Genomic DNA, 1,153,433 nt, shown 5'->3' with positions numbered 1-1,153,433 from the left:
GCTATAGAGTCAGCTGATAATGGAATTAACCTCTAAACCATGAGACAAACTTTCCTCCTCTTTAACTTGTTCTTGTCAGGTGTCTTGGTCACAGCTATGAAAAAAACTGACTAAAATATGAAGCTACAACATTAATATTAGTCCTTTACATAAGGGGTAGAGAAATGGTGATCTATGAGCCAAATCAGGGTCACAGCCTGTTTTTTCTAATACCTGTTTCAAATGGTTTTACATTTTTATAGGGCTTAAAAAAGAGACTGATGGAAACCAAATAGCTCTCCAAACCCTAAAATCTATACTCTGCCTGTTTAAGAAAAATTTTTCTCTTCCTCTTTATATATAATATTATATATTTATTATTATATATTTATTTTTCTCCCTCTTTATATATAATGTTTGTATTTATTTATTTTTATACTGAGGATTGAACCCAGGGGTGTTTAGCCACTGAGCAACATCCCCCAGGCTTTTTTTTATCTTTTACTTAGAGACGGGGTCTCTCCAAGTTGCTGAAATTGGGCTTGAATTTGTGATCCTCCTTGAATTTGGTTTCCTAGCTTCCTGTTTGAGTTCTTGAACATAATCACATTCTTATACAGTACAAATTAAGGGTTCTTTAAAATGGTATGTGCTGTGGGCTTTAGAATGGAATATGTTGCTTATGTATGGATGGAATCTTTTTTTTATTATTGGTTGTTCAAAACATTACAAAGCTCATGACATATCATCTTTCATACATTTGATTCAAGTGTGTTATGAACTCCCATCTGCCCTTTATTTTTCACTTTTCTATATTTGATAACTTTGTGATTTATTTCATTTGTTTGAACCAACAGATATTAATAAACCATGTTTACAGGAAATAAAATAAAACCCCTGCCCTCAGTTGTTTACAGTTTTGTGGGAAAGACAGAAAATGAAATAGGCTTGATAATATACTGTCATAGTGAACACATACTACTGTGTAACATGTAGTAGGTTATGGCAGCAGACAAAATCAAATAGCGCATGTTATAGAAGATATTTAGGAGACTTCTTCTCTGCATGCTGGAGGATTTCTTAGAATTTTCTGGATTAGAAGTACAAAAGATGCAGCTCATGAAAAGTTCCAGGAGAAACAGAAATAAATGGTCCATTCTAGAGTAAGACATCATACCTGATTAGAAAATTGTCTCTTTGCATGCAAATCTCTAGCTTCATATAGGTGTGAAGGGGGATCCCTGTGATTACCACTCTATTTTGTTTTCAAAGAAAGATAACTTTCTATTTCTCATAGCCAATCATGGCAGAAATAAAGAAAAAGAAAAGAAGGAGATGTTAGCAAAATATGCATTTTCATGACAGCAAATCTTTACACGTCTTGAGAAGCCCCTTTAAGTAAGAGGTAATTGTTCCATTTGAAAGTAAAGTTCACTGGCAGTGTCATTTTAAACTTATAAGCAATGTCAGTTTTCTTCTCTTAGGGCGTAAACGGTCACCGGTGCAAGTCTTATCAGCAGTAACAGGGCACCACATGCAAGGGACCTTGGAGACCAAAGAGGAAAATTGTAACTTATTTTTTCCCAGTAGATAGTTTTATTTTCTTGAAAAAGCTCAATGTCTGGTTTCAGTGTGCTTAGTCTAAATGTACTATAGACTTTAGCCGCCCTAAGCCACCTATCACTACTTAAATTTAAATGAATTTTCAGTTAGATTAAACTGGAAATACAGTTTCTTTATCATACTGGCCATATTTCAAATGCTTACTAGCCACATGTAGCTGATGGCTACTGTGTTGAACAGTACAGTTCCTGGAAATTTCTAGTGTCACAGAGATTTCAGTTGGAAAGTGCCGACTTTTCACATCCATTAAGTTCTCTGAATAGCTGTCATTTGCCATATATGCACTCAGACAATGGCTCTTTATAATTGCACTTCAAGGGATAAATATTTGCACTGAATTTCTTATCTTCCCAATAATAAATTCTTCCATGGTTCTCTTTCTCAAATGAGATCCACAACCAGGCAAAGTGGTTACAACCCTGTTTGCTTCTCATTGTTTAGATTTGAAATGCTTTCATGATGTTAACATCAATACTGATGAGTACACATAACTCAACAAATCATGTCAATTTGAGCACAATCACAAAACTCTCGCCAAATGTTTTCTTTGATATTAGGAGGCTGATTCATAGTGGGATAGGGAGAAGGAGCATGGGAGGAATAGACAAACTCTAGATAGGGCAGAGGGGTTAGAGGGAAAGGGAGGGGGCATGGGGTAATTAATGATGGTGGAATGTGATGATCATTATTATCCAGAGTACAGGTATGATGACACAAATTGGTATGAATATACTATGTATACAACCAGAGATATGAAAAATTGTGCTCTATATATGTAATAAGAATTGTAATGCATTCTGCTGTCATATATAAATAAAAATATTTAAAATTAGCAAATAACAGAACAACCTTTATTATAATTATACTTACTAATAATATTTTTTGAAAAAGTAAATTTTTCTTATATTTTATGTGGTAACGTTTAAAGTGTCAGTAAATTTTGGCTTATTAAGGCAATGCACAACTAATTTATAAATTATCAATTTCCATTTTCCTTCTTAGTTTCCTCTGTCATGATGCTCACAGTTTTGGCCTCTTTCATTACTTACAGTAATTCTCTTATACCAGCCTACTTTGGAGATGTGACAGACTCGAGGGGAAATAGTCAAGGGCCAAATAATCAAAAACAGAAGTGATCATGTACTGCTATTTGATGCTTTATCTGTCAGATTTTACTGGTATCCAATATGTTTAAAATTTTAACCACTGATCTGCTATGTGATTGTGTGTGTGTGTGTGTGTGTGTGAACTATATGGTTTTTGCTATTTAACAATCTAAGACTTGGTCAATATGACTTTAAAGATATTATTCATATTCAACACAGTCAAATTTATAAACATGTGTGTTCCTAGTTAACATCCAGGATTTAGTTTTAAATGTCTGCAATAACAAATGCATAATGTTCTACAGTTGTACTTTGGGGCTCAGTGAATCCTCACTTAACAAGTTGTTATAAATATGTCCCTGAAGAGAGAGCCCAGCTTTTATATATATATGTCAGTTCTGTGTTTCATTTTGTAATTTAAGAAAAGTAGGCTATCACAAACCTTGTGAGGGTGAAATAATGAAAGCTATCATTTTTTTCTTGTTACAGGGAAAGCAGAATACTTTGATTTCCTAGGAAATCATATCTAAGATAAAATTTCACTGAGTCAGGTTGAGGGATAGGTCATCTCTTATTATTGCTGATGTTATATGAAATCTATTTTATTAACACATTAAGTGTACATATTTATGAGATACACTGTGATTGTTCCATATGGCGTGCCTTGATCCTATTCATTCCTCTTTATTATTAAGGGTGTAGGGGCAGTATTAATTTAATCCTTTCAAGGATAAATTAATTCTAACTAATTTCCATGGGTGTTCATCAGTTTTACTTGTTGTAGACAAAGTGTCCTTCATTGAGAATTAATAGATTCTTAGAGTGAACTTTGAAATAGTTGAGCTACTTGACATGGCATGCAAAACTTGTGCTTATATAGAGTGTGCAGGTTCATATCTTTTATCATGTGAATCAAGCTAGTTACTTTTTAGATTTGTCCTTTCTGCTACATTCCTGCTACCAGAGTCCTCATTCAGGGCCTCTGCATCTCTTGCTCTGGTGTGGTGGATCATGACTTGTCCTACTAAATAGCCTCACTTACATAACCATTAAAGAGCTCCAAACTACCAGGTGGAGAGGAATATAAGCATTTAACTGATTATCATGTCAGTTCTCTCCACAAGGATGCTCAGTAAATAGATGGCAAGGGAGTGAATGTATGAACAAAGGAATTATTTTTCAGTCTGTTCATTAATTTAAAAGAACTCATTTTAACTCAGACTTGTTTTCATATGCAAACCCATTCAAGACCAGATAATTCAATAGACATTTCTGAAAATTTGCCTTTCTATATTAACTTGTTTGGCAAACAATATTTATGGTGAAAACATGAATCTAATGAAGTCATTATCAGGCTCGTCCCATTTGCAGTCATACTTGAAGAGAATGAAAAATATCCTCTTTTCATAGAGGAGATGGTGGAGGAATAAAATCAGTGGGTAGGTAGGAAGCTGCACAGTATCCTGCCACCCAGGCTTGACAGCTCTGTTGCCCATGGGTAAAGCAGCTGGATGCTTTTGACACACTTTTCACATCTTTAGAGTGAAGTGATAAGGGCTGGTTAGCTAACTCAAAACCACTCTCACCATTGTGGTACATTTCCTACCAAACTTCCTCCAAAACTTGTTTCTGTTGTTTGAATAAATGGGAAAGAAAAGGGAGAAAGTGTAAGAGGAGAGAAAGGAGAGAGAATGAGAATTTAAGCTACAAAAAAATAGAAAAATAGTGGACCTATAGTATTTGTAATTTTGTATTCTACTGTTTTGACTTTTATTTATTTATTTATTTATTTTGGTACCAAGGATTGAACCCAGTGGTGCTTAATCATTGAACCATATCCCCAGCCCTTTTATTTATTTATTTATTTTAAATTTTGAGACAGGGTATCACTAAGTTGCTTAGGGCCTAATCAAATTGCTGAGACTTGTCTCGAACTTGCAATCCTCCTGCCTCAGCTTCCTAAGCCCCTGGGATTAAGGCATGTTCCACCACACCTGGCTGTTTTGACTTTTAAGCCTAATATTTAGTGACTGCCAAGTACTCCTTCACAAAGAGACTATATTGAACAGGTTCCCCATTTTATTGAGAAGTTTGTTTTCATACAGCTGCAGGTCATGTGGCCTTGAGCAGTTGCTCCATTTGGAATCATTTTCTGATTACTAATGCTCAGAAGTGGAAGGTTCCTGATAGACATCCCCAAGTTTCTGTATCTGTTTGCATTAACAGCAGACAGACTTTAGACCAAGATGCTAATAAATGTTGCATTTCAGAGTGATCATCTGTAAAGAGATTGGAAACTGTGTTATCATACTTGCGCACACATTGGACCTTCCTCTTGACTCACAAATTTTTTTTGAGCACTTGACCATCTGTCCATTAAACCATGGATTCTCCTCTGAAGGGGATCCTGTCAGCTCTGGTGGTATTTCTGACATCAGAGAGGGAAGCAAGTATTTGAAAGAATGTAACTAGAGGCTACATTGGAAATGACTCATTGGAAATGCTCATTGGAAATGACTTGTCTTCCTTGAGAACTTGAACTGCAACAATCATATATAGTAGACTATTTTGGGTTTATGTACAAATTGATATGTGATTATCTTTCCCATGCATTCAAAGCCTTATTTATTTTGACTATATTATTCAGATACTGCTATCTGCAGGGTGCAGAGAAGATACTGAGTAACATGTCAACCTCGACACCACTGTAGATAGAACTCATTTGCTCTCCATTTCCACAGAGTGTGAATTACTTCCTTCCAGGGGATTTCCACTTTAGGTAAATCATTAAGTCTTTCAGGATACCAACAAACTAGTTAGCAAATTCCTCTTCAGTGAACTAAAATTTTAAACTCAGAATGGAAAGGAATAGGTCTGTATTTAATCTTCTTTATTTATATATGACCATCTCAATAAGAAATGGTTAAGGCCATGGATTCTGGAGAGGGATTTCTAGATGCAAAGCTTTTTTTCCCCACAAGATGTATAAGTCCTCTGTGTCTTTTTCAGTTTCCACATAGGTGATATATCTGATGTATTTGAGTATTGAATGAATTCAGACATTGTTTTTAGCCAACTTTCTGTCACTATAACAAAATGCCTGAGATAACTTACATGGAGAAAATTTTTGTTTTGGTCCACAGTTTTAGATGTTCCACTCCAGGATTTTGTGAACCCTCTGCTGGGGATACCAAATGGTGGCAGGGAGTGCATGGCAGAGCAAACTTCTCACCTTATGGCTAGGAATCAAAGGGAAAGAGAAAGAGACCATGTTCCCACAATCCCTTTCAAGGACACATCTTCAAGGGCATACCTTCAGTGACCTCCCACTAAGTCTCACCTTGTAAAGGTCCCACCATCCCCCCGAAAGCCCTTTCCTGGGAAACAAGCCTCCAAAACATGAGACTTTGTGGGCCAATTTAATGTCCAATCTATAGCACTCATATTAAATGCTTAGACAGTTACTATGTTTCACCTATTATTTTTGCCATGTATTACTTTGATACTCATTAGAAAGATTGCACATCTTCCTTCCATGCAGCTGAAACTGGACTGTCCCTATAATACCTGGGACCCTTTGAAATAGTGACTAACCTGGGAAAGCAGTTAATGGACTAGAATTATGGCCATTGGCCATTTTCTTAAAAAAATATCAAAAATTGGTGCTATGAATAATCACATTTACACAGCTGTGTATGTGTGTGTGTGTGTGTGTGTGTTTATGATTTCATTTGAACTCCTAGAAACATAAATATTTAGGGCCTTAAATTCGTGATGTAGTTAATTGTTTAAGCAAGAAAATAGCTACATTGATTGATTCTTATTTGCTTATTGGAATTTGGCTTTGTAGACAAATACTAAGCTACAATTGGGGAAAACTGTGTTCAGTAATTTCTTAGCCTCTTAGCAGGAGGACCTTGGGTGGCACAATGCCTTTTTCTTAGGGTCTTATCCATATTGTGGATTTGGTAGTTTCTGTGATGTCTATGAGAGCTAACATTCTGTGATTGAATCTGCAAGGGTATTTTTCTCATGCTTCAAAGAAAGAATTCTGCTTTTTGTTTCTCAGGAAACAAAATCATTATGATATAATACATTTTAGGAAAATTATTCTTGAAATTACCCATTGATATGTATTGTATAAGGGATAGATTATCTAGACACCACCAGACAACAACCCTGGGATAGATCAATTTCCTAATATAACAAGCTAATAAGATAAATTTTTATGAAAAGTAAGTCACATAGAAAATTGGCAATGGAGCTCATATCAGAATAGGTTTACTCTGACAATGGTTTTCCCAAAGAGTTTGCCCATTTAGCAATGCTATTGTTTATGGAAAGTAAGTCTAACTTTGGGAAATTCACCTTTTTTTTTTTTTTTTGTACTGGGGATTGAACCCAGGGGCACTTAACCACTGGGCCACATCCCCAGCCCTTTTTATATTTTATAAAGAGACAGGATCTCCCTAAGTTGTTTAAGGCCTCACTAAGTTTCTGAGGCTGGCTTTGAACTTGTGATCCTCCTGCCTCAACCTCTTGAGCCATTGGGAATACAGATATGTGAGTCCATACCCAGTGGAAATTCATCTCTTGATACGGCCATGAACTCTATTCATGTTCAGTATATTTTCTACCATACAAAAAGATATTACACTTAGCCTATCATGTTTATTTCTGTGAGCTTATAATATTTATTGCACTGTTGTAGTCAGTCTGGTCTGCTATAACAGAATACTATACATGGGTAGCTTAAGCAACAGAAGTTGTTTTCTCTTGGTTTGGGAGGTGGGAAGTCCCAGGTCAAAGGGTCAGCATGACCAGGTGCAGAGTAAAGGCCCGCTTCTTGTTTAGAGACATCTGTCTTCACATTCTATCCTCACGTGGCCAAGAAATAGCATGCTCTTTTGTGTCTTCTCTTCTAAGAGCAGTAATGTCATTATGACAGCTCTACCCTCATGAACTAATTAACTCCCCAAAGCCATATCTCCAAATATTATTACATTGGAGATTAGAGTTGGGGGTGGTTGGGACACAAATATTTAGGTCATAGCAGGTACTTTTCGGTTCTTGAAATAAACAGCATTAGCAGGTCATGTCTTTGTTCAGTAGGAAAATGCTCAGCTGTTGCCCAAATTGAGCAGTATCTCTGCTTCCAGGTGTTTAGTGTCATGTTATGCCTATGTCTACCTGGGGAACCAAGACAGGCTGGTCTAGTCTCAGTGTCACACTTGTCCCTGCATCTCCTGGTTTACTGTTGAGCAAACACAATCACACATCAAATAACAATGTTTCCATCAACAATAGACTGCATATATAGGTTGTATCTGAACTAAAAAAAAAAATTTCCATTGCCTAGTGACATCATAGTCATCATTTTATCATAGTACAGTGTGTTTCTTGTGTTTGTGGGGATGCTGGAATAAACAAATCTGCTACACTTTTAATCATATAAAAACATACAACATACAATCATAAACAGTACAAAATATCTGGTGAATAACTGCATTACTGGTTTATATATTTACTATACTATAATTTCTATTGTTATTTTAGATTATACCCCTACTTTAAAAATTGTACTGTAAAGGAATATGTCATGTTATACGAAGGGCCACATTTATAGGTCTCTTGTGTACAAACAGGACATGTTGAGTGATTGACCTATACCATCTAGGTCTATTTACATATACTCTATGATTTTCACACAATGACAGAATCACCTAACGATACCTTTCTCAGACTGTGTCCTTGTTAAATAGCACACAACTGCTCTAAAAGCTGCTCTCCATCTGTGCCTCTCCTTCAAAGTAAAACAGTATTTTGATGGTCCATTGACACATTGATCATAGAGGAGCTACATCTGACGTAGCAATTAGGGTTTAAAGTCAGCACTTAGGGTGAAAACTGAAAATGTCCTTGGAAATCCATTAAGTTGGACATAAGGTGAAGTGTAAATAGATTTGTATGCAGAACTCTAGGCAGTAAAATATGTATGCGCAAAATACAATATCTTTAAATTAGAATCACTCTCTGCACACACTGCAGAATGCTTACACCCACAGATATTCCCCAAAACCAATGCCCAGTATGGGTGTAGCTGATTCATTTTCTTCTAGTTAGGACCCTACTAGTTAGATTCACTAAAGGGCAGTCAGAGTCACTTGTTGTTTCTCTCCTTCCCTGTTTGTTTCTTAAAATATCTACACTTAGAATTCTGTAAATATAATGCAGAAATGATATGACTCTTATAAAACTTAGGTTAGCTCTTAGATGGATAGAATAATATTTCATAGGTGGTCACTTTAAGGCATTAGCTCAAAAATATTTTCTAACAAATCAGATTATTTATTGAGTACTCATGTTATAGACTATTTGTGTCCCTCATCCTTCCCCCACAAAAAAGAAAGGTTTGTTGAAACTCTGAGCTCCAATGTGATAATATTTAAAGGTGAGAATTTCAGTAAATAATTAGGTTTATCAACAGATAGCACTAGAAAATAGTAAAGAAAAAATAGACTGGTAAATAAATAATCTAGAAATACCCTATTTTCTATAAAAAATTAAATCTACACCTGTAAATACTTAAAAAATTAAATCTGTAGTTTTCAAATACCTTGCATGTAGGTTAAATACTTAATTATTTAAAGTGAATATTAAAATTACTGAAATAAAATATAGGATAGTTTTTATAAATTAAGAGTAAATTTTCTTAAATGATAAATAAAGTTATAAATCCTAAATTTAAAAGTTGATATTTTGGTCTACATTGAAATAAAATATGTCCTTTTCAAAAAAAAAATCACTATAAACAGCACTAGTTAAGTCACACATCGGGTATAGATATTTATAGCATATATAAACAACCTAGAATAAGTGTTTCAATTTTATAAAGAATTTTTATGTTAGCTCACAAAATAGACAATCACTAATAGGAACATGGACAAAAGATTCAGACAGGTAATTTTCACAAGAGGTCAGAATGAATGGGCCAATAAATAAATTGACATGATGTTTCATTTCACTAGAGTTTGGTGAAATCATGTGAAAATAATAATCAGATGAGTTTCACACTGACAGATTGGTAAAACATTTTAAATCATTAAAATAATAAGTGTTGATAAAGATACCTAGAAAGGGAACTTAATTGTTGTCTGGTTAGGTTTCTAAAACCAATTTGCAGAGCAATTGCTATTATCTAGTAAATAATAATGTACATATTTTCAACCCAACTTCAACTGGTAATGATTCAGTAAAAAGCCTCCAGTATGTAAGCAAGATAATGCAAACAACTAAATTATGGGGTTATCTGTATGAAGAAAAAATAAGTACAACAGATACATTTATGAGAAGATCTTTCTTTTACTTAATTATTTCATTTACTTATTAATTATTTGTTTTGCAGAGTCTGCACACTTAGTTACTTATACCAGTACTTCATGTCTACTAAAAAAGCAACAATACTGGGTCAATTATAAGAAAAAGAAAAAAATCTCTTTGTACCAATCCTGTATCTTACAATAAAAACCAGTGGGCAGGCTACAGAGGTGGCAGTGTCAGGGAAACTTCCTACTTGGTGGCTGAGTGCCAGGAGGAGCTGAAAGGAAAGAGAGGAAAGGGAACTTTTAGAGAGCAGAGGCTTGACTGGTTGTCTGGCATTCTCTTCCAATAGAACCTAATATTACAGCTAAAGTGCATCAGTTAGAACTTGATGCATCAATGTAATCAAATCTCAAATTTAATAAAAGAGAAGACAAAAAGCAGAGCAGAAAGAATAGCATATGTTAGGAGCTTATTTGGTAATGGGTAAATTGCAAATATTTTATATGCACAGTTTAAAGGTAAAATTTTGCTATATGTTGTTTAAAGAATATATTTTGGTAAAAGAACAAAAGTACATAAGAGTGGTAAGCACAAAATTCAGGGGCATGGACAATGGGAGAGGGATGGTGGGTGTAGGGGTGAAATGAGATTGAGCAGCAGATCAAAGAAAGCTACAGCTCTATCTGTGAAGATATAGTCCTTAAAAACAAACAAACAACAACAGTTTTGAAGCAAATATGTCAAAATGAAGCTTCATAGTGGATATGTGAATACACATATTGCTTTTTTCCTGAGATAGCTTTTGGCATAGCGAGAATATTTCTAGTATTTAGAAATTTAAAAGTTGTATAGCAGGCACTAGGGGTGAAGCTTAGGGGTAGAGCACTTGCCTGGCATGCACAAAGCCCTGTACTAGGTTCCCAGCACCCTCCTTCCCTCCAAATATTGCCATTACAGTTATTAGTGCAATATATTAACTTATAGCGCTGTGCCATGGCAGCAACAGAAGAGTAAATTACTCTATCCTAATAGCTCCAGTTACAACAATGGGTTGTTTTAAAATTATGACTGAAATTCACTTCCAAGAAACTCTGCACTAGCCACAAAGCTAAATTCATGACTTTTATATTGATCAGCTTTACTTTGAAAATAATTCAAAGATTAATGCTAGAGGAAACACTATGGAAAGGCTAAGTAAACTGAGAAGACTCAGATCATTTATGGATTCATTGCATATTTACATTTTATGTTTGCAGTTAGAAAAAAAGAAGTTACGCTACACAATAGAAGAAGCATTAAGAAATATGTTTAAAATGTCCTGTTCAACAAAAAGTGCTTTAAATAAACTTAGTCAAGTTATGTATTTATTTTTAAATCAATAAAGCTGAAGACCTTACTTTATTTTCTTGATTTAGTAAGACAATTCTAGAAGCTTGATATGAACTTTCTGATATAAATGGAAATATAGACAATTAATGGATGAAAAGTTTAATAAGGAACTTCAAAATTTTTGTTATTTAATTTTCACAGTTACAGTTTGGTGCCACTTTATCACTTAGAATAATTCACAACTTTATTATGAAGTATTTATTTGTTGCAAGAAGTATGTTGAGTGTCTACACTGTTCCAGGAGTAGTTCTGAGAGCTGAGTAAGGAGGTATGAACAATGGATCAAAAAAAAATGAAAAATGCTTGCCATAATCTGGTGTCCATATAGGAAAATGATCAACTAAAGGGTATTTGTGAATCTTTCTGACTTTAGGAAGAAAAGAGGAGTCTACAGAATGGCTGTCTTTGATACCTTATCATGTCACAAATTATAGAAAGGAAAGAAACTGGCTTTTCATTTCTTATGGATGAAAAAGCTTATCGTTAAGTTTTGAGGGTATGCTAGCTGCAAATATTTTAGATGGAGCAGGAGAAAAAATATGGAATCTGCCTTTTAGTTATTCCAAAATAGCCTCTTTTCTATTTCTCTTTGCTGAGTCTGCTGAGCTTATTATTTGATTGACAGGTTTTCTATTTTTCCCTCCATAAAATTAATGTCTGTCTTCAGAAAAGCATTAAAATAAAATTTAAACCTTTTTTTTTCAGTGCTAGGAATTGAATCCAGGACCTTACATATTCTAGGCAGATGCTTTATCACTGAGGTACACCCTAGCCTCATAAATTGACTCTTTCTTTATTCTTCTTTTATTGAGGTCTTTTGTGTGTGTGTGTCAGGCATAGTCCCAGGATCTGTGTGTCTACAAATACATAGCTCCTATCTCAGAAAGCCTGAGGTCTATTGGGGCCTTCTGCCAGTGCCACCTGCCACACAGTGGGATAGGTGCTCTGACAGAGGGATGCACATTTCTGAGTAGCAGTTGCTCCCTCCTTTGGGTACAGTAAGCTCTATAGTGGAAGTTATGTTTATATTGGTTCTTTAAAAACAAGTAAGAGGTTGCCAGATAATGAAGTGTGAGGCTGGCAGTTCAAGCAGCTATTAACAATCTAAAGATTCATAATAATTGCCTATTGCGTTCATTGCTTCTGTGTGCTATCAACTTCTGCATGCCTTTCAACCTTACAGTCATTCACTTGGCCATTGATTTACACCATTGACCTTCAAATATTTATTGCACTCTCTCTGTTGGCTATTTGCTAGCAATGTTAAGAAAGGTGATCAAAATGGATGCTAGACTTATCTGCATTTTAGATGTCAGCACCAATGGCTAGAATTGCCATTCACATAAATATTTCAGTCCAAAGGAATTGTAAAATCTTTGTATCATTATATTTAAAAGAGTAGCATGGTTTTTACCAAAAATATTTAGTCATATTTTAGAGTGAACAAGAACATTTCAGAGATTTTAGGACATACTGGATCTTAGTACAGAGTTTGATCAGAAGAATGGATAACTAGAATTCTTTGGGGGCTTTATATATCTCCTTGTTTTCAAAATGTCCAAATAATCCCATTAAGTACAATTTGGGGAGAATCCAACAGAATTTTTAGAGATATTATCTTCCTTGCTCCTGGTAGCATGTGTGTGAGGCATATAAAGTTCATGGTTTTCCCAAAACCACAGAAAGAATGTGTAATAGAATGCTAAGAAGATTGTAGCTTTCATTTTAACATGCCCTGGTGTATCTTGAGAAAGCGCTATAATTCATGCATGGTATTCAAACTTTTTTTTCTCTAATACATATTCTTATTATTTTATAATAACTTTTTACTATTTGTCTTTCCTGTAACCAACAGGCAAAGGTTTTCTTTGTTTTCCAGTATAGGAATAAAACTGTGGGGTCATGTATCTACTAATACGTAACTATTTATACTTCCAAAATATGGTAGATTTTGGCAACTATGAGTGTAGTTTTCTTATAACATAACTTTGATAAATTATATTTAGTCAAAAATACAGCATTGCATTTTACTTATTAGTGAAAACATATTCATTTTGGTGTTTAAATTAAGAAAAACTCCTACAAGAAAAGAAAGAACTAGTCATAAATTCAGATGTAATGGTAAGTTTTGGCATGCTATCCCCTTATAAAAACAACCATAGCTTAACACAGGAGAGCAAAATGCTATTGTTGTTGACTTCAAAATGCCACAATAATTGGCAGACAGTGATAGTCACATATTTCAGTATTTCCCACAAACCATACCAACTATTGCCAGTATTATCCAAGGATCTTCCATTTAAGTCATTGTTCATTTTTTACCTAAGAAAGCATCACACAGACTGTTTCCTTATAATGGAAGAACAGCTGATTTATATTATGGGGGGCGGGAACAAATAGTATCCTACCCACAAATCCCAGAGTTCTGAACAACTACTACAGGTTGCTGGTGTTTTCAAGTTTGGGGGAGACTGTCAGGAGTCCTGAAATTGATTTTCAATGCCCCAAGTGAGGCAGTGAATCCTTAGAAGCAACATAATCCAGATCAGAATGAATTATTAAAGGAGTACTGGGGCTATTTTTAAATTGATATATAATTTGCATACAGTTATATATAATTTGCAGGTCTTATCTGCATGGCAGATACCAAAACATATGCAATTCACACCCCTACTGAGGCCCAGAACATCCCATCATGCCAAAAAGTTTCCTTATGTCCCTTTTTAGTCAGTTCAAAGCACCCTGGAGATAAACAGTTGCAGATTGTTTTCCTATTACCATAGTTTTGTCTTACTTTATGTTTTAATGCCATGGGGTTATAAGTAAGCAATTTTTATTCCTTGGGTTTTCAGTGTGGTGCTCTTGAGATCTCTCCATGTTGCTGCATGTATTCAGAGATTGCTGCTTGTATCACCAAGTAGTATTCCATTGTATAACTATACCACAGTTTTTTCTATTCTCCTGTTGATAATCTGGGCTGTTTTCATGTGGGACTGATGTTTTATTTAAAAAAAATTGTCTGCAAAATCTACCATCCTTCCATTCCCTGTTATCCTAGGCCACATGATGAGAGTTCTTCTGGATGTCTAATTTTCCCACACTTACTTCATCATAATGCTAAGATTCTTCTATTCCTCACTTCTCTCCACATCTTTTCTAGGATGTACTTTTATCTGACCCCTTGTGAACCAAATCCCAAATTCAAAGACTTTTCTCCCTTTGTTTTGTGAAGATCAAATCCTGGCTCTCCCTGGAGAACCCTTCATTCTTTGTGGTTTTCTGAATCAATTGTATTCTGATTGTTACCTCACTTGCAACATGCTTAACTGTGGATGCTATGAACTGCATCCTCCTAACTCTTCCCTGGCCCCTTCAGACTCATATTGTCTCGATGACTTATTGTAAACCCCTCTCTGCCACTGGCAACTATTATCTCTTGTGCTCATTTATATTTATATTCTGAAATCTTAAATCTGGCTTCATCTCTGTTTGAAGCCCTACCATGTTCTTATATAATTTCATTGTATTTTGCTGATATGGAATGCCTTTAACCTCCCTTGTGTCTAATACCCACTATCAGCTGAGAGGTTGGTACAACTACTCATTAACTAGAACCACCTTTGGCACCATGAATTCAGACAGCCCACCATCTGGCTGCAGAGTTCTATTCTTCTAACCCTCACCTTTATTAACTCCCCACAGCAACATACAACACACAGTTTCATGAAGATATTATTCCTTGGCCAATGTAATATTTTTCTGTCACTCCCTTAGTTTATTTTGTGTTGCTACGACAAACTAATTGAAACAGGATACTTCCTAAGGAAAATAGGTTAATTTCAGCTTAGGATTCTTGTAAATCCAAATATCATGGCATCAGTGTCTAGAGAGGATGCCCTGGCTAGTATGACAAAGAAACAAAAAGGCAACTGGCCACGTACAGAAGGGGCTAAATTATGTGGGGTGATCTTACTTTATAACTAACCCAATCCCATGAGAACTTCACTCATCCTTTCCAAGAGTGGTGCCCCATGACATAATCACCTTACATTAGGCCCCGCCTCTTAAAGATCCCATCACCTTTGATACCATGATATTGCAGGGCAACATGAGTTTTGGCAGGGACAAACCACATGCAAACCATAACACTCCCCTACTGTTATTAACTCCAAACCCTGCAATCCTGCATATTTTCCATGACTTATTATTACCTTTACCTAACTCTTTTGCTTCATTGGGCCTTTATTATATATAACTAGATAAACCTTGACCTAAGAATTTTCTGGTTTCCAATTTTCCCTGGGGCCTTTCCCTGGAATCCTGAAAGCTACTGGACAATTTTACATAACTGTGAAGAAGTTGTCCATGTTTTATTCCTTCAGTGCACCCATCTCCTCAACTACTGCAAACTCTGGGTGCCTCCTTGGACTTTTACTCCATTCTCTAGGGTAGACAATTAAAGCTCTTTCAGCTCTTCTGTTTTATTGTTTGTAAAAGGGGAATTTTTTTAAAAGCACCTGCATCATCTAATAAGTTCCTCTCTTTTTATGTTACAAAGATTCTTTGTACTATGTTCCTCTTAGTTATCATTTATTCGATTACTGACATCACCTTTACACATCCAGACTGCATCCCCATACATACCCAACAATCAATGGGAAATCTCCACATAGCAGTCCCATATCAACTTTAGATTTGCCATGTGTAAGGTGCCATGTACAAAACTGAATTCATCTACTGTCTCTTGCCACAAACATGCTTTTAGTCCTGTGTGCATTATTGGTACTAGTACACACCATTCAAAACAACTCAATCAACTTGGTACCTTTGAGTGATAAGGAAGGTGCCAAATATTATAGATGTAAGGGACTTCATTTTGGAGGAATTAATAGTTTAGTCATTTTTCCAAGCAAATCCCATCCTGGAGTTCTCTTCTCCCTCCTACCCAGATTCCCCCAAACTGTATATCTTTCAAAATCATTATGTCCTCTTGATTCTTTATAATCTCTGGAACCTATCCCTTCCTGTGTTTGTATCTTTATTGATGTCCTTGTTAAAATCTCCATCCTTCTTTCCAGGACTCCCACAGAGAGAGTAGTATTATAAGAAACTGAAGACACAATGCCTTGGGTGCAGAAATAAGTGAGAGGTAGATTTTGATTAGATGATCTTAGACTTTACTTAACTGTGTGCTGAGTCCCTGCTAGGTATAAATCAAATCTATTAAAGTAGCAGAGCAGAAATGTAATTTTTTGATCAACTAAGTAGAGAATATTATGGGAAAATTTCTCAAATAATACCTGTTTAATCCATACATTTCCCTTTGATCAGTTAATTATTTGCCAATCTCCTAAATAGATTGTTATTTGAATACTCATTTTGATTCACCTTGATTGCATCTCAAGCTTATTGTCCCCTGAGATTCTTATTTCCCTGGTTTCAGGCTATCTTGGCATAGATGTTTGTGAAGTGTGCCTTTTCCAGCTGCTGTTGCTCTATCTCCATCTCCCATAGGCACCAAATTCTACACTTGAAGATCTGTTCACTCTACTTAGTTTAAATTAAGGAGATTGCTTTATTTGGCTTTTCAGGCCCACTGCATCACAAAATGTTATCTCCTTTCCTGCTAACAGACAGCTCAAGACTCCTAGGAGCCTTCACTTTTGTGCCCTGACAAGGGAATCTATCTGGCATCCTGGATTGGAGGATAAAGAGGAAGTAGCAAGCCCAGTTTTGTCTGTGGCTCTAGGGTACATTCTCAAATCCAGTTGGGTTAAGTATTGAATGTTTTTTTTTTTTAAGGGATGGGACACTTCTTTTATGTTGCTCACTATTTCACTGGGGTTTGAATTCTGGGGACACGTAAGCTTCACTCCATTTCTCCTCCATATTCTGAACAATTTGGGCCCCATGGCAAGGGAAGCTGAAGGTCAGAGCTGCAGTTAGAATTAGGGAGTGAGAGGGAAAGAGGAAGAAAAAGTAACTAATCATGGTGAACGTCCCCTCAAAGATTTTACCTCCTTCCCAGATGGGACACATGGCTGCCACATCCTTGGTGACTGATATCTATTTAATCTGCATTTACCTGAACAGCAGCTTCATGCTGAGGATTATTGAGGCATCAGAGTTACCACAAACACAGGAACCCATTCCCTGGTTTAACGGTGCTTTTCTATTTATCTAAAAAGGACAGATTATATATGAAATAATATTCTGGCTATATAAATTATTAACTATGATAAAATACACAGGGTTGATTATTTTCTTAATTATTTATCATGAGAGGTCTCAATAAACATTTTATGAGCATCATTTCCTACCATGGAGTCAGAGCAGTCAGAAGAGCACTTTTATGTATTATCTCAATTTTACTTGATTATGTTATTTTTATTTTAGTATTTTTATAAAACGTAGAGCAATTATTTTTAACCAAATATAATGAGTTCACTCTGCATGGATAAATATTTTAAAGGCTTAAAAAAACAATTCAAAAAGATTATGAAATCTTTTCTGAATTAATGCAAAGTACATAGTGTTCATTTCAGATCTAATAAGGATTAGGAGTTAAAAACTAATTTAAGTCCAGGAACTACTTAATCTTTTGACTTTTTGACTCTTAAGAGTTTTAATTTTTTGAATGCTTTTTTAATTTTTTACTTGTCTGGGTTTTGGAGAAATTCATAGTATTTTGATGAAGTTTATACAAGATTGTGGAGGTGAAGAACTAAGCTGGGGTATAATTTCTGTTTAGTAAGTGTCATCCCTTCCTCTTCTGTCCTGTGGCCCATTAAAATGGGCCCTTACATTCATTCACTCGATGATGTTTAAACAGCTGTAGCTTCTCAGATCAGAAAAAAAATAGAAGTTTCACCTGGATTCTGCAAAACTGGATTTTACAAACTGTAAATCATATTTAAAACAATTTTGCCAAGTCTTTGCAGAATGCAGAGAATGCAATACCATAACCAAACTATTTGAAATTCTAACTAAAAGAAGACATTTCTAACATGCAAATTGCTGACATTTGCCAATATATTAGCAAAATGCCAGTGTTGCCAGAGGGAATTTGTCTGTAAATGTTCCACATAATGTTCAAATAATGAATTCCTTGTATTGAACAACTTGAAAACATAATTTCTAGTTATGGAATCCCAAGGTTTTGCCTACCTATTTAATAAACACTTCTTGATCCTTTATGTGGAAAGAGGTAAGTCTCTTTTAGTTGGAATTATTTGTGATACTCATCCAATTCATAATTCAAAATTCATTGAGAATGTATCTTACAATTTCAGACATAAACTTTATCTTTTTAATTTTTTTTTATATATGATAGTGGAATGCATTACAATTCATATTGTGTTGTATATGTGAAAACCTTATTTTATGGTATATCACAGATTAAGTAATAAAGATAAATATGGTTTTAGATCATCCACCAAACTCTAAAAGTGACAGTTATTGACTCTTTATCTTCTGGACATTGTTCTAGGGTCTGTTGCATAGTTTAATCCTCCAATAATCTTCATTTTGACTTTGGAGAAATTTTCACTTAAGCAATTGATTGTCCTAAGATCAAATGCATATAAAATAGTAGAAATAAAATAGAAATCCTAAGTTCCACAGTTTTTTTTTTCCTGGCAAATTCTCCAGAAAGTACTTACAGCAAGTACTTACATCAGAGGTCCCTAAGGTAAGTCAACTCCAAAGGTCAAAATGTAAAAACATTCAATTCAGCAAAACTATGTAGAGCTTGCAATAGTCTCTTCTCTGAGACAAGCCAGATTAGAGACCTTTGTCCTAGGTCTCAGCCCACTTCAATTAGCAGAGCTGTCATGAGCCTAAGGAACTCTCTTTCATCCTGCCAGGTTGCAATCAGAGGATCTAACTTCCCCAAAGTATAAACAACGAGATGCTGTTTTTTTAAAAAGATTGCCTAGTCATCCTGAGGAGCATTCAGACAGCCCCAGGTTTGAGCTATAGTAACCTAGAAGATAAAATCCCCTACTAAAGTCCCCTTACATATTACTTTGCATCTCATGCATCTAAGGAAGGAACATTTGGCACATGTGCAATAAGCATTATGGGGAAGGCACAGGAATTGGTCTATCACCCCTTGTTTAGCATAAATCACTGGTAGCAAAAAGCCAGGTCAAATGCAAACAAAGAGCTCAGAAGTGAGTATTAGCCCAGAAGCCCTCTGAATCAGAGGGCAGATGTCTTCATGGCCCCTGCAGCAAGGGTTCTATGTATCTTCAAAAAACTACCTAACTGCTGTGCTTTGTCTTGATGCATTCTTCTCACTGCCCACACATAGCTGCCAGCAGGTCCCAGTACATTCTCTCTATTCTGCAGATGATCATTTACTGATTGGTTCTAATAAGTCCTTTCAACACATCTTACATTCCTGAGAGAAGAGGCATGCCCCCGAGGCAAGGAAGCAGTCCAGTGATTTCTACCTCTCTCCTGTCTTGCCCACATCAACTAGTATCTCACTTGTGAACTGATATGGTCCAACTGCAAGTCATATAGTTTTAGTAACAATATAGAAGACTCTGCCTCTGCTTGTAGCAAATCATACTTTTGTTCACTTGAAAGGGTGGTGAAGGATAATTCAGCAACTGCTGTATCATCTCTTCAATGTCTTCATTTGTTTAAATGAGACTAAATTTACCTTGAAATTTTCAAAATCATTGTGGGACATCCCACTTTTATTGGTTTGATTCCATTTTTGAGTCCATCTCTTTCTCTTCATTCACCATCTATTCACCCATCTATCCATAAATAATGCTATCTATATACTATATACGTAGGTTTATTTGCATATTTGCATAAGAAAGATCTAAAATATGCTATTCTAAGGGGTGAGAATTTGTTTATGTTTCTGCATTTTACTTTTACTGGCTTTTCTTGACTGAATTTTACAAGACTATGATTTAATTTTAATAATTTTACCAAAAAAACTATTAATTTTTAATAGTTAAAAAGGTTCACATTACATGGATAAAAATGTTAAATATTAAAAAACATTGAAAATGACTATTAATTTTTTTCTGAATTAATGAAATGCATATAAATCTACACTTCAGATATACTACAAAAATCTCATGAAATCTGAATGGATTATAAACTAGGCAAAGGCCAAAAGAATGCATAAAGAAATATCATTTAAGAAAATGTACATTATAACCCCATCTCAAGTAATAATACAATTTTAAAATTTCTCTGTTGAGATATTATATGTTATAATGATAAATGTGTTCCAGTAGTGGAACAAAATGAGATTTGGCTAAATTAGAAATTAGACTAGAGCTCTATTACTACCAAGGCTTTTACTTAAGGGAGAAATCCTAAAAAATTTCAAACACATTTTTCTTCAACTCAGAGTAATGCCAATTGTCTAGATGTCATATGCCTCTTGTCCAAAGGAATAGCTACTTATTTGTTCTTAATAATTTCTACCAAGAGCATTTAGTTTTGACTGGGCAAAGTGTTGGCTATTTTTTGAAAACTAGGCCATGAAATCTGTTCAGCAACTATTATGAAATCTTTCTAAGAACAAAAACTGTGATTCCCCAGAGAAGAAAAAATTCTGCTTTAAGATGTAAAGTAGAAATCCTCTGTTTCCAGCCTGCCCATCTGCCAAACAGATTTCACACCCAGGATCACAATCCCAACTTCCTTCTGTGTTTCTCAGCTGCTGGCTTGCTATATGGGTTTCAAATTTGGTAGCTCCACAAATGTATCAGTCACACACATGCATGCACACACACACATACACACACACACACACACTATTGTGTTTCTTTGGAGTACCCTAAGTAATGCAGACTGTATATGATATTTTTTATGTACTAATTTATTTTACCTTCCTCAAGGTATCATTTTATTATTTGGTCAAATGTAATTAATATGATTTTTATGTATGGATGGTATAGTTGTACTAAATTTAAAACCTATTTCTGTAAAAAGCATATATGTTCACTTTTAGTGAATGGTTACAAATGGGACCTGGTATAGGAAATATTTTCCCCTGCCTGGAATTCAAAATGCAAATTTGTACATTTTGCTATATCTTAAAGCAAGCTTCTCAACAATTTTTCACATCTATTTTTTTTGCTAATTGAATTGTTATTTATGTAGTTAAGTTGTAAATGTTTAAGGGCTGACCAATAGAAATGTCTTTCATACCACCCCTATATACGAATAACATAATGTACTATACTTTGAGCTATAAAGTTCCAGAATTAAGCTATTTTAAGAGCAGCATGGTGGTACCCTCCTATAATCTCCAGAGGATGAGGTAGGAGGATCATAAGTTCAAGGCCACCCTTATCAATTTAGCTAGATCATGCCTCAGAATTTTAAAGAAGGGCTGGGGTGGTAGAGTGCCCCTGGGTTCAACCCCCAGTACTGAAAAAAGAAAGTGCACTTCAGTTTTAATCCAGTTCAGCACTTCCCAAACTTTGCTGTGTGAACTCCACAATTTTTGACATAACCATTGCCCCCTGTATTCTCATGTACTTAGTATTTTGAAATCATATCAGATTTTATGCAAATAAATTTATTTAAGAGGGAAGGATATTGCTGTAATAAATGAAAAATCCAGAATTCTTTGCTGAAAGTAGAAGGCAAGTATGAGAAATGAATACAAAGAGAACAAAACAATGTGATTACTGTGTGGGGCATTACTATTGTCCATTAAATACTTTAAGCCCAAGCCTGCTTTCTCCTGATTATGGAGATTTCCAAGTGTTAAAAATTCTACTCGACCTAAGTTGGGTCTTGATCCACCTATAGGACTTGGGAGGAGTGAAGGAGAGCTCTGCTATTTAGTGAAGGCTATTTGTAGTACGTGGAAAATCAGTCTCACAGCTTATAGTCTTGACTCCCTTTTGGCCCTGTAAGAACAGGCCTTGCACCTAGAACCAGAGATGTACGGTTCTGGTAGGCTGTGCTGCCTGTCTCACTTGTGAGAATCTCTCAGACTCAATGTGCATTCCTCTGATCTGTTTACAGCTTGCATCAGGTGACATGTAGCCATGTCTACCACTCCAGTGTCTTCTGTAGAGACATATTAAGAGGAAAGTGGCCAGTTTCCCCTCATCAGTAGCAAGGAGCGATTCACTGGCCATCCAGACCTATGCTCACCGCTGAAGAAGATCTCACTGTGTCCCTTTATTATGGGAGCGCAACATTGTCCCATCCAGTGCTGGACTGCATCATGGGCTTTCTGGTGAATACAATACCAGGATGCAGTGGGCAGAAGTGCTCAGACTTCTGATGTTGGGCAATGGAGGCCACTGGCTTACCAGGTAATAACCTAAAATCATTTCAAACTATAGTAGAGAAATTGAATACCATTCTGTGTTTGGTCACCCTAGCATACTTCATGTGTGGCTACCTCTCCTTAGTATCTTCAGAGACAAAGACTTCATGGTAAATTATATTTCCTTAAATATATTGCTTTAATTATGAGAATGTTCCTCTATTCAGCTCACATTTATTTTTGCATCTTTGGGTATAAGATCAGCCACCTCTATGAAAACCAAAAACGTCTACTCTTTCATTCATAAGAACTTTTATTTTTCACTCTTATACTTTCTCTTGTGTCATGGTCTCTCTCTTGGTAATCTCCTGTGTACATGCACTACTGCCCTGGCAATTGGTAGCCAAGAAAAAGGGCAACATCTTTATGGCAAAAAGAAATTATTCTAGGAGGTAAAAGTTAGGAAAGTTTATTTTTTGTTTTAGGTAGTGTAATCTTAAGATTTTTTATTTATTATTTATTTAGAGATCCAGGGTGTTCTACCACTGAGCTCCATTCTCAGCCCTTTTTATATTTTATTTTGGAACAGAGTCTTGCTAAGCTGCCCAGTCTGCCTTGAACTTAAGTTTCTCCTGTCTTCGCCTCCTGAGTTGCTAGAATTATAGACCTCCAACACTGTACCCAGGAAGATTATTCTTTTAAATAAAAGCATGATAATATTGTAAAAAGTAAAAATGTATTTAATGATTGGTATAGAATTAACACAGGCCAGTAGGTGATATGATGACATTTATACCTTAAGTAGATGTGGTACATTTTCTGTGATTCATGAATTTGGCAAAATGTAGTTCTCAACCTTTGCCATATTATGTGGTCAAGAGAAGATATTTAAGAAACTTGCTGAATGAACACAGATACCCAGAAATCCTCATCAGGTAAGTTTTATTTTATTTAGTTAATAATTTTGTCATTTTCCTGTGTGAGATAGTCTTAAAGTTATTCTGTTAAAATACAAGCATCCCAAGTTAATCTGAACTTGATATTTAAGCACACACACACACACACACACACACATACACACTTACTTACTTATTTCAAGGACAGGTTTTTTTTATGATTGAAATAACTAAAAATTCAGGGAATAATCATCAATTAAAAGTTCTTATATGCTTATTGAAAGGGGGGAAGGAGAAAAGGACCAAGAGGGAGGAAATCATCTTTCATTGGTTAGACTGACATCTACAAGTAAATGGAGAAAAGTGGTCACAATTCAAGGAAATTCTTTTTCAAAGCATGAAATAAGAGGCTTGATATTAGTGGGAGCTAGAAAGTTTATTCTGGTGAACTTGCTTGACTGTTAGGAGATCATTTATGAGCAATATCTCAAAGGAGCAATTTTTTAAAAAATCCTTATAAAGATATATGATTTAAAAAATAAGTTAGTCTTGTAATTTGAGCCACAACTTAACATTTTTTTTGGTCTTGTTTTCTAATTATTTGGGCCAAATGAAAGCTTGGTTAGTTGATCTACTTACTGCCTATTAAGATAGAAATACTGATTTGAGGCACAGCATTTTGTCAGAGGATAAAACATGCTGATTACTTACTCTACCTTCCCTTTGGGTCCTAAGCAATTGTGATATCAATATAAGAAACTTTGAAAAACCTAATTGGTGCATATCTGTATTCCCAGTGACACAGGAGGCTGAAGCAGGAGGATCTCATGTTTGAGGCGAGCCTTAGCAACTTAGCAAGGCTCTAAGCAAATTAGTGAGACCCGGTCTCAAAATAAAAAGGGCTTTGGATGTGGCTCAGTGGATAAGTGCCCTTGGATTCAATCCCCAGTACCCAAGGGGGAGCGGGGAAGCCTAGCTGGTACCTGTGGCTCAACCAAGGCTTCCTGTATGTCTCTTCAAAGGGAAGGTCCAGAGGCTCAGAAAAAAGGTCTCTGTACTAATCTATTCTTCACATGCAGAAAAACCAGACTTTATTTGAACACACTCTCTATCATGGCCGTCTGTTTTCCATGTGGCAGAGGGCCCCTCCAGTTTCCTCCAATTGTGTAGGGGAGATCTGTTCTCTTGGTTTCATTTAGGTACACTCCTTGCTGCTTGCCTAAATCCCAACATGTCCAGTATAGTACTGCCTTACAAGTGAAATGCAAGCCCTGGTTTTTATCCTTTTATTGGTATTTGTGTAGCAGAAGAGAGTAAAGGACATGTTCTTATTGGCAGGACTGATTTCCACTCTGGATACAGATTTTTTGACACTTGATCAATGTCAAAGAACTTTTCAAAAAGGTTTGCCATTCTGAAAACATTAATAGCACTGCAAAATGAGGAGGTCAGTAGAGGATCAGATGTTTTTGAGGTCTGGCCACAAGGAGTTTAAGATGGTGTTCCAACACTGGAAACTAAGGACAAAATTCAAAGTGCAATAGTTGATGAGCAGTCATTGTGGCAAGATGATTCTTGAAGTAAGTTTGACAAATGAACTGTTTGCAGTACAATGTCCTGATAGAACTATTTACCCAAATAACCAAACTTTTCAGATATATTAATCTGTAGAACTGAACCAATTTTGAAAAAATTGACTGAAGCAAAGAGGAAACATATTTTTTGGCTTATAATTTATCTTTATGGGCAAGATTTTCCTGAAACAAATAGATAAGTCACATTGACAGAGTTGGCCTCAGTTCTCAGCACTGTCAGGTAAGCTATGTGGATACAGGTGTCCCTGAATCTCACACCTACTTAATTTCTCTCTGTCACTGCTCCCCAAGCCAATCAAGCATTCTTCTCTTTGGTGGATATACTTACTCAACAGAGATTGCTTTACTTATATTGTGTCTTTTTAGAAAATAGGGATAATGATTAATTTTTCTTTTTCTCTACCTTTTAGACAAACTAACCTAATTTCTAAAAGTTTGTTTAAATTTTTCTGTTGCATAAGTTTGGTTACTTATTTTGCTTCTCTGTGATTCCCTTGTCTTATGATTATCTCAGTATTTCTCATCTGGATGCCATTAATACAAGAAATACTTCCTTCAACATAGAGTTTATGACAGGTGTTGTATCAACTTTCAATTCCTTTGAATCACCCCAAGGAAGTTAAAATAAAATATTGGGAGCTTTTAAAAACACTAGTCCTCAGGTTAGCCCATGGAGTTTCTGATGTCAATGACAGAGGGCATATCCTGAACATTGGGTTTCCTCAGTCTCCCCACATTATTTTAATTCTCAGCCAAAATCATGGAGAAGCCAGTGTTGAATGAGTCCCATATGATTTCAGGGAGCTCAGAAGAAGAAATATTTTATGCCGATATAACAATAATTGTTGGACCATGATTATGTTAGTTGCTACAAATGAGAATTTCAGGGTGCTATGAGAGCTTGCAACATCTCTACCAAGCCTCTTTGTGTGGCAAGTCTCAGGGATGCCTAGGGAAAGAGATGTTTAGGGTGAGCTTGAAGAAAGAAAAGAAATTAATCAGATAATCAAGGAAAAGAAGAAGCAAGGTAAAGAACATGCCCTAGGATTAGGAAGAACCTGATGTGTTAAAGGATCAGAGAGACTAGTGTGGGTGGAGTTTAGTGACTAAGGAACTGGTTATAGTATAGTAATCATAGTTAAGTAATCTTCATTGTTAAACTGAATCATTCAGGGGCTCTCAGGGCAGTGAATGATTTCATGCTTCATTCTAAGGGTACTTGGGAGCCACGGAGAGTGGGTACTTGACCCAGATATACTTTAGAAAGTTCATATTAGCAGCCGGCCATGGCAAGATCAGTTCATACAGAATGGGTCCCTACCCGAGGTGAATGGGGTGGCCAGCCCTGAGGTATGAGGGTGCGAGCAGATGTTGGGCACCAGATGTTGCTGTGGGTCACTCGGCTACCTCAGTCGAGGTGGATGTGAGGGACACAGAGTCAACATACAGACACCAGGAGCTGGTGAAAGCTGGCAGGTGGCAACCTCAGCCGACCTCCAGCAAGCTCATTTAATGCAGAAATGATTACAATTGATATAGGTGCATCCTCCAATCATACATAAGCAAAGCAGGTTATACAACATCTAGAAGCCAATCACCTTATGATTAATGTAACCGCATTATGAGGAAGCTCTAAATATTGCTATGTGGTTGAAGGCAGATTGGAAGGATTATTGTCCCTATGAAAACAGGGCCTTATGAGTTGTGGGAATCATGCCCTGAGGCCCTTGCCTCTTGGTTCCTTGGCAACACTGACCTCAACCACTGAGGATGTGGTTTCTCAGATAGCTCTCTAGAGCAGAGCGCCCCATCCTGCAGGTATTCCTGTTAGGCCTGTAGGAGCGTAGGTTTTTCAAGCACTCTGAGCTGCTGTAGCTGCTAGCTGCAAACAGAGAGTTACTCCTACAAGTTTGAGGAGGCAAGATGGACCAGGAGGGTCTGAAAGGAGTGAGAATGAGAGGCTCCATCATGCCAGGTGGGAAATGATAGGTTTGAACAGGAGCAGAAGTGATGATAAAGACAAAGATTTGAAGTAGTTTGAGGATATAATCAATAGAACTCTTTAATGCTTTGGGTGTGATTGGTAATAATTGGACCCAAAGGATGCACACTATTTACTTTAGAAGCCCTTTCCTTCTGTAATTACATCATTTTTGTTTGCTCCAAAAATTCTGAGCCAGCAGAATTAGTCGCACATATTAAAGCCTGAAGTAGGTTCATTTAAAGTTTTTGACTGCCCCAAATATGTCAGAAACTCAGTTATTAAGTCAGTAAAAGTGTTTTAGAAAAGAAAGAGCATCTTGAAAAATGTAAACTTCTTATCAATACTATAATAAAATGCAAAAACTATAAGCCAAGGCCTACAATTATCTTTTTTCTACATTCAAAGTAAGATGGTCAGTATATTCTTTTTTAAAAATTTTGGTTTTGACACCTAATAATTATACATGTTTAATATATATATATATATATATATATATATATATATATATATATATATATATTTCTTAATATGAATAATCAAGTCAGGATAATTAACATGTTCATCATTTTAACCATTTTTTTGTTATGAGAATATTTCAAAATTATCTTCTAGCTATTTTGAAATGTGCGTTTTTAAACAATAATCATTTTACTATGCAAAAAAATAAAGAAAAAGAGAGAGAGACAGACAGACAGACAGACAGACATAAAGGAAGGAAAGACTACTCCAGAACATATTTCTCCTATCTGCAATTAGTTGGCCATTTCCTTGCAATTCCTCTGGTAGCCACCATTCATTCGTGGATCCTATGGTATATACTAAGTAAGCTGACCAGTATGAACCTGCCTAGGGGATCAAGCACAAGAGATTTTACATGAATAAGATTAGTTTGCCACAAATTAACCTCCTTAGCCAAAAACTTTTGTTTTTGAGAAGAAATCATAATGAAAAGGTCATCCTTCCATTTGTGGTAAATATAAAATGTGGACATTTTACCCCTGCTATATTAAATGTTCATAAGTCTATAGTGAGCAGGATAATATTTACTCAAACACAAATTAATATTTAGCACAGAAACAATTTAGACTCACTCTGGACTCCTGTAGAAATTCATTATTTCTGTTTAAATGTATTTACTTAGCACTGGAACATCATATGCATTTTAAGGCAAATTTTAATACAGTATTTAGAAATCTGGCAGAAGTTGTCAAAGTTACCCTGTTGGCTAGTACTGACTGCTTTTATAAAATTTTACTAATTCCTATTCAAATGCTTCATTAACATTATTATGGCCCATGATTTCTGATAATTGTAGTTTGATTTGCAATTGCTAACTGAAAATTGGACTTTAAATGCAGGCAATAAGTATAATAATGGATACTTGTCATTATACAGGCAGAGAACCCTCATGTCAACTGTGGGCTCTGGGTGATATTGATATGTCAACAGAAGTACTCTTTTGGTTCAGGGCATAGGTGAGGTGAGGCTATGTTCACATGGGACCTAGAAGATATGGGAACTCTCTGGGCCATCTGTTCCATTTTGCTATGAATATAGAACTTCTCTAAGGTGCAAAAAACATATATTGGAGAAAAGATAGCCTCTTCAACAAATGGTGCTGGGAAAACTGGAAATCCATAGGCAACAAAATGAATTAATCCCCTATCTCTCACCATGCACAAAATTCAACTCAAAAGTGGGTCAAGGACCTAGGAATTAAACCAGAGACACTGTGTATAATAGAAGAAAATGTCGGCCCAAGTTTCCATCATGTCAGATTAGGCCCTGACTTCCTTAACAAGACTCCTAAAGCACAAGAAATAAAATCAAGAATCAATAAATTGAATGGTTTCAACTAAAAAGCTTCTTCTCAGCAAAAGAAATAATTGGTGACGTGAATAGAGAGCCTACAAAATGGGAGCAAATTTTTACCACACCCACATCAGTTAGAGCACCAATCTCCAGGATATACAAAGAACTCAAAAAAAACTTAACATTAATAAAACAAATAACCAAAAAAAAAAAACTAAAAAAATAAATAAATAAAGGTAACATTGCTTGGGGCGGGGGACAAATAACCCAATCAATAAATGGGCTAAGGAACTGAACAGACTTGTTTAGAGCAAGATATATGATCGATCAACAAATATATGAAAAAATGTTCAATATCTCTAGAAATTAGAGAAATGCAAATCGAAACTACTCAAAGATTTCATCTCACCCTAGTCAAAATGGAAGTTATTAAGAATATGAGCAACAACAAGTGTTGGCAAGGATGTGGGGGAAAACACACCCTCTTACATTGCTAGTGGGATGAAAATTGGTGTGACCAATATGGAAAGCAGTATGGGGATTCCTTAGAAAACTTGGAATGGAACCACCATTTGACCCAGCCATCCCATTCCTGGGTCTATACTGAAGGACTTAAAAACAGCATACTACAGGGACATAGCCATATCAATGTTTTTAGAAGTACAATTCACAACAGCTAAATTGTGAAACCAACCTAGATGTCCTTCAATAGATGGATGGATAAAGAAACTGTGGTATATATACCCAATGGAAATATTACTCAGCATTAAAAGAGAATAAAATCATGGCATTTGCAGGTAAATGGATGGAGTTCTAGAATATCATGCTAAGCAAAGTAAACCAATTCCACAAAACCAAAGGCCAGATATTTTCTCTGATAAGCTGATCCATAATGGGGTGGTGGTGGTGGGGCATGGGAGGAATGGAGGAACTTTGGATAGGGCAACTTTGGATAGGGCAAAGGGGAGGAAGGGAAAGAGAGGAGGCATGGGGGTAGGAAAGATGGTGGAATGAGATGAACATCATTACCTAAGTACATGTATGAAGACACAAATGATGTGATTCTACTTTGTGTACAACCAGATAATTGAAAAATTGTGCTTCATTTGTGTACAGTGGACTGAAATGTATTCTGTCCTGTATAACAAATTCAAAAAAATTAAGTAATTAAAAAAACCTTATATCCATACAAAAATCTGCAAAGGGATATTTATAGCAGCTTTATTCATAATTGCAAAGTTGAAGGCAACCAAGATGTCTTTAATAGGTAATAATAAATAATATGTGGTACATCTAAAAATCAATTATGCAAGAAATATTACAATTCTTTGTTAATGAAAACTTTGTTAATGAGAAACACCAGAAAGCTCATTCAAGAGTTGGGAAAGAACTCAGAATCTTACCCTAGTTTTATCCTCATTGAAGCCCTTGTAGACGTATGCAGCAGTGATACGTCTAGCCTATGTCAAATTGTTCATTTTTCTCTCTTTTTATCTCTTTTGGCCACTTCCTGGGGATGTTGTGCAATAGAAATAATATGCACAATCAGGCTCTGGCAATGTGTGTATATATGTGTGTGCATGTGTGAATGTAGGGTTGGGAGGGAGAGAGGAGAGAGGAAAGAGAGACACTTTGTAAAGATAAAGAGGAAATGGGGACAAGAATCAGACAATTTTCACTTCAAGTCTCAGTTCTGCTCCTTTCAGCCCTGCTTCCTCAAGCAAAATTAGTTAACATCATGTAAACTCTTTTTCCCTTTCTATAAAGCTGTGATAGTATCACTACCTCTCAGAGGTTAGGTGAGGATTAAGTGATAAAATACTTACATTTGACTGAGCACAGTGAGACCACAGAATCAGTGTCATTTACCACGTAACCTTTGACACATCCCCTAACTGCTGGGGGCCTCTAGTTCTTCTGAAAAGAAGGGAGTTGCACAAAATTATTGGTTTGTTCTCTTGCAGCTGTAAAATGTCATGGTTCTTTTCAATGCTAATTGCACCTCTAGGGAAATAATCCATTGACCTGTTTTCTCATTAGTACCATTTGGTGAACAACAGGACTAAATATTCTAGTGCCCTGGAGAAATGAAAATATTGGTATTTTACAGGTAGGTTTTCATTCTTCTTCCCTAAATCTAGTATATGTTCTAATATTTGGAATATAGAGATGGAAATTTGTGATACATTTCCTATGTGGTCCTAGAGGAAGAACTTATTCCACTCTTACCCACATAATGGTGAAATGGAGCTAACCAAATACTAGAAAGAGACATGGCCCAGGCCTAGGACTGCCATATAAAAATCATAACAGCTAATAAAGTTTGAATTCCAGGTAGAGAACACAAAATAATATTTTTAGTATATTTTCCAAATATTGCATGGGACTTACACTAAAAAAATTCTTTGCCTCTCAGATATTCATATATAACTGGGACTCTTCTATATTTAATTTGTTCTGCCAACCCCATAATAGTGAAATTCACATGACTGCTATTTGAAACTTCCCCCAGAAGTAAAAAAATTCATCAGTACCCTCAAACCTTCCCCCCTCCTCTATGTTACCATTGTCACTTGGTAAAGGCTATATCATTGCTAAGGCTCTTTCCTTTAAATCAAAGAATATTTACTTCTTTTATATTTTCTAAGGATGAAGGGAATACATATCTATTTATTCATTGCCATAAATTTAACCAAGCTCTGGATCTCTAAGATGTGCTGGTTGACCTAGTTGGCAGGTACAGCCTATGGCCATGGCCAAGAATCTCACCTACCCAACCTAAATAAGAATCATACTTGGAATGTACATGGAGATTAGTTTCAACTCATTATTATTCCAAGGTTAACACCAAGGAGGTTAATGAGGTCAAAATTGCATTTGTTGGGTCAGAGAATGAAGTGGTGTTTGGATGAAAAGAAAATTGTTAAAACTGACAGAGGGAGCTAATGATAATGAGGTGCTTAATGGTGTGATAGAGGAGAGAGCTCCAATACTCTCTTAATGGAAGCCCAAATCATTTCTGTTGAACTTTTCCCTAACTCTTTGGCTCTTGCATTTTTATGAGTCATCACAACAAAATTGCAAGCACCATGGACGAGCCTGGACTTTGAGAATTACCTTTAGACACTCTTTAATCAGTTCCAAGGTTTAGTTTGCATAAGTTCTCTTTCCTCTTCAAAATAAAATAGGTGGTACTGATTCAGAGAATACACAGAGAAACGATATTGGGGGAAGATAATAGTGGAAATGACAAATTCTAATTTGGGGGAAATTATCACATTCAGTAGTGACAAATATTATGTTCATAAATTATTGTGTTAATGGGAGGAAATAATCCAAAGAATATAATGTAATGTTCTATAGGATTTAAGGAATTTGTCTTATTGTCTTTCTTTCTCACAAAATTGTACAATTTATATCACTCATTCTCATTTACTACTGCTCACCTCATAAATTCATTCTTTTGACTGTGTTTGAGAAGCCAGCAATTTGGGTAGTTAAGGATTGCACAAGTACAGGTAGACTGATCTTCTTGCTCTGCCTCACTGCTATGATAACGTGATTTGGTGGCTCACCTTAAATAATGCTGGTATCCATAGGATTTTTTGTTGGTTTTTTTTTTTTGGTACTTGAGATTGAACTCAGGAGCACTCAACCACTGAGCCACATTCCCAGCCCTATTTTGTATTTTTATTTGGAGACAAGATCTCACTGAGTTGCTTATTGCCTTGCCTTTGCTGAGGTTGGCTTGAACTCACAATCCTCCTCCCTCAGCCTCCTGAGCTGCTGGGATTACAAGCATGTGACACCAAACCTGGCCCATATCATTTTAACATTGCCTTTTTTCCATCATTTTTTCCCACTGAATACCTGTGTTTGCATTCATTTTCCACTGTACAATTCCCTTGAAATAGTCATGTGCTAACTTTGCCTCAAAGCCTAACTCATGATCTTTCCCGATCATGTAGGGTTGTTGGTTGCTCAAACAATAAATATGGCAAGGAGTGAAGAAGCTGGTTTCCAAAACCCAATTACTCTCAGTCAAATTTCTAATGTGGTAATTAGGAAGGATAGAGAAGAACTGTTAACTTACTGTTTGGTAGACATTATTAGTTGAATAAGAATATTATTTTAATATGGAGAAAAATTTGTGATACTATATTACTCTGTTTAATTTCTAGATTTAAAAATTGATAGAAATTAATATATTTAATTATGTCAATCACATATGCATTGAGTGCCTGTGATATGCTGGGCCTTCTTCTCATTCATGGAAATCCATCAGAGAATCAAACAGATAAAGCTCTCCTACTTCTCTAGAGTTTGTAATCTGTTAGGGAATGGTACAGTAAATATAGTTTACATAAACAGATATCTCCATCAGTGATTTAGACTGGTGTGGCTTACAATGTTTGATTTTATGATAGTGTAAAAGTTATACACATGCAGTAGAAATGATAGTTCACATTTTGAAGTTTGAAGTTTTGCTGACCTGCTAATAGCAACAAGCATGATACATATGATATATATGATGCTATGCTGGGCTGGGCAGGGAAGCAACCTGCAACTCCTAGTTAGCCAAGAGATTATGAAGGGAAACAAGTGGCACTGTGAGTTGCTAAGCTGTGATGCTCAGTAAGCTACATGCATTTTCAATTTATGGTATTTTGAATTTATAACAGTTTTATCTCAACCCATCATAGGTGGAGGAACATCAGTATATTAATATCATATAGCCTTGGGGCCAGGGGCCAAGAGTAAAGGCAGGGATAGCAGTTAGAAATCAGTTAAGTAAATATTCCATATTACTTAGCAAGAAGACAGAAAAGTTGAAATTGAAATTCAAATCTCTTGACTTCAAAAGTGCAGCTTTTGTACCAGGTTGGACCATAAATTAATTTGCTCTCTTTTGTCAAAGATTTTTTCCAACAGTTTGCAATGGATGAAGTAAGGATATTAATATTTCTCCACTGGCTTGAACCTTGTTCCCTTTCCCTTCCCCCTTATCTTTGTTTATTTATTTGCTTGTTTTTACTTTTTTTTAGTTGTAGATGGACACAACACCTTTATTTAGTATTTTTTATGTGATGCTAGGGATAGAAACCAGTGCCTCACGCATGCTGGATAAGCTCTCTACCACTGAGCCACAACCCCAGTTCTTCCCCCTTATCTTTTTGTTTTCATCTCCTCTCTCTGGTTCAGCTGGAAAATTACGTAATATATACCTCTGCAGTACCTTCTAGAGAGATATAAAATTATTCTATAAGTAAGATCTTGACTTCAATTATTATAGTCTTTTCCATTTCAATCTGTGTTTTAGATGCCCATCAAAAATTTCCCCACCTTGTCCTGTTTAATGTACATTTTTACATTCAAATATTAACTTTATGTCAATGCAATTGATTTTTGTGGAGCTGAACTTTTAAGATTTTTCCCAGTGGGAAGGAAACCATCCAACTGGGATCTGGGTGTCCTCCTCGATTGTTATCCTGGTTATGAAATAAAGAGAGATGTAAGACAGTAAAGAAGGAAAAGGGGGACAGTGAACCTTAGCTGAACAGCCTTAATTATGGCTTTCATTGTAATGGAGCTTTTGCTGAATTCCCATGCAGCTCACATGTGGGAATTGCCTAGTATGTTCTGGTCAGTAGGAAAATTATTAGAACTCATTGGGATTTAGGATGGTATATGGTTTTAAATGTTTTGGAAAGATATGGGTCCATGGAGTACAAATCTAGAACCCATCCTGGAAGATCAGTCCTGAAGAAATAATGAGCATCCTGTATAGTTTGTCCATGAACTCTGAAATTAAGTAAAAAATGTGTGTGTGCACTCAGTATTTGTAGAATAAGTCCAACAGATTTCATTGATTTTTTGACCTTAAATAAATAAAAAAACACAGAACCAGTCTGTTCCCTTATAACTCATTACTCTATGAAAAATATCTCTGATTTGTGTAGTGCTTCACAATTTATAAAACATTGCTATGTATTTTATGTCAGCCTTCAAAGAACTCTCTTTAGGAATCACATTTCAAGTCATTTGGAATTGGGAGAATTTTAAATAATATTTTAAAATCACATAACAACTTGGGTATCTGAAGAAGGTTCTGTTGAGACCACATGTTTACATTAGTTCTTATATTAGGTATCCTAAAAGAGAAAAAGTCAGACTCAGACCAGCTTAACCAGTTTAGAGAATTGGCTCTGCGAATTGAAAAAGTACAGAGAAAAGTTATATTTAGCTGTAGCTTGATCCAGAAGTCAGTTATGTTATTAGGGCTCCAGCTCAGCTACTCATTTGGCTTTGTCCTCAATTTGTTTTCTTGTGGAATCAAGTTGCAATAGCGCTTCTACACATCTTGTCCCAGTGGGGTGAGGAAGAAGAGAACATCTGGAGTGAGGAGGAAGAGAGCATCTGGGTTACATCATTTCCTGGCCAACCTTGAGAGTCACCTATTATGCCACCATATTAGTGTATCTGCCAACTATGGAGCCTGGCCATGGTGACTGTGGACTCTGTGCTAATGGCTTGTTCACAGACAAGGGTTGTAATTAGAACCCCCTTCCATTTAGCCACTTTGGCACCAAAATGAAGAACCTCTGGTCTTAGGAGAGAGAAAAAAAAAATTGAACAACAACAACAACAAAATAAGTGCTGCCAAAGTGGGAAGGAGGTCACTAAAACAATCATAAAGAGCAGACATAAACTATAGAATTATGTAGAATTAAAGCCACTTGAAAAGAGGAGACAGAAGCCTAGAGCATTGGTGTAGTAGCTGGTATGCATTCAACTAGTAAACAGAGGAACTGGGGCTCAAACCCAGAACCTCTAACCCCACATCTTTTACTTGTATTTTTACCTCCACAGAGAATGAAGTGCTTAGGGTTCACAATCTGCAAGGCTGCCTGTGGGAATAAACCATTGAGCAAGGCCTGGCTTAGGCCAGTGACCCCTGCTAATTTGAGTTTCAGTTTCAGATGCAGAAAGAGCTCAGAGAATGGTGTTGTTTTTGTATGCAGTGCACATTAATGTTGTTTGCTTCTCAGAGATGTTTCAGCTGAGCCTGTTAAAGGTCTCTGAAAAGATGCACCATCTCCTGCTCCATAGTGGGGGAACCAAGGCAAAAGTTGGTAAATTAGCCAAGCCATTACTAGAACAACCCAGATGGCCATGGTCTCAAATGAGCAGCTTATAGCTATTTCTCTACTGTAAATACATGACACACACATGGGAACCTGAGAGTTCAAAGCCTAAGGATCCAGGGAAACTGTGATTACCTTTTCCATGGGCTAGAGAGTGAAAATGAAAAAGTTTGGTAGCAAAGTACATTTTTGCTAAAATGGTATTATTGAAAAGTATCCACCATCCCAGCCAGCAGATTGAGTCCTGTGTATACTCTTTCTCTCAGTTTAGGTATAAGGTTCACCTTGAACTTGACCTCCAGAGAGAACCCTCCCAATTTTCAAAGCCTGTGTTCTTTGTTTCGATGGCTGCTCCTACCCTGTTCAAGATTGTGCAACAGATAGTGAGTCACAGCCCAGGGGCCAGTTAAGTTGCATGTGGTCAGTGTTTCTCATACCTACTATGCAAAAGGAATTTTCTGGGATCCTTCTTAAAATGCATACTGGATTGGTAATGTTTAGAGTCTCAAAATGTGAATTTCCAACAAACTCTTCCTAGATACCAATGCTTCCCATCCCCAGCCCATAATTCGTTCATTAGGAGTGGAAAGGGTTTAAGGTTCAGTGTGTATTCCCAGCAAAACCCAGAAGAGAACAGATGATGAGAAATAGGAACAGAAGAAGTGCAATGTCTTGATTAAAAATGATGACATTGACAAAACAAGTAAGAATTGGGCCCTGCAGATTAAATAGCAAGACTATTCTTTGATAAAAGTGTAAATTCAAACCAAACATCTATCAGGTGTGGTTAAATGAATCATGGGTCTTCAAAGCAGCTTTTGTTACAGCTTATGAAGAGAACTGCAACTGGTTACTCTTTGATGGGCAGGAGTCCTTTTGAGAAATATGAGGAAGGTTTTAAAGACTCCCTGCATATGACAGATGAAAACATTGGGTGTCAGAGGGTTTATGTCTTAAGTGGCCTTGGGTTTTATTGACAGCTAAAGCTGTATTGGACTTTCCTCTGAGATCCCTAATTTCTGGCCCAGGACTGTTTCTATTGATGAAGCTGCTCCTCAAAGTCAGTCCCTTCCCCTCTGACCAACATCTGTTTCCCTATTTTGTACTTTTTATATCAGCAGAGTCATATCTCTGCAAAGAAATGCAGATCATTTCCCTTTAAATAATAACCACTGCAATTCTGAAACCTCTTTTGAAGGCTTATTTCATTTATTTTTTTGCAATATAATTTCACTAATGAGCTTGAAAGTATCTATGAAAAAAATGTATGGAAATACCAATCTAAGATCTCATTTCTCCAACCATTTTTATTTTCCTTTTCTGGTTCTCCAGGTCACAGTGATGAGCAAAGCTATAACTCTTGCTTCATGTGTTCCCTTGTGTATGGATTTCAATAGTAATAATTAGAGCTGAAAATAAATGCATGTCCTAGAATGAATGTTCTATCCTTTATTCACTAGACTGAAGAGTGACTCAAGATTCTCAGTTTCTTCATTGCCATTTTTATTCTGCACATCCTCTTTGTTCTTGGCAATGCTTTATCGACCCTTGTCAGGTTGAAAAGAAGCAGATCAGACAGGCAGCCAATCAAAAGCTAGGAAGTATGTGCTGCACCAATGCTCCCTGGCCCTAGAGCAGCAGTGGACTATGAGCCTGGGCGGGTTTTTTTTTTCCTCCTCTCTGGATAGATTGCACAAATACATTAGGTTATATACTGACACATAAAAAACTCACCCTCCCCTGCCTAACTTTGGAAAGCACCAAGATAAAAATCACTTCATTAGCCAATTTTAGATATTCTGGTTACTTATTCCTGGTCAACTAAATTCCAGGGGAATGAATTTTTGATTATCAAATAACTGTTTGGGGGTTGGGGGTATAGTATAACATGCACAAGTCTCAGGTTCAGTTTCCAGCACCTATACAAACAGCAAAACATCACCTTTATAAGTGGTAGAAAGTTGGCTGGTAATTCTCAAGTACAGCTGTAACCCCAAATGCCTGTATATTATTTATAGCCATATATATATATATATATATATATATATATATATTATCATTATAGCCTTAACAATAGCAATATTAGTAATGGTAAGGACAGAAGCTAAATTTTATGAGATTCTATAGTATCCTGTTATAGGGTGATAAATATTTTCTCTGTATTCTTACTTAATCTATAAAGCAGTTATTATCATTCTTCTTATTCTTAGTCTGCCTTCATAGTTTAAAAATTATATAGTCTCACAGAGATCATATAACTTCTGAAGTCATTCATGTTTTAGTTAAGGCACCAAGATTGAAATTCACCTCCAGGATATAACCTTACGCCTCCTGTAATTGCACTTCTTAGAGTTGGTATTGCTTATTCTGTTACATGTTCTTCCCCATATCAGGAAGACCCTATGCCAGAGGTCCTGACTACTCTGTTCCTTGAAGTAGCACCCACACTTAGAATAGTCTAACACACAATAGGGCTTAATATCCTACTAGTGTCAGGGAGATGAAGAGGAGAAAAGAGGAAGGAAGGAATGGAAGGATAAATGAAATAAGAAAACATTATAAAGCCTTAAATGGGATGTTAAATTGTTCTGTTTGATCCAAACATCTCCAGAAGCTACTGAAGGAAGAGGAGAAAGAGAACATGATAATGACAGTGTTTGGGAGAAATCGTGATCTAGAAATCCAGTGGGCAAAAATTTTGGAAATATTAGATTTAATGCAAATAACATTCTGTGAAATAATTTTTAAAAATCTATCACCTTGGGGCTGGGGATGTGGCTCAAGTGGTAGCGCGCTTGCCTGGCATGTGTGGGGCGCTGGGTTCGATCCTCAGCACCACATTAAAAAAAATAAAATAAAGATGTGTCCACCGAAAACTAAAAAATAAATGTTAAAAAATTCTCTCATTCATTCTTTCTGTCTCTCTCTCTCTTTAAAAAAAATTAAAATCTATCACCTTAATTTCAGAATGTTTTATGTGGATATTATAATATATATACACATACATATGCATATGTAAAATTAAGATCTTTTATTGATTTATTTTTAAACCAGTAACTGCAATCTTCCCTTAAAAATATAAGACAAAATAAATTTATTTTATGACATAATGATACAGTTTATCATTTTACCATAATTTTCTATAATTACTAGTACAGTTAACAGTTTCTTTCTCTCTTATTTTCTTTTTTGGCTTTAATATTTCATCTATATTTTCTTTTCATTTTACTTTTCCTTTCTTCCTTCTTTCCCTCCCTCTTTCCTTCATTCCTTTTTTAAATGCCTCTAGTTTCAATATAAGAGATGCTGAAGAAAATACTGCTACATAGGGTATTTAACATTGCATATTATATTTCATTACTAAAAACAATTCTTTCTCCTCAAGTCTGCAATTTCAAAAATATATTTAAGGGGAAAAAATCAGATTTACCAGTTCTCAAAGTCAATGTGAGTGGGCCAAATGATTCAAAATGATTCAGGAGCTTGGAAAGGAGTAAGGCAGTAAAGAAGGAACACTTACAGGTGAAATGCTTCTTTTCCTCATACTATTAAAATTTAATCTTCTATTTTTTTTTTATTCACCACAGAGAACAATATTTGCTTAGCATCATCCGTCTGGGAATGGAATTTCCAGCTGTGTGTTCATGAGAAATTCTCATCACAGCAAACATTCCATATGCCCTGCAGGTTCAGATGGAATGGGACTTGATCTATATCAATTTTTTATAATGTGTTCCATATTGAATTTTTTATCCCTTCCTTCCAAAAATAACCACACTAGATGTACTCTACCTTATCTGGTGCCCTTCCAAGCCTCCCTTTTGACACAATTATGGAGGAAATTACTCATGGTGCTTTCTTTAAAAATTTTTTAAAGAAAATGTCTTGATTACCATAACCAGGCTAAAATGATCACTAATAAGCCTATAGCTAAATTAAAACATTTAATTTAAAATTTCCCCCTTAACCGTATGCTTAAGACTATAATTTTGAGGTTTTACTTTATGAGTCAAATAAAATGCCAGCGTAAGGTCATTGTATGTATTTAAAAGTTAAAAAAAAAAAAAGAGGCTGAGACAAGGAGGATCACAAGTTCAAAGCCAGCCTCATCAATGTTAGGACTAAGCAACTCAGTGAGACCCTGTCTCTAAATAAAATACAAAAATAGGGCTGGGGATGTGGCTCAGTGGCTGAGTGCCCCTGAGTTCAATCCCTGGTACCAAAAAAAAAAAAAAAAAAAAAAAAGAAAAGAAAAAAGGTAAAAAAAAGAACTAGATTTAGCTGGTGAGTTCGAGCTGAGAAGTCACCTAGTCTTGATAACTTATTACAAATAAGAATTAGTAGTTTGTATTTCTATTCTATTCAATTTATCATTATTTGACAGATATTAACTATTCTGGGTGGTGGGAATCTAAATAGGAAAAAACACATTTAACATTCTGTTTCAATTTTCTTCAAGTACTGTTAGTCTAATTTTTTTTTCCTTTGACATGGAGCACATATAAATGTAATAATGTACATTGTTCAAGAAGAATTTTTGAGTACATGTTAATTATAATTCTTATTACACATATAGAGCGTAATTTTTCACATGTTTGTATATAAAGTATGTTTCATGCCAATTCATGTCTTTATACATGTACTTTGTTTTTTTTGCATTAGAATTCTTATTAAACATATATACCACAATTTTTCATATCTCTGTTTGTATATAAAGTAGGTTGACACCCAATTCGTGTCTTCATACATGTACTTTGGATAATAATGTCCATCACATTCCACCATTCTTGCTAATCCCCTGCCTCCTCTCTTTCCCTCCCTCTCCCTCCCTCCCCTCTTCCCTATCTAAAATGCATCTATTCTTCCCATGCTCCCCCTCCCTACCCCACTATGAGTCAGCCTCCTTATATCAGAGAAAACATTCAGCATTTGTTTTGGGGGATTGTCTAACTTTACTTAGCATAATCTTCTCCAGTGCCGTCCATTTACCTGCAAATGCCATGGTTTTATTCTCTTTTATTGCTGAGTAAAATTCCATTGTGTATATATGCTTTCAGCGTCAGGGTATCTGGTATGTGTAGGGAGCTGGGTGATGGCCTTGTTCATTGGATAGGTAGCAGCTAGTGACCTGCATGGGAGCAGAGCACAGTCTAGAGTTCTGCAGAGGTTCTGATAGGTGTTTCTGCTAAGCCACTTGTGAGCCATGCATGAGCTAGAACTGCTGGCTTTGGGTCCAGAGTCTGGAGACTTACTTGAGCCCAGAGGCTCTGATTTCTGCGTGGGTCGTCCCAGCACTGGTGATTTCTGCGAAAATCCACTGTATAGGGATCTTCTCACACTCTCTAAGATGTTGTATTCCATCTAGGTGAGACCTTGTAGAGAAGCTGCCTGTCTGCTTTCTTGGTTTCATGTCACAGAGCAGCCACAAACAGGACTTCCTCTATTCCACCACCTTCCCACCCTTCCTACCTATTCATTTCTATATTCTGACAACAAACGGTTTCCAGATACATGGCAGAATTTTCTCTGAACCTATTCTGGTTCTGAGGACTTCTCTGATTGCAAATCAGCAAATTCTTTGTTAAATTCAACTCTACTAAATTTATCTAAAATTTTCTTTTAACAAAGCTTTCAGAGGATTTTTGAAGCATTATTCTCAGTAAATGTGGTTTCAAAAACTAATGCCAGAAAGTATTTGTCAAGTAGGAAAAAAAATTAAGGTTATGGGAAAGAGGATGGAAAGGAAGATTTGATGAAAGCGTACAAGTAAATATAATGCAAGGAAAACTAACTTAGAAGTTTTACCAGTTTCTTACTGCTGCAGTAACAAATCATCACAAACAGAATAGCTTAAAATAAGAGAAATTTGTTCCCTTATAGTTCTGGAATTCAGAAGGTATAAAATCAGATTGTCAGCAGGGCTCTGTTCCTTCTGGAGGCCCTGTGGGGCGGGGGGACCATTTCCTTGCCTTGTCAGCTTCTAGAGTCCACCTCCTGCATGCTTTAGCTCTTGGCCTTTTCCTCACCTCACCCTAGTCTCTACCTTTATGGTCACATCTCTGACTCCAACCCTCCTTTTTTGAGGACTCTTATGATTATGTCAGACACACCCTGGTAATCCAGAAAAATATCCCCACCTAATGATACTCCTCATAATTACATGTGTAAATCCCCTTTTATCACATAAGTTAACAATCACAGGTTCTGGGAACGTGGACACAAATATCTTTGGGAACTAATTATTCAACCTAGCACAGATGGATGCATTCTATGAAATGTTCAGGTTCTGAGTTGCATATTTTATTTTACTTTTTGTGTGGTTCAAGTTTGTAGAGGTTGTGGATGCCACTTCTGATGACTTAGACTCATTAAACACTGTAAAGGCCATCTTCAAATTACCCTTTGCTTGCTCTTCTGCAGATGACTTTGCAATATGGAAGACTTTTTTTCTTTTGTTTCATCCTGAGCAGGAAGGCCACAGTATTCATCAGTTAAAATCAAAAGATGCATGGAACATATTTATACTTGCACGTCTCTCTCTCTCTCTCTCTCTCTCTCTCTCTCTCTCTCTCTCTCTCTCTGCACATGCATATATTTTTTCCTTAAAAATCTTTTCTAAGTAGAGGGGAATGAGCATGCAGCCACCTATGTCCAGAATAAAATCTTGCTCTTCTGATCAAAGTAAAAAATAATATTTTTTATGTAGCCCTTTTCCAGTAGTGTTTTCATATTGGACATAAATATCTTTGGGAACTAATTATTCAACCTAGCACAAATGGATGCATTCTGATGGATGCATGAAATATTCAGGATTTTTTGAAGCATTATGAAATGCTTCAAAATGAAATATGTTAGGTTGCTTGGATATGGTCATCTTTTAAAATCAATCAAAACTGCCAGCAAAATAGGAATTAGTTGCAGTATATTTTATATCATATTAAACTTATACAAGTCCATGTACTTTTTATCTTCTCTGAATTTATTGCCTCACTTGTCTGGGAAAATAAAATGCATACAGAGTTACATAGTCATGAAGTTAAACTGCTTTTTGTAAAGCATTTTAAAGTTTTTCATTGTGGATTTAATTATATGAGTGCCTCTTTGTCTTGACATCCTCAAAATACGATGGAATTGAGTGGGAAAAGATGAGGCTGTATGAGTTACCTTACCCTACCCAATTTACATGTCACATTTACTGACACTGAATTCAATACTCAGAAGAATTAGACTCAAGAAAGTGTTTCTGAAGAAAAATTTTTTGGAGTTTAGGTTAGGAGAAGATAGTGTGGACCCATTCATTCTTACTGTTTCCCTAAATTAAATGAAATTAGTACAACTAAATATAATCTATAAACTCAGAATATAGCACAAAAAGTAGTCCGTTGATGCTATTATTAAAAAAAAGTCTCAAAACTGGAATCTTATGAGCAAAATATATTTATTTTTTAACTGTTCTGGTGGAGATGAAATCCAGGATGAAAGCCCTGGCAGATTTAATGCCTGGTGGAGCCCACATTCAAGTTTGTGAATGGTTGTTTCCCCTCTGAGAACTTACGTGGTGAAGGGTAGAGAACTTTCCAGGGCCTCTTTAATAAGGGCTCTAATTTTATTCATGAGACATCTTCCACCCCAAACACACTACTTTATAATATTATCTCTTTGGGAATTAGATTTCCTCAAACAAAGTTTAAGAAGACACATTCAGACCATATAGCAAGCAACTCAGAAAGTAAGACGGTGAACTGGTTAGGGACCTCAGGATTGAAGAAACAGCACAGCTCAAGAGTGTCTTGTGGACTTTGTCCAACAGTTACCCAGGCTAGCAACAAAAGAGAGCCTGGATTGGTCCATGATTCTCCTAGATAGAACCAGAGCCCACAGGAAACAGAACTGGCAGGCCTCATGATGGAATCAATTTGGAGGCTGCAAATAATAGTCAACCAGGGAAAGATTCTCTTTCCTACTGTGATTGAGACTTCCTCATCTATAGGAAGATACCAAAGCCAATGGTGACACTGTGGAACCAACCTAGATGCCCTTCAATAGATGAATGGATAAAAAAAAAAATGTGGCATTTATACACGATGGAGTATTACGCAGCACTAAAAAATGACAAAATCATGGAATTTGCAGGGAAATGGATGGCATTAGAGCAGATTATGCTAAGTGAAGTTAGCCAATCCTTAAAAAACAAATGTCAAGTGTCTTCTTTGATATAAGGAGAGCAACTAAGAACAGAGCAGGGGGGAAGAGCATGAGGAAAAGATTAACATTAAACAGAGATGAGTGGTGGGAGGGAAAGGGAGAGAGAAGGGAAAATGTATGGAAATGGAAGGAGACCCTCAATGTTACACAAAATTACATATAAGAGGTTGTGAGGGGAAAGGGGGGGGGAACAAAAAAACAAGGGAGAGAATTGAACAACAGCAGATGAGGTAGAGAGGGAAGATGGGAGGGGAGGGGAGGGGGGATAGTAGGGGATAGGAAAGGTAGCAGAATACAACAGTCACTAATATGGCATTATGTAAAAATGTGAATGTGTAACCGATGAGATTCTGCAATTTGTATTTGGGGTAAAAATGGGAGTTCATAACCCACTTGAATCAAATGTATGAAAGATGATATGTCATGAGCTTTGTAATGTTTTGAACAACCAATTAAAAAAAATCCTCAACAATAAACTATAGATTTTTCTGGAAACAAATGGGAAAAAGGAAAGAAGAGAAAATGTTACCCCAAATATAGATCCTGCAAAAGAATCAAATGGACATTACAGTGAAACTACAATATCAGAAATAAAAAAAAATACTATGTAGGTTCAAAATTAAAGTACAGATGACAAGAAAATAGAATAAAGGAACATGGGGACGAATCAATATAATTCACCTAACTTAAAAAACAGAAAGTAGACTAAAAGTAGAAGGAAGAGGATAAGGAGAACAGATACTAAGAGACCGGTAGAAACACGATCAAAATTTCAATATCCATATCGTCACAGTCCCAGGAGGGGAGAAAAAGAATGGCTGAAACATAACTGAAAACTTCCCACTTCCCAACTTTGGAAAAAGATACGAAACTTCAAGAAAGAAATACCTAAGATGTCAAATGCATGGAGATTCATATCATCTGAAACATAAAAGCAAAAGAAAGACCCTGAATGCAACTAGATAGAAATAAACCATTATCTGTAGGGGAATATTAACTCTAATGTCAATGGATTTTCCATCAGAAATCAAGGAAGCCAGGAAGAAGTAGTACACTTTTTGTTTGTTTGTTTGTCTTACAATATGTGTGCGTCTTTTTAAAAATTTTGTTTGTTTGTTTTAATTAGTTATCCATGACAGTATAATGCATTTATGCACTTTGATATATCATACATAGATGGAATATAATTTCTCATTTCTCTGAGTGCACATGTTGCAGAATCATATTGGTTATGTAGTCACATATATACATACAGTAATAATGTCTATTTAATTCTACTATCTTTCCTATCCCCATATCCCCTCCCCTCCCCTCCCCTCCCATCACTTCCCTCTACCTAATCTAAGGTAACACATTCTTCCCTGGTGCCCCCGTCTTATTGTGAATTAGCATCTGCATATTAGAGAAAACATTCAGCCTTTGGTTTTGTGGGATTGGCTTATTTCGCTTAGCATGATATTTCCCAACTCCAATCATTTACTGGCAAATGCCATAATTTTACTCTTCCTTAAAGCTGAGTGATATTCCATTGAATATATATATACCACATTTTTTTTATTCATTCATCTATTGAGGGACATGTAGGTTGGTTCCATAGTCTAGCTAGTGTCACTATAGTATGCTGATTTTAAGTCCTTTGTGTATAAATCAAGGAGTGGAATGGCTGGGTCAAATGGTGGTTCTATTTCCAATTTTCTGTAGAATCTCCATACTGCTTTCCATTGTGGTGCACCAATTTGCAGTCCCACCACAAATGTATGAGTGTCCATTTTCACCACATCCTCACCAACATTTATTGTTGCCTGTGTTCTTGATGATTACCATTTTGACAGGAGTGAGATGAAATCTTAGAGTAGTTTTGTATTTCTCTAATTGTTAGAGATGTTGAATACTTTTTTTTTATATCTTTGTTGATCAGTTGTATTTCTTCTTCTGTAAAGTGTCTGTTCAGTTATTTAGCCCATTTATTGATTGGGTTATTTGGGGTTTTTTGGTGTTAAGTTTTTTGAGTTCTTTATATATCCTAGATATTAATGCTTTATCAGAAGTGTATGTGGTAAAGATTTTCTCTCAATCTGTAAGCTCTCTCCTCACATTGTCAATTGTTTCCTTTGCTGAAGAGAAGCTTTTTAATTTGAATCCATCCAACTTATCGATTCTTGATTTTACTTCTTGCGCTTCAGGAGTCTTGTTAAGGAAGTCAGAACCTAGGCTGACGTGGTGAAGATTTGGGCCTACTTTTTCTTCTATTAGGTGCAGGGTCTCTGTTCTAATGCCTAAGTCTTTGATCACTTTGAGTTGCTTTTTTTGCAAGGTGAGAGAGAGAGGTTTAATTTCATTTTGCTACATATGAATTTCCAGTTTTGCTAGCACCATTTGTCGAATAGGCTATCTTTTCTCCAGTGAATGTTTTTGGCACCCTTGTCTAATATGAGATAACTGTATTTATGTGGGTTTGTCTCTGTGTCCTCTATTCTGTACCATTGGTCAACAAGTCTATTTTGGTGCCAATACCCCATTGTTGTTACTATAGCTCTGTTGTAAAGTTTAAGGTCTGGCACTTTTCTTGCTAAGGATTGCTTTAGCTATTCTGGGTCTCTTATTTTTCCAAACAAATTTTATGATTGCTTTTTCTATTTCTATGAAGAATTTGTAACTGGGAGTTTAATAGGAGTTGCATTAAGTCTGTAAAACACTTTTGGTAGTATGGCCATTTTGACAATATTAATTCTGCCTATCCAGGAGCATGGGAGACATTTCCATCTTCTGATGTTTTCTTCAGTTTCTTTCTTTAGTATTCTGTAGTTTTCATGGTAGAGGTCTTTCACCTCTTTTGTTAGATTGAGGTTATTATGAAAATCAGAGCTGAAATTAATGAAATAATAAAAAAAGAAACAATTGAAAATATTGTCAAAACAAAAAGCTGGTTCTTTGAAGAAGTAAATAAAATAGATAAACCCCTGGCCATGGTAACAAAAAGAAAATGAGAGAAAACTCAAATTACTAAAATACAAGATGAAGAAGGAAACATCACAATGAACACATCTGAAATACAGAAGATAATTAGAAATTATTTTGAAAATTTATACGCTAATAAAATAGAAAGTATCGAAGACATTGACAAATTTCTAGAGACATATGACCTACCCAAACTGAATGAGGAGGTCATACGTGCTTTAAACAGATCAGTTTCAAGTAATGAAATAGAAAACGCCATCAAAAGCCCTACCAACCAAGAAAATCTCAGGACCAGATGGATTCTCAGCTTAGTTCTATAAGACTTTCAAAGAAAAATTAATACCAGTACTCCTCAAAGTATTCTAAGAAATAGCAAAAGGAGGGAACCCTTCCAAACTCATTCTATGAAGTTAATATCACCCTGATAACAAAACCATCAAAGAAAGAAAACTTCAGACCAATATCTCTGATAAACATAGATGCAAAAATTCTCAGTAAAATTCTGGCAAATAGCATACAAAAACACATAAAAAAGATAGTGTGCCAGGATCAAGTGGGATTCATCCCAGGGATGCACGTTGGTTCAACATACAGAAATCAAACGTAATTCATCATATTAGTAGACTTAAAAACAAGAATCATGATCATCTCAATAAATGCAGAAAAAGCATTTGACAAAATACAGCACGCCTTCATGTTCAAAACACTAGAAAAACTAGGAATAGTAAAAACATACCTCAACATTGTAAGAGCTATGTACGCTAAACCCAAGGCCAGCATCATTCTAAATGGAGAAAAATGGAAAGCACTACTGCTAAAAACTGGAACAAGCTAAGGATATCCTCTTTCACCATTTCTATTTAATATCATCCTTGAAACTATAGACAGAGCAATTAGACAAAAGACAGAAATTAAAGGGATACAAATAGGTAAAGAAGAACTCAAACTATCACTATTTGCTGATGACATGATTCTATATCTAGAAGATCCAAAAAATTCTACCAGAAAATTTCTAGAACTAATTAATGAATTCAGTAAAGTAGCAGGATATAAAATCAACACCCATAAATTAAACGCATTCCTATACATCAGTAATGAATCCACTGAAAAAGAAATTAGGAAAACTACTCCCTTCACAATAGCCTCAGAAAAAAAAAAAATACCTGGGAATCAATCTAACAAAAGAGGTAAAATATTTTTGAAATACAAAATAAAAAGCATTTTCAATCATGAGTTATTTTACTTTTAAATAACAATATCTAGTATAATATGGTGTTACCATTTTTGTTTAATTATCAAATATAATTTATAAAATTTGTAAGTAAAATGGTATTCTGTGTTGCCTCACATGCACAAGATCCTGGGTTCAATCCCTAGCACCAATAAATAAATAAATATCTACAACTAAAAAATAAAAAAAGCAGATTCCTAGAAAATTAATAAATTTAATAAATCTACTGCAAATTGACTAAAATAAAGAGAGAAGAAATGAATTTCCAATATCAGAATGAAAAGAGGATATCACTGCAGATCTCATAGCAACTGAAAAAAATTAAAAAGGAATATTACCAATAACTTTAGCTCATAAACTTACAAGAAATGGACTGATGACTATAAAACTACAAAGTGTTCAAATTCAAACTCAACCAAGATGAAACAGATAATCTAAATAGTCCTTTTACTATTTTAAAATTGAATGTGTTGCTAGATAGCTACTGAAAAAGATGTATTCCAAGTCCAGAAGATTAACCTAGAGAATTCAACCAAGAGTTTAAAGGAGAGAAAAAAATATCTATCTTACATAATCATCCAGAACATAGAAGAGAAATAAAAATATTTAATTCATTGATTGAAGCCATTTGAAAAGGATTGGTGGATTGCTTCAAAATTAATAATCAGGTTGTGATATTGCTGAATTTTAGTTGTTATCATTGGAAACCCAGGAGTGGTAAGCAGGAAAATGGGTTCCCAAGATGTTCTTGTTCTAATCCCTGGAAACAGTGAATATAGTCCCTTTCATGGCAGGAGAAGCTTTGCATGTTTGCTTAAGTTGAGGATCTTTACAGGGGGAGAATTTCCTGCCTTATACAGGTGGGTACAATATGATTGCACAGGTATTTTTAAGGGAAAGAGAGGGCAGGGGATGGAAGCAGCTAGTAGAGCAATGCAATTATTGTCAGTATTTCCCAAGCCAAGGCACGGAGGCAGCTTCTAGCAGCTAGAAAAAGCAAGAAAGCAGATGCTTTTAAAGCCTCCTCAATGGCATGTGCATTATGCCCCCCTCACTGTTGTTTCAGTGGATTGCAACTCATTTTGGACATCTATCTTTGAAATTTATAGGTAATAGATTTCTGTTGTTTTAAGTCACTAAGTATGTGGTCAGTATTATACCTACAACGGGTAACAAATGTAATGGGATATATATATATATACACACACACACACATACACATATATATGTAAATATATGTGTATATTTTTCTGTATTCCTTTCAACTTCATGTAAATATATATATATATATACACACACACACACATACACATATATATGTAAATATATGTGTATATTTTTCTGTATTCCTTTCAACTTCATGTAAATCTACAATTATATTAGTAAATTTTTCAATTAAAATGTTATGAATCTGGTCTATGATAGGAGCAATGCTAATTAAAGTTGATTTGAAGAATGAAACAGAAAGCAGTGAAAGAGGAGAAAAAAAGTTTCTTTTTGTTCAATGAAATTGATGATAATTATATAATTGAGAGAATTATTTATCTCTGGCACTTTTATAGCTCCTTTCCTGTAACAATTCCTACCTTTCTCCTTCTAGTACAGTAATGAAATATGAGACTTAGGGTTATAATGTCTTGACTCATACTCTGACATTAGCTGGGAGGGCTGTGAATCATTAGGCAAATTCCTAATTCTTCTGTTGTAAATTACAGATAAGAGTGTCTCCTTCAAGGGCATTAATAAACAGTTACTTTTAGGACTGTTTTTAAAGTAAGCTGGACCTAGGTTTTCATATTTTCCTACTATCTCCACCAAAGCACTTCAACCATTCATTTTCTCCCTTCTCCAACATTTATCTATCCCTGTAGCAGAGAGTCTTTGAAATGATTCCAAGTTATTCTTGCCTCCATATTCTATACTAGAGCATTGATCCAGTTAATGACTTGCTTTTAATGAAAATGATATGGCAAAAATGATGGAATGTCACTTTCAACATTGAACTACAAAACAAAAGAAAAACAAAACAACAGCGGTTAATTTCTTAGGAGTCCTCTGATTCTTCTCTTGTGCTTGCTCTGATAAATCAAGTTGCCATCACATGAGCTGCCTTGTAGAGAAGGCAAAGCATATAGAACTAAGGATCATTTCTAGCTATCTGAAGGTCTGACTTCACAAGTCTTCAAGAACCTGAATCCTGCCAAGATTCTTGTAATGGAAATTTGATGAAGATACTTTCTCACTGGAACCTTGACATGAGAACATAGCCCTGGTGAACTCCTTGACTGTAGCCCTGTTAGAAAGCCTGGACTAGTAGCCCTTAATAGACCACATTCAGATTTCAGAGCTAGAGATAATACATGCTGTTGTTTTAGGTCATTACATTTTGGGATCATTTGTTATGCAGCAATAGATAACTAATACAATCCCATTTTGTATTATCCAGTAGGCTTTAAAAAAACAAATCATGGCAAAACAAATCAATTATTTATTTTATATAGTAGGTAGACAAAAAGGCATCCGAATCAATTTCCTTTTGTTCTTTCTAGAAGTTGGAGTCTAGAGATCATTTATAGCAAGTGGCATGAATACTTGAATAAATGCTTCATAAATCTGCCAGAAATGTCTATAAGATTAATATATCTTTAGTGAAGTTTCACTAAGAGTAACAAAATAAAATGAATTATTTTAAACAAAGTTGATGGGAAGAGATTTGGGGATTAAAGAGGAAAAGTGCTATAATATTAGCAGATTTACCTGGGTAAACCTCTCAAGTAGGCTTCCTTCATATTCATTCCTGGTTTTTGGTTTTGAAGTTCTGAAAAAAATATTCTTCCAGACAATAAATTATTTGACTTTGTGTCACTCCTAAAACTATAAAAACCAAAGTCCTTCTGGTTGAATGATGTGTGTGTGTATGTGTGTGTGTGTGAGTGAGTGTGTGTGTGTGTGGGGGGGGTGGGTTTCTGGGTTGTAAGCATGGAAAGTTCCTGAAGCAAAATCAATAGCTACCATGTTTCTAAAATGTGTGCTAAAGTTACATACAGTCAGGCCTCTGCTTCTATGGGTTCTGTAACCACAGATTCAACCAACTTCAAATTGAAATATTTTAAAAATTCTGTCATTATTCTTTAAAAAATAGAGTATAATAACTATTCATATAGAATTTACATTGTATTAGGAATTATAAGTAATAGATGGTTTAAAGTATATGGGAGGATGTACATAGATTATATACAAATGCTACACCATTTTATATAAGAGATATGAAAATCCATGGGTTTCTGGTATCTGTTGGGGCTCCTGGGATCCATCCCCTATGAATATGAAGGGAGATATATTTTCTTAGTGAGATAAAAAATATGCATTATTATACCTCTGTACCTATTTGCCTATAAAAACCTATTGGCATTTGTTATAGTTATGTCTCCCTTTACAGTCTTGGGATAAAAAATAAGTTTGCATATTTTAGATGTACTTCTGAGTATACCAGGGCTATTCTTTCCTCCTCCGAAAACCAGAGTTCAGTCTGAGAGCTGCAGGGATTCATTTCATTCAGGGGAATTCACATTGGTTACTACTTCCCTCCTGAAGAATAATTTAAAAAGAAAAAAGGTTATTCTTTAAAACATTCTTCTTTGTTCTGTGATGTTGTTGCTGTAATGACATTAAGATTTGAAAGGGTTTCTGGAAAATAAAGGTATCTACAAGTGCAGCAAAAGCCCTGACCATAAAAACAGAGGTGGAAGGGCTGCGGTTGTGGCTCAGTGGTAGAGCACTTGTCTAGCATGTGTGAGGCACTGGGTTTGATTCTCAGTACCAAATATACATAAATAATAATAATAATAAAAATCCATCAACAACCCCCCCCAAAATTGAAAAAACAGAGATGGAGATTTTGAAGCAGGCTTCAGTACAAATCACAAATGTGAGTTTCCATCAAAATGTGGATCTATGCTAAGGGCAATATTCATACAAATAAAGGAAGCCATTTGTCCATCTTCTCCCCACCTATTCTTTGTGTTTCTCTGTAGCTCAAGCAAATGGCCTGGCCTCTCTCATTTCTTACATGTGTTTGTAATGCATGAGTGGGCTTATATCATAGGATGCCATCATACATATTTGTAAACTGAAAGAAAAGTGGCTAAAAGGAGACAACTGATCCTTGGCATTTTTTAAGACTGCACAAACAGTATGAAATAGAAGATTGGGCAGGTTGCTATATGAGTTTAGTAATAGATCTCCATCAGAGATCTCATGGAGCTGAGGCTTGGAACTGGCATCTATGTTTGGCTAAAGTGAATCAGAGGTGGCGTACAATCCAAACACTGGATCTGGAGAACAGAAGCTAGAACCTGTTTTTTCCTCCTTTTTGATGGTTGGGTTTATGGTATTCTGAAGTATTTGTATAATTGTGTACATTCACTGTCTACTTGCAGGAACTGTAGGAAAAGAAAAAGAAAAGTGACAGTAGCATCCAAAATGACATTTGAAATTACCAACCAATTTTATTTATACCTTGTCATAGATAAGAATATTTCTTCAAACTCTCAAATCTGATAGCAGCTTACAAGTGCAGAGAAAAATTTCTAATTTATTTTCAGTGCAGTCAATACACAGGAGAATATGAGGTTTTGTTTAAACAGCATTTTCATGAAAGGTGTTGTATCACACAAATAAAACTAGTGTATTAATGGTATTATAAAATTCACTTCAACTTAAATCCAGTTAAATTTGTGTAGGCCTTGTGTTAATAAAATTAAACTAATGAAAATGAAACAAGATAAAATAGAAGTTGATTGAAAATTATTTTCAAAACAATTAATGTCAGTTTCCTCTAAATTAGTGTTATCATTTTCATCATATTCATCTAAATGGTGTCATTATGCATAAATTATTTGAAGAATCCTGAAAAGTCTTAGCAATGTATATTAGGAGGCAGTAGAAGTATTCCACCACTGGCTGGTGATTCATTTCCAACTTCATAGACTCTATAAAATATTTTATAAATTGACTTCTATCACATCTCAATACTGTATTACCATATTAATACCATAGCACCATATTAATTCATAATGTGTGAGAGAATTTCTCTCAGTAATACAAATGCACATCTTCATCTTAGGACCATCCATCTCTCTCATTTCAACCAGTCAGGGTACATATTAGATCCCTTTCAGATAACAATGAGTTTTGAAAAACTCACCATTCCTATCATCATGGCAGGAAGAAGAAGAAAAGAATCTTACCCAATATCTTTCTCAATTGTTTCTACAACCATTCCTATTTCTTAAACTTAAACAAAAAAAGGTGGCACTGTATTCTTGGACTAGAGAGTTACAGCAAAGCTTGTTATTCCCAAGTTGCTTTCTGTGTTTTCAAAGGTATGGATCTTCTTTTTCTGTACATTTTTCTCATACTCTCCTTCAGACATAAAATTCCCATCATCAGCATTTTCAAATGCTACATTTTATGTGCCTGTTATTAAAAGCAAAGCCACTTACAACCATCTCCCCAGGTTGGCATAGCTGCCTTTTGAGTTTCTGTGTAATTTTTGTGTGTGCTTTCTATTGGTTAAATTTTGTGAAAATAATGCTGCAGAGCAAACCTCTCTAATAATCAGTTAATTAAATCAAAAGTTTATCATTGCTTATGTGTATACAGGTTGGCTGGGCTGCAGCTGGTCTAGACAATTGCTATGGTTTGGATATTCAGTGTCCCCCAAAAGCTCATGTGTGAGACAACGTGGGAAGGCTTAGAGGTGAAATAATTGGGTTATGAGAACATGAACTTAATCAGTGCATTAATGGGTGGCATGGATTAATTGAGTGGCAATTGTATGTAGGTAGAGTGTGGCTAGAGGAGGTGGGTCATTGGGGGAATGCCTTTGGGGTATATATATTTTACCTGACAGTGGAGTCTCTTCTCTCTCTCAGCTTCCATGTTTCCAGCCACACATTTCTGCCATGATGCTCTACTTCACCTCGAGCCCCAAGGAATGAAACCAGTTCTATAATCTGAGACCTCTGAAACTATTAGCCCCCAAATAAACTTTTCCTTCTTCAAAATTGTTCTTCTCAGGTCTTTTAGTCACAGCAGCTAAAAAGCTGACTAAAACAAAAAACTGGTTTTGCTTCAGGTCTACAGCTTGGCTTATGAAGTCCTTCTTCCCCTCCTAAGATTAGTGGATTAATTAATTACAAGTACTTCTCATAATGATGACTAAGGCACAAACAAGCAAACAGAATCATAGAAGACCTCCTAGGTCTGTTCTTAGAATTTGCACACTGTCATTTTTGACCATATACCTCTGCCCAAAGCAAATCACAAGCTACATGCAAAGTCATGAACCCAAAGTTGCAAGATGGGATGATGCTATGGATTCAGAACAGGTGAAGTTTAGGGGCCAGTAGTACAATCTATCATTTGCCTTTCTTAAGCAATACAAGTATTTAGCTTGTATTATTGTTATCTAGAGGCCAATTTTCCTCTGCTGTGTTAATATGCAATTGTGTTAAGAATTGTATTTGTACATTGCCTTCCCAAGTGGGAGGCACTCATCACTGGAGAGACATGCATACACTCTGACTTTAATTCCTGTACACGTTGCTAATTACACATAAACTAGTGTAAGTAGTGTCCATTCTCTCTGTAAAGATAGTCACAGAAGATATACATAGTGTCGTTTTTCTGTCCCACTTCACTCCTGGGAATCACTGTATGGGATCCAGCAGAATTAAAATGAAGGCAATCCCATGTATATGTTTATCCTCTGAATTAATGAATTCACAGTACTGGGCTTCTGAATTTTTTTTATTAAAACTTAGTTATGGCTACTGTCTTTCTGTTATATATACTTTAAATTAGTCCCTGGATGTTCATGGGTTTTGGTGACAGAGAGCAATAGAACAGCAGTCACCATAAACTCCTTACATGAACCAGGTCATGACCATTCTGACTTGATTTTCATTGAGGCTCACTAACCAACTTAAAAAGGTGAAAATGAACGTTCCACTCAGCAGCACCTGCCTTTTAGCTCTCTTTCTCCCTTGAGAGGTTGGTGTGGTTCTGCATCCAAAGTAAATTATAATTTCTTGCAAGGATGAGTACAGCAATACGTAGGTAAAATCTCTATACTCACAGAGGTTACAATTAGTCTTTTAGGTATTCATCCAATAAAAGAGGAAAAAGAATATTTTTGGATACTGATATCAGGATTTTTCTTATTTTTCTCCAGAAGAACCACAAATTGTATTTTACTTGCCTGATATTTTATGTTTTGCGCACTTACAATAGTTCATATGTTTTGGTGACAATACTTACGTATTGGGAAGTTTTAAAATAAACAAGAAAGTTGAAGAACATCAAGTTCTTAGGATAAAACAAACAGTTCCTTCTGCATTACATGATTTGAGATAATTGTATCATTTTTAAATTACTAGGCAATGTTAAAAATTAACTTCTGTCAGTAAGGGTTTGATAGTTTAATGGCCAAATAATATAGATTTTATGTGGCTAAATCATCAATAATGGAGACTATACCTAATTTTGAATTTTAATTGTTTTTTTAACTTTAGGGTCATAGTGATCCTTCAATTCAGACATAGATGTCAAAGTACTTGAGAAACTTCATGGATTGTATAGTTGTTTAAACTTTTTCCTATTTCTCCCCCCTACTCTCAGAAAACATATTACTCTTTCCTAACTTGCCATAAGATCAGACCTAGTATCATTAAGATAGGCAGTTTGTTGAATACAAATGTAGAACTTGCAAGTGTAGTTCTTCAAATTGAGGAACCTCTGAATACAACTTTCTTGATTCTCTCCCCTCTGCTTATTCTGTTGGTGATTTCATTCATCTCACATATCTGCTTCCCAATTCTATTTTGATATCTTCTAAGCCTTTTCTAAAGTTTTGGCTTCTTACTTTAATTCCATTTCAATTTTTTACTGTTTTGTAAGACTTTTTTTTTCCAATGGTGGGGATTGAATTCAGGGCATTGCACATGCTAGGCAAACACTCTACCACTGAGCTACACCCACAACCATATAAGGCATTATTTTTTTCTACCTGTTTTATTGGTTCATTATAGTTGTATATAATGGTGGAATTTGTTGTTATATATTAATACACGCACACAGTAAAGTATGATGACTTTTAACTCTTTAGCATAAATACCAATGAGTGGCATAACTTGGTCATACAGTAGTTCCATGCCTAGTCTCATAAGGCACTTTTGCTTGGAGTTTCATAGATTTCCTCAAACTCATAAGATTATGCAAAAATTTAGTCTTCCCAACTCCTCCTTGTCTTCTCTTCTCCTAGAGAACAACATTCTGAGTACATTGATTGAAAAATTTGCAGTCATCTTGATTCCTTCTCCTTTCTTCACTCTCTCCAGATAATGAGCCATCAAATCCTGCTGTTTTTACCTCTGACCTGTTTTCTTAATCCGTCTTTTCACTTTCTTTGAAGAAAATGGCCATTGCAGATTTACAAAATCTGTGGAGTAGAAGTAAAATGGAGACTAAGATGCATATAACTCTCTTACCTTTGAAATTTATCCAGATTTTAGTATCAAATTTTATTTAAGGTCCATGTGATATTCTAAAATTTTTATGTGATGTCCCAGGATTTTAGTTACATTTTGTTTTTTAGGCTTGGAATCTGTCATATATCTGAATCATAGAATATATATCTTATATCAGTTCCACATTATTCTTTAACATTTGCTTTTCAAATTCTGCCTTCTCTTCATTCTTTCTAAGATATGTGGGTGTGTATGTATAAAATAGCGTAGTTCCAATGTATATATCATACAGCTGCAAGTAATCTATATACTATATATCATAGTTATATATATTACATATAATTATATATTATATTGTAATATGTATATTATACAACATAATATGTATATTACATAATATAACACTTGATACATATTTTCTTCTCTATATCTGAGGACCCATTTAACATTATTTTCATAATTACATTTTGTTTTACTTAAAGCGAATATAGTAAAATCTAAATGGAAATACGGTTTTAGGAGCCTAGATAGCAATAGCCATAAAGGTACTAGTGTGACCATTTACATATATTAATAGATTTTATCTTTATAACAGTTCTTTGCATCACTAATATGATCATCTCTATTTTACAAATAAAAGAAATGGAGCAGAGACAGAAGAAATAGTATCTGTCACAATTTTCTAGGGAGTAATAGAGTAAGAAATACAAAACTGGTTTTAGAGTTACTTATTCTTAATCATGGCACTCAGTGGCCATACATTACACTATTCTATGTGTTTTTCTTTTAGGATTCTCAGATTTATCATTGTGAATTAGAAGAAATAGTTTAGCAACTAGAATTCAGTGATATTCAATTCAAACATAAATACAATGCAAACAGCTAACTATCAGCTTTGAAGAGAGAGATAGGTTCAATAAAAAACTTAAGTGTGGGGCTGGGGATGTGGCTCAAGCGGTAGCGTGCTTGCCTGGCATGCGTGTGGCCCGGGTTCGATCCTCAGCACCACATACAAACAAAGATGTTGTGTCCAATGATAACTAAATATTAAAAAAATTTAAAAAATAAAATAAAATAAAACTTAAGTGTGACTCTAAAATGAAAAAAGAAAATACCTCCACTTACTGTATATGTTTGTCTTTGATGATGTTTTGTAAAGTTTTTGTGCTGTGGTGTCATTAGCACCCAAAACCAGAAAAACAAATGCAGACTAGCCCCCAGTTACTTGGTGCAGTTCAATTAAATGTGTTACACATTTTAGTAGATAAATGATATTTAAATTTAAAATGCAAACATCATAGAACAACACAACCTAAGTGTGTTTTTAAATTTATTAAAAGCCACAGGTGTCACTGAATTTGTAAAGAGATGCTTGAGTGATCCTACATCCTACTCTGAAAATGGAAAACCATTTTGCCCCATAGAGAAGGCAGAATGGAAGTCCCTGTTGACCTTTTTAGAATTTTTAAAAGATAGGGCACTTCACCTTCTCCCATTCACAGTAAGAGAGGTGGTAAGCTGACAGAAACAATTTCTTTTTATTTACTGGCCATTACAGTTGTAAAATATGGCAGACATGAGCCTTACATAAATCAGTTTCCTTCCCACAAATGTGCCTGAAGAAAGGCTTTCTGCCAAGGTTTCCTTACTTCGGCCCTATCCTCTGGAGTTCTTTTGTTCTGTCTTCAGCAGCTCTTTTGAATTTATTTTGTTTTAATTCTGAATAATCCTTTATCAGAAGACATAAATAGAGGCTCAGAGCTTTAGAGCCAAAAGCCGAAAGGCAGTTGTATCATTTGTATCAGGATTCTTTCTGCTGCAAGTTATAGAAAACACTGCTGGAATTCACTTAAGCTAGAGAGAAATTAATGGTTTCTGTTAATGAATAGTCTAAATACACGTCAAGCTTCAGGTAAGGCTTGATCTAGTGATTCAAAAATGTCACCAAGGGTATCATCACTTTCAATTACTTCACAGCTCTGTTTCTAATATGTGCTTCCTTCTTGAGTTCTTTATGGTTCACACAACCGGGAGAAGGTATGCCTGGATTTATTTTACTCCATCAGAGTCCACTCCTTTTTTGAGATTACAGATAACACTACTCAGATTACATGGCTTCCCTGTAGATGGAAACTCATAGTTCTGAAAGAAGAGGAAAACTGGGACTTGGGAAAGAAGCCAAAAGATATCCATATCATCTACTCCTTTTTGTACAGATGAGAAACAAATATAAGAAAAACAGCTGTGGATGGAAGAACATTATTCCACAACTAAATTTATGTGCCTAGAAAGACATTTTAATTTCATTAATCTGGTAAGAGACCAAGGTGTGTTTATAAAAGTGGGAAAATGAAGAGTTTGCCCCTCTTGTCAGCTTTCCAGCGGTCAATTTGAGTTTCAGCCATTGTGTTTGGACACACTCCTCAGATCCAGCTCCTAGAGAATGCACACTTTGACTCTTCATGTCTTGGGCCTTTAGTTTCCTAGTAATTGGAGATTTCTGCTCAGCATTTTGGAGACAGTGAGGAATGTGTACAGTAATGAGAGAAACCATTGTACTGATCAATTAGCACAAGCAGACAGGAAGTCAAAGTCACATAACTCCTTTTTTAGGTGTCAAGGTAGTACAGATTGACTTTATTTATTTATTTTAATATGGCCTCAGTGGAATGGCACTCCCTTTGAGACAGTTAGCTCACCCTATAGGAGATGTTCAAGTAGCATTTGAAGTGGTCAGCCCTGTCATCTGCAATTGACCTATTTAACAGTATGTATTCAGGGCCTACTATGTGTCAGATCATCTTTTATTCGATGAAGATAGGTTTTAATAAAATGGACAGAAATTCTTTCCCTCAACTATACTAATGACACTGGCACCAAAAAAAAGTGAACATATATAAAACATAGAATTTATCCAACAGTGTGCATGCTCTGAAGGCAAAGTAGGAGAGTCATAAGATGGAATTTAGCTCTAGCTAAGAGACTAAGTGTGATGCATTTTCAGATTAACATCTGTTTCAGTGTGTGGTTCTATAATTTGTTTTCCTTATAGTGATGAAATTAGACAGCAAATGTAGGACTATCTCTAGAACCTCATTGTTCTTAAAGACTTCTTTATGACTTCCTCTCTCTTTCCATGTCTTTGTTTGATGTCACCATCTCTATGAGGCCCATGTTGACTGATGGATTTGCAGTGGGGACATATGCCCTCAAACTCCATCTCCCCCCCTCCTCTATTTTTTTCATTTGTTCTTTTTAGTTACACATGACAGTAGAATGTATTTTGACATATCATATATACGTAGAGTATAATTTCCCATTTTTGAGGTTATATATGATTTGGAGTTATATTGGTTATATATTCATATATGAATATAGGAAAATTATGTCTGATTCATTCTACTGTCTTTCCTATTTCCATCGCTCACTCTTCCCACAACTCCATCCTGTCCAATCTGATGAACCTCCCTTTGTCTGTCATCCCTCCACCCCCCACCTATTGTGAGCCAGCACCTGCATATCAGAGAGAAGTTTCAGCCTTTGGTTTTTTGGGGATTAGCTTATTCACTTAGCATGATAATCTCTAGTTCCATCCACTTACTGGCAAATGCCATAATTTCATTCTTCTTTAGGCCTGAGTTATATTCCATTGTGTATATGTACCACATTTTCTTTATCCATTCATCTGTTGAGGGGCACCAAGTTTGGTTCAATAACTTAACTATTGTGAATTGAGATGCTATAAACATTGATATGGCATTTTGTAGACAGTGAGGAATGTGTACAATAATGAGAGAAACCATTTATTGTTACTTGTATTCTTAGTAATTGCCATTCTGACTGGAGTGAGATAAAATCTCAATATAGTTTTAATTTGCATTTCTCTGATTGCTAGTGATGTTTAACATTTTTTCATATATTTGTTGACCAGTCGTATTTCTTCTTCCATGAAGTGTCTGTTCAGTTCCTTTTCCCATTTATTGATTGGGTTATTTGTTTTTGTTTTTGGTGTTAAGCTTTTTGAGTTCTTACTGCATCCTGGAGATGCTCCATCTGAGGTGGCAAAGATTTTGTCCCATTCTGTAAGCTCTCTCTTCACATTCATGATTGTTTCTGTTGTTATGATGAAACTTTTTAATTTGATACCATCCCATTTATTGATTCTTGGTTTTACTTCTTACACTTTAGGAGTCTTATTGAGGAAGTAGGTTCCTAAACTGACAATAGTGGAGGTTTGGGCCTGCTTTTTCTTCCAGTTGGTACAGGGTCTCTGGCTTAATGCCTAGGTCCTTGATCCACTTAAATTTGAATTTTGTGCAGAGTGAAAGATAGGGGTATGATTTCATTTTGTTGCATATGGATTTCCAGTTTCCCTAGCAGCATTTGTTGAAGAGGCTGTCTTTTCCCCAAGGTATGTTTATGGTGCCTCTGTCTAATATGAGATAACTATACCTTTGTGGATTTATCTCTGTATCTTCTATTCTGTACCAATGATCTTCATGTCTTTTTCATGCCAAGACCATGCTGTTTGTGTAGTATAATTTGTATAGCTCTGTAGTATAATTTGTATAGTTCTGTAGTATAATTTAAGATCTGTTATTATGATGCCTATGCTTCACTTTCTCACTGAAAATTGCTTTGGCTATTCTGAGCCTCTTATTTTTTCAAATGAATTTTATGAATACTTTTCTGTTTCTATGAAGAATGTCATCAGACCCTTAATAGGAATTGCATTAAATCTGTACAGTGCTTTGGCAATATGGCCATTTTGACAACATTAATTCTGCCTATCCAAGAACATGGGAGATCTTTCCATCTTTTAGGGTTTTCTCCAATTTCTTTCTTTAGAGTTCTCTAGTTTTTATTTTCATTTCACCTTGCTTTTTATATTGATCTCCCAATTTTTTGAGGCTATTGTGAATGGAATAGTTTTACTAATTTCTCTTTCATTTGATTCATCACAGATGTTTAGGAATACAATTGATTGTGGGTGTTAATTTAATATTCTGCTCTTTGCCGAATTCATTTATGCTGTTCCCTTTTATTCTATAGTATTTATTACCTCCTTACACAGCACATGGTACATATTGCTTATGATTAAAGGGTATTTTCTGTCTCTTTGTATTGAATTTAAATTTCACAAGACACTCTGTTTGTCGTCTTTTATTCCACATTCCCAAAAACTAGACTGCTTTCTGACTCACAATAAATATTTAATGAATATTTATGGAAAGAGAGAGAATGGAAGTGTCAAAGAAGCACTACAGTATAATAGTCAAGACCATACATTTGAAGATGGTCTTGATTCCAAAATACTCACAAGCAATACAACCTGAGCCTCAGTTTACTGATTCAATAAAATGTAAGTTGTTTTAATCCTTTGGCTTTTTTTTGTTTTGTTTTGTTTCTTTGTTTGCTATAGTGACCAAAAAACCTGAAAAGAACTATTATAGTGAAGGAAAAGTTTAATTGGGGCTCACAGTTTTTGGAATTTTCAGTCCCAACTCTATTGCTCTGGACCCAAGGTCAGGTAGGACATTCATGGCAGAAGACTGGGGCAGAGGAAAATATCTCAGGACATGGCATTAGGAAACATTTAGAGAAAGACTTCTTTCACCAGGGACAAAATATATGCCCCAAAGGCATGCCCCCAAAGACCCACCTTCTCCAGCCATACCCTGCCTTACCACCCAGTTAATCTCTATCAGGATTAATGCACTGATTGGTATAAAACTCATGACCCAACAATCATTTACCCTCTGAACTTTCTCACATTGTCTTACACGTGAGCTTTTCGGCAATACCTCACATCTAAACCATAACAGTATTCATTCAGCAAAAGAGGAAAAATATTTTTAGATCTTGAGGTCAGATTTTTTCTTATTTTCTTTTCCAAAAGCAACCAACATTGTCTTTCACTTGCCTAATATTTTATCTTTTCACACTTAAAACAGTTCAGTATTTTGGGTTTTCATACTCATGTATTGGGAAGCTTTAAAATAAACAAGGAAGTAGATGTAACATTAAGTTTTAAGAAAAAAAGTTACTTCTGCACTTTAGATGATTTGAGGTAATTGTATTTTTAAATTAATAGGAGGATATTAAAGATTAAGTTTTGTCAGTAAAGTGTTTGATATGTATTTTCAGAAGCTTATGAAAAAAAATATCTTAAAAGTAGGTACTTTTTAAGATAAAGTTTGAGGAAACATTACTCTGAAATACTAATTAATGGTTGTTTAAAGATGGTCCCAGTGATATATACTTTACCCTGTTATGAATTTTTTAGATAGAATGCTTATTAGAAACAAGGAATCAGTCTTTCAGAAGATTAATAGAAGTAACAGGAGGAGGTTTTTAAGGTTGGTGTGCAGTGGGCAGAAACAAGATGTAGTGGGTTTTCTAAACCCCTCAAATAATATTTGAAAAAAGATCCCCTTCCTCTGTCTCGATGGGAGTTAACTATTGATACCTGTTCGATTTTGAGGGTTTCTTTCCCCTCCTCTAAGTTAAAAGGAAAATTTCTTTAATCCCTGTGAAATTATGAAAGAGGCTGAAAAAAGCAAACCTACCTGGTGTTCCAAGAGGAAATCTTTCATCCTGAGGCAGTTTGACTCCAGGATTGCAGAATACTTACAGTCCTCCTGGAAAGCTAGAGAAAGCACAAGAACTGAAAACTGTTGTCTTTTGGTTTCCTTGCTTGGCACAGTTCAGCCTTGGGGCAAAACACATCTCAAGTCAATTCAGAACTTTTGGCTTTAGCCTTGGTGTCTTCTGAAATTCAGAGTCAAAAGAGTCTCAACAGGACATTTAAACTCAGTTACAAACTTTATGAAGGAAGAAAATGTCAGCCAAAAATTCTTGTATTCTTTTTTCTTTTTCTTTCTTTCTTTTTTTGGTACCAGGAATTGAACCCAAGGGCACTTAAACACTGAGCCACATCCTCAGCCCTTTTTTTTTGTTTTTTGAGACAGGGTCTCACTAAGTAGCTTAGGACCTTGCTAAATTGTTGACGGTGGCCTTGAACTCCTGCAATCCTCCTGCCTCAGTCTGTGGAGTCTCTGGTATTACAGGCATGCACCACTGTGCCTTGCTTTTTGTTTCTTTTTGAAAGAATTCTCTTCCTTTCCTTTTCCTTTTCTTTTGTTCCTTCCTGCCTGCCTGCCTTCCTAACTTCCGGCCTTCCTGTCTACTTATAATTAATTTTAAGATGTGTTATCACCCAGTGAGAGGAAATGGAAGGGAGCATTCAGCCTCCTGAGAAGCAGGAAAGAGGTAATTTATTGACAGACTAAGAATATTGCAATTTTGTTCACAGAGAAGAATTGGGGAAAAAATTACAAGAAACAGGCATTAAATTCCTAAGGAGAAAAAAAGAGGCAGAACTTCAAAAAAATGTTTAAAAGTGATCCAGGTGATGAGGAATTTGGGGAGTGGTGTGGCCTGTAGTGAGCTTACAGAAGGAAAAGAGTTTTCCAAATTGATAGAAGAATCTATGAGACGGAGATCTGGCTAACATTTAGAAGAAAACAAAATGCCATAGAGACAAAGGAAAAAATCTAATCATCGTCATTGCGTGCAAAGGATTTAACAATGATAAAGAAACTCGATGCCAACTTGGAAAGTGGCACATACACCAGGAGATTATTGAGCTGTGGAGTGCCAAGAATAACCCTGCTCTGTATGTTCAAAGTTGTTGTGACAGGCCTACCATCTGTTTTTCCAGCGGTGGGGATTCATTTGGACATTCTAGTTGATACCAATACCACACAGATTCTTGTCTGTCCTTATAGCCCAAGTCAAGTTACGCACGAATTCAGAACAGACTCGGGGCATTTGCACTAACCCAGCTCACCCATATATGATAAAGAGCTTGGCAAATAATCATACCTGATGGGGCTTGGACCATAAAGGCATTATTGTCTTGGAGAGACAGGTAATTGTCCAAGAAGACAAATAGAACTAGAGATTTCGGTATCTTATATACTGCATGTGTATTTAGAACAATGGTTTTTCAGCTGATAAAAAAAAAAAAAAACTCAGTGAAAAATCTTTGCTCCAGAGAGGGTATTAGCAATGTACAGAAAGATTCTAGATGTCCCATCTTGGAAGATGGTTGGAGGGTATTATTGGCTCATTCTAGGTAAAGGCCAAGTGATGCTTCTAACAACCCTATAGTGCACAAGATGAGCCTTCAACAAAGAACTATCAATAGTGTCAAGATTGAGCACTCTGGTTTAGACAAATATTTTCATTTGTCTGAATTTTTTTCACCATCTGCTTATAGGAGGATAATTTCTTCTATAAATGATGTTCAGAATTAATGAATTGGTGCACATACAAGTGCCTGACAAATTTTGAACATGACTGCTCAAACTGTACTTTTCAGATAACAAAGTGATTCTAAGGCGTACAAAGTAGGTTTGGAAAAAGGCTTACACAGTAGGTTTGTGACAGGCCAACCATCTGTTTTTCCAGCACTAGGGATTCATGTGGACATTCCAAATGAATTGTTATTTTTTTGTGGTGCTGGGGATTGAACCCAGAGCCTAGCACATGCTGGGAAAGTGTTCTGGCACTGAGCTATGTCCCTAGCCATCATTATTGTTATTGTTTTTGTTGTTATTATTTTGTTTTGTTTTGAGAGAGGGTCTTGCTAAATTTCCCAGGTTGGTCTTGAACTGGCCATCTTTCTACCTCAACTTCTGCCTCATCCTTCTGAGCAGTTAGGATTATAGGCATGAGCCTGGCTTTGAACAGGCTTTTCTTTTCTTTTTCTTTTCCTTTTCCTTTTTGTTTCTTGACATGAAAAACAGACATTGATTTGGGATAGAATTTTGAGTGTAAAATAGGTTTCATTTATGGCACTGAATTGCATCATAAGCGGGAAGTAAGGGTCTGTTTATTTATTTATTTATTTATTTATTTAAGTATTGAGGATTGTCCCAGAGTTATTTTACTACTGAGGCTACATCCCTAATTTAGTTTTAAATTTTATTTTGAGATAGGGTCTTGCTAAGTTGATTAGTGCCTGGTAAAGTTACTGAGGCTGACCTTGAACTTGAGGTCTTCCTGCCTCAACCTCCAGAGTTACTGAGATCACAGGTATGTGCCACCATGTGTACCCCTATTTTATATATATTAATTATTTTCTACACTGTGTCACAGACTAGAGCTTTTCTTTAAAGAGTCTTACCATCCTCATAATGTTCCTCAAAAAATGCAGGTGTGTAATTTAATCTAAATCAGTTTATACCATTTTAGGAAATCACCTTATCTTTAATAGGCTTATATGTGTTGTATGTGTTGGAAATAATATAAAATATTTTCTAAAAGTTATTGGACGACCATTTTTCAATGTATCTCTTAACATATTACATTAAAATACCTTTTTTTGAACATAATTTGGGACATGCCAAGGTGAAGGAAGGAGAGAAGAAAAGAAAAAAAAAATGTATGTATTTGTATCACTCTCCAAGCAGCTGGAATAATCTAGAGCAAATGAAATGCTGTAATAGTCATTGTTGAGTCAGAAACAAAAGTCATCAAAGCAGGGGGAGTCACCACCTGGAATAGGAAATAGCAACAAGAAAGAGTGTCAGAAGTTTGAATGGGCAGAACTGAGGGAATTGTGGCACTTCACTTTGCCCTCACCTTGACTGTGCTGAGCTAATTAAAGGAAACATGGCCCTGAGAATTGGATTTGGAGACCCAGGGAAAATTGCTCATCACAGCTCTGATACTATTTTTTTGATGACTCATGTACACATTCAGCCAAGCTGCTCTTTCTAGTCATTCTGGAATCTTTTTTAAATCCTTGAGTCAGAGAAATCTGGGAGAGTTGGAGTAGAAGAGTTCTTTTGCTCTGCTTTGTGGTTCTTAAATTTGGCTGCTCATATGCTATGAACTAAATATTTATGCCCTCCTAAAATTTATATGTTGGAGCCTAATCCCCATTGTGATTCTTGTGAAGGTCATTAGGTCATGATGGTGAAACCCCTGTGAATGGGATTAGTGCTCAGGTCAGAGGTGATGTGGGAGATCTTGCTTCCTCTCTGCACAGCACCATGTGAGGATAGGATAAGAAGACAAACCAGGCAGGGGCCCTCACCAGACATTAGATTATCTGACACCTTGGTCTGACACTTCACAGACTCTAGAACAGTGGAAAACAAATGTTGTTCAAGCCTCCAGTCTGTATATTTGTTACATCAGCCTGAATTGACTAAGACAACATGAAATCACTTGGGGAACTTTAGATACTACTAAAGCTCTTCCTTTTGCCCTTACCACCACCATTCAAGACTCTTAACTTAATGACTCTGGGGGCAGACTGGGTGTCATGGTGTTATATATTCCCAAATGATCCTATGGGGAAGCTAAATAGTTCATGCTTACCCTAGAAATTATCAAAGTCAAAAAGAAGAAGGAAAAAGATGTCTTTTTTTTTTTTTGCTTCTCTTGTGCTTTTTCTCTCCATTTTCTTTCCTTTTTGTGTGTTTGTTTTCTTTGTGAGTCATGTTAAGAAGCTATTGGGACATGGAATAGAAAGTGGCTAACATTCATTCACTAATTACCTGCTCCTTTTCAACACTATAATTGGTATTCACCTTCATTAATCTATTTAATTCATCCAACAACTCTGAAGCAGGTATTTGATAATCAATGGGAGGATGCACTACAGGAATAAACAGCTTGAACTGTCCTACCTGTATACTCGACTTCAACACTCATACAGTTGGATGCTAGGCAGGAAGCCACGTTTCTCACTGTTGGAATAGGAGGTTATGAATAATCAAAGGGAAGAAGCTAGAATGATTCATGTGGTAATGGATTACAGTTGGCCACATCAGAAGAGATTGATGTTGTTTTAATGCAGATAGGTATACATTCACTGGTCAATGATAGTACACAACACATACACACACACATACACACACACGCACATTTTTGCAGTTCTGTCCATTGAGAAGACCTGAAGCAACAACACTCCAGAAAAGAGCATACTCAATGGTAACAGTGATTTTAATGGTTTCTAATACCATTCTCCAAAAAAAGGGAACCAGGGCTGCTTGGAGAAATAGCTGCTTTTAAGGAAGGCAGTAAGTGCACAAGAAGAGTTTAAATCTCAAAAATCGACACTATCAATTTATATAGGAGCCAGCTAGAAGGATTCTCAATATCCAAAGGAACACTTTGAAAAGTGAAATAAATATCATCCTATTGAATTATAACCCAGAGTATGCTATAATATCCATGAGACCATATTGGTATAAACAGATTATTCACTAAACAAATATGTAGGAAGAATAAACAAATCTCATAAGTAGAGGAATTCTAGATAATTTATACAGATATTCTCCCTTCAAGGAAGTGGAACATGAGTTACTTCCCTTAAATGTGATTACATCTGATAATTTCCTTCCGAAAAGAGAAGTATGGAAAGGAGAAGAAAATGTAATTTTACAGTGGTCAAGGCCAATACCAACAATAGTGCCATGTTGGCAGCATGTAGAATTAAAATGATATGATGAGATCAGTACCTAACCTCTATTATGGGTGGGTGTGCTCAGTTTATGAGCTCAAAAATATTCAATTGCTAGCATGAACTTTCTTTTTATGCATGTCCCTCTCCCTTCCCCTTTGGGTATCAGATCGTGTATCTCGAGATTCATTTTAAAGTGTATGTTCAAATTTCTCTTTATCTTCTGCTGTGAGTGGCTGTTTCAATTGAATGTTGAGCCCCATTGAAATCAGACATACCTGCACATGAATCCTATAGACCTGACTATGCTGATTCCCAAAGTGTACCTTGAAGGTTTCATGACAGTGCTTGTGCATGGGTAGAGTTGGCTGAGAGTGAGTTATATTCTTCTTTATAAGGGGAAGTCTTTTTACAACTCATCTTTTTGTGAAGATAGACCAGCATAAGCTGGTTTTCTCTTTGGGGTATCAAAAATATCAGTATATATTACAGACTTTGTACATATGTATATTTTAGAAAAATAACCTATTAACACAAGAAAGTTTGAAGCATATCAACTCTACTGAGTTGAGTCAGCTCTTATACTCAAGAGTCCTGGTGGTAACAAATATCTCAACACACAATAAGCTTTGGCCCATCGGGTGATTATTTCTAAAAGCTCTAGTTCCTAGGAAACCCTGAACTGCACAAACAAATACATGATTTATCATGACTAGTTTCTGAATATGGCTAATGAGAGGAAATGTTTATGCATTTACTTTTAAAAGCCTTTATAAGCTGGAACAGATAGGCTATAGCCCTGAGGTGAATTAACCATGTGATATTCTGAAAATGTTAGCCTTTGACTCAGAGTTTTATAAGCTAACACCACAACATCTTCTTAGACTGTATTCAGAACCCTTGAGAGAACTGTAATTGTGTTTTTGGAAATTTTTTGGAAAGAATTTTAAATGCCTGGAAAGAAAAATACTAGGTACTGTAAGTACGTTTTGTTGAAAATCTTATTAAATGTCACTCAACATGAGTGGAATATTAACTTAGAAGTAAAAATTAGGGAGAAAGTATAGTGAAACAGCAATGTTTAATTGATTAGGAAAAGAATGCACACAGTTTTCTTGATAATCAAAGCTCACACCATTTTGCATGAGGTTTATTTTTTTTCATCCAAATACTTTTTTAAAGAATGTATGTGTACTTTCTTGCACTGAAATTAGTAACTACAACAACACCATTAAAATGGACAACAACACTTCATTTGTTGAGGGCAGCCTTCCTTGTACAATATCTGGATTAAAGTTCTAACTATTACTCGCTAAGTCTGTGACCTTCAGCAAGATATTTAACCATTCTCAGCTTCTGAGTCCTTGTATTAAAAAAGGAAATAATGATAGTAGATGTTTCATGAGTTTTCTGTGAGAATTTGAATTTAAAAACCTATACAAATCATTTAGTTCCCAGTATCTAGCATAAAAGAAGCACTTAAGAAATATTAGATGTTATTATTGTTGCTGTTTTTAGGGTGATGATTTAATATAAAGCCCTACAGGATCTGTACCTGTTGTCACTTATCAACCATTGCTTTTCTTGGATTTTCCAACATCCCCTGTCTCCCATTGCCTCCCCAAATCCTTCTGTTCTGTACTTCTAATCTGACATGCATTGGAAAACTAGGGAAGACTGAGGAGTTAATAAATTCTAAGTAGAAAAGAAGCTTTGGGCTTTAAAATAAGAGTTCAGACCAAGTTTTTTGGCTGTGAGTTTATTCTTATTTCAAATTTTGGGAATTTGTTATTTATGGGAGTTACTGGAAATATGATTTGTTTTAAAGGTGATGACATTAAACATACACAGTGTAACTCTACATTCTTTACTGTTACACACAGCTTGTATATACATTTTTTTAGAAATATAAAACCAAGTTCCTCATTTCATTTCAATATGCAATAATTATTATAGTTCTAAGACAACTATAATATATGGAATCATATCTTTATATTTTTGAGTAATATGACAAATAGTTCATTTTTCTTATCAAATCAATATGTCATCAACTTTTTAAAGGATTGGACAAAAGAGAAAATGGCTTCTTACTAATTTTTCATTCTAATATATGACTTATTTTCAGTTTTGTGCATTCCCTCCTAATTCTTATGCATAAACACAAACCCTTATATAATTGTGATCAAAGAACACAAATTTATAATTGTTTATAGCATCATGTTTTTCTTGCAATGAGTCTGAAATACTTTGGATATCATGGATCTGAAAATAGTAGATTCTTCTCAACTATGAACTCAATACTTAGTCAACAAAAAAGCAAAAGATATTCTCTTTCCAATAGATTTATTAGTAGTTTCAAAGAAAAAAATTAAGACATATATTGACAGATGGAGATGATAAATGTTTCAAATTAAAGCCTTTCTAGAACCTTCTCCAAAATCCACTCTCCTCCCTGTTTATGCATGTTTTAATCAGATACTGACACATATTATCTAAGCCTGGAAAACTATTTTCCTTAAGCTTATCAGCATCATATACTATTTATTCCAAAAGTGAAATAAATTAAGATTCTAGAAAGTTATCATATTCACCTAGCATGTGCATGTACACACACACACACACACACACACACACACATTTGAATGCTAGAAATTTAAATTACATCAAGAATATTTTTTTAATACTAAGGGATTTTCTTATGGCCTGCCAGAGTTTGTTGTTGTTGTTTTCAATATTCTTATTTTATTTATGTCTTTATTTATCATAACAGTTTATTTTCACTGAGTCAGGAAAAAATCTTGACTTGAGTAATTGTGATCAATAATGTTCTTTCTGAAATACTGGATGTTCTAGACTGACAAAATCATGAGGTAGGAGTTTTCACATACATAGACAATGGAAAGAGACTGGTGTATGTTACACTGTTAGAGTTGAAGGGATGTAATACAGCCATGGAAGAGGATTAATTTCACTTCAAATCCTGAAGTTTGCTTAAGTCATTCTTCATTACTAAATGGAAAAGGAATAAAATCACTTGATATGGAAACCTACTCATGACAACTACTATTAACAATAAGGTACATCATATATAATCAGCCCTATCTAAAAACCAACCAAAATTTCAAAAACTCTGCAGGTTTTTACAAATCATATCCTCAGTACAAATCATATCATCTATGCTTGAAATCTCATTTGTCTTTGATTTAAATAGATCATGGTGCTCATAGCCATGTTCGAGTGACTAATTGAAATCATCCATATGATCTGTAATTTGACAAATTGCGAATGTCTTTACCATTCAAGTTCAAGAATTCAGGCGCACTACCTGTCTACCCTGACCATCAGTGACCATGAATAGTTTGGGACTGAGAAATGCTTGCTCTTGTGTTAGGGAATCTGGGAAGCAGGCAGTTTTCCCACAACCTTGCCCCTAGGTTTTTTTTTCCCCTCCACTCCCTCTTGACCTTTGTCTTTTTGACTCTGACCTGGCTACATGATCCTGACCATCCTGATTCTTGACTGGGACTCTGTTTAGTAGCTTCACTATTCTGACCTTGGTTCCAAGTCACTCAGTCATCTCTGTTCAGAGATTGATGCTACAACCTTCCCCCACTAGACAATTTCTTCTTTCAATTGACCATGAATCTGTTTTCTTCATTGTATAATAAATGACTTAAATCCACCTGTATCCCAGAAGCTTATATCAATGATTCTCTCGTCCAACTGAAAATGACTCTCTGGTTCACTATGATGAATCCATTAAACAGGCATATTGCAGGTCACAAGTTTCTGAAAAAGTGAGTCCATGATGAAAATATAATTAGACCTGAATTGTTCAGGCTCCCGAACCATCCATAAATACAAAATAGCTGCTGTTCACAGCTCCCTGTCCTTTACCTTCTCATATTGAATGGATAGCTACTATATAGTCTGCAAAGGAAATGCCTAATATTTGATAGCATTTATTCTTTTGAGCTTTGACCAAACAGACGCCATAAAACTTCATTTTTGGCTTGGGCTTTCAAAGACTAATTTGACTCTTTGGTCTAGGTGTCATCTCATGTCAACCTTGACTTGAGGGTTACTGAAATTCTCAAACTACAACTCTTCTTCCTTTCATATTTTATTGTGGAATTAGTGGCTGGCAGTAATGATATCAGCCCAGCTGGCACATGATTTACTTCCCTCCTCAGGACTTACTAATATGAATTCTACTGCATTTTCTTTTGTTGCCACAATTTAATCATTGCTTGTATTTTTTTACTAAGTTCTCTGCTTCCTACATGCCATCTTTTTTCCTGACAAGACAAATTTATAATCATTTATTGCATATGGTATTACTAGTAACAGGATAGAGAATCATCCAGTGATAAAAAGGAAAACAAAAGACATGACTAAAACCCAGAGAATGAATGAAACCACTATTAGGGAGTATAATTGGACTCAGTTTATTCAGTCTTTATTATCAGATGGGTATGAGGAACACAGGGTAGAATTTAGTGGGAAATAATCAGATGAAAAACTAACACCACAAGGGTATAAGTGGTAAGATGGAAACTGTGGAGTCTGGGTTTGGAGCGTAAACTTGAATTTAAATTGAGCCATGATGATTTTTGCAAGAAGAGCTGGTCTCTTGGAGCAGAGTGTTGAAATAAGATTTTAGTCACTAAATAAAATAAGAAATGTCATGTGGAAGACTGACTGTGAAGACAGCTGCGGTTGTTCCTATTTTTCTCAATCCATGCTTTCTTCAGTGTGACTCCAATTCTGCCATGAAGAAGTGATATCCTTTCTCCACCTCTTAGACATGGACTGGCCTTGTAAATTGCTTTGGTGAATAGAATATGGTTGATGTGACAATGGACCTCTTCCCAGTCTGAATATCAGAAGACCTTGCATGCCTCCTTTTCCACTCTTGAAACTCAGCCTGCTATCAGGTGAACAAACCCAGCCTAACTTTCTGGGGGTGAGACACCAGGTAGAACAAGGGTAGTTGCATTTAATGAAGCCCTTCAGTCCACTCCTTACTAATCTAGAAGTTGATCCACATACGCATGAGTAAATATAACCTACACTAGAAGGACAACATAACCCAAATTGCCAATCTACAGAATCATATCCTTACTAAATGACACTGGCCTCAGCCACTAGTGTGTAGAAAGTTGATTATGCCTCAGTAGCTAACTGTACAACCCCATGTACTGAAATAGTAGGTTGAAACATAGATTCTGTGCTAAATGACAAGATCCTAATCTCTGGATGAAGAATCCTTTCAGTATCTTCTATGACACCAAACTAATATGTACCAATCAAGATATTACTCCAGGAGTTCATTTGTTTTTCTAGAGTATCAGACTAATCCCAGCATTTAGAATGAGCTAAATCATCATAGACTTTAGAGTATGGAAGAAATCAGTAAGATTTTTAATGGAAGAAATATTTGAAGAAACCAAGTCAATTATACTACCTTCACTATGTAATAATGAGGGAAGATGATCCACAAGACGCTAAATGATAGAACCCTTTCCTTCAAAAATACTAATTAAGGATTGAGTATTGTAGTAAAAGTAAAGGTTAAAAGTGTTGGTGAGATTGTGGACAAATCAGAAATCCTTCACAGAATGGTGCAGCTGCTATGAAGAATTGTATGGATCTAGAAGTTGATCCACATATGCATGAGTAAATATAACCTACACCAGAAGGACAACATAACCCAAATTGCCAATCTGCAGAATCATATCCCTACTAAATGACACTGGCCTCAGCCAGTGTCATTTAGTAAGGATATTTATATTCCTCAAAATATCAACAATAGTACTGCTATAAAATCACTTCTGGATACATATTTAAAAAATCATTGCCTAGAATAGATATCTTTATTCCTCATATTCACTGCAGTATTACACAATAGACAAAATATGGAAACAACTAGAATATACATTAATGGATGAATGAATAATGAATATGTATTTCTTTTTTTTAAGAGAGAGTGAGAGAGAGAGAGAAAGTGAGAGAGAATTTTTTAATATTTATTTTTTAGTTTTCAGTGGGCACAACATCTTTGTATGTGGTGCTGAGGATCGAACCCGGGCCGCATGCATGCCAGGCGAGCGCGCTACCACTTGAGCCATATCCCCAGCCCCATGAATATGTATTTCATACTTGCAATTGAATATAATCCAGCCTTTTAAAAAATGATGTAGTAATGAGGGAACCTGCCATATACAACATGGATGAGCCAGGAGGACTCTATGCTCAGGGAAGTAAGCCAGGCACAGAAATAAATACTACATGATTTTACTTATATGAGGAATATAAAATAGTAGATACATAGAATAGAATGGGGTGTTGCCAGGGACTGAAGGGAGGAGAAATAAAAAGATGCTGTTCAATAGGTAACAGGGTTTTAATCATGCAGACGGGTAAACTGTAGTGATCTGCTATATCTTGTGCTAGTAGTTAACAAAGCTACATTTTGTACTTAAACATTTGTCAAGAGAGTGGATTGCATGTAAGCTGTTACCACAGTTGAAAAATTGTAAAACATGATCAATATGAACACATGATTTTCAGTTATTTTTTTCCCCACAGTGGCAAAGATAAATGAGATTTAACAATTGGATCTACCTCACCATAAAATTTCAGAAGAGAAAGAATTATGAAAGAGATTATGTAGCACAAATCTGTCTTTTATAAATATTAAGAAGGGTTCTAGTAAGGTCCTATGTATAAAATGCAGATCTTGTTCTAACATTCCTTTGTTTCTTCTCATTTGTTGCTTTACTTGTGTAATCTAGTGAGTTCTTTCAAAATTTAAATTAGTAGGAAATATTTAATCCAGGCTGAAATAATATGGGCTTAATTTTGTCTTCCCATTCTTCCTAAGGCACTATAATCATTGCTATTCTAGTAGCATATTTCATTGCTAAGACCCCTCCCCCGCCATGATATTTTCATGAAACTCATGATCTGTTTTCTACTAATTGGTAAGAAAGACACAACTTATATTAGTCTTGGGAAGAAAGAACTAGGAATAAAAATCATCAGAAGTTCTATTTTCAACCTAAAGAAATGTTGATGGTTAACTTAATGGAAAAAATGTATAATGTTCCTGCAGATCATGAAAAATTTAGACCCTAGCACTGGGTCCCAGGCCCCAAAAGAATGAAGCAGTATAAGACTTGCTCTATGCTCTCTGGTTCCTTGTCAGTTGATTTAGTTATGGAAGAAAGACTTGAGCCCAAGGGAAAACAGGAATGGGATATAAACAGATTTATACATGAGACAGTTTAAAGTGTTTTGTACAAAAAAAAAAGCAGAAAGATTTCAGAAAACATGAAATTGATAACATTTAGAGTGATTTCAGAAAAAAAAAAGTGGGATTTGAGCTCTAAGGATGAATAGGAATTAGAAAGTCAGAACCAGAATCCTTTCCAGGATAAGGGGGAAAAATGCATGCAAAAGTTTGGTCTGTTACTATTAAATATTCAGAGAGACAGTAGGGAGACATACTTGATTTGAAATTGGATGCATTTGAAATTAGCAATAACAGGCAAAATTGTGGGACTATTTCTATGCCAGCATTAAAACATTTTTGCATAAACAAACTTAACCTGACCAAATAGGCTCTATAAATTAAAATAATGCAGTTATTATAACTAAATAATGTCCCATCACCTCTAAAAGATCACTACATTTCCTGTTATTTCATCCACTAACTGTGAAAGATGGTGGTAGTTTTTGACTACCCTTATTGAACCTAATTAGCCTACTATACTATTCTGGTTTGGGTCTTGATGGTCCCCCAATGACCTATGTATTAAAGCCTCCATCTTTTGCCAGAGTGGCACTTTTTGGAGGTGGTGAAAACCTTAAGAGGTGAGGTCTAGTGGGAGGTCTTTATATCATTGGTGGTACTCGGGGGCACACGTTCCTCACTGTGGTGTGTTGTCTTACCACAGGTCCAAAAGCAATAGGGCCAACAGATTATAGACTTAAACCTTGAAACAATGTATAAATTGATCATCTTAGGTATTTTGTTATAGTAATAGAAAGCTGACTAACATACTAACCACTAACCCAGTCAGAAAGCTGTGACTCCAAAGGTAATTATCATATAACATCTTTAGTCTAGCCATAGTGACTCCCACATAGACCACGTTACTTTCCATGAAAAAGAGAAACCCCTTGTTACTAAAAGGCCCTTAGTAAAAATCCTTTTAAGTTGGCTAAATCCACATCCTTGACAGCCCAGGAAAGCAGAAATCTTATTGTAAACTTTCTAAATATTTCATTGGCATTTTCATATATTTCACTGAACAGGTCAATTTTTTTCTTTAAACTTTGGTAGCTAGTGTTGCTTGTAGTAAAAAGGATATAGGAATGACATTTATTATTGTCTCTGGGTTGTCTGGGTACTTAATACATTTCAACACAGATAGTAAGAACTCATCTGATCCTTGTCTAATTAAATATGTTCAGTGAATATGGAATGTTGAAATAGAAGAAAAATAAAATTCTACGCTTTTCCTAATGAGCTTGGAATATAATATTATATACTGGAGAATCAGTATATGCTTATCTGAGGTTAGTACTTATCATTAGGTTAGTACTAAAAAAATTACCTTATCATTAATTTAGTACTGAAAAAATTACCTGACTTATTGCAAATATTTATTCTCTAAAAATGTTTGTCTTACCAGGTGTAGTGCAGCACACCTGTAATCCCAGTGGCTGGGGAGGCTGAAGCAGAAGGATCACAAGTTTGAGGGCAGCCTCAGCAACTTAGCAAGGCCCTAAGCAACTTAGTGAGACCCTGTCTCTAAATTAAGAAAAGGGGCAGGGGTCACTGCTGAGGATGTGGCTCAGTATTTAAGGTTCAATCTCTGGCACACACACAAAAAATATTTGTCTTAATTCTTGGAGATTTTCTGCATTAATTCATAAAATCCTAAGAGAAATTTACTATAGAAATGCAGCATTCATTGTAGTAAAGCAGAGAAGTCCAGCATTTTGTTTATTGTTGGCTGTCTCCTAACAGTCTTCACCGGATGCTATGTACTTCTTACTGCCCTCTTAAGGCTCATGATTCAAATATTCTGATGATTTAATGGCTCCAAAGTTCTGAGACTGTTGTTCAGGGGCAATGGGGACATTTAGTCACATTATGTCTTAACATTATGTCCCACAAACCATAGGCCCCAGTCTACAGCAAGCAATAGCAGAAATCCAGATTCAGTATGCAAGTGGCTGTTAATATCAACTTCTGAACTGAATTGAGTATTCAAATGATACAAATAAGGCTTTCCTCAAAAGCCCTGTGTGACCACTGCACCGAAGATGTAATTATCACAACTGCTTACTTCCTGTTGGACTTTCTGAAGGCCATATTACAACTATGATCACCCCTGATATCTGCATGGAATTGGTTCCAGGACCCAAAGTGGATACCAAAATTTGAGGAAGCTCAAATCCCTTATGAAGTAATTTTGCATATAATCTATGTTAATCTTCCTTCTACACATTCAGTAGGGATGCAATTTTCCCCCATTTTTCTGTGTTTGGTGGAACCTGCAAGTTTAGCACCTGAAACATGGAAGGCTGATTGATCTTATAGTGTGGTGGGTGGTAAGATAAAGATGGTGTCTCAACAGACTGTCCAAAATATACAAGTTTTTTGATGTTGGGTGAGATGTTTTGTTTTGTTTTTTGTGGGCGAGGGTACCAGGGATTGAACTCAGGGGCACTCAACCACTGAGCCACGTCCTCAGTCCTTTTTGTGTAAATATAGAGACAAGGTCGCACTGAGTGGCTTAGCAACTCTCTGTTGCTGAAGCTGGCTTTGAACTCTTGATCCTCGTGCCTCAGCCTCCTGAGCCTCTGGGATTAGGTGTGCATCAGCTGAGGACAAGTGAGTTGTTTAAACTGTCAGTTTCTTCAACTCTGTAATGGTATCATTAATAATACAAATAAATAAATAATATGAATAAGGAGGATATTGTAAAGACTCAATAAAGTGTTTGGTATACATTCAGCACTCAATACATGCCAGTCAGTGCTGTTTTTATAATATAATCCTAACTAGAATTAATGTCAAAGAGACACAAGTTTAAATCCTGCTGCTACTTTTGAATTTTATTACCAACATTTTTGCACTGATCAGGAAAGGAAAAGGTATTCAGCATCTGTTCAGGTTGGTCACTGCCTGGGTTGTACAGAGTATATGATAGTTTAAATATCATGCCAGGCTATTAATAGCAAAAATTTTTTTGTTGCTCTTGTTATCTATGGTTAGAAACTGAGGCATTCAAGATATTTTAAAGAAAGAAAAAATACATCATGAAGTTCACTTAGATGGAAATGTTCAAACAAAGGTGGCAATTACAGAAACCAGATATTTCCTATACTCTTTATGCTGAGCTCACAGGGATCCTTTCCAGGGAGTTTCTATACCTTCACTATACACTACATACTTAGCACACCGACTTCAAAATTTTTTATTCTTCTCTTTTCCTTCTTTTTTGGCCAGGATAATTTTCTGTTCTCTTTTCTTCCTTTATATTCTTTCATTACTGTTAATTGTGTTGATTTCTCTGTGTCTTCATTCATGTTCCAGAGATGATGCTCAAATCAGCCAGTCTCATTTTTTTTAAGATGCTGCTGGTCTATAGAGAGCTTGTCTTTTGTTAATTGTTCACTTTAGCTCTGTAGCTAACACCAAGAAATGGCTGCATTACAAGGTATAAAACATACCCCACCACAAGTCACAAGGAGGAGGGGCAGACCATTTTCCCTTAAGATGTGTGTGGCTAGGTCAAGAATAATGACCTCTCTAGGTAAGTGATCAAGTTCAAGTGTGCCTTGACCCACTTTTGTTTCTTCAGCATTTCAGTAGCTTACTTATTGAACAAATTCTGATGGAGAGTTTTATGGCTGATTATTGCTGGGGCTTGTATATTGGAATGCAGAAAATGAATTGGGTGCTGTATAAATGGTACAGTTCAAGGAAACATCAATTTTGGCTGCTTCATTTAAATCAGTTATATTTAATTAAAATAAAGCATTGATCTAAGAGTGTGTAGAAGATCACAGACCAAACACACAAAGAAATATTTGGATATACAATTAGATGCCACCATTCTGACTGCATGCACGTAATTCCTGATAATCAAAGAACAGATCCACCCAACCAGAATGATTTAGCTATAGTTTTTTTAGCCTATCAAGAAGATGATTTTTCTTTGGCCATAGAAAAGAAATGCTGCTACAGTCATTCTAAAAAAACATTTAAAAATTAATAGTTTAAAATACATAATAATGGACACTAACAAGAAATATTTAAATCACAGAAGGTTTGACAATCAATTATTCCATTGTAGTTCCTTGGGCAAGGCATACCAATTTGTTCATAGTTCGTCTGTTTATCTCTCTAAGCTTTAAATAAACCAGAATCACCAAAAGTAATGCTGGGGAGCCATTCAAATACTGAACTTCCCTGTTTGATTTCCCAGATTTCATCAATGCACCAAGTCAGCCTCATACTGTAAAGTTAATAAATGCATAACTCCACATTTTTCAAATTGGCAAAATTATCAACATGTAGATTTTTTGAATGTTTTAAAAACGATAAAGGTTAATGCCTCCAAAAAGAATAGGAAAAAAAAAAAAGGTTTCCATTAACTATGTCAGATTGCCTAGGTCTTGGACACCATTGGTATTGCTATGATGACTTTTATGATTTAAGAAGTCATATAAGATATGATTTAATTTTCTATTATTCTAATCATAGAACTCCATTATGTCAACATTTAAAATTAGCTTCTCTAGTGTCCAGAACTAATCTGAGTTGTATCAGACTCCACAAACTTTGATAACCATTTACTTCTTTAGATCACAGATGATTGTAAGTCACATTCATTTATTAGTAATGCCTGGGTTCCATGCAGTTATCAACAAAAGCAAGATTTTAAAAATACTTGTTAGTTTTGAGAAAAAAATTAAAATTAAAACCAAAGTAACTTCAAACTGTAATTTTTTATGTCTTAAAAATAATGCTTTATATACATCATAAATCACTTGCCTTGGGCTGGGGATGTGGCTCAATCAGTAGCGCGCTCGCCTGGCATGCATGCGGCCCAGGTCCGATCCTCAGCACCACATACAAACAAAGATGTTGTGTCCGCCGAAAACTAAAAAAAATCTCTCTCTCTCTCTCTCTCTCTCTCTCTCTCTCTCTCTCTCTCTCTCCTCTCTTTAAAAAAATTAAAATTAAAAAAAATCACTTAACTTATTCATATGGGCTTAGAATTTTATTTTATTTGAATTTTTGGAAATGTTATTTAAACATCTTGTTCCCTAAACAAAAAATAATACATAAATTATTCTTAGTTTATACATCTACTGAATAAAATATGAGATATTTAAGTGATTTTAAAATACTTTGAGAAAAGAAGATGCAGGGCTTGTGCCTTGAGGATTGCCCGAGATCAGTGTATGATGATAGTACCAGGGAGCAGCCTGTGCAGAGTTTAGTGGAGTTAGCAAGGATTGGAAGTATATCCAACATGGTTTTCTCAAATGATCTGTTTGAGATCAGAATTGAAGTGAAGGACTATAAATGGTTTTTAAAAAGAAAAAAAAAGCGAAGATTCTAAGTGTCTGTGTAGCAAATTTAGCATAACTTTTTGATGGCTTGTATAGTGTGCCAAAATACTGATAAAGATTAAGATATTTCCAAGATTCCAGCTTTGGAGGAGCTCAAGTAATACCCTTTAAGCATTTAATCCTATGTGTGTATGTGTGTGTTTATGTGTGTGTGTTACAAGACATGACAAATGATAAAAAATACCACTCTAGACAAATGCATACTTTGTTCTATCTAGAATCTAGTGATTGGAGATCAAAGGAGAAGACAGAACCTTGAGCTTGACTTTGAAGTCATTAGGGTATGTGAAGTATAACATGCACTGTGAAGGAGAGAGTCACAGTACATCAGAGCAGTCACACTTTTATGTGATCCCTTCCCTACAGTACAGGCAGAACCCATGCATTGCTTCAACCCACAGAATAGGGCAACCATCATGAGATGCCACTCTGTTGAGATGTATGTAGTGTAGGTACTGAAGCAGCAGGTGGAGATTTAAATTCAGTTGATAGACAGCCTCTGCATGCTTCTGAATGTAGGTTCTATTGGGATGTCTTCCTCAAGACCCCAGTTTCATGACAATGGGAGACTTACTTTTGATGATAACTTTGTCCTTAATCAGCTTCTTCAACTATGCCAGAAATGGGGCAGCACCTTCTTCATTGGCTAATGCAGCCTCCCTAGTGATTTTTATTTTTCAGTCCAAACCTTTTCCTAAATCTGTGTAACCATGCTCTACCTACAGTAAAGGGCTTGGCATCAACTGATTTCATAGTATCCCTTGCTGAAGTCTTCCTATGTTTCTACAGTTGTTGTGAGTGTGTACTGTATTCCAGAGCCAGATCAGGAAATTAATGGGAAACTGAAGTTGCCAGAGCTTAAGGAATTTGCCCAAAATTGCAGAGAAGTATAGAAGAATATAGGAATTGGGGGGGGGGGAGGGGGGTATTGCTGGAGATTGCACCCAGGGGTACTCAACCACTGAGCCACATCCACAGCCCTTTTTTATATTTTATTTAGAGAAAGGGTTTTGCTAAGTTGCTTAGGGCCTCATTAAGTTGCTGAGGCTGGCCTCGAACTTGCAATTCTCCTGTCTCAACCTCCTGAGTAACTGGGATTACAAGCATATGTTCCCATGCGCAGCTAGAATATGGGAATTCAAAAGGGAAAAATGGAGCCATGTTTATGTGAGATCTCAACCAGAAGGGTCTCTGGGTAATTAATCTATATCTTTTGATAAATCTTGTTTTATTTTCTTTGTACCCTAGTTTAAACTCTTTGTAAAACAAGCCTGAAAGCACTATTCTTCTAATGTCCAGGGATGCATTTGAATAATTTAGGAGTAAATAATTGGGATGGTCAATATGAAATACGTAGAGTTTTCTAAAACAAACAAATATGTAGAGTTTTCTACTGAGTCTCTCAGTGTAGAAAAGAATAATAAAAGTTGAAAAAAGAAAGAGATTGTTCCTAAAGAAAAATAGAACCAGAAGCCTAATCACCAGTTTGTTCTAGTGTTAAGTCCATAAAATACTAAGAACTTTGAACTTTGGTCTTACTAAATCTGCAGTTGTTAAGTCATGCTTTCCTGTGAATTCTTAGAAACCTCTGTAGCTTTGTTCAAATATAAATTTTGAATCCCCCTCCCTACCACACACACTAGTGCTAGAACTGGAAAGAAGGAAAGACCCATTTGTTCAGTTCACTGTTTTACAAATGAAGCATTAGCAATCCAATATAATTAGATCCTGTTTGAAGAGGTTGCTCTTTGTGCCTTATGCTCATATCCTCCAGCCTATTTTTCTCCTGGGTGCTTCCCTCTCCAGATTTGAGTTGCCTGTGGCTGCTGGTTTGCACCTACATTTCTCTTGGGAATTCTGTCCTCTGGGTCCTGGAATCCATCTGCTGCAGAGTTCCTGGGAGTTTATTTCCTTCTAGTCCCAATCTCTTCCTTTGGCAGAAGTTCTTAGTCAATGAATAACTGAGGGCAAACACCTTGCTTGAAGTTGGACATCTCTGAGGTTAATATATGCTCTTGAGCTGCCCTGCAGGAACAGTTAGACTCTAGAGAGACATTTGCAGAAATCATACCCTCCTTGGGTTCCCCCCTTTCCTGCCCTGCCTCCCTATCTCTTTACTAGTCCTCCTTGGGAGCACTCTTATAATAAATGGCTTGCATCCAAATCCTAATCTCAAATTTTACTTCTAAGGCACCAACCTAAGACAAACAGCTTCTTTCCTACCAATGAAATATAAACTTGGCCATTAATTCAAAACTGCCAAAGTAATAGGTACAAAGATATTTTAAAATATATAGTTGCCTTGTATTTTTTCATTTTAATTATATTTTTCTGGATAATAAACATAGCCTGTATTGATGGATTTATTTATTTGTTTCTTTCTTTCTTTATTGGTACTGGGAACCCAGGGGCACTTTACCACTGAACCACATCCCCAGCCCTTTTTATTTTTTATTATGAGACAGGATCTCACTAAGTTGCTTAGGGCCTTGCCCTTGCTAAATTCCTGAGGCTGGCTTTGAACTTGAGATCCTCCTGTCTCAGCTTCCTGAATCACTGGGATTATAGCATGTGCCACCACACCCTGATTTAGAGGATGCACAAATGAAATGAACTACCTAAAGCCACTAATTGTATTTTGGTGAAAAATTTCCCTAAAATTACCCCTTCTCTTACTCCTAACCAAGACCAATTCTTTGTATATAAACTAATTTTTACTAATTAAAATTGATTGTAATTAACAAACAGAATTATATCCTGCTGTTGAATAAAGATGGTTTACTTTTAAAATATCTTAAATAGTAACCACTTTTATATTTTAAATTATTTTTAATGTAAACAAAGGAAATAAGAAATTAGGATTAAAGTAGAAATTTCTCCTTTCCATTTTTGTTCTTCCAATAAAACCACTGCTAAAAACTTGGTGTAGATCATTCAAGGTTTTATATGCACATAGACACATGCACATACAAACACTCATAAATATGTACATATATAATGTAGTTTTATACTCTAATTTTTAATGAAACTTGTTTATACTACACATATCTTTCTCTAGCTAACATCTTTTAATCTAGGAACATGCTACTAAACTCCACACAAGAGTATGGAGGTATATCTCAATTTTCACAAGTAATAGGTGAATGTTATTTTTTTCCTGTTAAACAATTCCTCACCTCATGTCCTTTTGCATCTCTGTATGCATGGAAAGTGGTATTTCTTTTATATGCTAAAATCCTAGAAATTACTAAGAAATGTTTAAATCAATACATAATCCATTGCATTTAGAAGAATTTAGCTTCAGATAAACACAAATTCCTAGTTTCTCACAAATACCTCCTCCCAAATATCTCAGCTTGTCTCTCAAAATATTGTCTTAGTATAACCAGGTATGTAGCTTTTATGCATTCTTGATTAAGCCCTTGATAGTTACTATCAAATTGCCCTATATTAGGGATACAGAATAGATTAGAGATCCTTGTCTCATTCCCCAAATACCTCAGTCAGCAGAGCTGATGTGAGCTAAGGACCCTCCTTTCAACCTGACCATTGCTGTTATCAGAGAAACTCACTTCCCCAAAGAATAAACAAGATCCTGTTTTTCAAAAGATTGCCCAACCATCTGGAAGAGCAAGGAGCATGCACAGAGACCCACCCCCCAAGTTTGACCTATAGTAACCTGAGAAAGGAAATCTCCTGTTTAAGACCTCATAAATATTACTTGCATCTCATGCATCTGACTTAAAACCTTGGAATGAGCCTTTGGTGTATGCAATAAACATTATGGGCGAGGCAGGAGAATCTGTCAATCACGTCTCACTTATCATAAACCACTCCTAGCTAAAATCTTGCCAAAGTCAAAGGAAGAATTCAAGAACACTTATAGACCCAGACCCCACTCTGCTGAGACAGAAGGCTTTGTACTGTCTCAGCTGCACCCTTTCAGCCTATCATCCTCCAGTAAATTCTCTCAGCTGCTTCTCTTTGTAGTGGTGAATTCTTCTCACTGCCTGTGCACTGGCCATCACACAGGAAATTCAACCTCCCCATTGAACTCAGCTTCAATGTAACTATGTTCATGTGAACAAGGATGCATCCTCCAAGGCAGCTCCCTCCAGATGAATAAATGGGTGGCCAGATGAGAATCCCTCCAGGATTCCCTAAACTATGAAAGGTACTTCCCCAACTGGGTCACCTGTTTAAATTCTTTTCATGTGTTTCTCTTTTTTGACCCTCTCTCCTTTGTACTACCTTAACAGGGAGTTAAAATTACCTTGTATCTTTTTTTTTCCCCTTACACCTCCTTCTACTTCAATTCAACCATGTTTAATGGGGGACAGAAATACCTTGTGGCACATTTTCCAGAATGGATTCTCTGGAGAAAACCATTGAATGCCAAGTCAATTGTGCAGCCATGAAACTTTGATCTCTTCTACACATTGGCACCCTTTTAAAATGGGTCCAGCTGTGAAGTTAAAAGGAGAGAATAATTTAGCAAATTTCCTATTAGATCAACAGTTTGGTGTTTGTGGCTTTGTCCTATTGAATTACAAATGTCTGTTTAGGGTATCTTCTTCACGGTGGTTTTGTTTGTTTGTTTGTTTTTGCAGTAAATTCTGCCAGACAGGAGTAGGATGAAAACCATGTAAAATGTGTTAAGAAAAAACAGAGGAGAATTTTTTTTTTTTTTGTACTAAGGATTAAACCCAGGAGGTTCTCTACCACTGAGACAGGTTCCCAGATCATCTTCTTCTTCTTTTTTTTTTTTTTTTTTTTGAGACAGGGTCTCAGTAAGTGATTTAGAGCCTTGCTAATTTTCTGAGGCTGGCCTTGAACTTGCAATCCTCCTGCCTCAGCATGCCAAGTCCCTGGGATTATAGGCATGCACTACCATGCCTGGCTGCTTCTCCCTTTTTGCATTCCATTTCAGAAACAATTTTTAGCCACCAAGAAAGACAGTAATTGTCCACTTAAGATCAATTCACATTTCTACTGTGAGTGGAGGTTAAGGAGTAGCAAGGAAAAAGGAAGTAATTTTCTTGGAAATTATGGAACAACAGACATTGTGCTTACAAATTCCCATATTTTAACTTAGTTAATCTTCACAAGAAAGCTGAAGCACTTCACAGATGAGGAGACTGAGGCTCGGAAGAGTCTGGAAGTTGTTCCAGGTCATGAACTAGCAAGCAGCAAAGACAGAGTCAAAATGCTGCCATGATGAAGTACAGAGCTATTTCTTCTTCTGAAGGAACTTTATACCATCAAGAAAATGGATTTTGAAAAAAATGGAAAGATTCTTGCTTGTAAAAAGGTGATGTGCATAGTAAGAGATGTGTGCAGGATAAATGTCATGATGCTCCGTGTTTCAATATCAGCATGCTTCTGACAATTTTCATTCCTGTGAGCTTTGCACAGTCAACTAAGGTTCTGTCTAACAGTAAGTCACACTGTGTTTTACAGGAATAAATTTCTGTTGGTTTCTCTCTCTCTCTCTCTCTCTCTCTCTCTCATACTGGGGATTGAACTCAGGGGTACTTAATCACTGAGCCACCTCCCCAATCCTTTTATTTTTTATTTTGAGGCAGGATCTCACCAAGTTGCTTAGGGCCTCACTAAGTTTCTGAGGCTGGCCTCAAACTTGTGATCTTCCCACCTCAGCTTCTGGAGCTGCTGGATGACAGGTGTGTGCCACTAAGCCTGCCTTTCTGCTGGTTTCTTAACTGTATTTTACTTTGCCCAGATACCATGCCCCCTCCTATCTTCCCATTATAGATTTGCAATGACCATATTGAAATTTCATAATATCTGTGTTCTCACTTTTTTTTTTTTAAACTTAACATTGGACAAGATCTTGGTTATTTCTAGAAAAAAAAAATGTGACTTTTTTTTTAGGAATATCTAGATAGACTTAGGGATGATGTATTACATGTTCAGCCTCATTTAATATTCAACTTTAACTTTCCTTGAGATTTAATTCTCTCATCATTGCCAAATACTTTGGGTGACTAGGACTAGGCAATTTTTATGTTCATTTCCCACTTTATATCAATTCTCCTGACCTTATGTATCATGCTTCATGTTTTTATTATACCTTATCAGTCCTGATCTTATCTTACAATGCTTCATTTTCTCCTATAACTAAGATTTACTGTGCCCAGTGGTTCTCAAGTTTTAAAACCTATTTCATTTTAATGTTGTGCCATATTTTCTTTTTGAAATAAGAACCATAATATATTTTTAGCTTTGACTTGCCTCAAATTCAAGTTTGTCATTAATTTCCTTTTAAATCTGGGCCTGGCTTATCTGACACCAGGTAAATGGTTGCTTGAACAGTGAATTAGAATATTTTATTTGTGTCCTAAAAGCAAAATATCTGTTGTCAAAGGGAAAGATAAATTTCAGGTGCCAGTTCCATAATAGTTTGATTTCGGCTGGGGTCACTTTTCTCAAATTTACTAGAAATTTGATTTTTTAAAAATTCTTACCAGTGTTTTTGTTTATTTGGGGGCTTTTTTTTTTTTTTTTTTTTTTTTTTTGTAGGACAAGCTTTCTCCCTGGCCTCTCATCTCCTCAGAACAGTGGCTGCTAACATGAATGAGCCACCGAAATGGGACTATTTACTGATTTAATAGATGTATTTGTAGATATATTTTTTAGTCTCTTGTGGATATGATTGCCAGGGAAGATACTGCTTTTTAACTACCATAGAGAGTCATATGAGTCACCTACTTTATAAACAGCAATGGATTTTAAAAATAGATCTGGGGAAAATGTGCATGATAAGCCTTTTCCTCTTTGACTTCAAATCCCTCTTTCTAGGAATTTAACCAAAGGGAATGATTACAGACACACTTAAAGGTGTATTAAAAAGGACATGTATTGTGTTTTTATTTATATAGCAGACAAATTGGAAACAATCAAAATATCCAGAGCAGGAATCTGATAAAATATAGATTTTCAATACTAAGCTCTTTAGTCCTGAAAAATTAGGATTTTGATAATAAGAAATTATGTGTGAATCACTAGACTAAGCTCTTTAGTCCTGAAAAATTAAGATTTTGATGATAAGAAATTATGTGTAAATCACTACTTTAGTCTCATTCATTAAACAACTATGTGCCTGGTTTATGGATTTAGGATTCTTTTTGTTTTTTAGATTTTTTAGTTTTAGTTGGACACAATACCTTTATTTTTATTTATTTATTTTTACATGGTGCTGAGGATCGAACCCAGGGCCTTGCATGTGTTAGGCAGGCATTCTACCACTGAGCCACAACCCCAGCCCCGGATTTAGGATTCTTATAGAAATCTTTAAAGGTTTATATTTAACTGCATGTGCTGCATTAAGTGAATTTGAAGTATTTAAGCAAGATGTTCAGAATTATTTAAAAAATTTTTTGATTGACACGTAATATGTGTAAAGTCTATATGCTGTTAACTGTTAAAATCATTTTTTGGATTCAGACTACCATCTGTCTCCTATTCTTTTTACATCATTTGTTGGATGTCACTGTCCTTCATTGGCAAGCTTACTTGGTTCCCTCTTTCAAATCACAAACTGTGGTTCCTTCTTTTTTGGTGGGAGTAAGGGACTATTATTACCCAGCCCCTGCTCCATCTTTTGGTGCCGTAAGTCTACACTGTAGACCTATGTAGCATTTCATTAAGGACTTCTGCAGCTGGCTCTCAGGTTTTTCTTCCTTCTTTTCCAGCACAGATTTTATCACCATTTAGAATAATTTTTTTTATAGATATAAGCCATTCTCTTCTCTTTCTCTCTGCAGTTTGGCTAGCATTTTACATCTAAATTGCTTCCTACTTTGTTTCTACATCTGACCAGTGAATGTGGCTGCACAGCTTGATGGAAAGATGCCATTTATAGTGATCCCTACAAACTGGGTCAACTGGGTCCTTAGCTGTCTTGTCATCTCTTTCTGGTGGGTTCCTGCTTCCTGAGAAAATGTATAGCTTTTTCTTCACCTTCTCTGACTCACAGCAGTAAAGAAAATAGTCATCCCGATCTCTACATCTCTTCCTCCCATTCTTCCTTTACCAAATATGCCATAGTGTCCAAAGTAAAATTACCAGAATGACAAATGTCCCATTATACTGATAATTTATAGACAGAAATTTCCACCTCAACTTGATGATTTGTGCAATCTATTTCCTTGTTTTTGAAATTACTTAATTTTATTTGTTTTTTTATGTGGTTCTGAGGATATAACCCAAGCCTCGTACGTCCTAGGTGAGTGCTCTACCGCTGAGCCACAACCCCAGCCCAAAATTGCTTAATTTTAAATTTTAATAGTATTTCATTTTGTAGAAGCTATGGAGTACAAATAAGATTATTTTACACTTTGTTTTTGTTGGGTGCATTATAATCATACAGAAGAGTGAGATTCATTGTGACAGGCACTTGATAAATTTAAATTTTACCCAGATTAAATGATCTTATAAACCAAGAGATGTTTCTGGATGCATATATGGTGTTTAGGCTTAGTGTTATGATGTTTAGTCTTTTTATTTTTTCCTAAATTCTGTGAATATGTTTTTAATATTTTAATAAATATTAGTATATAATTTACTACTTCAGGTATTTTTGGCATGAACTTTTTCTCCTCCTCCTCTTTCTTTCTTTCTTTTTTTTTTGGCAGCCAGTGTTAGAGCATGGATAGCTCAGGTAGTTTAAGCTGTAGCTTATGTATGTGTATTCCTGTAGTCATTTCACACAAATTGACTGTGTTTACTAAATAATGGCCACATATGGCCTTTATTCATACTTTACACATCTACAATATTCCCTTTTTATCCATAGTTTTGCACTATGAGGTTTCAGTTATTCCCAGTCAACCTTGGTCCAAAAAATTAAAAGGAACATTCCAGAAATAAACAATTAATAAGTTTGGTAACTGTCATTTTGAGTAACATGATGACATCTCATACAATCCTACTCTGTCCAGACCAGGCATAAATTATTCCTTTCACTGTCATATACACTGTCCACCTTTTAATCACTGAGTAGCCATGAATCATCCCTTTCACCATAATATGCACACTATATACGCTATCCACCCAATAGTCACTGAGTACTCGTGAACCATCCCTTTAACCAGCATATCCACATTGTACAGTCTACCCATCTGTAAGCCCTCTAGATGATTAGATCAACTATTGTTGTGTCACAGTTTTTGTGTTTAAGTGACTCTTACATAGTAGTAGCCTAATGCTATGTCACAAATCCTACGCCATTCACCTCACTTCATCTCATTATGAGGCACTGTGTCATCTCACATCATCAAAGAAATGTGAGTATAGTACATTAAGAAATTTTGAGAGTCACATAGTGCTATTTCAGTATATTGTTGATTATTATTCTATTTTATTATTCTTTTAATTGCTTACTGTGCCTAATTTCTAAATTATACTTGATCATAGGAATATAAGTATTGGAAAAACATGGTATATATAAGGCTCAGTATGACTGTGGCTTCAGGCATCCACTGGAAGTCTTTGAACATATGCCCCATGAATAAGGGGAGACTGCTATATTTTTAAAAAGCTTTGTGAATTAGTAGTGTTGAAGTAATATCCAGAAGCTGAGTGTATAATGTGTGTGTGGTGAACACTTATTCTGATAGTTTATTGCCCTGTTGTTTTTGATATTTCATTCTAATGTTCATCTTCTCATGGATGGTTGTCCACCAGTTTTTTTAAAAAATATTTTTAGTTGTAGATGGACACACTATCTTTATTTTATTTATTTATTTTTATGTGGTGCTAAGGATTGAACCCAGTGCGTCATATGTGCTAGGCAAGCACTCTACCACTGAGTTACAACCCCAGCCCTGTCCACCAATTTTTAATCTTAATTTTAAGATGGTCCCATTTATGAGAATATAGCAAATATATAAATGCATTTTTATACTAGCTAAGGTTATGAGTTTTTAGTACATTTATTGCATTATTTGTAGTTTCTTTTGAACGTCTGTGATCCCCAGCTTAAATTTTGACAAGAAACATGGCTGTAGAGCTCGTTTAACTTGGTTGCAATTTAAGTGTGTAATATTGGAAATTCATGCATGAGTTCCACTTACAACTATTTTCTCCTCTTATGTATTATCATGAAAGCTTTTTATAGCTGAGCCTTATTCCATTTGGTTGTAATTATTATTTACCTATTTTTTGCCATGCTATCATTCAAAGAGTGAAAGCACTTTTGAAGTTGCTCCTTGGTTCTTCAGCCACTATTTCCTTACATTTTTAAAGTTACTTTTATTTGATGGTCACTAATTTGACTTGTGAATTTTCCTGTGTTCTCAAAATCCCCCAGAGCTCACTTCCTTTGCTTGACTGTTAGTATGCAGATTTTGGTTTAAGTATTCAATATGTTCACTCTCATATTACAGATCATATTACAAAGTGAAAGCCTAGTCTTTCTGTAATTATGTGAGAAATCCAAAGTAAAAAGTTTAAAATCAGAAGGATTTTTAAAATCAGAAGGATTTTAAAAGCATACTGAGATCACACATAAAAATCAAGATTTGTGCTCTTAATGTAGACAAACGGGGCAAAACGTATTGAAGGTGATAAAGAAGCTGTGGGTTGAATTATGCCCCTACAAGGACATATCTTCCAGTCCTAACCCCTAGTACTTGTGAATGTGACCTTATTTGGAAATAGTCTTACAAGATAGAATCAAGTTAAAATGAATTTGCACTAGATTGAAGAGTACTCCACCAAATATTAGCATTTCTATAAGAGAAATTTGGACACAAAACAGATACATGAAGAAGAGAGACTGAAGTTATGATGCTGTCACATGGAAATACCAAGAATGGCTGACATCTGCCAACAGACAAGAAGAGGAAGGGTAGCATGGTCTCCAGAGTCTTCAGAGAGAGAAGCTTTTGTCCACAGTTTGGTATTGAATTCCCAGTTTCCATAACTGAGAGATAATAAATTCCTGTGGGGCTTAATAGCCATGTGTGATCCTTTCTTATGGAAGTCCTAAGATATTAATACAGAAGATAAAAAAATCCTAATTTATATTTTATTTGATATTACATAAAATTAATACAAATTAATATTTTTAAAATACATTTTTATTTAATTCCTATTCATTGAGTATTCATTAATTCCATATTAATTAGATCAGTATTCATGTTTGCTCATAAACCAAAGAATACAGTAAACTAATTGAAAATTAGACACAAGACACTGACCACGGAAGACATTCATTTGTCTATCTCAGGCCATGGAAGATGGAATGTACAAAACTGAAACGCACAGAAGACTACCAGGCAAACATATGGAATGGTTCTGATCATGAAGCAGATCAACAAATATATTTGGAAAGAGAATATGTATAACTTTCCTGTGCTGGTGCAGTATTTATTTAAAAATGAATCTCATCATGTATAAACATTGTAGACAATAATATCTAATCTAGATATAGTAAAAGAAAAAATTGAAATCATACCTTACCACCAGGAAAAATGACCATGCTTTGTCAATTTTAAGTCAGTAAAGAAATAAAGAAATTTCAAGATATATAAAAATGAAAATATATATTATGTAATGAAACTTATGAGATAAAATTTAAAGACTGCTCGGGGAAAAAATATAACCTTATTTACACTGTAAAAAGTTAAGAATGTATTCAATCAATGATTTGAACACTCATTTCAAGACAGAAAATTACAGGTGGGTTTATAAGAGTGGATTTTTCAAAAGCATATCTTTGGCCTCATGTAAAATTTTCTATTGAAGTTAGGGAGAAAGCAAGAATACCTGTTATCATAAATGTGGTATAAAAATTGAAAAAAGAGGATAATATTATCATTATATATATAAAGGTGACATACCTGAAAAATGCAAGAAAATCTGCTGTGAATTTATTACACCAAATAAAAGAATACATTGAGATAACTGGGGATAAAAATATTATACAAAATTCAACAACAATGCTATATATGAACAACTATGTTTATACATATCAGAAGAGATTCTAATATAAATAGAAAGAGTAAATACCTCTGATTAAACTAAAAAAAATCTTGAGGACACATTTATTGAGTAAACCATAAGAAGTTATCAAGACCCCTGAAAAGGCATTCAAATAGAGAAAAAGTCTCACTGATTTTGGGAAGTTTTCAATTTTCCCTAAATTAGCCTGTGAATATATTTCAATTCCAATAAAAATGTCAACAGGAGTTATTTCTCTATGGAATTGGAGAATCAGATTTTGAAGCTCATATGGTAAACTAGTCATTTGATAATAACCAGAAGAATTTTCTAAAAGAAGTATGAGAAGAGATGAGAACTAGGCCTTTAAATAGTACTCCAGGTAATATCTAACTAAGGTACTGCACTAAGTAGCAAATTATACCACAGCTGGTATCTGAAGTACTGCAACTAAATGACAAATCTTACTACAAGTGGTATTCAACTGAGATGCTTCCACTAAGTGGCAAATCATATTTCAAGTAGAATCTAAGTAAGTTACTACCACTAAGAGGCAAAACATCCCAAATACCTAGCTGAGGCACTTCCACTAAGTGGCAAATTTTACCTCAGGTAGTATTTAACTAAGGTGCTACCACAAAATGCCAAATCATACCATAAATTGTGTCTAACTGATGTCTGCCACTAAATGCCAAATGCAGCATTGGAGCAGAACAGAGTCTGCTGATGCATAAGGGATTTTATATATATAAAATGGGAACTTACATCAAGGCAGAGAGTACAAATTATTGGATAAATGCCATGGAGAAAACAGGATAAAATATTTGAAGGATACAAATGAATGTACAAACATATTTGTTGAAAACATGGCAGCATTTTATTATTTTGAAATGAGACAGATCTTTGTTAGTATCACTATAATAATAAAAACCATAGCAAAAGAAATCATAAACTCAATCACATACACAATTTATGTGGAAAAAATACTATAGGCAATGTCCAAAAGACAGCAGAACCAACTAGATACATCTAAGAAATACTATGATTATGACTACCATTCATTTTTACTACATTGATATCTGTTTATCAGAAAACAAACTGGTGGGGGGAAATAGGCATAGGATAAATGAAGTTTACAGAAAAAAGTCAAAATATATCTTTTAAATAGTTGCAAGATGTTGAGCTCTACTTATGAAATATATATGAATATATACGTAGGAGAGATAAATTTTTCATTTATCAATAAGAGCATTATAAAAAATTTTTCTTTCATTTTTATGACAGTTTGAATTGCAAATAGCAAAACTTCCTCAGAGGTCAGCTTGATTATTTTACTAATGTGTTTCAGGTTTTAAAGTTGGCTGCATTTTGTGTTTGCAGTTTTACTTCTAGGTGTTTTCTTTCTTCATACCTTCTAAGTTTAATAGGCTTACACACAGGCTTATGTATGAGAATAGATGTTGAGACATTGGTTGCAAAACTTAGAAATACCTCAAATGTTCAGCAATAGAACTGAATTTAGTATTATGATCTAGCTTAGTTATGTCATCCTTTGTGAGCTTCTATAGATTTAGACTGTATCTAGAAGAATTCAGACAAAAATGGTATTAGGTCTTGCTTATAGAGAAAGAACTAGGAAAATAAATATGGGGGTCTGACTTCCTATGCATGTGCACGAATATCTGGGTGGTGCACATATTACCCACTTTAAAAATAGACAAAATGTCCCCCCCATTGCCATGTATGTAAAAAAATAGACAAAATGTCAATGGAGGTGAAAGGTTTGAAGTAGGCAGTTCCTGAATGCAGTTTAAACTAATTTAAACTTAGTAAGAAATTTTAGTTCGAAAACTTTGATTTCCATGATTTCGCATATTAGAATGGCTTCATTTCATTCTTTTTCTTTCTTTCACTTTTTTAAAAATTAAAACCACAGGTTTTTTTTTGCCCATGTTTATTTTGCTCATCCAGCTGTCTTGTCCTCAAATTGGACCCAGGCTGACAGAACAGGCATGCATAAAGCAGAGATGTTCTTTTCATAAATCAGTATTCATATATACATGACTGTTTCTGGGCTCTCTGCTCATTCCTTTGGTCTATTTATCTGTCCTTGCACCAAGTACACATTATAATTGCTATTGAATTATAGTATCTTGATAACAGAACAAGTTTTTCCATCAGATGCTTGTTTAAGAATGTCTAGACTTAACTTCTTTTTGCTTGTTTGCTTTTGTTTTATTTTTTTTTAATTTTAATTTATTATATATGACAAACTATATATAACTTGTTATATATACTTTGTGTAAACCAGAAATATGAAAAATTGTGCTCTATACGTGCAATATGAATTGTAATGCATTCTGCTATCGTGTATAACAAATTGAAATTAAAAAAATAAATTAAAAAATAAATAAAAAACAAACAAGCAAAACAAGTCATTTAATTCTTTAGAAGCGAATATATGTATGCAATTGTTTGTCTACACACAAACTTCCATAATATTTTGTCAGAAAGTAAGCAATTGTCCCACCATGAACTTGGTGGCCTGGTGATGCTTATAGTCAGATGAGGTCAAAATGAACATTTTCTTTTCTTTTTTTTTTTTAAGAAGCTCCTCTTTTTTATTCTTTTTCTTTCTTTTTTTTTTTTTAGTTTTATTGATTTTTTTTAAATACACGACAGTGGAATGCATTACAATTCTTATTACACATATAGAGTACAGTTTTTCATATCTTTGTATATAGAGTATGTTCATGACAATTCATGCCTTTATACATGTGCATATTTTTTGCATTACAATTCTTATTACATATATATACCACAATTTTTCATATCTCTGTTTATATATAAAGTATGTCAATACCCAATTCGATTCTTCTTACATGTACTTTGGATAGTGATGTCCATCACATTCACTGCCCTTGCTAATCCCCTGCCCCCTCCCTTTCCCTCCCACTCCTCTTTCCTATCTAGAATTCATCTAACCCTCCCATGCTTCCCCTCCCTATTCCACTATGAGTCAGCCTCCTTATATCAGAGATAACATTCAGCATTTGGTTTTTGGGGATTGGCTAACTTCACTTAGCATTATCTTCTCCAACTCCATCTATTTACCTGAAAACGCCATGATTTTATTCTCTTTTAATGCTGAGTAAAATTTCATTGTGTATATATGCCACATTTTTAAAATCTGTTCATCCACTGAAGGACATCTTGGTTGGCTCTATAGTTTAGCTATTGTGAATTGTGCTGCTATAAACATGAATGTGGCTGTGTCCCTGTAGTATGCTGTTTTTAAGTCCTTTGGGTATAGTTTCAGGAGAGGGATAGCTGGGTCAAATGGTGGTTCTATTCCCAGATTCCCAAGGAATCTCCATACTGCTTTCCATATTGGTTGTACCAATTTGCAGTCCTACCAGCAATGTATGAGTGTACATTTTTCCCCACATCCTTGCCAACACTTATTGTTGTTTGTCGTCATAATAGCTGCCATTCTGACTGGAATGAGATGATATCTTAGAATAGTTTTGATTTGCATTTCTGTGATTGCTAGAGATGATGAGCATTTTTTCATATATTTGTTGACTGATTGTATATCCTCTTCTGAGAAGTGTCTGTTCAGGTCTTTGGCCTGTTTGTTGATTGGGTTATTTGTTTTTTTTGGTGCTTAGCTTTTTGAGTTCTTCATGTATCCTAGAGATTAGTGCTGTGTCTAATGTGTGAGGTATAAAAATTTGCTCCCAGGATGTGGGCTCTCTGTTCATCTCACAGATTGTTTCTTTTGCTGAGAAGAAATCTATGCTAAGCCTCAGGCCAACATCACTCTAAATGGAGAAAAATTGAAGGCATTCCCTCTAAAAACTGGAACAAGACAGGGATGCTCTCTTTCACCACTTCTATTCAACATAGTTCTTAAAACACTGGCCAGAGCATTTAAACAGATGAAAGAAATCAAAGGGATGTGTACAGGAAAAGAAGAACTTAAATTAGCACTATTTGCTAATAATATGATTCTATACCTAGAAGACCCCCCAAAAAAACTCTACCAGAAAAGTTCTAGAACTAGTAAATGAATTTAACAAAATAGCAGGATATAAAATCAACACCCATTTCTGTGTATCAGTGACAAAGCCTCTGAGAAGGAAATGAGGAAAACTACCCCATTCACAATAACCTCAGAAAAAAAAATAAGATACTTGGGAATCAACTTAATGAAATAGGTGAAAGATCTATACAATGAAAATTACAAAACCCTGAAGACAGAAATCAAATAAGACCTTAGAAAATGGAAAGATCTACCTTGCTCTTGGATGGGCAGAATTAATATTATCAAAATGACCATACTACCAAAAGCACTATACAGATTTAATGCAATTCTGATCAAAATCCCAATGACATTCCTCATAGAAATAGAAAGCAATTATGAAATTCATCTGGAAAACTAAGAGACCCAGAATAGCTAAAGCAATCCTTAGCCGGAAGAGTGAAGCAGGTCACATCGCTATACCAGACCTTAAACTATACTACAGAGCAATAGTAACAAAAGCAGCATGGTATTGGCACCAAAACAGGATGGTAGGTCAATGGTACAGAATAGAGGACACAGAGACTAACCCACAAAATTACAATTATCTTATATTAGACAAAGGTGCCAAAAACTTGCATTGGAGAAAAGATAGCCTCTTCAATAAATGGTGCTGGGAAAACTGGAAATCCATATGTAATAAAATGAAATTAAACCCCTGTCTTTCACCATGCACAAAACATAACTCAAAATGGATCAAGGACCTAGGAATTAGACCACAGAATCTGCATCTAATAGAAGAAAAAGTAGGCCCTTATCTTTATTATGTGGGATTAGACCCCAACTTCCTAATTAAAACTAAAAATGAATGGGATGGAATCAAACTAAAAAGATGAACCTTTTCAAATCACTGTTATCAAATCATCACTTCCTGCAAGCTTATATATTTAAATTTGAAATGGAACTGTTGAACTCTTTCCATTTGCATGGATCAGTTCATACATCCTTCAGATATTTAATTTATACCCATAATATGTCTCATCTAGAGGCTCTGGTCTATCTTAAGTTAATTTGATGTGCTATTTCTTTATTTTAGAACTCCCTAAATGTTTACTAAAAAAACTGTTAAGTTTTCCTTAAAATTTTATCATGGACCTTTTTATTCATTCAACAAATATTGACTTAAGTTCTGGTGTTTATGATGCTACAATATTCGTACAGAAGAGTGTAGAAGGAGGAATTACCTGTAAAAGTTATTTTCTGTAGTGCCTTGCTTTTATACAATGCAAAATATATATTTACATTCAAATTCAACTTAGATTTATTGAATGATCAGGATCAGTAGGTAAAATAAATGGGTTATAACTACTGAGTCTAACAGAGTACAGGGATATATGAAGAATTAATTATATATAGAGAAAAATGAAGAATTAATTGCACAGAGAGATATACAGAGAATTAAAATACAGAAAAACCTTTGAAGAATTAACATAGAACAGTTCAGCTTACAAAGGCTTACATGATTAAACAGGAAATAACATATAACCCATGGAACTGTTGAATTCTTTTCATTTGCATGGGTCAGTGGGAGCAGCATGCTGGAGATAGTGACTCTAGGTCTGAAGAGATAGGTTGAACTTTAACCACAGCAAGTATGGAAAATGTGACACAGTGGGGTGCACTAGTTTTGAACCTAAGAATCTAAAACTTACTAGCTGTATGACAACACGCAAGTTATTTAACCTCCCTGATAATAATAATAGTCCATACTTGTAAGGATTAATTGAGAACTAAGTGAAATAGTTAGAACAGTACATTTGTCTGGCAAGTACAGTAACATATATGCTATTATTATTTTTGTTAATTGGGGAAGATAAAAAGGGGAGGAACAGAACCTTACAGACAAGAGAGGGACATGACAGAGGACATAGAGGCAGGAGAGACTGCCCAGGGAAGGACATGGTTCAGGATGGCAAGAGATGAAGCTGGAAAGGTAGGTAGGGCCTAGGTCGTGGTGTCCTCAAATGCCATCTTTAGGATCTTGCTAGCCATTCTGATGCAGAGATATTCTCGTCTAGGAAACAGAAGGTCACACTCAACTTTCAGAACTATCACTTTGGGAATCTGTGGCAGATAAGACTGGAATCGCAAAATTGTAGACTGATTTAGGCAAGAAACGATGAAGGTCTGAGCTAGAGAAGTGATACAAGAGAACAGAGAGGAAGCAAGAAATTCAGTCTAATAGGCAGTATTTCCAAGTCAAAGTGGGCAATTTATTGTATATTGTAGAGAGAAAATGGGAAGCCATGGGTCACATGGGCTCCAGCTTCAAATAGGACTTTTATGATTATCAGCAAAGAAGAGAATGAACAGTCCCAATAACATTATTCATGACTCCACTCCCAATTTTTGGAGCTCCAGGCCCCTTCTTTAAACAGCTTTCTATTTGCTAAAATATCATCCTGGTTGAGCATTATAGAGAATAAGAAAGCATAAGAGCCTCTCTTGACAAATAATGCCTCTTCCCTATTGATGTAAATGCTGCCTTAAATCACCCTCCAATTTGTCCTCTATTCCCGAGGAACTGGTTGGGAGCTGAAGCAGGCTATAATAATTTAATCTCTTCATAAATTCATAAAATGGAAGTGACATGATGGAGTTTCACCCCACTATATTCTGAATGTTCACATCTCATTTCTGGATGCCATTGAATCTTTAGCCATTGAAAGAACATCAGAGTCTTTAAAAATCTAGTCATTTTCTTCTTATTTGATTTGCTGTGGCATTCTGAAGAGATTTGGGACATTTTCCGTCCCTGCTTTTACACATTTGTATTCCATATGGACACTTTCAAGGTCTTAGTTGCTGAATCTGCATTGTTGAGATGAAATCATGAGCCTTTTGATTTAATGTAAGAGCTTCATTATTCTCAGCTGTGTCGTTTGGTGCCTGTCTCTCTGCTGCCTGCAAATGCCATCAGGATTCATCAAAATAAACAAAACTCTCTTAAAATTTACTTTCTGTCTGAGAACAATAGGAAAAGTAGCTGGAAGGGTACAAAGAGATACAAAGAGGATGCATAATATAAGCTGAGGGAATAAAATGAAAATAAGGAAGTGCACACTTTTCTTCCTAAAACTTTCTCTCATGCCAACATTTTGAAATTTTCTAATCATTACAAACAGATACCCATTTCCTTCCAATAGAAGTGGAGTTCATATGTTAGTATAGCTTTCTCTTTTACTTTGTTTGTGTTTCACAAAGTTGAAATGAGTGCATATTTTTACAACATTTTTTATCAACTCACTACAGATAGATCAAATTTAGTATGTTAAAGAAGGTGGTATGGTGTATTCAACCATACCAGAGAAATCTGTCTTTGAAATAGAAAAATGTTAGCATTCCTACATTCCCATAATATGATCTTATCTATTAAAGTGCCTCAATGTAATACTATTTAAAAAGAGAAAAGTAAAGAAAGAGGTGGTTTGGGAGGTATATTTGGGAGGTACATTTTCCATTACTGTAATGAAATTCATGATGCTAGGTACTTTATAAAGTGAAAAGATTTATTTAGCTCACTGTTCTGGATGACAGGAAGCTAGGAGGGGATTCTGTATATATATATAACAACCCTCCAGAGGGTACTAATTTAGGGTACCTAAATCCTTTCCAAGATATTGCTTTCAATGACCTTATCTCAGTCTAGGCTCTACCTCTTAAAAGTCCCACTACCTCTTAACCTGGCCACTTTGGGGGTCAGAATTCCAATTTATGATCCTTCAAGGGATAAACCACAGCCAAACCAGAGCAGGAGGTTACCTAAGACATTTCACAAAGCCTCTGGTGATGAATTATGATTTGGGGTTTAATATGAAAGGGGAATTAAGTTGTATGGAAATACATGTAAGGGAATTCTTTCTGTATTCATTATCTTATGGTGCTTCCTATTATTTAAAGGCAATGGTGTTTGGCAGGTATTTACATGATCATAATGCCATGTGTCTGCACCATCTTCATCTTTGTTCAGTGATGTGGTCTTTGTAATTTGAAGTTGGCCATGGTGGGAAGATTGACATTTCAGAAATTAGGATGTGGTAAGTTTATCTGCACTGCTTTGGAGTTGTACACCCTTAGCCTCATATCACTGTTCACAGGGATGGTCTCAGTGTGGTCAGACTCTGTTGGTCTCCAGGAAGTCTGTTATCCACACTAACCTGTTTTAACCATCAGACCTGGGGTTCCAACCCTTCCCTGTGAGATGGACCCATCATTTTTCTTTCCTTACCTTTGATTTTAGAGTTATTTTTAATTTATGCCAGGTATACTGGTTTTGCTTTTACATTATTGATATGATGTTTCTTTCTTTGAATATGATTATTTAAATCAACTCAATAAAAAGTATCAACTCATTTAAAATAATGATACAAATAATAATAAATATTTAAAAATCAAGAAAAATGGTTTTGAGAAATCTGAAGATGGGGGTCTACTGTTCTGGGCAATTATGATATTTATTATTCTACAGTGAATAGGTCTTAATTCTAAGCCACAATTTCTACCTTGGTAAACCAGCCAGGGGAATAAGTCCAGGGTATCAAAAAATATTCTTTTTTTTTCTCTGTGTATGATCATTCATTCTTCATCTTTTTCTTTAACCCAATACAAGTTCCTATGAAAACTAAAATGGGATTTCTCTGTGGCTGAGGTTGCCCCTCTCTTAAATGGTTCTGTGATGATTGTATAGTTGTCTACCTGAAATGAGAAACTCTCTGTTTTCTTTTCTGTGTTCTTTGATCTCCGGGATCATGTTGTGATGGGGTGGGGGGGGTGGGGGCGGAGAAGTGGGGAGAGCTGTGGGCATCGGGGAAGGAAGAAGAAATATGAGGAACTTTATAATTTCAGAGCTGGGTTTCTCTTTTTTTCATTTTTTTATTAGTTCATTTTAGTTATACATAATATTAGAATTTGTTTTGACATAATTATACAAGCATGGAATATAATTTGCTCTAATTCAGTCCCTAGTACTTCCCCTTTCCCTCTCCTCCTCCCTCCCTCTGTTCCTCTTCCTCTAGTGATCTTTCTTCTATTTATTTATAGTTTTTTTAAAAATTAATGCCTTGTAGATTCACCTTCAGAGTTTTTTGATAGGTTTGATTTTCTTGCATCGTTTTATGGGAAGGCAAGCTGATAGTATCAGGCTGGAGATGAGATTGTGGTGAGTATATTAGCCATCTGATGTTGAAGTCAATTGCCTTCTTCTGACCATTTTATTGATATCTAAGATATAGAAACAAGAGCATATCTTTCAGCTGGGCGTGGTGGCACATACCTCTAATCCCAGTGGCTTGGGAGGCTGAGACAGGAGGATCCTGAGTTCAAAGCCAGCCTTAGCAATGGTGAGGCACTAAGCAACTCAGTGAGACCCTGACTCTAAATAAAATACAAAATAGGGGTTGGGATATGGCTCAGTGGTTGAGTTCCCCTGAGTTTAATTCCCAATACCACCACCACCACCACCCCGCCCCTGCAAAAAAGAACACATCTTTCCCACAACTCATACCAACAGATGGTTTATCATACTGTTGCTCTTCTAACCAAGCATCTATCATCAAAAAAAATGTGGTGTTTAATTTATTTCTGGCTGATGTTGTTTTCAAAGACATTGTACCTGCATGAAAATGTGAAAGTGAAGATGCAGGAAGACAGAGACAGAGTTTTGAAATTTTCCAGTGTTCAGTATTTATAAGTCAGGAATTAGTTAATCATTCTTTCAAAGACTTTTTTTCCTTCCTCACTCTGGCTTCTAGACAGACCCAGAATGGAGACATAAAATAATTTTAGAATCTTTGAAATAGAGGATAAGATTAAACCATTGTTTGAATGATTTTTAGAAAGCAATAAGTTTTGCTCAAACATTTCATTTTGGTTTCCATTCGCTCTTCATATAAAAATAAATCTAGATTGACAGGAGCTGAGTCACCACTCAGGTAAGAGATGTTGCACTATCTTTCAAATACTGTTGCTATTTCAGTGACAAGTACACATGTAGAAAATGTGTGTAGCTGTTTGTTCTTCTTTAGAAGCTGACTGTGGTGCTTGTGAATGCAAGTTTATGTGTGCCCTGCATGTATGTATTACAGCAACACAATATCTATTTACTTTTCTATATCCTACTTCCTACATCCTCTCTCTTAAAGAGGAAATACTAAGATTTCAAAGTAAACATTTTATCATAAAAACTTTTTTCCATAAAAGCTTTTTAAAATATGATTATAGAGAAATCCTTTATATTATAATTGTCAGTTCTATAATACTTCTTCTCAAGTATTACCCCAAATTCATAAACTTGGAGGAGTTTATTTAGGAAAATAAGAATGGAGGGAGAGAAAGAAGAAGGGAAGGAAAAAATAATGAAATCTGTGTGTTTATGGTATCACTCAGTGTTACATCTGATTTCACACTTTTTGTAACATATAATAATATATTGATGAAAAAATATTAAGAATTCATCAGGTTTATTTTTTATTTTTTATTGTTGGTTGTTCAAAACATCACATAGTTCTTGATATATCATATTTCACACTTTGATTCAAGTGGGTTATGAGCTCCCATTTTTACCCCATATACAGATTGCAGAATCACATCAGTTACACATCCATTGATTTACATATTGCCATACTAGTGTCTGTTGTGTTCTGCTGCCTTTCCTATCCTCTACTATCCCCCCTCCCCTCCCCTCCCCTCTTCTCTCTCTGCCCCCTCTACTGACATTCATTTGTCCCCCTTGTATTATTTTTCCCTTTCCCCTCACTTCCTCTTGTATGTACTTTTGTATAACTCTGAGGGTCTCCTTCCATTTCCATGCAATTTCCCTTCTCTCTCCCTAAAATCAACACGCATAAATCAAAGGTATTCCTGTGTATCAGCTACAAATCCTCTGAAATGGAAATGAGGACAACCACTCCATTCACAATATCTTCAAAAAAAATAAAATACTTGGGAATCAACCTAACAAAAGAGGTGAAAGACTTATACAATGAAAACTACAGAACCCTAAAGAGAGAAATAGAAGAAGATCTTAGAAGATGGAAAAATATACCCTGTTCATGGATAGGCAGAACTAACATCATCAAAATGGCGATATTACCAAAAGTTCTCTATAGGTTTAATGCAATGCCAATCAAAATCCCAACGGCATTTCTTGTAGAAATAGAGAAAGCAATCATGAAATTCATATGGAAAAATAAAAGACCCAGAATAGCAAAAACAATGCTAAACAGGAAGTGTGAATCAGGCGGTATAGCGATACCTGACTTCAAACTATGCTACAGAGCAATAGTAACAAAAACAGCATGGTACTGGTACCAAAACAGGCGGGTGGACCAATGGTACAGAATAGAGGACACAGAAACCAATCCACAAAACTACAACTATCTTATATTTGATAAAGGGGCTAAAAGCATGCAATGGAGGAAGGATAGCATCTTCAATAAATGGTGCTGGGAAAACTGGAAATCCATATGCAACAAAATGAAACTGAATCCCTTTCTCTCGCCATGCACAAAAGTGAATTCAAAATGGATCAAGGAGCTTGATATCAAATCAGAGACACGCCGTCTGATAGAAGAAAAAGTTGGCTACGATCTACATACTGTGGGGTCGGGCTCCAAATTCCTCAATAGGACACCCATAGCACAAAAGTTAATAACTAGAATCAACAAATGGGACTTACTCAAACTAAAAAGTTTTTTCTCAGCAAAAGAAACAATAAGAGAGGTAAATACGGAGCCTACATCCTGGGAACAAATCTTTAGTCCTCACACTTCAGATAGAGCCCTAATATCCAGAGTATACAAAGAACTCAAAAAATTAGACAATAAGAGAACAAACAACCCAATCAACAAATGGGCCAAGGACCTGAACAGACACTTCTCAGAGGAGGACATACAATCAATCAACAAATACATGAAAAAATGCTCACCATCTCTAGCAGTCAGAGAAATGCAAATCAAAACCACCCTAAGATACCATCTCACTCCAGTAAGATTGGCAGCCATTATGAAGTCAAACAACAACAAGTGCTGGCGAGGATGTGGGGAAAAGGGTACACTTGTACATTGCTGGTGGGACTGCAAATTGGTGCAGCCAATTTGGAAAGCATTATGGAGATTTCTTGGAAAGCTGGGAATGGAGCCACCATTTGACCCAGCTATTCCCCTTCTCAGTCTATTCCCTAAAGACCTAAAAAGAGCATGCTACAGGGACACTGCTACATGGATGTTCATAGCAGCACAATTCACAATAGCAAGACTGTGGAACCAACCTAGATGCCCTTCAGTAGACGAATGGATAAAAAAAACTGTATCATTTATACACAATGGAGTATTACTCTGCATTAAAAAATGACAAAATCATAGAATTTACAGGGAAATGGATGGCATTAGAGCAGATTATGCTAAGTGAAGCTAGCCAATCCCTAAAAAACAAATGCCAAATGTCTTCTTTGATATAAGGAGAGTAACTAAGAACAGAGTAGGGTCGAAGAGCATGAGAAGAAGATTAACATTAAACAGGGATGAGAGGTGGGAGGGAAAGGGAGAGAGAAGGGAAATTGCATCAGTTTTTCTTTTAACAAAATGAGACACTGGGACCCCGAGTAGGAAGTGACACAGGCTCACAAACACATAGTTCCCTGACTGACAGGGTTACTTGACCACTGAGCCACAATCCCACCCCTTTTGATTTTTAATTTTGACACAGTGTCTTGCTAAGTTGTTGAGGCTGGTTTTAAACTTCCAATGTTCTTTGTAGACATTGGACTAGAATCCAGTTTTCTCATATACTTCTCCTATAAGTCTTTTGATACTCTTATACGTAAAACAAAAATGTAACATGGCCATAACAAACTTCCTGTCATGTATATAACAATCATCAGTAAAACATATCTAGTGTGAATATTGATTTACTAAGGGGGTGGGTATTTATTCTATTTCACCTTGCAATTTTTGCACAAATGAACACAAAATCAGAACATTCACTGAAAGCTTCTGGTAAAGACTCAGACATAATGTTAGATGTTCAAATGAGTCCATAGACTAGGCTTGCTGGTTAACCTGCTAATTCATGGATATCACAATGAGGATGGACTTGAAGAGGCATATGCAAACTATGTGGGGATTGGGTCCATAGTCCTCATTAGGGAATCCTTGAAAAGTACTGAAGATTAGGAGGTCTGGACGATTAGATTGTCCAGATCAATCCCCTGGTCTGATGCCCAAACCAGGCATCACTTCCTCAGTCTAATCTTTCCCAAGCTCAAGGGCAACTCTCTTGTAATACCTATTGGAACCAAATAAACAATTTCAGGCAAGCTTGACCCTTCCTTGTGTTTCCTTAGCATCCTATGCCAAAATCTGTTGTGTTACATTGAACTAGATTGTCAGTTCCTCAAGGATGCCTGATATCAACTACAATTCCAGACACAAGATAAATTTCCAGCAGTGGTGGTAAAATGACTACACTTTAACAACTCTTCCTAACACAAAACTTCCCTACTGTCACTTTGTCATTAGCGAAGAGTGACATGTATACATTCTAGCTGGAATGTACCACATCTACTTTTAAATTCAACAATATACCTTCAGCTGCCTAAGATCCAAATCTTTGCTTGGAAAATGAAGGTAAACTTATACCTGGTTGTATGGGTTTGAAGAAAAAATCCTAAACGAACAAGAGACCTACATTTTGGCCCCACAAGAATCAATTTTATCATCCAGGATCAGCAGCTTATTCTCTCAGAGCCTCAGTGGTGCTTTCCCATGTAAAATAGGAAACTTCATCATTTCCCTCATGGCATTGGTGTGAAATACAACACAATATTTTACTAATAGCAGTTGGCATGCACAGAGCTCTTAGCTATGTGCCAGTCACTGTCTAGTTTATTTATAGGGATTATTTTATTTGGCTGGCACTGCAACCATATTCACAAATTAAATTCAGCCATGAATCAAACCCAAGATGAATCTGATTTTGAATCCAGATCTGATGCTCCTAAACTGCTGTTCAATAGTTTTCCCTCAAGGGAGATAACATATGCAAATACCTTGAAATATGCCAAAATGATAGTGCATAAATAGGGACATGGACTGAATCTTTAATTAAGTTAAAAAAGAGCTGACTTAGATAAAGAAATTTAAGAAATACATTCTACCCACATTCAGAGTTACATGCATAGTCCTGGATTTGGGAGGTGGATAGGCTAAATGAGTTGGAATCACATCCCAATCTCTTGCCTTGCTTTAATGCAGGTGATTTCTCAATCTGGATTTCCAATCCCAAGTCCTCTCTTTTTCCCACTCTCTCCAAATCACCAACTTCTTTAATCTGGTCAAAAATATTCTGGTCTTTAAAAGTTCCTCCCAAATACCTCCTCCCCTTGATTTCTTCTTTTCTTGAATTGTTTCCTGTGGATTAGTCATTTCTTCTTTCAGAACTCCTTTTTCTTCTATTTTTGTATTTCTTAGCTTCGGCATTCTTGACATTTGGTGCAAGATAAATTGAGCAAGCCATAACCCCAGCCTCTTTTGTGTTTAGAGGCTGTATTGTGCATTGCAAGATGTTCAGCATCTTCTCTAGTCTGTTCTTGGATGTAGTAGCCCTTGCTCCCCATTGTCACAACAATCAAAAATATCTTGAGACATTGCCAGAACTCACCTCAGGAGCAAAACCATTGCCATTAAAATCTACCCATGTAACTACTATAACTACAAAACATCATTTCCAAGATGAGTTCATACTGAGCAAATTATTCCAGTGTTCACTTTGGAAAATATATTTACTGTAACTCAGTGATTCTCAAACTTTTATGACCATTAGAGATACCTAGGGAACTTATTAAAAGACAGATTTCTGGCCCTTTCACTACTCTTTTCCATGTTTCTGATTTGAAGACTCTGGGTTGGGACCCCAAACTTCACCTTTCTAACATACTTCTTAAAATTTCAAGTGATAGTGATGCTCTTGGTCTGGGGATCACACTCAGAGATTTGTTGTCAATAGCACTGTTGAGCAGTTTTGCCTCAGCTTTGTTGTTAGATGCTTGGTATGTTCACAATTTGTTGTTTCTCATACTCTTAGATGCATGCTTCACACAGTGTCCTCTCATTGACGTGAACAAATAAATCAGACCATGTGCAAGCACTTTGCAAGGGTTAAAGAGATTTACAGTTACAGAACTGGGAATGTAGTTCAGCAACAGAGCACATGCCTAGCAAGCACCAGTTCCTGGGTTCAATCCCAGCACTGCAAAAAGAGAATTAGGTATGAAATGCCACTGGTAAAGAAATGGGATTTGTAAAAATTGGGGGGCTATGTAGAAGCAATCCTGTTTCCAGAAGCAATTTGATAACAGCACTAAATGAAATGCCTCTAGTACATTTCAAATTCATTGTGACTCAAACAAAGGGCTGCTGTAAATTATTTTGTTGTCATTGCATATCAAGGAAGTTGATGAATAAAGGGACATACTAATGAGAGTCTAAGTGACAATACAAAATGAAATTGACAGTCTCTAAGCGACTTCTTTAGCAGGTTGTGGAGAAGGCATCTCTTCTTATCACTGCTGATTCTCAGGATCACTAAGCATTTTAAAACTCACATTAACTTTACAAATTCTGCTTTTCCAGGCCACATCTAACTGATATCTTTTTAAATATTTATTTTTAGTTGTAGGTGAACACAATATCTTTATTTCATTTTTATGTGGTACTAAGGATCAAACCCAGTGTCTCACGTGTGCTAGGTGAGCACTCTACCACTGAGCCATAAACCCAGGCCTTAACTGATATCTTAAAGAAAAGTGTTGAAAGAACTTTAGGTACAAATTAAGAGGAATTATTTGTTATTGTTGTTAACAGGGCTTGAACCCAGGGGTGCTGAACTACTGAGCCACATCCCCAGCCCTTTTTACATTTTTTTTTTGAGACAGGGTCTCACTAAGTTGCTGAGGGTCTTGCTCAATTGCTAAGGTTGGCTTTGTACTCTCAATCCTCCTGCCTTAGCCTTCTGAGCCACTGGGATTATAGTCAAGCCCCGCTGTGCCTGGCTTCTTCCTCTGTTTCTAAGAACGGGTTCTGTGCTATTCAGAAATTTGCTCACATGTCTTCTCCAAAGGACATTTCTGAGCCACTGTCTTTTCAGTCACACCCAGCGCTCTTAAATAGATCACTCTATCCATTTAATTCATGGAGCCAAACACACTTTGCTATTCACTTGTGAATATTTTTTGATGTACTGTTGGTCTTATTGTACTGGAATATCTATACTTTAAGGGTAGGGGCCTTATTTATCCTCAAATTGATAGCATCTTAGCACAGTGCTTCAATATAACAGGTGGTTAGTGCACCTTTGCCGCAGACTGGCTGCAACAAAATAACCAGGGGGCGGGGAGAGGGTGACAAAGAACTTGTGTACATTGATACAGCAGGAGTAGGAGCCGTTTATTGTAGGACAAGAGGGGTATATATACATTACACACAGCTTATCTTAATTAACATAAACTAGATACAGCAGTCAACCAATAAGGAATCTCCAGACTTAATGGCTTGCTGGCGTTACTTCACACACCTTGGTTGGTTAAATGAATTTATCTTTCTTTAATTGAGTCCGTGTCATAGACCAAGCACTAGTAAAAATATTTAAACATAGTTTTACTTCAGAAAAATTAATCTTTGAAACTGTGAGCAGAAGGTAGGACCCATCTGTATTTTCCTTTTGCTGTACATTGATCTTTCCTTGGTCCTAAGTATAATCAATTAATTTAATAAGAGGCAGTACAGTATAATGGATAATGGAATGAACTATAGAGTCAGTCTGTTTGATTCATTTTCTGACTATGTCACTTACAACTTGTGTGACTATGGATTAGTGACTTAACTTCTCTTATCCATAGTTTCCTTATCTGAAAATGTAGAGATTATCTATTCTGAAGATTTAATAACACACATAAATAGTGCTTAAAACAGTACCCATGTATGTTAGCACAGGATAAATATAAGTAACAATTTTTACATAAAGCCATAAATGAGAGTTCTATTCAAAATCAAATTCCATATAAATCAGATTGCTGAAATTCAAATCCTACAAAAACATCAATTATCACCAGTGAGAAATAAAAAGGATGCAGACTGAAAATGTCTTATATATAGGAACTTCAAGCTACTATCATGTGCCTTTATTTTACCCCCAAGCCCATTTAGATTACACATTGAGGAAATAGTTCAATTTTGAGGTTATCAGATTGAAAATAGGGAAGTGATAGCTTTGATATAACATCACCTAAGAAAGTGGGAAGCCACCTTTGGTTATCTATGGTGGAAAAGATGAACTATGATTCCCTTCCTGCCAAACATGCCTTCATGTAAATAGTCTCAGAATATTTTGGCACAACTCCAACAGCAAACAGGAGATTAAATAAGAATGGAGCATATCCCTGAGGTTATAGGCATATTTTATGTAATGCCTTAGCAGCAATCCCTTTTGGCTCAAAGGATTACATGAGAATCACACAGTGTCACAATTGCACACAGATGAAATCAAGATAGAAATTCTACATCTGAGCTTGAAGACATTGGAGAGTTTAAAAAAAATGTACAGCATCAAGACTGCTCAACACAAATCCTGAAGAACTCTGTGTACTAAAGAAATAGTTCTATATAAACAACCACCCTTAAAAAGAAAGCAAGCAAAAATCTTTTATATTACTTTGTTTCTTTAATGCATCTTTCCTGTCATGGGAGAATGTTTGGCATTTCTAACTAAAAATGAAGCAGCCAGGAAAAAATATAATACTGGTAATAATAATTTAGGTTATAAAATGCAATAGCATTGCATTTGAAATGTGTATTTTCCCGTTAACCAGAAAATAAGCTTTCTAACCTTAGTATTGAACATAAACTCTCTGTCTTTAAGTGATCCTCAAAATCTTTTCCAGATTGTTACAGAAGTCATCATGCTATAACTTCAACCATTTCATCCTGTTTATTTTCTCTTTATATGGCAACCACTAGCTATTCCTACTGCCTCATTACCAGATCTTCCCCAGTTATTGCCACAAAGCAAATGCATCTGACTGCTCGTGGCAGTCCCGAGACTTCTTCCTTTATTATGTAGCTCCAACTCATTCTTACTCCTGTGGAATCCAGACTGTTCATCTGCATCTTATAAGTGATCTGTTAATCTGCAGATGATATTTTTGTCTGAGAGCCAACTAGACTTTAACATCTCCCCATTCAGGCTCCCAACTCTTATCTTCTCTGGCCCACTAATGATCCTACCTGTCACTCTGCTATAATTTCATCTAAAAGGGTTAATTAGGAGACTCTTATAATTAGGAGACTTCTGTATTTCCTCACATAGTTTTCAAACACAAATTCTTAAATTATAAATTCTTGGTTTAGAAAGATTCCAAACACCTAGTATTCACTGAAAACAAAAAAGACCACAAACTACTAAAACATCATGAGGAAATATGATCTAATTTTTGTTAAAAGGTAGAATATAATGCACAGGAAAAACACTAACAGAATATATCCATCCATTCTCTGATTATCTCTTAGGCATTAGATTTTAGGGAATCTTCAGTTCTTCAGCTGTTTTGTTGTTGTTGTTGTTATTGTTTTGTTTTTGTTTTTGTTTTTTTGTGCCAGGGATTGAACCTGGAGGTGTTTACCCACTGAGCCACATACTTAGCCATTTTTATTTTTTATTTTGAGACAGGGTCTCTCTCTAAGTTGCTTAGGGCCTCCCTTAGTTGCTGAAGCTGGCCTTGAACTTGCAATCCTCTTGCTTCAGGCTCCCAAGCCACTGGGATTACAGGCATGTACCATAGCTCCAGGATTTATAAACCTTCAATTTTTTATATATTTTATTTTTCCGCCCTTTATTTTCCAGTGTGCACTTGGTTTCAGAAAAATCAAAACAAAAACAGAGACTTATCTTCCTATTGGCGCCCACCCCCTAAAAAAGAAATAAATTCTATTTCATTGAAAGAAAAGAGTTCACTTTGAAATATGTTATATGGATTTTTTTAAAAATATATTTTTAGTTGTAGATGGACACAATACCTTTATTTTATTTTATTTATTTTTAGGTTGTGCTAAGGCTTGAACCCAGTGCCTCACACATGCTAGGCAAATGCTCTGCCACTGAGCTACAACCTCAGTCCAGTGTTATATGGATTTGATGGTTGTAAATATTTAGTACAGATTATGCATAAGACAAAAGAGTAAGAGAATAGAAAGAAATGAGAGATAGGATTCAAAATTTAAGGTGCTTGGCATTAATCTAGACAATGAGTCACAATGACATAAAACCCTATTTACTTATGCAAAACATATGAGAGGACTTGATACTCAGTAAGAGAAACTCTTTTTGGCAGAGTTATCCTTCAATTCATCAAATTCCTGAGTAATTTCAGGCTTTCTTCCAAGGAACAGACAAACTCCTGCAAATGAAATTACTCCTCATACTAACAATAATCTGTATTATGGAAGAGCACAGTGCAGGCACAGAAAGGGAGGCTGAGCAGTGCTGTTTTGGTTAGGACATTAATAAGAGGTTTTTTTGAGACACACCCACATACCTACAACCATCTGGTTCCTGAAAAAAGAGCCAAAAATATGTGTTATAGAAAAGACAGCCTTTTAAAGCAAATGGTACTAGGAAAACTGGATATCCATATGTAGAAGAATGAAACTAGATCCTTCTCACCACATACTCAAAATGGATCAAAGACTTAGGCATTAGATCAGAAACTTTGCAATCATTAGAAAAAAACATAGGGTCAACACTCCACCCAATTAGTGCAGGCACCAACCTCTTTAACAAAAGCTCAAGAAATAAAATCATGAATCAGTAAGTGGGATGCCATCCAATTAGGAAGCTTTTGCATAGAAAAGGAAATGATAAAAAGGATGAAGAAAGAGCCTATAGAATGGAAGAAAAATTTTTTCCAGTTGCTCCTCTGTCAGGGGATTAAAATCCAGAATATATAAAGAACTGGAAAAACTCAATGCCAAAACACAAATAACCCAATCAAAATTGGGTAAAAGAATTAAAAAGAAACTTCTCAAAAGAAGAAACACAAATAGACAACAAATGCAGAAAGAAATGTTCAACATCTCTAGCAATTAGGGAAATTCAAATCAAAACTACACTGAAATTTCATCTCTAGTCACAAAGGCAGTTATAATTTTTATTTGTTATATATAAATAATAATAAGTACTGGTCAGGATGTGAAGAGAAAGGCTCACTTCATACATTGTTGGTGGGATTGCTCTAAATTAATATGACCACTCTGAAAAGCAGTATGGAGATTCCTCAAAAAACCAGGAATGGAATCCGATATAACTCAGTTATCCCACTCCTTGTTGTTTATCCAAAATAACTAAAATAAGCATACTATACTGATACAGGCACTTCAGTGTTTATAGCAGCACAATTCACAATAGCTACATTATGGAATCAGCCCAGGTGCTCACTAATAGAGGAACTGATTAAGAAAATGTGGCATATATATATATATATATATATACACAATAGAGTTCTACTCAGCCATAAAGAAGAATGATATTATCGCATTTGCCAGTAAATGGATGGATGGAGAACATCATGCCAAATAAAATCAGCCAGACTCAGAAAGTCAAGGTTCAAATGTTTTCTCTCATATGTGGAAGCCAGAGGAAAATAAAGAAAAAAAAAAATGAGGGAGGATTGGATATCAAAGGCATAGGGAAGATCAGTGGAGTAGAAAGAGGTGAAGAGGGAGGGAGGAAGGATGGGAAAGGGGAGGAAATGCAGAATGAATTTAACAAAATCATATTATATTATATGCATATATAAATATGACCACAGGGAAATTCAACTTTATGTCAAGGATGGATACATGGATGAGCAAGGGGAGGACCAGTAGAGTGAAGGGAGTGGTGGAGAGAGGGAGAGAGTAAGGGAAAGAGGAACGGGACTGTAATGGAGTGGGTCAGGTTCCATGCATGCATGATTTTCCCAGGATGGACCTAGCTACTATGTACAATTCTCTAATGGAAAAAAAAAGGATTATCTGAGTATGTTTTGGGACCTCTGCTAACCACGGAAGTGCAGAAATAATAATGAAATGAGAAAGAAGCCATTTTGTTCTCTCTGAAAACAGCAGAGGAAAAATCCAGTGCAGAGGCCCTATGGCAGAACATGTGAGAAGCATTTGAAGTTACCCCAGAAAATAGTGTGGCTGGAAGACAGATGAAAATCATGAGGTAATATGGGAAACAAGGACAGAGAGCAATGGGAGACACATTGTATTTTTCATTCTAGATCAAATTAAGAATGTTGAATTTTAAAATAACCACTAAGAAAAGCTGTAGAAAGATTGAGATGGAATGAAATAATGAAATGATATTATTTATATTACAAAATAATTATTATTTACATTATAAAAGAGTCCAGTCCTGTTAGAATAATGTTGGAAAACAAGAAGTAAGAATGTTTGTTAAGAAATGGTAGTTTAGGCAAGCTATCATAGATGACCCAAATCTATCTCACTGCCTATTTTTATGCTATTTGAAATCTAAGAATGTTTGTTTTACACTTTAAATGGTTGTATAAATACTAACATAATATCCTTGATGTTGTCTCTTGACTGGCAAAGTCAAGAACTTACTCTCCATCCTTTTGAGGAAAAGTTTGCCAGCCATGGCTTAGCTACTTATGTTAGGCCTCAGGCCTAGACAATGTAATCATGTGTTCTTTCTCCATGAAAATTTTAATTCTGCAGGGAAGAGGAGGAAAAAATGATGATTGGCAAATGGAATGAAGGATAGAACATGGAAAAGAGAGAATTAGTTGGATTCAGGACATATTTTAAAGGCCACATGAGGAGACTTGCTTTCAGATTGGATGTGGGCTGTGAAATATAGGAGTCAAAGATGTCCCAGAAGTTTTGGTCTAAACACTTGGGTGGACGATGGTGTCCATTACTAACCTGTTGCTGACTAGTCATTAGGACGTTAGGCCAGGGTTGAAGAAGGATCAGGGTATATTGTGTTTTAGATGTGTTCATTGGGTACTCTTACCAGATGTCCAAATAGAGACATCCCCTGAATGTCAAGAGGTGATGTAGACAATACGTACTGTGGAATTTCACTGAGGGTATGGGCAACAGTGCATGCAAATAAGACTGGTAATCATGACAGAATTACTACTGGTACTTCTAATATCCCAATGCATTTTAAACACCATGCAATGAACCTGTCAGTCACAAGCATGAATCTGGCTGACCTGTACTAGAAGGTGCATAATTAATGAAGGGTTCCAACCCCTGCTTTGCCACTCTTTGCTTCCTTTGCACCTAAACTACACCTCCCATGGAGACTCCCTCTGGAGGTGTGAATATAGCAGGGATTCTAAGGCAGCTGGGACTCTGGGTGATTGTAGCTCCAGGATTCCCCATCAGCTTAGCCTAGCTAAATGAGACAATCATCACTCCCATTCTCCTTCCTTCAAAGTCAGATTTTCTTCCTGTTCTGCTCCCAGGCTTTTTTAGGTCCACTTTACCTTTCACAGGGCTTTTATCCTAATTAAATCCTTGCACTTTTAATCCCATCTTGATATCCTCTTCAGATACACAAACTAAATGCAGTGGTCTAAATACATAATCTTGTATAATTCCATTAAAGGTCATTAAAAGAACTCTGTAATCTAGGTTCTTCATTATGCCCATATGACAAACCAGGGAACCAAACGTTGGAGAGATTAAGTGATTTCTTTTTAGCCTTTAGTTTTTACTTAAACAAGGATTATTGATGCCTGATGTTATCAGAAATAGGTGATAAGACTAAGTATTACATGTATGGCTTTCTAACTCTGCATACATGTGTTCAGCAATACTTTACAGTGGTGGTTCTCAGTCCAAGGCAACTTCTTCAGGAGGTTATTGTTGTCTTGGGTGACAGATTCTATTGGCATCCAGAGGGAAGAGGCCACAGATGCTACTAGATATCCAGCAGTGCACAGAACAGCCCAAGAACAAAGGATCAGCCAGCATCAAATATCAGTAGTCTGATTTCACAGGCCTGGACAACGAGGCAGAGCCGCCACTTGTAAATAAATAATTAATAGAAGTCAGTCAGTCATTAAAGGAAAAAATAAATACATAAGCTTATCTCAGTGTCTAAATAAGGAAATAGTTAAGAGAATTTTAATATGGATATATTTCCTCTTGTGTGAAAAATCTAGAAATATACAAAGCAAAGGGCAATGGGAGCCAAAAAAAATAATTAGTTTGGGCTCATTTTACATCCATTGGCTTTCACAGAGCAAATACCATTTCGATATTGACTGTAAAAATAATGTGTGTGGGAGGGGGCGGGGTTGGGCTCAGCAATAGAGTGCTTGCCTAGCATGTGTAGACACTGGGTTTGATTCTCTGCACCACATATAAATAAATAAAATAAAGTTACATCAACAACTAATTCAAAAAAATGTGTGTGTGAATATATATCTATGCAAAATATCTCTAAGGCATGAGATGTTAAGGAAATATTTATATATTACATGGTGTGCATTATAGCAGGTTTTCTCTTGGGAACAGGGTTTTTCAGGGTAGTCCTTGAAACAGTAAAAATACTGATAGGATCAACAAAAAATATTTAATACACACATACATATATACACATAATGTGTGTGTGTCTATGTGAGATATGTTCAGCATTTTATTTTTGAATTATTTTTAAAGTTGAAAAATACCTAGATTTGTCTAAAATAATTGTTGAATTAGAATAGAATATGGAGCCAGACTCTGGAGCTCTGTGCCCTATCACTCTATTCTAGAGTAATTATGAGGGATGTAAAGGAGTGACTTGGTTAGTTAGAAGTCTCTACACATTTTAAGAGAGTTTGTGCTGACAATGCCTCAACTATGGATTACTTTGGTTCCTCCATATACCACCATTTTCTTCCATATTTTTGGCACACAATGCTAAGCACTCTTGAACACAGGTGCACTGTTTTATTAAAACAAATGATAGCAATAAGAAAAAGTAGAAACAAAAAAACCCCCAGTACTTTACTTTATTTTGACACATAAGGACCATATCATCTGTATCATCTGAATAATAATATGCTGTGGTTTGAGACATAGTGCTAAAATGTAAGGAAAGTAACATTATGCTGATGGAATTTACTTTCTTGTGAACCAGAGATGTTGTACCACATGCAGAATACAAATTGGCAATTATTCTCATTTCCATTTGCAGATATCAAGTCAGTTAACAACAGCTTCACATTTAATCTTTTGCTTTTATAGAGCTATGCATGTTATTGACTGAATCGATGCTTTAAGAGTTTCATGAAAACATCATTTTCTGCAAAAATAGTCTCCCTGGAGGGTTCCACAATTGTACTTTCCAGAACAATAAACAGTGGTGTTGTCACTTCTTGTTAGAGTGTTTGTATAGTATTTCCACGGTACAGGGAACTTGGTAGTCATTAACATAGAAGTTTTCTAGGACATTTCTAGAGAACACAGGGACCATGTGATAAAAATCAATATCAATCGGCAAGGGAAATATTTTGTTCATTTCTTTCTGGGTACATTTCCCTTGTTATATTAGATGCTTAATTCCTTTGCCTGGATCTTATTAGATATTGTAGAATTAAATCTCTGTACACCTTCCTTGGAAAAATATACTGTTCAGGCCCATGAAGTTTAGAACCTTGTTATAATATTGTTTTAGACCTATTTTTCTATTTTGGAGAAGAAAGGAAAAGAAATGAAGACCAGCAGGTTTAACAAAGGGCCAAAAATGCTCAGTTCTACTATCCACTTTTTTGGGGGTGAGGACATTGAACCCAGGGGTACTCAACCACTGAACCACATCCCCAGACCTTTTTTATATTTTTAGAGACACCGCACCAGCACCCAGCTACTATCCACTTTTATTTATTGAGATAGAGACTGGATATAGGCATGATGGCTAAGATTTGTTGAATGCTCTGTGCTATGCATTTCTCTTTAATGAGTCTCTAAGAAGTTGGTAGTGTGTTTCCCATTTTACAGACAAGTGAACAGGTTAAGTATCTTGATTAGCTTGTAAATGGCATAGCTAGGTTTCAATCTGAAGTAGTTTAACTCCAGATTGGAAGATCTTGTTGAGAAAAATTGCAAATGACTCTGTTCTTTGTCCTTTACACCTCTCACTGAAACTTGTACAGAGACTTTAATAAACAGCTGGGCAAAATTACACATACAATATAAATTATATGATATTAAAGATTCAGTAAATGGGACTAGAGTCCATGGGTTAGAAATTTTGGTTGGGGCGCAATTGGGTCTGCCCTTTTGGAGCTGTAAGATTGAATTCAGGACTAGATTAGGTCATCTCTAAAGTCCTTCCTTACTACCTCAAAACTATTCAAGTGTGGGACTGGGGTTGTGGCTCAGTCGTAGGGCGCTTGCCTAGCGTGTGTGAGGCACTGAGTTCGATCCTCAGCACCACATGAATAAACAAAAAAAGATATTAAAAAAAAGTATTCCAGAGGACAGTGTCATGTTCAGTCATTTTTCATGTGTTATAAGTACACAGATCTGAAGTCATTCTTTAATACAAGAGTGTAGAAATATGAAGTATAAAGAGTTCCACTTAGCCAGACACAGTGGTGCCTGCCTTAATCCCAGTTACTCCCAGCAACTTGGGAGGCTGAGGCAGGAGGATCACATGTTCAAAGCCAGCCTCAACAACTTAGTGAGACCCTAAGCAACTTATTAATACCGTGTCTCAAAACAAAAATGGGCTAGAGATGTGGCTAAGTGATTGAGCACCCTTACCCCTGGGTTCAATCCCCAGTACAAAGAAAAAAGAGTTGCTTTTATAGATGAGATCCTGTTCTGTGCTGTGCATTTAGAAGCAGAAGAATAAAACTAGGTGTCTACTCTGTTCTGTTTCTTACATGTTGACCTGATGCCAGATGGATAAATGAAATGTGACTTCATAGATGTAAGGTAATTAAGTATTATTCTAGTATAAACTATTCTGTTATCCTTCATGAGGTGCATAAGGAGATGAATGTTACAGAATCTGAGTGAGGTTATCTATAGCAAAAATTTATACTTCTCATGTGAGAAAAACTTTCATGTGCTGGGTACCTCAACCTGAGTTATAGGACCAGTCATAGTTTTATAAATTGAACCATGCAAAATTGAAAAGTGATTTAAATAGATCAAAATGCCCTCAGTATACATATAATATTTAAATATAGAAAAATCACTCAGGTAAAAAATTTAATCTTATTTGAAAACTGGTGGGACAAATCTATTGGAAATTGACTTTCCCCTAATGTGGTAGAGCTACTTTAGCTGCTAAAAAGAAATGCCCAGCAAAACTATGGAAAAATCAAAATGAGTCAGTGGTTGCCAAGAATTGGGGGGTGGTGAGGACATGGAACACAGACAATTTTTAAGGCAGTAAAAATATTCTGTATGGTATTATATTGATAGATATATGCTATTATACTTTTGTAAAAATCTGATTTTGCTGTGTACCTAAAATTACTCTTAAATATAGTCTTAAAAATATGCATCTTGCTTTCTTTTGATTAGTTTTATCTGAAATTGTCCTGACCCTCTTACATAAAATGATAGTCATGTGTCTCCTTTAACCATTTCCCTTTCCGGGCATGATTGGGTCTGATCTGTCTTTCCTTTACATCCTTCCTTCCTTTTTCCTCCATTCCTCCTTCTTTTCCTTCCTTTCTTCTTTGGCAGTGGGTTTGAACCCCCAGACTTGCACAAGCTAAACAAACACTTTACCACTGAGCTACATCCCCAGCCCTTCCTTATTATTTTATCTTGAGACAGTGTCTCCCTAAATTGCCCAGGCTGGCCTCAAACTTGCAGTCCTTTTGCTTGAGTCTCCTAAGTAGCTGGGATTATAGGCATGTGCCAACATGCCCACTGCTTACAATTTCTTTTTCTTTTGAGGTTTCTGTAAGGCCTTATTTAACCAGATGGTTATCTTAAAATCCAAAATCATACAGGTGCAAACTGAACTATAATGTGGATTACTTTTTTAGGCATAATGCTGAATAAGCATGCTTAAAAATCACATAAAAGTGTTTGGTAAGAAAATTTTTACACAGTTCAATTCATCAGGAACTATTCTTTTCAGGATATGTATTTATCCAAGTATGTATGCTCCTATGAAAACTACATTGGCCTTTAAATATAACTACTTAAAAAGAAAGAGATTTAACTTGCTATTTTTCAATACTATTAACATCAAAAAAATCATGTAGAATGCTCATAAAAATTGCTTTCCATGTTTCTTATGACTAAAAACAGTTTGGGGGAAATTGGATTAATCCTCATTCCCTGAAACATTTTCCAGTACTCTGAGATGAAAAGAAAAAAAGCATATTTATGCACCCTTCCTGAAAGAGCAATAGAAGGAAGTTCTGAGTCCAGAATTATTCATTTCTGCTTCAAATCCTTCTTGAAACCTTTCCCATGGCTCAATGTGCAAGAAATAGCTGGAGAATTTTTATCTCCACCCCCTCAAGCAACACAAATCATCTGTTCCCCCTTTTTACAATTAGGAAAGAGGGAAACTGGCCATGATGATATGTGCAGAGTAGGAGTGTGAGATCTGCTATTTCCACGGCTGGTTTTGAAGTTGATATCACGATTCTTCCTACATAGCAATATGGGAAACCACATGAGCGGCAGGAATCCCAGTTGGCAGAAATGCTAGTTGTACCTGTTAAATAGACAGCTATTCAAGGAAGGGATCCTCGGGACAACTTAAAGAAGTCAGTCAATATTCTCTTTGGAAAATAGAATCTCCTAAAATGTAGGGGGATATATTTCAAAGTCTTTAAGAAGTATAATGTGCTACAACAATCAATTATTATTATTCCATTTATTATTGATTTATCTTGGCTATATGCAAGTATTTTGACAAACATGAAAATGTTGGTCAGAAAGCAAGGGCTTTGGTGACCAGGAATGAACATGAATATATAAAGTGTTAAATTAAATCAAGTTTTCCAGAAGTTGTCAAGAGGGAATTTGGTTTAAAAAATGATGCCTGGAAGATGAGGATCTGAGATTCTAAGGGGATCTGAGATAATTGTGACCATGGCTTTGTCAGAGTGTGATTTTAGCATTGTAGTATTAAAATGGAAATTCCCATAATAGCTGCTAATGTGTACTCAGAAGTATTGGTGTTAGTGTGACCATAGCAGGATCCTTGAACAACTCCAAGGAGTGTTGGCATTTATTCAGGCATTTATTCCACATAATGCCATGGAACACGAGCATAATGCCATGGAACACTAAGCAAAAGCGGCAATTTGAAAAGATCATCCTGAGAGACTATTTATAAAGCCTCAGGGAATGCATTGAGATGGGTGTCATTTGGTTCTTTTACTTGTATCAGTTCTGTGTAGATGTGTTTTCTCCCTTGTCCTACACTAGGATATAAAAATGATCTGCCAAGATACCAGGTTCCCTCTACCCTTATGGATGCTGGTTGTATCTTCTAAGAAGTTGGCAGGTTATCCTGTCCCAGCTGGTTTATCTGTTTTAACAATAGGCTCCAACTAAATCCAATTTCCAAGTTATCATTTATATGATGCAAGTCCTGTCATGTTCTTTTGAAGACTTTTCTCTAGAACTGAGCATGGTCTGAACTTGGGAGCTACCCATATTCCAGAGGTTGTGGTTTTCAAACTTCATCTTAATTGAACATTCCTTTGTTTAAAGACACACTTACACCGTTGTGTAGTATACACAATAAAGAATTGTTGAGGGGTTGGGGTTGTGGCTCAGTGGTAGAGCATTCGCCTGTCACATGAGAAACACTGGGTTCCATCATCAGCACCACATAAAAATAAATAAATAAAATAAAGTTATTGTGTTCATCTACAACCAAAAAAAAAAAAAAAAAAGGAATTGTTGATGCAGAGTTTGGGAACCTTGCCTGCTAATAACTGTCCACATGCAACTGTTATCTGTCCTTGCTCCACCACCATAGCCGCTGGGGGAAAACTCTCTAGGGCTCTGCTCTGCCATACCCTGCCATACCCAGGGTGGAAACACTGCTTAGATTGAAAGTCCACTTGATTGTTCCTAACTGAGTTTCTGCAAACTTATTATCAGTGTAATTTGGAAATGTTCCCTTCTCTAAGAATAATCTATGATTTTAACTCATATTCTAAAAATAGCACTGCATTATTGATCTGTACCTGTAGAAATGTATTGTTTTGGACTGTCAGAAAATCCAACTCAATTTGACCTCAAGGTGTTCTGTTGGCTGTAATTGAAAGGCTTTGGGGTGGCTCTGAGTTAAATATAGGTGACATTATGGGGACTGGGAAATGCAAGATTCCATCTCTCTCTCTCTCTTCCTGTGATTCATCTTAATTTATCTGATTTTGGCTTTATTTATGGACAGGCTTTCTTCATGTCTTCATGTGCTTGATCCCTAGGAGTCTCTAATATAATTTTCTTTCAAATTTAAAGAGAATGTTTGAACTTATAGTTTATTTGACAACTAATTTTTAATTCAGAAATTTTATTTTATGATGTTTTTATTAATTTTTTAAGTATTATATTATTATTATACTTAAGAATGGTGTTCATTTTGACATAATCATATGTGCATGTAGTATAATTTGCTCCATCCTATACCCAGTATTTCTACTAATTCTCCTTTCCTCCTTCCCCCTGCTCCCCTTCTTCAATTCTACTCATCTTCCTTCTATGTATTTACTGTTTTTTAAATTGCTGCACTATAGATATAGATATAAGTATAATTCATCATGATGTAGGTGTACATACACATAGCATAATTTTATCAATTTCATTATGCAGTTTATCCCCTTTTGTATCACTTTATCCTTCCTCTCAATTCCTTTCCTCTACTCCAATATTCTCCCTTCTATTTTCATGGGATTCCTTTCCCCTTTTAAAAAAAATCCATGTATCTCTCTAGCTTACACATATTAGAGAAAACATTTGAATTTTGCCATTATGAGTCTGGCTTATTTCACTTAGCATGATGTTGTCAAAAGTTCTTTCATTTTACCAGCAAATAACATAATTTCATTCTTCTTTTTGTTTAAATAAAACTTCATTATGTATATAAACTACATTTTCCATTCCTCTGTTGATGTGTACCTGGAATGGTTCCATAGCTTGGCAATTGTGAATTGCTCTGTTATAAATATTGATGTGACTGTATCACTATAGTATGGTGATTTTTATCTTTGGGATAAATACTAAGGAATGGAATAGTTGGGTCATTTGGTAGTTCTATTTATAGTCTTTTGAGGAATCCCCATGCTGCTTTCCAAACTGGTTGTACCAATTTGCAGTCCCACCAACAATGTATAAGCGTGACTTGTTCTCCACACCCTTACTAGCATTGATTAATATTTGTATTTTTAATGACTGCCATTCTAGTTGGATTAGAAGAAATCTCAATGTAGTTTTAGTTTGCATTTCCATGATTGTTAGAGATTTTGAACATTTTTCATATATTTGTTGGCCATTTGTGTTTCTTCTTTTCAGGAATATCTGTTTAGTTCATTTGTCTGTTCATTGATTGTGTTTGTTGTCCTTGTTTTGGTGTTAAGCTTCATGAGTACTTTATATATTCTGGATATTAATCTTTTATCAGAAAAGTAGCTGGCAAAAGTTCTCCCATCCTGTAGGCTGCCTCTTCACCCATCCAATTTTTTTCCTTTTGCTCAGCAGAATCTTTTAAATTTGAAGATGTCCCACTTTTTTTTTATTAAAGAGAGAGAGAGAGAGAGAGAGAGAGAGAGAGAATTTTAATATTTACTTTTTAGTTATTGGCGGACACAACATCGTTGTTTGTATGTGGTGCTGAGGATCGAACCCGGGCCGCACGCATGCCAGGCGAGCGCGCTACTGCTTGAGCCACATCCCCAGCCCTTGAAGATGTCCCACTTTTTGATTCCTGGTTTTTAGGGGTATTATTGGGGAAATTGGTGCCTTTGCCAACATATTGAAATATTGACCCTGTTTTCTTCTAGTAGCTACAAAATTTCTAATTTAATTACTAGGTCTTTAATCCACTTTGAGTTGTCTTATGTGCAAGGTAAGACTTTATTTTTAAGTGTACTTTTAAGTTTACATAAAAATTGAACAAAATACAGAGAGTTCCCATATAGTCTCTTCCCTTCCAGACAGTTGCCCCTATTAACATTTTGCATTAATGCACTATATTTTTTATAATTGGTGAACTAGTAATGATGAATATTTATTAACTTAATTCCATAATTTAACTCAGGGACCATTCTCTATGTTGTAGAGTCATATGAGTCATATGAGATGTGCATAATGTCATATATGGGTCATTATATTGCAGTAGGTTCCCTATCCTAAAAATTCTGTATGCCACCTATTCATCCTTCCCTCCTTCCTGCCAAACCCCTGCCAGTCAGTTATATGTTTATAGTCTCCTCAGCTTTGTTTTTTTCCAAAATGTTACACAGTTGAAATCAAACTGTGTATAGCCTCTTCCAATAGCAATAGGCAATGAAAGTTCCTCTTCATTGCTTGATAGCTCATTTATTCCTGTCATTGAGTAATATCCTGCTGCATGGATATACCACTGTTTGCTTATCCACTCATCTGTTGAAGAACATCTTGAATTGCTTCCAATTTTGGGCAGCTATTAAATGTCAGCATAAACATTTTTGTCCAGGTTCATGTGCACATATATTTTCAGATTCTGTGGATAAATTTCAAAGATCCTATGGCTAGACAATGGTTAGCTTTCTGAGAACAGCAAGAATGTCTTCAAAAGTGGCCATGCCGTTTGCATTCCCACCAAAATCAACAAGCTCCTATTGCTCCACATCCTGAACAGCATTTGTTGTTGGCAGTATATAGGATTTTAGGTATTCTCATAAGTGTGGAGGACCATCTCCTTGTTGTTGTTGCTTTTTAATATTTTTTAGTTGTAGATGGACAAATATCTTTATTTTGTTTATTTATTTTGTATATGGTGCTGAGAATTGAACCCAATACCTCATGCATATGAGACAAGTGCTCAACCACTGAGCTACAACCCCAGCCCCTTCTTGTTGTTTTAATATGCAATATCCTAATGAAGTTAATCCAGTCTTAACTTGTGTCCAACCTTGACTCAATCTCTGTATTGGTTGACCATCTGCATCTCAGACTTTTGTCTCCAGCAAGGACCACAAGAATTGTCAGTAACTTGCAAATACCCAATTGCAGATGAAAACAGATTTGCAGTTATATTATAAAGAGACCTGGAGGCCATAATGACCAACACATCAATTAGTTACAAAATATGTAAACAAACCTCCTGATGAAATATAGTAATAAATATTAAAAGGAATTCTTATATTTAAATTATTCTCAGGTGAAAACATGCAGTATTTTTTGAGGATTAAAGAAAGAAATAGTACACATATGTAGTGGAGGCTGGAGTAAGTACCAATGGGAATACGGGTATGAGCTGAAACAATGTGAAGACACGTGGAATAAAATACATAAATTTTCAATATTAATTTTTTATTGTCCACTTTGATTCATGAGTACATATAGCTCCTTTCTGTGTGAAAAATACCACCCAGTGGAAATGAAATAAATAATTCACTAGAGGTCTTTTACAATTTAAATTAAGCTATTATTCAATGTAATTACTAGTCTGAATGTTGTAAAGTTTCTCTAAAATAAGAACTATGGATGTTGTTTATTCTGCAAGACGGTTCATTGCACAATTATGAATAATCAGCAAACGACTCTGGGTTGATGATCAGAGTATATGTTTTAGTTGAGAATATTTTTTGGCAATGAATATACAGTGCCCCTTAATTCAATCAAAGAGATTTTTACATGTATTGATTCAATAAATATTCTTTGAAAATGAATACTTTGACTATGTAAAGGGGTTCCTCTTAAAATGCAATTGATGTGTATGAATCTTCCCGTAGGGAGGAATAAGTATGGGTTAAAAGCTTATACTATTGAGACAAGTTAGTGATGTAACTTGGGGCATGAAGAGGGGAGTTAATGCAGATATTTCACAGTTGTGTAATGATATTTGTGCAAAGATTGATTTAACCTGGGATTGATCATTAGCAAAAGGTTAAGCCATATGTAACTGACATTTATGTATGTGTTTTACCAATTTTATCCATTAAGGAAGAGTTTAAATTAAGCACTTTGTAAGTTTCTTGAAGCAGTAGTCTAGAGAAGACATTAGTCAGTAATAAATACAGTGGTGGAAAGATTCTATGTAAAATCTTTGTAAAATCATGAAAGAATAGTGTCAAAAGAATTTAAACTGATGATAGATTGTATTTATCCAATTCAAAGGCATGTGTTTATTTTATCCAGAGTTCTGATAACATTGGCGGTTGGTGTTTTCTGGAAATGTACTGGAAAAAAGAAAAGGGAAATAAGAATGGATTTTTACATAGTATGTGAAAACCTAATATGTATACAAATTTCATCAGTGTGTGTCTTGTTTTTTAATTTGTTAAAATGACAGGATTTGGGAAGGAAGGTAACTAATTTAGCTACCCATCCACTAAAACCTGTTGCCTGTCTATCTGAAAAGGAGACAACTTAGTTTTGCCTGTATTAAGGGCAGGTACAAGACAAAGGGCCACAACTAATCACTTTGAATAATTCTGAAAGAAAATTTTTAAAATTTTCAACATAACAGGACTCTGGACTTGGAAAAAAAATTAAAAAGAAGCCCTTGTCTAAAAAGAAATCTGCATGAGATACAGAGAACACAAGAAGATAGAATATAACCAGGATTTGAGGAATGAAGCTGTTGTAATTCATTCATTCAGGTGACTTAGGATATCACTTAACTGTGATTGTAGCTATCAGTTACCACCCAGATTTTAATAACATTATGGATTAGATGACATTGTGATTTTATTATGGCTTTTGCCGAAGCCTTTGTCATTGACATCATCAACATTTCATTTCTGTGGTGCCTTAAAATAACAAAGTGGCACACTATCCAAGAGCATCAAATTAAACATGGTGCCATATTTTGGTCCAAAAATGTTTTGGATTCGTAATTTACAGGGAGAGATAAAAGTAGAATCTGGATTCTATTTTTGTATATATGGTCTTAAATACAGGACTTACCAGATTAAACTACCACATACTAAACTACCAAGTTAATTTGGATCACAGTGTTTTATAATAGTTGGAATACTTGATTGAGCGTAGAAATGCATGACTTGGTTGTTGATTTTCCCAAATTGTCTTGATCATTCTGGCTTTCATTTCTTCTGCTACAAAATAAAGAACAAAGTAGAGGTTGAAGTCAACACAAATACTTAGCTTTATGGAACTGCTGTCTTTCAAAACATAATTAAACTGTCTTAGTGGAATGTGCTCTCACATCCTGATATCTTTTATAGTATTCCAGTTTATAAAACAGAAGCTACCAATCCTCTGATAAACTCTCTTCACTTTATTTTGGTTTATATAACTCCTGGCTTTTGATTATCTGCCCAGTATGAGATCAAAATTTCTTCTGGGATACTGTAACAGATTCCAGCTATGGAAAAAGACAAACAAATATGAAAATATTTAACAGAGATTATTTGAATTTGTTTAAAGTCTCCAAGAATTGTGTTTCTAGAAAAGGGTAACTTGTCACTGGTATTTGCACAAATTCATTTATTCAGTTTGGTCCCAAAGAAGGGAGGTTGTTATTTTAAGTGCAGATATAGGACTCAATATTTCATTTATTCAGAAGGGGGCACACTTGTGCTTTTAATAGCAGAGGTATTCAGATTTGCTAGTATATGAAATTTATACATAAACTTTTAGCAGATGACAGAACTGTTTCTCATTATCAAGCTTTCTTAAAACACCAATATATACCAATTTATTATTTCTTAAATATGGAGAAAACCAAACTTTAACATGCAGATTTCTTTTTAGAGAAGGGCTTCTTTTCATTTTTTTTTTCCAAATTCAGAGTTCTGTTATGCTGAAAACTTTTAAAATTTACTTTCAGAGTTATTCAAAGTGATTAATTGTGCTGTTCATACGGACTTCCATGACATGGAAATAACATGTTTTTGGCAACCTCTGATAAATTTTCAACTCATCTCCAATTCGGACAACCTGACAATGTTACAAATGTTTTCCCCACTGATGTTCATTTAAAATATTCCATTATTCATATACCAAGATACTGACCTACTTTGAAGAAGAAGACTTAGGCCATGAGATATCAATATTTCTATCAGTGGTTTTAGGTCCTAAGTCATAATCATCTTTCTAAGAAGGACAAGACTGGTTCAACAGGAGGTTTTCAAAAGAGTAGAAGTTTATCCTAAAGCTTTTAAAAATTTATAGCTCCACCCAGAACACTGACTCAGTATTAGTAGGCTGAGCCTCATTCAAGTATTTCGTCAAGAATGATAATATTCAAGATACAAAGAATACAAGAAGATCGCATATAACTAAAATTTGCAATGAGCATTTGTTTAAAATTTTGAGAAAGTTTCAATCTGTATGACTCTCTCTCTCTCTCTATATATATATATATATGGACATACATATGTCATTTATGTGTGTGTGTATATATGCATATATACACATATATATGTGCATACACATATGTGACAAAGGGGGATATATTTGATATATAAAGTAATTTTACTAATAATGAAAATATTTAAAATAATACAGGAGAAAACTGTGCAAAGACTAGAATGACTAAGTATTCAGTGCTTATCAAAGAAGACAATTAATCTTTCTCCTAGTCTAAATGCATGTTAAACAATGAGATTGATTGGCCCTATGCAGGCAACCTGGATTAGCATGAGCCTACATGTGCAGGCTTGTTCACCTGCCTCCTTTCTTCAACATATTCCAAGTCTTCTGCATTTACATTATTTTCTCCCTAAGATGGACAATGTTGGTGCAGATGTAAGTTTGTACAAAAATATAATATGATCACCAATTTTAGTATCTATCCCATTTGGCTAGATATACTCAACATCTTTCTGGCAGGAATAATCCCATTGATAACTGCAAGAATGCCATGATGCTTAAAAGCAATGAAAAGTTGGTAACCAAATCAGAGAATTAGCTTAGGAGTGGTGGTAAAAGGCTTCAAACAAATGATTCATAACAATACTGTAAAGAGAATCTACATATATTGATTTAAAAAAAGTCCAAATGTGTTGGCAAATAAAAAAAGTAAGCACATTTTTGAGTAATTCCTGTTACACAGAGAAGAAAAATGCAATTAGGTACTTACAAAATAAATTGAGAATTGTACTCTCCTGAATTGTACTCTCCAAATTACCCCCAAAGAGTGATTTTCTAGTCATTGTGGGATTACATGTATTCTTTGTAATCTATCTTACAACATCTAATATTTTAAAATAATGCCTTTAACTTATATTGAGAAAACATAACAAAATTGTTGTTGAAACACTATTTTGAAATCAAATTGCTTCAAGTTTCATGGAGAGCGAACCAGAACAGAACAGTTAAGCTGGTGATAGGAGATGTTACAGAAATAGCAGTAAGAGAGTGGAGGGTAAAGCAAGTAAGAATTTAAAATCATAGGTATTAGGCGTTTTTCTTCTAACATATCTCAGTTTCCTTTAAAATTCTTAAAAACGAGCATGATGGACTATATGATATCTAGGTTCCTGTTTTAGTCAGGAACTGTGAACAAAAGTCCTGACAAGAGCAATGTAGATAAGGAAAAGTTTATTTTGGTTTACAGCTTTAGAGGTTCAGTTTATAGATAGCCAACTCCACTACTCTGCACCCAAGATGGGGAGGAGGCACATCATGGCAGAAAGGCATAGTGAAGGAAAGCAGCTCAGGACATGACAACCATAAAGCAGAGAGAGAGAGAGAGAGTTCTGCTTTTCAGACAAAATATAAGTCCCAAAGGCACACCCCTAGGGACCTATTTCCTCCAGTAATACCCTACCTGCCTACAGTTATTGCCCAGTTAATTGATATGTTAATGGATTAATCCACTGATTAGGTTGTAAATTTCATTATTTAATCATTTTGACTCTAACCATTCTTGCATAATCTCATACATGAGCTTTTGGAGGATACCACATATCCAAACCATAACAGTTCCCCTTTCACCTCTGACTTTCAATGATTCTGTGGATAAGAATTAGTTTAGCTTTTGCAGCTGCACTGTCTATAATGTGGAATTATTTCTGAGAGCAGAAGCTGAAGATTTTTTGCAGGAGAACATTGATATTTCCCACAACCATAAAATAGAAGGCCTGCATCTCAATCATTTACATTTATTTATTAAGTCATGAGAGGTTCCATGTCTTTTCTCATTTCCTACATGAAGGCACTGGCAACAGCCTCAGCTGAGGTTAATAAGAATTAGAAAAATGACCAGAGGTGACATGACAGAACTCTTCCAAGGTAATTTCTGAGGAGTTTGCCCATTAACTAGCAGGGAATTGAAAGTCTTAGGGTTGCATCATGGGTTCAATATCTGAACTCAATCAGCCAGATTTTGATTATCTACCTGCTTTACCTTTTTCAGGAAGGCTACCAGCTACTTGAGGATATGATGTTGTTGTGTGTGTTATGCCATGTCTTACCTTCAGCCTCCAGGTCTTAGTACTAGGTGGACAAAGGAGATAATGGCTCAGCAAAGGAATAAATAAGTGAATGATTGAATGAGTAATGAGCAAACGAGTCACTGGATGAAGATGCAGATGGCTAAGGACATGCATGGATTTGTTGTGCAATAAATACATCTAATCATTACATGTGGCATTACACACTTGTATAGGACCAAGACAAGTCACTTTCTCCTCCTGAGCTTCAGCTTCATCTGCAATATAAAGAGGTTGGACTCCATATATTCTATGTCCTCCATTAGTCCTACCATGACCAAATTCTGTGCACTTATATATCAGGCACTTTTTTCTGATTTATTTTCTCTCATCCCTTTCAATCAGTCCATCTGCTATTTCTTATCTATAAATTATATCTAAAGCTTTCCAGTTACCATCACCATCCAATTCTGTGCCATGGTCATCTTAGACCTAAACCTCAGCAACTCACCTAATTGATTTCTCTGCATGGTCATTCTTCACATATATAGCACACAGTGTGTCACAATTGAGAAAATGTCTTAAATACTATTACTCCCGTGTTCATTACCTTCCAGTTACTGCCCTTGACAATTTGAATGAACTGTAGTTCTCTCACGATGACCTATGAGGTCCTCTTTCATCTGGTTCCTGTCTACCTTCATCTTCCTATATCCTTCTTTTTGCTGCTTATCATGGCTCTTTCTCACCTCTGGTATAGTACAATAACTCTCACCTTAGGGTTTTGTCACTGTTCTTTCTGCTGTCGAGAAGACACCTGTCTTATACTTATATATACCTTCTCATACTAGAGTGTAACAATGATTGGCACTTACTCACAAAGTCTTTTCCTAGTCATTCTAGATATAGTACCTCCAGAACATCCCCGTTCCCTTTATGTCCCACATTTATATATATGTTCCTTTCATATACCTTGTTTTATATTCTTCATAGTCCCATTTCTAGTCCTGAATTATATTGTTTGCTATTTGATTTCCTAGAGTTATTGTCTTTCTCCACCCTCTCTCATGTATGAGCTATTGTTGAGAGTAATAGTAGACACATAATAGGTGACAGACCTGTAGTAGGTGTTCCAGGAAGATTAGTAGCACATTAATAAGTAATTTAATGCCCAGACATAATGGGCCATAACTGAGAGTTTTTGACTTGGGTAGTAATTTGTATTCCTTTATGTAGATTTGTGTAATGCCATAATGAAATGCTGCTGGATGTGATAATATCTGCCTCAGAAGTTGTTGTAAGGATTAACGAAGATAATGTATATTAAAAGTATTAAAGGTTAGAAGGAAAAATGGTGTTTATCATCCTGATCCTGATTCCACAGATGAGGAAATTGACACTCCAGTGTTTTCCCTGTAGCTACTCAAGGTTACAGAGATGAACTCTTGTATTTGCTTCACAGAGCATCAAGAAAAGTGCTTTTACATAGTTTTTCTATATTTTGAGTTGAACGTCCCTCACTAAGAGGTCATAAGGATCACATGGACATCTCCTGATAATTAGGGATGGGAAAAAAGTCCACTGTTTGATCAAAAATGTTATGAAGAACAGTTAAAACAGCCAAAAGGAATATAGGAATGAAAAATACAAGACAGAATTTGGCCCACTGGCCCAGATCGTAAGGGAATAAACTACTTGTGATATTTAATGTGTGGCTATAGAAAAGTTAATAGGTTTGTGAACAAATGTCCCAAACCCTCAGCTCAGGGTATGATTTCCCAGTTCAAAAAACTTTTCTACCCTGAAGGCAACAATTTTTACTCAGCTTTTGTCTAAAGAAACTGCCACTATTTCATATTTTTTCCTTTTCTCCTTTTTTCTTAGTGAAATATGTTCAGTATTACTTGGTGGAATTCAGCCTTGTTATTTGATTTTAAGACATTTTCTTGTCATCCGCAGCCACTGGGAATAACCAGAGCAGCAAATGACACTGAAGGATATATTGGAATTTTGAGTTATATGCATATTTTTATATAATTCAAATGACCAGTTATTTAAAACAACTCAGCATCAGAGTAGTGTGATTTCATTGGTAGTACAGTTAAGAAATATTCCATCTTGAAATTTAATATGTGCTTATTAACACACGTTAACAATGAATCACACACTGCTATAACTGGGGCAAAATTTAAAAATCATATGGAATAATTTTGAACAAACTTAATGAGCAGAATGATCATAGAGGGTTAAAGTTGGCAAGGTCTTCACAGCTTTTTACCAACTGGGTTAAAAATGATGGGTTTTCTCATGCTGGTCCACCAAATTTGCATAATGTAATATTTGCTTCATTATGTTTGGACTAAAACTTTCTGATACAACTGAAAGTATGCAAACTTATTTTTCAAGCAGTAATAAATGTTGGAAAATGAAATGAGAAAGGAACATTTTGCATTTTAGTTTTATTAGAGCTGGATGTAATTTTATTTTATTTTTATATATTTATCTTTTGCAATAATGGGGATCCACATAGTACCTCATGCATCCTGGGCAAGCACTCTATCTCTGAGCTGTATCTCCAGCCATGAATACAATTTTAGAGCTGAAAGCACCCCTTCCTTAGAAACTAGACAGGTCTAGAGAAATATTGTGACTTGCCCAAGGTTATGCAGATACAGAATCCATGATCTCAATCCTATCTCCCTTAGTTTAGACTTCTTCCCATACTGTTATTTGTTTCTTTAAAAATGGACACAATACCTTTATTTTATGCTAAGATTTGAACCCACTGCCTCACACATGCTACTCGAGTACTGTACCACTGAGCCACTGTCCCACCATTCTATTATTTTTATTTTATTTCCTGGTTCATAAGTTCATCCATTGTGATCCACAAGACAACTATAGTAGTGCTAATCATACTCAAGTTAGGGAGTTATTCTATACCTTCATAATGTACCTGCAACATGAGCCTCTATAAAGAACTTTTAAAAAATAATCTGGCTTTATCCTCACCACAACAAAGAATATAACCATAGGTGTTAGCCACATTTGGAGGAGAAGGACATTACTATTCATTGTGTTACTCAAGTTTCCATAACTAGGAAATGGAGGACTGGGATGCGAATCTCACATCCATGTCTCAAGGAATTGAAAACTGGGCTGGGATTGTGGTAGAGTGGTAGAGTGCTTGCCTAGCATGTGTGAAAGTCTGGGTTCAATCTCAGAACCACATATAAATAAATAAAATAAAGGTATTCTGTCCATCTTTAAAAAATATATTAAAAAAACTTGAAAGCTTAGTCTCTTGTTGACTCATGATGGTTAATAATTCCTCTGTCTTGGAATCACAATTTGGGTCCCTTATTTTGTGTGTTTTCCCAAAATTCAGCTTTTTACTTGAGTAATAGCCTCTAAAAGTGAGCCCTGATAGCTTCCTTTCCATTTGTTTTTGCAATATATTGGAGTAGTGTCTTCCATGAAGGAGTAGGATCCCTTTGTGGACTATTGCATCTGGAGTAGTCTTGTGACTTGCTTTGCTAATATAATGCAATAGCCTCAAGGCTGCCAAGCTACTCATCCAGGCCTCATGGCCAATAAATAAGAGGGTTTAGTGGAGGAAGAGCAAAGACATGGTCCAGTCATGTCCTAGCTGTCAGCCAGTCAGCCACAGAGTGAGAGCCACATTGCTGATATGTCACTCACTATAGATATTTAAGAATAAATACTCAAAAGTACAAATCACCAACAGAGATCAGCCCAAATTGCTGACCCAGAGAATCAAGCTAACAATTGGATGTGCACTTTGGGTAGTTATTTTAGTCAACTTTTTCTAACTATGACCAAAAGATCTGAAAAGAACAATTATAGGAGGAAAAGTTTATTTTGACTCATATTATCAGACATTGTTATTTGTTAATGTCAAACCTAATTGATCTAGGACATCTCCTCCCCATAAATTTATGGGAAGATGATCCAATACATATGGCTGTATAGTTCCTTCACATCCTTCAGGATCCTTCCAGTCTAATACCATTGCACTTCTATGGGGATTAGTCGCCACTCCTAGGCCTCGAAGCGTTTGAGTGGCTTGTTGTAATGGCCAATGTTTTGGCCGTTCTTGATGAGAGATGATGCTAAGGTCTGCACCTGTATCCAGTAGCCCATTAAATTCATGTCCTTGAATATTTAGTTTTAGCATGGGGCGAGAATCTAAATTTAAAGAAAGCATAGCCCAATCTACACCTGTGGAGCCTAATCCCTTGGAACCTCTTTCTACAGCACGACTGGAAAATTTATCATGTAGGCTTGGTATTATTAGTAACTGTGCTATTCTATCTCCTGGTGAAATTACTGATGTACCCTTTGGAGAACTGGCTATAATTTTTATTTCATCTTCATAATCAGGATCAATTACCCCAGGACTTATCATAAGTCCTTTTAGAGTAGAAGAGCTGTGTCCCAATAATAAGCCTACTGTTCCTTTGGGAAGAGGTCCTTTTACCCCTGTGGGAATGATTTGGACTCCCATCTCTGGAGTTAGTACTGATCTGGTGGAGGCGCAGATGTCCAACCCTGTGCTCCCTCTGATTTGTCTGATGAGGGATCTGATGGACAATGTGTCCTGGGCACTACCCTGATGGGGTTTCTGGGTTCCTCCAGTGCTCCGTATATTTGTGGTTTTGGGCTCCGGAGCATTGGGCCCCCCTGTCCATTTTTTGGCAACGGAGCCTGATGCCTTTCTCCACGATATTGTGGATAAACACCTGGTCCTTGTTCGTTTTTTGATAATGGAGTACCCTCTATGGTGGTTTGAGAACGGCATTCATTAGCCCAATGTCTCCCTCTACGGCATCGTGGGCAAATACCCGGTATTCTACTCCTTTGATACCTAGTTTTGTTAAACCCTCCTCCTATGGGGCAATTCCTTTTAAAATGTCCTGTTTGTTCACAATTGTACCATGTTCTTGGCCTGGCATCTAAAGCCTGTTTTACTGCAGCTGCCACAATTTGCCCTTGTTCATTAATGTCTCTGGCATCTAAAGCCTGTTTTACTGCAGCTGCCATGACTTGCTCTTGTTCATTAATGTCTCTACATAATTTAATATATGTGTTTAAATCTTCATGTTTCCATGGTCTAATGATACCTCTGCACCAACAATTCGCTTGGTCATAAGCCAGTTGTTTTATTAATGGCATTGCTTGTTATGTATTCCCAAAAACTCTGGTAGCTGTTTGAATAAGCCTATCTACAAATTCAGCATAAGATTCATTAGCTCCTTGTATTACCTTAGATAATTGACCTTGTAAACCTCCATGTCCTTGTAAAGTCTTCCATGCCCTAACCGCCTCTACAGCAATTTGTGCGTATACACCAGGATCATATGCAATTTGTTGCTGCTTATCCTCATAAGGTCCGTTTCCTAACAACATATCTAGATTTCTCTGAGGATAACCAGCTGCTGCATTTCGCCTAGCCGTCTCCTTGCAAAATTCCTCATTGGCAACCTTCCATAACAGGTATTGACCTCCACTTAGCACAGCTTTACACATATTAGCCCAATCTGCTGGCGTCATGTTCAAGTTGTTAATGGATTCGACCAAGCTTACAGTGAAGGGTGCTTGAGGACCATAGGTTGTTACAGCCTCTTTTAGCTGCTTCACTATTTTGAAATTTAAAACATGGTAAATTCGCTGCCCTCCTACCTCAAATACAGGGCATGTTAATACTTGAGATCCTGTCTCAGGATCCGAACTATCAACTGCGGGGGTTGGGGGCCTCCCAGCATATGGAGGTGGCCTTGTTAGTTGGACATTTACGTCCTCTGGTGATAGAAAGGTGTTAGTAGCAGTCTCCTGTAGAGGTGGCTCTGTTGGTTGGACACTTATGCCCTCTGGTGATAGAAAGTTGTTAGTAGCAGTCTCCTTTTATAACTTTCCCCCTGATGGCTTTTTCTGCTCTAAGCTTTCTTCCTCTATCTTTGTCTGAACTGAAGGCTTTGGACTAAGCAAACCAGATACGAACGTCCACAATGGCAATGTGCCAACTGGCAGAGTCCCTGGGCTGTTCTTTTCTATTTTTTTTAAATCTTCACCATGATGGTTCCATTGTGATATATTTAACAACTCCTCCTTAAAAAGCCATGGGCTACATTTTTGTATTGTATCAACGTATGCCCTGACTGTTCTTGATTTTACTGGGATGCCTCCTTCCTCTCACAATTTACTTAACACTCTTTCAGTTTGTTTTTTACTAATTTCTGATCCCGTATTTCTACTATAATACAACCCAACAAGATGACGCCAAACAAAACTGAGACAGAATGAAATAAAAAGGGAATAACAAAAAGTCATTATAGCCTTTCTATCCTCCTGACATGTGCATCCGTACTTTCTCCCTATCTGTTCCTCAGACGTAAATAGTTTTTCCTCAGATGTGAGCGGTTTTTCTTCCATCTCACTCATCTCCAGGGACAGGCAACTTAAAACAAAAATGAAGCAAAACAAAAGAGGAATCTTAAAATGGCTACCCATCCTCTCACCCTGCCCTCAGGGGCAAGCAGTTTACCTTATCACTTACCCTCAGTCGCTCCCCGTGCAAGACACCAAATGCCGCAGTCTGGCTGGGCACAATCAGGAGCCACTTGTCAAAAGAAACGAACTTTATTTTTAGAACCACACACGCCAAACAAAACCGCTCCTCAGGAAAAACCCTCAGAGCCCAACTGCCACCACCGGCTTCCCACAAGCCTCTCTCACCACCACAAGCCTCTCCACCTCCCACAATCCTCCTGCTCTTAAGGCCGATTGGCTGGGTCGCGTGGGCGGAGCCAAAAAAGTCCCCCAATGAGCAGCTCCGTGGTCTGAAAGGTCAGGGAAACAGCCCAATGAGCATCACCGCAGAGGAGCCAATCAGCTAGATGTTGCTGGGGCCGCTGTGAGCCAATCATCAGTTGGCAGTCTGAAAGTTTGCTGGGGCCCCTTCGGCTGTGGCTCTCAACACTTTCTAATACTTTCCCCTAAAACCCTGATGTGTGTCTACTTATTCAATCTTCAATAAATATCATGTTAAAATAATCCTTAACAAATAAAATGTTAAAATATCTTGAATATTATGTTAAAATAATATGAAGCCTATCATCCAAAAATCTAGCACATAATTTTTCAGTTTTAAATAATTCTAATTTTATGGAAGCTTAAAATATTATAGTGCAACTTTTTTTTTTAGATTGTGTATTACCCAATGGAAAAAAAAATCCCTCTGTTGAATAATTCAATTGAAATTGTTTGACACACTCCAACTCCAAGTTCTGGTCACTTGATTCCAACCTCCATTAAACCTATAGTTTGGAAGAAAATTTTAGGAAACTGAGACTTACAATGCCATGTCATGGCTCTATGATTGGATCAACACAGAGCATTATAAATGGATTTTCTTATTTGAAATGGGGGAGGGGGGTTAGGGAGAGTTGCCATGGATTCCACAAGGAAGATGATGGCTGACAGATTTGTGATATCAAAGGAAAAGATGACTTAGCATTTCTTAAAGAAGACAAGTCCATTTGGAAAGACAAAGAAGACAAGAATTTTGGAAAGACAAAGCGGAAAACTAGGTATAGTAAGTAAGATTGATATACGAAGCTGAAATTGCATCATGGAAATCCCTTTTCATCATGTAAAATGATTTGACCTTCCTTCTAAGAGGACTGGGATTCTGTAAGGAAGCAACCTAGTCAGGTTGGCATTTAGAAAAATCATTTTGACATGAAGAGATGCTCATGCATAGATAAGAGGGGGAAATATAAGCTGAGGGACTCATTTGGAACCTATTCTAATGATTCTAGGTGAGAGATGCTGTTGACTTCAACTAGGGTATCATTAAGTAGGGATGAAGAGAAACAGCTGGAATCACCAGATATTTTATAAAGGTAATTTGAATAGGCTAGGCTTCCAAGTTGTTATGATGTGGAAGAGTATGCAGATGAAGGGTACAAGAAGCTAATTAGATTTCTAGAATCAGCAACAGTGGTGGGTAGTTCCACAATCAAAGGAAGGAAACACAGGAGAAGTTTGCAAGTGAAGGCAGTGAGATCATTTTAGGGAGTCTATATAAGACTCCAAATGAGATGATTAGAAGAAACTTGTATTTCTGGATTTTGAAGCTCCATAACAAGGTCTGAGCTGAGTATGATTTTTGTAGTTGTCAATGGATACAGTGTAATTAAACATAAGGAATAAGTGACATTCCCCAGGGAAGATATGCAAAAGACTGATTCTGAAACTTTGGGCTCAGATCATTGACCAGGAAACCAGGTAATATTTAGAATCCTGGGTACCAAATCCAGAATGTCTCATGGAATAGGTGAAGAACTTAGCTCACAAGTCTTCATTTTTGGCAGATAGAACCCTTTCTTATGGTCTGGATGGAGATGATACTCTAATCCCATTTTGGAGCAAAAGAAGAGGAGCTTGCATAGTAGCCTAAGCAGTATCCATACTTAAGTGAGAGACAGAGGAAGAGGAACACAGAAAGAAGATTATGAAGAAGTAATGAGACACAGAAGAAAACCCAACAGATTATTCAGTTTCTATGGAAAGAAAGTTGGTGCAAGAGAAGGGGCAGTCTACAGAGTCCTAGTGTTGAGAGGTAAAGATGAAGGTTGAAAGACAGTCACTGCTTAGAGCAGAAAAAGAGGTTAGAAAAAGTTAGCAAGCACAGTTCAGTAGAAAGACGTGGGCTGGAGCCAGATTGCAGTTGGTTGAGGTTTGACTGTGTGATGAGGGTGAAGAGACAGGATGCAGAGACAAAATCTTTTAATGGAAGTTAGGACGAGAAAGAAAGGAGGTTGCTGCAGTGGAATGTGGAGTGGAGGGTGAATTCTGTAGGATGTTCTCAATCTCTAATTTTATTTTAAAGCTGTGTTTTTAACAGATTCACTGAAGCCTAACATATTATAAATTCATTTAAAGTGTGCATACAATTCAGTGGATTTTTCATAAAATTATAAAGAGGTACAATCATCACCACAATCCAGTATGAAAATATTTCCATTGCCGCAGGGATACTCCTTACACCCAATTACAGTTAATCCCTAGTCTCATTCATGCTCAGCTCTAGACGAACACAAATGCAATTCTTCCCCTAAAGACTTATCTATTCTAGACATGTTGTATAAATCATACAATATGTGGTCTTTTGAGTCTGACATTTTGGGTTGTTCTTTAGTATATAATTTAGTATATAATTGGTAAAGTTAACCCTCATATTGTGTGTCAGCACCCCATTTCCTTTTCATTGTTGAAGTACATTCTCTTTTGTGGATATACCACATTTTATGTATTTATTCATTAGCCATTGGACATTCTAATATTTTTAAGTAGTTTTCATCAGTGATGCTGATATGAACATTCACATGAAAATCTTTATGTTAACATATGTTTTCATTTCTCTAGGATAGTTCTCTAGGGGTGGGACTGCTGGGTTATTGTGTAAGTTCATGTTGAATTTTCTAAGGGAGTGCCAAAATCCTTTCCAAAATGACTGGCATTTTTACATTCACACTCCCCCATCTCTACCCTAATGAGGTTGTATGTATTTATTTACCTTTAAAACTGCATTCATTTATACTGAAGGTAATGGAACTGTGCTCCTTTGAATAGTGAGGATCAAAGTAGGGTGCTCCTCTTGCTTTTGTGTATTGTGGTAAGGTCAAGAATGGCTGAAATTTGAGCATCAGCTTGTCATTCAGAGATGGCATATACTACTATATGGTCAGCCTAGATCCAGGGAGCCAAACTTTGTAGTGAGCTTTTCTATTCTGTTCTTCAAACACCCTGCCACTCCATTTCTATCTCTCCCTTCTTGCAGAGACCTAACAGAAGACAGATGGTTTAAGTATGCCCACACAAATTTACAAGTTGTTTAGGGAGGTCCAGAGGGGCGAGAAGATAGAAGTCCCTAGATTGCACCATCATGTCCATAGAGGCATGGATATTTATTATCACATGCTTAATTAAGCATTGTGATTTGGGGAACTCAGGGAAAGTTATTAAACTCCCTGTAAGCTCAATTTCCCCAACCTCACAATAAGGAGTATGGTAATGCAGATCTTAAAGGGACAGTGCAGTGATTAAATGAGATTCTATATATAAGTCACCTAACAGTTCAACACACAGATGGCATTCAATAAATAGTATTAACATTTTATGATGTAAAATACAACCAAGAGTGTCATCAAATAAAACAGTGCAGTTTTATTTGTGGAATTTGTGTATCTTCTCTGTTTCCCTTGCTCATATCCCATGCTTATGTTCTGCATTTTAAATTGAAGCCTCTTGAAGTTTAGAACTACATGTTTTATTTGATACTGATAAAAAATCACAATGATAGCAATACTTCCTTCATTATCTTAGAGCAACAATATATTAGGGAATTTGCTAATATCTTCTATATGTAAGATTTAATGTTGAGCCAGGCATGGTGGTGCACACCTGTAATCCCACTGGATCAGGAGGCTGAGGCAGGAGGATCAGGAGTTCAAAGCCAGCCTCAGGAATTTAGTGAGACCATGTCTTAAAATAAAAAATGAAACGGGCTGGAGATGTGACTTAGTGGTTAAGCCCCCCTGGATTCAAGACCCAGTACAAATAAAAACAATTAATGCTGAAAATGATTTTGGCATGGGTAAATATTCAACATCTTGTGTTGGAAAATGATTTTTAGCTTCATCTGCCTCACACACACAACCCCAGACTGTGGCCACTGTGGTGCTTCTGCCAGTGGTAACAGCACCAATCATAGCTGGTTAATTTGGAGAAGGAGAGAATCTACAAAAGTGTGTGAGGTGTGCCTTGCAGCCAGACTCTCACAAGGTGTTTTGTTTGTTTTGGTACCCAGGATTGAACTCATGAATACTTAACCACTGAACCACATCCCCGGCCCTTTTTCATATTTTATTTAGAGACAAGATCTCACTGAGTTGCTTAGGACCTCCCTTAGTGGCTGAGGTAGGCTTTGAACTCGATCCTCTTGCCTCAGCCTTCCCAGCCACTGGGATTACAGGTGTACCCTTCCACACCTGGCTTCTTGTAAGGTTTTGTCGCTCTGAAGAGACAAGATTAAAAAATGGCCTAAATCTATTACTACATTGAGCTAGTCCACAATTCACAATAGTGGCATTTTCCTTCCCAGCCCAGCCAACACATGCTTACTTCCTGTTTTCACTTTAATGCCTAAATGTTGCCCTGACACAAAGCCTACTTTAAAACGTTATCCCTGTAGATTAAATACACAGGCTTTATTCTCCATAGTCCCTGCCCCCTTATATAGATGTTTGGAATTCATTGTTTAATACCAATCATTAAGTTGTATATTTTAATGAAGGTATTTTATATCTTTAAAAGGAAACTATCCCCAGAACACCTCTAACATGGAAATCAGCTGTTCAGGGGGAAGAATTGTCTCATCAACCACACCGGACAGCTCTTCATAGAGTTCACATATACAGTTCTGGCAGATAATAAAAACACCTTTTTTTGGCCAAATGTGATTGGCACCATCCAGATTCCCATTTTACCTCCTACTGGGGCTATAGGTTTTCTTCAGTATCCAATTATTTTGTCAGGGAGATGTGTAAATCGAAGTAGCAACAATCATGTTCACATGTATGTTAAGCAACAGAATAGTTAGCACAGATGCAGAGTGTTACAAGTTGTATTTTCAGCTTGGGTCCATATGTGGAAAATATTTCTACAATTTCCTTCAGTGTCATCAGTTTTTATCGCCTTCCTAGTCCATCTAATTTTGCAGCTGTAAATATATTCTAGTGTTTGCAAAGAAAATCTAAGTGGTCTTTCCTGCCAGAGGCTGGAACTAGGTTGATATGTCAGCAAAACTAGTCTTCAGTTTACATGCATCTAAATGCTTGATGATAGACTGCTAAATCCACACATAATTTAACCTTTAATTCTTAAATGAACAGAGGCCAATGTGCATCCTTGTCTGTCTCAAGGTGTGTGTGTGTGTGTGTGGGTGTGTGTGTGTGTGTGAGCATCTACATATCAGGAGATTCCACATAAAAATGTTCAATTTTGGACTTTAGCTTGGAGTGCTTCACATGTGTGAGACCTTGAGTTCACCACACACAAACAATCTTTATTAGGGCTTTTCATGATAAATCAAAGATTTTGAAATGCTCTTTTTTTTTTTGGTATTAGGGATTGAAACTAGGGGTGCTTTACTAATGAGCTACATTCCCAATCCTTTTTATTTTTTTATTTTGAGACAGGGTTTCACTAAGTTTCTTAGGGCCTCACTAAATTGCTGAGGCTGGACTCAAACTTGTAATCCTTCTGCCTCAGCCTCCTGAGTTGCTGGGATTACAGGTGTGTGCTACTGCACCTGGCTGAGAGCTTCTCTTATATTAGGACAATAGAACGGAAAAGCATATTTACACTGTATTTCCTGTTTTCCCAATTACTCCTAGGCAGTCTTGGTTTTTGCTTGAAGTCACTGGATATTTAATATAGTGAAATATTTTAATCCACCTTTTTTCTTTGGCTATAGAAAATTGAACCTAAATTTATCAGGGGCTTTTTAATTAAGCTAACCCAAATGGGTAATTCATTTTGGAAATATTTGGAGGAAAGTTTGAAAGTGTAAAGGCAGTATGACAAGTATTTATTTAGTTTTCTGTACTACCATAGAAATGATAATAGCTAATACATATTACATATTCTCTTTTGAGCCCTGTGGTTTATGCAGCATATTATCTCATGTAATTCTTATAACAAGCCATAAACTGGGTGCTAAATGCTGATATTGGTTTAATAATAACATTAAAAAATCAAACTCTGAAACTTAGAGAGGTAATATGCATTACCCAGGGTCACAAAGCTTGTAAGGGCAGAACTGCAAAAATGCCTTTTCTAAAAACCCATATTCTTATGTGCATGTAACATTGAATCCCACTATTATGTATAATTATAATGTGTGAATAAAAATATGGAAAAATCAATAAAACCTCCATTCTTTACCATTGACTGTCTTCCTCTGATTTACCCAGGATTATATTCTAAACTATTTTAAAAGCATCCTTAAATGTTTAAATACGGATACTCAGAAACATAACTCAATGTAAAATGTGTATTTATATAAATAAATGTTTGTCCTCATACTTGGTAGAATGCTTCAGATACTCTCTGTCCTCTATTCCCCTTTTTAGGAAATAAAAAGTCCTCTATTTATGAATGGCCCATCCAAGGGGTCAGAATTGGGTAGCATTCTCCTCTAGCATATTTTTTTCTTTTTTTGCTATTGTAGATGAATTATGTATGCGCCCCGAAGTAATTTGCAAAGACGTTGTTGTTAAGCTGAATTTTAAACTAATTAATCTGACCTAATTCCTGTCAAAAATAATTAGGATAAAATATGTCCTCCCTAAGCAACTCTTTCAAGCCAAGATGCTAACACACAGTATCTCCTGGGGATGCACTATGCTAAAATGGAGAGGATCATTTTCTTAATAGTTTTAGAGGAAATGCTGGAATGTTACCTGGTGAATTGCCTCCTGAGCATTATAACCTCTTCTGAATAAGGACAAGAAGCTGAATTAATAGTGGAGGTCTGATGTTAAGTGTTAAGTCAGACCCTTTAACATAACATGGTTTGCAATTAAAAACTAGTCCCTTCTCTTCCAAAAGACTTTTGGAAGCCCATTCCAAAATTTTTGCTACTATAAAATTGATCAAAGGACCCTCTCTCTGATTTTCATCCCACAGCCTAGCTGCCTAAAGTAGTCTTTTAAAAATATCCTTAGTGATAGAAAGAGACTGGTGAACTGGCTCATGTGATAATTGAGTCCTAGACTATGTTTCTAGAAGATAATTAAGGAAAAGCAAATAAGCAGGGTTTACTTGCAGAAGCAGTTTGTCAACAAGTTGTGATGATCTGGAGTTGCAAGACTATAAGGGTTTGAATGGGGATGGTATGAACTGTGATTGCCCAGAGCTTGTACCACTGCCCAGTTTTTCTACAGCAGCCTCTGCTCTCTGCCCTCTGACCTTGCCCTCTGATAGACAAAGGAGCTCCTGCGATAGGAGAACACTTCAGAGCATATATATCACATTCCTAAGCAGTTCAGAGTTAATAATTTCCTTATTAAACCTATGAACCCTTTATGTTTTTGAGTACTCCCTTCCCCACCCGCTTGTAAGTTAGTTTCTAGGCAACCAATAAGCACTGAATTACATTAAGCTCTTTATTTCAAGTCTGTAGCTCAGGATTTTGCTGCATATTTGTTGGCTCATTTGTAAAGAATGCAGCATAAAATTCATTAATTCTGTTTAATCTTCAGGACTTCAGCAATTTGGTTCTAAACCACATTACCTGTTCCTATTTGTCATGTTTAAATCGCCTGGTGCTGTGACACTGTTTTATATGTGGGTTATGCCAAAGGTGCTGAGAGCTCTAATTTGGAATCACAGAAGCAGAATTCTACAGTTTCCAGTTCTTGGTGATCAGCAGCACTTTGGGATAGTCTATCAGGATGTTGGAATTTTTAAGATCCCCTTTCTTGAATGGCCACCATGTCTGCAGCTGACTTTAAATAAGATAGTGCAGAGACAAGATATTTCAGGAATAGTCTGAAAATGCAGCCCCCATTTAATGTTTACTTTCACAAATTAAGATTTTTATATGAAAGAGAGGGTCTTGGAAATATTCCTTTGTTGATACGTATCAAAGGAATCAAAGTTGTGATTTCAAATTTCACCCAGCACTGTGTAAGAATGACCATTCATCTTCTAGCAGAGCTGCTCTTTATCTTGAATGTTGAATGTTTTAAGACATTGTCTCAAAAATTCTGAGCAAGTGTTTTTTTTCTCTCTCTCTAACCCACCGTGTGTATGTATGTGTGTGTGTGTATGTATGTGTGTGTGTGTGTTTTATAAAGGGCTTTGGTAAATCTTCCTTAGTTTACCATGTATTTAATTCCTCACAGCTGAGCAAAAAACCAAAAATTTTTGTTCATTCTCTAATTTCTTAAAACACAAAGCAGCAACCTACAGTGATCACACTAAAGGAAATGCTTTGCAAAGGAGAGAAGTAAAGTCTCTTCAAAACTCCAATTTCAATCTAATCTCTTTGCTTTCACCTGCTTACCATCTTGCTGGTGGGAGTGTGGAGAGGCTATATGAATAAATAAGTTGAATAGTCTCCCAGTGGAGGGAGGCCCCTGTCCACCACAGTTTCATGGGAGACAAATCCAGCAGGTCCTGGTGCTACAAGGAGCTCCCCACGTCAAATAAGGATTGGATTGCTCAACCCCCCATCTGAAATGCCAAAGTATTGGATTTGCTTCAGTAACATGTGGGCAGAAGTGAGGTGTGCCATTCCCAGGCCTGACCTACACAATCTTCCTGTGTGATTTGTCCTGTGTCACCTTTTTTGTCTCTCTGCCAACTGGATATGAATGATCTCTTTACCTGGGGAAAAATGTGATGAATGGCAGAATCTTTGTTGTTATCAACCACATGGAACAAAACTTCTCCAGACCTCTGCTGACAAAACATGTCAATGAAAAATTGAATGTAGTTCCAACAATCAATAGCACTCTAACTTAGGAAGGTCATGCATGCGTTGTTTTGATAGCGTGGCTGCAGTTAGTAGGATTATAACCGCTTTCAACTGCCTACTATGTGCACATACTATGTATTCCAAGGGTTCATTGGTACCCAAGGTAAGAATAGACTTGTTAGATTTGTAGGAAACCAGACTTAATTCAAAGTGTTGCAATCAATGCATATGCTATATACAGAGAAAGAAGGGCAAAACAGAAATTCAGTTGCTATGGAGTATGTCATACATAGAAGGATCTGAACTGCTCTAGGGTGGGCAAATTGTTTTTATTTATTAACTAGTATTATTTCCAAATTTTAGTTTGGATGAAAAGACATCTGAATTTCATGTTAAACACACAGAAGGAACTGAGCCCAAAGTAAATGAGTTTACTTGGGGGTTAAACTAATTCTTAAAACATTGTATCTTTCACCCTTTGAGCTATAAGGGCACTTAGAAAACAATAATTCTCCCCTTTATAGATGAGGAGAAATGTCTTTTCAAAGCTAATAATAACATCCTTTTCAATATGTGAAATATATGGTATGGGTCAAGAATTATGTTACTGCAAATTTTTAGCCATTTTTAATTGTGAAATTTAATATTTATCTATATATCCATGATAAAAGATATATAGATTAGTGGTTTATAACACACATATGCACACATACACACACACACATGAGCACAGAGAAGGGGAGAGAGAGAGAGAGAGAGAGAGAGAGAGAGAGAGAGAGAGAGAGATAAATAGATAGATATGGAGGAAGGGACAATGCAATTGTAATGCTACCCAGGTCAAGAAACTGGTAATTACTTGTTTCCCAAAATAGCTAACCAGCAGAGCTGGATGCCAGCTCCCTTTCTTCCCACTTTCCTGCTGCTCTTCTTATGGCCATGGTTATCTCACTTTTCCTTATAGTTTTACTACATTAGTATGCATCCAAACTTGCTGGATTTTGGTCCTTTTTTTTAAAGTTGAAATACATTGACTCATAGCACTATAAATTCTTTTATATCTCTCTTTCTTCACTCAACTCTTCATTTATAGTGTTCATTCATGTTCTTTTGTGTAGCATGCCTAGGGCCCATTAGTGTGTGTGTGTGTGCATGTGTGTGTGTATGTGTGTTGTGTGTTTGATATTAAGCCCAGAGCCTCATGCATGCTGGGCAAATGCTCTACCACTGAGCTACATTCTCAGCCCTGGTGACTTGGGCCTTTCTCATATTATATCAACATGTCACAATTTATTTGACTGTATGACTATCATTCATTTTGTTCATTTTAGTAATGTTACCAAGCAAGAGTTTACCACAGAGCTGAGGCAGTCACAGTGGTCCTCAGGTACTGGTTCTTGTGATCATACTGGAAAGATTTCATACATGTTGCACAGAATAGAAAGCATGAGTGTATAAGAATGGATAGGAAAGAGGAAATGGGGACACCCTCAAGAGAGAGAGAGTAGGTCCACTCAGAGAAGAGAGAGTCAGAAACCCTCCTGCTCTGCAGTTTTATTGGGGGTCCTGGGAAGTTTTTAGAGTGCAGTCCAGTTTCATCTCTTGACTTTTGACTAACAGAAGGATATCATCAGACTTTCAAGTCCCCACTACACATGTTTTTACCCCATTAAGGGGAGATTTTCTTAAGATTCAAGGTAACTTTGGGTTAAAGTGAGTGACATTTGGTCATGGAATACCATGTTTCTAAATAATGTTACATCTGTTTCTTGGCCTGTATGTACATGTATTTCTACCTCCTAATTCATACATTTCAGTATAGTTATATAATGACAACTATGCTTCTTTAGAATTATTTAAAACTATTTTCTCCTGGAAAATCATTTGGAGAGATGGACTGGGATAACATAATAGCACCAGGTATACTACACTGATTACAGTCTCATTGATGTTTAGTTTGATTATTTAATGGGTTAATCTGATTCCATCCTGTATTGTTTAAAGAAATGTATACAAAAAGTGCACCATTGGAATCCTCTTTGAAGCACTATTTTTCTTATTTCATTTGTTTAACTATTGGTACCATAGGTGAAACACAGGACATGATTTTTGCTCTCATGTTGGCTTTAACTTTTATTTTTTTGCATTCTTGCTGGCTTTTTATCAAGCCAAGCCAAGTTTTCCTGACATCATGGCATATGCTGTTTCTTTTGTTTGACATGTTCTTCTGAAGCCTTGCATATATGGCTCACTTCTTATAATAGTTTTAGCTAAACTTAGAAATCTCCTCTGACCACAGTACCTGCCAAACCATTTTCTATTACATTACCTGTTAGAGAAAGTACCACTATCAGTAGTTATCCTGTTTAAAAATCCTTCTGGGCCCCCACTTCCTGATTTTCCTGAAATGTAATAATGTAATAACCAGGAATCCTCTCTCTCTCTCTCTCTCTCCCCCCCCCTTTCTTTCTTTGAAAGCTATTTCCAATATCTAGAACATACCTGGTTTAGAAAATGTACTTAATCAATGGCTAACAAAAATAGAAGAAACAAAGGGAGGAAGGAGAAGAGAAGGATAAATGAGGTAGAGAGGAAGAAAGGAAACAAGGCCACAGAATATACAGACTGTGCACATGATAGGAAATTTTTATAATGGTGCATGACAGCTGTAAATGAAAAAAGATTTGTACACTCAGAGCTTATAAGAAGATTTCAAGCAATCCATGCACCAATAGAGATTAGAAATGAGCAGGAAGACTAATGTTTCTTCCTGTTCAGTGATGCAGACTGAAAGCAACCAAAGAAACCAAAGATCCCAGAGAGCGTGTGACCATCATTCTAATTTTCTATACATCTCTGTACCAATCTGTATTTACATGAATTCTAACTGTCTGACTAATATGCATCTCAAAGAAACAGTCTGAGTCAAAAGCGACCCCAGGGTTACTAGCCATGGAAACAGAGGAGAGAGAGAGTATGATCATTAGATCCTGTTGTCAAAGAACAAAGGAGGGACAAAAAAACAAAAACAAAAGGAATCAGAGAAGAAGAAGAAATCCAACAGGCAACAGTTCAGTATTCTTTCATATTCATTTGGTGGAAATTGGATGATATCCAAAGTTTAATGTGAACAAGGTGATTGTAAAACCCTGGGAGAACAAGTTGTCTTAGAAGGGGCTTCCAAATTGCTTGTTTATCACTATTGTATGACAGACAGAAAATGTTGATATTCATAAGGGTTCATAAAGATGGGGCTAAGAGTGATCCCAGGGAGTCACACAGCAGAAAGTGTCATAAGTATAAATTCCAGGAGTAGACTAAAGTGTTAGTAATAACATAAGTGTATATTTTTTGCATAATGAGAAGAGAGGCCAGGACTCCTGTAAGAAGATTCAATAGGAATACAATATAATTCTTGTGATTATGAGCAGTGAATATGTTTAAATCTCTATAAAGTCTCAAATTGATTTGATAACAATAGCAATTTCTATGTGTCAATAACTGTTTCTATTTATTAAGGCTCTTTCTTTCCTCCAAAAGAAGGAAACTTTAATTTTATCATGTTGGGTAGTAAGGGAAATGACTCATTGCATGGACAACTTGGTGGGAATATAAAGTAAGAAAAGGAGGGTATAAACTGAATCCTGCAGACACCAAATCCTTTCTCTAAAGTCATTGCTGGGGAAAGAGTAAAATAGAACAACCCAGGAAGTCCAGGAAAATTATAATGGAGAGTAGTCAGTAGATTGCAAAGGGGAGAAAACATGAGCATTCCTGAACACACACACAAAAGTGACTTTGATGTGATGACATCTAAATGGAGCAGAGAAACTGGGGCAGAGAGCTGCCTTCCATTTGTGAGAGCTCAGAGGGGAGAATTGCACTGAGTAAATTTGCTTGGCAATGAACTTAATACCTCCCTCCTCTTTCACCCATTAAAAAAAAGTGCAGAATTAGGGTAGCAGAGGTAGATCATCTTCCTTCTGTACTTGACTCAGCATTCCTCTGTATATATGTATCACATTCCAAGGACTAGGGTATAACAAGTAGAGTTCATTTTGCTCTCTTGCAAAAGGACTTTCAGCTTCCTGTTTCCCTTACCTTGTGATTCACATGAAGAGGAGGTCACACATATGTTATCTCTGAGGACCAAAAGGACCCAAAAGATTGATTTTGGCATCCCAACCCTGCTCTGCATCTACACTGACCACAAGGTGCCATGCTCTCTGGACCTGGTGCATCATCATTATTGCTATTGAAACTTAGAAGCTAAAAAAAGAAATACCTCCCAGCATGGAATGGTATTAAGGTTCAACAAGTATGTTGAGATTATTTTCTGAGGTTCTAGTCCTTGTTTCCTGGGCTTTCTGTATGGGTTTATGGGGCTTTTTGAATACAAATTTTTTACCTTGGGTTAGAACTGCACCACACATATAGCTCATGGGGAAGAAGCAAGCTCACAGACATCCTAGACTCACCTTTCCTGTGTTCCAGAAGGTGGTGGTGAAGTTCATGAATATGGCACTTCTTCCTAATTCACAGAAAGGTGTTATTTCATTTGGAAGTGGAACTTTCTGAGTATTTTTTTCATCCACTAATTCAGACATAATGAACTTAGGAGACCATTGCATATATTGCAATATATAATATATGTACAAATATGTAACACTTTTTTTTATCTTCTAGGCTGCAGATGCATTGAGGTTTGAGCTGCATTGATTATCTATTTTTTAAATTTTATTCTAATTTGTTATATATGACAGCAAAATACAATTCAATTCATATTACACAAATAGAGCACCATTTTTCATGTCTCTGATTGTACACAAAGTATAGTAACATTATTTGTGTTTTCAAACATGTACTTAGGGTAATGATGTCTGTCTCATTCCACCATCTTTCCTATCCCCATGCCTCTCCCTTCCCTCTCTCCCCTTTGCCCTATCTAAAGTTTGTCTATTCCTCCCACACTGCCCCCTCCATCCCCATTATGAATCAGCATCCTTATATCAGAGAAAACACTTGACCTTTGGTTTTTTGTGATTGGCTTACTTTGCTTAGCATGATATTCTCCAAATCCATCCATGTACCTGCAAGTGCCATGGTTTTATTCTCTTTTATTGCTGAGTAATATTCCATTGTGTGTATATATACCACATTTTCTTGATCCATTCATCTACTGAAGGGTATCTGGGTTGGTTCCACAATTTAGCTATTGTGAATTGTGCTGCTATAAACATCGATGTGACTGCATTACTGTAGTATGCTGTTTTTAAGTCCTTTGGATATAAACCAAGGAGTGGAGTAACTGGGTCAAATGGTGGTTCCATTCCCAGTTTTCCAAGGAATCTCTATACTGCTTTCCAGTTTGGCTACACCAATTTGCAGTTCCACAAGCAGGGTATGAGTGTGCCTTTTCTTCCACATCCTTGCCAACACTTATTGTTGTTTGTATCCTTAATAGCTGCCATTTTGAGTGGAGAGAGATGAAATCTTTGAGTAGTTTTGATTTCCATTTCTCTAATTGCTAGAGATGATGAACATTTTTTCATACATCTGTTGATTGATTGTATATCATCTTCTGAGACGTGTCTGTTCATGTCCTTGGCCCATTTATTGAATGGATTATTTGTTTTTTTGGTGTTAAGATTTTTAAGTTTTTTATATATCCTTGAGATGAATGCTCTATCTGACTTGCATGTGGTAAAAATTTGCTCCCATTCTGTAGGCTCTCTATTCACTTCACTGATTGTTTCTTTTGCTGAGAAGAAGCTTTTTTATTGATTATTGATTTAAATTCTTGTTCTGTAGGAGTCTTATTAAGGAAGTTGAGGCCTAATCAGACATGATGGAGATTTGGGCCTACATTTTTTCCTAATATTCACAGTGTTTCTGGTTTAATTCCTAGGTCCTTGATCCACTTTGAGTTGAGTTTTGTGCATGGTGAGAGACAGGGGTTTAATTTCATTTTATTGCATATAGATTTTCAGTTTTCCTAGCACCATTTGTTGAAGAGGCTATCTTTACTCCAATGTCTGTTTTTGGCACCATTGTCTAAGATAACTGTAATTATGGGGTTTGTCTCTGTGTCCTGTATTCTGTACCATTGGTTTACAAGTCTATTTTTGATAAGAAATCCCTCTAAATCATAGTGACTAAAAACACAATAATCTGAATCTAAAACTGGGGCTCTTCTCTATCCCATACTTCAGGCTGGTTCATCTTGACAGAGGGCTGGGGATACACTTTCAAGATGGCTCACTGGCATGGATGCTGAGTTGGTAGTGTTGGCTGTTGGTAGTTTACTGAGTCAAAACTGGGGGTCTCATTTCCTGCTTTTTGGGCTTCTTACAGCATGATGGCCTCAGGGCACTCAGACTATCTAAATAATAGCTTTTGGCTCCTGAAAGTATGTCCCAGAAGAACGAGGCAGGAACTGTGACCTTTCTGATCTAACTTTACAGCATCAGCTCTGTCATTATAAATCCATTTGTATTCAATAGAAAAGAACGTGGACATCATCTCCCTATAGATTAAGTGTCAAAATTTTGTTATGTGAAGAATATGTTGGTTGTGACCATTTTTGAAAAAATAGTTTGCCCAAAATGCAATTTCTCCTTGGCCCACCTGTCCAGCATAATGTCTGCTACAATATCGTTACTTAATAAATACTTGCTCATTGAGTGAATAAATTCACTGGATGAAAACAGACAAATAATTTTAAAAAAAAAAGAAAAGAGACAAGTAAATCGTCATTGTTACCCTTCTTTGTGCCCTTCCTGACTGACAATGATTTTTGGTATGGAGCTTGTCTCTTGGGTTGAACTTATACTCTTTCAGATGGGCATTTGCTTTTGTCTGCCTACAGATGATACTGGAGTCTTAATCTCCTTTGGGGACTAAAGAAATGATCACACAGAAGGCTTGGTCCTGCCTCTGAGAGTAGCAATTTGAAGAAATGAGCTAGGATTTGATTGTAATGATTTATCAAGTCATCAAAGAATATTATAAGAGAGGGAAAGAGTTCTGGAAGAGGAAAATAATTGATGATGAACCAGTATAGTGGGATAAAGGAAATAATAGAACGACAGCTTCTGGGGGGGGGGAACAGCAGCCAAAAGAAACATCAGCAGAACCATGTTTAATTAATGAACAGTAGCAGAAGAGGTGCTCTAAAAAGATTAGAGACAGCAATTGAGGCTGTGCCTCCTGGGAGATATTGGATGACTGAAGTACTTCTGTGTGTGATGTGATTAAAATAATCAACAAGAATGTTGAACATCAAATCATAAATTTAAAAGATTTAGTGTCCCTATCTAATGCTGTAGCAAGCATCAAACTGTAATTTCTGATTCAGCTCACACTATGGGAAAGACCACCAACGTGATGGCTAATTTCAGAAGTCATTGTCATGATTCTTTGCCCATTGCAACCTAATATATTATTGCCCATCAAAATTTTAGCTGTGTGCCCTTAATATCATAAAAAATGTACAGAGAAAAGTTATGACTTGAACTTCATGACTTAGGATCAATTACAGATTGTAAATTTCTATATCATCAATAATTATTTTTATTTTTTAAAAAAATGAAGAAAACAGTTGGTCTAATATAGTTAGTATATAGAAATTCATCAAAGTTCAGAATAGAACCAAAATACGCTGCCGATCATGTCACTCTTGACTATTTGATAGCAGGTATGTCCTATGTTCTTCTAGAATGGAAGATATTTACACAGTTATGATTGAAGTTAGAAGAAAATACATTTTCCTTCTCTGTTACTTTCTTACCATCATTTTCTAAGTTTTTGGTTAAAGAAAATAAAGTCACATATACAGGGATTTAGCTCTCAGGCTTCTGAGTGTCAAAAATGACTGAGAGGGTAGTATCATTCCTGGGTCTTCTGACTGAATCCATGTGCTTGCTGTCCTGGTGGGAATGACCAATAACTATGCATCTCCTCTTAGCTTACTGGCTATAATAAATAAATAATTAGCTAAGTGGGTTTGTGGGAAAATATACTTTTAGAATATGATGAAATTTACCCTTAATTGATTATTAATGGTATAGGATTGGGAAATAGTAGTGTTATCATTGCCTTTAAAAAATACTTAGAATATTCTTGATTTAGCTTCAGATTCTCTATGAAGGATTTCAAATGTAATATCTGAATTCAGAATCTCAGTAGTCAATGACCTTGTGCATTATGAAATAATTTTCAAATGAATTTTGCTTTATCATTAGAAAGTTAATTTGTTCTGTTATTTATAACTAAATAACAAAATTGGAATTAAAAAGTAAATATGTGCTTTAATTGGCATCATTCAGACCCTCATATTAAGATATCTGAAGCAGGCTGGGCACAAGACTTTCAATATTGATGCTAGCGATCGCAGATATAGCAAGCCCTTACAATAGACCAATAATATGACATAATAATATACTCTTCAAAATGAGTACTGTCTTGGGGCTGGGGTTGTGGCTCAGTGGTAGAGCACTCGCTTAGCACATGTGAGGCCTTGGGTTCAATCCTCAGCACCACATAAAAATAAATAAATAAAGATATTATGTCTTTATATTTATTATAAAAAATAAATATTTAAAAAAATGAGTCCTGTCTTGATGGGAATGACCAATAATTGTGCTGTTGGTATGTGAAGGTGACCATATAAGAGCAAAAAAAAAAAATCCAGATAGAGCTGTGGCCATAATTAAGAGATTGATCCAGGAAACTCATGTAGAGTTTCCTTATTCTCACTAGGTCCTCATTACATACTACCATCTTTTCACAGTCCTAATCAGCACCTATAATTAGATTGTTATGTTGTGTATCCATGTTTAGATGTGGAGCTCCTTGATGGTAAGGCCATGAGTAAGTTGCTTTCCACTCTGAATCCCTGGGACCAGGTACAGGGCTTTGCCACCCACTTAGGGATTAAAAACTGCCATTTAGGGAAAGGGGTTTTACATTCAACTTTAACAAGTCCAGTGCCAGAATTATTCCCAAGCTTGGAATCCAGATCCTCAGCTTGTGCTAGATGCACATCAAATCATCAAGTCACCAGCATCACCTTCTCTCTGGCTACAGTCATTGGAGTTTAATTCAGGATTTCTTTTGCTCTTTACATTTTCTTTGTGCATATCTCTATCTTCTTCATTTTCCTCCTCAAGGAATTCTTGGTGCATGCTATAAAGCCCTCAATAGGGTCTTAGTCATCTGATAGAAACCTATGACTAAAATATGGCAAAAAAAAGGTAAAATCTAGAAAACTATCTCATCCTTTATTGGTGGCCTGTCCCTCCAAGGTAAAGAATGAACATTTATCTAGACCAGGTTGACAGTCAGGAAGAAGAAAAATGGCTTTCTGTTTATTTTATGCTTCTCTCTTTAGAGGCTTCTAACTAAGCAAGACTACCTGCGCCATAACTTGCCTTATGAGTTGTTTTTTTTTCATCCTCCTGTTTATGTTCCACAGCATCTGGAGGGGCAGTTTGCTCAGGGAAATAGCTTGTACACATTCACTCTATTTATTCATTTGAAACCAAGGGATAGAGGAAGTGGAGAAAAAAAGGAATAACAGATTTGGAATGTTCCACTGTCTCACTTCTTGGATTTAGTGCTGGCAGTAGCACTTATGAGCTATGTAGTCTTGGTCATGTTGTCTAAACTCTCAATATCTTTAGTTTCTTCAATTGATGCAATAATGCTCTTGTGTTTGCTGAAGCAATATGGCTTTTGCAAAGCTCTTGGGAAAGTATTCATTAGTACATAAGCAAATAGACATACCCTCCCACAAATAATAAATGAATACTTGTTAATAAATGCAAAATGAAATTATACCTGTCAAAATAATCCCTTAAACCCTCACAAACTGCCAAAACCCAGAATCATAGTACACTAACCTTATCCTTAACTTTAGCACAAAAATTGATCATGTCTTGCTGGACACAGTGGTGCATGCCTGTAATCCCAGTGTTTTGGGAGGCTGAGACAGGAGGATCACAAGTTCAAAGCCAGCCTCAGGGATTTAGCCAGGTCCTAAGCAATTTAGTAAGATCCTGTCTTAAAATAAAAATGAGTGAGGAATGTGGCTCAGAGGTTAAGTGCTCCTGGTTTCAATCCCTGGTACCAAAACAAAAATAGATCTTGTATGATCTGAATGAAGCCCCAGAAAGATTGCCAATAATGCTATGAGAAAGCACCAAATCAGATCCACTTATTTCCCATAACATGGTCTTCCTTATCCTGAGCAGCATTTTCCAGAAAGACACTAGCATATTTGGTACCTCTCAGGTCTTTTTAAAAGGGTGCTTTAAAAATATCTTTTTTGCAATATCCATAATACAAGGGAAGGTGAGACTCTCACAAGCTTAAGAGGAGAGACAGACCAGAATTTTTTTTCTAAATAAAGAACTTATTTTCATGGTGCCTGGTCTCTCTGACCTAAATTGCAGTAATTCAGTATGTGTGAAATTACCTTTTCTAGGACGAGAAGATCATAGCAAAAAAGGAGAAAAAAAATGACAGCAGAGAAGAGAAAAGAATATACAGTATAGGTAAGAGTTCAGGCTGCCTAAGAAAGAACCTAAGACTATAAGAAACTAAATAGTTGTGACAGTGAACTCAAAAGGAGAAACTACTAATAGGGAGAATTCACAATTATCCGCAGTGGGCAGCCATGTTTGGGAAGTTCAGAGGGTCTTTTAAGAACTAAAATAAAATGGTTTTGAGGACAAAGAAGTGGCATGTAATTGAGTTCTCCATTTCTGGGACTTTATTAAAGTTTTTTATCACTCTCAAGTTCATGGTGGTGGCCCAGCAGATTTATTTCTGTAATTAAAGGGATTGTTATTTACCAGCAGAAATAAAGCTGGCATTAAAAGATACATGATCAGTAATGTAGTTTAGAGTTTATGAATTATTAGTAAAGACTGATGAATGGGATCGTTATTTCTTTTTGCACAGGTTCACCAGGTGTGTCTTGGGCCTGAACATTGGCATTGGAAGATCATTGTACTGTCATGTGTAACCAATTAAAACAAAAAAAAGAAAGAAAGAAAAAGCTGGTTCTTTGTGACCATCCATGGTTCTTTTCATTCCCACCTTCCTTGGCTTCACGATCTGTCATTAAAATATCACAGAATACAGCCTTTTTATAGTGCTGGGGTCAGCCCTTGATCAATGTGAGCTCAGTCATAATATTATCATGGGCAGGTGTTGTAGGATTTTGTTGTTGGATTTTGTAAACTGGGATTTGATGTGTGGGAGCATCCAGCTTGGAGTTGGAGTTCCACATGTTCTGGGTGGGTGGTGTATTCGCAGTCAGGTTCTCCATGAGTCAGCCTGATATACACTTGGCATTTGTAGATGGTGCGGAAACTTTTGGAAGATAATCAAGGCAACTCTGAGGCTGAGGGACCTTGGGATTATTAGACACAGAAGGATCTCTACTTGGAATGAAAAATACTATAAAGACACTCCGGCAGCCTTCTTGGCAGGAGAAGGAGATCAAAACAGGATTGCTGGGTTGAGCATCCACTGTAAATCTCTGCTAAGCTTTTCCAACCATGATACACACCTTTTGAGTTTGTATGTTAAATAATGCTGCTCATAAAATTTACTATAGACAGCCAAATTCAATTTGAGAATGAAAGATAAAAGAACATACACTTTTCAGTTTAAGATGCTTGATAAATCTCTAACAAACTATAGACATTTGATCTCACAGTATTTAATATTTCATTTATTCCTTAATTCTTGTATTCTTCTTTTGTAATAGCCATAGAGTAGTAGGAGTCAAACTTTTTCTTCTACACATAGATAAAAGTGAAGACCAGAATAGATATATTGGTAATACAATTTGCTAATATAGCCTCCAAATCAGTCAGGATGGGTATGGTTCTGCTGTATTAAAATAAGGTCTTTAACTATCTGTGGCTGAAAACAAGGTCTTTCTCATGCTATATGTCCATCTTGGGTCAGCAGGAATACTTGCTTCCCATTACCAGAGACACAGGTTGATGGATGCTATGCTCTTTTGAATATCATTATCACCTTGGCACACATAAGGAAAAGTGAATTGTGCTCCAGCTTATAAAGATTCTTCCTTGCATGTTATATACAGGTCTAAGCAAATCATTTGCAGGTCTGTGGTCCAAGGTAAGGATGAGTCTTAAAATATTACAAGAGCAATCCTACTATAGGTCCAGAATAACTAAACTTGGGAATACTTGATAAACAGTCATAATGACTATCTCAGCCTCAGATATATCTTTCATTGATTAACAATGTTCCTCAAAAAAATATGCATTTTACTGTTGTACATGTTCCCAACCCCTAACTTTTTTTAAACCCTTACTGTTTAAAATTACCCCAACACATATTACTGAATTGAATGAAGACTATTGTTTCTGAAAATAGACTTTTGGTGCTAGAGAGATTTTAGAGAATATTTGGCCCACCCTTTCACTTGATGGATAAAAGACATAAAGAAAATGTGACCCAGAGGATCAAGATGGCGGCGAGGGGAGTGAATTGCCCCGGTGTGCCGCGTCACTGAGTGGGAGAATGACGAGTCAGGATGGCTAAAGGCTATCTTGTTAGGAATTTCCAGCAATAGTGGGGTGCTCCGGAACCTGGAGGAAGGATTTCCATCGCACAAGGATCGGCTATGGGGACTCAAACAGGAGAGATTTGTCGCACGGAGGGTAACACTGCTTATTCAGCAAATCGCCCGGTGGCTAGAGTCTGCAGCGCCCGCTGGGAAACGAGGAGATAGCGACGCAGGGATACAGCGCTGCAGTTTCTGCCAGCCGTGCAAGCACCATACTCAGTGCTGAATTCTGGGTTGGAGACAGGGGAAGGAAGCGGTCCAATTCGGTTCTCCACACCGGTCAGACCACAGAGGAGGCCAGCGGCCACCATCTTGGAGAGCTGACGTCACCATCCCTGTTTTCGACTGACCGCAGCTCATTCAGCCATAGAACAGGAAATTTCAGGCTGCCATTCGCCTGCGGCTTGCAGACAAATTATTCAGGCTTAGTGCTAAATAACCCGCGGAAACTGCTTCTTGGAGCCTGCTCTTATCAGAGCATACACCGAGCACTGAGCGGCCGAGTTCCGGCTCCCGGAACTGCTCTGGCCCAGGGCTAAGGAGCCTGCAGAAACTGCTTCTCGGTCCGGGTCCTGCTGAGTACTGTGGAGGTAAATACCAACCGAGCCTTCGTGGGCAGTGGCAACAGGACTGAGACAGGGCCTGTGAGGGCCGGTCAGGACTCACCCGTTGCTTTGGTCACCCGGCAAAGGGAACGAAATGCTGCCATTCGCATAGGATACCAACATGGCAGAGATCTGATGTCATCAGAAAGCGGCGGAGGAGAGAACTTCATCAATACCAGCGGCAACAGAAACAGTTGGTCTCCTGGTAGGGAGGGTGAGTCACAGACACCCGAGTCTCTCTCGCTTTGTCTTCGAGCCAGAGGGGAGGAGCCGGGCCGCCGCCCACGCCCGGAGCAGGCCCAGCGGCTCGCCGGCGTGGTGGTCGCGTGACCCCAATTGGAGAGGGGGCGGAGCGGAGCCGCCACCCGCGCCTGCAAGGTAAGCAGACCTGGGACAGACTGGCAGGTCAGGCCCAGCGGCCTGCCAGTGTGGTACACACGTCACCCCAACTGGAGTAGGGGCAGAGCAGAGCCTTCGCCCGCGCCCGGATCAGGCCACGCCGGTGTGGTGGTCACGTGACCCCAATTGGAGTGGGGGCGGAGCGGAACGACCACCCGTGTCCGCAGGGTGGGCAGACCTGCGACCAACCTGCAGATCAGGCCCAGCGGTCCACGGGCGTGGTAGGAGGGGCAGGGCAAGGCGCCGTCCACGCCTGCAAGGTAGGCAGACCTGCGACAGACCGGCAGATCAGGCCCAGCGGCCTGCTGGCGTGGTACACATGTCACCCCAATTGGAGTAGGGGCAGAGCAGAGCCGCCGCCCGTGCCCGCAAGGTAGGCAGACCTGCGACCGACCGGTGGAATAGGCCCAGCGGCCGGCCGGGGTGGTAGGCACGTCACTCCAATTGGAGTAGGAGCGGAGCAGAGCCTTCGCCCACGCCCGGAACAGGCCCAGTGGTCCGCGGGTGTGGTAGACAAGTCACACCAATTGGAGGGGGGGCAGAGCAGAGCCACCGCCCGCATCTGCATGGTAGGCAGACCTGCAACCGACAGGCGGATCAGGCCCGGTGGCCTGCCGGAGTGGTACACTCGTCACCCCAACTGGAGTAGGGGCAGAGCAGAGCTGCCGCCCGCGCCTGCAAGGTAGGCAGACCGCCGCCCGACCCTGCAAGGGAGACTTTTCAACTATACAAGAGCAATATAAATATATAGGGGAAAAAACATTTCAAAAACACAACAGTTTCATCAAGCAGAAAGAAACGCAAGCAGTATGAAAAGACAAGGAAAGAAAGGGCCACAAGCAATGCAGGTCAACTCAACTTTAGAAGAGGTAACAGCTGCAGCAGATGGAATGTCAGATAAAGAATTCAGGATATACATGCTTCAGATGATCTGGAGTATCAAGGAAGACATTAGGCAGCAAAATCAGACAATGAAAGATCACTTCGACAATGAATTACACAAACAAATCCAGGAAGCAAAGGATCAACTATACAGGGAGATAGAGGTTATAAAAAACAAACAAACAGAAATCCTAGAAATGCAGGAAGCAATAAACCAACTTAAAAACTCAATGGAGAATACTACCAGCAGAGTAGAACACTTAGAAGATAGAACATCAGACAATGAAGACAAAGTATTTCAACTTGAAAAGAACATAGACAGCTCAGCAAGACTGTTAAGAAACCATGAGCAGAACATCCAAGAAATATGGGATAACATTAAGAGACCAAACTTAAGAGTCATTGGGATACAGGAAGGTATAGAACTCCAAACCAAAGGAATGAGCAATGTATTCAATGAAATAATACGAGAAAACTTCCCAGACTTGAAGAATGAGACAGAATCCCAAATCCTAGAAGCCTACAGGATGCCGAATGTGCAAAATCATAAGAGATCCACACCTAGACACATTATAATGAAGATGCCCAACATACAGAATAAGGAGAGAATTTTAAAAGCTACAAGAGAAAGGAAGCAGATTACATTTAGGGGTAAGCCAATCAGGATAACAGCTGATCTTTCAACACAGACTCTGAAAGCTAGAAGATCCTGGAATAACATATTTCAAACACTGAAAGAAAATGGGTTCCAACCAAGAATTGTGTATCCAGCGAAATTAAGCTTCAGGATGGAAGATGAAATTAAAACCTTCCACGATAAACAAAAGTTAAAAGAATTTGCAGCTAGAAAACCATCTCTTCAAAACATCCTCAGCAAAACATTACAGGAAGAGGAAATGGAAAATAACAATGAAAACCAACAGTGGGAGGTAGGACAGTAAAGGGGGGGGGGGATAATGAAAGAGGAAAACAATCCATGTTTAGTAACAGAAATAAAAAAATATGGCTGGAAGAACAACCCATATCTCAATAATAACCCTAAATGTTAATGGCTTAAACTCACCAATTAAGAGACACAGGCTAGTAGAATGGATCACAAACAAGACCCAACAATATGCTGCCTACAGGAGACACATTTGATAGGAAAAGACATATATAGGCTGAAGGTGAAAGGTTGGGAAAAATCATAGCAATCATATGGACTTCGGAAACAAGCAGGAGTGTCCATACTCATATCAAATAAAATAGATTTCAAGCCAACGTTAATCAAAAGGGATAAAGAGGGACACTACATACTGCTTAAGGGAACCATACACCAACAAGACATAACAATCATAAATATATATGCCCCAAACAATGGTGCAGCTATGTTCATCAAACAAACTCTTCTCAAGTTCAAGAGTCTAATAGACCACCATACAATAATCATGGGAGACTTCAACACACCTCTCTCGCCACTGGACAGATCTTCCAAACAAAAGTTGAATAAGGAAACTATAGAACTCAATAACACAATTAATAACCTAGACTTAATTGACATATATAGAATATACCACCCAACATCAAGCAGTTACACTTTTTTCTCAGCAGCACATGGATCCTTCTCAAAAATAGATCATATATTATGTCACAGGGCAACTCTTAGACAATATAAAGGAGTAGAGATAATACCATGCATCTTATCTGATCATTATGGAATGAGGAAAACTGAAAAAACTGAAAATCAACGATAAAAGAAGGAAGGAAAAAGCATACATCATTTGGAGAATGAACAATAGGTTACTGAATGATCAATGGGTTATAGAAGACATCAAGGAGGAAATTAAAAAATTCTTAGAGATAAATGAAAACACAGACACAACATATCGGAATCTATGGGACACATTGAAAGCAGTTCTAAGAGGAAAATTCATTGTTTGGAGTTCATTCCTTAAGAAAAGAAAAAACCAACAAATAAATGATCTCATACTTCATCTCAAAATCCTAGAAAAAGAAGAGCAAAACAACAGCAAAAGAAGTAGAAGGCAAGAAATAATTAAAATCAGAGCTGAAATTAATGAAATTGAAACAAAAGAAACAATTGAAAAAATTGACAAAACTAAAAGTTGGTTCTTTGAAAAAATAAACAAAATCGACAGACCCTTAGCCATGCTAGCGAAGAGAAGAAGAGAGAGAACTCAAATTACTAGCATACGGGATGAAAAAGGCAATATCACAACAGATACTTCAGAAATACAGAAGATAATCAAAAATTATTTTGAATCCTTATACTCCAATAAATTAGAAGATAGTGAAGGCATCGATAAATTTCTTAAGTCATATGATCTGCCCAGATTGAGTCAGGAGGATATAGACAACTTAAACAGACCAATATCAATTGAGGAAATAGAAGAAACCATCAAAAGACTACCAACTAAGAAAAGCCCAGAACCGGATGGGTATACAGCAGAATTTTACAAAACCTTTAAAGAAGAACTAATACCAATACTTTTCAAGATACTTCAGGAAATAGAAAAAGAGGGAGAACTTCCAAATTCATTCTACGAGGCCAACATCACCCTGATACCTAAACCAGACAAAGACACTTCAAAGAAAGAAAACTACAGACCAATATCTCTAATGAACCTAGATGCAAAAATCCTCAATAAAATTCTGGCGAATCTAATACAAAAACATATCAAAAAAACTGTGCACCATGATCAAGTAGGATTCGTCCCTGGGATGCAAGGCTGGTTCAATATACGGAAATCAATAAATGTTATTCAACACATCAATAGACTTAAAAATAAGAACCATATGATCATCTCAATAGATGCGGAAAAAGCATTCGACAAAGTACAGCATCCCTTTATGTTCAAAACTCTAGAAAAACTAGGGATAACAGGAACATACCTCAATATTGTAAAAGCAATCTATGCTAAGCCTCAGGCTAGCATCATTCTGAATGGAGAAAAATTGAAGGCATTCCCTCTAAAATCTGGAACAAGACAGGGATGCCCTCTCTCTCCACTTCTGTTCAACATAGTTCTCGAAACACTGGCCAGAGCAATTAGACAGACGAAAGAAATTAAAGGCATAAAAATAGGAAAAGAAGAACTTAAATTATCACTATTTGCAGTTGACATGATTCTATACCTAGCAGACCCAAAAGGGTCTACAAAGAAACTATTAGAGCTAATAAATGAATTCAGCAAAGTGGCAGGATATAAAATCAACACGCATAAATCAAAGGCATTCCTGTATATCAGCGACAAATCCTCTGAAATGGAAATGAGGACAACCACTCCATTCACAATATCCTCAAAAAAAATAAAATACTTGGGAATCAACCTAACAAAAGAGGTGAAAGACTTATACAATGAAAACTTCAGAACCCTAAAGAGAGAAATAGAAGAAGATCTTAGAAGATGGAAAAATATACCCTGTTCATGGATAGGCAGAACTAACATCATCAAAATGTCGATATTACCAAAAGTTCTCTATAGGTTTAATGCAATGCCAATCAAAATCCCATCGGCATTTCTTGTAGAAATAGAGAAAGCAATCATGAAATTCATATGGAAAAATAAAAGACCCAGAATAGCAAAAACAATGCTAAGCAGGAAGAGTGAATCATGCGGTATAGTGATACCAGACTTCAAACTATACTACAGAGCAATAGTAACAAAAACATCATGGTACTGGTACCAAAACAGGCGGGTGGACCAATGGTACAGAATAGAGGACACAGAAACCAATCCACAAAACTACAACTACCTTATATTTGATAAAGGGGCTAAAAGCATGCAATGGAGGAAGGATAGCATCTGCAACAAATGGTGCTGGGAAAACTGGAAATCCATATGCAACAAAATGAAACTGAATCCCTTTCTCTCGCCATGCACAAAAGTTAATTCAAACTTGATCAAGGAGCTTGATATCAAATCAGAGACATGCCGTCTGACAGAAGAAAAAGTTGGCTACGATCTACATTCGGTGGGGTCGGGCTCCAAATTCCTCAATAGGACACCCATAGCACAAAAGTTAATAACTAGAATCAACAAATGGGACTTACTCAAACTAAAAAGTTTTTTTCTCAGCACAAGAAACAATAAGAGAGGTAAATAGGGAGCCTACATCCTGGGAACAAATCTTTACTCCTCACACTTCAGATAGAGCCCTAATATCCAGAGTATACAAAGAACTCAAAAAATTAGACAATAAGATAACAAACAACCCAATCAACAAATGGGCCAAGGACCTGAACAGACACTTCTCAGAGGAGGACATACAGTCAATCAACAAGTACATGAAAAAATGCTCACCATCTCTAGCAGTCAGAGAAATGCAAATCAAAACCACCCTAAGATACCATCTCACTCCAGTAAGATTGGCAGCCATTATGAAGTCAAACGACAACAAATGCTGGCGAGGATGTGGGGAAAAGGGTACTCTTGTACATTGCTGGTGGGACTGCAAATTGGTGCAGCCAATTTGGAAAGCATTATGGAGATTTCTTGGAAAGCTGGGAATGGAGCCACCATTTGACCCAGCTATTCCCCTTCTCGGTCTATTCCCTAAAGACCTAAAAGGAGCATGCTACAGGGACACTGCTACATCGATGTTCATAGCAGCCCAATTCACAATAGCAAGACTGTGGAACCAACCTAGATGCCCTTCAATAGACGAATGGATAAAAAAAATGTGGCATTTATACACAATGGAGTATTACTCTGCATTAAAAATGACAAAATCATAGAATTTGCAGGGAAATGGATGGCATTAGAGCAGATTATGCTAAGTGAAGCTAGCCAATCCCTAAAAAACAAATGCCAAATGTGTTCTTTGATATAAGGAGAGTAACTAAGAACAGAGTAGGGACGAAGAGCAGGAGAAGAAGATTAACATTAAACAGGGATGAGAGGTGGGAGGGAAAGGGAGGAGAAGGGAAATTGCATGGAAATGGAAGGAGACCCTCAGGGTTATACAAAAGTACATACAAGAGGAAGTGAGGGGAAAGGGAAAAATAATACAAGGGGGAGAAATGAATGACAGTAGAGGGGGTAGAGAGAGAATAGGGGAGGGGAGGAGAGGGGAGGGGGGATAGTAGAGGATAGGAAAGGCAGCAGAACACAACAGACACTAGTATGGCAATATGTAAATCAATGAATGTGTAACTGATGTGATTCTGCAATCTGTATATGGGGTAAAAATGGGAGTTCATAACCCACTTGAATCAAAGTGTGAAATATGATATATCAAGAAACATGTAATGTTTTGAACAACCAACAATAAAAATAAATAAATAAATAAAATAAAATAAAATTAGGTCCATATAAAAAAAAAGAAAGAAAATGTGACCCTAGATAGGTTGCATTATTTACCTAATTGCACAAATAGAGTTAAAGTCAAAGAAGAGATCTCAATGAAAATCTTTTCTGTTAAATTGCATGGCTACTATAGCAATAGTGGCAGTTTTTAAAGAATAGTTTCTACATGGAGGCAAATTATTTTCAACTTTCATTTCTGCTGCCATGTTAAATATGTTTATATTCTAACACAAACCCTGTTTGGTGTAAGCTCATGGGAGTAGGACATTCAAATTTTATTAACGATTGATTATATTCCCAGTAGCAGGAATAATGTCTGGAATCCTGAGTTGAAATGATATTTGTTAGATTTCTCTATTTATTTGTTAGATTTTTGAAAATCTAGCTAGCCTGCTAGCTGATGAGTTCAAGACAATTCTATTTTATTCATTCATGTAGACTCAGAGCTTTAACAAAATGCCTGGCCAATAGCAGTTGTTTAAATTTTTTAACTTATTTGTTTATTTTAATTAGGTACATATGACATCAGAATGCATTTTGATTCATTGTTCACAGTTGCAGCACAACTTTCATTTCTCTGTACGTGATGTAGTATCATACCATATGTGCAGTCATACATGTACCTAGGGTAATAATGTCCATCATATTCCACCATCTCTGCTAGCCCCATATCCCTCCCCTCCCTCACCTTTGCCCAATCAAAATTCTTTCATTTTTCCCATGCCCTCCCTCATTATGGATCAGTATCCACTTATCAGAGAGAACATTCAGGTTTTGGGTTTTGGGGATTGGCTTACTTTGCTTAGCATGATATTCTCCAGCTCCATCAATTTACCTGCAAATGCCATAAATTTATTCCCTTTTAATGCTGAGTAATATACCACAGTTTCTTTATCCATTCATCTATTGAAGGGCATTCAGTTTGCTTCCATAGTTTAGCTATTGTGAATTGAACTGCTATAAACATTGATGTGGCTGTGTTACTATAGTATGCTGATAAATATTTTGATGAATGAATAAGAGTAGTGGGATACCATTAATTTGAGATAATTATAGTGCTGTGGTCTGATTTGCTAGAAGACTAAACTACATCTTATTTCTCAAAAAAATCTGACTTGATTTAAGCTCATATAAATGGTAACAAAGCTAACAAAGTCAGCCAAAAGATTCTTTTTCTTAAAATCGATAGGTTGCAAGCAAAATTTACCTGTCCAATTTTAGATGGAGTCAAATTCTCTTTGATTATCAAATTTTTCTTATGCTTTATTAGTGCATTATATTTATACATAACAATTGGGTTCATTTTGACATAATCACGTATGCATGGAATTTAAATCAATATTTTTATCTTGAAGAAAACACCATCAGTTCCATTTTAGATGTGTTTAAATGATTCAGAATTCTTAACTAAGTTTACTTTTGTCTAGCAAATATTCAATGGACTTGACTTTATTGTAATTATTTTATTTATATTTCAGCAGCTCTATGTATGCTTAAATGTAGTATTCTTAAATATTTATTACAATTCTTTCTTTTAGCATAAGTCTGATTTTCAAAATGTACCAACTGTTCATTCCTTTTTCAGAACAGTATTCAGACTCCAAGTCAGAGAGCTCAAGTGTTGGGTTGACCCATACAAAGAAGACTAAAATACAGTATAATTGCAAAGCCCAATGCATATTCTCCGTTTGGATAAGTCTCCTCTAACCACCACCCCCCCCACCTCATTTTCCTTATTGTTTCTTTGATATTCAGTAAATTTGGTCTGGAACTTCTGCTTGTTTTCTGTGAGTAGCATTGCTCCTCAAGGGATGCTTTGGTTTAGTATTATGGTATGTTGAAATTTGTGTGTATGTTGTGGGACTAGGGGAGGAAGATTATTTAATACTTTTTATTTCCCAGTTGAAATGAGTTAAAAAGCAGAAGAACTGATATAAAAGGTAGAATGAGCTTGGCTTCCATGGGACTGCCTGGAGCAAATAGCACTGTTAGCATCTACAACCAAGATGACAAACTCCTCTTTTGCCCTGTCAGAAAAACTAACTCCACATTCTATTGAAGAGAAATTGGTATTTCACTGACTAATTCATGGAGAGCTAGTACCTAAGACAGTCTCCCTTAGACAGCACATGACCAAACTTCATTCAACCATCTACATTTTTATTCTGTTTCTGCTACTGTAACTCACCTCCATGCCAGCATTTTTTTTTCCTTTTTTCTTTCTTTACAGCCTTTTCAGTCAAACTAATTTTAACTTTCTTTAACCTCCCATTTCTCACCTTCTCCAACACACATATACACAAAGCCTGTTCTTCTCTCAACAGAAGCATTTCTTGTGGTTACTTCAGTAAGGGTTCTCATCCTCACTGCATCCAGAAGTATAAAATATATGTCCTTTTACAAAGCAAAAGAGACTGTTCCAGAAACAGACTTTTTTCACTGTCACTCCCATAGGAATAGGTGTCTTGTTTGTTATGTGCTGAACTTTGTCCCACACTTGCATGAACATATTCATGGATTTAGACAACAAATATTTATTGAGTGACTGCAATGTGTTGGACATTTCCCAAAAGATGAGCTTAATATTTAATAATGACTTTCAAATTCATCGTTTGTTTGACCAGAAACTATTTATGTTATTCTCAGTAAATATTACTGCATGGCCATGGCCACAAAGGTTATCACTGTTAGTACTGGGAGGAGGAGCTACTTAAGTTGGTAAGAGAAGATACCAAACCTCTGGATTTATGTGGTTGATAGAAAGAAACAACCATGATAAAAATGAACGCTAAAGGGCCATTTTCCCATTAGATACTTATTTCTAACTAGAAAGTGAAATCGTAAGGATTCAAGGGTGTCCTAACTATAAAGGAACTAAAACATCAGGCTCAGAAGGAGTAACAAGAGGTCCAAGTTGGAATAGATTTTGAATTTATAATATCCAGTCTCCATTTCACAAATAAGAAAACTAAAGAACACATAGAGAGAAAATATTGTCCTCCCCAAAACTTGGTAGGTCTCTCCAGCTTTGGAACATTCCATTGTGGTGGCTTGTTGTTGTAAGGAGTTGGCTTTGAGGGTGAGGGCTTGGTGAATCAGGCATGGCAATTGAACACACAGAGAATTTATCCAAAGTTGCACAGTTGCAACTCAAAATAGTAAAATATTGGTGGGAATATATAAAAAATGGAATTAATGGATCAAAATAAATAATGAGTGAGAGTAATTCTGACTCTCACTCATTATTTAACATGCAGAAAGATGTTTTCTTTTCCTTTTAAATTGCCCAACCACTCTCTGAGGTGCCATGTGGGGAGTGTGGGCTCTAGTAGAATCTAGAAACTTTTCAGGTTAACCAGACTCTCTAACATCTCTTTTAAATTAGCATTAAATTATTTCTTAATCAGATTTTCAAAACTGATTAGTTCAGTTTCATCTGAACTTCTTAAATAATTGAGGAAAGGGGTGAATTTTCCTAGCCCACATGATCTAAATGATCTACACAGACTAGACCCATTTAATAAAAACCAGTCCTAGACTCCCCTTTGTCTTATACGGATGTGGCCCCAGATAATCAACATGAACACTTGAATGCCCCTCAGGTGCAGAAGAACGGATTTATGTATGGAGTTATTATTAGATCAGTCGGGGTAACTGAAGGATGAATTAAAGACTAATCCTACACTGGATCATTTCAGGAAGAATTCCAGTTGGGAATGGTACCTTCTCAGAGGGGCTCAAGCTTTACAATGTTAAATATCTTTGGCACATGTTTTTCCTGTCCCCAAGAGGCTCTTTAGTGTGAGTGGCATTTCCTACTGGGGAACCTGTCCTATGTCTTGGTACGTATTGGTTTACCTCCTTCAAGGGGATATCTACATCCAGATCCCTTCTCTTGGAGTTTGAGTTTTATATCTAAAGGTTTTAACTCCTTTGTTGGAAGGGTCAAGATGTCAGTATTGATTTTATAAAATAAACCCATAGTCACATACATATTTCCATATATAATTGTATACGTATACTAATATATCTGATATATATATATATATATATATATATATGAATGAATAATTTGGGTGGTGATCATGGTTTGTTAAAGTATGCAGTGGAAACCATGGGAGTTTTCTTCAAAATTTTTAAATAGCCTTAGTTTGCCTTTTTCTACCACCTTGTCATTAGTTGGATGGATGGGTTTTAGTCTCATTTTTCTTACCCAGTTTCTACCTCGGTAAGAAATGGAAGTTATTCAGAAGCAGTAGAGGAGATCTGAGTCACACTAAGTGCTATACCCAAATGCAGCTGAGTCTCTGAGGCTGAAATGGCTGTGGTAGAGACTTAATCCTTTGCAAGCCTTAAGTTCTGAAAAGAGGGAATGATAAGACAGAAATATCAAAAGGAAGTCAGAAAGAATGTGGGAGATGGCCAAACTACAAAGCTATCATACTCAAAAATCTACTAATAAAATTTTCAATCCTCTTTCCCTGTACAGGTATCCATTTTCTTTTTCATTAAAGTTTTCCCTGATATTTCTCCATGCTCAAAAAGCATTTTTAATATAATGGTACTTCAGCTGTCCTAGTAATATATCATATCATACTATATTATATCAGTTACATGATCCAGAAAACTCAAACATGTTGTCCTGTTTAGACTCATTCTTTTAAGCTGCCAAGTATTGAACACTTATATCCTATGTATGAAAGCATTATTATTTTATCCTCATAACTACCTTTTGCTGTAGGTGTTTGCATCTCTATTTTACAGATGAGAAAACTGTTGGAACTGTTGTCTCAACATCAGTACTGAAACTCAAGTTCTTCTTGCACCAGCATCTCTCTGATTCATCATAATCTATATTATTATCCAATAGCTGGTAAATAATCAAGCATTAGTATTTCATTTATATATATATACAAATACATGCATGTATAGATTGTACACATACATACTTACAATTAATTGTAAATAATTAGCTTCTAATATATTTATGTGTGAAGGTAGTTTATTTGTATAAATTCCTCATATTAATTTGTTTTATCTTTGCACATGCACTTGAGCTCCAGTCAGGAAACAGGATATATCTTTTCATTTTTTTGGACATCCAGCATCCAAACCTCCTTCCTAGACTTAGGGAAACTTCCTGCCTTCTGAGACAGAGACTGCCCACCACCATCACAGTTAAAATATCTAATTGTAAAATTTCCCAGCTTACACATCAACCAGTGGGGTGGGCATACTGACTGTAAGTATTATTTCTAGTTTTATAGTCCCTGGCCCAATTGCCAGCATAGAAGTTCTAGAAGGCTACTAATGTCATTTACTAAAACATGCTCCACTTATATTAACCAGAAAAAGTGTCTGTATCATGGGTTTTGGAACCCCAGGTCAGTAGTACCCTGGAAAAAGCATGGACATTGGTGAAAGAATGTTATTTGCTTCCTTGTATCTCTGCTTTATCAAGTACGGAAATGGGGATAATGATTATTCCCACATAAGGTTGTGGAGAGAATTGAGTGTGTGGTACCTAAAACTTGAAGAGATGGTTCTGACAATCGAAATAGAATTGCATCATCTTTTTTTTTGGGGGGGGGGTTGGGTACCAGGGATTGAACCAAGGAGCACTTAACCACCGAGCCACATCCCCAGCCCTTTTTTATGTTTCATTAAAGACAGGGTCTCACTGAGTTGCTTAAGGTCTTGCTAAGTTGCTGAGGCTGGGTTTGAACTCATAATCCTTCTGCCTTAGCATCCAGAGTTGCTTAGATTACAGGTGTGTGCCATGGTGCCCAGCAGAATTGCATAGTCTCTTAACACCCATAGCATTCTTGAGAAGAAACTGAAAATCTAAGATAACACTACATAGATTTTCAGAGAAAATAACAATTAAAAACCAATCTCATTTCACAAACAATGGGTTATATCTATACCTTCCATTTGATATTCTTTTCTATTTTCCACCTCCAAGGTTTCTCTACTCCTGGAATATTATTTGTTTATCAAGAGCATCCTGAGGTAGAAATCAGCATTAAGAAGTTTACTGAACATGAGCTCTGTTACCAGAAAATTAACACATGCTATTTCAAACAGTCTATAAATCTAGTGTAAGCTTGATTAAAACCTCCCTTTTATTAAGTGAGGAAAACAGAGGCTCAAGGAAAACAGAGGCTCAACAGAGGGTCAGCAATTGTCTTGCCTAAGTTTGTGAATCTAGCAAGCAAAGTATTTGCAGTCCTATCCTTTAAGTCCAGAATACCCTCAGGCTCAGCATAGTTCCTTTCTTTACCTTAATGAAATAGACATTTCCTTCCTACCTTCTTTTGCTGAGAAATGTGAAGAGAACAGCCTTGTCCAATTCCTGAGAAGTTAGAAATCATTTAGGATTGTTATGGTATCATTATTATTATGAATATCATTTCATTCATCTTTGATATATGGTATAGATTTATCAGTTTGCTGTTCTAGTTTAGAAGTAGGGTAATTCGATATATGCTAAAGAGGGAAATGGTATTCCCTGTTCATCTCAATTTAAAGTAATTTTAAAAAAGTGTCTGAACTGGTGCCTGATATGTCTAGAATGGAAATCACTACCTCCTTTCAACAAATAAATACGAAATATGAATATATTATAATTATATATTATATAATTATAAATGTATATTATATATGTACTTGTGTATATATACATATTACATGTATTATCTATTTATCTAGACAAATACACAGATATCATACAAAAGTAACCACCCCCACCCCCACCCCCTGGCCGTGAAATAAACTATAGAGCATCCTTCTAGGACCCACAGTAAGTTTTCTTTCTGGGTTCATAATGATAACTTTGGCACAAGCCATTTGTCTCTCAGAATGCAGTCTATAGCTCATTATCATCTGAAGACCCCAGCCATACCTACTGAATTGGATTCGCAGAGGATGATAAAGATTGTTTTCCTTTGTTCTTGTTCTGCCAGTTGTCTTGGATAAATCATATAGTTTTTATGGGTCTTATGATTTGATGAAAAAAAAAAAACAATTCTAGTCCTAAGAGAGGAGACCTGCAGTCTGAATTTGAATCTGCCATTTGCTAGTGGTGTACCTTTGACAAAGGTACATGGACAAATGTAGCTCTGTTTGCATCAAAGTTAAAATAGACATTTCATCACCTGTTCAGCTTCACACACAGGTATTATGAAGATAAACTTAGTTTATAGAAGTGAGTGAAACTTGTAAACTCTAAGATCAATAGAAATTAGAACATTTTTCTCTTCTGTAAAATGGAAGGTAAGAATTTCACAGGTGTGCTGTGAGGGCAAATAAGATCAATTAGAAAGTGTTTTGAATTTTTCAAAGTTAGGTGTTTCTAAAAAGAGAACACAACTTATGACCCTTTTAGGTTGTATTATTTTACATGGAGGAAAATAGTAATTTATTAAGTGGTTCTGACTTCTTAAATGAAGAATATTACAAATATTCCTATGCTTTCCTTATAATTGTATTGATAATTGATCAATAACTAAATAGAAAATATGAACTGAATATTTTAATGTAATCATGTGTTAGTGTCACTAAACTTTTTGTGCAGAATAAAAGGAGGGAGAACCTAATATTATTATAATCCACAATAGCCTGTGCCAATTAAATGATGGATCTCTGCACACATCATTCCACTCCTTTCTTGCCTGAACCAGACACAGAACTGCAGAATTGGGGTTCATTTATCAGCCCAGCAACTAATTCTAATGTTCTCTAGAACTACAAATGATTTTTCATGCTACTGTACTAGTGGTAAAACCTGAATTTTAGATAAACATTCTCTAAGTGTATCATTTATGTCCAAAATTCTTCTCTTTCAAAGTAGTCGTACAGCAGAATCCCAGAGATATTTTGGGAAGCTCACAGAATACAAAGCTCCATATCTGCTGCCTTGACATTATCTGCTGGGTCTTGAATCCCAAACCCATTGCTGTTTTAAATGGTGAAGGATCTCAGAGAATAAGCAAAACCAGGGCAAAAAGATCTCAGGTCATAATTCAGAATTCATTCTAGATGCCAGTGTGGTTGGGGAACTAAATAGCAAAGTGGACTTGAAACTTTTAGCACTACCATTTTTTATTCAAAAAATACATATTTTGTTTTATTCTTGTATTCCCTTCTCCAATCTTCCCTATCCTATACTTTATTTCTATTTTTATTTCTAATTCCATTTCTATTTATTTATCCAGTTGTACTGAAGTGTAATTAACAAAAAGAATTGTGTATGTTCTAGGTGTATAGCATGATGATTTGATACATATATGCATTGTGAAATGGTTGCTATAATCAAATTGATGAGCACATCTGTCACTGCATTTAGTTATTGTGTATGTGTTTGTGTGTGTGTGTAGGTAGCAAGGAGACTTAGTAGCTTAGTCAATAAAGAGCACAATATCTTAAACTATAATCATCATTTCTTTCTCACATTCCATTCCTTCTTTTTAATGTGCTATACTCTGTTCAGTAGGAGAAAAATTCTTCATTTCTTCTTTTGCTTCTTCTTTATACTAAGGATTAAACCTAGGGGTGTTTTACCACTGAGCCACACACCCAGCCCCTTTCATTTTTTATTTTGAGATAAAATCTTCCTAAGATCCTCAGGGCCTTACTAGGTTGCTAAAACTGGCCTTGAATCTGCAATCATCCTGCCTTAGCCTCTCTAGTTGCTGGGATTACAGGCATGTTCCACCATGCCAGGCTCTTCATGCAATCTTGATGTAAGCATATTTTCCCTTTGGAACCACAGTGATTTTAATTCACTCTAAAGTATATATGACTGCTAGGAAATCCTTTTCAAAGGGAAGAACTCTCAAGGTATTTAGGAGGTGAAGGGGCATTTAAAACTAATTAAGGTGACTTCAAACACACACACACACACACACACACACACACACATACACACCAAATTCTTCCAGACCCCCCTTTCTTGTAAAAAGAGAATTTCTTTTGAAATTTATCTGTGGGTAATTGTGAGGTCTCCAACTCAAAATGTACTTGAATTTATATCTTTTGATCTACTGTTGTCATTGCCTTTGGCTCACACTATATAGAAGTTTCTATTATATTGTCCAGATTCATTCATCTTATAAAAATTTTCTTATGTCTTCTCATTTATGGTGAATAGTGAATATGCTAGCTCCTAATAAGAAACTACCCACAGAGAATTGGCTGCTCCTCTTGACCAAATGAAAGGGAACACACTAATTTTTTAGCTCATCCTAAGATACTCGATAGCACCACAAATCAAAGATAAGAATTTTGCTTCATTTAGCCACCAAATGTCACTCTATTCTCAGTGTCATATAGCCATGACACCTGGATCTTTGCCCATCCGAACTCCAGCCAAGAGATAATTGCTCATCCTCAAGCCTAGGCATGCAGTTCATATTGGCTTCCTGCTGGGAACCCTAAGCAGAGAACAAGTTAATCTTTGGGTTCTGATGTAGCTTTTTTTCCACCTTTTAAGTTTTTCAGTTGACACCAATAATTCCTTACTCCTTGCCATTTTTGGAGTCAGAATTTATCAGATAATTTATTAGAATTATCTATACAGACTCCTGTAGACTGTGGGGCAGACAGACCAATGCCCAATGCTGTGGTTAAGTACGCTGCACATTCTATTTTAATTTCTGTCACCAGCAATTTCAAAAGTGTGCTATTCTTTATATCTACAATGAAATTAGCTTGACTGGACTCACCATAAGGAATTTTTTTTAAAAACTTTACCTTATTTTGGAAAATAGCATTAGCCACGCACTTGAAAGAGAAGGGGGGAGAGACAGTATCTCTGGAAACTAAATATATTTATGAACGAAAGTTACAGCTATTTGACTTACTGTTTAGCATGCTGTAATCTGACCTTACAAAATGGAAAATAAGCAGTCTAGTGAGAGGTTACTAAGCTCAAGTGGTTATTAAGTGTAAATGCAGTTAGAGGATACAAAGGACTTTCAAAGCACATTATATTTTATAATTGTTGATAATGGTAACAAAATGAAGATGATATAATTCTTGGATGGTTGAACTTTTTTGTTAATTTTTTTGCTAATAAGAGCTTGTAGCACTTAGAGTTATTGTGTTGTTATTGTTGTTTTTCTCATGAACAGGTTAAAATATCTAATTTGTTTCAATAAATGTCAAATTTTACAAAAGAAGCTATAAACTCATCATGGTCAACCTCCAACAAAATATCATTTTTCTTCTGAAATGAAATTCACTTAAAAATTTCTGATTTCTAACATGATAATTTACCACTGTTCTTGGATATAATTTAACTGTGCTTTATAAAAGTGAGATTTGGAGAATTACTAAAATTACTAATAGAATATAAAATAGAGCATTGTGGAATGGTGGCACATGCCTGTAATCCCAGCAGCTCTGGAGGAGGTTGATGCGGGAGGATAGTAAATTCAAGGCCAGCTTCAGCAACTTATTAAGGCCCTAATCAACTTAGAAAGACCCTGTCCCAAAATAAAATATAAAAGAAAGATGGCTGGGGATATGGATCAGTGGTTAAGCACTCCTGGGTTCAATATAAAACAGATAATAGTTTTCCTCATTTGCCCACAAGTGGAAAGAAGATTAGACTATGACTTGAAGTTTATACCAAGTAAGGAAGGTAAATATGGAAGCTACTGTTATAATTACAGGGTAGAACACAGTTGTTAAAACCCATTGCCAGTTGCTATTATGGACCACAATTAGGAGAACAGTAGAGCCGATCTGGGGGATAGGCCAGGTGTGTGTCCTAAAGTGACTCTGTTGAACTGTATGCTCTGTGTGCTCAAATGCTGTCTTCTCAGAATATTATTTATCCTGCTGGAGAAAAGAATAACATCAGCTAGGGGAAGAAAAAAAAAGGATACACTCCACAGTGTCCATTCAGTGGGTCTCATTACATGATTGTGAGGTTGATGGTAGGGATGGCATCAGAGCGATACATAGGGAGTGGAGATGTGTCTGTGACAGGGAGTGGAACTCTATTACCACATTAGATCAGGGAAAAAAATACAGTTAGGGAAGAAACACCAAACTTCACCTTGAGAATGTCGCAGGTACTATTGTCAAGAAAGATATAAGAGTGAAAAAATCCTTTAAGCAAACTTTAAGGATTCTGTTAGAGAGAAATGCAAATAAAAACCACCCTAAGATACCATCTCACTCCAGTAAGATTGGCAGCCATTATGAAGTCAAACAACAACAAGTGCTGGCGAGGATGTGGGGAAAAGGGTACACTTGTACACTGCTGGTGGGACTGCAAATTGGTGCAGCCAATTTGGAAAGCAGTATGGAGATTTCTTGGAAAGCTGGGAATGGAGCCACCATTTGACCCAGCTATTCCCCTTCTTGGTCTATTCCCTAAAGACCTAAAAAGAGCATGCTACAGGGACACTGCTACATCGATGTTCATAGCAGCCCAATTCACAATAGCAAGACTGTGGAACCAACCTAGATGCCCTTCAATAGACGAATGGATAAAAAAAATGTGGCATTTATACACAATGGAGTATTACTCTGCATTAAAAATGACAAAATCATAGAATTTGCAGGGAAATGGATGGCATTAGAACAGATTATGCTAAGTGAAGTTAGCCAATCCCTAAAAAACAAATGCCAAATGTTTTCTTTGATATAAGGAGAGTAACTAAGAACAGAGTTGGGAGGAAGAGCATGAGAAGATTAACATTAAACAGGGGTGAGAGGTGGGAGGGAAAAGGAAAGAGAAGGGAAATTGCATGGAAATGGAAGGAGACCCTCATGGTTATACAAAATTACATACAAGAGGAAGTGAGGGGGAAGGGGGAAAAAAACAAGGGGGAGAAATGAATTACAGTAGATGGGGTAGAGAGAGAAGATGGGAGGGGAGGGGATGGGGGATAGTAGAGGATAGGAAAGGCAGCAGAATACAACAGACACTAGTATAGCAATATGTAAAACAGTGGATGTGTAACCGATGTGATGCTGCAATCTGTATATGGGGTAAAAATGGGAGTTCATAACCCACTTGAATCAAAGTGTGAAATATGATTTGTCAAGAACTATGTAATGTTTTGAACAACCAACAATAAAAATTTAAAAAAAAAGGATTCTGTTACTTTACTCCCTTTGGATTTTTCTAGTATTAATTTGTAATTTTCATGTATACCACATAATATATAACTGAATCAGAGTATTTACAGAAAATACTCAAGTACTATTAAAATGAAAGTTATGAGAAGCTGAGTGTCCTAAAAAAAAGTACCTATAGATCTTTATAGTTTCTAAATATGATTAAAATCCACAGCTGCATTTCTCCAATGGTATCATATGTGTTTTTTAAATAATATTTTAAGAAAAAAATAAAGGAAAGATTGTGAGCATGAATATATGAACATGAAATATTCTGCTAATCACCAAAATATACAAATAGGATTTGCTATGATATCATGTTATTATAGTCAAACCATAATGGCAGAATGTGTAATAAAGAAAAATAAATAAATTTGGCGGTAAAAGCAAATTGATAACAATACCACGATGATAGAGCTCTTGATTGCTAAATCATTCATTCGTGCTCTCAGGAAGGTGAAGTCTGATTAGGAGCATGCTATACATTTAATAAAAAATAGAACTTTTCAATTAAATGCATCCCTGTAACATGGCATTATTTTTATTAACTGTATTAGCCTGATTCATTGGCCATGAGCTTTAAAAAAAATGAGACCAAAATTAATCTCATATATCAAGTAATTCAACAGATGTAGTTTTATTTGTTTTTAGGCTATTGATGTTTACATATATTAGAATAATTAATTTGGAGACATGAATTCTTATGACTGTATGAAAACACTTTAAAGGGGTATAATACTAAAAAGTTTCTATTTTTCAAAACTGCCAGTGAATCTATTTAATAAGTGAAACAAAGACAAGGAGCATCCATTTTTATTTATTGCAATTTCCATAGAACCAATGGAACAAATATGACTTTATCTGTGAAAACATAGACATGGTTCCCCCCCACTATACATTCATTTCCTATTCTTAGGTGTATGTGTGTGTGTGTGTGTGTGTGTGTGTGTGTTTGAATGCCTGTATATGTGTAAAAAATGATGTATGCACTGTCACTCAAATGTGGAAAGAATAAAATGATTCCTTATTTCTCCATAAGTGACCTTCAGAAAAACTTACATTCCCTAAATGAAAGTAATTCCTTTGGCAGTGAATGTTCAGTCAGGTCAGAGTTCACACCTACTGTCCAGAGACACTCATCTAAGTGTACCTGGTCTCTATGCTCCTCTCTAACTTCAGATAAATTCCAGACAACCTGTAACTCCTCTCAAATGAACTGTGAGCCATAGTTTTATATCTTGTTCTACTTGCTTCTTACTCTTGAAGGCTCATGGGCCTATCATTCAGGAAATGTTCAGGAATTTTTCAATTTACCAGTAATTTGGCTTCACTAGTAGGTCAGATCTTCTGAGTCTGAGAAATGCCCACCTTTCAAGTCTTGGGGAATACCATTCATACCAAGGTTATCCATCCAAGAATACCTATTCTTTCACTGTGGTGACTCCAGCCTCTTGATAAGCTTACCTTTCCCTTTGGGGACATACCAGAACTTCTGGATCCCTCTCCCATTCTGGATGGACTTGACTGTCTCATGACTCATAGCAGTCTGTTCTCTCTCCTTTCTCAACTGCAAATGACTCAGTAAATCATTTTCAGAGGGAACAATTTATATGGCGTTTATCAGGTGAAGCCTCATCACAAACATGATTTTACAACCATTAACATACACAATGTTTTATAGGTGCCTTGTTTTGCAAGAAGAACTTTTTAAAGCTTTATCCATAAGTGGTGGTTGAAACCACTAACTAAAAAATGCCTAATTCATTATTTTTTGCTCCCACATTAGCTTTTAACTCATTAAACAAAAGATCCTTTGGAATACTGAGATCCTAATATCACTTTGAAAAGTATAAAGGTTGCCCCCCGCCCCAAGAAAAAATAAGTCAAGTTTGAGACTTGAAGCTAAATAGGGACTGCAAATTTTGTGTTGAATTTGCCCGAATTTTACCTGAGATAATAAATCTCATGGCTAACTCATAATGATACAATGGGTACTATGAAAGAAATTCTTCTAGGAAGAAGTGATAACTACAGAAGTGTTTTTGAAATGGACTTCTGGTATCACATATTGTAATTGGTTTGGACTGAAGTCTATTTAAAATATTGATCTAATTGGTCAATTAATGAGAAAAAAAATCATTTAAGGAGAGAAATGATTTTAAAATGTTTTATATGCCTGTCATTCATTTTTAAATAATTTAAAGTAGGGCTGCATTTCTTTTCTTTATTGTTTGGTTTTAGTTTTTAGCATGCTTGAAGAGCTATCTTGCATTTTTTTGTATCAACTATACCCATAATGTTTTGTCTTTTATTTCCATGTTGTTCATTTTTTTAAGTGAATTGAGAGCTCATACATATTTTTGAAACAGTTCAAGATAAGACTGTTCATAGATGTTTACATTTCCCTCTCCAATCTTTTTAATTTTGCAAATAATTCAAGAGGATTCTTTTTGCAACTTGCCTTTATTACTATTTTGAAACCAATAAATATAGTTTTCATAGGAACAGCTCTCTTCCAGCTCATATTCCATGAGATTGTATGAATAATGAAAAAGTAATAAAAAGTATATCTAAAAAAACAGATTTAGGGAGAAGCACAAACAATTCCTGGTAAGCATACAACTTATATAGTAGCAGCAGAAGTGTACAATACTAGACCATAATTAAGTAGCCTTGAACAGTCCTTAAGTGATGCATATAACTTACAAGTTTTACAAGGGAAATTGTGATTCTCGGTTAATCTGATAGGTTAGTTAAGTGGAGGTCAGTAAAAAGAGATTCTACTGTATTTACACAGTATTTTTATTTGCTAATATCATTAATGCATATATTGCATATTTCCCTCTCTTTTTTCTTTAAACTTATTTGAATTCAACAGCCTTCTACAGACCCTTCTCATGGGCACATGCTCTGCTGAATATTAACAATATCAAGTTGAAGAAAGACTTGTTTCTGCATGCAGTAAGGATTTATGAAGGGGATACCAAACACTCATCCATATTCTTGATATATTCCATTTCATCACTCCCCAAAATAATAGTAATGACAGTATATTACTTCAACTGGCCCCATCTCATTTATTTTTATGCAAGCTTTTCTTCCAATGTTTTATGTAGTATATTGCTACATAATTTCAAGTGCATTTGAAAAATATAAAAAATTAGCTATATAATAGTGTATGTCTTTATCACTGATGAACTATCTACGTTAGCTATTTCCTTTTTACATCTTCACTCTAATGGGAAGAAGGTTAAATTTAAATCTCAGGCTACTGAAACCTCTGATTCATATATGTGGCTTGAACACAGTGGTGATTTAAGTGTCAGCCAATGCTTTTGCCATTAGTTTTTTACTCAGAAGTTGCTATGGGCCATATTCCCTATTTGTGACCTCTCTATTAGCTCTGATAATGAATAGAAAGTATTTGGTCTTCCAGCATTTCTGGCCAGTAGGAGGCCAGTATTGTTTTTCTCTCAGAATTTCCTTCATCTTTTCAAAATTTATGGAAAACAGAAAACGAAATAATCATTAAATGGTTAAAATTAATCTAATATTTATTAAGAAATACTGTTTTCTAAATCTTTGCAGCTAACACCAATCTTATTGTAAGTTTCAAAATGAGGAAGAGATTTTAGCATTATGTATTTCTTTAGTGGCTTCATTAATAGTGAATTTTTGATGTTTTCAGATCAGTCTCAAAGTTCTTTTTAGTTTCCTTTAAGATTCAGTGAAGGTCTAGGGATTTAGCTTAAAGGTAGATCACTTGCTTGGTATGTGTAAGGCCCTGAGTTAAATTCTCAGTACTGCCAAACAGCAACAACAAAAAGATTTGATGGAGAAAATAATGACATAGATGTTGTGTAATTTCAAATATATATATATATATATATATATATATAAATTTACATATATAAATATATATACATATATACAAGTAACATATATTATATACAAATGATATATATTTTTTAAGCTCATGTGCACAGAATATAAAACTTTAAATTAAAATGTAAATCACCTCCTTTAGAATTCTCTCTGTTTATCCCTAGCATGTATTATTCATCTTAAACATTTTACCCCAATGTCTGGCACATATTTAGCACTCAAAAAAGATTTTTAAATGAAGACATTTGAACTGAAATAACATGAATTGATTTACTCCATTATCCCTTTTTTTGGTTTTAAAAGTTTTTTTTAAAAAAACATGTTTTTTCCATTTTTAAACACAGAATAGAAATTTTAAAATGAAAATATGATATTAATAGGGACCATAGCAAAATTATGTAGTCCACCTTCTTCAGTTTTTATATAAAGCTAACAAATGAAGAAATTGATTTTACCAATGGCAAGCTAACTCACTTCAAACTCTTAGATGTACTACTAATCTATGTAGTTTATTGGGTTCAAATATTTTATTTAACCAATATATATTAATCATGCATGTTAATAAAAACACTATAATAAAGACTGAGACTTAAAATTTAAAAATAATTTGCTTACAAAGAGTTCATGAACTCTGGAGTAGTGTATGAGCAGCACTAGAATTTGATTCTCAAGCTTAAGACCAGAGACTGAGCCGGAGACTAGACTGGCTTAGAGATATTGATTTGAGGGTCATTAGCATCCATTCATTACAACTGGAGACATGTAATAAATGTGATTGGCCAAGAAAAGGAATAAGACAAAAGAAATAGTAATTCACTGTGGCTTATTTATACAAGCACATAACATAATACATTTCCTCCCCTTTCCCAACCCTTCTCCCTCGTCCCCAATCTCCTTTTACTCCACTGATCTTTCCTCTATCTTTTTGATATCAGCCCCACCACACACATTTTTCCCCCTTACTTTGCTCTAGTTTCTACATATGAGAGAAAACACTTGATCAAATGAGTGGAAGGTAGACCAGTAGTCTAGAAAGGGGGTAGTCTAGAAAGAGGGTAGTCTAGAAAGGGGAAGGGAGGGAGGGGGAGAGAGAGAGAGAGAGAGAGAGAGAGAGAGAGAGAGAGAGAGAGAGAGAGAAGGGATACTGAGGTCTGAATAGAGTAAATTAAATTCAGTGAGTGTATGAGTATGTCAAAATGAACCCTACTGGGCTGGGGATGTAGCTCAAGCGGTAGCGCGCTCGCCTGGCATGCGTGCGGCCCGGGTTTGATCCTCAGCACCACATACAAACAAAGATGTTGTGTCTGCCAGTAACTAAAAAATAAATATTTAAAAAAATTCTCTCTTAAAAAAAAAAAGATTGAAAGGAATTCTTTTGAGATTTTCTAGGGGCCCTCAGGAAAATCTCAAAGTTAGTTTGAATTTACAAAGCCTATTTGATTTGGGCAGTTTGTAAAACAATATTCAAAGGATTGAACACTTGATTAAATAGAACCACAGCTTTTTATTAAACAATAATCATAATTTAACCTGAGACAATTAAGTATTTCAAAGGCAAATAGAAAAAATAAGTCACAGAAACAAACAAAAACTTAGCTCTTGCAATATAGAAAAGATTACTTTTTTCTTTATCATCAACAATCTGATAAAGAGAACATGAAAGGCCAGGAAGCACTCCGATACAGCATAGAATCTTTGCTTCTTAGGCAAATTACTTAATGGTAAATAAAAAAATCTTTGAAAATAGTACAACCAAACTTGGTCCTTTTAACAGAGAAAGAAAATTAGGTTCTAGTTTTATGCAGGTACACTATTGATTTTAAAGCTCATTTTAAAAATCTTACAATAAATCCATTTATATCTTAGTCAGCTTAACTACCTGAGATAAGATCTCTTTTTTGGCAAATCTTGTACAACTTTATATGCAAGATTTGTCCTTATTATCACTCTAGAATAACTAATCATCCTACTTTAGGATAAAATTACTCTTGGTTCCCTCTCCCTCTTAACATAAGTCATATTCTCAGGTCTTGTTTATTTTTCCTTATCAAAAATACAGGCTATGATCCTCACATACTTTGTATGCAAAGTTATTTCCTTTATTCTTTTTAGTAGTTGTATTTCACATATTGATAACAATTTTTTTTTTTGGGGGGGGGTGGCACCAGGGATTATAGAACTAGGGCACTGGACCACTGAGCTACATCCCCAGCCCTATTTTGTATTTTATTTAGAGACAAGGTCTCACTGAGTTGCTTAGCACCTCAATTTTGCTGAGGCTGGCTTTGAACTGGTTATTCTTCTGAGCCACTGGGATTACTGGCTTGCACCACCAAGCCAGCTGATAACAATGTTTAACCCTTAGTAACCTTTCTTTCATAGAGAAAATAAGGAAGGAGATAATTGTGAATTGTTGGCCATGTACCAGCTTTCCATAGCAGATGAGCAAATTTTTATGAATATATTATCTCACATTTCTTACAGGCATATGCCTCCTCATTGTATAATTTTTTCTGTTTATTAACAGAGCTAAATATATTTAGCTTCTCTATGCCGTATAAAAATAAGATGGCAAAGATATATAAACTCATGCTTGGCAATTAATGTTTCAGTAGAACTTTAAAAATGACTCCAACATTTAATGAATACCTATTCCTTAAGTTAGCATAACTTATTGTTATTTATTTATTTTGGTATTGGAGATTGTACCCAGGGGAACTTTATTAGTGAGCCACATCCCCCGTCCTTTTTTATTTTTTATTTTGAGATAAGATCTCAGTAAGTTGCGTAGAGTCTCACTACATTCCTGAGGCTGGCCTTAAACTTGTGATCTTCCTGCCTCAGTCTCCAAATGGCTGGGATTATCATGCCCCACAATAAGTAAACTTATGAAGGCTGTGAAACTGTGTGTGTGTGTGTGTGTGTGTGTGTGTGTGTGTTTGTGTGAGAAAGACCCCATGGAACTATCAAGAAGCAATTTGTTTCCCCAAGTCTTGTTCTCCTCTTTTATAGGAGACAAGAATTACCTGCTCTGAAGTTTCCATTTCAAAGAAACAGTAAGCTTTATATCTAGGAGTAAGAGACAGAGAATGTAAGTTTTCTCTAAAAGGAATTCAGGAAAATATTTGCTTATTATTAAACATCTGGGGCAATTATTATTTAACTTTTCCTTTTCTTTAAGTATAGTGAAGTCTAGTTAAATTTATGGCTGGAATCTGTATAATTTTTATGGCTGCATCTGTATAGCACCTTGCAAGTGAACGCCTAGAGCCTAAGGAGTTTGATTATAGTCTTAAAGAAGTGAATTTTATAAGGGACATCAAAACAGCCTTCTGGGTGCTCCTGGGGCCATTGTCAAATAGTTCATGAGTGCCTGGTATGGTGGTACATGCCTGTAATCCCAGAGGCTCAGGAGGCTGAGGTAGGAGGCCAACCTCAGCAACTTAGTGAGACCCTGTCTCAAAATTAAAAAAAAAAAAAAAAAATCAGAAAAGAACTGAGGATTTGGTTCAGTGTTTAAGCACTTCTAGGTTCAATCCCTGGCACCAAAACAAACAACTAATAATAATAATGATAATAATTCTTGAGTATTCCAAACCAAATTCACAAGAGTCACAATCTAAAGATAATTCTTAAAATTTTTCTTTTTCTTCTAAATTTTCCAATCTAAATTTGGAAAGAAAAATGATAGATTTTTACCATTAGATCAGACCCTGTAAATAAAAGTCTAGGAGGCTGATTTTGGTAAGAAGTTTCACCTCTTTCTGACTTTGTCAAAGGCCTCAGATTTCAGCTGCAGCTCCTGGACTGAGCAAGATATTCTAACCTCAGGAATCCCATTCTTGTCACCAGAAACTGTAGGGAGGAAAAAAAACTTTCTTCCTTCTATCCCTCTAGATCCTAGACTGGGCCCTTGATAGAGTAAGAAGAAAAAAAAAGCATGTAAATTTACTTAACATCAGTTTTGTGTGATATGGGCACCTTCAGAAGGAAATGAAGCCTCAAGGAAATGTTAACCTTAAGTTAAAATAAGCCTTGAGAAAGAGTGGAAAGTTATGGGAAGATGTAGTAGGACTAAGGGTTTTGAGTTCAAAGTACTAGAACTGAGGAATCTTATCAAGGCCTGTTTCTTTAGGTACCTCTTGGCCTTCCTCCATTTTCAGACAAGGGTGCTCCTTTCCTCTGGGTGTAGGAAGGACATCTCTCACACTGTGACACAGGGTCCTGTGAGCTCTAGAGAGTTCTTGTCTTGAGTATCCAAAGAATGAAGTACCCAAATAACAGAGAGTGAGAATTCAATAGCAGATTTGTTAGAAACAAGTAAGGAAAGCTCCCACAACATGGAAGAGGTCCCAAAGATTGTGCCATTGATGGCTATCTGTCTACTGGTTTTTATATTATTTCAATGATGAACTAACATTTTATTGGAGAGTGTCTCTTGATAGTTCTACTTTTCAACTCAATTGAGAGTGTGCAATTTTAATTTCTTATTCCCATAATGAGAAGGTTTAATGCATTTGTTAACCTGAGTTTGTCCTGTACTTGTTCCTTAAAACAAAAGAATTGCACGAATTTGAAATAGCTCTTTGGGGTTGAGTAATGCTGGGGTAGTCAAGGAAACCTGGAGCAAGGAGAGAATGTATGGGCATCCAAGCATGAGTGAGGCCTTCTAGTCAGGCAGCCCACAACAAAACAAAACAACAAACAGCCCACAACAAAACCAAACAAAACAACAAGCTCTAGCCTAGGTTTTAATCTGGGGTGGGGTAGTCCTGCCTCGGTATGAGGCTCTCATGACCACTTTAGGGGAGGCTCACTTTCAGGGGAAGGAAGGAGAGAGGAGGGTCTTTTCCTGCACCAGCAATTCCTCAACACCTTCAACTTAAAAAAAAAAAAAGTCAATATGTCAAGGCTTCATATTCTGAATATATCATGTTATAAATCCATCAGTTTGAAAGTTTGGGTATAAATAAAGCATTTCCAAAGTCAAGTATACACTTAAATTCTGCCAGAATTAGATCATAGAATCTTTATTCATTTTTACTTTCCTCACAAAGACACGAAAGCAAGATGCTGCAAAAGGAAAATCCAATAGCTCTTAAACCAAGTATAGATGGTAAGGCTGAGAGAGAAGAGGAAACATGGAGGGAGAAATAAATTTAGGACTTTGTTTTTATATTCTTGCTCAGTTTCTGGCATTCCAAATTCTTATTTGAAGGTTCTTGCACAATATTATTAGGAGGCTCCAAGGAAAATTCTGTTTTGTAGTTTTTGCATAGTTTCAATATTTTAGAATTCAGAAGGGCTTTTTTGTTGTTGTTTTGTTCCATTTTTTGTTTTAATTTGCCATACATCTTTCTTCTTGCTTCATGTGAATTATTTGAGGTCTGATATTCTGTCACTTGCCCTTGTCTCAAGAACATGGTTATCTCCATGGCTTGGCATATTAGAGCCATTTCTTTAAGAAAGGTCTTAAAGGGGCTGGGGCTGGGGCTCAGGGGTAGAGCACTGGCCTAGCACTTACAAGGTGCTGTGTTCAAGCCCCAGCACCACATTAAAAATAAATAAATAAATAAATAAATAAATAAATAAACTTGTTTTTTTTTTTTTAAAGAAAGAAAGAAAGTTCTTAAAGAAGTCATCTTCATGGGATGTGGCTCAAGCAGTAGCGCTCTCGCCTGGCATGCGTGCAGCCTGGGTTCGATCCTCAGCACCACATACAAACAAAGATGTTGTGTCTGCCGAAAAAACTAAAAAATAAATATTAAAATTCTCTCTCTCTCTCTCTCTCTTAAAATATATATATATATATATATATATATATATATATATATATATATATTAAAAAAAAAGAAGTCATCTTCACACATAATTTGACTAGAGCAAAATGTAAGCCTCTATAGGGGACAGCCAGATGCGAGGGGTGGAAACATGAGTTTAAGGAAATAATACTATAATATGGGCCCCACATGTCTTCTCTTTTAAAAAGTAATTTACCTGCAGCCCTGCTTAGCTTCAGCAGACAGGATATGTTACATTCCTCAGCAAACTACCTGTTATCTGCTGGGGAAATGCAGGCCCTGAAATGTTGATAAGAACACAAGTTACCCTGAAGGGGGCGATTTTTGTGACCCTTACACAGACCAGATCCCAGAACTCAACATAGGGTCACTCTAAATATTAACTAGGCTCCAAAGAGAACCAGTCAGCATGGGCCAAAATGATGTAGAGTTGTCAGGTGCAGTGGGAAATGCAAAGTCTGATATTATCCTGCTATCAGTCAAAAATTAAGAGGTGGACCTGGTCGGGACACTCTGGAAACTTCCTTTGGACCCCCAATAAAACGGAAGGATAGGAGAAATGTGCAGTTCCTCTCTTTTCTGAGGTAATCCACTTTCTCCCTTGAATGTGTCCTTTTCCCCCTTTCCTATCCCTTTCTAATACACTTATGCTTATAACTGATTGATATATCTGGCATGCTTACAAGAGTTATGATTTGAAGGGGGCCTTTGTGCTGCCTTAGTTTCCCAGAATGCCCCATTCCTGTAACACCCTCACCTAAAATGTCAGTTGCCCTAGATTGGCATAGTGCTTGAGAGAGTAGATCTTAGAATGGCTGCTAAAGAGACCTCTGTATGTTTATATTAGAAACATTTCCATATGTAGAAAAAATATGTATTTTTTATTAGGTTAGACTAAAGAACAAAATATTGTAAAATTTGGACAAAGAGTAAATATTGCTTTATTCATCTAACATGAAAGCTGGAGGAGAAAAGAGAGGTCATTGAATTCAGTAATTATAAAAATGAATTTAGAAGAATCTCTTTCTTTGGTGCCATTTTGGAAAAAGGCACAAGATGAATCAATAGAATCCCTGGTTCTTCAATTTTCTTTCCTATAGAGCTTCTGCATGTTTCTTTTTATATTCTGGTCTTCTTTATTACATGAAAAATAATAACAGTGATTTAATCTAAATATTTCATATTCCACAGATAGAAAATAAGTTTCGATGGGAATGAATGATCTTTCCAAATCATAACTCCAGGAAAGACCTAAATAGAAGTCAAATCAGGGTTTCTTGAGTTTGTGTGAACTGTGCTTTTTACTTTCCATTTTCTTTGTGTTGAACCCAATTAGAATGTGACAACCAGACGTGAGGGATTGGAAATAAATGAAAGAAAATGGTTATAAAAGGACCAAAGTCATTATTAGTTATCCTTCTCTTTTGAAGTTTGCCTTTAGATATTTCTCCACCCTTTTGAGTACATTGTGGATATTGGAGTGATAATGTAATTCTTTTTCTAGAATCTTTGAGATTATTAATCTAAGTCAGTGTTTCTCAAACTCAGCATTACAGAAATTCTGGGCTGAATTATTTTGGGATGTTATTGTTTTGAACACTGTAGGATGTTTAGTAGAATCCCAGGCCTCAGAATACTAGATAGGAGGAGAGATTCCCCCAGTCACGACAATCAAAAACATCTCCAGATAATGCCCAGTATCCACTGGAGGGCACCACTGATGTAGGCAATGTGGAATTGGATCAGAATTGAGAGATATGGGAAGATGTCATATTGTTGTTAGTTTTTGTGGACAGACACTTTTTACTAGACTTTAGATAAAATAATGAGATATTTGAGGCATTCTAAGGAAAATAATTGGGACTGTAAGACATGAGGCAGGTGTGAGAGTCAAGGCTCTAGAAATATTGGGCAGAACAGAATTAAATCTTTGTTCTTAACTTTTGGACAAAGCAGTCAATCTCTTGAGCTGAGCATGGTGAAGATGATGGTAGAAAAACTTTGATACCCAAATATGTTTTATGGTGTGGGAAGGGAAATGCCATGAAGAAGTGACTGTTTTGCAGAATGAACTGCACCATTTTATGTAACTTCTGTCTTGAACCTGTTCCTTTACTACGCAAAACCAGAGGAATGTGTAAATCAACTCCCCGTAGTTACCATAAAAGGAAGAAAGGTATTATTGATTTATCCATTATTGGATTTTTTTAAACTTTATATTGAGTGAACCCCTATTATTTCCAAAATAGAATTGTTTCTCCATTACCTTTGGTGAATCTATCAACTTACAGTGGCTGATCACTTTCTGGAAGAAATGTGATGAAATTTTTCCCAATCAGATTACTTTTATGATTTATAAAAGATGTGTTTTGTAGACATTGGCATAGAGATTTATATTATGGTTGGATTTTGTCCTTTAAAGTTTCTGCAAGCCAAACGATACTGTGCTTGGCTATCTTACTTGCTAGTGCCAAGAGTCTGGTCATAACAGGAGAGAATGGAGCCAAGAAGTAGAGAAATGAAAACTCAAGTGGGCCCTGAGAGATAGTTTCATGACTTCTTTAAGCACCTGGATCCAGCCCTATCTGAAGCTAGATTTCTTCCCTTGGACATCCAGCAACATGAATCAATAAAATAATCTCTTTGTTTCATCTAGTTTGTGTTAGGTTTTTATCATTTACAGTTGAATGATATCAGTTTAAAGAGAATACTCTGAGCAAAAGTGGGTAAGGAATTGAAAATACAAATAGATTATAGAATGGAAGAGAGAAAGAGGCATAAAAACCCAATAGTTATAAAAAGGAGTATAAAGCCCCTTGAACCTTAATGGAGAAATAATGAGTGTGTAAGTTTTCTTGCAAGCCTGTTACCCAAGGACAAGCGAGGCACCAGAGAAAAATGACCTCATAGAAGATTGAAATAGAGACGATAATGGAGGAAGAAAATGTCCAGGATCTAAACCAAAGACTTTGTCCTTTGTTCACCTACTGTTTCTGCTTTCTAATGATGAAAGACTAATCATTCAACATGTTCTATTTTTTCAGTAAATATTTATAAATCATCACTCAAGAGTGAGAAATTCTAGCTTGATAAAGATGAAGTTTCTGGACTTGAATAGACTCTGTCCAATCCAGGGAAGAAAGAAACAGTTCAAGATTTTATGCTCAGCATGATAGATACTGAAATGTAGGCAAATGCAGGAAAGAATGGGTAATTCACTCTATTACTCATGGTTTCTTCAGTTGCAAGTGATAAGGCAAAAAAAATGTTTTAAGTTAACTCTAGTTAAAAATAAACAAAAAGCTCTGTGTAGGGGCTGCATTCAGGCACAGTTAGATATAGGGGTTTAAAATTTAACACTAGAGTCTGTTTCCCTCTCATCTTTCTATTTTGTCTGGTTCTGCTTCGCCTTCCTTCTCAGGGTGTCTCTGTCTCTCCGAGCTATGGCAAAGAAAAATATTGGCAACTTTGTTATTGCCATAAGAGGTCTTGAATTGAGTGACAAGTGTTATTTTTCTTCCCCAAATGACTCTGATGAACTCCACTTAGTCTTGTCCTGATCTTTACATCTGAGAAGCTGTGTTTCAGTTTGGTCCACATGCCACATCTGTAGCTGGGTGCCAGGACTATGGTATTGATAGATGCACTGAGATCAGAAGAAGTGAGAGGGAGAAAGTTACCAAAAACAAAAGAGCATGGTGTGTAGTCAATATCATTTGTTGTTATTTATTATTAATATTTTATCTTCATTATCATTACTGGGTGACACATGAAAGGTGTTAGGTGATGACAGCTACGTGTTGCAGTAAATGTGATTAAGTGCCACTACTGGGCAGATGAAATTCGAAGAGACTCATTAGTATAAGGGAAACCATGCAAGTATTAGAGCAAACTTTGCTAAGATCTATATATGGCATACATTTTATATCTACCATTTTAGTGTTCATTATAGTCTAGGCACTGTACTAAATAAAAACTTTAATTTGGTTACGTCATTTAATCCTCCCAAACTTTGTAAGGTTCATGTGATTATCTTTCTCAAACTGCAAATGTTAGATCATGAAGTTAACTCATTTATCCAACTGGGTAATGGCAGAGATTGGACTAAAGCACCAGAAGTGTGAAACCAATACTTGAATATTTAATATGTGGTTTCCTTAGAGTGTCCATACATCATAGTTTAGGCCTCTTGTCCTAATATAGTCATTAATAGCATCGACTTTTACTCTAAAAAAATGTCTAAGTTTGGACAGCAATTCATAATGATCAACTTAATATGGCCTTCCCCATACATGTGTGAGTGTATATATGTATTATGTGTATATAAAATGAACTTCCATATATTTTAGTGTCTTTTTAAAATGAAAAATCTTTTGGTTTATTGTTTCTTAATTAATCCATGATAAATATACATAAAGGTGAAATTCACTGTGGTGTATTCATATATGTACGTAAGATAATCTAGTCAGATTCATTCCACCTTTCCTTTCTTTTCCTGTGCTTCCTCCCTCCCCATCAATTCATTTCCTCTACTCCACTGCTTGGTCCATGTGTCTGTTTTTATGCCACTACCATGCTGGTTTGGTTATGCTTGTTCCATCCTGCATCTTGAAGTCAGGTATTGTGATGCTTCCTGCTTTGCTTTTTTTGCTCTCAATTGCTTTGGCTATTTTGGGTCATTCATTCCCATATGAATTTTAAGATTACTTTTCTAGTTCTCTGAGGAATGTTATTAGTATTTTGATGGGGATTGCAATTAAAGTTATAGATTTCTTTTGATTGTGTGGACATGTTAATATTATTAATTCTTCCAATTCATGAACATGGGAAATATTTTTCATCTTTTGCTGTTGTCTTCAATTTCTTCCATCAGTGTTTTGTAATTTTCATTGTAGAAAATTTCACCTCCTTAGATAAGCTTATTCCTAGGTCTTCTTTCTTTCTCTCCCTTCCTCCCTCCCTATTTCTACCTTTCTCTCTCATTTTCTTTCTTTCTCCCTTTCTTCTCCTCCCTCCTGCGTGCACCCCGCCCTCTACCTCCCTCCCCCTCCCTCTGCTTTTGTGAATGGGATGACTTTCATGATTTTTTTCTCAGCAAATGCAATAATAAAATAAAAACTATGTTCCTTGTATAGAAAAGCTACCGATTTCTGCATGTTAACTTTGTATCCTGCTACTTTACTGAATTTATTAGTTTTAATAGTCTTTTTTGGTGGAATCTTTAGGCTTTTCTGTGTATAGAATTATACCATCTATAAACAGGGCTAAATTGACTTCTTCCTTTCCTGTTTATTTGCCTTTTCTCTTTTTCTTTCTTTCTTTCTTTTTCTTTTTCTTCTTTTTTTTCCCTAGTTGTTCCAGCTAAACTTCCTAGTACTATAATGAATAAGAGGAGAGTGGACTTGTTTTGTTCCTGATCTTAGAGAAAATGCTTTCAGTTTTACTCCCATGCAATTATGTACATGTCTTTCATTCAAAGTGATTTCAGTAAACTTCTTTATTTTAAGGAAAAGAGATTAAGATTTATAGAAAAGCCAAGCAGAGTGAAACATACCATTTAATCCCAAGATTTGGGAGGCTGAGGTAGGAGGATTACAGGTTTGAGCCAGTCTCAGCAATTTAAAGAAACCCGGTCTCAAAATTAAAATTAAATAGGTTAGGGATTTAGCTCAGTGGTAAAGCAACACTTGTGTTTAATCCCCATTACCAAATATATAGATGGATGGATGGATGGATGGATGGATGGATAGATAGATAGATAGATAGATAGATAGATAGATAGATAGATAGAACAGAGTTCCAATATATCCTGCATCCAGTTTTTCCTATTATTAACTTCAGATATGTATTTGTCAAACTTAATGAACCAATATCCATACCTTATCATTAAAGTACAGACTTTGTTCATAATTTTCATTTTTTCCTAATTCCTTTTCTCTGATTCATGGTCCCATCCAGAATACCATGTTCTATGCAGTTTTCATGTCTCCTTGGGCTCAACTGGGGCTGTGATAGTTCCTCACAGAATGTCCTTCAACTTGCATTATCTGACAGTGTTTCATAATTAAAATGAGGCTATGAGTTTTTGAGAGGAAGACCACAGAAATAAAATGCCAGTTGATTTTTTTTCTGCACTGGAAGAATTGAATCCAGGCTTCCTTCATATGTATTTATTTTCATTTTGATACAGGGTCTCTCCAAATTGCCAAGCCTAGCTTCAGACTTGTGAGCCTCCAGCCTACCAAGTAGTAAAGTGGCAGGATCCTCACATCACATCCAAGGTATGAACCATTTGTGTAACTTTTCACTGTTGACGCTAACCTTGGGTCACTTGATGTGAGGTAATGTTTGGCATGTTTCTCCACTGTAAAGTTACTCTGCTAAAAAGATTATTTATTTGAGGTATAGTTTATACAAAGAAAAATGTACACATTTCAAATGTGCAAAGCCATTACTTTTGACTGATAAATTCATCCACATAGCCACTTCCCCAAGTCAAAATGTGGAACTTTTCTATCAGATAAATTCATCCACATAGCCACTTCCCCAAGTCAAAATGTGGAACTTTTCTATCAGATTTGATAAAAACTTTAACTTAACTCAGTCTTTTTACTTCCTGAAGATCTAGAGAAGCTTTTAAGTTATCATGGGGTCAGAAAGTGCCCCCAGCTATCTCAGGTATAGCACACAATTTAAGTTGCTCTAGAAATAAGTAGCTGGTTTATTCTATAAGGTGCCACAGACTGGTTGAGCTATGTGCCTTTTCTGACTGGACAGACTAAGAAATGAACTTTTCCATGTCTTGAAATCTTGTCCCATACATGAGAATGAACATAAGTTTAATAATCTACTCTCATAAAAAGAGATTTACAAAGACAAAAATAAGATATTAAAAAAAAAAAAAACAGAGGAAAGAGGGACCTCCTTCATAACTGCTTAATGTGTGAGAATGGATACAGGAAGCAGCCTGACATGACTAAGGTCTCTAGCATAGAAGACTATTTTGGGTCTAATCAGGGGATATTGTCTTCTGAAGAGCAAGAATGAAAGGCAAGAGAATCAAAAGATATTCAATATTCAAAGCTTTCTAAGGTCCACTTTTTTATGAGGTCTATAAAATTAGGTGTAATTTGGGTGTGATCCCATCTTCCTAAGTGAGACTTGATCAGCAGCACTTTGTAAAGCAGCTTTTATAAATGCTTTCTGGAAAGCATCAGTTTCAACGTTTATTACTGTTATATTTATGGGAAAATAATGCTATTAACAAGAAGCAACACAAATATAAGTGTAAAAGTTGACAAGGAGATGTTATCCAAATTTATATTTTTATCAATAGTTGTAAGAATAATGACATGTAATTAGAACTGAAAGAAATGTTAAAACTTGGAAAAATATCACTTCAGCTTATAGATGAGATAAATACATAAGAAAAAGTTCAATTATTTACTAGGATCATATTGTTTTTTAACCCTTTATATCATCTTTATTGAGATATAATTTTGATAAAAATGCACACATGATAAATATACAGGTTGATAATGTTATAAATATATAAACCAAGCATAAATCTTATAGCATTACCTCATTCAAAATATGCAACATTTCCATCACCCTAGGAAAGTATTTTGTACCTCTATTTACACGGTCCATCCACTACCCCCACACCCAGGCTGAAAAGCTATTCTTGTACATTGAAGCTTTTCTGGTTTCTCAAATGAAAGATATCATTTGGCACATAATCTTTTTTTTTCCTGTCTACTTTTACTTGAAATAACAAATTTTAGATTTCTCTGTGCTATATCTGTAGTGGTTTTTTGGTCATAAACGGAAATGGTTCTATTGTATGACTGTACCATGATGTATTTACACTCTTGATAGATATTTAGTTGCTTTTACTCTATGAGTGTTTGCAGCAACACTATTATAAGCAGTTACATAGACATCTCCATAGATATATTTTATTTCCTTGAGTGGAAGTAAAAATGTTAGATTGCCTGGCAGATGTATAATTAACTTTATAAGAAACTGATCCAGAGTTGTCTGAAGTGGTTGTACCATTTTACCTTTTGACCAGCAGTGTACTGGCTTTTCCCCATCCTTGCTGGTACTTGGAATGGTAGTTTATTGGTGATTCTAATAGGTAGTGGCATTTCATTGTGGTTTTGATTATCTCTGGTAACTAAATATTTAGTAGCATCTTTTTATATACTCATTGCCTTCTATATATATTATTGAGTAGATATATAAATTCTTTATTCTCAATGTCTATGCATGTAAGCATGATAACCTGATTTATGTAACAAGTTTTTTTAATCAAATTACATGTTTTATATATTTAATTACATGTTTCTCCATTCCTGTTTGTCTCTCTTTTCTTTTTTTATAGAGTCTGTAAAAGATATTCCTTAATTGTGTGAATAAATTCATCTAAATCTGGATTTTTCCTTAAGGGAAGAATTTTAAAGATATATGATTTCATAGATTTTATTTTAAACAGCTTATTGAGATACATTTTACTCATGAAATCCATCTATTTCAAGGGTATAATTTAATAATTTTTATTAACTTTGCCAAGTTGTGCAACTGTCACCTTAAATCAGTTTTAGAACATTTCAACACCTCTAATAAGATCTCTCATGCCTCTTTACAGTTAATTCTCATTTCTACCACCTGGCCCAAGCAACAGTGGGAAGGTTTATAATCATAAAGTCAACTTAAGAGACATAAACCTCTTCAGATTTTCAATTTCCTTTTGAGTCAGTTTTGGTAAATTGAGTCTTTCAGTGAACCTGTTTCCTTTCATTATTATTTATTTTATGGACATAAAATTGCTCATACCATTTGTTTCCTTATTCTTTTCATAAGTAGAGGGTCCAGAGTTATGTTCTCTCATACTGGTTGCTTCTCTCTCCTCTTTTTATTTCATGTCCAGTTAAAGAGTCAATTTTACTTAACTTTTCAAACAACTTCTTTTGGTACTAGTGATTTTTCTCTATTTTTGCTCTTTTTCTATTTCATTGAGTTCTGCTGTTTATTATTTTTTTTTCTTTCTACTTAAAGCTAACTTATTTTTTTAATGGGGAGTTTGTATCATTCAATTTTAGTTTGTATCATTCAAATTTACACAGGTTGCTTATATTATCATTTAAAATGATTTTCTTTTTTCTCCTATTTTTCTTTGCTTGAATTATGTGTTATTTGGGCTTATGTTATTTAATTTTCAAATATTTGAGGATGTTGAAGACATCATTTTGTTATTGACATTTAATTTAATGCCATTGTTATCAGAATTAATTCTATGATTTAATATGTATTAAGACCTGGTTTAGAGAGCAACATGGGATCTGTTTTGATTAATGTTCCATGTATCTTCAATATCATTGATCATTTCTTTTGCAGTGTGCACCTGCTGCTACAGGCACTGAATTTCAGATATTGAATTTACTCTATTAGATTTTTCATTTCTAGATGATCCAGTTGGTTGTTTTCAAAAAGTATTTTCTAGTTCTTTCCTAATTATATGTATTTCTTTCTCAAATTCCTCAACATTTTTACAGTGTCTGTTCGTATTAGTTTTCTATTGCCATGTCACAAATTACCATTTATTGTGAGAAGTCTGGGCAGGTTCTGCTAGATTCTCTCCTTAGCCATCACAAGATGGAAATCAAGGTGTCAGGCCTAGATCCTATCTGGAGGCTCTGAGAAGAGTCCACTGCTATCTTCTCTGAGGTTGTTAATAGAAATTGGCTCCTTGCAGAGATGGAGCTGTTGTCCCTGCCTTCCCTCTGGCCGTCTTCCAACTAGTTCCTAGGACTACTCTCAGGTCCTTCCATGTGGTCTTCTTCCTCTTAGTAAAAGAGACTCTTCTTTGTGTCATATCCTCATCTTACCTCACATCTCTGTTTTTCTCTTTTGCAACCAGCAAAGTCATTTTGTTTGAAGGATTCCTGTGGTGTCAGATGGGCTTCCTAGATAATCTCTTTACCTTTATGTCAACTAATTGATTACCTTAATTACATCGACATGAGCACTTTTCCATGTAATGTAAGAGACCATGTGGGTAATTCCAGTATTTGGTCTACTTTGTTGTTTGTGTTTAGGTGCTAATTCTAAAATCTTTCATTCCAGATTCTCTTTTTGTTGAGTATTTTTTTTCTCCAGCATTCTCCATGTTTTACTTGCACTGAATTCTATACAGTGTAAATGTAACATAGTTATGTGTCTGCATTTTATTGTCACCCTTTAAAAACTGTCCAATTTTGTTTTAGTAGGCATAAAGGTACTTGCAGATCAAAATGATCTTTTCCAGGCTTATTCTAAGATTATTTCTAAGACTGTTTAGGGTGAGTGGTTAGCCCTTCCACTCAACTGCAACTTTTCGGGCTCTGTTTTAAGTGCTCCATGTCCTCACCTTCTATTTGGAGTATCAGAATCCAAAAACTGATCTTCAAGTAACTTAATCTTAGCTTTTATAATGAGTAATATTTGTCCCTAAAACTCCTTTCCCCTCCTATCAATCCTGGCCCTAGAATAATGATTGGCACATTTCTGCATGAACTAGTCTTAGACAGAAATTTGCAGTCCATATTCTCAAAAAAAAAAAAAAAAAAACAGAAACAAAATGGAATCCCCAAGTCATCTATGAAGGACCAGATTCTGTGCACCCTGGCTAACTGTATAAAGATGAATGAGATACTGTAGATACTGAATGTGTCATGATTTGTTGTTGTTGTTTTTGTTGTTGTTTGTACTGGAGATTGAACCCACAGCAACCACTGAGCCACATCCCCAGCCCATTTTTAGATTTTATTTAGAGAAAAGTACTCACTGATTTGCTTAGGGTTTTTCCAAGTTGCTGAGCCTGGCTTTGAACTCACAATCCTCCTGCCTCATCCTCTGAAGCTGTGGGGATTACAGGTGTACACCATCATGCCCAGCATGTGTGATGATTTTGCAAATTCAGCATCACATTCTGGTTTCTCTAGTAACAGAACTTGCTTTCTTAAACATTCCCCCCAGTACTAGGATAGAACTCAAGGGTGCTTTACCATTGAGCTACACCCCTTATTTTGAGACAGGGTCTGGCTAAGTTGCCCAAGCTGGCCTCAAACTTGCAATCCTCCTGCTTTAGCCTCCTGAGTTGCTGGAATTACAGGAAAGTGCCACCATACACAGATAGAGTTCACTTGCTATGTAATCCAGGTGTTTATATTTCCTGGCTATAGAAAGAAGGTTGTGCTTGTGACCTCCCTAAGCAGCCTATGGCAGTGGCCACAGATAATGAATCAAGAATGAGCACTTGACTCCAGAAAGTCCTATTAAAGTTTTCATGAAAGGTTTATCAAGTTCCTTACAGTTAGAACACCTTAGGTTTACAAACTATTTTGAAAACAAAATTATTTCAACCAGGTGTGATGGTATGCACCTGTAATCCCAGCAATTTCGGAGGCTAGAAAGGAAGATCGAAAGTTGAAGGCCAGCCTCAGCAATTAAGAGAGGCCCAAAGCAACTTACTGAGACCCTGTCTCAACATTTTTAAAAAGCAAATTCACTTCAATACACACTAATTATCGTTTGAGTTCCAAAAACTGTGCATGATGACTAAAAGGGTAGTAATTTATCTGCCAGTATTCCTGCTCTGCCCAATTTAGGTTTCAGTTACTGTCAGATAAAGGTGGTGTGGAATGACAAAACCAGTTCTGATTCATTCAACACATGAGTGTATCTTAGGCACAAAACACCATTCACAGCATTGTCCCAGGTAAAATAATAAATAATCCCCAGCCCTTACCCTCAAGGATCTTATAACTTGGCAGGGGAAATAAGACTTGCACACAAATGGCTTCACTACAAGGACGATAATGATGGCTGCCAGATGTTTGGGGAGAACTGAACAGAGCAAGGAAGGAACACAGAGTAAGGCAGCATTCCACAGTCAGCTAGGAGATGTGCATTCAGCAAATACAGAATGAGAAATGAAAATGGAGGAGAACAGCACCACCAGGGACATGTGCAGGTGAAAAATCAGGTGGCACTATTTATTACTTATCTCTCTTTTTGTTGTTGTTGTTTGTTTGTTTGTTAGCTTTGTTTTGTTTTGTTTGGGGCATGGAGTTTCTAATAAATAGCCTGAAATTAAAATTAAAAAATGGATGTAGTCTTGGTCAAAGACTGCCTGAGATGCTGGCGCTTAAAAACTAGCACTTGAGTTCCCATGTGTGCCTGTTTGTGGCTTCCTTTGCTGCTTCTTTCCCTTCCAAATTAGTTTGTGCTATCTTAATAGGATAGCATCTCTGGGGATTCCACCTTTTTTTTTTTTCCTGGTATTGAAACAGAAGAACTAGAAGGGAATCTTTGGGGCTTCAAACAACAGAAAGAAAATACTATATAACTGAAAGAGTCGAGAGGCATTCTTTCAAACAGGCCTGGGTCCAGGAGCACAAATGTTTTAATGAAGCTCCAATCTCTTTCTTCCTCTCACTCTCTCACTTGATTTGTCTGTCTGTGTTGTCTGTCTGTCTCTGTCTCTTTATATTTATTTCTCTTCTTTTGAATTTAGATATCTCCCTGTTCATGTGGAAACTGCTGGCACAAAATATGACAGGGTTATACGCTCACAGCTGGGGGACTGGGAGGGAGAAGTAGGTGTCATCATTGCACACTATTGTGCATGGTGTGCATTTACGTAGGAAGTCATCAAATGAAAGGGTGATTGATAGTTACACTGTGTACGAGGGCAGGTTTATATATGAATTACAGCATGGTTTTATGGAAGATCACAGTAAAACATCTTGTTCTTACAGAATCAGAATTGCATAACAATTTCCCAAAAGAGAATCATAAAGCATATTGAGGAAGGGGGACCATTTTTATCTGATTTGTGCAGAAATATGTCTGTGTGATAGTTGGTAACCCTGAGTCTCCACTCTAGGTGCTCCATCTGGGGCTTAACTCTGAATGGCTCTGGTTTGGCTCTGTGCTCATCTTTGAACTCAGCACTTGGGCCAGAAGGATCTGATGCTCTGATTAGCCAGGCCTAGACTGTAGGAAATGGAGTGGGTTCTCAAACCCAAGCTTTGAAATGTGCAGAGGTCTGTCCAAAAATAAATTGATGGACTGTTCCACAGAAGGAGGAAAGTGGGTATTCGGCAAAAGAAAACAAAACAAAAAGTCCTATACACCAGAAAATGTTGCTAATGATCTTTAGCTATCTTTGTGCTGGTTTTCTACACATAAAGGAACAGAGAACATTGGCCTAAAAAGAGCACCGTGGCCAAAGGGACATGGCCTATTTTAACAGAGGATTTGAGAGTTAAAACATAACTTGGAGAGCATCCAGTTCATCATTTTCCAGATGGGGAAACTAAAACTCAAGCAGGGGAATAGAAATGCCAAAGGCACATAGGTAGTTGGTGGCAGAGATAATAAACTACCCATCTTTTGTCCCTCCCAACTCCTCTTAAATACAGTAATACTTTCCCATCATCAACAACAAACATCTGTGTCTGGTTTTCTTTCTGCCCTCAATTCTGTGTAATATGGTTTTGGTGTGCTCCAACAGAAAGTCTCAGCAAGCTTTGAGTTAATCTCCTTGAGTCTACTCTAGTTCCCAAGGACAAAAATATTAAATGTCCTTACATCGGAATGAGAACCACTTGTTGCTTTAATGGGCCAAGTCTTGCAGGAGGGAACACCTATAATAAAGAGCTTCATAATTGCAGTTGCAACCTGCTTTGGCATCCAGACTTTACCCCAGGATCCCCAGTAGAGAAAGAGAAAGGCATTCCTAATCTACAGGGAGACTTATGTGTGTCCCTTTCTCCTACCAGCACCTCTTCCCTGCTGTTTCCTAACCGCAAAAGCTTGTCACCATCTCAGAAACGTCTCTGGAAATAGGTCGGAGGAAGCCTTACACCTGTCAAAGCTAGAGAAGAAAGTGTGCTCTGCGGAGTTCTCAGTTCCATCTCTAGCGACAAAAAGAAGAAAAGCAATGAGTTCCAGGTTTTTGACACAGAGCTGCTGGAGACTGCGGTCAGTTTAGCCAGCTATAGCCCTAGTAACCCCTAAATACCAAGGATGCAATGCTATCTCTAACGTTTGCTCTTGGCTTCTACTTCCCTACAGGCTAGTCCAGTGTCTAGCCCTATGGATACCTCTAGGTAAATGTTTTTTAAATCATGAATCAGACACTGGTGTGTTATAGGTTTTTCTTAGTAAAAACTAGCACAAGGATGAATCAGGAGTAAAGACTAGGGTATCCCAGTGTCACTCCTTCACTGGCTTCTCCTCCTCCTCCTGGTTCCCTCACGTTCTCCCAGAGGGAAGAGCCAAGTCTCCGAACCTAGGGTCTGGGAGCAGTCAGCACCAGTCATCCCAGGCTCATCCCAAGCCTGCTGCCACCTATACCCATAATGTTGGTGTGGGTGTAGGAGGACAAGAGGCTTCCACGGTGAGTTGGGGGCAAGAGCTCAGCCTTCGCCTGCGACCCGAAATCCCTAGATTCCTTGTGGACCATGAAACTCCCATTGCGAGGCAACCTCCCCCCTTCCCTAGCCGCCCACCCACTCCCCCCTTACCTCAGCACGCAGCCCCTCCCTGCGTGATGATGCAAACCAGTGGGGAGGGCGGGCGCTGGGAAGGGTGGGGAGAAAAGGAGAGCAGGCGAGGAAGGGAGGGAGAGAGTGGGAGGAGGAGAGGGAGCCGAACGACCATTTAAAGCGATAGCAATCCCTGCCCTCTCCCCAGTGCTGGGCTGTTCCAGAGCACAAGCTGCAAGCCCCGGCGCGAGCGCGGCGCACTGGCTGGCGAACCCAAGAGCGCTAGGCGCCCCAGGCTGGCGGGCGCCCTGGGACCCCTCACCCTGTCTGGCTGCCCATCCTCGGGCGCCCCCACCTTCCGTGCCTGCAGAAGTCCCTGGGCTTCCCCAAAGGAGCTCACCTCTAGGGGCCCGGACCTCCGGGAGCCCACCACCATCCCCTCCGGTGCCGCCGCCGCCACCGCAGCAGTCTGAGCAGCATGGTCCAGCTGGGGAAGCTGCTCCACGTCCTGACTTTGATGAAGTTCCCCTGCTGCGTGCTGGAGGTGCTCCTGTGCGCGCTGGCGGCGGCGGCGCGCGGCCAGGAGATGTACGCCCCGCACTCGATCCGGATTGAGGGGGACGTCACCCTTGGGGGGCTGTTCCCGGTGCACGCCAAGGGTCCCAGCGGAGTGCCCTGCGGCGACATCAAGAGGGAGAACGGGATCCACAGGCTGGAAGCTATGCTTTATGCCCTGGACCAGATCAACAGCGATCCCAACCTGCTGCCCAACGTGACGCTGGGCGCGCGGATCCTGGACACTTGTTCCAGGGACACTTATGCGCTCGAACAGTCGCTCACTTTCGTCCAGGCGCTCATCCAGAAGGACACCTCCGACGTGCGCTGCACCAATGGCGAGCCCCCCGTTTTCGTCAAGCCAGAGAAAGTAGTTGGAGTGATTGGGGCTTCGGGGAGTTCGGTCTCCATCATGGTAGCCAACATTCTGAGGCTTTTCCAGGTAGGGGGCGGGGGGCGCTCCCTCGGGTTGGAACATGCTTTGGTTCTAGGCGCTTTTAGCTTTAATAGCTGGTTTGGACTCCAGGGTTGCGGGGTCAGGTCGGCCTTCCCGCATTTCCACTCTGGAAATCCCGCCGAATCCCTCTCTCTCCATCCTAGGAGGTACCTTCTCTGCTTGCTTTATTTCCCTTCCATCACTCCCCTGTCCACGCTCCACTCCACCCGACTTGACATTCTGGATTTATGGCCCCATTTACAAGAAGCAATCTGCGAAAAACAAGGCGATGATTTAAATGGGTTTGCATTAGAGTGAAATATGGTCCGAAAACCGGCTTGTAAAAGTGCTGGGCTCCTAGAAAAGCAGGTTAGGCGCATGGATATGAAAGATGAGAAGATGCCTAGAAACTGGGCATTTCCTAACTCCCTAGCGTCCCACCTGGAGCCACCTAGGAAACCTCAACTTCTTTGGAAATTTTTGAGACGACCTTAAGGAGGCATTTCTTAAACTGAGGGGTCAGCTAGATGTGGATGTTAATAGCTTTTCTTTCTCGGGTTGGATTTCCGACCTGTAGCCAGTCTTCAACAGAGCCAGGGGCAGGATACGTGGGGGAACCTCCCCAGTCCTGGAGATGCCACCTGCAGACGTGACCCCCCAGTTGATTTCCTCCGGGCAATTTTTTTTTTTTTTTTTTTTTTTTTTTTGCACCATCTAAATTGCATTTGCAGTTCCACCACTGGCAGGAGCTGGACGATCAGCTTTCTACTCTTGCCACTTAAGACCTCAGCCCAGAGATGAGCTCATGCTAACTGCGAAACAAAATAGCTTTCACTGCCTGCTCCCTCCGCCCCCTCGCCTTCTACCTCCCTAATTCAGCCCCCAACCCCAATCCTGGACTCTGATCTCAAAGGAAGATTCTCAGAGCGAGGCAAGAATGCGCCTGGGGCGGTGGGGTGCGCTTAGCAGGGACCCGAGGTTCTACTCCGGGTTCCGGAGAGCCGCGGCAAAAATGGGAGGAAGGCGGATCCAGGACTGATGAGCGGTGGGTTCTACCGCAGTGCTCTCTCGCCTCCTGTTCCTGCAGCCTCTGCCCCGGGGCTCCAGTGCTGCATTGGGTATAAATGGATAGCTTTGAGCTTCAGAAAATGAGTTTCAGAGTCTCGGCGACAGAGGGTTCTCTTCTCCGTGTTTCTTCCTGTATGTGCATCTATCTCTGTCTCCTTGCTCTGTTTTCCCTCCCTTTATTATTTATTCTCCCCCTCAACCTCTGTTTTTCTCAAGAATTCTTTCTCAGTTGTAAGTTCTCCATTCATCTCTGTCTTGATATGGCCCTTTCTTAATGAAAGGCTCTCTGTGCTTAATGGTACCCAAGCCTGGTTAATCCCTTCCCCAGATATGCTTGATGTTCCTGGCACCATTATGCTGTCCAAATCTGAGAAATTGTCTCTTTCTCAAGAGTTTTCTCTAAGGGTGTGGGTTTCAGGAGGGGACTCCTTGTCAAACTCAGGATGTCACTGCTCACCTCCTTGGGTGCAAAGTTTGTTTTCAAGAAGGGGGGGCATTCATCCAAGGGGGCAGCCTGGCATGGCCCCTCTGGTCCTTAGAACAACCCTGATGCCTCCTGAGTGTACCAGTATAGACAATCTCTAGATGTTTGTAAACCTTAAGTGCTTTGGGGGTAGATTAACTCTGGGTTGCTTGCTTTGGGGGGAAGAACCTGGGGTTTTATAATCAAAACCCAGAAGTACTTCCCTTATCTCTGGGCTCAGTGCTGGACAACTTGAGAGGGCAATGCTTGGGGTGATAACAGCATTTTCCTCTCATTCCTGGGGCTTGAAGGCACATTTTGTGTTTATCATTTTCAAATCATTTTGCTGCCTGTTTCACTCTTCACTCAGAGCATTGGGCCCACTGCAGATGGGCCTGTGGGTCTGAAAAAAGGGAGACACGTTGAAGTCAAGAAAGCCTTTGCAGGTTAAGCTCAGAACTGTTTGCTGGAAAAGATTACAGCAGGAAACAATTCCTCATCTTAGTTTTAGAACCTGAGGCAATTTATGGAAACAAACAGCTGATCTTACAATCAGTTTCCCCATTCCCTGAGCCAGAGAGGAGAGGAACTGAATGCCAGTGTGTACAGTGTGGGTTGGGACTAAAACATTCAAAGAAAACACTGTCATTCCTCTAATTTGCAAATTGCAGCTATTCATGTTGGATTGAACAGCTGAGGGGAAAAGAGCCCCCCATTTTCACCTGCATTTTATTGAGAAGAGGTTGCACTAACTTGTAGCTTGTGTTGCAAGCTAGATAGCCATTGGTTAGCCATTTCCCAAGTTGACGTGTGAGTGTATTTGTGTGTGTGTGAGTGTGTGTGTGTGTTTCTTTCCCAGTGGTTTTTTTTTTTTTTTTTTTTTTTTGTTTTTTGCATGTGATTTCAGAAGCTCCTAGCATGCAAGTCCAGCCCCCAGCTTTCCAGCTTCTGTCAGCCTGCAAAATGAGTAAGGAAAATAATGGTGCACAGACCCCATTGTTCATAAACACAATCAGAGAACGAAGAAAAAGAGAACAAGTGAATCTTCTCTGGGATTCTAGGGTTCAGCTCAATTAAAATTGTCCTATAGAAAATAAATTCCTCCAAATGATTGAATTCTTTACAATGTTTTGAGTATTCATTTTCCCTCTGATCCCTCTGGGTTGCTGGGGTGTGAGGTGAAGCCAAACTAATCAATTGAGGTATAAATTTATGGTGAGCTAAGTCTCTAGCTTGGGGGAGGAAATTCTCTGGGACTAAAGTGTGGGGGTGTTGGGGGGCAGGAGAGAGTAATGAGATAGCAATAGATGTAACAGCTGCTGCTGCTGCTGCTGCTGCTGCTGCCACTGGCAAAGCCTTGGGATGAAGTTCTTTGCTGAAAGTGAGGACCTGGGTTTGAATGACTACTCAGATGTAAATAGTGTCTTTGACTTGTAATTCTCATTTGCCTATTCCTGTTCTGGTCCAAAGATAACCCAAAGATAGGAGCTGAGCAACTGCCCCCTCTCTCTCTCTGCTCTACAGCCACACTGAATAGGTTAGTAAATGACATGGCTGAGAACAGGAATCATATCCAGTGGGTCTTCCAAATCCAGGAATTTGAGGCTAATGAAATTAGTGTGTGGCCAGGGCTCTGCCAAGTAGAATTAAATCAGTACCGCTGCCTTGCAATGCATTTTCAGCCTGGAAGCATCAGGGAGGAATTTCTGGAGATTTGTATTTGAGCCTGTGCAAAATAATACTCTCTTAATGCTAAGAAAGATTAAACATAAATTAATATTGACTATGAGTAACATATTTTGAGAAAATAATCACATAGTGGGGATGGCTTAAAGTTGAGAGGTTATATAATTTGGTAACTAAAGAATAAATCTCCTCTGACCACTGTTTTATGGGTTGTAAATAAGATATATTATACTGGGAAGTAATGGGAACATTTTTATTCAAGGCTCCTCTGTTATTGACTTGAGAGCAAACACTATGAGAGTATAAATAACTTTTGCTACATCAGATTTTGAATGAACAGTATTTTACATGTAGTGACATGGATCAGAGTATAGACTTGGAATTGAATAGCATCTCTTCCACTTATCCTCTCCCCCAAACTAACTAGATGGAAATAATGGTCAACTGTATCCTTAAGGGAGCATATGCAAATGTAAGACTGTACCAAAATTGACATACATTTGTAAATGTGTTAATATTTTTTCATCTGCTCATTGAAAAAAATACAATGTCAAACTTCTAGGATAGTATTTTATACATAAGTGCTTACACTTTCCCTTCCTTTCTACCCAGTTCCCACTCTTCTCTCTCTCCCCCTGTTCTCTCTCTTATGTAATAGAACAGAACTCAGCTCCTAGGGTAATGTGGTATTACTATAGTGGGGAATTTTTTTTAAAGGCAGCTCTATCCTACATATTTTTTAAATTGCATAAATATAGGTGTCACTGCCATTTGGAATAATCTGTATAACAATCTCTGAGTCTACATTTACTGGGTTTTAGGAAATTTACCTAACAGATGGTGAGTGGGTACTTTTTAAAGGGGCATTTTTTAAAAGAGCAGAGAGGGAAGGAATGAAGACATGCACCTGCTATATTTGAAGAGACTTCCTTGTGTATTTTATGTATATGCAACCCATATAATTAGGATGTCTTTGGGCATTTTTCCCCTGGGGAATAATTGAAGCAATGAGCAAGTTTACTTCAGTTTCACAAATGTTTGGAGTTTTGACAAACGACAACTGCTCTATTTTTTGTACCTACCTGCAGATTATGTCTTATTAGATCTAAAACACCACAGGTAGGTTACAGAGTATTCTGTAGTCTTTCTTAATCCTGTCATCAACTGGTTAAGTTACCCTCAATAAGTCACTTAATTATTCTTCACTCATTATTCTTCACTCATCTACTTCATTTGACTTTTCTCTTTAAAAAATGTAGTTTCTAATTACATATATAGAGCATAATTTTTCATATCTCTGGTTGTATACAGAGTATATTCACACCAATTAATGTCTTCATACATGTACTTTGGATAATATTGCCCATCACATTCCACCATCATTTCTAACCCCTATGCCCCCTCCCTTTCCCTCCCACCCCTCTGCCCTATCTAGAATTTGTCTATTCCTCCCATGCTCCCCCTCCCTACCCCACTATGAATCAGCCTCCTTATATTGCTGTCATATGTAAATTTTAAAAATTAATTAAAAATGTAGTTTCTAGGAGTGTCTCCTCTTTTTCTTTAGATTGGAGAAAATCTGCTCTTATCAAAACCTTCAGACACATCCTTCCAGTTCCCTGTTAGAACTTTCAGTGAGTTTGGGAGAATTTAAAAGGGTATTTTCACATAGCTGACTTGGTCGTTATTCACTAATTTCCCATATTGAGACTTTTTGGAAATTATTTTATCAGTCTGCTCCTTCATCATATAGATAAAGAATGGTAGTAGAGAAAGTGACCTTGTGGGAGCTAACTATGTGGTCAAGACAGGGTAGGAGAACTCTGGAGTTTACAGTTTCATCTATCCAGTGTTCCATCCCATCTCATCTTACAACAGTACTAGGTTTCTCTTTGGGGAAACTGCTAGATAGTGACAGTCTGCCTGTGTTCTTGGCCCCAGAGATGAATCACTTGTCCCAGGCTGAATAAATCTGTTGATTGATTCAGTTGTAGGTATCTGACTATCTAGACCAATCAGAATCCTCCCCAAGACATATCTGTCAAAGAAAAGTGGGAAAATTATTTCTTCTCTCTGGAATTTCCAAAATGGGGTTGATGGGATGCTGGGGCAGCTAGTGACCATCCAACTCAGGAAAACACTTTCTGTAGCATAGACTCACACTGAAGTAAATGGGGCTTAATAGTAGAGAGAAAGCTGGAGCCCGGCTGACCTGGAACTTATAAGTCCAATTAGCACTGAATCTAGATTCACCTCTAAATTTTTAGTACATGTCTTTAAATTAAAAAAAAAAAAAATCTCCTCACATTTGAGCTTGATTTTTGCCACATGCAGTTGAAAACAATTGATTTTCTACATTAATGTAACTTTCACTGACAGGCATTCATTAAGTGAAGAATAACATACATTTTTTTGTGCTTTAAACATAATCCTTCTCGCCCTGGTTTGGGATCTTCAGGAGTCTACATCCTTTCTTACTCTTCCTAACATATAATAATTGCTTTAAAGCATTCATTAGTACATTTTTCCTATCTTGATGCAGTTCAGAGAGAGGGCAGATACTTTTGATGTAAACTGTAGCCTATGGGCCTCTTGTCTAGAAGCTTTGGAACTGTACTCAGTTCCTTTCATTAAAGTAAATCTTCTGTTGATATCCCCAGGGCACAGAAACATTTTCATGGCATAATGGAATACAAAGTATATTAAACTTCTGGGTCCCTATACAGTAAGCAGCAAGCTTGACTCTACTTTGGTCCCCTTTTCTTTAAATAGGCAACTAAAATCAGTTGCAAACACATTTTCCCAACAACTAAATTGCATATATGGTTACTATTTAAGAGGATATTTATGCAATATATATATATATATATATATATATATATAGCCAGAGTAATTAACTAATGGACCTTTTAAAAATTGATACAGTAAATATAAATGTTATATGCATAAAAAGAAAACCCTTTTGTAGGAAATATGTATCTGAAAAGAGTGTCATAATTCTTAATGTATGACATGTTCATGTTTGACAACTAACCTTCAATTATGTTTACTACTAAATGTTTCTTGAATCAAGTTCTTAGATTATAAGATCAAAAGTGAAATATATAAAATTACAGCAATATAGGCTACATATCACATTTTATGCAAACAGGAGTTCTAAGTTCTTTTCAATAATAGTAGTAGTGACCACAATGACAATTTGAGTCCTCAGTACAAACTGAGCCACTGTGCCATGTACTAAAAATAACTTCTTCCCATTTAGTTCTCACAGTAGTCTTAGAAATGTACATATTATCATCTTCATTGTCCAGCTCGGGGGGGAAAAGGAAAGTAATTTTTATAGCCCAAAGTCACCTAGCTGGTGAGGAGCAAAGTCTGGGTTCCAACTTCGTATTTTCTGATAACACTCAGGCTGTTAATGACTATGCATACTGCTCAGTCATTGCACAAATGCAGAAATGATTAGCATAATTATAGATTTGCCTGCCCTGAAAACATAGTGGTTAGAAGACATCAAAGTTGCCAGTTATTTCTATATCTGTTTACAGAAATACTGTATTTCACTTCTAAGACAGATAAATTCTGTAGGCCCATAGAAACTGAAAAACACAATCTCATACCTCCAAATATAAGGTTCCCCTTCTCTGTTAGTCACCAGGTAGCCCATTATGCAGGCTCAAATCTACAGTAGAATTTTCATTCAAATAAATGAGAAGAAAATCTTCCTTATTGTCCCGATTCAGTGCTCATCATCATGATTGTTGATGGCTCTTCCTAAACTTTATTTCATTCACTCCACCCTTTCTACAAACCTCAGTGGAGAAATCCATCATGCAGATACATATGCAAAAGTGAGAGGAACGGATTAATACAATTGCTCAAAGTGAAGTTGACAGAGCACAGGAAGTACCTCCTAATAAATGCAGCACTAATGTTTGTGTGGGCTGTGGAGGGAAGGATAGGAGAATTTTCATTTTAATGGATTATTTTGCCTCTTGCTATAAAAGTGCTGCAGCTTAATAGTTTTATAATTGGCCATTTACAAAAGTCTCCATCTCTGGGTGTTGTGTGTTCTCCATTCTGAGCTGCTGACTTTTCCTCTGCGTCTTGGTGGAAGGTAGCAACTCAGCCACTTATAAGGGCTCAGTCCTTCTGCATCATTGTTTAGATGGAAATATTTCTGTTAAAGTAGTATTTAAACATTTTTATCATGTTTGAAACTTGAGTATGTTCTGAAGGTATCTGGTCAGGCAAACATCACTGAGGCCATTGCTCATGAGAAAACATAGTATCAAGAGAACTATCAGAATTTCCCTATAAGGATTAACAGTCAAATCCTGGAATTAGACAGACCTGGACTGAAATCATTACTCTCCACTTAATACATGTCTGACCTTGATCAAACAGGTATCACACATTTCACCAATTCCTTCATCTTTGAAATGGGGACAATAAAAATTTGCCTGTCTGACAGAGTAATTGTAGGAATTGCATGAAATATGCATGGAAATATTTTAGCACTGAAGTTGGCATAAGTGTTCTATAAATCTAAAAGCTATTCTTTTATTATTATGGTACTATCATTAAATGTCACTACTGCTTAAATAATCACTATTGCTAAATTTGCGTAAAATTTGCTGTAAAATGACCCTATTACCTATACTGCATTTCACTCTTTTCTGTTTTCTTTTTTCTTTGAATGGAATGTCTGGGGGGCTGGGGTAAGAGAAATACTTTACTGATACTGTTCAGTGGAATGAGAATTTTCATGCCCTGATTAAAACAGATCACAAATTCTGTGAAGTTAAGGTAGCAGAGAAGCTAAGAGCAGTGGAAGTCAGCCAGACCCAAGTTTGGATTTCTATGCAACACTTTTATAGCCGCAGAATTTCTGGAAAATTTCTTAAACACTTTTTCTCTCTTAACTCCTATTTTCTTCATCTACAACCTAGAAATATTTATTAAACCCCTTCTATGTGTACTTCCATGGACACATCAATAAAAAGCACACACTTTCTTTCTCTGTCTCTCTCTTCTTTCCTCTCTTTCAGCTTACACTGGCATGTGTGAAAACAGATGGGTGTTATAAATAAATCCTATGTTATATTGGAAGTTGTGGGATAAGGGAAGGAAGAGAACCTGGAATGTGCTGAAGACTGCTGGGTCAGCCCTGCTGCAAGTGTTTACATGTAGCTCCAGTTTCAAATAGTGTGGTCAGGGTGGCCTTGATAAGGGGACATGAGCAACGACTTGAGGTCAGAGTTGGTGGAGTGGATTTAGGAGAACATTGCTGCCTGGGAACAGGAACAACCAATGTTGAAACTCTAAGGCACAAGTGGGCCTGGCATGTTGGAGAGATATCCAGGAAGCCACTGTAGTTGTGCAGAGTCAATGGAGAGGAAGAGGCAAAAGGAGGACTGAGGTCTCAGGTGTGATGGAGACAGAGTGTTAGGCCTTGGAGGTCATCACAAGCACTTTCTTTTTACTGTATGTAGACAACCACAGGTAGGATCCAGAGGTTTGACATGATCTCTTTTGTTTTAAAAGGCACTATAGTCAGTATTGAGGATAAGGAAGGAGGAATGGAATCAGGGAGAACAGATAGCAGCTACTTCTAAATGTTCCTGAGATAGATGGTAGTTTGGTGGCTTCAGCTGGGATGTTGGCAGCAGACATTCCAAGAAGTGGCTTATTTGAAGTAGTATTCCCTAGTAGATGGAATGTGGGATATGAAACCAAGAAAGCCAACAAGGGTAAATCTAAACCCAAGATTTATAATTTGATTATCTGGAGCAGTGTCAATACTATCATTTGAAATGCAAAAGACTCTAGGTGGGGCAAGTTTAGGAGTTTAAAGATCAATTTTAAAGATAGAAGGTTCAAGATAGTTTCCTCACATTCAGGTAGAGATGTCAGCTAGACAGGTATGCAACTTTGGAAGGAAGGTCTGAACAAGAGATAAATTTATATAAAATGGAGATTTTAAGGATGATTACAGGGCTGGGATATAGCTCAATGGTAGAGCCCTTGCCTAGCATGTGACGGGTCCTGAGTTTGATCCCCAGCACCACTTCCACACACAAAAATAATAATCACATGAAAAGGTTACTTCCAGCATTGAACATAGTTAGCACTGTGGATTCTGAAAAATCCATATTAGCTAAAAATAATTATCACAAATGAATAAGAAATTATGTAGTTTGTTTTCTTGGTACAACTGAGCACAATGGTTTCTCATTATTCTAGTAATGTTTAATACACAATTATTTTAGTCAAATGCCATTAGGACAAACACTTAGAAGAAGCATTTAAATTTCCTTTTTTCCCCCCATGAAATTGTAATTGTAAACATATTCTGTAAGGTTTAAGTTAGTTGTGATTGGGTACTTCTTTAATGAGAAGCAATTTAGAGCTTTTTAGTTGGGACTCTACTATTTATTATTATTATTATTATTATTATTATTATTATTATTATTATTATTATTATTTGCCTCATTAAACTTGGTTGAAAATTAGTCATCTCTGATACATTTGCTAAGTTTAGGCAGTTACCCAGGTATTCAAGAAGAAAAACTATGCCTGACTTAAGATACCTCTTTGGATACTTTGAACAGTTCATGAAACTCATAAATTTTATTAATATCTTATTTTTTTTAAGTACTTATTTTTTGGTGCTTGGGATTGAACCCAGGGCATAGTGCCTGATAAACCTGTACTCTCCTACTGAACCATGATTCCAGTCCTTCATTTACCTTTTAAATGAAAACTGGATAGGGAAATTTTATCTCCCTGGTTTAGATTCCCTTTAGATATTTATATACCCTTAATAGCCTCTTTGGCTTCACCGAAATTCTGTTCCTTATTTATTTGGCTACCAGATATTGGTCTAAATATGTACTTATACTCAGAATTCATGACCATGTTGTCTCTACACATCTATAATTTTATTTTACCACTATCATTATGTAAGCTATATTTTAATTGTAATTATAACACATTTTATATCAACACACATCCATTTCTAGTGTTCAGGGGGAGAGCAGCATGTAGTAAATTTTATGAAAATATAGCATCTGAAGAACAGAACAGAGGGTAATTGTGTAATTCTGTATTCACTATAATTAAGTTCAGTGGAATTGGCATAATAGAATTAAGATTTAAAAACAAAAAACACACACATTGAGGCACCATGGCTCCCTCTCAGCCACCCTTTTTATGCCTCATCACACCAACTTAGCATCTTTTTATATAGAAATAATAAAACAGGCCAGTATATGAATGACAGGCATAAGAGTGTACTAGGAAAATGAAATACTTCTTTTGATTTTGGAAAGACCACAGTTACTAGCTTCTCTGCCTACTGGGACCACCATTTCTGGAATAGTTAAGCACAATGTCAAATACACTGTCTCATCATCCCCCTTAGTAGGGACGTATTTATATTCTAAGCTTTGCTTCTTGCTTTTTGATAATTAATTGAGAAGATTATCACAAGACTGCATCACGTAAGACTGATTACATTGTTATGAAATGATAGGCAGCAGCTCTCCCTCACCTTCCACTCTTCAATACCACCACACCCCCCATACACTTGTCCTGGACTTGAATTCAAGTTTGGACAGCAAGAATGACTTCTGGGAAAAGTTCATTGCACTTTTTAATCTCGGGGAGCCAGTATAGCTATGGTTAACCAACAATAAAAAATTAAAAATAAATAAATAAATAAATAAAGCATTTAGGTACTAAACATGGCTCAAATCCCTGCTTTTACTTGCTAACTGCTTGGGTAGTTAAACAAATTCCATGGGCCTCACTATTCCTACCTGCAAAATAATGATAATAATGGTTCTGTCCTCCTAGGACTTTTTCAGGCTTAAACAAGATTATCAATATCAAGTGCTTAATACAACACCTACAGCCCAGGGGAGTTGATTGTTGATTTATCAGTAGTGTTATTGCTATTTTTTTCATATATGTGATCAGTCTTATGCCTTATTCCGTTACTCCCTAACCCACATACCTGTCCTTTCCCTGTGCAAGGGCAGGATTGTCAGAGAGTATTTGCTTCCCAATATCTGACACCTAGTCTTCACTGGTCCACAGCATCTGTTGCTGCTCATTAAAGCAATCTCTTGTTTAAGAAGGAAAATTGGGTGTTAGGGCATGTTAGAGTCAAGGAAAAAGACTTTTCTCTTCTCATCACCTAGGGAACCACTGAGGAAAATATTCAGGCAGAAGGAGCATCAAGCAAAGGGAAAAAAACTTAATTATAATAGTTCTGTAATTGAGGCCAAAGTCAGACAGACAAAAATTGAACTCATTCCTATCATGTACTGACAGTGGGTCTTAGATGCCTATTATAATCTCTGCAATCCTGAGTCTACATCTAAAAGAAAGGAATAGTAATATTAGGGCCTACTGCATGCTGCTATTGTGAATAATATAAGAATAAATCCTTTGAAAGCACTGGGTATGTAGGTTGGCATATAGTATGTGCTCAATCAATGTTGGTTGCCATGACTTTTTTCCATGACTAACATTATTGCTCAGTAGGTCCTTCCCTTTCTTGAATTGCACAAGATCACTTGGCTAATCAATTTTACATTTATTAATCTTCACTTACAAGTAATGCCTCAGGAACCTGGAAGTCCTTCAGTTGTGCCCCGGTCAGGGTCAGCTCTAGGTGCGGGCACATCAGTACTACCACTAACACATCATGTTTATCACCATCTTCACCACACTGACTACACTAAGCACATACTCTGTGTCAGGTAGGAGGCTTGACCCTGTATAGGCTTTATGCCCTTTGTTTTCACATGGGTAGGAGAAATCCTTTTCACCTGTAAAGACAGTAAGTCATTGGAAGGCTATACATGACCCACAGTAAAAGAGATGGAGTCAGGATATTCAAACTCTGTCTCTCTGAGCTCAGTAGTCTTAAAAATGTATTTTTCCTACATCCTAGTGAGAAGATCACCTTTCAGCCACTCCTATAAGAGTAGAGAAGGTTCTTGATGCCCATTTCTCTTTAGCTCCTATGCCATCCTCGTGTCAGAGCTGACAGGAGGAGAAAAGGGGGTCTCTTCAAAAACCAAAGGGAACTTCCTCCCTTTAGCCTTTCCTCCAACAGCTAGCTAACATTTTATTTCCTTCTTAAGAATCCCTACATGTTCATTTGGGGACTTACCTTGACCTTTCAGTATTTTTACATCCTACACGTGACTCATTCACTCTATCTAAAGTTAATTTATTTGAGGTCAAGTGTGAGGTCTTACTCATTCGGGAGTACAATTATCTCCTGTAGCATCTAACTCTATGCTTTTTATCTTGTAGGGGTTCTGCAAATATTTATTTGATTTTTGTTGAATTGTGTCCAATAGTACATTAAAAGTTACATAGAAAATTCTTTCTTAGAAGGTGACATTCAAAATATATTTATAGCCTTTTTATAGGAGTTTTAACTCATGGTTCTGCAGACACTTTTTTCTCTGTTTACATTGGGTATAGGTTGAATATCCTTAAGTCTAAAACCTGAAATCTAAAATGCTCCAAAGTCTGAAATTTTTAAAGTATCAATATGGCACCACAAGTGGAAAATCCCACAATGGTCTCATGAGTCATTTTCTAAACATAGGCACATTATGATGTTATATAGATTTACCTTAACACTTGTGAATAGTTGTACATAAAGCATAAATAAATTTTGTGTTTAGACTTGGATTCCATACTAAATATATTTTCATTATGCAAATATTTTAAAATTTGAAAACCAATCTAAAATCCAAGTTCTGGACCCAAGTATTTCAGATAGGGATCCTTAACCTGTAATCCCTACTACCTTATTTAATATATACTGATAAACCCTAAGTTTCCTCTAGGAAGTTTATGAATTTTCAACTGCTTTTAAGTTAGCTTGTTGCTTGTGTTGTTGATTTATCCACTGAGAATGCCATCAATTGATCATGGCAGAGTTGGTATAGTGTAGGGAGGTACATCTTAAATCCATAAATTGGTCTTCTGAAGAAGTAACATGAAGAACTAGAGTCTTTTTATATTTCTGGAGAACATCAACTTTTCATATATAATTTTTCTCACTTAGGAATATAAAACTATCTTAAGAAGGCTTATCATAATATGTTCATCTTCCTTTCACCAATCTAAATGGGAAGAGACTAGGCTGAATGAAGAATGTCACTGTGGCATAGATCAGGGACCACTGGATAGGAGTCAGTGCCCTGGGTATGTTTTCTTGTGTATTTGTTTCCTCCCTATTAAGATCAGATAATGCCTTAAGTGCTTTCTGGATGCAAGGAAATTTTCTGACCTCTATAACTGGATTGCCTCATTTCATCCCAGATAGTCATACTGTAAAAAGACATGATAGAATGATCCCCACAGTGCATACATAGAACAGAGCCTCAAAAACAGTTAAATGCTTATGTTGACCAATGGTGGAGGTGGATCTTGAGCTAGGTCTACTTGACTGACAAATCAGAGGGTTTTAGCTCTGAAATAAAGTTGTGTATGACTCTCTGAGGGTGGATTCATTTCTATACTTTTCTTACTCTTTTTGTACTTAACTCAGTGTGATTGTAAGTTCATAAGGGATAGGAGGAGTTCCAGCCTATTCAATAGTATTTTCCTTAGATATAGGTAAGGGTTATTTTATAACACCAATTCATTCATTCATTCAAAATGTATTGAATACCTACATGTTCAAGGTCATGCATTGTAGTAGTAAGCTCCCTTTCTTTAAATTCTTCCTCAGCAGACACAAAAGTCTTGGACTGGTTCACCTGATATACAGAGGGTTTGGTGCTGGGAGCCTAGGGAGGGGGTGTCTCATTCTGACAAAACCAAGACTGTTAATGTACCACATCCTGATGCTGTAGTACAACAGCACACTTACCTTACTGTTTTTGCCTGGGATTAATGATAAAATAGATTCAAATTTGAACATGGAACATGCATGTATTTATGGGTTGATGGCCCTACATGCATATGGACATCATGTGACATCAGCTGACAGCTACCTGCCATCCACCATGACTACTTTTTACAACCTGGGCAAGTTATTTTCTTATTTCTCCAAAGGAAAAGCACTTGAAAATGGCACAGGGTCCAGTGTCCTAGTGAAGACATCATGGCTAAAATGATGGATTTTCAAATATGAATCTGTGACCTGTATGAAGTAGACTGACATTTTAAGAGTAGAAAATGAAATTCCTTTACAATTCATGGAGGAAAAAAATAGCTACTTCATAATTTCCTGAGTTTAAAAATTTCATATATGTATATCTATATGTGCAAGGTCATGCATTGTAGTAAATAAATATATATATGTGTATATATATATATATATATATATATATATATATATATATACAACTTGAAATTAGTTTTTATATATGTATGTATATGTGTGTTTTTGTCTTCTGCTAGCAAGAAATAAGTGAAGTCATAAGCATCTATACACACAGGAAAATAGCTGATTCAATTTAATTTATTAACTTGCTTTTTTGTAGATTTGTATCTATGATTTTCTATCTGAATAAAATATTTCTTTCACTTTCCACCACAAAATTACATTAACAGTAATATAAACCTGTTCCAAATATCTTAGTGCAGTTTTAATTGTTGAGAGCTTTCAGAAGGATGGGATCACAAACATACCTCCAAAAATCATTCAAAAGTTTAATTATTGAAATTTTCCTTATACTTATTTACATTTGTGAATTTTAGAGAGTAAATATTTAATCATATTTACTTGTTTCTGTCCTTATGATTGAAGATGGCAAACAATGAAAGAAAAAAATTAAAATTAAATATGTATTATTCAAAATTTTCAAAACTGAATAAATGTCAAAGACATTTAAGTAATTAAACTTTCAAAGGGCACTTTATTGTGGGAGTAGTATTTATTCCTCTGGAGGAATTCATCCTGAAGCTCTACTGAGACCTTTTGGGACACCTGGTTTAATGAGCAACTACTATTAGTGTGGGACAAAGAGTACTAGGGGTTCCAGAGATGGACATAAACTAATAACATTATAACCAAAAAGAATAGCAAATCCTGTCAAATAAGAAAACAGATAAATAAACCACACATTAGAAATAACAGAGATATTCAAGTGTTAATGTGCCAAAAAATCACATGGTAAGCACCCTTCCACAGTTGGACAGGTGCAAGGTCTAGGAGACTGTATTTTTGTTGAACATCCTCTGGAGGTTCTCAGACAGATGTTGATGTCTCAGTTTGCAGTTGCCCTCAAATTTTATTATGTATCACATCTACATGGAAGTCTTGTTCAATAAAATCTTTCTGGGCTGTACCCTTAAGGTTTCCAGATCCCCAAGTTTGTACCTCTGAGCAGTTCCCAGGTGTGACCGGTGTTTCTGATCCAGTGATCATACGTTGAGAACCACTTGTTTATGGAGAACATCTTCAGTGTGGGATTCAGTGTGCCATGAGCATTGTTTACAGAGAGGTTTAGGAAGGCAAAGGGGCGGGTTGTACCCTAAATTGGCCATAGATAATAATACCAGATAAAATTTGTTGATCCAAGCAAGATTACAGGAAATTTACCTGCATTAACATTTAATTCTGTAAATAAGGTATGGAGATATTCCTCCTTTTTCCTACTTATAGGGTGCCAGAGAAGTTCATTAATTTGCTTGAGTCATACAACTGGTAAGTAGCACATTAGAAAGTTGAATCTAGGGAGTCTGCTCACACTCTTTTTAAAAAGTACTATTTTTAATTAATGAATCATGATTGTATTACATTTGTAGAGCACAGTGTGATATATATTATATTATTATTCATACACACACACACACATATATATATGTGTATATATATATATATATATATATATATATATATATTTCCACATGCTGGGAGGTCTGTAGATCAGGAGTTTGAGAGCAAGGAATAAGGGAAGAATGGAATAATAAGCCTTACAACATCTGCACAGGCTTCCTGTGCAATCACCCTGACAGATACTGCCACCTCTATTTTATTTTATATATTTTGCTTTGAAGAATGGAAGGGAAACATTCCTAACCTGTAAATAGCCTCTTATAAAAGGTACAATCATGTAATTATACAACCCCCTAGAGAGCCTTGTTCTTCTAAAAAACTCTTTGAAAAATATTCAAGGTTAAGGACATTTTGCTCATTATTTAGCAACTTGCAGTTTATTATCCTGGAATGTCATTCTCTCCCTTTGCAGATGTTTTGTCAGGCTTTGGAAAGTTCTGGAAAAAGTGGACAGAGATTTTTTTATTGTTGTTGTTCACAAATAAACATTGAATCTTTGGTAAGTAAAATCCACTTAGGGACCAAGAGGCACTTCATGTCATTGCTGTACTCTTCTCCTCCCTACATTTTCATAATTATTTCTTTCCAAAATGCCTTTGAACAAATCAACTCAATAGGTCCCATCCATTTCTCTGGTCAGATTTCATTGTTAGTAAGAATTCTTCGGTATTCCATCTCTTGCTCCTTTGTCAGAAGCACTTCAGTGGGTCATATTGCTACCTTCTTTTCTCCATTATTTGGACTCACCTCTCAAACTCACCTCTCAAAAAGGAGCAGTCTGCTTTGGTTTCCCTGGAAGCATGAAGAACATCCCTCTGTGAGAAAGGGAAGACTAAGGACTATTGATGAGCTTAAAATGTAAGCAATACATGGAGTGTGTCTGAGAATTGAAAAATATAGGCAGTGGAAGATACTAGAAATCATTTTATCTGAGCACATCATTTACAAATGAGAAACTTAGGCCTAAAAGAAAAAAAAATGCAGTAGGTAAGAAAGAGTAAGAACTGTGCCTGAAACATCCATGGTATGACACATTGCAAATTTATTTCTCATGCACTCAATAATTTAGTACAGACTTTGGTGGTTCAGTGGTCAGTTCTCTGTAAAATGGTTCAGGAGCCTTCTGTCTTCATTGTGTGCCTCTAGGTTTCTCTCAGAGGGAAAGGAAAGAGAAAAATTCAAACTCAATTGTAAACTCTTCATCTGTCCAGTGAATATTCTTTATACCATTTCTGGACACATTCTTTGGACTGATGAACAGTGATATGGCCACACTCGGATGTAAGTGGCATAGATGGTTAATACTGTTCCTGCTCTGTTGCTAGGACAGCGTCTCCAAACTCCAAGGCAGTCAATAGTTGGTCATTTCAGCCATAATGCACTATTAGCCTAAGTCAATGAGAGAGGTGGGGAGGGAGAGAGGGGAAGTGGGGTAGGAAGAATGCATATAATATAAATAGACATTTTGATAATTCAATTTTATAGAAAAGTATAGATCCAATTTCCTCTTGTTTTTCTCCTAACTCAAGATAAATACTATTTTCCTTCACTTGCCACCTCACACTTGCCTTAGTACCTCTATGAGGAAAACTTTGAAAGAAATCACTCCAGTCACCAATGCTTTGAAGGGTGTAGATAGCACAACCAAACCCTAACATTTTTTGTATATAGAGGTTTCACCAATTTTAAATGATTAGTGGAAAATAATCCACTGCATTTTAATTAATGCAGAAAGGGGGCTGATTTTTCTTTTACACAAATACCCTGAGCTGTGGTGCAAAATAATTGGAAAACCTAAGAAATATAAGTCTGGATGACAATTACAATGTTTTCACTTATAAAAGTAAATAAACTAAAAAGATGCACTTGTACATTTTTTGATTGGACTGCAAATTAGTGCAACCACTCTGGAAAGCAGTATGGGATTCCTCAAATGACTAGAAATGGAACCACCATACGACCCAGACATCCTACTCCTTAGTATATGTTCAAAAAAATATAAATTGATGCAGCCACATTAGTGTTTACAGCAGTACAATTCACAATAGCCAAGCTATGGAATCTGCCCAGGTGCCCTTCAATAGATGAATGGATAAAGAAAATGTGCTATATATACACAATGGAGTTTTACTCAACCCTAAAGAAAAATAAAATTATGGCATTTGCTATTAAGTAGATGGAACTGGAGAACACCATGATGAGAAAAAAGAGGCAAACTCAGAAAGTCAAAGGTTGAATATTTTCTCTGATATATGAAGCTAGTCCAAAATAAGGAGGGGGAAGGAAGGGGAAGAAAAGAGAGGGAATTTCATGAAAATATAAAAATAGATCAGTGGGATAGAGGAAGAGAATTGAGAAAGAGTGAGGAGGGATAGGATAGGAAAGACATTGGAATGAATCTGACCCAACTTTCCTAAGTACATAAATAAATAGATCGCAGGGAGTCTCACCATCATGTACATCCACAAGACACTAAAAAAAAAAACCCATAAGTAAATAGCAGAAAAATCAGTAGAATAGAGGGAAGGAAACAGGATGAGAAGGAAAGGAGGAAAGGGGAAGTACTGAGGACTGAATTAGAGGAAATTATATTCTATTACTTTTATACTTGTGTCAGAATGAATCCTAATGGTATGTATAACTAAAAAGAGCCAATAAAAATTTTAGAAACCAAACTTATTGTGGAAACTTTAGAAATGAAGAATATATAAAGAAAAAATGAAAATAATTCAAAATATCACTTCCAGTAAATGATCTCTGTAATTTTTGAGACTTTGTTGTTGGTGGGGGTGGTAAACACAAACACAATGCACACATAATATCTTTAATTACGGGACCAAACTATAAAACTGTTTTTGTAACTTATATATTTTACCTGTTAGTATTATATTGCAACTGTGATTCCATATCATTTAATAAAACTCAATATCATAATTTGTAATGATTGAATGGCACTCCGTTATTTGTTTAACTAGTCACCTGCTGCTCAAAATTTGGGTTGTCTTCTCCTCCTGAAAACAATGAGAGAAACATTCTTATTTATATGTTTTTGAGCATTTACTCATTTACTTCCTTAGAATGACATTTTAGAAGTAGATCATCTGCTTTTCAGTTTGGGCACATATTGACGTATGTTCCTGGAAGGTTACACTACCTCACCTTTCTATCAGCAATTTAGCATCATCTGTGGCTCCTAACACTCTTATTCTTACCATTATTATCTATTTATTTCATCCATATTCCTTTGATAAATCTAATGAGACACCCGAATGATTTTACTTATTTTTCTTTAGATAAGAAGAGTGAGGTTGAACTTATTTTCATATACTTCTGGCTGTTTGCTTTTCTACTTTTTGTGACTTTCTGATCTTTACTCATTTTCCGTATTCATTTGTAATAACTTTTTATATATTGGAGTATTCACTATATTGTCACATTTTTGCCAATGCAGTTTGCCTGCTTGATTTTAATTTATCAATTATAATTTTATGCTTATAGAAGTTCTTTATGTTGTCCAGTCTATTCAAAAGCCCTTTATTGAACCCAGGCCTGAGGAAAATCATCAGTCATATATTACATTATATGACTGTCTCATCTATTATAGCTAATTTTTCATTTTTGGCATTATGGGAATTTAATTTTTTTTCATATTATATTTACAAAAGATCTATGTGCTCTGAAAGGGATTATAAACTCCATGATCCAATAAAACAAGATTTTATGGTGTAGCTATGGTATATATTTTTAAAAGGAGGAGGTTAGAATATAGCTTAGCACTGGAATATGGGCTTAGCACACATAAGAACTGTGTTTGAGTCCCATTACAACACAAATACACACAAAAAATCATAAATCACTGTGTTGGTAATTTCATGATTTATAAAGATGACATTTATACTTGTTAAAAATACAGTTTATTTTTGTATGAAACAATATTAGCAAGCATTACATAGGATAGGCATATCATTAACAAGAGAGCATGGTGCATATCATATCCTCTGTCCTCCATCAAAACATTCAGAATTTTTAACTCTGGGGCACTTGCTCAAGGGCTCTTGATACAATCATGTGTTGTCAGGTTGGGTGAGCAAATTGAAGAGTCCAGGCAATTATCCTTTGTCCCCTCTGGAAAGGAGCACATAGTACTCTGCAGAGCAGAGGTGGTAAGTCTGTGGATTGGAGACATAGAGCTCCTCTGTGACCCTTCAAGTCAATGTGTGGTAAATGCCAATATAAATTATATCGATTACAGTATCAGTGAGGTGACAGTCCTTTTGATGACCCAGCATGTTTTCTTTTTTAGTATACCTATTGGCCAATGGGCAAAGCCATCTGACAGATCTATTTGCTACAATGAATGAATCTGACACTCAACATTTTGAAAAACTGAAATTGTATCCATTTATCAAGGCCAGCTGACTGCTTGTGTGGTTCATGCCTCCAGGTAAAGCTGGATGATACTGCAGGCAGTAAGGTGTTACCACATTTGACCTCTGGAGTCAATAGGGAAGGAGCAACCTGATAGGTAGCTAGCTCCTTGCCAAAAATATTAAGTAGCACATTAAAGAACCTATGTATCATTTCTGCAGTCTTGTGTATATTACAACATCAAGGCTGGTAACAGTATGTTAGGATAATTTTGACTTTTTAATTTTGTTAGTTATAATCTAGTTATAACAACTATCACCATTAAAATATGCCCTTATTCTCTTTTGTAGTCAAGCTGTGTGGTCTTGGGTAAGTCACTGAACTGCCTCAGACAATTTTCTTTACATGAAATAATGTGTGCTTTTAAAGACTGAAGGAAGATGGATGGTAGTGTCTGTGTGTGGAGTCCTCTGATGCTCAACATGTATACCTGACTTCTATAAGGAATGGAATAAATCATTATTGATACAACAAGTCCAAGTAGATTAGAATATAAATAAAAGTTTAACATACACCCAGAAAAACTGACAGGCATCCATGCCTAGAGCAAATGAAGGAAAGGTGTTATTCTCACATTCTAAGGGAGATGGTGTGAAGGCCACCCAACTAAAGGAGCTTCTGGATTGGAAGTTGAGAGACCTCATTCCCTACTCTGTCTACTCCCCAAGTACTGACAGGGGCATAGAAGTTCTGTAGCAAGAATCTCCACCTCAAACCTTTGTAGTTTGAAATAAGTTATGCCAAAAACTTACAAGAACTCACAGAATGATGTAGCTGGAAGGGACCCCAGAGATCTTGTGTTTCATGGAATATTAATAGGCTTGATCTGCTTGTAGGTATTTTAGAAAAAGAACCCATGGTCAAATATAATTTAGAGATGCTGGGCTAAAGTTAAGGAGGAAATTGTGCAACTAATAGCAAGTAATAGTTAAATACTACTTACTTAATTTTCCCAACTTGCTAAGCATTTTATTATCATACCTGATTGACAGGCATTATATTGTATTTTTTACAGGTTGGTTAGAGATTTTGCAATTTTGTTTCAGATTGGAGGAGCACATATTACAGTTCTGGCTTTTATGAAGTTTACATGTATATATTTAAGATGTATAGCATGATTATACAGTATAGAATTATGAACACAATCAAATTAATTAGCATATCCATCAACACACACATTTATCATTGTGTTTGTATGTGTTTTGAGGATACTCAGGATCTTTTCTCCTAATGCATTTCAAGCAAGCAATATAATATTATTAACTATAATCTCCATGGTATGCATTTGATGTGAGGGCTACTATTATCACTATGGGTAAGACTAATTTTATAGCCAGATCATCCTAAGCTGGAATCTCCTCTCCATTACCTCTAACTGAGCAATTTTTTTGTCTGTTGTCTATGCTTCCTATTCCTCAATTTAAAAAAAAAAATCAATATGCCAATAGGTTATTGTGTGTATGTGGATTATTTTGAATCAGCAAATGTTCATCTAAGATAATAAATATACTTAACATGGTAAATTAATATTTATATTTTTCTGTTGATTCTTGCAATTATTTTAGTATTCAGTAACAAGAATAATAAGAACTTTACAAAATGCTTAGAATGTACCAATACTACATATATATCATCTCATTTAATCAGTACCACATTACTTTGTAGGTATTATTTTCACATGATTTTCCTTTGAAGGAAATCAAGTAGCTTGCTCAAGATATGAACTTAGGTCTGGACCTCTGGAAGCATTTGTTTTTAACTTTAAGATGTACGTAATTCTACTTCTGAATTTACTTGTTTTTATTGTTTTGAGCTTCCAAGCATCTGATTTGAAATTTCTTTCTTTATTTGGGAAATTGCTCACTTTACCAGTCTTCCACAAAACAAGTTGAAAATATCAGAAACATTGTTTACTGTCCGAATCAGAGCTGGCCAATGACATCCTGTCCTAGGCTTTGAAGCAGAAATGATGATATGAGGATGAAAGTTGCAGAGAAGAATCCCTTCATGGGGTAACAGTGTAGCTGCAGTATGTGGATCAGCATCCCATGTCCTCTTTCCACTGGATCAGCATACTGGGACATTTAACTTTGCTCTGGCATGATTTTTTAAAATATATTTACTTTATTATTTTTTATGTGGTGCTGAGGATCGAACCCAGTGCCTCACATGTGAGGGGCAAGCACTCTACCACTGCCTATAACCCCAGCTCCACTTGAATCTATCCCAATAGTATAGCCTTGTCTTCTGGTTCTTTAGTCTATGTCTAGTTACTGAGACATACAACCTTTTTTTTTTTTTTTTTTTTTAATCCTTCTGTCCAAACCAGCCATAATCTGGTTTGTGTTGCTTGCAAATAAGAACTTTCCTGCTCTACTAGGGGCCATACAATCCAGGAAGGTATAACATATTCCTGTTAGGGGGCAAGAGCAGGAGCACTTTGGGAGCATCTGTTAAGTAAGGAAAAACTGAAGTCAGTTATGTTTGTGTTAGAATTGTACCCACAGCTTCCTTTGCTTGGCAGACCATTTGCTAAGGAGGCTGTCCCTTCCCCCAGTGATAGCAGGCAAGGTAAACCCAGGGCTGACAACCCAGAGGTCCTCTGCACAGTGCCTCAGGCATCCCCAGGCATAAAGGACTTCACTCAATGCCTTTATCACTTGAAACAAAGTTGTTCCTCTCCTTGGGGAGCAGCTTTTACTGCCTGTGACAGGAATACACTGAACTAAGACTGAAGTACACAGGACTGAAAGATGCCAAAATTAGCTACAGAAAAAGCATAAAGGCTTACATTTTTCTGTCACTCCACAGTGTTAGGACCTGACATACAATGTGAATCCTTGAAGGAAAAGGGTGTGTCTGTCCCAGGGAATGTTGGGCTTCCAGGTGCTGGTGTTGTCTTTATCTGTGATGATCTTGATGGTAGATATTCCTAGCTGAAGGGCAAAACCTCAAAAACCTTTTATCTCATATACCACCCTCTGAGGTAGGCACTCTTATTATCCCCTTGCCCTCAAGGTTCAAAATTTTAGGAATTTTCCCGGGCTCACAGTTGAGTGACAGGACAGCAGATATGCCTGAATACCATTGCGTGACATGGAACCACTGACATGTAGGCAGAGCAATGAACATGAACCTACTTCACACAAATTTTAGCTCAGTCTCTGGAGTGTCTAAAAAGCAGTGAGTGTGGTTGAACTAAGATGTCTTTATACATAATAAATAAATTAAGGGAAATTGTTCTAAAATATGTAGGCTTGATGGGGCACGGTGACTTATTCCTGTAATCCCAGGAACTCTGGAGGCTGAGGCAGGAGGATTGCAAGTTTGAGGCCAGCCTCAGCAACTTAAGGAGACGCTATCTCAAAATCTAAAGTAAAAAAGGCTGGACTTGTAGCTCAGTGATAGAATGCCCCTGGGTTCAATCCCAATTACCAAATAAAATAAAATAAATATATAGACTTATTGCATAACTCTGGTATTTATGATTGGTACTAATGGTAACTATTGTGTACTCACAACATAAATCTTTATGTGATCTCTGATTCATTTCTTATATACCATGTGACCTGAGGCAGTAATCTTTGTTCTTCACCACAGTTACAAACTTAACATCCCAAACATGTTCCCATGTTGGAAATATGTACCCTCAGATGAACAGGAGCCAAGAGTGAATGCCCTCAGATGAACAGGGGCCAAGAGTAAAAGAAATAAGACCCTTGGTATATGAAATACAGTCATCTTCCATAGTCTCTTATCTTTTGTATTAATCCCATTTAGCATTGAACATTCAGCAATTTGGATTATTTTAAATAAAAGAATTTCTTTTACAAGGCAGTTTTATGATTGGTTATTATTTATATTCTTATTATTCTAACAATATTTGTAGAATAATAAAATGTACAAGTTATACTGTACATTTTCATTAAAGTTATGAAAACATTGAAAGACATAAGGTGGAAGGGGAAATCTACACATAAGCTCTCTGTGGGTGGGGTGAGGTGCTCCCCTTGCGCCTCTTGCTAAGCATTTCCTATCTAGTTGTGAATTCATTCTCAGGGCATATGAGTGATTTCCATTAAGGTAAGTGACAATCTTGAGGTCAAACCTAGAAGAGGAAAGATGGAAAATTTTTAGGTTATGGTAAATCAAACTGCATTTTTTTGGCAATGAAAAATGTTCTTGTAAAGTTCAACCACTATAAATTCCACAATGAAAAGTCTTTCTATATACAGATGTAACTCCTCCCCCCCTGCATTTGAGGAAATATTAGTAAAGTGTCACTGCATATACTTATTTCATTTCTCTTTGCCTTCCCTTACCCACGCCTTGCCACATAGAGATTAAAGTCGTGGTGGCATCGTATATTAAGCAGCCTAGGAATTGACATGAAATTTGATCTGAATCTCCCAGGTAAATTTCAGATGTGATGAAATTCACATAAGAAAAAAATCCTGCAATATTCTTATTTTATCAAATATACTGTAATAATCAAAGCAAATCTTATTTCTAGCTAATAAAATATAATTCCTTAGGTGATGTTCTATTATAGCAAAAAGCAAATCTAGATAATTGGCTCTTTCTATCCTAAAAATACTAGGGAGTGGAGACAAATGGAATGATTGTATTTTTCTGAATGAAATTTTTAGTTTTTAATAGTGAGTTTTTCAAAGCAAATGTATTTTATTTGCCGTCACAATAAAACTAAATATGCTATTGTGTAGACTTGTAAAAAATACTATATATTACTTTAAAATGATTTTATATTAATGTACTTATTCATATTTCCATCACAGTATATAATTATATACCCTAAACAAATAAATATATATTATGTACTATATTCTTTTATGACTTAAAAAGAAGGCTATATATTCAAGCTCATTCAAATATTCATTAGGTATCTACTGAGAGCCAGGTGCCGCACAAGGCCTAAGTAGAGATTTTGCATTACAGATGGAAAAAGTTCTTGCCTTCGGGAGCTGGTTTGTATATGTGTGTCTCAAATACTAAATGAAGCTAAGTCCAGCTATTTCCTTGCTACAGAGCCTCTTGAATAGTCATAGTAAATTATGAGTCTCCATGAAGGAAATGTGATAAGCAGCAGGTCCTCAATTTGTTTTACCAATTAATTCTACTCTTCATGCCTTGTCTCCTGGGATTCATGATCCAAAGGACATGTATTAAGAGATACTAGTTTTCTATAACAATTAATTAATTTTTGTGAAGTAACTCTATACTGAATATCATCTGTCATTATCATACTGAATATCATTATTCTGGATATTCTGGAAGATATAATGATGTACATGAGCACTGTGACTAACAGGGAATCAGGAAGAAAAGCTGTGTAGCTATAATTTAATGTGACAAAGAAATAAACATACAGACCTGTACATGTATATAAAATACAATTCATATAAAGTGCATGTATGTACACACCCATATATACATGCATGTATGCCTATATAAGTGAGGTTTTTTAGTTGTAGATGGACACAATACCTTTATTTTATTTTTATGTGGTACTGAGGATTGAACCCAGTGCCTCATGTGTGCTAGGCCAGTGCTCTACCACTGAGCCACAACCCCAGTCCCAAGTGAGGTTGTTTTTTAACTTAAGTGCTCAGAGAAGGCTTTGCAGAGAAGGCAGGATGGTAGACAGGGTAGGCTTTCAACAGATTTGCTTGATTCTAAATTTGGGATAATGCTTTAGTCAGCTTTTCATTGCTGTGACCAAAAGAACTGACAAAAACAACATAGAGGAGGAAACATTTTTTGGCATGCCACAATATCTGAAGTTCAGTCCATGGTCAGTCGACTCCATAGTTTTGGGCCTGAGATGAGGGATAATTTCATGGCAGAAGGGTGTGGTGGTGGAAAGTAGCTCAGGTCAAGGCACGAGGAAGAAGAGAGATCTTCACTTACCAGGGACAAAATATAAACCCCAAAGTCATTCCCCAGTGACTTACCTCCTCCAGCAACACCCCACCTGCTTACAGTTACCCCCCAGTTAATCCATCAATTAATTAATGCACTGGTTAAATTAAAACCTCATAATCTAATAATTTCACCTCTGAACCTTCTTGCATTATCTTGTAATAAGCTTTTAGAGAATATCTTGTATCTAAACTATAACAGATATAATCAGACATTTAAGATAAAGTCAGACATTTCAATTGGTCAATCACTCTAACCTTGAGGGAATGGGTTCGATCCTCAGCACCACATACAAACAAAGATGTTGTGTCCGCTGAAAACTAAAAAAAAAAAAAAAAAAAATAATAAGTATTAAAAATAAAATTCTTTCTCTCTCTCTCTCTCTCTCTTTAAAAAAAATGCTATTGCAGTCATGCCCAGATTGTTATATTCCAGTGCCTTCAGAGCATTGAAACCTCTGCTTTCTCTTCAATCTTTCATCTGTAAAAGGTATCTCACATAAAATATAAGTATAAATAGAGTAAGTATAAATATAAATTGATTCCAATTTTCTCTTCTTTATGTATACCTTTTGTCCTGCCACAACTTGCCTTCTCATAGTCTTTATCCAAAAGGGTTCTTAGCAATAGGAGTGGAAGAGTAAAGCCTTTCATCTGACTTCCCATCCTCTGTCCAGAAGATTCCAGAAGTTTCCAACAGATCATCCAGGCCACTGGTACCTTCAAGGAGAGATATTAAGACTCTAGTGAAAAGTAAATAGAGCCCCAAAGAGGAACTCCAAAGATAGCCTACAATTCGTGTACTCCTTGTATATTTAGAAGAACCTATAATGACTTATATCCAAGTAATGTGGGGCTTCTTCCCCAAAATGCCACTGTGTGCAGGATCTTAGAGGTGAAATTGGGAATAAGGTTAAAAATTTATTTAAAATTGTAGTTCCTTGAATAGACACATGCAAAGGGTTTTTAATACTCTTAGCAACCATATTCATCACAGTGGCCATTGATAACTGCTCTTTTCTGTCATGTCATACTAGATTGCTACATTCATTTTTTAAATTTAATCTTACAACTTTGGTGCTATTATTATTTCCATTTTATGAATTCAGAAAGACATATTTAGAGATACCAAATGTCTTGGCTGAGGTCACATGGTTAGTAAGAAATAATCCTGAAGCTTTTTAGTTGGGTCCCAAAGACCACAACTTAAGTCTTAGAAATGTCCCCCAGAGCATTTGAATGAATTATTGAATGAAATAATAAATAAGTCCTCATGGCAAGACTGAGGAGGACATTATATGAGGTTCATATAGCAGGGGGAATACCAAAATAATGGTTGGATAGTTAGAATAGAATTTATCTACATATGAGTTTTCCAAGGAATAATGTTTAGCTAACAGCTTCATGATTACAACCACCAAATGGAAATGGATGTGTGTTGGTGTTTGGAATTAGATCACACATTAGCAATGTATATTTTTATTCCATTATGATACTAGAAGCAGATGACACGGAGGTGCCATCTAATAGTCCCCCTGTGTAGTTTATCATGTCAACCCAGTCAATAATTTAAAATTTTTTAAATTATAGGCCATACATTATGGCCTATAATGTATGCAGCCATAAAGCATATTTTAAATCAATGCAAATAATATTTTGCTATGCTAAAGCTGGAGTTAAATCATAACATGCAGCCTAAGATTAATGTGCCATTTTTTCTTCATCACTTTGTTAAATTACTTAGTTTAGAAATCATTCAGAAGACTGTGAGTTAGAGTTGTGCTGGGCAGTTGGAATGAGATTCTGCTTTTGATCAAAATTATTTTACCCCTTCCCCCCTACATTTAGGTTATTGGGAAAGAAAGTTTCTTCTAGAAAAAGCCATATGTTTACAGCTGGATCTTAAACTAAGAAGAAAAGAATTGTGCATCTTCCAAATGAAGCCTATCTTGTCATAGAAAATAGATTGCTCCTACTACTTCATAAAATGAGCACTGATTCTGAGATGAGGTCTGATGCTTTTTGGAACCCTGGTTCACTTTCATGAATATATTTTGCTTGGGGTTAAGTTTGAACTCAGTATATTATCCATAATGCAGTCTATCTAGCCACTTGGTATCATCTAAAATGCAAACTCTTTGAAGGCAGGCCCTGGACCTGCATCTTCAATGTGGCCTTGGTGCTGACCCCAGCATCTAAGCATTTAGGAAATATTCAGTAACTATCTGTAGCAAATGATGTGTGCAAATCAGTGAGCAAAGATTACATGTTGTATGGAGAAAGGTAAAATATCCATCCACTCTTGTTTTCTATGTATATCAAATACCAGAAACTTGCTAAGTTGTTCTCCAGTTCCTTTTGTACACATGCTAAAAAGGCATGTTCTTCCCCTTAAATTTCTATGTCATATTGTTTGCCTGGAGGATAACTCCTCTTCCTTGAACACTTAATTTCATTAGTTAGTCTTTGAGATTGAATTTATTATCTTCCCACCAACATAATTATTTTACCATCTACTATGTTCCATTCATTACCTATCTATCTGCTCTATTACAAGTTTTATAATATCAGTTATTTGTTTACTTAAGCATTAACATAATCAGAATAAAGTCTTGAGTGTTTCTCCCTTGTGACATCTATCATCAGAAAATTACTCCAACATCTAATTGGTGCTTCTAGAATGTTGGCTGAATTGGATCATATCTGATTGCCAATTTATATACAGTAATATCCCTTTGTTCTTCTGATTTCCAAATAGACAGATGGAAAGGCTTAACATTTTGTAGTTTACCCTATTGAATATCTTCAGTCAAAGTGTCTGAGAAGCAATATAACATGAAGAAGTGGTTTTCCGGTTGTGGGTACCCAGGTCAGCATATCAGCATCACTGGGTAATTTGATAGAAATCCAAATGCTTAGGCCTTGCTTCACACTTATAAAATTGTACCCTCTGGATCTGGGCCCCAATATTTGTGTTTCAACAAGCCCTTGGGTGCTTTTGATCACAATCTAGTTTAGGAACCCCAGATCTAGACCTAACGAATAAAGGTTAGATTTTGGACAGACCTGACTCCTAAACTCCACTCAGCCACTAGAGTGAACTTGGGCAAGTTACTTCTGGAAACTTCTTACCATCTTTCAGCTTTACTTGGCTAATAATGATAATAATTGCATTAGATTAATATCCATCATACCCCAGAGAGTGAAACAATGCCAGTTCAACAAATGCTGGCTGTTACCATCATCATCATTCAGAGCTTATTGAGAAGCTCACCAGGCAGGATTTGAGCAGGAAATCAGTGGCACCCTGTAAAAGGTACTTGGAGCAGTGGGCAGAGAAATGAGATGATGTCACATGATGGCAGCAGTAAACCTCTGGCTACTTTTATCAGTCAAGGTCTAGGAGAGGGAGGTGAAGAACAATATTAGAGAAAGGGGGAGCATTGCTTCAGAAGCTCTGACCTCAAGGCAAGAAATGCAGCCAACCTGCAGCAGCATGGCTGGGAGGGAGCCACAGGTGGAGACATTCTGGCTCACTCTTCTGCCTTTCCAACAGTCTCCCAAGGGTCAACTCTAAGAGAAGCCAGAGGCCAAGGGTGCAATTTTAAGTAGGACATCTAAGACACCAAAGGCACAGGGAGAAATGATCTGGACAGGAAAAGCAAATACTTTTGCCACAGATGGTGAACAAGCTGTGAAATATTTTTCCATTGTAATGTCATTACCATTGTAGACACATACAGAAACAAGTGTTTAGTTCTGACTTGAAAAATCCCAATAGCTTTCAAGGAGAACTGGAATTTGAGTTGAGCTTTAAAGAAGCTTTGGAGGCTCTGGAGTTTAATGGAGAGTGTGGGAGTAGAAATGGACTAGAGGAGTTGAAAGTAAAGACCAAGTTGGTATTTGCATGACACCAGAGATTTCCACCTTTACTCGCTTCACTAAAGCTGGGAAGTAAAAGTGAACTTGATTTGGGAAGCTTGAATAACAGTGTAAATAAAAGTGTAGAAAATGCAGTAACGTGGTGAAGCCAGGTAAGCAATTAGTTGGTATTATTATTACAAAGCACGGGAAAGTGGTTATGGAAGAGTTCAGCCTGAATTCTTGACTGTGTGATTTCAAATGAGTTACTGGAACCCTTGAGAGGCCATTATCTCCATCTGTAACATGGAGACAAAATGCAGTTTCCTTGAGGGTTGCTGGGAAGACCAATGAGTAATGGAGATACAATTAAGTTCAGCAATGAGGTCTTAATGTGAAAATGACAAAAATACTATTGAACACTTTCTAAAAAATGTTTTTATTAGTGTATTATAATTATACATAATAGTGAGGTTCACTATGATATATTCATACATGCATGATTTAATTTGCTCCATTTTAGTCCCTAGTGCTTCCTCTTTCCCTCTTCCCCTTCCTCTCCATGTTTCCCTTCTTCCACTCTATTGATCTACCTTCTACTTATTTATTGTTGTTTTAATTGATGCTTTATACATATATATAAAGGCAGAATTCACTGTGGTATATTTATACATGTACATACCATAATTTTGTCAAATTCTTTCTGCATCTCCTCTTTTTCCTATCTCTCTTCCTTCCCCTTTAATCTCTTCTACTCCATTAATCTTCCCTCTATTTTTGTGAGATCCAACCTCCACCCACTTTCTCTCCTTACTTTGCTGTAGCTTCCCCAGATGAGAGAAAACATTCAACCCTCTACTTTCTGAATCTGGCTTATTTGACTTGGCATGATTACTGAACACTTTTTATGTGCCTGATATGGTGTTAGTCATTTTATATGTCTTTTCTTGCTTTGCTTTATCTGTAGACACAGCAACACAATTGATGATGTAGTTGAGAGGAGAGTATCAAAGTAAAACATACTAGAAAATTAATTCCTAGTCAACTCATCGGCTGGACAACACACAGGACATGTGATATATTTGACAGTGGAGCATTGAACACCTGTGGATGAAATATTAACTTAAAAAAATAGGCAGAGTAGTTCAGGATTTGGGGAGGATATGTGGTCCTATTAATATTAGTGTCATGTCTTTTGAAAATTCTAAAGTCATTAGAAGAAAATATGTGTGTGTGTGTGTGTGTGTGTGTGTATAAAAGGTTTCTGTGACAGTTATAGGAGGAGCCAAGTTGATAAGACTACAGAAGGACAAATTGTAGGCATTCTAGTATTGACCTGTGATAGATATTTACTGTGATTAGATTGCATAAAGAAATAACAATAGTGTCTTCATAAATTGTAATTTATTTTAGGGAACCTGGCTAGTGATGTAAATAAGAACAATGTATAGACTTTGAGATTCTCACTGACAAAATTGTGACTAAAAATCTAAACACCAAGCTCTTTGTTTTTCTGTGTGTGTGGGGGGGAGGGGGGGCGGGATGGTACCGGGGATTGAACTCAGATGCAATCAACCACTGAGCCACATCCCTAGCCCTATTTTCTATTTTATTTAGAGACAGGGTCTCACTGAGTATCTTAGCACCTCACTTTTGTTGGGGCTGGCTTTGAACTCATGATCCTCCTGTCTCAGCCTCATGAGCCGCTGGGATTACAGGTGTTTGCCACTGCACCTTGCCTCTTTATATTTTTAATCAGCTCTCTTTGGAGCTGAGCAAATAGAGTTTCTATAAATTTCAGGTTTTATTGGGAGTCATGATGTTCATTAGTGGTGAATGAAGGGCATAAATCCATTCCTAAAATCCTAAGGTTAGTTTACTTTCCAAAGTCCAGTTTGTGTTTGTCAAAAATATCATGAACTTACTTCAGGAAAAAATGTAAAACAAAATAATTTGTGCAATAAAGGATACTAACATAGAGAGAATTTAAGAATTTTTAAAAAGATGTAAAAATAAAGCAATTATGGTGAAGAGTATATATAAATTCAGCTAGAAAGGGGATATGGTTAGAGATGGCAATTTAAAAACAATTCAAAAGAAGAAGATCAAAATGAAGAAAAAAGTAGGAGTTCAAATGACATGAAGTTTGAAGACCTTCAAGAGAGTTTATAGATTTAAGAGCAATAGTTGAAGAATAAAATATGTGGGGAAGAAAGAGAATAAAATATGCTTGGACAGCAGAAATGTTGATCAGATTGTTGCAGAAAAGCTACCCCAGTCTAAACTGATGTTTATAAATATTTGAATACAGGGAAGAGCATAACAGTAATTGTTTTAAAAACACATGAATTTACTCAATGTAGATTTAATTGGTGCACATAGATGTCACTCAAAACTCAAATTTAGGGAAAAAATTCATAATCCCAATACTATTATAAAGAATGGGGAAAATTACATTTTTCCTTAGTAGGCAGGATAAAAAATAGGGCATAGTAATTTAGAAAGAGTGCATCCTTGAAAAAATTATGCTAACATTTCTTAGCTACTACAGTTTTGAAATATGATGATACAAAGAAAGAAATAAACTATTGATTTTTAAAAGGTGATGTGTTGGCCAAAAGAGAAGAGAATTTTGTGGAGTCCTGAAGTCTTCTTTTACAGATGTATCTGATTGCCATTTCAAAAAATAAACGCATTTCCCATAACAATGCAGCGAGGTTAATGGAATAATGCAGGTGAAAGCTTTTTAGCTCAAAGAAGTTCCATCAGTATGAGGTATTATATTGTTTAACACACCACGACCCAGAGCTGGAAGTGCCAGAACAGTGGCTATTTTTACACAATCCAGGGAAACATTCACAGCATTCCTGGCACCAGAACTCAGCAAGGATGGTTGTGTTTTTGCCTTAGTGATGCCTGCTTTTCTCACATAAAATAATCCCTCATCTCATAAACTGGAAAGTAGTTTTTTTCTTTTTTCACTAAAACTAAAGTTTATTCTTCATATTTAGCATTCTTAACTATTAGAGTTCTGAAATTAATGCTATAAAGCATGTTATATTTGCATTTTTAATTTAGGTGTTAGCTAAAGATGAATTAGGTAATTACATCTGAGCTAATGACAGATGCCCCAAACAATTAAGCACATTTTCTTTTCTTTTCTTTTCTTTTTTTTATTTTGGTAGTGGGGATTTAACCCTGAGCTATATTTAACACTGAGTTATATTCCAAGCCCTTTTTATTTTGAGACACAGTGTCACTAACTTGCTGAGGCTGGCCTTGAATTTGTAATCCTCCTGCCTCAGCCTCCCAAATTGCTATGATTACAGATGTGTGCCACCACAACTAACCCAAACATGTTTCTTTTAAAATTACATATATTTTAAAAGAATCCATCTCAGAATTAAAATTATGAATAGGTATAATTCAGTTTTTTGAAGAGAAGTTTTCTTCCTACCAGTTTAGCAATAAGCAAATTTAATTAGGACAATTTGAAAACAGTTTTGTTTGTTTGTTTGTTTTTATTTGTGTGATATTTGAAATATTTTGTGTGATCTTTGATAATACACCAAAATTAATGGTGTTTTTAACTGTATGGACTCATATTTTTGTTCTTAATTTTTTTCCTCTAGCTTTAATCTTTACTGTTTCCATCTGCCTATACATTTAGAAAAGATTAATTTTTTCTTAATATTACAATCCCAGCACATGAAGGCCTTACACCGTTCCTAAAATCTTTAAATTTCTATTGACTGAACTTAGCCTTAGACTAATTATAAGTTTTTGGACAATTCTAATTTTCTACACATTTGATAAGACATTTTCATAATATTGAGAATGAATAAAGAACTCAAAAACTTTATCAACAAAACAAACAAACAGAAAAAGAAAACAGTCAATAAGTGGGCAACAGAAGTAAACAGACATGTCTCAAAAGGAGAATACAATGACTAACAAATAAATGAAAAAAGGTTCAACATCCCTAGCAATCAGGGAAATGCAAATCAAACTACATTGAGATTTCATCTCATTTTAGTCAGAATGGCAGTAATCAAGAATATAGACAATAATACATGCTATAGAGGATGTGGAGAAAAGGAACAATTTTACAGTGTTTGGTGGCATTTTAAATTAGCACAACTATGGAAATCAATGTGGAGATTCTTGATAAGACTAGGAATGGAATTCCCATATGACCCAGCTATACCACTCCTCATTATTTATCCTAAAATATCAGTCAGCATACTACAGTGATACACATACCTACCCATGTTTATAGAAGCATAATTCACAACAGCTAAACTATGGAACCAGCCTGGGTGTTCATAAATGGGTGAGTGAATGGATAAAGAAAATGTGGTTTATGCACACAATGGAGTTTTACTCAGCCATATGGAATGAAATTATGCCATTTTCTGGTGAATGAATGGAATTGGAGAGCATCATGCTGAGTCAAATAAGCCTGACTCAGAAAGTTGAAGGTCAAATATCTTCTCTCTTATGGAAGGTAGAAATAAGAGAGGGGAATGAGAATCCCATTAAAATAAAAGGGAGATCAGTGAATAGAGGAAGGAGCTTAAGAGGGCAGGCGGCTGGATGGGAAAATCAGAGAACTGTTGAATGATATTGACCCAATACTACTACTTGCATGTATGAATATACCACAGTGAAAAACTATAAAACAACAATTGAAAAATAATAAATAAATAGATGGAAGACCAATGCAGTAAAGGTAGGGGAAATGGGCAATCAAGATCAGGAGAGAAAGAAGAAGTACTGGGAACTGAAATGGAGCAAATTATATACCATGTATGTATGATAATGTCAAAATGAACCCCACTGTATAGAGGTATAATACACTATTTTTTTTTTAAAAGAATTCTTTATGTTTGTCCATGGAGGCAAGATTTATGGGGATTTCTTTGGAGTTAAACTAGAAAGAAAAACTAATTTTTATATGAAAAGGTAAAGGGTTTTTTTTTGGTATTGATTTAAAAAATGCATTACAATTCTTATTACACATATATATCACAATTTTTCATATCTCTGTATATAAAGTATGTTGACACCTAATTCGTGTCTTCATAAACGTGCTTTGGATAATGATGTCTATCACATTCCACCATCTTTGCTAATCCCCTGCCCCCACCTTTCCCTCCCACACCTCTACCCTTTCTAGAATTCATCTATTCCTCCCATACTCCCCCTCCCTACCCCACTATGAATCAGACTCCTTATATCAAAGAAAACATTTGGCATTTGTTTTCGGGGGGTTGGCTAACTTTACTTAGCATTATCTTCTCCAACGCCATCTATTTACCTGCAAATGCCATGATTTTATTCTCTGTTATTGCTGAGTAAAATTTCATTGTTTATATATGCCACATTTTTAATCCATTCATCCACTGAAGTGCATCTAGGTTGGTTTCACAGTTTAGCTACTGTGAATTGTGCTGCTATAAACATTGATGTGGCTGTGACCCTGTAGTATGCTATTTTTAAGTCCTTTGGGTATAGTCTGAGGAGAGGGATAGCTGGGTAAAATGGTGGTTCCATTCCCAGATTCCCAAGGAATCTCCATACTGCTTTCCATATTGGCTGCACCAATTTGCAGTCCCATGTACTATACCATGGACCATTATTTTTTATCTTTTTCCTAAATTTTTATTGGTGCATTACAGTTATACATAATGATGGGATTTGTTGTTACATATTTCTCCAACATATGAGTGTGCCTTTTCCCCCTCATCCTTACCAACACTTATTATTGTTTGTCTTCATAATTACTGCCATTCTGACTGGAGTGAGATGATATCTTAGAGTAGTTGTTTTGATTTGCATTTCTGTGATTGCTAGAGATGATGAGCATTTTTTCATATATTTGTGGATTGATTGTATATCCTCTTCTGAGAAGTGTCTGTTCAGGTCTTTGGCCCATTTGTTGATTGGGTTATTTGTTTGTTTGGTGCTTAGCTTTTTGAATTCTTTATATACCCTAGAGATTAGTGCTCTATCTGGTATGTGAGGGGTAAAAATTTGCTCCCAGGATGTAGGCTCTCTGTTCATCTCACATATTATTTCTTTTGCTGAGATGAAACTTTTTAGTTTGATTCCATCTTATTTATTGATTCTTGGTTTTAATTTTTGCATTATAGGAGTCTTATTAAGGAAGTTGGGGCCTAATCCCACATGATGGAGATTATGACCTACTTTTTCTCTGGTTTAATTCCTAGGTCCTTGATCCATTTTGAATTAAGTTTTGTGCATGGTGAGAGATATGGGTTTAATTTCATTTTGTTGCATATGGATTTCCAATTTTCCTAGCACCATTTGTTGAAGATGCTATCTTTTCTCCAGTGCATGTTTTTGGCACCTTTGTCTAGTATAAGATAACTGTAATTTTGTATGTTAGTCTCTGTGTCCTCTATTCTGTACCATTGGTCTACCAGTCTGTTTGGTACCTATACCATGCTGGTTTTGTTACTATTGCTCTGCAGTATAGTTTAAGGTCTGGTTAGCAATGCCACCTGCTTCACTCTTCCTGGTAAGGATAAGGCAAAGGTTTTGTTGCAAAGTGAATTAACATCATGCACATGTTTGAAATAGTTTATGTACTTGAACAAGTTTACCCTTTCTTCACCTCCAGATTTAGTGTATACCACAAACCACAAGCTTCCAATACAATGAGTTGCCTATATTACTGTAAGTTCAGGGGAAATTGCTTTTTTTTTTTTTTGGTATAAGACATTAGCTTTTTCATAAACTTCTTTGGTGGCAACTATCCAAGAAAGCAAGCTGAGAAATTGTGCATGAGTACAGAAGTGAAAAAAATTTTAGGCCGATCTGAATGTCTTGGCTAAACCTGAGGTCATTGAGAGAGAAAGCTTAGACCCCAAAGCTCCAGTTCATAGGCTTTTAGTGTTATCATTGCATATATATCTGCTTTATAGATAAAATTTAGAATTGTAAAAAATCCAACCTAAATTTGTTCAATGATGAGAACTAGAATTTCAGTACATGAAGTACTCAGACAATCTTGTTCCATAAACTCCTGGCTTGCTGTAGTGATATCTGTTCTATCACTTCTAAAATGCTGCTAAGAGTTACACTTTCAGTTCCACTAATAAGAAGATAAAAATATATCAAATCTCAAAAGAAACCATGATTGTCTTGATAGACTTGCAAGTTGCCTAACAGTTTGCAGTGCCAGTGAAGTGGCCCCTATCTGATTACAACTGATCTTCAATTCAACTCATTCTAGACCTGTTAGAAGTTAGTAATGTACATGGTATGTACTTGAGTCAGTTAAGCGTACACACACACACACACACACACACACACACACTACTGTTCTGGAATCTAGAAAGTACAGAGTTTTGTACTTTTGGATTAAAATGGATCATTATTTTTTATCTCTTTCCTAAATTTTTATTGGTGCATTATAGTTACACATAATGATGGGATTTGTTGTTACATATTCCTCCATGCACACAATATAATAGTGTAATTTGGCCAATATCAAACCCAGCACTTTCCCCCTCCTTCTCATTCATCCTTCCTCTCCCTGGTCCCTCTCCTCATCTGATCTCCCTTTGATTTTCATGTGACACATGAAACCTGCCCTCCTCACCTTTCTTTTTCTTTTTTTTTTTCTAGCTTCCACATATAAGAGGAAACATAGAATCATTAATCTGAGTTTGGCTTATTTCACTTAATGTAATGATCTTAAATTCCATCCATTTTCCTGCAAATGTCATAATTTTATTCTTGTTAAGACTGAATAAAACTCCATCATATATATAGACCACATTTTCTTTATTCACTCATATATTGATGAATACCTATACTGGTTCCATAGTTTGGCTATTGTGAATTGTGCTGCTATAAATGTGAATGTGTATATATCACTATAGTATGATGAATTTAATTTTTCAGGATAAATAATCAGGAGTGGGATAGCTGGGTCATATAGTGGTTCCATGCATATACCTCCCTTGATTTCCATAGTGGTTGTACTAATTTATAATTCCATCAACAGTGTAAAAGTTTTTATTTTTCTCTATATCCTCTCCAAAATTTATTATTGCTTGTATTCTTGATGATGCCATTCTGATGAAATCTCAGTGTAGTTTTGACTTGCATTTCCCTAATTGCTAATGATATAAAATGGACCATTATTTATGCGGCATAATAACTGATGACTCTAAAACAATTAAATACCAAATTCTTGAAATCATGTCCCAAGGAAATGATGTGACATCTTACCTTGAAGGTAGTCTACTATGACTTTGCAAATTGACTTTTATCCTTTTGCAGGTATTAATACTTGGGTGTTTGTGGTTGATCTCTCATTGTAAATTTTGTATCTAAAAACTGATTCTATTTGCTTCCTTTGCATGATTTGCAAGAATCAAGGTAACAGACATACCCAGCATTTGCCAAAGATTCCTTGATGGCTTTTATAATAAATACCAATAAGTAGTGGATTAATTATGCTAACTCCTTATAATTTTTTAAAATTAAACTATACTAAATGCTTGAAAAAATATAGTCAATGTAAGAAGGAAAAATCCCACCACCTCTGCCTCCCACTCTGACAGATGAAGTTTTGTGGGGTGTGGCTCAATTGTACAGTGTTTGCTTAGCATGTGCAAGGCCTTGGTTTGATCCACAGCACTTCCAAACATAAATAAATAAATGCTTATAAAGTGAAAATTGTTCTGCAAAGCTCATGGGGACATTAGATCTTTGAAGGTTTAGGTTGAATAACATAAATAGTAGTTTGATCTCCAATCTAAAAATAATCAATGAGGAGCAGCACCATGGCAATGTGGTCTCCCCATCAAAGAACCCATAGCTAGAACTAAAGAACTTGTTGGGTTCAACTTCACATTTTTTGCGTAAGGATACTGGAAATGATGAATTGTTGAATGATCTTTAATTACTTCTGAATAATTCCAGAATGCTGTTTTCCCCTCATTTGACTATGATAAAGAGTGGCATTAAAGACAAAAATGAGAAGGAATAAGTCCATTTTGGTTTTAAGGAATCATGGAGGGAAAAAAAGATTATTCCTTTTGTCATTTCCTGGTGGATAAAGCTTTTTCTCAGACCAGGTCTCTAATTAAAGCAGGGAAATACAGGGCATGAAGCAGAAACCACAGAATCTTGTTCCAAGCTACTCTTTTTAGAGCAACCACATTCTTCAATTTGTTTATGCAGAATTTTAGATTTATTAAATTACTTTGTGTTTTAGTCAGCTTTCTGTTGCTGTGACCAAAAGACTTGAAAAGAACCATTTTAGAGAAAGATAAGTTTATTTGGGGTTCACAGTTTCAGAGTTTTTGGTCCATAAGCAGTCAACTCCATTGCTCAGTACAAAGGTGGGGCAGAAAGGCATGGAGGAGGAAAGCTCAGGACATGGCAATGAGAGACAGAAAGACAGACAGATAGACAGAGACAGACAGACTGCAGCTATAGACCAGGGACAAAATATTAACCCCAAAGACATGCCCCCAATGATCCACCTCCTCCAACCACACTCACCTGCCTACAGTCCCCACCCAGTCAATCCATTCAACTGGATTAGTGCACTGATTAGATCAAGGTTCTCATAACCCAATCATTTCACCTGTAAACTTTCTTGCATTGTCTCTCAGATGAGCTTTTTGGGGGGACAATGCATATCTAGACTATAACACTGTCTTTGGTTTTGTAGATTTGTTCTTAATAATATTATTTCTCTCTTCTCTAATGTCTCCTTGCTAGTGAACTGTATATCTTCCATATACAATAGTATGCACTCAGAAAACTCCAAAATACAACTAATATATTTTTAAAGAAGATAATAACTAAGATAATATTACAGTGGCAGAATCTCAGAAAAGTAGAAAGAACTACTTGATCTTTTCACTCAAAGTATGTTCATAAAGCATATTCCACCTTGACAGCCCTCTCCTAATGCAGGATGCTGGTTGAGCTCCTGTTTTATTTCCAAGAGAACAGTCAGCTTACATGATTCTTTTACAATGTTATCTTCACCTTTGGAAATTAATGATAATAGAAAAATATAATGTACATAGATGATGTCTTTTTAAAATTTTTTTCCCCATGGGCTTAATGTACTTTAGCTGGCAGCCTTTACCTGTTTAATCCTCCAATAATTCTGAGATGGAGAAAAGGGTAAGAAACTCTTTCCCGCATTTCACAGATGAGAAAACTGAGGTTCAGAGAGGCTAGCTGACTCAGCCATGGCCATCCTTTGAAGTGATGCCAGCACCAGGAATAGCAACCTTCTGCTCACCCTCCCTCATGTGATTCTTGTTCACTGGTTGACTCTGACTGCTAAAATGCACTGTTCCTGTTTTTACACAGAATCCCTGAAATTTCCTTTGATTAGGATGCTCAGGCTATGACAGACACAAAGAATGCTCTATAAAAGGATGCATCTTTTTGGTTAACTTTATTCCACAAAATTTGACAACCCCACTCTATGAAAAACATGAGACATCTGTTATGATCATGTTCCCGTTCAACGTAGCTAGAACTAGGGTTTTCAGAAATTAAAGATATATCTTGTGGCCTGACTGCTCCAATGAATGCCTGGGAGTTGGAGGTGCATTACTGTGCAGGTAATTCAAGAATATCTTTTGCCAGCCCCCCACCTCCACTCCTTCTTACAGACTCAAAATTCAGGATCCACACCCTGTATTATAATTGAAGGCTATTCATCATTTGTCTTGCACATATTTGCAAGAAAGAAGGTGCTCAAGTCATTAAATCCTCCTGTGATTCAATTCTTATAACCTTAGGTAGCAGCAAAACAGGTGGCTTTCCAGGTATAGTAAATCATTCCCATTGTGGACTCACAAAAACATGGCCTCTGACTTTCTAAACTGTCTGTTCATGAAAAGGAAATGGAACTAATTGGTTGGAGAAAACTTGAAGGCCTCAAGCTCCTGTAGTCATTTAGTGAAGCACTTATATGTAGATTCTAAACCTGCCCTTTTTTATTGGTGGTTACTCCAAAATCAATGATAATAAGAAAATGGTCTAGAACTTCAGAGATAATTTTATCTTTACTTTCTATCCCTCAAGTACACAATAAAGCAAACCACTTCTTTGGTCCTTCTGTTATCTTGTGTCAATTACTATTTAGGGGTAAGTTGAGTCTTACCCTTGGAGGTCTTGCCGAGCACATCTGAGATCATGTTTTTCTCTCCCTTTCTAGAAAGTACATTCCTTGGTCCTGATTAAGTAGTCATACATGTTCATTAGAGTGGTAAATGGATTGTTAGCATTTTGCACCACTTGAATAACTAGTACTTTTTTTTTTTACTTTGTATAACAAGGAAATAATTTAGGTCTGGAATATAAATTTCTGGCACATATGCCACCACTGTTTCTTTCCACATTCATTTCATTAATTACTAATGTATCATGACATTCTTTCCCTCTGGGTCCAGACATGACCTTAGGATTCTTCTGCTCATTATAAACCATCCATTACTCTTTGATTTGAGTTGGGATGCTAGAGAAGTCCTATTTTTTCCTCCATGACATAGATATTGGGGATAGTAGTGGTTTTATGTAATAATTTATATTTATACAATAGAGAAAGAAGATTTTGAGAAGTGAACTGATACAGACTTTAGGAAGAAAATGAATATCTAATTGATTTTAGAAATTTGGTTAGTCATTGACCTTCCTTCTTCAAAGTCATATTATTTTTACTTCAAACTCATAAGTAAACCCAGGATACATAATCCAACACAGGCTATGAATCCTGCAGAACAGAGCCTTTCAGCAATGATCTCTTTATGATCCAGTCTTCCAGGATTTTGTCTATGTAGCTAATGGACAATGTTTCTTTCCTTATTGGGAAGCTGAACTGAAGAAAGAGAAAAAGAAGTGTGAAGGATAATATGGGCTGGGCTAGTCATCAAGAAATGGTATTTGAAAATTTCTAGTACATAGAGTAAATGAACAATAAAAATGGAGAGAGTTGGTGTTAAGGAGATGCATCACCAATCTATGATTATCACTAGTGTGTTAATTAACAATAAATCAATCAGAGTGGTCACTTTTAAATTTTATAACAAGTACTCCTTAAGTCCAAGTGGTATGACTTCATTATTTTTTATCAGATTCCAGTGTGAATAAGGAAATTGTTTCATAGTAGATTGTCTCCAAGTAGTGAATCAGGAACCCATGTCCTTTCCTTCTTATGATGCAGTTGTTTTACAGAAACACATGGCTTCTTAAATTTTAGTAGATGGAAACATGGACAGTAATACATGAGTTCTCCTGGCTGGACCTGGAAATGATAGTACCCATGTCCTTTTGGCCATAATGTAAAATATGACTACCATCTAACTGCAGGGTAGCCTGCAAAATGGATTGTTCTGTGTCTAGGAAGAGTGAAATATAATGCAACTCACTGTCTGGGCACAATTGAAGTTGGTTAAAATGTGGCAGAGGAGGGCATTGTCCCATCTAAATGAGTTCCATATTGAAATAGATTAAAGCATCCACTGGAAACCACCAATCTAGTTTGTGTGTTAGATAGGAAGAAGTATAGTCATATCTTTTATTTAATAATTCAACAAATACTTGTATCAACCAAGTACTGTGCTGGCAATGGCAGCTTACCATTATTTTCTTCTGGGGCCCTGTTTCATCTCTAGTACTTTATATCAGGGTATGAATAATTGACTTGATGTGCACAAAGCATCTCATCATCCTTGACCAAAAATAAAATGAAAGGAGTCAGATGCATTGCTGTACATATCAGAAAGTACCTCTTGGGCTGAGGTTGCTGCTCAGCAGTAGAGCACTTGCCTAGTTCATGTGAGGCACTGAGTTTGATCCTCAGCACCACATAAATATAAATAAAATAATGGTATTGTGTCCACTTACAACTAAAAAAATATTTAAAAAGAAAAAAGTACCTCTTAAAATCTGGCATTTATTTTCTACATTTGAATAATTCCTTCTTCTTCCATATTTCTTGGCCTGTTTAAGTCTGTGGTCGAATTCTCCAGCATTCTTCTGGGCAAAGAATACAACCACATTTTCTTTGGCTTCTTTCTTAAAAGGATAACTTCTTCATTGCTTTTTTTTTTGTAATATCCATTTGAATTACATATTCAAAAAATCACACAGGATGAAAAGATAAACAGTAAATTCTTTTTGGGATTTTTCTTTCTTCACCTAACCAGTTGTTAGAGCCTAGACACCTTTTGTAATAGTTGTTGATTCTCACATGTCCATCTGAATATTTTGCGAATATATGCAAATGTACATGTATATATTTCAAAGGTTATCATATCATGAAATTATAGAGGAAGGAAACTAGAATAGGTTATCTAAGTAGATGTTTGCACTCTAATACAAATGGTAATCAACAGAGAAAATAATGTAATAACCAATCTTTGGTATTTATTTTTCAAATCAGGTTTAAGAAGAGATTTTTTTATAGCTAATGGAAACTTCTTTTTTACTTTAACTCTCACTTATATCTAGTAATTTACTTTGTAAACTTTCTGTTTAGATTTTAAAATTGCCTTTAGTTTTATTTACAACTAAATTTTTAAAAGTTAAGAAAAATTCCACTTAAAATGAGTTTGTTTTAAACTTAGGAAATGGGTATGAAGCTAGGAACATGTAAGATTTATCTGAAATTATTGGCATCATGTCAGCCAATGAGAGTCCATCAGACATAAGCCAAACAATCTGATAATTAAAGCAACTTTAAGCTCCGGGCAGTGGTGCATGCCTGTATCCTAATAACTTGGGAAGCTGAGGCAGGAGGATTTCAAATTCAAGGCCAGACTCAATTTAGTGAGACCCTAAGCAACTTAAAAGACCCTGTCTCAAAATAAAAAAATAAGCTTGGTGTGGTGGTGCACACCTATAATCCCAGCAGCTAAGGAGGCTGAGGCAGGAGGATTGTCAGTTAAAAGCCAGCCTCAGCAAAAGTGAGGCACTAAGCAATTCAGTGAGACCCTGTCTCTAAATAAAATACAAAATAGGGCTGGGGATGTGTCTCAGTAGTCAAGTGCCCCTGAGTTCAACCCCCATACCCCAAAATTTAAAAAAATTAAAATTAAAAAAATAAAAATAAAAAGGGCTGGGGATTTGGCTCAGTGGTAAAGCACCCATGGGTTTAATCTCCAATTCCAAAAGAAAAAAAAAATAAATCAACTTTGCAGATTGATGGCACTAGATTATTAAATATATTGTCAGTTTAAAACCAGATTCCCTTCTCCCAAGTATGTTCCACAGAATAATCATTTCATGGTCATTCTAATTAGACATTTGTCTAATTGTTTACTGCCTGCCCTTGAACATTATTAAATATTTTGAACATATCACCTGAGTTTCTGTAGGACATAATTCATGTTAAGTGAAAGGGGGAAAATGAAGAATTTTTGCATTTAAAATATATTCAGGCAGTACTGGATTAGATAAAAGTTTCTTGATTTCTGGGTTTCTGGGATATAGAAAGAGCTATAATGGGCCCTGTGAACTTTCACATTAAGTAGCTTTAGTTAGACTGTCTATCCTTTGTTGGTAGAACATTTTAAAGTACTCTTGTCTCTAGCAACACTGGGAAATTCTGAGTCTCAGTTGTGCAGCTGAAATTTTGACAGTTGGAAGGGGACCCACAGACAAGCTCATCCCGTTTCCAATACATAAATCTACACAATATCTGTGTTGTAGGCTCATTTGACTGCAAATTAGTGCTATGATAACACATGTTCAATACCTTATGAATCAGCTGATTTTACAGTTGAAACATTCTCCCAAGAAGGTTTAACCTGAGTGCTTTTTATGGTTAGGAAGTTTTAACTTCTAAAGTTTGCCTATTGGACCTAAATAGGCTATCCAGATATGGATGAAGGAAAGTGCTACACAAGTCAAATAATCCTTTTTATTCTAAAACAGTTTATATCCAGAAGAAAAAATCTTCCTAAAATTAGCAATCATAACTAAAGATTAAATAGTTTTTTAAAAAAAGAATTTTAATTTAAATTTTGTTGAAATTCACTGCTATTATGTAAATAAAACCTGCGAATTTTATCTTATATCTAGTAAAAATAGGGTAAATTGTAATTTTGCATAATTTCTAGAATGAAAATAGAATTACATATTAACTTCAGTGATTATCCAAACAAAATTGGATTATAGAACAGAACACTGTCCTTCACCTAATATTCAACATTAACAGTTCAAATCAAACAGAATCATTCTGACCAAATTAGATTCAAGGAGTTTAACAGTTTTCCTAAGGTCTTCTTTTAGTCATTTAATTCCCCCCCCCAAATTCCTTTCATAGCCTCTATGTGTCTCTTCATACATTTTGTAATTATTTACTATATATCTTTGCTATATTCTTATTTGGCAATGGCTTTGCATGTTTTACCTAGCAGATTCCTGAAGATTCTATCTGCACAATTTAAGGTTTTATTTTGCAATTGATTTGTATTTTATTTCTATTGTATGTTACATTGTTTAAGTCATGTAGTCATCAGTGAGTAATTGGATTAATGTGAGACAGATAAGTTATCATCTTGGAAGGACTTGATTTTTTGAGGCTATGGATAACAAATATATATATATATATATATATATATATATATATATATATATATCCATGAACTTCATGTGCTCTATTCTCATTTTTTCATATCACTTAGTTCCAGAATTCAGAAAGTTATTAGCGTGAGTTTATATGGGTTGTCCTCAGTCATGTATAATCTTCCACCTCATCCTGCTTCTGGTTAGCTTCATGCAGTAGAAAGACAGATGACCAGACTAAATGATCAAGTTCATAACTTTGACTAGTAGTTTTTTTTCTCCACCATGGCAGCCTTTCTTCATCTGAGAAATAGCCTACCAGGCAAATTCCCAGTTGCTAAGCTTGGTATTCAAGATCATCCATCCCTCCCTCCCTTCCTTCCTTCCTTCCTTCCTTCCTTTCTTCCTTTCTTTCTTTCTTTCTTTATCTTTCATTTATTCTCCTTCCTTCCTTCCATTAGAGCATTATATTTATATGTAGTATTTGGGTTCATTTTGGCAAAATCATGCATACAAGAAATTTGAATTCACCCCCATCCCCCTCCTCTTTTCTCCTCTCTCCCTCTATTCTCCCTCTTCTACTCTTCTGAATTTTATCTCTTCTACATAAACATAAAGGTGGAATTCCCTTTGGTACCTTTATATATATATATATATATATATATATATATATATATATATACACACTATGATTTTTTAAAAAAAAATCATTTCATTTATATTCCCCTTTCTCTTCCTTCCCTCCCTCTCTCTTCTTCTCCACTAATCTTCCCTATGCCTTTATGATATCCACCCCCACCCCTTTTCCCTTTATTTTACTCTAATTTCCACATATGAGAGAAAAAAATTCAACTCTTACTTTTCTGAGTTGGTTTATTTCACTTAGCATGATTTTCTCCAGTTCCATCTATTTGCCAGCCAATGCCATTATTTAATTTTTCTTTATGGCTGAATAGAACTTCTTTATGTATATATACCACATTTTCTTAATCCAGTCATACACTGATGGGCATCTGGGTTGATTCCATAATTTGGCTATTGTAAATTGTGCTGCTATAAACACTGATGTGCCCATATCACTATAATATGTTGATTTTAGTTCTTCAGCATAAATATCAAGGAGTGTGGTAGCTGGGTTTATATAGTGGTTTTATTCCTAATTTTTTGAGGAATCTCCATACTGTTTTCAAGTGTAATTGTAGTAATTTGCAGTCCCACCAACAATTATGAATGTACCCATTTCTCTATATCCTCACCAGCATTTATTATTATTTGTGTTCTTGATAATTGTCATTCTAACTGGAATACTGCACACTCTCATCTTCAGACATGCCTAATCTTATTCTCTACTTTTTTCCTTTGTATACTGAACATTCATTCACCTGGACTTCCCTCTGTTATCTGAAGAATAAGTGGCTTTCCCTCTCTTGTAGTCCAGTGTATCTCCTTTTCCTTTCCCTAGAAAGTTCCTTCAAATTATTCATAGATCGAAATTCTACTTGGTTTTTAAAGACTTCAAAAATATTTTGCAGGATGAACAAAATTCTCCCCTCCACTCCTAACAAACTGGTCATTCTTCACCAGTAATGATTATGTCGCTCTCATAGTAATATATTTTAGCTCACGTATTTGACTTAATGCTACCTAAAATGATATTAAAATATTCTTTAGTACATTACTTTACACATTTTGTTATTTCTAGGATGATATCTGTTTCTTGAAGCCATTAAGCATTAATTGTTAGTTTTTTCAATCTTCTAGTATATTGCCTTATTGATTATGAAGTAGGTGTTCAATAAATTTACCTTTATATTTTATTTCTATATTTTTATCAGAGCATTATAATTATAGTGTGATTTGTTGTTATGTTGTCACACATGCCCAGTATCATTTGGTCAGTTTTGTTCCAGTAACATTGGAGAATGAGGGAAATTTCATCCAGTCCTCGTCTCTATTAAAGACCAATGGGGATGCTATTTTTTGTGTGCAATATGCTTTGATTATAGCAGCTGGTCAGGTGCGTATGTCGGGAATCCAAGAAGACAAGAAATGTTCTACCTGTTTTCAGGCTGAAGCCAATGTGATTGTATGCAGTTCTTCATTCCACATCATAAAGATATTCTTAAACATATGCATTGGACAGTTGCACCTTGATGATTTTGTGAATGAATCACATACAGCACATTAGTATTTAAAAATATTCTTCAGAGTGCAACTCCTTTGAAAGTTTTAGTTTTTATAACTCTGAATGTAATTATTTTATAACTAAAGAGGCCAAATAGAATAGTTGGGTTTTTGTTGTTACTGCTATGTTTTGTTTGTTTTATGCTGTGTTGTGCCTTGAAGAGAATAGGCAGCTTTCTAATCTTCCATTGCAACATATATGCATAATTTTATAAGCATAATATATACAAATTGATTTTATAGTCACCTGGATGGCAACTATGAAGAAATGTGAATCATTAAAATATTTCTAATTTCCAAATCTTAAAATGGGAAGCAATTTCCCAGTATACGCATCAAGTTTTCAACTTTAATAATAGTCATTTGATTTGATGCATGCCAGTGACCCTGAGTGCTACATTTTTAAGTTTATGATAATATTTTCTCTGTGAAATTTGGTAACTTTCTTTCTGTGTATCAATTGATATTTCAGTACTCATTGAGATGGTATAAATGCTTGGCTGAGCTTCTCCTGTAGGCATTCAAATTCAATGGAATGGATGTTGGAAAACTGGAAACCAGAATTAAATAACGGATAATGGGTGTGATAATCCTATTTCATCCTTCACCCAAATATATTAAAAATGTTTTATCCAAGGATCTATTCTGAATATAGTTCAGTCATTAGAAGAATTACTCTTGATGCACCCTTCATTTCAACTTATATCAGAGTCAGAGCTTGATTCTTGTTTGTTTGTTTGTTTGTTTAAATTTTTGTCTGTGCCTATCAGTGGAACCCAGTTTGAGAGGATTTGGGGGAGTAGAACCTGAGTAAATTTTTAACATGGCACTGTTGCTTATGTTACACACAACCAAAATCATTGATTCAGTCATGCATTCATTTGTTCAAATAAAGTCCTGTAGTCCTTTATTGAGCACTTTTTCTGAAGTCTTATTATGTGCCAGATATTGAAGATACAATGAGGAACAAGTGCTCTGCCACCAAGTTGCATCTCCAGTCCTGGAATTACAGATCTTATATTTTGGCAAGTAGAGTAGATCTAGAGATACCCATAGGAAAAAGGGGTTCAGATATTCTCCAGTCACACCAGTATATGTGAAAAGCAGAATAAATATGAAATGCTAGACAGATAAGTCAAGGGAGATTCAGTATTGTTGGAATCCACGAAAGACTTTCCTACATGCTGTTTGAACTGAAGTGAGAAAATGTATTACCTAAGCAAATGGCGTACGTGATGGGGGAAATCAGAGAAATGAGCAATATAAGCAGATTGTCTTAATTTTTTCTTGCTGCTAGTCAAAATACCTTTGCCTGGATAATTTGTAAATAATAAAAATTTACTTTTTATGGTTTTAGAGGCTTAAAAAGTCCAAGATCAAGATGCCAAAAGAATAAGTATCTGCAATGTAGATGGTGCCTACCATGTGTCCTGTCTACGTCTTAATACTATTGTACTGGGTATTACTCTCCAAGATATCAGTGTTGGAGAGTATGAGAAAGTTCACACCATAACAAAAGTAGGATTTATTGTATTTATTTTTTTTCACTCATAACTTACTACATATCTATTTCTTATTACATATCATTTTCTCTGTCCTGAAGTGTAAGAAAGAAAAGAAAAGAAGAAGAAAAAGAATGTTTCCCCAAAACTGAAGTGAGGCTGGGTAGGGACAGGGATTATTACAAGATAACATGGTTCCACATAATCACTCTAAGTCACCTTCATGTTGTTCCCCAATTCAGATTTAGATGTCTTCCTTTTATTGGGTGCAGGGAGGGATAGCAGCACCTTCTCAATACTAGATTTAGAAAAACTCTCAGCCATACCAGTCACTAGTGTAGGACCTCCAGCAAGTCACTCAAGCTTACTGTCCTTCTGTGTTCTCCTCTGCCAAGTGATATTATTAATAATACCTACTTTATAGGATTTGGTAAGACTCTATTTAGCCTTGTGCCCAGCATTTAGTCTCTATATAAATTTTAGATATTGGTGTCATATAGCATTTTTGCACATAGTTTGCTAAATTAGCAGTAGATAAGGAAAGTGAATGTGGTTTTAAAATGGTGAGTGCTGAAAAAGATTTATTTGAAGTAAATTGTTATTGATAAATAAAACTTTTCATACAAGGTCAAAATTCAGAAAGGGAGAAAGAATTCTTGAAAGAGGCAAACATAATGATGTGAATTGATTAAAAATATGCATTATGCAATGACACCTAGGAAAACTGGAAATCAATGAAGTTTTGTTAATTGCTATTTTTTTTGGAAAGGAAGATGAATGTTTGTAATAAACTTCAATGAAAGATTTTTAAAAATGGTTCCCTTGGAACACAGAGGCACAAACAAATGCTCATAATTTTGTGATTTGGACTGAAGTATTTCTCAAATGTCCTTGAAAAGTTCCCAAAGACAGTCTTTCCTCAGGAAAGTATTTCTCCTGTGAGTAAATAATGTTGTTGCCTAGAAATGAAATGCAGTAATATATTACATTGCAACTCAACTGATAGCAAGACTGGCAGCAGAGGTTTAGAAAAAATAAAATGTCACATTGCAATCTAGGACTGAAGTTTCTGTATCTAAATTTCCATAACTTCTTAAGGGATGCTGTCCATATTAAATCAAAATAATTTGAAAGAGGTTTTGACTAACTCTTTACTTATCCTTCGAGAGATTTACTTGAAATTATTATTGCACCAAGAATATCCTACCTTAAATTTTGTATGGTTTAGCTGTACAATCAATAAGCTAATTTTTCTTTTACCATAAAGAAGTCCCTCTTTAGAAGTCCTCTGGCGATGACATTTAAAATATTTGCTTGCTTTTGAAGAGAGCTTTTATTGTTTTCCAAAGAGCTTTGTATATACATCTCTATGAGGCAGGTAGAGCAAGACCTGCCAATGGTATTTTACAGAAGAAATGGAAGGTGTACAGGAAAGGTACTTGGTCAAGGTCATTCTCTGAATTAGACAAGGATTTCATCAGAGAAATGACTCAGAGTTAAATGTGAAGGCCAAGAGAGTACTCACGCCTGCAGTTCATCTTTTCATAGGAAGTTTTACCATCACCTTGTTGGATGCATAGGAAATTAAGTGTTTTAGATATCTAGTACCTCCTTTTTGTTATTTAGGGACTAGTGAAGAATTTAATCTGGGCATATTCTGCCCTGATATAGATAACTCTAACTATCCTTGTGGTTTTCACATGTACTTTAAAATTCGAATTCTGATTCCTATCACTTTCTACTTTTATGTACCTTCAGATAAAGTTATTTAACCTCTAAAAGCCTGTTCTCTTTCCATTGTCAGTTTTAATAGTCTTTTATGTTTATTCATTTACTCATTTAAAAATTTTTTATGTATTTATTACCTACTGAGCATTTGACTGAGAATGACCAAATTTCCTAGGAAGCCAGAAGGACTTTTTGACTGGATAGTAGAAGTCAAGAAAGGTTAGAGGTAAGATATGAACTGACCATAGAAGAAGATGAAAGTCTCAGGTAAGAGAGAGAAGAGGAAAGACTCTCACACAGTTTCAAAAGGCCTGGAGATAATTGAGATCCATATATGCTGTGGTTTGAGATGTACTACACTCCTAGTCTTTGTTTCCAAATCTGGAGGATGTGAGTAATGAACCCTGTTCATTTGGTAAGGATTAAAAGAGGGATGCACATAAGGAAGCTTTAGCAAATTATTATACATGACTGTGTTTGTAACTAAAGTTGACCTCCATGACCCGTCTCCATACCAAGTTATCATGCACTCTGTGATTTTCTAGCTGAGTCTAGATATGGACTTCCAATTGTATTCACCATTTCCGTTAGTGGGAAATTTTTGCCTCTCTGTTCTAATTAAATTTACTTATGGTTCTTTAGGTATGTCTGCCTAAATAGGGGAACTCTTAAAATATTTTTAAACATTTCAAATTCAAAACAAAGGAAGACATTATTTGTTTTTTTATCAATCTATTTTTGGATGTGCTCAGCAGCTACTTTTCCCTCAGTAGCCTACAAAAAAAGAGTGTAAAGAAGGCTCCATAAAAAATTTGCTTTTATTTTTCTCATACTACACGAAGTACCAAAAATCTCCACTAGAGAAAAGATAGCCTGTTCAACAAATGGTGCTGGCAAAACTGGAATTCCATACGTAGCAAAATGAAATTAAACCTCTATCTCTCATACTGCACAAAAATCAACTCAAAGTGGATCAAAGACTTAGACACTAGAACAGAGACCCTGTGCCTAATAGAAGAAAAAAAACAGGCCCAAATCTTCACCATGTCAGCCTAGGATCTGACTTCCTTAACAAGACACCTAAAGCATAAGAAATAAAATCAAGAATCAATAAAGGGGATGGATTCAAACTAAAAAGCTTCTTCTCACCAAAAGAAATAATGTGAGGAGAGAACCTACAGATTGGGAGAAAATCTTTACCACACGCACCTCCGATAAAGCATTAATCTCTAGGATATGTAAAGAACTCAAAAAACTTTAACACGAAAAAAAGAAATAACCCAATCCATAAATGGACTAAGGAACTGAACAGACACTTCACAGAAGAAATACATTTGATCAACAAATATATGAAAAAATGTTCTCTAGCAATTAGAGAAATGCAAATCAAAACTATACTAAGATTTTGTCTCACTCCAGTCAGAATGGCAATCATCAAGAATACAGGCAACAACAAATGTTGGCGAGGATGTGGGGAAAAAGGCACACTATACATTGCTGGTGGGACTGCAAATTGGTACAATCATTGTGGAAAGCAGAATGGAGATTTCTCAGAAAATTTGGAATGGAACCACCATTTGACCCAACTCTCTCACTACAGTGATGCAGCCACACCAATGTATATAGCAGCTCAACACAATAGATAAACTATTGAAACAACCTAGGTGTCCTTCAATAGATGAATGGATAAAGAAAATGTGGGAAGATGGCGGCAAGGGGAGTGCATTGCCCCCGTGTGCCACGTCACGGTGTGGGAGAATGACGAGTCAGGACGGCTAAAGGCTATCTTGTTAGGAATTTCCAGCAATAGTGGGGTGCTCCGGAACCTGGAGGAAGGATTTCCATCGCATGAGGATCGGCTACGGGGACTCAAACGCAAGAGATTTGTCGCACGGAGGGTAACACTGCTTATTCAGCAAGTCGCCCCGCGGCTAGAGTCTGCAGCGCGCGCTGGGAAACGAGGAGATAGCGACGCAGGGATACAGCGCTGCAGTTTCTGCCAGCCGTGCAAGCACCATACTCAGTGCTGAATTCTGGGTTGGAGACGGGGGAAGGAAGCGGTCCAATTCGGTTCTCCACACCGGTCAGACCACAGAGGAGGCCAGCGGCCACCATCTTGGAGAGCTGACGTCACCATCCCTGTTTTCGACTGACCGCAGCTCATTCAGCCATAGAACAGGTAATTTCAGGCTGCCATTCGCCTGCGGCTTGCAGACAAATTATTCAGGCTTAGTGCTAAATAACCCGCGGAAACTGCTTCTTGGAGCCTGCTCTTATCAGAGCATACACCGAGCACTGAGCGGCCGAGTTCCGGCTCCCGGAACTGCTCTGGCCCAGGGCTAAGGAGCCTGCGGAAACTGCTTCTCGGTCCGGGTCCTGCTGAGTACTGTGGAGGTAAATACCAACCGAGCCTTCGTGGGCAGTGGCAACAGGACTGAGACGGGGCCTGTGAGGGCTGGTCAGGACTCACCCGTTGCTTTGGTCACCCGGCAAAGGGAACGAAATGCTGCCATTCGCATAGGATACCAACATGGCACAGATCTGATGTCATCAGAAAGCGGCGGAGGAGAGAACTTCATCAATACCAGCGGCGACAGAAACAGTTGGTCTCCTGGTAGGGAGGGTGAGTCACAGACACCGGAGTCTCTCTCGCTTTGTCTTCGAGCCAGAGGGGAGGAGCCGGGCCGCCGCCCACGCCCGGAGCAGGCCCAGCGGCTCGCCGGCTTGGTGGTCGCGTGACCCCAATTGGAGAGGGGGCGGAGCGGAGCCGCCACCCGTGCCCGCAAGATGGGCAGACCTGCGACCCAGTGGTACGCGGGCGTGGTAGGAGGGCCAGGGCAGAGCCGCCGCCCACGCCTGCAAGATAAGCAGACCTGCGACAGACTGGCGGGTCAGGCCCAGCCGCCTGCCAGTGTGGTACACACGTCACCCCAACTAGAGTAGGGGCAGAGCAGAGCCTTCGCCCGCGCCCGGATCAGGCCCTGCCGGTGTGGTGGTCACGTGACCCCAATTGGAGTGGGGGCGGAGCGGAACCACCACCCGTGCCCGCAGGGTGGGCAGACCTGCTACCAACCTGCAGATCAGGCCCAGCGGTCCGCAGGTGTGGTAGGAGGGGCAGGGCAGAGCCGCCGCCCACGCCTGCAAGGTAGGCAGACCTGCAACAGACCGGCGGATCAGGCGCAACGACCTGCCGGCGTGGTACACACGTCACCCAAATTGGAGTAGGGGCAGAGCAGAGCCGCCGCTGCGCCAGGAACAGGCCCAGTGACCTGCCGGCGTGGTAGTCACGACACCCCAATTGGAGTAGGGGCAGAGCAGAGCCGCCACCCGTGCCCGTAAGGTGGGCAGACCTGCGACCGACCGGTGGAACAGGCCCAGCGGCCGGCCGGGGTGGTAGGCACGTCACCCCAATTGGAGTAGGACCAGAGCAGAGCCTCCGCCCGCGCCCGGAACAGGCCCAGCGGTCCGCAGGTATGGTAGACAAGCCACACCAATTGGAGGGGGAGCAGAGCAGAGCCGCCGCCGCCGCACCCGGAACAGGCCCAGTGACCTGCCGGCGTGGTAGTCACGACACCCCAATTGGAGTAAGGGCAGAGCAGAGCCGCTGCCCGTGCCTGCAAGGTAGGCAGACATGTGACTGACCGGCAGAACAGGCTCAGGGGTCCGCGGGCGTGGTAGATACCTCACACCAATTAGAGGAGGGGCAGAGCAGAGCTGCCGCCCGCGCCTACAAGGTTGGCAGACCGCCGCCCAACCCTGCAAGGGAGACTTTTCAACTATACAAGAGCAATATAAATATATAGGGGAAAAAACATTTCAAAAAACACAACAGTTTCACCAAGCAGAAAGAAACGCAAGCAGTAGGAAAAGACAAGGAAAGAAAGGACCACAAGCAATGCAGGTCAACTCAACTTTAGAAGAGGTAACAGCTGCAGCAGATGGAATGTCAGATAAGGAATTCAGGATATACATGCTTCAGATGATCTGGAGTATCAAGGAAGACATTAGGCAGCAAAATCAGACAATGAAAGATCACTTCGACAATGAATTACACAAACAAATCCAGGAAGCAAAGGATCAACTATACAGGGAGATAGAGGTTATAAAAAACAAACAAACAGAAATCCTAGAAATGCAGGAAGCAATAAACCAACTTAAAAACTCAATGGAGAATACTACCAGCAGAGTAGAACACTTAGAAGATAGAACATCAGACAATGAAGACAAAGTATTTCAACTGGAAAAGAACATAGACAGCTCAGCAAGACTGTTAAGAAACCATGAGCAGAACATCCAAGAAATATGGGATAACATTAAGAGACCAAACTTAAGAGTCATTGGGATACAGGAAGGTATAGAACTCCAAACCAAAGGAATGAGCAATCTATTCAATGAAATAATACGAGAAAACTTCCCAGACTTGAAGAATGAGACAGAATCCCAAATCCTAGAAGCCTACAGGACGCCGAATGTGCAAAATCATAAGAGATCCACACCTAGACACATTATAATGAAGATGCCCAACATACAGAATAAGGAGAGAATTTTAAAAGCTACAAGAGAAAGGAAGCAGATTACATTTAGGGGTAAGCCAATCAGGATAACAGCTGATCTTTCAACACAGACTCTGAAAGCTAGAAGATCCTGGAATAACATATTTCAAACACTGAAAGAAAATGGGTTCCAACCAAGAATTGTGTATCCAGCGAAATTAAGCTTCAGGATGGAAGATGAAATTAAAACCTTCCACGATAAACAAAAGTTAAAAGAATTTGCAGCTAGAAAACCATCTCTTCAAAACATCCTCGGCAAAACATTACAGGAAGAGGAAATGGAAAATAACAATGAAAACCAACAGTGGGAGGTAGGACAGTAAAGGGGGGGGAAAATAATGAAAGAGGAAAACAAACCATGTTTAGTAACAGAAATAAACAAATATGGCTGGAAGAACAACCCATATCTCAATAATAACCCTAAATGTTAATGGCTTAAACTCACCAATTAAGAGACACAGGCTAGTAGAATGGATCACAAACAAGACCCAACAATATGCTGCCTACAGGAGACGCATTTGATAGGAAAAGACATATATAGGCTGAAGGTGAAAGGTTGGGAAAAATCATAGCAATCATATGGACTTCGGAAACAAGCAGGAGTGTCCATACTCATATCAAATAAAATAGATTTCAAGCCAATGTTAATCAAAAGGGATAAAGAGGGACACTACATACTGCTTAAGGGAACCATACACCAACAAGACATAACAATCATAAATATATATGCCCCAAACAATGGTACAGCTATGTTCATCAAACAAACTCTTCTCAAGTTCAAGAGTCTAATAGACCACCATACAATAATCATGGGAGACTTCAACACACCTCTCTCGCCACTGGACAGATCTTCCAAACAAAAGTTGAATAAGGAAACTATAGAACTCAATAACACAATTAATAACCTAGACTTAATTGACATATATAGAATATACCACCCAACATCAAGCAGTTACACTTTTTTCTCAGCAGCACATGGATCCTTCTCAAAAATAGATCATATATTATGTCACAGGGCAACTCTTAGACAATATAAAGGAGTAGAGATAATACCATGCATCTTATCTGATCATTATGGAATGAAACTGAAAATCAACGATAAAAGAAGGAAGGAAAAAGCATACATCATTTGGAGAATGAACAATAGGTTACTGAATGATCAATGGGTTATAGAAGACATCAAGGAGGAAATTAAAAAATTCTTAGAGATAAATGAAAACACAGACACAACATATCGGAATCTATGGGACACATTGAAAGCAGTTCTAAGAGGAAAATTCATTGTTTGGAGTTCATTCCTTAAGAAAAGAAAAAACCAACAAATAAATGATCTCATACTTCATCTCAAAATCCTAGAAAAAGAAGAGCAAAACAACAGCAAAAGAAGTAGAAGGCAAGAAATAATTAAAATCAGAGCTGAAATTAATGAAATCGAAACAAAGGAAACAATTGAAAAAATTGACAAAACTAAAAGTTGGTTCTTTGAAAAAATAAACAAAATCGACAGACCCTTAGCCATGCTAGCGAAGAGAAGAAGAGAGAGAACTCAAATTACTAGCATACGGGATGAAAAAGGCAATATCACAACAGACACTTCAGAAATACAGAAGATAATCAAAAATTATTTTGAATCCTTATACGCCAATAAATTAGAAGATAGTGAAGGCATCGATAAATTTCTTAAGTCATATGATCTGCCCAGATTGAGTCAGGAGGATATAGACAACCTAAACAGACCAATATCAATTGAGGAAATAGAAGAAACCATCAAAAGACTACCAACTAAGAAAAGCCCAGGACTGGATGGGTATACAGCAGAGTTTTACAAAACCTTTAAAGAAGAACTAATACCAATACTTTTCAAGATACTTCAGGAAATAGAAAAAGAGGGAGAACTTCCAAATTCATTCTACGAGGCCAACATCACCCTGATACCTAAACCAGACAAAGACACTTCAAAGAAAGAAAACTACAGACCAATATCTCTAATGAACCTAGATGCAAAAATCCTCAATAAAATTCTGGCGAATCTGATACAAAAACATATCAAAAAAACTGTGCACCATGATCAAGTAGGATTCGTCCCTGGGATGCAAGGCTGGTTCAATATACGGAAATCAATAAATGTTATTCACCACATCAATAGACTTAAAAATAAGAACCATATGATCATCTCAATAGATGCGGAAAAAGCATTCGACAAAGTACAGCATCCCTTTATGTTCAAAACTCTAGAAAAACTAGGGATAACAGGAACATACCTCAATATTGTAAAAGCAATCTATGCTAAGCCTCAGGCTAGCATCATTCTGAATGGAGAAAAATTGAAGGCATTCCCTCTAAAATCTGGAACAAGACAGGGATGCCCTCTCTCTCCACTTCTGTTCAACATAGTTCTCGAAACACTGGCCAGAGCAATTAGACAGACGAAAGAAATTAAAGGCATAAAAATAGGAAAAGAAGAACTTAAATTATCACTATTTGCAGTTGACATGATTCTATACCTAGCAGACCCAAAAGGGTCTACAAAGAAACTATTAGAGCTAATAAATGAATTCAGAAAAGTGGCAGGATATAAAATCAACATGCATAAATCAAAGGCATTCCTGTATATCAGCGACAAATCCTCTGAAATGGAAATGAGGACAACCATTCCATTCACAATATCCTCAAAAAAAATAAAATACTTGGGAATCAACCTAACAAAAGAGGTGAAAGACTTATACAATGAAAACTTCAGAACCCTAAAGAGAGAAATAGAAGAAGATCTTAGAAGATGGAAAAATATACCCTGTTCATGGATAGGCAGAACTAACATCATCAAAATGGCGATATTACCAAAAGTTCTCTATAGGTTTAATGCAATGCCAATCAAAATCCCATCGGCATTTCTTGTAGAAATAGAGAAAGCAATCATGAAATTCATATGGAAAAATAAAAGACCCAGAATAGCAAAAACAATGCTAAGCAGGAAGTGTGAATCAGGCGGTATAGGGATACCAGACTTCAAACTATACTACAGAGCAATAGTAACAAAAACAGCATGGTACTGGTACCAAAACAGGCGGGTGGACCAATGGTACAGAATAGAGGACACAGAAACCAATCCACAAAACTACAACTATCTTATATTTGATAAAGGGGCTAAAAGCATGCAATGGAGGAAGGATAGCATCTGCAACAAATGGTGCTGGGAAAACTGGAAATCCATATGCAACAAAATGAAACTGAATCCCTTTGTCTCGCCATGCACAAAAGTGAATTCAAAATGGATCAAGGAGCTTGATATGAAATCAGAGACATGTCGTCTGATAGAAGAAAAAGTTGTCTACGATCCACATACGGTGGGGTGAGGCTCTAAATTCCTCAATAGGACACCCATGGCACAAAAGTTAATAACTAGAATCAACAAATGGGACTTACTCAAACTAAAAAGTTTTTTTCTCAGCAAAAGAAACAATAAGAGAGGTAAATAGGGAGCCTACATCCTGGGAACAAATCTTTACTCCTCACACTTCAGATAGAGCCCTAATATCCAGAGTATACAAAGAACTCAAAAAATTAGACAGTAAGATACCAAACAACCCAATCAACAAATGGGCCAAGGACCTGAACAGACACTTCTCAGAGGAGGACATACAGTCAATCAACAAGTACATGAAAAAATGTTCACCATCTCTAGCAGTCAGAGAAATGCAAATCAAAACCACCCTAAGATACCATCTCACTCCAGTTAGATTGGCAGCCATTATGAAGTCAAACAACAACAAGTGCTGGCGAGGATGTGGGGAAAAGGGTACACTTGTACATTGCTGGTGGGACTGCAAATTGGTGCAGCCAATTTGGAAAGCAGTATGGAGATTTCTTGGAAAGCTGGGAATGGAGCCACCATTTGACCCAGCTATTCCCCTTCTCGGTCTATTCCCTAAAGACCTAAAAAGAGCATGCTACAGGGACACTGCTACATCGATGTTCATAGCATCACAATTCACAATAGCAAGACTGTGGAACCAACCTAGATGCCCTTCAGTAGACGAATGGATAAAAAAACTGTATCATTTATACACAATGGAGTATTACTCTGCATTAAAAAATGACAAAATCATAGAATTTGCAGGGAAATGGATGGCATTAGAGCAGATTATGCTAAGTGAAGCTAGCCAATCCCTAAAAAACAAATGCCAAATGTGTTCTTTGATATAAGGAGAGTAACTAAGAACAGAGTAGGGACGAAGAGCAGAAGAAGATTAACATGAAACAGGGATGAGAGGTGGGAGGGAAAGGGAGAGAGAAGGGAAATTGCATGGAAATGGAAGGAGACCCTCAGGGTTATACAAAAGTACATACAAGAGGAAGTGAGGGGAAAGGGAAAAATAATACAAGGGGGAGAAATGAATGACAGTAGAGGGGGTAGAGAGAGAAGAGGGGAGGGGAGGGGGGATAGTAGAGGATAGGAAAGGCAGCAGAACACAACAGACACTTGTATGGCAATATGTAAATCAATGGATGTGTAACTGATGTGATTCTGCAATCTGTATATGGGGTAAAAATGGGAGTTCATAACCCACTTGAATCAAAGTGTGAAATATGATATATCAAGAAATATGTAATGTTTTGAACAACCAACAATAAAAAATTTTAAAAAAGAAAATGTGGTATATGTGGTCAATGGAATATTACTCAGCTTTAAAGAAGAATGAAATTTTGGCATTTGCCTGTAAATTGATGGAGTTGGAGAATATCATGCTAAGCAAAATAAGCCAATCCCCCCAAAACAAAGACTGAATGTATTCTATAATATGCGGACGCTAATTCACAATAAAGAGAGGTTACTAAAGAAGAATAGAGTTACCTTAGATTAGTGAAGGGAGGGGAGGGAAGGGGATATGGGGTTAGGAAGGGTAGTACAAGGAAACAGACAATATTATTTTATGTGTGTGTGTATATATATATATATATATATATATATATATATATATATATATGATGGCATGACTAATGTGATTCTACAACATGTATAATCAGAAAAATGAGAAACTGTACCCCATCAATATATGATTTATCAAAGTGCATAAATACATTCTACTGTCATGTGTAACTAATTAAAACAAATTTAAAAATTAAAAAAAATTATTTAGGATACAAGATAATGGGAGTCTCTCCCTGTTTGATTTGAGTTTATGCCAATCATTGATTTTAGGGGGAGGTGATATGGATAAATATAATTTTTAGAATATTCCAAATTATTTAATTCCTGATGTTGTATTAGGCCATGATAGAAAATTAGGATTTGAGTAAAACATCATTTATTTTTATTTTTCCTTTCTTTTTCCTTAATTTGTTTATATAGAACTTGTACCTTTTCCTTTTTTATAGTTTCTCAACAGGTTAAATTGCTAAATGCAAGAGCAAAGCTTACTTTATGCTCAGTTAACTAAATGAGATGGTGATTACTCAGCAAATGCTTACTATGCTCTTTTTATAGAGTAGAGTATAACATAATTTTTAAGAATCAGACACGAAGATGTTCTATTCCTTGATACTACCAGTCAGGGAATATATATAATGTTTCACCACTAAAAGCAGTAAGCATGATTTAAATGTAACACACGGATTTCTTTTTTTAATATTTATTTTTTAGTTGTGGTTGGGCACTATACCTTTATTTCACTTATTTATTTTTATGTGGTGCTGAGGCTCGAACGCAGGGTCATGCGCATGTGAGACAAGTGCTCTACCTGCTGAGCCACAATCCCAGCCCCATTTCTTATTTTTAAATGCATTTCTATCCCTCATTACTTCACAAAAGAGTTTTGTGACTACTAAGCTGAAACAAATAAAGAATAAAGTATTTATCAAGGCCTAAAACAAAAAAAAATGGAGACTGATGACTTTTCTTGCAATTTTTTAGAATAATATCTCTGTAGATCTAACCAAACTTGCTTGTTATAACTCTCATGCATCATCTGGTTCAATGTCCGACTTACTTTAATTCATCCAATACTCACATTACCATTGTTTGGGGTTGGCCCTACTTCTCCCTTCAGATTTTCAGACATGGTTGAGTTGTGTCTCCTATGTTGTTGTCATAGGAGAAATTTGTGTGCCTGAGAAGTGATTTCCATATGAATTTCTCATAATTTCAGGTATCATTTTATTTTGCCTGAGCCGACCCAAACATATCTCAGAATCATATATTCCCTAAAATAGCATCGACATATTCTAGCCAAGAGGAAGAATATGATCTAAAGGTACTTCTTAAATTATGGACACTTTATGAAATCCTTAAAGAGATAATTTTAATATAGCAGCATATAACTCTGGAACCTGGATGATACTCTCATGTGAACCTGTATAAAAGCTAATTCATACAGGTTAATCCCAAAGGCATTCATCACACTGGCCTAGAGGCATCTGTTCTTGCAATAAATATATGAGTACAAGTCCCATCCATATTTTGCTGATCTCTGTGATTTTATTCTAACCCCCAGCAGGAACAAAAGCTGCAGAGAGGCAACTAGTTTGACTCAGTAGCATAACCAATGTGAAAAGTTTGGGGCTGGGGCTGGGGCTCAGCGGTAGAGTACTTGCCTCGCACGTGCAAGACCCTGGGTTCGATCCTCAGCACCACATAAAAATAAATAAGTGAAATAAAGGCATTGTGTCCAACTACAACTGGAAAAATAAATATTAGCAAAAAGTTTGCAGGCAGAATCAGAAAGAACAGCTGCAGGAAGAGAGTTGGGGATAGATGACAGCTAATGATTCAGAAAGCAATTTGCATGAGATCCTTCTGCTGAACAGGAGGCAGCAGTGCCTGGGTAATGGCTTACCATCCACTGCCAGGCTGGTTTCAACATCATGAGTCCTTCAGTCAGTACCTCTGTCTCAAGGGAATGCCCAGTCAACAGCTTCTACCTACCTGAAATAGCACAGTCTGTTATTTAGAATTTCAAATAGCTTTTCATCTATTAGAACACATGGATCTATTTTTATCATAAGGCTCAGGATACCTGGTATTATATAAACTGATTCAGCAACGAAAGTATAGGTGGAATTCCAAAGCCAACCAGTTGATATTCTTTGAGAACTTATTATATACTCCATGCTGCACTGTGTGATCTGCATACTGTATTTTATATAATACCAGATCTCTGAAGTGTGTGATAAAAGTTCCATGGGCTCTGTATACAAGAAGCAACAGCCAGAATACCAAATATTATCAAAATATGATTCATTAATACTGAGTAGCCCTTGTCCTGCCATTTTGGAATTCTGCATGAGGTCCTACACCTCCCCCCCACCTCTCTCTCTGTCTCTCTCTCTCTCTCTCTCTCTCTCTCTCTCTCTCTCTCTCTCTCTCTCTGTCTCTGTCTCTCTCTCTCTCTCTCTCTCTCTCTCTCTCTCTCTCTCTCCCCCCTGCCTTCTCCATCCCTCAAATCACATATGACTAGACCATAGGACAAGCCTAGACTCTCATGACTCAGGCAAAACCTTGTGACTAATGTAAACCTTTGTGGAGCAAAAATTCCACTCCCTTTCCATATCTGGTCATTAGCCACTAACAGTAGCAAATTCTTTTCTAGTAGCAGAATGGAGCACAATGAGCTTGGATCTCCAATTCCCTCCCAAACATGTGAAGGCAGAATCATGAGTCTAACATGTCGTGTTCCCTGCTTTACAGATATGCAAAGGGAGGAGAAGCTGAGTTGAACACAGCCATGTCACCTACTCTGACTTTTCTTTTCTGTATTTACCACATGTCCTTCATCACCTGGCAATTTTCTTTTATCCTGAAGTCTGAGAAACTGAATGTTGATCAGGATAGGAATAAACAATCATAAATAAGCTTGAAAAGCATTTATATTTCCATTACCTAAGAAGGTTGCTTGAGTCTTTTCAATGAATACCTTTTTAGTGGTCATGAAGACAACTCTTTGTTTTTCTTGCTATGAGCATTTACTCTTACTGGATGAATGATCATGGTAAATATAAGCATATCCTCTAGCAAATCACAAATTTTAGGAACTCTATGCATGTAGGGCTTTATGAAGAGACCAGGGAAGACTCACCTACTGGGAAATATACTAAAATCAGTGTTGAAATTTAACTGAATATATCATAATTCATTTAGAAAGAAGTTCAGATTATGATTGTCAGTTGTTTCATGTTATGTTCAAAGACTATGGAAGCACTGCTGGAGTCTAGTATTTTGACTATCATGGGAATGTTCCAATGGAATGTTCTGATTTCACAAACCAGTGCATTGGTGGTGCTTAAATAGATAAAGAATGTTGAATGATTAAGTGAAGAGGAAGCAGGAGGTCTGCATGCTAGCCTTGCTTTGGCTACTGACAGGAATTATGTTGATTTTTAGTTTATAATTCCATCACTTATTAATTCAGTTTTCTCACCTATAAAATGAGTGACCCTGGTTATCTAATAAAACTTGATAATAATTAGTTGTAGGATTCTAGAAACATTTGGATTTAATTTGGGCATGGACTCGAGTACCAAAAAAAATGTTATTTCTACAATGGCCTTGAGATTGAATTAACATTGCAAATAAATGTTTTTTGAAAAAAAGAATCATCAATTTGGAATTCATCTCCACCAATTGTTTTTACTATTTGTTTAACCTTTACCAGATCTATAATAGTTTTATTTTGTTCCCCCTGCACCTGGACTGGTAGACAGAAAGGTTGGAGAAAACACATCAACACTTATTTTAGATACTGTGTTATCAGAACCAACTCTGTGATCTTTACTCTGTCTATTAAATATTTATTTCATCTGATGTGCTGTTCACTGGATTCATAAAATTTCCTTTTGTCATGATGTTTCTTCCCATTTATGGGACTGTAAATACAGCTGACTAGACATCACTCCTGGCCAACACACATTGAGTCTTGTGTAAAGGATTCCAACGTTCTTTCTGTTCATACGCTACTCCAGTTTTATTCATGTGCTCTTCTTTTGTTCACCCATGACAAAGTATCAGTGATGTAAATAAAAGAATGACACCTGAGACTTCTATAAGTAAGGTGAGTAAGGTGACTTGAGCTTTCTCTTTTTTAAAAAAATTTCTAGCTTCATGGCAAAGTGTACTTCACTTATTTTCTCGGAATCTCAGTTATTCAGTCTATAAAATGGGAATAATTATGTCTACCACACAAGGTGCTTAGGATGGTAAACAAAAGAAATTCTACCCATCTGCTGCCACGTTGGAAAGCTATGAAAGAATTGAACACATTTGAAGGTTCACCACACTCTGTTTGAAAATAGTGACTACAGGGAACACTGTAGGGGCCTTCTGAAGGTACTTCAAAGAGATAAACATATATCTCTAAGAGCATCAAAACTAGGATAAAATGAGAATTCTGACTTCCCCTCAAGACAGAGAATCAATGATGCCTGAGATTATTATCTTTGGCTATGCAATAGAATCTCTTGGGGAATTTTTTAAAGTCTTAAAGCCCAGGCTGAAACTTACACCAAATAAACATGATTTTCTTGGGAGTTGGACCAAGACATTTGTGTAGTTTAAGGCCTTCAGATGATTCCAATATGCAATGAAGATTGAGAACTACTATATGTGATAAGGACTATGGCTAAAGAGTCACAAAAGCAGATGCCATGACAAGCTGGCTCTGCTTTGGACATGGAACTCCATGAGGATGAGTAGCAATCTAGATATGACTTTTTCATTGGTGACTTGTCATATGTATGAAAAACAAGTCTAAGGGGCTACAAGACACTAATTAAACACACTCATAGTATGACAGACTCATTTTATCTGACTGTATTTATTAATTCATTGTATAATTTCCTGAGCTATAGGAGTCCTATTGAGGGAGTTCTTGCTGTGCTATATGTTGGAGTGTTGACCTTTTGATTTTTTTTCTAGCAGTTTTACTGGTATAAATCCTAGTTCTTCAACCCACTTTGGGTTGACTTTTATGCAGGATGAGAGAATGGGATCTAATTATCTTCTACACAGGGATATCCAGTTTTTCAAGCACTGTTTGTGAAAGAGTCTGCCTTTTCTCTAGTGCATGTTTTTGGCACTTTTGTCATATGACTGCATCTATGGGCTTTCTCTGTGTCTTCTATTCTGTTCCATGGGTCAATGTGTCTGTTTTCATGCCAGTACCATGCTGATTTTGTTATTAAATCTCTGTAATGTAGTTTGAAATTGGGAATGGTCATACCTCCAGCATTACTGTTTTTGCTCAGAATTTCTTCAGCTATTCTGGGTCTGCTGTTCTTCCATATTAATTTTAGAACTGTTTTTTGTTTTTTCAAGTTCTTGAAGAATGTTCTTGGTATTTCAATGGGAAGTGCAGTAGATCTGTAGTTTGCATTTAGTAATATGGCTATTTTAATGATATTAATTTTGCCTTTCCATAAACAAGGGAGGTATTTCCATCTTCTAGTGTCTTCTATTTCTCTTCAAGGCCCTATAATTTTCCTTGTACATATACTTTTGAGAAAATAAGTACTATAGTTTCTATTTTTAAAATTTTCCTATTTTATTTGCATGTCTATATGCATAAATATATTTACATATACTTATAGTTTCCTATTTTATATGCATAACCATATACATAAATACATTTACTTATATTTTATACATACATTATTCAATAGCATTAGGATGTGCTATTTATATAATTTTATTATCACATTTTTCACCTAATATTACACATGACCATTTCCCATGTGATCTAACATTCTTCATCAGCTAACCTCCAAGATACTTTCTATTCCAAAATATGGGATCACTTTTTAAATACTATCCTATTGTTGGGCACCTAAGTTGTCTCAAAATGTTTCCATTTACAAATTCTCCAATCAATGGCACTGTACACATATTTCTTTGTTCTTTTCTAATTACACACTTAGAACAAATTTCTAAATATGCAATCATCACTAGGTCACATTCAGTTTATACCCTCATATGTGTAATTTTTTTTAAAAATTTAAGTTTATATGTTCACCTCTACAATTATTTCAATTATATTCCTTTATTTCCTTTTCTCCTTTGTCTCAATAAATACAATCAATTAGAGAAGAGTTAATTTTTTATATATCTATGTGTATATACATATATATATTAATTCATCTCTCATTGATCTTATTTTTCCACAGCCCTGTCTTCCCTAAGTACTTTGCACAGTTTTGCAATTACCTCCACAGTTTGCCAAAATGTCCCTTAGAAAACCTTCAAAGATAGCTCAATATTGGTCCCATAATTAAAAATGCAGTTATAATGACTTGTTAATGTATAGATCCAATTAAGCACCACAGTTTTCCCATGAGAACTTACTATATTTGGGGCTACATCCACAGGAATATCCCAAGGTTACTTGCACAATGAAATTGTATTGATATTCCATATGTGCATCATGGTGTATGAGGAAGCAAAATTTGTGAAAGGACTTAAATGTGAAAATAATTATGCAAATGATAAATATTATTTATTATTAAGTGTAATTAGTAGCTGTCAAGCAAATCTTTTTCTGACAGTCAAAGTGCCACATAACTTTCAAAATGAATGCTTATAATTAATAATATTTAGATATGGAAAAAATTAGTTTTTCTCAACTTTTTCATCATAGCCCAGATATTTCCAGGCAAACAACTTGATAGAATCAATAGAAGCCTAGTTAAGCAGGTGATAATCTTCTCTTGCCCTTCAATTTATCATTCAATAGCTTTCCCATGGACTGCAATCATTGAAAGTTTGTAATTGCAGATTTCTGCTATGTTTACTGTTAGAAAATTTCCTTTCGAATGGCGCTTGCAGTGCTAATAAGTAGTAGTTTTGTGAACACTTGTTTATAGCTCACAATGATTAGATTCACCTCTATTGGAACTGGCTCATAGTATGCCCATTCTGGGATTTTAGGGTGATTTTTCACATCTGCCCTTCTGGTTAGATGCCTTGGGAAGGTGCTCACTTAAAAAGCTTGCAGCACTTGGTCTCTTCTGGCAAATGAGAGAGCTGCACTCACCACCCACAGGCTGCTCAGAAATCTGAGAAAAATTTGAAAAGGGCAGGGATCTCTGTAGGACTATCAATCTGTTCCATTCAGTGTGATATTATTATAGCACATGTAGAGTTGTTAATAAAAATCACAATCAAAGCAGTAGTTCAGGGTCTAGGGCTGGGGCTTAGTGATAGCCATTTGCCTGGCATGTGTGAGGTACTGAGTTTGATTCTCAGCACCACATATAAATAAATAAAATAAAGGTATATCAACAACTAAAAATATATTTTTTTTTAAAAAAAGCAGTAGTTCAGGAAGGCATGAGAAAGGCATAATTTCAGTTTCGAAAGATGGTGTATCTTCTTGGGAAAAGGGCCTATATTCATCGTTAATAATGAATGGCATCCATTCCCCTTCATTGTCCCCATTATCAGTCTCGTTAGGACTCCATGCGATGCTGGCCACCTCCCCCATCCTACCAACTGCACGTCTTAGGACCTGCTTTGGAAGATCTACTAGATGAAGCTCTGAAAGTACAGGGCCCATTTTCTGCAAAGATGAATCAGTCTTTTATGAGCTGCACAATATAACACAAGAATCAGGAAACTAATGAAAGAGAATATGAGCTAAAATTGAATAGTTATACAACAGTAGGCTATTTAGGAAGATGAAGCAGCAGATTACCTGCTGTATATCACCCAGTAGGTGTGCTTTCTCTCCTTTTTACTTTTTTCTTTTTCCCAAGGAAAAGAAAATGGATTCCATTCTATTCTTGTTTGGGACTAAAATGTCATCCATGATTGTAAGATAGAAGAGGGGAAGAGAATATATGTGGAGTTTTGGCTATCAAAGAATTTGTTGGACCCTACATCTGGCAGTATTTATAAGGAGACACTTGTTAACCTAAGCATATGTTAGAAAATTGAAAGTTGATTAGAATCATAAATGGCCTGAGGCTGTGTGGGGAAAGTTGAAGGTGCCAATCACACACATTGCTCAGATGCCATCAGAGGGGCTTGGGGAGCTATTAAGGTATATGAGTCCTGTCCCAGAGCTTCTCAGTATCAGATGAGAATGACTCTTTTTCTTACACAGATCACCCCTTCTTATACCATCTACAAGGGAAGCCCCTACAAATGTGGTGTCTGCAATGTTCATCTGATTTCCCCCAACCCATATATTGCTAAGGGATACAATTAAATTAGTGTGCCGGCAGAGGAATGATAGGAGCTCTGGGGTGAGGTCACCTGTGTTAGAATCCCAACCATATCATGGACCTCATTATGCAAATTGGAAAAGTTGTTTATATTCTCTAAATTGCAGTTCCTTTGTCTATAAGGTAGCAATGGGTACAATCTTTGCTGGATTATTGTGAGCATTAGAAATAATACATGTAAAAAGGTCAGTACTAACAAAAAAGACATTCAAAGGGGTAGCTATGCACAAACATGAGGAAAAACTATCTATTTAGTAGACCATCCTAAAGTGAAACAATATATTGAAAACTTATCAGAAAAGCTTAGAGTCAGCAAAGATTTATCTGAGTGTGTGACTGTCTTGTGGATAGGTCTTAAAGCATCAACTTACATCCAGAGAGATTTTCAGTATGTAGTGTAGGTAACACATTTCCAACACATGTCATTATAAGAACTAAAGCTTTGAATTCTTTGATTTCTCACTGTTTGATTTTTCAATCTTAATAATTCATTAGAGTTCATTTGAGTTTAGCCCTTACTAAATTATAAATGCTAGCATTTTATATCTAAAATACATGGTTTGCCCAATGCAGGTGAGGGAAAAAAAAAGATTTTGAATTGGTTGACCATAGCTTCTAGTCTGGGCTTCTAGTCTCATTCCATAGACTAACAGGTAGAATTAGCAGAGCCAGTAAGTTAATCATTTTGAGGCTGCTTAGATTAGATCAAGATGCTGATCTCCAGTAGCTATATGCACTTAGAGATGGTCATCTTCTTGAAGGGTAAGGATATGTCTTACACAAGTAAAATCCACAAAGTTGTTAAAGGCATGCAATGCTTTGGTCATTTTTCTCTCATTCAGTAATCTGAAATGCAAACTCCCTCTAGTTACTGGGATAGCCCATCCTTTTTCACCATTATTACTTTTATTTCTAACATCTTTATAATCACTCTGACCAACTTAGTGCCTGTAATGAGCTTGGCTTCATATCCATTTACATTGTGCACTGCTGTGTGTGTGTGTGTGTGTGTGTGGTGTGTGCGCGCACATGTTTTCTAAATTTGTGTTAGCTCTTGTCTCTCTCAAACAGCTATCAATCTTTCATTCATTAGGTAAATATGGCATTAACTACTTAGGAAGGGCAAGATGGCATCATCCCAAGTGCCCTATTTTGAATAATTTGTAGTGGCTGCCAAAAGCACTCTTACTGACAGAAGAGTTAAGAAAAATCTCAAGACTGTCTGTCTTCAGTGGGGAAGAATGTCATGATTCATAAGCAATATCTTCCTTGAGTGAAAGAGGAAAGAATAGAATTAAGAATGGCATAGAGGACTGAAAGGACAACATTGAGACTTCCTTAATGTCCTTGGTCTGTATGACCTACTTGGAGACTGGGATTATGTCCCTAGTTTTTATCATGCACCTGTACAGTTTATTTTCAGACAATTACCAGCATTGTCTTTGCTTCATTTCTCCATTAAGTTGCTACTGAATCTTCCTGACTGGGCATCTCCAGGCACTCTCTTTCCTTTGCCAGGATGCTTGGCTGAGCATTCATCCTCCAAAGGGGCCTCTACAGGGAAGTCCCATTTACCCTCAGAAATTGCTTATGGTTATTGTACATTGCAATTCCCTCCTCTTTTATGCTATCAAAGTTGTATGAATTTGTAACCATTCCTTGGTAGGTTTCCTTCCTTCCATTCTTTCACTAGGGATTGAACCCAGGGGTGCTTAATCACTGAGCCAAATCCCAACCCTTTTTATTTTTTAATTTGAGACAATGCCTTCTTAAGTTGCTTAAGGGCCTTGCTAAGTTGCTGAGGTTGGTCTTGAACTTGTGATCCTCCTGCCTCAGCCTCCTGAGCTGGTAGGATTATAGGCAGGTGTCAGATGTGGTAAGTTTACTTTTATACTTATTATTCTCAAGGAGCTGCAGAACCATCTCTCTCTCTTTTCAGTCAACTATATTGTACCCAGTACCTATACCCAGGAGAAAATAGACATTTGATAAATACCTGTGGTAACAATGAATGCACTAAACCTTGGAGATCCTAATGACGTAACAAGAGCTGCTGGCTTTGCAGAACTCATGTTCCAATGAAGGAGAAAATTCATTAAATACAACCAGTAGGATTCCACATCACATACAGCCAGAAGAATGAGAAATTATACTCCATCTATGTATGATGTAGTGAAGTGCATTCTGCTGTCATGTATAACTAATTAGAATGAATAAAAAATTTAAAAAATAAAGCCAAGAAAAAAGATAAAAGTTTATGAGACAGTGGGTGGGGTAAAAGCAGTACAGGTGTAAAGGAATATTGCTGACTGAATCAAGAGACAGGTGTTGGGACAACACACCAGGTATGCTGGTGAGATTAAGTGAGAAGTAAAAGTAGACCTCAATAAAATTGCAACTTAAAAAAATCAAACACTGCAACTTCTGTTCTCTATTTGAATGCTATATTTCACCATTAAAGTATTTTTATTATTTCAAATCAAATCAAACTACCAGGTAAATTAATATGTATATACAGTATTATTTTAAAAGCATTTTTTAAAGAATTTTAATGGACATTTTTGCCCCTGGAGAGCACACAATTAGGCTTTCACTTTGAGAATTTTTTTTTTTAAACTGGGGATTGAACCCAGGGCACTTAACCACTGAGATACATCCCCAGCCCTTTGTATATTTTATTTAGACACAGGGTCTTACTAGGTTGCTTACAGTCTTGCTAAGTTCCTGACGCTGATTTTGAACTTGAGATCCTCTTGCCTCATACTATCAAGCTGATGTGATTACAGGTATATGCCACTATGCCCAGTAATGCTATACTTTTTGTTTGTTTGTTTGTTTGTTTTGTTTTTGTTCATCAATGTTCTGTCTTTTTTGAATTTGTTCTAATTAGTTATACATGACAGTAGAATGCATTTTGACAAATCAAACATAAATGGAATATAACGTCTTGTTTTTCTGGTTGTACATGATGTAGATTCATTCTACTACCCTTCCTACTCCAATTCCCTCTCCCCTACATTTACTCCTCTCTATATAAACCAAAGTATGTCTATTCTTCCCTAGCCCCTCAACTCTTATTGTGAATTAGCATCCATGTATCCATTTTGCCTTTGTTTCTTTGGGATTGGCTTATTTCACTTAGCATGATATTCTACAGCTCCATCCATTTACTGTCAAATGCCATAATTTCATTCTTCTTTAAGGCTGAATAATATTCCATTGTGTATATATACCACATTTTCTCCCCCCCCCCCATATAGCTTTTTACTTGATATGTCCTCTATTTTTCAAATCCAGGAGCATGTATTGGGTCTCTGGGTCCATTTGCCAAAGTTTAGTGGGGATTATAGAAACATAGATCTAATATTTTAAGCAGAAAATGGACCAAGCATCTCCTACAATTTTGGGACATGAAATTATAGTGGAATCATTTAGAGGAGTAAAGTTATAAATGTCTTTTATGTTTAAATATATAACAGAGATAAAGAATTATCATACGACATTGATACATGCACATCCTCATTTATAGCAGTTTAGTTCACAATAGCCAAACTATGGAACCATACTAAGTGTCCGTCAGCAGATGACTGGATAAAGAAAATGTGATATATATATATATATATATATATATATATATATATATATATATATATATATATATATAATGTTTTATTCAGACATATTAGAAAAATGAAATTATTTCCATTTGCAAGAAAATGGACGGAACATTATGTTAAGCAAAATAGGCCAAACTCAGAAGGTCAAGGGTCATGTGTTTTTTCTCATATCTGAATGCTAGGGAGGAAAAAGGAAAAGAAAGCTGTGGGTAGATCAGTAGAATAGAGGAAAGGGACCAGAGGAAGGGAGGAGGAAAGGAAAAGGGAAGATACTGGGGAATGATATTGACCAAATTATATTGTTATGTTGTATACATGTATAAATATGTAAGAACAATTCCCACCATTATGTGCAACTATAATGTACCAATTAAAATTTGTAAAAATAATTTAGGGATGAAAAAAAATATCTTTACTAGTACAGTCAGGGATATTTAAAATAAAAGATTAATTTAAATATACCACAAGCTTTCTTTCAGCTTTAGACATAAGTTATTAGGTATTATATTCATTAGAGAATAAGATTACACGAACTCTCCAGTTGAAATCTTTATAGAAATGGACTGGAGTTTTCTGGCTTATTCATTTTTTTTAAATAAAGGAGAGATGTAAAAAAGAAGGGATGAATAAAGAAAGGATAGGGCAAGACATTTCCTTAAATCATCCTGAGTGCACTCATATGTAATCTTGCTAGTCAGTATAGATAGAAGCAGCAACTATGTTTAAGTCCACTGGATATTGCTTACTTTAAGATGGAAGGCATCTGATGGATTTTAATGCCATCTTCAGCCCTGTATTAATTGGTACCTAGGAGGCCATTGATACAAAATGCATTTTATGGCCTGCATAAAATCTCAGATAGAAGCCAAAGTGATGGCAAGCCATGGCTTGCAAGATTAGACCAGAAGATTTTTTAAGTTTAGCCAATCTAAATGATAGGAAACATTGACTTACAAACTCTTTTTTTCAACTAAGTGGATATATTGAGAAAGAGCCAATAGCAATTAGAAGGAAAAGTGTTCATATTATCCTTGTGTTTATGCTTCATGTTGCAATTAAATGAAAAGTAAGATTTATTGAATGAGTATTAAATTTATTATATAGTTGATATCTATTTCCTCATTACTTTTTCATTGCCCACTATAATTAATAATTCTGATTATGAAACTTTACAGTCTAAAGTTGTGTGATTTTTCTCTGCTGGTTGGACCCAAAATAAGTATTAAATCCTCTAATCTAATATTTGTGTGGATGTTACTGTTTTTAGTTTTAAAAGAATTATGGACCCTTTTCCACAAATATCTTATGAGTTTCTACATTATTATTTTAATGGTTGCATAATAGTTTATAAAAGTTGTACATCATATTTTTTCATTCAACTTTTTTATCAGCCATACATGCTGTTTTATTTTTCATTATTAAAAATATATATACTGCCTTTAAATTGCAAAAAGGACTTTGGTGAACAGCCTTGAACATAAACCCTTGCTCACGTATGTAATGATTGCCCTCAATTAATGTTTAGTCATTTGGACCTTATAAATGCTTTATGTAATCCCAGGGGAATTATTGAGTGGTTAATAAAATGTCAGAAAATATATATATAAGAAGAAAGGGAGTCATGACGTTTGTTGTTTCCTGCAAAACTTTCATAGCAAGAATTTTTAAAGTGTCTCATGCAACACAAGAACTAAAACGAGATTTGAGACCAAGCCATTAAATATCAATTATCATAAACCACTTCTAGCTTCTGCTTTGATTAAATGTTTTCCTTATGTTTTACATTTAGGAAATACACCTCATCAAAATAATTGTAAATGCAAAAGAATTAAATTATTCAGAATAACTTGGTAGGTCTTGCAAGGGAGTGCTCTGAAAAAGAAATCACATTGTTAACCTGAACATTTTAAACAAATGGAGCTTGGCTGATTTCCTGGGTTTACAATAAAGACCCCTGTAGGTCCAGCTGGAATCCTTCATCCACTGGCCCAGTTGTTTTCTTGACACAACTGCTTCCCAGACATAGAAAATGCTGGATGTAGAGCTGAACATATCTGAACTACTGGGCATCTTTCCATTTAATTTGAACCAACCAGGATATGATACTTTCATTGAAAGCCAATGAAAATGAACATGGGGACAATCCCTTCTAAAACCAACATGCTTTAGAGACTACCTCTAAAAGCAGTCATCTTCATGAAATATTTATATTTCCAATTTGCTTTTAGATGTTTTCTGAATGAGCTGGTGCATTTCTGAATACAGGAAATTTGGAAGTTTGCAAGAGGTACCATTGTTAGTCTCAGAATATGGTGTTGTAACATTTGTATGTAATATCACAGTGTAATCATAAAAGTACCCAGGGATGTAGCATCTTTGTTGTTGTGGTCATGATCATTAGCACCATTAACCACACACTGTCACTTATTGAGCACCTACTGTATAAACAACCATGCCTCTTATTTGTGAACTGATTTAGTTAATCTCCACAAATCCCTCTATTAAATAAGTACCCCCCAAAGAAGTAAATACCAGTACCATCCCCATTTTATATAAAAAGGCACTGGGGAGAAATATATCCAGAATTTTGTTATGATCACACTTTTGTATCAGTATTTTGCTAGTGCAAAAAAAAAAAATCAAACTGTCTTCAAAGGCAGCAGCCTGAGAACTATACTGACTTGCACATACACAGAAGCAAAAGGAAATCTCATGATGGACTTTAGAAGACTCTTCACCTTCATTCAACCCCTTTGTAGGGGATTTAAAAATAATAAAACAGAATAAGAGAGATGGGCATTGACACCATTGGTAACATCACTTTAATCATTAGGCAGGGAAGAAATTGGGAGAGTGGGCAAAGGGGCTTCCAGTGGGCAGAGCTCTGTGTGGCCCATTCTCAAGCCAAATAATTGGAATTTTCTTCTTTAAAGGTAGGCCACTCTCAGGAAATTCTGAATCATGAGGTTTTGCTCAGTGTTTAAAAATTTGTACCAAAGAAATGAACGGGACTGAAGTTAATAGAACATCATAAGTTGTGCCTTATAAATAACTACCTCCTACTCCAAAAACTTAGGATATCTGTTGATATATTGTGGGTTATAGATTCTCTATCTGCACTTGCTATTTATTCATTAGTAGACAACATGGTGTAAAATCATTGAAACTTGGTGTATAAATAATCCCTCTCCATTCCTTGTTTGAATATGTAACTAGAATAACTACTGCTGAGATTCATGATATTTTAACTTTTTTTGCACAAGTTATACAGACCCCAAATCACAAAATGTTTAGGGGGACTCAGAGATAAATATTTCATGCCAACCCTTTTGTAGAGATGAGGTAACTCAAGCACAGTTAAGTGAATTGATCCACACATACCTGACCAGAAAGCTATAAAGAAATTGTAGTCAGACATATCCACTTGGGCTATCTACAGATTTTTGATTCTTTCATCTCATTACCAAGCAATAAATTTGATTCTTCATATGAAGAATACTGTGGCTTGACTCCATAGGATAATACCAAAAAATAAATAAATAAAAATAAATGTGGGTTAAAGAAAAAATAATAACAAAACTTAAGTTGATCTGGGATTTAAAAAAGACAAACAGTTATTCTCTTTGTTATTTGGGGCTCAGAGCAATAGCTTGTTGCTGCATTTAAATGATAAGTCTATCTACCTCATTTTAATAAATCTTTGGATTCTGCATGTGTCATGAAAAATGTAAGTAAGTTTTAGAACAGTAAGATGTATGAAATTAATTTCTACTCTGTGTCAAAAAATTCCATGGAAGGCAATTAATGTATAAAACCCCAGGGATTATTGCCCTAGTGTCTACTTTGCCAAATAAAACCACAGATCTCAAATCCCACTGTTATCTTGCTATTTATTTTTTGTTTGTGGGTCTAGGGAAGATGTAATCTTATACTGAATATGTACCTCATCAACAGGCTGAGGATATCTTCTGATTTCTGTCCCTTTCTGATCTGGAACAAAGTGTCTAGTTGTGAATATTGATATGTTACCCATATTCCAGGCCACTACTGCTTGCTGTTTTTACTACACAGCATATTTAGGAAATGATATTATTTATATAACCACACTGGGGTAAACTGGAAGATATGTAAATGGAGCTTGATGAAAATGGTGTCATATTTTTATATTAAACAACTGAAGTAAAAATAAAGTATGAGGTGTTGGGAAGATCTTAAATATATAGTTTCTATAAAATTCTCAAAAAATATTTTAAAATTTTCAAATGAGAAATTTGTTCCTGTTCTATAAATGTAACTTTTTCTATCAGATCTTATGCTTTAACTGGTACTCCCATTTATGTTACTGTAGTGCACAGTCATATGCAATGAGAAATTTTGACATATTTTTACACATATTCAGAAATTACAAAGTTGAAAGAATCTATGGTTTCTTATTTCTTTTTTGGTATACTCAAGAAATTAAAATATCTTCTGATTATGTGCATAAAATTAAAAGCAATACAAGTTTGTTGTTTTTATAAGCATGTCACAAAAATGACCAGCCATTCTGTGTTCACAGTGAGCATGGGCATACTCTTCAGCTGGCGATGACAATGACAGCAGTTGATATCCAGGCAATTGAACATTGAGCCCATTGTGGTTGACTCTTGGGTGTGAGTGTGGCTTTCTGTGCTCACCATTTTTGGTCATCTCAACTCTCCATCATTTTCTGCCTGTCCTGGGTCACCTTCCTGAGAGACCCTGGAGATGCTGCTTTGTGACTAGATATGATGATCTCCAGGATTCTGAGTAAGCCAGGTTCTGCTGGGAGCCCCAAAGTTTGGGGGATCATTATCTTATGTCCCACTTTTCATGTATCAGTTTCACAAATGCATATCTATGAAGACTGGTTAGGATCACTTAAGTGAAGTCAGGATGAGGATATGCTTAACTTCTTAAGAAACTGCCCAACTTTTCCAAAGTGGTTTTACATTAATTAAAATTACCATTTTACATTCCCAACACATCAAATGAGCTCCTCTTTCTTTATATCCCCACCAAACTAGATCGTCAGCCTTTTAGAGTTTATCCATTCTGTATACATGGAGTGATATCTTATTGTGGTTTGGATTTGAATTTCCCTAATGAAGAATTATTTTAATTATCTCTTTAGATTTTTCTTCCATATATCTTTTTAAAAAGTTCAAGTCCTTGTCCAAATTTTTGGTTTCCTTATTTTTGAATTTTGAGAATACTGCATATATTTTAGAGGCAAATTCTTCATCACTTATATGCTTTATATTATTTTTTTCAGACTGTGTCTTTTCATTCACTTAAGGTCTTTCTAAAAGAAGTTTTTAGTTTTGATAAACTCTAATTCATATACTTTATGAATCATGGTTATGGTGTGCTATTTGCCTAACCTGAAGCTTTTCTCTTGTTTTCAACTATATGTTTTATAAATTTGCAATTAGATCTATAATAAATGTTTTGCTCATTTTTTTGTATATGGTATATGTTATACAGTTCATTATTTTGCATTTGGAAATTTCATTTTTCCAATACCATTGTTGAAACAACTTTTCTCTCTCCATTTAATCATCTTTGTTAAAAATCTGTTGCTAGTGTATGTGTGAGTTAATTTATAGATGCTATTTTTCTTCATTTGCACTTCAGTTTCCCATTATGCCAATACCACATTCTGTCAGTTACTGTATCTTTATAATGGATATTGAAGTCAAGTAATATAAATCATCTAACTTTGTTCCTTAAGGTTATTTTACCTATTCTGGGTATTTCACATGTCCATCTGAATTTTAGAATCAATTTTGTGTAAGTCACCTGCTGGCCTTGGTCTGGAATTGTTTTCAGCTTATTGATCCATTTGAGCAAAATTGTCTTTCTTCTTCATAATATTGACCTACTGACTCATGAGAAAGATAATCTCTTTTTATTTAGGTCTTTTCAGATTTCCTCAACAATGTTTTATGGCCTTCAGCATACAGGGCTTTTGTATCTTTTGTCACTTTAACCCCTAAATATTTCACAATGTTGATGCTATAGGGAATGGTATTTAAAAGCAATTTCAATTTTAATACTTTCTTTCTAATATGTGGAAATACATATGATTTTGTGTATTGATCTTATATATTTCAGTCTTCATCAGCTCACTTTTTAGTTTTATCAGCTTTTTTGTAAGGTTCCATTTCGTTTTCTGTATATATGATCATGCCATCTATATGTTAAGACAGATTAGTCTCTTGTTTTTCAGTTGGATGCTCTTTATTTCTTGTTTTTGTCATTCATTGGAGAGAATTTCTATTACAAAGTTGAATACAAATAGCAAGATAAGACATTCTTATATTTTTCCTGATATTAGGGAAAAAGATCTTTAATCTTTCATCATTATGCATGATGATTTATTAAGTTTTTATACATGTTCATTTTCAGATTGAGGGAGTTCTTTTCTAGTACTAATGTTCTAAGAATTTTTATCTGAACAAAAATATTTAGATAAAAATATCAGATAAAAATATCCAGATGTTGGTTTTCTTAACTGATTTTTTTCCTGCATCTGTGGAGATGTAATCATGGTTTCCCTTTTTAGTTTATTAATATATCAGATATTATCAATTTCTTTTTTAATGTTGAATGAGCCTTTCATTCTTAGGATAAACCCACTTAGTCATCTTATAGGATCCTTTTTATATATCATTGAATTTGATTCCTCAAATTTTATCTAGAATTTTTGGCGTCTGTGTTTATGAGAGATTATTGGTCTGCAGTTTTATTGTCTCATGATGGTTTCTTTTTCCTTTAAAATTGTTAGAATAATGTTGATCTTACAGATTGAGCTGGGAAATTTTCCTTCCTCTTGAATTCTCTGAATCATATGTAGAATTGTATTAATCATATCTTAAACATTGAATAGAATATACCAGTGAAGACATCTGGCCTAAATTTTTTTACTTGTGATATTTTCCATTGCAGATTTGATTTTTTTGGTAGATAGAAGTATATTCCAGTTTTCTGTTTCTTATTTGAGCTTTGGTAATTTGTATTTTTCATCTATTAATTTAGTGGCACAAAGTATTTTTAATATTTTATATTATGTTTTAACTGTTTGTACAATTGTAGCTATGTCACATCTCATTTCTGATATTGGCAATGTGTGTCTTCTCTCCTTTCTCCCTGATCAATCTGTCTAAAAATATGTCAACTTTTGAAAGAATCAGCTTTTTGTCTGATTGATTTTTCTGTATCGGCCTTTCTCTCTTTATTGTTGTTTTTGGGGGCTGAGCTTTCTTTCTTTACTTTGGGAATGATTTTTGCTTCATTTTGAAGTCTTTTATTGTGAAAATTAAAGTTGCTTATTTAAGATTTTTCTTCTTTTTCTCATGTATGCTTCCTATGGTTTAGGTGTTAGGTTTTTCCCTAAAGCTTATGTGTAAGACAGTGTAAGAATTTTCAGTGTGAGATGACTAGATTATGAAGTAACCATAGTCAGGATGTAGCTGGGGGAGGTAGGTCACTGGAGGTGTGTCTCTGGGTTTTATATTTTGTCTGTGGTGAACAGAGATCTCTCTGCTTCCTCTTTGCCATGTCCTGTGCTATTTTTCCTCCACCACATTCTGCCATGATGTTCTTTCTTCCTTGGGCCCAGAGCAATGGAATCAGCCAGTCATGGACTGAACCTGTGAAACCATGAAGCAAAATAAACTTTTCCTCCTCTGAGTCATTCTTGTTAGGTCTTTTGGTCACAGAGATGAAAAACTGACTAAAACAATACACTTAGTACTGTATATTTCCCCCCTTAAATACTACTTTGGTGACATTCCATAAACACTGATGTTTTGTTTTTATTAACATTTAAGTTATGATAGTTTTTTATTTCCTTCATAATTTCTTCTCGGCCTCATGGGCTATTTAGAAGTGCCTTACTTATTTTTAAGGTATTTGGTATTTTTCTCAGAGATTTTTCTGTTATGGTTTTCTAATTACAGAACTTTCAACCTTTTAAATATATGGAGACTTGTTTTATGGTTTAGAATATCGTCTATTTTGGGTATCCAGGTACCAATCCAAAAAATAAATATGTATGTTTCTCTTTTGCTGGATGGAGGACTGTACAAATGTCTACTAGGTCAAGTTAATGGTATTGTAAAAGTCTAGCATATCCTCTTATTCTATCCATTATTATACTTCATGAATTTTGTAGTTCTGTTATTTCTTTACATAGACATTTAGAACTATTATGTCCTCTTGATAAATTGACCCCTTTATCATTATGAAATCATTTTTATCCCTGGCAATATTTTGTTCCAGAATCCACTTTGTCTAGTTTTAGTGTAACCACTCAACTCTCTTTTGCCAGTGATTATTGATATTGTCAGGCTTATTATCTTGCTATTTGTTTTCTACTTGTTCAGTCCATTTTATGTCTGAGATTTCAAATATTCTTGAGCTCTGTTCTGGCAGGCTGTGATGTTTCTTAGAAACAGTTCCATTCTTTCTAATCTTGCTTTTAATAGTTGTTAGGAAGGAACAGAGTCATAATCTAAGGCTAATTACCACCTACAACTGAGGCCAGAGTCCTCTTCCTAATATCTCAGAGATCAAGAGATTTTCTCATTCTGGGTAGAAGCAATAGGCACTTTCTCAAGTCCTGTGGGCACCTAACTTTGTTGCCTCTAAACCTTTTGAACTGCTCTTTTTCTGCTTTCTGATGTTTCTCCCCATGCATACACCTATCAGTACTCTGTTAAGTGCTTGAGGGAGCCCTTCTGTGGATCCCTGTAGCTCCATGTGCAGCTCATTGTTTTCTTATATTCTATCCTCTTATTCTATCCATTATTATACTTTCTGTGAAGTCTAGCTGTCTTAGTTTCTCCAGGCCATCAGCTATGTTTCCTCCACTCAAGGAGTCTGATGGGCTCTTCCTTATTTCTCCTCTCTGCCCTTCGACTGAATCCTCCATGTGTGTGCTAAATTGGGACAATCATGGAGGTCACCTTTGTTTCCCATCTCTCAGGAAAACTGACCTTCATTGCTTCATTTCTTAAAATTTGCTTCTTATGCTTTTTTTCTTTTTTTCTGTCTCTTTTACCTTTTATTTTATTTTTTTAATGCTTCAAGAAATAGGGTAAATCTGTCCCTTATTATTTCATCTTACTTGGGGTAGGAAGTGTGTGAGCATGCACAATTGAATTAATGGCACCATATGATTTTATCTCTCATATTACTTTGTTACCAACATCCTCATGGTTAAAATGAAGTTTCATGTTTCCCTGTGGATTTCCCTAATGTAGTCATGATGCAAAATTCCAATGACAATGGATAATTGACTGCACAGTACAACATCTGTTCTTAATGAAATCAAGAAGATTTTCAATTCTACATCATATTTAGCAAGGGTAATACGAGCTACTGGAGTGACAATTCTCTATATCTTAGTGACTTAATGTGAAAAAAAAAGGTTTAGTTCTTGTCCACATAATAATCATGTTGTTGCTAATTTGCTATGGCCTTTTCTCTATGAAATGACTCAGACTCCCAGACTTCTTCCCTCTCCTAGTTCTGTCATTCTCTAGGGCCTGGATAATTGGTTTTTGGTTGATTTTTTAATATAGATGGAAGACAGAAAAGGGTATAGAAGTGAAACCATTCTTAATTCAACCCTGAAGGGACATTCATTACCTCAGTTCCCATCCCATTGTCTAGATCTGGATGCAGAGGGTCTGGCAAAAATGAAAGAAAGAAAGAAAGAAAGAAAGAAAGAAAGCAAGCTCAGGTCAACATCTGTCAACAACCTTGCACAGATGAAAGAAAACACACACTTTTCTGAATTACTCACCATCTTCTGAGAAGCAAAGTACTGTTTGATATTTCAATCTTTTCTAAAATGATGCTTTACTTTTATTTTTCCATCCCTCCAACTCTGATCATGGGCAGCAGTCTGAAGGTTTCTTGGTGTTTCATTCACTCATGCTGTCAATGGATCCCGCTTCTCTTGTACAACAAGCAGAGCACACTGAGTTTCTTGTTATTGCCTGTTTCCTGCACTTGGATCAAAACTATGCCTTACATCCCACTAGGTGATTACTGAATCATCCTAAAACTGTGGCATCCTTACAAAAAGAAGAGATCATTATCTTCTAAGGCATCTGTAGAACAGAACTGCTCAGCTCCCTTTGAACCAAGTAGAATAGTACCTGTGGGAGTTCTTTGAGATTTATAAACTGCTCCTTTGAATCCAAGAGTTCATCAACTGAATAGGGTGGTTGTGAGACATAAGTGAGAATTTATGTAAGATGCCAAACATCATCCCAGGTTCATATGGATAGTAATCCATAATTGAAGGTCTAATCGTTGATATATTGAAGAAATTTAAACTTGGTTTGTTTTCTGCAGCTAACTTCTATTAAGCCTGTACTGTGTGCTAGATTCCTGGTTTCTAGAGAGAATGGGTTTTCCTCCTCACTTATTCTGTACATACCACCTAAATAAGGTATGAACACTTATAACTGACTGGATTTCACCACCCTAGAAACAGAAGAACATGCTAATAAAGAGCTTTGTTTTTAAACTCAGAATTCAAATTCTTGTCCCATTGCCCATTAACTGTGTGAACCTGACTACCTGTGTTTTCTGAAATTTAGCCAGAGATAGTGCTTTCTAAGGACATGTTTTAGTCATTTTTTCATTGTTATGACCAATAGACCTAACAAGAATAATGTAGAGTAGGAAAAGTTTATTTGGCACTCATGGTTTCAGAAAGTTCAGTTGGTAGATGGCCAATTCCATTGGTCTGGGCCTGAGATGAGGCAGAACATTATGGTGGAAGGGTATGGGAGAGGAAGGCAGCTCATGACATGGCAACCAGGAAACAGAAAGAGAACTCCCTCTCCAAAGACAAAATATAAAAACCTAAGGTTGGCTCCCAGTGATGTATTTCCCCTAACCACACCCTACCTACCTACAGTTACTACTCAGTTAATCTCTATCAGTGGATTAATCAGATAATTAAGTTACAACTCTCATAACCTAATCATTTCACCTCTGAACATTCTTGCATTGTGTCACATATGCACTTTTGGGGGACTCCTCACATCTACATCATAACAGGATGTTATGATGTAGATGTGATAATATATGTAGAAAACTTAACAGATATTGATATAAGATAGCGAGGTATTATAATCAATAGCATGGCCACAAAGAAGAGGCTGCATAATGTAGTAGACAGAATTTTACAGCTGGAGTATAGTGACTCAAATTTATGTGCATGTTTTTACTTGATTACTTTTACTCAGTCTCTTAATCCATAAAAGGGGGTTAACAGGAACCTCCTTCCAGCATTAATACAGTGATCCTATTACAAGATATGTTAAAGTCGATAGAACCTTACCTAGAACTAAATGCATGTGAAAATTCCTTCTTGTATTTATAGTTATGTGTGGCTCTAGGCAACACATAAACTATGCCTTCTACTTTTTAAAATTTTTTAATAAAACAAAGCTTTAATCCACTATAAAAAATAATATTGTATATAACACCATTATGTAAGAATAGGATGACACTCTTTCCCTGAAGGATTTGACCACTGAAATCACAGAAGAAGAACATTGCTAATTTCTGTGAGTTTGTTTCTGCAACACATGGAATAGCTTTAATCACAAACAATAGAAACATTAAAAATGTATAATCTTCTAAGCCCTACCTGGGGTTAAATTTAAGATCATTATTAAAGACAAATTCAATTTGGAAAGTTAGTACCTACCAGAGATTCTCCTGGTAGAAAAGTCTGAAAAGACATAAAAATAAATTCAAAAGTGGATAAAAACCAACCTATGCCATAGAAGACCTGTTCTCAGGCAATTCAAAAAGAAAAGAATATGATCCTTTAAGTCAGGGTATCAAATAGTTTTTGCTTTACAGGCCTGCTTTACAGGCACTGTGTTGTATTAGGAAAGGTTCTGAGGACAAATCTGAGATTAACATGAAAAAGAGTTTTTCATCTATAAATAATGTCTACAGTGAGTATTAATGAGAAGAAGTAGAAATGCCTCCTGTTGACCTCCCTTTACTCTGAAATTATTTCTCATTCAGATTAGAGGATATTGTCACTGCAAAGAAATCTTCCTGTTCTCAGATATCTCCCTATAAAACTTTGGACAAACTCAGGTACCATAGATTTTAAATTTTCTAATATTTTTAATCCTTTAACATTTTTGTACAAGGGGGAATTCTGAGAGATTCATGTTGCATTGCTCATATTCTGATGTTGTGCTATGTGGATGCCTTTCCTCTGTCTTACTTTCTCAATCCGGAGCATCTTTCAAGGGATGCTTCTGTGCAGATGTACCTGCTCAGTCCTGCTCACATGAACGTCTTTCCTCTCTGAACACCTGAAAAGTTGAAAAACACCTGAAATTAATGTTCATCTTTCTCGATTATGTGTTCGACTTGCAGAAGTTTTTGGTTTTTTTTTTTTTTTGTAGTATTTTAGTAAATTACTGTGTCTTCTTTAAGTAGCACAGAGGCCAGAGAGTTAGTGCAATTTGAACCTATCTTTTCACCTGTTGATGGGCATTTGGATTGCTTGTCAAGTTGTCTACTTTAAATTAAGTTGCTACAAACCTTTGTCTACAAGTCTTCAGGTGGGCATTATACTTTCATTTCCCATGGCTAAATATCTAGGAGTGGACTCGTGAGCCCATAATTTCATTACCTGAGACATTTGGTCATTGAATAAGTGACTGTGATCTGGGCCTTACATAACAGATGCCTGACACAAATAGAAGTGAAGCTGAGTTAAAATAAATTCAAGAAAGCTTTCTCAATAACCAATATGGATTTCACCAATTTCGTGCTGTAAATCCATGACCTTGTTCATGAAAGAGTCCCTCAGGCTCTCATTCAAAGTCTATTTTATACTCACTTTATACAGTTCTAGTTTAGTAAATCCAGACCCCAAGTGTCTTATACCAGAGCACATCAGAGGCAGCACATCCAGTGACTAAAGAAAACTAATGCAGATATGTGAGAACATATCCTACAACAAAAAGGGACAATGTTGAAATACACAAGATCGTAATTCAAAACCTCTGTCATGTAGGGCCGCTAAGTCCAGAGGCCTAGGACTCTCGTGGCATCATTTGATCATAGTTGGGGAAATTTTTTATGGCATTATTAAAATGCTGATCTGGAGAGGTTACTGATAATTACAGCTCTCTCTGACTGTGTACTGTGTACCAGAATTGATGCCAATCTTTCTCTCTATGTTATCTCATTTAATTTATATGATGAGCCTATGAAGTAGGTATCGATATGTTTTAAAGAAGAAAAAAGTAAACCTTAGGAAAGTTAAATATCTGGTCTTTGGTTTTTTAAAAATATTTATTTATTTATTTTTAGTTGTACACAATATTTTTATTTTGTTTATTTATTTTTATGTGGTGCTGAGGATTGAACCCAGGACCTCGTGCATGCTATGTAAGCATTCTACCGCTGAGCCACAACACCAGCCCCTTGATCTTGGTTTTAAAGTTCTAGCCATCATGATCCTAGCCTGTCAAGTCACCAAGACAAGTTTATTATACTATTTTAACTTGTGTAAGAAAACAATACATTGTGAAAGAATTCTATCAAAAACACATTTTTTTCTTCAAAATTTAGACTCTCTAGGGAGAAAATTAAATTATCTAAAATAAGAGTTAAGGTAGAAACGTTTATTCCCCAATCATGCCAAATAAATGAAGTGTTTCTCTAAATGCTTTCCGATGATTAAATTACCCTTTGTGATTATCTGAAAGACAATGAAGAGACTCAATCAAACCATGCATCCTAGAAAGTAGCAGCATAATGCTAATACCAGACAATGTATTGCCCCATATGGGCTCATTAAGGGGCCTGATTCTCATCTTTAATTGCAAAGAACATATATCCCTCAAATGAGTTCATAGTCTTTTTAAATAGGAAGTACTCAATGTATAAATAAGAACTATCACCAGATCCATTCAGAATCCATTTATCTTTATAGCTACATTTGTTATAGATCATCAGCCCATGATCACCCAGACCCCATCTGCACTCATCTTCCTTATGCTGAGTTTAAAATGCTGTGTCTCTATTGGGAGATTCATTTTCTTGTCAAGCTTATGAGTGGTAGACTGCTATAAACTATACATACATTGCTTGCAGTAATTAATTCCAGTATTATATTGGACAAATATTGATTCCCCAGGCCTCTCTTTTAAGGATTACTCCTAGCCCCCATCTGTACCTCAGGTATGACTCAGGTGAGGCACCCCCAGTCCTATCCTATGCATTTCCTAACCTCTTTATTGCCATTCTGAATTTTAAAAATGTCCAAAGAATTCTCCAAGGTCCTATAAGAATTTCCTCTTCTCTGCCATGACATCATTTTGGAAGCCCACAGGAATTATGTAAAATATTCCTCACCAATCCAAAGCAGCATCTCTCCACACCTCCTCTGCTTTCACTACTGATTCATCTTCCATCAGAAGACCACTAGAATGGATCCCATTATGTCTTTTTTTCCTCTTTTTGCTCTGTAACCACCAAAAGTTCAAGCAACTCAAGGTCTTTACTCCAAATTCATCCTCACAACTTCATGAATCTTTTAATCTGATATACTCTCTCATCTCTTTTCAGTACTTCACCCCTCAGAAATTTTTGAATTTATCTTTTAGAACTTATAGTCTGTCTTTACCAAAATTATCAGTCTTCGATATTTTCTCTTTCCTTTTTTTTCATAGTGAATTAAAAATTGGCTTCCCTGATGACCCCTGATAGGAAAATACTTCTTCCTCCTCTATGTTACCCATTGCCCTAAAGACTGCCATTCTCTTTCTCCATCACTACTCTAAGACATCTCTTCAAATTCCACTCAGCCTGCTCTAAACACATGCCAACACATTTTACTATTCTGGATATTCTGGATGCCATAGTTGTCTATTAAGTCTCCTGCATTTTTCCTTGTTTTTGGAATACTTTCACTTCCAGCCTTCTGTCCTTCTCTGACAATTCTTGTCATTATATTTAGTGATTTTAAAATCTCTTTCTCATAGTTTTCTCTAAATTCAAGAAATGACTTCCTTTTCCACCTGATTCTGGACAGTTCCTTTAATCATTCCTGAAACGTGTCTCAATAAGAGTGTAATTTCCCATATGGCAATCTATAGAATCTCCTGTTCTCACAGTTTCCTGTATCTTTCTATATCACACCAATTATTCCATTCTTATAGCCCCTCCACAATTTATTTCTTCCTTGCCCAATACATTGCTGTGATCCTTGTCGTAACCACTGCCTTTTTCATCTCCTTTTCCATTTGGTAGGCCTGGCAAAGCATAATCAATTTTTTTAACCATTAGACTCCTGAACAAGGCCTGTGATCCCAGCAACTTTGGAGGTTGAGACAGGAGGATCGACAGACTGAGCACAGCCTTAGTAATTTAGGGAGACCTTATCTCAAAATAGGTTTCTGATCCAAAGGAGTAGAAAAATGCACAGGTATGCTGAGTGCCTCCACACTGATGGGGAATCCAGCCCATACCTTATGTTAATCAGCATTCTCCTCTCTATTTAATTTTTTATTTTTGAAACCAGGAATTGAACCCAAGGGTACTTTACCACTGAGCTACATCCCCAATCCTTTTTTTTTTTTTTTTTTTTTTTTTGAGACAGGGTCTTGCTAAATTGCTCAGGTTTGCCTCAGACTTGCAATCCTTGTGCCTCAGCCCTCCGATTACAGGCAAATGCCGCTGTGCTTGGCTTCCTCTTATTTAAACATCAAGTCTCTCCTTTCCCTTTTTACTCTCAGTGATTCTACCACTCATTTCACTGGAAAATAGTGTAGACACAATTAAAAAAAATAATGCCTTCCTACCACCACATCTGCCAACCCAGCTGCATCTTCTCATTCTTGCCTTGATTCGACCCATTCACACCTGTACTGTGGCCTCCTTCCAACCTCACCTGAGTGATGTGGTAATATGATTATTTCTCATCTCTACTGGATTACCCACACTGGAGGATAAGATACTATACCAGCCCATCTAAAGAACAAGCTAACTGCAAGTTTCCTATAGCCAAAATCCTTAATCAGTTTTTCCCTTTATATAAGCAAAAGTCCTTGAAAATTTTGCCTAAATTCCCATAACTTCCAGTCTTTTCCTAATGCACTCCAATTGAGCTTTAATCTCCACAATGTTTATCTGACCAAATTAATGTTAATTTTCATTCATCATCTTATACATCCTCTTAATACCACCAGAACTACATTTCCCTTGGTGCACCTTTTGCTGCATTATGATTATTTGTCTACTCCTACCTGAACTTTTGGGACATAAAGGCTGTATCATAATTGACTCTGTATTTGCACAACCTTGCACAATCCTGGTGGATAGTAGAATAGTAGAAGCTGAACAAATTTTTGTGAATAAAAGCATGACAAAATAAAAGCAGTTCACCCACTGGTTAGGGATATCTATGAAAATTACATTTGTAGACACTCCAGGGAATAGAGAACAAGGAAAATTAAGAACTAAGCAGGAAACAGTATGTTAGATGGAAAATAAAAGGGAAAATAGCTAGAATTATGAAGATGAAATCTGAAGAGCATGAATATACTGAGATAGTCTTCAACAGTTTGTGAAGGTAAAAATAGTATTAAAATGACTGACAGTGGTGACATGTCTTTGTCCCATTCCCATTGCTAAGTCAATACAGGTGATAAGGGGTTAAATATGATCAGGTTCTGTTAGCATAATTAAGTTGATAAAGGTCACACAACTAGTGGTGGCAAAAGTGGGATTCAAATCCAGAACTGACCAGGATGATTGCTCATAACCACTGTGGGCCATTGCACGTGAATTACACCCCCAAGTAATTCTGGAGGAGGGGATAACTGCAGGAGTCTTCAAGAAGACCAACAATCTAACAGGAAAAGAAAGTGAACAGAATTTCTTCCTTAAAAAAAAGGAGAATGAATACTGTAATCATTTTACTTTTCAAGTTTAAGCTGTTTATTTGTCTCCAACTATTATAAATCATGATGTGATTGTGAGGAAGTGTATTTCAAGGTTACATGTAAGGGAGAACTGCCTTTATCTCTGTAAAACTGCCAGAGGACCCCTGGATAGTTCATTTCTCAGCAGTGCATAATTGCAGCTCTTATAAATAAGATTAAAAAGAGCCATAGTATTCTTTGGGAGCCCTCAATTTCTTCAATATGTTATTCAGGTGGCCGATATTCTGCAATGTACATGTAGCTGCTGCTTTATCAAATAGACACACACACACACACACACACACACACACCTCTGCAATTTTGCAAAGTAAATTATTTGCCAAAATAGAACTGTGTAGAAAACTCAGAAGTCGAAGGTTCTTAAGACTTGTAATTGTCTGATATTCCTGCTTTCTAGGGTTCAGCAATTATGAAGACCTACAGTGTAATTTAAAAAAAAACATCTGTTTTCAAGTACTGAAAGAATCCAGATGTTGCTGAATCTATATCATGCATAAGGGTGTATGGGCATACAATACCATGAAAAGTATATCTTTGCTAATGATTTAAACTGGAGAAAGGCCACTACTAAATTTCATCCATTCCAAAATGATTATATGCATACACACTTGTGTGGTTGAAGATACCCACCAAAGTTCATAATGGAATTTAATCCCTGTTGTGAGCAGTGTAGAAACTTAATCTGATCATGGTATTTATTTGGAAGTGGGACTCTGGGGAAGGAATTAAGGTTAAAGAAGGCTATGAGGTAGAGGTGTAATCCAATGGACCCAAGCCTTTGAGAGGAGAGAACTGAGCTAGGATGCTAAGTTCCTCTCTGTGATGCCTTGCACTGTCTTGGGTCTCTGTAGAGCCCCAGCCAGCAAGAGGGACTTCATTAAATGCAACTTCTCAGTCTCATCCTCCAAAATCATGAGTTCAATTTGTTTTTATTCTTTATAAATTGCCCAGTCTGTATTATTTGGTTACAGCCATAAAAAACAGACTAAAATTCACATCTACACACACACACACACACACTTTAGCACTTTTAAAATTATGGTGTAGCTCACAACCACTGTGAGTCATAGTTTGGTAGCATTTTTCCCTTTCTTCTGTAAAATAATAGTGTCACTCACATGGATAATATCCTAGACTCAATGAAATAAACACTTAATAGTAAGGGTACTCTCAGAATGAATAGGCAAATAAGGCTTCTTTTTTCATCTTCATTGTGCCCATTGGGTTTTGCCAAGGTTAAGTCCTATTGTAGTTTTTTCTACTTTATAAAAGCTTGTTTCTGACACTTCCATACTTTTGAGCAACTGCGTTTCTTTCACCACTTAATTTCTGTACAAAACCATCTCCATTCCCTGCCTCCATATTTTCATCTCTGATTTGCCAGGCCTCTATTTTTTTGCAGTGTTTAATTGAAACTGCTCCCTTAGAGATCAGTAATAGGATTTTCATAACCAAATGTAAAGGCCTCTTGATAGCAAAGGACCACAGACTGAGTGAACAGGTGGATCATGAGCAACAGAATTTCTCTTACCGTTCTAGAGACTTGGAAGTCCAAGGTCAGGGTATCCACATGGTTGGGTTCTGGTGAGGACTCACTTCTGACTTGCACATTGCCTAAATGTTATAACCTCACTTGGTGGAGAGTCAGAGAGTTCTCTGGGTCACTCTTAAAAGGACACTAATGTTACTCATGAGGATTGTAAATTGGGTCCATTATATCTCTCCTCTTCAAACTCTTTTGCTTCCCATGACTTGTCCTACTTCTCAAACACACCTGGCCCCTTCTTTGCTGACCCTACTTTTTCCATATGGCTCCATAAACTAAACATGTCTTCAGATTCAGTCTTAGCTCTCTGTTCTTCCCCTAGAAATGAATGATTCTACTATTTTGAACTATAGTCATTTTAATGTTCATTTCTATGCCATCCCTCTGCTGAATCTTTTATTTGTTTTCCCCAAGAACCAGACCCATTATTGCTCTTTTATACCAGTTTCCCCTCTACATTTCTCGGAATCTGACAGCAATTCCAGCATCAATCCCCTTATGTTCAGTATCTCACTGCCAGTGTTGATTAACTCTTTCCTGTTTCTTGAATTTGTATTTCATTATTCATTGTGTCCCATGGATGCTTTCTTCCAAATGTCTGTTTTCTACTTCCACTGCCACCATCTTGTCTGAGTCCACACCACTGACCAATTGCTCATTGTGGGAAATCAGAAAAGTAGCACTGGACTACCTAGCTCTTGACCTGTACCAGGTAGCCAGTACACTATTTGAGGTCAGAGTCCAAGCTCTATGTTTGGTTTATAGAAGTTGCTTAATAGTCATTTATCGATTAGAATTTAATAGTGCTATGATGGCTGTGTTAGTCAGCTGTCACTGTGACAAAATACCTGAGAAAAACAACTTGAAGGGGGTTGGGGTTGTGATTCAGTAGTAGAGTGCTTGCCTAGCAGGTGTGAGGCACTGGGACTGGGTACAATGCTCAGCATCACATATAAATAAATGAATAAAATAAAGATCCATCAACATCTAAAAAATTTTAAAAAGCAATTTGAAGGAAGAAACATTTATTTAGTTCATGCTTTCAGAGATTTCAGTCCATAGTCAGCTGGCTCTATCACTTTGGGCCCGAGGCAGGGCAGAACATCATGGTGGAATCAGTGTGGTGCTTCATGGTAGCCATGGAGATGAGAAGATATGAGAGAGAGAGAGAGAGAGAGAGAGAGAGAGAGAGAGAAGAAGAAGAAGAAGAAGAAGAAGAAGAAGAAGGAGGAGGAGGAGGAGGAGGAGGAGGAGGAGGAGGAGGAGGAGGAGGAGAAGGAGAAGGAGGACAAGAAGGAGCCGCTGCTGCCAGGGATAAGATATACTCTTCCATGGTACCAGGGTAACCTACTTCTTCCAACCAAGTCCACCTCCTACAGTTTCTACCACCTCCCAATGCCATTAAATTATGAATCCATCAATGGATTGATACACTGATTAGGTTACCATCCTCAAAATCCAATCATCTTCCTTAAGGTCTCACCTCTGATCACTGCAGCATTGGGGACCAAGCTTTCAACATGTGAATCTTGGTGGGGGAATTCCATATCCAAACTATACAAAACCCACAATAGTAAGATAACTGGAAGTCCATAAAAATGATATTGGTGGTTTTGTCAGATACCAAGAAGTTCAGGGAGAGCTGATAAGAAAAGACAAGGCTGAGTTTGGTTTTGAGTGTAAGTGAAAGTAGGAAAGCCATGTGCAAATGGCTAAAATGACATAAGTCCCAAGTCTGTAAGAAGTTCACCCCCGTCTGCTTTCTTAACCTATGAAAGCCACATTTTAAATTTTAAAGATGTCAAACATGCTTGTTTTAAAAATCACAATATCTTTCTGTTTTAAGACTTTTCAGGTTGCCAGAAACCTTTAAAGAAGTTTTGAGACAAATGTATGAAACCTCTATAATATTCTGCATTTGTAGTCAGAGATCAGGGCTTTGCTTTCAGTCACTAGCTAGATTTTAATGCTAAATCTTTTTAAATTCATCTTTACAGTGGGCTTAATGAACACTACCATGCCTGTTTTGTAAGATTGTTATAAACATCACTTCAGTTAATGTATGTAAAAATCTTGATCTGATTTCTAATCTCACTTTTTCCTTAATTCAGAGTCCTGTCCTTTGAGAATTGTGAGGCAGAGAAAGCTTAGTGTTCATTCTGACTCCTGCTCTGCAAAACCCACATGAAAGCAAATGATGTTCATGTATTATCCTTTAATTAGCATCCCTCCCAGTGGCTGTAACTGTTCTCTTCTAGTTTCCAAAAAATTTTCAAATTTCCCTTGACCCTAGGTCTCATGAATACCCCAACTTAATTATGAACTAACTATTATCTAGATGGCATTTAATAAAGTAAGCTGATAAATTAATTCATGTAAATGTCAGCAGGTAACTGTCAACTTGATTCCCAAGAGAGATATATGCCCATAAATATTTACTTTTTATTTAGATTCACTACATTAAATGTATGAATGATAAATTATATCTGCCTAAAATGTCAAAAATAGGGACATTTTTAAATGTTGCACAGTGCTTCATTGTATGGAGTAAATTCCATTGTATTAAATTCACATGTATAAAAAGTGAAAACATTTTTATTGTTGCATAATAGTCCATTAGTTAAATAATTTAAAGTTTCCAATTTTTAAAATTCAAGAGTTCAAAGAAAAAAGTTTGGCTAAATTAATTCCTCATAGCATACTACTATTCCATTATGATAACAGCTCTACACTAACTTGGAAAGATTTGTAAATAGTATTTAATTCATAAAATATCTAATTATGTGTGTGTCTGTGAATGTGTTTATTCAAAAGGTATGCACAATCATTAATACTCATTTAAAGTGATCAAATTATTATTATTATTATTATTTCCTCTGGATTTTCATGAATATTTTTTATAAGATTTGTTTCTATTTTACTTTTATTGAAATAATAATTTTACTTATTTACAGAGTATAGTGTATATATAATTCATTTGCATAATACTTGTATACAATGTAAAATGATCAAATCAAGGTAATTAGCATTTCAAGCTCCTTAAACACTTGCCATTTCTTTGTGCCAGAACCTCTTACAGTTTCTTATAAAATTGATAAGGTATTTTTACCTTACCATGCCATAGATCAGCAGAACTTATCCATCCATCTAACTGTTTTCTGGTACCGATTATTCAATGTCCATCTTCCCTCCTAACCTCCAGAGACCACTCTATTAAAGTCATAATGTTTAAATTAAATAACACATCATGTATCATGAGAAAGGATGCTTCTCTGAAGGGGGAGATTCCTTGTGTTATGACACGAGGGCACAGGAAGTAATTGTGGAAAGAGACTACCTATTTTAACATACCTAGCTGGGGTTTTAGTGTGTGCTATGTGTTAGGTCCTGGCTAGGAACTGGAGAAAAGATGATGGTAAACACACACTGTTCCTACTCTTGCATACACATTGTTTGACGGAAGAGGCTGATGTAATCACAAACTGTACATGCTTTAAGGAAAAGAGCTTCTGTTTATAGCTCTAAAATTTGGGAGTGGGAGGCATATACTCAAAAAAGGCTTCATTGGCAAATGGTCATTTTTGCTGAAATCAGAGGGATGATGGAATTTGACTGTTAAAGAGATAGAAGAACATTCCCAGCAATGTCCAGAGACTCTAGGTGGATTTGGGGGCAGGTTCCTTTTGCTACTTGAGAGGAACATAATTGAAAGCCAATTTGAGCTGGACATGATGGCACATCAGCTTCTCAGGAGGCTGAGGCAGGAGGATTGAGATTTCAAAGTCAGCCTCAGAAATATAGTGAGGCCCTAAACAACTTGGTGAGACCCTGTCTTAAAAGGAAAAAGAGAGAGAGAGAGACAGTAAAAAGGGCTATAGATGTGTCTTAGTGGTTAAATGTCCTGGGTTCAACCTCTGTTATAAACAAACAAATAAATAAGCCAATGTAATGGAAGCACAGATAGGACAGAAGAAATTTGCTTCAGAGAAGTCCAGGTCTTTGTCAAGGTGGCTTTGACATGCAGATATCCCCTTCTCTGCTCTTATTTTAGTCAACAGCACATTGGCTTTCACTTTCAGTCTGCACCTGACAGCTCAGGTAAGAGATGGAAATGTTTTCCTTTTAAAATAAAAGTCTTAGGTTATTCTTAATTGTCCCCAGCTCAATTTCTGCCTGTAAATGACCACTTACCAGTGCTTTCTAGAGAGTAAAGGAGCACTGTTCTGCTCACATCAGTCTGAAGGTGCCGTTCTATGAAAGGGTCCGCCAATTATTGATGTGCAGACAAGGAGGAGAAGGAAGGTATCCCTAGCACATACTCAGATGAGTCACACTCAAGTTGAGAAGTACAGCCACACTTATAAGAAGTAGTCTTTTGATTATCCCTGTTGGCCCATCCTATCATTTGCACCAAGGAGTTCAGAATGATTTTCAAACCTGGGGTGCAGAATTTTTTGCCGGGAATGTCTGCAAATATCATCAGTGTTTGTATTAAAAGGTCCTTTGGGTTCTTTTCCTGGCTTTTGTGTTGTTAGTGAGAATTCAGTGACTCCCCTAGAACTACCTAGATCCAGGGAATTTTTTTTTGTGGTCATAGAATTTATTTTACATTTGGATGGCATCATTTTAATCTCCTCTATTAGACAACGTAATTAGAGTAGATAGGAGATGAAAGAGTTGTGAAGATGTAATTCTCCTTCACATTTGGTTGTTCTCCTTTGTAGATCACAATAGAATAACCTTAAATAGGAGGAGAAAGAAATGAGGATATGAGGTTGGATCAGTAACACCGAGACCTTCTAACCTAGGGATTTTTTAGTGGCTCTTGCCATGAAAGTAACTGTATTTCTGCCATTTGCATTTCTTGCAATAAATATTCTTAGAGCATAGACTCAGATTTTACCTCTTGGTAAACTTTCCAAGACTGTTGATCAGCTCTGATTCAGACATGAATTTTATACCCATTTCTTTGTCTTCTCTTTCTGCCCCTGCAAAGACACTCTATAGATTCGATACAAGTGATAAAGTCAGCACATTTGTTGAAACTTTTAAAACTTTTCCTTCATAGAAAATGGGTCAAGAAGGGCAACTTAATGTCAGATATGGAAAATGGTGGCAGCAACTGATCAGTAATATTAGAGGGTTTCTGTAATTGTCGATAAATCAAATGGATGGGGTTGTATGTGGTATTGAACTTTCTGTCCTAGCTTTTATAATTTATGTGACCATTGGCCAAGAGGCTTGACCTTTTCCATTTTCATTATCTTGTCTATAAAGAGGAATAACAATGTATTTTACAAAATTCTTATGAGCATCACAGTTGGTTAAATGTTAGGTATAGGGTATGATGTAGCCTGGCATATTCTTTTGGCTCCCAACAAATGGTAGGAATCACTGTAGGCATTGCTCTGTGTTCTAAACTCTAAAGAGACCTTAGTAAACCTTCTTTGATTTTCCTAATCAAGTGATTTTATTGTTTCATGTAAAGGCCTTCTGTCTTCATTCAATGTACATTGTAAGTGAGCATGTTTTTCAGTCTTCATGGAGGAAAATATAATGATCAAAAGGGATAGAGTATTTTATATATTGATATAGAATAAGGCTCTCTCTTCTGTGTGAAATGTGGAATGTCAGAGCATTATCTCAATGCAGAGTTTGGTGACAGGCAGGCCTGGATTGGAATCCCCATCCTGCTACTTTAAATCTGGCTGCATATCAGAACTCCAGAGGGTGTCCCAACCCAGGGCCAACTAAATTACCATTTGAGGTGGGAAAAGGAGAAGGCAAGAGAGGAAAACAACAGAATCTAGTTATGAGGAATATTTGTTAAAAAAGCAAAAAGGAAATAAACTTGTGGCAACCAAGTTGAGAATTTACTAAGAGAGATAGTGCCATTTGTTTATCTTCTCTGGAACTTAGTGTGTCATTTTCCTAGGACTCCTATAATAAAGAACTACAAACTGGGATGCACAAAACAAGAAAAATGTATTGTCTTATATTCTGGAAGCTACATGTTAGAAATCAAGTGGCCATTAGTGGCAGTCTCTCTTTGACAGGTATAGGGAGAAATATCTGTCCCATGCCTGTCTCCTAGCTTCTGGTAGCCTCATGCATGTTCTTGTCTTTTAGATGGCTACCTCTTCTTTCTTTTTTATTCACATCATCTTTTCTCTGTGCATGTTTATCTCTGTGTCCATATTTCCTTTTTTAAATAAAAACACCAGTCACACTGGATTAAGGCTTACACTTATGAACTATTTTATTTTCATTACCTTGAAAACACCTTATTTCTAAGTAAGGTCACATTCTGAGATATTGGAGGTATTATGATTTATGTCTCCCAAAATCTTATGTTCGGAGGTGAAATATTAGACTATGAGAGCCGTAACTTAGTCAGTGGATTTCATCCACTGATATGCATTAAGTGGGCAGTAATTATAGGAAGATGGGGTTTGGCAGGAGGAGGTAAGTCATGGGTAGTATGCCTTTGGGGTTTCTGTTTTGTACCTTATGCTTCCTCGTTGCTATATTCTGAGTTGCTTTCCTCTGAAGCATCCTTCTGCCATAATGTTCTGCCTCACCTTGGGCCCAAAATTGTGGAGATGGATGAATGTGGACTGAACCTCTGAAGCCAACATAAACTTTTCCTCCTCTTAAATTGTTCTTGTCAGCTCTTTCGGTCACAACAACTAAAAGCTGATTAAAGCAGGAAGCAATGACTTGAAATATCTTTTCAGAATGATATAGTTCAAACTATAAGGTGTAGTACATGAATCTGGCTAGTGGGGTAATATTAAACCCACTTCATTGTTGAGGGAATGAAGTGGGAAATTTAACTAAGAATATTTGTTGCAATAGTTAGCCAGAAATAATAAATTTTAATATTAGCTATGTATCAGGATCACTTGTTTGGATAATTTGTCCTCATTATTATAATTTACTTTGTCCTCCTGTAATTTTTCCTGTCCTTCTAAGAGAAATAGCCAAGACTTTTGTGCTCCATTGGCTCAGGGGAGGTTTTATTATAGGTCAGGAAGTGGAAGCTGACTCAAAACAGTTGCCCTCCCTATTGAAGTTTTATGAATTGTATCTTAAAGCAGAAAGCCTAATCTTTCCTATATATTCTACACATTCACTGGGAAACACTTGCTGTTATGTCGGATATGGGCCTCAGATTGTCAAATTTCTTTAAGTACACCAGAAATTCAATTTGTATGTGAAATCTATTCAAAATCAAATGTTTATAACTAATTCTTCCCTGTTTATCTCCAATATTGATGTCATGTTGGTAGTATGAAATTGGCTGTGGTGGGAATATTTACACCACTGAAATTGGCCCACTCTGCAAATCTAGACTTCTTTGTTTATGTGCTTTTTTCCCTAATGATAAAATAATTAAAATTCCATCAGCACATCTCTATTTGTGTTTGCCTGTTTGTTTTTAATTTCTGAAATTTTTAGTTTTAAAAGTTGACCCCATCTGGGAAAAATAGGCATTATGACTTAATAATGTCATAAATGTTCAGTATTTATGCCTGACTACTGTGGTTCATTACATACACACACACACACACACACACACACATTGTCCTTTGCAGTTCAGAGATATATTTTTAGATACATTGCTTATTTTCACCTTCAAATAGCTGTGGTAGATAGTTGCAATTATTCCTACTAACTATTCAAAGAGAGTAATTAAACTTTCTGAGGACATATAGTGAAGAGTTATTGAATTAATGGACTTGGATTACAGACTTGAACCCAAGTCTTCTAAGTCTCAATCCAGGGTTTCTTCCCTCCATGACCCATTTCATCTTTAGGGCATGTTAAAGATCTCTGGGAATATCACAGACTGTAAAATCTATGTCTCCTAAGCTAGCAGATTAGGTGCTTCATGAATACTTAAAAAATGAGGGGGTCAATATAACAAATCTTCCAGTTCTTGATATCTAAACAACTGTCTGTACTTTCACCCCAAGGTTTTACCCTGTCTTTTCTAGTCAAGGAAATTGACAGTTCTACTCATATGCCATACTGAGCTCCTTAGTGATTGGTGTTTTAGTAAGCTTTCCTTCACTGTGACCAAAAAACCCAACAAGAACAAAATAGAAGAGGAAAATTTTACTTTGGCTCATGATTTTGGAGGTCTCACTCCATATATGGCTGACTCCATTGCTCTGGGCATGAGGTAAGGCAGAACATCATGGTGGAAGGATGTTGGGGAGGAAACCAGCTCAAAACATGACAACTGGGAAGCAGAGAAAGCTCTGCTTACCAGGGAAAAACATAAAACTCAAAGCTTCATCTCCAGTGACCCATGTCCTCCAACAACACCCTACCCGCCTATAGTTACTGCCCAGTTAATCCATATCAGTGGAGGTTAAAGCTCTCATAATTTAATCCTTTCACCTCTGAACAGTCATGCATTGTCTCACACATGAACTTTTGGTGGATCCCTCATAGGTACACCATAACAGTTGGTTAGGGACACAGGTGGATCCCCAATCCCAGATGGAGTTGTTACTTATATTTTCCTGGGTCACAAGGGAGTTACCAGAAAAAGCAGAGCACTGGGTATAACTGGAATTGTCACCTCTTTTTCCTCCTGCCACCTTCATAACCTATAAAACAAAAAACCAAGTGTTCTTTGCTAGGATTGGAATCAATTTTCTTCTGCCTGAGGTGTGATGAAAGATGATAAACTCTTGCCTCTCACACACTCCTTGCCTGCCCCTTGCACTAAGTGGACTAGGCCAGAGTGTACCTTTTTTTTGGTAAAATTATATTTCTCAATATATTTTTCTAAAGAGAAATAAACTCAGGTCTACCTGGTTCCTAGTCAATGAGGATTCATGGGATCTTCAACTCAGAAATTCAGCCACTGTTCAAAAGCCTGTTCTAAGACTTTCCTTTCTGATCCCCAGGTTAGAACTAGTGTCTAAGGGACTGCAGCATAATTAGGGGCTATTAACCTATCACACCAGAGCACACTAGGCCTCCTAGCTGAATCACTGTGTTCAAACTTACTATTTTATCTTCAAAGCTAATTGCTGTGTTTAAGACAAACATAAAAAATAACAATAAAGCACTTTGCTAATTGATCCTAATAGGATGTACATTTAATAACCAGTTAGTTTAAAAGCCATCCATATCAACACAAAAGTCAATAATTGGATAGATTTTTCCTATCATTACTTTTTTTATTATTACTTTGGAAAAAATTACACCCTTTCAGAAAAGTTGCAAACATACTCAGATGCTGCTTCTTGGAGTGGTTAAGTTCTGGAAATCATGTCAATAGGCAATGTTATTGTGTGAACATTATAATAGAGTATATTTTTACAAATTAAGATGGCAGTCATCATGGGTGATGCAGTCTTACTTGAGTACCATCCTACATGTGGTACATTGTTGATCAACACATCATTAGGAGTGTTATGACTGTGTAGTGCAAAGAACTCTTCTTCCTGAGCCATTTGAGAATGAGTTGCCTACCAGATGCCCATCACCCCCACACCTTGAATATTCTAGGGTACTGTTCTTACAAACAAGGACAATACTCCTGCAAACCTCAATATAACCATAAAATCAGGAGATGGGCATTGCTAAATGACTACTAAATACATGTTGGACCCAATTCAGTCTTTCCCATAAAACTCTCTTTTGCAGTAAAAGAATCCAGTTTAGGATCAGGCACTGCTTCCTGGTTGACTTGGAGACATTTTATCCAGAGGAATACTAGATGTTGTTCATGTGCACATGTGTGTAGATTTAGCCCCAATTCTTTGTTTTCTTTTTCCCTTTCTACATATTTTATCATATTATTGTTCAATTTACTTTTTGAGGTAGAGATAATGTGCATTAAAAAAAGGCCTTACAGCAATGAAGAGAAAAAAAAAAAACTCACATTGAATAAAATGAAAACCACGCAATAATTTACAAATATCTACAGAGTTCATCACAGGTATTTTACTGAAACCAATAGTAAGATCTAAAATGGGCATGTGGTACATGAATTTAGTCCCAGCTATTCAGCAGCCTGAGGCAGGAGGATTGCAAGTTCGAGCCAGCCTCAGCAATTTAGCAAGGCCCTAAGCAACTTGGAGAGATGCTGTCTCAAAAAAAAAAAAGTAAAAAGTGATGGGGATGTTGGTCAGTGGTAGAGTGCCCCTGGGTTCAATACCCAGAACCATAAAAATAAAAACAAAACAAAATTAAGACTTAGAAGTAAATATGATTTGAAAGGCAATTTTTATTCCATTTCTTTTAGCATTGAAATAATTAATAAGATGATTACAAGCAATATTGAGTATTGTGGTACGCTCTTTATCATGTGTCATCTCATTTAATTCTCATACAATCTAACAGGTAGGTCTTATTATGTCATTTTACAGTTGAGATGTCTGAGTGCCTGGCTGCAGTCAATCCAAGCTAAAAATATAAAAGGGAATGTGCATTATCAGCACAGATTCCTGAGAGATATGTGAGTTGTATGAAGTGGCATTTCTCACTTGATTGATATCAGAACATGCAGTACCATTACCTTTAGATGTGTGTCTGGCATTCCAGGGCAGGAAGGCATTCAATTTATGCAAAGGGCTCCTGTGACTGCTCCCTAAATTAGATTTCGAACACAGAAGTCCTTCCTTGAATCTTTGCAGTACTGGGGTTTGCCATATTTAGAGAGTTCTGATCCACGTCTCTAGGTTTCAAACATAAAGCAGAAGGTGAAGATGAAAAAGTAAATAATTCTCCCCCTACAGGGTCGACCAGATATACACTATAAAATATGTGTAGGGAGGCCACTCAGGTTCCCTTGCTTTTCATCCATCCATTGTCACTCTTGATGTGCCTTGGTTGTCATCAGTAACTGATTTGAGTTTTCTGGGAGAGGAAAGCTGAGATGAAGATAGTGATGCAAAAAGTTTACTGAATATAGTTTACTGAAAATAGCCTGTCAAATGAAAAAAGGATGCAGGAATAGGCCATAGGAGATACAAAACCGTGGCAAGATCTTAGAAAGTCTGCAAGGCTAACGGAGAAGTCTGAGACAAAGACTGCCCTTTAGAATCTTCTTGTATCAGGCAGAAATTGCCTACCCTATTCCATTACTGGCCCCCAGAATAGATTGACCTCAACACAGGAGCTGACAGAGATCCTGTGAGAATGAAGAGCTGAGGCTGTAAACAAACCTCACATCATACAGCAGGGCAAAAAGTAATTTCTTAGGGGGAATATCAGTGGCACATTGGTGTGTCCACCAGAGGGTGATAAATTTGTGGAACATTTCAGGAGAAAACTGGAACTGGAATTGGAGTCAAATAAAATGAATGTCAGTTTTGGTTTCTTGGTTTACCATTTACAGCTTTTAGGGCAATTTGAGCTTTACTTTCCTTCTCTGTAACATGGGGACATAGTATATATCAATCATGAAGACTGGTGGAAAGATAAAAAATGGGATTATGTATGTGCAGATGCTATGTGGGATATACAAATGCTATGAAAACTTTGGTAGTTGTTTTATTATCATCTTCATTATTATTATGCTGAAACAGTACTTATTCATTCAAGCATTCATTGAACAGCTCTTAATTGAACACCTGCTTTGTATCATGCTCCTTTTTACTACTGAGATTACAGTAGTAAAATAATCAGTCCCTATTCACAGGAAGTTTGCATACCAATGAGAAATAAATAAATAATATAAATATACATATTTATATAAATATAACAATTATATTTAAACATGTGTATATATGCCAGCAAATAATAAATATATAATATATCAGATTTCATACAGTGATTAGTGCCTGGGAGAGAAAATATAGGCAGACAAAACAGTACAAATAAGGGTTTTCTGTTATATATAGTCATCAAGACAGATTTTACTGCTACAGTGATAATTGTACCAAATAGGAAGACAGCAAGAACTGTCATGGGACATATTGAAAAGGAACCATTAGACAGAGAGAATAGCAGGTCTAAATATCCTGAATGGGAAGATGCCTAGAATTTTAAGGAGCAGCAAGAGTTGACTATGATTGGAGTGAGTAAGCAAAGGAAACATGAAAGGTAATAGTCAAGGATAACAGTGAGGATACCAATTAGATGGAGTCTTAGCAACCATGGTAAAGGCTTGGGTTTGACTGATAAGAGGGGAAGGCATTGCAGGAATCTGAGCAGGGATGGACAAGATCCCAAAGGCTGGTGTGTTATTATGAATAGATTATATGGGAGTGTCTGAGCAGAGAGATATAGCCCCTGTAGTCATCCAGGAGGGAGATGATGGTAGCTCAGATTTTGAATCTCAACTGAAGTGACTGGATTCTGGACATGAGTTTAATGCAAATCTAACATTATTTATCAAGGAAGAGGGTATGAAATGTGAATTAAAGAATAAGAATCATTCCATGAAGTTTTGAACTTGAAAAACAAGAAGGGCAGCTGTTTGCTAAGATAGGAAGGGAATGATAGTTATAGCTTATTTGGGAGGATATTGAGGGTAGCATCTGGGAAAAGATCAGGATTTCAGCTTGGGACGAAAAAAACAAATTATCCTGTCCTACTTGTGATTCTAGTAGATCATTGAATAGACAGTTGAGTAAAAGGGCTCTGCTGGTTCAACAGAAGATCCCATTTAGGGAGCTATGAGCCTAAAAAGGAATTGAACACCTAGAGAATGAGAGTGTTGAGTTTATTAAGCAAATGAGTCTTGATTGAAAATAGATATATGGGGACTGAGCCCAGGAGCTAAGCATTTAGCATTGTATAGAATGAGAGGGTAACACCAAAGGATACTGAGACATATCCTCTGGTGAGAACAAGAGGAAGTAGTGTCTTAAAGTTCACGTGAGACATGAGTGCATACATATGTTTAAATGCTCCAGATCATGATCCATTAGCCACATTGCTTTGCGGCCTGTGGCAAAGCAGCCCATCATGGTAGGGAGTACATGGCATAGGAAGCTGCTTACCTCATGGTAGCCAAGAAGCATAGAAAGAGAGAGAGAGACACAAGGTTTCACAATCAACTTACAGTGCACATTCCCAGTGACCTAAATATCTCCCACTAGGCCCCACCTGTTAAAGATTTCACCACCTCCCAATAGTGCCAACCTGAAAACCAAGCCTTTAATACAGTCTTTGGAGAACATTCCAAATCCAAACTATAACACATAGCCATGCTCTGATTTTAGTTCCTTTTCAAAATAAGCATATGCAAGAGATTTTTAACAAGAAGATCTACCATTCTAATTCTCCCATTTTTTGGCTGTGTAGATTTTGGAAAATCATTTCACCACTCTCTGTCTCCATGTGCTTGTCTATAATCATAGGACTAGACTAAGACTTTTACATTCATTTGACCCTGATTCTCTTTAAAATAATTTACACTGTGACCCAATAAACATACATACTTATCTACATAGACATATATATTTGCAATAGTAAAATTTCAGAAATAATGCTTACTATTTTTTTTAAGTGGGGATTGAACCCAGGGACACTTAACTACTGAGCCGCATCTGAGCTACATTCCCAGCCCTTTTTATTTTTATTTTGAGACAAGTTCTTGCTAAGTTGCTCAAGGTCTTGCTAAGTTGCTGAGGCTGGCCTAGAACTTGCCATCTTTCTGCCTCAGCCTCCCAGGTTGCTGGAATTACAGGTGTGTGCCGCTGTGCCTTGCATAATGCTTAACTTTAATGTGTATGTCATTGCTAATATTTTCTATTCATTGCCAATTTTATTTCATTTTTCATTTTAGTTTCATTTTGCCTTGCTGTTGGGGTGTATGTGTGTGTGTGTGTATTTTAAGTGTGGCTAGTTAGTTGTGAAGTAAGTATACAACCCTGATGGATCATGATCCAGAGTTTAAAAAGACATTCTCCTAACTGCCTCTGAATCTGTAGTTATGCAGCTCTGAGAGCTCTGCCAGAGAAGGTAAAGGGCCTAGGAATCTCATCCATAGCAGGAACATTATGAGCATGTGCTCAGAAACTGATTGTAGGTTAATTTTGTTTTATTTTGTTTTACCATTTTTTAAAATAGTTGTTAGTTGTTGATGAACCTTTATTTTATTTATTTGTATGTGGTGCTGAGAATTGAACCCAGTGCCTCATGCATGCTAGGCAAGCGCTCTACCACTGAACCACAACCCCAGCCCCTACTTTTTTTTTTTTTTTAACGGGTGAGTTACCAAGAATTTAAAATGGAGTAACACTAACCATTTGAATTTCGGCTGGCTATAGAGAAATCAGAATTGTTATACCTAGCCTGGTATCATCTTGAGTTCTCCAGGCTATATTCTTTCTTTAATTTTGATCTACTTTTCCTTTGGGGCACCAGCTCTGCCCCTGGTATAGTTTAAACACAATATCAACTGAGTTGTCTTCTTAAATACAACCTCTGCTATAGTAAGCATAATAACCAACAAATCTTCTTAAATAAGTATCAGTAAGTAAATGTATATGCAGCACTGAAAAAACCTAACAGTTTTACTAGAAGTGATAGAGAAAAGAGGAATTTTAAGTTAATTCATTCACGGAAATTAAAATCCACTTAAAATATTTTAATAGGTTTCTTACAAATGATCAAAAAACAGGGATGCAGATAAAAGCCAGATGTCAGAATCAAACTTGATTGTCAATGGGAGGTCACAGGCCTCACTTTTCTGGAGACTTTCTCAGTGTACCTATTATTCAAGGACTGCAAAAAAAAAAATGAGGTCCTTCTTTTATTATTTTTCCAGCATTCTAGTCCTCATGTCCCATGGGTTCCTTTTCCTCTTACAAGTGCACTGAAACAAAATCAGCTCACCCCATTGCTATATACCTAAATAAGATGAGTTATTAACAGTATTTTAATGGATACTGATGAAAGCAGGAGACAAGTCTAATCTCAGGGTGACAGTCTTTAACTCCTACTTTATTCGCATTGTCATTTACAAAGGTGGATAATCTAAACCCTAGAATTGCAGCCACGAGAGGCTGGGCAGAGCCAGGGGCTTTGATATGAACTGGAATTTATTATGGTCACTGACTGGGCAACAGTTGCTCAGAATGACTCCTGGCTATTTATTCATTGATCTATCCAAGAAACACCATACATTTCCTCCTCCAGTTGTTGTCCTGCCAGGAAGAAGGGGAGAAACCAACTCTTGGCTAAATATGAAGCTACAAGAAAGACTAAGGGTTAGGTGCTGCCATTTGCTGATGTAATTAACATCATAAACCAGCAAAGGAGTCAATAAATTAACTCCACCAGAAACAAGAGTGGTTTCAGTTGGCAATTCACCTTTATTCTTTTAACTTATGCTGAGACCCTATCCTTTTATCTATAATGGCAGCTACTAGCTGCTGTCCGTATATTTTTATAAGTATTGTTTTATATGAGATAAATGATTGAAATTGGTGTTTAAATATACTCTATTCCCTAATGAATTACTAGATTACCCTAATCTATTCTCATATTAAGTGGGATCAAAAAAACCTGGAATATCTTATACTATTATAGTATATCATATACTATTATATTATATTAATAGGTTCAGAAATATCAACTAGCCATTAAATGAAGGGACCCTATCAAACTCACACATAAAAGCACAAATAAGCAGGACTTGGTGAGGCATATCTATAATCCCAGCAACTCGGAAGGCTGAGGCAGGAGGATTATGAGTTCAAAGCCAGCCTCAGCAACTTAGGGAGGTCCTAAGCAACTTGGTTAGACCTTTCTTTAAAAAAAAAAAAATGAGGGGCTGAGGTTGTAGCTCAGTGGTAGAGTGCTTGCCTAGCACATGTGAGTCACTGGATTTAATCCTCAGCACCGCATAAAAATAAATGAATAAAATAAAGGCATAGTGTCCATCTGTAAGTAAAAATATTTTTTTTAAAAAATGAAAAGGGCTGGAGATGTGGCTCAGTTTTTAAGCACTCCCGAGTTTAATCCCTGATATAAAAATAAATAAATGAAAATAAATACAAACAAGCAAGCCAACAAATCAACCACAAATATGATTAAAAAACAAATTTTATTCTTTCTACTGTGGAGGCGTCCCCAACCTCCGCATACTTGGTAGATTTTACTAGGATGGGTTAATGTGTAGACTTACAGAGGAGATATTAATAGCAGTGAACTATGTGGGCATTGCCAAATACTGGGCCTAAATACTCTGTGAATCAAAGGGATATTGTAAATGCTCCAAAAGTGTGTTTTAAAGTAGTCCTACTGTTAGTATTTTGGTCAATGGTAGAGTGACTCTGAGAAGACAAAACATATTTCTCTAAAAATGAACTGGAAAATAAGATTCTGTTCTCACCCCTATATTAATAAACATATTAGATTTTGTTTTAAAGGCCCCAGGTGAGCAAGAGTAGTGGCTTTATTGGCAGCCCCCAAAAAGAAATGTTCATGTTTGACCTCTAAAGCCTGTGAATTATGCACCTACTTGGAAAATAAAGGTCTTTGAAGAAACATAGAAGGATCTTGGAATGAGATCATCATACATTATCTGAGTAGATTCTAACTCCAATGACTAGTGTCCTTTTGAGGAAAAGGAAGAGAGGGATTTGATACAGACAGCAGTAGAGACAAAGCAAGAAGGTCATGTAAAGACCAAGGCAGAGATGGAGTTATACAGAAACAGTCTAAGGGACCCTGGAGCCACCAGAGGAGTGGAAGGATCTCCCTTGGAGATTGTGGAGGGAGTGAAGCTCTGCCCCCACACCTTGATTTTGGATTTCTAGCCTTTAGAAACGTGAGATAATAAATTTCTTTTCTAAAACACTGAGTTTGTGTGTGTGTGTGTGTGTTTTGTTGTTGTTGTTGTTGCTTTTTAATGGTTGTAACACTAGTAAATTAGTTCAGCAAGGTATGATGAATGAATACTTTAGCACTTCCCTCACATTTCATCCAAAAATTGTTTTGGGCACTGACTGGCACAGATCTTCATTCTTTTCCAGAATGATTTTCTATCAATGGAAAAGTTATTTAGTCAAATGAATGCTGGGTTAGGCAAAATTACACTGAAAAATTAGGATTTTTTTTCTTTCTAACTACTTTCTATTATGGTGCTGCATAGGGGAAAGGATGACTTATTTACAGTATTTCCATTATAAAATCACATAGTGTCATTACAGGAAACTAAAAGATCTCTTAGAACACTTTTCCTTATTAAAAAAAAATAATAGGAAAGACTTTGTTAATAAGTGGAAACAATAACCCAGGGTTCATCTGTTACACATTTCCCTAGTATTATTTTTCCAAGTTGGGAAGGCAGACTTCCAAGTACTTCCAAAATAATCATTCATCTTTGATAATGACTTAAAACAAAGTAGGCCTTAGAGAGAAGATGTAGGGACATTCACACAATTCTTTTTATTCTACCTGAGTTTATAGGAAGAATTTTCTGTGATAATATATTCATGTTTCAGAGCAGTCACTTGGTCAAATGATGAGTAAGGAGATAAAAGAGAAACTCAGATAATTTCAACATACTTATTGTATTCATGTAAACTACCTTTAATTGATTAGCAATAACAAAATATATCCATGTAAAATCAATCAAAATGACCCACCACTTAAGATTTTCTAACACCAAGCTGGGCATAATGATGCACGTCTGTAATCCTAGCAGCTCAGGAGGCTGAGACAGGAGGATTGCAAGTTCAAGGCTAGCCTTTGCAACTTAGCAAGACTCTATCTGAAAATTAAAAAAATAAAATAAAAAATTGCTGGGGATGTGACTCAGTGGTTAAGCGCTCCTGGATTAAATCCCTAATCCAAAAAAAAAAAAAAAAAATTTTTTTTTCTAACATCAACTAAGTCCCCCTCATTATATAATAAGGAAATGAATCTAAACATCAGCAGGAGAGTAATTTCTGCCGTAGATTGTTTCAGTAGTGATATTGTTAAATCACACCATTTTTAGGGAAGAAGAACTGGCCAGACCATCTTGTCAACCATGACCTTTATCTCAATAGCTAATAGAGATCATTGGTATCTCTGATGTCCAATGTGATTCTTACAAACTAGGGATAACTATGGGTCAGCTTTCTGTCCCTATGACAAAGTACCTGCTATGAATCAATGTAAATGACAAAAATTTATTTTGTCTCATGGTTTCAAAATTTTCAACCCTTGATTTCTTTTCCCCATTTATTTGGGCCTGGGGTCATGTAGAACATTATGGCTAAGAGGTCATGGAAGAATAAAGCTTCTCACCTTATGTCAGCCAGGAAGCAAAAGGAGAGGAGGAAGAGGCTAGTGTCCCTTTCAAGGACATGTTCCCAAAGACCTAACTACCTTCTACTGGGCACCAGCTCCTAAAGTTTCTACCACTTCCCAGTAGTATAACCGGCAGGTGACCAAGCCTATAATACATGGACTCCAGGGGACACTCCAGATCCAAACTATGACAACAACATGCCCATAAGCATGTGCTTTTTAGTTGTTCTAACCCAATAACCACATTTCTAAGACTAACAGCAATCACAATGATGCATATAGAGGTATCTGTAAGGATGTTATTTTAGGTGATGTTTATTAATAGCAAAAACAAACAAACAAACAAACAACTAGATGTCCCAATACAGAAATTAGCTGAAGCCATGGGTGGAGGCACACACCTATAGTCCAAGTGGCTCAGGGGACTGAAGTAGAAGGATCACAAGTTCAAAGGCAGCCTCAGCAACTTAGCAAGGCGCTAAGCAATTCAATTAGACCCTGTCTCTAAATAAAATACAAAAAAATGGGTGGGGATGTGGCTCAGTGGTTGAGTGCCCCTGGATTCAATCCCTAGTACCAAAAAAAACCAAAAACAAAAACAAAGAAATTAGCTGAAAGATTACCCATAGAGATCAAGAATATACAGCAGCAATTGATAATATTACAAAGATCTATACGTATTGAAATATTGAAAGGGCAGACTACAAATCATTATTTACTGCATTATCTCATTTTCAGGAAATATTTACATGCAGAGAAAATAGACTAGAAAGTTACATAGTAGGTTTTTACATATGATTACCACTCCGGCCAGCTTTGTATGATTGTCACTCTTTTGTGTAGTATATTTGTATGGTTCTGTGAGAAGTACCATTTTCCACTCCATAAAAGCGTAAGGATAAGACTTGTGATTGTGAATTCTTATTTAAACAATGCTGAATCTCAACTAGGATTTGTTTGTTTGTCATCCAGATTCTAGTATTTCCATGTTGACACTCTTTAGAGTTAAATGTTAAAGAGGCATGTATTTTGCTAACCTTGGCTTCATAATTTATTTTCCTTTTTTTCTTGATCCCATCTCTCTCCCTCCCTCCCTTCTTCTCTTTCTCTTTCCCTCTCTTTTTTTAAGTGTAATAGAAGACTCCAGAGAGGGGGAAGAAATTTAACTCTTAACCTAAATAATCAGAGCACGGTATTAATGGTTAATTCAATTATATTCAATATTTTGGAGGTCACAGACCCTTACAGAATTTGATGAAAATATTGATATTCTCTCCAGAAAATGCACATAGGAACAACTTGGTATATTTTGGGGAAAAGGTGATGTTTGTGAACTGTCTGGAGCCCATCACACAGCAATTTCAGGTTAGGACCTCCTGGATGAAATCATCTTTTATATTCCCTGTAGCTGAATTCTTCTAGGCCAAGGAAAGGGTCAGTGTTGTATTCCTGTCACTCGCACTAAAAAGTTCTTTGTCTTCCAACAAATTCTTATAAATGAAAAAAAAATTGAAGGGCAGTCTTCTTATCTATTGCATCCAGAAAGCCTGGATCTGTACCCCTATATCTATGGGGCCCAACTATCATGTTTATAAGAAGTTTGGTTCTCCACATTTGAGAATGTCTATTGCTTGACAAAAGATTAATGTTTTGAATTCATTGTGTATGTATATATATATATATGACCAAAAACTTTGAATACCATATGTGGCAAGCAAACATATACCCAGGATACAACCAATGAAATGTTCAAATTTCTCTTAGCCACTTCTGAGTGAGTTTCAATTCAGCCTTGTTCACTAGGACCTGAGTGAGCTTCTCTGCTGGAGAAGCAAAAAAAGAACTTTCTTATTACTCCAAAGAGAAAATGAGAGAAGATAGAGGAAAAATGGGACACTGGAGAGAAAGGCAAAAGATCTAGATTAGAAGAGATGTCCCCTTCCCAGAAGCCAAGCATGTAAACTGGTGAAATTATTTGAGTCCAAAAATGCTAACTTGGGAGGTTTTTTTGCCCCAAGGCAGAACCTTGAAAAAAATTAAACTTTGTTTTTAGCCTGCCTTGAAGGCAAATTTAGTTGGAGGGGATGGAAGCAGAGGTAAAAACAGTGATTCCATCAATAATTTATACAAATCTATGGATGCCATTGAATGGAGTTCAGATAAAGTTTACCAAACTCTGAAGGATGTTGGGACCTATATTTTTTGGTATTGCATATTTCTAATATTTAAATTATAAATGTTTGGTTCATTTATAATTCAGATGTGTTCTTTTAAAGAAAAAAAAATCTTAGTTTTAAGCATTCTAATTCATTTATCTTCATGGTCTAAATTTAGTCATATTATATAATTCACCACAACTTCTGGGCTTTCTTTGCTGTGAATGTTTTTCTGTAGAAGTTGAAGGTGAAAAAGAAACTTTGAATAGTGGAATCTCCCCATTCCTGCTCAAAATTATTGAAATGAGGCTCCAGAAGCATTTTGGTTCTTTCATAAATAATTGTGTCCAGAGGCTGCTGTTGGCCTAGACTGTCCACCTTATGCAAAGTTTCCATGGCAGGATAACCACTTAGAATCTTACCTTCCTCTTTTTGAAGGAATTTTCTTTCCCTCAAAGGTGATTCACTGGCTACCTGATCAATATCAAGTTGATTGATTCTGATTCTCAGTTTTGGACAGGACTGCTTGTTTTCTGGTTAAATGGTATTTTAATCTATCAGAATGGAGGTTACAAGGAAGTTGGTGGGGGAGAATATAGAATATAAAGGCCAATTATGAAACACCTAGATTTTTTTCTCTAATTTTACTTATTAAATTGCCTTTGGTGTACAATTCTATTTCTGTTATCACATGGATATATCCTTATCAACACCACCATAGTCAAGATACAGAGAGGAGTTCCATCACCTCCCCCGCCCCCCAAAAAAAAAAACCTCTCATGTTACCACTTTATGGTGAGATTCTTCCCCACAGATAACTTCTGGCAACAGCTGATCTGTTCTCCATCATTGTAGCCTTGGCCTTTTGAGATCATCATGCAAATGAAACCAGACCTTTTCAAACTGACTTTCTTTACTCAGCATGATGCCTTTGAGAGTTATCCAAGTTATCCAAAAGTTACTTTGTAGCTTGTTTTTTTTTTTTTTTTAATCACATCCAACAAAGACATTTGGATATTTCCCCAATTTGGGATGTTACACATAAAAGTAACAGTAACACTAGTGTATAGGATTTTGTATAAACATGAATTTCCATTTCTCTAGAGAACACACCAAGGAATGGACTTACCTTGGTTTTTAAAGAAAAACAATATGGAACAGGTAATGGTAGTCTCAAATTATTTAAAATTATCAAATCTTTGCCCCTTTCCTTTAGAAATTCTACTTTTATTGGTATAGGTCTTTCTACTTAATATAGGAAAAAATGAAGGATTGCAAAACAAGATGGGCTGGGAAACAGAACCATAAGCCACTAAGAAGCCATATATATCTCTGACTGTCAAAGAATATTTGGCACAAAAATTTGCCAAGTTAATTTCTGCAGGGAATACTAAGTAAAAACAGAGCAATGGTAATACATAGTTAATTTTCATATAAAGGAAAAAATTAGGTGTGATATTTCCAGCTTAGGGATAGAGCTAGAACTCTGATAAATACACTGAGGAAAACTTTCAGAGTTTATATGTAGAAACCTTGAGGGATTGAGTATAGGGAAGGGTTACTCTCCATAATAGTTTTAGGAACATAATTTTTTTAAGGGTTGAGAAGAGACACCTTGTTGACACTGTGAATTAGATGTTTACTGTGGATCTAGTTATTGTTCATCGTGATTCTTATACATAAAATGACCTGAAGGTTTATTAAAACAATATAAACTTTCCTATTTTGTCAGAGTACCACAAACTTGTAAATTGCCTTGGGATATTTCCATTTTCTGACTTGACATTGAAAAATGCAGTTCATCCTCAAACTAAACATTATAAAAGAACCCTACTTTTACCAAATTCCTATTTATAGACTTAAGTGCATTAAGCGTTTTCTACAATCTTGCCCTCAGATGACCCTTCCTTTGAATTTTTTTCTTTTAGTTTTTAGTCTCATGAGTGGTAATAAACTTGATAGATCTCATTAAAGAGTCCATCTTAATTTAATCCATAAAACAATCAACAAAATTCCCTGCCTGCTTTTCTGTTTTAGTCAACTTTGCTTTACTGTGAACAAAAGACCTGAGAAGAACAACTTAGAGGAGGAAAAGTTTATTTTGGCTCATGGTTTCCAAGATTCAGTCCATGGTCAGCTGACTCTATGCTCTGGGCCCAAGGTGAGGCAGAATATAATGGCAGAAGGACATAATAGAGGAAAGCAGCTTAGGACATGGCAACAAGGAAGCAGAGAGAGCTCTGTTCACAAGGGACAAAAATATAAACCCCAGAGGCTTGCAACCAGTGACCAACGTCCTTCAGCCATACCCTAGCTGCCTACAGTTAACACCCAGTTAATCACATTAGTGGATTAATCCACTAATGAGGCTGTACCTCAGTTTACCTAATCATTTCACCTCTCAACATTGTCTTACATGAGCTTTTGGGGATACAACATATCCACAACTTAACATTTGCTTTCCTCTTTCACCATAAAACAAGAAGCTTATACCATGTATTAAAAAAATGACAAGTGATTACATCCTTGGAATGGCATGATGGACAAATAAAAACTCATTACTCAAAATGTGTCTTTCACTTCCCTACTACATTTGATATTTGAGGACTTTTAGGCATGCTTGGAATAAAGATATTACCCCCTCCCATTTGTCCATATTAAATTATATGTAAGTTTATTGGTACATCTTATTTGATGAAATAGATAAGAAGGTGAAGTATAAGTCAAGAGCTCATTGAATACAATGCATTATTTTTATCCTTATTGTTTTTAGTATGTAGGTAGCATGTAGATCATGAGGAAAAGCAAAACATAAAAGAATTATAGATAAGGAATACAATTTAGTCAGTGCAATTAAAGCATCTTTAATTTATAATCCTGCTGTCTAATATGTACACTCCTACTTTTTTGAAAGCTGATGAATTACCATGATAATCCTTAGCAGCATTTACAGAGATTTTACTCCATTAGTGTTTACAGACATTGTGAGTAATGATTGATTGATAAGTGCTTAAAAGTAATCATGGAAACAGGTGCTATACTTTTGTTATGGAAATAATTTTTTCCCATGAATCCTTTTTATCCTACCCCATGAATATTGTAAAAGAGTTTGTCTTATCATGAATTACACTTAGGAATGTCTTTTGGTGGAGCAAATGTTCTGGATATTGTAGTCACTCAGCATGTTTACTTTAGCCTTTATGGGTTAAAGACTTCTTGGGGCATTCAAGGAGAAGACAGGTGAACAGAGGAACTTTGACATAAAGTTTGAGAGCTACTCACAGGCCATTATGTTCAAAATGTAGTGGGAAGCTAGTAGAGATTTTTGACAGGAAAATAGTGTGATCACATTACCATATATAAAGGTGACAGTGGCTGTTATATAATGGAATATTAATGCCCAAGATTGCTAGAGTAATAAGACCAAGAAGTGGGCTGTGGACATGTCCCAGCAAAGGCTTGATAGCAGTATGGGCCAAGAGAATAGCAGTGAGGTGGAAATCATCTCTTTCATATGTTATTCTCATTCCAAAAGAGCCTGAATCCTTAAAGGAGACATCAAAGCACTCTTGTTACAGGAGCTATCTCTCAGAATTGGTCTCAGCTAGGCAAACTACATCACCTCCAGCTTCAACTCTTTTAGGCTTAACAGCCAGACTTTTTGTGTGACCATCAAAAGTTCTATCAAGTACTACATGTCTATGTTCTTCGAGAATGCCTTTCAATCCCTGAATGAGTTATCTTGTTTAAAGCCCTCTATTTATTTCCCTACTCACTGAGTCTCAGTGCCAGGGCTTAATATTGTTCTTATCATTTCTTATGCTGAATACTTAGCAAATCTGTGCTTCTCAACTGTAGCTCAGGTATAAGCTGTGAAAAATGCTTAGTGGTGATTTTTGTTGTTTTCCTTCATACCAATTGTCATAATATTTCATATTACCTTTATTCCCATTTCGCTTGATGACAGTGGAGATTGAGGTCTTAAAATTTAATTTTAATTTGTAAATCATTCAGAGAACACATATTTTGCTAAACTTTTCATTTGGAGCATAAGTTCCAAGTCATTTATATTTTTATGTTTTTGAATCACAAACTATAATCAAAGCTGGATATTTCTCTCTCTATACACACAAAAGATAGAATTATTTATAGGCCATTAAATAAATCTTCCTAAGGCAATGTTTCCTTAAGGGTCAATTTGATTCTTGAGATATTAGAAGATAGTATTGCAAAAAAAGTTCCTGATTTCCCATTATTTTTTAAATAAAATGTTAAAAACAATTAGTTTTCTTTAGGATAGGATTTCTTAAATCCTACAAGATGAAAATATGCCATGAGGTTCTTCGGGTAAGAGAGATTGCTGAAATCTACCACATTTCTAAAAATAAATTGAGAAGAGAACCCTTTTGCATAAAGCATTTACAAGTAATAGTCTATCAATAAATTTCACTTGAAGATATTTCTGTATTCAAATATCAGTCTGGAAAGTCATTGTTTGGCTCAAAATAAAGAAGGAACTGTTTCTTACATATACTTAATATTCTTAATTACCTTGGCTAATGCTATAGGACAAGCAAGTTAGGGCAACATAGAATATTAGATTAATGAAATTTGGAATTTTTAGGGATCTGACTTTCTGATGAGAAAATTCAAAGTAAAGTCAGGTGAATTGCCTAAGGCCACACAGCTGGGGTGGAAGGTAGTATTGTAGTATTGTAATTCTTTAACTATGATGATCATGTCTACCATTTATGAGTAGAGAATCTATTTTTATCCCACTTCTCTGCTTCTCTCACAACCTCCCCTTCATTTTCCAAATTTTTACTCCAGACCATGTGACTTCAAGCCACCAGGATAACAAATATAGAAGACACGTGAATCTGTAAATACAAAGAGTATTCTGAAAGAAACTGATCAAGCCTAGCAAGCCAAGACTAAATGTAGATAAAGGGGCAATATGTAAATCAATGGATGTGTAACTGATGTGATTATGCAATCTGTATACGGGGTAAAAATGGGAGTTCATAACCCACTTGAATCAAAGTGTGAAATATGATATATCAAGAACTATGTAATGTTTTGAACAACCAACAATAAAAATTTTTAAAAAAGAAAGTAAAAAAAAAAGGTGGGGGGGGGTAAAAAGTCAAACTTGGGTGCAAAAAAACAAGAGTTGGTGTTGTTTGGTCAGTGTTATTGGTAAAAGGAAGTGGTATCTTCATTTATCACTAACTCAGTATCCATCATCAGTGCCACATTGCTATGAGAAAAGCTAAGGTCATCTTGGAATCCATAAAGGGAAATATAGTATCCAGAGAAAGAGAAAGAAGTCTATTTCTACCATGTGCTGATGAGCCTGCTAGAATGTTGGCTGAACATTCAGAAATGTGGACAGCAATGGCATCCCCTTTCTGCATGGCTACTCTTCCCTTTGTTGTTCTGATTTGTGACTTCTAGTTACACAGAATGCTAGCTGATTCATCCTTTTCAGTCTCAATGACCTCTTCTCCATTCTTGGAGGGCAATATCTAATGAAGATACTTACTCTTTATGCTACCTGGGGTATCCTCTTAACTCACTGGATCTTTGGGGTAGAAAGCCTTCCCCCTTTTATCTTGAATTAAAATGAAATCCCAACAAATGTGGTGAGAATTCTATCTAATAGTTGTTTCCCCAAATCTCTGAAAGATGTTGGTTCTCTAGTCATGAATTTTCATCTATTGTTACCTTCATATTTGAAAATGCTGTAAGAAAAACTTAAAAATATTAACAGTAAACCAAAAAGCAATTCTATAATACTACTTATGGACACTTTCAGGATGATTATGTTTTTTGTAGGTTTGTTTGTTTTTAACTTCCCAAGATTAATTCATACTGAATTGGAAGACTATAATTAGGAATTACATATAAATAAAAAATACAACTTTCTTGTTCAGTTTTATTTTTCCTTAGTAAAACTCCAGTCATCCAGGCATTCAAGGTTGTAACTATTATCACTATTATTCACGTTTTAAAAGTTGCCAGTTAGAGCTGTGAACCGTGGCACATGCCTGAAATCTCAGTGACTTGGGAGTCTAAGGCAGGAGGAATGTAAGTTTGAGAGCCTCAGCAACTTAGTGAGACCCTGTCTCAAAAAATAAAAATGGCTAGGGATATGGCTTTGTGGTAAAGTACTCCTGGGTTCAATCACCAGTACAAAAAAAAAAGTTGCTAGTTAGGAATATAGAAATATCAAGAAACATTTGATTTCTATAATATTACTATTTAAAGGGAAACTGAGGAGAGCTTCAGCAATAAAAAAAGAGAACATTATAGTAACAGAAAGAAGGGTGGAAGTGAGAGAACAGGGGTGCAGCCACTGGTTAAGGGGTACAGTAGTTTCAAAGATAGGTATTAGTTCAGGAAAATTGCTCTTAGTGTTCCTCCTTTGCCCTACCTATTGTGCTTCGTGCTCTTTGACATAATTTACTGCTATTTAATACACTCAATTGCACATGCATTTATTGAGTCTCTGTGTGAGGCTATGTACTTTGATTTTCTGGAGTCTTCAAAAATAAATATTTAACATGAAATCACTTACAGTTGAGTGGAAGAGATAATATGCACTTACAAATAACTGAAATGCAAAGTAGAGTTGGACATAAGTCACAAATATAGGAGCAAATTGCCTTTGGGGACTGCTAAGTGGGTCATGTCACCCCTTCCTATCAACAAGGTTGTCAGCGGGGAACAGAATCCAATTCAGATGGTTCTAAAAACTTTAATGAAGGAACTATTTACAGAGGTGTAGATAGGTTCAGAGGAACTCACAAGGGATATTGAAGTTGCAGAGACTAGCAACCACGGGAAGCTGTTACAACTTTGGCCCTTAAGGGACCAGGGGAGGAAATCATGTTACTGAAGCCCAATAAGTGGTGGAGGTGGGGAGAAGTATGCCCTGCAGGAGCCGTAACCACAGTTACAGGAAAGTAACCACTGCCAGGGGGAAAAAAAATAGGGAGGCAGGGGGCTGGAACATGGAATGAAAAATAAATGCTTCTCACTCTCTTCCCAATTTTTTATTTCTTGATGTAATGTTCCACAGGCCAAGACAGTGAAGTCAGCTGATGTGGGAGGCTGAATATTGTAGTCAGTAAGATAATGTAGCCGCTTAGGACACTGATCAGGATAGCAAGGACAGAGAGAGGTCTGACGATGAGGGAGGTTCTTGTTGGAGGTCTTAAGAGCATATCACACAATGATACAAGCTTTGGAACCCAACCGCATGGCTAATATCAGGAGAGAATGTTCCCAGGTATGTGAACAGGTGGAAAGAAGGCAATGGAGTAGAAAATGAAATACATGAACTCAGAGTGGCTACAAGATATGGTATGTGTCAGAGAAGTGGTCTTATAATGAAGTGGGAAAAAGCATTTAGTGCCAACCCAGGTGACTTATCCTGTGGGTGGTAGTCTAATGGTCTTGACTTAGAGAGCATGGTGGAGCAATCCATCTTGTGTCAGAAAGGATATCTTGGAGGTCCCAGAGACTCTGAAGAGAAACCAGGCAGGAGAATAGTGTAGTCACTGCAATAAGTGAAGATGCTGGTCTGGAAGAAGTGGGGAGACCATAGGAAATCATGGTTCTACAGCCAGAAGGAATTAGCAATGGATTAAATATAGAACAAGACATAAGAATAAGGGCTTTGAATCTGGGTGATATATGTTGTTCCATAGCACAAGGAAAGAGGTCAGTCAGAAATGGAACTGAACAAGGAAGAGATGAATTTATTCTAGTTGTGCTGGGCCGGTGAAGGGTTGGCGTGGATCATAGCCTGAAGTTGTACATTTTGAGGAAGACTTAACTACATAGAGATGGTAGTAACTTCATTAAAGTAAATAGAGTTTCCAAGAATATGAAATAATAATGGATTTATTAGGGACAATTTGCCAAATCACATCTTAGTAATGTGATTATATAAAGGTGTCAATACAAGATGTAGAAAAGGGATATTTTGGGGTAGGAGAAGAAAAGAAGAAAATACCAGGCCATTAGATGCTAAGGAAAGTGGTATTTTCAAGGTAAAACATTTCTAAAAAAGAACCAGGACTGAGAAAGTCTGTTGGAGTGGGCAATTATGTAAATTACTCTTTCAAAGACTTTGATGGGGAAGGAGCTGTGTGAGGACAGACCACGTGCAGGGAGGTGGCAGGGAAGTAATGGGGCTTTGTTTCTGTGAGAGGAGACCCAACTGTGTTAGCAAGGAATAGAAAAGCAGTCCTCTTATTCTGTTTTCTGCCTATTTTATGTAACTGAAACTATTAGTTGTCCTCAAAAAAATTAATAACAATACTCTAAGAGTCCACAGGAGGGAGACACTACTTTCTAAAAGTGACCTGATGAATAATTAAATTACCATAAATTCTTAATGCTTAAATTAGTATCTGGAGCTTTTACATATTTATTTTTCCTGATGTAAAATATTGAAGAAACATTTTTAAAACTTTTGTAGAACATTTGTCTTGGACATGCTGATTCTTCCTTTAACCTAGTATAGCTTTTTTTTTTTTTTTTAAAGAAAACTACTTGTTGAGCATGATTTTTTAGACCTTGAGTAATGATAAAAATATAAATTCTTTTCCACTGTTTTCTTAGTAATTATATCCCATATACATGTGGTAAGTGTTTAATGTGTGTGTTTGTGTGTGTTTCTGAAGTTCTTCATGGTGAAGTTGAGTGTTCAAATAACTGGATTAAGTTGGTATTTCCATGCTGAAAATGAGATTTTAATTAAGGATGTGATGTTACTATTTCTGGTTCAATATAGGCTACCCTTCCCCAGTATCTTGGAATGAGTGAATCACATGGCTTGCTTTGCATAAATGAGAGAAAGTAAGAGAGACGCATTCAAAGACAGAGCACACCAAGCTTTCTTCTGCTTCATGGTGAAAGAGTAAACACTCATTCATAGAATATCCCGTAGTGACTGCAAGCAACATAGTGTTTCTCAGCCAAATTGTGTGCATCTTGAGATATAAATAATAAATAAACTTTATTCACATAATATATCACCCAAGCTTTGCCTCTAGGAGACATTATAGTATTTTAGGCTTCATAGGTAACATTATCTACATTACAACTCTTCAAATATGCCATTGTAGGTATTTTAGTGCTATCATAGATAAAAAGTAAATAAACAGGTATTATTATTTGCAATAAAACTTTCTTTGTAAAATTAGATAACAGACAGATTCAGTCTATGGAATTTATTGAAATCTGCTTTAAGGCCCTGAGTTGTTGAGTTTCTTGTAGCAGCATAACATATACTATACCTTCTGATATAACTATTATTTACACTTTATAAAGAAGATTTGCTTTAGAAAAATGAAGAGGTGCAATGGCAATTTTGTATTTCTCTGTGAGAGTATTTGTTAAAATAGGACCATGTAAAGGTGATTTGTGTTCAGATCTTTAACTGAGTCACAGCAGGAATCAATGAAATAGGGCCATAAAAATCTACTTGGGAGTATTACTTAAGAAAAAGTGGGTCACCTAGAAATTTTCCTCAGTATTGAACACATACACACACACAAAAAAAAAAAAGGAAAGAAATTCTCTCTGAAAATCTATAGCAATGGCCAGGAAAGTGGTAATTGGAAGACAAGTTATATCTAAGCAGAGACTCATGGAAATACATCTTCTGACATTTTCTATGCCATTTAAACCATAACACAAATAGTAAATGAGTTCAAATTGTAATTACAGAGGTTTAGAAAGAGGTCAGAGGTGGGATTTAGGGATGCTAGTGATTTTCCATTTCTCAAGTTTTGAGATTGGTTGCATAGGTGTGTTGGCTTTATGGAAATGTATCTGGCTGTATACCTGGGCTTAGGTGTCCTTTTCTGCATGTATGTTATACTTAAATTAGTCATTTAAAGAATTAGAGTGAAATGAATAATTTCTGAAACATTATGTAATCAATGCACAATCTGGGTTAAAGAGTGATTTGGAAAGTGTGATTGTTAGGTCAATAAATTTCATCTTGCTATGGTATAGTCAAGGACTCTCTAGGCAATGCTATATTGGGACTTTGCTCCCACGTTGCCTATTTTCTAAAACAACGCTTCTTTGGGGGCTAATCCTCACAGTGTGTTGATATCTCTTTCATGAGAAAATGCCCCAATTTCTCTTCTGATGAGCCAAACTTCTTATGTCCATCAATTTTCTGTCCTGAAAGCAAAGGTATCTTCCTTGCCCACAGCCTTTATTTCTTATCTGCCTTCTGTCATCCATGTTGCTGATTTCTTGCTTCATTGCGAATGGAAACCTAAACCCAGGATTCCTTAAGGGAGCTGAGAGGATCCTATTCACCAGAAGCAAAATCCCTGACAAACAAATCTTTGCAGCTCTATCAAAAAAAAAAAAAGGAAGAAGAAGGAGAAGGAGAAGGAGAAGACGAAAAAAAGGAGGAGGAGGAGGAAGAGGAGGAGGAGGAGAGAAATATCCATCCAATTCTCTGACATACAAAAGGACTGAATCCAGATGAAACACTGCAAAACTGGGAATTATCAGAGAATTTTCAGGTTCCCAGAATGTAGTAATAAGTTGTGATAAAAAAGATATATTTATAATTTCAGAATCTTGGCTTCGTTTTATTTTTTCACTGTGTGAGAGAGTTTAGATTTAATATAGACATACTTATAGATATACTTAATTCATTATTCCAGAGCACTTTTGCCTTGCTATTTATTTATTAATTATTAAAGCTGATTTTATTAACCATACTGACAATTATGTTTTCTTGGTCAAAGTCCTTTACTGAAATTGACTTCCTAAGTGGATAGTTAATTTTATCTCCTTTCAATAAAAATTTTGGCTTAATATTTTAATAGCTTAAAAGAAGATGATTATTATATTTAAAATAAGAGGCATATTATTTTCTAATTAAACTTCAGAGTATAATATATATTCTCATTAACAAATTATTGGATTCATTATGGACTATATAAACAAAGTACATGAACTTACATAATATTTAAAAAAAATTTTCTCTTATGAAATTACGTTTTTTTAAAAAATCAGCAAATGCAACCACAATAGTAATAATATTGGGCTTGACATTTTAATAAGCACATTCTGAGGTTTCAAAGTTTTTTTTTTTTTTTTTTGAAAGAATGAAACCAAAGCAAGACTATCTGGGGGAATGCCATCATGATGTTCTTTCCAAATGGCTTGTGTAGCTCCACCCCTATGGCCTTGCTGGTCGCAGCCTTCAAGGCTTCTCTCTTGCCTTGTTTCTGCTTGATTTCTGCATTCTTCTTCAACAGACATTCTATGTTACTGATATCTCTTAATCTTTTTTTTTTTTTTTTTTTTTTAATTTTTTTTATTGGTTGTTCAAAACATTATAAAGCTCTTGACATATCATATTTCATACATTAGATTCCAGTTGGTTATGAACTCCCAATTTTACCCCAAATACAGATTGCAGAATCACATCGGTTACACATCCACATTTTTACATAATGCCCTATTAGTAACTGTTGTATTCTGCTACCTTTCCTATCCTCTACCATCCCCCCTCCCTCCCCTCCCATCTTCTCTCTCTACCCCATCCACTGTAATTCATATCTCTCCTTGTTTATTTTCCCATTCCCCTCACAACCTCTTATATGTAATTTTGTATAACAATGAGGGTCTCCCTCCATTACCATGCAATTTCCCTTTTCTCTCCCTTTCCATCCCACCTCATGTATCTGTTTAATGTTAATCTTTTCTTCCTGCTCTTCCTCCCTGCTCTGTTCTTAGTTGCTCTCATTATATCAAAGAAGACATTTGGTATTTGTTTTTTAGGGATTGGCTAGCTTCACTAAGCATAATCTGCTCTAGTGCCATCCATTTCCCTGCAAATTCTATGATTTTGTCATTTTTTAGTGCTGCGTAATACTCCATGGTGTATAAAGTTTTAATAGAAAAATTTAGATTATAAGTAGGGTCCGTTAGAATTGAGTTTAAGTTTGATCTCTACTACTTGTTTGCTTTGTGATGTGAACAATTTCTTTCTTTCTTTTTCTTTTTTTCCTTATACTGGGGATTGAACCCAGGGGTACTCAACCACTGGGTCACATCTGCAGCCCTGTTTTCTTTTTCACTTTGAGACAGGGTCTAAGTTGCTTAGGACCTTGCTAAGTTATTGAGGCTGGTTTTGGATTTATCATACTCCTACCTCAGCCTTCTGAGTTGCTGGGATTACAGGCATGTGCCACTATGCCCAGCAAGCAGTTTAATTTCTGTGAGCCTGAATTGCCTTATCTGTATAACAACATATAAATTCCTGCTTCACATAGATTACTATCTGGATTAAATCAGACAATAGATGATCAGTAAATGATAATTTCTCTTCTCTTTGAAAAGCATCAAATTTAAGTTATACGAAGTCTATTAAAAGACGGCTGTATCTGTCAACTGCTTTAAGATCTAAATCCTTGGATCTTAATGACTTACAACCACAAGCCAAATTCATCAGTTGTTGTGGACTGACCTGTGTAGTTCAGTGTTTCTTTTCTTTCTGGAACTTAGGCCCAAGGTGTGACTACTACTTTAGATAGACATTGCAAAGGAAAAGGACAAACAAGTCTAAATCAAACTTCCCCTTAAAAGTGGCATATATAACATCTGCTCACATTCCATTGGCCAGAGCGAGTCACATGATGGAGACTTATAATAGGGCCCCACCTGTACTCTGCAGGGATCCTCTACAAGGCATGCATTCATGTATGGAAAAGGAGAACAAATAAATGGGGAAAAATATAATATGCTTCAGTGATATTGCCCATCAGGGTGTTACTTATCGGAGTAATGGTCTTTTGCCTGAGAATCTTAAGAAATGGTGATAATTTATACCCAGTCATCCAATATAAACCAAAATAAAGAAAAAAAGTAATATGAGAATTTAAAGTTGTGCAAAGCTTTTTTAAAGGCTGCATTTGTATGCATGTGCACGAAATGCACAGTGTAGTTAAAGAGACAGCTTTACATGTGTGTAATTTACAGATGAGCTGTTTAATTATGAACTTATTTCTGGACCTGTTTAGAGCACATGAAAAATACACCTATTTGTAAACTGGTAAATAGGCCCTTCCCACATATAAGGAACAGCTTGTTTCAGAGTTCAAAATATAATATGATTAACTTTTAATTTGAGTTGGAAAAAAAGAGTAAGTTACCCATAAATTGAGTTAAAAGAGTGGTTTCACTTTTAAAAACTGAATTAAGGGTTTTGAAATTAATTTAGTTTTGAACAGAATGTGCTTAGTGTAATTTTGTTTATTAGACTGTCTTTGGACTAGCTCTTTTGAACAAAACAGAAAGCAGTTCTATAATTTGAATGACTCCTTATCTATCTATTGTTTTACTTTTTTCAAATTAGGAAGTAGGAAAAAGGTAAATAATTCTCTTTGAAGAATGAATCATTAATAATTTTGAAAGGATGCTGATACCTTAAAGGTATAATTCTTAGGAACCCAGGTTCTGAATCAAGCAGCCGTTTCATTTCTAATCTTGCCCCATAAAACTGTTCAGATTTATGTTTGAGGAATTTAGCACAGCTTTTACTACATTCAGATTCCTCCTCTGAAAAACTAGAATAATCATAAAGTTGCTCAGATTATTAAATGAGAACCATATGCCCAGCAGATACTGTTACTTATTAAAGCACAGATTTTTTTATTATGCCCCATTTTACAGAATGTGATATTGAATAAAAAATGCTTTACTGATAATCACTAATAAACACATGTAAGATATTTAAAAATATTTTGCATACATAAATGAAATGATATTGTTGAACATATGCTTTATCCTGAGCTTGTGGATAGACATTTGGGATAGAGAGATATGCAAAAATGGGGATGGTACCTAGCCTAATGGTAGATGTACTAAGATTATAATGTGCAATGAGCAAATGCAATAGACAACTGCAATACAACCATTTAACATTTTTGGATGGTTCTCAAAGGATCCTACCATAGGAAACTCTGAGATGTTACTGGTCTACACATAAGACTTTTGCTTACTCTAAGACTGATGTGTGGAAATGAGTCACTGAGCTAGTGAGTGAGCCTACATCTGTTAAGCATATGCTTCAATTTTGTTTGATTTTGCAAATACTAGATATTGTTCATTCTTTTTACTACCAGGCAGGCAGGTCCATAGGCCTGCGTAGTGGTTCTTCTCAGGGCTACCTTCTAGGGAAGCCTGAAGACTGCACACATTTTAGCATGGAGACTCTAGACAAGTAGACACAAGTGCACTGGATCCATATTTCTTATAAACCTATACCTCATAGGCTACAGTAACAATAGTATGTTGCACAGCAATTTTTCAAAGATAGACCCCACAGACCATGGCAGTTCCATGGTCTTATAATGGAGCTAAAAAAATTCCTGTTGCTGAGTGACATGGTCCTAGTTAACTCAGCACAATGTATCACTCATGTAATTGTGAGGATACTGGTATACATAGCACTGTTTTGTCAGTTGTATAACAATATAGCACATCAATTATATGCAAAACATAGCACCTGGTAATGGTTTTAATTGACCATTACTGGTTTATATATTTACTATATTTTACTTTTTTATCAGTTGCTCATGACAATACAATGATCTTGACATATCATACATTTGATTCAAATGGGGTATAGGAAGGGCAGCAGAATACAATAGACACTAGTATTGCTGTATGTATATACGTGGCTGTATAACCAATGTGATCCTGCAATCTGTACACGTGGAAAAATTGAGAATTCATACTCCATTTATACTTTAATTTTTACTGTTATTTCAGAGTGTATTCCTTGTACTTAATGTGGGGAAAAAAAGTTGAGTGTATATTTAGATATGATGTTACCTTGACAACAGTTTCAAACATTTCAAGTTTATCTTGTATCTTGACTGCATCAAGAGGCTATGTAGAGTGATTAACCTACATCATCTAGTTTGTGTAAGTGTACTCTGTGATATTGAAGCAAGGACAAAAATTATCTAATGATACATTTATCAGAACATATCCCATTTTTAAGTGGAGCATGATTGATTTTACTTTGAGTCTGATGAAATTTGTCTGTTAAATTTTGTCTATCAAATGGTTTTATTATCAATTTCATAAAATCATAATCCTGACATCTTTATAGTTCTAAAAGAATTTCCGTCTTCAGTAAAATTTATTGTATTTTATGAATGAATATATGTTCAATATATTGAATACATGTGACTGATATTACTCTGGACTATGAGTTATAGGTTTGCAAGAGATATGGGTGCAGAACACTTGTGGGTAGAAGTGAGGCACACTATTGCCTACTTGTCCAAAAGCCCCAGTGGTCAAATGTGTTCAGAGTCTTCAGGCTGCCATGGAAGGTAGCCCTTAGAGGAACTCAGGAGAAGCCAAGCAAAGTGGCCAGTGGTGAGGAAGGTTCTGACTGGCCTGTGCCCTGTACCTGCTCATGCATTGAAGGGGATAAAGCCAATTCCATATAATGTGACTAAGATATAGGAGAAGCATGATTCCTCAAAGGACAATGGGATGTTATAATCAGAAAGATACTAACCCCCCATTTTCTCTCATCCCCAAATCCATTCTTTCTGCTCATCCGAATTTCAGAGGAGCAAAGATTTGGATATATGTTTGGAAAGAATTACCCAGGAAATGAGGAAGTACTTGTCTCATATACATCATATACCCTTTATCATTTCTAAATAGATAGGTTAATGGCTAGAAAACTAATTGGATCATAAATGCCTAGTGAATCTCAATCAACATCCCATGCTTCAAAGTTGTATTAGATAGACTACCAGAAAAAGTGGAAGGAACAATTGCTTAAGAAATGCAGAGTATAACTGAGTGGGAATGCCCACAGGGTCAATTACAGTCCATATCTGGGTGTATTAATATGCTTTCTTCCATTTGGCCATATGGATTGTTCATCTGATTGTGTTTCCTTTTTACCCAGACTGTAAAGAAGTGCAGAAGAAAAATTATTATTTTTCCATAAAAATATTAGTTCTTGTGGCTGTTATATCCTTTCTCCCAGTCCTTGTTTTTTTCTTATTCCAACTATAACTCTAGAATAATATCATAAGTCACACAAAATGATATTGGGAACAATCTAGGATCCAGATAAGTATGTGGGGTGCCTTTGGGAAACCTCAGAGCATGGTGACCAAGGTTGACCATGGTGACCATTGGTTAATCATCATGGGCATCTGTACCAAATTGCAGAGCAAGGATCATGTGATTGAGGCCTTACACAAGTTCAAATTCAAGGCCAAGTTCAAGTTCCCTGGCTGCCAGATATATATATATCTCAGAAGTAGTGGAGCTTTATCAGGTATAATGCTCATAAATTTGAAAACATGATGACTGAGAAGAGGCTCATTTCTGATAGCTGTGGGGTCAAATAGACCCCCAATTGAGGTCCCCTAGACAGGTGGGGGATCCTGCATTCATGAAGGCTTCCACTATGTTGCCCCCTCCTTAATCACACTCACCAATAAATCCTGTATCATATTCAAAAAACAAACCAATAAAATATTAATATTGGGAGGAAAAGTTAGCAATTTTTCATTGAATTAATTTTCATTTTAGAAAAATAATTCCTATAAATATAGTATCATTGTATAAAGTTATGTATGTGTTGCACATATGTAAATGGAAAGATAGAATATATATATAGATATAGATATAGATATATACATGATATGTATGTATATATACCCATGCATATGTGGTAAAGAGATATTAATTTCAGTTTATAATCTTGAAGTATTTCTATTGAACTAAGTCAAAACAAACTTTTGCTATGAGTACCTATTCTATGTTAGAATCTGAAGAAACTATAAGGATAAAAATGTGACCTTTCTTTAAAGTAATTGACAAATAATGATGATAATTAAGACACAATTAAGTGACTTCAAATAATACAGAATATATCAAGGAGTATAGTTAGAAGAGAGTCTATTTGTTAGGGGAAAACAACAAAATTTGATAGATAACTTAGGAGAGATAATTTAACGATTATTTCTAAATAGACTGCATATACTAGCCGGAGTATTTCTACTTGGGTTTCCAGCTTAACCTAGATTTCTCAAATAACTAGTGACAGTGTGGGTAATGAGGACCTGAGGCAGGTGACCTGCTTCTGACTTAACAGTGGCTTTTGGCAAGTCCCTTCAGCTCTTTGAGCACGTTTTCCCATCTGTGGGAGGAGATAATGGCCCTATCCACCTTGCAGGGCTATTGTAAATATTATAAACTGAAATTAATATTCCTTTACCAAGTATGCATGGTTGTACATACATACATATTATGTAAAGATTAACACAGAACAGTGTAATCATCAATAGAAATCTAGTTATTGATAGTTTTGGGGCTTAGAGATCTTCTCTGTAAACTTAACTTTTCTCTAGCAGATATTATATACTCAAAGTAGAGATTGCATTGGTTACCTTGTTAACTCACAGAGATTCAGGAAAGTCTCTGAGTAGATATATCTCAGTATTTGAAATAGTTTAACATCTCTGAGCACAGATTATCTCATGCTCCCTTTTCAAATTCCCAGCCAATGCACCTGTGCTGGAAATATTCTCATGGTGTACAATGGGAAGTTCTGAATTACCAACCCTTTTCTGAGTTTGCTCTCTCCTGGAAAATCTAGCTTGTATTTTCCTCTTAATATAAAATTGGATACTCTTAATGAAAGAATTTTCAATAATCTGACCTCCACAAAATGTTCAAGTTTATCTACAGGTTGTTTCATAAGTAAGAAAACACTAAGTATGCAACATACAGTAGTTGGAGTAACTTCAAATGAAATCCAAACTATGAAACTGCATGAAGGACTAATAGTTTTCAGTATTAGAAAACAGGCCGTTGAGGGCTGGGGTTGTGGCTCAGTGGTAGAGCACTTGCTTGGCACATGTAAGGCACTGGGTTCGATCCTCAGCAGCACATAAAAAATAAGCGAATAAAATAAGGACGTTCTGTTTATCTACTGCTACAATAAAATAAAATATATATATGAAAAGAAAATAGGCCATTGATTGGTCCTTGGCTCAATTGTTTTGTAGAATTAGGAGCATGGGAATGTTCAAAATGCTCCTTTCTATCTTAGTTTGAAATTAAGGCAAATCATAATCTTTTCTAAGCCTAAAATCCTAACATTTAACTAGGAGGTAAAAGAGCGTCCATGGTACAGATTTGTAGCAGTGTACATTTGAATAATGTCTGCAAATCCCAATGGGAATGCACGTTTTTAAAAATATAAGTGTAATCCTCTGCAACTATCTTTGGAGTTTTATTGTTGTTGTTTGTGTTTTTATTTACTGTGGAATGAACCACATCCCCAGCTCTTTTTATTTATATATTTTTTTTATTTTGAGACAGGATCTCACTGAGTTGCTTAGGACATCTCTAAGTTGCTGAGGCTGGCCTTGAACTTATGATCCTCTTGCCCCAGCCATTGGGATTGCAGGTATGCACCACCATGCCTGGCTTTTGGGGGCCTTTTAACTGGATTGTTTACAATGTGTGTATTTTCTCGCTCTGCCAAGGTACCTCTCTGACCCAAAATGAGTAAATGGAACCAAGTGGCTCTGAGCATCTCTGCAACAGCTTGGTGTAAAGTTGTATTTCCAATTGTCTATTTCCATTGTCAGGAGTGGCCTACTCAGACTGTTCCTGAAGATTCAATTTTCTTCCTTTGTTTACGGAGTTGAAATCATTTGGTATTCTAAGCAAACACTCCTAACTTATGGAACCTCTGATGACAGCTCACATCATCACCAGAAACCTTTAGGTACTTACTCTGCTGATTTGCCAAATGTATTCACATTTAATTAAGAGAACTCTCCTTAATCTGGAGAAAGTTGCTGAATGGGAAACTCAATTGTTTGGAAATTTGCATGTCCTCCAGAAGTTAAATGGAAACAAAATTAAATACTATCTTGTTAAAGGAAAATGGTTTGCAAAGAATGAAAAACATGACTGAAAGATGATTTTATTTCTACCCTTAAACATAAGTTTATCATTCTGGATGAGATAGTCAGTTGTTTTTACTTAATTTTAGAGTTAGAAGTGACTGTAGAATTTGATAGGCTTACCCCTGAGTCTCTTGTGAACTTTTTCCTCCATTACTCCCCTCTGCCTTAACTTTCTTCTTTCTTCCTTGGAATAAGCTTAGAGCCTATTAATAGGACTTCAGTTCTCTCTGTGCTGTAATTAAAAGCACAGATTTAAACAAAACACTTTACTGCTCTCAAACTGGGTTTTCTTATCTGAAAAATGCAGGTGATAATAACAACAATCTCATAAAATTTATGTGAGGATTAGATGAAATAATGAGTGTGAAAAGACCTTCTCCAAACCTGTAAGTCTTTATAATTAGGAGCTAGTGACTTCTTTGTAGAAATAATTTCAAAATTATTCATTCTTGTCTTCGTGGAGGACTTTGTTTACCTCACAACAAATAGACTCAGCTTTATTCATTTAAAGCCAGTTTCCCACCATTCTGTCCTCAGATACAAAACTGGTGCCTAAACTTTTTTCATTCTTTCTTTGGTTTTTTTTAAAGGGGGGTGGGTTATTTTTCATGTGACAGTGATGGTAATATCTCTATTCCTATATTTTTGCCGTTTTGATAACACATACTGAGTATTTCCTGGGCACTAAACGTTGAACGATTTAATATAACTAACTTGCCCATAAACTATGATATAAGAACTATAGATTCACCACTTTATGAATAAGGTGGAGTTTGTATAAAGAACTTGTCCAAGGTCACACAGTGGGCAGGTGGCAGAACTCTGGTCCATACCCAGCTCTGTCAGATCCTGTACACACTGGGTCCCTTTAGCTGTTAGAAATGATGATTGTCACCTTGTAGACACTGTAAGGTTATCCCAAGAAAAAAATCCTTAACTGATAGATGTCTAGGAGGTCCTTGGGAATGGGTTTTGGGAATCTGAGAAATCCCCAGAATTAAGCACAGTAGGTTGTGGTAGGTGAGTGTTTTTGTTTATTTGTTTGTTTTGTTTTTTTACAGATTCCAAAATTAGAAACCCAGACCTATACTGAAAAAAATACTATTCATTAGTACCTGTTACAGGAAAAATAAGTGGACTTTATTTAGCACCACTATGACAGCTGTAGGGATGACTGCAGTGGGGTTTTCAGTAGGGAAGAGACTGGACTCAACTCCAGTTCTAATAAGGGAACATGGGAATTTATACACAAGGAGCAGGGCATAGGTCAGTGGATAGAAAACATCAAGAAAAAGAGTGTTACAAGGCTGGAGCTTTCTGGGAAACTGAGGCAGTGTGAAGGCTCCCCTTCAAACCCTGGTTCTTGTAATCAAGACAGGGAGATTTAGGATATGTCAATCAAAGTAAGGCAGGAGTTTATTAGAAGGGATGTGAAAGGGGAAAAAGGATACTCTCAAGGGAGAGGGTGAATCCTTTCTGAGAGGGGAGGGATAGCATGCCTCTCCTGCCCTCCAGTTTTATTGGGAGTCCCAAGGAAGTTTCCAGAGAGTCCCACCCAGGTCCACCTCTTGAATTTTGACACACAACAGGATGACCTCATATTTTCAAGTTCCCAATGTTATGGCAACATTAGGTCACTTTGGCCCTTATTGACCAGTTCTAATTAGAACCTGTTCTAACAGATTTTATGATTGGGGAGGATTATCTTTATCTCCCGAATTCCAGGATCTGGTCTGTGTAAGGGTCACAAAAGTGCCTTCGCTCAGGGTAACTTGTGTTACTCTTATCAGTTTTATTTCAGGCCTGCATTTCTTCTACAGATAACAGGTAGTTTGCTAAGGAATATTACCTATCCTGTGGACTTAAGCCAGGCAGGACTGCAAGTAAATTTCTTTTTAAAAGTAAAAGCATGAGGAGGTCAGCACAGTGGGCCCATTTTATAGAATTATTCCCTTAACCTTGTATTCTCACCACTAATGTCCCTTAGTCCCTTGTGAAGATGTTCACACTAACCCGGCCTAACAGGATTCTTGTTGAAGGTAGGTCCAAGGTCATCAGACCCATGATGGAGGATGAGGAACCCATAGATATTGTGTTCATATTTCTGAAAGCCCTTTCCATCCAATAATGAAGATAAGGTTTTGAGAAACAGGAAAAAGAAGTATTATTACTTTGCCAGCAAAAGAGAAACATAGGGGACTCCTGTATGAGAGTCTATGCTTCTGCCCCTCAAGGGGAGCATAGGGTTTTTAAAGAGATGATTCAAAGGCTGTATTCCAAATATGCCTTGCTAAGAGTTGTAATTTACTTGTTAACTTGGGAGATTTCTTAGATCTTCTGAAGCCATCTCTGAAATCTGAATTATTTCATTCCTGTGGTGGGTGTTTACTCAAGGACAGATGACTTGGCCTAGGACGGGTAAGAAAGATAATCCTCTTCTACCCCCAGAGTAGGGAGGGAAGATTAGGAAGGGGAGATCTAAGAAGGGGAGAGATTAGGAAGAAGGAGCGAAAGAGGAAGAGAAAGAATTTTGTGATTTTAAAAATAAGTCTCAGCAGCAGAGCTGCAAGGGGTATATTCAAAGCATGAAATGGACCACTATTCCATTCAGATTCAAAGGATGGGGGATTCTTGAAGAGCTGACTTATTAGAAGGAATCTTACTTAGCCTGAGCAATGCAGAGGCAAATAGGGAAGTCCAAATGTGAGGACCTACCTGAGAAGAGAGTTCAAAGGGGACTGATTAGAGATTGTTTAAGGAAAGAATGTTTGTCAGCTATAGCCTGAGGTGGGGAACCGGGCAGCACCATCTTTCTTAGCTCTGTTCCCTTTAGAGAAAACCTCCTGATAAAACCATGGAACTGTCAGGAAATAAAAATACACAGGCACACATGCTCAAAAAAGGTTTTTCACTATATCACTGACCCATCAGGATAATGATTGCAGAAGCAGAGTCATGGAAAGGAAAAAGGTCTTCCCTTAAATCCATTGAGTTGGTACCTAGCTTAAGAAAAACTGTGGGGTAGATACAGCGTGAGACTAGGGTCAGAGTACTTAGTTTTGTGTCTTGCTTTCCTCCTGCCTTACTATACAGTTTATGAAGACTTCAATATGCCAGACTCTTGCTTCTTTTACCTGACAAAAATGTTGGAGAGGGGCTTAAAATAGTATCTAACTTGTAGAATTGTTACATGAATTAAATGGGGTGATCCACACACCTAGAGAATGGTACCTGGCACATATATTAATGTTACCAGTCATCGTCATCATCATCATCATCATATCATCATCATCATCATCATCAACAATAAGATGGACATAAGTGAAACTCCATATATAAAAGAACTTTCTGTAAATAAAAGAACCTTTATAACCATTAGTTAATTGGTAAATATCTACTCTGATGTTCTTAGTGACAAATTTTCTTTTTTAAAACATTTACTAAGTTGCTATGTTCATGTTCCACTAAATACAGTAACTTTTAAATGAGCACTTTATGTCTCTGGTGGAATTTGAGTACTAGGAGGTACTTTTTTTGGTCATTTTAGTCTTTGCATTATCTTTTAACCCAGTTTAATGCAGAGAACAGAGCCAAGGTAATTATCTTATTTTTCATTTACATAGCTATCACTCAAGGCCAGTAGTTTTTAGCAGTGCAAAATCTGTTTAATCTAAAATGGAATCCATTTAATAACACCAAGTACTTATTCCTGTAATTGACTAACAATTGAAAGCAAACCTAGTAACAGAAAAAGGCTTGAGTTATCTATACTGAGACCACGTGTGTGATAATGGGCGTCTCTTTTCTTCAGTCTTAAAGGATTAAAAAGAGATTTTAAAATGTTAAGTGAATTTGTAATAGAAACAGTGGGAAAGGTATTATTTTACATTTGAGCTTCCACAAAAGCCTTAGGAAATGGCAAATCAGCCATTTAAGTGTACTGGGCTCCTTTTTTTTTTTTTTTTAATTCTGCCCTTTGTTTTGAAAATGAGGGTTCCTTGGAACATAGCTTTCCTCTAAAATAAAGCTTTTGAACTTTCCTCAGAAGGAGGTTAAGCTGCCAAATCAGATTCCCCCTGCATTTTCTTGGACTGCATTTTCTTTCACTACCACTAGGATCCTGATGCTCACTCTTGGTTTCCTCCTTGGTGCTTCAGAGAGGCCTTGCTTCCCTGGAGATCACCTGCTTTGAGTGCTCTGCAAGAGGATGTGCAGGAAGGAAGCCTGTCAAGTAAGGACAAGAGGAAGCCTAGAGGACCAGGGTCCACTTAAGAAAGCACATTTTAGCTGGTGGTGCAGGCCTGTAATCCCAGGATAAAGCAATTTTGAGGCCAGCCTTAGCAATTTAGTGGGGCCCTAAGTAATTAGACCCTATCTCAAAAATAAATAAAAAATAAACAGGACTGATGTGGCTCAGTGGTAAGCCCCCTCGATTCAATCCCTCGTACCAAACAACAGCATGTTTTATCTCAGCTGTCAGTCCAATCCCCTTGTGCCTAAAATAGGCCAGGCATGGTGGCACAGGCCTGAATCCCAGTGTCTGAGATGGGGGAGAGGGGCTGAAGCATGAGGATCAGGAGTTAAAAGCCAGCGTTGGCAAAATCGAGGTGCTGAGCAACTCAGTGAGACCCTGTCTCTAAATAAAATACAAAATAGGGCTAGGGATGTGGCGCTGTTGTCGAGTACCCCTGAGTTCAATCACTGGTACCTGTCCCCTCCCCCCAAAAAAACCTGGAAAACGTCCCTTTCAGTTATGTGTAATCTCCTAATTTAAAATAATAATAATAATAATAATAATAATAATAATAGTAATAATAATAATAATAATAGTTTCTTAGAATTCCAAATAGATGAAAAAGCAGAAAACAATTATTAATGAACCTCCAGGTACCCATGATAGGGTTTAGGACACACACTACCCCCAAATCTGTCACTTTGGCATATTGAGTACTTTCAGTAGAAGGCATTTGAGAAACTGGTAGCTGGAAATTTTTCTCTGCCTTCCCCCTCTTCTTCCCTCCTAAACAAAGTCCAAAAACTCTCCCTCTGAGAGATGGCCTCCTATACCCCAAGAAAATGTAACAGGAGTTCACTTGATGCTTTGACTATATTCCTCATGGGCTTTGAAACTTGCATGTTGTTTTTTTTTTTTTTTTCCCCAATCTTCTTTATTCTAAACTTCGCCTCCCTGATCTTCTTCCTCCTGATCTCTCCCTAATCTCATTTTCTCCGAATCCCCTCTACAAAAGCCCCCTGTTCCTGTGGATGGGCAGAATCACAGTCTTTGGGACAGGAGTCCCCTGTGTTTCTCCTTTGCTAGCAAAGCAATAAACCTTCTTTTTCCTTTTTCTCAAAACTGTGTCCTCATTATTAGATTGGCATCAGGACAAGGACCGAGCTTTCAGCAACAGAAAGAAACATCTTTACCTGTGATAACGCAGGGACACAGAGAAGAACCTGAACCTTGAACCTTGCTAAGTCTCCCCATCATTACCGTTCCAACACATCCTTTGTGATATTCACACCCTTTTCATATTTCTCCACTACTATCTGCTCTTCATGAAACCTGTTTAAAAAAAAAAACTAAACTAAAACCAAAAATTTTCCATTTCTTGAGTCTTCATTTCCAAAAATGTGTCCTGTCACACTTATACTAAATAAGTGTGTGTGATTTTATCTTGTTAATCTGTATTTTATGTAGGGGCCTTCACCATGAATCTAGAATAGGTTTAAAAAAAAACAAAAACTACATTTTCCTCCCTTCACTCATAATTCTTCAAAACTTGTTAACTCATAGTCTTTCTTGTCTTTCTTATAATCTTTCTTGTCTCTCTTCTTCCTCTGCCTTTGTTATTTTGAAGCAAACTCTATATAGTATACTATTTCAACTGTAATAATTTGAGTAGAGTTCCCTGTCAAGGACTTTTAAAAGACAATCAAAATATCACAATCCCTAAAAATAAAAATAAAAAAATTACAGTTAATATTCACCATTTCCTAATACTTTTATAATTTTCTTTGTTTTAAATATTGATCAATTTTTCCCTTTTATCATTTTTTCCAAGTTCACTTAAATTAAGATCCGAATAAAATCAAGCCTTTCAACTGTTTATATGTCCTTTAAGACATTTATTTTTTAATCTACTAATCTACCCTTTCTTTTATCATCTATTTCATTTAATTTATTAAAGAAACAACATCACTTTTTCTTTGTATTTTGCACAATTTGTATTTGTTTCTAGTGATTTGTCTGACATATTTGTCCCTCCATTGAATTTTCAGTGTATTGACAATAGCATATAAAGGCTTAATCTATTCTGATGGGTTTGGGTTTTTTGTTCATTTGTTTTTGCAACAATATGCACACAACATTTGTGTTTTTTTGTTGTTGTTGTTGTTTTTTTACTTTTATCTGAATATATATGGTGTATGGGTATCTTTTAGTGATGTTATATCTATTAATGATTATTGCTTAAATCTATTAATTTACTAGGGGACAAAACAAAAATCTCTGGACAGCATCATCATAAGGTCATGACTCTGTTCTGGACTTTCTTCCTTGCATTGAATTCAGGAAGAAAGTAGGCAGTGTTTGGCTGATGGGATTAAGAAAGCACCTCAGGGAAGGAAATAACTCCCTAAGCAGTAAGCTACAGGGCAATAGGAGTGGAACTGCAAGGATCTGCAGCATAAGAAATGCCCTACAGACTATATAATGCAGAAGTTAATCGTATGGCTTAAAAAGTGAGTTTTGTGAACATAAACTTTGTGGGAATGTGTTATTTCTTTATTGCATGACTCCTTACGATTTTTTATTTTTATTTTATTTTTTTCTCTCTTTTTTTATTGGTTGTTCAAAACATTACAAAGCTCTTGACATATCATATTTCATACTTTAGATTCAAGTGGGTTATGAACTCCCATTTTTACCCCGTATACAGATTGCAGAATCACATCGGTTACACATCCACATTTTTACATAATGCCATATTAGTGACTGCTGTATTCTGGTACCTTTCCTATCCTCTACTATCCCCCCTCCCTTCCCCTTCCATCTTCTCTCTCTATCCCATCTGCTATAATATAATTCTCTCCCTTGTGTTTTTTTTTTTTTAATTTTTTTCGCTTTCCCCTCACAACCTCTTATATGTAATTTTGTATAACAATGAGGGTCTCCTTCCATTTCCATGCAATTTCCTTTCTCTCTCTCCCTTTCCCTCCCACCTCATGTCTCTGTTTAATGTTAATCTTTTCCTCTTGCTCTTCCGCCCTGCTCTGTTCTTAGTTGCTCTCATTATATCAAAGAAGACATTTGGCATTTGTTTTTTAGGGATTGGCTAGCTTCACTTAGCATAATCTGCTCTAATGCCATCCATTTCCCTGCAAATTCCATGATTTTGTCATTTTTCAGTGCTGCGTAATACTCCATTGTGTATAAATGCCACATTTTTTTTACCCATTCATCTATTGAAGGGCATCTGGGTTGGTTCCACAGTCTAGCTATTGTGAATTGTGCTACCATGAACATCGATGTGGCAGTATCCCTGTAGTACACTCTTTTAAGTTCTTCAGGGAATAGTCCGAGAAGGGCAATAGCTGGGTCAAATGGTGGTTCCATTCCCAGCTTTCCCAGGAATCTCCATACTGCTTTCCAAATTGGCCGCACCAATTTGCAGTCCCACCAGCAATGTACAAGAGTACCCCTTTCCCCACATCCTCGCCAGCACTTGTTGTTGTTTGACTTCATAATGGCTGCCAATCTTACTGGAGTGAGATGGTATCTTAGGGTGGTTTTGATTTGCATTTCTCTGACTGCTAGAGATGGTGAGCATTTTTTCATGTACTTGTTGATTGACTGTATGTCCTCCTCTGAGAAGTGTCTGTTCAGGTCCTTGGCCCATTTGTTGATTGGATTATTTGTTATCTTATTGTTTAATTTTTTGAGTTCTTTGTATACTCTTGATATTAGGGCTCTATCCGAAGTGTGAGGAGTAAAAATTTGTTCCCAGGATGTAGGCTCCCTATTTACCTCTCTTATTGTTTCTCTTGCTGAGAAAAAACTTTTTAGTTTGAGTAAGCCCCATTTGTTGATTCTAGTTATTAACTCTTGTGCTATGGGTGTCCTATTAAGGAATTTGGAGCCAGACCCCACAATATGCAGATCGGAGCCAACTTTTTCTTCTATCAGGCGCAGAGTCTCTGATTTGATATCAAGCTCTTTGATCCATTTTGAATTCACTTTTGTGCATGGCGAGAGAAAGGGATTCAGTTTCATTTTGTTGCATATGGATTTCCAGTTTTCCCAGCACCATTTGTTGAAGATGCTATCCTTCCTCCATTGCATGCTTTTAGCCCCTTTATCAAATATAAGAAAGTTGTAGTTTTGTGGATTGGTCTCTGTGTCCTCTATTCTGTACCATTGGTCCACTCGCCTGTTTTGGTAGCAGTACCATGCTCTTTTTGTTACTATTGCTCTGTAATATAGTTTGAAATGTGGTATCGCTATACCGCCTGTTTCACACTTCCTAGTTAGAATTGCTTTTGCTATTCTGGGTCTTTTGTTTTTCCATATGAATTTCATGATTGCTTTCTCTATTTCTACAAGAAATGCCGTTGGGATTTTGATTGGTATTGCATTAAACCTATAGAGAACTTTGGGTAATATCGCCATTTTGATGATGTTAGTACTTCCTATCCATGAACAGGGTATATTTTTCCATCTTCTAAGGTCTTCTTCTATTTGTCTCTTTAGAGTTCTGTAGTTTTCATTATATAAATCTTTCACCTCTTTTGTTAGGTTGGTTCCCAAGTATTTTTTTTTTGAGGATATTGTGAATGGGGTGGTTGTCCTCATTTCCATTTCAGAAGATTTGTCACTGATATACAGGAATGCCTTTGATTTATGCATGTTGATTTTATTTCCTGCCACTTTGCTGAATTCATTTATTAGCTCTAGTAGTTTCTTTGTAGACCCTTTTGGGTCTGTTAGATATAGTATCATATCATCCACAAATAGTGATAATTTAAGTTCTTCTTTTCCTATTTTTATGCCTTTAATTTCTTTTGTCTGTCTAATTGCTCTGGCTAGTATTTCGAGAACTAAATTGAATAGAAGTGGTGAGAGAGGGCATCCCTGTCTTGTTCCAGTTTTTAGAGGGAATGCCTTCAGTTTTTTTCCATTCAGAATGGTGCTAGCCTGAGGCTTAGCATATATTGCTTTTACAATGTTGAGGTAAGTTCCTGTTATCTCTAGTTTTTCTAGTGTTTTGAACATAAAGGGATGCTGTACTTTGTCGAATGCTTTTTGTGCATCTATCGAGATGATCATGTGGTTCTTATCTTTAAGTCTATTGATGTGGTGAATAACATTTATTGAGTTCCGTATATTGAACTAGCCTTGCATCCCAGGGATGAATCCTACTTGATCGTGGTGCACAATTTTTTTGATATGCTTTTGTATTCGATTCGCCAGGATTTTATTGAGGATTTTTGCATCTAAGTTTATTAGAGATATTGGTCTGGAGTTTTCTTTCTTTGAAGTGTCTTTGTCTGGTTTCGGGATCAGGGTGATGTTGGCCTCCTAGAATGAATTTGGAAGAGCTCCTTCTTTTTCTATTTCTTGAAATAACTTGAAAAGTATTGGTATTAATTCTTCTTTGCAGGTTTTGTAAAACTCCGCTGTATATCCATCTGGTCCAGGGCTTTTCTTGGTTGGTAATCTTTTGATGGCTTCTTCTATTTCCTCCTTTGTTATTAGTCTGTTTAAATTGTGTGTGTCTTCCTGACTCAATCTGGGCAAATCATATGATTTAAGAAATTTATCGATATCTTCACTATCTTCTATTTTATTGGAATATAGGGTTTCAAAATAATTCCTAATTATCTTCTGTATTTCTGTAGTGTCCATTGTGATATTGCCTTTTTCATCCCGTATGTTAGTAATTTGAGTTCTCTCTCCTCTTCGTTAGCTTGGTTAAGGGTCTGTCGATCTTATTTATTTTTTCGAAGAACCAACTTTTAGCTTTATCAATTTTTTCAATGGTTTTTTTTTTGTTTCGATTTCATTGATTTCCGCTCTGATTTTAATTATTTCTTGCCTTCTACTACCTTTGCTGTTGTTTTGCTCTTCCTTTTCTAGGGTTTTGAGATGAAGTGTGAGTTCATTTATTTGTTGGTTTTTTCTTTTTTTGAGGAATGAACTCCAGGCAAAGAATTTCCCTCCTAAAACTGCTTTCATTGTGTCCCATAGATTCCGATATGTTGTGTCTGTATTTTCATTTATCTCTAAGAATTTTTTTATTTCCTCCTTTATGTCTTCTGTAACCCATTGGTCATTTAGTAACATATTGTTCATTTTCCAGGTGATGCAGGATTTTTCCTTCCTTCTTTTATCATTGATTTCCAGTTTCATTTCATTACAATCAGATAAGATGCATGGTATTATCTCCACACCTTTATATTTACTAAGAGTTGCCCTATGGCATAATGTATGGTCTATCTTTGAGAAGGATCCATGTGCTGCTGAGAAGAACGTGTATCCACTTGATAATGGTTGATATATTCTATATATGTCAGTTAAGTCTAGGTTATTGATTGTGTTATTGAGTTCTATAGTTTCTTTATTCAGCTTTTGTCTGAAGGATCTGTCCAATGGAGAGAGAGGTGTGTTGAAGTCACCCATAATTATTGTGTTGTGGTCTATTTGACTCTTGAACTTGAGGAGAGTTTGTTTTATGAACGTTGCAGCACCATTGTTTGGTGCATACATATTGATAATTGTTATGTCTTGTGGTGGATGGTTCCTTTTAACAGTATATAGTGTCCTTCTTTATCCCTTTTGATTAACTTAGGTTTGAAGTTGATTTTATTCGATATGAGTATGGCCACTCCTGCTTGCTTCCGATGACCATGTGAGTGGTATGATTTTTCCCAACCTTTCACCTTCAGCCTGTGTATGTCTTTTCCTATCATATGAGTCTCCTGAAGGCAGCATATTGTTGGATTTGTTTTTTTTTAATCCAGGTTACTAGCCTATGTCTCTTGATTGGTGAATTTAAGCCATTAAATTTTAAGGTTATTATTGATATATGGTTTTTACTTCCAGTCATGCTTATTTATTTATTTATTTATTTAAATATGGCTAGTTTTTCCTTTTTGGTTATTTTTTTTCTTCCCTTTACTGAGTTACCTCCCACTGTTAGGTTTGGGTGCTGTTTTTCATTCCTCTTCTTGTAGTGTTTTGCTCAAAATGCCTTGCAGTGCTGGTTTTGTGGCTGCGAATTCTTTTAACTTTTGTTTATCGTGAAATATTTTAATTTCATTGTCAAATCTGAAGCTTTATTTTGCTGGATACAGTATTCTTGGTTGGAATCCATTATTTTTCAGCGTTTGAAATACATTGTTCCAGGATCTTCTCGCTTTCAACGTCTATGATGAAAAATCAGCCGTTAACCTAATTGGTTTACCCCTGAATGTAATCTGCCTCCTTTCTCTCGTAGCTTTTAATATTCTCTCCTTGTTCTGTATGTTGGATATCTTCATAATTATGTGTCTTGGAGTTGGTCTATTATGGTTTTGTATGTTTGGGGTCCTGTAGGCTTCCAGGATTTGGCAATCCGTTCCATCTTTCATATCTGGGAAGTTTTCTAAGATTATTTCATTCAATAGTTTGTTCATTCCTTTGGTTTGAACTTCTACACCTTCTTCTATCCCAATGACTCTCAAGTTTGGTTTTTTTATGACATCCCATATCTCTTGAATGGATTGCTCGTGATTTCTTAGGATCCTTTCTGTGTTGACAATATTCTTTTCAAGTTGATAAACTTTGTCTTCATTATCTGATGTTCTGACTTCTATTTGGTCTAGTCTATTTGTAATATTCTTGTTTGAGTTTTTAATTTGGTTTATGGTTTCCTGCATTTCTAGGATTACTGTTTGATTATTTTTTAAATCTCTGTCTCCTGGTAGAGCTCATTCTTTGCCATTTGAATTTGCTTATGTAATTCATTTTTAAAGTATACTTTCATTGTTTGGACTTGCTCTCTAAAGTCTTCTCTAAGATTCTGTTCCATCTGAATTAGGTATGCCTTGAGTTCTTTCTCTCTCCATTTTTCTGATGCCTCTAGGTTCTCCTGTGAATTTAAGTTGTCCTGCATTGTTTGTAATCCTTTTTTCCCTTGTTTTTTCATGGTGCTCACGTTACTTTCCAACTCTGTTTGACTGCTGTGTTTCTGTTTTCTCCTTTAAATTTGTTTTGGTTTTTATAGTTCCAATATCTCTCCTTTGTGTTGGGAGACAATGTTTAGAGATGTTGGATTTAATTGTGATTTAAGGTAAGTTCATTAGTTTCATTAAAGGCCTACAGATTTTGATGGCATATAGAGAATTGAGGTTTGAATTTAGGATTTTATGTTGAGGTTGGGCGATTTGATGGGATGGAGTTTAGTATATGTTAGCTTCTTTGGGGGGTTGCTCAAATGCAGGCGGATATTAACAAGAGAATAGACAGGAGTACTTGGGGGTAGTTAATGGCTTAGGCGGACTATAGACCGATTCGTAGTATTCATCTATTTGCATTTAGTAAGTTGTACATAATCTGGGTGGTCATGCTTAAGAGGAAAGATGGGGAAAAGGTAAGGAAGCAAACCAAGAAAGAGAGAGGGAGAGAGGAAAGAAAGAAAAGAATAGAAAAGAAAAAGAAATGTTAAAAAAATAATAAAATTCAGTAAAATAAAAATTACAATTAAAAAAATAATTAAAAAAATTAAAATTAAAAAATTAAAAAAATTAAAAAATTTAAAAAAGAAAGGAAAAAAGGGCACTGTTAGGCTTCCATTTTCTTCACTTCCAGTAGCTGATGCTGTTCCTTCTGGGCCAAGATTTTGCCCTCCGGCTGTAGGAGACAATCCGTGTGAGGCCGCTTTCTCCTCCCTGCCCTCCCCCCCCCCCACCCCCCGTGTCTCTCAAAACCTTAGGTTTATTCCTGGTCTCTAGTCACCTCGCTTCTCCTGCCAGCCAGGCCTTTCCCAGTGTGATACCTCTCAGCAGTTCAAGCTACACTCTGGGCCTGCAGTTTCCTGGATGTGTAGTGTGGCTATTGGGAACCGGCCCCTATTGTTTTGATTCCCTCCGCTAGCCCCTCCTCCGAGAGCTGGCGAGACAGGTTTCGTTTTTGCCGCTGGTGGGAGGGGGGTGTTGGAGATCAGGTGCCTTTACCTTTCCCCATGCCTCTATTCAAGCTCACTCTGTTAATCACGCTCCCAGAAAGCCGGGGAGAGAATTTATGCGATTTCCCCACTGTATGGGAGATAGTCTAAATGACACACACCTGTTCTATCGTCAGCTGCAATCTGTTGAAAACTGGCGATGGTGACGTCAGCTCTCCAAGATGGTGGCCGCTGGCTTCCTCGGTGGGCTTGTCCGGTGTGGAGGACAGAACTGGACTGCTTCCTCCCCCGTCTAAAACCCAGAACTCAGCCCGGAGCACAGTGAGGGCACAGCCGGCAGGACCCCACAGCATCTGCAGCACCGTTCCTTTGCGTTGCGTTGCTGACACGCTGTTTCCTGGCGCACTGCAGTCTCTAGCCTGAATCTCCAGGCGCATGGTTCACTCGCAGTTGAGCCCCAATAACCGATCCTCGGGCGATGGAAATCCTTCCTCTTGGTTTCGGTGCACCCCAATTTTGCTGGAAATTCCAAACAAGATAGCTTTTGGCTGTTCTAACTCGTTATTCACCTGCGCAGTGATGCGGTACACGGGGGTGATGCACTCTATTCACCGCTATCTTTGTCCTCCTTACGATTTTTTAAACACTTTTTTTTTTAAAGACCAATTTTAGGTTCACACCAAAATTGAGAGGAAAGTGTAGAGAGGTCCCATATGTTCCTTGGTCCCATGGACATGCACAACAGTCCCTATTATCAATAGCTTGCACCAGAATGGTATATTTATTATAAAGGATGGACCAACATTGATATATCATTATTGCTTGAGGATTCGCTCTTGGTGTTGTGCATTCTATGGGAATAGACAAAGGTATGATGACACATAGCCACCATTGTAGATAACATCATATAGCTTCATTGTCTTAACAATCCTGTGTGCTCTACCTGTTCATCTCTCCTTCTCCCTAAGCCTTGACAACCAGTGGCCTTTTATTGTTTCCATGGTTTGACATTCTTCACAATGTCATGTAATTGGAATCATATAGCAGACAGCTTTTTCAGATTGACTTCTTTCACTTAGTAACAAGCAATTTTGTCCCAACTTTTTAAATATATGATTCTATAGTGAACTGTAACTTACAAGAGTGAGCTATAACACAGCAACGAAAATGTTTATTTGGCCAAGGAATACGGTCAGTGAAGTGTATCTTGTGGAGATTGTCTGTTGTGCATCAGAATTTCGAAAGACATGCAGGATATCATCACTACTCACTATGTGCCCATGACTAACAGCTCAGCATCATAATGCAGATCCCAGACCAATACCAGACTCATTGAATGGGAAGCTGCATTTTAACAGGATCTGCAGTGATTCATATGCATGTGAAAGTTTCAGAAGCACTGCATTGCAAGATGATTTATTCAATTAAATTGTTTCTTTATGATGCTCTGGTGATCACTATAAAATAGAAACAGATATATCTCTAAATATAAAATAGATATATTTTAAAATAAAATATAAAATGTAGTGAACTGCATAAATTTAAATATATGTAAATAAATATGTAAAATAATATATATGTAAATGTATGTAAACTACATAAATCTGAAGAGTGACTCCTAACCAGGATGTTCAATCATGTGTGTCATAGGAAAGTATACTGTTCAGAGCAGTGTTTCTCAGATTGTTTATCAGATGCTGAACTTCATTGTTCAAATGCAGATAGGTTCCTGGAGCTCAATCCATATTTACTGACATCATCATTTCTTAGAGTCCAGGAGTCTGGATTTCACATAAGATAACTATGCAATTACTATACCTAACAAAATTTAAGAACTGCAGCTTAAAATAATATAATTGTGAGATCTATCGCATAAAGACTTCTTAGTATAGATGTAATACTATAAATATGACCTCAATGAACTTGTATGTAAATTTCTAACTTTTTAATTTAATTTAATTTTTTGGTGGTACTGTGGATTGAACTCAAAATCATTTGAGCTACATCCCCACCCAATCCCCCATTTTTGAAACAGGGTCTTGGTAAATTACCCAGGCTGGCCTTGAACTTGTGATATTTAGCCTCAGCTTCCTGATTCACTTGGGTTACAGGCCTGTAGTGGTGCTCCCACCTAACTTCCAACTTTTTCCAAATTTATTCCTGCTTCATTAATGCATGTGTTTATTTGTATAATCTCTTCCGAGTGCTGATATGTGTAAGCGTCTGCTTAAGTACCTAGCAATTCATGATAAAATAAGTTACTCTCACTTGTCTAAGACCTTTCGTTTTGGTTGACAGAATGTAGATTATAATTGATACAGTTGATGTAGCTTGATGATGTCAATTTACATAATATAAAATAGTTTCTGAGAGCCAAGAGGAAAGTATCCCTAGGGAGACCAGATCTCTTAAATGAGATAGGAAGCAATTAGATCACATCATCTTAATAAACTCTGCCAGATTGTTTTTCAGGACACTTTAAAAAAATGATCTGTCAATAGTTTTGTCATTATTTTTTAAGCAATTAAAATGTTTTCTCTTGGGGCTGGGGATGTGGCTCAAGCGGTAGCGCGCTCACCTGACATGCGTGTGGCCTGGGTTCGATCCTCAGCACCACATACAAACAAAGATGTTGTGTCTGCTGAGAACTAAAAAATAAATATTAAAAAGTTTCTCTCTCTCTCTCTCTCTCTCACTCACTCTCTCTTTAAAAATAAAAATAAAATGTTTTCTCTCTCTTCTTGAATAAATAAATGGCCTGTAGTTTATTTAATCCTCTCTTTCCCTTGAATATTTCTTGTGGATTCCAAGTAACATAGATACATGCCTACATTGTCCAAATGGCTCATTAATATTTTTCTATCAAATGCATTTTATTATATTATACACTTTCATCTTAATACAACAGAAATCATTGATTTAAATGAATCTCCCCCACTCCTGGATGGAGATATATACTACTTGGTTGTTATGGTTATAGATATACAGTGACCTCAAAAGCTCATGTGTAAGACAATGCAAGAATGTTTAGAGGTGAAATGATTGGGTTATGAGCACCTTAACCTAATTCGTGAATTAATCCCCTGGTAGGGATTAACTGGGTGGTGACTCTAGGTAGCTAGGGTGTGGATGGAGATGGTGGATCAGAGGGGGTGTACTTTTGGAGTATATATTTTGTCTCTGGTGAGCAAAGCTCTCTCTCTCTCTCTCTCTCTCTCTCTCTCTCTCTCTCTCTCTGCTTTTTGGTGTTATGTCTTGAGCTGTTTTCCTCTACCACACCCTACCATCATGATATTTAGCTTTACCTTGAGTCCCTAGGAATGGAGCTGGCTGTCTATAGACTGAGACCTCTGAAACCCCAAATAAACTATTTTTCCTCTAATTGTTCTTATTGGTCTTTTGGTCACAGCAATGAAAAAGCTGACTGAAACATTGCTCATGATTAGTCACTTAGTAAGAAGAAGATTGAGTGAATGAAAGTTTAGTCTTCTGGACTTTGAATGGGGAAAGTTCTTTTCTCACCTAGAAGTGTCACTTCTGGGCAGTTGCTAAAGAATGGAAAAGTAGAACATCTGCTTATTTGGTACAGGTCTCACTTGCCAGGGAGAAAACCTTTCTAATAAATGAAATAATTGAATTTATCCAGGATCCCTTGGCTTAAAGGATTTTTAAAACAAAGCATGTTTTAGTCAGATGGTTTCCTTGTTTCCTTCTTCATGTGGTTGGTTAATATTTGTTGAATGTCTACAACTTACCACTTATTTCTATAGCACTTAGCATGGCTTGGTACTTGGTGTTACAGTATAGCCTGATGAATTAGTATATTAAGGGCTTTTTTCCTCACATACACATAAAAAAAATCATACACCGTACTCATTTCATAGAAACCAAATACATTAATATCAAAGAAAACTGCAAAACTGACATGTAAAATAGGTATGGAAATATCATTGATCACTGGTCCCAACTTTGAGAACTTCTGGAACTTCTGTCTTCCTACTTCTGCTGTAGCAGAATTGATTGACTCACTGGATAGAGGCAGGACTCTGTGAATAAGCCCACACAATTTTTAGGTGCCCAAGAAAATATTTTACTTTCTTCTAAAATCACAGGGGGAAAAACCCTGAACTTTAAAGTTGAAGAATGTGTTTGAATATGTAATATGAACACATTCACCTTTATATCTATGAAGGTGTGAATATACTGCAAATACATTTTGGAAAATGTACATTTTGCTTTTGGTTTGTTTGGTTGTTTTTTGCAGGGCTGGAGATCAAACCCAGTATCTCAGGCATGCTAGGGAAGCACTCTACCATTGAGCCACATCCCCAGCCCAATGCTTAATTTTTTTTTTTTAACAGAGGAAGTGGCCCATGAAAGAAAAAGTGCCTTGTACCCATGTAGGTCCCAGTGCAGCTATGGTAGCAGAAACAGGGGCCCAAGTTAGTGTCTTGGGGCCTCCTCTTCTTTTATTAATTAATAGGCTTCCTTCTGAAGCATTGCATATTAGTTTCCTAAGGATGCTCTCACCAAGCACTACAAACGGGGGCCATAAAATAATAGAAGTTTATTCTCTTACAGCTCTAGGGGTTAGAAGTCCAAAATGAAGGAATTAAAAGTATTGCCTCCTAGCAAGAGAGAATCAGATTCTGGCCAGAGATCCTTGGTGTTCCTTTAGCTATGTCACTTACTCTCTGACTCTGTCATGACATAGCCTTTTTCCTGTGTGTCTTTATCCAAACTTCCCTCTTCTTATAAGGACCAGACATATCAGATTAGGGCACCATCCAATCAAGACCTTATCTCAACTTGATTGCCTCCATAAATATCCTAATTCTCCAACAAATTCCCAGTAACAGTTCTTTGAGATTAGATTTTGACTTATTATTATTATTTTGGAGGCGACACAATACAACCACAGCAGAGTGTTAGCATGGGGCCATCAGAAGGGGACTGAAGTATACTGTGGCCTGGATAGCATCATTCCTGGGGACAAATACCAAGTGGTGCTAATAGAGGTTTCCCAAGGAGTTGATGGTTCTGGGTCCCAAACTCTTTGCAGACAGGCTGTGGGACCTTCCTGCAATAAACACACAAATAGGGGTAGCAAGTTCACTGTATTATGGTACAACTTTTCAAGTGACTCTGGAATTTATCCCTTCCTGTCTTTTCACTTCTGGAAAATTATTACCTGCTCCTCATTTCATTCAGGGGTGGTCTCTCCTCAAATCCTTCTTTTGTCTTATTTAACACAGACTTGTTTAACTCAAAGCCTGGATCTTTAGTAATGGGAAAACTAGCATCCTCTTATCTAGGTCAGAGAAGTCTTAATGCTTAAACCTTCCCCAGGAGGGAGGGGTGATAAATTCTATCCTGCTGAGCAGCAAAGGAAGTCATACCAAACCAAACCAAATCAACCAACCAAATCTAACACAATCTCTGTTTCCAGAGTAGAGCAGACTGATCATTTATACCCTAACCTCAGCCTCATGATACAGAGGGGAGAAAACTTAATTTTTTCCAAAATTAAAGATGATGAATATAAAAGGAAATGATGTTTGAACTGGAAATTTCAAGGGCACATAAGTGATTGCTGGGCACAAGGAGTTTTCTATGGGGGCAGGGCATTCCAGGCAAAGAACAGAGATGCAGAGAGATGTTCACAAAATCATAGTCTGGTGTGGCTATGAATATAGTGTGTGGAACTATAAGATAAGGTTGAGCATAGAAAAATCTGTCTGTTAGAGATAAGTTTCCTCAACTTTAGAAGAGGGGTTATTTAAAAACCATTCCCTAGAACTACCTCTGCCCCAGGAAACTCACTGCATTAAAATGACACTGATTGCAGATGTTTCTGGGGAGACTATTAATTTTATATGGCTGCTGTAACAAATTACCACAACCTTAGGAGATTAAAACACAAGTTTATTGCCCAATGTTTTTGGATGTCAGAAGTTGAGGTGGATGTCATTGAGCTCAGTTTTTCTAACTTTTAGAAGCTTCCCTCATCCCTTGGCTCATGGCCCTGCCCACTTTCATACCCAGTCATGGTGGCTCAGTCTTTCTCACATTCCGTTACCTAACACTCTCTCCTGCTTCCCTTTTTCACTTAAAGAGAACTTCTGATTATTTTAAGCCTGCCTGGATCATCCAGGATATCTCAAGGTGACCTCATTAGCAATCTTAATTCCGCCTATAAACTTAATTCACCCTTGCCAAGTAATGGACATATTCAAAGGTTCCAGGAATTAGGGTGCAGACATCACTGGAGAAAAGTGTTGTTCTTCTTATCACAAGAAGAGGGTAAAATAGAGACTTAAGGTCCACATGTCTCTGCCATGTGGAAAGTTAAGGAATAGTTCATTCTAGGATTGAATAGATGGCATAGGTGGATAACTATAGATGTTGTCTGTTTATATAGAGGGGACAGATGTTTAGGTATATCTTCAGTGCATGACATTCCAACCTCCCCACGTCCCTTGCCACTTATCTCTGTAAAGGTTGGGACACCAACTCCCAGAGTCATGCAACATGAACACAAATAGATGTTTTCACAACAGAATTGTTGGTCACTTCTCTGCCCTGTCTTTTCCACTCTGTGTCTTCTCTGGTATTTTCTCTTGATGAACTTCCTATATTTTGCTCTACATGCATTTTATTTGAACATTAGTCTCCTGCTTTCTTTTAGAACCCTCATTATCAAAGCATCTTGTTAGAGGGGTTTAGCTAGTGACCATAATTCCATGACTCAGAGAATGACATTTGTACCATCATTTACATTTAAAAGGCAAATTCCACTGTACCCAGAGACCTACCATTTAGTTAACAACTAGTAGGAGTCTGCAGTATCAGAAGTAATGCACTGATATATTTATATCCTTTTTTATCTCATGACACCTTCCTTGAAACAAAGCCTTACATGGTTAAGAGAATGTAGCTAGGTGACTATTTGTGACTGTTTATCATCTCCATACACCCCCTGACAATGACTAAATTGTAGCTTCTCAAAGCTGATCACATATTTCATATCCTAATCAAAAGGGGGAGGAAGAAGAAAGCACAGATTTTGGCAGTGTCCTGTCAGTCATATCAGAGAGCATGATGGAATCTGACATAACCCAGTGATTTGGAGACCATGACTCATGTAGCCTCACTTTCTGAGAAACACTGTTGGCAGCAGCTAAATTTGCTAACTATCAGTGCCAGCTACAAGTTGCTTGGTGTATTGTGGCCAGGAGTGATATTGAAAATTTGGTCCTTGTCCCCAGTGCTAAGCCAGTAGTGAGGGCAAAGTTTAGGGAAAAAGTATAGTTTTGGTAGAGAAGGAGAAAGACAATGGATTCACATCATATAAGCTGCTATTCTAATTGTTAGGGGGAACAGAGAGCTTTAAAAAGGGGGCTACAAAGACTCTTTTCCAACCATCATTATCAGTAGATCTAATTAAAGTGTAATTTGTATCTGAAAGAGATGTTTTTCCAGTTTCCAGGTCCAGAGCATCTTTACTCTTGTGGACAGTGAGTATAAGGGAAGATAACTCAGCTTAGGACAAGAAGAATATTAATCTTGCTTCCCTTGCAATTAGGGAAAGGAAAAGGGAGGAGGAAAAAAGATTAAAAAAAAAGGCAGGGCTGGGGATGTGGCTCAAGCTGTAGCGAGCTCACCTGGCATGCGTGCGGCCCGGGTTCGATCCTCAGCACCACATACAAACAAAGATGTTGAGTCTGCCGAAAACTAAAAAATAAATATTAAGATCTCTTTCTCTCTCTCTAAAAAAAAAAAGGCAGCTTTAAAATGAACCACCAGTGGTCAGGCATCAAAGTTTATATTCAAAGTAGAAAGTGGACCCCTGTTTCAGTAGGACCAGTCATAATGACTCTGCTCAGATGGTTCTATGCTGTTTACAGGAAATCCCATCATATGAATAGCTTTAGTCGTTACGTGCAAAGGTGGATGACAGAATCCTGAATAAAATGCTTCTTTCAAGTTCCTGTCACCTACTCCTGCTTATAAATGCTTATGGGACAAAAGAGCTTATGGTGTTCACTATTCAAGGGCTTTTCTAACCCTGAGAGATTTTGAAAAGCTGATTAAATTGGCCTTTAATAAAGTACTTTGGAGGTTTTATCATCCTGGCACCTGTATGAAAGAGAAGCATCCTCCTGGCACTCAGGAAAAGGGAAGAAATGCATCTACATGAAGATGCATGCCCAGACTTTTGCCCACATAAGGATCATCACTGAAGATACTAACTCAATTTTTCTCCAATAAGCTGTCATTTGCCCTTCCCTCAGCTAGCATGAACACCTAGTGTATTGGCCATAAAATAAAGAATAATCATTGAGCCAATCTCCCTGACTCTTATCACACCAGAAAATATAGGCTCAATTGTAGTAATTGTAGATTGAATTCCAAAGCTACCCAAATTAATTCATTTGGTCCCAGTCGGCCTCTTCAGTTTGATTTACTTCTGTATCACCAAACTTATTCATCTTTCCCCAACATTTCTTGAGCTCTCAAAATGCATTGCCTTAGCTCATGTCATCCTTTCTCACTAAAATCCCCTCTCCAGTTAAGTTCATTCTCTACATATTAGTACCACCTCTTCCTTGAAGCTATTCCTGTTTTAGTCAACTTTGCATCACTGTGACCAATATACCATAGGAGAACAAATTAGAGGAGGAAAAATTTATTTTGGTTCCTGATTTCAGATGTTTCTTCCATGATCAAAGACCTCCTAGCTCTAGGCCTGAGATGAGGTAGAACATCAGGCGGAAGGATGTGGCAGAGGAAAGCAGCTCAGAACATGGCAACCAGGAAGCAGAGAGAGAGCTCTGCTCACCAGGGACAAAGTATGAACCCCAAAGGAACACCCCTAATGACCTACCTCCTCCAGCCACACCCTTCCTGCCTACAGTTACCAAACAGTTAATCCATATCACCGAATTAGTCCATTGATTATGAATTAGCTCTCTTGATGTATTCATTTCACCCCTGAACATTCTTGCATTGTCTCACACATGAACTTTTGGGGTACCACCTTATCAAACCATAACAGTTTCTGACTCTCATTTTCTTGTGAGAAGATTTTCATATGTAGAGGTCACAATACATGACACTATCTTTTTCTTCCTGCCTTTTCTCTCTTATGTTGGCCTGCACAATTAGTATATCTCCTAGATGTTTTTCAGTATCATATACAGTATTTTAAAATTAAGCTATTTTAGAAATCTGGATGTCTGGATCTTTGAAAGATTACTACAGCTAGCAGCATTGTGCCTATATTTAAATTAATAATAAGTGACTAGAATTTGGGGACACCAATGCTTTTCATTATATCCAAACACCTTTAACTCTTTCATGTTATTTCATTATTGTTTCTCAGGAGACGTTATGATAGCTTCAAATTAGCCTTTACCCATTTTTGTGTTTTTCTTATGCTTATTATTATTTTTATGTAATTTAAAAAATTTATATATGACAGCAGAATGCATTACAATTCTTTTTTTTTAAAGAGAGAGAGAGAGAGAGAGAGAATTTTTTTTAATAATTATTTTTCAATTTTCGGTGGACACAATATCTTTTATTTTTATTTTATGTGGTACTGAGAATCGAACCCATTGCCCCGCTCATGCCAGGTGAGTGCATTACCACTTGAGCCACATCCCCAGCCCTACAATTCTTATTACATATATTTACATATATAAAATATATTACATATATTTTTCATATCTCTGTTTGTATACATAGTATATTCACACCAATTCGTGTCTTCATATGTGTACTTTGGGTAGTAATGATCATCACATTCCACCATCATTAATTACCCCATGCCCCCTCCCTGTCCCTCCAACCCCTCTACCCTGACTAGAGTTCGTCTATTCCTCCCATGCTCCCTCTCCCTATCCCACTATGAATCAGCCTCCTTATATCAGAGAAAACATTCAGCATTTGGTTTTTTGGGATTGGCTAATTTCACTTAGCTCTTATTCTTATTATTTTTGCCTCTCTACTACTCCCTCTTATATAGAAGGTAGGCCAATATTTCCAAAGGAAAATACTCACAGGCTGTTGGTACCCTGCTAGGAAACAAATGCAGATTAAGTTTGAATTGGTGCTTTCTGTTTCCAGATATTTACTGAGCATATAGGAGGTTCTAAATGATGATCAACTGCTGGATAATCACACTCCTGTGGTTATCTCCTAAAATATCTCTCCTTTTGCATATTGAATTAATTTCTGCTTTTTCTCTTGTTTAATCTTTGTCAGTTTATTCCAGTGACCCTTCAAAGGGCAGGGGGAGATCTTCCCTTTTTCCCTACAAGAGTAATAATAGTTATTAACATGCATTGAAAACTTACTAGGTACCCTCCTAAATGCTTTTGTTCTATTATCTCCTTTAATCTTCTCACAACCTTGTGGAGTTGAAGGGATATAGAGTTGTCCTCCTGTCCTCCTCATAGATAACCAAATAACTCATAGGATCAATTTTAGAACACAGATGAACAGTTTGGACTGAAAGCCACATTTCCCTGCAGCTACTTGATCAGGGATGCATTTGGGAATGAAGTATAGATTCTATATTCCTCTTCAGCAGAAGGCCTGCTTGCAGTTTAGACAGCAAAATCATCATTTACAGCATGGGAACATATTTTCTGCAAGCTGGCTTACCAAATTAGCTCCCAGAGCTGCTGACATCTCTGTGAGATGTCTTTTACATATTTAAGGAGATCAGGCACTTCGAATACTCAACTACAAATCCTTCCCTTAGAGATAGAAGTATTGATTACCATTTCCTTTAATGTGTGGTCAATTTCAGAGGACAGGTAGGTGAATGGAGGGGGCACAGAGGTTGTTGTGGCTAAAGTGATGGTATGTATCATTTTATTCTTCCAACAAATTTTGGCTTTTTATGGTTTTTAAAAATTTTTTAGTTATACATGGACACAATATTTTAATTTTGTTTATTCATTTTTATGTGGTACTGAGGATCGAACTCACATGTGCAAGGCAAGCACTCTGCCACTGAGCCACAACCCCAGCACCCCCAACAAATTCTGTTAGTTCTATTATTGTTATTTTATATATGAGGCAACTCAGTCAGAGAGAGAGGAAGTATCTTGCTCAAGGTCAGGGAGTTAGAGAAGAACAGGGCTAGGACTTATATTCAGGCATACCAGTCTCTAAATCAAGCATTCTCATATCCCAGGCTTTAGAGGTTATTGCATTATGATCTATGAACTGGATCATAAATATCTTTGAAAAGGGAGATTAAAAAGAGGCTGATAACTGAATTGTGGTCAGTGGTTTGGAACAGTGTTGAAGAGAAGAGGAAGAAATAAGAAACATACTCCAATACAAGGAAATGAAAATGTAATTTCCACAGCTTGTTTTCTATGTGGGAGTTAATTTACTTGCTTTGTGTGGTGAGGACATGCCCATGTCACCTAACTCTGACATGAATGATTTTGAAAATGGGAAAATATCTTGAGGTCATCATGTTAAGAATTGTATCTTCATAACCAGGATGTAGATGATTCTAGAATCTCTAACTCTCACATCTAATTCATTAAAAATATCATCTGGAAGAGGAGAGCAGGTAGAATACAATCCAATTATAATTCAATGAAGAGCTAATTGAATGATAAAATAGACATTTTACTTGGGAGACTTTTTATAAAATCTTATATACTTTAATTTCACTGAATGAATAGAGAGGCTTCCCAATCTAATTCAGAAATTATATAAAACTTCATTTTCATTGTTAGTGCCCCACAATTTTGCAGTGTTAAATCACCATTCTTTTAAAGACTTGAGAAAATATTTATTACTTTTTATTATACTAAATAGCAGTTACAAACTCAGTCATAAACTTTGAATAAGATTCAGGAAAATAAGGAACTATTCTATGTTTCAAATTGTTCCATCTACAAAATGGGTCTGGGAACCACAATGTTGATGAAATTTATGAAATGAAGAGGGCATGGCAAAATAAGTGATAGATAAATGGGTGGTCTATCTATCTTCCTAACTTGACACCTATGAAATAATCTGCCATTGTGCCCTCTTTATCTGAAATAAGGTTGACATGACAGCAGATATAATCAGTCAATTACTCTCTTAGGGCATAGAAATGTTTGTTTAATATTGGAAATAATCCAAGTTCTTAGAGATAACTTTAGCCTTGGGTAAATTTTTAGAACTATTTAGACAGTCATATAAATTTCTCAAGGTTTTGCTTGTAGTTTACTAGTTGACTCAACAGCTAATAGGGTTTCTTACCTTTATTTAGAATTAGAGGCTTGCTTACCAGGTTAGAAGAAACATAGTTTATACATTACAAAGTTAAGAAAAGAATCAAGAGTCTAGAGTGTAGGGGCTCATGACCTAGCTTGGTCACTGGTGGACAAATTATTTAATCTACTTGAGTCCTCTCATCTTAAAAACAGGAAAAAGGATACTACATCCTGGCATGGTTTTAGGGATTCAGTTCCTGTAAGCAAAGGAGTTAGAATAGTGCCTGGCACTTGGTCATTCTTGGTAAGTCTTTTAGTCAGCAATTTTACCACTATGATCAAAAGACCTGACAACAGTAATTTTATAGGAGCAAAGATTTATTTGGAAGTTCACATTTTCAAAAGTTTCAGTCCATACATGGCCAACTCCATTGTTGGTTCACAGGAGAGGCAGAACATCATGGTGGAAGGGTGTGGCAGAGGAAGGCATCTCAAGATGTCATAATTAGGAAGCAGAGACAGCCAACTCGGCTCACCAGGGACAAAATATAAATCGCAAAGGACCTCACCCAGTGACCCACTTCCTCCAGACACACACCACCTATATACAGTATTGCCTAGTAAATTTATATAAGTGTATTAATGCACTGATTAGGTTAAGACTGTCATAACCCAATCATTTCACCTCTGAAAATTCTTGCATCATCTCACACATGAGCTTTTGGGGGATATGCTATATTCATACCATAACAATAAGCATGTTACCTATTAGTTTTCTCTCTTTAATTGGAACTGAGGTACTTTCCTACAGACACAAAATATTTGTCCACACCTCCTGAGGAACTGAAAAGAACATTAAACATACTATGTCTGATTGAAGAAAGGAAACGACAAGCCTGCCATGGATTTGATAGTTTGCTAAATGCCTGTAGGAACAGAGAAAATATATTTGGTACAAATATTTTAATTTCCTCAAGAAATAGAACCTGTTACTGCAGCAACAGCCACATATCTGACTAAAATGTGTTCATAAAATAAAAAGGAGAGTAGTCATAGAAACCACAAAGGGGAAATTATACTCGGAGCAGATTTCCAAGTCTCTAGTTATTAAATAATAAACAGAGACCTCATAAACATGGAAATATATTCTAAGCATAAAGTACTCAACCCCCACTATACTAATTTAAATAAAGTCTAATTGCTTTTCATATTAAAGAGGTAGCCACTTTTTCTTCTGATGAATTATAACAAATAACATCATTTCAGTCAATAAAAAAAGGCACTGAAATTAATGAAAGTTTTCTCTTCATATGTAGACCCATCTCTGTTGACTAACGATGAGTTGATTCCTAGCAGATGCACTAAAGCTGCAATCTCAGCTAGAGAGCAGGCTGCTGCACAGTGCCTGCATAATATAGTTGAGGATATTCTTTTTTAAAATCTCTGAGTCTCTTGGATCACATTTAAGATGGATGTCTGCTTCCACTCAATTGCCAGCCAAGAACAGAGGCTCCAAGGTATTCATTAACACATACCCTTACAGTTGAGGCTCCTTAAGAATCTGGATCTTTTCTCTGCACTCTAAATCCATACTCTCCTGCAAACTGCATCAGATTTGCCCAATTCTTCTCTCCCTTTCCCTTGGCACTCAAACAGATTTTATCAATAAATGAGAGACGGGAAAAAACAAAACTCATTGACTTAGTTTCTGGTAAAGAAGCTCTTTAGCTTCAGAATCAGAGCTCAAAGATAGGAAGGCAGGAACTTTATGGACTGAGAAACTAGGAAAATACTTGGTTCTATGATTTCATCTGGGAATGGTGGTAAATGTCTATAATCCCAGTGGCTTATAGGATTATAGATCCTCCAGCCGAAGCAAGAGGATCTCAAGTTCAATGTCAGCCTCAGCAATTTAGCGAGACTCTTAGCAACTTAGGGAGATCCTGTCTTTAAAAAAGGGCAGGGCGCTGGGGATGTAGGGCAGTGGCTAAGCACCCCTGAGTTCAAATCCTGGTGCTAGAAAAAACAAATGAAGAAACAAAAAAACTATCATATGATCCCTTCCCCAAAGGTTATCTTCCTATATAATTCTATTACTATCACTACTTATCATGATCATGTGCTGGCTAGTATTTGTTAAGTGCCTACAACCTACTATGCAATAAGCTTGTTATAAGCATTTGTTCTCTTTCTCTCAACAGTTAAAAAAAAAAAAGAAAAGAAAAGAATAAGAAAAAAAGATTGATAATAATTATTATTTTGTCATAGTAGAGAATGTTGAGACTTAGAAAATTTTAATTTGCTCAAGGAACTTTTAGACAATGCATAAGGTAATGAATAAGGACCCTGTCTGAATGAATTTGAGTTGCTTTAATAAAATAGCAGATATAGATATTTTATAAAGAAAAGGGATTTTGTTTTGGCTCACAGTTTTTGAGGCTGAAAGCCTCAAATCAGGTGATTATATCTGTTTGGCCTTGGCAAGGGCTTCTAGCTATGTCACAACATGGCAGATGGCAGGGAGAAATCCCTATTGGTTCACCCAGAAGAGAATTTTTGTAAGACCCCCACACTCAAGTTACTGATCCAGTCCTTCAAAAACAAATACACTCCTGAGAAACAGGCATTAACCCTCTGAAGTGGTTCCCATGACCTAATTCCTTTCTACTAGGCCCTATCTCCTAGAGTTTCCACCACCCGAGCACCCCCATACTGGGCACCAAACCTTAAGCACATGAACCTTTGGTGGGATAAACCACATCCAAATCTTAGCAAACCTCCAACTCCGAATACTTTTTAAAAAATCTGCTTTGTTGACCCCAACAGGCATGTTCTTAACCTTTATATCAATTGGTTTTTCAAAGTGCCAGAGGACAGTGATATCCTTATCTCCAAGGAATTGGAAATTTGAAGCACACATGGGCTGGGGGTATAGTTCAGAGATAGGTAGAGCACCTGCCTACTATGCCTGAGGCCCTGGGTTCCATTCCTAGCAGGGGAAAGAGAAAAAAAAATTTATCCCAGACATATTGAATTTTAAAATCCAGGGTGGACCCCAACCATCTGTGGTTCAGTAAGTTTTTTCAAGTCATTTTGCTCCATGGTAGAGTTTGATGACTACTGTTTTATGCTACAGTGTCTCTCGTGTGTGTGTGTGTGTGTGTGTGTGTGTGTTTAATCTTAAAATACTGAAAAATAAGCTTATAAACCCAGCTAATATTGCTGAGATTATTATAAGCCCATGATTGTAAAGTTTGCCTGGTACCTGTAACAAAAGAACAGGTTGTCAAGAAAAACTTGGAGAAAACCCAAGGCTTCTGAAATACTGTCACATATAGTGAAAAACCTCCACTTCTAACCATATAGGAAGGCAGGTGACATGGAGAAAATTAGCTTACTTTTAAATGAAAATGTGACTATTTTCTTATGTTTTGTGACAGGTATTATATGGATTAAGAAATTCTATTTATGTCTTCATTTCTCTAACGAAGTACACTGAGATAAAAAGTAACCTTCCTTTTCCTGAGTGTTTGTGACAGCTCAATCCCTTTCAAGGGATTAGAGCAATGCCTATGCTAATAAACTGACAGTGGCATCATTCTGCTTGTGAAGAAGACTGTGCAGGAAATACGTGTCACATATATAATATTGGATATGTCATGACAAGAGAAAGTGAAAGACACAAAATTCCCACCTAAGACGTTGTCAATCATTACAAAATTAAAATTCAGTTCTGATAAAATGTTGATCCTGTGATAATCTGGTATAGTAACTGTGTTAGTTAGCTTTGCATCCCTGTGACAAAATATCTGAGCAAAATCGATTGACAAGCAGAAAGGTTTATGTTGGCTCCTGATTTCAGAGGTTTCAGCGCATGTTTGCTTGACCACATTGCTTTGGGCCAGTGGCAACATCATGGCAAGGAGAATGTGGTGGACCAATATTACTTTCCTCGTGGCAGCCAGGAAACAGAAGGGTACATGTATAGTGACCTCGCTTCCTTTTTCTAGGCTCCACCTCCTAAAGGTAGCTGCAGCTTCCAGTAGCTCCATAAGCTAGCAACCAAGCCTTTCGCACTTGGATTTTGGGGATGCAGAACAGTAATTGAGAAAAAGAATGTCTAAGAATTCCTCAATAAACTAGGCTCTGTTCTACTGACTGGACTTGGTCTGTGGTTGCTGATCTGTCTTTCTTTCTAATCTTCTTGGCTCTTGTGAAGGTATAAACTGGTTATTTCCTGTTTCATTCAAAGTTTTAGAATGTTTATGAATAGAAGCACTTACCTCGTTCTCTTGGAAGTTTTAAAACAATGGCAGTTTCAAATGATGGTTTCATCACATTCAGAACTGTTTCTCTTCTATCAAGTACATAGCAATTGCTTCATAACATTTAGTGATAAATGGTCGATGTTTCCTTCATTAGCTAGGTTATTTCTTAGCCGCTGTCCTTGTGTTGTGCTTACTGGAGCAGTACACCTTTGCAGGGCCACATTCCAAGATTGCCAGTTTATAAAATTCATTGACTTGAAGTTCAAGTTTAATGAATCATCAAATTTTTGCACTGGAAGGAAATTTAGAAATATTCTAATCCCAACCTCTCTACAACATAGTTGAAAACTAAAGACTCTGTAAAAACTTCTTGTCACAGAACACTCAGTCTTCCAAGGTGAGGTATATTTTCTGGGTTCTGTCTCCCTAAAAGTTTAAACCAATCACCTTGTACTATTGTCTAGGTTCCCAAATATGAATCAGGTATTTTGCTACATTAAAAAAAAAAAAAAGAGGAGGGGGGGAAAGAGAGAAAGAAAAGGGGGAAAAAAGAAGAAGACAAAAAGAAAGAAAAGGGGGGAAAGAAATGAGGAGGAGGAGAAGAAAGAGAGAAAGAAAAGGGGAAAAATAAGAAGAAGAAAGAGAAAGAAAAGGGGGGAACTTCTCTTGGAATGAGGAGGAGGAGGGGAGGAGGGGGAAGGGAGAGGAAGGGGGAGAGGAGGGGGAAGAAAGAAAGAAAAGGGGAAAAAGTAAAGAAGAAGAAAGAAAGGAGAGGGAGGGGGGAACAAACAAACAAAAAACCTCTCTTGGGACCAGACAAGAAGAATGGGTCTCATGGGCAGTGTGTTAGAAATGCAGGTGCTCAGACCCCAATCCAAATCTCTGACTGGGAGTCATCCTATTTAAAAAGCCAACCCCCTCTGGTGATTGCATATCAAACATTTTCAAACTGCTTTATGTAGCTCACATAAAATTAGGTAAACATTTAAAGCAAAAAAAATTTATAAATGTTTATGTTATTTAATGAGTGTGTAAGTATCAGTACAATCAAGATAAGGAGCACATCATCATGGCTAGAAAATTCTTAGTATCTCTTTGTAATTTGCTTCTTCTGATCCTTTTTACTCCCCCCTCCCCCCAGGCACCAATCTGTTGTCCATCACTGCATTAATTTTCACTTTCTGTAAAATAAATGGATTTATACAACATATATGTTTTTTTAAAAAATTTTAATTCTTAACTTTTGAGAGTTCTCCTTGTTGCTGCATGTATTAATAGTTAATCCCTTGTTATTGTTTAAATAGTGTTCCTTATGAATATACCATGGTTTATGCATTCACCTCTTAATGGACACTTATATTGTTTCTATATTTCTACTATAACAAATGAAGTTGCTATGAATATTTATGTACAAGTCCTCATAAGGACATGTGCTTTCCTTTCTTATGAGTAAATATCTGAAGTGGGATATCCAGGTCATATGGTGGTTTTAGTTTCCTTAGAAACTGCCAGATCTTCGTCCCACACTTCACTGGTTCTGTTTTCTTACATTCCTCCTCCCCTAAACCCAGTTCTTTCCCCCCCCCCTCACTGTGTTTCATTCTTATTTTTGTTTTGGATAGTTTCCCTAGTTATATCTTCATGTTCAAATATCTCCAGTATTCTCTTCTACACTGTGTGATATTCTTCTAATTCTATTCAAAATATTTTTTCATCTTGAACATTTTAATTTTCACCTCTATAAATTTGCATCTTTTTCCTTAATTTCACATGTCTCTGTTATACCTGTACAATTTTTCTTCTAGCTTCTTGATCATATGAAATGCAGTAATAATAACTGTTTTGATGTTCTTATCTACTCTCATTTATATGATTCCTGGATTGACTCCTACTGATTGATTTTCCTACTCTGTATTGGTCAAATTCTCCTTCTGTTTGCATGACTGTTAAGTTTTCATTGAGTGTCAAACATTATGAATTTTATCAAGTTGAAAGCTAAATATTTTAATTTATAGTTTTATAAATATTTTTATGTCTTGTTCTAGAACATATTAGGTTACTTGAAGACAGTTTTATCTTTTTTAGCCTTTCTTTTAAACTTAAGTGATATCAGATTATCATTAAGCAAAGAGTTAATTTTTGTTTCACTATGGAGGAATAATCTCTTTGCAGTCCTCTATCCGATGCTCTATGAATTATGAGGTTTTCCCCTTGGGCTAGCAGGGACAGACACTAGTTCCAGCTTTATGAGAACTGGTATTGTTCTCTCAATATTTTCAAAAGGCTCTTTCTAGGCCTCAAGCAGTCAGTCACCTATCAGAGCTGAGCAATACTTGGCTGTACATTGAAGTAGGGGGAGTCTTTGGATAAATTCAGTAGTCTCTCCCAAGGCGTCTCTTTCCTCTGTGATCTTCTGTCTCCCTGAACTCTTAGCTATAATCTCCTCAGTTAAGTGCATCTTCTGGATTTCCCTGTTGTGTCACAGCCTGGAAATTCTTTCCATCTAGTAAATTGGGCAATCATAAACTCATTTCATTTATTCTTGATTGTCAGAGTTCAGAGGCCTTCATTGCCTAAGGTCTAAATCTTGAAGGAAGTTCTCTAAGATATTTTCTTCCCCAACTTTTAATTGCTTCCAGTGAAAGTGGAACTTGCATAACGTATCTTCTTCTACTCCATCTTGGTCAGAAGCAGATCTCAGGTATATTAAATTTTGAGAAGCATCATTCTTCCATGTGACATCTCTAATGACTTCTCTGAATCTTTTCATTTTAAGGCTGAACATCCTCAGATGATACCTGGCATGAGTCCTCTGCCTATGCACATTCCTTTTTCTCTCTTTTTTCCTTTTCCTTTCTTTGAGAAGGGGTCTTATTATGTTGCTCAGGTTGGTCTGATACTCATAAGCTGAAGTGATCCTCCTGCCCCATCCTCTCCAGTGAACAACTGGGACTCCAGGGACACACCATACCCAACTTATCCATTTTCTTAAATGCACAATTTCCTATCTGCATCACCTCTTTTAGTAGGGCTACATTTTACATGTTGATTAATTGCCATCTCATTTGCTTTAGACAGTCACTCAAAATAGTCAATACACTTTTGAAAAATACACCATCATCTTATTTTCAAAGTACTTCCAGCTCCATATTATCTGAAAATATGTTGCCCATTCATATCATCATCCAAGTCACTAATAAAAATATTGACCAGAATAATTCAGGTGATATCGCTCTGAGTTCTTTCAGACTCACATTGATCTATTAATCAATAATTTTTATGTACCAAATTAGCCAAATCTAAAACTAACCTACTGAAGACCATTCAATTTGTGTTTGTTTACAGAGATATCTTAAATCTTTACCAAAATCCGTACTGACATTAAGATGGGCTCTATGTTTTTAATGTATAAATACACAGAGTTAATGAAAATGTTGATGGTGATTGTCTCTTGGTGGTGTTTGGATTCACTTTTTTTTTTTTTTTAAACCAGGGATTGAACTCGGAGCGGTTAACCACTGAGCCACATCCCAGCCCTTTTTGTATTTTATTTTGAGACAGAGTCTCACTGAGTTGCTTAGGGGCTTGCTAAATTGCTGAGACTAGCTTTGAAATCACAATCCTCCAGCCTCAGCCTCCCAAGCTGCTGGGACTACAGGTGTAAGCCACCGTGCCCATGCCCAGCTTTGTTTTTGTTTTTGTTTTGAGAAAAACTTAAAAGACAGTTTATTGCTTTCCTAGCAAAGGAGAAACACAGGAGATTCCTGTCCCAAAGACTGTGGCTGTGATTCTGCCATCAGCAGGAACAGGGAGCTTTTAAAGAGGTGACTCCAATGCTACCTTCCATGTGTTCTCTTGGGAGATAGTCATTTCTGAGATCTTCTGGTACCATTCCTAAAGTCTTGATTACTGGGTTCCTATGATGGGTGTGTATTCAGGGACAGATAACTCTGCCAAGGATGGGGAAGAAAGGTAATCCTGTTTCCCCTGGGATTAAGGGAAGGGGCGAGATTAGGGAGGAGAAGGGAGGGAGGAAGGGAAAGAAACATGTCCATTTTAAAAATAAAATGGACAGAGCAGAAAGGGCTATATTTAAAGCATAAAGTGGACCACTGTTACATTTTTCTACTGTTAATTTCTATATTCCATTTCTATGGAGAAATTTCCCTACTGTCAATTTCTATACTTCACTTCTGTAGATAAATGGGCAACAACGTCTCCAAACTTCTTCCTGCTGAAAGAGGGTGAAGTTGGAGGAAGTAACCTAAAGTGGACAGTTGAGGGCATTCAATATCAGAGCAGTCTTGTTATGGTTTAGATGTGGTATCCCCAAAAAAGCTCACATGTGAGACAATGCAAGAAAGTTTGGAGGAAAATTATAGTATTAGCTCAATCAATTGATTAATCCATGATGGGATTAACTGAAGTAGTAGGGTGTGGCTGGAGGAGATGGGAATTGGGGTGTGTTTTGGGGGTATATATTTGTATCTGGCAAGTGTAGTTTTTCTTTGCCTCCTGATCACTATGATGTGAGCTGCTTTCCTCCACCACCCATTCCCACCATAATGTTCAGCCTCACCTGAAGCGCTAACAAATGGAGACAGTCTTCTGAAACTATGAGCCCTCAAATAAACTTTTGCTCTAAAATTGTTCTGGTCATATCCTTTAGTCACAGCAGCAAGAAAGCTGACTAAGACAAGTATGGAGATCCACAGTGGCTGATGGCAGGTAACTGGACAAGGTATACATAGGGCAAGGATCATGCTAAGATAACAATAAAGACAGCAAAGCATTACTTTTTTGTAATCAGCACAAAATTGGTATTTCAGCCAGTCTTTGAAAACCATGAGGACAATTACTCATAATCTTATCAGGGAAAAACAGATCAAGTTCATCAATGTAGGAGGTTAGAAAGATTTGTAGGTCTATGAAATCAACTCAAATTAACTCAGGACAAATATTCAACTCTTGTGATCATTATTATTAGGCAATCTCACACAAGACCCCTTTATTTATAGCCTCCAGCTTTACTTACTTTTGGTAGAGCTGACAGAAATGTACATCTTAAGTTACATTTAAAAAAACATTGTTTTTCCTTTTAAACATCAATGTAGGACTGTGTTTTTAGGCTATATTCTCCTGCCAGGTGTTTCAGACCAAGTTGATCAAAACTGACCTTGTTCCTATCTACTCTTCAGAGTTAGCTGGACTCCTCAAAAATCACTTTTGGGGAGATTTGTAAAACCTCCTTGCTCCTTTAGCTTTCCTCTACTAATAGTGTCTCTTACCAGGATGGATTGGGGTCTGGCTGACCATATGAGGCTTCTCTTGGAAGCCTCAGGGGCATTTCCATCTCCATCCACCCTTCTCTTTGCAGAATGTGCTCTGGTTGGCTTCCTGTTCTCTAGGGTCCTCTCAATTTCCCTGATCAGCATATTGGATTACTCACCAGAGTTGCAAGGCCCAGAGAAGGGTCCCATCATTTTCTAAGTCCTGGCTGACCTTAGAGGACAAGGACCAAAATGTTTGCTGCTTTTTCCTTGGCCCTTTTATTTCCTTGACTTTGGTCTCCATTTTTTTTTTAACACCCAGCAAGCCAGTTTCACCAGTCTTAAAGAGGGAGTAAAAGGTTATAACTTCAATATCTGTTATTTTACAGATACCCCTTTCACTTAATTGGGGTTAGTATTAGTACTGTAAGTCACATTATGTACTATCTATCTGTCCTATAGGTGATGGCTTTTTATCTCAAATTAAACAAGGTTGGCTTTTTTCTTAGAAGTAGTACCTCTGGAAAACACTAACAGGTAACAGTTATAAAGTTTATAAGGAAAATACAAAATGAAATTAACAGAGCAAAAACATATTCAGTTTGAACCAAGAAAAATGACCTTTATAATCTTGAACCTTTATATAGTTATATATTTTATCCCCTGTTTGAGATCACAGTAATCTTTACATCAAAAATCAATCTTTTGAACACAACTTTAAATGAGCTGAAGTTAAACCTATTTTGGAGCCATTTTAACATGGAGTAAGGTGGGAGGCAGGGCCTTATCTCAGGTAAAGTGATGTTCTTCAGAAATAACACAATATAATGTTACATCTGAAACATAAATCAAAGAAAGGCTAAGAACTTTTGACTTTATTTTTGTGGAAAAAGTGTCAAAAAGCTTCAATGTTTCACAGTATCACCTTTAAACAATTTTGATATCTTCCAAAAATGCATTTAAATTTTAATTCCAGTGTGAAAAGTAACACAAAATTATATATATAACTTATCGATAACAAGTTACTTTATTCAGCTAAAAAACATCAAATGACATGAATAAATATCAACCAAATTTGTTATTTCTGAACTTATCCAATATTTTTGCTATAGATAATTTTAGTTTTGATAACACCAACTTGGCAAAGGGCTCTTCTAAGCTTTACATTTAACTAAGTTTAACTTTTAAAGTATAATTTAGAATCCAGAGTGTATGGTAATAATAATCACAAGTCTGCGTTGGTTAACAAAAAAATCAAAGGATAGGCTTAAATCTCTTATACATTTAGGAAACATTGTTAATTTTATAAACTTAGAAAAGGCTTAGACAGATATGGTTCTCAGATTCATATATCTACCTGGTCACATATATTTTGGTGTCAACAATATTGTTATAACCTAGATAACAATTGTTTATTTAACCAGCTACAAAGTTATCATAAGACTTTAAAACAGATACAAAGCCTAATTCCTTTAAGACATAGTTTGCCCAAGTAATAAAACCTAACAAATACAAGAAAATTATCTCAATAGATAACGGCAGATCAATATTTCAGACCTTGCTTCATATTAGTCCATTAAAGTTCAAATAACTTTGACTGTCCTAATTATAGCCAATTTAATTACAAACACAAACTTTTTGAGATTTACCTTCCACAAACCTTCTGTGATTAAGACATTCACAACTTTACATCCTTAGTTTTTTCCTCTTTCATCTTGGACTTTAGCCCAAGAATATTATTTTACCAGATAAAATACTTTCTCATCCACTATCATTTCTTTTACCTTCCAATATTCCATACTAAAATGTATTTCCATACCTACAACTTTCTTTTATCTTTTCTTGTTCTGGACCCTTTCTTAAATTTATATTCTGAAAAAGTTCTTATGAATGTTTTCTGTGAATTTAATTTACACAAAAAATTTCATCCCAGGAGAGGGTTAGACAATCCAGCATATACAAAACCTGTACTTTAATCTTTTTTCACCCAGATTGCATTCAGGAGGTTGGAGCACAGGACATTTTGAGCCTGACCTGTCTCTGTTATTATTATCACAATGCCATCAACTTTATGTGAGTTCTCCATTGTCAGTTACACCCAGAGCCTCTTTTTGGGCCTTTTTCTGATACTAGGTATATTGATATGCAATGGAGGAGGCCCTTTCTATCCTTTTCTTTAGGTTTCCTTGAGATCCCTGTGCAGAGGCTGCCTACAAAACACAGGTTGGCCTTAGTTTCTGTCATTTTCTTTTTTGGGTACCATTATTTATTCTGCTAATCTCCCCAGGCATTTAGTTTGTTGGGATACTATTATAGCAAGAATTGCTTTGCCCCAGTGATTATATCCCCTGGCCAAATGGAGGTCTCCTGTCAGATATTCAAAAGGAAGACTATTCTTGTCCCCAGGTCATAAACTGACAGAGCTGGAACCTACTGCCACATCCTTTGTGGGCAGCAGCCTCCACCCTCCATGGGCAAAAGGGGCTGGAAAGCAGGGCAGAGGCCAAATTCTCTTTGTCCATTTTCCTATAGTCCAGTAGCTTTTCTGGGATTCCCCCTACCCCCCACCCCAAGTTTAGGGTTAGTGTTTTTGACCACTGTGAGATGATCTGCAAATGCCTGGGGCCAGGCTGAGAAACAGTGCTGGGAGTGCCAGCACAGGACTTAAAAGATTTAAACCTTTTTAACCCTTTCTTCTAGTGTCCTCCTATCCTTGCACACCAGAGGCAATGCCTTTTGGCACCTTCAGTTTAGTTCCTAACAGTTTAGACCTCTATCATACAACTGCATAATGACTGTACATACAGAATCTCTTTCATATACTTTACCTTTGACAGACCAACTTCAATGTCAAGATCTTATAACAATCCAGAAAAACCATTTAAAGGCCAGATTGTGTTATAGTAAATCATGTTTCTCTTAGACAGAATTATCCCTATAGGTGGCTCAAGCAGCCAAGATCTCTCTGCTGAACAGATACTGGTAAGATTAATGCTGCATGGTCCATGTCTTTGAAGGCCAGTAACAGATGAAAATAAAAACAAAACAACAACAACAACAAAAAGCAGAGAAGAAAGGATCACCAAAACCAGGGCTGACAGACAGGAATCTTTAAAACAGACAAGCCTGCACATAGAAATTTCTTCCACTTACTTTACCTTTGACAGACAACTCCAACTGCAAGATTTAATAATAATCTAGAAAGCTATTACAGTAAAACATTATCTTAGACAGACTTAGAGGTGGCTCTTTCTTCAACTCACTTTACCTCTGACAAAACACACTCCAATTGTAAGATTGTACAAAAAAGAAACAGAGACAACAAGAGAGGAACCCCCAAACCATGCCCAACAGATGGGAATGTTTAAATTGCCCAGCAAGTATCTTTCCCAAGAGACTGCCTATAGAATTAATGTAAAGCTAGCCATGTCTTAAAAGGGGCAGTAGGAGATACAAACAAAACAGACAACCAGAGGGAATTCCCAAGTTCAAGGCCAACAAACAGCTGAGAACCTAGAACAGATCAGAAAAGATCAATTATCCCTAGGTTCTCAAGTCCTGCTTAACTGTGACTCCTACAGCAGTAGTACCATAGATGTCCCCAGAAAGAAGGACCAGATGTTCCCACAAAGAGGAACCAAGTGTGGAATCAAGGGTCTTGGCGTGTACACTGGGGGACTTACCAAATGGCCAAAGTTGCTGTGACTTTCCTGAGTTCATTTTCCTTGTTCTCAAAGTGGACATGATGGAGCGACCTGTACTATTCAGGGAGAGAAGGAGGGAAGTTTCCCATAGCAAAAGGAGTTTCAGTAACTACTGGGACGATCCCTCAGTCCCTCCCTTTACTCACAGGAACAGCTCCTCTGTTTCAACAAAGGTAAACTCACTTATCTCCTAACTCTCCTGCAGTTGGTTCTCAACAAGTTCTCCAGCACAGTGAATCCTCAGCATGGAAGTAGAGTTCTTTGGAAAGCCAGGCCTGCCCAAGAAAGCTGTAGCAGGGGCTGCTCTCAGGTCCCATTTGGGTGGCCAAATTTGTTGCTGAAAGTTCAGTCCTTTTCCCTGATGCCAATCCAATAATGAGGACACAGTTTTCAGAAAAAAGAAAAAGAAGGTTCACTGCTTTGCTAGTAAAGGGGACACCTATCCCAAAGGCTGTGATTATCCTGGCTTACTTTTTAAAAAATAATTTATGTTGGGATTTATTTTTATGAGAAAATATATTATATTAATATGAGAAAACAAGTTTTAAAAGTTGTTTCTTTATTTTCAGCATCCTTCAACGTATCAGTGGGGTGACTCAGAATAATAGAAAATAAATTCTGCAGTGACTTTTTACTAGTTAATCCTTACTTGTTCCAAATGATCGTATTTTCAGTTTAAAAGGACTACAATCTGTCTTTTTAATCATCCATTCCAGAATCTATGCCACAGATGTTTTTCGCCTTTGGAAATGTGGGACAGTGTTAATCTCTAATATCCCTGTTCAGTAGAATTTCTTACATTGCCCTGAAACTGACCAATTGCAGCTGGAAGTTTTCAAATTTCTCAGAGCATCTTCATCTGGTGGAAATCACTCACATTCTTATAGATCTGATTTCTTCCCATTTCTTCATAGAATTTTAACTGATGTTTATTTTACCCACCATAATTTGTAGGCCATTAAAAAAACTATTTCTTGATAGAAATTTTCAAGATGAAATCAATTACAGAATTCTATTTCCATTCTGTAAATACTTACTGTTGTATGATTGGCTCCAAGGTCTATTTGTCTTACTCTTTCTTGCTTTCATCGTAGAAGTTTATCAAAACACAGCTTGAAGTTTCCTGAATGTGTATTTGCGACCACAAGTGGTGTGTGTTGGTGTGGGAAGAGGTGGTGTACTTTTAATATATAGCCTGATATTCATGACCACAACGTGTTATGAGGTTGAATTTCACAAGTTGGTTACCAGGGTTGTTAATATTTTTGTTAATAATTTTGTACCAGGGAGATGTTGCAAAACATCTCCCTGGTACAAAACCAAAGTATGCATGTTGCAACCAGATGTTTTACAGCCAGCTAGCCATGTTAGGTTCCTTCCATCTTTTGGCATAGGTGTCTTATAAGATCTCTTGCTGAATCCTCTGTATTTGCCTGGGCAACAAGCAAAGGGAGTCGAATTTCATAGTTCCATCTTGAATGGTAGCCTCTGAGACTCCTTTTGTTAAGGGCACAAAGACAAAAGAGAGACCCATGGACATGTAGGGAGATTCATTCACTGCAAGGGGGTCTTTTTGATTGCTCTTGCTGTTCTATGTAAACTCCAGCATGCTAGTGAATTTATTCATTAAGCAGTAAGGTTCTAGGATAGATTAGAATCAATGAAAGTTGGAGTCAAGCAGGTTTAACCAAATGATAGATGCATGTTAGAAACTCTTCTAAACTTCTTCATAGAAAGAAATGTACCAAGAGACTTGTCATATTTGTTTCTTGGGATAGAGAGAATCCTTGTAGCTCAGCTAAACTAACCCAAGTGATGGGAGAATCCTGCAAAGCGTTGGGTAAATCCCTTTTTACCTTTTCCTTTCTGCTGCCTCTTAGGAGAGAACATTACTACAGGAGATCTTTCTTTTGAGGTACCCATTAGAATTTGAGAGCCTAGCCATTTGCACAGACTGTAAATATTTCTTTCATTTAAGTTTTTCAGCTTTATTAAGGTATAATTAGCAAATGAGAATTGTGCAAATTTAAGGTGCACAACTTACATTCTGACTTATGTATATACTGTGAAATGATCACCACAAACTAATTAGCATATGCATTACCTCATATTATCATTCTCTTTTTCCTTGCTTTCTTTTTTTTAATATTTATTTTTAGTTGTAGTTGGACACAATACCTTTATTTTATTTGTTCTTATGTGATGCTGAGGATCAAACCCAGGGCAAGGCAAGCATTCTACTCCTGAGCCACAACCCCAGCCCCTTTCCTTGCTTTCTTTATATATGAGTGGTAAGAACACTTAGGATTTACCCTCTTAGAAAATTTATTTCCTTAACTCTTATTGATGCTCAGGATTGAGCTAAAGCCTTTTATATGCTAAGCATACACTAAAATACACCACCAGCCCCTTTGTTACCAAATTTCAAATACACAATATGGCATTGTTAACTGGAGTCTCAATGCTATACATTAGAGCTCCAAAATGGATTTGATCAACATGTGCCCACTCTAAGCCCAGTGTCTGACAAACACCACTCTATTCTGCTTCTATGAGTTTGACAATTTTACATTTCACACATAAGTATGATCTTGCAGTGTTTGTCTTTCTCTGTTTGGCTTTCTTTACTTAACATAATGTCCTCAAATGTATCCATGTAGTTACAAATGGCAGGATCTCCTTTTTAAAGGGTGAATAATATTCTGATATATTATATTCATATAATATTCCGATATAAAATATTCCTATTTTTTGGATGCTCCATTATTGGTGAATATTTAGGTTGTCTTCACAACTGTCTTATGAATAATGCTGCATTGTCCATGGTATTGTGTGTATCTTCTGGAAATCCAGCTTTTGTTTCCTATGGATATATAAGAAGAAGTGGAATTGCTGGATCAATATGGTAGTTCTATTTTTAATTTTTTTAGGAACTTCACTGTTTTCCACAGTGGTTGTACCGATTTACATCCTCAATAGTGTGCAAGAATTTACTCTTCTATATTTCTTTACCGGCTCTTATCTTGTATTGATAATAGCCATCTTAAAGATGTAAGGTAGTAAATACCTCATTATTGTATTACTTGCATTTTCTCATTTCTTGATTTTAGGTATCTTTTCTCATACCTGCTGGCATTTACATTTTTTTAAAAAATGTCTGTTCAGGACATTTGCCCATTTGTTTGAATCAGGATATTTTTTAATTTTATTTTTTAAATTTTTCACTTTTTTGCTGTTGTTTTCAATGAGTTCCTTATGTATTTCTTAGCAGGATTCCGGAATATAATTAAAAGAGTATGTGTGAGTGGTAGGTAGAGTTAGGAGTTTGGTGAGATGGAGCTAGTTGCCTTCCAACAGGGAGTCATTTTTGTTTCATTTCTTTGTTCTGTGCATGTGGGGGAGGCACTGGGGATCAAACACAGGGGCACTCTAGCACTAAACTACATGTCCATATTCCCTAGTCTTTTTTCAGTTTATTTTATTATTTTTTTTTAATTTTGAGACAGATTCTTGGTAAGTTGCAGATGATCTTACAAAGTTGCTGAGGCTGACTTCCAACTTGCAATCCTCCTGCCTCAGCCTCCTGAATCCATGGCATTGCAGGCAAGTGCCATCACACCAGACTTTGGTTGCTTTTTCTGGTCTGCGGTTTTGTACCCCCCAGGCTCTTCTTATGAAACCCTCCCTCTTAGACAGTTGGTCAGAGTAACTAGCTGTCCTCTCTGAGAGGTTTATTTTGGAAGTTAGATTAGACAAGACAACAGGACTTGAAGTAGACAGTTAATTTACGGGTGGGAAAACAAATAACTTTCAAGGTTCTGGATGCAAAACCTGTCCTGATTGATAAAACTGCAGTTTTAAGAAAAGAGAATCTGACATGAAAGCCTTCTTCTTTACCATTCTCAGAAACTTCCAGAATTCTGGGGAGTTGAAGCTATAGGCTCAAAGGAATTAGTCTTGTTCAGAAAAAAAAGGTAGGACAATAGATGAATAAAGAATGAATGAAGGAAAAGGAAGCAAATTTAGATGACAGGGAGTTTTTAATTAAACATATTTGGGCTACATCAGTAAGAATAGAGATACTTTGGGATTTTTTTATTCCAAACCTATAGTGATATACATACTAAAGTATACACTAGGGCATGGCAAAGTGTAGTCTGTGCATCAATTCTGGCTTGGATCTGGTTTTGTTTTTAATAAAATTTGTTGGAAAACAATTTATTTTTTGTCTGAGCTATGACTTTTTTTGCTCTGCAATATCAGAATTGAGTAGTTGTGACATACAGACCTGGATGGCCTATAAAGCTGAAAATATGTATTTATTCCATTCATACAAAAGCTTTGTCAAAACTTCCTATACATAGATCTGAGACCTAGAACATTTCTGTTTGCCGAATCCACTGTGAAAGGATAGACTGGGAGATAGATGTGTGTCTGGCTTTAAAACCAAGCCCCGTGGTTCAGAGGAGTAATCCAGTCCTGATCCCATTTTCCCACCAAAGGAAACCAAGAGGGAAAGTGCCCAGGGTCACACAAATAATTAATGACCAAATCAGAATACACCTCCAGGCCTCTATAGTTCTAGGCATTACTAAATAAATTGATAAAGAACACTTCATTATGAATGTATATGTGATCCTTTTGTCTAGTATTTTCATGAATCCTTAACATTTTGGGTATCTGCTTTATAGTGGAACAGAATGTCTAGATCTTTTGGATTTTACCCCAAAATAGTTGAATTCCTAGTAATAGCAAAACACCCCAATACAAAATATGGAGTCATTGTTGAAGATCCTGGCAGGAACCTTTTGCATTATCATAAAGTTGAGTGAGCTTTCAAGGAGGATCTTTATTGATACCAAGGGTTTTGCTCTTAATTTTGAAAATGACTGTGAGACCTCAACTTCGGAATTCTACCAATGTCATTGAGGCCCTTCATTGCACCTCTGCTTAGCAACACTCTCTTACAATAAGTATTGGCAGTGTGAAGATTTTGATGTAAGTAATTTCCTCTGACATGAACATAATTAATGATCCTTATTCTGAGTTTAACACAGTGGTGAAATAGAACACAGCTGAATCTGTGCATCAAATTCTTAGAATACTGAAAGTCCTCCAGAGAAGTTTGATTTCCTATATTTTTAATTATCTCTGCCTTACATTGTCAAGCATAAGAGATAAGCAAAGTAACAGATTGCATTCAAAGTTTTTTCCCTCTTGATCAAGCATCACTGAGTCATTGTCTTTCTGTACATTGGAGCCCATAACTCTGAGTCCACTTAGCATCTGACATTGGAATATTGAACATTGAGAGTTTTCATTTTTGTTTGTTGTGATTTTGTCTAGAAGGAAGCATACACATAAAATTAATGCTTTGTTATTAAAATATATGTCCAGAGTGTTGATTTTAAATAATAATAATTAATTAAAATGTATGCACAATTTATGTTTGTATGTTTTGTTGACTAAGGAAGGTATAGGTTATGGGATTTAAAGGGAGGGAGAAGTAGCAAGGAGGTGTACTAACTTCACTAGAAGTAAATGAGTTTTAGAGGCTTAGAAAGACAAGCTTCCCTTCCTCCATGTCTTGAAAATTGGTTTGTTTTCAGTTGATGCAAATTGAATATATTTATCAAGTATACTTAGAAACATACATGTGCCTTGTGGAATGGCTTAATTGAGATAATTAACACATGCATTGCCTGCCCTACCTCATATACTTATTGTTCCTGGTGAAAGCACTTAAATTTTACTCTCTTGGCAATTTTCAAAGTTATAATGTATTGTTATTGGCTTTAGCCACCATGTTGTATAATAGACTTATTGCCTTTTTTTTTTTTTTTTTTTTTTGGTATCTGGGGTTGAACCCAGGGTGCTTTACCACTGAGCTACATACCCTGCCTTTTTTATTTTTATTTTTTATTTTGAAACAGGGTCTCCCTAATTTGCTGAGGCTGACCTTCAACTTGTGATCCTCCTGCCTCAGTATCCCAAGTTGCTGGGATTACAGGTGTATACCACAATGCTTAGCTAATAGACTCACTGAATTTCCTCAATTAATTGAACTTTTTAAATCATTTGACCAACATTTTACCAGTCTTGGAAAGATCTTGCATATTTCTACTCCCCCATATTTTACACAATTTCTTTCCCTTAGGATTTTGCTCTTTGGTTAATGGAATGTGTATTTCTAGAAATTAAATAAGGAGATGATCATAGTGTTATCACCCAGATTCAATAAATACTGAAATCTTGAGGTCAAATATCTCAGTCATGTCCATTTTTCCTGGTCACACTTGCTCATTAAATAAGTGACTTTTGAGAGTTCACTGATTCTGGCCTCTTAAAATAAACACTGAGAAAACCATATGCTATCATTGTTCTCATGTTGCATGTGTTATACGTACTGAGGGAGGCAGCTATTAAAATAATATTACATAAATGTGGAATTACACCCTAGAAAAGTGTTAGGGAGAAAAGAATCATAGTTATAGAGTTCTATGAAAAATTATGCAAAGCAAACCTGACATCGAATAGGGTTTCAGCATCAATTCCTGCTTTCAGAATGCCTGTGAGCAGAGAGCTTATAGATGAACCAGAAAGTACTAACAAAGGATGGGTGGAGTTGAGGGTTGGGGAGTGTTTCCAGCAAAGTGAATTAACTTTCTTGCAAAAGTCCTAGGTTTTTCTCCATTTGGGTACAATGAATTCAAATGCATTTTGCTGTCATGTATAACTAATTAGAATTTTTTTTTTTTTTTAAAAGTGTCCTATCATGAAGGCCAGCTCAAGATCCAAGGCTAGGTCAAAGAATTGGAAGATCAATAGTTCAATGTAAGAGGAAGCTGGGAATAAAAGTAGAGACCACACCATAGTAAGTGTGGTCGGGAGCAAGAGACAGCCATTGAAGAGCATGAGTTTGGAAAGGGTCATGGATTTGAAAATACCTCTCCCGTAGCTAGGGAGATAGTGAGTTGGAGCAGGATTGAGAATGGAAGGCTCCAGGGAATGGGAGGCCTCTGGTAAGTGATGCATGCAGTGGAATCGCTCTTCACCTGCTACTCCTTCACAACTGTGGGATTTCCCATGGACCTCACTTATGTTAATTTGGTCAATTAAAAGACACCTCAATGCAATGAAGGAAGAAGAAAATAACTAATATGTGCTTCTGTTCTGACCTAAAAGCTTAGAAAACATCAAACTGTTCAAGATCAAGTTCATAAATACGTAAGTTCATAAATATGTAAATCCCACTTGACAGATGAAGAAATTGGGCTTTGCAAAACTTCCATGAGTCTCATACAGCTTCCTAAAGTACAATTTAACTCCATGAATTTCACTTCTAAACCCATGTTTTATCCCTCAGAGTTAGCTTAGAATCCTCTTTTAATGTAAACATTTTAATAGGGATCAATGACTAAGTATTATTAAATAAAATCTAAGGAACTGCTAGAAAAACAAATTCAGGAGTTTCTTTCCAAGAGGTAATTGCTAAGACTCTCAGAGGCAAGTTAAACAATAACCCATATAAATGCAAAGGAAAAACCACAAGAGTCCACTCCTATTGACTCCTCTGGTAATTTTTACAGGAATGATTTTGTATTGAATGTTGCTATATAATATGGTCGACAGACAGGATTTAGAAATTCTGAGAATAAGCCATAATGGCTCGATAAACCTTCTAAATGCCTTTTCCTTTCCCCATAGAGTTTGATTTGATTCATCAGCAATTAGTTGCCAGTTGAGTGACAACTTCTATTGTCTTTAAATAAAGCTATAAAGCTCTATTTGCTTTATATCTGGTTAAATCTGTTCATGTTGTATAAACACTATAGGGTAAAAGGATTTGAATTTTATTTGTCCCATTATTTTTAATTTTCATTTAAATGTTTATTGTACTATAATTATATATAATATATATATATACATATTCACCCATACTTTTTATTTTTTTAGAGATTGGGACCACTGCTTTAATTAAAGGTAAAAAATCAGAGATGATTTGTAATTGAGGAACAGGATTTATAATACATGATGTGCAAAATCAAAGGATTCATCTTGTAAAGTTTCTTGCGAAAAGTACTTTAATTTTTAAAAAATAGTCAAACTTCTTTTTTTCATTAGATCCTCACCCCAACCTTTTGAGATTGGTTAGTTATTGAAAAATCATGGTTGGTCTGAACCAGAGGGTAGTTTGCATCCAATGAAGAGAAGAATAAAAATTCCTGCTCTACTGGACAGAAGAGCAAAGTTCCTAACAAACTGTCAGAATAAATCATCTGGAAGCTGAATCCAAAAGGAAATCTATGGTACCTTCCCTTCTGCCTTTATACGCTTCAGGTAGCATTTCTCCAGGCCTAAGGGTCCACCTAAGGAAAGTAAGTTAGCAATTGGATCTTGAACAACCCTTTCTAAAAATAGAAATTATTGGTGAAGGAGTCCTTAGGAAATGTTGATCCACTTGCACTTGACTACAGAGTATTCAAAAGAGTTAGGTAACCAGAAATCGTCCTCCTTTTCCCCACTGTTTCTAACCCTAAGTAAAAGATTGGTTTTCACTTTCTAAATGAAGCCAGCAGTTTCAAATGCCTTTTAAAGTGTGTAGGCATTTCTTGTATTCTGCAGTAGTTCCCATTGATTTCACCCAGAGCAATATTTTTCAAAGGATTCCAAATAGATAATGAAAACAGGGACAGAGGCCAAGCTGCTAGATCAACCTGTAAACTCTTCATCAGTGGACAACTTTATTTAATAACTTAGAAACAACATAAATCTAATTAACTCTTTTATCCAGAGAAGATACTTATGTGAATTAATTTTTAATCCTTCATGCCAGGAGACAAGATGATACTCTCCATCCTTCACAGAACTACAGAGACTTAATCTAATAAAATAATAAATCATATTAGGGGAAACTCATGTCATTAATTCTCTTTTTTCTTATACTTTGCTCCAGGGATTTAATTTTGGAGTTTCCAAATTACAGAGCAGGAACAGTTGATATTTTGACTAAAACTGAATTTATGAATGAATGTTTATTTGCCTGTGAGCTTCATGGTCTTTGTTTTTAAGCTGGATATTTTGTTACTGACAGATGCCATTGCTGGTCAGAATCATTTACTCATCCTATTCTGTTCTTTGCTTCATAATAATATTAAAAACCTCCTGTGCAGCAAATTATTCATTGGATTCTTTGATAATTATCCAAATTGAAACATTTAAGAACAATTAACCAATTTTTTGAGGAATTAAATTTACAAACACCATTCATTAATTTAAGCATACAAATCTGTTTAGAAAATCTAAATCATCACCAAGAATCAATATATAGAACTTTTCCATCATCCTCCAAATTTATTTGTGTTGTACTCCTTTGAATGTGTGTGCGCGCACACACATACACACACACACACTCACACACAGGTCTTTGCAATGCTGAGCAGCTTTCTGTTGGTATGGTTTTGTCTTTTATTCTTTAATAAAAAGAATTAAGACTATGTAATCTTCATGTCTAGAGGTTTTTGTTGTTGTTGTTGTTGTTTTTCCCATTCAGTGTGTTGCTTTGCTGTGAAACCTTACTGCAGTATTAGTAGATTGTTTCTTCCTAGGGTGGCATAGTAGTGGTTTATTTGGATACACCAAAGTTTGTTCCCTGTTTGATGGACTTTTGAGTTCTTTCCAATTTGGGGGTATTAAGAATAAAGCTGGGACTGGGGATGTGGCTCAAGTGGTAGGTAGCGAGCATGCCTAGCATGAGTGGGGCCCAGGTTCAATCCTCAGCACCACATACAAACAAAGATGTTGTGTCCGCCGAAAACTAAAAAGTAAATGTTGAAATTTTTTCTCTCTCTCTCTCTCTTAAAAAAAAAAATTAAAAAAAGAATAAAGCTGTTACAAACACTTGTGAATAAGTCTTCCAGTGGCATATGTCTTAAATTCTCTTGAGTAAATACTTAGTAGTGTATTGTGGAGTTTTAGTTCAGTATATGTTTAACTTCATAAGAAACTTCTAACCTGTTTTCCAAAAGAGCTATTTTGCATTTCATCCAGCATCATAAGAGTCCCAATTGGTCCAGATGCTCATTGACATTTGGCATTTTGTCTGTGTTAATTTTAATCTTTCTACTCGGTGTGTGTTCATATTTCATCATATTTCATTGTGGTTTTAATTTACATTTTTTCTAAACTATAATGATGCTGAAAATATTCTCATGCATTTACATACCATGTATGAATCTTCTCTGGTAAAATGTCAATTCAAATCTCTTATCCATTTGTTTAATTTGGCTGTTTTACTGTGAAGATCAAGGTTAATTGATTTTTGTACGTAGATATCTTAATTTTTCAACGATTTGTTGTAAATGTAGTCCTTTCTCAATTAGTTGCCTTGATACCTTCTGGAAAAATGAACTGACCATGTATAACAGGATTATTCTGTTGTATTTCTCTAGATGTCTCTCTTTACCTGAATGCTATGTTGTCTTGACTGCTATAGCTTAAAATGTTTTGCAGTCAGATGGCATATGTACCTCATTTTTGTTTTTCATATATATATATATATATATATATATATATATATATATGCCTTTATTTTATTCATTTATTTATGCAGTACTAAGAATTGAACCTGGTGCCTCACACAAGTTAGGTAAACGCTCTAACACTGAGCCACAACCCAGCCCTTGTTTTTCTTTTTTAAAACTGATATGTCTACTATATGTTCTTTGCTTTTCCACATAAATAACAGAATTAGTTTGTCAATTTCTATAAAAATCTTCAAACTCTGATTGGGATTGTGATAAATCTATAAATCATTTATATGAATTCATACTTAATAATATTGAGTATGGTATATTGAATTTCTTTAATTTTACCAGTTTTAAAATTTTTATTCTACAGGTTCTCAAATATATTCTTCAACATATACTAACTTTATATTTTCTTCTATAGTAACTGATATTTTCATTTTATTTTGACTTTTAATTGCTAATATATAAAACAATTTAATTTAATGATTTTTTTTTATATATTGATCTTATATCTTGTGATGTAAGTAAGATTACCTAATCTATTTCTTGAAGATTTTTTAGGTTTTCCTAATTAGAAGGTCTGCAAATCAATATATGTTTATCTTATACTTTGATATTTATGCCCTTTTTTCCTTGCCTTATTGTAATCAATATATATCCAGTACTACAGGGTTAAATAGAAATTATGCCTTGGCCTCAGTCTTAGGAAGAAAGGATTCAGTTCTTTATCATTAACTATGATTTTTGGTTAAAACTCCTAAGATTAATGAAATTCATTTCTTAATTTCTGTAAAGTTTTATTTTTAAACCTCATTTATTTATTGTCAAAAACTTTGCATGTATTGAAGTGGTCAATTGTTTGATTGTTATTATCCCCACCCTCTCTGCATCTCTCTTTCACCTTTCAGTTTGGTAAGTTATATTGATTGATGTCCATATGTTACTTTCTTGGATAAATTACCTTGATATGCTATTTTAGTTATTACTAAAAATAATATTTACAAAATATTATTAAATACCCTGTGTCTATATTTATAAGGAATATTAGCCTGTAGTTATCTTTCCTAGTATTATTTTCTGATTTTAGTATCAGTGTAGTACTGACTTCACAGTACAAGATTGGATGTGTTGATTCCTAATCTCCTTTTGGAAGTGTTACTGTAGAATAGGTATTATATTCCAAATTGTTGGTAGGATTTTAAGTTTTCCTTGAGGGAAATTTTGAATTAGGGATTTAGCTTATTTAGAGTTGTAGGTGGATTCAAATTGTCATTTAAATTATTCACAATGTAAATTGGGTAATGGGTACCTGAAAAGATATCCCACATCATGAATCATCAGGGAAATGCAAGTTAAAACAGTAATGAGATATCATATTACACCTGTTAGTATGGCTTTTATCAAAAAGATAAGAGATAACAGGTGTTGGTAAGGTTGAGGAGATAAGAAAACTTTTGTGCACTGTTAGCGGGTATGTAACTTGTTATAGCCATTAAGGAGAACAGTGTGGAGAGTGCTCAATAAGTTACAAGTAGGACCAGGTGACCCATTAACCCCAATAACATGTATATTCACAAAGGCTAAGAAATCAGTATGTCCAAGAGTTTTCTGTCCTTTAGTGCCTATTGCAACATTCATCAATAGATGAATACATAAAGAATTTGTCATGTCATGTATATATAACATTGTAATACAATTTAGCTTTAGAAAAAGAAGATAATTCTAGTGTTTGCATAACATAGATAAACCTGGAGGATGTCCTGTTAAGATAATTATTCAGAATCAGAAATACAATTATCTTATGATTTCACTTATATGTGGCAAATAAAACAGTCAAACTTCATAGAAAGAGAAAGTAAAGCTGTGGTCACCAGAGCCTGGAAGGGAAGCGATTGAAGAGAAGATGGTGAAAGGATATAAAATTTCATTCACCCAGAAGGAATGATTTATAGGACCTGTTGAAAAACAGAGTGACCACAGTTAATAGCAAAATACTATATATTTGAAAATTGATGAAAGTAGTTTTTTTAATATTTATTTTTTAGGTATAATTGGACCCAATACCTTTATTTATTTATTTTTATGTGGTGCTGAGGATCGAACCCAAGGCCTCGCAAGTGCTAGGAGAGTGCTCTACCGCTGAGCTACAACCCCAGCCCCTGAAAGTAGATTTTTAAATGTTCTCATTGCAAAAATATAAGATATATATAGCAATGCATTATAAAATAGCTTAATTTAGTCATTTGACAAAGTATATATTTATCATCATGCTGTGTACCATAAATATATGCATTTTTTACTTGTAAACTTAAAGTAATCAAGTTTAAAATTTGATGTATTTTTTCTTTAATTCTTGATGCTCTTTAAATGTCTGTAGACTCTAGTAGTTCTCTATTTTGTTGCTGATATTGGTAGTTTCCTTTTTTCTTTTCTCTATTTAGTATGGCTACTAGTTTATCTAATTTCTTCTCAAATAAACAAAACTTTAGTTAATTTTTTCTATTTAATTTTTTTTATAAAAGGGTTTGAACCCAGGGGTGCTTAACCACTGAGCTATATCTGAACCCCTTTTTTATATTTTATTTTGAGGCAGGGTCTCAATGAGTTACTTAAAACCTTGTGAAGTTGCTGAGGCTGGCTTTGAACTCACCATCCTCCTGTTTCAGCCTCCTCGTGTACCACCTGGCCTGGCTCTATATTTAATTTAATTAATTTCTGCTCTTATGTTATTATTTTATTACCACTATTTTTTTAGAAAGAGAAATTAGTTTGTTCTTTTTAAAGTATAAACTTAGTTGATTAGAGACATTTCAGTTTTGAATGTTATAAATTTCCTATAAGCCTTGATTTATTTTCATGGGGCCCAGAAGTACCTAAATGTTCTCTTTCCCCCTTTATTCCATTTACAGAAATTTGTGATTGTCCTTGTGACATCTTCTTTAGACTTTACATCTTTTTAAAAAGTGTGCTGTTTAATTTAAAAATTGGAGGGTGGACTTTCCAGTTATCTCTTTGTGTTTGGTTTCTAAATCGATTCTGATATATTCAGGTAGCATACTTTACATGAATTCAACCCTTTTAAATATCTTGAGATTGTTATTTTTGCATGAAGCATTTAGTTATCTTTGTGAAAAGATTTAAACAATGAAAAATAATTGTTTTATATTTCTTTTCATATGCAGCATTTCTGTTACTTCTTATCCTTTGAAGTAATCCCCAAATTCCACCTGTTGTAATTTTCCTTCTATCTTAAGGACTTCCCATAATGTTCCCAGATATTTTTTGAATTTCAGGACTGCTGAAAAGAAACTCTCAAAGTAAGCAAATTGGAAGAGTATTATTTTTTTCACAATACCTTTATTCTATTTATTTATTTTTATGTAGTGATGAGGATTGAACCCAGGGCCTCACACATGCTAGGCAAGTGTTCCACCAATGAGCCCCAGCTCCAGCCCTGAAAAATGTTATTTTGGCATTAGTCTACAAGGATATCTTTACTGGAAATGAAACCATTCCTTGTATCCATTTTTCATGCTTTAAAGATTTATCCAAGTAATCATTTGGTTTACAGAATTATGAAGACAAGTCTGCTGTTATTTGTTTTAAATGTATATAGATACATTTTCTCTTTTTACTTTAAAGTTTTTCTCTTTATGAAAAATTTTCAAAAATTTTGTTGACATATGCTGTTTTTATTCTTTTTTGTTTAGTCTGCTTCAAATCATCAAGTTTCTTGGGTCTGTGGTTCATAGTTTAGTATCAACTTCCTGAATATTTGATCATTTAAGAAATTTCTGCACTTATTAGATTCCTATTACCAACATGTTAGGCTTTTGATATTCACAACAGGTCACTAATACTGTTTTTAAACCTTTTCTGTTTTATTTTGGGTACCTTCTATTTACTACCTGTTTTCTTCCATTAATTTTGTTTTAACTTCATCCCATCTGCATTTCATATTATTGATTATATTTTACTTAAAGAATTTACACTTAGTTTTTAAAAAATTTTTCTATTTTATCTCATGTGCATGCTTTCCCCTACCTTTTTTGATAGATGAAGAATATTTATGATAGTTCTAACATCTTGGGTACTAGATCTGCCATTTCTGGTTCTGTTTCTGCCCACCTTTTCCTTGTAATTTTGAGTTACATTACTTTGTCATCATGTTTCTTAAAGGATTTTTTTTGTTTATTGGGTCAATTATAATTGCATGCTGGATATTTTACATCATTGGCACGTGGGTTTGTGGTATTCCTTTTGTTGATGTAATATTTTCTTCTGTTTTTAAGTCATTTGGAAGCAGTTTGATTTCTTTTTTGAGTTTTGCTTTTAATCTTTGTTATGTCAGGTCCTGTGTAGCCTTTATTCCTAGACTAATCAGGAATACCTAATACTAATCAGGAATAGTCTAATACCTTTCTCTGGTTGCTTCTTCATGACCTGTGCATGTGGGAATAAAGAGTGTCCTCAATCCTATTGTAGGCTTTGAATTTTGTCTCATCTGCCCCTTCCCACAGTCTTGCTGTTTTCCCCACACACATGCCCAGATCATTATTTGGTCAAAGCCTCAAATAGATTCCTTTGTAGTTTTCAGGATGGTGTGTCTGTCTGTCTGTCTGTCTGTCTCTCTCTCTCTTTCTTTCTCCCCCTCCCTCCCTCCCTCCCTCTCCCTTCCTCCCTCCCTCTTCCTTCCTCCCTCCTTCACTACTTCCCTCTCTACTTCCCTCTCTTCAGCTCTCTCCTCATCACATAAATTTCTCTTCTTTCCCTGTAGTTCTGGGCATCTTGGGAACCCTCAACCTCAACTTCTGACTCTTCAGTTCAGTTATGGTACCAGGCTCTACTCAGGATCCTCCTCCTATGATATGTCCTGTAATGTCTTTCCAAGCAATGGATTGGGCAAGCTATATAGCTCATGTAATTTGATTCCCTGAAACATATGTATTATAATTTTCCTGTTATTTAAGGCAGGTATATAAATCTGATCTCTTTTATTCTCATCATGCCTTCATAGCAACTATTTCATTACTGATGGGTACAAAAACATAATTTTCCTCAATCCTTTTAAATTTGAACTCGAGACAGATGGTTGTAACAAAAGACAGAATAACAAGAGAAAAACAGACAGTTTTATTAACCTATGCAGTACACATCATGGGAGAACAGCAATTTGAGGAGATAGCTTAGGGTCCTGACATGGGCCTACCATGAAACTGAAGCAGTGCCAAATCCTATCTTCATTCCAATTTTTGCAATCAGTACAGAAAGATTTCAGATATGTTGCTCAGAATAGGTACAAGTTTATTAGAATGGATAGGAAAGGGACACTCTCAAGGGAGAGAGTGGGTTCTCTCAGAGGGAAGAGGGACAGCATGACCCTCCTTCCTTCTAGTTTTATTGTTAAGTCCGAGGGAGTTTCCAAAGTCCTGCCCCAAAGTCCTCTTGACTTTTTTTTAATCTTTATTTTGTTTATTTATTTTTATGTGGTGCTAAGGATCAAACCCAGTGCCTCACATATGCCAGGCAAGCTCTCTGCCACAGAGCTACAACCGCAGCCCCCTCTTGACTTTTGACTGACAACCTAGGAGCTGCTTAGAACCCCTCCTGAAGGATGGGGTGGTACTCAACAGAGTTGTTGGAGTTTTTTAGGAACTTGAGTTCCCTTGTTTTTGCCTAGATTTCCTGCCCCTTAATCAGGGGATTACCCTTTGAATAGCCCCTATCAAGTTTTCTTTATGAGGTCTTAATGATTTTGCTGTCAGGTGATGGGGGGTGACATAATTTTGGTAATAAGGGAGGGTCCTGGAGACTTGGTTACAAGAGATAATGGTCCCTGAACAGTAGGGACTTAATTATGGCAGGGGAAATTTTGATACAGCAGGCCCCCATTTTCCAAGTGCTTGTCTGTTAGATAAGGCTCCCTTTGACTTTCAGTCACCCTTATTATATTTTTCTTGCTCACCCACTCATGGCTGAGTAGCTGCCTAACAGTATATCCTACAATCTCTCTCCAGGCAATGGGTTTGACAAGAAGTAGGGCTTATCCAATTTGATTTCCTGATGTGTGTGTGTGTGTGTGTGTGCATAAAATATATATTTCAGTTTTCCTTTTATTTAAGGTGGGTAAATAAATCTGATCTCTTTTATTCTCACCATGACTCCTTAGTAGATGTTTAGTTACTAAGGGCTAAAACCACAATTTTCCTCAAACTCTTTTAAATTTGTAGCTGAGAAAGATGGCTATAACAAAAGAAAGTAGCAAGAGAAAAACAGATTTATCAATCCATGCAGTGCAAATCATACAGGAGAATAGCTTAGGGTACTAGCTTAAATATTATTTTAACAAAGAACAATATATTTTAGAGAAGCGACAGGACAAAAGAAAAGCAGTCCCAGGCTTCAGAGGTGGGAAAACTGTAGAAAGGTAAATTAATGGGGAAAAAGTCTGCTCATAGTCCTGTATAATAGCATAAAAAAAAAGTCTTCTCACAGATTCTTCCAGCCCTGTCACCTCTGAGCTGATAAGCAAGTGTTGTGAAGAGAATTCTCTAGGTGAGAAAAGAGGAAGAAGGGTAAAAATTTTAGACCTATAGTCTGTTTTGGGGCAAATGGAGAGAAAGCAAAGGCTCCCCTGCATTTAAGTGGTCTTCAACTGAATAATCCTTCATATTTTGAAAGGATATTTTTATTTCTATGAAAATCAACCTTTTTAAAATTAAAAAAGAATATATTTTTTAATTTTTTTGCTTACACCAAGTAAAAATGTATTGTCTTTGAGGGACATCCGAACTCACTCACTAGGGCTCTATTTAATGTATCCAGAATTACTGCTCTTGGGTCTGTTCTCCTCTCCTCCCTTCTCTCCTACCTTTTCTTCTTCTCCCTTCCTCCCCTCAAGGTGAAGAAGATTCTTTCTTGTCATTAGCTGTTTTTTAAGACTGCTTTTGATGGTAGTAACTACTTTTTGAGTTTTCAGATATTCTGGGTGAGGAGAAGCTGTAAGGTCAGGCTTTTTCCAATTTTTTGACTTTTAACTGACAGTATAGGAATTTCATGGACCACCTCCAAGACAGGATGGTGTGGTACTCAGAGCTGGAGAGAGGTTCATTTTATTGAATGTAAACTAACAATTCCCCACTTGTGTGTTCAGATCAAGAACTGGACTGCTGTAAACAGACTGCCTACACAGGAATGTGTGGCCCTCCCACTGCTGATCAGGGCAATCACTAGGCTTTTTAAAATATAGCCCCATTGAATAGTCATTCCAGTGAGATGCAGTACAGTGGCTGATAGATTTTGCAGCTGTTCCAAAGGATGACAACTTCTTTTCTTTTAGTTCTTTTTACCATTGCACTCAAGATATTTGAATATTCTCTAAAAAAAAGTTTTGGATGGTGTGCCACATTATTGTATTTACTATTTACAACATCCAATTTTGGTTAAATTCTCATTTATGTTTTCTTTTCTTTTTTAGGGGGCGGGGTACTGGGAATTGAACTCAGGGGCACTCAGCCACTGAGCCACATCCACAGCCCTATTTTGTATTTTATTTAGAGACAGGGTCTCACTGAACTACTTAGCAGCCTCACTTTTGCTGAGGTTGGCTTTGAACTTGTGACCCTCCTGCTCCAGCCTCCCAAGCTGTTGGGATTATAGGCATGCACCACTGTGCTTGGCTTTTATTTATGTTTTCTAATAGTGGAATAAACAGAGAGAAAAATCTCAAGTATTTTCCTCCTAAAAATAGTATATTATCTCATTATTAACTTGAACTTGAATACTTATCTTGTATTAATATTATAATTTAGTGCTTGATTTTGCTGTAGGCCTCATAGATGTCCTTATTAGTTTTAAGGGTTTTAAACTGTCGTTTTCTTTTTCTAAATTAATTTTCTAAATCATTCTGCAGTATAATTAAACATGCTAGTTTGGACTTTGTAGGGGACATCTATATGTGTGTTGGGAATTAATCAAAATATTAAAAGAAATTCAATTAGGTTCATTTCAAGACTATTTGGTATAAAAAGCTAGGCTAACAAAGTTAAGTGTTATCTATGATGGATCCCTAGGAAACTTCTTGGGAATTGTATATCAGATCAAAATGCTTGACAATTAACATATGGGTTGTTTCAATGCAAATAAATGTTTCTTAGGAGCTTAAATTCATTTAATTATAATGATAGTAGTACCTCTGAAATGTTTTCCCCTGTATATATACATTTCTTTTGTTTTATAGGGGATCTTTCATCTCAAGTAAACTATTCTCAATTAGCAGAGTATAAAATAACACAGGGGTTGTCTCTGGGTAGTTGGAATGTGAGTGGCCAGAATTTTGTTCTCTATGTGTTGTTTTACTATTTTTTTAAACATTCATTTTTTAGTTGTAGGTGGACATGATACCTTTATTTTATTTTTTATATTTAATTTTTCTTAAATATTTGTTTTAGTTATAGGTGAACACAGTATCCTTTATTTAGTTAGTTTTTTTTTCCACTTTTCCCTCTGGGACCTAATTAAATTCTCTGGAGATATTTGATGGCCTTTTAACAGTGGCCCACCCATGCTTTGAATACAACCCTTGCTGCTCTGCCACTGAGGCTTATTTTTAAATGTTTTCTTTTTCTCTTCTTTCTCTCCCCGTCCCTAATCTTGAGGTAGTTAGGAACAGTATTACCCCTCTTCTCCATCTTAGGAGGAATTATCTGTCTTCTAGCACACACCCACCCCAGGAATGAAGTAATTCAGATTTAGGGAATATGGCCAGAAGATCTAAGAAATGACTGTCTCCCAACTTAACGAGTGAATTCCCGCTCTGTCAGGCCCACCTTTTAAATCACCTTTAAAAGCCCTCTGTTCCCCAAGATGGGAGAATCATAATTACAGCCTATAGGACAAGTGTCCCCTGTGTCTCTCCCTTGCTAGCAATGCAATAAAATTTTCTTTTCCTCCAAACTATGTTTTTGGCCAGGCATGGTATCGCATGCCTGTAATCCTAGTGGCTCTGGAGGCTCAGACAGGAGAATCGCAAGTTCAAAGCCAGCCTCAGCAAAGACCAGGTGCTAAGCAACTCAATGAGACCCTGTCTCTAAAATAAAATATAAAATAGGGCTGGGGATGTGGCTTAGTGGTCAAGTGCCCCTGGGTTCAAAAAGCAAGTGCCTCAGTACCAAAAAACAAAAAATCAAAAAACAAACAAACAAACAAACAAAAAAAAAAAACCTGTGTTTTTGAATTGTGATGGAGACAAAGACCCAGCTTTTGGTAATAGCCTGAAGTGAATTAGAGTGAATTTCTCAGACCTTAATTCTCATGTATGTAAGTTCATGCCGCATTTATCCTTTGAAATTCCAATGCCTTTTCATCAAAGTGCAGAAGTGAAAATCTTAGGCCTTTTGAAATGATTGATCTTATTAAATTTTCTTTCTTTTAGCTGCAGATAGTTTTAGAAAACTAACTGTATAAAGTTCTATAAACTAACTAACTAGAAAAACTGAACCAAATCATTTTCTATCTGTAGAATTATATTCTATACATTTCACAATTTCCAGTTTTGAAACAAATATACAAAAGCTTTCTCCATCTTAATTGGCTATTATAGACTATCACATTTATTAATATTAAATGTTTGGAAAGAGTAATTTCAATTTTGTTTTGTGAAGTGGAGCAAATTAAGTTTTAAAATAGTTTCTTTTCCATTTGTTATTATTTGCATACTTGTGCTACCCACCCACCCCCACCTCCAAAATTCATGTGCTGAGTTCCTAACCATATATCTAAAATACTTGAGATGATGGTTTTAGGAGGTCAGAACTTGAGGGTGTGATTAGGTCATGATGGGGCTCTCAAGAATTGTTTTAATGGTCTTATAAAACAGACCCCAGAAAGCTAGCAATCCCCTTTTGCCATGTGAGGACTAAGCAAAAAGATGCCTTCTATGAACCAGGAAATTAATCTTAACCAAACTCCTCATCTGCTACTGGCTTGGCCTTGGCCTTCCCAATCTCCAGAAATGAAAGATACATTTCTGTTGTTTATATGCCACCTAAGTCTATGGCATTTTCTTATAGCATCCTAGATAGACTGACACTATCTTTAGAAGGGGTAGAGTGCACATATTCTAGAAGGCCCAGACCCAGTTTCCTCCCTATATTCTGTAATAATTTGGACTTGGGGGAGGGCAGAAGAAGTAGGATAAAAGTTTCCCAGGAGGTCCCTTCTACTTGGAAATTGTGGGTTCATGCTTTGAGTAACTCCTTCAATATATATAGCTTATTTAAATAAGAAACCCCAAGACCATGTTTCATTGGCAGTGGTATAGTGTAAAAGTACTGGACATGTCTTTTCAGCAGAATATTAGTTTGTGGTTCCACTGCCACCACCTCCTTATTTTGGGATGGGACTAAATGACTAGTGTTCACCAACTGAGTAGAAGCAGAAAGGATCTATTATTGTAGGGACAAGATGATGAGAAAGAGACATGCTTTTTCTATCCTTCTCTGTTCTCTTTCTTTGCTCTGTTGAGTCTGCACAGTAGAAGGAATCGCTTTGGGGAAGGGAGCTGCCCATGAATCAGGAACACACAAAATCAGCTGCTTCAAGAATGATAAATATGTGTTGGTTATGTTAAGCTACTCCAGTTTGGGTATTTATTTGATATGCTAACTCAAGTTACTTTTTGGGTTAATCATGCTTAATAAAAATATTATGCTTATTCCTTTTACTTCCTAGATACATTTTCTTGTGCCTATAAATGAAGGAAATAGCCTTATTTATATTGAGAAAACCAAGAATAAAAGGTACTATGGGAAAAGATAAAAGCAGTGCCTTTGAAGCATATGTTGATATTTATATGGCACATCATTTTTTATCTCTGGAGCAATTTTCCCACCTCATGTGAGATGAATCATCCACCTTTCATAGTGCTTATTGTCACATTGGGTAACTGATTTATAAAACCCACTGCCTTGAATCCATAAGCTTTTCCCCAAACTATTTCTGTGAATGTAATTTAATGCCCTCTTAGTTTTATTTGGAATTCACTATCATGTTAGTACAGGTATTTTGTGATATACTTTCATAAATATATTGAGATTTACAAGTGGGCAAACTCCTGAAGAATACATTCCTCATGTTAGGATTTAGGGTATGTAATAAATCTCAGTAAGTCAGTGTATGAAAATTCAACATAATATTGGATGTATTTTTTTATAATGTTGAATTGTTCTTAGGTAGTTGCACAGTAAGTTTATATTGGCTATAAACTTAGCTATAATAATACTGTTAACAGTAATAGAGATGTTACTATAGGACAGATAACGTCAAAAGTTCAAATTTCATTCCATCTCCAAAGAAAACATGAGATAGGATATAAACATTACTCTCATTTACAGATGAGTAAAAGAGGGACAGATAAGTAATACACCTAAATATCCACAAACAGCCAGCTGATGTTCACATCTGGAGTTGAATATTATTAGCCATTACCCTACTATGCTTTTGAATTAAGAAATTGTGGTAGCAAAGAAGAAAGTATTTATATCTTGTTCTTCCTTAATTAAAATAACCAAGCCTACAAAAAAAAATAAATAGACACAACAACAGGGAAAATGATGAAACAGAAACATAATGATAAATGCACAGGGTTGCTGATTTATGACAATGCAACATATAATTTGTGGTTCCACTACCACCACCTCCATATTTTGGGATGGGACTAATTACACCATTGATAATGGTGTAAAAGTGATATGCATTCTGTAGAAACCATATTCAAGTTTTGAATTTAATGTGCATTTCTGTGTATGTGTGTGCACATGCTCACTGGGGTTTGTACCCAGGGCGGTATGTATGCTAAGCATGTGCTCTACCTCTGAACTTCACCCCAATCCAGAATTTTGAATTTTGATCTTTCTTAGGGTAGCAATATGCTATAAGATAATCTCTCATGATGTTGGGCAGTGTCACTGAGCTGCAGCTCCAAGTCAGTCACTTGATCATAAGGATAAATAAGTGATACTGTACAGTGCCATGAAACTATGATGTTTGGTAGATTGAGAATGTTAAATGTATTTTCAACTTATGATATTTTAAACCTAGGATGGGATTATTGGAATGTAAACCCATCAAAAGCCAAGGAACACACAATGTCCCTATAGTGATATTTAATCTGGGTAACAGAATAGATGAATAAGAACTCACAGAATGAAAATAGGAGCTACCCCATTGGGTACTTTGCAAATGCAACATCATTTAATTCCCTCCAAAAAGCAACTAATAAAATAGTTTTTATTATTGACCTTTAAAGCAAAATAGATAAAGCACAAGGATGTTAAAGAACTTTCTTCTCAGAGTAAATATAAGAGCTGGAATTCAAACCAGGCCTTTTTAGTGCAAAATAGTAGAATTTTCTCACTCATTATCTATGTGGTATGCTCATCTAGGAGAGAGAATAGTATGGAAACAACTACAGAAAATAATATGGTAAGACTCAATCATCTTGGATTGTTCAGAATACAGAGATCTTAGAGAAGATGAAAGAGGCCTAGCAATCAGGAAGTGGATTGTTCATGGAAGATATAAAACATTATACTAAGGAATTTTTTTCTGTTCAAAGGACAGGATGGAGATGCTGTACCATCTTAGAGGATGGGACTAACAATTAAACTTGGGGGCATCCTCCTGTGAATGAAGGAGAAAACAAGAAGAAGAGTTTCATTCTAATAAGAGAGAATCAGAATAAATTAATTAAGAAATATAGAACCTACTATATGTTTAATATTAAGCCAAGAGTTAATAATAAATGCAAAGAAATGTGAGCTGTGGTCTCTGCAATTTAGTACCTTGGATTAAGCTAGTTCACTCGGGAAGTTTAGAATTTTGGGGGTCAAGGCATCATTGGATACTGATAATGAGCAACGGAAAACTCCATGTTAAAAGTTGACTTTTAGCATATCTTTCTCACTTTCTCTTGCCACATCTAAACTCTACTAAATTGCTAATATATACAAAAGTAGAGACAACCCATAGCAACATTAAATGGTTGTCATCTACAAATTAAAACTGGGTAATTTGGGTAAAAAAAACAATACATAAGAGATTGAATTTCACAAAGTATTTGTCTTAGCTGTGCTTCTTCATAGTGAAATAACCCTGTAAGAGTAATAGCTTATTCTTGGCTATATTCCTAGAGATTTACACTAAAATTTCCCCTTGAAAGCAATAATGATGGTTCAAGGGACCATCTGATTACCACTGGGGAGCCATGCTATACACCAGAAAGTCATTCTAAGTAAAAACACATTTAAGGGGCAGGGGTTGTGGCTCAGTGGTAAAGCACTAGCCTAGCACATTTGGGGCGCTGGGTTCGATCCTCAGCACCACGTAAAAATGAAATAAAGATGTTGTGTCCAACTATAACTAAAACATAATATTTGGAAAAAAAACACTTAACAGCATTTATTTCCCAACTCTCCTTCACTAAGTAGCACAAACATAAATTCAGCTGAAGTGACTGCCTTTTGGTTCAAACACGCCCACTGCTGCCTGTATTAAAGATACTCCCTGATGTATGGTTATGGATCTTAAAACCTAGGCTTCTCCAGCCAAGAGCAATTGATTTGGAGGAGAACACATTAGTAATCCAAGGACAACCAAGATGCAATTAAGGCTTGGCATACGAGGTTTCATTGAATCAGAGGTTATTTTAATTTTATCACATGCATTCCTATTCATTTATTTTTATTTTTTTCTAGAACTTGAACTCAGAAATCATTGTTCCATGGAAGTTATTACTGGGTGGGTGGCTATGTGGGAGCATGAGCCTGGAGAGAGAGCAGACAAAGCTGGTGGTTAGAGGACTGGCTGAATATGCAGAAAGAGCAGACACAAGAAACTAGCTATACCTCAGATGCAGTAGGTTTTTCAGTAGCTGGCAGATCCTAATTTCTTTGCAAAATGTTCATGCTGTTGATCATGAATTCAATAAAAATCTCTGTAGCTTAAAATAATCCCTTTCATTGCATGAAATACTTTGAGTAGGTTTATGATCCTTGAAGCCAAAAGTATCTTGGCTAAAGCACATATCAGCTGAGGGTAGGGGGAATGTGTTAGCAAGTAGGTGAATCTCGCCATTGGGACAGATTCCAGATTACTGTTGCACTTGGGTGCTGTTTTACCTGCAAAGTAACACAAGAGTAAATATAAACATAACCTTTTTATCTAGGCCTTCAATTTTTGAAATTAGAATCCATGCAATGTCCAACAGAAACTGTCCATATTAGTTAAGTAACTCAAGTTGCTTTAATAGGTAAATCTCGAGATCTCTGTAGCTTAACACAATAGAAATTTTGTCCAAGCCATATAGAATAAAAATAAGGAGGCATGCAAAGTAGTACCCTATAAACTACACAGTCACTCAGGGACCTAAGCTGTCAGAGGATCTGACATTTTTAATATATGACTCTGAATGTTGGTCAGCAGGCAAGAGAAAGAGAGAAGTTGGAAACTAGAGAGAAGACTCTGTGGGTTAAGTTTGAAAAGGTCATGCATCATTTGTGTCTACATTCTGGTGACCATATTTCAGTTGTAAGGCCATGCATGCTTGTAAGAAAGTCTGGGGAATAAAGTATAGCTGTGTGCCTAGCATTAATGGAAAGTTTAAAGAATAACCAACCAGTTTGTACTGTGATGCCACTCAACTTCTACAATCATATTACCTTAAAATGCCCTCATTGTTAAACCACAATATGATACTGAACACATAAATATATTATGCATATATTATCTTTTACTTTATAAAAAAGGCAATCACTCATTCCCCATTCCAGCAAACTATTCAAAACAACTATTCAGAGCAACTGCCATCCTAAGATGTAGTTATTACAAGAAATGGGAGATCATTTTAGATCATTCGTAGCGTATAAAGATATCGCATCAATGATACTGAGACAAGGAGTCTTCGTGATAAACCATCTGAGACGAGGAGATTGCATGGAAATGAAAAAGAGATTGAAATGTGTTTTTAGAATACTTAGAAATAATTACTGATAGAATAAATGCCACATGTATCCCTGTCTAAATCCCCAGTGGAACAAGTGAGCAAAGGAAAAACGATAGCTGTGTAGGACTGAGGTCTATTCTGGTGCAGCACATGCTTCTACAGTGTGAATTAACTCATCTGTTACTTGCAAATGGGGTAATGATGTCAGCGTAATGTGGAAGTCTCACTGATGTATACACTTTCTCCCCCAGCTTGTTAAGATTCTGTGCCATCATGTAATATAGTTAAACACAAAGTAAACTTCATGGCTGATTACAACAAATAGTTATTTCTCTGTCCGCAATGCCCATGCACATTGTGATCTCCTACAAGCATCAGTGAGATCATAAACTCTTATCTTGACCATATTATGTGCAGCATTTCTTACTGTGGCTTATTTATACTGGAAATGTGTCTCTTTTTTTGTTGGACCAAGACAATATTGTATTAGGTTTATTTTCACTAATGGTTGAGATCCAGAGTTATAATTGTATGTTTTGGATAGTCTGCCCTCAATCCTAGTTTTCTCATAAACCTTATTATTTTTATTGATGTTGCAGAATTTGAAGTTCTCAGCATTGCATATATTTCATTACAAGAGCTGAGCCTTTCTTTGCAGTTCCAAGTGCCAAAAACCCAATCCAAACTACTGAGAAGAAAATGAAAATATATTAAATCATCTAGGTGGAATGCCTAGGGATTTCTCTGGCATCAGACATAGTGTAGACATGACTGAAAAGCAGTTTTGGGGGTAACTATCCTTTTTCCCCATCTTTTTTTTTAAGAGAGAGTGAGAGACAATGAGAGAGAGGGGGAGAGAGAGAGAGAATTTTTAATATTTATTTTTTTTAGTATTTGGCGGACACAACATCTTTGTATGTGGTGCTGAGGATCGAACCCGGGCCGCACGCATGCCAGACGAGCGCGCTACCGCTTGAGCCACATCCCCAGCCCCAAATTTTTTAGTTTTTTTTTTTTTTTTATGTGGTGCTGAGGATCGAACCCAGTGCCTCACATGTGCAAGGCAAGCGCTCTGCCACTGAGCTACGGCCCCAGCCCCTTCCCCATCTTTTAGCTGCACTTTCCTCAATGGACTTTTGATTAATTGTGTGGTTTCTCTACCAGGCACATAATATGGGCATTATCAGACTAAGGCTTGTTTTTATGATGTTATGATATATACCAGTCTGAAATACCTTGTAGGAAAGAAATGGTGCAGTTAAAAGAGAGATTAAGGAGCCTATAATACTGAAATTATTTGCAAGTTTAGGCAAGTTTTGAGGAGGGAAGGAAAGGTACTACAGGCAGAGGGGAAACCATTGTATCTCAGGGCTGAAGGAATAAGGGAAATACTGGTTCCCCAGATCAGTGAGTGAGTACTGGAGTGGAAATAAAGGGCCATTAAACTAAGCTGTGGCCTGTAGGAGAAAACACAGCCACTCTCAACCTGCAGCCCAGCAGAGAAAGAACTAACTGAATGTAAGAAATGGCAGTTGCCATACTTCATGGAGTACAAGGGTCCAGAGCAAGGTAAGAATTAGGTGTACAGAGGAAATAGAGAGTATCCTACAAGTTCATCCATTTTTTTTTTTTTGAGGGTCACATAGTAATACTGGCATTTTCCATTATTTATTTATTTGTTTGTTTTATTTATATATGACAGCAGAATGCATTATAATTCTTATTACACATATACAGCACAATTTTTCATATCTCTGGTTGTATCCATAGTATATTGACACCAATTCGTGTCTTCATATCTGTACTTTGGATAATAATGATCATCACATTCCACCATCATTAATTATCCTCTGCCTCCTCCCTTTCCCTCCAACCCCTCTGCCCTGTCTAGAGTTCATCTATTCCTCCCATGCTCCCTCTCCCTATCCTACTATGAATCAGCCTCCTTATATCAGAGAAAACATTCAGCATTTGGCTTTTTGGGATTGGCTAACTTTACTTAGCATTATCTTCTTTAACTCCATCCATTTACCTGCAAATGCCATGATTTTATTCTCTTTGCTGAGTAATATTCCATTGTGTATATATGGCACGTTTTTTTAATCCATTCATCTATTGAAGGACATCTAGGTTGGCTCCACAGTTTAGCTGTTGTGAATTGTGCTGCTATAAACTTTGATGTGGCTGTGTCCCTGTAGTATTCTAATTTTTAAGTTCTTTGGGTATAGACCAAGGAGAGGAATAGCTGGGTCAAATGGTGGTTCCATTCCCAACTTTCCAAGAAATCTCCATACTGTTTTCCATATTGACTGCACCAATTTGCAGTCCCATCAACAGTGTATGAGTGTACCTTTTTCCCCACATCCTCACCAACACTTATTGTTGTTTGTCTTTGTAATAGCTGCCATTCTGACTGGAGTGAGATGAAATCTTAGAGTGGTTTTGATTTACATTTCTCTAATTGCTAGTGATGATGAACATTTTTTTCATGTATTTGTTGATTGATTGTACATCATCTTCTGAGAAGTATCTCTTCAGGTCCTTGGCCCATTTGTTGATTGGGTTATTTGTTTTTTCAGTGCTTAGTTTTTTGAGTTCTTTATATATTCTTGATATTAGTGCTCTATCTGATGTGTGAGGGATAAAGATTTGCTCCCAAGATGTAGGCTATCTATTCACCTCACAGATTTTTCTTTTGCTGAGAAGACACTCTGAGTAAATAGATTACTTTGTCTTTCAGTAGCCTCCTGAGTTTTAGAGAAAAGTCTTCTTGGGCCCTACTTGGGTCTTAGATGCACATATCATTATGCCAGGGAAATTTGGTGATTGGGTTGTATAACCCTGTCTGTGTAGATGTCTGATAGTGTGATTAACAACCTGACCAAGAGCTCACGAATTAGGGAAGATTTTTCAAACAATAACTTTTATAGATCCATGAAACTGACAAGATCTGAGAGCAGAATGATGTATCTGGGGTATGATTTTAAGACACTAATTTTCCCCTGTTGGTGACTTATTCCAGTAGATTTCAAGTGTTTTATACTCAAACCAAAGAAATGATTCACTTTCCAGAGAGGAGGAGGAATGATGAATACTGAGGATTAAATACTATGTATTTAATGTAGTGTTTTCTTCAGGAAGATAACCTATCCCTTTCCAATATGAATACATAAAAAATTGGGTGGTTTTTATTTTTTTGCATAAAGATCTATTCCTTTAGTTTGATGGACATTGACGTATGACAAAAATATTCTTTTTGAACAAAAAAAGTCACTCTGGGAATATAATGGATGCCAAGTTGATTCATCTTCTATACTTTTCCATAGCATGGAGGAAAAGAGTAATACATCCTCACTCCCTTAAAAATATTTATATTCTCAAAGTCTAACACAAAATTGGAAAAGAATAGCTGGTTAATGCATGCTTCATAAAATGGTCAATTAGCAGAGTAAGAGTTTCCATATTGCATTTTGTATAGAATTCCCCAGTTATGCTGAGGAAAATAGAGAATAACCTGCCTTAGAGGGTGTAGTATCATGATCTATATGCTGAATAGTTTTCTCCTGATGGAATAATCTACATTAATTCCAAATGAAAGCTAAGAATGAAAATTATTTGATATTAATCAATTTATTATTATTTTAATAGTCTTTGCTACAGAAAAATGTAGCAATAGTTTATTAATACTTTTCTAATGTGAGTACAAACAAATTATTTTTCACATAGGATCTGTTCCTTTGGTTTGATAGCTGTATGACAAATATAGTTTTTTTAAAAAGTCACTCTTGGAGGATGACGAATGTCAAGCTGATTCCTCTCTCTACCCATTCTTTTTTCCACAGAAATTTTTACCTCCTGTTAGTTGCTCCTGAGTTTTTTTTTTCCCCTCAGTCTTGTGAGAACACAGTAAAATGATTTAGGGTAGAAGAACTAAGAATTATAGATAGAGTGAGTATAAATTTTGCATATCAAATGGAAACCAGAAGCTTATTGATTTAAAGAAAATACATGTATTTCTGAGTCTTTCTGTAATACCTGACACAAGGACAGTCAACTGGTTCAGCTTGACTGAAAAGAGTTCTTTTAACTTTAATTTGCTTTTTAAACTGTTATCTCAGTCTTTTCAAGAGTGCTGAGGGGTTTCTATTTTAAATTCTCTGGTGAGACAGCGTGTTCATTCTCCATGAAAGAAAAGAGTCACCACAGTGCTCCTTTGAGAAGTCCAAGCCTCTTTCTGAGGTGAGCAAAGCTTGTCTGCTGGAGTCCAGTTTGTCAGGGGATGGTGACTTTCTTCTGCTTGGTTTTTACCTAAACTGATCTGTCTGGCAAGGGTTTTTATTTTTGAGTTGTTTTCCACTTTGAAGTAGAGTATTTTAGTCATAGAAAAGGCTTGGATAGAGTTAATAGGAATGAGATAAATGGCAAGTTTCTCTCTCTGGTAGAATAACTTTTGACCCCTCTCAAAAGAATTAAGCCTAGGGATGAAACTTGTTTCATCTGAGCAGAACTTTCCAGGAGGAATAATACTGTAATCCTTTGCTATGGTTTGGATATGGCTAGTCCCCAGGGGTCCCCAATATATGAGTATTGAAAGGTGCTCTGACCTTTTTAGAGGTGGGGCCCAGAGGGAAGTGATCTGGTAATGAAGGGGGTTAATGCTGGTCTCCTAGAATGGGTTAGGTCTTGCATTAGTGGATCTGTTCCATGAGAGTGAGTTGCTATCCAAGAGCAAGCCTGGACCCTCCTAATCTCTTGCTTTCTCTCTTCTACCTGTGTCACTTGATGCTCTGTCACATGCCCTTGTCATCTGCCACGTTGTGACATAGCCAGGAGGCCCTCATCAAAGAAGCAGATAGGGCTGCTTGATATTGGACTTTCAGCCTCCAAAATGGTGAGCTAAATAAACCTCTTTTCTTTATAAAAGCACCCAGTCTCAAGTATTTTGTTGAAGCAACAAAATGGCCTTAAAAACCACTCTAGAAGTGAAGAAAGACATTTCCTGCTTTCCAAACATTCTCTTCCAGTGTTCTTACTGTTTTATCTTTAGCCATTTGTATACTCCAGGGACTTAGTCTTTGCATTAGAATGAGTTATGTCTACAGAATACATTAACAACCACTATGTCCTGTGTTTAAGATAGAAAGAAGTGTTATGAAAGGAACCATAAAATAAGGAAGAATCTTTTAGTGATGCTAAGTTCTTTGGAGAAAGTATGTAAAATATTTATTTATGCATACTGTGTTCTATATTTATCAGTGTTTAGTAAGATGCCTCTATGATAAACTCTTTGGTAAAGGTAAATTAAAATACTATGGAAATAAACACCATTTAGTCCTATTAAACCTACAGTAGCGTTGCCAGTAGTATATAATAATATTTAAAACTTACTCAGTTTTTCTTAATTTCAGAAAACTATCTACCAAAAAAAAAAAAAGATGTTGAATAAAATGTTAAATTCAGTTCTACTGTTACCATGACAACTGCAAAGAAGGGAAGAAGTCTGTGTTCACTTTTCATGGCTGGATTCACATTATGTCTTAGTCTTGCTCCCTGGTGGTCCTGGATCACCCAAGGTGAGAGTAGTATGTCTGGTTCAATCAGGAGAGATTGTTGTTTGGAAACACCCTGCAGCATCTCCTGCAGGTGGGTGTGGGGTAAATTTCTATCCCTCCTCACAATCACCATTAGCTTTTCAAACTTTCACAGTGAGCAGGAAAGGACATTTGTCACAGGTGGGGTCCTATGAGTCTCAGAGGCCTTAAATAGTTTTATTAAATTACTATCTGTTTAAATAGTTTGAAGTTATTTTTAGTATGTTCATTTATCTGCTGGACAGGTCATATCTAAAATTCTCACTTCAAGTAACTAAAATTGTGAAATATCCCCAATCCTTTATGCCTGTGAAAGAATATTGCTGGGAAGTATTTTGATGCTTGCTTCAGATTTTCCAATGTGCTTATTTGCTTACGGGACTATTTCATCGAATCATTCAATCTTGGCTAAAGTCTGACTAAATTTACATTATGCTATTGAAAACCCCTCAATGTGTGTGCTGTCCTTAATGCTTCTGTGGATGACATGTAGGAAGAATTTATGGATTCAAAAGTGGAAATTGATAGATGCTGTATCAGGTAACCTTTAAGATAGTTTACCTAGTATGAAGGAGATATATTTTCATAGAATACCAAGGACTGCTGACATTTTTTTCATTTTGTGTTTCATTCTTTTCCCAGAACAAATAAATAGTAATATTTTTATCTTAAAAACAATTATATAAAATGCATGACTGATATGATACTTTCAGATGGATATGCTGATAAAATAGTTAAATATCAAAAGTACAAACAATTCAAATATCTTACATCTCAAAATAATTCCTCCTTGTGTAACATCTGCTGCCCTGTGTAATGGATGTTGATGAGCTTGTGTCGATACAGCTTGGAAATAATGGTTCATACACTCCATGAAATCCCTGGAGCTGGGAGGAATTTATAGCATCTGATTGATTTCCTTCATTCAAGGCAGCATTGGACCTTGGTATTGCCGGCAGAGAGACTGTCATCTTTTTTATGTGAAGGACAGAACAGTCATAATCTGCCTGTTGATCATCAAGTCAGATTTCAAGAATTCTTCAAATCTAAAATGACTATTGGAGTTAAGGATTCTAACAAGTCCGTATTAATCTAACATGGAAACCCTGGTGCTATGGAAGAGTGTTTTCAAATCTACATGCTGGTGGATTATACATTGCCTAAGCTATAATTCTCAGGTTTGTCTTACTGAGAAATTATTCAGCAAATATTTGTTGCACTCTGTGTATAGTATATTTGGTATTTCTGATTCAGATTAAGAAGATAATTTTCATGGTATCTTTGTCCTCACAGATGAAGGACTGAAGGAATAATGTGTTATAATGATACCTATGTCGCATGAGGATGAGGTGAAGAAAATGACATGAAGATTAAGTCTTCCAAAAACTATTCCTTTAATTATTGGATTTTTAAAAATATCACAAAGGTTTAAATAAGAAAACAAATTGTGGAGTTTAAAAGAGAAAGATCATGGGCTGAGTATGTGGCTCAAGCGGTAGCGCGCTCGCCTGGTATGCGTGCGGCCCAGGTTCGATCCTCAGCACCACATACAAACAAAGATGTTGTGTCTGCTGAAAACTAAAAAATAAATATTAAAAAAATTCTCTCTCTCTCTCTCTCTCTCTCTCTCTCTCTCCCTCCCTCCCTCCTTCCCTCCCTCCCTCCCTTAAAAAAAAAATAAAAGAGAAAGATCACTGGATAGTGTTGACATTCAGCATGGTACTGAAAGGCAATTAGCAACACACACACACACACACACACACACTTTATGTAGGTGTATACACACACACACACACACACATATATATATATACATATATAGACACACATATAGAAAGAGATAATACAGAGAATGGAAGTAATCCTTGTTTTTGTTGTTATATTTATTAATAAGAGTAACAACAAATACCTGAGTATTTCCAATGCATTAAATGCTTAGTACTAAGAATTTTATATGCATTGTCTCATTCAGTTCCCAAAATAATAACAATTGAGTTGGTTTGTAACTATTTCAATTTTGAGTGAAAAAAAAAAATCAAGGCTTAGACATTGAAGCTCTTACCTCAAGTCGCACTAGTGGTGAATGGTAGAGCTCAGATTTTGATCCAGTAAATCACATAAGCATCAGCATAGAGTTCACTTCTTTCAGTATGAATGATAAGGAATGTGGAGGTTCAGGCTACCAATAAAACTAAGAGTGAAAATAGCCTTGTGGACTGTGGTATGTAAACTGTGCCCTCCAAACCTGTCTCATACTCAAAGTGTGGTCCATGGATTTCTGTCATTCTAAGAATTCTTTGTGTTCCAGTTCTGATGCACCCTGCATGTAGGTTTGAGTCCATGCCCCAAAACTTGGATAGCAGTTTGGTAGTCTATTGAATCTAAGAATAATCAACAAGGATCATTGTGTATGATTTTCTTTTACTGTTTCTAGGATTATATTTTTGTCATTTTGATCATTTTATTCTATAATGATCATGGATTTATTTAGAAAATTTAAAATCAAACAAAAATCTAGTGTTTTCCACCAGATAATTTAAGAAGACTGAAGTAAAATGAAAGCCATCCTGGTTCAATTGGTTTGTATTTGTGTTAGTCAGCTTTTCATGGCTGTGATCAGAACACCTTACAAGAACAACTTAGAGAAGAAAGATTTAATGGTTAATGGTTTCAACTGATGGTTGACTAGCTCTGGAGAAAAATGTCATGGTGGAGGGACAATGCAGAGAAAAAGTCCTCAGTTCATGACAGCCAGTGAACAGAGAGAGAAGGGGAAAGGGTACTCTGGGGGTGAGTTAAAACCCTTCAAGGCATACCCCCTGGTGACCTGCTTCTTCTACCTTGGTCTCACCTCCTACTAATTCATTCAGCCTTCTCTGGCTTAACCTACTGATGAGGTCAGAACCCCTATGATTTAATCATTTTCCAAAAGTTCTTCTGAGCACTTAAGACTTTGGAGAACATTCAAGATCCAAACATAACATTATTATTTTTTCAGTGGTTTAATTAATTAGAAAAGTTGCCAAGATTAAAAACGGGAATGTTTTAGTCAGATTTTAGTCACTGTGATCAAAAGACCTGACAAGAAAAATGTAGAGAAGGAAAAGTTTATTTGGGTTCACAGTTTTAGACATTTAGTCTGTGGTTGGCTGACTCCACAGTTCTGGGGATGGGGAACATCATGGTGGAACATCATGGTGGAAGGGCATGGTGGAGGGAGGCAGCTTAGAACATGTCAGGTAGGAAGAAGAGAGAGAGTTCTGTTCAACAAGGGACAAAAGAGAAGCTCCAAGGCACAGCTCCAGTGACTTACCTCCTCCAGCCACATCCTACTTGCCTACAGTTACCACCCAGTTAATCCAGTCAAGTGAATTAATACACTGATTTGGTTGCACAATTACAGTTAATCATGTCACCTCTGAACATTCTTGCCTTTTCCCACACGTGAGCTTTTGTGGGCAACACACATCCAACCCCTGTCATAGAATATGTTAGCTAGGATCTTGTACTATGCTTATAGAGCATGATAGATTTTCAATCAAAGATCACTGAACACGTTACCGTAAGAATAAAAAACAAGAGTGATATAACAGCTGTGTCACTGCATCTTAATCCAGTGAACATTTTAGTCCAAGGAACACTATTGAAGTCAGACACCCTTTTCTATCAGGGTCTCTTTTCAGTTTGTTTTTGTTATTCACTTTTAAGAATAAACAAAGAAAATTATATGAAAAAGCCCAATGTCAGAGGATCTATGCAAAAAAAAATTGTGAAGAAGTTCTTGGAGTCTGTATGAACTGAGATCCATTTCTGCAGTAATTGTAAGTGAAAATGAACATTTCAGAGTGATGTTTTCAGTACATACGTGGAGGAAGGGCTCTGGGGCTCAATACCCAGGATTTCCCTGCTGAAGGCAGCCAGGGGAGGATTTTGAGCAACTCAGAGGCAGCATTAGCTGCTGCCTTGGGGGACTTCAATTTGATATACTGTTTTGCTAGCCTGTTCTTTGAGGTATTCCCTCTTTCTTATAACTTTCATACCTTCAAGGCTCCTTCAACTCTACACAGACAGTTCCTCTTGGTCTTTTTTCAGTATACAAAACTTCTTTCTTCTAAGACCTGAATTTTCATCTATTTTTCACAGAATATTCAAGAAGGCATCTTTCATAGAATATTCTATCCCAAATGCCAAACTATTTCAACAATCTGCAGTACTACATTCCTAGAAGTTAGAATTTTTCCTTCCTTGTGTTCCAAATGACATTATTTTCTTACCATATTCCTCTGTCCCAAATTCTAAAACTTTAGTGGATATTATCTCATCTGTGTTTTAAAGGAAAAAAGAAAGAAGAAAAATATTTTACTAAATGAGTATTTTGTAAAGATTCACTGTGCACCTACTATATATAAGGCACTCCGAGCATGAGAAAAACAAAATTTGGGTTATTTACCTATTTGGTATTTATTGGGAAGGTCACTGTCATACACGTCATTAAGAATAATCCTAAAGCATATACAACGTACTGCTTTAATCAGAATAGTAAAAAATATAAATCGAAGTTCCATTTTCTTGTACTCCAATGGATCACATTGAATACTCTGCAGGAAAGTGCACCCCACTCTAAAGACTGCAGTTCAAAGAGAAGAGCATGAGGATATTAGGCTAATATAAGTAGAAATTATGGGTCATAAAAGTTGTAAAATGATGAGGAGAGATAGAAGAAAGCTATCACTTTTTTTTTTTGTAACAGGGATTGAACCCAGGGGTGCTGAGCCACATCCCTAGCCCTTTTTATATTGTATTTGGAGAAGGGTCTCACTGAGTTGCTTAGGGCCTCACTAAGTTTCTGAGGATGGCTTTGAACTCAAAATCCTCTTGCCTCAGCCTCCTGAGCTGTTGGGATTACAGGCCTGTGCCACTGCACCCAGCTGAGCTATTACTTTAAACTAATGAAATCTAAGTGTTTGTTTCACAGCACTGAACGTATGGCTCTGGAAATTAAAACAAATTAATAACGATATTGTACAGTAATATTATGAGCAGAGGTTGGCAATCTTCTCCTGAAAAGGCCCAGGTAGTTAATATTTGAGGCTTTGCAGACCATATTGAATGAATGCCACAGAGGCAATAGATAAAGGAATAGGCTGGCTTGTATTTCAGTTACCTGTGGGCAACAGCTTGCTGGACCCTGATGAAGACTCCTGGCTTTGGAATTAAACCAGATGGCACATTCTGGTATGAACAGTAACTGTATCTTATGTCCTATAAACATAAGACTTTATAAACTCTCCGGGCCTGTTTCTTTAGTAAGAGCCCAAGATAGACCAGGTGCACTTTGTAGTCTATACATGTCATCACCCGGGAACTTGTTAGAAATGCAGGATCATAGGCACTACCTACCCAAGGCCTCACTGATTCCAGAATCAGCTCCTTGGAATATCTGCACATTTGAGGTGGAAAAGCAACAGGTAGCTACTGATGGTGGCGAAAGAACCTAATAGACAGAATTTTGAATTGCATGGTTAGTGGAAATGATGCCCTAAAGCACTCTCCATAATGGAGCTAAAGTAATCACTCTTTCACTTTCCATCCACCCATGCCTGTGTTTCTAATACAGAAATCCTATTCCTCCGAAAACTCAGAATCTAGTGAAAGCTACAAAGATATTGTAAACAATTGTCTTGGAATGGCGAATAAAATTTGGTCATGAGTGATCGGGGATAAAGCATATGAGAGTTGCTGCAGATTGTGTAGTGAACCATTTCCATCCTGTGATTAATGCCTCATTAAGTGGGTTTATCAAATCAAGTAGAAAGAGAAATATTGGCTTACCTCCTGCTGGTATTTCTTTCATCTTCTTTGAACTCTGAGATTATTTTTCATTGTTTGGCTGTGGTAAGCAGAGTTAATAGATGTTATTAGAATGGGGATAGCCACTATCTTTGAAGTGAAAAAAGCATAGAGATATAATATCATGTTGGAGAAAATTTTGTTTTAATGACTTAAGCCCCCCATAGAATGTTCTTAGCTAGTTAGAAATTTACACGTGAAATCTGCATTTTTCATATTAGTTGTATGATGTATAAATAGAAATAACATACTGAATTATTTTATTTTTTTTTCTGTTAACTTAAGCTTCTGGTTTATGTGAAAACAATGACCCAATCTCTGGGTTTGGAGACTTAACCACAATTTTAGTACCTCTTTTTTTCTAAAAAGTCCACATTCCATAAAGAATTTCACAGTGTAAGGTCACCGCTAACAAGAATATCAGAGGAACATCATCTCAGAGTCTGAACCCTTCTGTGACTGTTTTGTCAGCTGTTAAATGAGAATAAAGCCTGTTCTTCTACGTACATTGTGAGACAGATGATAAAGGTCACTGTACTCTTGGAAAGAAGGATACTGTATAAATCTCACTATCTTATTTCAACCTTTTAAACAGGTAGCAGGGACTGTCAGGAGCAAAAATGGAGACTTGGAGAAATGACTGGCAGATTTGAAACAGTTTGCAATTAATTCTTTGAAAAACAATAATGCAAGTTGATTCCAGAGTGTTCTCCAGCCATGCTGGGTGATCACACACTATAGCTAGAGGACATTTTGTCAACGAATGACCAGAGGTACCAAGGAGAAGGGGAGGAGTGGGCAGGAGAAGGACTTAATGGGCATAGATTTGGATTAGGATGATTCAGCCTGTGATTGCAGTACATTTAAGAGAACTGATAAAACAGGAATTTGGATGGGGATGTGGCTCAAGCGGTAGCGCGCTTACCTGGCATGCCAGCGGCCCGGGTTCGATCCTCAGCACCACATACAAACAAAGATGTTGTGTCCACCAAAAACTAAAAAATAAATATTAAAAATGTCTCCCTCTCTCACTCTTTCTTTAAAAAAAAAAAAAAAAAAAACAGGAATTTGGAGATATATATTGAACAGAGTTTCTGAAAATTTCCAGAAATTTAATTTCCAGCAAAGTTATTTCAGTTATGTTGCTTGATGTTTTTGATAATTCCACACAGGCTTTTATGTTGTGGGAATCCCAGGTGGTCATGCTCATGAAAGAACTCAGTGTAGGGAGCTTGCACTCAAAACTATTAATTCATTCATTCTTCTAGCCAGAAAGTCTGATACCAGAATCCATTTGATGTATAATACTTACATGAAACAAAGAGTTAATTGGTCTCCTTAATACACTGATGCTAATTCCTTACACACATTGTTGTAAGCAAGTACCCTGAGGGTCTTTTTAACACCTGTTTTACAGTGGCTGTCTTCCCTTTCCATTCGCTCAACAAACCCCTCCAAAAATGTGGTCCTTAACCCCATTATTTTATGCAGTACTAATCTTGGTGAGTTACTCAGCAGTGCTGGCACTGTTAAGTATTTTTCTCTTCATGAAACACTTTCTTTGGACTCTTAAAATACCAGAGTTTCCCATGGCCACATCTGGTTCTGTCTCCTTACTAGGTATGGCTGGCTTTGGAAGTACATTTGTAGTCAGGTTATTATGAACCAGCTTTCTTATGACCAGCCCAAAATGTGGACCTCCCAGTCTTGTTTTTATTCGTAGCTTCAGACTGATAGGGAATGTGTCTTACTTAGCATCTTTTATTAGATGTTTGATAGACAACCAATATGTAACAATCTCAAACTAAATTCTTGAACTTAGCTTAATATGCTTTTTAAAAATTTTATACTATACTGTGCTGGGACTATTACATTCCCTCTCAGCCTCATTTCATTTTGAAATTTTATATAAATATATAAGATGTGTGTATAATATTGCTGCAATTAACACAAATATATGCATTAGTGTGTATATACATCTATACATATAGCAATTGAAGGTATATATGTGTATATATTTAAACAGGAACATATACATGTATGCATATATATGTGTGTGTGTGTGTGTATGTTTATATGTGCACAAATATGTGTGTGTGAGTGTTGTATATAACAATTATATTGTGTTTCTCCCCTACTGGATTATTGTTGTTGTTATTATTATTATTCATTTATTTATTTTTTGGTACCAATGATTGTACCCAGGGACTCTTAATCACTGAGCCACATCCCATGCCTTTTTTAATTCTATACTTTATTCAGGGTCTCATTAAGTTGCTTAGGGCCTCTCTAAGTTGCTAAGATTGGCCTTGAACTTATGATCCTCCTGCCTCAACCTCCTGAGCTAGTGGGATTACAGGTGTGTGCCACTGTGCCAGTTTCGCTACTGGATTATAAATGGAGTATTTTTTATTATAATTCTAGTGTGTCATATACTTACATAATACCTAATGTACACTTAAAGTATTCAGCAGAGGAATTAATCTAGTTTAGTTCATTTATTGCTTGATACACTGAAAAGAACCTAGGCTTAAGCCACATAGTCACAGAGACTTGACTTGAGCCCCTAAGCATCTGCCTATACCTGTGTTATTTAAGGTAATTGTGTAATTTCTCTGAGTCCTCCTCTCATCATCTTGGTATCACTTATGAAATTACCTCCAGCATAGAGGTAATTGGTAGGATAGAAATATTGCCACACAGTTGAGGTCTAGTGCTGGCAGCTGTCTAGCACAGTTCCTGATACAAAAGCACAGCAGATACTCTAAGTTAATTCATTACCCCTTTTCTAGGTCTATATTTGTTTATTTTCCCATCAATTGGTCTAATAGTGTGTAATCAGGAAAAGTGTGTGAGATACTGTCCTAGGTGCTGGGGATCCAGGGAGTAACAAAGAGCTCCAAGTCTCTGCTTTTTTGGAGGCAGACACGAAATAAGCAAATACATCTACTAAAGCTGAAATTGCTCTCTGTGAGAGCTAAGAGGAAGATAAAGTCTTTTCTAATAAGATATCACTCAAACATGCAGTGGGAACACACCATACCAAAATGTGGAGGGTGAGTATTGAGGTAAAGTTGAGCAGCATCCAGATGGGAATGTATTTGAATGTCCATGAAGCATTTTACAGTGAATTTTGGGAGAAAAAATAATGACTTTTTTAATAGGCAATAGGAGAAGTTGTGGGGTCTTCTTGGTCACTGTGGAGACTTTAGGTCTTCTCTGGATAAGAGGGGAGTCATGGGAGCAGAGCAGATCTGAGAAGAGAAATGATATTGTTTGACTTAGGCTTACAATAAACTTTTTTGGGGTGGCACATGCCTGTATTCCCAGTGACTCAGGAGGCTGAGGCAGGAGGATCCCAAGTTCAAAGCCAGCCTCAGCAACTTAGTGAGCCCATAAGCAACTTAGTAGGACCCTGAATAAAGTATAGAATTAAAAAAGGCATGGGATGTGGCTCAGTGGTTAAGAGTCCCTGGGTACAATCATTGGTACCAAAAAATAAATAAATGAATAATAATAATAATAACAACAATAATCCAGTAGGGGAGAAACACAATATAATTGTTATATACAACACTCACACACACATATTTGTGCACATATAAACATACACACACACACACACACATATATATACAAACATGTATATGTTCCTGTTTAAATATATACACATATATACATACAATTGCTATATGTATAGATGTATATACACACTAATGCATATATTTGTGTTAATTGCAGCAATATTATACACACATCTTATATATTTATATAAAATTTCAAAATGAAATGAGGCTGAGAGGGCTGGGGATGTGGCTCAGGGGTCAAGCATCTCTGGGTTCAATCCCCGGTACCTAAATAAATAAATAAACAAACAAAACCTGTGGGCTGCAATGTGGAGGGCAAACTTCAGTAAGCATAGACTGAAAATGGGAAGCATAAAGAAGTCTACAAAATAGTCTGGTAAAGAGGTAATTGTGAGTTAATACAAGATGGTAGATTCTCAAGGATGTGTCTTCAGGCACCAACGTTAGCATCACCTGGGCTTTACCCCAGACCATCTGCATCAGAGATGGTAGTGACAAATAGGGAGCAGGAGCATGAGTTATAACAAGCCTTCCAGAGAATTCAGTGCTCACCAAAGTTCAGCAACCACTTGGCTCAACCTTAATGGCTTTGACATTAATAAGAAGTGGTCATATTATTGATATATGTTAAGGTTGGAGCTAATTGGATTGATTGATGGTTAATGTGTAAGATATAAATGAGAAAAATAGAGAGGGGAGGTTTCTGAATGAACTAGTTGAATCCAGTTGCAGGCAGAGAGAAGATTCTGGGGGAGTCGCTGGAATGAGTTTAGTTCTAGGCATATTCATTTCAGTGAGTCTGTTAGGCCTACAGGTGGAGTTGCTGACTAGTTAGTTGGATACTCAAATCTGGAGTCTCTCTTTAATAAATCTGCTTAAGTCCTTGTACATATGCTGATAACATTACTATTCTCGATTTCCATGTTGAATAAATGGAATTAGAAGAGGACCTGTAGAGATTAAAGAACTATCTAGGGCAGCATTTTTAAAATTAGCTCAAGAAGAGAAGTATATTCTGAAATTTTTCCCAAGACTAATTCCTTCAACTTGTCATATGCTGTGGATCACCTAATAGAATCTCCTAAATGACTAAGTGTATTTTAATGAGCCCAGAAATTAAAATCATTCCCTTATTACTTTGAAAGACAAAGATGTTGTGAGCATTTCATGTCCTCAGGTAGCACTCTATATCTGATTTAATAGCTTGCTGAGGGGCCTGCTTGCTGTAGAAGACCATGGAGTGACATTTTTATGGAGACAATACCAAGGATCCTAATAAGCTGTGAAATCTGTTTCACATCAAACCTTGCCAGAATTGGCTCTGTCTAATTCACACCAATCAATTTAATTTTGAGCAGCCCAGGCTCAGAGTTATATTGGCTGCTGATACATAACTTTTTCTTTTATGAAATTCAGATACATGAATTATAGATCATGTTACCAATTTTCTTCTTTGGTGGAAATGCAGCATATCTTTTCTATTTCAAGAATTTAAATGTTCCAACTATATAGAAAATGACTGGATTGTAAGAGATTATTAGTTTTATTTAGACTTATAATGAAATTATGACTATAAGTAGAACACTGTTCTCTTCTTAAACATAAGCCGCAGTAGTTGCTTGGCTTTGTCCTGCATTATGGTTTTGGTATGTTTTCATGATCACTAGTGGTAAACTATGAAAGAGTTGGAAACTAGAATAACTTCAGTACTGATTACTCTGTGTGTTTTGGGAATGGAACAATGATGTGTTTGACTTATGTTTTTGCTCAGGGCCTGAGATAGAGTTGATTTTGGCATTGTAGTTGACAGTGAAGTTCTATATACTTGGAGGGCTTCTGTGTCTTCTGTAAGCCTCCTATGGAGGAGATGTGAAGACAAACAAAATATCTGTCTTCTCATGGAGATGTGGAATCCACCCAGTATCTGGAATGTGGCTCAGTTTTTTAAAGTCTTTGAAGCCTATTCAAACTGAACAGAGAGGTTAGCATATTTTCTTAAATTTATATTGGTTCTTTTTAGTGATATATTACAATAGAATCCATTTTGATAGAATTATACAAACATGGAATATATCTTGTTCTAATTCAGACCCCAGTACCTCTCCTTCCATTTCCTTCCCTCTATTGATTTTTTCTGCATTTACCCAGTTAATTTATTAACTAATTTTTATGGATGTACACAATGTTGAGATTCACTTTGGTGAATTTACATATGTACATAGGAAAGCTATGTCAGATTCATTCCTCTTTCTTTTTCCCATCCTCCCTCCCTTCCCTGAATTCCCCTTTATCTATTCCAATGAACTTCTAATACAAACCCCCACACTTACTGTGCATTAGCTTCCACATATCAGAGAAAACAAAGGTAAAAATTTATCTATCAGATATAAAACAATTGTAATGTATGTAATTAATAAAACAAAAATGATAAAACAATCGCAATATGTGTAATTAATAAAATAAAATGTAATAACAGTCATGACAAACTTTGACCTTTAATGAGTTGCCTTTGAGTTGATAAGGAGAGTGAAGTTCTTTTCCTAGTAAAAATTGTCTAAAGTTGTTTCTTTGAAGGAAGATTCAGTGATGCTAATGTTCCCGTGAGCATGCCTGGCCTTGGTCATTCTCAGGTGGTCTGCGGCCATGCTTCATGGTGCCCTGTGACATTGCCATTTTTTCTCAGCCCGGTGCTGAGTGGCTGCAACTTGACATTTTTTGCTCAAGCATTCAGCTTGCTGTGGTTCATGTGTGTTAGCAGAGATCCCTTCATGCTGCTGATATGGCTTTTAAACAACACTGTCTGTCATTTAATATTCAATGAATCAGAAGTGATATTTGTGAAAGGCTTCGTGTGATGGATGTGCTTTGTAGCCATCTTCCATGGCCTCTTCTGCTTCTATGGACCTGAATAAGGCTGGTTTTAAGTTCAGGATAAAGGCTATGGTGGGAATCTTTTTGTTTCAGAAGTGGGACATCAACATATTAACTTGTGAGCCAATCAAGGTGGTGCAAGTCTATAATCCCAGAAACTCTGGAGGCTAAGGCAGAAGGATGACACATTCAAGGCTAGCCAAAACAACTTAGTGAGGCCCTGAGAAGTTTACTGAGACCCTATCTCAAGATAAAAAAATAAAGGGGCTGTGGTTGTAGTTTAGTGGTAGAGAACATGCCTAGCATGTGTGAGGCACTGGGTTCAATCCTTAGCACCACATAAAAATAAATAAAATAAAGGTATTGTGTCTATCTACAACTAAAAATATATTTTTAAAAGATAAACAATAAAAAGGACTGGAAATTTGGCTCAGTGGTTATGTGCTCCCTGGGTTCAATCCCCAAAGCAAATATTAAAAAAAAAAAAAAAAGATGTTAACTTTCATGAGTGTTTTTAACTATGGTAGCTGGGAGTGGAAAGAAGTGGTCTCTGACATAGAGACCACATGGTGGAAAGTTCCTGCTGTCTTGTATAAATCCTAACACCAAATGTCAGTTGAGGTTTTATAATAACAAAAATAAGAATAGTAATTCATTAAGTAAAAAGGTAGTACCTTATATTAGATTCCTCACAAATCTTCCATAATATAAAGCTTTCTCTTAATGGATTTATTTAAAGGAATAAAACACTGTTTGCAGAATACACTGTACCCTGAAATTATCTGAGTCACTTCTCATTTTGAATGCTTATGGAAGTTATGTAATAAGAATAAAGAAAAGTTAGGAAGAAAAATTAGTGTAGATTTGACGTCTACTCATAAAGACTTCACAGTTATAGTCATTTTGTGTCCTAAGAATGTCATCACATTTACTTACAAAGTAGTATACAGTTATCTTGCAGCAACCATGATCATACATTTATGGTGTAAATATTAAAGCTAGTATATTCTAATATTATGGAATTCTATATCTCGGCTTATGATAAAATTTTCAGAAATAACATGAAACTCAGATTGAATAAATGTATCTTGACAACATGGGACAAAGTGGATTTACGTCAGCAATATATATGACAACAGTGTCCATTGGAAATAAGAAGGTCGATAAAAGACACAAGTAGATACTTAAAATAATTTCATGAGTATTGGATACTGAAGAAATATATATCCAAATAAATATATCTGTATTATCACATATACAATGGAAGTATAATATATACGTACATGCATTTCTATTATATATATTTTAAATATACAACCTTACCTGAATAACTGTCATAAATAAAAATCTGTTTCATATATATTTACTGCATGTGTGTCTGTGTGTGTATGTGTGTGTGTGTGTGTATCTGTTTGTGTAGTCTATGTAGTTGAAGTTGAGGGGATGGCTGAACTTTTTTTTTTTTCATTTTTGTACCAAGGACTTAACCCTGAGCCACATCCCCAGCCCTTTTAATATTTTATTTAGAGACAGGGTCTTGCTAAGTTTCTTAGGGCCTCACTAAGTTGCTGAGGATGGCTTTAAATTCATGATCCTCCTGTTTCAGCATTCCAAGCTGCTGAGATTACAGGTGTGTCCCACCATGCCTGGTTTGAACTTTTTAATGTTTATTAAAGTGATCTCATGAGGAAAAGACAACATCATTTTGAAATGTGGGTGCTGTGCCTTTTGGCACAGATGGTATTTTCACTACTCTCTACGTTTTTTTTTCTATCCATGTGTGTAGTGTTCATAATAGTGTTTTCTCTTTAAAAATACATGTGCCCCTCAGGAGGACAAATATAGAATAGTTTATCCCTACAAGGAATGCTTTCTTTCTAGCATCTGCTTCAGCAACAAATACGTTAGTTTTTTTCACGGCACACTAATAAGGAGGTGCCTGGTATTTTTGGAGATATAAGAGGAATTGAAACTAAGAAGTAGTAGCATGGATGCTATTTTATAGTTTGAATAAGTCACTATTGCTTTATAAATTTTCTTCAAGTGTTAAGTTATTAGGGGAAAAAATGGATGCACACATCATAGAATCTTAGGATTATATGAAACTCTACCATCTAGGTCAACCCGTTCCAAATATCTTAAGTATTCCTTTTTTAAAAAATATACTTTCTTAGTTGTAGTTGATCACAATACCTTTATTTTATTTATTTATTTTTATGTGGTGCTGAGGATCAAACCCAGAACCACCCACATGCAAGGCGAGTGCTCATACCGCTGAGCCACAACCCAGCCCCCATCTTCTGTATTCTTGATACATGGTTGGCAAGAACTTTTCATTATTGTTTCCCATGATAGGGGAATCTACTTCCTAAGCATCTCATTATATTAGACAGTCCTTTGTATTGCACCAATGCAGTCTTCTTTTGAACTTCCTGTAACTTCTAGTTATGCTTATTGAAGCCATATTGTGTCGATAGATTCAATGTCTAACATTTTGACATTGTCTAACATGACCATCCCAAGTGGTACTTTATCACAATATATAAACTGTGAGTGAGTGAGTGTGTATGTATGTATGAACCTGTATATGTGTACTAGTCAGTATAACAAAATGCCTCAGATAATTCTTAAAGAGAAAGGTTTATTTGGCTCATAGTTTTAAAAGTTCTAGTACCTACTTGAGTGGCACATTTGTTTGGGGTCTGTGATGAGGCAGCATATCATGGTGGGGACACATTTAATGACTGAATGACCTTCCACTAGGCCCCACCTCTTAAAGGTTTTACCACCTCTTAAAAGAATCACCTTGGAAATCAAGTCTCCAAAACATGAACCCATGGAATATATTCAAGATCCACACTACAGCATTGTGTGTATAAATGTACATGTTGACATTTTTTAAAGCCCTATAAGAACATGTTCGTTTTCATTTTAAACACACTGTTTATTTATTTTTTAAATTACAGGGCAGTCAGGCTTGGAGGGATTTGAGAGGTCAGGAGTTCTACTAGATTGAAGGAGGGTGCAAGAACATTAGTTTTTTAGGAATGCAAAGAACTATACAGGGGCTGGGGATGTGGCTCAAGCGGTAGCGCGCTTGCCAGGCATGCGTGCGGCCCGGGTTTGATCCTCAGCACCACATACAAACAAAGATGTTGTGTCCACCGAAAACTAAAAAAAATAAATAAATTTTTTTTTGTCTCTAATTTTTAAAGCTTTTATTGTGTAACATTTTGAACACACACAAGAATAAACAAAATAGAATACCCATGATCCTTCTTTAATAACAATTAACTCCTGACCAATCTTTCAACACCTACACCTCAACCATCCCTTCATGTATTATTATTATTATTTTTTATTATTGGTTGTCCAAAACATTACAAAGCTCTTGACATATCATATTTCATACATTTGATTCAAGTGGGTTATGAACTCCTATTTTTACCCCATATACAGAGTGCAGTATCACATCGGTTTAAAATAAATAAATAAATAAATATTAAAAAAAAATTTCTCTCTCTCTCTCTCTCTCAAAAAATAGAAAAAAAAAACTATACAGAGGAAGAACAATATTTGCAAAGAAGTACTTCAAATGCTTTGTGATATTTGCCTCAGATCCTGGTGACATCTGTGCTGCTATCTATTGATATGAGGTTCTATCGAGTGGCAGCTGGGTGTCATTGTCCCACAGGATGCTTGGTTTATTGTTCCCTGACAAGAAGCTCCCAAAGAATGTAGCCAGATGGAAAGACGCAAGACTTTAGCATATGTCCTGGAACTGAAGGAAATAAAGGCATAGTTTTACTTTGTGTCCTTACTTGTTGCATTTACTTAAGAAAAGGAAAAATTAAAATTAAAAAAATTAAAATATTGAGAAGAAAATTTAAAAATGTAAAATGTAAAAATATTAAATAACACATAAGTTTAAAAGAAAATTTTACAAAAGAATAGAAGGAGAAAAATTCCAGTCTCAAGATTTAGTAGTCAATATGTAGGTTCATTTGGAGGCCATCCTCTGGCTACTGGCTGTGGTCAAATGGAGGAGTGAGAGCTACTGCTATTCCTTTAGCTGATCAGGATCTGAGTTTGTGTAACCACCATTCTGGTGCTTCCTTACATCAATAAATGACACCCAAGGGACACATTTCCTGGATGAGGGTATGTGTGCTAAACAAAAGAAGATATTATAGGAGGCCGAAGAGAAAATTTTAAAAAGAAAATGAAAAAGTCACTTTTTGTTGTTGTTGTTGTTGTTTAGGGGTAACGCTAAAAAGTAAACCCTAAGTAGCTGGTTGATGATCATGACTTTTCTTATGATTAGTAGATTCATTTAATGATTAAGAGATGTGGTTTATTAAGAGTATTATTCTTGGTTTGCTAGATTAAAGAATCTTCTTACGTGAGGAAATTGTTCTCTTAATTAAATTACTAAGTTTTTGGACTTGATTATAATGATTATATCAGGTGTGTGTTAAACTCTCTGCTAAGCTACTATACATCTTCTATGCTGGAATATACTTCATTTTATCACGTAAATGAAAAGTTAGGTATAACTCTCATGACCTTTTCTCCATTGATAACTAGGAAAGAATGTTTATTTACAGCAAAGAGAAGAAAACTTTCATGATCATAAGAGAGACAGTTGAAGGAAAAGAAAGGCAGACTTTAATTATCTTTATTCCCTGTTGGTCCATAGAATAAAAATTTTAAAGACCATCTTAAGTGAATATTCTGTGTATAAAACCCTGAACACAAAGATGAAAGACAGAAAGTAAGAGAAATGTCCTAAAAAGTGAATGCTCTTTAGTACAGATGTCCCTGGATGACTCTGTAAGAACTCTGTAACATTAGAATTTAAATTACAAATGATACATTGCCTGCCTATTTAAAGGTAATGAGCTAGGCATGGTGCCACATGCCTGTAATCCCAGAAACTCAGGAGTCTGAAGCAGGAGGAAGGAAAGTTTAAGGCCAGCCTGAGTAACTTAGAGAGATCCTAAGCAATACTGGAGACCCTGCCTCAAAATAAAAAATGAAAAACAGGGGCTGGGGGTGTGGCTCAAGTGGTAGTTCTTTGCATTCCTAAAAAACTAATGTTCTTGCACCCTCCTTCAATCTAGTAGAACTCCTGACCTCTCAAATCCCTCCAAGCCTGACTGCCCTGTAATTTAAAAAAAATAAATAAACAGTGTGTTTAAAATGAAAACGAACATGTTCTTATAGGGCTTTAAAAAATGTCAACATGTACATTTATACACACAATGCGTGCGGCCTGGGTTCGATCCTCAGCACCACATACAAACAAAGATGTTGTGTCCGCCGAAAACTAAAAAATAAGTATTAAAATTCTCTCTCTCTCTCTTTAAAAAAAAATAGATAAAAAAAGAAAATGTCAACCCTTCCATTTTTTTTACTTTCTTTCTTTCCTTTTTTTTTTAGTTGTACGTGGAAACAATATCTTTATTTATTTATTTATTTATTTATTTATTTATTTATTTATTTAATTTATTTAATTTGGTGCTGAGGATCCAACCGAGGGCCTCACACTTGAAGGCAAGTGCTCTACCCCTGAGCTACAACCCCAGTCCCACCCTTCCATTCTTCATGGTTGCCCAACTCAGGGAAGTATGTGGAATGGATTACCAAGATGGACAGTTGAGTCAAGTATGCTTTGAAGGAAAAGCTAAGAAAATTTTTAAAGTAAGACATCTGTAGGAAGGAATCTAAAATGTATGAGGGAGTCAAGAATTTGAAATTTAAGTGGAATTTGAAAATGGCTCTAAGAGTGCATTGATGGTAAATGGCTGCTTACGTAGAATAAGCCCCTGGCGCTTATGGTGGTACAGTGGTTATATATGCTATAACCAGCATTGGTAGAGCCAGTGATCTTGTAAACAAACACATGGTCTCAGAAAACATTTGGTTATAATTTTCCTATTTAAATGATAAATGAGGATTGTTGAATGAATGCTTTCATTCATTCTGGTTTGTAAACAGAATCCAGTCAAGGCTTTTCTAGAGGATATCCACTCAGTGCTTTGGCAAATGTGAAAGGCACAAGCTCCTGCCTTAAAAGCAAAGACTTCCTTTGTTATCAGCTTGTTATTGTTCTAGGTCAGAAAAGAAAGGCTAGCTTCTCCCTACCAGAAGCAAGCATCAGTTACAAAAATTGTTTGTGACCTTTCTAGTTCTTTAGGTTTATTCTCTCTGTTTTCTGATGGTTTGGATAAATTTTATCTTTTGGGAAATTCCAATTTTATTTGGCAGAATTATTTTATTTCAAACAATATGCAGCCAGTGCCTTTCAGAATTCAGTTGTACCAAGGATAGCATAAAATCTACAGGGAAGGAAACAGGATAAATAAATATTATAAATAACATATCAAGTCATAAAATAAATGAGAATGGTATCAACTTTTCAAATTATGTGATTTTCTTACACTGGCAACAGGTTTCATAGAATGGACTGCTTTGTATATTTAGTTTCTTTTAAGGCTGTTTGTGTTTCTTCCATAATTCTCCAAACATAGTATTAAAGAGATTTTCTTTCTCATCTAATTGTATTCATTCAACCAAAGAGCTGACTAGGAGCTGTGAGAGAATCAGGACAATTGTGTATCTTCTTTCTGCTTCTCTCTGCTCTCTGCAGATATTTTAGAGAACTTATTCCCAGGAAAATCAAAACTGAAGGCAGAAAACAACTGATTGTTGATAGTTGATATAATCAGAGATCTGTTACTGATTGTCTCAAAGATTTATTCAAGAGTTTAAAGACTGGGCTGGGATTGTGGCTCAGTGGCAGAGCACTTGCCTCGTATGTGTGAGGCACCGGGTTTGATTGTCAGCATCACATAAAAATAAATAAATAAAATAAAGGTATTGTGTCCAGCTACAACTTAAAAAAAAAGTGATAAATTTGAAAAAAAGAGTTTAAAGGCTAAGGTTATCTTTGAAGACCTTGCATTTGTGTTGTCAGGGAAAGAAGAAGATACCAATGATGAAATAAGAATGGGTAGTTAGGAAATAACTATAATTTAGAGACTTTGTAAGAAAGATCTGATGAGAGTAAGGATGGAGGCAAAGCCAAACACTTAAATTAGTCATGAATTAAAAATAGATTATTGAGTCAGGCACCAAGGTGCACACTGATAATCCCAGCAGCTCAGGAGACTGACGCAGGAGGATCGTAAGTTCAAAGCCAGCCTCATTTGTTTGATTGGTTTTTTTATTTCATTTATTTGGTTTTGTATTTTATTTTGTTGGTGGTAAAAAGTGGGGAGCTACTGAGAAAGATGAGTCTTAAGACCTGTTAGGAAGTTAAAAGAGTGGGATGACAGCTTGAATGGGGGGCCTTGAGAAGAGGACTTGAAAGTGGGTATTTTAATATAGAAGACTTTCTAGAACAGTGTTCATGCAAAATGGAAATGCTGCCACCCGAAGAGGCCTCCACCCTTTTTCTCAAACTGGAGACCATGACCAGCTGACCCTCAGGTCTGATACCTGCCTAATTCATTGGTATCACTGAAGTTCCCAAAGTGGCAGTGGACAGATGTTCTCCTTGTGGTGGAACAGAGGGGTGACACTATTCTCAAGCCAAGGATACAGGACTTGATCTCATAAGCCTCTATGCATAAAATCCTTACCTCTATCCTTTAATATCTTCAAGGAACTCAGACTGTAAACCAATAATCAAAAATAAAGTAAAAAAAAAAGAAAGCAAAAATTCCAGGATTTAGAAAGCGATCCTGTCTCATGAGCTGCTAACGCAAAGCCAGCAATGGATCTTTGAAGTGCTTCAGAGATGAATTTAGCTTCTTAACAAAAATTATCTTAAGCTACTAGGGCATCCTTTTCCAGAACTTTTCTAAACAATTGCTTAAGAAAATTACTCAAAGAGTAAGGAAGAGAATACCGAAGACATGCTGAGATGAACATTAAACGTCTGATTTTGAATTATTAACATATTGAATGTTTCTGTAATATTTTATTTGTCCCAAAATACTAATGTTGCATATTCCCTGTATTGGAACATATTTTGGAATTTGCATTATATACAGATTAATTCATGGCAAAATTTCAATTTAGGGGTAGAAGAGTTTTACGGGTTAATAATTGCCAAAGAATTTATTTGTGAGCCAACTATAATGTACAAAAGCAGAAGCAAAAATACATCCCCACAAAACAATAACAACAACTTATGATAGAGTAACCAATAGATTTTTTTAAATGTTGCTAACTTCGTGTGGGACTTAAACATTCTTTAGGTTTCTCTGGTGACATAAAGCAATACCACAGCAGGTAGCAGAACCACAAGACATCATTTCAACCATTTGATATAAGATGTTTATTATTTTTATCAAGCACATCACATAAAATACCTTGTAAATGGCTGAAGAGAACATTCCAAAGTGCCTCCTGGTATGTTTATGCTGGTCCATTTTGAACATTTCCCTTTGCTACAGGCATCAAGAAATGACCTTTTTGGCAGCATCTGCTCCCTTTTGGATTTGCACACCCTTCCAAAGTCCCATTATCTCATTAAATCATTTATGTGCAGGAGGGGAGATGCTGTAGTGCATAGCAAAATCTCACAATTTGTTTTTGATACATTCCACCTTTTCAACAAATACATTTGGAGTAAAAAAACCTATATAAATAACTTAATTAAAGCCAGGCACTTAATGTCGGGAATAAATGTTTTTGACAGTATAGTGCAGACTGAGTTTAAAAGCGCAGAATAATTTTAGGAGCTGTGAATGCCATATTAGCTACTTTGTGTTATTTCCTGTGAAGGTATTGTCTTGGCATAATATCAGGGAGCTCTTTTCTATCTGCTGTTGCAGTTGTCAAATTAGTAATCATGTGGCATAGCTTTTCTGCTTACCTGTAAGCTCAGTTTTCTCATGTATACAATAGAAGGATTGTTGAATTTTTATTTTTAAAGTTTTATTAAGAAATAAAATTAAGAAATTCATGATATGTCATATCAGAATCTATTTTAAGCCCTTGAATTTACTTTGCCTAGGACTAATTAGCTAACTTTAGGGTAAAACATCCAAATAGACATAATTACTTAATATTTGATCTTAAACTTGGCACATGGTTGTTCTACCTATAATGTTCAGATCAGAAGTTTTTCTTACCAGACTCTTGGTTCAATCTAGGATCTGTAACTAATCCTAGATCTGTAAACTTGCTAGTTTAGTGGGATTGGACCATTGATAATCATTCTACATTTTAGTTTGCTTTTTTTATAAAATGACATATTAGAAGTCTAATAAATAAGATAATACACAGTGAATGCTGCCTGACACTTAGCTTTAAGAGTTAGAGATTATTATTTATTCTTTGAAGATGTTTTAGGTTGCATTCTTCTTTGGATGTGGGTGTTCACTAGGATCATAAGTCACTTGGGATCCTGAAGGACCCTCAGAAAACTGTTGGGCTCAAGTTAGAATCCTTAACATCTGTAAGACAGAATAGGGGAGTTATGTTTATAAGAGCCCAAGTGACAATGGACTTAGCCATCTATGGTCCATTCTTTGGTCCATCGATGGAATGAGACCTCTGAAACTGAGAGCCAAACAATAAACTTTTCCTCCTCTAAGATTTTCTTGTTGGGTCTTTTCCCCACAACAGCTCAAACCTTAAATAAAACATATAGCATCTGTAGGCAGTACAACTATGATCACAGGCTACAGAATTTATATTTTAGCTTTGCTATCTCTTAGCTGTACAGCTAATTTAGCCCAAAATAATTAAACTTGTGTCACCTCCATTTCCTAATTCACAAAATGGGAATGGTAAAATGTTATCAATAATTATAATTTTGGAGATGAAATAAGTTAATGCATGCAAGTCACTTAGCATATAGCCACATATAAAGTAAATGCTAAAAAGTTATTAGATCTTAATTCAACCAAGGACACTTTATTAATACATTACACTATTTAGTACAGAGGGTGATATTTATGCATGTTTTATGAAAAAGATTTTAAAAAGTGGCAGTTCCACTTTTTAATCAAAGGAGTCTGTAAACCAGTCCCTATTGATTTAATTTCTTGTCCACTCATGACTCTATGTTCTTAGGTTTCTATTGAATCTCTTGGTCTCTGGTGTTGATTAACAGTAATGCCCAAACAAGTAAGTGTACGAAACAAACTTGCTGAAAACACAGTTTTTGCTTTCAACATACTGTAGGAAATTAACTAGTCTTTCCTAAACCTCTCAGAAGAAGGTAAATAGCTTTAATTATCTAACAGATGGAGAAATGGAAGCAATGAGTCCCTAGATTCCACTCTTTTGCTCAGATTTCTAAGTGGCTTCATCTCTAAACTTCCTGCTTTCTTTTCAAAGCATTCCTCTCTGGAATGACTTAGTGAGGGACTCGTCAGCAAACTGATGCCTTTTCTTTAAGGAATGATTGGGTTAATGTCTGTCATTTTGCCCTTCCTTTCATTGTTCTAAATATTTATTTTTCATAATAAGGGTTATTGATACTGAAATGACACATTTTGGCAGGACTGTAACTTTGAAGATGAAAACAATATTCTTTATCCATTGATTGCTTTAAAAATAGGCTGATATTTTCTATTTTATCAGAGATAGGCATTTTCATATTTCACATTATTTGGAGGGTATAGTATTCTATGTTAATGCAAAATAGATTTAAAAAAATAGGAAAGGTCATGAAAAGATAGGGTCAGAATTCTGGTCTCAAAGGACATCTCTTTCATGTCTACTTTGCCATGTTTCTTCTTGGCTACTAGGTGAAATACCTCCATTGGCCCTTACTTTGATCCTCTAAGATGTTCCATTTCTCAAAGAAAATTAACATCTTTGTTGAAAAGCCAAAGGACTAATGATCTGAAGCTTTTAGAGCATACATGCTTTACACACAAATCTATATCCATACACAAAATAGACATTTGATACCTATATCATTTATGTATGTAGTGCATGTTTACATAAACTTATGCATACACACTTTATTGCTTGAAACTAATTTTCTTGAAGTTACTATATTATATTTATATTTAAATGAATCACTGTCTTTTATATGTCTATTTCAAGTATCTTCTCTAAAAATTTCTATGTTGCCTACAAAACTATGGTGGTCTCCATTACTTCATGCAGGTGACTCTTTAAAGCTCCATTCTGTACCAGCTCCAGTGGTCTGACACCAATTGGGAATATAGCAATATAGTTCTGATGCTAACCATCTGGAGTTAGCATAGACCCACACCTTAAAGACTCAGTCATCCACACAACTGCCTTTACTTCACACACTAGGCATACTTTGATGGTCCCCAAGCCACTCATCCTTCTAATGGAATGAGTTTGGAGGGCCCCATAACTCTAATAGGCTCAATAATTTCCTTGAATAATTCACATAACTCATAAAAGTACTATATTTATGATTATAGTTTTAGTGTAAAGGATTTACTTATAGCACAGTATAGGAGGGAGCAAGCAGCGTCCTTGTGTTCTCCTCATGTAGTCAGGATGAATCGCCCTCTGAGCACATCATTGTGTTAACCAACCAGGAACTGCACTGAGCCCTGGAGTCCAGAGTTTCACTACATAGGCATGGTGGATAAAAGCACTGGCCACATGATTTCACTCAAACTTCAACCCCATTGGCTCCCGGGAGCTCAGGGTGGCTCAATGATCCAATGCTTTAATCACAATAGTTGGTCCTTCAGTTGACCAAACTATAGCTGGAAGCTAGTTAGGGCCAACTACAAGTTACCTCATTAGGGTAACAGAGCCATTTCTATCAGCCTGGAAATTCCAAGGGTTTTTGAAGCACTAAGCTAGGTACCAGGGATTTGTACAGATATTTACACTACACATATTCTTTATCAAAATCAGTTATATAGTTGAGAAGTGATGCTGAATAGGGGACTATCAGTGTCAATTCCCTTCTTCTGTGAGTAATAGCTCATCAGGAATAAACACAAAAGGCCTAAATGTGGAGATAATGGGGTTATAATCTGGATCCTGTGCTCAATTTTTTACTACAAGCTCCCCATACATTCAGGGCAAAGAATGATTGATCATTTACCAATAATAGGTAAAAAAGATAGAGGTGGATTTGACTTACCTAGAAAGGGAGCCCAACCCCCACCACCACTTAGTTTGATAGCCAAGGTGAGCATTATGCCTACATATTGGCATGTCTAAGAGGATAGAAGACAATCAAGATACAGCTAATGCTCTTTTTGCAGTAATTATGTACCCAGGGAAGACATATCCATCAATGGCTGCTACTATGCTGTACCAATCAGATTAATTTCTTCTATATGCTAGCCTGAAAGAAGAAGTCTATGGTGAACCAGAAACAATCCCTAAAAACATTCCCTTCTCCTATGGGGTAGAGTATGTAGAAACTTTAAGACACCATCAAACCTATCTACTAATGAGTAGAGTGATATGAAATACAAAATACTTAGGATTGCCAAAATAAGTATTGTAATAAAGAATCTCTATTCACTTTACTAAGTATTATGCATGGATTGTCTACTGCCTAAGTTCTTCAAGTATCCTTGCTGGTTTGGTCTCCATATACTTAACAGTACTGAAAACTCTGTGATATCACTAGAACTTCCCAATGGCCACATTTCACGGCCTGGTCTAGCATGTCAAAATTCTGGATTCCTATGCTCATTTAACACTCCATTATTACTGGAGATATTTTTATCTTTTACTTATTGCTCAGCATTGTTTGACTTGGCTATTCTTGTACAAGCAATAGGGGCACCACTGGACCTCCTGTAGGAGATGGGTAGCTGGTGGAAAGTCCAATATACAATAGCTGTGTAATCTCAGCTATTACATCCTGATGACAAACATCAAAATGGCAAAGAGACAAAAGTAAAATAAATACTGAAGTGTATGGATTTTGTATTTGCAAAGCAGCTGTTAGTTTCCAGAATGTGAACAGATTACCCAGAATGATTTTCAAGTTTTTAACAGTGTTCCCTTATTCACTCAGTAACAGCTGTTTCTTTTTTCTAGTGATTCAACTTTGTGTGTCATGAATGTTGAAGGTTGAAATGATAAGCCAAGAAATGTTAATTCATGGCCTGCTGAATAACTTGATATAAGAATTAACAATTTCAAATCTAGTGAATTGTTATTTGTTGGGTTACTGCATGTTGAAGTGCTTATATTAAAACCTATGTCCAGCAATCCAGAAATATGAATTAGGCTAGCTTGAAAATCTAATTAATTATCCTACAATGATATAACACATTACCATGGATCGAGTAGTAGTTTCTAGAGTCAATTTTGAGTTATCAAGCAAATGAAGAAGGTGTAATTAGGAAATGTCCACCAACCCTAAAATTTTGGATGGGATATGAGATGTTTTTCTCTTCTGTGAATTAATCTCACAAAGTGCTTATCCCAGATATCTATGTAATCTATCAAAAGCAATAACTACATTATCTAAAGAAGGTGAAAATATATGTCGTTAACTTTTTAATTTTTATTTTTAGTAATACTATAATTATAACAATAGTAGAGAAAGCTGTTAGGAAATATTTTTAGGTGCCATTTAAAAAAGGAAATCTAAAATGGGTAGCTCCATATGACAGGCTCCATTTGTACAGAGCTATCACAGTCTGTCTGGCTCCTTAGGGTGGTGATTATGTATATCATGAATTTTCTGCATAAGGAAGAGATGAGACTTGGAGTGCATGCATGTTATTAGATAAACAATGCTCTGCTTCCCTCATTGAGAAATAATATAAATAACACATTATATATATATATATATATATATATATATATATATATATATATATCATACATACATATAAAGTATATTATATATGCATGTGATAATATATAGTATGTATATAAGATATAATATATGACATCACATGATAATATATATATATATATATATATATATATATATATATATAATATCTGTATATGCAGAAGCATACCTAAGTGACTGTCATATATGTTCTCTAATGCTATGGGTTAATTCTAGCACTTGCCATGAAGTTTTATGGGTTAATTCTAGCACTTGCCATAATTTATCCTTGTAATTATCTACAAATGCTGTTAGCCAAAGCTTCTTAAAGCCAGGACCTGTACCTCATTTGTGCTTAATCTTATATCAGCACTAATCTGAAACTCAAGTAACTTTTATGATGGAATGAATAACTAAATGAATATACAGCAAATTGAGGAAAAACATTAGGCCTGGAGCAACTAATGGCTTTAATTGCATATACAGTTTTTCTTTATTTGACCCACCAAAGGTCATAGACATAAATTTGCCTCTTAAAATCTTCAGTGTAGATAAAAAAATGAAGTAACAAAATGGGACAGAACTAAAAAGCCCAAACTTTTATAACATGCTGATTTCATGAACTTTTTGTTGTTGTTGTTGTTGTTGTTGTTGTTTACTTCTCATTGCTTTTAGATGACTGTTGAAATACATACTTTATAAAACAATGTGGTATCTGCATACTTGGTATTGGGACTATCTCTCTGGGATCTGTTTCTGAAACTATGTAATTGGCATTCCTGCAGTTTTAAAGAGCTTGATGCAACTTCCCAAGAGGCTCACTTCTTTTTCTATCCCAGAAAGCATATTGTAAAAAGGGAAGATATGGCTATTAGAAAAATAAAAATAAGGTTGTTTTTCATAGACAAAAATACCAACCTAGAATATCAGCTTTCTTCCATAATTTAATGTTAATGAATGTAGTGTGGAATAGAGGAAAAGTCATAGAATATGAAATTAATTAAATGAGCCTTAAAATTCCAAATCCAGCATTATTTAGAAATGTGATCTTTTTAATTAAAGAAAATTTAAATGCAGTAAAATTCTCAGATCATAAAAGAACAGTTATGGGAGTTTGGTAAATGTATACCCTCAGGTGGCCCTTTACTTATGTAGAATGTTCCCATCAACACAAAGCTTCCTTATGTCCTCTCTGACCAACTCTTTCACATGTAAAAGCAAATCATGTTCGGATTTTCATCATAACACGTTGGTTTGATTGTTTTTGATGTCCTGAGGAAAGGAAGCATGTGTTCTTTTGTAACTGGCTTATTTTGCTTAAAATATGTTCTTGAGATTCATCTCTCTGTATGATTAGTAATTTATCCCTTCCTGTAGCTGAATTGTATTTTATCTTCTGAATATACCAGGATTTGTTTGTGTTTTCCAGCTGATGGACATTTATGTGGTTTTCCGTTTTTATTTATTATGAATAAAGTCATTATGAACTTGTTTGTACAAGTCTTTGAAAACATCTATTTCCTGTTTTCTTGGAAATTACTCAGTAGTAAGAATTGCTGGGCCATAGGGTAGCTTTATGTTTAACTGTATTAAAACCATCGAAACTGTTATCCAAGGTAGTTCCTCCAAGTTCATTCCTACAAACAAACTGTGAGAGTCATAGTTGCTTCATGGTGTCTCCAGCTTTGGATTTTGCCACTCTTTTTAGTTTCAGCCTTTCTAATGGGTATATATTTATATCACACTTTTTATTTAACTTGGAAGTATGAACACTTGTTGGATATTAGTATATTCTTACTAGTTTTCTTATGCTCACTCTTTTTAATTTTCTTATTGTGTCTTTATACTTAAAGTGTATATCATATAGATAGCATTTAATCATATCTTCATTTTGTCCTCAGTTCATTTGAGTGCTTAGAAGATTTCTGTGTAATACAACCATATTTAGGTCTGTCATTTCCCTCTTAGTATATTCTGTCTGATTTCTTAAAATCCTACTTTCCTCCTCTTATGTTTTTTATTCATCCATAAAATATTTATTAGATAGAGACAATGTCTGTTGACCAATTTGTTTTCATGCCTTTTGGTATTTTTTTTTTTTGGTAGTTTTAAAGATTATTTTAGAGATATCAATCTGCACCTTAATCTATCACAGTTCATTCAAAGATTACAATGTACTATTTCAAATAAAATGTAAGAGAATTGCAAAGGTGTAAATTCATTTAACTTACCCCTATGTTATGTGATTTTTGTCAACTGATTTTGTTATATCATGGTATATCATACATTTCATACTATAATGCTAATTTTTTTCATTCAGTTGTTTCCTTTTATAGTAATGTTGCCAGTGGTGCTGTGAATAATTCCTTGAGGTAGATTTTCTTTAATGCAAGTATATATTTAATCACACCAATCATCAAACTGAAATAATTAATGCAAAAAGTGTTTGTGTGCTGGAACACCCCAACTAGCATTTAATGCACACCAATGAAACACTACAAGCAAATCACACATTCTTAGGGCAACCATAAGCCCCAAAATACCTCTGATGCCAGACAACTTCTCTTAGCCAGGGAGCAGACATTGTCATTGTCTGGTGGTTCTCTCTATCTTATGGTTGGACGTCAGGGAATGGTGGAGTGGATCTGGGGATAGACAGCCAAATGGCCAGTCTCACTGATGTCCTCGTAGCAGCCTCATTGATGTGGCAGAACGAGCAGTTTAAATACAGTTCCAAGTTGATGGTGTGTGTTGGTGATTTGTTACACCCAGTGAAAGTCAATGTCCATTGGTTATGTCCAGTGAGATGATGTAATTGCAACAGGGCATGTTCTTTGCACATGTCCATGGAGCTGTGCTCCCTAATTATTGTAACCATTCATTGCTAAGCATGCCTATAGCTGCTATTCCTTATGGCCAGCAACTTAGTGAGTCCCAGCATGTCCCAGCATGTCTATGGTAGATACTCCTTACAAGTAACTAAGAAAAGATAGTTTGTTTACCCAGTTATTTGTCATTTAAAATTGTTTACTCCCTGTGTTGTCTAGAGCCTGAAAGAATTTCTATTAGCATTTCTTGCTTACAGTTCTGCTGCCAAGCAAAGGTGTTAGCTTTTATTTGTTAGATAATGTATTATTTATTTACTGTGGTTTTGTTTTGTTTTGATTTTGCCTTCATATGGATCCCCTTCTCCTCCAAATTTAGAATTCTAGTTAAAAGTTATATTCTTGGTACATCACAATGCTAATCCATCATACCCCTGACTGCCATTGTTTCTGAAGAAGAGTCAGAGTATCTGTAATTTTATGCTCATTAGTGCTGGTTTTATCTGACTGCTTTCAAGATTTTCTGATCATTTGGTTTTCTGAAGTTTGACTGTGATGTGCCTATATATGGCTTCCTTTTTATTCATCCTATTAGAATTTATTGATCTTCTTGGATATGTAAATTGAGATGTTTTCCTTGAATTGGGAAATATTTATCTAGTTTCTCTTTCCATATATTTTTTCTATGTCATTATATTTCTTCTGAGACTCCAATTAGATACATATATGATTCTTTTACATTGTTCTTTAGGTGACTAAAGCTCTGTTTATTTTATTTTTCAGTCTCATGGTATCCCTGTTACATTGGACAGAGTCTATTTATGTTCTCTATGTTATGATGACACTTTTTTAGGCATTTGTCTGATAATGTTTTATCAGACACTGTCTGTAGTATTTTATTAGGTCAGTTCAGCAAATTTTTATTTCATATAAAAATTTCTATTTCACAACTCTAGAATTTGTGTTTGATTTATGTGATTTTTTTTTTGTACCAGGGATTGAACCCAGATGTGCTTAACCACTGAGCCATGTCCCCAACCGTTTTTGTTTTTTATTAAGAAACAGGTATCACTAAGTTGCTTATGCCTTGCTAAGTTTCTGAGGCAGGCTTTGAACTTGCAATCTGCTTACCTCAACCTCTCAGCCGCTGGGATCACAGTGTGTGCCAACACACTCAGCTTATAATTCTTTTCAGTTTCCTTTGCTCTTCTAGGGTTCTCTGTTAATTGTTATTTGATCATCTTTTCTTTTTAAGTCTCTAATATACTTAGAATTAATGAGAAGAATGCTTAAAGCATGTATTGTAAGTAGGTAATTGAGAACAACTAGGTAATTGAGAACATATTTCTATTGATTTTCTTTTCCTTGACTATGAAAATACTTTCATGTTTTTTTAAAAAAATTACATTCAAAATTAAGAATAGTATCTGATAGGGACTCTGGATTCTACTTTCTTTTAAAAATTTATTTTCCTTTTCATATGATGTTAAAAATCCTGGGCAATTGGCTTGAATTTTTGGAGACTTTCACAAAATTTCAGTTTCATTTGTTGTCTGAGAGTAAGCCTTAGCCTTTGCCCCTGCAGCATGACTGTGAAGTGTTTGCTAAACCTTTGTAATTTGATAGGATTCAAATCCTGAATTCTACCTCCCTATAATGGGCAGAAACTGAAATCTTGGCTCAGGCTTTATGAATTTGCAGGCATTAATTCTTCTGGAAGCATTGGACTTTTTCCACACAAATTTTATCTCAGGAGTCAGCAAAGCTTTGAACTTGTGAAGAGATGTTTTGTGGCCAGTGATTTTAGGTCACCCTGACATTGCATCTCTGTAGTTTGATTGCTACACGATTTTTAGTTCCAACATTGATTCTTATCATCATCTCACATCTCCTTATCTTTTTTCTATCTGCATTTCCATAATCAAATAAACTGACAGTTAGTTGCATGGCTTCTTTAAAATTTTCTTTCTAGTGATCTTTAGTCTTTGACCTTTTCATTTGTTTCTTTTCTGACATCAGACTATCATTACAGTTGGGTCTGGGGATCAAGAATCCACTAAATTAAGATGGTTGGTGTTTTCACAGTATGCCCAGTCACTGCAATATTACTTTTTTTTTTTTTGCTACAGGTTTGAATTTTAGCATTTTTTTTACTTTTAAAGTTCTTCTGTCTCCATTCTGTGAACTGAATTGTGCCCCACCCCACTCCAATATTCATATGCTGAAGCCCTGACTCCTAATGTGAAGGTATTTGAGAGGTGTAGATGAGGGCATGAGGTTGGAGTAAACTTAATTGGATTAGTGCCCTTGTAAGAAGACATTCCAGAGAGATTGCTCTTTTTTTCTTTCTCTCCCTACATACTTCCCTATAATGACACACTAAGAAAGTGACTCTGTGTTTTCATTTTATATATGAGATGTCCCCAAAAAACTCATGTGTGAGACAATGCAAGAATGTTCAGAGGTGAAAAAATTGGGTTATGAGAGCATTAGCATCTTCAGTGGATTCATCTACTGATATGGATTAACTGGGTGGTAACAGTAGGCAGGTTGAGTGTGGTTGGAGTTAATAGGTTACTGGAGGTGTGCCTTTGGGGTTTATATTTTGTCTCTGGTTCCTTCTGCTCTCTCTATGCTTCCTGGCTGCCATGAACTGAGCAGCTTTCCTATGGCATGCCCTTCCACCATCATGTTTGGCCTCATCTCAGGAGTAGAGCTATAGAGTTGGTTGACTATGGACTGAGACCTCTGAAACCAATAGCCAATATAAACTTTTTCTCTTCTAAGTTGTTCTTGTCAGGTCTTTCTCACAGCTTCCAGAATGTGAGAAAATACATTTCTCATGCATAAGCCATTGATTCAGTGATATTTTATTATGGCAGACCAAACTGATGTCCCAGGTTCACTCCACCTTCACAATCTGATTCCTAATAGCTAAGTATTTATGGACAATCTCTTTATCATTTTTTTTTCTGTTTATAAAATGTTATTCTTATCAGTCACTTTCCATTATCAGCACTGAAGAAACAACTCTCAAATCTTTGTAATTTCAAATCACAGAATTGTATGATTTATTTCTCATCCACCCAATGTAGGCAAGTGGGATAGAGAAGTTTTTAGAAAGGAAGATGAAAGAAATTTTTGCCATATTTCAGTTCTAACAAGGTTTCCTGCCAAATACTAAGGAAATGATGTTCTTTCTGATGATTACTTATGTCAGCATTCCATCCTAGATGATGTGAGATACAATGAGAGGGGAATATACATACACAAGACAAATATTTAAACCCAGATAGTAGACTGCAAAGCCTGCTATTATTTCAGTCATCACACTGACTCACTTAACACTTGCTCACATGTGGTTGATTATTATTCACTAATTTTCTATTTTTTTTGTGCCGAGTAATAGTAAATGCTAGAATTTTCTCCTAAACATTTTTGCATGTTTTATATTATGCCTGTGCCCATCCAGCACACTATATGGCTACCAACCCTGTTCAACAATGTCTTTATAATCAATCATCAGCCCTGTGAAAGACATTTATTCACATAGCCTTTCAACAATACTATGGGTTAGGAATTGACATTATTCCTGTTACACAGGGAGCATCTCAGGTTCACAAAATGCAGAAACTTTTACAAAGTTAAGGGGAAATTGTCATATTTAAAATTCAAAGTTATGCCTATTGGGTCCAAAGTCCAGAATGTTTACCAAGGTTAATATAATATAATATAATATTAACTTAAGTGACATATATACTATTATAAATGCAGTGCATATTGCCATTTAATTTAAGATTCAATGGTTTGATCCCTAAGTATTACCTTATTCTCCCTGACTAGTGCATATAAGAGATTGTCCATAAATACTTAGCTATTCCATTTTACTCAGGCCCAGATTTTTGAAATATCTAGATTTCAGAACCTAATATATTACTTAACTCAGCCCTGATATTCTTTATCATAATGTATGTGATTTTTTTTTAAAGTGTATGAACAGGATCCTAGATTATTATGGCCAATAAATGAGTGGTTGACCTAGAACAATTTGGCAAATTTGTACCTGGGCTTTCATTATTCAAAGTGAATGAAAAACCCCAGACACCTTACATTTTTAGCCATCTCCCCAGGGATCTGGCTGCAGTGTTGCTGGATCTGGTGGGAACTGTGCTCACTCTGGAGTCTAACTTCTAGGTCTTAGCTCTCTCCTGCATCTCAGAGCACAATTGATTGCAGCAGAAGAATGAAATTATGGTATTTGTTAGCAAGTTTTCCAAGTCCCTCATACTGGAGTTTTTATTTAGGGAGCATAGATCTTCCTCTGGTTTTCCTGCCTTGATTAAGAGACTAAGTTGATGAGACCTACAGGAGTGAAAACCACTTGTTTCTCTCTTAAGTCTATGATTTATATTATGTAAACTATTCTCTTCCTTAGTTCTAAAGATTACTTAGCAAGATCTTGGAATTTTAATAATTCTTATTCCTTGATTTTTTTGAACAATTACATCTATTGTACCTTCACTTTCAGTTTGTTTCAAATTCCTTCAAGTGTTTTGTGAGATGAGTAAATTTATAATGTTAGGGGAAAAAATTAGAATCAGTGTTGAGTATGTAGCTCAATTATAGAGCTGCTTCTCAGCATGTGTGAGGGCCTGGGTTCCATTTCCAGCACCACATAGGCAAAATAATTAGAATCAAGTGGTGTGTAGGAGATAAATTTGAATGATTTCATTTATATATGAATTTGAGATTACTCAACTGAAATTTTGGCTTGTTACTAAATAAATGCACAAAATATGAAATTGAACCTAGAGATGCTTAACCACTGAACCACATCCCCAGCCCTTTTTGAGACAGGGTCTTGGTAAGTTGCTTAGAGCCTCACTAAATTGCTGAGGCTGATCTCAAACTTTCAGTCCCGCTGCCTCAGTCTACCGAGTTATTGGGGATTACAGGTGTGCACTACCATGCCTGGGAAATACTTTTCCTCTTAATATTTTACTTCCTTTATCTTAAATTAAAATCACTTTTAACTGATACACAAAAACAAAAGTATTTTACATATTTCTGGGCTATCATGTGATATTTTGATCCTTGCATTTATTATGGAATGTTTAAATAAGGTTAAACATTCCTATATCTTTAAATATTAATTATCTTTTTTAATAGTGAAATATTTTGTTTTGTTTTGTTTTTGAAATTCACAGTACATCATTGTTAGTCTGTAGTCCCCCTACTATGCAAGAGTAGCATTTCTTACTCCCACCTGACTCCAACTTAGTGGCCACTGATTAATCCTACACCTTGCCTCCATTCTCCGTCCTCCTCCTCCTTACTAATATCAATTCACAATGGATTAAAGATTTTTTCTTTCCACAATTTTTATTGGTGCATTGTAGTTGTACAATGATGGAATTTGTTGTTACATATTTGCTGTTACATATTGTGCACACAGTGTAACAATATAATTTGGCCAGTATCACTTCTCAACCTGAATTAAACACTTCTTCTTAACAAAAGAAACAATCAAGAGGGTGAAAAGAGAATGGGAGAAAAATCTTTGCCACCTGCACCTCAGATAGGGCATAAATTTCCAGGACATACAAAGAACTCAAAAAGCTTAACCAAAACCCAAATAACCCAATCAATAAATGGGCAAAAGAACTGAACAGGCCCTTTTCAAAAGAAGAAATATGAATGAGCAACAAATATATGAAAAAATGTTCAATATCACTAGCAATTAGAGAAATGCAAATTAAAACTACACAGAGATTTCATCTCACTCCAGTCAAAATGGCAACTATCAAGAATACACATAACAATAAAATTGGCAAGGATGTGGGGGAAATGGTACACTCGTATATTGCTACTGAGACTGCAAATTGGTGCAACCACTCTGGAAAGTAACATGGAGATTATTCAGGAAAATTGGAATGGAACCACCATTTGACCCAGTTATTCCACTCCTCGGCATATACCCAAAGGACTTAAAATCAGCATACTGAATTAACTTGGCCACATAAATGTTCATAGTATGCCAATTAATAGTAGCTAAGCTATGGAACCAACCTAAGTGCCCTTGAATAGGTGAATGGATAAGAAAATGTGGTACATACACACAAAGGAATATTACTTTGCCATAAAGAAGAATGAAATTATGACATTTGCAGGTAAATGGATGGAATGGAAGCTATTATGCTAAGTGAAATAAGCCAATCCCAAAAAACCAAAGGCTGAATGTTCTCTCTTATGCAGATGCTGACTCAAAATAGGCAGGGGTGGGTGGAAGTAGAAGTAGAGGTCCATCAGATTGGACAGGGGAGAATGGGGGGGAGAGAGAAGGATGGGAATGGGAAAGACATTAGAATGAATCAGACATAACTTTCCTATATTCATATATGAATACACCACCAGTGTAACTCCACATCGTGTACAACCACAAGAAATGGGAAGTTATACTCCATGTATATATGATATGTTAAAATACATTCTACTGTCATGTATAACTAGAAAGAACAAATAAAAAAATACTTTAAAAAAGAATATAAGTAACAATAAACATTGGCAAGGATGTGAGGAAAAAGTTTCACTCATACACTGCTGATGGAACTGCAAATTGGTGCAACCAGTATGGAAAGCAGTATGAAGATTCCTCAGGAAAATTGGAATGGAACAACCATTTAACCCAGTTATCCCACTCCTCAGCATATAGCCAAAGGACATAAAATCAGCATACTATAGTGACGCATCCACATCAAGGTTTATAGCAGCATAATTCACAATAGCTAAGTTATGGAACCAATGTAGGTGCCCTTCAACAGATTAATTAATAAAGAAATTGTGCTATATATACACAATGGAATATTATTTAGCCATTCAGAAGAATTTATGACATTTTCCAGTAAGTGGAGGGATCTGGAGAATATCATGCCAACCCCAAAACACAAAAGGTCAAATGTTTTTGATGACATGTGGAACCTAAACCACAATAAAGGGGAGAGAGGAAGAAGAGAAGTTCAGTAGATTAGACAAAGGGGAACAAAAGGAAGGGTGGATAGGAATAGGAAAGTCAACAGAATAAATTTAACATAATTTTCTTACGTATACATATGAAAATACCTAAATGAATCTCACCATCTTGCCCTCCCACAAGAATGGGTTTCTGATTAGAATAAGATACATTCCATGTTTGTATAATTTTATCAAAATGGATTCTGCCGTCATGTATAATTAAGAAAAACCAATAAAATAAAAAGAGAAAGAAAAAAAAAAGAAATGTAAAAAAAAAAGATTTAAATGTAAGACCAGTAACTATGAAATAAAACAAAAGCACAGGAAACAAAAGTGAATAGAATATAAACAGACAAGTGAGATTACAAGAAACAAGAGTGAAGTGATAGGCCTGGGGTTGAGGCTCAGTGGTAGAGTGCTTACCTCGCATGTGTGAGGCACTGGATTTGATTCTCAGCACCACATAAAAATAAATGAATAAAATAATGGTCCATCAACATCTGAAAAAAAGTGAAGCGACAACTTTGGAAAAGGAGAAAACATTTTTATATAGTACATATGACATGGGTTAATATCCAGAATATATATATAGCACTCCAAAAATCCTATAGAAAAAAAGAAATTAAATAATCTGAAAAATGGCCAATAGACCTAAATAGACATTTCTTCAAGAGGACATACAGATGGTCAACAGGTGTATGAAAAAATATTCAGCATAAATAGTCATCAGGGAAATAAATATTTTCTACTCACTAACCATGATGGAATAACATAAATTTGTTTTCAAATGACTTCATTTGGAATTTATGTTGATATCTACATAGTGCTTTTTTTCTTAATACAAATTATATGCAGTACAGTCTCACCTCCAAAATCATTAACTTCTTAAAAACTCTATTTGGAAAATATACATAGGCTTTATGTTGCCCATTCAGCTAATTCTCACTCAGTGCAATCCATTTGCTTCTTTGTTTCTTCATTTGCTTAGCTAATGTTCACAAAGTGATGAATTTTTAAATAGAATATCAATTTGTAGCTAAAATAAAAATAGTAGATGTTGTCTTCAAAATGGGAATTTCTAAAAAAATTAAATTGGGAGAGAAGTTGGAGGTCAGTAACAACTTTAACAAAGCAATTAAGAATATTTTCTTCTTCCTGATCACTTATGGAACCATTCATTCCCGTATTGACCCCACTCATGTTCCAATTCTTTTTTCATCAAATGCCTGAATTTTCCAACTTCTTGGATATTGCTATGTTAGACAGTTACCAAAAAAAAAATTGTGAATAATAATTTTCAAGAAAACAAAGCTCTAATGAATGGGATGGCCATCCACTTTCGAGAGGGGGGGCAGCAATCAACACAGGAATAATGGCCACAGCTGAGCTGGAATGAGTGCAGGATAATGCAGCTGAAGCAAGGCCACAATCAGATTCATTTGGCACTTGGTCCATTTTAGTTATGGCATTTGGACCACATTTTCATTTCTGCTAGTGACCTAGTTCCACCTGCTACTTCCAGACACTTGACAAACTATCTATGGGATAAACTTAGAGTGATGATCTTGTTTAAAGCAAATGTGTATTTCTATTTATAATGGCTATGAGAAGACAGATTGTGTGTGTTTGACAGGTTAGAAAGTCCTTCTCGGTATTGCATGACCAGGACACCATCAGCAAATGATGAGAAAATAATGCAATTTGCTGGGCAAATGTATTGAGTGCCAGGTGGGACACTGAGGACGTAATGATGATGGACACAAACCTCTGTTAAACAAATGAGTTAGAAAGGAGCTACCCTTTTAAGCCCACATAATACCCTTGGGTCTCTGGCACAGAGAGTGAGACAGAAGATGGCCCAGGTTGGGGCAGGCACAAAAGGGGAGGCTCAGATCACAGAGCATTTGTGTTATTTCATTCAACAATCTCCTCTTGATTATTCATTAGAATAGAGATACTCTCAGGCCACGAACAAGTGATAGACTGTATGGTTCCTATTCACTTCTGGAGGATACAATCTGTTTCACTTGCCAGTGAGATGAGTGTGTGATGCCTAGTAGGAGCTTGACAAATGTTTGTAGAGTGGATATATAATAGATTCTACAGCATGACTACCCAAGTTTTCTGAAGTCACTTTGTCCCATAAATCCATTTTTTAAAAAAAATATTTTTAGTTGTAGACAGACACAATACCTTTATTTTATTTATTTGTTTTTATGGTGCTGAGGGTCAAACCCAGTGCCTCACACATGCAAGGCAAATGATCTACCAACTGATCTACAACCCCAGCCCCATAAATCCATTCTTTAAAGGGGAACTTCTTATTTTTTAATTTTTATACCTTTATTTTTCATTTTTTTAGTTATACATGACAGTAGAATTATTTTGGTAAATTATACATACATAGAGTATAACTTATTCTATGTAGGGTCCCCCTCTTGTGGGTATACATGATATGGAGTTACCCTGATTGTGTATACAAATACAAGGCTAGGAAAGTTATGACAGATTAATTCTACTGTCTTTCCTATTCCCCTTCTTACTCCTTTCCCTTCATTTCCTTTTGTCTAATCCAGATATTTAGTTGTGAAAGCAGGTGGAAGAGAGAACAGTTTGCATGTAGATAGGAAAGGGATGCATGAGATCCTCTATGGAGTAGTAATTTTTTCATCATTATTCAACATAGCAGGCAGTAGAGTTGCTTGAGGGAGTGGGGTTGTTTTTAGTGGAAACTGTGTTTGTGCTATAACTGGAGCTGATTGAACTTTGTAAGTCAGTGCAACTTGACAGAGGATTGGAAAAACTATTGAGTCCTATACTTTCTATATTTCAGAGTCAAAATGAACTGTCAGCATCCATGTAAGGGACCTGGGTTGGGGCTGTGACTCTAAGAAGGGATATGTGTGGGTGGCCTTAGGCAGTACAAAGGAGCAAGGTGTCTGAGACATATGTGGAAAGGTTCCATGGAGAAATGGAGCATTATTGATTAGCTATTGGATATAGATCTACTCCCAGGGTTCTGAAGAATCTGGGATCTTATATTCCCTTAGAAGCAGGTTTATCTTAGTCCATTTTCTATTGCTATAACTGAGCAATTTGTAAGGAAGGCTAATTTATAGAGAAAAGAAATTTCTATAGCTGATGGTTTAGGAAGTCCAAGATCAGGGTGCCAGCATCTATTCTGCATCTGCTGAGGGCCTGATTCTGGGTCATGTCATGAAGAACAAGAACAAGCAAGCCAAAGAGAGCTCACTTTTATAACAAAGCCAATTCAAAAATAACCCATTAATCCACTAATCCATTAATCCATGAATAGAATAAGCCATTCATGAGGGCAAAGCCTTCTCGACCCAGTTATGACATAAAAGTCCCACCTGGTCTGACCTCTTAGTATCTCACAATAGGGATTAAATTTCAACATGAGTTTTGGTGGGGACATTCAAATGCTAGAAAGTGTTTGCTCCCATTATGATTTTACCATACCTTGAACTCTCGCATTCCTATTTTATGATTTTCTCTTATGTTTCTTGCTCTCTTGAGATCTGTATTTCTCTGTCATTTGTTTTCTTCTCTGTGATTCATGTCAAGGACAGGCAAAGAGGAAAGATTGGCACAGGCAATCCACACCCATAATGCGCCATCTCGCTTAATTTCTTAATCTAGATCAGATTAGAGTTCTGATAGCTACTTTGAGCAAATAAGTAACCTCTTGGTTCAATCCATGATGGCCAAAATGGCCAACCACTTAACACCCCCACAAAAGGCCATTTATGTAGAAGGAATAGCTATCGTAATGGGTGAGGGTCCTCAGGAGAAAGATGCAGTAAGATTAGGCACTTGATATCCATGCAGGTAAAGCTCCCCAAGTGTCTCTATCATGATAGGATTTGGAGTAGTAGCAGGATTCATAGGAGATTTGTCACAGAGATATCATGTTTCCCCCCCATAATATGATAAGTTTTGGATGTTGTTTTGATTTAGATAATTCTCTGAAGGACGGAGTGATAAAGTAGACAGAACACTCAGGAAAGTATCTACAGCCAAGCACTAAGCACAAAAGATGCTGAGATGATGTAAGGAGGCTACACTCTTCTTTTCCTTCTCTTGGTTATCTTTTCCTTTTGCAAAGGTATAGTTTTGTGAAATTTTTGTTGATCATAATGTGTGATTTGAATAAGTACTCAGCAGAAACTTTGAGTTCAAAGAAGCAAATATTGTGAAATTTGATATAAAGTTAATGATTATTCTTTGTTTTTGCTTCATAAAGCTTTTGTTAATTTAATATGGATACAAGGTCATTTATTGCTTTTACCAAACTCAGTGCAAACTCTTAACAAATGCTCTGCAGCTGGGTATGGCAGCACATACCTGTAATCCTAGCAATTCCGGAGGCTGAGGCAGGAGGATTACAAGTTTGAGGCTAGTCTTATCAATTTAGCAAGACCCTAAGCCACTTAGTGATAACCTGTTCCAAATCAAAAAATAAAAAGGGCTGTAGCTCAGTGGTAAAGAGCCTCTGGGCTCAATCCCTGCTATTTAAAAAAAAAAAATGTCCGGCATCTATCTCTCCACACTACAGAACCATTTCACCTGTTGCTATATCTAGCTTATTTATTAGCTGTGTTGGGCTGGGACATGCAATACCTGTAGAAATAATCATTGCTAATAGATTTATTGCCCAGGAATGGGCCAACAGTGGCCCAAATATCTTTTGATCTAACAAAGGGTTGTCAACCATTCTTTCACTATTCACATGCAGCCTGGAGGAGGGTGGATTCTTTTCCATTCTTCTGCTATGTTCAACTGCTTATACTAAATGTAAGAGGTACTTCAAATGAATCAATTTACTTGCCACTGAAAAGCAACTTCCATCTGTTTGTTTATTTGTTGTTGTTTTTGTTGTTTAAATTGTATGCAGGTAATGCCAATTTAGAGAAAAGCAATACCATGGCAAGCAATTATTACATTTTTCCCATTTCGCCCACTGTCATGAAAAGCATGTTCTGTGAGTCCATTATAAACACAATCTTCTCATCCAGGATTGATTTTTCTTTTTTGATGTTTTTATCTTGCAATTTTAAATTAAATCTGCTTAGCTTCCCTTAAATTAGATGAATAAAAATCAAAGCCAAACCTTTCTCTCTACAAATGTACTTGAGCACTTTTCTAACTGTAAATAGCAATATTTTAAAATGATATGGGACATGAGGTTTTTGTAGCTCAAAGACTAAGTCTTACTACTTATTTTTAAACATTGAAGCTGTAAAACTTCAATCCATTGACTGTGAAAAATAATTTAGTAGCCAAGTAATTTAACATACCACCTAAATCTCTAACAGATGTTGATTACTGTGAAAACTTTAAAGCCTATAGTGCTAGATGTTCAACCCACTTAGTGAATATTGATAATATATCATTCCTTATAGGAAGCAATAACATAAAATATAATGCTGATTTTTAGAAATGAATATGAAACTCACAAATACATAAAATATATTTAATTATATTATCTTACTTAGCCTCAGATAAACACTTGTGAATAAGTTCTTGCTAGAGGGGCCCTCCCATTTCAGCAAGACTTTTCACATTAATTTCCATTCATAAAATATTAATAGAGTACCTACTAAGTGCCAGATGCTCACGGTTCAGAGTGCCAGAATAAATAGCACATAGAGAGAAGAATTTGAGGAGTAGACTAGAGGGAGAAATTAATGTGTAAATGAACAACAAGAAGATCTTGGGAGATCTAAGAGGCAGTGTATACATGAGTATATACATGTGAGGAACACAGGTGAGTGAAGTCAACACAGTATGTGTGGTGGAGAGATTTCAGGAAAGATTCTTCCTGAAGATGATGCTGAGATTCAAGTTGAAGTACAACTGTTGAGTGAAAAGAAGGATGAGTGGGAGCCCAGAGAGCAGGAAGGAAGGTTGGGATGAGACTGGGGAAAGAACTATTTTTCAAGCCAATAGAGTTTGGACAGAGGTAGGGAATGGAACATGCCACAGGTGTCAGTGTAAATGATGGAATAGGGAATGATGGGAGTAGGCTGCAATGGCTGATTACAGCATGTACCTGTTCAGGTGCTGAGTGTGCCCGGAGGATGGGTCACAAAAATATGGCTTTGAGCAGGAAAATCACATGACCTGGCATGCATTTGAACTGGTTACTTTAAGACACATGGTGATAAAGTGTATTGAAAGTAGGCAATAGTAGAGACCAGAGATGCTCTAAATGATAATATATTGCAGAGGACCCAGCAAATCGCTCTGGTAGGGGACCATGTTAAAAGGTGTTTAGAAAGTAACATCAGCAGCGAGACTTGGCATTCAATTCAAGATAGAAAGGGAGAGGGAGAATGGAAGCATGTCAGGAACCTATTTACAACATGAGTGGCTAGGGAATGGCTTTGCTTCTAATTGACAAATTTGGAGGAACAGAGGTTCAGATTCACTAAAAATGTGACTATATAATTAATCATAGGGTAGTCAGATAAGCTCATTATTACATTATTGCAATTTGTTCTCACCCTATTTTTTTAGAATAATCAAATGCCTTTTGTTTTCTTTTTAATTTTTAATTTAATTATGCCATGTACGCAGGAAAATACAGGTACCATATCTATGTGGTTATCATCACTTGGGAAAAAAGTATTGATCTTTAAACTTATGATTTGTACACAGCTCCAATTTTTTTCTCCCCAAGTGAGCATACCTGTATAACCAGCACCTGGATCAAGAAGTAGAATATATTGTCAGCTCCCCTGCCCCCTAGAAAGCCCATTTCAGTGCCTTTAAAGTTAAGCCTGAGATTGACTTTCTGTAAAAATTATATTCCTCAAGCTGCCCACTATTTTTGGCAAGGGGCAAAAATTGATGAAATTGAAATTTAAGTTGGCAGCAGTGCAAAAGGCAGGAGATTTATCGAAGCTGTTAATACAGCATATGGCAAAGATCATATCTCAAAGAAAGCAAAGGTTATGCAGTTAGCCCATGAATTGATAACAGAAGGGACTTGATTCACAATTTTTATGGAAGAGGGTATGTTTCTTCTTAATAGTTGGGCAATTGAGATTCTATATTTTATCGTTTTAAAAATGTATTTTTCACATTTTTATGTCTTTGACATTGAGACAAATCTCACCATGGACACTGAATTGCAGCCACTATCAGCCAGTGGGTGGCAGCTCTTGCTAGTGTGTCTTTGCCCTGACTTGACTTGCACTTGGCCATGACTTATCGCTTTGATTATATGTTTGGCTAGTGCTGCAGGTGTGGGTCCCCATGCAGTGCCACAAGGCAGGGGAAATTGCCCCATCCCTCAAGAAGAGAAAGGTATGTCAAAGCCATGAGTGCCTCCTGTGACTGACCCAGCAGGACTTGGTAACTCATTAAACATGGGAATATACCGCTAGCTTCCTGATGACTCTGAAGGGGAAGGCTCCTTCCATCCTTCTCCCCTTCTAACTTACAACTGTATAGAGAAATACAAAAAGCTGACAGTATTCAGGTAAGGAGAGCATTCATTTCAAAACTTGCAAAATGAGCACAGATGAAAATACTGCAGAAATTAATGAATGGTTCTGAGGGATAAAGTGATTGAGAAGATTCAGAGGTTGAATGTGCTGAAGTTTTAGGAATATTTTAAGGACTTTTTTGTTTAATACTGTAAAGGACACATAAAGAATTCTGTTATTGAATTGTGTCTTTCATTAATGTAAAATAATTCTATAAAGAAAGTTAAAGTAACAAAATGATCAGAGCAGATCATGCCATAGTTTAGTGGTAATGGCTTTATTTCATTTGTTTTTCTAAAAATAAACTTTATTTTTTAAGAGCATTTTTAGGTTCACAGCAAAGTTGAGAAAAATGTAGAGATTTCCCAAATACCTCTTGCCTTGGCAGCCTCTGTATTATTGACATCTCCACCAGAGTGACACAGCTATCATAGTGGATGAATATACATGGCATATCATTATCACATAAAGTCTACAGTTTACATTAGGTTTACTCTTGGTATTGTGGAAGCAATGAGTTTGGACTCATTCATATTTGCAGAGTTTTTTATTCTTGTGTCATTTTTGCTGTTCTTTGTGGTATATTAAATAGTGCTACATCTTATAGTGCTTAGTGTCAGGTGTAATGAAAAATAGTATTTCCCACACTTCCAGAAAATCCCATCACCCAATTTCTGTACATGCTTCCAACAGAACATTGATCTATGACCATGGTAAAGAGAAAATAACAGTGGCTATTTGAGTATTTATTACACATGTATGATATTCTGATAAATTATTTATGTGTATTATTTCAATGCTAATATCTCTATAAATTATATTATGTTCTTCATTTTATAAATGTAGTGACCTTCCAAAGATTACAAAGATCTTCAATAACAAAGTTGAATTTGGAACCCATATCTATCTAATTCCAAATTCCTGAATATAATTAGTATACATATTGCCTCTTGGATAAGAGAGATCAGATTTTTATTGTTGTTATTGTTTACTTATTTTTATATCAGCTGTGTCACAGCAAATATAACTGTCCAACCTGATAAAAAGAAAATATTCAAATTTTTGGGGAAAAACTCTGGAGTTTGTGAATTTTATTACATTACTGTTGTATAGACTGGATCACTATAGCATGCTGCCTAGAAGTGGAACTCACATCCAGCAGCTTCACATTTTAATGGTTTAGAGAGCACCAAGGTTCTCATAGAAATGCAACCTGATCTGAAGTTGCTATACATGTGTACACAGCTCACTCCAAAGCCCACTTTGTTAAAGAAAATAATAATAAGAAAAAAGACAGCATCATACTAAGAGCTGTGGTCTTTAGGTCTTAAGCTTTGGTTTGCATGATCCCATCTGGTGGCCCCCTAATAAACTGAGGAGCTTTGTTCTAAAAGTCATAGGAATAAATTTTTTCAAAATATAAAATTTACCAAGGACCTAATATGCACTTAGAAATGCAGTTACCTCTGTAAGGAGAAGGTTATTTCTTCTCTCTTTTCTGATGGGACTACAAAAAAGAAAAAAATCATTCAAACTTACTAATATAGCTCTTGCTTGGGAATGAACAGAGCCCATAGGTACAACTTTTTCTCTCCACATTCCTGTTTCTGCTGGAATCACCACACAGCTTGTCTTTCTTGGCCTTGTTTAAACTCCATTTTAGAAATCTTGAACTGTGGCACTAGTGAACATCAGTTTTGAGTTCAAGATGGTAGGTTTGGGGAGAAGGAACTAGGCATAGACCAAGTTTTATCATTTTCTAATGCTGATCCCAGGGAAATTTCTTTTTGTGGCTGATATTAAGTCCAAATACAGATTGTCACTGACAGTCTCCCCATGGTTTAGCCTGTCTTAGTGGCCTTTGTTCATGTACAAGTGGTTATTTTTGAAGAGGCAAATCAGGTGGTAAAACCCACCATTTTGCAATCACTTGCTGTATGTCAAGGATGGAATGAATAGAGGTAATCCGATTCATCAGCATCTTTGCTATTTGGATTGTTCCACAGCTGTGCATTCCAAGTCACAAACAGGTTTTTTCTGAGATTACCGAGCTAGCTTATTGCCCTGGGGGTAACTTGAGTCTAACTTTTCCAAACTGCAGACACATGATCTGAACCACAGTGGTGTATTTTAAAGTATGGGCTTTAGGATAGACAACTCTCAGTTCAGAGTCTGTTCAGCTTCTTAGGAGGCTTCTGTTTGCAATTTCATTAGCTGCTCTGTGCTATGATTTCCATATCTTCATCGATAGTTTTATAACTAGCAATAATAGACTTACTAAAGTTGTATGAGGAAAGTATAAAACAACATATGCCAAGCAACTGAATCAGCATCTGAAAAGTTCTAGGTGCTCAGGACAAGCTCATTCATTACCAAAATTCCTCTATTTCTGTGTAGTTCTAAGCAGAACTTGTCCATAGAGCCAAGACAAATTTGCTCCTCATGCCAACCATGAACCTATAGATGAGTGCTAAGGAACATTTACAAGAGCCTTTCTCTCATGTTAAGGTCTATAAAGATCCAAAGCACAATAAGCCCATTTCTGTCTGCCAATCTGAGGGAGGGGCTAATTTGCTATAAATGTTAGTGTTTCCCAGAGCCTGTTCCTGAAAGCCTTTCAGGACAGGTGGCTGTAGCAAAGTCACCCAGATCGCCTGCCTAATTAAACAATTTCCACCCTCATCACTCATGGAGAGAGCCCAGAAAAATATGCAAAACATCTGTCCTGTTCCAGAATCATTCCTGGCTATTCTGAAATCAAAGTTTTGGTAAGGTAGAACATGAATCAGTGTGTATGTATTGAAGGAGCGAAATAAATTTTTCAGCCTCCTAGAACAGGCTGACCCTTGCAAATTAACAGTCTGACATTATTTCATTTGGGTACAAAAGTAATTTTGCTTAAATATTGTCTTTTAAATGTCTCACCACTCTATTTGGATTCTTCCAGAAGACTGTTGTGTAGGGTTCTTAGCAATAAAACTGTAGATTTTGTAGGTAAATTAAGTTATGAGGTTTGTTCTTTTGGACTGTCAGAATATTTCCAGGGTATGTGCTGGTTGTGTTAGATGGAGGTACTCCACTGCTGTTCCAATAAAGCATGTTGATGGTGGCAAAAATAACTCCTCCCTTTTAGAATTGGAAGCTGTCCCCTTGTGATCATAGGAACAATTGTCTAATTGTCCACCTCTTTGTAGGGGTAGCCAGTTTTACAGCAAATTGAAAATTATAAACCGTTACATCAATTGAGGCACAGCTGCTATACATATGGATTGTGAGCTGGGCATCATTGGCTTGTACTTGATTGTTGAGCACTTTTGGCAATCTATCACCATACTCTTAAGCAGATGCAAAAACTGAGGCCGAGATTGAGAGATGCAGCAGAAAAGTAGAAAAGTATAATGTTTGCATGCAGGTCTGGCTCCAGAGCACAAGCTTCTTTCCACTGTTTCTCACTGTCTATTTCTACGTATGCCTTTATTTTTTAAAGGTGTTGTCATTGTACTGTAAAGTAGTGATGAGGTTAATTTACTATTATGACACAGCAATAACTTCAGGAGCTAATACAAAAGCAATGAGTTAGAATGGTGCCAAGAAAAACATAATTCCCCCACAGTATTATGTTTTGCAGGTTTTGATCACTGTGAGCAAAATATAACCCTTCTCTTTTCAGCAGATGTTCTATTTTATTTGTTCCTTTTTTTAAAAAATCAAGGGTTAGCCAGGCACAATGGAGTGTGCCTATAATCTCAGCAGCTATGGAGGATGATGCAGGAAGATCACAAGTTCAAAGCTAGCCTCAGAAACTGAGTGAGGTCCTAACCAACTAAGGAAGACCCTGTCTCAAAATTTAAAAATAAATGGGCTGCAGATGTGGCTCAGTAGATAAGTACCCCTGGGTTTAATCCCTGGTACCTAAATACAAAAATAAAATAATAAAAATAAAGGTTTATTTTGCTATAAAATAAATTTATCAACAAATATTATACTCATTTTTTTAGCTTTTGAAAAAAAAAGAATCAGGTACTAAATAAATTTCCTCTGAGTGATCAAAATTTCATTTGCTTGGGATTGTGGAAATGGATAGGGTTTGCATAAAATTAGAACTTAAACAAAATTCGCAGAATAAAACTTCGAGTCAGGCAATTTCTTTTTTAGCTGTCAAGGTGAAACTGGATGAAGAAACTAAGATAAGATTAGGCAGATTGACCACTGATTTCGTTTCCTGCCAGGGGTACTGGTCAGGCCTGGAAACAGAGAATACATCCTAGTATTCACAGTGTGGAGGAGGTAGAGGAATACCCCTGTGATATAGCAGACGAAATAACCATGGTGCTCATTTCAGTGCTATAATGGGCCTGGCCAGTCAAGTGTGTTGGGCTCCACCATCATATGAGTTGGATTTTAAAGGCACAAGTTCAAGTCCAAAAGCTCATTTCCTTCCATACCCTTTATTTATTTATTCATTTATTTATTTTGGAAAGGCCTCCTACATGAGAGCATAGGACTTGACATTTTACATCTAATTTTCACATTACCCTGTGTTACATATCATCATTCTAATTTTACTGATGAAGAAAAAATGAGTTGAAGAGCTTAAGTGGCCCAAGCTTTCTTTTCTATTAGCATCTAAAAAGAGGAAATAACAATACAGGGGTTGCTTTAGTAGGCCCTGGGGCTCCATAAAATCCTGAGCTAAGCCTTTCATCTTCTGCTCTTTTCTTAGGATCTGTGTAATAATTTGCTCATATCTCAAAGGCCGTGGACCACTTAAGAAAACACCCTTTCCTTATAGAACTTGCTGTTCAGTTGGAGAGTGACATTAGATTGTGCCACTGAGTTGGCTAAACTATATATGCCAACTCTGAGGAGTTAGTAATAATTCCTGTCCTTCTTTTATTCTTAAAATTAAACTCCCAGTTTCTTGCCATCTAAAAACATAAGTGACAATTTTAATTCACCTTCAATCAAGTCCTGGTTGCCCAAGACCTTGTAAAACTATTTATGAGTACATGAGATACAACTTGTTAGTTATCATGGATTACAAAAGTATGGGAGAAGATTCTGTTAAAGGGAAACATATTTTCCTTAAACATGATTGTACATACAAAACCCACAGGTAAATCTGTCACAAAATTAAACCTATTTTTAGATAAAGAATAAAATATAATCTAGAATATCTTTAGCCCTCTCCTTCTAAAAATGTTACAGGAAACAATCGTTTGGTTTTTTTCATAGCATGAAGTGACATTATATGTGATTAATTTGGACATTGGAATAGTTCAATCCTTCCAGTTTTTTAAAAGATATATATATCTTTAAAGAGATATATTAAGAAAATATGAAATGGTGATCAGTTCTCCTGAGAGACAGAGAGAGAGAGAGAGAGAGAGAGAGAGAGAGAGAGAGAGAGAGAGAGAGAGACTAATTCTTCCTTTCTTATTTGTGAGCTAAAAATCACCCTTGTCCATGTGGTTTCTATGATAGCTTGCCTGATGACAGTGGGCTAATGTCTTTGGAAACTAGTTATAATAGTTTTTACCTTTTTAAAATCTTAAAACACTATTGTGGTTTGAATAAGAGGTGCTCACACACACACACACACACACACACACACACACACACACACACAAAAGCTCCTGTATTAATTCAGAGATGACATAATTGGATTGTGAGAGCTATAACCTAATCAGCTATTCTAGTTTGACTAGAGTGACTGGGTGGTAATTCTAGGCAAGGTCGGGTATAGATAGAAGAGGTAGGTCACTGGAGGTGTGCTTTGAAAGGGTTCCTTTCCCTAAGATCCCTTCCCCTTTTTCTCTCTGCATTCTGGCTACCGTGAATGGAGTGGTGTTTCTTTGCCATGCCCTTCCTCCTTGGTGCTCTGCTTCATCTTGGGCTCAGAGCAGTAGAGCCAGTCCACTATGAACTACACCTTAGAAAACTTGAGCAAAAATGCTTTTCCTCCTCTAAGTTGTTCTTTTTAGGTGTTTTGGTCATAACAACGCAAACTGAAAGAAGCACCAAGAATAAAAATACTAAATGAGTTTGTTATAATTTTTTAAATACATCCTGCCTCCCTAAATCTTTCCACATTTACATTCCATCCTGCCTAGAAGGTTACATTTTTATCTTGGAGTGTGAATTTTATTTTTGATCATATTTAGGTTTGCTTTAAAACAATAATTAGTCTTTTCCCCTCTTATTTCATTAACTAGGAACATTCTAATTATTGGCTTTACAACAGAGGAACAACTTTTCTATTTTTTTTTATAATCCAACTTTTCTAGAATTCTTATTTTTAAAAAATCAACTAAATTTCCCAGATATTCTCTGTCCTTTTTACCTTTTACTTTCTTATGAAAAAGTATGTGGATGTGACCATTCTGGTAGTCCAGAACCATGTTTGCTTTTGCATAACATCTGCTGTATGTTCTTACAAATTACCCAGTTTTATTTTCCCATATGATACAATCACATTTTTATAAGATTAATTTTGGTCCATATTTTTTTATCTCCCTAGAACCTTTAAAAACAGGTCGATTTCAATCGTGTTTTACTGAAATTGTGTACTTCCTGGTTATCTTAAGCTGTTCTTTTCTGGTGATTGTGGTCCACAGGGCCTCTTCGAGATTTCACATACAGTATTAGACTGGTGGTTCATTTACCCCGGAAACCACACAAAATACTTGAAGGAATTTTGGCCAAAGGAAAAACAATTACATTTTTCAGATATACACTTGACAGATTTTACCAAAATTAGATCTTTGAGCTCTAAGGTGAATGTTTTAAATGTATGACTTGAAGTGTGCTCTGACATCTTTAATCTGGGACAGGGTAATACCCTGTAGTCACTCATGTTAATCCAAATCCTGTATATTAAAGGATTAGCCTAATTGTTTCTGTGAGCTTCTCCTCCATTCTAGTTAGAATCAGGAATTAGATGTTTGTCCATAAGCACAGCATCATCATTTTAGGGACAAATTCACAACTGATTCACAGCAAAATCAGATCAATATCTTTGAAGATGACTTGAGCTCACATTTCAAAATGATGAGTGCTTTCTGATTTACATAGCTCATTTCCTCCCATTGTAAAATATGTTTGCACAACATTTGTCTTGCTTTGATTTAATATGGCTTTTCCTTGTAAGGTTTTCTAGAGATGATAATCTTTCATTAAGGTAGCAGATGATGGCTCCTTGCCTCACCCCACCCCTGCCACAGTCCTACAAATAAATCTCAGGAGATTGAGAGATATAAACAAGCACAAAAAGTCTCTGATAACATTAAAAAGTCTGTAGACATTTGAGATATTTGGCTTCAGGAAGAAAATTAGAACAAAGAGGTAACCATTATTGATACAAAAAGTTAATTTACACAGAGACTGAAATATTCATGTACTAGAAAGCCTAAAATAAAAGCAAGATGAATTAAGTACTGAAAAATGAAATTTTGTGTAGGAGGCTAAAGTTCTACATATCTAAAATCACAGCTTCCTAAATCCACAATTGTACCATATGTAGTTGTGAAACTCTGCATTAATTAGCATAATATTTTAAGGTATTTAGAAGCTGGAAATACTTGGGGTACCCACTCTCTATCATAGTTATAGTCAATAGTAATATTTTCTGGAAATTTGAACAGAATATTTCTGTTCTTACAAAGGCAATTAATACCCTTAGGTAGTAAATAGCTCCTATCAGGAACTAAATATTTTTGTTGTTGTTGTCATTGTTTTGTTTTTGTTTTTGGTGAACCTGATAAGATCTATGTAATAATTGCTTGAACAAATCATACAAGATTATACCAGGATTCTACTGAATATTTTTGTATATAATCCTAAAAACATATTCCATATTGAATATGCAATTGTTTTAAACAGGTATGAATCAAAGGATACATTTCATCTCTAGAAGAATCAAAATCTCAGATCCATGAATTGCTTAGATCAAAAGTGTTTGATTTGGAATATTAAAAGCATAACTCATAACACTCTATATATCTGGTGCTAGTTTTACATATGAGTCATAATAAAGTTATGTTTATGATTTTCTAGAGAATACTGTTTATTTGTTAGAATAGTTAGAATTATAAAACTAAATTGAAGGGAATGCTAAATTGTCACCAAGCTCGGTCTTAGTTTAGGTACCCTCCACCTTGCCCCTGTTAGCATACTACATTTACCTAAATCACAACATTCAACACTATTATTGTGGCTGTTTTCCCCTTCTTTTCTCCCTAAATTCAGAGACTAAGTCCTTTACTCATGATAGGGTTTCCCAAGGCCTGGTAGGCTTCCGGATACATACAGATCTCAGTAAATATTTATTGAGTTGCTTTTTTTTTTTTTTTTTGTGGTACTGGGGATTAAACCCAGGGCTTTGTGCATATGAGGCAAGCATTCTACCAAGTAATCTATATTCCAAGCCCTATTGAGTTGAATTCTTTATGAAAGAGTATTACTGTGAAGTTTTCCTGTTCCTGGTGGTAATGCTTATTTGGACGTGGCTCAAAAACTCCATGTATCTTCCAATGGCAGATTACATGTAAAGGAATTTACCTTAAGAGCCAGCTGTGCTTAGAGACAACAGGACCATTTGCCCCTTGCTGTGGTACTAGATTCACTGTGCTTTTTTTATTCATCCATCCATCCAATCATTTTAAGGCATTGTGTTTGATACTTTGACTACCACATGGCATTGTTAGTGAATGTATAAAAATGCTTTCTTGGAGTCCTTATGAGTTACCTGTGCTTTACTCTGAACCCATGCCCAATTATGGTGTATTTAAGTACCAAATTCAAGTTTTAATTCAGTAACATGGAGATCCTTATAATCAAGACTCCAACATGGTTTCTGCTTCCTTCTATTCTGGATTCCTTCCCATCTCCCACTCAGTCTCACTGAAAGGATAACTCATCCTCAAGGAGTGACTGAACATCCTTTAAGAATCTGGAGACACAATGTCTCCTGGAGTTACTGTAGTGTAAAGATAAATGAGGAAACATAGGTAAGAATTTCTGGGGTAAGCCTAAAAATAAGAACAGCACACAGTGACCAAATTTTGCCAATAACATATTTCTTTCTCATGACAAAAGGGGCAAGAGCCATAAGGAACAAGTTATATAAAATTCAATGACTAAGTAATGGTTTAGAAATGTGCAGAATATTTTTTATAATAAATACATAGATGATTGAAGCACAGGTTTAAAGATAAACTCCTAGTTCTGAAAGATAAAATGATTATAACATACACTAATTGCTCATCAGAACAGTCTCCACACATGGACTGTTCTTGGTAGTTCTATTCATGGTAGTTCTATTCCCTAATTGGAAGCAATCCAAACCTGCCTATTAACAGGTGAATAGATAAACAGATCCATAAGAGAGATAGTACTCCACACTATTAAAAAAACAATGCCAATGACTCTCCAAATACTATACCAAGTGGAAGAGGACATGAAGAATATATATTATCAGATTCTATTATATGAAACTATGGGAAAAGTGATGCTAAGATAGAATAATGCCAGATAACTGCCTGCTAGGCTAAGGTGTGGTTAGGAGGAGAAAAGAATGACTGAATGGATGAAAGAAATGTCCTATACATGGACTATGGTGGTAGTTACACAATGCATACATTTGTAAAAAGACACTAAGCCATTGTTGTGGTTTGGATGTGAGGTGTCCCCATAAGCTCCTGTTAATGCAGGAATATTCAGAGGTGAAATAATTAGATTATGAGAGCTGTAACATAATCAGTTCACCTGGTTTGAATGGATTAATGGGGTGGCAACTGTAGGCAGGTGGGGCATTGCTGAAGGAGGTAGGTCACTGGGTGCTGTTCCCTAAAGGGTGCATCTTCCCTGCCACCCCAACCCCTCTTTCTCTGCTTCCTGACCCCACCATGAGCTGACCAGCTTTTCTCCACTGGACCTTTCTGCCATGATGTTCTGCCTTATCTTGGGCCCAGAGCAATGGAGTTGGCCACCTCTGAAACCGTAAGCCCCAAATAAATATTTCCTATTCTAAGTTATCCTTGTAAGGTGCTTTGGTCATAGTGACAAAAAAAAGGTCACTAAAAGAACCACATATCTTTTTTCAAGGGCAAATTACAGTGTTATAAATTATACCTTTGTGAAATTATTTCAAAACTTTTTTAAAGTCAATATTTTCTGTTTTAATATGATTAGTTCTTCAAATCATATAAATGAATTTTGTAAAACTACATATTTTACCAGAATGATTTTATTTTTTAGAAAGTGGTGGTGAAATGCTCTAGAAAAAAATGTGACTGACTTATGTACACAGTAATTACCTCACTTTCCTTCTACTTTAAGAATCCTTGTTAGCAAAAGATATTCAGGTGCTAACATTTTAAATTGTAGAGAATAGCAAGAGAACATTTTCTGCATGTAGCACAAATTATTTAGCAAACATCTGTCAGGGTAGATACTTGTCATTAGATAAAAATTACTTTTCAAAAATAATAGTTAGCTTTTAAATCTAAAATAAATCAAATAGGCAAAGTAACTAATAAGATCTTAACCAGCACTTTATCATGGGGAAGGACATGTGTTTAACCTTGAATATCAGTGCAAGAACAGCCTAGTAGGTATGAAAATAATCTTTCCTGGGAATTTGTGAAAAGATACCCTTTTCTCTTGTTGAGACACATATGGAAATTATGCACCGTTGCTCACAGTGCATTAGGTAAATTAGAATCACTATAATCAGAGGCATCTTGTCTTTTGAACATGTTAGTAGTAAATGCATGATGAACACAAATACACAAATGGTTAGCATCTTCCACTCCTTTCATCTCTTCCCTCCTCCTCTATTAAAATCCACATGTGTATCATCACCATGTGGGTGCAGAGATTATATGAATGTGCCCTGCTGTTCATTTTTGAAAGTGCTCATCCTTGGATGAGGATGGCCGGTGACTTGGGGAGATCCATGTGCAAAGATAGCAGTGTGTCAATGGGCAGTCTCATCCCACAGGCTGTTGTGCACTCTGCTAAAGGGAGTGTGATGTATTCTGGAACACACTGTATCAGAGAACATCTTCCTGATGCTCTCCAGAGACCCACACAGGGACCCAAAGATCCTTAAAAGACTCTGACGATGGTATAGCTCAGTGGTGGAGCCACAAGGTCACCAAAAAAAAAAAAAAAAAAAGTCTTCAACATTGTTCTCCTTTTTCCTACTTATGTTTCCTTTCTTTCCCTCCAGTCTTTCTGCACAGATAACTCATCCTCTGCTCTCTTTATAACTGGACTCCATAATGGCTCTCATCAGCATTGGAGGTCAACACTTCCTGGATTTGACTATGCTTCTGAAAGAACATGTTGAGACCTCCCTTTGTCCCCTTGATGAAACCTTTCTTCACCTTTTAATTCCTGTCCTTTGGTCTAGGCATCAATTCTTGCAGAAGAGCCTTTCATCCTTCTTCCCACTTCTGAGTCTTGGGTCTCCATGTTTATTCTGTCTTGGGCCTAATCCTTTTTCCTGGTATCCTGTCTTTTTCTTGACCTATTCCCTGTTTGAATCCAGCAATATCATATCTTTCTCTTCTGTTTGTTTACACTCCTTATCCTGCATATACCCTGGTGATAAACATAATCAAATTCAATGGAGCTGTCATGGATACAATTATTTTTCTGATGTTTTAAGGGCATAGTTAAAGCAAAACATTTTATTAAATCAGGGGTTATAAATGCTGATCAATAACAGTGCTTCCTGGCTCTGACAGCATCTTGCTTGAGGAAGCATCCTGATTTCAGGGAAATTAAACTGTGGCGCATAGACTGCTTAGATTTAAAGATATGTGGTAGAGCCAGGCCTTTTATCACTTAAGAGGAGAGCTACATAATCCAGAATGTCAGACAAAAAAAAAGACTTAGAGGATGGGAGTGGTTAAACACAATATTAGGAACCTGATTGACCCAGAACTTTCATTACATTTACCTAATCATTGAGAAAATAGTTATTACTTTGCCAGGATAGACACTAGCAAAGTTTTTAGCTCTTTTTTTCCCTAATTTCTCTGATTATAACTGTACTTTTCCTTAACACCAGGGAGGCAGTTCAGTCATTTATTAATAGTGCTACTTCTCTTTGAGTTCTTTCCTCTTAAAATGAGGAACTTTGATGAAGAGAAAAAAAAAATATGATTAAGAAAAAAATCTAAGAAAGAGATAATTATCTTTTCAGACAACCATGATTTATACCCTTGTTATAGTCATGCAGACTGATCTAATGCTACCTTTTGTGTTGAAAAGTATTCTGGTCTAAGATAACTACTTTTTTATGGATAACATTTTATTTTTGTTTACTTTTTACTTTTGGTACTGGGGATTGAACACAGGGGTGCTTAACCATTAAGCCACATCTCCAGCCCTATTTATTTTTTATTTTGAGACAGGGTCTTGGGAAGTTGCTTCTGGCCTCACTAAGTTGCTAAGTGATCCTCCTACTTCAGCCTTCTGACCCACTGGGATTGCAGGTGTATGCCACCATGACTGGCACATTTTCTTTACATTAGTCTCACAAATTGCTCCCCTCACATGTGTCTCATAGAGTGTTCATAGCATAAAGATTGCCTGTTGTGGGAAAAATTAATCTGGGATTTTTAAAAAATCCCCTTTGGATAACAGAGTTTATAGCTTGCATCCAAATGACTAATGATAAGATGGTTAAAATATATTCTTAATCCGTTCTGAGCTGAAGTTTCACACTGAGTCTGAGCTGTATAAATATTCCCATCTCAACCAGCATATGTGCTTATTTTCTGCTTTTTGCACATTTACACTCATTTATCTCAGAATGTCCTGTTGGGCTGCATTTGATATGCTGACATGCTGCTTCTAGTTGGCACTATTTTGCACAATGTCTATTGCAACATCACTTCACACCACTATTAGAGACTTATTGGCCATGGACATATGTACAGTGAGAGGTTCTCTTTCTGCTCACATTTTCTGTTGTTGTGGTAGTTGCTGTCTTCTGTGTGCTTTCTTTCCTTAGTGAAATGAACCAGATAACTACAGCGTCTCCTGTGTATCTATTTTGAGAGTGAGAGGCTTGCCTAGGTTGTGTTGCTAAAAATGGGATTTATCCACGAAAATTGATAAATGAATTGACAACTTCTCCTCAGGTGGTTTCCTAATTATAATTTGTTCTGTGCAGTGTCAGGAAATAGAAGAACAGAGAAAGCGAATCTCTTATACTACTGCAAAGCAAACAGGATCAGGATATCCTGGGAGCCAAGAAAGATCACATTGGGAAGAGCTCAAAGACGCTGGTCAATTTCGAAGATGCAGTGTTACTCAGTTGGTTCAAACTGCCTCTAGCCTTAAGTGAACTTGACTAATGATGTGGTTTCCATTCCCAAAATAGGCTGGTACTCTGGTATTTTATTAAGATTTGAAATTGCCTTTCTGAAAGTGTCATCTATTACTATAACTCTGCACTAAAATTCCCATTTGTAGATAGTCAGTGGAGGTCAAATATGTGACTCTCAGATGTAGAGCAAACAATGAATTGGAATTCACCCCTCATGGCTTAATTGCTGTGCACTGGGACGCAGAGTTGGCTGGGGGACGCTAATCATGTATGTAGTCCTGAAGATTTGTTTACTTTAACAGAAGTATAGCCCTGTGGTTGGAAAAACAGTGAAACATATACATACAGACCTTTTGCTCGTCGATGTATTGTTTAATGTGTATCTTTCACTGTTTCCAGGATTTTGATGGTGAAGCAGGGGGACTGAGTTAATTACTATGAGCTTCATAGGGAACTTAAAAAGAAATTAAAACTTAACAAAAAATTAAACAAAAAAGTTAAACTTCCTAAGATAAAAGATGGTGTTGTCATAGAAATTGTTCAGCTATCCCTTCCCCTGTCTCCCTCTTCAGTCCCTCTCTCTTTACATCGGTCTTCTTCTTTCTCTCCTATCAATCTCTCCATTTTCCACTGTAGTATATTTCTGAATATCTGTCTCTAATTGCTTGGACTTTCTTTCATATTTTTTCCCTTATGGCATATAGAAAAGTTTGTTAAGAAATGCATTTGGGCACCATCTATCTGAGACAGCATGATCAAGATGTGCATGGGTCTATTTTAATAGGTTCAGTAACCTAAATTACCAAAATGTTCCACTTCAGAGAACTTATACCAAAGAGCCTTGGCCAGAGCCAAGATATCTTGACTAGTTGCTGACAGCTATACCAAACTGGTATAATGCCTATATTAAAAGAGCTCATCCCTTCCCTAAAAATGGATGTCACTTATGAAATTATCCTTCTGATGGGAAGATGAAGGGAAATATTTGGAAAGATATTTTTGCAGTAGTGGATAGGAGTCACATTTACTACACATTTGCAAAGTTGCATATCTCTCTCTTTCCACTAAGTACCTGAAGAAAAGTGATCACAACTCTTTGTGCCCCTACATCTTTCACAATATGGCTCTCTGATAAAAGCTCAGGGAACCTAGTGAACATAGAAAGGATGAGACGATTTCTTGCAGATAGATTTACCTGTCGCGACCCCTTGCCCGCAAGGAAGACGCAACTCAGGAATCTTCTTTCAGCAGTTTATTCAGGCCCTTGATATTTCTTCTTCTCCTTCTCGGATGCCCCTCCCAGCCTTAATAAAGCATCTCAAGCCCCAATGCGAAGCTGCCACGTGGAGCTTTCTCATAGGGTGGTGAAAAACCATGCGCCAACTCTCCCAAATAAGGAGTTGTTTGTCACAGACCACAGCGGAGCCAGCGCCATCTTGTAATGGCGACCATAGTCTGCAGAAACGGCAGAAGCGGCTCACCACATTTACCATCACCACAAAGAAAATAGTTGGCAGCATCTAACCTCAATAATAGGTATATTTGCATGAGAATGGATGGTACAGTGCCAATCTTATCATAGAAGCTAGAGTTCATATCTCAGCACCCATTTTCCTTATCAGTAACATATGTTAAGTTCAAGATGGCTGTTTGGCTGTTTTCTACTCCAGCATTAGTATTCTTGAGAAAAGCTTCTTGTTAGAATATTTTTTTGGATGAATAAAGGTTTTTTAGTCTGATTTTTATTTAATACTAAATGAGAAGGTATATTCCTTAAACTATATTTAATATGTGCAATTTTTATAATTAAAAATATATACAGTGTTACAACAGTAAATTTTATTTATAACACATGTACATGCAATAAGTACAAATATTTTATCTGAAACCTAAAAGAAGCTAGGTTGGAATCTTTTGACATTTTTCTTCCTTCCAGTACTATATGCCTCACTGGAATAAAAGATCTTCAAACCTGGAAAGTTTTACATGAATTCTCTATCAAGTATACAATAGTCCAGGCTCCTTGATTTGTATATTGATTTTTCTGTGTCCATAGATTGACATCCAAATGAAAAGTGAATCCTTTTTTCAAGTATAATTGTGCCAACCTGGACAAAATGGATTCTTTCAAGTTGGAAGCACATGCAGTATAATTTTAGAGAGAAAAAAGTAAAAGATGGCTAAGGAATGACTAGAAGAATTCAAGTTTATCTATGGGGACATTGTTTAAACAAACAAAGTGCTTGTAGTCATGAAACAAAATGACAGTTATTGGTGAGAAATTAGAAGACATACTTTAGTTGGCATGGCTGTTCTTCAAATATCTTTAAATTTGAAGATACTTAAAGTGAGGCTGAGTTTGTAGCTCAGTGGCAGAACATTTGCCCAGCATGTGTGGGGCCTGGGTTCAATCCTCAGCACCACACAAAGATAAATAAACAAAATAAATGTATTTTGCCCAAGTACAACTAAAAAATACAGATACATATATTTTAAAAGATACTTAAAGTCTTGGTCTCCCAAATCCACTTAAAGTTTGAATGTGAAATTTTTTTCTTTTCAGAGTCAATCTATTCCATGCAAGAAATGAATGAAACATGTCTTCACTGTTTTGATTTCCATTTTAGCTGGGAAATTATTTTTTTTCTATTTTTTATATGCATGAATATAAACATGATTCATGACTGCCTATTGGAAAGCAGACACTTCACACCCATAGCTCATTGCCCTACATGCGTGATCTGACCATGATCACTTAGAGAATCTCCTGGGTTCTTCATCTGGAGTGATAATTTATAGATAGCTATAGGTATTTCCCTGTTTTTATTAGTGAACAAATCAAAAATCATGACTTCTTAATTGTGCAAAGTGAAATATATTAAGGAAGCTGAGTTTTTTTCAACGCACTGAGGAACATTATGGCAGAAAAGAATATAGGAACCTCAATAAATTATGGCAAAATTGCCTTTTAGCTCAAGTCAGGAGTTAATGTTGTTTTCTGAAGGAATCATAAACTTGCACATATTAAAACACTTAAGAATTTTCTGTAGGAGAAATTGAAGGAGATTAATGAATGTTTATGGATGTTCATAGCAGAAGAACTGTGAGTGGTAAAGGCCATGCCATTAGAAGCATACCAAATTTGTGCCTGGAATGTTTTTATGGAAATAGGAGGTCATTACCAGATGATCCTAATGGAATCCACGTAGTTTATTGCTTGTGTCAATATGCAATTAATACCCTACTAGGAAATGATTTCCTGATGGCTTTGACTTGTTTGAGGTAAAGACAATTAAAGATTGAGTTAACCACACCCAAGTTATCAGCCCTATCTACTCCCAAGTTCCCTGGCCTCTAGCTGCACATGGCCAAATTTTATCCACCTTTAGGATTGTACCATATGATGCCCACCCCCAAAGATGCTGCTTCATTAATATAGTCTTTAGGTTTTGGGTTTTTTTTTTTTTTTGGTGGGGGGGGAGTTGACAATGTATGTGAAAGGTTAGATTTTTCAAAAATCTTCCCTTGCAACCAAGTGTGACCTGAGACTCTTTTGGACAATGATAGATAGGTAAAAGTGTTCTGTAGGAAGAGGAAGGTATCCTAGAAGGACACCCTACTGGAAAATATATTATTTTGTCTTTTTCATTATCTCACTTCTTACTGCCTATAATATGCCCCAGATTGTTGATGCTTCAACAGAAATCTGGGACTATGTATGGCACTGAGGATAGAATCTATAGGTAAGGATGTCAGAGCTGAAACACCCGGAGCATGGGTTTCTGACCACTGAATCGGCTATGAACTATTTAACTATCAAATTATTCTATAGAAAAGAGGAATAAACATATTGTTAAGTTTCTATTATTTTGTACTTTTTGTTTTTTGTTTTTGCAACCAAATTGGTGCAAAATTTATAATACTCAAAATGAGCCCTTTTAAAAATTTTTGAAATTTAATATTCTAAGGGGACTTAATACTTTGACATGATAACAAATTTTTGGAAAAAAGTTTAGCATCAAAAAACATGGTGGGGGCTGGGGTTGCAGCTCAGTAACAGAGCACTTGCCTCGTATGTGTGAGGCACTGGGTTCAATCCTCAGCACCACATAAAAAAGAAATAAGTAAAATAAAGATGTTGTGTCCATCTACAACTAAAAATATTTGAAAAACTTTAAAAATTGTGGTGGGTAGTTTTTTATCAGCAACTCTATAATATTGTGACTTTGGGTGAATTGCTTTTTCTCTCTGAGCATCACACCCTGGAAAAGTAGAGATTGGACTTCATTGGCAATTAACATCCCCTCCTTGATGATTTGACATACCTTGTTCTGACAAAAATGTCCCTTATAACCAGAGATCTAAAGCACAAGATCAAGAAGAGGACAAAATCCCCATGTCCAGCCAAGTCTTACTTTTAATAAATCTATGCATTATGGAGAAGAATAGCAGCGCTTTCTCAAAATCTTCCCTGAAGCATACTTGTTAAAAAACAGCCCACAGTCCTACTATGGCAGGCTCTGTCTCCTTAGGTCTCTACAGGAAGCAGTCAACCTGAAATGCAATTACATGCAAAAAAGATGCAATCATTATAATTGGAAGATGATATAGTGGCAGGTGGTATGATAGCTGAAGTTGAAATCGTTGGATTTAGAGAAGGAATATTGAAAATGTTAAAATCCAAAATGAATCAATAATTCCAATAATGTGCAATGAAGATATCCTACCAGGCTACTCCAGATTGAAAAAAAATATCTTGAGAATTTTACAGTTGAAATTGAGACACACACACACACACACACATACACACACATAAGCGCGCAACACACACACACATAAGCGTGTAACACACACATAAGCGTGCAACACACACACACACACAGAGTTTTATCAGGATCTCTTAACCCTGGATGAATTTCACTGATACTGCTGATCTATGGCTTAGACTTTCCCTCTCCAAAAAATTTTATTATTTTTTTTCTTTTTTATGCTTATATACCCATCCAGGATACATATGAGTGAGGAACAAGAACAGAAAGAGGAAATTACTGAGTGCTCAGCTTTGCTTCTTCTACAATCTGTAGGCAGGAAAGATCTTTATTACTGAAGTGAGCAAATTCCTTATTCCCTCTCACAGCAGGGAATGGCCTACTTCAGACACCAAATGGAACAATGAAAACCTTCTGTTGCACAGAGCTTGTTGAAGAATCAATGGCACTTTCTCTACTTGAATCTTTGTTGAGAGATGCCAGTATCTGAATGAAGGAGCCTCTTAGTTATTATACTGGATGTATTTGGGTTTTAGTAGCTCTTGAGATTTCTATTTGTGTATTTTCTATCTATTCTTCTACATGTGCAATAATGTGCATTAGAAAAATTTTATGTAATTTATTAGTTTGGAAGAGTAATTATTATAATAGGAGAAGAAACAAAATTAATTTAGAGAAGTATTAATTCTCTTTATTTCATCTTCTGGCCACATGCTTTTCTCTGGATGTAAATCAAGTAGAATTATAGATTCTACCCTCAAGCCAGACAAGCTTCTCTGGTTTCTTCAAAGGAACCCCACTTCCTCTTTACTCTTCAATGGGAAACACTTTTCTTTGCTCTCTGGCTGGAGGAAATCTGCCTCCTCTCTCACTGTTAGCTTAAATAGCATCTCTTGGTTATATATTTTCCAAGCTTCTGGCATTCAATAGTTGTTCTCTTCTCAGTAACGTTTTATTATTTTATTTAGTGCCTCATGAAGAACAGCAATCATGAGATGCTAAGAAATTATTGGGGGTGGGGGAGAAGGAGTTATGTTTCATATGTCCTTTGCAAAACTCCATATTCTATTCTCTCGTGAGAAACTGCACATGCATGCACTTAAAGAGCTCTCTATGCATGCTTTAAATAATTCCTGGGTGCCTACAAGAACATTTAGAGTCAGTCATTTACTTTATCTGTAATCCATAAAATTCACAGATTAAAAAACAAATTAGGGCTGGGGTTGTGGCTCAGCAGTAGAGCACTCACTTAGCACGTGCGAGGCCTTGGGTTTTATCTTCAGCACCACATAAAAATAAATAAAATAAAGGTATTTGAAAACATTTAAAAATGGGTCATCCATTACTAGTGTGGTATGGTGTTATCTGAATTAAGTGATAAGGAATTATTTAGCAAATAAAAATCTTATGAATCATCTTTTTTATATTAGCAATTAGACATTAAAGTTTGAAGCAGACAAAAACTAAAAATAAAAGAGCCTAGTTTACCTTCTTTTTGTAAGGAAACAAAGAGTAAATAAAGAATTTTTTCAAGTCAGCCTATTTCTTGGAATCAAAGGATCCATGCAGATTTAACCTCACTTTGTTGAACATCTACATCTGTAGCCTTATACAATCAGAACAAATGTGCCTGAGGCTCTGCCTGATCCTGACAGTGGCCTCTGAATCATTAAGAAAAGTTTGCATCAGGTTCAGTAGCATGTCTGTGAAATACACTTCATTGTCTACTGACTGGAATTCATATAGATCATACCAGGCAGTTGACTAGAATATACAATTAACTCTATTACTCTATGTTCAACCATACTAAATAATCAAGACTTTTTCTTTTTTATCACTGAAATTTTTTTTTGCAGTGAACTTTTATAAGTTCAAATCATTGTTACTGATGGATTGATATATATAAATATGTTTACTTGATTTAAAATGTGTATATTTATTTATACTAGAATGTACTAACAAAGGTGAAGATGGTTCTGAAAAAACTATTTGGGGAACTGCAATTGTGGCTCAGTGGCAGAGTGCTTGCCTTGTATGTATGAGGCACTGGGATGATCCTCAGCACTACATAAAAATAAATAAATAAAAGACAAGGATTGTGTCCATCTACAATGATTTAAAAAAACAACAACAACAACAACCTATTTGAGCTGAGCTGGGCTGGGGTAGGCAAGGTACGTGCCTGTGATCCCAGAGGCTTGGGAGGCTGAGATAGGAGGATCACAAGTTCAAGGGCAGCCTCAGCAACTTAGTGAGGCCCTAAGAAACTTAGTGAGATTCCAAGCAACCCTGTCTCAAAATAAAAAATAAAAAGGTTCTGGGGTTGTGGCTCAGCAGTAGAGCGTTTGCCTCTCATGTGTGAAGCACTGGGTTCAATTCTCAGCACCACATATAAATAAATGAATAAAATGAAGGTACATCAACAACTAAAAAAATATTTAAATAAATAAATAAGGGATAAGAATGCAGCTTAATGGTAAATTGCCATTGCGTTCAATTCCCAGTATGTAAAAAAAAAGGAAGAAAATTATATGAGTTTAATTTCATTCCCTCCAGAAAATTTTATCTCTTCACTTTAAGAAGTCCCTCTGTTCTCATTGTGCACACTTCTGAGAAACCAGAAGATTGAAGGTGCCTGGGAACACAAGGAACTTTGATCACTGGCAAATATTGGAAACTAGGAGACATAATGTGGAAAGTACAGAAGGTCTACAACACATGAAATCCAGCTCCTTCTCTCATTTTCCTTTTGTGATCATGGCTTATGATTGTGACTGTCCTTCACATCTATCTCTATCCCAGTGGTCCTCAGCTGTAACAAGTTTGCTCCCCCTTCTGCAGGAAAAGGGATAATATGTTTATTTACTTATTTATGTATTTATAATGTTTTTTTTTTCCTGGTACTGGGGATAGAACCCAAGGGTGCTTTACCACTGAGCCATATCTGCAGCCCCCTCCCTCTTCCCACTTTTTTTTTTTTAACTTGAGATAGGGTCTTGCTGAGTTGCATAGGGCCTTGCTAAATTGCTGAGGCTGGCTTTGACCTTGCTTTCTTCCCTCCTCAGCCTCCTGAGTCACTGGGATGACAAGCATGTGCCACCATGCCCAGCTGGTGTTTAGTTTTGAATCTAATGGAAGCAGGGCAGGGGTGCTGCTACACATCTTACATTTCACAAAATGGTTTTTCTTCCTCACCCTGCCATAAAGCATCATCTGGCTGAAAATGTCAATAGTACCGAGGCTGAGGAGCCCTGCAATACAGAATTGATGTTCATGTTGCTAGAAAATTACCTCAAAAATCAGCCTTCGGTGCTTGATTAACCAAACTTCTATACAGGAGATTCTGGGCCTGGGGCCTGAAAAAGATGTAGAGTATATCTAACAAAGAAGAAAAATGTTGGAAGAAACCATTTGTAGAATTTTGTTTCTTCCTGTAGAGCTGACTATAAGGATGAATAGCAACTTGTGGACCAAGAGACAGTTCTTAGACAATTAAGATCAGAAAGGAACCTAAAGTCATACATACAATTTTCTCCCTTTTTCTTCTCTCCACTCCTCCTCTAGGAAATTGTGTACCTGTGATGTCTGTGGCACTGTGGTGGGAGCAAAGGCCTCCATTGTACTGAATTTTTTTGTCAAATATTATAAACATATGGGAGACCACATCTCTACAGTCTACCTCAGAGAGCTTGTTTATGCACTATTCACATACATGGACCCCCACAAATTTATAACCAGGAAGCCTATCTAAGCAATCAGACAAAACATGTGGTGTGTTAGTGTGGCATGTAAAGTACAGGTCTATATCCTGTGGTGTCTCTTAGACTGAAATAATTAACCCTGTTTTATGGATAGGGAAGTTGTGGAGAGTTGGTCTAGCTTGGTCAAGCCATATGTGTTCTTGCTATTTAACTTCTATTAATTACTTTTCCCCTTATTTTCTGTGTTCCTTAAGGAATGGTATCAGATGGTTTTAAAGTGATATTTTATCTCTATTTCTGCTCCTGGTATTTGCCAACTCTGACTTGTATAAGATAACAGTGTTTCTCCACCTTTCCCTGTAAAACCATTCTCCTCCCTTCTCCCCCCTTCCTTCTCTTCCTCCTCTTCTTCTTCTTTTTCTCTTCTTCCCCTTCTTCTCCTCTTCCTCTTCTCATCTTCCTCCCCTTCTTCCTCCTCTTCTTACTCATCCTCTCCTTCTTCTTCATCAGTACCATCATTTGTTCTCAGACATTTCAGTAAAAACAAGGTTTTTTCTTCTCTGCATTCTTTCCTTACTTTAGTGTTGTATTTCACTTGTGCACACAGGTCTGGATCAGGCTATATGAATCCTCCTGAGCCAATCTCTTGGCTAACTGAATTTTGTGTTCTGATTAGTCAAGGTTTATCCCAGGTGCCAACATGTACATCCTGAAGAATTTTATCTCTGTCTAAACTATAGACATCAGGGATGAGGAGAGGGGTTTCCCAAGGTTAACAAGGAAGCCCTAGCCCTAAGAATGGCCAGTTGTGCTGGATGAGCAAAAAGTGTTAGTATGACACTAATATTTTTGCCTATTACAAATATAGGCTGTTGAAAAAAATCCATGAGAATATAAATGTAGTATTCTTTACATCTCAATGCCTAGTACATAAAGACGTAATAAACAATAATAATACAAACAGTAACAGCTAGAATTCTTGTAAACATGTACTGTCACAAATATGACTTACAGCCAGGTGTGGTGATGCATGCTTGTAACCTCAGTGACTTAGGATCACAAGTTTGAGGATGGCCTTGGCAATTCAATGAGACCCAAAGTAACTTAGTGAGATCCTGTCTCAAAATTAAAAAAAAAAAAATTGGCTATGGATGTGACTCATTGGTTAAGTGCCCCTGAGTTCAATCTCCAGCACCAAAAAAAAAAAAAAGACTTAAAATTCACACACAAAAATGACTTCTTGGATCACAAGAAAATGGTTACATATCATCCATAGAATATTGAAGGTGATTGGCATGAAATTAAAGAAATAAAGATGTAGGAAAAGAGCTGCAATTATTAATGATAATCCCTGTCATGAATAATGTAAAGTTGTATAAAACTACAGATTTCAAATAATTCAAAAGTTTTAGTGTTTCTTTAGTACTTAGGAATAAATAATACTACCCAAAATTGGAATTACTGCCCTTTTGTCCTAGTATGAGCAGAGATGGTATCAATGGAGGATGTAATTATAAATTGAGGAGAGTAATGCTTCAAAGAATGAGCCTGAAAAGATAATCCACCCCATTTTCTCTTTGGGGGGGATTCATACCAATAAAGCTTAATAAGAACTAAAAGTGAAATTACTGCTAACTGTGAACTTAATAGTGCCCCACTGGGAGTTCATTAATATCGCTACAGGTACACTGAAGCATTATCTTAATTGTGCATTATACTTCCAAAAATTGTCTTTTACAAATTTTGTGGAAGCTGCCCTTCGCTGCAAGGTTTAGTACATTTTGTATTACCTTTCCTAGCTGTGCAAATTCCCCAGGAACAAAGGGACCTCATTCCCCTTTCCAAAAATAAGATGTTCTCCAGATGCCTGACCTTGTCATGAATGCCACCTTTATATCATAAGCAAAAAGGCTGTAATATAAAGATGAAGAAGGACCAAATCCAGACACTTCCAGTTTTTTAAAAAAATAAATAGAACTCTCCCCTCACTTACATAAATACTCTCAAATGTATTTTGATGAGAACCAAGTTTGTGCTGGATTGGTTTTGGCAATTTGGATTTTTAAAACATTTGTATTAACGTAATTGAGAACACATCTGGACATGGTTCTTTGGTTATTTTTAACAGATGTTGACAATAAGATGATGCCTAAGGGAGTGTGTTTCCAAGCCTAGGAGATCTCTTTCCAAGTAGCAGTCGACTATATAGTAATTATGGGATATAATTTAATTTAGAAGGGCTCAATCTGTCAACACTTGGAATGGGATAATGTATTACACACTCATATTGCTTGATTTTTGTGCATTGTATGTAGTAGAAATAACACAGAATTATTTTCTCTAGATATGTTGAATATATTCCATGTTTTGTTTGTTGTTATTGTAAACATGTACGTACTTTCCCATTTTGATTTGAGGGTAGCAATGTTAAGGTAAGATTAACTGGGAACCTGAGACCCCACACACTCTCTTTTCTTCCTGTGGCTGACAATTTGGTTCCTGAGGCAAAAGAAGTCCAGGAGATGGCAGGGCAGGACCAAGTTGTTTGAAATGACTGATCCCACAAGGCAGCTGACTGACACCTGAGGCACTGTAAGATAGATGCTAGAGTGGTCAGGAAAGAGACCTACCTATAACAATAGGGGTTGGCTCCTAGATGCCACACATGGTCCCTTTATTTTTGCAGTTCCATGCAGCTTTCCCTGTCCTATATTCCAGTGAGGAAGGAAATCCCAGGAAAAATTTTCCAAGAAAAGAAAGAGTGAGAACAAGTAATTCTGCCAGGGCCTAGGGCTTGCCGACCCTCCCTAGTATTACCTAGTATTACCTACTACTGCAGTTCTCTCTAGCCACACTAGCTGTGTGGATGAGGGCACAACAGAGGACTCTGTTGTCTTCAGATTATGCCATTTATTTGTTAAGTCTGACCAAAATTTCACCTCAATTGCATTTTTTGTAGTTTATTCACAGAATGTTTTTTAGATTCTTAGATGATATTATGAACTTCTACCAACAATTAGTTGTTAAAACCAGTGAAAATTTGAGTATTTCATCACATTTTCTCTTTACAATATTGAACACATCAGAGTACCAGAGGAAAAATGTTGGCCCCATGGTGATGTTAGAAGGATCACAGTGTCCAGAAGTGGTGACACACAGCTTTCTCCAGTTGTAAATTAACCTGAAGGATCAATATAAAAATGGCAAGTTTGGTTTAATTAGTGCTTCAAGTTATTTAGTGTAATAGAAGTAAAAATAGTCTATATACTGATTTGAGAAGAAGAAAAATATTCCCTAGAGAAAAAAAATTGATTTCTGCAGAAGAGGAAACTTAGGTGTGAGAAAATTAATTGCAGACGAGAGTGTAAATTCATTCATTGGTACTCTGAATCTGTATAATATTGTAATGTATAGTGAAGTCTCTCCAGGGAAATAAATATGGTTTCTTCTCTAAATAAGATTCTAGAATTATATATATGCTCTAGAGCAAATCGGTGACATAACTGAATTTGTAAAGATACTTTCACAAATAATGTATTAGCAATTATTTTTTAAAAATCTTACACCAAAGGTTCAGGCTTTAAAAACAACAACAACAACAAAAATGGGGTGATATCAAAGGAAACAATTGACAAAGTAGAGACAGCCCATGGAATGGGAGTACATATTTGCAGTTCCTGTATCTAGGATGTTAATAAACACATATAAAGAACTCACAGAACTCAATAGCACCAAGTCAAATAACCCAATTAAATTGTAAGCAGAGGACCTTGTTATTGTTTAGATATGTGGTATCTTCCAAAAGCTCAAGTGTGAGACAATGCAAGGATATTCAGAGTTAAAATGAATATGAGAGGTATAAACTAATCAGTATGGTAATCCACTGATATGAATTACTGAGTAGTAACTGTAGGTAGGTAAGATGTTGCTGGAGGAGTCCAATCATTGGTAGCATGGCTTGGAGATTTATATTCTGTCCCTGGTGAGAGCTCTCTCTGCTTCCTGGTTGCTGGGTCCTGAACAGCTTTCTTCTGATATACCCTTGAGCCATAAAGTTCTTCCTTACCTAGGACCTAGTGCTATGGAGTCAGCCAACTGTGGATGGAACCTCTGAAATCATCAACCAAAATAAACTTCCTCCACTAAGTTGTTCTTGTCAGGTCTTTTGGTCACAGCAATTCAAAACTAACTAATACAGACATGAATAACTATTTCGCCAAAGAAGACAAAGAAATGGCCAACCAGTATATAAAACTGTGTTCACCATCCCTCATCAGCAGAGAATACAAATCAAAACCACAATAAAATATCACCTATACCTGTTGAGTATTATCAAACAAACAAACAAAAATAAAGACAAAAGATATCAAGTGCTGAGGGCCCTAAATTGGTGGGGAAAAAAAATCTGAGGTACCTGTCTTTCTCAAAAGAGAGAATGAAAATTTGTAAGATTAAAAGTGTATAGTATGCCAAAAAGAATATAAAATGGTAAAGTATTTCAATCACAGAGAGAAAAATTCTTCATTGGTATCAAACAATGGAGGGAGAATAACACAATAAAAGGAAAAGATATTGTAAACTGTGCTGCTTTCTAACTAACACGATGGTATCTTGTTTTTGTGGGTATTGTGGGGGGAGGGCATAGTGGGGGAGTTATGCTGGTGATTGAACCTCCGGCCTCACCAATGCTAGGCAGCACTCAGCTATTGAACTATACCCCCAGACCCTATCATTTATCTTAGAGAGGAATTATAGCTGCCAGGCAGATTGGCTAATGCTTATAATCCCACTGACTCAGGAGGTTGAGTCAGGAGGATCACAAGTTTGACAACAGCCTCAGCAACTTAGTGACGCCCTAAGCAACTTAGTGAGATCCTGTCTCAAAATTTAAAAAATGAAATGGGTTAGGGTATAACTCAGTGGTAGATCACCTCTGAGCTCAATCCCCAGTAGAAATTACGATGATGGTACTAATGAGGAATTATAGCAAGTGCTTAGGAATAAAAACAATAATAATGAATTATAGCAAGTGCTTAGGAATAAAAACTTTAGGAGAATTTCAGATTTGCCACTCACACATAACCTTAGCACTGTTTTTTTTAATCTTTTTTTCAGTTGTAAATGGACATAATGCCTTTATTTTATTTATTTATTTTTATGTGGTACTGAGAATCCATCCCAGAGCCTCACACATGGGAAGCAAGCGCTGAGCCATAACCCTAGCCCCTTAGCACTGGTTTTTGATCTTTTTCTTCCATACATTCTAAAGTCAGAAAAATTGAAATTAGTTTGATGGTTTTTGTGAGGATCAGAATAAGATTATTCATTACAATACTTAGTATCATCCCTCATGAGAAAAAGCCAAGTGATGCTTTATATTATTTTAATTTTTATTCACGGGATAGCTTTACCTAGATTTTATGGAGAAGTGCCATTTTATATCCCAAGTAGAATAAGTATGCTCTACATTGATAGCAAGTGTAAAGGAAGGGTTTTTAGGAAGTGTGGTGGAAGACGATAACAGAGATTGGGCAAGTGTTCCCAGAGCATTAAAGAGAGGCAGAGCCAAGCTTAGTGGCACAGGCCTTAAATCCCAGCAGTTCAGGAGGCTGAGGCGGGAGGATCACAAGACCAAAAGCCAGCCTCAACTTAGCAAGGCCCTACCTCAAAATATAAACAGGACTAGGGAGGTTGCTCAGTGATTAGGCACTGCTGGGTTCAAACCCTGGTACAAAAAAAAAATAGAGAAAGTTAGAGACACATTGATATGTAAAAAGAGACTTTGAGCCAGACGATCTAGAAGTTTTTGGTTTTTGTTTTTCAATTCTGAAAGCCTCAATCTAAAAAAATTAGAGTTTTTAGCTAAGTTTCTTCATTGACAAAATAAAATTTTAAATGATAAACTTAATTCTTCTCTGGACTATATAACTTTTCAAGGTAAGAGGATAAATTCTAATTGTTTTAAAATGCTCACTGTTGAGAAACAGGAAATGGGAAAGCAATCTCCCCACCATCTCATTCTCAAAATTCTACATTATATAATTAGTAAATAAAACTAAATGAATTACTATAACTTACATGAAAATCCCAAGAAAATAAAGTGTAAGTTATTAAAAGTAATAACAGTTTTAATAAGGATACAAGTCAAAAAGCATGCAAAAACTAATAGATTCTTACATGCCAGGAATAGATAGATAACAAACATGTAATATTATCTCATTGCAAAATGCAATGAAAATTATAATTACTTAAAGATGAATTTAACAAATAATGTGTAATATTCACATTTAAAGAATTACAAAATTTTACTAACAAAAGAATAAACAAGTGAATGAATGAAAACAGTTATTTTCCCTTGAGGGAAAACAAAATACTGTAAATGTATCAATTCTGCCTAAATTAATTTATGGCTATAATGTAATTCTCATCAACAATCTTAATAGACTTCTTTTGAACTTGAAAAAACTTATTCTAAAGTTTATTTGGAAAATTAAGCATATGTGATTTGTCATTTTTTTAAAGAAAAGTTGAAAAGAAGGGGAAGGGATAATATTGCAAATAATATATGCTTGAAAATACTCTATGCTTATGAGAACTAAAATAGTAAAATGCTGACCCAATATTTAGAATAGAGAAAAGAGGAATAATAAAAGATACACCCCCTCCCAAAGACCCACCACTGTTTGAGAATTATCAGTAAAGAATGAATAATTACCTAATAGTTGGTATTGGGACAAGTAGCTACCCATTCAAGTGCAAAAAGATACATATTGCTATTCTACCTTATGTGACAACCCAAAGTAATTTCCATGAAGAGAAAGATTTCAGTGAGGGTCAGAGATACTTTTGTCACTTGGAGGAACAGAGTCTTGAACATGTCCAAGGAAGGATGCGTACATGTGTACAAGGGACTTGATCAGGTTTGAGGATTTTGTTTTGACTTCTAATGATAGTGAAGCTTAAAAAGGGTGTTAAATAGTCAACCAGAATATTATGCAACCAGAAACAGAGGTGGGAGAAAAAGAGAGGAGGGAAGAAGAGACCAAGATTCAAATTCTCATAATGAATAACATATGTATGCATAGCCAAATACACAAACAAGAACAATAAAAAAAGATATAACAAATGTTAAAAGGCATGCAGGAATTAACATTAACCGATTTTCTTGGTTTTTATTCTCTGTATTTTTTTTTTGTAAATAATATTTATTGTTAGTTTCCTAAGTAAAAGCATGTAGAGTAAGCTATGTATACTTCCAAAGCTATTGGAGACTCAATCATTAACAAAACCATTCTTGTGTGATGATAGGCCAATTTTTATGAAATGAGAAAAAAGAAAAAAAAACATGACATTTTATCTCTATGATAAATATAAAAAATGTTCAAGTTTTCTAATGGAAAAGGAGCCTCATGAAGGGACGTAATGTCTATTATCTATAGCTGGAAAATCATTACACTGAATTGTTTCTATTAAAAGATCAGTTCTTGACTTTGATAGGAGATTGGAATGAAGGGAGGGTTTTAATAGTAGAAAGAGAAAGTATCTCTAAGTATCAAGGAGAGAGCAGAAGTTAATCATTATAGTTGACTAATAATCACTTGGCCAGTTGTATATACCAGTTGTAACCCACACCTCCAAATAATGATGGTGGAGACTTAAACATTAGCTTGGAAACAAGTGTCTAAATAAGAAGCATCATGGCTAAATATTTTCCTAGGTTACATAAACCCTTCCAATCCTTCATCTCTCTTACTGGAAGAGATATCTTTGTAAATTTATATTGTTATCTCAGAAATGAAATTCATTTATTCTTTCATTCCTTACTCTAGCATCATTATATGTGTGATATAGAAACAAGTATCATCAAATGGAGAACCTGTGCATGATCTAAAGGGAAACATAGGTCTTAAGCCAGTAGATATTGGTTATTTACACTGGAAGGGACAACCATAGAGAGCAATCATTTTCTAAGTCTAAGTGGTGATGAGGAAGGAAATCTGCTTAACTGGGATTTTCATTATGAAAATTTGGGGCACAGTTTAGAAAATTCATTTGCATTGAGGCCTTTCCAATTATGATATTTTGCAGCAGCTACATTAATACAAATTCAAATAGAATGCTGAGTATATCTTTATTAGCACTGTTTCCAAGGTGGAAGGGTTTTTGGCAGGAATGGCATCTGTGCAAAAGCACGAAGCTTTTGCGTTCCCATAAATTGAAATTGATGGAAAAGGATTTTTACTTCTTGTGAGGAGAAGCCTCTTTTCCTCCCTGCCCCCGCTTTTCTCCCAAAGTCTTTATTCATTAGATTTCCTTGACTCAGACTTAAACCTCTGAACTATAACCAACACTTAAGTAACTCATTCTATAAAAATATTTGCATGCATTTCTACCAAGGAATTTAAATAAAATGTCTAAACAGAGTCTAAGAATGACTAACAAAATAACTTTTAATGACTATTTAGTCTGTGCTGTGGGCAGAAATCAGCCTGGACTTCCATAATATACTGGTTTTCCTCATGTTCTGGTTATTATTAAAACATCTTAGTAACAGTTTAGCAAAATTAAGAGTTTAGACATTTGCAGTGTTTGAGTAGGGATCTCTACAACTTTATGACCTAAGACAGGCTCATATTCTTCTTCTTTTTTTCATATTCTTCTCTTAATTCTCTACTTTTGTCAAAACAAGTTGATAATAGAGTAGCATTATATAGTATATTGTAAAAATAGAATAATATGATATAACATAGTGTAGTAATTGAATAGTATGATATAGTATAGTGTTGATATAGCACAGTGATGGAATAGTATGAAATAGTTTAGCATTGATATAGAATAGCATAGCAATGGGATAGTATGTTGTAATACACTTTAGTAATAGAATAGCATGTGATACAGTAATGTAGAAATAGAATAATATGATATAGTGTAATATAGTAATAAAGTAGTCTGCTATAGTTTAGTAGAATAATAGAATAGCATGGTATAGTATAGTCTTGATTTAGTATACTGTACTGATAGAATAGTTGCTCAGGTAAAGATCCATCCAATGATATTGAGGCCTCCTCATTCTGCATTGGCTTTGAGTCAGGGGCAGTGAGCCATCCCCCAACTGGCTGTAGAGTAGAACTGCAACACAGTTCTGATACAAGGAAAATAGTGGTGGGTGCTATGATGTCAAGGCAGCATGACTTGACTTTGAAGCTGAACAGTGAAGAAATGATGTTTAAAGAAGTGATAACCAGCCTTAAACATTGTCATATGGATACATTCAGCCAAAAGACAAAAAGAGAAAAAGGCAAAAAGGTTAATATTGAAGAGCATGCAGGGCTCAAAGGGGCATTTTGACTTTAGCTTTGGCATGTTGGGGCCAAACTAGATTGACTGTTGAACACAATCTGAACAGAGATTATAACTGTATTTTAGATATCTGAGAAATCATTATGATAAATCAGGGTTAAGTCCTGAAAGAGTTTTCAAGCAGAATATTGTTAGAGTTGATTGTTCTTACATACAAATTATACTAATCATACTTAAGTACTTGCTGGAGCTAAGAGAAAAAATGGTGTGTGTGTGTGTGTGTGTGTGTGTGTGTGTGTGTGTTTAGTGTATTGTAGAAGTAACTAGCATAGGGTTCCTGGCATTAGTTTCCAAACAAGATTCCTCATCCAGGCCTATTTTTGGGATTGTCTTAGGTTGTTTGAGAGTGTAGGCAAGTCTTTTTAAATGCAGTTTCTTTATTTATATAATTTGATTTGGCTAAAATCAAGGTATCAAGACTACTCACGTAATCATATCACTTATGCTCCTAAAAAAAGAGATACTACCTGGGCTAAGGGAAGGCATTTGATTGTTATCCAGTGACCTTCTGTTACAGGGCATGGGCCCACACAAAGCTGAGGTAGTCACAGAGACCCCCCCCCCCTTTAAACCTTGTTTGCAATCAGGCCAAAAGGATTTCAGACTTGTTTTTTGGAGTAACAGGCATGAGTTTATTAGAAAGAATAGGAAAGGGGAAAAGAGGGAGAAGAGTGGGACCTCCCAGAGAGAAGAGGGACGGTGTGTCTCTCCTCCCCTCCAGTTTAATTGGGGATCCCAGAGAAGTTTCCAGAGAGTCTCCTCCAGGTCCACCTCTTATCTTTTGAATGACAGCACAATGGTATCAGACTATCAAGTCCCCACTGCCATGACCACTCTAGATCATTTTGGTCCAAAATGACTGGTTCTAACTGGGGCCTGTTCTTACAGATTTTATGGTTACTGGTGATTATCCTTATCATCCTAAGTTCCAGGATCTGGTGTATATAAGGGTCACAAAAGTCTCCCACTTCAGGGTAACTTCTGTTTTTCTTTTTGGCATTTTGGGCTTACGTTTCTCCTGCAGGTAACAGGTAGTTTGCTGAGAAATGTGGACGTAAGCCAGGAAGGGCTGCAGGGCTAAGGCTTCTTCTGAGCAAGAAATGCCTTTGCATGGGGCTGAGCTGCTTTGTGCCATTCTTGTGAAGACTGAATTAGACAATTCATGTAGCTTACAGGGATATTTCCTTGCAGGTCTCCAGGACTTAATCAGTGAAAAAATGGCTAATTATATTCCTAAATATTCAAAAGCTGTATCAACTAAACCAAGCTCTGAATACAGTCCAGTTAGGGTGTTATGCTTTTATTTCTATTGTTGTTAAGAAGGAAAGCATGAAGGGGAATATACAATATTGAGTAGAATGGGCATAAATGCTTTTCTCCTAACCAACCACAACCCTGACCTTGAAATTTTCATGCTATCATCAACCTTTCCTTCTAAGAGGGAAAATGAAAGGGCAAGACTTCAACAACACTTCTGTACTGCAAAGAAGTAGTCATAGTTAGGTGGTCTAAGATGACATGAGGGTAATATGGCCAAACACATACCCCCTTTACTGTTCCTGCTCTGTACTTTGCGTAACCTGTCATAAATATTAATGAGTTGCTCCTATCCTGACCATATGCTCTCTTGTGGTGCTTTCTTTTTTTCAGATCCCTCAGATTAGTTATGCATCCACAGCACCGGAGCTCAGTGACGACCGGCGGTATGACTTCTTCTCCCGTGTGGTCCCACCTGATTCCTTTCAAGCCCAGGCCATGGTAGACATCGTAAAGGCCCTTGGCTGGAACTATGTGTCTACTCTCGCATCTGAAGGAAGTTATGGAGAAAAAGGTGTTGAATCCTTCACACAGATTTCAAAAGAGGCAGGTAGGAAGCAATTGCGGTCACCAAGTTACCCTTTTCAAATGGCTTGTAGGGTTCCTTTTAGACGTCATTGAGTGAACACTACAGAGAGTCACCCCGTCTCACACTCACATTCCCGAAATCCTGCAAACCACAACTGTAACATCTTTGTTTATAACATGCTGCTATTTTCAGAGAGATTTTCAAAGGTGTGAAACTAAGGTCCCCTAAGTACCAGTAGAAATGAACAGAAGAAAATAGGTACTATAATTGATATCTTACTTCTGTCAGATGATAGATTCCAGTCTATATAGAAACCTGAGAATATGCTGGATGTGTCTCTGCATGGATACATTTCCAAAATGGGCAGAATGGTTTAGAATTAGGTGAACCCTATCACAGTTCCATTTTGATTTGAAGACTAACAGTAATGCTGCTGAATGACTAAGACAAAACAAAATAAATTATCCAGGTTGTACAATGTATTTAACCTTTTGGACTTTAGATTATTCTAATAAAGACAGTTTTATTTAGTGAAACTTAGGATTCTTTAATGTTTGTCTATTCAACTCAAATTGGAAGTAATAAGTTCAAATATTGGCTACTGGCATGTTCTAGAAAATGAGACAAAATTCTCACTTTAGGAATTTTGACAATAAATATTCAGGTTTCCACATGCTGAAATATTGGATATAGTAAATGTGTGTATATGTGTGTGTGTGTGTGTTGTATATGTGGGTGTGTGTGCATGGTTGGAAATTTCTATATAGTTCTTATGCTCAAATAAGCTTAAATTCAGTTTTGTTTGTAAAAAAATTATTCACTTGAAATGATTGTTGACTACTGTGGTTAATGGACTATAAATGTGAACAAATTAACAGGGCAATAGAAACAGAGTCCAAGGTGGGTGTGGTGGTACACACCTATAATCCCAGTGACTCAGGAGGCTGAAGCAGGGGGATTGCAAGTTTGAGGTTAGCTTGGACTTACTAAGACCATATCCAAATTTCAAATAATAATAATAATTGTGATTATTATTATTATTATCATTATTCAAAGGGCTAGTAATAGAGCTTATTGGAAGAGCACCCCTGAGGTCAATCCCCAATATTGCAAAATTAATTAATTAATCATGAAGAAAGAAAGAGTTGTATTTGATGAGGAAAGACATCACAAGTTTTGAAGACAGAGCTTTGAGTATTTGACTCCCAGTTAACATGTATATTAAGATATGTCTTTTTTTAAAATACGGCTGATGTATCTGCATGTGGCTGCTGGAAGAAGGGGGCTAAGGTTTGGTTGTAAATCTTATTTTTAATTCAGTGCATCATTATTAGCTCTTATTTCAAAATTCATCAGAGATTTGTATCATCCTGAACATCATTTCTAGGTTTGACCACACATATTCACCCACCATCCTTTGTCCTGTTGGCTTGGTATAGCATCTTCCTCCACAGCTCTTATCTTGTGTTAATAAAATTTCTTCTTGTTTTTGCCGTTACTTTGTCCCTCAGGCTCTAACAGGAGACCCTGTCTGTCTCATTCATTACTATGGCCTTAACTGCTATGTTCCTGATGGAGAAATATTGAGTGTAATTTAGCTAAAAACTTTCTGATTAGTATAGAAATCTTAACCCTGGCCTTGTGCCATGCTATGATTTATAGGATTCATTAACAACTGACTTCATGAGTCCCCAAAGATATACCTATTCATTTAGGATGACTGTTTTTATTTCTTTATTTCTTTGAATCCTGCTTTGATCACAATATGACTAGAGGCTGACATAGAGAAATACCTAAAACATCAGAATAGAAGCAAATAGATAAGATCAAGAGAGAATATGGGTAAATATAGTAAGATAGAGCTCATAGATGAATTTCAGATACTCAAATTTAATACTGAACTTTGTACTCGATAAAGCAAAGAAAGAATTGTAACTATTCTGTTACAAACTTTATAGGTTTATAAGGTCAAAATCATGCTGATTATTCAGTAAAGGATGGTTTTTTCTTATTTTAGGACCAAGTCATATCTTTGTTCTGAGTCTTTATAAAAGAGTGTATTCTAAAGACAGATCATTGATGGGGTTCATACAGTTATGTTTTCCTAGTGTCACTCTGTGGAAATTTAAGATATAATATCAGGGATTTCTAATTAATGACTGCAAAAATGAGCAGCTCTTGTAATGTGGTCTGAACTCCCTCAGAATGTGTTTTTTATCCAATCATTCATTGAAATAAAAATAAAAATTTTATCTTAGGACATCATTTTGAATGAAATCCTTCAATCTGAGAATATTTTCTCTTGGGGATGAGGATCAGTTAAAAGCCATGTGCTGCTGTAGAAGTTTGAGAGAACACTGAAGGTTCAGCTTCAGGGGATGTCCTGAACATTAGTTCCTCATAGTATGATGGTACTTGGAGATGTTCATAATAAAATTAATTGGAATTATATCATATGAGCAATTAATCTGAATGAATTAACTTATATACTTATATAATAAGAAATGACAGGGTGGGAAAGAAGGAGGGAAGGGGAAATTGTAATTTGTATCATACTCCATGTGAGTATGGCCTCAAAAAAGTGGGAGGTTCATTTGGTTTCATTTCTGTGGACCTCTTTCAATGTGAGGATCTTGTGACTCCAAAGGTTATTCTAGTATTTAAAGATATGTATTTATATCCCATGACTTCTAAAAAAATATATAATTATTTCCTCTGATATCTAGTGAAAGAAAGAGGAATATATTATATTTCTGAAAGAGAAAAGGAAAACTTGCTCTATTGGAATTTCCTATAAGTATTCTTACAGGTAAGGGATATGTTAATATTGATAACTAAACTCAGGCATCCTCTTACCTATTAACTACATCTCTGGTCTTTCTAGGATCTAGCTAAATTGCTAGAAGTCTTTCTAAGTTGCTGAGGCTGGCCTTGAACTTGCGATCCTATTGTCTCAGCCTCCTGAGTCATTGGGATTACAGGTTTGTGCTACTACACCCAACTGGTTGATGGAATATTTGAGATAATATTAAATGTACACTTCTTTCCTTATCTGCTGACTCTTGAAGTTGACCCTCAAGGACACAAATTCACTGTGTGTGTGTGTGTGTGTGTGTGTGTAAGTAAAGTGCAGAAATGAGCAAGCTCACTGGTTCTGGTGCCAGAAAGACCTGTATTTGAATATTAAACTCCAATATTTTTTATTATAAACACTTTGATACAGGGTTTAATTTTGCAAGCCTTGGCTTCTTCATAGAGAAAATGAGATTCATGGTGCCTGCTTCCTCAGGCTGGTAAATTACAGAAGACATAGGGAAAGCATTTAAATATCCAACAATATCTGACCATTAGTGGATCACACTGGATAAGGACAGTTACTCTTTGAATTTGAATAGTTGGAAAATAACCTGAGTGATAGATGATATCTGCCTTTAGTTGTAATTACAAGGTTCTTTATTTCATAAGCTAATTACTATTCTTATTAATTTGCTTTCACCAAATAAGAAGTATAAGAAGAGGAGGTGAGCTATTCATGATCTCCCATGAGTGTGTGGAGTGTGTGTGTGTGTGTGTGTGTGCGCGCACACACACGTATAAGAGAGACAGTAAGCAAGCACAGGCTCAATCCTGTTGTTTCTGTATGCTGGGAGCAGGCTGAAGGAGTTCAATTCCATTCTCTCTAAACAGAGTGACTTGGAGGATTGTAATTCTCATTTATATATGTCTTTTCACTTTTAGAATGCTCTAGCTTCAAAATTTCCTTCTGACTTAAGTCTTCAGGTAGCAGGTACTTAGAACCCAGAGTGGAGCTATCTCTGCCCTGCACCTGGTAGCAGAGCATGATGAGCTCTGTCATGTCATTCTGGGTTAAAGCAAATCAAGATAATCACATCAGAGAAAAGAATCTGTGCTTTAACAGGAGTCATATAATTTGTTTGGAACACAGATGCCCATTCACAATTTTTCTAAGCCATCCAAGAGAGCCTCAATAATTGTTCTCTTGTGGATGGTCCTGGAAGATTTAAATAAACACAGAAACTGCTTCATGTTGAACTTTCAAAGAGGACTGTAACACGATTTTCTCAGATGATGAGATTTTGTAATAAAACAGTTGTATTTGCATAAATTGCCCTGTAATGGATACACATGCAATGTCAACAAAAGCAATTTATTGCTTAATATTGCAGGGAATGAGAGAAAATTCACTCCCTGTATGCTCTCAAATTCAGGTCCACATAATAATGTAACTGGACTCCTGTGGACATAGAGACTCCTTTTTCTAAATGAAGGTCAAAGTAAATGTTGATGATAACATGAGGAAGTAATAAGGTCTAGATCCTTTGAACCAAATTCAATTCAAGGATTTTAAGATTACCAAATACATATATGACTCTCACAGTCTATGAGACAATTTCCAGGAGTATTCCGGGGCTGCTGCTAGAAAGTGTGTCACAAATAGTAATGATTTGCCACTGACTTGCCAATTTTTCAAAACCTAAAAGAACACTCAAACTCTCCTTTTGATATTCCATTGCAATCACTTCATATAATTATTTCAGTTGGTCTTATAAAGTAATTATTGGTTTTCAGATAAACTCTGAAGCATCTTTTGAATTAATAATTTATCTTGACCTAGAATATTTTTTCCTTGGAGTTGAAGCCTCCATGTATTATTTATTATTTAATAGTATTAACTATTATTTATTCTTCAGTTTTTCTGATCTTAGGATCTAGTTGGATTTGCTTCATGTGAGGTTTTTTGTTTTTTGGTATTGGGAATTAAAGCCAGGGGTGCTTAACCATTGAGCTACATCCTCGGCTCTTTTTATTTTTTGTTTTGACACACGTTCTTGCCAAGTTGCTTAGGGCATCATAATTTGCTGAGGCTAGCTTTGAACTTGTAATCTTCCTGCCTCAGTCTCCTAAACCACTGGGATTACAGGTGTGCACCACCATGTATAGTTCTTATGGGATTTTATAACATTGTATGTCTCTTTTCTTCATATATAAAATGTTCTGTGTCATTGTATGCATTGTTAATTGTCAGTCTTATTAGGGCAAGGAGAAGTCTTGTATCCTTCTTATCTAGCATCATTCCTGGTATATAGAAAACAAACATTATTTCTTAAGAGAAAGAGAAAAGAAAGGAAGAATCATATTTTTTCTCCTTTGCCTTTAAAAATAGGTAAAGGAAGCACTTTTAATATGTAATTTTGTATCTGTTCACTTTGATTTATTACAGGTACCCTCGATCTAGCACCTCTTGAGTATGTTCCCGTCTATACCATCATTCCCTCTTGCCATTCCCTTATAAAATTCATAGTGATATGGTGCAAAGCTTTAATTCCCAATACCACCATCTATGTTGACTTTGACTTTGAGGATTTTTCTTTTCTTTTCCTTTTTGTTCTTTTCTATGGTGAATATAGAAAAGTTAACAGATTTTATTATCTAGATGGATTACATCCCTTATGTGGTATTGAGTGGTCCCAGCTTAGATATAGACATTAGACATTCAAGGACTTATTTTAAACATTCATCACAAAAACTCTTACAATATAATTTATCTTTAAGAATGTTTGGAACTGAGCTGTCAGTTCCTCAGGAAGAGACTACATTTGATTTGGGTTTGGGTCCTCAACGGTCGGCATATTTTTAGATTTTAACCCATGCTCAGTTTGCTAGCACCTCTTGAGTATGTTCCCTTCTGCCCATCATTATTACAATTGCCTTAGTTTTGGGACTCATTTTATTCATCTGAATTTATAGGTGCAACGGTCTTTCCTTTCAGAATAACTGTTCCAACATAGCATCCAATCAGCTATGTAGATCATCTTTCTGAAACACAGTCATTTTAGTATATTCAGTATCATTCCCTGGCTTCCCATTCCACAGAGGATTAAGTAAAGCTGTTTAGCGTGGATCATAAGGAACTTTATGACCTGGTATCTGCTTTAATCTCCAGTCTCATTCCTACACTTAAACTTCTGTAATCCCCACCTTGAGCCCCATTCTTATACTCTAAAATCAATCACATTCACCCTTCTTGTAGGTACCAGAATATCCTGAACCTTTGCAAATGCTCTGCTTTCTGCCTTGACTTCCAGCTAACTCCAATTTATTTTTTCAAAACATAATGCCTAGAGAGAACTATCTCTTACCCAGTCTTCCTTCATGGTCACATTTTGGATTGTGATGTATACATTTGTCTCTGAAACAACACAACATGTTTAAATCCACGAATATATTCTTAAGGAATAACCATGTTGCAGAAGTTCTGATCAATGAATAAGCCTGTGTATCATGGTAGAGCCACAAAGGCCAGAGAGTCCTGTCCTTATCATATCTTTACTAGCCATGATAACTGCCACGAATGAATCAAGCTCTAGGAAAACAAAGAAGGGAGGGCAATGGAAAACCCAATTTGTCCCAACAGGAGCAGTAATATCAATTTTCTTAGCATCAGTTGGCTATAGTAGTACAGTCTCTAATTTCCCATTTTTAGGAGAAACCAAAACAGTACCAAGCCAGCTTTGTTTCTATTTGTTTTTGGCTTGGATTCCAACAGCCTACTTCATATCGACTGATATTCTGATTTTGGATTCCTGGCCTCTGTAGTGATTCTGTGCATTATCTAACATAAGTAAATTACTTTTCTGCTCAGTTTGGACAGACTTGAAGTTTTGGTTTGCCTGCAACCTTCATTAAAACAATTAGGGATGTCTTCTAGGAGTTCCATGATAACCTATGTATAACTCTGAAAGAGAATTCATTGAATTTCATCATGATGATCTGCCTTGCTATCTGCTCCAATCAGAAAGGCAGATAGTGAATTGTATTTGACCTTCAACACTCATACCCAGTACAGTGAACAATACAGGCTGGGTTCAATAAACACAAATGAAATTTCAAAATAATATGTTCATGATATGAGTGGTGATGAGCCTGAAGCTATAATTGGTTCAGTGAAACTGTTGAAAGGTTTTACATTTCTTATTTTCTAAAGTAATTGTTAATCTGCTATAATAAACTGACTTCATAGGAGGAAAACACTAGAACAGGGCATCTAGTGTTATAACTTTGCTCATGTAATTTAAATCTAAATACCTTCTTTTAGGCAAGTTATTCTTTTGGAATTGTTACATTAAGTAATAATTACAGTATTGACAGTCACAAGACAAAAAGAAAAACAACCCTTGACATTCAAAGAGTTGAAATACAGAAGTAGAGCAATGAACACAGCCTGAGGCATGCTGCAAGGGAGAACTCTGGAAGAAGGTAGACTCTTAACAAGCCCCAAAGGTAGTGGAGTTGGCCAAAAAAAAAGCTGCCCTAAAGAGGGTTATGGATGACATTCTAGGAAGAGAGAAGCATGTTAAAAACCCCAAATCATGTATTTGCATTCTTAAAAGTTATAAGAGAAATACCATTGCTTTGAAAAATGTTATGGCTCTTGAATTACAATGATGTAAAATTTTTTTCCAAGCAACGTGGTAACTATTCCTGAAAATGATTTGGATTTTAAACCAGGAGCTTGAGGTTCTGGCCTTGATTTCTTAGGTAACTAATTGGGAACCAGCATATTTATTCTCTGGATTGCAAAATTCTCACATGTATATTGAGAACACTGTCTGTCTTGTTCCAGGCATTTCATTCTATTTGCAGAGAATGGGTTCCTCCAAGGTAATAAGACTGAGGTTGGTGGCAGGGATCTGGAAATAAATGTTGGCAGACTGTTTCTGCTGCATAAGGAAGTAAACAGTCGAAGAGCATATTTTACCTATTCCTTCTTTTCTCTTTTACATATCTTTCCTGCATCTTGTAAATATGGCAAACTTGATAAGATCTTAAGGTGAAATGAGTCTCTGTTTGCCTTCTTGACTTTGACTATCATCTGATGCATGTGCTAAGGAGAGGATTCCTATGAGACTCAGGCATGGTGGTGAAAAATGCAATTTAAAGGAATATAGATTCAAGTATAAGAAATCCTATTGAACAATACAAATTCTTCCTCAGCTGAGTAGAGAGGGAAAAGCACTTTTGCCCTGTGGTGGCTTACTTTGTGAAATAACTAGGCTTTTCTAATAATAGCTTCATAACCAATAAACTATAGAAGCAAAAACTTTCTTTCCTCTGTTTAATGAGGCTGCATCCAGTTTTCAAGGTGAAACTTTCTTTTCCAAGTTTTCACATAAACACACAAAAAAAAAGGTTCATGGGAAGAGTCCCAATTCTGAATTCCATAGTTCTTGTTTTTTGTCTTTTTTGTTTGTTTGTTTTTGTTTTTGTTTTTTGCGGTGGGTAGGGGGTGATACTGCCAGTTATCTGTGATGATTTCTGCTTCCTCACAGGTTGAAGTATAAATCAGAGAAGCACATCGAGACAAGCATATAAAAAGGGGTAATACAGACTTCTCCCATGAGGGAGAAGGGAGCTGTACCTAATATCCTTGTATTCCAATAAGTGAGAGCATTTTACCTCCTTTATACATCTTAGATTTCCTTTGTTCTCCTGCTCTCTTCCACCCTTATTTCTCTCCTGTAGTCCTACTTACATGTTTGGCCCAGGAGATGCTCCAGTGGGATGGCCAAAAGGTGAGAAGCATTCTGACTGGAGTGAGATGAAATCTTAGAGTAGTTTTGATTTGCATTTCTCTAATTGCTAGAGATATTGAACCTCTTTTCATATATTTGTTGATCAATAGTATATCTTCTTCTGACAGGTGTCTGTTCATCTCCTTCATCCATTTATTGATTGGGTTGTTTGTTTGTTTGCTTTTGGTGTTAAGTTTTTTGAGTTCTTTATATCCTGGACATTATTGCTCTATCTGATTTCATCTCACTCCAGTCAGAATGGCAGTTGTCAAGAATACACACAATAACAAATGTTGGCAAGGATGTGGGGGAAAAGGTACACTCATACATTGCTGGTGGGACTGTACATTGGTGCAACCAATATGGAAAGCAGTATAGAGATTCCTTAGAAAACTTGGAAACCATTTGACCCAGCTATCCTACTCCTTGGTCTATACCCCAAAGACTTAAAAACCTTATACTACAGTGGCACAGCCACATCAATGTTCATAGTTAGCACAGTTCACAATAGCCAAATTGTGGAATCAACCTAGAGGAGGTGGGGGGCATGGGAGGAACAGAGGAACTTTGAATAGGGTAAATTAATTAATTAATTAATTGTTTTTTAAAAAGTAAGAAGCCAATGGCTGGAGGGGTGAAGATGGAGTGATCTGGGCAGGAAGCTGGCCCAGAGTGCATTAATTAACAACTTTTACAATTCCCTGTAGAGAGAGACAATTCCTGAGTCAGGTTACCTTACCAACCTGTTGGAGCAAGGGCAGATTATCTAGATAAAGGTGGAGGAAGAACTCTAAAGGTATGAATATTTTAATTCCTCAGGGGCAATCTCCAGACATAAATCAGCCTCTATTTCTTTCATCTGACCAGATTATCTATCTATACTGACTGCCTGTCTTTAATTTTGACTTCAGGGTACCAGGGATTGAACTCAGAGGCACTTGGCCATTGAGCCACTCCCCAACCCTATTTGTTTTTTTGTTTACTTATTTATTGATTATTTGTTCTAATTTATTATACATGACAGTAGAATGCATTTCAATTCATAGTACACAAATGGAGCAAAATTTTTCATTTCTCTGGTTGTACACAAAGTAGAGTCATACCCTTCATGTCTTCATACATGTACTTAGGCTAATGATGTCCATCTCATTCCACCATCTTCCCTACCCACATGCCCCCTCCCCTCTTCTCCCTCCCCTTTGCCCAAAGTTCCTCCATTTCTCCCATGTTCCCCAACCCCATTATGGATCAGCATCCACTTATCAGAGAAAACATTTGGCCTTTGGTTTGGGGGGATTGGCTTACTTTGATTAGCATGATATTCTCCAATTCCATCCATTTACCTGCAAATGCCTTAATTTTATTTTCTTTTAATGCTGAGTAATATTCCATTGTGTATATATACACCACAGCTTTTTTATCCATTCATCTATTGAAAGGCATCTAGATTGGCTCCACAATTTGGCTATTGTGAATTGTGCTACTATGAGCATTGATGTGGCTGTGTCACTGTAGTATGCTATTCTCAAGTTCTTTGGGTGAACATCAAGGAGTGGGATAGCTGGGTCAAATGGTGGTTCCATTCCAAGTTTTCTAAGGAATCTGCATACTTCTTTCCAGATTGGCTGCACCAATTTGCAGTCCTACCAGCAATGTGTGAGTGTGCCTTTTTCCCACATTCTCAACAACAATTATTGTTGCTTGTATTCTTAATAGCTGCCATTCTGACTGGAGTGAAATGAAATCTTGGAGTAGTTTTCATTTGCATTACTCTAATTGCTAAAGATGTTAAACATTTATTCATATATTTGTTGATGGATTGATTGATACCTTCTTCTGAGAAGTGTCTGTTCAGTTTGGTTCCTTTCCCATTCATTGATTGGGTTATTTGTGATTTTGGTCTTAAATTTTTTTGAGTTCTTTATATACCCTAGAGATGAGTGCTCTACTGACGTGTGTATGACAAAAATTTGCTCCCAAAATGTAGGTTCTGTCTTCACCTCATTCTTTGTTTCTTTTGCTGAGAAACTTTTCAGTTTGAATCCATCCCATTTATTGATTCTTGATTTTGTTTCTTGCTGTTTAGGAGTCTTGTTAAGGAAGTAGGGGCCTAATCCAACATGATGAAGGTTTAGGCCTACTTTTTCTTCTATTAGGCACAGGATCTCTGGTCTAATTCCTATGTCCTTGATCCACTTTGAGTTGAGTTTTATGCATGGTGAGAGATAGGGGCTTAGTTGCATTTTGCTGGCTATGGATTTCCAGTTTTCGCAGTACCATTTGTTGAAGAAGCTATCTTTTCTCCAATGTGTGTTTTTTGTGCCTTTGTCTACTGTGAGATAACTGTATTTATGTGGGTTTTTCTCTGTGTCCTCTATTCTGTACCATTGATTTACATGTCTATTTTGGTGCTAATACTATGTCATTTTGTTACTATGGCTCTGTAGTATGGTTTAAGGTATGGTATTGTGATGCCTCCTGCTTCACTCTTCCTGCTAAGGATTGCTTTGGCTATTCTGGGTCTCTTATTTTTCTAAATGAATTTCATGGTTGCTTTTTCTATTTCTATGAGGAATGTCATTGGGATTTTGATTAGAATTGCATTAAATATGTATAGTGCATTTGGTAGTATGGTCATTTTGACAATATTGATTCTGCCTATCCAAGAACAGGGGAGACCTTTTCATCTCCTAAGATCTTTAATTTCTTTCTTTATCGTTCTGTAGTTTCATTTTAGAGGTCTTTCACCTCTTTTATTGATTCCCAAGTATTTTTTTTTGAGGCTATTGTGAATGGAGTAGTTTTCCTAATTTCTCTTCCAGAGGATTCATCACTGATATACAGAAATGCATATGATTTGTGGGTGTTGATTTAATATCCTGCTTTTTTGCTGAATTTATTTGTATAGAATCATGTCAGCAAATAGTGATAGTTTGAGTTCTTCTAATTTATTTTGTCTGTCTAATTACTCTGGCTAGAGTTTCAAGGATTATGTTAAATAGACATACCATCCCTTTTTTGTATTTTATTTAGAAACAGGGTCTCACTGAGTTGCTTAGCACCTCACTTTTGGTAAGGCTGGCTTTGAACTTGTGATCCCTGCCTCAGCCTCCAGAGCCACTGGGATTTTGTGCTACCGTCCCCAGCTGAATTCCATAGTTTTTGATAGTAGCAAAAAGACAAATTTTAATAGGAAAAAAATGTATCACCTGTAATCCCAGCAGCTGGGGAGACTGAGGCAGGAGGATCACAAGTTCAAAGTCAGCCTGAGCAATTTAGCAAGGCCCTAAGCAGCTTAGAGAAGTCCTTAGCAATTTAGCAAGACCTTGTCTCTAAATAAAACATAAAAAGGGGTGAGGATGTAGCTCAGTGATTAAGTACCCCTGGGTTCAATACCAAGTAGTTAAGTGAAGTCCAGAGCAACCAATGTGCACAAGTTGTGCTCATGTTTCAGTGTCTCATCTAAGAACGGGAATTAGTTGCAATGGCATTTGCCAGTATTTGGTTTGTGGGAAAGTAGGAGCCCTTGATTTTTCATCCCCGCAAGGCTACACACAATAAGGAAGAGAAGATATTTTGTAATGTAACTTCGGTGCTCCATTGAAGTTGGGTAGTCATGCTGCAATAAACACCACTTTTTTTTTTTTGGTTGTGTTTGCTAGAAGCTTCCCATTTTTCCACCCTACTGGAACAAGTAAAATAGAGATTTGAATTGTGGCTGCACAGAAGAATGCAAAATTTCTTAAAACAGGCAAGAAAGTAGGCACTGGAATTTGTCAAATGGATATTTTCAAAGAAGAGACAGATATTCCATTAATATATTAAATTAATAATTGGTTTCTTGCAAAATGTCAATTTATGAATGCCAACACTTCCTAAATTATTTTGTATTTTGAACAACTTGATACCTGTAAATGTAGCTTCTTAAGAGATTTACACAAAGGAATCTGTTTTCCTTGAATTTGCCAAATGAATTCCTGCTGTTAAATCTTTCAAGAGATTATAGAAAATTCTACAAAGCCCCACATCAATTGCATTAGTACTTTTAGGCAAATAGTCAGGCAGCAGAGGATCTAGATTGCTGGGAGTAATAGTAGCCATCCTAATCACAGATCACATCCAATGACCTTGAGAGACCTTGATCTTAAGTAGCTCCAGCTTTTTTCTATTTCCAAGTATGCATATTTCTTGTTACTTTTTTTGGCTGGATGACTTGAACAGCAAGTAGTAACAGCCAATAATCCTTGGACTCTGTTGTTACTCTGCAGCAATATTTCAGAGGTGACACGAGTTGTCAAGCAAGCTTCTGCTAAGTAGGTGTTACTTAGCACTATGCTCTCCAGGCAATAGTACTATGATACACCTTTTTTTTTTTAGATGGATACAATACCTTTATTTTATTTATTTTTATGAGGTGCTGAGGATCAAACCCAGTACTTCACATGTGCTAGGCAAGTACTCTACCACTGAGCCATAACCTCAGCCCTAGGATACACCTTTGAGAAACAGTAGAGCTTACAGTATAAGCATTAACATACAAAGGAAAATATTAAAGTAGAGTCAACATCATTGTAATAACATTTGTTTTAGTCAGCTTTTTCGCTTGTACAACTTAAAGATCTGATCAGAATTATTGTAGAAAAAGAAAGGTTTGTTTAGGGGCTCATGGTTTCAGAGGCCTCAATTCATGGAACAGACTCTATTCTTCAGGGCTCATGGCAGAAGAGTGTGGCAGAGGGAAGCAGCTCACATGTTGATCAGAAAACAGAGAGACTCCACTGGCCAAATACAAATATACACCCCAAAGCCATGCCCCAATTCCCACCTTCTGCAGCCACACCCTACAACTTCAGTTACCACTCAGTTAATCCCTATCAGGGAATTAATTCACTGATTGATTTAAGACTCTCAGAACCCAATAATTTCTCCTTTGAACCTTCTTGTCTAACACGTGAGCTTTTGGGTGATACCAAACCATAACAAAATTATTGTTTAACAGTAGAAGTATATATATATATATATATATATATATATATATATATATATATATAAAATTAGAAACACCCCCATAAAATAATTATTATTAAAAAGATTTATGTACACAATTCCCGAAGGTGTCAGTGCTCATTGTTGATTTAACTATATTTTAAAAACTGGGGCTAGGATTTAGCTCAGTAAGAGAACACAAGCAAGAGACCTTGGGTTTAATCCTGAGCATCACAAAAACAACATCAACCAGCACACCAGATGTATTTCTTATCAAGAGGATGATAATTTCTCTTAGAAAAGGTGAAGTGGTCAGAGTTATGACTACAGGAATTCTGATGAGTAGTCACTAAATGAGTATATTGTTTTCAAAGTCTTAATGGGTACAGAAATTATTGATGCTTCTGATTTTAATTTTTAGCAAAAATGTAGTAACATTTAGTTTCATTTCAGGGTCATGAATATTATTTTCCATAGTATCTGGTAATGGATTTAGCATTCATTCTACTCTTCACACTTTTGAATGGTTGGAGTGTTATTTTACACTGTTCTAATAGATGCTTTGTTCAACATGTATCAGTAAGTAAATGAGATAGGAAACAGAAACAAAACAGCTTACAATGGACTGTTAGCTTGCATACAGCTTTAGGGTTTGAATCAATTTTTCTTTTCTTTCCTTTTTTGTTTTTTTTTTTTTTTTTTTTTGGTACTACAGATTGAACCCAGGGGTTAGTTGGTTTGTTTTTTGAGACAGGGTCTTGCTAAGTTGTTTAGGGGCTCACTAGGGATTAGTGTGCACCACCACACCTGGCCAGCATCAATTTTCCGATTTCTAATGGAGGGGGCTCTTCATGGTGAGACATAAAACATCATTAGAGTAGAGTCAGGATCGTAGGTGGCTGGGGACTAATGGATAAGCTGTACTAATGGGCTTATCATTACAACTTTTCTTTAGATTATAATATTTTCTAATGTGCTCATTTAATGTTATTGAACAAAATTAAGTTTCTATTTTCTCATATGTTGTAGGTAAGAGTTGGATGCAGCTTATTTTCTCTGAATAGATTCACTGTGCCTTAGATCACCACATTAAAGTAATGGCTTGGGTGGCAATCAGATCAATCGCAAAAGATGCTTCTCTTGAGCTGTCTGATTTCCAGTTTGACTAGCTCTTGACTAATAATTATTATTTGCTACTTGGCTGGTGTCCACTCCCTTTACATGGAGAAGTAATCCTGGTATCTATTATGTGAAAACATAAAATCTTGTTTACGGCTGAGTGTGTACAAAGAAAAGCTTCAACCTTGAAGTCATCCTCCTGAGTGTTAAATGCATGAGTCAGTTCACAGCAGAATAATGAGTGCATGCACCTTTACATCATGACCTTGTGCTCTAGAAGGGCAGGGCTGGCATCATGCATCTTGACAACAGGATTTCCAGTTGTTTTCAAATTTGTTTTCATTCATGCATTTTGTATTGTCTTTATTGGCAGTTTATGTCAGTTGTTTTAAGAATTACTGAAAGCAAACAAAAAATTGCAAGCAACATAAACTAACTTCGGGTGCTTAAGCAAAATAAAAAAAATAGAATTCTTTGAAAAGTTATAAAGTAACTCAAGGAATTAGAAGAAAGAATTAAAGAATCAAGTTTGGAAATGAAAACAGAACAGACTACTAGGCACAAAAGATGATGAACTGTATCTTCAATGATGGGATAGATATAAGTGGTGGGAACAGAAGTTAAGGGAATAATTCTATAAATTGGGCCCACTGTGCTGACCCCTGCATGTTTTCTTTTTTAAAAAAGCAATTTACTGCAGCCCTGCCTGGCTTAAACTGACAGGATCCATTATATTCCTTACCAAACAACCTGTTATCTGCAGGAGAAATGCAAACCTAAAATGTCAATGAGAAGAACCCAAGTCACCCTAAAAGGGGGACTTTTGTGATTTTAACACATACCAGATCCCAGAACTCAGGGAGATAAAGATATTTCTCCCTAACCACAAAATCTATAAGAACAGCTTTCAAATAGAACTGATCAGTATGGGCCATAACAATTGTTATGGCAGTGGGACTTAAAAGCAAGATGACTTGATGTCATCCTGCTGTTAGTCAAAAGTCAAGAGGTAGACCTGGATCCAATACTCTGGAAACTTCCTTGGGACCCCCAATAAAACTGGCACGCAGGAGAGAAACATTGTCCTGATCCTAAGAGGAACCACGTTCTCCCTTGAAAATGTCCCCCTTTTCCTTTTCCCATCTCTTCTATTAAATTTATGCCTGTTACTCTGAGCAACGTGTCTGAAATCTTTCTGGCATGATTGTACGAACCAGGGTTTGAAAAAGGGGGGCTCCCTGCCGTCTCACCTTTGTGGAGGGCCTATGCCCTGTAACATTCAGGGCACCACCAACAGGATGAGTCAGCTCCAACTTCATTTAGCCCTTTAGTTCTATACCCCAAACTCAGATTTTGGTAGGAAAGCATCCCAGTGTGCACTATTGATAATGTGGTCATCCTTGGCCATAGGACAGTGGGACAGTGGAGGGTCAATTCCGTAAAACAATTTTTGGGAACTGTTGTAGACACTCCAAGGTAAATTTTGGATCTTGATACCTAAAGGGTAACTGGGAGGAAGAAAATAATAAATGTGCAGGACAAAATAGTCCTGTCCCCATAATGCAAATTTGGAGGAAAAGGAAGAATTAATAGTGGTGTAAAATTTTCTAGGTGAAGCAGTACTGTTGATTTTTTTCAAATAAAAGCTGTTTTATTTTATTTTTTTTCCCTTTATCCAGAAGCTCGAAAGAAACCTTTGCAACTTAAAGGCTTATAGATTTCCCAAACTACTTGCTTTCTAAAGAGATAGGAAATATAATTTTCCCAGCTGTATATCTGTGATGGGGTTTATTAAGTGCCAGATTTCAATCAAGTAATACAATTAGTTCTACCCTACCCCAAGACATGAAATGTAAGGAATGTTCAGGGGGCAATCTGTCATCTCTACTGGAAATTTCTGTGGTATCTAAATACTCCTTCTAATGATAGTGGGTCAAGAAGAGCATTTTTATATAAGAATGAGTTGGTTACCTTTGTGCTGAACAATTTGGAGAAAAAAATGCTATTTCTTTTTCTTTTTTTTTTTTAAACAATCCTAGAATTCCTCCAAGCAAATCTCGGTGGCTATGGGTTTTTGATAATGGGAATAAACAAACTTTCTTTGAAATGTAGAAGTAGCAGAAGACAGAGCTTGCTCCTGCATCTTTCCCTGCAGGCGCATGGGTTTAATCAGGTAGGTGAATGTTCTGTGTGGAAGCCCAGGAGAAAGGAACCTCCTGGAGAAAGAAAATAACAGGGGTGCTTTGCATGCTGGGGTGGAGATGAGAATCTGCTGGTGGTGGTGTTTGCTGTGCAGTGTAGTAAACATTTTCAAAAACCATGTGGGAGACAGTTTCAGAAAGAAAAGTTTCTAGCAAAACTATCTTTATAAAGCCTGCCATTCATTGTTCAGTTGGGAAAATGCTAACTCTAGGAAAGTGGAGTTTTCAACACACATACTCACTTTTCCAAGATGTGAAGGATAGCTGCAAGAATGAAAAGTTTAGAACCAAAATGCAACTGTTTAGGTGTGGGTTAATAGTCTGTTATTTAAAAAAAAAAAAGTTCACTAACTAGGTGAACACAGGGGAAGGACTGAGGACCCATCATTCTGCTTTAAATCTCTTTTTCACTTTCTCAGCTTCATTTTAACCTATTAATTACTTTCCTTTGTCCTTTTTTTCCTCCCTTGGACAAGGCAATCTCCAAACACCAAACACTTAAATTCCTCTGGGGTTTTACCCACACACTCTCCTTTGCAGGAACATCCCTTCCCAAGCTCAGATGCCTGGAAAACTTTGTCTGAAGTTTTTCCAGTATATTCTCTTCTCCCAGATAAAGAGGAATGAATCCCTGCCACTGATATGCATATCCATGGCAACACATTTAATCTTGTCACTGTTATGACATGAAAGATTGTGAACTCCCTCAGGATAGCTACAGATATTAAAAATGGCAAAGGTGAACTAAAAATTATTGGGCATCTTTCATGGTCCAGATGCTGGTGTGAGTTTATAATACAGTCCCATGGAAATATTAATTACTAATAAATCAGCATCTGTTTATGTAGGAAAATTTAAACATCTAAAACTTCACAAATCTTCTTATTCAAATTTTGCTGTAAATCTCACCTCTCCATTCTAGTTTAATAGAGGAAGATGGTGATTATCATGAGGAGGTGAGCAAATGGTCAATATCTACTATTCATTCATCTGCCCATTTCATCCTCTCTGCAAACAACCATAGAATACCTGAATATATGGGTATTTCTTGATATTTATGAGCATAACTGGAGGCCAAATTGCCCTAATTTTAAAATCCTACCTTTACCCATGTTAGAAATATGTGTATCTCCTATCCTCATCAAACTTTCACATTCCTGTTTATAAAACATAAAAAGTACTAGCTCCTTCATTAAAAGGCTTTTTTTAAATAAGTGAGATATGGAATGCATATATATATACTTAGCATGATTTCCTATCATAGAACAAATCCTCTATAAATATTAACTATTTAATGATTATTATAATGCTGATTAATGGTAATTCTAGGACTAATAATTATGTCAAAATGAACCTCAATATTATGTAAGACTATAATGAACTAATCACAAATAGTAAAAATTCTTTTTTTCTTATTATTTATATTATTTTTATTCAATTATTATTGAGTGCCTACTGGTGTCAAGCCCTACTCTGGATGCCTGGAGTGAAGATAGACCCAGACCTTTTGTGTACATTCTAGTGAGACGAAAGAGTAGAAAAATAGCTGTATAATTTGGGGATGTATTAGTGAACCATAATTTCTTTTTATTTGTGAAGCTTGCATTATAGTGAGGAATGCAGATGACTTGGAAAGGTAAATGAGGGTGGGATGGCAATAAGAACTTGATGGTATTTTCAAGATAGGATCAATAAAACTTGCTAATTATTTGAATACACAGTTTAAGGGAGATTCAACTATGCTTTGTTTTTTGTTTTTGTTGTGAAGAACTAATTGGATGGCAATGACTATTACTAAAGGATTCAAGAGGGGCTGGGATTATGGCTCAGTGGTAAAGCACTCACCTCGCACGTGAGAGATCTTGGGTTCGATCCTCAGCACCATATAAAAATAAATAAGTGAAATAAAGATATTGTGTCCAACTGCAACTAAAAAATAAATACTAAAAAAAAAAGGATTCAAGAGTAGGTATGGGAAATGGTGTAGGAGTTGCAATCTCTAAAAATTTGAACTTTTGAATCTTGATTGTCTATATATAAGTGCAGTACCTGAATTGTCAGATACATATACATATTTAGAGCCAACAAGGGAAATCTACAATGGAAATATAACTTGAGATTTGTAAGTATATAAATGGTACAAAATTCTATGAGATGAGATGCAATCATTTCAGTAGGGAAGATGCCTAGGGACTTAGCCAACAAAATAATTCAAAGTCTAGAACTGATGATGGATCCAGCAATCTGAATGAAGATGTACCTGAAGAAGTAGGGGGAAGAATTATGACACCATGAATTATGGTGTCTCAGAGATCAAGTAAAAAAGTTTAAAGAAGCTAAAGGAGCAGGGATGATAAATAAACTGAAGTTTCAAAAAGAGTAGGCCTGAGAACTGATTATTGCATTTTACAATATGGTAGTCATTGAAAACTTGGAAGAAGAAGCTTGGGTGGAATGATGAGGCCAAATCCTGAATAGAGTAGGCTCAAGAAAGAATTGGGGGTGGGAAATTGGACAAAGTGATTGGATGACATCATAAGAGAAGCTGGACCATGTGGCTGGTATCACGGTGTACTCTGTGCAAGGACAGACTCACAGAGGTGATAGGAGAGGTACTAGACAAGTTCCTCAAAATTGCAGCCAGGGTGTTTGTTTCAATTAATTTTAAGTAACAGCTTCTTCTTCATCCCAATTAAGTGGAAAAGTGAAAAAAAACTTGCCCATAATGTGTAAGCAAAAGCTCCACTTTTCTCTTGAAGAAAACATGTGCACAACTCAAAAAAATTTTTTTTGTTTTTTGTATTTAGTATTTATTGAGTACTCACTCACAAGTACTTAGTGAGTGCCTACTCTGCTCATCTCTGTTGGAGGTTTTGAGTGATCACTGGTGAAGTTTCTGTCTTCATGGAATTTATACTAGAGAACAATAAGCTGGTAGAGCTGATTAAAGGGTGGCAGTAGAAGAGTTGTCCGTTGGATGTTATTTTAGACAAGGTGGTTGTAACCCTCATTAAGGAGGGGCTATTTGAACAGGGAGATGAATGAAGGGAGGAACTTGGCCATATGAAGATATGTAAGAAATTATTCTAGGCAAAAGGGATAGCAATGTTCAAAGAGCTTGATGTAGAAATGTCTGACTAACATCAAAGAAAGAATCTCATTATATGGAATGATTTAGTTGAGGCCATGATGATACCATCCTTTAAAAAGAAAAAAGCTCCCTTGATGCTTTCATAACATGTTTAACAAAATGCTAGTACTAGTCTAACTGTGCTTCTGGTGTTCATCCTGGAATCTTCCCTATTTGGTGGCTTCTCTGTAGGCCCCATAAGAAGCACACAATGACCATCTCGCAAAGCATCCCATCCCATCGTTTTAGCATTTGTCAAACACTAGAATCTCAGCCAGATGTGGTGGTGCACACCTGTAATTCCAGTGACTGGGGAGGCTGAGGCAGGAGGATTGCAAGTTTGAGTCCAACCTTAGCAACTTATCAAGGCCCTAAGTAACTTGTCTCAAAATAATAAATAAAAGGGGCTGGGGATGTGGTGCAGTGGTTATGGACTCTGGATTTAATCCCTGATATGAAAACAAAACAAAAATTAGGATTTCACCCTAGCATTACAATTAACCTCTATGTAACTCTAGACAGCAAAAGATGCCAAGACTTCTCAGAGCTGCATTTCTACAAAGTTATCACCCCTACCCCAAGCCATCTGTCCTATGCAACATCCCTAGCTTATCTCCAGCATCCCCATTAACCAATCCCACTTTCACCTCTCCCTTTCAAGTCCAATTAGTTGCTAGACCATCTCCTCTTCTCTTCTTTCCATTGGTGTTACCATAACAATCAAATATATTTTTTATTACAAGCAACAGAAACGAATTTAAGTATAGAGAAATATAGTGAAATCAGCAGGAGTGAAATAGTTGGTACTCAGGTGGCTCCTGAAAGTTTTAGTAAGACTCATCTACTTCTTGTTTTTTAATGTAAACTTCTTTTTTTATATACCTTTATTCCATTCATTTATTTTTATGTGGTGCTGAGGATGGAACACAGGACCCCATGCATGCTAGGCGAACACTCTACCGTTGAGCCACAATCCCAGCCCCAAGATTCATCTACTTCTTACTGACTCTGCAATTGAAATGAAAAAAATTCAAGCATTTTTTTCATCCTTGTCTTACTTGAAACAAAGGCCAAGCCTAGAGAAGAGGTTACTGAATCCTGTGCCCATCCCCTGGTGATGATGAGTAAACTGGAAAAAGAAAAGAAAGAACGGAAAAGGAGATTCCAAGAGCTCCTATGGCTTTGTAGTGGCAAGATAGGCATCTGCATTTGTTGCCCAGTGTACTATACATTTCCCCATACAGTTAAAAGGATGCTGTGAGAGATGGGGAGTGAATTCAAAAAGGTACAAGTAACTAATTCAGGAAGGCACACGTAACTGCTAGCCAATTTAGACTTTCATTATCTTTCACTCGAGATATTGTGACAGCATTTTCCAGGTGTTTCTGTCTCCATTCTTCCCAACTTCTTCACCACCCAATTCTGCATCCCCATGAAGCAGACTTACTGCCTATGGCACATCCTAGCAACTATTTCTTGCTTAGATACCTTCAATGATTCTTGAGTTAAGTGTGCTGTTTCAGTTAGCTTTTCATTGCTGTGATCAAAATACCTGACAAGAACAATGCAGAGGAGGAAAGTTTATTTGGAGTTTGTGGTTTCAGAGGTCTTAGTCCACAAACAACAGACTCCATTTCTCTGGGCCTGAGGTATTCAGGGTGGAAAATCCCAGCAAAGGAATGCTGCTTAGCTCATGGTGGGGTAAGAAAGCAAAGAGAGAAGGAAAGAGGAAGGGGCCACAAGGAAGATGCACCCTTCCAGGCACAGCCCCAGTGACCCACCTCATCCAGCCACACCCCACCTACCTAGTTAACTCTCAGTCATACCATTCAAACATGATGGAATGATTAAGGTTCAGCTCCCATAATTCAATCATTTCATCTCCAAACATTCTTGCTTTAATATAGAGATTTGGGGGAACACCTTCTATCCAAACCGTAACATATATTGCACAGAGCAATCACAGATTTTTTTTTTCATAGAATGTCAACATCTGATTCATGGTAATATATATGATAAAGGCAAGAAGAAAAAAAATTTGAAATTTTCAGGAATTTAGAAGTAAATATTTTATACTGTTTGGAACTATAAGTATGTATATTTTCTGTATATTTTTAGTTGGATCAAGTTTATTTTTAATTTTTTGTTGTTTAAAGTTCTATGCAGTCATTTACAATGATGGACTCAGGTATGCTAAAGGAAAAGAAAACCTCCATTGTTGTCATGTATTTAAAAAATAAATTAAAGAAAATGTAACATTAGAGCCTAACTCAGTGGTTCACACCTATAATTCCTTCTACTCAGGACACTGAGGCAGGAGGATTGCAAGTTCAAGGACAGCCTCAGCAAATTGGAGACCCTGTCTCAAAATAAAAAAATAAAATGGGAATGTAGTTCAGTGGTAGAGTGCTTACCTACCATGTGTAAGGCCCAGAGTTTGATCCCCAGTACTCTCCCAATCACAGAAGCAGCAATGGAGTTATGGTATATTCAATCAAGTGTACTTGACAAATTTATTCTCTACACATGTTGTAGAAATACTAGGATATCAATACTTGGCTATGATGACATTAGGAGAAAAATTTTGATTACTGTAAGTCTCTTCAGGAAATTTTTTCTTAAAAATGTTTGCCATTTAACCAACATGTATTAATGATAAACTATTTTTAAAGTTCTATTTAAATATTTAAAATTTCAATTGCACCAGCTGGCTTTCCGAATTTATATCCTAACACCAAACCTTGCATTCTTTATTAGTATTGCCAATTTATTCTTTATTTTTACTGATTTTTCTTAGTAATTATAAATTAAATTTTGCTTATAGTTTTAAATTCTCAAGTATTTGGAAATATATTCATACTTCAATGTCAAAGAGGGAAAAATAATGTAAATATCTTCTTTATCTTTTTAATATTTGCAATATGTTATCTTGAAAGTTCATTGACTTGGGCAAAGGTTATCATCACCAATTTCAAATAGAAAACTGGGACAAAGAGATTTATATAATCTTACAGTTAATAGTCTTTCCATCCTGAGAGCAAAATACTTGAGCTGGTTTTTAAATGTGAACTTCCTTTCAGACAAGGAGCTATCCTTGAGTTTAACTAAAGAAACTTAAAAAAAAATTGTAATAGTGGCATATTTGAATTATTTGTCCTAATCCTATACCTATACCTATAATGCTGTCATTTTTTTTCTAGGACAAAAGAATTATGTGCCAAATTTAGCCAATAGCTTAAACAAGCATTTTGGATAATAGATGTTGATGTGTTTCATATACATCTTAGAACTGCATACCCACAAATTAGCTAATGAGGGAAATTCAATAATTAGCAGGATGCTCTCTTTAGTATGCCAAATTAGTGTGAACTTTCCCTTGCCCCCTTTAGCCACTGCCTCCACCCAAATTGAGAGGTTGTTTTGGTGTCATCTAAACCGAGTTCCATTCCAAGACAGCCTGAAGAGTCAGTGACAGGCCTGGGACTCTGGCCCAGAATGTGGACTCTCTACTGCCATTCTAACCACTAGACCATGTACACCAAATCCCTGCATTTTCTAAGCCAATTCCAGGGCAGCTGCTTATTAACAAACAGATGTCACTTGATGGCATGACATCCATCAGAGGAAATGATTCTGTTGAATCAGTCCCAGGGCAGTGCAGAAATCACCACTGTAAGTATTGTCTCAGGATTCCTGCTTACAGCTTTATTAATAATAAAAGTTCATGTTGCCTTGGCATTTATCAGGCTTTAGGAAATGAATAAAATTTGACTATTTGTGTTTAAATGGAATGCGTTGTATATCATGACAACCTCTGTATTTTATTGTATTTCAGTTATTATGAAATAAGGTAAGCTTTGCCCAGCTGAATAGGATGGAGGCTCATTATACTTTGAATGAAATGATAAAAGAGAATGGTATTTTAATTATACAGACAGCATGGCTCTTTTGTAGTTTAATATGCACCGTTGTACTGGCAATAGAAGGTTAAGAAAGTGAGTTTATTTTCAACCCATCAGACATTTTACTCACCAGCTCTCTGAGCAAAGCTACCATAGCATCCACTCTTGTTTTTATTATTGATTAGAAACAATATCCCCCGATAAGTATACTTTGCATTGGCCACACAGAACAAGCATAGTTTTGAAACTTGTTAGATGCTTTGCATCCTGTGACACCCTGTTCTAATGAGCATACTGTGACAGGGGCTCACTCTTTCTAGTCCTACTTTAGAGGTAAGATCAACATGGCTTCACACATCCCTGGGTGTGCCTTTGCACACATTGTTCCATTTTGTGGTTAGTTAAGGGTTCATTGGTTGCAAATTACAGCAATTGATTCTTGCTAGCCAAAGGGAAATGTTGAATTTACTTGACACTCTCCTGTGTCACAGTGTTCAGGGCAGACTAGAATAAGCACATCTCTGAAAAGGCGAGCTCAGAGCACATCAAGACCTTTACTGGTGGGTTCTCATAAATCTTTCTAGTCATCTCAGTGATTACAAGTGTCCATTTTCTCATCAAACAAAATAAAAATCTGAATTTCTGAAGTGGCATATATAAATTATCCTAATCCTGTGCTTGTAACACTGTCATATGCTTTTAGGACAGAAGAATTATATATCAAATTTAACCAATAGCCTAAACCAGAATTTGGGATAAAAAAAAAAAAAGAAAGCATTTGTATGAATTTGCACCATACAATTTTGTCAGAATGTAAATGTTTAAAAACTGTTCATAAAGCCATAGACCCAAACTTAATATTCAGCACTCCCCTCCCCAGGACACAACATGTGTTCCTTTATCTTTGATTAATACTGCAACTGGTTTAATGTCTTTGCCTGGAGTTGAACAAACCAAAGCTCTTCTTCTGGAATGAGTCCTGTATTTACAGTAGTGGAGTTTTGTTTTGTTTCCAGAATCCTATCTTCTTCCTGGGGATGAGAGTATAGCAATATCAGTGATTTTTTTCCCTGGCTTTATCCTCTACCATGATACATCCATATTATAAAAGTACCTTTTTGTCCCTTTGGTAATAAAGGTTACTCATCTACTCAGCATGATGGCTCCCACTATTGGTCCCCTGACTCCCTAGTGCTGTGAGAAGCAGGGTGGGTAGGTGGCACTCAGCCTCATTCAAAAGTGTTATTGTGGGGTGGCATACTAGGAGCATCCCTTACATGAATAAATACTTACACCTCAAGACCATCCAGAGAACACATCAAATCAGATGGATGTAGAATAGTAGAAGGTGCTGTAAAAATTATATCATTGAGAACTGGGGTTGTGGCCCAGTGGTAGAGCACTTGCCTAGCATGTGTGAGGCACTGGGTTCGATTCTCAGCACCACATATAAATAAATAAAGTCCATTGACAATTTAAAAAATATTATCAAAAAATTATATCATTGAATGGAATGTATGGGGAATTTTATCTGGGTTTTGAAAATGCTAAGGTGGCAGCACATAGTGACAAGGTAGGCAGAATCCCAGTTAAAACTGTAAGTTTTTTATTTTCATCTTACATTCCTTGGGGTGTGGACCTGTTGATCATCTCCTTATGACACCAACTTGTTAGACAAGGCTCTTGGGGCAATGGTTAGTCCGTTTTAACCAAGAGACTAGCAGAAGAGAGGCACCACTTTGCCAGTAATTCAGTACTTGTACCAGTCTCAATTCAATGCTGAGGCTCTAAATATAAATAAGACATGCCTCAGAGTTTATCTTCTCTCTTTTGTCCTAGTTAATGCTGCGCTACCTACTCAGTTGTCACCTCCCTGATTTCCCTCACTGGTACAACTAAGTACTGCAGACTGGGTTGCTTGGACCATAAAAAAGTTAGTCGTTCCTCTGAAGAACTCAGGATCCGGAAGGGAAACAAACAATTTTAACATCTGTTAAAATATTAACAACAGAGGAAAATGATTCTCAAACTTCAATCTGCATCAGAATCACCTTGTTAATCTTATTAAAATACAGATCCCTGAGCCCATTACCTAGAGTTTATGATTCAGTGTGTCTAGGGAAGAGGCTGAGATTTGTATTTCCAATTCATTCTCTGGTGGTGCTAATGCTGAAGGCTTGGGGACCACACTTTGAGAACCACTGATACAGGGACCTATGAAGCTAGGGACCCGCTACATCCACTTGCAGGGTGATCAGGGAAGTCAGTCAATTTTGAGAATCCTTAGTTATGAAAAGCAGGGTTTAGCTATCAAAATGGGTGTTTAAAGTGGATATTGGGTGATTCATGGGGAAATCATGGAGGCAAATTTTGTAGGAATAACACACCAAGAAAATGGCTTGATGACTGAATGGCCACCAAGAGCTAAGCAAAGAATACTTGTCAGTTTCAGGGCTGCCAGGAACTTTGCTTTTGATTTTCTTTTGATTGTGTCAACATCAGTGCCAATTCTTAAAATGACTGTGTTGCCTGAGTGCCAGATTGTCTTTCCCATTTTTGGATTCTGAGTGGAGATTTTTCCTCAAATTGCTGAATTTTGAAGCAGATTATCACAGGGTAGAATCTGATGGGTGGATCCTTGTCCCCTACATTATATGTGAAGAAAGCTGGGGAAGTGATACTAACAGAGCTTGGCTTTTCCTCATCCATAGTGTGATTATTCAAAAGGGACTGAGTACAAAGAAACTATATCCACTGCAGGAAGATTTTACATGTATTTGGATGCAGGTATTACAGGTATTCTTTTGTTCAGAAGAAAAGGATAAGAATGGGCTGTTTGGGAGAATATATGAGAAAAAGACAGCTACAAACAAAATCCTTGATGAGAATTACAAGACCTCTTACACCCTGGGTTTAGCATCTCTTTCCAGCCTGAGCTTGCCTTTCATTTCCTTCATTCATTACATGAATAGGTGCTTAATATACACAGACAGATACACTGTATGCATACCATTCCCCATGCCTCAGAGTTTATCTTCTTCTCCCTTTTGTCCTAGTTAATGCTGTGCTACCCACTCAGTTGTCACCTCCCTGATTTCCCTCATTGGTACAACCAAGTACTGCAGACTGGGTTCCTTAGACCATAGAAATTGATTGGCTCACAGTCTTGTAGCACAGAAGTCTAAGACTGAGGTGTCTGTGGGGTTGGATTCTTCTGAGGATCTTGAGTTGATAATCTATTCCAGGTGTCTCTTTGGCTTGTAGATGATCATCTGTCATTTCACATTGTGTTCCCTCTGTGTATCTGTGTCTGTGCCCAAATGGCCCCCCCTTTGATCATAATCCCCTTAATACTGATTGGACCCACCTTAATCTCACTTTAACTTGATTACCTCTGTACAGACCCTGTTTACTAACAAGATCACATTCTGATATACTAGGGGGTGAGAATTCCAGCTTGATCTTTTTTGGGGGGTCAAAAATCAACCCACAGCAATAGATTTTATTGCATCATACATTTCAACTTTTAGAACAGATCACAGCTACACGTTCAGTGTAATTTATGCAGGAATGTGGTTGTCTGTCTACCCCATAAGAAGACACTCCCTAAGATGGCAAGGTTAGCAACTTATGTATGGGTGCCACTGAGTACATTTTTAATAAGCAAAAGGCATGAACTCTGCATGCAGGCTAAGCTGTTTGGGCATAGTCATTGAACTATGAGACACAGGGCATGACTTGATGAGAATTCTGATTTAGAAAATGGGAACATCACCTCCTGCCTGAACATTAGCACCAAAGAAATGCTGAGTGCATCCCACGATTGGGGGTGAGGTTATGTGCAACCAGGCAAACTTCAGTTTAAAGCATCCTCCCTACAGCTTCCCTTAGGAGAATAATACATTAGCACTGAAATGAAAACAGCATGAAGTTTCCTGATGCACTTACTCCCTAGATGCAGGAGTAGATTTAGAAAACATTCTCATTGGAAAGATATGTGTCTTTCTTTCAGCACTTGTGTTAAGGGAAAGGACTTCTAGGCTGAGGTTTGAATTTGTCAGTGTGTTCCATTTCCGTATAAATTCTTTCAGCACAAGTTTTTCAAAATAACACCATGTCACTAAGGCTTGAGTTGTTGGTCACCCAAAAGATTTGCAAAGGAATATATCTTATGCTTTCTAGGATTTTAAATGGCAGGTGTGTGTGTGTGTGTGTGTGTGTGTGTGTGTTTAAGTAACAAATCTGAGATCAAATACAGGGTAGATGGAATGAGGGGGTTTTAGTAATATCATTGGTAGACAGTTAAAATTCTTACATAAATAGATGGATCTACATTCTCTTAGCTTCCCAGGGTTAGCTACAGTCCTTCTAAAGGAAAGGGAATAAATGAAGTTATTTTCCAGCCATACGTCTATGACAATTTAGATATTAGCAATTTCAATAATCTTAGCTTGTTTTCAAGAGCCCGGCTAGTCTTATTTCTTCTCACTAGAAGCTTTCCGACAATGCTCACATCTTTTTTTTTTTCCTTAGCTTCAAATCCCCAGGACATCTCTGGAAGTGAATGACAGTCTTTCACCAAAATTGTGTAATATAACATTACATATTTGCCCCCAAATGGCATCACTGGGCATTGTATCAGTGACTATAAACTTAATTTCTGATGTTATATTTTGGGAAAGAACAAGCCCTTTTATTTGGTGAGTGGAAAATAACCTGACTTCTACTAATACTGATACTTGCTTTGAAGGATTGCATCCAGTGGTACCATGAGACTAAATTTTTAGAAAATGATAAATAATGTATATTAAAGTGTAGATTCTTAATAAGCATATATTGAATCTCTAGTTTATGTAAATACAATGCTCTGGTAGATGTAAATACAGCCCTTAAGAAAATAATTGTTACTCACTGGGCACTATAGCAAAGGTCTATAATCTCAGGGGCTTGGGAATCTGAGGCAGGAGGATCATGAGTTCAAGCCATCCTCAGGAATTTTTTTTTTTTAAGAGAGAGAGAGAGGAGAGAGAGATAATTTTTTTTAAATATTTATTTTCAGTTTTCGGCGGACACAACATCTTTATTTTATTTTATGTGGTGCTGAGGATCGAACCCAGTGCCCCGTGCATGCCAGGCGAGCTTGTTACCGCTTGAGCCACATCCCCAGCCCCAGGAATTTTTTTTTTAATATTTTTTAGTTGTAGGTGGACACAATACCTTTACTTTATTTATTTATTTTTATGTGGTCCTGAGAATCGAACCTAATGCCTCACACATGTGAAGCAAGTGCTCTACCACTGAACTACAACCCCAGCCTACAGCCTCTGCAATTTAGTGAGGCCCTAAGCAACTCAGCGAAACCCTATCTCTAAATAAGATATAAAAAAGGCTGTGGATGTGGCTCAGTAATTAAGCACCCTTAGGTTCAATCCCCAATACCAAAAAAAAAAAAGAGGGAGAAAGAGAAAGAAAATAATTGTTTACTAAGGAAAGGATAAAAATATACATAGATTTTCTATAATAATAATAACAAATACCCAATGTATTAAATATATACACATGCATGCTTAACTTATTAAATATATATTTACATGCATAATTTATTAAATACATATACATATATATGTGTATGTGTATGTGTTTTATCCTCAGAACAGTCTTATGAAGGAGAAACCTATTTTCCTATTAATTTCTCCATCTTATGGCTAAGGACACTGAGGTTCAGGACCTTGTCCCTAGTCACTGAACCATGATGTGACAGAGCCTGTACTTGAATGCTGGCTCTTAGTTTCACTTCACAGCTCATGTCTTAATCACTGTATCCCTCCAAGGCTTTACTAAGCTTCTTAGGAATGAAGTCAAGTACATTCCAATTAATCACCAAGCTCTCCTGCCCTTATTCCTTGCAAGTTTCTTGGATTGAACCAACTTTTTCCATTTCTGCTTCTATTTCCAAGTCCAGATCAGTAATGTCTCACCTGGACCACAGTAAAAGCTTGCCAGCTGCTCCCCTCAGCCCCTGTCTTACTCCCACTGATTTTCCTGTGATGACCATAATGACTATATAAAATGCATTTCATACATTACACTTTCTCAGCCTGTCCACCAGATTACCATTTCTCATGGAATGAAAGTCAAAATCTCTTCCCATATTTACAAGGTTCTAAATGACCTGGCCCTTCTTGGTTGATCACCACTTCTTATGTCCTCTCCAAGATGTGTATCTTGGTATCAACCTTAATGTCTTCTATTGCTTGAATATTCCATAATTCTGTAGATGAGTGGTTCCAACACACTCAGTTCCTACTGCCTAAAAATCTTCTCTCCACCTTTTGTCAGGCCCCTCCCCCATTCTTTGGCCAAGTTAATTTCTACCCAACTCTCAGACATTGACTCAAATGTCACTATCTCATGAAAACTAGATATCCTCCTCCACAACTAAGCACTCTCCTCTTAAATAGATTTTCTTAGCAGCCTTTAGTTTTCTGTGTTATTTAATTTAATTTTCACTAATCCATTATTTATTTTGCTTTTGATTGCTTCTTCTAAAATGCAAGCTCATGAGAATAGATTTTTTTCTCATTTCCTGCATAAAATCATGCATGGTTGAATTGCTATTTTTCTGTTGAATGATCTGAGTAAGATAAATGTTTTTATTGAGGCAGGCAGGAAAGCAACATTGAGAAGGTGGCCTTTCCTCTTTATTTTGAAGCATGGCTCTAAATAAGACTAGGTTACAGAGTGGGAATGAGATCTTTCTAGGTAGCAGAAAAATCCCATGTCAATCTTAGTGCTAGACAAACACAGTGTTTATTGCTGATGGTGAGTGTAGGTTTGTTTGAATACAGAGTCGGAGTAGTAGAAACAGGAGTAGCAGAAAATAATTTTGGAAAATTAGGATCAAGTAAATTTGGGGAGCTAGAAGTCATACTTTTATTCTGTAAGAAAAAAGAAACCATTTAAAAATGTAAGTGTGGGAATGACATTAGTGATTTAGCAAGCATTATTATCATTAGTAGTAGTAGTAGTAGTACCAGAAATTGAGCCCGGGGTGTTTAACCACTGAACCACATCCCCAGCCCATTTTTTTATGTTTTATTTAGAGATAGATTCATGCTGAGTTGCTTAGGGTCTCACTAAGTTGCTAAACCTGGCTTTGAACTGTGATCCTCCTGCCTTAGCCTCCTGTGCCACTGGGATTACAGGTTTGTGCCACTGTGCCAGGCCTAGCAAGCATTATTTGACAGGGATGTAGTTAAAATTGAGTATTTTAGGTTTCTATTCCAGTTCTGATTTTCTCTTGTTGATTGACCTTGGAAATTTCATTTATGCCCTTTATTATTTAATGCATTTGGTAACAAACAAATTGTAATGTTTCAGTGGCTTAAAAGTTTTTTTCTGTCTATTGTCTAACATGGGAGTCCTTGGTCTTTATTTCTTGTGCCTCATGGTTCTGCAATCCCCATAAAGTATGAAGAGTTTGCTGTGTTTGGTAAACAGGGGAAGAGGTAGAAGAGATGTCCTTCCTGTTCTCAAAAGCTCTGGCTCTACCTTCCACATGTGAAAACTCATCACATGGCCTTACTTAGATGCAAAGGGTACTGGAAAACTAATAGGCTATTTAGCTGTCTTCCAGGTCAACTTTGCACTATGGAAAGAGGGGTTTGAAAGTTTGGTAGGCAGTCAAATGATTTTGCATCATACTCTAAGCCACAATTTAGTTTTCAGTAGAATGAAAAAGAAAATGACAGCCAGCATACAGATTTATAATGAAGAATACAGTAATGATCCAAATGGAGTGTCTAGACATAAATGATCATTTTTTGGAAGAAGTAGAGATCAAGACCCAGTTGCCACAGAAGGTAGCAAAAAAGGAGAAAAATGAAGAACCAAGAAAAGTGTGTGTTATACTTGGTTCCAAATTGATGTTTTCATTTTTGCTTTTGGAACATGTATTTAAATTCTTGAGGACTTGAATGGAAATGATAACTTTCCTATATTGAGCTAGAGACAACTTTGCAACTCAGCCAGCAGCTGCTACCAGCAGTTATATGGAAGCACCCTAGTCCTACATCCAACCACTTAGCACAGTAGCTCTCAAAACTTGACCTGATTTCATAATCTCTAACAATTTTACACTCCAAGTTGTTAATTCATTTTGTAAGATTGTCTGACCCTGTTGTGGTGTCTTCATGGAACAAAGAAATAATGTTGGACTCAGCCCATAATGGAGAAATAGTGATTACATCACTTCTTAATTTGCAGCTTCATGCACGGTGTCTAAAACAACTATGAAATTTAATGATGAAAGGAACTTGAATCAACTAGAAATTACTCTTTATCAATAAGTATTGTCAAAAGTAAACAAAAGGTCTACCAAAGAAGTCAATTCAAAGCCTCCAAAAGGTGAAATGATTTCTTTGTGATTGGCTAATGTGTGTTTGTGTGTGTGTGTGCGCGCACCCGTGTACATTTCCAAAACCTTGTACCTGCATCATTAGATCCAGCAGTTCCATGTGATTTCTGATTTTGACATTGGCATGGCTAAGAAAATACTGTGACATAGAAATTTTAGAGATGCATTTCTGTTTGTAGATTAGGCCAAAAATATTAATAAATAAATCCCAACATGTGACACTTTATATTACGATTTGTCAAGCTAATCCTTTCATGTTTGCTCTCAGAGGAGAAAATATATGCAGTCAATCTGCTCAATTTGTCTGCAAAGAAGGAATAATCTACTGTTCTTCTAAAGAGTTGGTGTGTATTAATTATTGAATGAGGATTAGAAAAATAAGGGGTTGAAAATGACCTTCTCAGGCACTCAAACTGGAAACCTTGCCACCATGTTCCCACCTGTGTCTTGTTCTTGTCTCTTAGAACTATTCTGTTGGCCAAGGCTTTGAGTTAATTACATCTTGGTTATGTTCCACCCTCCCATCCTCAGTCTTGATCTTCAGTCTTAACTCAATTATTATAATAACTAATTAACCACACCAGTCTTCTAACTTACACCTGTGAGTTGATGTTACCCCAAGTTCTATGACTCAGAATTACGTAATGATCAACAAAAGCTAAACTTCTGGTGAAAGAGATTGAATAACCCTAAGATTTTAAGCATCAGAATCCTCCTCTGTTCCCTAAGTTTTCTACCAGTGCCCTTCAATACAGCCCAAGGTCTAGCCACAGCAATTTTACCACTCTTCTCACATGGATCTCAATTTTTTCTGAATCTTTCTTTTTGTTTACTTTGTTCCCTTCTTCCTTTACTCCCATATCTCTACAGATTCTTCAAGTATTAGGGATCAGAATTGGGAAATAATATGAATATTTAAGTTCAACTGCCAAAATTCTGATCTAACTTGTTTTTATTTTTTGTTTTGGTATTATTGTTTTAGCAGAATATTGAGCAAGTTATTTAAGCTTCTGAAGATTCAACCTTTTCTTTGCTAAACTAGGCTCCCAAATGCATGCACTTGGGGCTTTTTGAGGTTGAAATAGTGTTGTGGTTGTAACTTTTGGAGTTTTTCTAGAATGATAGGTGGCATTTTCTACTTGTTATGCATAGGTATTATTTCTACTTCCTGAGTGTGAGTGCCTTGAGGGTATAGTAGTTATGTCTAAGTCATCCTAGTATCCCTTTTGCTTCTACGTTTTATGACAGGAAGAGTAGTACTTGATTCATTTAGGTTCCTGAGTTTTTATACTTATAAGCTAAAATAAAGTAAGGAAGAAAGAAAGGGATGGAGAGAAGGAGAAAGTGAGTGAGGGAGGAAATATATATTTTTTTAATTTTGAGAATCAGGCTTCATAATGTATTCTTAGTGTTAAAGTTATTGACCACTTGTAATTTTGCTCTGAGGACACAAGAGTGATTTTTCTTATCAGTACCTATAATTAATCATTACTAAAGACCTAAAGTTTGATTTAAATCCCATCACAAGTGAAAATACTTTTAGCATAAAATTTTTCATTCCAATAGTAGTATTCTCTGCTTTCCAGAAAAAAAAACACCTATTATATTTTGTTAAAAATCCCAAGGTCTATGTGAAATTAATCATTTCACTTATTTGCTTAAATTTTTTTGGCTTTTGTTTAGATTTTCATTTTGATTGACTTCCTTATTAGAAAATGGCTCTTTAGTGCATTCAATACTTTAAGCATATCTGTCAGCTTATATGAAATCAAGTCTTCTTTTTTACTTTTTTTTTTACTTGTAGATGGGCACAATGACTTTATTTATTTATTTTTATGTGGTGCTGAGGATAAAACCCAGTATCTCACATGTGAGAGGCAAGTGCTCTACCACTGAGCCACAACCCCAGCCCTGAAAGCAAGTCTTCTTAAAGAACAATTTCTCTGTGTTTTATTGAGGCCAAAGTTATATCATGGCATCTATGAATGTTTGTGTGCTAATTGGAGTTACTCTGATGGAAATACCTTAGATTGGGCAAGGAAAAAGAGGGAAGTTGACTTAAGAACCTTCTTTTGGTCTTCAAAACCTTGTTTATGCCATTCTCGTCTGACTTATTATTTGACTTACATTGTATGATCAGAATTCACCTTCTTTTTTGCAATTTTCATTTTGAAGAATCCAGCGATCTTACATTATCTTAAATATCTGATGTACTTTTAACCCTATCAAAGCTCTGTAGTTTTCATAGCTCCCTACTGGGCCTGTATGCATCTCAGCCTTGTTCTGCTTCCTCTCTCAGGTTGGTGTATGTTTATATACTCATGGTGAGAATTAGATTCAGGAATCAGATCATGAATGCAGAAATTGCATCTCATCAAAATTTCCCTTGAGAAGCTTGTAGGAAAGGTGGAGTTGCAGATGGACATGTCTGAATCAAATTGCCTCAACCAGTACGGTTTCCCTCAGTGTTGAAACCAATCTGTTTAATCAGTTGAGGACCAGACAAGTGTGCTATGGTTTATTTTAAGGATTGTTTTAGGGAAAATGTAGTGACTTGATATTCTAGACTAAATCCTGGTTCAGAGCAGTCTTTACTCCTGACAGAGGTTCTTGGTATCTTCAGTGTATGGACAGAATGTCGAGTTCATGCTTCACCAACTCCTGAAACTTCAAACCCAACCCCCTTGAAACTCTCACAATGGGGCATGGGCCAAGGAAAACATCAGAAATACTTAATTCTTTCCCCTTTTAATCCTTCCAAGAGCAAAGCTTTAACTTGTGTGACTCTGCTGCACATTCCTAAAGTAAAGATTAGAATCAGGCTTTCTATCTATCTAGGCATCCTTTGGTTAATTTTCTTCAATAGTTTTTCTTTTAGATGACAAAAATTAATTACTAGTTCACTCTTGTAACCAGAATTCTAGAGCTGAACTTGTCATACTTAAACTGAATGAGTATTGTCTTTTAAAACCCAGGGAGAAGATTTCAGAATGGTAGATTCCTAGGGAGGGAAAGAGACCCTTTAAATATTAGAAAGATAGGATCTTCATGGAGGGGAGAGAAATATAATTGGAAGTCTTCTAAAATAACCCTGAGAAAGAAGCTGGGAGACACTGCATGGTAAATGAAGCGGGACAACATGTCCTGTTATTCTAGTGGCCACCAGACATGGCAAGAAGAGAAAATTAAGAGTGCAAGAGCTTCATGATAATTTTAAGGGAAAGAACCAGAAGTAGCATTTCAGATCAACTCTGTCTGATCATATGCTAGCTTTATATATTTTTTTCCAAAAAGTATTAAATAGAGCAAAGAAATATTCCAAACTGTTCCTCCATTTCTAAAACAGGGGATATGTCCCCATCATGTTTTGAAATAGTAGTTTCAACATCATTTAAATCATATTAAATTATGCAAAACTTAACAAAAGACATAGGCTTTTAGCTGGATACAAATAAGTGTATGTAAATCTAGTTAGCAGTGGCCTTGATGCAATGCCAATATGTTAATTTCTTTTCCATATTCATGGATAAAGAGTAGTACAAGCCAAAATTAGTGTGGTCTTATTCCTCTTAAAACTGTTTTCTATGTTGATTCGTTTTTTCCACTTAATACACTATCCTTATTCATAGATACCTTCTGCATTGAAGTTCAGTGAATTATGTGGGTAATTAAAAAAACTCTCAAAATTTACTGATGATGCAAAATATAATCATTTAAATAAAAGAGCATCCTAATGTCTTTTAACTTTGAGATAGCTTCAAGCTTTCCTCTGTTTAATGTGCCAGTATCCAAGCATTTTGTAATAAAAACTGCCCCCTAATTAGCCAGTTTGAAGAGTTTGCAAATTTCATTTCCTCTGGTATCTTTTGGACATTTTAAAAAACATTATTGCTTCAATAGAAATCTTTTGGATAGGATTGCTATTGTTTTGTTTTGTTTTTTACTGTTTGTTCCGTGGTCAAATAGGAAGAAGCAGCTTGGGGTGTTTTTTTTTTTTTTTTAAAGATGAAGTTACAACACCATAAACCTAGCAATTTGTGTTTTGCACTTAGTTCTTGTTAAATGTCAGGTTCAGAAATGGTACCAAGTCCTTCAGAGTGTATGCTTTATATGCTTGATTTCTTCCCCCAAGTCCTTAAATAAGAAAGAATCCATTAATTGTAACAACTATTTCTTCTGAAGAAAAACATTCACCTAACCCCACCAAGAGTAATAAACAAGGTTAAGGGTAAACAAATTCTTCTTGGGGAGTCCTCATTGATAATTTTTCCCATTCCTGAAGAGGAGATAGACTATTTTACAAAAATCATATGTAGTTTTGTGGAGATTTTGTTGTGACCCTACTATGAACTATGTCTTAGATGTAGGGCATGAGGAAGATGCTAAAGAGATGAATAACATAGCAGCTTAGAGCTTTTAGGAGTTTCCATGCAGAGTGCAAAATAGAGTTTATCAAAGCATGGTAAGATAGGCAGAAGAGTCAAATGGAGGTGACTTACAGACTGGGCATCAGAGCAAATTGTGAACCTGCCCTGTTTAGGTAAATATCCCTCAAGGTCCCCATGTTTGAAGGCTGGGTCCCTAGCCCATTTTGAGAGGTGGCATAAACTTTAGGAGGTGGCATCTCGTGGAAGGAAGTTCTGTTATTTGGTACATGCTCTTGAAAAGATTGTGGGACCCTTGCCCTTTCTCTTCCTTTATCTTTATTTCTTGGCTTCCATGAAGTGAATGGATTGTTCCACCTTGGTCTTCCCCATCACAATGGCTGCCTCCCAGTGGACTGAATCCCCCCAAACTGTGAGCCAGGACAAAACTTTCCTGTTTTTAAGTTGATTAATCTCACGTGTTTGTTAAACCAACAGAAAGCTAACAAACAAAACATTTTTAAAGTATATATTCTTGCCCTTGCCTTGATCCAAGAGATTCAGGCTCTTTAATTCTAGGCTATGGCTAAGCATATTTATTTTTTAAAGTTTCCATATGTTTTAATCAGCTTTTTTGATGATATAACCAAAAGACCTAACACGAACAATTTTAAAAGAGGAAAAGTTTATTTTGCGGCTCATGGTTTCAGACGCCTCAGTCCATAGACAGCTGACTCCATTGCTTTGGACTCAGATAAAGCCGAACATCATGGCAGAAGGGAGTGGAGAAGGAAAGCAACTTAGGACATCACATCGGGTATATGCCTTTGACATATACCCCAAAGGCATGCCCAAATGACCCACCTCCTCCAGCCGCACTCTACATGTCTACACTCACCACCCAGTTACTCCACGTTCAAGCGGATTAATGCTCTGATTAGGTTAGAGCTCTCATGATCCAATCATTGTACTTCTAAACTTCCTTGTATTGCCTCCCACTTGACCTTTAGGATACACCTCACATCTAAAACATAATACCATGTGTATCTAAAGCACTTTAATAGATGCCATGTCCATTAACTTCAAATTAACTCCGTATTAAGAAAGAACCCCTAATTTGAGTTGTAAGTGTTGTTCATCTCAAATGTTAAGATACTTAGAATGAAGCTTTATATTCTATGGGGATAAGAAGAGTTCTTGTCATGGGTCTGACATAAAGTGGAAGCTCAGTAAATGCTAACATCTATTTGTGACATTGCTTTCCTTATGGCTGCCGTTGGTGCTGTGAAGAAAGCACATTTTCATAAATCCTACACTAGATGTGCAGGCACGAGTGCACACAGCAAAACCCAAAGAAACAAAACAATTCAGGGCGAAGACACTGAGGAAGTCTTCTGAAGAAGAGAGATGCAAGTAGGACATAAGCAAATGCATGGGAATTGGACAGATACAAAAAATGATACTATGAAGATACAGCATCACTCATCTAGATGTGGCCCTGATGGAAGGTGCCTCTTCAAAAAAGTGACAACAGTGGAGTATCATGATACACCCTTATAATCCCACCAGCTCAGGAGGCTGAGGCAGGAGATTGCAAGTTTGAGGCCAGCCTTGGCAACTTAAGTGAGGCCCTAAGCAACTTAGTGAGACCCTGTCTCAAAATAAAAAATTTAAAGAAGACCTGGGGATGTAGCTCTCTATATAAGCACCCCTATATTCAATCCCCAGTACCTCCCAAAAAGTGATATCAAATGTGTATTTTGGAAGATTTGCTTGTGGTAGTGGGAATGATTAGTCTTGTGATAGTGGGGAGATGATTAAAGGGGAGAGGCAGAAGATAGAAATGGGGGGGAGAGAGAGAGAATGAGAGAAACTAAAGACAAAACCATTTTATTACATGCATAGGGTATCATATAGCATTCCTCTGAGGAAAACTGCAGCCCACATGGGAAATAGGAAGTTTCTTTCTCTGAAAAATTTGTGAATACAGTCTCCATTTATCCTTTCCTAGACAGTTGCTCTCTGCTGTGACTGTTTTTTTTAATATTGCTCCTTGTGTTGGATGAATTAATCTAATTTATATATTGATTTTGAAACTGGAACTAGTTTTATTATTTTTCTAAATAAAGCCCAAAACATTACAATTGTTTTATATACATCTATACACATATTATTATGTATCAGTCATATATACATATATGTGTAAAGCAGAAATTATATACAAGAAAATAAAATATGCTAATTATTCTTCTTTTCAGTGCTAAATACTATAAACATTGCAGTATATAGATCTTTTCAGAAATAATTTTTTCTGTTCTCTCTTCACAGATCTGCGTCCTTTTCCCCCAAATGCATCCTGCCATTTTTCCATATAAACAACTTAGAACTACATAATCATTTTTAATGACCGTATGATATTCCATCACACAAATTTTAATATACTTAATCAATCTGCTTCTGATGAATATTTATATATTCAGATAGTTTCTGCTTTCACAAGCTATGCTGTGGTGTGTAACTCCTACATTATTCATTCAGCTCTATGCTTCCTTGACATCTCTGTGGTTGATCCATTTCCATTGCATGCTTGCATTGCTATTATTGTGACTCTCTGCTCACCTAGTGACAATAATAGTAATGATAATAAGAAGAGAAGGAGATATTAGTATGAGTGGCTAACTTTCACTGAGTACTTATTGTGTATCAACCATACACTGATTTGTGTGTGTGTGTGCACGCGTGCACGCGCCAGGGATTGAACTCAGGGGTATTTAACCACTAAGCCATATCCCCAGTCCTTTTTTTATGTTTTATTTAGAGATAGGCCTTGCTAAGTGATTTAGGGCCTTCTAAATTTCTGAGGCTGGCTTTGAACTCGCGATCCTCCTGCCTCAGCCTCCCAAGCTATTTGGATTACCGGGATATGCCACCATGCCCATCAATACTGAATATTTTTGTATGTTAATTTCATTCCCTTAAAAGTCACATGAGTTAAGAGACACTGCTAGCATTCATTGTACAGGTAAGGGATTAGAGGTTAGGAAGTGAGAATGGCTTGCCAAATATAATATATTTAGTAAGTTCAGAAGCCAAAATTTAAACCCTGATCTGTATGAATATAAGCACCATACCTTAATTATCATCTAATAGAAGGACAAAGTAGCTTATACTTTCATACCATGATATTCACATCTGATGAGATAGGCCTTGACACCTTCACAGGGAGTTTGAAAAAACTAATTGTTTATCCTGATTCCATTGCCAGTGGGTGTTGATGTCTTTCTGTGGCCTTGGTTGTAGCATTTATTGTTACCTCTAGACATCATGTGAACCTGTTAGCAAATTTAAAACCTCACAGTGCTGGGCACAGTGGTGCATGCCTGTAATCCCAGGCTTGGGAGGCTGAGACGAGGATTTCAAGTTCAAAGCCAGCCTCAGCAACGGTAGGGCACTAAGTAACTCAGTGAGACCCTGTCTCTAAGTAAAGCACAAAATAGGGCTGGGGATGTGGCTCAGTGGTTGAGTGCCCCTGAATTTAATCTCTGGTACTACCCCCCCCCCCAAAAAAAAAACCCAAAACCCAAAAACCTCACTGAATAACTCAGTCAAATCTTTGCTCAAACCAAAATGATTATTTTGGCCAGCTTTCCTCAATTTTCAAATATACCCTACTATATAACTCTATTTAGACATTGTAATTAGATTTCTATGACTGTTTTGCAGTTAATCAGTGATGGTGAACTCACTGAATAATATTCAAAATGATTGAAGTAGTAACTGTCAAGATGTGATTCCCCAGAGAAACAGCATCACCTGAGGTTCTGTGAGACATGCAAATATTTGGTGCTTTTATATCACACCCAAAAACTAAGAAACTCTGCAAGTGGGCCCAGCAACTTGTTTTAACAAACTCCTAAGGAGTTTCAGGTACATGCCGACCCATGAAAACCAGTGCCTTGTAGTCTACATAGCCACCTGGGAATATTTGCCCTTCAAAGTCTACAAACTGTGCCTCGGCTTAAATAGCTAGGACAAGATCCAAATACCTTACCTGTAAAACTTAAGCAAATTGTGCTATGAGGTCACTTTTCTCCTTGCTTTAACGCATCTGGAAATGGAGAAGTTATGACCTTCTGTTTAAACAAAAATACAAAGTGAGATCTTTAATGTTTCCTAGCAAAATTTCAGCTTCGCAATGGGCGAATCTAGCTGCTCTAGTGCAGATGTGTATCCCGTGGTAAAAGATAAAGATTGCTGTTCAGTCCTTCCACAGTGAGCTGACTCTTCAATGACAGCTCAGCTCCTGCCAAAACCCTTCCTCTATCTATTGACATTTAAGAAAAGTAGTGTAATGCACTACATAAATACCCACATTTCAAGTCGTGTTTTGGTTTTTCTTCTGTTGTAACCTTGTGCCAATTTAAATCAATAAAAAGTTGAATGCTTGGCATATATGTCTAGTGCCTCTTTTCTTTCGTACATTCAGCCATGGAAGCACCGGCTGTAGGTTGAAGTTCCACTATTTTTCAAAAGTTGATTAAAAAGTTGTTATTCATGAACATTTCATTTTTCCTTGTATAATCATTGAGGCAAGACATTTGGTTTAAATTTCAGTGCCAGGAAAAAAAATCTCATTTGTACTAATCATCCCAGCATCCATCCTGGTTGTTTATTAAAACCAGTAAGGCCAGGACACAGTTATTTGTAACAATAATCATCTACTCACAAAAATTGAATTTGCTGGTTAGTTGATTCCCTTTATTTTATTAAACAATTGTATCTATGTATCTGTTAATCTCTATTGGATATTTTCATATTGGTTACTGGGTGGTTGAAAGATACATTGAATGTGTCATTGTAATAACTACTATATGCCCATGTTTATGGTATAATTATCATCTTTCTTGTACTGTATTAGTTTTCTATTTTTATTTTAATGAGTGTGGTATTAATTAATTAGTCTTCTATTGTTAGCAACTTCAAACTTCTCTTGGAACTAGTAAAATTATAAATAATGTTTTCTTTTTTTTCCAGTTTGCCTGAGCATCTAGATGTTGACTTTCATATATGTAGGTAGCAATTAACAAATGATTTAATTTAAATTCTATATCTGAATCAACTGAATATGTTTTGAAATAGTCCATCCCACTGCCAGAGGGGAGAACACACAAGTGTATGTGCACGCGCGTGCACGCGCACACACACACACACACACACAATTTTATTCAGCTAATAACAAGATGTGCCTTCAAAAACAAAAACAAAAATTTCTGCAAAATATAATAGTCTCTGGCTGGGGTTTCAGTGGTAGAGCGCTTGCCTGGCATGTGTGAAGCCCTGGGTTCTAATCTCAGTACCGCATATAAATAAATAAAATCAATGTCCATCAACAACAACAACAACAAAAAAGATACAATGGTCTCCCTTAATATCCAAAGGGAAGAGTCTCAGAGACTCCAAATGAATGCCTGAAATCATGCCTGAAACCCACATGTACTATCTTTTCTCCTAATCATTCATAAGTATGATTAAATTTAATATAAATTAGGCATAATAAGGAAATATTAATAATAATCTATAAGAAAATAAAACAGTGGCCAGGTGTGATGGTACATGCATATAATCCCAGCTATTTGGGAGGCTGAAGCAAGAAATTCATAAGTTCAAGGCTAAGCCTGGGCAATTTAGGCAGATCCTTCCTCAAAATAAAATGCTACAAGGGGCTCAGGCTGTAGCCCAGCGATAGAGTGTTTGCCTAGCATGCAAAGGCCCTGGGTTCAATCCATAGTACTACAAAAAACAAAACAGAAATAAAAAAAAAACAATTATACCAATGTACTGCAGGAAAATTTTTACTCTTTGTGCTTTGGGGCCATTATTGAGGAAAATGAGGAGCTACTTGACCACAAACTCTGTAATACCACCACCACCAATCTGAGAAACAAGATAGTTACCAAGCGTCTAATAGAGAGACACGGAAGTGCTAGACAAAGGGATGGTTCATGTCTCCCATGGGACCATGGAAATGCTGGACAAAGGGATGGTTCCTGTCTCCCATGGGACCATGGAAATGCTGGACAAAGGGATGGTTCATGTCTTACACAGGATGGTGTAAGATTTCATCATGCAATGCAGAACAGTGTGCAGTTTAAAACTTATGAATTGTTTATAAATTTTCCTGGGCAGCCATGACTGCAGGTAACTGAAACTGAGGAAAGTGAAATTATGGATCAGGAGGACTACTGAATACTCTGCATGCTTTACATTGCACACTCTGATTCCTTCTGACAGCACTTAAGTTTACGTTATCATCATCTGTTTGCTTTCTAGTTCCTCATAAGTCTGTGAAGGTCGAGGGACATGGCATGGGCATGGGTACTGAATACTACCACTGAGAGGTGATATCCAAGAATACCAGTAAGTGCTGATGAATGGAATTAAAGAGTCCTCTTTCAGAAGCTCATATGAAAGGTGAGCCTGGAAGAATCAGAGATTCCTGGTGAAGTTTTATTGAGGGGGAAAAATGCAGGATGGGCCTTGGCTCACAGGGCTTATACTTCCTGTTGTATTTGGGCACGAGGATTGAGAAAAGTCATGCAGAGAAGAGATGCAGGAGACAGAGAAGTATGAAGTGGGGAAGGGGCAGATGGATTTATTTTACAGTGGTAGCAAGAAGAGAAGTGAGCATTACCAACCTACAGAAGAGCCTAAACTCTAAGTAGAGAGCTAAAAAAGCTAAATAAATTAGAAAATATGGATTCAAATATCTCTGTTACTGGATATAGTGGGTACTATAGTTTATAATAAAAATTTTAGTCTAATTACAATATTCTTGGTAATGGGTTGGCAAACTATGGTCTGCAGGCCAAATGTAACTCATAATCTGTGTTTGAATGACACTCAACAAATTTTTTCTTCATTTTTAAAGTTTTATTTAAAACATAAAATAGAATATGCAACAGGGCTGTGGTTGTAGCTCAGTGATAGAACGCTTGCCTTGCACATGTGAGGCCCTGGGTTCAATCCTCAGTACTCCATTAAAAAAATGAATAAATAAAAATGGAGATATTGTGTCCATCTACAACTAAACAAAATATTTTTTTAAAAAGTAGAATATGCAACAGAGGTCTTTGAGGGGCCCTCAGAGCCTAAAATATTTACTGTCCGGCCCTTTGCAGAAAGTGTTTCCTGATCCCTGTAGGTGTAAGAAATGGGGAATAATGAGTACAGACAGAAATAAGTGAGGTGCTTGTGTGCAGAAGGGTGGAGAAGAGAATGGTGACAAACAGGTGCCTCCATTTCAACAGCGTAGCACAGGAGATGGTTTCTCATGGATGCAAAAATCCACCTGTTTTTCTTGGAGACAGCCCTTTGCCATGTGATGGATTGGGGACCTGGGTTCCCTTCCTCATGTTGTTGTCCTGACATTCCACAATATGTCTTCATTGTTGACTTCCAGCTGACTCACCTGCTTTTGAACAACTTTGGTTTTTAAGTGACATATGTTCCTTCTGTTCATTTTCTATCAGCATCAGCTGGTTGTTCAGTCTTAACTAGAAACCAGAGTGCCTTGTACCTGTTCTTCCTGGCCCAGTGGTCCTTTCTCAGTAACAGCTATATGTAATGGTCACTACCTCTGTGCTATCCATTTCTGACACAGAGAAGTAGTGGTGACAGTTGACCCAGCTAGGAAGTGATTGCTTCCCTTAGCAGTGAAATCAGAAGCCATATAGTGATACTCAGAGATATATATGTGTTATGGTTTAGATGTGAGATGTCCCCCAAAAGCTCATATATGAGACAATGCAAGAAAGTTTAGAGGTGAAATGATTGTGTTATGAGAGCCTTAACTGGATTAATCCGCTAATATAGATTAACTGGGCATTAAATGTAGGTAAAGCTAGGGTGTGACTGGAGAAGGTGGATCACTTGGGTTGTGACTTTGGGATTTATATTTTGTTCTTGGTGAGCAGAGTTGGCTCTCTCTGCTTCCTGATTGCCTGTCCTGAATTGCTTTCCTCTGCCACTACCTTCTACCATGATGTCTTGCTTCACCTTGGCCCCAAGCTATGGAGTCAGCCATCTATGGACTGACCTTCTGAAATTATGAGCCCTAGATAAACTTCCTCTCCTCCATGTTGTTCTTTCTTATCAGGTCTTTTAGTCACAGCAATCAAAAAAAAAAAAGGCTGATATATATATATCAGCTAAACCTGATTAAAACAATATATATATATATATATTGTTTTAGTCAGTTTTTTTCATATATTAAATACGATATATATAATGCTATATACATATGTATATATATAAAATCTCCAGTATATACACTTTTATACATATAAATATATTCTTTTTGATGTATTTTATTAGTGCATTATAATTATACATAATAGTGGAATTTGTTATTACATATTTGTACTTGCACACAATCTAACAACATAATTTGGTCAATTTCATTCTACATAAAGATTCATAAATATATTCTATGAAAAACTTTCATTATATACAAGTTGTTCTTTTCTGTAAGGTTTTACACATTGAGTCCTCTTATCTGTACAGGTTATATCCTGTGTGCTACTCCCAGACGCCATGGTCATGGTGGTCACTATACTGTAGTCAAATAATGTGTCCACTGATGCTGTTGGCAAATGCCCTCTCTCTGTGCTTTCTCAATGTCTAGTATTCCCAGTTTTAGAGCATGCTGAGCCAAGTAAGACAGGCGATTGGCATTCATTTCACATTAGTCAGCCTACTTATTCCTTCACAAACTTAAGGCTATTCATTAGCTATTCTCAGCACACCATGTTTCTCCTGGTAATGTACCCAAGTGGATGTTGTCTTAGTCAAAAATAAAGATTAAGAAGCAGATTTCAAAACAGATGTGGTTGATTTTAGATAAATTGGCTTCCTGGGTCCTTTTCCTATTTTTAAAATCAAGGGAGAATCGAAAGTCTCCTGTTTGATCCGGTTTGGAAGTGAGATCAGACAGTTCCGGATGCCTTCCCTTGCACTTCCTGAACAACTTTGCTTTATTCTCTGAAGTTCATAGAAAACGCAACACCTACTAACAAGGTGTACAGGTTTTGACAGTTATGATTTCTGGTTTGGGACAAAGCTTGGGAACCATCATTTTAAGACTTGTTTTGTGGCTGTCCTTCTTGCAAGAAGTTTACTGGTTTCTTGGTTTTGTTTTCCTCCATGGGGGGTGGTCTCCAGGCACAAAGTAACAAGTGTAATGGCTTCCTCAGTTAACACCTACCACTGAGTTGTTAGATTTGGACAACAGTTGCCACTACTGGCTTTCCATGGCCAGAGGTGAGAAAGGCATCATGCAAAGCAGTACCAAATGAGAAATGGATTTCCTGCTGTTCCAGAACCATAATTTTACAACACAAAACAGACTTGAATGTACCTGATCTCATCTGCTACAGCATTAACATCTTCCATTACTACCCTCTTGCCCTTTGGCTCCACCATATGTGCATATATGTAACTCTTTTACTGCTTCACCAGGCATTTATTAGCTGTATACTGTATACTAATCTTTGGATACAGTGGTGAACAAAAATATCCATGAAAGCTGGTGTGTTTTTTTGTTTGTTTGTTTGTTTGTTTTTTGGGTTTTTTTTTTTTTGTCTTATTTTGCTTGATTTCAGATTGGTCATTGCATTGGAATTTACTATAGGATTGGCAATGAAAGAATTTTAGCAATCATGGAATAATTTCACTAAATGCAGAAGGGAATTTCTCTGGGGCATGAAACTGCTCTAATTGTGGTGATATATTCTAAAATATAGTGACCAGTCAACACTTCCCCTGAGAGCCCCTTCCCTTACCCTGTTCTTTAGTGTGGAAATTTCCATCTCTCCTAGTTCATGTTGAAGCTCTCTCTGCATCCTATTCAACTTAAGGATAATTCTTTTATTCCTAGGCAGTTAAAACTATATTCTGAACAGTGGCTGTTCAGTAACTATTCATTAATTAAAAAACTGTGCAATGACTATTCATTAATCAAGAAATTTCCTTTTCTACAATCCCACTCATGGTTATTTATGCTAAAGAAATGAAGACACATTAAAAAGAAGAATCTGTACACAGATGTTCATTCTAGCCATTCTGATGATAGTTAAAACCAGAAACAACTTATATGCCCTACAATGAGAAAATGGAAAAACAAACTTGGAATACAACTTGAAATAAAAGGAACAAAATATTGATAAAAGAAATTATTGATAAAAGCAGCAACTTCAGTACCTGAGGAAGAGGTGCACCTTATCTGCAAAGCTTACTTATCTCTGCTTCTGTGCTCTTGATCTGAGTGGCTATTGACTTCTGCTTTCTCTTTCCTGCATTTCCAATATCTCCCTCTAGACTGCCATCTTCCACTCAGTCTCATACCATCAATTCTCTGACTCACACTGTTCTGTTGCTCCTGCTTTCTGTTTGTTTTCTTAGCCAGAGGCCTAAATAAAGTACATGACATCAGCTGACACTTATTGCTTAGTACTACCCTTCACTTTTCAACCTAAGGTCATGAGGCTTTATCTCTACCCCTATGCTGAGATGCTACTGGGCACCTGCCACTAACCTCTTGAGTCCAGTTCTCTGAAATTACTCTGTCTTCTGACTTAATTTTGCTGAGCCATTCTTTCTTATTTAAAGGTATATATTTTTTGTTCTCCTAATTTTCTGATCACTCTTTGTGAATTTCCATCTTTAGCTTATACTCCTTTTCCTTCAATGTCTGTGTTCTCTTTGGGTTTATCCTTGGTGCTGGCTTTTTTATGTAGGAAATCTTTCCCATGCCTGTGACTTCAACCACCATCTATAGGCTCATGATTTTATAATTATACCTCTGGTTTTGGGTCCTACTGACTCAGGGAGAGGCTGAGGCAGGAGGATTGTAACTTAGTGAGGCCCTAAACAACTTAGTGGGACCCTATCTCAAAATAAAAAATAGAAAGAGCTGGAGAGGTGACTCAGTGGTTAAGAACCCCTGAGTTCAATCCCCAGTACCCCCCAAAATAATAATAATAATAATTACACCTCTGGTTAGGGTCATATGCCTTGAATGAAATCATGGGCATGCAATGAATGTTTACTTAAAGAACAAATTAGCAGGCACATAGATGGATAGATAACTGAATGAATTGCTTTGAACTAGTGAAACACCTTAGAACAAGGGAAAATGTCATAGGCATCTTATTGTGTGAATTTGTTTATGATAGAGATGATTGTTAAATTTCTGTTCACTCTCATGAGTCCTTTCTCTTCTACCCAGCATTTAGAAGTAATCAGAATACTGACTTTTTCTTAGCTTAGAAGTTCCATGATAAAACATGGAAGCTTATGGACCATTTTGGGCAGACCTAAGGTTTGGTTCATTTCTTGCTCCCTCTGTTCCTTGCAAGGACCTGAATTCTATTGTGAAAATCCAAAAGCAAAGATCAAAATTAATGTGATAATAAATAGTAATCATCAATACATCTTAAGTGTTCATAATATTTAAGGTGTTTTGTACTATAAGTTCCCTCTCTATCTCTGTCTGTCTGTCTCTCTCTGTTCTTGCTAGAAATTTTCCAATATGTGCTGTGTAGTTAAGGTTCTCCAGAGAAATAGAACCCATAGAATGTGTACATATAAGGATAGATATACAGATGTATCTATTTATCTCTATCTCAAGAGAGGTCTTGGCTCAAGTGTTATGAAGATTGAAAAGTCTAAAACCTTTAGGGTGGGCCTCCAACTACAGATCTAGGAAAGGGCTGATATTCCAATTTGAGACCAAAGACTCTCCTCTGGAAGAACTCCCTCTAGGCTCCAGAGGTATCCATCTTTTGTATTACTGAGTCTTCAGTGCATTAGATAAGGTTCACCCACATTAAGAAAGGCAATTTATTCTAATTATTCACCTATTTAAATGTTAACATCAGTTCAAAACACCCTCAAATAAACAGCAGAGTAATGTCTGACCATATATCTGAGCACCATGACCTTGCCAAGGGGACACATAAAATTGACTATCACATTGGCACATTTGGCCATGGCAATCTCTCAGCTTCGTCTTGAACCACTCAGCCACTTTAAACACATGGATCTTCTTACAGTTCCTCAGGACCACAAATGTCCTGTCTACGCTTTGGGGCCATCACAGATGCTGCTCACTGTACCTGGAATAATTTCTCACCTACTCACAGCCTGGAAAATTCCTCCTCATCCTTCAGTCTCAGCTTCCATGACATTTCCTTAGTGGAGATGTTCCTAATCTCCAGTCTCAGTCAGGTCTCCTTATTAGCATCTTGGTGTCAAACCCCATTCTTGTTGAGTTTTTTTCCCGCACATTATTTTCACAATTATATGTAATTACCAATGTGTTTTCTGTGTCTGTTACTTTAATCTGTTTCTCTTTTAATTTCAGCACCCTTTGAGTTTAGAGACCTGACACATGTGTCTATTTGTGTCATTCACATGTGAATGAGTGGAGGTTAAGATGATCCAAAAGACATTTCCATATTAAACTTAGAAACCAAATGCTTTCTTTTTAATCAGGGATAAATTTGAAACATTTTAATAGATCCTTTCCTTTGACAGGTAAACATTTCTTTAATTAAGAGGTTTGAGAGCTATGACTGGGCACTTGCTTAAAAATGTATATTCTTGGTCATCATGTCCCAAATGATTCAGTAGGTTAGAAAATAGGACTGGAGGATTTTGCTTTTAACAAGTGTTCCACTAATTCTGATGCTTCTGGTTAGTAAACCAAATCTGGAAACCACTTATATTAGACCAAATTTTAATGGAAGCTAAAACTCCAGTGTTAGGGAGCTCATTGGCTCCTGATGCTGTTTGGGCCACTTTGATACCTGTCGTTTAGATCTAGTTGTAGACTCAAGGGTTGGGGGGGACACAAATAACATTGTTTCCAGTTATGGAAAGGCATCTTTCATGTCCACTATTCCTTTAGGTTTGAAATAAAAATTTTACATTTTTTTCAATGATATTCACTTCTTTCTGAAACTTTAGTATTTTCTGATGTGTTTATTTCTTTAATACATGGTCCCTCCAAAGCTGTGATAACCAGAATCTGATAATACTCTTTATTCTAACAGATTCCTACCGCAGAAGGATGAGTAATTCTTCCAGACAATATGGTCATACTATGCAGCCTTCTGTTAAGATGTCTTTCTCAATTTCCTCAATCTTTTTCTTAATCCATTTGTGTTTCTGAGATCTCAATTTGGTTAAGTATTTTGAGAATTCCTGATTCTAATTGAGGTAACATCTCAAGGAAAAAAGTATTTGCTACCTCAAAAATTTTTTCCACTTTAGTCAAGAACAGCTTCAACTTTCTGGTGTTAGGTGGTCTAGTTAATGCTGTGTATGGTTTGACTGCAGACTCATGATTAGAATTCCAGCCAACTCATGTGAGCAAGAAAAACAAAAGCAAAACCAGACCCCTGGGGAGAGTGCTAGTTTCTTCACCCCAGTGAAGCTAAATGAAAATATAGTAGACTAAAGTAAGACTAATTGAAACTCAGGTGGGTTTTCTGTTTCATGAGTAACATAAGATTTGAAAAGACAGATTGATTTCATGTTGTGGAAGCTGCACATTTAGATTTTGTTTTGGAAGTAGCAGAGAACCAGGAATTGGTGATGAGTTTTAATCAGAAGAGCTAATATCAGCTTTTAAAGGAAACAATGGAGTTGCAGAAGAAAGAATAAAGTAGAAGGAAAAGATGGAAGATAGGTATATTAGTTAAGGGGAAGTGTAAAAGGCCAGGCTCTATATAAAACCGTAAAGATATATCTCCCAGTTGTGACACTGAGCAAAAGAAATCAACACAAGGGGCTAATATTCCATGATTCCATTTATGTGAAATTGGAAGGTAGAAAAAAGTAATTTATGGTGATGAAAAGCAGTGGTGTTATTTTGGGAGGGAAGTAATGAATAGGAGGTATCTGGGTGCTAATCACCTAGTATATCCTGATTCAGGATGTAAAATCTGATCTCTTTGTGCAGTTGAGTTATGTATATTTTATAGTAATGTGTTGTCATTCAAAAAATGTATTCCCTAAAATGGGGTGGTTAAAATTGGAGTGATAGAAATTAGAAAGCCAGAGAAGTGATTTCCATAGTGCATATTTCAAAACAGAAGTCTAGTAGGATATATAAACATAGTATGACTATTTTTATTACTATTATGACTATTTCTCTTATTATTTATCTTATGAGTATCTAATTATTCTCTATTGAGATTTAATGTGGCTGTTTCCAAAATGGCTGCCATCAGTATCTCCTCTTCTGTAAGTGGCTTGACTCTGTTTGCCCCTTCCTTACATCTGGGCTATTCTTGGACTTGCTGTGATGCATAGAATGTGGTGACCAGGATGGTTCCAGGTATAATCGTTAAGAAGCCTGGATGCTTCTGCATTCTTTTAGGAATGTATCAACCATGCTATGAAGAAGCTTAGACTGGACTGAGGAATACTGGCACACACTTTGGCTAGAGAGATCTTAATGACCACATGTGTGAGTGAGAGAGGTCATCCTGGGCCTCCAGCTCGACTGACACCATGGACTGACACCACCTATAGCAGAAGAACCATTGGGGCCAAACTTCCCCTGAATCCCTAATCCATGGGAAACCCCCCCCAGTGGTGTTTCTAGCTGCTAAGCTTTGGAGTGGTGGCTTACACAACAATCTATAACCGGTTTTCTTCTAGAACAGTGGCTCTCTACAGGAGATGAAGAGATTGTGCCCCACCAGAGGATTTTTGTCAAGTCTGGAGACAGTTTCAATTGTGAAAACTGTAGAGGTTTCTCTTGGTGTCTAGCAGGGAGAGACAAGGAGGTGGGTAAGTATCCTCAACAGCATAGAGTACCCTGCCAAAGAGAGTTTCCACCCCCAAATGTTAATAGAGAAGTGTTTCATAACTTCAGGAGCCATCTTTCCTAAATCTTCATGAGAATCTTCATCTCCTGGGATTCATGATGTGCATTTGATACCTTGAAATCATACCAGACTTTTCATGGAAGTTATATTTTTACTTTCATGAAAGGTTTAAAATACTGCCCTAGTCAAGGGTTTCTGACTGTAATGCATGTAGAAATGATCCAGACAGCTTGTTAAAATGTAGAATCTGATTCACTGGGACTAGGGCTTTGCTCCTTGGGCAATATTTTGCATAGTAAATCTCTAAAACAGGAGTACTTGATGTTAACCATGTGTCAGAAACTCCTGGAAGGAATACACATTGGCCTCCCCCTGAAAGTTTGATTCTGCATGTCTGAAGCATGGCCTGAGAATGTGTATGTCCAACAAGTCTCTGGGTAAGGCTGATGCTTCTTTCCATGGACCATACTTTGAGAACTACTGCCCTAGATTATCATTTCCTAAATGTACATAAAAACTATCTCAGGTAGCTGAAAACCTTGCAGGTTCTCAATACTCTGTCAGCCCCCACCATATTTCTTCCTTCAGTCTGGGTGGGAAATCTAGTAATTTTCATTTTAATAAATTGTTTCTCCTAGGGTGATTCATATAGCTGTAGTCCATAATGGCACTTTATCAAATACTGTGCTAGGGGAGCATGTTAGAATACTCCACTTGGAAAGAAAAGCAAGTGTATATTGGGAAAACACATTTAATGTTATAATTCATTTAAGTGACTTCTAATTTTCATCTTGAAGTTATTTTGAAAGACCAACATGCAAAAAGTGAGGAAGATTTTTATGCTTATTAAGAGTAGTCATGGGCTATGTGCTATTAACAGAAGTTTTATTTTAAAAAGTGGTGGTTTCTTTTTTTTCCCTGAGTCAGTCTTTTAGTTCTTTCTGGGTTTGTGTAAGTTTGTGTAATTACATTCTCTATTGGAGCTCCAAGTTGATGCTTCTACCAAGTTAGAGAAAAGACGTTAATAGTGATGGCCAGAGCTCAACCTTCTTAAATTTTTGCTATGTACCCGGCATCTTGTAAATAGCTTGTGTCAGTGCTATCTCATGAATTACACCTGGAAGTCCCTTCAGAAGCAGGTATTAGTTACTAGCCCCAATGCATGCACTGAGAAATGAAGCTTAGTAAGTTTAAGATAATTGCCTAAGATTATATAACTAATTAATATCAGAGCCACAATTTTCAACCTGTCTGATCTAATGTCTAACTATTTCTCAGGGATGGAATATGGGCTTCTGTATTTAAATATGCCTTTTAAAAAATTCTTAGTTAAAGTAATATTTCAAACAGAATGGCCTCACTCTATAATGAATAAAGGAAATATTTTGAAATGAGATTTAATATGTTGCCTTGACGGGATGTGGCTATGACCACCAGTTTTTTCTATTTGTCTATGACTAATTACATTACCAGCTATTTTTTTAACTTTATGAAAATTTGACATATTCTTCTTATCTTTTTTTCACCATCTGGGGCTTTTGTGCCATGCATTATATAGTAATGTGTTTGGTTAGCTTAGAATGTCTACAGTCACCTTGTTTCCAATCAAGGTAATTTGATTGGAATAAATCATTTTCTGATTTATAAGGAAGATTAAGTTTTTTCTGTCATCTGTTACTGCTCTCATTAATATTGAATTTAGGTAAAGTTTCAGCCAATCTTTTTTATTGCCATTCATTAATTTTCAACTCCCAAGTCCAAGCAAAACATATTTTAAACAATATGCAGGCTCAGTGTCTTTTGCTGCTTTGAAACCTATTTCCCCTTATTCTTGACATTATTCAAAGTACAATCACCATGAAGCCTTCTGAGTCATGGCCTCTGGGGAAGGGGTTTAGAAAACTGTTTTTTTTTGTTGTTGTTGTTTTGTTTTGTTTTTTTTTTAGCTTGGTGGAAATCTGCGTTGTATATTAACCTCTACATTCACAATCTGGACTTTGAGCTGTGATTATTTAGAAACCCATTGGCATTTTCAAAACTGATTTGTATTGGCATCTCTCAAAATATATGTGTGTGTATGTGGGTATTTGAGTCTTGAGTTTAAAAAATATGAACTTTCTGAATATGTTGCACAGAATATTATACACATTTTTTTTTGTACTGGGAATTGAACCCATAGGCACTTAACCACTGAGCCACATTCCCAGCCCTTTCTATTTTTTATTTTGAGACACAGTCTCACCAAGATGCTTAGGGACTCTTTAAGTTGCTGAGGCTGGTCTTGAAATCGCAATCTTCCTGCCTTAGCCTCCCAAGTCACTGGGATTACAGATGTGCACCACTGCACCTGGCACATGATATACATTTTTAAACTCAGATACAAAGGGAATAAATGCTCCTGTGTGTTCATAATCTTATCACCTTATATTTAGATATTGGATATTAGATTGATTTTCAGTCAATCATGAATGATCTGTGCAGAAACATGTGCTTGGGAAGGGACCGGGCTTTCTAGAGGAAGCTGAGATGTAATGTTTATAATTGGAGACTCTTTAAAAGTGCTTTGGATTATAATTAGTAGGAAAGAAAAATCAAATGCACTTAAATAATATAGGAAGTGCATTATTTTAGTTTAAAGACATAAGAGGTATCAGATGTTTTTAGGTTACCTCTCTACCGTGGGGCAGATTGATCCTCAGCCAGGTGGACAGTGGTCATGCCAAGTATAAGGCCTTCTTCAGGTCAGAGGAAGAGAGGTGAGCTTTTCCAAGGGTTTTCTCTTAGGAAGGTTATGTTTTTGGTTTTTTGTTTTTTGTTTTCTTTTGTTTTTGTACCAAAAATAAAGTTCTAATAATTTTTATTAGCTAATAATAGGTTTCCTTTCAGTCTCTTTAGTCAAAAAAAAATCTCCTGAAACTGACTTCTAACTCCTGCATTCCTGAGGCCCACTCTTGGCAATAGGGTAAAGAAGGACTTGGCTTAATCAGGTCCAGAGGTTAGGTCAGCTATCCTTGAAACACACAGGCTATCTTGTGGGAAAGAATGGACACACACACAGAAGAACATAAGAGAATTGCGTGCTGGGCTGATGAATAACCACCCCAGAGGAAGAGGACCTGGTGAAGTGTAAGATGAATTCTCCACAGTACCAACTATCACACTAGGGTTTTCCCACCAGGACCAATAGACACACTACTTTTTAAAAATTATTATTTGTTCATTATACAGAACTGTGCATTTCATTGTGATGTGTTCATACATGCCCTTATTATACTCTGATTGCTTTCACTCCCTGTTCTCCCCTTTCCCTCCCCTTCTCCTTCCTCCTGATTGTCTTCTTCTACCATACTGATATCCCTTTTCTTTTCATGAGATCATTTTTTTCTTCTCTAGCTTCTGCATGTGAGGGAAAACATACCGTTGACTTGCTGAATTTGATTTATTTTGCTTAACATGATAATCTTCAGTCCCACCCATTTTACTATAAATGACATAATCTCATTCTTTGTTATGACTGAATAAAACTCCATTGGTATATATATATATATATATATATATATATATATATATATATATATATATATATATATATCACATTTTCTTTATGCATTCATCCATTGATGGATACCTGGACTAGTTTCATGTAACTTGTCTATTGTGCATTGTGCTGCTCTAAACATGGGAAGCTTGAGATCATTACTTTTTAACAGAAATGGAAAAATACTGGACCCAGTACTGCATTAATTACAGAGCAAGTTTGTTTAAATCTATGCATTTGTGATTGCTCAAATTAAAAATAGCTTTGTAAGATGAAAAAGATGTGAAACTTATGTACTAGGTCAATGTGCTTAGGTTTTCTGAGTTGTTTTCCATTTGTAAATAAGTAATTCAGTGAAAACTCAAAATGCGTAGCTCCAGATAAGTAAATAATTAATAACCATCTTCTTTACGGGTGATTTATTAAATATTATCTCTAAAAATATGTACAGAAGAAGGGTAGAAGTGAGGAAGAATAACTGTCCTAGATATCCAAAGAGAAGCATGAGAATGAGAAAACCAGGGTTTTAGACTCCTGACAATATTGATTTCCTTTCTGTTCTTTCATGGTGTAAGATTGTTACTTCCAAACATCACACATCTTCAGAAGTTAACATCAGTCTTCACATGAACTAAGTGAACTGGCCATGATTTTCAGGAACTTTTGAGGAAAAAAAATATTACATAATTTCAAAGGACAACAACGTGGGGGCCCTTGAGTTATGAACAGTGCCCTGGATTTAGTGTCATATTTTCTTGTGTACCTTTTAACTTTTCATGGATAACATTGGGGAAGATCTTTAGATGCAACCATAAAACCATTTACTTCAACTCCATAGCTCAGTAACACAAGTCACATATACCTATGGTAGCACTTGGAAACAGGAAGTCTGGCTTCAAAGACTGATATTGGGTTTAGAGGCCACATAACTCATTCAGAGCCATACCCCAAGTGTCATAATGAGGATGTGCATTTTTATTTAATAACCTCACGTAAGAGTATTGCTTTCTAATACTTACTCATTGACTTCAATATTTCTCTGAGATATCACATCTTTCAGAATATGCTTGGCAACATGTGAAAAGATCCGAAAGTCATTCAGTATAGTGTCTGGATAATTATGTGAGTGTGGTGGTTCTTGTGAGACAGAAGAAAAGGCAAAAGTAAGATATGAGCACAGAAGAATAGCAGAAATGTTCTATGTGGATTTGGGTTGAGTGGATACTGGGGATTGAAGCCACATCCTCAACCCTATTTAATTGTATTTCATTTAGAGATAGAGTCTCACTGAGTTGTTTAGCACCTTCCCTTTTGCTGAGGCTGGCTTTGAACTCACAATCCTCCTGCCTCATCCTCCCAAACTGCTGGGATTACAGGCATGAGCCAATGCGCCTGGCCTATTTTATGTGTTTTTAAGGCACTCCTAAAATTTCTTCCTGGTACCACTGTGCATTAGACATGATTTTCTTTGTTTATGACATTGTGTCAGGACCCTGGTTTTAACTCATGCTACCCCAAAGTTTACTAAGAACGAGAGGAGCCTCTGGCATCGTGATTATTGCCAGGACCCTGAAAGGAGGGATGGAATCTAAACTTTGTTCTCTATTCCTTCCTCCTTTTGATCCTCTCTCCCCTTTTTCATGGCCTCCTCCTGGCTGACTCCTGGACTATTAGATCTTTCATTAGAAGACGGAGAGGGAAATCAAAAGAGAATGAGATTTAAATATGCTACTTTTGTAACCTGTTAGCAGCTCCATTTAAATGTTTGGTGGGAGACAAAGTTTTTACTGTTGGCAAAAATGAAGCCGAGTGCTGCTCGTCTATGTGGAATTATTTATCCATTACCATTTTATTAGTAATTGATAATTAAGCAAACCAGTTTGTTGCCAAACTGAATTATGTCAGATGTCTTTTCTTTGCCAGTGGTTGAAAATTTTGACAGAAAAGAAATAAAGTATTGTATATTTAATAAAGCTAGGTCCATGACCTCACATAGCCAACCTCCTTTATTCTCTAGGACATATGACAAAGCTAACAATGGCTACACTGAAGTCATCATAGACCAGGGAAAAAAAAAATAACCCTGTTGTTTCTAAGGTGCAAGACACGAGGTTCTATCTTTATATGTGCTAAACCTCTGCAAGATGAGAGATGGCATCTGAGAAAATTCAGCAGTCTTGGTAGCTTTCGGGGCCCACCTCATGATCATGGTGTGACTATAATTGGTTTGGAGAACAAGGTGATTTAAAGGAAATGGGAAGTCATTTCTCCCTCCTCTTTTCATCTGACATGTGCTAATGGATACTTGCTTCTAAACAGCTGGCTTTGTGTTGGGGGATGCTTAAGCAGAAGATTTACTAGGAAGGGTTTTAGTTGAAAACAGGGACAAGATATATATGTGCAATGAGGCAGGAGTTTTGGCTAGATAATTTGCCAATGGACTCTTTGGATGGAAATAACTAACAATGATAAAGAAAGCTGGCATGACAAAGTAAGCATAGCCAGAAAGAAAAAATAAGCAAATGTCCTACTCTGCCTGTTGAGCTGTTGTGACCCTACTTTCTAACAGCTGTCCATATTAGAGATGGGAACAGTATTTCTCAATCTTGACTGAATTCCAGAAACAGCTGGGCAGGTTGAAAATAGGCTCTTGCCTGAATTACCCAATCCTAGGGATTCTGAGTTACCTGGGCTAGCGCACAGCTTATACAGCCCAAGTTTTCGGAGTGGCCTTACGTGATTTACTTGCAGTCACCCTTTCCAATAATACTCTGGAATCGAAAGATTCCAATCAAATTCCTCATAAATCAAAACTTCTGTACAAGGATTATCTTGCCTTGACTTGGGCTTTGGACACTATCAATAGGATATGAAGCTCTGTAATGGGAAACAATAGACTTATAGTAGATATTTAAAACTTTTAAGATGCCAATAGTATATATTTTGGAATGTGTTGCTGTCTTTCCAAATCATACTGGCCTTGCTGCATTTGCTCAAAAACATAATGAAAATGACCCATTTTATCTTTTTAATGCTTCAGTAGTTAATAGCCTGTGAAAACAGAACATATTTCTCAAATATGTTTCTTTCTTTCTTTATTTTTATTTGGGGAAGAGGGTTATTAAGGATTGAACCCAGTGGTGCTTAACCACTAAGCAACATCCACAGCCCTTTTTATTTTTTATTATTTAAAAAAAATGTGTGTGTGTGTGTGTATGGACAGACAGCATGCCTTTATTTTATTTGTATGTGGTGCTGAGGATCGAATCCAGAGGCTCACACATGCTAGGCAAGCAAGCGCTCTGCCACTGAGGTATAGCCCCAATCCATTTTTTTTTTATTTTGAGGTAGGGTCTCACTTAGTTGCTTAAGTCATCTCTAAGTTGCTGAGACTGGCCTCAAAACTGAGATCCTCCTGCCTCAGCCTCTGGAGCCACTATGATTAAAGGCATATGCCACCACACCCAGCTCAAATATGTTTCTTTTTGAAAGAAAAGTCTGAAGAACAAAGGAAAAGTGTTATTAAGTAGGTCATTTAGAGATACTGGCCCTTCTATTGTTAGTACAACTGCCTTAAAATGAAATGTGGCAAGGTGAATTAAGAGGGCACTTAGCACTCTTCCCTGTAGCATCTGCAGCTATTATTTCTCCTCAGGATCAGAGAAGATAAATATCTAGCCCCCAGTTTGATGCCTTCCAAAAGATCATTCACCCATCCATCCATTCATTCATTCATTCATTCATGTATTCAAACCATCTTCTTAGAGGAAGTCATTCTGATACAGAGCAAAGTTGATTTGGCTGGGCTCCGCCTCTTCCGTGTTGATAGCCACGAAGAGGATGTGCCCAGAATGTGAGTTCAGTACAGTGAGCCAGAAGCTTGCATAGTGTGCTGTGTAATTCCCAGGTTATTTTGCTGGTCTTCTGCTCACTACTGTGGGACTTGAGCCAAGTTCTTTAGCTTCTTTCAGCCCCAGTTTTCTCATCTGTGTGATATAGATGTACTTAGCACCTATCCTGAGTACCTTCTAGATATCAGGCACTGTATTGGGTAGTGGAGCATGAAAGGTAATGAGGCTGAAGAGAGCTTGCTCACAGGGCATCTCTTCAGCCTGCACTGGTTGCAGTAAGTACTAGCTGTTACCATTTTTATTATCATGGGCTATACTGGGTTCTTGAGGGATTCAGAGCGTTGCAAATGATTAATGATACATCTGATTGTATTTCATGAAACAAATTAGTTTATTTAATGAAACTGTGACATTACTCCATACTGCTCTGCAATGTGCCTTAGGATTTGGGGACATGGGTATAGGAGTAAAGGTGACAAATGCTTAACGTTAACCTGGACAGAATTTTTCAGGAGAATGCAACAGATGAGAAATCAAGTGATTTGAGAGTGTGGCAAGAGCACGTTTGAATGTACCTTCTCTGTGCCCAGGAATTTACTGCTGTAAAAAACTGAGAAGTCAGGTCACATTAGAATAAATAAATGAATAAGGCAAAGGACAAGAGAGAGAGGAGGAGGCGCATGGGTAAGAAAAAACAGAGGGATTAAAAAATTCACACTGGGCTCAGAATGCAAGAACTCATTGCCAGAGGGTCAGGCATTTGATTCAAAGTTTTAAAAGGATGGCACCATGCAGATGACATCAGAAGCCAGCTACAGATTCTACTGTAGCAGATGCAGCCAATGTGGAATGTACAAGGAAAACATATGCAACTAAAGAGCCTTCAGTTGTCAACTTAGTTCAGAGGCACATGAAAGTCATGCGGAAGGTGAGGGCTTATGATTAAAGAGGCAGCTTGGATGGTGGCATGCACCTCTGGTCCCAGCTGAGGCAGGAGGATTGCTTGAGCCCAGAATTTGGGACCAGAGTGGGCAACATTGTGAGACCCTGCTCAAAACTAAATAAATAAATTAATAGATTGAAGAGGGAGAGTTGGAACCAGATCAAGGTGTTCAATGAATGTGGAACTGACCTGGAGATCGGCCAAGAGCCATACATAAATCTGGGGCAAGACATAGGTAGGTAAAAGTAGAAGATGTGGCTGGTTAGCATGAGCATCAGAGGGTGATATTTAATTTTGTTTTTATATGACAATAAAGGGTCAGTGGTTTGACAGGACCAGTTAAGATTTTACCTCTCAGCTGACAGGAGTATTGAAGAGAAGAAATAGAAAGATGGAGATAGTGGGCTGGGGTTATGGCTCAGGGGTGAGAGCACTCGCCTTGCATGTGTGAAGCCCTGGGTTCAATCCTAAGCACCACACACAAATAAATAAAGGCATCATGTCCGTCTACAACTAAAACTATATTTTAAAAAAATATATGGTGATAGTAACATTCTTATGCTGGTAGCATCTCCTCACTGCCATCCCTGCAGAGACCATTCTGTAGAATCATTTAGATACATGTAGAAATGTTTCCTTTCAATCTGTCCAGGAGCCTCATCATCAGCTGTTCACAGTCCATCATATAAAATATTTCTTGCATTCAGCTATTGCTGTATCTTTCAAGGTAATCGGTAATAGCTGGGGTGTGGAGTCAAGGAATCCCAGCTAAGGAACTTTCCATGGATCCTTTGCTGCACAGAGCTGGGAAAGGTATTATAAGCTTAAACAAATGGAGGGTTTACCAAGTTCCCATCTATTAGCGGCAGTGGCTACATTAGAAATGTAGCCTAAGAAGCTTTCCTACGCTCTTATATAAAACCTTAGTGTTCCATTCAGCATACCAATAAGGCTGGAGGTATCTTTGGAAGATTTGTTATTCTTAAAGCAGAGCCTTAATATTATTTTCAAAAAAAAGTGATAAACTATAGGGCTTGCAAGCATTAGACCAGGTGCTAGAGGAATGTGTTTTTAAGAATCAAGTTAAGAACAGAAATGCTGGAAGCACCACAGATGGGATTTCAATGGAAGTTTCCTTTTCATTTAAGATCCTGCTGTCACCAAAAATAAAGGCAATGTTCAAGACAGGTTGAATAAAAGGGAGTTTCTGAATATCTCAGCTCCAAAGGTAAAATTGAGGACAGTGCTCACCATGAAAGCCTTCCATGGCCTGTCCTTGCAGGCACTGGGCCTCTATGAGAGAAGATAAAAAAGAAACCACAATAAACACAGTGATACACATGTGAATATTGGCTTTCTGAGGAATTATGATGTTCTGTTTTGAGCTACAAGGCACAGGTCTAATATTACTTTCCATCAGTTTAAACTGATGGTATATTTGGTGGCACAATGAATAATTCATAGTAGGAGGGCTACTCAATATTAGAAATGGAAATCACTTAGTAAATGAAGGTGCATCTACGCTGGTGGTATATTGCTCCATGGAAACAAATATTATTTACCAGTTCAGTTCCCAACAGAAAAGTCAACTTCATAAATAAATAAATAAATAAATAACACACCAACTAGGTATTTATTGTTGTGTTTATCCCTGAGGTGTTCAGTCTTTTTGACAGTATGATATTTAGTATGAATAAAAACAGTAGATTTTTCCTTCTTCACCTTTGACCAAAATGCTTTACTTTTGATTAAAATACGTGTATGATTTAACCAACTATTCTAAATGCCAAATGTAAAAACAGATGAATTCTGTGTAAACTCTCAGAGAATTTTGCAAACTACCAAATGGTATGCATCTGGAATGCTAGAGCTGCTTGTCAAATTTGTAGACACTCCTATTGGACTTTCAGATCAGATCCTTTATAGGAAAGGCACCAAAATTTGTACTTTTAAGAAGCACACTCTAGGATTCTGATGCTGGTGGGAAGAAAACCAGTGAGGAAAAAAAAATGGATTTGGAGATGAGTCTTCCAGGGTTCCTGAGTGGGAATGTTATAGCCTAGAAACACTAATTGGTAAAGCTTTGCTCTGGTCTTTACCAGCAAGATTTAAGCAAGACGATTACCTGTGGAATATCAGCAGATAAGATCTATTTTGGAGGATTGGATTTTATATGAACCTATTAAAAATGAACAAAAATTTCTCAGCATTTAAAAGTAGCTTTCTGTATTCCAGAAATAAAAATCAACAAGAAATAACTATAAAAGGCAAGTACGAGCAGAAATTCATTTTGCACTTCAGGCTGCATATTGGCTTTAATAGCACAAATTATTAATGAGGAATTTAAGAGATCCAGGTGTTTTTCCTGACCACTCTGCTGCATTTGACACCACTAATGGTGACCACCTTAATTAAAACCTTCTGCTCTTGACTTCCCTGACTTGGTGTTCTTTAGACTCTCTAGATCGGAAATTTGGGGCGGGCACATCTTTCCCTATTAACTAATTCTCTCCCCACAGGCTGAGAATTTTAAAAAAAATGATCAAGACATATGCCTAATACCTGTAATCCCAACAACTCAGGAGGTTGAGGCAAGAGGATTGCAAGTTCAAAGCCAGCCTCCGCAACTTAGTGAGAACCTAAGAAACTTAACAAGACCCTGTCTCAAATCAAAAAATAAAAGATGGGCTGGGAAGTGGCTTAGTGGTAAAGTGACCCTGGGTTCAATCTCTAGTACAAAAAAAATTAGACTTCTTGGTCTTCTCTAATCATACCATATTTAATTATTCAAATTCAAATATTTGTCTTTGGTGAATTGATCCTTTGTGACATAATAACTCAGTCTTTGTGCTTTGTTTGGTATCTACTCATCTCTCTGTATATTTCCTTAGCTTGTAACCTCTCCCTCCAGAAGACCCCTAAGTGGCAAAGTGGAAAGAGCAACACCTATGGAGGCAGATTTTGAATTTCAATCCTAGTTCGGTCCTAGACATTGAACATTGTGGTGGTGACTCATTCCTCTTAGTTTTTGTCATCTCTAAAACTGGAGAAGATAAAACTTTCCAAGTAATCATTCATTTTAGGTATAACTAAGAACCATGTCTAGCACAAGAGCATGGCCCAGTGAATCATGGTGGGGGTGAGAGGATTATTCATAGCCTTCTAGTAGCTGCAAGATCTGCTGCATGTTGCTTTGGTCTTAGAAAACCTGGTTCAAAACCCACACCTACTTGGAGGACTTTTCAGATTTTTACCATCCCAGTTCTGTTGCACTTTTGTTTCCTTCACCATGGTCCCATTGAGCTCCAGATAAAACACTTTGTAAGGGTCCGGCGAACGTCGGAGGAAGAGACCACCAAGAGACCGGCTCATGCAACAGCAAAAGGGGATTTATTGAGGATCCAATCCAGCGCACTGGGGCTCCAGGCTCACTCAAGAAGAGAGAGCGGCCAAGAGCCCCGAGCAGAGGTTAAGCAGTGCTTAAGTACACTTTTGGGGGAGGGCGGGGGCTTTGCATACATCAGAACAAATCATCATGAGGCACGGGAAAATCGAACAAGAACTCTCAAACTTGATTAGCACATTCATTGGCGGGAACAGGTCGGGCGGGGGTGATAGGTCAGCTCTAAAGCGGGGTACACATTCAAACTGATTGGTTTAGGCCCTGAGATGCCTACATGCCAAGCTGCACAGGGTCCTAGGTTATTAAACAACTAGATGGTCAGGGGGAATATTTACTGGGCAGTCCCGGGAATTGTTTTAACAGCTACAGGAATTTCAGGTTTTGGGGGTGTAACATAGGAACTTAACAATACCTGGTCCTTTACATTTTAACTCAGGCTTTGCAGCTTAGAAACTTTACAATACCCGGTTTTTTTACACTTTAACTTCAATTTCTTTTACTCTTACAACTTAAAGATACATCTGTCGATCCCTGCTCAAGGCAATGGAGTCTCCTCTAGATGGTAGTTCAACCATCCAGGAACAAAATATTCTTAGTTGTCTCCAAGAAGGCAAAGTAATTTGAATTGTTGTAATCATCTTAATGGGAAAATTGAATTTGAATAGTATTATCCAAACATTGCCCATCAAGATTAGTAATAATTTGGCTTTTCTATCTTTCTGACAGCTAAGAAACTAACCATTCATGGATGTCTTAATAGTATGACTGGGTCATGGAATTGTACAGTTTTAGAGGCAATAAGGCCCCTGGAGATCATGCACTTTAGTCTCAATGTTAGAATAAAAATGAAACTCAAGAATGTTAATTAAGTTGGTCAAAGTCATGCAAATACCTGTACAGGCCTTAATATGGGGTATCTAAAGTTAGATTCTCTAGGAAGTGGCTATGAGGAAGAGTTAAATGTGCAGGAAGTCTTTTGGCAGGGAACTTGGAGAACTCCTTTAGGGAGAGTAGAAGTCACAGGAGGGCAGAAGAGGTGGTTGTCCTTCCATGTATCTGCAAGGGCTTCAAATGATCCCACAGAGAATTCTGTCCTACTTTGAGGCATATGGGTAAGACACTGGAGGTGGGCTGCCTGTGGGGAGGAAGCATGATCTTACACAGGGAAATTCTAGGAAAGCCACCACTTTCCAGTGGTCCTTATAGCTGATAGAACGAGGGTATTGTGCCAGAGTCCACTTGATAGTTTACCACTGGGATAAGAATTGTTTCATAAAAAAGTATATCCCAGTGTGGAGGAGTCAAGAGCCTTCTCTTTGATTCTGTGCTAAGTTTTTCATTAGTGCATGTTGTCTTAGTTATTATTTTAAGTAAAAGGATTAATTAAGAAAGATGTAGCTGCCTGAGAAACCAAATTATTTCAGTGTTAGTTTTGGATGCCCAAGGGCTTATCAGAACCCCAACCAGCAAGCAACATCTGAAGAAGACATGGTGAAGATTCTTGGGGAAAGGCCTCATGATTAAAGTATCCTTTACTATGGATTTGGAAGGTCACCTACAAGGTGATACTATGAATGCAGAGGTCACAAATACCTGCCTACAAAGCAATGCAATGAAGACAGAGGTCACAAAATGCCTACAAAGCAAATACAGTGAATGTAGAGGTCATAAATATCCATCTATAGAAAAGTGAGAAAGCAGTCATTCAGTAATGGACTGAAAACTGGATTCAAAACCCTTGATGCTCACTGCTAAATTCCATACATGTTTATTGAGCCCCCTGTTTATGTCTCAGCAATGTTCTTGGAGTTGGAGGTTTAGCAGCAATCAAAATAAGGTCCCTGTGTGTTTTAGTCAGCTTTTGAGATGCTGAGAACAAAAGAGTTTCATAGGTCTCAGTCTACAGATGACCAACTCCATTCCTCAGGGCCCAAGGTGAGGCAGAACATCTTGGCAGAAGGGAATAGTAGAGGAAAGTGGCTCAGGATGTGACCACCAGGAAGCAGGGGGTGGGAGAGAGAGAGAGAGAGAGAGAGAGAGAGAGAGAGAGAGAGAGAGAAGGAGAGCACATTTCCCTTACCACCATCAAAATATAAACCCTAAGGGCACACCCCCAGTGATCACCTCCTTCAGCCACACCCTACCAGCCTACAGTTATCACCCCATTAATCCATCAGAGCATTAATGCACTTGAATAGGTTACAGCTCTCACAACCTAACCATTTCACCTCTGACTATTCTCATGTTATCTCACACATGGGCTTTTGGGGATACCACATATCTAAACTATAACACTGCCCTTAAGGCCTGATCTCTTAGAGGTTATTCTCTTGGATTTCTCACATCTTTCTTCCTATATTGTAGGCTCTGGATTATTGAGCTATGTTTTGTTTTTCTTTATACCTCTAACTTAAATGACTGACTTAAATGACTGGCATTTAAATGTTTGGTGCAAGAAAAAAGTTGCAAATTCTTCTACACATGGAGACAAGTACTTGAGCTTCCACCATCACATCTCTAAATAATTAATTGTTGAACAAATATTTCTTTTCCAGCCAGATTTCAGAGACCTCATAAATCTTCCTGAGGTAGACTATAAAGGAAAGGAAATGCTGCCCAGTTTGAAAAATATGTTCAGAAGAAAAGAATATGATTTGCTAGTCACTGGAAAAACATCATCCTGGCTGTGATTTATTTATTTTTATTTTTTTTTTTTGTTCTCATTTTCTTGGCACAGATATTCTGACACCTACAGATTTTTCCTAAGAAGGTTGTAGACTCTGTTCCTTTGGGTTCCTTATACCCACCAGGATTTTTCTGAGATAAGTATTCCAAAAGACCTAAGAGCTTCCTTTGCAAATGAATGTCCCAAATTATACCTCTTACAAAGTGAGAAAATATATTTTCTTTCTATGTTTCATGAAACTATATATTCATTATATAATTTTAAAAGTTGACTTCTGAAGCGGTGGGTGAATGGTTTAACAAGGTAGAAACAATTAGTTGTATACAAACATATACATACATATCTATATTTCCAAAAAATATTCCCTAAAACTCTGATTTAGAAAATCTGGGATGGGGCTGGGGATGTGGCTCAAGTAGTAACTTTACCTAGCATGTGTGAGGCACTGGGTTCAATTCTCAGCACCACATAAAAATAAAATATAGATATTGTGTCCACCTAAAACTAAAAAATATTTTAAAAAAAGAAAATCTGGGTCAAGATTTAGTAATGTATCATTTTTTGATCATTCAAAATGACTTAATACATTGGAAAGAACAGAGACTTTAGAGTCAAAAATTTAGTCTCCATCCTGATTGTAGCCTTTTCTTCATGACTCTGGGCAAATCCTGTAGTTTATCTGTGCCTCTGTTTGTATTGAAGTGATTTTTAGAATGAATTTCTTTTTCTACCCTGAGTAGGTGGCTAATGTTTATTTTTAAAGTGAGCAAGCATAAGAATGTCTTAAAAGTGATAAAGGTTAGGCAGATTTCCTTGTGAATGAAAATTTTAAGAATTCAACATTACATCCCTCTATGAGTCACTGCTTCTAACACAGCCTTTTGGAAAATTGGACTAAATTCAACTTTCCCATCAACTGAATATTTGGTGTCTTCTCAGGAATTCCCACTCATCTGTTGCTCTTTGGAAAAATCTTCCTGAAAAAGATATCCCATGTCAGGAGACAGGAATAAGAATTTTCAGTTATTCATCATTTAAGTGATGAGAAAGTTTTATCTCTATATAAAGGTTTTTTAATTTTTAGATCTTTTAAAAATAATGAAGTGGATATATTTCCCAGATCTGACTCTATTTTATTACCTAATGGTTTTTAAAATGCCTTTGAAATTTATCTCCTGCTATTCCTGTCACTTCACTAGAAACTCCACGTCTGATCAAACAAGTGGATTTATGCCTGTGGTTTCAGAATTTAGTAGCTAGGTGTTATAATTTGGATATGAAGTATGCTCACAAAACTCCTGTTAATTTAGAAATGTTCAGAGACAAAGTGATTAGATTATGAGAGCTGTAACTTAATTAGTCCATCCTAATTTAAATTGACTAAATGGGTGCTGACTGTAGGCAGATGGGTCATGGCTAGAAGAGGTTGGTCACTAGGGACATGCCCTGGGAGGATGAATCTTCTCCTATGGCTCTTTCCCCTTTTCCCTTCCTTTCTGACTGCTAGGAGTGAGCAGTTTTCCTCCACCATGATGCTCTGCCTCACCTTGGACCTAGTGTACTGGAACTAGCTCTAAAACTGTGAGCTCCAAATGAGCTTTCCTTCCTCTAAATTGTTCTTGTAAGGTATTTTGGTCACAGTGATGCAAAAACTGACTAAATCACTGGGGAAAACAAAGGAGGTGAATTTTTCACAGAAAACATGTCTTTAAATGTGATCATCATGTTCTATAAACAGTAAGCATACTCTCTTGTTAATTGATAGAAGGAAGGGAGTAGGAGCCTATGAGTGCATGTGTTATGTATTGGTGTATATGTGTTTGTGACTGACATTTGAACATATTTTACATTTTTTATTTCCTCAAAATAAGCAAAGAAATAGAGACCAAAACTGATAATGGAGTATGTAATGGTGCTTTGCCATCAAGTAGAGAGATGGTGGTGTCTCTGAGAATTTGAGATTACATTAGAGATTTATTCAAACTCTGAAAATAACATATCTTTTGTGACCATATCCTTACATGAAGGGCACTGTTACGCCACTAACTTACTCTCTGTAAATGCCCCAAATAAGTTGTTCTCTATTATTACATGAATTTGTTAACAAATGTTCCTGTTACTCAAATCGACAAGTGTGTTGTGCACATCCAAAGCCTGTTCAGGGTTTTGGTTTTCATTTTGTTTTAAGGATTTTTTTTCCTCCCTTTTGTGTTCATTAGGAACATAATTGACACAAACTATTGTTTGTTCATGGTGTTATATATGCCTGTGTTACTCTCTGCATCAAGACTGAAGGTGCTGGTTTAAGTGCAAACATTCATATTTGACTGAGGAGATTCAGGCACTCTAATAGAAAGCTTTGTAGAAAGTTCTCTGTACTTTGTGTAATCACAGTATTTCTTTATAGCATTCTGAGAAAATGGTTTTCTTTCTTTGAGTGGAGCCAACATTCCTTAAAGGTCATTTGTCTGCTTAACTGTTGCTGAAATTGAGAAAAGTGAAAGTCAACAAAAGAACAAATGCCTTTATTTTGAAAAAGGGAGCTAATTTGAAAGAGGAATGACCAAGAGTAAGGTTACAGAGAGAAGAAGGGATGAGACAGAAGAGAATTACAAATGGACCACCGGGGATTCTCTTCAGGCAATTGCAGTGTTGCTTCAAGTGGTGGATTGACTGAAGTGTGCCTCACTCAATGAGTGGAGGTCAAAGTTGCTCTCCTATCCGTATGCCTTTCTGGCCATCCTCTTCAGCTTTATTGCTTGCAATTGGTTTTTCATTTGGATTCTCATCACAGACGTTAAAATGGAAATGTTTATCCAAACCTAAAATCTCCAAGAAAGGAATAAAAAACACCAATGCAGTTATACTTTCTGGTTCACTAAATCTACATTTCAATAATAATAAGGAAAATTGACTTACAGTCCTTTATTTACATTTTATTATCTTTCTTCTCTACACACATATGCTAACAGCAAATATAATATGTATGCATTATGGAAAATTTTATATTCGTATAAAAAAGCATTTACATGGATAATAATAAAATATTTAAGAATTATTATAATATGTATACATATATGTTTTTTAAGACATTTTAAAATCCCTAAACTAAGGGACAACCATTGTTTATATCTGCATAGTGTTATAGATATAGACATAGATATGTTGTAGATATATGAATGCATGTACATATATATGTGTATGTATATACACACACACACACACAAACTCACACACGTACATATTCCTTATTAAAAACAACACAGTGATGCACACCTGTAATCCCAGTGACTGGAGACAGTGATGCAGGAGGATCAAATTTCAAAGCCAGTCTCAGCAACGTAGTGAGACCTTGTCTCTAAATATAATATTAAAAAGGGTTGGGGATGTGGCTCAGTGGTTTTGTGCACCCCTAGACTCAATCCCTGCTACCACAAAAGATAAATAAGTTGATAGATAAATAAGTAAACTTTACCCATATTCTACAACAATAACTTAACTATACTAATATTTCAGTTTCTACACATTTGTTGGTATAAAATTATTATATCACTTTTAATGCATTTTCCTGATTAATCAGGAAGGTTGAAAATCTTTTCATATTTTGATTGACTCTGAATTTGTTCTTCTGTTGTCTATTTCTATAATCTAACTATATTTTTCTTGTCTTTCCATATTTATGTTTTAATGTCATAGATATTGATTTTTGAAGGGCTGTAGAAATTTATTTTTTTTCAAAAGTATGCTTTGCCTATTGATAGTATGTTTATTATTTTGGCCACTAAGAGAAATTAATGGTGTTTATGCTATTGATTATATGATGTTTTGCCATTAGTGGTATGAGTTGTTTTGATCATGAATCGATATGTATAGGACACATAGATTTCTTGTTTTCCATTTAGTCTTTAAATCCTTCTGAAGTTAATTACTGTATATAGAATGAGGAAAAACTATGATTTTCTAGTTATTAAATTTTCTACCTTAGTAGAAAGGTCTTCCTAAATCCACATTAGTAATATAATATCCTATTGAGGATTTTCTTGTTTATTCGAATTCTGTTATTCATCTTTTATTCCTTCATCCATTTATGCATTCACTTATTGAATACTATAACTTGGAGATTTTATCCAATCAGAATATATGAAGCTGACATAATGGCTTCCTATGGAAAAAAATTGTTCAGTGAGTCATCTATTGATGATTAAATTCCCCTGTTATCTTCACGTCTCTACAGTGAATGCATTTGTATGTGTCATTTTCTACATGTAAGAATCTATCTGTGTGGGTAAAATTGTTGGGTGTGTCTTTGAAATTATAAGACATTTCCTCCAGTTTTTGAATGTTAAATTATGGATCAGCTATGGTAGGAGGCTCTGGGATCTATGTGGTGATGGATTGGAGTTGGCAACATTTATATAAGCTCCCCTTTAGTTAATTGTAACTAATGATGGTTACTTACAGAAGTATTTATGGGTATACTAATGATGGTTACTTACAGAAGTATTTATGGGTATTTTTATGTGTACTGGTTAGTGTACACATATTTACTTGCTCTGTTAGTGTTTATTGAAAGGGTCCAGAAGTGACTGCACCCTAGTGCACACCTGGCACTGAAGTCTTGGCTTCTACTAACACTATCCAATAAATGGAACCAGAGCTCCTTTGAGAAAAGGTGGATTTTGTGATTGGGGCAGGATATACACAAGGTGAACCTAAAGTGTCTTACAATAAAAACAGAAACAAAAATAGCCACAGAGAAAACACTATATCAGAAGGACACCAGAACCAACTCAAAGACTTATGTGCAGAACTGGAATAATTTTAGAAAGAAAATATATAAAGTTGTATTGGAACCCTCTCTCTGCTTCCTGATTGCCATTTCCTGAGCTGCTTTTCTCTACCACACCCTTCTAGTATGATGTTCTGACTCACCTTAGGCCCAGAGCAATGGAGTTGACTGTCTATGGACTAAGACCTCTGAAACCATGAGCCCCAATAAATTTTCCTCCTCTGAAATTGTTTTTCTCAGGTATTTTGGTCACAGTAGTAAAAAAAAAAGCTGACTAAAACAGTATCCATGAGTCTGTACTGATATAAATAAATGACAATAAATAGAAAATAAACTTGAGAGACAAATCTCCCATACAGAATTCTAAAAACTTTACATATACATAGTTATTCTCATTCTTTTTCTTTTTCTTTTGGTGGGGAGTGGTGTTACTGGGGATTGAACCCCAGCCTTTTTTTTATATTTTATTAGAGATAGAGTCTCACTGAGTTTCTTAAAGCCTTGAGAAGTTGCTGAGACTGGCTTTGAACTTGCAATTCTCCTTCTGGGCTGTTGGGATTACATGCACCACTACACCCAGCTTATATACATATTCTTTGTATGTTTGTTAGTGCATCACAAACCCATACTTCAAGTGTGGGCCATGTATAGTGACTTCCTTTTCAAAAAGTACAGTATAGAAAGCAGGGATGGGGGTGTAATTTTACTATGATAATACATGAGAAACATTATCTCCAACATGTAGCTGAGGTTCAAGTAACATTGAGAAGTCATGTTGATAGTAAATTACCTTAATACGGTATGCAGGGAATGGCATTTACCCCTGTGCTTTTCCTCTGCGAAACACATATCCAGATTAGTCATGAGAAATGCAACAAAAAAATTCCAGTGGGTGACCATTATACAAAATACCTGGTCGTCAACTACCAAAGTCATCAGAAAGTTTGAGATATTCTCACAGGAATAGGAACCTCAGGAGAAATGACCACTAGCTATAGTGGATCCTGGAACAGCAAAAGAAGGACATTAGTTTTCTTTTAAATGAAATATCACTAGCACTTGGATTTAGTTAATAATGTATAAATATTGTTTCACTAATCAAGATAAATACACAATACTAGTGCTAGAAAATAATAATAGGAAACATGATATGAGGTTTCTATAGTTGTCATTGAAATCTTTATATAACCCAAAGCTGCTGTAAAACTTATTTTTGTAAACATATTTCCAAATAACCCCCCATGGAGATTATATGAATCTTTACTTCCGTCAGTTATTTAACACTATTTCCTTTAAAAAAAATTAATCAAATGTTTTTTTATTCTGCTACTCTGATATAGTAAAGATAAAATCTCAGTGTAATTTTGAGATTTATTTTTCTTCTGATGAGCAAAGTTGAACATCTGTTCAGATATTTTTAAGACATTTGTGTGTTTTCCTGTCAACTCTCTGCCCATATCCTTTGCTTATTTTTCCACTGGGTTGATTTTCTTTGATTTGTAGGAACCATGTGGCAAATAGTTTCCTACTCAATGTCTTTGATTTTGCTGTTTCTTAACATGTAGAAATATTTGCTCTTTATTTAGTCAACTTAGTCAATCTCCATAGGTGCTGCATTTTATATCATGAGGAATTCTAAATATGAATTTAGTTAAATAAACCTTTGTATTTTTATCTAATATTTTTATAGTTTCTTTTTCACACTTTATTTTACTTATTGTCTCTGCTGATATAATTATTACATTTATTAATTTTTACATTTCCCTAATTTTTGTTTTTGGATGTTTCTTTTATTTTATGTTATGTTTTATTGATTTTTTTTTTAAATCAGGGATTAAACCCAGGGATGCTTAACCACTAGGCAACACTCCCAGCAATTTTTATTTTTTATTCTAGCAACTTAGTAAATTGCTAAAGCAGACTTTGAACCCGTGAACCTTTTGCCTCAGCCTCCAAAGTGGCTGGAATTACAGGTATGCATCACTATGCCGGGCTTGTGTTATTTGCTTTATATCATTTGATATGTGGTTGTTTTCATTTTTTATTACAGTTATTAATATGTATTAATTATACAAATTATTGGATTTTGCTGTGGCATTTCCATACATGCATATCAAGCTTAAATCAAGTCCTCTATTTATTCTGTCCCTGCTTCCTCCTTGTACTGACCCTGCTCCAAGTCCCTGTAATAGATTCTATTCTATTTTCAAGTTATCTTTCTTATTTTTAATCTGTGAGAGAAACCATGCAATGCTCATTTTTCTGTGTCTGGCTTATTTTGCTAACCATGATGTCTTCTAGTCCCATCCATTTTCTAGCAAATGACAGGATTTTATTCTTCTTTATGGCTAAATATTGTTCCTGTGTGTGTGTGTGTGTGTGTGTGTTTCTTTATCTATTTGTGTTAGAGAGTTATTCATTACTCTTACAAAATACCTGAGAAAAAAACAACTTAAAAGTTTGGCTCACAGTTTCAGAACTTTCAGTTCACGGTTGACTGGCACCATTACTTTTGGATCTGTGGTGAGGCAGTATATCATGGTGGAAGGGCATGGTGGACCAAAGGTACTTACTTCATTGCAGCTAAAAAGCAGAAAGATTAAAGGAGAATAAGGGCAAGATATACCTCAATTGAATACCCATGGGACCTACTCCCTTCACCTAGGTTCTACCTCCTACAGTTTCTGCCATCTCCCAATAGTTTATTTAGCTTTGAACACCCTCAATGGATTGACATCATTGATGATATCAGAGACTTCATGACCTAGTCTCTTCCAAAGACCTACTCCTCTGAACATTGCTGCATTAGGAACCAAGCCTTTTACACAGAAATCATTGGAGTACACTTCATATCCAAACTATAATACAATTCATCTATTGCTAAACAACTAGACTGATTCTATATCTTGGCTGCTGTGAATAGTGCCACAATAAACATGGGTATTTCTTTAGTATACTAACTTCATATTCTTCAGATATATACCCAGTAGTAGGACAGCTGTGTCATATGGTAATTTGGAGGGTTTTTTGAGGAACCTCTATACTGTTTTCTGTACTAATTACAACCCCACCAACAGTGTGTAAGGATTCCTTTTTCTTCACAATCTCACCAGTACTTATTATTTTGTGTTTTTGTTTTTTGATAGTAATTTTTAAAAAATATTTAGTTTTTAGTTGTAGTCAGACACAATACCTTTATTTTGTCTATTTGTTGTTATGTGGTGTTGAGGATCGAACCCAGGGCCTCGAATGTGCTAGGCATGTGCTCTATTGCTAAGCCACAACCCCAGACCAATAATTTTTATAATAATTCTTTTTCTGCTTTTCTTAAATTACTTGGAAGTAATACATCCTATTTTTAAATTTCTTAATTACTTTCAAGTCCTGAAAAACATCTTTTTTTTTTAATTTATGTGCTTAGTTTTTTTTTTCTTTTTATATCTTTATTTATTTATTTTTAAGTGGTGCTGAGGATCAAACCCAGTGCCTCACATGTTCGAGGCAAGCACTCTACCACTGAGCCACAATCCTAGCCTCCTGAGAAAACATCTTTCTTTAGGGTATATGTATGAATCATCATGGGTAGCATCCTGATGGCATGTCTGACTGGCTTCTTTGCCAGGTCTGATAGGCAGAATTCTCAAGATATGCCCCCAAGATTCATTGACTCAAACATCAGTCTAGGTAGTGCTATGAAGAGAATTTGAACATCATCAATGATAGGAAAATCATTCCTGACTGGTGAATAGTGGCACGTGCCTGTACTTTCAACAAATGAGAACACTGAGGTGGGAGGATCACTTGAGCCCAGGAATTTGAGGCCATTATGGGCAACAAGGTGAGACCCCCCACACATACCTCAAAAAAAAGTTACTAATTGATCAGGGAGCCCTTTTAAGTAGAAGACAGAAAAGTTAAAAACATAAGCAGAGGTGAGATGAGACAGATCAGAGATATTTGAAAGATAAGAACTCAACATACCATATTTGAAGATGGAGGAAGGTGTCCATGAGCCAAGGGATTTGTAGTTCCAGAAGCTGAGATTATCCCCTCACTGGAGCAAAGGAACATAATCTCAGTCCTACAGTCATGAACTCTGCCAACAGCCTGAACAAATATGAAAGCAGATGCTTCTCCATAGCTTCCACAAAGGAACAAGGTGCTGCCATCACCTTGCTTTGGACCTGGTGAGGTTCTTCAGCTGAGAAACCTGCTGAACCCACCAGCGTTCTGACCTGCAGACCTATGGGAGCATAAGTTGTTTTAAGCTGCTCATTTTTTATTACGATTTTTGAATCAGTAATGGGAAAGTGAATTCAATAAGCAATGAAATTAGCTCTGTCTCAGTTTCTCTTCACACCATCCAAGATTTGTTGGTAGGATCTTGAGATTTACATTACATGACAAGTGTTAATTTGGGATAATTTTATCTTCAGATTATTTCTTTAATGCCAGTCTTTTCAGTAATTCTATCCAGTTTGTTTTCTTAACACTTGAATTTGTAAGAATATTTATCTCTTGCCATCAATATAAATGACAGCATATCTGTATAATGAGTTTTGATATCATACATCCTTGTTCTCATAATTTGATTCACATTATTAAACTAATGCTGGTAAGGAACAACATATTCTTTTCCCTTTTGACAATCCTGTTTTTCTGTTTAGATTTTTGTTCTTGAAGTTTATGCATTGACTAAATTAAATATGGGTGTTTTTTCCCCTATTACTCTGCCAGTTAATTGGTACAAACTGTGCATCAACACTCAGAAAACATTTTTACATTAAACTTCAAATTTTGTTTGGTTTCCTTCCATTCTAGTTTTCAAGAATTACTAATTATCTCAATTTTGTTTTGTCTTATTAACCATTCTACAATTAATAAATCTTAATTTTTGGATATTTATCTCTCCTGCTTGCCTCTAATACTAGAAAAGTTCGTAAGCTTCCATTCCTTCCCTCCCATAATGCCACAGTATTTTTTTCACTTTTCTTCACTGTTCCTGGTTAATCTTTCATTTCATATTCTGATTTACATCTGAGTTTATTGAAATCACCTGGCATAATCTAATACTTTTTTCCCTAAATAAATATTTTTCAAAGGCAAGCTCCTCTTCTTGAATTATATGCTCTCCTTTCTCCTTTTTTACAGAAAAGTTATATGTTTTACCTTAGGTATTTTGTGTTTATTTATCTGTATATAGAAAATTCAAAATAAAAACAAAAAGGGCTCAAGTCTGATCTTATCTGCAGAGGTCCATCTGCCTGTATCATTGTTACAAGGATACTCCTGGAAGTGGCTTGTTAAGACTTTCTTCCTTCCTATTCCTCCTCCACCTCCTCCTCCTTTTGGAACTGAGGATTGAGCCCGATGATGCTCTAACACTGAGCTACACTTGAGCTCATAGTATTTATTTCTGGCACACAGGGTCTCACTCAGTTTCTTAGGGCCTCACTAAGTTGCTGAGGCTGGCCTCAAGCTTATGATCCTCCTGCTTCAGCCTCCAGAACTGCCAGGATTACAGGTGTGCACCACCACAACTAGCCAGCTTGTCAAGTCTTATAACTTGGAGAGCAGCATGATACAAATATATGTAGCCAATTGAGGAATTTTCCATGTGACAGACTGTGAGGAGGTAGCTGCAGGTTGTTATGTCAAGGCACTTGACCTCACCATAGTTTCTTCTTTACATGGGTAAAGCTAATTACCTTTCAACTAATCAACCAATTTTCCTTTCAATTTATTCTCTGTTTCTGGCACACTGGATGGCCATTTATGGACTCTTTCCTGTTGCTTTTAACTGTAGACTGAGGAATTATTTCAAATAAGCATTGGCTGTCTTTTTGATATTTTTCTCAGACTTTATCATTCCAGAGAAACTATATCCAAAAGTTGTTCCAGAAGAAGGAGACACACTTTCACAGTACTGGTCCCTGTAGATCTCACTGATAACCCTGATATAATTTTTTATTTTCTAATTAATACTTATAAGGGGGATATAATGGAAGGTATCAACTGAGCAACTTTTATTTCTTCAATTTTGTTCTCCAAACAACTACTTGCAAAATGTGTCAAACTTTGCGGTTAGTCATGACACATTTTTATTTCAAATAATTATAGAGGATCTTCTCTCCCTTTTTATTCCCTCAATCATGTTCTAAAGTTTTTACAGATGGTGGATGTGTTTGATGGGCCATGTGTAATGGCAGAAGAAATAAGATCATAGGAAGAGTTGGGACTTATCCCTAAGTCACCATCTGTTCCCCAAATATGAAACATTTCCTCAATCCCATTTTCAGTAGTATTGCTCATTCTATGTATATCTTTCTGTTGTGCTCTATGTATTTCATATTATATACCAAAATTGTTAATGTTTTTCTTTAGTTTAGATCATTGTAATTTTATGACTACTTAAGGTAATAATTCATTTCGTTTGTTCCCTAAAATCTGCTAAATTATCTGCTCTCTGACACACATTTTGACAGTTTACTGTGTTTGCTGTTGTATGAAATATTAGATTGAATATCTAAATCTCAATATTTCTCTTGACTGTTTTACCCATTCCTGTACCTAGAAGAAGAAGGATGAATGTATCAGAGTCTATGGACTTTATCTTCATAATTCTTTACTCATACATTTTTAGATTGCTGTTCTAAAGATTCATACTGGTTTATAACATTCTCAACAGTGTGTGACTGTATTGTTCTCACTATTGTTTTCATCATTCAAATTTAGCAGTGCTGAGTATAATTTCTTTCGTATCTTAAATAAATGAACTAATTAATCTCTGAGTTACCAAGGTGATTATTTTTATAAGGTGTTGTGATTTGGTTTGTACAAGAAGCAGATATAGAACAGTTTTAAAGAATGCATACAGGGCTGGGGATGTGGCTTAAGCCGTAGCGCGCTCGCCTGGCATGCGTGCGGCCCGGGTTCGATCCTCAGCACCACATACAAACAAAGAATGCATACATTTACAAAATTGCATAAACTATTCCAGAGCAGCTTCTGAATCTCTAAATCTCAAATCCTCATCTGCAATTGTATCTGAAACTACATCCTCATCAAATAATCCTCTTGTAGTAACTTTTTACCTGGCTTTCTTCAAGAACAACAGAATCAATTGTGAGCCATTTAGAAGGTTTCTATCTTACCCTCTGCTTTTAATTATCTTTTTTGTAATAAATGCCACCAGTCACTTCTATTAGCAAAATTGTAGTTGTTTTTGTTTGTTTGTTTGTTTTGTTTTGTTTTGTTTTGGGGCGGGTGAGTGGCAGGATGTACTAGGGATTGAACTCAGGGGCACTTGCCAACTGAGCTGCAACCCAGCCCTTTTTTGTATTTTATTTAGAGACTGGGTCTCACTGAGTTGCTTGGCACCTTGCTTTGCTGGTTTTGTTGGTTTTGAACTTGTGATCCTCCTATCTCAGCCTCCCCAGTCACAGGGATTACAGGAGCAAAGTAGTATTCTTAATTCGGGTTTTAAAAAAACACTTTCATTTATTTCACTGATAAATATTTACTGTATACCTACCATGTGATATGACCTGAGACCCATGAACTTCACAGTAGAAAGTATAAGAGTTTTCTGTTGCTGTGGAACAAATCGCCACACATTTAGCAACTAAGAACAAGTGTTTGTTATCTCATAGTTATCATGTGTTTTAGTCAACTTTTTTTTGCTGCTGTGAACAAGAGACCTTACAGGAACAATTTTAGAGAAGGCAAAATTTTATCTGGGGCTCACAGTTTCCGAGGTCTCAGCCCATAGATAGCCTATTCCATTGCTGAGTCTGAGGTAAGGCAGAAGGACATGATGGGGTAAAGAATCTGAGGACATGACAATCAGAAAGCAAAGTTATTAAGTTTGGCTAATCAGGGACAAAATATAAAAGGCCACCTCCAGTGACCCACCTCCTCCAGTACACCCCACCTGCCATCAGTTACCACTCAGTTAATCCCTATTAGTGGATTAATGCACTGATTAGGTTAAGGCTCTCATAACCCAATTGTTTCTCCTAACTTTCTTGCACTGTTTCATGCATGAGCTTTGGAGAGACACTTTATACTTATAAGTTTATGGTTCAAAAGTCGAGGCAAAGCTGTACATCTGTGATCCTCACGCCAGCCCTGGCAGGGGTCTCATCTTGGTCTTATCTGGAGAAGTCTACTTGCATTCCCATTCAGGTTGTGACGGGATTAATTTCCTTGTGGTTGTATGACTGTGACTTCTTACTGGTTGTTGGCTGGGGGTATCTTAGGACGGTAGCGGTCACACCAGTTCTCTGCCCTCTTTCCTTCTCCATGATTGTTGCTTCTTGAAGACCAGTAAAAGACTCCTCCCGTTCCATTCTGCTCAGAGGGAACCCTATATAATATGATCTTACATGTGACATCCATAAACTTTGCTATCTTATAACTCACAAGATCTACTCGCAGGTGAGGGGGGAAGTATGGTAGGACTCATTGGGTCACCTTAGAGTGTGTCCGCCCCAGGAGGTATCACAAAAATCTGAATTTCCTATTCAGTCTTATAAAAAACAAGCTTCCTTCTCTATTCTTTGTTACATTCAATGACTTTCTGCATTTATCTACTTCATTATTGTGGAAGCTCTCGTGCTGTGTTGTATTCTGTAGTCTGTTCTTGGAGAATTTGCATGATAATAAAACTATTTTAAAGGTCTGTATTATTTCATCACAAACACTTGTTTCAGAATCAAAACCTACAAAGCCTAAGGGTGGTATTTCCATAATTTGGTCCCATAAATAAATTCACTTACCATGAAGCATATTCAAAGGGCATTCTCAAGGGTATTTGAGTTAGCTAAGACTTTCTAGAGGGTAAGAACTTACCTAAAGATTAGAAGAAAATAGATTTAAACTGGTATATCTAGTTATAACTTTTACTTAAATTAGTATTTAAATGAATGTGGTAGACATGTATGAAGACACAAATGGTGTGAATATATTTTGTATACAACCAGAGATATGAAAAATAGTGCTCTATATGTGTAATATGAATTGTAATGCATTCCGCTGTCATATATAACAAATTAGAATAATTTTTAAAAATTAAAAATAAATAAATAAACTGGTACATCTAGTTATAACTTTTATTTAAATTAGTATTATATGAATCAAGGTATCTCCACTGCAGTATTTACCAGTTTAAATGTAGAAGTCTTCCTTTAATGTCATATTAATTATTTTATTACACTAGATATAATTTCTTCTTGGTTACCTTTAGCTAAATGTAATTTCATCATTTATATGAATCCATGGGAAATTGCAAAGGGTTCATGGTTCAGGAATTAAGAAAATGAAGGGCAATACATTTATTCTAGAATAGCTGGGGTACAACATTGTTATAAGAGTTTTAGAGGGTGTGTGGCTGTCCTCTCTGGAATACCATCAAAACCTTCTCAGAATGTGCCCAAAATCCTGTATTGTTGAAATGAAGAATCACCTTCCAGGGGAAGAGTGAATAATTAGCCTAGCTTGGGTTATGCCTCCATCCTTCATCAAGAGGTGGGAAGAAACATAAAAGTGTCTTCTGCCTTAGTCTTATTAAAAATGCATTCAGTAAGAAAAAGATAGTTTTCAAATCAAAATCAGCACAACTGTTAAAAAAAGAAATGAAAATAGATGTTGGAAGGCAAGAATAACAGAGGGATCCATAGCCATGTTCTCTATTGTCACGGTAGAGTCTCTTTCACAAGAGATTTGTGAGATTCAGAATCAGGTGTGTGGTTTGGGACATTACATAATTCTACCTGTTGCCTTTATTCATGTGGATAACACTGGTGCCTACCTTTTAGGTGTCTAGAATGGCAAAAGATAATGCTGAGATGTACATATCATTCGCCAACCAATTAACAGGGTGACATATCAGTGGTTTTTGAAGATAATTTGAGAAATACTGACATGGTATGATTGCATAGTTTTACACAAATTGAAATTAAGTCAGGCTTTTCTTTCAACACTTTATACATCATGCAGTGGACAGAATCATGAAGTAAAGTCAGTTTGGTCCATGTCAGTGGCTTTCCTGGCATCCATTGTGATGGGCTATATGACCACTCAGAAAAGGCCAGCCAACTTCATCTTCTTGGCTGATGCTAAAGTTGAGAGGTGAGGCAGGGGTAATTAATGGATTAGCCCTGCATGTTAACTTTCATGACAACAGAACAGAGACAGGGAGAATATTTACTCAGTGTTGCTCTGCATTAAGTGACTTGAGGCATCTTTCCAGTATAACACAAGGCAATTGAATCACTTCCCACAATTCACTTAATCCTCAAAATGACCCTGTGAAGTAGGCTCTTTCATTTCTTTCTTGTAGCTGAAGAAACTGAGCCACAGAGAGCTAAGTAACTGGTGTGATTCCTTATCTAGAAGTGGCAGAGCTGGAATTCAAGCCCAAGCACTGTATAAGTATTGCCTTTAACAACCTCTCATCATATGTAGATACTACTCATTTATCCATTTCTGTATTCATTAGACTCAATGAGAGTTTTGAAAATGTGTAGAAAGTTTGACTATTTTGCAAGAGTAATTAAAGAGTAGATGGATCTTAGTGGGAAATACTCTTAGGAGAAGAAAAGCAATAGTAGGAGAGAAAGCAAATTAGCTACTTTCTTCCTCCAACACTGCTCACCCTACACACATTTCCTTTCAGTAGACAGATGTCTAATGTTTTCTTATGTTTAAAGATTATGGATCAGCAATCTCTCATCTTCTACTTGAACTCTTTTTTTTTAAAGAGAGAGAGAGAGAATTTTTTAATATTTTTTTTTTAGTTCTCGGCGGACACAACATCTTTGTTTGTATGTGGTGTTGAGGATCGAACCAGGGCTGCACGCATGCCAGGCGAGCGCACTACTGCTTGAGCCACATCCCCAGCCCTACTTGAACTCTTTTGTAGGAAAGAAATTGTCTACTCAAACTGATTAAATTAATTATCAAGTAAATAAATAGATGTTCACAATCATTCTAAAACAGAAACAAACAAAATTTTGACCCCGATATTTGGAAGAAGTCGAAAACTAAAACAGAATAGACACCATGGAAATGCTAACTGTTTTGTAGAAATATATGTATCTCGAGAACAAGTAAAGTCATATATTCCTATGTGACCTTCTCTTATTGCCTATCAAGGGTCAAGAGATAGCCATTAGATAGAAAATTGAATTCTAGTCACCTGATTAAGAACGTATCAGCAACAGTTCCTTAGTGTCTAGCTCTGATTGAGGGTTCAGTTTTTTTTAGGAGGAGAGAGTCATTTCACGTAGCTTTGATGCTTCTCTTACAAATGTCCACCATACCTCTGAAATCAGCAAAAGCTGCATGGAATGTAAGGACAAACTCAGACGCATATAACAAGTTGGTTATGGGCCAGTGGTATGAAGAAGCTTTTGAAGAGATTTTGTTTGTATAAGAATGGATCATTTTTCTGTATCACATTCATGAATTGACAATGATCTGGAAAGACTTAAAATCTGATGTGTTAAGACATTTTTGCAAACAGCATTAAGAATGCCTCAGGGAAGAAATAATGGAGCGAGCCAGGGCTGTGAATGTAGGAGTAATTCTGGGAAGCAACTATTAAATAAGCCCTTTTGGCATATTTAAGACTCTGGAGGAGGGGGAAGAATAGTGAAATAGGCCATTCCCACCATAAATGAACCACAAGAAACAGCATTCACATGCATCCATCCATTTGCTTATTCACAGGAGCACTGAAAAGCCACCCATACAATATGTTTAAACATGGACCTTAAATTGTGTGTGTGTTTTATGAGGGAGGGATATCCCTATAATTTGCAACACTGTCACAATGAAAAATGTTTAAGTGTCACCCCCTCCTTTGGAAGCCCTGGTCACTAATTTAGACATTTGACATGTGAAATGGTGATACCTGGTCTCCAGACTGTTTTGTTGTTACCCATATAATCCATCCAAAGAACATGTGTCCTGCATAGATTATTGGAGTAAACTCAATACCCAATCAAAGAATATCGTTGAGAGTGACATGTAAGCGTTTGTCTTGGTTTGTTTTCTGTTGCTATAACAGAATTTCCAAGATTTTAAAAGGAAAGAAGTTTGTGCAGCTTTTGGTTGCATCAGGCTGGGAAGTCTAAGATTGGGCTTCTCCATAGAGTGAGGTTCATATTCTGATTCATAGCATGGTGAAAGTCGGAAGGACTGAGCAAGCTGTGCAGAAGAGAAAAAAACTTGAGGTCTGCTTTGCTTTATAAAGACCCACTCTTGCAGTAACTAACCCAGCCCCTTGAGACGGAGAACCTCATCACTACCCAGAGAATTAACCCAGTCTCACAAGAAAGGACTTAATCCTTCATAAGTAATAATCACTTCTTAAAGGCCTTGCCTCCCAGCCCCTCACAATAACAAATTTCAACATGTGTTTTAGTAGGAGCAAGTCATATTCAAACTAAAGCAGCATTTAAACGTTTCTTTAGAATTTCATCAAACCTACCATCGTCAATATAGGAACAGATGGCAAACTCACATATTTTATCTGAAATCATTTTTTAAAAAATCTAAAATGATGTGCATATGCACACATACATACACAGAGTATATGTGTGTGTGTGTGTGTGTATGTACACACATTCATTCCAAAAACTTTTCTATACCAAGGCTAATCAATTGAGTCTGGACTATGATGTAGCTTAGTGGTTCAGTCTTTGCCCAGCATGCTCAACTAGGTTTATTCCCAACACTGAAAAAAGAAAAAAAATAAATAATAATAAAGCTAACCAATAAAAGCATCTCTGGAACATCCATGCCCTATGACTTTACAGTTGCATAGAAGCCAATCGCTTCAACAATAATAACAACTACCATCAGGTAAGACAACATATATTAACTTAATATGATGTAAGAACTTCACATGCTCTGATTTATTTAATACTTAAAACATTACTGCAGGATAGATAAGATTGCCCACTGATTTACAGATAAGGAAACTAAGGCAGATAGTGCTTAATTGCACAAGGTCCCCAAATTGGAAAGAGTTGGAGCTGGATTTAACCCAGGTAGTCCAGCTCTAAGTCTGCCTTCCGCTTGGTGATTATTTCCGTTCAACATTTGTGAAGACCCAGTGTACATGGGACTCTGTTGTAGATGCCCATGATATAGCCCAACAGTCCATGGAAAGCTACTGAGGGAGAAAGATGTGAATACAAAATTGCATTAGCGCACTGATCAGAATAACCTAGAAATAAGTAATTAATTCCTGGCTAAGTAGGAAAGGAAAAATTCTATAGGGTGCCTTTTGATGCGTGAGTAGGAGTTTTGACAAATGATCAGAAGGAATATAATAGGCATGCATACCCCAGGGCATGAAACTGCTGCTGCTGGTCTTTGGTATATGGGTAGACTCCCTTCCAACATTTTTTTCTCACTCAGATCTTACACAAACACTGAATTTTCAGTGCTGGCTCTGGACTGAATCAACGTTTTCAAATCTGGGCTGAGATTTTAATCATGGGAATTGGAATATGATTAAAAAAAAAGGATAAGATTTTGAGCATTTGTCTTTCCTTTTGTGCATCAAAGGTTTCCTTCTGCACCAAGTGAGAAAAACACAGATGGATAGGGGTAAAAATGGTTTAAGGATCTGAAGATAAGAAATTTTAAAACAGGGCAAATGTTTCCTAAGGTCAGTTTGTATGAAAGGGCAGTAAGTCAATCAACATCTTTTTTTTTTCTTTTTTAACTTCTCATCATTCCTAAAAGATAGAGGAGTAGGTCTTGCAGTATGTGATAAAAGACTAATATTTGGGGCATTCCATTTACAAAACACTGGCATTTTGCAAGACTTAATTTGAGTCATTAATTTAGTAACTTGACTCCATTAGCAATATTTTGCAGATGATAGTTAGACAATGAGTTAGTAACAGAGCTTAGATTCTATCCCAGGCTCAGTTGAGATTAACCCGTTATAGGGTTGCTTAAGATGAACTTTTAGGCCACCTGACATGGCCTATTCACCATCTCTTCCAGCTAGATGACTTCCTTCTGTGAATCTTCATATGATACTGAATGAGCACACTAAAAAGAATACTTAGATGATAGAGAGCCCATATGAATACAGATACTTCTCTATTTGCACAACTATATGAAGAGATGTATTAAAATCGTTTTTTGTGTTGAATAAATTTAAAGCCATTACCAAATTTAGGTTTGGATGATTATATCAAAAGAGTTTTTTTTTTTTAACTTTGAAATCAGATTATGTGTTCTCAAAATAGAAAAAAGAATATCTATGTCCTAGTTTAGAATTCTGGGAAACTTTGTAACTGAAGTTACAGAATTACATTTTAAAAGAGAAAGCCCAATTTATTTAATCTGCTTATTGCAGCTTTCCAAGATAAGATTTGTCAGAAGGCTAAAAAGTCTTGATCAGTTGCAAGTTTCTCTGAATGGGCATTTTGATTAATTATGATCCTTTCACTGATTAAATATCAGTGACTAATCCTCAAATATAGTGGGAAGAAACCATGAATATAATTGTTGAACTATTGAATTGTTGAATATAATTGTAGAACTACTCTACTTAGTTTGCAGAGTCTGACTTCTGAATAGGTAAGAATCTTTCTTTATTAAATGTGTCAACATTGCAATGAGTAACCCAGTTTTTGGAGTCTATGGAATCTCCAAACTGAGAGGAAAATTTAATCTCTCCCCTTCTGGCTTTCTAATCTGCAGCATTCCTACTGAAGGACTGCTTAGTCATTTTGAATACTTCCTTCAATGAGTAATTTACTATATGCCAAAGCCCTCATAGCACTTTTCTGTTAATTTTTTTGTTACTGGAATAGAACCTCTAAACTACATTGCCAGTCCTTCATATTTTTTGAGACAGAGCCTCACTAAATTGCCCAGGCTGGCCTCTAACTTGTGATCCTCCTGTCTTAGCCTCCCAAGTAGCTGAGAGTACAGGCATGTGCCACCATGCATGACTAGCATTTTCAAATAGTTCGAAACACCAAAAATGTTATTCTTGCAAATTCTACCCATTGTCCTAATTTTATTGCCCAATACTTTAATATTTCAAGCGCAGATTTGCATGTATTAAACCTTTGAAATAGCCAAAGAAAAGAAATCCTTGATAAATTGTAATAGTATTTAAGAAAACCAAATTATGTTTCATATTCCCCTAGAAATAGGGTTTTAATGAATTACTAAAAAAAGAAAAATGTAACTTTCAAAAATCAAAACCAGACTTGTGCTTTTAACCTGTATTTGAGGGTCATTAGAAAATGTTTATGTGCCTAGTTAGCATTGATGATTAACTTTGATTATGCAAAGGAGAGTCATTAATCCACAGATGTGGATTCCAGCTGCACAATTAGCATTCCATTTATTTCCACTACTTACTCGGTAAGCTCCTTATCTCTTCTATTTTCTAACCAGTAATAATGGTACCTGCCTCATAGAATTGTGTGGTTGTGATTATATTTATGAAGTACTTAGTAAATGATACAGTCTATAAACAATTCTCAATACACTCTCCGTTCAATAAATATTTACTGATAACATGTGTTAGGTATCATATCTAACAGTGATTATAGATATCACAACATGGGAATAGATTGTCTGAAAAAGCAAAATATTACATTTTCCCCCCTCACATGTTTTCCTGGAAAAAAAAAAGAAAATAGTCTTCTCGTGCTTTGGGGAGAGTAGTCATTAGTTTACAAACACTCTTTATTTGCAAAACACTATCACTTGGGAATAATTTGTTAATGTAACAGTTAAGATAATGAGAAGATTCCTGACACATTTTTCCATACACTCTTCATTAGAGATATTTTGCCTTACTGCTTAATATTCTTGAAGATGCCAGATCAAAGAGTCCTTTATTAAACTCATTAAAGTTTTTCCTTTGACCAATTTTTAGGACAAGCCTCTGTAGTATGACTTTCATCTATCTTTTTGTTGCCTATAATTACACTTAACTCTTCTTAATATTTATGAATGTCACCTCTCTATAGATTCATTTTGATACCTAATTATTATCTAAGCACGTCTCTTATTAGAATAAAAAGTAAAGTTTCTATTTTTTTTTTTTTTTTGGTACCAGGGATTGAACCCAGGGGCACTTAACAACTGAGCTACACTTCCATTCCTTTTTATATTTTATTTTTTGAGACAGGGTCTTGCTAAGTTGCTTAGGAAATCATTAAGTTGCCTCAAAACTGTGATTCTCCTGTCTCAGCTTCCCAAGTCACTGGTATTACAGACAGGTACCCTGAAACCTGGCAGTTTCTATTCTTGAAGTTAAAAAAATCAACATGCGGGGCTGGGGATATGGCTCAAGCGTTTACACGCTCGCCTGGCATGCGCGGGGCACTGGGTTCGATCCTCAGCACCACATAAAATTAAAAAAAAATAAATATGTTGTGTCCGCCGAAAACTGAAAAAATAAATATTAAAAAAATTCTCTCTCTCTCTCTCTCTCTCTCTCTCTCTCTCTCTTCTCTCTGTCTCTCAAAAAAAATCAACATGCTCTGACATGTTCTGCTGGTGTAAATAGTATTTTTCTGTTCTTGTTACTTGAGTAAGTAACTCATTGTATTTGAAACAGTGTTTTTTATACATGATTGGATATAGAGTCTTTTGCTTTTAAGCATCTCTGAAGACATTGATATATCATAATGATTTGATCAGTACCAATATAGATTCTTTTATGATACTGATAAGTGCCCCTAGGTTCCCCATTATGCCCAAATGTTACCTCTGTTTTGTCTCCAATCCTCAGAGATGAAGCAGTGATGGAACATAGTTACAGAAAGACCTCTAGCCAGTTTGACCTAAGCCACCAAGCAGATTCTTCCCAGAGAGTGACAGCTCACCTTCATCATTTCGGTCTTACTTTTGGATTTAACACAACACAGAAAACATGCAAATGCATTCAACTCACAAAGGAAACACAGTCCAACTTTCAGCTGCCTTCTCAGATATTTACCATTTCTCAACTTGATGCAAAGAATATAGCTTGCATATAATTTGTTCCTTACTCAGAATTAATTCTTTCTGGAGTTCATTTAATAATTCATCTGTGAAGAAAATATTTGCTTAAATGATAGTACATCAATTAGATCAATAGAGAGAGGCACTAACTAAGACAGGTACTGCCACAGCAATGCCTTAGACTGGGTAATTTGTGAACAACAGAAATTTATTTTTCACAGTTCTGGAGGCTGGGAAGACCAAGATGAAGGGGCTGTCAGATTTGTCGTCTGGTGAGGGCAGCTCCCTGCTTCCAACATAATGTCATCTTGCTGCATCCTCATGTCATGGAAGGGGAGAAGGGCAACAGAGGAGTAACAGACTCCCTCAACCCTGTTCAGAAGGGCACTAATCACCACCTAAATGTCCCACCTCTCATAATACTATCATATTACTTTTGCATTAGAGATGGGAGTTTGGGCATAAATTTTGTATGGGACACATAGATTTAAACCACAGCAGGCACTACTGTTTATAGGTAATAAAGAGTATCCTAGATATTTATATACTTTGTCTAATAATCTTTATCTCAAATCTGAAAAAAATGTAATTTCTGTCCCTTTTTTTGTTTGTTTTAAGAAAGAAGTGGTTGACTGTGGTTCTAACTTATTATGTCATCCCATATACATGCCGTATGCAGTGGGACTTGACTGCTCCTTCTGTCAAATGATGGAATTTTTCCACCAATATTTGAGTGTGGACTGGCCTTGTGACTTACCAGGCCAATAGGATGTGGTACAAGTAGACACAGTGGCTGTACCCAGTACAGCTCTCAAGAGAACTTGCCTCTTATTTTCTTTGTCATTGAACCCTGTGCAGTAGCAATAACAAGTTCAGACTAGTCCTGTAGGCAAGAAGAGACCCAGGACCCATCTAGTACCATCGGAAAGCAAAGAGCCAACCAAACACAAGACATGTCATTGGTATCTTTCCTAGGACGCCCACCCTTCACCTCTGAACCAACTGGTCACAGACTTGTGATTAAGCCCTAATTCATCTAAGCCTGTCCCAGGTTTACAGAACTACCCACAGATTTCTGAGCAACAATAAACGCATGCTGCTCACCAGTTAGTTTGGGGGATTTTGTTATGCATGAGAAGCTCTCAGATACAGGAAGCTCTCTTCCTTTTACTTACTCCTCCTTGCTCAGCTACCTAGTATACTGATAAGAAAAGGAAAGAAAATATCAAGTGCTTCCTTATGTATGGTCCTTTATGTACCTATTTTGTCTTTAAAGAATTTCAGAGGGACAGCTTTTATCTCCAGTCACAGATGAGAAAATTGAAATTCCAAAGAAGTGTCTTCTCCCAAGTCACTCTAACATTAAGTGGAAGTGACAGAATCTGAGCTGAAGCTGGAAGCCTGTGTTCCTTCCCTTTGCCCCCATTCTCATGCCCCCTTTCTTTTTGATATTGATTTTAAGCAGTTGCCTTTAAAAAAAAAATCCCTCAATTTTAAGCAGTCCTTACTATTAGTTGTTCTGTGGAATTCTGTAGAGTAACTAGTAAGTGATCTTTCTTTTTTAAATCCATTCCATTTGGACCCATTCTAAGTGATAGGAAGAATAACAAACCCTATGTGTCCACTTCATCAAGGGTGTGTTCCATGCACTGTAGGATTGATCAAAATAATAGTTTTAGGGCCCGGGGATGTGGCTCAAGCGGTAGTGCGCTCGCCTGGCATGCGTGCGGCCTGGGTTCGATCCTCAGCATCACATACAAAGATGTTATGTCCGCCAATAACTAAAATAAATAAATAAATAAATAAACATTAAAAATTCTCTCTCTCTCTTTAAAAAAAAAATAATAGTTTTAGCATAAATTTTGATGGACACACCTCTCAGTATTCTTCATGGTGTGACTCGCTTTGTCACTGCAGCTCTCTTGCCATCCCCCCTGATATCCACACCAACTCCTCATCCCCTTGTTCAACCCTGCCTGAACTTTCTTCCAGTCCCTCAGTTGTTCCACTGTTGACTGATCACATCCACTATTTCCTCTCTATGGAATTTTCTTCTCCCAGATCCAGGAGTGGCTGATGAGTCAGGTCAAAGTTTAACCCACCTTCTCAGAGTGGCCTTCCAAAGCCACTCCCTACCCTGTAAACTGTTTTATTTTCTTCATTTCACTTATTGCCATCTAATGTCACTAGACATTTTCTAAATCCTTATTTGGTTATTTTTTTATTTTTCTTTCAACACACAAACTCCATTAGTACAAAGACCTTTTCTTCTTAGTTCACTGCTTTATCCTAAGGCTTCATGTATAGGAAAAAAAAAAAAAGTAAGTATTTGTTAAAGGAATTGTCTAAAGATTTAAATGATTCATTGGCAAGTTGGGACTTTGCCCATCATTACTCACATTCACCTCCCGGACACTCCATAACATACGTCCACAATTCCAATTCAGAATCACCATGTGAGGTCATGAAAACATCCTGGGCTTTGGGAACAGTACTTGGTCCTGTAGCCCACTAGGAGGCTCTGAGAATTTTCTCTCCTTGATGCCATAGTTGTTGGTTCAGCTATAGAATATGATGAATCCTCCCTGTTTAGTTAGATTATGAGTGTGAAATGGAGATGATGATGGTACCCAGCTGCAATAGATAGTTTTGTGTCAACTTGTCTGGCCACAGGGTACTTGAATTAAGCATTGCTTCTAGGTGTGTTTGTGAGGGTGTTTTCAGGTGAGATTAGCATTTGAATCCATGGACTCCCCAATAGGGATGGGCAGCTTCTAGTCCATGCACAGCTCAAATAAACAAAATGTAGAGGAAGATAGGAACTCAGCCTTTGCTTCTTGCCCACTACTTGAGTCGAGTAATCTCATCTCATCTTTGACTGTTGGATTCAGATGCACTCACTATTGACTTTTCTGGGACTCAAGCATTCAGGCTGAAGCATAAATACAATATTGAATTTCCTAAGTCTTTAGCAAATAACAGACCATGTTAGCCATCAAAATCACATGATCAAAAGCCTCATAATAAATCTCTTTTGATACATACATGTATATATATATATATATATATATACATATATACACACATGCATACATATACATACACATACATGACATATATGTATATGTATATGCATGTTTACATATAACCCCAAATTACCTAGAGTCATTTTGCTGATTTTTTTTTTTTTTTTTTGGTATCAGGAATTGAACCCAGAGGCTTACCACTGAGCCACATCCCGAGCCCTTTTTATTTTTTTTGAAACATGTTCTCATTAAGTTGCTTGGGGTCTTTCTAAGTTGCTGAAGCTTGCTTTGAACTTGCAGTCCTCCTGCCTCAGCCTTCTGAGTCAGAATCAACTCTAAGAGTTCTCATTGTGCAGACCTGGAATAATTTGAGGAAGAAAGTATGTAAAGTTTTACTGGAATTTTTTGGTTTTGTTTTGTTTTTACTGGGTATTGAACCCAGGGGTGCTTAACCACTGAGCCACATCCCCGTTCCTTTTTATTTCTTATTTTTAAGACAGAGTCTTACTAAGTTACCTAGGGCCTTGCTGAGTTGGTGTCTCAAGCTTGCAATGCTCCAGCCTCAGCCTCCTAAGCCATTGGGATTACAGACATGCAACACCCATCCCGGAAGTTTGCTAAACTTTACCTGAAGCACCATGCAACTTCTGTTACACCTTCAGCTTTGCTGTCTTAACTGAAAGAGTGGGTGTGACTGTTATAATAAAACTTTATTTATATGAAATAAGCAAATGGCCTGTGAACCATCATTTACCAAATTCCTTCTTTGGAGAGACTTTGTTACCTTTGCCTTATCTCAGTTTACCTCTGTTCTAACTCCTTTATGCTTTGCCCTTATTTTTAAATGACATTAGGCTCAAGTCACAGCTGGGCCTTCCTCAGCTTTAGCCTTCTGTTTCAACTCTGGTGGTCTCTTTCTCTCTACTTTCCACTTGGAGTTCCCACAGAGACCCTCTGAACTGCCACTAAATCACCAGCACCATCTCTAGGATCATGCTTCTAGAGGCCAGGCTCTAAAATAAGGAGACACATTTTTGCTTTGGGAAAATTTCCTGAGAACTCTCAAAAAATACTGACTGTTCAACTGTTCAACTTGTTTCTGCAAGCAGAGGTCTGGAAGTAAGAGACACAGGGTGTAAGGCTTTGTGCTCCTTTTTCAGGGTCTCCTGAGGCTTTTGTTCACACATTAGTTCTGCCTTTCTCCTGAAATCAGAACATCGCACACTGTACCATGTGGTCTGGCTGTAACTTTTGATCATATTTTCAATTTCTTTTGGCTGCAAGCTTTCCCCTGGATTTTAACAAGCATTGCAGGAGCAAAAGCACTCTATCATTTTATCATTTAATTCTCCATATCCTACTAGAGATAATGTTCAACAACAGCAGATAGCCATTCTCCCCAGTGGGTTCCCATCAACCATACATAAGGAGTAGCAGCAATCATTTAGCATACATGCTTTTTGTTTTATTTTGTTTTTGTTTTCTCACAGTCTGATTTCATCCTGATTTGGAAATTTGTTAGAGAAAGCAGAGGCATACCTAGATGGAAAGGAATTGAAATATGTAATCTGGTGGTGAGGACTCTTAAATAAAGAATTAAAAGATGAAATTAGGTACGGGGCCTTACAAGGAGGTGTGCTAGCAAGGGCACCTGAGCTTACGCGTCATTGTTTTTGCAGTGCCTCCTAGCCACGAAGGACACGTTATGAATCTATGGGTGGGCTGGGGATATGGCTCAAGCAGTAGTGCGCTCGCCTGGCATGCACGGGGCGCTGGGTTCGATCCTCAGCACCACATAAAAATAATATAAAGATGTTGTGTCCACCAAAAACTAAAAACTAAATATTAAAAAATTCTCTCTCTCTCTCTCTTAAAAAAAAAAAAAAAAGATTCTATGGGTGTAGGGCAGAAGTCACACACTCCAGTGCTGGGAGAGGCTGAGCAAGTAATATGAGGAAATGAAATGAGCTATGTACATGCACTTTTGTGAGGTATGAGAAGGGGGACTTGAACCCTGCCAAGAAAACCTGTCTAAAGAGGACAGCTGCTATAACTCCCCAGCTAACTGTGGTCATATGGGAAGGAGAGCCCTGCGTTGACACAGCTTGAAGTTTCTTAAACTATTTAGACATATGAAGTTTTTTTTCTTTTTCTTTTTCTTTTAATTTGAAAGCTCCTACTTTTTTAAAAAAAAAAATGCACTAAATAAACATTTCTATTGGGAGTAAATTCAGTGACTTATACCTTGGGGCCTCTAAGATAGATTTGTTTCTAAAATAGGAATGAGTGAATCTTTCTTTAAATTTTATTTATTTATTTATTCTAATTAGGTATATATGACAGCAAAATGATGTATTGTACACAACTGCAGCACAACTTTTCATTTCTCTGGTTGTACACTATGTAGAGTCACACCATATTCACAGTCATGCATGTACCTAGGATAATGATGACTATGTCATTCCACCATCTTTCCTGCCCCCATACTCCCTCACCTTTGCCCAATCAAAGTTCCTCCATTTTTCTCATGCCTCCCATTATGGACCAGTGTCTACCTAACAGAGAGAACACTGAATCTTTGTTTTTGGGGGATTGCCTTACTTCACTTATCATGATATTCTCCAACTCTGTCCATTTACCACAAAATGCTATAATTTCATTCTCTCTTAATACTCAGTAATATTCCATTGTGTATATATACCAGTTTCCTGATCTATTCTTCTATTGAAGGGTATCTAGTTTGCTTCCATAGTTTAACTATTATGAATGGAGCTGCTATAAACATTGATGTGGCTGTGTCGATATAGTATGCAGATTTTAAATCCTTCTGGTATAGACTGAGGAGTAGGTTAGCTGGGTCAAAAGGTGGTTCCATTCCAAGTTACCTAAAGAATCTCCATACTGCTTTCCAGATGGGCTGCACCAATTTGTAGTCCCACCAGAAATTTCTGAGTGTGCCTTTTCTCCCACATTCTCAAAAACACTTATTGTTGTTTGTATTCTTGATAATTGCCATTCTGACTGGCATGAGATGAAATCTTAAGAGTTGTTTTGATTTGCATTTCTCTAATTAGTAGGTTGAATATTTTTTCATATATTTGTTGATTGATTGTATATCTTCTTCTGAGAAGTATCTGTTCAGCTCCTTAGCCCATTTATTGATTGGGCTATTTGTTTTTTTTGGTGTTAAGTTTTTGAGTTCTTTATATATCCTGGAGATGAGTGCTCTATATGATGTGCATGGGGCAAAAATTTGCTCCCAAAATGTAGATTCTTTCTTCATCTCATTGATTGTTTCTTTTGCTAAGAAGAAGCTTTTCAGTTTGAATCCATCCCATTTACTGATTCTTGATTTTATTTCTTGCTCTTTAGGAGTCTTGTTAAGGAAGGTGGTGGCCTAATCTGATGTCATGAAGATTTGGGCCTACTTTTTCTTCTATTAGGCACAGGATCTCTGGTCTATTTCCTATGTCCTTGATCCACTTTGAGTTGAGTTTTGTGCATGGTGAGAGATAAGGTTTAGTTTCATTTTGCTGCATATGGATTTCCAGTTCTAGCACTATTTGTTGAAGAAGCTATCTTTTCTCCAATGTGTGTTTTTGGTGCCTTTGTCAAGTATGAGAGATAACTGTATTTATATGGGTTTGTCTCTGTGTCCTCTATTCTGTAAACATTGGTCTATATGTCTATTTTTGTGTCAATACCATGCCATTTTTGTTACTATGGCTTTGTAGTATAGTTTAAGGTCTGGTATTGTGATACCTCCTACTTCACTCTTCTTGGTAAGGATTACTTTGGCTATTTGGGTCTCTCATTTTTCCAAATGAATTTAATGATTGCTTTTGCTATTTCTATAAGGAATGACATTGGGATTTTAATTAGAATCACATTGAATTTGTATAGCACATTTTGACAATATTAATTTTGCCTATCCAAGAGCATGGAAGAAATTTCTATCTTCTAAGGTCTTCTTCAATTTCTTTCTTTAGTGTTCTGTATTTTCATGGTAGAGGTCTTTCACCTCTTTTGTTAAATTGATTCCCAAGTTTGTTTGTTTTGTTTTGTTTTGAGGCTATTGGGAATGGGGCAGTTTTATAACTATTAAGATATAGTTACACATTGGTATGTGTTGACAGTCTAGCTTGTCAGAAGAGCCATGTGTTGCACTCAGCCCTCCAACCTGAACTACATTTCAGTAATCTGAGTCCTGAACTTTGATATAGGATTGAAAAGTCTGTTTCTATTTCTTCTCAGGTAGATTCCAGTTGCTCTCCTTCATTTATTCACTCTTCCACATGAAGGTAGCATTTTTCTTAGCACAATGCCTGGCACATGAGTATTCAATCAATATATGTCTTTTCAATTAATTATGTAAGTGAGGTTTAAAGGCACAGTGGTGCATACCTGTAATTCCAACTACTGAGTGGCTAAGGTAGAAGGGTTGCAAATTCAAGGCCAGTCTGGGCAAATTAGTCAGACCCTGATTCAAAATAAAATAAAAAGGGCTGAGAGCTCAGTGATAGAGAGCCCCTGGATTCAATCCCCAGTACCACCACCATAAAAAAAAAGAAGTCTATATGGATTGCCAACATTTGAATAGTAATAGTAGCTACTACTATCATCATGCTAACAATTAATGCTTATATATGTACCATGCACTGCCTTAAGTAAACAGTTCATCATTAACATTACTTTTTATCCATAAAGGAAATTCCATTTGAAGTTTAAATTTGGAATTTTTTTTTAATTAAGGAAATAAGACTATTTTATAAACATGAAGTCAAATTAGGTAAAGTGCAATTTCAAAAAAAGAGTTTACTTTATATTTAGTAAATTTGGTCAAGATGTACTGTTTAGCCATTAAATGCAGTAAACTCTGCTAAATGTTAGGCAATACACTTGGGTGACCAGTGAGGCAAGAGGTGGAGAATTGAGACTCACTGTAAATATCCCAGAATGCCTGTCTTCTATCTGCATGAAAACTGGAGGACTTTGAAGGCTGGTGGTACTTCAGGTTTGCTACCAAGGCACATGGTTCCAGGGCATGGTTCCAGATTTACATTTATGCACAGGTGCTTGAATTGGTAGAATATTTCAGAGATCTGCCAGTTTTTGAAGGTCCCAGTCTGTTATCACGCCCCAGGAGCAAATTTCTCAGCAAAGCTGGCATATCGGGACCATAACTACACCTGTTTTTTCCATATCCCCTGCTGAAGTTTTTGCTTTTTTTGCCTGTGAATCTTTTTAATAGTTTTGAGAAAATGGGTTGGAAATGATACCTTCCTCTCTGAGGAAAGAGAATAATCACTGGTACCCCCCAAGTGAAGTGATAAATAGATCCCTCATTTTTTGCCAATTTTTTAAATCTTATTTCCTACACGACGTATCTTAGCATCAAGACAAGAGTAAACAAAGATGTAAACAAATGAAGATTCTCTAACTGGCTAGAGCAAAATGACTAAAGAACTATCACGAATTGTTTACTTCCCAAGGAGCAAATGGATTCGTAATGAAATCTTTTACAGATTTGCATCTTTGTATCCATAGAGGAAATTTTTTTAATGCAAAATCTTTTACTAATTTGCATCTTAAATTAGATGGTCATGATTAAGTGTCATGAAGCCAAAGAAACTATTTGGTTTATCAGAAAATGATCATATTTAGAATGATCTTTCTCATCTTTAAAATGACAGAGTTGGGAAATGTTGTATAAAATCTCTTCCAATATAGCAGAATTATCTTGCTTTGTGAAATTTGGCTTGACCACATTCAAACTGTGTCCTGTCCCATGCAATAGACAGAATGTGTTACCTTTTTAGTTTCAGCTTTAAACAATTATATTGCATATGTGAATCATATTATTGGAAGTTGGCAGTTATGGGTCAAGAGCTGGAGACTTTAAAGGACAGGTTTTTTAGGTTCAATATTTATATCCTATTTAAGTATATTTGAAATTTGGAATATAGGACTTTCTTTTTTACAAAGCTATCACAAGCTGGGCATGATGGTGCATGCCTGTAATAACAGCTGCAAGTTCAAGGCCAGCCTCAGCAACTTAGCAAGGTCCCGAGCAACTTAGCAACAACTTGTCTCAAAAATAAATTATAAAGGACTAGGGATGTGGCTCAGTGGTTAAGCACCTCTGGGTTCCATCCCCAATACCAGAAAATAAATAAATAAAATATAAAATAAAATTTTAAAAGCTACCATAAAGCATCTAGGTTTCAGAGGCAGAGACCCCCATCCATTTTATGGTTATTCTATGCAGTCCCCCTGCTATGTTCAAGGTCATGCATTAAGTGTTTCTTCATTCATTAATCATGCTTTTTCCATTTTTTCTTTCAATGTTGATATATCCCTTTTCCCCTCATGATTATACAATGTGATTTTTGAACTCAGTTACTAGAATTCTACAGTCAAAATTGACAATGTAGAATCCTAAAATGGCACAGATTAAAACTCCCCTAAAGCTGTCTTGTTATAGCTAGCTATCTCATTTTTCAAATAATGTTTAAAGTCAAAACAAAGATTAGAAATATCCAGAGGTTTGCTTAAGGCAATGATTTCCAAACATTTTCATATTGTGGTGCAGAAAAAGTTGTTGATATTTGAGGGCCACACCGGGCTAACACTGAGGGTGGGTATTGGCTCCAACTGACCAACCTAAGGGCTATAGTGGCAGTTGACCTTTTCTGGCTTTCCTGAAGGCCAAAAGATAAAGATCTTAAGCATATTTCAACTAATTAATGGAACATTCCATGATACCCCAATTTGCAAAGCTCTGGCCTAAACTAAACTGTTTTATCAGAGCTACAGTAGCCCAGCCTATATTTGCTGAGGATAAAATGGTATTTATTGTCTCTTAAATTATAAAGTTGTACTTGATTCAGTGGGTGGAACTTCCTGTGGAACTTCATACATTAGCTCTACTGGCTCTTGCCCCCCCCCCATGTATATTGATAATAATTTTAGGGTGATAAATACTTCTGTAATGAAAAGGCTTTTTCAAAGAATTCTTGTAGAAATTCTTCTGACACCTCCTTTATTCTGAGTAGAGCATAAACCCAGCCCTAAACCAAGTGCTATACTCAGGAGTAGGTGTTTCTACTATTGCCTTAGGCCAAAGTCATGAGCTTGACTTTTGGGTTAGTGTGAGTCTAAGCAAAATGTTAAAAAGACAGCTCCCAGCACTACACTACAATTACCAAAAAAAAGGGAAAATGGGCAGCTGTTGGTAAAAATGACAGATGGTTTCTGCTAGGTTTTCTGATTCCTATATTACCATGATTTTTATTTTATATTATATTTTATTAGTTAAGGTATATTATTTTTGTACATGTATATTTGTTTCAACACCTATTTTTTGAAGTGTAATGGTTAAATATACTAGAGCAATCAGTCTTCTTTTCTATAATAATTACAATTGCTGACATTCAGTGGGGTCTCCATGTGTGTCCCAAATAGTCTTATATGCTTTATATATCTGAACACAATGCATCCAATAAGGGAAAATGATTTTCACAAGCACAGTAATAGTAACTTTGGAAATGTCCTAGCCCACATTGTGTGTGGCCATTTTTAAACATCAACAGTTTTAACTTCTATTAAGGGTTAAAATATTTATTTTATTTATGAGTCTATTTTTTATAAAAAATTGCAAGCAAATTTCCCTATGTATTTGTTGATGCCATACATCATGTCTTAGCTCATTTTCTGTTGCTGTCACAGGAGATTACAGAGTAAGAAATTTGTAAAAAACAAGAAATTTAATTATCTCGTTTATAAAGGCTGAAAGACCAACATCAAGATGCCAGCATTTGGTGAGGGCCTTGTTGCTTTATCTTAACATGGCAGAGGAACCCACGGAGAGAGACAGGCAAGATCAAGAGAAAGCCTAGGAAGCTCAACTCAGCCTTAGAACAACCCAGTTTGGAGATAACTAACCCACTTCTACCATAATGGCATTAATCCATTCAGTCTGAAGCCTCCATAACCTAATCACCTCTCAAGGTCTCACCTCCCAACACCAGCAGAGAGGCAATTAAATTTCAAAAACACATTTAAAAGGACCATTCAAACAACAGCAGCATCCTGTTATCAATATTGTATATAGCTGGGCAGGGTGGCACATACATATAATCCCAGTGGCTCAGGAGACTGAGACAGGAGCATCATGAGTTCAAAGCCAGCCTCCGCAACTTATCGAGGCTCTAAGCAACTTACTGAAACCCTGTCTCTAAATAAAATGCCAAAGAGGGCTAGGGATGTAGCTCAGTGGTTAAGTGCCCCTGGGTTCAATGCCCAGTACAAATATATATATTTTAAACATATATATATATATATATATATATATATATATATATATATTTTCCTTGTATGAAAAAATGGCTTTTGTATAAAATGATCTGTATTAAAATTCTAGTTTCTGGTAATGTTGGAAAAATTTCTATCATACTGATTTACCTACCAAAAACCATTATAAATCCTGGAAAGATTTTTTTTTTTAATTTAAAGATACTGAAGATTGACCAAAAGCAAGAAAAATTTGGAGAGAACTTAATCTATGGAAGAAGGACCACAGTCCGAATGAGAGCCATATTTAACTGGCTTTCTTCTTGTCGGTACTCCCAAGTCTTTTTGGTACATGACCATTACCTGAAAAATTACAAAACATTGCTAGGAGAAATTAAAGAAAATTCAAATAGCTGGAGAAATATAACCTTTTCATAGTTTGAAAGGCATAATATTACTGTGTCTTTGAGTGCATCTTTAACAAAATCCTTTCTCCTCCTGCATGAGAAACTGAACTGGATGTCAAACCAGAATATGGCATCTGGCTATGGTTGAACTTCATTAGATGTCAAAAATTATTAGATTTTCCCAGCTGCTTTTTAGTTCTGTTCTCCAGGAAATGTTGTGGCAGGTTAAGATGTATCAGCTATGTAGTAAATGTGACTCAGGGTTTGTATAGTGCATCTCTGGGAAGTCCTATATATTCCTGTAGGCATTCTTAAATTTGGGCCTCCCTTACTTAGGAAGGTAATCTCTACACAGGGCCATATCTGTTGCAGGAGCTCAGGAAATAATATTTGTGAATTTTTTACAGAAGACATTGGCCTTTGTACATAGGGGATTCTCAGAAATGTGAACCTCACATCCAGAGTGGGGATTTTGCCTTTTAGCTCAGCGGTCATCACAAGTAGATCAATGATAATTCCTTTGTGATTCGAGTAGCATTGGATATTAATACTGCTTTGAGCAGGAATACATGACTTTGCTCTTCTGCCAAGTCCTTGCCTGATCTAAATCCTTCAACATAGACTGGTACCAGTTGTGTTTGAATGAGATATTATTAGACCTAAGAAGGCTCCCCGTTAGATATTGCTGTACTTATTCTTCCCAAATTGTTCTATAAGTTTAATACAATCCCTAAACTCCCAAATGAGTATTCTAGAATAGTGTAAGGATCATAAATCTTATTATAAAGTTTATATGGAAATACACTAGAACAGCCAGTAGCCAAAATAGTCTTGAAAAAGAATAAAATTCTTGTGGGATTTATAACTCCAGATTTCAAGACTTATTATAAACCTACAGTAATCAAGAAAGTATCATTCTCTCATAAAGATAGAAAAACAGATCAATGCAACAGAAAAGTGTCCAGAAATGGACCCACACTGTACCACACATATGAATTGATTTTCTACAAAGTCTTCAAGGTAACTCAATAGAGTTAGGCTATTTTTTCATCTGAACATTTTAAAAACCGAAATTGTACCCTTACAACCCCAACATACATAAAATTATTCAGAATCAGAAATATAAGCATACTTGATTCCCTACTATTCTTTTAGGGAAAATGTTTAAGAATATATATTCATAACCTAAAGATATGTAAAGATATCTTAGGACACAAACAGCGCTACTGTGATACGCTACGTAACTCACAGTTCAGTTATCGACAGACTGCATGTACCAAAGGCTAGTAAGTTATACCTTCTAGGTTGTTCTAAATAAACTCTGTGATGTTCATGTAATCATGAAATAGCCCAACAGAGTATTTCTCAGAATATATCCCAGTTTTTAAGCAACACATGGCCACACTAATAAATATAACAGTGTGGCTGGATCTTAAAAACATGTCAAATACAGGAAGCCAGACGCAAAGAGAACACAGTGAACAATTTTATTTCTGTGACTTTTTTTTTTTTGTACCAGGGATTGAACCTAGAGGTGCTTAACCACTGAGCCACATTCCCAATGCTTTTTATTTTTTATTTTGAAATAGGATCTCACTAGGTTGCTTAAGGCCTCACTAAGTTGCTGAGGCTGGCCTCAAACTTCCAATCTTCCTGCCTTAGCCTGCCAAGCCACTAGGATTACACAGAAGCCACTATACCTGGCTTCTGTGACATTCTTTTTCTTTTATATTTTTTTGGGGGGAGGGGCATGTGGGAGGGTACCGGGAATTGAACTCAAGGGTACTTGACCATTGAGTCACATTCCCAGCCCTCTTTTATATTTTATTTAGAGACAGGATCTCACTGAGTTGTGTAACACCTCACTTTTGCTGAGGTTGGCTTTGAACTCAAAATCTCCCTAGCTGCTGGAATTACAGATGTGCACCACCATGCCCAACCTTCTGTGACATTCTTAAACAGCCAACATTAACACACGTGGAGGCAAATCTCAACCATGCTTGAAGAGGTTGGTTAACTAAAAGGGAAATTTTGGAAGGAAATGGAAATACTCCTATTCTTATTCCCATGGTTATATATGTGTCAAAGTTTATCAAGACTTTTATTTTCTTCTTTAATTTTTTAAAAATTTATTTGCAGTGTTAGGGATAGAACCTCGGGTTTTGAACATGCTAGACAAGCACTTTACCACTGAACTACATTTGCCCTTGAGCCTTGTTCTTGAAATCTGTTTATTTTATGATATGTAAATTACTCCTTAATTAAAAAAAAAACAGATTTAGTATCAAATCTTGACTCTTTCACTCTCTGTAAGGGCCATTATCCAGTGATTAAATTCTTTATGCTTCATATATGCCATCTATAAATCACCTATAGAAAAGACTTGTTTTGAAGATTAAATAAGACCAAAAGTACTTGGTACCTGAGGCAGAGTAAATAATCAATATAGGTAGCTATTGCTATCATTTTTATTTATTATCATCTTTACCATCATTCATACATGTGTTCAGGTAGATAACATAGTAGTTTACTAAACACTAAACATATTTTAAAAATCTGGGAGAAAACAGATTTAAATACATTGTCAGAGTTGTAGATACAGGTATTTATATCAATGTATATAAATACATTTTTTTTAAATCACACAATTCCAAAAAAAATATTTATATATTATTACCCCAGACAAATACAGGATCCTACAAACCTCTCACTTCTTTCTATTTTTTATTTGTGCATAATAATTGTACATAATGGTAGGAGTTGTTACATGTTTATATGTGTACACTATAAAATGATATAATTTGGCCAATATCATTCCCTAGTATTTCCCCTTTTCTTCTGCTTATCCTTCCTCCTGGTCCATTTTCTCTATTCTACTGGATCTCCCTTTGATTTTCATAAGATTCCCCCTGATCCCCATTTTCTCTTCCTTTTTCCTCTCTAGCTTCACATATGAGAGCAAAGTTAATGACCCTTAACTTTCATTTGGCTTATTTTGCTTAATATAATGTTCTCAAGTTCTATCCACTTCCCTGCAAATGACATAATTCTGTTCTTTTTTATGGCTGAGTAAAACTTCATTTTGTATATATACACATTTTTAATACATTTATTCTTTGATGGACACCTAGAATTTCTCACTTATTAATATGCTGTCATCTTGGGCTTCTGCCAGATCTCTCTCTGGAAGTAGATGTTAAAGAAAAAAAAAAAGGATATTATTTTAAAAATTCTTTAATCTCCAAAGTGGAAAATGCTGACATAGACATCTCAGTTCATCCTTCTTTTTTTCACATCTGCTGCTACCCTCCTCTCCTCTTTTGTTGGAGTTTTTAGGTAACCATAGTACTTGGCTCAGTAGGCCACTCTGAGGAACAGTTTGTTGTAGTGCCCAAGCTTGATGAACCAAGATGCTGGTAATGGCAGACAGCATCTTTTCCTTAACCTGCATTAGAAGTACAATATCAAGTCTTAGTTTTTATTGTTGTATGTATACATACTTTGCTCACTGAGCTCATGGTCAGCTCAACCAGTGACCTCATTTAATTGTATGTTAAGCATATATGTATATTCACAAGTGCATCACTTGGAATAACATTTCTATAGCTTTCTTGAAATTTCATCAAAGTGGTTTTGTGATGTCTACCAAAAGATTAGTTATACCTCTTCTGGAATTATTTCCCACAGGGAGTTTTTATACCAAGTATTTACCCAGCTTTAAAAAAATAAAACCAAAAGGACTCTAGATCATGTTTATAAATGTGAGTGTACCATCTGTAGAGCTATTTGCATTTTTTTGTTGGGCTTTTTTTTAGCTTTTTAAATTTTTTTATCGTTTCTTGTATTGAAGGTAAATGAGACAGGAGAAGCAAAACCTTGTCAACATTATTTTTGCAGAAAAATTCCATGTGTTATCAGCCACGTACCTAGAGATAATTAGGGAACATGGGTAGGAAGCATTTTTAGTGCTTATCTTTAAAATTGCATTGTCACATTAAAAAAATAAATATGTATTAATAACATAGAAATGTACTCTTATAAGGGAAATGAAAATGGATTAGATGTAAAAAAAAAAGAGAGAGAATATTATTTTTAAAATTCTTTAATCTCTAATGTGGAAAATGCTGACATAGACAAATTACCACATTAGGATTGGATTGCTTCCTGAATTTACCACATGAAAAATCTGTGGAAATTAACAAGGAATTAGCCATATGCATGTGATACAATATAGATATAGTTGCATGTGATAGACCAAAAATAGCACAATAATCAAGAGAGAGTTTAATATCTGTCTCACTAATGTCTGAGAGGTAATGTTTGAAAGTTCTCAGAGTTCCTGCTAATTCTGCCTTCTCTGCCATCTCATGAGCATTTCCCTGGCTTTCAAGAATCAAGATGATGCACTACCATGTCTGCCTTCAACCAAAGGGAGAAAAATGGGAAGGAAAGAGAATACTTTTCCTTTTAAGAACATAGCCAGTTTATAGACATCCTTGTGCTCAGATCTCTTGGTCAGAAGGAAGTCCCCAAATGAGGCAGGGAAATGTAATTCTCATTCTTTTTGATTAAATGCTTAGCTAAATCTTGGGCAAAATGAGGGAAGTGTGGATGCTTTTGGAAAAACATTTGAAACTAGATACCTCTGAAAAATTAAACCTGTAAAGAGGAGAGAAAAAAGAAAACTAAATAAAACAAACATATATGTATGAAAATAAACAAACCAGAAAAACCTCAGAAGATTCTTTGTCCTATATACAATTTCATTCAAAGAATTATGTCATTCTTTGTAATTTATATTGCCCATGATTGGGATCCTGAAGTTACAATTTTGCTTTTCTATTTTGAAAGGATGCACTTAGAAGTAGTTAAAAGAAAGTAAAATATTAATTTAGTTAACTCTAGACATAGTTTGCTTTACTTTATTTAACTCTAGACATAGTTTGCTTTAATAATTAAGTATTTGTGTAGAAACTAAACATTTACCTACATATATTTTTTAAGTTGAAACTGGTATGAATTTTTAAAGTCCTTGCATGGTAGGCACTTGGGAACTTGAGAGTGATTCTAGTTATGTATGAACTCATTATAGAATGAACTTGATTAGAAGTCAGAAGAGCCAATTAGGGAAACTTAAGAAAAAGAAGATGACTCCAATGGAAACACAGGGTGAAAGGTGGAAGATTCTAAGGGGAGAGGTTGACTTGGGTTAGACTGTGAAGTACCATCTAAACCTTGATAAGGATTTTGAATATTATTCTGTGGGCAATTTATGTTATTAGGTCTTTACTAATGATAGACTGAAAGGGATGTGACCAGGGTTCATGCAATTCAACAAGGGACTATTGAAAGTGTGAGAAACCAGGAAGAATTTTTAATAATTTTAATGCAGAATAAAAGGAGTAGTTCATTTATTGAGAAAAGTATAACTGGCTAGGAGTCAAGATAAGTTACTTTCTCTGATGCTCTTTTTTTATATATAAAGATAGTATGGGAATCTCATGAAAATACATGGAAAGATACTAAATGCCATTCAAATTCCATACATACCAGTCATTTGAATCAGTGCTATGCTATCATTATAATAAAGTAAGTAGTAGTTACATTAGAGGTCTGTGTTGGCCTGTTATTGTATTTGCATTTTTGTGATATTTGTTGTTTAGCATACTATTATGGGCCACTGAATATCTGGTTCATGTTCAGAAACATTGGCCAGAAACATGGGCTACCATTTGGTTCTGTTCCCAGGTATCCAATCCACACAGTGAATCCAATTTGTGTGCCTAACCCTGTGATGGATTCTACAAATATAGTAACTCCACCAAAATATCCCCTGTCAACTGGGATTTAAGGCTTTTCTGTCTGTTATATCCATTAAGAATTATAGAGGTAATCTGCTATAGAGAGCAAATTATCAAACATGGTTGTCACCAATCTGATTTTGTGGCTGGGTATGAGCCTAAAATGGATGAATCAATTTCATTAGCCAGAGAGCTCTGCTGTGGGAATTCTCACTCACTATGAGACCACACTCCCTTGAGACTCTGATGAACAATATAGATCAAATTTCTTTTAAGATGTTTCAATAAAGGATAAAGTTCAATATGGCTCAATGGGCCAGTGTATTTTTTTGTTCCAATAGACCTTTGTTTTATTTATTTATGTGTGGTGCTAAGGATCCAACCCAGTGTCTCACACATGCTAAGCAAGTGCTCTAACCACTGAGCCACAACCCCAGCCCAGGCTCACTATATTTAAATGAAGTTGAATTCATTGTCAAAATTGAGAACAATGGGAAATTTCTTATAAAAAAAATAATCTAGATTTCTGGCTTTTCTGTAGAAGAGTAAGAGTTACTTCTATTGGAGCAGTCCTGGGAATAAAAGCAACTGGCTGATTTTGAGGAGTAGATAGATGGCCCTTTGGATAACCCTGCATTTCTCATTTCACATATTTCTCATTACTTTCTCTTTTAAAATACCAATCTCCGTCATTTGCATTAACTTTGCTTAAGTTACTTTGGCCTTAATAAATAGTATAGGATCTCTAGCTTGTATCTCCCTCCATAGGAAATAAATAACAATAATGATGATATTCAAATGCCTGTAGCATGTAGCAGTTGCCAGGTATCATTCTAAACATTTCACATTTTTAAAATGAATTATTGTGGCATCTTTATGAGGTAGTTACCTTTCCTGTTTCCACTTTACAGCCAGAGAAACTGAGGCAAAGAGAAGTTAATTTGCCCAAGCTCATAGCGCTAGTCTGTATTAGAGGAAAGATTCCAGTGCAGACATTTAGACCTGCAGAGTTGGGGCTTTAACACATTTCTGAATAACCTCTCACACATCTATCTGCAGCCTTTCTTCACCATCTCAGGGCACATTGATGAGACACACCCTTTTCCAGAACCCTGCAAAGACTTCTTGGTCCCCGTGTACAAAGTCTCTCAGAAATTGCTTTGAGCCAGGCATGATGGCCCAGGACTCTCAGCGGCTTGGGAGGCTGAGGCAAGTTCATGGCCAGCCTTGGCATCTTAGTGACATATAATAAAATAAAAAGGGCTGGGAATGTGGCTCAGTGGTTGAACACCTCTGGGTTCCATCCCCAATTGCTTGGAATGCTCACTTGTTCATTCTGAAATAGAAATTCATGGAAACTGAGAATGAGTTTTTTCGTATTCCCTTTGTGTGATGACTGATAAAATCAGAATATGGAAACAAATTGTCCAGTACTCCTGTAGTCCAACCAATGATGGCGCCTACATGTTGCCTGAAAGTGACAGCATCAGTGAGTGAACTGCGGGGGGGCACAAAGGCCGAGGGTAGGCTCACTGCCTTCTCTCTTCACCCCCAAGGTTATTGGGACTGGAAGATCAAGGGTGGGAAGAACATTCCTTCCTAATGCACCAAGACCACCCTGTCGGGCTCTCTTGGCACTTGTTTCACAGCCTGTCAGCAAACCTATATCAGGAACAGGGCCACCTTCACGGACATGTGACCTGCGCAGTCCTGCAGGACCCCGTGATTGAAGAAGGCCTTCTGCCTGGCTTAACGCTCTGCTACTGCTGCCTTAAAAGTCTTAATTTTATTTTAATATCCTATTTTGTTTATTTATTTTCATGTGGTGCTGAGGATTGAACCCAGTGCCTCACATGTGCAAGGCAAGCACTCTATCACTGTGCCACAACCCCAGCCCTTAATAATTTTTTTAAAGGCCTCCATTTGCATTTTGCACTGGGCCTCACACCTTTTATACCTAATCAGACCAGGAGGCAGCATCTTTTAACATATTGCTCCAAAAGCCCATCAGGTTTACGTGTTCTGCTTACTGAACACCCAGCACAGCACCTCCCATGCTCTATGCACTTAGTAAATATTAGCTAAAGATGTTCAGGATATAGGCTCTAGATGAGTAAATAGTCTCTGTGAAAGACCATGTTTTATTCTGTTTTCAGTCACTATATCAAAATACTTGAGATTATAATTTATGAAGAATAGAAGTTTATGTGGTTCACAGTTTTAGAGACTGGGAAGAGCATCTGGTGAGGAACTTCTTGCTCCATCACAACATCGGGAGGAATCACCTGGCAAGGCAGAGCAAGCATGATAGCTTGAGTCTCTTCTTCTTTTTATAAAGCCACTATTGCCATCATGGGAGCCCCACCATTATGACCTCATCTAATTTTAATAAGATGTGAATTCCAAATACCAATACCATATTAATTGGTGAGTAAATTCCCAGTGAAGGACACATTTAAACCACAACACGCCAAATAGTAAATATTTTTGTTTTTTTCAATCATATTATTCAGTTCTGCCACTGTGTCTCAAAAGCAGCTGTGAGAACAGAGTAAAAAGTGAATGTAAGGGCTGAGGTTGTAGCTCAGTGGTAGAGCATGTACCTAGCATGCGTTAAGTCCTGGGTTTGATCCTCAACACTGCACAAAAATAAATAAATAAAATACTGTGTTATGTCCATCCACAACTTAAAAAAAAAAAAAAGTGTAGTTGTGTTTCAGAAAAACTTCCATCTATATAGATAAGTAGTGGGCTGAATTTGGCTGACAGATTGTAGTTTGCTGATCTCTCATGTAAAAGTGGGTTCCATCCTCAGCACCACATAAATAAATAAATAAATAAATAAATAAATAAATAAATAAAATAAAGTTATTGAGTATGACTACAACTAAAATATATATATATATATATAAAAGAAGATGCTTTTGTCAAATCCTTTCCCAGATAAGTCTTGAGTCTTTTTAAATACTTCAAGTTTGCGGGGCATGGTGGTGTATAACTGTAATTCCAGCAAGTCGGGAGGTGGAGGCAGGAGGGTCACAAGTTCAAGATTAGCCTCCATAATTTGGCGAGGCTTTAGGTAACATAGCAAAACCTTGTCTCAGAAAAAAATATAAAAAGGGCTGGCGATGTGGCTCAGTGGTTCAGCACCCCTGGATTCAATTCCTAATACCAATAAATAAATATCCCATGTAAATGTACTTTTCCCATCTTCCCTTGCAAATACGTCACAGTAAGAAACTTTTAGCCTTAATCGAGAATGCATATTCAGTGGAATTATTTAACAAAAAGGCAAAATATCAAGCATATGCACTTTTTAAAGTCTATTATCTTTGAACTTCAGTTTTTTATCTGTAAAATCTGAACTTAAGTTTTTGAGCTCTGAAATCAAGAAGTTACTTGTAATGAAAAAAGTATGGGGGGCTGCACTAGAATAACTCCCAAGGCCATTTTTAAATTGGAGAAGCTGCATGGTGCAAATGTTGAGCCCGTGGGCTGTGACTACATTAGGCTTTCCGTCTCATCGCTAGTTGTTCTTAGGTTGGTGGTGCTCCATCAAGGCACATAGAGGCCACTGCCTTTCCAGCTCGTAGCCTAAAAGGTCAAGCCATGTCCTCTTCCATTGTTAGATCCTTCATACATCAAATAAGGAGTCAACACATTGCCTTTATGACCCAATCATAATTTTGAGTTAAAAACTGACATATTGCAAAAAAGAGTGCTCAAATTTTTTCCCATTTTAAATATACACTACGGCAACAACATTAATTTGCTTCAAATTTTTCAGATAAAACAAAAACAAAAACATGGCCTGAAAAAAATCATTCTGCTCATTCAAAATATTTAAACCACAAATCTGTTTATAGAAGGCATGAGAAGTTAGTTGGGTGCAATTTCTAGCAGAACATCATGCTTTCTCCCTTGAAGACAATATTGAGAAGCATGTAATTTCCTCATGATTAACATGGGTGCTATCTGGATCCTACAAAGCACCCCAAGCAGCAATGAATGGTTTCCTCACTGTATTAGCCTAACAGCCCCCTCAGGGTTCTGTTACCACACTTGGGTATCTCCCATCATGTGTTTCTGCACAGAGCTGCACAAACCATCTTGCAAATCTGCACATCAAACCACGCCATTCCCCTGTTTAAATTGCTTTATCGGCACTCAGATAAAATGCACACCTCTGTTCAGGTGGCTATTTTGATGCACATGTTCCTATCAGACCCCTGAAATAATCTCTTACCTGCTTCTCCTTCAGGATGAGGGCCTTTTCTCCATGCACCCTGCCTCAGCACACCACACTCCCTTCTCCCCCAGCTGCTGCCAGGCTGTTTCCTCTGTTTCAAACCACCAGAGCTTCACATGCTGTTGCCGTCTTATTTATTCTTCAGCACTGAGCTCAACTATCATATAAGACTTATTTCCCTAGGAAATAATGTATTTGATTCCTTCATTTATATTCCCTGACTAGAAAAAGATTACTACAAAATAGGGGATTATCTAGTTCAGCCCAGCCCCTAGAATGTGGACTGATAAATGTTAGGTGTTCAATAATATTTATTAAATGAGTAAATGAATGAATAGGATGATTTCTTTTTGCCATTTGTTGAAAGAAACATATTAAACAAACAGCCTAACATGCCAGCTCACAATTTTATCATGTAAGTATCAGAGACCAAACTGGATGTCTACCAGAGTATACATATGGTTTTCTGTCATTTTGCTGTGTTGAGAAACTTCTAGGACATCATGGTGCAGAATCCACTGAAGGAACATGATAACACCTTTATCTGTGAAACTGCAGATTCCCCAGCCATATACACACACTAAGTGAAATCAAGTTCCTAATGAAAGTTGTTCAAGACACTACTTAATGTGTCCTGAGGAATGTTCTAGGACCTGGAGATGCAAAGAAGTTTATGTATGCTGCTCATTCTGGAGGAATTCATCATCTAGTAAAAGAATTGAGATTGTTCCACAAATAAACTGCAGTCTTATAAAATTTCTTGTTCAAAATTTCTGAGAGAATATAAAATAGAGGGACTGAGTTTCTCAGGGATGTTTGAGAAGTCTTGAGTGGGTAGCTAGGTTTCAAAAAGCAAGTAGCATTTGATGTGTAGAAAAGAAGAGAAGCCTCCTATAGTTTAGACCTGAGGTGCTCCCCAAAAAATAAGCTCAGGTTTTAGATAATGGAAGAAAGTTCAGAAGTGGATGATTGGGTTACGAGAAGCTTAACCAAATTAGTACATTCATCCCCTTGAGTAGATTAACTGGGTGGTAACTCTACACAAGTAGGGTGTGGCTGGAGGAACTGGGTCACTACGGGCATGCTTTTGGGTCTTATATTTTGTCCCTGGAGTATGAAACTCTCTCTGCTTCCTGGTTGCCTTGTCCTGAGCTGCTTTCCTCCACTGTGCCCCTCTGCCATGATGTTCTGCCTCACTTGGAGCCCAAAGCAATGGAGTCGACCTCAACCGACCTTGGACTGAAACTCTGAAACTGTGAGCCAAAATACACTTCTCCTCTATGCTGTCTTTGGCAGGTGTTTTGGTAACAATGACAAAAAAAAAAAAAAAAAAAAGCTTACTAAAACAAAGCACTTTCAGACAATAATTTTCTTCAGCAAAGGCTCAGATGTATGAAATTAAATTCTCTATGGTATTCTCTGTCCCATTTCCCATCTCTAACTATAATGTTCAGACTACAGAATAAGGCAGGGCAATCCTTAGTGAATCCACAGATTCTCACTTTTCTGGAGAGCCCTAAGCGAGGGGGATTTTCCAGTAAGGTGAATTTAGGTGAGGGACTAATAAGAATAATCCTCTCTATGGGAGCCCTCTCAGCAAACAGGAATGTGTGCATTCCTAGAAGGCAGTATCCCTTTGGTTGCTTCATTGTCTGCATATTGAGAATTACATCCCCCAACAATATCCATAAAGGAATTCTATGGGGATGTCATGACCACTCCAGATCAAAAGAACTTTTTTGATAAAAAGCAACCTGAAATTTTAAGAAACCAAGTTAATCTCTCCAAAAAGCCTTTCGAACCTTTTTATTCCATACAAATAACTTGGGAAGCTCAATACCTCCCAAGGATGACATTCTTCACAGAGAGAATCTGCTTTTGCTCTAACTTCTGCTCTTTTTCCCTTTCTCCCACAAGTACTTTGAAAGGTCTGAGCCCTGAGTATAAATTGTTCACATCTATCATATGAAGCAATTTATTCATGTCCAACTGACCTTGAATAGAAACCTACTATACCAAGCAAATTTATTCCTAATTTATAACTGACAGAAGTAATGATTGCTCTTGCTGAACCATTCCTGGGAGTGTGGACCAGGCCTTCAGATCTCACTTGTCCACCTCGAGCTTCCTGTACAAGTTCTACCACAATCATACAAACTTTTTATTTAAATTTCACTCATTGGCCTTATAAGATATTCTCACACTGAATGATTGTGTTAATCAGCTTTGTGTTGCTGTGACCGGTATATCCAACAAGAACAACTTAGAGGAGGAAATGTTTATTTAGGCTTGTGGTTCATGGTTGGCTGGCTCCATTTCTCTGAGCCCAAGGAGAGGGAAAACATCATGGTAGAACGCTGTGGCAGAGGAAGGCTGCTCAGTTTATGACAGCCAAGAAGGAGAGAGAGCTCCACTCACCAAAGACAAAATATGAACCCCAAAGGCATGCTCCCTGTAATGTACCTCCTCTGGTCACACCCTACCTGCCTATAGTCATCACCAATATTGTAATCCTTTCAAATTATTAATCCCACAAGTAGGTTAATCCACTGATGAGGTTACTGCTCTCGTAGTCTAATCATCGCCTCTGATCATTCCTGCAATTTCTCAAGTGATCTTTTGGGGCATACCTCATATGCAAACCATGAAACTATGGTAAACATTTGTAAAATTTCTATTCTTTGTTTTTCCTTCTTTTCCCAACTGGGTGACTGGCCTTAAGAAATTGCAAAGGGTATCTTCCATTCTCTTTCATGCATCTTCTTCACATTCAGCAGTTCTAAGTGATTGAACCCATGGAGCACTATGTTAAGCCCTTGATTTAATCCTTACACCTGAGACTTGAAAGAGAGATAGTATTTGTATTATGTTTTTGATGAAACTAGATTAGCCACTTCTGTTGGCAGTTGGGGTTTGTGCAGGCTGCAGGCCTTTGCAGAGAAGAAAGCCCATTTCAGTGTTAGCAGCTAGATAAAGCAGGTGAGGCCTGCTGGTGACAGCCCCAGGGCTGAAGCCTGCAAAAGTGCATTTCTTACTGCTAGTGTGGAGCAGTGGAGCAACCTGTAGCATGTTGCAGCTCTTGGTGTTGCAGCAAAGCCTAGTAACTCATTGCCATTTCCTTCTGGGTTCTTGTCTAGCAAATTTGAAGAATAAAGTCCATGGAGACCAAAAGCTCAGTCATTGTCCCCAATGCCAATCCAATAACAAGAATGTAATTTTGAAAATAAAAAAGAATAAAAGAAAAAATTTTCATTGCTTTGTGAAGAAAGGAGAAACCAGGGGACATTCCTGTTCCCAAAGGCTGTGATTCTGCTCATCCGGGGCAACAGGGGATTTTGAAAGAGATAATGGAAGGCTATCTTCTACATGTTGTATTGTTGTAGGGACAAACGAGGCAAGGCACCGAAGATAGCAGGAAACAGTTTTATTTGGCTGCAGCCAGGTTCAGAGGGTACAGCCTTTGCTGTAATCAATTAATCCCCTGAACCCCGAGTTCAGGGAGTTTCAGAGTTTTATACCCAGCATGTAAGGGGAGGGGCTCAGAAGTTCACAGTCTGCAGAAGTTCACATAAAAGCAGCTTTTTCTTTCACTGTTTTGGGCAAGTTAACTCTTCAAGGACAATACCTGAGAAGGGGAGAGCTTCTTCTACCCTTTCTTTCCTCCCCCTGCCAGCTGTTACCATGGAGCCCATTTGTAACTTATCTTAAAAAATGTAGACATCTCTGTGAAGCTCAGCTCAAGGCCAGAGGCCTTGTTTGCACATTTCTTCAAAGTACTATACTGGATACGTTTGTGAAAAACTAGTAAGGGGTGTCCAGCAACTGGAGTGTTGGTATCTTCTCCGCCAGTGGCCAAGTAAACCAGGGTGACATGAAAACAGGAAGTTTATCTACAATGGACTCTTTTACTGACAGTCTTAAAATCAGCCTTGGTGTAGAAGGCTTTTCTATGGAGAAAGGGGGTGCCACTTCAGTATTCCCTGTCCAAGGTTGGAATTCACTTGTTAATTTGGGAGATAGTTATTTCTGAGATCTTTGGGTGCCATCCCTAAATCTGAATTACTTTGTTCCTGTGGTGGGTGTGTGCTCAAGGACTGATAAGTGCCTAGGATGGGGAAGAAAGGTAATCCCATTTTCCCTGAGATTAGGGAGATAGAGAGATGAGGAAGGAACAAGGAGAGAGAAAGAAAAAGAAACACATCTGTTTTAAAAATAAGTTGCAGTGGCAGAGCAGCAAGGGCTAAATTCAAAGCATAAAGTGTACCTTTGTTACAAGAAGAGAAGAGATTGAACTCCTGAGATGGGTAAGGAAACCTGTTAGCAGCATACCATCTTGATGTACTACCCTAAGGATTTATATGGTTTGGGGGTATGACCATTGCCCAAAATCTATGTTAAACAGGCTTTGATGGAGTTTTGAGGCTGTTGGCCTTTGAGTTTTCTTTCTTTCTTTCTTTCTTTTTTTTTTTTAATTGTTTTTCTTTAGTTGTAGAAGAACACATTTATTTTATTTATTTATTTTTATGTGCTACTGAGGATGGAACCCAGTGCCTTACACATATTAGGCAAGTAGCTCTACCAATGAGTCACAACCTCAGCCCAAATTTATTTATTTTTGTGGTCCTGGGGATTGAACCCTGGGCCTTGTGCATGCCAGGCAAGTACTCTACCAACTAAACTATGGCCTTTGAGGTTTCTTTTCTTTTTTTCTTTTGGCACCAGGGATTGAACTCAGGAGCCCTGGACCACCAAGCCACATCCCCAGCCCTGTTTTTGTATTTTATTTAGAGACAGGGGCTCACTGAGTTGCTTAGCACCTGGCTAAATTGCTGAGGCTGGCTTTGAACTAAAATCCTCCTGCCTCAGCTTCCCAAACCTGCTGGGATTATAGGTATGCAGGCTAACCTTTGAGTTAATCCTTCCTGGAACTCCCATCTGGGTTCACCCCCACCTTCCCTGCCCCTCTGGGAGAAAGGAGTTGGCTGGATGTCAAAAGGGTTACCTTCTGAGAGTGGTCTTTACATTTGAAAAAGCCTCAATGGGACCCATTACCCTGACTGCCTGACATTTTACTGTCTATTCTATTTTTATTCAGCAAGACAACAAAAGTTGGTTGAGGGAAGATGGGGGTCAGAAGCATGCTGTCAGAGCTGCAGGAGCAGAAAAGAAAGCATGAGCCCATGTGGCAACCTGAAGTGAGGGTGAAAATCCCATGGGTTTTTTTTTGGGGGGGCGGGGGGGGGTGCGGTAATCAGAGATTGAATTCAGGGGCACTCAACCACAGAGCCACATCCCCAGCCCTTTTTTGTATTTTATTTAAAGACAAGGTCTAACTGAGTTGCTTAATGCCTTGCGAAATTGCTGAGGCTGGCTTTGAACTAGTGATCCTCCTGTCTTAGCCTCTGGAGTTGCTGGGATCACCATGATCTGCCCCCCCCCCCCCCACTGCCATGTTTAGAAGTTTAATAAACTAATTAGAGACAGGAATTATAAAATACTTAATAATGTACTAAAAGCTTTATTAGATTAAGTCTAATCCTCACAACTGTTATTGAGAAAGGCACTATTGCAATCTCCATTTTACAGAAAAGAAAGTTGGAGGACAGAGAGGTTAAGTAACTTGCATGAAGTCACACAGTGAGTGTTGGAGCTAAATTTCAACCCATATAAATTTAATCCCAGACTCAGGGATTATAACTACATACTTGGCTACTTTTCCATGCTGTAAGGTTAATATTCAAAAGGTACTTAAAAATTAAATGTCTATTTTAAAAAATATGTTTAGAGAGATAAAAATCAGTGTTTTAAACTCATCTAGTGTTTTCTTATTCTTAATGCAAAATGAGTTTACTTCACTGTCTAGCAAGAGTATAGAAAGACATCTATTTTGAGGATTTTTTTTTCCAAAAGGGATATATACATGCTGATTTATAGACCTTTATCTGGTTGTCCTTATGAGCAACCACATTAATTTGTACAAAGTGGAAAGAAAACTGCTGCTAATCAGCCAGTAGATTCCAATATTTAAAAACAAATATCTAATTCCAGTTTGAATTCTGTGGGGTTTTATTTTTGTTTCTTTGCTAGAGTATTTCACCAGCAAGCCAAACAGTGGTTGCTGGATATATTTTACAGTTTTTAAAAGAACGTTATTTAGTTTGAGAAATAGAGTCTCCAACACCTTCAGAGCATAGGGGGAGCCCTAGGCCTCACAGGATGTTTAGAAACAAATTGGTCTCAGCAGGTGGAGGTGCTCCACAGCACTGCCTGGCACCCCTCCACGTGGGAAAGCTTCTCAGTCATTCTGGTTTCTAAAAGCTGGCCCCCTACCCTACACATAGAGGTCCCTTCACTTGGTTTGTTGATAAAGAGCTAGGCTAGAAAAGGCTCCTGTCTTTCTGTGTAAAGCAAGGAAAAAGCAACCTTTGCAATCTGGTTTCCTGCATCCTGTGTCTGTGGTTCAGGCTGAAAGTATCCTGAGCATTAGAGTCTCAGAGACTTAACATTCAGACTCTACCAGTTATTAGTTAGCCTCTTGAACTTAGGGTCAGCATCTCTCTAGGCCAAGAAGCGCCATGAAGACCAAGTGAATACGTGAAAAACACTTCGTATTACATTGGTGTCCAAATGTACTAAGCTGACTCCTTTCAGCTTCGTTTCACCATCTGTAAAGTGCTGGTGATTGGCTGGGTAAATGTGTTTATGGCTGCTATAGAGTTGATACTCCATTAATGCAGCATTATTAGGTAACTTAATAAGATTACTTGTATTCATTGGACATATGCATCTCAGTTCTCATTGAGGACTGTGTTTAGAGATTGGTGGCAATGTTCAAATTTCCATTTCAGGTCACTTGTATTCCTCTTAGCAGACACATTTTACCCCCAGGGGTTAGGGTCACATTTGGATTCATCTGATGTTGGCAAAGTGTCAAAAATGATATAGCCCAGAAACCTCCCTACTTGATTGTAACATCCTGACTATCTTTGAACATTTTTTGAATGGAAACTTAGTCCAGACTTTTGATCTGCCTTGACTTTAAGTGTAAAAATCTGAAGAAAGTACCTCTCTGCAGTTTGTTTACTAGAAAAACAAACATGTTTATGTATACCAGGCTGTTTTGTAAGAGCTTTAGTAATTGAACTTATAGCAATTCTATCATTTGCATATTATTATTATCCACATCTTAGTCATGAGCATCAATGGGAAAGAAAGGTTAAATATCTTTGTTTTTCTGCCCTAGAGGAAAGCAAATGGATTCCATGAACTTGAGAGAAGGCTGTGAGATTAGGATTTCCCCCACTTACAGGTATTTGGTCCCCAGAGAAAGGAGTGATGCTTCAGTTACATCTACACAATGCAAATAATTGCGAGACAGAACATTGTGAATTGCATATCTTACCCAGTTGGCGTTGTGCAAAATGCTCTCTGGGTGACTGTAGAGTGGGCAGAGCTTAAGGAGGGCGAAGGGACCTACCTGTTCACTGTTTTGCTGTTCTGCTACAGCTGCACTTTGCTTCCTTTGTACAGAGCATGCAGATCTACCTTTCTTTCTTCCATCCTAAGCAGCCTCAACTCTTCTTGTTTTCATTTTCTGAAAATGGCCCTGCTGAGAAGGTGCAAGCCTTTTGATGGCATTATCCTCTTAATCCTCCAACAGGCCCTGGGAGGCCAAGCAGGGTTGCAGGGAAGGGTATCCAGCCATGGTATGCTTCTTTGGGGAGAGTCAGCAGGACAATGGTCAGTGCTGGGCCCAGGGTGACTTAATCCCTACTCCAGGGGAGCTTGGAAGCCTGTAAGTGCCTCTCCATGATAATGAAGTAGCAAAGTGGTTTTTAAAAAAGGGGGGAGAAAAATGCTGATATTCCTTACCATAATGAAATGACCAAATAAAGATATAATACTATGGTAGAAAAAAATGAGTCCATTGTTAAAGGAGAAAAATATCCAAAATAGAGATTCGAGCCAGGGCTATTAAAACCCACTTCTTCTGGCTATAAATTGAAGGATGCAGCAAGGCAAAGTGTTACTTTTCGAAAGAAAGCATTTCATTTGAATACACCATGCTTGACAATCACCTAAATGATTGCATGAAATTACAAGAGCTGGACCTAAAAAATAAAATCATGTCATGGAACGGGGAGTTTCTCAGCGTAGGTAGAGGTTGCTGGAAATTGCTTTTTGCAAGGCAGCCCAAGTGACATCAGAAAGGATTGTTTGTGTGTGACCAGGGTTTTACCCAGAAATTACATGCAACAAACAAATCTCCTTAAATTAGCAATGCCTGAACACTGTTATTTCTCACCCTTGAAGACCTTTTATAGGGAAAACAAAGTGCCCACTCTTTTTTAACTGAACAAAACATTTTCTATTTTATTTTTCAACTCAGCAAAAGCATTGAGCTCAAGATTTTGTGTATCAATTTAATATAATCCAGAAAAACATTTATTTTCATTTCAATCCGTGCAGAAACTGGGTATTGTATCATGTTTTAAGTTGGTGAACCTACTTGAACTTGAACTCAAAGAAATCATATTTGCTTCTGAAATTGGGATAATTCATATTTTTCAACAGCCTCCAGGCTTTCTCCCAAGCCGTCTCAAACAAGTTTTATTCTGCATTTAAATGTAACTTTATTTAATGTCCACTGCCCTAGCCCTTTACTTTAGGGTTGAGAGGAGACCCTTCAAAGTTTTAATGGGCCATTTATTTTAGTTTGTAACAGCAGTTGGCAAGTTTTTTTATACAGAGTGGAAATGTTTGCTGGAGTTGTTCTCTGGTGTTTTTGTAAGTTGTTTAAAAGAACCTCAAGTTAACTACTGTTGTGCATTTGTAATTTGTGATTAAAGGACTTTAAATTTTTTTTTCCTTTTTGCATTAAAAAAAAGCCAAAACACAAAGAAAAATGGAAATGGCTTTTTTGTGGTAAATTGAAACACAGATTGATACTGATTACAGGAATGCAAAGGCTCCACCTGGAAAGTTTGCTATGGCTACAATATGATTTGTCCTCTCTGTGTTATGCTCGAATTCGGGACCCACAAAGACCACCAGAGACCCAAGATCCATGTAAGCAGCAAAGAGGTATTTATTGCGAGCTAGCTCGGTCCTCCGCTCACACACACACACAGCAACTGGTGACACTGAGAGGCCCCTAGCCCAGGGTTTGCAGCATTTTTATACATTTTTTGGAAAGGGCAGGGACTTCACACACATCACAGCATCCCTTAGCAAATCATCACACACCGCAGGAAAATCAAATAACAACTCTAAAACATGATTAGCACATTCACTGGCTGGAACAAGTTGGGTAGGGGTGATTGGTCAGTACAAAAGGGGTATTCATTTGAACTGATTGGTTTAAGCCAAGAGGGGTGTACGTGCTGAACTACATGGTTTCCCAACATGTTATCAACCACCATAAACCACTGGGAGGGTCATCTGGTATCCCAGGTATTTCCCTGTCTCATGCTGATTGGTGGCTGCTAGGAGGTTGCTATGGATCCCCACCTAGCCTGACTGAGTCAGGGACACCTGGTGCAGCAGATCTCTCCTGTTATTTGTAGATAAACAACTTAGCAGGATGGGAATGTGCTTAGGAGTGCTCTGTGGGTTTTCCCAAGGACAAAGGCCATGTCCCTTCCTTGGACAGGCTTTGCTCTGAGATAGATACTGGTTTTTCATCTGAAAAACCAGGCTTGAGTTTAAGATCCATTGTGAGACATTAGGCAGGTGAAAACTCAATTGGATTTTGGTGTTCAGAGCTGGAGTCCTGCAGGTGATTAGGATTAGATAAGAGCACTAGGGTGGAACCACCATGATTGAATCCCTTATAAGAATAGGGAGCAAGACTAAGAACTTGCTCACTCCGGAGACATTCGCTTGGGGTGTGCGAGGCCCTGAGTTCTGTCCTGGCACCAAAAATTTTTAAAAATTGAAGGGGAAAAAAAAAACAACCCCAAAAGGACACATGTACAGTGTGCTTGCTCTCTAACCCTCCCTGCCATTTGGGGCCTCTGTCAGGAAGAAGGCGATCAGCAAAGGCCAACCCTTGACCTGGGACTGGAAAAACCGTAAGCCAAGATGACCTCTTAACAATTTACCAAGTCTTTGTTGTGTTTTTGTTTTTTGGGTTTTTTTTTTTTTTTTTGGACCAGGGATTGAACTTGGGGGCACTCAAACACTTAGCCACATTCCCAGCCCCATTTTGTATTTTCTTTAGAGAGAGGGTCTCACTCAGTTGCTTAACAGCTTGCTTTTTGCTGAGGCTAGTTTTGAACTCATGATCCTCCCGTCTCAGCCTCCTGAGCGGCTGGGAGCGGTGCCGCTCCTGACTACTGTATTCTTCATAACAGAAAATAAAGGAGTCAAAGACAGAAGTATTATATGTTTTGGCAACTTAATCACCTGTAGTTGGCAGAAGCTAAAGGAATATGGACTAAAGATATCTAATAACAACAACAACAAAAACGCTAAGGAGAGTTTTCTATTGTAACTAATGAAACCAACTACTACTTCTGCTACTCCAGAAGTTTCTTGGAGCTACTTGTTGTTTTCTGGAATGGGTTAGTGAGAAAGTTGCATCCATTAGTATTCTGAAAAGGAGTTGTGAGTTAGGAACTTAGAATTTTACTTTTGTGATCTCTTAGTTTGGTAGAACCAGGAAAAGAATGGAGAATGGTGTAGAGGGCCCTGGATGCTTTTCACTGGGCACAGAGAGAGTATGAAGTTGTCTCAAAAAAAAAAAAAAATGTCTAGGGATGTAGCTCAGTGGTAAAGCTTTCCCAGGTTCAATCCCCTATCCCCCCAAAATACAAGTGTAACATTAAAATCTTCAATTATTAATGAAGAAACTGGAGAGATGTTATAATAGGTTCAGAGGAGTATCCAAGGAATATTGAAATGAACTTTTCATAGAAAATTGGCTTGGGCAATGGGAAGGTAGTCCACTGACCCTCCACCGGACAATTTATTTGCATGTTGTTAGACAAGAATTATTTTTTCTTGATGTCATTTATCTATAAATTCAGGAGTTGTAAAATAGCTCAAAAGTAATGAATCAGCCCCCATAGAATTAGATAACCCACAGGGCTGTGCCCTCAGTGGGGGGAGTTTACCATGGAAGTACATATCCATTGCTTTGAAGTCTATTATGCATTCTGCTCATGAAAATCAACATAAAATTTAACAGAAAAATTTCCCAATGTCAACAGATTTAAACAACAAAGCCAAAATGGAAACCCTTATGTTCTTTCCTAACTTGATCTTCAGAAATTTTGCCAGATCATGAATTGCTGTTTCTTGCTTTTCAAATCAGGGGTGCTTGAGCAATCCCTGATGCACATTAAAATCACCTGGGTAGCTTTATAGATCAAAAACAGGATGCATGGATCCCATCCCTAAAGTTCTTGTTTAATTATTCTAAGTTTTCCCCTTGTATTACTATTCTTCTTAAGAGATCACAGGTGATTTTAATATGCGGCTGTGGGTTAGCCTCCTGTTTTTTAAAAGTAATCCCAGGTGATTCCAGCGCCATGGCTGAGAATGTTTGCTCTAAGGAGCTATGAATTAATTCCAACCAGCTGATTTAGCAAAAGTTGAAACAACAAAGGTCTTTGGGGGCCATCCTGGAGATGTAAATGCATGATCCTGCTCCTTCTAGTTGTTCAAATTAAAGCTAATTTTCCTGCAGGCTAAGGAAGACAGGTCTATGAGCAGATTCTGTCTCTAGGTTGACATTTGGCTACTCTTAATTTTGAAAACTGAAGGATTATTTTCTTGTTATGTCTATTTCACTCTGGCTCTCAAGTCTTCTGCAGCTCTACCCGTCCCTTCTGGGGGTTTCTGCTCTTGATGTTTTCTGAACTAGGAACGCCTTTTCACCTGTCTTATTATAACACCATGTTTTAGTCAGCATTTCTGTCGCTATGACCAAAAGACCTGACAAGAACAATTAGAGGAGAGAAAGTTTATTTGGGAGCTCAGAGATCTCAGTCCATAGATAGATGACTCCATTCATCAGGGTCTGAAATTGTTGCAGGAGAAGGGTCCGAGGAGAGGGGAAACTCAATTCAGGACCAGTGGGGTTCTTGGCATACATGTGGAAAAGAATTTCAGCATGAGCCAAGCAAAAACAGAGTTTTATTTAGGAAGATAGATACGCATTCAAAAGAGAATATGGGCTGCCTCAAGGGTGAGAAGGAGCCCTGATTTCAGCTGGGGTCCAATATTTACAGAAGGGCTATATCAGGGGCCAGACAGGAGGTGGGTCCAGGGTGGAGCTGCACAATTTCATGCCTGTTTTCCCTGCTCTTGTGTATCTCCCTCATTTTACAAGGGCAAGGGTCAAGGGTATGCTTTCTATGTCTCAATGGCTGTGGGTATTTCCTGTAAGATTCAGTATTTCTCTCTTTATCCTAAATCCCTATGTCAAAATGAGACATATTATCATGGCAGGACTGTGTGGTGGAGGAAAGCTGCTGGGGATAATAGTACCAGGAAGCAGAATCTAAATTCAGCTCAACAAGAGCAAAACACAAACCCAAAGCATACCCCCCAGGGACCCACATGTAGCTACACCCTACCTGCCTACAGTTACACCTAAATTAATCTCTGTCAAGGGATTTATGCACTGATTAGATTAAACCTCTTGAAACCCAATCATTTTACCTTTAAACTTTCTTTATTGTCTCACACATTGAACTTTGGAGGGACACTTCATGTTTAAACTCTAACACCCTGTTTTCTCACCCAGTGTATTAACATATTAACTCCAACACAGCCTTTAGATTACTATTTCTCAAACTTTAGCCTACATCAGAATCACGTGGAAAGCTAGTGAATTCACTTATTGCGGTGCATCCCCCACATCCCCCACTCCAAAGTTTCTGACTCCATGGATGTGGGGTGAAGCCAGAGAACTTATAGAACACATTTGATTTTTTTCCCCCCAACACTGAGGATTGAACCCCAAGGTTCAGCATGTGCTAAGCAAGCACAAGATCACTAAATTTGATTTTGAAACAAAGACTTGCTAAGTAGCCCAGGCTGGTCTCAAACTCTTGAACCTCTTGCCTCAGCCTCCAAAGTCACTGGGATTACAAATGTGCATCACTACTCCAGATGATAATTTACATTTCTATCAAGTTATCACCTGGTGCTGCTCATCTGGGGAACCAAGTTTGGAGAACAATTCCTTTGAATGTTAGCTTACTGCTATTTCCACATGAAAGGTGTCTGAGGTCTCCTTAAGGTTTTATAGCAACTCTGATCTGTGCAATTTTCTCTGTTGCCATTTGTGTGTTTATAGTTTTGGTACCTGTTTGCTAGAGTCTTGCTAGACTGTAACCTCATTGAGGACAAGGACTGATTTTTACACACCACAGTGTCATTAGCATGTAGTATTGATGGGCAAATAAGTATTGAATGGCAAATCAACAACTGAGACCCTGTCTCTAAATAAAATACAAACATACAATGTATGTTTTTCCCCCATTTTCTGAGTTTTTTTCTTTTTGTGTTTTCCTGAAGTTTCAGTTGCCTCCCAGGCATCCAGCTATCTTCTCAGGGATGCCTCAGCTTGGATTAAAATGGATGTTCTCTCCCAGTTACCAATTATTTATCCTCAATATGTGGGTTTAGGACCAGAAGCTTCAGCATAATGCAGAGCTGGTTAGCAATGCAGACTCTCCTGTCCTCCAGCAAACTCACTGAATCAGAATCTACAGTTTCATTAAGTCCCTGGCTCATTTTCTGTGTACACTGAGGTTCAAGAAACATTCATCTCAATTTAGCAAGGTGCTAGGCAACTTAGCACAATCCTGTCTCAAGAACGTTGGAGATGTAGCTCAGTAATTAAGCACCCTGGGTTTGAGCCCTGGTAACTAAATAAATAAATATTTTGTGCATGATTAAATACAACATAAACACAGTCAAAAAAAACAAATGACTGCCAGGCGCAGTGGCGCACACTTGTAATCCCTGCAGCTAGGGAGACTGAGACAGGAGGATCAAAGCCAGCCTCGCAACTTAGTAAGGAGCTAAGCAACTGAGACCCTGTCTTCTAAATAAAATACAAAATAAGGCTGGGGATGTGGTTCAGTGGTCGAGTGCCCCTGAGTTAAATCCCTGGTTCTAAAACAAACAAAACAACAACAAATGACCAAGTCATATATAAAGAGCTCTGAAATGTCAACAAAAAATGCAAAAACAAAAACCCCAACCTCATTCTTTTATTAGCCCCAGTGTATCCTCAGTCTGCCCTGTTTTCTCGTGGCTTTCTCAGCTGAGTGACTAAGGAATTTTTCTTGATTATACAAAATGGTAGGTTTCATTGTGGCATATTTATATATGCATAACAAAAAATTTGATCAGTTTCCCTCCCTAGTTACCTTCTCCACCCTTTCTACTTCTTTCCCTCTGACCCTCTTTCTTTTCCCTAGTGCTCCCCTTTCTTTCATTGTGTGCCTTTGTTTTCCCCCTCTATTCTGCATATGATCACTGTGGAATTGTACCAACACAGGTGTTGTGCTCTTGACAGCTGATAACTGCTGAGAGCCACCTTCAGAGATGAGTGCTTTTGTTTTAACAGGGTCTTTCTAAGCCCCATTGAAATGAATTAAGAAAGCAGTCATCTTAAATATTATGACAGATGAATGGAAAAGAAAGACCTATCTAGAAGCTGTAAATCATATCCACATTTTATTGAAGCAATCCATTTCTGTGCAGTTAAGGTGCAATCATTTATTCTTACATTCCATTTTCCTCTTGTTTCCCAGTTCATCTCTTCAGGCCCTTTTATTTCCCATTGCTCCCTTCCTCCCATGCCCCTTTCTCTGTTTCTTTTACATTTGACATTTTTTGGAGCATTAGCTCACACCTTCTCTCAACTACAGAGATGATGCAGACCAAAGAATGTGCACAATCATTTTGTATATGAGTAACTAAGGCTAGAGTACACCAGACTTCCCACACCCAATACAGTGCTCTATATAAAGAGTTTGATCTCACCTTCGTATGAGAGCTGAGCATGTGTCACAAGTTAGGGCTGTCCAATATTTTAGGTGTCTGCAGATTACACACTACTGTACCAGTTGAAAAATATTTATCACTTAGCTATTACCTTTTATAATAGGATTTATTTTTGGAATAGTTTTAAGTTCATAGTAACATTGAGCAGAAGGTTCAGAGATTTCCCATGTATTCCCTGCCACTGCACATGCTTACCCTTCCCCATAGTTGATACTGCCCCCTCCAGAGTGGGACGTTTATTACAATTGATGAGCTTTTGTTAATGCATTCACTTAATGTCCATAGTTTACATCAGTATTCTTAAAATTGTACATTTTATGGGTTTGAACAAATGTTTGATATACCACATGGAATAGCTTCACTATCATGAAAATCCATTGTGCTCTGCCTATTCATCCTTCCTTCTTCCCAGTCCCTAGCAACCACTAGTCTTTTGTTGTCTCCAGAGTTTTCCCTGTCCCTGAGTATCATCTAGTTGGAATAACATTATGTAGCCTCTTCAGCTTGGCTTCTGTGACTTGGTAACATGCATTGTAGAGTCCTCCATGTTTCTTCTTGGCTCCATAGTTCATTTTTAGTGTTCAGTAATACTTCGTCCTCTGGAGTTACAACATTTGTTGAAGGACATGTTGGTTGCTTCCAAGATTGCGCAATTATAAATAGAACTGCCATAGAAACTGTGCACAGGTTTTTGTGTAGAAATAAGTTTTCAGTGAGTTTGGGTAAATACCAAGGACTGCAAATTACTGAATTTTAGGGTAGTAGAAGGTTTTGTTTTGTGAGAAACTGCAGCACTGCCTTTCAAAGGGGCTTTGTTATTTTTCATTCCCACCAGCAGTGAAGCATTTCGTGTTAGCAGCATTATGGAGTTTGGCCATTTGCAGAAGCAACTCATTATTCAAATTTGCACTTCTCCAGTGTATGATGTGAAGCATCTCTTATGTTTATTTGCCATCTGTATATATTTTCTTTAATAAGGTATCTATTTGGGGGACATACTTAAGATGGATTGTGTTATTTGAGGGTTTTTTTTTTTTTTTGTACTCTGTATATTTAGGGGCACTAAATAACTGAGCCACATCCCCAGCCCTTTTTATTTTTCTTTTTTTAATATTATTTTTTTAGTTGAAATTAGACACAATACCTTTATTCCATTCATTTATTTTTATGTGGTGGTGAGGATTGAACACAGGGCCCCACGCATGCTTGGTGAGTGCTCTACCGATAAGCCACAATCCCAGCCCCACCCCTTTTTATTTTTCATTTGAAACAGAGCGACCATAAGTTGCTTAGGCCCTCAACTAAGTTGCTGAGGCTGGTATAGAATTACCATCCTATCCTCCTGCCCCTGCCTCCTGAGTCACTGGGATTTCAGGTATGCATTACTATGTCCAGAGTTAATCTTGAATTTTAAGAGATCTTTGCATGATTTGGAAAATACGATGGTCCTTTACCAGTCAAATCTTTTGCAAATATTTCCTTCCACTCTCTGGTTTGCCTTTTTATTCTCTTGACTGTCTTTTGCTGAGGTAAAGCTAATAAAATCCAGCTAATCTTTCTTTCATGGATCATACGTTTGGTGCTGTATCTAAAAAGTTAATGTCAAATGCAAGTTTATCTAGATCTCAACTCATGTTTTCTTTGAGTTTTATAATTCTGTATTTCCCATGGTCTTTGATCCACTTTTAATTCATGTGAAGGGGATAAGTTAGATGTGTAGGTTCAGTTTGCATGTGAATGTCCATTTATTCCCATTTCATTAGTAAACTTAGAAATTAAGAAAAGAAGAAGAATGAAGCTGAATCTGTAACAACATTAGGAGAAAAGGCCTGAGCACTAACACTGTGTTTAGAAGGCAGGGGATTCTCAGGTTTTCACTGAATGGATTACATTCAAACTGAGTAATCTGAAAGTAAAGAAGAATGATAGGACACAGTCATCATTTAGCTTTCTGGTAGACTTGAGATTATAAATTTCAATGTTATTGTAATCTTATTGCTTTGGTCTCAGGAGAAAGACAATGTCGGGTCCAATATAGATAATTTCTGTAGTTCCTTTTCAACCATGAGAATTTATGATTCTAATATCCACTTTGGGGTGAATAAGCAAAGCATAGGATACTGCTTTAGTTTTTCAATATAAATGAGAGAATGATATTCCAGATACACTCACAACTGAGTTGATAAAAAGGTTGTATTTAGGTTCACCAAGTATTGAAATAATTTGTCAAGTAAAAATATAAAATTCTATTCTCTGAGAACTTTAAAATCTAAGAAAATGCCCATTAATTTTTAATAATAAAGGTGTGACATACCTGCTCTATTTCAAGATGGTGGAAGAAGGATGATTTGGACCTGACTACACATGCACACTTCTTCTTACTTAGGCCCTGGTCCACACTACAGGAAATCTGGATAATAATATCTGATGCAAAAGATACACCACCTTTTCCTTTCTGCACATAAATTGCAAAAAAAATGGACATTTGATGAGCCCACCTTGAGCAGGTCTGAAAGACTGAGCCACTTAACAGTCATGTTGACTTTGATATTTGGCACCACAGCGACCAGTTGATGTGAGCTTGTTGCAGTTATGAGGGGTCAGAAACCATAAATAAGTGAAAGAGTTCTCTGTGAAAAGGAGAAGACAGCAGATATGCTATAGTAGGCAGAAGTAAGAGACTTTCTTGGTTTCTCAGCTTTCCTTCTGGAAATTCCAACTGAATCCCATTTCTATGCTGTGCTGAAATGCCAGTTAGAGCAAACTATCTGGTAGAGTGAGCTCTAGAACCAGGGTTCTGAATTCAAATCCTGATTCCTCTACTTACTAACTGTGAGAGCGTACAATGTATATGATCACTCTGTGCTTCAGCTTGTAAATAAGCAAAACTGAAATAACAATTATACCAGCTTATTAGGCTGTAATGAGAAATAAATACCATTAAGCATATAAAACACCTGATACAAGGCCCACTGCCTGGCACATAGTATGAATTCAAGGCTGTGCATTTCATTATTGTACGTGCTTTGCAAATTCTATAGCATTGTACATATGTGATCATGTTTAGACAAAGATTTCTCGATGCACAAGATGATGTATTTGAGATAATCCTCAGAGTGTCTACAATTGATTACTGGCTGTAATTTCTCTCTCCTTATATAAAGACCAGATAAGTAGAAATGGTTGAGAAATACACTCTCCCTTGGGACTGAGCAGCCATATGAAAAAGCTTTTATCACCATTGCCAGACTTACAGGTCAGGAGCCTGTGTATATTTCTAGGGATTTTTCACTTGGCACCTTTCATGGTCATTAAATTTACTTTGAAAAGAAAAAATAAGGATCTGTTCTTTTTGTTCTGGCACAGGTGGTAGGGAATGGTTTTCTTTGGCACTCTCAAATTCACTTAAGCTCTTTTCCCTTCTCTAGGCAGGTAAGATAATTGATGAGGCTTTCTCATTCCATAAACTCGGGTATTTTAAAGCAAGTATGAAACATTGGAAATGAAACTGGTTTTAAAATATCATTTGAAAAAGAGAACAAGGCAAAAATCTTTAGATTCTTTTTTTTTTTTTTTTTTAAGTTTAGCATTGCATTCTATGTAAATCTAATTCTTGTTGTACCAAAACATGTATTTTCTGGGACTTTGTGATCAAATCGAATATTTTATAAAACCTCCTTTTGTGTTACATGTCACTTGGCTTATTAGTGAGGCAGATTGTACCTAAATTTTTAGAGATGGAAGACCTCAATCAACTGTGGCTTCTCCTTCCATACCCTTTTCCTTATATATATTTTTTTGCCCTAAATTCTGATTGATGGGACAGTATTTAATAATCTCTTTCCATGGTCATTTATCTGCAGCTAGCTATTTTTCTTCTTGTTTTATTGAAATGTTCCTAAGAATTAAGCCATTTTTTTTCCCTAGGTAGTTTTTGAACTTTGCTTTGCTAAAAGTAAGCAGCTGTAGATACAGCAGACCATTATCTGAGAGCTTGTTACAAATGCAGAAATTCAAGCACTATCTAGACCAATTGTATCAGAATTTTCCCTTTTAAAATGTACCTAGAGCCATGCATAGTGTGCATACCTGTAATCCCAGAGGCTTTGGAGGCTGAAGCAGGAGGATTGCAAGTTCAAAGCCAGCTTCAGCAATTTAGCAAGGGCCTAAGTAACTCAGTGGGACCTGGTCTCTAAATAAAATATAAAAAAAGGGCTGGGGTTGTGGCTCAGTAGTAAAGAGCCCCAGGGTTTAATCCCTGGTGTGTGTGTTTATATGTACCTACATAGCCCATGTGCTTATTACACATGTAAGTGCAGTTAAAACATCAGAAATTTTAAGTTTTAAAATGTATCTCTTCAAGCTAAGATGGTGAACCTGATCAGTATTTGCAAAGTTAAATTTGTCAAAAAGTGTTACCAAAAATGCTGTATTCACTTTGTTTGTAGCTATCTATAGCAGATTACCTTAAACTTCATGATTTTAAAAGAATACAAATGACTTATTTTGAATTGCTTGATGTCATAATCCAAAATACACATCAGTGGGCTAAAATCACAGAGTCTGGGGGATTGCATTTCTTTTCTAAATTCTAGACTCTGCCACCATGCCTTGGCTTATGGCCTTGTTCATCTTTGAAGCCAGAAGTGTACCTTCTTCAAATCTGTCTTGCTTGGACTAACCTGGTTCCCTTTATCACATATAATGGTCTACCTGCTACTATGGACTCACTAGATCATCCAGAATGATCTACCCTTAGCAAGGTCATTTGATTAGCAGCCATAATTACATTCATAATCTTACCTTGTCTGTTAGGTAACAAATTGACATGTCTGGGGAGTAAGACTTGGGCACCATTGGGATGTCATTATTCTGCCTATTACAAATAGGATGTGTGGTAGTACAATTAGGCAATGTTGATTAAATGTAATTAAGAATGTTCCTTTTCTACAGGGCTTCTCAAAATCTTTACTATATTAAAGTCCCATTATGAGATAACTGATAGTAAGAGACACTGGGATTTTCATCAAATGTTCTCAAACCAGTACAGTATCCTGTCATTATCATTTCCTAGAAGAGGGGAACTAATTTGGAAAACAGACATTAGAGGAATTTACATTCTTCCTTTGCATTCTCTGAGGTTTAGTCAACCCACAATGGAGCCCTGGGCTTCTGTATTTAGGACTAAAGTTTTATCAGAGATCTTAATCTCATAACATTCTAACTGCAGACAGATTATTTTACTCCCATATTCCAATTCTACTTGTTTTACTGGGAAATTTTCATTCACCTTGAACCTATCACTTGTGTTATGACTGAGATATGAGGTGTCCCCAGAATCTCATGTGTGCAACAGTGCAAGGATTTTCAGAGGTAAAGCTCTTAGATTATGATAGGTGAAATCTAATTGATAGATTAATCCACTGATGGATTAAAAAAGTGGGTGGTAACTGTGGACAGACAGGGTGTAAACAGAGGAAGTAGGTCACTGGCAGTATGACTTCAGGGTTTCTATTTTGTCCCTGGTGAGAGGAGCTGTCTCCAAGCTTTCCTGGTTGCCAAGTCTTGAGCAGTTTTCCTCCACCACACCCCTCTGCTATGATGTTCCACATCTCCTAGGTCCCGGAGCTATGGAGCTGGCTGATCATGGGATTATGGATTAAACCTCTGAAACACTCAAAATAATTTTTTCCTCCTGTATACTGTTCTTGGCAGTTCTTTTGGCTCAAACTATGAAAAAGCTGACTAAAGCAACTTGCTGGTTTTAGGGCCTTGAATTTAATCTCTCTAAACATTAGTTTCCCAGTTCAAAATTGTAGGGAATTTTTTGAACATTGATCTAGAGTCATAGTTCGAATGTTGGTAATGGCTGCTTCATAGCCATGTAGTCCAGAAGTTACTTAAACTCTTTGAACTTTGGTTTGTACACATAAAGCAAAGGTACTTTAAACATCAGAAGATTTTTGTGAATATAGATGCATATAGAGAAATTGATGAAAGCCTGGAACACTAATTTTCACTGTTTTGATGAGATTTTTTTGTTTTTAGGAATAAAAATAACTAAATATCAAAACCCAATGCAACAAATGATACACAAAGATAAACCCACTTTCTTATGGAAGTGTAGATTTAATGGATATGTAAGAGTATTTTATAAATAGACTGAAAATTAAAAGAATTATAAATTAAGATTTGCTGTTAAATACAAACCAAGGAAAAGAATTTGGATGAGGGCATTTGGTCAGATAAAGAAAAATTGATCTTTAAAGATTTTGGCAGAATTGTACAAGAAAAATACCTTTATCAAAACTATCATTTCAGTTGAACAGCTACACAAACATAGCCTGAGCCCAATCACTGAGAGATTCTCTAAAGCTCTATGCATGGATTTTTACTGGTAGTTGAAAAGTTCACAAAGAAGAATTATTGACAAACATAAAACACTTCAGCAGTTTTTCAAAAGAATACGAGTGGGGTTCCTGACTTGGTATTTTATTTTGAAATTCTAATAAATCCAATTTCATATGAAAGTTGATTCAAACAATATATTAATCAAACCAATTCACAAGATTAGATCTTTTAATTGAAAGTGCTGTCTGTACTTTTGTAAAGTGACAGTTCAAATATAACTGGAACTGCAGTGTCAATATCTTTCCTGAGAGAGGAAAACATAATCGGGAATCTTAATTTGTCTCTATTGCAGCCTAATAACGCAATTAAGTTGTGATAGAAAAATGAGCTTTGAAGGAAATTGAGAGAAACATAATAATTTCCACAGGTTTAATTAGCTAAGTAGAAATCACAATACTCATAATCACGGATATAACTAGTTATCAAATGCTGATTACCGAGAGAGCAGAGTGCTAAACTTTAGGATCAAGGCTTGTGGGATATGAGGCCAGGTGTGAGCATTCGCACACTCCTGCTTCTGTGTGCCAGTGCCGGGGGAGATGCTCCATATCAAAATGGACCAATTACTTCCAAAATCAGAAAAATAGCCTAATTAATAAAGTGGAATATTTCATCACTCAGAATGGGGAGGTCTAATTAAATGTTAGACAAATTTACAAGTTGTGACCCCATCTTCTGTCGTCGTCTTACATTCTAAATTTAATCCACTCTCATTAGAACCCTTGCCAGGAATTTTCCTCTCTGAGGTTTCCTCCAAGTCATGGCTGTAGTTACATTCTATTTATCGTGAGGAAATAAAGTATTTGTTATATAATTAAACCTAGTTTGGGAATCGGGCTTAATTTTCTTACTGGTTGGTCTTGGGTAAATAAATCACTCTTTACCTTCCTATACCCATTTATAAAACAGAATTATTGTTGAGCTCAGATACATTTTATGAACTCAATGAAAAATTTTTTAATTGGTGCACAATAATTATATATAATAGTGGGACTCACTGTCATATATACATATATATGCATATATATATATATAATTTTTTTTGGTACCAGGAATTGAACCCAGTGGCACTTAATTGCTGATTTACATCCCCAGTCCTATTCATTATATATATATATATATATATATATATATATATATTTTTTTTTTTTTTTTTTTTTTTTTTTTTTCATTTTGAGACAGGGTCTCATGAAGTTGTTCAAGGCCTACAAAATTGCTGAGGTAGGACTCAAACTTGCAATCTTCCTGCTTCAGCCTATGGAGTCACTGGGATTTTAGGCATATGACACCAGGGCCAGCTAAGTACACTGTCTTTCTTAAAGGGGAGAATATTTTACCTGTATATAAAGAATCTGGCCTGTTGTAATAACAATAAATCATAGATTCTGACTGAAGGCTTTCACTTCCATAAATTTGTCAATTATTTTGTTTTTTAAAAAAGTCAATATTCTTTACCTATATATGTTCAATTGACAGCCTAACTATTTTAGCCATTCTGTTTATTCAAAAGTGGTAAAAGAATGATTTTTATTTTATTTCAAAAAATTGTTTCCCAGAAATTCAAATGGAACCTCTTTTTTTTGTTTTGCTTTATTTATTTATTTATTTTTATATGGTGCTGAGGATTGAACCCAGTATCTCACACATGCTAGGCAAGCGCTCTGTCACTGAGCCACAACCCCAGCCCTCAAATAGGACCTCTTTAAAAAAATTTTTTAGTTGTAGATGGATGCAATACTTTCATTTTTATGTGGTGCTAAGGATCGAACCCAGGCCTCATGCATGCCAGGAAGCACTCTACCACTGAGCCACAACCCCAGCCTCAAATAGGAACTCTTGAGGATGAATAAAAGTTTGGCTAAAATTCATCAAATTCCTTTTCCACAGTAAATTCCAGAAATTTGCAGCCCACTGTATTTTTATTTCTTTGGGGGATTGATTTTTCTCATATATGTCCATATCTGGCCAGTTTCCCCTAAAACATGTTTGTAGAAAAAAATGCATCATAAATTAGTTTTATTTTGTAATTTTTTCCAATGTTTTGTCTACAAAATTTGAGAAAATGACAACTAACACCAAATATGGACATTAATTTATTGCTTTAAAATGGCCACACTGAAGTATATCATGTTATAATTCTTAAAATCACTGTGCTATCATTAAAATATAATATTTGAATGTGAGAATATATAAAATTTTTAAATATTTTTTTTAGTTGGACACAATACCTTTATTTCACTTATTTATTTTTATGTGGTGCTGAGGACCAAACCAGGGCCTCGTGCCTGCAAGGCGAGCACTCTATCGCTGAGCCACAACTCCAGCCAGAGAATATATGATTTTATGGCAGGAACTGTCTGTGAGCTTGAATGGTTCTTGTTATGAACTTAGTCCTTTTTTTAGCAGTGCATTATAGGTGTACATATTGACGGGATTTGTGTTACACCTTCATACATACACACAATATAACAATGTAATTTGGCCAGTATCCCTTCCCAGCATTTACCCCTCCATCCTTGCCTTCCATACCTTGGACCTTTTCCTCTACTGATCTCCCTTTGAATTTTTTTTTTAATTTTTTTTAGGAGATCCACCCCCACCCTTTGTTTTCCTTTTTCCTCTTTAGCTTCTGCATGAGAGAAAATAATGGACCCTTAACCTTCGACTTATTTTGCTTAATTCCATGGACTCTAGTTCCATCCATTTGCTGAAAATGCCATAATTTCATTTTCTTTTATGGCTGAATAAAATCTGATTGTGTGTATATACCACATTTTCTTTATCTATTCATCTGTTGATGGACACCAAGGCTGGTTCCATAGTTTGCCTATTGTGAATTATGCTGCTATAAACATGAGTATCAATTATCACTGTAGTAAGATGACTAATTCTTGGTATAGCTGGTCATATGATAGTTCCATTTCTTGTCTTTTGAGGAACCTCCACACTGATTTCTTTAGCAGCTATACTAATTTATTTTTATCAACAATATAAAAGTGATGAATTTAGTCTTGAACTTGTATAATGGAATCTACATGAGTCGGAGGTCAACTGCATGATTGAGAGTCCTCAGAGTTCACTTGCGTGTTGTTTGTATTTATTCAGGATAAGCAATACAAATAGTGAAGATTTAAAGCTTATGCATGTAATTCTAAAACTCTACAACTGCAACAATTGTTTGGAACTTAGACAATCTTGGTCTTGCAGGGAAAATTCACCCAGCTGCCTATTTTGTAAATTTGATTTTTGGAAATGACCATTTATTTAGGTGCTGTCAATGGCAGTTAACTTGGAATTTTGACAGAGGAGAGTAGTTGTGACAGGTTCTGTGTGGCCTACACATCTGAAATATTCAATATCTGGCCCTTTCCAGAAAACATTTCCTGACTCCTGCCTTAAATATGTATATTAAAAAAAAATTTTTGAAGAACAGTATTTTTTCCCTGGTTGATTAGAATTACTATCATTTGGCTGTTGACTTCTAATTTTTTTTTTTAATTCCCTGTAAACAGCCCCACTTATTGCCTAATCCTTCCTATCATCTCCATTTCTGTGTCCTGACAAAATCTGTGGTGTTATTGTGTGATTGATTAAATGAAGATGATATTTATGAACCAAATAGGGCCTAATTGTAACCATAATTTATTGGGGGAGGTGGTAGAGGAACTCTTAAGAGGGGGATAAAATGTGTATGGAACCGGGTGCAGATACTAACAACTATATTGCACAAGAACTCCTATACCATAGAGGTCCAAGTCAGACTATGATTGCTAAGTCCAGCTGAAATGGAATATGCTTTTACTTTTCAAATGGTACTTTGCCAATTCCATTGCATTGTGATGTCATTCTTCTAATGAGAAGACAACTCTCTTCTTGGCTAGAAAGACAGGGTTCTTGATTCTTTATGGAAAGGTTACCACCCTTCCACTTAGCATATTTATTTATGGAATTTTCATCTTCCCATTTATGTCCTGGAGTCATTCATGAAGTCCCAGGTGATTTTGAGCATGGTTTTGGTTTTTGGAATTTAAGCCCAAGGGTAGCATCGATGGAATCCATGTGACATGAAAAATATAGCAAATGTGTGTAGATGAGTATGATTGTGTGCATGCCTTTGATTCTTAAACTCACAATGTTGTCAGAATACCAATACAGATTTGATCCCAGGCTCTACTTAAAGTATTTGAATGAGAAGTAACCCGCACTTTCCCTTCTGGAGAAGGAGACTTTCCAGGGCTGGCTCAGAACTTAGAATAGTTAAAGTATTTCCTTAGTCTTAATCTACATTCACTCTCTACTATTGTTACAAGGTTACATACATTTTCCTTAAAATTTTGCATTAAACATTTAACATTAGTTGATTAGATGGTAATTTGTATGAACACATTTCAAGATGTAATTCAACATTTGTAAGATCAATTGATAAACCTGAGGTTCTTGTAATTTCTGACTCACTATACTCTGGAGAGAAATTGTGTGATGTCTATAAATATTCATTTCCTCAGTCTTTCCTTATGGGTGTTGATGTGATACTATCCTGGAACTCTGCCTATCAGAGGCAATTGATTTGCAGTCCCAGCTGCTTCAAAAGCTTTGGCTTCATCTTTATGCATGGAACATAGCCATCTCTTTAACTTTTCACTTACTAAGTTTCAATAACCCTTGGAATATGAAATAACAAAAGTGAAAAATAATACCTTATTGTCTCCTTCTTTAAAAACAAATTTTTGTTACCCCAAATAAAAAGCCTTACACACTAGCCACACTTTATTTAATCCCTCATGTCTCTTGAGGATGTGTGTGTGCCTGTTTCTTCCATTTTTTCTTTCAAGACTATTGCAAATGGTTTATCCAGTTTATCTTGAGGTGAATAGAGGTGTGATTTTCCTCCTTTGTATAAACTATGAAAATGAAAAATCTTTCTATTTTAGAAATACAATAAAAATGACTGTCTCAAAGACAAGTATATTTGCAAATACCATGAGGAGGAAAAAAAAAAAAAAAAGCCCTCTTGGTTTACTAATGACAGCACCTTTCTAGAGTGGACTTTAGCTTTATCAGGTGCGATTTGGCTAAGTCACTTGGGAGGTGTTTGAAACTGAGTCTGTGTCCTGATTCCTAAGCAGAGAGCTTGGTTCCCCTCTAGAGCAGCACTCCTAATCCTGTGTTACTGAATAAGGATGATTTTTTCCAGATTAATCCTGTAAGTAAATCCACATACATTTTGCAGAGGTGGCTGCAGGCAGTCCTTCAGACTGCAAGTGTGACCTAAGCAACTTAGTATTAAATTCACAGGTTTGATGGCTACTTTCATGGTTTGAACTTCCTGTGGGGATCTTCTAAAGAAAAAAGAGTTTTCCAAGCACTGACCAGTAAATTGGAAGATGGAGGAATGTGCTTCAAATTCAACAAATCAATGGATCTTCTGGAACTTGGGACACATTTGTGCAAAATTGTCTGTGAGGCTGACTAGCATCTACATCTACCTATTGTGCTTGAAAAAGTATCAGCTCATACAAAGCCTTTACTGTTACACCTTTCACTGAAGAAGGGCAAAAATTCTCTGAGCTTTATGAAAAATGGTGAGACTGTCACATTTCTAAAGCCACGAAAAGCAGGATTTATTTCTACTTTTTTGGTGTGGGATATAACATACTGATAAATAGCAAGATTTCTTTTACAATGACGAATGCTCCAATTCTTTTTAAATGGCTCTCATAGACATGCGTAGTCTTCTAAGTCTTAAGGAACAGTTTTGCTGTGGTACTGATATATCTTAGAGACATTAATATCATGGAAAGAAAGAAGAGAGCTGCATAAAAAGATGCTGAAATATATCAAAATTCTTACATCTCATTTTAATTTATCTTTTAGCATGCAGCAGTCGCTAATTTGATGACAGCTAATCGTTGTTATAACTGATTTTGATAATACAGCAAACTGTTATCCAAAGTGGTGGTGTACTTTCATGAAAGTAATGCTTTCTTTACCGCACAGAACAAGACTAAAGATCTTAGTAGAAATTGTCCCCAATCCTTTTGGCAGAATTTTTATCCTTTTAAAGACTCATTTTCTCCTTTAAAGATATAAATTGGATGGGCCAGGTATGGTGGCACATGCCTGTAATCCCAGTAACTTTGGTGGCTGAGGCAAGAGGATTGCAAGTTCGAGGCCAGCCTCAGCAAATTAGTGAGACCCTGTCTCAAAAGGGCTGGAAATATGGCTCAGTAATAGAGCAGCTCTGGGTTAAATCTCCAGTTCCAGAAGGAAAAAAATATATATAAAAAGGAAAAAAAGGATATACAAAGGGAGATATACTTCTGGAGGGGTTGAGTTTAAAAAAATCTGGCACTGAATGTAAAGACACATTATGAATGAGTTGACAAAAATGTTTACCAATCAGAAGAGTTTGATATCCTATAAGACCATAGAGAAGTTTAAATGCATTCCATTTATTGTGTTTTATTGAGCCATTGGAAGAAATGTAATGGAGAAAAGAATGAGGGGTAGAGTGGGTAGTGAGGGAAATCTCAACCAAATTCTTAATATATGTAAGGAAATAGCTCTGGAGTAAGGGTCAAGAGTTCTTGTTCCTTGTCTTAGCACTGCCATTAATCATATAGTGCCAGACAAATCAACTTGATTTCCAAGGTCCATTTACCTTATCTGTAAAATGGACCAGCATCTCACTTCTGCCAAACTCTGTGGTACTTGGTTGTGTTTAACTAAGAATGGAGATGGGGGCTGGGGCTGGGGCTCAGCTGCAGAGCACTCGCCTAGCATGTGCGAGGCCCTGGGTTCAATCCTCATAAAAATAAGTAAATCAAATAAGGGTATTGTATCCAACTACAACTAAAAAAATAAATATTAAAAAAATGGAGATGGGGCTGGGGATGGAACTCAGTGGTAGAGCACGTGCTTACATACACAACCTGGGTTCAATCCCCAGCACCACAAAATTAATTAAAAAAATTTTAAAAATCTTCAGCAGTAGTAAAAGCACTTACTACACAGAGAGAGACATTACATTAGTGAAAGAATTAATACAAAATTGACCATTTTTTTTTTAATTGTCCAGGGTAGATAGTGGGGCACCCTTGGGGAGGAGATACCTGGAGATACATGACAATTGGTTTAACTGCTGTGGGTGGGTACAGCCACAGGGAAAACCAGTGACTGTAAAAAATCAGCCAATTTCTTACTTCTTGTTGAGGGAAAGGAGCAGCTTGCCTTCCAAAGGCTTCCTGCAACTGAGCACATTCTTGATTAACCCACTCACAACCTGCCAAGATACCAGCTGTTGAAAAGAGCTTGATGTTCTCCACTGGGATTTTGGTTGTAAGCTAAGCTTGGAGCATTTACTGTCTGGGAAAGGGAATTTAAAAAGGGAAGTTGTTTTATTGATATGTTTTCCTGTGCAAGCAATTGGGATGGTAGTCTTTTGTGCTCATTTCTCTATTACAGGCAACTAAAAGAGACTGAAACATGGCAGTTGCTTAGTAAATATGTATTTTTTAAATGAATGGATGAGTATATGAATATGAAAACAGCAAAGAAAGTAACTCATAGTGTAACATCACAAAATGAGAGTATCTAACCAAGAATCCCCAAAAGGGTTTTTTTGTTTTGTTTTGTTTTTTGGTAAGGGGATTGAACCCAGGGGCACTTAACCACTGAGCCACATCCCCATCACCAACCCCCTTTTTGTGTTTTATTTAGAGATAGGGTACTCATGATCAAAGTACTCATGATAGGGTACTTTCTACTCATGATCCTCCTGCCTCAGCCTCCTGAGCCTCTAGGCTTACAAGTGTACATGACTATGCCTGGCTCCAAAAGCTTAATTTCAACCTTGGCTTGGAGGCTGTTTGGGCTGCATCCTCTTTCTGGACCAGTTTCATCATCTGATTAATAGGAGGCTTGTGCTGAGCCTTCTTTTCATTCTTAGAGTCAAAAGTAGAATGTACATGATTTTGTCCAAGATCACTTTAAGCCTCCATGTGTTTAAAGTATAATGCAAATACTTGTCAGGACAAATGATGAGTTTGAATTTCCTGAACACATTGAACTGAGGCTTGCCATCTGACATTTCTTGGCTGGAATATATGGTGGACTAACTCCTTAATAGTATATATAGATAGTGCCTGAGTTGTGCTCTGAATGAGATCTGCGGTCCTCCAAAGTAAATAGTTATTTTTTTTTTTTAATGGTGCTGGGAATTGAACCCAAGGACACTCTACTACTGAACTGCATACTCAGCCCTTGTTATTTTCATTTTGAGACAGGGTATTGCTAAATTGCTCAGTCTGGCCTTGAATTTGTAATTTTCCTTTCTCAGCCTGAGTTGTTGGGTGTGCACTACCTCGCCCAGTTCGAGTACATGATTTCTCTTGGTATCCTGGGCAATTCAAAATCAATCCCACCTGTCTAACCACTGAGCTGCATAATACTTTGTTGCAGCCAATCTCATCTCACTATGTTCCTTAAAATTCTTCCTACATTCTGGCTACTGATCATTCTCCAGTTTGTTTTTTTCTCTCACATTGATCTTGGCCACAAATCTGTACAGGTGCCAGTTGCTACCTTTCATCAGCCTCTCCTTTACAAATGATGCTGCTTTGGGTCTGTCTTTGCTTTGTCATTTTGACTTTTTAATACATTCAAGCATTTTCTCACCTTTTATACTAAGCTGGGAGTTCTTTGATGGCAAAATCATTTAGGACTACACTTAATTGAAAATAACAGAAAATGGATTGTGGATAGCTGACACAAAAAAGTGTTTGTAGGCTGGGGTTGTGGCTCAGTGATAAAGCACTTGTCTAGTATGTGGGAGGCACTGGGTTCGATCCTCAGCACCACATAACAATGAATAAATAAAATAAAGATATTAAAAAATGTTGTATCTGTTTAAAAAAAAAAGGTGTCCGCTTTTTCTCCTGTATCAGGAAATAGGTGGTTGCTGACACCATATCTTTCGATCAATGATACATGAAGTTAGGGACTCTGATTCCAATCATTTTTCTGGTTTACCAGTTTTAAGCAGTTTTCATCTTTTTGCTTATGGCCTAGTGGTGTCAAGAGGACAATAATAGCTCCAGACATCATAATATACACAAGACTGCAGGAAAAAGCCATACCAGTGTCTCTCTCTTCCCTCTAACCTCTCTCCATGGGAGCAGAAGTTTTCCCAGAATGGTTTCTTGAAATTTTCTACCTGTTCCTTGGGTCATGTGGTCATTCCTACTTGAAAAGAGAATGAAAGAGGCAAAGAGCTGTCCTCTTTGTCTGTGATCAGTGATAAGCTGTTATTTGGGACTGTGTACCTAGGCACCCTAAGCAAATTCATGAATCTATTAGCAATCACCCAAAGGGAGACAATAGTCAGTCTTACCTGAAATGACCTTGACTTTTCACATTTGACCTTACTGTTTCTTCCAAGTATCCTTTCCTTTCCCAGATAGGAAACATCTCATCTGAAATTGAATTTCTTCCATAAAGACCTTGATTCCTCTATTAAGAAAGTATGCCCATTTATTCTCCCCTCTTGGTTTGTAAAGTATATAAGGAGAAGAACACTGTTTCATCATTTACCTTGAACTACTAGAAAATGAAATTTACTGCACTACTCTGCAGTTAAGTTTGTGGTTTGGGGTAAGTAACTTGAGAATTCCTGTTTCCTCTTACCTCCCTGGGTGGGATGGCCCTCAAATGTATTGGTACATATAAAGCACTCAAAATGGTATGTGATGTATAGTCTGAACTGGGTAAGAGCCAATCCATCCCCTATGGTTGGTGTCACTGTTCAACTGTCTGTTATTCTAATAGTTATCTCTATTTCTTAGTTCTTCTGCTTATGTAGTTCCTTTTAGAGCAAATTCTACAGAGGAACAGGAGATTGAGCTTATGGGCAGAGTGCTTTCCTAGCATGGGTTCAATTCCCAGCAACATACAGTCCTGAAGAAGCTTGCACATCCTGGTCTCAATATTTGGAGCACTGAATTGGCATATACAAATACCTAGTCATCAGTAGAAGAGTTTTGTATGGAGGCTCTTCCAGGATTGTGATGCAAACTGTAAATTGTTTGCTCTTGCATCTGCTTTTAGATGATGAATGCATAAGTGCTTGAGAGAGAAGTATTTGATTGGAAACAATCTGTGTGCTGATTCTTAAGGTTCCACTGGCTCAGACAGATTGCTTCCTACCCTGGGCAGACAGAAAACTGAGCAGTTTTTACCTCCATATCAAGAAGCAGATTGATTTTGGGGGGACTCAGATTCTTGCCATTATCTCAGCAGCTTGTATCTTCTCCAGCCACTTAAAGTGGATTTTCTCAGCCAAAGCTGAGACACCATGAATAGAGTTGTCATGTATATGACATGGTGCTCATTTGAAACATTTATACTGAGACTGTCCAGTTCCATGTGTTTGCACCACACAGAAGTGTGAATTAATTGGGCAATAGCAAGACCAACAGTACCAATGTACCAAAAGTACATTTCACAGGCAAATTAAATGTCCTCAAAAGGTATTTACACACTGTGGTGATCAAATAGCATCAGAATTGTCACAGAGGGTAAACTGAATTCACTATGAGAGACTAAACTGGAATAGAGAATGAATGAATTTGCATTCAATGGGACAATAGCTTGGTATGCAAATATGTGCTTAGTTATTATTGAAAATATTATTTTTGAGAACTGATATATGAATATCATTGAGAACTGATTCATGAGCACAAGGTGTGCATGTGTATATGGTGTGTATCATTCCTTTCCTTGTTGGACACACAGGACACACCATTTTCTCACAGTGACACGTTTCTGGCATCGCATCATTGGTCTGAACTGAATGCCCCAGTTGAAGTCATCTACATACAATATAAGTGAATTTTTAAACTTGCCACATTCTCTTATGTCTCTGATGCAAATGTGGTGATTATCTTTATAGCAGGTACAACCCAAGCCTTCCAAGAGCAGATCAAAACAGCATGTTTATGTCTATTCCTGTTTTTCAATCTTCTTTGTCTTTTGTGTTTTAGCTTTACAAACATGTTCATTCCCATTACTGAGTTAATAGCCCATTTCCCCCTTCTGTAGAATTGTTTGATTTTGCTCACCTGTGGGCAGTTCTCTGTAAGAAAGGGTGAGTGTCTGGATTCTGCAATCATGGAACACCATGCGTCGGTTCTCACGGTGAGCTCTCCATCCCAGAGTACAGACCGCCCCTCCACTAATCACATCTCCAAATGGAGTTTGCTCTCATTTGCTTAATCACTCAGCTGTAATTGAATCCTGATGGGAAGTTGGGTTTCCATCCAGAATGATTTCCCTTCTGCCGAGAAGGTGGTGAAATAGCCATTTCTCCTCAGCAGCCCTAGGACAGTTTGCAGATGGTGTCATTCCTCCCTATTACATAATGCCATCCATACTTGGAGGAATAATAGCATGGAGGCAGTAGTGGCCATTTCCCAGAGAAACCTTCCCTGTTGCCTTCTCTCTGCATCTCTGTGTACTTTATAACAAAGCATAATGATCCATCCCCTTCCTTCCATTTCACCATCCTAAGAGCTCTCTAAAAATGTTTGGCTAGAATATGCACACAAATTCTACCAGGACTGGTTCCAACTTACATGGAGGCATCTAAGCCAGTATTTCTCAAAACTAACTCCCACTCCTGGTCACCTTAGCAGTTGCACCTAGTCCAGCGGTTCTCAAAGTGAAGTTGCCCAGACCAGCAGCATCAGCTCCACATCAGGGATTAAGTTGCAGCATAGATTATTTGGGGAGAGACACATACTCAAACCATAGCATAGTATGCAAACTTCTGTTTCTAAAACTCAAGTTTATTCTGGTTTCTGACTCTGAGCACCACATGACTCATTCCAGCTTTATCCCTTTGCTTATGTTTAAACTTTTTCTGACCGTGAGAAACCTGGCTTCCATTATCTGCAATTGACTTTTTCATCTCAGGTATGGAAAAATGCATTTAGTAATAATTCCCATTTTTGAATGAACCAACAGTTAGAGTGTTTATTGAGTAGTGTTATGATTTACGTATGAGGTGTCCCCCAAAATCTCCTGTGTGAGATGATGCAGGAAACTTTAGAGGTGAAGTGATTGGGTAATGACAATCTTAATCTAATTAGTAGATTAGATTTCTCTAATTTTCTCTGATAGGAAATCACTGGATGATGACTGAAGGAAAGTAGATTATGGCTGGAGGAGGTAGGTGACAGGGAGGGTGGGGGCCGTGACTTTAAAATATATTTTTTTCCTTGGTGGGCACAGCTATGTGTACTTCCTGGTGGCCATGTTCTGAGCTGCTTTCCTCTGCCACACCCTCCTGACATGATGTTGTGCCTCACCTTGGGCACAGAATAATGGACTGGCTATGGACTGAGACCTCTGTAACTGAATGTCAAACTTTTCCTTTTTTAAAATTGTTCTTGACAGGTTGTTTGGCAGTAATGACAAAGCTGATTAAAAAAAATAGAATTCTCTTATGGAGTGATATTCTCTTCATTTTTAAAAGTTGAATGATTACTTCTAGTTTTAGTGATTAATAAAGTTGCTATAAACATGTGCATTCACATTTGTGTAAATAGAGGTATTCAATTCACTTGACCAAAAGCCCAGGATAGAAATTGTATATAATAACTTTCTAATGAGTGATTTTTACATTCTCCTACTAGCAATAAATGAACATTCCTGTTTCTCTCTATCTTCTCCAGCATTTAGTCTTGTTAGTTTGTTGTTTTTTACTATTCTATTCAAATATGTACATAATGGTATATCACTGTTTTTTTTAATTGATTCTTTTTAGCTATATATGATAGTAGAATCATTGTGATACAAAAATACAAGCATATATTTTATCTTATTCTAATTAGGACCATATTCTTGTGAATATACATTATTATGGGATTCAGTTACATATTTTCATATATGTACATAAGAAAATTATGTCAGATTCATTCTGCTATCTTTCCTATTTCTATTCATTTTTAGTCTCCATTTCTTCTTCATGAAATAGTTTATCAAGTATGTTTTGTAGTGCTGGATTTCTAGTTGTGTATTCTTTTAACTTTTGTTTATTGTGGAAGGTATTTTGCTCCATCTTTCAATGTAAAGCTTAATTTTACTGGATAGAATATTCTTGGTTGACATCCATTCTCTTTCAGAGTTTGGTATATTTTATTCCTAGACCACCTGCCTAGCTTTTAGGGTCTGGGCAGGAAAAATCAGCTAAGGTCTGGATTGAGTTACCATTAAATATGACCATTTGTTTTTCTTTACCAGCCTTTAAAACTCTATCCTTATTCTAGGCTTATTCATAACGTATATTGGACTGGGTCTGTGGTAATTTTGTATATTTGGAGTCCTGTATGCTTCCTGTATTTGATTTTCCACTTTAGGTACGGGAAATTTTCTGATATTACTTCATTGAAAAGATTGTACATTCTTTAGTTTGTATTTTAGAGACTTCATCTAGCCTCGTGTATCTTAAATTTGGCCTTTCATATTATCTCATTTATTGAAAATTCTATACATGGGTTCTTTTTTTATTAAAAAAAAACAACTTTTTTATAGCTTTATTATTTTTTAATGTGGTGCTGAGGATTTAACCCAGTGCCTCACACGTGCTAGGTAAGTGCTCTACCATTGAGCCACAACCCGAGCACTGTTCATGGGTTCTTAACATCATTTCTCCATGGTCAGCTTTATTTCCAAGATTATATGTTTTGTCTTTGTTGCCTGAAGCTACATCTTCCAAGTGGTCTATCCAATTGGTGATTCTTTTCATTGAATTTTTAATTTTTTAATTGATTACTTAATTTAGAGGATTTTTGATTCTTATTCAGAATCTCTATCTCCTTATTTAAGTAATCTTTCACTTCTTGTACTTTCTCCCTGATTTTATTCCTTAAGTCATATTTTACCTTGTAGATCAGTTTGACAATGAACTTTCTAAATTTTATGACATTTCCTCCATTGTGGTGTAAAGGGAGTTCTGTTGTTGAGGTATTATGTGTTATATGGGATGGTTTGTTTCTTTGCTTTTTCATATTATCTGTGTGTCTACCCATGTATCTGGATGGTTTTGAAGCAGCAGAGTTTTTACCCTGTGAGCTTATCATGTCCCTATATATTACTAGTATCTCCCAGATTTGGGGGGGGTTAACCTAATAATAGCAACAACCTATGCAAACAATATATAGCAATAGACTAGGAACTTCATTCCTATTATGATGTCTACAATGTTAATTGACACAATAAGCAGAAATGGTGCAATCAGCAATTTTCATTGGTAAAAGCAATAGATAATCAAAAATTATGTCTGGCATAAAATAAAGTAATTGGTGTTGTCTATGTATCCCACCACATTAATTATTGCTATAACAATGGTGGTGGGACCTAAGTTATATAAACCAAATACTGTTAAGAGTTTTAAGGATAGGGGCTGGGGTTATGGCTTAGTGGTAGAGCGTTTGCCTACACATGTGAGGCCCTGGGTTCGATCCTCAGCACCACATTAAAACACTCTCTCTCTCTCTTTTTTTTTTTTTAAAGGATAAAGTTGATTAAGAGGAAAGAAGTGAGATAGGAAGATAGAAAGGTGTTTGCAATTTGAAGAGATCAATAGGGCAAATGCAGCAGTAAATGTAGATGTGTTGGTTATGAGGAAGGAGAAAAAAAATAAAATAATAAGGAAGAGTTAAAGAGAGAATAAATTTGGCTGTTAGCCAAAAGGGAAACAAGGGAAATAGAGTAGTGAAAAAGACTATATAGAAAGCAGATCAAGGGAAAATAACTACCTTCAAAAAACTGGGGGGGAGTTGAGGGGGGACTGAGTACTGAGCACTGTCACACCCACCCTTCAAATTCCTGACCCACTGTAACTGGCCTTGTGAGCATGCCAAGTGACAGACTCAAAGGGCAAAATGTTCTCAGTGTCTGTGTTGGATTTTCCTCAGGTTTGCTAGACTCAGTTAAGTCTTCGCAGGCTCAGGTTGGATTACGCGGTGTCAGCAGGGAACTCCCAGGTCCGAGTTCCCAGATCCCCTTGCGCCACTGCACACAGTATCCAAGATGGCGCCCGGCTCGGCTACCCGCAGACAATTGGTAAACTTGGGGCTTCTTTTGTGGGCCTGTTTAATGAGTTGGACAGCCTCTGGATTGGCTAGGACAGGTTACCCCTTCAGTCTCAGGATTTTCTGTGCTAAGTCTGTGATATTTCTCAGCTTTGTCAGTCTCCTGTGGTAATTCCACTACTCCCCCAAGCAGTTTCTCAAATTTCGTCTCTTTTCCTTGTTTAATGGACCCACACTTTGTATTTTTCTAAGGCTCTCTGTCCAATATTGAATGTTAGTGAAATTCCTTTTCTCCCACCTGGGGAGAAACAGTATCCACGTGGTTTGTGTCCGCGGTAGCCAAGCTGTGAGAAACGCTGCTTCTTTTTAATCCGCCATTTTTTTTTCCTCCCTCTACCTCTGGTTTTACCAACATTTCTCCTGAGTGATATGGAACTGTTATGGGGAGCCGCTTCAGAAAACACTTCAAGTCCGAATTCAAATCAAAGAGCGCTTCATTTACCTGGCCAGGCACTGTAACCTACCCACAGAGACTGAGGCGCTGTGGGAGAACAGCAATTTCTTAGCCTGTGGCTTGGGAATTTAAGGACGAAAACCGTAACTCGGGGACTTTCCTTAGCGTCATGCAAACAAGTCAGTCATAGAAGCTAAGACGGCAATTTACCAGCAACTCAAGACAGTCCCATCTTGGAGTTGAGCAGGTTTTAGATAACCACGTCCTGAGTTTGAGCAGGTGGTTAGCAGGGGTGAGAATCTACTTCAAAGTCTTGGGTCACCAAGACCACTATATCCTAGGTTGAGTACATATTTGTGGGGTACAAAGTACAGAAAACAATATACTATAAGAAAACAGCTTTCATTTCAGTTTCTCAGAAACAACTCTTGTAACACTTCTTTATAGAGGGCAGCCAAATGGAATCTTAGGCCTTTCTATGACAGTTCTTGCTTTATAATTCTTATCTCACTTATCAAAATATATCTATAATATATATTTTTTCACTAATCTATAACCTATAACTTACTCTCATTGATTGTAATAGTTAACACCACAATAGAACAACTTATTATATGCTCATTTATCATGTTTGTATCATTTTTTAAAAAAAGTATGAATTGAGATATTTGCCTGTTTTCTTCTTTGTTTTTGTTGGTTTATTTGTATATTCTGGATGCAAATCCAGTATCAGATATGTGATTTTTATCCTGGTCTGTCTCATGTTTTATTAACACCATATATATGGTACATATTAATGCCATATATTAATATAATATGTATATATTTTAGTTGTAGATGGATATAAAACCTTTATTTATTTTTATGTGATGCTGAAGATCAAATCCAGTGCCTCACACATGCTAGGCAAGCGCTCTACCACTGAGCTACAACTGCAGCCCTTCATACTGTCTTTTTGCAGAAAAATGTTTTAAATTTTCACAAAACCCAATGTGTCTTTTTTCTTTAGAGATTGTATTTTTGATGTCAGATCCCAAAATTGGTTAAATAGATTCCCTTTTTGTTCTAAGTTTTCTAGCTTTGTGTTTTACAATAATTTAGAGTTAATTTTTGTATAGATTATTAGGTATTTGTCAAGATTCATTATTTTTGCATGTGAATACCATTTCAGCATCATATGATGAACAGTCTTTTTTTCTTTTAATTTCCTTTGTAACTTTCCTCACAGTCAGCTGATGGTAGCTGTTCTGGTGTATTTCTGAGTCTGTTTTCTCCTGTTCACCTAAGTGTCTATAATTTCATCAATACTGTACTGTCTTTTGAATATTGTAGTTTTTTTTTTTTTTTTAGAGAATTTTAATATTTATTTTTTAGTTTTCGGCAGACACAACATCTTTGTATGTGGTGCTGAGGATCGAACCCGGGCCGCACACATGCCAGGCGAGCGCGCTACCGCTTGAGCCACATCCCCAGCCCCTGAATATTGTAGGTTTATATGAAGTCTTGGACTTGGTTCTTCGAGACTCCAGTTTTGTTCTTTTTAGTTATTTTGTAGTACTAAGTATGGAATCCAGGGTGTTGAGCTATATCTCTAGTTAGTTTATTTTTTATTTTGAGACAGGATCTCACTAAGTTGCTGAGGTTGCCCTCAAACTTGTGATCTTGTCTCAGCTCCTGAGTTGCAGGGATTATAGGCACGCACAGCCATGTGGCTTCCAATTTTGTTTTTTCAGAATTTTTTCTGCTAGTCTAGTTCTTTTGCGTTTTCATATAAATGTAGAGTTAACTGTTAAAATTAACACAGATTAGAAAATTCATTGAGATTTTGTGTTGTACTTACGATGTTCGGGAGATTTTCAGTTTGCAAATTCTCCACACTTTCATATATAAGGACTCCATGGTTTTGGTGGTAGTGTTTGTGAATGGCATTGTTTTAAATTTATAATGTAAACTGATCATTGCTAATGTATGGTACCTGATTGACTTTTGTATGTTGAGTTCATATCCTGCCACCTTTCTTGATTCTAGTATTTGATGGAGATGTTTGGTTGGGGGTGGGGGGAAGTCAGTGATTTCTATATAATTATGTCATCTGCAAATGGAAACAACTTTATTTTTTCCTCTGTAAACTGTGTACTTTTTCTTTGTTTTCCTCATCCAATACAATGTTGGAGAGGATAACCTTACCTAACTAACCATAGTTAGGTAAGTTAGTTCTCTTACTATTAATTATGATTCTCCCTATGGGTTTTTTGTAGATGCATGTTACACTAAAAAATTTTACTTTTAACCTTAGTTTATGGTTTTTACTTTGAACAGTAAATTTTGTTTGGTACTTTTTCTGCATGTATTGAGAAGATTATGTGGGTTTTCTTAATCTGACAACATGTGAGTTATAATCATTGATTTTTTTCAAATCATGAATCAGCCTTATCTTCCTTGGATGAAACATACTCAGTCATAATATGTTACAATTTCTTTGCATGTTGCTGGATTTGTTGATATTTTCAAGGACTTTAGCACATAAGCACATGAATAAAATTGATCTGAATTTTTCTTTTTTAAAAAAAATTAATTGGTTTTATTTCATCAAATTGCATATTTTTTGAGTTTGGGCATTTTTGTTTTAGAACATTAGGAATGTACAAAGAATTTTATAAATTAAGAAACTTTGCTGAAATATAGGATCTGAAGATAAATTTAAAAATGTTTCCTGAAAGTAATCAATTTACTTCTGGCCAATTCAAAATACCAATATGTCTCTCATATTCACCAAAGTATGTTGGTCACTTTTACTTTTTGCCTCTTACCAGTTTTTGGCATGATAAAACAGATCAACTACTTTAATATTTCTGATATTTCTTTTTATATATATATATTTATTTTTTAGTTGACACAACACCTTTATTTCACTTGTTTATTTTTGTATGTGGTGCTGAGGATGTAACCCAGGGTCTGGCACATGTGAGGCGAGTGCTGTACTGCTGAGCCACAACCCCAGCCCCTGAAATTTCTTTTTAAATACTTTTGTCTCCAAAAATTGAGTTGCTAAGTTTAGAACTTTCACAGTTCATACCAATTTACATAACAAGGTATCCACTACGTGAACAAAGTGATAGTCTTTTGTATCTCTAAAAATAAAGGAAACTTATTAGATGAAGGTCTTTATCCCTCTGTAAGTTAAACTTACATAAACTTACAGAAAAACTCTTTTCTGTATACCAATTGTGCAAATTATGAAATGAGTCTACTATTTGAATAGTTATATCCCTTCTTATGTGTAATAAAGGAAATGGAGTTCAGGCCTTTTACATATTAGAGTAAATCTTACCGAGCCTATCAGTTTATATTAATTTACTTTCCGTATTTAATGGTCATATGTACCTTCGAAATTCTTATTTAGAATTTAGCAAACATCGAACAACTAAAATTAATTTGGAGCCACACACATTTTGATGGGAAAACATTCATCAAAGTACTCGGGGACCTCTTTATAATTTAAGGTATCTCTTGCTGCAGTGGTGGGAGACAGGACCTGGTGATGGGTCTTAGCCATATCTTCAGTGACAGGTTTGAGGTTGATATTGGTAGTAAAGTTCTCTGGGAACTTCTCCAGTTCCTGCTAGTGTAACTGCTCCATTTTTCTCTTGGGGTATACTGTGTCTAGGGACCCAGTTTTCTTCTTGTCACTTCTGGTGGCCTAGTTCCTTGTGCCCCAAAATCTTATTTTCTCAAGATGGTCACATTTTTATCTGCTGGTGCTCGTCTCTGGGTCCTCCATGATGTAGAATAGCAGGTGTGAATCCAAGTTTGGTGGCAGCTATAATATTGGCTCAAGCAAGCCACCTAGCAGGCCACAGATCTTTAGTCTGTCCTGGCCACTGCACTCTATTACTGTATTTCACTTTATTATGTAAACATTGTCTATTTTAGTTATTTCATAATTCTGAACTCATGGAATGATATATGCTCTTCTATTTCTTGAGATTATTTCTTCCTTCATTGTTTGGTAGGCTTTATGAATGGAACCATCTGAGTCTGAATCTTCTTTTTGGAAGTTTTTTTTTTTTTTAAATTTAAACTGTGAATTTGGTATTTTTAATTTATACCAGGATTCTACATATATATTTTTTCTTCGTCTAGTTATGAAAATTTGTGTGTTTCAGAGTTCTTAATTTTACATAGCTGAATTCATTGGCATAAAGTTATTTGTAATACCCTCTTATTAACTTTTAATATCCATGGGTAAGTTCGACAGTATTATGTTTCATTCCTCATTCAGTCATTTGCCATCCCTCCCGTTTTGATCAGCCTGTCAAAAGATTTGTAAATTTTTACTGATCCTAACAAAATGGTAACTGTTGATTTCATTGTTTTTATTTTTTTCTGTTTTCAAATTCATTGACTTTTGCTTTCATTTTTATTATTTCTTTCTGCCTTCTGTGGGTATTTATTCACCCTTTCTCTTGAAGTAGAAGTTTAGGTTGCTGATTTCAGGTTTTCTAAGATAATTGAATAATGGTGATTTCCTTCTGAACACTGCTTTACCTGTAATCTATGAATTTGATATGTTGAGGTTTCATTTTCAGTTCACTGTTTTTAAATTTTCTTGGGCACTTTATTTTGGACTTGGGGGTCATTTAAAAGTATGCTGTTTAATTTCCAAGTACTTAAATTTTCCTGTTATCTTTTTTATTAATTTCTTCTGTGACCCTGTTATGATCTGAGAACATACTTTGTATGATTTCTATGCTTTCTAATTTTAAGCCCCCCCCCCCCCCCACCAATAATGGCCTTGAACTGGAGTTCACGTTCATATAATGGTCTGTCACAGTAAATGTTCCATTTATACTTGAAAAGAGTCTGGGCTGTTCTGTGGTTATGTGGATTGCTCTAGAGATGTCAGTGAAGTCAAGTTGATTGATAGTATTATTAGCAATATTTTGAAGCAGGACAACAGATAATTTCAGGCACTCTGCAGGTTGAGGGCCACTTAGAACTAACACTAATTGACAGTAAAGTGTAATAAATGCTCAATTTGGAGTTCAGGTTCATATTTCCTGTATTTATGGATACCTAGTAACATACAACCATTTGTCTATGCAAAGTGTAAACTTGCTAACTACAGCTGTCTATAGAGTAAGACATTTTTCTTGTCCCTACCTCTAAGTCTTCTGCCCCTTGAATGACTTTATAGTCTTTCCCACAAATATACTCTACACCTTTCACCTACACTTACCTTTCTTAAAGTGTGTTTTAAAAAATATTACAATCTGAAACAATCACTAAGCAGGAGGTGGAACAGGAAGAAGTTTACCAATTGCTTAGTAACCTATTGAATATTTTCCCACCTTGAAATCCATAATATCAATTTTTATCATAATTACTCTGTGAAGTATGGAGTAAAAAAAATCCTTTGGTCCACCTTTTCCAGAAGATAAAATATGTAATAGTATGTACCTTATATAAGAGTTTTAAGAGGATAAAATGAGATAGCATAAGATACATATGTAAAAATGGTGTGTGTACACTATGATATATAGTAGTTGATGTTCTTGCTTTCCTTTTAGATTTATTTCACTGGAACTGAGTTTTGAAAATTTAGATTGGGGATTCTCAGTAAATTTTTTCCTTTCACACCAAACTGGAAAATTCAGAAAAACATGAGCTTTAGGTGTTCCATTTTTCTTTATTATTTTAGTGTAACATATCACCTTCTCCCACCTGCCCACCTTATCTGCCACTGTTGCCTATCTACTCAGAATTAACATCCCTGGTATTCCTAGGTATAATTAGACATTTACAAGTGCATTGCATAGAGAGGGAGGTTTACAGCCCGATGACAAGTACATGAACTATGAGCAATAGACAGCATCATGTCTTTTGCCTTCCAAAGCCATGTACGTCACCAGGAAAGCGCTGTGCAATTAGGATTCTCTCCTCCCCATTTACCTTCCCTGGTTCCTTTCGTATCTCTTTGGGAACTTTATTGACACTCTGCTTTCTTCTCTTGAACAGGTGGGCTCTGCATTGCCCAGTCCGTGAGAATACCCCAAGAGCGCAAAGACAGGACCATTGACTTTGATAGGATTATCAAACAGCTCCTGGACACCCCCAACTCCAGGGCCGTCGTGATTTTTGCCAACGATGAGGATATAAAGTAAGGATTATTGGTGAAATATGTTCATATGCATGTTGCAGCTATAGGAGACAGAAAGACCAGGATGCTGACTGATAGGATCAAAGCCGTAATGATACAATGGCAGTATCTGTTTGTGCTTTCTATTCCCTCACAGGGAGCTGTACTCTCCCATGGATATAGCACCTTGTTCGTGTTCTGTCTTTTCTATTAGAAAATAAACGTATTCAGTTATTAAAAAGAAGAAAAAACACTAAACTTTTTAAAGCATATCCAGATATAGTAGGTTTTTATCTAAAGAATGTCCTGTTAATGTTAGTAAAGTCTTATAAGTCTAGTTTATTGGCAATGCCTTAATCTCTTATGTTCAGAACAAAACTTATCCTATCTGTGGATTCCTGAATCCCCTTTTTCCTTCTCATGTCTTTATTCCCTCTCCCTCAGTCTACACAAAGCTACTTATAATCTTCCCTTTTCCCCTAATTCCTTGGATTTGTAGGCAAACCATGTAAAGCCGGTCTTTCTAGAACATGATGTCCCCTGCTTCCTTTTCTAATCACTCCCAATCTGGTCCAGGATCTATTTTTTATCTTTATAGAATAAATGGTAATTATACCTGATTCAAAAGTAAAACAACTCTGTAAGTATCCACGCTAGAAGGTAAAATATAATTTATCTTGTCTCTCAGTTCTTGTTAGATCATTCTAGCCTCTTGTTAGATCATTCTTAGAGATACTGTGTTTGTGCTTATGTTCTTGTTTTTAAATATAATACATGAACTACCTGTACCTATTCTGCACCTTGAATGTCTTTGCTCAGGCTTTTTTCACTGAGGATCTCAGTACCTGATAGATGTAGTCTTTTGAATAGCCATGCAGAATTTTATTTTACATATATAATTAACTTATCTAAATGTCCCCTTGTTGATGACATTTAAGTTTGATTATAGACTTTAACATATAAATCTATTAACATGTAAACATTTGTGTATTATATACCTTGTTCAGGAATAATATGATACAAAAATATTATATATTTATATTACAAGGAATTATAAGATAGCCAGGTGCAGTGGTGCCTGCTTATGATCCCAGCAGCTTGGGAGGCTAAGGCGGGAGGATCACAAGTTCAAGGCCAGCTTCAGCAACTTAGGCCCAGGCCCTTAGCTATTCAACAAGACCCTATTTCTAAATAAAAATATTAAAAAGGTCTGGGGATTAGGCTCAGTAGTTAAGCACTCCTGGGATCAATCCCTGGTACCTAAATAAATAAATAAGTATGATAAGATAAAGTCCTTGAAATGAAAGTACTAGGATAAAGATGTGTTCCTTAAAATACTGTCTCCTAGAGACATGCCAGTTTTTGATTCACTGATGTGAAAGTACTCGTTTAAATCATTGTCTATCTGGTAGTTCAAAATTATATATCATTGAATGTGACGGCAAATATCTTTTATTGGGTAAAGTTGTAGTGCTCAAGGCCTGGGGTTTTAACTCATTGGTAGAGAGCTTATCATGCACCTGTGAGGCCCTTTGTTTAATCCACAGGAAAACAAAAATAAATTAAAAAAAAAAAAAAAAGACAGGGCCAGGCCATGATCACAATTTGTTTGGATCTATGCACTGCCAGTAACCAGACTTTGTACCTTCATCTGCCCCTACTCTGCTGTCTGTGTAGTCTATGTACTACCCATAAATCCATCCTGGTACAAACCTCTGATTGCAGGTGGACAACAGGGCTGAGACATGGAAAAGTATTAAACTTGAATCTGAGAATATTTAACTACTTAAATGGGCACTGTCCCACTTCGGGCAAGTTCCTCCCAGTAAGTCCCAATTTCTCAGGTCCTCAGTTTTCCCATCAATACAATGAAAATACTTTTAAGGGGTTGTTTGCATTTTCTTCCTCCCAGGTCTTCATACCTTCTCTTCCACCTACCTAGAATGCATTTCCTTCCCTTTTTCATCCCTAGTTCCAGCTCTAGTGTTGTTTTGTCATGGAAATCATGGAACAGAGTAGCTTTGGAAAATTCATTATCATACTTCAGTTTATGCCAATAGTGCAGTGTTATATCATTGTGTGGCTAAATTAATGTCGGTATTCTCCAGTAATCTGTAATCCTTATTAGCATAGAGATAATGCTTCCCTTGACTGATTTTTGTATTTTTAATACCTGTGGTGGTACACAGGCCATAGTTGATTCTCAATGAGTGGCATTGGATACATGAAAGAAATACATAGTCTTATGCCAGAACTTCATGATTGGAAGTACAAACTTTTCTTTCTGAACTACACAATTATTTAAAATGTCCCACTTTAACATTTTAGACCTCACACCCAATTCTCCACCCCAAATGCATCTCCGTCATAGCGTTTATTCATTTTGTCTTTTCTCTTTCTGATGAACCAATATCTGTTCTTCAAAGTCTCTTTCATACATGCTAGGGAAATGTTTCTGATTATGCTTAAATATATTCTCTCTCTCCTTAGAAAATGCTGGTTGTGTTGTTCTTAGGATATTTTCTTCTTCAATCAGTGTTTTAGTTATTTTTGAAATTCTGTGTTTGTAATTACTATACTTGTCTTTGTGCTACACTTTGTTTTCCCATGCTACTAATAATAACCTCCTTGATTATCTCAAATCCTTCCCATACCTATTTCACACATTTTTAAAACTTGTATCATATTGGTAAGGCATGGCCTTATGTTTATTTTAAATGCACTCGGCACATACAAAATGTACTACTGATAGATCTGTTGATGAGTTCTAATACGTTTGATCTGTAGGTAGCATATGAGTTTATTTTGGATGTAGAATGAATGTAGTTTACTTAATAATTATGTTCATTCTTTCAGTGTTCTGGTCTGTGCACTGAGTATTACTGGATATTGTGATTTATTGTAATGACTGCAATCATAGTTTTTGAGCATGGTGATAAAAATGGAGTACATATATATTTCGTCCAAAATGTGATCTTAGAAGCACGGGTGTCTGAAGAGTACAGATCACCTACAATGTTTGTTATTTCTTGTTTCGGAAGCTTTACACTGTAGATGGGAGATTTTGAGATTTCTTGGAACATTAACTTCAAATACTTGGTCTGAGAATAGCAGTGAGAAGACATTAGTATCTAGATTCTGAAGCTAAGTGTTAAATCATTCAGAGTATTGATCATTTGGATTTTAGGCAACAGTGAATCTTTTTCTGAAATACCGTTCTGATTATAAAAGTAACGTTCGCATTGTAAATCAATTGGAAAATAAAGCTTTTTTTTTTTTTTTTTTTTTTTCCTGTACCAGGGATTGAAGCCAGAGGCTCTTACTCTCTGAGCCACATCTCTAACCCATTTTAGTTTTTGAGACAGTATCTCACTAAATTGCACCACCATGGGCCTATTTTAACTTTTATTTTTAAGTTGTAGATGGACATAATCTTTTTTTATGTGGTGCCAAGGATCGAACCCAGTGCCTCACATGTGCAAGGCAAGCGCTCTACCATTGAGCTATAGCCCCAGCCTGCTATTTTTAACTCTTTAATCTTTAAGCACCCCCCCCCGCCCCCCGTTTTTTTTTTTGCTCTTATCTGCATAATGAATTCCCTTCTGGTAGGATTGAAGTCACTTACTTCTCTCCTAACTTCCCAGTATATTCTATCAGATTTATTTCATAAAAATAAGTGTTTATTATGATTATGTAATTATCACACACAATAGCATCGTTTTTAAATTATCTTGTATTTTAGAAAAATCTTTTTGCTTTTTCCTCATGCTAACATGACAATTTTTTTTTAAAGAGAATTTTTTAAATTTTTTTTTTTTTAGTTTTCGGTGGACACAACATCTTTTATTTTTATGTGGTGCTGAGGATCGAACCCAGCACTCCGTGCATGCCTGGCGAGCTCGCTACCACTTGAGCCACATCCCCAGCCCCATGACAATGTTTTTTATTTGTGAAGCTTCTTTAATATTTTTTGGTTGACCTCATAGGTCTACTGCTTTTTGCTATATGTTCATATATAAAAAAAATCTAAGTTCCATTATTTTTTCCTGTGCACATCCTTCCTGAAATCTCCATCATTCTCTTAATTTGGACCAGTTACTGTCAAGAGTTTCAAACTCTCTCACTCTTTCTCTTGCTTGTTCTTTCACTCATGTGTACACGCTCTTTCTCAATGATTTTTCCTGGCTCTGTAGTGATTTTTATTCTTGGTTTATTTTCTCATATCCCTAGAGCACATTCTCTAATAAATTTTTCAAAAGAGTAAATTAAAACATCTTTGTATATTTAATGACTAAACTTGTTTTTATACTGAATACAATTGGGGTGTTAAAAGTGTTCTCATGTATTTTTTTCTTAAATACACCATATCTAGCCCATAAATGATTTACAACAAATATCTGTAGGTGCTTAAAGAGAAGTTCATGCTTGTAGAGGTTGTGAAATTCTGGTTTAGCATGGAAAAACCTATAAGACCCACTTGGCATGCATGCAAACTCTCTTTGCATTGGGGTTTTTATTTACTTTTTAAATATTATTTTGGGTTAAACAACAAATTTTGCCCCAAAATTTGGAGTTAATGCATCATTGCTGTCTCATCCTTCATTTTTTTTTTCGTTTTTGCACTTGAGCAATTGATCTTTTTATTTCTCTGCACGTGTCCTTTCTCTCTGAATGATTTCAGAATACTCATTATTTTCAGTCATCTTGAATTTTTGTAATATTCTTTATTTTCTCCCATTTTTACACTATTTTATCTTTCCTATTTTGGAAATCCAGGCCTTTCAATTTCTTGGATTTTTCTTCTGTAAAAAAAACATTAAAATTAAAAAATTATTTAAATTAAAATTAATAAAAAAGTTAAAATTATCTGGGAGGCTGAGGCAAGAAGATCTTGAGTTCAAAGCCAGCCTCAGCAAAAGTAAGGCACTCTATGTAACTCAGTGAGACCCTGCCTCTAAATAAAATACAAAATAGGGCTGGGAATGTGGTTCAGTGGTTGAGTGTCCCCGAATTTAATCCCCAGAGGACAAAAAAAAAAAAAAAAAATCATCACATATTTGTTCTGCAAATGTTACTTGGATATAGGGTTTCCTATATCTATTTTTTAACACTTTTTTCTTATTTATTTTTGGTTGTTTTACTTTTTGCAGTGTTTCCTAAACTTTTTCTTTTATCTCTTCAAATATAATTTTGATTTCATATTTTTTGGAAGAGCTGTTTCATAGTGTTACTGTTTCATCTTGCTGTTTACACAAGTGAAAATTTTCAATTAAATGTATTTGTTATTTTGGTCTTTTCATATATTATCTCTTCCCCATACCACACCAATGTCTTTTTTCTTGTTTATTATTCTATTTTATGTAGGAGATTTTCTATAGTTAAGGGAACTTCAGGCCATTCACATTTCATTTAGGCATTGTGGTCCTCCATTGTGTACCTGGGCTACACTTACCAGCTAAGGGTCCCCATTGGGCTGGTCAGGTATCAAACTGGTCATTCTGTTGAGGGATTTCCTGTAAGTCAGTATCTCAGGTCTTTCCTCTGAGATGGTTCAGAACTTAACAAACTTTTTTCCTGGTTTTTTGTGCTCTGTAAGCAGAAGTTGAATATTTCGTGACGTCTTACCATTTCAATATTTAATATATTGATTTGTAGACATTTCTTCCCATCCTTACCTCAATGGGTTTTGTTGTTGTATAATTATTTTTTAATTTTCATAGTGCATTATAGTTATATGTAATGCTTGAGTTCATTTTGACAAAATCGTACATGCAAGGAATTTGATTTACTTCTTTTTAGTCCTGGGACTCCACACCTTTTCCCTCCCCTTCTCCTTCCCCCTGTTCTCTTTACTCTACCTTATTGGTTTTCCTTTCCCTCATATATTTTTTGCTTGGTGCTTTATAGGTATATCTAAAGGTGGAATTCACTGTGGTATGCTTATAAATGTACATGGCATGATTTTGTTAAATTTATTCTTCTATATTTCCTTCCCTTTCCTATTCTTCCTCCCTTTCAGTCTCCTTCTTTTACTACACTGATCTTCCCTACATCTTTATGAATTTCTGTTCCCCCACTCTGCTTACCCTTATTTTGCTTTAGCTTCCACATAATGAGAGAGAACATTTGATTCTTGATTTTTCTGTGTCTGGCTTATCTCACTTAACATGATATTCTCCAGTTCCATACATTTACTGGGAAATGCAATAATTTCATCCTTCCTTATGAGTGAACTACATCATGTATATATGCAATATTTTCTTTATCCTTTCATCTATGATGGCCTTCTGGGTTGATTCCATGATTTGGCTATTGTGAATTCTGCTGCTATAAACGTTGATATGGCTGTATCACTACACGATGCAGATTTCAGTTCTTTTGTGTAAATACAAAGGAGTGGGGGTTATACTTCATTTCCATTTTTCAAAGGAATTTCCACACTACTTTCCAGAAAGGTTGCACTAATTTGCAGTCATGTTTTATATAACTCTTATCTTTTATTGAGTGTTCATAATATCAGAATCCATTGTTTACATTTCTTTTTAAGAAAATAACCATTCCTTTTCCTGACTTGAAGAAATGAGCTGGCTTTTTGTCATTTCCTGTACATGCTTTAAGTCAGTCCTTTTGTTTTTAGTTCTATACCTCTGGTAACCTCAAATCCGGTGAGGCCAACAAGTTTTTTTTTTTTTTTTCTTTTTTTCCCTGTTGCATTACCCACCAAAGGAGCTTTAGTTGTACTTTTTTTGTGTGTGTGTTCTGAAAACAAAATTACTTCTCATCCCTCTTCTTCCAAAAATACTACTATAATGATTTTCCATTAATAACTACTTTTCTTTTTTCTTTCATTTACTCTTACTGTCTTTGCTATTTATAAAGTAGTTTAATCCATAAATAGATTATAATTTTTTGTTTAATGTCAAATTGTTTATTTTAATAAATAACTTTGATTTATGTGAACATATTGCTTTCTTGAAATGACACCACCAATTGTAAATGGAAGTCTTTTCTTCAGCACCAAGTGCAAACTAAAAAAAAAGTCCCAAATAGGACATGAATTTGCTATCTTGGTTCTAGTTTATATTCCCTTTCTTTATGACATATGTATATCCAGCTTATTGGGCATTTATAATTCTTTATAATTTGATTTTTTTTTTAAATGTCCTTTGACTATTTTATTCGAGATGCTTTGAAATTTTTATTATTGGTTTGCAAAATCTCTTAGTAGGCATATAAATCCTTTGGCATGCTTTTTGTTGTCATCAATTATTTACTTTTTGAGAAAAATAGCTTGCTTTCCTTCTACTTGATTTTGAATATGCTTATGTCCAGCTTCTGCTATTTATCATTAATGTTCCTTATTATTATTATTATTATTATTATTTTAATGTTCCTTTTTATATTCCTTTCCACAGGCAAATTCTTGCAGCAGCCAAAAGAGCTGACCAAGTGGGACATTTTCTTTGGGTGGGATCAGACAGCTGGGGATCCAAAATAAACCCTCTACACCAGCATGAAGATATTGCAGAAGGAGCCATCACCATCCAGCCCAAGCGAGCCACTGTAGAAGGTAGGTGTTTTGTCAGCAATAGGATATGCTGAGAGAGTGGTTGGTGCTGTGTTCCACTGCTAAAGCATGTGTCTCTTTGAGGGTTTGGTGTTTGCACATAATTTATGCAGGCTGGTTTCCAACATGTTGCCATGAAATGCAAATGAATCTACACACCTGGTCTGTTCTTTGAGTTGACATTCCTCTTTTGTAGTGATCAAATTGTTTTCATAATATTGCAATTAGCATATATTTTTTTTTATGAGAGGAGAGCTTTCTGAGAGGAGAGCATTAACATTAATAAGAAGTGAAATAATAATGCATCCAAGTGTGTATTAAGTTTGCTGCATTTTCAGAGAAGACCATTTTCCCTTTGTAATTTATCCATTACTTCCTTAGTGGAAAAACTACAGGAATCATTTTCCCCTTTTCCTTTCCAGGTCTCTTGCAGACCCAGGAAGCTCTGATGAGTAGGATGAGTAGCACACTACTCTTAGTAGGCATCAATGTCACCTTGCTTTCCTAGATCTCTTATTTTCTCACTCTTTGTCTTTTTCTTGCTTTCCTAAATTTGTTCTCCTTCCTTTTACTCTATCTTCTTTGCTACTACAAAGATTTTTTGAGAGATACGAGTGTTAGGTAGTGGTAATGAGTAATGAAATGTGAACCGTAACATAGCAGGGACAAGGGTTTCTTTGAATTGCCTTTAATGAATAATCAAGTAAGTTGTAGAACAACAGGTGTATATACCCCCCTAAGAATAAACGGAGAAACAAAGGTAGCTAATTAAGAAATATGTCAATTAAAAAAAGATCAATAAGGCTAACTTCTGACAGTCTACTGAAGGCATTGTAAAGTTAGGATTTATGGTCATAGGTTTCTCAGTGTATTTCAGAAGCGAAATTCCTTTAGTAGCACAGGCTTACTAAAATGAAGTCTGTCCCATCATTAACCTCAGCACCCACGAGAACACAGGATTAAAAACTTGTAGATGAAGCCTCCATGAATAGATTGGTTGTCATGACAGTTCCAGTTAGGACCTAGTAGGGTCAAAAACTTCCCTCCAGTATGAAGGAGGAGATTGGTAAAGACTGCAGAAGGTGGAATCCAGTTCTCCTGGGAAATATCAAAGTAACAAATTAGAAAATAGAGTAGCTTTCTTTGTCATTTTCTGCTCAGAGACAACACAGTCTCTCTTTAGAGAGCTCTTTGCTTGAGCCTTAGTTTATTTTCACTTATAATAAAATTATCTTGCTTGACTTTTTGCACTACACTGTAAATTTTCTTTCATTGGGACACAGAACTGAGGTGCTTCAGCTCAACAGTTTCTTGTGACACCAGCAGGAAAGCTATTTACTAGTATCCTTCTGACCTAACATAACATGCTGATTATAATTTGTTTTGTTTAATTTTAAAAGGAAAGTTACTTCTAAAAGAAGATACTATGTCAAGAGAAAGGAACTCCTCTGCAAATGTCCTGCTTTGTATTTCTTTTCTGATGTTTCAGGTCCCCCAAAGACTTCTTAAAATATGCTTTGCACAATGATTGAACTCCTTCCTCTTGCTCAAAGGAGATCCAATACTTGCATTGTTTTCTATTCTTTCTCCACTCTAATTAAGTATTTTCCCTAGAATATTTCATGCTCTGTTTAGGATTTTTTTTTTTTAAATCACTATTCCCTTTGTATGTTATCAGAAGGAGATAAAGACCCCATGAGTCACCCATGTTTTCATTGAAAGGTTTTGAATCAATTCCATTCCCTAATACATGTCTAGATCTGATTGCCTATCTTACAATGCAGACCAATGCATTTGTAGATAGATTGCAAGTATAAAAGATGAGGTTTTTTAACCATCTCTTTTCCTTTTTACTCAAATACATTTTCATTATGTCCCTTGCTCTTGCTAGGAGGAAAAAAAACAAATGATGGAGACACCCTCAAAGCAGGTATAATTGAGGGAAAGTGTCAGAAAAGTCAAGGAGTCTTTGTCAGTGCAGGATGATGATAAGGGTGGAGAATACTCTGAGAATGTAGTACATGAAGTAAAGACTGGGAGCTCCTCTTGCAGACAATAAGAAGAGGGCTTAAGTATGTGGGGACAGAGGATTGAAGGGGAAGACATAATAGGGGAGCTGCCAATCATTCATTCTGCACCATAGTCCTACATTGCAACCATCGTGAAATAATTAGTTTTTAAAAATGTTGCTGATTATAAGACATTAGAAAGACCCCTCTCTACTGGATGACTAGTCATGATTATACTATCTGGCTGACTGATATCTCTATATTCTTTCGGTCTTTGCTTAGATATTAGTTTTGAATGGAAATCATGTGTTAGTCAGATTTTTGTCATTATAACAAAAATAACTGAGATAATCACCTTATAAAGAGAAAAATGATATTTTGGTTCACAGTTTTAAAGGTTTCAATCCATGATTGATTGGCCCCATTGCTTTGGGCCTTGGACGAGGCAGCACATCATAGCAGGAGCACAAGGAGAATAAAATACACTTTTTTTTATGACCAGGAAGCCAAAAAGAGAGGAGGGGCCAGGGTCTCATAATCTTCTTCAAGAGCACACTCACAATGGCGTAGACTTCCCATTAGGCCTCCCTCTTAAAGTTTTCCACACTGGGGAACAAGCCTTTAATATAGAGCCTTTGGGAGATACACATTGACAGCCATACTGTCAATGTGCATTGTAATGAAGATCCAAACTATAACACTCTCTGAGGTCATCACACTCAATTCCAGTCTCAGCTGGTAGATCATTCTTCTGCATTTCCAGCATCCCACATGTCGCCCATGATTGTATTACCTTATTACTTATCTCTCTCTGAAAATATGTCTGTGTACCATTGTATCACTAGCATTCAGTTCTTTGCCTGGATATTGCAATACTCAAACCAAATTTTTAGGTGTTTGTATATCTGGATGGATCAGGAATCACACATCACATAAAGGCCTGACACAAATTAGGGTTTATAAGTAGGCCAGAGTTGGATAGCTAAGGCTCCTGAAAATCACAATGAGTTTGTACTTGATTCTGAAAGTCTGTAGAATATAACCTGAGTTGTATATGTGAGATGTGATGTGAGGGTCTTACAAGGCTCACTCAGATGTCTCTATGGAGAGGTGAATGGTAAGGATCTGGCATGAATCAAGGCAAACCAGCAAGTTACAGGGTCTCAGCTGAGATCCTCTTCGTAAGCTCTAGATACCACGTAATGATGCCCATATTCCATGGTTACTGCCCCAGGTGCATGTTATTTTAGGAAATTACTAGTTATGTGAAAGGTTTCAGAAATACTTAAAAGAAAATACTATTTTAATGCATGTATGAGGATATGCAAGTTTACAAAATCAGGCACAAAATAGCATCATGAACTTATAAGAGAAAAGAAGGGAAAAAAGAGCCCTAGACAATGAAATGGAGGAGAAATGTTTTCATTATTAAAAGTAATATTAAGATGCATGGAACAGTAACCATTTCATGCAAAAATTTCCTACTCAGAGAAAAATGAATATTGTCATGTGGATGCATAGAAAAGGCTATATAGCTTCTATCCAGCCATCCTGTCAATGTGCATTGTAATGAAGAGAACCAAGCTTCTTTCAATTTCATAGCAGATAGAACATTAAGATTGAAGCAATGCCTTTATGGTATCACTCCTAATAAAGTGGAGAAAGAAATAACATTTCAGTTAAGCTGAGGCTTCTGACCAAAGCTGTGGAACATCTAGAATTAAACTATAAATGGAGCATATTCTATAAGGGCAAGTAAGATTTTCTACCCTTCCTTGTCCTCACCACCCCTATATTTTTTCAGTTTTGTGGATATTCTGTATTGGGTTATGCTGAATTGGCATATCCTGCAGCATTCATAATATATCCTCTATCTTTGACTAAGTTAAACACTTCATTGAGAAAAGGTAAAAAGCTAATTAATAATTCACATTATTACCCTTTAGATTCATATTTTGATCATGTTCATCCAACATCTGGATTTTTGGCTGGCATTTTTTGTATGTGCATAAACATAACAAATTGTTTTTGGCTGAATTGCAAGCAAGTACCCTGTTGCTGTGAAAGTAGCTTTATATCTCCTTTTATCTTCTGTGTTTATTTTCCATTTATAGAAAATGAAGAATCAGTGTTTTGTTGTGTTTTTTTTTTTTTTTTTTTAGCCAAAGGTATTGTTTCTGCCCTTTGCAGTTCAATGATAACTGAAGCCAAGCTCTGGGATGGTCAGCTGTAGTCCCACTGGATGCCCAGTATTCATGGCGGATTTAGGGAATATCTCCAGAACTTGGCAGCCCTCCTCTAGCTCCTGAGCCAAAGCACTTGTGTAATTTTTAGTTTCTGCCTTTCTTGATGAGCCAAGGAATTCCTGGCATTTTCCTCACTCCTGTGTTGCCCGTTAGCTAGAACACACAGTAATCCTCTTCAGACCTCATGTCTTCGGAGCAAAACATCCCCACGTCGCCTTAAACTCTTCACTGTCCGAAATGCTTTGCTTCTCTGAGAGGAGGCAGTCCTGGGTGTCCTTTGCTTAGAGCCAGTAGAGGTCATGAACCAGCAATTTTTCATCAGTGCTGTGATCATTAACATTAGGGAAGCTAGTGTAATGAAGGGTGGATTCTCAAAGCTAACTCTAATGGCTCTCACAATTGGTGGTGGTTTTCCAGTGGGCCTGTAGAACAGTTTGCTTTCTGAATTAAATCTGCTATATGTGAAGTAATAGACAAAAACAACAAAAACCAAAACTCTACCCAGCATTAAAAAAAAAAAATCGGCTTTATAGAAGATGATTTCATGATTTTACTCACAATCCCAAGATCAAATGCTTTATTTTTCATAAAACAAGAAAGCTCAAAGCTGTGAAGATCTGAACTAAAATATTTCTGGCTCAATTTAGATATGCTGTACTGTATCCTTCCATAATTACCTAGAATATACCTCATGTGTCAGTTTTGTTAGGTGACTGGGAGAAAACACCAAGAAAAAAATAAATACTGCCTTGATCCACAATGCTGTTTTTAAGCAAGGCATGTTTTGGGGGGACCTAGAAGCTTGTTTAATAAGGGTGCAGTGAGATACTGTATGCTCACTGTCATGACAATTTAAGTCTTTTTATAATTGTTCAAGTTATAAGCTCCAGCAGAGTCTCAGGCCTACGTGCATATGTCTACTGAGACATAGCAGATTACAAACTATATCAGTTCTACATCAGGTCTGGCATCTGATATGAAGAAGACAGATGATAATAAAGAATATAAGAAAATCCCTTAATAGGATAATTACCATAAATCACCTTTCCTTAAGGACTAGCATACCAATAACGAAGATACAAAGAAAGAAGAAAGGTCAGGAAGCTGAGATACATTGGCAGTCACCATAAAGATTTGAAGGATATGAATGTAGGTTAGTAGCTCAAGCATCTCCAGACTGTTGTGAATTTTAGTGTGTACTCAAATTAGAACCTTTTTCTGCCTAAAAGCCAACCATTATCTCTCATCTCCCTATTTATTATTGACCTGGAAAATATTTTTTTCTCGAAAGTAAATCATCATTATTAATTTTTTCATTCATTCATTTATTTTTGTGGTGCTGTAGATCAAACCCAGAGCCTCATGAATGCTAGACAAGTACTTGATCACTGAGCTACATCCCCAGCTCTCATGGATGACTTTTTAAGACTACCAGAAAGAGTTGTTCCACACTGCCCCTCCCAAAGCAAATTCATGGCATCCACAGTCAAAAACATGCCATGGACCTACTTTATAGCAACCACTATATTCATTTATATGCTCATGCAGTGTTCACAACTAGGATCTGAACCACTTTGAGGGAAGTGCCATCAGTCCTTTGGTTCCTTGCCACGCTGTCTTTATTCATGAATTCCTGCTTTTTCACAGGAGGACCTATAAAGAATATGCAGAGAGATGCTTATATGTATAAATTTGAAAATGTTCATCCAAAAAGGTGTTTCTCATTTGGAGGGGCTTTCTATGCAGGAGTGAAGTGATGGCTCGATTGTGGTTTGTTGATGTTATAAGCATTCATGAAAGCCTCTTCCCTAATTCCCCAAAGTAGAAAGTACAGAGGAGGCCATCTGTCTTAGACATCCCTGTGGAAACTTTTCAGACTGTGCTGCCTCTCATAACAGAGTGGCCTGAGAAAGCAAGGGTTAGAAGAACACCTCAGTGGAGGTGATGCCATCTTATTTTTAATCTTGTGGTATTTAGAGAATTTTGGCCTTGAGCAAGTGTTAAGGAATGCAGAGAAACTTACAACCTAGATAGAGATTTGGGAATAATTATTTCCTTTTATACATACACACACATATGTATATTTATACCTGTACATATATACTATCTCTCCCAAACTTTGAGACATGCTGTCTCCTATTAAATAATACAATAGATGTTCTCTGCACCAATTTCTTTTATTTTTGGCTAGTGGTCATTTTTGAACTAGGAAACGTGTAAACCCAAAAGAAGCTATTTTCTTTTTATGATGTACCATCTGATGCCCCAAAGCACTGAACACTCACTCATAACTTATAGACTGATCTGTAGTATTTCCTACCAGCAGGAATTTGGGCTACCAAGAGTTCACTGTATTTATTATTTTCAAATTGGTTTATTCCAATAATATGTGTTACTACAATTATTTAAAATTAAATGAGTGGAAGAAGAGAGAATGCTGTTTCAGAGAAAATGAATTTGAGTGCTTTAAAAACATTGGGTGAGTTTGTCACTGTTAATCATGGACAAGACAATAGTAAAATATTGGAGAGAGGTCTTGAATACTAGAAAATATGTTGCAAGTAGGTTGCCATGCAGCTACTTTCAAGGTTTCACTTCACTTTAAAAAGCCCAAGACTCTATTTGATCACAGTTGATTTCCCTGCCCTGCCCCTGCCCCCCCTCCATAACAGGCCAGTGAATACTTATTCACAGGAAGGAACTTGACCCCACATCAAGATTAACAAGTCATCCTCCTCCTCTTCCCCACCCTGTGTGTATGTGTGTGTATGACTTGAGTAAAAACACTTATTTATGACTTTTCAATATTTCATTTCTAAGAGAATTTTTGGATTAACCAATTGTATATTCTAATCATATTTGATTTTTGGGTGTCCAATATACTAATTTATTTTCTCTCGGGATTTCCCTTTCTGGGTTTTAATTTTCTCACTTGTAAAACAAAGAGTTCCAACTAGATTACTTCTAAGTTGCCTTGTAGGAGGATCATTCCAAGTCAGGATTTTGTGGTGATCAACTATTATTTCTGCTTACTCAACATCCATTCCCTTTCTAATCAGTCTCCACTTGTCATCTGCAGGACCCAAAGCACCACTATCAGTCTACATTGTTCAGGTGGCAGTAGTTCATTCCCTTGACTCCAAGAGCAAGCATAGAGTACAGGTCACTCGTAGTCACAAGGAAGATTTCAAAGCTAGCCCAGCTCTGAAGGCAGACTGTGGTTATGTTATTTAATCCCTCAATGTAAACTGAGCTGCTGGAACCTACTTTTGTTAAGAGAAGGAAAGCTACCTGCAAACATTTTCCACCTGAGTGCTGGAAAAGAAGATGGCAGATTCAGATTCCATAAGGCCATTCTGTGCCTGGATTTCTCTTTTTTTTATCAACTTAGAGACTCTTGATCTGGACTTTTTTATAAACTTAGAGACTTACACTAATCAAATCACATGCTTTAGAGTGAGACTTGCAACCCAAATGACTTGACAAATGTGGTTGAACATTACCATGGCCTCCTTGCATGCATTTTTCATACCATTTACAATTTCTGAGTTATATCCTTTCCAAGTGTAATTTACCCCACAGAGATGCCCCTCTGTTCCCCTTTCTCCTTCTTTACCCATTTCTCATGAAAGCTATGCATTCTTCAGGACCCATCATGAGTTTTATCTACATATATTTTCCTTCCTATGTTTCCTCCCCCTTTCTCTAATTTCATTCTCTCAAGCACTCTGTTTTGCTTATGAAGCACCTGTCACAAATAAGCAGCTATTCTACATGCATATCAGGAATGGTAAACTAGGACTAAATGACAGATAGTTCACCTGCATTACTCAAGGTTATCTCTATTTGGTTACCCTCTAGAAAGTGAATTGAGGACTGAGCAGACTTTAGAGGAAGAACTACTTGAAGAATAACAGAATGAGGCTATCCCAGGAAGATACTCTTAGTCAGCAAAAGGAGGGAACTGCCGTCCCTCTTCCAAGGCCAGCACTTACAGGATTCAGTTATGAATTGTGTAGGATACTGAGAGAGTAGATTTAAAAATGGTTCTTGAGGTCCTGGGATATAGCTCAGTGCTAGAGAGCCTATTATGCCTGAGGTCCTGGGTTCCTGGGAGGGAGGAGGGGGGAACCTCAATTTCAATAGGCTAAGCTACACTACTGTAATAAACACACTTTGAGCACTTATGTCAAGAGAAAATGAGGGAATAAAGAGGAGAGAAAATCACAAGAATAATAGAGTTCTGGGGAGAGGAATAAAATACATTAAATAAAAAATGATTTGACAGTTGGGCATGGTGGAACATGCCTATAATCCCAGCAACTCAGAAGGCTGAGGCAGGAGGATCACAAATTCAAGGCCAGCTTCAACAACTTAGCAATACTGTCTCAAAATAATAATAATAACAACAACAACAACAACAATGCTGGTTGGGTATGCAGCTCGTTGGTAGAGTACCCTGGGTTCAATCTCCAATGTGTGCAAAAAGATTTGTTGATGCTCATCTTGGTTTTATCCAGCTATCCAATAAAGAATGGATAGAAAATAAGACATTATTAAAGTTAAAGAATAAGAAAGAAAGGGAACCAGGGCCAGGTAAAATGCTTAAATCCTAAACTTTTTTTTAAATGTACAACTGAGCAAGGAGGGAGGACATCCCAGACATCTGAATGCTGTAAAGTACCCTTTCCTTGGAATCACCTATAGCCAAATAAAAATTTCCCTGAAACCTGTCCAAAACCTGCTTTTCTTTCTCATACATAACATTAGTTATATACCTCCCTCATCACCCAGAGCAGGGAAACAACTTGTCTTCAGCATATAAGATTATGCTGACTTGGTTTCCCTTTGTTTTGCAAGCAGTGTGCTATTCCCAAGAGCCTCTGGGATGAAAAGAATACTTAGTGCAGTAAAAGGTGTGATTAGTTTGGATCAAATGTGAGCAGTAAGATAGGAAGTGCTTGGAACTATTAAATCCAAGGCTGAGTATGAACATAAACCAGTAGTGAGAATTTAAAGAGCCGTTAAGTTAGCCAAATGGATGGCTGGAGGAAAAGTCATTTATACAAATTGGGAGGGTGAAAGGGCTTCTTTAATGTTCTTTCACAAAAATTAGATGCTTTTTAATATGTCCTCATTTGGAAAAAGGAAAAATTCAAAAGTAAGAGATGAGTATATTTCAGGCCCAATATGTTCATGATATTAGGTGTGTGCTGTAGGTTAATTAGAATTTTAAAGTTAAAATGACCTTCTTTATATGTTAAAACATTTTTCCCCGGCACAGTGTTTCCAAAGACCAAGTGTAGTGTGCCATTTGTAATTTGTCTTAGAAAAGTACTTCCTAACCTCATAGAACTTCATCCTTTTTTAATATTGCTAGGAGAAGACTGCGTTTTTTCTTTGAGCTCATATTTCAGTCAAATACACCAGTTTGTCATGTGAAAATTGAGGATGTTTTGGCAAGAACAGATAAGAGTAGTCCCAACTCATGAGAGGTAGATAGAGAGTGTTAGCTGACACAAATAGGCCACACCAGAGTTCAGCTCTAAAGGACAGTAGTAGCCTCAGGAGGCAAAGGTTGAAGGGGTCAGTTTAAGGGACACAGAATTTACAGAAGTACAATATGTCAACAAGCTAGAAGTGTGAAGGAGTTTGGATGAATGGTAGAGAGGTCAGAATGAAAAAAAAAAATTAAATTATGAAAAACCATGCACATGCTTTTAGGAAGACCTCTACAGCAAAATGGAAGCAGCTGAGTCTCTGGAGTATTTAATTTTGAGCTGTGATCCCAACTGAGAGCTGAAACTAGTATTTCTTAGATATCTGAAAAATTGTAGGATTTATTCTGGAGAATCAAAATGCTTCTCATATAGCCAAAGGCTCCAGGAAAGACTACCTATTTGGATGTATTTAGTGAGGTGGTTCTTGCCTGAAGCTGCTCATACATTTTGAACAAAGCCAAGAAGTTCCTTGACTTTTGTGGCCAAAACAGAAACCCACAAAGCCAACGACAAACCATCCAAACTGATGTAATATATCGTTCCCATTTTTTCATTGTTCTTTATGTATTTTCTGATTTAAGAACCATGTGTTTGTATTGTCATTTGTATCCTGTCATTATTAGATTTTTTACTTGAAGAATAGTTGCATAAACTAGAATATGCAAAACTTTAATATGCTACTGAATGAGTTTTCATATGAATTTTACCATCATACAAATCAAATTATTTCCATCATACCAGGTGTGGTTCCCTGGCTGTACTTCCATCACAAATTCTCCCATCCCTTTAGAGGTTAATGGGTTTTTTTTTTTTTTTTCCTGCCTCATTTAGATAGAATGATTTATCTCCCAGTAGATAAGTTTTGTCTTTTTTTTTTTTTTTTTTTTTTTTTGCGGAGCTGGGGATTGAACCCCAGGGCTTTGTGCATGCAAGGCAAGTACTCTATCAACTGAGCTATACTCAGCCCAAGTTTTGCCTGTTCTTAAAACTCATGGAATTAGGCGACCCACCGGCAGAAGAGGAGCAGCGGCCTGCTGAGAGGCAGAGCCGCCCCCTCCCCCTGCGCCGGCAAGGTAGAGGGAACTGTGACCTCACACAGAGCAGGCCCAGCGGCCTGCTAAGGGGCAGAGCCGCCCCCCACCCCCCGCGCCTGCCAGGTTGGCGGAACTGTGACCACCGACAGAAAAGGCCCAGTGGCCCGCGGAGGGACAGAGCTTCCAATCACTCCTGCAAGGTAGGCGGGCCGGTGACCCACCGGCAGAAGGGGAGCAGCGGCCTGCTGAGAGGCAGAGCCGCCCCCTTCCCCCGCGCCTGCAAGGTAGACGGAACTGTGACCACCATCAGGACAGGCCAGACCTGCAACCGACAGACAGAACAGGCCCAGTGGCCTGAGGAAGGGTAAAGCCGCCCCCGCCCTGCGCCTGCAAGGTAGGCGGACCTGCGACCCACTGGCAGAACAGCCCCAGAGGCCTGCAGAGGGGCAGTGCCGCTGCCTGCACCTGCAAAGTAGGCAGAAATGCCACCACCGACAGAAAAAGCCTAGCGGCCCGCAGAGGGACAGAGCCGCCGCCCGCGCCTGCAAGGTAGGCGGACCTGCTACCGACCAGCAGAGCAGGCCCAGCTGCCTGCCGGCGTGGTAGGCACATTGCCCCAATTGGAGGAGGGGCAGAGCCGCCGCCCGCGCCTGCGAGGGAGACTGCAACTATACAAGACCAATATAAATATATAGGGGGAAAATTCAATAGCACAACAGTTTCACCAAGTAGAAAGGAACGCGAACAGTATGAAGAGACAAGGAAAGAAAGGACCACAAGCAATGCAGGTCAACTCAATGTTAGAAGAGGTAATAGCTGCAGCAGATGGAATGTCAGATAAAGAATTCAGGATATACATGCTTCAGATGATCTGGAGTCTCAAGGAAGACATCAGACAGCAAAATCAGACAATGAAAGATCACTTCAATAATGAATTACATTAACAAATCCAAGAAGCAAAAGATCAACTATACAGGGAGATAGAGGTTATAAAAAACAAACAAACAGAAATCCTAGAAATGCAGGAAGCAATAAACCAACTTAAAAACTCAATTGAGAATACTACCAACAGAGTAGAACACTTAGAAGACAGAACATCAGACAATGAAGATAAAGTATTTCAACTTGAAAAGAACATAGATAGCTCAGCAAGACTGTTAAGAAACCATGAGCAGAACATCCAAGAAATATGGGATAACATCAAGAGACCAAATTTAAGAGTCATTGGGATACAGCAGAAACTAATGCATGTTAATTTTAGAAAAAAAATTATGTGAGGCTGGGGATGTAGCTCATTAGGAAAGTGCTTGCCTAGCATGCATGAAGTTCTGGGTTCAATTCTGGGTAATGAAAAAGGTGGGAGAGTTGTTTCCATTGGTAGAGTGCCTGCCTCAGATACACAGGACCCTAGCTTCATTCCCCAGCATCGCACCAAAAAAAAAAAAAAAAAAAAAAAAATTGGTTGGAGGGGACTCCAAAAAGATTGAAAATGGAGTGGATCATACCACTAGAAACATACCTGCTTTCTTCCAGCCACTGATATGTACCTGGCCTCTTTTGTTCAAAGAAGGAGAAAGAATTTGGGTAGATGTTACTTAGGTAGTGTCCCAGAGATTCAGAATCAAATCAAGATTGACAGCCATAGAATTGGAGGATCTCTATGGAAGATTTCTGCTGGTTCCAGGGGCATCGGAAGTCTCTTTGTTGTTTAATGATCAGGCACATCTCAGATCAGGATTTAATAAGTAGATTATTCTGCAGGGTGGGCCTAGTCTGTAATGCCATGTCACAACAATTTATTCTTCATACTGAGCAGAGAAATGAAAGTTTAAAGCTAGAGTTTGAAAGTTATAGCATATCATCATATCTGAAATACTCTTAAAATAGCAATGTTTTTCAAGCCATTTGGAACAGCATGATAAATATGCAAGGGGATGTGGATGACTGAAAGTTGAAACTGTATATTATCAGCACCCCAGTAGGAGGTGAGGAACAGAGCAATGATGATTATTTTGAACATATCTTAAACATATCATAGCAAGTTTCTATCATTAAAGATACTTTCTAGTTTCAAAAATTTATTGTCAGATATTAAGTGTGTTAAAAGTTACCAGATATTAAGAAATTATCTTATATCATCTGATATATATGATAACATAACATATGATATGTATCATATAACATGTATGTTATATGTAATGTATTCTAAGGTATATACACACATATGTCTATATACGTACAAATATGTTAAAAACAAGGTAAAATGTCCATGTTTGAAAGTAATTATGCTTTAAACATCCCAGAAGAATTTAAGATATAAAATTTAAGACATACTCATCTCTTGGACTGTGTCCTATGCCAGCTTATGTATCCAGTTTACTTGATAGGCATTGGTGACATCCACTGCCATGGATCTATCACAACTGCCTATTAGTTGAACATCTCATTAAAAAAAATAATAAAATTCTGCAGTTTTTCTTTGGAGACTTTCTGGTGTGTAATATGGCTGATTCTCCCAAGTTGATGCATGGGACAGAGAAGATGCCTTAGTTTAGGTATCATTACTATTGCCTTGATACATGAACAATATTGGGTCCATTTGAGGTTGTTTCCTATACTTAAAGTAGGAACAGTGATAAAATAATAACTCACAAAGTTTTTGTGGTATTTAAATATCATTCTGTGCAAACCATAAGAGCCACGACTGCTGTTGCCTCAATTCCATTACTCATCCTGCAGCCAGCTTTGAGAAGTTCTTGACATCACAAGGGGTATCTATGTGGCAGTAGATAATCTAAATATCAATATTAAGACAAGGGGTGGGCACAGTGGCACATACCTGTAATCCCAGTGGTTCAGGAGGCTGAGGCAGGAGGATCGTGAATTGAAAGTCAGTCTCAGCAATTTAGCAAAGCCTTAAGCGATTCAGAGAGACCCTCTCTCTAAATAAAATACAAAAAAAAATTTTTATTTTAAGTGTGGCTCAGAGGTTAAGTGCCCCTGGGTTCAATTCCTGGTTACCACCCTCTGGCTCCCAGTTAATCATTTTTTTTTTTTTTTTAAGATAGAGAAAAGCTATTACTTGGCACTTAGACCAGGCTGACTAAAGGAGAAAGCTATTGCAGCATAATGCATAGTATCATGGTGGACCTTAGGAAACCCAGTCACCTCCAAATTCCTCCTTACCCATGCATCAAGCTTTCTCCATAGTCCTCCAAATGTAAGCACCAATAATTCTTGGAATAAAAATTTACAAGGCATAGTTTTCTCTACATAAAATTAACATGTATGTAATGTACGTCTATCTCCCTTTGCTACAAAACACTTATTCCCTCTTTTTCAATAACATCTTTTTATTTAGAGAAATATTTCCCAAAAGTAACCAATGGCATTGGTAATGCCTGGCTTGCACCAATAGCTTCTCTAGAGTAATTCACACAAGAGTAAAGTCATAACTAATTTGTTTTGAATTGTCCTGGCCATTAGTACAGTGTTCATGTTTATTTGTCCTTACAATTTCTTCTTCTGTGAAGTGAATATACATAGTTTTTTCTGTTGGTGGATTATCTACTCATGATTAAAGAGTGTTCTCTAAATGCAAGAAGTTGTCCTGTACATGCTTGTAGATAAAGTTTGTTAAATGTGCCAACTAAACCTTTAACCTAACAAAGCACTGTTTAATTTTGAGTTTTGTTAAAATGCTGTACCATGATTATGTGTGATTTCTCTTTCTCCCTGTAATCCTATCATGTTTTATGGGAGAGAAAAGAGTCAATTTTTCTTGTTAGAAGATAATGAGGTTCAGAATTGATCTTTTTCTAGTGCATTTTCCCTTTCATAATGTCTTATTAAACTTCTTTAGCTCATTATGGATTTTTGCCTAAAATTTTGTTTTCATAGGTAAAGTCTGTTTTTGTTAGCATTTTTTTTTTTTCAAGATTTTGGATTGCTATAAATTTATAGTGGGTGCCCCATGTGTATGATTGATGTGAAGTTTTAAAGATCGATTTGAGAATCTCTCTCCTTTCCATAGTGACTTTAATCGTATTCATTTTATCATGATTATTGATGCATAAGGAAGAAGAAATGAAAAGGCAAATAGAAATCATAAAATATAGAAAATACAAAAAATGAAATTTGTCTGAATGATTACATGATAATTAATTTCCTTCCTCACTTTTTTCCCCCATAACCAACTCGCTCATCTAGTTTTCTCTTATTCTGAAAGTATTGTTTTTAGCATTCATTACAATAAAAGTGTAGCACTGGCAGTCCTTGTCTAAAATTGTCCTTATTTTGTCCTTACTTTTAATTAGCAGTGTAGTTAACCATAGAAATCTGAATTAAAAGCTAACAATTTTTGCCTTTTCACACCTTGAAAGATATTCTTCCAGCTTTCTGGCTCATATATTACCAATAATTGCTTTGCTTCCAATCAAATTCTTTTTCATGTCTATTTTCAAGGCACTCCCTGTCCCCGTTTTATTTCTTGTCTGTGATTTCTCTAAAGACACAGGTAGTTTATAATCGTACCTGTTTTCATTTAAATTGAAATTGATACATGAATTCAATATAAGTCTCAGCCTATTTCTCTTTGAGTCTTATAACATTTCTCTCTGTTCTTCTGGGAGTACTTCACAGATTTTCTGTCCCTATGCATAGGGAGACAACGTTTATTTTCTTCTCCATTCATTTCTTTGTGCTAAATCTTATGACATTTTGGGCCTTTGGCTCAGAGAAGAGAGCACTGGTCTTTTAAAGTCTATCAAGCTTTCTCAAACTGTCTTCCAATTCACTGATTATCTCTTCATTTATATCTAATCTGATTTTTAACCCTATTTTTTGTTTCTCATTCAGATTAGTTTTGTTTTTTATATTTGTCATAGCAGGTAAACAATTTCCTTTTATTCTTTCTTAGACTCTATAATTTTCTGATTTTTAAATTGTCTCTATATTTTCTTTTTATCTTTCTAATGACTTAAGCCTAGTATTTTATAGCCTTTTTTACCTGGCTTCATTATCTGAACATTGCAGACTAATTTACCTGTTTTCTCTCTCTATTGACTCTAATTTATGCTATTGAAACACTTTTTTTTTTCAAATTTTCTCAGTAAGGACAGGACTTTCTTTGTAGGGTCTAAGTGGCCTGCTCTGTGGAAGTGTGATTATAGATAATAGAGGAAATTAATATTTGATTTTGCAGGAGACTGTGAGTTTCACCAGTTTGGGAACAGATTTTATATTAAATTATCATTGTGTCTCATATTATACTAGTAATTTAAACTAGTACTCAGTATATGGTGCTACCTTGTTACACTTTAATCTTGTTACTTTTCTGATTAAGGAATCAAATTGTTTCATTTTACTGAAATAGAGAGAACTCCTTTTCTTGAGTTCTGACTTTGCAAGGCTACCTGTGCCTCCAGTGGACCCAAAGTCCAACTGTCCATCCTCAAGAGCACTTTAACTGCCAACCCCTACTTGTTATTATAGCCTGTGACTGGATACTCTTATATTCTCCGTCACTCTCCTATTTTCTGGATTACTAAGACCTCTAGTTAATTTTCTTCTTCATTTTTGACATCCAGGCACTTTGCTTTGCAGACATTCCTTGGCGATCTTATTGCAAGTTAGTTCAAGACCATCATAATAAACAGAGCAATAAAGGGAGTTACCTGAGTTTTTTGGCTTTCTAATGCCTGTGAAACGTAGGCTTATACTGTACTGTAGCCTATTATGTATGCATTGAATAGCATTATGACTGAAAAACAGTGGACATACTTTAATTAAAAAATGTTTTATTGCTAAAAAATGCTAACGATTATCTGAGCCTTCAATGAGTCATAATCTTTCTGCTAGTGGAGGTTCCTGTTTAACGTGTTGATGACTGCTGATTAATCAAGGTGCTAGTTGCTGAAGGCGAGGCAGCCGTAGCAATTTCTTAAACTAATTTAACAGTAAAATTTGACACACCAATTGATTTTTCCCTTTCCCAAAATATTTCATTGAAGCATGCAATGCTGTTTGATAATGTAACTTGTTTCAAAATTGGTGTCTTACTATCCTTACATCCTTTGTTGCCATTTCAACAACGTTTTATAGCATCTTCAACCAGCAGTAGATGCCATCTCTTCCAGCCTTTTTTTTTTTTTTTTAACAGTGTTGAGTCTTGAACTCAGGGCCTTGTGCATAATAGGCAAACACTCTATTAGTAGATACCATCTCAAGAAAACCATTTTCTTTGCTCATGCATAAGAAGAAATACCTCATCCAAATAGAGTTTTATAAAATGGTAGCAATTCAGTCATAGCTTCAGGCTAAGCTACTAATTCTAGTTCTCTTAATATTTCTACCACATGAGCAATTTGTTCTTAAACTCCTCAAAGTTACCCATGAAAATTGGAATCAACTTCTTCCAGACCTCCTGGTAATGTTGGTGATTAAACCCAGGGGTACTTTACCACTGAGCTACATCCTCAAACCTTTTTGTTTTATTTTTTATTTTGAGACAGAGTCTTGCTAATTTGCTGAGGCTGGCCTTCAACTTGTTGTCTTTCTGCCTCAGCTTCCCAAGTCACTATAATTGCATGTTGTGCACCACCGTGCCTGGCAACATTGGTATTTTCACTTCCTCCCATGAAACGTGAGTGTCCTCATTGGTTTCTATCTACAATGATAAATCTTTTCCTAAAGATTTTCAATTCACTGGGCCCAGATCCACCAGAGAATTACCTATCTCTGGCCATTATAGAATTGCAGATTGTATTTCTTAAAAAAGACTTGGAAGTCGAAATGACTGCTTTGACAATGGGCTGAACAATGGTGGTTGTATTAGCAGGTATGAAAACAGTATTCATCTTATGGATAGCTCTGTCAGAACTCGTGGGTGACCAATACAAGGTCAGTGAAAAGCAATATTTTCAAATAAATTTTTTTCTGAGGAATAGGTCTCAACAGTGGGCTTAAATATTTAGTAGGCCAAGTTATAAATAGATGTGCTCCTATCCAGGCTTTGTTGTTTTATTTACAGAGTGGAGCCTGTGTAGATTCAGTGAAATTCTTAGGGATCCTAGGATTTTCAGAACAGTAAGAGAACATTGGCTTCAGCTTGAACTCTCCAGTTGTGTTAGCCCCTACCAAGAAAGTCAGCCTGTCTCTGAAGCTTTAAACCAGGCATTGGCTTTTCCTCTCCATCTATGGAAGTCCTACCTGGTGCCTTCTTAAAATAAGTGAATGTTTTTACTACACTAAAATTTTGTTGTTTGATAGCAAGGCCTTAAGCAAGTTAATGAAAAACTGTCTCAAAAAGGGTTGGGTATATGGCTTAAGCAACTCTGGGTTCAACCACTTGTACGGGGGTTGGGGGGGAACATATTATTGGGTATAGCTAATTTGATTAAAAATCTTAGCTACGATTTCTGGATAATTCGCTGAAACATCTACATCAGCACATGCCTCCTCTTGAACGTTGTGATTATACACGACTTATTTCCTTAAACCTCATGTGTCGACCTCTGTCAGCTTCCAACTTTTCTTCTGCAGCTTCTTTGCCTTTCTCAGCCTTCATAAAATCAAAGAGATTGAGTCTATAAATGATGCTTTGGCTTGAGAGAATCCTGTGGCTGGTTCAAACTTCTGACCACTGAAAGGTCTTCTATATCTGAAACAAAGCCATTTCACTTTCTTATGTTGAAGCTTGTCTGTGTCATGCTAGAGGCCTAGATTTCAGTCTCTTTGCCTTTGACACTGTCATGGTTTAGATATGAGATGTCTCCATATCTAATTTCTTGTATGAGAAAATGCAAGAAGGTTTGGAAGTGAAATGATTGGTTTATGATAACCTTAGCCTAATCAGTTTATTAATCCCCTGATAAGGAATAACAGAGTGGTAACTGTAGGCAGCTAGGGTGTATCTGGAGGAGGTGGGTCCTTGGGGCCTTTGGGGTTTATATTTTGCCCTTGCTGAGCAGAAGTCTCTCCCTCCGCTTCCTGGTGCTGTGCTCCTAGCTGCTTTCCTCTGCCAAACTCTTCCTCCATGATGTTCTGCCTCAGTTGGGCACCCCAAAATGGAGCTAGCTGTCTGTGGACTAAGACTCTGAAACCATGAGCCCCAAATTAAAAATTTCCTCCTCTAATGTTTCTTTTCAGGTCTTTTGGTCACAGCTATGAAAATGCTGACTAAAACAGATATGTTTTCCTCACTGAACATAATCATTCCTAGCTTTTGAGAAGAGAAGCACAACTCTTCTTCTCAATAGAACATTTAGAACCTGTTCTAGGACTATTAGTTAGCTTAATTTCAATATTGTGTCTCAGGGAATAAGGAGGCCAAAGGAGAGGGAGAGGACAGGAAAGGCTGGTCCATGGAAGAGTTAGAACACACATAACATTTATCCATTAAATTTGCTGTCTTGTGGCAAATTATTGTAATAATGAAAAAATTTGAAATGCTAAAGTATTACCAAAAAGTGATGCAGAGACCATGAGAGAACACATTGCTGTTGGCAAACAGCGCCAATAGACTGGATGCAGACTTTTAATTTGTTAAGATACAATAGTTGTGAAGCACCCTAAAGCAAAGCACAATAAATGAGACATGCCTGAACTCTCTATGTATTGGAAGACTGTTATGTTTCATGTCATGCACATTTTATGTGTCCTTTAAAGAAAAAAAAGTTCATTCAAATATTTGCATACCCCAGTTCACCTTATTGCTGGAATAAAAGAACATTTATTTTCAATGTCCTTATAGTTTGAGTGAAGGGCACTTTTAATTAAGATCTAAGTAATGAATTTTGGAAATGAAATTTTCTTATTAATTTCTGGTGCTAATTCTGCTTGGAAATTATTAAATTAAAAAAAAATTTCTATAACCACAGACCATTTGACAATCCCATATCTTTCTCTGGTTTTGAAGACTCTTTCATTGTCTCAGCCACAGAGTTTGCAACTTCATTGCTCTTCCTATAAAAAAGGCAGAGAATACTAAGAAGGCCACATGAGAGATGACTGCATAGGTTCTGACTCACAGTTACTAGAATTTGTATAACATGACACATCCCACTCCTTCCTTATCATTGAGTTTTTTTCTTAAGTAATAGCAAAAGCCATGGGTCATTGAGATTTCTATTTAATCAAAATAAATTTTAATGAGAGGGCTGGGGATGTGGCTCAAGCAGTAGCACGCTCACCTGGCATGCGTGCGGCCCGGGTTCGATCCTCAGCACCACATACAAACAAAGATGTTGTGCTCGCCAAAAAACTAAAAAATAAAATATTTTAAAAAAAATTTTAATGAGAGCTGTTAGATAGATTATAATAGTTGGTTATTTTATACTTTTTAATGAGTTATTTTAATGGATCTTAAAATAATCTCAATAGTGTATTTTCTTATTCTTGCTATAAATCACTGTAAGGATGCTTGTAGGGCTATAATGAATTTATGTTTCCACTGACTTAACAGTTCATCTCTGAAGTTGAACCATTTAGGTTTTTTTTTTTAAACATCATATGGATTTCTTTGTTTTCCCTCCATATGATTTCTGCATAATGATACTAAAACATTGTTGGGAGAAGTATATGGTTCTCTTTCCCCTTCATAATAATCTTGTTTTTTCAACCTGTTTATTCTGCATGTACAATATCATTGCTGTATTTCTAAAGATGTTCATTGTTTATAATTTCTGTTGAAAGTAGATTTTAGTATCACTAGGTCCTTTTGGAGGATATTTTGTTTGTGAGAATGATAATGCTGTCAAGCCTGAATAAATCAGACATGAATCAATGTCTTTTCTATTCCAACTCTTGCTAAAATTAATAGGAATTCCTGAAATGACTCTTGTAAGGATATTTTTAGGTTTTGAGTAGAATATGAATATTATTTATGCTTTTTCATCTGTATTTCTTGTACTTTCTTTACACCAAGTTGAATTGCTGTCAGACAACAGGGATAGAAGGAAGCGAGAGCCCTACCCAATAATCATATTTGGACTTCCTCCAAAATCTTCTTAATATCTTATCAAGGAACTGAATTACATGTTAACAGTGCAATTTGTAATGGTAGTTCTAAGAGAGATTGGGGGGAGGGGAAGAGAAATTGTAATACTCATGTTTGAAAAACTCCTGAGAAGATCCAGATAGTAAAATCCCCTGGTGATTTTTCTGTGAGTCATCTAGATTGTGCCCTTATGGGCAGCTGATCCAAGTTTTCATTTGAAACTGCACATTCTGCATTCTTCCCTTTGCAATGATTATTCTCCAAACCTAGCTATTAAGGGAAAAAGAATGTGAAACCTCAGTAAATGGAATTTTAAGGAGGCTTAAGAGATTCCAAGAAATAATATCCATTTAGAGAAAACAGAACAAGTGTAACAGAAGCACCTACAGTTTGAGAGCATGAGCAACATGGCTAAGAAAATATTTCACCTGTCTGGACTTCTCATCTTTTCTAGAGATGGGCTTGCAGACACTGAGAGGGCATTTCTGGGAATTTTGTTCCCCAGGATAGAGGTGAGATTGTCAAACTAGAACCAATAATCACGCCACTAATTAAGAAAAGAAGTGATTTGCAAAACTCTAGAGATACACGATTATCTTTCTCTACATATCACAAAATGAACCAGAATTTTTCTGTAAACACCACTTAAATATCAAGCTTTGTTTTAGTAAATATTTTTTCTCCTGATAGTTAAATTCTTAGAGATTATGATTTGACAACAGGTAAAGTGGGATCCATGTAATAGTTTTACTTTATATAACTCATAAGTTCTATTCAAAATGTTAACTCATGCCTTTAGATCGCTTTAGCATTTAGTGTTGAAAATGGGGATTATTTGTTTCCTCCTTTTATGGTATTCCTCAGGTTGCTTCAAGATTTAGTTGGGAGAAAATGGGATTGAACAACAGACAAGCCAGATTAACATCGGACTGTTTAAAACTGACCCTCAGTCTCCTCATTTGTAAATGTGTCATTTACAATGAGCTTCATATTTTGGGTGTAGCACAGATCAGAGGGACAGTGCATGGGTCCCTTAATTTCTAGCCTCACATTGTCAGAGACTATATCTATTCTTGATTTCTGTTTTATCTCTATCACTGAACATAGTAATTAGCACTTAAGAAAGGCCTTTTAAAAAGGTGATGAATCAACAAATTAATGACAGTAGTTAGTGTTTTCCTTGAACACTGTGAATCTATCCATCTGATCCAATTACTTTAAAAAAAATTGAGCCATGTTCCAGTTATCTTTCATTCTCACTCATCTATTCTGTTTTTTTGTTCTCCCTTCATATTGTAGAATACAATCTGATAAATTTTTCTGAAGAACATTTATACTCATGTTCCACATTGATGTAAAGTTAGTCTACATTTCTTACATAGCTTTATGGCCCAATTTGGCCCAGTTTCTGCTTAATTCCTTTTTCATCACAAACATTGCCATTGTTCTATTATCCATTATGCTGACTGCTTCCAGAAACCAGTTAGGTCTGGCAAGAGATACTGTATTAGTCAAGGTACATGCTAAGGTGCTATAACATGTACCAGAAATAAGCATGACTGAACAGAGGTGAATGGACTGTGGCTGGGAGATATGTTATCAGAGACTATACACCATGTGTCTTCTGGGAAGTTCTTAAGCTCAGAAAGTAGGAACAAATGTCCAGGCAGTGGGAGGTGAGCACATCAATTTCTCCCTACAAAAGGGAACCTCACTTCTTATATTCCTGTGGTCAAAACTTTGCCAAGTATGGGGCTGGGGTTGGGGCTCAGGAGTAGCGCACTTACCTGGTATGTGTGAGGCACTGGGTTTGATTCTTAGACTTTTATTTTATTTACTTATATGTGGTGCTATCAACAATTTAAAAAATATTTTAAAAAACTTTGCCAAGTAGCCTTAATAAATTACATGGAAAACATAATTTTAACCTGTATTAGCTAAAATGTTGGGGTTATATTGTTCAAGGGGGGATTAGAATACAATTAATCATTATTACCCTGTGAATTTTCATAATTCTCTCCTACAGCACTGTTTTCCCTGGAAAGATGTCAATTCATTTAGTTCTTCTCAGTAGAGGATTTGAAGACAGAAAATGTGTTTTGTTTATCATCGTGTCACTAGTGATGTTCATAGTTTTGCATTTGTTAAATGCAAAAAAAAAAAAAATCAAAATTGTTAAATGCATGAGCAACCCCAGAACTTGTGTGAATTACTTGGAGTTATGTGGTAAAATCACACATGATTTTTGGAAAATGTAGCTGTTCTCTGGTTTACAGTTTCTTTTCTCCCATTTTCTTTATCTTTACTATGAACTAACCAAGGATCCTATAGGTGAAAGAAATAGTTAAGATGTGAGCAATCTCTTAAAATAAATTTCTTTGAAAAAGCAGTAGCTGGGCAAGTTAAATTGTGGTTTCTCTGCCCAGCACAGACTGTGGTGTGAGTGCATAATGTAGGGCAATGAACTCTATCATAAGCCCCTAGCTTTTAGCTTACAAAATAAGTTTCTGATTAACTAAAAGTGTTTTTTATATCTAGGGATGAGACTTAAATAGCTGATATTGAGATTGGTTTGTTTTTCCTCAAACTAGTTCATTGAGTCCTTTAATAAGTTTCCTAGGGTCTGTGGAATGTTGATGTAATATCTGCCTAAACCTATGCCTCATATTCACATACCCCAGAGTCGTGCATGCTGTGAGTTCAGGACTACAGCAAAGATGTCTGCAGAAATATCCAGAAGCTGAGGGGTCAATAAGGAAAATCTTGAAATAGGATCAGAAATGAAACTTCTCCTTCTTAGATTTCTTATTTCATCTTTCCTCCTTTAAGACATCATGCACATCAGCAGTAGGGCTGGCATTTCTGCAGTCTAGTATTAGAGAATTTAAAAACCAGAGTTCTCATTTCCTCTTCAATTGCTCAGTTTGAAGCGTACCTGAAAAACAGAAGAGAATGTTCTGAAATTTAATTTAAAAAAAATTTGTAGTTGTAGATGGACAGAATGCCTTTATTTTATTTGTTTATTTTTATGTGATGCTAAGGATTCAACCCATTGCCACACACATGCTAGGCAAGCACTCAGCTACTGAGCTACAGACCCTGCCCTGTGAAATTCAATTTTTTAAAAGTTTCTGAAATTATAACCAGGCTGTGTGGCGCATGCCTGTAATCTAGCAATTTAGGAGGCTGAGACAGGTGGCACGTGATTTAATCATGTTCAGAAAACAATCGGAAATCCATGGGACATGGAGATCAAAACGCTTTAAGAGAAACAAGAGTTTGGCCCCAGAATTGTGAAAAGCATTCTGCATACATAAATCTTCTCCCAATTAGTCTTGGAGCTAGAAGCAAAAGAACACTTGGTAGCCTGAAATTGCACACCATTCACTTTGGACACAGTTTAGGCTGTGGCATTTCAACATGGAATCATCCTTCTAATATGTAACAGAAGGACTCGGAATTAAGGTCCCCAGATATATAGATGTTTCAGAAATCTGCATTTTGGTCCAAAACAGATAACAGATTGATATTTGTCATCTTGACCAAGGACATGGGGGATAATATATATAATGTGTATATATATATATATATATATATATATATATATATATATATATATATATATATATATATATATATAATTATTATACCTTGCAACAACAATATTGACCCATGTTAAATTTTATATGTAGTGTATATGAGAGGGATATGTCAAGGAGGGGAGGAGGTGGTCAGAAAATTAAACAGCAGAAAGCTTTTTAATAAAAATATTTCATAAGAAATTTGTCCTTTGCAATGAAGACTAGTTATATTTTACTTTGTTTCCTTGGGGGGGGGGAAGCTTTATATGATTTATCTTTAAGCCAATATAATGCAGATTACCATTTTGAAAGCATAATTAGAATAGTATATTTAAAACTTTTCTGAAATTGGGAATTATGATCCAGCCATTGACAAAATCCAAAGGCACTCAGGTTGTCTTATTCTTTCTCAAGGACACTCTGCAGAAAGTTCCATAGTTCAAAGGAAAGCTGCTGCTATCTGCTTAATTCTGTAATTATTTGTGGTACCTAATCTTGGGTACCACTGATACTTGATTTTCTAAATCCCATTTATCCACTTTTTCTTTCGGGAACGTAAGTTGCTTTTATGATTGGGACCCAGTAGTTGGGTCATTAATTTTTCACAAACATCTAATTTTATTAGTTCAAGTTTAGTTGTAATATTATCCCAAATGATTTTCATCTTGATCAGGTTTAATTTATTTCTGAACATGTGAGCATACAAAGAAATCAGATTATATAGCTGCTTAGACTAAGCTTCAATTGCTTTTAAAGGGGCTTGTTAGGTAGAATTTCTTTATCAGTCTTTAGTTAATCTCCAGTTTCCATTAAACTATTGATAAGCATGGTGCAAAGAAGCCAGTCTTTTACCAGAAAAGTTCAGAGCTTCTTAAGCTTTTTTCCACTCCTCACATCAGACTTTTCCCTAGTTTTAAGGTGGACATTAAGGTAAAATTTAATTAGTTAGCACTCTAAGTTTGTCTTCTATTCACAAATGGATCTGTATTAGTTACTGAGGGATGGAGGAAAAGAAAATAAAATGACAGCTGATACCTTTTTATTTCTGGGCTTGTGACATTAAAAACTCTGCTCCATCAGTAATTTTGGAATGTGACAGAGACATTTTTGGAATTTAAGATACTGAAGTGGCCACAGCATTTGTAGGCTTCTTTGAGTTGATGGCTGGTGTGCGTCTATGCTGCGTGATGGGGTAGTGACTAGCCACATGTGGTTATAGAACCTTTGAGATGTGGCTTGTGGGTGGAGGATCTGCATTTTATATTTTTATTTTATTTTGCATAATAAATTGAAATAGGCAAATACTATTTGTTACCATATTGAAAAGTGTAGCTCTGAGGGGCAGTCATCTTCACGTTGGGTCCTTTGGGAGAGGGCAGCAGAGCCTGGTAGAAATCCATCTTCTGCTATTATCTCTAGGCCCTTCCTTGGTTATGTTACATGTTATATAAGTCTCTTGACCTCTGAATTGAGTTAAAAATACATACACACAAATATATCTATGAATACACATGGATACAAATATAGTCAGAAATAAGGACTTGAGGTAAACTGAGCTTCCATGTTTGAGATAGTGAGCTGATGACTTCAGGTTTCAAATGTTGGAACCTCATTTGCAAGATGGAAATGATACCTCTTGCCCTACTTATTGGAGGGTACTTCTAAGCTCAGACCAATCTCCTGAATAATTCCTGAGTCTGTTTTCTTTTCTCCTCCTACAATGGCTGTAGCCTCTCCTGTGTGAAACACACAGCAACTTTCCTATGGGACTTACCACCTTCACTCTTCTCCTTAAATGTGGACTTTGTACCATGACTTGACTTTTGACATTTGATCTTTTTTTTTTTAATGATTTTTTATTAGTTGTTCAAAACATTACATCATCAAAATGGCAATATTACCAAAAGTTCTCTATAGGTTTAATGCAATGCCAATCAAAATCCCAATGGCATTTCTTGTAGAAATAGATAAAGCAATCATGAAATTCATATGGAAAAATAAAAGACCCAGAATAGCAAAAGCAACTCTAAGCAGGAAGTGTGAATCAGGCGGTATAGTGATACCAGATTTCAAACTATACTACAGAGCAATAGTGACAAAAATAGCATGGTACTGGTACCAAAACAGGCGGGTGGACCAGTGGTACAGAATAGAGGACACAGACTAATCCACAAAGTTACAACTATCTTATATTTGATAAAGGGGCTAAAAGCATGACATTTGATCTTTATGTTCTCCATTACCTAAAGAATCAAGTCCATGCACCTCAGAAGAAGAACCAAGAACAAACCATGAACCAGCTTCATTTACACAACCATTCTCTATTTAGGTTTCCTTCTCCAAATTCAACCTCATTTCTCTGTAAGGCTGCTGTCACACAGCCATTCTCTGTGTTCTTCAGCTCCATGGCTTCACTATCTTTGTGCCTACCATCTCCTGTTTTTTTCCCCCTCCATCCCTCTTTGTTGCCAGATTGGCTCGTACTGTGTATGTCCCTCTCTTCTCAATTCCACTTCCCACCCCTAATTCTACATTAACTCCTCATCACTCCATCACTCAAACAAGACAATCTCAAGGAAGCATCCCTAGTCATGCCTTCCCCCTGGCCTCACCCTCACCACCCTATGCCTCCAGCTTCTCCTAAATTCAGATCTTTCAATTAATGCATGCTGGTGTTCTTTGTCCTTCTTTCTTTATTTTTCCCACTAGACCAAGAGAAGCTTAAATCTCATGCACCATTGTTACCCCAGTATCTGTTAGTTATAGCTCAGAGGGTCTTCCTGATTAGGTGAAGTTGTCCCAGGGATCCTACAAAATCATATAGGTGAAAGCATTTTAAAATGGCAAAGTGCCCTGAAGGTATTAAGTGATATCATTTTAATGATAAATTTTCCTTCTGACTTTGTGTCTGCATCACGCTGATCATGAGCTCTAAGAAGCAAAATGCTCAAGCCCATTGGTTCTAGCTGTCTGGATGTTTCTCACCATATGGGCCAAGTAGCTCCTTTTTAAGCAAACAGGATGTTTCCCCTTCCCTGGACTCTGATTTACTAGTTTATGCTCTGTGGCTGCAAGTGCTGTGCTGGCTCTCTACTCAAAATTGTTATTCTCAGACCAGGTTGTTATTTTCAAAAATTCTGTGCATGAGCTGGACACAATGGTGCACTACTGTAATCATAGTGAATCATGAGACTGAGGCAAGAGAATTACAAATTTGAGCCCAAGCCTGAGTAAACACCTGAGCAACTTTTGACTCTGTCTCAAAATAAAAACAATGAATAGGTCCAGGGATATATTTCAGTGGTAGAGCACCCTTGGTTTAATCTCCAGTACCACAATCAACTGATAAAAATTTTTAAATATGCCAAGTGTATATTTCCTCCTCCTATGCAAAATGTCTTTGAGTCCCTTAAGGGAAACACAGTGAGGACTTCAAAAGAGTTAGAGTTCCTTCATTCCCTGAGAGAAGATAATTGCTTACTTGAAAATAGAATTATCCTGATAATATTTCTAATAGAACCTCTGCCATCTTTCAGCTGAACTTAGACAATTTTGGGGAATACTCTAGACCAACTGTTGACAGTATATGACTCTAAGGACACATTCAGCTCCCTTCCCTTTGGACCTATAAGCAAAGTTTTATTGAAACACAGTCCTTTTACTTTGTTTATGTATTGTCTCTGGATGTTTTCACCCTATGAAAGCTGAGTTGACTCATTGTGCCAGACACCATGTGGCTTGCAAGGTCTAAAATACTGTGTGTGGCTCTTATGGTTTAGATATGTGGTTTCTCCAAAAACTCATGTGTGAGAAAAAGCATTGGGAGGTAAAATGATTAGACTATGAAAATTGTAAACTAATCCATTCATGTGGATTACCTGGGGGATAACTATAGGCTGTCGAGGAGTAGCTGGAGGAAAGAGGTTACTGGGGGTATGTCTTTAGGGCTTATATTTTGTCCCTGGTGAGCAAAGCTCTCCTTCCTGAATGCTGTGTCCTGAGCCGCTTTCCTCTGCCATGACCTTTCACTATGATGTTCTGCTTCACCTCAGGCCAGAGCTATTTCATTGTTCAACTGTAGACTGAGACCTCTAAAATCATGCCCCAAATTGGCTGTTCTTCCTCCACAATGTTCTTGGCAGGTCATTTGGTTATGACAAAATTCTGACTAAAAGAGTGGCTCTTTACAGTAAGAAAAAGTTAACCTCTGTTGTAAAGTAGATTTTCTAACTTCAGAACTATTGCATTTGTTGCAGGAGAATTCTTGAGGTGGTGACATCAAGTATAATATGCAATATTTAGTAGCATCACCCAGCCTCTACCCACTAGGTGCCAATAGTGACACCCTGTCCTTTTATGACAGTCAAAATTGTCCTCAGACATTGCCAAATGCCTTCTGGGGGGGGGGCATTGTCAGTTGAGAACGATGATTGAGACAAAATAGACTCAAATACATTTTAGAAGAAAGAAAGAGCAAATGAGTTCTAGAAAAATGTGAAGCCATCAAAGATATCAACTTCTTTCTTTGCTAAACTTACTGTACAAATGCCACTTACCTTAGGGCAGTACTATTTTATCTGCATGGTTGGAGAAATATTGAGATTTTTCTAATCTGCTTCCTGTTATTTTCCTTCAACTAGAAGTTCAAATCAAGTAGGGTGTGGAGTGAAGGCAGAGTCATAGGAAGGTTGAGCAACATACCCAGTGGCACCTGGCAGGGCTGAGTTTACATCTGAGCCTTGTCACCTAGCACTATAAATTTGAGCACATTATTTTGTTTCTTTGAACCTGTGTTTCCTCTTTGTTCAAATGTTGTTAGGACTAAGTAAGGTCACATTCGTATAAAGAACTTGAGACCCGGGTACCTAGTGAGTGCTTATGGTATGAATGGTGGTGGTGGAGGGATAGGGGAAGTGGAGGAGAGGAGGACAGTGGAGGGGAGGAAGAAAATGAACTTGGTATTCAGAAAGCAACCTGTCGGATGGCAGAAGGATATATGAAGCCCATAATGTGTTTGTGTTGAAAAAACATGAAAGTGGCCTCGGATGTTGGACTCCCTGTCACACTTACATGACTGACGACAGGGCTTATGTCCCCTGCAGGATGGGAACTAGGTCTTTCACTGAAAGACATGGTCCATTTCTTCAGGCTGCAAGTGGAAGAGTCCAAATATATTGTTATGTTACTTACATAATATATATATATATATATATATATATATATATATACACATACACACACACATATATATATACACACACATATATATATATATATATATATATATATTGTTATGTTACTTACATAACAAGAAATTATATAAGATGAATTAAAAATACTGAATACCAGTGTGCTAATAGAACATTAACAGTCTCAAAAGTCAGCCAGACATAGAGGCATGTGCCTGCAATCCCAGTGACTCAGGAGACTGAGGCAGGAGGATCACAACCTCAAGGCCAGCCTCAGCAACTTAGTAAGACTGTCACCAAAGCGGAGAGACCCTGTCTTACGATAAATATGAAAATGACTGGGGATATAGCTCAGTGGAAAAGAAGCCCTGGGTTCAATCCCCAGTTCCAAAAATAGTCTTCAAGTCATGGAATGTTGCTGCTAAGTTAAAGAAATAGTGCAGATATTTCTTTACCAAACAAAAACAATCTCTACTGTATTTGTTGTGGAGGCTCCAGTGGTAGTCTCAGTTATATGGAACAACTGTTGAGTTTACTTCCCAAAATCTAGTCGGTTGCCTCTGTCTTCTTTGGAAAGCCCCCCTTTCCCCACCCCATTTTAATCCATGTCCTTTTAGTGGAGATGAATGTACTTTTAATTCTGAGTAAAAGTCTAAGGGCTTTAAGACAGCTTTCCTGCCCATGTTCATGGTGGTTGGGGGTAGAACTGCAGCCCAGCTCAGTGAGAGCCAACAGGCTCTTAAGTTTCTGATAAAAGGACTCTCTTCGGTCCTAAAACTTGAGGAATCATGGAAGTTGGAGTGATCGCTGTCATCTTACTGCATGTGAAGTCTGAGTGTGAAATTCCCTAGTAAAATGCAGAGATGAAAAAATGGAGAGTGAGCCTTTATGATATTTTGTCACAAACCCATCAAGCTTGGAAGTAATTAAACACGTGGGCATGTACCCTTCAATGAAGCAAAAGCTTTTCTATTTGCTTGAACCAGAAATGAAAGAAGACCCAAGTATTATAGCAATGTTGGGAATCAAGGGGTCCCTCTGCCACCCAGGTGTATCAACTACTAAGATGAGCCCTTTACGCCCTCTATTTCCTTTATAGAAAATGCCAAGGTAGAATTCACACTTTGAAACATGTTTGTGACAAGAAGGGTGTTTCATGTTTCAGAAACTTCTTAAAACTATTGTATATTTAATGGATAAAATTGCATTAATTACATTAACTAAACTAAAGTTAATGTAATTAATGCAATTTCACCCATTAAATATACAATAGTTTTAAGAAGTTTCTGAATATCTAAATTTTTAAATTTTTACTGTGAATAAATGTGTACACAGTCAAAAGTAGACAGGCTAATATAAACTGCAATGTATACATCACCTGTCTTCAACAGTTATCGGGATTTTGCCCCATGTGATTTATTGGGCTCTTTTAAAAAAAATATTTATTTTTTAGTTATAGGTGGACACAATATCTTTATGTGGTGCTGAGGCTCGAACCCAAGGCCTCACTTGTGCTAGGCGAGCACTCTACCCCTGAGCCACAACCCTAGTCCTATTGAGCTTTTTATTTCTTTTAACTTAAGGACTTAAAAAAATCCAGCCACCAAACTCCCCCCCCCCCAATGTCTCATGCTTTTCTAGGAATTAGGAATGTTCTTTAACATGGCTGCAATGCAATTATCCCATCTACCAGAGACGGTCACCATTCCAACATCAAATTCCCCTAATTGTCTAAATGATACCTTTGTAACATTAGTTTTAAATAAGTTACATGTATTGAATTATTATTACATGTCAGACATCATGTGGTTATTCACATGCAGTATTATAGCAAAATCTAAAGATCAGAGATGCCTGATGACTTCCCTAAGAGGTATCAAAGTAGCTATCCGAAACCCTGGACTATCACCATCTATTTTCTTAAAACTCTATTAGTAAACAGTCTAATTGGTTAAAAAATCTTGTAACACTGGGATTACTCCATTTCTCTTGCATATTTGTACAAGATTTTTGATGTGAAAATGACCAAATGTTTTGCAAATACATTAAGAATGCAAGCATGTTAATTTTCAGGAGGAGGAAAAAAAATCATGCGTGGTAGAAATTTTATATTTAAAGCAAACCAGTTTGGAAAACATATTTTACATATGTTCCTTCTGTATCTGGGAACGTGAGATTGCCCTAAATCCTTGCTTGGCACCTCCTGGTTGCCTGCTTTCTCTGTATTTTTAGTTGCACAGGGAGCTCTATTCCCTAGAGCCTGGAGCAGATTTTCTTCCTGCCTGCTTCCTAAGTCCAACCTTGAATTTTGCTGCCCTTCTTTCCATTATCTCTCTGTGTCTACATTCTCCAAACCTGCTTCCTGCCTTTGTCTTATTTCTACCAGCAGACGACACCATACAAAGATAGCTTGTACCTATTATTTTATTCTAAGCTAGCTCTTCCTGCAAAACCAATAGAAGCCACTGGAGAAGCATAGAAGGCTGACATGGCTTGAAACAGGGAAGGTCCATATTCACTGAACAAATAAATACTTGTTAACATTGCAGGAGAAATAAATAATTTTTCACAGAATTTTTTAAATAAATTCCATACAAGTGCAAGAAACGAGATTGGAATGACCTAGTTTGGACACAGTCTGAAGCAGTTTTAACATTCTACTTTGGAATATCTGTGTTATAAAGGCTCAGAAGATCCTTTGGAACAGTGGGAAAAGAAAGACTTTTTACCCTGGACCTTGTCTTCACTTCATACTCTGTTGAGAAGGTAATTCATAATAAATAGATATTAACCAGAGTTGAAACACTGTTTCCTGATGGAGGTTGAATGAGTGCATCAGCAAATGGATTGTCTGATTCAGCACATTTCCACTCTTGCCACCTTCTCCTGCTGGCTTCAGTGCAGCATAGGTTCACAGGATAAACAACTGCTTTTTCAATTAGTTAAATAACTGACTTGCAGGCACTGCTTCCAAAGGAGCAAGGAGGAGGTGGTAAGGGGCCTGGCCCTGTCTAGCCTACCCACCTGGTAAAATGAACTCTTTAAAGGTGTACTCAGTTTTGAACATACTAACTTAAATACCAAAGCTGAACTCAACTAAAGGAATGTGTTCTCTGTAATGTTCCAGCTGACAGAGGTTCAGCACAGGAGGGAAGGTAAAGAATTTCCAACTTCCCCATGGAACTGCTCAGTCAGAGGCACATCCGCTCCTTCTGTGTACACTATTCTTTCCAAGTACATACCCCCTGGTATTTTTCCATTTTAGTATCCAAGTCTTTGAAAAAAAAAATCTTGTTCAGCAAGGCTATATGTTTAGAAATCATAAGACAAGGTGAGCAAAAATGGGGGATTACAGCAGGAGAGGCATTTTGTGATGGAGAAAGTCAAATTTAAAGGCAGAAGTAATTAATCATTGCTCTCTGTTAGCTTGGGCCAGTGCAAGGCTCAAAGCCGATTTTATTTTCCCCCTACATACATTTCTGTGTTCCATCTATCTACTTCCCCGACTTCATTCTTTCATGTAGTAGATTTCTTTCTGATGAACCACTTTACTACTTTTAAAATAATGCATTTTTCCATTTTTGTTTATTTTATCACTTTGTTGACGGTGTGTAGGGCTCTGAGGTCAGGCAGAGCAAGACAGGAATTTGAGCTTTCCTATTCAAAAGCTATGCAGTTTTGCACAGGTCCATTCATAATTCATACTTTCACACATTAATTTATTCTGCTAATGTTTACTGAGTGATAACCAAGTCCTACATCATGTGCAAATAATGGGCTTACATTGGTGAACGAAACTCATTAAAGTCTGCTTATGGAGTTTATGACTCATTGAGAAAGGTAAGTATTCATCAAACAGCTATGCCAAGGTGTATATAAATATAATCTAAGTTCTTTAGAAGAAAAAGGAGAAAATGATGAATCATTTGCTTCTCCGAGATGATAGATCCAAAGAGCCTGACTCCATTGAAGTACAGGATTACTTGACCTCTGAGCCTTCATTTCTTCATCCACAAAGTAAAAATAGTGCTGGTGACTACAGTCATTTAAATATGAAGTGTCCCCAAATGTTCATGTGTGAAACAATGCAAAAATCTTCAAAAGTGAAATGGTTAGATTTTGAGTGTTGTGACCTAATCAGTGAATTAATCCACTTGAATCAACTAACTGGATGGTAACTGTAGGGGAGGTAGGGTGTGGCTGGGGGACATAGGTCCTCCAAAGGGGGCATGCCTTTGGCTTTATATTTTGTCCCTGGTGAGCAGAGTTCTCTTTCTACTTTCTTATTGCCATGTCCTGAGCTGCTTTCCTCTACCATTGCCTTCCACCAGGATGTTCTGCCCCATCTTGGATCTAGAGCTATGGATTTGGCCCCCCATGGACTAGAACTCTGAAACCATGAAGCAAGATAAATTATTCCTTCTATAAGACTTTTTTGTTGGGTCTTTTTGGTCATAGTGATGAAAAGCTGACTGAAACACCAAAGCATTGACCCTAAAAGAAATACCCTTTCTCTTCATGGGTTTCCATAGAACATGGTTAAGATGTTTCACTTAGCTTTACTAAATAGTCAGAAACTTACAACTGGTGGTATAGGTCCTGGTGCTCCAAATGTTGATGGCCACATTTCATCTTTTATCTGCCTCTTTAGTTCATTTATAGAACTGGTAGCTAAGAGGACTCAGTGAAAGTTGAGGATGAACATGAAGATGGTTTATGGAGGGGAAGAAACTGGCATCTTTGGGATTTAAATTTTAAAAAAGAGAATGAACTTTTAGACCATTCCCATGTTATTAGAAAATAAAAACTTGTATACTTAGCCATACAAAAAAAGGACATACCTTTGCTACTTATATACTTCCTCATTAAATTACACAGTCATATTTATGTATCAAATAAAATGCTAATAAAAGACTAATAAACTTCAGATAATTTTGAGATATACTCTCAAGAAAAGGAGTTCATTGTGAAATGTCATAGATTCCCCTAAAGTCTCCTTAAACTAATCTTTTGCTTTCCCCACTATATTGTGAGGCAAGGATACAAAAACAGAAATATCTACATACAAGTCATTCAAATATTAATTTAATGAAATATGCATAAATACATTTATACCTTACTGAGATAGATGAAATCTGCCTCAAGCTTTATTTTAATTAACCTTAATGTTTACCTATTTAAGTGGGACTATATTTCCCCACTGTCTTTAGCTTTGTGAAGTTTACTTTTTGTATCTTTAAGTTTATTAATAATTCTGACTAAGAATAAGTCACCTAGACCTTAGTGTAAGTGTAAAGCTGAAATTATTATAACATTAAAGGCCAAATAAATTTTATATTTCTTTGTGAAGTAGCATAAATAAATATCTGGATCATTAAAAGAAATTCATATACTTTCTTGAATATTTGATTTTGCTTTAGTTGCTTATATTTCTTCCAATAGAAGTATAATGTAGCTGGGCATAGTGGCTCACACCTATAATCTCAGCATCTCAGGAGGCTGAGGCAGGAGGATCTCAAATTCAAAGACAGCTTCAGCAACTTATCGAGGCTGTAAGCAGCTTAGAAAAACCATGTCTCAAAATTTAAAAAAATAAATAAAAAGGGCTAGGGATATGGCTCAGTGGTTACGTGCTCCTGGGTTCAATGCTTGGTGCCAGAAAGAAAAAAGAAATATAATGCAAACATTTATGAAATTTTATATTATATACTGGCCACATTTTAAAAAGGTAAACATTGGTTAATTTTCAGAATGTTATACACAACCCAATACATACAAAATACTATCAGAACACATAGGCAATATAAAAAATTATTTATGACATTGTTTTTCATACAAAGTTGTCAAAATCCTAAATGTCTTTTTATATTCAGGGCACATCTAAGTTGTTTATGCCACATTTCAATTGCTCAGTAGCCAGTGTGTGACTGGTGATTACCAAGTTCCAAAGAATGGCTTAACTTTTCCTGCCCCCAAAGAGATTCAGAACATTCAGGAGGGTTCTGTCATCTTTTCCTGTTCAAAATCTTTCATTAAACAACGTGTTTTCTCTTTTTCCTCTAGTAAATGTCAGAAAATTCAGAAATGTGCTTTGGAAATCAAAGTCCCCACAATTTAAATAGTTGGAATTTATTTTAAAAGATGTAATAGTGAGGGGAAAACTGATATGTTGCTTTCTGAGATAGTTTGAATTTGAAACTTTCCCCAAGACATGTGTTGTAGGCTTTGTCCCTAGTATAGCAGTGTTTAGTGATGGGTCTTTTGGAGAATGATTGGTCATGAGGGCTCTGATCTCATTAATGGATTAATTCATTGATGGATTCATAATTGAATGGCCTACCATAGGAGGCAGGGCCTAGTTGAAGGAGATAGGTTATTGAGGGCATGTCCTGGAAGGCATATCTTGTGCCTGACCTGGCCTTTTCCTTACTTACTCTTTGTTTCCTGCCTGCCATGAGGTGATAACTTCTTTCACTTTACTGCTGCCATGATATTCTGTCTCACCTCAGGTCCAAAGTAAGGGAGCCAACTGACCTTGGACTGAAACCTTGATCAAAATCAAATCTGTTCTCATTTATTTTCTCTGGTATTTTGTTACAGTGATGACAAACTGACTAAATACCTTCCTTCGTAAACTGCCTTTAAATGGAAACCATTTAATCTGGAAAGCTTCCAAACAATATTCAGCATTTACATTTTCCCTTAGGGCAAAAGAAAGAAATCGAACCTCTCTTTAAAATATGCAAACAATACCTTGGAAAACCTTTCTCATCAAAATAAGGAATTAATGCATTTTCAGGAAACTAAATTATGTGATATTTGACTATATAGAATGAGACTTATTGCTTTTCAAGTAATTTGCGTTTTTTAAAGGAATGCATTAGTTATACAAATTTTTTTTTTGTTTTTGTTTTTAAGTTCTTATTTGTAGAGAATATGTATTCAATTATTAGGACAGTAAGATCATAATGAAATAACCATTAAGAGAAGACAGGTGAAAGCTCTAGACCTTTTGTTGGACAATCTGGCCCAATCCCTGAAGGAGTGATTTTTGTCACCTTGTTTTTGTAGAGACACATTAATTCTTTTCAGTATTCTGATAATTTCTTTCATGTTTTTCTTTATATTAGTCTACTTCAAGTGTAATATTTTTTAACTTAATGTAACTGGAATCCTACCATGTATGTATTGTGTTTGGTGTCTTTCAGTCAATGATTTGTTTCATTATGAAGGGTCATTCCTAAGAAGGATTTCCATTACAGTTCATTCATTTTTATTGCTGGTAGTTTGCAAGAGATGAAGATACTAATTTTCATTCTTTCTAATGGATAATTAGGTGCTGCTAGTATTTGGATTCTGCCAACAAAGATACTCTGAGCGTTTTTGTTTGGCTCTTGGAATGCGTTTGTGTGCATGTGGAAGAGTGTTCATGCAAAGTACTACTTGTTTTCACTATTTGTTATGAGATTACGAGGGGATTTTCCAAGGAATGATCTTAAGATTATTTTACACATTTCATCTTTCTTTGCCTTCTTCTATTTAAAATAGGGAAAACACTTTTCTGTCAGGCATCTTAAAACAACACTCCAATTCTTAGTATCTTTGCTGATTTCTGACTACTTTCATTTAGTCTAATAAGTATGTGCAGAGTATACATGGTCTGAACTTGAATTTGAACTCATTAAAAATTTTCTTTCTCAAAATCCACATAATCACACATGGTGCTTAATATAACCTGTATGTATAAGCTGAAATGACTTATAAGACTGCAAGCAAACAAGAATGGTAAATCTGAAATAGTGAAAAAGGCATCCCTTTAACTCCCTTGTTCTTATTTTTACTTTCCTTTTAAAACATTTTTGACACTGAAAGGGGGAAAAAAAGCTGTAAATCCTCATAATTAGCCTATTCTCAAATTCATTCAATTCTCAACTTTTGCATTTTGAATGAACATATACTAGAGATATTCTGATTTAACTGTGTTTTATATTTTTATTTGTATTATTTTAAAATGCCCCGCAGGAAGCTTTGTGATATTGCACAAACGTGTCTCCATGTATTATTATTATGTTTTTGTATCATTGAGACACAAAAGTAGTAGTTGTTAAGGAACATGTTTTAGATAGATGGTTAGGTCTATGCAGGAAATGAGGTCAGTTCAGTGTCTATTTCATGAGAAATGCACAAGTCCCTTTGGACAGGTTTTCTGATGCCAATGGCAGCACTCTTCTTATTTCTTAGGAATCACTGTGTTTTGGCTTGTCTACTTCATTTTAAAACACTTCCCTTCTAGCTTACTATAACTGTCTGTTTTTCCTTTGTGTACATCAAATAGTTTTGTGTCATAAAGTAGAAGGACTTCACAGCATTTTTGTGAAGCTGGGAACCTGTGTGAGGGCTCAGGTTGCAAGCCCATGAAGGCCCTCCCTAATGTTTCTGTCTCTTGGGATTCCACAGTCCCATATATCCCACATATATCCCTTTGTTTCTCTGTAGTATACTTAAATGTGGACCCTTCTTGGGGCTCATCTTGTGTATCACTCTCATTTTTATACTCTTCCACCTGAAGGTTTTTTTTTTTCTTCCCCTCAGCTCCAAGAATCACCAGCATTATTTGCTTGGCTTCCAAATCCACAGTTTCACACTTCAGAGCATTTTCCTTCATGGTTCAACATCACCTCAAGATCAGTGATTTAGAATCATACCATCTTCCTATTAAAAGGGGAGGATCCCCTGAGTCTTTCTTGAGTCCACCCTTAACTTTTTCCCTCAAACGCTAGATCTAATCATATCTCATTCTTTCCTCCATCAAGGTCCCTGTTTAAAGTCTATTGTTGCAAAATTTTTTTTTTTAATTTTTTATTGTTGGCTGTTCAAAACATTACATAGTTCTTGATATATCATATTTCACAATTTGATTCAAGTGGGTTATGAGCTCCCATTTTTACCCCATATACAGATTGCAGAATCACATCAGTTACACATCCATTGATTTACATATTGCCATACTAGTGTCTGTTGTATTCTGCTGCCTTTCCTATCCTCTACTATCCCCCGTCCCCTCCCCTCCCCTCCCCTCTTCTCTCTCTGCTCCCTCTACTGACATTCGTTTGTCCCCCTTATATTATTTTTCCCCTTCCCCTCACTTCCTCTTGTATGTACTTTTGTATAACTCTGAGGGTCTCCTTCCATTTCCATGCATTTTCCCTTCTCTCTCCCTTTCCCTCCCACCTCTCATCCCTGTTTAATGTTAATCTTCTTCTCATGCTCTTCGACCCTACTCTGTTCTTAGTTACTCTCCTTATATCAAAGAAGACATTTGGCATTTGTTTTTTAGGGATTGGCTAGCTTCACTTAGCATAATCTGCTCTAATGCCATCCATTTCCCTGTAAATTCTATGATTTTGTCATTTTTTAATGCAGAGTAATACTCCATTGTGTATAAATGCCACATTTTTTTTATCCATTCATCCATTGAAGGGCATCTAGGTTGGTTCCACAGTCTAGCTATTGTGAATTGTGCTGCTATGAACATCGATGTAGCAGTGTCCCTGTAGCATGCTCTTTTTAGGTCTTTAGGGAATAGACCGAGAAGGGGAATAGCTGGGTCAAATGGTGGCTCCATTCCCAGCTTTCCAAGAAATCTCCATACTGCTTTCCAAATTGGCTGCACCAATCTGCAGTCCCACCAGCAATGTACAAGTGTACCCTTTTCCCCACATCCTCGCCAGCACTTGTTGTTGTTTGACTTCATAATGGCTGCCAACCTAACTGGAGTGAGATGGTATCTTAGGGTGGTTTTGATTTGCATTTCTCTGACTGCTAGAGATGGTGAGCATTTTTTCATGTACTTGTTGATTGATTGTATGTCCTCCTCTGAGAAGTGTCTGTTCAGGTCCTTGGCCCATTTGTTGATTGGGTTGTTTGTTCTCTTATTGTCTAATTTTTTGAGTTCTTTGTATACTCTGGATATTAGGGCTCTATCTGAAGTGTGAGGAGTAAAGATTTGTTCCCAGGATGTAGGCTCTCTATTTACCTCTCTTATTGTATCTTTTGCTGAGAAAAAACTTTTTAGTTTGAGTAAGTCCCATTTGTTGATTCTAGTTATTAACTTTTGTGCTATGGGTGTCCTATTGAGGAATTTGGAGCCCGACCCCACCGACTGTAGATCGCTGCCAACTTTTTCTTCTATCAGACGGCGTGTCTCTGATTTGATATCAAGCTCCTTGATCCATTTTGAATTAACTTTTGTGCATGGCGAGAGAAAGAGATTCAGTTTCATTTTGTTGCATATGGATTTCCAGTTTTCCCAGCACCATTTGTTGAAGATGCTATCCTTCCTCCATTGCATGCTTTTAGCCCCTTTATCAAATATAAGGTAGTTGTAGTTTTGTGGATTGGTTTCTGTGTCCTCTATTCTGTACCATTGGTCCACCCGCCTGTTTTGGTACCAGTACCATGCTGTTTTTGTTACTATTGCTCTGTAGTATAGTTTGAAGTCTGGTATTGCTATACCACCTGATTCACACTTCCTGCTTAGCATTGTTTTTGCTATTCTGGGTCTTTTGTTTTTCCATATGAATTTCATGATTGCTTTCTCTATTTCTACAAGAAATGCCGTTGGGATTTTGATTGGCATTGCATTAAACCTATAGAGAACTTTTGGTAATATCGCCATTTTGATGATGTTAGTTCTGCCTATCCATGAACAGGGTATATTTTTCCATCTTCTAAGATCTTCTTCTATTTCTCTCTTTAGGGTTCTGTAGTTTTCATTGTATAAGTCTTTCACCTCTTTTGTTAGGTTGATTCCCAAGTATTTTATTTTTTTTGAAGATATTGTGAATGGAGTGGTTGTCATTTCCATTTCAGAGGATTTGTCGCTGATATACAGGAATGCCTTTGATTTATGCGTGTTGATTTTATATCCTGCCACTTTGCTGAATTCATTTATTAGCTCTAATAGTTTCTTTGTAGACCCTTTTGGGTCTGCTAGGTATAGAATCATGTCATCTGGAAATAGTGCTAATTTAAGTTCTTCTTTTCCTATTTTGATGCCTTTAATTTCTTTCGTCTAATTGCTGTGGCCAGTGTTTCGAGAACTATGTTGAACAGAAGTGGTGAGAGAGGGCATCCCTGTCTTGTTCCAGATTTTAGAGGGAATGCCTTCAATTTTTCTCCATTCAGAATGATGCTAGCCTGAGGCTTAGCATAGATTGCTTTTACAATATTGAGGTATGTTCCTGTTATCCCTAGTTTTTCTAGAGTTTTGAACATAAAGGGATGCTGTACTTTGTCGATGCTTTTTCCGCATCTATCGAGATGATCATATGGTTCTTATTTTTAAGTCTATTGATGTGGTGAATAACATTTATTGATTTCCGTATATTGAACCAGCCTTGCATCCCAGGGATGAATCCTACTTGATCATGGTGCACAATTTTTTTGATATGTTTTTGTATCCGATTCGCCAGAATTTTATTGAGGATTTTTGCATCTAGGTTCATTAGAGATATTGGTCTGTAGTTTTCTTTCTTTGAAGTGTCTTTGTCTGGTTTAGGTATCAGGGTGATGTTGGCATCGTAGAATGAATTTGGAAGTTCTCCCTCTTTTTCTATTTCCTGAAGTAGCTTGAAAAGTATTGGTATTAGTTCCTCTTTAAAGGTTTTGTAAAATTCTGCTGTATACCCATCCGGTCCTGGGCTTTTCTTAGTTGGTAGTCTTTTGATGGTTTCTTCTATTTCCTCGATTGATATTGGTCTGTTTAGGTTGTCTATATCCTCCTGACTCAATCTGGGCAGATCATATGACTTAAGAAATTTATCGGTGCCTTCACTATCTTCTAATTTATTGGAGTATAAGGATTCAAAATAATTTTTGATTATCTTCTGTATTTCTGAAGTGTCTGTTGTGATATTGCCTTTTTCATCCCGTATGCTAGCAATTTGAGTTCTCTCTCTTCTTCTCTTCGCTAGCATCGCTAAGGGTCTGTCGATTTTGTTTATTTTTTCAAAGAACCAACTTTTAGTTTTGTCAATTTTTTCAGTTGTTTCTTTTGTTTCTATTTCATTACTTTCAGCTCTGATTTTAATTATTTCTGCCTTCTACTTCTTTTGCTGTTGTTTTGCTCTTCTTTTTCTAGGATTTTGAGATGAAGTATGAGATCATTTATTTGTTGGTTTTTTCTTTTTTTAAGGAATGAACTCCAAGCAATGAATTTTCCTCTTAGAACTGCTTTCCATGTGTCCCCTAGATTCCGATATGTTGTGTCTGTGTTTTCATTAATCTCTAAGAATTTTTTAATTTCCTCCTTGATGTCTTCTATAACCCATTGATCATTCAGTAACCTATTGTTCATTCTCCAAGTGATGTATGCTTTTTCCTTCCTTCCTTTTATCGTTGATTTTCAGTTTCATTCCATTATGGTCAGATAGGATGCATGGTATTATCTCTACTCCTTTATATTGTCTAAGAGTTGCCCTGTGACATAATATATGATCTATTTTTGAGAAGGATCCATATGCTGCTGAGAAAAAAGTGTATCTGCTTGATTTTGGGTGGTATATTCTATATATGTCAATTAAGTCTAGGTTATTAATTGTGTTATTGAGTTCTATGGTTTCCTTATTCAACTTTTGTTTGGAAGATCTGTCCAGTGGTGAGAGAGGTGTGTTGAAGTCTCCCATGATTATTGTATGGTGGTCTATTAGACTCTTGAACTTGAGAAGAGTTTGTTTGATCAACATAGCTGCACCATTGTTTGGGGCATATATATTTATGATTGTTATGTCTTGTTGGTGTATGGTTCCCTTAAGCAGTATGTAGTGTCCCTCTTTATCCCTTTTGATTAACTTTGGCTTGAAATCTATTTTCTTTGATATGAGTATGGACACTCCTGCTTGTTCCCGAAGTCCATATGAGTGATATGATTTTTCCCAACCTTTCACCTTCAGCCTATGTATGTCTTTTCCTATCAAATGTGTCTCCTGTAGGCAGCATATTGTTGGGTCTTGTTTTGTGATCCATTCTACTAACCTGTGTCTCTTAATTGGTGAGTTTAAGCCATTAACATTTAGGGTTATTATTGAGATATGGGTTGTTGTTCCAGCCATATTTGTTTATTTATGTTACTAAACATGGTTTGTTTTCCTCTTTGATTAATCCCCCCCCCGCTTTACTGTCCTACCTCCCACTGTTGGTTTTCATTGTTATTTTCCATTTCCTCTTCCTGTAATATTTTGCCAAGGATGTTTCGAAGAGATGGTTTTCTAGCTGCATATTCTTTTAACTTTTGTTTGTCATGGAAGGTTTTAATTTCATCTTCCATCCTGAAGCTTAATTTCGCTGGATACACAATTCTTGGTTGGAACCCATTTTCTTTCAGTGTTTGAAATATGTTATTCCAGGATCTTCTAGCTTTCAGAGTCTGTGTTGAAAGATCAGCTGTTATCCTGATTGGCTTGCCCCTAAATGTAATCTGCTTCCTTTCTCTTGTAGCTTTTAAAATTCTCTCCTTATTCTGTATGTTGGGCATCTTCATTATAATGTGTCTAGGTGTGGATCTCTTATAATTTTGCACATTCGGCGTCCTGTAGGCTTCTAGAATTTGGGATTCTGTCTCATTCTTCAAGTCTGGGAAGTTTTCTTGTATTATTTCATTGAATAAATTGCTCATTCCTTTGGTATGTAGTTCTATACCTTCCTGTATCCCAATGACTCTAAAGTTTGGTCTCTTAATGTTATCCCATATTTCTTGGATGTTCTGCTCATGGTTTCTTAACAGTCTTGCTGAGCTGTCTATGTTCTTTTCAAGTTGAAATACTTTGTCTTCATTGTCTGATGTTCTATCTTCTAAGTGTTCTAATCTGCTGGTAGTATTCTCAATTGAGTTTTTAAGTTGGTTTATTGCTTCCTGCATTTCTAGGATTTCTGTTTGTTTGTTTTTTATAACCTCTATCTCCCTGTATAGTTGATCCTTTGCTTCCTGGATTTGTTTGCGTAATTCGTTGTCGAAGTGATCTTTCATTGTCTGATTTTGCTGTTTAATGTCTTCCTTGATACTCCAGATCATCTGAAGCATGTATATCCTGAATTCTTTATCTGACATTCCATCTGCTGCAGCTGTTACCTCTTCTAAAGTTGAGTTGACCTGCCTTGCTTGTAGTCGTTTCTTTCCTTGTCTTTTCATAATGCTTGTGTTTCTTTCTTCTTGGTGAAACTGTTGTGTTTTTGAAATTTTTCCCCCCCTATATATTTATATTGCTCTTGTATAGTTGAAAAGTCTCCCTTGCAGGTGCAGGCGGGGGCTGTTCTCTGCCCCTCCTCCAATTGGTGTGAGGTGTCTACCACGCCCGCGGACCCCTGGGCCCGATCCGCCGTTCTGTCGCAGGTCTGCCTACCTTGCAGGTAGGGGCGAAGGCTCTTCCCTGCCCCTCCTACCACTCCCGGGGACCGCTAGGCCTGATCTGCAGGTTGGTCGCCAGTCTGCCCACCTTGCGGGCACGGGTGTCAGTTCCGCTCCGCCCCCACTCCAATTGAGGTCACTTGACCACCACACAGGCTGGCCGCTGGGCCTGATCTGGGCGTGGGCGAAGGCTCTGCTCTGCCCCTACTCTGGTTGGGGTGAAGTGTGTACTACGCTGGCAGGCCGCTCGGCCTGATCCGCCGGTCTGTCGCAGGTCTGCTTACCTTGCCGGCATGGGCGGCAGCTCTGCCCTGCCCCTCCTACCATGCCTGCAGACCGCTGGGCCTGATCTGCAGGTTGGTCGCAGGTCTGCCTACCTTGTGGGCGCGGGCGGCGGCCCCGCTCCTCCCCTCTGGCTTGAGGACAAAGCGAGAGAGACTCGGGTATCTGTGACTCACCCTCCCTACCAGGGGACCAACTGTTTCCGTCGCCGCTGGCACCGATGAAGTTCTCTCCTCGGCCGCTCTCCGATGACATCAGATCTCTGCCATGCTGGCATCCCCTGTTCTATGGCTGAATCCCATTTTCTTCTCTTCCAATAGGCGGAGCTGTGCCCTCTGAGCCGAGCTTCTGCCCTCTATGTGCTGACAGAAATCCCTGTACGGTGGCTCCTGGGAGTCTCTCAATCCTGTTAGTCCAGAGCCCTTTCACTTATCCGGCCCCTCCCCCTGTTCCTCCTCCCAGCCAGCCAGCCAGGTCCTGTTCACCATAGGCGGTTCCCCAAGGATCTGATTACACTTGCAGCCCCACCGCGTGTCCTATATCCCGAACGATGAACACCCTCTCTGTCATTCATCTAAGCCCCAGTGCTGTGGTGGGGTGATCTGGGAACCAACAGTTTAATTTTTCCGGACCCCTTTGGTGGGCACGCCCCCAGAAACTGGCGGCTAAGATCTTGGGTGTCGCCGCTGGTGTTAAGGGGAGGTGAGGATCTGGAATCCCCTCTGCTTCCCTACAGACATGCCCCCGGAGAGATTCCCGAGGTTTCCTGGTTGCTTGTATCTGGAGGGGGTGGGAGTCACACACCTGCTAACGTGGATTCCGCTGGGAAGGAATTCTGTTGGCGGAACTCTGTTGATGTCACCTCTCTGCTATGGCGGGCCCCAGGCTCCTTGCCGGAGTGTCCAAAGGGAGGGGTGGGACTGGTCTGTCTCTGGTTGGTTTCAGCTCCTGGTTCGCTATTTCATGAAGGCTTGGCGAGAGACCTCTTCCTAGAGTCCCTGCACCGCTCCTGCTGCGCTGCGCCTTGGAGGCTATCCACCCTGACGCGGGGGCCGCGTGCAGGCAGCCGACAGTCGCCGAGTTGCGCGGGCAGCGGCTGGCGGGTCTGGACCTCTGCGCTGCGTGGCGGAGATTCACTCGTCTAGCGCAAACTGTCACCTCCCAAAATCCTACCGATTCCCGGCCGGTCTCTCTTTAGTGGAATTTTGCTAGGAGTTTCTCAGCAGGTCGAATCTAAGCATATCCATGCGTCTCTCTGACCCCGTTGTTGAGGAGGTACTGAAAGCGCTGCCTCCCCTCTCGCCGCCATGTTGGATCCCCCTATGTATGCATTTAATGAAATACTTTCAAAATTTTAGGTGTTCCTCCTGCCCCTCAATCTTTGGCTGATTAGGAAGAAAATGAAGTATTATTTTGGTTAAATTCCTTTTGGGTTGTTATAGATGTTTGATTATATAAGTTTAGATTTTTGAGTTCTCAGAAAACTTCTGGCTGCTGAGACTATTTTAGATCAGAGGAGAAAATGAAGATGGTAACCAGGCAACATGTTTCTTGTACAGTTATCAAAAATAAATCGTGAAACTTCTACATTGCGGAATAATTCTCTGGCAAGTTTGCCTGGTTTTCACTATAATGTGGCCTGGAAAAAGAGATGGGTTCTGCTTTATCAATAATTTCTCTGGGTAAAACTCATTATTTTGTAAGATTATGGTTATTGCAGAGTTATAAATCACCATGAATGCAATTATGATAATTTAATATGACTCCTCAAAAACCTTCCATAAATATTTTTGAACAAAAATTACACATTACAAATGTTTACAGAGTCTGCTGTGAAAACGTGAGTTTGACCCCAGAGTCATTAAGATGATATCAAGCTTGAATAAACACGTGGATGGATATCCTTTGTATACTAAATAGCATTACCAGTTAAAACTTTGAACTCTTTCATATAATGAATAACAGTTTTCAAAGAATGACACCAGGATGTAGTCAAACATGGTCAATATACTTCATTCAATATTTGTTTCCTCAGACATTTGAACATGTGCTATTGTTTGAGCAATTGTGAGATACATATCATAGATTCAATGGAGAGGATGATAGACCTGTGGTAGACCTTGTATAGCTCTTCCAGGTAGACCTTGTATATCTGTGGTAGACCTTGTGTAGCTCTTCCAGGGCTGTGTGTAAAACGAACATGTGAGTGATCAAATTACATAATATTCCATGGTGCATTTTGTAAATCCTTATTGCACATCTGAATCACATAGAAACTTAAAGATGCTGGTGCCTAGGCCTACCAGCTGCAGCTCTGATTTAGTTGGTCTGGTTTGAAGTTCCCGCATAGGTTCTCCCCCACCCCCGCCATATATTATTTTTGCATATAGCCTACCAGCGATGTGAACTACTGTTCTAAACACAGGTATTCTGCAAATATCTGACTTAGATTAGGGAATGAGTTTCTGGAAAGGGTCTCTCTTATGAGTCAGGATTGGTGGGTTATTACAGTATAGTCTTTAAAAATGCATTTGTAGGAATCAGGTCTTGGAGAATACCCTTTTTATTATGTAAAGGTCATCCTTCATGGAAGGCAGATCACATCTGGGAAGTTCCCTGGTAGATTCTTGGTGATTATTTTTGATTGCTCATCATTTTCTTCAGCTAGTTAATTAGGCTAATAGCCTGTCTTGGATTTGTACTGTCAGGTTTTTTTCATGGATGTTGAACAGGTAATAGAAGCTAATATGGGGTCTTAGAGTTCAGGGGAAAGAGAAAAGAAACTCTGGTAAATGATGCATTCTTTAAAGACTGGTTTTAATAATGAGGAGTTAAAAACAAACTGCTCTGGAATCTGTTCATCTTAAGTAAAGCTTTCAGCCTTACCTGGCAACAGGGATGCCAGCTCTATGGAATTTCACAGAGGGAATACCAAGGGTGAATTCTGTTAGACCCTTTTCCAGTCCTTGTTTCTCTCCCATCAGGAATTCTCTTGGAGATCATGAAATCTCCTGAACTTTTTTGAGTCCTATAGGGAGAAAAAAACATCTTTATATTGTTATTAAGGTTAAGACAAAGATGCTAACTCATGTATCAACAACAGTGCAACACATCTTACTGTTGTGGGTTTTCTGTGAGGACATTTCCACCACTTAGCACATTTCTTTCACAAAGGTACTGAACAGATTATATTAAATGAGAATACCTTATGTTTTAACAGAGTATGTTCCAAGAGAGAGATTACTAGACTGAGAGCTCTATGAGAATAGAGGGCAGGATATTTGTGTACAACTTATGAAGATCAATGCAAACTGTAGACCACAGTTCTGGGTCTAATTGTTGCCCATTAAGTATGATATGGTGGTATTGTTAATTTGTTTAAATATTCATATCTGGTATATAGTAAATTTGGAATATAGTGAATGTCTAAGAACAACTTCTTGGAAGTATACATTCTTCTCAAGTATGGTATACCAGGTTGAACTGAAAATCATATCAACATGAGCTTACTAAAGCCCTAAACTGTAAAGGAGCTTGAGACCAGGATAGTTGAGACTGATTTTGGGGGCTGGGGTTGTGGCTCAGTGGTAGAACACTTGGCCTACCATGTGTGAGGCACTGCGTTCAATCCCCAGCACCACATAAAAATAAACAGATAAAGGTATTGTGTCCATCTACAACTCTAAAAACAAAAACAAAACTGCTTTTCATGATTGATTACTGATGTCCAATATGGAGTTGATGTAGGGAGTGGTTAGATGAGTATATTTACTGTATCTATTACAGGTAAAGTCATAGGCGATTCATAGGTTATTTTTGTGAAAATTGGGTGTGCACAGAAACAGGTATTCATTTATGTTGGAGGGTAACTATTGTACAAAGTTTTACTACTCAAAAGAGCCTGGATGCTGTTTGTTAAGGGCAGATACTTATGTAGTTACGTGTGTGTGTATCTTTCACCTAACTATACATATAACTATATATATAGCTATATGTAAATACATAACTATGTAGTTTATATGTGTAGCTTTATGTGTATTTATAATACATAAATTGTATAACTATATATCTTTATGGAATTTTTTATATGCATAGGTTTATTGTGTGTGCTTTGCCACATACACATATACATGCATGCACACATGTATTTTTTGAAGAATTAGTATATATGAATGAGCTAATAGTAAGAAAAATGAAATCTTGTCATTAGTGCCAGCATAGATGGAACTAGAGGTCATTATACTAAGTAAAATAAGCCAGAAACAAAAAGAAAAGCACCACATGATCTCAACCACATGTAGAATTAAAAAAAAAAAAATTGACCTCATAGCAGTTGAGAGAAGCATGGTGCCTACCAGAAGCCAGGGAGGGCTGGGGGTGGCAGAGATGGGAAGAGGCTGATCAATAGGCACTAAATTACAGTTAGGAGCAAGAAGTTCTGTTGTGTTGCTGCACAGTAGGGGGGACTGTAGAAAACAGTACTTTACATAAATTTCATAAAACTAGAAGAACATATTTTGAATGTTTTCACCACAAAGAAATGATAAATGTTTAGAAGGTAGATATGTTTAATCTGTTATAAACATAACAAAGATACACATGTATTGATATATCATATGGAACCCCATGAATATGTGCAATCTTTATGTGTCAGTTAAAAGTAAATAAATGTCATTTACTGTCATCAAAAACACAGAATTGATATATAGATATTTGATTTTAGGAATATCGTATGTGAATTTATACATATATAATATATATGTTATAAAATATTGTAACTTTGTAATATAACATTACTATGGATTCTTGATTCCTGGGGTATCATTTTAAAAATTATGATTTTCTCTCAAACTTTGGTGACTCCTTACTATTTGAACATATTTAATCATGTATCTTGGACTTTTTTGCAGTAGTTCTTAGTTTTTATTATAATAAACAGTGCTCAAAAATTAAGCTTTAAAATACACTATGATAGAACTTATCTAATATACATAAAATAGATAGAATCGTATAATGAACCCCATAAACCAAGATCCCAGTTTCAGACATCATCTATAATTTGCTAATTGGGTTTTAAGTATCTCTGCTGAACTTGTATTGTGAAAGCAAATTTCAGATCAAATCTTAAACATTATGTCTTTCACTTAAAGTATTTCAAATCAATAGGACCTGTTATTTACATAATTACCATAATATTATCACATCCTGTAAAACTAAATTTTCTCAATATCCTCTGGTGCTCTATACATATGTTTAAATGCATGTACTTCTTTCATGAGGATAAATACCTCAAAATAAAATTGCTACTATGACATGTTTGCACAGTCTTTGTGACTTCTGATGCTTATTAGCAAATGTCAGTATGTATTGCAGCAAAGATGGCAGAAATCTGGTATGACATCTCTTATATTCATTATTGCTGAGAGAAAAAGAAAAAATAGGGAAATATGAGATGCCTTGGAAATAAGCTAGTGTACAAGGAGGAAATGTAGGGAGGCAGAAGGGTACTACAGTTACTACCCACAATATCAGTAAAAACCCAGGCCTGAAAGAAATGTTGTAAGCCATGTGACTAAGGCCCTATTTCCATGCTCTCTGCAGAAGAGCAAAAGTATCCCACCATACAGTGATCCATTATCCGGTCCACAGCCTGTGGTCTCCAGGTAGAAGTCTCTTTCCAAAATCATCCACTCCAGGGACACTTATTTTATTTTCCATCTCTATGGACCTTGGACAACTTGAACAGCCCCCAAACGACACATATTATAGCTATGAAGTTTACATGAGTGTACATGTTATAGGGAAATGGTGAGGGACTTTCACACGTGGTGTTCTTCTTAATGTCAGGAACTGATATTGAAACTACTAGTGTCCACCAGAGGAAAGAAAACTGGCATTTAGTAAACAATATCAAAGTGTTAGTTGGTTTAGCTTAAAATTTTAAATTTTCAAAACCATTTTTAGGATATGTACTACTATCTTCATTTTCTAGATGAGCAAACCTACATGTCTTTTCAAGTCCTTTCTGGAATAGGTTAAGCAAGGAATGAATAAAATAGAATAAGCAGACAAAACAAAACCAAAACAAAATCATCAGAAAACTGATGTTTTAACTTAGTGTCAAAACATGTTATGTTGACTTAGCGTAACATAAGTGAAATAAAAAAGGATCCAAATTCTGATCCATGTAACTCCAAACCCAGTCTCACGATAACTGAGTATTTCATAGTTTTTGTTATTAAAGTCCACATTTTTCTGAAATGTTTCTTCTTCTTTCCTCTTTTGCACTTCATATGTGTGTCTGTTAATTTTCTTTTTAAGTTATGTAGCATTTACACTCCTGTTTCTTTTCTTTTTTTTAATTTTTTTAAGTTATACATGGACACAATATCTTTATTTTGTTTATTTATTTTATGTGGTGCTGAGATCGAACCTAGGGTCTTACACGTGAGAGGCGAGCGCTCTACCGCTAATCCACTATCCCAGCCCCATACTCCTGCTTCTTGTCCAGCATTGTTATAAACTTTGTGTGTTTTGAAAGTTCAGTGATTCCAACAACCAATAGAGTAGATGTTATCATCATCCCTATTTTGTTGAGAAATTTAGTCTGGTTAGGTCTGTTGCTCCCATTCCACTAGGAATGGGACCCTACAATCCTAGCTTTAGTGTCTGCTTTTAAGCATTAAACTATCAACTTAGTATGTATTGTTTTTAACCATATTTATTCCCATATAAGTGTATTCAGATTACATAAATGCCCTCCGTTCCCTAGGCACTGCAGAAGAATGACAAATGGAAGGCATTCTGCATTATATAATATACAACAGCCCTTTGGAAGCATTTTGTGGGATAATAGTGTAGACTTTATTCCCTCTACCTCATCCATAAACACTTCCCGTGGGATTGTTTGTTCTTTGTGGAATAATTTCCATGCGATAATTCTTATTTGTTTTCTCAAAAATGATGGCTGATTTCCACCATTCATCAGTAGACACAGCCAGAGTGTCTTGGGGTATGTCTGAGAGCCTGAATTGGTCCCACTAGATCAGTAATTATCTTCTTGCCAAACTGATTTAAATGTCTTTAACTTCCTTTTACTTCAGTAAATGTTTATAGGAACTCAAATGGGGAAAGTGGAGATGAATGGGAAGTAGTCCTTGACCAGTGAAACCCCAGGTTGCTAGAGGCAAACAAGGAACCAGCTGCTCTCAGCTCTGTGGAAGTGCACATAGGACCATGAATGACAATAAAAGTCCAAGGTAAAACTTCAAGAAGCACAGGCCTCAAGGGTGCACCCCCACTTTCTACAGCAATGTGAAATTGCATCATGAGACAGAAAACCTCAGTTAACTTGCTTCAGATTGAATCCACCCAAGGTATCCTTATATATTTTGTGAGTTCATATAATGTTAAATTTCTAGTGTCCAACTGGATCATTTCCCTATTATTCAACCAGTTGCTGTTTGATAGATGATGATTATAAGGGCCTCATTTCCCTAGTAATTTGAAATACTACTTGTTTTGGTCTGCTTTTTTATTGTTGTGACCAAAAGACCCAACAAGAACAATTTTAGAAGAAGAAATCTTTTTTGGGGGCACACAGTTTCAGGGTCTCAGTTCATAGATGGCTGACTCCACTGATCTGGGTGCAGTGTGAGGCAAAACATCATGGCAGAAGAGTGTGGTGGAAGAAGGTGTCTCAGGACATGGCCACCAGAAAACACAGAGACTAAACTGAACTCAACAAAGCAGGTGCACAGTGACCCACCTCCTCCAGCCACACCCCACCTACATATAGTTACTACCCAATTAATTGCTGTCAGTGGATTAATGCACAGATAATGTTAATGTAGTCATAACACAGTCATTTCACCTCTGAATTGTTTTGCATTGTCTCACAAATGAGCTTTTAGGGGATATCTCGCATCTAAGCCATAACACAACTTTTATTCTACTGTCAACTCCCCCTGCCCATTTTTCTGGGCTTTCTGTTATATTCTAAGATCTGTTGATCCTTTATTTGTGCCCATGCCAGTAACTATTTCATTAGTACTGGAATACAGAATTAACTTATAATTTATTGTTAAAACATTGTTCTGTCCCCTCACCAGAAGCTGCAAACACTCATCCATTCTTGGTCTTCTTTTTCAGTTATCTTGATTCTTGTATTCTTTTTTCCATGTGAACTTTAAAGCCATGGGTCTTATGTAGGGGAAAGAACTTAATATTTTTACTCAGATCAGATGCAATGTACAAATCAATTTGGAGGATGTTGACTGAAGGATACTGCAAACCCATCTTGAAAGACTGAACTTGGTCCCATTAAATGGAAAGATACCATTTGTGCTTGGAGAGGTTTGTTTGCTAGCTGTTTAACTGGTTTTCTCTTCCATTACATTTTTTAAGTAGTGTTATTTGAGTAGATATGTATAGATGATTTCTCTCTGTTAATTGACTTCCGTAAATTTAGAAGCTTATTTAAGGGCGTATTCTGAAGGATCTCATATAGTATTTCTCATGTCAGTGGAGTTTAAATATGGCTCAAGTAGTAGCAAAGGTGTATTAATTTAAAAGAGATGCACTTTTCAGCTAGCTATGGTGGTCTACGCCTTCAATCCCAGCAACTTGGGAGGTTGAGAAAGGAAGATTGAAATTTCAAGGCCAGTCTCACCAAATTTATGAGGCCTAAACAACTTAGGGAGACCCTGTCTCAAAATTTAAAACACGGGGGCCTGCAGATATAGTTCAGTGGCTAAGCACCCCTGAGTTAAATCCCCAGTGCAAAAATAAAAAAGAGAAAGATGCACTGCTTATGGTGAAAGGTTCTATGTCAGCCCTCAAAATGAATATATGGTACAAATGGGGAAAGAAGCCCAGGTTGGTAACCATAAGGGGTAGTGGTAGATAGCAGAGTGAGCTGGAGAAGTAAGGACCACTCTCAGGCAGTGGGGTTTTGACCACCTGCCACTTGCTGCCACAGGGAATGGGTCTGTGTTACCAGTTCTTCTAAGTTTGCAAGTGAAACCAGGAATGTAGAGTTTGAAACAAAATCTCTTGGGTTTTATGTTGATTTCAAAATTATTCTGGTGCAACATAGTAAAGGACAAGACAAGTCTACAGGCTAAATGCATTCCACAAGCCTCCAGTTTGTGACATCTGATGAAATAAATGTTATCATTTAAACCAAAGAGAAGTTAGCAACTTTACAACAATGTTTTACTTGCTATAGTTTTGTTAGTTTCCTTGGGCTGCCATAGAAAATGATCCCAATTGTGATGCTTAAAATAAGTTTTTTTTTTTGTTTTTTCTTCTATGGTCCCAGAGGTCAGAAATCCCCAGTCAAGGTTTTGGCAAGACATGGCCTTCTGAGGACTTGAGGACTTGAGGAGAGAATCCTCTTTTCCCTCTTGCTGCTTCTGGTCATTTGAGGGAGACAGTGGCTTATGGTTGCTTCCATTTGGTCTCTGCTGCCTTTTTTTTTTTTTTTTTAATACCAGGGTTTGAACTAGAGGCACTTAACCACTGAGCCACATCCCCAGTACTTTTTAGTATTTTTCTGAAATTTTTGTAGTTGCAGATGAATATCATGTCATTATTTTATTTATTTTTATGTGGTGCTAAGGATTAAACCCAGTGCATGACATATTCTAGGCAAGTGCTCTGCCACTGAGCTACAGCCCCTCATTTTAGTTTTTGAGACAGGGTCTCACCAAGTTGCTTAGGGTCTTGCAGAGGCTGGCCTTGAACTTGCAATCCCCCTGCCTCAGCTTCCTGAGTCCCTGGGGTTACAGGCATATGCCACCACACCTGGCTCTGCCTCCACTTTCACACGACCTTCTTCCCTTCTCCCTGTCTCTCTCCTCTGTGTGTCTGTTGTAAGGACCCTTAGATTGGACTTAAGGCCCACATGAAATACTCAGGATATGTTCATCTCTAGATCCTTCTTTTTTCAAAAGAAGTTCCATTCAGAAGTTTGGGATATTAGGACATGGAAATACATTTTTTGAAGGACATGATTCAACCCATTCTAGTGAGTTATAGAAATAGAGCATAAAGCAAATGCACACCATTTGAAAATAAGTATGTTGTCACCAGAGTGAAAACTTAGTAACAAGACCAATGCCCCTACATCCTTACTTCCCTCTACTATTGTCTGCCTTCTCTATTCTACCTTCAGAAATGATGTATTTTCTGGAATGTCCTATTTCAGCCATAACACTTCCATTGCTTTTCTCTAAAGTTGGACCATGTATGTCTGCCTCCTCAAATCATGTGGCTTAGTTCTGCCTAATTTTGGACTTTGTATGACATGAGCAATTCTGAGTAGACTTTTCTGTTCCTTGTTTGCTCATCTGTTCTTGTGAGGCTCCTGCATGATTCTGTGAACTGCGTTTTTTTTTTTTTTTTTTTGCTGTGTAGGATGCTAGAGTATATGCATCCCATAGTTCATGAGCATTTGGGATATTTCACATTTTAATTGTGAATAACATCTCCAAACATTCTTGAACATATACCCTAGGGCTCATGAGTAAAGCTTTCTCTAGTAAATGAACCCAGAGTAGAATGGCTGGATCTTTAGAATACACACATTAGCAGTATTAATAGGTAACACTGATCTATTCTTCCCCCCCCCCCCCCCGTAGCGTCTGTCACCCTTGGCTAAATGGGGAAGGTGTGGGCCATGGCTCCTGTGCCATGGACTCTTACTATAACACTGATCTATTCTGCAAAGTGGTTTATAGAATAACCCTCTCAGCAGTAGGGGAAGTGAGTACTGCTAGTTCTCACCCTGATCAATGTTTCTCTCTCCCCTCCTCTATTCTCATTCTCATGTTCTATTTGTATTTCCTGTTATTTAATCCACTGGTATTGTATAACTGATAATCTCTCTTAATACTTAGCACATCTTCCCCGAGTTGGAAGCAGAACAGTAAATGCCAAGAGTCTAGGCCAGAGGTGTTGGGAGCTCCTTGGCACTTGGGCTGACAGAGCAGTTCTCATCTGCAATGCATGACTGACCTGAGATGGCTGTGATCAGGTTGCTTTCTGATACCACATAAAGCCCCATTAGTAGCTGTCAGCCTCCTCCTGCCCCAGCAGAGCAGGCAGCTCTGTCCTCTGACCCTGCTCTTGACATTCTGATAGCTTTCCTTTTATATCACACTCTGGTAGGAGATTTTTTTTTCCCCTTACAGCTGGAAAGGTCACTTCTCAAACATACCACCTGGGATGAATTATGTCTCTATTGATTTACACTCTGTTGTCTCAGCCACAAATTTCAGGGACTGTTTGAGGGCAGTACCCCATTTAAAAGGGGAAAGAAGCAGGTACTTACAGTCATAATGCCAGCTAAAGCCTTATTCGTTTTCTGTATGTTGTTCCAAGTTTTGTCCTAAGATTTTAGCAGTGTTTCTCACTATGTACCCAGTGGGACACTGGTTTCAGAACAGCATGAAGATTAATTTCTGAAATGAAACTCATCAGTCCAGGAAAAGGAAAAAAAATTGATACTCAGAATTCCATCTGCTTCATATAAAAGATTGATCTTTCTCCTTTGTTGTAACTCTGATTCTGTTTCCTTTGAACTAAAATCCTGGTCTCCATGCCTAAGGATATATACTTTAAAACTCTGATAATTTAACTAATAGTAATGAGAGATGCATTCAGATAATTTTTCTTCTGAGATCTAGTAGAGATGGATGAAAGCCTCAATTCAATAGGAAACAAGGAACACAATTACATTATTAGAGTTATTCTAATTTCTGTGTCTAGCCTTGACTCTGCTCCACATTGGGGTCTGCACATCTTGTACTGAATACCCTGTTCATGAAAAAAGATAGGCAGGATCTTTAGGTTGTGGAGTGAGGGCTAAAAGTGAGGGTTTAGTGTCTTCAGGCAAAAGGAAGACATTAAACCAGCCCTTATCTCTTACTAAAGAAGAGCTACCCAGAGATGCCAAGTATACTCTAAGGCACCATAAATGTATGGCTATAATAAGATCTTTTTTAAAATAGGAAAGATAGGAAGGACAGCAGAATAAAATAGACACTACTATTGCTGTATGTATATACAGGACTGTATGACCAATGTGATTCAGCAACCTGTACACTCAGAAAAAGGAGTAATTATACCTCATTTGATTCAAATGTATGATATGTCAAGATCATTGTACTGTCATGTGTAACTAATTTTAAAAATAATTTTTTAAAAAAAGCTTGAAGATCTGGGGCTGGGGCTATATAGCTCAGTGGTAGAGCACTTGCCTAACATATGTGAGGCACTGGATTCTTTCCTCATTACCTCATAAAAATAAAATAAATAGAAGAGATTGTATCCATATACAACTTAAAAAAATGAAGATCTCTTGGACAGTACATGCTTCTTTTTTTTTTTAATTTTTATACCCAGGATTTAACCCAGGGTACTTAACCACTGACCCACATCCCAGGCCTTTGTATTTTTTAATTTTGAGACAGGGTCTCAGTTGCTGAGGCTGTCTTTTAACTTTAGATCTTCCTGCCTCAGCCCTCCCTGAGTAGGAAGCAAAATCACTGGGATTACAGGCACGCCCCACCACACCTGGCTGACGGTAACAGTCTTCAAGAATGAAAATGAATAGAAGCCACTTGTGAAAATTGATTCAGTATTTTTTCAATATCTCTGGTAAAGAGACATCAATAGATTGTTAGGCCCTGAAAGAAATCTGACTCTGCTAAGCAGAGGTATGTCAGGAAGAACTAACTAAATGGTGTAATATCCATCTGATATATCTGCCTCTTTGAATGATCTGACAGGAATCCTGTTTTCCAAAACTGGCCTTAGCCCTACCACTGTCAGACCGTGAAGCCGGTTGTACCATTGAGTGATCTGCCTATTCCAATACCTGACCTCATAATTGTTTCATTCTTCTACCTACTAAACCACTGAGAAAAATGTATGTGAATACTTCTTATTTTTGTAATGTATCAATTGATGCAATTTTTTCATGGTCTCAAAGGAAAACTTTGAATAAGTTGAGTATGTGAAAACAACTCCTTCTTCCCTGGTTCTTGACCTTCAACTCTAAGTTTTCAGAGAAAGAAGGTGGTACCACTTTCATATTTACAGAGAAGATACAGAAGACTATGACATAGTGAGATCAGTGGAGCTGGAATTGAAGTCTGTCCTTTGTGACTCTGAATCCAGTATTTTTTCTTGACTCATTCTCACAAGAACTTATACTACCATCAGGATGTTTAAAGTTCCATTATCTTAAAAAGGCAGAAGTCCTGGGAATCTTGTCACTTAGGTCTAATTTGGACACTCTTTATGAATAGCATTGAGGTTTATGTTGAGCTTATTTCATCCATGGACTCTTAAAAAAAATCTTCTTTTCTCATTTTGACTACAGAGTCTGTTATATGATGGGATTGTCCTAAAAGAATGAATTCTTAAAATGATACTCCTAGGTCAGTCACTGAATTAGCAATGTAGATGGTGGTGTAAAGGTTGATCTTGGATGTGTTATTTTTTTCTAAGCCATCTTCTCATCTGCAAATGGGAATAATAATAGTAACTACCCAGAGGCTCTTAACCATTGAGTCACATCTCCAGCCCTTTTTATTTTTTATTTTGAGAAAGGGGCATGATAAGTTGCTAAGGCTGACCTTGCACTTGTGATCTGCCTCCTTCACCTTCCTGAGCTGTTGAGATTACAGGTGTGTGCCAGTGCACCTAGCTGGCAGTTATTATCTTGATGATACTGCTGAGAATGTTTTGTCCTGTTTTAGCTCATCAGAAATGCAAACATGTTCTCATCATTATGTCATTTCTAGGCTCTCTGATGCAAATTTCACTGTGCCAGTGTTATTTCTAGGCCACACATCAGCCTGGCAGATTCATTCATGACCTTGGAATATATGTTTTTGTCGTCTTTCATCGATGATGATTTTTGCTTTTGATTGACATAAAAAGCATCTTGTCTACTAAACCGAAGAAAAACCATCACTGGCGTTTTTATTTCTAGATGTGTCCGGAGAGCCCCATAAACACTGACCTTTTCCTTCAACTCTGTTTAGGATTTGATGCCTACTTCACATCTCGCACCCTTGAAAACAACAGAAGAAATGTGTGGTTTGCCGAGTACTGGGAGGAGAACTTCAACTGCAAGTTGACTATTAGTGGGTCAAAAAAGGAAGACACAGATCGCAAATGCACAGGTAATTTCATTGTCATTGTCCTTTTCCTGTGACTTGACGTGGCCAGCATTGAAATGTCTGCATAGTTGACAGAAGGAAGCTTGGCTGGAGACAAATTGAAAAAGTAAATTGAATTTTACTAGGATTGTTCAGAAAATAGAACAGGAGCATAAGTCTTGCAGGGCAAGAGAAGTACAGACAAGACTATATTCTTTTATGCCTGACCATCAAGCAGTAATTGACATTTTCATTGATTCTCTGAATTCAGAAGAGGTCACATTGTTTTGAACACTGTCATTGATGAGTATTAGTTCATCTTTTAGCCAGGGGTGTGAAGTCATTTTCACATATTCAAAAATCTCTAACAAATTTTATTCCAGTACTACATTTAACTGTTACCAAGAATGGTATATTTGATTAAGGAAACAAAGTGCTATGGGTTTCTAATAATGAAATTTTCAAATGATTTGCATGATATCTAACTTAAAAAGTCAATTGCTAGTTAAAATACACTTAAAAATATTTACTCCTCCTTATATGTAAACTTATGTGAATGGTCCAAATATGAATATGTATGCCTAAATAGAATAAGATATATTTCATGCTTGCATAAATAGATCAAAACATACACTTATGTCACGTATATCTAAAAAGAACAAATAAAATTTTTAAAAGAATGTGTGTTCAGGTAGTCAAAAAGAAAAATCACATTTATGCATGTATTCATTCATTCATAAGTGTTATTAAACAACCTCCTTTTCTGCTAAGAACTGTGCTAGGCATTTGTTGTTTCAGGACGAGTGAACCAGGTGAGGTTCTGCTTTCATGTTGCTTATAGTCCAGTGGGGGGAAATTTAACATTATTCCAGTGATCTAAGAAATAAAAAATTATGGACTGCAATACATATTCTTAGGGTTATATATTGCAGTCCATAATTATGTATATTATGAGGACATGTAATTGAGGAATTTGACTTATAAGGTGGAAGCTTTCTCAATGGAGGGAATGATACTTTTGTTAAGATCTGAAGATGAATGGTGTATTAAGAATTGTAATGCAGAAATAAATAAATATTTTTTAAAAATCTGAAGATGGCTTAGGGAAGGAGAAAAATGGGTTGGAGGGTTTCTTATAGAAGAAAACAGGGCAAAGAGGTGTACCAAGAGGTGTAATTCTGAGGATCTGAAAGACAGAAAAATGTCTGAGATTGTGTGAACTGCTGCTGCAGGTGCCAAGAGATGGTTGGTTGGGATATACCTAAATTTATTCTGGGTTTTGGACAACCATGGAAGGATGTTACACAAGGTTATGACATTACATATCATGTTAGTAGCAGCATTCCTCAACTCTGTTCCAGTAGCCTTCAACATTTTTAATGGTGACCTTGAAAAATCATGAAAGATCTCCATTAGAACCAGGGAAGGGACATTCAGGTTGGATAAAATTCTAGCATTGAGTTTTATCTTTGCAGTATTGCTCTTTGAATTCTGGTTACCTGGGTGCTATAGTTGAAGCCACTAGACAAGCATCTATGAATCAGGTGGAATGCAGGTAACAACATGGTACTACGAATACAATGAAGAGTTGAGGACTTAATTCTCAGTTGTTTTCTGTGAAAGCAAAGAAGATAGGAACAGAGATGTGAATAAAAACAGTGATATGAAATGAACAGGATATATATGGAAGGCAGAACAGTGAACTCTAATGTCACATTAATCACATTCTCCAGCCTATGTTATGTAACAATAAAGTGTTTTCAGAAATATGGCTCAATAAGGATGGGGGAAATGGAATAAAACTAATTCAATGGTGACTGGACCTAGGTGACACAAAGCTTTCAAGTGGAAACCAAAAAAATTAGTTGGACATCTGGATAATTTGTCTCTAAGACAGGGAACATTCAAGTGTACCAAAAGTATGCAGATGATTGATGGAAGTTTTCTGAGTTTTTCTAACATTGGATGTTCTATGGGCTATCTGGAGGCGGAACCGATTGTCTGATGGGCATCAGGATTATTCCTGTCTCTGGAACAATCTTCTTACATGTTCCAGCTTGTCTTTTTACATGATCCAATGCTTTCTGTCACCATATTTTAGTGTTGGCTAAAATTGATAACTTGGGTTTATAGAAACGGGGTTATTCCCCAAACTGCCACCTTGTAAAAATGGAAACAGAGCTGTCTTCCTGTTATACTCCTTTTGTATGAATAATCCATGATTAAGTTTACTAAATTACCTGGAACCCCAGATTATATCTTGGTCTTTCTTCCCCTTTTCCGTTCTTCCCTTTTTCTCTGTGATAAGATGCACCATTTTGAGGGATGGCAAGTCCTGTTGCTATCATTCTTACTTACTCTTGCAGGGATGAGAATATGTGGATGAATTTGTCTTTGATCCTTCACTTTTTTTTCCAAGTCCTACTAAATTTATGTATTGCTTTGGTAGTATTTTCAAAATACTGCTTAAAAAATCTTGACACGTAAGTGTCAAGAATTGTAAGAAAATTGTGGCTAGTCAGAGGGAAAAGAGTCACAATGAAGAGAAGGGACAGTTCCATTGCAGAGATGAATTCTTGAATGTATGGTGAGAACCTGAGTCTTAAGCTCGACGAAGGCATGGGAGAAAGAAGCACAGGTGGATTTATGGATGTGAAAGATGTGTAAGGCAAGTTACCTTAGTAGCCAGCTTTTGTAACATTAAAAGAATATGTGCTGGCTGGGGATGTGGCTCAAGCAGTGGCACGCTAGCCTGGTGTGCATGTGGCCCAGGTTTGATCCTCAGCACCACATACAAAACAAAGATGTTGTGTCTGCTGAAAACTACAAAATAAATAATAAAAAATTCTCTCTCTCTAAAAAAAGAAAAAAAAAATGTGTGCATTAGGAAGAAGCTACAAGACAAGGTGGCTTCTGGATGAGTGGTCTAGTTTTACAATCCAGTAATACAGTATATGTTTAGTTTAGTGTAGAGATAGCGATGTTTAGATATGAGGAATATGGAAAAGAGTCCCCTTTGTAACTTTCAGTTACTAAGTTCTGTTAAAGAATAACAGTATAATACTCCATGTTTGTGAGCACAAATTAAAGTGTAAACATTTTAACATGCTCATTAGCTATAATGAGTTATTTCTTATATATCAATTCCAAATAGACCATCATTGAATCAGTCATCTTTCAAGTCAAGCTTCAAAAATAAGGAGTGAGATCCATAATATTTGAAGAGACCAAATTCTTGGAGTCATGGTTTAATGATGAGTTCTAAAATTCCATGACAGTAAAAGATCTTGAAAGGAAGAATAATTGTTGGAAAAAAAAAATGAAGAAATTTGGGATAAGCTGTGCATACCTCATAATTTAACTTGGGGCTAGAAGCATTTTTACTGATTATAGCCATGTACTCTTCACTCCTATAAATTATCCCTGTTCACTTAACATTTCCTTCAAGTAAGGGATGCTACCATGTTCTTTAATATTTTAAGAACTTCTCACTTTTCCTTGATACCTGGTTCAAGCTAGCTATCTTCCTCCTAGTTTCCTTAGCAGTAGCCTAATTTTTACCATTAAAGATAAAACATTGGTATGACCAGTCCTGCTCATGGGCCAGCAGCTCTCAAGCTTGAAGGCTTCCATCCCTTGAGGCATGCAAGTGGACAGTGGCCCAACCTTTCCCTGAAAACACAAACTTTATTTGGCAGGTGTTAAGGCCATCCATGCTACTTTATGGTAGAGGTACATTCTCTCATTGGGTGTCAGCTCTTCACACTATGAAGCAAGCCCTTCTAGAGGGTTCCCCACAGACTCTGTCATTTAGAGGCAGAAAGATCAGGTGTGACCTGTTTTCAGGTTGTGTCCACGTCCCTGCACTTACAGCCAGTGGACTAAGTGTGTTTACCATGAGACCTCCCAGTACACTACCAACACAAAGACCAGTTTAGGGTTGACCTCATTGGGAATAATGTTTCTGCAGAGAGACTAAGGCCAAGGAAAGAAGGAAAAGTACTCAAATGATGTCACTGGAAAACAGATGGAAGCCAAGTTGTAGAGAGGAAAATTCCCATACTAAACTGGTTAAGAAGGTTTTGGAATAAAAAAACAACAACAACTTGGAATCAAAGGAGTTAGGAACCTAAGACTATAGCTGTAAAAGTTTGAATAGCATTATTTTACCTCTCAAAATGACTTTTTTCCTCCTTTTTTTTTGGCTGAATATTGAATCCAGGGGTTCTTCACAACTGAGCCACTTCTCCAGCGCTTTTTATTTTTTATTTTCAGATATAGTCTCACTAAGTTGCTTAGAGCCTTGCTAGATTGGTGAGGTGTGCCTCTAACTTGTGATTCTCCTGCCTTAGCCTCCCGTGTTACTATGATTACAGGAGTGTGCCATCACACCCAGCTTCTTTCCTCATTTTTAAAATGAGGACAAAAACTTTAATTCTTAAATTGTTAGGCTTACATTAGATAATTCAAATATAGAACCTGAAATGACAGTGTCACCTAGTAAGAGCTCCATGTTGGTAATACTAATCTGTGGTTCTGGGCCTATTACTGTTGTCTGTAGGAATTTGTGAAGATTCCATCAGTCTAGAGGAAAATCAAGGTATACTTCAAACTGCTGTGGAAAAATAAAGGCAGAAGTTTGATTCAGCACATAATTGTAGATAGGAGCTCTTCACTGGGGTACATGTTACTGGGTGAGTGACTGATGGAGGTGCCAAAAGGTTTACACACAGGCATCACACAGTAGAATGTTCTGAGTGGAATAAGGTCAAGACCCAACAGATTTCAGCATCATGGTGCAGAGTCTGTGTCCAGGTACCACAGGGCTTGGATTTGCACTCCTTATTTACCAAATTCTTCCCATTTTACTGTGATGAGCTATATCCTCGCATGGCTGGTAGCATCCTCAAGGTCTCGGCTCCCAAATGCATTTTTCAAATCAAGAAGGAGATTCTGGGAATCTGCATGTGCCTGTTGCAGCCATAAAGATTATCACTCTGTCAAATCTATGGCTCACACAGAGCATTTGTCTAACTAACATCTTCTTTCTGCCAAATGCCACTTTGCGGATTCTGATTCATCAGTGTTACCTCTTTGCTGAAAATAAGGAACCAGCTTTTAGAAATCCATCATCCTGTGAAGGGGCAATTTGACTTTCAGAGTTGTGTTTTCCTTTTGTGATGACAGAGGATAAATGAATTGGCAACATTTTTTTTTAAACAACTCACATATTTCATTGCTTTTATTTCGAAGTCACAGGACAAGCCGATTTCTGTTTTGATTTGTGTGCTTCTCAACCAGTGTTCATTGTGGAAAGAGATTGGGGTAAAGAGCAAACTGGTAAATTCCATATTTTGTAAGGTCAGAACCATTAGCTGTGTTATCTTTCACATCTCATTTCTGAAACCTAGTAGTTTAAGTAAAGGTCTCTTTGTTACTGGTGCTGAAAATCCAATTCCTAAATACTGTAAGTGGACACACTGTGTATTTCTTAAGTCTTTCCTTCTCACTAGAACCCAGACCCATTGGAGCCTCCATAATTTGTTAACAAATTCTAGGACAAAAGAGTTACACTTAAGAAAGTCAAGTGCTTTGGGAATACACATGCAGAAACAATTTATGTCTCTACAATTAGCTTTTGTCATTCTTTTATTCTATTCTGAATTGACCTTTCATTATGACATAGATGCTGTATTGTGGCACCTAATTTGTGTAGCACGATTGAAGAATCCACATAAAAATTTGATAAATACTGTCTAACCCTTGATGCTTGGAGACATTTTGAAGTCCGTTGAATGGCAAGCCATGCAAGCTGCATTTTTACATCTCTTTGCTATCTCAAACCAAGGCTCAACACACATCAATTATGATTTATTCTCCATGAACATGTATCATAGGACTGAGTGTTCATATGCTGCTTTGTTAAATTTTTGGTTCTCTGACTCATCACTAAATGTCAGTCTTGATGAACATTTCTCTTCCCACCATTGTTCTAAGTCTTCCCCTACCTACCTCCTACATAGTTAGTTTCTGTTTTTGTGGTAACTGGAAACCTGTTAAATCATTAAGACTTTTTATTTGTTAACAAATTCATTTAAAGACAAACATTAAATATTAGTATCCTAGAATTGCCCCAGAAAGGTTAAAATATATAACTGTGGATTTAGTAAGACATTTTACAGCAATGATGGAGTTAACTTGCTAATAGAATTTAGATAGATGTCATTTAGCATAGGATTCCCCAATGTAAAATGATCTGAATGTCACATCAGAAATCTTTGTTCATCCTGGAAAATCTCTTGAAATCTTTTTTGAAACATGAAGTATTAAATGAAAATCATATGACCCAAAAGGATGATCGTTTCTAAACTTTGAGTTCCCAGATACTATAGTCAAAAATAGAGTTTAGTGTCACATTTAATCGAATGGAATGCCATGTAAATGCTATAGCTTTATTTTTAATTCACTTAGATGTGAAATTTATTTTCTTAATATTAATAAAGTTCTTTTTAACAGGAATTTAGGAACTAAAAGATAAACTCTTTTCAATGGCAGCATATTACCAACTGTGTCAATTGTCAAAATTATTCCACTGGATGAATTTGAGAGAAGATAAGCAAATGATTAGACAATGCTTGATTCTGACAGCATAATTAGCAGGGTCTTTCCTGTGGTTGTACATGGTAATAGGCAGAAATCTTATGAATAAAACCACCAGTTTAAAAAATAGAACTTGTGATCATTTGCTGCAACTTCACTTGGTTTTGCAAGTCTCCATTCCCGAGTTTTATAGAAAGTTAACCAACCTTATTATATTCCCTTTTCCTACCTGGTCTATGGGTCTGACCTTCAGTTACAATGAAGTTACAACTTTTTTCAGCCCAAGTTGTTGCAGTTCCTTGTAGGGTAGCTCCGCGCTCTGGCCATTGGTTTCTATGCATGGCTACTCGTATCCACAGATCCAACACCAGAAATGTACCTTGTCTGTCACTACCCTTCCTGGTGGATCTCTGAAGATTACCACCTCATGCATTTATGGTGCTAACCTCAGTGTCCTGGGTTCGATTATCATTTTGAGGACCTCTTGGACCCTCCTGTCCTCATGGTTCAGAGGGTTGCAGAGCCTCAGACCTTTGCCTCAGCACTTAACCTTCATAGTCCCCTCAGCCACTCCTTTCTCATCTTCCAATCCTGAATGTCTTTAAGGAGACTGGGAAGGGAGACTAACTCAGATGCCGTCTTCCACATCTATTGCATATGGCATGTACTTTATATCCTGAATCCTGTAGAGATCCATTTTTTGAAGCTTAGAGCCTCATATTGACCATATAACACTGACTTTTAAAACTCAAAAAAGTTGATCCTCCTTTCTGCTCTTCCCTTCATTTTTTCAATTCCCCCTTTTTTCTGTCTACCCCACTCCTTCACCTGTGTATTCTCCTATTGTCTTCTGTTCAGTGATAACCATCCTCCCTCAAAGCAATGAAGAAGAGTTTGGAATTTAGACAAAAAACTTGGGAAGAGAAATGCCAAGCACATTCATTAATGTAACATCAACATGTTAGAATATCATCTTCGAACACCAAAGTACAAAAATTAGAGCATGCCAGACCCTTGTCTTCAAAGAAATAATGCAGTCATAGCACTGAACTCATAAACTTTTTCCCTGAATCTTGACCAGATGCCCCAGGTGGGGGCTAGTTATCTTCACATTTATGAGTTCGCTATTTGTAGATGGACCCTGCAGTGGATGATTTCTTCCTCTGCCACCATCCCTAAGAAGCATGGAAAGGGGTCTTTACCCGCCACCCCCCCCCCCGCCTTTTTTTTTTTTTTTTTGAGAGAATTTTTAATATTTATTTTTTAGTTTTCGGTGGACACAACATCTTTATTTTTATGTGCTGCTGAGGATCGAACCCAGCGCCCCGCGCATGCCAGGTGAGCACGCTACCGCTTGAGCCACATCCCCGGCCCAACTTTCCCCCTTTTAATGCATGTCCGATTCCCTCAAATTCCACTTTTCCTGTAGCACCTCAAGGCACCCACAAGAACTGTGCTCAGAACTCTGTGCAGAATCAAACCAGGCAGAGGGATACCAAGTTGAAAGGAATACCCAGGTAAAACTGTTTGCATCAATGCTACAAGCCGCAGTTATTTGAGCTGTTTGTCATTAATTTCTCATTAACACCAGCATGCAGTGGCATTAAAGATGGGAGTTACAGCCTTTCCATATTTGGAAAAGATGTCAGGCAAGGCCACTCATGAAAAGAAATTCCTAAACTAGGCAAATTATTGTGTATGCATCTTTTAAGCAATGATTCTGATAAATAAAATGTCTCAATGTAAGTATTATAAAGTGGATGCTTAGAGTCATTTTAGGAGGGATAAGAAAGGATGGTTGAATGACTCATCAAGTGTCTTCAAGAAAATCAGAATGGAGTGTAACTTCCCGTGGAGTTTCTGGAATAGAAGTTTCCAATCCTCTCTCCATCCCCAAAGAGAAATATGGATACTAAAAGCATTTTTGGATTTTATAGTCTGTGCAAAGTCATAATCACATTTCTAAAAAATAAAAAAAGCTCAGAAGATAAATGTCAACTACATATAAAAAGCCAGATTAAAAACTTCACAAGTTCCTTCTAACTTTGTCTCTTTATTTTCAATATGGGAGATCCCAAATGGGTGGCCACATGGGGAGGCTTTTAATTTTCTCATCCTCAAATAATATTTATTATTTACCTTCCTAAGCACAGAAAGTTCTGTGCTGGTTTTAAATACAGTCTTTATTTATATAGAGACATGGAGTTCCAGCTGTAGGCTGAAGCCTCATGGTTTTGCTCGTAAGACAGGTGAGGATTTGAGGCATCAAATTGCCTGAGTTTAATGCTAGCTCTTTTTATTACTGTGACACTTAAGGTGTCTAGTCAGCTTTTTTGCTGCTGTGACCAAAAGACTTGACAAGAACAGTTTGAGAGGAGGAAAAGTCTGTTTGGCACTCGGAGATTCATAGGTCTCAGTCCCTAGATGACTGACTCCATTGCCCTCTCAGCCTCAGGTGAGGCAGCACATCATGGTGGAAGGGTGTGGAGGTAGAAAATCACTCAGGATATGGCCATAGGAAGCAGAGAGCTCCCCTCACTAAGAACAGAATATCGACCCCAAAGGCACCCCCCCCAATACCTACCCGCTTCAGCCACACCCTGCCTGCCTACAGTTACCACCCAGTTAATCCTTCAGTGGACTAACACACTGATTAGGTTAAGGGGGACAGTAAAGACCCCTTTCCATGCTTCTTAGGGTTGGTGGCAGAGGAAGAAATCATCCACTGCAGGGTCCATCTCATAACCCATTCATTTAACCTCTAAAATTTTTTGCATTGTCTTATACACAAGGTTTTGGGGGACACCTATATCTAAACCATAGCAAGTTACTTAAACATTCTCATACCACTCCCGTTTTCTCATCTGTGTAATGTAATAATTGTAATTTTCCCTGCTGTGTGGGATCTTTAATAATAATTAAATAGAACAACACTGGTGCAGATGCTTAGTGCTTACTGGCCTCATGTGCCATCTTGGTGGATGATGTTGACGGTGGTGACTGATACAAACTTGTCCATTTTTTTAAAAGAGCTTTCCATGATACATATTGCCAGTTCTTCTTTGATTTTCATGACAGTCCTTACTCTTCCTTTACTTGAAACATCCTTTATCTTATGAATTGTGCTATACACATCAGTACTATTCTGTATGTTTGTCATTCCAGTGGATCCCCTAGAAACCTTGTGAGCTAAAGAAGGCAGGTATCGTCCCTCTTATACAGATTAAAACAAAACTCAACCTTTAAAAATTCATGATTTTTTCTGAGAACATGGCCACTAATGAGAAGTATGCGTATATATCAGCAGCTAATGTTATGCATTCATTTTCTCATGCATTCTGTCATTCATTTAATTATTCAGCAAATGGATACTGAGCGGTGGCACAGGACAAGTGAATGGGCTGGGCAGGAGATGACAGGCATGGCCTTTGCTTTCAGGAGTTTATATTACCATATAGGAGGCAGGAAGAAAACTCTTATGTAGTTTGTGAAATAATTACAAGTTGTACTTAGTGCTATGGAAGTAAAAATTAAGAGTTTGAACTGGAAGGCTCCTATTGTTCCAAGAGTACATTGTCAGCAGAGACGATCACAGCCTCGAGGCTGTCTGTAGGAGATTATTCCCAATATGCAGATGGTGAAGTCCAGGCTCAGATGCATTAACGGAAAGGTAAATGTAGCTCATTACTCTTAGTGCTTTTTCTCTTCTGATGCCTATCTGCCTTCCAAGACCCTTAGGGAATATGAATAGATGCTTTCAAATTTGGGGATAATTTTATTGTTTTGTTGATAACCAGTCCCTTTGCTTTATGATACCCAGGCCAACAGGGCTCTATTGGGACAAGCTTGATAATGATCATCAATTGATCCCTTTCAGTCATCACTAATGAACAGTTTAGTGGAGAAAGGAGTTATTCCCTTTCTTATTTCCTGAACTCAAAGTAGGGTAATATATTCCAGTTTAAGTTTAGATTTTATTATATTGATGAAAAATCTCATAAGTGTTTTGCAGGAAGGAAGAAGACAGAGGATTCAAACTCCTTGTCGCAAAGCAACTTGATAATACGATAGGGAATCACAGCCATGTGTACAGAATTCTATGTGGATATGTCTCCCTCACTTTGGTCCTACTGCCCCCTATGGACCAGGCAGACAGTCTTGCAAATTTATTGAAGCAAAGTGTAGAGATTGAAGTATTGAGAAGCCAGAGCTGTACAGAATAATACTTTCAAGGGGAGTGCTACCAGTATTGGAGTAGCAGATATAAATCCAGCTTCCAAAGCGGTCCAGGTCTCTGGAAGAAATGCACAATTGACTGTGGAAGAAAAGTGTTGAATTATAAGATGTAGTTTCTTTTTTATTTGAGGAATAACCCAACCATCTTATTACAAGTTTTGGACAAATTTGTAACAAATGGCTGTACTTTGGAATCCAATTTTTTTAAAATACAAAAGACAAAAAGAAAAATATTTCAATAGCCACACTGAAGCAGCTCCCCTCTGTGCATACAAGTGTACAAAAAGGAAATCACTGGAATGGCTAGTTATTAGACTTCCAATGACTGCCAGCCTGACTATTAATGTGACTATATAAATCACACATCCAGCAACAAGTGTATATCAGTAGATTTTCTCTTTTCTTGGACTAGCTTTAAGATAGCAGAAATAATTTTGAATTTTAAACACTCACAGCTTAGTGATATTTGTATCTTGCAAAATTAATCCCTTTTACTCTCAATATTGAGGACATTTCAATGGCCAACCCATTATTTATTGGAATAAGGCTGAGACCCTCAGCATGGTCTCTGGGATCCTATAGACTCTCATGCTCCTGTGCTCTGACCCTCTTTCAGTTCTGTGGGGGGATCTGCATTCTCCCTACCATAGGACCTTTGCACATGCTGTTCCCTCTGCCTGCAATTCCTTTTCCTCACTGCAATTTTTGACTAGTTTATACTCACCTGCTTGTCATTTCTCATTGTGCCACTTCTTTATAGAAGCCTCCTCTAAAGTCCCACAGTGATCTCTGGTTTACTGTCTACTCTCCTGCCTTTGCTCATCTTTCCTTCTGAAAGGCACTTGTCCAACTCGTGATGACGTACTTTCCATGTGAGTATGTGGAATTTTCTTTCTCCTGTTCTAAGCTTCAGGCTTAGTGAAACCTAGCCCTTACTCCTCTGTTTCTGCCTAGTTTCCTTCACATCTTCAGCCCCAGCTCAGATGGAGTACGAGTTTAATAAGTAATCATTAAGGAATTAATTTTACTTTCCATGCTTAAAAGCATCTGCTTTGCATGAAACAGTTCAATGCAATTGATCGGGTTAGAAGAGGAAGGGCAGGTGATACACACCTGCGTGTTCTTGAAGGTGCCCAGCTTGCTGTACTTCAGGCACCATAGTGGCATCACTCATTTGAAGGATCAGCCCAGGAAAATGGGTTTAATCAGGGGCTTTGTAGGATTTATTGGTCTGTATGTGTTAAATATTTTCTAAGGCTCTTATGTTGTTTTGTAGAAGACACAAAACGAAAATACCAAGATCTGAATTTGTTTGTATTGACTAGTGTTCCATTTAAAAGAAAAAATGCAATAATTCCCAAATTGAATAAGTTATAATATCCTTTAACTGTTGTTCTCTTAAAAAAAAACAAAACAAAACAAAAACTGCAGGAACAGACAACTGAAACAAATGCATCAGTGTGGACCATAGCCTTCCCTTGATTAGTTGTCATTTTCATTACTAAAGAATAGTTGTATTTTATGTGCAACTAGGAAAAACTCAGATACAGGGTTAAAACCATAATACTAAAAAGTAACAAAATAGACAATGTAATTAGATACTTTGTTAAATGACAATGTCTTCCAAAAACATAGGCAAGTGAACACAAATCTAAATGAACAAAAATTGTTTTCATAAACTTTACACTGAAGATTTTAATTTGGGGCATCTTTTTAAAAATAATCCTAATAAGCAATATTTATTGAATACTTGCAATATGCCAGTCATTAGCCCAAGCAGTTTTCACAGATCATAATCATTCCCCAAATGGTTATTACAGTTTTATGTTCACTTTTGAGTTGATAAAAGTTTAAATTGGGTTTCAATTTTTTTTCTGCTCACAGAAGCTCTGAGATAGTGTTATTTCTGCTATTTAATAAATAACAGAGAGCAACAGCAGCTTGCCCAAGTTCACACAGCATCCTCCAGGCTGAGGGAACTTAGTTAAACCCCATGGGTCCCTCCATTAGAAAAATGACCAAGGCAGAATTCCCACCCTGAGTCTGGCCCACCCAGATCCCTGTGCTTCTACTTATTTCCTCTGTTCTGCATGGTGCTCCTGGATTGAGACAACTCAGAGTAAAAATGGGCACTGCTATGTCCAGGACATTTAGTACTATCCACCTAACACCTGGGAAAAGAAGTGGAGTGACACATGTGACCACAGGACCTCAGATTTCTGCTGTTTTTTTGTTGTTGTTTGTTTTTAACATCTGCCTAAATCTAGAGTTTGACAAGAGTCCTATTTTACAGATTTATTGGCTATTGTGTTTCCCTGCCTATGCAAGGTGTCGCCCATTTGGTCATTGAGTTTCTTTTTACCCAAGCATAGGGAAGGGTGTGACCCAAAGAAAAGTGACTATCGTTGAAAGAGAGATTGTACTGCTCTGATGGAGATGGTTGTCTGAAGCTCCAGGGTATGCCCCACTATCTCTCTCCTCTTGGGACAAGCTCTTAGGTTATTTGTTATGTCTCTTCTGATTTTAACCCTCTGTGTGTACTCTTTTATTGAAATACTGGCTCATATCTCCTGGGCACTCTCCTACCCATGAGCACTCCTGGAGACTAAGACTTTCTCAGGATATCACTGGGGTTTATGATCCTGACTTGTAGTACATACGCAGGAAATAATTACACTGTACTTTAAAATCCTATATATGAAACTTACAGGGCTGGCATGGACTGAATCAAAAATTATAATAATTCTCTGAGCCCAACATAATTATAATACAAATCTCATGTGTGAGGCAGTACAAGAAAGTATAGGGGTGAAATGATTGGGCTATGAGAGCCTAAATATAATTAATATATTAATCTACTCTAATGGATTACCTGGTGGTAACTATAGGCAGGTAGGGTGTGGCTGGAGGAGGTAGGTCACTGTGGGCATGCCTTTGCATATATATTTTGTCCCTGATGAGCAGAGCTCACTCTGCTTCATGACAGTGGTGTCCTTAGCTGCTTCCCTCCACCACACCTTTCCCGTGATACTCTGCTTCACTTGTGGCCCAGACCTCTGAAACCATGAGTCAAATAAATTTTTCCTCTGCTTGTTCTTCTCAGGCCTTTTGGTCACAGGGACAAAAGCTGGCTGACATGGGTTGATCATCTTGAATGCTTTATGACAACCCAGTGATTTGATAGACTATCATCTGCTGACTCTTTACTCTGTTGGCTTCCACAGTTTTCAGGTTTATACAAAGCATATTAAGGAAATATTGGAAGGCCTTTTGTTTTTTCCTTATATGGCTTGCTTCCTTAGGATATTTTTCTAGAACTTGTAAAACAGAGAAAAATGAAGACTGTAAAGCCCAATCACCTTAAAGTTTCTTTCATTTCCTGCTCATACTAGCACTGAAACCAGACAGCAGTGATTGTACACCTCTCTGCCTGTTTCCTAATTTATGAATGTGATGGTGAGCATACTCGCCTGATAGTTTTGTTTTGCGTTTAAGGAGAAGCACTGCATTAATACATATAAAGTGCTCAGTACAATGGCTGGCACATAGGAAGCCCTCTGACAAGTGTGGTAAATGCACATTGTCTCCCCCCCCCCCAACTGATCCAAAGAATATAAACTTTTTTTTAGACAATGGAAATATATTGCCAAGTAAAATTCTGAAAGCACCATCCTAATTTATTCAGCCGCTGGCAAAGCCACTAAAATGTTACCTCTGTTTCAAATGTGTTTCTTGGAAAACTTGCAAGATTGAATATTTTTTCCCATATGTTGGAGGACTGATTTACCTGTTTTATGAGAGGCATTTTAGAGTCTTGAAATTGTTTTAGTATCCCTTATGTCATCTGATCACCCTACCACTCATTGGAGTCAGCAGAGCTGCTAATATTTACAGTCTACTGAAGAAAAACATAAAAGTAGAGTTCTGAAAGAGTTTAAGTGGCTCACTCTAAGCCACTACCATCTGGCAGAGCTGAGAGTTGAACCCAAGTGTTTGACTTTTCTTTGGTAAAAACTGATTCATAGAAGTATCATCTTTCTGGCATTCAAAGGTTAATATCGTGTGTGTGTGTGTGTGTGTGTGTGTGTGTGTGTTAAGAAACAAAACAAAACATGAGGGGCTTGGATTATAGCTCAGTTGGTAGAGTGCTTGCCTCGCATGTACAAGGTCCTGGGTTCAATCCCAGCACAATAAATAAATAAATTAAATAAATAAATAAATAACAAGAGTAATACTTTTCCCCATATAAATTTAAACCCTAGGGAGAATATCATTTCAAAATCTTATAAGCTGTGTCTGCTAGCTCACTTGGATACACAAAATAAACCTTACATTCTAAATATGTCATTTAAAAGATTTATTAAATGACAAATAATTAGGTACATTTGGGGACATGGAGGAAGTTATTTCTTGTGTAGTTACAATTTAGTGGTTGTTGCCAATATAAAAATATTTATTATTATTTTTTTGTGTTTTGGTCCTTTTTTATTTAATATAATGATTTTTAAATAATGTATCTTGACATCATTCCGGCATTAAGGTATTCCCTCTTGGACCAGCTGGTCCTCCTTAGTAGAAGATTTGCATGACCTGAGATATTCTATTCAAAGGTTTTGGGTAGAGGAGGCTACTACTTTGAACACCATTGTCTAATAAGTATGTGAAAAAAATTCCAATCACCATGATTCACTAGAAAAAAATGCTAATTAATCTACAATGAGATTCTATTACACATGGGTAAAATGAAAAAAAAATGGATAGCATCAAACATGGAAGCAGATATGGAGAAGCCACCAATCTTTTAAACACTGTTAAAATATGAGGATTGGGGACATTGTTGCCTTCTTTAAAAGCTAAATATCCTGGAGACTATGATGCACAAGTCTACTCCTAAGCATCAGTCTAGGATAAATGAAGACACATGTCCCCAGACCCTTGTGTAGCGGTTCACAACTGCTTAATTTGTACTCAGTCCTCCTAAGGCCAGTTCTCTCTGGGTCACTCATTTCTGCTTAGCTTGCAAGTAGAGGCACTGGTAATATTTTCAAAATATTTTTACATAGAAAGTGATCTTGGAGGACAAATGTGGTAGGTTCTTATGGAACACAGGGAAGATTTGTAACTGGTCATCAAAATGAGAATAATACACCCCTCTGGAGTGAAGGTCATTTAGATTCAATGACATAAAAGATTCCGTTTCCTAAAGCTCAGAATTTGACAGCTGTCACATAAGCACATTGTGTGTTCAGAGTCCAGCTGAACAACTCTGCTTCACCTCCACCGGTCTTGAGGGGACCCAGTGCAAACAAAATTGTGCTGCTTCCTCTGCCTGGCTTTAAGCCCAGGGTCTAGTACCTCAACCTACTCAATGAAACTGTGGAAGGCAAACCTGTTATATGTGGGGCTTTTATTTTTTATTTAGACACAGGGTCTTACTGAATTGCTTAGTGCCTTGTTAAATTGCTGAGGCTGGCTTTGAACTTGTGATCCTCCTGTCAGCCTCCTGAGTCGCTAGGATTATAGATGTGCACCACCATGCCCAGCCCCTCAACAGTTGACTATGCCAAACTAGAAATAGCCCAGACGTCATATGGGAAAATAAGCAAATTCTACTATATCCATTAAGTGTAATAATATTGATAAAAATGAATTATTGATGCATGCAAAAAGTGGATAAATACAAATAGTATTATATAGATCAAGAAAAGCTAGACTAAGCATTGTATGATTCTATTTGTTTGAGATACTTGAATAAACATAACTATAGTCCTGGATTTCAGACCAACAGTTGTTTCTTAGTAAGAAGAGTTAATGATGAATAACAGGACACTGGCCCCCAACATAATTCTGAAATAATAAAGAGTTCTGTGCACTGACATTAATAAGTTAAATTTGAACAGTTCACTCTTGACTTAGCATTTCAATGTACGCAAAATATATCTTCATTAAAAATATTTACACACTGGATTGGGAGTCAACTCTAAGCCATTTGTTATCTGTGTAATATTAGGTAAGTTATTAAACCAAGCCCCAGTTTTTCTACCTGTAAAATGTCAGTAATAATAATAGCACATAGGTTGATTAAATGAGATAACTCATGCTAAGTGCTTGAGGTAACTTTTGGAATACAGAAAAATATTGCATGAATGTTGACAGTGTAGTCCATCATATTTGCTATGAATAACAGATAACTCGAACTTGGTGCTTAGGTGAGAAGGGACAGATGTATTTGGACCAGGATAGGAATAAGCTCATTATTATAGAGAAAGCAGTATGCATTCAAATGAAAACTTAATATTTAGAGCTCTGACACAATGCTATTATTCTCTAGTACTAACAAACCTCAGAGGCCACAAAACTAGGGTTAGGGGAGCAGCTTTGATTTGAGTAGTGTGGCTTTCCCTCTGAGCAAGCTCCCTGTGAGTTGTAAACCTGAGACATGCATTAAGCCAGAAATGCTTTAAGGGCATTACAAGAGTACCAGGTGGGTTCTCCCTTCTGGCTTCCAGTAGAAAGCATTTTGTAAGAAAGAGTACACCCTGTAGGCCATTAAATAGTTTCACTTTTCTCATAAATGCCTTTATACAGTTGATTTGTTTACATCACTATCCAAACACGGTCCATCTACCACATTCGTGAGTTATGTTCTAAAGTAAATTTCTTGTAACCTCAAAGTGTTCTCCATCTCTGTTGTAGAATTTCACACTTTTCGATTTTGCACCTTGGTTTACATTCTCTGTATTTTCTATTTAGTAAAAATTGAGTCAATAGATCCAGAAGCATGATTAGGTTCATGTGTTCCCCTCTCTCTTTTCTCTCTCCCTCCCTCTTTTTCTACCCCCCAACCTCCTCCTTCTCCTTTCTTTCTTGGAATATTTAACAGGTGATGTTATGACTATTGCATAATGTTACAAATTACCTAAAATCTGTGTAACTTTGTGTGTTAAGATCAGAAGAGAAAGTGGTTATATTTGGGAGGCAGAACATTCGGGGGGCAAAAAAAATTAAGGCAACTCAACTAATTTAAAGTTATATTTTAGTAAAACATTTTACATGCACATACACAAGCATGCATACAATGTTGTTTTCCAAGTTTAACAAATCTTGCTAATATCTAGAAGGAGCAGGAGAAGGAAGAAGAGTAGAGGAGAGAAGGACGGGGGAGGGAAAGGTAAATTGTGGTTCCAGTGTCTTCAGCCTACTGACATCATCTATTCTCTTCTCTTCTCCTTCCTTCCTTAATATTGGGGATTGACCTTAGGGGTATTCCACCACTGAGCTACATTCCCAACCCGTTTTTATTTTGAGAGAGGGCCTCCCTAAATTGCTGATGTTAGCCTCAAACTTGTGATCCTCCTGCCTCAGCCTCCCAAGTCTCTGGGATTATATTATGTTACTCATCTTTCATGATTGTTCCTCCTGTTTTTAGCAATCATTGTAAAAATTGCACAGCCTATTATTTTATCTTGCATCTCACTGCATTAAATAAATTGATTCCTGAGTGTTTTGATAATTCAGCCTTAATACAGTTTCTGGAGTGACATATGCAGAATTTGGGTAGGCTGTGGGTCGAGAGGCTAGAAATCCAGGGATGAATTTCTTTACTCAGTTCTGGAATGAACTCTTCCCCAGTGACTCTATAGGGTTTGAGTGCTCTTTTTTTTTTTATAACCCATAAACAAAAATTTGACCTAAGAATGTAGAGGAGAGAAGATGTATGTGAGAAATTAAAACAATGTATGCATTCTTCTTTCAGAAACCATAGCTTTTTGTTTAGTAGCAAGGTACATTACATTTTATGTTTTAGTTTTCATAGCGAACATTGTGATTAGCTTAGCTGAATTGGTTGGCATTATCCTTGTTTTAGTTAGCTTTTGCATTACTATGACCGAAATACCTTTCAAGAACAACATGGAGGAGGAAAATTTTATTTGATGCTCATGGCTTCTGACTTCTTAGCCTGTAGATGGCCGATTCCGTAGCTATGGGCCCAAGGTAAGGCAGAACATCCTAGCAGAAGGGCATGATGGAAGAGTGATATTTCTGCATTCATGGTATCTGGGAGGCAGAGAGGGCCAAGGGTAAAGGGGATATGGGGGTGGGGGATGTACCCTTCCAGACCACCCCTAGTAACCCACCTCCTCCATCTATACCCCACCTACAGTTACCACCCAGTTTTCTGTTCAAATGAGGATGGACTGATGAGGTTATAGTTCTCATAACCTTAGCATTTCACCTCTGAATATTACTACATTAACTGAAGCTTTGGGAGACACCTGAGAGCCAAAGCAGAACAATTCTTAACAGACTGCTCTTGGCAATAGAGAAGTTCCTTGGTTAAGGCTCTCTGGGGATCTTCTACATGTTTGGGGCATTGACCATGGGAGGTGAAACATCTCTCCCTTTTAATGTGCACATGGGACCTAAACCACACTCACCACCCTATTAACCTAGCATTATTTATTGCTTGCATTTTTACATACACTTACCTGGAAATTGAAAATGGAACTGTCCAAGTAAATGTAGTTTTAAGTGAAAATTGAAGAGCCCTCCAGGAAGCATCCTGGAGAAAAAATGGGTAGAAATGGGATGTTTTGGCTAGAAACGGTTTCTCCTTTGCTGGAATTCTTTTAAAATCTTTTAACAATGCACATCTATAATCCCAGTGACTCAGGAGGCTGAGGAAAGAGAATCCCAAGTTCAAAGCTAGCCTCAGCAATTTAGTGAGGCCCTAAGCAATATAGCAAGACCCTTGTCTCTAAATAAAGAATAAAAAGGGCTGGGGATGTAGGTCAGTGGTTAAGTACCCCTGGGTTCAGTCCCTGGTACCCCCCAAAACAAACAAACAAACCCTTACCTTTAACAAAGTCTTCATTATTTCAGTCACAGAACATTGGGATATTAATGGTTCAGTTTCAAATAACTCTTGTGCATATAAGTTGGGAGGTCCTGTGGCCTTTTCACTTTGTAGTTTGGTTGGTTGGTTATTCCCCCCCCCCAAACCAATGAGCTTTATTGCCTGAAGATTCATAGGTCTTCATGAGTAGACACACAGTTTGATCTTACATTAAGCATTATTTTTCTGAGCCACTGAGTAAATAAAGCATCATTAGACATGGAGTCAGCATGTACATGGATGGCCATGCAGTTCTCTGTAGAAGGTCTTTGTCACTCAGTGAACGGACTCCTCAGGTAACAACTTATTCGGGGTGCATGCTAACTTATTTGTCTATCTTAAATAACATGTGCTTGGGATTTCATTGGATAATACACATTAATCAAAATAATGTCATGGTTAAAGACCAGATGCTAATTTCTTTAATTATTTCTTAACTCTCATGTTGCTAAAATTCTTTTATGTGGTTTGGTTTTTCCGCCAGGCTCTCGGCAATTGTACTGACTAAAAAACTCAGTGAAAATTCAGGGAAGGATATAATAGTGGCTGCCATAACCTTCTGTTTCCTCCTGTAGGGAACTCTAGTGAAACTTTAGTGAGGATAAGAAAATGTGAATAAAAATCATGGCTTGCATTAACTTGAAAGATTATTTGTGATTCAAAACTAAAGCTGTGGGCTGGAGTTGTGGCTCAGGTAGAGCGCTTGCCTAACACATGTGAGGTGCACTGGGTTTGATCATCAGCACCTCATAAAAATGAATAAATAAAATAAAGGTATTTTGTCCAACTACAACTAAAAAAAACATTTAAAAAAGCTGAAAATGAAAAGAATTAAAAGGGTAACCTCAAGCACATCACTTTTCCATGTTTAGCTGGGGAGGAAACTATTTGGTTCACTGTCTATAGTTTGCAATGGGGAGTAACAGATGGAAATCAATGGAAAAAATGATAGTATCTCCTCCCAGAGGGTATTAAGAGATAAAAGTGAAACCATAAATGTGCTTTTCATAAGACGTGGCCACAAAAAGTCTACAAATAAACACACAGTGCCCATGGTGCTAGGACCGACTGGGACCCCATCATCCTTTTCCCAGCTTGCTTATCCCATTCAGTTCTCACTCATAGTTACCTAGGAATAGAGGCACAGTTCTGTTCCTGACTCGATGAAGCTCTTTCAGTTTTCCTTCTGTTGATAATATATTTTGCAAGGTCATGGATATTTTTACTTTGGGATTCTGTAAATGTGGTCACTATAGAAGATGCCACTGAAATAAAAAATTGTAAATACCAAATCTTATTTTGCCGTTAACATTCATCGTGAGAGGATAAAATGCGAAGTCCACAATTATTTCTCTAACTTATAGAAGGGATAGCAGTAGTATCTTGCTGAGGTGTAACTGTATCCATATTGTATTTTCAAAATGTTGCAACTTTTCCTAACACTTTCTGGTTCTAACCACCCCGCTGTTGCTGTATCCTCCATATTCAGAATCTAGCAGTTTTGTGGCAACCAAAATGTACCCTCTTTTTAAAAATCCTACAACATTTTTTTCTTCTTTATTAGCATATTTATCCTTTTTCATAGATCCAAACATCAGTTAATTATATATCTCATTACTCAGGACTTTCACCTCAGAAATATTTGAGTATTGATATTCAATAAAATAAATTTGCTTAATGTGAGGTTTAGGAGTGCTACCAGGTGCCTTCTCAGTATAAAAGGCAGATCAGTCTTTTAAAAGGGCCCTCAGCACCAAATGTGCGTTATTTCAGAAAGGGCTTTGCAGTGCAAATAACTTGAATTAATATTTGAAATCAGAATAAAATTTGCCATTTTTTTTCCCTCCTTTAGAAGTACCAGGGAAGCAGTGGGCCAATTGTTTCAATGCTCCGGACCTTCCTGGTATCTGTATCTAAGTGTGTCTTAGCAGACATTTTTATTGGTTTCCAGGCCTGCCTAGTGCTCTCGCCCCCCCCCCCAACATCATTATTTATATTAATAATTTCATGTCAGTGAAATTATTTGTTCAATTTCCACTTCTCTTCCCTAACAATTTGCAGATGCTTCTTCACTGAGGCACATATTCCAAGAAGGAGTGTGTTTGTTTGAATGTGCAAGTTAAGCAGGTACTTCAAAGAAATGCCCTCACTAGCAGTACAAACATTAGAAATTTTGATAGCAAAAGTCTTTATGGATTATTCTTGTGTAGGGCAACTGACAATTTATTCAACAGAGGGTTAAAAGAGTGTGCATTTTGAAGATAAATACTGGACTCGAAGTAAAAGTAACAACAGAAGCAGAAAATCAGGAGACTTGGAAAGCTAAGCCTCTTTGCATGCTGGAGGACAGAAGATAATGCCTCAAAGTTCTCATTTCCTCTAAACCCCTAGACTCTTTCCTGGGAAATATGACGAAAGGGATGAAGTACCTCTATAAAGAAAGTACAAGTGTGAAGGAACAAAACAGTGTCTCATGTAATCGGAAAGGTTGAAAGAAGGAGCTGTTAACTGAGAATTAATTGGAAATGCTTTTTTAAAAATTTTTTTGTTGTTGATGGACTTTATTGTCTTTATGTGGTGCTAAGGGTTGAATCCAGTGCCTCACACATGCCAGGCAAGCGCGCTACCAATGAGCCACAACCCCAGCCCTGGAAATGCTTTTTTAAAAATTCTGTTTCCAACTGTGTTGTTGAAAATAGTTAGTGCCACATTCCAGTGTGTTGGTAATGTGCTTAATGGTACTCCATTAGAATGTTGCGAATTGGTGCATAAATAGTGCATAAGCAAACCTAGAAGATATTGAGTATCAAGTTTTAATAAGTGGTGGAACGATTTAATATACTCCATGAAAAAAAAATGTAGGGGCTGGGGTTGTGTCTCAGCGGTACAGCACTGGTCTAGCACGTGTGAGGCCCTGGGTTCTATCATCAGCACCACACATAAATAAATAAATTAATTAAATAAAGGTATTGTGTCCAACTAATAATTAATAAAATCAATTAATAAAAAATATTAAATAAAAAACGGGTGTGGTGGCACACACTGTAATCTCAGTGGCTCAGGAGGCTGAGGGAACCAGATAACAAATTCAAGGCCATTCTTGGCAACTTAGTGAGACCCTAAGCAACTTAGCAAGACTTCTATCTTAAAAAATAAAAAAGGGCTGGCTCAGTGATTGAGTGCCCCTGGGTTAAATCTCCTGTACAAAAAAACAAAACAAAATAAAACAAAACAAAAACCGAAAAATGAAAAACAAATGGAGGGTGATTTTTTTTTTTTTTAGGCTTAACAATCAACTCAGATGTATTTTTATGTCCCCACCACATATTCATTATATCATTGTGGGTATATACTGTGTATTTTTCTCAGTCCTATACAATAAATACAATAATTGTGGAGTATGTGAGGAGGGAAGGTTTTTATGTCATTGACTAATCTCATGGTAAGAGCAAATAACTTTCTAGAAGTTTTCCAGGAACTCTTTTCTTATTTTTCAGGATTAGAATTGGGTTCCTTAGCTACTCCTATAACTGTCCCTCAGAGGAAATGGCTTGGGTGACATCAAGTAAGGATGAGCCTCAGGAGACATCCACCAACCCTTCCACGGGTAACCACCAATATTTAAACAGAATCAGATTTCAGTTAGGAAAGGAGGTGCAGGGACTTGCAGATAACTAGCCAGAGACTGTGGGGTTGATAAAGAATTGTGTCTGTCCTACTAGCGAAAGTAATATTAAAGTGTTTTTTACTTTTTAAATGAACTTGCCATTTCTGATTTTCTTGACATAAGGTTAAGTTTTTTCCAGTTCTGTTAGAGTGACACATTTAACCCTTAAGTCTTCTCAAATCCTTCAGTACACTAACATACCTGGTGATCCTCCAAGACAGGGATAGATGCCGAGCTGTTTTTCAAATAATAAAATATTTTGTTATTGTGAATAGTTCAGTTATTTTCAGAGCATTCCTTCTGGGACAAATGTCTTCATGAACACAGTTTACATACTGTTTTTATTAGTCTGAATTCATTTAATAGTATATATTTTACAATGGCCATAATGCCTCCAATAGTGCATTTTCTAAGTACCATAAAATATGAGAAATTTGTGAAGTATCATGTTACAAAGTTAATATTTAAAATGGTTAGCTTATAAAATAAGTACAATGGTAATGTTAGAAAAGTAAATACCACAGTATAGCAAAATGACATTGTTAAGATCTGGTTGGTGGGCTCAATGTGAATTTCTTTAACCTTTATGTTTTATTATATTTTTTATAATAGAAGGTTGCAATATAACCAAAAGTCATATAACAAATAGAACAAAACAAAGTATCTTTCATATACTCAAAATCAGTGAGAAGATAAGTGGAAAAGAAAAATATATATATGGGGGGAGTTAAAGACAAGGTACAGTTCAAGGCCACTTTGGACATAAATGTGTGTATGCATATGTGTGTATAGAGAGCTAGATATATAACTATATTCATATTTCTCTTTATATATGCGCACATGCATATATGTTCACACATGCACACATGTATATGTATATATGTACATAAATATACACACACATACACATGTGAATAAATTAAATACTCTGGCTGAAATTTTCAAGCAACACTTTATAATCTATATGAGAAACATTTTAAAACACTATCAGCGGAAGCCAAATAGATGTGGGAAAATTAAAAGACATGAAGGAAGATATCTTCATTAAGATGTCTATTCTAGGTAAATTCATTAATAAACATGAGGGAAATTCAGTAAACATACCACCATATTGTTTGACTCATTGTTTGGAATCTAAATAATTGTTAAAGGCTATTTCTAAAAAATAAGCAAAAACGTCCAGGAAAATTAAAAAAAAATATGCAAGGACTGGGGTTGTAGCTCTTTTAAAGAGTTCTTGCCTAGCATGTGTGAGGCACTGGGTTTGATTCTGAGCACCACATATAAATAAATAAAATATAGGTCTATCAACAACTAAAAAATATTTTTAAAAAACCCAAACAGATGAACAGTTATGGTAGGAAAGGGGCTATCTCTTCTAGGTATTTAAACATGTTATTTATCCTTTATAATTAAACTTTGGTGTTAGTGCATGAATAGATAGAAAAGAAGCAGATTTTGATAATCCAGAAATAGAAGCAGATTTTGATAATCCAGAAATATACAGAGTTGCATATAGAAATTTAATATGTAATGAGAGAAAGTGACTGTTGTGTGTTATTAATAGAACATCCATTTGGGCACAGTGGAGCATACCTCTAAACCCAGCCACGCTGGAGGCTGAGGCAGGAGGATCACAAATGTAAAGCCCACCTTAGCAACTTAATGAGACCCTGTCACTAAGTGAAATATTAAAAAAGGACCAGGATGTTGCTCAGTGGTTAAGCACCCCTGAGTTCAATCCCCAGTACCAAAACAAAACAATGCAATGTCCAAAAATTATTTTTACAGTAACTGCATGATCGGAAGTAAAACAGTTATTCATTCTTCACTACACACCTGAATATATTCCAAGTCCATCAAATGTTGATCTTTACATTATAGAGTTACTAGAAGAAAACATAAGGGGAGGGGAGGGGAAGGGGGGATAGGAAGGGCAGCAGAATAAAACAGACATTATTATTGCTGTATGTATATAGGTGAATGTATGACCAATGTGATTCTGCAACTTGTACAATCAGAAAAATGAGAAATTATACCCCATTTGATTCAAATGTATGAATTGTCAAGATCATTGTACTGTCCTGTGTAACTAATAAAAAAATAAATTAAAAAAAACCCATAAATGGAACCTGAAGTGGTACATTTTTTTCTTGCCATGATTGAGAATCCAGATGTAATGAGGGAAAAAAATCAATAAATTTCATTAGAAAAAGTTTAATGGAACAAAATTGTATTAAAAAAACACGAAAAATATTTGCAACTTAATCTCTAAGAATTAATCTGTCTAATGCAGTTTTTAAAAATAGAAAATAACTTAAAATTAAATTGCCTCAATTATGCACAATTTGCACAAAATAGAAACCATTTGCATCTTTCTGTGTGCAAAGATGTTTCAACTCCCACATAAGAAAAAAAAATTGCAAATAAAAATCTATTCACTGGTGGCTTTTATTACATATGTGATAAATGCAAATTCTAGACTGAAATTATATCTAGTTTGAAATGAAAATCTCATCTCTTGCACAAAAGCGAAATGGTACAAACCCTTCAGAGGAGTTGGCTATTATATGGCAAAAATTCAGGTGAAATTTACTCATTAAAAAAGCAATCCCTCTTCCCAGAATCCATCACCAAAACACACAAAAAATGAAGAAAGCAAAGTCTGTACACCAGACTGTGTGTTACACTGTGCTATTCAGATTATTTATTAGACAAGGTTGTTTTAAGAACATCATTTGCATAGTATTAGAATAAAGCAAATGAGTAATCATGACACTGTCTCTAAGAACCAGCATTTTCCTTTTAAAGTAGTAAAAAAATACCAAGTTAAATAAAAACCCTACAGTTTAGAATTTTGAGACTAGCACTATGAATGTGCTATAAAGCCCTCATTTCTGTGACATGCAGGGAGCATCAGGTTGATATGTAAATGAGCTTCACATGAAACAAAAAGTGTCTGAGAGATTAATGTATAATCTTGATAAGAGAAATACAAATTTCTTATTTGTATTTTTCATGAATTTCTTACGCATATTATGCTTCACTTTTTTTTAGTACCACACTAAATAGCAGAACCAGTTTATTTTTGCTTCAACCTTCAAACAAAATTTAAAACATAAGAAAGAAAGCCTGTTGATTTTAAATGTATTTCTTCCTTTCTAATGTTCCAAGTCTTTATCTTTTGTTTCCTTTCTGCTTAAGAACTGTCTTTAGCCATTCCTGAGGAGTAGTCTGCTGGTAACAAATTATCTTTTCCCCCTTTTATCTGAGAATGTCTTGATGTCCTTCTTTATTCTTAAAGGATTTTTTTACTGTATATAGAATTCTTCTTTTTCTTACAACTCTTGAAAAACGTACAACTTCCTTCTGGCCTCTCCCAGTTCTGATGAGGAATCTGCTATCCTTCAAATTTTTTTTTTCCCTAGGGTAAGATGTCATTTCTCTCTTGCTGCTTTCAAGATATTTTTCTCTGCCTTTATTCTTCATAAATGAGTATACTATGTTTTTTGCATTGGTTTTTAGTTTTCAATTCACTTAGCTTCTTTAATTTTTGTCTTTTGTCAAATTTGGAAAGAATTCAGCTATTATTTCTTAAAGCACATATTCAGTCTTGGCATCTTTCTCCTCTCTTGGAACTCTGATGACAAAAGTATTGTATTTTTATTACAGTCCAACTGGTACCTGAAGCTTTGTTCACTTTTTGTCTATGTTCTCTCAGCTGTTCAGATTAGATAAGTTTTTTATTTTACCTTCCAGTTCATGGATTATTTCCTCTGTCCCCTCCATTTTGTGGTTAAGCCCATCTTTTTAATTATGTATTCTGACTGTTATATAGTATTTTTTATTCTAACTTGTTACATATGATGGCAGAATGCAATTCATTTCACACTACACATATACAGCACGATTTTTCAAGTCACTGATTGTACATAAAGTATTTTCACACCATTCATACATTTCACCATCTTTCTTAGCTCCTTTCCCCCTCACTTCCACTCCCTCCCCTTTGCCCTATCTAGAGTTCATCTAATCTTTCCATGTTGCTGCTCCCAACCCCACTATCAATCAGCCTCCTTATACCAGAGAAAACATTCGGCATTTGGTTTTGGGGGATTATCTAATTTCACTTAGCATTATCTTCTCTAACTCCATCCATTTACCTGCAAATGCCATGATTTTATTCTCTTTGATTGCTGAGTAATATTCTATTGTGTATATATGCCACATTTTATTATCCATTCATCTGCTGAAGGGCATCTATGTTGGTTCCACAGTTTAGCTATTGTGAATTGTGCTGCTATAAACATTGATGTGGCTGTGTCCCTATAGAGTGCTGATTTTAAGTCCTTTGGGTATATCCAAAGAGAGGGATAGCTGGGTCAAAGGGTGGTTCCATTCCCAGTTTTCCAAGGAATCTCCATACTGCTTTCCAGATAGGCTGCACCATTTTGCGGTCCCACCAGCAACACATGAGTGTGCCTTTTTCCCCACATCTTCGCCAACACTTATTGTTGTTTGTCTTCATAATAGCTGCCATTCTGACTGGAGTGAGATGAAATCGTAGAATAGTTTTGATTTGCATTTAATAAGTGACTAGAGATGTTGAATATTTTTTTTTTCATATATTTGAGAAGTGTCTATTCAGTTCTTTGGCCCATTTACTGATCAGGTTATTGTTTTGATTGTTCTTGTTTTTGGTGTTTGGCTTTTTGAGTTTTTTTTTTTTTTAATATACTCTAGAGATTAGTGCTCTATCTGATGTGCAAGTGGTAACAATTTGCTCCCATGCTGTAGGCTCTCCATTCACCTCACTGATTGTTTCTTTGGCTGAGAAGAAGCTTTTTAGTTTGAGTTCATCCCATTTATTGATTCTTGATATTAATTCTTATACTATAGGAGGCTTATTAAGGAAGTAGGGGCCTAATCTGATATGATGGAGATTTGGGCCTACATTTTCTTCTCTTAGACGCAAGGTCTCTGGTTTAATTCCTAGGTCCTTGATCCACTTTGAGTTGAGTTTTGTGCATGGTGAGAGAGAGGGGTGTAATTTCATTTTGTTGCATATGGATTTCCAGTTCTCCCAGCACCATTTGTTGAAAAGACTGTCTTTATTCCAATGCATGTTTTTGGTGCCTTTATCTAATATAGGATAACTGTAATTATGTCGGTTATTCTCTGTGTCCTCTCTTCAGTACCATTGGTCTATCAGTCTATTTTGGTGCCAATACCATGCTGTTTTTGTTACTATTGCTCTATGGTATAGTTTAAGTTCTGGTATAGTGATGCCACCTACTTCACTCTTCTTGCTGAGGATTGCTTTAGCTATTCTGAGTCTCTTAGTTTTCCAGATGAATTTCATGACTGCTTTTTCTATTTCTATGAGGAATGTCATTGGGACTTTGATCAGAATTGCATTAAATCTGTATCGTGCTTTTTGGTAGTATGATCATTTGACAATACTAATTCTGCCTATCCAAGATCAAGGTAGATCTTTCCATCTTCTAAGGTCTTCTTTAGTTTCTTTCTTTAGCGTTCGGTAGTTTTTGTTGTAGAGGTATTTCACCTCTTATGTTAGGTTGATTTCCACCCCCACCCCCTCTTTTTTGAGGCTATTGTGAATGGGGTAGTTTTCCTTTTAGAGGATTTGTCACTGATATACAAAAATGCTTTTGATTTATGGGTGTTGATTTTATATCCTGCTACTTTGTTGAATTCATTTACTAGTTCTAGATGTTTTCTGGTAGAATTTTTTTGCATCTTCTACTCATGTCAGCAAACAGTGATAATTTGAGTTCTTCTTTTCTTATTGGTGTCCTTTTAAATTCTTTCATCTAATTGCTCTGGCCAGTGTTTCTCAAAAACTGTGTTAAATAGAAATGGTGAAATAAGGCATACCTGTCTTGTTCCAGTTTCTAGAGGGAATGCTTTCAGTTTTTCACCATTTAGAATGATGTTGTCTTGGGGCTTAGCTTTTATAATGTTGAGATATGTTCCTGTTACCCCTAGTTTTTCTAGTGTTTTGAACATGAAGGGGTGCTGTATTTTGTTGAATGGTTTTTCTCCATCTACTGAGATGATCATATGGTTCTTATCTTTAAGTCTATTGATGTGATGAATTACATTTATTGATTTCCATATGTTGAACCAACCTTGCAATCCTGGGATGCACCCCATTTGATCGGGGTGCACTACCTTTATGATATGTTTTTGCATTTGATTAGACAGAATTTTATTGAGAATTTTTGCATCTATGTTTGTTAGAGATATTGGTCTGAAGTTTTCTTTCTTTGATGTGTCTTTTGCCTGGTTTTGGAATCAGTGTGATATTGGCTTCATAGAATGATTTTGGAGGTGCTCCTCATTTTCTATTTCCTGAAATAAATTGAAGAGTATTGGTATTCTTCTTCAAAGGTCTTGTAGAACTTGGCTGTGTATATAACTGGTCCTGGGCTTTTCCTGGCTGGTAAGCTTATGATGGTGTCTTTTATTTTATCGCTTAAAATTGATCTGTTTAAGTTGTGTATACCATCCTGATTCAATTTGGGCAAATCATATAACTCTAGAAATTTGTCAATGCCTTCAATATCTTCTATTTTATTGGAGTACAAGTTTTCAAAATAATTTCTAATTATCTTCTGTATTACTGTAGTGTCTGTCATGATATTTCCTTTTTTATCATGCATGACAGTAATTTGAGTTTTCTCTCTCCTCTTTGCTAGCTTGGCTAAGACTTGATCAATTTTATTTATTTTTTCAAAGTACCAACTTTTTGTTGTGTCAATTTTTTCAATTGTTTCTTTCAATTTCATTGATTTCAGCTCTAATTTTAATTATTTCCTATCTTCCACTATCTTTTGGTGTTGATTTGTTCTTTTTTTTCCCCTAGGGCTTTGAGATGTAATGTTAAGTCTTTTATTTGTTGACTTTTTCTTGTTTTAAGGAATGAACTCCATGCAATGAACTTTCCTCTTAGTATTGCCTTCATAGTGTCCCAGAGATTTTGATACATCGTATCTTGGTTCTCCTTCACCTCTAAGAATTTTTTAATCTCCTCCTTGATGTCTTTTGCAACCAATTTTTCATTTAGTAACATATGTTATCTCCAGGTATTGGAATAGCTTTTTTTTAATCTTATTGATTTCTAATTTAATTCCATTATGATCTGATAGAATGCAGGATAGTAGCTCCACTTTTTTATATTTGCTAAGAGTTGCTTTGAGGCATAATATATGGTCTGTTTTAGAGAAGGATTCATGTGCTACTGAGAAGAAATCGTATTCATTCATTGAAGGATTAAATATATGTCAGTTAAGTCTAAATTATTGATTGTATTATTGAATTCTACAGTTTCTTTGTTCAGCTTTTGTTTGGATGATCTATCCAGTGGTCAAAGATGTGTGTTAAAGTTACCCAGAATTATTGTGTTGTTGTCTATTTGATTCTTGAACTTGAGAAGAGGTGTTTTTTTGTTGTTGTTGTTGTTTTTTTTTTGTGACTGTAGATGCTCCATTGTTTGGGGCATATAAATTTATTATTATGTCTTGTTTATGAATGTTTCCCTTAAGCAGTATAAAATATCCTTCTTTATCCCTTTTGATTAACTTTGGCTTTAAGTCTACTTTATTTGATATGAGGATGGAAACCCCTGCTTGCTTCCACAGTCCATGTGAGTGGTGTGATTTTTTTTCCCATCCTTTCACCTTCAGTCTGTGGATGTCTTTTCCTATGAGTCTAGTCTCTTGGAGGCAGCGTATTGTTGGGTCTTTTTAAAAAAAAAAAAAAAATCCAATCTGCCTGTCTGCGTCTTTTGTTTGGTGAGTTTAGGCCATTAACATTCAGGGTTGTTATTGAGACATGACTTATATTCCCAGTCATTTTTATTTATTTTTGGTATTTAAATTGACTTGGTTTCCCCTTTGATTAGTTTTTCCTGTAGTGTAATACCTCCCTTGCTGATTTTCTTTGTTGTTTTTCAGTTCCTCTTCATGAAATATTTTGCCAAGGATGTTCTGTAGTACAGGCTTTCGAGTTGTAAATTCTTTTAACTTTTGTTTATTGTGGAAGATTTTTATTTCATCATTAAATCTAAAGCTTAAATTTGCTGGATATAAGATTCTTGGTTGGCATCCATTTTCTTTCAGAGCTTGATACATGTTGTTCAAGGATCTTCTAGCTTTCAGGGTCTGGAATGAAATATCTGCCCATAATCTAATGGGTTTCCCCCTATATGTTATCTGATTCCTTTCTCTCATGGCTTTTAAGAGTCTCTCCTTATTCTCTGTGTTAGGCATTTTCATTATAATGTGCCTTTTGTGGATCTGTTGTGATTTTATATATTTGGTGTCCTAAAAGACTCTTGAATTTGGTTTTCTGATTCATTCTTCATGTTTGGGAAATTTTCTGATATTATTTCAGTGTATTGATTGCTCATTCCTTTGGTTTGGAACTCTATGCTTTCCTCTATCCCAATAAGTCTTAAATTTGGTCTTTTTATGCTATCCCATATTTCTTGAATGTTCTGCTCATGGTTTCTTACCATTTACACCATGTGGTCTACATTCTTTTCAAGATCATATATTTTGTCTTCATAGTCTGATATCCTGTCTTCCCAGTGGTCTAATCTATTAGTGATACTTTTAATTTAGTTTATTGTTTCTTTCATTTCAAGGATTTGTTGTTGTTGTTGTTTTTAACCTCTGTCTCCCTATTGAAGTGATCTTTTGCTTCCTGTGCTTTTTTTTTGTATGTAGCCCTTTGTCAAAATGATCTTTTGCTGCTTATATTTGCTCTCTTATATCATCCTTTAATTCACAGAACATTTAATTGTGTGCATTCTGAACTCCTTCTCTGTAATTTCTTCTGCTGCGCTGGCCATGGAGTCTAATAATGTGGTGTTTGAGCACTTTCCTCCCTGTCTTTTCATGTTGCTGTGTGTCTTCCCTTCTAGCACTGTGGATCCTAGGTATTACCATTTTTATCTATAGGCTTATAGTGCTCCTGTAGGGATCCAATACCTCTCCTTTGAGGTGAAGGACAATGTTATCAGATCCCAATATAAGCAATATACACCCTAAAAACAAATGTTTGCTATAAAGATGTTTACACTTTGGTCACAATGTATAGAAATGGTGAATTCAATTATTATCTACAATTTACTCAGTAAGTTTATAAAAGGGTCTACAGGTTCTGTTGGTGGACAAAGAACCAGGAATGAAGAGTAGGGATGATATGCTGAGGAGGTAGAAGGTGAGGATATAGAGTTGTTATTTCTTAGGAAGTGTGAAAGAGAAATCTAAAGAGGAAGATTAGTAGCAGGAAAAGGGAGATGAAGTGATTTTGGGTAGACAAAAGTAAGTGGGAAGATAGTACACTACAAACAACAAAAACGCATATATATATATTAACAAAAAATGTTAAAATAGTAGAAATTGGTGAAAAAAAAATAATATACAACATAGGCTTAATATACTATTCAGATGTCCCAGTCCTCAAAATCCTAATTCATGCAAAGTACTTGGTTTCACATATGTTGGGGGTGTGAGGGCAGGAGAATAGAGAGGGAGAGGGAAAAAAATTTTTTTTGAAGCAAGAAACAGGAATTGTTTTGGTTGGAAATTAGTATTATTCCTGCTTCCTTTCTTATCCAATAGATGGGGTTGTCTGTCATTAGCTGGTGTCTCTGCCCTAAGGATGGTGAAGGTAACCTGGGTGTCACTGTGCCAGGGTAGCAGCTGCAGGGGAGAGGGGTGGGTTAGAAACTGGGTACCTGGCCAGCTGGAATTCCAAACTGGGAGTTTCCCTCACTGAAGTTGGTGATGAAAGTGACCCAAGATGGAGATGCCTGCTTTCAGTGGTGGGGTGTCGGGTTGGGTGCCAGGAGCCGAGCGATGGCATTGGCTAAGGAGTTCAGTAGACGAGCTCTGTGGCGTGCAGTGTGTGGCTGTCGGCTGTCTTCAGAGCTTGTGTGAGGTTCTTGGGTGCACGCAGGCTACTGTGCATAGGGGACTATCTATGCTGCTTCAGTGTCCCAAGATGGTGGTGACTGGGGAAGCCCCACTTTGATAGCTGGGGGTCCACATGGGATGTCAACCAGAGTTTCAGTGTGTGGAAAGCTGCTGGATGTCCTATCTGGGAGTGGCCTTGATGATTTCTGCTCAGGTGGATGGCTTTTGTTATGCACGGGTGCTGATGGTCCTGCTCAGGCACCTGGTAGTCCTGCATGGTTGAATATTTGGGAGACCTACTCTGACAGGCCTGGAGCCTGCATAGGCACAGTGGCTGTGATTCCTGTGCAGGAGCAAGAATAACGCTCACAGAGAAGCAGTATTCTCACTACTTGAATCCTAGGTCATGGAGAGACACAGAAGTCTGCTTCCCTCTGGCCCACCATCTTGGATCCTCTATGCTTCACATTTTTATAAAGGGTCTAAAAAAAATCTTTCAGGAAGGAAACCTACACACTAAAAAAATTAGTTGTACATGGACACAATACCTTCTATTATTATTATTATTATTATTATTATTATTATTATTATTATTCATTTATTTTTAGGTGTTGCTGAGGATTGAACCCAGTGCCTTACATGTGCTAGGCAAGTGCTCTACCACTGAGCCACAAACACAGCCATACACATGGTTTTAACACAGTGTATGTCAAGAGCCCCTTGTATCTGGGAGCACTGGCACATGCCTGTGATTCCAGCTGTTAGGGAGGCTGAGACAGGATCTCAAGTTCCAGGCTGGCCTGAGAAACTTAGTGAGACTTTGTTTCAAAATAAAAAAATAAAAATGGCTGGGAATGGAGCTCAATGGTAGAGTACCCCAATACTTTAACAAAAAAAAAGTCTTGTGTTTTGCAGGGCAGGGTTTGGGGTCTGGAATTCCTACTGCTCTTCACTACACATGTGTGCCATAGAAGATTATTGTGGAAAGATCACTGAGAGTGAAACTCAATCTATGACTACTTAAGCTTCATAGAGGGACAGCAGATCTAAAGACAATAAACAGTATTGTGTACTTAACACATAATTTAATACAAGTTGTGTAGGGCTGGGGATAGAAGAGGAAAGAATGAAAGAAGAAAAATGTCTGTAGCCATTTAAAAAAATCTATCTTTAATGTTTTGATAGAAGTTTGAAATGTTCTATGGAAAAAATATTTAATTAGTATTGAAGGGCAAAGTGTAGGAGACCTTTATGTTGTGTTTTATATGGGTGAAAAGAAAGAGGATATCTCCAGGAAATGAAAGAGCAAAATCTTATTAACAGAAAGATCAGTCATCTGTATTTGGAAGGGAAAAAGTATATAGAAAAAGGATGGGCAGGGTCAGCCTCGTGAAATGAACATGGGCTTTGGGGCCTGGGGACCCTAAGTCTTTGTGATTGCTCTACCTGTAAATGATCATGGGAAGGTAATTTAGTCACTAGAAGCCTCAGCTTTGCCTTGAGTGGAATAAGAAAAAGTAACATGAAACTCTCAAACTGTGGATGAGATAATAATTTCAAAAATGCATTGTTTCCAAAAACAGCATGGGGACTTAATCAATGTCAGTCTGTTGTTGTTAGGCAGCTGAGGGCAAAGGAGGGAATACTCTTTGTTGTCAGGGGAACCGATTAGGTTCTGTTTTTTTTTTTTTTTTTTAAAATATAGTTAGTGCAGAGTCAAGAAAGGATTTTGAGAACAGGGTTGGGGTTGTCAGCTCTGCAGTTTATAATGGGGAATATGGAGGAATGAATAATTGCAGGTAGATAGCAAACATTGGACCCCGATAATTATAAGTAGAGCAACAGCAGAGAGTCCAGAACAGTTCAGTGTTTCAGAGGTAGAATTGATAGGACCCGGTTGTTCCATTAGGTCAATATACATGAAAAAGTTAGGAGTGAGAGAATAAAAACAGACACCAGGGTTTCTCTCCTGAGCAACTTGAGTCTTTCATAATACCTACAGTTCAGATAGGCAGTGTGGTAGGAGGAGTAGGTATACAAAAGGAGTTCAGGTGTGGTATTTAGAATGTTTTCTATCATTTTCCTAATGGCCTTTAAAGATCTGAATTTGAATGTGGCAACTCTGTTTCTGACTCCAAATCCCTTATTTCTATGTTACCATTATATTTTGGATAGTGTGTTGATTTATTGCAAAAGCTGCCATTGTGACCCTTTGAAGTACTGCTTCTAAAGTTTATTTAATAAGCTGGGCAAAGTGGAGCACACCTGCAATCTAGGCTGATGCAGGAGGATTGCAAGTTTAAGGCCAGCCCCAGCAACTTAGCAACACTCTTTCTCAAAAAATAAAAAGTACTGGGGATGTGGCTCATTGATAATGCATTCCTGATAATCTACTACCCCCCTGCCCCCCAAAATAAATAAATAAATAAATAAATAAATAAATAAATAAATAAACTTTATGTAATAAATCAGGGTAGTTATAGTAATGTGCTCCAAAGCAAAATACCACAACTCTGAAGATCAACTGAAATGGAAGCCAAATGTGGCTAAGTGGCTTGCATTATGTGTTCCTTAGAGCTTTCATTTCTTAATGCTCCATTGAAAGTCAATGCAAATTTAGACCTTCTACTCAACACCAATCCTGGTGCATGTGTTTCTTGTTTTAATGTGCAGGACAGGAGAGAATTGGAAAAGATTCCAACTATGAGCAGGAGGGTAAAGTTCAGTTCGTGATCGATGCTGTATACGCTATGGCGCATGCTCTTCACCACATGAACAAGGATCTCTGTGCTGATTACCGGGGTGTGTGCCCAGAAATGGAGCAAGCTGGGGGCAAGAAGTTGTTGAAGTATATCCGCAATGTTAACTTCAATGGTGAGTCCCTACCATCTGAACTTTCTGGAATCCAAAATGGTTGGCACTCCATGTTTCATAAATCAAATAGTTGCATTATTATTTGACCTTGAGCTTGTGTCAAAACCTGGTAGATTATGTAATTTTGAATGATTGAGTCAGTGCATGAATTAATTCATATTTGGGGGTTGTAGTTCATTCTCATGTTGACATAGAGAAATTCTTGCACAAAGCCAAATTCTTCCTTTATAAATGTGAGTAAGGGAGGAGAGGAAAGGAAGGGAAAGGGACAGTATGGCTGCTTAAACTCCAAGCGTTATATCCACAGTCCAGTCATGTAAGAGGAGAGGGTGGAGGGTACCCCACCCTTCACATGACCAAATTGCTATAGGTACCCAAGGTAATAGAAGTAGTAATTGCAATTTGCCACACTAACCACATTTCACAGTACAAACTTGTTCTCAAACTACAGAATGCAACTATAAATTAATAGGTTAAATAAAAGAGGTGAGGAGAGATAAATAGAAAAATCGGTAAACAATTTAGAAGACTTTGGTGGAGAGGGGAGAAATACCATTTCTTTCACAGTACCTTTAAGTATTATCTTGACTCTTAGAACATTTTAATGTTTCATGTCCCCTAACTAAACAAATAAGTCAAATAAACCTCAATGTAGAACACAAGATTCAACATATTTGTTACCAAATGTTCTTAACTATATCACAAATTAATAATATAATGACACTAAAGGGGAAAAAAGAAGAAAAATAAATGCAAGAAATTTTTAGAAAATAGTATTTAGTTGTATAAGGTATGGCTACAGAAAAATAACATGGATATTATACAGTTGCTAGTAAATATGTTGGATTTTTCTCATTGTGGATAATGAGAGCCAGGTTTCTCTTTGGCGGAGATAGAAATTACTGATAAATGAAGGGTAGAATGAACTGTGTTGTGTCAGATTAGATTTAAAGATATCTGCATTTCTTCATATACATACACATGAGTAGTTACAGGAACAGATATGTATTGAATGTATCTATTTACTTGTACCACCTAGGTATGTCCACTGAGTGGCCTAGGGACAGTGGCACCTCAGGAAAAAATAACATGTGGCACTCAGATCTTATTTACAAATACCATTCTCCAGGAAAAAGAATCAGAGTTCCTTAGAGAAATGGAATCCACGGCCAGTGCAGAGAAAATACAGTATGTACTTCAGATATTCTGTGCCAGAAAGAAAGAATGCTACTGGTAGAGGGGTTACAAAAGCTGCCTTTCTAGGAAGAGAGAACTCAGAAACTAGTGGGGTTGTGTGACAAGGGCACAGATCAACTTGGAAGAGGTCTCATTTGCCAATTCTGGGACCAAGTGGGTTATAATTCATAAAGGAAAGTAAATATCCATAAGTCCATACTTGTATAAATAATAATTGGATTGAATAAACAAATGTGAGAGAATGGGTGGCATGATAGAATGACAGAAAGACGGAAATGAAAAATCACCATTTGCAAAGGCCTCAGTAATCATTGTTTCTGGCAAGAATCATTGAATGCTTAAGTTATTGGGTTAAAGTATAAACAGAAATAAGGTGTTTTCTTAGTCTCAAAAGTATCTTCAATTGGGATACATATTAATTTCTAAGGTGAAAACAGTAGCTTTGAAGTGGAGGAAACTTCAAGACAGCTCCTTGAACAAGTGATCAAGGTGAACGAAACCAGTAATAACTTATCGTTGTCATTTGTGTCTTGATACTGTGCACAGGCACTGTTAGAGCATCATGTCTGAGGCCTTATTGCAAAAAATAAATATCTTGCATAAGTCATAATATAAGAAATGTACAATAATATATAGGAAACATTAGGTGAATCCAATTCAAAGTTGTTTAAGAAAATCATTGACCAGTACTCTTCAAAAGTATCCAGGTTAAGTGAGGTGCAGTGGCATATGTTTATACTTGCAGCTACTTGGGAGGTTGAGGCAGGAGGATTGCTCGAGTCCTGGAACTGGAGGTCAGCTTGGGTGGCACAGCAAGACCCTGTCTTGAAATGAAAAAGTGCTCCGGTCATGAGAAAAACAGATGGTAGAACTGTTTCAGAAGGGAGGAAAATGAGAAATGATTGCTATCAAATGCAATGTTGGAATGTTATCTTACACCAGAAGAAGGACATTCATGGGATATTGAAGGAATCATAATAAATTTTGTTTCATAGTTTTAATATACCAGCATTAATTTCCTTGTTAGCTATATAACAGTTAACACAAGACAACAATAACTCTTTTGCTTCTCTTGTTGGAATTTAAAGTACATTTAGACTCAAAATATTGTGTATATTTTTCAGGAGTTACCTAGTATCTGGATGAAGTGATCCAATTTGGGGAGCAGTATTTTTCTAGTTAAGATGAAGACAAAAATGACTATATATAAATCCAGAATATACTTCAACTATAAGTCATCTTTTTTTCATAGTTTCTTCCTGATCTTACAGAATCTCTTACTATATAAAACCAATTTTCACAGAACAAAACAAATGTGAATTTCATTACTTACAAAGCAGTAAATAACATAAGCTGAGATTGGTTCTGGGCTTTGTATTCTGGTCCATGTAAATGTGTGAACATTCTTACACTAGTGATTAAAAAAAGTGCAAGTTTTCTTAATTATTGTGCCCTGTTTTTTCTCCCTGACAATAATTATAGACTACCGACTCATTTTTGTCAAGACCATCTTGTCTGCTGATGAATTAGTGTTGCTGAATTTTAGAATAGACACAGGGGATGGGAGACATAGATATCTATTATTTATCACAGTGGTTACTCTATGCCAGAAACTCTGCTAAGTACTTTGAATATTTTGGCTCATTTACTCTTCAAGACTACATGATGTTTAGATTCTGTTTTTTTCTCTTCTTCATAGATAAGGTAGCTGATTCACAGAGATGTTAAGAGAATCATGATGGACAGAGTTGTACACCTGTGTGGATTCCTAGAGCATAGGGCACCTGCATCCACAGTTTGCCCCCTTGACTATTATTCTCAGAGTTGTTGAGAGGAAAGGCTTATTACATTAGTCCTGCTGGTCCATCTTAGATCTCAGTTCTGGGGATTTCACTGCAAAGGTCAATTTCCCCCTGTGTCACACCAGTGTAAGCTCTGTGGCCCACACAGTATCTTTCTGAGGAATATCTTTTTTTTTTAAATCTGGACAGTAGGGAGATTTTTTATAGATTCTGGGACATTGCAACATTGATTGATGGCAGGGCTCAAAAGTTTTTGTAAAGAATAAGAAGCTGTGCACAATTTAATCAGTGAAGTGCCCATGTTGCGTTGAGAGAGAAAAGAAACTTGATATGTTTTAGTTGGTCAATTTCTTGATTTGTAGGTAAAGAAATAAAATCCTAAGATGTGAGAAAACATTTTTTCTGAGACTTCACAGTGACCAAATGATAGAGACCGATAGCCTAAGTCTCTTTTCAGGCCATTATAGAGAATTTAGTCTTCCTTTCCTATGTTTAGGATTTTGATTGTTCTTTGTCTCAGTATGCTTCATTGTGCTCCTCTTAATTTAGTAAGAAATTCCATTTATCCCTAGGAATTTTGTTTCAGACCAGTAGAGTACAATTTAATAACTCTGACCTTCAATTTAGAAAATGATAATAGAGTATCCATAAAGTATTACTACCACTTCACCAAGTACTTCACCTACTCTTACGAATGGAGGGCAAAAGGATGACTCTTCTTCATTCCAAACCACCTTTCCCTGCTTCCCAAATGAATGCAAAATCCCAAGCAAAAATTCACTGTAGTTATTGGTATGTTGACCCATATGACCAGATAATAATACTTGGAAATGCAACTTTAACAGATTTGGTGCCTGGATATAAAATCTTGATATCTTGGGTTGGGGATATAGCTCAATTGGTGGAGGACTTGCCGTACATGCACCAAGCCCTGGTTTCAATCCCCAGCACCACTAGAAAGAGAGAGAGAGAGAGAGAGAGAGAGAGAGAGAGAGAGAGAGAGAGAGAGAATATGAATGAAATGAATGAATGAATGCATGTCTGGACCTATGTTTTATCATTTTAGGAGAAATTGAGGTAGGAGATATTTTGTAAAGATGTCACATCTCACATGCTTTCTTGGAAAATGATGTTAGCTTTCCCTCATTGAGAGATGAGGTTTGTGTTCCATCCCTTTGAATCTGGGTGAGGCTGTGACTAATTTGGAAGTGACATCACGTGACTTCTCATTGCACAAAAAGTAATAGAGCTCTGCATGGTTCTCTACAAATAATACAAACATAATTATTCTGATAAAAAGACAAAATGTCATCCTCATAGGTGCTCTAGTCACAGCCACAGCTGAGATCCCACCTTACAGCCCATCTCAATTATCCTGCATGTGAGCTTCTAATTGCTGCAAACTGATGCACATGGTCTAGAGATATACTGCCTCCCTTGGGTCCTGACCTAATTACCAAATCCATGATTTCATTGCCTTGAGTGTTAAGATTTAGGGTTATTTGCTGAGCTGAAAGAGATAACAGGAACTCGTATCAGTGCAGCATTTCTAGACTCTTTGCATGGGGTGGTAAAATGAGAACAGAAAACCTGCCAGGCAGTTCACTTGATGGAGGGGATCTTTTCATCATCAGGGCAGTCTGAATCCCCAGTCCTTCTCTATTCAGGAAGAAAGCAATTTTATTCACATCCTCTCACCTAGTGGGATTTTCTGTCATGTGTACACTCTCTTCTCTGCCACCCATCTTATCTGGTATCCCTATTTCTTTTGCCCAAGCATACCTGTATTCTGGTCATAACACCTTGTAGAAATCTCTGCAGTGATCATCACCACTCCCCCCATCTCTTTTTTTCTCTCAGGACTTCTTTGATTTTCTTTTTAAATATAAAGTTCATTGAATGCAAAGTCTTATTTTTTCTCTTTCAAGAAGTTCAGGGGTTCCGTTAAAAAAGAGTTGTGGGGAAAAAAAAACTAGAGATAATAACCCAGTTGCAGTATATAGAACCCACTCAGAAGGTCAAGGCTGCACTATATGCTATTACAAGTCATCACTTAGATAAAGTATCCAGCTCTTCAATCTGGATTTTTTTAAACACAGCTTTAAAGAGAATGGAAAGGGAAAGACAAGAATCATTTCTTCTAACAAAGATTGTGAGGAGGAGGAAGATTTAGGTGACCTGTCCCATTCCAGTGAATATTTAGGCCATGTTCTTGTGTCTCTTTGGAGTCCTAGGCTCCTATATTCTTTCTTCTCTCCAAGTCAATGAAAAACTCCACTTGTATTATTGAATGAATCGAAGCTGTAGAATTTATAGCAAAGCAGAACACAAATCCTAGTATCCAGTGTGGGGAAAAAAAAAGGTGAATATCTGCATGTTATTAGTGCAAAACAACAGGATTCTTGTTTCTTGCTAATAATGTGAAATCCAGATTTCATTTTTTTCTGCTTATAGACTTAGAAGACTTGCTGAAAGCAGGAAGCCAATATTGAAACCTTTGTTGTTGTTGTTGTTGTTGATGTGGCTTTTGTTTTCTCCCTACACTGGGAAGGTTTGTGTTGATTCATACATGGAGCTTACAAGATCTCTGTTAAGATAAAGTGGGTGCTTTTGTAGTCTGCAGGAATGATGTCTCAGTAATACAGAGAAGAAAGAAATTAAAACAGTGCCTTGGGCTGTTTAACCAGATTTAACCAGTGACACTAACTGGTGAGACCAAATCAGTGTTGTTCATAGGAGGTTAATTCCCACTTCCAAACTGGGCTCTAGCCTGTCATATGGGGGGAAAAAAACTTTTCTAGCAGTAGAGACATTTAAATTAGATACCAGTTAACAGAGGCAGCATTGGTGCCCTGGAAAAGACCAAAGTGTGACTAACTGAAGGCATGTGTTCTGTCTGGTTTCAAAATATCAGCAAATGAAGCAACAAGAAGAAGAAAAATCGTTATCTATTAAGCTTTTACTATGTAAAAGGCACAGAACCAAATACATCCTCACTCTATGAGAAATGTAATATGAGTGCTAGAAAGTGAGACCTTAACAGAGGCCAAACTTCAGTTAAGTGGTAAACTTGGAATTTAAACCCATTCAAGAGGATTCTAAAACCAGTTACCAAGCACTGTTCTAGTGTAAGTAGCTGGGTGACTAGAACAAGTGACTTCCCTTTTTTTAAGATATGCCTATGCTTCCTTACCTATAAAATTAGGAAGTTGGATGCTCTGTCTCCTCCATCTGCATCCTCATTGGCCACTCCTACCATAAGAAGATCACTGCAAACTTGATGGCTTGAACAGTGACCATGCTTTATCTTAGAGTTCTGCTGCCGGCAAGTCCAACATAGGCTTCCCTTAACTTGAATTTAAGGTGAAGACATGGCTGATCCCTTCAGGAGACTCGGGGAAAGTCTGTCCTTTAGCCTTTTGGAGCTCCTGGAGGCCACTTGGCTTGTGACCCAGGCCTCATATCACTCCAACTTCCTGTTTCCATCATCACATCTTCCACCTTTTACTCCTCCTGCCTCCCTCTTATGTGGACTTCTGTGATTGCACTGGGCCTTCCCATATTATCCAGAACAATCTTCCATATCATGGTCCTTAATTAATATTTTCAGCAAAGACCTTTTTGCTACAGAAAGTGACATTTAAGGTTCTGCAAATTAGGACTTGGACCTACTTGGATCATTATTCAGCCTACTACAAGCTGATTTTTTAAAACTTTTCTTTAATATCCAGTGGTATCATAAAATTGTAGGATGGTGTGCATTTGCTTGGCTGTTCCTCTATCCTACCTGTGATGTTGAGCCCATGTTGCCTGGAAGGGTCACTGTCAGCATGAGTTTCCAGCTTGGTATGGTAGGCCTCTTAGGACCCCATATATTGCCCTCTTTCTGGCTCTCATTTTAACTTCATCCTTATGTTGAATGATCATTTGTATGGGGCCACTTTGTTTCTATAACTATTTTCTATAACTATTTTAAACATTCTTCCTCCTGTCTGGTTAACATGGTGTGATAACTCTCTCATAGGAATGCAGCCTCATATCATCTTGCTGTCCAGTCTTGTCATCCTTGACTTGCATGTTTTGAAGCAGTCTTTCTCCGATTCCTATTTTCATGTTCTAGAGAGAAAAGGCCTTGTTATGTTTAGCTATGAGGTGGCCCCCAAGAGCCTAATGAAATAAAGTTTAGAGGCAAAATGATTGGATTATAAGAATGTTACACCAAACAGTGCATTAATTCACTGATAGGGAGTAGCTGGGTGGTAACTGTAGGATAGTAGGTTGTGGTGGAAGAGATGGGTCACTGGGGGCATGCTTTGGGGGCTTATATTTTGCCCTCATTGAATGGAGTGCTCTCTCTACTTGATGGTGGAACCATATCCTATGTGGTTTTCTTCCTCCGCACTCTTGTACCATGATGTTCTGCTTCACCTTGGACCTGAAGCAATGGGTTCAGGCACCTATGGACTGAGACCTCTGAAACCTTGGGCACCAGATAAACTTTTCCTCCTCTCAAATAGTCCTTTTAGGTCTTTTGGGTACAGTGACAAAGAGATGAATACACAGGCCTTTTACCCTGGACCTCTACAACATCTTTCTCTGGTTGATGCCTGGTGAGCTCGTTAATGTAATCCACAAGTCACCAGGCTTGTGCACTCTGTATATTAACCATCCCACTCCGTCATAGGAAACCCACCTAGGTAACACCCAGCATAGGCTTTGACCTTCAGGCCCCTCCCATTCTCTCTTCCTCTCCACCCACTGGCTGAGCACTTACTCCAGGCTGTTCCCCACCCACTCATTCCATTAGCCCTGTGTGAAGCTGGCTATCTGTTTGGGATCTGGAATAATAAACTTAACCTTTCCGTCACTCCCATCTGAGTCCTGCACTGTGTTACACCTAACAACTGACTCTTCCTCAGTTTCCTCCCTTAACAAATCACCACATGATTTATGTTTTCATCCATATCATTAATGCAAATATTTATATTTCCCTGAGTTCTGCAGAAGCTAAAAATTTGGTTAACTAGATGGAGAACTCTGTCAGTGTTAATATCTTATGTTCAATAATGAGAAAATTATCAAAAGTGCTTCATGGTTCTTAACACTTCTCCATACCTGTTCCACCACATTGAGAAGTAGAGTGGACTTCTCAGTGATCTTGTTCTGGCTGGTAAATGACCTATGAATTTACTTATAAATGACAGAAAGTAGAGCATTGTTTTCTGGTAAGAATATTGACCTAGTATATAAATCTGTAGTCACATATCAGATATATACCATAAAGTCAGTTATATTTCTCCTGGATTAAGGAAACGTAAAAAATACAAGTTACTGAACATTTTTTTTTTATTCTTTTATGAGTTTTGCTAAAAGTAACCAAAGCTTATGTCTTGCCTTCTTTGTATATGGTTTACTGATTATTCCAGGTAGTTGACATTAAGGGCTTTTGATTCATTCAACCGTATACACTTGCAAATTATGTGTGTATATACACTCAATATATTAACACATTTATCTTTTTTAAAGTGACTTCAATGTCAGATTGATTGCATCTGAAGGACATTCTAAGAGGATCCAAATGGGGATTGACAAAGAAACTAATGTTTATGGAACCTCTTCTAGACCCACTGCTAAGCATTTTAAACTGGCTATCAAATAAATTATTTTAAATTCAGTCAGTAGACAAGTACATATTTAAATAAACATTTATACTTATTTCCTTGCTTGTTTTTAATTACATACACTTTTTAAAATTTATTGGTTTTGAAACTGCTATTTGTTGACCACAGTTTATTGTTAAGGAAACTAAAATAATAACAACCATTATGGTGATCATAATTGTATTCAACAACAGTAGCATTATGCCAAAACTTATGTCATCTCTGAAAAATAATAGTTTTTCTTCCTCTGACGTGGGAAGAGTTTGGAATAAAATTTTAAGAAACACTGAGAACTGGAATTCTTCAAAAGAAGAGGTGGATTGTCTTCCTATCTTTTATAATTAGCATTTGCAGGCCTAGACATAACCTGCCTTTGAACAGCACAGACCACTTGGGGAAACCTCCTAAGCATTGGTGTTATTTCCCAACTTTCTTCTCCACAGGTCTGCAGACTCACCCGTAGTTCAAGAGACACAGGAATCTGGTTTAACTCTAAAATCTGTCTTTTTCCTTGCCTCTTTCAGGTAGCGCTGGCACCCCTGTGATGTTTAACAAGAATGGGGATGCCCCTGGGCGTTACGACATCTTTCAGTACCAGACGACGAACACCACCAATCCCGGTTATCGTCTGATTGGGCAATGGACAGATGAACTGCAGCTCAATGTGAGTTCTATTTGCTCTTCCTCTTCCCTTGTCAGATGAATGAGCAGAACTGTTTCTGTTTTGTTTTTGAACTCAGGGGCACTCGACCACTGAGCCCCATCCCCAGCCCTATTTTGTGTTTTATTTAGAGACAAAGTCTCACTGAATTTCTTAGTACTATGCTAAACTGCTAAGGCCGGCTTTGAACTTGTGATCCTCCATCCTCCGCCTCCTGAGCTGCTTGGATTAAAGGCAGGCGCCACAGTGTTTTGTGAATTTTAATTTGCACAGTAAAACAAATTATTCTCAGTTTTTGGTGCTGGGATTAAACCCAGGATCTCACAGGTGCTAAGTAAGCACTTAACACTGAGTTACACTCCAGCTCCACCAACAGGTATTTCTTGTTTTCATGTGTGCATGCATACACAAGTGAAGTTGCAATTTGTTACTGGCACCAGTAAGGTCTGACTAATAGTACCAGTAAGGGTGATGATCATGGTCATGCATTAGAAAACGTGTATTGAATTTTTTGCACTATAGTTATAAACTCTGTGAATTCTCTCATTTAACCCAAAGCTTATATTGCTTAACAAGTTATCTGCTGTCACTTTTATGGGATCCTTCTCTTACACTTTCCTTTCTTCCTTCTTCCTTATTTGGAGGTGACATGATTTTTTTTTTTTTTTATTTCTTTGGATGATTTTTAATGAGTCATTTTGGTTTAAACTGAGATTATCTGATTAATTGCAGTATTAGCACTTTCCATAACTTCTACCTTTTTCTTTAAAATGTGATCTCAAGTAAACAGCCACTGTTTTGCATAGGATCAAGTCCATGCTGATGTTCCAGCTCAGGGAGTTTGAGGGAGGGGGTAGAATTGTCTCTTATTCAGCTTCTTTTGTTCAATTTAGTCCTTGGATAGGTTGGATGAGACACACACGTTTGGGAGGGCTGTCTGCTTGACTCAGTCTACTGATTAAAATGCTCATCTTATCCAGAAACACCCACTCAGGTACACCTAGAATAACATGTGACCAAATGTCTTATCACCCTTTGGCCCAGTCCAGTAGACAAATAAAATTAACCATCATAGTCCTTTCCCAGAAAATTCTTTGTCTCTTCTGAAGCTGAAAATGATGTCACTAGTCTTTATCAGTCTGTACCTTTGGAGGCACTTGGGGAATCATTGAAAGTGGAAAACGGAATCAGGATCTGGGGCTGGGATGGGGATTTGTTTCATGGTTTCTAAAAAGAGAACAGTGTAAAGTGATCACAAGCCAGTTAACCTTATTTGCCCATTCCTGGGGGCCTGACTTTGCTTATACCTGTCCACCTCTCCATCTCCCTTTCCTGAGTTTCACCAGCCAAATGAACTGACACCAAGCCTGAACCTAAAGGATTACAATGTGGCATCCAAGAATGAATGGAACCGGATAGCAAGTGCCAGCCCTAGCTGAGATGAATGCTCAGGGACATAGCTGGAAAGCAGCTAAAATTGTCCTGAATGCAAGCTGCCCTAATCTGGTATGCAAAAAGGAATTAAAAAATAAAGCAAAACAGAAAATTAAAAAAGAAAATCCAAGGTATAGTGATAAAAAGCAGAATCAAAGTGTGGTATAATCTGATGGACTTACCTAAAAGGAGATTTACCTGGTATTACTTGTGTGATAGAAAGATGGTTCAACCAAGACTAAAAGTATAGTCAAGGTCTGTGGTATATGTGAAATGCACAGAGATTATTATAAAACCCAGGACATTAAACAGGTGATTAATCTTTTCTAGCACAAGCTTCATCACCTGTGTTTAATTTTCGGAATGCGTGATTTGTCCATGTACATAAGATTTTGCCAACTGGCATTTACCAGCTTCATATGTGATTTGGAATTTCTTAAGCACACTAATGTTAAGAACCAGTATCAATACGAACTTTATTTTTGTTTACTGCGTATGTATCATATCCCTTATGAGAATCACATTCGATATGCCATTCAACAAATTTGGTGTTGGTTCTGTTTTTACAATACCTGTCTTTGGATACACTCTGTGAGAGGCAGTGGGTAAATACATATTGCCAAAGGAAACAGGATACTTGTTCTCATGCCAATTGATCATGTAGGAGGGAACTACCAGGTGTCCAAGCAAAGAGATGGGTATGTGGTCATTCCAGAGTGTTACAAGAGAGATGGTTAGTGAATAATAGAAGTGGAAATGTAGGGTCCACAGGATGAGCATCTAGCTGATAAGAAGGCTGACATAGCCCTAGTGTCATCAGTGATGGGGAGGGACTGGGAAGATGTAAGAGCTATAGGTAAAAGTCTTATCGCTGAGGTTCCTAGTACACCATGGTGAAAACTCTAACTTTAATTATGAGTGCATTTAAAAGCCACTAAGAGATAATAAGGAAGTGACTTCTTCAAATTAAGGGATAAAAATTATTTTGCTGGGAAGAAAATGAATTGGAAGGGAAAAGAAGGGTAATAGAATGACTAATGGGCTATTGCAGGGGCTGGGGTTTAGCTCAGTGTAGAGCACTTGTCTAGCATGTGTGAGGTACTGGGTTCAATCCTCAGCACCACAAAAATAAATTTAAAAAAAAATTAAGGAATAAAAAATAACTTAGGAAAAAAGTATTGCAGATGTTGGGTGACAGTAGGGTGGCTTAATGAAGTGATTTTCAACTTGAGTATGTATCAGAACAAATCTGGAAGCTTGTGAAAACATGAACTATGGGGCCTCATCCCCAGGGTTTGATTCAAAAGGCCTGGGGCTAAGGGAGACCTGAATGTTTGTCTTTCTAAGAAGTCTGGGTAATGTAGGTGGTACTTTAAGAAACACTGGCTTAGACATATTTAATGATTGTGGAGATTAAGCCAAATGAGAGGTATGTATCTATTATTTAAGGGGCTTTGTGGATGCTGGCACCCCTTCAGATGAGAAAGAATAGGAGGCAGTAGGAGGAATAAAAATCAGGATTGCCAGTTCTTAACTTGGATTTTTTTTAAATATGTGAGACTTCTTAAATATTCAAAAGCCAAATGAAATGGATATAAGCCTGAAATGCAAACAAGAGTTTTGAGCTATAATTATCTTTTTTTAAAAAGTAAGTTATAAACCTATAAATGGGCTTGTAAGAAGACAGAAAGGAGAATAGCAGAGAACTCCCGGCCTTCAAAACTTCTTAGAAAACAATACAGTTTCATTCCAGCTACTCCAAACAGTACCCAGTTTAAAATATTCAATTAGCCTGGAAAGTTGGGTCAACTACCTACTTTGAATTTTCTTTTGGTTTTATGAAAGCTAGATCTGAAGTGTATCTTTGGCTTGGCATCAAGTGTGAGGACACATTTGATTCTACTTTGTCATGCTGAGGGAAGTGTGTTATAAAGAGCTAATGGTCTCCCTGAGTCCTCAGGTGGATGCAGTTGTTTATGTTTAGGATTACGTGCAGTCTAGAGGGATGAATCAGGCATGAACAGTTATTTTTAAAGGGGTGAGAATCTGGGTTAGTTCAACTAGAGTGACCACTTAGATAGCAGGTTGTAATAGGAGGTGATACTGTGGACCCCTTTTATTATTAATTTGGAATTAAGTCATTTTAAGAAAAGAAGAAAAGTACAGTCTCTAGAGTTTACCTCATCCCTCTTACCTGGAACCCATGGCCACGGTTCAGGTGTCCTATCCAGTGATTGGCATCCTGTCATACATCACTCTACTCATGTTCTTCCTTCTGTTGTATTTGTTGGGATTCAGTTTAACACATCTGCAAGAGTGGAATTACAGCAAGCATTGTTTTATAAGTTTGCTTTCCTCTCAGCAACAGAAGAATACAAAGCATTTCAAGTAGCGGATGGTCTCTTCATTTGCAAAGACTCAGGGGTACCCTTGCAATCCCAAGTTATATCTTCTCTAGCAAATGACAATTTCAGGAGAGCTTTCTCTGAAGTCAGTAATTGCAGGTGAGTTTCTGAGCCAAGAAAGTTTCAGGTTGTCTGAATCCCAATGCTGCAGAGCAGACTCACGTGTCTTTTCTACATGCGATCAGCTGTAATTGAGGTGCCTAGTAGTGCATATTCTATTAATGGAGCATTCCATGTACTGTTACTGCCAGTGTGGTAGCTCTGAGCCCTGACTCTTCTGTGTTCTAAGAGATGATTGCATGGCTCAGTACCAGAATATTTCTGCACTAATGAGAAATTTGTAAAAGGGAATTATAGAACCAGAAAAGTCACTTACTCTCCCAGTTGCAATTCATAAATAAATAACCTTAATTTTTCAGGTTTCTATTCTACTAGTAAGAGATTTCACAAAAACATACTTCCTGGGAGAACGCAGAAGACACAAAGGCAACAAATATGTATTGTATTGCTTCTCAGCAGTGTGTCTATACACTAAAAAGAGCAAGCCCCTATGTTCTGAGTCCACAGACTTCAATAATGGATGTATAGTAGGACTACACATAGACATTGAGTTAAGGGGAAAAATCCAGTTATATTTAAAATGAATCTTGAAGGATAAGTAGTAGTTCTAAAAACATTGCTACATGCAGTGGCACACACCTATAATCCCAAAGGCTGTGGCAGGAGGATTGTGGGTTCAAAGTCAGTGTCTTAGCAAGGTCCTAAGCAACTTAGACCCTGTCTCTAAATAAAAACATAAAAAAGGGCTGGGGATGTGCCTCAGTGGTTAAGCACCCCTGTGTTCAATCTTCAGCACACACACAAAAAAACAAAAAAAGGAAATAAGAAAAAAATGCTTTAGAATGCACAATGCAGTACTGTTTAAAAATTGCAGTAGGGAATATATTAGAAAGTAGGAAAGGAGCCAGGTGTGGAGACTCACACTTGTAATCCCAGAGGCTTGGGAGACTGAGGCAGGAGGATTGCAAGTTCAAAGCCAGCCTCAGCAACTTAGTCAGGCCTTAAGCGATTTAGCAAAATCCTGTCTCAAAATAAAAAGGGCTGGGAATGTGGCTCAGTGCTTAAGTGTCCTCTGGGTTCAATCACCAGTTTAAAAAAAATAAAAGGAAAGGAATGGAATGTGGATGCTTTAGAAAACTCTCCAAATATTTCATGAACTCTATTGATGATAGAAATAAAGGTGAGCCTTCTCAACAAATGGTGCTGGGGAAACTAGAAATCCATATGTAACAAAATGAAAGAAAACCCCTATCTCTCACCATGCACAAAACTCAACTCAAAGTATATCAAGGACCTAGGAATTAAACCAGAGACTCTGTGTCTACTAGAAGAAAAAGTAGGCCCTAATCTTTATCATGTGGGATTAGGCCCTAACTTCCTTAATAAGACTCTTAAAGTGCAAGAATTAAAACCAAGAATCAATAAATGGCATGGATTGAAACTAAAGTTTCATCTCAGCAAAAGAATCTGTTAGGTGAGTAGAGAACCTACATCTTGGGAGCAAATTTTTACCCATTACACATCAGGTAGAGCACTAATCTCTAGGATAGATAAAGAACTCAAAAAGCTAAGCACCCCCCCCCAAAAAAAAAATTCAATAAATGGGCCAAGGACATGAACACACTCTTCTCAGAAGAGGATATACAATCAATCAACAAATGTATGAAAAAATGTTTATCATCTCTAGCAATTAGAGAAATGCAAATCAAAACTACTGTAAGATATCTCACTCCAGTCAGAATGGCAGCTATTATGAAGACCAACAGTAAGTGTTGGCGAGGATGTGGGGGAAAAGGCATATGCATACATTGATGGTGGGACTCACACACACTCGTACATTGCTGGTGGGACTGCAAATATTAAGCTATTCTTAAGAGGCAGCTTACTGTAGTGATTGGCATTCTCTCTTCAATAAAAATGGAGTAAATATTGCCTTGCCTTTTCTGAATTACATTAGTTCTCATAAACCTCATTGATCTGTCATTCTATGTCTGTGGTATGAAGCTTGTTAGCTTTTTCTGTGATTTCTTCCCTGTTGAACTTAAAAGTCACACCTAGAGACCTGAAAGCTCTTTGGAGATAGAATCTATGTTTTCAATCACTACCAGTGCAGTAGTCTTTTTAAAAATTGTACCATTTATAATGAACTTGTAGTCTTCTTAATGGTGGATGTTATTGGCAGTCATGTGCCATCCTCTTTCCTTTGGGAACAAAGAACCCAAGTCTCCTTCTGTAGCCATGTGGCTTGTCTTAGATGTTTACAAGTTCAAGGATGGCAGCTGCTTTAGTCTAAGCCACTGCGGCCATAGTGATAGAGATGGGCATGCAGACTAAGCCTCTCCAATTGGTATGAGCCACTGGATGTGTGCTGGTTCGTCTGGGATACCAACAATGTCTCTTGGAAATGGGTACATCCATGGGGGCCACGGGGTAGAAGTTACAGATCAGAGAAGTCAAAACTTGTTTGAAATCTAAGAAATTCTATATAGACAGTCATTTTTAATACTTTTTGGAACATTTGGTAATTAATAAATAAAAACAATTTAGATAAGATACTCTTATAATCTCATCCACTACAGTAATGAAAAATTTAAAAATAAATTGGTTTTTGTATTTGTTGAAGATGGACAAGAAAAATAAAATTTAGTCTCCACTCTTAGCAGGCAGAATTTTTTTCCACAAAATTAATCTGACTAAAAATTAATTTCAAAAGTTTTGATTTTGTCCAATAGGGAATCCTTTCACGCTGCTTAGAATTTCTTTGTTATAGACATATAAAGACACGAGAACAGTTGATTTGCAAAATCACTGTTTAATAAAATTAAATATCCCCAAATCAGTAATTACTTACACCTGTCTATAAAACTACTGATCACGTTATTGTATCATAATTTCAACAGTAAAAATATTTTAAAAATTTAAACACTCATTTATAACATGACGGGTGGGATATGGGGTAATAGACATAATCAGCAGTGTTGACACAAGGAAAAATATATAAGTTGTCAAAACCCAGTACTACTTCAGCTTTAATTTGAAGGCTTCTTTTATGTTGCCTATTATAATTAATATCTCTTGTAATTTGGAGCTTTATTATTAGTGATTAGGTGTGCAGGCTTTGAAGATGTACTGATCGAATGAACCTGAGTCTCATTTCTCCTTTAACTAGCTGTAAGCCAGGATCACATCAGTACCTGTTTCATAATGTTATTATTTAAAATAAATATATGCAACTGACGTAGAACAGTGACTGGTGAGGAGTGAACATTCACCAATTTTTTAGCTACAACCTCATGAACAACAGTAGTTACACAAACTTAATATGCCACATGATCTGTAAAAATGCTCAAGATACCAATTTCTAGTACTAGTTTGATTATTTTTCTTTATACTCAGCACTTAGCATAATGCTTAGCTTATGGATATGGCTTGTTCAGTATTATTTGGACTGGGAGATGAATAGACAGTTAAATTAGATAAATTACTTAAGGGCAGGACTATATCACTTGTTGACCTAGTGTTCCAATGCTGGATGGAAGAATGAATAGATGGATTCAGAATCAGACCTTAGTTGGCAATTCTGCATGACTCTATTAGACAATTTACAAACTTGGTCTACCAGAAGGGTTCCTTGAGTCTTCTCTAAGTAGTCTATAGACCTGTTCACATTGCAAAGATAAATTTTGAATGATAAGGCAGGTCAGAAGAAAAGAAGGAAAATGGGTAAAGTAATTGACTTTACTTTTGTTCAAATTGATTTTTAGTTTTAGAAACCTTTTAATTTATTTTTAGAAACCTTTCAATGCTTATTTGAAGACATGAGGTGGAATTACTGCTCTTGAGAGATCAAGTGGAGGAGTCTTGGCTACTTTTGCTTTGATTAAAGTGAACTAATAATCCAGTGATTGAGGCTGGTTGCATCTGCTACCTTCCTTGCTGCCCTTAGAGCAAATGTTAAAACAGGAAAGGATTTAGGATCAGATGAATCTGGTCTCTAATCATGACTCAGCCCTGATGTTAGATTTTTGAACCTACACAAGCAAGGTCTCTCTGAAAAGATGACATTTAACCTGCCACCATCATGCCAAGAGTTATTTCAGTTTGTCAGCATCTCTGAATTTTTACAAAGGACATTTATAAATCCAAAACAGTGTGTACTGCTGCATATCTGTTAGCTAGCCCAGGATGAAACATCCCAAATTGAAAAAGCAGTTTACACAACTCATTGCTTGCCAATATTTTATAAATCTGGAAATTCCACAATACCTGTATTTTTTGCTTCTCTTTGGAAGGTTGGGTCTGGCAAAAATATGTTCTTATTCCCTTTATCAATAGATAGTTGGGGGCTGGGGATGTGGGTCAAGCGGTAGTGTGCTCGCCTAGCATGCGCGGGGCAATGGGTTCGATACTCAGCACCACATACAAATAAAATAAAAAAGTTGTGTCCACCGAAAACTTAAAAAAAAAAAAACTTAGAAGATTTTCTCTCTCTCTCTCTCTCTCTCTCTCTCTCTCTCTCTCTCTCTCTTTCTCAAAAAAAAAAAAGGGGGGGGGCTGGAGATGTGGCTCAAGTGGTAGCACGCTCCCCTGGCATGTGTGCGGCCCGGGTTCGAGTCTCAGCACCACATACAAAGATGTTGTGTCCGCTGAAAACTAAAAAATAAATATTAAAAAAAAACTCTCCCTCTCCCTCTCCCTCTCCCTCTAAAAAAAATAGATAGATGGATCAAAGTAGCAGCCTCCTTTAAACAGATCTCACCATTCCTGACAGCCACTCACTTAAAACTCCACTCATTTAAACATTACTCCCACACCTCCCAACTCCCAGGGGCATTTTCATATACCTAAACTAGAGTTTCAGTAGATTCTGAGTTAACTTCCACTAATTTGATTTGAACATATGCTTGACTTTTAAATTATAAACTTAGGAAATTGGCTTTCCAATTCAGTAATAATAGATTAATAAAACTAATGACCCTAAACACATGTCAGTATATAATAATATCTGTTACGGGTCAGTAAATAGAGATCTTTTCATGCACAAGTTTGGAGGACAGTTAATACAGATATGGGACTTGCATACCCTGTATTTCAGGACAATAACAGGGGAAGATATCATGAGCCTTTAGACTTTAAGATAGTTAAAACCTTGGCAGAATCCGTCCGCACTTATGGGATAGATGCCGCTTTCACTCTCACTCAGGTGGAGGGACTTACTAGATTTTGCATGACTCCCTCAGATTGGGCTAGTCTAGTCCGCGCTTGTGTTTCCCCAGGGAAATATTAGGAGTCCAAAGTTGGCTGTTTAATGTTTCTGGCAGTACCCAAGACTCGGAGTGAGGTAGGAGACTTAAAATTACTTCACACAATTCACAATTGTCTAATGCTACATTACCCTCCGCAGCAGTCTGTCTCCAATCTCCGTTCCTGTTTCTTTTGGCTAATGATACATCACAGGGGATGCTTAATTGTTCTAATATTACCTGCTATTTGTCTGAGTGTTGGAATGGCTCCTGGACTACGGCAGTGGTTATGAAAATTCCAACCTTTGTCCCGATTCCGGTTACTACAGATCCAGAGTCTTTTCCTATTGTTGAACTGATTAGAGCCCGTAGAGATTTTGGAATTACGGCAGCTATAGTGACAGCTGTGGCGGTATCTGCTGCTGTAGCAGTTACAGCTGGAGTAGCCATGGCCAGCCAGGTTCAAACTGCTGCCACTATTAATCAGGTTATTCAACAAACATCCACCATACTTGAATCTCAAAGTAGAATTAATCAACATATTTTATCTGGGATTCTGGCTGCTAATCAAAGGATAGATCTGCTTCAAGCTCAAGTTGAGGAATTGTCTGATCTAGCACATTTGGGTTGTATTGATCAACGTGCACATTTATGTATAACCTCTGTCAGATTTAATGATTCCAGAAATGCCTCCCGCATCATCGGAGAGTATCTGTCCGGAACCTGGTCCATGGAAGCAGAAAACTTGATCCAGTCTCAACTAAGATTGCTGTTTTGAATAGTACCCGTGTCGAACCAGTGACTTTGGGTCAATTCACCAGTTGGCTATCCTCTGCCTTTTCCTTTTTTAAGGAATGGGTGGGAGTGGGCATTTTTGGTGCTATGTGTTGTTTCGGTGTTGTGCTTTGTTTGTGGCTTCTCTGTCGCCTTAAAACTCGCCATGCACAAGAGAAGGCTATGATCGTACAGGCTCTTGCGGCCTTAGAAAATGGCATTTCTCCACAAATCTGGCTTGCACATCTTAAACAGTGATTTCTGGGCATGGCCATTGCACCCCAAGTTAGTTTCACAATGCACTGGGATTGGCCTGTCCTCTTCCTTATTCTCTCCCAGTGCTGAATAGCCCTTGCACTCTGCAGGTCTTGTTACCATTGCACGCAGATGGGTTTCAGGACTGGTCTTTCTTCTCGGCTACAGACTCTTTACCTTCCTCTGGGGCTTAGGGATTGTGTTGCCAACTTAAATTTTGTCATTACTACCAGGCTACTTGTGTTATCCTACTTCTCACCGTCGTCACGATGCAGGATGCGAGGCAAAGCACTGCACTTGAGTGATCCTTCAACGGACCTCAAGGAAAGCATGTCCTATTGCATGCGGGTTTGACGTCCACGCCCCGCCCTACGAAAAAAGGCGTCGGCTGATATGGGGTCAGGTCTGGGGAAGGCGCCTCCTTGGGACTGAACCATACATTGCAGCCACTTCTGCACAGTGGGATAGGACCTCTACTTTCGCCTGCATTGTTTTATAAAACAGAAGGGGGAACTGTGGTAAGCCATTCTTATAGACCGTGGCTGCCATTAGAAGATGGCGCCGGCTTCCACTGTGGCCTGTGATAAACAACTCCTTTTTTGGAGAGTTGGCACGCAATCCCTTACCACCCTATGAGAGAGATCCACGTGGCAGCTTGGGATTGGTATGCGGGAGGCTTTATTAGGCTGTGCTTGGGCGCTCGGCGGGGGGTCACTAGAAGATGATACATGAAACAAGGCCTGAATAAACTGCTGAAAGAAGAATCCTGTGTCGTGTTTTCCCTTGCCGGCGAGGGGTCGCGACAGTGCATATTTTTGGCACCTTTGTCTAATATAAGATAACTGTAATCATGTGGCTTAGTCTTTGTGTCCTCTATTCTGTACCTTTGATCTACCAGTCTGTTTTGGTGCCAATACCATGCTGTTTTTGTTACTATTGCTCTGTGGTATAGTTTAAGGTCTGGTATAGTGATGCTACGTGCTTCACTCTTCTTGCTGAGGATTGCTTTAGCTATTCTGAGTCTTTTCTTTTTCCAGATGAATCTCATGACTGCTTTTTCTATTTCTGTGTGGAATGTCATAGGGGTTTTCATCGGAATTGCATTAAATCTGTATAGTACTTTTGGTAGTATAGTTATTTTGATAATATTAATTCTGTCTATCCAAGAGCAAGGTAGATCTTTCCATGTTCTAAGGTCTTCTTTAGTTTCTTTCTTTTCTATATTTTCATTATATAGAACTTTTACCTCTTTAGATTGCAGAATTAATTTGACAAAATTAGGCCTTCTGGGAAATGCAAATTCCCATGCCTCTTTCCTTAATCCATATCTTTCCTTTATCCATACAATATCTGAAATTCCCGTGATTTTCCCATGATTATTGCCGTAGCTTCCCATATGAGAGAAAGCATTTGACTTTTGATTTTCTCAGACCGATTTATTTCTCTTAGTATAATTTTCTCCATTTTCATCCATTTACCAGCCAATGCCACCATTCTTTTTATAGCTGAGTAAAACTCCATTGTGTGCATATACCATTTTTTCTAAACCCATTCATCTGTTGTTAGGTACCTGGACTGGTTCTATAATATAGCTATTATAAATTGCGCCACTATATACATTGATGTATCATTATAGTATGGTGATTTCAGTTATTTTGGATAAATACCTATAAGTGGGATAGCTAGGTCATATGGAGGTTCCATTACTTTTCTTTTGGGCAATCTCCAGGCTGCTTTCCAAAGTGGTTGTACTAATCTGTAGTCCTGTTAAAGATGTATGAGTGTACTATTTTCCCCACCTCCTTTTCAGCATTTGTTATTTGTATTCTTGTTGATTGCCATCCTTACTGGAGTTAGAGGGAATCTCAATGGAGTTTTGATTTGCATTCCCTGATTGCTTAGGAATATTGATCATTTTTTCATATATTTATTGAACATTTTTATTCTTTTCAGAAGTGTCTGTTATGTGTTTTGGTTTGGCTCATTTATTGATGTTTTTTTTTTTTTTGGGGGGGGGTGCTGATGTGGCCCAAGCTACAGAAACTGAATGCAGCTTCTAGCAGAGTAGTGAGAAAAGAATGAATTGTCTTTGCCCAGAGAGCTCTGCACCTGCAATTTCATGAGAAGAGTCTTGATTGGAGTTGGGAAAAGCACCTTTGACTTAAATTAAAAAAAAATGCAAGCAACAGGGCAGTATCCCCCTTCCCTCTTCTCCTTCCTTCCCTTGGACCCTTTTCCCTACACCACTGATCTCCCTTTTATTTCTTTGAGATCTGCCCCACGTTTATTTCCTTCCTCTCTAGCTTCTTCATATGAGAGAAAACATATGTCCCTTGACTTTCTGAGTTTCACTCATTTTGCTTAACATAATGTTCTCAAGTTCTGGCCATTTTCCTGCAAATGACATAATTTTGTTTTTCTTTATAGCCAAATAAGACTCTATTGTGTACATGTACCATATTTTCTTAATCCATTCATCTGTCGATGAGCACCTAAGCTGGTTCCATTTTTTGACTATTGTGAACTGTTCTGCTATAAACATGGGTATGCATGTATCACTATAGTATGATGACTTTAACTCTTAAGACAAATACTGAGCGAAGACATGATTTTCATAAAGGTATCCATAGGTCTGAGGCCAGAAGTAATAGATTTAACTGTGTTAGGTAACTTCTTTAAGAACAAACCCTCTACCAAGTACTTAAGTTTTGGGCAATTATTTGTCTGCCTCTGAGTGTATTTCTTTGTGAAATGAATCCCTCCCTTCCTTCCTTCCTTCCTTCCTTCCTTCCTTCCTTCCTTCTTCCTTCCATCCAATACAAACAAAAATCATGATAGGTTTCTTTACTTTTGAAGCCCAATTTGAATATTTTCATGTCCTTTTTCCAGTCATTTCTCATGGGGTTGCTGAGTTTCCCTCTCTCCCTAAGAAGCCAGAATCTTCCAGTTAAAAATCAAAAATCACACATAAATAGATTCAGCATACCTTGGTCTGAATCAATATTTAATCTAGATTGTGGTAAATGACCAAGGGGGGACTTTGATCACAAGTTGCACATTTGTGCTTCATTGTGGTTTTGTGCTCCTTCCCTCCCTGAAGTGCCAGAAAAGATAATTTCTTCAGTGTGAAAAGTGCCACTCTCCATCCTGGTGTGTGAACTTGGCAATTAATGTTTATCTGCTGCACTGATGCCTCCCTCGCAGTCATTTTCCTTTGTTCTGTTTTCTTTTCTTTTTTTTTTTTTATTTAATTGAATTTATTTTTAAATGCATGACAGTGGAATGCATGACAATTCTTATTACATATATAGAGCACAATTTTTCATATCTTTGTATATAATTTTCTGCTTTCTGAACCTCATACTGACAGTGCTTTTCAGTAACCATGAATTTGCCAGCTTAGTTTTTCCCATGCCAACTGGAGGGAATTCTCGAGAACTAATGACCTGTGGAAAGATCATGTTTCTTGCCATCTTAGGTAGAAGTCTTCCTTCCAAGCAGTGGGCTTCTGTTTTGTTAGCTCCCGTGCTATGGGAAAGATACCAACTGGGTAATTGTTCACTGCATTAATAATTTACATTAGCCAATGCATCAAGAAGACATTTGTTTTTCAACAGAGAGATGAATAGGACATTTTGAAGAGGAAAGAAAGCATGGGACTTAAACAGTAAATATCTTTGCTAGTGCTCTTCTTTTTGCCAAGAGAATTAGATGCCAAATATTTAATAACCAGTAAGATCTGGGGACCAATTAGTGAGTACAGTTGTCAGCACTTGCTGGCATAGGGTCCTGAAAGTCCCCCAGTGAATTAACCTGTAAGTTGCTGGAGCATAGGTAGACCCCAGGCACTCCAGAGAAAATATGGAAAAGTGGAAGCAGGGGATCCTTGCTGGAAGAAGGGAGAGTCCTATTCAGTACCCAGTGTGTAGGCATTTTAATCTTTACAACTAACAAGGCCATTGTTCTCCATATGACTAATGATTAGTGCTGTGTCTGTCTGGTTCCACCAGGCTTGGAGTTACCCTACACATCTTTGAAGAGGCAGCTCTTTTTACACTTACTCTGTAAAACCTCTCTGAATTCCCACTTGACCTCTACTCAAAAGCATATGCTAAGGACTGGAACACAGCACAGAGGCAGAATGTACAGCCTTTGGAGTCCAGCAAACCACTCTGGACCTTAGTATACCCGTGTATAAGGTGGGGGGACATTAATACTGTCTTAGTCCTCATGTCTCCAAACCCAGGTTCTGAGACAAGGATTTGGCAGATGATCCCAGCAAACATGTAAGAGGGTAGGTGAGTGAGAAGAAAGAGAAAAAGGCCAATAGAACTGTGTTTAGGAACAAACTGGCACTCTGGGCATCAGGAGCCAAATCCTGATGGAGACTCAGAGTGTCTAGAATATTCTCATAACTGGCAAAAAGCTGGGGGACTGATCTATAACCCTCATGCCTCAGTGCTTGAGGGCTGCTCCTTGGCCATTATCTTCTCCCCAGCACTGGTATCTAAAATGACCAGAGAACACCCATAAGCAGACAGTCAAGTACTCTTTTAGCATGTATATTGGGAAATTTGTCAACATGTACAGAATGTGCCTGCCAGGCAAACACCAGTGTGGGCCCAGGAGATATGAATGGGGTGTGGACAACACCTGCTATATACACCTACCTCTCAGAGATCCCATGATGATATATGCAAAAGAGCTAGTTAAGTGTCTTAACTCATAGGGCTTCTGAAGGCATGTGAACTCTTAAGTAACATTTTTAGTTACCTACTGGATGCTAGCTTCTTTGCTTCTGCTAATTCACTTAACCCCCATAGCTCACTTGTTAGTAGATACTATTTATGTTCTCATTTTACAGATGTGGAACCCAGTGTCCTCTCTTGAACTATTGTTCAATCAGTGATGTTTTATAGAAAATAAGTAGGAATGCTAAATAAGCCCATATACTCTTGTTCTAGAGCCCACATTTATAACCACTCTATATACTGCCTTTCTACAAGTAAAGGAGGAAAAGTTGGGTAAAAAAGATGTTTATATTCACATAAATATTTTCACCTTGTCACTGGGGCAACTTAGGTGACCCAGGAAAAACCTTAGAAACAAATAACTTGACATTTTTCTCTAGACCCTTCCCCATCATTTGTAGTATACCATGCTTCTCAGAACCAGGTGCAGTCTTCAGTCAAATGCAGTGACTAGAGGTCTCCTGTGTGCAGAGCTTTGTTCTCAGAGCTATTGGGGGTCACAGAGTCTAACTAGGCAGTGAAGATGCTCAGATTCACCTATCAAAGTGGCAGAAATTAAAACTAAGCATGCCTAACTCAGGCCTCTCAAGGTTGGCTTCTTCCTCCTCTTTTATCATATGCTTTCTGGGCTCTAGGTGGTGGAAATGCAGATATAGAGCAATGCCATAGAAAAAGATAAGTCACAAGGAGAGTGGTATATAGGAAAAGGAAGAGACCATTCTCCCCACTTATGGAAAGGGGAAATGGGTTATCTTTAAACAAACCTCAAAAGCAATTAGAATAAATGAAAAGAAGGAAGAACAATAGGGTAGAAGAGTGGGTGGGAGGACAGAAGGGAAAGGAAAAGAATTGCATAAAGAAATTAATACAATTGTATTAGGTGCATGTATGAATACACCACCGTACATTCCAATTTTATATACAACTATAAAGCATCAATTAAAGAAGTGGAAGACCAATAGAGAAGAGGAAGGGGAATCAGGTGAGGGAGGATGGGAGGCGAAGAGGAATCCCTGGGGATTGAAATAGAGCAAACTATGATGTATGCATTTATGAATATGTCAGAATAAACTGCACTATTAGGTATAACTTTAATGCACTAATAAAAGCACGACTGAAATAAAATTGAGGCTTTGAGTTTAGAGTTGTGTTAACAAGGGCTTAACCAGATTTACCTTTAATGTATGAAATTGCCCCCATAACATCCTCCTAACTGACGTATTTAACTAAAAAGGAAACAAGCAAATTGGTGGTCCATACATACTATTTCTCTTTTCTTGATTGCCTTTGGTGAATAATAATTGTTTTTGAGTTATAGAGCTACTGCTATTTTTAGAAGGAGAGCTTAGAGCTGGGAATTTAGAGTATGTTGTCTGTTCACATCAGTAGGATGCATCTTGAAAGGGAAGTTACCAAAGCCTACCACCAAACAGAAGTCTGATTGAAACAGTATTATTCAGGGCCAGAGATACTTCTTATGAAGTTGAGTTGTGGACCATACTCACCCACAGTCTGTATTTACCAAGGAACCCAGAATTGACTATATAATGCTAATATAATGCTCAAATAAGCAATTACCCATTGAAATATAAAGGACATAAGAAAGGAGACACACCTAGAAATGAGAGTACATTAGAACCCAGCATGGTTCCCCACATGAAAACATAATTTGGCTATTGGCCTACAGGATGAGGTTGTAAAGCAGAAATCTTTGCACATTAGACTTCACACTTTCTAAAGCAAATCCAGATATATCTTTTAATTTGATGCAAGTAATGTGCAGCAAGTAACATAAACTTGGAGTTAATTTTTTCATATCTGTTAATGAGTGGCTAACAGGTCTCAAGCAAATTATGTGGCTCAGCTGGATCTCAGTTTCCTCAGTTGTGAAAACAGGAATGGTACTTGGCTAACAGAGTTATTTTTAAGGATAATCATAATTTTATCACTATTTGTGACTGAGTAACCAGTATATCTTCTAATGATTTGTTGGGAGGAGCCCTTCTAGGAAAAGAAAAGGACTAAAGTCTGTTAATGTGGATATTCAGTATGCATGATGCCTCTGCAGGGTTCTCAGGGAATTCCCAATGAGTACTAACTTTCAGAGTTTCTCAGTGTAGCCCTTGGCCATGCAGACTGCCCTGCTGTGAGCTTCAGAAAGTGTAGGTGCTATTAATGCATTCCAGAGGTCAAAGCATTTTGCTAATTAGAAATTAGTATTTCACAGCATGGTGTTCATGGCATAGAACCTAACTCAGGTACAAACTCTTTACATTTGATTAAGTGTGTCTCAATCTCATATATGCTCTAACTCTGCTTTGGACAAAGACTCTATCTTTCCCTTTATTTTTTTCCTAGTAAACTCCCGTGACCTGAAGAAATGTAACTCCTTAGTTTAACTGCCAAAGCGAGGAAAATGTAGTCTGTGGGTAACTAGTTCCCATTAAGTTTCCAACATTTTAACTCTGTCCTAGGAAAACTAAGAAAGACAAATAACAAGTCAGTTTTTAAGTTGAGTCCTGAAGGGAGACAATGACACATGGGACCAATATGTGCACTGTCAGAGAGTCATGGAGCACGTGTTGATTTGGAAGAAAATCAATGCTTTGAGAGGCTGGAGGAGATGCTACAAATAGGTCAGTTGTGAAAACTCAATGAAAGTTGACCTAGGTATAGGGGCTTCTATGAAGGAATATGATGTGAGGAAAGTGAGGTGAATGCCTAGAGTAAGAGCTTTCAGAATGTTTTAGGAAAAGGTTAAGGATGCGATTCATCTGATTCTGAGAATCCATATGTTGTATCATTTGGTGTTTTTTGTTTTTAATATTTTTTTAGTTGTCAATGGACCTTTATTTTATTTGTTTATATGCAGTGCTGAGAGTCAAACCCAGTGCCTCACACATGCTAGGCAAAGCACTGTACTCCACCCTCCTGGTGAGATTTTAAATAAGTAACAGTAAAGGAATTACACATTCCTTGGGGAGACAATGGAAAGAACACACATTTGTTTTATACTTATTATATGTCAGTCTTTGTATGTGAAGTTACTTACATTATCCCATTCAATACTCCTGGGAGCCTTATAGAGTAGGCTGAATTCTCTTTGGAGCATATCCACTTATTCATCCAACCAATATTTATTAAATGCCTGTGGTGCAAAAGTATTATAAACATTGAGGATACTACTTTGAACATGAGGAAGAAGGTTTTTGCTGATATGGAGGATAACAGGTGAGTGAAGTAAATCAGTAAATAAATAAATATATATAATAGGTACTATGAGGGAAATAAAAATGGGGTGACATGATACAAAGAATACTCTGGATTGGAAAACAAGGGTTACCTGTGGGCTTGATAGTTGAACAATATTCCAGGGATGAGAAGTCAAGAGTACCACTCCAAGTACAAATGGAATTGGCAGGAAAAAAGCAATAGGCACAAAGAAGCATTGAGAAGGGAGACCCTGGTGTGTTCTAGGAACTGAGGGGAGACACTATGGTGGTAGAAGCTGAATGATTATTCTTATAGAGTAGGTAGGCAATGACCAGTGGGAAAAATTGGGGTTTTCTTCAAAGTGCAATGGGAAGCCATGTAAAGACTTATATTATGGACTTGATATTATCTGAGTTATAGCTATGGTTTCAGAACTGAAATTGATTTGTAGAATTTGAGAAAAACAGCATGAAAGGCACTTAGGCTAGTTTTATTATTCCAGGTGAGAGGAATTGTGGCTTATAAAGTCTTTGGAAATCTCTCTCTCTATTTTTTTAATTGTAGTTGGACTTAATACCTTTATTTTATTTATTTTTATGTGGTGTTGAGTATTGGACCCAGTGCCTTGCATACTCTAGCTGTGTGTTCAACAGCCACAACTCCAGCACTGATTTGGAAATCTTAAGGAGTGAAAATATCTTTTTAAAAAAATTCTGAATTTATTTGTATGGTTACATTCATATGGGTACAAATATCTATATATGTATGTGTATGTGTTAGTTAGTTTTCCATCACTATGACAAAATACTTGAGGCAATGAACTGAATAATGAAAACTCTTTATTTTGGCTCATGATTTTACAGGTTTCAGCCCATGTTTGCTTTGCCCTATGGCTTTGGGTCAGTGGTGGCAAAGTACATCATGGTGGTAGCACAACATAGAGCAGACCTATTTGCCTCATGGGAACTAGGAAGAAGAGAGGAACAACCAGGATTTCAGATACACAGTTAAAATGACCTAACTTCCTCTCGCTATGCCCACCTTTTTTTCCCCCCACTTTTTAAATTGGTTCATTATAGTTGTATATACTGATGGGATTTGGTGTTGCATGCTTTTACATGTGCATAATACACAATATAACAATATAATTTGGCCAATATCACTTCCCAAGACTTCTCCCCGTCATCCCCCACCTCCCATCCCTTGGTCACATTCCTCTGCTGATCTCCCTTTCATTTTCATGAGATCCACTCCCACCTTTATTTTCCTCTCTAGCTTCCACATATGAGAGAAGACATAAGACTCTTGACCTTCTTAGTTTAACCTATTTAATTTAACATAATGGCTCTAGCTCTATCCATTTTCCAGTAAATGCCATAATTTCATTTTTCTTTATGATTAAGTAAAACTCCATTGTGTATATGTAGTATTTCCTTAAGCCGTTCATCCACTGATGGGCAACTAGGCTAGTTCCATAGTTTGGCTATTGTGAATTGTGCTGCTATAAACCTGGGTGTGTGCATATATCAATGTAGTATGATGACTTTAATTCTCTTGGATAAATTTTGAGGTGTGGTAGAGCTGGGTCGTTTGGTGGTTCTATGCCTAGTCTTTTGAGGAACTTCCATATTGATTTCCATAGTGGATGTACTAATTTGCAATTCCATCAGCAGTGTAAAAGTGTTCTTTTTTCTCCACATCCTCTCCAGAATTTATTATTATTTGTATTTTTGTTGACTGCCATTCTGACTGGTATGAGATAAAAATTTCAATGTAGTTTTGATTTGTATTTCCCTAATTGCTAATGATGCTGAACATTTTGTTCATAGGTTTATTGTAGGCACTAACTTTTTTTTTTTGGTTCAAGTATTTTTATTTTTATTTTTTTTAACCATACAATTTATTTTTATTTTATTTAGTCATACATGACAGCAGAATGTATTTTGACATATAATACATACATGGAATGTATATACATCAATCATAATGTCTATTCTATTCTGCTGCCCTTCCTATCCCCCCTACTTCTCCCCTCCTCTCCCATCCTTTCTCTCTATCCAATCTAATGTGACACACTTTTTTTTCTTTTTCTCATCACAACAGCATATAAATATTCTGTATAACAATGAGGTTCTCCTTCCATCTTCCGTGCAACTCCCCTTCTCCCTCCTTTTCCCTCCCACCTCTCTTCCCTATTTAGTGGTAGTCTTCTTCTCATGCTCTTCCTCCCTATCCCATTTTGAGTCATCCCCCTTATATCAGAGAAGACATTCGGCATTTGTTTTTTAGGGATTGGCTAACTTCACTTAGAATAATCTGCTCTAATGCCATCCATTTCCCTGCAAATGCCATGATCTTCTTATTTTTTTAGTGATGAGTAATATTCCATTGTGTATAAATGCCACATTTTTTTAAATCCATTCATCTATTGAAGGGCATCTAGGTTGGTTCCACATTCTAGCTATCGTGAATTGTGCTCCTATAAACATTGATGTGGCTGTGTCCCTGTAGTATGCTCTTTTTGGGTCTTTTGGGTGTAGTCTGAGAAGGGGAATAGCTGAGTCAAATGATGGTTCCATTCCCAGCTTTCCAAGGAATCTCCATACTGCTTTCCAAATTGGCTGCATCAATTTGCAGTCCCACCAGCAATGTATGAGTGTACCTTCCTCCCACCCCCGCATCCTCGCCAGCACTTATTGTTGTTTGACTTCATAATGGCTGCCATTCTTATTGGAGTGAGATGGTATCTTAGAGTAGTTTTAATTTGCATTTCTCTGATTGCTAGTGATGGTGAGTATTTTTTCATGTATTTGTTGATTGATTGTATATCCTCTTCTGAGAAGTTTCTGTTCAAGTCCTTGGCCCATTTGTTGATTGGGTTATTTGCTTTTTTGTTTAACTTTTTGAGTTATTTGTATACTCTAGAGATTAGAGCTCCATCTGATGTTTGAAGGGTAAAAATGTATTCCCAGGATGTAGGCTCCTTATTCACCTCACATATTATTTCTCTTGCTGAGAAAACACTTTTTAGTTTGAATTTGTCCCATTTGTTGATTCTTGGTTTTAACTCTTGTGCTATAGGTGTCTTATTAAGAAATTTGGGGCCTGCCCCCACGTGATGAAGATTAGGACCAACTTTTTCTTCTGTTAGACGCAGAGTCTCTGGTCTGATTCGTAGCTCCTTGATCCGTTTTGAGTTGACTTTTGTGCAGGGTGAGAGAAAGGGATTCAATTTCATTTTGTTGCATATGGATTTCCAGTTCTCCCAGCACCATTTGTTGAAGATGCTATCTTTTCTCCATTGCATATTTTTAGCACCTTTGTCTAATATGAGGTAGTTGTAATTTTGTGGATTTGACTCTGTGTCCTCTTTTCTGTACCATTGGTCTACCTGCCTGTTTTGGTGCCAGTACCATGCTGTTTTTGTTACTATTGCTCTATAGTATAGTTTAAAATCTGGAATCGCGATACCACCAATTTCACTCTTCCTGCTAAGGATTGCTTTAGCTATTCTGGGTCTCTTATTTTTCCAGATGAATTTCATGATTGCTTTTTCTATTTCTGCAAGGAATGTCATTAGGATTTTGATGGGAATTGCATTGAATCTGTAAAGTGCTTTTGGTAATATGGCCATCTTAATAATATTAATTCTACCAATCCATGAGCAGGGTAAATCCTTCCATCTTTTAAGGTTTTGTTTTATTTCTTTCTTCAGGGTTCTGTAGTTTTCATTGTATAGATCTTTCACCGCTTTTGTTAGGTTGATTCCCAGGTATTTTATTTTATTTTTTTGAGGATATTGTGAATGGAGTAGTTGTCCTCATTTCCATTTCAGAGAATTTGTCACTGATATACAGGAATGCTGTTGATTTATTGGTATTGATTTTATATCCTGCCACTTTGCTGAATTCATTTACTAGTTCTAGAAGTTTCTGGGTTGAACTTTTTGGGTCTGCTAGGTATAGGATCATGTCATCGGAAAATAGTGCTAATTTAAGTTCTTCTTTTCCTATATTTATGCCTTTAATTTCTTTCGTCTAATTGCTGTGGCTAATGTTTCAAGAACTATGTTGAATAGAAGTGGTGAGAGAGGGCATCCCTGACTTGTTCCAGATTTTAAAGGGAATGCCTTCAGTTTTTCTCCATTTAGAATGATGCTGGCCTGAGGCTTAGCATATATAGCTTTTACCATGTTGAGGTAATTTCCTGTTATCTCTAATTTTTCTAGTGTTTTGAACATAAAGGGATGCTGTATTTTGTTGAATGCTTTTTCAGCATCTATTGAGATGTACATACGGTTCTTATCTTTAAGTCTATTGATGTGGTGAATTACATTTATTGATTTCCGTATATTGAACCAGCCTTGCATCCCAGGGATGAATCCCACTTGGTCATGCACGATCTTTTTGATGTTTTTGTATCTGATTTGCCAGAATTTTATTGAGGATTTTTGCATCTATATTCATTAGGGATATTGGTCTGAAGTTTTCTTTCTTTGAAGTGTCTTTATCTGGTTTTGGAATCAGGGTAATGTTGGCCTCATAGAATGAATTTGGAAGTACTCCCTCTTTTTCTTTCCCCTGAAATAGATTGAAGAGTATTGGTATTAGTTGTTCTTTAAAGTTCTTGTAAAACTCTGCTGTATATCCATCCTGTCCTGGGCTTTTTTTGGTTGGTAGTCTTTTGATGGCCTCTTCTATTTCCTCACTTGATATTGGTCTGTTTAGGTTGTTTATATCATCCTGACTCAATCTGGGTAGCTCATATGCTTTAAGGAATTTATCGATGCCTTCACTATCCTCTATTTTATTAGAGTATAGGGTTTCAAAATAATTTCTAATTATCTCCTGGTTTTCTGAAGTGTCTGTTGTGATGTTGCCTTTTTCATCCCATAAGCTAGTAATTTGGGTTCTCTCTCTTCTTTTCTTTGTTAGCGTGGCTAGTGGTCTATCAATCTTATTTATTTTTTCAAAGAACCAACTTTTAGTTTTGTCAATTTTTTTGATTGTTTCTTTTGTTTCTATTTCATTGATTTCAGCTCTGATTTTAATTATTTCTTGCCTTCTACTGTATTTGCTGCTGTTTGTTCTTCTTTTCTAAGGCTTTGAGATGTAGTGTGAGGTCATTTATTTGTTGGCTTTTCCTTCTTTTAAGGAATGAACTCCATGAAATGAATTTTCCTCTTAGTACTGCTTTCATAGTGTCCCAGAGATTTCGATATGTTGTGTCTGAGTTTTCATTTACCTCTAAGAATTTTTTAATTTCCTCTTTGATGTCTTCTATCACCCTTTGTTCATTCAGTAACATATTGTTTATTCTCCATGTGATGTAGGATTTTTTCTTATTTTATTATTGATTTCCAATTTCATTTCATTATGATCAGACAAAATGCATGGTAGTATCTCTACTCCTTTGTGTTTGCTAAGATTTGCCCTGTGACATAATATATGGTCTATTTTTGAGAAGGATCCATGTGCTGCTGAGAAGAAAGTGTATCCGCTTGATGTTGGGTGGTATATTCTGTATATGATAACTATTGTATTACAATAAAAAGTTGGTACTCACTAAAATGTTACTATTTAAAGCACTATTGATATGTTAGTGACACTGAGTAATATAATTGAATATGCTTTATTTAAGAAAATTTGGTTCAACACATTCTGATACAAATATTCAGAGATCTAATTCTAAAATTAGTTTATTTTCAGAATATTTTTCACAACTGAGAAAGCACTTGTTAAAAACAATATATAAATGTAACATACTTATGGTAAGGTGTGTTTAAAATAAGAGTGGATGACTGTGTACCTCCAACTGATTTCCTGATTTTTTAAAAATTTATGATTTTTTTCAAATCTGGTTACATTAGAAGTTTTTATATCCTTTAGTGGGACTGGATTAGAAATAAGAAAAGTGTCATTTCTACCATTTTGGGGCTATGCAGATTATTATGATTAGTGGAACAACGGTAATGTGATTTTCTCCAGTACAAGGTTCCAGTGTAGGTGTCCTTTCAAACTGTGACTCACCCTGTGAGGATTGATTTACACTGGATAATATCAATATCCTCCAAGTTGAATGTATGGGACCCCCTGTAAAGGTGAAAATAGGTCTCTTCCAGTGCTCAGAGCTAGGAAAACCTGAGTGGAAAATATACAACCCCCTTATGGTCCAGACAGGAAACATGGCTTGGTCCATTAGTCATTCAGTTTTGCACCAGGCATAGTTTTTAGAACTGGGGTATAATAGTAAACAAATAGAAAAAATATACATGCCTATTGTTAATATTTGCTTTAATTTTTCCTATAGCTCATTATAGGGAACTTAGTATAACTTATTACTAGTGTGTATTCCCTTCCCTTTGTTTATTGGCCAAAGTTAGTAACTAATTTCTCAGATATGAAATAGATCAAGATGGGATGTTCGGTTTTTCTTTCTTTCTTTCTTTTACTTATTTTTTAATTGATTTTTTTAAAAAAATAAATGACAGCAGAATGCATTACAATTCTTATTACACATATACAGCACAATTGGAAAAACTACTTATAATAGTACAACAATGGAACCATTAAGATTTATGTTGCTGCTGTTTATTTTACAGACATGTCAAATACCATAAGATAGCTGAAAAGCCAAGAGTTTTAATCAATATTTAAAAAATACTCACTTCCTATAAAAAATGACACTGTTGCTACTTAATAGAATTTGTTTAAACTCTAAGAAAACCACAAAAAAAATACATAGAAGCATAATTAACCTAAGAGAATGATATGAAATGTTTAATTGAAATCAAATAATTCAGAAAAAGAATGTAAGACAAAATAAGGAAACAAGAACAAGAGCAATGAATAGAAAAGTTACAAATGTAGCAAAGCTAATCTTATAATTTCCATAATTATTTTAAATATAAATGTTCTAAATATGTAAATTAAAATTGGATACTATGCTGATCAAGGTGGTACATGCCTGTAATCCCAGCCTCTCAGGAGGCTGAGGCAGGAGGATAGAGAGTTCAAGGCCAGCCTCAGCAAAAGCGAGGCACTAAGCAACTCAGTGAGACCTTGTCTCTAAATAAAATACAAAATAGGGCTGGGGATTTGGCTTAGTGGGTAAATGCCCCTGAGTTCTATAGGATGTTCATTTCTGAGATGAAGATATAAAGATTCTGTGGCATCTGTTTGGGGTACTCTGTCTCTCATACTTGACCTTGCTTGGTCTGACAGATGTTAGCTGCTGGGTTGTGAGTTTCAAATAACTAAGACCTCTGATTGATAGATAGCCAGGGAGAGAACTGAGGCCTTGTTCCAACTAAATATGGCTAACAGCAGCAAACTGATCTGGGAAGTGGATCTTTTTCCCACTGGATCCTTGAGGTAAGACTTGGTCCCAGCTGACTTTTTTTGGTATGTGTGGTTTTGGGGGATTGAACCCAAGATCTTGTGCATCTTAGGCAAGTGCTCCACTCCTGAGCAACATCCTCAGCCCCATGACCCCCAGGCTGACATCTTGAATGTAGCCATAGGAGAGAAATTCTAAATCAGAGGACTCACTGAAGTTGTGTCCAGGTTTCTAATTCATAGAAATTGTGAGAAAACAAATGGTTGTTGTAAGACATTAAGGGTTGGGGTAATTTGTTACTTGGCAGTAGATACCTAATACACTGTATTTTCTTTAGCCTTAATATTTTTTAATAACTCTTATGAGAGTGAATGCATTAAAAATTATCAGTGAAATATTCCTTAATGAGTTTCTCAGTTCATCTATAAGGGTGTCCTGGGCTTATCAGTTAAGTACATCTAATCGGATAAATATTTGGTAGGAGCAGAATGAGGATCTCAGTTCTAAGGCCATTAATCCCTAAGTTTGTAGGAGTTTGGTCTGTTCATGAGAGATTCGTTATGTCTTTTAATTTATACATACCTTTTCCTATTTGAATAATTTGTAAAAAAAAAAAAAAAAAAAGTTTCGGAACATTTAAATATGATCTCAAAGGCAGGATAAAACTATATTCATCCTTGTGTACCCCAAGGCTGTGATCCTAGATAGAATAAGATCTATTCCATGCTTGTATAAATACATCAAAATAGATTCTATTGTCATGTATAACTAAAAAGATTTTTTTTTTTTAAGAGAGGAAAGCATCCCAAAGTATCAGAAACTACTTCACCAAGTCCAGTAATTGCTGGCTCTTTTAATTCCCATGTAGTGGTGCCTGTTTCCCCAGAGAACCTTTTTGCTTTCCTAGAGATTATAGAAAGCATATAATTTTTTTTAGCAGTCATTTCTTATTGCTAGTCTCCTGTCATAATGCCAAGAGATTCTTTGGTGCCACGAAAGTTAATGGTGCAGATCGTTAACTCATGCTTGCAAATCATGCACATGTAAGAGAAGCTGAACAATAGAAGCACTTATGTATTTGTTTTTCTGTACCAATTCAAAAGGAGTTAGTAGAATCTGTAACTTGAGGTGCCTTTAATAGATGTATGTGAATGTATAAGTAAGTGCACATGCGTAAACAGATGTGGCATGCTATCAGATTCTCTAGAGAGAAGTGCTGAGTCTTACAGAATTTGAATTACACTTAAAGTTTTGAAGAGTCAAACAGGGCAAGAATCTAGATTTTTCAACACTGCTTCTAGAACTGACTGATTTAAGTCTATGTTTCATATTTTTCATATTCCAAGAGTAAGGAAGAACAAGCAGAACACCTTGGCATTTTTCAGAAGCCTAAATTTATTTGATGACTTGTTTCAGGGGGGGCCAGCTCTCCACCAATGTCATTTGAATTTAAGTATTCTTGCTTTTTGAAAAATTATATTCAAAATACTTTGAATTTAAGTATTCTTGCTTTTCTTGACTATGTTTGTGGATATGATAATGGTGAGAACATGTAGGAACACATTTGTTTTCAAGTTCTTGGCAAAGTAAGAAGTTGATTGTCTTTGCTCCCTGCCATTTGTGATTTTCTATCTTTCTATATTTCTGGAAACCACTAATCTAGAAAACTCTTTGAGCATACAGTACTACATGGTGGAAAATGTAGTTAGAGTGTGTATGAGGTAACACCTTCTCCCATATTTGGTGACAGTGACAGATACCACCAACTTGAAAATAATCCTTAACTAGTAATTACCAGTGGTTCACCTTACTGCTTGTCCTGTGCAGATGTTGCTTCAAGAACTTTTCTTGCACAAACTCAGGAAACAACCCCTCCAGGAAGGAGAGACCAATACAATCCTTACAGTGTTATAGTGTCTGCATGGATGTGCATATTTAAAAACTCACTTGAATGTGGTCCAGGATAAGAACACTTAACCACACAGCCCAACTACACTCACACATATACACTCCAAGAAAAGCATTTTCTGTTCTTTATCATTTATTTTAAGATACCAGTTGTGAACTAGTCCCTGTTATCCCCTTCCTCCTTTTCCTTTTTCTCCCCCACTCGCCATCACTGTCAAGATCTGCTAAAAATCTGTTATAAGCCACTTCACATAACTCAACCTAGTAACCACAACAAACTTGTAATGGACATGTTGTTATTTCCATTTTAGAAAGGAAGCTCAGGGAGTGAATTTAAACTTACCAGCTAATATGAATCAGGGTCAGAAGTTGATCCAGACCTGTCAGGTTCAAAATGCTGGATCTCCCCATCCTGCTTTGTAAGCCATGGCAACCATAACCTGTCTCTAAGGTTGATGCTTCAGGTGACAAGGTAGTTTGAGTTGTCTTGTTCCTGTGATTGAGCCAGATTCTTTAGGTAGAGTGCAGAGGTGCATAGGAGACCAACCAGAAATCTGAGTATAATATTGCCTATAATATATAATAAGTAATTGTATATTAGACATATTATGAATATATGCTGTTCATATATTTATTTGTTGCACAAACTACATAGGCTTTAGAACTAATAAATATAGACTGCACCTAAGAGGACATTATGAATAATATTTAATATTTAAAGGTAATTCATATTATATACTCTATTAAATATCCATACTATACTAGTAATTGGGAAAATAAAATAAATGCTGAAATCCACCCCAAAGATGCCCCATTGTAACAGAAAAAGATACCCATTTAACAACAACAACAATGTAAACAAGTTCATGTAACTAGTAAACACAATTTGAAGTTTGGTATATGGAGATCATACATAAAACATATGTAATGAAATTTATTTTATTAATTCTTTGGCTTTTTTGACCTTTTTTTCCCCAAAAGAAAATGGTGCAGGTTAACTTTTAACTTCCCAAAGTTAATGGTGCAGATCGTTCACTCATGCTTGCAAATCATGCACATGTAAGAGAAGCTGAACAATGGAAGAACCTATGCATTTGTTTTTCTGACCTTTGGGGTCACGCTGATGTTTTGCACTTCAACTTCACTTTAAGAAAATGATAAGCACAAAAAAATACATGCCTTAGGGCAAAGTACTTTCAGAGTACAGAATACTCTGAAACCTCTGGAAGTTGATTAAATAATTTAAGAGTCATGGAAGATTCTCCCTCTTTATACCTCCCCCTTGGACATATATGAGCAGAGCAACATTTTCAATTCACCTAAATGTGGCCTGCAGTTAGATTTTCTCTATGCAATGCTGTCTTCCTAGAAAAATGGCTTATTGAAACCAGACCTAGAAAGTCAAGGGTCAGGGCTGGGGATGTGGCTCAGTGATAGAGCACTGGCCTAGCACATGCGAGGCCCTGGGTTCAATCCTCAGCACCACATAAAATAAAGGTATTGTGTCCACTTACAACTAATATATATATATATATTACAACATATATATATATATATATATATGTATATATATATATGTATATATATATATGTATGTATGTCAAGGGTCAAATGTATTCTGTCATATGTAGAAACTAGAGAAAAAATAATGAAAAAAAATGCAGGGGGGTAGAAAAAGCATGAGTAAAAGAAAACTGGTATTCCATGAAAATAGAAGAGAGATCAGTGGAGTAGAGAAAGGGAATTGATGGGGAGGTGGGATGGACAGGAAAGGGGGAAAACGGTGGAATAAATCTGACCAAACCTTCCTATGTGTGCATATATTAATATGCCACAGTGAATTTCACGTCTATGTATATCCTTAATGCACTAATTTAAAAATGAACTATAGATAAATAGAAGATCAATAAAGTAGGGGAATGGGGAAAGGGGAGGAAAGGGTAAAGTACTGGGGATTGAATTGGTTTCTAATTATATTTCATACTTGTATAGCTGTGTCAAAATGAATCCCAAAAAACTATGTATAATTATAATGAACTAGTAAAAAATGGCTTAATGAGTGAATGGTTAGATCTAATCCTAACCTATAATGTTGAACTATTTGTTGCTGTAGTTTGATTGTTATGTTTTGAGTGAAGGAAAAATGGTATTCCCTTTAAGACTCTCCATCTTACAAATAATTTAAAAAGTGCTTATAATCATTTTTTTAAGTTGAGTGTTTTTTATACAGGGATCCATTGTACTCTCTATTTTAATTTTGGAAAAGTCCCGTTTAAAAAAAATTTAAGTCACAATAATACACATGGTTGTTATACTTGGAATAGGACTTAATTATGTTCCTGTTAGCTGTGTGAAGTAGGGACAGGTATTTCACAAGTAAATTCCACAGTGTTTTAGAGCCTATGAAGATGTTCATAGGCTTATAATCTTGTAGCCTGCTGGGTCATTCATAAGCAGAGCCCCCATATACATAACCTCACGGCCCTACTGCTTGGAGTTTAACATAAAGAAATAATCTAAAACAAAACCAAAAAAGCATTATTATCTAAAGCATTAAAAATAAGAAAGGAATTAAACCATAATGTGCTAAAAATAATTTTTTATTGAATGGTATATGCTTCTTTGTGGTTTATAATATAATTATGTCAACAAGTAGAAAGATTTGTATGATACAATAAAAACTGGCTCATCCTAAGTTTCATGAGAGTTTCTACTTTTGCTTTTCATTATTTTCCCAAAGTCAAGAAAAATTTAGTTTATATTTGGTGTTCAATTCAAATGTATCAAATTACTGATTTGATAATTTTGTAAAATGACACGTGTAGATAGACAACAAGAAGAAAATAGACTATAATGAAGATACAATTTGCTAGGTTGTTGGAATTCTGAATGGGTGGATTATTTTGTGTTTTGATTTCCTCTTTTATAGTCGTGTAGGTTATATAATAGCAAAAAGAGTAGCACTTTGGTTCCCAAACTTGAACTTGTCTGTATTATAATTTGCAAAAACCAAAACATGCTTATTCTATATGACCTTGCCACCTGCTCCCCACCACAAGAAGGATGAATACCATTGATTTTCTAGCTTTCCTTGACAAGATCTGTGATCACATTCTGTGACAATATGCTTCCAGTCAACAGGAAAAGGGATGAATAGAGGAGTTGGATTTGGACACCACCTCTTTTACATAAGATTTATCTTGTTGTAGTGATAAATGAGGCAAGGCACCAAAGATAGCAGGAAACAGTTTTATTTGGCTGCAGCCAGGTTCAGAGGGCACAGCTTTTACTGTAATCAATTAATCCCTTGAACCCCGAGTTCAGGGAGTTTCAGAATTTTATACCCAGCATGTAAGGGGAGAGGCAGTCTGCAGAAGTTCACATAAAAGCAGCTTTTTCTTTCACTGTTCTGGGCAAGTTAACTCTTCAAGGACAACACCTGAGAAAGGGAGAGCTTCTCCCCTTTCTTTTCTCCCCCTGCCAGCTGTTACCATGGAGCCCAATTACAACTTAGAAGTGCAGACCTCTCTGTGAAGCCCAGCTCAAGGCCAGAGGCCTTGTTTGCACATTTCTTCAAAGTACTATACTAGATACTTTTATGAAAACTAGTAAGGAGGTGTCCAGCACCTGGAGTGCTGGTATCTTTTCAGCCAGTGGCCAAGTAAACAGGGCGACACAAAAATAGGAATTTTATCTACATTGGACTCTTTTGCAGAGACTGTTTTGCTGACAGTCCTAAAATCAGCCATGATGAAGATTTCTGGAGAGGCCCAGTTAAGACTTTTCAGTGGAGAAAGGGTGTGCCACTTCAATCTCACCTTGGGCAAGTCATCTTCTCTTCTTTTTATTGGTTTCTTCATTTCAAAAAACAGACTAAGTAGTAAGGATTAAATAATGTTGAGTATGGGAATGCTAGGTACAGTCCTAAGCATGGGTCAAATATGTAGACAATGCTTGAATGATAAGCAGCTTTTTAACTTTTTCTACTGTGAGGGAAATGCCCCATTTTTAAAAATCTCTTGAATGTTCCTCATCTTCTGGCAAGGAGTCTGGCATCAAAACCGTGAAAATGGGATCTTAGAATTTTTCTTCCTTAGCTTCTTGATATGATGGATTGCTTTGTTCCATTTTGTATTGTTGAACCAGCCTGGCATACCTGGTAATATAATTCTTTTTTGTCCATGTTGGATTTTGTTTGCTAATATTTTCGTATACCTTTTGTTTTAATTGTTTATTTTTATGTGGTGCTGAGGATCAAACCCAGTGCCTCATGTGTGCAAGGCAAGCACTCTACCACTGAGCCACAACTCTAGCCCCATGTTTGCTAATATTTTTTGAGGATATTTTTGTTTTAATACAAACCTAAGTTTTATTCATGAAATCATATTTTATATTGAGGTTTTGAATCCAATTTAATGAGAGATATTTGTAGTTATCACTGTAATGCACTACCTTCACTCAGCATGGGTATCAGAGAAATACTGGCTTTATAAAATGAGTTTAGAAATGTTTCTTCCTCTTTTTCCTGAAATAGAGTAAAATTTGTATTCTTGTTTTCATGTTTGACAAAATTATCTCAGAAAGCCATTTGGGCCCTAACTTCTTTTAAGAGTTTTAAAATTTCAGCTGGGGATATAGCTCATTTGGTAGAGTGCTTGCCTCACATGCACAAAGCCCTGAATTTAATCCCCAGTACCACACACATATAAAAAAAGTTTTAAAATTTCAGATTAAATTATAATGATTGTATTTAGGTTATCTACTTTATCTTGATGAAGTTTAAGCAGCCTACTGTTTTCTAGAAGTTGTTCTATGTTTTATAAGTTGCTGAATTTATGAGTAAAAAGTGCTTTGTTGTATATATTTACATTTTTAATGACTATTATTTGTAGTATTTTTTTCTTTTTTAATTCCTGATGTGTCTATTTACATTTTTAATGACTACAGGATCTGTAATATTTCATCTTATTTAACTTCCAGTGTTGGTGATTTGTATTCTCTGTTTTAAGCTGTTTTGCTAGGAATTCATCAATTTAACTCATTTTATTCTAAGAGCCAATTTCTTATTTCATTGAGTTTTCTCGTATATTCTTTATTTTCAGTTTCTTTAATTTCTGACCTCATTACTTCCATTCTTCTGCATCCTTTGAGTTAACTGTTGTTTTTCTAGTGTCTTGAGCTATAAGCTTGGATTACTGTTTTTGAGAACTTTCTACATATTTACTCTCAGCTGTGCCTTCTCTGTATCCCACACATTTTGGTATATCCTGTTTGTTTTATTGATTTCTGTGGTATTTTGCAAATTTTCTACTCATATGTTCTCTTTAACTCATAAATCATTTAGAAGCATGTTGTTCAATTTCTGCATATTTAAAGTTTTTAGGTTGTCTGTTATTGATTTCTTGTTTGTTTCTGTTAACATTCAGGAGACTCCATATGATTTTAGTTATATCAAATTTGTTGAGATTTGTTTAAAGATGTGATATTGGCAAGTGTTTTAGGGATACTTAAAAATGTGTATTTTCCTATCACGAATAGGGCATTCATTATTCATATGTCACTTAGATCTTATAAATCCTTACTAACTTTCTATTTTGTCATTTAACCAGTATCCAAGTAAGGAGAGTTTGTCCTTAGCTATTACTGTGCATTTCCCCATTATGCTTCTCGGCTCTGTCAGTTTTTTGTTTCATGTGTTTTGAGACTCTGTGTTTTGGTGATTACACATTTAAGATCATTGTGTCTTTCTGGTGAGTTGCTCCTGATTTTTTTTTCCCTTGTAACATTTTTCTTTGTAGCAATATTCTTTGCTCTGAAATTCTACATTATCAGATGCTAATATAATCATACCTGTACCCTTTTAAAATTAATGCTTTTATGGTATATCTCTTTCCATCCTTTTTATTTTCAACATACCTATATAGTATTTGAATTTGAAATGAGTTTCTTTTAAAAAGCATATAGTTGGGTTATTTTTTAAAAATTCACTCTGCCAGTCTCTGTCTTTTAATTGACATTTTAGACCATTTATATTTGGGATAACTGAGTATCAGTGCTTCATTCTTTCACTTAATTATTGATTTTGTTTTCTTTGCTAATACCTCATCTATTTCTTTTTTGTTGTTTTTTTCCTTGGGTCCCTTGAATATTTTTTACGATTCCATCTTGATTTGTAGTATTTTTGAGTGTATGCCTGTATATTTTTCATAGTGTTTGTTCTTAGTAGTATAGTATGTGTACATGACCTGTTAACACTCTACTGGGTTAACATTTTACCATATTGCTTCTAGTTAAAGCTCCTTACCTTCCTTATATTTTAATATTATTATCTTCAGTATCATACAATGTTATAACTTTTGTGTCAATCATAAAACCAGAGACATGTAAAATTGTGCTCTATATGTATAACATGAACCAAAATGCATTCTGCTGTCATATATAACAAGTTAGAATAAATAAATAAATTTATGAAAATGATAAGGAAACTGATAGACTACACACTGTTTTTTCTTTGCCCCTGAGGATAGTTTTACCTGTTGTAGAACTCACAGTTGGCAATTCTTGTTTAAAGTCCTTGAAAAGTATTGTCTTTCTGGCCTTCATGGTTTAAATAGAAATTTATCATGTGAATTGCTACTCCTCTATATTTATTAAATCATTTTCTCTGGCTCCTTTGAAGATTTCATATTTTGTTTCCAGAATTTTCATTATGATGTGCACTTATTTTATTCATTTGGGAATTAGTTCCGCTTCTTTAGGTCTGTGCCTTTTATCAAGTTGGGGAAGTGCTCAGCCATTAGTTTTGTTTTGTTTTGTTTTTAAGTATCCCCATACAGTCACTATCTCTAATAACTTAAATTAATTTATTAATTTATTTTTATGTGGTGCTGAGGATCATATCCAGTGCCTCACACATGCTAGGCAAGCACTCTATCACTGAGCCACAACCCTAGCCCCAGCCATTAGGTGTTTTTTTTTTTTTTTTTTTTTTTTTTAAATACTCTTTAAACTCACTCTTTCCTCTTTTTAGGACTCTAAGAATACAAATATTGCTTCTGTTGCTACTACCACTCGCATGACGTTAACTAGAGCTCTGATTTGTTTTAGTCTATTTTCTATAATTTAAATTAGGTAAATAATGCTCATGTGTTATTAAGTTTACTGATTATATACTGTCATATCCAGTCTTCTCTTGAGCCCATCCAGTATTTTTTATTGCTGTGGTTTTAATTTTAAGTTCTGTAATTTTCATTTCATTCTCTTTTTTAAACTATTTTCCTTGATGAGAATTTTTATGGGATTTTTTTAATTCATGTGTTTCAAGGGAATCCATAATTGATTATTGGATCATTTTTATGATGGTTGCTTTAAAATATTTGTCAAATATATCCACTATCTGATTTATCTCAACATTGACATCAACTGGTTGCCTTTTCTTCTGGTTATGAATTAATTGGTTCTAAGTGTGACAGGTCATTTTCACTTCCTTTGTTTATAGAGTTAGGGGACACTGTGTCCCTTTTTAGTCTTTTATTTTAGTATCAATTGGTTACTGTTAAAATTTGGCATATGGATATTGGCCCATTTTTGTGAAATGCCATTTTAATGGCATTTAATTTTAAGAGTCTTTGGAGTATTATTTTCATTGGCTTCATTTGTCAGTTGCTGCTCTCCCCTTTGTCTCTGATGGTGCTACCTGAGAGGGCTGGAGGACAATTTCCCATTCTAAGCTACCAGGTATCTTGCTGGAAGAGGGCTATGATGAGATTCTCCTTTTGTTCCTCCATTCACAGTTTCTCTTAATGGAGGATCAAGAAAGTAGAAAATTCTTGGGTCTGCAGAGACAAAGAAGCTCCCTGATCAGGATTCTTGATCTTACTGAGTCTCTTCCTTGCTTTTCCCAGTGTCTCTCTGATGGAGCAGAAGAGGCTTAGGCCTAAGGGGACAAAGAGACTTCCCAGACCATACCTTTGCTATAGCTGGATCCTTCTTGCAGGTTTGGCCTTCCATGCTCATGTCAGTATTTCTAAACAGAAAAGGGGAATCTTAATTCCAGCAAGGAAATTGAGTGCTTCCTCCAAGTGGTTACTTCTTCTGGGACTTCTAATAAACCCCTAGATGTGTGGTTCACTTGATGTTGTCACAAGCACTCCTCCTTAAGAGAGGCATAGACCTACTTGGGATGTCTTCTATTGCTAGATCATGAAATGTCACCTTCTGTTGGAGAGGAAGGAATCAGATGCCTTCTCCCATGTTATTTGTCTATTCTTGTTCCCAAACCAAATCATATTCATCTCACCGCATTTCAGAATTCTTCTTTGCACCAATCACATCATTTATAGTTATGTTTACTTAGATGGAGAGAACTAGGAAAATTGAATCTGTGTCAACCTGACCAAAGAGGAAGTAAAAAAATCAATTTTTATTGCCACTTTATTCCTATCTCAAAAAATGTCCATGTCTTAGTTTAGGAAACTCATCTCCCATCCCTCTTATCGGTATGAGTGTGGGAGCTTCTAGGAAGAAACACATAGGCGGGGGGTAAGCTGGGGGACCGACTCTGAATCATGTACTTGAAACATAGGATTGCTCCAGTGTCTCCTCAGAAAGCACTTACTTGTTGCAAGAGATAACTACTTTCTACCAGTGGATAACCTTAACAACATCTGGACTCCATGATTATCACTAGTATCAATGAAGGCAACTGGATACCATGAGACTATAGACAAGGTATTCAGATGAACTGGGGTAGAATTTTTGGCAGGAATGCCTAATCATCATCTTATCCTGAAGAGACACAAGAAACACAAGGTAAGACCTCTTTAAAAAAAGTGAGCCCATATTCTTAAAAAAGTGATGATGTCATGGAAAACAAAATCAGGAATTTATCCAGAATGAAAGAAACTAAAGGGGTGTGACATTTGTGATGGTTTAAGTGTGAGGTGTTCCCTAGAAGCTCCTGTGGGAGATAATATATGAAAGTATAAAGGTGAAATGATTGGGTTATGAGAGTCTTAACCTAATCAGTGCATTAATCCCCCTGATAGGGAATAACTGGGTGGTAACTATAGGCAGGTAGGTGTGGTTAAAGCAGGTGGGTCCCTGGGGGCATGCCTTTAGGGTGTATATTTTATCTCTGGTGATCAGAGCACCTTTTCTGCTTCCTTTTGGCCATGCCCTGAACTGCTTTCCTCTTCAACATTCTTTCACTTTGATGTTCTGCCTCACATAAGGAAGAGCGCAATGGAGACAGACTACCATGGACTGAACCTTTGAAACCATGAGTGCCAAATATACTTTTCTTCCCCAGATTGTTCTTGTCAGGTCTTTTGGTCACAGTGATGAAAAAGCTGGCTAAAATAGGAGCTAAAAGCAATACAGAGTTTTATATTGGAAGTCATAAAGCAAATAAAATTGCTAAGGTGAACACTGTTACATATTTGGTACCATGAAATACTTCTAACATGGAAAGTATATTAACATAGCCTATCACTGCTAAAGTTTCTGCTTTGGTTAATTTTACTTTAGTATATAAGAAAATGTTCTAATTTTTAGGGAATGTCCTCTGAAGTATAAAGGGGTAAGCATAAGCAACTAAACTGAAATGATTCAGAAACAAATCACTGTAGATATCTATATTGTGTGTTTACACACACACACACACAGGGCAGGGGAGAATGTAACCAGGAAAAGTGGTAAAATGTTACAAATTTATGAGAAGGTGTATGAAATTTTTTGTGTCATTCTTGCAACTTTTACATTAAATTTGAAAATATTGCAAAAATATATGAGTGTTAAAAATCTGATTAATATTCCAGTTCACATTCTAGCCTCATAGGAGAACTTAGGAATGATGACTCTTACTTTAGCTAGTTAAGATTTACTAGTCACTAGGGCAGGCTCTTTAGAAATTTCAGCGGTGTCCAACATGGTCATAAAGTGGCCCTCGAGGTCATTAAGTGGTTCTTATGGTCACAAAGTGGCCCTCATGGTCAGGGCCAGGATTGGAGAGGCTGAGGGTTCTGGATAGTGATAGGAGTTATTTTTCAGTCATATGTGCATTTTCAATTTATACTGCCTCAATAAACACTGAGGTGCTCGTGAGATGTCTAGACATAGGCAGTCACTGTTCTCCCATGAGTCCATATGTAGAAATAAAAGGCAATGTTTCCCACGGTAGGCTGGAAACCACATAAAGTTCTCTCATGGAGCATGAGCCCACCCATTAGGATCTGTTATGTTCTGAGGACCTCCTCCTTCCCTCTTGGTTTGGATCCATATTTTCTCCCCACATAGTGACCGTCTCTGCCAACATTGCACATTTCACTACTTGGTTCAATTTGTCTTTTTCTCTCAGTCACCTTTGATTGCAGATTGCATGGGAGCACCTTGAGTTCGCACAGCATGCCTGTGTTCCATCTCATGTCATTTCCTTTGTGCCTGTTTAAAGAAGAGATGGGGGACTTGGGTGTTGGGTATGTACATGGACTCCTCTGTATCACTGAATGGAGATGACCTCGCCTTTGGTGTCTCTGAGGAAAATGCAGATGTGAAATCGGTCCTTGAATTCTGCATTTATATCTTGCCTCTACCTCTTATTAGCTCTGTCATCTGGGGAAAGTCTTTGATCTCCCTGAGACTCAGTTTCCTCATGTGCCTACTGCAGATACTATTATGCACATCCCAGGGTTATTTTAAGAATTAATATATTTGAAATCAAGGGACATGGTGGGGGACATAACAGATAGTAGTACTAACAATAAATCAATTATTATTGATTATTCTTCCAGGAAGGCCAGTCTTCTAAAAAGAATCAATGAAGAAATGTAAGGACCTTTTCTAATTCAGTTAGTTCCAGATTTTCTCATTTTCTTCATTAATCTGTCTTTTCTCCCTTATTCTCTATTCTTATACACACAAAAACAGCCCCATGAGGTTTTATATATTTCTCAGAGAAAATATTTTCCTGCCATTTCTCACCAGTGAACCTTGTCTATCTTTTTATTATCCAAGTTTCTGTAAGTAATTGCCAGTCTACTAGAAAAATTAATGTGGGAATTCTGTCTCCCAAGAACTGTAGCCTAGGATGACTTTACCCTGAAGAGCATGGAGCTGGGGACATTAAAGTAGATAGGGCCATGTTTTAAAAGCCAATTGAGTTTTGTATCTGCCACTCATCTCACAAGTAGACCTGGCCTTTATTGACAAGTATCCTTAGAAAATTCAAGCATTCTCTCTTATAAAGTAAGATAGCTAAGTTTAGCTCTTGGTTTCTAATGAAGCATGGGGCCCCAGGTCAGACTGCCTGGGTTCAAATACCTACTCTGGTTTCACACTTGGTAAACTTTGGTCTAGTGGGACATGAAGATGGTTTTGTGATTGGGTAAACATGAAGGATTCTGTGCAGTACATCTGGCTTTACATATTCAAGTATTGTTATTCAACATGTACACTGTTTATGAAGCTGTGGATCTCAAAATCATTTGAGATATCATGTAGTGGTCTTCAAACTTTTTCTTTGAAAATTCTGTGAGCCTTTTTATTTCTTTCCAAATAAGAAATGTGTAGAAAATTTCAGTCTATGAAAGAGAGGTCTTAGGATTGACATAGAGAATGAGGCCACAGCCCCATACTTTCTGCCTACCTTGTTTCTGTCCTACCACAGGGGGAAGGCTGAAGGGACACCTATGGGGAATTTCTGTAGTCTGATTATTTGTTAGTGTATATCAAATCATGGAAAAAGTGACAGAAGGCAAAATAGATTTGACAAGGTTGACAAGGTTCAGCTGGACATTTCTCACCCACATTCTGGTGTGTCATTGCAGGGTGGCAGCTGGGCCTGGAAGATCCTGAAGGCTTCTTTGCTCCATGGGTGGGTCTGGGATGGGAGAGCTGGGGTCTCCCAGGCATCTCTCACTCACAATGGGGTCTTGCCTACTTTTCGACTAGGTAGTTTTATAATCTCTGATCATCTTACATGACATGTGAAGGCTCCCAAAGAGAATATCCTACCAAAAACAAGTAGAAACTTCAGAACTTCTCTGTGGTGGCCTGTGGAATCAACTGGAGCTCCCACAATGTTCTGTTCCTTCACACAGTCATGAAGACCCACCTGGTTACAAAGGGAGGGGCATAGATACTACCTTCTTATGGTCAGTGACTGTGCAGACCTGTTACAAAACCATGAAACCCTGTGAAGTAGATCCATTGGTAAATGACAGTACTGCTGATATTGACAGAAACTAATGTTTCATGAGGGGATTGCTCTGATGAGCATCTTTTGAATACTTTACATATTAACTCTTACAAAATCTTTTAAGAATAAGCAATTCTTTGCAGGTGGGGTAATTGAGAAAGAGTTCCCAGATTACAAAGAATAAGGACAGAGTTAGTTTCTGAAGATTAGTTTCTGACCATTCTCAAGATAAGGCTGGAGAGGCTGATAAAACTGATTTAGTAAAAATCCAATGGTTGAGTTGTCGAGCTAGGTTGGTACACATTGTTTTTGATTTCCTACACCATAGCATCTCAAAACTCTCACAGTATTCCTTATAATCTATTTTTGCAAATCTGTTTTGACAAACAAGGTTGAGATGCCCCCTGGAATTCACTATGAGGCTCCTATGAGCTCTTGTCTTTGATTTTAAGTCTCCTTTTGTTGTATAAAAAGTATTGTATTGTATCAAAATCTCAGTATTCTTATGATTGGATTTGGAAGAGAATCATTTCTCACTGGAGGTATATTGAAGGTGGCATCCCCTTCAACCATACATAATAAGAGTTGGGAGTTGGTATTTGCTTCACTGTGCTAATCTCCCTAAAATCTAGCTTTCTTGGTGTGGAATTCTAAGTGTGGTTTTGCTGCCAGAGGGCCAGGTTTCTTCAAGTTGTTCTGCAGGAAAAGATCTTGAGGGAGAATCGAGTCTTTCCTTATCCAGTTACCCACATTCCCAGGGTTTAGTGCTCCAGAGGCCTGGAGGACATTTTGCTTGATAGTGGATGACTTTGATCAATCTACCTAGTTGCTGAACAGCTGAACTCCAATGACGATATGTTCAGTTATTATTTATCCAAACCCCACGCCCATCCCTTTAAGCAACTATACTTCATTTCCCTGCTGTAGAATTTACTTTGATCATTGGACTATTAGCAAACATAACTGGACCAGAGACATAGTTCACAATGAGATAGACAGGCAAGGGGTGAAGGGGCACAAATAAGACAAGAAATTAATGGAAAAAGGCTGGGCACAATGATGCACACCTATAATCCCCGCAACTCAGGAGGCTGAGGCAGAAGGATCATATGTTTGAGACCAGCCTTAGCAATTTAGTGAGGCCCCTGTTTCAAAAAATGGCTGGGAATATGGCTCAGTGGTACAGTACCCCTAGGTTCGATCCCCTGTACCAAAAAAAATAAAAGGAAAGAAATACAACATGGAACAGACTTTGGTCTAAGCTGAAGTCTGCTTTGAAGCATGATATTTGGAAACAGAGGTTCCCAGATAACCCTGTTTACTTCAGCCACATCAATCAGTCAACAACCTGCAGATCTGTGAGGGGGAAAGGAAATGTTTGTCCTTGCAAATCACTCAAGATTCTTGACTTTTGTTTCACAGCATGAAATCTAAGACAACAAATGTAACAATAAAATTTTATCAACTACCCAGCATTGAAAATTTTTAGATTGTTATTATTATGTATCTACAATGTGGTAAGAACTTCCTGTGCATCATCTCTTTTCATTCTAAAACAAGCCTATAAAGAATATAATACCATTCATTATCCCCATTTTATAACCTTTAAGAGGCTTTTGCCTTTGAAGAACATGATTAGAATCCTTCATAAAAACTTACTCTCTTGAAAGACGACGTACCAGAGTGGAACTTGAATGTCCTTATTAAGATCCACAAAGCAGGTGCTTCTAAGATTCTTGAGGAACATGACAGTTTCTATTTATTAGGATCTGATTATTCCAGTACCATGCTGGAAACCAACGTTTTTATATATAGCATATAAGATCTGATTAAGACTGCCATGGACTGTTATACTCCGTTTTAATCATATCATTTAATGCACAAAAACGTTAAATGTATTGATTCAGAATTCAATATGTTCAAGATACAGTGGAAATGGACAACTGGGGAAAGTTTGGGACTGAGTATCAGCAAATCTAAGTTCTATTGCTATATGGTAATAGAACACAAGGGTAGCAGAGGCCTTATTCTGGAACTTCTGGTTGATCTTTCCATTCCATGTAGGAACTAAGTGTCTAATTCAATGGTAAATGCAGCCTTATTTGTTGTAAAAATGTTTTGTTTTGAATTCAAACAAAACTGGACATAAATTTTGACTCTCCTGCCTGCCGCATATAAACCTCAGCAAGCTACATTATCTTGCTATGCCTCACTCTCTTTATGTATAAAATCACCAAGACTGAAATGCCTTAAAAGACTTTAGCTCAATGACTACGCCAGTACAAAGTTAAAAAAAAAAAAAAAGATCATAGCAGTAACTATGATCTTATGACAAAGCGTGCACAGGCCCTCAACATCTCCATCATTCTCATTTGGATATGTTTCCATTGGAAGATGTTACTCTTGAAAAGAGCACCTTCAACTTGGGCATGGTGGCTCACACCATAATCCAGCGACTTGAGGCACTGAGGTAGGAGGGTGCCAGTTTGAGGTCAGCCTCAACAATTTAGTAGGACTGTCTCAAACATTAAAAATGTTAGGGAGGGTGGAGGTTGTGGCTCAGTGGTACAGCACCTGCCTAGCATGAATGAGGCACTGGGTTTGATCTTCAGCACCACAAAAATTGAATAAATGAAGTTATTATATCCATCTACAACTAAAAATATTTTTTAAGGGGGGGGGGCTATGGAGGTAGCTCAGTGGTAATACTCCACTAGGTTCGACTGCCAAAAACAAACAAAAAACTTTAAATATCACTCTTATAATTGAACACCCTTTTCTAGTTTACTAATTAAGTCCTTTCTTCTCAGTTTCCTTAATATTAAGTGGATATTAAGTTAGCATTAATATCATTTTTTTCTTTTTTTTTATTAGTTGTTTGAAACATTACAAAGCTCTTGACATATCATATTTCATACATTTGATTGAAGTGGGTTCAAATTTTTTATTTATGATCCTCTTTTTAAATTTTAGTCCCTCTTCCTTGCCCATACAGTAGATTTATTAATGATTAGTATGTGGCATTTATTCTACTTTGTTGAGGGGTACTGGGGATTGAACTCAGGGGCATTTAACCACTGAGCCACATTCCCAGTCCTTTTTATTTTTTGAGACAGGGTCTCGCTAAGTTGCTTAGGGTCTTACTAAGTTTCTGAGGCTGGCCCCAAACTTGCCACCCTCCCTTCTCAGCCTTCTAAATTGCTGGGATTACATGTGTGCACCACCACACCTGACTCACTTATTGTCTAGGATAAAACTGTTCTTGTTAGTATGCGTTTCTTAATTATCATTACAAGTATTGTCTAGAAAACACAGCAGGGAAAACCATATAATATCATACAACTGCTTTCCCAAGGACTAGCAAACTAGTGTTTTTTAGTTGTTGACAGACCTTTATTTATTTATATGTGGTGCTGAGAAACAAACCCAGTGCCTCATACATGCGAGGCAAGTGCGCTACTGCTGATCCACAGCCCCAGACCCTTGTTATTGTTTGTTTGTTTTTTAACAAAATTATACATCCTAGAGAATTAAAAAAAAATCATTGATAAAAGAAAAATTTTCAAGAAAAAACAATGCCCAGGCTTCTTTTGGCCATCATGTCTCCCTGATCCACATTCTCAAAGCCACTAGAATAAGTTCTTATAGGGTATTTTTCTAGATGAAGAGGACTTTGCACCAAGGTCATAAAAATGTTTCCCAGGACTGGGGTTATGGCTCAGAGGTAGAGTGTTCACCTAACATGTATGAGGCACTGGGTTCAATCCTCAGCACCACATAAAAATAAAATAAAGATACTGTGTCCACCTATATCTAAAAAATAAATATTAAAGAAAAAGTTTCCCAGAATTCAGCTAAGGTCTCCCAACATATAGCAACTGCAACATATTTCAGTTCTTTTGACTTCTAGAATTATTCCAGATGGATCACATACACAATCCCTTGCTACATTTCTAGCAATTAGTTCTTTTTTTAAAATTCATCAGTTGTGTGAGAAACATTATCTTTTAATAATGTCCACTTTAGAGTGAATTCCCCACTTAGTAGGATATTGCATATATTCTCTATATGTGGTTCTTCTCTGGTGTATTAAACATGATTATTTCTGTGCATTAGGAGGGATTGGAAATGTCAGTATGTTTGTCATTGTTTGCTAAGGCCTCTGAAGTCAATTGCTAATTATAAGAGCTAGTAACTTTAGGGACTTAGCTGATTAATTCAATTGAACTATCAGCTTTTCCAGACTGTCCTGGATATATATAAAGAATCTCTAACCTAATTGCTTTAATTAATGAATGCAGAGATAAAGCAACCTAGACTTATAGACAATTAGTACCACACACTGTATCAGACTAAGGATAACTGTTCCCAATGGATGCATGGTTGGAATGTTAATTTATGCGTTATGGGATACCTACCATGTACCAAAGGTGTGGAAATGTAAAGAAAGTATACGGCCTGTCCCCAGTCTGCAAGGGTTTAAAGTTTTCTTGGGAAACAGCCTTAAATATGTGATAGAATTTAAAAATCAATAAATTATATGGTGAAATAATTCTCAAAAATTTTGAGAAACTTTTGGAATAGGGTTGTATCATAGAGATTTTCTGCCCACAGGTGACTATGTAGTGTATAGGCAACTAAAGAGAGATCATGAGCTACTTTAGAGTTCATAAACACACACACACAAAATATACACATATACGTTTATTATTATTATGGTATTGGGGATTGAGTCCAGGGGCACTTAACCACTGAGCAACATCCCCAGCCCTATCTATTTTTTATTTTATGACAGGATCTTACTAAGTTACTTAGGGCCTCACTAAGTTGCTGAGGCTGGCTTTGAACCTGTGATCCTCCTGCCTCAGCCTCCTGAGCCACTGGGATTACAGGCATGTGCCACCATGCCCAGTGAGGTCATATGGTTTAACCATTTTATTTGAAGTCACCAATTTTTTTTCCTGTGTCTTTGTCCTTGCTTTTCCCTCTGTGTAGAATACTTGGAGGCAGGCAGGGAGTGGCAGCAGTGTTAGAGGTTAAACCCAGGGCCTCATGCATTCTAAGCGGGTGTTCTACCACTGAGCTGTATCCTTAGTACTCTGGTAGAATATTCTCACCCTGGCTTTTCTGACAGGTGCCTCCTTTCCTTTAGTTAGAGCTGAGCTCTGAGGTTATAACCACCTCCCAGAGTCACCCCTCTACCACCATTTCCAAAAGGCTCACTGCTTCTTCTACACCCAGTGAATTTTTAATCACATGGTCCTCATCACTAGTTTTGTAATCATGTCTGCTAGGACATGAGCTCCTATGAGCAGAGGCATTTCAATTGCCCATAACTGATAACAAATGCACAAAAGCTAGGAAGCATTTAAAAAAAAAACAGTTAAATGAATTATTTGGCAGATAGGGATACTTCATTCTAAATAGCAGAAATCAATTCTGGTTAGTTTCAGTGCAGGGGGTTAAATAGGATTTCCTCTTATGGATCAGGGGAACCAGGTTGAGATCCGTGCAGGAAGAATCCAATGTACAGAATTTGGAAGCAGTAGCCATGAAAGTGGGCTCATAGCACGGGATATCTGGTCAAGGCACAGCTGCTGGGACATGTAAACACCAACCGTGTCTTTTGTCTTTGGACAATTATAGAATTACTTCCATATAGAGAACTGTGAACAGATGGGAAACAAACTAGGTCCTGAGGAAGAGAGATACTTCAGCCTTCTGTATCTGTCTTATAGGGAAAGCTGCTTTTGGGAAAACATATTCTGTACTCCAAAGGTTTGTCAGATTAAAGAGACTCTGGTGGTTCTGATAAGGTGTGCAAGCTAATTGAAGCCAATTAACCTATCAGCAGATAAAAGCTGAGGTCAAGTCGTGTCTGAATGTGTGGTCTTATTTGAGAACTTATACAGTTCCACTAACTTTAGATACTCAAGATAGAGTTCGTTTATTAACTGATAATTAACTATCAAGAAAATATTGCATTATTCTAGGTGTTTTGACATTTTATATATATTGTTCACATTAATAATCCACCATATTCAATTTCTCTTTTAGAGAATCCATACTGTATGTATTATAAGGGTCAGTTTTATTTTGAACAAAGAAGAATTTCTGTGGTATTTATGCCATAATCCAGGTAATACTTACTTCTGTTCTTCTGGTAAGCACACTTAATTTTTCTCACCTAGAGGATTAAAACAGTAAAGAAACATTTTAGAAGTCCAGTTGCTGCAAATTCCAGTCAGATTTTTTTTTTTCCTTTTTAAGCACTTGTCAAATAATTAGTTTTGGTCTGTTAGGTAAATAGAAGTAGTGAGGACTACAACTTTAGTGAGTAGTCTTGCAAATAGCCTATTTGGACCAGTGGGCTAGGTTGCAGACAAGCCAAAGAAAGTGCTTGGAGATGGTGTGTGAGATGTGTGATTTATTGGGGAAAGCTTACAAGAAATCATTGACTGCTCCAAGAAGAGTTTAGTGGCAAAAGGCTGACGAGGTAGCACCTTCTTAAGATGCTTTGCAAAGCAGACCCTATCTAGTGACAGCTAATTAAATGCGTGACACATACCCTTTCCACAGTGCCCTCAGCTCCATACCACTGACCACCAAAAGGGGTTTTGTATGTTGAGATGTAGAAACACTAATGTCATTAGCATTAGTTCTCTTACTTTGCTAGAATCACTCATCTCTCCAGGAGCAACTGTCCTGGCATACATGCAGAAAAGTAGCTTTCTACAGACAGTACTAACTACTAACTAGTTCCCAGTGCACATAAGAAAAAGCCAGTATTCTTCAAGAGAGTAGGTATCTGGGCATTCTGGCCCAGGTCTTCTGTCATTGTTCTTTAGCTCGGAGAGGTTTGGGGGAACAGGTAAGGGGCATTCAGACACATGGTATTTTACTGTCCCCACATTTTTAAGGATGATACAGAGTGCTAGCCTTCCAGTAATAAAATAGCATTTAAAATGGAAATTAAGTTTATAACTAATTTTGTGGACAAAACAGAAATGAAGATTGAATTAGAAGGTGGTAAATAAAAGTGAGATTTTGGAGAGAAGGCATATTGAACTGTACCTTGAAGTAGAGTTTGCATTAATTGATGCTTTGCTCCTATAGTTCCATATGAATGCAAATAATTTACAATCAGTTTATAACTAATGAATATTGATGTATCTTTATGCCCATACACACATGTAGAAAGAAAGAGATAACAATGGTAAAAAAGAGGTTGATGGGTTAGTAGTCAAATAAATACTCATAAATGATTGTCTTATAACTATTTACTACTTCATTAATGAGCCATATAGTGGAGAGCCTGGAATATATTACTAAGAGCTTTTCAGCCATCCTTGTTTGGCCAGTTTTAATTTTAGTGAGTTGAAAAGTTGTTTTGAAAAAAAATGGTTTATATGACATTTCCTGCAAGAGAAGTAAAGAGGAAAGAAAAGTAAGAGGCTCAGAATTTATAAAAAGGTAGGGAAGACTTCAGTGTCATAGATGAGTCAGTTCAGAATACTTTCATTCGTTTACCATGCATTTCTGGAGTTCTTGCTACCAGTCTGACACCATATACCTCTGAAAGAGATATGTATTAGAGCACTGGAATTTGCATCTGTATTATAGTACTAAAGAGGCAGAACACAAAACGTTGAGGTTTTCTATTTGATTCTTATTAGTGATATCCAATCTGTATTAGTGATCTCTAATCTTCCTAATGGATTTTGATCATAATATTCCTCTGGGATGAGGTACATTCATCCAAGTTAATTAAGTCCTGAAAATGATAGTATTATGGTCAATCTAATAGCAATCTTTCTTTAGAACCACTTCAGAAAGGCTTGGTGGAGAAGGTGTCGCAATTCATTTCCTGAGTACATGACAAGAGGGGCATGCTTACATTCCCTGCTGGAGATTTTGTTTAATATTAAAAATGATTTCCCCAATCTAAGTATCAAGGGATGAAAAGAGAACAGGGAAGAAGGACCACTGAGAGCTTGAAAAGCTAGAACTCTCATGTAGCTCATTCAGTTGCAGGTCATCTTGAAAGAAGAGAGCTAAACTAAATGCCTATTTTGGTCCAGATTCCTTCCATGCCTGGAAAACTAGGGAAGTCAACCAGAATCCTCTGTAATAATGAGTGTATGTTGCTTTAGGCAACAATTAAAAGAAGTTTTGTGCTGCAGTCTGGCTGTGCAAAATAACTGGGAGGTGACAAGCAACTTGAAGGTTGAAGCCGGAACTGCTTTATTGCAATGGAAACTCAGCGGGAACTCAAGGTAGCGGGCACCCAAGGTAGCAGGAGCCGCTTTATTGTGGAACAGCAGAGGTATATGTACCTTACTGATTACACACAGCTTGTCTCAATTAGCATCATCTAGATACAGTAGTTAGCCAATAAGGAATCACCATCATCTTAATGGCTTGGTGGCATTGCCTCACAAATCACTCCTCCTGGCAAACTGCCAGGCTCCATCTTGACTTGATTGCGGTCCCCAACAGTTTTGAACCAAGAACATCTTATTTACATTGGTTTTTGATAGCACGTTCCTCTTCCTTCTCTTTAAACTAGAACTTGGAATTTGCTGAGGGTAGTCCTTACATTTTTTCCATTACCCTAGAAATTTCAACTAAGAGCTGAATTACCCTGGTCCTTGTTTATATCATTTGTTCACCTCATCATCGTCATCTTGGATTTCCTCTTTTTTTCCTTATGTAGTACAAGTTTTCTTCTTCTTCCTTTTTTTAAGGAGAGGTAACTTTTTGTTATTGTGTAGATATGTGGCATCCCCCACCCACCCACCCAACTCTTACGTAAGACAAAGCAAGAACATCCAGAGGTAAAATGATTGAATTATGAAAGTTCTGGCCTAATCAGTGGATTAATCTAACATGGATTAACTGGGTGGTAACTCTAGCCAGGTGGAGTGTGGCTGGAGGAGGTGGGTCAGTGGGGGATTTTATTTTGTCCCTAGTGAGTGAAGGGCTTCTACTACCTGGCTGTCTTGTCCTGAGCTGTTCTCCTCTGCCATGCCCTTGCACCATGATATTCTGCCTCATCTGGTACACAGAGAATTGAGATGGCTGTCTATAGACTGAACCTCTGAAATTGTGATCTAACATAAACTATTCATCCTCTACTTGTTCTTGTTACGTCTTTTGGTCACAGTGACCCAAAAAAAAAAAAAAAAGCTGACAAACACTTTCCAATTTTATTTTTTAATCAGGGTGTCATGAAGCTCTTTTTAAAGATTTTTATTGGTGTATAATAATTAAACATAAGAGTGAGTTTCATTGTGACATATTTGTCACATAATTTGATCAGCTTCATTTTCCAGTACCTCCCCTTTCCTTCCCCTGGCCCCCTTCCTCTAACCTACTCATCTCCCTACTATTTTTCCTTTTTTCTGTCTAGCTTCCACTTATGAGAAAAAGAAGTATAGCCCTTGACTTTCTGAGTCTGACTGATTCACTCAATAGGATATTGTCCAATTCCATCCATTTTCCTGCAAATTTATTAAGTTCATTCTTTTTTTTATGGCTGGATGAAACGCCCTTATGTGTATATATACCAATATTCTTTTTTCATTCATCTGTTAATAGACATGTAGGCTGGATATATGACTGGGCTGTGGTGAATGGTGTATGGTGTGTGTCTTAAACATGGGCATTCAGACAGCATGTATTTTGAATACCCACGCTCCCCAGAGAACATCCTATGTAGCCTTCATTGATTTTTTTAAATATTCACCTTTGTTTCTCATCAGTATTGCCTGTGCTTGTTGTATAGAAAGCTCCCTCAGGAAGGCAGGATGGTGTTGGCCTAAATTATAGCTGTATTCTCAGTGCCTGTTATAGTCTCCAGAGCATGAAAGGTGCTTCATGCAGTTTGAATGCATGAATGAACAAATAAGAAACTCAGCAGTGTTGACGAACCTTGCAGGCAATTTCTTTCGGATACAAATTCATTGCATATTATAGTCAGTCGTCTTTGGTGGCAGGCAACAGATACTGGCTCCGGTTAGATTAGGCAAAACAAAGGAAGTTCCTTGGAAGGAAATGGTTTAGCTCAAGAATATACAGCCCAGGGCTTCCGTCAAAACTGTCCAGCTGACTATTTTTGTATAGTGGACATGCTAAGAACAGTTTTTATACTTACGTACTGTTGGGAAAAATCAGAATGAGGAAAATATGTCATGACATATGAAAATTACTTATATGAAATTCAAATCAAGTTGTTCATAAATAGGTTTTAATGAAGTACAAGCCTCGCTTATTTACTTTCTCTGGCCATACAACTACAACAGTATGGTGGTGTTTTAGTCAGCTTTTTTGTTCCTATAATCAAAAGATGGGACAAAACCCAATTTTATTTGGGGAAAAATTTATTTGGGGTTAACAATTTCAGAGGTCTTGTCCATATATGGCTGACTTTGTTGCTTGGGCTATAGGTGAGGCAGAACATCATGGTGGAAGGGTATAGTGGCAAGAAACATCCCAGGAAATGGCAGGCAGGAAGAAGAGAGAGACCTCTGCTCACCAGGGACAAAAGATAAGCCCTAAAAGTATGTCTTCATTGCTTCTTACCAGACACACCCTGGTTTCCACCCAGTTAGTTCATATGAGTGGATTCATGAACTGATTAGGTTATGCTTCTCATAATCTAATTGTTTCACCTCTGGACTTTCTTGCATTGTCTCACACATGACTTTTGGAGGATACCACTATGTGGTCAGAAAAGCCTCAAGTATTTACCAAGTCCTTTCCCGGAAAAGCTTGTCAATCCTGAAGTTAGCTCATGGGATCCAGTTGGCAATTAGACCTCAGGGAACTTGGAAACCAGGGTAATATTGGAAATGTAGGCAGAAGATATTGTCATTTAGACTGTCACTATCACAGAGATTGTGGTCCCCTCAGTCCTCATTGTTTGGCTCAATCTTACATTGTAGACCAACAGTCTGAGTGCCTTGAGGTAGGTTATATACCCATGCCTTAACTATAGGGATCAAGGCAGAGGGAATCTTGATTAATGGCCCCATCAAAAAAATTAGCAGAGGGACCAGATGTCCACTACAGAACTTGAACAGTGATGCCAGGAAGAAATCATAACAGATCTGAGTCCTTTTCTTCCCAAAGATCAACAAAAGCTGTTTGCCACCTCGTTACACTCAAAGGTTGCTGAGCAGTAGTGGGTGTACAGCTTATACTGTGACCTCTTGTCATTAAGATTGAGTGGACTCCTCATTACAGGCTGTGTTGTCATTCATCTCTCATCCCTCCAGGTACATCATAGCTGATAGGATCATATCCAGACAAGTATTGCCCAGTGCCATGGTGACAGAGTACCTGGGGAAGCCCAGGGAAAGTTTTAAAGATCTACTGTGATTTTTGCCATCCAGTTTCAGAACTGTAGTCAATTCTGTGTTAGTAAATCTAAACTGGATATTTCTGAATGAGACTATAAGGGCATTACTGCTTTTCTCAAGAAGGGAAAGAAGGTGAACTGGAAAGAAAGGGAGCTGTCACATTTATCTGCACAGTGTATCCAGTGTTTACCCTTAGGAGGTATTGACTGACATAAAAAAGGGCCCTTTAATGACTGTGGAAAGGCCCAGGAGTACCAGTTTTCAGTACCAATCCTGGATAACTGTGTTCTTGTGGGAGATTTATATTAAAAGTAAATAGGTGATATAGGTAATATCTAAGCCTGAAAAAGTAAAAACCCTTCATTACTAAAGAATAAGGTAGATATTAGTTAGTTACCTTCTAGGATGAGGGATAAAGATTCTCTCTAATAAATGAGCCCTTGCAAAGCCCATGCAGAGTGGGCGTGGAGACTGAGTGTAGACATACATGTGTAATGATGATGTGATATTTGTTCTCTTATTTCAGTTTTCAGGGAAAAGGAAATAGTTGAAATAAGCATCTTTTGGGTGAGGGGTGGATGTGTGGGGATCTCACTTTTTGTTTCTGATTTTGTTTTTTGAGTGGAAAAGAGACTTTGGGAATATGAACCTTGGTACAAGAGTATCTGTGGGTGTACTTTCTTCAAGTTAAACATGTGATTTAAAGTAAATTTCTCTTAGAAAATCCTGAGTTGATGCCAAGGAAAACACTTTTGACCAATCTGGGGACATTTGGTGAGGGACCCAGCAGCTGCTTCTTTGAGAAGAAAGTAAGACATTCTGGGGGAGGATGGAGAAGAGGGAAGATGGAGGAGGCATGTGACATGGCCAGTCTGGACTCTGATGATGTCCTCTTTCACAGGTCCTTGTTGCCATGTTTAAATAAATTCATCAATGTGGTAAAAGCAGAAATACTAATTAAGTGCTTTTCACATAATAGAAAATCAATTTTAATTGTCCCAAATGGAACTATTGTTTACAGTTACAGATGGCTGCCAGGCAGTACCTGGAGAAAATAAATGAGTCCAGGGAGTAGGGAATTGCTTTCAATTCCTAGGAGTATTGCAAGGAAGACATTGGAGAATTCTGCCTAAGAAGGCTGTTGCACAGAAAACAGATTACCTATAAAGGCTACAAAATGGTGTTTTCCTTTAGGACCCTGCTGTGAGGAATATCATCAATTTCCAGCTTCTCAGCCCTCCTCCTGATGTTCCTAGAGGAGGGCTGGGCACTCCTAATATTTGTTACTGCATAGCTTAAAACCACCAGCCATAACCTCCTGCCTGATCCCTTCCCTGGGTATTTTCTTTTGCTTCTCTGAACTTAAGTTGCAATGAAAGTCTTCCTTTCACTGCACTTGTCTGTTTCTATCTGTAGTTATTTGCAATCTGCCTCATTTTTCTAGTATTCTAAAGCATTCTCAAGGGCAGGATTTCATTTACCAGAGCCCAGACCAGCTCTTCACTAACTATGTGCCCTGAGTGCATGACATGACCTATTTGCCCAGCTATAGGATGGAGGTAATGACAAGCATCCACTCTGTTGGGTATTAATGAGCTGATAAACATGAAGCTTGTAGCAAAAGCTCTGGTGTGTGGTGTGAACTCAAAGATGTCAGCTGCTAATATCATTCTTCATTTTCTTCTTGTCTCTTTTCTTTTATCCAAAGCTAAAACATGTACATCTTATACAAAAATATATAATTCTATTGAAAAACCCCAGGGAGGAACAAAGATGAGCTGGAGATGGATGCTCACTCTACGTAACTCTCCTTAAGACAGAAAGTATAAGGACCCCTTGCAACAGAACTGCCAGGGTGCTTATCAAAATTGCAGGTCCGGTTGTGTGAGAGTATCTGGAATAAGACCCTCAGATACCTGCATCTTTAATCTGCTTCCCAGATGATTCTTATGTAAGCTAAATTTTGAGAAGTTTGGTCAGAGAAAAGTGATTAGCCCTGGATTTTTTGATTGACTAAACACAGATGTAGACTCTGATATTCCCTTGTGTGAAATTTCACGTGTCATCAAAGGGGATTTGGTTGGTGTAGCTGTGGCCAGCTGGGAGCCTTTTCCTGAAGGGAGAATAATTGATTTTTCTGACAGTCTGCTAAAGCTCTTGGCCACTGCTTCCAAACCTCTCCTGTAAGAACTATAGGCTACCTCATTTGTAGAACTGAATAACTAACAAGAACCATTGCACAGTGCAATATAAATCCAGGGTTGAGCCTGACTTTGCTCTAAATATACACCATGGTTGAAGGTTCCCATGTGAATCTTCACCCACTCCGGAGCTCAGTGGAATCCTTTCTTTAAAACACAATCATTTGATCTTATTCTCCAGACTCTTATTCAATGAAACTTGACTCAGATTTCAATATCCACAGAAAAGTGGTGGAGCAAAGCTGGATTCCCTCTGCCCCACCCCCGAAATCCAGTTAGGACTCTTAAGGCACAGAGAAGGTCTGGAAGTCCAAACATACCCAAAGCATTATTAATTCCCAAAACAATTACAAGGGAAAACAGGAACCCAGGGGTGTGAGATGGAGCCCTCCAATGCCACATGGTATTCAATTATCAGAGTCTGACCTGCATATCCTATGGAAGGAATGTGTACCAGGAAATTCCAGTTCTTAGAAGGGGTGGCCAATGTTGACCTTTAGGTTACTCTTTCTGTGCTTGCCTTGATGCCCATGCCTCTTCTACACCCACACCAACATTTCAACATTTTCTCACTTAATAACACCTTACCTATATACCTTGAGATGACTTTGGGAATTACTGTAGTAGTCCAACTATTGGTAGTTTTCATCTTTGGTCCAGAGGGGCACCTCTTTGCAGACCTTGCCCACTGTCTACCCCCTGGACTGTCAGTCTTTCTGTTGCCAGCCTTGCTCCAGCACGCTGCATCCTCTCAGATATGCATTTCACAAAGCAGGTCTGGGGCAGGCTTCCCCACTCTTCATTTCTCTTGGCATCCTAGGAACTATGTAACATTCTATAACTTAACTTTTTTTCCCTTGAGAAAACATTCTACTTCCAAGGTTCCTCTGTTTTTTTTTAACCTTATTTCAGATACCCTGCCATTAATTCATTGACATTAAAGTGCTATGAAAAATAGCTTCTGAACTGGCTGGGTTTTTTTTAAATATTTAGCTGCAGTTGGACACAGTACCTTTATTTTATTCATTTAATTTTATGTGGTGCTGAGGATCAAAAACTCAGGGCCTCGTACGTGCTAGGCGAGCTCTCTACCACTGAGCCACAACCCCCTGGCTGAGTTTTTAAAATGTTAAGATTATAGTACAACAGGTACTAACTCTGGTTTTCTGTAGGTTGTGTTTTGGGTAAAAGCCAACCAAACTCTGAGAAGCCAGCCAATTTTAAAGTAACCCAAATAGAAATTAGAATGGTGGTTACCAGTAAATGGAAAGTAAGTTTCATGTGATACCAAGAAACATAGGTTAATGAAATGAGTTCTTAATTTTCCTTCAGGAAAATATTAGACCTCTGATTCATGTTAAGGTTTAGCTTACTATATTTAACACCTGTCCTTTTTGAGAAAAATTAAACTGTCATTCAGAATTTCCCTGTAAAACTTTTGAGCCCTTTTCCATCCATTAACCCATTTAATTAAATCTTCACAAGAACTGTGCTAAGGAGGTAGTATTGTTAACCCAGTTTCACATTTGAGGAAACTGATTTCTGAAAAAGTTAAATTACTTGCACAGCTAGAAAATGGTAGTGTGTAAATTACAATATACTTCCCTCCCCCCACTATAAATGTACTGCTCTTTTAGCTCACTTAAGCCACTTATCAGTAGAATTTAAAAGCATTTACTTGCACTATAAACTGCTCTTTAGTCCTGAAAATCTCCATCTGCAGTGTAGGATTGGTCTGGATCCTTTGTTGTCATGGGGGGACCTCTCAGTTAACTTTATAATCAACTCAGATAATGGATCCATTTATTTGCAATTATCAGAAGCAGATAGAACAGGGGTCAGAAAGAGCACAGATAAATCCACATTTCCAATGATGTACAATTAGAGTCATTTCTTGATTTTTTTTTCCAGGAATGAATTTATCATTTTCTGCTTAAGGAAAGTCCGGGTCTGAGATCGGTAACAGTTACCTTTAGCAGTATAGAAAAGCTTCCTTGGAACTTTATGGCCCAAGAGAAGACAAATTTATTCTGCTCAGGAGTCTGTCATTTAAAGAGGATTCAGAAGAGACAGGTCATTTTTGCTTGCTTGGTATTGTGCAAAGTGGAACAGTAGAAAGACCGAGTCCAAGAATTATCTGAAACTTCGGTAACTTGGTAGCTGGTGAGTTATGCTGGCTGTTGGTTGGGGGCCTCAGTGAGCCTGTGCATGTCAGTGGGCTAGTTGCTGCTTCCTCACCACATGGTTGCTGGTTGCTAAGAGCAAGCATCAAGAACAAGGATTCAGCCTTGAAAACAACATGACGTGTTCACCATGCTGTGTTAGCTGGAGTAATCCTAATCCCCCACCCAGATTCAGGAAGAAGGAACATAAATCTCACCCCTTAAAGGAGAGGGTTATCAGTTGTATCATAAGAAAATCATTTAGGGGGCTGGGGTGGTGGCTCAGTGGTAGAGCACTTGCCTAACATGTGTGAGGCACTGGGTTTGATTATTGGCAACACATATAAATAAAATAAAAATCCATCAACAACTAAAAGAAATACTTAAAAATACAAAAGCATTTAGGTGTGCTGTGAGGTTTCCCTCAGAAGCTCCTGTTAATGAAGGAATGTTTTGAGGTGAAATGATTGGGTTATGAGAGTTGTGATCTAATCAGTCTATTCTCTCCCTGCTTCTTGACCCCTCAATGAGCAGCTTTCCTCTGCCATGCCCTTCTGTCATGATGTTCCACTTCATCTTGGTCCCAGAGCAATGGAGTCAGCCATCTGTGGACTGAGACCTCTGGGATACTTTGAGCCAAAATAAGCTTTTTCTCTGCTAAGTTGTTCTTGTTGGGTACTTTGGTCACAGTGACACAAAAGCTAAAACATGGACCATCTTTGGGACATATATTCCAAAAGAAGGGTCTTTTAATCTGATTATCTATGTTTATTAGAAACCTGAAGGAAAAGCAAGAATAAATAGAAGGCTGGAAAGTTTCTGTTGAATTCAGGTGTTTAAAAGATACTTTGTTGGTCAGTCAGATATGAGTATTGACTAATCCCCATAACTTCTGATCTTCATCACATCATCTAGTCCTTCTAGGTTCTATCTTCTTCTTGTCCCAAAGTCAAGTGACTCTTTGGATGTGAAAAAAATATCATCGCAGACCTCTTACCATTGTCCATCAAGAACAAATACATCTAAAGCCCAGAATTAGAGGTTCACTTTGACACAAGTTCACATTCTATATATTGTTGCCCTTTTATTTCTTTAGGGAGATCAGGGTATGGAAAACAAATTTCCTGGAGCCCAATTCATACACATCCTTCCCTGTCTAAGACTTATAATGATGTTACATAGACAGTTGAGCTATAATTGTAGCATTCAGATTTCCATTTAAAATATTCTATTTCCCTGGGGGGATGTCAACCAAATAGCCTACTTTCCTGGGTAGGACATGCACCTTCCAGGTCACAGTATTACACTTAATTGTGAAGGTAAGTCTAGTGTTCACAGATCTGATACACATTCCTGCATCTATTTAAAGCTTGGGGTTTCCCTTTCTAACATATTCTGGTTTCTCTTCATTTTCCTTTGGCACATGTACTCCTCCACATTCTGAGTTGCAAGAAGGTTGTGAGCAAGTGGAGAGAGGAGTGAGGGAGGGAAGGAATCAAACTAATGTACTGATGAGCATCCAGCTGGAGTGGGCACACTGGTCAAAAACTCAGGGGTACAAATAATTAATTTTGAATTGGTGAACACAGAATTTGAGCCCCCTGCTACACTGGGTGGTGGAACATGATATCAAATGGACCAGAGACTCCCGGTTTTCCATCTTTTCCTAGGTTCCCAGTGATTTAGATTGTCTTATGTTATTGGTGAATGATCAGGTGAAACCAAAGTCTTTGGTCCTCTCTTGGATATGAATAGTTTGAGCATTTCTGTCCTCTCAAAATTCATATATTTAAATTATATAACACCCTGGGTAATAGTATAAGAGATAGGGCCTTTGGGATATGATTAGGTCATGACAGCAAAGTTTTCATGAATAAAATTAATACCACTATAAAAGAGGCCTGAGGGAGTTTATCTCTTTCTCCATGAGAATAACCAAAATGGCACCCTCTGTGAACCAAAAAGTGGGATTCTCACCAGATACCCAATCTGCTAGTGCCTTGATCATAGACTTCCCTGCGTATAGACTTATGATAAAATATTTTATTACATTAGTTCTAATGAACTAAAAAATACAGTTAGCATCCATTCACATGGGATCCTAGAGCTGTTAATACCTCTTCCTATTTGTGGGTTCATGTCTTAATAAGTCTCACCAATGAATGTCTAAGGTACAGCCTCTCTGTAAATACTGATATGCCCTGTAGAGATCAAAGATCTCTACTGAGTTATCCTACTAAACTACTCAGGGTGCATAGGTACTCATTAGGAACAGGTCCTTCACCAGTTTCCTGCATGCACAATCAATCATGGCTTCCCACTTTCCAACCTGGATGAAAGGGAGCAAGGTGAAGCACTGTCACACCTTCCTCTGTGTGACATACAGCTATTTCTATTCCATTACTCCTTCTCTGTTGGATTGTAGAACTCAAGATCTCACTCCCCAGTTGGCTTTGCCCTGGGAAGTGACTCATACAGGGTCCATATAGGGTGGGCTTCTACCCCTTTCTGTCCTATAGAAGAAAGGCCATAGGCTAACAGCATTTAAATAATAATGGATGTGCCCTTTTACAATGTGCATCATTAAAATTGAACAGAAATGAGTGAATCTGGAAAAAAACATTGAGGGGTGCTTTCCCAAGCACGGCACCATCAGAAAAAGATGGTGGGAAGGAGAGGAAATCTTCAAGATCTCAACCAGGGATGGTACTAGGCTTATCATCAAATGCATGTGTGCCTGCCATGGTCACTGTCACATGAACAGATTAGAGTGACTGGGAGGTATGGTGGATTAAGGACTTAATGAAAATGTAATGCTGGGGAGATGAAGGATTTCAGGAGATGGGCCTTTAACAAAAATAGAGGACCTATAAAAATCTATAACTTTGACAAAAATAAAAGATAACTGTAGTAGTATTTTAGTGTAGTTTGGGGGGTTACTATGGATGTTTTTCCAAGGTAATAGGCTCCAGTGTGTGTCTGGGAAAATTCTTCTTCCCACAGAGGTCAAGGAGACTATGAGGGGGCTGGATGGTGCTCCATGTGGGCTTCTAAGTGAATTCAGGTGCTTCTTTGAATCTCTATTAAGTAATTGTCAACGAAAGTCTATAGGCCAAGTTTGTTAGAATCCTCTGGTGTTAAAAATGTAGTATTATGGGTCCCAGTCAAGTAAATTAAATCCAGATCTTTGGAAATGCAGTTTGTGAACCTGTATTTTCTAAGAGCCTTGAAGCCAGGTGTGGTGGTGCATACCTATAATCCCAGTGGCTGGAGAGACTGAGGCAGGAGGATTGCAAGTTCAAAGTGAGCCTCAGCAACTTACTGAGACCCTATCTCTAAATAAAATATAAAAAGGGACTGGGGATGTGGCTTAGTGCTTGAATGCCCTTGGGTTCAATCCCTGGGAACCCTCCACTGCCCTCCCCCCCAAAATTTAGAAAATTTCTTATTTCTAAAGCAAGAATCCTGTATTCAAGGTATCCTAGTGTTTGGTACAGTATCTGGCTCTATTCCTATCAATAAAGAGGCCTCCAGTGTATAGCCTCATCCCTGAGAGGTTGGGTTCAGTTAACGGTTATGGAATAGATGCTTCAGGTTGCTCCTGTATAACAGTTCTGAATGAAAGGATCTACTTAAGCCAGACAGCCATCTCTTCACACACGTTTGCAACTGTTGGGATTTGGCACAGCAGGAGTGTCAGTAATGAGTAACTGGAGAGCAAGGATCTGAGTTTCAAGAACAGAAACATAAGATTGGAAGGAATGAGATGGAAACTAGATCTTTACTGGGGCCCTGTAGGTCAAGTGCATGAATACCCAGGGCTACACATGCATCTGCAGAACCTGTATAGAATTCTGTACTTGGAATTAGGTGCAGGGTGGGGAATGCTAGAAATGTTAGGTGTGGGGCTGGTTTGCAGTGAAGTTAAGGTAAGAACATGGGGCCGGGGCTGGGTTGTGGCTCAGTGGCAAAGCGCTTGCCTTGTACATATGAGGCACTGGGTTCCATCCTCAGTACCACATAAACATAAACAAAGATATTGTGTCCATGTATAACTAAAAAAACCCCAAAAAACAAACAAACACAAAAAAAAAAACATGAGGCAGAGAGGAAGTCTACCCGGTCCTCTTCTGTCAAAGCTTATCTGGTCACCCACTTTGCCCACTTTTCTAAAGGGTTCTCCCAAACCTCTTCTAACATACTACAGCAGTTTCTAGTGTAAGGCCTACAGAAATGAAGGCAGTAAAGGGGCAGCCAGTGAGGTAAAGAAAATCCCCACCATCCTTGGGTCCTGCATTAACTCATTCCACCAGCGCTGATCAGGAGGTGGAATTAAATTGAAGATCTGTTACAATCCTGAGAGTCGAATTTATAGGAGTTTTACTACAGATATATGGCTGAAAATAATCAGTCAATATTTTCCCCATACATTTGCCCCATTGTAATTGTAATCCATGTTTATTCTGAGAAATTTTAAAAAGCCCTTATGAATAACCCTGATCTCACTTCAGTGTGCATTTTGGCATTTCTAAATCTGCTTGCTGGGTATACACATCCTATCTGGTTATTGTTATTGTATGTGTGGTTCCATGTTCTGTCAATTCTCCTTTATTTAACTTCAAATTCTAATCTGCTTGTATGTGTTTTTGATACATTATATAGTGAAAAGGTTCAGAGTGAGGACAAGGACCCAGAAGTACATAGAGTAGGATGCAGGATACATTCAGTTTATATGAACATGGGTTATTCTTTTACCTTCTGTAACCTCAGTTTCCTTTTCTATAAATGACCCTACATAGTCCCCACCACTGTAGATAAAGCCGGTTACATTACATAATGCCTAACATATGGTATATGCTCAAAAAATGTTTGTAATAACAAAGAATATTAGTGGCAGCATTATATTTTATCTTAAACAAACTAAAAGCCTGCCCTTAGATAGACCCTGTAGCAGAGTATATTTTTGTTCTTAGAACTTTATTATGCACTCAATGTATTTTTAAGCATTTAGGTATTTTTGTGTATTTAATGTGTGGTTACCGTGAGGGACATTTCCCTCAAAACACCTTGAACCAACAAAGGCAGATTTATTGACTGGTATAATGAAACTGGGAAACATGGAGGTGGGGCTGTCTTCAAAATACTGGAATCTGAAACTCTATCATCTTGAAGCTCTTGCTTTCTCTTCATGTCTGATTTCTCTTCCTCATTTTCTAGAACAGTTTTTCTGAGTCTGGAGACCTGGTCACTAGGAACTCCACAGTGGCTGACCAGCCTCATGAAAAGAGAGGAATAGGTCTTCCCCTCATAGCACCATATTGGAGGAAATGCAGAGGGAGCCTCTGTCTTGGTGTGAGTCACATGACCAATCCACAATCACCAGGTGTAAACAGGAAATGGATTACCATGACTGGCTTGGCATATGGCATGGGCCCACTACCTGATGGGGTAGAGGCCAGTTGTGATTAGTTACTTGTTATGACTGACAGAGCATAACCTGGCCATAAGATTATTTCTTCAGGACATAGTTTCAAGAGTAGAATTAGCAGATCAATTTCCTTAACCTTGTAAAGATTAGTAATAAATATCTACGTATTGCCAAATTTCTTGTTCCAGGACTTTTTTGCAGTCTCTGCTTTGGTTTGCATAGATAGCTTGTCTCCTAGCCCCCTGCCTATGGCATGCCCAGGAATTCAGAACACCTTAGCATGTTGTTCAAGGTTGATCCTGTCTGCCTTAATACCTTGTTCTCCACTTTCAGTATCTTACCAGACTCTTGATCCTTGATTCTGGTCCTATGGCCTAGCCCTTTTCTACAGATATTCAATCCTGGCATGAAACAAAAAATTATATATATAGATATTATCATAAATATAAACTTACATGTATTATATAAAATATATCATATGTTATAATGTTACATATATTTTTTCATGTCCCAACACAGGGAACAAACAGGTTGCTTTTATAAAAGCGCTAGACATTCGAACATTAGTACATCTGTGATGGCTCCTTCATCTCTTGTCCCTGGTCTTGAGGAGCAAATCAGGCTCTCTTGTAAGCCATGCAGCCTCACCAAAGGGCGTGATGATCTGGAGGAAGACCCAGTCCCACAGAAGAGCAAACTTTCTTGATATTTACCCAGCGTCTGCTTAGTGATTGACTGTCATTTTCCACTCTGCCTTGTCAAAATCAATAGGAGACCTAATGAAGTGGAAATGAAATCAATATTTAATTCCCACAGGTAAGAGAAAATGCCAGGGCCTATGTTAAACTGCCATCTTCCCCCACTTTCAAAAGTGTAAAAAGGGCTGTGCCATCTCCCCCACATAGCTAAGACTTACAGTTGTGATTTCTCCTTTAGTGAATTACTGCATTCCCACCATATGCGGGGTGTTAATGATGTACATATTTATCTCATCCACATGGTAAATCCTGCCATGATTCATTAACCAAGATTAAATATGGCAAAGTGCTCAGTAGTTGAAATTTGCCATCTCATTTAAGCCTCACAACTACTTTTTGAGATACATATTATTGCTTGATTCTACCAATGAGGAAACTGAAGCACAAAGAAAGGAAGAAATTTGGTTTGTTAGAATATTGCAGAGTCAGAATTTGAACCCAAGTCTGGCTAATTTCATATCTTATTTTCCCCCACATTATTCTATCACTTTATGGTTGTACATGATGATGGGATTTATTGTTGCACATTTGTATATGCATAAAATATAACAATATAATTTGGCCAATATCATTCCCAGCACTTCTCCTTTCCTTCCTCACCTCCCAACGCCTGGTCCCTTTTCTCTACTGATCTCCTTTTGATTTTCATGAGATCCCTCTCCCATCTTTTTTTCCCTTTTTCCACTCCAGTTTCCATATGAGAGAAAACATATTACCCCTAACCTTTTGAGTTTGGCTTATTTTGTTTAAGATAAGGGTCTCTAGTTCCATTAATTTCCTGCAAATCACATAATTTTATTCTCCTTTATGGTTGAGTGCAACACCATTGCATGCATATATATCATATTTTTCTTTATCCATTCATCATTGATGCACACCTAGGCCAGTTCCATGGTTTGACTCTTGTGAATTGTGGTGCTATAAACATGGGTATGAATGTATGACTGTAGTATGCATATCTTGGGTTTTTAACTACTGTGCTTTATCACTTCCCATTTTACAGGTAAGGAAACTAACGCTTAGAAATGACATTCCCAAGGCCACATACAGAACATACAGGTAACAAATGGATCCAAGGGATTTAGTTGACCTTCAGAAGTTTCTTTGAAGTATGATTTGGATTTCAGTTCTCCAACTTGTCTCATTAAGGAACTATAATGCACACAGCACAATATGGGGACACAGTTATGGTACAGGTGGTGAATCTATTAAGACTACTTTGGCTGCAGCAACAGGAAGCCATGTCTCAGATTGAGCTGGACCATAAGGAAAGGTATTATCTCCTGTAATGTGAGGACAGTAGGCAGGATGGTCTGGGGCTGGTTGTTATTCAGCCTCTCAATGTATAAGGAGGCATCTGCAGGTTCTAGTCCTTGTTTTTCCATGTGTCCCCAAGCTAACTCTTTCATTGTCACAGTGTGTTTATAAGAGTATTTGTGTCACATCCAGAAATGATCATTCACTAAAAGACAATGCTTTCTTATGTCTTTTTTTTTTTAATGAGAAAACTATTACCAGGTATTCTTTACAGACTTAAGGGAGTCTTTAGTCAGAATCCCATAGTATGAATCCTCCAAAGTAGTAGTGTCTCAGGAAAGGAGACAACGATGAATGACTTAGAGAATGAATAGGCATGACAGAGGCATCTAAATGGGGTTGAATGCCTGAAAAAAATGAGGGTTCTGTTTGGAAAAGATAGGGGACATTTAAAGAACACTAGGAAGATAACTAAGGGCATTGCTTTCATTATAAATCTGAGAGTCAAATGTATTTCTAGGAGCTGCCTGAGATAACCACTACTGAGTGTGGGGATGACTCAGGAGTCTCAGGACAGGAAATCAGGGTCATAGCAACGGAAAGTGCCTCCATTTACTTAGTCTCCTCAAAAACTCTTGGAAACTTTTCCATTTACTGTCTGGCAGTCTTGGGCACATTGTTAACTTCCATGTGCTCTAGTTTTCTTGCTTGTATGGTAGGATTCTGTGAGGCACTGAAGATTTGCCCCAAGAACCAACAATAAACATTGCTCTAGCCATCTAAGAGTATAGGAAAGAATTACTTAGAAATATTTTTCTCAAAGATACCATATAAGGTAGGCCAGACTCCAACCTAGTCATGTTTCAACCCAGCCCATTTTTTACTCACCAAGCCATATTCCTTGGTAAATGTATGTGTCTACCCTTGTGAGAAAGCATTATCTCACAAGGACATTATCTTTTTGTCAAGCCATCAATCCCGGAGTGGGAGGTACCTTTTAAAAATCTACACAAAGCATCATGTGGTATAGCAGAACCCCTACTCCTCAAGAATCCCAGGGTGATGAACTGGTGCTTCTCTTCTGGAACTTCTTGCAAGATAATGTACAAGAATGGTAGACACATGATTCTTATTCTTATTTGTAGCGTAGGTATAGCATGTGCACAAACTTACACACACACACACACACACACAGGTTCGGCACATGGGTTCTGGAATCAGAATGCAAGGACTTGTTTCCCAGAGTCTATTTCTTAGTTTGGGATTTTTAACCAAGAATTTGAAATCGGGTAGCTTTATGGTAGATGATAAAGGAAGCATGGTGGGGTAATGGATAAAATGGAAAAAAGTCAATAATAGTTACTATATTCAGCAGCTTGTAGTTTGTTCTATGATCTATCCAATGGGCTTTGGACACACTTTGAATTATCTTACCAAGGAGAAAAAATAGAAGTATTTAATCCACCGACTCCTACTTCTCATTAGATGAGGGTTAATCCTGAGGATACATGGCCAGCCAATAAGATAACCACCAATAAGACCTGCCCCCCCCCCCATAACTGGTATTTATACCCTTGTGTAATCCATTTTCCAGAGTGTATCAGGATTGGTGTTTATAACCAATGGAATATGGCAGAAGTATTGGGATACCACTACTGAAGCCATATGATAAAAGGCACTTCTATTTTGATTTTTCTATCAGATCATTAGCTAGGGGGAAGCCAAATTCAGAAGCTCATGAGGTCATATTGAAATCAGGTAGCTTTATTATAGATGATCCCAGGAAGCATGGTGAGGTAATGGATAAAATGGAGAAAAGTCTCTGACCATAGCCATGTGACTCAGTGATCTTGGAAGTGGATCATCCAATCCCACACAGATACACAGATCATTGCCCCTCTAACCAGCGCCTTAGGAATGAATTCAGGACAGAACTCTTAACTTTCTGTTATTTCAACATACATCTGAGGTGGATTAACTTACAAAGATAAAAGTTTATTTTGGCTCCGATTCGGAGGTTCCAGTCTATGATCACTTGATCTGCTGCTTTGGAGTCTGTAGCAAGGCAGCATATCATAGTAGAGAGAACAAAATAAAGCAAAGTTTTCACTACATGGCAGGGAAGCTAAAGAGACGGAAAGGAAGATGCAGGGTCTCACTGTCCCCTTCAAGGATACTCAGTACTCAGTCCCTCAGTGACCTGAATACCTTTTGTCACATCCCACCTCTTAAATGTTTCACCACCTCCCTATAGCACCATGCCAGGTACTGAACCTTCACATGTGGCCCTTTGGGGGACATTATAGATCCAAATTTTAGCACCATCCAAATAAATTTCTCCTAGATTTCTGATCCTCAGTGATTGTTATAATAAATGCACATTAAGTTTCTAAGTTCTGGATAATTTTTACATGATAGTTGACAAATCCAGAATGTTATTTACATTCTGACATTTCTGCACTGTCTCTTGCATGGAGCAGGCACAACTCCTGTGGCCAGGTAAAGTCCTCAGGCAGAAAGGCACAGGTGCTGGAGGGAGATTGTAGAGCACACACTGGAACTGATCATCAGAGCTGCAGGTGACCCCGAAAGAAGATACGAAGGCAGGACACAAGCATCAGAGTTGTGCAAACTAGAGCATGACAATTCACTCCTCTGAGCTTGAGTTTCTCTCCTTTTATTACCTGTTCCTCTTCTATTTCCAGACTTCACTCTCTTCATCCTTCTGCTTAGTGACTGATGGATTGCTTGAGTTTTGAAGACATCCACCTTTTTTTTTTAATCTTTCATCGATTTTATTTTTTTGAAATACATGACAGCAGTGGAATGCATTACAATTCTTATTACACATATAGAGAACAATTTTTCATTTCTCTGTATATAAATTGTTTATGCCAATTCATGCCTTTATATTTTGACTTTTTTTTCATTACATTTCTTTTTAAAAAAAATATTTATTTTTTAGTTTTAGGTGGACACAATATCTTCATTTTGTTTTTATGTGGTGCTGAAAATCAAACCCAGTGCCCCATGCATGCTAGGCAAGCGTGCTACCACCTGAGCCACATCCCCAGCCCCTCATTACAATTCTTAATACATACATATAACACAAGTTTTCATATCTCTGTTTGTATATAAAGTATGTTAACACCCAATTCAAGTCTTCATACATGTACTTCGTATAATGATGTCAATCATATTCCACCATCCTTGCTAATCCTCTGCCCCCTCCTTTTCCCTCTCACCCTTCTTCCCTATCTAGAATTCATCTAATCCTCCTATGCTCTCCCTCCCTACCCCACTGTGATTCAGCCTCCTTATATTAGGGAAAACATTTGGCATTTGTTTTTGGGGGGATCGGCTAACTTCACTTAGCATTACCTTCCCCAATACCATCCATTTACCTGCAAATGCCATGATTTTATTCTCTTTTAATGATGAGTAAAATTCCATTGTGTATACATATATATGCCTCATTTTTTTAATCTATTCATCCACAGAAGGACATCTAGGTTGGCTCCACAGTTTAGCTGTTGTGAATTGTGCTGCTTTCCATATTGGCTACAGCAACTTACAGTCTCACCAGCAGTGTTTGAGTGTACCTTTTCCCCACATACTCACCAACACTTATTGTTGTTTGTCTTCATAATATGGCCATTCTGAGTGGAGTGAAATTATATCTTAGATTGTTAGAGATGATCATTTTTTTCATACATTTCTTGAATGATTGTATATCCTCTTCTGAGAAGTGTCTGTTCAGGTCTCTGGCCCATTTGTTGATTGGATTATTTGGTTTTTTGTTGCTTAGCTTTTTGAGTTCTTTATATACCCTAGAGATTAGTGCTCTGATGTGTGAAGGGTAAAGATTTGCTCCCAGGATAGAGGCTCTCTGTTCACCTCACAGATTGTTTCTTTTGCTGAGAAAAAACTTTTTAGTTTGATTCCATCCCATTTATTGATTCTTGGTTTTAATTCTTTTGCTATAGGAGTATTATTAAAGAAGCTGGGGCCTAATCCACATGATGAAGAATAGGGCCTACTTTTTCTTCTATTAGACGCAGAGACTCTGGTTTAATTCCTAGGTTCAAGTTTTTGTATGGTGAGAGAGAGGGGTTTAATTTCATTTTGTTGCATATGTATTTCCAGTTTTCCCATCACCATTTGTTGAAGAGGCTATCTTTTCTCCAGTGCATGTTTTTGCCACCTTTGTCTAATATAAGATAATTGTAATTTTGTGCATTAGTCTCTGTGTCCTCTATTCTGAACCATTAATCTACCAGCCTATTTTGGTGCCAATACCGTGCTGTTTTTGTTACTGTTCCTCTGTGGTATAGTTTAAGGTCTGGTATAGCAATGCCACCTGCTTCACTCTTCCTGCTAAGGATTGCTTTAGCTATTCTGGGTCTCTTATTTTTCCAGAAGAATTTCAGGATTGCTTTTTCTATTTCTATGAGGAATGCCATTGGGATTTTGATCGGAATTGCATTAGATCTGTATAGTGTTTTGGTACTATGGTAATTTTTATAATATTCTGCCTATCCAAGAGCAAGGTAGATCTTTCCATCTTTTAAGGTCTTCTTTGATTTCTCTCTTTAGGGTTCTGTAGTTTTCATTGTATAGATCTTTCACCTCTTTCATTAACTTGATTCCCAGTATCTTTTTATTTATTTATTTTTTTAGGTTATTGTGAGTGGGGTAGTTTTCCTCATTTCCTTCTCAGAGGATTTGTCACTGATATACAGAAATGCCTTTGATTTATGGGTGCTGCTTTTATATCCTGCTACTTTGCTGAATTCATTTATGAGTTCTAGCAGTTTTCTGGTGGATCTCTTTAGGTCTTCTAGGTAGAGAATCATATCGTCAGCAAATAGTGCTAATTCAAGTTCTTCTTTTACTATACATATCCCTTTCTTTGTCTAATTGCTCTGGCAAGTGTTTCAAGAATTATGTTGAATAGAAGTGGTGAAAGAGGGCATCCCTGTCTTGTTCCACTTTTTAGAAGGAATGCCTTCAATTTTTTCTCCATTTAGAATGATATTAGCCTGAGGCTTAGCGTAGATAGCCTTTACGATGTTGAGATATGTTCTTGTTATCCCTAATTTTTCTAGTGTTTTGAACATGAAGGGGTGCTGTATTTTGTTGAATGCTTTTTCTCCATCTACTGAGATGATCATATGGTTCTTATCTTTAAGTCTATTGATGTGATGAATTACATTTATTGATTTCCGTATGTTGAACCAACCTTGCATCCCTGGGATGAATTCCACTTGATCATGGTGCACAATCTTTTTTGATATGTTTTTGTATTTGATTGGACAGAATTTTATTGAGAATTTTTGCATCTATGTTCATTAGAGATATTGGTCTGAAGTTTTCTTTCTTTTGATGTGTCTTTGTCTGGTTTTGGAATCAGGGTAATATTGGCATCATAGAATGAGTTAGGAAGTGCTCCCTCTTTTTCTATTTCCTGAAATAAATTGAAGAGTATTGATATTAGTTCTTATTTAAAGATCTTTTAGAACTCTCTGTGTATCCATCTGGTCCTGGGCTTTTCTTGGTTGGGAATCTTTTGATGGCTTCTTCTATTTCCTCACTTGATATTGGTCTGTTTAAGTTGTTTTTGTCTTCCTGACTCAATCTGGACAGATCATATGACTTAAGAAATTTGTTAATGCCTTCAATGTCTTCTATATTATTGGAGTATAAGATTTCAAAATAATTTCTAATTATCCTCTGAATTTCTGTAGTGTCTGTTGTGATATTGCCTTTTTCATCACACCAGTTCTCTCTCTCCTTCTCTTCATTAGCGTGGTTAAGGGTCTGTCAATTTTATTTATGTTTTTAAAGAACCAACTTTTAGTTTGGTCAATTTTTTCAATTGTTTCTTTTGTTTCGATTTCATTGATTTCAGCTCTAATTTTATTTATTTCTTGCCTTCTACTGCTTTTGCTGCTGGTTTTTTGTTCTTTTTCTAGGGCTTTTAGATGTAGTGTGAGGTCATTTATTTGTTCATTTTGTCTTCTTTTAAGGAATGATCTCGATGCAATTAATTTTCCTCTTAGTACGGCTTTCGTAGTGTCCCAGAGATTTCGATATGTTGTGTCTATGTTCTCATTTACCTCTAGGAATTTTCCAATCTCCTTGATGTCTTCTGTAACCCATTGTTCATTCAGTAGCATATTGTTCAGTCTCCATGTGATGCAGAGATTTTTATTTTTTATTTTTTCATCTATTTCCAATTTTATTCCATTATGATCTGATAAAATGCATTGGTAGTATCTCTACTTTAAGAGTTGCTTTATGGCATAGTATATGGTCTGTTTTACAGAAGGATACATGTGCTGGTGAGAAGAAAGTGTATCTGCTTGATGCAGGTTGAAATATTGTATATATGTCAGTTAAGTCTAAGTTAACTGATTGTGCTATTAAGTTCTATAGTTTCTTTATTCAACTTTTGCTTGAAAGATCTATCCAGTGGTGAGAGAGGTGTGTTAAAATCACCCAAGATTATAGTGTTGTGGTCAGTTTGACTCTTGAACTTGAGAAGAGTTTGTTTGATGAACAGAGGTGTACCATTGTTTGGGGCATATATATTTATAATTGTTATGTCTTTTTGGTGTATGGTTCCCTTGAGCAATATGTAATGCCCATCTTTATCCCTTTTGATTAAGTTTGGCTTGAAGTGTACTTTATTTGATATGAGTACGGAAACCCCTGCTTGCTTCTGCAGTCCATGTGAGTTGTATGATTTTTCACAACTTTTACCTTCAGTCTGTGTATATCTTTTCCTGTCAGATGAGTCTCCTGTAGGCAGCATAGTGTTTTATCTTTTTTAAATCCAATCTGCTAGTCTATGTCTTTTGATTGGTGAGTTTAAGCCATTTACATGTAGTGTTACTATTGAGATATGGTTTGTATTTCCAGTCATATTTGTTTATTTTTATTATTTAACTTGACTTGGTTTTCTTTTAGTTGTCTACTTCCCTCTGCTGGTTTTCATTGTTGTTTTTCATTTCCTTCATGAAATATTTTTCCAAGGATGTTGTGTAGTGTGGTTTTCTAGCTATAAATTCTTTTAACGCTTGTTTATCATGGAAGGTTTTTATTTCATCTTCAAATCTAAAGCTTAATTTTGCTGGATACAAGATTCTCGGATGGCACCCCTTATCTTTCATAGCTTGATATACATTGTTCCAGGATCTTCTAGCTTTCAGGGTCTGTGTAGAAAAATCTGCCATTATCCTAATTGGTTTTCCCTTATATGTAATCTGATTGCTTTCTCTGGTGGCTTTTAAAATGCTCTCCTTATTCTGTATGTTGGGCATTTTCTTTATAATGTGTCTTGGTGTGGATCTGTTGTGATTTTGAATATTCGGTGTCCTGTAGGCTTCTTGAATTTGGATTTCCGTTTCATTCTTCATGTCTGGAAAGTTTTCTGCTATGTTCTTTTCAAAATGATATATTTGATCTTCATTGTCTGATGTTCTATCTTCTAAGTGGTCTACTCTGTTGGTGATGCTCTCATTTGAGTTTTAATTTGGTTTATTATTTCTTTCATTTCAAGAATTTCTGAGTTTTTTTTGTTTGTTTGAAGAACCTCTACTCTCTCCCTGTTGAGGTGATCTTTTGCTTCTTGGATTTGTTTATGTAGCTCATTGTGGAAGTGACCTTTCACAGCCTGTATTTGTTCCTTTATGTCGTTTTAGAAATTAGAACATTTTAACCATGTATATCCTTAAATCTTTGTAATTTTTTCTGCTGTTGCTGTCAGTTCTTCTAATGATGTGTTGTCTTGATTTGTTTGTGGTAGTTTCTTCCCTTGTCTTTTCATGTTGCTCGCATTTCTTTCTTTCCAGCTCTGTGGGACAGGTGTGTTTTTGTTTTTACCCTATAGATTTGTTGTGCTCTTATAGGGTTCCAAGATCCCTCCTTTGTGGGGAAGGACAATGGTAACAGATCCCAGTATCAACCATACATCACCTATGAGCAAATTATTGTTATTAAGACATTTATAGTTTAGTCTGAATGTCCAGAAATGTTTGATTCAATTATTATTTAAAATAGTCACTAGTTTCATATAGTCACTAGTTTCTGGTGGGGACCATATGCTAAGGGGCAAAGATATGAGGGTATGGGATTAATATAACTTAGGAAATTTGAAGAAGAACTGTAATGAGGTAGCAGGGGAATAGACAGGAAGTAATTTAGGGTAGACACAATTGTGGGATAAGGACAGTAGAGTACATAAAAAGAAACACAGAAATGTATTTAGAAAATCACAGGATGTAAAAATAGTAAAATTTGGAGGATGTAAGAATAAGAAAGAAGGGAAAAAAAGGGAAGAAAGAAAATGGGAGAAAAAGGAAAAAGGGGGCCTTATGCAATTCCTCTATATAATATTATTCAGGTGACTCAGTTCTCAAAGTTCTATTTCATGCAAAGTTCTTGGTTTCACATATGTTGGTGTTGTGAGGGCCAGATGATCGAAGGGTAGTCGAGAAAGAAGAAGAGAAAAAATATATATTCTCTTAGAATTTCGTTTCTTTCCTGATTCTTTTCTCTTCCAGTAGGTGGGTTTGTCTATTTTAAGCTGGAATCTCTGCCCTCAGGGTGATGTAGGTAACTGGGGTGAGAAGAATTGAGCCTTGGTATCATCTCCCTCTCCTGCCTGGAGCTTCCCGGATCCTGGTCTCTCTGTTTTGTTTCAAGCTTTAGACCCCTCCCTTTTCTTTCTTATCAGGTACCAACTGTGGGACCTCTTGCCCTCAGGCTTGCAGCAGGTGGATGGCACCCTGATCCCCCACTGCACTCCTGTTCAACTGAGAGCTCTTTTTGTGTTGGATTATCGCAGCTGCGAGGAGGGGGGGAGTTGGAAACCAGGTATCTGTTCAAAATAGAGATCTGTGCTGATAGCCACTCCCACAAAAAAAAATGTCTAGAAAGATTTTCCAAGATGGAGTCGGTCTCCTTTCATGGCTGGGGTGTCTAGTGTGGTGGGGGAAGCTGGTATGGCCTAGTGCTTTGGCTAGATAACAGCCGAGTGGACTGCGGGGGTGTGGATCGCAGTCTGGAGTTCTGCAGAGGTGCTGATTAGGTGATTCCACTACTCCGCTTGAGTGCTGTGTGTGCGCCAGAACTGCAGGCTTTGGGTCCTGAGTCTTACTGGATCACAGAGCCTCTGATTTCCGTGCGGGTGGTGGCAGCACAGGTGGTTTCTGTGAAAATCCACTGTATAAGGGTCCTCTCGCACACTCTGAGATGTTGTATTCCATCTAGGTGAGAACTTGTGGAGAAGCTGCCTGTTTTCTTGGTTTCATACCAAGAGCAGCCAGAAACAGTACCTCCTCTATCCCACCATCTTGGATCTGAACCGATATCCACCTTCTTGACTCAGACAAGCCTGGGCTGGTCATTCTCTAGATCCTTAGACTGATGTGGTCTTCATTCTCGGTAGAAAGCACTACAAAGCCGTAACAATTATAGGGTTCTCAAAATAGGTATCTCTCTTTACAGAATCTATCTGTTGAGTTGTTCATTGACAGTGCACAGGTAAATTTATAGATTTTTCTGGGAATTTGAGAGTAACGACACTAGAAGAGAAACTGACTTAGGAAGTGACAGACCCAAAAAGGTATACGTAACTGTTAGACCAGGACGCAAGAAAAGACCACTGACTCCAATTAAAATCCAATTAAAGCAAGCTTATTATTTCTACCTGCCGGGCTGCCTCTCCCTCCCCAAATGGCGGGAACAAGACAGCACCCCAGCTTTCCTGCAGCCCAGCTCTATAGCCCAGAAAGTTACACAAAGGGGGGTTACAGATAACAGAACTCTGACAAGCATCACACTAATGGTAGTTTACATTTTTTTCTGGCCCCAACATCAGAATTTGAGGACCATCAGAGCCTCAGAGAGGGTCGTTGTCTGGCCAGGGAAGGCCAATATTTATGAGGTGTCACTAAGTTTCAGAGAGGGCTGCTATCTGACCAGAGAGCCAGGCATGGGTGAGTTCAAGGCACAGGCAGGCATTCCAAGCAGATTCAGAATTTGCAGTAATTTATAGCAAAGCTGAAATTATCTTTTCATGGCTTTGTGGCGAGATTGCTCCCAATTTTAAGAAAAGATCAGGTTGGGTCTATCAGTAACTTCTGAATTAAAATCTTATTTCCTTATCCCTTGTTTTAGTCAACTTTCCATCACTGTTCCCAAAAGATTCAACAAGAACAATTTTATGGAAGGAAAAGTTTATTTATTTATTTATTATTTTTTTTTTAATTTTTTATTGTTGGCTGTTCAAAACATTACATAGTTCTTGATATATCATATTTCACAATTTGATTCAAGTGGGTTATGAGCTCCCATTTTTACCCCATATACAGATTGCAGAATCACATCAGTTACACATCCATTGATTTACATATTGCCATACTAGTGTCTGTTGTGTTCTGCTGCCTTTCCTATCCTCTACTATCCCCCCTCCCCTCCCCTCCCCTCCCCTCCCCTCTTCTCTCTCTGCTCCCTCTACTGACATTCGTTTGTCCCCCTTATATTATTTTTCCCCTTCCCCTCACTTCCTCTTGTATGTACTTTTGTATAACTCTGAGGGTCTCCTTCCATTTCCATGCATTTTCCCTTCTCTCTCCCTTTCCCTCCCACCTCTCATCCCTGTTTAGGAAAAGTTTATTTAGAGCTCACAGTTTCCGAGCTCTCAGTCCATAGATGGCCGACTCTCTTGCTCTAGGCCTGAAATGAGGCAAGACATCATGGCAGAAGGGCATGTGGGAGGAAAGCAGCTCGGAACATGGCAACAGGAAGCAGAGGTCTGCTCACCAGGGACAAAATATAAACCTCAAAGGCACACACCTAATGACCCACCTTCTCCCACCACATCTCCACCTGCCTACAGTTACCACCCAGTTAACCCATTCATATGAAGTAATGCACTGATTAGTTTAAGAGTCTCATAACTCAAATTGTTTGACCTCTGAACCTTCTTATACTGCGTGACACATGAGCTTTTGTGGGACAAAACCATATATAAACCACAACATCCTTCCTTTTTGTCTGTTTTCTACCTTATATTCCTTCTATCCCACCTCATTCCCAGTTTTGGCCAAACTGCAGTTAGATTCATGTTTCCTTTTTATATCAATTTTCTCTTATTCCTGATGCCAGTAGGTAACTAAATCCGTTATTTGGAACCTCAGATGGGCCTGGGCCCCTGTAAGGTCACTGCCCTTAGGCTAGGAGTGGCCATATACACCAGGCTGGGGAAACCACATCAGCAAGTACTCTTTTCCTTTCACAAGGCTGAGAAACCTCAAGGTTTCATTTAATCAGTGCTCATGCTTAACAAAAGCATATAGACATCCTGGCAGTTTTTAAACATCAGTAAAATCGTGTTAAAATCAGGAAGTACTAAGTTGTGCATCCTGGTTGTAGATTCTGGGCTGATATTGCACCACCAGGTACCACAGCAACCAAAAAACAATGTGTGATTTAAAAAAAAAAAAAAAAAACGTGCTGAAACATAGCTTACTTTGTTTTTGATGATTCAGAAGGCATATTGGCTGTTTGGGGCACATCCCTTATTGTGGATTTTGTGGGTTTTTTTCTTTTTTTATTGTTGTTCTTTCTGTAACAAAATCTAATGAGTGAATATGAGAGGACCCTCGGTTACTGAGCAGGTTATCAGAACAGGGGTTTGGCAGAGAGGATATGATTTTATGCTTGACTGCAACTAGAAAAAGCAAAAACACATTTTTACTGCAGTGTGCTTTTCTGTTTTTGAGAAGGACTCTGAGCTGCAGCTTCTATCCTCAAATTAACTGTCCCTTTACCAAATCATGTAAAATTTTGTTCCTCTTCATGGACCTCTAAAATTAACTTTCAGGTGGTTGATTCTTAAAGATGAGATCTGGGATTCTAAACACCCAGAGGCCCCAGACCATGTCTGTGGAAGTGATTTATGGTACCTAGATCAGCAGAGGACTGGGATGGGTAGATCATTCTACTTTCTAGAATCCTGCATGATGACATTTATTCCCCAGTGTTTGGAAGGGCTTTCTTCAAGTTTTTGAGAAGTGTCTGTAAAACACTGTGCAAAATTCCAAGTGAAAAGAAAATTGACATTTTTGCCTTTGAATCAGGAAGTTCCTCTCAATGTCTTGCTGAAATCGTCCTGTTTTAATGCTTCATCAATTGCATAAACTCTGTAAAAGCAGATCAGTGGTGTGCAAAAGGGGAGGGGGGGTGTTAAAGGCTTTAAAAACTAGGGTTCTTTCAGCTTTAAAAGTTCATTAGAATTGTAAATGACATTGACACTGAATTGAATTTCAAAGGTGGCTTGTCTCACTGAGACATTAAAGTATCTTGGTATCTCTGTGGCACGCTAAGAGATACTTTGTACTTTCTGTCTTTTATCTGAATAACAAGGAAAACAACCCATTTAGAAATCATCCTTATTTCTATTGTCATATTTGTTTTTCTTGGTAACTTTCAAAAATAGTGTTTCTTATTATAATCTGCTTTTTAAAAATAAAGAAGTATCTTTAATCAAAAGGCAAAGTCATGCTGGTAAGAATGTGGGAAACTGGAACCCACATGCACTGTTGGTGGGAATGTTAACAAGACCAGCTGTGGTAGAAAACAGTTTGGCATTTTCTCAAAAGGTTAAACATGGCATTGCCAGATGACCCAGCATCTCTATCCCTAGGTATCTGCTCAAGAGAATGGAAACCATATGTCCATGCAAAACATGTACATGAGTGTGCAGAGCACTATTATTTATTAATTGCCACAAACAGAAATAAATAACCCAAATGTCCATCAACTGGTGAGTCAGAAGATGATCAAAATGTGATATAGTCATGCAAAGAAACATCATTTGAAAATAGTAAATGAATGAAGCAATGAGGTGTAATATATTTGAAACCTGAAAACATACTAAGTGATCCCAGCCAGTTGGGAGGCTGAGGCAGGAGGATCGAAAATTCGAAATCAGCTTCAGCAATTTAGCAAGACCCTGTCTCAAAATGAAAAAAAAGGGAGGGGGGCTGGGAATGTGGTTCCGTGGTAAAGTATTACTTGGTTCAATCTCTAGTACCAAAGGAAAAAAGAAAAGAAAGAAAAGAAAAAAGAACACATGCTAAGTGAAAGTAGCTAGATGCACAAAAAATACAATGATAGAATGCCATTCATAAGAAATGTATAGAATCAGCAAATCCACACAGACAATGTCAAAGAGTGGTTGCCCAGATGAAAGCCAAAGAAGAGTGCACACAATTTGTGTGCAGTTTTCTCTGGAATGATGAAATGTTCTAGAATTAGAGAGTGGTGGTGCTGCACAGTTTTTCGAAGATAGCATATAAAAAAATCTTGGGTAGTCCCATCTCTGCATTTGTGCTTCATCCGCACCAGCATCCTATTTTTCTCTTGACTAATGTCAGTCTCCAGGGTGCCCCTGTCTGCTTCACTGGCCTGCCTTCAATCAAATCTCCCTTCCTTATTGCTACCTACCAAGCCATAGGAATTTGCTGGTGCACCCATAACAGAGGCCCACAGATTGGGGGCCTTAGAACAATAGAAATGTATTCTCTCACAGTTCTGGAGACTGGAAGTCCTAAATCAAGTTGTCAGTACCGCCATGTTCCCTCTAGATTCTGTTTTAGCTTCGGGTGGTGGCCGGAAGTCCTTGGGCAAGGGGTGGGGGGGTTCTTTCCTGTTTGGTTAGGTAAGCGAAGGAACAAATGAGCAAACCATAAGTAGGTGCAGTGAGTATTCTCTGAACCAGCTCTCTCAGGGAGTCAGTTTTACATAAGGGTCAGAGCAGAGAGGTTAATATGAAACTCTCCTTTTAATTCCCACTACTTACTGTGTGACCTTTGACAAGGCACTTGACTCCTTTGAGTCTCTATTATACTGTCTATCAAACAAGGCTGATCCTAGGATCTGTTGGCTCAATAAATTAGGAGGAGGTGGAATAAAAACAAAGAAAAGGTAATTCAGGAATTTACCAAAAAAAAAAACAAAAAAAACAAAAAAAAAACAAAGATGTAACTTAAGAGCTGGCAAAGAAGATTCCCAAAGGACCAATCCTGACTCACTGATGTCTCACAGCTGCTCTGAAAATCTGCAGGACAGCATTATTCGAAGGCCACTTTGTGTATGCTTTCATTTTCCTGCCACACATTCAGCTAATTGCTTTGGCACCAGTGTGTCACTAGGCTGCAGGCCTGGTAACCTATCCATTACATAAAACAGTCCAAATCCTTGAAGTAAAAGGACAGCAGTTCAGGAATTAGGGAAGATCCAGGCTTTTAATTTCATAATGGAAAATTTAGCAAGAGACAGTGAAGGAAGAATTAGCTAGAATGTAAGAAGAGATAATAACTCTATGGGTATACTTTTAGGAAGCAATAAATCAACCCAGAAACCTGTAGTCATGGCGAGCTCTTGCTGCAAGGGACAGAAGACAAATAAAGGTCTGGGGTGGCACTGCACTTGAGTTAGCTTTAAATGAGAGGCATAGATTCATCCCCAGGCTTATGCTGACCCAGTAAAAACAGTCTGAGTATACTGTTTGGGCAAAGAAAGATTTCTCTGAAGTTAGAGCCTTTTTGCAATTAAAAAACAATTGTATGAATTCTACAATTATATCAGGAAATCTAGACCTGAAGCTTTGTTGATTTACAGCCCCTAAGATGGGGGTAGTTCATTGTTTGATGTTCAAAAACAGGAGATAGAATCCCAATTCTCCTGAGAACATAGCACACTTTTACTTGACATTAAAGCATGAGAAGGGGCCCTGGGTTTGAAGTTAGATCTTCCTGTGACTTACAGGGTTTGGAAGCTTGGATAGTGACCAAGCCCTGTGTCCCATATGTAAATCAAAGATGCTAGCACTCCACAAATCACTTCTGGTGGCAACCTTATGGACTTATCCAAGTCTCAGTGTACAGAAAATTCACAAGTACCTATTCTCCTTGGTCCCTGTACCTCTCCTGTTCTCATATTGATTATTTACTGACCTTTCTTGCTGGACCTTTTTTTTTCTCAACCTTTTTTTTTTTATTATTGTTCCTTTAAGGAATATTTTTGACCTTTTTCCATCCCTTTTTGTTCTCCCATTTCCCTATAACCTTAATACCACAGTTATTTATTTTGTATTGATTTTCTGCAATGTGATTCTTTGGAAAGTCATAAAGCATTATTGTTAAGATCTAAGATTATTTTTGACCCCAGTAAAACTAATTTTATTCCTTTGGGGTAATATCTTCCCCCACTGAAAAGGCATGTTTTATACAGCAACTTATATGTTAGTAGTAAATATGTCTGGTTTGGTGCAGTATGCTGACCACATAACACATAAGAAATGTGCAGTTATATTTATGGCTCAGTGGGTTAATCACTTGATGCGTAAGGATTCAAAGAATCATGTAAAAAGAAATCACCTAGTCATTTTCCTACAAATAGGAAATATGTATTTGCTTCTGAAAATCCTTATAAAACCTTGATCAAAATAATTTCAGATCTTTAATTGCTGTGTCCGTCACCTGATGTTGGCACAGTGAGGGCTCATGTCATCTTCCTCTGCTCTATTATCACCTGCTATGTCTGTTACCCACTTAATGAAAGAATAAATGAAAGGAAGCATTAAAATGGAGAACTAGGGTTGAAACAGTTCGACCCTCTAGTGGTCACTAGAGGTCTCCACTGGTGAAGGGGTCAGGACACCTTTGTTCACAAGCATCCTTTCTGTCTCTTGAAGGGATTTTTTCTGTTACCTGGAAGCCCTCTGGTGGCAGAGGAGAAAGCAATCTCGAACAGTAGAGCAGAAGCTTATTCGACTCATTTTTTTTTTTTAATGTTTTCTTTTCTTTTATTTTTTTTTAATTATTTTTTATTGGTTGTTCAAAACATTATAAAGCTCTTGACATATCATATTTCATACATTAGATTCAAGTTGGTTATGAACTCCCAATTTTACCCCAAATACAGACTGCAGAATCACATCGGTTACACATCCACATTTTTACATAATGCCCTATTAGTAACTGTTGTATTCTGCTACCTTTCCTATCCTCTACCATCCCCCCTCCCTCCCCTCCCATCTTCTCTCTCTACCCCATCCACTGTAATTCATATCTCTCCTTGTTTATTTTCCCATTCCCCTCACAACCTCTTATATGTAATTTTGTATAACAATGAGGGTCTCCCTCCATTACCATGCAATTTCCCTTTTCTCTCCCTTTCCATCCCACCTCATGTATCTGTTTAATGTTTATCTTTTCTTCCTGCTCTTCCTCCCTGCTCTGTTCTTAGTTGCTCTCATTATATCAAAGAAGACATTTGGTATTTGTTTTTTAGGGATTGGCTAGCTTCACTAAGCATAATCTGCTCTAGTGCCATCCATTTCCCTGCAAATTCTATGATTTTGTCATTTTTTAGTGCTGTGTAATACTCCATGGTGTATAAATGCCACATTTTTTTTATCCATTCATCTATTGAAGGGCATCTAGGTTGGTTCCACAGTCTAGCAATTGTGAATTGTGCTGCTATGAACATCGATGTAGCAGTATCCCTGTAGTACGCTCTTTTAAGGTCTTCAGGGAAAAGTCCAAGAAGGGCAATAGCTGGGTCAAATGGTGGTTCCATTCCCAGCTTTCCCAGGAGTCTCCATACTGTTTTCCAGATTGGCCGCACCAGTTTGCAGTCCCACCAGCAATGTACAAGAGTACCCTTTTCCCCACATCCTCTCCAGCACTTGTTGTTGTTTGACTTCATAATGGCTGCCAATCTTACTGGAGTGAGATGGTATCTTAGGGTGGTTTTGATTTGCATTTCTCTGACTGCTAGAGATGGTGAGCATTTTTTCATGTACTTGTTGATTGATTGTATGTCCTCCTCTGAGAAGTGTCTGTTCAGGTCTTTGGCCCATTTGTTGATTGGGTTATTTGTTTTCTCCAAATTCCTTAATAGGACACCCATAGCACAAAAGTTGATAACAAAAATCAACAAATGGGACTTACTTAAACTGAAAAGTTTTCTCTCAGCAAGAGAAACAATAAAAGAGGTAAATGGGGAGCCTACATCATGGGAACAAATTTTTACTCCTCACACTTCAGATAGAGCCCTAATATCGACTCATTTTTTTTACCAGAAAGTCTTTGGGATGATAAAGTGGTTCCATTGCAAAAGCAACCATTGCTCTGGGAGTTTGCACATAGTAAGAATGAAGCCAAGAAAATGGAATTTGTGGTGTTAGAAGTAGGGAGAGGGGTGATAGGGAAGGGCAGGGAACTGAGGGTTCTGGAAAGGCTCTGTTCCCACATCTAGGTGCTGATTGTATGGGAGGGTTTGTCTCATCATAATTCACAAGTCATTATACTGACAATTTGTATACTTTTCTGGATGTATGTTATATTCCAATTAAAAGGAAGAAGAATGAAGTTGAGTCTTTTGATTATCAGGTGCTTAGGCAAGGCCCTTTACTTCTCAGAGCCTCAGTTTCCCCCTTTGTAAAACAGATAATAATAGCCTCTATTTCAGTTTCATTGTGAGTATTGAAAAAAATAGCATATAAACCACTTAGATCAGTGCCATAAAAATTAATGATTAGTTAGTGTTAATTAGCTGTTTTTATTCATCATCATTAATTAATCCCATGTATATTGAGATCATACTAATGGTATCAATCACCATGACTCCATTTGTAAAGAAGGTTTAAATTCAGAGAAAGCTAAGGAGGATTCTCCCCGTTCCCCCAGCATTTCAGCATGAATGTCTTCCAACACGCAGAAAAGTTAAAAGCATGGTAAAATGAGCTCTGATAGATTGACCACCTGAATTCTGTAAAGTTTGTGCTGGATTTTCTGTGTTGTGTGCCCATCTCAGACCTTGGTTAAGGAAAAAAACAATGCTACTTTTGGGAGGGTGTCCCATCCGAACCTCTCATGGAGCCCCTCTGTATTGAATAATTCAGTTTTTCAAGTTCATCCTTCCCAACAGTCCATGAACAAAAGAACCTGCTGTGGGAAACTGAGGTGACCCAGCTTCAAGGCTGCTGCGTCCCACAGGAAAGCAAATGAAGTACAGAGCCTTTACTAGACCTTGGCTTGGCCAGGTTGAGATGCAGAAGATGTAAATACATAAGAGTTTTTGAAATTCATAATTACTGCTGATCTTGAATTGTATCTATATCTGCTGAATAGATACAGAAAAGCCAGGAGTTCCCCCATCCCCCAATCTCTGTCTCTCACATACACAAACACACATACCACACACACACAAGCACGCATGGATATGAATATGCTGAGTTTCTGTAGTCTAATTTTCCTCTAACGACTGTGTATCATTTGTACAATAAGAACATTTGTTTTAGTTCTTACTTTAATAAATTGTAGTTCTGCTTTAATGAACAAAACCAAATAATTTGTAATTGGCCCATTAATTATTTGCATGTAAATGCCTCTGTTAGAGTAACTTAATAAGCCATTGAAAAACATTCTCCTTTGCCATCTAAGTTTGGTAAACAACTCTGTTTGGTAAACAACTCTCTGGAGGGGAGGAGTGGAAGGGGGGTATTTTTGTTTTGAAGCAAGGAGACCCTCCCTGAGAAACTAAATGGGATTGCATTCTAAATCTTCCAGAAACCCTGAGGCCTAAGGAAAGATGGGAGTGGTCAAAGGAAATTCAGTGTATTGAAGTGTTAAGGAATGGACATATCTGATGAGTAGACCCAGGACAAAGTCCCTCACAGTGTGGCCTTCCTTAGCACAGCCTCTAATAGGGACTTTTCAGTAACTAGGACAGTGTTTGCTCAACTTTGCTGCACGTAAAAATCATCATGGTCACTTCAGAAAGTCCGAGTACCCAGTTCCACACCTATCAATTAAGTCAGAAGGAGGAGGAAAGGATACCAGGCATCTGTGTGTTTGTTTAAAGATAACCTCCCCCCCTCCACCATGATTCCAGGGTGTAGTAGTTTGGCAAGTGCTGAAATACTAGCCATGAAGTTATCCTTCTACACATTCCACTCCCCTTGAGCTCAAAATAAAACATAGCCAAGTAAAAAAAAAAAAAAAACAAAAATAAATGAAAGTGTAAACTCGGCCTTAAACTACATACCAGTGTAAAACATGTCATTTCTTTGGATTTTAAAAAAAATTTTAAATAACTTTTAGCTGATACATAAAAATCATACAGTGTACCCCAATTGTACCCCCAGTTGTAAATCTGGGCACTATGTGGTGTTTCACTACATTGTACAATGTCCAAGTTAGGGTAAGTTAGGGGTTAGGATCATCTAGTCCAACATGTTTCTGTTTTGGTGAAAAAATTCAAGGTCTTCTAATCCATATTTTTAAGTACACAGTATATTATTTTTACCTATAGTTAACCTACTGTATATTAGCACTCTAGACCTTATTGCTTGTGTCTACAGATAACTTATTATCTTAGAATCAACCTTTTCCCATCCCACTCTCCTCCAGTTCTCCTGGGACTGTGGTAATGATACCCCTGGTTATCGGTGACAATGTTATGCTTGAATTCGGGACCCCTAAAAGACCACCAGAGACCATGATCCATGTAAGCAGCAAAGAGGTGTTTATTGCGAGCTAGCTCAGTCCTCCACACACACAAAGCAACTGGTGACACTAAGAGGCCTCAAGCCCAGGGTTTGCAGCAGTTCCCCCACTCTTTGGGGAAGGCAGGGACTTCACATACATCATAGCATCTCTTAGCAAATCATCACATACTGCGGGAAAATCATAAAACAACTCTAAAACATGATTAGCACATTCACTGGTGGGAACAAGTTGGGTAAGGGTGATTGGTTAGTACAAGAGGGGGATTTGTTTGAACTGATTGGTTTAAGCTACGTGGGGAGTACATGCTGAACTACAGGGTTTCCCAACATGTTATCAACCACCATAAACTATTGGGAGGGTCATCTGACATCACAGGTATTTTTCCTGTCTCATGCTGATTGGTGGTTGCTAGGGGGTTGCTATGGGTCCTCACCTGGCTCTGCAGATCTCTCCTGTTATTTGTAGATAAACAACTCAGCAGGGTGGGTATGTGCCTAGGAGTGCTCTGTGGGTCTTTCCAAGGACAAGGGTCATGCCCCCTTCCTTGGACAGGCTTTGCTCTGAGGTAGAGGCTGGTTTTTCAGACAACAGTCCTGCTTCCCCACATGGTGAAGTTTGAATATTAGAGAAGCACGCTGAGGCAAGCATATAAAGCAGGGTTTATTTTAAAAGGGGTAACATAGACTCCTCCTGGGAGGCAGAAGGGGACCATAGCTTGTATCCTGGTATCCCAAGAGGCGAGGTATTTGGCCCTTTTTATATATCCTAGGCTTCCTTTGTTCTCCAGCCTTTTCCTCCTTACCTTTTTCCTTCCTGCCAACTTGACTAGGCCCAGGAATGCTGGGTGGGATGGCCCAAAGGTGGGAAACAGGTGAGCTGAAGGGGAAGACTGGCTGGAGTAGCCAAAGACACATTAACAACCTTATAGCTCCCTGTAGAGAGGAGCAATTCCTGAGACAGGTTACCTTGGTTACAGGTAGGCGCAGGGGCAGGTTCTTGATAAGGGTGGAAGAAGGGCTCTGAAAGAATTAACATTTCACTCCCTCAGGGGACAGTCTCCAACTTCCCAGACTCTTTCAAAATTGGCCTCCCTGATCAGACCTGACTCATTTACCTATCTATCCTGACTGCCTAATTCTGGCTTTAGTAAGTACTCTGCTACTCTCAACTTTTATGGCAGAAACTTTTTTAGATGCAGCATTTGCATGGAATCAGATCATAAGGTACTTGTCCTTCTGTGCCTGGCTTGTATCACTCAATATAATAAAAGAACAAAGCAGGAGACACTGCATTAACAAAACATACTTCAAAGGTGTGGAAATTAGAACATCATTGTATTGTTAAAAATAATAATAATAATAAGCAGACATTCGTCCCATGCCACAGAATTGAAAGCCTTTGACTTTTTGAAATACGATTGACTTGACACCAAGGGAAATGTTTGGTTAACAGGATGTCTTTTTGTGAAGAGCTAGTTTAGAAAAGAGGAAGAACAATTTATAGATACTGAAAAGAAGCCCAGTGTAGGGAGAATGGTGGAAATGGGGGAGGAAGAGATGGATAAAGACAGCTGTGGATCCTCAAGAATCTCAGGCAGCTCTGGCTGCCCTCAGACCATGATTGGAGACATAATTCTCAGGGAATATCCAGACTCTGGCTCAATGGAAATTCTGAAGAAAAAAAAAAAAAAAAAAAAAACATCCTGTAGAGATAGGAAAGATGTGTTTTCTGGGGAAGGTGGGAAGCCAGGTCATTACACTGCAAAAAATCTATCTTTGTTTCTTCTTCCAGTTTTCACAGCTTGGAATGACCTGTCATTTACCCAAGGCAGTGTAAATTATGTCTTGAATCTTTTCCAAGTAGTAGAGAGTAAAAGCTCAGAAACAGGGTCTACCTTGGGTTATAGTTCTGAGTGTGCCCCATTATAGGACCTGCACCCCATTTTGTAATGGGAAGCAGCTGTGCAAAGTGAATGTGAAGCTTAAATAAAATCATGCCTGAGAGCACTTTTCACAGTGTCTGGAACCTTGTAGGGCTTGATACATTTGAAGAGACCACCAAGAGACTGACTTTATGCAATAAGCAGGAGGGGGTTTATTGAGATTCCAGCATACTGGGGCTCCGTGCCCACTCGAGAAGGGAGAACAGCCCAGAGCCCAGAGCCGGGGTTGAACAATGCTTAAGTACACTTTTTTGGGGAGGGCGGGGACTTTACATACATCACAGTCTCCTTTAACAAATCACCATACACCACGGGAAAGTCAAACAACAATTCTTAGACTTGATTAGTACATACATTGGCGGGAACAGGGCTGGCTGGAGTGATAGGTCATTCCTAAGGAGGGGGTTACATTTAAACTGATTGGTTTAGGCCCTGAGGTGTGTACGTGCTGGACTGCACAGGATCTTAGGCTATAAATCAACTAAATGGCCAGTAGGGCATTGTCTTAACTGCCTCAGGAATTTAACCCATGCTTTGCAGTTTATAAGCAGGTTTACAATGCCTGGTCCTTTACATTTTAACTCAGGCTTTGCTGCTTAGAAACTTTACCCTTTCACTAGAGCATCTAATTATGAAACTGGTCTTGAAATCAGGATCTTGAAAATTGAGATTTGGTCCTCATTACCCTGGTGTTGAGGATTAAACATCTGAGAAATACTCAGACAAGAGCAAAAGGTAAAATTTATTTAAGAAGCAGAATAGAGAGAGGTAGCAAGAAGGTGAGAGACTCACTCCTTCAGAGGGGGAGGGGCTCCAGAGTTGGTGCCCAAGGGAGTTGAGGTGCCTTGCACCTTTTATAGATTTCAGGTTTCCTTTCTTCTCATGCCTCCTCCTCCTACCCCACCTAAAGACAAAAATCATATGATTAGCTCAGAGGTGATTGCTTGTGTTGGAAAGTGTGATATCCACACTCCCCATCCCCTACACACACTGTTAGCAACCAGGTGCTGAAATGCCAGATTCGTAGGACCCCAATAGACCTCCAGGAGTCAAATCCAATGCAATCACACAAGAGCCTTTATTGCAATCTCTGGAGCCTGGACTCACAACCATTTCCGACACAGGGGTCCCAAGGAGTGAGTCCTGACCCTTAGTTCAGTGAGGATTTCTAAGTTTTTTGGGGGGATATTCTATGCATCACACAGCAAATCATTTTACACCGAAGGAAAATAAAACAACAATTTTTAACATTGATTAGCACATTCATTGGCAGGAACAATCGGGTAAAGGTGATTGGTTAGTTCAAGTGATGGATACATTTGAACTGATTGATTTAGGCGGCGAGGGTTGTATATGATAAACTACATGGTTTCCTAACATGTTATCAATCACTGAAACTACTGGGAGAGTCACCTGGCATTTTAGGTATTTTCCCTGTCTCACGCTGATTGGTGGTTGCTAGGAGGTTACTATGGATCTTCAGGGTCAGGCATTAGGTCTTTCCAGGAACTAGTATAACTGAGTCAGAGACACCTGGTGCTGCAGATCTCTCCTTATTTATAGACAAACAACTCAGCAGGGTGGCTATGTGCTGAGGAACACTCTGTGGGTTTTTCCAAGGATAGGATCATGCCCCCCCCCCCTTTGGACAGGCCTTGAAGTAGAAGCTGTTGTTTTCAAAAATGGAGTCACATCTGTTTCTCAGTGCTATCTCCCCATTTCCTTTTCTTTTATAATCTGCTACCTCTCATTTGCCCTGGCCTTAATTATACATAGTATTTGTGGTCATTTTGACAGAATCATCCATGCATGAAATTTGACTTCAATCTCTGTTCCCCACCACTTTCTCTCCCCTACTTCCTCTCCCTATTCTATTGTTTTTTCTTTTATTACTTTATTTTTGATTGGTTTTTTTCTACATACACACAGGGTGAACTTCCTGTGTCACATTTATACATGTATAGAACTTAATTTTGCTAAATTTATTTCTTAATTCTTGCCTTTTTCTTTCTTCCCTCTCATTCTTCTACATATACTCACTGATCTTCCCTATATCTTTGATATCCAATCACCTCCCTCACTGCCTTTTTTTCCCCCTTATTGTTGCTGGCTTCCACACATGAAAGAAAACATTCTACCCTGATTTTCTGAGTCTGGCTCATTTCACTTAGCATGATTTCCTCCAGTTCCATCCATTATTAACAAATGACATAATTTCATCCTCCTCTATGACTGAGTAGAACTCCATTATGAATATACACCACATTTTCTTGGTCCATTTGTCTGTTGATGGACACCTGGGCTGATTCCATCATTTAGCTACTGTTAATTGTGCTGCCATACATTATGGTGATTGTTGTTACCCACTCTCCCTGTCTGATTGTCTTACTCAGTTTCTTCAAAGTCAGCTTTGTAAGCAGAGTGTTGAGAGAGTATGCATCCTTAGGGTCAGCTTTGGGGGCTGGCAGTGCTGGGCCTGGCTCATGAGAACTGTTAGATTTTTTAGGAAGTTTGCAAGTCCATTTTAAAACACAATTGTTGTTAAAATTGAATATATTAAATGACAAGTAAAAACAGTAAGTTCTCAAAACTCAGTCCTTCCAGAGGATTTTAATATATGTTACTGTCATCTCTGCTCTTGAGATTATTTACACATATCAAATCTGAGTGTTGGAAAGAGTATATAGTTGTATGCTGTTGCTAAACCACGACACAAAGAAAAGACCACCGACTCCAATTTAAATCAAATTGAAGTAAGCTTGTTATTCAGACTGGCCAGGACTGTCCCTCTCCCAAAATCTGTGGGAATAGAAGATAGTACTCCGGCTCTGGAGGAGTGCAGTTTTTTTGCACAGAAAGTTGCAAAAGGGGAGTGTCTTGAGAACTTACAGATAACAGTATTTTGAGAAGCATAATTCAAAAGCAGGTAGTAGGTTAATGTTCTAAATGGTTTAGCACTTGGGGAGTAAATTTAGATTCCAACATCAGAATTTATGAGGCACCACAAAGGTTTCAGAGAGTGGTGTTATCTGGTCAGGGAAAACCAGGCATGGGTGAGTTCAAGGCACAGGCAGGCATTCCAAGCAAGTCTAGAAATTGCAGTAATTTATAGTAAAGCAGAAATTAACTTTTCATGCCTTTGTGATGTGATGGCTCCCAGTCTTAAGAGTTGGAATCAGGATGGGTTATCGTTGTGCTGCCTCAGGACACCACACTGGCAACTTGAAATTAGTCAGGGTGAGTATTGATTGACAGCATGGGAATTAACCAATATTATGGATTATGATATTTCCCCTAAAATAGCAGGGCAGGTGTGGGGGAAGAGGGCAAGTTCAGCAGGATGGATATGTTCCCCAGCTCAAGTGTGGGAAACTTAATGCCCAGAGTCATAGGTGAAGCGTATTTGGATGCAGGGTCTTTGCAAGGTAGTTAGGATTAGATGAGGCCATGCAGGTGAGGCCTCCATGAGGGCATTAGTGGCTTTATAAGAAAAAGAGAAAGCAGAACGAGCTCACTTGCTCTGTTGCACCTCATGTGGCTTTTCACCAAGAAGTCCCTCGCCAGATGCCAGTGCTATGCTTTTGGTCTTTCTAGCCTCCAGAACTGTGAGCCAATATGCTTCTGGGGATCCAACCCAGGGATGTTTTACCACTGGGCTACATCCCCAGTCTTTTTTTATTTTGTATTTTGAGACAGGGTCTAAGTTGCCCCGGTTGGCCTAGAACTTGCAATCCTCTTTCATTGACCTCCTGAGACACTAGGATTACAGGCATGTGCCCCCATGCCTGGCTAAACTTCTGTTCTTTATGCATAGTGTCAGGCATTTTGTTATAGAAATGGAACACAGACTAGGACAGAAGGAATGGGCACAGTTAAGCATCCTGGCGATTGTGAGGAAAGACTGGAGATAACTTTGAAAGATTTTCACAAAAGTTGCTTAGAAAACCAAATGGGAAGAAGAAACTACTTTCACTATCTTATTCAAAATAGGCAAGATGCTTCAGAAAGAAATCCAGCCAGTAGCAGGAATCCATGTTCTACTTTCTAATGGCAAAATTGATTCTGTTTTCACAACTGACAAGGATGCCAGAAGATTTTGAAGTTGCCTCGTAAGACCCAAGACAACAGACTTTCCTAGTCATGAAACTGATCTTGCAGAAAAATGTTGTTTATTATTTTTTAGTGTTTATATTTTTAAATTTCGTTTTAAAGGAAATATATTCAAATAGCCAAACAGGAAGTACAGAAAAATATGAAATGACTTCATCTGCCATGTGGTATACATTGCCAGTTTCTTTACTGCTCTTTTAAAATAGCCTTCTAGTTTCTCCTGGCATACCCAGATAAATTTAAATCTGGATTTTTAGCATCCTCCTCCTCCTCCTTTTTATGAAAAGTATATGTTCAGTGTTCCGCACTTTGTTTTTCCTCCCCACTCTTGATAACAGGTTTAGTTTATTTTCCTATATGAATACTTAGAGCCCTTTTATTAAAAAAAATTTGTTCAATTATATATATATATCTCCATCCAATAATTAATTTAATCATTCAGTTAATTCCTGGACTCCTAGTTGTATCCAGTTTTTTGCTACTGTGTAAGGCTGAGATAAATAACTTTCATAGTGTAACACCATAAGGACCACTGGCCCTCTCACATCCCAGCAAATAGAAACGTGGTCAAAGTTTTAGATTTCTTCAGTATAATGTAATGGTGAGTGACAGTGTCTTTATGGTATATTAATGCACATCTCACTTCAAGTGACACTCATCTTAATTCTTATGGTTAGTGCCATTCTTCCCTCCCTCCCCTCCCCTCTCCCACTCTCCCTCCCCTCCACATCCTCTTTTATTAAAAATGAGTTCTCTGTTCATATCCTTTGCTTATTTTCCTAAGTAGATTTTTTTTAATCATTTGAAAGCCTGCAGACATCAGCCCACAAGCTTCCTGTTATAGTGCTTTTATTCCTACAATTGGCTGCCATCCTATAAAACTAGTCTTTCAGGTAGCTGGAGTAATCAAGTGAACTCATGTGGGGCGGTAAGGTAGATCCATCCACTGGATGTTTGTTCATCAAACACTGTAGTCAAATTCCATTTGAATCAGATCCCAGAGCCCACAGGATAAAAATCAACTTCAAAACTCAGCTTGGGCCACTCCTTCTGCCTCCCTCTCTCTCTCTCTCTGTATATGTGTGGGTATACACACTTGCACAAACCTTCTTCTGTCACAGGTCTCCCTTGAGCTAGTTGTTCTTCCTGTTCTCTGCACACATTTGCTTTGCCTGGAATGTTCAGGGTTGCCCAGCAAACTCACGTGTACTGATAGTCTTATCAGTAGCTGTGTTGTGATCTATATTCAGATGATGTGGACTGCATCCCAGCTCCTTTACTTCCAGGCTTCTTCAGGTTACATTGAATCTGCTCTTTAACTCCCTGAGCTCTGGTCACCGGCCCAGTAACATGGGAGCAGAATTGCACAGTAGCCAGGAGTGTGGACTTTAGAGCAAGAGACATCAGGATTGGAATCCCTGTTCTTGTTCCTGTGAGTGAGTGCATTGGGAAAATTACTTAAAATTACTTAATGATTCTGAGCCTCATTATCACATTTGTAAAGTAGAAACAATTCTCTGTGGATCTCTCTCAGTTCTGCCTGTCTTATGAACAAAGAAATTCAGCTTCTGTTCCAGACTATCCTTTTAAGGATATTTATATAGCAAACTTCAGGGAAAATAGAGGTAAAGCTGTTCCTGTGGAGCTGAGGGCAATTTGCTTTCCATTCAGGGTAATACAAACAATGTCCATGTTGAAGATGAGTCAGGTTTTAATGCAGGCCCCTTTAAAATGTTGGGGTTTTCTAAACTCAGTATTCCTCACTTATAAAACAACCCACAGCATGTCTAACATCCATTTGTCCCTCCTTCCATTGTCCTGTGGGAATTGGAGGTTGGGAAGCCAGCACATATGGTATGACTCCAAATGTAAATGCTCTTCTTTATCTCTGCCCCAGCAATTGCCTATTTTCTTTCAGCATCCATGAAAGTGTCTAGGGTAACTTAGAGCTCTCAAATACAGGGATATCTCAGTGACTTTATTTATTAACACTTTGCTTTATAGATTTGTTGTCATAATGTAAAGGCCCATAAGATAGTGCCTTTGCTTGGAGCATGGTAGTTATACAAGAAGTAGAGCCGGAACCACCTGTTGTTCCTATTTGTATCTTAATGTGTTGGAAAATCTGCTGGAGATTAATAAGTGCACAAGCATGAGTTCCTGGCACAAAGTAGGCTCTCCAGAGGGAGATTCTTCCTTCACAATCATTGATCTTATCATCTTAGGGAAGCTGTGATAGAAGGAAGGGACACAGGACCCTTGTGAAGGCAGATTAAGTTCTCAGTTGGCTTTCTAGAATGCAGTTAAGGGAAGGAAGTCCACAGTGAGAGACATGGGGCTCCTGTGTGCACGTAGTTACTTTGATCCATCCACCCAACTCATATCCAAGGCCACAATGAATTCAGCCAGCAAGGTGGAATGTTGCCAAATTAGAGACACAATTTGGTGTTGTGTTCTAATTCCATTCAAGTGCATCTCTTTGGGAGAGGTAGATACAGTCTTTTAGCCTAAAGCATTCCTTAAAGAATGTGCTTAGAGGCATTGGAACTCTGGTTCTTCAGCTAGTCTCCAAACAGCCACACATCTCTCAGGAGGAAATCCTTTGTGACCAGATATCCCCCAATCATATTTCTTTTTGCATGCTCCCCAGAATTCCAGCCTTCACTGACAATGTCTCCATGTGTCCTCTGCAGGTTGGGCTCTTGCTAGGCTTGGTCCCCAGGCTGGTGCTATTGGGAGGTGCTAGAGCCTTTAGGACATGAGGCCCAGTGGGAGGTCCTTAGGTCACTGTGGTGTGCCTTTGAAGGGCCCTTGGGACTTCATCCTTTTTATCTCTCTCTGTTGCTCCATCACATGCTCCCCCCATTGATATCTGGAATTCCCTTCAGAGACCCACATGCTTCTAGCATTGCCAAGTGACACCCCCTTCAGAGACCCTAAGCAATAGGTCCAACCAGAGCCAAAATAAACCATTTCTCTCCACAAGTTAACTACCTCAGGTATTTTGTTGTGGCTAGGGAAAGCTAACATAGCATTCCACCTGTAACTTTTGCAGCTTATTTGTCACTCATGCTGTACAGTCCAGTGTGGACAAGACAGTAGTGGGTTCTGGGGCTGCCACAGTGATCAAAGTACCTGGACTCCATTCAGTCCTCCAAGAACCCTTTTTTCTATTAGTTAGTGCTGCCATTTGTAGAGCCTCCTTCCTTATCTGTGTGAATTCAGCAGGCAGATGATGCAAAGGCATGGCATTCATGCTAAAACTTTTACAGCTCAGACTTGAAAACACGGTCCAGCTGGGTGGCTCAGGGAGTCCCTAGTTGCTTTCTGCTCCATAGGAAAGGAGGAGGGAAAACTTAGGATATCCAGGAGAGGCACCTCCCCAGGAGCAACTTAGATCAGGAGTATAGATCCTAGAGTTACACTGCCTGCATTTCCTCCTGCTTCCGATGCTCCCAGCTGGGGTTCTTGGCTTTAGGTGCTCAGCCTCTCTGTGCTATGGTCTTGTAACTTGTAAAATGTGGGTAATGGCAGTAAAGCAGTTTGATAAATCATATGATTGATGCAGTCCCTATCAGCAGCATTTAGTATAGGACCCAATGAGTTCATTGTAAGCACATTGCTACTGTTAAATTAGGATTGTGGCTGCCTCTGCAACTATAAGGAAAGATGTGAAGGAATGAGAATTTTAAACAAGTGGGGCCCAAATACTGTTGTGTAGCTCATTGATATCATTGTTCCCATGTCCACCTCACTGCGAAATTTCATCTTGTTCTCTGCTAGCTGGCATTGTAGCACCCTACCATCTCTTCCCTTTACCATACAGTATCAGGTTTGTTGCATGCCAGTCTCCTAACCCTGAGGCTGATTGTGGTAGATGTCTGTTTTGAATTTTAACTCAAATTTTACCAACAGTGGTATTATTTTTCTCTCTTGTAAGACGATGTGTTCAACTGAACTTTTTTTCCTTAAATTCCCTTTTGGTTCTAACTAGCTACCTTTTAATGGTACATGAAAACATTATGACTTCCTGAATTCTAGGTCTTGGCATTTGGCGGTGAAATCTTGACTTGGCAAATATTTTCACTTGCTAATATTTAAATGTTCAAGGCAGATGCTTACAATTAAGGAGCAAAATCAAGTCATTACCCTGCTTACTTTCTCTTTTGTGTGCCTCTGCCATCTGTGCAGCCACCTCAGCGTGAGCCAGAAACCACTCGTCCACGTATTTAAGATACCCCCATATGAAGGACCAGAGGCATTGTTAATGTTAGGAAAATGTATTTCTATGAAATGCTGAGAAGGGAACCAGCGTTTTGGGTGATTAATGTAAATTAACCTGTTCATTTGGGCTGCTATAACAAAATACCATAAAAGAACAGAAAATTATTTCTCATAGTACTGTAGATTAGGGAACCCAAGATGAAGATGCTGGCAGATTCTGTGTCTGGCAAAGACGGGGCTCAGATACTAGGTCCTGCATCCTCACTTGGCAGACAAGACAAGGTGGGTTTCTGGGGCCTCCTTTCTAAGGGCACTAAGCCCATCCATGAGGGCTTTGTCCTCCTAGGTCAATCACCCCCCAAGCCTCCACCTTCTAATATCATGTTGGTGATTAGGATTCAACATGTAGATTTTGGCAGGATATGCATATTTAGATCATAGCATCCTCTTATGTTTTAATTACTTCCTCCTCAGTAAGGGGAGATTTGAGAGGCCCACTGCTCATTATAGAGATCCAACACAGTGCTGCATGCATACTGTCCAATAAAAGACGTGGTGTTGCGGTAAACTGAGTCGCTGTCCCTCCTGCTGTCAATAACTAATTCTGGTATTAATGTATATTCACTGATGGTCTGTTTTATGCCAGGCATTGCCCTAGGTAACCAGGACTTAATTGATAAACTCAAACATGGTCCCTGCCCACAACTTACCACTTCGTAGGGGGGACAGATGTTGATCTAATATTCTTTCTAACATCCAGTGTGAAACTACATCTGTGACAATTGAAGATATTGTGAGTCCATCATGAGGGGATTTCACCTAAGTGGAAGATACGGAGTGACTGACCTTATAGAAGTGACCCAGGAGCTGAGGGGTGCAGGAGCTGGCCTGGGTAAGGGGAAGGGCACAGTCCATCAGAGGGAGCAGAATATTCCCCCTGCTAGGGGGCCACCTTTGAAGAAAGCCGAGAGGATTGTGGCATATGGCATAAAGCAGAAATTAAAAACACAGAAGGTCTTCTAGGCCACACAGGAAATTATGGGCTTTAGTGATTTTTTTTTTTTTTTTTTTTTTTTTTTTTGGAACCAGGAATTTAACTCAGGAGTGTTTAACCACTGAGCCTTATCCCCAGGTCCTTTTTATTTTGAGACAGGGTCTCACTAAGTTGCAGAGGCTAGTCTTGAATTTGTGATCCTTTTGCCTCAGCCTTCCAAGTCACTGGGATTACAGTCATGTATTATCATGCCAAGCTGGAATTATGGGTTTTACCCATATGGCAATGAAAAGCCACTTAAGAGATTTTAAGCAGGGAAGAGTGGGATTTTTGTGATTAGGTCAGGTTGGCCTTTTTTGAAAACATCATTCTGTCTAGTGGGTAGAATTGAGAGGCTGTGTGTGAACCAGAGTAGGGACTCTTAGTTCTAAAAGTCTAGAAGAGTCTTCTAAGAGAAATAAAAGAACTGTCTCTGGAGGATACAGGTAGGTGAGTAGAAATGTAGCCAGCTATTATAGGCACTTAAAGGACTTGGGTTAGATACAGAAGATGGGGAAGAGAAAATGCTGAGGCTCATTAAGGGTCCAGTTTTCTAAATTGCACTTTCACTCTTCAGAGAGAGAGTGCTGAGCCTGAGAAGCAACATTTTGAAGTAGTATTGTAGTTCAATTATATTTCCAAATTAATATTAATTTAAAATTATAGTTGGAATAGCAAAATGTGCCAAAGCACCGACAAAACAACAACAAGCAAAGACATCATCATGTATCCATCACCTCTTCTGTTTTGAGTGCTTTTAATTTATCTTGGTGCATCCTTCTGATAAACTCTTGGGGATAAAGTCTGAAAGATGGAATGACTGGCCTAAGAGTATATAATGACTTTTAAAATATGTGTTTGGTCATAGGTTTGAGAAAAAGCAAAATCTGCTGCATGTTTCCAGCACAAAATACTCCCTTGGCATACCTACTGTGTGTTGGTATTATGAGAGGCAGTATAGGATTCTTGTCCTCAGGGAATTGACAGCAATTGCTCAGGAAGATGCTGATTATTCTTCTGTAGTAGAGGATCAAACAATATGCCCTGGGTCTGTGGAGATGTACTGTGAGACTGACAGAGCCTGAGCAGGTCAGAGAATGAGGTCCACTTCAGCCAACATTAATGATATGTAAAGGGGCACATGCTGCCTCCATGGGATGGACAGATACATTAAAAGGAGATGGAGGGGGAGAAGAGAGGGAGAGGAAAGAGACTGAGTAAAGACCTGCCAGGGCTCCTGGAATGCTTTGCCATCTTCAGAAACCTGTTTGCCCATGAAAACAGTAACCAAAAACCAAATTAAATATATCTTAAAATAGTGAAAAAATCCTAAGCTCATTAACCATCCTTAAATAACTTAATTAGTATTATTAAAAATAATTCTGAAGAGTGGCATGAATATGTAAATCTCCTTTTTGTTCCTTTATACCAACTATTTCTAAATTAGGCTGCTCTTTTTATATCTGAACTTAACCCCAGAGGTTCATAAAGTTGAGGGATGACAGAGTGGATCCTTAGAATACTAGGATCAATATTTAATGATTAACATTTTAAACCTCTTTGAGTTCTTTTTTTTTTTTAATTGTTGTTTTGTTTTTATCCTCCTTTCTTTTCTATGGGGAGTAGGTGGAGAAGGTAGCATTAAAATTAGCATAAACTTGTAAGTTAGCAAAGATGTTTTAACAGATGCATTAAAATATGTGGAAGAAACTGACCATAGTAATTGTCCTCATAGAAGCAGAGATGGGAGGAGGTTAATTTTTCATGGTATACAGATATGCAACCTTGAAATTTTAAATGTGTCACTAAGTATATATTTTAAAGTCAATAGTTTTTGTGGCCTGAAAGGCATCAACTTGTAAAAAGCTTATAAACTTAGATACTTAAAACCCAAGCCTGAGTTTCTCATCCATACAGTTCTGGGATATTTCTTCCATTGTAGAATTCTTAATGAAGATTAGAGATAGAATGTATTTAATACCTGGCATAAAGTGGATGTTCAATAATAACTGTATTACTGGGAGATAAAAGCCCCCCCCCCAAGACTATGATGAAATAAAAATTTCTGGATAAGTTAAAACTCAAGAAATGTTGCAAGTGAAAATACTGACCCAGTGTTCAGAACTCAAGCTCATTAACCAAAATTAAATAATATAAATAATATGTTACAACTTATCCAGAAAATAAATCCTCCTTTGCAACCCAATAATTATTGTTCAATATGAGTTTAGATACATGTAAAAAGGAAAATTACCTCCAACACAGCTTAAACTCATGGGGTATCAGTGACCATTAAAGTTGGTTCTAAGACTAAAGAATTGATAATTACAAAGCATAGTTCATGAGTGAAATCTCAGCTATATTGAATCTGTATTCCAATTTTCATGATTTAATACATAAAGATGGCCTTCAACAAAAATAATAGAATAAAGGGATCTTATATTTTAGCAGATTGTATTGCCTAAATGTTATTGACATAGTTTAGGCATTAAGCCATTATCATTCTTAAGCTCTGGATTAAGAAATTAATTATAAGGCTTTAATAGCTAAATCCTAGCTGTCAAGTCTTACGAATATTGTAATGCTATCTATAAGGCTGAATAATTTTTGAACTGTTGACATGATAACTGTTCTGTAAAAAAAAAAAATATATATATATATATAAAATTGTAGTCAATCTTCGAAACAGTTCTCAAGGATTGTGTTCATATATGGCTGCTTAGAGTGGGGAAGGTTGTCATTAGAAGTGTGACTGGTAAAGTGGCTAATTTTGCCTTGAGAAGATGTCAGTTAACCCTAATAGAATTATTGTGGTGCTGATTTTATTTAATCAAACATCACAAAATAATTGAGCTCTGAAGAAATGGCTTATTATAGAAATGTGCAGTTTGGCAAGAAAGATCGGAGAGTACATTTTAGTAATGCCCATATATCAGCAGGTTTTTTTTTTTTTTTTTTTTTCATGAAAATGAGCAATTCCCAAGGGCTGAGGGCATCAATAGGATGTGTGGCCCTTACAGAGCTGCTTGACTTCTCATCTGAGTTAAAGGCCAGAGTAGTGAAGTATGAGAAAGATTGAAGGTGCAAAAAACTGCTTCTCATTTATCACCTATCAGGGTCTGAGAAAGGACAGAAGCCAAGTTGTGTACTTTGCATTTATTTTCAGACATATCATCTACTATAACTGCCTTCAAGTGCCTCCAGAAGCATCTTTACAAGTACGATTTCGCCCACTTTCTCTCACCTCTGTATGCACATAACCTCTGTATGCACATAAATCTTTGCATACAGATGTGCCAATCCCATTCCTGACCAATTAAATCAGTACCCCTCTAGGGGGACCTGAACAAGTCTTTGAACCTGTATCTTATGCATGTTCTGAGCAGAGGACCACTTTTTTAAGCCAGCAGTCCTCAGAATTCTTTCTCAATGCCTCTGCAAAGGTGAGTGAACACAGAGGATTAGATTATTAAATCTGATTTGCACAGCTCCCTGATCTTATCCTGCATATTGGTGCTCTAGGGGAGCCATAGCAAGATGCCACAGGCTGGGTGAGTTAGGCAGCAGAGGTTTCTCACAGTTTTTGAGCCTAGATATCTGAGAATGAGATGACACTCAGGGTGGTGGTTTATGGTGAAGACTCTGAGTTTGCAAATGACCATGTCCTTGCTGTATCCTTAGCTGGCCTTCACATCGTGCACATGTGTCCTCATGTGTCTTCCTCATCTTATAAAGGACACCACTTCTATTGAATTAGGCCCAATTCTTACGACCTCCGCCTTTTTTTTTTCCCCTTAATCTCCATAAAAGCCCTGTCTCACATTGGCTGGTAGGGCTTCAGTGTGACCTGAGGGAGGACACAGTTTAGTACATAACTCCCTGTCAGGCTGTGCCCTTGACTCCAGAGCTAAAAAACATTGTGAGACATAAGTGAGGTAGGCAGAGATATGGAAGTACCAGTCTCACCCCAGGTCTTTGTTTGATTTCTTGGCTTCAGGCCACACTTTAACCCAAGATAATATGTTAGGGTATGTGAGTCCTATATGTGTCTATAAAGATATATATCAGACAATGAAGTTAGACCAAGAAAACGCTCTTCTTTCTTTTTAGAAGATACTCTCACATACTCCCTTCATATCCCATAATGTTAAAGAGCTGGGATCTGGGGGGGAGAACTGAGGCATCAACAGAGACCTCAGTCTCAAACTCCAATTCTTGCCATCAAGTCAAAAAGATTTCAGACATGTTGCTCAGAGTAACAGGCATGAGTTTATTGGAAGAGATGGAAAAGAGGAAAAGGGGATACTCTAAAGGAAGAGAGTGGGTCCTCCTAGCAGAGGGACAGTGTATCTCTCCTGCCCTCCAGTTTTATTGGGAGTCCTGGGGAAGTTTTCAAGGCATTCCTCCCAGGTCACCCTCTTGACTTTGACTGACAATAGGGTTAGATGTTTGAGTCCCCACTGCCATTGCAACTCTAGGTTACCTTTGGCTCATGCTGAAGTGGTCTGATTGGAACCTGTACTTATGGATTTTATGGTTATAAGGAATTATCTTTATATCCCTGAGCTGTGGGATCTGGTCTGTGTAAGGGTCACAAAAGTCCCCCACTTTAGGCAACTTGTATTCTTATCAACATTTCAGAGCCTGTATTTCTCCTGCCAAGAACAGATAGTTTGCTGAGAAATGTTACATATCCTATTGACTTTATCCCAGCATGGCTTCAGGTGAATTGCTTCCCCCGCCATCCCCCAATATGTGGAAGTCAGCACAGTGGGCCAAGTATATAGAATTATTCCCTTAACCTTGTATTCCCACCACTCACAACTGTCTGTCCCCTATCAAGGAGAATGAAGTATAGGTCTGTAAAGACGGTATCCTTCCCAAGGGCACATGGGGCAGTCCTTATCTGATCTTGTTGTCCCCCTTACCACTAACCTCTGGACACACTCTCTGACTTTTGTTCCACTATCACTTTGCTGTTAAAGTTTGGTCCCCACATCAGCAACATTACCTGGTCTTTTAGTCAGCTATTTTGTTTATGTGACCGTAAGATATGACAAGAACGATTTTAAGGAGGAAGAGTATTTTGGGGTTCACGGTTTCATAGATATTGGTTCATAGACAGCTGACTCCATTCTTTGATGTCTGAGGTGAGGCGCAGAACATTATGGTGGAAGAGTGTGGCAGAAGAAAGCAGCTGGGAATGTGGTACCATGAATCAGAGTTCTCCTCTCCCCATGGACAAAATATAAACTTCAAAGGCATGCCCCCAATGATCTACGTCCTCTACCTGCCTACAGTTACCACCCACTTAATCTGTGTCAGGGGATTAATGCACAGATCACTTTGGGGATCTCATAATCCAATCATTTCACCTCTAAATCTTCTTGCATTCTCTCACAAATGAGTTTTGGGAGACACTTAATCTCTAAACCATAACACCTGGACAGGGCAGAACCTGAAGCCCACCCTAGGCCAACTGAATCTTCATTTGCATCTCTACAAGATTTGCAATGGGTTTGTTTCCATGTTTGTGTAAAAATAACTACCCAAATACACCAATCCTTGCCTGCCTCAGGGTCTTTGCACTCCTGTTCATTCCCATACTTACATCCTCACCTTTCAGGTCACAGCATAAAAATCACTTCTTATACCTCTGTTAACTTCTATCTAAAACAATTTCCTTCATATTATATTTTCTATTAGAATATTATTTATTTACTGCTTAAAATTTGTTACAATTCATGTGTGTTCTTTTTTCCTCCAGTTTGTTATGCAGTACTTTCTTCCTTGTCCACAATTTTGTTTTTTGTAGCTTCAATGACCTGAGGTCAACCTCAATTAGAAAATACTAATATTTGAATCGACACATTGTTATAGCTGTGGCATTTTATTAATATTGTTATACTGTTATTGTTAATTTCTTACTGTGCCTAGTTTATAAATTTATAATTCTTTCCTGTGCCTAATTTATAAGTTTATAAATTAAACTTGATTATACAAATGTATTGGAAAAATATAGTGTACACAGGATTCAGTACTATTTGCAGTTTGGGGCATCTGCTGGGTATCTTGGGATATGCCCCTTGAAGGTGCCCTGGCTCTCTGTCCAACTCAAAGCTCCTGGAGGTCAGGCATCCAACTTGTTCAGTAATTAAACGTACCTTAGCTAGTATCACACAGCACATACGGAGTGGCTAAAAAAGTAGCCATTGAATGAATGATGAACAAATGGTTTTCTATATCTTTTCCCTGCCTGTATCTGGGTCTGCAGCCTCTCTCTCTCCCTCCGTATACTCTATATCAGCTCAACTAAAACTACTCATTGACCTTCCTCCTCCCAAATTCTGAATCTGGAACTTTCTGGCCCTTTAGCATTTGCTCAGGCTACTCACTCTTCTTGAGTGACTTTCCCCATCTCAAGGCCCTCAAAGACTCCTGTCCAATTTTCTAGGAAAAAAGCATAAGGACCAATTAGGTTACACTTATAAGTTGAATTACATTTAAATTTGTGAGAGGTACCTGCAAATTTCCACTATGACACTAAAATCCTAGGGTGAGATAGGAAGCAGGTGTTTCTTACATCTGTATTTTCAGATATAAGAAATATATCTGAAAATATATTTTAATATCATGCATGGAATATAGAACTGCTCAGTGAAGGATCTTTGAATTAGGAGACAGGAGAAATATAAGATGGTGTTAAAAGGATGGCAGACTGGCCACTAGTGTCTACTTCAAAATATTGGCAAGAAAGATTCTTCCAGGACACTCAAAGTCGCCAAAGCTCTCTTTGTGGTTTTCTTGATGAGAACATAATTTTAATATGTATCTGTTTTATCCTCCATTTCTGCAATGATAATCTGAATCAAATAAACACTTCATTTATCTCACTTTCTCAAGCTGACCTAAGTCCTCAATGCAAAAATAAGCAAGAGTACATCTTTGGTTCTCCCTTGCCTTTGGGGACAGACAAATTTGTGTGATTGTCATCTGTTTTTATATTCACATGTAGAAGTAAACATCAACACCATCACACACATATCCCAATGACGCCTGCAATGTTCCTCAAATCACCAGGCAGGATTCTGGTGGTAGGAATTCACTTGCTCAGATGTGGTTTGAGAGTACCAAAAGGCCTTTTACCAAAAAATGTCATTTTTGCATCCTCTGAGTTAGAATTGAGCCTGAAATCCCAATTATTTTAGCTGTTCTCTGGCATTAACTTTTAGAGAACTGACTGCTTTTTAAATTTAATTTTTTTATTGATTTTATTTTTTTAAATACACGACAGCAGTGGAATGCATTACAATTCTTATTACACTCATAGAGCACAGTTTTTATATATCTTTGTATAAAGTATGTTCATGCCAATTCATGTCTTTATACATGTACATGTTTTTGGTTTTTTTTTTTTTTTTTTTGCTTTACAATTCTTATTGCACATATATACCACACTTTTTTTCACATCTCTGTATAAAAAGTAGGTAGATGTCTAATTTGTATCTTCATAAATGTACTTTGGATAATGATGTCCATCACATTCCACCATCCTTGCTAATGCCCTGCCTCCTCCCTTTCCCTTCCTCCCCTCTTCCCTATCTAGAATTCATCTATTGGTCCCATGTTCCCCCTCCTTACCCCACTATGAGTCAGCCTCCTTATATCAGGGAAAACATTCAGCATTTGTTTTTTGGGGATTGGCTTACTTCACTTAGCATTATCTTCTCCAATGCCATCCATTTACCTGCAAATGCCATGATTTGATTCTCTTTTATTGCTGAGTAAAATTTCATTGTGTATATATGCCACATTTTTTTAATCCATTTATCCACTGAAGGGCATCTAGGTTTGGCTCAACAGTTCAGCTATTGTGAATTGTGCTGCTATAAACATTGATGTCGCTTTGTCTCTGTAGTATGCTGTCTTTAAATCCTTTGGGTATAGTCCAAGGAGAGGGATAGCTGGGTCAAATGGTGGTTCCATTCCTAGAATTCCAAGGAATCTCCATATTGCTTTCCCATATTGGCTACACCATTTTGCAGTCTAACCAGCAATGTATGAGTGTACCTTTTTGCCCAAATCCTCGCCAACATTTATTGTTGTTTGTCTTCATAATAGCTGCCATTCTGAGTGGAGTGAGATTTTAGAATAGTTTTGATTTGCATTTCTCTGCTAGAAATTATGAGCATTTTTTCATATATTTGTTGATTGATTGATTCTATATCCTCTTCTGAGAAGTGTCTGTTTAGGTCCTTGACCCATTTGTTGATTGATTGGGTTATTTATTTTTTTGGTGCTCAGCTTTTTGAGTTCTTTTTATACCCTAGAGATTAGTGCTCTATCTGATGTGTGAGGGGTAAAGATTTGCTCTCAGGATAAAGGCTCTCTATTCACCTCACAGATTGTTTCTTTTGCTGAGAAGGAAACTTTTTAGTTTGATTCCATCCCGTTTATGAATTCTTGGTTTTAATTCTTGCACTATAGGACTCTTATTAAGGAAGTTGGGGCCTAATCCCACATGATGAAGATTAGGGCCTACTTGTTCTTCTATTAGACACAGAGTCTCTGGTTTAAGTCCTATGTCCTTGGTCCATTTTGAGTTAAGTTTTGTGCATGGTGAAAGGGGTTTAATTTCATTTTGTTGCATATGTATTTCCAGTTTTCCCATCATCATTTGTTGAAGAGGCTGTCTTTTCTCCAGTGCATGTTTTTGGCACCTTTGTCTAATAAGGTAGTTTTAATTTTGTGGGTTAGTCTCTGTGTCCTCTGTTCTATACCACTGGTCTACCAGTCTGTTTGGTTGCCAATACCATGCTGTTTTTGTTATTATTGCTCTTTAGTATAGTTTAAGGTCTGGTATAGCAATGCCACCTGCTTCACTCTTCCTGCTAAGGATTGCTTTAGCTATTCTGGGTCTCTTATTTTTCCACATGAATTTCATGACTGCTTTTTCTATTTCTATAATGAATGCCATTGGGATTTTGATCGGAATTGCATAAGATCTGTTTAGTGCTTTTGGTAGAATGCTCATTTTGATAATATTAATTCTGCCTATCCAAGAGTAAGGTAGATCTTTCCATCTTCTAAGGTCTTCTTTTGATTTGTCTCTTTAGGGTTCTGTAATTTTCATTGTATAGATGTTTCACCTGTTTCATTAAGTTGATTCCCAAGTATCTTATTATTATTATTTTTTTAGGTTATTGTGAATGGGGCAGTTTTCCTCATTTCCTTCTGAGAGAATTTGTCACTGATATACAGAAATGCCTTTAATTTATGGGCGCTGATTTTATGTCCTGCCACTTTGCTGAATTCATTCTACTTCGCTGAATTCATTTACGAGTTCTAGAAGTTTTCTGGTGGATCTCTTTGGGTCTTCTAGGTATAGAATCATATCGTCAGAAATAGTGCTAATTTAAGTTGATCTTTTCCTATACACGTCCCTTTGATTTCTTTCATCTCTCTAATTGCTCTCTCCAGTGTTTCAAGAATTATGTTGAATAGAAGTGTTGAAAGAGGGCATCCCTATCTTGTTCCAATTTTTAGAGGGAATGACTTCAGTTTTTCTCTGTTTAGAATGATGTTGGCCTGAGGCTTAGCATAGATAGCCTTTATGATGTTGAGATATGTTCTTGTTATCCCTCGTTTTTCTAGTGTTTTGAACATAAAGGGTGCTGTATTTTGTCAGATGCTTTTTCTGCATCTATTGAGATGATCCGATGGTTCTTATCTTTAAGTCTATTGATGTGATGAATTACATTTATTGATTTCCGTATGTTGAACCAACCTTGCATCCCTGGGATGAATTCCACTTGATCATGGTGCACAATCTTTTTTGATATGTTTTTGTATTTGATTGGACAGAATTTTATTGAGAATTTTTGCATCTATGTTCATTAGAAATATTGGTCTGAAGTTTTCTTTCTTTTGATGTGTCTTTGTCTGGTTTTGGAATGATATTGGCCTCATAGAATGAGTTAGGAAGTGCTCCCTCTTTTTCTATTTCCTGAATAAATTGAAGAGTATTCGTATTAGTTCTTCTTTAAAGTTCTTTTAGAACTCTCTGTGTATCCATCTGGTCCTGGGCTTTTCTTGGTTGGTAAGATTTTGATGGCTTCTTCTATTTCCTTGCCTTGATATTGGTCTGTTTAAATTGTGTATATCTTCCTGACTGAATCTGGGCAAATCATATGACTGAAGAAATTTGTCAATGCCTTCAATGTCTTCTATATTATTGGAGTATAAGATTTCAAAATAACTCCTAATTATCCTCTGTATTTCTATATGTCTGTTGTGATATTACCTTTTTCATTATGAATGCTAGTAATTTGAGTTCTCTCTCTCCTTCCTTCTCTTTGTTAGCATGGCTAAGGGTCTGTCAATTTTATTTATGTTTTTAAAGAACCAACTTTTAGTTTTGTCAATTTTTTCAACTATTTCTTTTGTTTCAATTTCATTGATTTCAGCTCTAATTTTAATTATTTCTTGCCTTAAATTGCTTTTGCTCCTGGTTTGTTCTTTTTCTAGGACTTTTAGATGAGGTGATTTATTTGTTGACTTTTTGGGAAAACTCCATGCAATGAATTTTCCTTAGTATTTCTTTCATAGTGTTCCAGAGATTTCCATATGTTGTGTCTATCTTCTCATTTACCTCTGTGAATTTTTTAATCTCCTCCTTTATGTCTTATGTGACCCATTGTTGATTCAGTAGCATATCTTTCAGTCTCCAGGTGATGGAGAAGTTTTTATTTTTTATTTTGTCATTGATTTCCAATTTCATTTCATTATGATCTGATAAAATGCATGGTAGTATCTCTACTTTTTTGTATTTGTTGAGCATTACTTTGTGGCATAGTATATGGTCTATTTTAGAGAAAGATACATATGCTGCTGAAAAGAAAGAGTATCTGCTTAATGCAGATTGATTGTGTTATTGAGGTCTACAGTTTTTTTTCTTCAACTTTTGTTTGAAAGATCTATCCAGTGGTGAGAGAGGTATGTTAAAGTCACCCAAGATTATTGTGTTCTGGTCAATTTGACTCTTGAACTCGAGAAGAGTTTGTTTGATGAACATAGCTGCACCATTGTTTGGGGCATATATATTTATAATTGTTATGTCTTTTTGGTGTATGTTTCCCTTGAGCAATATGTAATGTCCATCTTTATCCCTTTTGATTAACTTTGCCTTGAAGTCTACTTTATTTGATATGAATATGGAAGCCCCTGATTGCTTCCATAGTCCATATGAGTGGTATGATTTTTCCTAACCTTTCATCTTCAGTCTACGTATGGCTTTTCGTATCAGATGAGTCTCCTGAAGACAGCATAGTGTCTCATCTTTTTTTTTCCTTAATCCAATCTTCTAGCCAATGTCTTTTTGATTGGTGAGTTTAAGCCATTAACATTTAGGGTTACTATTGAGATATGGTTTGTATTTCCAACCATATTTGTTTATTTTTATTATTTAACTTGGTTTTTTTCTTTGATTCATTTTTCCTTTAGTGTACTACCTCCCTCTGCTGGTTTTCATTGTTTTTTTTTTTTTTTTCATTTCGTGTTCATGAAATATTTTGCCAAGGATGTTTTGTAGTGCCGGTTTTCTAGCTATAAATTCTTTTAACACTTGTTTATCATGGAAGGTTTTTATTTCATCTTCAAATCTGAAGCTTAATTTTGCTGGATACAAGATTATCAGTTGACACCCATTATTTTTCATAGCTCGATATATGTTGTTCCAGGATCTTCTAGCTTTTAGAATCTATGTTGAAAAATCTGCCATTATCCTAATTGGTTTTCCCTTATATGTAATCTGATTACTTTCTCTGGTGGCTTTTAAAATGCTCTCCTTATTCTGTATGTTGGGCACTTTCTTTTATTTATTTATTTATTTATTTATTTTTAATTAATTATTTATTTATTTATTTTATTTATTTTGGGCACTTTCATGATAATGTTTCTTGGTATGGATCTGTTGTGATTTTGAATATTTGGTGTCCTGTAGACTTCTTGAATTTGGATTTCCGTTTCATTCTTCATGTCTGGAAAGTTTTCTGCTATGTTCTTTTCAAGATGATATATTTGATCTTCATTGTCTGATGTCCTATCTTCTAAGTGGTTTACTCTGTTGGTGATGCTCTTATTTGAGTTTTTAATTTGATTTATTATTTCTTTCATTTCAAGGATTTCTGGTTTTTTTTTTGTTTGTTTGGGTTTTTTTTTTTTTTTTTTTTTTGAACCTCTGTCTCCCTGTTGAGATGATCTTTTGCTTCTTGGATTTGTTTATGTAGCTCATTGTCAAAGTGATCTTTCATTGCTTGTATTTGTTCTCTTATGTCTTCTTTGAGGTCATAGAACATTTTATCCATGTATATCCTGAAATCTTCCTCTGTCATTTTTCTGTTGTAGCTGTCAATTCTTATAATGATATGCTGTCTTCATTTGTTTGTGGTACTGTCTTCCCTTGTCTATTCATGTTGCTCATGTGTCTGCCTTTCTAGTTCTGTGGATCTTGGTGTGTTAGAGTTTTTACCCTATAGATTTGTAGTGCTCTTGTAGGGTTCCAAAATCAATCCTTTGTGGGGAAGGACCTTGTTCGTAGATCCTAATATCAACAATACATCACCTATGAACAAATTGTTGTTATTAAGACATTTATAATTTAGTATGTATGCCCAGAAATGTTGGATTCAATTATTATTTAAAATATAATCAGAATTTTATGAAAAGGTTTACAGTTTCTGGTGGCGGACAATGAACTGGGGGTCAAGCGTAGGACGATATGTTGAGGAGAGAAGGTGTGAGGGTATATAGTTAATATATCTTAGGAACTGTGAAGGAGAAATCTAATTAAGAGGGTTAACAGCAGGAGAATACATAGGAAATAATTTGGGGTAGACAGTTATGTGTGAAGTCAGTAGAGTACATAAAACAAACACACATGTTTTTGGAAAAAAACAGGATGTTAAAATAGTATAATTTGGAGGGTGAAGGAAGAAGAAACAGAAAAAAGGGAAATAAAGAAAACAGAAAAAGAAAATAAAAGGGCTTATGCAATTCCTCTATATTATATTATTCAGGTGACTCATTCCTCAAAGTCCTATTTCATACAAAGTTCTTGTTTTTACACATGTTGGGCATGTGAGGGCTAGAGGATAGAAGAGTAGAAGAGAAAGGAGAAAAAATAATCATCTTAGATGTTCGTTTCTTTCTCTTTTCATCCAGTAGATGGGGTTGTCTTATCCAGTAGGAGTCTCTGCCCTCAGGACAGTGTAGGTAACCAGGGTGTGAAGACTGGACCTGGTTTGGAGCATCTGGAAGTGGGGAGTGCCACCCACCAGTCCCAGCAGGGAATATCACCTAAAGGGTCTTTTTTTGTGACCACTCCTCTGACTTGAGCCCCCTGTATCATCTCCCTCTCCTACCTAGAGATTCCCAAATCCTGATCTCTCTGTTATGCTCCTGACTTTAGTCCCTTCCCCTCTGTTATTTATCAGGTACCAACTGTGGGGGACCTCCCACCCCCACCTCTCACCAGGTGGGCGGTGCCCTGTTCACCCTGCACTCCTGTCCAATGGAGAGCTGTTCTTGTGTTGGGTGGCCTCTGTGCTGAGTTAACACTGTTGGGGAGGAGGGAGGAATTAGAAATCAGGTACCTGCTCAAATGAAGATTCTATCTGATAGCCTTGCCCACCACAAAATGGCGAGGAAGGTTTTCCAAGATGGAGTTGGTCTGCTTCCAGTGTCAGGGTGTCTGGTGATGTGGGGGGAGCTGGGCAATGGCTTGTGCTGTGGATAGGTAGCATCCGTGTGACCTGTGTGGGAGTGGCACACAGTCTGGAGTTCTGCAGAGGTGCTAATAGGTGTTTCTGTTAAGCTGCTTGTGAGCTATGCGTGAGCTAGAACTGTGGGCTTTGGGTCCAGAATCGGGAGAATTACTCGAGCCTAGAGGCTCTGATTTCTGTGCAGGTGGTCACAGTGCTGGTGATTTCTGTGAAAATCCCCTGGCCCCTGGAGATCTGATCTGGAAACTGCCCCCACATAATATGGCCAGGATGTTGAACCAAGATGGCAGCAGTCTGCTTTCAGTGCCGGGGTATCTGGTGAGGTTGGGGGAGCCGGGTGATGGCTGTGCTGTGGGTAGGTAGCAGCTGAGTGACCTGTGTGGGAGTGGAGTGAAGTCTTGGCAGTCTGCAGATGTGTTGATAGGTCATTCTGCTAAGGTGCTCACCAAGTCTTTCACAGGCTTTGGGTCCTGCTCCAAAACTGGGGCCCGGAGTCCTGTGTGGGGTCACGGCCTCCAGTCATACATGCTTTAAAAATATTTCTGTTGTATGCTCAGCGTATTAACAGGTAGTACTAATATCTCCCTATAGGATGCAGGTTGACTTTTAGTCTGGCCAGGTGATCACCAGTAAGAGAAACTTGGCCCAGTTTTGTTAACCTGAGTGGGGGAAGGGGTGTGTCTGTCTCAGGAACTGTAGGAACACAAGTGTGCTGACAATGACAAAAAGCAAAAACTTGTGAAACAATAGCTTTTCTTCCTCCTACAGTGAAATAAAGTAGAGAAAAGAAATAAAAATACTGATTTTAATTGAGTACTGCTGACAGCAATCTTTATACATGCAGTTATATTTGATTCTCATATACATATGTAGGCATTATATCTGATTTTTTTTTATATATGTGGTTCTATTTGATTTTACTGGTGAGGAAATGAAACTCATAGAAGTTAATTAACTTGCTTGAATGATCCTGCCAGCACTGAAAGTGAACAACTCAGTTCATGTCATCTGATTGTTCTGATCTGTTACATGCCCACCTGCACCTCAACCATGTTGTCCCAGCCCCCCCCAAATGGAAAAGAACTGAAAAGTGACACTAGAATCCAATAGCTGTGTTAGTTAAGCACTGTCACGCTTTTCCACAGTGTTATTGGAGGAATCTGGATTCAGCAGGATGTTGAAATAATATTACAGGAAGGGAAAGAATGGTGTGTTCTGTCCTCAAGTGAATTAGACAGCACTGGATTAAATCAGGGAGGTATAGTCTGTCCTTAATAACAAAACATCTCAAGGCTTTTAATAAGCTAATATGTATCAGGGCTCCCCTGATGTGTCCATGTTGTGTAGGGTGGGTTCTCTTCTCTGGAGGAATTCTGCAGGGCTGGTATTCATCACAGTGATATGCAAGATAACTACCCTAAATAATCTGTGCAAAACAGTATCTACTCTCTAGTTTAAAAAAGGGAAGGCAGAGTTTTAGAGGCTTAGAAGCATAGAAATGAGAGAGAAACAGAATCCAAAGCTCTCCTATCTCAGATGGAAAAGTGGCTGATTAGGATTCTCCTCCACTCACCTGGTAGAGAGTATGACTCACCCCAGGTGAGTGGGTGAAAAGCAATTTGCAAGTTGTTTTCAGTGTGAAAACCTAAGAGGGATGGCTGAGCTGGTTAGAAAAGAAGATTTAGCAACAGTGATGTGAGGACTTCTATTGTTCTTGCTTGCATAGTTTGTCACACTTAAAGCAAGTCAGATTCTGAAGGCTCAAACAAAAAGGAATGTTCAAGGACTTAAAAGAAGGCTTTTATTTCCCCCTAAGGATTTATGCCTTTGTGTATTAATCCTGAAAGTTCTTCAGTGTGATAGAATCTGCCCCTGGCTCCAGATCACATTTTAGGCTCTGTAGAGGATTAGAAGGAATCAGATAGTGGCCCCCATTTTTAAGGTATAAGTAGAGGAAGGAGGAAAGTAGCAGATAAAATGCTAAGAGATTTCCAACAAGGGAGAGGCCATTTCTAGCTTGGAGATACCAGGGAAGAGTAGGGACATTTAAGCTGGTTGCTAAAGAATTAGGGAGAAATAATGACAACTGAAAGGATAAGTGTAGATAAAATAATGCAGTTGGGAACTTTTCTTTTTGTTATAGGGCTGGAGCCCTTCAGGAAACCGAGGCAGCATGAAAACACTCCTTCAAACCCTTATTTTTGTAACCAAGTCAGAAAAGTTTAAAACATGTCACTCAGAGTAGTGGGCATGAGTTCATTAGAAGTGATAGGAAAAGGGAAAGAGGGGACACTCTTAAGGGAGTGCTGAGAGCCACAGCCGTGTCGGAATGGCCCCTGGCATTTTGCCAGAAGTAATGGTTGAGAGGTGACGCCAGCTAGCCATTAAGATGATGATAATTAAGCTAAGCTGTGTATACTTTTGAGTTCTCGCAGAGTTCCCATTGAGTTCCAGTTGAGCTCTCGCGGGGATTCCTGGAGAGTTCGTGTTGGTGGGTGGAATTCAGGTGGAGAGAGTTCCGGTTGGTGTGTACAGTGTGCCTGGAAGGGCCACATGGGTGGCGTGAGTTCGGAAATAGTTTGTTCCTGCTTGAGTGGCTCGTGATTTGTGCCCAGCCAGACTGCGGCAAGGGAGGGAGGGGGTCCTCTCAGGAAGGAGAGGGATGGCATGCCTCTTCTGCACTCCAGTTTTATTGGGAGTACCAGGAAAGTTTCCTGAGAGTCCCTCCCAGGTTAACCTCTGACTTTGACTGACAGCAAGATGACATCAGATGTTCAAGTCCCTACCACCATGACAACTCTAGATCACTTGTCCCATGCTGGTTCTAATTGAATTCTCAACCATAAATTCTTGCAGATTCTATGGTTAGAATGAATTATCCTTATCTCCCTGAGTTTTGGGATCTAGCCTTTGAAGAGGGTCAGAAAAGTCTCCCCCTTCTGGGTAACTTGGGTTCCTCTTATTTCTTTATTTTGGCCTGCATTTCGCCTGCAGATAACAGGTGGTTTGCTGAGGAATGTGACAGCAAACTGTTGACTTAGTGGAGCAGGGCTGCAGATAAATGGCTTCTTGGAAAAGAAAGCATATGGGGGTCAGCACAGTGGGCCCAGTTTATAGAATTATTTCTTTAACCTCATGTTCTCGCCACTCATGTCTTTCTGTCCTGTCTCTTTCTTGAAAGGGAAGCTCAAGCAATGTCCTTTGCTAGCAGATTCATGGTAGGTAGAGGATGGTGTGGAAGATCAATGTTGAAGTGACTAGAATACTCCAATGCAGTGTCTACAATGGCTCTGTCTCAGGTAGTGGAGACTCATTCAGATTGTAACCAGTGTACAGTAGAATTCACACTTGCTTTCCAAGAAGGCTCTCTGGCAATTTGAGACACATAGTCAATGTGAGCCACTATTCTCAGATGTAGGAGTGACGTTACAAGATAAATGTGGTCTCTTCCCTCATAACTTGCCTTTGAGTGAGAGGAGATGAATAAAGAAGTGATATCCACATATTTAATTTCAGGTAGTCCTTGCTCTGCAGATGAGTACAGAGTGAGAGACAAAAGGGGGAGACAGAAGTCCTGAGGACTTTAGTGGATCAACATTACTGAGGACAGAAAGGAAGGGGATTCATGGAGAAGGCTGGGATGACTATACAGTGCTTATGTTCTGAGGGCAGCATCAAAGTGTGTGTGTTTGGGGGGGGGTGTCAAAGATGACTGTGTTGTCCCTAATAATGATTTTAGTAGACAGAACTGTTTACTGTCTTAGACAATGTGAGAAAATGTTATTTTCTTAATAAGTCTGGAAGATAATTATCACCACCTCTCTTTCATAGATGAAAAGAAGGATTTTCAGAGAGCTGAAATAATTTTCCCAAGATCACTCGGGTAGAATGTGACTCGTGTGCATCTGTTCCCAGCCCTCAAACTATGAACTCTTGAGTACAATAAGACAGGTTGGAAGGTATATGGAAAGATCTAGAAAAAGGGAAGGAAGATGACACATTCAGGTTTAGATTTACAGACTGAAATGCCACTGTGACATTTACTACTGGTAATATGTGGCTGGAAGAATTGGATCTCGAGGTGGGGAGAGAAGAGGACTGGAGAGTCCATCATAAAGGTAATTGCATGGGTCAAATGATCATAAGAACCATAAGATGTTTTAATTAAAATAATTTTTACTTAGGTAGCATCTCAGGCTCCACCATGGCTCCTTATACCTGTCATCTCATTTAGTCTTAGTAAAAATTAAGTTCAGAATGCTGAGACTGTATTGTCAATATGCCTGTGGTCCTGCTGTCTGGAGGTGATGGATCTTGTCTCTAAACACAAGAAAGTGACTTTGAGCTCATGCTGTTTCTATTTTGAGGCATACCTAAGTTTACCAAAGTAGAAAGAATGTTCAGAGAACAGCCAGGGACATCGTGAAGTCGAGTTCTATCCTTAGCTCCAGATGGCATGGCTTGTTTTCCTCCTGCTCCGTGGTATGCTAATTGTGTTCATTTTCCCTCTACCTAGCAATTGAGTGCTCCCTATTTTATTTCCTTTCTTTCCAAAAGAAAATGTCAAGGACATGTTAACTGCAAACATTTCATTGTATAGGTAGGTAGTAAATGACCAAAAAGCAGAACTCATGATTATGGATCCTTCCGTCATTTAAAAAGAAAAAGTAATCAAATATATTTTAACAGGTACATAAAACTCGTGCATATTAACAAGATAATATGTGATATTTCAACAGATGTATACATTCACATTTACACATTGTGTTAGTGAACTTTTTTTCACTGTGACCAAATAGCAGACAAGAACGTCTTAGAGGAGGAAAAGTTTGTTTTGGTGTGGAGTTTCAGAGGTTTGGTCCATGGCTGGGCCCAAGGTGAGGGAGAACATCATGGTGGAAGGATGTAGCAGAGGAAAGCTTCCAATCTCATGGCAGCTGGAAAAAGAGATGGAAGGGGAAAGGGCCACAGGTAACATGCAGCCTTCCAGGGCATGGCCCCAGTGTCCCACTTCCTCCAACCACACCCCATATTCCTACACTTAACCATCCAGTAAACCCAGTCGATTAAGATGAAGTAATTAGATTGTGGCTTTTATAAATGCATCACTTCACCTTTGAATATTCCTGCATTAACATAGGGGATTTGGGGGGGACACCTTATATCTAAACCATAATGTATATGTATCTCCTCAAACAGCTACCATTTTCCTGTGATTAAAACTCTCATAATCCTTGCTCCTAGCTTTTTTAAATGTGTAGAAGATTTCTGTTATGTGGCACAGTAGCATATCAGAGATTCTTGCTACTATGCGATTGCATTTTGGTACCACTTGATCTAACTTGCTCTGTCCTTTCCTCCCCACTACTCTCTCCAGCTTCTGGCAATCACAGTTCTACTCTCAACTTCAAATTCTAACTGTAGAAAAGTTAATTCTCAAGGAGCAGTTCTGTCTGTTCTCTCCTTCATCACATCCTCTATCCACTGGTTGCAGCAATGCTATTGATGCCCTTTCCAGAGGTTGAGTTTGCATAGTAGATAAGTGGTGAATGCTGCGATCTCACCAAGCTTACACACTGGCCCAGGAGCTTGACTTTAATCAACTCACGTATTTGCATAATGAGAAGTTGTGTTAAGTGGTATGGAGAAGGATCTTTGCAAGTTTATAAAAGTGAGACCCAGTCTGGTGTGTCTGAGGACTTCCTGAGTAGCAATCTGGTGAGCTGAAGAGGTATGGAGCCACCACAGTTTCAGAAGCTTCACAGAATTGGGACAAGGTTAGGCAGGTGATGCCAGTTCGTGGTATCCCTACCCGATTATGCAGTGCCATCTAGTAGGTTGAAGAGCAGTAAAAGTCACTGAAAAGGTTAAGGTAAAAGAGTGACATAATTGGACAGGCACATTGAAGAGATCATTCTGGCTCTTGGGCTTAGGAGGTAGCCAGCAAGTTGAGGAAACTCTACAGAAAACTTTTTCAAAAGAGGATGTGAGAGCAAAGATGAAAAAAGAAGGTTCAGATCTCAAAGGCACTAATATTATGTCTGCAAACAAAACAGTATCCAGTGCTCAGTAGTTTTTGGATGAAATAATAAAAGTGGATGCATGAAATAAAACTGAAGAATTGTTGGTCATTTATATCTGGGGGAGGCTAAAGGGAGGGGAGATGTCAAAGATGAGCCTAACTGTTTCATAGATAGATAAGGCTTTGGTGCACTAGGAATTTGAATTTTTGTTTTGTTTGATTCAAGTCAGCTGACTTTTTTTTTTTTCTGTGACGGACCAGCTAGTAGCTAGTAAATATTTTAGGATTTTCAGGTTGTATATTCCCAACTGCTCAGTTCTAGTATTGTTAGCACAAATGTAGCTGTAGATAATGTGGAGTGTGGTGTTCTAATAAAATATTATGTCCAGAACAGGTAGTGGGCAGGACTTGATCCATAGGCTCTAGTTTGCCAGCCCTAGTGTGAACCACAAATCCAATATTGAACAAGTTGAATTTCGGGTATTTCTGAAGAATTCGTGTGAATTATATTTACCTAATTACATTATCTTTACATTCAGTCTTTAAAAACCTTATTTTATTAAAAAAATTTTGTAGTTATAAACAGCATACCCTTATTTTGTTTATTTTATTTTAGTATTTTAAAAATATTTTTAGTTATGGATGACACAATACCTTTATTTATTTGTTTTATGTAGTGCTGGGTTTGAACCCAGTGCCTCATATGTGTGAGGCAAGTGCTGTATCACTGAGCCACAATTCCAACCTAAAAAACCTTATTTTCAATAATATTTAGTAAATTAGAATATGATTCAATATCCATCTTTGAGTTCTCTTTTAGGGAACTCTGTCTCCAGAAGAGGAATAACTAAGAAATCAAGGGTAGTCAGCATGTTAAAAAAAAAATTAAGAAATTACTCCTCTGTCAGCAGTACTGTCTCACCCAGAGCTAATACAACAGGCACACTCTGTTAGCATTTGTTTAGTCAATTTTCTGAGCTAGTAATACTTAGCGAAGCTATTAGGAAAGGTTTATTTTGCCTCATGGTTCTGGTCTCAGGTCAAGGAGTCGTGTATGGTGTTGACATTCTTGTTGGCAGAGTCACGAGACAGCCCTGTGCATCATGACTTGATGAGAGACAGGAAAGACGGGAACCAAACTAAATGAATTTTACAGTAGATCCACTCTAGAGATATCCTGCTACCCCTCTGATCCTTAACCTCATAACCCATAAATCCTAGGAATGAATTAATAGATTTTTAACAAAAGAGCCCAAATAACTCTGTAAGGGTCCTGCATTGGAGGTTAAATTTGAACAAGAGTTTTGGAGGGAACAAACCATATTTAAGCCACAGCACCATAAAAGTTATAAAAAGTCTAGAGATTCCACATAAGACTGTCCTGGTTTCTTCTGAAAAGGAAAAACAGATGTATAAAGGAAGTTGTGAAACCAAGTAAAACTGGCCCCTTTTATTTTGGGTGTAGAAAGCTTTCATAGAAGACTTACAATGATTCATGGGTGCCAATTCTTCAGTTAGTCTAGGAGCTTTGAATTCTGCAGGTTTAAAATGAGGATGCACCTTGTTATTGAGGAGACGGAAACACAGATGGCTTATATGTTCTTGATGTATAATTTAGTAGGATTGTATTTCTTTTACCTTGGATGCTTTAGGAGGAAGGGGTGGGTCTTACCCCCACATACTTCATTTGTTTACTTCTGTGCCCAGTTTCTGAAGGCATTTTAAGTTGTTTGACCAATGATGATAGTGAAACTTAGGTCCAGAGATCTTCCTGACTCTGCCAATGTACAATTCCTCTATGTTTCCATTATACTGTAATAGACTATAAAGATGTATTTTAGGTCACCCATTCTGACTTCCAGTGAGAAATGGTAAATCACAAGATCCAGAAAAGAGGATCAGAGATGTACCTTTATATTCACTGAGTTCCTGAAACAGCACAAAGATTTCCTTCTGCATGCCAGCCCTAGGGACATCTTAGTTCAGTGGTTCCACACATTTTATTTGCCATCACCTGGGGAAATGAAAAACACACCTGTATGCATTTCACACCCCAGGGATTGTGATTTAATTGGATGGGGGTGTGGTCCAGGCTTTGGAACTTTTAGGAGATCCTTGAGTGATTCAAATATACAAGCAAGGTAGGAAGCCTGGTTCGTTCAGAGTGGAGAGTCAGTTCCACACCAACTCCTCCTCTCAGTCTCTGTGTTGGGGACTGAACACAGATGAAATTCTGAATCCCTCCTCCAATACTAGGAGGCTTTAGCAAATGAAACATACTCCTAATATTATATAGACTATTTTCTTCCTACAATATATTGAATAAAAGGGGGTGGTGATAGATATAATTTGAATGAGTATAATTTCAATGAAGTTTCCTATTGTAATAGATAAGTCCTAATCTTATGTTCCCAGGCCAGTTATGCTAATGTTTAAAAAATAGGGGCCAAGGGCTGCGGGTATTTAACACGTGCAAGGCTCTGAGTTCCATCCCCAGAACCATAAAAATTTTGAAAATTTAAAAATGAAATTAGGGACTGAGTTAAAAAGACATAGTTGCTTCAAATTTTTTTTTTTAATTTTTTATTGTGGGTTGTTCAAAACATTACAAATTTCTTGACATATCATATTCCACACTTTGATTCAAGTGGGTTATGAACTCCGACCTTCACCCCATACACAGATTGCAGATTCACATCAGTTACACATCCATTGATTTACAAATTGCCATACTAGTGTCTGTTGTGCTCCGCTGCCTTTCCCATCCTCCACCCTCCCCCCTCCCCACCTCTCCCCTCCCCTCCCCTCCTCTCTCTCTACCCCCTCCACTGTATAACCCTGAGGGTCTCCTTCCATTACCGTGCAATTTCCCTTCTCTCTCCCTTTCCCTCCCACCTCTCATCCCTGTTAAATGTTAATCTTCTTCTCCTGTTCTTCGTCCCTACTCTGTTCTTAGTTACTTTCCTTATATCAAAGAAGACATTTGGCATTTGTTTTTTAGGGATTGGCTAGCTTCACTTAGCATAATCTGCTCTAATGCCATCCATTTCCCTGTAAATTCTATGATTTTGTCATTTTTTAATGCAGAGTAATACTCCATTGTGTATAAATGCCACATTTTTTTTTATCCATTCGTCTATTGAAGGGCATCTAGGTTGGTTCCACAGTCTTGCTATTGTGAACTGTGCTGCTATGAACATCGATGTAGCAGTGTCCCTGTAGCATGCTCTTTTTAGGTCTTTAGGGAATAGACCAAGAAGGGGAATAGCTGGGTCAAATGGTGGCTCCCTTCCCAGCTTTCCAAGAAATCTCCATACTGCTTTCCAAATTGGCTGCACCAATCTGCAGTCCCACCAGCAATGTACAAGTGTACCCTTTTCCCCACATCCTCGCCAGCACTTGTTGTTGTTTGACTTCCTAATGGCTGCCAATCTTACTGGAGTGAGATGGTATCTTAGGGTGGTTTTGATTTGCATTTCTCTGACAGCTAGAGATGTCGAGCATTTTTTCATGTACTTGTTGATTGACTGTATGTCCTCCTCTGAGAAGTGTCTGTTCAGGTCCTTGGCCCATTTGTTGATTGGGTTGTTTGTTCTCTTATTGTCTAATTTTTTGAGTTCTTTGTATACTCTGGATATTAGGGCTCTATCTGAAGTGTGAGGACTAAAGATTTGTTCCCAGGATGTAGGCTCCCTATTTACCTCTCTTATTGTTTCTTTTGCTGAGAAAAAACTTTTTAGTTTGAGTAAGTCCCATTTGTTGATTCTAGTTATTAACTTTTGTGCTATGGGTGTCCTATTGAGGAATTTGGAGCCCGACCCCACCGAATGTAGATCGTAGCCAACTTTTTCTTCTATCAGACGGCGCGTCTCTGATTTGATATGAAGCTCCTTGATCCATTTTGAATTAACTTTTGTGCATGGCGAGAGAAAGGGATTCAGTTTCATTTTGTTGCATATGGATTTCCAGTTTTCCCAGCACCATTTGTTGAAGATGCTATCCTTCCTCCATTGCATGCTTTTAGCCCCTTTATCAAATATAAGATAGTTGTAGTTTTGTGGATTGGTTTCTGTGTCCTCTATTCTGTACCATTGGTCCACCCGCCTGTTTTGGTACCAGTACCATGCTGTTTTTGTTACTATTGCTCTGTAGTATAGTTTGAAGTCTGGTATCGCTATACCGCCTGATTCACACTTCTTGCTTAGCATTGTTTTTGCTATTCTGGGTCTTTTATTTTTCCATATGAATTTCATGATTGCTTTCTCTATTTCTACAAGAAATGCTGTTGGGATTTTGATTGGCATTGCATTAAACCTATAGAGAACTTTTGGTAATATCGCCATTTTGATGATGTTAGTTCTGCCTATCCATGAACAGGGTATATTTTTCCATCTTCTAAGATATTCTTCTATTTCTCTCTTTAGGGTTCTGTAGTTTTCATTGTATAAGTCTTTCACCTCTTTTGTTAGGTTGATTCCCAAGTATTTTATTTTTTTTGAAGATATTTTGAATGGAGTGGTTGTCCTCATTTCCATTTCAGAGGATTTGTCGCTGATATACAGGAATGCCTTTGATTTATGCGTGTTGATTTTAAATCCTGCCACTTTGCTGAATTCATTTATTAGCTCTAATAGTTTCTTTGTAGAGCCTTTTGTGTCTGCTAGATATAGAATCATATCATCTGCAAATAGTGATAATTTAATTTCTTCTTTTCCTATTTTTATGCCTTTAATTTCTTTCGTCTGTCTAATTGCTCTGGCCAGTGTTTCGAGAACTATGTTGAAGAGAAGTGGAGAGAGAGGGCATCCCTGTCTTGTTCCAGATTTTAGAGGGAATGCCTTCAGTTTTTCTCCATTCAGAATGATGCTAGCCTGAGGCTTAGCATAGATTGCTTTTACAATATTGAGGTATGTTCCTGTTATCCCTAGTTTTTCTAGAGTTTTGAACATAAAGGGATGCTGTACTTTGTCGAATGCTTTTTCCGCATCTATCGAGATGATCATATGGTTCTTATTTTTAAGTCTATTGATGTGGTGAATAACATTTATTGATTTCCGTATATTGATCCAGCCTTGCATCCCAGGGATGAATCCTACTTGATCATGGTGTACAATTTTTTTGATATGTTTTTGTATCCAATTCGCCAGAATTTTATTGAGGATTTTTGCATCTAGGTTCATTAGAGATATTGGTCTGTAGTTTTCTTTCTTTGAAGTGTCTTTGTCTGGTTTAGGTATCAGGGTGATGTTGGCCTCATAGAATGAATTTGGAAGTTCTCCCTCCTTTTCTATTTCCTGAAGTAGCTTGAAAAGTATTGGTATTAGTTCTTCTTTAAAGGTTTTGTAAAATTCTGCTGTATACCCATCCGGACCTGGGCTTTTCTTAGTTGGTAGTCTTTTTATGGTTTCTTCTATCTCCTCAATTGATATTGGTCTGTTTAGGTTTTCTATATCCTCCTGACTCAATCTGGGCAGATCATATGACTTAAGAAATTTATCTATGCCTTCACTATCTTCTAATTTATTGGAGTATAAGGATTCAAAATAGTTTTTGATTATCTTCTGTGTTTCTGAAGTGTCTGTTGTGATATTGCCTTTTTCATCCCGTATGCTAGCAATTTGAGTTCTCTCTCTTCTTCTCTTCGCTAGCATCGCTAAGGGTCTGTCGATTTTGTTTATTTTTAAAAGAACCAACTTTTAGTTTTGTCAATTTTTTCAATTGTTTCTTTTGTTTCGATTTCATTAATTTCAGCTCTGATTTTAATTATTTCTTGCCTTCTACTTCTTTTGCTGTTGTTTTGCTCTTCTTTTTCTAGGATTTTGAGATGAAGTATGAGATCATTTATTTGTTGGTTTTTTCTTTTTTTAAGGAATGAACTCCAAGCAATGAATTTTCCTCTTAGAACTGCTTTCAATGTGTCCCATAGATTCCGATATGTTGTGTCTGTGTTTTCATTTATCTCTAAGAATTTTTTAATTTCCTCCTTGATGTCTTCTATACCCCATTGATCATTCAGTAACCTATTGTTCATTCTCCAATTGATGTATGCTTTTTCCTTCCTTCTTTTATCGTTGATTTTCAGTTTCATTCCATTATGATCAGATAAGATGCATGGTATTATCTCTACTCCTTTATATTGTCTAAGAGTTGCCCTGTGACATAATATATGATCTATTTTTGAGAAGGATCCATGTGCTACTGAGAAAAAAGTGTAATTGCTTGATGTTGGGTGGTATACTCTATATATGTCAATTAGGTCTAGGTTATTAATAGTGTTATTGAGTTCTATAGTTTCCTTATTCAACTTTTGTTTGGAAGATCTGTCCAGTGGCGAGAGTGGTGTGTTGAAGTCTCCCATGATTATGGTGTGGTGGTCTATTAGACTCTTGAACTTGAGAAGAGTTTGTTTGACGAACATAGCTGCACCATTGTTTGGGGCATATATATTTATGATTGTTATGTCTTGTTGGTGTATGGTTCCCTTGAGCAGTCTGTAGTGTCCCTCTTTATCCCTTTTGATTAACTTTGGCTTGAAATCTATTTTATTTGATATGAGTATGGACACGCCTGCTTGTTTCCGAAGTCCATATGAGTGATATGATTTTTCCCAACCTTTCACCTTCAGCCTGTGTATGTCTTTTCCTATCAAATGCGTCTCCTGTAGGCAGCATATTGTTGGGTCTTGTTTTGTGATCCATTCTACTAGCCTGTGTCTCTAAATTGGTGAGTTTAAGCCATTAACATTTAGGGTTATTATTGAGATATGGGTTGTTCTTCCAGCCATATTTGTTTATTTCTGTTACTAAACATTGTTTGTTTTCCTCTTTGATTATTTCCCCCCCCCCTTACTGTCCTACCTCCCACTGTTGGTTTTCATTGTTATTTTCCATTTCCTCTTCCTGTAATGCTTTGGCGAGGATGTTTTGAAGAGATGGTTTTCTAGCTGCGAATTCTTTAAACTTTTGTTTATCGTGGAAGGTTTTAATTTCATTCTCCATCCTGAAGCTTAATTTCGCTGGATACACAATTCTTGGTTGGAACCCATTTTCTTTCAGTGTTTGAAATATGTTATTCCAGGATCTTCTAGCTTTCAGAGTCTGTGTTGAAAGATCAGCTGTTATCCTGATTGGCTTACCCCTAAATGTAATCTGCTTCCTTTCTCTTGTAGCTTTTAAAATTCTCTCCTTATTCTGTATGTTGGGCATCTTCATTATAATGTGTCTAGGTGTGGATCTCTTATGATTTTGCACATTCGGCGTCCTGTAGGCTTCTAGGATTTGGGATTCTGTCTCATTCTTCAAGTCTGGGAAGTTTTCTTGTATTATTTCATTGAATAGACTGCTCATTCCTTTGGTTTGGAGCTCTGTACCTTCCTGTATCCCAATGACTCTTAAGTTTGGTCTCTTAATGTTATCCCATATTTCTTGGATGTTCTGCTCATGGTTTCTTAACAGTCTTGCTGAGCTGTCTATGTTCTTTTCCAGTTGAAATACTTTGTCTTCATTGTCTGATGTTCTATCTTCTAAGTGTTCTACTCTGCTGGTAGTATTCTCCATTGAGTTTTTAAGTTGGTTTATTGCTTCCTGCATTTCTAGGATTTCTGATTGCTTGTTTTTTGTAACCTCTATCTCCCTGTATAGTTGATCCTTTGCTTCCTGGATTTGTTTGCGTAATTCGTTGTCGAAGTGATCTTTCATTGTCTGATTTTGCTGTTTAATGTCTTCCTTGATACTCCAGATCATCTGAAGCATGTATATCCTGAATTCTTTATCTGACATTCCATCTGCTGCAGCTGTTACCTCTTCTAAAGTTGAGTTGACCTGCATTGCTTGTGGTCCTTTCTTTCCTTGTCTTTTCATACTGCTTGTGTATCTTTCCTGCAGGTGCGGGCGGCGGCTCTGCTCTCTCCTTATTCCAATTGGGGTGTCGTGGCTACCACGCCAGCAGGTCACTGGGCCTGTTCTGGGAGCTGGTGGCGGCTCTGTTCTGCCCCTACTCCAATTGGGGTGACGAGTGTACCACGCCGGCAGGCCACCGGGCCTGATCCGCCGGTCGGTTGCAGGTTTGCCTACCCTGCAGGCGCGGGCGGCAGCTCTACTCTGCCCCTACTCCAAATGGGGTGACGTGTCTGTCGTACCAGCAGGCCACTGGGCCTGTCCCGCTGGTCGGTCGCAGATCTGCCCACCTTTCGGGCACGGGTGGAGGCTCTGCTCTGCCCCTACTCCAATTGGGGTGTCGTGACTACCCCGCCTGCAGGACGCTGGGCCTGTTCCTGGCAAGGGCGGCGACTCTGCTCTGTCACTACTCCAATTAGGGTGGTGTGTGTACCACGCCCGCAGGCTCCTGGGCCTGATCCGCCGGTCTGTTGTAGGTCTGCCTACCTTGAAGGCGCGGGCGGCGGATCTGCCCTGCCCCTCCTACCATGCCTGCAGACCCCTGGGCCTGATCTGCAGGTTGATCACTGGTCTGCTCACCCTGCGGGCACGGGTGGCGGTTCCGCTCCGCCCCCACTCCAATTGGGGTCACGTGACCACCACACCGGCAGGGCCTGATCTGGGCGTGGGAGAAGGATCTGCTCTGCCCCTACTCGAGTTGGGATGATGTGTGTACCACACTGGCAGGCCACTGGGCCTGACCCGCCAGGCTGTCACAGGTCTGTTTACCTTGCAAGCGCGAAGGGCGGCTCTGCCCTGCCCCTCCTACCACGCCCATGTACTACTGGGTTGTGGGTCTGCCCACCTGGCGGGTGTGGGTGGCGGCTCCGCTCCGCCCCCTCTCCAATTGGGGTCACGCGGTCACCACGCTGGCGAGCCGTTGGGCCTGCTCCGGGGGCTGGCGGCGGCCCGGCTCCTTCCCTCTGGCTCGAGGACAAATTGAGGAGACTCGGGTGACTGAGCCTCACCCCCCTCACCAGGAGACCAACTGCTTATGTCACTGCTGGTATTGATGAAGATCTCTCCTCCACCGCTTTCTGCTGACATCAGATCTCTGCCATGTTGGTATCCTATGCGAATGGCAGCATTTTGTTCCCCTTGCCGGGCAACCCAAGCAACGGGTGAGTCCTGACCGGCCCTCAGCAGGACCCGGACCGAGACGCAGTTTCCGCGGGCTCCTAGCCCCGGTCCAGGGAAGTTCCGGGAGCCGGAACTCGGCCGCTCCGTGCTCGGTGTAAGCTCCTATAAGTGTAAGCTCCAAGAAGCAGTCCCCGCGGGCTCAGTTCCGGGAGCTGGAATTCGGCTTCTTAGTGCTTGGTGTTTGCTCTGATAGTAGCAGGGTCCAAGAAGCAGCCTCCACAGACTCCGCAGCCCTGAGCCAGGGCGGTTCCGGGACGGTTCCGGGAGCCAGAACTCGGCCGCTCCGTGCTCGGTGTAAGCTCCTATAAGTGTAAGCTCCAAGAAGCAGTCCCCGCGGGCTCAGTTCCGGGAGCCGGAATTCGGCTTCTTAGTGCTTGGTGTTTGCTCTGATAGTAGCAGGGTCTAAGAAGCAGCCTCCGCAGGCTCCGCAGCCCCGAGCCAGGGCGGTTCCGGGATGGTTCCAGGAGCCGGAACTCGGCCGCCCCCGCTCGGTGTTCACTCCGATAAGATCAGATTTTAAGAAGCACCCAGGCGCTGAACCCTAGCAATCTGTCTGCAAGCCGCAGGCGAATTGCAGCCTGAAATTACCTGTTCTATGGCTGAATGAGCTGCGGTCAGTCAAAAACAGGGATGGTGACGTCAGTTTACCAACATGGTGGCTGCTGGCCTCCTCTGTGGTCTGACCGGTGTGGAGAACCGAGATGGACCGCTTCCTTCCCCCGTCTCTAACCCAGAATTCAGCCCTGAGTGCGGTGCTTGCGCGGCTGGCAGAAACTGCAGCACTGTAACCCTGCGTCTCTATCCCAGCGCGCGTTGCAGACTCTAGCCGCGGGGCGATTTGCTGAATAAGCAGTTTTACCCTCCGTGAGACAAACCTCTCGCGTTTGAGTCCCCGTAGCCGATCCTCGTGCGATGGAAATCCTTCCTCCAGGTTCCGGCGCACCCCACTATTGCTGGAAATTCCTAACAAGATATCCTTTAGCCGTACTGACTTGTCATACTCCCACACAGTGAAGCAGCACACGGGGGTAATGCACTCCCCTCGCCGCCATCTTCCTTCCCTCCGCTTCAGATTTTCTATGACTCTTGTTAGCCCTCCGTCTCACCCGCAGGTGAGAACTGAAACTGACTCTTTCCTCAGGTTGAAAATTCTGCATTGCTGTGTGCTTTTATAAAAAGCTTCCCCCCTCAATAAAATGGATACATCAAAATGGATAGGATACATGTATTTTAATGAACAAACAGCATTTTAATAAGATTCCTTTTGTAGGTTAACTCATTCTACTAAAGATCTAATAAGTAGAAATAATATAGCAGATAACTGTACAATTCAGGCCCCAGTCAGCTTGGACTATGGAGTTAATCATTGGAAATATGCAAGTAGAATTTCAGCAAGAAAAATATCCTTGGAGTAACACAATAATCTATCTGGGAAAAGGAACAGATCTCTTCTAGATAAAAATGGAAGCAAACTGTTTATAAAAATTCTTTGTTTGATTTTTGTTTTTGGCAGCATGAGAGAAACTAATTTGGTTTTATTTTAAAATTCTAGTGATAATAAGGTTTTGCACATTCCCTCTGGAGTAGCTTTTTCTCTACTGTAGCTAGACCCCAACTTTCCACATGTTTCCTAGGGAATTTTTAGTTGACACTTGATTTTTCACTTTTCTGTCTGAACCAGAAACAATGGACTTGGTGCTGATTCTCTGAGTCCAGTATTTCATTATGCTTTCTCAGGAATCGGAGACAAGTGTTTCTGAGCACATGCAAGTCTAGTCCTTGCTTTCCTTCTACAGTTACCCATTATGCATGCAAGAATTTGAATTATTGGAAAATTGTCGCTGCCTCCCTCTGTTGAAGATTGAACCTAGAGCCTCACACATACTAGGAAAGTGTGAGCAACATACTTGGTCCAGAATACCTTTTTTTCTTCTTTGTGTCTATGTTTTAAGACTGAAGAACACTTTCCCAGGATTCCACACCAGGATTGTTCTTGCTTTCATTCGCCAGAGCTGAATAATCTGCTCTTGCCCAAACTACTGATCTAATCATCCATGTCTTCATGCCATTTCTTAGGTTAACTTATGGTTCTAGAAGTAAAGCTCTTTTTCTTGTAGAGCAGTGGGACCTCAACAGTCCTTCCCCATAAGGCAGACACTGACCAGATGAGGAGGCATCAAACAATTGTCAGCTCCATTTACCCATGAAGAAAACACGTAGTCATCTGGATGTAAGCCTGTATCTCCTAATGAAGATGATAAACATACCAACCTTTACTCTGATCTGTCTGAACCTTACATTTGGCTTTCCAGCTAACTGAAACACAGTCTGGTTGCAGAGTTCAGAGTAGCCTTGAAATTTATATTCCTACCACCTTTCATGCAAAGTAAATTGACTGCATATTTGATTTTTCACAGCCCCTAGTGTTTACCCTCCCTGCAATAGCTGCCTGTGGGCTTTTGCTGCTAATTTTTTCTTCTTACAAAACAAGATACTGTCTCTGTGCGGATGGGCAGGGATGCACACAAATCAGAGTGCATCGTTTTAACAAAATCTTTCTTATTGGAACTTTGAAAGGTTAGATGGGACTTATGCTTTCAATGATGATTTTCTTAGCAAAGTGAGTAAACTAGACTTTTGTTCATTTGAAGCAACTTTGTTGCTTTAACATATACAATTAAACTGAGTTGAAATCTACTTTAAATGAAAATTGAGAACAAAGTAAGTAATCAGTCAATGTAACATTTGTGGTTACAGCTCTTGTATATATTAGGATAAGTTGAGAAGGGGAAAAAAAAACTGTTCAGCATTGCCAGACATTTTGTTTTATTCCAAAAGGGAAAAATCTGTGAGTTGGCAGTGTTTGAAATTGACTGTAAAATATTACATAAAATGATAATTTGTTTTCATATTTATATGAGCCCTGCATTTATTTCCACTGATCCAATTTAATCATGGTAAATCAGTATCCATAAGCACTAGAATGAGGAAACCTCCAATTTATCTAATGAAATGTATCTATTTGTTTGGTTTTTCCATCTATCCTAGTAACCATGAGTAGGGCCTTTTAATTTGACATTTGAAAACATTTGTATTAATAATAGCAATTTTTAAATGTTCGTACCTCTTGAAATGTGACATTTATAAAGTTAATGCATATATTTTTTTCTGTCTTATTACAAGTTATTTCCTTAATGTTATGGATTTGGGATGGCTGCCAGTGACTCACTGCCTCAATAACTGATGATGTTGAGAAAGAAATGATTATGCTTTAAGATATTTAGTTAGATTTATGAGTGCTGACTTGGGTTTTGTGTGCAGGCAGATGAGTTCACATTAGAGTCATCTGAAGAGTCTGGGTCTCTGGTTAAAGTTTAAATTCAGCCATTGGAAGGTCATGATATTTTATGAAGTTTAACCCTTGAGCCATCTACATACATACTTTTTGGAATCAGCTGCTTTTGATTTTAAGCATAGTTAACATTCAGTTATTAATGAAAGCACCCCTCCCTGCTGTGTATCCTGTACAAACAGAGCACTGGAATTCCAAGGAGCAATGAATTATTGGTTTGTTTTCTCCTTAACTCTTAAAATTATGCATTTAGAAAAGTATCTAGAATTTCCAGTAACTTTCTAAGCTATTTTTGATCAACTGTATTAAAAATTTGATTAATGAGATATGGGGGGAGAGAATCATTTGTTAATTAGAATTTGTTCTGTAAAATAATTTGCTCACTTGTAGATATTAAAATTATTTAGTGCATATATTGCTCAGGATTCGTGGTTTAGGGAACAGAAATGAAATTCATAATGCTTCAACATAGGTGAATTTACTATCTTACATACCATACTCTTGGGAAATTCCTGCTTCAGGCATAGCTGTATCCAGGAGTTCAAAGAAGTTCACCAGTTACTAATCTCTTTATACTCTGTTATCCTCTGTGTTGGCTTTATTCTCTGGCACTTTCTGTCCTTGTTTTATCCATGAACACTAGCTTCCTTGTGTTCTGAAAACTCCAATTGCACCAAAGGCAAAGACTTTTTTCCTGTGTATTATCTCTCGAAAAGTCAGGAAATGAAATTTGGTGATCAGGTACACAAAGATCTCATCCTTGACCTAATGCTCTGTCTAGAGGCTGGAATCTATCAGTGGTTGACAGATGGTATTTCCCAACAATCAATTGGATCTTGGTAGAGATGCACATTTTCAGGCCCCATTCCAGGCCCAGTGAATCAGAAAACCTGGGAGCAGGCTTAAGGTGTTGTCTTCCAGCAATCCCAGCTGGTGCTCCAGAATGCCACAGCGGTCTACTAACTGTTCAGTCTGGCTCCTGAGCGCACCCTACAGCTTCAGTGAAATCTCAACCCAACAGAAAGCACACAGCAAAGACATCTGAGGAACTGATAGGAGGAAAGAGAAAGAGCAGAGGCTGTGCTGGCCAGCAGGACAGATGCCCATGTCAATGAGATTTCAGCTCAGTAAAGTGGTTTTCCCTTTTGTCTAATGCCGTTACTTCTCAGAACACTGCCGCTGATGAATCCTCCTCTAGAAAACCAATACTCTAATTAGGCAAATACACTTTCATCCTCTTCTAGGATACAGTGATTTTCTTTAAATTTTATTTCTAAACAAGTGGATGGCCAATCCTAAAAGGTTTCTGGACCATGTTATTTTCTTATCAATTATTATTATTCTGATCTCTAAGGCATCCAGTTAATCCTTCAATGACCAGCCTTATTGCTCCTCTTTGATAAATAATCAAGTAAGTTCACTGAATTTTAAAAGTTTTCAATGAAAATGGCAACAATGCCTGCTAGAATTTGGGTAAGATGGTCAGCACTGAAACATGATCTAAAATAATTTTTAAGTGATTATTTTATGAAAGCTCCCAAGAAGGGGGAAGAAGGAAAGTTTCACTTTGCTGACATTATTTTTGTGATTTACAAGTTGAACTGTGACACAGGCTTAGTATCCAGAGGGAGGCAGAAGAGTACACGCCAGTGTTTCTCAATTTATCAGTTCCCAAGAATCCTCTGGGTGCTTGTTAAAAATCTACAAACAGTGTACTCTCATGATACAGTCACAGCAGTGATTACATGCACAATTGACAAGAGCCATTTAAGGAGTCAGATCAGGTGCCCACCAGCGGATGAGTGGATAAGGAAAATGTGGTATGTAGACACAGTAGAGTTCTCAGCCCTAAAGAAGAATGAAGTGATGGGACTTGCTGGTGAATGGATGGAACTAGAGAACATCATGCTAAGTGAAATAAACCAGACCCAGAAAGTCAAAGTTGAATGTTTTCTTTCATATGCAGAAGCTAGAGTAAAACAAGGAATAAAAAGTTGGGGGGGGGGTGGTAATCCCATGAAAATAGAAGAAGAGAGGTCAGTGGAGTGGAGGAAGGGATACAGGGAGAAGGACAGGGAAGGGTTGAATGGTGGAGTGATCTGACCAAACTTTCCTATGTACATATAGGTGAGATTCACTGTGCTATATTTATATGAATAGCTATAAAGTACTGCTATAGACAGAAGGAAGGCCAGTGGAGTCAAGAAAGGGGGTCAGGGGAGGGAGGAGAGGAGGGACAGGGGAAGCACTGGGGACAGGAATGAAGCAAATTATATTCCATGCTTGTGTGATGCTGTCAAAATGAGCCTTGCTATTATGTATAACTACAATGCACTAATAAATTTTTTTTTTAAAAAAATCCAGAGCCCAAAGTTCTTTTTTAGGATATTTTTATTTGGGAAGTCAGCAATGGAAACATTTAACTTGTGTTTTTAGTTTTTGTCTGTAAATTCTCACAGTTAGCATGTCTGGAGCAGAGTCTGTATTGGTGAGTGTGCAGGTTGCTGGACGCCAATGGCCGTGGCTGTCACTAGCAGGGGATGAGCTGTTTAGCTTCATCCACCCAGTGTTAGCTGCTACTGTAGCTGTTTGCTAATGTTGGTTGTTGTTCTCTTTTGAGTAACCTGCCTGTCTTCCCTTCTCTCCTTCTCATGCTGCAGATAGAGGACATGCAATGGGGTAGGGGTGTCCGGGAGATCCCGCCCTCAGTGTGCACGCTGCCCTGTAAGCCTGGGCAGAGGAAGAAGACCCAGAAGGGAACACCCTGCTGCTGGACCTGTGAGCCTTGTGATGGATACCAGTACCAGTTTGATGAGATGACATGCCAGCACTGCCCGTATGACCAACGTCCCAATGAAAATCGAACTGGCTGCCAGAATATCCCCATCATCAAACTGGAGTGGCACTCCCCCTGGGCTGTCATCCCTGTCTTCCTGGCGATGTTGGGGATCATCGCCACCATCTTTGTCATGGCCACTTTTATCCGCTACAATGACACGCCCATTGTACGGGCCTCTGGGCGGGAACTCAGCTATGTTCTGTTGACAGGCATCTTTCTTTGCTACATCATCACTTTCCTGATGATCGCCAAACCTGATGTGGCAGTCTGTTCTTTCCGGCGTGTTTTCTTGGGCTTGGGGATGTGCATCAGTTATGCAGCCCTTTTGACTAAAACCAATCGGATATATCGCATCTTTGAGCAGGGTAAGAAGTCAGTGACAGCTCCCAGGCTCATAAGCCCAACGTCACAGCTGGCAATCACTTCCAGTTTGATATCTGTGCAACTTCTAGGTGTTTTCATTTGGTTTGGGGTGGACCCACCCAATATCATCATAGACTATGACGAACATAAGACCATGAACCCCGAGCAGGCCAGGGGCGTTCTCAAATGTGACATTACAGACCTCCAAATCATTTGCTCCTTGGGATACAGCATCCTCCTCATGGTCACATGTACTGTGTATGCCATCAAGACTCGGGGTGTGCCAGAAAATTTTAACGAAGCCAAGCCCATTGGATTTACCATGTACACGACTTGCATAGTCTGGCTCGCCTTCATTCCGATTTTTTTCGGCACTGCACAATCAGCGGAAAAGGTAAGTGAAACTCACATCACTCCATGCTTTTCACAAATGTGTTTTTGTTAAGCATCAAAAGCAAATAGGTTTTATAAAGTAGGAGGTTTTACACATGCAGAATGGTATTTCTAAGAGGAGAAACAGCCAAATGAATAGGCACACATGTTCCAGGAAGCTAAAATTTGCAGTGAACTGTGCATAGTCCTTTGAAAACTGACCAGAGGTAGCCTTTTCAAGTTAATTATATGTACAACAGAATTACTGGATGCCATAGGAAATTATCCAGTATAAGATGATCTAATCTATCTAAATTACACCTTTCTGTTCATTCATTCATATCCCACTCTGCTTACACACACATTTCTTCAGGATAGAAGGTGGCTGTGGGACACATTTTCCAGGTAGGATCCCACCCCCAACCCGCCTTCTCCCCTGGGTGGCTGTCTCCGCCGCATTAGAGATGAGATCTGATATGTAAGCTACGCATTGTAGTAAGAGTGTTCTAGTTCTACACGCAGAAAATATAGACAGATGGGTGAATGAAGGAGAACTTCGGTGGTTATTTCTCCCTAGACTCCTTATGTCTGCATACATATGAATCAGAGGAAATGAATTACAGTGAGGCCAGAGAGAATTTCCCAGCCGAGAGAGATAGGGCATGAAGGAGCTGTGGAAGTTCAAAGTTTAGAAAGCCAGGAGGCTCTAATACATTGGTCTGAGGTACAGTTAAGGTATATGGCCCTCATATCCTAACAAATTATACATCTGTAAATTAGCTCTAATGTCTTGATTTTTAATGCAATTAATGTTTTGTTAGGTGCAGGTTTGACATGCCTGTCATCTAGGCATTCCTAAAGTTGACGTGATTCGTATGCATCTGACTTCTGTGCTTACCCCTTTTGGCTATGGTTTTGTGCCTTTGCATCTAATGAGATTAATCTAATGAGATGTGGGTTCCTTCAGTAGATATAAAGAGTTCTGACAGGTTGGTACAACTGAGGCTGGAACTGAGATCTTGAGTCCCTGATACTTTATATAGGAGAGAGCCTTTTTATAGATTGTGCTCTAGGACATTGGGTGTCTGGTCTCTTCCCATGTTATTTTGGATGAATCTTTTAAAAACTTTAGAGATTAGACTCTCAAGTGGGAAGAAACGAAGGCTGAAGCTGGACTGTCTTAAAATGTACCAAAGTCTGTACTTTCCGGAATTAGTTGACTGATGTTGGTTGTCTCTCTCTCCTGTATATCATATATAGAAAGTGAATGGCTTTTAGCAGGTTAGCTCACTGAATGGATGTCTTTTATTGAAATTGTGTGATTCAGAAGCTGTAAGTTGGAACTGTGCTTTCATTTTTTGAGTGAGTATTTCAGTGAAACTACACAGAATTCTGAAACTAAGGAAAGTCAACCATTCCAGATTATAGTTTCAGTCCTGAAATGTCTTAGAAGATTTTCCTAAGATATATGCTCAATAAGCATAGCAAGCTCCAACAGTATGTTTCAAATTCATAATGTGTGTTTATTGTCTATTAAGCCACCTTGAAATTCACTTTATTTCCTTGATCCCTAGGTCAAGGGAATTACAGAATATAGATTAATGTAGGGAAATGCAATAGAAAAGAAAACACACACACATGCATACACATATGCTGGTAGGTTGATAACCAGTGAACTTTCTGGAGGGAGTGATGGGCATTATCAAAGTCTATGGAGATAATTATTTATTACTAGAACAAAATACACACCATCAAGCAAGTTAAAGACAGTTGCATCCTGCACATTTATTGTTTTGGAATATAAAACTGGGCAATCAGCAGTAGTTTTATAGATGGGTCTTGTAGCACTAATTTGACAATACATTTCTTATTTCTAATTATGACTGTAGATCTTTTCAATAAGGTCACATGTATATTTAAAAAGCAGAAAATGATACAAAGTTCTAGGAATTGCATTCACCAGTTACAGCTCTTCCAGAAGACACTGGTGCTGATACAATTGACTGTGGAAAACACAAACCTGTTTTCAAGCAGCATGCTTTTCATATCAGAGTTTCAAAAAACACATTTTTTCTTTGTACAATCTCCAAAGGTTATGATGTTTTATATGGTTGACTGGCACAATTAAAGGTACCGAATTGCCAAATGGGAGCAATGAATTATCATATGAAAATTCACACCCTCTAATGATAGGCATATGGCTAAAGAAGCATGAGCGATCAATTAAAAAATATCACTCTGTGTACATGAAACCTTGGCATTTAAACTGTGAAAAGAGGCAAATTGCCAAGTGAAGCAATGAGATGACAGCAAAAGGCTTTTTTTTTTTTTTTTGGCCAAGCTAGCAAATTATAGGATCACACATTTTCCATTTTTATATAGATGTAACAGTTTAAGTATTTCAAATGGAAGAATTCCACTTCAGCAGAGAAAATCAAGATTAGGCAGTGAGTTCACTCATAACTGTTTACTGTTTCAGAAAATTGAATTTGCTTTGATTATGGTAGGGATAGTTCTCATTGGTTGAGTTTATTTAGCATAGCAGAAAGAATAAGCAAAGTTTTTATTTTCTTGCTAATTGTCAGACCCCAGGAAATTTAATTTTGCTTTTGCTCCGGAGAATGCATGAGATCATAGCCACTTTTCTTTCTTTCTTTTTTTTTTTTGGTCACTCATAACCTTTGGCTCCTAGAATGGGGATCCTGTAACAGGACCAGAAATGGAAGTGTGAACTTGAGCTTTAGGAGCATGATACCAGTTTTCAGGATTATCTGTAGGTGGCGACTGTAGTGATGTAATAAGACACTAGACCTGGTGAAGCAGCATCACAGGGGGAGCTGGCTGATCAGGGGTGGTGTGGCACTGTGTGTTTATTATATCTTGACACTACTGAAGGACCAGAGTGTTTTCTGTGGAAAGTGGAGGCTTGGCCTGTGGGTTGATCCAGGCAGGGAGTCATACATACAAGGAAAGAAGTCTGCTTTAGGAAGGGAAGTTACAGGCTATCCTGGCAGATTCTGAGAAACTATAGATGATCCAGCCATCCACAGCTTTCCAGCCAGCTGTTTTCTGGAGAACTTTCTTGATAAGTGTGGCGAGGGGGCAAAATTGCGATGTATGCAGTTTAGGGGAGAAATAAAGAATGTGCACACGCTTCTGCCTGTTTCAATGCTTTATTCACTCAAATTATTCAGTACAGTTTCACTCTATAGGTTCTTAATCAAGAAAAATGACAATCCTTAATGCTAGGCACTGCAATAGACATAATCAATTCACAGCAAACAATTCTAGATTAATTCTAAGCACTGCAAAACACTCTTAATCATGAAAGGCTAATCACAGACATTCCCTCTGTCTTAAGCCTTAGGCTTTATGTCCAGCAGATGCACACTCAGTCAGATTGCTATGATCAAGGCAGGCTTTTCCTGGTGTGGAGTGGACGACCGGTTGAGGAGAGGGTGGTAGGGAGAAGTTGTGGCTCTCACCAAGGTCCAGATGTAATGCCATATTCGTGGGACCCCAATAGACCTCCAGGAGCCGAATCCGATGCAGTAACACAAGAGTCTTTATTGCAAGCTCAAGCCTGGACTCACAGAGGTCCCAGTGAGGTTTTATGGGTTTTGGGGGGGATACTCTATGCAATCACAACATCACACAGCAAATCATTCCATACCTTGGGAAAATCAAACAACAACTCTTAACATTGATTAGCCCATTCACTGGCGGGAACAAGTTGGGTAGGGGTGATTGGTTAGTACAAGAGGGGGAATCCTTTGAACTGATTGGTTTAGGCCACGAGAGGTGTATGTGCTAAACTACATGGTTTCCCAACATGTTATCAACCACCATAAACTACTGGGGGGGTCATCTGGCATCCCAGGTATTTTCCCTGTCTCAGGATGATTGGAGGTTGCTGGGGGGTTGCTATGGGTCCTCATCTAGCTTAACTGAGTCAGGGACACCTGGTACCACAGATCTCTCCTGTTATTTACAGACAAACAACTCAGCAGGGTGGGTGTGTGCCTAGGAGTGTTCTGTGGGTTTTTCCCAGAATAAGGGTCATACCCCCTTCCTTTAGGACAGGCCTTGAGGTAGAAGCTGGTTTCTCAAAAATGGAGTCACATCAGTTTCTCACAGACAGGCAGTAGAGTTTGAAAGCGGTGAGGAGGATACTGCAGAGGATCAGGAACGATGACAAGTGATGGGATGTCAGGTCCTCATTAGGCTCTCCAGCTCGAGTGTACCTTGTTTCGGCTGGCTGAATCCCTGTTCATTTGCTCTATTATTTACTAAATTTGGGGGCCTTTGAACCCCCTTTTCAATGCTTATAAGGTACCACTGGATTCTCAGTGACATAATTTTTACCTTGGGGTCAGAAACATCTGGTCTGGTGGTCTTCACCCTGATCTACTCGCCTTTCCCTTTTATCAAGCGAGAGCAGCCTGCTAGGGGCTTCACTATCAGGGTGAGGGGAAAATAACTTTTTGGGGGCCATATTGGAGTGCTCTGTTGCCTGGTGAGACTGCCGGTTTCAAACTGGAGTTTTTAAAATGGAGTTGCTTAGGCTCAGGCCTAAGGCCATCCTCACAATAAGCCAGTACAGCCACGTGTCCATCACTTTTGCTCATAGGATCACCCTGTGACCCTGTGGCTGTCCTAGTTTGTGTTGATTCACTCTGTGAGCAGCTTGCTTCACACTACATTTCTCAGGCTGCAGGACTGTCTATTTCTTCCAGCTGTGCAGGATTGTCTATTTCTTCCATATGGGCTGGAAAGCCAGCTTTGCACAACTTGACCCCAAGGGATGGGATCCGGGGTTCTCAGAGGTCTTCTGTGAATGCAGCCTGTGGTTATTTGGATAAGGGAGGGTCAGGAAAAATTGAGCAAGGGAGGGTCAGGAAAAATTGCTGCAGAAGAGTAGTGGGCTCAAGGGGGAGGTCCACAGAACCAGGGGTGTTATGGGACTGAAGTAATAGGACCCTTTGGTTTTCCTCTGGAGCATTATCCTATTAAATGGCAGAAGTAAAACACTGTGGTGGTCAATCTCTGAACCAGTACCAAGTCCTTAACTCAGAGGATATCAAAGTGGTGCCCATTAATCCATTGAAGAATTTGTTTTAAAAAAATCATTGCATGTATGCCGCCCCCAAACTGATTCAACAGAGCTAGAATAGGGCATAGAACTCCACATTTTTAAACAACTGTGCTGGAAAAATGCCAGGGGAAGCCAAGCATACTTAAAAAAAAAAAAAAATCTGTGTAAACATGTTCTTCCCACAGAGGATATCCTATAAATATTTCCTTGATTTCTTCTTTGAGAGTCTTTATGAATAAATTAATTCCCATCCCAAGAAAATGGGACTTCAGAGATCAAGGCAGCAGGAGATCAGAAAGGCTCTATCCATGATGAAAGAGAAAGGCAAGGATTAGAAGGGCCTAGTGGTGTATCAACCCCATGGCTTACATTCATGACATTAAAAAGCTGGAACTGGACCAAGGCTTTGGCCCTGGAACCAGAAATAGCAAGAAGACAGGCACCTTTGGATGTTTCTCACAAGTATTTCTTGAGAAAATAGGAAAAAAGATAAAGATCTTCTCATTTTCCACATAAAGTGAGAACTCCCCAAAGTGTAAACACAATGTCAACCTGACTAAACCTTATAGAGGGATCAGATCCCGGCGGTAGGTAAACATTGGTCCCTCCATGTGCATGTCTAGCATCACTGGTCAATCCCCAGAACCCAGGTGTGGTCTTGAAATGTCTCTCATCACTGTGTCAAAACAACCTGCTACCAATACATAAGAACTGGAAGGAATTTGAATTCCATGTGCCATTTTCGATTTAATTTGAGTTCTAGCAAATGATCCTTGATACCTGTTTGTTGTCATTGTGAGAAAACAAACAGCTTTAGTTAAGATTAATCTAATTAGCCAAGCATGCTGTGTTTCACCTGTAATCCAAGAGATCCAAGACACCAACCGTGTCTCAAAATAAAAAGCAACTGGAAATGTGGCTCACTGGTTAAGCAACCCTGGGTTCAATCCCTTGTAACCACCCCTGCCCCCGCCGCCCAAAAAAAGAAAAAAAAAATCTACTTAAAGCTAAAGAATAGTTAGGGAAACAGAGTATGCTTTACTTTGTCTAAATTTTGTCCCTGATTATATAAACCTCTTTTGTTAAACTGGCCAAGGGCCATTCAGAAAGGAGTTTTCTTAGGGAGCAGTGAAAGAATTCTCCACGCAAAGACACTTCACCGGGAGAATTCCAATTTTATTGCAAAAGGCTGTGTTTTTATATAGATCCAAGGGGAGATGGCAGGGCTTAGATAAATGGCAGGCCACCCGTTTATTGGTAAGTGCATCCAGATATCAGCTCCGGAGCCCAGGAATTAGTTCTTAGTGGGGCTAAGGTTCCCCACCAGGGAGATTTTGAAATTGGCGCCAGCGGGAGAGTTCACACGGGCGGGAACTTTTCGCGCCAGTGAGAAAAAGGGGAAAGTAGGAAGAGGAGGTCGTTAGGCGCCATGTTGGGGTTTTTCTCTGGAGTGCGGCTGCCATTTATACTTTTCCCAACAAGCAGTATATTAGTTTTTGTACTATTTGATTAAAATTCTCATGATCTTTCAGCACCTTAACTAAAAATCTTAAAAACATCTACTCTGCTTCTAATACTTAGTTTGGGACTGTGGTACAGGGGTGAAAAATGAGGATTCTTGAATATTAGGAACTCACAACCTAGTGATCAGTGTAGGTCTCTAATTAAACATCAAATAGCATCAAACATACCACACGTGTACCACTAGAGACAGACAGGCACCAGAGGAGGAAATTCCCCTTGATCTCCACAGGAAATGCGACAAGCAGGCTGAATGTAATAGGCCAGACAAAGTGACAGGACAATCTAGTAAGAAATTACGTCACATTTGAAAAAGTGGCAGGCAGTGTTTGCAACTCTTGGCACATAAAGAAGACAGATGGGCACCCATGTGATTTTTTTGACCCTTGAAGATGTGAGAGAGTGTAATAATAAAAATTAATAAGACCTCCTTTTATGAGCAAGTTTCAAAACAGCATGAGTTCCAACATTTCATTCGCAAATTAGACTTTTGACAAGAGTCTCCGTTTTTCAGTGTGATGGGCCACGGTAATTTTAAATACTACAGCTTGTAAACTGAAATGCCTGTTACCCTCATACACATGTTGAACTATGCCTGCTCATCTCTGTGTTGCACTTTCACCACCCTCTGTTTTTGTGGGGCTGGAATCTACAGCAGAGGCAACAGTGCCATCAGACATTACTCTCAAAGCTGCGGAGAGTGAACAGAAGTTTATAAATAGGGGTAGGATGTTAACATAAGAATATTTTGGAATGAAAATTACAAGGCCAGTCCTTGGGGTGAGCTAGGGGAGAAGAACCTTAGAGGCAGGAAAATTATGAAATACATGCTGTAATAGATTGACAAAAGATGACATTACTTTGAGGGAATAGAAATGGTAAGAGTAGGTTTGAAAGCTGTTTTGAACTTCCTGAACATTAGACAAATATGTGGATATACTGCCTTCTCTTTCATTGTGTTTTGATATTTAAATAGACTACTTGCAGATTGTTTTTGTTGTTTAGGACTTTGTAAATACCATTGCCTACTTTTTTTATACTCATATATGGGGATAACACAGTTATTTATGTGGTGCAGAGGATCGAACCCACTACCCCACATGTGTTAGGCAAGTGCTGTACCATGAGCTACAACCTCAGCCCCCACACTGACCATATTTAATCTTTACTCAAACCATAATGAAGGCAAGTCACTGTTGACAGTTGTTGACAACAGTCTGAGAGATGGTACTCACAATTCCATGCATGTTCACATTTTCACACACATGCACTGATATTTTAAGAAAAAATTTCTTATTTTCTCTATCTAGAATGCTTGCTAAGAACATGCTTCTTGCTTCTGAAGACAGTGGGGGAAAGGCCCCAGTGTGTGGCTTTTGCTGAGGTCATTGTGGCCCCTTGCTGGAACAGACAGGCACACTGGGTCTTGTTCCTGCTGTATGGTTCTGTCTATCCACATGAAACTACCTCCTGTCTGTTGACTGCTGTGTTTCTGGCCATCACTAAGCTCCCCTCTAAATGGCTCTCTGGAAGCAGTTGTGTGAAAGTCTGCTTAGGGAATGGTGGGATGGCACAGTCTTCCATTCCCCTGCCAGGAAGCATCAGTTAATTTCAGGGACAGTCAACTTCACCATTTAGTCCATTGTTTAGCCAGATAGCTAGTTCAGCAGGTGTCATGGTTTAGCTATGGTGCCCCTCAAAAGCTCAGGCATGAGACAGTACAAGGAGGTTCAGAGGAGGAATGACTGGATTGTGACTGTCTTAACCCAATCAGTGATTTAATCCCCTGATAGGGATTAACTGAGTGGTAACTGAAGCGGTAGGGTGTGGCTGGAGGAGGTGGTAATTGGGCCCCTGGCTTTGGGTATATATTTGTATCTGGAGAGTGGAGTCTCTCTGTGCTTCCTGACCATTGTGATGTGAGCTGCTTCCCTCTGCCACACTCTCCTGCCATGATGCTCAGCCTCACCCTCGAGCCCTGAGGAATGGAGGTGGACTTCTATGGAGTAAGATCTCTGAAACTATGAGCCCTTCAATAAACTATTCCTCCTCTATAGTTGTTCTGGTCAGATCCTTTAGTCACAGCAGTGAAAAAGCTGCCTAAACCAAGTAAAAGACAAGAAGAGCCTGTGTAAGACTGAACTGAGCTAGAATAAGAAATACCTTTCTATGTGAAAACAGACCGCAGTCATCCAAGGTTTGAACAGAGATACACCCAGATGCCAGGACCCAGCACCCACCAGTAAATAGAATTACGATTATCCAACAAAATCTCTTCTTTGTCTTTTACCACTTCTTATTTTTCAGAAAGAACTTGTGTTAAAGCACAAGAAATCACAAATATCATGTTGTCCCCCTAAGACTCACTTGTGAGGTTAAAAGAATTCAGAGGTGAAAGAATTGGGTTATGAGAGCCTTAACCTAATCAGTGCATGAATCCACCTGAATGGATTAACTGGGTGGTGACTGTGGGCAGGTAGGGTGTGGCTGGAGGAGGTAGATCCCTGAGGGCATACCTATGGGATATATATATATATATATATATATTGTCCTTGTTGAGGGGAGCTCTCTCGGCTTCCTGGAATTAAAGTTTTGTTTTGTTTTTTTAAACTTAGTAGACATACTGTCCTTATGCAACCTTCCTCATTTGAGGTGGTCTTAGTATGTGGTCGTAGTGGTTGTTTCTTCTGAACATCAAGGGTCTCTGGATTTTTGTCCTCCAATGACTGGCACTTGGATCTTGAGCATTTATGACATACACCATCTTTAATGGAGTTACACACTTTCAGTTGGCCCAGCTTAACCTGAGTCTTGGGTTGCTACCCTGTGTTTGACTCTCCAAGTTGGACTATGTTTGGTCATAAAGCATCAGGAAGTCAAGAGTCTCAAATAAATGTGTTCCATGCAAATATGCCTGAGAGTATTGAGAAATGGAAGGCGACATAAATAGTTGGAGGGCAGTGTGGATAGAATTCTGTAGCAAACAATGTAGACAACCAGTTAATGCCACAAAGTTAGTTCTTGCTCTAGGTTCTCAAGTGTTTCTATAGCTGGAGGAGGAACCTCACAGCTAATGGAGGACAACTGAATGACTGAGACAGAAAGTCCTATGCTGCAGGCTCTGTCATCTTCACTTTTAAGTTTGATGTGAGCTCATTTTAGGGAATAGTTTTAGAAGGAGCTTATACTGTTTCCAGAGACCTGATTTATGGAAGAGGCAGTTGTTCACACCTGAGAGATTCTGGCTAACAGGCAAGATCCAAAGCCATAGATCTGTTTGTAATGATTAGACCAGATATTTAGGCTGTCTAAATCTGCTTCCAGTTCTCTCAATCCCGTTGTGTTTCCTTGGGTAACCTTCCCAGTGCTTGGTCAAAATGACCAGGTTGGGACACTATGGCCAAGTTGAATTCTTGAGAAAGTCAGGGCTGCTGTCTGGTGCAGACCAAATGCCACATGAATGGAATGTTTAGTTTTAACCCGGAAATTTGATCATTATCTGTTTTTTTTAAGGAGACTTTTGATACAAGGAACCACCAGATATTTCTGATTTGTGTAGTGAAGTTTGATATGCAGTTCTTCTTCTTCTTTTTTTTTTTTTTTTCTCCCATATCCTAAATGGGTAAAAAGTAGTCGGGATCAATGCTTATTTATAAACCTTTGGATTGGTTTCTAAATTGAGGCGCTACCTAGTTACAGTATAGAAGAGAACAGGTTAGAAACTTGAGTTGTCTCAGTGATGAAAATTTAGGACAAAAAAAAAAAAGAAGCCAAACACTCAGTCATTGAACTGAAAATTCCAGAAATGGCCACGGAAGAAGGGGATTCCCCAACTTATTCCAGGGCTCAGAGCTCTGTGGATGATGGGTAAGCAAATGTACTGAATTTTAGGTTCTAATGAAGGGCTTTGGGAACAGAAAGGGCTATAATTTTATTTTGTTATTGAAATTCAGTTTCCCATGACAGCTGTTAGGAAAAGAAAATGTACAGAAATGAATCCTTAATGGCGGCACTGACAATCAGCCCGCCTGGTGCAGAAGCGCTGGTGTTTGTAACAGGTCCTCCGGTGTCTGAAAATGAAAACTGTCTCTCTGTTTGTGTGCTCCCATTCAGCTTGATGTTCCCATTGATTTCTTGGCTGATAACCAACCATGAGTTTTTGATCCAAGGCCTCGCATTGTAGAGGTCTTAAAAAACCCTGCTGGGTAGATGTCCAGCAACTGCAAATATGAAAGGTTTTTGTTCCCCATAATGATACTTTTATTTTTTTCCTCCAGTGCCTACTACTATTGAGCAAGATTTTCTATGAGAGTTTTAAAACACTCTCCTTTTTCAGAATGGCCCATATTATTGAAGAAACTATTTTTAAGTGCTTGTACATGCCTTGAGGCCCCCCAAAACTTGGGAATACATCATTCTGTTTTTAACAGCCCTTCCAGTGGTTTCCCATTGATACTATCATTATCACCTCCTTGCCAACATCACAACTGGAACAGCATATGAACTCTTCTTAGAGCCCAAGAGGCTTGAATCAAGGGTCCAAATAAATAAATAAACAAATAAATAAATTAAACAACTAGTAATACTCAGTGATAGTGAGAGGTGTAGGGAAGTGGAGATTCTTGGTCTAAAATGATAAAATCTTTAAGGAGGGAAATTTGTACCATATACTAGAACCTATAGGAAATGGATGACTTTTGAGCAAGTACTGCTGTTTCTTTGTGCAGTTCAGATTTCTTTAGTTTATTACGTCTGTCATTCTGTGAATTCATGGGGAATAGGTCCCAGCACCTCAGGCTCCCTTGCGTTGTGGCTTCTGACACAGTTCATCACAGGCTGGTGCAGTTGAACCCAGGACCTTGCTTTCCAGCTCCTTCTGTTTCTGATCCTTTCCTTTTCAGAGTTTCAGGAAGCAGTGCTTGATGAATGCAATATGCACATTAATCCTCTTGGTGCATCTCGCCCTGATTTGTTCACAGCAATGCCAACAGCCCCTGATGAGCTCTAGACTAGGGTTCCCTTTTAAAAGGGACTTATTCTCTTGATGGCTGCAGTCTCACCTATCTTGTAAATTCTCGTGGATGTGGCCAGGGAAACTGGAGGACACATACGGGTGCAGCTCTACTTTCCCTTTGTATTCATCATTCTTATGAATTGTGAGAAGGTGGCATTTCTTTCAGAAAGAAGGGAGTTGTTCCAATTCTGGGTATTTAAGACAGCGAGTAAATCGGAAGCATTTCGAAGATGGAGGTATCAGAATGTCTCTATCAGGGCTTAAGGGAAATGGTTAAGTGCCTGGCAGAACTTCTGTATGATATGCCACCTGGAACAAATTAAGATGGTGGTACAAACCATAGCATCTTGGACACCAATCACTGAATACTCTGTGTGTCAATCAGAAGGCGGGACATTGAAATTCCTTATCAATTCTGAATAGGGACTAACATCATCCCTATGTAGATGAGAAAACAGGGACTTTCAGAGAGGTGAAGTGACATTCCTTGCATCTCAAAGCCAGAAAGGGACAAAGAACATGGCTGATTAGGACCTGTCCCTCATAAGCACCATGCTCTTGAGATATGGACAGTGACAACAGAAGTGGTTGTGTCTTTTACCCTTGATCTTTCTGTGCCTCAGTTTTGTTATTTGTAAAATGAGGAAAACAGTAGTATATATCATAAGGTTATGAGAAGCGGATGAATTAGTTCATTTTATTTATGCATGCGCGCACGCGCGCGCGCGCGTGTGTGTGTGTGTGTGTCTGTGTTCCCAACCCTAGGCACTGTTGTAAATGGGGAAGAAGGAGGAAGCAGCAAGAAGTAATACAGATGAATTTCCCAGTCCATATTTTAGTACCGGGAAGACAGCCAGCCTTTAAATAAATAAAGGAACAATATAGAGAATGTCAGAGGGGGCCAATTGCATAGAAAAAGTAAAAAGGAGAGGAAGGGGAAGACACTCGGCATTTGTGAACAGCTGCTCACAAAGGACATAATAAAGGACACTAAGCAAAAACCATGAGGAGACCTAGAACAAAAGCAGTCCAGGTAGAGAGACCAGCACATGCAAAGGTCCTGAGACAGAAGCATGTCAGAAATGTTGGAAAATAATAGCGAGGGCTGTGAGCAATGAGGAAAATAAGAGACTCCTGTGGATGGACTGGGAACTGTGCACCATTTTATGTGGAATCAAACTGAGTGCAATGGGAATACTTCAGAGGTTTCATGTGGAGCTGCAAAATTATCTGATTTATGATTTATATTTTGAAAGGATCAATTTATTAATTCCATGTAAATTACTCAAAAATGGCATCTGATATACAGTAAGTATTTGACAAAGATCAGATATTCTTATTAGCAGTATTGACATCCTCATCTCCTACCTTGAATATTCAAAATTTCTTCAGGGATAATGTGTACTTTAAAAACAACAACAAAAAAGACCCCTTGGTCTTCCCTCATCAGCTTCACGTCTGTGTGCTCAACATTTTCAGGGCGAGGAAAAGAAATTCTATCAACAACCCTGCCCTGTACTCTGCAGAGGAATAGTTAAAACCCCAGGAACCCTGAGCAGGCCAGTGGCTTCAATTCTAGGACTAGAGAGTGGGGTTCCCATGTGTATTCATGCAATACTATAAATAAGAGCATAGAAGTGCTTCTTGGATACACAGAATAGATAGAGCATCTTTTAAACCCCACATGTCTCTGCAGGAATTCACCAATAACACTTCTGAATTTAAAATACCACTCTGATGAGCTCATTGCTTCTGGCAACTGCCCCACAGGATTTTTCCTTCCTTTTTAAAAGCAAGATTCAGATAAATAGAAAAGAGTGAAAGAATTGTTTTGTTGTCACAGTTTTATTCCAGTGATTTTGTGGATCTGTCTAGTTCAGTTTTTTTTTTTTTTTTTTTTTTTACATTTTCCAAGTAAAAAACATTCATTCTTTCGTCTGTCCCACTACTATTTATTGAAAGTCAAGTAGGTACCAAGTTATTTTGTAGGTGCCAGGGACAGAATAAGACAATGCCTTGTCTTCATGGACACGGCATTCTACAGAAGAGAGAGACTGTATGTAAATAAATAAGAAATGAGAGGAAGAAATGGGCAGAATAAAGGTGGGGGGGGGCGGCGATTGTGTTTTACAGGACCTGGAGGTTTCCCTGGAGGAGGTGGCCTTCAAGTGGAAATCTGTGTACCACGAGGGAACGATAGGGAACAGCCAGGGAGGAGATGCCCAGTGGGGCAAGAGACCCTGTGGAGCACAGAGCTGTGTAGAGTGTGGAGGATGGTAGGGAATATATCAGTGGGGGAGCCAAGGACACTTGGGCTTTGGAATGTCTCTGAACTAGAGGAGACACTTAAGGAGGTTGATTTCTGCTGTAGAATGTCCCCTTGGACCGCATGAAGGTGAGACATGCAGGGTGGTGAAGCCAGATGGGGGTTTCATAAACACATGCAGTTTGTTAGAGCTTCTAGAGTTACATCAGTGACACAGTCCACAGCAGGAATATATCAATAAAAGTCAGTTACAAAGCGGGGCGTCACATTTCCTACCTTCCTGGAACTCACTCTATGAAACCGGTTATGTAGGCGCAGGGGTCTATAACTTCAGGAAGTTAGCAGATCCTTTTAGTAATGTCCCAGGAGCTTTTGGCCCTAATTCTTTCCAACTCTATACTGAAAAGATGTGGCTCCTTCAGGTCTCATTCACCTGCCTAGTGGCTAGCCAAGAGTGTTTCCATATAGCGGCTGAGTCTCCTAGGTTTACAGTATCCTCATTTATTCAGCAAAATTTACTGCACTCCTTCATGTGCCCCCTCTGGATCAAAATATAGGGTGGCGCAGGTTGTGTCCTGCACAATGCCAGGGGACACTATTCACAAAGGCTGTAATGAGAACATAGTTCTGTGAAGTTTGTACAGTGTCCCCCTAAACCATTGTGTCCTGCAGCCCTGCCACTGTACTAGACATGAGGAATGGGGGTGACATATCTTTAGTTCACCAGGCAGCTGGGTTAGAGTGATTACCCTTGTCTTGGTTTTCTAATGAGCTTATTTGTTTATCAACATCCTTTATGCAAATTCAAGTCTCTGGACTGACAGCTGGGTACGGGTACATTTCCACAAAAAGGCAAAACCTCTAGTCTGACCCCTAGACAGGCCTCTGGCCGTGTTCATTCTGGAAATCCATCAGAAGCATTTCAGATCAAAGCAGGTAACAGAGATGAGCCACAGCCAGGACTGACTGGAGATTCTAGACGCATCCCTGAGCACCATCTGGGTCCCTGCTAGAACATCTGCCAGCCTGGCTCCAAGCTTGGGGCCCTCACACCGGGAGCAAGACTAGAGAGCCAGTCTCAGAGAAACCAGCAGATGGAGGGTTGCCTGACCCTCCCAGGGTTAAAAAGTGTCAACTCCATATCACTGTGGAAGGTAGGGGAAGGCGGGGTGAGGCTGCCTTCTGTTCTCCAACCTTCCTGTGCGCGTGTGTTTCGGACGTGCTGCACTTGTTCCTGTCCTGTGCCCTCCGGTTGCTCCAGTGCACTGCGGTGATCTGCCCAGTGGACTACTGACTGATGGATTCATTCATGTGTTCAGTCCACTTGTGTTTATACTTATCAACTCTGGGTGGCCCTGGGGACAGTGAACAAGGTCAGCGCTCTCCTGAATCTCACATGCTACTGAGAGAAGATGATCAGAAGATCTTTTCAGAGAGAGATGTGTCCAGAGGAGACTAAAACAGGCCAAAGCGGTAAAGAATGGCTGGGGAGGGCAGTGTTCCTTTGGATATGGTGTTTAGGGAAGACTTGAGTAAGGAGGAGGTGTTCAAGGTGAATTTGTGTTGAGAAGGATTCAGAGGGCAGACAGTTTCTTGAACTCATTCATGCTGACTTGCTATTTACCTCTGGTATTTCTCCTTCCTTCCATCCTTCCTTCTGATTTTTGTCATACAAGTTGAGCATTTACTTTATGGAATAACAGAGTTGAGAAACCACATTTTCTGTTTTCCTAGTCCTTTCACTCTGGTGTGAGAGTCAGTATTAAATATAGCACATGAGTATCTAATTTGAAAAAAATTTGTAAATAGTAGGGCAGGATGGGAGAGGGAACAGAGGTGGCATTGGTTTAGAGAACAAGCAAGGGAAGGAATCAAGAGTATGACTGGGAGTGGGAAGAGTGTCCAGTAAGAAGTCAGGAAATCCCAGGGCAGAAGCTCTGGCAGGAGGAATGGTGAGGAGCAGTTGGCAGGGCCTCCAGAGAGCAGGGGCCAGGTCACTTGATACTGTACCGCACAGGCTGCAATGAGGAGTTTCACTTTTATTCTGCAGTTTGTGGGAAGTTCCAGTGACACAATTAACAGGATTTGGCTTGTATTTTAAAAAGGTTATTTCAATTATGAGAACAGACTCTAGGGGTAAACCTAGAAGCAGGAAAAGGAGTCAGGACAGTGTTCCTATAACCCAGGCAAGACAGCTGAGATCTGAGCTACAGAAATTGTGATGAAGGTGTTGAAAGGTGGCCTGAGAAAGGGGTTCTCGGAAGGTAGACTAGACAGAGTTTGGCCACTGATACAGAGTATAAGCAAGAGGAAAAGTGCAGGTTTGGGTATGAATGGCCGGAGCAAAGACAGAGTCCTTTTTGTGAACAAGCAAGACCAGAGAAGAGAGGAAGATGTGTTGGAGATGCGGGGACGTTTGGGGATCTAGTAAGTTCGTGATGCCTATGGAAGGTGGTGATAAGTCCCCCAGGAACTCTGTCGACAGTTCTGCAACTTGGGAGAGATGCTGGGAGTTCTCAGAGTACACATGCTGTATGAACCCTTAAGACAAAACGAGACCCTCCAGGCAGGACTGTAGATAGAAAGTTAGAGGAGGAGCAATGTCTAGAATACTCCCATATTTAGAACTATGGAAGCAGAGGAGGTAGTGAAGAGCTCACTAGAGTAATCAAATAGAAAGGAGAGAAACAGGAGAGAGCAATTACCAAGAAACCAAGGAAGGAAATTTGGAAGAAAGGGGGAAAGAGTCTTTCACATGGGTGCTGAGAACTGAAGTTTGATGAGGACCGAGGCTGGAATGGCCAACAGGGTTCATTCATCATGATAGCTAGAGTGTTTTGGTGGTGTGCTGGGCATGGAAGCCTGAGTACAGTGAGAGCAGGAGAGAATGGAGGACAGAGGTTGTTATTGAGCACATGAAACACTTGCAAAGGATCTTTCTCTTATGAATCGGCAAAACCCAAACATATCATTAAGGCACAGGTTATGTAAGTCAGCTCTCACTGTGAGAAAATGCCTGTGGAAAGATTTATTTTGATCTATGGTTTCCCAAGTTTCAGTCCATGGACAGCTGACTCCATGGTTTCTGGGCACGTGTGTGTGGGAAGCACATCATGGCAGATGGACATGGCAGAGGAAACTGCTCACCTCATGGCAAACAGGAAGCAGGGAGAGGGAAGGGGCCAGGGACAAGAAATACCCTTCCAGAGGATGCCCCTAGTGAGACATACTTCTTCAACCAGGCCCCACCACCTACCATCAGCTATGACCTTAATCCACTGGGAAGAAGAGGGGAAATTTGATCCATTGATGACATCAGAGCCCCTCCTCTGAACATTGCTGCATTGAGACCAAGCATTTAATGCACGAATCTCTGGGGAAACTTTACACCCCAAACACAACACAGGCAGTGGTGGAACTGTATGTTTATAGGCTCCAGGAAGCGTATCTGATGTCCCCAGGGTCTTGAAAAGATAAAAAAGTGAAGAATTCAGGAAGCCCTAGCTCATTATTAGGGCAATATGCTTATTGCTTATTTATTTTTTTAACCTATTCAAAAAGTAAACCTATTCCCAGCTTGTAAGTCTTACGAAAACAGTTTGTAGGGCAGATTTTGAACAGGGGCTACCGTTGCTGGTCCTACCATCTTCCTTGTCTAGAGTTGGAGATGTAGCTTCAGTGCATCATCTGTTTGCTGCAGTGTAGGGAAGGGTATGTTAGGCTCCTGGTTGAGGATTCTGTTGTTTCTTGGTGAGGCTCATTGTTTGTTTCCACAAGAGTGAGATTTTAAAATACGTTGTTTGCTGGAAACTTGAATGGCATTAGAAGTTGGAATTATAATGCTCAATAGATACACTCTGTCATGCTGGCAGGTATGAAAAATTCAGTTAGGATAGGAAGCATATAGTTTGTAGTTGACCAGTGCACACAAAGGATAGAAGAGGGACATTTGGGTATGGACAGGAGACTCTGTTTTATCTGAGGCTGTGAGTGTTTCCTTTCCCTGCTCATCTCCTCCTCCCCTGAACAGACAGAGTGAAGGACAGCTTCATTCTGGGGAAGACTTAAGAGGATATATTCTTCCTGACCACGGGATGCAGGTGTATCTGGGCCAGCAATGGAATCTGCATGCAAAATGGAACCTTCTGAGGACTTCAGGAGTCTGTGCTATAGTCATCAAAATGTAACATACAGTGCGGGGGACCAAGAAGGAGGGGGTGCTGTCCATGCAGCGTCTGGATAAATATTGCTGTCCAGATTTGAATGAGTCAGCAGAGCTGGGTGTGATCCAGTGAAGGAGAAATCCCCCACGTCCCAGTGACTGACAGGAACTGAGTCAGGTAAAGGTGGGCAGCCCTGTGCTGTCTCCAGCAGCAAGGGAGAGGTGAGAAGAATGCCTGGGAGAGACGGAGTGCACGTCCCCAGCACATGTTGTCACCAATAGCTTGTCCTTACATAACAAAGGCGGGCTGGCTTGCAGATCCCGTCCATTTATCTAGTGATGGTCCTCTGGAAAGATGCACTGCCTTTAACTGCTGAAACAGTACAAAATTGCACTATGGTAGTACATGATGGTGGGCATTCATTCCTTCACACAGGCACAGGCACACAGTATAACCACCCTACTGTGTCAGTGTAGTTTTCCAGTGTTTCCCCTTTCCTCTCCCTCATTTCCTTTTACCTACTCTGCAGATCTCCCCTTTCTTTTCTTTTCCTCTCTAACTTCCATTAGAAGTACACACTAGGAAACATTTCTCAGAAGGAAAGGGGTCTCTGGCTTCTTAGCTAGGATCTTGAAGTTGTTTTTAATAGACAATTTTTTAAGTGAGAATTTTTAATCCTTGGAATAATTATAAAGTTTGTTTTTAAAAAAACATGTTAAGGTTCTGAAAATTCTACTCATGATTCTGCATTCGGCGTGGCACTTCAAGGTAGGCTAGACATACAGGTGTCTTGACAAGGCGGAAAGTTTTCTCCATGGTAGGACAATGAGAAGCTGTCAATAGGGAGATGATCCATCATTGATTTTGGGTGGGTTAAAAATGGACCATTGATGACTTAAGAGCCATGTCTGCCTTTCAGAAGGACTGCAAACTTGGATTTAATGAAGCTATGGAAAGTTAGTGAGAGCTAAGGTCAGGGATGCATCATAAATGTCTCTCTTGATGAGCATCCCCCCTCGAAGGGCATTTTAACGGGAGGGAACAGCATCTATAATCCAGCGCAGCCCTTTGACTTCATCATCCAAGAACAGAGACTCTGATTTAAGGGGCTCTTCTAGAAACCATCATCAGTGGCAGCATCTGATGTAATTTAATAGGGCATATGCCGCGATCATGTTTCCCATAGTTCCCTGAAAACACACTGATATCTTTACATGTGGGCTTTTCCATTATTTCTGGAAGTTCTTCTTGAACTTTTCTATGTAAAATTAATGTATGCCATGCCAAAATAATACTGTGAATTCCAAATATACTTTAGTGTGTTTCTTTTCATGACACTAAAATGCATTGATTTCACAGTTACTATATTATGTTCTCAAAGAGGACCAGCTTATTACTTGCAGATACATCACTGGCATCTTTTTACACTTGAGTCCCTGAGTCCTGAAACGGTGATGAGAAAAAACCTGGTCCTTGAGGGGCTAGCATTGAATGTTTTCAGGAATATCTGGAGTGACTGTCTTTGCTTGTTAGCAGAGGTTGAAGTAGGGATATCTGACCCTGCTTCAGTATCCAAAGAAAGAAGTTAAGCTGTGACTGGCTAAGAATTGCATAAAGACACAGTGCTCTGTGCGTGTGCGTGTTCGTATGTGTGTGTGTCACAGAGGGGTGGCTTTTGAAGTATTAAATAGCCTTATTGTGAAGAAGGAATTTTCTGAAGGACAAATGAGTTGAACAATTCTTATTAGTATTTCCTAAAGTTCATTCAGGTGGGCTGGAGAAACTTTGCTCTAAGTGGAGCTGTCATCGATCTGCTGTGGTTTCAGGAGCACAGATTGATGGCTGGGTGGGTCTTCAGACCCTGGATGCGTGTGGCTCTCTAGTGGACAGACAGATGGAGGTTATTGGGATATTCCATACCTGTTCTCTTTTTATAACCTTGTGATCTGCTTCATGATCTGATAAACTATTCTATCATCTTATCAACAATGAAGCCAAACATCACATATGTAAACAAATGCATTATACACACATGCATCAAAATATCCACTGAGTTGAAACTCTCTTCCAGGAGACATACATAAAAAAAAATCTGGGAGATGGGTTTTTTCACTGAACTGTCCAGAATGTTGTCATTATAAAGACAGAAGTGATGTCTCCAAGATAGGAATCCATTTTCATAGCTAAATTGTAGAAAAGGCACACAGTGGCATCTTGATTTTTATGCTTCTTTTTTTTTTTCTAAGCAGATACTTAAAAATCAATTTATTTTTATTCTTGTATATACCAGGGGTATAGTGTTTGGATGAAAAAGCAATTTTAATTTAGTGGTAAATGGATTTTCTTTATCACAGAGAAATGTAAAATAAATGAGAGACATACAAAATAAAATTCTCATTCTCGATCTCAGGGGTTGAGGTAGGGAGATGGGGTTGGCAGAAGGACAAGTTTAGATGTTGTTAATTCTGTTTGAATCTGTCCTCGGAGCTCATAGTTGTGAATAAAAGCTCCTGGTAAGCAACACAAATGACCTAGTTATGCCTATTCTGTTGAACTGGGTTTTCCAAAGGAGCAGAGGATAATAGAGTACCAGGGCTCTGGCAGGCTCTGCCCCTGTCTACCTGCACGACCTTGGCAATCTCCTTTGCTCTGGGCATCAGTTTGCCAATCATACAATGGACCCCAACATTGCTTACAGTCTGTGATTTAAGAAGTGAACTTAACTGGGAACTTACTCATAACTTGCCTATATCATAATAATTTACTATGTGGTATCCCTGGCAAAACTGTGTTTCACTGAACCTCAGTGAATAGAAGCATGTTTTTCAAAAGCCCTATCTGTTGTTTGTTGTTGTTATTTGGTGTAGAAGGTGGGATTGAACCCTGGGGCCCTTTACCACTGAGCCACATCACCAAGCCCTTTTTGAGACAAGGTCTTGCTAAGTTGCTGAGACGGGACTCAAACTTGTGCCCCTCCTGCCTCGGCCTCCCAAGTTGCCAGGATTACCGGCAAGTGCTACTGCACACAGAACAGATCTACTGTTTCCTGTTCTGTGAGTTCATTTTCATTTCGTGTGATTTATTTACTGGAGTTATTTACAAGGTGTTGGTGAAGGCGGCCAGTGGCTGCCTATGGAACATCATTCATGTACCAGCAACGCCAGTATCAGTCACTACTACTTGGAGTGTTTTGTCCTTCATATGGAGTCTTTTATCATAGATGTAGATAGATTCATCAAGTTGCACTTGATGGAACTATCTCAAAATATCTTCTATGTTCATCAGTACTTTGGTTATGAAACCTGCTGTCTTGGTCTACCGAAAGCATTCAAAGTGAACCATGTGTACATAACATTACAGTTTTCGCCATTTTCATTGGTGTCTCACATTTGTACATGTACAATATATTTGTATGACTTTTCAATTTCATTTTCCATTGCCTCCCGTTTCCCTTCCCTGGGACCCTGCTACTCTACCGATCTCCCTTTAATTTTTCAGGAGATTCCCCTCCCACACAGCTTTCTTTTTGTTTTCTGTTTCTTCTCTAGCTTTAACATGAGAGAAAATATACGGCCCTTGACTTTCTGATTTTAGCTTCTTTCTCTTAACATAACTTCTTCCATCCATTTGTCTGCAAATACCATAATTTCATTTTTCTTTATGGCTGAATAAAATTTCACGGTGTGTACTTTGATATATTACACATACATGAAGTATAACTTATTCTAATTAGGATCTCTTTCTTGTGGGAGTACATGATGTGGAGTCTGTGTTGTATTCATATATGAACATAGGACTGTTATGTCCAAATCATTCCACCAATGTTCCTAATCCTATTAGCCTCCCTTTCCTTCATTCCCTTTTTGTCTAATCTGCTGAACTTGTATTCTTCCACCCGCTTCCTCTTGTTGTGTGTTAACATAAGCATATCAGAGAGAATATTCAATCTTTCATTTTGGGGGATTGGCTTATTTGTCTTAGCATGATAGTCTCCAGATCCATCCAGTTATCAGCACAAGTCTTTCATTTTTATGGCTGAATAATAATATTCCATTGTGTATATAAACCGTATTTTCTTTACCCATTCATCTGGTCATCTACCTAGGTTTGTTCCATAGCTTAGCTTTTGTGAATCAAGCTGCTAGAAATATTGATGTGGCTATCTCACTGTAGCATGCTGATTTCAAATATATATATATATATATATATATATATATATATATATATATATATATGGAGTGGTATAACCAGGTCAAATGTGGTTCCATTCCTAGTTTTTGAGGAATCTCCATACTGCTTTCCAGAGTGGTTGGATAAATTTGCAATCCTACCAGCAATGTGTGAGTGTACCCTTTTCCCCCACATACTCACCAACATATATTGTTGCTTGTATTCTTGATAATTGCCATTCTGACTGAAATGAGATGAAATCTCAGTGTAGTTTTAATTTGCACTTTTCTACTAGATTTCATTCACCTTTTATATGTCTTCTTCTGTGAAGTGCCTGTGCAGTTCTTTTGCCCATTTACTGAGGGTTTTTTTTTAATGTTATTTGCTTTTTAGGTCTTTATATATACTGGAGATTAATGCTCTGAGGTGTAGGTGGTAAAGATTTTCTCCCATTTTCTAGGCTCTTTATACTTGTTTCCTTTCCTTAGAAGCTTTTAAGTGTGATATCATCCCATTGAGTTGAGTTTTGTGCAGGGTGAGAGTGGGTTAAATTTCATTCTGCTACATATGGATTTCCAGTGTATCTAGCACCATTTGTTGAAGAGGTTGTCTCAGTGTCTTCTGTTTCATTGGTCTTCATGGTTTGATTTGCATTCCCCTAATTGCTAATGATGTTGGGCATTTCTTCTCATGTTTAGTTGTTGACCAGTTGTATTTCTTGAGAAGTGTTCATTGCCATTTAATTTATTGGCTTATTAGGGTGTGTCTGTGTGTGTTAAGGTTTTTGAGTTGTTTGTATATTCTGCCTCTTAATCCAAGCCAAGATTTGCTCCCATTCTGGAATCGTTTCCTTTGCCATGCAGAAGCTTTCTAATTTGCTGTAATCTCATTTATTAGCTCTCAGTATTGTTTCCTGAGCTTTAGAGGTCTTGCTGAGCACATTGCTGCCGGTGCTTAGATGGTGTAGTGCTGACCCTGTCTTTTTCCTAGCAGTTGTGAATTTTCTGGTCTACTCTTGAGTTGACTTTTGTACAGTGAGAGAAATAGGGATTGAGTTTCATTGTTACTTTGTTTTTCTAGCACCTTTTACTGAAAAGGTTCTTTTCTGCGATATATGTTTGTGGAGCCTTTGTCAAGGATCATATGACTCTATCTGTATAGATCTTGTTTGTCCATGTATCTTCAGTTCCATTACTCTATAACGTCATGTTAAAGAGCATTTAATAATGGTATTTTAAGTGTCTTGCTGCCTTTTCAATTCTCTGTATTTTAGGGGAATGTACAGGCATTAATCCCAGAAGGGGGCCTCCAGCACCAAACACACCTACGTAGCTCCGTTAGACCATAAGCAAGAGTTAAATCTGGCTGAGATCTCAGTTCTTTGCACACCTTGGGTACTCAATATATTTAATGAATGAATATAAAAATAGAAGGTTTGAGAACATAACTCTGGCTTCAAAAGTCTAGTTGCTTGATATAACCTCATGACTTATAATGCTTGGAAGAATAGTTAAAGAAAACCTTAGATCCGTTTAGAATGGTTGGGGCTGAAAATAACAATAGAATCTTGACTGAGGTGGCTGAACTACCAAGGAGCTGTGTGTTCCCCCCCTGGGGAGTCCAAAGGGGGCTGTTTCAGAGTCACCAGGATCCCATGTTCTTTGTGTGTCTCTCTACTGCTGTCCAGAGTCAGGCTCACAAAATATTGCAAGTGGCAACTGCTTGTTTCTTCTGTGCAGTAGAAAAGAGATCTCACTCCCAACCACAGGAAATACATTCTCCTCTTCAGTCTCTTGAGCCAATGTAGAAGAAAACAGCAGCCATTCCCTGGACCATTGGGAGTTGGCAGGGTAATTCCTTCTGTTCATTGGGTTGGGCTAATGAGCATCATCTCTGCAGCTCGGGGGGGAGGGGGGGATTCAGGAATAAGCCAGGTAGGAGGAAGGAAGGAAGAAATGTTGGCAAGCAGCAGAGTGATGACACAGGTCTTTTTAGAAGGTTCATTAGAGGACTTGTGTTAGCAGAGAGGGGAAACAAGCCATTTTGTCTGTTAAGCGCATATCTTTGGGGCAGTGGGGGTGGAGGGGAAGAGCATGTAAATAAGAATAATATTTATAAGCAGCCCTGCTTTTGATGTCTTCAGAAGGGAATTTCATGCACAAGTGGGGGAAATAGGAGCTTCCTGTTTTTTTTTTTTGTTTGTTTTGTTTTGTTTTGGGGGGGCCCTGCCCCAGCTCAAGGGCCACTTTGTGGATCATGACGGAAAAGACACAGAATGATAGTGCAGACAAAAACCTGTTGAATTTAGCTGTTCATATATTTTATTCTCCATGTTCATGAACAGAATGGAAAAGACAGACCCCCCCCACCAACAAGCAATGTGCTACCTGATAGAGGTAGCAATTCACATCTCAAGTCGTGTCCCTTGTGGGCACACTTGGCATCAAGGGGAACTAGTCCTGCATAATTAGTCTCCCATTGTTTTTCTGAAAATTTAGCTCCGAGAATAGATACCTTTTGTGATTGCAGTTTTATTATGAATAGCCATAGGCAAAGTAAGTTTTGTTTTTGTTTTCTCAGAAAAAATTTAGTTTTATGAGATAGAACCCTCTAAGATAGGGCTGGTCACGAACAAGGAATTCTTTGAAGCTTCTAAGCTTTGATGTTTACTGCATAAAATAAAGAGGCTTTAGCATCACCATTACATACTAGTAATTACTGCAAGCACATAGTCGAATATTTTCGGAGACTTTTGGGCTTATTGCAGATGGAGTTAGTATGTGAAAGTCTTGGATTATCTGGTAGGCAAAACATCTTTTTAGCAAGGTGGAGGTGGTGGGGGGTGTTTTACGAACACTCTGTGTATTTGGAGAAAGGCACAAAGTACTGGAGCCTGCTGATTTCCTTCAAATCTGTGACACGGACTGTACATTTACATTACAAAAATTAGGTCCAGTTAAAGCCACCACTGCTCAGATATGTGCCTTTCAATGAAACTGGTACAAGAGAGCTCAAAATTTGTTTCCAAAAGTGCTATACACATGGTAAATCTTGTGAAATAAAAATAAAATCTGTCCAATCGACACACTAATAATCTATAGGCTTGAGGTTGCCTTCTGTACCGTGTGTTTCCAGCTCTCAAATTTCCACTGGTTTGTGTTCTGACCATGAGAGGCCTCAAACAGCACTGGGACATGCAAGGGTCACTGTTACCTCCCAATTTGAGAAAGTAGATCTTATAGACTACATGTTATGTTTACGTCTAGGACACTAACATTTTTGAATGCACTCTTTTATGTATGTGCTCATTTTGTTAGTCCTTTCATGCTGTAGGAGATGAATGATCAGTAAGATGTCAGGATGATGGCTGTTTCTTCCCCATTATTTGTTATAGGTTTTATCCAAGAGGGAAGTTGCAGGCTACTTTGGTGTGTGTGGGGAGAGGGGGATTCCAAGTTTGCTGGTAACTAAGAAAAGTTAATGGGTACTGCCACAGTCTGGCTGGGCACAATTCACAAGGCACTTGTCAAGCAGAAAGGAACTTTATTTTTAGAACATACATGCAGCACCACATGAGCTCTTCAGGAATTCCCTCAAAGCCCAACTGCCACCACTGGCTTCCTGTGAGCCTCTCCACCCCCCACTCCTCCTGCTCTTGAGGCCGATTGGCTGGGTCGTGTGGGCGGAGCCAAAAGAGTCCCCCACTGAGCAGCTCCATGGTCTGAAAGGGCGGGGAAACAGCCCAATGAGCATCACCACAGAGGAGCCATCAGCTGGAAGTTTGCTGGGGCCCCTTGGGCTGTGGCTCTCAACAGGGTACATGTTTAAGTCAACAGAAAAGCAATGTCAAGAAAGAACAAACTTATATGGGATAAGGAAAAGTTGAATGTGTAAGTTGACACAAAATTGCCATGAGAGGTAAGGGCAGAAAAATCAGCTGGATTTCATGGAAATACCTGGCAGAATTACTTTGCATTACTAACAGTTGGCTACAAATTACATAGCTGAAAGTCCAGATTTGGTAATTTAGAAGGAACTGCTCTAGACAATGCATTTCCACTTATCAATTCCCTGACAGTCTTCCTTGTTTTTATCTAAAAATAACCTTTATGGTTTTAAAAAAATGATCTTCTTTAAAGTAATAAGACTGGTCTCAGGGGGCTTAGCCTGATTATTCAAATATAAAGTATTGCTTAGTTGGTTGGCTGGAAATTTTTATAAGGAGTCTCTTGTTAGAGTATTAAAACCTTTGTTGTTTTCTATCCTGAGGCCAAGCCTGTGGAACTCTGCCAGAGCCCCTGCATTATCTTGAAATATGGGCAATTCTGTCCTACAGATTCCCAAATTATTTTAATATTCCTGGTCTGTTAGAAAGTGACTGTGCTTACAGCTTGTTTAGCCAAGCAAGAAGTCAGTTTTCTAGCAATACCTCCCACAGAAGTCAATGGTATTTATTTTAAATGTGGCTTCCTATATCTGATTAAATGAACAGCATCCTCAAAGATGACATAGCAGGAAACGTTGTTGTTTATTTTGTATTCTGGCAAAAGAGGAGGACAGACTCACTGAATCCACGCAAGTAGCTGTAACTAAAGGGCATCAAGAAGATTTTTCTGAAATGAGATTAGGACAGCTGGTAAGAAAGCAAAAATTAGATATCATCATTTTCACATGTTTCATCAGACCCTACCAAATTGTTATGAGTCACCTAGAGACTAAGAAGACAAAAAAGGGATATCATTATCTATTAAAAAAAATCAAGACATGAAGCTGTGTAGCAAAAATATTGTGAGAAATCACGTTAAAAAAAATCCCTCATGTGTCAGCTTTTTCTGAGCACAACTACCCCATACAACCAACTTAGAGAAGAAAAACTTTATTATGAGCTCATGGTTTCAGAGATTCAGTCCATGGCTCTGGATCCAAAATGAGGTGCAGCATTGTGGTAGACGGGCATGATAAGAGAAAAGAAAGCTGCTCACCTCATGGCAGCCAGGAAGTAGAGAAATGGGAAGGTGCTACATGGAAGGTAGACCTTTTCTAGGACAGCTCTCCAGCAGCTCACCTCTGTTGGCACATTCTTCCCACCTAGTTTATGCAGACTAGGTAATCCATTCTTGTTCTATTGGACTTTTTTTGGTCACAGTCTCATGAGACTTTAAAGAGTTCTTGAAATCCTAATATGCTCTGAAGTCTACAGCCAAACCAACCTGAACGCGCCGGATCTTGCCTAATACACTCCGAAATTTGTGTAAATGAGGTCATCCAAGATTCATTCAGTTTTTTCCTTGGGGCTTTGAAAGGGCCTTTGGGGAAGAGTCAAACAAAAACTATCTGCAGATGACAGACACACATAAGGGCTGTGGTTAATCACTAGCAATTTGCAAGTGTGAAAGGTCTGATGAGAGTTCATATCAGACAAGGAAATTTGGTTGTGTCTGTGTGTGCAAAACAAGATAATACAGGCAATGAAGATGTTTTTTAGATAAAGCATTGCTACAGATAATGATTATGGGAGATGGGATTACTATGTATGATTTAAAAAAGTGAATGAAAATGATTTTTAGTGAGGAAAAAATTATGACATACATAGCAAGAATATCCCATCAAAAGATTTAGTAGAGTAAGCTATCGATATTTTTATAAAACTCCATTAGTAACGTAGATGCGCAACCCTAGCTGAAATCACGGCCAATAAAATGCTGCAAGTGAAGGTGTGTAGCCCATGAAACATTTTAAATAGTTAATTAGGACTAATAACTATACTGGGTCTCAGGAAACTATTTCTTTAAAAGGCCAGTTAGTAAATATCTCACGCTTGAGAGAGAGAAAATTTTTAAAATTTATTCTTTAGTTTTTGGCGGACACAAACATCTTTGTTTGTATGTGGTACTGAGGATCGAACCTGGGCAGCACGCATGCCAGGCGTGCTGAGCCACATCCCCAGCCCACGCTTGATGGTTTCTAATGTCTCTGTCATAACTGCTCTTAGAGTGCAAGAGCGGCCATAGACGATGGGCCACATCTGATCAGCAAAGATAGGATAGTAATATCCTATTGTTGTCTCACATCATCAAAGTGAAACATGAGACTCTGAGAAATCTCCCATAACCTCCTATAAAAAGCATATAATTTATGAATATTTACAACATTTCTCCAATATAAATGTGATCTAGGGAAGGCTGGATAACCTACTAATAGGAGTTGCATGAGAGATTTCCGAAGTTGTACAGTACCACAGGAACCTAACTGCTTACAGACCCTCTTTCTGTGAGGTCAAAGGACAAATGTGTGTGTTTCCAAGTGCTCTCTAGGAAGTCTCAAATAGAGAGTTTTAGGTGTGAAAGTTTCTACAATCTGACATAGAGATGGCAATTTAAAAAATTCAGAGGTGTTTGGTTTCTTAAGATGTGACATTACAACACATGTATAAGCATATATTGGAAGTGAGGAAACTTCACCTCTGAAAAAGGAAAGGCATGAAAGGCAACATAAAATATGGAAATTACATGATAAGAGCAGAGTCTTTTGATATCTAAAGTACTCAGGGGAAAAAAAAAAAAACAGCAATCCTCCATAAGGCAGTGAAGGAATTAAACAACAGAAATTAAGCCCAGCAAAACTGAAGCAGCTTTGCTAATATTATATTTATAAGATCTGCAGATTGAGGCAGATTGAGGCACATAGATTTCACCCTCCATGCTGAGTGCATGATTATGGTCTTTTAGGTTCTGAAACAAAGTGATACTTAATTTTACAGAAGATCTCAGGGGGTCCACGAAGTTGGAGGAGACTTAGGCAACATTATGAATGTGTGATGCTTTCAGCTTTGCTCATTTCACATGAGTCAATCTATAGGCATTCTGAAAAAAAATGGCTTCATGTTAATTTCCAATGTGGTTAAATATCTATAGTTACAAACTAGAAATAAAGCTTAAAGATTCAAAGTCTTCCTTAAGTTTTAAGAGTGCAAAGATGTAAGGTAGATGAAGAGGGTACTCTTCTGAGTACAGGAAAGATCAAAACCAATATTGATTACTACTGCCTCAAGATAAAAGTACTTACAATAAAGTATGTATATTTATCTCTCCATATCCGTGCTGTATCTGTTCTAAGACCCGTCTTGGATGCTTAAATCCCTCATGTAAAACAGTTTAGTCTTTACATAGCCTATACCTACTTTCCTATGTACTTTAAATCTCCTCTCAAGTACTGTAACAGCTAATGCCACGTTAATACCATTGTAAGTGGTTGTTATTGCTATCTGTTTAGGGAACAAATATCAGCAGAAAAGTCTGTACTTGTTCAGCACAGAGGTGTGTGTGTTTTTCTTCAGGTATTTTCCATCTAAATTTGGTTGAATCTGGATGCAGAACCTGTAGATATATACTTATTCAGTTTTGGTTCTCTGAAATCATTGTTTCTAATTAGAATCTCAACCATTTATATTGACTATACTTTGGCAAGAAGTTAGTAAATGTTAAAGAAGCTGCTATTTCACTGAGAAAAATTGGAGTGGATAACTGAGGACTGGCTGTCATAGATGAACTTTTCCTCATACTCACAACCATTAAGTTTCCTTGGCCCCTGCAACTTCTCAGAGGAACATGTTTGTTCACAGAGTCAAAACAGCCTCTAAATTAGAAGCATGAGTTTATTGTCGATTCTTGCACATGATTTTTTTTTTGGAGCAAGAATTGACCATAAATTGTGATAGGCTTGTTTGATAGTAGGTCATAAGCCTCCCATTTTCCCCACTTCCAGAAATGGTCCGTCTGTCCCATACCCATATGCAGACAGAGCCCAAGTGCTTATAATTGTATGTCACTTACAAATAAATGATCTAGACATCCAAGCCCACAGAGAAGCAGGGAAAGGACACTTTAGATGGTTAGGCAATTGTACCACCGATGACACCATCAGCAAAAATACCCCAACACTACCACAAGTCGCTGCACCAAGAGATAGTTCACAATGCATACATAGTCCAGGCAAGTTCTGCAAGCAGTTCAGTGATAGCTATTGCAGAAGCTGTAGATTGGTTTTATCTTTGTACGAAATGATCTATAATATCTTTAGTGTTTTTCTCCGGCATGAAGGGAGCCCGTCAAAAATCCAGAAGAAGTATCAACTGTAACATGCAAATATTTTAATTTTCCAAATTCTGGCAAGTGTGTGACGTCCATCTGCCAAATATGGTTAGGTATCAATCCTCTAGGATTGACTCCAAGATTAACTTGTGGTAAAAAGGTCACACAATTTTGACATTGTTTTATTATTTGTCTAGCTTGTTCCTTAGTTATTTTAAAACGCTTTTGTAAAGTATTAGCATTCATATGGAACTTTTTATGAAAATTTATAGCTTCTTCTAGTGTAGAGAAAATATGTATGTCATGTGTAGTTTTATCTGCTAAATCATTGCCCAAACTAAGGGCTCCAGGCAATCCTGTATGTGCCCTGATATGTCCTATAAAGAATGGATCTTTTCTGTCCCAGATTAGACTTTGTATAGCGGAAAGCAAAGAGAAAACAGTAGAAGAAGGGGAAATCCTACCAGCATCTTCAAGGGATACAATAGCGTTAACTATATACTGACTATCGGAAAATAAATTAAATACAGAATCTTTAAACATCACAAAAGCTTGTAATACTGCATTAAGCTCTACCTTTTGAGCTGATTGTTTGGGTACTAAAAATGTAAAAGTTTGATCAGGAGTAACTACTGCTGCTGTACCATTATTTGATCCATCAGTGAATATATTTGGAGCATTCATGATAGGTGTTTTTCTTGTCATTTTTGGAAAAATTACAGGATGCGATGACCAAAAAGACAATAAAGGATTAGATGGTAAGTGGTTATCAAATGAAACATTAGATTTGCACATGATTATTGCCCAAGTATTTAACTCATTAGCTAACTCATCAATTTGATTCATAGTATATGGAGTAATAATTTTATGGGGAGAAATTCCAAACACTCCCTTTGCTGCTTTTATTCCTTTGAGTATTAACTGTCCTACAGCCTCAGGATACCTAGTAAGAATAGTGTTAGGAGAATAAGATAAATGTATCCATAATAATGGACCTTCTTGCCAAAATACTCCTGTAGGAATATTTTTGTTGGTAGTACAATATATAATAAAGGCAAACATATCAATTCTATCCAAATGCATATTTTCCATATATGTTTCAATGATTTTTAATGCCTTTCTTGCTTCAGGCGTTAACATTCGGGGTGAATTTGGATCTGATGGACCTTTTAGGATATCAAATAAAGGTCCCAACTCTCCTGTTGGTATACCTAAATAAGGCCTTATCCAATTTATGTCTCCCAATAACTTTTGAAAGTCATTAAGTGATTTGAGTTGATCTACTCGTGTTTGAATTTTTGGTGGAGAGACCATGGTTGAGGATAATAGAACTCCTAAATAATTAATTGGAAAATTTAATTGTACTTTATCTCTTGCTATCTCTAGATTATAATTTTTTAATAAGTTTGTACGTGTGGCATAACATTCTAGCAATGTGTTTTTAGCTTTGTGTGCTAATAATACATCATCCATATAGTGAAATATTTGTAGTTCAGGATTTTTATTTCTAAGTGGCTGGATTACTTTGTTAACATAAATTTGACACATAGTTGGGCTGTTAGCCATCTCTTGAGGGAGTACTTTCCATTCATATCTCTGATCAGGACCTTCATGATTCAGTGCAGGGATAGTAAATGCAAAATGTGGACTATCCTCAGGATGAATTGGAATTGAAAAAAAACAATATGTAATATGTATAAGTAAAACATACCAAGTTTTTGGCAAAGCAGACAATTGAGGAATCCCCAATTGAGTCGGTCCCATAATAACCATCTCATTATTAATGGCTCTTAAATCTTGCAATAATCTCCATTTACCAGATTTCTTTTTGATGACAAAAATGGGAGTATTATGGGGAGATACAGAAGGTTGTATACGTCCTTCCGCTAATTGTTGTTTGACCAGGTCATGGGCTGCTTGTGTCTTTTCTTTAGTCAGGGGCCACTGAGGAACCCATACTGGTCTTTCTGATTTCCAAGTAATTTTTATTGTCTCAGTGGCCCTTTCTGAAAATCTAACCCATGTCTGTCTGTTCCTTGATCTATTTGTATTGGTGCTGAATGGATGCTGAGAGAAATAAGATTGTACCTGTATGTAGATGCAAGTGCTTTGGTAGACAGGGAGAAAATGATAGTGCATTACAGAGGTGGAGATGCCTGCAACTGTATTGAGCAGAGGCAAGTAGGAAGGCTGTAGACTTTAAGCAGAACAATTGGTGGGAGGATGGAAGGTTTATTAGCCCATTACTGAGAGGAAAGCAGACTTCATGGGACCTCTTGAGGCTTAGAAAATGATACCCAAAGCAAAGTCCCCAGAGATCAAGTTTCCTTTTGAGCTCCTCCTGCCCTCTTCTGTTATCCCTTTATACTCACTGGGTGTCCTCTTCTGAGAGGATCCTCTGTAAATGGAGAGGGATGAACGATTGTGGAATGAGACAGACATCATTACCCTAGATACACGTATGACTGCATGTGTGGTACGATGCTACATCGTGTACAACCAGAGAAATGAAAAGTTGTGCTGCATTTGTGTATAGTGAATCAAAAGGCATTCTGCAGTCATATATACCTAAGTAGAATAAAGTAATTATTTTTTTAAAAATAGAGAGGGTTGTTTTCTGGTTCAGAGTTTTGTTGCATCTGTTTCTTGCACTGGGTTTTTTTTACATACACGTGTTCCTTGTGTGGGGGGTATGATTTCCAACCAAAGTCTTTTCCCATGTTCTTAATGCAGAAAGTAGAATTCTCTTTTTCCCAAAGGCAGTTGTGAAGTCTAAAAACAAGGCCCTAATTGACTCCACCTTTCTGTGCAAGAATTGATCAGAAACTCTGTGACCCAGCTTGTTTGATTGTATGTCATCAGGTTCCCACTCCAAAAAGGGTCCCTTCCCCCGTATATTCCTGGAAGGAATGGTTGCAGTGAAGGTCCAAGAAAAATCTGGCCCATGGGGCCTTTCTGGGTCTCCCCAGCCAAGTCCATTTCAGTCTAGTCACATTCCTTTGCTGTCCACACTTCACTGAACCAAAGTTCACCCCGGCTCTTTGTGTCTTCAGTCTGAAGGCTCTCATGTCAGGTAAAACAATGATCCAATAAGTGTCCTTATTTTTCTCTACTGCTAGTCTGTTCAAGCAGATTCAAATATCAAACCTTCTCGGGAAATGTGATCTTTTTGTAGCACAGGTTGGTAAATGTGGGGCTGGAAACAGGTGTGTGTGTGTATGTATTTTTTTCCCTGACAATTTCTCTTATGTGAAATATAAAACAAAGCCATCCAATGTATATAAAGATCAAGGCAGGAAGTGTTGGGCTTTTGAGGACCATGTATAATACTGTCACCTACAAAGTGGAAGCATTCAGGGCTGGGAATAGCATATGGTTTCCCAGTAACCTTAGGAGTCTTTCTATAGTTAGTAAGGGTGCATCAGCAGTGAAGGCAGCCTACTTCGAGAATTCTTTTTGAGGACCTTAAGGAGAAATAAAACCAGTGTGGTACTAGGGAAGAAACAACTTGTGGACATAACACCCCAATGAATATAAATAGGACAGTTAACTATTTTTTTCCCTTTTCTTTTTGGAAAGGGGGTGGTCATTTAGCAAGTATGTGTGGCAAGTCTCTTATCGAAGGTGGTTTGCACCTGGAGAAATTCTTGGCAAACCACCTTGTGTTAGAAGTGCTTGGATGTTAAGTGAGAAATAGTGTAGAATTTGAATCTTTAGTGGTGGCAGTTTTGGCAAGGAGTTATTCTTTAAAAACATGCAATTTATTCATGAACTGTGTATGGCATAAAGAATGGCTGTAATAAAGACATATCTCAAAGTGATCTGGACCTCGACACTCGTTGACCTGACAGGCCATCACTAGGCACTACAAGAGCCTTGCTGAAGTTGGTCTCAATGTAGTACAATGAAATAATTACCCTGTAGTTGAGACAACCAGATTCTACTTTTTCATCTTTGTGATGCCTTAAGGCATTTTCATTTATATTCCATTTAAACATGTGGCTACAGACATGGAGTCATGACATAGACTTAAAAACTCCCTCCATATACACGATAAGTTAAAAATTTAAGTTTTCAGTGGGTAACCGGCCTAGTGAGAGGAATGTTAGTTGTGGCAGCAATACCAAAACTGAATACGTCTACAGTCCATCTAAAAGAAGCATGTTGGGATTTTGTTTCTTATTTCAGATCATTGTGCCTGACTTGTTCTATTATTCCTATAGAAACCCACATTTTGTTTTTTTCCTCAGCCTACAAATAATCCCCAGGGACACATGTCCTTAGAGGTGAAAGATTAGTGTTTTTCCTGTAGACATCACCCTACATGTTGAAGTGGAAGATTACAACCAACAGGACATGGGTAGCTGAAACAGTATTGGAATGGCTAGCTAGAAAACAGACAACAAAATTATGTAAGTTTTGGGCCCCTAGGCACAGCTGAAGTAATAGAGTACTGTGGAGATTTAGATTGCTGCTGTATGCAAAGGTGTCTTAGAGAATATATAGGAAGGATATGATTCATTAGGTAAAGTCTATTGCTACAAATGTGTATGAGTATTCTAAAGCTGTGTATATGACTGAAGTTTGTGGAGTTATCCTATTTCTCATCTTAAATGGAGATGCTAATAGTGTTTATTTCCTTGGAATACTGTGAGGCACTGAATGAAGTACTGTACTTTCATTGCTAGTAATCTTAATGCTTTGGTATAGTTCCTGGATAATAATGATTACTGAAACCATCACATAAAACCGTTTGGATCTAGGAGGCTTTATGTGCAGTCTAACAGACAAGAATGAGTCTATGCGCCTGAGGAAGAATCCAGGCATTCAGGAAGGAAGCATGGCAGGAATATAGAGACTCCTTAGGGAAGAGGAGATGGCTCGCTACTGTTCTGCGCTCTCCTTGCTGCACTGCTACTACCTAGATTTCCATCCTTCCTCACCACTTTGACCATCTCTGCATTGGCTTGTCCATTTCAGTCATGAGAGTGATATTTTTAATCTACAGGACACTTCTACTTGAGTAAAACTTTCAAATTGCTTTCCATTGCTGTGAATAAAATCTCTAGTATTTTAAAGACTCTTGGGACCCATGTGACGTGGACTTGGCCCCTTTTCAAACTCACTGAATGGGTTGCCACCACTGCACTCCTCTCTGTTCTTGGGATTCTATTAACTTTGGCTACTTCTGTATAAGCCCTAGGTCATATATGCAACTGTTTTGTCAGTAGTTCCCTTGTTTCCGTTCTGAGCTTGCAGGCGACCTCCTCGGAGAAGCCCTCCAGGGCTATGGCCTCCCAGGGCAGGCACTGTGGATCACATGTCCTGCTTTGTCAGCTCCCCAGTTATCACCCATGGATGGAGTGCATCTACTTTTGTACACTGTGATGATCCAGTTCATTTACCACCTTTGTGAAGGAACCACTCCCATATCCACACTCGAGAATGTATAAAAACCAAAGTGGCAGAGAATTTGTTTGCTGTGTGAGACAGAATCCTGCAATCAGGCTGTCCATTAATACAGTGACAGATGCATTCTCTTTCCTATGTTCATGCAAATAATGGTGACAAGTCAGATGAGTGAATGCTTAAGGATTTCTGTCTTAACCTAGTTACCTTGTTTCTTGCTAGGAGACTGGACATATTGGTACCTGGCTCTTGAGTGGGGCTTTGTCTAAGTTTCTATGATTCCCACATTTTTCCAGTGGAGTTTCATCTTTGGCCTTCTATCCTTGGTCCCTTGAGTCTCTTTACTCTCAAAGAGCATGTCATTAGCGTGTTAGCACTGATTCCAAATTCATGTTCATTCAGATCATGTAAATGGGCAGAATTTAAGTCAGTTCATGGAAAGTGATTGCCAGGCAAAGTCAATGGATCTACTGGAAGATAGTTTTTAAGGTCTTTGCATCGTGGGTGGCTTTGCATATTTCAGTCCCTTCCCACTGTTGTTGAATGAAAGGTTATTTTGTGTATAGTAATTAAGAAGATCTCTGTGTATCCTAGTGACCATAGTGGTTAACTAAGATGGACTTTGAGAAGACACGGGAGATGACTGAACCTATAACTGTTTTGATGGTCTGGTGGTGGAGAAAGGACAGAAATGAGCATCCGCTGAATGTCTACACTGGACTAAATAAAGCGTGTATGCTGTCTTGAAGCATCCTTTCAGCTTGGAAAGTTAGTGAAGGAACAAAAGTAAAACTGCCATAGACTTCCTGGGTTGGAAGGGAACTTGGGTTTAGTGAGGCCTAGCAGCCCAAAGAGCTAGAATAGCTGTGATCTTTGGTTAATAAAAAAAAACAGCAGCATCCCCTCGTAATAGCCTGTAGGTGCACAATGTCAGGCCCACTCAAACCTCCTGAATTGGAATCCACATGGTTACAAGATCTCCTGGCAATCTGCATGTAGGTATTAAATTTAGAAATGCGTAGCTCTTTCTTGCAAACAGAAGTCTAAAGATGTAAGTATGATTGTAGAGAAATCATAAACTTAAAAAAATATTTAAAAAAACCCTGTGAAAAAAATTGGACACTACTTCAAAGTTCTCATGAAGAGCTTTGTACTAAAAGCCAAGAAATGTAATCTTAACTTTTGTTACCTTGAAGTCTTTGATCTCTCTGCACCTTGTTTCTGAAGGTTCTGGATGACGACAATTCTATAGCCATGGCATTTGGAAGATTACAGGTTAGTGTAGCAGTTAGAACAATGGACATCAGAACCGTATTTCAAAGGTCCAGGCCCTAGGTCACAGGTTATGTGCGCGCTCAGTTACTTTTTTCTTGATGGCGGTGGGGTTACCAGGGATTCAACTCAGGCGAACTTCACCACTGAGCCACATCCCCAGCTCTATTTTGTGTTTTATTTAGAGAGAGGGTCTCACCAAGTTGTTTAGCACCTCGCCATTGCTGAGGCTGGCTTTGAACTAGCGATCCTCCTCCGTCAGCCTCCGAAGCTACTAGGGTTACAGTTGAGTGTCACCATGCCTGGCTGCCCTCAGTTACTTGTTTTTAACCTTTCTGTCTCAGTATTTGTTTTTATTTTTAATAATATGGGCATGAAACCAAACAGGTATTCCTTGAGGTGGTTTTGCAATCAAAATTGAAACATCACCATTAAAACAGTTTAAACAATTGGACAATGTGCATTTTATAACTACTCCTAGGGCTAGGATATATTGGAATCAAAGATGAGTGTCCTGCCTTTGACAAGGACAGCTCTGAGCTGAAACCCCTGAGAAATATTGGAATTAGGATGAATGGCCATCTGCAAGAAGATTGTGAAAAGCTCTGACAGAGAGGAGACAAGGTATTTTTACTTGGAGAAGACAAGAGAGCCAAAGAGACATTATAGCTGTCTTAAAATATATAATAGGCTGTGGGGAGAGAGTAGAGGACTAGAATTGCCATGTGTGTCGCCAAAGTGTAGAATTAGGTTACAGGGATTTGGGATGGGAAACCACTGAAGATTTGAGGAAAGGCCAATATTGAGAAAAACTTAGCTTTAGAGGAGAGAGTAATTTGAGCAGCAAGGAAGTAGTAGTCTTCAAGAAAACTTTGGTGAAACTGCACCAATTAGATCTGGTGACAAAAGCACCGGTTATCTTGAAGCAAGCAGGATTTCATTTTTTTTTTTCAAATACGTAAAGTAACTTGAATGAATTACTCTTTCAGAGTAAATTAATGGGCTTCTTTAATGAATAGATGATGTAAACATATAATTATTAGTGATAGGAATGTATAATTAGTGTTTGTAAGTCTTTTTAAAGATACTTACGTGATATAAAGACCTTAAAAACAATTGATCCTTTGCATTTGCCTGGGAAGTACTTATCATGAGCTGAATTAAATTCTGCCCTGAAATTTTATTTGGTCTGAGTGAACATGGATCTAGAAGTCAGTAGCTAGTTCCCTGATTAATGAGGTGTTGCTTCTAGAGTTAAAGGCACAGAGAGTAGAAGTGTTTGGTTTACTTTATCAAAAAAAGATTTGCTTCCTCTGCTGTCCTCCAAGTGCTAGACAGGATTTGGTGTATGCATTGAAAATTCCAACCGTAGCGTACATATGTCATGCATATTTTAAAAAGATTCAATTATAGCTGACAGAAGATTTGTAAAGGAAGCTAGATTTTGACCCAGATGGTGGCAAGGCTGTTGGTGAATACTCTAAATACGTGGTATCATTCATCCCTGAGACTGAGAAAATAAACATAAGGCACTAGCTCTCCTAGGGCAGGCAAGTGTATAAGAAAAGAATGTCCACATTTTCCCCATGTATGGAGTTGCAGAATGATGTCAGATGATCTGAATGCTTCTCTGTCAGTCCCCATTGAAATGATCACTTTACCGGTTCATTTTTCTGAACTGTTCTATGGTATGATAAGTCCTAATTTTACACATTAGGACATAATGTTGTGATACTTTCACTGATCTGCATAGTGTATCTTTTTATATTTGGAGCTCTGACACAAATGTTTAACTTATGCCAGATCTTTATTGAAAAATTCGCTGATCAATTAAAGTGCTTGAATTGTCTGAAAGGTTATTTTGTGTATAGTAATTCACTGAATGAATTTCCAAAAAATGAGAATATCCTGGCATCAGTGATGGCTTTAGGAAAAAATTAATAATAGGGTATCATCACAAAGTGAGAGATACATTTTCTGGGAAGGAAAGGACCACTTCTGCACTAAATTCTTAGGTTTCCTGTAGTTGTTATGAGATCTGGAATGGAATTAGATAAAGTGATTCTTGAGTTGGAAGAAGAAAATAATGAAGATAGCTTTGGAAAAATCATGTTAGTGACTTGGCATAGCACATGGCAAGATAGATTCAAACTGACATAATTAAAATGTTGTGCTGGTATTGTAAGGATGCAGACATGGTGTAATAGAACAGAAGAAAGGTGAAGAATATGGTTTATACTAAAAGTGTCATTGCAAATAATGGACTTGAGGTATTTTGCTCACTGTATAATGTGGGGTAAGCTTGATACTTGTCATGAGAGGAAATATCAGATTTCAAGCCATATTTCACAATCTGCATAGAAAGGTAACCATAGATAGAGAACAGGTGAAATAAGAGAAAAAAAAAAAAACATATAAAGTGCTTTTTATTCCAGGAGTTTTCAAATGTATACTCTAAGGAAAACAGTAACCTGAAAGCCATGAAGAAACAGATTGTCAGAATGCACAAAAATATTATTAGCATAGAAAAGAAACAATATAAAGAACTCATGCAAGTGATGAAAACAGGATATATCAAGGAGATGAAGCCAATGAAATACAATGCAACTCTGGGATGGAGTGGACAGGGCTGAGGAATTAGCACCTTCTCAGACTCAGGGAAGAGTTGAGAGGGGCTTTGAAGGAAGCTCTGTGAAAAAAACATTCTAAAAGTTGCCCCTTTTTAAGGGTTTGTTTTTAAATAAAGCTTTGCAATCCAGCAATGAATTGTCAGTAGTGTGTGGCAGGGTTCCAAATCAGATGGCTGGTTCTGGACTCATACACCCTGGGCACTTGTTTTATTGGACTGATGATTGAGTAAATATCCTCTTTCTATTATGAAACTACTTCTTCCTTAGGGCCTGAGTGGCCTTGAACTTGCTATCTTCCTGTGTCGCTGGGACTACAGGTTTGTGCAGCACACCTTTTCAGTCATTTCCTGACTGACTGTTTCAAACACCATGTTGGGGGTTCGGTTATTAATATTTATTTTTTAGTTGGACACATACCTGTATTTTTATGTGGTGCTGAGAATCGAACCCAGGGCCTTGCACATGGTAAGTGAGCACTCCACTGCTGAGCCACAGGGGAGTTGGATTATGAGAAATACCTATAGTGCCAGGCATGGTGGTGCACACCTATAATCTCAGTGGCTTGGGAGGCTGAGGCAGGAGGATCTTGAATTCAAAGGTAGCCTCAGCAAAAGTGCGGCGCTAAGCAACTCGGTGAGACCCTGACTCTAAATGGGATATGAAATAAGGCTGGGGATGCAGCTCAGTGGTTGGGCCCCTGAGTTCAATTCTTGGTATAATCCCCCCCCCCCCCGAAATATCTATAGCACTGATAACAGTGGATCGTGGTAAGCAAGTATAGTGCTTAATACCTTGGTTCATGTAGTTATTACTTTCATTTTTTTCTTCTTTAATCAAAACCCATCTCTGTACAAAGGGTGGTGTAGGTGTAGGCCTCAGTTCCTTCGTACAAATCAGAAATAATGGAAGGTAGGGGTGATATCAATCAAGGAATGAATATTTACAAAGCACCTTTTAGAATTGGTGTGACATGGAGTAGGTGCCATTTTTATACTGGGTGTAGCTAAGCAAACATTTCTACAAATCAAGACTAAGCTCAAATACCAAAAGGCACCTTTAGAAAAGTGGTTTTTTATTATTACACATTCAACCTCAGGGAAGAATTGAACTAAAGATTTCTTGTTTTGTGAAATGCTCCCTCTTCATTATGAGACTTACACTGTGTTCACATTCCTTGGTCTTCATGGGATCGGGCCTTGTTCATGATCACTCAGATAGTGCCATGTTTTCTTTTAAAATTCTGCCTTGTAGAAGTGGCTCCCTGTGAAGTGATTATAGGCTATAATGTCCTGATAATTCCTTAGAGTGTCTCTAGCCAGCTCTCACTTGCCTAGTGTTTGGAAAGAGCTCAGTATTAGCAATAAGAGATAGGAAAAGAGAGGCTACATTTAATACCCAATATAGTGTTTCAAGACTGAGGAAAAAAATTAGGTGACTAATTGTGTTTGAAATGAAGTATGAATAATTTTAATATAGGAACTACTGGAGGCATATGAACGGTTCTATTTTGAATTTTAGATAGAGTAAATGGTAAGGGTAGTGTTAGAATGCTGAGTGTGCAGCAGACTGGGTTCAATACCTAAGACCAAAGTATATATAATTGACTGTCTCAGTATTATATTGAGTTACAACTCTAGTTTACTTTCAAAATGCATGCTCTCAATATATACTCAGGACATGTGAGTGAAGTTGGGCCTAGCACCAACATCATATTTGGGGTACCTGTTAACTATTTCCAAGATGACTTTGATATGTTGGTGAAGAACGGCCACACGTTACTTTTCTGTTCATTTTTATATCCAGTTACAGAGTACAGAAATTGCTTTCAAATGCCCCACAGTGTAAACTACCATATTTAGTCCCTCTTTGTTTGGGAGTACCAGACTCCATCATCTTTCCTGTTAGGTTGTAGCAGCCTTGTCTAGAATCTCAACAGTGCATCTCTGGCAGAACAGAGTTTGCTCCAATAATACTCTTCTCACAGGGGAGTGAGGACGAAAACCCATCTTGAGTATAAGGTGGATGTTTCATTTCAAGGTTGCAGTTTTAACCCAACAGTATTTTTGTAATCTCCTTTTTTTATACTGTAGGAAAAAGGGAGGGCATGCTTTTCCTGCCCCCACAGTGAATTTGTATGTGTTTTTATGAACATTAATATGAAGGATAGGGGACTGATAGGAAGTTGGCACATATCAGTGAAATGGCATACCTCTCATAATGATATTCATTTGCAATGAGGAGCTACATCTGATATTCCAAATCCCAATTTAGAAATAACCGTTAACGTATGCTATAGAGGGCCGAGAATTTGATGGGCTCAAAAGTAAGCCATCCTTACTTTTGAATTAGCCATGGAAACCATTGGCTCCATCCTACCATTTGCGCTAATTGTGATACATTAGTAGCAACAAGAATTGGATGGCTCAAGTCATTTAGTTAATTAAACACAAACTTGGACTCGGCCAAAAGAATTATGGATGAAATTAGCATCCACAAGATTGCACCTGTAACATGGTGAACTGCATGAATCCTGTGGGGAGAGTTGAAATGTTTGTATATTCCAATTATGTCTCTCTTACCCATATCTGTTGATTTTCATTTGAGGATGGCACTTTAAAAATAAAACAATAGCAACGATCAGTGCCACAGGAATTCTTTTTGGTGCTGTTCAGACCAGGTTTCACAGCAATTATAGAAAATAATGAAAGCACAGAGTCTGCACTCACATACTGTGATCCTGAAAATGGGAATCTGTAATAGAAAAGGCAGAGTGTAGGTATGTCTGTGGCAGCCCAGTTAGGTTTTGACATCACCGAAATGCTGCTGGGCTTTTCATCAAGAGTAGCAAAAACATGGGAGATTGGCATCAAGTATAGAGGTGTTGATAATTCTTGCTTATGACTCATTTCTATCCCAAAGACTAAAGAGCACAGCCTTACAAACAGGCAGGCCTCAATTTTAGATGTACCCATTCAGTTATTCCAGAAACATTTATGGGCACCTACTGTAGCATCAGGAAAAAGAGGTGAGCAAAAATTTCGCCAGAAACATTGACCTATTTATTATACCATGTACAGGCTGTCTCAAAAATCCTCCAAAGAGCCACTGGGTACACACAATGGGGAAGTTAACAGTGAGGGAAAACAGATGTGGTGCTTCTTTGAAGTCAGGCGAAGCAGCAGCTTTATTTATTCTCATCATTATATGTGACAGCAAAATACTTTTTGGATGCATTGTACACAAATGGAGCACAATTTTGATTGGGTACAAAGGTGGTTCATATCGTACATGTACCTAGGATAATGATGTGTGTGTGTATATATATATATATATCTCATTCCACTATTTTCCTACCCCTGTCCCCTACACACATTATGGATCGGCTTTTTGGGATGGGCTTGTTTTGCTTAAATGCTGTTCTCCAAGTGCATCCATTTAAGTGCAATTGCATCATCTTTTGTTGCTGACTTGTATTCCATTGTGGATAATTACTATAACATAACATTATACTATTTCATATGCTAGTATATGAACCACAGTTTCTTGATCCATTCATGTACTGAAGTGCATCTAGGTGCTTCTACAGTCATTCAGCCCTTTCCAACATGAGGTAGAATTCTAGAGGGTAGCATGAGGCCGTGGGCTCATATAATTTATGAGTGTGTACAGTCACTGCAGAAATTTTGAACCCTTCTTACTTGCACACTAAAAGCCTGTGATGGTAGGATAGTTTCTGCTGTAACCATGATAAAATCTGGCATTTGCAGCAAGGAATTTTCATGACACCAGCCAAGGGCGGAAAAAAAAAATTTAAAGAATTCAGAGGCACCCTAAGTCAGATTCTACAGTTGTGGGTAAGTCTTATTCAGAGTATTGGATGCCCTGGAAAACTCAGTACACTGATTCCCTGGTAGCAGCATTGTCTTTACTAGAATAAAATGAATATCTACGACAAGAATACCTCTCTCCTTGCTGCCAAAGTATGCATTCTGTGTTACAGTTGCTGTCTTCGTACTGCAGAGGCCATCTTATTAGGGTAGTGTTTAAATATATGATCATCATCCTCTCTCTTTAAATAGGAAGGGTACAGTTAAGTAGTACAACCACTTCATTGCCTCAGTACAAACTGGTCCATGAATCTCTACTTACCATTGAATTGTGTCACGGAGGCTTTGGACAATCCAAAAAGTTGGCACAGTGTGGTCAAGGAGGTAATTTTTCTTCATCTCGTACAGCTGTCCTATTTAAAGACATGTTGCATAACTCCTACACAGTAGAAAAATGCATAAAAAGAAGTGGTAAGCAAAGAACTTTATCAGTGATTCAAAAGCATGGGGTTTAGGACAGATGGTGTCTGCCCAAGAAAGGGACCTTCAAAGTAAAATACTACTGATAAGGAATAATGCAGAGTTGTATATTCCTTGTTTCAGGAAAAATGCTGTTGATTGGTTTATACCAGAGACAGAACCTCTTACCAGACCCAGAGCACTGATCTCACAGACTTGCAATCTCAAAGGTGGAAAAGTTTAATAGGCTCAGAGCAGGGTGGGAGATGGTAAATATATAGATTTGAAACAAGGAAATTAGTTATTCGGGAATAAATTGAAGGTATTAATAAGTAGCAAAAAATTTGTGATTAATTTACATCAGTTAGAAGTGAGGTGGTGCTTGAAGCAAGTTACATCCTTAGTTTAATCCAAGTAAAATGTACCCTGAGGCATATACCTAACCTTGATATTTTACACATCTGGAGCTGATTTTACAGTGTAATTTGAAAAAGCTGCGCAGCTTTCGTCACTTTGATAAAGAACAATATGCATTTTCAGCTGAGACAATGGAAATCTTGCCCACACTGATGACTCTGTTCAGTAAGCTTGTACATCCCGAAACATTTTTTTAAGGTGTTTGCAAGAGAGGAACAAACTTTCCTGTTTCATTGATCATATGAGTTCTTGAAACTTAATGTAAACCTAGTAGTCTCCCATGAGACACAATCTTACCTTGTCAGAACCCTCTCTAGTCACGTCCCATGACAATACTTTTGGGTAAGTTTCCTTCCCTCAGGGTAAACCACATAGGAATTTGGAGCCTTTCCTCAGAACCATTAATGGGGTAGGTACTTGGCTTTCTAGCAAATTTGGGGTAAAACTGAAGCCCTACTTCTCAGCCTTTTATTTGGCGCAACAGAGACCCACATTAAGTCAACTCCTTCTCAAAAAACATGGTGTTCCCATGTTGAAGAGCCAGGCACTACCACCTATTAAAATGTCAGTTATCACTAAAGCTCCCTCGGAAACCAACAGAAAGAATTAGGATGACACAAATTTTCTTCAGCATGGCAGTCAGGTTGGGTCAGAGACCTGTTTGAAACATAACTTGAAACCATTTGACACACATTCGTGACCTTGTACTACTGCATTCCCTGAGCAAACACTGGTAATGTCTCATACAACAGAAAAATTGAAACACTGTACTAGATAGAAACCTCTCCTCAAATAAATAGTGTTATGAATTCATTTTCTTTACTACATCGATTATTGCCAATGTGAGTCTACCTTTGCAATGTCTTAGCACATGGAATAACAAGCACTCCATGGTATACAATTTTTAGTGCATTTTGACACTGATCAATTGATACTCGGTAATTCTCTAAGGCACACAACATTATGCTTCTATCCGGAAGAATCTAAAGCTCACACTAAACAGAACCATCGGATTCAATTGGAAGATAACACAAGAAAGAAGCCCACATGAGCTCCAGATTTCTATGTGCTATACAACCCACCCTAAACTAATGATGCCATTGATAAGATCACCCCCTTTCCTTCTGAGCAATAAATAGAAATGTACTTAGTGTTTGGAAGTCACAATGTTTATGGAATTGCCATGGCATTTTCACTAGGCTTACAAAATTCCTGCAGGCGATTTCAAGAACCATATATATCACCTTGAAAACTTTCAGGGCGCAGTCACAATAATGTGTACAGGGAACATGACCAAGATGAGAGTGTCATTTGCTTCCTGAATTTATTCTTTCTCACTCAAGGATCAGGGGACAAAAGAAATCCAGGGGAACAGAGAAGTCATGCTTTGGCAGAATCACCCAAATCTTTCAGTCAGAGCTTCTTAGCTTTCCCACCAACTGGCAACATATTCAAGATGTGCTGAGCAGCTTCCACTGACTTTTTTCCAACTTGCTGACCCTACCTTCACTTGTCAGTGACCTCCCCATCTTCCTCCAGGCAATTGAAAGACCCTCAATGCACAGTTTATGTTCCTTCTCAATACCAATTTTGCTCCAGAACCTTGCTACCTCGTCAGTCCTTCCCCACATTGGAACACATCCCCATCTTCCAGGTGATTTCAGAGCAAGTCCCCAATATGCCTTATTACGTGTGCCCTGAAAGCCTAATAGGTTACACTTCCATAAATGCTTTCTATAGTAGCACCCAAAAGTGTTGAACCTCAATACTGTTATCCTCCTTCACCGTTTTACAAGTTTATCGAGCATCCCTTCTTCACTACTGTAATCTGTTTTTAATTTAGCACTGATGGCATCAATTAGCTATCCATTACCCAAAGACTTCCTACAGTCTTCTACCATAAATTATGTCTCCAAATAACCTTTATTCTTCAGTGACCATCCTACATTGTGGTCCCTTACATTCCCACTTGACATTATCTACATGTGTTCCTCCATTCCATGTTATATAAAATGGTTGCCTTTCCTCATCTTTTCATGGGCATGCAGCCAGTTTGTTTTCCTGACTCTTAGATGGATAGATATAAGATATTTATATAAGGAAGGCATAAAAAGGGTGAGGGATCATCAGAAGGAATTAGGTATCAACTTCACAGTAAATTCCATATATATTCATATATAGTAAAGAAAATAGGGCACAGAGAACTCTGACAAACTTGAGTATCAACACCTGTTTTAAAGGGCCATCCATTCCCAGTGATATAAAACAAGCAGCCAGACTTTGAATTTTTACACAAAAACCTTCGACTTTAAAAATGTGAAATGAATTGTTACCACTCAAAAGTACACTTTGCACATTATTCCATAGGTCAGAATCTGTCCAGATATGGACTCCATCTAAAAGCCTTTCTTTTTTTCCTTTCTGTCAAATGAGGCTAATCACATGCAGGATTTTTGTGGCAAGGGTCAGAAATAATGGAAGCAATATGCACTTTATAAATCATAATGCAGCAAAGTAAGAGGTTATTAATATCATTACTGGTAATCATAATCATTGCACCATAGTGACTAAGTGCTTTAAAAAGAAATTCTTCTCTTCAACTTGTAAAGTGCATGTGGCCACTCACAGCACAGGCATAACAAGTAAATACCGGCCTATCTAAGATACCAGCCTGCTCCACGGTTCTGCATTTCTACATCTTATCTTGACAAAACTGCGACCTTCTGTTAAGTATCATTGCTATATGTGTCTAGTCATATCAAAACTAAAAAATAAGATAAGTATATGTGGTAGTCTCTAAGATCCTAAGAGAACACAAGAACGCTACATTTTATGTATTAAGTTCTTTCTAGGACTACAAACCTTCTGACAGGATAGCTTGCAGAAATCATTTATCTCCTGGATTCCATTTGACACACATTATGTCAAGCTATCTAAATAATTCTATTCCCTTCCAGAAAAGTTCCTAGAATATTAAAAGACATACTAATGGTCTCACCTTCATCATCTTTGAAAAGCCAGTCCTGGGACTGCTAGATAGGGACAGAAATTAGAATCTGGATCATCATCTTCAAAAGTTACCATGGAAGCTTACATAAATCACCAAAATTTTTGAAAATTGCCTCCAAGACTTTATTTACCTACACTCAATTTTTATTCTACGAATTTGCATTATTACCTTCACTATTGCTTTCTGGGTCAAGTCCAGAGGTGACAAACATCTGTTTGGTCCTTAGTGAACTCTTGCAACCAACCAACTTCCTGCCTGGATTTCTATTCACACTAGGAGCACCTGCAGACCGAATTTAGATTGTGGATTAAGCCTGAAAGTGGCAGGTGAAAACAGAACTCGGCTCTACATCCTTAACCTTCGTTCTCTTCTCTCTGCCCATCTTCCCCCTGACACACCTTGTCATGCACTACACAGGAGCAACCGTTCACACCCCATCTCCAAAACCACTGACCAGTCCCCTGTACCTCAATCTTTCTACACCAAGAAAAACAGATCAGAGAGACCAGGGAATACAAACTCCGAAGACCATGACTACATTCCTAGGAAAATCAAATTATACAGCCTGAATCCTTTTGTCTTCCTAGAGCCATCAAACCCAATTGCCAAGTCAATCTCTGCAAAGCACAGAGAAAGAGGACATGAAATCTTCACTTGGCTCCCAGAGTGTCACATTGCAAGCAGCAGCTTGGTCTTGTGTGCTGCCAAGAGAGAGCCGTTGGGGATCTGGGTATGACAACAGACCAGCCTAACCCCGACTTTCCAAAGCCTCCTGCTACTTAGTGGTACACTGAGGCAGAATTTATCTCACCCACTTCCTGCACAAACAGCCTACCTCTTTTTGTCAATGCCTGAAGGAGCCTCTGTTTGCTAGGCCATCAGAACACCTTAAACACCCAATCAGCATATTACATCTCTTTGCCTTTCTCCCTTCATTTTCCACTTAAATCTATATAGCTCCCTAGCTTCATTCAAGATTTTTCTATCATACACTCTATCACACGGGTTGGTTTTTCCCCTCTTCAACTGTGTCTGCTTGGGTGCAGCACATACTATTTTCCAGCCATCATGGTGCAGTTAGTCCTGTCAGAACCAATATCCACCTTCTTGATGGAACCCATTAGTACCACACAGTATATGTGATTTGAAACACATGCTAGTAATTTTTCTGTCAACAGTCTTTGCCAGGTTACCCATGCTCAACAATGCCAGCAGCATATGTATGTTATGTGACGGTATTTTTTTTAAAGGAGCAGCAAGGATATAAGACCTAATGTTAATTCATTAAAGACTCCAGGTAGGAACTGCTTCTTAAGATGTGACTTTTCCCTGGGGACTCGATTGAACTTTGGATTCTGATAATACAGGTGGGTCAGGGAACACAGTGCTATCATCCACTTGCATCCTCAATAATTATGTGCAAGAAAGCAAAAAGAACCTAAGCGGGTATGCTGAATACATGTGGATACCTGACCCTATACAAATTAATCAGAGACCCTGGGGGCTAAGGCAGGAGCACCCCAAGAGAGACACCCTGCCTCAAAGAAGAAAACTAAAAGGACCGGGAATGTAACTGAGTTGCAGAGCACCCCAGCAAATCCTCAGGAAAACATGGTATATATGGAGTGTTACAAGGCCATAAAAAATAATGATGTAACTAGAGAACATTATGTTAAATGTGATAAACGTAACCCAGAAAGTGAAGGGTCCTATGTTTTCTCTTTCATGAGTGTGTGGTGGGGGGGAATTCTGGGGAAGGATACATTTTGGCCATGATTATTTTACTGTGTGCATGTATGGATATGTAACAACAAATCCCACTACTATCTATAATTATAATGCACTTGGAAAAAAATAAGAATCACCCTAAAAAACCTTCATCTCATTTTATTCTCCTTTCAAATGGTACCATCCTGACTGTGGCCTCCTATTTGTTCAATCCGGCCTCTCCTTGCTCTGAGAGTGAATGTGAACATACATTCTCGTTTATTGCCATTTCTCAGAAAGTATTTCTGTCACTTGCCCACTGAAACAGGAAAGTGACTAAACACAAAAAGACTGTGGCACAGAGACAGGCTAGGCTGAGATTGCACCAAGTAGATGACACTGAGCAGTATGGAATGGAATGTTAACACCATAGAAAGCCTATGGAGCAGGTGGAGTTGAGCAAGGGTACTACATCACCTCATTCTAAGCAATGATAATAAAAACAACTCACTGAGGATGCTAGGCAGGCCAAGAACACTAATGGAAACCACCTCTACTACCATTATATGTCAGCTAGAAGACTTCTAGTTGACACATTTAATTAAATACAAAAGATGCACATTTGGAATTAACCAATGTCCTTACACAGGTGTGGGGAAGGGAGGAGTCAAAGCATGAGTAGACAATACTATTTAAAAAGACAGAGTACAACAAGGAAGGTATGGGTTTGAGGATACCAAAAGGAGGACAAACCAAAAGTACCCAAGTCATTTTGACATCTAATCCATTCTTAACTTGTAGGGCTAAAATATATAGAAAATAATGCATGTTAATATTATTTTAGCCAGGTAACTTTAATCTGGCCCTTGGAAATCACTAGGACACATCACCACTTTCTAACAACTTTTCAACTGCCATGCGAGAAATACATCAGGATACAAGAGATCTCCAAACAAATGTATAATATAATATCTCCATTTCCTTTGAAAGCATTATATATTTATTATAATCTTTTCAGAGCTCATAAAGGAAGAAATAAGACTTAACTTTCATCTCTTAATGTGGCAACGATTTTAAGCCACAGGGGTATGAATGGTTTTATTTCTCATGATTATAGATGGAAAAAATTGTGTGCGTATGTGACACACATGTATATTTATTTATATTTGTTGTTGGGATAACAGGTGAGACAAAACTAAAACCTTGGTGGGCCAAAAGAAGGATCAAGACAATCAGGCTACGCCAGCTTCCTACTACCTGGGGGGATTAGTCTCATTTGTGAATAAATGGACATACCTTGAGATTCATTTTAAGATAACAGCCTTAGGAGAACTGCAAATTTGAGTCTCCTGGGCTGTGCTATTCCCACATACAACTCGGTGGGCTTTACGGATACCCCTGCCAGTGACTTCCACAATATAGTTACAGTGGCCTGTGAACGCTTAACGGGACAAAACAAAGGAATCACACAAATTCCCCATAGAACACATAACAGTAGGTATATCACCCTGCCACGATCAATCCCCAAGGAAAATGGCTGCATAGGAAAAAAGGAAAATTTCCTTCAATGCACTACCTGTTTCATAGGCCAACATGGTAAAATAAACCTATGTGGGTATCATCTCTACAACAGATAAATTTCTGGTCTTTGATAATGGGTGTTTGTTTTACTTAGCAGAGATGAATGAACAAACCAAACATTAAGACACTGCAGAATCGCTTCAGTCCTTGTTTCAATGAGTTAACAATTTTCATGCTTTCACAAATTTTTATATTGCATGTCTTTGGGAAGGACATTGACGTTTATGTTATTTTAACAGATTGTGGACTGAATCCAAACATTTACCTTCGTCCTCCCCCAAATATCTCGACACAGGATACATTATGAGTAATCTCCTACTGGAATTTATTTCTACTACTGGTAAAGAGGGCTGTTCCTGTAACAAGGAGACAGATTCTAAACCAATATGAATTCAGTAATAATTGTTAATTTCAGAGTGGTGATAATAGATTATAATAATTACAGCACATTATTATCTAGTCTTGAAATGGAATCTGAGTATTTAATTACAGGGTGAGTTATTTGTTTTTATGTTCTTTCCTACATTATTTGTATTTGCCTATATCAAGCTTATTCAGTAAAGGGAAGAAAAACTTCTTTTATCCTACATAAGGAAAATATAATAATTTTTAAAATGACTTAATGATACTTGCAGGCCCATGGTAGGCAGACACAGGACTGTTTCTCAAGAACTTGCTGCTATAAGTACATGAGCCACAGGCAGAGGTACTCCCAGATATGGATTCTGGCAATCTGCAGCCTTCTGACCATGAGTAAGGATATAATTTCTCTGAGCCTCCTTTCTTCCCCCTCTTCATATCTGAACTTGGTTATAAAAATGGCACTCATCTGCTGTGTGGGGACAAGTGAGATACTGTGCAGAACACACAGAGAGGGCCTCTTGTTATCATGCTCAGAAGGTAGCACATCATGTCGGGCCTAGCACAAATATCTCAGGCCATTCTACCTTTCTTTTAACAGTTGTAGATGAACACAAAAATAAATAAATATCATGTGTGGGCTGGGGTTGTGGCTCAGCAGAACACTCACCTCGCACGTGTGAAGCCCTGGGGGTTTGATCCTCAGCACCACATAAAAATAAACAAACGAAATAAAGATATTGTATCCAACTTAAAAAAAAAAAAAAAGATATCATGTGATGCTGAAGATTGAACCCTAACTCCCTCACTGTGCTCAGAAGGTGGCACAGTAATTCTTTCTGCTGGCAAAGTGTGTATTTCTGTCACCTTGAAAAAGGAAATGTTTCAGTGGCCAAGACTCTGGCCCTAATTCAGTTTCAGATGCATGAAATTATTAATTGCAGCAGCACTATCGGTGAAGTGCAGCATTCATTTTTTTTTTGTCCGCAGAGGGTAAGCAGAGGTCATTTTCTAAGAACACACTGAGAACATAATAATATCTTCAGAAAACCAAAACAATGTCAGAGGATCCTTAAAACATTATTACAGTAGGGCACTCATAAAAATTCATGAAGACGATTTCTTATATCACCCCCAACTAAACTATGATTCCTGTTATTTGAAAGAAAATGGTGTGTGGGGGGAGAGGCAGGGAATGGGGCACTGAGCTTCTTTTTTCATTGAATACATGAAGCTTTAATAGCAGTAGATATTTATACTGCTCTGAAAACAATGACAGGATCCCACAGTTTGGGGACCCTAAAAGTTTCCTCTTTCTTCAAGTTCACCTTCAGCTTCTACAAAACAGAGATGTCACCGTGGACCTTATCCTGGGAAAAGAATTAAAGCCACAACTTAAACCAGGTGGCAGTAAAAGAGAGGTGGTCTTCTGGTCCTGCTTAAAAATAATGTGCATCATGCAAGATTCACCTCAGTTGTCTATCAACTGCCAATTCATTTGTTTGCAGCACCAGCCTCTCTGCTAGTGCAGAGATGTGAGAATAAGATGATTATTTATAGGCTTTCTAATGCCTGTTTTGCTGGACGGGAGAATGAGTTTCTAGAACACAGGCAAACTGGCAAAGCTCCTGCTCTGTAATTGAGGAGGCTGGTGGTTAGGGGGAGCAGGAATGGCTAGAACTATTTTCATACATCTCATTAGGCTTCCTTGGGAAAGAATCGTCATTCTGCCTCTGTGAGACTTGCTCTTGAGTTCACTAATGGAATTTCAACCCAGTTCAACATATGCCCAAAGGAGGGCTCACCACCATATTGTTCACATTATGAATGTTTGGAAAGAAACAGCAATTCAGAGAAAGCAGTATGTTTCAGAGGATGTGGTCCTATGCTTCATAGCAAAAGCCAGTCTTTAGCCATCAGGAGTAACAGATGGAGGATGGAATTCCTCCCTTTCCAAGGCCAAGCACCCCAATGTAGCCCTGAGCTTAACCTCTCAACTCCTGCCAGGTTGGTAAATACCTGTACTGTCTTGCATACCTTTTTCTTCCTAAAAGGAAATGGACAAGTTCTAAACAGGTCATTTTTACCTGCATTTTGGGAGAAATATAGGTCATAAACTTGTAAAAAGCAGTTTGTTCATGTGGTTAAAAGGTCTAAGGCCAAGGCTTCCAGTCAATGAATGGCACTTGGCTCACTCTGAACAACATGGTAATATGTTATCTAGAATAACCAAACACTTCTTCTTCCAAGCCAGTATGCATATGAGAGTGAGTAAGGGAAACCAGTAATAAGTTATGAACCACGACAAACAGAGGACACAAAAAGCATGCACTATCCTAAAAGATAAAAAAGGGGCTGGGGATCTGGTTCAGGAATTAAGTGCTCCTGGGTTCAATACCTGGTTCAAGAAAAAAAAAAATGTTTTTGAAGATCCTAATGTTATTGATGGAATTTAAGTCATGTCAGTGAATACAGTGAAAACCATTCCACTGATTCCCTGGGAAATACCAAATCATTAAAAAGTAAAATATTCCTTTAGACCAGTTATATTGTTGTTCAAATCTCACTAAGCCCTTTCCATGAAGCAGGGACCAGGGGTCAGTATACAGCATGATTAATGATGCCATTCCATCTTCACAACAGGACAAGGGAAATCCTCAAACATAAGATGTATTCCTAGGCCCTTTGACAAACTATAGGCTGTCTCTCAAATAGACTGCCTCCAATTACCCACTTGGCTAAAAATGTCATGTGCACAACATCATGGCTCCAATTCCAATGGCTTCCTACCTTTTTTGAATACAGAAAACTTGTTTGTCTCAGAGTCTCCTTTCTCAGAGTCTCCTTATTCTGTTTTCCCTATTACTTACCACTGTAGGATATTATATGCTTAAATGTATGTTTTGTTTTCCATCTGCCCACCACCCATAGTACCTAAACACAAATTCCTCTATGATCGGCACTCAAAATAATCATAGTAAATTTAAAAAATATTCTCTTACTCATCTTCAGAAAATATGCACTTCTGACTCAGAGAAATCCAGGTAGCAACATTATGCTCAAAATATGGTCTGGGGTCAGATTCTTTTGAACTATCACAAAATCTTCTGATGAACGCCTATGTCTGAGGGTCGTGTCCCCTCTCACCTTTGGGCAGCCGCTCTGCAGAACTAGTTCTGCATCTAAACCCCATCCATTAAATCTCTCCATCGATGGTCAAGGGATGGATACAGACTAATATGCTCATTTCACATGGCTAGTTTATCTTTTCAAGCCAAAGGGTTTGAGACCACGAGGTCAAATTACTAAAGCAGCAGGATGTAAAATAAAGTGAGTGCTGAACATAAAGTTGACAGTGCGTATTCCAAATTCAAACTGAAAAAAAAAAAAATGCAATGGCCACTCAAATATGTGACCCAGGGCTTAAACAAACTTTAGCTCCATACACTACCATCTTGAATCTGAGCAGCTGGCAAGGTACATACCCTCATAACCATTATACAAATATAGGAAGAAACAGCACAAATGACTCCCCTAAAAGATGGGGGCTCAAAGATCAGTGTGGCTTCCAAATCCCGCTGGCTCCATGCAGCCCCTTCCCTTCCCTAAAGTCACCTTGATATAAGACTATCTATCTGTACTCAATCTCCTCTGCCAAAAATGCACAATCATGCCCTAATACACCCTAACTTAGGATCTTCTTCAACCCTTCCCTGTTTCAGTACATAGAACTGTATGGTGAGCCCCACAAAAACATTTTTGAGAAAGACCTCATGCTAGTACAGAGGACACGTGAGTAAGCTGCAAGGGTAACCTGGGCTGTGAAAATACCAAGGACCCTGGACAGAAGCTTGTCCTTCTAATAAAGTTGCAGCTCAAAGTAATAATGACAAAGCAAAGTGCAACTTGCCTCATCCATCACTCCTACATCTGCCGGGTGACATCTTCAGCCCCTCTGCTATCTGTATAATTAAACCATCGCCAACTCCAATTGCAATCTCTACCTCACTTTCTTTTTCTTATGAACACATTGGCCCTAGGAAAAAAATTCTTCTTAAATTAATATGGTATCAAATGGAGGGAAGCAGATGCTATTTTTACTTGTTACTTACAAACCAGCACAACACTGGTAACTACTTGCTTATATCTTCTTAGGCAGAGGTGGAAACATGGACTTTGGGATCCAGAAGCCTTACAATTTAATCTCGCCCCCTCACTAATCATCTGTGTGAATTTGGGTCCACCTTGTACAACCGTGGGTGTTTATCTCAGCAATCCCCTCAGATATTTATAGAACTAAAATGAACTACTCTATACAGCACATTACAGAGTGATCCCATTTACTCACAGTGGATCATGGTCCAAATATATTAAACGGATAATTCTAGAAATAAACAATTCAAAAGTTTTAAGTTGCATGTATTCTGAATAGCACAAAGAAACTTCTCACCACCTCGCTCCACCCCACCTGGGATGTGTGAATCATCCCTTAGTCCATGCTGTGAACAATACCCATCAGCCCAGGCACTAGTTTGCTAATTATCAGATCCACTGTACTGAGATCCCAGTGCTGGTATTAAAGTTCCCTTTACTTTTGTTAATCGTCCCAAAGTGTAAGACTAGTGATACTGACCATTTTACCACATTCGATCTGATTTACTAGTGTTGTTAACCTCCTGTACTGCTATAATTCAACATCATCATTGGGATGGATGTATAAAAACATACACAGCCTTTGGTTCTCTGTGTGTTTTTCGATACCCACTGGAGGTCTTGAAATGCTTAAGCAAAAACTACTACATAAATTAGGATGCACACCTCATATTAAATACTTCAACAAAGTTGCTTCAAAAATACTGTTTCCGTTAGTAACTATCCATAACTTTACTTCTAATTTTGATTTAGGAAGCAAGCCATCACCGGGATTAGCCCACCTTTGTTATTTCACTTGTGGTCAACTCTGCTTGTTAAAATGGAAATACACCTCCTCCTTGCACTCTTCTTTCCTCCATATCCTCTTATGGCATCACAGGAAGTTAGTGAACTCTCAGAACCATGGTTTCCATTGTCCCTGGTTACACTTGTGTGAATGGGTCCATTTCAACAACGTAGGCTGGCCATACACAAGCCCAACCTCGGCCTGATTCTCACTCTCCAGACACAGAGTAGATAATTTCTCTCTATAATTCTTGCAAAAGGGTGAGAGCAGATGAAATGAAAGCAAGTTTTACCAGCTAAGATAACAGAGGAATTGTTATGACAATGATAAATAACAACAATAATGGTAGCGAATCAACTATCATGTGCTGTATTCATCCTTTCAATTATTTCACAGCCAACAATCCTATGAGGGTTATGTTCACACTGACTTTGCAATGAGGAAACTGAAGCTTAACTCAGGTGGCCACAGTTCAGCAGCAACAAACTCTAGAACAGGGGGAAATAAAATGAAGCTGTGCTTAATGAATTATTCAAGAGACTGACTGAAAAGAAACGGCTGCATCTCTTCTCCATGCCACCCCACCATCAGGAGGGTTTCATAGGGACAGCTGCCCCAACCAAGGGACGTAACCATTCATGATTTCTATCAGCTCAAAGCTATTAAGCACAAATTCTGTAAATAAGTAAGTAGCAGACCTAGATGATTCTGAGATCTTCACAAAATGTCACAGTTAAATAAATCTCTGAGCATTCAGAGTTTTTTTTTTTTTAGAATATGACTCAAGGAACACTGGCCATTAAAAATATATAACTGTACAAAAGAGGGGGGAAGAAGTAAATTTTCATCTCTCAGCTCCTGACAAAATTCTACACATGCCTTATATAAGAACCATTGTTACTGTGGATGCGAACTGAGGTCTAAGAAAGATGAGAATGTCACCCAGAACCCTCTCCCCTTGAAAATCAGAAGATTTTTTAAGGTTACATTGAACAAATGTGATCAGATTGTTCTGTGTGGACAAGTGCTAACAATAGGCACAATGACATATGTGCAGTGCAGCCGCCTCTATGTTGATATATAGGAACAACCTTCAAGATACTCACATCTTCTCCAAGGTACAAAATCATTCCCAGAAATGTTGATTAAAAATAGAAGGACTAATTACAATGGCAAAGACCCCCTTATTTAAACAAAGATTCAGGATACACATGTTTTGAGAGAGACACAATTGAATCCACTATATTGGCCATCCTTAATGGATACCATTTGGTGGGACCTAGGAGTGGCCTAGTTAGACACTAAAATTTTTTTAACAAAAATATCATGAATGAACTTGTGTTTTACCCAAAGTACCATATGGCTTCTAACTGCAGAGACAACTTTCTCACCCTGAATAGAAATCTGCTCATCACTGCCCTCTTCAGAAATTCTGGACTTGTGGAAAAAATCAAAAATAAATGCATCCATTTTCATGGTTTCTTTATAAGGAAACCATGTGTAAGATCTTACAAGCTATATAAAGAATCTTTGTTTTTCAAAATCCATCATCTGACAATCATCATGTTTCCCCCACAGGATTAAAACAGCAAGTAAATGGCACCTACTCTCCTTAACCTATGATAGCAACCTGAAGTCTTAACATTTGGTGGGTCCCTTGTGTTCACTTTAGATGCAGTTTTTATCCCATCCTTAAATGAAAAGCTCTGTTTTGAAATTATTATTTGGGGTATGGACACATGTGCATGTTATTAAATGTATATTGTTTAGAATATACAAAATGACATGTACAAAGCATGGGGTGGCAAACATAAAACCAAGCACAGAGGTTAAACTCCATCTGTGAACATAAGCATTCACTTACTTCTGTGTCAAGCTACTTGATGCCTCTGCATGAAAGAACTACCGATTTCAGAAATGTCATTCGAAAAGTAAATAGCATTTGGGGGAAAAGAAACGTCAAGAAGAGGTTGTGGAAAAACAGATGAAATAACTGGGACTTATCAACTGAAGGATGAGCACACATAAAATGGGCATCATCTCCTACCAATGGAGCTGGAAAGAGAATTCCCATTCACCGTTGCTAATAAGTACAACATGACCATTATTATTACTTATATTAGTAAACAACTACATAAACCACATTCTAAAATCCAAATGAATGTAGAATATAATATATCAAGCCTTGCTGGACCTCACAGTGAATTTTATGAGCCAAGTTCAATAATTTTCTAATGAAATTGGAGAATACAGTGTTAAGTGCTTACCGTATATCTGTTTTGTGGTTGTAGGTAATCAGCATGCCTTTTTTTTTTTTTTAATATGGTGCTGAGGATCAAACCCACTGCCTCACACATAGGAAGCAAGTGCTCTGCCACTAAGCTACAGCCCCAGCCCCCATATACCTTTTGAGTAGAGAATATATTGTAAGAAGTTGAGGAGAGAAAAAGTGTGAAGCTTAAATACTATTATTTGGGCAAAGTGAAGACTGGTTCCACTGTCATTATTCAGTAGCCTTTTGGCTAAATAACAATTGGCAATCATTTTAGCTTGCTTCATCCTATCTTGACAACTCATTCACTGTGTGACACTTAATGAAAGCCAGCTGCAGCAAGAGTTCCCCTCAGCAGAGATGTGAGATTCACCCCATCAATTCTTACATGGAGCTTGATACACAGCTAGTAAATAATGCCCTCAGTGGAAAATATCATATACTATACTTCTCCGCATAATCATTTCAGATTTTAGGGAAAGGTTTTGGGTTTTTTTTTTGTTGTTGTTTTGCTTTGCAAAAATGTGGGATATGACCATTATGTGAAATTTTTTCAAAAAAGTATCCACTATTAATTACTACACTGCATTTGACAGAGGATTAGTATGCAAGGAATAGTCATTAAGTATACATTAATATGGTGGCAATTATCTAGCAAAAATACAGTAGTTTATTTAAGACAATTTTTTTTTTCTTTTTGGCAGGGGGAGAAGAATGATTCTGTAAATACCAATACATCCTAGGAACATCCATATTTTTTTCTGTAGTATAGACAACAGAATGGAAAACAAAGATTATTACATCATCAAATATTTACTATAAATCATTTTGGTTTGAGTCTTTGAGCTCTTCTCATTCATATTTTAGTTGGACATGCATGTCAACTTTACTCTTACTATGTTTTTTTAATGAAAACAAGGCATAAAAGTTTTTGGAAGGTAAACACATTTCACATGAATGCAAGGTTGACAGTATTTGCTATCAACTGCATTTTTTGGCAAAACTTAAGTCTTTAAGATTTCTTCAAAGCCAACTTTCAAAGGGGGAAAGTAATTCCTGTACCTCAACTCAATAATTGAATACTCCTTGGTCTGATTTGCTCCTCTTTCTTTCTCCTTGCCTTGGTTCGAGACCAGTGAGGTGCACAGTAGCTGCAGCTGGCTGAATCTTGGCCCTCTTCCCCAGGAGCACAAATGAGTATTGCTATTTCTCTATTATTTGCAGTACACATCTGTATACTTGGGTTTTCAGGGATACAAAGAAATATTCCTTCCATCCTATTCCTCCATCAAAGGCAGCTTGGTAACTATAATAAGTAAAAGTGGCATACTTTTTTGCAAAACAAAACAAGCACACATCCTATAATACCTCCCAGATGCAAGATAAATGACGTTATTTTACAGAAATATGCTTCACCACAATGTGACATGCCAAACTAACCAAACTAGGTATCCATTTAATTAAGGCATGGGCACCATGACCATTTCAAGACATATTTTGTGCTTGCACACTGTTTTAAAGTGACCACATATGTAGAACCCTACAGCACCAAGACTGACACATGGTAAACTCTCAATAGATAAAGATTCTTTACACAGTGAATAAAATACGCCCTATAAGGAAAGAAAGCAATCACCTATTGGAAGCTCCATCTTTTCACAGGTAGTACGCACCATTGTATAAGTGAAACACCTGTTTTTGTTTAATGTTGATTCAGTACCTATAAAACAGATTGCTTCTTAGCTTATAAACCTATAAAATTTATCCAAACCTATCTGGCTCCATGGTGATAAGAGCTCACTGACAGAGGCCCAGAATGTAGATTGTCAACATAGAGAGAATTAGAAGAAGGGTGAGGACTTTGTTTTCCTCACTTTAATCCGTTGGGAGCTCATCTCAGGTTCCCTCCACAGGAAGCCCTGATACCAAGACTACAGTCACCTGGGCTAGGTACTGGGACCAGGCAGATGTCTCCCAGTCACTTCAGGGGAATGAGGGGACAGTGACCTCTGCTTTCTTCTTACCTCTAGAGAAAACTGAAGTTCTACTTACAGAGAGACTAGAAAAATCACATTAAGTAAACAAGCCTTGCGCTTTTACTTTGCAAACTGAGCATTGCTAGCAGCAGGCCAGCCTGGCACTGTGTGTCCCCCGAATGGGTACACAAGGTAACAACAGTACCACCCATGAAGTGCTCCTGACGACTATTTTAACCTGAAGTTTTGCATGGGAGCTTCCCAAGAGTCTTACAATAGGCTTATATATGGAAAACTACGAAACTCTGCTGAAAGAAATCCCTTACAACGTTTATTATATATATTTACTAAAAGGCATTCAGATGTTCTCAAAGAAAGGATGAATGTCTAGGGAAATGGTAATTCCACTCAGTTCATGTGAATACATGGTGCTGAAATCATATACACTTTCAAAAAATAAATGCAGATCCACACGTCTCTACCACACCAATATAAAATTGATTGTAAATCTGGACATGAAATCTAAAACCACAAAATTTCTAGACAAGAGAAAAATCCATGATCTCGGGTTAGCAAACTGCTACCCTCTGGGGAGTTCTGGCGCTGTCCCCACCTGGAGCAAAAAACTGGATCATTATATATTTGTTCTAGCATTTTCCAGTGATTGCTGGCAGTGTGCCATGGAAAGGGAATATCATCTTAGACAAGATGAGTCTGCACCCAACACAATTCTCAAAGAGGGTCAGCAGAGAGCTACCAGCTGATACTTTCACAGCATCTGCAGGATCAAACCTCTCAGTCCTGAAGAAAGGTAGAATCCCTCTGGATGATGCAGCTCAATACCCACAACACATTGCTGCTGGTGTGTCTTTACAGTACTAAATAATTTTAGAATGAATAGTTGTTTATAATGCTATTCAGATAACTGGTATATAATTGCTTAACAAATTTAAACACCATTGGTATGCTGTTTCAAAAGATAACATACCTTTCCTAAATTTGAGGCATGATATATATAGTATGTTAGGTTTTTAGATGAAAACCTAACAAAAACAACTTGAAGGAGGAAAAATTTATTTTGGGTTCATAGTTTTACACATTCAGTCCATGGTTGGCTAAACTCCACTGCTCTGAGCCCCCAGTGAGGGAAAACATCATGCATGGGAGAGAGGCGGGGAAGGGCAGAGTAAAGTTGCTCACCTCTTTGTAGCCAAGAAGCACACAGTGAGAGCAATACAGGCACCAGGGTACCCCCAGTGACCTACTTCTTCTAGGTATAACCTACCTGCTTCAAGTTAGCAACCAGTCTAGTCCATTTAAATGATTAACTCATTAAGTGAATTAATCTGCTTGATCAGTTTATGACTTTCAAAATCTAGTCATTTCATCCCTGAATATTTTGGGATCAACACAGGAGATTTTGTGGGATACTTCACAACATATGGAGACCATAGATTTTAATCAAAAAGGAAACAAATATTGGCTTGAGAAAGGAAGGAGACATTCTGAGGTTCCTAGTCTAGACAAGTCAATCTATGAGTATACAACACTTTAGAAATAAATGTTTCCTAATTCCCACAACAATTAAGTAACAAAAACTCAACCTTAGAACAGTCCAGTGATTAACATGTCTCTGTCAGCCTGGGGGATTACAAACTCAGGTGGCAAAGGAAAACCATCCCCCAGCCTATCTAATAGATATGAGGTCTTTGCTACTGCTTAATAGTAGAAGGAGCAACAACACCCTATACAACTAACCCGCCAAACTTTGTAAAACATGCTTACTGATACATTTCTAGTCCAAGATGAGTCACCTCCCCTTGGTCAACTAATTCCTTCAAATCCTTGACTCATGTTTTTGTTTGTTCTTTCCAATTTAAGGTCATCCCAAGAGTGCCTCCCTTGTTATCCCTGGGGAATAAATCCCATTTTTTTCCTTATCTCTAACCCTTCGGTTTGCGTTTTCAGGGTGTCAGATCTTTCTCCCTATTCTCTGGCATGGGTATTTCATTATACAGATCCATTATATGTATCTGTAAAGATACCAGAACCTTGGAAAGCTGTAAATGGAACCACCATTTGATCCAGCTATTCCTTTTCTTGGACTAAAAGACCGAAAAACAGCATACTACAGGGACACAGCCACATCAATGTTTACAGCAGCACAATTCACAATAGCTAGATTGTGGAACCAACCTAGATGCCCTTCAATGGATGAATGGATAAAAAAAATGTGGCATATATACACAATGGAGTATTACTCAGCAATAAAAAAAATAATATGATCATGGCATTTGCAGGGAAATGGATGGCATTAGAGCAGATTATGCTAAGTGAAGTTAGCCAATCCCAAAAAAACAAATGCCAAGTGTCTTCTCTGATATAAGGGAGGTGAGACTCAAAATGGGGAAGAGAGGAAGAACATGGGAAGAAGATTACCTGTACATTGGGGGGAAAGTGAGGGAGAAAGAGAAATGCATGGAAGGTGGAAAGAGATCCTGTTACACAAAATACATGTAAGAAGATGTGAGGGAAAAAAAAGAATAGCATTACTCTAAATTAGATAGAGAGAAGGGAGGGGAGGGTTTGGGTAGATAAGAAGGATTATTACTGTGTGTACAAATGTGAATGGATGACCAATGATTCTGCAACCTGTATACTCAGAAAAATGAGATATTATTTCCCATCTGATTCAAATGTATGATATGTCAAGGTCATTGTACTGTCATGTGTAACTAATTAAAACAAATTTTTTAAAAAAATATACCAGAACCTTCTGGTGCAACACTGGGGCTCCTGTCAGCACAAGTCTTTATGCATTACTACGCATACACTCTGCTTTGGAACTGCTCAAAGGCCTCTGTTTTTATTCCACTACACACACACACACACACGATAAAGTAAATGGAGGGGAGAAAAGTCTTGTCCCACCACAACCAAGAAAATAATAAAGATCCTGGGTCACCAATGTCAACTTGACATAGCTTTCACCCTCCCTGTCTGTCCAGTTTCTGTGTTCTGCTCTTCCTCTGTTGCATATCATAATCATGTGCAAGCAAACAGAACCATCAGACACCATTACCTACTCATCTGCAGATGGTTTGTACATTCCATCTGTGCATTATTTACTTTTTTCTTTACATTTAATAGAAATCCATTTTAATAGATTAATATTTTAGTACATTGTAAAATTCACTTTCCTTCATTCTTTTTTTTTTTTTTTCCTCATTGCTCATCTTTTGATCATTTGTGATGTGGGCCTGGATGTAAGAGTGCAGACAGTCGGAGAGAAAGACAGAAATCCTGAATTGCCGTGACAAGAATCTGGATTTGGCAAGGAAATCCGACCAAGTTTCAACTTCAGGCAAAAAATGTTTGCTCACATTTCTTAGTGGGGAAAATGAACGTAAAAATATAAACACATAAATGTGTTGTCTGTTCCCTTAGAACTACTTAGAACTGTTTGTTTTCCTAAGCACTGGCAATTAAAGCCTCAGAGAATGAAAAATTAAACAAGTCTATAATCTACTCTTATTAAATAGGCTTTTTAGTTGAAAGTGAATATCAGTGTAGCAGAATGAGTGACCATTAGAGTCACAAAACTTCCACTTTCATCTAAGCTTTGCCAGGGATGACTATATTCCTTAATGGGTCACATACACTCTTTGAAAACAGAATTTTTGAATTAATATATTCTGAGTGTGTGCACTTTAGGAACCAAAATGTACCCCTAAAACATTGATATCCCAGAAATAGTTCAGTTTTTTTCATTAGGATATTTGTATGTATACCTTCCTTTGCAATTTTTTTTTAAAAATCATTATCCTTGTTCATTCAGAAATACTTTTGGAAATTGTTCTTATTGATAGGTAGGTGTATGTCTGCCATTAAGAAACAGGGGAGTTGAGATCAATGATTCCATGACTATCTGAAAATTACTCTCTTATAGGCTATCAGAGAGAACATCACAGGAAAAAAAAATCAATTTAGTAGAAGGATATTAGGGCATGGAGGTTGAACTTGAAAGATGAAGTTAATGAAGAATTCATGCAAAAAATAAAATTCTAGGCATAGAGAACTGCATGCATTAAATACCTTTGTTAGGAATGAATGCAGGGCACCCAAGAACGCCATATGCACCGTATTTCAGAGACACTAGTTAGGAAGCCGGCAGTGTAGCCAAATCAGATGCTATGTGGAGTCTGGGGAGAGATCCCACAACCTGATCTGATTTGAAGTTTCTATAAAGATTGCTGTGGTGGCCCTCTGAAAAACTGCTTAAAGGGAGACAACAACGGATGTAGCGAAGCTAGCTGGAATTCTCATATAATATCCAAGCACTAGGATGTAGGAGGAGGAGAACAACAACTAAAACTTGAACGTGAAAGCCACTGTTATTTGTGCTATAGGGTTATTAACTGGATGAATATATATTTAAGACCAGGATGGGGGCAGCAGGGAGAGAACGGAACAGTCTAAAGTATTATTCAAATAATCTTAGTCAACTGCAAAAAAGACTGAACATGAAGTACAAAATATGATGGAAGCCCACATATGAAAAAACAACCCTTAAAAGTTCCAACTGAAGCAAACAGGAGATGGAGCTGACATTTCCCAAGAAGATAAATATTAGCAGAGAGGCACCTCCTTACCATTCTATGGGTTGGATAGGAGGTGATCCATACAAAAGGTGATAAACTTTCTCCTCAGGACATTCTTGCAAGCTCACTGAGGCTGTGGAAGGCAAGATCAAACCCAGATCATGCAGCCACTTCTGTGTGGCTAGGGCTCACTCCTTCTCATGGTATCCCTCTCATTAGGATGGATGTCCATTCTGTGCCCCATCTGAGAGTCCTCACTGTTCTATATAGAGGCATAAACTGAATGACTAGGGCAGTCTTATTTATTTGCACCTTTGGGGCATCAGCTCCTACACATAGCTGAGGACCTTACTGACGGATTTGGAGCACACAGACTCACCCTTAGGTAGGCAATTCAGCAGAGCTAGATTTCATCTACCCCACTGCTTTACCCATCAGCCAGGGACACCACGTAGCATATTAACTACTGGCTGCCACACAGCGCAGGCAGCAGCTAGGGGCCCTGCCTCACATCACAACCCAGGCAGTTTTACACATGCAGGGAAGTAAAGATGCACACAGGGAAGGAAAGGCAAGAAGGAAGCTATGAGCACTCAGTGGTCAAATGGGAGCAACGGCACAAGAAGAACAGAGGAAGGCACACAAAAATCACACCCAGAACCGATAAGCAGTCAAGGGCAGGGGGGTGATCCTGATGATCTACACTGCCCAAGTCCATCCCAAAGCTCTTGTCATTGGCTTTGCTTTGCACACTTTGCTTTTATGAGAACCTAACATTGTTTTCTAGTCAGTAACACTCCTGGGGCTAGTTGTAATAAACACTGAACAAGTTTAATTTAAAGCACATGGAATATGCCTAAAATACTAAGGGCTTTTGTTTTAACCCATCATTCAGCTATTGTCATTTGATTATGTTTACCTTAACAATAACGAGGATCAAGGTTGGCAAGGTTTAACAGCTTTTCAGTTATAAAAATGGAATAATTTGTTGTGTCCTTAGAAGCTGAATAATGTAAGCTCAGATTTCATTTTCTTAAACCCACTGGTTTTGAAAAGAAAAAAAAAAAACCCACAGAATATCTTTCTTTCATACCCAAGATGGTCCCCAGTGAGGTTACAAACCAGAATTTTCACATCTCAATATGGAATCAGATATAATCTCCTGCAAAAAGACTTTCAGGTTCAGTCTGGATGAACATGGCTGGAGATTTAAAGGGAGCTGATGGAATCTGGCACAAGTCTCTCTCTCCAGGCTTACTATGGGTAAAGTGCTTTGCCATTGTATGGAAAAATCACTGCAAGCAAAAGCCCTAACAAATTTTCAGCTCTCAAACCAGCAGGAGTGGTAAATAACCTTTTAGATCATGCAACAGAGCCAACAGTGTTCTTTTATCTGGCCAATATTGTCAGAGCTCCTCCTTGACAACTGGAAGGGGAAAATATTTTTGACATCAAGGATAAGGGGTCAGAAATTCTCTCAATCAGTATGTGTGGGGGTGGGGGCTGTGCATGGAATCAGAAGTGGCTTTTCTGCAAGACTTGGCCATCAAGACAGCCTGCTGCTTATCCAAGTAACATGGGGAGGGCAACACTAAGCCTTCCCAAGGATGTGCTCAATTGCAATGACAGCATCCCTCTGGTGACACTATGTTGGAAAAGACACAGCATCAGGTTTCCGGTCAGCAGAGCAAACTTCTGAGATGTAGCTGATTTCGAGCATGAACAAAATCACTTATCTCATGCTCCAGAAACTGATTTGTATTCACCTGGAACACTTGCCTTACGTCAAATAAATAATGCAATTGCATATAGACTTAGTACCGTGTCTGCCTGCAGCCATTCAATGACAAATACAAAACACGTAAAACTAGGTCTTGTTCAGTAATCATCTAGTTTTCTCTGTTGTTTATGATTCAATGATCAGATACCTACCCCAGACTATTTGCTGTGTGGTGTGCATTTCTGTAACTACATTATCTATCTGTCTAACATCTATTTAAAGATTGGAGGTCTAAATAGAACAGCATGAAGCATTTCTGCAGACTATAATGACACTTGGAATTCCTAACCACCACCATATGCCATATACTATGCTGACTACTTTGCACACATGATCTCCTTTTATCTTCAAATCACTAGGAAAGTCTCCATGGTAGAGGTAGAAAGAGGAAGATTTTATATCCGGCACTCTGGTAACAATCTGGTTTGAATTTTGACTCACTCATTAACTAGACCTGAAGTAACTTGCCCCAAATCACCCACCAGTAGTCTAAGGCCAAGACTCAAAAATCAATTCTAATCAAAAAACAAAACAAACAAACTAAAAACCCTTTAAACTATCCTAATAGAAGATACAAATTCCTTGACCCCCAGAGAATGGGGGGAAGCAGTGTTTCCTCCATTAACATACTGGATCTTCCTATTATTTCTTACCCACAAAAAAATCCCTCAGTATGGTGACCTCTGGGAATCCTGACTGCAAACATTCTGTCCCTTCCCAGCCATGGCCACTTCAGTTAAAAAGCAGGGGTTACAGGTGGAAAAGTTAGCAAGTACTGGTCTTTGGTACAGGAACATTCATTTTGGTTTAGTCACATCAATATTTCAAATTCAGATAACAACACACCCTTCCTCTCTACTGTCACATCAGGCACATTTTTCATTTTTATTACACAGACTCTGGGGTATTGTGAGAATCATGAAACTTCTCCCATCCAACCTAAAGACTCCATTAAAGCTTTCTTGTCCCAATTCTCAACTGTCACCTGGGAACATACAAAATTGGTTATTTCTCATGAAATAGTCAATGGCAGATGAAATAGGAGTTTGAGAATACTTTCCAACAACAAAATACAACAAACTTAATGAGATTTTCCTCCCTAACACATGCCGTTATTCAGTGGATTCTGTAAGAAAGACAACCATTTCAAGATGTATTAAGACTATGAAAAAAGAACAGTGTTGATATAACGTATTTTTTTGTTACAGCCAATAAATGATACTAACATCCTTTATTGAGTGGTTGCTAATATGCTGGGCACTGTCCTGTATTTTTTATGGTGGTCACCTTTTTAGAACCCATTGGCATTATTATCTTCACTCTGGTAATGAGGAAATAGAGTTGCAGCACAAGCAATAGGAAAACTACCACTACAATGAACTGTGAATGATGGCTTTTCTTGAAATAATAGTAAATGTTAAAGATGTTTATCAGACTTCATACTTCTTTCAAGTGTATAACTTTTTCATTAACCAGAATTTAATACTGACATGGTGCTTATCATGTAGTCAGTTGTGCTATAACTTGACACCCATATCCTATAACACTCACCATGCCATGCAAATTTATGTCACAAAAGACTGAGTATTGATAGGGAAAATTGTGCTAGGGACATGAATATAAATACTTACTATTGCACTCAATACCTTAAAAAATGGCCTATCATTTGCACAAGGAAGTTGATTCCAAAAGAACTGCTGGTTGTCAGTGACTCTTTTGGAACATGGGCAAGTGTGGGTCTTGTGTACTGACAAAGAGAGATGAAGCCTACTGTTTGCATATGGTTTCTTGAAAAAAATCACACAGTTGTAGCATGAACTTTCTGTGATGCTCAAATTACTTTCTAACATGTAAATCCCATTGGAGAACTTTGCACTCTGAAAGCATATGCCACCACTGACCATGCTCTAAGCAGAGGAAGGTGAGTGTTTTTTGAGCTACAACTTGGGAAAAGGGGCAGGCCTGACCTAGAAGATGGGAAAAACTTTAGCTGATGTATTGAGCAAGACAGATAAGCAAAGGTGATGCCTAGAGACTTTGTTTAAAAAAGGATATAGGCGGGCCAGGGTTGTAGCTTGTACTTGCCTTGCATGTGTGAGGCACTGGGTTCAAACCTAAGAACCACACACAAAAAAAATATGTGAACATTGTGAGATACTAGTATTCTCATTTTACAGACATGAAAGCTGAGGATAAATGTTACAGGACTAGTAAAAGTTAACTGAATTCAGCAGGACTGTCTCTATAGACTCCTTATTCTCCTCCTTCCTGCTGTATAAGGAGAACCTGTGGGCTGGGAACAGGGATAAGAATGTGGCCTGTGACATTTATCTTTGTTTCTATATATTTCTCAAGTGTTACCAGAGACTGCACAATTTAATATATATGTATATATACGTATGTGTGTTTATCTCAAAGCCCCAATAATATCATTTAAAAGAATTCAGTTACATTTCATAAAAATTATAGTTCTGGAGTTTTAAATTAATAATTGGTCTTTCTTAAGAGAAATTAGTGAATAATTTCAACTGCAGAATTTGCTCATAAGCAGAGAAATGTAAACAAAACCTAAGTTACCACAGATTTGCTTATATCCCGTGCTCTCTTGGACTGCAACACCCTCATGAGTACAATGATAACCTGTGACCATGAAGAAAGCCGGCACCATGGTCTAGATCCATAGAGCTCTGTGCCCATGAGGAGCCTTTTTTGAACAGTGCAGGCTAGCAGTATGGAATGACATTCAAAATCTAAAGATATTCCAGTAGGAAAAGATGAGCTACAAAAAAAAAAAAAATGGTCTAATTAAAAACCCAAAGGATCATTAATTCAACATTGTTTTGTCTTTCTGTTTTATATTCATTATGTATTATAGAGTCAGCAGCTGGCAGATCCTTTTCACTGTTCAGAGACATACAAATTCAAATTCTCATTTGTGAAAAAACTTCATTCCTTTCAGATGAGAAGGCAAAGTCTCTCTTGATTTTTTTTTTTTACAGGGGCCTCAATTTGAAGAATTAACACCAGAGATGTCCAGGCAGTTAGTAGTGCTGATGGAAATTCCTGTTATTTAAAGAAAGGCTGTTTGACCACCAAGGTATAGGAAGGACAAAGGTGTCAAACAAATGAAACCATCTATCCTATTTATCAAGAATCTAATATTTGCCTGCCACACAGATATAAGCAATGCACTCCAGAGAAAGACTCTATCTTCCTGGACCCTAAGGCCTAGTTGAAGAGATGGTTAGTCAAATAATCATGGTAGAGAGTATATGTAACTACAAACTGAGACCAAGGATGGAAAGACAATAGTCCTTTGAGAGTGTGTAAGTAATCAAGTCGGCCTTGATTTGAAGCTGTGGGTGAGGGCAACTTAGGATGGAGAAAACATTCCACACAGAGGAAAAGAAGAATTTCTAAAAAGGCATATACAAAGATTTCCTGGCTGAATGAGCACAATGCATTCAAGGTCTGCAAGACAGCCCCCGGGGATAGAGCCTTGGAAAGGTAGAGTTGTCAGTAGAGGGGACAGAGAGGTGGAGAACGATGAAAATTTTGTCTGAAAAAATAGTCCAATACATACCAACTGGGACCATGTAGACTCCAATAAGAATAGAAATTTATGTCAATATGGCAGTCAGCCTAGCTGTGGGACACCACAGGCAAATCCATTGTCATGGAACTCTTCTTTCCACCAACTTTAAGAGGTGATGCTTGAATTTAGCCTAGCATTTAGAAACATGCAAAGCACACACCTGATCATCACATGAGGGGTCCTAGGTCATGGTAGGGCACACTGTAAACATACTGGACCATCCTTCAGCTAACCTTCTTCAAACGTATAGCCAAGACAATGACTTCACACATCAGGCACCACATGAGTGGTAGATCCACTGATTTCTTGAGGAAGCAAAAGGAGACAAGGACAAGCACAGGGCACCATCCAAACTACAGATAACACAATGGTAGAATGAGTTTTCTTCATTCTATTAGCAATTGGACAATGTAGAGTGCACAAGCCAGGATCAGTATGTCTTGGTCCCATGACCTTAGTCTTTTGTGACACAGACTTAAGCAAGAAGGTCTTACTTTCCAGGAAAACTTTACTCAGTACTTTGTAGGGAGGGATGCTGAAGGTGCAGTATTATTAAAATGATACCAAAAAAAGGGCATTTATTAACAAACATTTTTCAAATGAGGTCCCAGAATTTCTGCAATTTCTGCACAGGTGAAATTAACAATAGCCACTCCTTACTCCAGATTAGAAATTTCTATGGTCTTCATGTCTTTATAAAATACCTGCCATTCTGAAAAAAAAATTACTTTAACTCTGAACTTCCACATAGAAGACTTCTTCAAGGCAAGTTCACTTCTGTACTTACCCAATGATGTCCAATCAGTTAATATACATTAACCCTGCAATAAATGTTCAGTCATTCTGTCTTCCTTCTTTGTAAGGCCCTAGAGGGTTACTATGTTTTCCCTCCTAGGCCTAGTTACCCTTGATATCACTTCAAGTATGCAGACCCCCTCTGCGGTCATTTTATTTGTAATAGTGCCTTGTGTGTTGTGTCTCCTAGCTCTACATACAAACTACCACGCTTACAATCTCCATGAACCTAAGTGCGTCCGTGGCGCTGGGAATGCTATACATGCCGAAAGTGTACATCATCATTTTCCACCCTGAACTCAATGTCCAGAAACGGAAGCGAAGCTTCAAGGCGGTAGTCACAGCAGCCACCATGTCATCTCGGCTGTCACACAAACCCAGTGACAGACCCAACGGTGAGGCAAAGACAGAACTCTGTGAAAACGTAGACCCAAACAGTAAGTAACTCCTTTCTTTCATCTTCCCATCCTGCATCAGGAGGCCCTAGAAAATGTGGTGTGTGCTGCCCTGGTGAATGCTAATTCTTGCTCTTCTGAGTTTGACTCATTCCTGCCACCATTTCCTTTCTACTCCCCATTGACAAAAAGCCTTTAGAAGTTCTGCTTCAAAAGTACAAAGCCTCCTCTTTCCCTTGCGTGGTGTCCTTAGTTACAACTGACATAAATACACCTCTCAGATTGTGGCACCTTGCATCCTTCCTGCTGGTGGAAACGACTTCCTGTTAGGCAAATGTCTATACCTAATGGATTGTAGCAGAAGAAATAAAATTAGATTAAGATCTTAGGAAACCTGACTCCTCTCCACTGGTACATGCATATGACGAAACTTAGTTATTCTTTACTAAGCAAGTCTCCCAGAGACAAAAAAAAAAAAAACCCATAAAATATTGGATAAAATTGTCTAACTCTCATTGAAGTACATAGGCCCAGACCACCACCATGTAAAAATGGCATCACTATGTGGGGAAAATATGTCCCACACCCTTGCACAACAGATTTGTTCTCTTAAAAACAAAACCTTAGGGCTAGAATAAAGGAAGAAATGTGAGATTTGAGATACTGTGTGTCATATCTGCAATATTCCAGCAGCCTTTAGTTATGCTGGTACCGAGTGAATTTTACGTTAAAACTTTCAGTTCTAGGACTTGATTTCCTAGAATATTTTGACCCCTTCCATATAGGATGAAAGATTCCAGTGTTTATGATATTCCCCGGGTTTAAGATAGACCTAACTGTGGCAAAACGCTTACTGCCCAGCAGAAAATTCAAGAGGCCAACTGGGTACCGTACAAAGACCCAAGTCTTGTCCAGTCTCCACTTCTAAATAGTGAAACAAAAGTGGTACAACACTTTGAAAGTAAGTAGACAGAGAGTAGCAAGGTTAGAACCAACATTTGGGCTTCACTTTGACTTCTCAGTAGAGTAGAATCTGGAACAAGGCAAGAGACAGGAAAATAATTTCCCTGATAGGGGACCAACAGACCAAGTGTGTAGGTTCTGTTGTATCTCTTAAGAGCAACTCAGAAGAAGAAAAATTGATGGTCGCACTCCCTGTGTTGTAGGAAGAGCCTTTTGGGTGTGGACATACCCGAGTTCAAAGCCAGGTTCCTCCTCTCCACAGTCACAAGGCTCTGAGACTCACTGTGCTTTTCTAAAATTAAATATCTTTACATATAAAATGGAATAATATGTAAGTAGATGATAAAAAATATTATGCATCTAGCAAATGGTATATCAACTAAATGCCAATTTCTTCCATTCCTGAAGAGGCAAAATGTTTTGCTTAAAAGTACACTGCAGTTGACTGGTTATGTGGTTATGATAATAATGATGTTTGGTGGGAGATGCTTAAGTTAAATGTGCTTTGAAACAAATTATTACTTGTTGTATTGTCTACAGACAGGAGTAAACTGAACTCAAATAAGGCTGCCAAGGTAGAGGCCTCATCTTACTCAGAAATTCAAATATTCCATTATCTATTTCAATCACAACAATTATTCCATTTGGGAATTCATTGGTTGTCTTTCCTTGATAAAGTTTTATTTTTTCTTTCTTTCTTTCTTCTTCTTCTTTTTTTTAATGCTGTTCTGGTGTCTACACTGAGCCAACATCAACATTCCAAAAGAAAAAGCAAATCAAGTAGAACCTTTGACTCACCACCAGTCTGAAAAATATCTTAAGATTCTTTCAGTACTTTTCACATTATGACCCTTAAACACCATAATAACTTGGACTAGATGTTTCTGAACCATAGGAGGAGATTCATGTACCTCCAAACATTGGAGTTTCTGATGATCCAACCCTCTAAAGTCCCCAAGAGAAACTCAAAGATCTTAGTTTCACTAAGGCTGTCCAGTGGCACGTGCTATAGTGGCATTAATGTACTAGATAGAACCTTTGTATCCAATTCAGTCAGCATTAACACAGGTGCCTAGAGCCCTTGAAATACACTACTCACCTAACACATTTCATATTTTACTTTGTTTTCAATTATTCAAGTTTAAATAGACACCCATGGCTGTGGCTGCTGTATTGGAGGACTCAGCTCTAGAAACTAGTGTATCTAATCTTGCAAGGATTTCATTCTAGGACACTCAGTCTGAGTCTTTAATGGAGAAAACTCCCTTAACTTCAGCTACGATGCTGACCTGGGACAGATCCAATCTAAAGGAATCAAAAAATTAATAAAAATTTGAAATGCACCCAAGATGGATAAGAAAAAGTTATTTAAAATGATTCCAAAAGGAGCAACCAGTATGGAACACAAGTAATTATCCTAGATGGCAATTCACTGGAAAGTCTCTAACAATGCAAAAATGTACAAATAAAAGTGCATAAAGAGTAGTAGTGAATGATTCAATTAATATAAATAGGTGATACTGCTTTGATGCTAGGAAGCGTTATCATAATATTGTTCAATAAAAAATATAGCTCGTGCTGGGAGTGTAGCTCAGTGGTAGAGCGCTTGCCTTGCACGTATGAGTCCCTGGGTTCAACCCTCAGCACCACATAAAAATAAATAATAATAAAATAAATAAAAATAAAGATATTAAAAATATATATAGCTCATTTTTTCTCTAATATCTAAACTTTGGTAATGGAGACAAAGAAATTATTTGCTGGTTTTTAATAGCAAAAATAGAGACCATGCACTTGAAAAAATCTTCAGTTGGAAAATTCTGTATTCTCTTTTCTGAGAGAAGGTATCTGAGAAGAAAGTTGAGTTTACATGAGCTATAAAGTAAATAACAGAACAGAAATACCCTCTCTTGCTCACTGTTGCTCTAAGCACTCAGTCGCAGTGTACTTCAACCTTGAGTGTCTGCATTCTGAACAGCCCTGCTCCATCGCTGCAGTTGCCACCTGCTGCATGCACGCTTCCCGCCACCCATCCAGTCCACACAGCTACTACATGTCTACACAGCCCTGAACCTGCTTGTCGGCTTCATGTGGGCAGTCACCTAAACTGCCCTAGGATGGTCTATTATTCGTCAAGGAGTTAGTTTTCCCTCAAGTTGCTTCTTCAGTCAAAAATCCCCTGGCTTCAAAGAATGGAGATTGAAATCAAATTCCATGCACGTATAACTTTGTCAAAATGAACTGAACTACTATGTATACTTATATAATGCTCTAATAAAAAACAGTTTGGGGTATGAAACAAAAATATAATTTAATGTTGTTATCTTTGCACTAACAGTACATATTCAAACCAGGGCCACCGGCTACAAGTCTCTCCATTCAAATAACAAATAGCAAGCTCAGAGGGTAGGAGGGTGTAGCTTGGCTACTTATTTAATTTTTATTTATACAAGTAAGATTTCTGTAATGAGGGGTTCAGTAGAGCCTAAACTGATTTGGATATTTTCAGATTTATCTAACGTGGTCCCTCTTCAACATTCCTTTCCAAGAAGGGAACTTTAGTCATTTGTTTCCTGATTTTGGCATCTTTCCCTGTACTCTCTACTACTGATTTACCTACCATATGTGAGTTCATGGTGAACATAATGATGCCAAATAAATAGAAGGACATGGTTGTGCTTGGTCTGTCTTTCACTGATGGCCCCAAGGATCCTTTCCAAGTTGGATGGATAATGTCACTAAGAGATAGCATGGCTGTATAGGGACGGGTGGATGAAGTCTTCTTCCTCCTTCACCTGTCCTGGTCATAACCAGAAGGTACTCAGAGTTCTCCTCTGGTCTTGTGCTTTCCTTGGTAAAGGATCACAGTACATAACAATGAGAGGCCTCAAACTACTTTTGACCTAAGTAAGACACCATCCATTTTCTAAGCCAGTGTCCCCTCAAAGCACAGGGAAATACCTCAACTACGTAAGTTGCCTGTGGATTGCCTTCAAAAACCTGGACATGGAAGGCAGGTGGACAGCTCGGGACACAACCCCATCCTGGAAGTAGAGATATAGGTCTGATAAATGACCTTGAAACAGAGGCTGAACAGATACTAGATAAAAGATGGTATTAAGCAGATGAACATATTGTAGAGGCCATTTCAAGAATCAAATATTTTATATTTGATTTCAAATATAAAATAATTTAAAGATGAGTCTATATTCTGATACTGCTTTTCTTTCACTACCAATTCTCTATTTACCATAAGGAGAACACGTAACTGAAAATCTTGAGTTTCTCTTGAAGAAAGCAATTACACCAAAGAGTAGAAGTGTGGCTAGGAGGAGGCATTTGAGCACACACAAACACACACACACACACACACACACACGAAACCTCTTCTGCTGCTGGAAAATGGATGTGGGTACCCAACTCTACGCAAGCCACGATGCCTCGAAACTTCTGGAACACACTCCAGTGCTGTGTTCATTTGTCACAGTGCTTTGCTTTGTTTTGGCTTCTTCATGTGTTTGGAATCTTAGCATTCTCGACATTACGCTACTTGTTTCATCTCTCTAGACTAGCATTGCAGATGGTCAGTGTGACCGGCTAGGCTGAGACAAGAGGCATGGCCAGAGGAAGCAAACGATGCTCAGAGCAGATAGATGAGTTATTTGGAAGCTGGTTCCCTCAGCTGGTCCAACCCAAGAAAGTAAACCCCAGAGGCACCAATACTCCCATGTTCAGAGGTACCTGAATTGTGGCAGACTGGTCTACAAAAGGCTACCAAACCCCCTCAAAGAGGGGACATGATATCTGTGGTCTCTATCGCAGCCTCTTCTGCAGAAAGAAAACTAATAATAATAATGGAAAGAAAATCTCTGTGCATATTTATTTTATATATACCTATATATTTACTTTTCCTGTAGACTGTATCCCACCAGTAAGAAAGAGTGTACAAAAGTCTGTCACTTGGTACACTATTCCACCAACAGTATAGCTTTTGACTGCTTTCCAAAAGGTAAGAAAACAATCTAATTTTTATTTGTATATGTGTTCTTGTCTACACCGCAAATTAGACATGTTTCCATGAGAACTGTGCATGACAATCTATAAGTCTACCTATAGGAAGAATATGCATTTGAAAAGATGGTATCAATAAGCTGTGTGCCAGTAGCCGCCATTGGTCACGTGCCTGGTATATGTTCTGAAGAATATGTTTACGAGTGTGTGCACATTTGTCTCTCCTAAGCAACGAGCCTGTAATTGCAGAGAACGGGTGCTGGTCACTCCACTACATGTTTTACTTTATCCAGTGGTGAGAAATCATTTTGAAATGCATGTTTTCACATTCTGGCAATGTAGAATGCTTACAGGGAAAGAAGGGAGACATTTACAAACCTAGGGAGATAAATGTTTGTTCTGGTTTATTGTTATTAAATATATTCAAAGTAACATACATGGTCCCAGAATTGTATGCATTGAAACAACACAAATGGCTGATCCCTACCAGCCTAAGGCTGCCTTGGTTCCTTTTTGCAGCAAAGACATAATAAAGAAAGACTGACTGGCTGGGCTTGATAATTCGTAGCTCAATGTTCTGCCTCTGAGAAACTTAACTCATTGCAATCATCTCTTAGAAGCCAGAGAGGGGTCCAACAAACTACATGGGTCTAAAGATGAATTTTAATAGTAGTCGAACCCAGAGATTACCAACATATGTACCAAATGTATTCAAACTGAGAACTTGGAGAAATGACAACCTGTGTGATCGGTGAACTGGCCACGTGAATCAAATGACCTCAGAATGTCCATTGATTCCCCATTTAGGATCTCACTGACAAATGTATGCTCTCAAACAATAGCATTAGTAGCATTATTATCATTTCCTGATCCCAGCCTAAACAATGGAAAACAACCCTTGGCTTGGCAAGCATCCTCGCCCGGCTGGAGTCAGGGCCCTGCAGACTGGAAAAATGAACAGTCAACACCCTGGAGTCCAGTTATTAAAATGAGGTGGTAACTATGAATAAAAGGATCCCTTCTGAGTTCCTCTAAACTTCCTCTTGTGCTTGTTTAAAAACAAAGACCCACCTCCATCTCTAGAGAGGTCCTGGGAGAGAGTAAGCCAGGAGCCACGTCATGGGAGGGAACAATACTGCTTAATAACGTGGACTGGCTTTCTTTCCCCATGTCGCTATCATGGGACTTGTTATCAGATCATTGCTCTGTTTGTTCCCATCTTTGTTTTTGTAATGATATTCTGAATACAAATAACATTTTGCTCTTTTTTAAAAAATCCATTTAGCACTCTAAGATAGGACAAGAGTACTTTCAAAGAGTAATTACATTTCCTGTTGATTTCAGATGGATGCCAACAACTCCGTCTTTAATTTCAGATGTATTGTTCACATAGTTATTTCCTTTTTCCGTATCAACATGATCTGTCCTAGATTTTAAATAGGGCATTCTTCTCTACAGTGAATATGTAACTGTATTCCAGTGAGATTTCAAGTTTTTGCAGTACAAGTGCTTGTCAAAACACTGCAGCTCATCGTTTTAATAGTCCTTTTACACGAGACTTCCTGAGAATAAATGAGAAGAAATTTTCTCTGGGTGAGAAAAAAATGATTTAATCTCAATCCATTAAAAAATTCTCTTTAGTTTCATTGTAAATTGATGCTTTTTGGCTTAAAGGGAATAAGATGAAAATATTTTCAAGTCTGTTTCAGTTAAAAAATGCTTTTAGAGCATGATGTTTAGGAATATACTCAACCTGTTCACTAGGATTGTCTTGCTTCAAAGATTCTGATTAGAGAGATTCAGAAAGACTAAGCAGGGAAGTCCCATCACAAGTGAAAGAAAATAATATGATCTCTACCAAGGAATTTTTGCCAGTTCATCATTCTGTTTCTTCCATATTTGTTTTTCTAATGGTATTCTGAATGCAAATACTGTTTGGTCTCATTTTTGATCAATTTACAGCTGGCTTTACAGATTCATAATAAACATCATACGAGAATGGAAGACTGTCTAAGTTACATTTATTCAAGTAGAGGGTGATTCACCACACAGGGTCAATAACGAGACGGATCCGCTTGGGGGACCAGGGAGAGATGGCGCCATGTGTTGTATGGTAGATCCATTTCTATGTGATGGTTTTTGAGAAGATGAAATACAGTAAACTATAGATTTAAGAGGGGAGTTTCTACTACTGTGCTATTCAACCCTGTTTCAGCCACACTGCTGAAATACTACATATAGCAAATCTAAACAGGACAAACGATGTTAGGAACTGTATTCCATATGACGCCTCTCCTTAAAAGCACCCTCCTGTGATAAACATTATGAGCCGGCATCCACAAAATCCATACTGCCTCCATCTATCATCTAAACATTCATAAACATTACAGGTCTACGAGGAATTATCCATCTAAAGACATTTATTTTAAAATCCAATTAAGAAAGAAAAAAATGATTACTGTGGCATTATCATAAGGCAAGAACAGATTGTTTTTCAGGAGTTCCAGTTTCACACCACAAAAAAAGGTTTGGAGTTAAAAAACTTTAAAAGAGTTTAAGTGGGACAGAGAAATCCTGACTCATGATTTTTACAAGATTTTGTTTCCATGATTATCACTGACATCTCACTAATTTATGAAATGGCATTATAAAAGTTTTATTCCTTGTTTCTTGTTGTTAATATGATGGGATTATTTAGCACTTGTAAGATTTATGGAATCCTGCCAGGCAAGTTTTGGGATCATATCACAACGTCCCTCTTTAACATTCAACATGATTCTAACTCAATACCACCTTAATTTAAAATCCACTTTGACACACTCTTAAGTAAAGGACTGCAAAGAATAGAAATGATCTGACATTGAATCTCCTCAGAAATAAAAACAGCCATGAATCTCTTTGGTATCTCTGTGAAATACCTGCATTACTCTCATTAGGTGTGCTCTCTCATCATCAGGTGTGCTCTCTCATCACACCTTCCCAAACCAATTAATACCTGTCATCTGTGTTCTGCAACTCTGGGTTCTAAGTAAAGAATGGACTATGAGCACAAGCAGCTAATTCTCCTACTAGTTCTTAGCAGAAAAGAAAAGCACACATCAGCTGGGCACAGTGACACACACCTATAATCCCAGTGCTTGGAAGACTCAGGCAGAGGATCCCAAGTATGAGGCCAGCCTGGGCAACTTAGTGAGGCCCTAAGTAACTCAGTGAGACCCTGTTGCAAAATGGACTGGGGATGGGACTCAGTGGTTAAGCACTCAGATTCAAAACCTGGGACCAAAAAAAAAAAAAAAAAAAACCCAAATTGAGAAATGTACATTTCATGCCCCAAACTCATGAAAACTATAGGTTTTAAAATTCAACACTGCCCTGCACTATGTGGTTAAGATATATAAACCTTAACAATAGTCCTAAGTTGGATCAATCAAACATATGTTGTTGAACACTTCTCCTGTGAGCCAGCCCTGAACTGACTAGAGACAAGGGTCACAAGTGGATAGGGTCCTCAGGGAGTTCAGATCTGATGGCAGACTCAGAATTAAGCAACTACCATTAGGTAAAGTGATTAAGTTTCCTTTTTTCTATGAGATTTTAATATAAAAGCCTGGCAAATCCCAGGCTGGCAACCTTACTTAAAACCTAGTAGGTACCCAGTTAATATTTATGAGTTAATAATTATTTTTAATAAAATACACACTCTCTGACCTCAAGGTGAAACTGGATTCTTCCAGATCATGTCCAAAGTCACAAACCTTGAAAAGATCAGTGGTTTTCTCTGATGTCACAGATTTCAAAGTGCATTGCACTTGTGTACAAAAAAAAAAAAAAAATGTTGTACAACACGTAAAAGAGACATCAAGGTTACCCCACATTTATGTATTTAGTATCTTTTGCTGTGCTGAACCTGTATGTGAAACAAGTTTCATGCCTATCTATTTTCTTTTATGGACTACAGATGTCTGTACAATTTTTCTTTCAAAGCACACATGAACTTGAAAGTTTCCATGAAGATGGATGCTAAGCACGTAACTTCAAATGCTTTTGATTCTAATTTGATTAAAAAATTATGAACCATCTATTTGGCTGTTTTCTGATTTTTTTAGTTCATTTTCTTAGAGCCAGCTACTCAGGGCAAATTTTGTCTTTTAGTCCTCAGGTATCATTTACATTTTAAAAGTTTGTGATCTAAACCAAGGTCAGTTCATTTCTGCAATCCTTCTTCTCCCAGCTATTCTAAATGAGCATTTTCCCAACAGTTAAGAGACAATGACTTGTATTTCCTCTTACTAAAGACCTATCTCAACTTTGCAGTTTTTTTTTTTTTATTTCTTTATTTTTTGCCAGTACAATGGAGCTTGGATGCATTTTAAATTAACTTTCTCTAGGAATCAAAGGTAATCATTATTTCTCTTTATAATCACCATGAATATTCTCATTATTTTTCTTTTCAAGTTGAAGATGAGTTTTGAATGCCCTCTCCACTCCGTCCTTTTTCAGAGTAACCTCAGCTTGAGGACGGGTCTTCAACTTTTGTTGTTGCTGAGCCGTTCTGAATGCTTAGAAGATCATACCATGAGTCGGCAACCCCCCTTGCAGTAAGTGTTGCTTCGAGTCTGGGTCATGACCTTGCATGTATTGTCCATTTCTCTGGGCAAAAACAAGGACAACTGGACTGGGAATCCAACCCTGGTTCTGGATACTTGGGGTGTCATACTTTGCTCATGTCAGGGATCTCTGATTGTGGATTAGTCACATTCTATGCAGTCCTCAAGTTTCTGCTTGAACTATCACCTTGGTTAAAATGAAAACGAGCCTTTCCTGCTGGGACACCATGAAGGCAGCACAGCGTGCTGTGTAGGAAAGCCTTTCTTTCTAAGAGCTGTACATAGCAAAGTGGCAGTGCTGGTCCCCACTTAACCTCTGGACATTTTAATTGGCTAATTTTGTAGTTACTTATCTTGTCTACCATAAACCATCAGAGTTGGAAGGGGGTGACTTAGGAAAGGTTGCCCAATGTCACTGGCAACCTGGATATGTACAACAAGCTCTGAGACGGGTCAGTAATAATCTTCTGGTTTGGTGAAACTGACAGAGTGTCACTCAGAAGACTGCAGTGGGACAGGCAGACTCATACCATCTCATCTGTGAACAACTCCATGTGATTAATTTGGACAGGTCACCCCAGGCCAGCTAGCAAGCTCAGGAACATTTATTTATAAGCACAAATAATAGTTCTAGTAAGTCTTGAGTGACAGAAAAGTGATGATATGAAACATAGGCCAGCTTAGAATAAAATGGCTCAGAGATCTCTATTGATGCTTTTACATCAAATATGGAGCTGCCCTGGAGGGCCAGGCTCATTTACCTGTCTTCAAATGCCTAGCATGGTGCTCTGCAGTAGTAAAATAATATTAATTATGATAATAATTGCACCATATTATTATCCCCATTGCTATATAGGGTTTACCAAGAACTCAACCTTGCTGGGCATAGGAAGAAACTAAGACTCAGAGCTCTATACCAACTTACCAGCAACATACACAATAGTGGCAGAGTAGATTCCTGTGCTCACATCTGTGAACAGAGACCTCTCCTGAAATTGAATGTAACAGGACCAAGTATTTCCTATTTTCCACTGCCATTCTAATGAGCGTTTACTGTCCAGAGGCCCTCAAATTCCTGAAAATGAGGTGGATCCTCTAGGATTTCAAGGTAGAAATTTCATCTCACTCAGGCCATTATAAAATTAGATGCACTTTTTTCCCTTCATCTTGCAACTGCAATACCACTTGATGCCATCTCAGTTCCTCTTGGGTTCTTTGAGTGGCCAGAGCTGGATGCACTCAACTCTGGAGAATTCACTGAAATCCACCAAAGAGCACACAGTGAGGTCCACTCATTATTCTGAGAGCAATCTTCATTAAGTTAAAATCAGGAGTCTTTATATATTTAGGTTAAATTTTACATGGGAACACAAGTAAAGCCAATTAAATTCAAAAGAGGATTTGTTAGAATAAAAGTGTAAAAACTTCATTTCCACTGTAGCTCCATCACCTGCTCTTCCTCTCTCTGCATTTGCCACAGCAAAGCTCAATAAAGAAACTTAGCACCAGGGTCATTATCATCAGTATAGCTGAAAATTTGATTTAAGGTAGCCTCCTTGGGTTAGCATGAAAAAATGCTAGATTTTCATTCTAAGAACTTAATTCCTTTTTCTCCGGTTTTTGCTCACGTTTGCAAATTTCCTTTGCACATTAATTTCCTATGGTTTGCCAAAGTCCAGATTTGAGCTGTTGTTTCTCTTCAGGTAGAAAATGCCACTGCCATGACCATCTGTGCAGCCCATATAGTCAGGCGTTTGTCCAAGGCAAGTATCTGTCTATATCCTTCCAAGTATCCTTAGTAAGAATTACTACGCAGCCCACCAACAAATTTAATGAATAAAAGGGACCTGGTCCAGTTGGTACAAGCTTACTCACCAGGGGATCCCTATACAATGTCCTATCAGTACACCAAAATCATCAGGAAAAAATTACACCAAATGAGTTGTGAGATTATTATCATTGATGCAAAGCAGAAAAGCCTGGCTCTTCAGAAAAGATCATCTCTCTGGACCTCAGTTTCCTTATCTGTAAGATTTTATATCACTGAGTAGTTTGAATGAGTAAATACAGCAGGTAAAATAGAGTTGGCACAGTATCTATACAAAGGTTAATTGTTCATTGTGCTATGATGTCACCTTAAAGTGACTGGACTTTTCTGTTTCTACTTCCTCTAGGAAAGAATCTCGAAGATTCCAAGCTGATAGCCTTCTATCTGATCTCTTCTGTGTATTCTCTTTCTGTACTATGTACAATAAAGTTTGAGAGTATCCAGCAATCTATCTACATCTCATTTTTGTCCTGAAAACCTGAAGGACTTTCAGATGGAAATATCAATACGTTTCCTGTGTTGTCTTCAACCTATTTAGTATTGATCCATTTTGGAGTGATGGTGCCTTAGAGCCCAAATTTCACTGCACTACCAAATGAGCTATGAGGGAAATCACACTGAAAACACACTTAGTTTTCATTTAATCTCACAACATAGAACATATTCTTGACTTCAGGCATAAACACATTCAATAGGATCAGCACTGTGGTGATCTATCAATTAGCAGGACCTGTTCATAACTCAGGTATTATAACTCCAATATTTAAGGAAATATCAAGGACTGGTTTTAAAAAAAAAAAAACATAAACCCTATTTATGGCAGAAAATTTGCCACAAAGAAATCTTTGGAAATACCTTTCTATTTATAGTTTTCAGACTAATTCAAAGCATTTTTCGTCTAACCTCGTGCCCATCTGAGACTCACCTATATTTAACAAGCTTCCCCATGACTCATGCATATCCATGTTTGGAAAACTGCTTTTCTTAATTCTGCCTGGTATTCAATACATGAAATAGGACATTGATCATGACTTTTTACACAGTCAAGTATCTTCTAAGACATTGGAGTGACATGGTTTTGGAAAAGCATTTTGGTTATTACTTAGGTGTCAGGTACCATATCCTGTCCCCAGGATTGCATCTCTTAACTGTCTGTCTGCTATTTCGAGGTCCCCTCTCAAGGGGTATCCAGACTGGTGTCATAGACTAAATAAGGCTGGCTCTAATTGCTTCAGTGGGAATACACAGCACAGCTGTTTAAAGCTCAATCTCCATGACAACACCCAATAAGAAGCTAGGTCAATGTTTCTTTTCTCCTATACTCCGTGGGCCACAGTGACTTTTGTAGGCAAAGTGAGTTGATGGATCTTCATACAATCATTTCAAGCAGCTCAGGAGGTCAACTCTGTATTTGGCTCTGAAGCCCTCAAAGAGATTTAATGATTTTAAATCTTCATTTGAGCTCTTCATGTTATACCTAATCAGGTAGTGAAAACAGGGTGGCTTTTACTCATCACTGCTGGTGACACTGGCCATGATCTTATGGAGAAGCAGTAGGGTGCCCAGGTGAGACTGAGGCTGCCAGAGCCTGTGCTCCTGGGATGCTGTATCCAGCTGCCCTGTACACCACATGGTGATGGGAGCACACCACTTGCTCTTGAGGCCTCTGTTTTCTCGTCTTCAGAGTGGGAACAATGTAAGTCAATACCTCAGAGGCTTAATGGGATTCAATGGCTTAATCCATAGAAAATGCTGAACACAGCATCTGGCGTATCACACCATCCTAAATGATTTGTTATTACCACCTCTTCCTCTGTCGTCAATTGCACTGTGCCTGACAGTTAGTTGTACAATAGCCACCGGCCACATGTGGCTGCTTAAATTAACCAGAATGAAAATTACATATTTTGCTTCTCAGATGCATGAGAAACATTTCAAGTGCTCAGTAAGTGCACATAGCTAGCAGTTAGTTACCACACTGAATGGCAAAGATACAGACCCTTTCTGTAACCACAAAGGGGTCAGCACGGAGCCACAGATTAGAGAAAGTAAAAACAAGGATAAGAAGTTCCTTTGCAGAAGAGCTACATCTTTCTTTTTTCTCAGCCTTCCCTTTTGCTTATGGAAATGGTCTACCAGTTGACTCCGAAAGCATGGGGCCTATTTCTTTTGCAGGTTCTAGTAAAAAGAGCTTTACATTGTATAGAGGGTAATAAATATTATGAACAACAACAAGAACCTTGTTGGCCAAAAATGGTTTTCTCTTGCTTGGAAAGATTTCCCCAGTCCCTTTCTTGAGCTATTTGCAGTGCAGTGTTTATTGCTTCTATAGGTGAACATCCTTCTTGCAGCAGAAAGGCTGCTTTGTTTTGATCACCACCCCAATGGCAGCAATCTGAGTTATTTACTTGCCATGCCACTGTCTACATGGGAAAGGCCTACTTAAATATTCAAGGATACAGAGACAGCCTTCATCTGACCTTGAGGCATTTCTCAACACTCTTCACCTATGATTGGTCAACTGGGGATGGTGGTGTTGGCTGGAACACATTTGGTGTTCCCTGGAGAGCGAAACTGTCCTGTTGTGTTGTGTCCAAATTGTCCATGCTAGTCCCTGGCATCCTTTTCTGGCAGGTGCTTTGTGACTATTTGAGAATTAAAAAAACAAAAACAAAACAAAACAAAAAAAACACATTCAGGCAAAGAACAGAACTGTGGCTATCAAATTTTCCACAAGCCTAAGTTCTGTATGAATCCCAAGTAGTGTGTAAGGATGTACCCTGGCCAAAGGCATTCCTGCTGTTGGAAAGGTGGGAACAAGAGCAAGAGTGAGATGCTTAATCCCCAGCAGCTCCATGAATCTCTGCTATCTCATAAGCTCATATGACAAGGAACCCATGCTGTGAAAAGGCCAGAGAGAGGAGAGAAAGGACTTTCTTTCTGTGAACTTGCACACAGAGCTGTTTTTTCTTACAGAAAAAAATTGATAATATCTATCACTAAATCTTGTCAATAAAACGATATCAACAAGGTTTTAGAAGGACAGGAAAAAAAAGAAAAAATCTATCCAATCTGAACAAGTTCCATCATCATCAATTACGAGTTATAATCAATTTGTCCTTATCCATCCTTCTGCAGATGCACTTTCCTATTTATTTGTACACAGGGCATCTCTTCATTTTGAAGGAATCTGGCTTGAGTAGGTGACATTATCCTCATTTTCCTCATTTACAAACCAAGCTCAGGGAGGTTCAGAAAGTCATCCAAGGAGACAGAGACACCAACGCTGAGAACTCATTCTGATCTCGTTACACCCAGGCAATTCTTCGTTAAAGAGCTGCAGTATCTTCAAACTGACAAGTTAATTTTTAAGCCAAGGCAAGAACAACAGATCCATCATTATGAAGATCCATATTCACAGTACAGTCTGCAAACAAGATTTTTGTTCTCTACTACCCATAGATGATCTCTAGCAAAAAGCATTGTAGGTCACCTTACCTAGGAGAACAGAGAGCTCCAGCCACTATGAGACTAAAGACTGACAGCTGTAGAAGGAAGACGAGTTATTAATTCTGGATAGTAATGTGTGCTGCGCATGTCCTCAAGGCAATCAGGCAGGCATGGCTGACATGTGAGTCCCATTGTGTAAGGGAATGGCATTTCAACACAACACTACCTCCTTGCCAGACACACTGACACATACTAAGTAAGATATGTAAGGAGGGCTCAAAGTAGGTGACAGGGCAGAAGGACATCCTAACTTTGGCTCCAAGAATATAGCAAACACAGGAGAAGATAGGGTCCTGGGCATAGGGCTTATCAGAAGTCTGAGCCCATGGAAGGGCAAGCAGCTGTACTGGGGAGCACATATGGCATACTAAACACAGCCACCAGCCAAAATTCCACATGCATAATACACACTCATTTAACTGTATAACCTTACGAGATAGGCATCATCAATGTCATTTTACAGGTGAGGAAAGTGAAGCACAGAGAGGTGCAACTTTCTCAAAGTCACATAGACAGTACGTAGAGGATTTGAAAGACAAGCACAGGTCACTTGGGCTCACAGGTCCATGCTCCTAATCAAGACTGCCTCCTACAGTAGGTAAAAGATATGCTTAAAGTAGATCTATATTTTTCTCCAAAATAGCCACAAAAGAGCTGCCCAGCCCTGGTCCTTCTGACATTTTGGGATGGATAATTCTTTATTGCCAGCTAAATATCCTACCATGTTTAGAAGGATGTAGGATGTTTAGCAGCATCCCTGGCTTCTACCAACTGGGTACCAGGAGCAGCTCTACCCTGCAGCTGTGCATGTTGAAAAGACACATACACACATACTCTCCAAATATTTCCAAATGTTTTCCAGAGGCATGGGTGAGAACCATGCTGTAGCACATAATGGTAAGGCTAGTGAATGGCAGGAAACAGTTATTACAATTCAACTGTGAATAGCCTCCAGGATGTGCTCTATAGTGACCAAGGTGCCATCTGAGGTTCAGGTCCTGAGGAACCCCAGAGCAAAGACAACATGCAGAATCAGACAAGAGGTTTCAGGGGAGGCAGTGAGTTCTTCGGAATTTTCACCTTCAGAAAAGATGCTTTCTCAAGTCTATATAATTCCTAACTGAGGATGGCAAAGGATCATCACAGGAAAGAAAAAGTTTGGGCAAATATTTGACCCAGTGGCCTTAGGAGGTGATCAATCCCTGACCCAGAAGTTCAGAACTTGAACTTCCATTTCTGGATCTTACAAAAAGTGGATCATCCAATTTTTCAGAAGCAGATGCAATGCCAGGATCCCCACCATCCTGTAAACACCATCATGGTTATATAAACTTTAAAGAGGCCCTCAGAGCCCTTATATTTACACTTAGTGACAATAGGAAACATGGAAGTACTCTACCCCATGTCTCCATGTGAGCAAATATTTCAAACCAAAAGAGGAGGTTTTCACAGCATTTCTCCTTCTATAGTGACCATGTTACTATTATAAATCAAAGTGTGAAATATGGTCAAAAAGGTTTTTGCTGGTACTGGTGACTGAATCAAGGGGCATTTTTCCATTGAGCTACATGCCTACTCCTTTTTGAGACAGAGTCTAAGACACCAGGCTGGCCTCTCACTTGTGATCCTCCTGTCTCAGGCTCCCGAGCATTAGGATCATAGGTGTGTGCCACCAAGCTCAGCTTACAATTTTTTGCTTAAACAATGTTTATGCTTAAAATGGTAATTCATAACTGTACCTTACAATTCAATCCATTTTTTTTTAAATCACCTTTATTTTTTCCTTTTCTACTATTTGTTTTAGGCAAAGATTTCTTTATGATGTCATGGAGAGGATTAAATAAGATTTTCCTGGACCTCTACAATTCAGCTATGACCATTTTTAATGTAGTGCGATTCCAAACTTCCAGCCACTTTTATCTTTTGGAACATGGATTTCTCTTAAAATAACCTGATGGCTGACAGCATAGCTCAGTGGTAGAGGGCTTGTCGAATGTGTACAAGACCCTGAGTTTGATGCCTCAAAACACAACAAGACAAAACACACAATCAATCAATCAAAAGAAAACTTGATTTTCTAAGACAAGTTATCTGACCCCTCTGAGGAGGCAAGCTGTCCATCTTTGACTATAGAACCAGCTAAGGGTCAGAGCTGCTCTGATATGAGACATGGTGTAACCCTGGAATGAAACGTCTTCCCATCTTAGCTGCCTCTTCTGTCAACACAGGAAGTTGAATCCGTTCTGTCACCAGATTCTTTCAGGGATGGGTGAAAGAGACTCAGTTATGGGCATCCCTTCCTAACTAGCATAGAGGTGCATCATTCAGGACTTTTGGGGAAAGCAGACCTACCTCACAGCCTTATTCTCTGTTCAGATAAGCAGAAAAGCTGCCTTCAAAAGAAGCACATTTGCAGGGCATGGTGGCACATGCCTGTAATCCCAGCAGCTCATCAGAATTGCAAGTTCAAAGCCAGCCTCAGCAAAAGCAAGGCACTATGCAACTCAATGAGGCTCAGTGACTGAACGTCCCTGAGTTCAATCCCTGGTACCCACCTCCAAAAAAAAACAAAACAAAACAAGAAAGGCACACCTGATGAACATCCATCATCCCTCTCTGGCAGAGTCCTGCCCTACAACCCATCTTACAGAGGAGGTCTGAGTGACAGCCAGTAGCACCAGGGAGGCCAGAATTATACGTACCAAGTATTTAAACATAAGCAAACCCTAAGAGCAGCATCAAGAGCTTGACTTGCATTATAGTGGGAAAAACCCATGGCAGAGACCAACCAGCGCCTTCAACAACTATGGTTTTGAAAGGATACTCAAATCCTGTGTTTTAGGCTAGACCAGGTGGACATTAGGCTAAAGGTTTGAAATTTTAAACAAGCAGATTTTTTTTTCACCATGTTTTAGCTCGTCTTTGAAGAAGATTGCTAAGCTATGAGATTCTTCATAAACAGATTGTCATAAATATCCTGTATGTGCTTTTGTTCCTTTTGAGACAAGTTCAGTTTCTGATTAAACATGATAAATAATTAATCAAATCCCAGCACATCCAGGTAATAGCCACCAAGAAGTTTGCCTTCTGTACCAATGAAGGGAATCTAAGGATCCAGTCACACACATCTGCCATGTGTTGCTGGGGAAAGAGGACAATGAGCAGCCTGCAGCAACTTAAGGACCACAAACAACTGGCTAGCATGTAAATATCTGTGAGTAGATGGGATAATTTCACAAGATTAATTGATCAGTCCTAGCTGATACCTCCCTTCCCTTTAGAAATGGAAAAATACTTTCTACTCTCTAAGATGGATATCAACTGAACAGAAAGGAAATAGGACAGTACAATTCAGAAAATCTCATAAAGGTGATAGAAATTAAGATCTGTTTTTTCCCTTGTCCCCCAGAGAAGGAGAAAATATTTCGAGTTCTTGGGGACTGCCAATAGCAGGGGTGGCTTTGAAATCAGTGATATCCTCACTGATGCTTGGGACTGGGCAACAGAAACAGAAGGAACTTCACTGGCATGCTACCCTGCTTTTCTCAGATATTTTTCTTTCCCAGTGCCACTGTTCTCCTTGGCCAATGGAGGCCTGGCTCTGAAGTTCATTCAGAAAGACGTTACATGAGTGTGGTTGGCTGCTTTGATTTCATTTCATCCTGTTTGGCCTCAATAAAAGTCGGAAGAGTCTATGAAAGTGGTGGTAGAAGCTTCACTTAGAAAACTCTCTTAGCCCAAAGAGCTGGATGGTCAGCAAAAAGGATTCTTTTTTTTTTTAAATTTTTTTTAGAGAGAGAGAGAGAGAGAATTTTTTAATATTTATTTTTTAGTTTTCGGCGGACACAACATCTTTGTTTGTATGTGGTGTTGAGGATCGAACCCGGGCCGTACGCATGCCAGGCGAGTGCGCTACCGCTTGAGCCACATCCCCAGCCCTAAAAAGGATTCTTAACCAAAGATGTTCTGCACTAGAATTATTTGGAAGCCAAATAGAACAGAACTCAGTATTATTCATGCTCAGTGGATCTGCTAATCACTCACCATCTTCAATAAGACCTTTGCAGACACTAAGCTCCTTGATGGCAGGAACGACTTTTCTTCTCCTGGCCATTGCATCTTGACCATCTACCACAGTTCTTAACACATGGTAGACAGACCATCCATTTTTTGAGTTAGAGTGTAAAATACAGGGAAGTTGGCATGCATATATTTTCAACTAACATGAACTAAACCACAAATTTTATGGGGTGGCAGGGAGTTGAAGGAAGAGAAAGAAAATGGGGAAGAAATGTTCTTCCTGTTTTCTCTGTTCAACTTAGCACCAGGCTTCTCCTCCTAAGGGGGAAGCAAAGCCTTAACAGCAAAAACAATCCAACCAAGTAATTCTGGACTCTTCCACTACCTAAGTCCCAGGACTTTGCCTTATGTTTCTTAAAATTTAAGGTGATGTTTCTTAAAATTTTAATGTTTATACCATTACCCTAGGATCTTGTTAAAATGCAGGGATGGAATTTAATAGGTTACTTAGACACTGCATCTGGAACCAAATCCTGGGCGACTCCTATGCTGCTGGTCTTCAAACATCAAACACACTTTGGATAATATGGCTGTATGGGATGGCAAGGGGAAATTTTGATTACATCCAACATCTAGCATGTACATTGACTTTAAAACCTAATCCCCATGGAAGATGTGCATTTGCTAAACATAAGCACTTAACTAACCTCACAGAGTCACTGCATAATTAAATACTGAAGGTGAAAACTTGTATAATTCAACTGGCTATTGTCATCTAAGGGTGTTTCTGTCACCAAGCAGAAATCAACAGGGCTAGCAAAGTCGTCACTTCCAAATTACTTGGGAGTTATTCTGTACCTACAATTGTTTTAAACACCCTAAAGTTTAATAAAAGCATAAACAATAAAATATCCAAACCCCCTTTGCAATGCTGTATATACTGATCTTAATTACAGACTACAGATTTTTATTTGAATGCTAACAATAAGCTGGCTTCTAAATAATTAGGAGGAGGAGGGGATGTAACTTATCACCACTGCAATAGTCTCAGAGCATAAAAACACTTTTGTGATTCAAATGTCACTGTGACATTTTAAAAACTATGAAATAGATAGTAATGAAAAGAAAACTAATGCAAAAATTAATCTAACACAGGAGGCTAATGGCAAGATGATCACCATACTTGTTAGTATGGATGCTTTTCCTCCAGGGTTGTCAGCACACACTGCTCCTTTGAATGTGTTCAAAGGAACACCTTGTAACATATACCTGTGCCTGGGCCCTACTACTCAGGAGTCCATGTAACTGCTTCAGGATAAGGCTGCAGACAGCTGTAGTTTCAATATATAACTAAGGACAGCTATGCTCAGAACCATGCTTTCTAATCACGGACTCTCAACTCTCAGGAACTTGCTAAGAAGGTACATGACCCCAGGCTAAACTTCTCTGGCAGACTGGGACTCCTCAGTCTATGTTTTAACAAGTTCAGGTGTTATCTAATGCATGCTTCTGGAAGTTTGTTCCTTAGAAGACTGAAGATCCTTTTCAGTATCTCCACCCAGGGATTCCTACGGGAAATTCATGGGAAGATGGCACATTGACAATTTTCTGTTGAATGTCCTGTTAACCTGGGTTTTGGTTTTAATTGTAGATTGGCTCTGCTACCTCCAGTCCAAGAATCTTAGCAATGGGAGGGATCTTAGATTCATTTAAGGATTCAATTCTCACGGGATGCCATTTCCATTATATCCTTGGAGGCCTAGGGATATGGGGAGCCTACTACCACGTGGCCCAGTCTTTTCTATCTTCACATGCTTAACTAGGTGCACACTCTGTACCAAACGTACAAAGCTGTCCCATTTATTCCTGAAATGGGTGGTAGGACGTACACTTGACCCCTGCAGGGAAAGAGATTTTGAGCCACTTGGCTTCTTATAAAGTTTAAATCAAGTACTTTGTTTTAAGGCTACACAGAGAACTCATTTTCAGCAATGAGGACATTGGGGAATCTATGAAAACCTTGCTGAACAAAAATTATAAGTTATTTATAACTATGATTTCCAAGTTCAAAAATTTTAGAGAAGAGACGGAATCGTGAATTTGTGTCACATTTCAGAATCTAGTATTTCCAAAACTTTTAATGAAAATGAGAGCCATGAGCAGACTTTTCATATCAACTTCTATGCATGAGATTGCTATAAACAAGGCTTTGTAGCAATTTTCAAATTCTTGATAGAGATTATAAATGAAAACCTTGGTATGGATAGATGATGAAAGTGGTTTTTTTACAAGATAGAATTGCATAACACTTAAACTTATACTTAAAGAATAAGCTTCTCCTACTGAAAAATGTAATATTAAGATGCCTTATGAGAATGTGAATGGATTCTGAACCCAATCTGACCTTTTCTCCTCTCAAGTACTTTATATAAGGATGATGTTTTAATCTGGCAAGTACACAGGACCATTAGAACAATTATTAACACAATTAACCAGGATGCCTCCAGAAGGGTACATCAGTAGTTACAAATGGAAAGAAGTGTTAATGTTCATGAGAACACCATGGGATCAACTGGTGAACCTAGATCTTCAGAAGGCCCATCCAGCCATCCTTCCCTGCCATCCACAGCCACCTGGATCTCTGGGCACATTCCTTCCATAGGAGCTCAAGGGGCCTCTTGTCCACCACGGGCAGTGGAACGCACCACACCGATCTCCATGTGCAGATGGACGGAGCAGTCCCTCGAGGATGCTCCAGGCAGACTAGCATGCCCTTCACCTACAGGAACTCTCAGACACACCACCAGCTCCTCCTCTTGTCATGAAGACTTCAAGGCAGTCCCAGGGCCCCCGAAAACAGCAGCTCCTGGTAGATACACATCACTAGCATGGTTATCTCAAGCCTTGAATAACTGACCCTAAGTTTTAAGTCATAGCTTTGCACTGGAAATCAAGATGGCAACAAACTGGCCAGCTGTCCTTCCTATGCCATCCTTGGACCCCCTTTTCCTGCAAGGAGTGACTCAGGACAGATTTAACAGGGAACAACACCTGAAAACATCTCCTGATGAAAGTGATGATTCTTGGTGCTTGCGTTTATTTCAGTCACCCATTCCAGCTGGTGATCAACTCTCAAGTGTAGCAGCCAGCACCACACCCCATAATCATTATCCAAAGGAAGTCTACTCTGAAGCCCACATACATCAAAATGCCTTGGGGCTCTTGTGAATAGTATAGGATTACAGATCCAACAAAGTCCAAATAGATCATTGTACTGTAGCTTGTGACACAGATATAACAAATGTGCACCTGCTCCTGGCCCGGGCCTCTGTCAATTCAGAAATACAAGGAACTGTGGAATTTAGCAGTAGAAATCAAGAGCAGTTTTCTTAAGAAAGGTCTGATTTCTTAAAGGCACCAGTGGGCACAAAATGGTGGGAAAGCCATCTAGATAAAGCCATGTTACAGTATGTGCAAAAATACTGCTACAGAAGTAGAGCAAATAGGAAAGGCTTAAGAGTGGCCAGGGAGGCTGGAGAGAAGAAAGACAACCAGAGGAGAGACAGATTGAGAAAAAGTCTACAAAGTAAACATCAACTGATCTCATTTGTATGCCAAATTGCAACTGTTTCGCCTTTATTCTAAGAGGATCGGGAAGCCATGAGAGAGCCTTAAGTACAAGTGAAGAGATAAAGGTTAGCAATAGCTAGATGTGGAGAACACAGCTTGGGGAAACTTCACGAAATGGGTGAGAATGTTGACTCTGACCACATGGTTAGTAGTAGACATGGAGAGAAGCTAAGAGGAAGCAAGGTGTTAAAACCAAGAAGAGTTGGTCATGACTTGCATTCCAGTCCACCTCTCTGACCAGAACAAACCCAGTCATCTGGACTGTGGAGCTCACCTACATCCTCAAATTGACTTCTTTGGCCTCAGACAGGCAACAACCAAATAGGCAATTTACATCTTTACTGATCTGTACTGCCTAGCTTCTGGTGGATTTCTTTTTCTACTTTACCTGTAAGATACAGCAGAGAGTAATTTCTCCAATGCATAAGGCCCATTATTTTGAGATCTTGGTAAAGGTATATTATGACCCTACACAGAAAGTCAAAGGACAATCTTGTGTTTGAAGAATTCAGGCTAACTACAAAGTTGAGAAGGAACATCCATCTAGACCATTCTCATTTCTGTTACCAAGTGCAAATTTGTGAGGGGTTCCCCAAACCACCCACTGTTTTTATAATTTAGTTAAGAGTGCTCCCCCAAAATGCCGAAAGCTGTTAAACTACAGTTCATTACTGGGAAAGGATGAAGACTGGAATCAGCCAAGAGAAGTGCATAGGACTTCTTAGAGTCTAGGACAAAGACAAATATGGAGTCCTTTCCCCCTGCAATCATGGACACATGCCTCTCCCAGTATCTACATGTGACAACATGAGTCAGGCCCATGGAGGAAGCTCACTGAACCTCAGCATTGCAAGCATCAACTGGCACTTCATTGTGCCTATATGACTGAAAAACTGATGATCCAGGTGACTGAACTTTGTCTTCAGCTGACTGATAATGCCCGAGCTGAAACCACCCTGAATCACCCTGTGATTATTTTTGCATCCCAACCTCAACCCAAGATTGTTTTTTTCTCCCTGGAGTAACACCTCTTTGGACCAAGCTTTAATTTTTTTCATATAATGCCAACAACATCAAAAATTGACAATTTATGTACTAGCCAAGGAAATGAAGTTAAAGTAATATTGCACTGAACTAGGAATCTTGAATGCTACCTTCATAACTATCTTAAAATAATATCTTTCCTGAAACTAGTTTTTGTAGCTCTTAGGTAGAAAACTTCTAAGAATTTCTCTACCTCTTTTATCCTTGTTGGTATCCAAAAGAGTACTTCTTATGGCCAACTTAGGAAAAACTGCATTTTTTGACAGGACTGCTAAAAAGGAATGTTCCCTACATTACAACATGTTCCTCTTTCTCCAGTTTCTGAGATTTGGAGGTTTAGTCATTTCTTGCTCATTGACCCAGTTGGAAGCCAGATCTAAAGAGAGTCCACTCCTCTTCCTGAGCATTCACAGAGGCTGGGCAACGTCCTTTTTTAGCATGACAACTGCATACCCCTGGCAATTTGATAAAACCAAGCAGTTTCCATGGAGACTCACACTTGACATAATGCTTTACCATTTATATATTTTTTTTTAATTCAAACCATCCATTTTAGAGGCAAATGAAAATATTTTTTAAAAAACACCAACAGATGGCAGACACTTTAAGGTCAACAGAAATTTCCACAATCACTCTGGGCCAAATGCCCCCAAAACATTCCAAGGAACTTACATAAGAGCCTCTGTCTTGGCCACAGAAATCCAACTTCCCTGGCCCTTCTCTACTCCTGTGGGTGGCTCCATCCTGACCGACCAACTCTTAGCGGCTACTTGCTGTAAACTCCTGTTTCTGCTTCTGCTTTGCCACATATGCAACTTACCTTCATTCCTGGCAGAGTCCAGATTCTGGCATCTCAACAGAACATATCACTATAAGGGGTTTCAATTTTCCAGTTTTCCCATTCCTTTTTATAACTTTTCAATTTTCCAGTTTTCCCATTCCTTTTTATAACTTCAAATTCAGAAAAGTAAGTCTTGAGGTGCTTATAAAATGGGGACTCTGTTGAAACACTCATCTTGGTTAATTTCACATAATTACAGGATTTTACAGAATGTAACAAGTTTATTTGCTGTCATTTATTTGCCTTACCAAATCTGCTGTTTAATCCTTCCATTTCCAATTCTGATGATACAAATAGCTAGGGTGTTGGTTTTGTGCAGCTTTGTTTAGTTTTCCTTTTTAGTATTTATTTACTTACTTATGTACTTATTTTGTACAGGGGATTGAATCTAGGGTCGCTTTACCACTGAGTTATATACTCAGCCTTTTTTATTTTGAGACCGGCTCTTACTAACTTTCTGACACTAGCCTTAAACTTGCAATCCTCCTGCCTCAGTTTTCCACGTCACTGGAATTACAAATGTGCACTACCACACCCAGCTTTAAAATTTATTCTTAAATGCATGCTTTCATGTGTATGGAATTGGTTAAATGATGATATGAAGATAAAATTTGCAAAGGTGGGTGAAAGCCTGGTTGTATGGAGGTCACATGGTGCTGCAGGCCAGAGAGAAGGGACCAAAATCTGCCTGGGGAAGTCAGGGAGAAGCGATATCTCAGCAGATTCTCAAAGGGCAACTAGGAATTAATTGAGATGGTCTGTTAGGTAAGCCAAGTGCAAAGAAGCTGGGAAAGGTGCATGTCAGGTTATAGGTCCAAGAGCAACATGTGAAGGGAGTTTAGAGAACTAGCCAGGACTGTCATTCACAAAGGCAAAGGAGCCATCTTGGAAGACAGAAAGATACGATTAGTACCAAAAAGCTAGAGGATGGCAATGAAGGCAGAAACTAATCACCGCAATGGCATGGCATCCCAACAGCCCAAGAACAGATAGCATCCTCTGCTCACTCAGAAGCCAGCTGTGGACTTGACAAAGGACTTGGAGAAGAGCAGAGGAGCTTGAGGTTCATTTGGGATTGCTATCTCAGAACAAAGCAGATTATGAATGATTTACATGAGATCTAAATATAGAAATATATAAGTTATAATTTCAAAGCCTAGTGTGCACATGTGCATGTACTTTACTAGTTGTGGTCTAAATGGCACAGACTCATCAGGAAGTGGAGCAGCAGGGAAAGGGTGCAGGCTCCTTGCCTCTCTATCAAACAACTTCCCTGTCATCCCTTCTGTATTTTGGTTTCAAACTAGGAGTCATCTGAGTCAGTCTTCCCAACCAATTGGAAAACATCTGATTCAACAAGTAGCTGGTCCTCAGGGAAAAAATAACCAATACTTAAATTCCTTGCACTGCTTTGGAAGAATGTGAGTTGCAAGGGTGGGGGCAGAATGCTCCCCATCCAATGATCTCTGAACCCTTTTCCTCCAAAATAGGGAGCTGACATCCACAGAACACAGTGTACATATATATTCATGGAAATGGACCATCAGGCAATCACAGTTCCTCCCTCAAATTCCCAGATTCCAGATGTGGGATGAAGTGCACTCCCTGACCCAAGTTCCCCAATTCCCCATGACCTGTGGGTGCTCTAAGAGTTCAGACAGGTCTCAAATCTAAAGGCTCACACACTGCTTGGAATTATTAAAATAATACATGTATATATGTATATTTACATGCATATACATATAAAGTATACAGAGTTCTACAGTATAAAATACACTATTCTAACAGTACTTTTAATATAATCGGCCTCATTAATAGGGCAAAAGAATGCACAACATTAAAGATCTAAAGCTATTATTAAAAAAAAAAAGAAAAAGAAAAACTCCCATAAACCCCCATGGCTGCAGCCAAGATTCTGTGCAGAGTGCCACCCTGACACTCACAAACCCAGGAATGGCTAGAGCTCAGCTGCTCTCATTACAGGCAACATGAGGGTGACTTGTTTTGCTTTGTCACTCACATTCCTGGGCCCTTGCCAGATGTGCCACAAAGAGTAAATGAGGAAGGCAACCAGAGCTCCAAGAGTAAATGACACATGTGAACCTGAACTCAGGCTGCAGGCCAGACAGCTTCTACCTGAGCAATGGCAAGGTGCAGGCACTGGGGTCCTGCCCAGGTGAGCTGCATGGACTCCAAGAAGCCAGGCCCTTTCCCTTACTTGACTTCACTGCATTCGATACACTTACCCACACTCTTCAGAATAAGTGCCAAAACCCTGAGAAGATCTTGCCCTGGTCTTCTTTCTCCCCAACTCCCATTGTGATAACCTGTGTGTCATCCATGGTGAAGGGTGTCTCTTCCTCAAATGCAGTCCCCTCTGCTCCAGGCATCTTCCTCTTTCTTGTCTGTCTCAACACTCTTATTTAGAGTCACCCCTTTAAAGGCGTTTCTCTCAACTGCCTAAAACTGTAATGTCCTTTCTGAGTACTTCCGAAGTACAGTGCCTACCTCTCTGCATCTCTGTCTGTGAGTGTGCATGTGTGAGATTCTCCTACTTCAATCATTTGACACTTTTATGGTGTTTCCAAAGTACTGGGGGAACTGGTATGCATAATAAATTCTTTACCATGCACAACTTTTGTGTCAGTGGGAAAGAAAAGTAAATAAACAATATACTTGCAGAAAAACATGAAGACAGTGTATGCAGATAGAGTGTTGCTAGGGGTTGCTGTTTTAGTTAAGGTGTTCCTGAGGAGATGATGTTTGAGACAGGAGGACATGAATAATGCAAAAATATCTGGGAAGGTATTCAGAGGTGCAAGTGTGCAGCATGCAGACAGCAAGTGCAAAGACCCTGTGATAGGTGTATATTTGGTGTGCTGCAGAAGGGTGAGAAGGCTGGTGTAAAGAGTGAGCAGAAAACAATGAGGTTGGACCAGTCCACATGGCAGGGGTAGGCCATGGAGAAGAGGGCAGTTTCTCCTCTCAAGAGGAGAGGCCACTAATGGAGCCTTACAGTGAGGAGCCTGATGTGAACAAAGCCACCCCAACTGTCCATCACAACGTTTCTGAAACATACAGTTTCGGGAACGAAGATGCACTTAGGGAAGCAGTCTGTTGAGTCAATGAACCAACCATCTACTCCGAGCAGCTACCTTTCTGGGCCACCTGAGTTCTCCTGACACCTCACCTGTGTGCCACCTATGCAAGGCTCCTACAGGTACTTTCCAATGCTGTCTGAGATTTTTAATGTGTGTCAGGCAGCTGCCATCCCAACAACTAGGATACTCAACTTATGAAGAGAAAAGGTTTTGGAGGCTACAGCCCATGGTCCAGTGGCCCCACTGATTTTGTGTCTGTGGCCAGGAAGCATCATGTCGCAAGAAGATGGCCTCATGGCCAGGAAGTCAAAGAAACAGAGAGGAAGGGGCAATTCCCCTCAGGAGCATACCCCAGTGACCTGAAGACCTCCCCAAGACCCTGCCTCTCCAGGGTTTCACCACCTCCCAACAGCACATGCTGGGGCTAAGCCTTCAGCACACTGGCCTTTGGGAGCCACTTAAGATCCAAACAGTAGCAACATGCTACTAAAACAGAAAGCACGAAACCAGTCAGATTATCTACTACTCTTTCTGCTCCAACTTGAGACACGTGACAACTAAATAACAAAGCAAGCTCAGGAGAATACTAAGACTTGGGCCACTGAGCATTCCACTCTAACTAACATGGCAAAGCCCCAAGAGACTGCCTTTCTCATAGCTCCTCTGCCTCATGGACATTTCAGGAGAACCTGAGACTCCCCAGCTTCCTGAGCCCAGGAGTGAGAAGCAAGGGTCAGGCAGAAGGAATGACCTTGGCTCCATTCTTTACCAACTGGGAAGCTTTGGGCAAGTCAACATCTCCAAACCTCCCCTTTCTAGAAAAAGGAATAAAAATAAAACACACCTTTCTTATACTTGTGCATGGAGTGTTTTCACTCAACACCATTTCCTGCACACACCTTATTAACCTGGGGGTGGTGTAGTCTTGAGCTGGAGCCCAAATAGTGGCCCCTAAGCTGAACTCAGCTTGAAGGCCAAGGTGCTGATCATAGATGAAGAGGAGAAAGGAAAGGAGGAGCTATCTTTGTGGCTCCTGTGCTCACTTGACTCTCCTTTCTTTTCCTTCTCTCCCCCTCCCTCCCTCAGGACAACAGCAATTAATATCCTTTTAATTAATAAAAGGTCCCAACATGTCATCATTTTCTTAACTTCATCCTACTTTAGTATGTGTTTTTGTTTTACTTTTTTTTTTTCAACATTATTATGGTTAGGTCATTTAAGATGAGATCTACTCTCAAACTTTACATTTTAACTGACACATACAATATAGAAATCGCACTGGGGATGAAACTCAGTGGTATAGCACTTGCCTGGCATGCTCTGGGTTCCTATCTAGTACCATCACAAAAACAAAAATAAACACAAAAATTATACGTATGAACCAGGCTACCATGTTATGTTTTGATTCAGGTTTATATTATGTAATGTTTAAGACTAAATATATATCTTTCTTTAAACATTTTCATCTCTTTATGGAAAACTTTCAAAATCCTTTCTGGTAGCTTTCTGAAATGTAGCATGCCCGCTATCTATCGTCGCCCTCCTGTGCAACAGCACATGAGAACTGTATGCTCCTTTTTAACTGTAACCAAGGACCTGCCATTTGTGACAATGTGGACAAAACTGGAAATCATTATGTTAAGTGAACTAAAACAGTTATAGAGAAACAAAAGTGATCTCATTTACATGTACAATCTGGACAAGCTGAGCTAGTGGAAATGGAGAGCAGAATGGTGGTTACAGAGGCCAGAGAGACTAGGGAGGAGAAGAGATACAGAGAGGCTGACCTTTCTGAAGTGTTAAGTGTCCAATCCTGGACTACAGGAGTCTCTTAGGAACAGTTTACAAAAGAACCACTAATTGGATCCAGCTCTACAGGACACCACTCTGGCATCCAGGTGTCAACAGAGGGCCTTGTCCACCTAAAGCCTCTGGGGAGGACATTTCCCTGGTCTTTCCAGGTCCTGCTAGCCCTGGGTGATCCTGGGCCCATCATTCCAATCGCTGCTCTGTCATCACCTGGCCCCCTCCTGTGTTTACCCCTGTCCAAATTTTCCTCCTCTTACAAGCATAACAATCCATAGATCTGGACCCATCCTAATCTGGTATGACCTTATCTTGACATGATATTGCAAATATCCTATTTCTAAGTAAGTTCATATTTTGGAATACTGAGGGTTAGGACTGCAACATCTCTTTTGGGGAAACAATCCAACCCACAATCTGGGTCCTATAGAACCTCAAATACTATTAAGAGCTCAGAATTCCCCAGCAGACACAGTGTGATTCCTAAGATACAGCATGAGTTCTAATGAATTTATTTATTTATTTATAAGATATTTTTTAGTTGTCAATGGCTCTTTTATTTTATTTACTTATTCATATGCGGCGTTGAGGATTGGACTTGCATGCCAGGCAAGTGCTCCCCCACTGAGTCTCCAGCCCACATTCCCTCATTTAAACTGGAATTTGTCCACCTATAAAACAGGGAAAAGAAGATCTAACTTATGGAATAGTTTAGGGATTAATGCCAAATGAGCCTCATAGAAGAATATGTGTTCAGATTGTGGTGATCATCACAACTATGAAATAGAGCAGCTTCCTCAGCTGCCCTCACAGGAGAGCAGGGGTGTTTCCTTAGCACTGGTTTGAGCTCCCTTGAGCCATCTGCCCATGCCCACCCATGGCTAGGCCTCTGGGAGGATGAAGCACACATTCTGCACAAAAGCTCTTCTGGCCAAAAAGGGCATCTCTGGAAACCATCCTTAGTGTGTGCTCTTTCCTGTCAATCATTTTGATGCAAAAAAAGCAAAAACAATTTCAACTAATCATTCACGTCCGTTTATCTGAATCCCATTTCGATGAATACATATTGCCAATGTTATCTAGTGGGTAGATCTGGGATGGAAATCAAAATATTTTACAGATCTGGACTATCCAAAGAGCTTGGAATTATCCTTAATAGTTCATTAAACAAACAAGACTGCACTCCAGGAGTGGGTATTTGCACAGACTCTCATTACACATATGTAGTGAAAAAGCAAAGGAACCATTTTGGTGTCTTACACCAAAGACTAAAACCCAACCTGGGTGTATTTCACTTATCTCTACTTTCCTGACTCAGTTTGGTGAAAATACTGGTTTTCCTCTGCCCTGCATGTGTCAACCCCTAGAGTGATAAACAGAACTTGACAGCAGTGTAAGTCTCTAAAAATGTCCCTAATGCATTGCTTCATTCAATGCTGGGTCTGTAGGCCAGCAGCAGCACTGGGGGCTGGATAAAAATGTGTAAGCTTCAGCCATCCCACAATAACTGAGTCAGTATCCATAGCCAGCAATGTAGGTGATTCATATGCACGTTACAGGAAAAGTGTTCTTCAGCAGCAATCTGTTGGTCTACTCTGCCTCATGCTGACTCTCGAGTGCATAAATATACTCAGCTGCCCAGCTACAGCAGACAAGAACCCTCCAACAGCCAGGCATGGTGATGCACGCTTGCCTGTGATCCCAGCTACTCAAGAGGCTAAAGTCAGGAGGATTTCGAGTTCAATGCCAGCCTCAGCAACTTACTGAGGTCATAAGCAACTTAGCAAGACCCTGTCTCAAAAGGAATTGCATTGTGACTCAGTGGTGAAGCATCATTGGGTCCAATTGCTGGTACCTCCCCCTCCAAAAAAAGACCCTTCAACACCTCTTTCCTCATTCCCTCTGGGAAGAGACTCCTCTATCTCAGAACAGGTTGGGCCCTCTCATAACTAAATCCATTTACTTCTAAGTTCAAAAAGCACAGACACCATCACAAGTCACTGGCTCATCGGTGGGGACAATGTTCAGGAACTTCTGAACTGGAACATACCTTGTTCCCACCTGTGAAGATTGCAAGTATAATATGCTCAGTCTTGTGCCAAGGACAATGGCAATGAGCAGTAACACAGTTGCTGGCTTCTCTTCCATGCCAAAGCAACAGGCGAACCTGGGCCACTCCTTGCCAAAGACATTGCAGTCAGAGCTTTCCCAGGACCACAGATATGGCTTTTAATTTGGGACAGCAAGGGCTCATTTCTCTTACATTCTTCTTCTATGGAATGCAAAGGGATTCTCATCTAAATGGTTTGACAGGGAGGTTTGCAATCTTAGCTAGCAGTACCTGAGCCAAGTTTCACCTAATATTTCCTTTTCCCATCATTCAAGGGTCAAAGGCCTTCTTATAACTTATTGTTTTCCATTGATAAGCTGATCCCCTTAATTTCTGTAACAGAACTTTAAACAAACACCACCACAAATAGAGATCACCTGGAAATTGAGGGTCATCCCATCTCCGACACGACTGATCCTTCATGGAGAAAATGTTCATCCAAACCTATTTAAGTTTAAGTGAATGGATGTCAGATGTTTTCCTCCCCACAAACCATATTATTCTCTAAGAATATTATACTAGACCATATAAATTCAGTATTTAAGTTCTCACAGTTGGCTAGCAGAAGCATCTTTTTCTCAGTAGTTAACCCCTTTTCCCCATAGATTAGTGCCCCTCCAAACAATGAATCTGCTGGTTTTTGTCTATGTTACTATTAACACTACAGCTTCTATTCTGCATTTTTCTTCCTGATTTATACAAAAGTTTTGAGGGAAAAAATATCAAGGAGAATTTTAAGACTCATTTATAAGATTATTTCTTTATACTGTTCCTTTCAAGCTAAAAGAAACAGTGTATTTGGAGAAAGGGGGGGGTCTCTATGCAGGGGAAACAGCAAAATATTGGCAGGGACTAAATCCATTTACTTCTAAGTTCAAAAAGCACAGACACCATCACAAGTCACTGGCTCATCGGTGGGGACAAAATCTTTTCAGGGACTATCTAAGCCATTCTGAATATAAATGAACAGCTTCAGCTGTGTCACTTATAACCCAACTGCAATAAATACTGCTTAGGTACAACGGCCTTGTCCACAGCCATTATATACTTAACTAAAGTAGCCGAGTGTCAAAGATTACAGAACATTACGTGTGGTCCATTTCCATTTCCAAGGGTGCATCTCAAGGCCTGGCTGGCCACACATCTGATGTTCGTATTGCTTGCACTTAAAGAAGGTATAGGGTGCCATCCAACTTAGGACACCCTTTCTCTGTAGGGATAACAACTCAGCTGACCTTCATGATTGTGTAAGAATGACAAAGATTGTGCTGTGTACTATCAAATCTCAGTCAAGAAAACACTCTGTCTCTGAATCAAAATGATGACTAGGCAGAAAGAAGAAAGTGACATAATCATCACCTGGGCCACCCCATCAAGGTCCTGAGGGAATATATTTCATTAATTATGTTTAATTAACCAAACAATGGAGGAATGATTAGCTCTTGCTAGCCAGGTCTTTGCCACAAATCTACACACAATCTGAGGGTAAGCCACAGGGAAGGTTCCTTCTGCCCAAGCTTCATGGTAGCAGATGCCTCTTCCTCCAGGACTGGGAACATGGGCTCTGCTGAACCCTTGAGGGTTTTCTGCCCTAGAGAGCAGCCTCTGGCCCAAGGAACTACATGGGTGGGTGGGGGGGGAGAGCAGGAAGGCTGTGGAGAAAAACCAGGGAAAGGAAGATATCTGTGGACTCAGGGAGGAGGAAAATGCCACACTTCCAGAGCGCCTGACCTTTTTAGTAGCTTCTGGAAGCTCCACCCCTTGGGCCTATGGCTCACTCTATGGAATGCCCCCAAAGTGAATCTGTCATTCTTGGGAGGCAGAGAAGAGCCTTGGGGTCCTCAAAGAGGTCAAACCCTACAGCTAGATGCTCAGTAACTGTTTTCTAGTGAATCTGAATAGGCAGCCACGGGCTCACAATACACCCACCTCAAGGCACCTGTGTCCACAGTCCAGGGGGGACTACACTATGGATCCTCAGGACCAAACAGCAAACACCAGGCACAGTGTCCTTGCACAGGGAAACATAGCTCATGACAAAGACTGGAGTCTGAGAGAAGAACAGCTCAGAAGTAAAACCCCAACCCTGAATAAGCCACCCTTAACCTTGGAACCCCCGAGGGTTCCAAAAAGATGCTTTATGAGGCTTTCATGACACAATTCCTGATATACACAGTTAGCACCTCTCTTGTAACTATGTTTACTTTATTTCTGTATCATACCTCTTACTATCTCTGACAAAAAGAAAGCAACAGAGAGAAAACAATATATAAACACTTACCTAGGACTGACGTAATAATAGCAAACACTTATTAAAATGTTTGGTAAGTGCTAGTTTTTACTAAGTACTTTAATCCTGCATACCTCAGAACCACTCAGTGAGGAAGTTCTATTGTTTGCTATTATTCCCAAATAAAGAACAGAGAGGCAAATTCATCTGACCAGTGTCACACAGCAAGTGGCAGAGCAGAGTTTCCAATGCCCACTATGGCTCCAAGTCTCACATATCAACAACTTCATTCATAATACTCTGCAAAGACTGGCAAAAGCTGTAACTCAAGACCTGCAATATCAGCTTCTCTTTTTTAAATGATTTCTTTTCTATTTCTTCTTCACTTCCCAGTGAAGTCCCCTTTCCTACTTTGTGCATTTATAACTCCTCCTGCAAAGCAGCTGCAGGAAATTGGGTACTCCTCCCCCAAGCCAGGTTCTCTTTCCTGGTGCCATTCTTGTCTCAGTGAGTCCTTATTAGCCTCCTCCCTGCCCAAGATGCAGGGTTATCTTAGAAAACCCAAGGTCTAACTCAAAAGTTCTGAAGCACTGACCACGCAGTGGGGTGTCTCAGCTCACAGGCATGGGGTAGGTACTTCCACCGTCTTGGCAGCACACGCACTCTCTCCTTATCCTCCAGGGTAAAATGCCTGATCCTCAGCCAGCGGTTCCCCTCTGTCATTCCAAAACTCCTAAGAGGATGCGATACATCCACTGCCCTTATTTCCATCTCTCTCTTCCTACAGAAAAAACAGTACTTTTTAGAATCTGCCTTAAGAGTCCATAGTTAAACATTTTCCAATGCCACTCCCAGCAAATGTGGTTCCAGTGCTCACTACTCTACAGGCCAACACCCCAAAGCCTAGGGCATGTGTTCAGAAACGGGAGAGAACCTGCAGACCTTCATCCAAAAGGAAAAGATGGTGTGAACAGAGAAGCCCTGCCTGGGTGTGCTGGTGAGCAGTCACATACGGGGGGATGGAAATGGAACAAAACCAACAACTCCAGCTCAGGGTACATGCTTGACAGCCCACCCAGATGTTGGGAGCCTGTGGACTGGACAGAGCTGCTCATTGATTTATTTCTGTGGTTGCCTCTGTTACAGAAATTGATATTTGGGCTGTATTTACAGAACATCAAAACTGCCTGTTGAAACATAAGTGTATTCATTCGAACAGATTTCAGGAAAACTGATTTAAGCAGTGAGTGAGGGAAACAGGGAGCTGAAGGTTATTGAATTTTCCAGTGCCTGGGGGTCACTTGATAACCTCTCTTTGTTCCATTCCTCACAGTTCAAATTGTTACATTCAAAAATGTATCACTCCAGTCTGTTTACTTGGGGAAACGTGCTGAGCATTATTTAATCTGGTTTTGCTCAGGTGGGAATTCTGAAAAGGGCTGGCGTTCCTTCTTCTCATCACTGACGCTACACGTACAAAGATGGGCTGTGCGGAAGGCTATGAAGCTGGGCATCTTCCTGGGATTGCCTGAATTTTTTTGAAACTGGATGTCCTTTCCCCTTGCCCTTTTCAAAATGGGTGATTCTGACCCCATGTTCTTCTTCCCATCTAAAACAAATGAATTACAGATGGACCAATTTCAGTTTTTACTTTAAAATCACTCCAAAATGGACTGAAAATACTTCTAAAATTTTCATCTTTAAAAAAAATAAAACGACACAAATTCCTTTGCCAGTAGATAGAGCCACAGCATAACCCTCTTGATGATGGCAATTTGGGAAAAATATAATAAGGTAACTGGAAAAATCTACAGAAGGTCTGGGAGCTGCTCGTATGTTTCTTTTCTCCCTTATAAACAGAAAAAGAATCAGCTGTCCAACTACAGGTTTTCAAATTATGGGTGCATTAATCCATCGTTTCTCCGAATAGATCTTTAGAGAAGCAATGACACAGTATTCCTGTACAGAGATTAAAACAAGGTAGGGGCTGGGGTTGTGGCTCAGAGGTAGAGTGATCGCCTAGCATGCATGAGGCACTGGGTTCAATCCTCAGCATTGCATAAATACAAAATAAAGATATTGTGTCCACCTATAACTAAAAATATTTTTTAAAACAAGGTAAATGGAATCCTAGACTCAAATTTGAGGCATGTAAAGGTAAATGAAATTCCTGTGCCATCAACAGTTAATATGTCCTAGTTTCTGAGCTTATTGTTGGCAACCTGCAGCCAGGCAGGTACAAGGTGCATGAGCAACAGGCAGGGAGTCTCCAATACTGGACAGCAATGAGGTGCTCTGTCCTAGGGTGAGCAATTTCAGAGGCGCATTTGAGATATAACATCCTGTGCAAGATGTTTATTATGGGTTGAATTTTGCTCTCTGCTTTTCAAAACAATTTTTATGTTGTATCCAGTATCCCTCACTTTGACATGAGAGCTATGCAGGAGTATGCCAGCATTAAGGATTTCATGTGGCATCAATCCTTACTCATTTTTTCCACTCTCTATTTCTGTTTTCTAAGAAGCCGCCAATGGGCATGAGCAACATCTTCTGTTCAAAGAGATTCATAGCAGTTTAGACATGGGCCTTGGAGTCTGATGGCTTGGCTCTCAGAGTTATGTGACTGTGGGAGTTATAATTAACTTCTCTGTGCCTGCTCTTTCCATCTGCAAATGAAAACGTCGTCCCAGACAGCTGATGAGCTGATATGCCTATGATGCTCAGTACCATGGCTGGGTAGAAGCAGAACTCTAGCAATATAAGCCATTACTAATATTAAGCAAATTCTTTTAAATTGGCTATTTCAATTAATCCTCTCCTGTTCATTTCTAACAGCCCATGAGACTTGCCCAATTTCACCCCCCATTCATTGTTCTGTGTATAGACAAAAGAATCATATAACTAACTGATGGATCCTAAGATATTGGTGGGGGGCAGTAATAAAAAGGGAAGTCCTGCAACATGGCAACATTAAAAAGAACAGAGAATAATTTTCCCAAGTCTTCAAGAAAGGCCAGCCCCAAAAACATTGCAGGAAGGAAATAAAGCCAACAAGGAGAAAAACTGTAAACTTAGAGGTGAGGGAGTTGGAAACTAAGAGAACTCACCAATAGCATAAACAAAAGGGAAAAAATACAAATGCAAATGCAAACTCAAACGATGAAAGCCAGAAGGCACACAGCAGGAGACAAGATCTGCCAAAGAGAAGGCTTGTCTGAGGACTTGGGCAAGCTGCTTCCTAGCTGGGAGGTGATTGACAGGGGGGCATCTACACCTGTTTCTGGGAATAACTCTGTGGACAGGTCAAGTAGGAAAGACCGATCACAGGTCACAGGATACTGAAAGCAGAAAATTCTACTCAGGATACTTAGTATAGACAGAAGTAGAAAACAAGATCAGATCTTCAGGGATTATCTTTGTAAAGTCAGGCCTCTTGACTTTACAAAGCCCTAGAAATGACCTTGAATATGGGGCATGTTAAGGATTTTGGAAATGTTTATTTAATTCATTTAATGTTTTCCTTCCCTCTCAATCAGATGGTTAGTTGAGATGGTGGGACTTTTATGACAGTGTGCACTATGGTACTACCTTCAAGGGACCGCAACTATTTAGAAGTACGTGGCAGAAACGTACTGTTCTCTTAAGCTACACAATCACCCAGAAGTTCTAAGATAGCCTTGATAGTAACAATGTCCTATGTTGCTATTAAGAATTTCCTATGTTGCCATCATTAAAAATAGAAATTCCCCTCCCAAGTATTTATTTACACAAATGCTATCAGGTTGAGATAGATGGGTCTCTTATTCTCTGAAGTGATTGGAAATCTAACTGTACTTCTGAGCTTCCTTTGCAAAAATATAGAATCCTTACACACTACAGCACAGTCTTAGACAGCTCTTCCTGAAAGGCCAAAAGGGTTTCATTTGAAGATTAAGTTCAGAGTTTATAACACTCTATTGCACAAGAGCAAAACTGGCAACTTCAAGTCCCACAACATTTTTGTGTTTAATGACATCCTAGGAAGGCAGTTCATCCTATGAAACAGGGGCCGTTGAAACAGGGGTTGACATGGTTTGAAATTCTGAATTTCACTGACTTATATAGATGACTTGCTTTTAATGATAATTATAATGACAGAGCCATGACAAAGATGGAGGTTATGATTTTGTTTTTGTTTTGTAAAACTGGGGATAGAACCCAGGGCCTTGTGCATGCTAGGCAAGTGTCCTACCCAGTCCTCTGTATATTATTTTGAGACCAGGTCTTGCTAAGTAGTCCAGGCTGGACTCCAATTTGTGATCCTTCGGCCTCAGCCTGTAATCTGCAGCTGAGATTACAAGTGTGCACCACTATGACTGGCAATAAGTGCATCTTATTAACTGGCTATTACTGTGCTGAATGAAGCCTTTAGATTCACCCATATCAGTTATTCCAGGCATCACTAGTATTACTATACTATGTGTAGAGAAGCTAAATGCATGGAAAAAGAAGCTTAGAGATCTCTCAAAAAAAAAATCAGTTTGAAAGAGCAAAGCTGGATGTCAAATGCAGGCATTCTGACATGAGCCACGTCGCATTAACCCTGATAACCACATGCTGCCTCTCAGAGAAGTGTCCAAGGCAATGCCTGTGACTTCTTTTGGGGAGCATAAAGAATAAAGTTTATATCATCTTTAGTGTGATTGTTTTGGGTCACAACCTTTTCTCTGCATTTGAACCTCGGATGACATTATTTTAAACCCTCCTCTAAGCCCCAACACTGCATTTCCTTCTCAAAGGATCTTCCCTGACTTGGTTCCCATGGGGAGAAAAGAGGTGACACAGAACAGGGGTGGCCCTGGGTACGGGGTACTTCTCCTAGAATCCACACATTCATGCTGCCATCAGTAGCTACACTTCCTGAGCATGTCACAAAATATACTGCTTCTCGCATGACCTGTTGGAACTTCCTAGCCAGTCCTGTGGGCACATGAGACCATCTAGTTCTCCTCACTTAGCCTTCTCTTGCTTATCAAAAACGTTGTTTTGGAAAAGGTGAGTACATCTGAATATGCTCCCTAACCTCACTAAACCTCAGTTCTCCTTTTATAAAACAGAAATATATAATGCACATAGCTTGCTGGAAAGACTAAAAGGGTTTGTGACTATTCAGGGCTTTGCATAGTTTCTAGCACATTCTAAATGCTAAGCGAATGATGTGTTCAAAGTGCAAATGTTTGCAGCACTGGGAGCGTCACTCAGCTCCATGGCGGACTGTGTGGCAGTTCAGTACTTAACTGCTTGGCTTCTGGGAAACAACAACTACCAGGAGAACATTTTTTTGTGTCACATTTTTTGTGTTGTTTCCAGTGAAATTCACCACACATCATTTTGGTCAAACTGAGATACAGCACACTGTATTGGGTTCAAAACCTTCTTTGGAAACAGGGACTTCTGAGTGATCACCATTCAGTGTGTTTGATAACCAACCCGGGTAAGAGGTACCCTATATTCAAATAGGGGGGGACACACACACACACGGACATGGGTATGTCCGTGTGTGTGTGTGTCCCCCTATTTGAATATACGTACATGCCACAGTCATGTGTGGATAACTTCACTGGTAATATGTTTTTTAACAGAATCAGCTTGGCAGTTGTCACTGTCTTCACTTTGCTTTATATATATAAATGCAGACACAGATCAGTTCTTAACTGTAAAATTCAGCAGCTGGTAAGTAGGGGATAACTCACTCCAGCTAATCTAAATGAATCTCTTGTGATACTCATCAGTATGTGTCTCATTTATTAAATAAAAATGAATTAAAGCAATATAGGAATAAATGCACATTTATAATTTCCAGCAATGATTATGGAAATAATGTAACAATGCTACAACAAGGTTTCCAAGAAGCCATGGTTAACAGCTTCAATACTGCACAAAGGTGACAAGAACTGTACATGAGGGTAGCAGTGACCACTGATTATTGATTATGTGTTCGGCTTTCTCCTGCATCATTCTGTACAGGAACAAACTGTCATTTTGCCATAACAGAAGCTGTCAAATCCCTGCTTCTCCCTTTGGAACCAGCTGACTAGTACAATCTCTCAAAGTGTAAGGTTTCAATATCATATCTGCACAAATAGCACAGTGGATAACCGTGGCTGTGTGAGTGGACAGAAGTGGGGTCACACTGACAGTGATTGACAAACTCCTTTTTTTCAGTGAATCGACAGAATGTACTAGTTGTTCTGACATCTCGTTAAACTATCTTAAGACAGTTTCTGAAAACTTAGTGTCCAAATTCAAACAGCAAATTTAGTTTTGTTTATAGGCAGGTTGACCAGCTTCAGAAGGATCTCTTTCTGTCAAGGGAAAAGTTTATGCTAACACAATGTCTCAGTGTTTTGTTTGTGTGTGTGTGCATGCGTGTGTGCGTGCACGAGAGATCGAGAGAGAGACTCTCCAAATGCATCCAGAGAGAAGACTAATCATAGCTAAAGTAAATTGAGTATAAATTTTTATCAAACCACATTCTAAGTACTCTACCCAAAACTTCATTAACCCTCTAACACCCACTGTCCAGATGAGGAAGCTGAGGCATGAAGAGATGCTCATCTGCCGGGATCGCACAGTTGGATAGCAGCTACTCTTGGGTCTCTGTTGTCCATCTTTTCCCATGGCTCTACCTTTGAATCTGGTGGTTATTTTAATGTTCAATGTCAAATTAGGAGCATCAGGCTTATCAACCCATAAAAACTATCCCAATTCAATTCCATCCCTTGAGATATACAAAAAAGAATAAGTCAACATTATAAGTGCTTAGTGGTGAAGACTATAACAAGAAGGTGGGTAGCACTGCCCCCCAAAGCTGAAAAGCAAAACTTTACTTTGAAGACGGGGATTCTCAAATTTTCTATCTTGTAACTATTCAAACATTTGGAAAAGTAGAAAGAGCAGTAGTAGTGGAATCTACCAAAAGGATTCAACAATTCTTAACATTTTGCCATACTAGCCTCATTTAAAGATATATTCCAGCTAGGCAAGCCCAAGCCATGGATGTCTCCAATTTATTACCAAGCTTGAAACATCCTCAGCCAAAAGCGATTTTAAGTGTTCTCTTCCCTTCTCCCAATAAAAGCTGCTCTCCTAAACTCAGGTACTGAAGAGTCATGGTCTGCTCCATCCATATTTTATCAAAACATGGTGTCTTTGCTACTTCCCTCAATTAACAGCTGTAGTTTCTTTTAATCACTCCTCCTGAAAATGAGAGGCTTTTCTCCTCCCCCTAATTGGGGAGCTAGAAGGACTGTGCAATCTGTGGGAAGTCAGAGGCCAGTCCGTACTCCAGGAAAGTGAACTAGGGTAAACCTATCATGGCCCTCACCTTTTTGCATCCATTTCAGAATGGAGGGGAGAGATTCTAGGCCAAAGCATGAAGTCAAAGGCAGAAGTTTTAAGGAATGTCAGATCAGTCATCACCATCTGTTATTCTCAAACTATCTATCCTCTTCTGCCTATGAAAGTTTCCCCCATTCAGTTATTTATGCTTTGGGTATTAGGCAATCTCACAAGTCCTATGGATACAATGGCAACCGAAAATTGACATATCTAATTTACATTCTAACAGGGAAAGAAGAATACAAATTAAAATATAAATAACAGAATACTTCAGAGAGTGCTAGTGGTATCTGATGAAAAATAAAGTGTGTAATGAACTGGAAAGCAGGTGGGAGTCAGTTTTTTAGAGGGGATTAAGAAAGACCTCCAAGGAAGAGACATTCAAACTGAAACGTGGGGGTGTAGCTGAGTGGTATGGCACTTTCCTAACTTAAGTGAGGCCATGGGTTCCATCCCCAGCACCAAGATGGGGAAAAAAAATTGAAAATCTAACAAAGAGAAGAAGCCACCTTTAGGACTATCTAGGGAAAGGGAGGAAGAATGTTCCAGAACACTGTCAACCTAGAGTCAGAGAGGCTCTGCCCCCACCCCCCACCTCTTTTCCTCTCCTGCATGTACTTCTGGCATGGTTTTTGTAACTCTCTCTACATGATCTTTGGGGCCTGACTTACAATTATTTTCCTGATTCTTCCACTTCTACATTTTCTCAATCTTGAGCCACATTCCTTTGAATAAATAAACTCTTAAGTCATTGCACATGAGTGCGTGTGCGCACACGTGCACATGCACACGCACACGGAAAAGACTTGGATTGGAAGAGACCTGTCTCTTAGTAGGCATCCATTATCCTTCTAACCCAGGCCATGGTATTTGCATTTCTGCCTCTACCTGTCACTGCATATCAATGATAATTCTCTGTGTGAAGGAAGCTGGACTTCTGTAGAGAGGTAAGCCCACCTGGCTTCCAGCCAGGGACTAAGTGGATCTTGTAGATAAAATGCCCTTAGAGAAGCAAGACTTAGACCAGATTAGCCTATTACCTAGCAAGCACTCTTGACTTCTGACAGACATTACCAATCAATCCCAGCACTCTCTCCCTCTGAGAATAGATTTGATGACTGGCATGGTTTAAAAGCCAAAACCCTAAAACAGCTGAATTAACTTAATTAGTGTTTAATTTCTAAAACTATTTCCTCCCTAACATTGGGGAAAAGAGAGTGTCTCTCATAGACTTCCAGTAGTGGATTCAACACACACGTTTCAGAAAATACTTTAGGGAGCCATTTATTACATGATGTGGATACACACACAATCCATGTAGATAAAAAAGGAAGGTCTTAACAAATTTCTCAGAGCTTTTTTTTTTTTCCCCCTAATAAAAAGCCTGGAAGAAATGCTTACCCTATAATTAATAATGGATCAGTTCCTATAATGGTATTTACTCAGGAGTGGGTTATAATAATAAAAACATGAAGAAAAATTAGACGGAGTAGATTGCATAAGACAGTCCTCAAAAGAAACTACAGAATGCACAAGAAGTTCTCTCTATCCTAGAGAAAGGTTGAAAATGAAGGGAAAAATTGTGGCTGCTCAGGTATGAAGGACGGTCATGGGCACCTACCTGTGTCTTGCTAAATGACTTGTTATAAAACAAAACAAAAAAAAAAAAGACATATACACTAATTACAATATAAAAAAGCAACATTATACGAAATTTAGCTTAAACACTAAAATGACTATAATTCGATTACCCTGATAAAGCACTATAAATCTCTACCAACTTTTTATTACCATAAGTTTAAAATATGCATGTATATTAAAATGAGGAACACCCCACCCCAATTCTTTGTATAAAATCACCATTTATTAATATTTTGCTCATCCCTCCCCCCACCACACATATATACACATCTATATCAACATATCTATATGATTAAATTGCTGGTGTGGACCTGAAATGTTCCCAAGTCCCTATATGTCAAAAGTTTGATCCCCCAGCATGTGGCACTATTGAGATGTGGTGGACCCTTTCAGAGGTGTAAGGAAGTTAGGTTGCTGGGGGTGTGTCCTGGAAGGGAATACTGGGACCTTGTCCCCTTCCAGTATCTTTTTCCTCCCAGCTCTGTTTTTAACACATGCTCTCACCATGATGCACTGCCTCACCAGTGTCACAGGCAATAGGACCAAGCAACCATGGATCAGAATTCCAAAACCCCAAGCTGAAATAGACCTGTCCTCTTTCAAAGTTGGTTTTCTTTGACTTCTGAAGCAGTTTTACTCTGACAGCACTCTTGATTTTGTGACCTGTTCTTTTGTACTAAACATTATCAGTTTCCATGCTGGTCCACAGTTGTAACCATCATCTTCAGGGCCTCATACATGCTAGGCAAATGTTGTACCACTAACACACATATTCCCAGCCCGAATGTTTCCATAGATTTTTAAATGCAGTGTTAAAAAAAGGATTAAAATAGATTCAATAGCCAGGCACTGTGGTGCACACCTATAATCCCAGTGACTTGGGAGGTTGATACAAGAATATTGTTAAGTCCCAGGCCAGCCTCAGCAACTCAGCTAGACTCTGTCTCAAATAAAAGATAAAAAAGAGCTGGGGATAAAAGTCAGTGATAAAGTGCCACTGGGTTCAATCCCAAGTATGCCCCACAAAAAGAAGTTAATAACCTTCCAGTGTTAGACATTATACTTTAAAATTATACATAATACTGCACATCTTCACAAATCTTTATGTATATAAATTCATTTCTTTTTAAACATTCTTATTATTCCTATTCTTATTATGCATACTATTTTCAATTAAAAGTATTTACCTAAAAACCAAAAGTACCCTGCAGTTCACTGTTGTCTCCATTTTAATTTCTTTGATTATAAAGTGTTTGTGGTTAAATAAACCAACAGATTAATATTTAACTATAAGAAGAAAACACTATCACCACAAGATTCAACCATTTAGATCAACATATTATTTCCACGTCTAATTGAGGACTGTTGACTTTTACACTAAGATTATGTATAAGATATTACTTTCAAGCTTTACACCCGATACCCATTTAGCCCAGAGGATTCAGGCCTTTTAGACTGTGAGTTCCTTAAAGACAGCAACATGTCTGGTTCCCTGTGTGTCCCCAGCAACCCATATTTAAAACTTGGAAGACATTTACTTTATATTGGCAAAGTTCTCTCTGACTTCTATTATTAGTATTATATACCAACCCTACCATCTTCCAGGGACAGGATCTCAAAAATGGAAGGAAAGTTGCTTCCTTCATTTCTTTTTTTCTAGCTCAGATGGCTTCTCTGGCTTCCCTTTCTCTGAGTCTCATCTAGCCCGCTGAAATGTGCAGCAAAAACAAGAGGCAATGAAGCCGGTGGCACATAACAGTAGTCCCAGGACAAAAGAGGCTGAACCAGGAGGAGCACATGAGACCAGTGTGGGCAAAACAGACTAGTTCTCAAAAAGAAAGGGGTGGGGGGCATTGTGCTTGAAAAAACTCAACTGTCATCATGCAAATATCCCTTTCCACATTAAAATCAAACCAATGAGCCAGGCATAGTGGCTCAGGCTTATAATTCCAGCAGCTCGGGAGGCTGAGTCAGGAGGACTGTGAGTTCAAATCTAGCAACTTAGCAAAGCCCTTAGCAATTCAGCAAGACCCTATCTCAAAGTAAAAACTAAAAGTGCTGGGGATGTGGCTCAGTGGTTAAAAAAAAAAAAAAAAAAAAACTGGGTCCAACCCCCTGGTACAGGGGTGGGGGGGAAATCTCAAGGATGCTTCTGCATGAGCATGGCCTCAAGAGCCTAAGAGCCCCACTGTAATTCCAACTGGGAATCCATGTATTGCAAGCAGTCCTAACTGTTCCATCAACATGATCTCCTTTCTGGTGATTGCTATCCTCAGGTACATCCCCATTTCCAATCCATCCCCAGGCTGTTATTGGAAAACTCAAATACTGGTGAAGCTCTCTCACAGTACATCCCAATACCTGTATGCAGCAGAAAATACCCCTGACCATCTGAAATGGATCTCCCTAGCAGTCTCTTTTCCAGCATTTTAAAATTTTCTTTCTCTCTTCCACATAAATTTTGTACTCAAACATCAAATTATTCATGATTTTTCAAGGAGCACACCTTTGCCAATGTGGTATTCCCATATACAATGTTCTTGCATACCTGTTTCTTTAACAACTATGGAGGCCTGAAGAATGTCCACAATCTACTGCTCAAGAAGTGGTTCAATAAGCAGATACAGTGGCCCATGCCTGTATTCCCAGTGACTCAGAAGGTTGAGGCAGAAGGAGCTCAAGTTTGAGGTCAGCCTCAGCAACTCAGCAAGACTGTTTCAACAACAAGTAAAAAGGGCTAGAGTTGTAGCTCAGTGGTAGAGTGCTTGCCTAGTATGCATAAGGTCCTGGATTCTTTCCCAGTACAACAACAAAAATAATAAAACAGTTCAATACTCTCTCCTCTTTGAGACATTTTCGGAGTTCCTCAGACACTTTTATTCACTTTTGACTCTTCCTCCATGTATACTGTATTACTCTTTCTGCTCACCTGTTCCAGTCTCTGGTCATTCAGCTTCCAGGTATTGGACCTACATATACTCTGTGAGCCTAGGATTTGCATGGCTTCTCTTTCACCTCCTGCCAAACTCTGCTCAAACCTCCTCTCTTCTGATGAGGTCCTTCCCCACCTCCCCTCTAGTCTCTCATCTTTTATGTTTGTAATTGACAACAACCACAACACAAATGATTCTTCTGGTTCCATGATTCTGTATTTGGAAATTCGCCAACTCACTCCTATTCCCTGAAGTTTATTTATTTTTTAATATGTTTTTCAGTTGTAGTAAGATAAACTACCTTTGTCTTACTTATTTATTTTTATGTGGTACTGAGGATTGAACCCAGTTCCTCGCACGTGCTAAGCGAGTGCTTACCACCGAGCCACAACCTCAGCCCCCTGAAGTTTATTTTTAATTCTAAAATCAATGCTTGCAGGGCTCTTGCAGTCATTCACAGAAATGTGTAGAGCAGCAAAATACTGGAGTTGCTCTGTGCACACTCTCCCAGCTGAGGCCAAACAAAGTGAGACTCTGCCCTTGTATTTCTGCTCATACGTGAATAAGCATCCTTTTCTCAATTTATTACCTGTTCTTTGGTGCACTTTGGTGGTGGCTTTGCCCTTTAAAATGGCTCCTAAGTACTGAAGTGTCACTCATGGAGAAAATTCCAGTGGAAGAAGGGTCTGAAACCATATCTGACACAGAGTAGCTGCTCAATAAATGCTTGTTGTACCAGGATAGACAATGTTTCTATCTTTATGCCCCTGCTTTATAGCCAAGCTCACTAACACCCTCTGAGCTCTTAATAAATTTGGATGATATATAAAGGAATAAAGAAACTGACTGTAAATCTCCTGAGCCCAAATACCAAGGCCTGGAATTCAGCAAGAGCTTTTCTTCCAGCAACACTAAGTATTCCTCTGCTACTATTTCATCACTATTGCCTTATTTGTAACATTAGCCTTAAGACAGACTTTGGTGCACCGCTTCAATCTTGAATGCATTATTGCACTGCATCCATAATACGCTCCAGAATGCTCACATCTATAATATATAAAACTGCAAGATGCACAAAGCTTTTCAATGCCCAGGCAAAGTGCATAACAAGAAAAAAGTAGCTTCTCTGATATAATAATTTACTGCATCTCTTTTTCTTTTGAAAGCAACCCATATACAGCCTTAAATTACCCAGATTTGAACTCAGCCAAGCTTAAAGATATTTTGAGAGAAGGACTGTATTTGCTTCAGATGCATCATCTAAGAACCATGTAAACCTCTGCTTGACGCTTTGCATCTTAAAAGTACAAATGAGATTTTTTTTTTTAAAGAAACACTAGAATGTTCATTTACTCTTTTTGGGAGTGGAATTGAAAATTGATTTCTCAATTGTAACCAAGCTGTTCCAGCCCTGCTTGAATGCCGATAGAGGAATAAGGAATGTTATAGTTTAAAAGTTACAAATGAAATCTGAGAAGTTACATTCATGCTTCAGTTTGTACACAGTGGCACCAAGGAGGATACTGAGAAGGGGTCGGAGGAAGGTACCAAACCCCACCAAGTCCCAAGTTTTTTTGTCCTGTTCATTTCTAAAATCTCCCCCAGAGACAACAATGGCTATAGAAAACCAAAGCTAATCTAGCCACATTTTCAACAAATATTCAGCACATTTCCTAAGCATCGACAGACAAAAAATAAAAGACTATTGTTCTGACTCCTACAATTCCACTGCATCCAGAAGGAACCAGAGGGTCACTCTCCTTGAATTCAGTACAAGGAAGAAATAGGAGGGAAACTGAGCCTGGAAAACTGATCAGGTAATCCAAGAAGAGAAAAGGTAGAAAAGAGCATTGTAGGGATGGAACGGACAAGTCTAAGGATCTTTTTTCAATCTAAAAGGTTCCCTGTGGCCACTGAGAACTTGGGCTTTAACTCAGCATGAAAGGACTGTTAGGAGAAACTCCAATACGAACCTAAACTACCAGAGGAATATCAACTTGTTCACTCATTTCCAGTGCCCTGAATTTGGTATGAAAACATTCATATACACTGAAGTAATTCACTTGGCCCCACCAGCCCCCCTGACCTTGAATTCCAGCACAATGATGCTATACCCAGCCTCCCTGTGGAAGTATAGCCTCCGTTTCCATTGCTCTGCCTCCTCCTTACGCTGTTCCTGCTGCAGCACTCAATCAAATACCTCCTGACAAGCCCGCCAGGATGAGGCAGGACACCCTGTCCAGGACTCCCACCTGCCCTGACAGCTCGTCTCTAAGCACTTCTCACAGGAGTGGGATCATTTTCTGTCCTGTCGCAAAGGTTCCATCCCAACTCTGACTGCCTTCTGTGTCCCTACTTGAAAGTAAGCAAGCATGTGACATGTTCCACCCTCTCCCCAAAACTTTCTAGATTGTTCCTTCTCCATTCTCTTGAATTGGATCACTACTGTCTGCAAAGATGGTAAGCTGGTCCTTGCAGCTGGGCTGCCCCACCATCCACTGGTCTGCCCCCCTCATTCAGCATGGTTGAAAAATGCCAAGTTTTGCTTTGGGATTTCTTCTCTATGTAAGGGTGGTCTGCGATTCATACCTTATCCTTACTGTAGTAAGTAGAAAAAATAAAGGAAATGTCCACCACTTGCTGATGACACGTGGTAGTCCTACAGAAATGTCTGTTAGTAATCTAAGTATATGATGAATGAGAAGTGAACCAACAGCTGTGGGCTGAGAGTCTGTCTTATTATGGGCTGGACTGTGGCTCAGTGGTAGAGCCCTTACCTGGCATGTGTGAGGCCCTGGGTTTGATTCTCAGCACTGCTGAGACCGAGCTGTCATTTATATAAATAAATGAATAAAATAAAGGTCCATCAACAACTAAAAAATATTTTTTAAAAAGTCTTATTGTCATCTATTAGAATGAATGACAAAAAGAGGTGTTGAGTAATATCTGCTTCCATAGATGGTTGCAGAGGTCGACAGATACCCAGAATTTGGAGTTTTACAATTGGGTTGGAACTCAGGGTAATTTGGAATACTGAATTCTTTCCCTGACTGATAATATTCTACTCCTACACCAAGTTCCTGGTGTAGTGAAGTCTAGTTAGTAAGCTTAAGGATAAACTGTCTAGAATTCTCCAAGGAGCTGGGATGTGAATCAGGGAGGAGGAAGTTTCTAGTTCAGAGTTGAACTGCTGTCGTCATGAACACCTTTTCTTGTCCCCCTGTGCTGGGCATCAGACCCAGGGCCTTAGGCATGCTAAGCAGGCAATGTAACTCAGAGCCACATCCCATGTCTGCCTCATTATTTTGGTAATCATGCTGTTCTTTCTTGTTCAGCTTTGCATCTTTTTTACTTTTTTGACTGAGTAATGTGCTACTCAAAGTAATTATTTAAAAAAAAAAGAATGTAGGGGCAATGATTAGAAAACAAATTGCTTTTTCTTCACAAAATACTGCAAGTTGACTAGCTTTTTTTTTTTTAAATCTGGAATGAGAATTAACAGTTGAAGGTAAATGTCTCCTTTGCCATTAAGCCACAGGCTAGGGGCAGTTTACAAATGAAATGAATAGGCAGGAAACACAGAAGTAGTACACAGAAAGTATTTCTTTTACTAACTGCAAAGGATAATATTAAGAATCCCTCTCAGTTGAAATATTCACAGGTAAACAGCAAGTTGGACAAATGGTTTGGTAAGGAAGCAGCAGTTAAAGAGGACAGTTAAAATGGCAGAGAGCTTAGGATGGCTTCAAGAGTCACTCCCAAACAAGTTTCAGCAGGCAACAAGCCAGTATTTCCACATTTGTTGAGTTTTACAACAAATTAACAACATACCAAAGTAACAGGTAGGATTAAGATCTAAGAAATATCACCATGCATTTCCAAAATTATGTTTCTGTGCACTGCCAAGGGATTCACTAAAACAGGTGTGTGTGCGGGGGGCAGGGTGCCACAGATTCAAATATATTTGGGAAACAGTGCAGAGAATACCAGCTGCAAACTCACAGCCTATAGACTCCATGTAATTTTTTGCTTTTGTATCTTCCTTGCTGTATGTTTTAATTTGATTGAAAACCATCTACTAAAAACCCTAATACTGAGCCCAACACTTAATAGTGCCCCCCAAATACCTTTTTATTTGGATGGCCAAGTAAAAAACGAACTTTTATATAAAAATACAAAAGTCTGGCTCCTCTTCTGAAAATGGAGCATTTGCCTGCTGAGAGAGCCTCCCAACGTGATCACAACTTCTGACACAGTGTGCACATTTTCTACTTCATTCATATTATTCTTTCACTTGGCCTGCTTTGCATTTTTACATTCTGAGCATAGCATGTCATTATATTGAAAGCTCTGGTAAGTCATACACATGTCCCTGTGCACCTATGGAAGAAATGTCTCAAGTATAATGTGGAAGTGAAATTGCCAAGCCAATAGGATGCTTATCTTCAGATTTTCTAAATCTTTTCGCATGGCACTCTTGTATGATTATATTATCAGTCTTCATGCCTACCACTGTGACCTACGAGTTCCCTCTTTTTCACCTTCTCAAAATACAATCAATTCATTGATGTCATGGGTACAAAATGCTACCATATTGTTTTAATTTTCATTTCTCTAAATGATGATATTGAGCATTTTTCTTTTTTTTTTTTTTTTTTTTTTTTTAGCATTTTTCAATTAGTTGTACTTCCTCATCCTCCAGACACCGAGTTATAAATTTAACAAATTTTTTAAAAATTAGATTCTATTACTTATTCATTTGTGCAAATTTGGATAGCCATTCTTCATCATCTAAATATATGGCATTTATTTTTTCTCCTGGCTCATACTTGTCACTTAACATTGTTAATGATATTTTCTAGCTATCTTCTACTTCAGTATTGTTTGTTATGAAAGAAAACTGGACAGCAAAGTCCATCAAATAAAAAAAAAAGTTACAAAGATTTTTGCCACAATGATATGGAAATACTATGTAGTAATGGTTAACCAAATCAATATAAATAAATCTTACTATATGAAAAATAGTTATAAATGAATATGCATAGAATAACAATGTTTTAAACTGGTCAAAACTCATTAAACAATACTGCCTATAGTTCAAGGGGAACAATAGATGCAGTGGCAGTAGCAATGGGGAGGGAGCAGACAAGGGAAGGGTTGGCAGGGGAGGGAGGGCCTTAACTATAGGCATTTCCTATGAGGGGGGTGGCACATTTGAAGCAAAAATGCCCATGAATTTGCATGTGTTATATTCAGGGATGTGAATTTTTTTTTAACTTTAATGGAAGTTTGATTGCTTTAAACATATTTCTACATAGTTTTAAACATATTTCTACATAGTTTTTGAAATAATAAATAAAGCTCAGTGTTTGGAATTTTATCTTATTTCTTTAGCTAACATATTCCTTATTATTTACAAAATAAAGAAATAAAAGTGGGGTAGAGGAAAGAGTTCCATTCATTTTATTTATTCAGTGCTTTTCCAGCATAATATTTGTGAGACTCTTTCTCTTTTCCATTGTTATTTTTTTCCCTATACTTCTTTTAATGTGGTTTACCAATGTTCCACAAAACACTTTGAGAAATTTTTGTGAGACAATTGAAGAAACAAGTAACTTGCTGAACTTCATGTCAAACTGAGGGTTGCTTGTGACACTGAGAATGAGTTGGACTGCCTGACCTTCCACAGGTAGCAGATGCGCATCAGTAATACTTTACAAAAACCAGTGTCATTGGCCCTAGCTCATGGGTAAGCTTTGGCTCTCTAAGATATCTTCCTTTGTGAACTATAGGTATAGACAAGTTTAAAAACTTCAGTAAGGACAATGCCATCTACTCCTGTTCTTTCTTAAAATCTATAACTTAACTTTATAAGCCAAATAAAAGAACAAAAACAACAAAACAAAAAAAAAACCTCTATGTTAAAATAAAACTATTTTCCTAACAAGTATTTCACTGGACAACTATTTGAGCTAAGCCATTTTCTTTCCTGGACCATAAACTACTTAACTATCCAAATAAATGAAATTATTAGACACCATAGGCACTTCGTTTATTTACTCATAAGACCAGATGGTTTAAAAATAAATATTATAATACACTGGACATTGCTGTGAAAAGCACATAATTGCCATTCTAGGAGCTACATGAACTTCATTATAATTTTGCTGCAATATTCCTAGGCAATTTTGCAAAGAAAGCAAACATTTAGGCTTATCATTTGGCAAAGAAATTTGTAACTCAAAACCCATTTGTACATTATACTCCCCCATGAGAAATAGGAATAATTTGAACATTCTACCTATCAATAGGGTAAAAATTCTTTTCCCAATTTTATAAAGTCTCTGAGAAGTTCAGCATCTTGGCACTATGCTAACCACACCTTAGGTAGGGGAAGGAATTGGATGGGAACCTAGGGCAGCTGAGTATAGTGGCAGCTTGAGATTCCTGTCATGGGGTGAAGAGGGAAGTCAGACTCAAGCATCGAACAACCCATTTCTGGAACACTAGTCTCTCGGACCTTTGGAATCTTCCCAGGTAAAACAGGACCTTCTCTCTATGCTATCAGAGACTATGACCCAGGCAAAGCATCTGGGAGTGCTATTCTGTTCTGCAAAACATCATTTCTAAGTTTTTTTTTTGAAAGATAACTTCATATTGATCTTAATCTAAAGCAGTACTCTGCTTTACAGTGCAGGGACAATGCTTTCTAAACTTTTTTTTTGTTTTTTTTTTTGTGTGAAAACTCATCCTTAGGGTTTAATAACCTATTTGAGCACCTGCAATTATATTTGTTTTTTGTTTCACTAGACAGTTATGTTTATCCAGCAAACAATCTTCATTTATTACACAATAGAGGTGGTCTAATATACTTGGGTGAGTACAAGTTACTGAGGTTTCTGCTCATTTTTTCTTTGGTCTGAGGATAATCAGCAGGTGGTGTTTGACAAGGTGCTCATGTTCAGATGAGATATTTTAGTTGTGACACTGAAAATAAAAATTCCTTAAATTTTCCTCCTCATACCCCAAACAAGCACATTGCTGAAGACCATGAATGCTGCTGGGACCTCAGGGACCTTCTCAGAAGAACCTGGGTCTTACTGAGGCTGAGCCCAAATGTCCATCAAGTGAAGACACATCATAAATGGAGTCTCATGACCATATTTTTCAGGAGACCCTTAATTTCATAAAATTCTATTTCTCCTTTTAGTGAATCAATGTGATATAACAGAGAAACGAGTTCTCCAATTGGAATTCCTCAGAGGGAGACAATTCTAATTTTAAACTAATTTTGAGCCCAGAAAATAAAATAAAATCAGTATACACACATACACACACCCCATACACAGTATTTTGGAAAACAAATATATGCATATACACATCTATACCATGCCAGATGCACTACTCAAAGATCAGATACAAACTGTGTCCCAGTATATTAATGCTGCTTCCAAGTTCCTCTAAATTCACATATGAATTCCTGAGCTATCTATGAGTTCTGGAAACAAGTCTTGCTCCTTCTCTACTGAATGTTATTTAGAACCTACTAGAGTAAGCGAAATAAGCTACAAGTAAATGATACACGACAGTTACTTTGGGTTTAGCAGAAGGTGATGCAGAACTACTGAGATTTAGTGAACCAAGAACACATCCTGCCATGGACATTCCATTCAGTGGTACTGAGAACTAGGATCAGTGAGTGAAAGAGAATCCTAGAGTCACTGTGCCAAGTGGGAAAATAATTCGTTCTAAATGTCAAGAAAACAAATGGGGACTGTGAATATTGAGCTACCTGGCACATTAACGAGAACATCAAACCTTAATGGAAATACTTGTGCAAATTACCATTTACAACCTAGCAATGACAACATTATAAGTCACTCTTATAGTCATTTGAGTCTGTGAATAAGAAAGCACTCTGGGTGACCTCATCTCTAGACAAATTAATTCTAATGACCCAAGACAGACCTCTACCATGCAAATGTCTGAGAGAAGATCACCTGATGAAATTGGGTGTAACATGGGTGGATCCTGCAAGCTTAGGCAATTAGGAAGTGTTACAATCACTGATATATATACTACACCACTTACAGATTAAAAAGGAGGTGGCTGAAGACATCTCGAAAAAAGAACCTCAATAGTTTGAGTATCTCTGAGAACTGCTTATTTTAGTGGACAAAGCCAAAGAAATAGAAAAATCCAAAGTTGTGTGTGTGTTCCCCACAGCCTTAACTTTGCACCACAATTGCCCACAGTTCTAGCTCCACCTCCTCTTTTGCAAATAAGGTCACTGCCAACACTTACTCTTTCCATTTATTTTCCCCAGGCCCTGCTGCAAAAAAGAAGTATGTCAGTTATAATAACCTGGTTATCTAACTTGTTCCATCCTTTGGAACCATGGAGGAAGAAGAGGCCCTCAGTTATTCTGTCACCCAACCTGGCATAGGACTCTTTTGGTCCTGCCCGCTTCCATCACCAGAGGAGCTTCCCCGGCCAGGAGACCAATGTTAGAGGATCCAGTGTCCTAAACAGCTGCTTTCTGAAATACCCTTACTTTATCTTGGCTTAATAAGTCACTGGCATTAGCACTGCCAACTCGGCTTGAATTGTGGACCTTCCCTACCAGAGGGAGAGTTGAGACTCAAGTCCCACCCTGGCTCTTTAGGATGCAATGGAGAGCCACAGGACCGACTTGGGGGCTGACTGGTCTTTCTACGTATGCACTTCCGGGCTGCAAGGTTTTGAAATTTTTCTGTACAGTTTGTGAGAACTTTTGCACTTTGCCATCTGATGTCGTACCTCGGTTCATTGTTTGTTTCCGAATGCCCTGTTTCATAGAGCCCTGCCCTCTCAGATGGTGGAATGTTTGGGAAATTTTTTAAAATGATTAAAATTTTAAAAAGATCTCGGCAGACAAAGACACACATACATCTGTACGTGACTATATGGTTATGATTATAGTACCACTGCAAATCACGTTATTTTTTTTAAGACAAAAAAGATATTTAAAGACCAAAAACTGTGCTGAGAAAGTAAATCCCACCTATCTGTGGTACATGATAGGTGACATGAAAAGAAAGCATTGGCTCAATGGCATAAGGTCTTGGTCCTTGGAATGCATGCCAGTAATGTATTTTACAGTACATGTTAATAATTTATGTTTGATATTTGTATTTCTGTTCTCTTTTGTTATTTTAATTAAGGTATATGGATATTTTGCAATAATTTTAATAATTATGCGATTTGAAGGAAAGAAATATGGATTTTTCATGTCTTGAGGTTTTGTTCATGCCCCATTATGACTGACCAGTGTGATAAGGACTTAAAAAAAAAAAGCATGTATGTTTTCTACTGTTTGTAATAAGTACTTTCGTTAATCTTGCTGCTTATGTGCCAATTTAGTGGAAAAAAAGAAAAAAGAAAAAAAAAAAAAACCCTTGCTGGAAAATTCCCTCTTTCCATTCTCTTTCAATTCCGTGGTATTGTCTAAGAATGTATCAATAAAATACTTTGGTTAACTTTTTTATTTTCTGCAATAAATATTTTAGTTGTTTTTTCCCCCTTTTAGTTATAGTTTATTTCAAGTCTCAAGCTAGGTAGCACTAGGGACAACCAAACTGGTCAAAGTAACACTCCGTAAGTCACAGCCACAGACATGTCTGAAATATGTATTAAAATCCAGAGGTACTACTTTGGGCTACTTTAACTCCTAGAAAATGATCAACTGCAAAGCCCATTTGTTTGTTTGTGTTATACCACTAATCTACATCCCCAGTCTTTTTTTTAAGACAAGAGTCTTGCTAGGTTTCCCAGGCCGGCCTAAAACTCACAATCCTCCTGCCTCAGCCTCTGAGCAGCTGAAATTACAGGCACACACACCTCCATGCCTGGCTTCTTCAAAATTGGAGTTAAGACCTGACAACATTAAAATATTAACTCAGTGTATTTTCTATCAAAAACATCCAAAATGACAGAGGAAGGAGAAAATAAAGAAGAAATATTAACTTAAATAAACTGCTGTCTGGTGGCAATTTCTTGAAAAGACACACTTTTTTTTTTCCCCCAAAAGTCAAGCAAAGAATACGGTATCTAAAGACAACCAACATGATGTATATGGTGAGCAGGTTGGTCCATGTTAGATGGGTCCTTCCTTTTCTACCATGACTAATAAAACTTGCAACTGCTTTCCACCTTTGGCACCTGCCAAACTCCTCCTGCTGTCTCTAGGATCCCTTGGCCAAAGCAACATGTTTACAGAGACTAGAAAATTAATTTTGATGGTAGGCTAAAGAAAATAAAATGGATTTCCCAGTTTACTCTCTAACTTAAACACCCTTCAGCCAACACAGCCAATGCACCACAGGAAGAATGCAAATCGAAGCAGAAATAAATTTTGAATTATCCAAATTTTCAAGTCGTAGAGCCAAACACTAATGTAAAACCTGGCTCCTCTTCCTCTGTCCTGTCCTTTGGGAAGTCACATAAACATTCTGAATTTTCCATTTCCTTAGACAGAAAATGATCAGCATAGAGCTTCCCTCCTAGGGTTAGGAGGCTCGTTTTAGTGTCTTTGCTGTGATCAAAAGATGTGACAAGAACCATGTAGAGGACAACAAGTTTGTTTTGGCTCACAGTTCCAGAGGTTCAGTCAATGGTTCATATACTTCACGGCTCTAAACCCCAGATAAGGCAGACCATCATAGCAAAAGGGCATGGAAAAGACATGCAGGTCAGAACATGGCCACCAGGAAGCAGAGAGAAAGCTCTGCTCACCAGGAACAAAACATAAACCTCAAAGGCACACCCCCAGTGACATACTTCCTCTAGCTACCTGCCTAAATCACCACCCTGTTAATGCATTATGTTCTGCCTCTCATAATCCAATTACTTCATCTCTGAACATTCTTGCATTGTCTCACACATGAGCTTTTGGGAAACAACTCATATGTAAACCTTAACAAGTTTTAAGAGAACAAATTTCTGCAAAGGCCTTAGAACAGGGATGTGCATTTGTTTAACTCTCAACCCATGTTAACTATTACAACCACTGTTACAACAACACCAGACCAATAACATCATGATCATTATGTTTTAATTTAAGAATAAAGTGTTCATTTGTTCTTACATTCTAGCCGTGGAAACAGAATATGTACAACAGGACATGGTGGGAAAGCCAGGCTGTATTCGGGCCACTCGTAAAAGTGATTTTTTTCACTAAGTTATTATAGTAGAACCTTTCCCTGTCACTCAAGTGTATAACCAAAATTATAATTTAACAGAAGAGCAAAAGAAATTGCATTCAGAACTGCAAAGAGCCACTTCCAAATATCTTTGCTTTACCTATTGATCCTTAGGGTAAAACTGAGATAATCACACTCATGACAATAACAAAGATAGAAACAAAAATTTCTATAGTGCTATGTGTAAGAAACTTTTATATACATTTATATTTCATACATGTCATATACATTAAAATGTATACTTTATTTATCCCAATTTCTAACCAACTTCTACAATTCTGTCTCCCACCCAGTAATTGGGAATACAGTGTTCTACACCCATAAAACTTATGTATTAGAACACTTTATCAAAAATCAATGCTATAGTTTGGATCGGTGATGCACCCTAAAGCCCAGGTGTTAAGACTTGGTCCCCTGATTGATGCTTTTGGGAGATGGCCTAGTGCGGGATCATGAGGTCATCAGGGGTGTGTCCTTGAAGGGGACTGTGGGATTCCCATCTCTTCCTCCTTCTCTTTTGCTCCCTGGTTTTGAGGTGAGCAGTTTTGCTCCACCACACGCTCCTGCCGTGATGTGCTGTCTTGTCACAGGCCCCAAACAACAGAACCAACTCATCATGGACTAGATTCTCCAAAACTGTAAGTAAAAATAAACCTTTCTTTCTTTAACAACTGGTTATCTTAGGTATTTTGTCATAATGATAGAATGCTGGCTAATAAAATTGGGCAGCATGATGAACACTCACTCTTCTCCAATTACTCAGGTCCCCTTGCCCCTTACCAATTATACCAATCCTACCCTACCTATAAAACTTGGTATTTGGGAATTATCTTGCCAAGCATACTCTCCCCTGAAATATCCACAGGACTCAAGTTCCTTATTTATTTCTAGTTTCTCTCTAAACATCATTGTGCCTGATAGCTTTCCTGATTGTATCTGAAAAGATGTTTCACCTAACATCCCAGTGAATCTTGTAACCAGCTCTAAGTTTCTTCACAATGCTTATGAGTATCTGATTTTATAGATTTTCTTTCTTGTTTCTGTCCCCTTCATAAGTATGATCAGATATTTTTTGTGTTGCTTACTAGTAATATCCTAAAACTTAGACAAGGCTTCAGAGGTAGTAGGCATTCACACATATTTGTAAATGAGTCAGTGACAACAAGAATGAACAGATGAAGCAAAGGAGATGGAGAACACAAAAGGAGAGCTGGAGGAGGCAGTGCCACGTGGTTGCAGTTGACTTTACATCAAGAGACATTGGAGGTGAGAATCTGAGTACAAACAAGATGCAGATCATCAAGAGGAAGAGAAGTGTGAACTATTTTACTCTCAGTCTTGGCTTGTCTGTGAGGTGGGGTTTCTGTTCATCACAAGATGAGCCTGTCTTTTGGGGCAGTAAAGTGGAAACTTGAAACAGACATCTGGATATTCCAAGAAGGAAAGGAAAAGACAGAGGTGCCAGAGTAAGATGGTGGCATTAGGTTCAGAATCAGAATGCCAGGGTCGAAGCGCAGAGCTCCACCACTTGCCACTATCAGAGGACAAAGCACAATTTAACGATTTTGATTGCCTTTATTTTTGATTCTAGAATCAGGCAGCATTTCATTCCTTAAAACAGCGCTACTGTTCTAATGAGCTGAGTAGTGGGGGTTGGTTTTAGAAACATAACAAAGCTGAGGAAAACAGAACAAAAAAGGGGACTGGTCACTTCAAAGTTAATTTTCTTATAAGGCAGGGATAGGAGATAGAGTAACAAAAGTAAATGACTGGTTAACATCAGTAACTTTTCTTGTGTAAGGATTAAGACAGAGGGAACTTTATTATCATACCAACTGAAAGTAGCCTATAAGGGAAATTTGGCTATTGTCTCTGATTCTCAGGAACATCAGATGAACAGTTTAGATTCAGCCTGAAGACATGGAACTTGAGCATGAGTGACTCCATTTTCATTTTTGGTCTGATTTTTCAAAGCCTAGTGCAGGAGCTTATTCCAAACACACGTTTCTCCTGAAATTTACACTTAACACCAGCTGCACAATTTTAGCCAATCCATTAACCCACTGGGACCCTCCATTTCTTGATGTTTACAATGTAGATAGAATATAAATGCAAATATTTTCAGTCATCAACTGACACTACATAAACTTGTTCCAGAACATGAACTTCACTCTCAGAGTATGCTAACCAAGACTGAGCATGATAATCTAAAGCACTGTTGGTTGGACACAGGGGCCATGGGAAAGAATCACTCTGCTGGTGTCACCACAGATGATGGAGTCTCAATCATCCAGCACCATTTCTGGTAGCCACCTCACACATACAAAATCAGTGAGACTCCAATGCACAAACCCCACAACCCCTCTGCCAGTTGGTGCTGTGATATTTCCCATTTAACATTTCCTTTACAACGGATCCTTCTCCTTTCAAATGGATTTTATCATGCTGTCTCCAGTGTCTGCTTAGATCCTGACACTCAAATCTATTCACTACCCTTCCATTCTCTGTGCTGGTGATAAGCTCACCTTGCTAATCCTCAGAAGACTGGAATATTCTGTAAGATGGTAGGGCCTAGAACAGGACTCTGGAATCTTCTGCCAGAGACCTATGACTTTGGTACATTCATCAGAATTAGATGGACATCAATATAGTCATTTCAACATTTAGAATCCCCATAAGAATGCAGGAAAAATGAAGTTATTTTCTCCTGTATCTAATAACAGCAAATACACCCAAAAGGGGGGCATCTTTCATGTCTCATGAAAATGAAAACCTCTCATATCCATGGTATTTCTGAATCTCCATCACAAATGGGAAGAAGTGAGATCAATAATCCTATTACCTCATGAACCCGGAATGGCTTCCAGAGCTTCCTTTTTTCTACGTACTAGTAAGATATTTGCCTGACAGTCTTCCCTTAAATTATATACATGTATTATTTCCCCCGTCTTCCTCCTTTGAAGTTCTAGAGGTTCTGAATGCACCTCTGAATTCTGAGAAACTTCTACTCTCCAAGACTCCTCAAGGGGAGACAGCATCTCCAGACCCTCAGGACCCATCTAGCTTCATACCTACAAATGAATCGCCAAGGCAAGAAATCACAAATTGGCTGCTGACCTTGAATTTGATATGGTAGGTTTCATTTACAATTTTGCAAAACCATCTGGTGATCTGAGAAATGACCACACTGGTATAGGCAAGTCCATCTCCCAAGTCGCAATGAGTATCACAGGTCTGGGTGCTGTCAACCAGGTGGCCTGCCTGGGCCCTGCCTGCCATGACACTGGACTTGTACTATGTCATGCATCAAACAGCAGTCTGTTTCTCCTGCCTTTTCCTGTCCCTCATTTTTACCTCTTTAAAAGAGTTCAGTAAATCAATAGAGAAGGTGGAGGCAAAAGGCAAGTTCAGGTTTCTTTGCTGTCATGTGTATCTTATACAAATGCTTCTCTAATTTGAATATGCCTATGAATCACTTGGGGATCCTATTGAAAAGACAGATTGCGATGCAGCAGGAGGGATCTTGGATTCTGCATCTCAGACCAGTTCCCTAGAAGGGGTCCCATTCCTGGAAAAGATCATAATCTTGAACTGGAGTTTGATTCCCATGGACCCTGCCTGTATATCAAACTCCCCAAGGTCTTCAAAATACTCCAAAGGCCACACCTCACTTCAGAGCATCAAGATGGCATTTGCAGGGGTCAAGCCTGCTTCCTCCCCACCCCCATGCAAACTTTTAAAGTTAGTTTTAATGAGGACATTAAGGAATAATATTCCAATCTAGAGGGTCTCTTAGTGATAATTAAAACTCCCTAGAGAGTTTATCAAAACACACAACACTGCCTTACTCTTCAAGTTTGACAGGTCTCTGTTGGCGTTGATAATTTGCATTTCTAACTATTTTCCAGAGGAGATATAATGCTACTACTGCTGGTCTGTGGACCAGACTGCTCTTCCTGTTTGTCTTTGCACATAAGGAAAGGGCACGCAAATCACATTTCTGCTGGCTCTCGCAAGCCTTTGCACACTTCTGCTCATTCTGAAACTTCAGCCTTTCTCACACTGCTCCTATGGATACCTGTCACTGTTTGCAATGGTCTGCATTTGCCCCAGGAACTCCACTTCCCAGTGAAGCACTGGAAACCTGACTCCTTGAAATGTCTGCTAGATACCCACATTTGTCCTTCAATCACTTCTCTGTTCTTCTATCCTACAGTCCTGACTTAACCCCCAAGTGCCTTCGCCTGCTCTTGGGTTTGCCATATTCCAACTTCTATCTCAGATTCATGACTATGACTGCTATCACTTTTTCTTCAGGGGTGTGTGCTAGGGATTGAACCCAGGGACACTTAACCACTGAGCCACACCCCCAGCCCTTTTTATTTTGTATTTTGAGACAGGGTCTTACTCAGTTGCTTAGGGTCTCACTAAGTTACTAAGACAAGCCTCCACCTTGCAATCCTTTTTCCTCAGCCTCCCAAAAGCTGCTGAGATTACAGGCATGAGCCACCATTCCTGACTTTGCTTACACCTTTTTGAAATCTGTCTTTTTAAAGACTCATCTGTTCACTTGGCTGTGTCTAGGTTGTACCCCCTGGCTCGGTAACATGGAAGGACGTTGGTTCTTTCCTACAAGATTCTTCATCACTAGATACTCCTTGCTGGTTCACATTAGGTCCACAAAAACACTTCTTTTCTTTTTCCTGGCCCTTGGGTATTACAACAGACAGTGGGAAAACATTAAATCAATAAATGTTTCTAGCATTTACAATGTACAAGGTACCATTATAAATGCTTAGAGACTCAAGAGGTAAGAAGCCAAGTCCCCTGCCATGAGCTGGTATCTAGAGGATGTGCCCAGCATTTCTCAAATGCTCCTCTCTTGTTCAAAGACGACTTCTTCAAGATGCAGATTCAGCTAAGTCCAGCCCAGAGTTTCCTCTTCTCATGGCATTTCTTCTCATCCTCCACGGTCTGCTCCTTTCTACTTGGAAAACTTGGACATGGTATTTTTCTTTTTTCATTTTTTTTTTTGTCACTTTCTGCTTTGCTCTCCCATGGGCTCCAAAAAGACATGGAGACCCAAGTGAACACTTCCCCAGCTGTCCACACACCTGGTTCCATAGATGAGAAACTGCTTTGCTACTCGACTATATGCCATATTCACTATGAGAAAGGGAAGTAGTGTTTTCCCAGGGAGAAAATTACTTAACTTTGTGTCCACCAGCCAGCTAGCTCATGGCAACTGTTATTAGAGTATTTGGATTTTATTTTGCTTTGTATTTTAGATTTTTCTTTTTCTTTTTTTTTTTAAACTTTTCCTTCTAACAACCAGAGCTCTCCAGAAAATGCTTCATGTGTCTAATGAACTGGACAATAACAGAGTCCATCTTAGTAAATGCTGTCCTGCTGGTAGACAGTTATGGGTAAGAGAAACGGTCAGCAAATTACACTGGTCCTTCAGCCATGTGGGCAAGGCTACCTCTGCTACTGCTCAGAGCATGGAGACATCGTAGAGGTAAACTCAACATGCACCTGCTGTGTATGAGCACTGTGACAATCAATACATGTGCACCATCCATTGAATGCAAAAGCAGCCTTGTGTGGAGTTACAAATGTTATCCTCACTTTAAAGGTAAGAAAGACCAACTAGCTCCCTAATGTCATGCAGCTGATAAACAGCAGAGCTGGGATCTGAACTCCTATTTCACTGACCCTGGACCCAATACAACTTACCATGAAACAATCATCACATGGTTTATTTTTTTCCGGGGCAGTTGCTGAAGACAGAATCCAGGGTTTTACACATGCTAAGCCCAAGTGCTACTACTAAGCTATATCCCCAACCCCAGAACATGCTATTCTTCTTTGCTCAAGAATAACAATCAAAATCTCTATATACAAAATAAATTTCTAACCATAATGAAATAACATTTCTCAGAAGTGTCTATATGGACAGTATATAACAATAAGAAAATTAAGCAATATTGAAATGATTGACAAGAACAAATATTTCTAATTTTAAATATGATATCAAGTTCATAAATGCTTACGTGCATGCCAAGAAAAAGCTTGAAGAAATGTACAAAATGAATTATGTAATTATGAGTTATTAGTTATTTTCCCCCTTTACATCCTATGTCTTTTGCAATGAGAATGTGCTACATTTATACTTAGGGGAAAAGTTTATTTTCAAATCATCCTATGGGATTCTACTAAGATAGCAAATAGCACAGGATACCAGATCCTGACACAAAAGTGTGTGTGGACACAATGGAAAGCAGCTTTCTGGACCTGAAGTGAGGGCAGAACTGCCTTCAGGCTCTGCAAACTCACCCATGCCAGGTTCCACCCTAGATAAACTGCAGCAGAAACTCTGGAGCAAGACCTAGATGCTGATATATTTTTATAATTTTCCCCAGAGCATGTTCTTGAAAGAAATATGGAAACAGGGACTAGGAACCAAAAGGACACTGGCTATTAGGAACAAGAGCCATCCTTGTCCACTATGGCTCTATCCTGTCCCCCAGGACTCATTACCAGACAGAGGAGCCCATGTCCCCCATTGGATCAGAATGAGAAACCAGAAATAAGAATTATGCATGTGGCTCTCTGCTGTGTGACAGAAACTTGAGAAAATACTTAACAGTATGAAAAAAATTTACCATGTGTATGGGGGAGGGTGGACATGCATGCCAATGTATGGAGGACACCCAGTGTCCACACAAGAATGTTCAGAGGTGGAGTGACTGGAGAGCTATAACCTAATCCTAGTTTGAATGGACGGACTGGGTAGTCACAGTAGGCAGGTAGAGGGGGGTCACTTGAGGCGTGCCCTGGAAGGGTTGTTTCCCCTGTGACCCCTTCTCCCTCTGCTTCCCAGCCACCAAGAATAGAACAGTGCTCTTCTACTTCTCCCTTCCACCATGATGTTTTGCCTCACCAAAGGCTCAGAGCAAAGGAGTCGGCCCTCCATGGAAACTTTTCCCCTCTACATTGTCCTTGTCAGCTCTTTTGGTCACAGAAACAAAAAGCTGACTAACAACACACTGATCCAAGAGTACATTGGTTCCATGTGGGCAAACAGCTGTGACAGAGAATCTCACGTGGCACTGCAAACACACTGAAATGCAAACTGTGGGGCTGAGCTGGCAACAAGGTGGTTCACTTAAAAAAAAAAAAAAAGTCCACCTTTGCTTCAGAATTTCCCGTTAAAATCTTAGGGAAAAGACCTCCTATTTCCAGTGTGTTTCTTGTGGTTTAGATATGAGGTGCTCCCCAACAAAGGCTTAGAGGGAAAATGATTAGGTTAAGGCTCTCATAGCCCCATCAATGCATTAATCCCCTAGTAGGAATTAAGGGGTGGTAACTGTAGCAGGTCAGGTGTGGCTGGAGGAAGTGGGTTACTGCGTTGTGCTTTCAGAGTTGTTTCCTGGTACCATGCTCCCAGCTTCTTTCTTCCACCAAATTCTTCCACCATGATATTCTGCGTCACCTGGAGCCCTGAGAAATGGAGTTGGCCATCTATGGACTAAGATATCTAAAACCGAGCCCCAAATAAATTTTTCCTCCTCTAAAACTGTTCCCCTTAGGTCTTATCTAAAATAGTGGTATTTTCCAGTTCTCTTCGGTATCCCAAAGAAACTGTACTTCCCCCTCCAGTACTATAAAGGGTTCACATAATGAAAATAATGCAGGCATGTACTGCATGAGGATATTTCCATCAGAAATGGGCTGTACAACCAGGGTGATCCCATAACATTATAATAGAGCTGGACAATGCCTGTGCTCTGGACAAGCAGCCACTATGAGATTCTAGCACCACATGAGGTGTTTGTGGTCAAGCTGGCACAAATATACCTTCTGCACCTCCAGTCCCATGTAAGCCCAGTATGTGCAGTACGTAACACTTGAGAAGAACTGACTATTACTAGTTTATGTATTCACTACTTCATACTTAAGTTTATAATTAGAAAGACAACATTCTAAAATAACTCAAATTTACTTTAGTAGTCCACTGTGTTATGCCAGTAACACAAGAGGCATATCAAGTAACAGGACTACCTCACCTAAGTCTGTGTAAGTACAAGATGATGGTCACAAAATGATATAATCCCCTAGTGACGTGTCTCACAATGTATCCCTGTGGTTAAGCACAATGGCTGCTTATACCTGAAGCACAGAAAACTATTAAAAATTTTCTAAACATCAGAGGAGAAAATGGCACTTGGGATATATTTGTCAATATGGAGATAGGAGATGGGATGTAGGGGGGACGTGGATGAAGAGCTGCTCATAGAGGAGTAACCATATGAGAGAAGAACAAATAAAATTTAAAATATTAAATAGCTATCAATTAGAACTACATTTGGCTATAAGCAACAGAAAACTTAACACATAGAAAAATGGTGTTATTTAAAACAAGGCATTTGTAGGGTGATATCAAGGAAGAATTCAAGATTCTGGGTTATTTTCCTTCTCCTGTTCATCTCTCATTGATATGTCTTCCATCCTCACATTCACAAAATGGCTGCTGCAATTCCAGACATCACATGTACCAAGCAATATCAATGAAAGAGCTACAGACCTCTTCCTAAGATACTTAATTGATGAAGAGAGATTCTTCTCTCAGGTTCTCGGCTCCAACCCCTTCTGAAAGGTGGCTCTTTCTGAATGGAGAGACAGAAATAGGTACTATGAATGCATTTTGGCTGAGAAAAACTCTTTATCCAAGGAGATATCATGTAACTCTTTCTGCTTCTAGAAACTTCTTTCATGCAGAAGATGAGAACTACATAGGAGCACCCCAAATAACCAATGCCAGATCTGAGATAAGACAATTCTAAGAGATCTACAAATAACTCATTAAATCCTAGCAAACCTGCCTCAAATACTCAACCCGAAGGCAGGTAGAGACTCATGTGCTGACTGGGAGGGGAATCTCCTCTTTCGGAATTCCACAGAGCAGAGGGTCTGACAGATTGTGCTCCCCAAAGCTATCTTTGGAAGCCCACCTAAACGGATTCCATCCTCAGAGCCACTTAACTCAGCACAAGAAAATACCAGGGCTGGTGAGGGCCACTCCAACCCACTCTGCACAGATCATTAGGCAGCTTCAGAAGCCCATCTGCACTTTGGGTAGCAGCAAACATCCCTGCATCCACTTCCATTCTGGACTGCATTTGAAGGCAAATTGTCTATTCAGCCTTTGCTGCTAGCACACAAGGAATCACAATGAGACATTACATATTTCAGGCTGCAATTTCAATACCAAACTGTCTTGGAACAGAACTGAGCATGGGCCTGACTCCATTCTTCCCTCATCTCTCATCTTTATACCAAAATTAAAATCACACTGTCCTTCAAAATTGCAGTACTATTTCCATCCAAAATGGCAGAGAGGGTTAATCAAAGGTATGATCAGAAATATGTGTTTCCACCTCTTATCAGTCTTTGCAGCTCATCTACTGACTGAAAAACACTTTCAATTTTTTTTAAGAGATGTTGGTTCTCTATTTTCATTTGTTCATTGCCTTGGTGACTTTCTGACATTTCTTCAAAATCAAAAATAGAAGGCATAGATCGTTTTCCCAGCCCAGGCCACCACTCTACAAATGATTGCATTATTACAGAAATACAAAGGTATCATGATGATTACGTATATCTTGTGCCAACTTCAATGCCTGAGTATTCATTTATCTCCCTCCCCACCTTCCACTTCCCAAGCTGCACATTTCATTCTAAAAATCCTAGCAGGTTTGCTAGGATTTAATGAGTTATTTGCAAATCTCTTAGATCTGCACATTTCATTCTAAAACACTTGAACCTAGGCTGTGCAATGGTAATGAGATAACGAGAGGCAAGCCACTGCTCTATTACCCATCCAGGGGTGCTGGACACAGGAAAAGCCTTTCTCAATTACCTTCCACACTTCCAAAGGGACCTGTGGGAATGGAGCGGGGGCAAAATGTGTCAGTTCTCAGATGCCTTTGCAGCTGAGTTCTGGATACAACTTTTTTTTTTTTTTTTTAAAGGATTTAAAAGCATCCATGTGTGACACACAAAGGGAAGTGCAGTGGAGAGTATAGTGAAAATTGGTCCTGGCTCCCCCTCTGCACTCCCTCAAGTTGCACAGCACCTTCCAACCCATGAGCCCCATGAGGTGGCTTCTCTCTGGGCCACACAATCTTCCTTCAACTCAAACTCAGTTTTATCTCCACCACAGCATGCTCACGTTACATAAGCTCCACTTGTTAAATTTTCATTTTATTTTTGGTGCCAGGGATTGAACCCAGGGGAGCTTATCCACTGAGCCATATCCTCAGCCCTTTTTATTTATTTTTTTTTATTTTGAGACAGTACCTCACTAAGTTGCTGAAGCTGGCATTGAACTTGCAATCCTCCTGACTCATCCTCCTGAGGTACAGAGATCACATATGTGCGGTACCTCACCCAACAAACTTCTTTTTAAGCACAACAGAGAGAACTCCAGAAGTAACTGATAGATTCTATGGACTGATCACAAATAACATTCACAATTATTTGATGGGGTGCATCTTTCACACCTATGAGCAGTGTTAGTGAGTCAACGGCAGTCTGGTCCCATTCCTAGACTCATTTGTAGGTCTAGATTTAAGAAATTATATGCATCCCTCTTAAATTTAATCCTCAATTCAATCCATTATCCAACCAGTTGAAATCATTTCTAGCACCTTATACTTTGGCAATTCCTTCAAAATAATGCCATCCTTACATTTGCAATTCAAGTCATCCCTGATACCCAAGACCCTGCAGCATGAACCAAAGTAACATTCTTTCAAGTTAAACATCAAATCTTAGGTAGATGGAAGCATCTGACCTCAGTGTTGGCCTCCGGTCTCATGTTTCTGTGAACCAGATCTGAGGGCTGGCACACCCAGGAGGCTCAGGCATCCCAGGGCACACTCAAGCCTCAGACATGACAGTGGTGAAGGCAGCGTACAAAGGACCTAAACTTCCCCAGAGATTAGCAGAGTCTTGCACAGAGAAAATGCTTCAGCAATTACCAAGCTGATGCTCCAGATCCTGCCACTGGCAAATTAGCAGAACCCATACATGGATCAAGTCTCATTTAATTTCTAAGTATCCCCTCTCTTGTTTGTTAGGACACAAAGTGACTATGATCATTCACAAATCTTTGCTTCTAACTCAAAAGGGTGGTGGTGGTGGTGGGGGGTCTTGGCCAGTTTGCTACTTAACATCTGGAACTTCTATTCAGGGTTCTGCCACAACAATGGTAGCAACTTAGAAATTCTGTGATGCAGAGTATGAAGAATCAAAAAGGGACATAACTAGAGAGGCAGAGGAAGGAGACAGGAGGCAGCAGACAAGACCTGCATAGAAGGAAAGTTATAGAGGTTAGAAGACAGAGAAGGAATTTGGGGCATCAGGATAACAAATAGAAAGTGGGAGAAAATTCTAAGAAATAATGCCATGGACAATTTCCCTCCTTCAGGGTAATCAGGAAACTCAATAAAGATTTTTTTTTTTTTTTGGTGTGTGTGTGTGTGTGGTCCTGGGGATTGAACCAACGGTCTTGCACATGTGAAGAAAGCAGAACTTAATTTTCAAATTACATTTGGTGGATGAACCTTGTTCTCTTGTCCTTAAACTGGGTTGTATGTGCCCTTGTTTTTATGTCCCCTCCTCCTTTTTGGAAGCGCACATTTCCATCTCATTCTATGGTAAAAGTACTATATTCACATATTTTCTTTTCCTTTTTTTTTTTTTTTTTCTTTTTAACTCGATGAGGAAAACTGCTGAAGCAGCAGCAGCATAAATGGGCTGGAGCTCAGTAATTACTGTGCCTTAAACTAATCACACAACAAAAAGACTGGAGAAGTTGTTGCTGTTACATCTAGGGGGATCCAAAGATTCCACACCTCAAAAGGTTTCCCTATTGGCCACAATTCTTACTATTTACATATTTTTTTATTAAGGCATTATCTCCTAAAATAATCTTATTGGGGAAATAAGCATTTTTCTGGGGGCTGCTACATGCCAGATATTTTATGTACATGATTTTGCTTCCCTGTCACAACAACCCTGCAAGCATTTGTTTCCAGAGGCTGTATATTATAATAACTGCAACGAATTGAATTGTGTCTCCAAATACAGATGTTAAAGACTTAACCTACAGTATTTCATAATGGGACAATATTTGGAAATAAGGTTGCTGAAGATGTAATGAGCTCAGATGAGGTCAGCGTGGCACAGAGTAGGTCCTTAATTCAGCCTGAGCAGTGTTCTTATAAGAAAAGAGAAAGACAGATACAGAATAAGAAGATGAATACGAGGGGATGGCATGAGAGACTCAACAAATCTACAAATCATAAAACACCAGAGGCTAGGAGAAGGGCAAGAAAGGCCCCTCTCTTGCAGATTCCAGAGGGAGCATGGTCCTGCCACCATCTTGATTTTAGACTTCTGATCACCAGAAGAGTGAGATGAGAAATTTCTGTTGTGAAAGACCCCCAGTTTACTTTGCTAAGGCAGCTCTGGGGAAAAAAATCAATTCACAATTAAGCCTCCGATGCAAGATTCAGAAAGAGTTGGGTTTAGCCCTTGCTTTCCCCTCACTTGGAAGAGGTTGTGTAAATTGTGTCAACGACAGTAAAGTTCCTCAACTGAATGATGCAGATCATTCAGTCTACTACCACAAAGATTATTTTAAAACTTAGTTAAAAGGAAATCTTTATTCTTTTTACCACAATTTCTTGCATCAATCAAGTATTTAATAAATGGTATCTTCCACTCTAATAACCTTCATGGGCATTGTTTCTTCCTTCTTTGAATGAATTAACTAGTAAATAGAGTAGAAACCATGCCCAAGTATTTAGCAGAGCCAAAATCAGGTCTGTGTTGGCACATAACAGTAATCTCAGCAACTCAGGAAGCTGAGGCAGGAGGATCACAAATTCGCAAGTTTGAGACTAGTCTCAAAATAAAAATTAAAAAAAATAATAATAAAGATTGGGGAGGTAACTCAGTGGTATCACAATCTGAGTTCAATCTCCAATGCCAAAAATCAGTCAAACAATCAGTCAGGTTTGATTAACTCCAAAGATTCAATCAGAGTCTATTACAGATATTAGAAAACAGATGACATCTGCTCAAGAATCTGAGAGTATTCTAAGGAGCTGGTTGAGAGCGGTAAAGTCTTACACTTGAGAGGCAAGATGGACTTACATATCATATACTAGGTACACGTGGGATGGGAGGCTCCAGAAAGAAGTTGAGAATCAGGAACGCTCAGGTCCCACTCCTGTTCCTTGTGTTGCATCCTCCCTCCCCCCACACAAGACATAGTTCATGTTTACACCTGCCATTCTTTTCAAGAGATAATGTTCCATCTATTTGATGTTCCAGTTCCCTGGGAAGACCAGCAGACTGGCTTCTATGCGAGCTTGCACACATGTGGCCCCTACCTATAGCAGCACCCTAGACAGAAGGAGAGGAGAGATGCAGGGCCAAGGGAAATCCATGCATCCAGCCACTCCTTCCTAGTCTACGTTCGTCTTTCACTGCACACACAGTAGCTGTCCTATTGTGTGAGCCAGACGCAGCATTAACACTGATGCAATGATACAGGTGGATTTGATGATCAAGTTTTATGAATACCATCACAAAGACTCTGGATGTATTGTTTATTTTGAAGCAGGAACAGAAGAAAATAAAGAGACTAAAGACAGGGAAATAAGACATGGCTGAGATAAGTATTCAAGATCCCCTAATCTGATCTTACATTCATGTTTTTTTGTACCAGGGATTCAACCCGGGAGCGCATAACCATTGAGTCACATCTGCAGGCATATATATGTATACACACACACACACACACACACACATTTAGAGACAGGGTCTTGCCAAATTGCTCAGGACCTCAATTAGTTGCTGAAAATGGCTTTGAACTTGCCAACTTCCTGCCTCAGCTTCCCAAGCTGCTGAGATTATAGGAGTGTGCCACCACATGCAGCTCCAGCTCCAGCTTCCACATTTGATGCACTTTCCACATGAGGAAAATGGAACTCACGCTACATCTAATTCTGGCTCTCACTAACAAGCTGCATCTCTATAATCCAGTCCCTATGCACCTAGATAGCAACAAACTAAATCTAAGAATCAGACCCTACCCTCAGTGCATTACTGGTCTTCCACAGCAAGAGACTGTACATAAAAATGAGTATATAAAGCAAAAAATAAAGTCATTCAGAAATTGCTCATTAAGTATGAGGTTTATAGACTCCAGGTCCCTGTTCTCTCTTAATCCCTGTGTAGTCAAAAGGGTTTTGCGTTTCACTGGAGGAGACCTGAGTCTCATGAATGCTCCATGCCTTGAGGGCCACTCATTGCAAAGTGATACACACAAGCTTTTAAAAAGTAGAATTTAATCTCTCCCTTTTATATTGTAAATGCCAGCTAATGCAACATTCAAGAAAATGTTTACATGCTACATTCCATATATCTTGATGTGAGGAATACCAGTAGGGTTTAAAAGTAGCTAAGCAATATTGCATTGATGGATCCCCAAATGGGATGAAGGAAGGGTGCCCCACAGATCACAGGACACCATGAAATTATATGAAGCTACTAGATGATGACCAAAATTGCATGCATATTCAAGGACAGTTAACCAAATTCAAACATTATAGTTTCATAAAAAAACTAAAAATGTGTTACTTCTATTAAAAAAAAAAAAAAAAAAACTTTCTCGAAGTTGTCCTTTATAGAGGAGGCTTAGGAATTAAATGAGAGTGAATCCTCCAGGGCACATCCAAAGCACAGACCTCCTCAATTCCAAAAGGAACTCCCTAACCAATATCTTACAGCAAAATTTGCTCCCTTGGCTATTGTTTTTTTTTTTTTCCTCTATTCCTCTCTCCCACGGACACCTCCTTTTTGTTTACAGAATGCCCCAGGTCATATCCGGGGCTTCTCTAAAGAGACCCAGCAGGCCTCTACTTGGATTGTATGCACAACCCCAACCTCTGACAAACTTGGCCCCTGCATCCCGATTCCTCATCCATCTCAAAGAACCCAACCTGATGCACTGAAGTATGGAGACCAGAGTAAACCAGATAGGTCTGAAAGCTTCTGTGGGGATGGAGGCAGAGGAACCTGGGTAGGCGATTCCAGGAGTTACCAGGCACAACAGGGGTCAGAAGGCAGGAGGCATCTCTGAACACTTGCCTGACAGAGAAGACAGGAGATACTTCAGTGGGCCCTCTTTTTGGTAAACAGAATAATGTGCAAGTTGAGAATAATACAAGTTGAGGCAATATGGACAGCAGAGAGAGACAGACGACAGACCCAGAAACAGAGTCAGGATTCAGGGCTCCTGTTTTTCCACCTAGACCTTCTTAACTGAGGTGAGCACCTTACTCTGAATGACTCAATTTCCCTGTCTAAAATAGAGGAAGTGTTCACACCCATCTCAAGATGGCAGAGGACTAAATAAAATATCACAAATGAAAAAACAAATACAATTTACTCAATGCCAGTTTGCACATCCTGACCCTATCTGTTGACTGACAGGGCACTTTGGACACTATGCCACACCACAGAGTAAGTTACAAGATGGAAACCCAATATTCAGATCAATTATTTTTTTTCTGTAAATGCAGATGAAAACACTTTCACACTCTTAAAGAATTTGTGGTAGTAGGAAGGAGGGAGATGAAAGAGACAAGAGTGGGAAGATGAAGTGTCAAGAGGTCATTAAAATGGAACATTCTAGAATGGTTTCCAGAAACATGTTCAATGAGACAAAGTAAGTAAGCATCTGCTACATGTAACAGGTTCATCCTATGAAATGGAGGAAACAGACATATATGCCATCATCTCTATCCTCATAATATCTATAGACTAGTGGTAGAGACAAATACACATGGCAGTAATACTATGTGACAGAATCAAAAAGGTTTGGGAAACACAGGGAGCAGATGGTTCCTCCCAGAAGTAGAGAAAGCAGTAGAATGTGCAGAGAGAAAGAAAGATTTGTGCTTGAACTTGAAGATGAAGAGGGAAGACCCCAGAATAAAGAAGAATGCAGGCTTCTATGGAAAACAGAATAATTTCTCACCCCAGATGACTAGACCCTGATTCCAGAACTGTGAATGTGCCACTTTAATTAGCAAAAGGGAATTTGGAAATTTAGTTAAGACTTCAAAAAGGCTGCCATGGGTTATCTGGGCCCAATGTAGTAGTAGTATTAATAGTAGTAGTAGTAGTAGTAGTAGTAGTAGTAGTAGTAGTAAAATTCTTAAAAGCAGTTTTTTCTCTGACTGCACTCTAAGTGATATGTGACAATGAAAACCTCAGGGGGATTCAACTGCCATTGCTAGAAGGAGGTCTCATGGAAAGCACAGGACACGGGGGGCTTCTCAAGACTGGTCCTTGCTGAGCACGGTGGCACATGCCTGTAATCCCAGCAGCTGGGGAGGCCGAGACAGGAGGACCATGAGTTCAAAGCCAGCCTCAGCAACGGTGAGGCACTGATCAACTCAGTGAGACCCTGTCTCTAAATAAAACACAAAAAAAGGCTGGGGATGTGGCTCAGTAGTCGAGTGCCCTTGAGTTAATCTCCAGTACAAAAAAAAAAAAAAAAAGGACTGGTCCTCAGCTGTCAGCCAGCAAGAAAACGGACCACATACCTAAAACTACAAAGAACTTAATTTGGCAAAACCTAAATAAGCTCAAAAGCAATTCACTTCAGAATCTTCCAGAAAGGAATGGCACCTTCCAATACCTCAGTTTTGGCCTTGTGAGACTCTCAACAGAAGGCCAGGTTGTGGCACATTATTGTTTCTGATCTACAGAACAGCGAAATAACAAACTTGTATACTCTAAAGCACTAAATTTATGGCAAGTTATTACAGCAACAATAGAAAAAGAACATGAATGCCTTGTAAAAGGAATGGAAGAACAAATCCATGAACTCACAGGAAAGCCTGGTGTGGATCCATGCATCGCAGGGGTTTGCACAACTACTGGGGATAAAGCAAGGCAGAGGAGCAGCTGTTTGTAAAAATTGTGTAAAGTGTACCACAATGTGGGCCAAAGGGAGTCTTGGAAGGCTTTGTGCCAAGGAATGGCAAGTATGATTTGGGAACAGTGACTGGAAAGTCAGTAAATTCCTAAATTCACCAGAGTTCGCCAATAACAAAGGCCTTCTTGTCCTTAAAACAATTATAATACTTTGCCTTTTAATTCAGATGAGGCCTGAATATCTCAGAAAGTTTTCTTTGGGATCTGATTTGAGCTCCAGTCTTAGAAGTCCACTAGTTTACATATGGAGACACCAAAGCTGTGGAATTTTTCATTCACCTCCTAAGATGGCTTCACTTTGCTGACTAAAGAACTCCATGCGATTAATTACAAAAGGTGTTGTTTGAAGCTCTGATTTAGTTTCTCAGCTGCATTCATTGATACTGAGCAGTCTTCTATTTTCACAATACTCTGTTCTGAAGTTTCCTGATATTGCCTCACTTTCAATTAATCCTTCTGTAATTTATTTTCTATAAATTAATTTTCTTCTACCCAGACAATAAACGTGAGATTTCATCAAAACCTGGTCAAAGGCCCCCTGCTCTGCTCAAGCTTACATACTACCTATATCCCTAAATTACCATTTCCATTATCACTTTTTGCAATTAATTTACAAATTTCTCTCTCCAGTTGAAACCTCTCCACTTAAGTTTAAAATTAATTTATCCAAATGCATACTACAGGGGGCAGAGGATATAGCTCAGTTGGTAGAGTATGTGACTCACATGCACAAGGCCCTGGTTCCAATCCCCAGCACCCGCTCTCCGCCCCCCCCCCCAAAAAAAAATCACAAATGCATAATGCACAGTTCTTGGATCTCTCAAACTCAGCATGTCAAAACCTAGTATCATCAACGTCATGACCAAAATTGGTCTTTCTATAATGTTCCACCATCTCTATAAGCTAGGACCCCAGCTTCCACCTTGACTTCTTTCTGATTCTACGGGTATAAATCTAGACTTTCTCTTCAGCCTGAAGTTCCACCAAGAATAAACTTTAAGCCCTCCTTGCATGCCAGTAAGAGAATAGGTAAGGGAGTCGTAATTAAGTGACAAGTCCTGAGATTCACTAGCTTTCACCACCATGGAGTCTAGAAATTATGACCCAAAGAAATGTTATGGGAGATGGTGGATGTAAGATCCATTTGTGGCCACAATCATCAACTGGGCATCCATGGGTCGGCCACACCTTGGAGGACTCTGCAATGATACCATCACATTTGGCAAGTTCAGTAAGTGTCTGAACAAACACAACAAGCTCCAATTCTACTCTCATCCACCTACATAAAAGCTGATTGCAATAAAGCTCTTAGTTAAGTGACATATGATTGGAATTGCCATTTGTAACCTTTTGTCATCTCTGAGGAGCCAGGCAGAAGAGGTAAGATCTGTGCTTTTAAACTGATGTTCCCTTTAAAGCTAGCAAAATAAAAACCAATTGATTATTTGAGTAAAAACTCATCTTTACAGGAAAACAAGTTACTACCTACTGAATAATTATATAACTAATTGTCTTGGTTCTTAACATCTGATTGCTTCTAATCTCGATTTGCAATATGAGACCCATAGTTGCCCAATGCTGAGGCATGACTGGATTCTATTAGAAAGGGCATTTGTACAGTCAGCATACCAATAACTAAGGGAAGGACAGCACCATCCAGATTTTAGCAGATCTACAAGTTTTAGTATCATTTCTTAGATCTCTGCATTGGTTAATACATTCTACTTAACTCCTAGAACCAAGAAGAAATTTGAGTATGGGGAGATTTGCTCAGAGGAAGATGACAGAAATGACTCATATGAAGAACAGCTGACACACTATGGATGTGTTTCTTATTAAACAGAAGAGAGAGGGATTAAAGGATATACCTGAAGGGTGAAACTGCACCAAATTCTTTTAGGATTTTAAGTACAGTCATATATAGACAAAGGATGCATTAGTCAACAACAGACCACATTTTCAACACTGATCCCATAAGATTACAACAAGAGCTGAGAAATTCCCAGTGCCTAAAGACATCAAAGCTAAGGTAACACCATACACATTACTCCCACATTTGTGGTGATGCTGCTGTAAACAAACTACTGTGCCAACCATCATATAAAAGCATAGCACATACAATTATGTATAGTGCATAATACTTGGTAATAAACAGACACATTACTGGTTTATACCTACTCTACTATATTTTTGGCATAATGTTAGAATGCACTCCCACTTTAAAAAAATATACCTTAAATCATATGCCATATTGTGCTGGGAGCTGCCTCTTATCTCTTTTCTCATCTCTTGATTGCATCAAGCAGTCACAGCATGTAACTGACCTATATGAAGGTCTGTGTGAGGGCACTCGATGATGTCTGCATAATGACAATGTATCTGTTAAAGCATACCCTCTTCATTAAATGTCACATGACTGTGGTAGAATTAGGAACTACTGTTTGGGATATGTAGAGATGGAGAGGCCATTCCTGGAAGAGAGCCACCTCTAAATTATTAACTGTGATCAAGCTTGTCAGAAGGACACTTAATTAATTCAAATGGACATTTGTAAGATACTGACTGATTGCCTATTATGGAACAGTACTTCTCTACATCAGAGAGGTATAAAGGTATAAGATGGAATTGGGGTCTAGAAGATCCTCGAGGTCCCTTCTAAAACTGAGTTCCATAATTCTGTACCTGTATAATGACGTTCAAATACAAAAATGCAAGCTAATGTTCTTTAGCTTTGTCCAATGGTAGGCCTGTGGCCTTTTTAAAAGATTCTTGGATTGGAAGTGTAGCTCAGTGGGAGAGTGCTTGCCTAGCCACATGAAAGCCATGGGTTTGACTCCCAGTACTGAAAAATAAAAATAAAAGATGTTTGTTGTACCTGCCTTCTACCACCATATGTACCTGCTTCCCAGGTAGAAGAAGAGATGACATAAGATGATCGGGTATATCTGGTGGGAGAAGGAGAGATGATAACAAACAGTGGAAGATGTACACACTCTGAAATAGCTCAGATTTTTCTTAGTGTTGGCTAAGGTTCAAATGAGTCCCCCAAGTGGTAACCTATGGGAAACTTGCTCCCTAATGTGGTAATTTTGAGATAAGGCAGGAGGGACTGAATCCTAAGAACCCTGCCTTCATAAAAGGATTAATCAATTTGTAGATTAATTCATTAATGGGTACCACAGGAGTGGCTTTGTTACAAAAGCAAGCTCTTCCTGGTTCACTTGCACACACTCTCCCTGCCATGCCCTCCACCATGTGTCAAGAAGGTCTTTACCAGATGCCACAACCTACTCTTAAGACTTATCTCAGCCTCTAGAATCATGACTTAAATAAACTTCTACTTTTATAAATTACCCAATCTGTGGTATTCAGTTGTAAAAACTGAAAATGTACCAAGATAGTTGGAAAGGCAGCACACTGCTCCATTCCCTCTCAACTACACAGGAGAGTAAAAATTTAAGAGATCTTATGGGGTTAGAGCCAGATCCTAAAAAAGAAAGCCATCTGCAAAGATGCTCCACTGGAGTGCTTCCACAAAGTTCCTCTCTTCCACATCACTGGTATCTTTTGAGTATATTGGGACTCTCAGTTCAAGTTCATAGGTTTCTCCTCAATCTGGGTGTTCCTGTTGCTTCATCTTTACATGGGATATCTCTAATCTAGTCCTTTATATTATGGACTTTCTTTCAAGAAATATGGACTCTTAAACTTTTTTTTTTCCCCAGTACTAGGGGTTGAACCCAGGTCCTCATGCATGCCAGGCAAGCACGCTACCACTCAGCTATATCCCAAGCAAGTCCCTGGGCTCTTATTATTCTTTCCAAGCATATCTTCATTTGGTTTTCCTCTGAGGAAGACCTGAAAAAATAATAAGAGGGCTAATAGTTTATTGGGGAAGAGAGGCAATGAAACATGAGTGTTGGATGGAGTGGCAAGACAGAGGAAAATGCACAGAACAGAAGGTACATCATCAAGAAAGTTGCCCCTGGAGATAAGTGGAGCAAAATCTTACTAGGGAATTCTGAGAACCATGGAAAACCATAGTACCCAATTATCCCATCATAGAGCCAAGGGAATCCCCACTACTCACTGGGGGTGGCCAGGGGGGCATTAATTATCTTGTACTTCTATCAGTCATGCAAAGCGGCATGGAGGTGGTCATTAGATTCCTCACATGGAAAAGCAGAAGCTGCCATTTAGAGACTACCCAAATCCACAACAATGGCAGTGTACAGAGAATATGAGCAACTCAGCTGGCTTGTGAAAGCTGTTAACAACTTAGTTAGGTTACAAAAATGAATGATACTATAATTATAAAGCTTCAATTACTACAAACAACTTCCTGCTTAAAATGAAAAACAAATGAGAACATTTCAAAGAATGAGATTTCTTCAAATCCACCCCTCTTATACCTATCCATTGTGGTACCAGTTCAGCTACAAAATATTAAAATTCTCATTTTATTCACCTATATATGAGCCATTTGGACTCTTATTTTTGTGTTGTGTGTTTATAGGATCAACGATTTTCAGAGACTCGCTTGCTTTGAATTTATAAGAACAAATGGTGAGATCACTAACAAAAATGCAGGTGGACACCAACAGGATTACACAATGAATGGTCCCAGGTTTCTTTTGGGTTGCCTGGCAACAAGATCTGTGAGGTAGTGGTTCCCACATCTCATCTGCAGGGGCCACTGTCCTGCTCAACTTCCTGGAGGACTGAGGGCCCTCCAGCAGCCATACTGGTTTAGCCCTGACACCCCATGCAGGATATTTAGCCCAGGTTTCCTGGTGCTTTGTGGTTTGTGTCTCCAACACTAACTTAAACATCCGGTACCTAAGCAAAAGCTGCGGGAGTCCAAGCAATTTGGCTGTATCTGACCCTGTAACAGAAAGGGAAGCAGCAGGGAGCAAGTTCATGCTCTGCTGTGCAGCCACGGAATACACACACCTGCACTTGGGCCCAGCTGCACACCTCTGAAAGATGCTGAAGAACCAGAAAAGACCATGCCTTCTGCACAAAAATCTGATCTGTACCAAGTGACCTCCACTGGTGTTCACTTGGGAGTCATTTCACATGATAGCGAAAAACAAAGTGTCATAAACAAAACCTGAGCTGAACCATAATAAATTACATTAAGAAAAAAGACATTAAACTCCAATATCAATTAGAAGGGAAGACAGGAGTGTCTCAATGAAGCCATAGCTCAATCTGCTGTTTCAATGTCAACAAGGAGGAGGAAGTAACAAAAAAAAGGAGAATAAATCCATATCAAGACACTTGAATTGGACACCTGTAAGCAATATGAGCTGATGAAGCATTCACTGTCCTCTGCTGCAAGCAGTGTTAGGTAGGTTAGTTAGCTATGAACTGGTGGGTAGAGGGAAAGGACAATGAAGGACAGTCATTATGCCTCTGTACTAAGAAAAGTCCAGGAGCCATAAAACTGAAAACTGTGGGGAACCTTATCCGAACAAGCAAGCACTGGAAAATGAGACCTGGAGTGCTTAACCTTCCCCAGGCTGCAGAGAACTATAATCCCTTGAGGGAATTATTAAAATCCTGGGACCCTAACTAAAATAAGTATCAGAAAAGTGTTATAACCCCTCAAGGGGCACTATGTTTTAAGATAAATGCCAATGTTATCTCTTGTAACCAACTGTGTCACAATCACTCTATCAACCAGAATGCCCAAGCCCTATCAGAGGAAGTTGCTGGGGGGTTATCCAAAGGGTACTAAACCAATTTAGGGGAGACAGGAATATCAAGGCAAGAACAAAGGACTCAGTTTCCTTAAAAAATTCCAGCCCTGAGAGCACCACACTATCCTCTGAGACAGTCTGTGCTGTACATAACCCTCTCCTTTCACTCTACTAAAATTTTTTGCTCAAATTCTTTCTGGTGAAGTCATAAGGACCTGCCCCTAGCTCAACCCAGCAGGCCCCCAGCTCTATAAAAGGAGCATTGAGTCATTCTGGGGAACAAAATGTAACTGGGTCCAGACTTGGACTTGGCCCTCCACCAAAAAATTATTACTCACAGCAGAAATGACCTTGTACATGGTCACTACAGCAGGGATGGGCCAATGAACACATCTGCCCATCTGCCATGGTGTTTTCTCCACATCATAATGTCCCACAACTTAAAAGGAACACTTTTACAACTATGTCATTTTTCTACTTAAACAGTTTTCTCAGCAGGTAGCTATCTGTTCTAAACAAAACCCAGCAACTAGCAGGATAAGACTAGAAAGAACAATTCAATTAACAGCCACCTACCAATGTCCCTGCCAGACACTATGGATAAGAAGACAACAGCAGTATATTGCCCACTCCTGAGCAGCTGAGGGTGTGATAGGGTAGAGAGTCTGCCATGTGTAGGAAAATTAAGTGAAGGCAGCAATGATTTACAGAGGGCCTTCCTTAGCAGTTCCAAGTTCTTATGCATGATTAAATCTTTAATTTTTATAAGTCTGCAGGCAAGCAATAGGAATCACATTTCATCATTAAAAAACCTTGGGCACAGAGGAGCAAAACTTATGTCTGGAAGATAAATTTTAACCAAACATAGTAAGCACTCTAACAGATATCATGGGGGTATTTATGTCTGAATAAATGATACTTTCCCTAAAGGGAAGACTAAAAATTTACTGGAGAAGAAGTGGGAGCAGAAGTGGTATGATGAGAAGACATGAATTAGAAAGAGAAAGTTTGCACTTGGGGAGAAAGAACGGCACATTCACAGCCATGGAGCCATGGGAAAACAATGCATTCCAGGAAAAAAAAAATTTTTTTCAATGACATTACATTTCAGATGGGGAAATAAGCAGGGGCTAAACTTGGGAAGGGCATATGTGGGTAGCTAAAGAAACGAGAGGTTTGGCATTCAGTAGGGGTGCTGAAGGCTTGCAATCAGGAGTGTGACAAGGTAAAAAGCAAGCCACCAGGGTACCCTGGTGCTTATACAGGACTTATGTGACAAAATCATCAGAAAGAGGGAGAAATGATCAACCATCTCAGTGAAGAAATGATACCCTCTTGAATTTGAAATGAAAATCCACATGATGCTATCACTGAGCATCTGTTGCGTGCTGGGCTTTGGTGCACATGTAAAGATTGTAGAGATTTTTTTTTCTCCTGATGTTATGATCTTATAAACCTCTAAAGAGACTGTACTACAAATTGATAGCAGAGGATGAGCTTTTTGAAATTCTCCACTCCCAGGAACAGGAGTGCAGGCTGCAAAAAATGGTTGGAGATATGAGATTAGGGAGCTCAAAGGTCTGGGCTGCTATCTTAATCTCTGCAGGTGTGTCACATTGGACAGTCCCCTGCATATAGCAGAGTATTTGATCAAGTGACTATTATTAGGTTTAAACTGCACAAATTTAGACCTTTTATTGGATGGTCTGCATAAATTAATAAAACCACCAAACTGTGAAGACAGCATTATGCTCTCAGAATTGGATTTTCTCAAAATGAGCGCTGTAGGATTCTAGTCCTAAAGACCATCTGCAAAATGACAATGAAGACAATAATAAGAATGAGCATGGAGCTTGCTCTGGTCATCTACTGCTTCATAACCAATTGCCCCCACCCACCTAGCTCAAAATAGCAACCGTAGGTTGACCACTGCTTATCTGAAATTCTTGGGACAAGCAATGTTTCAGAATTTTGGGTTTTTTCAGATTGTGGATTGTTTTCATGTACATGATGAGATTTTCTGGGAATGTGAACCAATATTGAATTCATTTGCTTTATGCCTTACAGACTGAAGATTATTTTCTACAGTATTTTTCATAATTGTGCACATGAAACATTTCAGGGTCTAGGATTTTCAACTTGTGGCATCACATGACTACTTAAAATGTTTTAGATTTTGAAGCATTTTAGATTTTGGATTCAGGATGCTCAATCTGTGTTTTATATCTTGTGAATGTGTACATTGGTTCAGAGAGGAATAAAAAGGTGACATCAGCAAGAATCTGGGGCTGTCTATAGGGTCTAAGCTGGTTTCACTAATATACCTGGTACCTGGTAGATAGGGATGTCAGGAAGGCTGGGCCACTCTCACTCTCCAAGAACTCCTAAGGGAAATCCATGTGACCTCTCCAGTGGAGTGGTTGGAATTTTATATGACGACTCAATTCCAAGAAGTCAACATGAGTACTGTGCTTTCTCAACACAGGTTTGGCTAGGTTCCAAACTACCACAGTATCATTCTTCTCATATATTGCCCAAGAATTTACAAGTCAGCCCCAATGCAAGGAGTTGGGAGGAGGAGTGCCATATTTTGATAAGAGATTCACATACATGTGTAGGTGGGGCAGGGATTGGTGAAGGTTATGAGTCATGATGGTGGTGATATTATCTCAGAGTAGTGTTCAGTTTGGCAGACCTTTTCAATAAAAGATCACAGTAAATACTTCAAGCTTTCTTGACCACAGATTGCTGAATATTCTTTTTATACTTGTAACAATCCATTAGATATAATAATGTAAAATTCTTTTGTTTAGCTCAAAGGCTAAACAGAAGCAGACCATATTCTGGGTATGATCCACGAGCTATAGTTTCCTGTTGTAGAGAGTTTCATGGTTAAATAAACTTGTGAAGCTATAAACCATTTCTTTTGAGAGCTTCAAAGCATACACTAACACAGCAAAGACTCTTAAAAAAAAAATCTAAGAAATCTGTTTCATGCCACGTCTTACCAAGTTACACTGATTATTTTCCATCTAAAATCTATTTTAACTAGCCTTTTAGAAGGCTTGATTCTCTAGGATATGAACTTAGACTATGACTAAGTAGACTATGGCCTGAAGATGTTGTTTAATAGATTTTTTAAAAAAAAATTTCTATGAAATGTTAATTAGACATAGGCAATGAGTTCTTTCAAGTATCTAAAAATATTGTTCCCTTTTCAGTAAGTTAAACCTTCATTTTAGAGGAATACTTTAACACAAATGCATTTTTTAAATACTCGTTTCATTAGCTTTTTTCTTATAACCAAAATACCCTAGAATGATGTAGAGGAAAAAGTTTATTTTGGTGCACAGTTTCAGAGGCCTCACTCCATACAGGACTGACTCTGTAGCTCAGGGCCCAAAATAAAGCAGAACATCATGATGGAAGAGTGAGGCAGAGGAAAACAGCTCAAAACATGGCCACCAGGAAGCAGAGAGAGCAAGTTCTGCTCACCAGGGATAAAATATAAACCACAAAGGCATACCCCCAGCATGCCTACCCTACTTCCTCCAGCCAAACTCTACCTGCCTACAGTTACCACTTAGTCAAATGTGTTGGGTCATATCTTTCATGATCTTATCTTTTCACCTCTGAACATTCTTGCATTGTCTCACACATGAACTTTTGAGAGACACCTCATATCTAAACCATAACAATGCCTATTGACATAAATTACAAAAGTCTATCCCCCCAAAATGCTTGACACCTCACAGATTTGAAGACAAATTTGAATTTTCAAAGCCAGTGGTAGTACATTATCATAGCATTGTGAAGACAGCAGGACTTAGATCTGGGGGATCAGAGTTATGTCAAAGTGTCAATAGCTAGGGAATTCAAAATACTTGACTTTTGAGTTTCATGGAGACATGGAGCTACCTACCTTTTAAGGCGGTTTTGAGGATAAGACTTTGTGACTTAATATGTCACATGCGGTCTCCAGCTCTTTACAGAAATGGCATCATAAATTAAGAGTAGACTCATGCACTAGGTAACTTCTGCCTTATTACACTTTGTTTCCTTTGTGGTAGCGAGAGGTTGAATTGCTTGGTATACAGGACTACAACATAGGTTCAAGTCCTGACTGACTGTGTGACCTTACTGTCTATGTGACCTTCGGCAAGGTTGTTTTCCCATCTGAATCTTGACTATCTCAAAAGCAATAATCTTTCCTTACTGTGGTTTTGTGATAGTAGGAGCAAATGTGACTCCATTTTGTTTTATGACTCCATCCTGTAAAACAACCATGCCAAGTAGAAGAGTCATGACTGGAGCAAGATGTTCTTTTCCTTTTGCTATAGAAACCTTTAAGAACACGGAACTACCTAATGGGTATTGTTTCTGTAACTAGGATAACGGGGCTCTGTTTCTGTAACTGGGGTGACTGGGCTAACTGTGATTGGTTAGGCTTCCCTCCGCTTGACTGCACTGTCCCGCTTCTGTAACCTGGCTTGCTTGCATTGACTAGACCCCCTGAACATCCCTTTTGCGGTTTTCAGGCTTATAAGGAGTGCCCTTGCAATTGTTCGGGGCTGATCAGGGGAACAGCTTTATGTTCTGGTCAGCCGCCACCGGTGTGCTTCAATAAAGGCCTGATTCGATTATACATGAGAGGTCTGGAAGTCAGTTTATGAAACCCAGGGACAAAACTTTAACTATAACAGTTTGGAATATAAAGTGTCTTATTAGTACTCAGTCTCTTTAGGGTAAGCAGTCAGCAGATGTACCTATTATCTGTAGTAAAGTGAATAATTATTAATTACCCTACTATGGGAATATAACTCTAGATTCTAAGATTGATTTTTCAATTATTCTGATAATGAACGTCAATAAAAATATCACCAGTTAATATTTACAGAGAATTTACTACATCTCTAGTCTAGGAGATCTTGCAGATATTAGATTATTTATTCTTAAAAACATAGCTACACACTAAAATCATTACTGCACTAGAGCACAGAAATGCTGAGTGATTTGCCCAGGGATACACTGCGGGTTTGCAGGGAACTCAAACTAACTCTGGAGGTCAATTTCCAAAGAGCAGATTCACATCCACCATACTGTGTCAGTGCTAAAGGAAAAAAGATGATTGAGAAGATAAAGTGAGGGAGACACACTGCCAAGCACTATTAGGCAGCAGAAAGAGCTATATCTGTCCCCAGAGTTTGATGTCCTTGTCTAGGACAAGCCATACTCTGGGATTTCCTTCTTGAGGAATAGGAAGCAATTAGCAGAACCTATGGTGAGATTATCACTGACAACAGACCCCCTGGAATTTATATCCCTTTCTAGAATGACTTATCACTGAATCATCTCCACAACCTCCTAAGAGTTAACAAAAGCCAGGGCAGCAAAAAGAACTTGGGACTAAAACAAACATGCTGTGATCCACTTGGGACAGGTAGACCTGTATTTTGGCTCTGCGACAGGCTTTGTATACCTATTCAGTTTCGCAAACTGGAATTTCCCAGCAACCCTCCACACACATTAGGGTTTTTAAAAACTTCCAATTATAGTTCCTGTGAGAGTAAATTTAATATAAGCCTTAGTAAACAGAATTAGGGAGGGGGCAGGGGATTAGAAAGAATGGTGGAATGTGATAGACATCATTATCCAAAGTACATGTATGAAGACACGAACTAGGTGTTAGCATACTTTATATACAAATGGAGATATAAAAATTGTGGTATATGTGTGTAATAAGAATTATAATGCATTCTGCTGTCATTTTTTAAAAATCAATTAAAAAAAAGAAGTTAAATCTTCAAGGAATGCTATATGAAATGTGTTCACTGATTCAATAAATATTTACTGAGTGCTATCAGCCAGACACTGCTGTGGGCACTGGAGATCCATCAGCAAACAAGACAGAGAGGCTTCATCCTCAGTGCATTCATGTTCTTATGGAGAAAGGCAGGTAGAAACAAGCTAATTTCAGGTAATGTGAAGAAAATATACTGTATACAAGATGGTGATGTAAGGAGGCATGATCTTTTGAAAAAAAAAAAAAAAACCAGCTGCCTCAGTTAGCTATGGCTGCATTATAAGGCAACTCACCAGACAGTGACTTCAAATAACAACTAATATTTTGTGTGAATTGAGGAACAGCTGAGCAGTTCTGCTGATCTGGGCCAGGCATGACTGGTCTTGGCTGGGCTCACAAAGGAATCTGCAGTCAGGTGAGAGTGGCTGTGGCTGGCTGGTATTATACCAGCCTCAACTCCCAGGTCTGGAGGTTGGCCGACAGTCAGCTGAGATGATGAGATGACAAGCCTGTCTCTCTCATCCTTAACAGGCTAGCCTGGATTTGTTTATAAGGGGACATAGGGTTCCAAGACAAAAAGAAATATGAGTGACCTCTGCAGTTAATAAATTGGTTGCTTATACTTGATCAAAGTTTTCAGTCAGTCCAGTTCAAGGGTAGGGGCAACAGAGCTCATCTCTTGATGAAAGAAGTTGTGAAATTATATACCCAAAGACAGATAGAAAGAGGAGTGAACATGTTTGCAGTACATCAAACACAATAGTCAAGAGAGGCCTTTGTTGCAGGGGGAGGCTGATTTGTGTGTGTGGGCTTAGGAATATCTTTTTTCTTTCTTATTTTTTTTTGTTCTAATTAGTTACACATGACAGCAGAAGACATTTTTTTGATTCATTATACACAAATGGAACAAAACTTTTCATCTCTCCGGTTGTACAGGATGTAGAATCGCACCATTTGTGCAATCGTACATGTACTTAGGATAATGATGCCCTTCTCATTCCACTATCTTTCCTACCCTCATTCCCCTTCCCCTTCCCTTCCCTCCCCCCTGCCTTTGCCCAAACCAAAGTTGCTCCATTCTTCCCATGCCCACCCCCCAATTATGGATCAGCCTCCACTTATCACAGAGAACATTCGGCCTTTGTTCTTTTGAGACTGGCTTACTTCCCTTAGCATGATATTTGGGGAGACTGATATTTGAGCTGAGATTTGAATGGTGACAATAATCAGATACACAAAGAACTTGTCTTGTTCAGAGAAAGATCAAGTTCAAATGTATGAGAACACTTGGGCTTCACTACATGCATACACATGTAAAGTAATGAGAATTTGCATGCAGATAACATATTGTACATATGAATGGAACATTCTGCTAGCTGAATAGGCCTGTGCCTCTTTCCCCTACCTTTTCTCTTTAGCATAGAAACATTCACATATCAATATAAGGATAACCACACCTGTGACAGCCTTAACATCCTAGTGTGCCTAAGAACCACCATTACCACATCTTAAAATTATGGATGCCTTCTTTTTGGAATATCTAGGGTAGGGACCAGTAATCTGACATTTTTATCAAGAGCTTTTAGTGATAAGAAGCCAGCTATTCTGTATTGAATAAGAAGTGACATTTCAACTTTTCTTGGCCTTTGGATTATTCACACCTTCTCCCTTCCCAGACAAATGCTGCATGACTCTGTCTAATTTACATTTCCAAAATACACTATCCAGTGCTTTTTTATTAAGATAATCAAGTGAGTATGGACCCACTGATAGGAAAAAATATAAGTGAATGAGCAAAGTAAAAACTAAAAACCTCAAGATAACATGTGTAATTCCCTGGCTACTCTCAAGTGAAAAATTCTAACTTTCTCTGCTGTCAGGAGGACCATAACCTGGGGTGAGTAACTTCAACATCGCTAAACATAGGAATGATCTTTTTTGCAAAGGAAAGACGCAGTTGGAACAGGAGCACACACCGGTAATCCCAGCAACCGTGGAGGCTGAGGCAGGACAGTCTCAAGTTCAAGGCAAGCCTCAGCAACTTAGCAACTTTAGTGACATTCTGTCTCAAAATAAAAAACAATAAATAAAAAGGGCTGTGATGTAGCTCAGTGTAAGAGTGGTCCTGGATCCAATCCCCAGTACATGAACAAAAATTAAAAAGGAAAAAGCCATATGATTGTGATGCACAATAATGTTTGAGAGCTACTGAGTTAAAAGATAGAACCAGAAACTTTAAAAGCAACAAAAAACCTTGCTTGAGTGATATATTTGGAATAATTAGCACCACGGGCAAATATACAGCTACTGGGCTGAGTCCAAGCCTCAGGGCTCAAATTCCCACTAGGAAATCAATTTTTTCATCACCTGCCCACCAGTCAAGGCTCAGGTGTCATGCAAAAAGCCTGCAATAACATAATCCACTTAGTTGGCAGTATAATAATTTCATTAACTTAGCAATTGCCATAAAACATGATTTACCTTTTAAAGTAAATATGCCATTGTGATGTGATTATCCTGTAGGGACCAGTTCTCATTATTCCATTTTAAAATGTCACTTTATTTTGTTTAAGGAAGGGAAAACTGTCAACATATTATCACTCACTACAATGCTACAGTACAATATGATCCACACACTTAGCGGTGTTGATCAGGCATAGTGTAATATGTACAGGGAACATATGTTTTGGAGGTTGATGGACTTCCTTTTGAGTCTCATCTCCATGAGGAATGTGACCTGAGGCCTCATTTCTCTTTTGCATCTATGTCATTATTGATAAAATGGCACCATGATGTAGATACTACAGGGTGATGCCAAGAATCAGAGAAGACTTTTTCCATACATGAACAGGCAGTAAAAGTCATAGACTTTATGGGCCAGGTAGTCTACATTGCAACCATTCAACTCTGCCACAGTGACAGGAAAAGACTACACACAATTCCAAAAACATGTTAAGTGTAACCATGGCCCAAGAAAGCTTTATGGACCAAAGTGAGAGGCCATTGCTTGCTAACCCCTAACTCAGAAAATATGTGTTAAGAACTTAACATAATCTGGATGAACTATAACCTCAATGAATGGTAAACAGCCCTACTGTTGTAGCTCATGATGACAACCACAGTGAGCATAATGGTGACCTAATATGGTTGTTCCCACCCTCATCATCAGAGCTGGGAATCTGGGGACATGGTTTCCTGTTCTCCTCTGACCCCAACTTACTGTATTTTCTGATGAAGTTACCTCCTCTTTCTGGGTATGATGCTGAAGGTGCTCTGGATGATGTCCCCAGAGTACCTTCATTATCCTGAGTCAGGAGCATCTTCTATAAGGCAAAGTCCTATGAGAAATTCACTAAAATCTGAATCACTTTCAACTGAGAACTGGTTTTTCTTCTTCCTTTGAGAAATGACAGAGAATAGGCTTGTCAGAATTGAGATACAAGAATGTACTTTCTTCTTAGAGAAGCCATTGCCAACACATTTGTAGGAACCAATCTTCCCAGTCCTCTGAAGTTATTTGAAGTTTGACCGCAACTATCAAAATGGATAGACTCCAACACACTGTAGGATTTGATTTTCATCACATTTTCATGGACATTAAAACGGCTAAGGCAAAGGAATCTTCTCAAAAAGCTTAAGTGAGGTGCACTTGAAGACAATCTGAAACACACTCCACCCACCATCACTCACAAGTTAATACAGTTAACAGCTGCTGAGTTATAACAGAGTTCCATTTTTTTCAGAGTGCAAATGTTGATGCATTACTCCCAGAAAAAGGTTTTTAATTGAAACCTAGAAAAACACCACATGAGATGGTGAGTTTCAGAGTATGTACCCTGGATCATAAGCAACAACTGAAGAAATTTTTGGCAATGCAGAATCTCAGGTCCTTGTGTCCAGGGTACTATATCAGAACACAAGACAGAGGCATAGTAGCCAGCTCTCCAGGGTATGCTGATACCTAATAAAGTTTGAGAACTGCTTAATAACTCACAAGATATTGCTGAATATGGTCCTTTTGCCTTTATAAGCAGAGTTTTGTTTTGTTTTTAATAGGCAAATATTATTTCCCTATTCATATCTGCTCCCTTCTCAGGATAACAGTAACCATGATTTTCTTTGGATAATCCTTCTTCCAACAGTGCTTATAATTCTGAAGAGTCTATCAAAGTCCCTTCTTCATACGGAAAAAAAGTGAGGCAAAGTCTCTCTTCCTTTTGGAACCTGGATTGTAAGTGAAGAGACACAAAGGCACAATAGGGCTGGAGTGGTTTCTTATCAACACCTAGACCGCAGTGAGAAGTTCATTCATTTCTGCTTACTAGTACCTAAGAGCTGCCAGGATCCAACTTCTGCTGATTCAGGATTTCCCTCCACGATATCAGATACCCAATATAATCCAATAATAGTCTTTCCCCTTTCAGAAATTGCCAGTGTTAACTGCTGCTCTTTACAACCCCAAGATAACTTAAAAATACATCTTAATCATGTAAAAGCACCTAAAAAGTCAAGGCTGCTGCTAATCTCTTCAGCAAGACCAGTCTGATTCAAACACTGACCAAAATAAACTTCAACATCCACAATGCCAGGGGATGGAGTCCAGCATCTAAACTGAGCAAGACAAAGGGCTGGAGGCCAATGCAGATGGCATGACAGCTGAGCCCAGGCTGGAGATGGAGAAACTGCCACAAGCTCCTCTGTTAAGTACTGTATGGGGGATGTGGCCCCCTACTCAGCACTTAGGGAAACTGAGGAATAATTGTGTTAGGACCAGTCTGTCTGGGCTTATTATGTTGCCTATGGCCAAATACTCAATCCGAACTGACTTAAATGATGAAGGAAGCTATTTGTTCACATAAACATAATGCCCACAGGCTGGGCAGAAACTGGGCTGCTCTAAGGTGTCTAATAATTTAGGAATCATGGCTCAGTCTTCCCTAACACTCTTTTAGCACTCACCCCTTTTCTCAGACTAGGCACCGCGGCAGCCAACAATTCCTGAGACTAATCCTTCAAAGAAGCATGTACAAGGGAAAAAGAGAAATGTTTCTTTATGATCCCCAACTTTGAACTTCATGAGGGGCCAAAGAGCTAATTATAAATGAAAAACAATGGAGTCGATTACAACCAAAGAGGAAAAAGATGCATGAGTACAGAGGATTGGTATAGCTACTTGCTCCATGCCCACAGGTTGGGAGACTTAACCTTCCTAGGCCTTACATAAAACTACAGCAATAAATATAGCAGGCACAACAGAGAGAGGATACCGGAACACTGGTGGCAGAAGTGGTTGGCACTGCTGCTGATGAGTCTCCAAGAGACATAATGGTGCAGAAACTGAGGAACTAGAGAGGAATCCCACAAATATCTGCAAAGAGCCAGATAGTGTTCAGGTTTTACCACCCATTCAGGCTCTGTTCCATCTTGTGGTGGCACAAAGGAGGCCACACACAATATATGAATGAAGAGGGGTGACTGTGTGACAACAATATACCAAAACAGGGGGTTGCACTGGATTTGGCTTACATGATGTAGCTTTCCGGACTCTGAACTTGAACTCCAAACCATGTGTTTTGCTATAATGAATAATGGCGGGTAAGCACAGTAAACCAGCCACTCACCCCTAAGACCCCATGTTGCGTCTCCCCCTAGCCTGAACCTAGAGTTGTTTGGTACTTTCCCTAACATCTCTTTGCAGAAGACCTACATTACAAATGACAGCCTGTTTCTCTTTGCCTCAACATCTGAAATCCTGGAAAAGTCCAGAATTCTCACAACAAAGGTTCATCCTTGTGTATCTTGATGAGTCTGCCTTGCTGTAGTTCCTGGTTTAGTAGACCAACACTGAACTTGTGAGCAAAGATGGGGAGCCTAACCTGAGCTTTTCCAGTTCTTGGCTATTGCCCTGAGGATATTCTTTGGATGCCCAATCCTCTTCATCCTCTCTCTAGCTGCTCTCCTGAATGGGCACTTTCATTTTCATTATTTAGCAACTATCATCTCCACTAAGCATACCACAAACCAAACTCTTCCATCTTTTTGTCAAATCCTGCTGCCCAGCCTACCTTCCTATTTTGTTGTGCCCCTCCACAGTTTCACATCCTTCTGGCTCTTGGTCACCTTTTCCATTGCCCTTCACTTATCAATCAGCCATCTGGTCCTGTTGATTTTCCTCATACAACTCCACAAGTAATGACCTCCTTACTTCCTGTCTCACTGCTTCACTCTAATTCAGGCTTATAATTACTCCATACCTAACTGCTATAATTAGTCTCCCCCACTTCCTTTCACTTTCAGTCTTCCCTTCCCTAATGATCCTGCCTCCATTACATTGGGCACCCTCCCTATTATCAAGCCTCGCTCTAACAGAGCACTTTCACCATGTTGTCCTCTGCCTTATTGATTGAAGGGAAGGCTACAGGATCAAGACTCTCCCTGGTCACATTTCAATTCCCCTAAAACATGTGCCTTGGATTTTGGCTGTAGATTTAAAGTTTCCATGGTGCAGCCCGGTCCCTTTCACTTGATCCTGGGCTTTGATGGTCACAGATTTTTGTGGGTCTTTCACTCTTATAGATACTCCTCAACTTATGATGTGGTTATGTCCTGATAAATTCAACGTAAGCTGAAAACAATATAAATCCAAAATGTATTTAATCCAACTAACCCACTGGCTCAGTAACACAGGGTACTGGAGCATTGGCAGTCTGCCCTCAAGTACTGGTGTCTGACTGGAAGCTCTCTATCTACTCTTGCCCATATTCGTAAGGGAGGATCATTTTGTATATTGTTAGTCTGGGAAAAGATCAAAATTCAAGTATGGTTTCTACTGAACATGTACTGCCTTCCTGCTATTCTTAAGCCCACAGAATTTCAAATCAAACCATCATAAGGCAGGTACCATATGAAGTATCCTTGCTGTCAACTTCAGACTCATTCTCAATGAAAATGACATTTTCTTTTCAGTTTCCTCTGACATCTGGGTCTCAAAAATCTCACTTCTGCTGTCCAGTCCCCATCAATTGCTAGGTCCTTAGAGCCACACATCCATCACTACTCCCATCCTCCTTGGGTCCCAGTTCCTTTTCTGTCACTGCTCCTGGATCTACTTTCTCACTATAGTGAGTGATTTTAAAACAAACTTCCAATCAAACCATACCCCTGTTACACCATGCCTTTCCAGTGCCCTTCCACAGTGGTTCTCAATTCTGGATCAAGATTTAGAATGACAAATATGGCCCTCAGCTCCTTTCCACCCCAAATGATTCAGAACCTCCAGGAAGAAGAGGACCTGCCCAGGAGAATCTTATTCATATTTCTCCAGGTTAGCTTGTCCTAATGTGTGTATAGGTTGCATTCTCTTCGCTGTGGGCCATGGTTAAGATGGTGATCACTTCTAACACCACAAAGGTCCTGACTCCCTTCAGATTGGTAGTTGACGAAGGCTGGAGGCTGGGGGAGCAGGCACCAGGGGAAATCAGTGCTCTTCATTTATAGCAAGCACTCCAGGAGACTATGATCACCAAGGGTGGTGAGACAATGATCCAGCAATTCCTATTCATCTCAATACCCAGTTTGCTGAGGTTTAACATCTTTTCCAGACCGATTCATTTCCATTATACACTTCCATAAACTTAAACATAATATGCATATATGTACATGGCATATATATAGTACGTATTGTATACACACTATATATATACATACATGGTGTGTATGTACTATATAGTGTGTACTTAGTACACATAGCACAACATAGGTTTACATGTATACACAGTTACACTAGTATATAATACTGAATAAAATAGTCAATGGTCAGATAATAGGATAATGGACCACAATCAAGGTCTTCCTCATCAGTAAACACCACACCATGAGACTAAGGGATAGAAACATTAATGGGCTCCGTCAAGGCCTTTTTCAAATTAAAGACAATGAAAGTCACCCATGGAAACATTCAGGCCAACTCCTTTGTTGGGGGGTGGGGGGACAGCAAAATGGGAAGTGGAAGGTGGGAGTGAATCTTGATACAGGAAAGATTCAAAACTCAGACTAAAGGACACAGCCAATAACCTTGAAGCTTCTTCAATACGCGTTTAGCAGGAACTTTGATCAATGCCCTATGCAAGTACCATAGAAGTCCCTAGACTAGCACACCAAATGGATTTTCCTGCTATCAGCTCTCCTTCTGTACTGCAGAAGTTTTGCTTCTCTTCTTCTCACTTATATAAATCCAACTCCATTTACTGTTCACATGGTTATTTTCTGTAGATTTTGTTCTTCAAATTTGCAAGAACCCAGAAGGAAACTGGTGAAGCAGGGAATCTAATCTCACCTCAAAACTCCAGTTCCAGTACATATACATAGACTACATAATAAACAACTTGTATACACTAGACATAGTGTGCAAACATGGTTACAATGTGCATACACTATTCTTCATCCAGCTTCTGCCTTTTCTGAAGGCAGTCTCCCAAAAGATTTGTACTGGGTCTGTGTAGTTGTACAGTAGATGACAGTTTTTCCTTTTATTTTTAAAATGTGCTCACTAGTAGGTGCTACCATATAGAAACCACTCTTCCAAAAGCTCAGTGTTGATCCCCTTTTATCAAAGATGTAGTTAAGGTACTGCCCAGGCTCAAATATGTTCTAGGGGAAAAGCCCCGATGAAAGGCAAAAGCCCTGCCCCCGCCCACCCCATGAGTCATTTCTAGCCCATTTTGTTAAATTTTGTCAACACTCTACATTTTGTACCTGAAATCTTTTCTGGCTGCAGGAACTTACATCACCTGCTCATGGTGTGTCTATATGTATAGTTTTATTTATTCACTAGTACTGGGGAGTGAACCCAGGGGCACTTCACCACTGAGCTACATCCCAGCCCTTTTTATTCTTTATTTTGAGATAGAGTCTTGCTAAGTTGCTTTGGCTTGCCTGGGAACTTATGATTTTCCTGTTACAAAAAGTGTGGTCCTTGTCCTGGATACCAATCCAATCACAAGGATAGTTTTGAGAAAAAGGAAAAACAAGTTTTGTTGCTTTGCTAGCAAAGGAAGAACACATAGGAACTCCTATCCCAGAGGCTGTGATTCTCCTCATCAGGGGGAACAGAGTTTTTAAAAGATAAGTTTCAAAGGCAACATTTCAGGTGTTCTCTGTAGTGAGACTTGTGAATTTGGGAAAGTCATTTCTTAGATCTTCTGGCGCCATCCCCCTCCAGTGGTGGGTTTAACTTGGCCCAGAATGGGGAAGAAGGGAAATCCTATGTTCCCCAGATTGGGGAGGAGCAAAGGGAAAAAAGGAAAGGGAGGAAAAAAGTGTCCGTTTTAGAGTAAACCTCAGTAGAAGGGCAGCAAGGGCTATATTCAAAGCATGAGGTGGTCCACTGTTACAGTCTTGCCTCAGCCTCCCCAAGTTGCTGGGATTACAGATGTGTGTCACCATGCCTGGCTCTCCTGCTCAAGGTCTTTATACTACATTTCACCTGGTTTTCCACACACACACACACACATTTTATATATATTACATATTTCTATCAATGTGCATGTATGTGTGTGTGTGGTATAATCTGGGAAAGGAATATACTGAAACTAACAACTACAGTTACAAGACCAGTTTCCTTTTTTATATTTTATTACTCAAGCTTGTAAAAACTCCAATCCATAGCTGAATTCCCTCCTTAACAGCATAAATAATTTTCCCTGATCTAACCAGTCATTCTCCTTTCCCTCCTCTTGTGTAGTTCAAAGAGCTGAAAAGAGAGGGGACTTCATGCAGATTTAATGGGTCTTTTGAAATGTAAGTGGCAGAGGTGGGACCTGAACACATTAAAGTGCCACCACTTAAGCACAACTTTCCCTGACTTGATTCCAAACTGGATTTAAAGAATACATGCATCTCCTGCAACTCCATATTAGGAAATTTCCCACTGTATCTCAAATTTTCACCTTCTATTTGGGAGAAAAAACTAGATCTGAAAACACTGAGTTGTTCCTCCCTCATGGTACAAATGCAATGGAACTGATCCATACGCCTCTTAGGTTGTGCTTTTCCTCCATAGCTTCTGTTATGGTTTAGATAAGGTGTCTCACAAAAGCTCATAAATGAGACAATGCACAAATGCTCAGGTGAAATGATTACATATTTAAACTATAACCTAATCAATGGATTTATCCACTTGAACAGGTGGTAACTATAGGCAGGTAGGAAGTAACTGGAGGTGGTTGGTCCCACTAGGGGTGTGTCATTGGGGTTATATTTTGTCTCTGGTGAGCAGAGCTCTAGAGAGAGCTCTTTTTTGATTGACATATCCAGACCTGCTTTCCTCTGCCACACCCTTCCATCATGAAGTTCTGCCTCACATTAGGCCCAAAGCCCCACCATGGACTGAACCTCTGAAACCCAAAGCCAAAATAAACTTTTTCCTCTAATTTTTTTTTGGGGGGGGGTCAGGTCTTCTGGTTACAGCAATGAAAAAACCTTACTAAAATAATTTCATACCTGAATTATGAGGGCACATTTTCAATTTTGTAATGCCTAGGGTACATTATAATCCAATTACATCAGAACTTCTGGGAAGAAGGAAGGTGGTACCTCCCTCTTGTACAAAATGCAAGGTGAACTAGTCTACCTCTTAGAGTCAACTGTGAGGAATAAATGACAAGATATGAGCAATACACATCACTTCCATTAGTTACTGAGCAGTTATTTCATGTTAGGTACTGTATTAAATATATATATATATAATTGTGGCTCTGCCACTGATTACCTCTATCAGTGGCAAAATCACAATATCTTTGTACTCATTTTCCTTGGTAATAAATGGGGATAATGATATTATCTACTTTCTTAGTTTAGGGAGCTAATTAAATACATATGGACCTACAATTTCAGTTCCAACGTGAAATGAACATGAACTTGGAAGTTACTGCCTCCATTCTTACAACACAAGAACGCTACATTAAAAAAAAAAAAAAGAAAAGAAAAAAGGAAAAAAGGACCTAACTTTTAATTTGATTATCATAGAATTGAGATTGCAGGGAAATTGCAGTCACTACTCTAAAATCTGAAAAACTGGGTACTGACAGAGGACCACAGCCAAGAAGTGTCTATCTAGAGCAGAAGGCCACAGAGCTACAAACAACTGGAAACACTCAAATGCTAATATTGATGACGTGCTGGAGGTGGATTAGAGTATCAAAATGAGCCTGGCATTACAAAAACATATGGGAAGTGTTCGTCTTATTCTCAGTTTGTGTAGGACTGAGAAAGGGATTTACCATAAGAAAAAAATATGAAATTGTAAGGGAAACACCCTCACTGAGATGCAGAAAACACTTTGGCCCATGCCCTTATAAAATGAGGGAAATACACTATAAGGTCCTTGCTTAGCATCTGGATGGCCATCTTAAATGACAGCACCATTTTAAGGAAAAAGTTTCTCTTTCCACCCAAGGGCCTTTCTGAGAAAGGCTCACCACTCCCTTAAACCAACCCAAACCTTAATTACCCACATTAGGACCTGCCCAGCTCTGACTCCTGAGCCTCCTCCATAAAAGTCCCAGAACTCAAGCCTATTTTGCCTCTCTCTCCTATAGAGAGATGGCCTTTGTTTGTCAGCTCTGACAAATAAACTCTCATGAGTACCTCTGCCTGTTCTCTGTCTTTTCATTTCTCGCTTACCCTCTCTCCTTCCTCGCTTTCCCTTCACACACAAGGCCAGGAAAACTGGTGTGAAACTGTGCAGCTCCACCCTGGATCCACCTCCTGTCGGGCTCTATACAGACCTTCTATAAACACTGGACCAGCCCAAGTCATTTTCCCTTGAAAGAGTATCTACCTTCCTAAATAAACCCCAGTCTCTGTGTTTGGATCATGCTGAAAGTCTTTCCATCACATACACCAAGAATCCCACTGGTCCAGAGTTAAGTTCCCCTCGCCTCTGGGAACTCCTTGGACCCTTCTCTGGAGGCATCTCTTCTCTGGTGACAGAACCAGTATCAGTTCCTCTTCAGATCTGTAGTAGAATTAATTATGGAAGCCATCTGCACCTTGACATTTACGTGTCTGCATTTTGCTATGTTTCTGCTTTTTCTTTGGTAATTCCTTGGGGCTGTAATCTGGTGGGGAGGAGGTGTACCTTCTGGACTTGACCTCCAGGAACCCTGTGAGGTTTTCAAGGTGAAAATTCATGAAAGCTCCTCTCTGCCTTCTGATAGAGGAAGGAGGAAAGTGATCATTATAAAATCAATGACAAAAGCCTCCTGTAAAGTAGGAAAAATTTGGTGGGGGTTTAACTTCTAGAAGGGTATTTCTACTGTACTCAGCTCTCTAGTCTCCGTCTCACCTGAAGGGATTGAAAAACCCAACATATGGGCTGGGGTAATGGCTCATTAGAGCACTTGCCTAGGATGTGTGAGGTCCTGGGTTCAATCCTCAGCACTACATATAAATAAATAAAATAAAGGTATAAATAAATAAAGGTATTGTGTCCATCTATATCTAAAAAAACAACACTGGAAAAACATTCATGAAGGTTTCAGGCCCTTGACCCAGACCCACTAGAAGGCTGAGATTAAATCAGAAGATTCTAGAATGCCCAACACACTACCACCACATCAACAGGGCAGGTTTAGTAACTGCATTACAGCTAAAAGAGCTGCAATAGGCAGATTCTCAGAAGCTGTGAACTTGAGGAAGCTCAAGGTCAAATGGGAAGACAAAAAGAGCTATTTGAAACCTCTGACACCAGTAATTAATTACAAAAAGAATTAACCACAGCAGAACTTCTAGCCAGATTAACATAAAATCTCAAAATAAAGGCCTCTTTACCTCAATTACTGGTATTCAGTATACTATGTCTAAATTTTTTTTTTTTTTTTTTTTTTTTTTGAGGGGAGGCAGTGGCTGGGGATGGAACCCAGGACCATGCACATACTTAGGCTTGAGCTCTACCACTAAGCCCATCAACATGTCTGACTACAAAAAAGAAAAAAACTTATAAAGCAGATCAAAACACAAAAAGCTCAGTCCTTAAGGGTCAAGGCAAGCATCACTGGAATCAGAGGCGAGACCGATGTTAGTATTATGAACACAGGGAATTAAGTGGGATTTTCCCCCCTTATTGTGAATGAATATTGGATTGTTTTCAAGTGTCTTTTATATGTATTGATATGATCATGTGTTTTGTCCTTTATTCAATTACTATGGTATATTACAATAACTGATTTTCAAAAGGTAAGCCTACATTGAAATTCTGAGATAAATGCATTTGGTCATGGTAAATAATTATTTTAATGCATTGCTAGATTTGATTTGCTAATTTTATTAAGAATTTTTAAACCTGGGATATTGATTTGGTAACTCAATAACTTATTTTTTTTTCCTTATTTTTTTTTTGTACTGGGAACTGAACCCGGGGCCTTGTACATGCTAGGCAAACTCTCTACCACTGGGCTCCATCTCCAACCCCTTCTTTTCTTTTAAAGTCTTTGGTTAGGTATCCTGGTAGAGAGCATTGTACAATGAGGTGAACTGAGAAGTGTTTCCTTGCTCTTGTTTTTCTGAAAGTTTTTGTGTAGAATAGTAATATTTCATCATTCAATATTTCACAGAATTTATCAAGTAAGCCATCTGCACATAGATTTGTGAATTTTTTTAAATTTCTGATTTCAATTTCTTGATATGGATATGGAAAAGTTTTCTATTTTTTCTTGAGATTTTTGATAATTTGTATCTTTCTAGGAATTTGCCTGTTTTGTTCAAACTATCTAGTTTGTTGGCAGTAAGTATTTCATAACATTCCTTACCCTATAATTTCTATACAGTTGGAAGAAATACCCCTGATTTCATTTCTCATTTTGTGATTTGTGCCATCTCTTCTTTTCCCTTGAAAGGAAAGTAACTGTCTAAAAGTTGCTATAATTCAAGTGAGAGAAAAAATGAGATACAGAAGTCAGTCCTTGGAGAAGCAGTGATGACAGGCATATGGATATAAGAAAGATTTATGGGCAACAACAGTCATCAGTCACATGAAGAGGGAGAGGGAGGGCAGGGTCAAAGGTGTTTCCACAGGTTACTTGCAGGGTGGGAGGCCTCTGGACAGATGCTAATACCATTTTACCAGTCTTTATACCCTATGAAAGGAAGCCCAGGCAAAAGCATAGATCAGTTGGGTTTGCAGTCAAAATGCAAATACCTTATCAGAGAGAAGAGAAGAAACAAATCAATGCAAACATGCAGGCTAAACTAGGAGTTTTCTTTCAGGGAAAAAGACAGGGAACATCAGGAGGTCTTGGAGAAGCAGCAAGCCTGCAGGACTCATGAGTATGACAGGGGACAGACAAATAAGAGAGGTGGGAACAAGAGATTAAGGGAATATTCTATAAAATGGACCCACTATGCTGATGCCCACATGCTTTCTCTTTTAATAAAGCTACCTCCAGTCATGACTGCCTAAAATCCACAGGATATTCCTCAGCAAACTACCTGTTATCTGCAAGACAAAAGCAGACCCTCTCATACCAAACACCCAATAAAATGAACACAAGTTACCCTAAACAGGGAACTTCTGTGACCCTTACACAGACCAGATCCCATAACTCAGGGAGATAAGATTCCTAACCATAAAATCTGTAAGGACAGTCACCAATTAGAAACAGTAGGTATGGACCAGAGTGACCAAGAGTGGTCAGGGACTCAAAAGTCTGATATCATCCTTCTATCAGTCAAAAGTCACGAAAGGGACCTAGAACTGACTTTCTGGAAACTTTCCTGGGACTCCCAATAAAACTGGCAGGCAAGAGAGGAGAGTCATCCCCTCTCCTAAGAAGACCCCCTTCTCTCCTTTGAGATAGAGTCCCCTTTTCCTTTCCTAGCATCCCCTTTTCCTTTCCTATCCCTTCTAATAAACTCATGTCTCTTACTCTGAGTGACAGGTCTGAATCTTTCTGGCTTGAACACAAAAATTTGGGTTTGAAGGGGGCCTTTGTGCTGTCTTGGTTTCACTGAAAGCTTCATTTCTGTAACATTCAGGGCCTTCCCCTGCCCCCAGTAGCCTTTCCTCTGTATCCACCAGGAACTCCCAACTTGTGGCATTTCACACTGACACAAAGCACCGTCTGTGGATACCTAAGACTACATCTTATTTAAGGGAATGTCACCAGGAGGCACACCATTGCATGGACCACATTTGTACTTCTTATAATCTGATGCTTTCATATCTGGAGACTTGCTGAATCTAAAGCAAGAGTCCCTCCCCAGGCAGACCAATTCCTAGAGGTGCAAAAACTCACCTGCAAGCAGGGCTTTTATGTGCAAACCAATAAATAGACAGTTCACTCCCCAGTTCCCCTTATCTGGCTCCTACCCTCCAGAGCCCACTGGGATTATTAAGACTGCCCCACCCTGTCCTAAACCTGAGTACCACACTTCACCCATTCGCCCCCTATGGGAACCACAAGAGGCTCTTGTCTCTCTCCTCTGCACTCTCTGTGCCCCTCCTCCAGCTGTGCTGCTACCCCATGTGGCCCTGGGTAGAGCACCTGCTGCTCCCCCAGGGAATTTGTGAGTAACCACCTGTCTTTTCATGGCACCTTTTAAGTCACTGCTCCTGACATACCACAGGAGCAACTCCCCCACATGCTGGGGACAAGGAAAGTATGTGAGGCACAGGGGAAGATGCCCAGGCACGCTCATGCAAGCCAATTCTTGCCTTTCTCACTAAGTCTCCACCAAGCTGCCTCCTGGAGCTTTAAACAAAATGATCCCCACAAGGACACATGATTTAGGAAAGTGTTTAAGGACTTACTTATTTCTATCAAATCTCAAGGAGTTTTATGGCAGAAAAGTTAACCTCTTGCTGCATTTACTCGGGTCAGTCTCAACCTCTCTCAAGGTGGGATAAAAACAGTGTGAACAGGGAAGAAGGACTTGATTTGCCCATGTCACTGTGTTGATCAACTACCTTATACAGGTATTATTATTATTACTATTATTCTATTTCCTTTTTTTTTTTTTTTTTGGCAGTACTGGGACTGAATCTAGGGGCACCTCTACCACTGAGCTATATCCTCAGCCCATTTTATTTGAGACAGGCTCTTGCTCAGTTATTGAAGCTGACCTTAAATTTGAGATACTCCTTCCTCAGCCTTGCAAGCAGTGTACACCACAGCACCCGAGTCATATAGGTATTACTGAACAGCAAGAGAGGTCCAGAGATAGGATAGAGGAAATGAGATGGACTGAAGAAATAAAAGGTAGAAGAGATAGATAGTAAATAGAAGGAGGAGGACAAAAAACTATAGTCTAAAAGCAATGTGCAGGAATTCCTCAGACTGTCACTTTCAAAGCCATTCCCAAATTTCTGGGAAAGCTACACATCATCATTCACGATATTAAAGTGACTGTAAATTTACGTACTTATGAAAATTGCCCTGTATACTGTTAATTAGCCCATAAATGCATGCTATTTTAGCACAGATTGATAAAAGGGAAATATGAAATCTATAATACAGGATTCTTACCCATGTTACCTATGGAGCAGATAATGAAGGAAAACTTTTGATTCATGATGGTCTCCAGCTCAGAACCAAAAGCCCTGGGAACTGCCAGACCACCATAAACAGTCTTGTGAATATCATACTGATGGCATCCCCATATACCTTCCCATAACCACCCTTCTTCAAGGCTTCTTTAAAAGAAGAACTTGAGATCCCAACAACACCTCTCACCCTAGTTTCCCTTGAATGTGTACTCCTCGTTTTCCTATTTCCTAATTTAATCTCTGTGCCTCAATATCAGACGCAAGCAAAAATTCTCTGTTACAACGTAATTAAATACCCAGTAATTCCGAGTTGAGGTCCCCCTCTGATGACAGTCCTATCACAAAGCACACCTGGTACAGATACACATGTTGAGGTGTGGGGGAGAAAACGGCGGGGCATACTGAACATGGCAGGGGATTCCTTCTTATCTTTTCCATAAATGCAAATATCCCATGGACTAGATCAGTTTGACCCACTCTGTCTCCTACTGGTTACATTTTTTGTATTACTCTCATGAGAGGTGTATTAGGAATATAAGGGAAGGGCACTGAAAAATTATGATATGTATTTATCACACGGAGTCCTGATAAATATTGATCAAGCAAAGAAGTACTGATTAAAGGAGTGGTTTTAAAAAAAAAACAGCTAAAAGTGATTAATTTAGACACAACACATTAATCAACAATTTTAAAAATTCAACAATGATTTTGACCATCCTAGAACTACATTCCAGAACTTTTAACAGATGTAAGTTTTAAGCAAAACCAGACTGCCCTACTTAGGCTTTACCATAGGTAAGAAACTAAGCACCATAGAATACAAGAAATGTTCCAGATGTGAATCCTTTAAACTAATTTACTCAGGAAGAAGTGTGCACAAATTGAAAAAAAAAAAAAAAGTCAATGTCAGATGACACAATGATATAGCACATGTTATCTCAACTGGACCTTGAAGAACAGATTTTCCATAAAATGGTAACAGAAATCCTAGACAAAATAAATCTCCTTTGGAGTATGTATTTCCTATATCACTTGTAATTAGACAAATATAGAAACTTGATAGATATATTCTTTCTTCTTCTTTCTTTTGGATATTGGGGTTTGAACTCAGGGGGCACTATATCACTGGGCCACATCCCCAGCTCTATTTTGCATTTTATTTAGAGACAGGGTCTCACTGAGTTGCTTAGCATCTCAATTTTGCCGAGTGTGGCTTTAAACTTGCAATCCTCCTGCCTCAGCCTCCTGAGCCCCTAGGATTACAGGCATATGCCACCACATCTGGTACAGACATTTATTCTTAAAAACTGGAAACAATATGGGTATTGCCAAAGATTATTCTCCAATACAACTCTTTCAGTTTCTTCTCCATCCATCAAAACACTATCCTTCCCTAAACATAAAATGTAATTATATCTGCAAAACATGAGCCTAGCTGCAAGTGCAGCAGGGAGGACAATTTGACTGGGACACCAAGACCACCTGGAAAGTGAGGTCAAAAAGATAAATGGATGCTTGGCCATAAAAGCCTTTCAAATGAAGGTTAGAAACTCTGGACTACCATCATCTACTCACTGGGAAGTGTGACTTGGTTCTGAGCTGGAGACCATCATGAATCAAAATCATTTTTCACACTCACCTCTCACATGGTGCCTTTTCTCCATCATCTCGGATTTGAGGTTTCAGATGCCAGGCAGGAAGCTAAAAGACACATTTGCTTCTCTCTAGGGGGTTACCATCTCAGGAAGCATTTAGACTCTTGAGACTTTAAGAAGTACATTAAGATCTGCCACCTTTGCATTCTCGCTCACCTTTATTCCACAGCATGAAGGATCCCAAGTGGCACTTGAAGATGAGGATGTTTTTCAGCTGTAAGTAGCGATTGTGTTCATCCATCAGCTGTGAAAAGTCCTATCATGCTTCTTTTCTTCTTAGCAGACTCCCAGGTTCTGCTTTTCAAAGCAGAAGTGAACAATAAACTCTGTAGGGAAAGGAACAAAATAATTTAGAATTATGGGAAAAAAATCAGCTAACATCCTTTTTAAAAACCCAAAATACTGCTTAGTTAAAGGGACTGAATGGTAGAAAGCTAAGAGACAAACCCAGTTAGGGTTCCAGAATGCATCCTCTGTGTATGACGAAGCCCTAAAAGCTAAGGGATGGAGAGAAATCCATGGATGTCTACAAGAGAGGTTTAACTAAAATGTCATTCACAAAGGTCTACAAAGACCTTTCTGACCTTCCTCGATGCTCTCCTCTCTCTCTTCCAAATGTTTGCTCAAAATGGTCAAAAACAGAACAGCAAGTAAAACAGTCCAGAGGAAAATAAACTTAATTAATGGGAAATAAAAAGCAAATGATGATAGCCAGGGAAAGGAGGAGGGGTATATAGGAGAGCAGTCACTGACCGCCTCATGCCACATGAGGGCCTTTCACAAGGATGGCTTTCAACATTTGGCATTTGTCACTGCTCATTCATTTGTTAATATGGATTATTTGCTCACAAGAACTCAACAGTGGCAAAGCAAAATCTCTGTCCTACAATTCTGTATACCAGTGAGGTTTACAAAAGTAAATTCATGACATTCTGGTTAACTCCTTTCCAAGCTGAAGGGACTATATCTGGAATGTTCTATAACCTGCCTCAAGTCCCACAGCTACAAAGAGGCAGAGCTGGCTTCAGAACCAGGACCCTTAGACTACAAGGTCAGAGTCTCTGTTCCTCAAACCCTATGACTCCTGTTTATGAGCAGTCTAGAAAATACCACACCAGCTCAACCTAAAGACACTTCACTGAGATTGCTGTTTCCCCTTCCTTTTGTAGAGCTATCCACAGCTATCCTATGTCTGATGAAAAGAAAATGACACTGTTGTAGAAGCCAGAGTGCAACTTATCTTCTGAAATACAGAATATTGTCACTAGAGGGCAAGTTGACATGTACTTTTTATTTTTAAAGAAAAGATTACTACATTCTTGGAAACAGCCCTTGAATAAGCAGGCTTCTATTTACTACACAGTTTTCATTTTGATTAAAATTATATGCAGAACCATGTGACAGGTAAGTGGTATCCCAAAACATAAGAAGTTTTTTACCAAGTTGAGACATGGAGTAACAGCACATAGCCTCCTCTCCTCAAAACCACAGGTGCATTTGTTCCCCACACTATATTTTTATGATGACTATTCAAGTATCATGCATTAAGCTTCTTGGAATTTTGTCAATCTCTTCCTTGTCTGCCTCGAGTCCCACAAATGCCCACTGTTTTAAGATTCAGCTCACTCTCCTCTTCCCAGCCTTTCCCAGACTCTCAGTCCCTCATGCAGCTCTGTGCACTGTGGGCAGCTGTCAGTCGTAGCATAGTTATTCCCAGTGATGAAGAACTTCACAGTTATTCCCAGCGATGTAGCACCTATGGGTCACAGGCACTTTTTACCCCTTGGCTCATCTTCAAGGCCACTCTGAGATGAAAAAATTATCACTTCCTCACTTGAAGTGAATACAAGACCAGAGTGGTTAGGAGGCTGCTGCCAGGCCATTAGTTAACAGGTGTTTTCAACAGACTGTACACTCCCTGGGGCAAGGACCAACTTCCCTAGGGCCCATATACTCTTTGTCAAGTATGCACCTTGTAGAGTAGTGTGGAGGATAACATGACACCTGAGAAGCACCTGGTTCCATGATGGTCATACAGGATAAACTTAATAAATTCTTGTTAGTAGCATGTTGATGGTCTTATGATGAATGTCAGCTATTAAAATTTCTTGGCTCAGCCCACCTCCAAGGTCACTGGAGCTCCTTTCCTCTCAGCTGCTCCAAGATGATCCCTGCCCCAGGGTCTTGGCACTCGCTATTCCTTTGGCCTAGGGCACTACTGTCTCACTCTCTATGGACATCATTTCTCCAGGCAGAAGCTTTCCCCGTCTACCCTCCAGTATCACCCTCAACTTTCCTGCCTTGTCTTCCTTCTTCATCATAAAAAAATATCAAGCACAATTTGTGATTCTTCATCTACCTGCTTGTTTTGTCTCCTTCAGCTAGAAGATTCCTAAGAGCCTTGGCCCTGTCTGCTCATACAAACCACAGAAGGCCTGGTAACTTGCACACAATAGGCACTCAATAAATGTTTTTTATTTTAGAAGGATGGATGGAATAGATGAAAAAAACAGGCAGTAAAACTTGAGGTCTAGAAAACAAAGGAGAACCTGAGAAAAAGGATGTTGTTGAGAGCTGCACAGGGGCTGGGAATGAAACACACGCTGGGTCTGAGCCCGACTCTGGTATAAGACATCATCTGCTGTTGTCTTTACACAGTAACACACTGGAGAAAGAAAACACCACATTTGTTCACTAGTTCAGATACTGACTAAAAAGCAGCATAGTTCTATGAACCAGAAATATGGTAGGCTTCCTTTCCACCATAAACATTGACCTCTAATAGCCTCCATCCTTGGGCCTGGCTGTGGTATGGACTTAGACAAACTGCACACCGCAGTCTCTACTACAAAAAGGATTGAACCTGGGCTTCTCCAGGCCCTGGACCAACTTAGCTAAGGCTGTGTGGACTCCTCTCACATCTTCACTAAAATACCAGACCTGGCAGTTCCTGGCCCTGGGGATTTGAGGAGCTCTAGTTAACATTTAAACAGCTTACACCAAAGCCGGTTTTCTCATCAAAGCTCTGGGTCCACTGTCTGAAGCTAAGCTTGCTGCTCCATGAGGTGAGTCATTTTACTGGATCCTCATCTTAATCTTCAATCCACAATATCCCCATTAGAGGGGGCAGTAAAGCAAAATACTGAGAGAGAGAGTGTGTAGAAAGAGAGACGGACAGAAAGCGGTGGGGTGGGGTGGGGGGAATGAGTCTGAGAACATAGTGGCTCACACTGTTCTGAGGCCAAGTCCAGAGAATGGGTAGAGAATGTGCTCATCTAAGTCCTAGAATCCAATGGCTCAAGATCCAGGAGTTCCAGAGTCCAAGGGTATGAGAAAATGGATGTCTGGCTCAAGATGACAGAAAATTTGCTCTCCCTCTGCCTTTTTGTTTTCTCCAGGTCCTCAATGAAGTGGATGATGCCAACCCAATCTGCACTTTCTTTACTCAGCCTGCTGATTCAAATGTGGATCTCTTCTAGGAACACTCTTCCAGACAGACCTAGATGTGATTTTATACCAGACAGTGGGGTCTCCACCGCCGTCAACTTGACATATAACATTATATATCTCAAATAGATACAATAATTCCTATTCCATAGAATTGCTGTGAAAATTACGTAAATGAGAAATCAAATAAACCCTTTCTGTGGCTCTTAAGAAAAAACTTCTGAGACTGGTATCTCACCCTTCTTCCTAATGTGGCCAAAACATCAAGCTAAGAGCTCCAAAATATGGCATGTTTCCTGTAAGCAATCAAGTGTTGAAGATTAAGCACCAGCAAAGTCCGTATCTGCCAACATACAGCAAACAAGTACTGCTAAAACACAGATATGGAGAGTCAGAGGAAATATGTACTCAAGAATCACCCTGAACTTTCTCAGGTTCAAATAGGAAACCTGTATTCCACAAACAACTCTGAATCTTCAAATGTGAAAAACAAAAGAAAACTATCAAATCTGAAAATATATAAATCAATCTTTCATAAGGTACCTCCTTCAGCAAAAGATGCCCATGGGACCTGAAGGTAGGTAGAACAGGTGCGATTTTTTAATCTGGCCTTTGGACACCTAACAGTGGTGACAACATGTAGAATTTACTCAGTCTGTCACTGTTCCCTGTACTTTACAGAAATTAATTCATCAACCACTAATAACTCTATGAAACTGGTATAATTTTCATCTCTACAGTATAGTTTAGGAGACTAAGGCAGAATCTACAACATGATTCCAGAATCCTTGTTCTTAACCACCATCCAATACTGCCTCATTACAGCAGCAAATACAAAACTGTGAGTACCTACCTGAGGCCAGATACCATGCTAAGATCTTCCATAGTTGATCTTCCCAAGGTAAACTATAAAGGATACTACCAACCTCACAGGTCTTGGTGATTGTCAAAAACACATGTTTCAAAATGCCCTATAGGCTATCATGTTTCTTACAAATGGCATCACTGTGAAGAGATGAAAATACTAAAAAAGAATTATTGAGTGTCACCAATAGACTACTCTGCAAAGTTTAGAGCACATTCTTCTCAGTTTTCTGCTTGTAGCCTTCCACTGCCCTTTAGCTATGTTACAACTGTAAATTACAAATAACAGGTACTAATACAAACCAAATCTTATCTATGGAGTTACACATAATTTCCATCCTATGGTTCAGTGGAATTCCATTTTACACATTCAATTTCAACCCTCCTATATGCCCATATAAATTTGCACTTCTTAATTTTTTTTCCTGTGAATCTATTTGCTTATCTGGTTCCTTCATTAGTAATAGGTCTTTAACACATGCTCATTTTAAGTCTGTATGACAGTCATGATTCCATTTTTTAAATATTTTTATTGATGCATTGTAATTATACATAATAGTGGGATTGTGTATGTTTTCACTTCTTAGTGTGTGAAAATGATCCTTCATCGTCATCATTAATATTACAGATGGAAAAAATCACTTTTCTCTCGGAATCATTTTGTCTATACATAGGATATCAATGTCTCTGATTTCCCTTTATATCAAATTCATCTCACTTTAATGGAGTGGATGCAAACCCAAAGAATGATGGTCTCATTTACTTTCACAGGCGGGTATCAGGCACTGTATAATATCTAGGAGTTGCCACCTCCCAAGTTTTAAAAAGTGGGTCAACTGCAGAGAGTTGGAAATTTCTAGGAGAATGCAGAAACATATTAAGTCTAAACAGGCTTTGTCCTACCAATCTGAACAAAAAGAAACTCAGTTAACTGTCGGCATGAATGTCACAAAACAGTATTCAGAGCTGGCATTTCAACAAATCTGTACTGACTGGCTAGAGGTGAAAATAAAAAGAGGCTACGAGAACAAAGACTCCACTCTCCTCCACGAAGGATGGCCAGATGGGATATTGAAAACAAATCCTCTAATAAAATACAGCTTGAAACAGAAGAATAAAGTAAATGAAATGGATAAGTCCAAAGCTATCAAGAGAGAAAGGGGTGAAATTCTCAAGAGATGTTCCACCAAAAAAAAAAAAGAAAGAAAAGAAAAAAAAAAACAACTTTGGAAATGAAAAACAGAATTGAAAACCACAGTAGTCACAATCTAGCCTACAACACAGAACAAATAGATGGCAAAGAGGAGATGTACTTGGTTGAAAAGAAAAAAAGAAACCCAAAAGGTTGATTGTAATGAGATCTATTTCACCTATTTCACTTTCAAACCCAAAAGTAGGCACAAGATCAAACATATACACATTGTGGGCCCTTCTGTAAGATAATTAGCAAGATAAAAGTCAATGCGGTTAAATAAAAGGGTAGGAGCACAGTCCAAGGTTAGCAGAAAGTAAAGTAGGGTATTCCAGCTTAGCTATGAAGCAGGACCCAATGGGGAACTGATATCTGGTCTTCTTACAACATCCCTGGGTGATTCTATTGTGCAGCCTAGATGGACAGCCTTGACAACAGAGGGTCCTGGTCTTCAGCAGCACTGGTACCACCAAAGGCTCACTCCTTAGACCCTCAGCTGCATCCTGAGTGTCTGACTCACTGTGGCTAGGTGGAACCTGAGAACTTGCATTTCTAGCAAGTTCCCAGATAATGCCACTGCTAGTCCAGGACTACATTTGGAAAACACTGGACTAAAGAGATGTAACAACCGAATACAATGTTTGTCTGACCAAATCCTGATTTTAAAACAAGCCATAAAATATTGGGAACTATTGGGAAACATGAAGACAAAATGGAAATTAAATGTAATGGGATTTTAAATTTTCATAGGTTTGATACTAGTACTCGAATATGGAGATGTATGACGTTCTACTTATGAACTAAATGCAAAAGAAGGCACCTAAAATTTTTTAAATTTTCAGCTATAGAGCCAATAATCTATAGAACTCAACTGGGCAACATTATATTGCAATATGACTTCTATTTAACTTGGGGATGTTTGCATTATACACCCCATCAAAAAACAGCAAGTTTCAAGTTTTGTTTTTTATAATATGATAATGGTGATTTTCCAGTAGTAGGAATAAAACCAACAGGCACTTTATGCCTGAGCTACATCCCCAGTCTTTTTTTGCCCCCCCCCCCTTTCTGAGACAGGGTCTCATTAAGTTGTTTAGGCTGGCCTCAAACTTGTGATCCTCCTGACTCAGCCTCCCCAAGAGCTGATATTCCAGGTGTGTTCAAACATACCTGGCTAATATTCTCAAGTTTTAGACATGTCTCAAGTTCATCTTTTTAATCACAAATAACTTTTATCAAAAAACAAATACTTAGTGATTGTTCTTCAGTCTCACCCGAGTCCCTTGAGCAGAAGAACTGTTATTTAATTAATGGCACAGAATTGTTTACCTGTAAAAACTGCAATAATTAAAAAAAAGTTTATCTGGTTATATGATAGTACAAAATAAAGATACCTAATTAAGAAAGTTTCTTTCTTCCTGGAACCTGAAACCTCATATAAAAATTTTAAATTTTGTATCATTAATGGGAGCATAAAACCATCTGGGCTTTCATAGATTCTGAAGGATGTCTGTAACAGAAGCTGTCACATCCTAGAAGCAATAGACCAAAAACTAATTCTCCTGAAATGTGCCCATGAAAAGTCACGCTTTACCTTATTTTATTACTTGAGGTCTCCCAAACCATCCAAGATTGATGTCAACTCTGCATATTTTGTCTAACCCTGTCAAGTTCTATCAATTCTTCTTTCGCTTTCTATTTCCTATTCCTCTGCCTAGTCTGAGCATTTATTAGCTTTCACTGAAATGCTTTCCTTTTAACAGGGCTACCTGTCTCCAATCTCCCCTCCATTCCTTCAAACCATCCTCACACTATTTCAAAATGCGTCTAAAACAAGGGACTGGCAAATGATGGCCTGCAGGCTAAATCCTAGCTTCTGCCAGTTTCATCAAGTTTTTAAAGTTGTATTGAAACACAGCCATGCCCATTCATCTACACATTTTTCAATGCTGCTTTCATGATACAAAATAACAGAACTGACCAGTAGTGATAGAGACCATATGACCTAGTACTCAATCCTTTGAGAAATTTGAGATCCTTGTTTTAAACTCTTGCTACTCAAAATGCAATCCATGCACCAGAACCATCATCATCACCTGAAAATTTGTTAGAACTGCAGTTTCAGGTCCCACCCAGGGGCTGCTCAGATTATGTATTTTAATAAAATCTCTTGTAGATTCTTAGCAACATCAAGAGATCCCAAGCACTGTCCTCAGATACACATCTGATCTGACCATCCCCTATTCAAAACCCCCGAACTTCTCCAACCAGGCATCAGTACAAAGTGCAATCTTCATGTGTGTATGTGTGTGTGTCTGTCTCACTTTATTCTGTACCTTAGAGAAGGACCATTAACCATGGAAGATCCTAACCAGTAAATTACACTCCAGTGGCCACCAAGAAAAATGCTTCAAATGCCTCTATCTAAACTGGCAACAAGTTTGATAAGCAGTTTAACAAAGGACACAATGAAGATTTCTTGGTGAGATGAGTAGTGCAGAAACACACAGGTGGGCCAGATATAGTGGGGCACATATGATCCCAGAAACTCAGGAAGTGAGGGAAAAGGATTCAAAGTTCAAGGCCAGCCTCAGCAACTTAGTGAGGCCCTAACCCTATCTCAAAATGAAAACTCAAAAGGGCTGGGGATGTGGCTCAGTGGTAAAGTGCCTCTGGGTTCAATGGGAGGGAGGGAGAGAGGGAGGGATAGAAAGAGGTAGTCAGAAAACTTGCACCAGGATGTCTCCCATAAGGATTTGGAAAGCCCTGTAGCTTGATACATTGGTGGGGATAACCCGTTCATTCCTATGTTGCTATTCATTCTCTGATAACTCTTGTCACCTCATCCAACCAGAAGGTCATCGATGCAACCATAAGGATACTGCAACACCTGCTTCCAAGTGACTGTATACCTTCAAGATTCTTGTCCAAGGGTGTGCTTCATTGAGATTTCAGAGAGTGCCTATTTCTACTTGTGTTTATTTGCAGTGTTTACCCAAATGGCATACTTTCTTAGGGACTTACTGTTATAACACCATGCTTTTTAGAAGTAAGGTTGTGAGGAAGGAATCTAGCTATCCCATGCATTGAAGTAACAGTCACAATTAGATACTGACCAAAAGTAAATGACAACCAACTAGCTTGCAACAGGCTCCCTACAGACCATTCCTATAAGAACTGGAAAAATCATGCCACAATACAGTTGTTAAACGATTAATTTTACAGAGGAAAAATCATTAATCTCCTGTTTAAGCAACATAAAGACGTGAAAGATTTTATTTAATCCAGTATTAATGAGGATATTGCAAGATGTTGCAAGTTCAAAGGAGACGTCCCAGAAGCATCCATTTATACGGATACAAGGATTGTTGAAATTAATTTAAAAACAGACACAGGGGTAGAAAAAGGGGTCAACTGATCTTCCAACTGGCAGAATTTATTTTTATGTATACCGACAAGAATTATTTTGCATTATGATTCGTTATCCACAAGTTGCAACACAGGTCTGTGTTAAGAAAGTTCAGAGTCACAGCACATGGAAATCTACATGCAGTTTCCCATTGGAGTCATTCAGGACTCTATTTTGCTTATTGCAAATTTTCTTCACTTTGGAGATTTGTTCATCTCACTAGAACAATGTCAGAGAGCAAGCTGTGGGTCTCCAAAGCTCACAGGCTGTGCAGTCCCTATTCTCTCCTCTCTCTGGTAGCATCTCTTCTCCTAGTTGGGGAGCAGCTCCCTTACTTTTCTTTCCCAAGGATTGGCCCAGGAAAACAAAAGCCCCCAAGGAAAAATACTGGCTTATAACATGTGCTACTGTTTCAGTAACATGACATCTACTGATGCAAAAGTAATCTGTACAATGCGGGGTGTGGTGGCGTACATCTATAATCCCAGTGACATGTGACACTGAGGTAGAAGGATGGCAAGCCTCAATAATTCAGGAAGAGCCTTAGAAACTTACCAAGACCCTGTATCAAAATAAAATAAACAACTGGGGATACAGCTCAGTGGCAAAGCACCCCAGTATCAAAAATAAATGAACAAATCCCCAGTATCAAAAAAAAATGAACAAATAAACTATACAAAAGTTCTGCCAAGAATGGGGATCATGCAGGGACCAAAACTTAAACTAACACCCAATTAGTTATCCAAAGTACATGATAAGATACCTGTGGAAGAAAAGCAATTAGAAGCAGTTTCTTCCTCAAAGCCACATACTGGCTTTACCTCTCAGTTCCCTTAGTAATTATTTACCAATCTGATTAGCAGCTGAGTGAGATTTAAGGAGTCCTAGTTCAATGGTTCAAACTAACAGCTATCCCTCAGCATCCATAAGAGGTTGGTCCTAGAACCCTAATCCTAAACCTTGGGCACCAAAACCCGAAATTTGCATATGAAGTACACACATCCTCTTGTTGATCTAGTCTCCCTTACATCACACATATGCTTCTGATGAGGTTCTGGCTCCATGGAGTATCCTTTCTTGATATTCCTCTCCCAGGGAGCCTGCCAGATTTGTTCCCTTTCTACAGAACTCCACTTTCAACACCATGCTACTGTGTCATCAGTTTTGCAACAGTGTGATCAAAATGCCTGACAAGAACTTATAGGAGGAAAGTTTATTTTAGCTCTGGGCTTCAGAGACCATGGTTGGCTGAGTCCATTACTCTGGGTCCAATATGAGGCAGAACATCAGGATGGAAGGGCATGGCAAAGGAGCACTGTTCTGTTGTTCATGGCAGCCAAGAAGCAGAGAGAGACAGAAAGAGTTACAGGGAAGATGGACCCTACCAGATACACCCCCACTTTCCCACTTCCTCTAGCCATATCCCAGCTGCCTGCAGCTACAACCCAGTTAGCCCATTCAACCTAGGTTGGACTGGTTAGGTTAAAGCTTTCACAATTCTATCATTACGCCCTGAACATTCCTGCATTAACACAGGAGCTTTTTGGAGACATCTCATATTCAATCCATAATACCCAGCTACACACATTGCTTCTACCATCCATGGCCACCATAGTGTGTGGTGTTCCCTAATCAAGTCCTACAGAAAACCACTAGACATTACTTCTCTTCCTCCTATGAAGTGTGTCCACAGTTTCCTGATTCCTCAAGGTTATTTCCTTATCAGTCTTCCTGTTCTCATTAATTCTGTTGGTGACTGATATACAACAGTGTACACACAATTCTGAGGTCCTTTTTATATGTGGGCTAACACTCCCACTAGAAAGTTTGTAATAGATTGATGTTAGCTATTATAGAGAGGAAAAATTCCTTTCCCATTATAATATCCTGCTTAAGACAGACTAATAAAAGAAACGCACAGAATTTATTTAATACCAGTTTTAGGTGACATGACAGTCTTCCTAAGAAAAGGAAGACCCAAACTAACAGGTAAACCTGAAGATTTCATGGCATATTAGATAAAGAGTAGATAGTTTTAAAGAAATACAATAGAGCAAAGGGGATATAAAAACAAATTTTCTTGAAAATTTTCCACTTTTATACTGCTCAAGAGTAAACCAAAGGCTGGGGATATAGCTCAGTTGATAGAGTGCTTGCCTTGCATGTACAAAGCCCTGGATTCAATGTTCTGGGACTGTGGCTCTATGTTGCATGCTATCTATGAACACCACATGCACAGCCTACTTAACACTCACAATAGCCCGATTGGGAAGATGTCTCTCACAGTTTGGAGCTGAAATGTCCCCCAAACACCCATGAATTAAAGGCTTAGTCCCCAGTGTGGTGCTATTGGGAGGTAGCTGAACCTTTAAAAGATGGGACTTAGGGGGTAGGGATATAGCTCGATTGGTAGAGTTCCTTGCATGCACAAAGCCCTGGGTTCCACCACCACTACCACCACACACACAAAAAGGTGGGACTTAGAGGAAAGTCTTAGGTCACTGGGAGTAAGGCCTTGAAGGGAAATGTGGGATGCTTGGCTCTCTTTTCCCCCTCCCAGCTGCCATGATATGAATAGCTTTGTTCTACATATGTCTCCTGCCATGATGTGCTTCTCACCACAGGTCCCAATACAATGGGACGGAAACCTTAAAACCTTGAGGCAAAATAAACCTTTTCTTAATTTATCTAAGATGTTTGTTATAGCAATGAAATACTCACTAACACAATGTCATCTTCAGGCAGGAATTTTGTAGACCAGGACACCAGGATTAAGGGCTTAGGCAACTAACCTCAAATCATTTGCTAGAGCAAAGTTTTAGATTTATGAATGCAAAAAGATCCAGCTCATTTATTTCTTCTGAACTTCTTCATGATACATTGACCTAGATGCATAAGCAGAGGGAAGCTGATCCACCAAACACCAAAATCTGTGACTCCCCACGTGACCTATCCTTGTCTATAGTCCCAGTTCACTCTCATTTACTGCAGATGACCTTCACTTTCACAGAAATCACAGAGGGTCCTGAACCCATATGAGGACACAGATTCAATATCATGCCTGGTTTAATCTTATTTAAACTAAAAACTTGTGTTTTATTTTCCCTTCTTGCTGCTTCTCTTCATAGAGGCAGCATTTTAACTATTCTCACCAATAATTTCAGAACCGAAAAAGTATGTAACAACCATTTCTTAACAGAGCAATGGTGTTTTTAATAACACTGAAATATTAATTTCCTGAGATATTAATAATTGGTGTTTTTTCCTCCTTTAACGTGTGTAATGAGTGTAAAGTGTCAATAATTAATTACAAGACAAAAAGCCCAAACACCATTTTGCAGTCATTTTATGGAACTGATTTCCCTCCATTAACACGGTACTTGCATTAGAAGTAGTAGTCAAAGATTTATGTACTTAAACAGAATTAATTACAATAATGAAAGTTAACAATGCTGTATCTCTGTAAGGCAACAAAAGGCTACTTGTTAAGTAGCTTGAATCCTGATCACTCTCTAAAATACTAAGAGTTAAAAGTATAATTGTTCTACCATTTTTTTTAAATTAAGAACCACTTAGTGCAAAGAACCATGCTGAAAAGGGATTTATTTATTGAAATATTTGAAGAGTGTCCACTCTGTGCCACTTTTACAGGCATTGGGGATAGAGAGGTTTCTATGTAATAAACAATTTGCCCTTTGTCCCAAGTTCTGGGGAGGGAACGTTAAACCCCTGGAATTTCCCAAGGGATAGGAGAATCTTTATTACACATGGTGAGCCCCTTAGAACATACCTGATTTCATATAAACAAAGTAACTTACAGTGGGCCCCCCAGAGACTTAAAGCTGACTCAGGGCAGTGTTGACTGGAAGAATGGGGCCTTGAGCCATGTAATACTAGCCAACCTCTGGGGAAAAGAAAGGAGGTAGAAACTGAGCTTAATTTCATGATCAGTGACTCAATCCATTATGCTTACAAAAGTGATATCCCAATAAAAACTCTGAATAGGGAAGCTTGGGAGATCCTCCCTGGCTGGCGACATACTGTAGAGTACATTGATGTGAGAGGAAGGGCTACTTATGTCCCTGAGGACACAGAAGCTGAGTTGGGAGACCTTATCAAGAATTCACCTGTTTTGGCTGGTTCTAAGCTGTATCCTTTTGCTATAATTAAACCATAGCAGTGAGTACAGTGCTTTCCTGCGTTCTCCAGGTTGTTTTAGCAAAGTGTCAATATGAAGTGGTAGAGGGAACCATTAAACTTGAATCCAGCTGATCAGAAGCAAGGGTAGTTTATGGGGACTTAACCTATGGTCTAAATCTAGATAGTATCAGAAGTTACTGCAGAGTGAAAGACCTTGACCTCATGAGACTTTACTCTAGTGGACAAAGAAGGTAGATGTCAAGCACATAAATTATAAACATTTCAATGAGGAATAGGTGCCTTGAAGGTAAGTCAGGTTAGTAGGATGGGGATCGACTAGCCGGAGTAACTAAAGAGATAGGACCTCAGACTCAAAACTACAAGATGAATGAGTTAAACTGGTGAGTAAACAGACATGGGCCCTGAACTTTTTGGATGACCACCAAGCAGAGAAATCCAGAAAAAGGAAGTCAAAATCAGTAACAGAAGAGGTCTGCTTATGGAAAGAGTCATTCACAAAAATATAAAATAAAATAAAAAAAGAAAGAAAATTTAATCATTAAGTGAATTATCTGCTATTTGAGTCACTTCTTCCCATTATAAAATGATAGATAGGACTTCCTGGGAGATCTGTGTGGATAAGACACCAGGCAGAAACTACTATTTGGAATGGCACTGCAGATGGAACAAGGGTATGAAAAACTGTCAAAAGCCCTTTCTCAACCAGTCCTCTCTATCCCTACTACACTTGGCTCAGTGATGCTAAAAACTTTAGTATGTCCATCAATGAACTGGTTATGCTGTTAAAATCAAGATTCCAATTCCAGAGGTGTAGGAGAAGGCCCACAGTTCCACATCTCCAATAAGCTCTCAAGGGATGCCGAGGACATGGATCTAAGGACCTATTTTCAGTCATGAAGTTCAGGCCCAGCACTGTCCAGTAGAAAGAAAATGTGAGCCACAAATACAAACCACAGTTTTTAAAAAATATTTATTTTTTTAGTTGTAGTTGGCCACAACACCTTTATTTTATTTATTTTTATGTGGTGCTGCGGACTGAACCCAGGGTCTCACACGTGCTAGGTGAGCAATCTAACACTGAGCCACAACCCCATCCCCAAATCACTTTTATAATGTCAAATCTGTCAGTGGTCACATTAAAAAAAATGACAAAAGAAAAAAAAACTCTGTTGATATATAATGCAAGAATTTTATTTAACAGTATACCAAAATAATATCTCAATATTAACAAAAATGTCAACCAGGTGTTTTGCCATCTTATTTTTGAGTGAAATCTAGTGTACAATTAGAGTAAATCTGAATTTGAAGTTGCTACACTGCAAGGGCTTAATGGCCACCTATGAGAAGGAGCCGCCATGCTATCAGGGCTGCTATTTGTAAAACTCTGGCTACAGGGTAACTTCAGAACTAAGAGAGTAGACCTATAAAATCCAAGTCATGGCTCATCTTGTTGAAGCAATTTGTGCGTTATTTTTTATAAGCAACCTTTAAGACTACCTAACGGGCTGTTTCCCAGCATTCTTTATAAATCAATGGTTACCTTACTTCTCATCTATCTCAAAACAGCTGCTGTTATACAAGGACAGCAGGTATAAAGTGAGAATTTTTACAGGGGTTTCTTCTAAGCAAGGTAGACTGGACACAGGAAATGGACTTTTCTTACAAGGGAATTCTTCAGCTTGCTGGCTACAGAAGTCAGTAAGTGATCACTCAAAATGCCCTGGGAGGCCAGGTAATGCCCTATCCAAGTACCACAGGCTCCTCAGGAGAAATCAGAAGCTTGACAATGCCCTATGACTCAAAGAGCCCAAACTTTCAAACTGATAAGGCAGCCACTGGCTGAATAATGTGTTTCCAATCCAAAAGCCCACTCTGACAGATGGGTAATCAGAAGCCAGTGCATTGGGCACTGTCTGCCATCACTCTGTTCTAAGGACACTATTTTCTCCCTTGGATTGATTTTTGTAAGTCACCTGAAGCAATGGTCTGATGAAGAATCATGTTGAATAAAAAGAAAATGAATTGCTCTGATCATTAAAATGATTTTTCAGATAAGGTCATAGGTCAAAGTAGGTATCTTTTCTCAGAAGGAATTACTGATTATTCCAACAAGCGAAAACAGGGTTACAGTACATGGTAATTAGACATGGTTCAAAATAATAAGGTGTTTTTATAGAGGGAAGGAAAAGCAAAAACAAATTTTTTAAACTGAACCGTGACTGAAATGGTGAGAAGAAAATCTCTAACCACATAGACATATGTCATTTGTCCAGGAAACCTTTAAGGTCTAGTATTGTGTTTTGCTTAGTTTTTCACTGATAGTGAATTTACCCAGTTTCAAGCATACAGGGATTTTATTATCAATGATTAACTGCTGCTGAGTGCCTGCCTTACCAATTAATACAACGAGGACTGATATATATAAAATCATTCAGTCCTTAAAATGATACTACAAGCTGTAAGGTTTTTTTAGCCCCATTTTATAGATAAAAGAAGAATCAACATGTCCAAGATCACAACTAGGAAGTACAGAGGACAACAAATAAACCTGGATCAATATGACTCCAGACTTCCTATAACGGTGCACAGAATAGGTAATATCGCCCCTTTCAGTTCCAAAAAGTCCTAATAGTTTATTTTAAATTATTCCATAAAATAAATCAGAACCGGACTCTTATTATTTCTGATGATTGGCACTAGCTCAACATGTTGGGGCCAAATAAAACCAATGGACCTCTTACCTAAGTTATGTCTTGGATTAGCTATACTTTCTTAAGACTTGAATTCTTTAAACTACTAACTTCTAGGTTCCTTCAACTGCCATTCACTCTTAAGAACCCCATTTCCATTGCTTCTTCAGGATCTTGTCTTCTGTATGGTACTGGGGATTGATCCCAAGGGCATTTTACCAATGAGCTACATCCACAGCCTTTTTAAAAATGTTTTTTATTTCTAGAAAGGACCTTATTAAATTGCTAAGGCTGGTGTAGATCTTGCAATCCTCCTGCCTCAGTCTCCAGAGTCCCTGGGATTACAGGTGTGCACCATGCAAATCTGTTACCTTTTGAAACAGTCCTTTTATGCACTCCATTAGACCCTCTGGTGGGCTGGATTAAGAGGCTAAAATTATGATAGGGTCCTCTATGATTATCAGGAAATCAATGTTGTCATCAGGTAGCAAGGCATTGTGGAAAGGGTTACAATTTGGAAAATTTGTCTCTGTGTTCCACAGCCTTGCCCCAACCCTATCCCCTACTCACAAAGATTTCTAATGGTAGATGCTCTTGAAGAATAAAATCAGGAATAGTACCAAGAAGGAACACGGAAACAAAACATCAGTTCAAGGCTATAAAGTAAACTGCCAAAAAAGGACCACTGGTCTCCACTCCTCTCCGTATTCTTGCTCTTGACAATGGGTATTTGCAGCTCTTCTGGTAGAAGGTGGAGTCTACTTAAATTCCCCTTTAATATAAACTGGTATTATGACTTGTTTTTGCCAGAATAATGGGGAAGAAATGACATTTTTCCAGTTATGATTCTAAGCCTAAAAAAGCTTACATGCTTCCATTTCAATCTCTAAGAAACCTGTTCACTATCACGTGAAAACTTCAGGCTAACCTGCTAGAAAAATGAGAGATCTGGAGACTAAGGAAACAATACCACAAAGTATAGCACTCTAGCACACTGAGTACTTTGAACTAATGGCTTGTAAGGGTCTCAGACACAACCTCTATTTCAGCCCCTATGCAGGTCCCAGGATTTCTCTTTCCCAAACCAGCCTTAAGACCTCAAAATAATATTCCAACCTTGCCCTACATTCTGTTAAGCACAAGTCATAAAGAAATTCTCTGGCCCACCTTCTTTGATGAAGCATAAGACTTTCATTCCAGAAATGGTCTTGCCTTATATCCAGGAAGAAGGAATGCCACACAGACATGTCAAGAGACTTCCAGAGGAATGGGCCTTGCTGGATCTATCTTCCTCACCTCATCCTACTAGCCTTCAATCACATGCCTTTTGTCCAATCAGATTTCAACAAGGCTGTCCATGCTTCATTGAACTTAAGCGTAAAAGGGGACCATTTTCCCCAGGTATTTTGGGTCTTCAATATGAAGGTTCCCATGTTGTATAGAACTCTGATTAAATAAATCCATTAAGCTTTTTTCTTGCTAACCTATCTTTGTTATGGGAATAGAGGCTGTGATCCTTCCAAGGGTTGAGGAAAGGTACTACGCTTTCCCTGCCTCAACAGAGACTACGTGGTACAGAGGTGAGCTGATTTAGTGGAAGTCATGTGAGATGAGACTGTCCCCACTACCCCAGCAGCTGATCACAGGTCCATAAGCAAGCCCAGGTGAGACCAGAATTACCACCCATCTAACACTACCTCCAACTGCAAAACTGCAGACCCATGAACTAATCCAACAGGCATTACATTGAAGCCAGTAGATTAGGGTAGTTTATTATGGCCTTAAAAGCTAACTTGTACACATGACTACAGCTAACACATAAAACACTCAAGGAACTCTATGCAGTATTTATAAACACCATAAAATATAAAGTAGCACAATTTTAAAAATATATCATAAATACCCTCGTTTTAATAACACATGACTAGTATTCTTACTTGTGCTTGTAGATACCTATGGAAGGGGAAATCAGGCCACATGGACCAGAAAGGAGAGTGTTTTATTTTCCTTAAAGACCTCAAATTGTTATGGTGCAAAACATTACCTGGGTGAATCATACCATTTAGTGAACATTCTATGTGCAACAGACAGAGTTCGTATAAGTGGCCTTTTCAACAGTATTTACTAAGAAGACATCTCCTTTAGTCTCTGCCCTTCCTTTTGATCTGTTGGTTAAAGCCAGAAAGTTCCTAATTTTTTAAAAAAAAGGTACCAAAGATCTTATGATCTTACAATCAGCTGCACCCTTTCCCTTTGTCCTCATTAATAAATGCCATGTTTTGACATCCATCACCCTTGGAAACTCTCTCGTGCATCCTTAAGATGTGTGTCCCAACCTTTCTAAAGTCTATTCCAAATCTCCTTTAAATATAAAATTTACTCGGCTAGTTTCCCAATCTGTAAAATCTAAACGAGTGAATGACAATGGACCTATTATTATAAATTAATCATGGGTGAAGGCAGAACGTTTTCTGCCACATTATGGACACAGAAGAACTCAATTCCCAGCTGTATTTTCTGAGATTCAATATGGTATCTGCTCTTGTCAATCTTCAAGTTTTGAGATGACATAGCAGCAGTATTTGGTGGGAAGGAAGAGGGATATTAACCAGAAATCAAGTTGTTAAGCTATAACAATTTGGTACCCACCACTGGTAAATCGTTATTTGTATATTATTAACATGACCTCTGTCGCATTCACTGCAACTGGATTGGTAAGAGTGAGAGCTTTCTGATTTGATGGTCCAGCTGGAATCCTGCCCTCACACTCATTAGTTGTCTATCCTCACACAAATGCATTTCAAAAGAGATGAAAATGATAGTCTTCCAAGGGTTAATATAAGGATTAAATGAGTTACTCCCTTTCCTTAAGTCCAAGATGCTGCAGGCAGAACTACTGTTTATAACAATAGCGAGAAAAAGATTTGGAAGAGGTTAATTATGAGGGGGAAAGTAACTCTTTGAATTTATGAGGGTAAAGATAATCTACTTTTCAGCTCAGTGGTAGAGTACTTGCCTAGCATGTGTGAGGCACTGGGTTTGATCATCAACACCACATAAAAATAAATAAAATAAATGTCCATTGATGACTAAAACTAAAAAATATTTTTTTAAAAAATCAACTTTCAACTTTATAAGGCTGAGCACTTAAAGCAGAACAGTGAAAAAGGCACTAAGGCTTGTGACATATCTTTTAAGGACTCATGGGTGGTAGCCAACTTCTTGTTAGGCTGTGTCATCAGAGGGAACTGAGTTCAATGCCAGCTCTGACACCATCCACATGTCTAGGTCTAGCCCTTAGTTTCCATAACACTCAAGCTATGCTATGGCATTTATGTAAAAAAAACATAAAATATAAATCATAACATACCAATACTAATGTGTCTCATTATAATGAGTATCTTTTAACAATATTATGATATAAGCTGGGTGGGTGGTGTATACATGAAATCTCAGTATCTCAGGAGGCTAAATCAAGAGGATCACAAGTTCAAGGCCAGCCTGGGCAACTTACTGAGACCCTGTGTCAAAATAGGAGAAAAAAACCACTGGGTGAATGTAGTTCAAAGGTAGAACACCCTAGGTTAATCCCCAAGACCACACACAGAAAATTACAACGTAACAGAAGTGAAATAGAACTAAATCTCCCACAACCCTGGCCCTACTATAATGTCTTGTGATGGGAGGAACTTTTCTTTCCTGTTTTAGTTTTATATAAATTAAATGTACTGACAGCATTAATTCTAATCTAAGAAATTACTTAGCATGGTGCTTGGCACACAACAGCTGCTTAGTGAATTGCAGCTCTTTTACTCATGATAATGCTCTGTTCTGGTTATCAATTTATCCTCTAAAGATGCATTCTTACAGCTCCTATTTTATTGAGAAGACGACTTAAATGAGATGAGCATTAATTTTAATGATAATAATGTTTAACAACACTTCAAACTTAAATGCAACACCACCAGTACAATCCAAGCCCCTCATCAGACTTACTCTTTTCATTAGCATCATGACTGCTGAACTTGAACTCAATAAGGATCTGAAAGCAATAGCAATTGAATAGAATTGTGGAGCAGAGGGAGGCAATGCCAGGTTAGGCATCTCCCATGCAAAAAACAACTATCTACTGAGCATTCTTGATGTGCCTGGAGTTATTGTACTTCATTCCTGCTAGCACAAATTAAAGTCAATAACCTGTTTTCACCATTTCCTTTTTCCAGAGAACAAATTTGGGTCTATGAGAACCCAAGTAAACAATCCAGGATCACATGAAAAGTTTATATTTGAGTCAAGACTTTTATATGTCAAAGACACATGAGATAAGGTACACAGAAGGTACAACTATGATAATATTCGACCCTTTCCTTCAATCAACATTCTCATTTAATTAGCTTGATCCTCAGTGCCTTCTCTAATATGATGGGAATGGGGAAAGATTATAGCAGGAATCTTGTAAATGTTTGATGTTTCTATAAGGATATCAAAAAAAATGAAATAAATGACTACTCAGTATTGCAGTCAGTTCTATTGCTGCAGATCAAGAAAAAAATACCACACATTGTGGACAGATGCCCAACTAGAATAAAAGTGTACAGCCAAAATTGTTATGTAAATCTCATATAATTTCATATAGAATTGATGGTTACCAGCCTTAAATCATTCTAAGTAGGGAAGAAAAAAAGATTAAAAATAATAAACTTTTGCTATATCAGTAAAGTTTTATTTCTTAAAGCAAAACAGCTCTAAAGAAAATAAAATAAAATACTCCTATAATTCCTTGTAAATGACTTATACAAATCTACTCCTATGTACTTCTTTGTACATTGAAACTAATACTTTTAAGAAAAGATTCTTGAACTTAAAACTCGATTATCAAGATAATCTACTTAATGGTTGCTAAACAAAATCAACATGTCATTAAAAAAAACTAAAACCTTCCATCTCATTCTTATATACTAATAATTTTCATGTATGGTGTAGTATCTACTTCACAGCTATTTATTTATGAATAATTGCAAAAGAAACAGTCTATTAGAGCTGCTCTAACAAAATACCAACTGGGTGGCTTACAACAATAGAAATTTCTCACAGTTGGAAAGATCACGTCTTGGTGTCTTCCTTGCTCAGAGTCCCATGTGATGGAAGGGACAAGGCAGCTCTCTGATTCTATTTTATAAGCTCTCTACTCCCATTCATAAGGGCCAGCCTTCCTGATCTCAATCCCAAAGACCCTATATTCTAATATCAAACATTGGTAATTAGGTTTCAATAACTGAATTCAGATCATGACAGACACAAAAACATGCACTGAATTAAGTGGTGACGATATATTTTTTAAATGCACCTTAGAATAGACAAATTATGGTAAATTTGATACTTTTAAAGTAGCATTTTCAGTAGTCAATTTCAAGGAATTGTTCAGAAATTGTTCCAAGATAGTTTTTTTTTTAACTGATATCCTCTTAATAATAGGACTTCATCAAATATTGGCTAGAGTTTTTCTTTAGGCTATAGAGTTTTTATGAAGTTTATTGTGAATATCTTGCAAAACAAAATTACCTAGAGAATATGTATATTGTAGCCAGGTGTAATGGGAGACTGAGGCAGGAGAATCATAAGTACTAGGTTCAGCCTCAACCACTTAGTGAGACCATGTCTCAAAATGAAAAATAAAAAGGATTGAGGATGTACCCTGGTGGTAGAGCACCCCTAAATTCAATCCTGAGAAGCAACAAAACAAAATTGGATTTAAGAATTTGTATACTCTATCACTGATATGCTTTTGTTTTAAAGTTTTACACAGTGGATCATATTTTCTAACCTGTTGATTCTGTGTCTTATTCTCACACCAGCAATTTCTTATCTATTGGGTTTAAATGGAAGGTATAGCCCAAGATACATGATTGATAGCTTTAAAAGCAAAAGATCGATAATGGATCAACCGTCAGCACCACTGTTAAATCTGTCCCTTATCTATCAGGCTGCAGTATATCACATCAGAGTATGTAATTACAATTTTTCATAGGTCTACAAACTTTCTCTGACATTAATATGATTATTTCCTGGGAAGCTATAACTTTAAGCAATTCCCTGAACTTCAAATTTCATGAATCAGCACCTTGGATTCAAGATTTGAACTGTCAGCAAATCATCCTTTAAAAGTGAGTATTTCCTGGAACACTTGGTTTTAAAAAAAGAATCAAAGCCATGCAGTTCTCCAAAATTTTCACAGACCTGTGTAGGTCTGTATGTTTATTTACATCAGGTTCTCCCCTTCCAGATTTCTAAATTTTCATACTACCAAAAAGAACAGATAGAAAAAGAAAAATGGCATGTTCAAGAAAAGAAGAGACTGCTCAATTACAAAGGGAGGTTCTGATTCAGAACATGATTTGAATTTCTATGTGCACAGGCACATGCCTATAATCCCATGGACTCAGGAGCCAGAGGCAGAAGGGTCTCAAGTTGGAGACCAGCCTGAACTACTTAGTGAGGTCCTATTTCAAAATAAAAATTAGAAAGAAAGGGACTGTGGATGTGGCTCAGAGGTATAGCATCCCTAGGTTCAATTCCTAGTACCCTCTCCCCAAAAAAGAGGGGCAGAAGTTTAAATTGATTTTTTCATTAAAATATTTTAAATGAATCAAAATGAAATGCAACTTTCTGTGAAGATTTCCAGCTGACCTGGAATTTATCCTAAATTTAGCCAACACAATCTTATGTAAAATGATAACTGGATAACATCACAGGAATTCCACCATTTAAAAATCCTTCACAAGCATGTGGTATGTATTTCTGCTTCTAGCTTTATCATACCAGCTTGGAATAGAACAATTATTCCACTGGGGTGGGAGTGTAAATCCTAAAGTATTTAAAAAAATAAAATACATCTGAAGGTTCTGGGGACCAAGGCAGACAATGAACAGCAAAGGGTCCAGATTGCAAGAGAAAAGAAGCACAGAGATGATTCTGATACTGGGGACAGCTTTTTTTTTGGTAGGGGGGGCTCAAGTCATCTATCAACTCAACCTGGCATCAACTTATAAGCCAAAAAGGGGAATAGAAGATTCCAACAGGAGCACAAGTAAACGCCAAAATGGGCAAATGTTAGCCAAAGCTCAATATGAGGTTATCCCAAGGGGCTAGGAACCAAAAATTTGAATTTAAGGTTCTTCAATGACAAGGACTCAGCTGAACATTCAGGATTTCAACTAAGATATCTGGGGGGGGGGGGGGGGTGGGGTTACACTGCAGAAGGGTCACCCAATGGGGGTGTGGCTCAGCAGTAGACCATCTGCTTAGCATATACAAGGCCAGAGGTTTTATCTCCAGCATCACAAAAACAAAGATGCCCTTTGGCTAAGCAGAAACACAATTCAAACACCAAAACCCATTTGGTTCAAGTCAGCTCAACTACAAATTATATTAAAGTGGTACATCCTAGCCTGAGTGCCAGGTGCAAAACTAAATCTAAGGAGACCACTACATTATTCCTGAATTCTTCAGAATATCTGATACCAAACAAATGGTTTAAAAATGTATTTAGTTTGAGTCCAAACTAAATATACAACATACAACAGCATAAAAACAGACAGCTATTTTAAAAATAAATACATTTTTTAAATGTATTTAATAAGAGGGTGCTATACCCCTGAGCCACATCCACAGTCCCTTTCTTTCTAATTTTTATTTTGAAACACCTCACAGAAAACTACAGCTATGAGGGACTTAAAAATTAATGTGTGTGGGGGGGCTGGGGTTGTGGCCCAGTGGTAGAGCGCTTGCCCATCATGAAAGAGGCACTGGGTTCAATCCTCAGCACCACTTACAAATATGTAAATAAGATAAAGGTACTGTATCCATCTACAACAAAAAATTTTTTTTTTTAATTATTGTGATTCCAGAAAGTCAGAAGATGTAGGAAATGTCAGAAAATAATTGCAATCCATAAAGAGACTCAAATAGAAATCAAAGAACTGAAGAATACAATAACTGGAATTAATTAGAAACAAGTGATTAAAGCAAAGAGATTTTTAAAAATAATAGATAGAATACATGAGAGTGAAACAGTGTAATACATATGTTATTAGTTTCCAGGATGTGGAAAAAATCTGGCACAGAAATATTTCAGAAGATACTGATAGAATTTTCCAAAATAGGAGACAGACATCAAGCACAAATATAAAAAAAACCATAACCATCAAGCTGGATAAAGATACAGAAAACTATACTTCACAAGCTCATAATACAGATGCTGTTAAAAAAAAAAGGAACGAAAAATCTTAAGACTACCACCCTCAATACATCATCTTCAAAGTGCATCAGAAAGAAATATAGGTGAATTCTTATCAGCAATCAAAGAAGCCTAAAGGCAATGGAAATGTTCAAAACAGTGAAAGAAAATAACTGCTAAGCTATAATTTCATATTCCATAATAGCATTCTTCAAAAATGGGGGAAATATGGACTAGGGCTGTAGCTTAGTGGTAGAACACTTGCCTAGTACATGTGAAGAAGCACTGGGTTCGATCCTCAGCACCAACATAAAAATTAAAAAATAAAGTATTTTAAAAAGAATGGAGGAAATAGATATTTTTGGAGAATTAAAAGGAGTAAATTTATCACTAGCAAACTGATATAAAGAAATCAATGAATGCATAAAGAAAATGTGGTATATATACACAATGGAGTTTTAGTCAGCCATAAAGAAAAATGAAATTACATCATCTGCAGAAAAATGGATGGAACTGGAGAATGTTATATTAACTCAAATTCAGAAGGCCAAGGGCTGTACGTTTTTTTTTCATGTGGAAGTTAGAAAAAATGAAAAGAGTAGGAAGGGGGCAGAAACCTCGTGAAAATCAAAGGGAGATCAGTAGAGTATGATAAAGGGAAGGGGGAGGGAGGAGACAAAGCAAAGGGTAAACACTGGGGAATGATATTGACCAAATTCTTATTTTGTGTGCAGGTGCAAATATGTAACAATGAATCTCACCATCATGTACAACTATAATGCACCAGTAAGAATGTATAGAGTGAAATAAATACTTTAAATTCTCTAATATAGGTATAGGCCAAAATAATAAAAAATTAGAATAAATCTGAATGAAAATTTACTACATTAATATGTTCAGGGCAATAACTTTATGTCAACTGGGCCAATTTTATTGTATCTTTCCAATCTATACATTGTTTCTGTATTCTATCTTTTACTCAGAGAGGTGTATTAAAACAATAGAGCATCCCTTCTTGAGATTAATAATATGTATGCTTAGTTAATGCTATTTAAAATTCTATACAGTAAAATATATGCTTTAAAAATGCAAATAATTAAACAATCAATACTGGAAATATTTAAATGTTTTTGATTATAAATTTGGTTCTGATGGGGAATCTCTCCTATACTGGATCACAAAATCAAGAAGACTACACACAACATTTTGGCTTTGGCTTCAATTTCACTAGAAAACAAGTATAATCATGATTAACCTGTAACTACAGAAGGAAAGTAGTTTAACAGTTTCCCTTCTTTCTTGTGACAGCAAGGCTGGGGATGCAGAGGAACCAAAAATATAGAAGAGGAGAAGCTTAGACAAACCACTTGGTTGAAGATTCTCTCACCAGGCAAATCTGGGAAACTTTGAACACCAAAATAATTCAATACAGTAGTAAATTTTGAACCAATAAAAGGATGGAAATATAATTTCTTAATGGGAGATAAATACATAAATAAGAGGAGGGGGAGGAGTAGAAAGGAGAGCTCTTTTTTACACTAAAATTCTGAGCACCAACTAGTGCATATGGAGTGCTAGCATTGGAAAATTACCATTTTGCACATTTCATAACAAAGCTGGGTTCAAGCAAGAATCATTGACAGATACTGAATTACTGAATGCAGGGGACATTTTTGGAATAAACCAGAATGCCTGGCATTAAAGTGTCTCTCAAAAATATGTTGGTTAGTGGAAAAGGAATACATAATATTAGACAATGGAGAAAATGGATTCCATGGCAAGGTGATCAACTAAACGTCACCAGCAAGAGGTAAACAGTATCATGTGCCTTCACGTGTGATGCCTAAGGACACAGCTCCTGTCATGAGTAAACAGAGGCCCCAAACAAGAAATGTTCTCTATACACAACAGAAGACTTAAGTCTTCAAAAACATTGGTCATAAATATCAAAGAAATATGGAAATGTTCCATATTAGAGAAGACACAGAAATCGAGTGCATTCCTAATGTTAGACTGGATTGTTTATTAGAGGGGGAAATACAGTCAGTTCAATCATAAAATTGGAATCCTTTGGTAAATTTAACTCTCTATCAGTGTTAAATTCACTTAAGATGATAATTCCATGGCGATTACATGGGACAAAGATCCCTATGCTAAAGGAATAAACACTGAGAGTTTGAGCCAAATGCAATGTGGTATGCAATGCAGTTTTAGTTCAATTAGAAAGAAATCCTGAGCACATATGAGAGACAGAATGTCAATGAATGAACTTTATCCATGTCAAATAATAGGATAAAATTCATTCATTCAAGACATGAATCCTAGGACAGTACCATGTGTATTCTTCATACACAGCCAATTTTTCTCATCCCAATTAAGCTTAAAAAATGGTTAGAAAGATCATTATCTATACACATAACAGTCTTGTGCACCTGGAAATGATACGATATATAAATAAATGTTTGGAATTTGTAACTGAATTTAGCAAGATTACTGAGTATTAAGTCATACTATTTCTAAACATCTGCAACAAAAATAAACAAACCTTTAATAATATCAAGCAGCCCTTCACTAACTTAACTAGAAATAAGTCTAAGCAAGGATATAGAGTCCCTATTGGATCTATATATACAATGTATGCATATATACAATGCACTAATTTAAAATAATCAAAGAAAATAGACCAGTAGAAGAAAGAGAAGAGGGGAAGGGAGAGGAGAGGGATAATAGAAGTACTGAGAACTGAATTAGAGCAAATTATATTCTATGTTTCTGTAATTATGTCAAAAATGAATTCTAATGTTACATATAACTAAAAAAACTAATAAAAAGTCAGAAAAAAACAAAACCAATCTCAAACAAACAAAAATTAAAACATTTCTAAGAAAATATAGAAATTTCAATAAATGCAAGACAGGGCATACAATGTTTATGAATTAAAAGGGCATTTTTATGATATAAAATCCCCTCACGCTATTATAGCTACACTAAAATGACAATAAAATTTTGGCAGATTTTGTTTCCATACACAAATTGTAATTGTGATTCCTTTATATGGATGGACAAAAGGCCAAGATGATTCAAAATAATTTTCATGAATAAAGGTGGTAGATTTATACTGGTAACTATACTCATGTAACTTTAATAACTGAAAGTCTAAAATTGGTATAAGTGTTAGCAGATCAATGGACCATAATCTAGAGTTAAATCCATACATAACTGTGCATTTAATTTGTAACAAACATAGTACTGTTACAGATATGAGGAAAAAATGGAGATGTGAATAACAGGAATAAGTCAACTGGATACTCCTAGGACATTTTAAAAAATCTTGATATATACTTCCCTATCTCGCTACACAAAAGTCAATTCCAGATGACTAACTGTAATGTGTGTCATGAAGTTGACACAAGTATCTTACTCGGGGTACAGAAGTTAATATTCATGGGAGAAAAGGTAAATAACCTATACTTCATTAAAAAAACATACCAAAAACACTGTCAATAATAGTAAAAAGGAGCTGGGCATGGTGGTACATGCCTGTAATCCCAGCAAATTGGGAGACTGAGGCTGGAGGATCACAAGTTCCAGGCCAACCTAAGCAACTTAGTGAGGCCCTAAACAACTGTCTCTAAATAACATGTAAAAGGACTAGCTATGTGGCTCAGTGGTTAAGCGCCTCTAGGTTCAATGTCTAGTATGAAAAAAAAAGAAAAAGAAAAATTATAAAAAGTTAAGTCAGCCTGAAGGAAAACACATTTGTAATGTGTTGATAAATTATTGAGGAATATGTTGAATAATTGATGAATGTCACCCAAGCAAATTATGTGCAAAATTCTTATGACTGATAAGAAACACATCAAATTCAATAAGAAAATGGACAACAGACTTGAAAAAAGGATACTCCATAAAGCAAATGAGTATCTACAAGATTCTCAAACTTACTATCCTTCAGGGAAATGGACATGAAAACAAGAAGGCAGCACTGCATACCAATTAGGTGGGCTAAAAACAAAGTAAGTGGCCAAAGGCAAATATCAACAAGAAGCCAGCTATAGTGGCTCACACCTGCAATCCCAGCAACTTGGGAAGCTAAGGGGTAGGATGACCACAAGTTCAAGGCCAGCCTCAGCAACTTAGCAAGATCCTGTCTCAAAATCAAAAATAAAAAGGGCTGAGGATGTAATTCAGTAGTAGAGTGCCCCTGGGTTCAATTCCTAGTATCTCTTAAAAAAAAAAAAAAAAAAAGGTTATAAGGATATGGAGCAACTAGGCTCTCACAATTGGCTGATGGAATGGAAATTTATACAACCACTTTGAAAACTATTATGCATTATATACGAAAGATAAATCTTGGCATATACTTTGGTACCTTCTTGGTTTATATGCAAGAGAAACGTGTTCAACAAAAACCACACATAAGGATATTCATAATGGCATTATTTATAATTCTGCTATAATCAAAAAAGTGGCATACATTGGGACATTCATAAAATGGAAAATCATGTATCAATAAATGACGGTGATCAATAAATGACTTGTATTTTTTTTTTCCTTTAGTATCATGGATTTCGCCCAGGGGCACTTAACCACTGAGCTACATCCCAAGCCCTTTTAAATTATGATTTTGAGACAGGGTCTTGCTAAGTTGCTCAGGCTGGCCTTGAACTTGTGATTCTCCTGCCTTGGTCTCCCAAGTCTCTGGATTATAAGTGTGCATCATCATGCCTAACTGGTGATCCATAAATGAATGAAGGATTCCGTCTAACATTCAATAGGAATGAACCTTGAAACATAATATTGTGAAAGTATCCAGATACACTAGAGTATATGATGTAGGCTTTATATTTATGAAAAGTTGCAATCAATCTTCCACACTAGATATCAGGATAACCATTATCAGAGAACAGAAGTACATGCAGAATTTTCCCTTTATCAGGATGGGCATCACAAATGTGCATTCTATATCACAACTCCTCAATATGTATACTCACGGATTCAGCACAATAAATATAAATTCTCTATGTTACCTACCAAATACAGTTTGATGTAACTGTAACAATCAGCTTCAACTAAGTTCTGCTGCATTAACAAATCATCCCACAAATCTCAGTAGCTTACAACAGGAAACACATCCTTGTATTTCCTGTAGATGATAGGCTGTGGGTGTGAAGAGCTATAACAGGACTGCACAATGGCTCTTAGATTTGGCATACCTCCTTTCTTCCCCTTGTCCTCCCAGCCATAGCAAATTCTAAGGACAAGGCTCCCATCAAGGAAATAAGGCACACAACGGAAGACACCAAGAGTAATGGCCCAAAAGAAGACCTATCATCTTGCCCTGACCTTATCAGCATCTTCATCTTTTGTACTTAACATTTCAAGTGCCAGCAAGAATGGTTTGTTAATGGTTCTTTTTGCATATTCTGCACCCCTGTGCTGCAGTCTTTGCTTACCCCCCTTTTCCTTGGCTTGGAATGTCCTTCTGTTCTACCAGTTTTTCACCTGACTAAATCCTATCCAGGGTTATCTAAGGTAATGTTCAGATAATGAAAGACCTAAGCAACCTCATTCTACTTGGGACCTCATTTTGCTCTGAAACTTAACCCCTGACCTACCACAGTCCTAAAGTCAGAAAATACCACAGAAAGCTCTGTGCAAACAGTTCTTGGAAAAGGTGAAGATGGTGATTTCCTAAGATAGGCCAAGATACTGAAATATCAGATGGCCCCCACCTAGGTGTGGTGACCAATATCTAAACTAGAAGCCCTGCAGCTTGGCATGAATCCCCCCCTTGTGACACCCTCATGGTTTAAACCAATCATTTTTAAGTGTGTCAACCCCTTGAACTAACCAATAATCCTTTCCTGCCACTTGATACAATACACTAATCATGTTTTAGAGTTGTTTTATGATTTTCCCATGGTGTGTGATGATTTGCTAAGAGATGCTATTATGTTTGTGAAATCCCTGCCTTCCCAAAGAGTGTATAAAACTGCGGCAAACCCTGGGCTCAGAGCCTCTCAGTGTCACCATTTGCTATGTGCGCATGGAGGACCGAGCTAGCCTGCAGTAAACACCTCTTTGCTGCTTACATCAATCTTGGTTCTCTGGTGGTCTTTTGGGGGTCCCAAATTCGAGCACAACAATAATTCAAGGCATCACATTCAAATTATTTGAAACCCTATGTGGCATGGACAGATATACCCTCATTAGTGTTTCCAGAAACAAAAGGCAACCAACAATGTGTAATAAATACCAGTTCTTCCCTTCCACTGAGAAACTTCCTTTGACTCCTGCAGAATAAGTTATATACTTTGCTACAGAGATATCTCTGGGCATACATTAGACATCTATAACTCTGCTTTCAAGTTCAACTCTACCATTACAGAATGGGCCACTTGAAGATATGCTTTATTTACTATGTGGTAGTCAGCTTTTGTATCAGTGTGACCAAATTACCTGAAATGAACAACTGAGAGAAGGAAAAATTTATTTGGGGCTCACAATTTCAGAGGTCTCAGTCCATAGGTGGTTGACTCCATTGTTTTGGGCACAAGGTGAGTCAAGGACATCATGGTGGAAGGGCCCAGCAGATATTCCCTCTGTGACACACCTCTTCCAGCTGAATAAGAATAGATAATGGTCAGGCAACAGGCCCCAATTATGGTCTTATTTAAAGCCAGAGACTACACACCAAAAGGCTAAGAGAGATATTAATGGGCACCAAAAAGACCTTTTTCAAATGTAAAAACACCATGAAGGGTCCCCTGTGGGAACACTCCAGCCAATTCCTTTGTCTCAGAGAGGCAGGGAAATAGAAGGTAGAAGTGAAGCCCATTGGGAATTACAGAAAGGACTAAAACTCCAGGAACAGCCAATAGACCTGATACTTTTTTAATGCCTACAGAACACAGACATTGATCCATGCTCATAACCCAAAATCAGACAAGCCCCTGGGCTACCATACAAAAATGTGTTTTCTTGCTATCAGACTCCCTCCCAGATCATAGGATTTTTTTTAATCTCAGTTAAATAAATCCTATTCCATTTATTCCTCCCTTTAATTACTTTCTGTATTTATTCTTCAAATTTGTGATTGGTGAAGCAGAGAATCTAGATCCACAGTTACCACCACTCAAACCATGATGTATTGACTTGGTTATAGCTCTCATGATCTAATCAGTGTATCTCTGGATATTCCTGCATTAATAGGAGCTTTTGGGGACAACCAAAATCCAAAACTCTTACAGTACACATTGTTTCTCCAGCACATAGTAGGTGCTCAATAAGTGCTGGATGGATTGCGGCATGTTTCAACTTAAAACTGATTTTGGGCAAAGCACATAAGGAATGCAAAGGTAACTGTTATCACCCCAGCGCTATAAATGATAATTCCTATTTTATTAATATCTCATTTTCTTAAAGCACTATTATTCTAAGGCCAAGTTATTTTCTAGGTTCTTGGTCCAATGGGACTAGCAATCTGTCAAAGAGTACAGAAGTTCACTCTGTATCAATGAACAGAAAACACACTTGCATTCCGAAATGTCAAAGGTAGGTACCCAGCAAATGTTGTCTTAAGGTGCACAGATGTCTCCTATTAGTTGGTGTTGGTTCCTGATCTCATCCCCCAATATAGCTGACAAGAAAAAGCACTCCTGTGGGAATTTTAGAACATCTCAGAGTAAGTGTGGATGTAATAACCCATAGAGTATTAAATGGATGGCAAATGACCAATATAAATATTTATCTCAACTCTCCTCAGAGAGCAAGTGAATCATTTATGTATTCAAATATATCTTCCCAGGCTTGCCCCTTAAGGTGACAGAGAAAAATCTTTGGAAAAATAGCACTGCACAAATCTTCATGAAGGCATTAAAAATCGTTTTATCACTGCCACCCTTATTATACCAAATGACTTTTCACAGTACTAAAAAAAAAAAATATATGGTGAAAGGCCTTGGGGTGTCATGGCAACCGTCCTACAAAGGAAACCAGGGCTCACTTCTGAGAACATGAGACTCTCCCAGCTGTCTTCTCCCACTTACTTTGAGAAATGGCCATGCTCTCCCCCCCTCTTAGTCTATCGACATGAGTATTTCAGTTATCCCTGTGTGTGGCAATTGATTTATGCAATGCATCTGACTACTTGTGTAGAAATATCTTGACAAGGCAAATATTACTTTAAGAGTTCATCTGTCCTTCAACTCCTATTTCCCCCCCCACCCCCAACCAATTTCCTTGAGGTCCAATGATGCATTTAAGTCAAAATGATCAATAACTATGTCAACAACAATAGCAGCTAATAGCAAGTACTTTCTAGGTACCATGCACATGGTAAGCACATGGAGCAGAGAAACATCACTTAATGCTCACGGTCACCCTGTAAGGAGAAGGCTCTTAGAATCCCCACTTACAGTGAACAAAATGGACTTGAGAATATTGAGACATACATTCATCCAGCTTAAGTGCAGGATTTGTGTTCTGATGTCAAACTGGTCCTCTTATCCACAAGATAAGAACAATCTTTGATTCTTTTTAAAGGTTCCTAAGTAAAAGTCTTTAGGGAATTGCTTTAATAAATGAGTAACACAAATGTCAAAGAGTGCTTTCCACATGTCTATTTGCCCAACAGAACAATCTAGGAACTGAAGATGCACTTGGCAGTCATCATAGGATCAAGCGTCACATCATTTATTTAGGTCTTTTATGAATGAAATATACTTGATCTTGTAAAGTTCCCTGGAGCCTACAAAAAGGTATTTGTAGATGAATGACTGTTTCTGTTAAGGACAACCTTTCCTGACCTCTATGCAGTTCCTCTAGCCAATATTTTTGTGCCTACATTTAGGACTTTCATTACTAACCCTGATTTTGTCTTTGAGCTTTGAGCCTTTCTCCAGGGATCACTGACAACTAAAGTCTATGATGGGTGCTTCTATGAAAACTACTGCACATATGTGATCTTGTGGAGCTAATGAATCATTTTTCATGTGTAACCAGTTCTACCACATCCTGAGAAACAAATAGCTCACTTGACACGATCAAACATCCCTAAGGAAAAGCATTTCCACTATTATTTATTTAGGAAAAGAAACAGCAAATGACACTGGAGCCCAGTGCTTTAAAAACACAATTTGTAAGTAACAAAAGTAGGAAATAGTAACCATCTTGGCTATTCTATCAGGTATTATGCTAAAGATAGTTACACATATTGCCTCAGTTAATTTGCATGAGAACCTTATAAAATAGCTGTTAATGTGTTTATATATCATTGATTTTTTAAAAAAATTTAAGGCTTCAAATTTATTTCTTCTGAATTTCCCTTATTTTATGTATCTCATTGCTTTAGCTATTTGAGAAAATTATAGACTCACTTTCTACCTTAGGTCAAAATGAAAAAATTTCATTTTCTCCATCTGCCTATCTTCCCTGTTTCCTTTGCCTATTATTCCATCTGGACTTTTGCCTCTGTTTCTCATGTGTCTGTCTCTCCCCTTTTCTCTGCTCTTTTTCTATTGCTCTGTCTGGCCTCCTTTCAGTGTCTGTCTATCTGTCTCTGTTTCTCTCTCTGCTCTTTATCTATTGCTTTATCTGGCCTTGTGTGTGTGTGTGTGTGTGTGCGCGCGCGCTCTATGTCCACTGCCCTGTATGGTATCTGTGTGTGTGCATGCGCACATGTGTTTTCTTTGTCTATTGTTCTGTCTGGCTTTCTGACTGTCTCTTTGCCTGATTCTGACCTCTGTCTCCGATTCGTGCTCCTTGTCTACTACTCTGTCTGGACTTTTCTCTTTCTCATATCATCAAACAAGATCCTACTTGCTTTTGAAACAAAGATAAAGGGCATTCTGCTCGTGTTGTTAACAAACCAAGCACATACCTGCTTTACAAACTGCTTTTATACAAAGTCATCCCAGGATAAGCTGGAATGCAAAGCCTAGGCAGGGGAGGAGAAAAGTTTTCAAAGTATTAAATCATTCAATTTTAGATTCACTTGGACACCACCAGGGACACCTTCCTCAAAACATACTAGGAGTTGAAAATGTTTTCCTATTTTGTTTAGGCTCATAAGCTATTTCTAGTGTTCTTTCAGAGTCATTATGATGGATCCCATAAGAATTAATAATGTCAAAACATCCACGTGGCCCATTGCAAATGCATCTTCTAACTCAGGATGCATTAGTCTTATGGAATGGGAACTTCTAAGCTGTCAAAAAAATGACATTAGGCTAACATTAAAGAGAACTGTTAGTTTCAAAAACATGGATTCTCACCCTTCATCAGGAATTCTTCAAAGGGTCTCTAGTCTCAACTTATCAAATATAGAATTCCATATAAGAAGAATATGCAAATCTTCATTTGGGGGAAGACAGTGTCCATGATTTTTACTCGACTCTCAAAGGCATCTGTGAGATGACTGTAAAACGCTCTTAAGGAAAAAGCTAATATAGGGAAATAGAACCCATTAGCTTTTTGGGTGTCACACTCTATTTTTTCTTCTGCCTCATAAGATATGCACACAGAGAAAAAAGAGCTCCCTTCACTTAATTTTATGAACTTATATTAATTAGACGACTTACTAGACTAGATTAGAAAGTACTATGATAAGTGAATGTAGCCATTTTTTATTGTCATTCAACCAGAAAGTTAGCATATTTTGATAGCAGAAACTACTGACAGGAACAGACAAATGCCATTTCCAAGACACCTACTCTAAGCAGGTCACACTAACAATGATCACCTGATTGTCCTCAATAGCCACGTGAGACTATTTGCATTCCCATTTTGCAAATGAGAAGCCTGAGCACACAATGGTAAAACTCTTGCTGTAAGACATAAGACCTGTGAGTTACTGAAGAAAGAATTCTGCTTAGTCTACTTCTGAAAAAGGGAAAACTTTCATTGTGTGAGAGCTAGATGTGAATCACTTTTAAAAGAGACCCTAAGCAGGGAGCATGAGTGGCTGTCCTTAGTTGACGGGTTAAGTAACCTGTCAGTAGCAATTCCAAAGACATGAGGGAGGAAGATTGTCTCAGATGACCCCTATCATCGGTCACACCAATGAAAATTTGAAAGAAAAGCAAAAATGTAAAATGTTGAGGACTCAACATGGCGGCGGGCGGGCAGGCAGCACTTTCAGTACCTCCTCAACCACGCGGACAAAGAGATGCAATAGAACGTTCAGATTCTACCTGCTGAGAAACTCCCAGCAAAATTCTGCTGAAGTGAGACCTGCTAGGGAATTTGGGATTATTGGAGGTGACAGCTTATCCCAGATGGGTGAATCTCGGCCACGCAGCGCGTAGGTCTAGGCCGCCACCGCTGCCTGGCGACCAGCACAGTAGGAGGCGGTTCAGCACTGTGCGGCGGAGGGACCCTATGAAGAGGTTGCTAATCAAGCCTTCATGAAAAAGAGAACCAGAAGTGAATCGGAGACTGGGACAGACCAGAGACAGGCCAGACCCACCCCTCCCATCAGACACTCCAGCAAGGAGTCTGGGGCGCGCCATAGCAGAGAGCTGACGTCACCAGAGTTAGGTGGACAGGATCCCTTCCCAGCGGAATTGGCTTTAGCAGGTGTGTGACTCCCACCCCCACCAGATACATACAGCTGGGAAACCTCAAAAATCTCACCCGAGAGCTCTGTGGGTGTGACTGTAGGGGCTGAGGGAAGCGTAGGGGCCGAGGGAAGCAGAGGGGACTCCCGACCCCCAACTCCCCCTACCGCCAGCGGTGTGGGCGTGACTGTAGGGGCAGAGGGAAGCAGAGGTGACTCCTGACCCCCACTCCCCCTACCACCAGCGACAAGGCCTTAGCTGCCAGTTCCCGGGGGGCGTGGCCACCAAAGGGGTCCGGACAAATTAAACTGTGGGTTCCCAGATCACCGCTCCACAACCCTGGGGTCTGGATGAAAGACAGGGAGAGTGCTCAGTCATTTGGGAAATAGGGCACGCAGTGGGGCTGCAAGTGTAACCAGATCCTTGGAGATCGCCTCCGGTGAGCGGGGTCTGGCTGGCTGGCAGGAGGAAGGGGGGGAGGGGTCGGAGAAGAGAAACAGCTCTGGACTAATAGGATTAGAGAGACGACCAGTAGGGGAAGAGTCATCGCCTTACAGGGATTGCTGCCGGCACATAGAGGGCAGAAGCTCGGCTCGGAGGGCACAGCTCCGCCTACTGGAAGAGAAGAAAATACAACTCTAAGACTTCATTTATCTTTTTTTTCTTTCTTTCTTTTCCCTTTTCAATTTTTATTGTTCTTTCCATTCTCCTCTATTCTACCTATCTTTCTCTCCCTCTTTCTCTTTCAGGACTCCTTCCTTCCCCTTCCCCCTAACTTGCATCCCAAGCATTACGACTTTCATTACGTGTAATTTTCTAAATGCAAATAGGTGATTGTTTCGAGGCTGTCTATAGGGCTCTGAAATACCTAGCTATTACCAAATACCTTGATCCATTAGCCTGTTAATATCCCCCTTCAGTAGAGGAATCTTCCAAAGTAGCCAAGACATACTAACCTTCATACCATCATAGAACCCAACCTAAATATAAAGTCCTAAGACCAAACATCAGATCACTATATGCCTAGAGAATCTGTAAGCCTTTTATGAATCGAATGAATCAGCTTTAAATTACAATAAAGCCAAACATCTCTAGGCATAGTCTCCCACCACAAAGGAGAGACCACAGAGATATACAAAACCAAAAAAAATTTATAGGAGAAAACAGAAACGCAGCAGTTAAACAGAGTTGGAAAGTAACGTGCACACCATGAAGAAACAAGGGTAAAAAGGATTACAAACACTGAAGGACAACTTAAATTTACAGGAGAACCTAGAGGTATCAGAAAAATGGACAGAGAAAGAACTCAAGGCATACCTGACTCAGATGGAATGGAATCTTAAAGAAGTCATTAGACAGCAAGTCCAAACAATGAAAGAATACTTCGAAAATGAATTGAATAAGCAGATTCAAGAAGCAAAAAATGAACTCTACCAGGAGATAGAGATTTTAGAAAAAAATCAAACAGTAATCCTAGAAATGCAGGAAACCATAAACCAAATCAAAAACTCAAATGAGAATATTACACATAGACTAGATCAAATAGAAGTCAGAACATCAGATAATGAAGACAAAGTTTATCAACTCGAAAAGAATATAGCCAACGCAGAAAGGCTGGTAAGAAACCACAAGCCAAACATCCAAGAGATATGGGATGTCATAAAAAAACCAAACTTAAGAGTCATTGGGATAGAAGAAGGTATAGAGGTCCAAACCAAAGGAATGAACAATCTGTTGAATGAAATAATCTTAGAAAACTTTCCAGATATGAAAGATGGAATGGATTGCCAAATCCTGGAAGCCTACAGGACGCCAAACATACAAAATCGTAATAGACCAACTCCAAGACACATTATTATGAAAATATCCAACATACAGAACAAGGAGAGAATATTAAAAGCTACAAGAGAAAGGAGGCAGATTACATTCAGGGGTAAACCAATTAGGTTAACGCCTGATTTTTCATCACAGACGTTGAAAGTGAGAAGATCCTGGAACAACGTATTTCAAATGCTGAAAAATAATGGATTCCAACCAAGAATACTGTATCCAGCAAAATTAAGCTTCAGGTTTGACAATGAAATTAAAATATTTCACGATAAACAAAAGTTAAAAGAATTCGCAGCCAGAAAACCAGCACTGCAAAGCATTTTGAGCAAAACACTACAAGAAGAGGAAATGAAAAACAGCATCCAAAACAGTGGGAGGTAACTCAGTAAAGGGGGGGAAAATAACCAAAGAGGAAAAACAAGCCAAATTAAAATAAATAAATAAATAAACATGACTGGAAATACAAACCATATCAATAGTAACCCTAAACGTTAATGGCTTAAACTCACCAATCAAGCGACATAGGCTAGTAACCTGGATTAAAAAACAGATCCAACAATATGCTGCCTTCAGGAGACTCATATGATAGGAAAAAACATACACAGGCTGAAGGTGAAAGGTTGGGAAAAATCATACCACTCATATGGTCCTCGGAAGCAAGCAGGAGTGGCCATACTCATATCAAATAAAATCAACTTCAAACCTAAGTTAATCAAAAGGGATAAAGAAGGACACTATATACTGTTAAAAGGAATCATCCACCAACAAGACATGACAATTATCAATAAGTATGCACCAAATAATGGTGCTACAATGTTCATAAAACAAATTCTCCTCAAGTTCAAGAATCAAATAGACCACAACACAGTAATTATGCGTGACTTCAACACAGCGCTCTCACCATTGGACAGATCCTCCAGACAAAAGCTGAATAAAGAAACTATAGAACTCAATAACACAATCAACAACCTAGACTTAACCGACATATACAGAATATATCAACCATCATCAAGTGGATATATGTTCTTCTCAGCAGCACATGGATCCTTCTCAAAGATAGACCATATATTATGCCATAGGGCAACCCTTAGTAAATATAAAGGTGTGGAGATAATACCATGTATCTTATCTGATCATAATGGAATGAAACTTGAAATCAATGATAAAAGAAGGAAAAATCCTGCATCACCTGGAAAATGAACAATATGTTACTGAATGATCAATGGGTTACAGAAGACATAAAGGAGGAAATAAAAAAAATTCTTAGAGATAAATGAAAATACAGACACAACATATCGGAATCTATGGGACACAATGAAAGCAGTTTTAAGAGGGAAATTCATTGCCTGTAGTTCATTCCTCAAAAAAAGAAAAAAAAAAAAACAAATAAATGAGCTCACACTTCATCTCAAAACCCTAGAAAAGGAAGAGCAAAACAACAGCAAATGTAGCAGAAGGCAAAAACTAATTAAAATCAGAGCGGAAATCATAAAATTGAAACAAAAGAATCCATTGAAAAAATTGATAACACTAAAAGTTGGTTCTTGAAAAAATAAATAAGATCGACAGATTCTTAGCCATGCTAATGAAGAGAAGAAGAGAGAGAGTACAGCATCCCTTTATGTTCAAAACTCTAGAAAAACTAGGGATAACAGGAACTTACCTCAACATTGTAAAAGCTATCTCTACTAAGCCTCAGGCTAGCATCATTCTAAATGGAGAAAAACTGAAGGCATTCCTTCTAAAATCTGGTACAAGACAGGGATGACCTCTCTCACCACTTCTATTCAATTTAGTTCTCAAAATACTGGCCAGAGCAATTAGAAAGACAAAAGACATTAAAGGCATAAAAATAGGAAATGAAGAACTTAAATTATCACTATTTGCGGAAAACATGATTCTATACCTAGCAGACCCAAAAGGGTCTACAAAGAAACTACTAAAGCTAATAAATGAATTCAGCAAAGTGGCAGGATATAAAATCAACACGCATAAATCAAAGGCATTCCTGTATATCAGCGACAAATCTTCTGAAATGGAAATGAGGACAACCACCCCATTCACAATATCCTCAAAAAAAAATAAAATACTTGGGAATCAACCTAACAAAAGAGGTGAAAGATTTATACAATGAAAACTACAGAACCCTAAAGAGAGAAATAGAAGATCTTACAAGACGGAAAAATATACCCTGTTCATGGATAGGTGCTGGGAGCCATTAGCCAAGTAGGTATGACAATTTCCTTGCCAGCGTACCCCATGTTGCAGTGACATTGAATGTAGGTGACCTTGCTCAAGGACCAGGGCAGATTAGGGTGTTCCCGGTTTAAGATAATCGGGTTTAGGGCGTTCCCAGTTTAGCTTCCAGGTTTAAGGTTTAAGATTATTCCTGCTGGGAATAGGGCGTATCCTGCTGCCTGAGTTCCCCTTGAGTTCTCACGGGATTCAGACAGTATTTTTTGAGAGATAGAAGCCCAGTGGATGTGGATTTGGGCAGAGAACGTGGATTTGGGCAGAGAACGTGGATTTCCCAAGAACGTGATTGTAGACGGCTGGAGTGAGTTCGGGAATAATGAGTTGCTGTTTGAATCTACAAGCTGTCTGGTGGCTCGTGATTGTGTGCCCAGCCAGACTGCGGCATTTGTGCCCAGCAAGACTGCGGCATTTGGCGTCCCGTGTGGGGAACTTCTGAAGCTTAGAGGTAAGTGAAATTTCTCACCCTTGAGGAAGAGAGAAAGAATGGGTCACCAATTCAAAAAACAGTGTGTTATTGTTTTGATTTATTTTGTTTTTATTTCAAGTTGCCTGTTCCTAGAACTTTCTCAGGCAAACTGGGGAAAATGATTGACTCAAGGTTTGAAGTTGTTCGCCTCCGAGCAAGAGAAATTGTTAGAGGAAGGAGGCACCCGAGTGAGACCAAGAACAATTAGGGCATATGTTGATACAATACAAAAATGTAGCCCATGGCTTTTTAAAGACGAGTTATTAAGTATATCAATGGGACCATCATGGTATCCTGTAGAAAGATTTTTCTTCAACAAGAAAGAGATGGCTAGTTCTGTTTACTACATTTGTTTAAGATCTTGGTTTTTACAGACATCTAATTAATTTACAAAGCTAAAGTGTTAAAATATCAACCACTAAATATAAGATCAAGTACTCTTTACTTATTAAGTTCCATAAGGTAATATATTTAAACATTATGTGTGTTTTCATAAATTGGTAAATGGAAAAAGGTTTAATATTGCTTTGGTCTGTGTCTTTGCTGAAACAAGGTTACTAAGAGTTAAGATTCTATCATGTGTAATTTATATACAAAGAGTAGAAAAATTTTCAGTTGGGTTTCAATTATAGTATTATAGTATCATAAAAAACATGAAAGTCTTTCATCTTATTAAAGTGGAGTAATTTGTCTAAATCAGAAATTTTATAAGAGTCGTTTCAAAATGTGAATTTATAAAAAGGGTTAACGGTTAAAAAAGAGATAGAAAAAGATTCAAGATGTGGAAATATATTTTAATATAAAAGGTTAAAGGAGAAAGAAATGTTTCTAGATGAGATAATCTCTGTGTGGTAAAGTAAAAAAGTTGTAAAATGTCATTTAAAAAGATTTTGAGGAAACTAGACTTACTTTAAAAGCTTGAGAAAGGAAGAAAGAAGAAAAAGATATTTGTACATGGCAGATTGAGACAAAGTTTCTCAATGGAGTTTAAAAAAAAAAGGCCTTTGGTTGAAGGGCAGCCATGTAAACTAACATTAAAGCGATTTAAACAGAATCTAAGCCTCGTTTAAAAGAGTGAAGTTGTAAGTGGTGAAAAAGTACATTTAAAAGTACAGTATAGATGATAATTAAAAGGCTTTAAAAGGTTAAATTGAAGGGGGTCGAGATACCCTCATGGCGGAAAAAAGATTGCTTTATTGCATCATTGGAAGCCTAGTTAATCTTAAAGGCATTACTTAAAAAAAATGGGAAGATAATAGGATAAAAGATATTTAGATAAAGAAGATTAAAAATTTAAAGTGAAAAACTTTAAAGACAGAAGTATAGAAAGTTAAAAAGAAAAAAGATAAAGAAGATGTAGAAAGATAGAAAAGATGTAGGAAGACAAGAATTTTAAACCCACAAAATAGGAAAAAAAAAAAAAACTAGGAGGAAAATAAGCAACTAAGGGTAAAAATACAAACCTTAGGAAAAAAAAAAAAACTAGAAGATAGAAATAAGATAGAAAATGGTTGAAAATGTCAAGTAAGGTATTACACAGTTAGAAAATGCAAAAGGCTAAGACAACTATTAGATACAGACATATACTTATTAAAGCAAAAAGAGGGAATTGGAAAGGGGTATATATCCCCCAAAGATAAACTTAAAATAACCCTTTTTACTCTAAACTTTTTAAATTTGGATTCATCAGGACTTAGTGCTGCGGAAAGGCATATGTATCCAAAAAATGTACATAAGCCTAAAGTACTTTGGAAAGATATTCTAACAGGACAATGGAAAGGTCCTGACCCAGTGATTGTCTGGAGTCGGGGATCTGTTTGTGTTTTTCCACAGGGAGAACAGCAGCCGATTTGGATTCCAGAGAGATTAACTAAAACAATTTCTACAGATCGAAAAGAATATGATTTGACTCAAATCCATAACAGCTGATATCCAGAACTCCAGCTTGGCCATTCTTACATCTGCGACAGTGATTAACCAGTGATGCAATTTTTATTTCCTTGCCAGCGCACCCCATGTTAATTGTGGTAGTGCTGGCATATCTTTGCTGATGGTGTCACCAGTGATGCAATTTTTCCCAAGGAGCCGTCAATTGGCTTGGTGTCGTGGCATTTCTGTATCCTCCTCCCTTCTACTACTGATGGTCTAAAATTTAGGGGCCAATGGCTATATGGCTGGACCAGTAGTCAGTGACGGGTATGATCCAATTGCAGTGGTATCAACCTAAGACAGGAGGCTGACGCCTAAAGGTCAGTTTTCCGATGACGGGTAAGAACCATATGTTGAATTGGACAACCTACCAGGCACGGTCCTTAAGCCACATTAACCTCACTCCCCCATGGCACCAAGGCCAAATTTGGGGGCCAACAGAGGTGAGGCAAAGAACCTCACCCCCCCCACTGGTGCATAGACCTACCCACAAGTATGGCTGTATGCTGGACCGGTAGTCAGTGACGAGTATGATTCAATTGCACTGGTATCAACCTAAGACAGGAGGCTGACGCCTAAAGGTCAGTTTTCCGATGACGGGTAAGAACCACATGTTGAATTGGACAACCTACCAGGCACGGTCCTTAAGCCACATTGCTTGTTGTTTAATTAATCAGAAGGGGGGAGATGCTGGGAGCCATTAGCCAAGTAGGTATGACAATTTCCTTGCCAGCGTACCCCATGTTGCAGTGACATTGAATGTAGGTGACCTTGCTCAAGGACCAGGGCGGATTAGGGTGTTCCCGGTTTAAGATAATCGGGTTTAGGGCGTTCCCAGTTTAGGTTCCAGGTTTAAGGTTTAAGATTATTCCTGCTGGGAATAGGGCGTATCCTGCTGCCTGAGTTCCCCTTGAGTTCTCACGGGATTCAGACAGTATTTTTTGGGAGATAGAAGCCCAGTGGATGTGGATTTGGGCAGAGAACGTGGATTTCCCAAGAACGTGATTGTAGACGGCTGGAGTGAGTTCGGGAATAAAGAGTTGCTGTTTGAATCTACAAGCTGTGTGGTGGCTCGTGATTGTGTGCCCAGCCAGACTGCGGCATTTGTACCCAGCCAGACTGCGGCAGATAGGCAGAACTAACATCATCAAAATGGCAATATTACCCAAAGTTCTCTATAGGTTTAATGCAATGCCAATCAAAATCCCAACGGCATTTCTTGTAGAAATAGAGAAAGCAATCATGAAATTCATATGGAAAAAGAAAAGACCCAGAATAGCAAAAGAAATTCTAAGCAGGAAGTGTGAATCTGGAGGTATAGCGATACCAGATTTCAAACTATACTACAGAGCAAGAGTAACAAAAACAGCATGTACTGGTACCAAAACAGGCGGGTGGACCAATGGTACAGAATAGAGGACACAGAGACCAATCCACAAGGTTACAACTATCTTAAATTTGATAAAGGGGCTAAAAGCATGCAATGGAGGAAGGATAGCATCTTCAACAAATGGTGCTGGGAAAACTGGAAATCCATATGCAACAAAATGAAACTGAATCCCTTTCTCTCGCCATGCACAAAAGTTAACTCAAAATGGATCAAGGAGCTTTGATATCAAATCAGAGACTTTGCGCCTGATAGAAGAAAAAGTTGGCTCCGATCTACATATTGTGGAGTCGGGCTCCAAATTCCTTAATGTTAAAAAGAGTTAATAACAAGAATCAACAAATGGGACTTACTCAAACTAAAAAGTTTTTTCTCAGCAAGAGAAATAATAAGAGAGGTAAATAGGGAGCCTACATCCTGGGAACAAATTTTTACTCCTCACACTTCAGATAGAGCCCTAATATCCAGAGTATACAAAGAACTCAAAAAATTAAACAATAAGATAATAAATAACCCAATCAACAAATGGGCCAAGGACCTGAACAGACACTTCACAGAGGAGGACATACAATCAATCAACAAGTACATGAAAAAAATGCTCACCATCTCTAGCAGTCAGAGAAATGCAAATCAAAACCACCCTAAGATACCATCTCACTCCAGTAAGATTGGCAGCCATTATGAAGTCAAACAACAACAAGTGCTGGCGAGGATGTGGGGAAAAGGGTACACTTGTACATTGCTGGTGGGACTGCAAATTGGTGCGGCCAATTTGGAAAGCAGTATGGAGATTCCTTGGAAATCTGGGAATGGAACCACCATTTGACCCAGCTATTCCCCTCTTGGACTATTCCATAAAGATCTTAAAAGAGCGTACTATAGGGATACTGATACATCGATGTTCAGAGCAGCACAATTCACAATAGCTTGACTGTGGAACCAACCTAGATGCCCTTCAGTAGATGAATGAATTAAAAAAATGTGGCATTTATACACAATAGAGTACTACTCAGCACTAAAAAATGACAAAATCATGGCATTTGCAGGGAAATGGATGGCACTAGAGCAGATTATGCTAAGTGAAGCTAGCCAATCCCTAAAAAACAAATGCCAAATGTCATCTTTGATATAAGGAGAGCAACTAAAAACAGAGCAGGGAGGAAGAGCATGAGAAGAAGATTAACATTAAACAGGAACAAGAGGTGGGAGGGAAAGGGAGAGAGAAGGGAAATTGCATGGAAATGGAAGGAGACCCTCATTGTTATACAAAATTACATATAAGAGGAGGTGAAGGGAAAGGGGGAAAAAAACAAGGGAGAGAAATGAAGTACTGTAGATGGGGGTAGACAGAGGAGGGGAGGGGGGAATAGTAGAGGATAGGAAAGACAGCAGAATACAACAGACATTAGTATGGCAGTATGTAAAAACGTGGATGTGTAACCGATGTGATTCTGCAATCTGCATACGGGGGAAAAATGGGAGTTCATAACCCACTTGAATCAAATGTATGAAATATGATATGTCAAGAGCTATGTAATGTTTTGAACAACTAATAAAAAATATGTAAAATGTTTATATCAAAGCTATACAGGAAGTCATTGACATAACAAAATTTAAAACAGAACCAGAGAAATAGGGGTTGTTAATGCAATGCAATTGAGTTCAATCATTAAGTCAATGAAGATATGAAGTAGCAGTTAATCTGGCAGCAAAAAAAAGGCAAGATAAGTTTGTATCAGGAACCACAAGTGGGGAATCTAAGAGACAAAGGAGGAAATCCAAGGAGCAAGTTTATGAACAATTCTATCCAATATGAAAGCAAAAATGGTAAGTTTCTAGAAAAATCTATGTGACAAAACTAAATCAGAAAAGAAATCCAAATAGTCTTATCTATTACAAAAGTTATGCAAATAATTAAACATTCCATCCTCCACCACACAAAACACACACACACACACACACACACGAAGAAGGACTAAACAGTTTTATAGTCAAGTTCTGTTTGAAGTCCACGACTGGATCAATAATTCCAATGATATATACACTTTTTCAGAGAATAGAAAGAGGGAGCCCTAAAGTCATAAATAACAAAATGAGAGAGATTATAGGCCTTTAGCATTCATGACATTCCTGAACTTGTTGAAAAAATCTCCCCTCCACACTGGCAAAAATAAAGCCAACAATGCAATTTTAAAAAGGCAATACTACATAACCAACTGAGGTTTGTATAAGAAATACAAACCTAGATAAATTTTCAAATATCTGCCAATAAAATTTACCCCATTAACAAGCCAAGGAAGAAAGATCACATAACTATCTTAATAGAAGAAAAGCAAAGTGTTCAATAAAACATAACATCCATCCACTCATGAATGTAAGGTGGGAAAAAAGACTCTTATTGAACTAAAAATAGATGGGAACTTCTTGATCTGCTAAATCTGCATCAAAGCTTAAACTAACTGCATTCTATCAGATCTAAGCTACCATTGTTTATAAGATAAAAAATGCTGCCAATTAAACTATGTTAATCACTGGTTTTAAGGTTTACAATAACTCTGAATTTTCAAAATGGGCAAAAACACTTCTTAGAATACATAAACCTGAGTAGCTATGAAATATTATCTCTTAAAAATTATAAAAAATTTAAAGATGTCTACTATTAACCCTCCTCCATCCATAGCCCATGTATCCCCATAGTGGGGATTGAATCCAGGGGCAATTAACCACTAAGCTATATCCCTAGCACTTGTTATTTTTAATTTTGAGACAGGGTCTCAGTTGCTTAAGGCTTTGCTAAGTCACTGAGGCTGGCTTTGAACTTTCCATCCTCCTGCCTCCGCCTCCCAGGCCACTGGGATTACAGGTGTGCACCATAGTGCCCAGCTACCTACTTGTTCTTAATTTTTTCTAAATAAATATATTTATTTTAGTTGTCATGTTCCCATAGGCTGTCAATTTAATTACACTGTCTTTTAAGAATGTGGCTTATAAAATGATTATTGTTTAATGTTTATATGGACTTTTTCTTGTACTTGGTTAATCTTAGCTAATGTTTTATTGATGGGCTTCAGACGAAGGTGAATTCAGTGAGCAACTTAATTTGTATTCCCATTTCTGTTTCCTAAATCATTTTTGTCAGCTGTATCTGTGAATTATCAAGAGAACTATGCCAAAGCCTGAGGCTCTATGCTAACTTATCACTTGCTTACTTGTAGTCAAGTTTAGAATTACTTAGTTTTCTCAGTAATTCCTATTTCTAGTAAAACTGACCTTTGTATAGGTTTGACTGATACAATTCTCAATCTTGCAACTTTGTTATAGTTAGCATTGGGCCCAGAGCTATGATGTAGGCCAACCATGGAGCAAACCTCTAAAACTATGAGCCAAAATAAACCTTTCCTCCTCTAATTGGTGGTTATTTTGGTCACAGCAACACAAAAGCTGACTAAAACATATTTCAAAACATAAACTTTAGCTGTGTGCAGTGGTGCACACCTATGATCCCAAGAGCTTGGGAGGCTAACAGGAGGATCTATAGTTCAAAGCCAGCCTTAGCAACTTGGCCAGACCCTGTCTCCAAAAAAAAAAAAAAAAAAAATTTCAAAGGGGTGGAGCTGGGCTGGGGATATGGCTCAGTGGTTAAGCACTCCTGGGTTTAATTCCTGGTACCAAATACACACACACACACACACACATTTTAGTTTTAATAAAAGTCTGTGGGTGCACTAACTTGCAGCATAACATCTAGGTACTCAGAAATTTAATTAACAAAACCATGTCTCATCTCTGCCTCTGCATTCACTCCAAAGCCAATTGATCACTGATTGCTTCTGGCTTGTTCATCTACCAGTTCAAAAGTCCCTAAGAAAACAGACCTTCTCTTTCCTAACCATTCCAAGAAAATTCCTGGAACTGAGTCTCACTGGGTCATCTTGAATCACATGAAAATTCCTGAACTGAAGCCAAAGGAATCGATACACTGATTTGCTGAGACTTGAGTTACAAATCCATGCCTGGAACCCAGGTAAGTAAGATAGCCCACCCTCATGGAAATAGTGTGGGTTCCTACACAATCCCAGATTATCCTATCACACTTAAATTATTTTTTAAAAAAAACCCACATCTCCACTTTTGTGATTGTGTAAGAAATTCTGCTTGTTGCAGACAATGCTGAACATAAAAATAAGGGCAAACATTATTTCAATCACTTGTAATCTCTGATCACAAGGAAAACCACTGCTAAGTGCTGGAGGTTTTCTCCGTTCGCCATTTAAAGACAAGTAAAAGGTCATTTTTTCTTTCATTTCCTTTCAACTTCTGCTTATTGTCTTTTTTTAAAAATTATTTTTCTTCATGTGTATTAATAAGAGATTCCTTTCCAATGTCTAGAAACAAGCCTCTCCATCCCACACTCCAAGCTCTGGGCTGGGAAGTCATGAAGATCATTTTTCCAAAGGAAGTAAATTCTGATTTATCACCAGATTCATTCCATCTCATTACATTCTTGGGGGCTAACAGTGGGGAGAAACCTCAGGATGTTGAAAGGAGGTCATTTTGCCATGTGTGTTTGGCTCCTCTCAGGGACCTGCTGAATACAGCCATGGTCTTGACACGCTTGCTGCTTATCAGTGGTCAAGGCTACTGAGTCAGGAGGCGGAGCAAACCTGTGCCTGAGATTTTTTTTTTCAAGCAGAAGTGAGCAAAAGAGATGCTTTCCTTCTTGGGATATGATGGTGCTGATTGGTATATTTTTTTTTCAGCCATTCAGGTACTGGTTTTGACCAAACCAGTCTAAACAGTTTTCTTAAATAAAGAGTGACACAAAATGTATTTTTCCCCCCTTAGGGTTGTATACTTGTCTATTAGCAAGGTTTTTGCTGCTTCCAGGAAATAATTTCAGTCACACAAATGCAAACATCTCAGTAACCCGTGCATATGAACACACAAGGATAAACCCTACTGTTGTTACTGAATAACTAGTTGATCTTGTGTGGGGGCTGAATGACTTCTATTGGGGCTCTATTCCCTCTAGGAAGGAAAACTGAACTATGCAGGCAAAGCCACTAAAACACTCTTGTTGGGTATGAGAAGGATCCACTCTTGAAGACCCAAGATCATCCCCAGAGGAGGATGGAACTCTACCATGATGGAGGAAGACAATGGAGGAGATGGACAAGCAGCAGAGAAGATAATTTTACTCTACACCTACCCAGGGCATTCCTTTAGCATTTGAATGTCACCTTTAGCCTTCTACCCTTAGACACCAAGGAGGGAAACGACAGAACAGTACTTTAGAGCTTGGGCTTTGAGGTCAGATGGAGGAGAATTTTTGTCTGAACTCTACCTTGGTTACCACTGTGGTCTTGGACAATGACCTAAATGATCTAAACCTCAGTTTCTTCATCTATAAAATGGGTGTTCTGTTCACACAGCTTACATGGAGATGACTGAGATGTGATGTATAATGCTTAGGTTTAGAAGAGATAGTTATAAACTACTTATGATGACTCTGCCACCCATGGAGTGCACAACCTCAGTCTCTAGGAGATGAACTAGCTTGATCTGGACACTCCCCATGACTTTGATCATTCTGATATCCTCATGAAAGTGAAATCTGGTGTTGAGGTCACATCTCTCCCTGGACATGCAGCCCTCTGTTCCAAGGTGCCACAATTCATCTGTCTCTAATTTTATCATTCCAACATTAACCATGGTGTTTTAGTCAGTTTTTTGTTGTTGTTGTTGTTGTTGCTGTGACCAAAAAATCCAACAAGAACAATTTTAGAGAAGAAAAGTTTATTTGCAGTTCACCGTTTTAGAGGTCTCATTCCATAGGTGGTGAACTCCATTGCTTTGGGCCCACTGTGAGGCAGAATATCATGACAGAAAAGTATGCAGGAGAAAAGCAGTTTAGGACATCGCATCAAGAAGCAGAGAGGAGAGGGGAGAGTGAAGAGAGGGAGAAAGAGAATATGCACCCCTCACCATAGATAAAAGATAAACCCAAATGGATGCCCTCAGTGACCCACCTCCTCAGCCATACCCTACCTACCTATGGTTACCACCCAGTTAATCAATAAAGGGGATTAATCCACTGATTATTTTAAGGTTTTCCTAACCCAATCATTTTACCTCTAAACTCTCTTGCATTATCTCACATGAGCTTTTGGGGGATATCACATATTTAAATCATAACAAATGGCTTTCAGCTCCACATTCTCTACAATCTCCATTAATAGGCTGCTCACATCCTCCAAGCTCATGAAAATGTTGGGCAGATGGAGCTCCACAGGGCATCTCTAGAGACCCACTTTCCTTTCATACAATACCAAATCTCACCACCTTATTTTACAAATGAGTAAACAGGTTCATTTATAAACAGGTTACATGTCTATATAATATTGCATGTCTAATGAGTCAGTGTGAGAGGTTAAATGTCTGAATAATATTGCATGTCTAATGAGCACACTTGCATTCAGATTTTTATGAAAGAAAAGAATTTTAAAGTAAAGGAGTAAAAATATTAGTAAGCTTTTATATGCTGGGAATAAAATTCTGGAAAAGGTATAAAGATGTGCAAGTGGCAGGATCTTTACTCTCCAACACCTTTTGATTCAGTTTGGGATACTGGTAATCTTTTCTCCGCCCCCCCTGCCCCCCCACATCCTTAACAAGTCAAGACAAATTACCACTAATAATTAAAGAGTTCTAGGAGTTCCAGGAGAAAACAACTCTTACAATGTCCTGCTGTCTACTGGTCTCTTCCTACAGTGACACACCATTGGATGAATCATACTGGCATTCATGAGTAGGTTCTTGCAGTCTGTGTATGAAGACCAGTTCTTTCCTGGCCCTTTGTAGACAAGTTGCATGTCAGATGATCTACCACATGAAAGATGTCTTAGTTGAGGAATTGATGGGCAAGGCCCATGAGCATTTCCACCATGACATTTACATTAGAGATGCATGACAAGGATGAGAGAATACATGTTTAGTAACTCCTCGTCCTGTGGGGAAAAAAAAACCTTTAACAAATGAACTGAGGACCATTCTCTACTGTGAGGCAGAGCCCTGCTAATCAACAATCAAATGGACCCAGTGAGCATAGAGGCATGCATTCCCAAGGATCTTGTTATAAACCATAACTCTAATTCAAAATTAGTATTTGCTATTAAAACATACCAGTAATTAACTAAAATAGGAAAGGAATGCATTTTCTTAGAGCATAAATCTGCACTCATTGTATATTTACTTTCTGTATTTATAAGTCTTCTCTTTTTCTGGGCGGGGGCAGGCGGTGCAGAATATTTGTTCAAATAACACTGTGACTGATTGCGAATGGTTTATAAAATTCAATTTCCAGGCCAGGGTTATTAAATCTAAGCATGTATTTTTAAGTGTTAACAGTAGTAATGACACATACATGATATGGTTATTGCTAGCACTAGGGTCATTTTAACATACTCTGTCACAATTTAGACATCATATCATTTATAGAATATCTGGGGCACATAAACCATAATATAGTACACAGAATTCCAGCCAAGGTGAATCAATTCCTTCCACCTCAATGGCTCGAGTAGTGCACCTAATAAGATAATAATAATGCATTTTACACTTTCTCTGGCCTGACAATTTTAAAATTTCAAAATTCCATTAAAAAATAAATATAGGGATGTTTCTTATTTCAAATTTGGGGGCACTGAGAGCCTTTAAAAAATGTTTTTGGTTTCAAACACTTACATATGAATCACTCCTATCTGCATAAGAAGCAATCTCACTCTAATGAGGATTTTGATTGAAAGTGATGTTATGAATCTGAGTGTCAGAGTGGTCTATAGAAAAGCATGAAATGCTGATCCTCAGACGTGCTGCCCTCGGTGGATATAATTACCTGCTCCTCAATACAACCCAGACAAGATCACAATCTCAGGGACCCACACCCATCTAAGACCCTGAATGGCAAGACCCTCTGTTGAATGAGCACCTTTCTATATTCTTCTCCCCAAGTTACTACTACAGATCATTCCACTCTGTCTCCCAAACATTTCCCTGTTTTCTCCTGACTCTGCATCTCAGACACCCTTTTTTGCTTCCCAAGTAGCTCCCATTGTTCAAGACCCCAGATTTAAGCTCCACTTTCATTGTAAGACTAACCACCCCAGTTCACACTAAGGTTGCCTAACAGCAAGTTCGGGGCAATAAACCAAATTTGGCCCAATTGGTGTTTCAGACTTCCTAGCATACTACATAATTAAGCAAATTGATAAATCTTCAAAATACAAAGTCCACATGTCTGGTGTTGTGTAGAACCAGTTAATTCAGGTTCAGCAGAGTTGACTGTTATACACTTCAGGTATACCGTGAGCTGGCGATATCACATGTAAATCAGCCATGTTAGAAACATTGATAAAACACAAATTAAGTGATATAAAAATATCCCATCAAAAAATACTTAGTTGATAAATATATAACAGTTTATCTTTTTTACAGAGAATAATGTAAGACTGAAGTCTGACAGATCAGGTTTGAATCCCATTTAACCATATACTATTAACCATTAATCAATGGACTAGTTATGTGATTATGTACAAGTTACAAAATCTAAGTTTCATTTCTGTATTTGTCCACTAGAAGCATTTCAGAAGACAGGGTAGAAATAAAAACAAAAATTAAGTATTCATATAATGTGGCTAGGACAGTACCTACACAATAAAACATTCAATGAATGTCAACTGTTGCCATCAGTAGTATAGTATTGTCACTACTACTGTTTCTTAGCTAGGAGCTAAGTGGAGACAGTGATTCTTATAACTACAGTCATTGCTAACTGAATATACTTTGAGTTTCAATTCATATGCAGTAAGATATGAAAAATTGTGTTCTATATATGTAATAAGAATTGTAATGCATTCCACTGTCGTGTATTTAAAAAAATAAAATAAAAAAACCTCAGCAAACATCAATTCAATGTACCAATTTGATGAAACCACAATATTTTTTTAAAGAGTGGAAGCTGAGTTTCATGTTCAACAACGGGAAATAAAACAGACATAGATACCAGTATCAAGATTCACTAGATGTGTGACATAAGGTTGCTTCATCAGTGAGATAAGACTTTCTCTTGCATAAAATGATAAATTACTCAAAGCTTTATTAGGAAAACAATGTACATTTTGTAAAAACCTGGCTGGTACAGCAACCAGCACATGGGGTCCCTGGTCAAAATTAGTTTCCTTCCCTCCACCTTTGTTCTTAGAATAATTATGTTTATGCATCAGGTAAGCTTTGTAAACTTTCTTCTACAGTTATGCCCTTTATTATTTTTCCTTAGGTGCTGATTTCCGTTAAATGTGTTTTTCAAGTCCAGAAGGTAGGTACAATTTTCAAAAAATATGATCATTATTATTAATGACAAAGATCTCAACGTGGAAGACTGATGTTACCAATAACAGAAAATTGGAAAGTCCGTAGGGTAGGTTGGCTTGGGGGAAATGATGATGGATTTGGTTTCAGATATAGCAAACCTGGGCAAAGACAGCCCTCTGATCCAGATAACTGGAAATGTACAGAGGGAACTAGGAGAACAATAAGGGGTGAAAAATGTAGACTAATGAAGGACTGCCAAAGAATAGATGAATAACAGAAGGGTAGGAGAAGTCAGGCAATGAAACGCCAGAGAACTGAAGAGGAAACCAAGTGAAACTGATGGAAGGTTCAGAAGGAGAAGCTGCTTGACTAAAAAAAAAAAAAAAAAAAAAAAAAAAAAAAAATCGAAGGCATATATGCAGAATTAAGAGAACCACTGGGCTGGCAGTGTAGATCAGTGGTAGAGTTCCTGCCTTGCATGCAGAAGTCCCTGGTTTGCAGCCCCAACCACTCAAAAATGGAGGAGAAAAAAAGAGGAGGGAACTGAGTAATAACAGTGTGTACAGAGGAGGGCTGCACAGAAAAGGCTGCCTACATGTCCACTGACACACATCTGTTAATCTAACCTAAAATGTCTTAGGATGAAGCTCCAGGGTCTGAAATTTTAAGTGGCTGCTGGCAAGCTTTTTCTGTAGAAGGCCAAATGTTCTGCAAATGTTTTAGGCTTTGGAGGTTAGATGATTTCTCTTATCATCATCCCAACTCTGCCACTGTAGTGTAAAAGCAGTCATTAAAACATACAGAAACAAATGGGTTGGGCTGTGGTGCAGTAAAACTTAATTACAAAAGTAGGTAGCCAATTGGATTTGATACAGTGTTCAAGTTTGTTGACCCCTGTTTTAAAGGATCATAAGAGCATTGAACTAGACAGATTCTATAAAATCGGGACCATTTTTCTTTTTCTCTAAGTATCCCCAAGCTCCAAATAAGGTAACTACCACACCTTGTCATGTACTTTTCAAATGACACAGAGAAGTCATTTCCACTATAGTATAAAGGTTAGGTAAATATCTTTCAATCAAAACCCAAGGCACACATGCCATTTCCCCAGCAATGAAGCCTCTGGTAAAAAGTAAAAAGAAAATGTCAGCAGGAATCTGTAGAAGAACATGGGAAGTTTTCTGGTAACTGCAAAAACACCCAGAAGACAATTTCCCAGTGCAAGATGTCTTAGGGTCTCCTGGGATTCAGAACACATTAAAAGTCCAGTGATGGGCTCAGTGGTATAGCGTTCACCTAGCATCTGTGAGGCACTGGGTTCAATATTCAGCATCACATAAAAATAAGATGAAGATATTCTGTCCACCTAAAACTATATAAATAAATAAATAAGGCCGATGACATCATGATCACAACTATGCTGTCCGCAAGATCAAATACTGGAGTTGAAGAATCCTCTTGGTTTACAAACTGCCCCCAGCACATATATGCCTCGAAAGAGCATTTTTGCCCCAAGTCTGCGGAGGTATTAATGCAAAGATAAAAACTCAGCTATAGCCATCTCATTAATTAACATACACAGACTCCTGCAAGGTAGGCGGGCCTGGGACCCACCAGCAGAAGAGAAGCAGCGGCCTGCTGAGAGGCAGACCCGCCCCCTCCCCCTGCACCGGCAAGGTACACGGAACTGTGACCACCCACAGAACAGGCCCAGCGGCCTGCTGAGGGGCAGAGCCGCCCCACACCCCCAGCGCTGGCCAGGTAGGTGGAACTGTGACCACCCACAAAAAGGCCCAGTGGCCCGCGGAGGGGCAGACCTGCCAATCACTCCTGCAAGGTAGGCGGGCCTGCGACCCAGCGGCAGAAGAGGAGCAGCGGCCTGCTGAGAGGCAGAGCCACCCCCTCCCCCTGCGCCGGCAAGGTACATGGAACTGTGACCACCCACAGAACAGGCCCAGTGGCCTGCTGAGGGGCAGAGCCGCCCCCCACCCCCAGCGCCTGCCAGGTAGGCGGAACTGTGACCACCGACAGAAAAGGCCCAGTGGCCCGCGGAGGGGCAGACCTGCCAACCACACCTACAAGGTAGGCAGGCCTGCGACCCACCAGCAGAACAGGCGCAGGGGCCTGCTGAGAGGCAGAGCCGCCCCCTCCCCCCGCGCCTGCAAGGTAGACGGAACTGTGACCACCCACAGAACAGGCCCAGCGGCCTGCTGAGGGGCAGAGCCACCCCCCCCCCCCCGTGCCTGCAAGGTAGGCGTAACTGTGACCACCAACAGAACAGGCCAGACCTGCAACCGACAGACAGAACAGGCCCAGTGGCCTGAGGAAGGGTAGAGCCGCCGCGCCCCTCGCCTGCAAGGTAGGCGGACCTGCGACCCACTGGCAGAACATCCCCCAAGGCCTGCAGAGGGGCAGTGCCACTGCTTGCGCCTGCAAAGTAGGCAGAACTGCGACCACCGACAGAACAAGCCTAGCGGCCCGCAGAGGGACACAGCCGCTGCCGGTGCTGCAAGGTAGGTGGACCTGCTACCAACCGGCAGAACAGGCCCATCGGCCTGCCGGCGTGGTAGGCACATTGCCCCAATTGGAGGAGGGGCAGAGCCGCCGCCCGCGCCCGCGAGGGAGACTTTGCAACTATACAACAACAATACAAACATATAGGGGGAAAATTCAATAGCACAACAGTTTCACCATGTAGAAAGGAACGCGAACAGTATGAAGAGACAAGGAAAGAAAGGACCACAAGCAATGCAGGTCAACTCAACGTTAGAAGAGGTAATAGCTGCAGCAGATGGAATGTCAGATAAAGAATTCAGGATATACATGCTTCAGATGATCTGGAGTCTCAAGGAAGACATCAGACAGCAAAATCAGACAATGAAAGAGCACTTCAACAATGAATTACATAAACAAATCCAAGAAGCAAAAGATCAACTATACAGGGAGATATAGGTTACAAAAAACAAACAAACACAAATCCTAGAAATGCAGGAAGCAATAAACCAACTTAAACACTCAATTGAGAATACTACCAGCAGAGTAGAACACTTAGAAGATAGAACATCAGACAATGAAGACAAAGTATTTCAACTTGAAAAGAACATAGACAGCTCAGCAAGACTGTTAAGAAACCATGAGCAGAACATCCAAGAAATATGGGATAACATCAAGAGACCAAATTTAAGAGTCATTGGGATACAGGAAGGGACAGAGTTTCAAACCAAAGGAATGAGCAATCTATTCAATGAAATAATACGAGAAAACTTCCCAGACTTGAAGAATGAGACAGAATCCCAAATCCTAGAAGCCTACAGGATGCCGAATGTGCAAAATCATAAGAGACCCACACCTAGACACATTATAATGAAGATGCCCAACATACAGAATAAGGAGAGAATTTTAAAAGCTACAAGAGAAAGGAAGCAGATTACATTTAGGGGTAAGCCAATCAGGATAACAGCTGATCTTTCAACACAGACTCTGAAAGCTAGAAGATCCTGGAATAACATATTTCAAACACTGAAAGAAAATGGGTTCCAACCAAGAATTGTGTATCCAGCGAAATTAAGCTTCAGGACGGAAGATGAAATTAAAACCTTCCACGATAAACAAAAGTTAAAAGAATTTGCAGCTAGAAAACCATCTCTTCAAAACATCCTCGGCAAAACATTACAGGAAGAGGAAATGGAAAATAACAATGAAAACCAACAGTGGGAGGTAGGACAGTAAAGGGGGGAAAAATAATCAAAGAGGAAAACAAACCATGTTTAGTAACATAAACAAACAAATAAGGCTGGAAGAACAACCCATATCTCAATAATAACCCTAAATGTTAATGGCTTAAACTCACCAATTAAGAGACACAGGCTAGTAGAATGGATCACAAAACAAGACCCAACAATATGCTGCCTACAGGAGACGCATTTGACAGGAAAAGACATACATAGGCTGAAGGTGAAAGGTTGGGAAAAATCACATCACTCATATGGTCTTCGGAAACAAGCAGGTGTGTCCATACTCATATCAAATAAAATAGATTTCAAGCCCAAGTTAATCAAAAGGGATAAAGAGGGACACTACAGACTGCTCAAGGGAACCATACACCAACAAGACATAACAATCATAAATATATATGCCCCAAACAATGGTGCAGCTATGTTCATCAAACAAACTCTTCTCAAGTTCAAGAGTCTAATAGACCACCATACAATAATGATGGGAGACTTCAACACACCTCTCTCACCAATGGACAGATCTTCCAAACAAAAGTTGAATAAGGAAACTATAGAACTCAATAACACAATTAATAACCTAGACTTAATTGACATATATAGAATATTCTACCCAACATCAAGCAGTTACACTTTTTTCTCAGCAGCACATGGATCCTTCTCAAAAATACATCACATATTATGTCACAGGGCAACTCTTAGACAATATGAAGGAGTAGAGATAATACCATGCATCTTATCTGATCATAATGGAATGAAACTGAAAACCAACGTTAAAAGAAGGAAGGAAAAAGCATACATCACTTGGAGAATGAACAATAGGTTACTGAATGATCAATGGGTTATAGAAGACATCAAGGAGGAAATTAAAAAATTCTTAGAGATAAATGAAAACACAGACACAACATATCAGAATCTATGGGACACACTGAAAGCAGTTCTAAGAGGAAAATTCATTGCATGGAGTTCATTCCTTAAAAAAAGAAAAAAACGAACAAATAAATGATCTCATACTTCATCTCAAAATCCTAGAAAAAGAAGAGCAAAACAACAGCAAAAGAAGTAGAAGGCAAGAAATAATTAAAATCAGAGCTGAAATTAATGAAATCGAAACAAAAGAAACAAATGAAAAAATTGACAAAACTAAAAGTTGGTTCTTTGAAAAAATAAACAAAATCGACAGACCCTTAGCCATGCTAGCAAAGAGAAGAAGAGAGAGAACTCAAATTACTAACATACAGGATGAAAAAGGCAATATCACAACAGACACTTCAGAAATACAGAAGATAATCAAAAATTATTTTGAATCCTTATACTCCAATAAAATAGAAGATAGTGAAGGCATTGATAAATTTCTTAAGTCATATGATCTGCCCAGATTGAGTCAGGAGGATATAGACAACCTAAACAGACCATTATCAATTGAGGAAATAGAAGAAACCATCAAAAGACTACCAACTAAGAAAAGCCCATTTGGGGTAAAATTGGGAGTTCATAACCAACTTGAATCTAATGTATGAAATATGATATGTGAAGAGCTTTATAATGTTTTGAACAACCAATAAAAAAAATTAAAAAAAAAAAAAAAAAGACTACCAACTAAGAAAAGCCCAGGACCGGATGGGTATACGGCAGAGTTTTACAAAACGTTTAAAGAGGAACTAATACCAATACTTTTCAAGCTACTTCAGGAAATAGAAAAAGAGGGAGAACTTCAAAATTCATTCTACGAGGCCAACATCACCCTGATTCCTAAACCAGACAAAGACACTTCAAAGAAAGAAAACTACAGACCAATATCTCTAATGAACCTAGATGCAAAAATCCTCAATAAAATTCTGGCCACTCGGATACAAAAACATATCAAAAACATTGTGCACCATGATCAAGTAGGATTCATCCCTGGGATGCAAGGCTGGTTCAATATACGGAAATCAATAAATGTTATTCACCACATCAATAGACGTAAAAATAAGAACCATATGATCATCTCGATAGATGCGGAAAAAGCATTCGACAAAGTACAGCATCCCTTTATGTTCAAAACTCTAGAAAAACTAGGGATAACAGGAACATACCTCAATATTGTAAAAGCAATCTATGCTAAGCCTCAGGCTAGCATCATTCTGAATGGAGAAAAATTGAAGGCATTCCCTCTAAAATCTGGAACAAGACAGGGATGCCCTCTCTCACCACTTCTGTTCAACATAGTTCTCGAAACACTGGCCAGAGCAATTAGACAGACGAAAGAAATTAAAGGCATAAAAATAGGAAAAGAAGAACTTAAATTATCACTATTTGCAGATGACATGATTCTATACCTAGCAGACCCAAAAGGGTCTACAAAGAAACTATTAGAGCTAATAAATGAATTCAGCAAAGTGGCAGGATATAAAATCAACACGCATAAATCAAAAGCATTCCGGTATATCAGCGACAAATCCTCTGAAATGGAAATGAGGACAACCACTCCATTCACAATATCTTCAAATAAAATAAAATACTTGGGAATCAACCTAACAAAAGAGGTGAAAGACTTATACAATGAAAACTACAGAACCCTAAAGAGAGAAATAGAAGAATATCTTAGAAGATGGAAAAATATACCCTGTTCATGGATAGGCAGAACTAACATCATCAAAATGGCGATATTACCAAAAGTTCTCTATAGGTTTAATGCAATGCCAAACAAAATCCCAACGGCATTTCTTGTAGAAATAGAGAAAGCAATCATGAAATTCATATGGAAAAATAAACGACCCAGAATAGCAAAAACAACTCTAAGCAGGAAGTGTGAATCAGGCAGTATAGCGATACCAGACTTCAAACTATACTACAGAGCAATAGTAACAAAAACAGCATGGTACTGGTACCAAAACAGGCGGGTGGACCAATGGTACAGAATAGAGGACACAGAAACCAATCCACAAAACTACAACTACCTTATATTTGATAAAGGGGCTAAAAACATGCAATGGAGGAAGGATAGCATCTTCAACAAATGGTGCTGGGAAAACTGGAAATCCATATGCAACAAAATGAAACTGAATCCCTTTCTCTCACCATGCACAAAAGTTAATTCAAAATGGATCAAGGAGCTTGATATCAAATCAGAGACACGCCGACTGATAGAAGAAAAAGTTGGCTACGATCTACATACTGTGGGGTCGGGCTCCAAATTCCTCAATAGGACACTCATAGCACAAAAGTTAATAACTAGAATCAACAAATGGGACTTACTCAAACTAAAAAGTTTTTTTCTCAGCTAAAGAAACAATAAGAGAGGTAAATAGAGAGCCTACATCCTGGGAACAAATCTTTACTCCTCACACTTCAGATAGAGCCCTAATATCCAGAGTATACAAAGAACTCAAAAAATTAAACAATAAGAGAACAAACAACCCAATCAACAAATGGGCCAAGGACCTGAACAGACACTTCTCAGAGGAGGACATACAATCAATCAACAAGTACATGAAAAAATGCTCACCATCTCTAGCAGTCAGAGAAATGCAAATCAAAACCACCCTAAGATACCATCTCACTCCAGTAAGATTGGCAGCCATTAGGAAGTCAAACAACAACAAGTGCTGGCGAGGATGTGGGGAAAAGGGTACACTTGTACATTGCTGGTGGTACTGCAAATTGGTGCAGCCAATTTGGAAAGCAGTATGGAGATTTCTTGGAAAGCTGGGAATGGAGCCACCATTTGACCCAGCTATTCCCCTTCTCGGTCTATTCCCTAAAGACCTAAAAAGAGCATGCTACAGGGACACTGCTACATCGATGTTCATAGCAGCACAATTCACAATAGCAAGACTGTGGAACCAACCCAGATGCCCTTCAATAGATGAATGGATAAAAAAAATTCGGCATTTATACACAATGGAATATTACTCTGCATTAAAAAAGGACAAAATCATAGAATTTACAGGGAAATGGATGGCATTAGAGCAGATTATGCTAAGTGAAGCTAGCCAATCCCTAAAAAACAAATGCCAAATGTCTTCTTTGATATAAGGAGAGTAACTAAGAACAGAGTAGGGTCGAAGAGCATGAGAAGAAGATTAACATTAAACAGGGATGAGAGGTGGGAGGGAAAGGGAGAGAGAAGGGAAACTGCATGAAAATGGAAGGAGATCCTCAGGGTTATACAAAAGTACATACAAGAGGAAGTGAGGGGAAAGGGAAAAATAATACAAGGGGGACAAATGAATGACAGTAGAGGGGGCAGAGAGAGAAGAGGGGAGGGGAGGGGAGGGGAGGGGGGATAGTAGAGGATAGGAAAGGCAGCAGAACACAGCAGACACTAGTATGGCAATATGTAAATCAATGGATGTGTAACTGATGTGATTCTGCAATCTGTATATGGGGTAAAAATGGGAGCTCATAACCCACTTGAATCAAAATGTGAAATATGATATATCAAGAACTATGTAATGTTTTGAACAACCAACAATAAAAAATAAAAAAAATTAACATACACAGTTCATGTTGTAATACTTCAATCAAAAAATGTAATGACAAGACCCAACGGATTCTAGACAAGACAATCTTGGTCCACGATAGGCCCCTTTTATCTCATTTCTGACTCAGAAGGAACTTTCCTTGGGTAACTTGAGTTGAACGTGGGGTGTTTGATAAGCACTTTGAGTGCCTTATTGTGAGGTGACCAAGATCTAGCCTGGCCCACTTGTAGAACCCAGAGACAATCTGCTGCCCTGCCAGCTGCACATATCAGTTAACTCCAGGCCCACAACAGATATTCTTTTACTTTGTTAAGATGCTTCTTTTGGAGCCACCATTGTTATTAACACATTTATAGCTCCTATAGGTATCTTTCTATTAAACTAAGTCTAACCCAGTATTTCTCAAATGCACATGTACTTCAAATCTGTCCTTCACATACCTTACTAATCTCTTGGAATTAGTGTTCATAGGATGTAGTTTAGAAACTGCTCATCTCCATATTTTACAGTAAAAAAGGATGTTATATTTCTTAAAATGGATTGATCTATATGGCTATATGGCAAGGAAGAATCAGTTACTGACCCCTACCCCCCCTCCAAAAAAAAATGTGAGTTCAGGCCCTGACGCTCTGGTTGAAATCAAGTCCCCACTTAGACACAGCTTCTCCAGAAACTCAGGGTCAGTGTAGTAGCCCTGGGTACTTATTGTCCTGGTCATGCTTATATTTGGTTCTGACACTGTGCATTTGCTTTTATCTTTCAAGCAAACTAAGAACTAACTGGTTTTTCAAACAATAATCAATACACAGCTTTATTTTTCTCCAACAAACCAAATACAGTGTGAAAATTATAGTCAAATTGCCTCAGCACGACTGGGGAAAAATCAATCTCAGACTCACCAAAACTAGCTGGTATCTATGTTCCTCAATTAGCATTAGCATCTTCTCTTTCAAAAGTCAACTTACTTCTGTGTAGTCACTTCTTAGGCCTCCAGTTAGGGACTAGAGTCTTATTGCTGTCCAAGTAGTGTTTACCTGTCCAAGGAACATCATGCTTCCAATACAAGTCATGTGTACTCAAAAACAAAACCAACGCACTTCATCCATGAGATACCTACAAGCCTATGAATAAGTTGGAAACCTGAAATTACATTGAGATAGACAGATCAAGACGGCTATCTGTGCAGCACAAGAATCAACTGGAAGTAACTTGGGAGGCCAAGGTAGGAGGATCACAAATTCTAGGCCAACCCCAGGAATTTAGTGAGGCCCTAAGTGACTTAATGAGACCCTGAATCAAAAAAAAAAAAAAAAAAAAAAAAAAAGCTAGGGGATGTAATTCAGTACTTAAGCATCCCTGGGTTCAATCCCCAGCAATCTCCCCCCACCAAAAAAATAAATAAATAAACTGACTGGAAATGCCAGCATCTCAATAGTTAATATTTGGTGACCTTCATATGACTTATGTGGGGTCTTATACAGAGAAATCATAGCAGCCATGATTAAATTTGTGAATGGTTGTGCTTCAGTTTGACATTATAGCTCTGAAGAGAGATGACAGTGATTCTCAAATATCTGAAGCACTGTCATGTGTAAAAAGTGCTTGGAACAGGTGGCGTTCCTCCTTCAGAAATCTTTGATGAAGTTTGTAGGAACACGTACCTCAATGATTTTCTATGCCTGGCCCACAGTGGGTACTTCATAGATAATTATGGATAAGGTATCTGATTGCCTATAACCATGGCAACAGAGGAAGTATAAAAAAAAATAGGTGTTTTGTCCCCACAAGTCCACATGTGGGGTTAAACATAATGGGCAAGACGACCACAGGGTAGCCAACCCCAGGGGATGCCTCACCAGTTTTGTTAAATTCATGTGATAGGTATTAATCATTTGATTATTTTATCTACGATGCTGAACAAAGCACACTTCTTAGCTATTCCATTCCACTAGAATGAATAGACTTATTTTTTATCACATTCATGTCAGTTTTCGTTTTGTTTTCCTGATGGTCTCATTCAAACATATTAATTCCGTACCAATGTTTCCAGCAAGATCAACCATAAAACAAATCATTTTCCCAAAGCCAAATCAACACAGAATTCTGTTTCCATTAGAACACATGCTTAAAAAACAAAGCCACTACTATTTACTTCATGTAAAAATGCCTAAACTGATGCATATATTAACACTTGGAAATGAAATGCAGTTAATACTGACAGTTCTCAAGCTCATCTGCTAAATTTCAGCCTAAGTGAGGTTTAAAAAAAAATGCCCTGAGGGCTGGGGTTGTGGCTCAATGGAAGAGCACTTGCCTAGCATATGTGAGGCACTGGGTTCAATCCTCAGCACTACATAAAAATATTTTTTTAGTTGTCCATCTACAACTAAAAAAAATTTTTTAAATGCCCTGAATAGTATAATCTTCTTAATTCCATTATATTAAAAATACTGATTATTATTTTAAAATAAAGAACTTCCAATGAATGTTACAATTCAAGACTCTATGAACATGTTCCCAACCAATTATGTTCCAAATTCTCACAATTCTTTGCATTTTTATTTCATGTTGTTTACACTTTGTGATATGTTTGCATCCAGTAAAACTGTAGTAAACATGATCTTGTGAGCTTGTCCTGTATTTATTCAAGGGTAAACTTGATGCAAGCCACAGTAATGTTAAGTTCCTTGAAAACAAGGACATGTGTATCCCCTGCCCTGTTTCTAACACTTGTAACAATATCCAGCACCTAGCAGATACTTCTTAGATATAAAACATGTTTCTGGATAGGACAACTGATGTCTATAATAACAGAGTACACGTTTACAAAATAGCAGAAAAGTGTGTGTGTGTGTGTGTGTGTGTATATGTAACCACAAGTCCTCATGTGTGTTGACACACAATGTGCAAGAAGACTACAGGGGGCTGGAGTTGTAGGTCAGTGGCAGAGTGCTTGCCTAGCACTGGTGAGGCAATGGGTTCCATCCTTAGCACCACATCAAAATAAAAAAGATATTGTATCCATCTACAACTGAAAATATATTTTTTTAAAAGAGGACTAGCCCAGCATGGTGGTACACCCCTGTAATCCCAGTGACTTCAGAGGCTGAGGCAGGAGGATCCCAAGTTTAAAGCCAGCCTCAGCAAAAGCAAGGTGCTTAACAACTCACTGAGACCCTGTCTCTAAATAAAATACAAACTAGGGCTGGAGATGTGTTTCAGTGGCCAAATGCCTCTCAGTTCAATCCCTAATACCAACCCTCCAAAAAATTATGCAAATGCACAGTAAGGATTCAGCCATATGTGATGATTCCTTGTTTTAAGAGGTACCAGGTTATAAAACACTTTCAGACAATACCATACACAAGACACAGTGCACCTCTAATTTGATTATGAGAATCCAGATTTGGCCTTGTACACAGGGAAAATAATTTATACTTCTCTTCCAATGATGCCTTAACATGCTTATGAAGGAATAGCAAAGTGCTGTTTTAAGAATATATTGTTCTATGGAGAATGAATGCCTGGGTGGTAAAAATAATTCTTCTCAATGTTCAAAATATATAAATATATACAGCTCACTGAAGGTCAAGTATTTGATTCATTTTGGAGCTTACAAAGTGCAAATGCTCACTGGATATCAGAATAAAATAAATGTAGACACACACACAAAAAATGTAGACACACACACATACACACTCTCATTCACTTATATTTCATTCACATGGGAGGAAGAGAACTCTGAGCAATTATACTAGGGATGATACTAACTAATATTGCCCACTATCACCTGGTATATATAAAGTCAAATGAGCATAGAAAATTTAAAAGACTTTTTGAATTGTCATGAATTAAATTTGAACATGTAGGCTGAAAGACTTATGAAACAAGATGCCCTTCCCTTCCAAAGTGGAATATGTCATTTTAGTTTATCTTTCTCTGAGATATTATTGAAGTTCCAGCATTGTGACACCTGAAGATGCAGAGAGAAAGGTAATGAGAAGGTGCAGACCTGTATCAACTCTCAACGAAAGCTTATCTACCAGGTCACCTGGTATTTAACATCAGGCTGTTTTCTAGTATTGGATGATACACAGCAACAAGACTGTCTGTGCTGGGTCTTAATGCCATAAGATAGATGACACTGACCTACTGCTATTTCTAAGTGCTCTTTATTACATTGTAAAAAGAAAAGATACTTAAGTTCATCACTACTTGTGAGTCTGCTAGGGTTGCCATAATGGAATAATAGAGATTAGGAGCTAAATAGCAGCAATTTACTTCCTTGAAGTTCTGGGGGCTATAAGTCCAAAATCAAGGTTGGGGCTGGTTTCTGGTGAAGCCTCTCTTCCTGGCTTGCAGGTGGTTGCCCTGTGTGTACTCACATGACATTTTTCTCTCTGCATACATATATATGCCTGGTGTCTCATCCTGTTCTCCTAAGGATACCCCTGTTCGATTAGGATCCACGCTTAAGACCTCATTTAAGCTTCATTATCTCCTTAAAGGCCCTATCACATTGGTGGTTAAGGCTTGAACATATAACATAATAATAATTAGTAGTGGTATTTAAATTATTAATTATCAATAATTATTATTGATTTATTTTAGTGGGGAAAGGAGAAATTCAATCTATAATATAAATTGTAGCTCAAATTTACTACCATCAAGAACCCATGAAGAGATAAGGTTTCTGCCATGCATCATTATTAATTCTATAAAAATGCTTCCAGATGTGACATTTAAAATATTTAGTAAGCAATATAACCTGGCCCTTGATCCATCAGAACAAAAGCTGGAGCAGAGTTCTGGGGGTCCCAGTAGTGTTAAACCACAGGGAGAGGTAGGAACATTGGCAGGGCTGCCTCGAGGGCGGATGGTGACACTTTAGAAACACTCTAAAGGCCTGAAAACTAGTGCATATCCTTAGCTACAGAGGAGCCAGCACAACTCTGATAGTATAGAAGTGGAAAATGCTTTGTTACTGTTATCTAACTTAAAGGCGGAAATCCTCCCTCTTATCTTTTTTCACTGACAAATTAATTTAACTTAGAAAATAGCCAAATTATGATTAAGTAAAATGGAAGGCAGTTCTATGACTGCATTTCCACTTTGAATATATACTATGGTGCTGTATACAATTGATACTATGTTGCAATACTTACTACGCTGCTGTATACTAATACAATGCTATTGCATATAGTCAATAATACTATGCTACTGTATATAAATATATACTGCTGTATATTATACACTATGCTGCTGTGCATAATATATACTATGCTGCTGTGTATAATATATACTATGCTGCCACATATAATCAATAAAACTATGCTGCTGTGTATAATCGATATGTAACTACTCTACTACAATCTCTAATGTAACTCTGGAGTGGCTCCTGCACACTTAACTTTCCTCTGCCACTTTCCCATCATGATTAAAATGTAATAAAAAAATAAATAAAGACCTTTGTCAATTACCCTGGGATAGCCAATGGATGAAGGTGAAGGAACATGAGACCACATAAAAAGTTTTCACCTCACGTCAGCGGCCTGTAACCTTTGCCTTTGAGCTGTCCCTCTGTATTCCACTAGGGGTCTTGGGGTGACACAAATTTTCTTGTCCTCAATCACATCAACACATGTCCTTAACTGCATCATACACTTAAATTTTTATTATGTATGTATGTATTTTTGTGGTGCTGGGGATTGAACTCAGGGCCTTGTGTATGTTAGGCAAGCACTCTACCAACTGAGCTATATTTCTACTCTTTTATAATTTTTTTAAAGTTACATCTGCCCAGGTAAATTCTTTGTACCTCATTGCCAAGGTGACTACATTCAACCACACTCTGAGCAGACCTGCTCAGTTTCACCAATGTGGATCCAATATCCTCCAACTCTTTCCTTTGTATACCTACGGTCCCAAAGTGTCTTCAGCATGGCCTACCTGAGGTCCTTAGGAAGTGACTGTTAATAAATGGTAAGCCAGACAAGTAGAAGAACTGCAACTTTGCATGTTCTGCCATTTGCTGGCACTGATCTGAAACACTTATCATGTCACAGATTTCTTGTCCTTGAGGATGTGGTAGTAAACAAGACAAGCAGGGTTCTTTTGCTCATGGTGTGGAAATTCTAATGGTGTTTCTTTTCCTAGACAGGTTATCAAGTCCCATTCATCTTCAGTATCTTCAACTGTAAAATGATAAGAACTACAAGTCTTCTCATCAAGATTATGTTAATTGTCCCCAGAATTGTCTGTATTTTCATACATAGCTGTTTTTTAGGCCACTAATCCAATATATACTGCCGCAGATTATATACTATGTTGCCTACTAATTTAAGGTGTGAAAAATGGACTATAGTTGGTTTAATCAATTATTTCATGACAGGTCACAATAGGTCTGGATCTTTGAATGAATACTGACGGGTATTCAAATGTACAAGTAGTCAAATGTACACAGTCCCTTTTCCCTCTGCTAAATTTGGAAAGATATTCCTCAGAATGCAGGCAAGAATGCAAAAGCCACACCAGGTAATTCAGCAGAGAGGACTGGATATAGGGAATTGGTTACAATGACAGTCAGCAGAGCTAAAACAGCAAACATGAACAGCAGTAGCAATGCAGAGATCAGTCTCTGGAAGCACCTTCCTCTACAAGTGGGGAGATGTCCAGAAGCTGGTGCCTTCAGTGGAATCAGAAATTACACTGGAGCTTTCAAGAAGGTATCAACTCCAAGAGCGAGCAGTGGATGCACCTTGATAGCTGTATCACCCTTGATGGAAACAGGGACCTAAGCAGTCAGAAACAAGAGAATACCCTGGCTTCTCCCATCTTCCTGTCCAACATCTTGCTGGTTCCACCTTTGACTGAGTCATAAGACGACAGCTGGCAGCAAAGCCGTCAATGTCTTTTGAAGGGTCAGGCCCCTTATAATGAAGAGAGGCGAATAAGCAAAGAAAGGAATGAGAAGAAAACAAATGTAGAGGGCGGGATCAAATGAGAATGAAGACAAAGAAGACTGACAGATGGAGATCAGAATATCAAATGTGGTACTAAGAGAGCTGTTAGGAGAATATGGTTTTAATCTGTGGGCAAACCTGTTCTCTATTATTGCCCTGAATTAGGAAGATTTATCTACCCTGTGCTGGGTAGAATGGGTAGAGCTGGACAGCCGAAGGCCACCCCTCAAAGGTGGGCAGCTCATTTTGTTGATGAAGTATGTATTAGGGAAAAGGATACAGTTCATATACTTCCTCTCTAACACATGGAAATTAATTCCCTCTCTTTGCCAACATCACAGGAATCACCTTTGGGAAACTAAGTATAAAATGACTAGATGTTCACTCACAGGTTATGATGTCTGTCACATCAAGGAAAAGTGCAGCCAAAGGCTTCTCTTTAGAAATGAGAGAAAATGAGACAATTTTAAAGAAGCTCCTCTGACTTGATGTTTCTATGGTGACTAGACGAAGATGTTCAGAAGCAACCCATGTCTTGAGAACTTACTAGAGAACTATATTTAACAATGACAGGAAAGGAGCCACAGATTCATATCATAAGCTTCAACTCCAGGCTACTGTCCCTGGGAAGCAAAGTGGTGTGTTATGGTTTGGGATAGGCGATGTCCCCTAAAAGATCCTGTATTTGTACAGGAATGTTCTGAGGTGAAATAGATGCACCATGAGAGCTGTAATCTAATCTGTCCACCCTAGTTTGAATGGATTGACTGGGTGCTAACTGTAGACAGGTGGGTGTGGCTGGAGGAAGTGTGTCACTGGGGATATTCCCTGGCAGGTATATCTTCCCTGTGGTCCCTTCCCACCCCTGTTTCTTGGCCACCATGAACACAGCATCATTTTCCCACCATGCCCTTTTTCCATGACGTTCTGCCTCACGTTGGACCCAGAGCAATGAAGGGAGCCTACCATAGACTAACCCTCAAAAACCATCAGCCAAAATATGCTTTCCCTCCTCTAAGTTGTTGTTCTTAGGTATTTTGGTCACAATGATGTAAAGCTGACACATGGTCAAAGCAGTATTTTTGAAACAATGAGCTGATAGAGGTATGGGGAACATATTAAAGGAGGAGATGGAAGGCAAGGAGATTTGTCAGTGGGAGAAGCGTAATGTGGGAATGAAATGGTTAGCCTTGAGGAGGGTTCTTTTAGTTCTTCTGACTTCTCATGGGGGCGCTCTTTCCCTGTGATTTTTTTTTTTTTTTTGAGGGGGTGGGTAGGATATGAGGGATTGAACCCAGGGACATTTTACCACTGAGCTACATTCCTGGCACTTTTTAAAATTTTCAAACAGGGTTTCACTAGGTTCCTTAGGACCTCATTAAATTGCTGAGGCTGGCCTTGAATGTGCAATCCTCCTGCCTCAGCCTTCTGAGCACCACCATTATAGGTGTGCACCACCATGCCCAGCTCCTCGTGATTCTTATACATGCCATTCATGTTATCCTTTTCCTATGGGATCATACAGCATTGATTCTGCTGTTCTCCACTCCTGAGATCCATGGGTATTAATCCATCACATTCCTTCCCAGACATCTGGGACAAAGCCTCACCATGTACTTCAAATAGGACTCTAGGTGCGACTCTCGTTCATGTCAGCAACTTTCTAATAACCCAAGTTTTAACTCTTGGCTACCACATAGGTGTCTCCTTTCTGAAATGATATATTTGAATCATCCTTTCAACCCTTACTTTACTAAGATTTGAATATGCTAATTGTTACCTGTGTTTGTCAGCTTTCCGTCACTATAACAAAATACTTCAGATAATTTACTTTTAAAGAAAAAAGGTTTATTTTTGACTCATGGTTTTAGAGGATCCAGTCTACGATCAGGTGGACCATTTTAGGCCTCTGGTGGGGGTGTTAAATGGCAAAAGTAGGGAGCACATGATGGAGCAAACTGCTCACCACATGGCCAGAAAGCTTAAAGAGATAAAGGAAAGGAACAGGTTCCCAATAGCCTCTTCAAGGGCATGGGGAACCAATGTGTATCAGTAACTTTGCATTTCTGTTTTTTCTCCACCCGATCCACTATCTTCTCTCAAGATCAAGTTCAAATTTGCTGTAGATCATACCTTTCTCTAAATAGTGTGCTGTGGAGCAGCAAGGTGTCACTGAGAATTGCATACCATGACTTGACTCTGTATGCCCAGCTTACCTGCACATAGAAGGTGCCTGATAAGCTGTTTAACTAGTGAGCACCTCTATGTGGTTGGTGGGAAAATTCCAAGCACAGAATCTAGGAACTGAAGAAAGTGTAACAGTATTGTCCTCAAAACATAAGGAGAGAAAATAAAATAAGGACAGCCTCAGTTCACTGCCTTAAAAAAGAGAAAAGTCTCATGGAGATATTGATAAAACTTATGCAAGATAACTCCAGCAAAGTGATCAGTGTTGAGAATAGCAAGAAGCAATGCTCCAGAAATTGTAGCTCCATAAGTTTACTTAAAAAGGTATACTCATTAGAGGGGCCAACTTAACATGAACTGTTCCCTATTTCATGAAGGCTGAGCAAAAATTCTGAAACTTTCAGAAATGCCAGGTAGAAATTCAGACTGGAGACCACCATTTCGTCTAGTTACCCTTCACAGTGGCGCTATCTGATGAGGGAGCTACTAAGAGGAGGTATGCTTATAAGGAGTTAAAATGCATGCTGGCAAATAAAATTTCCTTCTTCATATATTCCAATAAGCATGTATATGTTTTTCAGTAGAGAAAAATAATCATACATCAAGATTGTTGGTCTTTTTTCATTTATTTGCCTAAAATCTCTCTAGCTACACAGATGGGAGTTGATTTAAATTATCCATCAAAATACCCCGAGGCTAGATGGAATTTTTCCCATCAGGAAATTAGGATATGACCTAAAGATGTTTTAATATATTACTTCCTTTTCATTAATTATTCATTCTCTCAAGTATGTGTGTATGTTGTGTGTGAGTATACATTTAAATGTATACAAACTTACATTTATATATATGTATGTGTATACACACACACACACACACACGATATATTCATACATAAGGAGGAGGAGAGAAAAGGATTTGGTGGCAAATTATTCCTGAAGCCTATTTGAATAGCAATGTAATACAACTCTGTTTCCCAAACCTGAGCTCTGGGATAACTACAAACTGTTACAATATTATCATGCCTCTTCTGCTTGTTAGAATTTTTCTTTGAGTCAACTTGCTTTGTAAACTTTTGCTCTAAAAAGTTTAATTTGCTACTGGAAAATTTAAAAGTCAGTATCACTGCTTTAACTGAAAACAAATTCAACTGAAACAAACATACTTTAATCTGCTAGAATTAACAAGACAATATTATTTAATGTACCAGAATTTAACAAGGATGCCTTCCACTTTTACAAAAAGATTATAAAAAGAAGTATAAGATATGGCACTGAATTAATACCATCTCTTTGTTTGGAAATGGTTGAAAGAATTGAAATGGAAATGCCTCTTTCACTGAGTAACCTCTAACTCCATATAACTCAAGGATTGCTGGCAGTAGAGCCCCACACTTGGGGCAATACTGGAGTGGCAGAAAGAAGAGGCAAAGAAGATGAACTTATCCCAGCCACCTTACACAGCCACTTCCTCTCTCTGGACATCAGTTACTCCATGTGTAAAAATGTACTCTGCACATGTTCAGCCGGAGGAAGGAGAAATTGTGCTCCATTTATGTACAATATGTCAAAATGCATTGTACTATCATGTATACCTAATTAGAACAAATTAAAAATACATAAAATAAAAATGTAATGTGTGAAGTTACCAAATGCATAGTAAAATGTTCCTTATTTTTCAGTACTCCAAGGTAGATAAAGTCTGTTGAATACAACACCATAGAAATAAACAGTTCCCGTATGAATTGAACATTACCATCAGTACAGACAGAAGATACATCACTAACTTTTTATTTCAACTGCTCTGTTCTACCCCTTCTGTGAGTAGCTATGAATCCACCTTGCCTTAAAAGGAATAATCTCCACACTAGATTTTAAAAATGGCAAGGAGGACTGTGTGTCACCTAGTCACCTGTGCTCAAGAATAACTTTGACCCTACCAGAAAAACAGACATGTTGTAGACTTTGGGCTAAATTGCAGGGAGGGAAAGTTACAATTTACATTTTATCAAAAATATTTCAATTCAGGTTTAACTTTTAACCCCCTTACCACATCCAGTACTAGGTATTGAACCCAGAAGTGCTTTATCACTGAGCTATATTCCAGCTCTTTCAGTATTTTACTTTGAGATTGGATCTCACTAAGTTGCTCAGGCTGGCCTTGGACTTAAGATTCTCCTGCCTCAGATTCCCCAGAAGGTAGAATCACAGGTCTGTGCCTATTGCACCTGCCTAATTCAAGGCTTAAAATTCCCAAATACAGCTCCCAAGGAACTGTATTTCTTAGATGTAAGTATACAAAAATACTAAATAATAAATGTTCACTTATTCCTTCACACAATGGCCCAGATTTCAATCGAAAATGGTGTTTTTTAACAGTTTATTATACAATTTCTCCCTTACCACAAATATTACCACAAACCCCAAATCAATCTAGCAGAGTTCTCAGAGTTGTTAAAGGAAATGTCTGTCACACACAAGGTAGTCATAAAAACACTGATAACACAACCCTCCCCAAGGGGCCTAGATCTGCTGGTCTTCGTAGGGTACAGGTAGACTAGGGATAGGATACAGAACATGATTATCTTTATGCATGTTGAGAGAGAAATTCATGGCTCCTTGAGGGTATTTTTTTGAAGGGTGCAGCTTTAACTTTTCTCAAGCTTCCTGGGAGCTAAAATAGAACCATAAGTTCTGTTGATAAAAGATGAAACAGTCACTTAGTCTTTCATATAAATCAAAAGGTGAAGGACAGGATGGCTTTGGCCTCATGAGAACAAAGTGAGAAATAAGCTTCTGCCCTCCTAAACAACCCCAAACAAAACAGTATTTGTCTCTCTATTCCCATAAACATTTTTTTCAGTGATACCCGTCCATAAACAGGTATAGAGAAACTAGCAACTCTGAGAAGTAGCTGAGGAAGTTTCTGGAGTGCTAAAGAGAAGGACAAATTTCTAGTGGACAATGCTGCTTTTTAGTAACCTATGCTTCCTTTCTTCTTGACAAGAATATCACCCCACTCCTCATTCAATAAAGTTCTGATGTGCCAACAGAGCACACTTCCTCCATCCCAACCATAAACATAAACCTTTCCTCATTGGTCAAAGGAATGTACAAGTGACCTCCTGAGACTGATCATAGTTCTCCTCCTGTTCAACAATGGTGATTTGTTCAAGGTCTGGCCAGCAGAGTCAAGAGAATTCTTCTATGCATTTAATATACAAATGTTTGAAGAAAGCAGTTGGTATCAGACCACTTAGGCTCAGTTATGCTTCTATAACACATTTCCAATCACAATAATTTTCAACAAATAAGGTTTCTTTCTCACTCCAAATCTGGTAATATCGAAGTGATTACGTATAAAATCTCCTCAGAAAGAGAAGACCACAAGTCATGGATGAACACGATACCAATCAGTCCGGCAATGTATAGTTTCAAAGTTAACATTTTGAACATGTGCACTGGGGTTGTGGCTCAGTGGTAGAGTGCTTGCCTCACATGTGTGAGGCACTGGGTTCAATTTTCAGCACTGCATATAAATAAATAAAGATCCATCAACTGCTAAAAATTTTTTTAAATATTTTGAACATGTATTTTATATACTCTATTAAATAGTCTGCTGGGAATGATGTGCTATAAGAATGTAAACAAACTATCAATAACAGTCAAGTTACTACCATTCACCAGAAGAAAAACTATTTACAAAGAGCAGTCAGCCACAAAATGTTGTACTACCACATACCCAGGAAAGACATGTGATCAAGGTTTTTCCAACTAGAGTTGGCCACCCCTGCTGACAGTAGTTTAACTGGATGGTCACATAACTCCAGTTGGCTTAATCAGAGTGTTTGCCTAGGATTGAAACATAGATAACTACTGAAACACTCTTTTCAGTAGTGTTTCTAAACTATTTTTGAAGAAAGCCTTTCTTTAGAATAAGCATTTAGAGATGTGAATGAGAGAGATGAGGAAGCATGAAGCAAGAGGGAGACAGGGAATAGCCTAGTCCTTAGGATCCTGAATCTCAGTGCCAGTCCCCAAAGCTTCTTCACTACACTTCAACCTTACATCTTATGGGAAATCTTAGTATATTTTTCTAACCCACAAGTTAATACTCTGTTGTTGTTTTTAAAGCTGAATGAATTGAGATCATTCTAAATAAGTTTTTAGCTTTGGGAGAAGTTCAATAGTTGGTAAAGTATGAACTGTATGTCCTGACATAAAAAGTCATTCTTGAACTGACCCTCCTGCATTTGCCTACACACTACATCACTACATGCGAACGCCAGTCTGTTATGGTTTGGATGTGAAGTGTCCCCCAAAAGCTCACATTTGAAAACATGCAAGGAGGTTTAGAGGAGAAATGATTGGGTTATGAGAGCCTTAACCCAATCAGTGAATCAATGCCATGATAGGATTAACCGAGTGGAGACTTAAGGTGGGTAGAGTGTGGCTGGGAGGAGACAGGTCCCTGGGGTTGTGCCTTTGGGATACATATTTTGTATCTGGCAAGTGGAGTCTGTTTCCTGATCATCATTTGAGACACTTCCATATGCCACACTCTTCTACCATGATGTTCTGTCTCATCTCAAGCCCTGAGGAATGGAGCCTGCTGTCCATCGACTGAGACCTCTGAAACGGTGAGCCTTCAAATAAACTTCTCCTCCTCTAAATTTGTTCTAGTTGGTCTTTTAGTCACAACAGAGAAAAAGCTGACTAAAGCATGGTCTTTCTCTATAACACTCTGGGCTTCTTGTCCACACTGTGCATCTGTATATTCTATTTTCCCAAACCTTCAGGGAAATCACTCCTTCTCCCTGAGACAATATTCTACAAAGAGGCATCAACACACAACATGTTTACCCAACTCTTATTCAGCCTTAACATCTGGGTTGCAGCTTGAAGTGCCAGCAGTATCAAGCAGTCTGCCCTGCCACTCCCCAAACTGTGCAAATTGTTTCTTCTGCATAACCCAAATGCCGTGAAGCTTACCTGGTTCATCACCTATCATGTTGCTCTGCAATTACTTATTTATCACTTTCTCCACTAGTAAACAACTAGTACCTGCCTCCTACTTAGAACAGTGTTACATTCATCTGTAATATCTGTGTCTCATTCATCTGTGTATGTATAACAGTGGTGCAAAAAGATATCGAATGTTTGCTGATTAAATGAATGTCAAATGCTACTAGGTAGAAAATGACATGTTTGGAACTGGTGCATTGTAAGGACAGAGAACTTTTTCTATTACATTTTTTTGTAATCCATTGCATATTAAATACCACAAAGCTCAACAACAGTGAATCTCCTTTACCCACTCTTATAATTAGGATCTGCAATATTCCCCAAATTCTCCTGTATCGAAGGTTTGGTTCCCTAATGCAGCAAGGTTCAGAGGTGAGGCTTTGGGGGAGTGAATGGATTGAGGGCTCTGACCACACCAGTAGATTAATCCTTTGATAGCTGAATGAACAACTGGGAGGAGGTGGAATCTATAGGCAGACAGGGTGTGATTGGAGAAAGTGGTGACAAAAGATATGGTCTCCAAGAGCCATATTGTCTCTGGACTTTTTTTTTTTTTTTCTTCCTGCTTCCTGGTTATCATGAGCAGAGCAGATTTCCTTGTCATTACTCCATACTCTGAAACCAAAGACTAAAAACTTTACTAAGTTTTCTTGTTGGGTATTTTGGTCACAGTAATGAGAAGATAACCAATACATCCATGGACCAACATTCTGATTTTTGATAAAGGCTGTGAAGCCAGAGGGTCTGAAAACAGAACCCAGTGGTAAAGTTGCTTACAGCAGGTAGGCTTCTACGGCTCTTCCTCTGACATACCTTCCTGTCTATGGAGGACTACATTTCCCCGACACCCTTGCAGTGAGTTATTAATGTGGTCTAGGAGCAGCCAGACAGACATACTTCTCCAGGAGACTTGGACGTTAAATGTGAGCAGCATTAGAAGGAGACAGCAAGCAGAGAGTGTGGAGAACAGTAACAGAGTATGGGAGAGCAGGGGCTGAGACTGGGGGTCTCTGATGACCACAGCAATTATCCAGCACTTCTAAGCTAAATGCTCTTTGAGCATGGTCTACCTGGGAAAAGCACAGGATCTCACAGGTTAAGAGTTCTGCCCCTGGGGACTGAGGTTGTGGCACAGTGGTAGAGCACTTGCCTAGCATGCATGAGACACTGGGTTCAATTCTCAGACTACATGTAAAAAAATAAAATAAAGGTCCATTGACAACTAGGAAATATTAAAAAAAAAAAGTTCTATCCCTAATACTGTCCACTTCAGATAACAAAAAAAAAAAAAAAAAAAAAAAACACATGGAACTTGCAATTGTTTTATTTGTTTGTTTTTGGTAGTGCTGGGGATTGAACCCAGTGCCTTGTGTGTGCAAGCCCTATACCAACTGAGCTATATCCCTAGCCTCCCTTGTTTTTGTTTTTTTTTTTTTAAGAGAGAGAGAGAGAATTTTTTAATATTTATTTTTTAGTTTTCGGCGGACACAACATCTTTGTTTGTATGTGGTGCTGAGGATCGAACCCGGGCCGCACTCATGCCAGGCGAGCGCGCTACGGCTTGAGCCAGATCCCCAGCCCTCCCTTGTGGTTTTTTGACTTGTGCTTCTCAGTGGCTTCTTCTGAGGGTTATTACAACCTTTCCTTGGGTTCAATTAATTTGCTAGAGCAGTTTACAGAACTTGGGAAAAAACAGACTCAGTATGTTAGTTTTTCTATTCTGTTTTCCTCAGAAAAATTTTTTCTTCCCTAAATTATTAGAGAATGGTTCCTGGTGTATTTGTTTTCCGAAGGAATGGTTCTGGAATCAACATGAGTCAGTAAATAAACAGATGGAGAGATTGATACTGCAAGGGGCGAAGTATTAAATTACATCTGAGTTAACAGAAATGGATGGAGAATGTCAACTTCTGATTCAGAGCTTGGAGGCATTCATCTCACTTCCCAAGAACGCAGGCAAATGCATATTTATGTGTTCTGTGAGCATGCAAGATTATTTAAATTTGCCTAATTTGGGGCTTCCTTTTACCTCTGAACATACACTATTTATTTCAAGACCCTGACAGCAGCCCTTTGTTTAAGAATTAATGTCTAAGTAGCAATCTTTACATAGGTTCAAATAAAAAATAGGCACTTAGTTACTTCATTTAGTTTTATGCTTCAATGAATTTCAAATACATATCATTACAGCAGAAATTTTATTTAAGCTTAATTGTTCTAGCATTAGATACTTGATCAATGCTCCTCTGACAAGTGAGGACTTGGAAGGAGGGCTGAACAAGAAAGTGAGGGAACTGTTTTGCTCTTGGGAAATAAATATTTAAACTGAGGGCAGATGGTGATCATGTAGGACCTCCAGGTCCTCTTGTTACCTTATACAGACTTTAGACAGCTAACACATTCTGTTTTCTGAGTTCAAAATGTCGCATGGGGAATTCTGAGAGTCATCTGGACTGACCTGCTCTTTTTACAGTGAATCTTAAATACCAGAGAAAGGGGAAGAAGCTATATCAGTAAAGCCACAGCACAGGCAGTGGGAGGTTCTCCTCCCACAGTTCAATGACTTCCAAAGGCCTTTGCTTTCCAGAAATCTGCATGTTGTTTCCTTTTCAGAGTCATTACCACCACCTCTGTCCTCCATATCCCTGCCCATTTCCCCTAAAATTCTGCAAAGGAGAACCAGGCAGCTAAGGACCTCACCCATTGTCATGTTAGGTAACATGAGAAAAACGTCACTATGGTTTTGGCCTGTTTTCTCCCATAAGGGCAGGTTTCTTTCATCTGCTTTATCCTCTGCGATATCCCAGTATCTACTAGTACACTTATTACTTAGTGGATACTGAACAAAAACCTGAATTGCTAAGCTAATTAGTAGTAACCGAATGAATGAAAGAATGGAAGCATTCATAAATTGAAACCTCCCTCTGTCCATGGAGCTGTACATGGAAATAGGTTAAGAAGCTGATTAATCTTAAATGAGGTCTCAAGGCCTTGGTCCTAAAGAAGTGTATCTTAAATGAGGTCTCAAGGCCTTGGTCCTAAAGAAGTGTTCTTAGAAGACACACCAGTGTGTGAAAACCAAGGAAAGGCCCTTGTGAGGAGACAGCAAGATGATAGCCACTGGTAAGCAAGGAAGAGACCTCACTAGAAATCACCCACACCAATGCCTTCATCTTGAATTTCCTGTCTCCAGGACCATGAAAAAGTGTTACTTAAGCCACCTTGTCTGTGGTGTTCTGTTATAGGAGACTAATAAAACAGCTTCTCACTTCTCTTAGGCAAATCCCAAACTGCTAAATATGGGCAGCAGGGCCATGCATGGTCTTCAAAACACTGTCACACAAATAGGTCAGAAGCCAACTAGCCTTTCTTTAAAAAAAAAAAAAAATCATCAGGGTCAAAGACTATGGAAGGAAGATATGAATGATGAGAAAGGAAAGGGCCGCCCCAGGTGGTATGCGAGGTTGGTTCTGAGAAGGAAGATTGAGAAAATAAAATATAGAAGATCAGAGCAGTCACATTTCTCAATGTAGAAGGAGGAGGGTGTTACACATATGGAAAGAGAAAAAATGTTGGAATGGAATTGGCGGAACACTAACTCATGGTTTCTGATAAGATTAGACAGGGATGTCCCTGTAAATGTGGGTATGCACATACATTCACCACATTTCTTAGGCAAATCCCAAACTGCTAAACATGGGCAGCAGTTTGGGATTTGCCTAAGAAATGTGGTGAATGTATGTGCATACCCACATTTTTTCTCTCCACAATGTAGATGAGATCCAAGCTGTTATTGGGACCTAACAACAACAAGCATACCTTATATCTGGATTCTAGTTTCTAAATACCATTTTTCCCTCAGAAGAACTAGCATTTCATGCAGAAGTAGTTGATTTAAGACTGGAGAAGGGAAAGAGCACATATAGCCTATAAAATCACATTGTAATAAGATGTAAGAAGTGTTCAAAAAATGTTGGGAACCTGCCAGAAGGCAAAAGGTGTAACAGAAAATGATCAAATTTGTGACAAAGTAAAACTGAAAATAAATGGCAGTAATAGTGTGCAACCCACTCAACATAAAATACAAATCCAAGAATTCATAGAGATATTAAGATATATGTCAAAGTATGAGGTTAAAAAAAAACACCACTACCTCATAGTAGAATGTCAACTAATGTAGAAGTAAGTACCAGTGGTCATTGTGAGAGGCTAGTGAGTATCAAGGTATTTTTACAGTCGTCATGTATATCCATGCAAAATACTAAATAATCCAAAGAAAAAATAACCTACAGTAAAGACATCTAGCAAACACCACCTCAGATCATCAGAAGGAATCTCATTAGGGTAGGTCACACTGAAATCATCCACTGCGTGATGAGACACAAGCACATGGTGTTATTTGGGCAGTGCTCCTGCTAAACACGCATAACCTGAATTTGATCACACAAATAAGAAAATCCAACAAACTCAAAAGACCATCTTCAGATCCATCTATGTTCTTAAAACATTTCAAGAAAAGCCTGCACAATGGCTCCAGATTGAAGGGGACTAAAATAAAAGAATACAGTAACCACATGCAACATGTGACCCCATGTTTAACCCATTGGCTGGAAAGGACATCATCAGGATATATGATAGGAGACGAATGGAATCTGTGGCCTGCACCCGAGTATTGTAGCAATATCAATTTCATTATTTTGATGGTTATTCTAATTCTATAAACAAGAAGAATGTCCAAGGAGAATTTGCATTAAAGGATTTAGCATTCTAGAGCACAGTATCTGTGGCTTATTCTCAGATGGTTGCAAAGAAGATTATTTATAGTTTTTGTGCCATTTTTCTTTAGAATGAAGAATTCACAAATCCTGTCACTATTGTAAAAAAAATGCAGAAACTTGAGAGAAAAACAAGAGTTAAGCATCTAGATTATGCTATGTGAGAATTTCAGAATAAGGTGATTATAGTAAAACTGCATGGGGGCTTGGGGGAAACAAATTAAGAAAAAAGTTGTAAGCAAAGTCCCTTGACAAAATAGCAATGACAAATACTGTATGAAGTCAGGACATAGGGAAGAAATTTTTACTAGACCTAGAGTCTTTCATCCTGTTTTAATGTGATGAAAGGAAATAGTGTTATCAACTGCCTTGAATTTGTTCATATAAGACAAGGAAAGTATCAGCAGCAACTCATAGAAATGGCAGAACTGGTTACGTATGAGTCGTTGAGAAATCTTGTAATCACAGATGTCTTAGGCTAATACTCAAAATACCAGGATAATTTAAAAGGGCATTGGGAAGAGTGCAATAGGAAACTTGGAACATTAGTGGTGGAATGGACAGCCAAATGGCACTGTTACATCTAACTAATTGTTCTCTCTGCATATGGTTTGCCCAGAGAATCCATCGGTTCTGCTGAGAGCTATTATTTCTATCTGGCACCAACTTCCTAAGGGAAGGTCATTCCTGTTAATAACTAGGAAAGAGAAAATTGATTACCTCAGTTCCTTCCTCAGGAAAAATCAGAAATTCTGAAAATATCTTCCCTTGATAAATAATATTGAAGGATAAACCAAACTCACATTTATAGGATCTTACTCTGGAGCAGACACTTTTCATAAATCATCTTATCACTTTTAATACAAAAAAAGCAGGTGTACTCCTCCTTGCAAATGAGGAAATGAAGGCTCAGAGAGGTTAAGTGACTTGTGTAGAGCCAGAGTTAAAATGGGAAGAGAGACTTGAGAGCCAGTATTAACTTATTTAATCTTCAGATAAACCTAGGTATCATCTTGTCCACATTACAGATGAGAAAACTGCTATTGTTAGGGTTGGGATAAGTGTCCCCCAAAGTCCCATGTTTAAAGGCTTAGTCCACAGCGTGGTACTCTTTGGAGTTGGTAGAGCCTGTAAGAGGTGGAGCATAGTGGAAGGGAGATCTTAGGTCACTGGGAATCCAGCTCCTTCCTATGTCTTTCACTTCTGGGTCACCATGGGATGAGCACTTTCCTCCACCATGTGCTTCCATCCCGATGTGCTGCCTCACCACGGGCCCAAAGCAACATGGCCCACCAACTCATGGACTAAAACCATAAGCCAAAGTTTTGGTTTTTCCTCTTAAATTGTTATCTCAGGGAAATAAAACTAACATAAAAACTAATTTAAATCCACATACTATTTAGAATCCTGTGTTCTTTACCTACTTAAAACTTTGTCCTTTAGTCAGACCTGAGATTTCTAAAAAAATCACCTTTATTAGATCATTAAAAATAATAATAGCCACAACATGAATATTTGAAGAGCAACTTAATTTATAAATACTTTCATTTATACTTAATCACCATCTTTTCAGGAGCCAAAAAGATGACTTTTCTCCCAATTGTATAGACATGAATGCTTAAGATCAGAGTAATTAAGCAAAGAGTTCAAATCACAGAGTAACCATCAAGACTGGAATGTGGACCAAAAATAGTCAATGATGCTTAATTTATTATTAAAGGCTTAATTTATTATTAAAGCAAATCTTATAGTGCAGGGCCATCGGATCTCTAGGCAGGAGACAGGAAAAACACTGAAGCCACATGGTGACGCTGAGAAGACAGGAGTAAACAGTTATTGACCAGTGTTTTTGGATGTGAATGCTCTGCCAGAGCTCAGCTGGAAGAAAAATTATGTAGATAGATGTACAGATATAGCTGTAGGGACAGCCAGAAGAAAGGCTGCCAATGAATGTGCCTAGCAGGTTCCTTTGGATTCTAGGCTCCCCAACGGCCATGGGTTTCTAGGATGCTGCCCAAGTCTTAATTCTCTCTCCTGAGCCTGCCCAGCAATAAGCCTGCTTAAAAAGACCATATATGAAAGAAAACCACTTCTGGACCTCATCCCGTGGACTCCTCCTCTCTTCCCTGATCTGTCAGAGAGCACTGGAAAACACTCTGTTTATGGCCTGGTGCTTGGACAACTGCCGCACCACGTGCAAACACACCAGGCAAACGCTCTGTGGCTGGCAAGCGCAGCTGGGGACCATCTGCTAGGATGGCTCCCAACCTACTGAGAAGACTGTGAGCCACTTCCCTCTAGGCAAAGAAACCAAAAATGAGCTTGCAAAGTCTTTGTCAAACTAAGGCTAATCACTTGTCTCCCTATTGTTTTAGGTCAAGAGTAATGAACTGTACTCCACTATATGGATCTTACAAACTTCAGATTTCTCTGCACTCAGAGAGGTTTAACTTTGGGCTCTAATAGACCTGCATGACTTCTTACTGCTAGTGACTTAACATGACCTCTGTGGAGGCAGGAACACCATCTCTCCTTTTCACCAGGTGCCTAATATCTAGTACATAGGAGCTACTTTATAACACATAATAATAAATATGACCACATAACACAGAAGGTCCTGTCACTCTCAATGGATTCTTAGCCTGTTCCAAACTAAATACTTTAACTTCAAAAGAGAATGAGTGAGCACTGGTAACAATGCTAACATTTCTTTCCATTCATCTCTGACTTTAGAGACTGCACAGACTCTTGTATATTTTGGTGGGAATGCAAGAAACTACCACACATACCAATTATTTATCTATTTTTTGAGAGCTCACAAACAATGGGAGGTGAGATGAGTGAGAAATGGGCTAGGGAAGGGAAAAGACATGAGTATTACAGTAGCTGGTGATATAACCCTGAGCAGGATATTAAACCTTAAAAGGATAAACACAAATTCTCATTTATAGCAAAGATATTTTCTATGTGATGGTGGCAGAGGGTCCAGAAATCTTCTGATGACTCAGCCATGAGTATCATCAGGTGGTGAACAAAGATCAATGCAGAAGGCACCTGCAACAGGATTTCATGGGAATGAATAAACAGACTGTTCATCTAAAAGGACAGTGCAAATACCCATTTTCCTATGATGTCTCTGTTGTGACTTGTTTTGCAAAACTTCCCTTTGGTTCTATGTATTCTCCAGTAGCCTTCTAAAAGATCACCTATTGGAGTCATTCAAAGTTGGGTCCACCGATTTTCAAGTAAGAACGTATTTTGGTAGGAGAAGTGCCAATGGGCAGTTAGGTTTGCCTGGTTTCCTAGCGGGCAATATTTGCTTTGAGAAAAAGCAAAAGGGTACTAGCATTTGGTGCATGAAAAAGTCTCAACCAGCGGCCTAGTTAGTGGCATGAGAAGAGCTCAGGCATAATGTGTGGTGGTTTTCTTACTCATGTGTAAATTTTGATTATTTTAATATATCACCCAGAAACATCACTCATTTATTCTTTCTCCATATAAATATGAATTGCCTACTATGTGCTAAGAGCTATAGTAGATAAAAGTGGGATAATAAGATAAATAAATTCTAAGTCTTTTCAGGTTAAAAATATGAGTTCAGAGGTCCCATGTACAATTGTCTAGGCTTGAATACTAATGTTACCACTTCCTGCTGTGGGAGCCTGGGCAACTGACTTAACCTCTCTGATCCTGTTTCGCCAGTGTAATGGTGTTAATAGCACCTACCACATGGAACTACTGCTTTAGGCCATTTAATCCTCACATCGACAGCTCTTAAACTGTGGCTCATATGAAAGAAATACCCAATAAGGATTAACAATGGTTGCTCTCATTAAATTTATTAAGAGCAAAATGTTTGGCTGAAGTAGGGCATACTTGAGAGAAAAGGGGAAATTATATAATTTGATATAATGTAAGCAAAGATATGCAGAACAAGAGTGAAAAGATGCAGTACTTGGAAAAGCAGTGTTTTAAGTTAAGACTCAAAGAGAAAGCAAGAATCAGCAAGGCTGGGTGGAAATGGTCAAAGCAGGGGAGAACAGAATATGCAAAAGGCCAGAAAATCAAGAGGACACAGTAGGTTAAGGGAAATGAAGTACATTCAGAATGGTTAAGGGTCCTTCGGGAAATGAGGAGGTGGGCAGATAAAATGAGATGCTGACATGAATGGTTCATGTTAAAAAGAATTCCGAATACTCACTATAGAATTTCAAGCAAAGATTTGCAATCATTTCTGTACTTCACCTACAATTGGTTCACACTGTGGGAATAGCATAAAAGCACATGGAGTAAGCAATTTATTAAAAGCACATCAATAATGGAGTTGATTTATAGGGATTTTTAATGATGAGAAGTGATAGGTTCAAAATATATAAGAGCAGCAAAGTAAAGGGAACTCGGTCACCTTTTTGAAGAAGAAAACATGAAAGGGTAAAACTGCTAAAGAGAACCCCAAGTCCTCATAGACCAAGAGGTGGAAGATGGCATCATTACTCAAATATAAAAGCAGAGCAAGAAAATAAATTAAAAAGAGAAAATGAAAGATAAATTCTTTCATTTCTTTGAGGTGCCTTGGAGATATCCAGGTGGAAATATCTAGTAGGCTTTTGGATGTATCAGTCTTGAGATGAGATGTGAGAGCTGATGATTTAGAAATTAATGACCACAGTTTAAAGAGATTGTAAGATTTTACTCAAGGATAATGCATTTATTGAGGACAGCCTAGAGCAGAACCCATAAGGAAAGTATCACTTGAGGATTGGACAAAATATAAAAAAGGAACAGCTATGCAAAGGATTTGGAAGAAAGACAGTGCAGAAACATGGAATCCAACGAGACATACTTTCAGCAAAAAGGCAGTTATCCACACCATGGCATGCTGCAGAAAGTTCCAGCAAACTTGGGAATGAAAACTGCCCATTCCTATAGTGATTACTATGGCATTAACAGAAGTAGTTTCAAGAATGTTTAAGATGCAAGGATAGAAAACAGTGAGTGGAGGAGAAATAACAGTAAGATGAGGAAGCAGAGACAAAGAAAACTGGAAAATTCAAGCACTTTGGGAAGAACAGGGAAGACAGAATAACCCCTGAACAGCACACTTAAGAAAAGATGGAAGAGACTTTGATTCCATACCCCTTTTTATGATTAAGCTAATGGAAAAGAAAATACTCAGGCCAAATCCAACCATTACTCAAGACAATGAGTGTGTATATACATACACACACACACACACACACGTATACACATGTGTGCATGTGTATATATGTCTGTGTGTAAATGTGTATGTGTGTGTGTATATATGTATATATGTGTATGTGTGTATATATGTGTATGTATATGTGTGTATGTGTGAGTGTATGTGTGTGTATATGTGTGTGTATGTATGTGTGTAAGTGTATGTATGTGTGTGTACACATACACACACAAATATATAAAGTCAAATAGGAAAAAACAAACTTTTGGTCCAGAATGGAGAGAAAGAATACATCATGATCTTGTGGAGCTATAAATTTTAGCTACACATTTTCATAAATGCATTTAAGCTCTTTAGGCATTTACTTAATTTTAGTGCAGATTATCTTTTAGGAGACACATCTAAGAAGTTCCCCCAGTTTACCTTTTCTTCATCTGTATGACAATGGGATGCCAAGGTATCTGATTTAAATGTCACATTTTTATTTTTTAAAATAACATTTAACATGCTTATTATTTTTCTTCGTAATTCCCAAGCTGAAAATGTTTTTGACTGTGTGTGTGTGTGCGTGCGCGAGCGCGCAGTTCAATATCTTGAAGACGTATGCTATGTTTTAGAACTTGATGAATCCAAACTCTGGAAATAACTAAATATATATCAATATAGATTTTAATTTTTTTTAATTAATCAAAAGCATGAGTAAAGGGCTAAAGATGTAGCTCAGTGAAAGAGCCCCTGCTTAGCACACATGAGGCCCTGGATCTGATCCCCAGCCCCAGAAGGAAAAAAAAAAATACACTAGTTGTGATATTCTTGAGAAACTAAAATAAAATCAGTTCAAACATCTTACAAAGAGGCTGTTTCTAAAAAAACATAAAATCGGTTGACACCATCTGCCAGTTCAGTTAAACATTTATCAATTTGTGGCAAAATGATCAAAGTAGCAGATCAATCACCCATTCCCTGGAAATGGCAGCAGATGACATATGATTACATCTGGTGTACAAATTTAACTTCAAAAGGTAAAAATTTGAGGAGGTAAAATCTGGGGAACACAATAGTAGCTGAGAGGTCTAAGGTGGGGCTAATGAATCCTTTCTGAAGTCACTATATAAAAAGGACATATTGTGTGGGACTTCAAAGTTTCCCTCTGTATTTAACACTCAATGTGTTAAGACTCACTCTAGCTTAACCACCCTGTATTGGGTAGAACTTTAAGAAATTTCAATTCAAGTGGGGCTCGGTGGCATACACCTGTAATTCCAGCGAATCAGGAGGCCGAGGCAGGAGGAATGCAAGTTCAAGGACAGCTTCAAGAACTTAGCAAGATCTGCAGCAATTTAGCAAGACTCTTTCTCAAAATAAAACACAAAAAGAGCTGAAGAAATTGTCAGTGGTAGAGCATCCCTAAGTTCAATCTCTAGTATCTAAAGAAAAGGCAAAAAAAAAAAAAACTTGAATAAATTTCTAAATGAAAACGAAAACTTTAGACAATACTGCAAACAATGGCAAATAAGCTTTCAAAAGAAATATCTTTTGCCTGGTGCAGTTGGTGCACGCCTGTAATCCCAGCGGTTGGGAGGCTGAGACAGGAGAATTGTGAGTTCAAAGAAGGCCTCAGCAAAGACGAGGCACTGAGCAACTCAGTGAGACCTTGTCTCTAAATAAAAAATACAAAATAGGGCTGGAGATGTGGCTCAGTGGTTGATTGCCCCTGAGTTCAATTCCTGGTACCAAAAATAAACAAACAAACAAATATATAAATGAATGAATGAAAAAGAAAAGAACTATCTTTTTAAAAATACAATGAAAAATTACACTATCCGGGTAGAGAATATATAGATGCACAATGTAAAATTCTTCTAAAGGAGTTGAATATCTAAAAATTTTTAAAATAAAATGGTGAAAATGTATCAAGACTGAAGAAGTCTAAATACAAAGGTAAAATATAAATGAAGGCAAGCATAAAAAATGATATATAGCTGAAATCCTAAGTTAACAGAAAATAAAACACCAATTACTTGGATGAATGCAGATAAAAGGGAAAGAAAATGCAAAAAAAGAAAAAGATAGGCAATAAGCAAAAACTACTATGGTTAGAAATGAAACTATATCAGAGATCACCATTCTGTTGAATAGCCATTTTATTACATGCTTTTATTAAAAAAAAAATAGTTCCCTCTATGCTGCCTATGATAAAGACAACCAAAATGAAGTATAAGAAAAGCTTAAAACAACAGCTGTGGTCACAGCAACTTGGGAGCCTAAGACTGAAGGATCCCAAATTCAAGGCCAGCCCTAGCAACTTCCCACCTGCCTCAAAAAATTAAAAGGGCTGGCAATATGGCTTAGTGGTGAAGCACCTCAGTTCAATTGATACCAAAAAACAATAAAATTCAAACAAAATAAAAGTGCTATTTTCAATAGTTCTAAAAAACAGGAATCATTTAAGCAGGTGGCCCTCTTCTGAATCTAATCCAAAAGGGATTGCTGCTCTTGGCCATGATAGATTTTTTTTCCCCACTTTTGCTCTTTTCTTCTGTGAATGAGTTAGGAATCTAGTGGAGTGAGAGATCACACTTAGAAGGCTCAAGTTGAAAGTGTTGGTGTGCACTCAAGTGAATTTTGCAGAAACTGGTGTTTTCTGTCTGGTCTTAGGCTTCTCTTTCTGTATCCTATACTCTTCCAAGGCAATAAGACACTCAATTTTCATTTCTTAAAGGGCTCCCACTTTCAATTTGGGAAGTTACCAGCCTCCATACCTAGAGTCTACTGATCTACCAAGTGTCAATCTTCCCTAATAATTCAGAAGACTGAGGTCCAAATAACTGTGCACACTCACCAGCTAGTTGGTGGAAGCCCAAGCCACGTAGCTCCCCTGCATACACAGTATCTCACTGCTACCTAAGGGTTCACTGGCCCAACAGGTATCCTTGCCAACCACCCCAATAAAACAAGTACCTCATTGCCTCTCGTTCCTGTGTTCCTCCAGTACTATGAGGACTATGTGGGATCAAGTTAGTTGATGCTTCATAAAGTAACTTCTATTGGCATGGGCGGTGCGGGGTGGGGGGTGTCTGCAAAATGTTTTACTTCTAGAATAGGTGAGAGCTGCCAAATGGCAAACTATCATCCAGATGTGAGGACAAAGGCAATATACATCTGCTCATGATTTTGACATGGAAATACAAAACAGTGCTAACAGATATCATTTGTTTCTTAATTTTTTAAAAAGGAAAACTATACAAACATCTATTTAAGAAAGATAAGACTGCTTCATAGTTGTCAGGTTAAGGGAGGATTCAGCTCCCAATAATTATTTTCTGGGCCCAAAATAAAAATGAAAACATCTGTGCTGTATTTGTTTTATGTGAAACACCATGCTGTGTGATTCAGGAAGAATGTTAGGTCTTCATGAGTTTCTCTTTAAGTCCTACTATTTTCCTATTTTGCAAAGGAGGAAACAGGTTCCGAGAGCCCACCCTCCAAATTTGCCACCTTTGTGTTCCTTCAAGTATAAGAACCTAGGCTATAAGAATCAGCGCAGAGACAGGCCCTCTTTGACACCTAATCTGAAGATTTTCTCCACCCAGATGGACAGACAAACTCTCTAAGAATGTTTTATTGGGTTAATGGAGTCACATACGAAGAGTAAAACCAGTTTTATCATGTAGAGATGTTTGTCAATATTGCTCTCTTCAAAGTCCTTAAAAGAGTTAAGTAACTTCTTAAAGAAATCTTTGTAAAACATGGCATACTACCCAAATTTTAGAACCTTTCATTTAGAACTGAAAGTATAGCAGGCCCTGTATCTACTCCCTGTTATTTTTAAACCCTCTATCACTTTATATAACTATGTATGATAATTACATGCATGCACTTATTGAATAAGTAAGATCCCATGATTGACTCAGGGCTTCTTATTTTATTTTTCCTTGTCTGTTAGGTTTCCCTCCTACTTGATTCCTCTTTGTCCAAATAATTACATATTTCTGGATTCCTTAGACACTAAGAGGAGGTAGATAATGTGCTAGCAAATAACACTGAACACCAGGGCATTTTCCTCCTCTCATTTCTTTTAATTCTGATTCTCCTGAACATTTAAGAGAATAAAAGAAACTTGGATCTTATTTAAAACGTACATCAAAACCAATCTTTGTAAAAGGGCAAATCAATTTTATAATATAGGAGTCCATTCCAGATTTAAAAGAGTAAACTCAACTTAAAGTTCATAGACATAATTATGAAGATCAATACAATATACACACACACGTACACACATACATATATATACATATTATGTACACATATATATATATATATATATATATATATATATATATATATTTCTGAAAAGTACAAAAAAAAATCAAGGACTTTATTTATCCAGAAACTGCTTATCTGTCAAGCCCAATCTATTATTGAAGCAGTGAATGAGGTGAAAACAAAGGAACGTTTTTAAAGTCACTAACATACAATGACTATGGAGGCCAGGCAAAGACTACTACTCAATCAAGGAGACTAGAAGACAACAGGAATAGTGGGAACCAAGAACAGGGGATGGGTAGCTAAAATGGTCAACAGCTGCTTCACCCTGGTAGGTTCTTGCTGTGTGCACAAGAGGCCAATGCCACAGGCTCTTCTAAATTTCAAACAGAAACTGAGCTTGCAGAGGTTTTGAACAACGTTTCTTCATATTTAAGAGATTGTGCAGATCAACAAGAATAAAAGTCTAACATCTAAGACCCAACACCAGGACTCAAGATAAACCAGTTAATGAATTCCATCTCTGAACTAGCTTTAGTACTCCTTCTCTTACAAATGGAAGCCTGGGAAACAGAAGGGAAGTTTAGAAGTAGATAGAACTAACAATAGATCCAGATCTCTTCCCAGATCTCTCCATATTTATGTCACAGACCCCATGACTTGGCCACCCTTCCTCCAGCGTATCATGACAATCCCAGAGGTGGCTCACCCTCTGGGAAATGCAGATGGCTGTGCACTGGGTTCCCTTCAGTCCTTTAGATACTCCTGGCTACATCAGTTTCCCCTTTGAAATTGTCATTTCTACCCAAATGTAGCTTTTTAGCAACAGTAGGGGGCATTCTACTTAGGTCTTTTACCATCACATGAAACAGAACTGGGGAAACAATCACTATGTATCCTGATTGAAACTTCATCAGAGGGACGGAGTGGTGGGTGCCCTCCAAGTTTAATAATTCACATGGATGGCATTTTTCTCAATGTTTTTCAGAATTATTGCAAAGTAAAGCTTACCATCTCATTACAAATCAATGAAAATTCATGCTTCTCCGGTGCCTTGTATTTCATGATCTTTAAGCACTTAGAGCTATTCATTAAAAAAAATAATAATAATAAAGAACATCTTCCATTCTAAAATGCTCCAAAGGCAAGTTTTCTGGTCCCTCACCTATAGTGAACCTGACTTTCCCACCACCAGGCCTTGACCTCCTCTCAAGCAAACCCTCGAGTTATGGACTAGATTGTTTATTTACATTTTTCCAAGCATAATAAAATAAATTCACAGTTACTCAGAAAAATGCCTGTCCTCCTATCATAATATCACCCTTTGAAAAAGTCTGACTTAAAGCTTTTCCAAACTATGTAGCCATGACTTCCTGGTTCTTGATAATGTTACTTTCATTATATTACTAAAGTATCAACAACACAGATATAGATTATCTTCATGATATTAGTGTAAATATTGAGAATAGTAGCAAATATACTATATGCCATCAGACATTCTCTCCATGACCTTGTGAGTTAACTACTATCATATCCATTGTACAGTTGAGGAAACTGGAGCGTAGGAAAGCTAAGTCAGTGGCCCAAGGTCACTGATCCAGAATCTAGGGAAGTCTCTCTTCCAAGTCCAGATATTTGCTGGACCACACTGCCTCACTGTGAACCATCACTCCTCAGCAAAAGGACCTGAATTTGCCATATTGTTATGGTAAAAGGTGTCCCGTGAGGAACGCAGAGCCTAGAAGTCCAGAGCCTTGTGTACTGTATCTGAAGTTCTCAGATCATACCAGTCATCAGGATCACAATTAAGGGCTATCTTTAATAGGGACCCTGAGAGCTGCTTCTAATTCCTAGGGCCAATGCAAAGCCCTGGGGGAAATTTCCAAGGTGGAAATAAGTCTGTCCCTAAACTGAAGAGAAGGAATTCTCAACCTAATCCCAAGAAGGGTCCTTTCCTTCCTAGACGGGATCCTGTAGAGACATATGGAAAGCACTTGGAAAAGCAGCAGGAGCAAGCGTGGGGCACCTTATGTCCATAGGGCCTGCATATGCACTGTCTCCTGCCAAGCTTAAGAGGGCAAAGGGGAGAAGGCAGGAAAGGATGGTTCAGATTTATGTCATCGTCTTTTGGCAGGCCTTTTCATTTCACCATCCTGATAATCTGGAGAAATGGGTGTTATTTTGGTAGTATGACATGCCTTTATTTGAATAAAAATTGACTTCCTATCCACGGATATTAACACAGAAAATAACAACAATAAGCTGTAAATGCCTGGTGTGGTGGTACACGCCTAAAATTCTATCAGTTTAGGAGCTGAGGCAGGAGGATTCCAAGTTCGAGACCAGCCTCAGCAACTTAGTAAGGATCCTGTCTCAAAATAAAAAAATTAAAAGGGCTTGGGTATAGCTCAGTGGTTAAGCACCCAAGTTCAATCCCCATTGCCAAAAATCAAACAAACAAAAACCTCTAAGTGTTTATGACATGTTCTGGAGAATAGTACCCAAAGAGCAAGAATTTGGCATATCTTCCAAACACTGCACAGAGTAGATCCTGTTACAAACATATGCATTGCTAAGTCATTCATTAGCTTTTATAGTGCATGGATATGTCTCAAGGATATTTGCCACCATTGTTTCTGAGATCAGGCATTAATTTTGTGGGGTTTTGCCCTAATAGAGTTTTTTTTTTTTAATTGTCAGTTATATAAGTTAGTGATATCTTCATTGGAAAGAACTCACTGTCTATGTTAATAAATTGGTCTTATAATTAATACTTAATTCCCTTGTAAATTTAAATTCAAATACTGTAGTTTTTCTTTGAATAAATTGTGGCAGATACAATGCTTTGTAATCATATTTTCCCCCCTGTACACCTAGAAAACTCTGCTTCTCAACAACTTCAACAACTTGGCACTTGGGTGAATGTAAATGACCACTTTTTCCACAGACATCCAAAAAAAAAAAACAACAACAACAACAACAACGGGGGGGGGGGCTGAGTGGGTGGTGGCACAAATGTTACTTTCAAGTGAGGGAGTGTGGTTTGAACATCTGATGTTTGAGCTCTACCACTTTCCCTATACCATGTTTCTAGAAAGATCCTTAGTGGAGGTGGCAGAGCTACAAGTTCCCTATGCAAGAAGGACAGGTACCCTGGAGAGCCTCCGAGACATATGTTAATTCTGTGTGAGATTCAAGGATCTTATTACTGCTCAAGCAACTGCCAATCTAAATAAGCTCACAAATATGCTGTCACTGGTCCTATATGCTGCCTTCAATGCAGACCTCCCAAATCTTTTGTGGTTTCAGAGGTTTTAGTCTGTGGTTGAATGGCTCTGAGGCAGAAACACCATGGAGGAGGAAAGCTAAGAAGCAGAGAGCGCTGAAGTGGGTGTTGTTACTGTCATTTGACAAACTAAGATTTGGAGAACTTAAGTCACTTGACTAAAACCAACCCTACTGGTAAAGACAACCAGAAAGCCAAAGCTTGGATGTACATGAACAACTACAGTACTTTGTAAGAGTAGGAGGGAAAAAACAGGCAACCAAATACTTGAGATTTCAGTCATAGGGGAGAAAACAAACAATGACAATAATTTCTTCCCAGGACTCTGTTTTGAAATCTTCCCTTTACAACATCTGTATGCTCTGTAAAATGGACTTCATCTATATACAAAGAGCAGAGAAAGTTGCCCTGAAGGATGGATACTGTGACTAGGAATTATGTATGACCTTAAAGAGCTACGAAACTTGCCCTTCACCCTCCAAGTTCCCAGATTTATAAACCAACAACTCCCTGAAAACTACAAAAGAAGCCAAACAACTCAGGCATCAGAACACAAAGGGCAGGGTTTCAAAAGTCAGAGAGCTTCTACCTCAACTTGTGCTCTGCCTGAGGACATGAAAGGAGAAACTGGAGATTTAGAAGGTTTTTTTTTGGGGGGTGGGTGTGTGTGTGTGCGGGGGGAGGCCAGGGATTGAACTCAGGGGATCACAAGCACTGAGCCACATCCCCAAACATATTTTGCATTTTATTTAGAGACAAGGTCTCACTGATTTGCTTAGTGCCTCATTTTTTTTTGCTGAGGCTGGCTTTGAACTTGCAATCTTCCTGTCTCAGCCTCCAGAGACCCTGGGATTACAGGTGTGAGCCACCACACCTGGGAAAATTGGAGATTTAGGAAAGAGAATTGCTCAAGGTCAAATGGAAAATCCAACTGCTCAAGGACTACAACTCACTTTAGCTGTCAGTCTATTGCCCTCCTCTACTTTCAGCTTATTGTGCAAGGACTAAAATTCAGGGCTCTGGGCTCAGATAAACCAGGGTTTAGTTATGATGCTCATCCTGTGACATGGAACAAATTACTTAGCCCCTGTATAACAGGGCTTCCTCACTAACAAAATGAGGACAGCAATAGTGCCCATTTAAGAATTACAATGAGTATAAACACTGAGCATGGACTCAGTCCCAAGAATATATTCAATAAATGTTAAGTTTACTGTCATGTTTAGGAAGAAAGTATGTTATAGACTGCAAAGTGTCATTGGATATTATTTATTACCACAACCTAATATTCATAACACAATTATGTACCATCCTATTTAAATCTATTCTTCCTAATACATCATCATAGCATTTAGACAGTTACAAAATAATCTATGAGGTCATCTTGTTTCTCATCTTTTATAATATAAGAAATGCAAACTGCACACATAATCACTTCTAATATTCCCACATATGGCAGTCCAGATCCAGAGAGTAAACGTTTCCCCACACAAAGCTGCAGATTTGTCAAGAAGACAAACAGCCTTCTGTGACAATAGCATTTATTCAAAACAAAATTGAAAGGTGTGGTGTAATAAAAACAGATATTTGGTCTTTGTCCTCAAGTGCCTGGTAAAGAACTCTCAATACCCTGAGAGTTTCCTGAGTGCTAGGATCATCTTTTGTTATTTATAAGGAGCCCCTTATGACCTTCTTGAGTTCTTGATGTGGCTCATGGCAAAGCCCCTGGATGTAGCCTGTAGGGACCAGGATGGGGACTTGTCATTTAAAAAAAGGCAAACATGTTTAGAGAGTGGGAATACCTCAGCCTGTACTCCAATTTTTGGAGATAAAAAGGGAACTGGAGACCAGGTTCAATCACACAGATGTGATTTATGCAATTGTGGGATACATAATTAAATCTCGACAAAAACTCAGAGACATTGGGACTTGGAGAACACACCAATGTTCTGGGAGACTTCAGTGCCTGAGGAGGGTGTGAAAGCCTCTTTTCCTCACCACCATATCTTGCCTTTTGAAATTCCTGCATTTGGCTTTTCCTGAGTTATATCCTTTATAATAAAACTGCAATTACAATTCTTTTCTAGATTCTGGGAGACAGTCTACCAAATTACCAAAGCTGAAGGGTTTAACAGCATGGAAATCCAAATGTGTAGCCAGTGAGGCACAGGGCAGGTGGCATTTGAGGTAGGGGTGGGCTTTTGAGACTACCTTTTAACCCATTTAGTCTCTGCTAAGCCAAGGAGTGTCAGAACCAATTGGTGACAGAGAACATCTGGTGTTAGATAATTACTTATAATTAGGAATTGCTTTGGTTTGGAGCTGCATTGTACATACTGACTGTGTAGGTCTTCTACCTCTTCTTGTGATTTCTGGATCTCTACCTAATTAAAAAAGGAAGCCTGTCTGTTCCTAGATCCTCAGGCTGTGTCTAAGCTTACAGTGACCCAAGACAGTTACAGGATATAATGAAATTAAAGGAAAATTTTTAAAAGCAAGCTTGATGACATACTAGGCAATTGGCTTCTGTTGACCCTGGTTTCATCAAATCACTCTGGCTAGAAACTGAAAAAGATGTCATTGTTGTTTCTGAGGCAGAGCCACAGTTCAGCTGGAAACCCAGGTAGCTTGAAGGTAGTTTAGGGGATGGGACAGGATTTCCAAGTTTCAGGCATGGTTCCACCTTTTACAATTTGAACGGCCTCACCAAGGCCACGTGGTGGAATCTCATTTCCTTTGTCACACAGTGTGAAAGTTGCATGGACTGTGAAAGCATGCTCCAGGCGACACCTATGGGAGTCTCACCTGGCATGCCTGTAAAGGAGGTTTAGGTGGCCCCAGGTCTGATGATCAGAATATCTGGGTTTAGGATCCTGGATTTTGCATGACTGCTGAGCATCCCAGGTTATTCTGATGCCCATAAAAACTGGCACTGTAAAACTTGACCTCTTTTATTCTAGTAAAGCATTTTAATAGCATCAATGCTAGCACATCATTTATCTAAGTGTGAAACAGATTATCAATTTGGCAGAGGCACCAACAAGGCAAGCATCATCTATTTCAAGTATTAATAAGTCTTGCTAAGTAAGGATGGGTACCACAATACACCAATCTAGATGATTCTCTCTCATAATTCCTTAACACTCACAGTATCACTTTGTCTTTGGTATAGTTTCTTGAATTCAAAGTTTTTACATAATGGCATTGCCAGTCCTTTTCAATGGTCTACATACTTCTAGTCTTAGCAGTACATCTCTCTTCTGATTACACAGCAAGCCAGTTATAATCTCCTAGACTGATGAAGTCATCTCAGGTTTTGAACAAATATACATCATGGAGCTAATGCCGGGATGGATTATTTCAACCATCACTGAAGTGCTCCCTACAGTAACAAAGGAAACTAAGTGCTTCTGATGTAGTTCACAATGCAAATGCTTCTAAACCCAAAGATTAGCCCTGACCCCTCAAATCTACCTCCTTCAAAAGGACATCAGCTCTTGCAAAGTTTCAGATTCTAGCTTCTTATTTTCTCTCTCCTCCTCTCCCTCTTTCCTTCTCCTTCATGTAGTAGTAGAGCTGTTTGAGGAACTTTGAGGTCACTGGCTTCTTAATTTCCATCTTAAAGTACCTGACTTCCACACAGACCTCTTCACATTTTAAGCAATACTCACACTTTGGCAACCTTCTTAAATGGGCATGTTGGAAAAACATAATGATTCAAATCACTTGCTAGATCTATATTCCCACTTCCTTACAAAACTGATGCTTCTAGGGCTGGGGTTGTGGCTCGGTGGTAGAGCGCTCACCTAGCACATGCAAAGCCCTGGGTTTGATCCTCAGCACCACATATAATAAATAAAGATCAATCAACAACTAAAAAATTAAAAAATAAATAAAAAATAAAAAACTGATGCTTCTAGTAAGAGACCTAAGGTATTTGTCACACATAGGACAATTTAACGTAACTGCAATCTAGCAAGAAATATATAAAATACATATTAGCTTACCAGACCCTGCAATGAATGACTTAAAAGCATGGTTGGATGGTGACATTCTCCTAATTCTCTTCCCTACAAAACATTCCAGAGGAGCTCAAGTGTCTCAACATCTGAGTCTGTGTGTTAAAGAAAACAGACACTGAACATGAGTCTCAGCACTATTGAGGGCATGAATAGGATAGAGGCCTGTGGACTTGGAAAAAAGGATCAAAGTTACAATCTACTCCCTCCATCAATAAAAAAGAAAAAGGCAAAGCTAGAACCTTTTTGCACATTCTCTGAATCAGGCTTCTTCCCACTGTGGACTGTCACAATGCTGGTCTGCACATTACCTATTATCAGTCTGTAACAAGGAATGGAAAAGAGAACAAGCATTCAGAGGCTTTATGGAGACTTAAAAGAACAACTCTTTGCCCACTGAATCCAAGAGAGAAAAGGGAACTTGTGTTTATTTCATCTTTTTAATTATTTTTGTCATACTTAAAAGCATTAGTCCATAAGGAACAAGAAAAAAAATTAAACAAAATATCTGACCTCTTCCCATAACTACTTCAACAATTACAACTCTACCTGACAGCTGGCATTCACCTCTCATGATAAGTCTCAAAGATCACAGAAACCCTAAACCATGACATGCTCATCTATGCTCAACTGGCTTTGTGTTCCTGATGCTTTAAAGATACCGCACAGGGAGATGGCAGGTGGTCTTGTGCTATTAGTGTCAAAATTTGGTCAAGAGCCAGAACTCAGACTCTCTAGGATGAAAGAAGTCCTCAAACAGCAGGGAACATGGGGCAGAAGTGGACATCGCCCCAATTCCTTGATCTCCACAAGTCTGGGCACCCATGATTTAGAGGTGAACAACTTGTAGGATTCTCTGGGCCTTTTCAGGAAATAGCATAAAAGGCACTTAGAGGTCATGACTAACAGTGACTGTTACTGGCGACAGGGTGGTTGTCTAAGGAGACTACACTTCAACATTCCTGCCCATTACTTCTCTAAAAAGAAATTAATTTGCAGGGGAACTGGGCTCCCTCATAAAACATCTAAAACAGAGCATCCAATCTGGGCACAATGGCACATGCCTGTAATCCCAGCGGCTCAGGAAGCTGAGGCAGGAGGATCCCAAGTTCAAAGCCAGCCTCAGCAATTTAATAGGTCCTAAGAAACTCAGAAAGATCCTGTCTAAATAAAATACAAAAAAGGAGTGGGGATGTGACTCGGTGGTTAAGCACCCCTGGCTCAATCACTGGTACCAAAAAAAATAAAATAAAATAAAATAGGAGCATCCAGGCCAGGAGCCTCATGGACTTTCTGAGACTGTGGTTGCCTCCCTCACCCTCTTTCTCAGGGACTTTCAGGATTAATAAACAGGGGGATAGAGTAATGACCTCTTTCAGGATGCATATTCACATGCTAAAAAAAAAATGGAATACCCAGTGCCCAAGCCAAGAGCCTTTGCAAATATGTCAAACCTCAGCTCTGTTAATGACAGGCAAATACCACATCCTTTGGGGATATTATTGTGGTAGTCAGCTTTTGTGTCACTGTGATCAAAGACCTGACAAGAACAATGTAGACAAGGAAAAGTTTATTTTCGCTCATGGGCTCAAAGGTCTCAGTCCACAGGCGGCTGATTCTGTAGCTCTGGGCCCAAAGTAAGGCAGAATTTCATGGTGGAAGGGTGTGGCAGAGGAAAGCAGCTCAGGACATGGCAACCAAGAAGCACAGAGATAGAGGAGGGGGAGTGGGGGAAGGGGGAGTGAGGGAGAGAGAAAGCACCCTCTGCTCACCAAAGTGTCAGAGTATAAACCCTGAAGGCACATCCCCAATGATCTACTTCTTTTAGTCATACTCTGTTCTACAGTTATTGCCCTATTACTCCATAACAGTGAATTAACCCACCAATTAGGCTATACCTCCCATAATCTAATCATTTCACCTCTGAACATTCTTGCGTTTTCTCACACATGTGCTTTTGGGGGACATATCATACCTAAATCATAACAATTATAAAAGATAAGGTCAGGAGAAGTTTTGATTCTACTGCACAGGAGATTACGTGCAAAAAATTCAAAGAGCAATGCTTTGGGAAAACAGGAGAGCAGGTTTCTATGCTGCCCCCACTCCTCCATTGAGAGAGAACACACACACACACACACACACACACACACACCTTTGCTATCACTAATTCCCTGTGTGATTCAAGGAAAGCATAATTTCCTCTCTACGGGCCTAAATAACATGCCCAAGGCCACATACTACCATAAGACTCCCCTGACTACAACCCAGGTTTTCTAGTCCAAAAGCTGTACATCTTTTCTAATTCTTATCTATTTTAAAAGTAAACAAAGTCTGCACTTCCTGACTCCAATTGCAGGCAGAAACGTCGGTTCTTTACACAAGTTAATGCATTCCATGTTTTAGAGCCTATGAAAAACTCAATGAAATGTCATTCTCAGAAATGTTCTTCTTTAAAAGTAGTAAGGCAATAGAAGTTTGTGCCTACAAAAACAGGCCAAATGCTTAATAATAATTATATATCCATGAAAACAAACAGAGAAGTAAAAGGAGAAGTCAGCTACTCACTGAAAGCCAGGGACTTTTAAAGTAGTTTCAAGCATAGGGATAACTCAAGGAAAGGGGTACTGCTGATAGACTGAAGAGCGCAGGATATGTTGAATCAAGAAAGCCAAAGCCATTTTTGTGGGGAGGGAGAGGAGTGGTACCAGGGATGGAAACTGGAGCATTTAACCACTGAGCCACATCCCCAGCACTTTTTCTTTTTATATTTCGAGAAGGTTCTTGTTAAGTTTCTTAGGGCCTCATAAGTTGCTGAGGTTGGCTTTCAACTTGGGATCCTCCTGCTTCAGCCCCCAGAGGCACTGGGAAAAAAGTCATATTCTAATATCCTTTCCAGAATCATCATCTCTGAGACCCTTTGCTGGGTAGAACTGTATTGGCCACAGAAACACAGTAAGATTACTAATGTCTGAGCATTCTCATCTTCCTTACTCTTTCTATCCTTGAGAAAAATTTAGCTTTGGCTTTCTAGAACTCACTCCCCTATTCACCTTTCCACAATATTGTTGATAGCATGACAAGTTCTTATCTTAAGGCTCACTGAACCACATTACTTTTTGAACCAAAACAGGAAAAACTGCAAAAATCTGAGCATCCTGAGAAACTGACATTGGGAAGAAGTGAGTTGGGAGAAGGAAAAGGAGGAGCAGGAAAGGTAAGAGTCCAGGGACTGAGAAGTGAAAGACACTTGCCGACAGTCATGGGATGGGGAGGCAGGCTCTGGTATTGGATATGGAGAGGAAAACCTAAAGGGTGATGAACAAGTTTTACTGTGATGATGATCCAAAGCTTGCATTATGGTTTAGAGCTGAACTGTCCCCCCAAAGGCTGTATTGAAGAGTTGGTCCCTGTTTTAGTTAGCTTTTTTATCGCTGTGTCTTAAACATCTGAAAAGAATATCTTAGAGGAGAGAAAGATTATTTGGGGCTCATGATTTCATAGGTCTCAGTTTGTAGATGACCAACTCCATTGCTCTGGGCCCAAAGTGAGGCAACACATCATGGAAGAAAGGGCCCAGTGGTGGAAAACTGCCCATCTCATGCAAGGTCAGGAAGCAGAGAAACAGAAAAACAGTGTCACGGAAGACGAACCCTTCTAAGGCATACCACCAGAGACCCACTTCCTTCAGCCATGCCATACCTGAGTACAGTTACAACCCAGTCAGTCCATTCAAACTAGGACAGACTCATGAGGTTACAATTCTCACAATCTCATCATTTCACCTCTGACTATTCCTGCATTAACAGAAGCTTTTGGGGGATACCTGATATCCAAACCATAACAATCCCCCAAAGAGGAAGTTTCAGAGATAAGGCTTTGGAAGTAACCAGATAGTGAGGGCTTTGACTTCATTTGTAAATTAACCCACTGACGGCTGAATGGACAACAGAGGGTAATGGAAACTGCAGGCAGGTGGGTCATGCTTGGAGGAAGTAGGTCACGGGGTGCATTCCTTTTGGGACTTACCTTGTCCCTGGCCCCTTCCTTTCTCTTGCTGTTTTTCAGCTGCTATGAATGAAGACGCTTTCCTCCACCACACCCTCCAACCACATTACTTTTGCCTCATTTCAGGCCCAGAGTTTTGAAACTGGCTGTCCATTGACTGAAATCTCTGAAACCAGAAGCCAAAATAAACCTTTCCTCCTTTAAGTTGGTTTTGTCAGGTGTAAACACCAACTATCACAGGTGGGATATTTGCTTTGCTCAATACTCAATACTCAGAAGAAAATGAAGCAAGGGGCAGGAAAATAAGGGCATGTTTGGACAACAACATAACAAGTGACACCATTGCTTAATGACAGGGACACATTCTAAAATATATATTGGGCAAATCTGTCATTATGTGAACATTACACGAAGATGGTTATAATGTCATTAGATGGTTTATTTGGTGGGACTACATTGTGTATGTGGCACACTGTTGGCTGAAATGTTGTTCTTATGTTATACATGACTATTTAATTTTTCAGAAGCCTGTACTTACTAGTTGAATTATTATTGCTGTTTACCATTTTGTGGAATCTGGTCTCTGCAAAGTTACATAGACTTATGTTCAGTAGAAAATATATCCCCAAACATTAGTGTGCTACAGTTTTTTGACCTGTGAAACATTAATCAGTTCTGTACATAACTTAGCAAGCTTAGGCTTACTTTTTTTAATTCCCTCAAATGCTCCTGCAACCATTTTTACCATCTCATCTGCTTCCTTATTAATGAATTCAATAAAATGATGCTTATTTATATTTCATTTGAATTAGTGTCCAGTTTTAAACTCTTTGAAAATTAGATTTTGACAGTTAGGGGATACTGTTCCCTCCACCATCATCATTATCATTTTTTTTTTGTATTAAACACTTCCATTTATTCTTAATTTTTTTTTCAGTTGCTAAGCTATTTCTTTGAACAGAACTCTATAATGAGCCAGGCTTAAAACAAAAACAACCAAAAAATGCATGTGCTTACGATGACCTTTATCTTTTCTGAGTGGCAGCTACATTTTGGATTGTTCACAGACCTGGGATCAGGAAGCCTAACGTATGGTCCTTGCTAACTTGTAGATTATTTGACTCTTTTCTCTGTTTGCATTACGAGAGGTATGGTCTCCCACTTCTGACAGTCTTGGAATCTGTCTATTTTAGGATGTTCTTTGTCCTAAGAACTGTTGTGCAGAACTCCTGTCTATGTGGTAAAAATGGTCTAATGCTCCCTCAGCTTCCACAGAGAATCACCCCAGCAGATTGAGCTCAGTTGCTTTAGACCAACCAGCGAGGGCAGCTCTGTGTCCCCCAAGAGAATAAAGTCACCCCTGACGGAGAATGAAGTCTACAGAAAACCAGTGTGAACACACAGAAAAGCAAGTTGCCTAAGACATTCCCAACTTGGCCCATGTGCAAGTCTCTTAGCAATTAGCAAATGGTTTCATTTTCTAATTGGGGAAAGGAGAGGAATAAAGGAAAAAAAATTCCACTGCCATCACTGACAAATATTGTATTTAGGTTCCACTATCGTCATTAACACATGTGGATCTGTATTCATTTTCTAGTCATTTGAAGCATTTGCCTGTTGAATATGTATTGTTAAATTAATGCTGATTGGAGTTCGGAGGCAATCTAGATTGAAATGTATTCCATCGTGCTATAGGTAAAGCTGGAGGTGGGTTGCAGATTATCTGGAAAATTGAACTTGCTGCACTCCAAATACCCATTCCTGGTGAATATCTGACTTTCTGATTATCTGCCTGATTTCCCTACCAAGGTCAACAGCTTCTTCCAGAGCTGCCATTTGAGGAGAAAACCCACAGGGAAATGGTGGATGAGCCAGGGTTCCTGGGCTGCCAGATTGGCCCAAGAATGCTCCTCTTGGTCTTTCAACAAACAAATATACCAAGGATGGAGAGACATGTGTGCCAACCCTTTGTAGGTTCCCTTTGAGCTTAGGTAATGCCAGAGTTGATTCTTTAATTAAGCCAAAAGAATGAGAAGTACATGCAATTAGAAGGAATGTGGATTCAAATCAGCTTGGTGCGGAGAAGGAAGAGGTGAATCTGATAAAGGTCATCAGAACTCAAATAATCACAGTCCTTATGCACCTTCAACAGGGAGAAAAAACATAGATCTTGCCTTATAGGATGGATTCCTACAAATACCTGGAGTTTCTTAGAAATGACCCCTCTAAACATTCCCATTATCATCTTTTCCCAAATCCTCTCAAATCACAGGAAGGCAGAACAGCCACACAAAGTTACACAAAGTAATGTTCTCTAATTCTGCCATGCCGACACTTGCAGGGATTTTAGAAGCTTCCAAACAGGGCAACAGGGTGAAATACAAGAAACAGGAAGACTTTCTATAAGACCTGGAGTCAAGGGGATTCAAGCTCCCAGCAAGCTCAACAGTGACATGTATGAGGATGTGAGGGAAAAAAAAAAAAAAAGAATAGTGTCACCTTAGATTGGGTAGAGAGAAGTGAGGGGAGGGGAGGAAGGATAGTAGAATGATAGCAGACATTATTGTTGCTGTGTGTATATACGTGACTGCATGACCGATGTGATTCTTCAACCTGTACACTCAGAAAAATGAGAATTATATCCCATCGGATTCAAATGTATGTCAAGGTCATTGTACTGTCATGTGTAACTAATTAAAACAAATAAAAAATTTTTTAAAAAAGGAGCATAGTCCTCAGCATTCATGTCCCCTTCCCCATAAATGCAAAACCCTGTCACAAGTAGGATCAAATTTGAGAGAAACATTTCTTACCCACTATGGTGTAATACCTATCCTACAGCGAAAATAATTTGACACATCTACTTTCAGTGAATTTCTCCCATTTTCTCTCACCGGTCATTAGTTTGAAAGTTACAAAGGCCCAGGCTCCACAAAAATAATGAATTTAGAGACGATGGCCATTTCAAGAAAGTTCCATTATTGCATGTGTGTGTGTGTGTGTGTATATATATATATATATTTGTGGCAAATTAAAATACAGACAACAGGATTTTCTACTTTTTCTGGGGAAAGGCCTGCTGAGATGTCTGGAGGGGAATTTTCTGATCACAAGCTACCAGTTTTAGTGCCCTGATTTGGCTCTATTATCTATCCATACAGTAGTGAAAAAGAACAAAATGAGTCACTTCTATGAAGACCAGCTCTGGCTCCTTTAATGAAGCAAAAATAATGATGCAAAGGGAAACAGCTAATTTTTTTTGAAGGTCTACAATGAATACTCTTATAAACATTTTATAGAATTTACCCTCATTTAATCCTCATAGTGTAGGAATTATACTATATTCAACTTTCCATTTTATGGATGTGGAAACTGTGGCATCAAAAGGTGAAGTGATGTGTCCGACATGTTCGTCCAAAAGGCTAACTGCTCTATCAAAAACACTAAAGTCTCAGTGACTTCACATATGAAATGTGAAACTCTCTCCCCAATAAAGTCCAGTTCATATATTCCAGGTTGTATAATCCTGTTGGGTGGCTCTTTTTCAAGCACTGACTCAGAGCCACAGGTTTTGGGCACTTTATGAAGCTAAAA

General features: G+C 37.6%; 1 protein-coding gene across 2 annotated transcripts; it reads left to right on the top strand.

The window, feature by feature from the left end:
- The first annotated feature begins 202,745 nt into the window (after positions 1-202,745).
- Positions 202,746-1,000,619, top strand: Grm7 (glutamate metabotropic receptor 7). Of its 2 annotated transcripts, XM_046425529.2 has the most exons (11): positions 202,746-203,562; positions 480,198-480,414; positions 632,994-633,135; positions 640,530-640,684; positions 698,982-699,122; positions 735,118-735,318; positions 744,502-744,641; positions 873,175-874,110; positions 945,228-945,474; positions 950,313-950,404; positions 999,414-1,000,619. In XM_046425529.2, the coding sequence occupies exons 1-10, from the start codon at positions 203,044-203,046 to the stop codon at positions 950,381-950,383; spliced, it is 2,769 nt and encodes a 922-aa protein (XP_046281485.1). In that variant the 5' UTR covers positions 202,746-203,043; the 3' UTR covers positions 950,384-950,404; positions 999,414-1,000,619. The 2 variants fall into 2 exon arrangements, with proteins under 2 accessions (XP_046281485.1, XP_058428973.1); XM_058572990.1 differs by lacking the exon at positions 950,313-950,404 and having other exon boundaries at positions 999,414-1,000,618.
- The last annotated feature ends 152,814 nt before the right edge of the window (positions 1,000,620-1,153,433 follow it).

This window comes from Marmota monax, unplaced genomic scaffold (assembly GCF_021218885.2).
Source record: "Marmota monax isolate L192 unplaced genomic scaffold, Marmota_monax_Labrador192_F-V1.1 WCK01_AAM20220418_F8-fsc00028, whole genome shotgun sequence".
In the NCBI taxonomy this organism is placed as follows: Eukaryota; Metazoa; Chordata; class Mammalia; order Rodentia; family Sciuridae; genus Marmota; species Marmota monax.
The sequence above is the reverse complement of the archived record's forward strand: the minus strand, read 5'-3'. Positions and strand labels throughout refer to the sequence as shown.

Bases quoted from the DNA above. Each gene is read 5' to 3' on its own strand.
- Grm7 (XM_046425529.2), top strand. From the start codon at position 203,044: ATGGTCCAGCTGGGGAAGCTGCTCCACGTCCTGACTTTGATGAAGTTC. The intron at 203,563-480,197 runs GTAGGGGGCGGG...TCTTTTTTTCAG, and splicing joins ACATTCTGAGGCTTTTCCAG to ATCCCTCAGATTAGTTATGC. The intron at 633,136-640,529 runs GTAAGGATTATT...TCCTTTCCACAG, and splicing joins GCCAACGATGAGGATATAAA to GCAAATTCTTGCAGCAGCCA.